The sequence below is a fragment of the Orcinus orca genome, chromosome 3 (genome assembly GCF_937001465.1).
Source record: "Orcinus orca chromosome 3, mOrcOrc1.1, whole genome shotgun sequence".
Classification (NCBI taxonomy): Eukaryota; Metazoa; Chordata; class Mammalia; order Artiodactyla; family Delphinidae; genus Orcinus; species Orcinus orca.
The window spans coordinates 29,266,741-30,328,758 of NC_064561.1; the positions used below are offsets into that span (position 1 = coordinate 29,266,741).

Sequence of the window (1,062,018 nt, forward strand, 5' to 3'; positions counted from 1 at the left end):
ATTACATGCCGTAGTTAACATATGAGTTAAACATCCACCTGGAGGGGAGGTCATTTGGAGTTTTATCCTTTTGGTGCCACGACCCATTTGAAAATCTGATAAAAGCTCAGGAAACTCTCCTCTGAAAATATACAAGCACAGAATTTATCAACAATGCCGGGAAGTCAAGGGTGCTCTAATAGCCAGCAACAGTGGACCCTGGCAAATGAGTCCTAGAGTAAAGGCTAATGGAGACATTTCTCAGAAAATGCTCTGGGAATAGACTCTATTGAGAAGCAAAAATATCTCTTTGAACCACAGTGATAAGACTGAATTAAAGTCTTCCTGAATTTTCTTTATTCATAACTCTCACAGCCCTTTTCTGATTTGCACTAGAGAGTCAATAAGATAGATTAGGCAATACCACAGCTGACAGGCAGCTATGGCAAGCTATTAATTTCACTTTATCTAAAGTTATTTCCTTTTCAGTTGTCTAGCAGCACAAATTGGGTAGTATTTTTTATAGAGAGCGGTTGAATCAGTCAGAATTCCACCAGGGAAACGGAACCAGTAGGACATATATGTGTGTTCACTGACTGACTGATTGATTGATTGCACGGAATTGGCTTATGTAAGTGGAGCTGCCTAGGTAAGTCCGAAACGCATACGACGGGCCTCTAGGGAGTGCAGGCTGGAAACTCTCAGGCAGGAGCTGAAGCTGCTGTCCCCAGGTAGAATTTCTTCTTTTTTCAAGGAAAGTACAGTCAAGGACTTCTAACTGATTGGATCCCGCCTACTCAGATTGTTGAAGATAATCTCCTTCACTTAACATCAGCTGGTTGTAGATGTTAATGACATCTACAAACTACTTCCACAACACCACCTAGATTGGTGTTTGGTTGAATAATTAGGGTCTACAGCCTCACCAAGTTGACTCATAAAACTAACCATCAGAGCAGTATTACAAACTGGACTAAACACCAGAGGTTGGCAAAATTTTCTGTAAAAGATCAGATAGTAAATATTGCAGTCTTTGCAGGCCAACAGGCAAAATCAAGGGTATTATGTAGTTACTTATATAACAGACAGAAAACAAGCTTCCACAATTTTTATTGATAAAATTCAAAATCTGACAATAATTGAGTACACTCTTTTGTGATATACAGGTCTACTAATGAGAAAAATAAATTTGTGGGTTAGGTCCCATTTCACCTCATTAGAGTTCAAAGTTAGTGTTCTCTCTGATCAAAGTTGATGGCAACTGTTCATCTGTTAATGGTGATCTGTAACGACATTTTGCATTTCATCTTTGAAAATGGCTTTCCCCACAGGTGGTGTGTAGTAAAGAATTAATCTTGCCCCCAGAATGGCCAGGTATTTGCCCTCAGCTTTGGGAAGTGATCTCTTGGAATGTCATGGTTTGCCTGGGAAACTTGGGTCACACTGGGCGATCTAAAAATACGATTTAGGGGCTTCCCAGGTGGCGCAGTGGTTGAGAGTCTGCCTGCCGATGCAGGGGACACGGGTTCGTGCCCCGGTCCGGGAAGATCCCACATGCCGCGGAGCGGCTGGGCCCGTGAGCCATGGCCGCTGAGCCTGTGCGTCCGGAGCCTGTGCTCCGCAACGGGAGAGGCCACAACAGTGAGAGGCCCGCGTACAGCAAAAAAAAAAAAAAAATACGATTTAGGGTTGGGGCTGACCATGTCAGAAAGACCAATAATGTGATGTACGTGAGGCTTTGGGCCACATGGTATCAGTTGCCCTGATGGTTGAGATCAACCATGGGGGCAATCATGGGGGGAAAGTCTTGCCTACATGATAGAGCCCCAAAAGAATCTCTGGACACCAAGGTTTGGGTGAGCTTTGCTAGTTGGCAATATTCTACACGTACGGTCACACACTGATGCAGTGAAAATAAAGCATCCTGATCCCATGTGGAGAGGACAACAAAAATGTTTGGTCCTTCCCTGGACTCTGCTCTATGTACATCTCCCCTTGGCTGAATTAAATCTTCATCCTTTACCAGTAACAGATGGTAACTGAGAGTAACAATTTCAATGAGTTCTGGAAATCCTTCTAGGGAATTACTGACACTAAAGGTAGTTTTGGGAACTCCTCCAAACTTGCAGTTAGTGTCAGAAGTGAGGATGGTCTCGTGTGAACTGCGTGCTCTTTAAATTTTATAGCTGACTAACTCTTGAAGTTGGCTGAAAATCTCAAAGTTCTGTCAAATACTGATATCAATCCATGTACATAAGCTTTTTTTTTTTTTTTTGCGGTACGCGGGCCTCTCACTGTTGTGGCCTCTCCTGTTGTGGAGCACAGGCTCCAGACGTGCAGGCTCAGCGGCCATGGCTCACGAGCCCAGCCGCTCCACGGCATGTGGCATCTTCCCGGACTGGGGAACGAACCCGTGTCCCCTGCATCGGCAGGGGGACTCTCAACCACTGTGCCACCAGGGAAGCCCCATGTACGTAAGCTTTTATTAAGCATTTTCATTGCTCAGAAGGCAGTTATAAAATTCTATTAAATATTCTCTTGATGTTTGCCTTTTAGCACACCATTTATTATATTGCTGGATGTGGAATTGCTGAATAGAAACCCTTCAATTGCACAGTTAAATGGATTTGAAATTTAAAAATTACTTTTACACTTGTATTGAGGTCTGAAAACACTGCTGGAACTATAGTTTGAGCCTGGAAAGTATGTTCATTTAAATTTTTGTAGGAATGGAGATCTCACTTTCTGTTTTAATTTTTGACAACACAGGAAGTTTCTTAGGCCGCTTGATCTTGCTTGTGATTTAAACATTAATTGTCATCCAGAAACGAAGACCCAATACAGCAAAAATAAATAAATAAATACAAAAACATTAATTGTCATCAAAATGACTTTATCGCAGGTTTCTGCAGATAACCATTGTTTTGCTTTGTCATTTTGGTTGAATCCATTAAGAAACATTACGACGTCTGCAGCAGAAGCTAATTTCCCAAGTCATCCAGTGTTCAATAATAGTGGTTGAATAATAGTGGTTGAGGGCTGTTTTTGTTAAGAAATCTCAATCCTGAGCTCAAAAAGTCACAGATGACTTATCTGTTAAGCCATCAAACTGCTGTGTAGTTGATAGGGCAAGTCAGAATATTCAGCTTCTATTTTGACAAAAGTTCACAAAACAGACAATGGTTAAGTCCAGGAGACATAATGATCACCTTTGACACAACTGGTTCAATAACACACAGTAGGTGCAAATATTTTCCACAAAGTACCTTCTGATGAATATTACAATAAATTAGTACAGGCTTTAAACACTTTACATTTTCACAACCTTTGTAAATTTGTCCAAAAAGCCTTTTCCTGCTCCACACATATTTTTATCATCAACAGTTGTAACACATCTTAGCGGATTCCACTTCAGGTTACACTGAATTAGTGTTTCCTCATTTTCTTTGAAAATAGTTTTGACCATAGTTTTTCCACATGGATTATTCATAAAAGCTGACTCTTCATTGACTTCAGACTCAGCATGAACCTGCCAAATAAACAACTGAGCTGTATCGGTAACACCAGTCAACTTGTCAAGAGCCAAGGAAAACCACTAGAAATCATCTGCCATGGTTTTAAATTGATTATTGATGTTGCTCCCCATGTTCTCAACTCTTCAAACAATGATTGTCACCAAAAGGCTAATAGCCTTAACTGTTTTATTTTCTCCAGACACATTTCATCTGCTGCTACCATCAAAAATATTTTAATCAACTCACCATCAATAAATATCTTTCCTTGCCTGGTTAATAAATGAGCCACCAGGGCACTTACATTAGGTACAGTCTCATTTTCATTTTTTATTTGTAATGGAGAAATTGTGCTATTATGAGATATTCTGTTTTAAATTTTCTAATTTTTCTGGCAGCTCCTTTCTTGCAGTTGGGAATGTTGTGATGAGGGTTTACTCTGTCAGACCATATTCTTTTAGCACAGTTGTAGTGTCACTATACAACAAAGATGATGCTTTCCTGTCTCATCCTATAACAAAATAATCCACACTCCACTGTGACTTAAAAGCATGACATTTGGATCCCACTATTCTCTTCGTTTTGTTTTGTTTTGACATGATGGCTATTGTGCTGGTTAATAAAATAAAACAAAATTTAAAAAGTATTTCTGTACAGTGATGTACATGGTACTTGAAACAGGTGGCACTATAACCACATCCCTGAGATCTACAGGTTGCTAAACAGCACTGCAAAGCAATGAGAGCACCATCCATGGCCCATCTTTGCTGCAAGTACTCAACTCTGCCACTGTAGCATGAAAGCCACTATAGATGATATGTAAATGATGAGCATGGCTGTATTCCAATAAAACTTTATTCATTAATGGACAGTAAAATTTGCATTTCATATAATTTTCACATGTCATGAAATATTTTTCTTCTTTTGAACTCTTTTCAACCTTTTAAAACTGTAAAAACTATTCTTAGTTCATCGTCCATACCAGAACAGGTGTTGAGTCAAAGTTGGCCAATGAACCATAGTGTGTCATCCCTTGCTACAGACAATTTTATTGTCTTCATAAACCCATGGGAGGGATCTAAAAGATGCTTGTTTTTTCATCTTAGATTTCTGATATACATGCAGACAAGTTCATAACAACAGTGTGATAAGGTACTTGGTGGGGGGACAAAGGTAGGTGGTATGCCAGAAGGTAAATATGGTTGAGACTTGAGGAATACTGAAGATTTTCCCCCTCAGGAAAATCTGAGGGGGGAAATACTGAATACTGAATATTTATGGTTGAGACTTGAGGAATACTGAAGATTTTCCCCCTCAGGAAAACCTCAGGAATCTGGGTTTTTAAAATAACGTTAGAGTAACAAATTATTCAACATATTAAGAGGTGAAAAACTGCTTGTAGTTGAAGGAGATGAAGTTTAGAAAGTTATTTTGAGTGAAGGTTAACTTCTTAATGGAATGGTTTATAATACAGAAATCTTTAAGCTTCATACTGACTAGGATATGGCTTTTCTATTTCTGAAATACAGGCTTTTTATTATAATGATTCTATGGCACCATGGAAAAACTGTGGCAAGAGAGATTGACAGTCAAATATAAAAATGTGACAAAAACCACTTAAAGAATTTACAATTATCGTGGTCAAACAATTTTATTAAACACCATCTGCCAGATACCTGGCAATTAGGTAGTGCACCACTTTTGACTATAAATTTGCATAGACTCTGAGAGATGATTTTGGAAACAAGGACTCCTCTGGCCAAGACCCCTCCTGAGGTCCAGACTCGTGTCCAACTGCTTCCTGGACCTCCCTTCCCCACCCCACATTAATGTCTTCAATTCTGAAACCAAGCTCATCACCACAGCCACACCACAGACCTGTCATCCCTGTGTCTATTCTACATAACAGGTGATGTGAGTTGACTCTGTGCTCCAAGTGATATGCTAGAATCCCAACTCCATCACTTACATAGCTGTGTAGCTTGGAGAAGTTACTTAACCTTGCTAAGCCTCAGTTTCCTGATGAAAAAAGGTTTCTAACATTTATTGAGCACTTAACTGCATGCCAATCCCTCATTTAACACTTTACATGCATTATCTCATTTAATCCTCAAAGTAGCCATATGAGGTAGGCACCATTATGATCCCCATTTCTGTTAATAAGTAAACAAAGCCCAGAGGGGTGAGACTCCTTATTATACCTGTCAACCATTATGACTGCCTAAGAGTGGTATCATCACCCTCCACTTCACCCTCCCTTTCACTGCAAATGCTTATCTCAAAAACAGCTCTCGGATCTGCCGTCTGCTCCAGAGCACTACCTTGCCAAGATCCACCTCATCTGAATCTCGGACTTGAGCTCTTTGCCTCCAGTTTTGCCCCCTTCCAATCTCTTCACCATGTTACTTCCAGGATGCTTTACCCAAGCAACGGTGGCTGCCTCACAGTGCCTGATTGGAGAAAATGCAGACAGGCTACTGGAAAAAGCAGCTTGGCTAACAGAAGCCAGCCAGCCTCCTCTGGCCGAACAAATTCGGAGCAGAGGACCACAGGCTCTCCCCAGCATCACCTGTTTTCTACCTTTCCTGAGCCCCTTAACAACATTGTTCTCTTGCCGATATCTGGACCACGCATCTTAAATTGTCTAGTGTCCTCTGTCTCCAAAAGGTTAGAATCTATAAAACTCCAAATGGTGGTCGCTCAGGGGTATAAACAGGGCTAAGGCCGGGTGATAATCGAACGTACCTGAAGGCTGCTGGGGAGAAGCTCTACTCCCCTTTCCGGGGTTATGACTGCACCCAAACTCAGGAAGCAGTTACATAAGATGGACCGTCGCCCCCTCCGCGCCCCCCAAGAATGGGGCGCAGGACAAAAGGCAGAGGAGGGGTTTGTCACCAGCAAAGCCCAATGGGGTCCCAGGGAAAAATAAGATGGAATCTAGGTGATAAGGTCTCCCTTCTTCTTTTGGTCTTTAGTCTACTTTCACTTGCCTGTAGGGCGCTGGGTATGGAGGCCTGGCGGCGACCACATCAGATTAAAGTTCTCAGAGTAAAACCACAGCTCCCGATGTTTGAGCTCCGCGAACCACGTGCAGAAGCGCCGCAGGAAAACGTGAAGTAAAGATGGCGGCGGCGGGCGGTGTGCAAAGACGCCGCGGCACGCACTGCGCGGGAAGCCCCGAGCAGCACAGCTGAGCCCGCCCTGCGGGAACTCCGCCCCTCCCTCCTCCGACATAACCCTGCAAAGCAGCGCCCTGTGGGCCTCTCGGCAGAGCACATTCTCCAGAGCCCAGCTCGTACCGCTCCATTCTCAGACTGAAGAGGAAAGCTGAGCCAAACTCAGTCTCCTTCTATTGGCTGGAACGACACCACGTAGGAGGACCCTTGTTGGGGACCAACTTGGGAGAGTCGGTAACTTTACTGGTGATGTTAACACTGATTGTTGATTTGGGTGATGCCTTTTAACTTTTCCATGTGAAGGTTACTAGTTCTCCTGTTGCAATTATGTATTTGTGGAGAGATACTGTAAGACTATGTAAATATTCTTTAACTCATCATACTTTTAGCTCTTTAGTTTTAGTATCATTTATTGATGGTTCTTTCCCGAATCACCTATTAGTATGATGATTACCAAATAGAGATTTTTTTTAAGTTTATCATTCTTTCTACATTTATTAAATGGAATTCTGTGAGAAAAAGCTTTTCCTTTATCATTTATTCATTCATGTATTTATTCGTTTATTTAAAACAACATGGGCTCATGGTTTCTTATTTTACTTAATAGGCTATAATCCATTGCTATTATTTATTTAGATGCTCAGATTGTCCTAGATTTGGACAGTGGGAGCCATCATGATGCCCCCATCATTTTTTGAGCACTTTCTTACTTTTTCCGACAAGATGTTTAGGGCTCATATCATTCATTCTCAACCTAACCCTGAAAGTAGCCAGTTCTGAAAGAAACGGTTCATATCAGTGGAGAATGATAGTAAGAAACCAAGATCTGGATGGTACATGTGCTACATGTGCTCATTGCTACTGAGATGTTATTGCTTCTAGAGTCCAGCAGAAGAGCTAGGAATTCTACATACACACACTTATATGTAAGTATATGTATATATATGTGTGTGTGTATGTTTGTGTGTACCTGTATATATATGTATGTGTATATGTACTTGCTTATCTTCATATCTAATTTTGAAAATCTATCTCCCCCAAACCATGAGTTTGTATCGATACCTCCAATTCCAACCCAACACCATAGGGTTCATTTTTAGCCTTCCTTTTCATTAATTTAGCCTCTCCTCTTCATTCATTTTCATTCCTTTGTCCAACAGTGAGAAATCTGGCTCTAATTATCCACAACATATTGTTATTTGTTCAGTCCTTTAGTCCTTTTGCAAAAGTTTCCCCAGTCATTTTTTTTTTAACATCTTTATTGGGGTATAATTGCTTTACAATGGTGTGTTAGTTTCTGCTTTATAGCAAAGTGAATCAGTTATACATATACATATGTTCCCATATCTCTTCCCTCTTGTATCTCCCTCCCTCCCACCCTCCCTATCCCACCCCTCCAGGCGGTCACAAAGACCCCAGTCATCTTTTGTTGGATGATTCCTCAGAGGGTTCACAGGCACAAAAAAAAAAATCACTGAATTTTAGCATGTTTAAAACTGTTTTCCAACAGTCTTGATGCCTAAAGAATAGATTTAATGAAAATACAACCTTTGGTTCACACTTTTTTTCCTTAAAGGTTTTTTGTTTTGTTTTGTTTTTTTAACTGAATCACATAAACCTTCTTCTGAATGCTGTTTTGGGGAGCTATTATCTTGCCTCTGTAAGTTATTTGATATTTTCTGCTCGAGTTCTAAAGGATTTTTCTGTAATTAAAAAACTTAACAGTTTTGAATGTTCTAGATCAATTTTCCCAGTTTGGAGTGTTCTGTTATATTTTGCTTCTCCTTCCTGTGGCTTTTGAGAGGGGAGGGCATGAGGTTCATGAAGTGGTCTTGTTTTGTTTCCTTCACGTAATAGCTTTTTACAGCTTTAATCTATTTATCAGAATTCTGGAGTATTTTTACAAGGTTCCTAGTCAAAGGGTGCCCCCTTCTGTCGGTGCAGTGAAGTCTTTAATAAATAATTTTTGTTCTCAGTGATGGGGGAGTTGGGAGAAAGTTCTGAATCCATTGATATTATACTGATTTTGTCTTTTAAGGCCCCACGTTTTCCCTTTTGCTTCTTTTCCCCTCATTTTCCAATCTACAAAGGGGGCCCATATCCTTTTTTATGAGGGAAATTACATAATGATTTCTATTTTTTTAATTGATAAACTTTTTTTTAGAGCAGTTTTAGGTTTACATAAAAATAGAGCAGAACATACAGGGTTTGGATTTACCCGTTCTCCCCCATGGCACAGTTTCCCCTGTTATTAAAACATTGCATTAGTGTGGTGCATTTGTTATGACTAGTGAATTAATATTGATACATTATTATTAAAGTCTACAGTTTACATTAGAGATTACTCTTTGTGTTATATAGTTTTATGGGTTTTGACAGATGCATAATGTCATGTATCTACCACAACAGTATCATATAGAATAGTTTCACTGTCCTAAAAATCCCATGTTCTGCTTAGTCATCCCTCCATACTCCTCCCTCAAACCCCTGGCAACCACTGATTTTTTTCCTATATCTATAGTTTTAGCATTTTGAGAATTTCATATAGATGAAATCACACAAAATGTAGCCTGTTAAGGCTGGCTTCTTTCTTCTTTGTATTTGCATACATTAAAATCTACCGCCTAGGGGCCATGCATCTAGGGGCTGGCTGTGATCCCCCCTGCAGACCAGGGAAGCCTGTGGACACCTCACCTGCCCTTTCCCTCTAGTACACTCCAAATCACTAGTATCTCCCTGGAAGGAGCTTGTACATACACCTGGTGGCCCAGCTTTGACAGCTGCCATCCAAGGGATGGGCCCCTAGAATGCCTGGCTCTGAGAGTCAAAGGGGCTTGCATTCCCGAGTACCACAGGATGGCAGCAAACAAGGAAGTAGTTACTAACAAGCGCAGGAGCACTCATCCACAGCAATGCACCCAGTCCCAGTGCAGAGGAATCAGACAAAAAAAGCCCTTTCCCAGTTTCTCCCTGGGAGGCACTAATTACATACTTTCCCAGCTGCTGCCTGAGGATCTGGCTTCGAGTCAGCATGCGTTGAGGTGCTGACCACAATCCTCCCATTTGGGAAACTGACAGGTCCTGACACACCCTCAAATACTGGGAGCCTCTAAGAATAAAGAAGGTGGCTTGGACACCACAAAGTTTTGAGAGACAACCAAGAGCTTGGGCCAGGCTGATGGATAAGGTTCATCTCCTATGTAAGACAACAGTGTCAAAACTACAAGAAGTGGCTGTTTTATCAAACGTGCAGAAACCAACAACCGAGAGTTAAAGAAAAGGAAGAAACAGAGGAATATGTTTCAAACAAAAGAAAAAGATAAAAAATAGAGAAGCAGACCTCAATGAAACAGAGATAACTGATTTACCTCATAAAGAGTACAAAATAACAGTAATCAAGTTGCTCACTGAGGTCAGGAGAACAATGCATGAACAAAATGAGAATTTCAACAAAGAGATGGAAAATATAAGAAAGTACCAAACAAATCACAGGGCTTAAAAATACTATAACTGAACTTAAAAAAAAAAATCAATAAAGGGGTTCAATAGTAAACTACACCAAGTGGAAAAAAAGGATCAGCAAACTCAGAGGAAGGACAGTAAAATTAATCCAATCTGAGGAACAAAAAGAAAAAAGAATGAAAAAGAGTGGAGATAGCTTAAGGGACTTACAAGACACCATTAAATGGACCAATATATGTATTATAAGGGGTCCTAGAAGGAGAAGAGAGAGAGAGAGAAAGAAAGCTTATTCAAAGAAAGAATGGTTGAAAACTTCCCTAACATGGGGAAAGAAACATGTCAAGATTCAGGAAGCATAGAGAGTTCCAAAAGGTGAATCCAAAGAGACCCACACCGAGACACATTATAATTAAACTGTCAAAAGCTAAAGACAAGGAGAGAATCATAAAAGAGAAAAGAGAAAAACATCTTGTCACATACAAGGGAACCCCCATAAGACTATTAGCAGATTTCTTTCAGCAGCACCTTTGCAGGCTGGAAGGGAGTGGCATGATATATTCAAAGTGTTAAAAACAAAAAAAACCCTGCCAAACAAGAATACTCTACCAGGCAAAGATGTCCTTCAGAACTGAAGGAGAGAGAAAGAGGTTTCAAGACAAGAAATGCTGAAGGAGTTCACAACTAGACTGGCCTTATAAGAAATGTTAAAAGGACTTCTTCAAGCTGAAACAAAAGAATGCTTATTAGTAACGGGAAAATACGTGAAGGTATATATCTCACTGGAAAAAAATACAAAGTTTAATTTAAAATACTCATGCTGTAATGGTGGAGGATAAATCACTTATAACTCTACTAGGAAGGTTAAAAGACAAAGTAATGAAATAAAACTACAATAATTTGTTAATGGACACACGAGGTGCAAATTGTGACTATAAAACAAAATTCGGGGGAGGGGAGTAAAAATGTAGAGCTTTAGTATGCATTCAAAGTTAAGTTGTTATCAGCTTAAAATAGACTGTTATAAATATATGTAAACTCTATGGTAACCACAAAGGAAACACCTATACTAGATACACAAGAAATAAAAAGAAAGGAATCTAAGCATACCACTACAGAAAAACCACCAAATTACAGAGAAGAAAGCAAGAGGGGAACAAAGGAATTATAAAACAGCCAGAAAACAATTAACAGAATGGCAATATTAAGTCCACACCTATAAATAATTGCTTTAAATAGAAATGGACTGAGTCTCTAAAAATAGGAGCTTGGCTAAGATGGAAGAGTAGGAAGACCCTGAGCTCACTTTCTCTCATGAGCACACGAAAATGACAACTATTTACAGAGCAACTATTGATAAGAAAGACCAGAATCTGCCAGAAAAGACCTTCTATGACTAAAGATATAAAGAAGGAACCACAACAAGACAGGTAGTAGGGGCAGAGTCCAGGTACTCTGGACCCAAGACCCATACCCTGGGAAGATGACCCACAAACGGGAGAATAATTACAATTGCAGATGTTCTCCCCAAGGAACAATGGGTCTGAGATCCACATCAGTCTCCCCAGCCTGGGGGTCCTTCACTGGGAAGATGAGACCCCAGAATGATTTGGCTTTGAAGGCCAGTGGGGCTTACTTTTGGGAGGCCCAGAGGGCTGCGGGAAATAGAGACTCCACTCTTGAAGGGCACACACAAAATCTCCCATGCTCTAGGATCCAGAGCAGAAGCAGTAATTTGAAAGGAGCCTGAATCAGACCCACCTGCTGATCCTGGAGGGCCTCCTGGACGGACAGGAGGTACCTGGAGCTCACCCTGGGGACAACAGACACTGGAGGCAGCCATATGGGGGAGCTCATTCTACCATATGGACACTGGTGCTGGCTGCCATTTTAGAGTCCTCCCTCTACCTTATTAGCACCGGGGCCCAGCCCTGCCCACCAGCTTATCTGCACCAGTACTGTGACGCCTCAAGCCAAGCAACTAGCTGGGCTGCTCCCAGCAGGTAGGCTGCCTTAAGACCCCCTGAGCTCACAGCCACACCAAGACATGACCCTGTCCACCAGAGAACCCGGAACTTGGCCCCAAACACCAGTGTGCCGGCACTAGCCCAGGACCCCAGGGCCCAGTAGTCAGAGACCCCAGGACCCAGCTCTGCCCACTAATGGACAGGCACCAGCCCCAGGACCCCCTGACCTCCAGCCCTGCCCACTAGCAGACTGACACACCAACTCTACACTACTTTGATTACAACAGTTTTATAGTAATTCTCAAAATCAGGTAGTACATGTTCTTCAACTTTATTCTTCATTTATAAAGTTTCTTTGGCAATGTCAGTTCTTTCCATTTCCATATACATTTGAGAATCACATTTTTAATTTCTACAATAAAGCCTGCTTGGATTTCCATTGAGATTGTGTGGAATCCATAGGCAAATTTCAAAATTCAGTTTTTGCTTTAGATACTTTGAGGCTCTCTTGTTAGGTGCATGTATGTTTAGAATTGTTCCATCATCTTGCTAGATTGACACCTTTACCATTATATAATGTCCTTCTTGATATGTAAATCCATGTTTATAAGGGACCTCAGGGATTTGGAGGCTAACATGGAAAAATACAAGACCATGAAATGCAGTAACACACAGTAAGCTTTATTGCATGGTACTTGGACAGGATTGCCTGAGAGATGAAGTTCCTCACAGCATAAGACTATACAGAGGCTAGAGGTCAGGGGCCACCATCCAGGAGGGAACTCCTGGGCAAGAAGGGAACTGGAGGGAGAGCTTACCTGTCTACATAATGTTGCTAAGTAACATGGCAGCCATCTGTATGTCTTCCTTAGAAAAATGTCTATTCAGATCTTCTGCCTATTTTCTTTTGGCTGTTGAACTGTATGAGTTCTTTATATATTTTGGATATTAGCCCCTGATCAGACATGATTCGCAAATATTTTCTCCCATTCGGTAGGCTGCCTTTTCATTTTGTTGATGGTTACATTTGCTGTGCAGAAGCTTTTTAGTGTGATGTAGTTCCACTTTTTATTTTTGTTTTTGCTGTCAGATGCTTTTTCAGCATCTATTGAGATGATCACATAATTTTTATCCTTCATTTCATTAATGTGCTATATCACATTGGCTGATTTGCAGATATTGAACCATCCTTGCATCCCTGGAATAAATCCCACTTAATCATTTTGTATGATCTTTATAATGTATTGCATCCGGTTTGCTAATATTTTGTTGAAGATTTTTGCATCAGTGTCCATCAAGGATATTGGACTGCAATTTTCTGGGGTTTTCTTGTCTGTTTGTTTCAAATATGCGCTTGCCCTTTTCTCTCTCCTCTTTCTGGGATTCCTATTATGTGTATGTTGCTATGTTTGATAGTGTCCAGTGAGTCCCTTAAACTCTGCTCATTTTTTTCATTCTTTTCTGTTCTTTAGCCTAAATAATCTCAATTGGCCAAATCTGATGTTGAATCTCTCTAGTTTCTCTTTTGTTATTGTACTCTTCAACTCCAGAGTTTTTATCTGGTTCCTTTTAATAATTTCTGTCTCTCTGTTGATAGTCTCTACTTGGCATTGCTTTTATGGTTTCCTTTAGGTCTTTGTCCATGCTTTCCATTAGCTCTTTGAGCATATTTTAAATTGTTGATTTAAAGTTTTTGTCTAGCAAGTCCAATGTCTGGGCTTCCTCCTGGACAGTTTATTAATTTCTTTTTTCCTATGTATGGGTCATACCTTCTTGTTTCTTTCATGTCTTGTAATTTTTGTTGAAAATTGAACACTTTGAGAATTATAATGTGACCATGCTAGAAATCAGATTCTCCTCCCTCCCTAGTTTGTTGTTGCTGCTTGTTATAGTCATTGCTCCAGTTTTTAAAATGACTTTTCTAAACTAATTTTGTAAGGTCTGGGTTCCTTGTGTTTGGCCACTGAAATCTCCATTTCATTAGCTTAGTGATCACCTAGTGATTCATCAGAGATTTCCTGAAATGCCAAGACTCAGCTGATTTTTCTTGATTCATTGTTCACCTCGTTGCTGTAAACCCCTGATTAGTTTCCAGAGTCTAAAAAATTTGGTTCTGGCTGTCCTTGCTAGTTTATTGGCTGATTTTGTGGAGGGACAGGCTTTTGCTGTTTCCTATCCACAATTCCTCTCTGATATCACCCACCATTTTACTTTTATCTAAGAAAAAGAATGGAGATTCTACCTACCTACTATCTATATCTGCTATGTAGAAAGAAAAAAAAAAAAAAAGGAAAAATAAACCATGAAATTTAAATGGTTCCTGGTGGGAGAAGGAAACCGTGATGGAAGCTGTATTTCCTTAAATATACCTTCTCTTGTAGATTTTACTTTGGATCCACATATCTTACATAATTCTAAAAAAATTAAAATATTAAAGGATTACCTAAACAAACTACTCTCAGAGTCATAAACTTGCTAAAGTCTAACATTTATATGGAGAAATGGAGATCTGAATTTAAGTAGTCTAACTACAGATGCTACAACAGTCACTATTATGCTAAACTAGGTAGTACTGAGAGACATAACATAGGTAAATCACCTAGCAAATCAATAAACATTAGCTCCCTTCCACCAATACCTTACTGGAGGAGAGAAAACATAATTACTTTGTCATCTTTGTTCTAGGCCCATACACAGGGCTCATGATGTATAATTAGTATAAACAATAAATCAAGGCTATGATTATAAACATTTGACCATAAGGCCACTTTCTGAATAATGATGAGGAAAAAAAAGTGCCTACTAGAATAGTCATGTTAGTTTTACATTTTCCTTGTAAAAATAAAGGTTTGAAAAACAGACTAATTATTTTTGATTACGTAAACATACACGAACACTTCCGTTGACTCCAACATGGACACCCCACTGGTACCTGAATAAAAGTCCTCATCAAAATCAAAATACCTCCCACTCCTATTTTTCTGTTACCACCACCACTAATGCACATGTAGCAGGTATATCCCTTTCCCACAGAGTACCACGTCCTATTTTGCCAACTCTTGACCACTTTGCTTCTTTAAACAGTATCTTAAATCCAACCACCACTCTATATTCCCACTGCCATTGCCTCAGTTCATACTTGTATTTCCTACCTGGACTACCAAATGGCCATACTAGTCTTTTCTGTTTCCCTTCTTATCTTTTTCTAAATTCATTTTCCATTATGACTCCAGAGTATTTTTACTGAAAATAAATTGAAGTTTATTCACAACCTTTTAAATTTGTTCAGTAATTGCTTTGCTTATATTGATTATTCAGTTGCTTCTCATCATTTAGTGTGGCAGTTTTTCAAAATATATTCCCAAAAGACTCGAGACTCAATAGAATTGCTTCAGTCCCCATGAGTGATAAGGCAGATGCTGGATGGATAATGTTCTCTTGTCATCCCTATTCTTTAACTCTCAATCACAGTTGCTCAATTTGTTTATAAGTCTTTGTAAATTTTCGTTTGTAAAATAGATTTCCCTAACTCACACTCTTCATGATTTTGCTCCTAGCTATCTCTTCAGATTCAGTTTACTGTTACTGCTCTTTGCAAGCCCTATACATCCAGCCATCTCAAAATCTTCAGTTTCCTGAATTAGGGATATTGTTTCATACCTTTATTGGTTGAACAGCTATTTCTTCCACCTGTAATGCTATTCTCTGTGCCTTTGGAAACCACTGAAGAAATCTCAGCTTAGAAATTATGAAAATTTAAAAAAAGCCCCCAGAGGCAGTTTCTTGTTTCCTTCTCTGTTCCTATAGAACCCTGTACACGTTATTACAACCTCTACCACTCTACTTCTTTTCATCGTTTACTGACGCTTGTGACCTTGGGCAAATAACTTAACCTTTTTGAGCCCTTGAATTCCTCATCTGTAAAATGAGGATCAGTAAGGTATAATATCTAGCTCATAGAGATGTTGGGAGGGTTAAATGTGGTAATATGTGAAAGGACTTAAGAGTGCATGGCACATTAGATTTATTCAAATGTTATATGTAACTATTATTACTACTAATAGTACCAACTACCACTACTCATCTATCTGGGTCTATTAAACTGTGAGCTCTGAAGGCTTACTTTTGCACCACTAGCACCTAACTCATGATAAAAACTCAATGTTGGAAGGAATTGATCTACATTCTATAATATGCAGGAATATGGTGGTCATTCATGTTATTATCCTCAGGTTAAAATTATTTGTTCTCTAGTGCCTTCAGCTACTTCTTTTTGTAAGAAATATTATTTAATATGAAATTTCTAACTTCCTTAGAGTACACTTTTTATAGCAAATTAAAATTAAAAGTTTATTAGTTGATTTAGAAGTGAGAGGCAATTTCCTTTCGCCTAACATATTTCAATAGACATCTAATTAACCCACTGTTAATGGTTAAGTATGTGTCAACTTGGCTGAGCCACAAAACCTAGATATGTTGTCAAACATCATTCTAGATGTTTCTGTGAGTTCTTTTGGATGAGATTAACATTTAAAGCTGTGGACTTTGAGTAAAGCAGATTTCCCTCCAGAATGTGGGTGGGCCTACGCATGCAATTAGTTGAAGCCCTGGATAAAACAAAAGGCTGACCTCCCCTGAACAAGGGAATCTTTTGCAGCAGACAGCTTTTGGACTTGAACTGTGCCGTCAGCTCTTCTTTGGGTCTACAGCCTGCCAGCCCACTCTGTAGATTCTGGACTTGTCAGCCTCCCTATTTATACAAAATGCAGTTCCTTAAAATAAACTTCCAATACACCCACTTAATGTATACATGAAATTAAGTTATAGACAAGGCTATAATCATTTACAGGAAAAAGTCTTTATTTGTAAAGTTTAGAATTGAAAATATATATTGTGTGTGTGTCTGTGTATATATATATATATAAAAATTATATGTACCAGGGAATTAAGAATCCCTGAAGTTTCTTTTTTCTTCCTTTATTCCCTTTGATAACATGCTATTATCCATACAAAGTAAAAAAACAAAAAGGGGATAAATTATAGCAGTTTTATTTTAAATTTCAAAATTATTTTTTTCATGTAATTGAGACAAAATTTAAATCATGTATATGAATACAAAGATGAACATATGTGCTTTACACGCTGACAAAATCTAGTTACAATATAATATATATTTTTAAACCAAGTTTTCTATTTTCACGACACAGTGAAAAACTACGTTCATAAAAATGTACATAGAAAAATATAATAGTTAATGTGTTCTCTTTTCAAATATATATGGCTCTGAAGGTACTTTAAAAATCTATATACAATGTAACCAATAAATTTGTAATAACACTTTCCTTCAGCTAATGGTTTCTTCACTGTGATTCATAGTTCATCACTTAGGGAACTCTCCTGGTTAGAATCACAACCACATTTTGAATGTTTGGTGAAAGGAGCATGAAAGTGCCAGTTCCTGGCACAATGAGTAGAAGGAAATAAGCTACAAGATGGTATACTTCAGATAAAGACAATCTTAACTAACCTCCAGAGCAATCTTTTGGGCAAGTGGTACCTTACTCTTATTAAGTCTTTACTGCTGAGGGCACTGGGTCTCTGGAGTTGATTTGGAGGACACGTATACAATAGGGTGTGATTTCTTACAGGTTGCCTTTTCCAATTTGCTTGCAGTTTCTTTCTCTTCTTTAACTTCTGTTTGAAGCCTTGATTCAGCAGCTAACCTACAGGCATTAAAGCATCCACTCTGAATTCAAATGTGGTTAGGAAAAATTAAAGAAGAAACAATCCACCAGTATAATGGACCTCTTAATGAGACATGGTGATTCTTTTTTTTTTTAGGTATATAAGGAGAAAAATTATAGTTGACTTCAATACCATTAAAAAAACTAAGTCACTGCTGCACTAAAAGAACCTTTTTATATCAATAGACTTAATTTTTCAGATGTCTAAAGAAATGTCTTTAAGGTTGAATAAAAAGCCATGGCAAGGCCTAAATTAAAGAATTAAAATATAATGAGGGTGCCTATCATGATAAACACAACTAACAAAAAAAATTTTAATGCTAGAGCAGTATTTTAATGTTAACATGTCTTACAAAAGGCAAACGCAAGATAAAAATTAACAAGGAATCCTGGGCTGCATGAATAGACGTCTATTTATCTCATTAAAAAAACTCAAATTGAATTTCAACTAGCAATATAATAATTTAAGAAAAAAAAGTGAAGAGATATTTTAAAGTGCCTATAAGGATATTTTATAACAAGAGCATCAATTAAATTTATAAAGCATGCAATAGTGAAGTTCCCAATAAAAGCCGTATTTATTATTACAATATTACCATAGGATTGTGTGTCTAAGTTAAGCATGCAGAGAGCAAAAGGTTGGAAACATCTAAAGTTAGCAGATGGACACACACACACACACAAAAACAAATGTTTTGTTATTTTATTTGTTTTTGTTTAGCAAGACAAAAACATTCCAACGTGCTACTTGAGTCAAACAAGTAGCTAAATACATTTGCTTAAATAATTTTTATCAAGCAAAAAAAGGCAGAAAAAGAAATGAAGACAACGTAGATAGTAAGGTTTGCACTGATCATTTCTGGAAATTCACCTCCAGGAATATACAATGGTCAAAACACACATACACAGTGAATCACATATATACAAGCATAACCTGTTGAATTCACTTCAGAACTACTCGAAACCATGTGTGTATCAGATATCATTCATTTAAAGCTGCTTCTTCCTTGAGAATATTAAGCTTTGATTTTATGTGACTTATGGGTTATAATGTGATTACATAAAATTTCAAGAAATGGAGTAATACATTACTCCTATTACTAATTCTAATAACTGCAATATTGTTGAAGTGCTTTCTTTGTTGAATACTGTTTAGTAGCACGGAAGACTTGAAGACAAATCAGATAAAACATACAAGAAAGCCCTTTTACATAAGGTGGGCTATGTCTTACCATTTCAATTCGAATGCATACTAGTAAAATGTCTTATTCTGTACCCCTCCATCAAAGACTGACCCTGGGAGTACCTTAAAGATCTCCTTTCATAGCAGACAATCCAAGCTAACTATTTTCACATCAATATGCTTAATTTTTAGAATGTCTATTTATTTTAATTACATTTTTCATTCCACTGCATAAAGACATCCTTCATCTTTTACCATCTTTTTTTACCTTCTCCATTTTCCACATTCACTTCTTTTTTGCCCATTCTTGGTCCTGCCACACACACCTGCGGTACGCGGGCCTCTCGCTGTTGTGGCCTCTCCCGTTGCGGAGCACAGGCTCTGGACGCGCAGGCTCAGCGGCCATGACTCATGGCCAATGGGCCATGAACGGGCCCAGTCGCGGCATGTGGGATCTTCCCGGACCGGGGCACGAACCCGTGTTGCCTGCATTGGCAGGCGGACTCTCAACCACTGAGCCACCAGGGAAGCCCAAGAACGTGTTTCTTATACCACCCTAACCTCAGCCACTGTACCTACCTTTTCCTTCCACTCACTTCTCTTACCTTCTGCCTTCTATTATTTTAATTTTTTTTTAAAGGATAAGGTCCTTAAAACATTAATTCCTACAGACACACGTCTGACACTTCCTCTTTCAGTCACAAACTCAATTATGCAGAAACTAGAGGCTTTGAAGTTTGGGTGTAAATTGAAAATGAATTACCTGTGATATTTTAAAATGTCAGAATAGGTATTAAAGCACATTCTTGAAGGCTTAGGATAAACAATTTCGAAAGCCATAAAACATTTCACCTAACAGTTTTTTGGAAGGCTGAAATTTCTTAGACTAATGGAAAGCCCTTTTAGGAGATAAGTTAATTTTTTTTCACGGCAACTCTTGAACCAGGAAACAAATAAAACTGTACATTTATTCAAACCAACAAAACATTCAAAGAGGTACTAGACTGGGATATTTCTGCCTCATGACATAGAAAAGTGTTACTTTTTAAAACAATTCCCTTATTCAGGAGTCCTTTTCCCCTGTAATCATTTTAGTCTTTCTTAAAGTTTTAGAAAATCGGAAGGTAGGCAGATGAAATTGGGGAATTATACTGCATGCAATACTAAGAAAATAGATAAAGAAACAGATAGTGCAGTTCATGCAGCGATAGAGAAGAGATGGAGAAGGCTGCTCGCTGCCTTGAAGGAAAGAGGACACTGACCTGGGAGAGTTAGGGGTGTTTCCACTTCTTTCACTTAAAGCTTCCGACTCAGCTGGAACTCCTATAAGTTTCACACATTTCTTTTCCTTCCTTGGCTGAGGACCCACGGACAGATTTTTGTAAGGAGACAGAATGACTCCTGATGTGCTTACAGAAACTGTCTTTTCCAATTGCAAGTTATCTTCTAAATTGTTAGGACAGGACTGTACCTCCTCTTTCTTAGGTGGTAATCTATAAACTTCCTCCTCAACAGCACTGGTGGTACATACATCGTTAGGGGTGGTTATATCCACAGGAAGTACCTCACGCCTCTTTTTGAGTACAGGCACTTCAATTTTCTCTGAGAAAAAAACCAATTAAAAATAGACCTAGTCAATAAATCAAACACACAATCAACATAAGGTAAAACTAGTTATAAATGTATTTTTTTCCTTTCCTTTTTTCCCACTTCCATTCCTTTAAAACCCATTCATCTCCTTACTGAAATACATTGTCTTTAATCCTTTCTTTTTCATGGATTCCAGTAACTATATCTTTTCGAGGTTATCTGGCTATAAATTTTTCCTTAGGATCTCAATATATTTGACTCTCTAGGAATGAACACTTAAATGTTCTCTTCTAGGGTTATGATAAAAGTTGCATGGGGCTTCATAAGATCTCACCATGGAAATCAGGAAGGATATAGTGGCGAAGAGTCAAGGAATCCAGGTACTAATCCTAGTGCTAACAACACTCTGCAGCTGGGTGACCTTGGGAAAGTCCTTAACCTCTCTGAGCTTTGTATTCTTTCTTTTTTTAAACCTTGAATAATAATAGTCATCATTTATTGAGCAACTACTAAGTGTAAAGCACCGTGTTAATGTGCTATATGCATTCACATTTAATCTAAGGCGTGAGCTTTGTTTTCTTTACCTGTAAAATGGGGATTAAAAGCACCCATTGAGTGAAGACTCAATACTGTGTCTTATAAGGATTAACATAACATCATTCCATCCCTTATGCGGGTCCATATACACAGTCACAGAATTAACTGTTCTAATACCTTTTCTGTACCCCCATACCAATGTGTCTTTCATTTTCAATATCAAAATATTGGTGAGGTTGGAGAAACCATGGTTGAATGTGGGGCTGGTGTTCCTGTTGGTATCACTATTGTTTTTAAATCAGTATTTTCCCTTTCTCTAGCACTGCTCCTTTGAAATCCACACCATCTAGATTCATTATACTTCCTCCTGCTTGCTGTATTCAGTTCACAGCAGACCTTTGAAATTTGAAATGGATAATTCTTAATCAGGACAGGCTATTAATCAGGGAAGGGAGAAAGGATAAGGGGAAAAGAAGCTTTTTTAAACTATAAAGAATCCTTATTATTGCTGACAACCTCCCCACTATTGTTGAGAATCACTTCAGTCACTGAAATAATAATGAAGAGAAAGTTGTAGGCATGTGAACAGTATAGGGGCTGAAAAATCTATAACCTAAAACATGTAACAGAACTTTTTTTTGGTCTAAGAACCATCACATTCTTAGACTCTTTTATTTTGGGCCTTTTATTTTTTAATTTACATAATGTAAAATCACTTTTTAAAATGTATCATATGCAGAGCCTACATGCTTAGGCTATTTCCTATCTCAGTGATTACACTTGATAGTTGTCCTCTAATATCCGTCCTGCTATTCCTTAATAGAATCCCAAAGATTTAGTTGGGAACACGGACCCTGAGAATCAAGGCTGAATTTCTCTGCTACTCCTATAGGCAGGTAAGGCCATGTAACTAAATTCTGCTCAAGGAGATATATGTTGATGAACAATGCAAAAGAAGCCTAGATCCTGACATTGATCAGTCTTAGAATGCCCCCTCCAGACTTTTATCAGGGAGAGGAATAAATACCTATCTTGTTTAAGTCTCCATTATTTTAAGTTTTCTATAAACATTAGTATTAACTAATATAGCTCTCAAACATCAGTTGCCTCAACAAAACTGAACTCGTTGGTATTATGTAAGATGCTGCAATCTTAAATGGAAAAGTCTCAAATGTCAAGGTTCTACTATACAGATATCCAAAAAGAATACCCATTATATTCATGCACATCTAGTACCCAGTTTCTTTGAATTTTCCTACACATTTTGTAGCAATAAATTTATTAAATACAGATACATAGCCACAAATTGGTTTGTAATATGATGTGCATAAAGCTGTAGCAAGGAAAAAAAATGCTATGATCTCTCAGAGCTTCTCGTGATAGAAAAGACAAAATATGAGACATACATACCTTCAGGTTCATACTTCAGTTTTAACTCATCTAGTTTAGCTCTCAGTTTCATATTTTCACTTTGGGAAAGCTGGAGGCACCTTTCATTCAAAAAAAGTTTTCGCTCAATATCCAGAGCCCGCTGGCTCTCAAATAATGCTTTCATTCGCTGGATGGACAATTCACCTTTAGTGCTTTCATTCTCTTTGCTATATTAATAATAAAAAAAAAGAGAACCAAGGAATATTAAAATAACACAATAAGCAAGTGTAATAGTTACTACAAATTATTTACTATATTATATATTCGAACTCTTAGTAAAATGTATTTCCCTGGGTTTTTAGTAACAAAGAAACAATAAGCAAAATAAGCTTTAACAATAGCAGTTTCAAATTAGAAAAACAATCTCATTTCAAAGGAAATGAACAAAGGGGGGCATATTTTCCACATTTACGCATGTATAAATAAATTCCTTTAAGTTTTAAGTTACATGATATTTATTCTTTAAAAAGTTAGACTATAAGAACATTTTCTACTTTAAAGTTCTTTTTTACTTACTAATCTGAAAAGCTTTATGAAAAACATAAAGAACTAAAAACATGTCATTATTCATTGCAAGTATTTTTCTTCAATAACCAGCACTAATTATATCTTGAATAAATCTCATTTGCTGCACAGAGGTATTTCTGTTGCCATTCCTTTCTGGAATTTTCTTTTGGCAATTTAAAAACGAAACTATAACCACTTATTATAAGCAAGTCAAAAAAGTCTCTGTCTTCCCAGGCCCCCAACACTTACTTTAAGTTTTCAAGCTTTATTTGAAGTAAATCTGTGTAATAGGTGTCATCTTCCAGAGCAACAGAGTTGGCTGAAGGCTTAGATTCCATACTTTCATATAAACTCTAAAGAAAACAATTCTTATTACTTAAAATAAGTAACAAATTAGGTTAGCATAGGTTTATTAATAATAGTATCAGCTACCACTTATTGAATGCTTATCATATGGCAGACACTGTGCTAAGCACTGTCCACTTAACTCATTTACCTTCTGAAGTAGGTACAAGAATGAGCATTCCTCTCCTACAGATGAGGGAACTGGCTCACAATGCTACAGGCAAGTAAACTGAGAATCTGAACGCAGATCTGTCTCCAAAGCCTATGGTTCTAAGTACACCTGTATCCTCCCTCTGGTTTCTCTATTCTGGCTTTTAAAATGGAAGAAACAAATACTCACAGGGTTTAGTTCTGGCCTTTATGACAAAGCCATAAATTACAAAAATATAAAAAAGAGTGGAGATCCTTACAGTTATTTTTGGTGCCCACTCTTCTGAGATTCTGATGGAATCTCTGTACAATTTCTCTAGGGGAAAAAAAAATGTAAATCTGCTTAAAAACGTGTAAACAATTTCAGAGATTGCAGGTAAAAGCCCCTAATTTAAAGCTGTAATTGTCAAAGTATAGTGCAGAGTCCACTAGTGAGCCACATACACCTGCCAAGAGGTGTTTTGCAAATTTAACCAAAATTGCAGTCCTTTCAACAGTTCTTACAAGAGAAAGAAAGTTATATAAACTTAAAATTTTATGATACACTAACGGCTACAATTTAGAATGCCTAAAAGGTTATTAATGTTTACAAAATTTGTCACTTGTAAACTTTAATTAATTCTTTAGTGAGAAGATATCTGTGCTCCCTAAGTTAATTTATAAATTCAATGCAATCCTAATAAAAATGCCAACAAATTTTTTTTGGAGCTAGACAAGATGTTCATAGGGAAAAGCAAACATGAAAGAATAGCCAGGAAAAATGCTGAGAAAGAAAAGCTATGGTGGGAGAATAGCCTTACCAGACAAAACATACTATAAAACCTCCAAAATTAAAAGCATGAGTCTGATGTGCAGAGAAGTAGGCCAGTGGAATAGAATGGAAAATCCAGAAATAGACTCAAGCATAAATGGAAATTTGATATATGGTATAGGTATCATATTAAATCACTGCCACAGGAACTTCCCTGGTGGCACAGTGGTTAAGAATCTGCCTGCCAATGCAGGTGACATAGGTTTGATCCCTGGTCCGGGAAGATCCCACATGCTGTGGAGCAACTAAGCCCATGTGCCACAACTACTTAGCCTGTGTTCTAGACCCCGCAAGCCACTACTGAACCTGCATGCCCTAGATCCCATGCACTGTAAATACTGAGCCCACTCGCCACAGCTACTGAAGCCTGCGAGCTCTAGGGCCCATGTACTGCAACTACTGAGTCCACGTGCTATAACTTCTGAAGCCCGCATGCCTAGAGCCCATGCTCTGCAACAAGAGAAGCCACAATGAGAAGCCTGCACACTGCAACGAAGAGTAGCCCCCGCTCGCCGCAACTAGAGAAAGCCCGCATGCAGCAACGAAGACCCAATGCAGCCAGTAAATAAATAAATAAAGTAAATAAATAAACAAATCACTGCCACCAAGATTGACTTCTTAATAAATGATGCTGGGACAACTGGCTAGTTATTTGGAAAAGATAAAACTCAACTTATATCTCACACTATACACGAGAATAAAATTCAGTAGAGATCAGATCTCTAAATGTAAAAAGTGAAACTGTACAATACTACAAGAAAACGTGTTAAATCCTCTATACACACAGGCAAATAAATACACCTATAAAACAATGATATGCACTATGATACATTATTGCCAGTGGGAATCTAAATTGGTACAAGCCATGTGGAGGAGTTTGGGAACATCTAACAAAACTATGTATTATTTTACTTTTTACCCAGCAATTGCACTGTAGGAATTATCCCTGATGATACATCTACAATAATAAGGAAATGCAAATATATGCAAAATGTACTTTGTAGCACTGTATATATAGCACTGTATATAACTGCAAAATAATGGAAATAATCTAAATACCCAGAAACAGGAGAATGTATGAGAATCGATACAATGGAATTCTTTGTTGCTGTTAATAAGAATTAGGAAGTCTCTCTAAACTGAGATGAAGTGATTTCCAGGTTAAAGTTAAATGAAAAAAAGGAAAGTATAAAAGACTATCTGTGTTATGCTACATTTTGTCCAAAAAAAAAAAGGGAGAAAATACAGCCTATATAAAGCTGCTCTTTTTGCAAAAAGAAACAGCATGAGTAAATCAAAAACAAATGAAATTGGCTACCTAAAGGGGTGGGGTGGGAACAGCATAGGAGGGATGGGGAGACAGATATGCCTCTGAGTGTATCTTCTTTATAGTTCTTTTAGAACCCTGTTTATGTTTCACATGGAAAAAAGTACATACATAAATTCAACAAGGATGGATGGAGGGCAACAAAACAAAAACAGAAACAGAAACAAACAAACCTAACTGTATTTCAGATGCATAACACACTCATACCAAAGAGGAGTAAGGGAGAAGGGGAAAAAAAAAACCCCAAGTTAACTTTTGAACACAGTATTTTGACTATATACCCTCAGGCTAAAAACAAAAAGAACTACAAACAAATCCTGAACTTCCGTGAGTAGGGTAATTCCGAAACTATCAATGTATGTATTCTAAGAATGAGTAAATAAGCAAATATATTGAGGACAATAACCGCCAGGATTTTCACTGGTGGATAAAATGGGGTAGGCAATGAAGCCTGTGGTATCAGATTCAAACTGGAGTTCTTAAGTATGAAATCAAGGTTTTTTTATGTGTATATATATATAAATACATATACTCACACAAACCTATTCACACAAAACATTCATAAATATGCATATAACACATACATAAATACACTAAATATACGCACACAGACTTCTAGTTCTGTCTGCTAAAAGAGTCTAGAAGTGATGACATTCCAGTAGCAATAAGCACATCTAGTGCCCATTTCTTGGTTTCTAAGTGCCATTGAACACTTAAAGGAACCCGTGCTCCTTGCAGAAATGCTGATTCCAAGGCTGGGGCAGGTGAGCTAGGAATATCTTGTTGTGCCAGAGTAAGGAAGTATTCCTGCTGGCCAAATCTGGGCAATCAGAGTAAATAAAGAAGTTATAGACTACAATCCATAGGATAAAATAAGAATTCATGAGGCTATATGATATCAATAAATAAGTGAGGAGGAAAGTTCTTTTCAATCCCTTTATTATTCTTCTAACTAATAAATGTAGAAGGAATGATGAAATTATCATTTGGCAATCATCACAGAACCTGTTTCAGACAAGAATCATCAATGGATGTTCAAGTATAAGGAAAAACAGATATATACTTGGTCTAAGTAACTCCCCCCAAGATATTTATTAATTACAAAGGGAAGAATCATAACCGTACACTGGAGAAACCTGCAGGCATAACCACAACCAATCAAGGTTAATATAACCAGTTATGGTACAAACAGACATTATGTGCCACCTGATGTACACATTGAGAAGGGTATAATAATACTCCTGTAGTTTTCCATCAAAAATACGTAGCCTGAATCTAATTATATCACACACCCCCTAAAATGAGAGAAAATCTACAAAGCAAACGGCTGTACTCTTAAAAAAATGTCATGGTCATAAAAGTTAAAGAAAGCCTACAGAATTGTTCCAGGTTAAGGGAGACTAAAGAGACTTGGCAATTAAAGACAACATATGGGGCTTCCCTGGTGGCGCAGTGGTTGAGAGTCGGCTTGCCAATACAGGGGACACGGGTTCGTGCCCCAGTCTGGGAAGATCCCACATGCCGTAGAGCGGCTGGGCCCGTGAGCCATGGCCACTGAGCCTGCGCTTCCAGAGCCTGCGCGTCCAGAGCCTGTGCTCCGCAACAGGAGAGGCCACGACAGTGAGAGGCCCGCATACCGCAAAAAAAAAAAAAAAAAAGACAATGATCACGGATTGGACCCTAGAAAGGAAAGCATTTGGGTATTTTTGTTTTCCAAGAAGGACATTAGTGGTAATTGGTAAAATATAAAAGGCAACTTAGCCAAAACTACGTATCAATGTTAGCTTCCTGATTTTGATCATTGTATCAATACTACGGTTATGTAAAAGGATAAGCTTCAACACTGAGGTACAACATAAGGGTTAAGGGGTATCTGGTTTGCAACTTACTCTCAAATGTTTAAGATAAAAATGTACACACATGGAGAGAGTGAAAATAAAAAAGCAGATGTGGTGAAATTGATAATTGGGGAATCTGGGTGAAGGGTGTATAGAAATAATTTCATGACTTTTCTGGGACTTTGAATTTATTTCAAAAAATTTTAAATAGCGTATTAAAGACCTCTATGAATTCCAGTTGCCACATAATATTGGACAATGTGACAAAAGTATTACTATGCATCCATTAAAAAACAGAGGTGGAGAGCACCGAAGAAGAATCAATTACTGGTAACACTCAACAGGAGGAAAAAATCTCACTGACATAATGTTGAGTGGAAGACAGAAGCAAAAGAGTATGTAATGAATGATTCCATTTATACGAAGTTCAAGAGTATCTGTACATGTAAAGCTGATACAAAGTTAGAAGGTGGGAGGACTCACTTAAATGGGACATGACAGTGCTGCTCTGGAGTGCTGGAAGTATTCTATATCGTGAGCTGGGGAGTAATTATAAGGGGGTATATGTATGTAAAACTCATTAAGTTGTACACTAAAGATATGGGCACTCTGAGTATAACTGAGTTACAATTTACAACAGCAACAGATATGAAAAGCATAAAGAAACTAGAAGAAAACATTAAATATTGGTAAATCTCAATGGAAATTATACGTTAATTACATAATAAAGAAACTCGTTCAAGTTAGAAGGATTAAGATACTCAAACCAAAATTTGGCTGTGTTTTTTAAAGGTGTTTATACATACCTTAAATTTCTCCAGATTCCTAATTTCACCTAAGAGATGTTTAATTTCCCCATTCTTCTGCTCCAGCATGGCAAGTAACCGTTCTTGCTGTTCAAATTCAGCTTGAGATCCTTTCATTTGTAGCAATGTGGCGATTTGTAACTAGAAAAAAAAAAAAATCCCTCCTCCCATAAAAATTGAGTGGGGGAGAGGAAGAGTCTGATAACCATATTTTCGATACAGTTCATATTTTGTACTATATTACTTTGACCTCATTTGGAAAGCTAAACTAATTAGCTATTTCTAGTCTAATACTAAACTAGAAAAATTTGAAAACATTTTATGCCAATAATCTAGTTAGACATAACTCTTTAGTACTTATTTAGACTACTTATGAGTGATATTTGAAGTCCATAACAATTATTTGTACTTCTGTGAAACATAATTGAGCTGCATGGGTGTGGTCTGGAAGCACATCACTTATGCAGTAAATGAGCCTGGCCAAATGCTGTGCCGTATTCATCATATGCACTCTCATTAAGGGTCTGAAGCAGTTTCTCAAAAATTTTGATTAACTTCAGTAGTATTAACGGGGGGAAATTATTAAGCTACTCACATACACAAATGTTCGATTCACAAAGAACAAGGATGGAAAGCAAAGGTAAAAGGCAATCTAACGATACTGAAGCAACCTTTAATACAAGTATAAATTTATTTTGTAAGAGCAGCAATCAACTCACCTTATTATGACTCCACCTAAACTTGGAGTTACACAGCAATCAGAAGGAAATTAACTAAAATCTAAACCTAGCAATCCTTTCTGCCTTTGGAAATTTCTGGAGTTCTTAAAAAATGTCAATTAATTTAAATACATTTTTGAGTAAAGCAAGCAATGATACGAAGTTTTAGCTATGGTTACAAGTAAGAGAGAAAGGTGAGTTTTAACATTTTTAAGGACCACTCTTTGTTCCTGCTTCAAACTGGAGGCTAGACACATTTAGCCTCAGAAGATTCAGAATGCTACCTGTGTCTAAAGACAGTCTGGGGTATCACGGGAACATTCAGAGATTAATAACAGTAGCCCAACAAATACAAAAAGAAAACAAAGAGCAAATATGAGAAAATTTACAAAGAAACAATTCCCAGATAGGGGAGAGCCTCAGTAAACCAGATGGCACAGTTAAAATCCTTAGAAATAAAAGCCACAGCTATTGTTTAAGTCAGCACTTCATTTAACTCCAGGACAACTCTAAGAGTCAAGTTGTATCATCTCTATTTTACAGATGAGGTGACTGATGCTCTGCAAAATAAAAATACTTGCTCAAGGTCACACAACTAACAAGTGACAGACTAGGATTCAATCCCAAGTTCATCTAATGCCAAAGTTTAATCATTGACCTTTCCTATTTCTTTGGTGAATTTCATCATCCTGAAAAAGAGGCGGGAAGCCTTACAGACTTCTAGTTACCACCTCAGGAGAGTTAGGCACAACAGATCAGGGATCAGGAGTCTAAGGATTGGTACAATACTGGAATCTTTCTAACTTCAGCACGTGTTTCTGTTACCAGCTGTTTGACTGAAATGACGCCCAACAAACCCTTAAAATCAGAAGGGATTATATGCTTGACTTGAGAAACTACAAGGAAAGGAAATTCAAATTTCAGTCTATAACTAAGCCTTTGTGGGAGAATTGAAGATTTGTGAGAGAGCTAGTTTTAGTTGAAGTAGGAACCTTAGGGCTATCCTCAGAAAGAAACTAGGCCAACAGTAGGAAAGAAAAACTTTTTAATACTTGTTTTTTCCCACTCTACAAAGAAAGAGCTAACGGCAAGGCTAGTGAGTAACAATTAAAAGCTCAATTTCTCTGGCAAGGCTAGTGAGTAACAATTAAAAACTCAATCAATCAATGGATGCTAAAAATACCACTACTAAATCTACACAGAATTAATTTTTTAAAATAAAATATAAAAGGGATCTGTCATTCAATTAAAAAGTTTTTTCTAAAATCATGCAGTTCTAGAAATAATTATGTAAGTATATTCCTTGAAGGAAAAGATGCCTTCTTTGATATATTTGTACATGTAATGCTGATTCAAAATAGGTTTAATAAATCTTTGATCATAATAATTCTGTACCTTCATTCTTTGCATCTGTTCTCTATTAAATGCATTTTGCTTCTTTAGTGACTGATACTTGACTTTCATGCTGATAAGCTGACGTTCCATTGCTGCCCTTCGATCTTCCACCTAGAAAATATTAACATGTTTAATTATGCTTTTATTAAGTGAAATGCCAATTTAATCAATGGGATATTTTAAGTACCTCTGAAAACAAAGAGTTGCCTTTACTGTTAGGGTCCAAGGCTTGCTGGAGTGCCTGGTCTAGCTGCACCTGAAGATCTTGATTTGCTACACGAGCTTTCTAAGTTCAAAAGAAAACAATTTAGCTAATAGCGATTAGATTAGCAAGAAAACAATTTATTATAAATTGGAAAAGATGATGTTACTGTAATCACAACACCTCTAAGGCATTATAGTAAGAAACTGCTTCTTTCTCTCGCTCTTCTTTTTCTTCTTTAAGCCGGTCTACCTGGCGCATTAAATTAGTATTAAGAAGTTCTAGTTGTTCTTGTCTGTACTGTAGTTCGTTCACTTCTTCTTTGAGGGTGGTCTATTCAACAGGAATGGAAAAAGAAGAAACTCTCTTGAATAATCCTTCATTTAGCAGCTGTTCAGTTTATCTATCAGCAGTGGTTCACACCCAAAACTAAAACTAAGACATAGTCAAAGGTTATAAGGTGCATAATAAAATATTTAAAAAATTATACTCATATACATATCAACTTCCATGCTACCAACTTTTTATATTGGGCTTTTATGACACAAACTAGGATCAGGATAAATGTCTAAATTCTTCCAGAAGTTTTATTAATCTAAAAGTAAAGTCTGCCTTACATAATCATGTAACCTAAAGCTTTACTTTATTTGAAGTAATCCATCTAAAAATCCTGTAAGGCTGCCCTGGTGGCGCAGTGGTTAAGAATCCACCTGCCAATGCAGGGGACAGGGGTTCGAGCCCTGGTCCGGGAAGATCCCACATGCCATGGAGCAACTAAACCCGTGCGCCACAGCTAGTGAGCCTGCGCTCTAGAGCCCGCGAGCCACAACTACTGAAGCCCACGCGCCTAGAGCCTGCAACAAGAGAAGCCACTGCAATGAGAAGCCTGTGCACCTCAACAAACAGTAGAGAACTAGAGAAAGCCCACACACAGCAACAAAGATCCAATGCAGCCAAAAATTAAAAATAAATAAATTTATTTTAAAAAATTAAAAAAATAAAAATTCTGTAAAACATTTTTTAATTAGTTAGATCAAAGTTAGGCCAAAAAATATTTCAGCCTTAAAACTAGCTCATAAGGATTATTATAAAAACATGAAAAATATACAAGGGAAAAAAAGAAAACTCCAGAATACACATGCCATAAAAATTACCTTCATACTTTCCATTTCAGTTAGCTCAATTTGAAGAGCCAGCATCTCTGAAGAGATGCTTTCGTGTGCACGTTCAGACATTATTCTCATTTCCTCTGATTTGCAAGAAAGGAGTTCCTTCTGATGATCCACTTTGTGCTTCAGCTGCTTTTCACTAAGCCTAGCTTCATCTAATTCGGCTTTCAGTTTTTCTAACTAAGGTAAAAAAAAAAATCACAATCTATAAATCAAAAGGTAGTGAAGGTCATCAGAACATACAATTGCAATACAAATTGTTCTGGTATCTGCAGGATAACTATTTTGGAAGGTAGTCAAGCTGAACAAGACTATTTAACTCCTTTTCCCAAAATGTCACATAGTTCCAAATCTTGGAACACTAAGAATACAGGCATACCCTGTCTTATTGCATTTTGCTTAATTGCACTTCCCAGATATTGCTTTTTTTTTTTTTTTTTTTTTAACAAATGGAAGGTTTGTGGCAACCCTGAGCCAAGCCGAGTCTACCAAGCGATTTTTCCAACAGCATTTGCTCACTTCCTGTCTTTGTGCCTTATTTTGGAAATTCTCATAATCTTTCCAACTTTTTCATTACTATTATATTTGTTATGGTGATCAGTGATCTTTGATGTTATTATTGTAATTATTTTGGGGCATCACAAACCACACTCATATAGGAGGGTGAACTTAATCGATAAATGTTGTGTGTGCTCTGACTGCTCTACCGAATGAATGGTCATTCCTATCTCTCTCCCTCTCCTAGGGCCTCCCTATTCGAGACACAACTCAAAATTAGGCCAATTACTAACCTTAACAATGGCCTCTCAGTGTTCATATCTCTCACTTTAAATCAAAAGCTAGAAATGATTATGCTTAGTGAGGAAGGCATGTCAAAAGCTGAGACAGGCTGAAAGCTAGGCCTCCTGCACCAAACAGTTAGCCAAGCTGTGAGTGCAAAGGAAAAATTCTTCAAGGAAGTTAAAAGTGCTACTCCAGTGGACACACAAATGATAAGGAAGCTAAAGAGTCTAACTGCTGATATGGAGAAAATTTCAGACGTCTAGATAGATGAAAACAGCCACAACATTCCCTTAAGCCAAAGCCTAATCCAAACTCTCCTCAATTCTATGATGGCTGAGAGAGGGGAGAAAGCTTCAGAAGAAAAATTTGAAGCCAGCAGAAGGTGGTTCATGAAACAGGCTGTCTCCATAACATAAAAAAAAAAGTGCAAGGTGAAGCAGGAAGTGCTGATTTAGAAGCTGCAGCAAGTTATCCAGAAGATCTAGCTAAGATAATCACTGAAAGTGGCTACACCAAACAATAGATTTTCAATGTACACAAAACAGCCTTCCAGTGGAAGAAGATGTCATCCAGAACTTCCATAGCTCGAGAGGAAAAGTCAGTGCCTGGCTTCAAAGGACAGGCTGACTCTCTTGCTAGGGGCTAATGCAGCTGGTGACTTTAAGTTGAAGCCAATGCTCACTGACCATTCTGAAAATCCTAGGCGCCTTAAGAATTATATTAAATCTACTCTGTCTGTGCTCTATAAATGCAACAATAAAGCCTGGCTGACAGCACATCTGTTTACAACATGGTTTACTGAATATGTTAAGTCTACTGTCGAGACTTACTGCTCAGAAAAAAGATTCCTTTCAAAATAGTACTGCTCACTGAAAATCCACCTGGTCACCCAAGCAAGATGTACAACGAGATTCATATTGTTTTCATGCCTGGTAACACACATCCATTCTGCAGCCTATGGATCAAGGAGTAATTTTGACTCTCAATTCTTATTACTTAAATACATTTTATAAGACTATAGCTATCTAAGATAGTGATTCCTCTGATGGATCTGGGCAAAGTCAATTGAAAACTTTCTGGAAAGGATTCACCATTCTAGATCCCATTAAGAACATTTGTGATTCATGGAAAGAGGTCAACATATCAAAATTAACAAGAACTTGTAAGAAGTTAAATCCAACCCTTATGGATGACTTTGAGGGGTTCGAGACTTCCGTGAAGGAGTAACTGCAGATATAGTGGAAATAACAAGAGAACTAGAATTAGAAGTGGAACCTGAAGATGTGACTGAACTGCGGCAATCTCATGATAAAATGTTAATGGATGAGGAGTTGCTTCTTATGGATGAGCAAAGAAAGTGGTTTCTTGAGATGGAATCTGCTCTTGGTGAAGATGCTGTGAAGATTGTTGATATGACAACAAATGATACAGAATATAACATAAACTTAGTTGATAAAGTAGCGGCAGGGTTTGAGACAACTGACTCCAATTTTTAAAGAAGTTCTAGTGTGGATAAAATGCTAGCAAACGGCATTGATGCTATAGAGAAATCGCTCATGAAAGGAAGAGTCAACTGATGCAGCAAACTTCATTGTTGTCTTATTTTAAGAAATTGCCTCAGTTACCACAATCTTCAGCAACCACCACCCTGATCAGTCAGCAGCCATCAACATGGAGGCAACACCCTCCACCAGAAAAAGATTATGACTCACTGAAGTCTCAGATGGTTAGCATTTTTAACCATAAAATATTTTAAAATTAAGGTATATACATTGTTGTTTTTAGACCGAATGCTATCGCACACTTCAATAGACTACTTTGGAAACTAAAAAATTCATGTGACTTACTTTACTGTGATATTCACTTTTTTGTGGTGGTCTGGAACTGACTCTGAAGTATCTCTGAGGTATGCCTGTTTAAAGGGAACAAACTTATAGCAGAAGGGTGACGCTTTAGGGTCAGGCCTAGGTTTAACCTGTCTCACTTACATTCCTCAAATGTAAAACTGTTAAGCGATCGTACCTACCATCACTGCGTTACTGTGAGGCTCTCAACTGAGATTGGGTGGGTAAAACATGTGGCACCACACTTAACACTCACTGAATGGTTTGTTATCAATAAAAAGCTTTTGCTTGATGTCCAGGGTTCTCATTATCATCTATATTGAATTCTCTTCAATAGGGTCTCAACATTCTTAGAATATATCCTGGTATTTGTTTTCTATTTAAAAAATAAGAGGCTTCTAGCATAATTTCTTTTCCCTTTTCTATTTTCATCATGTGAAATAAAAATTTCAGCTGATTGATCTATGTTGAAATGTGGACATTCTTCTGAAAAACATTACTGAATGACCCAAACTTATTGTATGGTGAGATGATTGGGGTTTCCTATTTGGCCAAGGCTAGGCATCTTTTAACAGACACTGACATGCCTTGTTTTATAAGCATATAAATAATCCATACAAGTAATCAGAGTAGGTCTGGATTCCTGGCCACTTTGGCTGCCGTGTGAAGAATAAGTGGTATGACAGCAATGATGGAAGCAGGCTGCCTGGATAGTAGGGGAGAGACGATGGTGAGCTGGACTGCAGTGTTATAGCAGAGATGGGTATTTCATAGCTCAAGTTCTGAGAACTTGTTGATGGATTAAATATGAGAAATAAGTGAAAGAAAGATAGCAAATAAAACTCCAAATTATTGGCACAAGTAATTTGAGAACATCAATAAGACTGAAAATATTTTTTTGAATTATTTAGTCTTTACTCCACCAAAAAGCCATCTCTATAACTGGCTTTACTTCAGACTCTGAATATTTCCTACATTACTCTTTTTTGTTTAGGTAATGAAAATTACTGCTAAACTGAAAATAATATCCAGGAAAAAAAAACAGCATCATTAACAGTTATTGGTGTCTTAACTCAGAGAAGCTTCAGAGAAGCTGAATTATTATTTGTCAGAGTGGTATGCAAGATGATTCTAAGTATTACATGAAAGCATATTTTGATAGTTATCTTTGACTGCATATTAGGACAAAACATAACCAGCTCAAATATATTTCATTGATACCATTACTTAAAATGAGAAAACATTTAAAAAGGGAGTCAATTTAATGAGAATTAATTAACAGTATAGGTGGTACAGGTATATATAAACATCTTAAAAGATGGTACATGAAACACAGTGAAACAGGCTTTGATATCAGACAGCCTCAGTGCAAATTTTGACTGCTAATTTCTCGCTCTATAATCTTATCCAACTTTACTCAATCTGTTTAAACATTGGTTTTCTCATCTGTTATATGGAGATAATAATGGTACCTCCCTTATGGAATTGTGTAAGAAGAGGATCATATGTATTAGTTTATCTTCAATAAACAAACTATAAAGTATCAACTCTAATGTACATTAATTTACCAAAAACTATTGGCTTCTTTTGTGGAATTATAAAGTGTGCCACTAGTTGCAGTGAAGGTTAGGGAACTAGTCTTTCTGAAAAGGGACTAGCATACTAAGCACTCTAAGCAAGGAGGTTATGCTGACCACTAAACTAAAACTCCGTAACAAATACTCAGTTGCTAAAATTAAATAATCCTATTTAATTAATAGAATGTTATTTATACAAGTCTCTTAGGTGAACTATTGTTTCTCAGTGTTCCCATTCCTAATATTAAAATGATGGAGCCCTTAATCTCAGCTGTTTTGCATAGATGTTACTAAGAAAATCTTCTATCACCTAAAGTTTACACATGGTTGCATAAGCATGAAATATTTTTGTTCTAAAACACAGAGATATCCAAACCTTATTTTTTAGTTCATTCACTTCCTGCCCATGGCTTCTGCTCAGCTGTTCTTCTAATTTCTCCAGGTGCATTTTTTGTTGTTGTTTAATAGCTTCACATTCAGAGCTCAAACTTTCTAACATTCGACTCTTGAGCTCAACTTCTCTCTGAAGTGTATATTTTTCTTGTTCATAATTCTGAGAAGAGATTCAATTATAATTCAATTACATAAAAATAACTTAAAGCCATCACACATAAGCAGTTTTCACCTTCAGCTGAATCATTCCTGTTTCACACATTTGCTGCTTTCTAAGTAACAACCACATGTTAAATCTGAAATAACTGTAGTTAGTATTAATGTTAACCCTAGAGGTATTTTGAGACTATATTAACGTTCGTGCTAGGGATATGGTAATTGCTTCTATGTCCTGCCAACGAAGTAAAAAGTGCTCTAAGGCTGTCAATGAGTCAAGTGCTCTCTGCTAGGAAAAAAAAAAAAATTAATAGCATTTAAGTTTTCCTAGTGAGAACTATTTGGTTTGATAATAATATGCTCTACTTGTAGCTCTGAGTAAAATGAAGAAATAGTGGACAAGGTATAAACAGAAATACTGAATTAGCTCTCACTTTCAGAATGTAGTCATCTGAAAAATGTTCATAAATGTTCATAACACCACTCAGATGAATACAGTGCTAAGACAAAAGTAGTATTTAAGAGGGCTTTTGCTTACTGTCAAGAAAGTTTAAAGATAAAAAGGGCATTAGTACAAACTTCTTCAACAAGCTTTAAAAAATAACATAAATAAAACTAGATTTAATACGAGAAAATTTTTAAAAAGGGTTGCCATTAGTTTTTTTTTCCTGATATATTTAAACTTTGAGATCAAAGTTTAAATACAATACTGAGCATTTATTAAATAAAACTGACTTATTCATTCTTTCAATAAATGTATGCCAAATATTAGGGATACAGCCGTGAACAAGACAGACAAAATTCCCTCTCATGTCATGTCTCTCATGACAGTGGGGGATGAACCACTCAGATGGAGGCAACAGCTCCTGTAAGGCCCATAAGGCAGGACTAGTATAGCTAAGAACAAAGGAAAGTAGTTTGAGATGAGGTCAAAGGTTGAAAGAGGTCAGATCACATGGGGATATACAAATCCAGGTAAGGAGCTCGGATTTTGTTGTAAATAAAACTGGAAGCTGCTCTTTGCTTTCAGCAGGGCTGTGACATGATCTTTTGTATATTCTTCAATGACCACTTGGCTGATGTGTGAAGAATGAATGGTGTGAATGGCAAATGCAGGAAGCAGGCAACCTAGTCAAAAGGCTACAGTAGTAATCTAAGGGAGAGATGACGGTGGTCTGAACTAGAGTGGCAGTGGTATAGATATTTTGTAGGTCAAGTTCTTAGAGCTTACTAATGGATTAAATATTAGAAATAAGGGACAGAAAGATATTGAGTAAAACTCCTAGATTTCTGGCTCAAGTAACTGGATGAACGTTATTACATTTACTAAGTAAGGTAAAGAATTTTGCAAGAGCATGTTTGGTTAGCGGGCAGGGAATTAACTATTCTGTTTATGTTAAGTCTGAGATGCCCATTAGTGGGCAATTGAATACAAAATTCTAAACTTTAGGGGAGAACTAAGGACTTGGTGTAACAATCATGGGGCATTTAGATGTTACCAAAAACTATGAAACAAGTGAGGTCACCTAGGAATAGTGCAGACAAAGCAAAGTCTAAAATTCAGTATGTAGTAAAGAGAGTGAAAATAACGTATTTTTTAAACTCAGAACACACTGAGTCAGAAAAAATATTAGAAATTCATTTAGTTCATTTCCTTTTAATGGGGATGGGTGGGAACTAGGCCTAAAATCCTCAGAAAATAAAAATAATATTAATAATTGCTGGACAACACAGATCTTCAGTAGCTAAGCACATCTTTGTAAACAGAGGAATATAGTGTCCTACCTCAGTCATGGTCATCATTTCATTACGACATTTATCCAATTGATTCTGCAACTCGTTCTGGCTCTCCACTAGTTGTAAACCATACTGTGCAGCTTTTAGTCGCTCTTCTTCAACTTCTTTGAGCTTGCATCGAAGATCTGCTATTATATCTGCCTCCATGATTTTTTCCTGTCTATTGTAAATAGAGGAAATAAAAGTACTTAAGCTTAAACAAAAAACTCCATATCAATAATAAAAGATATGTGTGTGTTTGTGTGTTGTGTGTGTATGTATATATTCAATACCACTGCTATATAAAAACACAGCATTAAAGATTTTCTTCCTGACTTTTAAATGGTCAAATTTGCATTCTTGTTCTAAGAGCCAGGTCTGACTATTTTGTTACCCGATTTTATACCAAATCAAAAAAAAGATGAATACATTTAATTTTGCTTCTAAGGAATGCAGTATCAGGAAACCATTCAGTTATTGTGTGCTAAGCTTCCTTAAATGCTAAGGTAGGATGGTCTCATAATTATATCACTATACAGGTAACCAAGTTAAGAGAACAATAAAAGAAGCCAAAAAACTTTATAGTAGCATAAATGCTACTTAAAATATAAAAAGATGGCTTTGAATAAGATTCATAAGGTAAGGACTAGCCTGTCCACAATTTTTCACAACAGTGTTAACTTCCTGAACACATTAAATGTGCTTTATTGAAAACAGACTCACTAGCATTTTCCTAGTTATTCATAAGAAAGCATGCAAAACAGGCACCATGTTCAGAGTAATTAAAGAACAATCTCATTCTAGATTTTCAAGCACAGACTTAAACATTATATATAGAAACATTCCACTTTAACTCAACCTCACTCATCATCCTTTCCAAATTGGTTCCAGGCTCTTAGGCCAGGCTTAAACTCAGCTTTGCCTTCAAAGAGCAACAAGCCATTATTAAGTTATTCTCCCATGTCTCCAGTCAATGTAGTCATTTCCTTCAACACATACTTCTTGAATGCCTATGTGCCGAGCTCCATTCTGGGCACTTCAGATACATCAAGTGGTCAAGCGGACCCCAAAAAAGGCTCTGCTTTCATAAAACTTACCCTCCAGTAGGAGAAGACAAGCAATAATAATATAATAACTAAATGCACTAGAAAGTGGAAATGGAAAAAAAAATAAAACAGGGTAAGTAAGCTTGGAAGAGGTGGGTGTATCCTAACTAGGATAAAATTTAAAATGTGTTGAATGGGGAGCCCCTCAGGTGACTTCTGAGCAAAGCCTTGCAGAGGATAAGAGAATTAGCCATGTACTATTTAGGGAAGTCATGTTCCAAGTAGAGGTGTAGCACTACAGTTGAAGGAAGTCCAAAGAATGAACAAGATAGAGTATACATAGGTCAGAGGAGATAACAGAGGAGAATATGGAGATCAGGCCATTGTAAATAAAGGCTTTAGCTTTCTACTCTGGGTGAAATGGGGCATCACTGCAAAGTCTGGAGTAGAGATATGATACATTTAGAAGGATCATTTTGGCTGATACGCTGAACAGTTTGGAGGGAAGCAAGTTGGAAGCAGAAGATCAGGTGGGATGACCGCTCACACCAGAGTGGCTGCCATAGGAGGTGACGAGAAATGGTCAGATCTAGCATATATTTTGAAGGGAAAGCCAACGTGATTTTCTGACAAATGGAAATGTGGGATGTGTGAAAGAGAATTTTTAAATGCCTCCAAAGCTTCTGGCTGAGCAACTAGTAGAATAGATTTGCCGATAGATGAGGCATCAAAAACTGTGGGTAAAGACTGTTTGGGAGAGAAAATAAGAGGTTTAAGTTTTAAAACATGAAATATGTCAAGTAAGCAATGGCTATAAAAGTAGGAGAAGGGTATGGGCTGGAGATATAAATTTGGGAGTTATTAGCATAAATACATGAGCTTTGTTATCACCAAAGTATGAGCATAATTAAAGAGAAGAGGACAAAGGTTGGAGCCCTGTTATGAGGTGGCAAAGAAGACCGTAAAGTATACTCAAGCATGACCAGTGAGGTGGGAGGAAAATGAAGAGCATGTGTTGTCCTAGAAGTCAATAAACAAAAATGTACTAAGGAGGCAGAAGGTCAACTGCACCAAACGCTAAGTTAAATAAGGTGAAAACTGAGAACTGGCCAATGGATTTGAATTAATGGAGGTCAATTAGGAGATGACCCTAAGAGTAGTTTTGATGGGGAGATGTGGGCCTGATTGGAGTGAATTGGAAAGAATGGTAGGAGAATAGTAGACAGCAAGCATAGTTTTGCTGCAAAGAAGAGCAGATAAATGGAGCAGTAGCTAGAGAGAAAGTAAGATCAAGTTTTTGGGGTTTTTTTTTAAAGACAAAAAATTTTTTAAGAAAAAATAATTTTAAAAAAAATTTTAAGGGCTTCCCTGGTGGCGCAGTGGTTGAGAATCCGCCTGCTGATGCAAGGCACACAGGTTCGTGCCCCCGTCCGGGAAGATCCCACATGCCACAGAGCGGCTGGGCCCGTGAGCCATGGCCGCTGAGCCTGCGTGTCCGGAGCCTGTGCTCCGCAACGGGAGAGGCCACAACAGTGAGAGGCCCGCGTACCACACAAAAAAAAAAAAAAAAATTAAGAAAAAAATAACAGCATGCTTGTATGACATGGGATAGATCCAGGAGAGAAGGAAAACTAACGATATAGAAACATGGAGAACTACTGGAGTGATGAATGTGCAGGGTCTGATTTTTGGACAGGAACATAAATGTTTCATCTAAAGTAAAGGAAAGCATATGGGTACACTGATAAGCAGGTAGATATAGTGTTGGGAGTCAGCCTAAGTGCCCTTCTAATGTCTTCAATTTGTCAGTAAATTAGGAAGCAAAATCTTTGAGAATGAAGATGAAGGAAGAAATACAGGATTTTAGAAGCAGGGGGAAAAAAAAGGTATCCTATGTTATCCAGGGCTGCCTGTCACTGCTCTAAAATGCAAGAACTTTCCAAAGCCTGTACATGATGGGGCCAGCCACTAATTGTTGCATTAATTGTTAATAATAATTTATATTTGCTAAGGATTTGCCATTTGCCAGGCAGAGTGCTTCAAATGCACTATCACATTTAATTCTCTTAATGGACCTGAACTAAGTACTACTGTCATCAATATTTACCAAAGAAAAAACAGAGCTAGCCTCAAGACATCCCAACCAGCAATGTCCAAGGCAGCCAAAAAATTAGCTCTCATTCATTCCAAAGATTTGCTGGAATTCCTATTTTGTGTCAGATACTGTGCTACTGCTGAGGATACAATATGATCCCCAAACTAGACAATATCCCCGCCTTCCTGAATCTTACAGTCTATTAGTGGAAAGGCATTAAATCAAATAACTGATACGTAAAGTTACAAGTGTGATAAGTGCAAGAGAGAGAGGTATATGGTGCTGAGACTATAACAAAGGGCAGCTGTCTTAATCTGGGTAGTGGGGTGAGGACAGGGTCAGGGGGAATATGGACAAGAAAGATTTCCCTGAGGAAGTGACTTTTCAACAGATGTAATGAATGTGTAAGAATTAACCTATCAATCTGCGGAGAAAGGTAGCCAGGGTTGAATAACAAGCACAGCAAAAATGTGCCAAACATTGTGCTCGGTACTTTGCAAACATTATCTTATTTAATCCTCTCAACAACTATATGAAATAAAAGGCTTTCACCCCCATTTTACATATATACAAACTGAGGCACAGAAACGTCAAGTAACTTACCCAGGGTTATCAGGTAGTAAGTGGCTAAATGAGATGGGAACAGGATCTAGTTCCATAGCCTGGTGCTCCTAACCACTTTTCTGTTCTGCCTCTCAGAAACGTAGCATATACAAAGCATTTAGGAGACAGGGAGCTCAGGGAATCAGGCTGCTTGAGTTCTTACCCCACTTTCACTACTCAATGGCTGCATCAACTTCGACAACTTACCCAATGTCTTGTTTTGTCATCCGTAAAACAAGGACAATAACATCTACCTAAAGGGTTTTTTTTTAGAAGATTAAACCAACAAATGAGTAAAAAGCAACTAGGACAAAATCCAACACGTAACTGTATGAGGCAGCGCTGTCCAGTAGAAATATAATGCGAACAAGACATGTCGATTTTTAATTTTCTAGGTGCCACATTTTAAAAAAAAGTAAATACTGGCGAAACTCACTTTAACAATACGTTATTTAACCCAATACATCCAAAAGATGATCATTTCAACATGTAGTCATTATAAAGATTATTAATGAGGTTACTTTTTGGTGTAGTCTTCGGATTGCCAAATGGGGCTATTGGCTGTCGTACTGGACAGCGCAGATCTAGTGTTTGTTATCCTCCGGAGGCCCAGGCAGCGGACCCGGCTTTCCGTATCTACGCAGAATCCTCGGGAGCGTTGAAGCGGCCCAACGGAATATTAAGACCGGCTCGGAACCTGGTTTATAAGAACTGAGTTCCGCCGAAGAAGCTGTTCCAGCTGAAAGCCTGGGCGGAGACCCAGGCCCCCAGTTTCCTTAGGCCCTGCTCTCCCCTCCCCAGTAGTCCTCTCCATGCCGCTCCCCAGCTTCCCTCTTCACACGCACTTCCATCCAGGTACCTTGCCCCTACCTCTCTCCTCACCCCTTCCCCTGCTGCTGCAGCTCGCCGCGCTCAGATTCTCGACGTTAACGCCACCGCACCGCAGACACCGGCCCATTCACTCAGCAAGCTCTCGGTTAAGCGCCAGGGCTTTTTGAATGTAGTTCCCGCGAGAACTCACATGTCTCGCGAGACTTTCCGCCCTGACGGCGCGTAAAGGCAAAAAAGGGAGGAAGGTCCGAGACTGCCACGCCCTACCTACAGCGACTGCGCAGGTGCAAGTAGAGCGCCTCGGGCTTGGCGCAGACGTGGTTCTGTGGCTCGTTAGTCTTATTCAGGGTTGGTCCTCTAGGTGTTTTTTTGTTTGTTTGTTTGTTTTCGTAACGACAGTAGCTTCTGGAGGGACTGTGTCGCTAGAAGGCGAGGCGGTGGGGGCATTCCATAGTGTGCTGGCCTAACAGCGCGTTGGCCAATGTGCGTTCTGAAAGCTCTGCCCTGTGACCTCCAGGAATTTAAATCAGTGTGACAGTGCTGAAAAATGTTATAGACAGAATCACAGTTACGCTTATAGGACAGAATGACAGTTATTATAATGGCCTTAAACACTTGAACCTTCACCACGCGCGAGTACAGTGCTAAATTTTACACGGAGTATCTCATTTAAGCCCGCCAACAGCCTTATGAGGTAGGTATTATTGTCTTTTTCTGCAAAGGAAAACAAAGCCCCTAGAAGAAGATATCTTGGCCAAGTGGTAGAACCAGAATTTGAACTAATGCAGTCTGCTGCTGAAGTCCAAGCTCTTGCGTGTGTCTTTAAATAATGATTTTATATTTTGTAAACCTGATGCCTATTCATTATTCAAAATTTTAGGCAATAGGAAATAATAATAGCCAACACTTAGTGAGCACTTCTGAGTCCTAGCAACTGTCGTATGGATCATGTTGTGCTTTTGAGGCCATCTTTTCTTGCCTACTTGGAGATTTGGCCATAGGTGCTCTGTTTTTCACATCAGTTTTTTCTTCCCTTTGAACAAATAATCATGTTATAAGGACTTCCATCTCAAAAAATAACTCTAACCTCCCTTGACCTCAAATCAGCTACCACATCATTTATTTGCTTCCCTTGATAACAAAATTCCTGAAAAACAAAAAATTAGGCTCATTATTTCATTTTCTTAGTTTTTATTCTAACTTTTTTCCCCACTTCAGGTTTTGGTCCCATCACTCCAGTGAACGGCTCTTCTCAACGTCACCAGTGAGTTCTATCTTGCAAAATCCGTTATTCAGTCCTCATTTCTCTTAACAGTTGATAGAGTTGATAGTTCTCCTTGAGTCTCCTTAGGTCTTGGTATGCCACACCCTCCCTGCTTTTCTCTTCTTAATTTCTTTTGCAGACTTCTATTTCTAACTGAGGTAGGCCATACTAAATAAAGGATTGTTCTGGGTTTGAAGACTGAAAACAATGATGTTTTCATGTTGTTCACAGTGTACCCTAGCAGGTGCATTTGGGGTCTGAATGAGTCAGATGTGCCTTCATTTGTCACCACTCCCATGTTCTTGAATAAATGAAATCTGATTTTCCCTTTCATTTGACAAAGATTCTTCAACTCAGGAGTCAGGAAGATACCCATTCTAGCTTAGGCCAATCATGACTGGCCGAAATTAGGTAATCTATAATGTGTCTGAACTTCATTTTTCTCCTTTGTTACGTGAGAATGTAAACCTACATTTCACTGATGTTTCTTTCATAGCTAATATTTTAAAAATATTTTAAACTTGTAGCTGAGTGACCACAGTGTGCCAGGCATAATGCAAAGAATTCAGAAGATGGTAATTGCCACTTGACTCTGGAAGATGCTCACAACATAGTAGGGGATTAAATAAAAGCAAATATAAATAACCACAGGGATGTGTATAAATGTCACGTGAATGGTATATACCCTACACTAAAGGAGATGTGTGATGGGAGAGGTCAGGTTTGTCATGGTGTTTCCTTAACGTTCCACAGTGCAGGAGGCACTTGAGCAGGGCCTTGAAGGTGACTGAGCTAAGCAAGGAGGAATGCATTCAAGGAGAGGAGACAGTATTAGTAAAATCATAGAAGCTACCCGTTTCAAAATTAAAGTCAGTCTTTAGGAACTGTCTGGATAGGGTGCTGCCTATACCACCACTGGACAGTAGATGTCGCAAGTGAAATGAATTCTAGAGAGTCCCTGCTTTTTTTGGATAACTTGCTTAAGATTCACAGTTACAAATGCAGTTCCACATACTGAGATGAGGTCCACATACCATGTGCTAAATGCCAAGGGTCAGGAAAATAATGCATCTGTCATTTTCAGTTTATATAATAAGAGATTTGATTTTGCCTCCTCGTACAGAGTAGTGGATTCCTCAAGCATAGCAAAGGAACTTGGATGCTGGGAATACAGTTCCTAATATTATTGCTATAATATTACTTCTAATAATAATAATATTTCTAATTGTATAATTCATAATATTATAGCTGTTCAAAACTTGGATAGACTGCTGTAGTAAACTGGCCATCATTCCTTCACTATGACTGTTCTAGTGGAAAAGAGAGGACTGGTTATCAAAAATGGTGTAGAAGGGAGTGGTTGCATTGCACTGAAAGCTGTGTGTATTTTGACATGCACTTATTGAATGATTAAGGTTTTTTTGATACCACAGGTGAATAGTCTCTGTCCTCAAGGAACTTAGAATTTAGTGGAAGGGGCATTTACCAAACAATAAACCGTTACTCAGAGTACGACTTAGACTTTCTTGTTCCTTCATAATATTAAGGAAAGCTCTAAGCTAGGGGCCAAAGAAGAACAAGCCCAGAACCCTGAGACACAGAGTTTGCAAATAAGAACTGGATTAATTTACAAAGTTCCATGATTCATAGGATGGACCAGGAGATGAAGTTTTGGAAGTTATACTCAAGGTTGTGGTAATTAAAACATGGAGATTGGCTGAGGTCAAGAAAGAGGCTTAGAGAGAGAGAAGAGAGGGCTGTGTGCAGGACTTTGGTCATTGTCCTAATCTTTGGAACAGGAGGAGAATAAGGATCCAACAAAATAAACAGAAGAGCCATTTGAGAAGAGATCAGGAAATTGAATTGTCACAGCTCCTTCTGTGATGATTTGATACCAAAATGAATAATTGTACCAGGTGGTGGGTTTGACAATTTAGTAGTAATAATGACCATGCCAGCCTAGTCTGCAGTCTCTCCTGGGTCGGCTATGTATAGCAGCAGCTTCAACTCTTCGTGAGCCCTACTGCTATATTCCTTTTCCCCCTGAATAGGTGCAGTCCTCATTCAGAGCAAAGGTGCATTATCCCAATATTGTGGACATTTATTGGTTAACTTTTCAGCATCAGTTCCCTCCTGCTTTTCCTTCCCAAGGCATTCTGATTATTCTTTGGGTAAGTCATTTTTCCCTCCATTTTCAGCCATGTGGATTGTTTAAAATTGATCCTACCCTTCAACTCTAGAGTCACTCTGATTGTAGTCATTGGTTCAGGGATGTGCATGTGACTAAATCCAAGTGGGTGAAATACAATGAGATACTCACTGGGACTGCTGGAAAAATGGATTTTGTTAACCCCTTCTGTACTTAGACTTTGCAGCCCAGAGCTGCCAGCTGCCATCTTAGGTCCATGAAGCTTAAGTCAGCTTGAAATAGAATCAAAAGCAGAGCTGATAAATAGGTAAAAAGAGTCTTGGCCATGCTATTTGGGCCCTACATCAAGCTCCTCTTGAAGCTAGAGATATCCCTGAACTGTTTAGTTTTTGCTCAAATATCAATAGCTTCAATTTGAGTTTTATGTTATTTGAAATGTAAATAATTTTAACCAATACACTCAATAATACTTATGTCTGAGCGTGAATGGACTAATTAACCTGTCAGCTTCCCATTCTGCATTTAGGAGTTTATGAGGCTAAAACTGAAAGTTGCTAACTTCCAGGGATAAAATCTAGTGATGGCTCCTCTGAGAAAAATGTCTTGGTTGAACCCAAGGGACGGTTTACCCTAAACGAAGGGGCCTAGTCTGCAGTGGAGGAAAATAAGGATCCAAACAGCTTGTATGTAATCCCTTTCTTGGCACCACTTCACATTACCATTACATCCCCGTTAAGCTTACTTCTTCAGATGATTTTAGCACCTAAGCCAGTTAGAATTAAGATGCAGTGTTTATACCAGTTATGGTTTTTACTTGCCAAGAATAGTACCCACTCTAGTTAGTTCAATATATATGTACATAAAAAATTCTAGAGTCCTGATTTTTGCAACTATTCACAAAACTGTAGTTACTACTTATGACTTCCTGTCTTCCAGTATCCACTACATATTCCTTTTATTTTATGACAGTACCTCAACTAGTTGGGGCCCTTTATCCAGTACTGTGACCCTGGTTAAATCTACACTGCTGAATAAAACATATTCACTGGTTATGATATATATATATTACTCACTGTACTGTTGGCCCATATTTATTTGGTCTGACTCGAAGTGGGATGGGATAAAATTTAGGGTCCTGTTCTTTCTCTGCGAGCTTGGAACTGTCACACTGCTTTTCTGTATGGAAAGAAGTGGTGACTGTCTCAGTGTTGTAATGCTTAGTTTAATGCATTTTATTCTTAGGAAAAACAACTTGGGAATGCACAAAAAATACATGAATACCCCAGTTCAGTAATACTCGCCTATGAGCTACCTCTTGCCTATTGCCACTAGGTGACAGTCTTTGCAAATATTTTATCTGACATGACCATCTTTCTGTTACAAACATTAAATTCTGTTGGTGGATATGGTTACCATTCTAGTTTCAGGCAGAAGATAAGCCAAATGCATGTATTTATTAGCACCTATACTCTCAGTCTTTTGAGATCATAGTTATTCCTCATCTGGATCATTCTTCTCCTCCTACTTAGTTTACTCCATGCTATAGAGTGAATTGTGTCCCCTACAAATTCATATGTTGAAGTCCTAACCCTCAGTATGACTGTATTTGGAGATAGGGTCTTTAGGAGGTAATTATGATTAAATGAGGTCATAGGAGTGGGGCCCTAATCCCATAGAATTGGTGGCCTCTTATGAGGAGAGGAAGAGAAAGAGATGTCTCTTTCACTCTCTTTGTACCACAGAAAAAGGGCCATGTGAGAGAAGCATCTACAGGCCAAGAAGAGAGCCCTCACCAGGAAATGAGTGGGCCAGCACCTTGATCTTAGACTTCCTAGCCTCCAGATCTGTGAAAAATAAATTCTCTGTTGTTTAAGTATTTCATTATTGCAACCCAAGCAGACTAATAAACACCATCTCATCCTTTTCACTAGAGAAGCCCTATGAGTAATAGTTAAGAATACAATACATGTTCTAGACTCAGCATCTGGGTTCAACTGCAGGCTCTGTTACTTCCTCTGGTTGCCTTTAACAAACTACTTAGCCTCTCTAAGCCTCAGTTTCCTGGAGTACAAAATGGGATAATCAAAGTATCTAATTCAGTAGTTTGTTGTATGGTTTAAGTGAGCTAATACTTTTTAAACCTTTAGCATAATGTCAGTAAATAGTAGCTGTTATTATTAAGAGCATTGTCTCAGCTCAAATGTGACTCCCTCTGGGACCCCTTTTCTGAATCCTTAGCCTAGGGCGTGTCCTCTGTGTACAGTCATATCAACTTGTGCTTATCCTTTGGAACAATTATAATAGTTTGTGGAAATTTGTGTAATTTATGTCTGCTTCCCTCACTAAAACTTAAGCTCTTTAGGATGGAAAAGGCCAATGTATGTTTTGCTCACTGTGGTTTCTCCCAGCAAGTGCTTGGGACATGCTAGATGCTAAAGTCAAGTTTGATGAATGAATGAAAAATGCAATTCATTGATTTAAATGGGGAATCTATAAACTCTCTTTGAAACATCAAAGTCAAGTAACTTGTAGAAAAAAATACTATTCTTAATCCTCAATGAAAAATGCTAAAAATTGATTAATCAGTTTACATGAAACAAATTACATGTCACAGAGACAGTACACTGAATAAATAGTTTAGGGTACTTGATACCCTCTGAGATTTTTATTGCTTCATTCACCTGTGATGATTTGTGTCCCTCATTTGAACCAATATTTCTTCATTCAGAATTTATGTATTGATATAATTTCTGTAATTCAAGCATTTTAAATTGTACTAGGGAACTTGGTATATAAAATAACCCTATTGGAGAGGCCTGCAAAGCAAAGACTCCTTGGCTAAAGTAAATGTTCACTTTTGTGTAAATACAGACTTCATGTAGTAAGTTCTCTTAAAGGAAGAGCCACCCTCGATGAGCTTAAAGTTTTAAAACTCATGTTTTCCTAATATTTTATTATGTCTTCGACAGGTTTATCTATTTCCTGCAAAACAAATCTGGCACATGTCATCCTATTAATTTGCCAAAAATAGAAAATATTAAAGAGTGGACATTTCCAGTAATCCTTAAAGTCCTTTGATTATGTAATAATCAGCTATGTAAGAACACTCAAAAGCACAGTAATAAGAAATGTTAGTTATGTGTATTTTAAAGATAATTTTGTGTTTTCAAAGTTCTCTCAAAATATGAGCCATGAGAAAGTGTTTTGCAGGCTTTATATACCTTATGCAGACAGTAAAAGCTCCCGTTTTTCCTATCATGGTGATAAAACTTTAGGCAGCTCTGATATTAGATGTGATTCTTTCTTTGTATTAATCATTGTTTTACCATTTACTTGCCTCTTGTTATCAGGCAGGATGCTCAGACTCTGGCTTCATCACAAGTGAACCCCATCTACTCCCCCATGATGCACTGCATGCTGGCAGTATTTGGCTACTTTTGATAAATTGGTTAGTCTTGTGAAATACTTCCTTAAGCTCGAGTTCTGGAACTCATCAGGTGTCCTCTCTGACAGTCATGTCTTCCCTTGGCTCTCAGATTACCCCACCAGCTGGGGTAAGGCCCATATCCTCCCACAAAGCATGCTTCTTTGGAATTCAGGTCTGTTGGCTTTTGGCGCTAAAAAGCAATGCTCTTGCACTTTCTGTCAGATCAGGGCTGAATAATCTCTTGGGGGTGAGTAACCTTTTAAATGTTGGAAGACTAACAGTTTCAGGGATCAGTGTGAGCTTAGCAATTTGTAAGAAAGATCAGAGGAATACATGTCCCTTTTGACCATATTTGAATATAGCAAGACCCAGATTATTTTTTTTCCTTTTTGCAAATTAGTCTGGAGGTTGGCATCACACACTTCCCTCCGTGCCAATCCATCAGTTTGTGCATAGAGCAAATCTTTATGTACAGAAGAAGTATGGCTTCTGAATCACACTGGCACTTAATCGTTATTATTATATATGACTGAAGCCAGGGAGTTACGAAAGGGTCTTGGGCGACTGTCCTCCTTCCACCTATAAAACTCCTGGCAAAGGGATTAATAGGCATCCTATAAACAGGCAGAGTTAAGCTCTTGAAAACAGCATACTCTTCGTAGGGTTTAACTCTCCCAGCCAACATGGGAAAAATAGGTCGAAAAAGTAACATCTAATTTATTCTTAAATATGGTTGGAAGGTTTGATTTCATTCCTACTCCCACAAAAGTAAGTAGTACTGCTTCCATCCTAAGATATAGAGGTATATAAGTTTCAAAGAGTGGTCTCCAAACTTTGTTGTACATTAAAACAACTGAGAAGCTTTTATAACTCCTGATGCCTAGTCTGTACCCAACACTAATGGAATTGAAATGCCTAGGAGTGGCTGTTGGGCATCAGTGGTTTTTAAAGATCCCCAGGGAGAATGCAATATGCAGTAAAGTTTGGGAACCTGGGTTAAAACAGTCACACTCCCTGCCACACTTCAGCTTTTCTCCATTGCCTCTTTAGCTCAATCGTTCTCAATCTGACTCTCATTAGAATCACGAGACATCTTAAAATATTCCACTCTGATCCATTTGGTCTAGGGCAGGGTGTAAACATGAGAAATGTTTAGCTGTTCCCCCAGTGACTAATGTACAGCCATGGTGGAGAATCACTGGGCTAGCTGATCATATAAAAAGGTAGGGTAAAGTGGGTCCTTTAGCCTTTTTCTTTCAGTTAAGAGCTTTCTACGTTTTAAAATTCCTATTCACTAGCTTTGTTGAATGAATATTCTTCTTCAATTCACCAGGCTCTAAAGTCCAACCATTTTCCTGAATCTGTTGGTAGTAGATTACCCGATAAAATACAGGATAGACAGTTAAATTTTATTTCAGCTAAACAGTGAATAATTTTTTTGTACAAGTATGTTCATATGGTATTTGGGATGTATAATAAAAGAGATTTACTGTCTTCTGAAATTCTAATTTAACTGGTATCCTGTATTTTTATTTGCTACATCTAGCAGTGTTAATTGGTGGGAGAGCATGGCTAATTCTTGGAAAAATTAGCAGCTGAATTTGGGGAGAGTTCCATCATTTTAATCTTCAAGGCTTATGGCCTTTTAGCTCTTATCCCTTCTAGTTGCAGAAGTGGTAGATACAAAGGCATGAGCAATTTGGGAATTAAAAACTATTTAAGATCCCCCACTGAGCCAGGAAGACCCACATTTCCCTTTTACTTAGAATGTCCTTGGGTGGTCAGCAGGGGAGGAGTATAGGAGAGGTGGGGTGTTATTGTGCAAGAGGATAGAATATAGAAAGGGGTGAGGCCCCGAATATTGAGTATACGCTTTGGTTGAAGGGACCTAGTTCACTCTCAAAAGCATTGCCATTTTGAGCCTTTTCTATGACTTTCAAGTACTTCAGACTTGCTTTTTTTCTTTTTCTTTTTTTTTTTTTTTTTTGCATCTTATTTCTTTTTAATCTACCTGAATATCAGATGCTTGCTGCTTTGGCTGGAGTTGAGATAGTTTCCTGGTGAAACTCTTCTCCTAGCTTACTGAGTCTAAACTGATGGAAAGTTCAGAAGTCCCTGGCAATCTTGCAAGAACCCCGTAATCTCAAGAGGCTTCCCAAGCAGTCTGGATGCCTTTCAGCGTCATCCTCTAGGACCGTTCACCACTAGCTGATTTCTGAAATTTCCTTCCTCCCCACCATCCCCAAATAGGCCTTGAACTGTAAATAAAAGTCATGGGTGTGTGTATTTCTTGGCCAATAGCAGACTTTCTACAAAGTGAGGAGTGAGATTTCATGAGAATTCCCAGAAAGCAGGTGTTATAATGACTTTACCAAATTTGAGCCTGACATTTTGATGAAAAACTCTTGAGCACCCCTCATAATTTCCTCTGTGGAGGAGATAGGCCAACAAGTAATATGTCAAATCCTCCTTTGCGGGTCCAAGTTTACTAATGGAAGGAGGTGAAACAGGTGAAACACATTAACTTTTAACCTGTTAACAATGATTTTTTTCACTAAGCATTAGATGTTTAAAAGGGAAATGCTCGCTGGCAGAAAGGAGACAAAAGACAAAGGGTGATAGGAAGGGGCTGAAAGCTGGCCTGCATCATGGAAACATATTTGCAAGCCAGCTGGGCCCACTTTGCGCAGATGTTTTATAGGAATGAGAGGGAGGAGCAAGTGTTCTAACGTTAGACACATCAGCAAAGCAGTGGAATATTTCTTTGCATAATGCCCCTTTCTTGTGGTTGGAGGTAAGGGAGGGAGTGGGGTTCGGAGGCTTTGGGATAATTTTATTGTTCAAATTGAATTCAAGTAAATTGCATACATTGATCATAAGACTTTTTCCCAAGTTCATTTAAAAGGGATTAATTTACATTTTAGGATACTAACTCTGTTAAACTAAAAAGCTGAAAACCAAAGAGCTGTATGTCCAATCATCATCAGCTATTTTATTCATACGTGAGAAAACACATAGCTGTTTGGAGGAAATACTTCCAAAATGGATCTCCTTGGCTTTAAATGTTGAGCATCTTTTAGGGCAATGCGGATGAAGCTCTCTCTTCCCCAGATGGTTGACTTGGTCTTCCACTTTTTGCCTGAATGCTTCAGTAGCATGTCTATGCAGCATGCCTTCCAGAATATGGAGGGAGTCAAGTTTTCTATACAAGCTGGAGGTTTGCAAATTGCTGGCCCACAGTTGTACTGTTTGGCCCACATAGTTCAGGGGGAAAAAACCCAAAAAACAAAAAGCAACTTTGAGCCAAAATTAGAAACTTGGAAATTTACACACACACACACACACACACACACACACACACACACACACATCTACATCTGGATTGCTAGCTTTTCTTGAAAAATCAGAAGATTTGGCTATGCTGTGCTCACATTCCTCCTGCCAACAATCTCGTGGATCTTTGTCTTTTTCTGGGCACACATTTTCCAATTCTCCACAGCCCCTGTCACTCTATCATTGGGTTTATTCATTCAGTGAAATGGGACAGATATAAGGAGACATTTATACTACCTATTTGTATGGTTCCTATATGCATTTGAGTTTGCCATCCATGATACGAGGCAAGACTAGATTATACCATTGCTCCAGTGTCCTCCAAGCTTATTCTGTGATTCTTCTCTTCTCTACAAATGGAGTTCTTAATATTGTTACAGATTAACCGATACTTTGCTTGAGGAAAGAACTGGACTGTACTGCAGTTTTTCTTTTTGTTTTTTAACATCTTTATTGGAGTATAATTGCTTTACAATGGTGTGTTAGATTCTGCTGTATAACGAAGTGATTTATCTATATGTATACATATATCCCCATATCCTGTCCTCTTAGGTCTCCCTCCCACCCTCCCTATCCCACCCCTCTAGGTGGTCACAAAGCACCGAGCTGATCTCCCTGTGCTATGCAGCTGCTTCCCACTAGCTATCTATTTTACATTTGGTAGTGTATGTATGTCAGTGACACTCACTTCTTCCCAGCTTATCCTTCCCTCTCCCTGTGTCCTCAAGTCCATTCTCTACGTCTGTGTCTTTATTCCTGTCCTGCCCCTAGGTTCTTCAGAACCATTTTTTTTTTTTAGATTCCATATATATGTGTTAGCATATGGTATTTGTTTTTCTCTTTCTGACTTACTTCACTCTGCAGGACAGACTCTAGGTCCATCCACATCACTACAAATAACTCACTTTCATTTCTTTTTATGGCTGACTAATATTCCATTGTTTATATGTGCCACATCTTCTTTACTCATTCATCTGTTGATGGACACTTAGGTTGCTTCCATGTCCTGGCTATTGTAAATAGAGCTGCAATGAACATTGTGGTACATGACTCATTTTGAATTATGGTTTTTTCAGGGTATATGCCCAGTAGTGGAATTGCTGGGTCATACAGTAGTTCTATTTTTAGTTTTTTAAGAAACCTCCATACTGTTCTCCATAGTGGCTGTATCAATTTACATTCTCACCAACAGTGCAAGAGGGTTCCCTTTTCTCCACACCTTCTCCAGCATTTACTGTTTCTAGATTTTTTGATGATGGCCATTCTGACAGGTGTGAGTTGATACCTCATTGTAGTTTTGATTTGAATTTCTCTAATGATTAGTGATGTTGAGCATCCTTTCATGTGTTTGTTGGCAGTATGTATATCTTCTCTGGAGAAAAGTCTATTTAGGTCTTCTGTCCATTTTTGGATTGGGTTGTTTGTTTTGTTGTTATTAAGCTGCGTGAACTGTTTGTATATTTTGGAGATTAATCCTTTGTCCGTTGTTTCATTTGTAAATATTTTCTCCCATTCTGAGGGTTGTCTTTTCGTCTTGTTTATGGTTTCCTTTGCTGTGCAAGAGCTTTTAAGTTTCATTAGGTCCCATTTGTTTATTTTTGTTTTTATTTCCAGTTCTCTAGGAGGTGGGTCAAAAAGGATCTTGCTGTGATTTATGTCAAAGAATATTCTTCCTATGTTTTCCTCTAAGACTTTGATACTGTCTGGCCTTACATTTAGGTCTTTAATCCATTTTGAGTTTACTTTTGTGTATGGTGTTAGAGAGTGTTCTAATTTCATTCTTTTCCATGAAGCTGTCCAGTTTTCCTAGCACCACTTATTGAACAGGCTATCTTTTCTCCATGGTATATTCTTGCCTCCTTTATCAAAGATAAGGTGACCATATGTATGTGGGTTTATCTCTGGGCTTTCTCTCCTGTTCCATTGACCTATCTTTCTGGTTTTGTGCCAGTACCATACTGCCTTGATTACTGTAGCTTTGTAGTATAGTCTGAAGTCCGGGAGCCTGATTCCTCCAGCTCTGTTTTTCTTTCTCAGGATTGCTTTGGCTATTCGGGGTCTTTTGTGTTTCCATACAAATTGTGAAATTTTTTGTTCTAGTTCTGTGAAAACTGCCATTGGTAGTTTGATAGGGGTTGCATTGAATCTGTAGATTGCTTTGGGTAGTATAGTCATTTTCACAATGTTGATTCTTCCAATCCAAGAACATGGTATATCTCTCCATCTGTTTGTATCATCTTTAATTTCTTTCATCAGTGTCTTATAGTTTTCTGAGTACAGGTCTTTTGTCTCCTTAGGTAGGTTTATTCCTAGGTATTTTATTCTTTTTGTTGCAGTGGTAAATCGGAGTGTTTCCTTAATTTCTCTTTCAAATTTTTCATCATTAGTGTATAGGAATGCAAGAGATTTCTGTGCATTAATTTTGTATCCTGCTACTTTACCAAATTCATTGATTAGCTCTAGTAGTTCTCTGGTAGCATCTTTAGGATTCTCTATGTATAGTATCATGTCATCTGCAAACAGTGACAACTTTACTTCTTCTTTTCCAATTTGGATTTCTTTTATTTCTTTTTCTTCTCTGATTGCTGTGGCTAAAACTTCCAAAACTATGTTGAATAATAGTGGTGAGAGTGGGCAGCCTTGTCTTGTTCCTGATCTTAGTGGAAACGGTTTCAGTTTTTCACCATTGAGAATGATGTTGGCTGTGGGATTGTCATATATGGCCTTTATTATGTTGAAGTAAGTTCCCTCTGTGCCTGCTTTCTGGAGGGTTTTTATCATAAATGGATGTTGAATTTTGTTGAAATCTTTTTCTGCATCTATTCAGATGATCATATGTTTTTTATCCTTCAATTTGTTAGTATGGTGTATCACATTGATTGAGTTGCGTATATTGAAGTATCCTTGCATTCCTGGGATACACCCCACTTGATCATGGCTTATGATCCCTTTAATGTGCTGCTGGATTCTGTTTGCTAGTATTTTGTTGAGGAATTTCACAACTCTGTTCATCAGTGATATTGGCCTGTAGTTTTCTTTTTTGTGACATCTTTGTCTGGCTTTGGTGTCAGGGTGATGGTGGCCTTATAGAATGAGTTTGGGAGTTTTTTGTCTTCTGCTATATTTTGGAAGAGTTTGAGAGGGATAGGTGTTAGCTCTTCTCTAAATGTTTGATAGAATTTGCCTGTGAAGCCATCTGGTTCTGAGCTCTTGTTTGTAGGAAGATTTTGAACACAGTTTCAATTTCAATGCTTGTGATAGACTGTTTATATTTTCTATTTCTTCCTGGTTTAGTCTCGAAAGGTTGTGCTTTTCTAAGAATTTGTCCATTTCTTTCAGGTTGTTCATTTTATTGGAATATATTGCTTGTAGTAGTCTCTCATAATCCTTTGTATTTCTGCAGTGTCAGTTGTTACTTCTCCTTTTTCATTTCTAATTCTGTTGATTTGAGTCTTCACCCTTTTGTTCTTGATGAGTCAGGCTAATGGTATATCAATTTTGTTTATCTTCTCAAAGAACCAGCTTTTAGTTTTATTAATCTTTGCTATCATTTCCTTCATTTCTTTTTCATTTATTTCTGATCTCATCTTTATGATTTCTTTCCTTCTGCTAACTTTGGGGTTTTTTTGTTCTTCTTTCTCTAATTGCTTTAGGTGTAAGGTTAGGTTGTTTATTTGAGATTTTTCTTGTTTGTTGAGGTAGGATTGTATTGCTATAAACTTCCCTCTTAGAACTGCTTTTGCTGCATCCCAGAGGTTTTGGGCTGTTGTGTTTTCATTGTCATTTGTTTCTAGGTATTATTTGATTTCTTCAGTTATCTCTTGGCTATTTCATAGTGTATTGTTTAGCCTTCAAGTGTTTGTATTTTTTACAGTTTTTTTCCTGTAACTGAGATCTAGTCTTATAGTGCTGTGGTCAGAAATGATACTTGACACAATTACAATTCTCTTAAATTTACCAAAGCTTGATTTGTGACCCAAGATGTGACCTATCCTGGAGAGTGTTCCATGAGCATTTGAAGAGAACGTGTATTCTGCTGTTTTGGGATGATATGTCCTATAAATATCAATTAAATTCATCTTGTTTAATGTGTCATTTAAAGCTTGTGTTGTCTTATTTATTTTCATTTTGGTTGATCTTTCCATTGGTGAAAGTGGAGTGTTAAAGTTCCCTATTATGATTGTGTTACTGTTGATTTCCTCTTTTATGGCTGTTTGCATTTGCTTTATGTATTGAGGTGCTCCTATGTTGAGTACATAAATATTTATAATTGTTATATCTTCTTCTTGGATTGACCCCTTGATCATTATGTACTGTCCTTCTTTGTCTCTTATAATAGTCTCTGTTTTAAAGTCTCTTTTGTCTGATATGAGAATTGCTACTCCAGCTTTCTTTTGACTTCCATTTGCATGGAATATCTTTCTCCATCTCCTCACTTTCAGTCTCTAGGTCTGAGACTTTCAGTGTCTGAGTGTCTGACACTTTCAGTGTCTGAGACTTTCAGTCTCTCACTTTCAGTGTCCCTAGGTCTGAAGTGGGTCTCTTGTAGACAGCATATATATGGGTCTTTTTTTTGTATCCATTCAGCCAGTGTTTGTCTTCTGGTTGGAGCATTTAATCCATTTACATTTAAGGTAATTAACGATATGTATGTTCCTATTACCGTTTTCTTAATTGTTTTGGGTTTGTTATTGTAGGTCTTTTCCTTCTCTTGTGTTTCCTGCCTAGAGAAGTTCCTTTAGCATTTGTTGTAAAGCTGGCTTGGTGGTGCTGAATTATCTTAACTTTTGCTTGTCTGTAAAGGTTTTACTTTCTCCATCAAATCTGAATGAGATCCTTGCTGGGTAGAATCTTCTTGGTTGTAGGTTTTTCCCTTTCATCACTTTAAATATGTCCTGCCACTCCCTTCTGGCTTGCAGAGTTTCTGCTGAAAGATCAGCTGCTAATCTTATGGAGATTCCCTTGTATGTTATTTGTTGCTTTTCCCTTGCTGCTTTTAATATTTTTTCTTTGTATTTAATTTTTGATAGTGTGATTAATATGTGCCTTGGCGTGATTCTCCTTGGATTTATCATGTATGAGACTCTGTGTTTCCTGGACTTGATTGATTATTTCTTTTCCCATATTAGGGAAGTTTTCAACTATAATCCCTTCAAATATTTTCTTAGTCCCTTTCTTTTTCTCTTCTTCTTCTGGGACCCCTATAATTCAAATATTGGTGTGTTTAATGTTGTTGTAGAGGTCTCTGAGGGTGTCCTCAATTCTTTTCATTCTTTTTTCTTTATTCTGCTCTGTGGTAGTTGTTTCCACTATTTTACCTTCTAGGTCACTTATCCGTTCTTCTGCCTCAGTTATTCTGGTATTGATTCCTTGTCGAGAATTTTTGATTTCGTTTATTGTGTTGTTCGTCATTGTTTGTTTGCTCTTCAGTCCTTATAGGTCCTTGTTAAACGTTTCTTGTATTTTCTCCATTCTATTTCCAAGATTCTGGATCATCTTTACTATCATTACTCTGAATTCTTTTTCAGGTAGACTGCCTGTTTCCTCTTCATTTGTTTGGTCTGCTGGGTTTTTACCTGCTCCTTCATCTGCTGCATATTGCTCTGTCTTCTCATTTTGCTTAACTTGCTGTTTTGGGGGTCTCCTTTTTGCAGGCTGCATGTTCGTAGTTCCCGTTGTTTTTGGCGTCTGCCCCCAGTGGGTAAGGGTTGTTCCATGGGTTGTGTAGGCTTCCTGGTGGAGGGGACTGGTGCCTGTGTTCTGGTGGATGAGTCTGGATCTTGTCTTTCTGGTGGGCAGGACCTCATCTAGTGGTGTGTTTTGGGGTGTCTGTGAACTTATTATGATTTTAGGCAGCCTCTGTGCCAATGGGTGGGCTTGTGTTCCTGTCTTGCTGGCTGTTTGGCATGGGGTGTCCAGCACTGGAGCTTGCTGGTCATTGAGTGGAGTTGAGTCTTAACGTTGAGATGGAGATCTCTGGGGGCGCCTTGCCGTTTGATATTACATGGGACCAGGAGGTCTCTGGTGGACTAGTGTCCTGAACGTGGCTCTCCCACCTCAGAGGCTCAGGCCTGACACCTGGCCGGAGCACTAAGACCATGTCAGCCACACAGGTCTCACCGGACAGATTCCTGGAGTCTTCCTGTCTGAAGTGTTCAGAAGGGCTACTGAAGGAGGCTGGGGTGACAGGATGCTGGGGCAGCTTCCTCTGCTCAGGTATTCCTCCAGCAAGGCTGCTGCCAGCCACCATGCCTTTCTACGCTGTGTTTCTCCAAATATGAGATCACCCAGCTGAGAGGAAAAAAGGCTGTACTATAGTTTTAAACGTCATTTCTGCCCTATTTCAATTTAGTCTTCTTAGAGCGTGAATGAATTTGTGACTAACAGAATAACTCTTAAGTTGATTTTCTTCTTTGGCTGTGTTTTCATTGATGGAGAATTAAAGTGATCATCTGGATGAACTCATCTATGAATAGAAAACAGAAATTAGTAATTTGCGTATCAGAGGTGGTTGCTTGCACAGGTCAAATCTAGCAAAGAAATGCTCAACTGTTGATTCTAATCACCTAATTCAGAAAACTTTAACACAAGAAAGGACTTTAGGGATAAAGTTCAACCCCTTTATTTTACAGGTAAAAAACTGAACTTAAGAGAGGTTAAGCAACCTATTCTTTTTTGTGGGGGAGGGTGAGCCTCTGTTTCTTCTCAAGAGTTTTGAATCACCCCTTCCCACTGCCCTCTACGCACTCCCTGGTGCATTTGAGACTAACATCTGATCCCTAGAGTGTGGGTGGTAGTGAAGAGAAGCACTCCTATCTGTCCTGTGCACCTCTTGCTTGCTTTTTCATTTAGCTAAGACCTAGCTAGAATTCTTGATGAGACAAATCTGCTGTGAGCCTTTTTCTCAAAGAGCCCCTTTTGTGCACTAGGCTCTCACTGTCTTCTATTTAGGGAAGAAGAGTAAAGTGGTCCCTTATATCAACAATACAAAATCTCAGCTGGGTAGTTACAGGAAATACTGAGAGTTTCCAAGTAGAGTTACCACAGGTTTGGCTTAAAGCAGCCTATTCTTAATCACACTACATGCTGGCAGAGCTGAGAGCCAAACCCATTTCTTTTGATTTTAATCAAGCCCAGTGTTATTTATATTATCCTTAATTGACTCTAAAATTATATAGATAGTTTCAGGTTTATTTGTCAATTTTCATTGTTGCTTACTGTTTACTGCAATAAGCATTATTTACAACAAAAATTATAAGAACATTGCCATAACTGTATATATAACGATCAGAGTCATGTATGATGCAATGATAACTCATTTCACAGGTACTTATCTTAAAAATATGAAGATAACCTTTAATAATGAAAAATTTATAATTCATATTTTAATTAAAAGGCTTCCAAACAGCAGGAAATGCTACCAGTCGTTGTCTTTGCATGACTTTAGATGGCTTCTCCCATTTCTTTTCTTCCTTATCTGTGTTCCAAATTTTCCATACTGAATCTGTATTACTTTTATAATTGTTAGAATTTTTAAACAGTTACATAAAAGTAACAAAAATAAATCCACTCTGATAAAGACATGAAGCATTTATGTGAAATTAAAATGTTCTCACACCTCATTCATTCCTATGAGTGGAATGTAAAGACCGTTTCCTGTGACTCAAATACGTACCCAAAGAGAAAGGATTTGACACTTTCCCACAGTGTAAGAAAAATGTCTGGTGGCTGTGATTGCAAGGGACATGTGCTGAGGACTGCAACCTAGGGCGCATTCCGGGCTGATTAACACTGACGTTGAAATTAAAAATCCAGCAGTTCCATCTCCTTCATTATGATCCCCTCACAGTATCTGACTAAGCGACTTAGGCCAGTCTTCTGGGATGGACTTTTATTTTCTCAGAAATTATGAAAGCTGAGAAGAATTTGAATTTTGATTTACCTTTGTCTAGTGTTAGGTAACTTAAAGGATAGCACCCGACCCCTCTCCCAAAGGCTACTGCAACAGCTGCATGGTTACCAGGGGAAGAGTTTACTTGGAAGGAGAGAGAATATACTTCTTTACAAGTAATCTGTTTTTACTACTCCTGTTTCTGGGAAACCTGATACATACAATGCACTATGAGTATTGGAGGTCAAGTTCCGACTGTGTTTTCATTAAATATTTGACTGTGTTATGTGTTACTGTAATTGACTGAGTTTGCGACCTGGGTGATTAAGGAGCCTATCTGTAAGGAGCTTACCTCTCTGTCTCTCTTCTCTGCCCTCCTCTCTATTTTGAAAATACTAAGTTTTAAAATATGGTTCACTCTACTTTCTCATCCCCTTAATCTCAGTATTTCGATTTCTTAAGAAGGTGAAGCATCAGAGAACATTGCATAGCTCAGTGTCGATGAATCAGTTAATGCCCTCAGTCCTTTAATGTCCTTTCTGCAAAGCTGGGGTGCTTGGGGGAATACTGTTGACAAGTAGATCCAATGTTTTGTGTCTGTGAGTCAAGCACTATTTTACTTACTTTCCCTTCATTTTGGAAGGGACACAAGCCCATTTACAGAAAGATATTTTAGGAACCCAGAGAAACAATTTTAATTCTGAATCTCAATAAAATATTCCATAAACTTTTTGTATCAGCAGTTCACTCTTAGAGGGACCACTGTCTTTTTTAAATTTTGGTATGTTTCTAGATAAGTCATGACCTCTTTTAACTTCTAAATCATCATGAAAACATGTACACACACACACACACACACACACACACACACACACACACACACACACACACACACACACACACACACCCTACCTCTCCTTAATCTGCATCTATATACTTTCCTGTTACAGCTGGGATGTGGCACTCCTGCTGCTGATGGAGTTGGAAGATCCCTCAGGCAAGGCCCAGTGACATTTCACATGGCATAGGTATGAAATCCCCTCCCTCCTGTTTCCCCACTAATTATTTTGGTAAATTATACTTTCTCACTTCCTCAGAGCCGGGAGTAATAAACCATGGCTTCAGGCTGAGTAGCTGAGGCTCTGACACACAGACAGGGGAGTGCTTAAAAGTGACAAAGAGCACCTCAATTTAGAAGGAAGAGTAATTCAAAAATCCCAGGCTGCTCCATGCACTTCTCAGGTCATTCCTGGAAACAAACTTTCATAGTCAAAATCCCCCTCACTCATGAGTCTTTTTGCTTCTCACCCTGCGATGGTGCAGGTGTAAACTAAAGGACATTTGCAGTTGAGGATGTTGGTGAGGAAAATTCCAAAGGGGAACTTTACCACAAGTTTTGACTTCTTTTGAAAGTCTTTAAAAATAACTTTCAAATAGTCGTTGGTTTAAAATGCCAGTTATAGTTTAAAGCACTTAAGGTACATTATATTTCTTAGTAGAAGATATAGAAAACCCAGTGGGAAATAGGCTGTGCAATTTAGTCATATCCCTGACTGAGTATGGGGTGTTAATTGTTAGTATAATGTGCAAATTTAGGAGGCAAAAACTTGGACAGGCAATGGACTGAAAGAACATGACTAGGGAAGCACCCAGCTCCAGAAGTCCCAGCCTGCCACCGTGGAATGCGTAAGTCCTGCCACTAGAGAAAGGCAAACCTTGATTCTAACCTCAGCTTTACTTCTTTGTTAGTGAGTGGTCTAAGAGTGGAGGCTTTGTGTGAAGAGGCTTTGTGTGTGTGGATGAAGGCTCCACACTTCATGGATCCATATTCTGCTTTCTCTGCTTATTCTGTGACATTGGGCAACCTCTTGGTGGTTCTCATCTCAGAATGGAGATAATAATATCACCTGGTGCATAGTGTTTGATGATTAAGGGGATATGATATGCAATGTGATTGGACAGGTGCTGCCATGTTGTATGTCTTTAATAAATATTAGCCATCATTGCTAAATGTGTCACCTTTGCAAAGGCCAGTCATGTGACTGGTCCCTATCTCAATGTCCCCGTATATGAGTGAAGAAGAGAATTATTATGAGGATTAATTGAGAGCATGTGTTTTGTTAATTTAATTTTAACCTTTTTATTTGAAAAATTTTAAACACACACAAAAATAGAGACTACTGTGACTTCAGTTTCCAGTTGCAAATGTAAGGCGCTTAGAAGTCGCACTCTATCCTAACAACAAATAAAAAGCTGAACAAACTGAAAAATTAGCAACTCTTCTTGGATCTGTAAAAGAGGGTAAGCCATAGGAAAAACTGTTGCCTTCAAGATTGGAGAGACAGACAGGTGAATACATGGAGGCACGGCGTTTTGGAGCAGCGACTCACAAGCAGGTCTGTAACTGATGAATTGCTGGAGGCTCAGTGTGGACAAGTCTGAGAGTTAAAAATTCCCAGGGGACCCAGGAACGGGGGGGCGGGGAACCAAAATATTTTGAGATTTATCACCAGGAGCTCAACCAGGTTCCCATAGTAAATATCAGCGAAAAATCCCCTCATGCTTCCAGCAGCAGGGGAGAGAGGAACCATTTTGAAATATGCCAGAGTACTGTTCTTCAACAAGGCCTGCCCTCAGGAGAAACTAGTTAACCAGAGCCTAACCAGCACCTAACCTGCTGGGATATTATCAGAGCCTAACTAACCTGGAGATGAGAAATACTCAACTCCAGCCTACTCTAGCCACTTTGTCCCACCTAAGTGGGGAGAAAAAAATGCAGAAACATTTGTCAAGTTTACAGTGCAGAGATATAGGCTCACTAAAAGACTGAAACCTGATCATAGGACTATAGTGCATTTCCCCTCCCCTCACACCTCACCACCATATTACAAAAGGCCTATTTACAGCAGTATCCTTTACCTGGTATATCATGTCTGGCTATCAGGAAAAAGTTACAAGGCATACTAAAAGTAAAAGAAACAAAAAAACACACCTAACAATTTGAAGAGACAGAGCAAGCATCAGAATCAGACATGGTAGGGATGTTGGAATTATCAGACTGGGAATTTAATACAACTATCATTAATATGCTAAGGGCTTTCATGGATAAAGTAGATGGCATGCAAGAACAGATGGCCAATGTGAGATGGAAATCCAAAGAAAGAAACAAAAAGAAATTTTAGACTAGTGTAAATACAGTGGACCGTTGAACAACATGGGTTTGAACTGTGAGGATTTACTTATACATGGAATCTTTTTAATAAATACATGCTATAGTACTACATGATCTGAGGTTGGTTGAATCCAAGGATGTGGAACTGTGGATATAGAAGGCCGACTGTAAAGTTTTACACAGATTTTCGACTGCACTAGGGGTGGGTGCCCCAAGCCCCGCATTGTTCACGCGTCAACTGTAACCCCACATGCCCATCATCAAATTAAAAAAAAAAAATTTATTTTATTTATTTATTTTTGGCTTTGTTGGGTCTTCGTTGCTGCACGTAGGCTTTCTCTAGTTGTGGCGAGCGGCGGGTACTCTTCGTTGTGGTGCGTGGGCTTCTCATTGCGGTGGCTTCTCTTGTTTCAGAGCACAGGCTCTAGGCATGCGGGCTTCAGTAGTTGTGGCTTGTGGGCTCTAGAGCGCAGGCTCAGTAGTTGTGGTACACGGGCTTAGTTGCTCCACGACATGTGGGATCTTCCTGGACCAGGGATCAAACCTGTGTCCCCTGCATTGGCAGGCAGATTCTCATCCACTGCACCACTAGGGAACCCCCATTATCAAGTTTTAACAATGATTATTTTTTGTTTCAACTATTGCCCCATCAATTTTTTCTAAGACTTTTTGACAAATTACAGACATGATATTATTTTAACCGTAAGTTCTTCAGCATGCAGGTGCAGTAGATTGTTTGAAAGATGGGTGGGTGCAATAATTGTGTGTGCAACCTCTTTGTAAGGTGACATTGTGGCTCCTCCCATTAGGAGGTGGAGCCTGTTTCTGGTTTTGTGACATGCCTTGACTAATGAATGTGGCAAAATTGATGTTTTGTGGGATTCCAAACCCACACCTTGTAATTCCTAGATAAAAGAATTGTTCAGATGAGCCCAGTCCAAGTTGCTGACCTTATAAAATTTTAAGTAAATAACACTACTAAGTTTGGGGTGGTTTATTATGCAGCTATAGATACCTAACACAATGACATGTTTTTTAAATTGCCTAACACAGGTCTTCATACATAACAAACAGATTGATTTTACCATCCTGATCAGGAGACTGAACTTACAAGGCATGAAACATTTTATAACTCTGAGGAAGAGCGTCAGTGTGTTAGGGTCAGTGTGGAAATAGTATTTCATGATATTCATTTGAACTATGAGCCTTCTGTGGCTGAATTGGATATTCCAGCTTAAGATCCAAGGAATGTTGATCCTTGATCCAAGCTTTATTGGTTCATGGTCTCTTTTGAGAGTCTGATAGAACTTTTCCATAGGAAAAAAATGTGTGGGTACACAGCCCTCCCCTCTGCTACACACACACACACACACACACACACACACACACACACACACACACACACACACACCGCCCCCCCACACACACAAGTAAAAGTTTGTTTACATCAGTCAATGTATGGATACAGTTGAGAAACTCTGACCTTGGGTGAGCAGATCCAATCCCCGGGCTGCATAGTTAACTCTAACTGCCAAAGAATCTGTGTATGACTATTTGCCAGGTATTTGTTTCCATTGCTATTGCTGTTGCAGCTACTGATGAATGAAGAGGAACTGTTGGTATGGGTTTCAGGCTAGATTTCAGGTTTAGAGTATGAAAACTTCTTGACCAGTGCTTGGTTTAAACAGATTTGTTTCAAAGCCTTTCAAAGCTTTAAGAACATTCTTCCTACTCCCAGCCCAGACCTTCCTTTAGCCTGAGCTCTGTCGGACAGAATGTTCTAGAACTTGACAGCTCCTCAGCAGCTGCCCTTTAGCATGCTGTTGGCACTGTACAATGTGCCGGATGCTTCCACATGACTTGGCTCTGTGTGTGTGTGTGTGTGTGTGTGTGTGTGTGTGTGTGTGTGTGTGTGTAAGAATCCCCTAGGGAGGGCTTTTAAAAGATTCAGCTATTCAGTCTTTATCTTTAGAGACTCTCATCATTAGTATGGAAATTGAACTCTAGAATCAAGTCTCTAAGCTCTCCAAATGATGCTGAGGCAAGTGGCCCTAGGAAAGGGTTTTGAAAAAGCTGCCCTAAGTGACTTATATTCCCTCTAAAGATGTACAACAGGAACACTTAGTAAAACACTTAGTAAAACAGTAGAGTTTCATCCTTTGTCTCTGGCAATTTGGGACAAATCAAAATATAATCAAAATTTTAAAAATAATCCAATAGAGGAACTTCTCTGGTGGTGCAGTGGATAAGACTCTGCGCTCCCGATGCAGGGGACCTGGGTTCGATCCCTGGTCAGGGAACTAGATCCCACATGTATTCTGCAACTAAGAGTTCGCATGCCGCAACTAAGAGTCTGCATGCCACAACTAAGGAGCCGGCGAGCCGCCACTAAGGAGCCCGTGAGCCACAGCTAAGGAGCCCGCCTGCTGCAACTAAGACCCAGCACAACCAAATAAGTAAATATTAAAAAAAAAAATCCAATAGATAATTTAATAACTCATTCTCATTCAAAATAATTTTCTTCCTGTTTTTGTTCCCCATCTTTTCACTATGTCCCTTTTTATAGGTTTTTCTGAGATACACATCTCACAAAGGCTGAAAATTTCTTTTGACTAGATATTGCTTTCAAACTGAGAAAATTTTGGTAGCATTCATTGAGAATGTAAAAAGAAATGTTTGGAGAATTGTCAGACTCACTTTCTCCACTGGAGTCTTTTAATTTAAAGAGCATATAGGCCAACCAACACCTGCAACAAAAAATCAGTTAAGCCTTGAAGGATACAATCAAGTAATTCATTAAACAAACAAACAAAAGGAACATGAATGGTTAAAAATATTTATCAGTTTTAAACTTCTTTACTGATCAAAGAAATACGTATTTAAAGAGTAATGAGATTTTTCCCTGACCAGTTTGGCAAAAATTAATATTCGGTGTTGGAAATGGTATGGAAAAACAGGCAGTTTTGTGCACAGAAAACAGGCACTGCTACATGGCCTGGAACAAGTTTTCAGAAGGGCAGCTTGGAAATGAGTGTCAAAATTTTAAATGTGGATACCATTTAGCCCAGCAGTTATATTTCATGGAATGTACCCTTAGAAAATTATTGGACATGTGTCCAAAGATGTATTTCAAGGATATTAATGGATGGGCCATTTATAAAATCAAATATTTTAAAACAATGTATCTACCAATTCAGGATGATGAAATTAGTTGACACATTTCCATACATTAAAAATAACTGACATTTACTGAGCACTTACTATTTGCCTAACACTGTGCTAAGTTCATTATAAGCATTAACTCATTTAATTTTCACAACAATCCTCTGTGTAGATAGTATTATTGTCTCATTTTAAAGATGAGGAAAGTGAGGCACAAAGAGGTCGAGTTACTTGCACGAGGTTATGCAGCTGGTAAATGGTAGAGTTGGGGGTGACACCCAGGCAGTCTGGCCTGAGTCTGTACTCTTAACCCCTGCATGTGGAAAGTAACACAACAAATATGTGGAAAGAAGACAAGGATATATTCAGTAGAGGAAAGTAGATTTCAGAAGAAGCTGGCATAGTAACAGAAAGAATGGAGTAAGGAAGGAAGAATATATGTAGAATGCTTAGAAAAATGTTTGAAAGGGCGTATACCAAATTTATTATATCAGGGGTCACTTTTAGGTGACTTTCACTTTCTCTTTTATAATGCCTTACAATCTGAGATTCTTGTTCAATTAGCTTGTATTTCTTTTACAGTTAGAAAAGGCAGTTTTAAAAAATTGACCAACTTTTAGCCATAATTTGTTTTGATAAATGTTGAGGCATTCCTGTTTGACTCAAATGGTATCGGTTTTCCCGGCTAATGTTTTCTACAAGCCAGTCCCTTCTAAATTTCAATTATTCAATTGTTTGATGTTCGTTCCGTACCTATATTTTAGCGGAACCCTTGTTATTACTATCCTGGGAGCTGTAATTAAGGAGATATGTAGGGAAATGAAGGTGTTATATTGAAATAATTATAATAGACATGGGCACTTGGCTGTCCCAAAAGCCATTGAAGGGGTTTCCACCCTGCAGGCTGGAGATGCTGGATACTCACTTTTGCAGACACCTTTGCACCTAGATTTGGCCGTGTGACACATGAGACCAGTGGGGCTGGCTGCTGCATGAGCTTCTGTCAAAAGCTTTGTTTTCCTGGTAGAAAGATCCAACCTAACTGGCACTGCTCCCCTCTCTCCCGAGCTGTTCAGCCAGTTGTGAGGGTCTGTTTTTTGCAGTTGTAGCAGCCATTTTGTGAACTTGAGGATACCAGTGAGGGAAAGATCAAGAGAGAGTCTTACGCTAACAGATGGTGCTGGTGAACCAAACCCAGCGGAAGCCTACCTCCAGACTTCTTGCTTTGTGGGAAAAAGAACACCTTATTTGTTTAAGCCACTGTTAACTCTTGTTTTAGTTGCACCAAGCATGTTCCCAAGGGACACAGTGCTCAGAATGCTCAGGTATTATTCTTTCTTGCATTTAAAAAATGTTTTCTATCTTACCTTGCATAAAAATATTTTTGAATCATTTTAGTGGAATCCTGAAAGATGAAAATTAGAACTAAAATTAGAACCTACTTAGAATTAGAGATCATCTGGTTAAATTTCTTCTTTTTACATAGAAAAAATTAATTTTTTAAATTGTTTTTAGAACTTTGCATGGTGACGCTTTCTGATGGCTGTTTCTGTTGACTGTTAAGTCATAAGTCATAAGGTATATGAAGTACAAGATGATAGACTATGACCATCCTACAGCATCTCAATAGATAAACTGCCTGACAAGAACTATGTCTGCTTTTTACCCTGAGCTTGGGAACTGCTGGCTGATGAATTCACAGAAGATATGAATGGAAGAATGCTTGCCTAGTGTGTTAGTAGCTGTTCTTCATCATAGGCACTTAAATAGTCATTTTGTTGGATGATTTTGGTCACTGATAGAGGCTGAGATGTGCAAGCCTATGGCAGCCAGCACAGCAATGAACTCATTATTTTTGTCAGAAAGGTCAGCACAGCCTCTGCTGGAACATCTTTTTGGGATTTCTGTATCACTCACAGCTAATGGGTCTGGACTTGCCACTTGTATTTCCAAAGTGGATTCCAGTCGTATAGTATCATTTTAGACTGAAGCTTAAAAAGGGAGAAGGTGGACACTGAGGTCATAATATAGAACCCTATCCACAAGATGTTTATTCTAATAACTGCATTTGAATGTGTACGAAGGAGATCTTTTCCTCCTGGCCAAGCCATAAAATGACCCTAAAAAATCAGAAGACCGAGCTATATCCTAAACACTTGTGACTCAGCTCTGAGCCCAAAAGTCACCTCCAGTGAAACATTCCCCGATCCCTCAATCTGAGGCAGACCCACAGCCTCTCTAAGGTATCTCACTCCATTTTAGTTTCTTCTAGGCACTTATCACCATCTGACCGTTATTTTGTTAATTTTGTTCCTTGTTCAATGTCTCTCTCCCCTTTCTATTTTTTCCACATCTTTATTGGAGTATAATTGCTTTACAATGTTGTGTTAGTTTCTGCTGTACAACAGAGTGAATCAGCTATAGGTATGCATATATCCCCATATCCCCTCCCTCTTGCATCCCCCTCCCACCCTCCCTATCCCATCCCTCTAGGTCGTCACAAAGCATCGAGTTGATCTCCTTGTGCTATGCAGCAGCTTCCACTAGCCATCCATTTTACATTTGGTAGTGTACCAAATTTGGTACACTACACTGACCACTGACTACACTCTCACTTCGTCCCAGCTTCCCCTTCCGCCCTGTGTCCTCAAATCCGTTCTCTATGTCTGTGTCTTTATTCCTGCCCTGCCACTAGGTTCATCAGTACCGCTTTTTAAATTTCCATATATATGCATTAGCATACAGTATTTGTTTTTCTTTTTCTGACTTACTTCACCTTGTATGACAGACTCTAGGTCCAACCACCTCACTGCAAATAACTCAATTTCGTTCCTTTTTATGGCTGAGTAATATTCCATTGTATATATGTGCCACATCTTCTTTATCCATTCATCTGTTGATAGACATTTAGGTTGCCCTCTCCCCTTTCTAACTAGCATGTTAGATTAGAGGCAGCAGGACCCACTGTGTCTTGTTCACCATGGCATACTCAGCAAAGATGCCAGGTTCCAGAGTAGGAGTTCGATAAATATTTGTGGAATGAATGATGCTCTCTCTAACTACTCTGGCTGCTTAGTCAAGTCAATAAATTGTATTTTAAGAGTGAGATGGAAGATGATTCTCTCTCTTCAATTTTGGTGATGGTATTGATTTATGTGTTAGCCAAGCACTTGTGCACCTCAGTCCAAAGAGTCAATGTAAATATGTGGAAAGAAATAATTGGAGCAATTAGAACTAGCGCATGCCTTAGTCACAATAAAATGCATATTTGTGTGTGTGTGCATGTGTACACATATAGGTCAGGTTTATATAACTTGGTTTTGCCTGAGTGGCCAATGCTCTGGGTTAGTGAGGAAAAGATAAAATTTTTTTAATTGTGCCAGAATTATACAGATCTTTTCATATTTCACTACCTAATATCTTATACAGATATTTTCACAACCTTCAACTGATCCTGTGCTCTAGGCATACATACACATTGTTCTGAGACCCCAATATAAAAAGCATTGAAACCAGACCAGCACTAGCCTTGCTCAGAAAACCTGCAGGGAAACCTAGGCATCTGCAAGCACTACATAACAAGAGCAAGAGCTTGACACTGTGCCTAAGAAAGAAGAGCCTGTAGAGAGCCCTGAAGCGCCCCACTCACCCTCGGGATGGAAAGTGTGTGGGATGTGGTGTAGCAAGGGTATTATTCAACTCCGAAGAGCAGCTGAGCTGCCAGCAGACTGAGTTTTCAGAGTAAGATAAACGTTAATTGCAGATGTCAAGATCAGAGTTTGCTTTTTCTGCAAATTCCATGGGGTCTCTAAGCAACTTGATCTTTGAATTCCCAAGGTACTAAAATCCGCAGAGAAGAGATTATTATCTTAATGTCGCAAGAATCCCCACCTTGAGTGCTGCCAAGTAAAAATCTAGCTTAATGACACAGACTACAAGGAATATTTCTGGGTTTTTTTTTTTAGAGGGCTGACATTTAAAACACAATTTAAGTTGATAATTGTAACTATAAACTCTTCCAGAATTCGATGAGTATACAAAGTGCCTTGCCTGAGCTTAGAGAAACAACTGTGATCACTAAAATCAGATTTTGATTTTAGAAAGCTTTTCCACATGCTACTTTTTCTAAAAATTAATTTATTTACTTTTGCTGTGTTGGGTCTTCGTTTCTGTGAGAGGGCCTTCTCCAGTTGTGGCAAGCAGGGCCTACTCTTCATCGCGGTGCGCGGGCCTCTCACTATCGCGGTCTCTCTTGTTGGGGAGCACAGGCTCCAGACGCGCAGGCTCAGTAGTTGTGGCTCACGGGCCTAGTTGCTCCGCGGCATGTGGGATCCTCCCAGACCAGGGCTCGAACCCGTGTCCCCTGCATTAGCAGGCAGATTCTCAACCACTGCACCACCAGGGAAGTCCCCACATGCTACTTTTAAAAAGTATTTGTCACTTTAAAAGTGTTTGTCATTTTAACAGAGAAGCACTTCCCCGAAGAGGAATTGGCTGCTGGAAGGCAAAAAGCCGAGTCCTCATATCTGATATTCATAAATGTGAAGTCACCTTCTGTTCTCTTCTTGCCCCAGTCCGTTAATACTGATTTCAGAGGATCCTTGGGAAGAGAAACCAGATTAAATGAGCAGTGTCCAAGGTTTGGAATAAGTCAGGAACATCCAGGCAGTATCTGTTTGTTATGCTGCTGTTGTGGGTGTATAGAATCTCAGGTCACAGAAACACAGGTGTAGAAGAAATGTAACACTGCTTTTTTTTTTTTAAGCACTGACCCTCATCTCAGTGTTAAGCCCCCATTAAACTGAGCGACGTAAAACATAAAATTAGTCATTTGTATGTAAACTCAGTCTTTCCAGGTTTAAAATCAGTAAGTTAAGAGTTTCTTTTCTCCATCCTTCTTCTTGGAGTGGCAGATAGCATTTGGCATCAGGGAGATGAGCCCACTGCTGCCGATTTACAGATCCCTCTGAAGCACTAGAAATGATGCAAAGCTTAGCTGCTCTGCTCTGCCTTAGGTAACATGGTTAGCTGTCTTAAGCCCTCTTTACCTTATTCCTCCAAGCAAGTCTACTACCTCCCAGGGATCCAGGTGGGAAGTGGGGTACAGGTTCCCTATGTTATCACATCTGAGCATTGTATCATTTTCCCTTTTGCAACAAACACCCCTTTGCTGAGAGCCCCTGATCAGCATCTCACTATTTTGCTCTGCTTTCTGATTCCATCTCTTTTCTCCCATCTCACCTCAACCTTCAGGAAAGTTGTAAGACTAATATGATGAATATCTGTGCACATTTTATCTAGACACATCAACGGTTACCTTTTTGTCTCATTTTGCTTTCTCTCTCTCTCTCTCTCTCTCTCCTCTCTCTTTCTCTCTCTCACACACACTTTTTTCCCCTGAATCAATGAAGCGTTAGTTGCCTGCATGGTGCCATTTAACCCTGAATTACCATGTATCTCCCAAGAACAGGCATTGTTCTACCTTATCACGTTTGGAAATTTGATATTGACACAATGCTTTTACTTATATTTCTAATACACATCTATATCTCAAAATTTCCAGTCATCACAGCAGTGTCTTTTATAGATGCTTTTCCCTCTCTAATTCAGGATCCAATTCAGGATCACTAACTGCATTTAGTCATCATGGATCTTTACTCTCCTTTGATTGAGAATATCAGCTCAGAGAATTGTTATCTCATTTGAGTACATGGAGAGAGAGGAGGTGAAAGTAGGGAGGGAAAATCTCACTTTGTTCTTTAGGCATAGACCTTGGTTTTGTTTTGTTTTTTAACATCTTTATTGGAGTATAATTGCTTTACAATGGTGTGTTAGTTTCTGCTTTATAACAAAGTGAATCAGCCATACATATACATATATCCCCATATCTCTTCCCTCTTGTGTCTCCCTCCCTCCCACCCTCCCTATAGACCTTGGTTTTGAAAGTTCAAAAGCCAAGAGATCATTTCTTTTGTCACTATTTGCATTTTTGCTCATGGATGCCTATCCTGTGGGCAGTGAGTGCCAGCAAAGAAGGCTGGAGGGAGGATAAACCATGCTAGTTAATATTACACTTCACATTATTATCTTGCCTCAGCGTTATGACAGAAAAATGGATTTTTGTCTCCCATTAAAGTGCATTTTTTCCTTGAGAATTTTTGATAGTCCCCCCAGTGTCATCTTGTTCTCCCATATGGAACTCAGTCTTAGAGGATGATGTTCTTCCCTCTCACCTCTCTCTCTCTCTCTCTTTCACTCTGTCTCCCCTGATTCCTTTCTACTGTTGTATTATTGCAGTTGATGCCACAGAGCAAATATTTAGGAGGGTCATTTTGGACACTGACTACATTTTGAAGGACAATCATGTGGAGCAGGTATGAAATCAGTGATGTTGCAGATGAACATTTGCAGGACCCTGTAACAAAGTGAATTGTTTTCACACAGGCTTCCTGAGTAGCTAAAAGCGTCAGTAGCAGCCTCAAGTTTAGTGTAGCAGGTTGACTGTCTTTGCATTCTGATTGTCTCTGAAACTGTCTTTTGGAGGATGAGCTCAGTTTATTCATTAGAGCTGATAACTCGTGAACTTTAAATCAGTTGCAGATTTTTAACATGACAACCTTGCTACTTCTGAGAGGCTGACATCATAAAGCCAACAACTTTATGACAGTGAACTCAGGGCCTTTTGTGCTGTTCTAGGCAGTATTTTATTTGACATCAGGGAGATGTTGTATAAATACTTCACTGATGGAAACGCAGAAGAGTAGTTATTCTTGTTCAAATAATAGCGTAAACAATTGAGCTCAGGTTCTGGGATTTACGCAACTAACCCTCAAAACATGCTTTGCTGCTGCTGGGATGTGCAGGAAAAAGAAAAAGAAAAGAACCTTTCTTTGAAAGATACGTCACAGACTGGGAAAAAAATTCACTATGCATCTAGAATATATGATAAAGGAGTTGTACCAGAATATGTAAAGAACTCTTATACTTCAATAATAAGAAGGCAAACAGTCCAATTTAAAATGGGCAAAAGATGCAGACACTTTGGCTAATAAGCAGACAAAAAAAAGGTGCTCAATAACATCAGTCATTAGTGAAATGTAAACTATAATGAGATACCACTTCACAACCACTAGAATGAATAAAGTTAAAAAGACTGCTATACCAAGTGTTAACAAACCAAATGTCTATAAACATGCCAATACATTAGTATGTCTGTATAACGGGATACTACTCATAAAAACAGTAAAAAGTAATGAATTATACTGAGTGAAAAAGACAGGCAGAGAAGAGTGTACATATTGTACGATTCCTTTCATATAACACTTTTGAAAATGCAAAGTTACCTGTAGAGACAGAAAGCATAACAGTAGATTCCTGAAGATGGGGCTGTATGTGGGGTCATGGACTACACAGGGACATGAAGGAACTTTGGGGATGAGGCATGTGTTCAGTATCTTGATTGTGGTTATGGTTTCACAGGTGTATAGATATGTCAAAACTCATCAAATTGTACACATTTAATACATGCAGTTTATTGTATGTCACTTATACCTCAATAAAACTGATTTTTAGAAAAGAAAGCACAGATTGGGAGAAAATATTTGCAATATGTAAAACTAAAAAAGGACTAATATCCAAAATATTAAAAATAAAAAAGTTTTCACCAATCAATAAGGAAAAAAAAAAGGCAACCCAATAGGAAAATGGGCAAATATCTCTAATGGGATATATATATCTGACCACAGTAGCACAAAAGTAATAAGGAAGGATGAAAGTAAATGGTTTTACAATGTTCTAACATCCTTGAGTTTCTTGGGATGTGGCAAAAGTACTCATTTATATTAGATTTAAATACAGTAAGAATGAAAATTGTAATTTTCAGGAAAACCACTGTAACATAAAAATATATGACTAACAAGATAATAGAAAAGGGAAATGTAATAAATACCTTTTTTTATGCTTCCCAGCCTAAAAGGTCTGAGTTTAAATCTTTCCTATCCCTCTATCCCTGGTTCACTGTTGAAAAAGGACCAATTTGTGGATTGTTCAGATTTCTTACTTTTTGGTTTTTCTTTTTTCTGGTTTGGGGTAAGAATTGTCTGTGTATGTGTATATAATATTTTGGTTTTTTATTTTTGCTGCTGCTGTTTACTACTATTGCTGTTTCTGTTGTTATTACTATGACCAATTATTTGCCCTATGCTAGAGGGAAAATAATGAAGAAAAATTTAATCTGCTACTTACCCAAAGCCCATGTAAAATACTTAGCTGAGGAGTTTGAAACTCATAATTTAAATGCATGATGCATGTTTCCTGTAGTTTTATCTGTGCTGTCACAGTGTCCTTTTCAAGTAGATAACTGAGAGTTGCTCTATTTTGCTTTCAAATTTGTTACAGGGACAAAGATAGATTCCCATCCCACTTAGATGCTTTAGCTACTTAATGCAGGCTCCTGCCCTTTAGCCCCATGCTCATTAGTTTACCTAGTCCTTTTCCTTCTCAGTCAGACCTGGGGAATGCCAGAGAGTCAGGTGAGAGATTTAAGTTTGTAGACGTAAATCTACAGTATTTCCACAAAGTAAATTATTACTGTTTTATCAAGTTAATATTTATATATATTTATTCACATATTTGCTTTTGCTATTTATTACTTCCTGGATCTCTGGTGCTTCAATCTGGGATCATTTTCCTTCCACTTGAATAACTTACTTTATTATTTCTTTTATGGTGAGTCTGCTGCTGACAAATTCCCTCAATATTTGTTTATATGAAAATGTCTTTACTTTGCCTTCATTTTTTTTTTTTTTTGCGGTATGTGGACCTCTCACTACTGTGGCCCCTCCCGCTGCAGAGCACAGGCTCTGGACGCACAGGCCCAGCGGCCATGGCCCAGGGGCCCAGCCGCTCTGCGGCATGTGGGATCTTCCCGGACCGGGGCACGAACCTGCGTCCCCTGCATCGGCAGGTGGACTCTCAACCACTGCGCCACCAGGGAAGCCCTGCCTTCATTTTTAAAGAATGTTTTTTGTTGGGCATTGAATTATAAATTAACAGTTATTTTCTTTCAGTGTTTTCCAGATATACTTCCATTGTCTTCTGACTTCCATCATTTCTATTGTCAGCATCATTTTTGTCTCCTTTGTTACTAATGCATCTTTTTTCTTTATCTACTTTTCTCTTCTTTTTATTTTGAAAAAATTCAAAACAATAGAAAATTTGAAAAACTAATACAGTGAAACCTATATTTTACCAATAGAGACCAATTTTCCACATTTATTTTCTCTCTCTGCCCATATATTTAGAGAGAGAAAGATAAAACACACACAACACTCATACACACACGTATGTATGTGTATGACTGTGTGTTAGATCTTTAGGAATATATTGCAGATGACTCCATTGTTGAAGTTTAGATTTGTAGGTTGGGTTTCCCGGAAAGCTGACTCTGAGGACTCTGAGACAGAATTTGTTATATGGGGTGCTTATTATAGGGTTCCCTTGTAATCAAGACCTGTGAAAGAGAGGGGAAAGAAGCAGGAGTAGGAAGAATGATGGCCTGAAACACACTATTTAGCCAATACTGGATGTGTAAATCAAAACTTTCTGAGGCTAGGGAAGGAGTCCCTAGCTTTAACTGTGGGGAAGGAGTCTTTATTTTCCAAGTGTCCCTTGCCTTACAGTTACAGAGTTGCTTAGGGAAGCAAAAATTATCATAGAATTAAAATATTCAGTGTAATGTTCAGTAATGAGCTGACCATTTATAATATTTGTCTTCACTCAAAAATCTATTCCTCTTGGGACCTAATGAAACTTGAAAGCTTTTGAACAGCAAAGGAGACCATAAACAAGACGCAAAGATAACTCTCAGAATGGGAGAAAATATTTGCAAATGAATCAACACACAAAGGATTAATCTCCAAAATATACAAACAGCTCATGCAGCTCAATATCAGAAAAACGAACAACCCAATCCAAAAGTGGGCAGAAGACCTAAACAGACATTTCTCCAGAGAAGACATACAGATGGCCAAAAGGCACATGAAAAGATGCTCAACATCACTAACCATTAGAGAAATGCAAATCAAAGCTACAATGAGGTATCACCTCACACCGGTGAGAATGGGCATCATCAGAAAATCTAGAAACAATAAATGCTGGAGAGGGTGTGGAGAAAAGGGAACCCTCTTGCACTGTTGGTGGGAATGTAGATTGATACAGCCACTATGGAGAACAGTATGTAGGCTCCTTAAAAAACTAAAAATAGAATTACCATATGACCCAGCAACCCCACTACTGGGCATATACCCAGAGAAAACCATAATTCAGAAAGACTCATGCACCCCAATGTTCATTGCAGCGCTATTTACAATAGCCAGGTCATGGAAGCAACCTAAATGTCCATCGACAGATGAATGGATAAAGATATGGTACATATATGCAATGGAATATTACTCAGCCATAAAAAGGAATGAAATTGGGTCATTTGTAGAGATGTGGATGGACCTAGAGACTGTCATACAGATTGAAGTAAGTCAGAAAGAAAAACAATATTGTATATTAACACATATTTGTGGAATCTAGAAAAATGGTATAGATGAATCGGTTTTCAAGATAGAAATAGAGACACAGATGTAGAGAACAAACATATGGACACCAAGGGAGGAAAGGGGATTGGGATGAATTGGGAGATTGGGATTAACGTATATACACTAATATGTATAAAATAGATAACTAATGAGAACCTGCTGTGTAGCACAAGGAACTCGACTTCACTTCGCTGTACAGTAGAAACTAACACAATATTGTAAAACAATTATACCCCAATAAAAAAAATTTTAAATTAAAAAAATCTATTCTTCTTAAAAGAAGAATCTGTGTACCCTAATCCATTTTACCAGCCGCTCTGTCAGTTTCTTTGGATTGAGAGATTCTAATGTTAGGCAGGAGTCCTAACATGGGTTTCCACTCAGGGTCTCATGAGTCTGAAATTACAGTGTTAGCTGAGGCCGTGATCTCATCTGAGGCTTGGAGTCTTCTTTCAAACTCACTCGCTGGCAGGATTATTTCTTGTAATTATAGGATTATAATCTGCATTTATATAATCCCTATAGGATAATTCCTACTTTCTTGCTCGTTGTCAGCAGGGACAGGTCTCAGCTCCTAGAGGGTACTCTCAGGTACTGCCCCCTCCTTAGGCAGTTCACAAGTGGCTGGTTGCTTCTTCAAGGCCAAAAGGAGAATCTCACTCCAGTCTGCTATGACAGAGTCTCATATAACATAAATACAGGAGTGACTATCCCACCATAGTTACAGTCCCAGCAGCCAGGAATCTTAGGGTCTGTCTTAGAATTCTGTCTACTGCAGCAAGGTTTAATGACATTGATGAAAATGATGTTTGGAGAATTGCTTGATTCCCACATCACTGATAAATGAGTAGACCTGTTAACAAGTGAAAACAAAACAGACAAAAATGGTAGTATTTCAAAAGGGTATGATTTGGCTATCAGGGAATTAAGAGATGTCCTTGGAAAAAGTTGTTAAATACCCTAGATATTTTTATTAAAAAAAAAAAAAAAACAGCTCAGATAATCAGCCTTGAAATAAAGGGTATTATATTAGTTTCCTAAAATTTGTTAGAGAAATTTTGTGTCTCTAAACATAATGAGAAGGTGATTCATTCTTTGTCCTAATAATTAGAAGATACTTATAACTTAAATTTTGTAAGTTATAAAAATAAAAATGAAGGCAATTTCATTTTAAAATTTTAATTTTGTAAGGTAAATCCCTAATCACATTTATTCCTCACTATTTACTATGAAATATTGTTCCCCATTTTTAGTTGATTTACTTTATGTGGCCTTTTTCTGGGCTCAACTTCCCTTGGATAATGAAGGCCTGCACTTGAAAAATACATCACGGTTGGGGAGATGATGAAGTTTGGTTTATGACCTTAAGGGTATTATGCTAAGTGAAATAAATCAGAAGGAGAAATACAAATACCATATAATTTCACTCATATGTGGAATCTAAAAAATACCATTGCCATCTAATGGTTAGGTATCACTCAAAGATGCTATGCAGGGATTCCCTGGTGGCGCAGTGGTTGAGAGTCTGCCTGCCAATGCAGGGGACATGGGTTCGTGCCCCGGTCTGGGAAGATCCCACATGCCGCGGAGCGGCTGGGCCCGTGAGCCATGGCCGCTGAGCCTGCGCGTCCAGTGCTCCGCAGCAGGAGGGGCCACAGTAGTGAGAGGCCCACATACCGCAAAAAAACAAAAAGAAGAAGAAGAAGATGCTATTCAGTTAAGAGGACTAAACTATCATTTTTAATATCTACAGATATTAGCTCAGCTAGTTAGACTGCCTGTGAAACTATTCATTGAGCCATGGTCTTAGTTTTGTCCAGGGATGATATTCAGGATTATTTACAAACAAGGAGGCATGGGTGCTGACCAGTCAGAATGAATGTCTTCCATAGATGAATGGTAGGGCCATACTGGGGCATTTCAAGCAAATAATCAAATACAACCCTGTTTTGGATATTTCATTTCACTCTGGGTCAGTTGTCATACTGCATTTCTAACCCAGCTTACTTTATAAATGATTATGCTGATATCACACTAGCCAAAGGAAGAGGATGAATTCCTGTCAAACTATTTGAGAATTTAAAGCTTAGTACTCAAGCATTTAAAAAGACTCATGAAAACAACGTCTTTCTCTCCCCTCACAAACTTCTCTCTGTCTCTCTTTTTTATTTATTTTATTTTATTTTATATTTTTTGGTCAGGACAACATTCCCGAAGGGAAGAGTGAGTAGCTAGGAAGAGGTTGGGACTTTTGTTCAGTCTGAATTCTGGGAGACTGTACTTGGGATACATTAGACTTAAACTCCAGATGTTAAAAATCAATGGTTTAAAATCAATCAAGTTATTATTATTTTTTTCTTTAAAATGGGGGTGGAGAGAGAAAGAAGTCTATACTGTGTAGTCCAAGACACTGGCTTTGTATAGTACAGGCTGCTAAGAAGCAGGCACTTTGACTTTGAGGATGTTTTCAGTGTAATGTAAGACTAAGGCCAGGCCTAAGGATTATGCAAGTAATGGCCCTAAAAGTGAATGCCTCCTTCAGTTGTTTGCACTAGCCACCTACTTGTCTTATTCTAGTCCTGTCCTTGTGCTAGAGCAGTTCCCTTTTCCTTGGAAATTCAGATTGTTAAAACACTGCAAACATTCACTTGTTCAAAATCGTTTTCACTATTCTTGTTGCTCCTTTACTTATTTGTCTACTTATTATATTTTCAAAAGTATATATATTTAGAAGTACATAAGTATTACATAAATTTGTGTTTTTAAAACAACTCCTCAAGTGCAGAATTCAGAGGAAGAAAGTGAAGATCTCCTTCCAGGTCCTTTTTTTTTTTTACGTGCTTTAGAAATTCTATTTATTATTTTTAGTGATATACAATTTCAAAATATGATTAAACATTTACATGTCAGAGAATTCAAAATGACATTTCATTGCCTAGTAATATCTCAAGCACCATATTTCTCATAAACTTTAATATATATATAAAACATTTAATATATTTATATGTATACATTTATATAGTTGCTGGGGGAATCCTTTATTTTTACTTTTTTTTTAATTTTTATTGGAGTATAGTTACTTTACAATGTTGTGATAGTTTCTGCTGTACAGCAAAGTGGATCAACTATACGTATACACGTATCCCCTCCTTTTTTGGATTTCCTTCCCATTTAGGTCACCACAGAGCATTGAGTCGAGTTCCCTGTGCTATACAGTAGGTTCTCATTAGTTATCTATTTTATTCATAGTATCAATAGTGTATATATGTCAATCCATCCAATCTGATTCCTTCTCTAGAGATAATTGTTTTTATTGTCTGGTCCTTTCATGCTTTCTTCTATGCATTTATATACACACAGATATGCATTTGCCTATATACACTAAAAAATTAATAGAATCATCCTTTACATATTGTTTTGTAACCTTTTTTTCATCTCACAGTGTACTTTGCAGAGTTTTCTATGGCAGGAGCTAAAGCTGGATTCTATTCTTTTTATTTTTTTGTCTATTATTTTTTATTATATAAATTTCAAGTGTACAATATTATAGCTCAACATACAGAGTGATCACCACACAAGTCTGGTTACCATCCATCACCATACAGTTGACCTCTTTCACCCTTTTCACCCACCCCCTATCCCTCTTCCCCTCTGGTAACCACTAATCTGTTCTCTGTATCTATGAGTTTGTTTTTATTTTATTTTGTTTGTTGCTTGGTTTTGTTGTTGTTGAGATATTTTTTAGATTCCACATATGAGTGAAATTATATGGTATTTGTATTTCTCCTTCTGACTTATTTCAGTTAGCATGATACTCTTAAGGTTTATTCATCTTGTCACAGATGGCAGGGTTTTATTCATTTTATGGCTGAGTAGTATTCCACTACGTATGTATACTACATTTTCTTTATCCATTTATCCATTGATGGATACTTAGGTTGTTTCCATATCTTGGCTATTGTAAGTAATGCTGCAATGAACATAGGAGTGCATATATCTTTTCGACTTGGCATTTTTGTGTTCTTTGGGTAAATGCCCAGAAGTGGAATAGCTAGGTCATATGGTAGCACTAGTCTTGATTTTTTGAGGAATCTCCATACTGTTTTCCATAGTGGCTGCACCAATTTACAGTCCCACTAACAGTGTTAGGAGGGTTCCCTTTTCTCCATATCCTTTGCAACATTTTTTATTCCTTATCTTTTCAATAATAGCCATTCTAACAGGTATAAGGTGATAGCACATTGAGGTTTTGATTTGCTTTTCCCTGATAGTTAGTGATGTTGGACATCTTTTCATGTGCCTGTTGGCCATCTGTATGTCTTCTTTGGAAAAATGTTTATTCAGATCCTCTGCCCATTTTTGAATTGTTGTTTTATTTTTCTGTTGCTGTTGTTGAGTTGTGTAAGTTTTTTCTATATTTGGGGTATTAACCCCTTATTGGATATGTGACATGCAAATATCTTCCTCCCATTCAATAGGTTACCTTTTCATTTTGATGATGGTTTCCTTTATTGTGCAGAAGCTTTTTAGTTTGTAGTAGTCCTGTTTGTTTATTTTTGCTTTTGTTTTCCTTGCCTATGGAGTTAGATCCACAAAAACATCACTAAGGCCAATGTCAGTGAGATTATCACTTTTTTTAAGGAATTTTATGGCTTTTGGTCTTACATTCAAGTCTTTAATCCATTTTGAGTTAATTTTTTGTATCGTGTGAAATTGTGCTCTAGTTTCATTCTTTTGTATGCGGCTGTCCAGTTTTCGTATCACCACTTATTGAAGAGGCTGTCCTTGCTCTCCATTGTATGTTTTTTGTTCCTTTGTCATAGATTAATTGTCCATATATGTGTGGGTTTATTTCTGGTCTCTCAATTTTGTTCCATTGATCTGTGTTTGTTTTTATATCAGTACCATACTTTTTTGATTACTATAGCTTTGTAATATAATTTGAAATCAGGGTATGTGATACCTCCAGCTTTGTTCTTTTCGATCCTATTATTTTTAAATGCTACATAATCACGTGTTCAAAATAAGAATCAGGCTAACATGAATTGAGTACGTGCTATGTGCCAGATAATGTTCTGGCTCTTTAAAGTGGTATCACACTTAATTCTTACAATAGCCCTACAAAGATGGAAATTTTCATCTTCTTTTTACCATTGGGGTTACTGAGTCACTGATAAGCTAAGCAATTTGGCCAACGTCACATAGCTGGTAAGCAGTGGAGCTAACCCAAGTACTCTGGTTCTGGAGACCATGTTCCAATCATTACACTTTGCTCCTAGTATAAATATATCATACTTTGATGAAAAATCAGAAAGTGAAATTAAGGAAACACTCCCATTTACCATTGCAACAAAAAGAATAAAATACCTAGGAATAAACCTACCTAAGGAGACAAAAGACTTGTATGCAGAAAACTATAAGACACTGATGAAAGAAATTAAATATGATACAAATAGATGAAGAGATATACCATGTTCTTGGATTGGAAGAATCAACATTGTGAAAACGACTGTACTACCCAAAGCAATCTACAGATTCAATGCAACCCGTATCAAACTACCAATGGCAGTTTTCACAGAACTAGAACAAAAAATTTCACAATTTGTATGGAAACACAAAAGACCCTGAATAGCCAAAGCAATCTTGAGAAAGAAAAACAGAGCTGGAGAAATCAGGCTCCCAGACTTCAGACTGTACTACAAAGCTACAGTAATCAAGACAGTATGGTACTGGCACAAAAACAGAAAGATAGATCAATGGAACAGGATAGAAAGCCCAAAGATAAACCCACATACATATGGTCACCTTATTTTTGATAAAGGAGGCAAGAATATACAATGGAGAAAAGACAGCCTCTTCAATAAGTGGTGCTGGGAAAACTGGACAGCTATATGGAAAAGAATGAAATTAGAACACTACCTAACACCATACACAAAAATAAGCTCAAAATGGATTAAAGACCTAAATGTAAGGCCAGACACTAGCAAACTCTTAGAGGAAAACATAAGCAGAACACAGTATGACATAAATCACAGCAAGATCCTTTTTGACCCACCTCCTAGAGAAATGGAAATAAAAACAAAAATAAACAAATGGGACCTAATGAAACTTAAAAGCTCTTGCACAGCAAAGGAAACCATAAACAAGACGAAAAGACAACCCTCAGAATGGGAGAAAATCTTTTCAAATGAAGCAACGGACAAAGGATTAATCTCCAAAATTTACAAGCAGGTCATGCAGCTCAGTATCAAAAAAACAAACAACCCAATCCACAAATGGGCAGAAGACCTAGATAGACATTTCTCCAAAGGAGATATACAGATTGCCAACAAACACATGAAAGAATGCTCAGCATCATTAATCATTAGAGAAATGCAAATCAAAACTACAATGAGATATCATCTCACACCAGTCAGGATGGCCATCATCAAAAAATCTACAAACAGTAAATGCTGGAGAGGGTGTGGAGAAAAGGGAACCCTCTTGCACTGTTTGTAGGAATGTAAATTGATACAGCCACTATGGATAACAGTATGCAGGGTCCTTAAAAAACTAAAAACAGAACTACCATATGACCCAGCAATCCCACTACTGGGCATATACCCTGAGAAAACCATAATTCAAAAAGAGTCATGTACCAGTGTTCATTGCAGCTCTATTTACAATAGCCAGGACACGGAAGCAACCTAAGTGTCCATCGACAGATGAATGGATAAAGAAGATGTGGCACATATATACAATGGAATATTAACAGCCATAAAAAGAAACGAAATTGAGTTATTTGTAGTGAGGTGGATGGACCTAGAGTCTGTTCTACAGAGTGAAGTAAGTCAGAAAGAGAAAAACAAATGCCGTATGCTAACACATATATATGGAATCTAAATAAATAAATAAATAAATAAAGTTATGAAGGACCTAGGGGCAGAACGGGAATAAAGACGCAGACCTACTAGAGAATGGACTTGAGACACGGGGAGGGGGAAGGGTAAGCTGGGACAAAGTGAGAGAGTGGCATGGACATATATACACTACCAAATGTAAAACCTATAGCTAGTGGGAAGCAGCCGCATAGCACAGGGAGATCAGCTAGGTGCTTTGTGACCACCTAGAGGGGTGGGAATGGAAGGGTGGGAGGGAGGGAGTTGCAAGAGGGAAGAGATGTGGGGATATATGTATATGTATAGCTGATTCACTTTGTTATACAGCAGAAACTAACACACCATTATAAAACAATTATACTCCAATAAAGATGTTTAAAAAAATTAAATAAATACATATATCATACTTTGTTATGATTAACATTGCCCTACTCATGGACATTTAGGATGGTCCAATATTAGATTATTACAAATGACATTGCATTCAAAAATCCCTGTTTAGATGTCATTGTGTGCCCGTGCAAATGTGTCTGTGGCATAGAGCTCTAAAATTATATACTCTCTGGGTCAAAAGCCATGCACATTATAAAGTATGATAGTTCAGGTAAGAGGAGACTACTGTATTTGGTTAATTATTGACCCTGATTGTGATCAAATTCAGAGTAAGTTATGACAGGTAAGTCTGCAGGATTTGAGAAATGTCTGAGCTCTCAAGCCCAGTTTATCCTTTTATACCATGATCTCATCCTTCGCTTCACAGACCCTCCAAAACTCCTCCGCTTATCTGTCTCAAGGAGAAGTTGCCTAGTCCTCATCTGCCTCAAATTCCAGTTTAGTTCATTTGCATTTGACTTGTCTCATAATGATGCAATCAGCATGCAGAGGAGGTCCAATTGCCTAGGGGACTGTAAGTGGAGATCAGAGTTCCATGTCTTTGGGATCTCCTCAGGTCTTTTTTTGTTGTTTTGGACTCTAACAGTGCTCTTGGTTATGCATATTCTTATGGTCACAAAAATATAAACATTTTCTCTGCCTTTTTAAATTTAAAGGTCTCATCAGCCTATATTCTTTTTTTTCTCTAAATTTTCTAATTCACCTTTTACTTTTCTTTACTAATCTTGTTATCTTTCTCACCTCCACTATTATAACAGATTCACTTTTTTTTTTTTTTTTTTTTTTTGCGGTACACAGGCCTCTCACTGCTGTGGCCTCTCCCGTTGCGGAGCACAGGCTCCGAATGTGCAGGCTCAGCGGCCATGGCCCATGGGCCCAGCCGCTCCGCGGCATGTGGGATCTTCCCAGACCGGGGCACGAACCCACGTCCCCTGCATCGGCAGGCGGACTCTCAACCACTGCGCCACCGGGGAAGCCCAACACATTCACTTTCTGAACAATATTGAACACTCAACACAGATGTCATTTGTTCAAGGTCACATGTTTATGTTAAGTGTCTCATTTAGACGGGTGCCTTAACTGGGTCCAGAGAGCTGGAATTTCTAAGTAGTCAGGTATCTTTGCCTTGATTTACTGGAAATGCAAGCAAGGGTTCACTTCTGAGTACCCTTGAGCATAGAGTGAGCAGAGGATATGATACAGAGAGTATAGGATCATATTTAATGTGAACGCTTCTTTCTCTTGGGAACTACATGAGAGGTCCACACGCGGATGAGCAAAGAAGGACATTTTTATAAGTGCTCTACTCTGTGATTATTTTCAGAGAAGACAGTATCTGAGATTATAGGTTGTATTTTTTGGTAGAATTGTATGCTGCTTTCCTGACAAATACTCTTTCTGCTTATACCTCAACACAATCTGTGCTCTATTAGGATTTCAATAAATAGTAGATATTGCATTTTATTCCTTGTACCTCAGGTAAACTGATGGTAGAAAGTCTAAATATTGTGTTTAAGAGAATTCAGTTATAAGCCTCCCTTTTTTTTTAATGTACACTATACAACTCCCTCAGTCAGATACACACTTCTTTAAAAATTTTATTTCTCCATTGCCTGTTTATGTAATGACCTTTCTCATTCTCTATGAAGACAGACATTAATACAAAAGTCTTATCTCTGAGTTAAAGTCAATTCCTGAAAGATAACTCTGACCTCTTTCCAGATTCTTGTGAGACTCTCCCTTGAAATTCTTCCCCATCCATGTGATCTGGGAGACCAGGAGGGCAGGTCTTCCCCCATGAAGGAGGAGTCTGCTAGTGAGCTGTTTAGTAAAGTGAGCAGCAGTCAAACGTGAGCCTCGGTGGAGATGGAGCTAATGGAATTGAGGGGTCTCCTGAAAACAGTGCCTTCTGTTATCACCAGATCTGCCAAAGCAGAATAAGCCACAAAAGCATTTTGAGTTCTGGAGCATTTCCCAGATTTACTCCATCTCACATGGTCTTTTTTTTTTGGTACGAGAATGCCCAAGGTTAAATAAACAAACACAGAGGCAGACTTGCTATGGACAATAAACTAGAGAGGGTAATTGAACATTTTTCCATTTATTGATTATTAGATTTGAGATGTGCAATCTGTTTCCTATTAAAATCTAATGTTCTAGAAAACATTTTTTGAAAAAAAACACTAGACAAAACACTAATAAATAAGTTTCTATCTTCATTGAATTATCTACCTTTTACTCTCTTGGCCAAGCAGCCACTGTTAGGCCAGATTAATTGAAAAATGTGAATTATGTACATCCCCTAGTTTCCTATGTAAGTTTCAGACTTGGTCCTTTTTCTCTGATAATTAAAACATTATCATTAAGAGGCTGGACTTGAAATTATTTCCATCTGATTGCTGAGAGCTCCCATTTTCCACAGGAATGAGAAAGTATCCTGATAAAAGGTAAAATCATGATTATCATCATCCTCTTTGTCATCATGACAGTGCATTCTCACTGAGGAAAAGACCATTTTGAGGTTGTAAGCATCTATGAATTTTCATAGCTCTGCCTTTCAGTTTCCATATATATATATTTTAAATGCATGGGAGTTTCCATAGGAGAGGTTAACTCTGCTTATCCTTTTGATGTGATAGGTAAGCTTTGTGGGAACAGATTTCTTTTATACTCCATAGTCATAAAAATATCATATCCCCATTTCTCTGTGGGGTATGATTACATAGAAGGAAGCCACAACAAATCTCTTACCATATATTGACATTGTGAGCTATACTAATCATATTCATGACTCACTATTAGTATCCTGCTGCCACGTCAAGCTGAATCAAAGAGATGTCAGAATAATTCTAACTACAGCTACCACTGAGATTTCCTTTGAACTCACTGCTGCATATTTATGAGTAAATACATTGTTTTTGTTGGGTTACCTCTGGGAAATATTATTAAATAGGGAAGGAGCTTGTGTAGGCCAAATTCCTTCAAGCAGGAGAACATATTCAATGACTGTGAATTCTGAATTGGTAGTATTTTTCAGGCAAAAATCCATCTAAACAGAGATGAAAAGATTTCTATTCCTATTTTTATGATGGAGTTATTGAAAAAGGAGAAATTAAAGCATATATGGAGTTTCTGCTTTTTTTCCCTTTTATTTTGATTGTCTATACTAGAATGAGATTGACTTCCCAAGCCACAAATAAAAGTCACCTTCAGCTTTCTGCAGCATGTCACTGAGAATGGAGCACCACTCTGATCTTGAGGCAGCTCAGTTGCTGCCCTGACATTTTGCTGATCCCAGGCTCCCTAAAGCAACTGCTGGCTGCGACTCCTCCTTGAGTAGCCTAATCCCCTGGGCCCACAACTGAAGAGCCTGCCCAGCTCTAAATATTGTCTCTGCCTGGAACCCTGTTCAGACAATCTTTACTGCCCTCCTGGATACCTGTAGATATTAATTCAACCTGGATCTAGGCTGAGTTTTCCATACCCTTTGGAGCCCCAAATATTGAACTTCTGGCCTTGGGAATCAGGTCTAGAACTGCTCAATGTTTAATACCCCCAGTCCCAGTCCTTTTTGTTCCCAGTTTCCTTCTTGGCCCATCCATCAGCTCAGGCCTTTAGCAGATAGCACCAGAATTGTGACAGACATGTGCTCAGGAAAGGAAAATTGCAAACAAACTTGAATCTGTGGTCTCGACAACTAGGTAGGCAAATCTACTTCTAAAATCTATCAAAATAAATCTAAAGGTTTTAAGTTTCATTTTCTGTTTACAGTTTTATATATTTTATATATTACGTACCTTTCTATTTACATTGATAATTGAGAACTGATTAGATTTCCAGATGCATTATAGTATGTGATTAAATTATAAGCCACTGGGTGTCACTCTTAAACTGTGCAAATGTGGCTGCAGAAGAGAGTTTTTCGATAGTGAATTGGATGTGGAGAGTTAGAGATCTCACCAGGGATAGAAACCATTTGAACTGTTTGCATAGGTACATTTACAATGTCAGTGAACTACGGCAGAGTTTGCCCTTAGGTTCCTGTATATTTTCTCTAGACTCATTTTTCAGTGGCAGTTAAACAAGACTAATTATTGGAGAAAATCCTCTCAGCACTAAAAGGACAAAAAAACGTTCATGTATCCATTCAATATGTACATTGATCACACACTAAAAGTAAGATATTGGGCTAATGAACTGTGGGATTACAAGAAAAAGTGAATTTGCATCATGCATACATTTAACTTATTGGAATGCAACTGTGATGAAAGAAAATTCTTCCTGTTACTCCACTCAATGAATTTGTGCCTCAGATTAATTTTTCCTACTGCCTATCAACCTTAAGCCCAGGCTTTTACCTTCTGCTCTAAGACACTGGGGCTGGGACTATGCAAACTGCATTCTCCAGACTTCTTTGCTGGCTGGCTTCTGGTTAGGTTCTGCTGACTGGAGGCATTGGCAGGAGATTAGAAGTTCATAAGAAAGCAGGAGGAATATTCTTGTTTTCAGTTCTATTCAGCTTCCCTTCATTGGTAGCATTCATGTAGGACTGCAGCCTCCAGCTTATCTCAGCATATCTAGCATCAGTTCTACTGCGGCCCCTTCAGAGGTGCCAGTAGCAACTGTGCCATACTTCCTCTTTGAACTCCTATCAGAGGCCAAGTAGCAATCATGTGTTGTCCCCATCAGAGGTCCCAGCACCAGCTGAGCAGTGACATGTGGGGGGTCTGAGCATCTGCTCTGTGGAGACACTCCCTGCAAGCTCCCAGGTTCCGGTAACACCATTTCTGCTCTTTTACACCTCCAGCCCTAAGAGTGGTAGGTGCTTCGCAAACTACTAATACCAGGGTAACCTTAGCAACCTTTCCCGCTCTTTCTGCCTTCTGATCCTGTGTAACTGATCCCCTGTATTAAGTCATCTCTCTCTGAAGCACCTAGCATGGCTTCTGTTTTCCTGATAGAGTCCAGACTACAGTGACCATGAGATGAGAGACATGAATGTTCTCTTTCTTCATTCAGTATCAGATTTTGTGTGCTTCTCATGGTTGAGAAATCTTGTAACACTGAATGAGAGTCTAGTGTTTATATTTCTCACATAATATGGGTCCTAATTACAAGCCAACTGGTGGTCAACCAAAAAACAGTAGAATGTAAGGCTTCATGCAAATAAAGGATGTAGTGATACACTCCAAAACCAGAGGAAACTTGGCCATGTTGTACTTAATGAAAAATGATCTCCAAGTTGCCCTTTTCTAAGAGATTTCCAAGGATGGTTTGACTATATAGTATTTTTGCCTTTCATGTTGACTTTAAAACCGGAACCTTTCATAACACGTGTCTCCATAGTTGAGTAGGACAACTGTTCTTGCCTTAAGGAGAAGGAGCTTACAAACTAGTAGAAGAAATAGGCATGTAAAAACAGAGAAAACCATAATTCAAAAAGATACATGCACCCCAATGTTCATTGCAGCACTGTTTACAATAGCCAGGACATGGAAGCATGTCCAACAACAGAGGAATGGATAAAGAAGATGTGGTACATATATACAATGGAATATTACTCAGCCATAAAAAGAACAAAATAATGCCATTTGCAGCAACATGGATGGACCTAGAGATTGTCATACTGAGTGAAGTCAGACAGAAAGACAAGTATCATATGATGTTGCTTATATGTGGAATCTAAAAAAAAGAGGGTACAAATGAACTTATCTACAAAACAGAAATAGAGTTACAGATGTAGAAAACAAACTTATGGTTACCAGGGGATAAAGCGGTGCGGGGGAAGGATAAATTGGGAGATTGGGATTGACATATACACACTACTGCATATAAAATAGATAACTAATAAGGACCTACTATATAGCACAGGGAACTCTACTTAATACTCTGTAATGGCCTATATGGCAAAAGAATCTTAAAAAGAGTGGATATATGTATATGGATAACTGAATCACTTTGCTATATACCTGAAACTAATATATTGTAAATCAACTATACTCCAATAAAAATTTTAAAAAGAGACAATACATGGCAATGTTTGATAGGAGCAACACAGAAGGACATACCCATTTGTCACCTGTTAGACTTCATGAAATAGGTTGGAAGAGTAGAGGGAGAACAGGGAACATGATGCACAGATTCTTCTAGAAATTTCATTCACTCCCTTGCTTAGAGCAAGAAATTATTATGGTTATTGTTATTACTATTTCAGTTTTAAAGACCTATTGGAAGAAGATGCTTACCCCGTCTGGGAGTTTTGCTTAGTATATTACCTTTTCTTTTCCTGATATATTTCAGTGCTATTTTATTTGATTTTTCTCAGTGACAGTGGAGAACATCTGACTCCTTATTCAAGGCCCCTCCGTTATACACTTTTTTAAGGTTTAATAGACCACTGTTAATTCTTTGTTTTATGCCATTAGAGTTTCTTTTTCAGTTTGTTTCTCTGATTTTTTTTTCCCTAGAAAACACATGATTATATTTTCTGGTTCCAATTTCTATTAGCCCCCATCGTTCATGTCTCACTTCTGGAGCTGATGAAATAATCATTGCCCTTTCAGCACAGAATACCAGGTTTAGAAAGACAAGAAAAGAAATCTTCCAGCTATAGTGCTGGGACCATCAGTCCACGGGAGCTTTTGAACCTCAATATGTTTCATCCTCTTACCAGGTCATTTATCTTTGAAAGTGGTGACATACTAGGGCGAGAGATGACCTAATGATGAGGGACATCTTCACAAGTTATCATTTGAAGAACTGGTTTTTGAAGAATAAGGAGGAGATGTGGGAGGGGGATTAGCAGTGAACTGTTTTCTTCAACTACTAAATCTTTTGGGATTCAGCACTTTTTCAAAATATATTTGCCTAAAAGTCTTTAGGGATTCATTTAAAGGAGAGGAGCAAGAGGAAAAGAGAGGGGTTTGAAGCTGAAAAGAGAATATTTGTTGCTTTTTTTCCCTCACATTATGAGCTTATTTGAACAGTTTTTGTCCTGCCAAGTGACTTAGTTTGAGGGATTTTTCCCTAGCTTTGAATAATCATGGGAGTGTAGCACAAATTTTCCCTGAAAATGCCCCTCCTGTTTCTTTGAACTATATCAAAGCACACTCCATGCATAATTCTGTGCATTTATTTCCTCTTTTTATGGCAACTCATTCCAGATGAATGTGACAACCTGAGAGGTACTAATACAATGGAAGTAATAAACTTATTTAAAACGGGTTTTACTTTACCTTAAAACAAAATATCTGTGTAACTGTAACTTCCTGAGTAGAATGTAAAGCTTTTTACAAACGAAGGCCCTAATGAGATACTGATATGTTTTGAATATTGGTCCATGAGATTGTTTGAAGAGCTTGGCAACCTTACGACATTACGTTATAGACAAACTTCTGCATGGAGTAATACAGTTCATATACACCTTAATGGGAACCTCCTGGCTCTGACTCACAGCAAGAAATGAAGCCAAACACTCCAGTCTGTAGTACTTGTTCAAGTTCCTGGATTTAAATCTGGAGTCATACTTACTTTGTATTTATTTTCTGAAGTGAACAATATCAGAGTGGCCAGGATTCCAGGTAAGAAATACTAATGGATAGTTAGGAGGCACTTACCTTTCAAAAAATTAATGTCAAATATTTTCAGAAGATTAAGCCAGAATAGACTTTATTTTCAAACAGAAAAGACATAGGCAAGAGCCCACAGAGGGAAAGCGAGTGGAGGAATTTAGCTTTATCTAGAAGTCATCCAAACAAGATATGTGAAGAGGAATAAAGCTAAGTTCCAGATAGGAAAAAATAATTAATGGAGCTAAATCTTAGCCTGTATCTAAAAGAATTTCAAACTTGCAGTCAATTAAATAAAAATGTCAAACCAACTGTTATTATCATTTGTGTTAGACAACTGGTTGATTGACTCGTCATTTTGCTATCTTATGAAATGAAATTGGGAATAAGTATAATGTTAGTCATATCTGTGTAGCATGATTAAATTGCTTCAGGACAATCAAATTAATGTGTTTTACTGTCCCCACAACTGCTTATGTTAAAAGTAATTTGATCCACAGTGATGAAGCAAAATTCTGTTTTTGAGATGGGCCTCCATGGCTGGTTCAACTAAGGTTATTTTAGTTGTGAAAACACAGTCTCAGTCTCCATGAGCTAAGCAATACAGGTGGTTGGGGCAATTCTCCAAGTACTCTAATTCAGAGAAAACATTGGCTTTTCTGGGAAATTACCTGGCTCGTTTGACATGTATTTTGCTTGAACTAGTTCAATAATTTTTCCAAACATCTACTTTGCTTTTGCCAGAGAGAGACAACCCTACAATGTCTGTAAACAAAATACAAGCTAGAGATGGAGGATTTTCTTTGCTATAGGGCTTAAATAGGGTTTTTCTGACCTGCAGTCTCATCTAAAATTAGGAAAAAGATTGTTGATCTAGGTCTATGTTGCACTGGAAGTGTGTGGAGTGAAATAACAGAGATCTGTAGATGTTCTAGGTTAGGAACCAGAATGCCACAACACGTAGCTTTACAATTAGACTTACAGATACAGGTTTCTCCACACCAATGTTTTTCAAAATATTTATTAATCATTCTTTCCAATAATCAGGATTCTGCTAACTGAGAAAAAGGTCAATATTATATAAAGAAAGAAATCTGTAAGATTATAGTAGGAAATTACAAACTTACATGCCAGGACAAGATGGCTAAGTTAAATGCCTGAGCGTGAGATGGTATGGAGTGGCAGGGACTGTGGCAAATCGGAGCATTCATGCCCCATCTAAAGGTGGCATCCATTCCTCAGCTTCAGCCAGTGCATACAATGTGCAGTATGGTCCCAGTCTTGCCAGACCTTCCATTTTTCAACAAAAGTCAGAAACCTAGATCTTTATATGAAATTTCCCCACGTTTATATGTTGGCAACCTCTTGGAGTTTGTGGGGCCCAATTAATAACACCCCCTCCTCTTGAATTCACTGCCAGTTGAGAAATGACACAGGGTTAAGACAGCCAGAGATCAAGATGTCAACATTATTACTGATAAAGTTGATGGAAGAACAAGGCTAAAATCTGTAACCTGTATTTTCTAATTACCACTCTCCTCAGAAGAAAACTTGGGTATGCAGAACTGCCTTGTCAGGGGAGAAAGGGTGAAAAAAAGAGGGATGATAGTGCTCTCAGATTGTTAATAGAGTAACTCTACCCAATTAAGAAATGAGGACCAATGACTGTCAGGCCAAACCTCCTACCCATCAGGGAGAGAGCTCAGAGACAACTAGAGTGGAAGTCCCCCCTGCTGCCACCGTCACACACACATGAAAATATAAGGTAGAAGGCCAGGGAATGGAAGTTCCACCATGGTAACAATTCGTTCATTTTCGAAAATTCTGTGCAAGGCAAACACAACTAGACAGCCCACAGATACCCAATTTGCAACCTCTGGTTTGTACTTACTCTGTTTTTAAATTTGTCAGTTAGTTGCAAGTTTTAGGACTAAAATTTTGCAGTAATATTACTGTAGGCATAAATACTAAAAATAAAATTTTCTTCACTTTTATGGAAATTCGGCATATCAGAATACTTTTTGATGGTTCTATGCAATAATTTAGTACTTGTGTCTTCTTCCATAGACCAGATTTTTCCAAAAATGTGTGTCGGGAAATAGATTTCAGTTGATGTCCAGCCCTGTACTCTTTATTTATGTAACCCCACAAAGAAAGCCAGGATTCAAGGTTCACAGCCCCAGTTCTGACTTCACGTTTCTCTCCAAATTCCGCTTTAATTTCATATCTGCTAAGACTGTTACTTACCTTCCAATTTCTGTCCTTGACTCACCCTTCTATTTTAACATCTGAAGTCATTTTCCTGGTGACTGTTTTGACTTCCCCATGATTCTGGTTCCTCCTCCCCTACCCATTTCCAGCCATGCTCCCTCGAGGTGCTTTGAGTAAACACTCCACTAGTTCCAACACCAGAGATCCCCGACACTGTGTGGTTCTCCCATTAGGCTCGCTCCAGACCCTTCAACAGGAAATAGCATTCATAGTTTTTCCATTCTTGGTGGTTCTGGAAATGTTTATTAAATACATTTTGAAAGGAGTGGACCATTGGCTTGGGCAACAATATTTGTCATAACAGGTTCGCTCTTGTTATAATGGTTTGGCATTGTAAATGGGTATCTTATTGAGCAGAGAAAGAAAACAAAGTCATCCTTGTTGGAAATATCTTAAGAAAAGATATTTCCTCATTGTGACCGAGTCTCAAGAAGTGTTTTTAAAATCTAGCCTCCATTTTCGTAAAATTCCTTTTTCTTAGAGTCATAACTGACTTTAAAAAGTCTTCAATTTCATTGCAGCGGTGGTCTGGGCATTTTGGATATGTAGACCTAACTTACTGCTTACGCTTTGGTGTGTTTTTGATTATTCAAGAGCTGCTTTTTTAGGCAAATGATACCCACATATCAAAAGATGACCCTTTCTTTGCATACTATTCCTGGAATTTCCTCATCTGGAGCTTTTTCCCACTAGTGTTCAAGGGAGGTCTAGAGGGTCAGAGTGCTTTGAAGGGGGTGCTAAACAGGATGCTGGAATCCATGCCTGGTGTTGTCCTTTTTTGTTCTAAGATGACCCTGTTGGATAGATTTACTATCTATGTGTGAGGGCATGGGGAAAAACCTTAGCTCTGGCGTCTCAGTCTGTTCAGCTATGGGCCTTGAACTTCTGCTCTGCCAGCACAACCCAGCAGGGAAGTTAATCTCCACCAAGGCAGGCAAATGGCCAGAAGACTTGGCCCTGCCAGCCATGAGCTATGCGTGAGTCAGGCTGGAAGCCATAGGTTCTAACTGGAGTGAACCCTAGGCATGCAGCATCACCAAATCGCGGTTACCAAATGACTTCCATTTATTAAGTACCTACCATGGTTTTGTAACTGCACTACATGTTTTTCATATATTCTCTCTAAATTTAATCCTTGACACATCCATGAGATAGGGACCCTCACAGATGAAGAAACTCAGGCTCAGTATGGTTAAAGACATACACAAGGTCACATAGCTCGTTAGTAGCAGAGCTAGGATTGTAATCTGGGTATCTGATCCAGTGCCCGTCAAACACGGCCCATTGGTCTGAACCTACAGGTTTGCTTTTACCTAGTCATTCTGTTCAGCATTCTAGTTCTCCATGTGGTGGGGAACCATGGCATTCACCTAGCTTTTAATAAACTCTCCCCAGGTAGATTTAGTGCTGCCATCTATGGGGTGTCCCTGAATATATCTTTACCCTGAACTCTTAGAGACTGTCTTAGTTTGCTAGGATTGTCATAACAAAATACCACAGAAGGGGTGGCTTAAACAACAGAAATTTATATTTCCCACAGTTCTGGAGGCTAGAAGGCCAAGATCAAGGTGTTGCAGGTTTGGTTTCTTCTGAGGCCTCTCTCCTTGGCTTGCAGATGGCTGTCTTCTTGCTGTGTTCTCTCACATGGTCCTTTTTCTCTGTGTGCGTGTCCTTGGTGTCTCTCTGTGTGTCCTAATCTCCTCTTCTAATTAGGACACCCATCAAATTGGATTTGAGCCCACGCTACCAGTTTCATTTTAACTTAATTACCATTTTAAAGGTCCTGTCTCCAAATGCAGGTACTTTCTGAAGTACTGGGGGTTAGGGCTTCAACACAGGAATTTGGAAGGTGATGCAATTCAGCCCATAACAAGGATTGAGAGCCTGCTGTCCATGAACTGATTACTGAGGTTCTCAGTAGTATATCTGACTTCTCTTGGTTCTCACCCCTGGCCCTGCTGGAACACACAGCCACAGGAAGGGACCCCTTAGAATGTGAAGCCGACTAGAACTTGAAACCTTAGTTTTTGTACCCCATTGCCCCATATCCTGATTTCTGCCCCTTCCCCACTGGCCATTCCACAGAGAGAGAGAGAGAGAGAGAGATACACCAAAACACCTGTTGCTGGGCCCATGACTGAAAAGACTGATGCTTAAGGCCATTCTCTTAACATGGAAATTGTTCTGTGGGCTCCAGTTACATTGCAGATTAAATATATATATATATATCTTTATTTGAGGCTCTTCGTATTTACCTTAAGGCCACTTTTTGACTTTACACCATAAAATGACCCTGATCTCTCAAGCAGATGCCTTTATAGGTGATGAGCATTGAAAGTATGTTTTGGGAGATCCTAGCTGTAGAATGTAGCAGTTATGCACACAAGCTCTGGGTTCAGATTGCCCGGGTTAGTATTTGAGCCCCATCTTACTACTAAGTGACCTTGGGCAGGTTTCTTGACCTCTTTGTGTCACATTTTCCATATGTAAAAGGGCAAAAATAATAACACCTACTTAATGGATTTGTTGTTAGAATTAAATGAGTTAAACATATAATGAAGTTGTAATAATGTCTGGCCTATAGTAGGTACTCAAACATTTTAGATCTAATTTTTATTATTAGTGTGTGGGTTTTTAGAATTATCTTTATCCTTTAGTGTTATTTTATCCTGGTTAATTTTTATGAAATGCACATATGTGTATCATTTATGGCATTTTTTAAGTCTACAAAAGATAAAAATTCAACCCAAACTGGCTTACACATGGAAAAGAATTTATTGGCTCTTGTAAATCAAGTAATTCAAAGACATACCAGCCTCAGATATGACTTGATCCAGGGCTCAAATGACGTCTCCAGAATTTACTTTTTCTCTGTACATTTCTCAGCTATGTTGCCTTAATGTTGTCTCCATTCTTGGTGGCTTCTGTCTCATGCTTGAAAAATGACTGTCATCAGCTCTTGGAACTGCATGCTTCAACACTGAAATCCAGTGAAAAAGAGTGAGCGTCTTTATCCTAGCATTTCCAAAAAACATTCTGGGGTCCACTCTGATGGGACTGTATCAGCCCATGTGCTCATCTTTTTTTTTTTTTTTTAATTTATTTATTTTTGGTTGTGTTGGGTCTTTGTTGCTGTGCGGTGTGTGGGCTTCTCACTGCGGTGGCTTCTCTTGTCGCAGAGCACAGGCTCTAGACGCTCAGCCTTAAGTAGTTGTGGCACACAGGCTTACTTGCTCCGCGGCATGTGGGATCTTCCTGGACCAGGGCTCGAACCCATGTACCCTGCATTGGCAGGCGGATTCTTAACCACTGCACCACCAGGGAAGCCCCCATATGCTCATCTTTGATTGGATTATTGGTACCATCAGGATGCAGGACTTTGGCCAGGTCTGGGTCATTCATCCCATTCTTGAGTTAAAGGTAGAGTCAAAGCCACGAGAAGCACATGGATTGAAGGTGGGGAAATTAGGATATAGCTACCAGAAGAAAGATAAAAAGATGACAGACAGCAAAATAATAGATGTTCATAGCATGAATGCTTTTAAATAAATTTGGAGGACTTTGAGTGTAACTATGGGGACTCTAGTACAAATCACAATTCAGTTCAAACTCATTACGTTGGATGACTAATTATGTCTAGCATTATATAAAAGACCACACTAATGCAATTGAGATAAAGGATCTCCTAAATGAGCCAAGTAGACATATGTTAACATACACAATGCTGGGGTATGAAAAATTTTCACATTTTGGTTTCTAAGAATGGAGAAGAGCTCTTTGACTCCTCTTTTTCATGATAGCCACTTTCCTCCACCTGCAAAAAGGGGCCACTTTGGGTGGAGTCACTACGTGATTTAAAAATTCATCTCTTCTCCTTTGGGGTGGTATATTGGCCTGGTACTGCTACACTGGATGAAAGTCCAGACATCTCTCTTTGGATGCTTCTTTACCACTAGATCCTAAGAATTCCCAGTTCAGGCTTAGGCACTGAAAACTTTGCAGAGATAAGCACTCAAATTTGTCGGGCTTTGTTGAGACAGAATAATAGCCTTTCTACTTGCTTCTAGTCCATTTAAACCTGCCTCACATGGCTACAGGAGCTCTCTATGGATTTGAGCCCAGGGTGCTTGAATTCTGCTTTGGTGTTTGGGGGTCAAAGCCCCTGTATTTTGCCTCCTTTGTTTAGTATCTCCCTTGGAAACATTATAAAAGAAGTAGTGGTGTACCTAAGGCAAGAATTCAGGTAGTGCTAGGGCCCCTGACTAAAATGCCATCATAATATCTTTACACCACCACTTAATTGCACCTAATTTTACATTGCAAACAAAACTTTTGATAACATTTAGATATAATATCATTGTCTCTAAACTCCAGAATTAAAGTTCCAAAGAATGAATAAAAGGGAAATCAAAGGCTCATTATATTGCTCACTCGCTTGAAGAATATAGATCAGTAGTCTGAGCTGGGCTGTCAAAACCCCTTGTTAAGAACAAAGGAATCTGGCTCAGAGAACCAAACTTGAGTAAAACATCTTAATCGAACCAACTGTTTACTAATATGATTTCCATGGGAGGAATCTGGCCCTAACTCAAATTTTTTTTTTTAATACAAACTAATCTACTAAGGGGATTTGTTTTCTTAACCCAAAGCCTGAAAATCATTTCTGTGAATTACACCACTGTATACAGGGTGACTGTTGTGCATTCCCCCTTGTTAGGAGAAAGAATGGAAAATATCAAATCTTGTCAAATGAAGCAAAGGAAAAAAATTAGTCTTTCATTTGTAGGAGAGAAAATAACACTCTAGAGATTCAAGTGCCTGCTTTGTATTACTACGCAGTCTCTAATTGAGCCCTCCTTCAAAAATCCAACTTCACAACTTATGTCTTAGAAGTTCCCCCTAATTTAAAGTACTCAGCAATTTAGCATCTGAGAATGTCCCCTTCTGAGCTGGAAGGACTAATGATCAAAAAGAAACATGTGAGATATAGAGATATTTAACTTCTCTCATGCGAGATCAGTGATTTAGAAGGGATTGATATGCCAGTTTTTCCTTATTTTAATGACCTTTCCCACATGTGGCCTCCCCGATTCCTGTAATAACACTTTGTTTATACAGATAATTTTCTCTCCAGCAGGAGCTCTTACATGCTTTAATAACCTTTTCTCATAAATCAACTCAGTACACTGTGAAGTTTGATGAGGTACAGGGGCTAGGAAGGGTTCTCTCAAGCCTGCCAACTGGGTCTCTGATTGCTCCACTGCCCCCTCCTGCATCTCCAAGTGGGCTGATATTGGTGTAGGGACCCGGGGGCAGGGCTTGACTGGGCTGGAAGGTCACCCCATAGTAGCCCAGGAGTGAGTGCAAACTCTGTGAGAAACAAGAGTGTTTGAGAAGGTCCCATGCGAAGAAACCAAAATCTGAATTTTTATCCAGATGGAGTAAGGCTTGAGTCAGAGATTCTTGGGTTGGGCTTTGGCTATCTCTTAGGAATCCCGTACATTTTATTGACCCAAGCCTCCATTTAGAAATGAAAAAATATCTCCACTGGATGATTCAGTTGAAGTAGATGGTATCCATTTAGTAGCATGAGACAGAAACAGCTCAAATTGGCATAGATACAAAAGAAAAAATAATGGATGATGTTATTGAGATTACCCAAAGAAGGGCTTCAGGAACAGTCTGATCCAGGTTATCAAATGATATTAAGCAGCTCTTTCTTTTTCTAATCTCTTGGCTTTGGTTCCCACTAGACATTCTCAGCCAAGGTTTTTACACATAGTGAGAAAAATGGTATTTAGTAACCTCCTAATCTTATCTTAATAACTTAGGATCCAAAGGAAGAGAGAGAACTCCTTTCTCTTGGTATGTCTGTATCAAACTTCAAGGAGTATACTGACACTGGGATTGACAATCCCAACAGAAACACATGGAATGTGTATGTGGATGGATTTTCCTAAGGTGTCAGAGAAGGGAAATGCAAAAATCTGCCGGATTGACCTATCTCTGTCAGCTCTACACTTCTCTTTCCTGTAACCTGCCCGCCCGCCCCATACATATACACACATGCATGTATGCACACACAAACACACACACAGAATGTTGTTACAGGCTTGGCTAAAATATTCTGGAAGGATACTTCATATAGTAAAAATAAAAATACATAAATATGGCATAACCAACAAATTACAGTTCGTGAAGATTTCATTGTAATACAACAAACAATTCCCAAATGCCGCCACTTACCATGTCTTTTTTATTTCACAACACTATTATTTTTTTCTAACATCTTTATTGGAGTATAATTGCTTTACATTGTTGTGTTAGTTGCTGCTGTATAACAAAGTGAATCAGCTATACGTATACATATATCCCCATATCCCCTCCCTCTTGCGTCTCCCTCCCACTCTCCCTATCCCACCCCTCTAGGTGGTCACACAGCACTGACCTGATCTCCCTGTGCTATGCAACTGCTTCCCACTAGCTATCTATTTTACATTTGGTAGTGTATGTATGTCAGTGACACTCACTTCTTCCCAGCTTATCCTTCCCTATCCCTGTGTCCTCAAGTCCATTCTCTATGTCTGTGTCTTTATTCCTGTCCTGCCCCTAGGTTCTTCAGAACCATTTTTATTTTTTAGATTCCATATATATGTGTTAGCATATGGTATTTGTTTTTCTCTTTCTGACTTACTTCACTCTGTAGGACAGACTCTGGGTCCATCCACCTCACTACAAATAAATCACTTTCGTTTCTTTTTATGGCTGAGTAATATTCCATTGTGTATATGTGCCACATCTTCTTTATCTATTCTGTCAATGAACACTTAGGTTGCTTCCATGTCCTGGCTATTGTAAATAGTGCTGGCAGGCAGATTCTGAACCACTGCACCACCAGGGAAGTCCCCAGAGATTATTTCTTAAGGGAGGCCCTCCTCAACCCCCATCAGTCTCTTCCCTGCTGACCTAGACTCCCACAGCCTTACGTAACTGCTCCTTCATAGCACCATACGTGGTTTTAATTTCACACATATTTGTAAGTTCCCTTTCTATAACCCTCTGTTCTATTGAACCTTTCCCTCCTGCCTCATCATTTTATCTCTAGTGCCTACCAGTGCTTGGCATATCTTAGGGGCTCAGTAAGTGTCTGTTGAATAAATAATTGGAGACAGAGGACAAGGCTTAGGAGGGAAGATCAAGGCTTTGTTTTCTACATGTTGATTAGAAGATGCCCTTAAGACATCCGAGTGGGGTTGTGTTTTGAGCAGTTGGTGTGAGGTTGGGATGCCTTTGGAGATGATCATGGCCAATATTTTAAACCATGGGAGTGAATAAATTTGTGAGGGAGGATGTGTTAAATTAGAAGGGAAGAGGGCCCACGACTAAGGAGCAGCCTCAACATGTGAGGGGAGGAGGTGAAACCAGCAAAAGAGACTGAAAAGCAGGGGTAGAGAGAAAAACTGGGAGAGTGTGCAGTCGACGAACCCAGGGAGGAGAGAGATCAAGGAAGAGGGGAGGCTCAACCATGCCATGTGCTGCTAGCAAAACAAGATTGAGGACAGGTCAGTGTCTCGTAGATTGAGCAACTTCGAGGTAATTGGTGACTTTAATCAGAGAGGTTTGGGGAGAGTGGCAGAGGGGGAGGCCAGGCCGGAGTAGGCTGAGAAGTAAAAAGTTAGTACCTCTGAGAAGAGCATCCTGGGCAAGCTTTGTGGTTTTTAGACAGGACCTTGTTTGCTTAGAATAAATAAATTAACAGTTATCTCTGGGACATGGGATTTTGATTTTCTTCATTTTACTCCTGTTGCTCTACCTTCAGAATATTTTTAGAATGTGACCACTTCTCACCACCTCCCCTACTATCTCTCCGTCCTGAGCCACCATCAGCTCTGACATCGGTGACTGGAGAGCCTTCTAACTGACCTGCCTGTGTCTACCGTGGCCCCCACAGTCTGTTTTTCATACAGCAGTCACCGTGATCATGGGGAATGTGATCAGTCACGCCACTCCTCTCCTTAAAACCCTTCACTGGCTCCTATCGTGAAGAGCTAACAAAGACCGCAGAGCGTCCTACAAGGCCATTCAGGGTCTGACCACTGTGTCCTGTCTGCTTACTGCTCTCCATCCACTGTGTATCTGACTTCCATTACTCTCTTCTCCGTTCTGTGCTGCAACCACAGTGGCCTCCTTCCTGTTCTTCTAACACACCAGACAAGCTCCTGCCCCAGGGTCTTTGCACTGGCCCTTTCCTCTCCTGGGCACTCTTCCACTAGATACCAACTTGGCTAACTCAAATCTCTGCTCAGATGTCATCTTCTCATTGAAGCTTATCTGGGCTTCTCTATTTAAAATTTTAACCTATGGGGATGAGGTTGGGGGGAAATGGGTGAAGGTGGTCAGAGGATACAAACTTCCAGTTACAAGACAAATACATTCTGGAATGTAACGTACAACATGGCAACTATGGTTAACAATACTGTATTGTATCTCTTTTCTTTTTAAATTTTATTTATTTATTTATTTGTTTATTTTTGGCTGTGTTGGGTCTTCGTTGCTGCACATGGGCTTTCTCTAGTTGCGGTGAGCGGGGGCTCCTCTTCGTTGCGGTGCGCAGGCTTCTCATTGTGGTGGCTTCTCCTGTTGCAGAGCACCGGCTCTAGGCACCCGGGCTTCAGTAGTTGCGGCACGTGGGCTCAGTAGTTGTGGCGTACGGGCTTAGTTGCTCCATGGCATGTTGGATCTTCCCAGACCAGGGCTCGAACCCGTGTCCCCTGCATTGGCAGGTGGATTCTTAACCACTGCGCCCCCAGGGAAGCCCTACCTCTCATGATTAACTCAATGTATTTACTCGATTTTGGATATAATTAGTGCAGTTGCTATTATCATTGATGAACTGGGGGGAGATGGGGTGGTTGTCGAAGTAGCCTGAACCGATTAGAGAGGAAGTCCCTGAGGAACAGGGAAGGAGGTGTCTAGCCATTGGAGGTCCATGGCCCATTAAGTAGCCTGAGATTCTGGGCTCTGTCCAAATAGGTGCAAAGATCATTTGTGATCTAGGCATGTTCTCTTCTTGGGCATGTGAACCAGAATTCCCTGAAAGATCCCCAGGTGGTACTCAGCGGGTCAGGATGTGGATTGAGGTGAGCTACACAGAGGGAACCGAGTAAGGTCCACCCTCCCACAGCCAGAGCCACCCACTGTCTTCTTCCAGTGCTGAGCCAAGCCACCTGGGTTTCCTCAGGCCACTGCCAACAGGTCTTCCTTGAGTATCTGGTGTCTAAACTGCAGGGTCCCCCACCAAACCCCAGTATTGGGAGCCTGCACCACAGACCCCACCACGGAGAAGGACGCTCGTGCTGATTCCATTTCTAAAACATTTATTTTCAGGAAATGTTTGTGCTCGCATGCAAGGAAACTTTGTGGGGTATCTGTGGCTGCCAAAGTGACATCTGGCAGGATTAACTGGATCACCAGAGCCAAACAATGAGGACTGGGAAGGCAGCAATAACTGTGGGGCCTGGGCCCATGTGGGGGCAAGATTTTGAGAATGACCACTTAGGTGACAAAATGGGATTCCCACAAACCACAGCTCTGGTTAGTTTCTGGTCTGGAGCCAGATCCTCTCTCTGATGCAGATGTGGGAGGACGGAGTGGCAAGAGCTGCCCAGCTGCTCATCTGGGAACTTATCCTCCAAGGGACTCTGTCCCTCATTCTCCCGTACCAGGAGGCGGCAGTCAGCGGGCAGCACCTCTCACAGCACCCCCACGTACACCTGCTCGGACCACCTGCTCAGAGCTACTCTTTTGCCCAGCCCAGCGTACCTGTTCCACCTGTCTGAAGACCCACTGCACGTTTCCTCAAAGCACACCCCAGAGCTCTTCCTCACTCCAGCCACGCCCCAACAACTCCTCTATCAGTACCGGGTATATGGACATGTCCTCCAGGCCCTGTGGGAACCTGTGTGGCCGCCAACCAGCCAGCTCTTGGGCCTCAGACCTGTCCCCTGGTCCTGAGTCAGAACCAAAGCCCTATGTGTCCAGGGTCCACTGAACCGCAGCCCTGGTCAGATATGGAAAATGGAGACTTGGAGAGAGTAGGTGATTCACTCCTGCTCTTCATCCTTCAGAGGAAGGCCCCCAAAGCGCCTCGACTATTCACCAAAAGTCATCGAATTGTACTGTTAAGATCTATGCCTTTCACTGAATGCAATTTTTGCCTCCATTTATAAAGAGAAGAAAAGCTTTTTAAGAACTGGGTTGACCCCCCTGCATGCACAGGCCCAACTGCAGGCAGAGAAGATGGTCAGCCCAGCCCAGACCTTGCTAAGAGTCTGCTCAGAGGCCATGGGTCTGCTGGCACTGGATGGGCGCAGATGCTGGGCAGATGAGCTCTGTGTGGTGTTTTAGACAAATATGATGACCTAGAGTAGGGCCAAACAGACAGGAGAGCCCAGGTAGCAGACCCTGGGAGAGGGGAGACACCAGTTGGATCAGCACACCTGAGGCTATGGTCAAGGCCATGAGGACCACAGTGTGGTGGGCACGGTGGCTGTGAAAGCCCTATTGCTGCCCAGCCAGCCCGAGACAAGCCACGGGGAAGCACTCACTGGCCAGCCCCGTCATAATCTCCACCAATCCCGATGAACTTGCATCCAACGACTGCCCTGATGTGGTCGAAGTGATCTGAAAAATGGAAAGTCAGCAGTGTGGGGCTTCCAGGGCAGGGGTGGGGGTGATGATTGGCCTCTGTTGATTCCCCTTTTTTCAGCCTGTAGGTCAAACAGGCCAGTTCCTTCATGGCCTGGCACTGAGATACCAACTAGAGGGCCCTGAGGTTTGATCTGAAGTGATCCCAGCTGGCTCTAGACTGGACTTCAGATTTGGAGTGGACCCCAGAGCACCCTGTTTGGGCCATTTCCCACCCAAGATTCACCCTGCCTCCCAGTCTCCTTGAGAACCTGTGGGGGCTCCTTTCCTTGGGTGTGGAGGATGAGAGAGGAACAAGAGTACAACTGAAGAAGACCCCAGAGACCTAAGGAGCTGTCCAGTCCCTTGGCCAGAGGTAGGGGCAGTGCGCTTTAGGAGCCCCTGCAGAGGCACAGATGGGCAGCGCCTGGGCTCTGTGTCTGACAGCCTCCCTGATACCCATCAGTATCACAGTTTTGATTCCGTGGCTCCAGTTCCACATGGCACCAAGGTGCTGTGTACCATCCATTATTGGGTTTTGGGGAGCTGTACCTATTGCCAATAGGTGGGTCAAACCCCTGGGGCTCTTCTGAAGTCCTCCCCAAATTTGGACCCAGCTTCAGCTCCAAATCAGAGTTTTCAGGGAGCCCAGGATGAGGCTCACCTGCCACAGTAGACACGTTGGCTAACGGGTTGCACTGCAGCACCCGCACGGACAAGGACACCATCACGATGCCACCGTTCTTCTGCAGGGGCAGACTGGTGGACAGTCAGCTTGGCCGCCAGCACAGCCACCTGCCTGTGCACTCTCTCGGCCCCTGTGAGGAAGGTGTTCAGCCCTGGCTTTGAGGTCAGAGTCGTCTCCTCTCTGGGTTCGTGTGAATGGAGGAGCCGCAGCCCTGGTCTGGGTGGTGTCTTGGCCCTGGGTTTCCGGGTTTGGAGGAGTGTCTTACCGCCTAGACCCCCACCTAGGGTGCAAGAGTTCAGGGGCTGTGGATCGTGGTTTTGGGGGCAGAAGATATTTAACCTGGGGTTTGAGGAAATTGAGGGAGAAGAGGCTCAGGTTCAAGGGCTCCTGGTTTGAACCTCTTGCTTTAGGTTTGAGGGCCAGGGCAGTCTCACCAGAAGCTGCAGGATATCATCAGGAGCATTCCAAGTGTTCTTGCACACACCCCGGGCAGCTGAGTGGGAGAAGATGACAGGTGCCTGTGACACTTCTAGGGCTCGCCATGCCACAGCATCCGAGACATGGGACAAGTCCACCATCATGCCCAGGCGGTTCATTTCTGCCACCACCTTCTGCAGGGACAGGATGGGGAGAGGGCATCAGGGCTGCATTCATCTTGTGTGCATTTATCTGTAGGGAACAGGCGGGGCTGTACATTCATGTGGGGCAGGGTATGGAACCCGGGTCCTTACCTCGCCAAAGCCGGTCAGCCGACTGACATTGCTGTAGAAGGGGTGGATACCCTTTGCTGAGCTCTGTGCCCTGCAGGATGGCCAGGAGGCAGTCTGACTGGTAGCCATCACTTGGCTACAAGAGCCTAGAGAGAGGTTCTGTCAAGCCATCTACACCTGCAACTGGTGCAAGAGGAGGGACCCAAACTGGGCTGTGCCTGGCAGTAGGAGGGCCCTTCTGGGGATTCAGTCTTGTTCTGCAAACCTCAATTCCCCTCCCCACCCCAGGTTCAGGGCCGGATCCCAGGGGTAAACTTGCTTTGGGCCCCAGCGTGATCTTGGGCAGATCCCTGCCTCACTGGGCCCTTACCATCTGCACTGTGCTCACCAGGGCGTGTTGCAGGTGTGGGTGAGTGTCACGTAGGGCACACCCAGCGCATGGAAGGTACGCAAGCTGGAGAGGCTACTGTCCAGTGAGTGGCCGCCCTCCACACCAATGAGGCAAGCCAACTTCCGGGTATTGTTGAGAGCTGGGGGCAGGTAGGTCAGATGACCATTTTTAGAGGCAGGCGTAGCTTACTGAAGTCCCTAACACCTACCACCACCAGTCTGTTTACCTTTTTTTTTTTTTGGCCGTGCCACACAGCTTGAGGGCTCTTAGTTCCCCCACCGGGGATCAAACCTGAGCCCCCTGTGGTGGAAGCGTGGAGTCTTAACCTCTGGACTACCAGGGAAGTGCCCCGTCTACCTTTAACTGAGGTCACAAGCTCCAGCTCAGAATAGGAGGCACACATGAGGCGGATGAGGTCAATTTGCTCCAGGGTGAGGTGCACAGCATCCCGTTCGTGGGTCTGGCATAGGGCGTAGGCTGACCAGAACTGAGGGAAGGCCAGGGCTTAGTCTGGGCTTTGGAACTCCTTGGGGCTCAGTTGGCACAGCACTCACTGTGCCCGGAAGTCACATGTAATGTGTTGCTTTCTCTGTGGTACTTGGATGCCCGTCAGGCTGGCTCACTGTGACTCCTGTAGGCCCCAGCATCCTTGGCATGGCACCTTCTAGGTCACTATGGTAACTTAGTTCCAATGTAACTAGCCTGTGGTCTCTGAGGCCCCCAAAGGGCCCCACATTCCCCAGCAGCCATGGTGGCACGTTGTGTGTCCCTTTGGTACCTGGGCACCCACGAGACCGTCTTTCAGCCTGTCCAAGCTGGTCTGGCCATGGCTGAAATTGTGCAGATTAACATCCTGTAGCCCATTGTGGTAAAACTGCCTCAGGACCAGGGGCATGTCCTTGTGGCTGGAGGGAGGTCAAGGCAAACGGGTGGGCTCCTTAGGTCTTGGGATCAGGCAGGACACATTGCCTGGCCTGGACCAGCCTGGGGGCCCCCCCCACCTCACACTGTCACACAGACTATACTAGGAGCAGCTGAGGCCTGGGCTGAGGGGTTCCCACCGGGGAGGGGATGACAGAGAAGGGGAAGGGCATCTGTAGATGATGGAGAGGACATCCAGGGGTGGTGTGAGAGAGCCTCCCCACTAGCTCTGCATGCTCCGGACCTCCTCCCCTGCCCAGGGCCAGGCTAGGCCCCCACCGGCCCCCAGTAGCCCGCACATACTGCAGCCACCCGTCCACAAGTGGGAAGTCCCGCATCAGGGCCTGTGTGCGCTCCCGCGGACTTGGGGTGCTGGAGGTGCCTGGCGTGGTCTGCACGGGTTACCGGCCGCAGCAGCAGACCCAGCAGGAGCAGCAGACACAAAAGAGGCCGCTGGCTGAGTGCATGGGGACCTTCGAGGCCCCCGGGCCGCAAGCTGCGCAGGGCCAGGCAGGCGGGCAGAGGCGGGTCTGAGAGGGACGGGCGATGGGGTTCTGCCCGTCGACACAGACCACCCAGCGACGCGGCCTCGCGAGGGGGCAGGGTGAAGGACGGGATACAGCGTCACAGGACCCTGCAACCCGTGTGCGGAGAGCCGCGATCCGCGAAGCCCGGCAGCCACAGGGCGGCACTGCCCTCCTGGCCCCTGCTCAGAGGCAGCTCCCGCGGGCTAAGCTGGCCTCTGCTGAGAGCCCACTCGCCTCCCATCGCGGGTTCCCTCCGCCCCCGCCCCTCTTCCCACTCCCACTGCTACGAGGGGGTGCCCTAGGTTGCTCTCCCCACCTCTAACCTTCCTGTCCAAGCTGGGGTGCTTCTCTCAGAGGGCCACCTTCAGCCTGAGGCCTCCCGGGAGCACACCTCGTCCCCATCTGCCTGCAGCCGGCCCCGTCCACCCCAAGGGCCGCGTGCGAGTTGTCTCTGTGGCCACAAGTACTCTGGGCTCCCGGTTTCCCGGTACTGGACCATGGGGGCTGGTGTGGGGAAAGAGATAGTTTCTGGAAATTTCGTGGGGGGGGGGTAACCTTGTGAGCTCTGGATTCAGGAAGAGGCCCTCTGCCCCCGACCTTCTCTCTCCACCTACTTGACACCCCAACCTGCATGACCATTCTCTGGGGACTTGAGCCAGCACCTGGGAACTATCAGGAACCTCCCCCACTTCTGTCAGCCAGCCTCAGGAAAGAGCACCCTCAGGAGTTGCTACACCTCCCCAGGGCCTGAATAGAGGGACTTTTGGGATGTGAACTGAACAACCTTCTGGGGAGAGTCAGCAACCCTTTTACTCAACAGAGCAGGAACCCAGTCAGTAGGCTATTTGAGTGGAAGGAAATGAAGTCGTTTCCATGGCAGCAGAGCCCCCACCGCAGCAAACTTCCTCCCAGAGCTGCTGGCTGACCTTCTGGCCAGGATCCCTCCTACCTGAGCATGGAAGGCCTGGCCTCGTGGAGAAGTATAGGTTCTGAGGAGAGACCTGGCACCTGGGTTCTGCTGCTACGCTTGCCTTATCTCGTGGCCCTTGTGGCTCTAGCTTTCCCAGAAACCTCAAGGGTTAAGTGCCTGTGCTTGCTCAGAGGCCGCACGCCATTCCCCATTTCCAGCCTCAGGCCCTCCCCCAGCTGCCTCCTCTAGGGACCCCCTCCCCCCAACACACACACACACACACACACACACACACACACACACACGCACACACACACTGGGGATGTGCCTTCTCACAGAAGATGAGAAGCAACCACTGAGATGCTTTAGGGACTGTGCCCAAACTCCTTCATCCCCAGCCTCTCAAGTTTTTGCTCTGATCCCCGCGGGTGGCAGGAGTGCCTAGCACAGGGCTAGTGACCTAAGTCTGAGCACTGGCAACCCTAGAAATATGTTACAGAAAAAACATTTTATTGAGCAGTAAGGGACCGCACTGGGGACAGAAAGGGCTGAGAATAAAGGAGCATGTGAACCTCGGGGCAGGGTGCGTGCTGCTTGACTCTCCATCCTGTTCTTGCTTCAGGGAGCGGGTCTTCCTGGGTCTCTCTATCCTGCCTCCTGAGACGCCACGCAGGAGGCTCTTTGGGAAGCCACAGATTTCTGCTTACAGTTTCAAAAAGCCCAGCTCCCCCCTGGTTTGTGGTGGTGGCCGCTGACAATGGCTCAGGGCAGGAGCCCATGTGGTAGACTGCTAAGGCTTCTCTGCACCCTGTCTCTGCTCCTGCATCCTCCTCGGCTCGCAGAGTGCAGACTCGACTTTCTTCAGCTCACAAAGGGGCCCCTGAGGATTGAGCAGAGGAACGTCAGGTTTTCTTCCAGGCCAGCTTCAGCCCTGAGATGTTCAGGGCAGACTCATTTCAAACCTCAGTTTCTGAGGCTCCTTGCTTATGGCCATTTAGTGTGGAAGGAGGCTCCTGGCTGAGGAAGGCTCAGAGAGAATGACGCAGGTTCTAATCTGTGGCAGTGGGCAGTAGTGGGGCAGGGCGGGGGGTCACTGCAGGAAGAGGCATTCGCTGCCTTAGGCAGTTAAACCATTGCCCTCTCTTCAGAATGGCTCACCTGCAAGATTCTGTGGGGTCCGCCTCCTGGCACCATGCTACAATTGCCAGATTTTGGGTCTGGAGCAACTGAGATCTTCGTCCAACTCTTCCGGAGCATGCTTTCTCTTGGGAGCACGTCTGGGGACTGGCTTCTCTGCCTCCACCTTTGCTGGCGTGGCCAAAGGAACATCCCCGTAGACCCGGTAGCCACCAACCAGGCAGGATGTCTCCCCATGCCGGCCCAACTGCGTTTCTCCACACCCTCAGTTGAGGACATGGTAGTGACCAGGTGTAGGAGGAGAAACGGGAGCCACTGCTGCTGCAAAGAAAATCAGAACTGGTCAGTCACTTCTGCTGTGCACAGTCTCCTGCCAGAATTTCCCTCTCTTATGTCTCTCCCAGTTTCTGGCTGAAGACCTTTAATCTACTTGACATCCAAAACACAGCCTTGGCCCATCACCTCTATGAGTCCCTAGAGAAGGGACACTGGCTGCAAAAGCAATCCCTAGAGCCTACGGCTGCAGCAGATGAGGAAGTCTCTTCACCGTTTCCAGGGAAAACAGTAGAACCCGAAAGTAATTGCAATCATGATCCTCTCCACCTCTCCCTTCCACAACAGAGAAAACATTTCTTGCAGTCTGTCACTTCTGAGGCTTTAATGGAAATGCCTTTCAAGGGTTGGAAAAGAATAATCTAATAGAAATTGGTTAAGAACCCCACCCACCTTGGCAACCCCTCTTGGGCCCCATTTATACTGCCTGTTTCAACCACACTGAACTCTAGCCCTCTGATACTTTTATCTAGATTAGAACAAGGCCAAGTCCTGAGGCAGAGTGATCAGGAGACTCAGAACCGGGTTCTGGGTACCAAGTCTAGGCTCACTTCCACCCAGCCTCCTGGGATACCATCTCCTCGGCCCTCCAGTCTCACTAGCACTTCATCACCCCCCTTGGTTCTTCCGGTCTTCCCATCAATATGGCAACACCCTCTCCCCTAGTACTCAGCAGCTCAGTATGGGATGTGTCTGAGGGGACCGATATAGATGTCTACATGACAGCACAGAGGTGCTGGGGCTTAAAGGTGCGGTTCAAGAGTGGCCCTTTTCCTCAAACTGCTCCATTTACCATTTGCCAGCAAAAATGCACTTGTCTTTTGCTAAGAGGCCAATCAGGAAAAGGTCTGAATGGAAGCATCCTGTAGCCCAAAGGGGAAGGCTACATTTATAAAGATCAGAACCTTCCTGCACACTTGTCCAGGGATGACCTTTCACTTGTCCTCAGCAGTGAGCACTGTGGGTCCCTGAAGGTGTCCCAGGTCACTGCTATTACTTACAGCTGGGAAAGTGCTTAAGTGTGTGTGGTGGGCAAGCCCCACAGGAACATGTGGCAGCCAGGTGAGGTTGTCAGTACAGCATGCCTCCTGTACCGATGCCTTGTCTCAGTGTACCTGCTGCACTGCCCACCCAGGGAACAGAGGACAGGTTGGAGTAAATATAGAAGATCTGGTCAGACATTCTCTCTCAGACAACCAAAGAGATTGGTGTCTGGTGGAGAACTGGTAGGGAAGTTTCTCTGAGGGCAGCACGTTTGCATGGTTACCCTGCCATGGAAACTGTGAGAAGGCCTGTGAGGTCATCACTACCCAGTGAGGTCATATAAGGAACCTGTGACTTGAGGGGCAGCCTTCAGGAGGAGGGGCAGTTTTGTGGAGGACAGCAGGGTGCAGGCAGAGGTACTCTGCCTGGCCCCTCACACCTGGGCCTCCCCACCCATGCCCTAGCCTAGTAGACACCCCATGTGGGGCGTGCCGGTGGGCTGGCACAGCCCCAGGGGCCACAGGAGGGCAAGAGAGACCCACATTCTGAGATTGGCTTGAGAGGCAAGATTAACGTAAGAGACAGCTAGGTTGTATGGCACTGACCCTAAGAGGCAGAGATTTGTGTGGACTGGGGAATCAGGGAAGGCTCCTTGGCAGTGGGCCTGAAGGACAAGTGAGATTTGGACCCATGGGGAAGAGAGGGAAGACATTCCAGTTTGGAAGAATAAAAGCAAAGAAACTCTTCTCGACCTTGTCCTGCCCCAAATATAAATTCATAGCACCCTCACATTTTTACACCTGAGGACTTAAAAAAACCAAGAGGTTAAGGGGCCTACCCAGTGTTACACAGGTAGTGGAGGGGTGTTCTGCTCAATGGTTAGGTTCAGGTTGGGGCTCTGGATTTACAACTGATAGGAATGTGAGGACAAGCTCGTGCCATTTCAAACATTTCCAAGTGATACTGAGAGAGATGTTAAAGGTGCAAAATGAGGGTGCTGAATGACCTCACAAAGTGGGAATGGTGAGCCCATTTTAACATGCAATTCAAAACAGATTCATGACAAAAGGACATAATACAAAATGACAACATAATCATTACATTCCCCTCTCCCCTAGAAGTAAAAATCAGTATACTCCTCTCTCTCTCCACCATGAAAGGATGAGATAAAGGCTCAGCAGCAGCCTCCGTGAAAAACATGGTCAACACTGAAGAGGTGTTACTAAGACGATTTGGTCCGACTCAGAGAAGGAAAGAGACAACTCTGCCCTTAGCCTGATCAGGCCCACAGGAAGGAATCGCATTTGGGGCAGCCTTTGATAGTGTGGCAATGAGAGGGAACCTTCTTTAGGAGGGGACTCCCTGTTGCTGACCTTGAAAAGCAAAGATGGGACGTTCGTTTACTGGGGCTGTTGCAGAGGCGATGTGCCCAGGAGGTAGAGACCGCTTGCACTACTATTTTAGAGTTTGAGCCACCCTGGTTGAGAGCACCTTGTATTCCTAAACTGCTTGAATCAGCGGGTGCACGTTAGGACAGACGAAGTCAGGCCCCATTGGAGCAGACTGCCTTTGGGAGTTGTAGAAGGTAAACTGTGAAGGGGAATGCTCTGGAGGAGGTTTGTCATGGCAGGTGGGGCAGCACGAGACCATTCAGATTCTCCAAGGCTCCAGAGATTACTTGGCTGGGAGAATCCCTCTGATGTGGTGCAGGGACTCCTACCTTAACAGGACCTGGCTGGGCATCTGGGGGAGGCAGAATAAATGGTTTATTAACTTAAGAGAGCGAGAGACTCACCTGGGGGGGTTCCACAAAACCACTTAAAAAGACTTGTACCTGGATTCTTGAGCCAACCCTCAGAAAACTTATCTAGATCTGGAGTAGGGCTCAGGAAGCTGCACTTTTTTTTTTTTTTTTTGCAGTACGCGGGCCTCTCACTGTTGTGGCCTCTCCCATTGCGGAGCCCAGGCTCCGGACGCGCAGGCTCAGCGGCCATGGCTCACGGGCCCAGCCGCTCCGCGGCTTGTGGGATCTTCCCGGACCGGGGCACGAACCCGTGTCCCCTGCATCGGCAGGCGGACCCTCAACCACTGCACCACCAGGGAAGCCCAGGAAGCTGCACTTTTAATAAGCTTCCTGGGCAGTCCCACCACAGTGGTCCATGGATAGAGTGACCAAATTATTGTGTGTTCTTGGTTGCTTTGGGGAGTCAAAGTGGGCAATATTAAAAACTGCAGCAGGCATACGTATAAACAGGGAATATTCAAGGCAAACAGAGGTGTATAGTTAGTCTATGCATGAATCAGATTTGAGAAAAGCTAGCCTGGTGGTTAAAGAACACAACCCTTAGGACAGACAGACCAGATTCTGTCCTACTTACTTGTGTGATTTTGACCAAGTTCTTTTATCCTTCTGACTGTTTCTTCATATGGAAAAGAGCTATGACTGTACATGTAGCACAGTATTCTCGTTTGGCAAAGGTTGCTCTGGGTCCATTTGTGTTCTCTGCAGCTTAATCCTTTCCAGTGTGCAACCATTTTTAAGTTGTTTGGTGAAGTACTATATTTGACTTTCAACTGTTCATTACTTTGGGCAAAGCTTATATAATGCTGCAGAGACTAGAACCTATGCAGAGATAGTGAGAGGATGTTATAAGCTTATTCTGCCGGTTTATAAAAAAGTTTAACCTTTTCTCCTCTTCCTTCACCTGCCACCAAGAGATGAGAAAGAAGGCAGAGCCTGGAAATGCACACCAAGCAATACTTCTGTGTCAGTTTGTCTTTTATTCCTCTGCCAGTACTTCCCAGAGAGATTTCACCAAAAGTGCCTAAGCTTGCCATGGCCATTGTTGTGAAGAAAATTTCTCTATATTGCTAGTCACATCCCCTTTTCCTTCTCCTGGGGGTTTAATGGATGTTTGGGGGCAGGAAATAAAATTTAAACTAAAACATCAATTGAAAGAGCCTTTGTCCCAAGTGTGGTAGTTTGGAGTGTGAATCTTCTCAGAATCTAGTGAATTCTGCCCCCGTGGAAACTGTATGGTGTTAGGGAGTGTTCTAATTTCATTCTTTTCCATGTAGCTGTTCAGTTTTCCCAGCATCACTTATTGAACAAGCTGTCTTTTCTCCATTATATATTCTTGCCTCCTTTATCAAAGATAAGGTGACCATCTTTTTCTTTTTTTTTAACATCTTTATTGGAGTATAGTTGCTTGACAATGGTGTGTTAGTTTCTGCTTTATAACAAGGTGAATCAGTTATACATATACATATGTCCCCATATCTCCTCCTTCTTGCATCTCCCTCCCACCCTCCCTATCCCACCTGTCTAGGTGGTCACAAAGCACCGAGCTGATCTCCCTGTGCTATGCGGCTGCTTCCCACTAGCTATTTTACATTTGGTAGTGTATATATGTCCATGCCACTGTCTCACTTTGTCCCAGCTTACCCTTCCCCCTCCCCGTATCCTCAAGTCCATTCTCTTGTAGGTCTGTGTCTTCATTCCCATCTTGCCCCTAGGTTCTTCATGACCACTTTTTTTTTTTTTTGATTCCATATATATGTGTTAGCGTACGGTATTTGTTTTTCTCTTTCTGACTTCGCTCTGTATGACAGACTCTAGGTCCATCCACCTCACTACAAATAACTCAATTTCGTTTCTTTTTATGGCTGAGTAATATTCCATTGTATATATGTGCCACATCTTCTTTATCCATTCATCTGTCGATGGACACTTAGGTTGCTTCCATGTCCTGGCTACTGTAAATAGAGCTGCAATGAACATTGTGATACATGACTCTTTTGAATGATGGTTTTCTCAGGGTATATGCCCAGTGGTGGGATTGCTGGGCCGTATGGTAGTTCTATTTTTAGTTTTTTAAGGACCCTGCATACTGTTCTCCATAGTGGCTGTTTCAATTTACATTCCCACCAAAAGTGCAACAGGGTTCCCTTTTCTCCACACCCTCTGAGCATTTATTGTTTGTGGATTTTTTTATCATGGCCATTCTAAATGGTGTGAGATATCTCATTGTAGTTTTGATTTGCATTTCTCTAATGATTAATGATGTTGAGCATTCTTTCATGTGTTTGTTGGCAATCTGTATGTCTTCTTTGGCGAAATGTCTGTTTAGGTCTTATACCCATTTTTGGATTGGGTTGTTTGTTTTTTTTTATATTGAGCTGTATGAGCTGCTTGTAAATTTTGGAGATTAATCCTTTGTCAGTTGCTTCATTTGCAAATATATTCTCCCATTCTGAGGGCTGTCTTTTTGTCTTGTTTACGGTTTCCTTTGCTGTGCAAAAGCTTTTAAGTTTCATTAAGTCCCATTTATTTATTTATTTATTTTTGCAGTACGCGGGCCTCTCACTCTTGTGGCCTCTCCCGTTGCGGAGCACAGGCTCCGGATGCGCAGGCTTAGCAGCCATGGCTCACGGGCCCAGCTGCTCCGCGGCATGTGGGATCTTCCCGGACCGGGGCACAAACCCGTGTCCCCTGCATCGGCAGGCGGACTCTCAACCACTGCGCCACCAGGGAAGCCCCCATTTATTTATTTTTGTTTTATTTCCATTTGTCTAGGAGGTGGGTCAAAAAGGATCTTGCTATGATTTATGTCATAGAGTGTTCTGCCTATGTTTTCTTCTAAGAGTTTGATAGTTTCTGGCCTTACATTTAGGTCTTTAATCCATTTTGAGTTTATTTTTGTGTATGGTGTTAGGGATTTTTCTAATTTCATTCTTTTACATGTAGATGTCCAGTTTTCCCAGCACCACTTAGAAGAGAATGTCTTTTCTCCATTGTATATCCTTGCCTCCTTCTTCATAGACTAGTTGACCTAAGGTGCATGGGTTTATCTCTGGGCTTTCTATCCTGTTCCATTGATCTATATTTCTGTTTTTGTGCCAGTATCATACTGTCTTGATTACTGTAGCTTTGTACTATAGTCTGAAGTCTGGGAGCCTGATTCCTCCAGCTCCATTTTTCTTTCTCAAGATTGCTTTGACTATTCAGGGTCTTTTGTGTTTCCATACAAATTGTGAATTTTTTTTTCTAGTTCTATGGAAAATGCCGTTGGTAGTTTGATAGGGATTGCACTGAATCTGTAGATTGCTTTGGGAAGTAGAGTCATTTTCACAATGTTGATTCTTCCAATCCAAGAACATGGTATATCTCTCCATCTGTTGGTATCATCTTTAATTTCTTTCCTCAGTGTCTTATAATTTTCTGCATACAGGTCTTTTGTCTCCTTAGGTAGGTTTATTCCTAGATATTTTATTCTTTTTGTTGAAATGGTAAATGGGAGTGTTTTCTTAATTTCACTTTCAGATTTTTCATCATTAGTGTGTAGGAATGCAAGAGATTTCTGTGTATTAATTTTGTATCCTGCTACTTTACCAAATTAATTGCTTAGCTCTAGTAGTTTTCTAGTAGCATCTTTAGGATTCTCTATGTATAGTATCATGTCATCTGCAAACAGTGACATCTTTACTTCTTCTTTTCCAATTTGGATTCCTTTTATTTCTTTTTCTTCTCTGATTGCTATGGCTAAAACTTCCAAAATTATGTTGAATAATAGTGGTGAGAGTGGGCAACCTTGTATTGTCCCTGAGCCTAGTGGAAATGGTTTCAGTTTTTCACCATTGAAGACGATGTTGGCTGTGGGTTTGCCATATATGGCCTTCATTATGTTGAGGAAATTTCCCTCTATGCCCACTTTCTGGAGAGTTTTTATCATAAATGGGTGTTGAATTTTGTCAAAAGCTTTCTCTGCATCTATTGAGATGATCATATGGTTTTTCTCTTTTAATTTGTTAATATGGTGTATCACATTGATTGATTTGCATATATTGAAGAATGCTTGCATTCCTGGGATACACCCCACTTGATCATGGTGTATGATCCTTTTAATGTGCTGTTGGATTCTGTTTGCTAGTACTTTGTTGAGGATTTTTGCATCTATGTTCATCAGTGATATTAGCCTGTAGATTTCTTTCTTTGTGACGTCTTTGTCTGGTTTTAGTATCAGGGTGATGGCGGCCTCGTAGAATGAGTTTGGGAGTGATCCTCCCTCTGCTATATTTTGGAAGAGTTTGAGAAGGATAGGTGTTAGCTCTTCTCTAAATGTTTGATAGAATTCGCCTGTGAAGCCATCTGGTCCTGGGCTTCTGTTTGTTGGAAGATTTTTAAGCACAGCTTCGATTTCAGTGCTTGTGATTGGTCTGTTCATATTTTCTATTTCTTCCTGGTTCCATCTCGGAAGGTTGTGCATTTCTAAGAATTTATCCATTTCTTCCAGCTTGTCCATTTTAGTGACATATAGTTGCTTGTAATAATCTCTCATGATCCTTTGTATTTCTGCAGTGTCTGTTGTTATGTGTCCTTTTTCATTTCTAATTCTATTGATTTGAGTCTTCTCCCTTTTTTCTTCATGAGTCTGGCTAATGGTGTATCAATTTTGTTTATCTTCTCAAAGAACCAGCTTTTAGTTTTATTGATCTTTGCTATCGTTTCCTTCATTTCTTTTTCATTTAATTCTGATCTGATCTTTATGAGTTCTTTCCTTCTGCTAACTCTGGGGTTTTTTATTTGTTTTTCTTTCTCTAATTGCTTTAGGTATAAGGTTAGGTTGCTTATTTGAGATGTTTCTTATTTCTTAAGGTAGGATTGTATTGCTATAAACTTCCCTCTTAGAACTGCTTTTGCTGTTTTGGTGTATAGTGTTTTGGGTCATAGTGTTTTCCTTGTCATTTGTTTCTAGGTATTTTTTGATTTCCTCTTTGATTTCTTCAGTGCTCTCCTGGTTATTAAATAGTGTATTGTTTAGCCTCCATGTGTTTATATTTTTTACAGATTTTTTCCTGTAATTGATATCTAGTCTCATAGCGTTGTGGTCAGAAAAGATACTTGATACAATTTCAGTTTTCTTAAATTTACCAAGGCTTGATTTGTGATGCAAGACATGATCTATCCTGGAGAATGTTCCATGAGCACTTGAGAAGAATGTGTATTCTGTTGTTTTTGGATAGAATGTCCTATAAATATCAATTAAGTTCATCTTGTTTAATGTATCATTTAAAGCTTGTGTTTCCTTATTTATTTTCATTTTGGATGATCTGTCCATTGGTGAAAGTGGGGTGTTAAAGTCCCCTACTATGATTGTGTTACTGTCGATTTCCCCTTGCCTTATGTATTGAGATTCTCCTATGTTGGGTGCATACATATTTACAATTGTTATATCTTCTTCTTGGATCGATCCCTTGATAATTATGTAGTGTCCTTCTTTGTCTCTTGCAATAGTGTTTGTTTTAAAGTCTATTTTGTCTGATATGAGAATTGCTACTCCAGCTTTCTTTTGATTTCCATTTGCATGGAATATCTTTTTCCATCCCCTCACTTTCAGTCTGTATGTGTCCCTAAGTCTGAAGTGGGTCTCTTGTAGACAGCACATATATGGGTCTTGTTTTTGTATCCATTCAGCCAGTCTATGTCTTTTGGTGGGAGCATTTAATCCATTTACATTTAAGGTCATTATCAATATGTATGTTTCTATTACCATTTTCTTAATTGTTTTGGGTTTGTTATTGTAGGTCTTTTCCTTCTCTTGTGTTTCCTGCCTAGAGAAGTTCCTTTAGCATTTGTTGTAAAGCTGGTTTGGTGGTGCTGAATTCTCTTAGCTTTTGCTTGTCTGTAAATGTTTTAATTTCTCCATCAAATTTGAATGAGATCCATGCTGCGTAGAGTAATATTGGTTGTAGGTTTTTCTCCTTCATCACTTTAAATATGTCCTGCCACTCCCTTATGGCTTGCAGAGTTTCTGCTGAACGATCAGTTGTTAACCTCACGGGGATTCCCTATGTGTTATTTGTTGTTTTTCCCTTGCTGCTTTTAATGTTTTTTCCTTCTATTTAATTTTTGATAGTTTGATTAATATGTGTCTTGGTGTGTTTCTCCTTGGATTTATGCTGTATGGGACTCTCTCTGCTTCCTGTACTTGATTAACTATTTCCTTTCCCATATTAGGGAAGTTTTCAACTATAATCTCTTCAAATATTTTCTCAGTCCCTTTCTTTTTCTCTTCTTCTTCTGGGACCCCTATTATTCGAATGTTGGTGCATGTAATGTTGTCCCAGAGGTCTCTGAGACTGTCCTCAATTCTTTTCATTCTTTTTTCTTTATTCTGCTCTGCGGTAGTTATTTCCTCTATTTTATCTTCCCGGTCGCTTATCCATTCTTCTGCCTCAGTTATTCTGCTATTGATTCCTTCTAGAGAATTTTTCATTTCATTTATTTTGTTGTTCATCATTGTTTGTTTGCTCTTTAGTTCTTCTATGTCCTTGTTAAACATTTCTTGTATTTTCTCCATTCTATTTCCAAGATTCTGGATCATCTTTACTATCATTACTCTGAATTCTTTTTCAGGTAGACTGCCTGTTTCCTCTTCATTTGTTTGGTCCGGTGGGTTTTTACCTTGCTCCTTCATCTGCTGCATGTTTCTCTGTCTTCTTAGTTTACTTAACTTACTTTGGGATCTCCTGTTCACTGGCTGCGGGTTCATAGTTCCCATTGTTTTTGGTGTCTGCCCCCAGTGGGTAAGGTTGTTTCCCTGGGTTGTGTAGGCTTCCTCATTGAGGGGACTGGTGCCTGTGTTCTGGTGGATGAGACTGGATCTTGTCTTTCTGGTGGCAGTACCACATCCAGTGGTGTGTTTTGGGGTGTCTGTGAACTTAGTATGATTTTAGGCAGCCTCTTTGCTAATGGGTCATATTGTATTCCTGTCTTGCTAGTTGTTTGGCATGGGGTGTCCAGCACTGGAACTTGCTGGTCGTTAAGTGGAGCTAGGTGTTAGCATTGAGACAGAGATCTCTGGGAGAGCTCTCGCTGATTGTTATTATGTGGGGCCAGGAGGTCTCTGGTGGAGCAATGTCCTGAACTCGGCTCTCCCACCTCAGAGGCTCATGCCTGAAACCTGGCCAGAGCACCAAGACCCTGTCAGCCGTATGGCCAAGAACACTTCATCCATATCCCAGGTCTTTCCCATGGAATCCTCTCAGAATACCGCTGGACACACAGCCTGAGGCCTCGGACATCCTTGCCAGACGGGAGCTGGGCAATATCCTCCCCACAACACTATTTTATCTGACAAAAATATGTACTAGATGCTATTCTGAGTATTTTACAAATATTAACTAACTTAATCCTTATAAGAACCCTTTGAGTTACGTACTATTGTTTGTCCAATTTTAGGGACTTCCAGATTAGTAAACTGAGGCACAGAGTGACTGAGGCATTTATACAAAGGTAGTAGGAGTCACAGGCAAGGTTTGTGTCCAGGTCAGTCTGGAAAAGGTTCCTTGGGAAAGAATCTATATATATTAAATGCACTATTGCCTGCTTATTAGCCTTTGTCCTATTGAAGCTACTCCGTTAATGTCTGCTATGTCCTTTTCTTGAACTAGAATTCAAGCAGGCACCTGTCTTATGCTTTCCATTGCTGACCCATCTCCTCACTTAGTACATATAGCAGAGTTGGCATTGCTCTTGCCCCAGACAGATCACAGATACACCATGCAAAGAATCTGACACATAGTGGACTTTCAATATGGGTTCGCTTCTTCCACCTTTTCTCTAGTTTTGTTTCAGCTAATATTTACTGGGCTATTTTCTTTCTTTTTTTTCATTTTCAGTTTTATTCTTGGAAAGTGACATCATTGTATCCCATTTGAGAGAGCTAACATCCTGAATTATGGGATGAGTCTGGAATAGTTTTGTATCCATGACCCATTGTATCGGTGACCACTTATTCAGACAGATAATCCAGCAATTGAAGTCTCATTCCAGCCCTGGAGTCCTACCAACCCCCAACCCTACCACAAAAGACTAAACCATACTGGGTTGAATATGATTCCCCCAAAATTGATATCTGCCTGGACTCTCAGAATGTGACCTTCTTTGAAAATAGGGTCTTTGCCAATGTAATTAGTTAAGATGAGTTCATACTGGATTAGAGGGGGCCCTCAATCCATGTCCTTATAAGAGAGCCTTGTGAGTATATAGACACATGGAGGAAAGACAGCCATGTGAAACCAGAGGAAGATATTGGAGCGATGCAGATATAACCAAACAAATATGCCAAGAATCACCAGCAGCTACCAGAAACTAGAAGAGACAAGGAAGGGTTCTTCTCCAGAGTGCCCACATGCTCAGCACCCCCCATTATCAACATCCCCCACCAGAGGAGTACATTTGTTATATTGATGAACCTACATTGACACATCATTATCACCCAAAGTCTGTAGTTTACATCAGGGTTCACTCTCAGTGTTGTATATTCTGTGGGTTTGGACCATTGCATAATGACATGTATCCACCTTTATAGTATCATACAGAACACTTTCACTCTCCTAAACATCCTCTATACTCCATTTATTCATCCCTCCACCCTATCTCCACCTCTTGCCACCGATATTTCACTGTCTCCATAGTTTTGCCTTTTCCAATATGTCATATAATTGGAATCATAGGGTATGCAGCCTTTTCAGATTGGCTTCTTTCACTTAGTAACATGCATTTAAGCTTCCTCCATGTCTTTTCATGGCTTGATAGCTCATTTCTTTTAGCCCTGAATAATATTACATTGTCTGAATGTACAACAGTTTATGTATCCATTCACCAACTAAGGGACATCTTGGTTGCTTCCAAGTTTGGGCAATTACGAATAAATCTGCTATAAACATCTGTGTGCAAGTTTTCATGTGGACTTAAGTTTTCAACTTCTTTGGGCAAATACCAAGGAATGCCAAAGGTATTTTTTTTTTAACATGAGGAGATATCCAGGGGCTGGCTGTTCCTGTTGGTTAATTCCATGGTTCAAGGCTACGGCATCTTAACTGGCGCACAGGCATTTTCTACCCACTTGGTGAACTGGTGATGTGAGCCATCATGGCCATGGGATGGCTGCAGCAATTCCAGAGGTCACATGAAGAGATGAGGATATGTAATGAGGAAAAGTAAGATGATTCCTCCTGCATACCTTTTATTAGGGAGTAAAACCTTCATAGAATCCCAACAGATTCCCCTTAGGTCTTACGGACCAGAATTAGGGTACACAAAAACGCTTTAGCTGGGAGAGTGGTTGAAAGTGAGCACCTAATATCCGTAGCCTCTCACAGCAAGAGTAGTCACTACCAGCTACCTTCACCTGACAAGCCTTCTCCAATCTGAGCCTCAGTTTCCTCATGTTTCCTCCCTGTTAAGTAGGGATAGTAACAAGTATTCCTGCAGGAGTTTTGCAACAACTAAATGAGGTAGGAGGTAAAAGATGCCCAGCATGATGTGAGGCACTTACTGCACATTCTGTAAAAGCAGACTTTCCCTCCTGTTACCTGGCTGCTTGTTCAAGGGGACTGCCTACTCTTGGTTGACTGAGATGTGTCTAAGTCAGAGCTCCAAACTCCTGCTCTAGCTCATGTATGATCCATTTACGTGGCCCCTTTTGGGGAGCACTGTCACTTGTGGTATATTATTTAGTCACAAAACCTCTGTGAAGAAGCCATTTTCACCTTTTTCCAAATGCGGGAATTGAAGCACTGAGAAGGAAAGATTTGGGAATCCCTGGCTCCAAAGAGTTTATCAAGATGGCTTTTAAGTCCAGAGCTGTGGGAACCATTCCTCCTTTTAGAATGAATCTACATATCCACACAGATCTTGCCAGGAATAATGTAGACACCCATTCTGTGGTAACAAGGCTTCCTGCTCAAGTCTCATCCAGTGAATTTTTCTTGAAGGTTCCTGGAAGAAATGTTTCTGCAGACAGTTGCAAATGTATTCATCTACAGCCTAAGAACATCATATTTCTATCTCTGCATTTTGATTTTGATATCTATTCCCCAGCCTTTTTCATCCACACAGAGGACCAGCTTTGAATCCCTTTTGCTTCTGCTTAATTCACTAGCACATTGGGAGCATGGAGGAGAAAATGACGCTGCTGGATCTGAGGCAATGAGTGATGCAGGATGTGTGCTGAGATACAGCCCAGGGCAGCCCCCAGGACAGGCTTCTCAGCTTGTTTCTAGGGCCATCTGGACATGTTTGTGCTATAGCCAGCCTGGTGGGGTGTTGGGAGAATTTCTCTTCTGAAGAACTAGGGATAGCAGCCTTCTCTTTTCCTTTATTTTACCCTATGTGTGATGCATATATCCCTCTTGGAATGGGCTGTTCACATACTTCTTTACCGTAGTGTATCAGAATACAAAGAAGATTCATATTGGTTAAGTGAGAGGTAAATTACCAATTTGCCTTGGCTTCAAAGCATCCCTCTGAATGTTTCAGTTCTCTAAGGCACTAGTTTCCTCTCCCTCCCTTTCCCATGATAGTGTAGCCTTGCCTTTTGGGAAATATTGTCTTTTCCTCTTAACCATAGAGACTGTTGTAATGCAGTGTTTCTCAAACCTGAGTAAAGATACTAACATCTTGAAGAACTTTTTAGGTGCAGTCTCTCTGTGTGTGTTTGTGGGTGCGTGTGTATACACACACGTGTGATGAGTTAGAAGGTAGGTAACTATCTTCTCTAGGACAATGAGAATTTCTCATTTATTTGCAAAAAGCTAAAGTCCTTAGAGTGTGAGCAGAAGCATTCTCTTGCCATTTTTTTATGGAGCCCCCCCAAGTGCCTCTCTGCAGTTAGTGCCTAAAAGACTGCTACAATCTCTGGCTATGCTTGGAAGGGGACAGAGAGGGCTAGAGGTGGAGGGGCCCAAGTTTGTGAAAAGCTTCCCATGTCTACTCTGTGGAACTTGGAGCCCAGCCAGCTGCCTATAGCATCTGCAGGAAGTGTTATCAGGAAGGTAGCTATTGACAAGTGAAGATCAAACTGGTATTAAGGGTGGTAATTGGTATTCTCCTTGTACACAGCATGGTGGGGTTATCTGGTGAGCTGTCAGGCCCACCCCTTCATTTGATGAAAATGCAAACAATGTCACACAAGAAGTCAAATCAAGAAGGGCTCTCAAAGCATTTTGAGAAACAGTGGAGACAAAACTGCAAATAAAAACAAAGCATTTCCTTTTCAGATAACTTTATATGAAAACTGCTGGAAAAGCAGGAAACATCCTGACTAGGAATAAAGATTTTCCTCAGGACTGGGTCCTGGTCCCTACCCTGATACTCACCCAAAGATCATGGGCAGGTCACTTAACCTCACTTAACAGAGTTAACTTTTTTGGTGGAATTACAGGATTGACTGCAGGGACATCTTGCTGTATGTGCTGGGGCAAGCTGGGATTGGGGAAGGGTGGGAACGAGCTTTGTAGTTTGTTTTGCAAGTTGGAAGATCTTTTCTACTCTAACACTTGATACGTTTGCACATGTATGTATCTCTGTGTTGCATTTTAACCACAGAGTAGTCACTCCAAAGAAGCAGCTGATTTTGGAATTCTGGGCTTATGTGGCTCACTTTAAAGAATCTGAAAAGAATTATTCTTCTTTACAAAATCATCATTTGTGGGGGAAGGTCAAACCTCAAATTTCTCTCAGTTCTTCTTCCAAGGAAGAGACCCTTCAAAGTTGAACATGAATTCAAATTTTCTATACTTCTAAATAGGTAATAAGTGCCAAAAATTTAATCTAATCATTTCTCAGACTCAACAAACATGGTTCTCTGCACAGGAGATAAACTTTGATGCTCAGTAGATGGAGATGGGGTGGGGTTGGGAAAGGGTGGTGATCAGGGCTCTGAAACCTATAAGCTCTGCATTTCCCCTCAATCTGCCTCTGCCATCACCTCTCCCACCCGCCCCAACCTATGACAAACGACTGCAGAGACCTTACTATGAAATTATGATGACATCAACCCCATTGACTCCTAAGAGTTAGAAATTAGCGTTTAAAAAATGTTTAACCTAAATATGTGATACAATCACAAAAGCCATACTTTAGCCTAGAACTAATCCAAATTGCTTTGCTATTAATGACACAGGTAAAACCACTTTTTCCTGTCTTTTCCGACAGCAAATAATATGTTGCCTAGTTCAGAAATAGAGTGTATGAATAATCCCCAAGATCAAAAATACTTCACCTCCAGTATTTGCTGTTATGAGCAATGCTACTGTGAACATTCTTGCATGTGTCTTCTGGTGCAAGTGTGCAAGAGAGAGGAATTGACTTAAAGAGGAATTGCTGGGAAGTAGTACATGCATTTGTTCAACCTTATAAAATAGTGTCCAATTGTTTTCCAAAGTGCTTATAATAATTTACACTACTACTAACAGTTCAGGTTGCTCCAAATCCTCACTGATATTTGATATTATCAGACCAATCAGTCTTTGTCAAACACCCATCTACCTGTTGAAGCAATAATATGGTGAAAAAAGTCACAAAAGATGACATCAGGTATACATTTATATAAAGTTCATAAAAAAGACAACATTAAACAATGTATTGTTTAGGAACACATGCAGAAAATATTTTCTTATAGAGTGAATGATCAGTCTAAAACTCATAATGGCTACTTTAGGGAGTGGAGGGAAGGTGGGGGATAGGATTGGACTGGAGTACATGGATTTTGGTAATGTTCTAGCTTTACTTTTACGGTTTGTAACTTACATATGTTTCACATATATTCTTTTGTGTATAATCACTATTTCATAATAATATAAAAATTGAAAAGACTTTCCCCCAAACTGGAGTTGGGACACCGGAAATGACTCAGAGGTTTAACAATGCAACTAAGAAAAGGTTCAGAGGCAGAAAATGAAGGAGCAGAGAAACAGCACTGAAAAGACATGTGAGACAACTCACATTGGACATAAGCACTTCTGAATTTGAGTCTTGACTCTGCCACATATTGAGAGTGTGGCTTTGGGAAAGTGATTTAACCACTCAGTATTCCTTTCTCCCTCTGTAAAATAGGGCTAATGAAGAACGTGCATTTCTTAAGTTGCTGGGAGGACCAAATAAGAGAAAGTGCAAGTGAAGCCCTTCCTCTAGAGCCGAAACCTTTTAATATTTTAGTATTTGTTTTCATAGAAACTCTTGTTGGAGCTTGGAGCTTTAGAGAAAAGGATGAGTAAATTTGCATTTGGAGCTTAAGCACATTTAGAAGGGAAGCATTTGAAATTCTTTTTCCCAGACACCCAAAAGCATTGAAATCCATCCAGATGGGTTGGAGTTGGTCTTTGCCAAGTTCCTGGGGCAGGAATGCATCATTATACCCTGAAATAAAAGCATTCTGGTGGTACATTGAGATGGCACCAATGGGCTGGTGGTCAGAAGGATCTGTGAGGTGACACACACATCTTGGTGTCAGGCCACAGTCCTAGAACACAGATGGTGGGCATGAGTGTAAATAGGCCAGAATCAGACCACCACTATTACCTTGTGTCAGTGATTTGCAACAGCTACCATTGCAGCAAAGCAACCAGGAGGCTCAGCCCCAGCCACATTTCTTCACACTGCTGGCATTCCCTTGAATGTTGACCTGGGCCCTGGGTTTGGTGTGCACAGCAGCAACAAGTAGGGCCTGGAGACATTCCCAACTCTGTGGCCCTTTTGAGGTACCTTTGTTCTAGTTGCTTAATTTTTTAAAAAGGAACAAAGTATTATAAATGAATCAACCTTAACTTCTTTTTGCTTAACCATTCCAGCCCACTTTTTTCTTGTTCTTCCTACCCCTTAGAGGCAGCTAATATCTCAGTTTTAGGGGCATCTTCCTCCTGTATGTTTTGATACCTTTACCATACTTGATATATCTATGGACAATATATAGGTTGTGTTCTTTGTTTTTTAATCAACATAAATTGCATCATCTGTACATATTTTTCTGAAATTTCCTTTCACACATTTTATTTTTGAGATCTATCTATGTGGATGCATATAGAGCTAGATAATGCAGTACCATTGTGGCATAATAGGAATTCCACAATATAAATATCCCATAATACAACTATACAATGTTTTATTTGTCTGTTCTTCTACCAGTGGATATTTAGATTTTTTAAAATATTCACAATTATAAACAAGGCTGTAATGAACATCCTCTTAAAGGATATTCTTAGCATGTTTTACCAGCTAGACCTTCCTACTTTACAGGAGTACATGGGTCATTGTAGCATTAACATTAAAATCAAGGGCAACCAGCTGCTTCTGTGATCACACTGTGATTTGTTGGGGCCAGCTTGTTTTGTTTTGCAAAGGCAATTGTTAAAATTTCATGAATTTTGTGAGGCAGTTGTTAAAAAACGGTCATTATAAAATTCTATAAATTTACAGTAAAATAAAATTATGTTTTAAGATAATAAATACTCAAAACTCATCACTTCCTAATTATTTTAATACACCTTATGATTATCAATGCTCTTGAGATTATCTATGTATATTATTTCTTTGTGGTGGAAATACTATAAGGGTACGTGACTGTACATCTCCTCTCAACTCTGCACTGTATTGTTAGCTTGAAATCAGCCACAGAAGGCGTATTTGCACTACAGAAATCAGCAATGCTACAAAATCAAAGCGTGATTTATTGTTTTGTTGACTATACAGGCCAAGAGTTGGCAAACTTTCTATACAGACCCAGATAGTAAATATTTTAGGCTTTGTTGCTTCTCTTCTTCCTCCCCCTTTTTCTCCTCCTCCTTTACTTCCTCTTTATTTTCTTCCTCTTCTTCCCCCTCCTCTCCCTCCTTCTCCTTCTTCCTTATGGCTCTTTAAAAATGGGGGGAAAAAAACAAAGAGTTAATGAGCTTTACAAAAATAGGAGCCCATGAGCTGTAGTTTGCTAATCCCTGGTCTAGTTGTAAGAAAGTGATAGGGAAAATGTTAATAATGCAGATTTAACTTAAGAGTGTATTGTGTATGTAGTTCTTTTTACATTGTGAATAGCAGAAGAAAATTGATGAAATAATCTTCCAGTGTTTGAAAACTATTATCTGAGTTAACAAAAAAGTTACTCACATCCTTTACAGACAAATGAAGTTTTGACATATTTCTCATTATTTATTTCACTTTCATCTTACTCATTAATGTAAGTGAAAATATCAACCAACATTCATCAGGGACTACACCTGGAAATCTAGTTGTTAAAGATTCATCAACACCCACCACTGGATCACACCCATTAAATTATGAAGAAAAGAAGCACTCATTCGTCTAATTCAGACAACTTATTACACTTAATTGCCTCTTCTCTCTTACACATGTACATACCCACCCTACTCATATAGTTGACACACTTCTTCTTTCTTATGTATTGCCTTCCAATTTTTCACTTAAAACTATTTAAATTACTAGTATTATTAATATTATTAATATTGTCATCACTACTTTACATTCTGACTCCCTACAAGTCTGTGAACTACTCAAGGGCAGGGACCCTGTTGCAGTTATTCTCTCTGTGCCTCAGTGTTCTCGTCTGAGAAATAAGCTTAGTAATAATAACTACCTCCTAGGGTTGCTATAAGGATTAAACAAGATAATATATGTGAAGCACTTCAAGTGGTGCTTGTCCGACCATAAACAGTTAATAACTTTTAGCTATGATAACCATTGTTCGTATTGGTGTTAGTTTTATCCTCATCATCCACAATACCATGGCAGCTTCAAATCCCAGAACAGCTCCTAGCCCATGGCAGGCACACTGCAAATGTGACATTCATGAATGTGACCTCTTTTTAGCAATAAAAAAAAATAAAATTATTTAATTTGCTTCTAATGTATCTAGGACAAGATGCTGGATGATGTGTAATATTACACATCTTAATATTAAGATGTGTAGAAGACATAAACATAATTCCCTTCTTTAAAGAGTTAACAATCTAATCGGGGAGACTGACCACCTTAAACAGTACAGGGAGGGCTTCCCTGGTGGCGCAGTGGTTGAGAGTCCACCTGCCGATGCAGGGGACACGGGTTCGTACCCCGGTTCGGGAAGATCCCATGTGCCGCGGAGCGGCTGGGCCCGTGAGCCATGGCTGCTGAGCCTGCGCGTCCGGAGCCTGTGCTCCACAACGGGAGAGGCCACAACAGTGAGAGGCCCCCGTACCACAAAAAAAACAAACAAAAACAAACAAACAAACAAAAAACAGTACAGGGAAAGTGCCAGTAGAATGGAACAGGCTCTGAGTGCCAGAGGAGTAAAAGGTCAGGGAATCCATTATTTTCTGTGATGATCAGGCAAGGCTTAGGGGTGAGGTGGGTCATGGGCTGAGCTGTTTCTGAGGGGCAGAATTCCCTTTTTATGGGCTACCTAATGCCACAAATTAATGTAGATCCTTAAAAAAGAATATCTCTGCCTCTTTTTTTTTTTTAATCATTTTCTTCTTTCTATGAAATGTCCTCAGTCTCTCTGTCTCTAAAAAAGTATTTCACATCTGGAACAATAAAAGCAAACTTCTGTAAGAACAGCTCTGTGCATCCTTGCAGACAATGGATGGTTTCCATACCCAAAAGCATTTGCAAATTCCTAACAACCAAAAACAGTATTCCCACATCCCATGAATTGCTGCAGCAAACCACTTTTGTGTTAAAATTCTCAGTATCTGACAGGGACATCTGCTGCGAGAGGGCCTGACCTCCATCTTTTTTTTTTTTTTTAACATCTTTTTTGGAATATAATTGCTTTACAATGGTGTGTTAGTTTCTGTTGTATGATAAAGTGAATCAGCTATACGTATACATATATCCCTATATCCCCTCCCTCTTGCATCTCCCTGTCACCCTCCCTATTTCACCCCTCTAGGTGCTGACCTCCATCTTGATGGGGCTCACCCATAAAGCCATCCTATGGCGAGCCAGGCTCCCTCTGAAATGACCTCACCTGGCTCCACAGGTCTTTTCTCTCCATGTCTCTTGTGATGTTTCTGATTACTAGGTGCTATAGGGCTCTTATTACAAGCTTAGAAAGAGTTTGAAGAGGAAGCATGACACCAAGAATGGTCTTGCAACATTTGTTAGCCTGCCAAAAAAGGCTACATGTTCTAACAGTTACGATTCTAGTACTGCAAAGTCGAGCTGGTCGCATGCAGTATCTTTCTTTCTCTTTTCCTATTGGGTTTTCTGAGGGGGTAATTAAATTCACTCTTCTGCCCTCTGAGTTCTAAGCCTTTAGAGAAATAGATATCCAAGTTATATAGGGTTCAAAATATCCATATCATAATTGGCAAAGTTGTAAAAGAATGTGACTTGACAGTGTCTAGTGAGTGTTCTGTTTTTTACCCCCAAATCTTTACCTTGGGATGAACTTGGAGAAAGTGGATCTGACCAGCAGACACTCCTCCAGCCAGCCATGTGGATGGATATGGCCATCCTCACATCCTGCTGAGGTCAAAGGACTGAAAGGGAGGCACGGAGAATGGACCCAGGCGAACAGAGACTTCAAATCATTACCCTGCCCAATAGCTACTGGTAGACACTCGATGCCAGAGTCTAATCACCTCATCCAGCAGATAAATCACTCCTCACAGGGGAGAACCAGAAAGAAGTAGAGAGGAGGGCAGAAGTCTCCCACTCTTCCCCACATCCAGTACTTCTGAGAAGGGAATATTCCTATTTGGGGGGCAAGATGTTGGGGAGAGGAAAAGATGGCTTTACTGTATGACACATGGAGAGGAACACCTCACTTACCAAATAAACTGCTGACCAATCACTGTGCAGCTCCATATAGTGGCAAATTGTCAGTGGCTTAGCAGAAAGCTCTCTCCTCTCCCCTCCCCTACCCTCCCCTCCTCTTCTCCCTCCCCTTTTTCTTTTCTTTTCTCTTTCCTTCCCTTGCTTTATCCATTTCCCCCTTTCATTTTTCCTTTCTATTTTTCTTTCAAGAAGTATTTATTGAGTGCTTAGTGTATGCTGGTGATAGAATGATGAACAAGACCAATATAACCCTTACTTTCAAGGAACTTACATTCCAGTGGGCAAGGCTGTTAAAAAAATAAGTACCTAAGCAAATAGTAATTATAAGTCATGGTAAATGATATGAAGGAATCAAATAAAAATCTGAGATAGAGAATAATGGGAGGCATTTAGGCATTTATTAAATTGCTTATTAGGTCTCTGTGGGAAGGTCTCCTTGGAGACATGCATTTAAACTGAGTCCTGAGGGTAAGAAGTCAGATCTGAGAAGGGAGTGGAAAGCATGGGAGAAAAGGGTGGTGAAGACCTTTTCCTAGGCTACTTATAGGTTTGGCCTTTTGTGGAGGCCAGAGAAAGCAGCCTGCACCAAAGAGCTGGTCTGTTGGTTTCCTCTCTGTGGTTGGTAGTGGCTTCCTGGAGTGTTGTGTTGGAAAGGATTTTGAGGTTCTTAAGGGCTCAGTAGTAAAGAGGACCATGGAAAATTGGTTGTATCTATCATGGGAGTAGGAGGGGGCTCCAGGGCCATATTTATTCTTCCTATTATAGAGGGTTTTTCCAGTGGTCTGATGTCTAAGAGGTGAGCTGGGAAGACTATGGGATGATGTACTTCCCCTAAAACCGACTTTTCCATTCCAAGCCTTTCGCAGCAAAAGGTTCAATAACTCATTCAGAAACCATGTATCCAATGAGCTGCAGGGTTGAAGGTATCTGACCCCACCTTAATTTATCTTTTCAAAATTATTCTGTAGCTCTCCCATATGTCACTTGCAGCAGTTGAACAAACTCCTAGAGAGAAGAAAGACGAGGAGTGGACCCCCCGCCATCCTGTTTTCCCGTTTTAGAATTTTCTTGTGACCCTCCCATACAGAAAGTTAGATGGACTGTTTCTGTGAGGCTGGAGAGATACAGAGAATTGATTTGGAATTGCAGGAACTACTATATCTTAAATGGGATTTGCCTCATTCAATAAATACCCATAAAACCTCAACTCACATGGAATACATGCAAACCCACACACTCAACAAACCATTTGGATTTGTGTTTCCCAGAGTGTGATATGCCTACCAATGGTAGGACGTGAGAAAATGTTAGGTGGTGCAAGGACTTTTTAATCTTAATAATAGTTTTAATGTGTATTAGAAAAACATTGGCTTATTATTTATATAAGAGATCAAATTACCTCTTACAATAAATCTATTTTGGTAAGCCAAGTTGATTTTTAAATATTAAGGGGGTAATTGTATAGATGGTATGTGAATATAGCAAAGGTCTTATGATGTTACATACACAAGTAGGTGAAATTTGGGAAACACCGATTTAGAGTTTGTCATAGGTTTAGTTGTGTTCCCCTCAAATTCATATGTTGAAGTCTTAACACCTCATACCTCAGAGTGTAACCCTATTTGGAGATAGGGTCTTTTACTAAGTGTGGGTCCTAATCCAGTATGACTGATGTTTTTACAAAATGGAAACATTTGGACACAGAGACAGACATGCATGGAGGGAAGACCATGTGAAGAGACATAGAAGACAGCTATCTACTAACAAGGAGAGAGGCCTAAAACAGATCCTTCCCGCACAGCCCTCAGAAAGAACCAGCCCTACCCAGATAACACCTTGATTTTGAACTTCTCTAGCCTCCAGATCTATGAGATAATAAATTTCTATTGTTTAGGGCATCCAGTTTATGGTACTTTGTTACAGTAGCCCTTGCAAAGTAATATAGAGTTTATTTTCATATGCTTGAAAGTAATTTCCTCCTGGATAATTGTTGACATCTTAGAAATATAGGCTTCTAAAGGGTGGGAGCCTTTAAGTGCCTGTAATGCCCACTGGCAGATGCAGAAGATGGATTAATAAATTCTATTTTCACAGACTTTGTTAAGTGTGAGGAAAAGGCAAGATATGTATCAATATTCAAGTCATCTAGTGGAAATAGCACTGTTCTTAGAGTCCAAAGACCTAGACTCAAGTTCTTATTCTGCCACAGACTGAGGGACTTTGAACAAGTTCCTTCACTAGTGGGATCCTATGGTCCTCATTCAGTTTTTCCATTTTCTCACTTCAAGACTACATGTTTAGAAATTATACGTCTCTAAGAGTTCCAAAATGTCAGTCATCTCCACAGCTGGAGAAAGGAAGAGTCAGGGCAGGGCTCATGGGACATGTGAAGCAGTTTGACTAGCTGTCTAGACAGACAACCTCAATGTTTAAACTTGACTGAACATCTGTTAATCATCTAAGATGCTCCTGATGCTACGCCAGGCTGCAGGTAGTCACCTGGGGCCTGACCACCAAAGACACTGTGATCGTGGCAACTGAGGGACTATAAGACTGTGAATTAGTGAATGGTAAAGAATCTATCTATAGTCTACCTAGAATCTAGATCCTAAATGATACTGGGAATTTGATTAGGGTACTAGCTCTGTTCTACCATGAATAAAACTCAATTTTCCTTCTAACTGGCAGGATTCCAGATCCAAAAACCCTCATCACCAGCTGTTTAGTCTGGCTATAAGAAAGTGGTTAGGGCTTCCCTGGTGGCGCAGTGGTTGAGAGTCCACCTGCCGATGCAGGGGACACGGGTTCGTGCCCTGGTCCGCGAAGATCCCACATGCCACGGAGTGGCTGGGCCTATGAGCCATGGCTGCTGAGCCTGCGTGTCCGGAGCCTGTGCTCTGCAACGGGAGAGGCCACAACAGTGAGAGGCCTGCGTACCAGAAAAAAAAAAAAAAAGAAAGTGGTTAAATTTTCTTCTCAAAACGTAAGTTATCTAAATTGGAAAAAGCATCTCTTCTTTTAGTCTTAACTCCCAGTAGAGGCCCCTTCTCCAGCCACTCCCAACCAAATAAGGGCACTTATTCTGACATTGAAGCTTCTCTCTTAGTATGTCATCATTCTCTCTCCCTTGAATTTTGGAGAACTTGGAGTGAAAATAAGAAGGAAATTTGAAGATCAATCCAATGAAATGAAATTAATCAATCAAATAAAGGCAGTGTGTAGCATGCTGCCTTGTTGGCCCTGTCTTGGGGAACAAGACTCAGACCAAGGCTTCAGCTGGGCTGGTTTAGGTTAGCTTCCACCTTCCTATACAGTGATGGTTCTTGAAGCAGCAGGGGAAAACTGAATCTTTAGATGGGAAATACATTGCTTATCCTCAGCAATGTTAGCTGGCTTCAAATGAGAGGGAAGGTGCTCTGGGGAGGATGAAGAGGGTACTAACGTTTCTTCCAGTCACTTCTCCAATACCACAATGTCAACAACAACAATAAATATTTTCTGAGACTGTGTTAGGCTTTGGGGATCTACCAATTAGCAGATGCAGCCATGGCCCCTGCCCTCTTGGAACCTACCATCTAGTGGGACAGGAGGGGAGCCTCATGTTTTCAGAGCACTAGATATGCTAGTACTTTACATGGATTATCTCATTAAATACTCCCCAACCCTCTTGTTCCTATTATGATATCTGTTGTGCTCGTCGGAAACCTGAGGGTGTAAACGGTTTAGCTTTGTCTACGGTCATGTTTCTTAGAGGTGGTGATGGTGGCATTTGATTTCAGGCACTCGGGTGGAAGACAGTCCACCTATCCATCCTGCTCCCTCACTTCCAAATGCAGCCCCATAAACAAAGTTATAGATCTTACCTCCAGCCTGTTTACTTGTGCATTGGCGCCCTGGGAACCAGAACACGTCCCTGGCTGGGCTTTGGCTTACTCACCCATATCTCACTTTCCCCTTAGGCCCTGGAGTTCAGTTCGGCATTCTTATTTTTAACTGAGCTCTGTTTCTCCCAAAGCTTAATTGCAGAATGTTACTTCAGTTCTGCAATCCATTTTGCTTCCATCTCTCTTCTGACCCCTTCATTCCTTCATTCTCATAGTAACAAACGTTTGATTAGGAGGTTATACCTGATCCTGGGAGCTGGTATTTCTGCCAGATTTTGGTTCTGTATTTGAGGTTTGGGGATGCCAATTATACTTTTTTTTTTTCAACCAGTGGCAAACAGATAGAAGGAACTTGAGGAAGATCAAATTCCAGGATCAGCTTATGAACCCCCAATTTGGGGCTGCTGGAACTCTGTACTGGAATATACAGGTTGATCTTGATGTTATAATGGAGCATCACACTCCTTCCTCTTCCCCATACCCCACGTTTAAACTCTAGGGTCTGCACAGCTGACGTTTAGCCAGCCAGTTACCTGGAGGGCTGTAGATGGTAACTGGCGAGATAGAGCACTGAGGAGGGAGCTGCGTCTCTAGGTTTTCCCTTGGAGGCAGAGCCACAGCCTGACCAGACATGCTTTCTGCCTGAGAGGGAGCACGAAGTGCAGCTCAGCCCACTTGCTGGCAAGTGGGCTGCAGTGAGAGTGGGTGGAGCTTGTTTTCCACCTTTGTAGCAGAGTATCTCCATGCACTAGATCCAGTACATGACCTTCCCGGGAATTCACTGGACAGAGAGGTGGTGACCACATTAGTGGGTGGAGAGAAGAGCAGAATTGTTGGTGGGAGTCCCCCCTTTTCTGAAAGAATGAAGGTAAGAGGAATAAGCACTTCTTTCAGACGTGTGATACATGATTTCTCCAGGTAGTAGACTACAGAATTCTTCTTTCTGGGTAGAAAAAAGAGCCAGAGAAACACTTAGTGCTGGAAGAGGCAAACTCTTTCATGTTGCAGATGAGAAAACTGAGAACCTTGGTGACTTGCCCAAGGGTACACATCTGCTCAGGACCTCTATTTAGGGAACCCAGAAGTCCTGACTCCCAGCCCAGTGCCCGTCTGTTCATTGTTCATTGATTCAGGCTGGAATTTCGAGGCTTCTCCCTGAGAATATCCACAAACCCGCAAACAGTTTTCAGCTCGCTCTCAATAGTGTCATATAATAGTTGAGGTCTCTTTGTTCAAGAGCTTTGATCAAGTGTCCTTAGGCAGTACATGGCTTATCCCATTCCAGATTCAATCGGCTTTATCTGTTGACTGTCACCCTCTTGCCAGCAGCGTCTGTTCTACACCAGGAACCTTGAGGGCACGCTCAGAAAATCAGTCATTCTAGTAGGTGCCCTGTCACTCTAGATCAGATGGGACCAGGGAGAGATGTTTCATAAATCATCTTCCTTATCCTCACCCCCTTTGGGAATTTTTATTTGAATTTCTACTTATTACACAAATAATAATATGGGAACTATAAGGAGAAGATGGTTCTTTCATCCAGAGAGGAACATGGACGGAGCGCAGGCTTTGGAGTGAAAGAGGCCTGTATACAAATTCTAGCTCTGCCACTCTATCGACTTGACACTAAACAACTGACTTAATAACTCTTAACCACAGTTTCCCCATCTATAAGTGGAACTAATGAAAGCTTCCCGTGTGTGTGTGTGTGTATGTGTTTGTATTAAAAGAATAATGTATATAAGGTCCCACATATGTAAGTTTAATAAGTTTTAATTCTCTCCCACTCTCCTTCCTCAGTATAACCATTTTTAATTTGTTGTGCTTCTTTCAAGTTCTTGTCCAAATGCAGGTATACGTTCACATACTGTAGATGTACTTTTGCTTTATACATTTTTTCGCTACCATTATATCATCATCTGTCTTTCTCTGTTACTCTTAGTTTGGATCACATGAAAGTGCTGATATTCAACTATTTTGAGCTAGATAGAGCAATTTCATGTATCCCATGTAATACGGAGTTTTCAGAATCATCATTGTAATAGAATGAATAATATTCTATTGAGTTGATATGCCATGATTTATATAAGGACTCCCCATTGTTGACCATTTTTGTTTTTTCTTATTTTTTCCTATTAAAAAGTTTTATAATAAAAATCTTCATGTATATAGATTATTTTCCTTTTTAGAATTATTTTCTTGGGATAAATTTACTGAGGTAGCTCCAGTTTTATTTTGAGGCCCAATGAACTGTATAAATTTTGCCCATATTTGTCACTTCTATGATCTGTTCCTTAGGTCTGGCTAGGATTGAAATGTGTTGGCAGAACCAACTCAGAAAACAATGAGAATTCTAGAAACCAGCACCTGGTATTTGTCAGGGCTGAGGAAGAGGGGCAAAGAACAATGATACAGCAGGAATTTTTCTCTGGAGGCCTGGTCAATCTCAGCAAGAAATGGAAAAAAAAAAAATTTCATTCATTTTGAGCTGTCAAGGAAGTCAGAAAAAAAAAAATGCACAAAATGGAGCACCTTGGAAGCCACTTCAATGTCCATCAATAGGACAATAGGAGGACAAATAAGTAAAATGTAACATGGTTCTTTGATGAACTATCATCAGCAGTTAAAAATGAACTAAATCTGTGTATAGCTGTATGAAAAATTCTCAAAGAGTTAATGAAGAAAAGCAAAGTATAGTACTGAATAGTATACCATTTATGTCAACTTTAAAATCATGCGTGACAGTGCTTTGCATTTTTATGGATACTAACATATGCATTTAAAATTATTAAAAACGGGTGGGGGGGCAGAGTCAGGATGGCAGTGTGGGAGGATGCGGAGTTCACGTCTCCCCACAACTAGGACGCCTGCCCAATGCTGGTGGGGGACCTCGACACCCGAGAAGGTGGGAGGAACCCCCAAGCAACCGGGTAGGACGTTGGGGGATTGAGGGGTGGGGAGAAGTGGAGGCCGGACAGGACCAGCACCACTGAGGGGAGACTGGGAGCGGGGAGGGGTTCCCATGCCTGGAGGGACCCTTGGGGGCTTGGATCAAGGGGGATCATGCCTACCGTTTCCCCTGCCCAGTCAGCCGGGGAAGCCTGCCTGGCTCTCCTGCCGGGTCCTACGCCCTCAGAGGCCCCCTCCAGCCTGCATAGGTCCTGGGGGTGTAGGAGGGAGGCCAGGGGAAAATAGGAGAGGCAGGCAGGAGGGGCTCTCCAGGACGGGAGGAGCAGGGGAGGAGCAGAGGGCATTTGCCCCGCCCACTCGGGCCCACAAAGCCTGCTGGGCTCCCAGGCCTGGTCCCCTGCCCTCTGAGACCAGAGGCATGCCTGGGCCCTTTCTGTTGAGTTGAGCCTAAGCCCCACCCCTCAACTCCCCAGGGCCTTTTCCAGCCCTGTGGGTCCTAAGCATAGGCCCTGCCCACTGCCTAACCCCCACCCCTGCTTAAGCCCCACCCCCCATAGCCAAGGCCTTTTCCACCTTTTTTTTTTTTTTTTACTATTGTGGTTCTGTTTTACCTTCCAGCTGTTGTTTCATCTATATTGTTATTTTTATATTCTTTCTAACGTACCTGTTAGTTTCCTAGTCTAATTTTATTTTTTACTCTTTGTTACTGTTCTGCTCCTTTTTTTCTTTTTTTTCTCTTTTTTTTCTTTTTTGCCACCCCATGTGGCTTGCAGGATCTTGGTTCAAGAGCCGGGGGTCAGGCCGAAGCTCCTATAGTAGGAGCTCCGAGTCCAAACCACTGTATTAATAGAGAACCTCAGACCCCAGGGAATATTCAGTGGAGTGAGGTCTCCCGGAGGCCCTCATCTCAGCACCAAGACCAAGCTCTGCCCAACAGCCTACAAAGTCCAGTGTTGGAAGCCTCTGGCCAAACAACCAGTAAGACAAAAACAATCCCACCCATCAAAAAAAAAAACAAAACAAAACAAAAAAAAAAACGCCAAAAAATATGTCACAGATGAAGAAGCAAGGTAAAAGCCTACAAGACCAAATAAATGAAGAGTAAAGAGGCAGTCTACCTGAAAAAGAATTCAGAGTAATGATAGTAAAGATGATCCAGAATCTTGGAAATAGAATGGAGGCACAGACTGAGGAAATACAAGAAATGTTTAACAAAGTTCTAGAAGAGCTAAAGAACAAACAAACAGAGATGAACAACACAATAACTGAAATGAAAAATACACTAGAAGGAATCAATAAGAGAATAACTGAGGTAGAAAAACTGATAAGTGACCTGGAAGACAGAATGGTGGAAATAACTGCCAACAAGCAGAATAAAGAAAAAAGAATGAAAAGAATTGAGGACAATCTCAGAGACCTCTGGGACAACACTAAATGCACCAACATTTGAATTATAGGGGTCCCAGAAGACAGAGAAAAAGAAAGAGTCTGAGAAAATATTTGAAGAGATTATAGTTGAGAACTTCCTTAACATGGGAAAGGAAATAGTCACCCAAGTCCAGGAAGCACAGAGAGTCCCATAGGAGATAAACCCTAGGAGAAACACACCAAGACACATATTAATCAAACTAACAGAAATTAAATTCAAAGAAAATATATTGAAAGCAGCAAGGGAAAAGCAAAAAATAACATACAAAGGAATCCCCATAAGGTTATCAGCTGAGTTTTCAGCAGAAACTCTGCAGGCCAGCAAGGATCTCATTCAGATTCGATGGAGAAATCAAAAGCTTTTCAGACAAGCAAACGCTAAGAGAATTCAGCGCCACAAAAACAGCTTTACAACAAATGCTAAAGGAACTCTAGGCGGGAAACACAAGAGAAGAGAAAGACCCACAAAAACAAACCCAAAACAATTAAGAAAATGGTAATAGGAACATACATATCGATAATAAACTTGAATGTAAATGGATTAAATGCCCCAACCAAAAGACACAGACTGGCTGAATGGATACAAAAACGAGATCCATATATATGCTGTCTAAAAGAGACCCACTTCAGACCTAGGGACACATACAGACTGAAAGTGAAGGGATGGAAAAAGATATTCCATGCAAGTGGAAATTTTAAAAAGCTGGAAATCTCTGGTATTCCTATACACTAACAATGAAAAATCAGAAAGAGAAATTAAGGAAACAATCCCATTTACCATTGCAACAAAAAGAATAAAATACCTAGGAATGAACCTACCTAAGGAGGGGAAAAACTTGTAGTCAGAAAACTGTAAAACACTGATGAAAGAAATCAAAGATGACATAAACAGATGGAGAAATAGACCATGTTCTTGGATTGGAATAATCAGTATTGTGAAAATGACTGTACTGCCCAAAGCAATCTACAGATTCAGTGCAATCCCTATCAAACTACCAATGGCATTCTTCACAGAATTAGAACAAATAATTTCACAATTTATATGGAAACACAAAAGACCCCAAATAGCCAAAGCAATCTTGAGAAAGAAAAATGGAGCTGGAGGAATCAGGCTCCCGGACTTCAAACTATACTACAGAGCTACAGTAATCAAGACAGTATGGTACTGGCACAAAAACAGAAATATAGATCAGTGGTACAGGATAGAAAGCTCAGAGATAAACCCATGCACATAGGGTCATCTAATTTATGACAAAGGAGGCAAGGATATACAGTGGAGAAAAGACAGCCTCTTCAATAAGTGGTGCTGGGAAAACTGGACAGCTACATGTAAAAGAATGAAATTAGGACACTCCCTAACACCATACACAAAAATAAACTCCACATGGATTAAAGACCTAAATGTAAGACTAGACACTATAAAACTCTTAGAGGAAAACATAGGAAAAACACTCTGTGACATAAACCACAGCAAGATCTTTTTTGACCCACCTCCTAGAGTAATGAAAATAAAAACAAAAGTAAACAAATGGGACCTAATTAAACTTAAAAGCTTTTGCAAAGCAAAGGAAACCATAAATAAGATGAAAAGACAACTCTCAGAATGGGAGAAAATATTTGCAAATGAAACAACGGACAAAGGATTAATCTCCAAAATATACAGACAGCTCATGGAGCTCAATATAAAAAAAAACAAACAACCCAATTAAAAACAGGTGGAAGACCTAAATAAACATTTCACTGAAGAGGACATACAGTTGGCCAAGAGGCACATGAAAGGATGCTCAACATCACTAATTATTAGAGAAATGCAAATCAGAACTACAATGAGGTATCACCTCACACCAGTCAGAATGGCCATCGTCAAAAAATCTATAAACAATAAATGCTGGAGAGAGTGTGGAGAAAAGGGAATCCTCTTGCATTGTTGGTGGGAATGTATATTGGTACAGCCACTATGGAGAAGACTATGGAGATTCCTTAAAAAACTAAAAAGAGAACTTCCATATGACCCAGCAATCCCACTATTGGGCATATACCCTGAGAAAACCATAATTCAAAAAGAAGCATGTACCACAATGTTCATTGCAGCCCTAGTTACAATAGCCAGAACATGGAAGCAACCTAAGTGTCCACTGACAGATGAATGGATAAAGATGTGGCAGATATATACAATGGAATGTTACTCAGCCATAAAGAGAAATGAAACTGAGTTATTTGTAGCAAGGTGGATGGACCTAGAGTCTGTCATACAGAGTGAAGTAAGTCAGAAAGAGAAAAACAAATACCGTACGCTAACACACATATATGGAATCTAAAGAAAATGGTACTGATGAACCTAGTGCCAGGGCAGGAATAAATACGAAAACATAGAGAATGGACTTGAGGACAAGGGGGTGGGGAGGGGATGCTGGAGCAAAGTGAGAGTAACATTGACATATATACACTACCGAATGTAAAATAGATAGCTAGTGGGAAGCAGCAGCATAGCACAGGGAGATCAGCTCGGTGCTTTGCGACGACCTAGAGGGGTGGGATAGGGAGGGTGGGAGGGAAGCTCAGGAGGGAGGGGATATGGGGATATATGTATGCATATGACTGATTCAGTTTGTTGCACCACAGAAACTAACACAGCATTGTGAAGCAGTTATATGCCAATAAAGATGTATAAAAAATAAAATAATTAGAAATGAACTGGAAAGATGCACATTAAAAATCATGACTTTGACTATGGAAAGTAGCAAAAGACACAATTTGAATTATACCTATAATTTTTTTTTAATTAAAAAAAAAAACAGAAGAAAATATAGGAAAAAGTTAACAATAGTGAATTCTGGGAAGGGGACACCTAAATGTTTGTTTCATTATTCTTGGTTCTTTTCTGTATTTGTTAAATTTCTCATATCATCACCATCATTATCATCAATAACAAAAGTTGTAAATATGAGAAGTGGCAGTGTCAGGGGTGATGGACTGGGGGAAGGGCCACCCAAGTGAAAACCCTCAGCTCTTCAAGGTGGTCGTGAATCAGCAGATTAGTTCAGACTGTCTCCTTGCTACCCTTTGCTAAGTCAGTTTTCCTCAGCTAGGACAAGCTCTACCTTGTTGTTGGCTTTGTGACATTTCCAAGTGTTTGGTCAGCTGGTATTTCCGGGAAAGGCTGAAACTTCAAGGCTGTCCTGTCAGTTTCGGCTAGAATGGCTCCAGTGAAAGCTGAATCTCCAGAGAGGCCCTTCACTTGAGATTCTAGAAAATGTCTTGTGGAACAGTTACTTATTTAATTCCAGAGCAAGTGCTGATGATTTGGACACTGATTAGTTCTGGTCCAGTAAATAAACAGTTTTGGATTGTTTCTTTCTGATAAGTGGAGCAAGAAACTGCAAGGAAGAGAGGACTTATAAAGGACTAGATTTTTGATCTACAAATGAACATGCTTAAAGTCAGGTCAGGCATGTAGGGCATAACAGCCAGAGAACAGAATAATCCCAGGCGGAGCTGAGTGTGAAGCACAGAGGCTGAAATGAGGTCAACAGCTCATGCTGTCCTGTTACCTAACACAGTGGTGAATACTGTGGTATACCACCAGAGTCTGCCTTTAGGACCAAGCCAAGGAGTGTTGGCTCCTGACAGCTCACAGCTGCAGCCCTCCCCAGGAATTGCCAAAAACAGTTCCCTTGCTTAAAGTTATTACCCTTCCCCAGGTCCAGTACACATTCAAACAATGGTCTAAGTGAATGTACAAAGATCTGGCCCCTTTGCTTCAACTGGGATAATTTAAGCCATCCCACTTCCAGAGCTCTCCATGAAATTGACTGAAGATTCTCTTACAGGTACAGCACAGTTCAAACTCTTACTTCTTCCTCTGTGCAATCCTCATCCTTCGCCTCTTGCTCCTCATACCCCAGAGGTGTTAATCCCAAGAGTAGTAACTTCCTGAGTACAAATCTCAGGGTCTCAAAACAAAAGCAAAACAACAACAATAAAAACCTCAGCATGGGGCTTCCCTGGTGGCTCAGTGGTTGAGAGTCCGCCTGCCGATGCAGGGGACGCGGGTTTGTGCCCCGGTCCGGGAAGATCCCACATGCCGTGGAGCGGCTGGGCCCGTGAGCCATGGCCTCTGAGCCCGCGCATCCAGAGCCTGTGCTCCGCAACGGGAGAGGCCACGACAGTGAGAGGCCCGAGTACCGCAAAAAAAAAAAAAAAAAAAAAACCTCAGCATCTCATGGTTTATTTTCCAGGGAACCTTATCTATAACTACCGACCTTGAAATCTACCTTTTTTCTTATGCTTTACTTGTCTTCATTTGGGTAGTTTAATAAATTAGTCTTGTAAATTGACCTTTCTGATTCCTGTCATCCCTAGTAGTTAATCAACTACTGTGCTTGCGAGAAGAGTCAGATATAAGTCCTGATGTGGAGGAACTTACTGTCCAGGTTGAAAACTAAGATCTCAATTAAAAAGTTAGCTAACCTCCCTCCAGTTGAAATAACAATATAAAATTCTAGCTGAAGGAATACTGCAGATTTACTTGCTTGGTGAATGGAACACATGTGTTCTGTGAGCACAAGAGAGAAAATGTGGTGGTTAAGGAAGTTAGTGAAGACACTGGAAAGTTAGCAAAAAATTTAACAGAATTAGAAAATTGACAAAGAACCAGAAAGTTCACAGGTAAATTATACACAAATACAATAATTATTAGATGGTTAAGGAGAAAATGGAGGTAAATTTATATTGGAGTTTAGATTGATAGAAGCATGAAAGAAAGGCCTAGCTGGAAGAATTATGAGAAAAAGAAGGGGAAAAGTATACAGTTGACCCTTGAACAACTCTGGGCTTAGAGGCAGTGGCCCTCTCTGTGCAGTCAGAAATCTGCATATAACTTACAGTTGGCCTTCTGTATATGCAGTTCCTCTGTACCCACAGTTCTGCATTCTTGGATTGTGTAGTACTGTTGAAAAAATCCAAATATTGAGTGGACCCACACAGTTCAGACTATACTGGGAGATGACTAGGCTGGAAGACACAACCAAACGCAATTTAGAGTCAGATTGTGAAGAGCGTTGAGTATCGGGCTAAGAAGCTTGGTTTTACCCTGAAAACAATGGGCTGGAGTTGAGGTTGAGGTGGACACTGAGGCTCAGGAAAAGGGTAGAGACAAGAAGGCGGTAGTGTTGAAAGCAAGTTGAGCTCGTGTAGATTGTGTAAGATCTGCTAGAAAGGAAAAACTCAGAGGCAGCCTGAGGCTTGTGCAGAGTTCTACCTTTAAGCTATAAGGCAGAGAATAAGGATAATGGCAATCCCACTTCCTGGACTGATCACGGAAAAATAATACAGATGTTCAGTGCAGCTTTTGTCACAGTAGTTCCCACCTCTCTGATTTTGATGCTCTTCCCTTAGTAACCTCCTTCTCCATCTGCTCGTCCACATCCTGCTGTTCAGCGTGGCCCAGGGTAAGTCATGCCTCCTCAGTGAAATCTTGTCTGGCCCCTTCAGTCCACAGTGACCTCTCATTTCTTTGAACTACTACCATCTTTCACACCAAACTATTTCATTATTTGTCCTAAGTTTAGCCTAAGTTAGCACTATCTTACAAGTTACTGTTGAAGCTTATAATAATTATATCTACACAAGTGCTAGGAACCAACTGTGTACCACTGTGTTATCTGATTTCCTGATTCTTAAGTAGTTGGTGGATTTCTCTTCTTCGCCATCATCCCTACAATGTTATTTTCATCTACCTTTTCCTCTTCTGATTAAAGACCAGTGTTTAGCACTATAATAGTGATAATTAAAATTCATTACTATATGCCAAACGCTATTCTAAGTGTTTTGCATTTATAACTCTCTAACCCTCACAGCAATCCTGAGAGGTAAGTCTTGTCAATATCCCCATTTTACAGATAGGGAAATTGAGGCACAAGAGGTTAAATAACTTGCTCAGATTTGCACAGCTACTGAGCAGGAGAGTCACAGAGTTCTAAACTAGGCAACCTGACTCTACTACCCACCCACTTAATTCGTACCATCTTCAGTAAGGAACCCAAAGAAGGGGTTGGTCAATGTATGAGTGAATGAAGAGTGGATTGGGCAAATGATATGCTCAGGTCTCGTAATACAGTCAGAGATTAGGTCCTTAGGGAAGGTATTCTCTGAATATTTCCAAGGGAAGAAACTTTGCTACTGATCTCAGGTATTCCCACAGTGAATTTAATGTGTGTATAGGATGTTACTGACCTCTGAGGTTCTGCCCAATTCTTAAACATTAAGAGACTGTAAAACCCTCTTTCATGGGCTTCCCTGGTGGCACAGTGGTTAAGAATCCGCCTGCCAATGCAGGGGACACGGGTTCGAGCCCTGGTCTGGGAAGATCCCACATGCCGCAGAGCAACTAAGCCCGTGCACCACAACTACTGAGCCTGCGCTCTAGAGCCCGCAAGCCACAACTACTGAGCCCACGTGCCACAACTACTGAAGCCCGCGTGCCTAGAGCCCATGCTCCACAATAAGAGAAGTCATCACAATGAGAAGCCCACGCACTGCAACAACCAATGCAGCCAAAAGTAAATAAATAAACTAATTAATTTAAAAACCCTCTTTCACAAAGTGTATTAAGACTTTAGGAATTTCTACAAAACATTTTCGATTTACTTAGAGGAATATTTAAAATAAAGGTGCTAAACAAGTCACAAACTCTTTTAAGTATAGTTCATCTTAATCTGTAGCTTCAAATGCTCATAAACCTCTCCAGATATCAGATAGACCTGCAGAGTTTGGGATTCCTCTGGGGTTCAGTTAACTGAAAAAGACTGAAGAAAATGCACAGCCTGGGGTGCTTATCATCAACACTCATCATTGTTTCCCACTTTCCTCTTCCTTATCAGAAGTCAAAGGCGGCAGGAAAGATATGTGGCTATCGGGGTTATCACTTGTTGCCAAGTGAAAAAGCACAGCTGAGTTAGGTTTAGCATGATGGCCCCTCTGTTGAAATTCAGGATCTCTTATCTTTGCTTCCACTTCTCCTGTCTAGACACTTGACAATGATTTGCAGGAAATTGAGGCACTTACCCTAGTGAGAAGTCAGGGCTAAAACATTTCTAAATATAATGTGTGTGTGTGTGTGTGTGTGTGTGTGTGTGTGATGAAAGTTAATGTTAATTCAAAAGGAAAACATCAGTGTTTTTTTCTGTCTCTGGGAATGGGATTAGCTGACCATTACTTAGGCAGAGCTATGTGACTTTACACATTTTAGTTTTCTGGGCTGGTAAGCTTGTCCTATTATGTAGGGCACAAAACACCAGCCTTTCTTCTCTGACACAAGGAAATTGGAGAATCTAAGATTCTTGTATTCAACATTTTCTTTTATTTGCTTTCTTTTTATTTTCTTTTTCTTATAAACATAGGATAATAATTTTATTCTCTCAACAGCTAGTATCAGAACTTTTTATAATGAAACATTGGCTGTTGTTGAGAAAATGCACTGATAAATTTACTTCAGAGTCTCAGGGCCTTGGTATTATCATCTAGCATCCAGGTTCTTCGAGGAGGAGAGAAAGGTTTTGCTGCTAAATAGGGGAGAGGGAATTTGGGATTTGGCTTTCCTGGGGGCATCCAGAGTGGGTGAACCTTTATCGTGAATGCTGTTAGGGAAGCAAAAGAGAGCTGACTTCCAAAGTTATCAATTCTAGTAAAAAATGTGAGGGAGAATAAAAAGGGCTAAAGACAAGTTTTAAGATATTCTCTACAGAATAATTAAGGTAAACTACTTCCCACCTCACCCCTCATCTCTCCCATGAAATCTTCTAATTTCTTTGGGGGAAGAGGAGGTAAGTTGTATGTCCACATTGGTGACCAAAATGTTTTCGTGGATTCAAGAGTCAGAGCTTAGGAGGAAAGACATTGTCTGGGTCACATTTTAGGGCTATTGAAATTATTAATTTTTGCACAACACTCCCAACTGGCTGAAGAGTTGATCTGATTCAGTTAAGATAGCTAACCCAGTCAAAAGGCTATTACTCAACTACATTATCTTTCATTCAGCAATATATTTAGGAGGAAAGAATTAAGGAAGAGCCAGCCATTTGTAAGAAGCCAACCACATATGGTACGTTCCTTATAAGCTTTTATCTTCTACAGATTGGTAGGTGTGTTAGTTTGCTAGGGCTGCCATGACAAATACCATAGACTGAATGGCTTAAACAATAGAAATTTCTTTTCTCACAGTTCTGTAGGCTAGTCCAATATCAAGGTGTCGGCAAGGGTGATTTCACTCTGAGGTTTCTCTCCTTGGCTTGTAGATGGATGCCTTCTCCCTCTTCTTCACAAGGTCTTTTCTCAATCAGTGCTTCTGTGTTCCAACCTCCTCTTCTCATAAGGAGACCAGCCCTGTTGGATTAGAGCCCACTCATATGGCCTCATTTTATCTTAATTACCTCTTTAAGGGCCTCTCTCTAGATACAGTCACATTCTGAGGTACTGGGGGTTAGGGCTTGAACATATGAATTTTGAGGGCATACAGTTCAGCCAACAGTAAGGCCCCTGCAGTTTGTGGAAATTTCTACACACATGTACACACATTTACCCACATACCCCCTATCTCTGAAGATGCACATGTTTTTAGCAGCTACACAAAAACACACATGCATCTTAGTGAAATTTGAGGGAGTTCTGCCATTGCTGGAAGCATGGTGGTAGGGATATGCAGTAAATTCCACCTAATACAGAATTATGTTGCCCACCAGGAATGTTTCCTGCTCTGCAACACTCTTTACAATCACACTGGGGCTTCTTTCCCCACGTCTGTAAACTCCAAATGGTTTTACTTTAAGTCATGATGTACTTGTGAAACTCAGACCTTGACTTTGTCTCCTGAAAGCCAATGCTTTTTAGTTTGTGAAAACTCAGATCCTGGCTTTCTTTAGCACTTCTACAATTGCTCAAGCAGAACACTTCTTCTAGTATTTACCAAGGAACAGGAGCTCTAAATATCTCCAGTGTGCCCACCTTTTCTGAGAAACCCATCAGCTTTGAATGTGTCTAAGGATGTTCCCTATCCAGCTGGGGATGAAGAAGTTAGCTATAGGGTCAGAGTCCAGCTTTCATTTGGGTGTCACCTCCCTTGGTGGCCATGTGCTTGAAGAAATGGGGGTGCCTCCACTCCAGAGGAGCTTTTGTGAGTCATGTTTTGTATAAGATAATTGTGATAATTTCTATTCCTCTTGCCGGTGATTAGTTTGAGCATGGAACCTTGGAGAAAGTCTGCTCAGTGGCTTCTGGGAAGAAGAGCATATGGGAGACAGCACCCTTCTTTATTACTGGTTGTCATTTTGTCCACTTTGATATTTGGCATTGTTGCAGCTATCTTATGTCCATGAAGGGTCTTTATCTATCTCAATACACTGGTATCTTATCTTATAGAAGTGTTGAGATAATCAACTGAAATGCTTGTAAAACATTTAGAACTGTCTAGAACATGATAGGCATTCAACAAGTATTATAAATGTGAGGAGCATATTATCAGCCATGCTGAAGATAGCAGAGTCCCTACTATGATGATATTGCTGAGATGCTGAACTACTCTAACCCTAACTCTGCTACCTACCACTGGGCGTCTTATTTAGTGAGATAGTCCATACGCTCCTTATTGAGGATACTTCTGGTTGGGACTTAGATTACTTGCAACAAAAATCATCCTTACTGAATACAGATCAATACACTCTTCTGAGTGAAGGCATGGCACACATCACCAGAAGCTTCTATTGTTTCCATTGCTACTAAATGTGCTTGGGAAATTAGTCATTTGTTAAAGGGTTAACTATGCTTCATAATCAAAGTCAATACTTTTCATCTTCCAAGTTATTCATGTCAGGTACTCAGGGATTTCAAAAACAATAGACCTTGTATTCCTTGGAGGCAGTAATATTGTAACAAAAAGGGCTTAGAATGTGTAGTTTCAAATACTTGAGCTTGAAAGTAACTATGTGCCACTTACTGGTTCTGTGACTCTGGGCGATTTGCTTAATATGTATGTGTTTGAGTTTTTTTTATCTGTAGGGTGGAAATAAATAATCTTCATGTCATGGTTACAGAGAGTAGTGGATAAAATTACACATGCAGTAATAATACTGAAGTTTTCCTCTGTGCCACCATGCACTGTGTTAAAACATAGACATGTTTTCTCCCATTCAGGAATCTGTGTAAAACTGTATTAAACAATTCATCAAAGCAGAGTGTCATTTTGCTCACAGATATTTAAACTACACTGAATGAAGATCTTGACACTAGGGCTCTTGAGCATTGGAGTGATACTAGTTATGGGTGAGCCTCTTCATAGTTCTTGCCATTTGTGAAACATTTGAAAATGGACATTTGATTTTCAATAATGTGCTGAGAGAAATGATGAAAATTTCCTGTGACTTGACACAAAAACCTTAAAATGTTCTCTCTCATTTCACTTTACCAGAAAAGCACTTACTTGATTTCAGTGTCCTTGAGAATATTCCCAACCCAAATGCTATGGATCAGAACAATTTGCATTGAATAGAGCCCTAAACAGGCTAACGGAATGCTTGCCAAACACAACTCATCTGGGAAAAATGTGTGTCAAGGCAGGCTCTCTGTCGGATACCCAAGTAACTGGTGTGTTCTGCATTCAGATGAAGTGAGTGAAGATGTTTTCATTATGTTGGTCATTATTCCTCAAGATACTTATAAAAAGAGTCCTGATTTCATGTTCTCTTTAGGCAGAGAACAGCATGCTTCTTTTATATGCTCATAATGATGTTTACTTTTTATGACTTAATTGCCAGAAATCCCAGAGTCAAATTTTGTGTTTAATAGCAGTAAGTAGCTTTAGGCAAGGGTTCTGGTCAAATTATATTCCCCTTCTGCACCATTATAAGGTTCTTGATCCAGTGTCTTTCTTAAAATAGTCAGCATATACTTTATAGTATGGTAGGTTCAGATCTTCTTCTGGAAGTAAATATCATCTGTTCATTGACTTAGTCACACAACAATGCAACAGATATTTATGGGTGTTCATTACATACTAGGCACTGTGCTATTTGCAGAGAAATCAGAGGCAGATAAGTCCCTTTGCCTCTGTTCCCATGATTCTCATAACCCATTGGGAATGATAGATATTAAATAATTTTACTGCTGATTTTTTTTTTTTTTTCGTACGCGGGCCTCTCACTGTTGTGGCCTCTGCCATTGCAGAGCACAGGCTCCGGACGCGCAGGCTCAGCGGCCATGGCTCACGGGCCCAGCCGCTCCGCGGCATGTGGGATCCTCCTGGACCGGGGCACGAACCCGTGTCCCCTGCATCGGCAGGCGGACTCTCAACCACTGCGCCACCAGGGAAGCCCTGTGATTTTTTTTAAATTACTAAAATGGAGAACAAATGGTCCTATGAGAACATGAAATGGAAAGTGCAGGAATACATGGTCCTCACATGCATATTCTGTGAAAAAGCTTCTTAACACTCCATGAATCTGAGTTGCAGATATCACAGGCTTTTTGGCTGATCTGTATAGATAGACTGAAGGAGATGCTTTAGACATGAAGAATTGGGTCTTTATTATTATTTGTCATTTAAAAAAATCCATCCATGTTTAGCTCATGATTATCATCAACAAATATAATCTTCAAAATCCCAAAGCCATAATATATACTCTAAAAGAATTTACTTGGCGTACATTTTCTCAGCATCTGGGTTCTGTTGTCATTATCACTTTTCCCTCTATCTCTGCTGATAACAGAGAGTGAACTGTAAGTTCCCAGAGGAGGGTTCTACGTCTTTCTGCATTGTTTTGCAACATCTAATGCACCCAGTATGCAAGCCTGTTTTAAATAGACATTTTGATTATTTTATTTTGAGATAATTTTTCTTGGCCACTACATCTTTGGAAATTTTGTGGGCAGAATTCACGGCCAAGTGTGTATATTGACAGATGCATATGGAAAGTGTCCAAGAATTTAGAACTGTAAAATATCAGAGTTGGAAGGACTGAAGACATTATCGAGGCCTACTCATTTCCCTATTTGTAGATGGGGAAACTGTGACCAGACAGCAGAAGTGATATACTTAAGTGGTATATCTCTGAAGACACTTCTTATATATCTTATTCATGGTAGGGTCATCATCACTTGTGATAATTTTTACTCTAATTGCTAAACCGACAAAGGGGCAGCTGGGAGTTGGGAAATGGAATGAGGGGCAAAGGCATTCGAATAATATTAGGCTATCTAAGAAACTTACATTTGACTGCAATATTTAACTTCTTTTCAGAGTAGTTTCTTTCTTGTATCCACATATAAGCCAGCATGCAGTAGATTGAGTACAAATGTGAAAACTGGAGGTTTGTACCAGGAAATATGTATCTAGGAAAAGCCCAAGAAATCACTTTATTCATGTTTTGGTTTCATCTGGATACACATGGTTAGAGCACAATTTATGTGGAGAAAATAAAATGTGACATTGTTCATTTTGAGGAAGGATGTGCCCTCCAAATCCAAGGCAGTGAACTGATTATTTCTTTTTCAAACAAAACCTATTTAGTCCAACTGAGGAAACCGCTATGTCTCCCTACCCTTTCTAAAATTGCTGTTTAAATGTAACCTAATGGGAAATTTTATTGTCTTGTATGAAGAACTTCTGAGGCCTTTTTGCAAACAGGAAGTCAAGGTCATGAAGCATTTGCATCTTTCAGAACCTTCTCTAAAATAACTTAAGCTTCTGAAGCACAGTGGCTCTCTAAGATGTCCTTACAGGTAGTTTTGTTATTTTTTAATTGCAAGGAAAAAAATATAGGCCACCATGATATGAAATTTGCTCCAGGCTGTTTGTTTTGATAGATGCTTTAGAGCAGTGATTCTCAGTGCTGGCTGAGTATTCGAATAATGTGGGGAGCCTTAAAAATAATAGAAGTTTACAGGCATTCTGATTTATTTAGTCATGAGTAGGGTTAGAATTACAGTGCACGTCTTGTGCCCGTCTTAGCTTCTCTTAATCTCCTCCAACTTTCTGAAGGCTCTTGCCTCTCTGACCATGTTCCACTACTTTATCTTTGCTAGACCCTTGCTGAACACCCCTCTACCCCCACCACCTCCATCTCTTCAACTCCCACCTCCCCTGCCCTGGATGGAGCTCAAGGTAAAACCCCAACGGGCAAGAATCTCATGACCCACATGCTGAGCTCCAGCTATTCCAAGTCTTCTCTCTTTTTATGTAGATGTGGTTAAAATGCCACACCTCAGGACATAGGATATGATTTCTTGAGAGTAGCCATGGGCTGGATGATGCAGGGGATGATGCAGGAGAGGCAGCTCACCATGAGGCAAATCTTGGCTAATGAGAAATCAGAAACAGGAGGGATCTGGGTCCCCCTCTTTCTCTCTTCTGTGGACTGCTCTGAGGTGTGGCTGCTCCTTACATATCTGGAGAAGTCCTGTTGAGTAATTGCTCTTTCTGGTCAGTACTTTTTGTGAAGTGTGGGCATCACAGGAATACTGCATAACATTACTTTGCATCTCTTTGCCCACTTTTCTTATCTCTTCACCTTCACTGTCCTGTGCTTGCATCACCCAAATAAAGTGTCAGCATTTTAATCCTTGCCTCAGACTCTGCTTCCTACAGAGCCTGAGTTGAGACAAATTTGTTTTTTAATTCCCCAAGTAATTCTACCACATAGCCAGAACTGAAAAACACTTCCTCTGAGAAAGACCTGAACTCTCGTCTCTTTAAGAGATTATGTACAAAGGAATATAGTTTTTCTTAATGTTCCTTTTTATTAAATTTCAAAACAAGTGTAGAATAAAATTTAAAACTCTCTCTTTGCCATCCCTTTTTCTCACTATTCCCTATCCACTCACTTTCTCAGAGTCCCAGCACTAATAATGTAAACAGTTTGATGTGCTGCCTTGTAGAAGTGTATTTCATATACAGACATAGAGTTCCAAGGTTCTTTTAGTTTTTGCATGAACATGATCATCTATCCATATTGTAATCGTTTTTGTCATTTAACAGTATCTCTCAGAGATTGTCATAATACAAAGAGATTCTTTATTCTTTTGAGTTGTGGTATAGTATTTCTTTCTTTTTAATTTTTATTTTTTTATTTTTGACTGCGTTGGGTCTTTGTTGCTGTGCATGGGCTTTCTTTAGTTGCGGTGAGCGAGAGCTACTCTTCATCATAGTGCGCAAGCTTCTCATTGCAGTGGCTTCTCTTGTTGCAGAGCACAGGCTCTAGGTACACAGGCTTCAGTAGTTGTGGCTCGTGGGCTTCAGTAGTTGTGGCTCGCGGGTTCTAGAGCACAGGCTCAGTAGTTGTGGCGCACGGGCTTAGTTGCTCCGCGGCATGTGGGATCTTCCCGGACCAGGGCTCAAACCCGTGTCCCCTGCATTGACAGGCAGATTCTTAACCACTGAGCCACCAGAGAAGCCCATGGTATAGTATTTCATGATGTGGGTATATGGAATAATTTTCCCTTACCCTTACTAATAAGGATTAAGATTATCTGTAACTTTTTGACATTAAAAAATAATGCTGAATTGAGCATCCTTGAGTGTGTATCTTTGTGCACATGTGAATGTAATTCTCAAGAACAGATAACTAGAACTGGAATTGCTGGGTTGAAAAGCATAGTTACAGTAAATTTTGATAGATACTTCCAAAATGCCCTTTAAAAATTTTTACCAAGAGTACATGAGAATTACTGTTTTTTCATACTTTTGTCAACACTGGCTATTATCGGTTTTAAAAAAATTGTTAATTTAGGCAATTAATGATATCCCATGTTTGTATTAATTTATTAAACATCATGTTTTAATCTTTATTTTAAGCCTCTTTTGGCCATCCTTCCCCAGTTTGGAGATTTTTATTAAATTTTATTAGAACAGAATGTGAGTAAAGTGTGGTTGCTGAGAAATTGGACTGTTCTTTATAACAATAGTCTTCTAAGGCAAGTCGAATTACTTCACACTGTCTGTAACGCTGGGTCTTGGAATTTGGAGGGCTGAGCCATCCCAGCTTCCTGTCTGAGAGGAACCAGACCTGGGCACCAGATAAGATGATTGAAAAACCTTTCTATTATTTGGGTTGCTGGAACAGGGCTTCACACCTGCCTGGCCTACTCTCCAAATCCCCTGTTAAGTTTAACTCCACCCAGCCAGTTTGAACAGCGGCAGAGCATGCGAGAACTTCCCCAAAGGCAGAAAAACATGCCGGGGAGTCTGCATCCAGAGAAGCTGTGCCAAGATTTCCCTGGCAAACAAGCTTTAGGCAAAGCTGAAGTTGGTTTGCCGATGTGAAATAGCTTGGCTTCTCAGTATGATTGGACCATGGCTGTAGCATGGGTAGAGAATGTGTGGTGAAAATGAGGCTATGATCAGACGTGGGCTGCAGACCCCAAACTAGTCCTGTATCTTTACTTTTTGTATAGATAACAAATATTTTTGGGGAAATTTAGGGGGAAAAAGAGTCATGGTCCCTATTACTGAGATGCACCTATTGTGATAAAGAGGCATGCTCCTTGTTCTTAAAATCTCCCAAAGCTCCTGAGAAAATAGGTGTTGTTATGTCTAGTTGAAATTTATAATATGATTGACAAGATGAAACATCTTCACATAAAGTGACTCAAGAACACTTAAAAAAGCAATGTATAATGAATTTGATATAAGTACTTTAGCACAGAAGGGAGCAATATAAGTAGTTAATTTGGACACAGTTTTAAGAGGCAATCTTTAGCATTTTGGAGCCTAGAAAGTTGGCTTCCTTCCATTCTTTCCACTTAATTTTCCATGCTTGCTTATCCCAGGTATCTACTTCACAGTGACAAGAGATGGAAAGTCAGCCAGTACCCCAGACTGGCTCTGCTTCCCAATCCGTTGTTTCAGAGAGAAGGACCAGGTCCTGTTCAGCATGATAGCTTTTAGCTTAGACTATTTATCTTCCCTGCCTCTGACAGATCCCCTTATCTGTGGGATTCAATTTAATTCAGCCTCTTTATTGAGAAGCTCTTTAGTGTCAAGGAGCTATATATGATGAATGCTACAGGGAGATTTAAATACTAGTTGATAGGAGCATGTAGGAGGGGCTATTCATTTTGTATATGTTGAGTTCATGCAACTTATGGGACATCTAGAAAAAGATAACCAGTAAGCCATTGGGTAGATAGATCTAGAAATTAAGAGAATGGACTGAGATGATGACGGTAAACTTGGGATTCAGCAACATGTGGTTTACTTGAAACTTTGGGATGAGATCCCCCAGAGAGAGAAGGATGAGGGTGAAGAACAACTGTATGGAAAATATCCAGTTTTAAAGAGAGAATAGCAGCAAAGCTAGTGAAAAACCGAGGAAGCACAACCTTATCAAAATGTTATAATCAAGGACTTCCGTGTTTACTTAATGTAGAGTAAAAGTGACCAGATTCACCCTTCCACCTGAAAAAAACCCATCACCAACAACAAAACAGAAAAATATTGTAAAACAACAGTTTTCAAGATACTGGACATAAAGCAGAAAAAAAACAGTGATGCACATGGGATAGGAATAAATGAGGTAAGCCCTAAAATTGCTCCAGCTACTGTTCTGAGAGAATTTCTAGGTTGCAGCACAGAGGCAACACTGCCAGTGCCTGGGACTCTGTGAGTTGAAGAGATGAAGTAGAGAGTCTTGGGAGACCAAGGTAGCTAGGGTTCACAGGAAAACACTGGAATGAGAGAACTGCACAGAAGGAGAACTTCAGAAATCTGCAGATGGTGCTCCTCAGGTATTCAGGTGAGTACTGATTAGTGCATGCATGTGAGAAGACTATCCAAAAACCAAGGAAAGAATCACCTGAAATTAATAAAGGAACACTCCCTAAGACATATATACGGGGCAAGGATTAATGCTTCTTCTTGCCAGCTAGAGTGGAAAAATCTTAATATCTTAATTGGATATCAGGAAGAATACTTGAAAGGGTTCTACTTTAGTAGCATGGTAAAATTAACCCTAGAGTAAATTCACCTAACAAAACTTAAAGCCAAGACCAAAAGGATCAAACTCTCTTCAAGTAACTTAACATGTCACAGAACAAAGCTCAAGAATATTTATAGGAATACAAAAATATCCAATGGCCAACAATGTAAGATACACAACATCTTATATTCAACCAAAATTACCAGCTAATCAGTTGAAACTGTTTCAGAAATAAAACAGATGATAACAATAGGAGACAAAGATATTAAAACACTGTTATAACTCTATTCCATATACTCACAAATCTAGAGGGAAGATTGAAAATATGAATTAGTCATGAAAGATGTAAAAACAGAGCCAACTCAAACTTTTAGAGATGAAAACTACAGTGTTTGAGATGAAAATACACTGAATGGGATTAATACCAGATTAGATATTGCAAAAGAAAATACTGGTGAACTTGACTACATAGAAATGATCCAAAATGAAACACAGCAAAGAATTAAATATATATATATATATATATATATATATATATCAGTGAGTTATAGGAAAAATACAAGCAGCCTAACATACATGTACTTTAAGTCCCTAAGAGAGGTGGAGAGAACATTTTATATATTTTTTTTAATTAATTTATTTTATTTATTTATTTTTTGGCTGCGTTGGGTCTTTGTTGCTGTGCGCAGGATTTCTCTAGTTGCGGTGAGTGGGGGGCTACTCTTCGTTGCAGTGAGCGGGCTTCTCATTGCGGTGGCTTCTCTTGTTGTGGAGCACAGGCTCTAGGCACACGGGCTTCAGCAGTTATGGCTTGAGGGCTCTAGAGTGCAGGCTCAGTAGTTGTGGCACACAGGCTTAGTTGCTCCGCAGCATGTGGGATCTTCCTGGACCAGGGCTTGAACCCATGTCCCCTGCATTGGCAGGCAGATTCTTAACCACTGAACCACCAGGGAAGCCCCAACATTTTTTAAAAGAATTAAAAATTTTTCCAATTTTGATAAAAATTTTCCAATTTTGATAAAAACTACAAACCCACAGATCACAAACCTTAATTAACACCAAGCACAAAAAAGATTCAGAAAACTGCATTATGGCACTTCGTAATTAAATTGCTCAAAACTAATGATAAAATACCAAAAGTAGATAGAGAAACAAAAGCACATACATACAAAGAAACAAAGATATGGATGGCAGCAGATTTCTCATTAGAAACAATTTAAAAATGAAGGCAGTGGAACAACATCTCTAAGTACTGAGAGAACAACAACAACAACAAAACTATAAAGACAGAATTGTATACCCAGTGAAAATATCTTTCAAACTAAAGATGAAATAAAGGCATTTTCATATATACAAAAACTGAGTGAACTCATCACCAGAACACTTGCACCACAAAAAAAGTTAAATTAATGTTAAAGGAAATCCTTTACACAGAATGAAAATGATTCTAGATGGAAATTTCTACACAAAGGCATGAAGAGCACCAGACATAGTAACTATATGGGTGCATGTATACGATTTTTCTTATTAAGTAAATGTTTCTAAAAGAAAGTTGATTGCTTAAACAATGATAATATTAATGTAGTCTGGGCTTTATTTCATAGGTATAGGTAAAATGTATGACAAAAATAGCAAGAAGCCTGAAAGGACAGAAATGAAGTATAGTATTATAAGGTCTTACACATAAAGTGTTATAACATCACTTGAAGCTAGAGTTTAATAAGTTACACTGTATATTATAAACCTCAAGCAACCAATAAAATAAAAAAGAGTTATAGCTAATAAGCCAATAAAGAAGATAAAATGAAATCATAAAAATAATTAATGCAAAACAACACAGAAAAAGAGGTAAAGGAGAATGATGAGAAAAGGAGACAGACATAAAACAAGTAGCAAGCTGATAGACTTAAGCCTAACCAGATCAAAAATCACATTAAATGTAAATAGTCTAAACACCCCATTTAAAAGTCAGAGATTTGCAGGTTCAATAAAAAACAACTAGATGTTGTCTACAAAAAACACAGTTTAAATATAAAGACAAAAATAGATTAAAGGTTAAAGGTTGGGAAAGATATGCTAACTCTAATCAAAAGCTACTTGAGTGAGTATATTCATCTCAGACAAAGTAGCATTCAGAGAAAACAGTTTCACCAGAGATAAAAAGGTTATTTTATGGTGATAAAGGGCCCAATTTACTGAGAGGACATAAAAATCCTAAATAAATAAAGCCCCTAATAACAGAACTTTAAAATACATGAAGAAAAACTGATAGAACTACAAAGAGAAATAGAAAAAAAAAATTATGCTGAGAGAAATAACTCCATCTCAGTGATTGGTAGAACAAGCAGAGAGAAAGCCAGAGTATGTAGTAGACTTGGACAATCCTATTAACAAACTTGTCCTGACATTTGTAAAACACTCCACCCAACAACAGTAAAATGCACATGCTTTTCAAGTGTACACAGAACATTTATCAAGATAGACCATTTTCTAAGCCATAAAACAAGTTTCAGTAAATTTAAAAGGATTAAAGTCATACAGAGTATGTTCTCTGACCACAGTGAAATTAAATTAGAAATCAATCATGGAAAGATGTATAGAAAATCCCCAAATATTTAGAAACTAAATAGTACTCTTCTAAAAAAACCTCTGAGACAAAGAAGAAATAAAAAGAGAAATTAGAAAGTATTTTGAACTGTATGAAAATGAAAACACACCATATCAGCATTTGTGGAATGTTGCTAGAGAGATACTTAGGAGAAATACTATAGCAAGAGATGACTGTTGTAGAAAAGAAAAAAGGTCTCAAATCAATGCATTCATCTTCTTCCATAAGAAACTTGAAAAAGAAGAGCAAATTAAAACCAAACTCAGTCTAGAAAGGAAATAATAAAGACTAAAGCAGAAATCAATGAGATATAAAACAAACAAACAAAGAGAAAATCAATGAAATAAAACTGGTTCTTTGAGATCATTAAAATTGATCAAGTGTATCCAGACTGCTGAGGGAAAAAGAGAGAACACACACATTACCAAAATAAGGAACCACTGGGGTAATATCACTACAGATTCTACAGATATTAAAAGAATAATAAGGGAGATGTTATGAACAACTTTATGCCTATAAAGTGAACAACTTAGATATATTGCATGAATTTTCTTGAAAGCTACAAACTACCAAAGCTCATTCAAGAAGAAATAGATAAGCTGAATACCTTAAGTCTCTTTAAGAAATTGAATCTATAATTAAAAAATCTTTCCACAAAGAAACCATCAGACCCAGATGGTTTCACTGGTGAATTCCACCTAACATTTGAGGAGGAAATAATACCAATTCTACATAAACTCTTCAAGAAAAATGAAGAGGAGGAAATACTTTCCTACTCATTCTTCGGTGCCAGCATTACCCCGATCCCAAAGTAAGACATTATAAGAAAAGAAAGCTACTACTTGATAAATTTGACTTCATCAACATTAAAAAACATCTGCTTTTTGAAAGATACTGCTAGGAGAATGAAAAAACAAGGCACAAATTAGTAGAAAATATTTTCAAAGCATATGTTTGATGAACTACATGTATTCAGAATTTATAAAGAGCTCTCATAACTCAATTATAAGAAAACAATCAACCCAATCACAAAATGGGTAAAGATTTGAAATGACGTCATCAAGGAAGGTACTCAATTTGCAAGTAAGCACATGAAAATATGCTCAATATTATTAGTAATTAAAGAAATGCAAATTAAACCCATAATTATATACCATTAAATACTTATTAGAAAGATGGAAATTAATAAGGGTGACTTTACTAAGTGCTGGTGAGGATGTGGAGGAACTGGAACTCTCATACACTCTTGTTAGTTGTGTAAAATGTTACAGTCACTTCAGAAAAATGTGGGGTATGTTGTTAAAACATTAAACATGAATGTAGCATATTATCCAGTCACTCAATTCTTAGGTTTTTACCAAAGAGAAAAGGAGGTATATGTCCATTTAAAGTTTTGTACATGAATGTTCATAGCAGATTTATTTGTAATAGCCCCAAACTGGAAATAAACCAAAAGTTCATCAACAGGTGAATGGATAAACAAATTGTGATATATACATGCAATGGAATACTACTTAGAAATAAATGGGAATAAACTGTCGATGCCAGCAACAATGTGGATATATTTCAGAATAATTATGCTGAGTAAAAGAAGCGAAACCAAATCTAAAGTAGTTTGTATGTTTCCATTTATATAATATTCCTGAAAATGCAAACTAATCTGTAATAATGGAAAGCAGATCAGTGGTTGCAGGGGGTGGGGGTGGGATCAGGAGGGCAAGAAGGCAGGATTGCAGTGGAACATGAAGAAATATTTGGGGGTGATAGATACACTTACTCTTTTGATTGAGGTGAGAGTTTCATGGGTGAAAACTTATCAAATTGTAAGTGTATACTTTATTAATTATGTTTAGTTTGTTGTACATCAATTAAACCTCAATAAAGCAGTTTTTTAAAAACCCTGTAATCATTTTCTTTATTGCCATAGATGAAATTCATGTCCCAGCTGTAATATTGAATGAAGAAACCATTAAGGGGCATTACAATTCTACGTGCTTGTTGTCTCACCACTGCCACAAACCAAAATACCCAAGTCATCTTTACTGTAATGTCTGAAATATCTTCAAGGGGTAAGAATGCCAGTACACCAACCTAGATAAGGCATACAGTATCCAGGGATAATTTGTGATTCCCCATCAGATCTGCTATGTGGGGTGTGCCTCTTCTCTGTGTGTGGTGGAAGTAGCTTGAATATAAAATAGTGAGCAAGGTGGGGCACGGATTCCCAGCCTGCCTCCAGCCAGCTGCCACAAAAACCCGGAACAGCTGCGTGTGCTCCTGGAAAGTCCTCCTAGGGCAAAGCCAGGCAGCTGGGCATGCTCAGTAGGTGGGGGAGATTTGTGTGGAGAATTGAAAGCTTTGACTTAGACTCCCACCCCCTCCCGCTGACCCCCACCCCCCTTGCCCCTACCCTGCCCATAGTAGTTGCCACGTGTGCACCCAGTGAGACGCGGAACATGACGCTCCGAACGATGTAGCAGCCAAGGAGGAGAAGGGGATGAGGCACTGCCGCTGCACTGACAGCCAGCAACCAGAGCATTACAAAGCTTCGAGCTAACTGAAAGAAAGGGTGCTTACAACCCACTGAAGCAACCTTAGCTACTGGGGGCAGACACAAAAAACAAAGAATTATAAACCTGCAGCCTGCGAAAAGGAGATCCCAAACACAGTAAATTAAGCGAAATGAGAAGACAGAGAAATATGCAGCACATGAAGGAGCAAGGTAGAAAGCCACCAGACCAAAAAAAGGAAGAGGAAACAGGCAGTCTACCTGCAAAAGAATTCAGAGTAATGATAGTAAAGATGATCCAAAATCTTGGAACTAGACTGGAGACAATACAAGAAACGTTTAACAAGGACCTAGAAAAACGAAAGAGCAAACGAACCATGTTAACACCATCTATTGTGAACACCACAATAAATGAAATGAAAAATTCTCTAGAAGGAGTCAAGAGCAGAATAACTGAGGCAGAAGAACGGATAAGTGACCTGGAAGGTAAAATAGTGGAAATAACTACTGCAGAGCAGAATAACAAAAAAAGAATTAAAAGAATTGAGGACAGTCTCAGAGACCTCTGGGACAACATTAAATGCACCAACATTCGAATAATAGGGGTCCCAGAAGAAGAAGAGAAACAGAAGGGGACTGAGAAAATATTTGAAGAGATTATAGTTGAAAACTTCCCTAATATGGGAAAGGAAATAGTCAATCAAGTCCAGGAAGTGTAGAGAGTCCCAGAAAGGATAAATCCAAGGAGACACACGCCAAGGAACATATTAATAAACTATCAAAATTTAAATACAAAGAAAAATACATTAAAAGCAGCAAGGGAAAAGCAACAAATAACATATAAGGTAATCCCCATAAGGTTAACAGCTGATCTTTCAGCAGAAACTCTGCAAGCCAGAAGGGAGTGGCAGGACATATTTAAAGTGATGAAAGGGAAAAACCTAAACCAAGATTACTCTACCCAGCAAGGACCTCATTCACATTTGACGGAGAAATCAAAACCTTTACAGACAAGCAAAAGCTAAGAGAATTCAGCACCACCAAACCAGTTTTACAACAAACACTAAAGGAACTTCTCTAGGCAGGAAACACAAGAGAAGGAGAAGAGCTACAATAACAAACCCAAAACAATTAAGAAAATAGTAATAGGAACATACATATCGATAACTATCTTAAATGTAAATGGATTAAATGCTCCCACCAAAAGACATAGACTGACTGAATGGATACAAAAACAAGACCCATATATATGCTGTCTACAAGAGACCCACTTCAGACCTAGGGACACATACAGACTGAAAGTGAGGGGATGGAAAAAGATATTCCATGAAAATGGAAATCAAAAGAAAGCTGGAGTAGAAATTCTCATATCAGACAAAATAGACTTTAAAATAAAGACTATTACAAGGGACAAAGAAGGACACTACATAATGATCAAGAGATGAATCCAAGAAGAAGATATAACAATTGTAAATATTTATGCATCCAACATAGGAGCACCTCAATACATAAGGCAAATGCTAACAGCCATAAAAGGGGAAATTGACAGTAAGACAATCATAGTAGGGGACTTTAACACCCGACTTTCACCAGTGGACAGATCATCCAAAATGAAAATAAATAAGGAAACACAAGCTTTAAATGATACATTAAACAAGATGGACTTCATTGATATTTAGAGGATATTCCATCCCAAAACAACAGAATACACTTTCTTCTCATGTGCTCATGGAACATTTTCCAGGATAGATCATATCTTGGGTCACAAATCAAGCCTTGATAAATTTAAGAAAATTGAAATCATATCAAGTATCTTTTCCAACCACAACACTCTAAGATTAGATATCAATTACAGGAAAATATCTGTAAAAAATACAAACACAAGGATGTTAAACAATACACTACTAAATAACCAAGAGATCTCTGAAGAAATCAAAAATACCTAGAAACAAATGACAATGAAAACACAACAAGCAAAAATCTATGGGATGCAGCAAAAGCAGTTCCAAGAGGGAAGTTTATAGGAATACAATCCTACCTCAACAAACAAGAAAAATCTCAAATAAACAACCTAACCTTACACTTAAAGCAATTAGGGAAAGAAGAACAAAAAACCCCCAAAGTTAACAGGTGGAAAGAAATCATAAAGATCAGATCAGAATTAAATGAAAAAGAAATGAAGGAAACAGTAGCAAACACAATAAAACTAAAAGTTGGTTTTTTGAGAAGATAAACAAAATTAATAAACCATTAGCCAGACTCATCAAGAAAAAAAGGGAGAAGATTCAAATCAGTAGAATTAGAAATGAAAAAGAAGTAACAACTGACACTGCAGAAATACAAAGGATCCTGAGAGATTACTACAAGCAACTATATGCCACTAAAATGGACAAGCTGGAAGAAATGGACAAATTCTTAGAAAAGCACAACCTTCCGAGACTGAACCAGGAAAAAATAGAAAATATAAACAGACCAATCACAAGCACTGAAATAGAGACTGATTAAAAATCTTCCAACAAACAAAAGCTCAGGACCAGATGGCTTCACATGTGACTTCTATGAAACATTTAGAGAAGAGCTAATGCCTATCCTTCTCAAACTCTTCCAAAATATAGCAGGAGGAACACTCCCAAACTCATTCTAGGAGGCCACCATCACCCTGATACCAAAACCAGACAAAGGTGTCACAAAGAAAGAAAACTACAGGCCAATATCACTGATGAACATAGATGCAAAACTCCTCAACAAAATACTAGCAAACAGAATCCAATAGCACATTAAAAGGATCATACACCATGATCAAGTGGGGTTTATGCCAGGAATGCAAGGATTCTTCAATATATGCAAATCAATCAATGTGATACACCATATTAACAAGTTGAAGGAGAAAAACCATATCATTATCTCAATAGCTGCAGAAAAAGCTTTCGACAAAATTCAACACTAATTTATGATAAAAACCCTCCAGAAAGTAGACATAGAGGGAACTTACCTCAACATAATAAAGGCCATATATGACAAACCCACAGCCAACATTGTTCTCAGTGGTGAAAAACTGAAACCGTTTCCTCTAAGATCAGGAAAAAGACAAGGTTGTCTACTCTCACCACTATTATTCAACATAATTTTGGAAGTTTAACCACAGCAATCACAGAAGAAGAAGAAATAAAAGGAATCCAAATCGGAAAAGAAGAAGTAAAGCTGTCACTGTTAGCAGATGGCACGATACTATACATAGAGAATCCTAAAGATGCTACCAGAAAACTACTAGAGCTAATCAAGGAATTTGGTAAAGTTGCAGGATACAAAATTAATGCACAGAAATCTCTTGCATTCCTATACACTAATGATGAAAACTCTGAAAGAGAAATTAAGGAAACACTTCCATTTACAACTGCAACAAAAAGAATAGAATACCTAGGAATAAACCTACCTAAGGAGACAAAAGACCTGTACTCAGAAAAGTATAAGACACTGATGAAAGAAATTAAAGATGCTACAAACAGATGGAGGAATATACCATGTTCTTGGATTGGAAGAATCAATATTGTGAAAATGACTGTACTACACAAAGCAATCTACAGATTCAGTGCAATCCCTATCAAACTACCAATGGCATTTTTTACAGAACTAGAACAAAGAATCTTAAAATTAGTATGGAGACACCAAAGACCCCAAATAGCCAAAGCAGTCTTGAGGGAAAAAAACGCAGCTGGAGAAATCAGACTCCCTGACTTCAGACTGTACTATAGAGCTACAGTAATCAAGACAGTATGGTACTGGCACAGAAACAGAAATATAGATCAATGGAACAGGATAGAAAGCCCAAAGATAAACCCATGTACATATGGTCACCTTATCTTTGATAAAGGAGACAAGAATATACAATGGAGAAAAGACAGTCTCTTCAATAAGTGGTGCTGGGAAAACTGGACAGGTACATGTAAAGGCATGAGATTAGATCACTACCTAACACCATACACAAAAATAAACTCAAAATGGATTAAAGACCTAAATGTAAGGCCAGATACTAGCAAACCCTTAGAGGAAAACATAGGCAGAACACTCTATGACATAAATCACAGCAAGATCCTTTCTGACCCAGCTCCTAGAGAAATAGAAATAAAAACAAAAATAAACAAATGGGACCTAATGAAACTTAGAAGCTCTTGCACAGCAAAGGACACCATAAACAAGACGAAAAGCCAACCCTCAGAATGGGAGAAAATATTTGCAAATGAAGCAACTGACAAAAGATTAATCTCCAAAATTTATAAGCAGCTCATGCAGCTCAATATCAAAAAAGAAGCAGCCCAATCCAAAAATGGGCAGAAGACCTAAATAGACATTTCTCCAAGGAAGATATACATGTTGCCAACAGACACATGAAAGGATGTTCACCATCACTAATCATTAGAGAAATGCAAATCAAAACTACAATGAGGTATTACCTCACACCAGTCCGAATGGCCATCATCAAAAAATCTGCCAACAATAAATGCTGGAGAGGGTGTGGAGAAAAGGGAACCCTCTTGCACTGTTGGTGGGAATGTAAATTAATACAGCCACTATGGAGAACAGTATGGAGGTTCCTTAAAACACTAAAAATAGAACTACCATATGACGCAGCAATCCCACTCCTGGGCATATATCCTGAGAAAACCATAATTCAAAAAGAGTCATGTACCACAATGTTCATTGCAGCACTATTTACAATAGCCAGGTCATGGAAGCAACCTAAGTGTCCATCGACAGATGAGTGGATAAAGAAGATGTGACACAGATATACAATGGAATATTACTCAGCCATAAAAAGAAATGAAATTGAGTTATTTGCAATGAGGTGGATGGACCTAGAGTCTGTCATACAGAGTGAAGTAAGTCAGAAAGAGAAAAACAAATACTGTCTGCTAACACATATATACAGAATCTAAGAAAAAGAAAAGGTTCTGAAGAACTTAGGGGCAGGACAGGAATAAAGATGCAGACGTAGAGAATGGACTTGAGGACATGGGGAGGGGGAAGGGTAAGCTGGGACAAAGTGAGAGAGTAGCATGGACATATATACACTACCAAATGTAAAATAGATAGCTAGTGGGAAGCAGCTGCATAGCACAGGGAGATCAGTTCGGTGCTTTGTGACCACCTAGAGGGGTGGGATGCGGGGGTGGGAGGGAGATGCAAGAGGGGGGAGATGTGGTGATACATGTATATGTATAGCTGATTCACTTTATTATAAAGCAGAAACTAACACACCATTGTAAACAATTATACTCCAGTTAAAATGTTTAAAAAAAAAAAAAGGTTCCCAGCTTTGCCATTAAGTAGCTGTGTGACTTCAGACAAATCACTTTCCCTCTCTGTTCGTTTATTCAGTTTTAAAATAAAGTTCTAGAGGGCTCTATGTAGCTCCAAGGTTAGGTTTTTAACATGCCCTACCATCATACAGAGATTTCTTGATACTGTTTCCAACATGTGGAGGACTAATTTCATCAGTTATCTTTCTATAACATGGTTCAGCATTTAGGTGGTTTAACTGCTTGCTATAGCCACCACCTGGAGCATTGCAGTGTACATTAGCAAGGGCTCTGGGGTGTCCTGCAGAGAAAAAAATGAATTTAATTTTGTTTTTGCTCTGTTTTCCTATGTTTTGACCACAGAATGATATGTTTGACTGAACACCTGATAAATAGCTCATGATTTGGGGAGTGTTGATGTCACAGATTGTCTTCTAAAGAGCAAGAATTAATGGGGAGAGGATGCTCTTAGAGAAGTGCTGTACTAACCCTCTGAGACCCGGAAATGGAGAAGTTGAAAGGGAAGTGCATGAGAGTGACCAAGGATATGGAAAGGAGCAGCTGGAGGGTGATGAAAATGAGTAGTCTAGGGTTTCCCCGGTGGCGCAGTGGTTGAGAGTCCGCCTGCCGATGCAGGGGACACGGGTTCGTGCCCCGGTCCGGGAAGATCCCACATGCCGCGGAGTGGCTGGGCCCGTGAGCCACGGCCACTGAGCCTGCGCGTCCGGAGCCTGTGCTCCACAATGGGAGAGACCACAACAGTGAGAGGCCCGCGTACCGCAAAAAAAAAAAAAATGAGTAGTCATTTTGGAGTGGGCTGAAGAGGAAGGAGGGGCAAGTGACTTCCTTTGGAATGTATATTCTAAGACCCTCAGAGTTGCCTGCATACTCTCCCTACCATCCCCAGCTCCTTGTGGAGCCACTGCCAAGTAGATTTCTGCACAGCCATCAGTCTGCATATTCTGCTTGGCTTTGGGTATCTCTAATTGGATTATTAGCAGTTGGGAGTCTTTCTATTGCCTTGGCTTAGTGTCTCCTATTGTGTACAGAAGAAGGAGGTTTGATGGGGGAGTTTCCGTAGGTACAAAGTTCCTTCGAGGCTGGACCTCCCCGTTCAGGGCCCAGTTTTATGATATTTGAGGGAGTTCAGGTCATTTCGATCATTTTCACTAGCAAAGCTAGCTTTGTTGCTTTTTTCTGTACATAAATTTACAAATACTTAAAAAGATAAGACACTACATAAAAATTTGAAGAAAAAAGTAAAGAGAACTGACTTTTACTGCCTGTGATAACCACTGTCAATTTGATAACCACCTACTGTTTGTCATTTTATATATATATATATATGTATATATATATATATACATATATATATATATACACATATGCATCCACAATTGCATAAATGGGATCATAATTTTTTGTGGGCAGTGCCCTCAAAGATATCCACATCCTAATCCCCAGAACCTGTGAAGATGTTACATTACATGGCAAATGGAAATGAAAATAGCAGATAGAACTAAGGTTGTTGATCAGCTGACCTTAAAATAGGAAGATTATCTTGGATTATTTAAGTGGGCCTAACATAGTCACAAGGGTCCTTCAACGTGGACAGTGGGGGCAGAAGAGTCAGTGTCAAAGCGATGTGATGTGAGAAAGACTCCACCAAGTCATTGCTGGCTTTGGAGATGGAGAAAGGGGCCACCAGCCAAGGAATGTGGGTGGCCCCTGAAGACTGGAAAAGCATGTGAAACTAATACATGCTGTAAATACTGTTATTATGAAAGATACTTCCCCCAAGTTTCTCAACCCTCCTTTCCTTGTCTCTACATCCCCATCACGCAAAACAGTTTTAATGACAGTATTAGGTTGGCCAAAATGTTCGTTGGTTTTCTTCTGTAAGATAGCTCTAGTAGCTCTTAGTTGTCTTTAACTTTCATTTGAAACAATTTTGTTAGATTGTATATGACAGCTGTCATGTCAGTGTGCTTTTTTAAAAAAGACATCAAAATTGGTGAATTTTTGTATAGCCATTTTAATATTGAAGATGGAAGAAAAAAAGGCAAGATTTTCAGCTTATTATGCTTTATTATTTCACGAAAAGTTAAAATGCAACTGAAATGCAAAAAAAAGATTTGTACAGTGTATGGAGAAGGTGCTGTGACTGATTGAACGTGTCAAAAGTGGTTAGCGAAGTTTCATGCTAGAGATTTCTCGCTGGACGATGCTCCATGGTTGCGTAGACCAGTTGAAGTTGATAGAGATCAAATTGAGACACTAATTGAGAATAATCAACATTATACCACGTGGGAGATAGCCGACATACTCAAAATATCCAAGTCAAGCGTTGAAAATCATTTGCACCAGCTTGGTTATGTTCATCGCTTTGATGTTTGGGTTCCACGTAAGTAAATAAAATCTTCTTGACCATATTTCCGCATGCAATTCTCTACATAAACGTAATGAAAATGTTCCGTTTTTAAAACAAATTTTGACGGGCGATGAAAAGTGGATACTGTACAATAATATGGAATGGAAGAGTTCATGGGGCAAGTGAAATGAACCACCACCAATCACACCAAATAAAGGTCTTCATCCAAAGAAGGTGATGTTGTGTATATGGTGGGATTGGAAGGGAGTCCTCTATTATGAGCTCCTCCGGAAAACCAAACGATTAATTCCAACAAATACTCCCAATTAGACCAACTGAAAGCAGCACTCGATGAAAAGTGTCCAGAATTAGTCAACAGAAAATGCATAATCTTCCATCAGGATAATGTAAGACTGTATGTTTCTTTGATGACCAGGCAAAAACTGTTACAGCTTGTTTGGGAAGTTCTGATTCATTCACCGTATTCACCAGACATTGCACCTTCAGATTTCCATTTATTTAGGTCTTTACAAAATTCTTTTAATGGAAAAAATTTCAATTCCCTGGAAGACTTTAAAAGGCACCTGGAACAGTTCTTTGCTCAAAAAGATAAAAAGTTTTGGGAAGATGGAATTATGAAGTTGCTTGAAAAAATAGCAGAAGGTAGTGGAACAAAAAGGTGAATACGTTGTTCAATAAAGTTCTTGGTGAAAATGAAAAATGCGTCTTTTATTTTTACTTAAAAACCGAAAGCACTTTTTGGCCCAGTACCTTTTCATGCACTTTCATGCTTATACAGTCACACACACACACACACACACACACACAGATGATTTTGAAATTATTTTATAAAAATGGAAGCACAATTCCTATTTGCGTCACACTTAAACTTTTCAGATTGTTTTTACAATTAAATATGGCTACAGGTGATAAAGTTGGGACCGGAGTCAGACTGCCTTACTAGGATTTTCTTGGTTGTCTGAATGGAGCCTACGGATAAAGCTGACATCGTAGAAAGTAGAAAGGAGAGATGCAGAGAGTCCAAGCTACTGGAGAGGGTGTTTGAGCTCTTGCATCAAGCATTGCTGTCTGTACTTGAGAGCCACTTCTGGACTTTTCAGCTTCATGGGTCAATACGTTCCCTTTATATTTAAGCCATTTTGAAGAGAATTTTTTTTTTTGGTAACATAGCAACACATTGTCCTAACTGAGATATAAACTCTAAAAAGTCTGTTCCTCTTTAGCTACTATTACAAGGTTTGGGAGGCTAGATGGCTTATCAGCTCCTTCCCCTACCCTACCACCTTTCAAACCTGCCTACTATTTTAGTCAAAAGACAGAAACCCAGTGAAACAGCCTGGCACATACCCAAAACAAAACAAAACAAAGCAAAACAAATAAAAAGGGTTTATAAGCTCATGAAACCAGGAGGTAGAGAACCAGGAAACACCACAGAAACTGCCCTCTCAGCTTAATTATCTTTCCATTTTCTCTGAGCAGCTCTCTTCAGTGGACTGGAACTGTGACTGCAGGCAGTGCTCAGCTCATGTCCTCAAAGTATTGCAAGCAAATAAGAAGGAGCACTTCTCAGTCGCAACTTTGGTTAGGAAAATCTAGGGCAAGAATTCTGATTGGCTGGCTTGGGTCATGTGCTCACCCCTTGGACTAATCTCTGTGCACAGGTGATGAGAAGCTACGATTGGCCCAGCCTGGTCACTGATCCACCTCCATGGCCATAGCACAGACATTTCCACAGGATTATCATGAGTCCATTATAGACAAAGTTGACAGTTGATAGAGGAGACTGAATCCAAGAAAAGTAAATCAGAGAGCTCTTGGATTTTCAGTCTTCCCCTGTTGGGTTTCTGAGGTTTCTTACTAAAATACCAGTGAAATTTAGGACAAAGTGAGGTCCTTATGATGTACCGTTAAGTGAGGAAAAACGAGATACAGACAAGTAACATGAGATGCATGATTTGTCTCAGACACTTAACTTTTAATATAGGTTGAGGCCAGAGGCTAAGACTGAAGACTCTTCTTGCCCCATGGCATACTCCCTGATAGGCTGGTAATTTTTAGAGGTTGCAGGCCCACCTCTGGGCATAAATGCCTTGCAGATGCTCATGTTCCTAGAGTTCTCCTGGGACGATGGTTCTGGCTGTTGTCTTTTCTGTCCCTTCCTGCTGGACGAGTCCTAGTCCTCCGCCTGGCATAAGGCTGGATGGCATTTTGAGTCAAGCTGTCTCTTGGAAGCTGAAGCTGTTATGAGAGGCTGGGTAGGGAGGGTGGGACAACTGGCATTCAGCTGAGTGGGAAGATGAGGAACAGCTGCTCAAGAGAGTGTTTGCAAAGTATGTGAAAGATAAAAGAAAAATCGTGAAAAGTGTGTGTGTATGTGTGTTTGTGTAACTGAGTGTGTCCATATAACATTCAGTTTATTTATTTATTTAATTAAATTAATTTATTTATTTTTGGCTGCATTGGGTCTTCGTTGCCACACGCGGGCTCTCTCTAGTTGTGGCGAGCGGGGGCTACTCTTCGTTGTGGTGCACAAGCTTCTCATTATGGTGGCTACTCTTGCTGCGGAGCACTGGCTCTAGGCACGTGGGCTTCAGTAGTTGTGGCACGTGAACTCAGTAGTTGTGGTTCGCGGGCTGTAGAGCGCAGGCTCAGTAGTTGTAACACATGGGCTTAGTTGCTCCGCGACATGTGGGATCTTCCTGGACCACGGCTTGAACGTGTGTCCCCTGCATTGGCAGGCGGATTCTTAACTACTGCGCCACCAGGGAAGCCCCAGTTTATTTATTTAAAATACTTTGTTCTTTAACAAACAGACTCTTCTGTCTTCTGAATGTTTCTAGAGCCCATGCTCTCTTCCTTGAGATCATCCTCCTATACAAGCCTAGAGAAGAGACTAAAGGCCTGGGAGCCCCAAACCTTCCACAGATGATGGGTGGCTTCTCTCTCTCTGAGGCCTCCATCATGCCATTTAAAACGTGTCAATGCTTACAGTACCTCCGTGTCCATGAAGTAGTCCTTGCCTCTTTCTCATTTATGCACCTTAGGTGGGTAATTTAAGCTGTTTTGTAGGTAGGTCCCAGTGACTTGCTCATTTCAGGTTTACTTCAGCTACCAGTCCTAGTGATGAAACAGACACTGCTTCTGAGCTCCTATTATGTGTGTAGACTGTGGAGTCAGACACCTTGACTTCAAATACTGGTCCTTCCAGCTGCTAACTTGGAGGTGTCTCTTAAATGCTTTGGGCTTCAGATTTCTCACCTGGAGAATGGAGCTAAAAAGTGGTACCCAATACCATAGAGATTTTCAGAGCAGTCGGTATAGATAATAAATGGAAAGGGTGTAAAATGGCACCTAACATGCAGCAAACACTCAACAAATGTTAGCTATTGATACTAATCCTCATAACCTTCTTGAGAAGGGTATATTATCTGCATTTTAGAAATGAGGAAACAGTTTCAGGGAACAAAATAATAACTGGCTCTGGATCACAGAGATTCTGAGAAATGGAGCCAGAACTCATACTCTTCCCTTCAAATGGCAAAGCTACATCATGTTAAAGGGACACCTCCTTACGAAGTTCATGAGTATTTGGTAAGGCAAATTCCTGCCTGTAAGACAGCAAATTATGTAATGCCTCAGAAGCTGTTTCCTCATCTGTGTGAAGTGAATAATACTATTCTTGCATAACAGCTATTATGATGGTTAAATGAGATAATGTAGTGGAAGTAGTAAATATTCATTTCTTTTTAGCCTCCTTTCTTTTAATTGGAAGCAGAACACAATAGGATGGAAAAGGTAGATTTCCTACCTAAGAACATGTTCTCAAATGATAAATTCTTTTTGGTTTATTTCATGTTGTAGATCGTCTGCATTCCCATCTCTTCATGATGTTGGAGAATCAGCAGCTGATGATTAAACTTTTTTTTTACCCAAACTGTGTCTTTCCTTGTTTGGAAGGACATGAGATGTGTGTGCAGCAGTAGATGGTATGGGTCAGTGACAAGCATTGGACAGGGATTCAGAACATTGGCACCCCAGCCCGGCTGTGCTGTCACCCACTGTATGTGACCTTGTCAATCGCTGAATGTTACTGGGATCCCATTTCCTCATTTTAAAATGTAGGCAATGATGTGTCATTTGATATCCTCACATGATTATTGTTAAGGACACATGAAAGATGAAGGAAAAAATAAAATCAAGATGAATAACATGCTTATAAAAACCCAGGGAGGGCTTCCCTGGTGGCACAGTGGTTGAGAGTCTGCCTGCCGATGCAGGGGACATGGGTTCGTGCCCCGGTCCGGGAGGATCCCACATGCCGTGGAGCGGCTGGGCCCGTGAGCCATGGCCGCTGAGCCTGCACGTCCGGAGCCTGTGCTCCGCAATGGGAGAGGCCACAACAGTGAGAGGCCCGCGTACCGCAAAAAAAAAAAAAACACCAGGGATTTTTTACTGATGTCAGACCCAACTTGGTCACTCTTCTTGGGTACTTCCCTGCTTGTTACTAGCAAGGCACAATGGAGGGCTGAACTTGGCATCTACATGCCACAGTTCAAAACTTAGCTCTAGGACCTTGGCAAGTCATATCTCTTTTCTGGACTTACATTTCCTTCTCTGTGAAACTGGAACAATTACCCCTGCCCTCCCTACCAAAAAATTTGTCATGAAAATCAGGTGAAATCATGGATGTGAAAGAGTCTTACCAACTGTGTGATGTCATGTAAACTGCCCAGTACCCAGAACAAGGAGTCATCCTATGCATTTATATGAACTAGAAAGCCTCTGGTTTTCCTTCTTACCCTGAGAACTTTACAGACCCTGCCCCATTCCCTGGTATCTTAGTTTCTCCATCACTTCCATCCCCAGCTTCGAGATAGCACACCATTCCTCTAGCTTTGTTTGTCTTGAGTGAATGGCCAAAGGCAAGTTGACTGGTGACATTCAGACTGACCTGGTGACTGGTGGTCTCAGACTATAAGATGCTCAGCCAGGGACAGTCAGAGGTGAACAAAGCAACGAAAGCTTGGGATAATGGCAGCCTGATTCCAAGACTGTGGGATAGGGATTTCTGTCCAGAAATGATAGTCAAAATATTTAACAACCTGTAGGCAGGAAAATCGAGCAATGCCACCTTGGTAACGGAGCAGGTCCCAAGAGCCCCCTGCAGTATCAGGTGATACCCTTTGGTTGCTGGGTGGTGTGGTGGTCTTGGTCACAGGAAGTGTGATGGTGGAGCACGCAGGAGACTGGGAGCAATGGATATTAACCAAGCAGTTTGCAAGTCTTTCAGTATTTTCAGTGTAATATAGCTATTTCAGTGCTGCCTTAGCTGAGACTATAAGCTTCTTCCCCAGGTATAACAAGCATGAACCTTATATTTAGAATCTCTAAAGAGTTGGGTAATGTGTCTGGAGCTGCTTCCTCCTTTTCCTCCTCCTTCACTTTTCTCCCTCTCCCCTCCCTATTCATCTCCATCTACTCCTCTACCTCTCTCCCTCCTCCCCTTCTTCATAGCTACTTTTAACACAATATGAAAGAAAAACCAAAACATATGGAAAAAAGATGAATGCATTCCTGCACATTTGGAATCCTGGTCAGATTTTGGCCCTCTCCCTTCTTAGTCATTATATTAAACCAATTTAATTCTCTCTTTAGCCTTTAAAAAAAAAAAAAAAAAAACCTGTTTATAATTCAGCCACAGGGTTAAGTAAACAATTGATTCAAACAGGAACAAGACCCCTCCTTTTCTCCCCCAGCCTTCCTCTTAGGGCAAGACTTGAAGGTTTTCTTTCTAGAAAGGGATTTGTAGCTGCCACAAAGAATAATGGGGGACCCAAAGAGATGATTAATTAGGTCTGGTGTCCAGACCAGGATGCAATAAAGAACATTCCTGGAAAAAATTCAAGCACTTTTACATGAAAAAAGTTGAATTTAAACTATTTTTGTAAAACACGCTGTTTGTTGTTGTTGTTTTTCCCAAGATGAGAGTATCTGATTTGAGATTTAAAAGGCCACCTAAAGAAATTCCAGGGAGTGTGGCACCTGGACCAGTCTGTTTGAATCCCTGCTCTACCACTTACTAGCTGTGTGAACTTGGCAAATAACTTAATCCCTGCTCCTCAGTTTTCTCATGTGAAAAATGTGAAAGAGGAAATAGTTCTTATGTCCAGGCTGGTGTGAAGGTTAAATGAGATCATTCATTAGCGTGCTTAGAGCATTGGATTAACATGTAGTAATTGCTCAATAAATATTTGTATTAGTCAAGGTTCTCCAGGGAAATAAAACAAAAAGGATGTGTGTGTGTGTGGTGAGAGAGAGAGAGATATTATGGAGGCTGAGAAGTCCCATATCTGCCATCTGCAAGCTGGAGACCCAGAAAACCAGTGGTGTAATTCCAGTCTGTGTCTGAAGCCCTAAGAACCAGGAGAGCTGATGGTGTAAATCCCAGTCCAAGGACAGGAGAAGACTACCATCCCAGCTATCGCACGGTGTCACTTCCACTGCATTGTATTCATCAAACTAGCCATAAAGTCTTGCCCAATTTCAAGGGGAGGGAAAATAGATTCCACTTCTTAATAGGGAGTGACAAAGTTCTGGAAGAGCATGTGGGACCTGAGATATTGCTGTAGCCATTTTTTTCAAGTCATGACCGTCTATGGTTTATAAGCTCTTAAGTTCCCGGGATGGGAGAGACCATCACATACTGGCAACTTCTAGATTAACTGCTAATTGAAGTGGCTCTGGGGCCTCCTGAGTTGATACTCTGAGTGTGGCCCTGTCCTTTTAAGGTTTCTCCCAATTGTTTTTCTCTGGCAAGAAAGTTAAGACCTACAGCAGAGAATCCTTTCACATGTTCCCTTGTCTTGCTTCAGGCTACAAACCTTCCACAATAAATTCTGCCCTTAAAAATTAAAAGATTCAACTAAGCACATCTTCTGCCTTTTTGATTAAAGTGTATTGATCCCCCCCACTCCCAACTTTTGGATCCCAGGGTCCTGCCAAGTTGATGACATGGAGCAACATGTTTCCTTAGGACTTCTTACAGGAAAGCAGATCAGACTGGGGACCTGAATTAATATCCCAAGTAAGAAAAGTAGTTGACCTTCGTGCAGGAGAGTCGCTTGTAAGGAACATTCATCTCTACCCATTTATGTGCTTAGGTCTCTACCCAGAGACATTCCACATAAATATTTTAACCTGGTGATGGTGATGACATGTTCTATTCTTCTCTGCCACAAGAGTAAAAGATTCTGTCATAGGGGTCAGTTGATGTATTTTACTGTCTTTGGTACTCAAACTACTAAAGATTGGGAACTAAAATTATTTTGTAGTAGATTTGAATGAGATATTTCACTCTTTCTTTCCTGTTCTTAAATCAGCTTCCTCTAGTTTCACTCCATCTGCAGAGAAGTCAGGAAATTTTAATGTAGTCATGACTGTGGTGGTGGTGGCAGGTCATGGGGGCGAGTTGGGATGAAGAGGATACTTTCCTCTTCTCAGGGTTGTACATCTTGTCTAGAGTATTGGGTTGTGGCTTCCTGTCTTCAGTCCATTGTTATTGCCATTGATATGCTCACTGTCCAGGCTGAAGGATCAACAATTACTCAAGGGAAGCTCTTCCCAAGACAAGAGCAGGAGTATAAGGTTGAGTGGAAACCCAAGAGGTCTCTTAAGGCCTTAGATCAGAGATTTGCACTCTCCCTTTCACGGAATCCTTTTATTCAAGCAATTCTCATTTCCAAGCCCAGATTCAAGGGCAGGGAGGTATACTTTTCCCACAGGGAGGCATGGCATGGGTGTGAATGTAGAAAGGGGTGAATAACAGAGGCCAACAATTCAGTCAATCACAGTTCCCCTTCCCTTTTTTTTTTTTCCTCCGTATAGTTTATTTGTTGAAGAAACCAAATAATTTGTCCTGTGGAATTTCCCACATTCTGGATTTTTCTGATTGCATACCCATAGTAGCATTTGACATATTTCTCTGTTCTTTGCATTTCCTTAAATTGGCAGTTAGACCTAGAGGCTTGATCTGATGTGACTTTTTACAAGGATCCTGTATGGGTAGTGATGTGTACTTTTATCAGGACGAACAAACATCCCTCTGTCTCTCTTTTTGTGTTGTTAGTGGCCACCATTGATCATTGCCTGGATTCATTATTTAGGTAGGGATTTGCCAAAGGATTTCTTTCTTTCTTTCTTCATTTATTACTGGGAATCCTTCTATAAAGAAAAACTTGCCTTCACCAACTGTTTGTCATCTGAGGTACAGGTCCTACAGGAAATCAGGCTAATTGCTTGATTCTTTCCTTTATTTACCAGTTTTCAGAGTATATTGTGTTTTCCCAGCAAGCTCCAAAGATGACATTGAGTATTGTCTTTAGTGTCTTACAAACTCATGGAATTTAATAAATTTGAAGCATTTAATTCCTTGGTATAGTATTATTCACCTCAAGCCTCATATTGCCCCATTTTAGCCAACAGAAGCCTCTTTGAGCTGATTCTTGACCTTCTGATTTGCTCTGACAGTGTCCTTGCTTCCAGGTGTGATAAGACTGTTGTTATTCTGTAGGTCCCCAAGTTACTCAGCTGCATTTGGGTGCTAAATTGAAGATAGGCATCAAACTGTTTGGAATAGTGCTTATGCTAATCTATTAAGAGGAGGGCAGAGGGATTGAATGAGGAAATGGGCATTTGATGGATAAGATTGTGTTTGTTGACTAGGCTCCAACAAAGAAAGTGGGAAGTCCATATTGAGAGTAGTTCTGGGATTTCAGGACTCTGACATTCCTGTTTACCCCTTTGTTGGTCTGATTCCCCACAGATCTATGACCCAGCATTCTCTAGGAGCCTTTGGCCAGGCCATTAAATTCATGTAACAGTAACTAATGAGCATAATGGATTCATCTCAGGACAAGGCTTTCTCTGGACAACAAAACATAGCCTTTGGGACCTGGGGCACAGCTTCATTTTGTAGCTGTCTGCCTGCTTGTTCAGATAACCATTTACAGATCAGCCCCTCAGTCTTAGGTTTTGAACAGCTGGTAGCAATTTTCCCGCACTAAATGACTGCTAATTATCCTATACACCACACTTAATTCATGCCTTGTTGGCTGCGTTGTGAGTTCACCTACTCGTTGTAATTACTGCTTATCCTCATCCTTTTCTACCACCCCCTTCTCTCTTATCCCACTTTGCATTTCCAACACCACAATACAGAGAGGTAGATCCAGCTGAACAGAAGTTTCATAGTACTAGCAAGTTTCAGTTGATCAGGAAATGAACTCTGGTTCTCTGCAGCAGACAGAGAAAATGCTGAGAAATGAAAGCTCCAAGGAGGAATTGTCATCCCAGCATCATATTGAGCTAGAAAGCATCACAACCGGGAGGCTGACACCCTGAGATCTACTGGTAGTACTTTCACTGTCAGGCCATGTGCCTTTGATTATATCATTTAATTTAATATCTCAGTCTCAGTTTTTTTCACCTTTAGAATGGGGATAGTAGTTCTTTCCCTGGCCACCTCACAGGCTAAAGTGGAATATATATATTAGTGGTATTGACCTATTAAGTATTAAAGCTGACAATTTAGGTTTCATGAAGTATTACTGCATCCTCACAGTAAATGGTAAGAGGAAGAAACTCTTCCAGGCATGCGAATAATAATCTGTAATTTTAGAGACTTTTCCCACACATTATCCTACTGAGTCATCATAACGAATGTTGAGATGGTTTAGACAACTGGAATTATCCCCGTTATGGGTTGAATTGTGTCCCTCCAAAAGATATGTTGAAGTCCTAGCCCACAGCACCTCAGAGTGTGAGCTTCTTTGGAAATAGGGTTGTTGCAGATGTAATTAGTTAAGGTGAACTCATACTGTAGTGGGTGGATACTTAATCCAACGTGACTGTTGTCCTTATAAGAAGAGGAAAAAGAAGCACACAGGGAGAATGCCTTGTGCCAACACAGTCAGAGACTGGAGTGATGCAGCTACAGGCCAAGGAGTACCAAGGGCTGACAGCCACCACCAGAAGCTAGGAAGAGGCAAGGAAGAATTTTCCCCTACAGACTTCAGATGGAACATGGACCTGCTATCGTCCTGATATTGGACTTCTATCCTCCAGAGTTGAGAGAGAATACATTTCTGTCGTTTTGAGCCACCTAGTTTGTGATACTTTCTTATGGAAGCCTTAGGAAACTAATACCAGCCCCATATTTCTGACCAGTATGCTGAGATTCAAAAAAAATCTAAACAGCATATATTTGCCAAGTGCCTACTAAGCACCAGGTAGTCTTTTAGATCCTGGTTGTATAGCTCTAAACAAAACAAAGTTAAAATTATGCTCTAGGGTGCATAGCTTGTTAAAGACAAATACTGTGATGAGACCCAGTTTTCCAGGTTTCCAGATCAGCATTTCTGTTTTGGTTTATTTCAATTACATCCTCCCAAGTAAAGAGTGACTCTAATACTGGCAGTGCTTGTACTGCCCGTGAATGTGCTTGGATTTTTTTCCTATTCTCTAGGGAGCACAGGAGCTTACCTCTTTACTAGCAAACTTACATTATACTTCCTAAAGACACATTACATGTACTATTGTAATCCCCTCTAGCCCTGAGGATGCATACTCTTCTTTTTTTCCTTGGCCCTGAATTTGGAATAAAATAATCTGATGCAAAAATAGCTGCTTACGATAGAGTATTTCTGAAGAGAGGAGGGAAAGGGGAATTCCAGATTGCCACAACATTTCTAGTTGAGGAATTGAGTTTTTAAAATGCTGTGAAGGGTTGAGAGTCACTGGTTAAGGGACTTGTGCAGAAAAGTTGCTCCGGAGCACCTGAACTCATTCCTCCATATATAGGGAAAAACAGAAGAGGGTAGAGTGGACCTGACTATAGCCCTGCCATGGAAAGAAAAAATTCAGCTCCTCAGCTCCCTGGTGATGGGGCTGAGGGACTTGGTGCTTTCACCACTTAAGGGAAAGAAAAGGTGAAATAAGTGTGTACAGGAACCTTACTCCATACATAAAACCAACCATGGCGATAGCCTTGAAAGACTTATTTCAAGACCTCGTTTCCCTCCCACCTTGACATTTTAATGGGGTCGGCAGCTTGAGCTTCATTGTAATGGAAACCAGAAGACAATCTCCAAAAGTGAAAGGCTACAATGGAGGCTGGGCAGACTTTGTGTCTAAATGTATCAGCTCTGTCCTCAGCAAATGGCAATGTTGCCTGACAGGCAATTAGCGCTGTTCCTAATTGCTTCCGTCAAACCTGGCTGTTTGAAATACCTAGAGCCCCATACTAAGCCACGCCACGCCTCGGCCAACACTGTTTTCTTGGCTTTGGTTAATGCTTTATTTGGCACGCTGGTTTCTGTCTGGCCATCAAGTTCATTCTGACCTGTTAAACTTTCTGAAGACCCTCTCTGATCAAAGCCAGGAGACAACTAGGTTCTGTCTTAAGTGGAAGGCTGGCAAAGCAGTGTATCTCCTGTTCAACTTGTCAGTTCAAGGGCAGAAGATGAAAGCTCTACTTAGGACGCTGCCCACAGATATACAGTCCATGGTAGACCTGCCTGACAGTGGCATTTTCTTGAACATGTAGAAATGAATATCTGTGTGGGGAGCACCCATGAGAAAGGATGAATAGCTTTACATTTTAAAGTAAGTTCTGATAGCTTGCTATATAGGAAGCATAATTTTTTTCTTACCCTAAAATGTTTCCAGTGTGATTAAGTTAGAATTCTTGATATTTCCCTCCACCAGTATCCCCAGCTCAGTAAAGGCCACAACTACACAGAGAACTAGGAGTCATTTTTTGGGTTTTCCATGTTCCTCATTCCCCTATTACTTTTCTTCATCCCCTTTTCCTTTCTTCATCACACTCCTGGACATCTAGCTGGAGAAAACTGTAATTAAAAAAAATATATATATATATATATATAAAAATATATAATATGTATATGTGTGTGTATATATATATACACATATATACATATATATATGAATCACTTTGCTGTACACCCGAAGCTAACACAACTTTGTACATCAACTATACTTCAATAAAAAATAAAGAGTAGATTTTATTGTGTGTGAATATGCCACAATAAATCTGAATTTTTAAAATATGTCCAAAAAAATGTAAAAAATGCTCCAACCTTAGTGATTGTCTGTATTTGGCTGATGCAGACCTCTGGTCTTTGTGAACAGCTGTATCGCTAGGGAATTTGTTAAAAACAGTCAATGGCAATTGTTTAACATCACAGTTGCCTGTGGTGGCGATATCAGTTGAAGCTAACAAGGGACTGACAGCCAAAAATCTTTAAAGGAAAAATTGTGGAATGAGCTGTCCATAGGGGAATTTTAAAAGCTATGACGGGGACTTCCCTCGTGGCACAGTGGTTAAGAATCCGCCTGCCAATGCAGGGGACACGGGTTCAATTTCTGGTCCAGGAAGATCCCACATGCCATGGAGCAACTAAGCCCGTGTGCCACCACAGCTACTGAGCCTGTGCTCTAGAGCCCGCGAGCCACAATACTGAGCCCGTGTGCCACACTGCTAAAGGCCGCATGCCTAGAGCCTGTGCTCCGCAACAAGAGAAGCCACCGCAATGAGAAGCCTGTGCACCATAACTAAGAGTAGCCCCTGCTCACCACAACTAGAAAAAGCCTGCGCACAGCAATGAAATCCCAATGCAGCCAATAAATAAATAATAAATTTATTTAAAAAAAAAAAAAAAAGCTATGACATATTCCTGGGAATCTAGAAGGCCATGCATATGTGAAGGGCAGTACACATGCCCAGGAAAGACATGAGAAGACCCCAGTCACACATCTGTCTGACCCTGATGATCTGCACAATCAGTAAGTGAAGGCTAAGGCAGAGTTGTCAACTGCCTGTTGGAGTGTTGACAGAATGCCCCAACAAACACACAGAACCTCTGGTGAAGGCTGAGAGACATATTATTTCAAGGCATTTAAGGAAATCTCTGTCCAGTCACTAGTTGAACACTAAGCTAACCAAATAGAGACTTCAGCGGCCCCACACAACAAAGAATACAGACTTCACAGAATTAATTCTGAAATGTCACTAAGTGAACAGCAACAATGAGAAACTCTGGGAGGAGAGTAGTATCTGATTTCCAGAGTTGTTACATATCTTATTTTAAATGTTCAGTTTTCCAGAAAATTATAATATATGCAAAGAAACAGGAAAGTACAGCTCATATACAAGAAAAAAAGAAGTTAATACAGACTGTCCCTGAGGAATCTCAGACGTTGGGCTTACTGGATAAATACCTTAAAGCAGCTACTATAAAAAGTTCAAAGAAATAAAAGAAGCTGTGTAAAAAGTAAAGTATAAAAGTGATATTTCCAAAATAAAGAATATCCATATAGAGGTAGAAATTAATTTAAAAAATAAAAATTCTGGAGTTGAAAAATAAAATAAATGAATAATTCACTAGAGGAGCTCAAGAGCATATTTCAGCCAGCAAAAGAAATAATCAGCAAACCTGAAGATACATGAATTGAGATTAACTATTTTGAGGAACAGAAAGGAAAAAGAATGAAGAAAAATGAACAGAGCCTCAGAATCTTGTAGGAAACATCAAACCTACCAAAATGGGAATCCTAGAAGGAGAGGAGAAAGAGAAAGGGGAAGGAAGAATATTTGAATAAACAATAGCCAAAATCTCAAATTTGGTGAAAACCATTAATCTACATATTCAAGATGCTCAACGAATCCAAGCAGGAAAACCTCAAAGAGATATACACCTAAATATATCGTAGTGAAACTGTTGAAAGACAAAGAGAAAATTTTGAAAGTAGCAAGAGAAAAACAACCAATCATGTTCTAGGGATCTTCAGTAATAATTAAAACTGATTTCTCTTCAGAATTTTGGAGGCCAGAAAGCAGTGAGATGACATATTCGAAGTGCCAAAACAAAGACCATCTACTAGGAATTCTATAACCAGAAAATTATCCTTCAGTAACAAAGGAGAAATTAAGTAATTCTCAGAAAAATAAAAACAGAGAATGTATTACTAGCAGACCTGCCCTACAAGAAATACTAAAAGAAGTCCTTCAGGCTGAAATAAAAGGACACTAGACAGTAAACTGAATTCACAAGATTTAGAGAGCACCAGTAATGGTAACTACATAGTTACCATTTACATAGATAAATATTATATAAAAGAAAGTATAAATGTATTTTTGTTTGTAACTCTTTTTTTCTATTATCTGATTTTAAAAACTGCATAAAGCAATAATTATAAAACTATTGATGCACTTATAATGTGTAAACATGTAACTTGTATGGCAATAATAGCATGAAGAAGGGGGAAGGAATTTCATTTATTTGAGCGTTTTTTCACATACTATTGAAAATTAGTTGGTATTAATCTGAACTAAATTGTTTTAAGTTAAGATGCCAGGGCAGGGCTTCCCTGGTGGCGCAGTGGTTGAGAATCTGCCTGCCAATGCAGGGGACACGGGTTCGTGCCCTGGTCTGGGAAGATCCCACATGCCGCGGAGCAACTAGGCCCATGAGCCACTACTGAGCCAGCACGTCTGGAGCCTGTGCTCCGCAACGGGAGAGGCCGCGACAGTGAGAGGCCCACGCACCGCAACGAAGAGTGGCCCCTGCTCGCCACAACTAGAGAAAGCCCTCGCACAGAAACGAAGACCCAACACAGCCAAAAATAAATTAATTAATCAATCAGTTAATTAATTAGTTAATTAAAAAAATAAGATGCCAGGGCAACCACTAAGACTAACTTAAAAAAAATAAGGATGAAATCGGCCGCCCGGTGAAGATGCCACTGGTCCTGTCAGAGGAGCAAAAGGAGCACCTGGCCTTCCTGCCTCAAGTGGACAGCACGGTGGTCTCTGAGTTTGGGCGAATTGTGGTGGAGTTCCCGAGGTGAGGCTCGAACCCCAAGATCTACAAAGGCGCTGCGAGAAAGCTCAGTGTGAGTAGTGACACTGTCCAACATGGTGTGGAAGTATTAATATACCTCCTCACTGAAAGTTCAAAGCTTATAATTTCTGAACTGGATTTCCAAGACTGTTTTTGTTCTGTGATTCTCTGAAGAATTGAACAAGCTGTTACTTCAGCTTTTTCTGGACAACAGAAAGGAGATCAGAACTATCCTGAGTGAATCAGCACCAGACCTCCCCAGTTACCACAGCCCTTGAATGGCGACTAGATGTACAGCTTGCAAGCAGAAGCCTCAGGCAACAGATTAAACCAACAGTGACTATAAAGCTACACCTTAATAGAATGGAGGTCATAACACCCAAGTTCTGCAGACACACCCAGCCACGCTGCTCCATTTGGTTCAGCAATTGGAGCAAGCCTTGAAGGAGATGAAAACAGACCACCGTAGGAGAGCTGTGCGCAATATCAAGGAGTCCCAGTTTTAAGGTTTTCTTCCCTTTGAATCGCTTGTGAATTGATGATATATAGCAGTTACTTTTCAAAATTCTTTTGATAGTGATAAATACATAGAGATTTCATAAAATTTCTTTTCCTATGTCAAGAAATTGAGGTCATGATCAAAGGCTAAGTAAAGTTCCTTTCCTGGTGCTAAATGTCTTCAGCTTCTTGACAATTAAGATGTATTTTGGGGATCCCCTGGTGACCCAGTGGTTGGGACTCAGCACTTTCACTGCGATGGCTGGGGTTCAGTCCCTGGTTGGGGAACCGAGATCCTGCAAGCCTCGCAGCCTGGCCAAAAAAAAAAAAAAAAAAAAAAGATGTATTTTCTATTTTAAATGTGTAAATAGGATTGAATCAACTGGAAGTGAATATGTACTGTTCAAATCCTCTGTATATATAAATGTCCTTTTTTAGATACTTCTTTTGACTACTTAACTTTATTATTTTCCTTCTTATTGACCTAAATTTGAAAATAAAATTCACAATGTAATACTATTACTATTCAGAATATGTCTAGACAGCTTATTGTTTTTGACCTTTAAAGGCACCACATGATGTTAATAGCCACAGAATAGTTGGAAGTGAATGTTAATTTTTTTAATGCTATATCGTTTAGGCAGTTCATGCATTTTTCCTTGCATGTGAATATAATAAGTACTTACTATGTTGCTTAAGTTTAAGTTGCCATGGCTAATAAACTTAAATAGTACACAAATTTGTGTGAAAATATTGCATTTTATCAAGGACTGCTTTTTTTCCTGTTAACCAAAGCATCTGAGAGATACACAGTAGAAATTCCCTGGCGGTCCAGTGGTTAGGACTTGGCACTTTCACTGCCAGGGCCCAGGTTCAATCCCTGGTTGGGGAACTATGATCCCACAAGCTGCATGACACAGCTAAAAAAAAAAAAAGTGACACACTGTTATTTACATTTATAAACAATGGATGCAGACATAATGTAATCAATTCTTAATTATCTGGTTATAAATTATTATTTTAATAATTTTGTTTGAATAAAGTACAAAGAGGGCAAAGAGAGACCATTCCAAATGAATATCCCTTCTTCCTTATAAAGTTGAAAATATATATATATACACAAATATATATTGTAGTTTCTCAAATGGCAGTTTGGGCTATTGATTTAAGATCTTTTTTAATATAAGGAGTTAACAGGTAAAATTTCTATCTGAGTACTGCTTTCACTTCATCCTGTAAATTTTGGGATGCTGTGTTTTCATTTTCATTAATCTCAAAGTCTTGTGTGTGTGTGTATGCGTGTGTGTGTGTGTGTGTGTGTGTGTGTGTGTGTGTGTGTATCTCAAGGGAATTAAAATGGTATACTAGCAAATATCTATTTTACACAAAAGAAGGAAATAACAGAGGACTAGAGGAACAAAAAAGATATAAAACATATAGAAAACAAATAGCAAAATGAACTAAACACTCTAATCAAGAGGCGGAGATTGGCAAATGGATTTTATAAAACATTGTCCAACTGTATTCTGTCTAAAAGAGACATATTTAGCTTCAAATACATAAATAGATTGAAAAAATGTTATAAAAAGAAATATCATGCAAAGAATAACCAAAGATAACTGGGGATGGGGATGGGGGGACGACTATCCTAAAATAGACTTTAAGACAAGAAGTGTCATAGAAACAGAGGAGATTTTGTAATGACAAAGGTGTCAATCCATGAGGAAAAAGACACAAAACTTACAAACATATCACCTAACAACAGAGCTGAAAATACATGAAGCAAAAACTGACAGAAGTGCAAGGAGAAATAGACAATAATAATTGGAGACTTCAATACCCTACATTCAACAATAGCTAGAACAACCATATAGAAAATCAAAGGAAATAGAAGATTTGAATAACACTATAAGCCAACTAGACACTTAACATATTTATAGAACACTCAATAGCTGTAGAACAGACATTCTTCTCAAGCACACATGAAGCATCCTCTAGGATAAACCATACTTTAAGCCACAAAACAAGCCAAAAAAAATGTTAGAAGGATTTAAAACATACAAAGTATGTTCTCAAACCATGATAGATTGAAATTAAAAATTAATAACAGAAGGAAATTTGGAGAATTCACAAATATGTGGAAATTATACAACATGCTCTTAAAATAGACAATGGGTCAGAGAAGAAATCACAAGAGAAATAAGAAAAGACTTTGAGATTAATGAAAATGAAAACAGAGCATTCTAAAACTTATGGGATAAAGCAAAAGTAGTGCTTAGATAGAAATTTTACGTGTAACTTCTTCTATTAAAAAAGATCTTAGGGCTTCCTTGGTGGCGCAGTGGTTGAGAGTCCGCCTGCCGATGCAGGGAACACGGGTACGTGCCGCGGTCCGTGAAGATCCCACATGCCGCGGAGCGGCTGGACCCGTGAGCCATGGCCGCTGAGCCTGCGCGTCCGGAGCCTGTGCTCCGCAACGGGAGAGACCACAACAGTGAGAGGCCCGCATACCGCAAAAAAAAAAAAAAAAAAAAAAAAAAAAGATCTTAAATCAATAGCCTAAACTGCCACTTTGAGAAACTACAAAAATACAACAAACTAAACCCAAAGCTAGCAGAAGGAAGAAAATAATTCAGATGAGTGTGGAAGGTAGTGAAAAAAATATTAGAAAACAATAGAAAAAAACTCCATGAAACCAAAAGTTGATTCTTTGAAAAATCAATAAAATTGACAAACTTTTAGCCAGACTGAACAAGAAAAAAAAAAGAAGAACTCAAATTACTCAACTCAGGAGAGAAAGAGAGGACATCACTACTGAACTTACAGAAATAAAAAGTATTATAAGGGAATAGTATGAACTATTGTATGCTAACAAAATAGATAACACAGAAAAAATGGACAAATTCCTAGAAAGACACAAACTACCAAAACTGACTCAAGAAGAAATAGACAATCGGAACAGACCTATAATAAGTAAATAGAATGAATTAGTAATAAAAAAAAAAAAAGCTCTCACAAAGAGAAACCCAGGCCCAGATGGCTTCACTATTGAAATCTACCAGATGTCTAAAAAAGAATACTAATCCTTTGCAAACTCTTAGAAAAAAATAGAACAAGAGGGAACACTGCCTAATATATTCTATGAAACCAGTATTACTCTGATACCAAAACCAGACAAAGGCATCACAAGAAAACCACAGACCAATATCCCTTATGAATATAAATGCAAAAATCCTTAACAAAATACTAGCAAGCTGAATCTAGCAACATATTTAAAGGATTATACAACCATGACCAAGTGAGACTTGTCCCAAGAATGCAAATACAAAATTGAATCAACACAGTAAAGTCAATGTAATGCATCATATTAAGGGGATAAATAACAAAAAACATATGGTAATACTATTGATTCCAAAAAGCCATTGACAAAATACTATATACCCTTTTATGATAAAAATACCTAACAAAGTAGCAATCAAAGGTAATTTCTTCAACTTGATAAAGGACCTCTGTAAAATACACACTTCTAAATCATACCTAATAGTGAGAGACTTAAAACTTTACCCCTAAGGTAATACACAAGAGAAATATGCCACTCTTTCCACTTCTATTCAACACTGTTATAGGAATTCTAGCCAAGGCAATTAGGCAAAAAAAACAAAACAAAACAAAAAACACACACACACTATAGAACTAGTAAATGAGTTCAGCAAGGTTGTAGGTATGAGATCAGTATATGAAAATCAATTGTATTTCTATACACAAATGAACAATCCAAAATGAAATGTTTAAAATTCCATTTCCAATAGCATCAAAAGGAGTAAAATAGTTAAGAATAATCTTAACAAAAGACGTGCAAAACATGCATACTGAAAAGCACAAAACATTGTCGAAAGAAATGGAAGAAGACATAAATAAAAGGGAAATCATCCTATTTTCTTGGTTTGAAAGACTTAACGATGGCAGTACTCCCCAAATTAATCTTCAGATTCAACACTATTTCTATCAAAATTTCGGTTGGCCTCCTTTCAGAAATTGAAAAGCTGAGCCTAAAATTCATGTGGAAGTATAAGAGAACCAGGATAACCAAAACTATCTTGAAAAGAAGAACGAAACTGGGAGACACACACTTCTCAATTTCAAAACTTACTACAAATCTATAGTAATCTAGACCATGTGGTACTGGCATAAGATTGACATATAGGTAATGGAACTGAATTGAGAATCCATAAATAAACTCTCACATTTATTGTCAACTGATTTTTGATAAGGGTGCCCAGACCATTCAGTGGGAAAAGAATAATCTTTTCAACAAATGGTGTTGGGGCAACTAGATAACTTTATGCAAAAGATGAAGTGGGACCTTTTTCTCACACAACATACAGAAATTAATTCAAGTGGATCATAGGCCTAAATGTAAGAGCTAAAACAATAAAACTCTTACAAGAAAATACAGGAGTAAATCTTTGTGACCTTAGGTTAGACAAAGCCTTACTAGATATAACACCAAAAGCACAAGGGACAAAAGAAAAAATAGGACTTCATCAAAAATAAAATCTTTTGTGCTTCAAAGGATACCATCAAGAAAGTGAAAAGACAACTTCCAGAATGAGGAGAAATATTTGTAAATTATATATCCAATAAAAGATTTGTATCTAGAAAATATAAAGAACTCTTCCAACTCAAAAATAAAAAGACAGATAACCCAATTAAAAATGGGCAAAAAGTTTGAATGGGCATTTTATTCAAAGGAGATGTAAAAATGTCCAAGAAGTACTTGGAAAGATCCTCAAATCATTAGTCATTATGAAAATGCAAATCAAAATCACGAGATACTCCTCTATTCCACTCAGATGGCTAAAAAAAGACAAACAATGACAGGTGTTGGCAAGGACGTGGAGGTGAACCATATATTGCTGGTGGGATTGTAAAATTGTTTATTCATTTTGGAAAAATGGTCCAGCAATTTCTTGAAAAGTTAAGCATAGAGTTACCACAGGACTCAATAATTCCATTCTTAGTCATATGCCCAAGAGAAATGACAATAATGTCCACACAAAAACTTTTATATGAAATGTTTATAGTAGCACTTTTCATAATAGACAAAAAGTGAAAACAACCCAAGTGTCCATCAACAGATGAATGGATAAATAAAAGTAGTATATCCATAGAATGCAGTATTATTCAGCCATAAAAAGAAACAAAGTACTGATACATGCTACAACATACATGAACACTGAAAACTTTATGCTAAGTGAAAGAAACCAGACACAAAAGGCCACATAATATGTTTTCATTTATGTGAAATATATAGAATAGGCAAATCCACAGAGAAGGTAGATCAGTAGTTGCCAGTGTCTGGGGGTAAGAGAGAATGGGGAGTGAGGTTTCTTTTTGAGGTGATGAAAATATTCTAAAATTAGATAGTGGTGATGGCTGCACAACTCTGTGAACACACTGAAAACTACTAAACAGTACACTTTAAAAAGGATGAATTTTATAGTACATGGATTATATCTCAATAAAGCTATTATTTTTTAAATGTAAATTGTGTAATTCAAATCTATTTTCTTTTTTTAAAAAAATAAATTTATTTATTAATTTTATTTTTGGCTGCATTGGGTCTTTTGCTGCTGTGCGCGGGCTTTCTCTAGTTGCAGCGAGCGGGGGCTACTCTTCGTCTCTGTACGCGGGCTTCTCATTGAGGTGGCTTCTCTTGTTGCGGAGCATGGGCTGTAGGCGTGCGGGCTTCAGTAGTTCTAGCTCGTGGGCTCTGGAGCCCAGGCTCAGTAGTTGCGGCACACGGGCTTAGTTGCTCCACGGCATGTGGGATCTTCCCGGACCAGGGCTCGAACCCTGCACTGGCAGGCAGATTCTTAACCACTGTGCTACCAGGGAAGTCCCCAAATCTATTACCTAAGCTATTCAACACCTTCTTCTCATTCTTAAAGTCCAAAACTTGCCCATGGTCTACACTGTCCTGCCCATGCTTCTGAGCTGTCTTGTTCCACATGTCCCTCTCAGTGTGCTCCAGTCACCCTGACCTGCAATCTGTTATTTGAACACATGTAGCTCTTTTCTGTTGCAGAGTCCTGGCATTTGCTCTTTCTTCTGCCTGGAATGCCCTTCCCTGTTTTGCTCATGGCTTTCTCCACCTCATTCTTTCTCTATCTAAAAGTAATTGTTTCCCATTCTCTACTCTTTATCATATAATGTTGTTTATTTTCTTTATACACTTACAATCCCAAGTTGAGATTATCTTGTTTATCTATGTATTTATTTGTGTATTTGTTTATTGACACCTCAGGCACATCCCCCTAGCATTAGGATATAGCTTTTTCAGGGAGTACCTTTTCTGGCTTGTTCTTCACACATCTCTAATTTGGAGGGAAAAAATGTCCAGTAGTTGGTGCTCAGTATGTTTCTTGAACGAATGAATAAATTCTCAACTATAATGATAGGTCTGACTCCAAACTTCTTCTCACAAACAGTCCATTCGACACAAGGGCCCTCTAATAGGCAAACTTCAGAAATGGTTCCTGAGCAATCAGATGGGCAGTCATGCTTTTCTTCTTAGTGGGATCAGGGAACTCAGAGGTTCTGGCCTCTTGCCTTGATTAGGCATTTCATCCATTGAGCCCTACATTCAGATACTCTTTCAGACAGTACGAATACAAAGGTGTGGAGGCTGCCCTTGAGGAGCTCAGGTTCTAGGGAAGGGAACAGACCCAAACAATTGTAAAATAATGCAATAAATGCTACTAGAATGTCACAGAGTACTAGGGAAATACAGAGTTGAAGGGGTTGATTTTGGGTTGTAGGAAGATGGTGTTAGGGGAAGACTTCACTGAAAAGGTTGAATTTGTGTTTGGCTCCACTGAGATAAGGGCTCTAGACTAGTGATTTTCAAATTGGGGATGGAGGTGGGATGGTAGGGAAGGTGATTTTGCCCCACAGGTCATATTTGGCAATATCTAGAGACGTTTTTATTGTCACAGCTGGAGGCAGGGAGAGGTACTATTGGCATCTAGCAGGCAGAGACTAGGGATGCTGCTATACATCCTACAGTGCACAGGGCAGCACCAACGAAGAATTATCTTGCCCAAAATGACAGTAGTGCTGAGGGCAAGAAACGCTCATCATGACGATAGTTATCAATGGCTGCTAAAACTGTTAGGTGAGAGGCTGATAGGTAATTTTAGAATGGATGGATCAGGCTGACTACACTGATCATTCTTACCACAGAAAGAGAGAGGTAACCAGTCTTTCTATGTACCCCCTTGTAGTATATGAAATATTCTCACTGAAAGATCAAGTCTGAACCTGACCAAGCCTCTAGAGCAGCACTGGCTATGTGAACTATGTAAGCGACATATGTAATTCAAATTTTTCTAGTTGCCACATTAATAAATAAAAAGGAACAGGTAGAAATTAATTTAATAATATATTTTAGGGACTTCCCTGGTGGCGCAGTGGTTGAGAGTCCGCCTGCCGATGCAGGGGACATGGGTTCGTGCCCCGGTCTGGGAGGATCCCACATGCTGCGGAGCGACTGGGCCCATGAGCCATGGCCGCTGAGCCTGCGCGTCCGGAGCCTGTGCTACGCAGCAGGAGAGGCCACACCAGTGAGAGGCCCGCGTAACGCAAAATAATAATAATAATAATATATTTTGTTCAGCCCCAATATAAACAAGGTGCTGTTATTTCAACATATAATCAATATAAAGATTATTAATGAAATATTTTACTCTTTTGTACTGTTTTTGGAATCTGGTGTGTATTTTACACTTACAGAACATCTCCATTCAGACTAACCACATTTCAGGTGCTCAACAGGCACGTGGTGAGTGGCTGCTGTTTTGGACAGAGCAGCTGTAGAGTTAAACACCAATTTGTAGGACAACTGGAGAACAGAGGACTATGTTACGCACAGTCCAAGGATGCAACCACAAAAGGTCCAGAATACGGGAAATTCTTTAGGACAATGTTCTGGTTTCTTTCACTAAAAAAAGTTGCAAGAAAAAGGCAAGGGGAAGTTGGGTGGGGGGACGTGTTATTGATTTAAAATGACTTATGAAATATACCAATCAGATGGAGTATGTGGATCTTGTTTGGATCCTGATTTGAACAAAACAACTGTAAAAAAATATGTTTTGAACACTAGCCATTTTATGATATTTAAAGAATTATTAATTTTGGTAAGTGTGATACTAGTATTGTGATTATAGTATTGTGGTTGTAGTCAAAATCAGACTATTGTGATTATGGTCGAAACCAGACTTCTTTTAAAGGCACATACTGAAATATTTACAGATAAAATAAAACAATGTCTGTGACTTGCCTTACAATAATCCACTGGGGAGGAAGCAATGGGTGTGAGCATAGAGGAAACAAGGTTGGCCGTGAGTTGATAATTCTTGAAAGTGGGTGATGGGTGCATGAGTGGTCACTATACTATTCTCTTTACTTATCTAAATATTTTTTTTAAATAAAGATTTAAGTAATGATTTTTAAGATGAGCTTGGTTTTGGCAAATATTGCCTGTGGATACGTTTTGCTCTGCTGGGTCCATGCATGTGCCTCTGCCACTTGATAGGGCTTTCCAGAAGGGATGCCTGTCTTCTCCCAGACAGACAGGATGGCTGTCTTCTTCTACAGCCACCACCTATGGGTGGCACTTTCCAAGAGAGTTGGTGGTTGTGTTACTTATTCTCATTTAGGAATCCTATGTTTTTGAGAAATAAGGCATTCTGGAGATTTTGTATATTCTATCATTGAGATAAGAGCAGCAATTGAAAGTTGGCATAAATGTTTAGGTCAGGAACAAAAATAAAAGGTAGAAACAGAGAGAGAATGCTTATATCCCTAACCTTCTGAGATACCATGCCCCTGTTGGACACAGGAGTGGTTTTTTTCCTCTAAAAATTTTACCCATAGGGTATGATTTTAGGTGGTACAAACGTCAGAACTCTTAAACTTTAAAAACATAATTATTTTATATGTAATAAAATAAAAAAATTAGCACATCAAACTGGTAATTTTATGAATGTCATCGATTGGGGCAGGAGGAAAAAGTATAAAACAGTAAGTCAGCTTAAACAAAAATATTAAGTAGAAAATAGTAAAGATGGGACACGGATATGGCATGAGCTCCAAAGATGACTCACAAATTGGTGAATTTTGGGAAATGCTGGAAATAGAGATTTTCTTCTCCTAAAAAAAAAAAAGACATATGGAGAAACAAGCACATAAAACATCTCAGGCTGAGAGATCATTTTAATCAAGTGATTTTCATTATGTGAGTGACATATTAATTAATATTACTCTCTCTGTCTTGTGCCAAGACATATTTTCCCATATCCTATGTCTCCTAGGGCACATATCTGGTGGGAAAATATAATGAGAGAAAGGATGGTGGCTTTTGTTTTAGGGACTACATGTGTTAGGTAAAAAATTCTGAGTCGGGGGGAGAGACCTGTACTATATGACAGACACTCAGTCAGTCCCTTTACTCTTTTTTTTTTTTTTTTAACATCTTTATTGGGGTATAATTGCTTTACAATGGTGTGTTAGTTTCTGCTTTATAACAAAGTGAATCAGTCATACATAAACATATGTTCCCATATGTCTTCCCTCTTGCGTCTCCCTCCCTCCCACCCTCCCTATCCCACCCCTCCAGGCTGTCACAAAGCACCGAGCCAATATCCCTGTGCCATGCGGCTGCTTCCCACTAGCTATCTACCTTACTACGTTTGTTAGTGTGTATATGTCCATGAGTCCCTTTACTCTTCTTGCCTCATCACCATTCCCAGGCCTGGCATGTGGAAGGAGCTTGGCAAATATTTGTTGAATGAATACATGAATTAGATAAGCTGGGTTTTGGACTAGATCATCTCTGAGGGTCTCCTTCCAGCTATGAAGTACTATGATTTTCAGGATCTATCACAAAAAGCATTTATCTTTCCAACGGAGAGCTTTTCTCCACAAATCGGCCAAGATAGGATTTCCCAGGGCTTAACTGAAATGGTGGGTAAGCGAGCCGAGTGAAACAGATGCCTTTCAGGTGCTGAAATATCGTCCTCTGAGTCTAACAACAAAGCAAAGAGCAATCATCATAATCAGTAAGGAGGTGGATGAGACAGTAACTAGGTCTTTTGCCAAATTGCCTTTGTGGATGTCAGAGCCAGCTTCTCTGAAAACAGCCCTTTATTTAAAACATTACTCCAAGCAGAGCTTGCCCCCCACGCCACCCCCTTTTCTCTTACTTGGGCTCTCCTATTTGTCACATATGTGTTCAGTTGCTCTCTTAACATCAGTTTGGGTAACCCTGATGCCAGGGAGACATGAGAGTCAGCCATTAGGTGTGTGAATGTCTGATGAAAGTAACATTAACACATCACCATTTGCCTTCGCAGGAGCTCGGGCCAAGAGCAAAAGTCCTCTTCATGTGTCAAATTATAGATAAACACAAGTTTGAAAAACATTTGTGATATAACTGCAAATAAACGCTGGTAACTGGCAGGGTGCTCCGTTTACAAATAGTTCCTGTCAACCAAACAGTAAGAGGATAAACTTGAATGCAACTGACTTCCCAAACATTTGAAAGCACTTTACTAGCAAGGCTCTGAGGCTGCAAGTATAAAACAGAATAATAATTAAGGCTTAAAATGCCATCCAGCCAACAGCTAAGCTGCACAGGGCTATGCCTTGGGATCTGGGGTTTATCATGATGACTCAGCATCTGATTCCTTGGGCCCCATCCATCTTTTGAAGACTCTGAGTTGTCCACACCCCTGCTTTTGGTTTGGGTTGGCTTGTCCTCTTCAGGTCCCCAGTCTGAGAAGCATGACCCTGGGAACTGACTGGAACAGTTGATACTTAAGAAGAAGGGGTGGTGCATTTCTTCCCTAGTAGGGAGCTTCAGGCCTTGATAAAGCAGCTGTGTCTTGCAGGGGCAAAGTCAACAGAGACACTTGCCTGTGTGTGAGGCTGTTTTGGTGATGGTGATAATGGTAGGAGGAGAAGTGGGGTATACCTCCTTCTGCTCATTGGCCACTATGAGCTTTCATCCATCCATCCATCCATCCACCTATCCATGAGTTAAGAAATATGCATTGAGTTCTTCTGACATGCCAAGAACTGTACCAGACACCGGAATACATAAGACAAACTTTGGTGCTGGTCTCTGATCTCTACGATACAGTAAAGCTCTGAAAAGGGAAGCCGGAGGTTTGAGTTCAGGTCTACATTGACACTCTGTTGTGTGCTGTCTCAGGAGCTTCCAATCCACCGCTTGATCAGGCAGTAAATGGTTGAATCAGGCAGAGCCAGGACCATGTCACTCTGGAAATTTCATGCCCCACGCACAATGGATGGTGAGCCCCAGCTCTGGTGAAGTGTTGTTCTGCTGGAAGACAGCACAGTTTCTCAGATTTTCAAGACAAGCAGGAAATCCTGACCTTTAAGATGCAAAATCCCCCCATTTTAAATACTAGTGACTTGGTGTTATAAAACACTGGTCAGGGCAAAATTAAACAAAATCCAGTTTGCAGCCTCTTAGGGAGTGTCCTTCTCAGTTTGTTCATCAGTAAGAGAGAAGTCCTGAATCTGTGGAATCTGATGGTCTATGTGGTGACTTACAGGCTGCTGTTGGAGCAGGAGGGAGGCTGTCCTGGCAGGGCACTGGTCCCCAACCAATTCCAGCCAGTGGAGTGCTGTTTCTACTGGCATTCCCAGATGTCATTTGAGTTTTCCTTGTCCCCTTAGATCCAGGTTAAATTGCCTAAAATCCACCAATTCCAAGGTACAAACCCTGCCCAAGCTTCGGTGAGTTCTTGGAAGCGGGGGCCTCCTCTATCTCCCAGGCTGCTGCATCACCCCCTTGAAATTGTACTGTGCCCAGTCATGGAACTTGACTCTTTCTTTGAATTCCATCAGAAGCTAACTCAATTGCCCAAAGTATTTATAGACTTTACAGAAGACATTTTTGGTTAGGGGTGTGGGTGGGGTTCAGGAAACAGAAAAAGTTTTATTTTGCAAAAAGGCAAATTAACTTCATGTGGAAGAGCAGACATTGTTATTTTTAAGATGCCATTTCACCTATTCCCTGCCTGCTCATGTTTGCTAGTTGTAGGACCTGGGTAAATTACCTAGCCTTTCTGTGTTCAGTTTCTCATATGTAAAATGAGGACTATAGTAATATCTACTCACAAGATTAGTTTGAGGATGAAATGAGTTAATATAACTACAGTGATTACAACAGGGCCAGGTACAATCGATAGATAGATAGATACGTAGATAGATACATAGATACATAGTTAGAGGGAGAGAAAAGGAAGAAAGGAAGGGAGGGAGGGAGGGAGGAAGGAAGGAGAAGGGAAGGGAAGGGAAGGAAGGAAGAAAGGGAAAGAAAATTAAGGTATTATTATTTTAATTTCTGGGTCCTCTCACTCCCTTCTCCATTCTTTTTGCTCCTCACTTACTGCTCCTCCTCCCATTCAGGAACAGAAACAAAAGCTTGCATATGACCCTCCTCTATCCTCAACCAGAATAGTTTGTCTTCTTCCTCCTCTGAGGTCCTGGCTCCTGCTGATGTTATATCCCAAGTACGTTTACCAAGGTGTTTTCCAAACAATAATAGTTTCTTCCCTAATAGAGATTAGGGTGTCAAATGTCAAGACAATATTTTTTCAACTTGTTATGTTTATATTTACACACAAAGGGTTCCATAGCTTAAAAATAAGTGTTAAAAATACTGGCCAGGTCTTCAGGGTGTTTTCAGCCTCTTAAATTCTGTGATTCTGGGGAAATAAAGTTTCTTGGCAGTGTGAGATGCCTTAGTCCATGTCTTCTAGTGATAGATCAGGGGAGAGTACATATTGGGACACCCAGCCTAGCCAGGTCTGCTCCAGGCACATTCCCAGGAGCTTGGAGATACCGTTGGCCCTTTTCTAAGGAATCAAGGGGACTGAAGTGCCAGAAGACTAGAACCTATAGCGCAATATTCAGATAACATGCTTTCCCCTCAGAGAAAATCATTTTATCCCATAGCTCTCAGAATATTTCTAGCCTCTTCACCCCACCCCATCTCAGGAAAATTCAGTCATACAGATGATATAGATGGAGGAGACCTTTCTCTCAATGAAGAGAAAGTATTATTATAGAGTTTCTCAATCTTACTTTATGTATTAGTGTTGGCTTATAGCTACACAAGAAATAAAAAATCCCCAAAGGTCATTATCTTCTCATCCTCCCATAAAGCCAGTAATCATGTGTGTGTGTGTGTGTGTGTGTGTGTGTGTGTGTGTGTGTATGCTTTATAATTTTTAAAAAATAAATTTATTTATTTATTTATTTTTGGCTGCGTTGGGTCTTTGTTGCTGCATGCGGGCTTTCTCTAGTTGCAGCGAGCGGGGGCTACTCTTTGTTACGGTCACGGGCTTCTCATTGCGGTGGCTTCTCTTATTGTGGAGCATGGGCTCTAGGCGCGCAGGCTTCAGTAGTTGTGGCACTCGGGCTCTAGAGCCCAGGCTCAGTAGTTGTGGCGCATGAGTTTAGTTGCTCCGCGGCGTGCGGGATCTTCCTGGACCAGGGCTCCAACCCGTGTCCCCTGCATTGGCAGGCGGATTCTTAACCACTGCGCCACCAGGGAAGCCTCTGTATGCTTTATGATTTTTATGAACCGTATTTATATTAGTATATTCATAGAAAATAACACTAAAAATAAAAACCTCCAAATTCTATCTTGGTTTCAAATCTGCCCTATCAGTCCTTCTCTCCTTGCCACTCTTGCCTAGATAAGAGACTGGGAATCTGATTTTTAAGCTATTGGTTGCTGTCCTTGGCATTTGTCAGAGTGAGAAGTTGATTTTGGAAGCATTATAATAGAAATGGTAGGTTCAGGAAATAGATACTGACAACATTAGAGGAACAGGAAAGGCGTGTTCTACAATCCATTTCACACAGGTGTGTCATGGAAAGAACATAGCCGACTTGGCTTTGAGTTTCAACTCTGACACTCACTGGCTTTGTGATCTTGGTCAAATAAAATTAACCTGTCTGAGCCTAGATTCTTCGTCTGTAATATGGAGTGATAGCATGGGGGCACTGAGCTACAGATGTGACTAGAAATGGCAACCTGGCCACGTTTATACCCACAACATAGCAAGAACATCTAGAATACCAGTTATGGATGTAGACTGCTTAACCTACAATAAGTTTCGAATACGTTTTAAATCCCTTCATCTCTTTCCCATTTATTTGGGTGCCAGAGCCCATATATCTTGTTTAGAACTAATCATTTTTGCTTTGATGATTTAATTTTATTGAAGAGTTCATAGAGTTTAATAGTTGAAAGAGACTTTAAATGGTCAGGTGACCCAACTCTTCCAGTGGGATTAAAGAAGCTTGCAGATTCAATCAGTATAAAATAAACCATTTGAGGAAAAAAGAAAACTAACACATGTGACTCAAAAGGAGTTGATGTCTTCAGGCACCTGATCGGGGCTAATTATAGCACTTGGGTAATACATTTTTGGCACGAGCTTCCTGGCAGTGAAGGCAAAGTGGAAACATGTTGGGTTATTTACTTTTGGTTTTGTGACAATGGAAAGCATACACATTTTTTCTGTGCAAACTTTTTCCTGGAACCAAACTTAGGCATTTATCACATGAATCATTGTATAAAGGACACTGTGGGACAGAATGGACAGTACATCCCTCCATGGGTTCTTACAGAATGTATAGTTTTTCATCTGAATGTTCTAATCTTGGACATTTATGAAGTAAACATTGCATAGTAACTAGGAACCCCCTTTCCGATACACTGAGAGAGTCTGAAATAAACCAAAAAAGGAATCACTTATGCTGCCCTCCTCACCACTAATCTCTGGAGGAAAATTTTGGAGGCAATTATATTTAGATATTATCTAAAGGCAATCATCATCATTGTCATTTAACTACATTTTGTCAAGCACAAGTACATTTCATAAGTATAAGCAAGTTAATTAAGACTTAGTAAGATTAAATAACTCTTCCAAGCTCACACATATCATCCTGGTTTCTAACTACATTTGATTGATTGTGTTTCCTCGAAGCACTGGGTTGAGGAGGATTCTGAGGCCACATTGGATAGCAGTAGGAACAAGTGCCATGACCAGTTCATGATGTTTGTGTGTGATAGGACAGTGAAACTCACCAGCCATGCATTTGCCATCATCGTGGGATTACATTTACCTGCTAGCAAAGCAAATTTCATGGCAGTAATTAGCAGATAAATGTGTTGCCTGTAATTCCTCTACACTTTTTAGTGGACACATCCCAGAATGACTATTTTTCATTACATACCACTTGGAACTTCAGGATTCCAAGCAGCTGATATATGCACGTAAGAGCAAAACCAACCAAGTGAAAATTCCAATCTCACCCACCCCGCTAAGGAAACCCAAGGCTATAATGCAAATTAGAGTTTTTAATATGAATTAAATGTCTACATAAGTCAATTTACAAATACATTAACTGTTTTAAAAATCTTACTTGTAGCTAATGACTGGGTTTTGTTGTTGTTATATTTAACTAAGTAATATAATCGATTCAGAGTTACAAATTTTGAGGCTCTCTGTGTGGCACTTTGAATGATTCAGCAATTGCAGACTGTATGTAGTGAGTCTGTATCCTGAAGGGCTGTGGTCCCTCAAGATTAAACCTTTATTCCAAGGATGTATGAGACAATGGATCGCCTCAAGGTGGGCTGCTGCTGCTTTTGCCTGCCCAGCCTCTCTACATCTGGTAATAGTCCTCCATCTCAGAGCATGAGGTTCTGGTAGAGCTGACTCCACCTCCTGGGGTAGGCATGTATCCGTGCTGGCACCACGTTCCCCCAACTAGTGATTGATGCAGATGCAGGTACATGTTACCAAGTCAGACCAAGTAAGCCCTACTTAGGACTTTGACAGGAGCAAGAAGGTAAAGACGCTCACTGTCGTTGAGTTTCTAGGCTAGTAGAATAAACACCGATAGCTGTAGGTGGACATACTCCCTGAGAATTAATCTAGCCCCCAAGAAAGTACTAGTGGTGAATGGAGAAAGAGGGATTCAGAGCTTGTTCAGAGTTTGTTCACAGAGTTGTGCATCCATCACCACAGTCAATTTTAGAACATTTTTATTACCTAAAAAAGACATCCCACTCCCCTTAGCCAGCATCCGGAACCCCTTCAGGTGCTTCCCCCACAGGCCTAGGCAACCACTAGTATACTTTTTCTCTCTGTCCATATTTGCCTATTCTGGACATTTCGTATCAATGGAATCACACAGCATGTGGTCCTTAGTTCTCCTTTAGTTAACTTTCATAACTCCCTTTACTTCTTGCAGCCCTTATTAGAATTAAAAAAATTAATGTGTGTAATCATTTGTTTAATGTCTGTCTCTCCATTAGACTGTACATTTCACCAAAGCGTGTACTTCATGTATTTTATTCACCCTTGTACCCTCCGTATCTACCTCAATGCCTGTGTGCCACAGAATAGACACAATAATATTTACTCAGTGAAAGAATGGATTGATGAGTGGATGGTTGAGTGAATAAATTAGATACCTACCCTGCTGTCATCATCAAAATTCATTCAGAAATACTAGTCTACTTAACACAGTGAAAGAAGTTGATCTGGTTAACTTCAATACCAGTTCCCCATGTTGGGAAGAAAGAGAAACAAATACCTATTTAGCAAGAGAGAGTGTGGTTACACATGCAGATGTGTAATATTTGTAAATGAGCAGTGGATTGTTTATGTATAGGAGTGGAGAAGGGAGAGACTTGGTAAGCTGGAGCTAAGTTAAAGTAAACTATTTATTGCGCTAACTAAGCCACAGCATGGCCACTGCCAACTGGTCACAACTGCTGTTCCTTTTTATTTTTTTAAAGGCCTCAGTCTCTGCAAGACACGCTCTGAGTAATAGGAATGAAAGTCCTAATGCTCAGAATTTGCTCATGGCATCCTTGACTGTTTAGGGCCTTATTCCATGAGTGTTTAGGTCTGGTTGTTTCCTGTCTGTGCCTGAACCACACAGGGAAAGAATGGGATGGGAGAGAAGTCAGACTCATGCCTTGTCACTTGGGCAAGCAGCTTGTGGAGTGGGAAACACACGTCCCCGCTTGGATGGCTTCTGTACTCTGGGACTTGGCAAAGCTGTTGCTGAAAACACTGAACAAAATAAACTACAGAAGATAGAAGGAATGCAGGAAAAGTCATGAAAAAACAAATTAGTGATTCATAGAGATTACAGTCTAATGGCTACAAGATTTTCCTGGCTTTGATTTGGACTTTTTCAAGAAACCAGTGGCAGTAGAGGCTCCCTTGGTGGTTGGACGTGAGAGGGGGTTTTCTAGAAATAATGAGTTTCTGTTTGCGGTGTTTGTTTTATTTTTAATAAAGCAAATATTGTTTTTATTCCCTTACTTCTCCACTGAAGAAATAAAATCTTTAAGTAATCCCAGCTTCTGGATTCCGACGGCATAAAGAATACACACAAACAGATTATTTCAGAGATGGGGCCTTTTTTTTTGTCATTCATGAGCATTTCAAAAATTACATAAGGGTTGGCTAATGCAAAATGTGGCATCAGCTAGTACAGAGAGATATGTGCGTGTGTGTATTTATTTGCTTCCTCTCTCATGCCTAGCAAATGCTTGATTAGAAATGCAGTGAGATTAATTTATTGAATGAATGTCTCTATCTATGATGATCCACAAGATTATAATTGATTTTTTAGAAAAGATCCAAGTTTCAAACAACGAACTAACCAGGCCTACTTTGGATAAATTCTCACCAGTAGGATATTTAATAATATATTGTTTGGAGTATGTACTCCAAGAATTACTATACAAAGGTCAATGTCCAGCCCAACTTTGCCCAGCAAAGGGACATACACACACCTATCTAGTGTGATAAATAGAGGAGCCTTGCAGTGTTTCACTTCACCTGCCTGTCCCCCAACCAAATATCTCCCACTTGTTTAACTTTTGCTGTTAAATTCACCATTCATTCCTTATTTCTCTAGATAATTCAGTACCTTCTAAATTCTTCTGATGGTAAAAATCACCTGGGATGCTTGTTAAAATCACAGATTCTAGGTCCCACCAAAGGAAACACACTCTTAAGACGAATCTCTCTTTTTAATAAATGCCCTAGGTGATTCTATTTTTTTTTTAATTTTATTTATTTTTTTATACAGCAGGATCTTATTAGTTATCCATTTTATACATATTAGTGTATATATGTCAATCCCAATCTCCCAATTCATCACACCACCACCCTCCGCCACTTTCCCCCCTTGATGTCCACACGTTTGTTCTCTATATCGGTGTCTCAATTTCTGCCCTACAAACTGGTTCATCTATACCATTTTTCTAGGTTCCACCTATATGCATTACTGTACGATATTTGTTTTTCTCTTTCAGACTTACTTCACTCTGTATGACAGTCTCTAGATCCATCCACCTCTCTACAAATGACCCAAGTTCATTCCTTTTATGGCTGAGTAATATTCCATTGTATATATGTGCCACATCTTCTTTATCCAGTCATCTGTCAATGGACATTTAGGTTGCTTCCATGACCTGGCTATTGTAAATAGGGCTGCAATGAACACTGGGGTACATGTGTCTTTTTGAATTATGGTTTTCTCAGGGTATATGCCCAGTAGTGGGATTGCTGGGTCATATGGTAATTCTATTCTTACGTTCTACGGAACCCCCATACTGTTCTCCATAGTGGCTGTATCAATTTACATTCCCACCAACACTGCAAGAGGGTTCCCTTTTCTCCACACCCTCTCCAGCATTTGTTGTTTGTAGATTTTCTAATGATGCCCATTCTAACTGGTGTGAGGTGATACCTCATTGTAGTTTTGATTTGTATTCCTCTAATAATTAGTGATGTTGAGCAGCTTTTCATGTGCTTCTTGGACATCTGTATGTCTTTTTTGGAGAAATGTCTATTTAGGTCTTCTGCCCATTTTTGGATTGGGTTGTTTGTTTTTTTAATATTGAGCTTCATGAGCTGTTTATATATTTTGGAGATTAATCATTTGTCCATTGATTTGCTTGCAAGTATTTTCTCCCATTCTGAGGGTTGTCTTTTCGTCTTGTTTGTAGTTCCCTTTGCTTTGCAAAAGCTTTTAAGTTTCATTAGGTCCCATTTGTTTATTTTTGTTTTTCTTTCCTTTACTCTAGGAGGTGGATCAAAAAAGATCTTGCTGTGATTTATATCAAAGAGTGTTCTTCCTATGTTTTCCTCTAAGAGTTTTATAGTGTCCAGTCTTACATTTAGGTCTCTAATCCATTTTGAGTTTATTTTCGTGTACGGTGTTAGGGAGTGTTCTAATTTCATTCTTTTATATGTAGCTGTCCAGTTTTCCCAGCACAATTTATTGAAGAGACTGTCTTTTCTCCATTTTATATCCTTGCCTCCTTTGTCATAGATTAGTTGACCATAGGTGCATGGGTTTGTCTTTGGGCTTTCTATCCTGTTCCATTGATCTATATTTCTGTTTTAGTGCCAGTACCATACTGTCTTGATTACTGTAGCTTTCTAGTATAGTCTGAAGTCAGGCAGTCTGATTCCTCCAGCTGCGTTTTTTTCCCTCAAGACTGCTTTGGTTATTCGAGGTCTTTGGTGTCTGCATACAAATTTTCAGATTTTTTGTTCTAGTTCTGTAAAAATTGCCATTGGTAATTTGATAGGGATTGCATTGAATCTGTAGATTGTTTTAGGTGGTATAATCATTTTCACAATATTGATTCTTCCTTTCCAAGAACATGGTATATCTCTCCATCTGTTTGTATCATCTTTAATTTCTTTCATCAGTGTCTTATAGTTTTCTGCATACAGGTCTTTTGTCTCCGTAGGTAGGTTTATTCCTAGGTATTTTATTCTTTTTGTTGCAATGATAAATGGGAGTGCTTCCTTAATTTCTCTTTCAGATTTTTTATCATTAGTGTATAGGAATGCAAGAGATTTCTGTGCCTTTATTTTGTATCCTGCTACTTTACCAAATTCATTGATTAGCTCTAGTAGTTTTCTGGTGGCATCTTTAGGATTCTCTATGTATAGTATCATGTCATCTGCAAACAGCGATAGTTTTACTTCTTTTTTTCCAATTTGTGTTCCTTTTATTTCTTTTTCTTCTCTGATTGTCATGGCTAGAACTTCCAAAACTATGTTGAATAATAGTGGCGAGAGTGGACATCCTTGTCTTGTTCCTTATCTTAGAGGAAATGCTTTCAATTTTTCACCATTGAGAATGATGTTTGCTCTGGGTTTGTCGTATATGGTCTTTATTATGTTGAGGTAGGTTCCCTCTATGCCCTCTTTCTGGAGAGTTTTTTCATAAATGGGCACTGAATTTCTCAAAATCTTTTTCTGCATCTGTTGAGATGATCATATGTTTTTTCTTTCTTCAGTTGCTAATATAATGTATCATATTGAGTAATTTGTGTATATTGAAGAATCCTTGCATCCCTGGCATAAATCTCACTTGATCATGGTGTAGTGCTCGCTTCGGCAGCACATATACTAAAATTGATCATGGTGTATGATCCTTTTAATGTGTTTTTGTATTCTGTTTGCTAGTATTTTGTTGAGGGTTTTTGCATCTATATTCATCAGTGATATAGGTCTGTAATTTTCTTTTTTTGTAGTATCTTTGTCTGGTTTTGGTATCAGGGTGATGGTGACCTCATAGAATGAGTTTGAGAGTGTTCCTTTCTCTGCAATTTATTGGAAGAGTTTGAGAAGGTTGGGTGTTAGCTCTTCTCTAAATGTTTGATAGAATGTACCTGTGAAGCCATCTGGTCCTGGGCTTTTTTTGGTGGAAGATTTTTAATCCCAGTTTCAATTTCATTACTTGCGATTTGTCTGTTAGTATTTTCTATTTCTTCCTGGTTCAGTCTTTGAAGGTTATCCCTTTCTAAGAATTTGTCCATTTCTTCCAGGTTGTCCATTTTATTGGCATAGAGTTGCTTGTAGTAGTCTCTTAGGATGCTTTGTATTTCTGTGCTGTCTGTTGTAACTTCTCCTTTTTCATTTCTAATTTTATTGGTTTGAGTCCTCTCCTTCTTTTTCTTGATGAGTCTGGCTAATGGTTTCTTGATTTTGTTTATCTTCTCAAAGAACCAGCTTTTAGTTTTACTGATCTTTGCTGTTGTTTTCTTTGTTTCTATTTCATTTATTTCTGATCTGATCTTTATGATTTCTTTCCTTCTACTAACTTTGGATTTGTTTGTTCTTCTTTCTGTAGTTCCTTTAGGTGTAAGGTTAGATTGTTTATTTGAGATTCTTCTTGTTTCTTGAGGTGGGCTTGTATAGCTATAAACTTCCCTCTTAGAACTGCCTTTGCTGCATCCCATAGGTTTTGGATCATTGTGTTTTTGTTGTCATTTGCCTCTAATTTTTTGATTTCCTCTTTGATTTCTTCAGTGATCTCTTGATTATTTAGTAACATATTTTTTAGCCTCCATGTCTTTGTGTTTTTTACATTTTTTTCCCTGTAATTGATTTCTAATCTCATGGCGTTGTGGTCAGAAAAGGTGCCTGATATGATTTCAATTTTCTTAAATTTACTGAGGCTTGATTTGTGACCCAAGATGTGATCTATCCTGGAGAATGTTCCGTGCACACTTGAGAAGAAAGTGTAATCTGCTGGTTTTGGATGGAATGTCCTATAAATGTCAATTAAATCTATCTGGTCTATTGTGTCACTTAAAGCTTGTGTTTTCTTATTAATTTTCTGTTTGGATGATCTATCCATTGGTGTAAGTGAGGTGTTACAAGTCCCCACTATTATTGTGTTGCTGTTGATTTCCTCTTTTATAGCTGCTAGCAGTTGCCTTATGTATTGAGGTGATCCTATGTTGGGTGCTTATATATTTATAACTGTTATATCTTCTTCGTGGATTGATCCCTTAATCATTATGTAGTGTCCTTCCTTGTCTCTTGTAACATTCTTTATTTTAAAGTCTATTTTATCTGATATGAGTATTGCTGCTCTAGCTTTCTTTTGATTTCCATTTGCATGGAATATCTTTTTCCATCCCCTCCCTTTCAATCTATATGTGTCCCTAGCTCTGAAGTGTTTCTCTTCTAGACATTGTATATATGCGTTTTGTTTTTGTATCCATTCAGCGAGTCTGTGTCTTTTGGTTGAAGCATTTAATCCATTCACATTTAAGGTAATTATCAATATGTATATTCCTATTACCATTTTCTTAATTGTTATGGGTTTGTTTTTGTAGGTCCTTTTCTTCTCTTGTGTCTCCCACTTAGAGAAGTTCCTTTAGCATTTGTTGTAGAGTGGTTTGGTGCTGCTGAATTCTCTTAGCTTTTGCTTGTCTGTAAAGCTTTTGATTTCTCCGTCGAATCTGAATGATATCCTTGCTGGGTAGAGTAATCTTGGTTGTAGGTTCTTCCCTTTCATCACTTTAAATATGTCATGCCATTCCCTTTTGGCTTATAGAGTTTCTGCTGAGAAATTAGCTGTTAACCTTATGGGAGTTCCCTTGTATGTTATTTGTCGTTTTTCCCTTGTTGCTTTCAATAATTTTTCTTTGTCTTTAATTTTTGCCAATTTGATTACTGTGTGTCTCGGCATGTTTCTTCTTGGGTATATCCTGCCTGGGACTCTCTGCGCTTCCTAGACTTGGGTGGCTACTTCCTTTCCCATGATAGGGAAGTTTTCAACTATAATCTCTTCAAATATTTTCTCGGGTCCTTTCTCTCTCTCGTCTTCTTCTAGGACCCCTACAATGCAAATGTTGTTGCATTTAATGTTGTCCCAGAGGTCTCTTAGGCTGTCTTCATTTCTTTTCATTCTTTTTTCTTTATTCTGTTCTGCAGCAGTGAATTCCACCATTTTGTCTTCCAGGTCACTTATCCATTCTTCTGCCTCAGTTATTCTGCTATTTATTCCTTCTAGTGTATTTTTCATTTCAGTTATTGTATTGTTCATCTCTGTTTGTTTGTTCTTTAATTCTTCTAGGTGTTTGTTCTTTAATTCTTCTAGGTCTTTGTTAAACATTTCTTGCATCTTTTCGATCTTTGCCTCCATTCTTTTTCTGAGGTCCTGGATCATCTTCACTATCATTATTCTGAATTCTTTTTCTGGAAGGTTGCCTATCTCCACTTCATTTAGTTGTTTTTGTGGGGTTTTATCTCATTCCTTCATCTAGTACATAGCCCTCTGCGTTTTCATCTTGTCTATCTTTCTGTGAATGTGGTTTTTGTTCCACAGGCTGCAAGATTGTAGTTCTTCTTGCTTCTGCTGTCTGCCCTCTCAGTATATTCTTAATATGTTATGCATGTAGGCAGTGTTGTTCCTCAGTACAAGTACTGCTGTTTGAAGTCATTGCAGGAAACTTCTTTAACCAATAAGGGTCTGCTAGTGTTTGAGGGTCTCCTGCAGAGACAGGGGGTGGTTGTGACTCACCACAGGGACAAGGACACTGACAGCAGAAGTTCTGGGAAGTACTCCTCGCCATGAGCCCTCCTGGAGTCCACCTTTAGCTCCACCAAAGAGCCAGGTAGGGTCCAGTTCTGCCCTAGGTGATTCCTGTGGTCAGAGAAATTTAGGAAAAATGGGGCTAATGATAATTTTTCAGTTTCACGTTATGATAGTAAAGCACTTTCATGAAACCCTTTCATGAGATCCTCATCATGAGTGTGTGACAAAAATATTATTATTCCCACTTTACCTAAAAGGAAACTGAGCCTCTAAAAGGTAAAGTAGACTGACTAAGGTCATTTGGGGCAAGACCTTGACTTCAGACCATGTGGCTTTTAATCCAGGTCCTCCCCACCAAGACCAACTGCCTTCTAGGAGCTGGTAATAATGATAATGGCATTGGTAGAAAGACAGTCTTGTTTGAACAAAAAAAGGACAGAAGGGAATTATGTAGGGGTTCTGAGAGCACCCAAAGGGCCTTGGAGAAAGAGAAATCCTTTAATAGTTGAGGATGAGAGAAGAGAGTAGGTGAATAAAGTCATGGAAATATGAGTATCAGTCTATTGTTGATTAATGAGAAGCTATTGAAAATACCTAGAGCCTAAGGGTTTTGTAAAGTCTCTTCCATGGGACATGGTTCTGTAAGATACTCCATGGAAAGTGAAACAGGAGGGAGGGGGGTAGGGCACAACCTTTAAAAGAATGACATAGCCATAGGACCTGACATGAACTAATTAGAACGCAATAGGTCCAAGATGGTGGACGAGTCAACTTCCACTAGACCTTGAGCCTCAGTATACGCTCATTGTAACACATCAGAAAGCTAAATGACATACCCACAGGTGCCAAGACAGTTCCAAGGCCAACCATAAAGGTCAAAAAGTGGACAGTGGCCCAATTTCTGGAAATCCCCTCCCCTTCCCCAAAATAGCTGGAATACTCCTCCCACTCAGCCTATGAAATTACCCACTCCTATAAAAACTGACAACCCTATACCCCGGTGCCACTGTTGCCTTCTGAGATGGCCCACACTCTGTCTGTGGAATGTTTCTCTCTAAATAAATCCACTTCTTACCTTTCATTTTGTCTCTCAGTGAATTCTTTCTGTGATGAGACATTAAGAACCCGAGCTTCATTAAGTCCTGAGACCAGGTGTGTGATCTCAGTTAAAAGACCATGGGTTCAAGTCCCCATCTGGGTTTTGGCTCGGTTTGAGTCCCGGTGCGTGGGTTCAAGTCCCAGTCCGAGTTACATGGTTTCAAGAGGGGGTTCTTTACTCAAATAAATTTGGAAAATGTGGTGAACTTTACTCTGGTGAATAGATTCCCAAAGCATATCTGTATATTAAAGGCTCTGAGAAGTTCTGCTGCAAAGAAATTTAATTAAAACTTTAAACATGCAATAGCCAAACTTATTTGACCATGGAATTCTCCCCCCATTTTTCTATAAACATCTGTCTGAACACACTTTGGAAAATGCTGGCCTAGGACATAGATTTAGAGTTGAGACTGTATCAATGGGGGTGTTTAATACTGCAGTTACACCCAAATAATAGATTCTGATTTTTCTTTTTATTTCCTTTCTTTGTTTTTTTTCTATTGTGTCTTTGTTTATTTGAGAGAGAGAGAGAGAGAGAGAGAGAGAAATAGACAGATACTACCCATAAAATAAGCAACTGAGTATTCCTTGCACTGAAGTTTGTTGATTCTGTCTTGTTACTAACACAAAGCGAGTGTGTGGCAAGAGAACCAAGTGGGAGCTGAGCAATCCCTGGAAGGTGGAAACCCGGTCTGCCTGGAGCCCCTGGCTCTTTCCAGGCATCTGGATTGGAGGCCCAGCTTGTCTTCTTTTCTGCCCTGACTAATCTGCCTTTCTGGGGATGAGACAGTCAAAAGATGTTGCCTCACTGACATGCTTCCTGCTCTTGTGTGTTTAACCAGGTTGATTCAGAGGGACTCTTCATTCCAGGGCCATCTTGGGCCCCACGACTGTCCAAAACAAGGTCCAGGTGGCCTCCAGTCAGAGAGAATAGCAGCAGAAGCATAACTAGGCAGGCTCACCAACCGCATCAGTCTTCCCAAGACGAACAGCACTCTGGCAAGAATGGGAGTGCTATCTGCTTATGGTTATGATTCTGTTTGTTGGGGCCTGACGGCACCCAGAGATGCCTCCTCAGCTTGAATGGGTAGTTGGGTGGAGATGGGTGTGGTATACAATAGTCCAGATGGTTGGATGAGACTCAAAAAGAGGGTGGGGTTAGGGAGGAATGATCCTCCTTCTTGGTTCTTTTTTAACTTAGTCTTTGAGCAGGGAGATAACTTATTTCAGTTGCTATGTTTAGCTGCTTCAGAGGGGATTGATTTCTCAATAGTGTGAATTTTGCTGTTATTGTTCAAATGGGCCCTGACCTTGACCAGTCCTAGGTCTGACACAGCAAAGTGGCAATTGGAGGAGGGTGGGGTGAAGAAGTTTTGTTTGGAAGGACAGTGTTTAAAAGGAATTTGTATGCATTCTCAAAGAAAGGTTTATCACCATCTCAGTGTCTCCAGTGGTTTGCTGATGAACATTTAATGACCATCTCTCCAAAAATTATTAAGGTGTGCATATGTATGTGTATATACACACAAAAATTTGTTATACGTTTTACTGATATAAAGGATGTGTAACGTAAAACTTATAAATGATAATGTTATACAATATTCTTTATTATCAACTTCATATACCAATTGATTCTCACAGGATTGTTTCATTGATTTTTATCAAACTGTCTTACCCATAGCCAACCTATGGTTACAACTGACAAACAAGTTTAGCTCCAACATGAATATTTGTTGATATTTTTGTTTATTTTAACATGTAAGATGAAAGTGAAACAATGAAGATACATGTCTAGGGTTGCCAGATTTAACAAATAAAAATATGGAAGGCTCAGTTAAATTTGAATTTTAGATAAACAAATACAATTTTAGTATAAGTATGTTCTGAATAATATTTCAGATATACTTACGCTAAAAATATTCTTGTTGATCTGAAATTCAAATTTAACTGGACATCCTGTATTTTGTCTAGCATTGAAAAACTTCACTTGTTCTTCAGTGACATGAGTGATTTCTTTGCTGAATCACATACTAGGTTTTGAATACTAGAAGACTGTTTCCTCAATTTTTTGTGCTGTTCGCTATGTAACAGTTGTGAACATATCACAATTTCGTTTTATCATCATGAATGACATTTCTGCCATCATTTTCTTCAGTCTAGAAAATCAACAAAACAATAAACCGAGCCCTGATTTGTAGCATTTGCTAATTTGTGTATTGTCTAAACTCCCACCATAGCCAATTTCAACCTGCCAACTTGACATCACTGAATGAAAAATTGGGAAGAGATATACAGGAACACACAGTGTAGCATTTCCATGATACAGAAACAATAGTCACAAACAACCTCAAAAGCATAAATAAGAGCACCATTTAGTAAAATAATTAGGAAGTGATGACTTTTGAGTGTGTATTACCTCTGTTTTTAATGTAATTTATGTAGTGGTAAGTTGATAAAAGCTTTGTTTAACCTGGCTCGTAAAAGTCCTGACAGTATAACAACTGGTTCTTGCAAGCTGGTAACACCACTTCCAGCACATTATTGAAACTGTCAGTATCATCCTACACCCAGCTTATTTTATTTATTTACAAAATCTGCTTGACTTCTAGAAGTGTTTGAGTTTGTGACCTTTGTTAAGTTTTTGGGGAGATTTGAAAGGAAAAAAATGATGCAGCCCTTCTCTAGGGAGCTGTAAGCTGCTCAAAAGGAGTATGAACATTTATTGAGCATCTTCTCTATTTGAGACACTGCTGTCTTCTACAGATTTAAAATTACAACTTTATAAGACCCTATGCTATATGAAAGCCAGAAAAGTAGAGGGGATGTGCACTCTAAACATAGAAATGTCACTAACATTGAAAGGCAGAAAATTAAGAGTTGAAATCAAAATTCCTACCATGGTTGCAATATTGTTGATGATCTATACCCATAATTAAGGATTGGAAGGGATTGTGTGTAAATAATTGCTCCTTTAGGGCAGTGGTCTTAAGGGGTGATGCATTTTCTTCTATATTGTCCTTTGATGTTTTTGTGAAGATTTTCTGGAAGATAAGCACTAAAGTCTACAATTCAGGCAACAAATGCCTTAAATTCATCAAAGGGGCTTTCCTCGGTGCTGGGACAGCTTTTATGGCACACGTGGAGCATAAGCTAGGCCTTGAAGAATGGGAGAGATTTAGATAAGTAGGGAAAGCATTCCAGGCAGGGCAAATGGCATAAGTAAAGGGTTAGAGATAGGTATTTTGAAGGAACAATAAATAAAATAGTCTGGCTGGAGAAGGTTCGTTCGGATTTAAATGTATATGTGAAAACTGTATAAAACCGGGCCGTGCAAAGTCTACTCTTGGCATGGAATCAGATTCGAAGAACTAATAGTTGGAAAAATTGAAACTAATTTAAATCTTTACTACAGCTTCTTAAGAAAACACAAAAGCTGGAGGACTTCTGCCCGTCATCACTAATTTTCCCCTCCTCTTAAGTTCTCATCTCTTCTGGTAAATTATTCTCTACCTTCTTCAGCATTTCTCTACTCCACTGATTACTTCGATCTTCCCATTGAGTCTCAGGACAGGGTTGAGTGGCAACCAAAATTTTCCTTAGCAGTGGGGGAGGGGAATAGGCTATGTACTAATGCAAAGGTATTAACAATAATATGGGTACAAACCTATACATAACAATTGCATCAGTAAGTAATTTCTCTACACTTCTTCTTTCCAACTCTGCAATATTAAATTGTGTTCATTTCTTGATTTCTGTGTGTGTTCTCTCTTATGTTAGGTCTCTATGCTTGATTGTCTATCTTCATGTAATATTTATTCCCTCTATCTTTTACCTACCCAATTTTTGTTAATCCTGAAAGATTCAGTTGAGAAGTGACTTTATCCAGAAGCCTTCCTTGAGCACACAAACTGGTTTAGTCTCATCTCCCCCCATGAACCCATAGTACTGGGTACTTCCTCCTGTTTTAGTACTTACTACACTTACCTGTCTTATCCCCACTGGACTGGGAAAAATTTGAAGACAAGCTCTAGATCTTATTTGGTGTGTGGTACATACATTTATATATGTGTATTTGTATATATATGTTTACATGTTTATATATGTATATGTTTTATATATGATTTTATATATAATATTATATTGATAAATATATTTCTTATGTGTGTATATTCATACATATTTATTTAGTTATTGTTCTTTTATTTATTTTGGATAAATTAATCCATTTACTGACAACTTCTATGTGACAGGTACTGTATTAAGCAATTTGCAAACGTATCTCGTTTCCTGCTCTGACCAACCATATAAAGTAGGAGTTACCTTTAATTCTCAAATGAGAAATCTAGGACTCAAGGAGGTGTAATGGTTGCCCAAGGACATACCACCAGGAAATGGCAGCAACAAAATTTGAACCCAAGGCTGTGTGTATGACATAGGCCCATGTGTATGCCAAGGCATAAAAAAATCCATTAGGGAGTCTGCTTTCAGTGGGGTGAATGGAGAGGACGTGTCGCCAGACAGGAAGGTGGAGACCAGTTGGGATTGTCAGCCAGGCCCTTGGTTGGCCATAGGGAGAGGAGTCTGTGCCAGCTAACTGCTGCTGATTGAAATAAATAGTGAGAAGAGGAGAGTGGAGAACGGATACAAGCACACATTCGTCACCTGTAGTTAAGGGACTCTTGTTTATAGATTCCTTTGCTTCCTTATAAGACGTTTGATTATAAACAGCATTTCTTTTCAGTAATGATCTCCTGACCTCCTTCAAAGGACCATGAATGAGCCTGTGTGGTGGTCCTCCTAGGTGACAAGCACATATTCTCTTTTGAAACTTACAACAATCATATAAAGTTGTATGAGTTTCCTATAGCTGCTGTAACAAAGTACCACAAATGTAGTGGTTTAAAAAAACACAAATTTATCTTTACGTCTGTAGGTCAGAAGTCCAACAGGGTCTCACGGGACTGAAATCAAGAGGTCGACAGGGATGCACTCCTTTCTGGAGGCTCTAGGAGAGAATCTGCTGCATTGTCTTTTCTGCTTTCTAGTGACAGCCTACATTCCTTGGTTTATAAAGACCCTACTGCACCTTCAAAGCCAGCCATAGTGGATCAAGTCCTCATGCTGCTATCTCTGGCATGCTTCCATTGCCACACTGTCTCAGACAACAGCCAAGAAAATTTCTCTGCTTTTAGGGATTCATATGATTAGATTGACCCTCCCCCTCCAACACCCCCCACCCCCACCGATAATGCAGGATAATCTCTTCCTCTCAAGGTCTTTAACTTAATCACATCTGCAAAGTCCCTTTTGTCACGTAAGGTAACATATTCACAGGTTCTGGGGACTGAAGCGTTGGACATATTTGGGGGTCATTAAAATGCTCACTACAGTATACACAAGTAACCCCATTCTACAGACGAGGAAACTAAGACTCAGAGAAGTGAAGTGACCTTCCCAAGTCCCACATCTAGTAAGTGACAGGTCTAGGATTTAGACTTGGGTCTCTTTGACTCAGAAGTGCTCATTCTTTCTGGGACAGCAAGCTGCCTTCTCAAACATTTTTGTGCGGGTCATAAAACTGGGCAGCAGCGTTGGATAGGTGGCAATTTGTAGAACGTAATGAATGGATGCCTTTCTAACTTGGAGCTGGGAAACATCCTTGAATTATGAGAAAATAGAGACCCCTTAATGATCAAAAGGGTACTGTTGCATTTTATCCCAGGTGTCTTTTTATATTTTCCCAGCACAAGTTACACTGGGTATAATCACTACCACACATTAGATGGTGGGTTAGGGCACATGTATTAGTCTACTTGGGCTGCCATAACAAGATGCCACAGACTGGGTGGCATAAACATCAGACTTACTTTCTCGTATTTCTGGAGGCTCGATGTCTAAGATCAAGGTGTTGCCAGGACTGGTTTCTGGCGAGGCCTCTCTTCATGGCTTGTAGATGGCTTCCTTCTTGCTATGTCCTCAAGTGGCCTTTCCTCTGTGTGTGGAGAGGGAGAGCATGCTCTAGCGTCTCTTCCTCTTCTTATAAGGACACCAGTCCTATCGGATTAGGGTTCCATCCTTATGACCTCATTTAACCTTATTACCTCATTAATAGCCCTATTTTCAAATACTGTCACACTGGGGTTAGGGCTTCAACATATAAATTTGGGGGGGATGACACAATTCAGTCCATAATAGCACATAAGAGGCGCTCAGTAAATATTAGCTAAATGAATGATTGAATAAATTTATGAATGAATCCCTTTTGTTGAATAAATATTATATACCAGATTTTTACTAGAACTTCAACATGTGTTGTTCTTTTTTTAAATTATTGCCCACGTTTATTATTTATTTATTTATTTATTTTTAACATCTTTATTGGAGTATAATTGCTTTACAATGGTGTGTTAGTTTCTGCTGTATAACAAAGTGAATCAGCTATACATATACATATATCCCCATATCTCCTCCCTCTTGCGTCTCCCTCCCACCCTCCCTATCCCCCCCGCCTAGATGGTCACAAAGCACTGAGCTGATCTCCCTGTGCTATGCAGCTGCTTCCCACTACCTATCTGTTTTACATTTGGTAGTGTATATATGTCCATGCCACTCTCTCACTTCGTCCCAGCTTACCCTTCCCCCTCCCCATGTCCTCAAGTACATTCTCTACATCTGCATCTTTATTCCTGTCCTGCCCCTAGTTTCTTCAGAACCTTTTTTTTTTAATTCCATATTTATGTGTTAGCAGATGGTATTTGTTTTTCTCTTTCTGACTTACTTCACTCTGTATGACAGTCTCTAAGTCCATCCACCTCACTACAAATAACTCAATTTCATTTCTTTTTATGGCTGAGAAATATTCCATTGTATATCTGTGCCACATCTTCTTTATCCATTCATCTGTCATTGGACACGTAGGTTGCTTCCATGTCCTGGCTATTGTAAATAGAGCTGCAACGAACATTGTGATACATGACTCTTTTTGAATTATAGTTTTCTCAGGGTATATGCCCAGTAGTGGGATTGCTGGGTCGTATGGTAGTTCTGTTTTTAGTTTTTTAAGGACCCTGCATACTGTTCTCCATAGTGGCTGTATCAATTTACATTCCCACCAACAGTGCAAAAGGGTTCCCTTTTCTCCACACCCTCTCTAGTATTTATTGTTTGTAGATTTTTTGTTGATGGCCATTCGGACCAGTGTGAGGCGATACCTCACTGTAGCTGTGATTTGCATTTCTCTCATGACTAGTGATCTTGAGCATCCTTTCATGTGTTTGTTGGCAATCTGTGTATCTTCTTTGTGTGTTGTTCTTTTAATCCTTAGAACAATTCTGTGGTATAAGTATTATTATCTGTACTTCTCTAGACCCTGGTATGTTGATCTGTAATCCAAGATAGTCTCTTAGTTTCCTTTCAACTTGAAGAGTCTGTGATCCTATTAATGGCCTGCTGTGGGCTGTTCAAGGCCCTTGTCTTCTGACACCTCAGACCAGAGGTCATTACTGTCAAGAGTCTTGGCTTCTATTAATCAAACTTGCAGGTTATTTCCCTTAATCCTGTGTGTAGATAAGCCTTCTGTGAGAGGTATAATAATAGTCCCTGAGTCAGCATTTTCATTGGTTTAGAGGTCAGTGGAAGGGCTGGGAATATTCCTCTGGATCACATTACCCAAAGAGCTTGTGATGGAGCAGGCCTGTGTGAGCAGAGAAGTGCACCATATGTGCCCCTACAGAGCACCAGCCCCCTCAAGTGCTTGCTCTGCATTGACTCCATCTATTATGTGCCAGATGCCAGACTATAGAGATTACCTTTAAGGTGTTTCTATTCCAGCCAGGTAGACATACATGTAAATCAGCAAGTGCATCCAGTATGCCAAATGCTATATTAAAGCGAAGGGCAAGGGCTAGAAGAGTAAAAAAAAAAGGAGACATCTAAATGGTGGGAGAGTGGGAGGCTTCCTGGGGATGAGTATGCAATGATGAGAAATATTCAGTCCAGGAAAGAAAGTAGAGGAAGGAAGAAAGGGTGCTTGAATTATAGCTGTGCCATTCCTGTGCATGTACATTCATAACAAGAAAGAGGGCAATATGTATCAAGGTTCTTCAAAATGAATATAACTCTTGATCCAATAATTCCACTTCTAAGAATTTATCCTAAGGAAGTTACCAGACATGCACATAAAGATATATGTGCACAGACGTTCATTGCTGCATGATTTATAATAATAAAAGAATTAGAAATAACCTAAATATTTATAGCGAATTGGATAAATGAATCCATATGATGATATGATGTAGCCATTAAAAGCCATATTTAATGAGGGGAACGCGCTCAAACTGTATTAAGTGGGGAAAAAGTAGTTTAAAATATGATCCCAATATTGTTAGAATTGGATATAGAATAGTACAAAATGCATATTAGGTATATAAGTTCTGCATGAAGAAAAAGATTGGAATGAAATACATCAGAATGGTCACTGGATAGTAGAAATATTGATTAAAATTTTTTTTCTTTTTGTTTGTATTCTTCCAAATTTCTATAGAAGCATTCATTATGTTTATAATTTTGGTGCCAATTTAACCCCTCAAAATGGCAAAGTGTTGTTTTTGCCACTCACACATCCTTTAGCACCCTGTCAGTGCTATATCCTCCTTGTGCTGGGGCCTGCATTTCTGTGTCTGTCTCTACCAGAGTCAGTGCACCTGTCTACAAGAGAACCAGGAGTACAAGTTACATGATGGCATTTCAGTTTCAATGCTTTAAGTTTTCTTCTTCTGTGTCCTTTCTCACCCTCTTCTCTGTCCCTTTTCTGCAGCAGGGTCCCATTCTGCCTAAGTGCCCCTCCTGATCAAAGCCTACTCCTAGGGAATAAAATACGTAGATTTATTGAGCGCTATGTGCCAGGCACTGTTTTTACAGTTTTACAGGGATTGACCTGATTAAACCCCACAACACTCTATGAGGTAGATATTACTGTAACTTCCATTTACTGATGGGAACACTGAGGCCCTTCAAGGGAGGTTCAAAAACAGGCCAAGTTCACATAATTAGTAAGTGCTGCAACCCGGATTTGAGTGCAAGCAGTCTCTGTACACACGACAGACTCCCAAAGAAAAGCTGATACAGAACCAGGAGCAGAACCTTTCCCAGAAAGATGTGCATTTTAGCAGAAGACCACATTCTCAGCTGGCTTAGGACAATGCAATGGGACTGGGGTGGAGAAGTTAATGTTTAGGGGGTGTTGGGCCTCCCATTCCAGTGAGATTCTCAGGGTCTTCTATAGACCTGTTGACATGTGGATCTTATGTTCCTGTTTCTTTGAAGTTTACTCTGGGCAAAAAGCCCTGGGAACAGTGAAGAATTAAGGGGGCTCCTGCGTGGAGAGGAGGGGGTGTGCCTGTAGAAAGGGCAAAGAGAGCTGTGTTCCATGATTCTGCAATTTCAGGAACCCCCTTTATTGTTTTAACTCATGTCAGGAGGGTAAAACAAAATCTGTAAATGGTTATATGCAGAAAAATGTTAGCCTGCAAAAGGGCTTGGCCAGAGCTTTTAGCAGGTTGAGAACCCTGGATGGACAGGTTCCTGTGTGAACAGTTCTGAAGGGGTCCCTCAGTGAGCCAAACCCTTTCAACTTGGGTCAGCGTGGGCCGCAGAGGCAGAGGCGTGGGCCTGATGGTGAAGTTAGCTGTCTGACATGCATAAGCTGAGGTTTCAGGGAGCTCCAGCTCATTGGTATTCACCAGGTTGGCCCAGTCCAAGGTGACCTTTTGCGTTTGTGCCAGTGTGTTCCATCCGGCCCGAAGTGCTTGGTGGTTTATGCAGCCTTCCAAGGGAATTCTTTGGCCTGCCTGAAAAGGAAACCAATTGTTAGAGGCCCAGGCTTCCGGCCAGGAGATTTCTTTCAAGCTTTTATATAGGTAGACTAAAGACGAGCTAATAGCTGCAGTAATATTAATAACACCCAGTTCACTTTCACATGTATTCACCCAGGGGCCAAAAGGAAGCATTTTAAAGCCTACATTGAGGTGCTTGGCCTTTTGTCTTTGTCACAGGGACACATTGCTTTATCAATCATCTTGGTTTCCTCTCCATGTTTGCTCTGCACCTTGAGTCAGTAGGACAAGATGAGTATGACCCAGAAGCCTTGTCCTGTTCCTGACAGAAGGCATGAGTCATCCACTGTAGAACCCTCCACCCTGTTCCTGACAGAAGGCATGAGTCATCCACTGTAGTACCAAAAAACAGAGGCCACAAACCCATTCTAACAATTTTCAAAAGGGGAAACAAAAGGATGATTCTAGTGAATACTTATGGATCTATCTTCCCACCTATGACTAGAAAAAAGGCAGTCAGGTTGAGGAAAAAGGAGGGAGACCCAACCATGTGAGACTGATGAATACAGCAGACTCCATTCACCAGCAGATCCAAATGACAGCTAAGAGTACCCACTTATCTTTGTCACTGACAACCAGTGGGGATGACCAACCATCAGCCAGATGGTCCCTAATAATCAAGTAATGATTGTGTGGGCTTAAGACTGTGCTCAGCCCCCAACCAACCACCCCATGCAGACAGCCCTCATTTAAGTTCTCATGCATCCTTGAGTGGCTTCTGCATTCCCAGAGGCCATGGATTGGCATGAGAGGGAAGCTCCTGCATTTCACCAAGGTGGAACTAGATATAACCAAACCTAGAATTCTTTTTTTTCCAGTTTTATTGAGAAATAATGGATATACATCACTGTATAAGTTTAAGGTATACAGCATGATGGTTTGGTTACATATATTATGAAATCATTACAACAATAGGTTTAGTTAACATCCATCATCTCATATAGATACAATAGAAAAGAAAAAATGTCTCCTTGTGATGAGAACTCTTAGGATCTACTTTCTTTCTACAGCTTTCCTATATATGTCATGTAGTAATGTTAACTATAGTCACCATGTTGTACATTACATCCCTAGTACTTATTTATCTTATAACTGGAAGTTTCTCCCTTTTGACCACCTTCCTCCTTCCCCCACCCCCCATTCCACCACTTACAAGTCTGATCTCTTTTTCTATAACTTTGGTGGGTTTTTTTATTCGACATGTAAGTGAGATCACACAGTGTTTGTCTTTCTCTGTCTGACTTATTTCACTTAGTATGATATCTTCAAGGTCCATCCATGTTGTCACAGATGGTAGGATTTCCTCACTTTTTATGGCTGAATAATATTCCATTGTATATGTATATACCACAACTTCTGTATCCATTCACCCATTGATGTATACCTAGGTTGTTTCCATGTCTTGGCTATTATAAATAATGCTGCTGTGAACATGGAGGTGCATATATCTTTCTAAGTTCGTGTTTTTGTTTCCTTTGGATATATTCCCCAAAGTAGAACTGTTGGATATTATGGTAGCTCTATTTTTAATTTTTTGTGGAACTTCCATACTGTTTTCCACAGTAGCTGCACCAATTTACAATCCCACCAACAGTGCAAAAATGTTCTCTTTTCTCCACATCCATGCCAGCATGTGTTATCTCTTATCTTTTTTATGATGGCCATTCTAACAGGCATGATATCTAATTGTAGTTTTAATTTGCATTTCCCTAATGACTAGTGATGTTGAGCATCTTTCATGTACCCATTGGCCATTTGTATATCTTCTTTGGAGAAATCTCTATTCCAAATTTGGAATTCTTATTGAATTTGGGACAGAAAAGAAACTCACAGTCAGGTGTGTGTGTGTGTGTCCCTTCTGTTATCTTTCCTGTCTCAGTTACAAGGAGTAGTTGGAAGAGTTCCAAGCAGGGTATAGAAACCACAGATTGGGTGCTGACTTACAAGCAACCTTGGGGTAAGTTTTTCCAGCGCCCTCTCTGGGTATCAGCTGCTTCAAGTAAAAATATCAGGCCAAGTGATTTCTATCAAGTCTGAAGTTAAATCACCTGCTATCCCACTTCCTAGCATATGGCCTTGGGCAGACTGACCTTTGCCTCTTTGAAACTCAGTTCCTCATCTATACATTGGGGATTGAAATACTTCAGAGAATAAAATAACACATACATAAAACAGTCATTTTCAACATTGGTTACATATTGGTATCATCTGGGGAGCTTTAAGAAACACCGAATGCCTTGGTCCCACCTCCAAAACTATAAGTTAACTGGTCTGCCATGTTGTTTCCAGGTTATTCTAATGTGCAGCCAAAACTGAGAACACCTAATATAAAAGGGATAGCACTTTTTCTGGCCCCCAAATATGCATTCGATAAGTGGAAGTTCTTAGATAATGCCTTCCCAAGAAGGTTCCTCATGGTAGAAACTTCAGGCTAGGTGAAGAGATCTTTGGTTTTTTGTAGCAACTATTTTTTTTCAGGGCAAATATAGCCAAATTTGTCCACGGTAGAGGGGCTCAGATGTAATCTTATCTTTTCAAATCCTTTAAAAAATAAGCAACACTTTTTTTCAATGTGGAAAATTTGGAAACCACAGAAAATTATCAAGAATTCCGTCATTGGGGCTTCCCTGGTGGCGCAGTGGTTGGGGGTCCGCCTGCCGATGCAGGGGACGTGGGTTCGTGCCGCGGTCCGGGAGGATCCCACGTGTCGCGGAGCGGCTGGGCCCGTGAGCCATGGCCACTGAGCCTGCGCGTCCGGAGCCTGTGCTCCGCAACGGGAGGGGCCCCAGCGGTGAGAGACCCGCGTACCAAAAAAAAAAAAAAAAAAAAAAAAAAGAATTCCATCATTGAAGGCCAACAGCCATTAATGATAATGTTCCTTCTAGCTTTTTTTTTTTCTGCATCATGCTTAAATTCAACAGTTAACTTAATCAACAGGTATTTGTTACTGTTTATTAGATATCTGTGATGTACCAAGCATTGTTTTGGGTGCTACACTAGTTTATCACAGTGAACAAGACAAACTAGAATATAATTTTGCATTCTACTTTTCCCGTTTGACGTTTTATTTTGAGTGTATTTTCCCACCATTTAAAATATTCTTCGAAATCCGTGGTTTTTAGAGACAATATCATAATCGATTTCATGTTCATACCATGATATGACTGCTGTTGGACATTTAGATTATTTCTTATAACTGTGCAGATCTTGAATATAAATTTTAAGATTTTTAAATGCAGAAATTTTAAAACATTATTCCTGCACCTCAGCTGGCTGTCTACTTCTATCTTCTGCTGAAGTAGGGGTAAAATTCAGCCACTTCTACAAAGCATGCTCTCCCCAGTATCCACATGGCTCCCTCCCTGTTGCCTTCAGATCTTCACTCAGGTTTCACCTTTGGAGTGAGGCCTCTCTCTGGCACTCCCTATCCATATCTCTGCTTTATTTAACTCCATAGCACTTGTGTCATACTGGATATCTTATTTTTTGAATTTTGATTATTACTGGTGCTTGTCTACTTGAACATCAGCTCCACACGAGCAGAGATCGTTTTTCAGTTCTGTTTTCCAGGATTGGAGATTTGTTGCATACGTAGCATTTGTCACAGACCATCCCCAGAAGAGATGGGGTGGAGGGAACATATGCTGCTGGAGGTACTGGGAGAAGAAGGCCTGTGTGGCAGAAGCCTACAGAGCCATAGTGTCCAAGCTCAGAAGAAGGTAAGAGCAAACTCTTCTACATCTCGCCACGCTTGTCCTGGGACACAGAATTAGAAGAAGCCATTCTCCAACGCCTTGCTTTGGGAAGCTGAGAGCTAAATTTTCTCTATCAGCATTGGGGCCTCTCTTCAGAATGTTTCACCCTGAGATTGTCCACAGTGATTGATCCAGCTCAATATCCATGGTTATAAGTAACTCCCAAGAATTAAATAGCCCTGGGCAGACACAAAGGCCTGGGCTCAAGATGTCAGCTCTTTGCAGGAAATGCTCACTATCGGCTAAATAAAGGCCTTTGTATTTTTAGCAGATGGGTCCCTGGGAAGGGTGCAAGATGCTTGTAGCCCAGGTGAAAGGATGACTTGTGTTTCCTGTGCCTGAGTCAAGCCTCCTCGGGGGACCCTCTGTTATTCATGCTCAGAATGGCAGACAGATCAATGAAATCCATTCTCAATCCCTAAGCCTTGTTAAGCTATAGCTATGGCTCAACCTAGGACTGAGTCACTGAGTGAAATGGTCTAAGGACAGAAAAAGGTCAGGGAAGGTAACCAGTAGTTATGATGTGTCTGCCAGAGCCAGGATCTGATTTATTTGTTTATTATTTGTTTGTAAAATATAACTCAAGGTAAATAATATACTCACATGGTTTTAAAAAATCAAATAATGTAAAGGACTTAGAGTTGAAAGTCTCCCTTCCATGGCTATAAATCAGCACTCCAGTCTCCTAGCTTCCACCACCAAAAGGTAACCACTCTTACTAGTTTTTTGTGCATTCTTTTCAGAAATGTGTATGTGTGTGTGTGCATGTTTATACAAATGGCAGTGTACTATATCTGATTTTCTGCACCTTGCTTTTTTTCTTAATTTATATTAGCAAATGTTCCATGACAGATCAAATATATCTTAATTTTTAAGTGTTTCATCATAATCTATTATTTGACTGAACTATAATTCCTTTAACCAACTCCCTATTGATGGAGTTTAGATGTTTTCAATTTCTACTATTACAGAAATTGCCATGGATTCTATATGTTAATAATCTTTTTTCCTGATTACTAAGAAATATTTGCTTATCTGTATAGAGAACTAAAGAAATAGAGAAAAACAAAGAATACAATAACATTCACCTAGAGATAGCCATCATTAATACTTCACTGTGCTTCCTCTGTCTTTCTTCTTTGTACCTTAATTTTATATTAAGTTGTACAGTACAATTTTTTATCCTTCACTTAACTTTTCCTTGATATGTGCCTGTTCCCATGTCATTAAACACTCTTCAAAAAGCAACATTTTAAAGCATTAGAGAATTAGCCATCATATGATACTTTGATTCATTTAACCATTACCCTGCTGTTGGATAATCTGGTTATTTGTTTTTTTGTTTATATATACAGTGAGTGCGTCAACATACAGTTTTGTTCATAATCTTTGTCTAAGTTTCTACTTCCTAAGAGAAGGTTACATGAAGAAGAGAATGAACTTCCTTTTAGAGCCTTAACACACATTTTCACAACTTGCTTTCTAGAGAATCTGTGCTGATTTACACTGCTACCAGGATGCCTGCAAGTGTCCATCTCACCTAACTCTTGCCAGTGTTGCGTGGTAGTTACTAGGGCTCCTAACAAATAGGTCCATTCTCCTCCTTCCAGGCATAACGTCAAATTGCACTTCCCTACTGCCTTAAAGTTAGAAGCGGCCGTGTGACTTGCTCTGGTCACTGACATGCAAATAGAATTGACATGTGTCACTTCCAGATGGATGCTTACAAGGCAGTGAGTGTGAAATCACTGGTTTTTCCCCCTGCCACTGCAACATTCTGATGGTGGAGGTACAAATATCTGTCTGGGTCTCTGAGAGACGAGATGCGGAGCAAAGCTCCCAGGCAGCCCTCACTGGATATAGCACATGAATGAGAAATAAACCTTTGTTTTTAAAGATGATTGTTTTTATAGGGTTCATCAGAAGAAATAAGCCTTAATGTCCTAAGACATCTGTTGTATGTAATGAATCATCTTGTCTCCTATACATCTAAACGGTACTAGTTAAGTACCATCCAAGAGAGAATTGAGAAAACTGTCACTCTGTCAGAGCAATCCCACCTACCCTTGTTGCTATAGAAATTGTTTCTGGCAACCTAGCTCTAAGCCAGTCATCGTGTGGTGTTATCTTGTACATAGGAATTGATTCAAGAATGGGCAAATGACTCAGTTTGGGCTCGTGAAATGTGCTAAGTTTGCTGGGTGCATCTGGAAAAGAGCATTCTTTTCTGACTGAGATACCAGAAGCTAACTCTTCTTTCTTCGAAATACTGTCATGTCTGGCTGTAAGTCCCAAGACTGCTGCAGCCTTCGCATGATAGGCCAGCATGTGGAGGAAGGCGGGCCCCAGAGCCACAGATCTGCCCAGGCCTCACTTGATCACTGCCATACCTTTGGACTTGTTTGGTTATGCTAGTGAGCTTTCAGTTACTTGCAGCTTAACATGTGCTAAGTGATATTTTTAAAAACATCGCTTCAGGTGTGGCTTCTCCCAGTCACCCCTTTTCCTACTTACCCACCCTCTTCCATCCAAGGTGGCAATAAGATCAGGGCAGCCTGCTTCCTGCCTCTCCCCTGCCTTCCTCTTCTCACTTGCTCCATCCTCTTTTGGCAAACCTCCTATTCCAGTGACCTGTATAGAAGAGGAATCTTAAGTAATAGTTTAGACTCACTGTGAATTTAGCTCTGCACACAGCCCAGCCCTTCCCTGGGGAAGCCAGTGTAGATGCCCCAGCCTGTTCCAGAAAATTGCTCTTTGGGTACTTCTTCTTGGTTTACTTGACAAGTCCAGAGTAGTGAGCATTTTCAAGTAGAATACAGAGAGCTCCACTGGAATATTTGCCACTAAAATGCAGAGATTGAGAAAGTGGGCTGATACATACTCAATGGGAAGAAGTAGAGGACAACCGTGTCTTCTTTCAGATATATTGACCCGTGCTCTGCTCTTTTCTACCCTTGCTTGGGCCTGGGAGACTGACCTCTGTGCACCGCACCACACAGGCCCTCTTGCCTTCTGGCTTCCAGATTGGTTTGGCCAATGGGAGGCAAGGAAATTGAAGAGAGGCTATGAGGTATGGGTATTCTTCTGTCCTTCCTCCCTTCCTCACTGAAGTTCTGGCAAGGCTGGTATTCCTTTAGGACCATAGCTCCTACCAAGTGTCCTCCTTCCACAGGCTTTCAGTGGGATCTGGTAACTCTTTTTATTTCTTTGCTCCTGCAGGCCAGGGGTGGTAATGGCTCCCCGATATTGATATTTCTACTCTGGGTGCTTTGTCAGACCTTATGCATTTTTCCCTAAACCATGTCTATGCCTCCATAAATAGAATAATTAAACTTCTTCAGTTAAAACATTTGAATGTGTATCTGTTTCCTGCCGTGACCCTGACAGTTATAATAATTGACATTTATTGTGCTCTTACTATGTACCAGACATGGGTGCTACACACCTTATCATTTATTGCTTAGTGTACCCTTTCCATGGTTTTATTCCTGTTCTACATATGGTGAAATTGAGACTAGAGGAGGTTAAGTAACCTGACTTTAAAAAGTAACCCTACAACACTGGCAGTAAATGGTGAAGCTGGTTTGAGACCGTGTCATTCTGACTCCAAGTTTTGTAGTTGATCTACTTCATTCCTCAATTCTCACTAATCCCATTGGATGTCAAGGGCAGGAGTCACACGTCTTTCAGACGGAACCTGACAGATGACTTTAGTTTGATTTTTCCAGGTTTGAAAAACTGGAGAATTTCACAGAAATCTAGACTCCTGGCTTCTACTGACAAACCAGATCTGGAAGCAATGAAATTGCATTGTTGTGTGGAAATAATTGTCTGAAATCAAATATCAGCTTCTTCCTTTAGATAGTGTATGAGACCTCTGGTCTCCACAGTCCCCACCCCCTAGTGTCTTGCCACTAGATCACTCTGCTCATGTCTGTTACCCATCCAGCTTCTAGAGGATTGGGTGTGTGCACCCTGATCTGTAATCTCAATGTGGTATTATGCTTTAGCCAGACAAAGAATGCCTCACTAGAATGTAAGCTCCTCAAAGGCAGGGACTGTTGTCTTTTTTCTTAAATGTTTTTCTAGGACTTAGAACAATGTCTAGAGATTTCTAGACTTGCAATAAATATTTGTGAATGAATGAATGATGTCTTTGTGTGGCTCAGGTGTGGCTTGCTGGTGGCTTGCTGAAAATGTTGGGTGGATCTGCAATCCAGTAGGGGGCTCTCAGTAGCAACAATAGCCAAGAAAATGCCTCTGATTGAGAAATATATGCAGAATCATCTCATACTGAATCTTTTTCCTTGTCTAGTTTCACACTACACAGGTTCCAGCTCTCCCCCTTGCTGAACTTGGGCTTAGGGATAGATGCCCTAAATGTTGCAGACTCCACTTCTCTTACCTTCCATTTCCTACCCACTGGAACATTCTACCCCATTACCCTGAGACACCTGTGAGTATAAATAAGCCCATAAGGTGTCTGGATCAGAGACAATTTTCGGTGTCTCTTAAGAGCTCGCTCTTCTCTCTTTCCTTAGTGATATTCTACCATCCGAGATACCTGCTTTACATTCAGCGCTCCAGATGTTTTGGGTGGGTTCTTGGCAAAGAAAGGGCATTTGGGCGTAGATGAAAGGTGTTAGGAATAACTGGGCTTGGAAATCATTGGGCTGCTGCATTAGTGGAGATAGGATTTGTTGGATCCAGAGAAAGGGACGGAGGAGATCTTGGAGACTTTCTCCTCCTCTACTTGGATCCATGTGGAGCCTAGAAGAGGTGAATGTCATCCTCCTGGCTCTGCTGTGACTCCACCATGGGGAGAGGGAGTCAGACACATTGGAGCAGTGGATCCACTGCGTGGATCCTCAGTGTGACTTGCACAAAACATTTTCCTTGAGCAGAAGTAGGGGTGCTCATTCCTCAGCAACTGCTGGTGGAAGTAAGTTTTGCTGTAATATAATGGAAACTTTCTGTCAATAATCCATAGCCTTGCTTGGGAGGAAGTGAGCCCCCAGTCACTGGAGGTTCTCAGAGCTGCATACTGATGAATGGAGTCAGAGCTTGCCAGGAGAATAACAGCTCTCCACAGGCACATGCTGCATATCTGTTTTCTCTTTTCATCCTGACCCTGTTTTATAGAGAAGCTGAGGCTCAGAGAGTTTCAATGACTTGCCTAAAGACATAGAAACTCTAAGTAGGGGAGTCAGAATTTGAACCCAGAACTCCAAAATTCCCTGCTCTTGGTGACAGTATTTGCTGTAGAGAAGGTGGAAAGGTCCTCTGGGAAGAGAAGCAGAGTGCTCAAGACAATGCTCAGGACAAAGGTGTGAAAGGATAGAACATTGAGGCAAGTGTGGAGATTCAGCTGGAGACCAGATTGCAAATGGCACCAGGGATACCTGTCATGGGGAAAGGGGCCAGCTTTTTATTTTTAGACAACTTTTATTATATTTTTAGAAATGTGAGGAACAAATATATAAGCTGTTCTTGGGTATTGCAGTAAAGAAGCAGAAAGATTTTAAGATCTAGACAATGAATAAGGAGTTTGTGTTCACTTAACATTTTCACCACTTAATCTTTCAATCTTCCCTTGCTCGCTCACACTCTGCAGCCAGGACCAAAGAGGCCTTGGCTTCTCTTACCCAGAAACTGGAGCCACTTCTGTGGTGAGCCACAGCTCCCTGGAGCCTGGCCTCTGATGAGGGTTAGTGATGTCATCTTCGGCAGGCATTTCAGATGGAGATTCCCCGAGGACCTCACCATCAATGTGTCTCTTGCCCCAGTCTCCTTCCCAGCCAGGAAATATATCCATTCCCTGAGTTTTATGTGCTGCTCTAATAGTTCAGCTTGCCACCAGGCTTGACATCCCTTCTTACTCTCATCTACCCGCTACCTCTCACCCCATTTCATCAAAGCCCAGCTCAAGTATGGTGAATTTCAGATCATTTCAGCAATAGAAATGCCCAAAGTTGGGACAGTCATTTTCCATTTGTCCTCTTTGGCTTCTTCAGTAATTGAGGAAGAGAGATGGGGGCTCCAGAGTAAACCCCCTCTACCCACCTCTTTTTAAGGATAGCAGATGCTCTTTTATATGTGTTAGAGTTTGAGCTTCTGCATGTTAAGTATTTTCAAACTGGGACTGAAAAAGTTCAAAACCGACCTCCTTACAGAACATCTCCACAGAGGTGGTAGCAGTGCTTGGGAAACTGTCTGATTGTACCACATTTCTGCATCTTCATTTCCCCCCTGTTCTTCCTCTCCTGGGCAAAGCTGTATGAGACCCATCTGGCAGGGCGAACGGGAGCCGTAATGTGAGCTCACGGAAGGAGCATGAATAATGGTCACTTCTTGGCCCCACTTTCATTCCTGAAAAGGTGGATGGAGGCGAATTGTCATGCATATCATTATATCAGCATTTTATTTCCTCCCTGCTCCCAGCTACCCTTCCAGCTTTGATCTCTCTGCCTCGGGCACAAAGCTGGACAGGTGACTTTTGCGATGCAAATCAAGACCACCTGGCTCTCTGTCCAGGCTTTGACCTCCTACCTAAGGAGGAGGCTGGTAGGGAATGCCGTCACCCTGGTCCCTGCTCACCTGCTGCTTCTCTGTAACCTTGGGCAAGGTGGAGTCTGTGGAAGGGCTTCTGTTTTCAGTGTGTAGAAAAGTAACATGACTCGTAGTGATAATCATTAAACTATCTGAATTACAATAATTTACACTATACAGAGCATTAAAGGGGCTAGGGAGGAAAGGGCACCTTGTTGAGAAGATTTTATCTATTTACTTATTTTTACTCAAATATAGGGTTAGTAGCTGAGTTAAAGCAAGACCAAGGGCATTGAGAAATAATAGATTGTCCCACCTGTCTTATATTGGTGGCTTCTTTTATTGAATCTGATAAAAGCTATGCACCCTCCCCCATTCCCTAAATGTTTTTATTTCTGATGGCCCCTCTCATACTATCTGCCGTTGATGCTTAGCCATGAGTCTGGGATAGGGAAGAAGGACATAACATAGAGGAGGTGGGAGGTCTGGAACCATCTTTCCCTAAGGGAAGGGCAGTTTGATCAAGAAGGGAAGGTAAAAGTAATTCCCAACCTTTTCAGTCCTGGGGCGTATGGGGAGAAACAGAGACTGAAGGAGGAGAGCAAAGGCAAGACATGCATGTTGCCATCTCTTGATGATCAAGAATTTGATGATTAATGTTTGGGTGGTGGGGATTCAATTCTATCCTACTTCACGTTTCAGATTCTGTGAGTAGATCTATTTGCCTTTATTAACTTGAATACATTTAGGTTAACAAAGAAAAATTGCTACATTGTCTTTATATTTCTCATTATATTGAAGAGTTGTGAAAACCTTGTTAGCACAAGTATTTATCCATGGACTAGCTTCTGGAAGTCTCTGTACTAAACTCTCACTAGGTATCTATTTTAGTCTCTTTCCAGTTGGATTGTAGTTCGTTTGTTTGATTAGATTATAAGGAAAACAGATCTCAAGCTGCTTCAGATAAAAAAAAAAAAAAAACAAATGTTATTTTGGAGGTAAATGTGGCTCTGCTGAGGACGAGAAATCTTCGACACCGAGGCAGCCCTGGGAGCCACTACCTCTGTTGGAGACTGTACTTACAGTCGTCCATCTGTCTTTTCCCTATGGACCTTCTGGTTATCTATTGCTGTACAGCAAACCACTCCAAGACGTAGTGGCTCAAAATGACAATTATCATTATATGTCATAATCAATGACATATGAGTTGACCATACTCTCAATTCTCACCTGAGATATTTCATGTAGTTTCAGTCATATGACAACTGGAGCTAGAATGACCTAAATGCTCAACTGGGCTGGACTTCCAAAATGGCTCACTCACATGGGTGGTGCTTGATGCTGGCTGCTGACACTAGCAGTTCAGCTGAGGCTGTGGACTAGAGTAACTATATGTGGCCTCCCCATGTGCCTGGCATTTCTTTTTTCATGGCATCTGGGTTTTCTAATAACATCTCAAGAGCCGGCATTCCAAGACACCCAGGTGGAAGCTTCAAGGCTTTAAATAGCCTATCCTTAGAAACCACACTCTGTCACGTCTACCATATTTGGTTGCAGGGTCAGGCTAGATTCAAGGGAAGAAGAGTACAAAAGAGCATGAATACCAAGGTGACTGGTTGCCTGAGAGGGCCATATTTGGAGACCAGGTACCATAGGATCATTCATTTGCTTACCCAGAGTTTATGCTTCCTCATAACTTTAGTTTGCTTATGATCCATCCTGACTGCTGCTTCTGGCCTCTCTAGAGTTTTTTCCAAGACAACTATTTTAGTTCCTGTCCCCACTCTTACGGGCTTAATCATCCAGTTCACAAATTTCGAATTCTTGATGGAGCACTCTGTCTGGCCTATAGTTTTACTGGACAGCCTACGGATTGCTTGTTCAGCTCCTGTACTATCAGTTAAGGCCAGATTTGGGTGGATGCCAGTGGCACTAAACATAGCAACCCAGGCTTGCCTTCTCATTAGGGTTATGTGTGTGACAGTCACTCTAGAAGACATGACTTGTACAAATTGTTTTTGCCTTGCCTTTTCCCATGGAATTTAATAATTAAGTAGTACCACTATAAAGGGACCAATAATCTGGAGAGGTCAGTTCCAGAGCCTTTGTCTTATGTCTGACATCCAGTTTGGAGCTCTTAAATTCTGCCACATAATTCTATTAGGACAGCCTATATGAATCCAAGGCATTTAACCTTGGCCTTTGTTGTCTGTGACTCAGAGAATACACCTGTGTCTTAGCACTTGAAAAGAACATGTGGCCCTCACTAATTCAATGGTTAGGTCATTAGATGAAAAAATCAATAAAGAAAGATTGGCCTTTAATGACACATTACTCCAATGGACTTAATAGATATATATAACATTCCATCCAAAAGCAGCAGAATACACATTCTTCTCAAGTGCACATAGAACGTTCTCCAGGATAGATTATATGCTAAGTCACAAAACAAGTCTCAAAAAATTAAGAAGATTGAAATCATATCAAGCAACTTTTCCAGCCACAATGATATGAAGCTAGAAAGAAAACTGGAAAAATAACAAATATGTGGAGATTAAACAACATGCTACTGGACAACCAATGGGTCAACGAAGAAATCAAGAGAAATTTTAAAATACCTTGAGACAAATGAAAATGGAAATACAACATACCAAAATTTATAAGTTGCAGCAGAAGCAGTTTTAAGAGGGAAGTTTATAGACATACCGGCCTACTTCAAGAAACCAGAAAACTCAAATAAACAATCTAACTTTACACCTAAAGGAACTAGAAAAAGGAGAACAAATGAGATCCAAAGGTAGTTGAAGGAAGGAAATTATAAAGATCACAGTGGAAATAAATGAAATAGGACTAAAAGACAATAGATCAATGAAACTAATAGCTGGTTCTTTGAAAAGAGAAACAAAATTGATAAACCTTTAGCTAGACTCACTAAAAGAAAAAGAGAGGGCTCAAATAAAAAATGAATGAGGAGAAATTACAACTGATACCAATTAATAAACAGGATAATAAGAGATTACTATGAACAATTATATACCAACAAATTGGACAGCCTAGAAGAAATGGATACATTTCTAGAAACGTACAATCTTATAAGACTAAATCAGTGAAGAAATAGAAACTGAATAAATTGATCACTAGTAAGGAGATTGAATCAGTAATTTAAAAAACTCCCAACAAAGAAAAGTCCAGGACCAGATGGCTTCACTGGTGAATTCTACTAAACATTCGAAGATTTAATACCTGTCCTTCTCAAACCCTTCCAAATAATTGAAGAGGAGAGAACATTCCCAAACTCATTTTTGTGAGCCCAGCATTACCCTCATACCAAAACCAGACAAGGACACCACACAAAAAGAAAATTATAGGTCAATATCCCTAATGAACATAGATGCAAAAATCCTCAACAAAATATTAGCAAACTGAATTCAACAATGCATTAAACGGATCATACACTATGATCAAGTGGGATTTACTCCAGTGATGGAAGGATGGTTCAATATCTGCAAATCAATCAACATGATACACCATGTTAACAAAATGAAGGCTATAAATTATATGATCATTTTAATAGATGCAGAAAAATTATTTGACAAAATTTAACACCCATTTATGATAAAAATTCTTAATAAAGTGGGAATAGATGGAATGTACCTCAACATAATAAAGGCCATTATATGACAAGCCTACAGCTAATGTCACTCTCAATGGCGAAAATCTTAAAGTATTTCCCTTAAGATCAGGAATAAAAAAAGGATGCCACTCTCACCACTTTTATTCAACATAGTACTGGAAGTCCTAGTCAGAACAATTAGGCAGGAAAAGGAAATAAAAGACATCCGAATTGGAAAAGGAGTAAAACTGTCACAATTTGCAGTTGACATGACTTTATATATAGAAAACCCTAAACACTCCACAAAAAAACTGACAGAACTGATAAAAAATAATTCAGTGAAGTTGCAGGGTAAAAATCAACATATAAAAACCTGTTGTATTTTTTAAACACTAACAATGAACTATCAGAAAGAGAAATTAAAAAGACAGTATCATTTACAATTTCATAAAAAAGAACCAAATGCCTAGGTATAAATTTAATGAAGGAGATGAAAAACCTATACACTGAAAATGAAAAGGCATTGATGAAAGAAATTGAAGACACAAATAAATGGAAAGACATGCAATGCTCATGGATTGGAAGAATTAGTATTGTAAAAGTGTCTGTACCCAAAGCAATCTACAGATTCAGTGCAATCTCTATCAGAATTCCAATGGCAATTTTCACAGAAATAGAACAAACAATTCTAAAGTTTGTATGGAACACCAAAAGATCCTGCATAACAAAGTAGTCCTGGGAAAGAAGAACAAAGCTGGAGGCATCATGTGCCCAGATTTCAAACTATGTTACAAAGCTAGAATAATCAAAACAGTATTGTATTGGCATAAAAACAGACACATAGGTCAATGGAACAGAGAGCCCAGAAATAAACCCACACATATATGGCCAACTAATTTTTAACAAAGGAGGTAAGAATATACAATGGGAAAAGGACAGTCTCTTCAATAAATGGTATTGGGAAAACTGGTCAGCTATGTGCAAAAAATGAAACTGTACCACTATGTTACACCATACACAAAAATTAACTCAGAATGAATTAAAGGCTTGAATGTAAGACCAGAAACTATAAAACTTCTAGAAGAAACCATAATCAGTAAGCTCCTTGGTGTCTCACTTGGCTGTATTTTTTGGATGTGACTCCAAAGGCAATGGCAACCAAAGATAAAGTAAACGGGACTACCTCAAACTAAAAAGTTTCAGAACAGCAAAGGAAACAATCAACAAAATTTAAAAGTATCCTACAGAATGAGAGAAGATACTTCCAAATCATATATCTGATAAGGGATTAATATACAAAAAATATAAAGAGCACACATAGCTCAATAACAAAAAACCAAATAACACATTTAAGAAACGGGCAGGGACCTGAATAAACATTTTTCCAGAGGAAACGTACAGATGGCCACCAGGCACATGAAAAGATGTTCAACTTCACTAATCATAGGGAAATGCAAATCAAAACCACAATGAGATGTCACCTCACACCTGTCAAAGTGGCTGTTATCAAAAGGACAAGAAATAACAAGTGTTGGCAAGGATGTGGAGAAAAGGGAACCCTCGTACACTGTTGGTGGGACTGTGAATTGGTGCAACCACTATGGAAAACAGTATGGAGATTCCTCAAAAAATTTTTTTTAAAAGGAACTACCGTATGATTCAGTAATTTCACTTCTGAATCTATTTGAAGAAATTCTAAGTATTTATTGGAAGAAAATGAAAACTCTAATTGGAAAAGAAATATGAACCCCTATGTTCATTGCAGCATTATTTATAACAACCAAGACATGGAAACAACCTAAGTGTCCATCAATGGATGAATGGATAAAGAAGATGTGTATGTATATACAGTGGAATACTATTACTCAGCCATAAAAAAGAAACCTTGCCATTTGTGACAACATGGATGGATTTCCAGTGTATTATGCTAAGTGAGACAAGTCAGAGAAAGATACCATATGATTTCACTTATATGTGGAATCTAAAAAACTAAAATGGATAAACAAAATAAAGCTCATAGATACAGAGAACAGATTGGTGGTTGCCAGAGGGGAGATGGTTTGGGAGGTGGGCAAAATGGGTGAAGGGAATCAAGAGGTACAAACTTATAAAATTAATAACTCATTGGGAGGTAATGTGCAACATGGTGACTACAGTCAATAAACTGTAGTACAAATTTACAAGTTGCTCTCATCACAAGAAGAAAATTCTGCAACTTTGTATGGTGACAGATGGTAACTAGACTCATTGTGATGATCATTTTGCAATGTGTACAAATGTTGAATGATTATGTTGTACACCTGAAACCAATGGAATGTCGTATGTCAATCATACTTCAATTTAAAAAAAAAGAAAAAGAGCATGTGGTCATGAATTCAGAACCCCTCATTTTAGAGATGAAGAAATGGAGACTTCAAAGTGTTTTGTTGATTAAAAACAAGTACATAAAGGCAGAGACAGACGAAACTCACTTCCCAAGACCCCAAATTCAGCACTCCCCACTGCGCCATGATGCTTCCCTGGGAGGAAAAGGCAACTCAAGAGGCCAGCAAAAGTGAACACACAGAACACAAAAGATAACAGGAGGGGCCATTTTGATACCACCAAGGTGTCAGTGCCATTCAGACAGAAAACACTGCTCACTTTCTCACACTTAGCAACTAGGTTTCTACTCCTTGGTTAGCTGCTGGCATTTTCAGGTTCAGCTGACTTTCACTCTAAACTGATATGCTGGTTCTGCTCAGCATGAATCTCTACCCATCCAAGTGACCAGCACTGGCTCAGAATCTCCCATTCCCACCCTTGCTTTTCAAAGGGAAAGGGTCAGCATCTTGGCACATCTCTTTAAAGCCATTTTCGTATGGTTCTGTGGGGTCCCTGGGGAGCTTGATAATATTCTGGGCTCAGTGACTTCAGCCCGTATAAACTCATGGAGTATTTACTTATATGGGATTTTTCAACCCCACTCTCCAATCTGGGCTGACGAATTAGGCAAAATGCCTTGAATTTATCCTGAGAAAAATGAAATGGATTCTGCAGAGTGGTATTGGTTAAAAAACAGTTCTCTATATGGAAAGTAGAAAAGTGCTGGAGAACCACCATCCTTGAAAGTTTTTAAGATAAAAACAACAGTTCTTACAGTTTAGAGACAAACTGGGTGACGGGAGGAGCAAGATTTCTCAGGGTTCTTTCCAGGTGCAGCTCTTAGGAAGTAGTATTTTTTTTAACATAGTAAAGAAAAGGAAGATACTATATTTCCTAACCTGGGATTTTTTTTTAGGTCCTTGAGGTAGAGCTATGACATTAAAGTGGGTCTGCTCCTGGGTCTACTTAGACAAAGCTGTGAATTCAACTAATCTACTCCATCGTTGCTTTAGGCACATTTTCACTCCCATTAAGGAAGCTCTTTTCTCGCCCTTCAGGTGGAATACCATCCCTTTACTCTGTTATCAAAACCTGCTAAATGTCAAGCATAACCTAATGTATGTTGAGTGATGTTCGTTGTCTAATATAGTAATTAACCTAAGAGAGGGACTTCTCTGTTATTTCCAAAATTATTATTACAGGTAGAAGGTCTTCTCTTCCACTTTATTTATACATTGACCCTGGACCTCTTTGCTTAGAATAGTATTGTGGAGATAGCACAGTCTTTGGAACCAGACAGACCCTGGGTGACCTTGACAGTTATTGCTTCTTGAGCCTCGGTTTTCTCCTTCACAAAACAATAGCTATTAGAGTGACCTCTGTGAAATTGTCATTTTAGTATCTCTACCTAATATCTCTCAGGGTTGTCATGAGTTTTAAATGAGATAATGTGTGCAAAGTGTGCAGCACATGGCTGGTCGCATGTCAGATGCTCCTCCAGTGTTAGTTCATTCCTCTTGCTTATTTTGTCTATTTCAGTGCCATGACAATGGTATTACATTTTGTTTCTAAAAATGAGGAACAGGCCCCACCCATTTTCCAGGGGAAATCCTTGTATCTTTCACTTGTTTGTGGTTCTCATGTTGAAACATCACTCATCTAAGTAACAGAGAGCTACTGAGCTGATAGGGTTTCCTTATATCTAGAACTTTCTTATGGAAACTTCTGCTACCCACCCCCTCCCACCTTTTTAAAATGTATTTTTCCTCCAGACTATGCTCTGCCCCAGAAACAGGCTATTTCCGCTACGTATGTTCCAGAAATCCCTTGTAATGAACCATACAAATCTATTTGTCCTGCTGCTACTATAATTGCCTATATCTTATTATAACTTAATATGTAACAGATTTTTTGGGTGAGGCCAGAAGCAACTGAGCATTCATGAAAATGCAGATGCTGAAGGTTGTTGAGGAGCCAGTGAACCCACTAACTGGATAAACGGAGGGTGGTGTGGGAATTTAATTAAACTGGCATTTGCTCTAGCTGCTGAAAATATTAATCAGAAAATGAATTACACACAAAAAAGTAAAAGGCTGGGGGAGGGCGACATCATGAAAAATGCCATCGGTGCCATTCTTTCTGGCACTGATGAGAAAGTGATTCTTCTTTTTCCACAAGGTGTGGGTCATCTGTCCAGTGAGCTCTGCCTACAGCTTGTTTGGGCAGAGATCACAAAGAAAGGCGCTTAGAAAGCTGTGAGTTGGGAGGAGGAGTGTGAGATTCTTGATTTGGGGACCAGATGCATCTCTTGGCAGTTCTTGATACAAACATAAAGATAAAATATGTGTCTGAAAAAAAAGAAAGAAGAAAAAAGCCAATTTTCCCCCTTCTTCTAAAGAAACACTCCCCCCAACAAGAGATGAGCTGAACATCTGTATCCATTCAAGCAATAATGCTTAAACAATTGTCAAATTTGAGAGGGGTGAATGAGGGTTTTGAACCAGGCATTTAAATACATTCCATAACCCAGGAGCCATAGGGAAGGCATTGCCCTCCCTAGGCTTGCAAACAAGAGTGGAGGAGGGCAAACACAGACGGGGGCTCTTGCGTTTGGTTTAAGAACTGCTCTCATAGGTTTGTGTAACTGCTTTGAGTGGCCTGGACAGTTGTTCCCCTAGAGACCATTGCCCCATTGACAGTGGGGACAGCTGGGTCTTGCAGGAAACTCTGGGTTAATGGACTTAACTGAAGAGCCTGGAAGGCAGAGGAATCTCATTCTTTACTCAGAAGGCGAAAGGCCTCGGAGTTTTCTCCTCAGTCTTAGCCATTTGGGTTTTGGCTTCCAGAGAGCCTTTCTGGTCAATGGGATGCTTCAGTTCAAGGGTAACCTTGCTTCAAGACAACCTATTACATGAAAATGAGAACATGCAAATGAGCAACATTCTTGCTATTTTGTCCTGGTTGCTTTTAATTTTTTTTATCAGTTGTGAAAACTCTGATGACCAGTGCTCATCTGTGACATGTGTGCTGCCCCACACAAGCCACAGCTGAATGGGGCACACTTTCCGATAGCCTGTGATGTCCAGATCTTTGGCCCCCTCCCCTGATCTTTCCTTACCCATGTAGAAAGAAAGCAGAGCCAGGACCTAGGATGAGAGGAGCCGCTTTCCTTGGCTTCTTTCAGTTCACCCAGAATAGTCTCTGTTAGTTTCCTAGGGCTGCTGTAACAAAGTACCACAGAGTGGGTGGCTTAATAGAAAATTATTGTCTCACAATTCTTGAGGCCAGAAGTCCAAAATTAAGCTGTTGACAGGACCATACTCCCTCTGAAGCCTTTGGGGAAAAACCCTTCCTTTCCTCTTCCTAGCTTCTGGTGGTTCCTGGCAATCCTTGGCATTCCTTGGCTTGCCTCCATCTTCACATGGCCATCTTCCCTCTGTGTTTTTCTCTGTGTCTCTCCTTTCTCTTATAAAGATACCAATCACTGGACTAGGGACCACCCTAATCCAGTATGACCTCATCTTAACTTGATTACATCTGCAAAACTATTTCCAGTTAAGGTTACATTCACAGGTACTGGGAGTTGAGACTTCAGCACATCTCTTTGGGGGACACAATTCAACCTACCACAGTCTTTATTGAAAGCAATGGTATTATTAGGTATATTGTTTCCATTTGCGTTCATATACTTATATCAACCTGGATTTTAGACAACATCCATGACAGAAGCAAAAATTGAATGTTTGAGCTCTAATTTGTGTCCCGCTGGTGAATGTATATTCCTAACTTGACCACACTTGTACCAAAATAAATTACATGCAGAATAACACCATAAATTAAAATGTATCATACAATTTTTCAACATTTAAAAGAGTTTAAAATGTCTATTTAAAAATCAGCACACTACTGCCAACTGTTTCTTAATTCATTGTGAGATTATAGCTTTCTTACATTTTGGTGTTCAAATGTACCTCCTATTATGAAGTAATGATGATTCTAAATTGTGTTTATTTTAAAGTTTTAAATCATATCCTAACTTGGCACACTAAAATGTTGACAATCCTGTCAATACCTAAATATTCTAGGCCATTCCAAAAGTATGGGAATCACTGTAATAGGAGATGCCTATTTTCATCCCTTGTGCCTAAAGGGTTTCCTTTATGAAAATAATCTCTTATATAGAGGCCACCACTAGTTCTATAAAATTTGGGGTTTTATTGTTATTGTTGTTGTCCATAAAATTTACTATTCATCTAGGGATGGGGTGGGAATTTGGAGATAAACCCAAGACTGACCACAGTGAATCAGAAATTGAAAATCTTTAAAATGTTGTTGACAATATATATGGAAAGTTAATTCTGGTTTACAAAAATTCTCACATTCCTGGCTTTTCAGAGGCCCATCTCCTATATCAAACACAGTGTCATTTTCAAATTGTGGTGCTGATGCCTGAAAGCATGGCAGTGATTTAGTATCTGTCTGCAAAAACCCAAATGCTACAAGGTCCAGCTAAGTGATTGGAGCATCTCTCCCTATTGGTCATGAGTTTGGAAGGCCCAGCTTTGTCATAGTCTTAAGTGGTTCAACAAATTAGCAGGTCATACGTAAGATAGCACAGTGAATCATTAGTTTAAAACATGGATTTCTAGATATTTTTATGTGAGAAACTAGTTCAGACATACACATTTCAGAAGCAGGAATAGCTTCTCATAATGTGAAGGAGGCAAGCATTAGACCTGATAATTAGGCAAGATTGACTCTGGATATCATCACTTAACCTTATCAAAGCTCTTCAGAGCTCTCAAGAGAAGTTGATTAATTATTGATAGTTATGATATGAGGAAATCCCACTGGATTATGGTTACTTAGTGACAGAAATAAAAGCTGAGGAATGACTTAATAAAGTCTGTCCTAGGATCTGTAGAGAGGAAATGGATTCCCATTGCCTTGGGGGGACAACTGGAAGAACTTCCTGTCAGGAACTTGGAGGAGGAGTTTTCAAGTGCGATTGTGATGTCATTTCCCCAGAGATCTTTTGGGTACAGATGAAGTGACACATGTCTGAGATAGGTAGACAAGTTCTCCCCTGAAGGGGCAGGGGAGTATCTCCAAGCTGTATCCTATTGTAATGGCAGGCTCAGAGTTCCTCTTTCTGTCTTCTTCCCTGGTCCCCATTATGTGTTTCTGTGAGTACAAGGAATGAGGACTTGTCTCTCTCTCCAGGATTCTCTCTCTCAAGCTGTGTTCACAGACAGAGTAGGAACACTTATGTGTAGACATATCCTTCCTCGCCTGTACACAACCCAGAGTCACTTTTGACCTTGGTGAATGATCCTTTCTAGAATAGCTTATTCTTAAACGGAGTAGGCTTGTTTGGGGCATCCAAAACTGAGGAAAGGCCCTTGAATGGAGAAGGGAATTTCACTCCTCTCCTTTCACAATTCTGCTTAAGTCCAGAGGGGAAGAAACTATCTCTCTCCCAGTCTCCACATACATACTATATCCTTCCCAAGGCAGTGCTGCTAACTCAATTGGTTGAACAAAGAACATTCACTGGGCCAGCTACTAGTGGGTGAGTTACTGTATCAGGTCCCAGGCATGGTCTTCCTTCTGTTTCTGCCTCCTTATGCTACTCTCAGAGGGTTTTGCTCTTTTTAGGCAGGCTGGTCATCCCTGGCTACACATATTGTGGGATTGATACATTCAGGGTCTGCTCTGCTGACCTAGCCATATCTGTTAAAGGATGAAGTAGACTAAGCCACATTTTCTGGCATCATTTACCAGATTTGTCCCAAATCAAAGGAGAGAAAGGGAATGGAAAATGAGAAGGAGGTGGCTTGGGAGTACTTCCCTACACTCCACCCACAGCTTTGCAGTTGGCTCCTTTGTAAATAAATCCTCCTCAGTGAGTGTGCCCCTGGGGCCCTAACTGATGGAATAACCCTTGTATAAAAGTCAGTGTTAGAAGAAGACTGATTTTTGTACATTATATTACTGATTACTTTTCAAAGGAGATTTGCCTTGAAATTTGACTTTTCTTGCATTAGAAGCTCCAGAATTCCTCACATTTCTCCCAGTCATCTCCCTTGGATTATTGAATGATGGACACATTAGTTCCTTGAGTGGGAATGTTGGTATTCTAGAAAAGCTGTTCTTCAATCTCCCCACTTAACTTTGGAAATAGATACAGCGGGCATAGAGGAATCAAGATTTCAACTGTATTGCCTATTGAGAATGGGCTTCCCCCTTTCTACCTAAAATTAGATTTATGTGTCCACTCACATGCAAGGAGGCCAAGCCCCGTTCAGGTGACTTTACCTTCCCAGGACTTCAGGAGGAGCAGTGAATGCTCATGCTCTGTGGGCAGGTCCCAGAGAGTCAACCCAGCAGAGGCCTAGCCCTACAAGTTCCGTTCTGGTTTGAACACAACAGTTCTGTTCTGTTCATCACACAAGTCAATCCATTACTTCCTCCTTGGCAACGTGTAGAGAGGGACCTAAAAGGAAGGGAAGCTGTTGTCTTTCAAATATTTTGGAAAAGGGAGAAGTTTCTATTTTATGGAAAAGGGGAAGATTTACAAAGAGGATTTCTTCTACACAGAAACAATCTTCTAGAATCAAAACCTTCATCCGGGTTGACTGTAGATTGGCAAGATTGGCAATTGTGTGACTTTTCTGGTGTTTTAAAATGAAAGCTTTCTCCCCCGTCCAGTCCCCGTATGGTGGGGGAGAGAAGGAGGACATATCCTGCCCTGGGTTGCTGTCACATTCCTATTCCTTGGACATTTCTTGAATAAATTTAGTATTATTATCTCTCACTAAGAATGAGTGAATGAATGAAGTCCTCTTTAATTCAACAAACTTTACTGAGGCACAGGGTTATTAAGCAACTTGTCCAAGGTAACACGGTAAATAGCAGAGCTGGGATTTGAACTCAAGCAGTTTGACTAATGGCCTGAGCTGCTGATTGATACAAACATACTATAATAGAGGTAAGCAAGGGTAACCCTGGTATGCAGAGGAAGCGTTCCCAACCAAGGCCATGGAGGTTCATGAGATTCTTTCAGGGGAGCTCAGGGGTCATAACCTGTTTCTACGGTCTTTGGAGTCAGCAGGAGAAGGTTGCCATGGAGAGCAGAACTTTCCATTCATCTCAGTGCAAGGTCCTGGGAAGTTGGAGTCTTCTCTGAGACCCACTTGGCCTTGTCTTCACTCCCTTTCCTTCTGGAGATGGGCCCAGGGACAGAGCCAGAGGAACCAAGCTCCTCTACCTTCAAAACGTCCCCAGAGGCTAAGTCAATGTCCCTCTGTTAGGAATCCATAAAGGGATCCTCTTTTTTTGTCAGCCTTTGTCACAAAGAATGATTTCATAAGTGATTCTAGCTGCTTCCTGCCTAATGACAAACTTGCGGCCATCTCCCTGCTGCAGTCAAGTGTGGGCTTTGTCTGATTCGGTCAGCTCATACACTTGTAAGATCTCAGGCATGCAGAGCACTCAGAAGAGCCTCCCGTTGTTCCAAGATGCTTTGGAAATGGGCTGGGAATCCTATGAGGAATTTCATTCAAATTACCCCATGGACGGCAGAGTAAATGCTCTCAGTGCTGACACCCACAAAGTGACAGATGTGGTTAGCATCTTTGTAGGATCTCTGTTGGCTCCCAGCTCAGCTTCCTGGAATCCCTGCAGGCCAAGTCTGTTGATTATCTCCAGGACACACTTCTGTTCTCACACTTTCCCTTAACACTGAGGTGAAAAGAGTAAGATTCAAAGTCTGGGAGCACAGGACTTGAGCCATCTTGTCTCTACTTATATTGACTGTGGGACCTTGTAAAACAACCCATAGGATTGGTGGCAGCGTCAGTCAATGAGCTAAGGCAGGCTTTCCTCAGTTTCCCCATATTGTTGGCTCCCATTAAGCAATAGCTACTATTATCACTCTTCTTGTTATGGTTATTAATAAGAAAGTGTGTATAAATATCCTAAATTGAAGAGACAGCTTTATTTTATGGAATTCACTGAAGTCTGCCTTCCCCACTCTCATTCCTTCGTGGCTATAAGACAAGCATGTATGTTACCAGGCTACTGGGGGCCCAGGTAGAAATGGGTGTTTGTGGTGTCAGCTCTATATCCCCCCAATATATATATATATTTTTTATTCAGGAATTTAGTAAGTCATTTTCGGGGCTATTTCTAGTTATTTTCAAAGGCTAAAGAAGATTCCTGTCTGCTTTGTAAAGCAGTTCATCTGCCACTGATCTGACCACTTGAGGTCTAGTTTTCTAGGATTGCATAATCCTATCTCTGTTCACTCTATTCACGCCCAGCGTGACTTTGCACACCTGTCTTTGGTTCATTTCTACAAGGAAGAATTGCTTCACAAGTACAGATCCCCATTTGAAGAGCCATTCGCACTTCTCTCTTCTAATATCTTTGGTGTCCTATGAGAAGCAGAAAGACTCTTCAAGTTGGGTTACCTCTATTTTCAGCTAGAATGCCGCCATCCTGAAGGACAGTGTAACCTCTTGGCCAAATGTGTGCTTCACTATCCAGGTTTTCTCAAACACCGGCAGTATGAATTCTCCAACCACAGGCCCTTATCTGTAAATGGGAATGATAATAATAATTTCTACTTTGTAAGATTTTTATAGGATTTAAATGAAGCAATTACAGTAAAGAACTTGGTGCAGCACCTAACTCACAGTAAATCTCAGTAAATGGAATATGAGTATTAGGCTTAACAGCTGGAATTGGGATTAGAACTAGGATAAATATTATTATTAGTACTCCATGTCTTTGCATATTCCATGCCTCTGTCTGATTGGCCCTTCCCCTGTCTTCTTTGTAGCTACTAAATCATTCTTCAAAATCCAGTTCAAATACCATCTCTTTTAGGATACCTCCCCTGGTCTCCCAAGTAGAATTTATCCATCCTCCTAGCATCTTTTAATCTTTCTCCATTGTAATACAGATCTCTCTAAATGGCATTCATGTATTAATGTGGCTATCTCTCCTGCTAGACTGCTTCCTGAGAGTGGGCACTGATTCTGGGTCCCATCTGCACCAACTGTCAGGTCTGCAGAACCTGACAGAGCTGGCCCTTCTTAAATAATTTGAAAAGAACTGCAGAGGCTGTTTTAAGAGACGAGCAGACCCAGACATGCCCAGGGGTCTGATGACTAAAAGTAATTCAAGATGTAACCCTCCAACCCACCTGCATTGTGCAACTTCTAGACAGTGTTTCTTTTCGCAGGAGCTAGGCCAACTGTGCTCAGTTCGGGGCACATTGAGGAAGCTTCTGAAAATTACACCATGTCTTTGTCTGCCCAGAAAGACAGGAACTAGTGAGTGATTCTGGCTTGTCGTGCTGTCAGATGCAGTGAAGACACTGCGGCACGTGACAGGCAGTGTGGAAAGGAGGCATGTCACTTTTAAGTTGTTGGCATTGCTTTATTTATTTACTTTATAGGAAGGAGAGTTGAGTGCTTCATGCCAGTCCTGCTTCTCCCCTTTTATTCATGAAGGGCTCCTTTCTTCTTGGTATTTATTGCTATGAGTCACTTCTCTGTGCACCAGATGGAAGCTGCAGAAGCTTCTGGCTCCTGTGAAGAAACGTGGTTTAGGGCGGGCGATCAGGCTGAGCGTGGGGAGGGGGAAGGAAGCTGGGCTGGGGACATGCAGATTTGTTTTCATTGCATTAAGCTCCCAGTCTCTTCCCTCTAGTCCCACAAGGTTTGATCAGTTCTCTAGAGACAGTTGCTCTCATGTGTTTTCCCTCTTGCTCTTTGAGCCCATCTGCACGTTTGTAGGAGAAACTTAATTCCTACGGGCTCATTCATTAAACTCATTAAGCTGTTTTTTAATGAGAACAATTTTATAACTGGGAATCCTTCAAAATTTACTCCTGACAGCTATGATTTCCTGTTTGTGAACTTGGGCACTCAGGTCTGAGATGGTTGTTCTTCAAGCCTCTTGTTCCAAAACTGTGACCTACCTTCGTTCCAGAGAGGGCCAGAGAGGCTGTGTCTCCCGATTACCAGAGGCAGCACTGGCACCATATCTGTCCTTCTAGGTTAGGATGACCACATCCATCTAGGCCTGGAGGCTTTCAGAATCCCCAAAGCCATGGTCTTTTGGAGTTAGTACAGGTTATGTCACTTCCATGAAGCTTGTTCCAGTAGTTGGGCTGGACATTATCTCTTCCTTGGTTTGATTCTCTTTCTACCTCCTTATGCCACTGTTTTTATTTTATTTTATTTGTATTACAGATATAACTGGTGTCCTTTACTATATGATGACTAACTTGTAGATAGTGCTTGATAGCCCAAGTTTTGGGGTCAAGGACACCAGGGATGTCTTGAGTTGATAGGCATCCCACCTTGGAAAGCTCAAAATCTCTGCACCTTGATTTCCTGTCTTCATTTAAAACCTCGTTTAAAACTGAGTATTTGTGAAGCAGCCAGAGAAAATGTATAAACCATAAATATACAGTTTAATGAATTTTTATAAAGTAGATGCCCCCAGGTCATACCAATCAGGGCACAATATAGAACTTTATCAGGACCTTAGAAGTCTTCTCTGTGCCCTTTTCTCATAACAGTTTATTCCTCTCACCTAAATATAGCTACAATTATATGGTGATGTAGCGATTAATCATATGATGAATTATATGATGATAACTTCTTTGCATTTCTTTAGATTTACCATGTAAATATCCTGGTTTGAATGTTGTTAAAATGGAAATGTGTAGTATGTATTCTTTTCTGCATGACCTCTTTTCCTCAATATTATGTTTGTGTGATTCAGTCGCCTTGTTATACTTAACTGTAATTCACTCATGTTTGTTATTGTCTAATATTCCATGGTGTGACTATACTACAGCTTATATAGCCAGTCTACTTGTGATGGACATTTGGATTATACCCAGTTTGGGGCCATGACTGCATTGCTGCTGTGAATCTTCTTATCCATGTCTTGTGGAGCATATATGCATGCATCACAGAATTGCTGGACCACAGGCATGCATTATCTTCAAATTTAGTGGATAATACAAAGTGTTTCCAAAGTGTTCCAATTTATATTTTCCATCACTTTCCATCTTCACCAACACTTGATATTGTCCATCTTTTTAGTTTTAGCCATTTGGCTAGGTGTGTGATAATATTTTATCTTGGTTTTAATTTGCCTTTTCTTGCTTATTGATAGGTTGTATACCTTTCCATATGTTTATGGACTATTTGGATTTTCTCTTTTGCAAAGGACCTGTTAGAGTCTCCTATATTTTCCTTTTCTTTTTAACTTTTCTTTCCTTGGCTGTTTTTCTGCTGAGTTGCCTGTCTTATTTTTATCCATTTATGAGAATTTTTTGTATGTCCTGGATATGAGCCCCTTGTGAGTTATAAGTTTTGCTAATATCTATTCACACTCTGTGTGGAAATACCTTTTCATTTGCTTAATGGTACATTTTGAGGAAATGAAGTTCTTAGTATTAATGTGGTCAAATTTATCAACCTAGTGCTTTTTATGTCACATTTAAGAATTTTTATCTCAAACCAGTTATAAAGATAATCTCCTCTATTATAATCTAAAATATTATTGTTTGCTTTTCATATTTAGGTCTATAATCCACATAGAATTGATTTTTTTGTTCATGGTGTTGAGTCAAATTCATTTTTCCCTGTATGCATACCTAATTATCCCAGCAATATTTATTGAACAGCCATCCTTTCCCTACTTCTCTGCAATGACATTTTTAGCATGAATCAAATGTCCATTTATTGTGTAGATCTGCTTCTGAGTCATCAGCCTATTTGTCTAACTTGGTACTATTAAACATTGCCTTAATTACTGTAACTTTATAATAAATCTTAATATCCAGTCGACTTCTTTCCACCTGACTTTCCTTCTTTAATTTGTCTTTTCTATTCTTGTACATTTGTATTTCTATTTATATTTTTAAATCATATTGAAAAATTCCACAGAAGAGATTTTGAGAATTTTTTAAGGCAAAAATCAATCTGGAGAGAATTGAACACTTTTGTGATAATGAGTGTTCTAATTCACGATCAATATATCTCCATCTATTTTGTACTTAAAATTTTTTTTAAATTATATTTTGTAGTATTCTTTGAGGAGGTTTTGCAGATTTTGTTGGATTCATTCCTAGGAATTTGATTTTTTTACCCTATTATAAAATAGATAAAATTTATTTTCCAACTGTCAGTTGAATTTAGAAATGCAGTTTATTTTTATATATCAACCTTGTTCATTTTACTTTGCTTAGTCATTTCATTTAGATTATTCCTATGTTTACCATTTTAATTGTTCCTTGTTTCTTCCTGTACCTCATTTTTTTTCTGTCTGAGGAGCATTCTTTAGTATTTTTTTTAGTGCAGATCCACTGGCAGCAAATTCTATCAGTTTTTCTTGGTCTGAAAATGACTGTATTTAATATTCATTTTTTTCCAGTTTGTTTGAATCAGGACCCTAATAAAGTCTATACATGGTAATTACTTAATAAGATTTTAAATTATTGTAACCTGTAGTTTTCTCTCCATCTCTTCTTTTTTCTTACAACTTATTTTTTGAAGCTACCATCATTTGTCCATAAACTTAGTTTTGCTGATAGCATCTCTGGAGTGTCACTTAACATGTTCCTCTCTCCCTGTATTTTCACAAATTGGTAGTTAAGGGACTTATTAGTCATTAAATTGCAGGTTCAATTATTTGGCAAGATTATTCAGACATGGTATTGAGTCCTTTCATCAGGAGACACATAATATCTGTTTGCTTCTTTTTTTCTGATGACAAAAGTTATTGATCAACTCTAATCATATTAAGTCAATAACACATATTACCTCAGATAACTTATCTCGGTTGTCTGAAGCCTCTCATCTAGTACTTTCTTTGAAAAGTACTAATGAAAATAATATTCTTACATGTTCATGGTTTGTTTGTGTTTTTATCCTTGAAAGATAGTTTGAATAAATAATCAACTCACAGTCCCCTCCATGGGAATTTTAAATATGGTACAGCATTGTCTTCTGGCATAAAGTATAGCTATTGCTAAGTCAGATGATGATGATAATTTTTTTCTTTGTAAGTAATTTGGTAATTTTGTTTGGATATCCAAAGGAATTTTTCTATTTCTATAAAGTTCTATTGTTTTTCTAGAATATATTTGGTATTGGTTGTTCTGGTTTGATTTATTAAGCTAAGCAGTATGCCCTTTCAATACGTACTTTGATGTCTTATTTTTTTCAGTTTCCACAAAGTTTTCTTGAATTATAGTTAAACATTTTCTTCCTATTGCTTTGATTTACTTTTTTTAAAGAAATTCTGACTATACATTCATGGAATTTTGTCTATTTTCTCTCAAATAATGTTAGTCTTTTCATTTCAGTTTTATTTTTATTTTTTCTCCTTTTCACCTTCTAGTTTTCTTAAGGCATTATTTGTTTTATTTACTTTTGTATTCCTTTTAGTTTAATCTTCATTTCTGAAATTCATTTGCCTTCCTTTTCTTTCTCATTCTTTCCTAAATTCCATCACTTCATTTCTGAGTTTTAAAATTTCTGTTGTATGCTGTTCTTTTATATCTTTGTTGATTTTCTTAAAATCTTCTAGCTTCATTTGATGTATTAGGTTACAATCTTTATCTGTGCACATGTCTTTCTGGTGTAATTTCAGCTCCTAGAGGGATGTTATTCTGCTCTTCATTTTCTTTTTTTCTCATCATAACTTCAAATGGGTAATGATCAAGGTTCTTTTTGGTTTCTTTTATTTACATGTGAAATTAGTGTTTTTGAACTTTTAGGAAGGAAGGTGAATAGTTTTTCTAGCTTTGCTCCTCCTTCCTTGTTTTGGTAAAGTGTTAAAAAAAAAATAGGGCCTTGTATTTTATGAGACCTCCTGACTCTTTCCCCTTCTCCACATTTATCTGGCTTTTTTTCCCCCCTACTGATTATGTCCTACTCAATTTAAATTCTGTTTCCAACCATTACACTCCATTTGTGGGTTTTCATGCAGGAAGGAAACTTGAGCTGGTTAGTTTTGAGAATTTGTAGGGTCCTGGCTGCTCTAGTCATTCAAATGTTACCACAGATCCTTTGCCCTCAATTATAAATCGTAATATGAAAAATTCCTCTCAATTTCAGCTCCCCAGTCTCACATTTTTTTAGAGAATAACCATCGAGGATTTTGTGGTTCTCATTTTAGGACAATCAAATGCCCTGTTGTTTCCCTCTGCTCTTTCTCACATACTTGCTGACGTCACACTTGCCTAGTAGCTCTTCATCTGAATCATTTATGTTTGGGTAGGTGGGGATACTTTAATCTCTATTTTTGTTGCAGATATTGTTTTTGGTCTCTTAGTTTTTCAAACTTACTCTGTGTATTTTTTATGGGGTGAGTCAAGAGACTGTAAAACAACCATTTCCACCACAACAGCTATCTTCCCAGAATTCCTGTCTCAGTTACATTCTTGAAGAATATTTTTGTTGGATATAATTTCTATGATGACAATTGCTTTCTTAAAGCAAATAAAAGGCTGCCATTCCACTCTCTGCTGGCTTCCACTGTTGCTACTGAACGTCATCTGTCACTCTTATTATTACTCCTTTGAAGGTTATTTGTGTTTTCCTTTGGCTACTTTATAGAATGCTTCCTTTTTAAAATTTTCAATATGATGTGTTTAGGTGTGGATTTATTTTTATATTATGCTTGGAATTTTTTAGGTTATCCCAAATCTGTGGATCAGTATTTTCATCAATTTTGGACCATTCTCAGCCATTATCCCTTCTTTTCTATTTTTTCTTTTCTTCTTCCAATTCCTCTGGCTCTCCAGTTACAGGTATGTTAGACTTCCTTGTTATGTCCTCTGGGATCCTACTTACTCTACTCTGTGTTGTATATATTTTTCTCCCCATGATATTTTCTGAATAGTTTCTTCTGACCTCTCTTTCAGTTTACCTATCCTCTCTTCAACTCTGTTAATAAGCTATTGAATCCAACCAGCTAGTACCTTTTTAAATTCTAGAATTTCTGCTTATTTTCTAAATCTGCAAAGTTAGCTTTAATACTTTCCAGTTCTTTGCTGAAAATATTAAGTTCAACTTTTCTATTTATGAAAATAGTAAGCTAATTGTTTTCTCAATCTATGCTTAGAATTTCCACTATTTGGAGCACTTGTAGTCTAAGTTGTTTATAATGATTTTCTTTTATGTTGTCTTGTCTTCTCTTGTCCTGGTTACTGTTGACTGTGTGCTGGCTACTGTATGTGAAAATAAATTTGCAAAAATAAATGATGACTATCATGCTATTATCTTTCTCCAGAGAAGATTCTCATTTCCTTTTTGCAGGTGTCTGGGGTTACTAGCAACATAGGATCATCTGAATCTAATTTTAGGGGTTGAAATTTTTCTGGGCCACCCAGATGAATTAAAACTATTCCATGTGAATGTGATTTCATCATTATTTCTGGGGTCTAGTCCTTCCAGGTTCCAGTCCTTAGTGTAGCATGTTTTCTTAGGACCCCTAAGTTTGGCAAGCCAAATTGAATTTCAATTTTTGTCTGCCTAAACCTGTATAATGCTGTAAAAAGTGCTGCTTAGCTTTTCATCCACTTCAGCTGCATTAGTAAATGTCCTCTGGGCTAAAGGGGAACCAAATGCAGTCTCACTTTTCTGAATATCTGTTTTCTCTCAGATTTTTGCCTAGTAATTCCACTCTAACTTGATTGTTGTGTGATGCTTTTAGGGGAAGATGCTTTACATATTTCTTCTAGAATTTTAAAATTTGTCCTCATCAGGAAGATCAGTCTGAACTACCTAATCCACCATTACCCAAGACTTTATTGTTTCACCTATAGCGTCCATAAACACTGATCATATGGTATTGTTGTGAGACCCAAATGATATATGAATAAATTATTTAGCAAAATATATAAACTCTCAATTAAAATAGCTATTATTTTTATTATGTTATTGGTAAGGACTATGTCTTACTAATTGTTACACCTGTATAGCAACTATTGAATCTCTCTGGCAGGAGGGGAAATAATCATATAATTCGCATGCCATTGAGAACTTCAAGGTATGTAAAGGAAAAGAAAATATTTTTCCAGTCAAGGCTTACCTCTGTGGCTAAGATAATCAGAAGGGGGTGGGCAGAAATCGTTAAAAGAATGATTAGAACCCATTCCTGCTTCTTAAATGGTTCAAGCAATTATCCATTGATTATGGAAAGGATATCGGTTAGTATTTTTTATCTTGTTTGCGGTTTATCTTCCGTATCTTGCTGGAAAATGAGCCCCATTGCCTTTTCTAGTCTTTATCCACTTAATACTCTTTAAGATTATGTGATCTGTAGGAGAGGCAACACAGTGCATTAATTTCTTAAAAGATGGAATGAACAAAAGTTCATGAAGTGGGCTTCCCTGGTGGCGCAGTGGTTGAGAGTCCACCTGCCGATGCAGGGGACACGGGTTCGTGCCCCGGTCCGGGAAGATCCCACATGCCGCGGAGCGGCTGGGCCTGTGAGCCATGGCCGCTGAGCCTGCACGTCTGGAGCCTGTGCTCAGCAACGGGAGAGGCCACAACAGTGAGAGGCCCGTGTACCACCAAAAAAAAAAAAAAAAAAAAAAATTCATGAAGCCTGTAGGGTAATTTAATTTCCTCCTCTGATATCTTTTTGCTGAGAGTTCACTATTGGCAGGAGTGACTGTAAAGTTTACTGACACTTGAAATGAACTGATATCAATTTGAAGATTCAGTTTCCTGTCCTCCCATATCCCATGGCTCTAATGGCTTTTGTTTTCCTGTTCAAGAGAAATAAAGGGCACCAAGCTCCCTTCACTGCTCATCTTGCCCCACTCTATGTGAGGCCAAGGCATTCTGAAAGTAGCAGACCTGTGTTCCACTTTCAGATCCACTAATGAAAGCTGTGCAATGACTGTAATAAAATTGTTATTATAACCACTGACATGAATTGCTAAGCACTTTGCACGTTTTAACTCACTGTGATCATCACAAGAACTCTAAGCATTAAATATTATTACTACACTCATGAAGAATGGATGCAAGGAGAGTTTAATGAATCATCCATAGTCATATATTGAATAAGTTCTCACTAACCTTTCTGACTTTGTATTTTTCACGTGTAATTAGCCTTGGTGGTTTGATTGGGTAAGGCAATTAATGTAACATGCCTGGCATATGGTAGGCACTCAACATTGTTAGTTGCTTATATAGACAGACACATTTCCTAGAACGGTAGAATCCACTGAATTGTTTTTTCCTTGGATGGGTTATCTTGATCATTATTGTATCTCAGTACCTAACACAGTGCCAGGTACAGTATTGGTGCCCAATAAGTCTTGTTAAAATGTAAGTATGCAAATCCTAGAGTTAAAAAAGGACTTTAGAAGTCACCTAATTCAACCTGACTCATTAAAGGAATCCTTTTTTAGGGAACCTCCAAAGAGGGAAGGCAACTAATTCACCATTTTAACCAGGCCATCCTCTCTATTGTTGAAAAAGTCTTATTCTTAGGAATCTTTTCCTTTATATTAAGGCAAATGATCTATAAATTTAGGGTATTAACTCTGATTCTGCCCTCTGGAAGTGCACGGAATACCTTTGTTTTTGTTTTTGTCTTATTTTGCTTGAGTCCTCCTTCAGATATTGCACTACAGCTCAGAGATCCACTTGGTGCCTTCCATTTCAAGCCAGATAGGCCTAGTAACTTCCATCATTCCTCATATAAACCAGATGTCAATTCAGGACAGTCTGTCCTTTGAGATTTAAATAAAATTGGCTAGAGCCTCCCATCCCACATCCTGTGGGAAATCTGAGGCCCAACCCAAGGTTTCTGTGAATTCCAGGGGATTTATGTTCTTAAGGTGACCTCTGGCTTTGAGTTCTTAATTCCACAGCACTCTGTCTCATTTATGTTTCTTTGCCTTGGATTTCCTCAATTCTGTACCCAACCATGATCTTGACATGAATTAATCCTCTTGAACCCCTAAACTACATACATGTAGCATTTGGGTGCATGACAGAGTTTATTGATGGTGATAATAGAGGCAGTTTCCCCTGCCAAACATAATCAATTTGCAAATAAATATTTGACAATATATTTCTTCAAATCTCTTATCCATTATGCCACCAGGAATTTATTATTTGCCCCCCTTTTCCTTGAACTGTGTCTTCTAGTATATTGCCGTTGCTCCCCTCTCTTCATTACTTTCCCCACGTCTGACTCTTTTTTTCTAACAATATTCAAATTCCTGCACATTACTTATACAGAGCTCTCTCCTTCCAAGTTATGCCCATAGGGTCTTATCTGCCACACCAAAAAATTTAACAAAAAATGTTTCTAAACAACAAAATTATCTTCCCAAAAGGGTCCCTGCTACATACTTATGACACAATTTCAACTCTTCTTCTGTTTCCTAGATATCCTCATTAAACGAGTTTTACTTGTTAATATCTCTCCTGGAATAGAGCTCCCCGATGGAACATGATGAGGTCTGAGAAAATAGCTTTAGTAATGTAAAAACTGTATCTGATAGAATTTCAGAATGGTGTCTAGTAGGACCTGCATGTAATATAAATGCCAGACGTGAATAACATGGTGTCTGTTATTTCTTCTCCCTCAAAGTGTTTCAACCAGTTAAAGATTTAATTTACTTATGTTTGCACCAGTAGAATCCTTAGCCGTTACTCCAGCAAATGTTCTGCACCAGGGATGGGATGCAGACACCCTGGCACATGACTCCTATTCTGAATGATGAACGTGTTTTTTTAATCTGCATGTACCTGGGGATAGTTCTATTAATGTCGCATGCGTACTTTTTAATCTACATTTGATTGCTTATGGAGGTCAGGATGTGACTTGGACTTTTTAAAGCATAAGAAAGCAATCAGAGTGATCCAGAGTGATAATAACAACTTGGGAAAGCCCCGATTTTGGTCCACCAGTCATTATTTCTGTAGACAGTTTAGGAGTTCCCTAGAATGCTAAGTTGAAGTTGCATTCATAATTGATGTCTTGAAGGGCAGAGGAACCTGGGATTCTTTCAGTTATAATAGTGTCTATTTCCTAAGTACTTACTTTGGGCCAGGTACTATGCTAAATGCATTGTATCTATTATCTCATTTCCTCCTCCCTAAAACCCTAGACTATAGGTAACTTTATTCTCCCCATTTTATTGATGAGGAAACTAAGGTATAGAGAGACAAAGCAGTGCGCTCAAGGAGGCACAGCTAAGGAGCAGGAGAGTGAGTTGCCAACTCAGTTTGGCTGGAAAGCCAGTGTCTATAACCACTACACTATCCTCCCACCTCTCCTACACAGAGAAGCTGGAGAAAAGAGACCAGCTGGAATATTCTTCTTTTTAATTTTTTTTTTTTTTTTACAGGGTGCCTCAATAGCCTCCTTTTCATTGTCTAACATACCATTATTGGCAAATCTAAACTAGGTGGATGGTCAATTTTTTAAAAAGGGATCCTAGAGAAATTGCTTCCTTTTCCTTTGTGGGAGCCAGAGCTGCACAAGAAGTAATGGGAGAGTTCACTAAATTTTAAAGAGGAGAGAGGCAATGGCTCAGATGGGGCATGAAGAGGTTACCAGGGAGATGCAGGGGGTGACAGCTATCAGAGATGAACTGGCGCAATCATGGTCTCTGTAGAAATGTCAGTCCCTTTCAGAGAGGATTATTTTGCATCTGAATTAAAGTGTCTCAGGAGATGAACCTCATTAAATAGAACCAATGGGTTGAAAGCATGTAATTAAACTAAACCATTTTTGTTCTTCTTAATGCCTTAAATACCTGTTTATGTGGAAGCCTGAACATCATATAGCTTCCTCAGGCAAAAGACAGTGGGAGCCATGGAGTTAGAGTAGTAAGAATTCTCTGGACGATTAAGAGTCTTCATATTTCCTCAAAGGCTGAGCTTGCCTTCCAGAAATTTCTACTCCTACTTCACAGAAAACAGACACACACAGAGTCTAGAATATCAGAATCAGAGACACTTCTTAGGTCACCTACTTCATTGATTCACTTGATTGATTGATGGATTCATCCAACATTTATGAAGTGCCTACTGTGTATCAGGCACTAGGAACATGGGAGTGAACAAGGCATATTCCTGGCCTCAAGGAATCTACACTCTAGTAGGAAACACGGCAAGCTTCTTTTAGTGTTCTACAGGGATCCATTCTGGGTCCCTTTTCTTTCCTTTTGTTTCCACTGTATAGTCTCACCTAGGTGAGCTTGGCCATTCTCATAAATTCACACCATTTCTATGAAGGTGATTCTCAAACATACATCACCTGACCAGTTCTCTTTTTGGAGTTTCACACCGTTATACCTAACTATCTGTGCGTTTTCTCAACTTAAATGAAACATGAGTCTCAAAATTCATATGACCATAACCTAACTTTCAACTATCCTCCAAAATCCTCCTCCAGCCTCTCCCATCTTGGTAGTAAGTAGACCCATATTCCACCCAGAAGCCCATATCAGAAACCTGGGAGTCACAGAGAGCTCCCCATTCCTCTTACCTCCCATGTCCAATGAATCCATAAGCCAGCTCCCTGCTACTTTCAAAACTCATCTCAGACGATGTCTCTACACTCTTCTTCCACTTCCTTACTCTGAACATCCATCATCTTTCACAGAAACTACTACAGTAGCCTCCTAACTAATCCCCTTGCTTCCATCCTTATCTACCCCCAACCTATTCTTCACACAGCAGCCAGAGTGGTCTTGTTAAAGTATAAACGGGACTGTCCATATTCACCATAAATTAGCATAATGGTCACAATAATTACAATGTTCTACCAAGCTTCTCAGTTGTAGTCACTGCCTTCCCCCAACCTCTTCCTAGAAATCTCATCTCCTACAGGTCTGGTTTGGCTTGATATTAGGTTGCAGTGGGGTAGAATATGCAAGCAATTCTGAACTCCTTATAATAATAGCTACCAAGTGCCCAGCCCTGTACTAAATGGTTTACTTAGAGAATTTATAATCTCAAACATACTCTCCTGCAAGAGAGACATTAATATACCCATTTTACGGATGAAGAGATCTAGATGCAACCTGGGCTCCAAGAAGTTTTAAAAGGTACCTCAAGCGATTCTAACTTGCAGTCAGGATTGAGAAACTGTCATAGTTTGGTTGGAAGGAGGCTACCTTGTTCAAGCTGAGATGATTCTCTTGGACTGTTTCTCCCTTCATAAGTCCACTGGCCAGGCCAGGTAACCTCAGCACCTGGTTGACTGGAGTCTGATGGGGAGGCCATGTTGCTCCCTGGATGGTGTTCTTGGACAAGAGAGTACTTTGAGAGGCGAACATGATAAAGAGGGTTTCTAGAGGCTGTTTGGTTACACAGGATCATGTGAATGACAGTTTCAGATCCCCTCCAAAAATTCATTTCATGCTGAGCAGCCTCTAAGGAAATGTAATCCACATCTCTCTTCCTGAAATCCTGAGGCAATTTCTTTTCGAGTAGGAGATGAATGGTTCCTGAAGGTCGAGTATCCATCCATCTCTAGGGGCTTCAGTGGCAGCAACTTTGCAAGCCTGCTTAAGTTCTTCAGGGCGTTTGGGGATAGGATGAGGTGTTAAAGATAGGGGTTGCCTGGGGGAAGGACATATTAATAAGTTCTCTGGCTTTCCTCTATGAGAAAAGGAAACCTTTCCTTTCCTCAACTGAGCTGCCCCTTGTGCAAATTTCAGATGATCCTTCAGAAGGTTAAACTGGCAGTTAAAACATACTACTTATAGTTGGGCTTCCCTGGTGGCGCAGTGGTTGAGAGTCGGCCTGCCGATGCAGGGGACACGGGTTCGTGCCTCAATCTGGGAAGATCTCACATGCCACCGAGTGGCTGGGCCCGTGAGCCATGGCCGCTGAGCCTGCGCGTCCGGAGCCTGTGCTCCGCAACGGGAGAGGCCACAACAGTGAGAGGCCCGTGTACCGCAAAAAAAAACATACTACTTTTCATTAAAAAAATAAGAATAGTAGTCATTGTTTACAGTCTGCTAGTCTTAGTCTGTAGTGTAAAGGTTACCTTGACAACGGGTACCTTCCTCCTCCTTAGCATCATCACATCATCACTGAGTACTGTTACCAGCATCAAAATAATTGTACTCCCAGTTTACTCTCTTCATAATGGTAGATTTATATGATTAGGAGCCTGAACTCTGGAGCTTGATTCTCTGGCTCCTGAGAGTCTGCCCCTTATTGATGGAATACTTCAGGCAAGTTACTTTGCCTCAATTTCTTTATTTATGAAATGGGCACTTTAATTCACCTCACTCTAATTTTTTTTAACATCTTTATTGGAGTATAATTGCTTTACAATGGTGTGTTAGTTGCTGCTGTATAACAAAGTGAGTCAGCTATACGTATACATATATCCCCATATCCCCTCCCTCTTGCATCTCCCTCCCACCCTCCCTATCCCAGCCCTCTAGGTGGACACAAAGCACCGAGCTGATCTCCCCGTGAGATGCAGCTGCTTCCCACTAGCTATCTATTTTACATTTGGTAGTGTATATATGTCCATGCCACTCTCTCACTTCATCCCAGCTTCCCCTTCCCCTTCCCCGTGTCGTCAAGTCCATTCTCTACATCTGCGTCTTTATTCCTGTCCTGCCGCTAGGTTCATAAGAACCATTTTTTTTTTTTTTAGATTCCATATATACGTGTTAGCACATGGTATTTGTTTTTCTCTTTCTGACTTACTTCACTCTGTATGACAGACTCTAGGTCCATCCACCTCACTACAAATAACTCAATTTTGCTTCTTTTAATGTCTGAGTAATATTCCATTGTATATATGTGCCACATCTTCTTTATCCATTCATCTGTCCATGGACACTTAGGTTGCTTCCAAGTCCAGGCTATTGTAAATAGAGCTGCAATGAACATTGTGGTACATGACTCTTTTTGAATTATGGTTTTCCCAGAGTATATGCACAATAGTGGGATTTCTGGGTTGTATGGTAGCTCTATATTTAGTTTTTTAAGGAACCTCCACACTGTTCCCCATAGTGGCTGTATCAATTTACATTCCCACCAACAGTGCAAAAGGTTTCCCTTTTTTCCACACCCTCTTCAGCATTTATTGTTTGTAGATTTTTTGATGATGGCCATTCTGACTGGTGTGAGGTGATCCCTCATTGTAGTTTTGATTTGCATTTCTCTAATGATTAGTGATGTTGAGCATCCTTTCATGTGTTTGTTGGCCATCTGTATATCTCCTTTGGAGAAATGTCTATTTAGGTCTTCTTCCCATTGTTGATTGGGTTGTTTGTTTGTTTTGTTTTGTTTTGATATTGCATCTCACTCTAATTTATTGGGATTTAAATAATAATATGTGTGAGGGGCTTCCCTGGTGGCGCAGTGGTTGAGAGTCCGCCTGCCGATGCAGGGGACGCGGGTTTGTGCCCTGGTCCGGGAAGATCCTACATGCCACGGAGCGGCTGGGCCCGTGAGCCACGGCCGCTGAGCCTGCACGTCCGGAGCCTGTGCTCCGCAACGGGAGAGGCCACAATAGTGAGAGGCCCGTGTATCGCAAAAAAAAAAAAAAAAAAAAAAAAAAGAATATGTGTGAATTACATTAGTTCCCAACACTTAATAAATATTGTATATCTGTTTTAAAATATAAAATACAGCCCAAAACCAAGGAGATTAACTGCCAGCTTGTCGAACTCCCATGAAGAGAACAGGAGAATGTTCAGTCTTTGAGTTTGGTGGTATTTCCCATCTTATACACATCCTATTATGAGGTAGAGAGTAGAGAAGACTTCTCTGTGGTATTCTTTCCATCTTTCAGCTCATCGAGGCCTGGGGTACTAGCTATAGGGTCATGGGGCTCTCCATGTAGCAACCCCCAGTGTCAGCAGAGACACCTCACGTCCCTTCTTGGATGCTTCATCTCTTTGCTCTCACACTTTCTTAATCCTTTCAGATCCTTTGTTTTCACCATACTCCACTCCTTACCCCCCACCAAGGCACTACCTAATCATTTGCTCAGACCAGCACAATTTATCATTTATCCACCTCTCTTCCTTCCAACACTGCTTAAAGGCAGGAGGTTAGATCTTGAGAATGGTGGTAGGATGGCAAGAAGATGCCCTCATTGTGGTTTGGCCACAGATTGAGTCTCTTAATGCTAATCAGACCTTTCGTTCTATCAATATTAAATCCTTAACTGCTGTATTTTATTATTTGGTATGGTGCTAAAAGTCCTTCTCTATCATTTATTTTCAAGACATTAAAAGGTGAGTCATTCCAAGAACCACAGGCACCAAAATGATTAAAGACTGCTTTAACCACATTTTTACCTTTATTCTTTGAAACATCACAGTGAAGCATTTATTATCTCTCCCATTTTGCAAATAGGGAAACCAAATTTCAGAGGATTTAAGGGCATGCCCTAGGTAACACAGCTACTACAAAACTAGGACCAAAAGCCAAGGTTCCGGACTTGAATCCCACATCCTGCCCACAGTACCAGTCATTGTCATTACTTGGTGGCTTTCCTTAGTACAAAATTGGAGTCTGGCCTGCAGTAGGTAACCATCATATATTTGTTGAATGGATGAATGAAAAAGTGAAGGCTGTCTTTAGTCCTTTCTGCATCTCTTTTCTGTGTACCCTCTAGATGGCTAATCTTGGTTGATACTAAGGAATTTCCTATCCTGAAGCCCCCAGGCAGTTTCCTGTTCCCCAAGTCCATAAAAACTTAGCCATCTTTTATCCCATTATTTCTAGGTTATTAAGACTTATAAAACCAGTTAACATTTATTAAGTATGTACTATGCATTAGGTACTTAATTATCATATTAAATACTTATAGCAAAATTAAGGGTTTAGGATTATTATCTCCATTTACATATGAAAAAAACAAGACCTTAAAAATGACATAATTTACAGAACTAGAAAATGTGGGATCTGGTATTCTGTCCCAGATTTATCTGACTCCTAAAGTTGAAGGTCATACTTGCTGAACTCTCCTGCCTCCATGCAGTGCTGGCAATGACTGCCAAGAGTTTGTTTTTCTACCCAACCCTCCCAAGTGACACTGCATCTTAATAAGGCCTTTCAATGCTTCAGCCCAACAGTTCTCAAAGTGAAGTCCATGGGCCTCTGGGGTCCCTAAGAGCCTTTCAGCAGGTCTGCAAAGTCAAACTATGTTCATAATAATACTAAGATGTTATCTGCCATTGTCACGGAGTTAATATTTGCATTGATGGTGCAAAAGCAACTGTGGACGTAACTGCTGGCCCTTTAGAACAAATTGAGGCAGTGATGCCCAACTGTCATTGCCTTCTTCAACACCACACACTCACAGGAAAAACAAAAAGGCAGTTTTTTTAAGAATATTTATGATGGGGACTTCCCTGGTAACATAGTGGTTAAGAATCCGCCTGACAATGAAGGGGACACAGGTTCGAGCCCTGGTCCAGGAAGATCCCACATGCCGCAGAGCAACTAAGCCCATGCACCACAACTACTGAGCCTGCACTCTAGAGCCTGCAAGCCACAACTACTGAGCCCACATGCCACAACTACTGAGCCCGTGCACCACAACTACTGAAGACTGTGCGCCTAGAGCCCATGCTCTGCAACAAGAGAAGCCACTTCAATGAGAAGCCTGCCCACCGCAATGAAGAGTAGCCCCTGCTCGCTGCAACTAGAGAAAGCCCCTGCACAGCAACGAAGACCCAATGCAGCCAAAAATAAATAAATAAATTTTATAAAAAAGAAAAAATAAAAAGAATATTTTGATGAAGCAGTATTATTACTTTTATTAAAATCTCAGCTGTTGAGTACACGTATTTTTAGTATTTTCTGTGACGAAATGGGAAGCACCCATAAAACACTTTTGCTGCGTACCAAATTCTCAAGTAAAAGCACTCCTGTGATTGTTTGAGCTGTGAACCGAACTAGCCACTTTTTCCATGGAACACCATTTTTTCTTGAAAAAATGACTTGAGAGACAAACTGGTTATTCAGACTTGAGTATTTGGCAGACATTTTCTCAAAACTGAGCAAAGTGAGTCTGTCACTTCAAGGAAGACGACTGACACTGCCCGATGTCAATGATAAAATTTGAGCTTTCATGTGAAAATTAGAATTCTGAAAAATTTTGATTTGCCACCATGGGCTTGACAGGTTCCCAATACTTCAAGATTTTTCTGATAAGATCAGTGGAGATATTAATAGATGTGGGAATTCTTTTATATTGTCTAATGAAATGTATCAACATTTGGAAGATCTGTATAACTCAGTGAATCAATGTTTTCTAAATGATTAATGTATGATATTACAAAACCATGCATGGGTAAAAGATGTAGTCAAAGTGCAGGACAGATCAGTGGATTTTAATGTAATAGAGTATGAAAGGTTCTTTGATATGGAGTCAGGTTCTACACTGCAACTAACCTGTTTTGGTGTGGTAAAAAAGGTATCACTACAGTTATCTAAAAGGGCTGTTGAAATACTCCTCTCTTTCCCAATTACATACTGTGTGAGGTGGGATTTTCTTCATAACCTTCAACCCAAACAACATATCACAACAGATTGAAAGCAGAAGCAGATCTTAGAATACAGCTGCCTTCTATTAAGCCAGACATTAAAGAGATTTTCAAAAATGTAAAGCAGTGACATTCTTCTCACAAAATATTTTTGTTTTGGAAAATATTTTTTAAAGAAAAAAATTGCGTTGACACATAAGAGTTTATTGTGTTTTTTTAAATGAATTAAGTTCATGAATTAATTAATTATTTTAAAATTTCTCAGTTAATTCCAATATGATAAATTTTGAAAGGTATAAGTCACATAAGCAAAAGTTCTTTGGGACCCTAAATTATTTTTAAGAGTGTAAATGGGACTTGAGACCAAGATGTTTGAGAACCTCTGCTTTAACCCAGGGGTGTTTCTGATAAACAAGTGGGACAGAAATTGAGGAAGAGGACTTTTTATCTTCCCTCCAAAAACCGAGTGGATAATCTATGCATGTTCTTCTGAGAACATTTCGTCCCAGGGAACCCCCAGTCAAGACTTGAGTTACATACTCTCCCTATAATACCATTTCACAGCACCAGTTAAAACTGTGCTCAGACATAAGCTCAGTGTGGCATGCATTCAATTCAGATTTTTTTGTGGATCATGACCTTTAAACTATAGGAGTTGACAAGGGAAGGGAATTTCTACAAAGTACCACTGGGAGGGTATCTTTCACCCCCAAAGTGAATCTTAGTCCGAGAACACTTCTTGGCTGGATCTGAGAGTCTGTATTCAATTAATCACCTCTTCAGACACTCGAGTGGACAGGCCTTGAGGCAGGAAGGGAGAGGCCTGGGAGGCAGAGCAGAATAAACATCATAATCCAAATCAAGACTAAGGTCAGCTGTCCAGGCTGTTCTTGTGGCCACAGCTCCCAGGGCTGCTGCCCACGGCTGCCCCTACTTTATTCAGCTGCCCCCTTGAAGGTGCCTCCTTCCCTCTCCTTCCCACGCAAGCAGCCAGTCCAGTGCATGAATTTGTGGGTTGGACTCTAATTGCTAGCTATGCTTGGAAGCCCTCCTCTCTCTAATTCAGCCTTGACACAAATAGCTAGAAAGTTCACTTGCAAAGCCACAACTCCCACAGCAATGCACTGAGGGGTCCCCTTCCTGAGAGCAGACTTCTATTCCATTCAAATCAACAGCTGCTTACCAGCACCTATTTAGTGTTTAGCACACCCCGTGAAGAATTAATCTGAAAAGCAAATTTGGTAGAATCGTAAAGGCTTGGATTATCCAGGCATCTCAGTCTACAGGTCTACCCTCACACAGGGACCACCAGCCTCTCCTTGGACCACTTCATTAATGAAGAGCTGACTGCCTCTTGAAGCATTTGTGGAGAGCTTTCATTGGTAGAAAATTCTTTGGACTTCTCTGAGAGAGGCAGCATAGCACAGTGGTTAGGGTTAGGGTTAGGGTTAGGTTCTAATCCCATCTCTGTCACTTATGATCTTGAGCAAGTTACTTTAATCTATCTATGCCTCAGTTTCCTTATCTGTAACAAGGCAGTAACAATAACCATTGCAAACCATTATTTTATGAAAATAAATTGTGCTTGTAAAATGTATTGCCCAGGTCCCAGCACAAAATAAGTGCTTATTAAGCCAGTTCCACCATGTAATCACCTTTGGTCTTTAGTAAATTCGGTATCTTCGGGTTCTCTTGTAACTGAAGTAATACCTACAACGTAGAGTTGTGAGGATGCATCCCTGCTTAAGAACTTACTAGTTTTAGGACCTTGGGCAAGTTATTTGCATTTTTCTAAACTTGAATTTTTTTAATCTGTAAAATAGAGGTAGTAGTGCTTGCTACTTAAAGGACTTTTGTGAGAAATAAAGTATATAAGATACATATTAGCTCTGTCCTAAGTAAATGGTACACTTCATTATCATTCACTTCCATTCATTTGCCTTCAGAGATGTCTGCCTTTCAAGGTCTTTGGCTCACTTTTTGGATCTACACAAAGTCAAATCTTTCTTCCATTTATATTCTTCATTATAATGTCTCCCATAGGTTTTCTTTCCGCTAGTGTAAACAGACTTTCCCAGTATCTCCAAAGCATTTCTTGAATAAGGTTTTGAACACCTTTCAACATCCTTGGAATGTTTTCCAACTTGCCTTCCATTTGTCAAGTTTTTTTTCAAAATATGATGTTCAAATTTAAAAGTGCAACTCCACGTGCAAGTTGACCATCCCAAAACACTTTGAGACCATCATCCTCATTGTGTGTGATAAGTTCCTTTGAATACAGCAAAAGATTAAGTGGTAGACTGGCCATATTGTTGATTCATACCAAGCTTGTAATCAAGTTAAATCATGAAGTTGTTTTCACATTTGCTGCTGTTAAGCCATGTTTCTCCACTTCCATACTGATGAAATTTAATTTTTTGATTATAAATATAGGATTTTTTTCTTGATCTCTGGTAAAATTTGTCTTATTATTTTGACCCATTCCTTTTATCTATTTCCTTTTATCTATTTCAATAAATTTTGATTTATATATCCAGCATATTAACTGCTTGTTACAGTAATTACAGATTTAATCAGAATGCCCTTTATTTAAGTTAATTAAATTGTTGAAGAGAATAGGTCAAACCAGAGCTCTGTGAGGTAAAAAACAGCCCACCCCCATCCAGGTAGATTTTGATCAACATTATGGAGGTCTGTCAATCAAATGGCTGTAAACTCTCCACACTAATGCCATCTAGCTCATAGTTTTTTTGCCATTTCACATAGTCTGTGCCTTAAAAATGAGGAAATTAGAAGGTTATCTCACTCCCCATGCCATATAGGAGAAAGAGTATAGCAAAGAAGAGGGATCAAACCTTTGTCTTTAACACACTTGTTGGGTGTCTCGTAGAAAATCACTTAAACCTACCTTCGATTCTCTCACATGCAAAAAAGACAACACTGTGTTCCTCAGTGTTTACTGAGAGAATTAAGAATGGTGATAATTGGAATAAATTCTCTATAAAATTCAGATATTGTTGTATTTCACTAACTGGACTGGGACACAGATTGCCTTTTATTCTTATACATATTTAAAGATACTATAGAGATGAAGAAGAAAGGCTCAGAGAAGTAGCACCAAGATTCAAACTCGTATCTGCCTTGCTAGAAAATCCATCATCTTTCCACAATGCCATGGTACTTCATCGAGATAACATGTGAAAAGTGCTTTGTATTATAAAACCCTGGGTTGATATGAATTGTTATTATGATTTAGTTTACCAGTTAGAAATTCTACTGGAAAAAAAAATAGGTTCATTTGGCATAATTTGTCCTCAGGGAACTCAAATGGCTTCTAGGTGATTATAAATTCACCTTTTTATGTATACAGTACTCACAAATCACCCTTAAACTTTTCTTTTTGCTAGTTTCTTAAATTTTAGGGACAGTAGGTTCATAAATTCTAGAATCATCCCTTCTTTCTTAAAAAACGCAAAACATTTATCCTTCTCCAGGTTTCTGGCACTTCTCCCATTGAGAAACATGTCATGTTTTTTGTGAGGCTTTTTTGCCTACAGAATGCTACATGAAACTGAAAGAAACTAGACAATAGGTAACATATTACACAAAATGTAGTCAGATATTAAAATGAATGACAGACAAAGAGAAGTGTCCTAAGTGGTCAAGAAGTGATTAGTGTGGGCTGCAGGTAATCAGCAAAAGCCCCCTGGTAAGGATGTAACCCTGAACTCCAAAAGACTGGTCCTTGACTTTGGAATTTTCCATAATCAAGCAAGGGGACATTCACTGTGCTCCTTAGAGATTCCAAGAGTCTGTTCTCACTCTCCTTTGCCTGCCTGGTCTTCTTCTGTCTGCACTGGTACCCAGCAGCAGTGTTGACTCTCAGAGCTGTCTGGTTCATGCCTGCTGGTCTTTGGTCCATGAACTGAAATGCACTGAGCTAAGAGAATCTATCCAAGGAGCCTGTGGGGACTCCTATGGCGACTGAGGTTCAGGGGCGTAGTCATTGCCCAGCATGTCTGAAGAATGGAGCTGCAACAAGCCAAGGCACTTTTGCCTAAAGACTTAATTACAGGTTTTCAATTTATTTATATTACAAATGTATACTGAACACTTCCTCTGTGCTGGAGATGAAAAGTCAAGCTAAACATGTACCCTGGGATGTTTCTCACAGAAGGTGAAAAGTCAACTTCTTAGTTGAGTCTTGAGGAGCCACTAGCTATTAGGTGGATGAAAAAGGTGAAAGGACACCAGATAGTGGAAACAGCTGAGGGAAAGCAAGCAGAGACGCATGAAATAACTTGTCAAATTTGGGAAACTGCAAATGCCGCTGGATGACTAGACAATACATTGACTGTGAGGGAATGATGGGGACAAAGCTGGAGAAGTGGCCAGGAGCCAGATGGTGACAGACTTCGTTGCTGAGATAGGGAGTTTGAACTCTTTACCCCGAAAGCTACAGTGGCCTACTGAAGGAATTTAATCAGCAAAGGGAAATGATTATAACTGTGTTTTAGAAAGATGGCTCTTATGAGAGGTGTGGAAGATAAATGGGGAAAAAACCATCTGAAACCCAGAGAGCCCAGTTAGGAGGCTAAGGCAGTAATCAAGGTGAGAAGCGATGGACAGTGACTAAAGCAGTGCCCATTAGTGGGGACAAATGCAAATCATATTAAAGGAGGCTGAATTAGAGTCCTTGGTGACTAGATGAATGAGATGGAAAGAAAGGGATTTAGTACAGGGAAGAGTCTAGGGAAATTCACACATTTTTTATATGGTTCACTGCGTTCATTATGGTTCCTTTCATGGAGGTAGGGCAAGTTTGGGGGGTAAGATGATGAATTCAGTCTTTGACATGTTAAGATTTGGGATTTCTAAGGGGATATTTTAGTTGGTAGATTTATATGAGTCTGAAGTTCATTTGATGGAAGGGAGGAGAGGGAGATTCATCAATGTATAAAAATGGTGGTTTGAGGTCATGGGTAGACATGGGAGGAGGAGATACCAATAGCCAATATTTTGGAATATACACCCATACACTTCTCTAAGAACCCTCCTTCACCTGACCCACAGGTGGGCATGTTTGTACCGTGTGAATCTGCCATACTGTCCTAATGGTCATAGCTAATTGGCCCAAACTGGACTAATCAGAAGATATCAGCCAAGAAATCTGACACTGAAACATCCTTGCACAGTAGCTCTGTAAATTGTTTGGCTGTAGAAATGTCAAGTCGAGGCCATCTGTGAAAAACCCACAGTTAATATGATACTTAGTTGTGAAAGGATCAATGCTTTCGCTATAAGACTAAGAACAAGAGCAGAATGTCTGCTTTTGTCACTTCTATTCAAATTGTACTAGAAGTTCTAGCTAGCATGATTAGGCAAGAAAATTAAATAAAAGACATTTAAACTGTAAAGGAAGAAATAAAACTATTTGCAGATGATATGATCTTCTGTATAGAATATCCTACAGGATTCCCTAAAAACCTATTAGAATAATAAACAAGTTCAGTAAGGGTGTAGGATGCATGATCAATATATAAAAATCAATTGTATTTCTACACACTAGCAATGAACAATCTGAAAATGAAATCAAGAAAACAATTCCATTTATATTAGCATCAAAAAGAATAAAATACTTAAGAATTTAACCAAAAATATAAAACTTACAGTCTGAAAACTATACAACATTGATGAAAGAAATTAAAGACTCAGATAAATGGAAAGAGATACCACGTTCGTGAATCAAAAGGTTTAGTTAATAATTGTTGATAGCAATATGCCCCAAATTGAATGACAGATTCAATGCAATCACTATTAAAATCCCAGTTTTCATCTTTTCAGAAATTGACAAGCTGATTCTAAAACTCACGTGGAAGTGCAAGAGAATAAGAATAACCAGAACAATCTTGAAAAAGAACAATGTTAGTGGACTCACACTTTCCCATTTAAAAACTTAGTACAAAGCTACGTTAATCAGGCTTCCCTGGTGGCGCAGAGGTTGAGAGTCCGCCAGCCGATGCAGGGGACACGGGTTCGTGCCCTGGTCCGGGAAGATCCCACATGCCGCGGAGCGGCTGGGCCCATGAACCATGGCCACTGAGCCTGCGTTTCCGGAGCCTGTGATCCGCAACGGGAGAGGCCACAACAGTGAGAGGCCCGCATACCGACAAAAAAAAAAAAAGGTACGTTAATCAAGATATTGAGGTACCAGAATAAGGACAGAGATATAACTCAGTGGAATAAAATTGAGAGTCACAAGATAAAGACTCACATTTATGGTCAATTGATTTTCAGCAAGGGCTTTGGAATTTAGATAAAGAAAAAATTTAGATAAAGAAAAATCTTTACCTCCTGATTCCACTACACAAAACTGACTGAAAGAATGGAGCGGCTTCTGTTTTTGTTTCTTTGGACAGGGAGGGTGGTGGGGAATGTGTGGGTAAGATGAAGCTGAAGGGGGCCAGCTGGACCCACTTAATTTTCACAGCTTTAATATAACCCATTCTAGAAAAGACTTAAAGTCTTGCCCACATGTAAAACAGTCCATGAAAATTAGAACACACAGTAATAAGAGAAAGAGGAAAGAAGACACTAATTACAACTACAATGATGATGGCAATAGCCAACATTTATATAATATTTACTAAATGCTGGGCATATTTCTAAATGTTTTTAAATTTATTAATTCATTTAGTACGCAACATACACAAAAATCATAAGTATCATTATTATTCTCATTATACAGATGAGAAAACTGAAGTACCATGAGTTTATATAAACCTAAAATCAGAGAGTTAGAAGTGTTAAGACAGAGGTTCTTAATGCTGATTGCACTTAAGAATCATCTTAAGGGCTTGTAAAAAGTTCAGTGCTCAGCCCATACCTCAGACCAATTAAATCAGACTCTACAGTGGGTTTTTAAATTTCCCCGGGTGATTCCAATGTTCAGACAAGGATAAGAACCATTGTATTAGGGTGCAGTTCTTACTCAATGACCATGGTAAGAGGCCTGCTCACCTAATCATACAGCATCTTCTGAGTTTAAAGACAGTGATTTTCAGAAGGAAGTCTCCAGAAGCATCACATGAGAACTTAAAAGTGAAAATTCTCAGGCCCGGGTCCAGACCTTGGATCAGACAGAAACTCTTGGATGGGACCCAGCCATCTGTGTTTTAACCACTCTACAAGATAATTCTGATGCCTGCATGAGTTTGAGAACACTAATACAAAGATTAGGACATGTTTCTCTTCTTCCCTTGTACCATGGCTTAGGAGTCTGGAGGTCTGGATTTAGTGCAAAGCTTTGTAAATGTTTATCCACTGGCAAGTATTTGTGCCCATGAAATCTTCAGATTCTTCATTTGTTAAGTGAGGGGAAAGACAAGAAAATCTCTAAGGGGTCTTCTAATGTTAAATCTCTGCATTTTCATAATCCTTTCCTAATTTTCAGAACTGATTCAAGTTCCGTGATGGAAGGAGATTTTCCTAAACCATAAACAAAGACATTCTAATTTCCACACATGAGAAGTCAATATAGCAAAGTGATTAAAAGCATGGACTCCTGGTTGTATCTACGTTTGATTCCCATAAATTGATAGAGCCACTCTGGAGAACAGTATGGATGATCCTTAAAAAATTAAAAACGGAACAACCATATGACCCAGCAGTCCCACTACTGGGCATATACCCTGAGAAAAGCATATTTTTTTTAAACATCTTTATTGGAGTATAATTACTTTAAAATTATGTGTTAGTTTCTGCTTTATAACAAAGTGAATCAGCTATATATATATATATATATATATATATATATATATCTCCATATCTCGTCCCTCTAGCATCTCCCTCCCACCCTCCCTATCCCACCCTTCTAGGTGGTCACAAAGCACTGAGCTGATTTCCCTGTGCTGGGCAGCTCCTTCCTACTAGCTATCTATTTTACATTTGGTAGTATATATATGTCCATGCCACTCTCTCACTTCATCCCAGCTTATGCTTCCCCCTCCCCATGTCCTCAAGTCCATTCTCTACATCTGCGTCTTTATTCCTGTCCTGCCGCTAGGTTCTTCATAACTTTTTTTTTTCTGGATTCCATATACATGTGTTAGCATACGGTATTTGTTTTTCTCTTTCTGACTTACTTCACTCTATATGACAGACTCTAGGTCCATCCACCTCACAACAAATAACTCAATTTTGTTTCTTTTAATGGCTGAGTAATATTCCATTGTATATATGTGCCACATCTTCTTTCTCCATTCATCTGTCGATGGACACTTAGGTTGCTTCCATGTCCTGGCTATTGTAAATAGTGCTGCAAAGAACATTGTGGTACATGACTCTGAATTATGGTTTCCTCAGGGTATATGACCAGTAGTGGGATTGCTGGATCATATGGTAGTTCTGTTTTTAGTGTTTTTTTATTTATGCATTTTACATCTTTATTGGAGTATAATTGCTTTACAATAGTGTGTTAGTTTCTGCTTTATAACAAAGTGAATCAGTTATACATATACATATGTTCCCATACCTCTTCCCTCTTGTGTCTCCCTCCCTCCCACCCTCCCTATCCCACCCCTCCAGGTGGTCACAAAGCACCGAGCTGATCTCCCTGTGCTATGCGGCTGCTTCCCACTAGCTATCTACCTTACGTTTGGTAGTGTATATATGTCCATGCCTCTCTCTCGCTTTGTCACATCTTACCCTTCCCCCTCCCCATATCCTCAAGTCCATTCTCTAGTAGGTCTGTGTCTTTATTCCTGTCTTACCCCTAGGTTATTCATGACATTTTTTTTTCTTAAATTCCATATATATGTGTTAGCATACGGTATTTGTCTTTCTCTTTCTGACTTACTTCACTCTGCATGACAGACTCTAAGTCTATCCACCTCATTACAAATAGCTCAATTTCGTTTCTTTTTATGGCTGAGTAATATTCCATTGTATATATGTGCCACATCTTCTTTATCCATTCATCCGATGATGGACACTTAGGTTGTTGCCATCTCCAGGCTATTGTAAATAGAGCTGCAATGAACATTTTGGTACATGACTCTTTTTGAATTATGGTTTTCTCAGGGTATATGCCCAGTAGTGGGATTGCTGAGTCATATGGTAGTCCTATTTGTAGTTTTTTAAAGAACCTACATACTGTTCTCCATAGTGTCTGTACAAATTCACATTCCCACCAGCAGTGCAAGAGTGTACCCTTTTCTCCACACCCTCTCCAGCATTTATTGTTTCTAGATTTTTTGATGATGGCCATTCTGACTGGTGTGAGATGATATCTCATTGTAGTTTTGATTTGCATTTCTCTAATGATTAATGATGTTGAGCATTCTTTCATGTGTTTGTTGGCAGTCTGTATATCTTCTTTGGAGAAATGTCTATTTAGGTCTTCTGCCCATTTTTGGATTGGGTTGTTTGTTTTTTTGTTATTGAGCCGCATGAGCTGCTTATAAATTTTGGAGATTAATCCTTTGTCAGTTGCTTCATTTGCAAATATTTTCTCCCATTCTGAGGATTATCTTTTGGTCTTGTTTATGGTTTCCTTTGCTGTGCAAAAGCTTTTAAGTTTCATTAGGTCCCTTTTGTTTTTATTTCCATTTCTCTAGGAGGTGGGTCAAAAAGGATCTTGCTGTGATTTATGTCATAGAGTGTTCTGCCTATGTTTTCCTCTAAGAGTTTGATAGTTTCTGGCCTTACATTTAGGTCTTTAATCCATTTTGAGCTTATTTTTGTGTATGGTGCTAGGGGGTGATCTAATCTCATACTTTTGAATGTACCTGTCCAGTTTTCCTAGCACCACTTATTGAAGAGGCTGTCCTTTCTCCACTGTACATTCCTGCCTCCTTTATCAAAGATAAGGTGACCATATGTGCGTGGGTTTTTCTTTGGGCTTTCTACCCTGTTTCATTGATCTATCTTTCTGTTTTTGTGCCAGTACCATACTGTCTTGATTACTGTAGCTTTGTAGTATAATCTGAAGTCAGGGAGCCTGACTCCTCCAGCTCCATTTTTGGTTCTCAAGATGGCTTTGGCTATTCAGGGTCTTTTGTGTTTCCATACAAATTGTGAAATTTTTTGTTCTACTTCTGTGAAAAATGCCAGTGGTAGTTTGATAGGGATTGCATTGAATCTGTAGATTGCTTTGGGTAGTATAGTCATTTACACAATGTTGAGTCTTCCAATCCAAGAACATGGTATATCTCTCCATCTATTTGTATCATCTTTAATTTCTTTCATCAGTATCTTATAGTTTTCTGCATACAGGTCTTCTGTCTCCTTAGGTAGGTTTATTCCTAGATATTTTATTCTTTTTGTTGCAATGGTAAATGGGAGTGTTTTCTTTATTTCACTTTCAGATTTTTCGTCATTAGTGTATAGGAATGCCAGATTTCTGTGCATTACTTTTGTATCCTGCTACTTTACCAAATTCATTGATTAGCTCTAGTAGTTTTCTGGTAGCATCTTTAGGATTCTCTATGTATACTATCATGTCATCTGCAAACAGTGACAGTTTTACTTCTTCTTTTCCGATTTGGATTCCTTTTATTTCCTTTTCTTTTCTGATTGCTGTGGCTAGAACTTCCAAAACTATGTGGAATAAGATTGGTGAGAGTGGGCAACCTTGTCTTGTTCCAGATCTTAGTGGAAATGCTTTCAGTTTTTCACCATTGAGGACGATGTTGGCTGTGGTTTGTCATATATGGCCTTTATTATGTTGAAGAAAGTTCCCTCTATGCCTACTTTCTGCAGGGTTTTTATCATAAATGGGTTTGGAATTTTGTTGAAAGCTTTCTCTGCATCTATTGAGATGATCATATGGTTTTTCTCCTTCAATTTGTTAATATGGTTTATCACATTGATAGATTTGCGTATATTGAAGAATCCTTTCATTCCTGGAATAAACCCCACTTGATCATGGTGTATGATCATTTTCATGTGCTGTTGGATTCTGTTTGCTAGTATTTTGTTGCGGATTTTTGCATCTATGTTCAACAGTGATATTGGCCTGTAGTTTTCTTTCTTTGTGACATCCTTGTCTGATTTTGGTATCAAGGTGATGGTGGCCTCGTAGAATGAGTTTGGGAGTGTTCCTCCCTCTGCTATATTTTGGAAGAGTTTGAGAAGGATAGGTGTTAGCTCTTCTCTAAATGTTTGGTAGAATTCGCCTGTGAAGCCATCTGGTCCTGGGCTTTTGTTTGTTGGAAGATTTCTAATCACAGTTTCAATTTCAGTGCTTGTGATTGGTCTGTTCATATATTCTATTTCTTCCTGATTCAGTCTCGAAAGGTTGTGCATTTCTAAGAATTTGTCCATTTCTTCCAGGTTGTCCATTTTATTGGCATAGAGTTGCTTGTAGTAATCTCTCATGATCTTTTGTATTTCTGCAGTGTCAGTTGTTACTTCTCCTTTTTCATTTCTAATTCTATTGATTTGAGTCTTCTCCCTTTTTTTCTTGATGAGTCTGGCTAATGGTTTATCAATTTTGTTTATCTTCTCAAAGAATTAGCTTTTAGTTTTATTGATCTTTGCTATCGTTTCCTTCATTACTTTTTCATTTATTTCTGATCTGATTTTTATGATTTCTTTCCTTCTGCTAACTTTGGGGGTTTTTTGTTCTTCTTTCTCTAGTTGCTTTAGGTGCAAGGTTAGGTTGTTTATTTGAGATGTTTCCTGTTTCTTAAGGTAGGATTGTATTTCTATAAACTTCCCTCTTAGAACTGCTTTTGCTGCATCCCATAGGTTTTGGGTTGTCATGTCTCCGTTGTCACTTGTTTCTAGGTATTTTTTTAATTTCCTCTTTGATTTCTTCAGTGATCACTTCGTTATTAAGTAGTGTATTGTTTAGCCTCCTTGTGTTTGTATTTTTTATAGATCTTTTCCTGTAATTGATATCTAGTCTCATAGCGTTGTGGTCGGAAAAGATACTTGATAAAATTTCAATTTTCTTAAATTTACCGAGGCTTGATTTGTGATCCAAGATATGATCTATCCTGGAGAATGTTCCATGAGCACTTGAGAAAAATGTGTATTCTGTTGTTTTTGGATGGAATGTCCTATAAATATCAATTAAGTGCATCTTGTTTAATGTATCATTTAAAGCTTGTGTTTCCTTATTTATTTTCATTTTGGATGATCTGTCCATTGGTGAAAGTGGCGTTTTAAAGTCCACTTATATGAATGTGTTACTGTCGATTTCCCCTTTTATAGCTGTTAGTATTTGCCTTATGTATTGAGGTGCTCCTATGTTGGGTGCATAAATATTTACAATTGTTATATCTTCTTCTTGGATCGATCCCTTGATCATTATGTAGTGTCCTTCTTTGTGTTTTCTAATAGTCTTTATTTTAAAGTCTATTTTGTCTGATATGAGAATTGCTAGTCCAGCTTTCTTTTGGTTTCCATTTGCATGGAATATCTTTTTCCATCCCCTTACTTTCAGTCTGTATGTGTCTCTAGGTCTGAAGTGGGTTTCTTGTAGACAGCATATGTATGGGTCTTATTTTTGTATCCAATCAGCCAATCTGTGTCTTTTTGTGGGAGCATTTAGTCCATTTACATTTAAGGTAATTATTGATATGTATGTTCCTATTCCCATTTTCTTAATTGTTTTGGATTCGTTATTGTAGGTCTTTTCCTTTTCTTGTTTTTCTTGCCTAGAGAAGTTCCTTTAGTGTTTGTTGTAAAGCTGGTTTGGTGGTGCTGAACTCTCTCAGGTTTTGCTTGTCTGTAAAGGTTTTAATTTCTCCATCAAATCTGAATGAGATCCTTGCTGGGTAGAGTAATCTTGGTTGTATGTTTTTCTCCTTCATCACTATAAATATGTCCTGCCAGTCCCTTCTGGCTTGCAGAGTTTCTGCTGAAAGATCAGCTGTTAAACATATGGGGATTCCCTTGTGTGTTATTTGTTGTTTTTCCCTTGCTGCTTTTAATAACATATTAAAAGCATATTAAAATACATATTCTTTGTATTTAAATATTGATAGTTTGATTAATATGTGTCTTGGTGTATTTCTTCTTGGATTTCTCCTGTATGGGACTGTCTGTCCTTCCTGGACTTGATTAACTATTTCCTTTCCCATATTAGGGAAGTTTTCAACTATAATCTCTTCAAATATTTTCTCAGTCCCTTTCTTTTTCTCTTCTCCTTCTGGAACCCCTATAATTCGAATGTTGGTGCGTTTAATGTTGTCCCAGAGGTCTCTGAGACTGTCCTCAGTTCTTTTAATTCTTTTTTCTTTATTTTGCTCTGCAGTAGTTATTTGCACTATTTTATCTTCCGTCTTCTGCCTCAGTTATTCTGCTATTGATCCCATCTAGAGTATTTTTAATTTCATTTATTGTGTTGTTCATTGTCATTTGTTTCATCTTTAGTTCTTCTAGGTCCTTGTTAAATGTTTCTTGCATTTTGTCTATTCTATTTCCAAGATTTTGGATCATCTTTACTATCATTATTCTGAATTCTTTTTCAGGTAGACTGCCTATTTCCGCTTCATTTGTTAGGTCTGGTGGGTTTTTATGTTTCTCCTTCATCTGCTGTGTGTTTTTCTGTCTTCTCATTTTGCTTATCTTACTGTGTTTGGGGTCTCCTTTTTGCAAGCTGCAGGTTCGTAGTTCCTGTTGTTTTTGGTGTCTGTCCCCAGTGGCTAAGGTTGGTTCAGTGGGTTGTGTAGGCTTCCTGGTGGAGGGGACTAGTGCCTGTGTTCTGGTGGATGAGGCTGGATCTTGTCTTTCTGGTGGGCAGGTCCACGTCTGGTGGTGTGTTTTGGGGTGTCTGTTGACTTATTATGATTTTAGGCAGCCTCTCTGCTAATGGGTGGGGCTGTTTTCCTGTTTTGCTAGTTGTTTGGCATAGGGTGTCCAGCACTGTAGCTTGCTGGTCATTGAGTGAAGCTGGGTGCTGGTTTTGAGATGGAGATCTCTGGGAGATTTTTGCCATTTGATATTATGGGGAGCTGGGAGGTCTCTTGTGAACCAGTGTCCTGAAGTTGGCTCTCCCACCTCAGAGGCACAGCACTGACTCCTGGCTGCAGCAGCAAGAGCCTTTCATCCACACAGCTCAGAATAAAAGGGAGAAAAAGTAGAAAGAAAGAATTAGTAGAAGAAAGAAAGAAAGAAAGAAAGAAAGAAAGAAAGAAAGAAAGAAAGAAAGAAAGAAAGAAAAGAAAGAAGGGAGGGAGGGAGGGAGGGAGGAAGGAGGGAAGGAAGGAAAAAAAGAAAGAAGACAAAATAAAATAAAGTAAGATAAAATATAATAAAGTTATTAAAATAAAAAATAATTATTAAGAAAAAAATTAAAACAAACAAACAAAACGGACAGATAGAACCCTAGGACAAATGGTGGAAGCAAAGCTATACAGACAAAATCTCACACAGAAGCATACACATACAGACTCACAAAAAGAGGAAAAGGGAAAAAAATCATAAATCTTGCTCTCAAAGTCCACCTCCTCAATTTGGGATGATTCGTTGTCTATGCATGTATTCCACAGATGCAGGGTACATCAAGTTGATTGTGGAGCTTTAATCCGCTGCTTCTGAGGCTGCTGGGAGAGATTTCCCTTTCTCTTCTTTGTTCTCACAGCTCCCAGGGGCTCAGCTTTGGATTTGGCCCCGCCTCTGCGTGTAGGTCACCGAAGGGCGTCTGTTCTTCGCTCAGACAGGACGGGGTTAAAGGAGCAGCTGCTTCGGGGACTCTGGCTCACCCAGGCCTGGGCGAGGGAGGGGCACGGAGTGCGGTGCGAGCCTGCGGCGGCAGAGGCCGGCGTGATGTTGCACCAGCCTGAGGCGCGCCGTGCGTTCTCTCAGGTAAGTTGTCCCTGGATCACGGGACCCTGGCAGTGGCGGACTGCACAGGCTCCCCGGAAGGGGGTTGTGGAGAGTGACCTGTGCTCGCACACAGGCTTCTTGGTGGCGGCAGCAGCATCATCCTTAGCGTCTCATGCCCGTCTCTGGGGTTCGTGCTTTTAGCCGCGGCTCGCGCCAGTCTCTGGAGCTCCTTTAAGCAGTGCTCTTAATCCCCTCTCCTCGCGCACCAGGAAACAAAGACGGAAGAAAAAGTCTCTTGCCTTTTCTGCAGGTCCAGACTTTTCCCCGGACTCCCTCCCGTCTAGCCGTGGTGCACTAACCCCCTGCAGGCTGTGTTCACACCGCCAACCCTAGTCCTCTCCCTGTGCTCCGACCAAAGCCCGAACCTCAGCTCCCAGCCCGCCCGCCCCGGCAGGTGAGCAGACAAGCCTCTCGGGTTGGTGAGTGCTGGTCAGCACCGATCCTCTGCGCGGGAATCTCTCCGCTTTGCCCTTCGCACCCCTGTTGCTGTGCTCTCCTCCGTGGCTCAGAAGCTTCCCCCTCCTCCACCTGCAGTCTCCGCCCGTGAAGGGGCTTCCTAGTGTGTGGAAACCTTTCCTCCTTCACAGCTCCCTCCCACTGGTGCAGGTCCCATCCCTATCCTTTTGTCTCTGTTTATTCTTTTTCTTTTGCCCTACCCAGGTACGTGGGGAGTTTCCTGCCTTTTGAGAGGTCTGAGGTCTTATGCCAGCGTTCAGTAGGTGTTCTGTAGGAGTTGTTCCACGTGTAGATGTATTTCTGGTGTATCTGTGGGGAGGAAGGTGATCTCCGCATCTTACTCTTCCGCCATCATCCCCCACCGGGAATGTTTTTAGTGTTTTAAGGAACCTCCATACTGTTCTCCATAATGACTGTATCAATCTACATTCCCATCAGCAGTGCAAGAGGGTTCCTTTTTATCCACAACCTCTCCAGCATTTATTGTTTGTAGATTTTTTGATGATGGCCATTGTGACTGGTGTGAGGTGATACCTCATTGTAGTTTTGATTTGCATTTCTCTAATGATTAGTGATGTTGAGCATCTTTTCATGTGTTTGTTGGCACTCTGTATATCTCCTTTGGAGAAATGTCTATTTAGATCTTTGGCTCATTTTTGGATTGAGGTGTGTGTTTTTTTGATTTTGAGCTGCATGAACTGCTTGTATATTTTGGAGATTAATCCTTTGTCAGTTCCTTCATTTTCAAATATTTTCTCCCAGTCTGAGGGTTGTCTTTTCATCTTGTTTATGGTTTCCTTTGCTGTGCAAAAGCTTTTAAGTTTCATTAGGTCCCTTTTGTTTATGTTTGTTTTTATTTCCATTTCTCTAGGAGGTGGATCAAAAAGGATCTTGCTGTGATTTATGTCATAGAGTGTTCTGCCTATGTTTTCCTCTAAGAGATTTATAATGTCTGGCCTTACATTTAGGTCTTTAATCCATTTTGAGTTTATTTTGCTGTATGGTGTTAGGGAGTGTTCTAAGTTCATTCTTTTCCATGTAGCTGTCCAGTTTTCCCAGCCTCTTATTGAAGAGGCTGTCTTTTCTCCATTGTATATTCTTGCCTCCTTTATCAAAAATAAGGTGACCATAGGTGTGTGGGTTTATCTCTGGGCTTTCTATCCTGTTCCATTGATCTATATTTCTGTTTTTGTGCCAATACCATACTGTCTTGATTACTGTAGCTTTGTAGTATAATCTGAAGTCAGGGAGCCTGATTCCTCCAGCTCTGTTTTTCTTTCTCAAGATTGCGTTGGCTCCTCGGCGTCTTTTGTGTTTCCATACAAATTGTGAAATTTTTTGTTCTAGTTCTGTGAAAAATGCCATTTGTAGTTTGATAGGTGTTGCATTTAATCTGTAGATTGCTTTGGGTAGTATAGTCATTTTCACAATGTTGAGTCTTCCAATCCAAGAATATGGTATGTCTCTCCATCTGTTAGTATCGTCTTTAATTTCTTTCATCAGTGTCTTGTAGTTTTCTGAGTACAGGTCTTTTGTCTCCTTAGGTAGGTTTATTCCTAGGTATTTTATTCTTTTTGTTGCTGTGGTAAATGGGAGTGTTTCCTTAATTTCTCTTTCAGAGTTTTTGTCTTCAGTGTATAGGAATGCAAGAGATTTCTGTGCATTAATTTTGTATCCTGCTACTTTACCAAATTTATTGACTAGCTCTAGTAGTTTTCTGGTAACATCTTTAGGATTCTCTATGTATAGTATCATGTCATCTGCTAAGAGTGACAGTTTTACTTCTTCTTTTCTGATTTGGATTCCTTTTATTTCTATTTCATCTCTGACTGCTGGGGCTAAAACTTCCAAAGCTATGTTGAATAATAGTGGTGAGAGTGGACAACCTTGTCTTGTTCATGATTTTAGAGGAAATAGTTTCAGTTTTTCACATTGAGAACGATGTTGGCTATGGGTTTGTCATATGTGGCCTTTATTATGTTGAGGTAAGTTCCCTCTATACCTACTTTCTGCAGGGTTTTTATCATAAATGGGTGTTGAATTTTGTTGAAAGCTTTTTCTGCATCTATTGAGATGATCATATGGATTTTCTCCTTCAATTTGTTAATATGGTGTATCACATTGATTGATTTGCATATATTGAACAATCCTTGCATTCTTAGGATGAACACCACTAGGTCATGGTGTATGATCCTTTTAATGTGCTGCTAGATTCTGTTTGCTAGTATTTTGTTGAGGATTTTTGTCTCTATTTCATCCTTGATATTGGCCTGTAGTTTTCTTTCTTTGTGATATGTTCATCTGGTTTTGGTATCAGGGTGATGGTGGCCTGGTAGAATGAGTTTGGGAGTGTTCCTCCCTCTGCTATATTTTGGAAGAGTTTGAGGAGGATAGGTGTTAGCTCTTCTCTAAATGTTTGATAGAATTCGCCTGTGAACCCATCTGGTCCTGGCCTTTTTTTTGTTGGAAGATTTTTAATCACAGTCTCAATTTCAGTGCTTGTGATCGGTCTGTTTATATTTTCTATTTCTTCCTGGTTCAGTCTTGGAAGGTTGTGCTTATCTAAGAATTTTTCCATTTCTTCCAGCTTGTGCATTTTCTTGGCATATAGTGGCTTGTAGTAATCTCTAATGATCCTTTGTATTTCTGCAGTGTCGGTTGCTACTTCTCCTTTTTCATTTCTAATTCTATTGATTTGAGTCTTCTCCCTTTTTTCCTTGATGAGTCTGGCTAATGGTTTATCAATTTTATCTTCTCAAAGAACCAGCTTTTAGTTTTATTGATCTTTGCTACTGTTTCCTTCATTTCTTTTTCATTTAATTCTGATCTGATCTTTATGATTTCTTTCCTTCTGCTAACTCTGGGTTTTTTTTTTTTTTGTTTTTCTTTCTCTAATTGCTTTAGGTGTAAGGTTAGGTTGTTTATTTGAGATGTTTCTTGTTTCTTGAGGTAGGATTGTATTGCCATAAACTTCCCTCTTAGAACTGCTTTTGCTGCATCCCATAGGTTTTGGGCTGTCGTGTTTTCATTGTCATTTGTTTCTAGGTACTTTTTGATTTCCTCTTTGATTTCTTCAGTGATCTCTTGGTTATTTAGTAGTGTATTGTTTAGCCTCCTTGTGTTTGTATTTTTTACAGATTTTTTCCTGTAATTGATATCTAGTCTTACAGCGTTGTGGTCGGAAAAGATACTTGATTTGATTTCAATTTTCTTAAACTTACCAAGGCTTGATTTGTGACCCAAGATGTGATCTATCCTGGAAAATGTTCCATGAGCACTTGAGAAGAAAGTGTGTTCTGTTGTTTTTGGATGGAATATCCTCTAAATATCAATTAAGTCCATCTTGTTTAATGTATCATTTAAAGCTTATGTTTCCTTATTTATTTTCATTTTGGATGATCTGTCCTTTGGTGAAAGTGGGGTGTTAAAGTTCCCTACTAGGATTGTGTTACTGTCAATTTCCCCTTTTATGGCTGTTAGCATTTGCCTTATGTATTGAGGTGCTCCTATGTTGGATGCATAAATATTTACAATTGTTATATCTTCTTCTGGGATTGATCCCTTGATCATTATGTAGTGGCCTTCTTTTTCTCTTGTAATAGTCTTTATTTTAAAGTCTAAGTTATCTGATATGAGAATTGCTACTCCAGCTTTTTTTGATTTCCAATTGCATGGAATATCTTTTTCCATCCCCTCACTTTCAGTCTGTACGTGTCCCTAGGTCTGAAGTAGGCCTTTGTAGACAGCATATATACAGGTCTTGTTTTTGTATCCATTCAGCCAGTCTATGTCTTTTCGTTGGAGCATATAATCCATTTACATTTAAGTTAGTTATCAATATGTATGTTCCTATTATCATTTTCTTAATTGTTTTGGGTTTGTTATTGTAGGTCTTTTCCTTCTCTCGTGTTTCCTGCCTATAGAAGTTCCCTTAGCATTTGTTGTACAGCTGGTTTGGTGATGCTGAATTCTCTTAGCTTTTGCTTGTCTGCAAAGGTTTTAATTTCTCCATCGAATCTGAATGAGATCCTTGCTGAGTAGAGGCATCTTGGTTGTATGTTTTTCCCTTTCATCACTTTAAATATGTCCTGCCACTCCCTTCTGGCTTGCAGAGTTTCCGCTGAAAAATCAGCTGTTAACCTTATGCGGATTCCCTTGTATGTTATTTGTTGTTTTTCCCTTGCTGCTTTTTTTTTTTTTTTTTTTTTTTTTTGTGGTACGTAGGCCTCTCACTGTTGTAGCCTCTCCCGTTGTGGAGCACAGGCTCCAGATGTACAGGTTCAGCGGCCATGGCTCATGGGCCTAGCTGCTCCATGGCATGTTGGATCTTCCCAGACCAGGGCACAAACCCGTGTCCCCTGCATCAGCAGGTGGACTCTCAACCACTGCCCCACCAGGGAAGCCCTCCCTTGCTGCTTTTAATATTTTTTCTTTGTGTTTAATTTTTGATAGTTTGATTAATATGTGTCTTGGCATGTTTCTCCTTGGATTTATGCTGTGTGGGACTCTCTATGTTTCCTGGACTTGATTAACTATTTCCTTTCCCATATTAGGGAAGTTTTCAACTATAATCTCTTCAAGTATTTTCTCAGTCCCTTTCTGTTTCTCTTCTTCTTCTGGGACCCCTGTAATTCGAATGTTGGTGCATTTAATGTTGTCCCAGAGGTCTCTGAGACTGTCCTCAATTCTTTTCATTCTTTTTTCTTTATTCTGCTCTGCGGTAGTTATTTCCACTATTTTATCTTCCAGGTCACTTATCTGTTCTTTTGCCTCAGTTATTCTGCTATTGATCCCTTCTAGAGAATATTTCATTTCATTTATTGTGTTCATCATTGTTGGCTTCCTCTTTAGTTCTTCTAGGTCCTTTTTAAATGTTTCTTGTATTTTCTCCATTGTATTTCTAAGATTTTGGATCATCTTTACTATCATTACTCTGAATTCTTTTTCAGGTAGACTGCCTATTTCCTCTTCATTTGTTTGGTCTGGTGGGTTTTTACCTTGCTCCTTCATCTGCTGTGTTTTTCTCTGTCTTCTCATTTTGCTTAACTTACTGTGTTTGGGGTCTCCTTTTCTCAGGCTGCAAGCTCATAGTTCCCATTGTTTTTGGTGTCTGCCCCCAGTGGCTAAGGTTGATTCAGTGGGTTGTGTAGGCTCCTGGTGGCAGGGACTGGTGCCTGTATTTTGGTGAATGAGGCTGGATTTTGTCTTTCTGGTGGGCGGGACCACGTCCGGTGGTGTGTTTTGGGGTGTCTGTGACCTTATTGTGATTTTAGGAAGCCTCACTGCTAATGTGCTAATGGGTTGGGTTGTGTTCCTGCCTTGCTAGTTGTTTGGCACAGGGTGTCCAGCACTGTAGTTTGCTGGTCGTTGAGTGGAGCTGGGTCTTAGCATTGAGATGGAGATCTCTGGGACACCTTTTGCCATTTGATATTCTATGGAGCCGGGAGGTCTCTGGTGGATCAATGTCCTGAACTCAGCTCTCCCACCTCAGAGGCACAGGCCTGACACCCAGCCAGAGCACGAAGACCCTGTCAGCCACATGGCTCAGAAGGAAAGGGAGAAAAAATGAAAGAAAGATGGAGAAAAAATGAAATAAAACAGAAAAAGAGGAAAGAAAAGAAAAGAAAGTTATTAAAATAAAAAATTTTGGGGCTTCCCTGGTGGCGCAGTGGTTGAGAGTCCGCCTGCCGATGCAGGGGACGTGGGTTCATGCCCCAGTCCGGGAGGATCCCACGTGCCGCAGAGCGGCTGGGCCCGTGAGCCATGACTGCTGAGCCTGTGTGTCTGGAGCCTGTGCTCCGCAACGGGAGAGGCCACAGCAGTGAGAGGCCCGCATACCGTAAAAAATATAAATAAATAAAAATAAAAAAATTTTAAAGTTATTAAAAATTTAAAAGTATAAAAAGAAAGAAGAGCACACCCAAACCAAAAAACCAATCCACCAATGATAACAAGCGCTAAAAACTATACTGAAAAACAAAATGAGACAAAACAAAAATGGACAGATGGAACCCTAAGACAAATGGTAAAAACAAAGCTCTACAGACAAAATCACACAAAGAAGCATACACATACACACTCAGAAAAAGCGAAAAAGGAAAAACAAAATATATATATATATATAAAACAAAAGGAGGAGAGCAACCAAATCAATAAACAAATCTACCAATGATTAAAAAAACTCTAATTACTAAACTAAGATAAACATAAAACCAGAAACAAATTAGATGCAGGAAGCAAACCCCAAGTCTCCAGTTGCTCTCAAAGTCCACCGCCTCAATTTTGGTATGATTCGTTGTCTATTCAGGTATTCCACCGATGCAGGGTACATCAGGTTGATTGTGGAGATTTAATCTGCTGCTCCTGAGGCTGCTGGGAGAGATTTCCCTTTCTCTTCTTTGTTGGCACAGCTCCTGGGGTTCAGCTTTGGATTTGGCCCTGCTTCTGCGTGTAGGTCGCCTGAGGGCATCTGTTCTTCGCTCAGACAGGACAGGATTAAAATAGCAGCTGATTAGGGGGCTCTGGCTCACTCAGGCTTGGGGGAGGGAGCGATATGGTATGTGGGGCGAGCCTGCAGTGGCAGAGGCCGACGTGAAGTTGCAACAGCTGGAGGCGCGCTGTTTGTTCTCCCAGGGAATTTGTCCCTGGATCACAGGACCCTGTCAGAGGTGGGCTGCACAGGGTCCTGGGAGGGGAGGTGTGGATAGTGGCCTGTGCTTGTACACAGGCTTCTTGGTGGCTGCAGAAGCAGCTTTAGCATTTCACGCCCGTCTCTGGTGTCCTCGCTGATAGCTGTGGCTCGCACCCATCTCGAGCTCATTTGGGCAGTGCTCTGAATCCCCTCTCCTCGCGCACCCCGAAACAATGGTCTCTTGCCTCTTAGGCAGTTCCAGACTTTCTCCCGGACTCCCTCCCAGCTAGCTGTGGCGCACTAGCCCCTTCAGGCTGTGTTCACACCGCCAACCCCAGTCCTCTCCCTGGGATCTAAGCTCTGAAGAAGCCCGAGCCTCAGCTCCCAGCCCCCACCTGCCCCAGCGGGTGAGCAGACAAGCCTCTCGGGCTGGTGATTGCCAGTCGGCACCGATCGTCTGTGCGGGAATCTCTCCGGTTTGCCCTCCGCACCCCTGTTGCTGCGCTCTCCTCCGTGGCTCTGAAGCTTCCCCCCTGCCACTCCCCGTCTCCACCAGTGAAGGGGCTTCCTAGTGTGTGGAAACTTTTCTTCCTTCACAGCTCCCTCCCACTGGTGCAGGTCCCGTCCCTATTCTTTTGTCTCTGTTTTTTTCTTTTTTCTTTTGCCCTACCCAGGTACGTGGGGAGTTTCTTGCCTTTGGGGAAGTCTGAGGTCTTCTGCCAGTGTTCAGTAGGTGTTCTGTAGGCGTTGTTCCACATGTAGATGTATTTCTGATGTATCTATGGGGAGGAAGGTGATCTCCACATCTTACTCCTCCACTATCTTGAAGGTCTCTCGAGAAAACCATAATTTAAAAAGAGACATGTACCACAATGTTCATTGCAGCACTATTTACAATAGCCAGGACATGGAAGCAACCTCAGTGTCCTTCGACAGATGAATGGATAAAAAAGATGTTGCACATATATACAATGGAATATTACTCAGCCATAAAAAGAAACGAAATTGAGTTATTTGTCGTGAGGTGGATGGACCTAGAGTCTGTCATACAGAGTGAAGTAAGGCAGAAAGAGAAAAACAGATACCATATGCTAACACATATATATGGAATCTAAAAAAAAAATGGTCTGATGAACCTAGGCACAGGACAGGAATAGAGATGCAGATGTAGAGAATGGACTTGAGGACACGGGGGAGGGGAGAAGGGTAAGCTGGGATGAAGTGAGAGAGTAGCATTGAGGTATATACACTACCAAATTTAAAATAGATAGCTAGTGGGAAGCAGCTGCATACCAAAGGGAGATCAGCTCAGTGCTTTGTGTCTACCTAGAGGGGTGAGATAGGGAGGGTGGGAGTGAGGTGCAAGAGGGAGGGTTTATGGGGATATACGTATACATATAGATGATTCACTTTTTTATACAGCAGAAACTAACACAATATTGTGAAGCAATTATATTCCAATAAAGATGTTAAAAAAATTTAAAAAATAAGTTTGATTCCCACTTCTATCTCTTCCTATCTGATCTTAGAAAAGTATTTTTAATCTATGCGGGCCTCAGTCTTCATTATAAAATTGGACTTATATTCATACCTACTTGATTGGCTTATAGGGAGGTTTTAAAAACATGCTTATAAAACAGAACATCAACTCAGGCATACAGTAAGCTCTCAAGAAATGAAAGCTCTAATAATAATTATTAGTAGTATTCTACACTGGATATTGCGTGAAATTTGAATTTCAATATTGCCCCCATTTCCAGGCACACCTCAAGGGCAGGTATGAAAAGAGAAAGCTTGGGAAAGTAGGAGAGAAAATGGCTATAGAGGACAAGGGGCTGTGAGTGAAGATCACATAACAAGAATGAAGTCCTAGCATCACTACATCTTAAAGCTGGTAGAGACAGGGACCTTGACTTCTAGGTCAACCCTCCATCCCTGTGGAGGTGGGGAAAGGGGCCAGGTTGAGGCAGAGTCTTGGCCTTGGGGCAGCAATTTATTAAACATTAATGGATGGGGTCCTGTGAATGGTTGGGACTGGGGTTGGGCCCCCCAGAGGGCTTCAACTTTCAGACAGACTGTCCCCTGTTGATTCAGAGGGGAAAGAAATGCCAGTGTAGGAGGGCAGATTTTGGATGGAGGAAGTCTGACTTCTCAGCCATCACAACCAAATGTTAGATGTTCTCTCAGCTCACCAGGATGGCTCCTGAAAGTAACGTGTCTTGCGCACTGTCAAGTGTTTCACCCACTGGAAATTTATATGTCAGGTACCAACAAAATTCTTCACCTCTGCTACAAAATTCCTCATCCCTTTCCTGTGCCAAATACTAATTTTTAAAACACACATGAGATGAAGGCAAAGTAGAGAGGAGGATGCAGAATGGAATTAAGGTTGAGAAAGTAATACTCGCAGGGCTGCAGGGAGCCTGGAGTATTCTTGGCTACGAGAAGGCAGAATGGGGTGCTGGTACCTGAGGCCAGAGGCATGAGAAGGAATTGTCAGGTGTGGAAAGCAGATGTGGGAGAGTGTTGAGAACAGATTTTACTCTCTTAATTTCATGTATTGCTACCCCCTGGTCTGTGATCATCTGCTACTCTCTCAGAAGCAGAGGAGGATGGGAAGTGAAAGACATTACATCACGGGAGTAATACAATTCTGTAGTAGTTTTCTGGGGCTGCAGAAACAAAATTTGGAAGCCAGAAATCCAAAATCAAGGTGTTAGCAGGGTTGGTACCTTCCAAGGGCTGAGGGAGAATTGGTTCCGTGTCTTTCCTAGCTTCTGGCAGCCTCACACATTCCTTGGCTTGGAGAAGACGTTCCCCCTGTGTCTTTCCATCACTTCCTTCTGCACATGTCTGTCTCCATGTCCAAATATTCTCTTTTCATAAAGACTCAGCCATATTGGATTAGGGCCCACCGTAATGACCTCATCTTAACTTGATCCTCTGAAAGAGCCTATTTCCAAATAAGGTCACATCCACAGATACTGGAGGTTAGGACTTTATCTTTGCAGGGGACCACATTCCAATCCCAAACACAGTCCATGCTTTGCTCCCATCTCTGGTTAACATGGGACCTACAGAAAGTTTCCTCGGTCACTAGGCATCTCGAGCCTTCAGTTTTCTGTCTCTAATCAGGGCTGTGTGGCTTCTAGGCACTTTCCCTGCTGCCTTTCACCTGGGGAAGTGTAGGGGGTCCTATAGCTCACTGCCAGGCCCTCTTTCCAGCAGAGGAAAGCCTCAAAGTCCCTGGCAGAAAGAAGATGTGGATCTGGGAGGAACCTCGGGGATCACATAATCATTTTACAGAGGAGCGTACTGGGACCCAAGAAGTCATGGCAGAACCAGTTGCAGACTTAGTTTCTCATTTGAAGTCTGGCACTCTCCCCACACTACTTATGACCAACTCAGTATTGTATTAGGCATTATAAGAGAGTCAAAGGAAGTATAGTATTTCATAAAGTTAAAGATGTACATTATTTCACATTTTAAATCTTCAGAATAGAGATGCTGTTTTTAATTACTGGCATGTTTTCTCTTTTTTAGTGGAATGCAGTGGTGAACATACATCTTATTTGGGTGTCTTAAATTCAATAAAATATGGTTTAAGAAATGGCCCCATCCTTCTAGGTGTCTCCGCTCTAGCTGGGGAGATGATACTTTATTACTTGATGTTACAATAAGCAGTACAAGACAGAATATAATTGAGAAGTTCACACTAACAGCCTTGGCTATAGAAAAAAAATTGAATTGACTGAAAATTCAAAACTCACCATTTCCCTACCACTCCTTTTCTAAACCCTTCCAATGGCTTTCTCTAGCTTTTAGGATAAAGGCAAAATTCCTTTCACGGGCCCCAAGGCTTAGCATGTCCTAAGTTCCCATCCTCACCTTTCACCACACTGCTTCACTCTCTCCCCAGTGGTCCTTTTATTCCATCATATTGCCAAGCCCTTTCCCAGCACTGGAATTGTCCCCATGCTGTTTCCTCTTCCTGGAGTGCCTTCCTTCCATTCTTCAACCAGGTAACTCTTACTCCCTCCTCTGATTTCCTTAAAGGGTCACTTCTTTGGAGAAACCTTCCCTAATTTCCTTATCAGGTCAAATTGGTTCCTTATATGCCCTCAAAGCAACAAGTATATTTCCCTGTAGCCCATGCCATAGACACAGAAATTTATACATTCGTTTCATCATTTGAGTAATACCAGTTTTCCCCACTAAACTTGAAGCTCCTCAAAGATGGATTCTTGTCTGTTTTTCTCATGATTGTATCCCAGGACCTAGCATAGATCCTGATACAAAGATGACGCTAATAAATATTTGTTGATGGATGAATGAATGAATGATGAATCTGTACATGTTTATAGAAGATGTATTTAATGGTGACTGTATGACTTGACCTTCATCTTGAAAGCTGGCGGGCAGTAAGCTTAGAGAATAGCACAGTCGTTGGGTCACACAAACATAAAGTAAACGCCCAGTTCTACCTTCAACGGAATTATTGAGATCATTAAATTAAATAATATATAAAGCACTTGTTCAGTGTCTGGAATTGTAGATAACAATAAATCGTAGCCATTATTGTTGGTATTTATGCTTATCTCTAGTGGGCTGTTTGGGGTAAGGGTCATGCCTGATTCAGTATTTTTGTACATTCTCAATGCCTTCTACTTGCCATGTGTCCATAAATGTCCCATAAATGTCCATTGACTGGATGCACTCATTAAAGTTAAAGAAATGTTTCTGAGGGCAAGTACAGGTATGATTGAGTTTGCTTGGTACCCAGATCCACATCTAAATGATAACTGTAAAAGTTGCCTTCACGTTTTTCAAGAAATTGTCTATGAACGGTAGGGAATTATTCAGAATGTTAGGGAACGTTCATCTTCCTCTCAGAGCAAATGCAGCATCTGTGCAGCATCCCTTCCCTCATGCAGCAAACCTTCCCTCATGCAGCATCTGTGATTCAGCAGCATTTGCAGGTTTGTCACCAGTCCATGGCTTTAAGGGGGAATGGAATCCCTAAAACAAGTCATGGAGAGAGGGGCTCATCAATGCCACTGGCTTGCGAGTTTCCTCTGTTGTCCCCAGAGCTGTTTACAAATTCTTGGTTCCTAGCTACTTCATCTGGCTTTCATTTTCGGTTACAATTATCATAATATAGAAAGTTTGACACGTGTTTAAGAATCAATCTCTTTTCTTTCATTATGTCTAGATTTTGGTGAGTCTTTTAAATCTGTGAAAATCAGTATTTTTTTCAGCATAAAACATTTTAATCTATTTTTACCTTTGATCATTGCTTCTAGTTCCCTTCTATAACACTATTTGTCTGTTTATTGGGTATCTAGTCTGTTATTTCTAATTCTCCTATTATGTGTTTATAGCTTTGATCTTTTTTTTTAATTAACTTTTTATTTTGAGCTCATCGTAGGTCCAGATACGTTGTAGCCTCCTTGTAAGAAATAATACAGAGATATCCCATGTACTTTTATTTTTTGCGGTACGCGGGCCTCTCACTGCTGTGACCTCTCCCGTTGCGGAGCACAGGCTCCGGACGCACAGGCTCAGCGGCCGTGGCTCGCGGGCCCAGCCGCTTCGCGGCATGTGGGATCTTCCCAGACCGGGGCACGAACCCGTGTCCCCTGCATCGGCAGGCGGACTCTCAACCACTGCGCCACCAGGGAAGCCCCCCATGTATTTTTTATTCAGTTTTCTCCCACGGTAATATCTTGCAAAAATATCGTATAGTGTCATAAACAGGATATTGACATTTATACATCACCAGTCTTATTCAGATTTCCCCAGATTTACTTGTACTCATTTGTGTGTGTGTGTGTGTGCACTTAATTTTATGGTGATTTATTACATGTGTTGGTTTATTTTCCACCATCACAGTCAAAACACAAAATAGGTCCATCACAACAAAGATCCCTCATGTTGCCCTTCCTGCCCCACTTCTTTCTTTGTTCTTTTTCTCTGCATTAATTTTACATTTGTCTACCACATTACTGATTTGATTTTCTGTAATATTAATCCTGTCCTGTACTGCCTCCAGTATAAATGGTAATTCAACAGTCATACTTTGTTTCCTCAAAATCCATTTTAAAAAATCTTATCAGGGCTTCCCTGGTGGCGCAGTGGTTGAGAGTCTGCCTGCCGATGCAGGGGACACGGGTTCGTGCCCCCGTCTGGGAAGATCCCACATGCCGCAAAGCGGCTGGGCCCGTGAGCCATGGCCGCTGAGCCTGCGCGTCCGGAGCCTGTGCGCCTCCTCTCACAACAGTGAGAGGCCCGCGTACCGCAAAAAAAAAAAAAAAAAAATCTTATCCATATCTCTTGCTTTGTTATTCTCTTTTCTCCGTGTAGCTGTTTTCACATGCACATAAAATTGTATAGGAGCCTAGAGAATCATCTAATCCAGGGAGGCAAATTCTTGGCCAATATGTTGACACACCTTCTCTCCAATGGCAGACAGTGCTGGTCAAATACTGCTAACGGCTTGCAGTACTCCAGGCAAAACCAATGAATCAATTGGATATGCCCTACGAAAACAAATCTGTTTGCCATTTTCCAATCCTTCATTTTACAGATAGAAAAACCAAGGACAAATAGAAGTCTGTATCAAATTGTACAGGTAGGTTAGTGGTAGAATTGGGAATAGATCCATGTCTAAGAACAATGAAAGGAAAACCAATGTCATTTGCATTCTCATAGTTCCAAGTCTTTTCTTGGTCTCAGGGGTGTTTTGCATCTATGCTGGATGTTTGGTACTTTTAGAAGGAAGAGACCTTTTGGAAGGATCTGCTGATAAGCTATTTTTCAAAAGAGTTTTCTGCCTGAAGATTCTCCTGCCTAAAGTAGAGAGGAGAAGGAAGGACAGAGGGTCCCACCTCTCAAGCATTATTTATGTTATTTGAGACTCTTCCCTCCACATTTCTCTTCAGCTAGTCAAATCATGCTTTAAAAGCAAGTAGGATTCAGTCTGGCTGTATGTGACTGAAAATACAAAATAGCACTTTTAAGAAGGGATAATGGAGGACAATTTGCCATCTCAAACACAAAGCACACTACTGTGTATTGTAGACCTCACTTCAGAAGAGAGGCGGTGTTACCTAGTAGTTAGGGCCATAGATGCTGGGTCTAGCTTCTGAAGCTTATATCCAGCACTTATTAGTTGGGTGACCTTGAGCAAGTTACTTAACCGATTTGTGCCTTAGCTTCTTCATCTGTAAAATGGGGTTTATAACATAAGTTCCTACTTTATAGCACTGTAGTAAAAATTAAATAAGTCAACATGTACAGAGTACTTGGAAGGGTTCCTGGCATATGGCAAGTGATATATAAGTGTGTGCAATGGTCATTTCCACCATGTCCAGACATAATGTACATACTGATCTACTCAGTACATACTGAGGTAGATATTATTTTTCCCATGAAGGAAACAAAAACTCAGGAAGTTACATAACAAAAACAAATAAGTACTAATTTTGAATAGAGAAGGGAAGGCTAATATTTCCAGCCTGGGGACATCACGGAATGCTTCTTGTAAGAGCAGGCAGATGAATACAGATGGAGGGAAGGAAAGCATTAAAACATAAATAGATGGAAGAAAGAGCCAAACATGCCATATCCTGGGTGTCAGATTTCCTGAAGGAAGATACCAGGTGCACAAGACCTAGACCAGCAATGCTATTCCATTCCTTACCCATTTATTGGGCATCAGTTAAATACAAACCATGATGTAATTATGATGAGAAACAATAAGACAATAAAAATATATAACCCGAGCCTCAAATGTGAATACCATGAATCTGCCAGGAGAGAAGTGGGAGGTGGAGATTGGTCATCTTTGTGCCCTTTTATTGTATTATTTTCTAAAAAATTCCTGAGCCTTGAGCAGGTGAAATTTTCCAGAGATAATATTTTCAGGTCCATTCCTCTGTTGCTGAAAATGTCATCAGAGCTTGTCCTCTCAGTGATAGCTTCAGAATAGGGGTTGCAAACTCAAATGTCCAGAGGGGCCAAAAAGGTATAGTAAACCAACGAAGCGTTCTGAGCGTGAGTGCAGAGGCACCAGAATGTAAATGTTAGGGTGAGGACCATGGAAACCTGAGGAGCACACAACCCATATAAAGGGCACCCACTCTCCACTTGTAGTGGGTTATTGCAGATCTTTCAGATCATTGAGAGAATCCAGAAATCCAGAATTTAATGTGAAATCTCCTTATTTTTTAATATTTCATCAAATATTGTAAACAAAACTAGGTATACCAAACAAAACATGTTTGAGTGTCATTTTTGGCTCTTGGCAACCAGCTGGATCTCAAGCAATGACAAACAGTGGGTGCCATTGTCTTTCCAGCTCTCTGAAAACACCCAAAGTTCCTGCTTCAAACCCCTGCCCCCCACATACCCCTGCTCTATCCCTTCACTTCCACTGGCTCCCAGACAACAAACTGGACAATTTGAACCAAGAGTCTCACTGCCAAGGTATTGCTGCTGAGGTTTTCAAGTTTCAAGTCCCTGGTTTGGAGTGAGTCATCTCAAATTCAATTAGTGGAGAGTTCCTCTGAGTTCTGCCACGATTGGCAGAGGGGGAAATGACTCAGACAGTGGAGCATGCAGTGCCTAATGGGTCCAGCATGTGAGGGCTTTTGAGATTGCTGGGTATGGCGCTCATGGTGCCCAAGGGGAGCACAGAGGAGGGCTAGAGGTTGCAACACGCGCTCAGCTAAATTCACTGCTGGCTCTTTTGGACTAAAATCAATTTGAGATGTTTGCATCTGACCTCAAACAAAGTAGGCCTGGCACTTTAAAGAGATGTGTTATTACAGGCTCCGGACTCCTTCCCCAGCCCGTTTCCTTCTGCTCCTCAAACTGTGCACTTTGCACTCTGGCATCGCCAAACTCTCTGCAGTGCCTTCAACCCCCTTTCTTGCTTCTGTGCCTTTGTTTCCCTGGAATGCCTTTTACCTTTATGTGCCTCTGGCACACTCCTAGTTGTACCTTAAAACCCAAATCAGACATCATTTATTTGGGGAAATTACCACTAATCCTCCTCCTCTGGAGTTAACCTCTTGCTTTTTCTTTGTGCGTCTATAACTTGAACTTACTGGGGCTGGGGCACTTTTCATACTGTACAAAAATTATCGGCTTATCTACCTGTCTGCCTGATTAAGGAGAGGCCCTTGACGTCAGGAATTTATAATATTCCTTGTTATATTTCACAGTGCCTTGTACATGGACAGGCAGTCAGTAAGGGTTTACAGAACTGTATTGAATTGAAATATCACGCATTTCTGAAGTGACCACAACATGGCCTACCTCAATCCTACGGACCAGACCTAAAGCATCATTAACCCAGGCTCTGCCACCTGAGCCCTTCTGAGTTATCTGTGGGCATGAGTGGAGTGGTTAGGGCAGGAAAAGCAGGAACACACAGATAATTGAAAAGTCAATGATTTCATGCTAGCACTATCATTCCCTCAAATTCAGTAAACGTTCACTGAGTAAATACTCTGCCAGGCACTGTTCTAGGCACTTGGGATATCACAATCAGTAAGAGGAACTTGTTCCCTGCTATTCTAAAGCTTATATTGTATGTGGTAGGGGAGGAGAAATAAATTAGTAAATATAAACAAGAGAATACCAGGTAATGTGAAGTACAGTGAAGAAAATCACACAGGATGATGTAATAGAGATGGATGAGGTGGGTGGGATTTCAGATAGAGTGGCAGGATTGGTCCTTCTAGGAAGAGTATTCACGCTGAGATCTAAATGATGAGGAGTCAACAACAATAAGATATGAGGAAGGAAACAGCACTCCCATGGAGGAAACAGTGACTGGAAATGCTCAGAGCCAGCAAAGAACTTGGTGTGTTCCAGAAAGAAAGAAGTCCAGAGTGGCTGGAGCAGAAAGAGCAAGAAATAAAATGTAAGATGTAGTCAGGTGCCAGACCATTAAGGGCCTTGTAAGACCACTATAAGGAATCTGATTTTTGTTTTTAATGTGATGGGAAACCAATAGAGGAACTTATCCAACTTTCATGCTGTGACTTTCCTCCAGCTGAGATGGATTGTCCCATAGAAAAGGGGGAGAAATTATAGAATGGAGTAACTGAGGCTGAGATTGAGCACTAGTTGGCCCTTCGTTTAAGGACCCAACTTCAGATGGAAAGACCTTTTATTAGTAGTATTGAGGTCAAGGCCTTGGTAGTACCATTAGGATCTCATAGACTCAATGAGGTGCAGTATTGTTGAAAATATTAAACAAACTCAATGAGAAATGTCCTTCCTGATGAATAAAGGAATTGTTGTGGGACTACATACCTCTTTTGCCTGTACAATCTAGTAGAACATTGCTTCTCAAATCTTAACATGCATGCAGAACACCTGTAGATCATGTTAAAATGCAGGTTCTGATTTGGTAGATTTGGGTTGCTGCATTTCCAATAATCTCCAAGGTGACATGGAAGCATCATGTAGTCAAGTCATGTAGCCTAAAGGCTACGTTTTGAGAAGCCAGAACTAAGGCCCCTTTGAGCAGGATGCAGCCAAGATCCCTCAGCTGCCTTCAGCTCACCTGTTCAGATTCAATCCCCTTGATTCCAGAGCTGGAGGGACCTCGTATAAAGAGAAATAGAAGATAAAAGGGGACCAGGAACAATGTGACACCCTACCGAGGCTCATGGAACCCTGAATTAAGCAGATGGACCATGTCAATCAAAGTTCTATGTATGTTAAGTGGTCACTCCAGACACCCCCCCGAGGCCACCAGAGCTGTTTGTTCCAGAATCTCTTGGAAGACAGAAGGCAATTTGATATCAAACCCGAGTCCTGAGCACCCAGGGCTGGCCAGTGGGGCAAGCTGACCCTGAGAGAATGGCAGTCCATTTCTGTCTCTTAGAAACACCAGGCTCCCCTAGCCTGCTTCTTTAAGGAAGGCTCTCTCTTTGCATTGCTTCAAAGTCTTGCACAGGATATTAGCCACTTCCTTCTCTGTAATTCATCCTTCCACTTTGCCATCTGGAATATTTCTCTTTTACAAGTGCCTAAATTGTTACAGTTTGAGGCAGTTGAATCCTAAATTTGCCATTTGGAATAATTTATTGTTTTTAATGCTTTCTTCCCAAAATTCAGATTCTGTGGTTTGAAACAGACTGCAACCAGGATTTCTGCTTCCCAGTTGGACATCTGGTGGTCTGCCCTTTCCAGGTCTTCTCTGGGTTTATTTTTCAGCCTTCTGCGAGTCACTGTCAGAGAGCTTCTTCAGATCTCTACGTGCACCGCATTCCTTAGTTTTCCCCATCACATCACTGTCCTGAATGCCTTGGTAGGACCCCTTATGGTGGGAACTAAGACATAGTTAGCGGGGACTACTAGGCTGTAATTTCATTTGCAACACAAAGGTCTTGCTGTCCCTAAAACATCTTCCTACTAATACCCCAAATTCTACCTTTAAAAATCCTTTGGATTACTGGTCACATCAACAATAGAGGTGGAAATAAGCACAGGTAAACAATGAAGTAGGGGGCAAGGGACCTCTCAATTGTTTAGCATGTACTGTGTGTCAAATCCTAAATGGAGAGAGTAGGTTATATCCTCCCTACTCTACAGATGAAGAAACCAAGACACAGAATATCTTTCTCAAGGTATCCTGAGTTATAGAGTAGTGTGGTCAAGACTTGAACAAGATCTGACTCAAAGCCCATGTGCTTGTCATTATTTGATACTATCAGGTTAGTACTGGAATGGTAGATGAGGAATAGGACACCAGATGGAGGATGAAAACCAGGTTCTGGGGGTACTCAAGGGTGGGATAATTGAGCACAATGAAGCCAGGAGGCAGAATGGGCACAGAATTTCCAGAACAGGGCACCACCTACTAGACAGAAGCTCTGTGTTAAATTCACCTTGGCATTAATGCAAGATTTTATGAGCTTATTTATGGCAAGAGCCCACTTCCCATTTGGCTACCTTGAAGCTTGCAAGTAAAAGTGAATGGCAATAAACTGCTTTATGGAAATTCTGAGTAGGAGTGAGGCAAGATTAGTTCATCCGTGGAACCTCATCCATGATTCTCTTTGAAGAGGTGCTTTTAGGTAACAATACCCTTGTGGTTCTCAACCCGTGGGAGCTGTGGAATAGTTAGTCTACTTGGGTGCTATCCAAGAGCAACTGAGTTGGGTTTCTAGCTGTGGGGCCCTGGCATCTATGCTCCCTGAAGCTATCCAGGTCTGATGAGCAGCCAGGGTTGAAACCACCACCCCAGGATATATGAGCTAAATATTTTTCCTTGCCCTGAGAAGGAGGACAGAGATATGGATAAAACCCTGCCCAATTCTAGAGGGCAGAGGAGGTGGGAAAAGATTTCTGGTGCTGAAGTTTGGAAAACTGAATTTTTCTCATTTGGAAGGAGGAAAAGACAAGTTTTAGCTACTTCACAGTTTTGCCAAAGGACCCAGAGATTCCCTTTATCCCATGTTTTGGTGAATCTAACTTCCAGTGTCTAACCTTCATGGAGTCAAGGTCAGGATTGACATTGGTAGTATCTGACACCCACTTTATTATTGTTTTTGATTTTTTTTAATTAATTTTTTAAGTTGGAGTATAGTTGATTTATAATGTTTTGTTAGTTTCTACTGTACCGCCAAGTACATCAGCCATACACATACATATACCCACTCTCTTCTAGACTCCATTCCCATATAGGTCATTACAGAGCACCAAATAGAGTTCCCTGTGCTATACAGTAGGTTCTTATTAGTTATCTTTTATATATAGTAGTGTTTGTATGTCAATCCCAATCTCTCAGTTTATCCCCCCATTCCCCTTTGTAACCGTAAGTTTGTTTTCTACATCTGTGACTCAATTTCTGTTTTGTAAATAGGTTCACTTGTACCATTTTTTTAGATTCACGTATAAGTGATACCATATGATATTTGTCTTTGTCTGACTTACTTCACCCAGTATGACAACCTCTAAGTCCATCCATGTTACTGCAAATGGAATTATTTCATTCTTTTTTATGGCTGAGTAATATTCCAGTATATATATGTACCACAACTTCTTTATCCATTCCTCCATTGATGGACATTTAGGTTGCTTCCATGTCCTGGCTATTGTAAGTAGTGCTGCAGTGAACATTGGGGTGCATGTATCCTTTCAAACATGATTTTCTCCAGATACATGCCCAGGAGTGGGATTGCTGGCTCATATGGTAGACCTATTTTTAGTTTTTTAAGGAATCTCCATACTGTTCTCCATAGTGGCTCTATTTACATTCCCACCAACAGTATAGGAGGGCTCCCTTTTCTCCACACCCTCTCCAGCATTTATTGTTTGTAGATTTTTTGATGATGGCCATTCTAACTGGTGTGAGGTGATACCTCATTGTAGTTTTGATTTACATTTATCTAATAATTAGTGATGTTGAACATGTTTTCATGTGCTTCTTGGCCATCTGTATGTCTTCTTTGAGAAATGTCTATTAAGATCTTCAGCCCATTTTTTGATTGGGTTATTTGTTTTTTTTAATATTGAGCTGCATGAGCTGTTTGTATATTTTGGAGATTAATCCGTTGTTGGTCGTTTCGTTTGCAAATATTCTCTCCCATTCTATGGGTTTTCTTTTCGTTTTGTTGATGGTTTCCTTTGCTGTGCAAAAGCTTTTAAGTTTAATTAGGTCCCATTTGTTTACTTTTGTTTTTATTTCCATTACTCTAGGAGGTTGGTCAAAAAAGATCTTGCTGCGCTTTATGTCAGAGATGTTCTGCCTATGTTTTCCTCCAAGCATTTTATAGTATCTGGTCTTACATTTAGGTCTTTCCTCCATTTTGAGTTTATTTTTGTGTATGGTGTTAGAGAATGTTCTGATTTCATTCTTTTACATGTAGCTGTCCAGTTTTCCCAGCACCAGTTATTGAAGAGACTGTCTTTTCTCCATTGTATATTCTTGTCCCCTTTGTCATAGATTAGGTGGCCATAGGTGCATGGGTTTATCTCTGGACTTTCTATCCTGTTCAATTGATTTATATTTCTGTTTTTGTGCCTGTGCCATACTGTTTTGATGACTGTAGCTTTGTAGTATAGTCTGAAGTCAGGGAGCCTGATTCCTCCAGGTCCATTTTTCTTTCTCAAGATTGCCTTGGCTATTCAGGTTCTTTTGTGTTTCTATACAAATTGTAAAAATTTGTGTTCTAATTCTGTGAAAAACGCTACTGGTAATTTGATAGGGATTGCATTGAGTCTGTAGATTACTTTGGGTAGTATAGTCATTTTCACAATATTGATTCTTCCAATCCAAGAACATGGTATATCTCTCCACCTATTTGCATCATTTATGATTTCTTTCATCAGTATCTTATAGTTTTCTGAGTACAGGTCTTTTGCCTCCTTAGGTAGGTTTATTCCTAGGTATTTTATTCTTTTTGATGTGATGGTAAATGGGGTTGTTTCCTTAATTTCTCTTCCTGATCTTTTGTTGTTAGTGTATAGGAGTGCAAGAGATTTCTGCTGACACCCACCTTAAAAGCTCAGTTTTAAAACTCACTGCACCACAGGGTCTGCTATTTGTCTGAAGTACTGGCAACCAGGGAAAATGGTGCTTTGTTGATTTTAGACCCAGGGAATCTAAAAGGTAGGGTGGTTATTTGTCCTTACCAAGGTGGCTTACTAGGTCATTGGGGAGCCAGAGCTAGGTTTCTGTCCTGCCAGAGCTGTCTTCTTTAACTGGAGCAGCATTTAAGATGCTTCTGGAATGTTATGAGAAATATAGTCATCCCTATATAAAATTAACAACAGGGGACGTTGAAGGGGGACAGTCTGTGTGCCCACCTCAATCTAGCCTCATAATGGCTGCCAGCAGATCCATAGGGCATCATGGTTACCGTTCCAACTTTTTAAGCAAGTATCTCTCATCCTGGAATTGCTGCATGACCGTAGGAAAATGAACTGTGTTCTACTGAATCAGAAATAAACTGTAAAAGATGATGGAAACTTCAGAGAAAGATGATCCCAGCTAGCATTTACCCTTTCCTGACTTGTCATGGGTCTATTTCTTGGGATTTATTACAACTCAGAAGAGAAGAAATGGACTAGACCTGCTATATCTAAATAAGCCCTTTGCCTAGGAGAAGGTATGGCCATGAGACAAAACATAAAAGCCCCACAGAGTTGAGCTAGGCTTTTAGAAAGACATTGGGCAGGAAATGAAAATATCTTTCCCATCTCACGTGAGTATATCTAATTGGTAGGATATAATCCAAAAGTAGAACCCTAGCTGCAAAGAAGTCTGAGAAGTGTAGTTTTTGTTCCCAACCTTTCTAAATAGAAGGATATTAAAAGGAGGTTTAGAGAACCAAAGTATTGACCACAACAAGAATTTCCCAATTTTTATACCATAGAATCGCAAGATGTAGCTAGATTTTGGGTTTGTTTTAAGAGATTTTGTTCTCAAATGAATTTGAATCACGTTGGCAAAACAAAGTTAAACATGATTCTTCCCTGCATTATATCTCAGAGTTGTTAATATCCAAACATGCACCCCAGTTCTTCATATTTTGAGGACCATGAATTGGGTAAACACTTATCTAAGTGCATTTTGCAGATGAAGAAACTGGGGTCCAGAGAGATTAAATAAGATGCCTAATGTTGAATAGCCAGCTATTAGCAAAGTCTGAACCCAGAATCCATGCCTCCTGAATAGTTGGGAGTGTTCTTTCTGCTAAGAGGGAATGAAAGGTGGGTAATGGAGGCAGGTAAGCAAGAAAGTAGAAAGATGAAACTGACAGGAAGGTGAGAAGGGCTAGAAATGCAGAGGAGGGCTATGCATCTATGTCTCCCCCAGTTATTGAGAGTAGAAAATAGAGAAACACTCTGCATGTGTCTTGACCCAGAGACAGAATGAATTCATTAAAGAGCTTGAAACCCTGAACCCACATCTCAGTCCCTTTCCACATGTGCCTGGAATATGTTGGCTCTTTGGCCTCGAGGAAAAACTGGTTCTGTGGGACATGTCTTCTTTATAAATAGAACCAGAGTCCAGTGGTTTCTAAACAGTCAGGAGACAGTCTGTCTTCTGGTGTCAGCTATTTATTTGTATTTCCGTTTCATAAAATGCATCTTCTCTGGTTCTAGGCTTTGCCCCATTAGACGGCTGCCCCACACATGTTGCGCAGATTCCTCGGCCTCTTGATTCAAACCCCTGGGAGTGGGGACAGTGGGCACTTTCCCCTCTGGTCCCTGCCAAGGTTGGCACTGTGGCGAGGATGTTTATGTTTGTTGAGGAGTTAGAAGGACTTTGGACTTTGATAATAATTCCTCCTTTCGATGGTGCATGTAGGGGCAAGAGGAAAAAGAAAAATACCTTTCTCAGCTGCTATGTCTCAGTGGCCACATCACTTTCTCTCAACCAACCTGCATACTTGTTCATTCTTTCTAACAAAATTTTTGATGTGTCCATTCTCTCTGGTTTAGGTCATTCTTGTCGCTCATCCAAAATGCAGAAAGAAAATAGTAATTCTGAAGTGACACCTTAGGCTACACATACCAAGCCTTTATGGAAAGCCTGCTGGGCAATCTGGTTGACATTATGGGTGTGGGTTCTCTGTGTCCACTCCTGCCTTTCTTTCTTTCACACACATTCTCTGCTTCAGGTAACAGACACAAATTGCAATCAGCAATCAGCAAGGCTGAAAAGGGCTTAAGGGTCCCCAGTAATATAGCATTTCCTTTTCTGATAGACTTATCTTGATTTTTACATGAACCATGTTGGAAATGGGGAACTCAGTACTTTTTGGAGCAACTCTTACTATAGATAGCTGTTTATCTCTATTAGTCAAGCCATGTTTGGTTGCAACTAATAGAAAAACCGACTCAAACTGGCTTAAACCCCACCTCATCACCCCCCAGAAAAGGTAATTTAATGATCACCCAAAGAACAGATAAGGAATAGACCCATTTATTATTATTGCTGGATCCAGGAGCTAAAACAATATCATCAGGACACAATTTCTCTCTCTCCACCTCTCAGTCCTTCTTCTACGCAGCTTCACCCTCTGGCAGATTTCTCTCAACCAAGATGCCCCCAGATTCCCCAGACTGACATCCTCACAGCTCCAGGTCAGCAGAGAGATTCTATCTTCCCACTGCTCAACCAAGTCCTAAGATGAGTCTCACTGGCCCAAGTTCAACCATGTCCACACTCCTGAACCATTCACTGGCCAGAACCTGTTCATTAACTAATTCCCAAAGCCTGGTTCATGGGTACGTTTCTGGAGCAAGGAATAAGATGCTATTACCAGAATGAAGGGCAATAGATGCTGATCAGGACAAAATACTCTCAGTTACGTTCTGTTTATTCATCTTCATTTATTCATTCATTCATTTTGCAGAGTCATATTGAGGACTTGTTGTGAGCTAGAAACTAGGGATAAAATCCTGGACAACTTCAAGTTGTCCTTTATGATGCAGCCCGGGAGTCATCAATCCTACGATGAATTCCTTCACTGCCACCCCCTCGGCAGAGTTAGGTATCCCTCCTGACGCTTCTGCTCTTCTCAGTAAATACCTTGACTATACCATACACAATTCAGGGCTATACTGATGTCTCCTCATCTTTCACCCTAATTTTTTTTGAGCTCCTGTGGGACAGGTATTGTGTCTTACTTATCTTGGCCTCCCCAGATACCAATAGCAGGCACAGACAAAGCACTCAAAAGCCTTTGCTGAATAAATATATGAGTGGTAGGTTATTTATTTATTTAGTGAATTAACCCACGTGTTCCTAGTCCTTGGGGATTTTGCAAACTATCAGGGGGAAATAAATCCGTAAGTAACTAATTGGAATACAATGTGATTCATGGGACAGCAGCCATATGAGCAAAGGACTGGGAAGCACAATGGAAGGTGATTTGTAACAGAATCATTGAAATTGAAATTATTGTTCCTCCTGTAGACGTTTTCCCAACAGGTCTTTTGCACGTCTAATCCCATCTTGGCGTCTGCTGCTTTCAGGACCAGGAGTAACACACTTGTGACCTTGAGACTGCACACAGGCCACATGCAGCAGGGAGTCTTCTCCAACCCCAACAATTGGTGAGCACTTTCTTGCTTCAGGTGCAGAAGAGTTGACCAGTGAATCAAAGAAATATCCATTGGAGCAGGAGGGCTTGGATCTACCTAATGGAGCTGAGAAAGATCTACACAAGGAGCACCTCGTCTTTCTCAAAACCCCAAGGTCAAATAGAAGATGACCTGCTCCTCCCCATTTCCTGACTTATATTTCAGGCAGTTTCTTGTTTCGTTTTTGCTTTATTTTTACATTAAAGTAACTTCGAGGATTTATATTGATCTGATCTTACATGGAAACAAATGGGAGTAGAAAGAAAAGTTTTCCAGAGCAATTTCTCTGAGTTTCTGCCCCTTCACCTCCCATCAACACCCTGGTCAGACTGAGACATGGACATGTCAGGTGAGTAATTTGGGGCCTTTTAACACTACTAATCTTTACATGTCTGTTCGATATTTAGTAGGAATGGAAAAATAATAAAAATTAAATGCTTTTTTAATGTTGAAAATAAAGATTTATATTCCATGTACATATTGCATGTGATTTTCTGAACTAGACAGTTTCTTGAGAGGCATATTAAACCCTTTAAATGAAGACGTTCTAATAAATCATCTCCGGGAAAGAGCACATGCAACATCGTGAATTTTTCAGTTTCAGAATTTCAACAGGCTGGGTTTTTACAGGGCACTGTCAGGGGGCCAGTCTCAAAGTTAGTGGTGAGGCCTCATATATACCATGTAAATTGCACATACTCGCCACAAAAATATCAACAGATAGGCTGGCAGCAGTACCCAGTGTTTAATTGCAACCAAACTAATTTATGTCTCACCAGCTTTGTCAGCCATTATGTGTGGAGACCTGTGTTAACTAGCTCCCTACTGTAGTTTTATTGCAGTGACATTTCAGTGTCCCCTATTGATTGGTGCTCTGGACAGCTGCCTAGTGGCTCACCCATTAATCTGGCCTGTGTCATCCTCAGCCTGGGGTATGGAATGGACTCAGCCTGCAGTACCACATTATGTCTATGAAATGCCCTCCAGAGAGCTTGAGGGCCGTGTGGCCAGGGGAAGACCAGGGAGAGGGGAGTGTTGGGGAGGAAGATGTGCGATGCTGTGCTGGTCACGCGCAAGACGGTGAAGGACAGCTGTGGCGGGAAGGCACCGTGTTTTCTCCCATCTGAGAGGAGAATCTTCAGAGCAGAGAAGGAAGGGAGGGGTAATGGTTTTCAACCAGGGGCAGCTTTGCCGTTCCCCCAGCCCCACCCCCAGAACAGCTGGCAATGTCTAGAGACATTTTCGGTTGTCACAGCCTGGGAGGGGGTGTGGGTGCATGCTACTGGCATCTGGTGGGTGGAGGCCGGAGATGCTGCTAAACATCCTATAATGCACAGAACAGACCCCACAGCGGAGAATTATCTAGTCCAAAATGTCAATAGTGCTGAAGTTGAGAAACCTCGTTAGAGCCAGACTTAAATCTAGTCTTGGGCTAGGATAACGTATGGGTTGTTTTGGTTTTTTTTTTCCTTTCTAGGATGAAGGCTTTCCGGCAAGGTCCCCATTATGTTCTCCTTCACCCTCGGTTTGCATCCTTCTCATCTGAGTCCAGCAGCTCCTGGAGTCTGTTCCACACCCTCACTCCATGTCGGTGGAGGACCTGCATGGCCATAATCTGGGAGGGAATGGAAGGCAGAGAGCTGTGATCCCAGACGCTCCCCATCTTCCCTGGCTGGGTGTCTCACTTGTATACTGAGGCATTCACAGGTAGGGAAACCCCTACAGACTAAGAGGGAGGCTGGGTTCAAGAACTGGTGGGAGCAGATTTTGGCAGAGGAGGGAAAGCATCCAGGAAAGGGGCTCCTCATTAACAGCTGCAGGGAGAGGGAATTCTTGTGGTATGCCTATGTTCCATTTGTCGAAATAGTGTTTGCATGAGGCCAGAGACCTTACCCTTTGTGCTGACTATCCATAAATGCATAACAAACCACCCCTAAATTAAGTGGCCTCAAGCAATTTATTAGTATCTCTCGTAGTTCTTCAGTGGCCTGGGCTCATCTGGGTGGTTCTCACTTGGACTTTTCACACGTGGTTATAGTCAGATGGTGGCTGGGGCTACAGTCATCTGAAGCCTTGACTGGCCTTGATGTCCAAGGCAGCTCACTCACCTGGGTTGATTTATTTCTGGCTCTCTGCTTATAGCTCACCTGTGGCTGCACCTGGAGCGTGTACGCCTGGCCTCTCCATGTGGCTTGGACTTCTTAAAGCATGGCAGTGGGCTCCTAAGAGGGAGCATCTGAAGAGAAAGCTGCAAAGCCTATTGTGACACAGCTGCAGAAACTCCAGATTTCAGTTGGTTAAAGCAAATGCACTGAGGCCAGCCCAGATTCAAGGTGAGGGACATTGCGTGACTCCTCTTGATGTGAAGAGAGGTGTGTCTCTCTCTACACACAGAGAGAACAGGACTGAAGGTTGCTGTCTTTGACTGTTTACCACTCCCTACTCTTTGATGCCTTGAACTCTATCTCCCAACCCCAATACTCCACACAAGAGAGCCTGGCAGAATTTTATGCCAAGTAAGTGAGAGGCAGTAGGGGGTAGTGGTTAAGACCCTAGATGCTTAGGAGTGGGGAGACCTGCGTTTGAGTCTGGGCTTTTCCATTTACCAGCTGTGGATCTTGGGCAAGCGGTTTAATCTGTGTGAGGCTCGGTTGGCTCATTTATAAAAAATGATTTTATATACACACACACACGCGCGCACACACACACACACACACACACACACTTCCATGTGTGGCTGTGGGACTTCAATGTTGCCCAGCATAGATTAAGAATTCAATCATTGTTCAGTCTTAGAAATAAAGGTGAAAAGAAGCCATGCTTTGCTTCTCCAGCACCCCTTGTTTATTCTGACCCAGCCATCGAAGTGGGCTGAGCTCTACAGCTCTACAGTGCCGCTGATGTTCAGGTCTCCCCAGCAAGAAGGCCATGGAGTCGAGAAACTACAGTCAGGAAGGTAAAGTCAAGGTTCTGGGAGTGGGTATTGCCACAGTGACCCTTAGGGGCCTTAGAGAAGACAGGAATTTGTCCTGGAGAATAAAAGTGAAGGGTGAGGGTCCGATCCAGGCAGAGTGTGTTGACAGAGGCAGTACGGTGGAGGGGCTGGGGGAAAACTCTGCCTCTGGCTCAGGTTCCTTCTATTTTCTGAGCCTCAGTTACCTCACAGCAATGGATGGGTGTGATCTGAAGACCGCAGAGTTCCTTCTAGTCTTGGCCAAGCCCTTCCATGTTAGGAATCTCTAAATGTGTCCACTCCTCCCCATCAACTCGGTTACCACTCTGGCTTAGGCTACTGTTATTATTTATGGATGCCTCTTTGCAGGTCCTCCCACTCTTAATTTTTGCCCACTGGTCCTCTACAGAGCAATCAGAATAATCTGTTTTGTAACACAAATATGATCATGTCACTCACAGACTAAAAGCCTGCAGGACTGGTTATTCTCCATTTTTCCCTCTCTTGCTTTTTTATACCTGGTTGTGAGGGGAGGCTGATCTCAATGGATTTCTTTGGCTTTCTGTCTTCTGTGGGCGTGCAGCCAGTGAAGGATCCAGCAGGAGACTGGAGGGCAAGAGGCAGGACCATTTGAAGTGTGTCTTCCCACTGGAGTGCTACGGTTCTCTTGTTGTCTGTGACTTTCCATGACCACAGCTCCTGCAGGGCGGCTCTCCTTCCCTGCTCCAGCTCTCACTGTTTCCTCCCCTTGCCTCTTCAGGCCTAGAAGTGATCATGGCTTCTCCATGTTGCTTTGCTTGGCTGCCTCAGCACCCTTCCATGGTTCCTTTAACTCCACCCAAACCCATTTAAATAATTCCTTCTGTAAGTTATCCCCAACATTTCACTTAAGTATGGCTCAAGAAAACCAGCAGTTTCCTCCTGAGGCCCCAATGGCTGTAGCTTCCAATGGCTTCCTATGAGTCTCAGGATAGAGCCCAAGCTCCTCTTCGCACGGTCCTCAAAGCCCTGCTAGATTTGAACCCCGTTCGCCTCTCAGCCCCACTGTGCTGTTTGTCTCCCTCTCTGCATCCAGTGCCCAGGCTTTAACTCGGTTCTTACAATGCTCATCCCACCTGTAACCTTGGAATGTGCCTTTATGTCTTCTTAGAAACCTCGTCCTCATTCCCCCTCTTCCCTTGCAGAGTTAACTCCACTTTACCTTCAGCTCAAATGCTGCTTTCTTAGGAAAATTGCCATGAATCATTAGATTAGGCATTTTGTTAGTTCTTTAAATTTCCTTCATACCTGGGATCACAATTTATGCAATAATTTGATCAGCCTGTCTCCCCTACTAGACTATAAGAGGCAGGGGATCGAACTCATAGACACAGAAAGTAGAAAAGTGGTCGCCAGGGCTTGGTGGAGGAAATAGAGTTGATAAAAGGGTACAAACTTTTAGCTATAAGATAAATAAGACCTGCAGAGCTAATGTATAATGTAACAATAGTTGATAACACCATATTGTATCATTTGAAATTTGCTAAGAGAGTAGAACTGAATGTTCTCACCCCCCCTCCAAAAAGATGGGGGATAAATATGTGAGGGGATGGATGTGTTAATTAAATTAATTAATTAAATCCCCCCCATGGCGGGAATCCTTTCTCAAGCTATATGTATATCAAATCATCACATTGTAGATTTTAAATATCTTACAATTTTATTTGTTCATTATACCTCAGTAAAGCTAGGGGAGGGGGAAAGAGGCAGGGGAGCAGGCACCATGTCAATTTTGGTTCACCTGTATATACTCAGTATCTAGCGTGGTGCCCTAGTGCAGATCCTCCATAAAGCATTTTTGAATCAATGCATATAATCCAAAATCCCAAATCTTATTGCTGGAGGTTAGGAAAAATGGGTTGGTATTTCCAAGGTCATTTTAAGAAATTAGAGGCTGTAATAAGGGTTTGAGTCACCAGATTTCATCCAACTTAAATTGCCCCTCTGCACCTTCAATTCCTTGTGGGTAGTTTTAGAAACCCTGTGCCCAAACAAGGACAATTTATACCCACCCCCAACACCACCGCATGTGTGGTGTGCCACAGAGCAGGAAAACAATCAGAAATGCACTTGATGAAGGAGAAAGCAGCTGAACGCGAGTCCCTGGGCAACGCATCTTGGAGCGGCTAGCCCAACAGCTGTTTGCATTAAAAGTGATTGCTTTATATTTATGGCAGACAGGCAACAATAAGAAGTTTATCGCGTACAATCTAACACAAATGACTCGGGAAAATATTCCTAATAGATAGTTCAGCTGAGTGTCCCATGGTGTTAGGAAAGCCAGCAGGGAACACTCAGAATTGGCCTTCGTTGATCTGACAAATCTTCGCTGGCTGCCTACACGTTGAAGCATTTCTCCACACAATGTTATATTCTTCCACTTAAGGAGATGCTGCAAAAGCCTCACCAGGCTCCGAGTACAGACCCCACCAGATACACAGCCCCCAGAGTTCCCACTGGCTTCTTAGAAACAAAGCCCTCCTCCCTGGGCTGCCAGGGAGAATGAAGCGTGACCTTGTAAAATACCAGTTTCTGGCTTTTTTTCCCTTCTAATTGTGGGATGTTATCGTGGCAGTAGAAAAATATCGTTTTCCACACTCTATTCTGGAAAACGATATCCATCTGTGGGAATGCTGAGCAGGCATGATTGCTGTGGCCAGGCATGGCATTAGACTGACAGGCTGGGCAAGAGTTTGGTTTCTGTTAGGGGTCAGCTGCAAGAAAGGAAGTAGGTTCTAGGGGAATTCGTGTTCTCCGTGCCCTTTCCTCTGGCCCTGTTTCCAATGCCTGGGGCCTTCTTGCTGCTCAGTGATGCCCACTTGAGCCTGGAACACCATTTTAGGTTCCTTTGTTGTTCACATGTATCCCTAACTAGACTGCATGCTTCTCAAGATCAAGTCTGTGCCTCAGACCTCTTTTGTCTCTCCTGGACCTCATTAGGACAATTCTTTCTAGTAGAAAGCATCTACTTCCTGCTAGAAAGTAGCAGTTTCTTCAACTAGAAAGAACACCACCGCCCACCCGACCACAGGTAATGTCATGTGTTACTACTTTCACCAGTCCCCAACCCGTGTTAAATTGTTCTGACGTTTGCCCCCATCTCTCTTTCCCCTTAATAGTTACGAACTTAAGGTCCACCATCAGGGAATTAGGGGCCAGCGTTCTGGCTCTCTCACAGTGGTGTGATCTTTGGGGAGTTATTTAACCCCTTGGAGCCTCAGTTTTCCTATCTGCAGAACATGGGTATCAATGACACCTACTTCGCAGGGATGTGGTAAAGACTGAGCATGATGTGTGTAAGTGCATTCGTGTTTGCACAGTGCCTGCATATAGTCAGCACTCAATCAATGTTAGCTTCTTGTAACATTTGAATGTTTGTGTCCCCTCAAAATTCGTATGTTGAAATCCTAATGCCCAATGTGTGGTATTAGGAGGTGGGGCCTTTATGAGGACCTTATCATGGATGGGATTAATGCTACTGTAAAAGAGGTTTCACAGAGTTCCCTTGCCCTATTCACCATGTGAGGACACAGCGAGAAAGTGACAGCTATGAACCAGGAAGAGGGCCCTGACCAGGACGTAACCATGCTGGTGCCTTGAACTTGGATGTCCAAGCCTCTAGAACTGTGAGAGAAAACTTCTGTTTATATGCTACCCAGTCTGTGGTACTTTGTTACAGCAGCAGAATGGACTTAGACCTTTTCTTCCTTCTCCCCCCTTCCTCCTTTTTCTTCTTTTTATGAGGGTGACCTCACCTTGGTTTACAAATACTCATAGAATGTAAAAAATGTAGATGCTTTCTACTAGAAAGGATAGTCCTGATGAGGTTTAAGAGAGACAGAGAGGTCTGAGACGTGGACCTAACCTTGAGGAACACGCAGTCCAGTTAATGATAAATGTGTCCAATTGAGGAACCAACAATAAAAGACAGTAAGCTCTAAGGTCAGGCTCCATGGGCTTGGGAAATCTTTTCTGAGAATCAGGGCCTTCAATCTCTCAGAAAAGTTAGCAGGAAGAGGATAAGTATGCTGACTTGGAAAATGACTTGACATCAGTAAAGATCTTCAGGTAAGAAATAGAATAGCAAGTGCAAAGGACAACAAACAGACTATATGACTGAAGCATCCTGTATGTGTTTGGAGAGTAATGGAACATATGGCTAGAAGAAACCTTTGCTCCAGGAGCCATAGCCCCATGGGTGTTTTTACACATGAACTAGGGTCTATTCAAAGTCACAGGATAAACATATCTCCTCCTAGAGCTTCAACATACTTGAAAACTAAATTTCAAATGCATCATTTGTTCATTAAAATAAATCCAGATAAAATGTGGAGTAGACTGAAAAATTCACACCAAAACTTGTGATAAGGAATGAGAATTGCGTTTTAGTAGGCTGCTTAGAGCTGTGATGCAGACATTATGGAAAACCTTCCGTTAGAGCATTTGGTGGCCAAAGTTTGAGATTCACAATTAAACTAGAGAAGTGTTCCTGGTGATAGAAATTGCATGGGACCAAGAAGGTCAGAAACAAAGAAAATGGTAAAATGTTAGATACCAAATCCCTTTTTCTAATTTTGTCTATAGAGAGAATGAGTTTTCAAGAGAAGGCAGCCCTTGCCTGGGGATGCACAGCTAAGGCTCTCCAGCGCTCTTTAAATAACAACCAAGAGACAGCTCATATGTGGGGTGGCTCTAATACAAATTGTTCCCCTGCTTGTGTGATGCTCTCTCAAAATTAAATGTTACACCTTGTGGTAGAAACCTTGTGCAACGGTTCTGATAGCTTATACGTTTTTCATGTCAGATAAAAAGCTTCCTATCCAGTGATCCTGACTCTTAGCACCATTTCTAGCCTGTGGAAGGCTTGTAGGAAGTCTTTCCCTGGCTGCTAGTGAGTTGTTGCCCAAATTATGATTTTCGTTAGGTCTCCAGCCTTTTAAGCTCTCACTCTGGTGGCATCAGGTGAAATGGCTCCAGGAGTCTAGGGTGACCAGTGTACCCTGCGTCCTACTGGCAGCCAGGAGTCCCACAGACACAGTCGGTGAGAAAAATCAATTCAGCTTCAGGAGCAGTGTCTACATGGGTCCCAGGGAACATGGAAATGTCACCTACTCATATGGTGTCCACGACACACTGCAGGAAGGCGGAAAAGTATGAACAAGACATATTAGCATACAGACTCCAGAAATCTCAACCAAGTAAGGTTTTCTTAGGACTCTAAGGAAGGTTTCCAAGCCACAGACTGGAAGAAAACACTTACAATTCACAGAGCTGACAAAGGATTATATCCAGAAAATATAAAACTTCCTCATAAATCAATAGAGGAAAGACGAAATCACAGTAGAAAAATGAGTACTCATTGAAAAATGAGTACAGTAGAAAAATGAGTACCTGAAAAGCCAATAATTGTGAAAAAAAGGTCAACCTCATGATAATCTTGTAACTGCAAATTAAAACTGCAATGAGATAACATTTTACATCTATCATATGGAAAAAAATTAAAAGATCTAGCAAAACCAAGTTTTGACTTAGATATTGAAAAGCCAACATCATGTTTTCTATCAAAATGCTTATGACTATAAATTGGTATAACCATTTAGGAGAGTAATTTATCAATACTTAATAGAGTTAAAGATATCCAAATCCTATGGCCCAATAATTCCATAACAGATATATAGCCCAAATACACTTCCATGAAAATGTACAAAGAATATTCATGCAGCAATAATTTATAAATAGGGAAGAATTGGAAACAACCTGAATTTTTTTCATAATAGAAAAATGGAAAACTGTTTGAGTTTTTGAGGTTTTGTTTAAAGTGGAATACTGCACAACAATTAAAATGAATGAACTTGACCTTTACGTTTACTGAGAAAAAACAAGTTGCAGTGAATAACCACGATATGATGCCATTACTATAAATTTTAAACCACAGGTCAATACTATAGACTATTTTTAGACACACAGTAAAAGGGAAGGATACAAGCCATCTTCAGAATACCAGTTACCTCTGGGGAAGAGAGTTGGGAAATGAGATTGGGAAGGGAACGAGAAAGGCTTTAACTGAATGTTCTGTGGCTCAGAGCAGTCAGAAATTTCCCTTGAGAGGTAAAATCCCCAAGCCTTTGCTTGGGTGAGTGTGAGTCTAAATTTACACTACTTTCATGATGTAAAAATCTCCAACTGAGAAACTGATGTTTAAAACAAGCAGTCTTGGACTGATGAATCCCCTGCAGCACTTGGCAGAAATGCTTTCATGACTTGGGGCACACATGACTGACTGCCACATTCATAAATCCCTACTGCTGATCAGCTCACAAACAACAATTACAAAATACACAAGAAAGTAGTCCATCATGAAGGAGAGTCAGCAGACACCACTAACTGGAGAATGAGGCTTCCAAAGACTGGATATTATAGAACATTCCTAAGGAAGCTAAATAATAAGAAGCTCCCATTCCCATTGAAGTGGGCCCTCACAACATCTACACAGTGCCATTTCAGACCAATGACTGACGGCCATCTCCCTTTCCCCCCCTTCTGAATGGATGTGTTCACTGAAATTATCCTGCTGGTATTCTACCACTGTGTTGGAAAAGGGGAAGATATTTATCCTTTTGGTTCACAGGCCTCAAGACAAAGAGGAACCATGTCTGGATCTGATGGGGTTTGAACTGGATGAAATGACCGAGTGGGCCTTTGAGTTGTTTCCCTTGGGGAAGGGGAGGGCTTGAATATGTTCTACAACTGGGAATAAGGGAGAAAAATAATATATGGTGATTAAAAAGCAGAGACATTAATGCTTACCAAATATTCATATGCTCCCTTACAATTTCCAGGCCACTTGCAGTTAGGCAGGACCAATGGACTATGTCTAGGCAATGGACTCTAAGTGGAAGTGACACGGGTCACACCTGGCCTGAAGCATGCAAGAAAAGGCATGAGATGTCCTGCTCTTTCTTTTCGTTCCTCGGTGACAGTGGCAGCCACATCTTGAGATAGTTTAGCCACTAGATGAAAACAGCTGGATTGCTAGATCACTGCTTGGAAGGCAGCTGCAGACTTTGCATGAGAGAAAAAAGCTTTATATGTTAAGCCAAAACTCATGTTGTGTGTGACTTTTATACACAAATAGACACACACAGCTCATTGAAAAGAAGATCTCATACAAAAATTAAAACTACACAGGGAAGCAATCCACTATGAGGGGAATGGCAGACATAACCCAGGAATTATTGGCCCAAAAGTTTGAAATAATGGAACTATATGATAGAGCCAATATTAAAAAGTACATTTTGAATATTTGAAGAGCCATTTACAGAAATATAGGGTACCATTTGGGAAACTTTTTAAAACTATTTAAAAAGAAATGAGCAGTTCTTTTAAAAATGAGAAGCATTACTTTTCAAAATGAAAAATCAATAAAAGACACACACACCTCACACATATTTACTCATTTAATGACAAAGGTGAAACTGAAATGCAGTGGGAAGTGAAGTGTTTTTTTCAACAAATTAACTTTTATCAATTGGATGTCCATATGAGAAAACTGAATTTTCATTTATACCTCACATTATAGAAGAATTCCAGATGTATTATAAATATAAATATGAAAATATAGTTTCTAAATGAAAACATTGAAAAATATTTTTAGGCAAAGATTTCTTAAATGGAATAACCATAAAATACTAGCAATAGAAGACAGTTGGACTATGTTAGAATTAAGAACTTATGTTTGTCAAAAGACACCACTATGAAAGTGAAAAAGGCAAGCCATAGAGTGGGAAAACATATTTACAGTATATATATCTGACAAAGGATTGCTATCCATAATATCTGAAGAACTCTTACAGATTAGCAATAAAGACATGAACCCAATAGAAAGATAGGCAAAAGACACAAGTAAGCACTTCAGAAAAGAAGCTATCCAAAAGCCAGTTAGAACTGGAAAACGATGCTCAACATTATTAGCCATTAGGGAAATACAAATTGAAACTTAAGTGAAATACCAACACAATACCACCAAAATGAATAAAATGAAAAAACAATGTGGTGGCAATGATATCAAGCAACTAGAACTTTCCTCCACTGCTGTGGGAGTGTAAATTAATAGCCACTTTGGAAAACTTATATAGTAAAATAAAACTGGACATATGCATACCCTAAGTGGTAGGCAAAGTATGGCTCCCCAAAGACGTCCATGTCCTAATCTCAAGAACTTGTAAATATGTTATGATACGGAGCAAAGAGGAATTAAATTTGTAGATGGAATTAAGGTTACAAATCACCTCACCTTAAAATAGGGAGATTATCTGGGTGCACCCAATGTAATCACAAGGGTCCTTAAGATTGGAAGAGGAAATCATAAGAGAGAACCAGATGAAAGAGTGAGAAGGATTTGGATCAAAGTTACTGGAGGAAGGCACTTGAGCCAAAGGAAGCAGGTGGCCTCTAGAAGCTAGAAAAGGCAAGGAAATGGATTATCTCCCAGAACCTCCAGAAAGAAAGGCAGCCCTGCCAATCTGTCAATGAGATTCATGTTGGATTTCTGATATACAGAACTGTAAGTTATTAAATTTCTATTGTCTTAAGCCACTAAGTTTGTGGCAGTTTGTCGCAACATCAAGAGAAAACTAATCTATCCTATGACTCAGCAATTCTACTCCTAGATATATACCCAACAGAAAGGCAGAGATATGCACAAGAATGTTCATACTGTCTTTTTCATATTGTCTCAAGCAGGAAACTACCCACATGTACATAAATAGATCACGTGTAATGTCTTAATAAAATGGGATACTAAACCACAGTTGTTGTGGTTTTTTTGCCACACCACACGGCATGTGGGATCTTAGTTGCCTGACCAGGGATGGAAACGATGTCCCCTGCAGTGACAGCACAGAGTCTTAACCACTGGACCACCAGGGAAGTCCTAAACCACAATGATAAATGAATGCTGCACACAACAATATGATGGGTCTCACAAACATAATGTTGAGTAAAAGAAGCCAAAAGATTTCAGATTGAAAATTCCATCTATAGTAAGTTCAAGATGAGTAAAACTAATCTACTATGGTGTTAGAATCAGAATTGTGGTTGCCTTGGCAGGGAATCTGGTGACTGAGAAGCGATGCAAAGGGGGTCTGCGGGGTGCTGGCAATACTTAATTTCTTGATCTGGGTGGTGTTTTCACAGTGTGTTTGGTTTGTGAAAATTATTTGAGTTGACATTTATGATTTATGCATATTTGTATGTGTATTGCTATATTACAATAAATCATTTAACTTTAGAAGGCAGTGGATTGGTTAAAAACCAGATCAGACACAACTGAGGTGAGAATTGAAAATTGGGAAGAAAACCTGAAGAAATTCTCCAGAATGCCACTAGAAGATAATAAGATGAAAAACATAAAAAAGAATGTGAGAATGAGAAGGGTCAAATTTATCTATAATAGATGCTACATAAAGAGAGAATATAGAGAATAGGAGATGAAACATTCAAAGAGATAATGCTGAAAAATTTCCAGACCTAATAAAAGATATGACTCCTCAGATTTAGAAAGCAGGATAAATAAAAATGAAAATAAATACATCTCTTGATATAGTGTAGTTAAGCTAAGAAATACTATTATCATAACAACAATAAAGGATAAAAGGCAGTGGAATAATAATTTCAAAGTGCTGAAGAAGAAACAGCAGTCAGCCTAGATTTTTCTTTTTTACTTAGGTGTATGAAGTATGGTTTACATCAGGCAAAATTCTCTTTTTACTCTATGGTTTTATGAGATTTGACAAATGTATACAGTCATGCAATCTCTACTATGGTCAAGATATAGAATGGTTCCATCACACAAAAAATTCCCTCATGCCCCATTGTGGTCAAGCCTGCTCCCACCCCAGTCCATGGCAACCACTGATCTGCTTTCTGTCCCTATAATTTTTATTTTCCAGAATATCATATAAATGGAATCATAGAGAATGTAGCCTTTTCAAACAGACTAACTTCGCTCAGTATAATGTATTTGAGATTCATCTAAGCTGTTGTATGTATCTATAGTTCATTTATTATTGCTAAGTAGTATTCCATTGAATAAATGCAATACAATTAATTTTCCTAACCACCAGTAGAAGGGCATTTGGGTTGTTTTCAGTGTTTGGCATTTATGAATAAAGTTGCTATAAACATCTGCATACAAAGTTTTGTGTAAACAGATCCTTTCATTTCTTTGAGGTAAATACCTAGGAATGGGACTGCTGGATCATATATGGCAAGTGTATATTTAACTGTATGAGGAAATTAATGGTTTTCTAAAGTGGCTGTACCATTTTGCATCAATACTAGCAACGTGTGAGAGTTCTAGTTGCTCCACACCCTCACCAGCACTTTGTAATATCCCTTTTTTTCCCTTCTAATCTGTGTGTAATGATATTTTGTTGCCATTTTAATTTGTATCCTTTCATGTGCTTATTTTCCATTGATATAATTCTTTGGTTAAATGTTTAAATCTTTGTCCTTTTAGTTGGGTTTTTGGTTTTCTATTTTAATTGTTTTAACTGTATTTTGAAGAACAGAAATTTTTATTTAGGTGAAACTAATTTATGATTTTCTTCTTTAATACATAATGTGCTTGGTGTCATACCTAAGAAATATTTGCCTAATCTGAGATCAAAAACTTTTTTCTTATGTTTTCTTCTAGGAGTGCATATCCTAAAGGTTTGCATTTAGGTCCATATGCATTTTGAATTCATTGTTGTCTCTGGTACAAGTTATGGGCTCAGGGTTTTGGGTTTTGATTTTTTTTATAGGTTATCCAAAATTATTCCGCTGCAGGGCGTTGAAAAGACCATCTTTCTGTATTGCATTGCCTTCACACCTTTGTTGAAACCAATTGACTAAATGTGTATGGATCTATTTCTGGACACTCTATTCTATACCATTGATCTGTGTGTCTATTTTTTCACCACATTGTCTTAAGTACTATAGCTTACTATTACTATAGTAATAATTATTATAGCTTATTACTAAGTTTTGAAATCAGGTAGTGTAAGTTCTCCAACTTTGTTGTTATTTTTTCAAAAATTTTTGACTATTTTAGTTTCTTTGCCTTTACATTTAAATTTTAGATGCAACTTGTCAATTTCTATGAGAATGTGGTTGAAATTATGTTAAGTCTATATGTCAGTTTTGGGAAGGATTGCTGTCTTTGAATATTGCGTCTATCAATGTATAACTCTAATGTATCCATTTATTTTAAGTCTTTTAAAATTTTTTTTGCAATATTTTGTTGTTTTAGCATACATATATTGCACAGATTTTGTTAGATGTATACTATTTATTTCATGCTTTTTGGTGATATTGTAAATTACACTATTGTTTAAAATTCCATTTTTTCATTGCTAGTATATAGAAAGATAATAGATTTTTAGATCCTTTATCCTGCAACATGTTACTGCTAGTAGATTTTTGGAGATTCTTTGAGATTTTGTATACAAAAATCATGTTATCTGTGAATATAGACAGTTTTATTTCTTCTTTTAATATGAAAGCTTTTTTTCTTGCTTTATTTCACTGGCTAGGACCTCTAATAGGATGTTAAATAGGAGTCATGAGAATGAATAGCCTCACTTTGTTCTTGAGAAAGTGTTCATTCTTTTAGTAATAATACATTTTAAAAACTACAACTAACATCATATTTTTTGGCAAAAGACAAATATTAGCAGTATAAACCAGCATCTCAGCATCTATTGGGTGTACTATGTAAATGGCACTGCACTAAGCCCTTTGCCTGTATCACAGAATTTAATTTTTTTACAACAGCCTTATGTAACAGATACTACCAGTATCCTTTTTTTATGGATAAGGAAAATGAAACTCCCTTTCATTAAGTAACTTTCTCTAGGTCACACAGCTAGCAAATGGAAAGGCTGGGTCTCTGATCCAAGTCTGATTGATTCTGAGGCCACGCTATGAGGGGCCACCCTGCTTGCTTCCCTGAGTTCAAGGCTCTTCTCACTAAGGTTAAGCACAGTCTCATGGGTTTAAAATGTTTTCAGTCTCTCATTCTAGTCACCATAAGATATTTTATTGCTTACACCCACTCCATGGACAACCTTGTCACATACCTATGTTCAGAGATTAATGGACAATATTGGTGGAATAAGCTCTTTCCTGTGTACATGATATAGCTTCAAGGATCTACCTTCAAGAATCACAAAGCCTAAATCCAGAGTTAAAAATGTGAAGATACTTCCCCAAGGCACATTTGGGAAGAGAACAGAGGTTTCTAAGAGTCCTTTGAAATACAACATGTCTATTATTCTTTTTATAGATTTATTTCAATAAATGGTTTCCTTCAAGCATATGAGTAACTTATGTTAGCACAGGCTTAGTGGAAAAGCTTGGGTTTTGGAATCAGACAGACCCACTTCTATAACCTACCTTGTGAACTTAGGCAATTTGCTTATCAGTTCACTCATTCAATGACACTGTTTTGAACACCTCCTACATGTCAGGCTCTGTTCTTAGCCCTGGGTTACATAACTAATCAAAATAAAGGGCCCTCTCTTCAGGAAGCTCACATTCTAGCACAGGAGATAGTCAATAAATTATAAACATGAAAAACAAATGACTTATATGGTACAAAAATACGTAAGTGCTCAGCAAAAAAGGAAAAATAGAGCAGGGTAAGGATGAGTCAGGAGAAGATGTTGGAGGCGGAGGTAGAGATTGCTGTATTAAGTAACATGGTCAGTGCAAGACTCATTGATCAGTCAGATATGAGCATCAGCGTGCGTATCTGCTTCTCTCTCAGGCCCTCAATTATCTAACAATAAGCATCATGTGGTACTTTTTTCTTTGTATGCTGCCTAGAAAAGTATGAACTCAATTTGATATCTTAATTTTTTTAATCATAAGAAATTAGAACAAAAAATTACAAATAGAGAAAGGAAATAAATCATTCATCATTCTACCAGTTCTCCTTGGTGTTTTACTTTTTCATGCTGACTTTTATTCCAATCTCAGAATTAGATATCACATATACAGCCAATATTACATATTGTTTTTTTCATTTAATATTATGTATTAAGCATTTTCCATAATGTTAATCTTCAAAGCCATCATTTCAATGGGTGCATATTTTTTCATGTGTCCATTCATGTAAATGAATGTATTATATTTTACACAATAATTTTAATTGGATGTTTAAATTGCTTTAAATATGTTACTAAAATTTACTGTTATGAATGTCTTTGGGTGTATTTGAGCATAATTGATGCATTCATAATAAAGCTATCTACCATTTAATGACTGATTACTGACTACCAGTTATGGAGCTCTGTGCTAATGATTTTTCATACATCTCATTTGATCTTAACGGCAGAAAAAGTAATTTTTATATTTATATACTTTAGCATATATAAAAGTTTTAAAATGATATAAAAACAACACTCTTGAGCTGACTCATCATCCTTGCTAGATCTTAATATATAGCCATATTTGTTTCAGAATTTTCTAAAGAAATAAAATATCACAGATGAGTTGAAGCTCCTTATCCCATTGCCTTCCCTTCTTCCCCAAAGGTGAGTAATATCCAGAAGTTAGTGTTTACATAGCTATTGATTTTCTAATTAATTTGTTCACATGAATTTGTCCATGAGGAACATATGACATTTGAATTGCAGTATTGACTTTGCTTGTTTCAAGTTTTATGTAAATGACATAATACTTCATATATTTTTGAGCTTCATTTTCCACGTGTGTTTTAAAAGTATATTTATGTTGATATGTAATGATTTCATTGATTTAAATAGCTGCATATTTTCCACTGTATATATAATCACAATTTATTATCCACTATTTTGGTAGACACTTAGGGTTTCCCAATAATTTGCACTTCCAAGCAATGCTCTAATTAGCATCTTTTCCCATGTATGCCCTTAGATTTAGAATTGCTGTGTTCTTTAGCATGTGTATCTAGATGTGAAATTAATTAGTCTAGAATGGTGTTTGGGAATCCGTATCGTTTAAAGGCTCCCCAGGGCTTTTGGTGTGTAGCTGGGGCTGAGAACTGCTGCTCTAGATTTTATCCTTTTCACGTACAGTTAAATTATCACCCGCCTCTTCACTTTATAAATGTTGAACTAGATGCGTAAAATCCTGATTACTGAGGGTGCTGCCTCGGTGTTCTAGGGCTGAGAGATCTCAAGAGCGGCTGTGGATATCTATGGATATGGTCTCTCAGAAGAGAGATCTCAAGGCAGACTGGTCACTAGATGACACCTTTGCAATTCATCTGCCACTTCTGTCTATGCTTTTACCTGTGGAAGGGAAGAATCAAAACACAAGACAAACAAGCTCAGCTAGGACTGGGAAGGCAAATGATTCTTAACTTACCTGTCAGTGGTAATCAGTTGCTGAAAGCTGCCTCAGCAGAACAATGAGAATGATTGTAAAGCCACCCAAGGCCACTGTGGTGAGACTGCTATGACTGATTAGTGATGTCTGCCATGGGTTGGCTGTAAGTAAGTGGTCAAACAGGTGAGGTGCATAATTACCAACCTGGCACCAGGATTTGCCTATCAGCAGTCATCCAGGAAAAGCAGCTGTCTGGTGAGTAACCCTGTTGTAATTAAAGAGAAGATCTAAAGGTTGTCAGTGGCTTGATTAAGAGGAAAATTTTGCCAAGTATTTCCTTTTGAGGTCTCATTTCTTTCACTCTTTTCAAAAATTTGACCTAAATTAATCCCTGTGCCAGTATGTCCTGGCTGATAGGCAAGGTGAGCTCTTGAGCCTTGTCAGCCAGGGAAAGAATGTGGGGTTTGGAGTCAGACCTGTGCTGGAGCCCAGATGTGCCATTCATAGGCTATATGGCCAGCGCAGAGCCATTGAGATGCTCTGTGCCTCAATTCCTCATTGTAAAATGGGGACGATACCTGTGTCACTGAGAGATGTGAGGATTAGTTATAAGTATTTAGCACTGACCTGGGCCCAATTGCTAATTAATGGTAATGTTGCTACATCATTAGCATTATTATTATTGTTGTTATGATTATTATTAAAAAGCAAAATAATGATAATGGTGGTGCAGTCTGCAGACAGGTCTGGTTTAGAAAATTCAGCTCTAGGTAGGTTTAGAGAATATGTCCCCAATTGAAATAAAAGACTAGAAATTGGTTTCCATAGGGTTGTCTACATCAGGACAGTGGAGGAGAAAGTTTGTGAAGGCAGTAGACACTAAGGGTGAGCAACAAGAATTACCGTTAGAGTTGTAATAGGAGGTAAACACAGGCTGAGTTCTGAGGCCAAGTGTAGGGGTTACCCCACTTCCACAAGAAACAAAGGGGAAGAAACCCAAAATGGATCCAGTTACTCTGAATGTAATCATGTCAGCTATGAAAATACATTTACAAGTCGCACTGCTTTATGTCAGAACCCTGATACCCCCTAGGCTCTGAGAAATAACTAGCACCATTTTTGAGAATTCTTCCCATTGCAAACTGAGAAAAGAGGACAGGGTGTGAATTCGAAAAGCAAATTTTTCTCATCAAGGTCTGGAGTCTGTAGTGTATGCTTGGAACCTGAAAAAATGGACTCTTTCTGCCTCTTTTATTAAATGTCATATACTTTAAGTATTGCACAAGTTATCAGTACATATGGGGCATGATAATAGATGCTCGTCATGAATGTATTTCGCCTTTGTTTACCAGTGATATAAAATGGCAAATGATAATCAAAGGAATGGCTTAGAAATCAGGGCCAGAATAATATTTCCATGGAAAAGGATCATTTTTAAGGAAAAAAAATAACAGTGGCCATAATTTTATAGATGAAGGAACTGAGGCTTAAGCGAAATTTGGGGGAGGGTGTCAGATTTATTGAGATATTTATAGATGATAAAATTTTACCTTTCTAAGAGTGTAGTATGATGAGTTTTGACAAATGTATATAGTTTTGTAACCAAAACCATAATTAAGATGTAGAACATTTCCAGCACCGCAAAAAGTTTCCTTGTGTCTTTTTGTAGTCAGTTATCTTCCCCCACAGCCAGTCCCTAGAAACCAATGATCGATCTGGTTTTGGATCCGCTCTCTGCCTTTTCATATAAAATGTCACATAAGTGTAATTATATGTAGAGTGTGCAGGTTTGGTAACTTCTTTCACTAATAGAATGCTTCTAAAATTCATCCATTTTGTTGCCTGTATCGATGCTTTATTTTATCACTAAGTTGTATTCCATTACATTAACATACCACAAATTGGTTATCCATTCAAGCAGTTGATAAACATCTGAGTTGCTTCTAATTTTTGATTGTTATAAATAAAGCTTCCATAAACATCTGTAAACAGGTTTTTGTGGACATAGGTTTTTACTTTTCTTGGTTAAAATACCAACAGTGGGGTTTATGTGTCACGTAGTAAGTGAATGTGTAGCATTACTAGAAATTGCCAAAGACCTGACCATTTAACATTCCCATCACTGATGTGTACGAGGCCTCCAGGTGCCCCACATTCTCAATGGCACTTTTTTTTTTTTTTTTGCGGTACGCGGGCCTCTCACTGTTGTGGCCTCTCCCGTTGCGGAGCACAGGCTCCGGATGCGCAGGCTCAGCGGCCATAGCTCACGGGCCCAGCCGCTCCGCGGCATGTGGGATCCCCCCAGACCGGGGCATGAACCCGTGTCCCCTGCATCGGCAGGCGGACTCTCAACCACTGCGCCACCAGGGAAGCCCTCAATGGCACTTTTTAATTTTAGTCATTCTAATGAGTGTGTAGTGGTTTCTCACTATGATTTTAATTTGCAGTTTCCCTGATGACTAATGATGTTTAGTTTCTTTTCACGTGTTTATTGCCATCTGTATGTCTTCTTTGGTAAAGTGTCTATTCAAGCTTTTACCTGTTTTTTTTTATTAGTTTCCTTGTCTTAGTGAATTTTGAGAGTTTTTTTTTTTTATTCTGGACACAAAGCCATGATCAGACATATGTCACTTGTCTTTAATTTTCTTAACAATATCTTTCAAAGAACAGATGCTTTGAATTTTGATTTAGTTCAACTTATCAATTTGTTCTCTTATGGTCTGTGCTTTCTGTGACTTATCTGAGAAATCTTTGCCTAACTCAAGATGAAAAAGATTTTCTCCTACATCTTCTAGAAGTTTTTACACATGTAACACTGACATTTAGATACAGACCATTTCAAGTTAATTTTGTATATGGTGCAGAAAAAAGGTCAAGATTATTTACTTATTTTAGCATATAAATGGCCAATTGTTCCAGCACCCATTGCTGAAAAGATTATCTTTTATCCATTGACTTACCCTGGCACTTTGGTTGAAAATCAATAACCGTATATATGTGGGTCTGTTTCTGAACTCTTGATTCTATTCCCTTGATCTATGTCTCTCTTTTAGTCAATACCACACAGTCTTGATTACTGTATCTTTATAGTAAGTCTTCAAACGGGTAATGCTAATCCTCCAACTTTGCTATTCTTATTCAAAATTACCTATTTTGGTGATTTTAGTTCCTTTGCTTTTCTATATAAATTTTAGAACTTCCCTGTCAATTTCTACCCCAAAAAATCATGCTGGGATTTTGATTGGGATTGCACTGAATGTATAAATCAATTGGAGGTGAATTGACATCTTAGTAGTTAATTTTCCAACCTATGAGCACAGTTATATCTACCCATTTATAAGGCCCTCTTGGTTTCTTTCATCAACATTTTGTCATTGTGAGCATTTACATCTTTTGCCTCTAAGCATTTCATGTTTCTAATGATATTGTAAATGGTACCGTTTTCGTTATTTCGATTTCCAGTTATTCTTTTCCAGTATCTAAGAAAACAATTGATTTTCATATATTGACCATATATCCTGCAACCATATTAAACATACTTATTGGTAGATTCTTTGGGATTGCCTATCTAGACAGTCATGTTGTCTATGAATAGAGGTTTATTTTTTCCTTTCAAGTCTCCATGCCTTTTTTACTTTTTCTCATATAATTAATTGGCTAGGACCTCCAGTGTGGTGTTGGAATGAGCAGTGAGATCAAATATCATTGCCTAGTTCATAATTTTAAGAGAAAGCGTTTATTCTTTTATCATTCTTTCTATATGTAAATATATTAGCTGTAAAGATTTTTGTAGATGTCCTTTATCAGGTTGAGGATATTTCCTTTGTCCCCTAGTTTTTTGAGAATTTTTATCATGAATAGACGTGAAATCTTGTCCAATGCTTTTTCTGCATCTGTCAGATGATCATTTGCTTTTTCTTTTTTACTGTTACTTTAGTAAATGACATCGCTTAATCTTCAAGTGTTGAACTAACTTTCCATATTTGGGGTAGACTCCTCTTGGTCATGATGTATTATCCTTTCTGTTTATTATGGAATTTCATTTTCTAATATTTTGTTAAAGCTTTTTGAGTTAATTTTTATGAGGGAAATTGGTATATAATTTTTATTTTTTTTATAATGTCTTTGGCTTTGGTACCGGGGTAATTCTGATCTCATTAATGGTTGGAAAGTGTTCTCGCCTTTTCTGTTTTCTGGAAGAGTTTGTGTAGAATTGGTCATACTTGCCAGTGAAATCATCTAAACTGGACTCTTTTTGTGGGAAAGTTTTTAAACTATGAATTTAATTTTTTAATAGATGTAGGTTTAGTTAGGTTATTTATTTCTTCTTGAGTGAGCTTTTGTAGTTTTTGTCTTCCAAGGAATTTGTCCATTCCATCTAAGTTATCAAAAGTTTGGCATAAAGTTTCCCATAATATTCTTTTATTATACTTTTCATGATAGTTGGCTTTATAGGGGTAAATTAAACAAGGTGTTCCCTATTTAATTCCGAATATTGATCATTTATGTCTTCTCTCTTTCTTTCATTATTATTCTGGCTAGAATTTTTTAAAATTTATTTATCTTTTCAAAGAAGCAATATTGATTTCATTGCTTGTCTCTATTGCATTCTTGTTTCAGTTTTAGTGATTTCTATTCTTCAGTATTTCCTTCCTTCTGTTTACTTTGGATTTGAAATGCTCTTTTTTATCTAATTTATTAAGGTGGAAGCTTAGGTTATTGTTTTCAACCCTCCTTCTCTTCTAATATGTGTGTTTAATGCCAAAATATCCCCTCTGAGCACTGCTTTAGCTTCATTTCATAAATGTTTATTTTTTTTTATTATTATTATTTTTTTTGCGGTACGCGGGCCTCTCACTGTTGTGAGAGGAGGAGCACAGGCTCCGGACGCGCAGGCTCAGCGGCCATGGCTCACAGGCCCAGCTGCTCTGCGGCATGTGGGATCTTCCCGGACCGGGGCACAAACCCGTGTCCTCTGCCTCGGCAGGCGGACTCTCAACCACTGCGCCACCAGGGAAGCCCTGTTTATATGTTTTGTTTTCATTTTCATTCAGTTAAAATATTTTCTAATTTCTCTTGTGATTTCTTCTTTGACATGATTTACTTAGAAGAGTGATGTTTAGTTCTCAAATTTTTTGATTTTTCACATATCCTTCTGTCTTTGATATTTAGTTTAATTCTATTGTGATCAAGAATATTTTTATATCATTTGAATCCTTTTAAAATTATTGAACCTTGCTTTATGGTCCAGACTGTGATTTATCTTGGTGAATGTTCCAAGTTGAAAATAATATTCTGCTATTGTTGTGTGGAGAATTCTCTAAACGTCAATTAAGCTTATTTGGTTGCTAGTGTTTTTCAAGACTCTAATACACGTATCCTTAAGTAATTTCTTAGATAGGAGTCTGCTTGTTTTAGCACAACTGTGATAGGAGTGTTAATACTTACAACTATAGTTATGGATTGGTCTATTTCTTCTTTTAGTTCAACTAGTTTCCATTTTTATGTATTTTGAAACTCTGTTGTTAGGTGCATCCACATTTAGGATTGTTATGTCCTTTGATGAATTGACCCATTTTTCAAGATAAATCTTTGCCTCTTTATCCAGGGAAATAATGATTAGATTAAAATCTACTTTATCTAATATTAATATAGTCACTCTAACTTTCTTTGACCAGTATATTCATGTTGTATTCTTTTCAATTCTTTTAATTTTAACCTCTTTGTATTTAAAGTGGATTTCCTATAGACAGCATCCAGTTGGGTCTTACATTTTTTAATCCAATCTGACAAATCTCTGGCTTTAATTGGATTGTTTAGACCATTTATATGTAATGTAATTACTGCTATATGGGATTAAATCTACCAACTTGCTATTTGTTCTCTATTTGTCCCATCTATTCTTTCTTTGCTTTTTTCCTATTTTCTTACCTTATTTTAGATGCAGTGGGAATTATTTTTTATGATTTCATTTTATTTCCCCTATTGGCTTTTAGCTCTATGTTTTTGTTTTACTTCTTGATGGTTTCCCTAGGGTTTAAAACATGTATTTTTAATTTATCTTAGTCTATCTTCAAATAATATGATACCACTCTACCTATAACCTTTGAACAGTATACTTTTATTATCTTCCTCCTGTCCTTTGTGCTATTATTTTCATATACTTTATTTCTACATATGTTATAAACCCCTTGGTACATTGTTATTATTTTACTTTAAGCAATTTTCATTTTTAGCTGCTTTATTGAGGCATAATTTACATACAATAAAAATCACCCATTTTAAATCCAGTTTGAAGAGTTTCTCAATAAATTTACAGTCGTGTACCTATTACCACAATCCAGCCTTAGAACACTTCCATCACCTCAAAAATTCCCTGTTAGCCATCAATTCCCACTGCCCATCCCACCCCACCCCCAGCCTCAGGAAACCACTGGTCTGCTTTCTGTATCTATGGTTTTTGTTTTCCTTATATTTAATGTAAATGGAATCATACAATATGTAGTCTTGTCTTTGTGTCTTGCTGCCTACACTTAACAGGTTTTTGAGTTTTGTATACATCATTGCATATATCAGGAGATTGTTTGAATTTATTTTAATTGATGAGTAGGATTCCATTGTATGGATATATTATTTTTAGTTTTTTATCCAATCATCAGTTGATAGACATATAGATGGTTTCAATTTTTGGTGGTTATGAATAATGCTGCTATACAGGTTTTTATGTAGACACATGTTTTCCTTTTTCTTTGGTAGGCATTTAGGAGTAAAATTACTCGGTCATATGATAAGTATATGTTTAATGTTTAAGAAACTGCCAAACTGTTTTCCAAAGCAGTTGTAGCATTTTTACTCCTACTATCAATGAATTGGGATCCCAGTTCCTCCATATCCTCATCAATGCTTAGTAATTTCACTCCTTTCGATATTGGCCATTCTAGTGGCTGTATAGTGGTAGCTTGTGATTTTAATTTGCATTTCTTTATGACTAATGATGTTTAGCATCTTTCGATGTGTCTACTTGTTATTTGTATCTCTTTCTACATTTTGATGAAATGTATCTTAAGGTCTTTTGCTTAGTTTTAATTTGGCTGTTTGTCTTTTAATTATAAAGTTGTAAGACTTAAAACAACCCTAGATGCAAGACCTTTTGCTGGGTCTTACCTGCTGTTAATCCCTTCCAGTGCATTTTCATTTTAGATATTGTATTTTACAGCTCTACAAGTTCTATTTGATTCTTTCTATATCTTCTATTTTTCCCTACCTCCTAAATATACCAAGTATGTTTATAAGGGCTATTTTAACATCATTGTCTGTTAATTATATCATCTCTACCATTTCCGGGTCTGTTTCTATTGATTTTATTTTTTTCTCTTTTATAAATCATATTTTCAGGCTTCTTTGTGTTCCTGGTGACTTTTTATTTGATGGCGGTCTTTATGAAATTTACATTGTTGGGTGCTCATGTTGTATATGTTTCTTTAAGAGTATGGAACTTTGTTCTATCTCACAATTAAGTTATATGGCATCAGTTGAATCCTTCTGAGATTTGTTTTTAAGCTTTTCTTAGGTACACCCACTTTGTAGTGTCTTTGGCTCTACTACAAAGGCAATACTCTTCTGAGGTTTCTTCCCAATGGCCTATGTACTATGAGGGACTTTCACTGTGGCTGGTGGAAACCCTTAATTTCCAGTCCTGTGTGAACTCTGGAAATTAGGGTCATTCTACTGCTCTCTGGTGGTTCTTTCCCCAGCCTCATGTAGTTTTCTTTCACAAACACTCAGTCAGAGACTCAGAGGAACCTCTCTGTAGGTTTTAGAATCTGGAACTCTCTTTTGTTCGGCTCCCACTTCTCAGGTATGCAGTCTCACAACTCTAGACTCATTGGCCTCTCCAATCTCTGTCTCTTCAACTTAGAATGCTGTGCTTCAGCCTGGAAATTATCTTTAGGCTGTCTGGACTTGAAGGAAAAATAAACAGGATTTGCTGATTGTTTGGATGTTGAATATAAAAGGAAGACAGAAGTGAAGGATGAATTTTGGCTTAAGTAACCAGAAGAATGGGGAGGTCAGTTTCAGTAGAACGTTGGGAAGAAATTCTGAAAGGGGTGGATTGAAGAAAGAATGGCAAAAGAGGATTCTGACACAATGAAGATAGAAAGCTCTCTCAAGGAGTTTAGACAATCACATGCCATCTCTCAAGGGACTCACAATCTAGTTGGGGAAGAATGGAGAAGTATAAAGAGATACTTACATTGGTGTAAGGTGTGCAATAATAGATTTCTACAGCCACAGGTCAAATGAAGAAATCTCTAATATAGTGAGGTGTTTAAAAAGGAAGTATGAAATGTTTCACAGAGGTGGTGATACTTGAGCTGCATGGTGAAGGACTAGGAAAATTTCCCCAGAGGGAGGAGGTGGGCAAGGGCATTGCAGAAAGAGGGAAGAGCATGGGATACTGTGACAGATGGCAAACACCTCAACACATTCAGGAAACATTAATTCTCCATGGCTCAGCCTAAGGTGGAAATGGGGATTTGTGAAGAAATGAAGCAAGAGTTTCATGAAGAAATGAAGCAAAACGTTAGCTGATAAAGACCCTTCTTTACCATGTATACATTTTAGACTTTATTCTGTAAATAAGGGAAATGCTTCTAAGCTCTGGAATGTGGCTGGAGGAGTTGAACAGGAAAGCCGATTAAAGGGCCTGGGTAAGAAGCTATCGAGGCTGAACAAAGCCAAGGAGATGGAGCATTGGTGGGTAGGATCTCACAAGGTTTTAAGTTGAGAAATCAAGAGGTCTTGGTGAGCTGATGGATGGAGTGGGTTAAGAGGTAGAAAAGGGAGGAGTTACAGATGGCATTTAGCTTTTTGGCCTGGCCATCTGAGGAGATGGTGATGCCATTAGCTAAACTTGGGAAAATAGAAATTTGTACAATAAAATATTTTACATGCCCTCCCCGGGACTGAATATTCACTCTGTGAGGTGGTGGTACCAAGGGTAGGTTAGAAGGGCTTTAATCTCCTACTCTGATGGTTCTTATCAAGTCTCCTCCCACCTACCAGCTGCATCGAAAAACTTGAAAGCTGTAGGAAAATATCATGCTGCCTATACAAGATAGCTTTAATACAATTCCCTTAACTAGTTTGCCTTTTATCAGCCCCCTATATACAAATACCTCTGGAACTGCAATAGATTCTATGTCAAGCCAAAAGTTTCGGCTTCTCTTCATATCATTTACAAATGATAGGGGTAATACCACTCATTGCTGTACTACAGACGGGGGTCAATGCAATGGTGAGGGAGAAATAATTCTGACCTTCCCAGAACAGGTCTCCCTCATGCTCTAAGATCTAGCCATAGTGCCCTTCTTTACGTTCCTTTAACTGGTCAAGCCATATTGTAGGGCCTTTACACGTGCTGTTTTGTCTCTTGGAATATGATCTACCCCACTCCATACTTTATTATATCATAGCTTGATTCTTCTTTTCTTTTGAGTCTCCTTCCCTAACCACTTTTTGGAAACTGTGTTAGCCTCAATTGGTCTTTATCATATCACCCTATTAATTCCCTTCCCAACACCTTGTAATTTGTAATTATCTATTTCCTTGTTTAATGGATTGTTTTGCATCTGTTGCCCATACAAGACTTTATGAGAGTGGCGATCATGTTTACTTTGTCTTCACTCTAACATGTATAATATTACCTGTACCTAGAAAGAACTCCGTAAAGATATGTTAAGTGAATAAGAAATAAAGAGCAGATAATGAAGGTTACTATTAAAAAGCATTTCATCAATGAACCAATAGGAGAAAGTATTATTTTAGGATGGGAGGAATTCCCTGTTGTCTCTGAAATCATAACACACAGGTAGTAGCTTTCCCTAAGATTGGTCCTGTGTGATTGCACAAACATAATTGCCAAGATTGCACTGATGTATCAGCCTGGGTAATTAATGCTAATGGATATAATAAACAACCCCAAAATCTCAGGGGGGACTTAGGTTTTTCTCATGTTACAGACTAGACTGTTTGACCACTGCCTTCTAGGTGATAATTCAGGCATTCCAGTGTCTTTTTGTGGCTCTACTACTCTCTCAATGACACTTCGGGATCCTTCACTGGATCCCCTCTATCCAGCCAACATTCAAAGAGGGAAGTCTTGCCTGGTTATGTAAGAGATTTCAAAGACCAAGTCTGGCAGTGGTATGCGTCACTTCTGCACACACTCTGTTGGTCAGAATGAGGCACATGGCCCCCATGTAACTGCAAAGGAAGCTGGGAAATGAAGTTTTCCTGTGTGCCCAGGAAAAGAAACTGGATCTGTGAGCATGGAGCCAGCCTCTACTACAACAGGGGACTTCAACTGGTTACCATGAGGATTATAGAGTTAATGTATGCAAAATACTCAGAATAGTACCCAGCACATCAGGGACACCCGTAATTCCAGGGAAATTGCGAGAGGGGTTTCTCTGAGTTTGCACTAATTACTGCTTGCTAAACGAGGCTGATATTCTAAAAGTTTCTGTCAAAACCAACAGCTGGCTGGAGAGTTTTGTGAGCCCCAGTGCCCGAGAAGGCCAGCCAAAGATGCAGATACCACCACCAAGTCTGTGTGGCACATCCTCGTGCTTTGCTTAATTTTGTTCCCTGGGTGGGAGAAGTTTTATAAGCAGGTGTTCTGGTTAATTAGGTGATTAATACTCCTCAAATTAGAGAGCCATTTCCCCAGTGACAGTTCTTGTTTTGCTCAAATATGAGACAAATCTTCATTGTGTAGTTTGGAGAGGCACGTGATTGCATTCACCTGTCTGCCAGGCTTCTCAGGTCATCACTCTGGCTGACCCCACATCTGGCTACGTCACCATCTAGATGGACCAGTTTAGGGAAACAAAAGCGCCCCAGATCATCTGGCCTCCTCTCAGACCAGGGCAAAGTTGATCTGGTGGTACATTCATGGTTCCCTTCTGGGGATTTCAAACTGTATCATCTCTCAAGGTCAGAGTCATTGTCTCTACACAGAGCCCTCCAACTTCCATGGCAAGGTGACCAAGCCACCTCCAAGGGCAAATCAGGCATCAAAGCTCTTTCTCTCAAATTCGCTCTCAGATCAGTAGAAATCTGCCCCCAAACTCTCATATACCACATTCGCAAAGCCCTCTCCCTAAACCCATACACCATTCATTCTATTCCTGCCTCCTTGCCTTTGCTTCCCTCAATGCAAAGACCCTTTTCCCTCCCATTGATTTCATCAAATCTATGCATCCTTCAAAAGCCAAGTGGTATTCCTCAGCCCTTCTAATTCAGCTTGAAGTGATTTCTTTCACTGTAGAATTTTCATAGCAATTACTATATGACCCACGTCAATTAGCATTTAATTATATGCCATGTCTTTTCTCTTCTTTCATGTATCCTAATTTTGTCTTCCTAATTGGATTGTTGGCAGCTGTGGGCTGTGTTTTCTCCTGGGCATATATGAAAGTCCCAATAAGTGGTTGTTTGATTGCTTCAGTTAAGCTAGATGCCACTCTTACACTTCGGGAAAATGGTTCAAATCTATTCCATTGTAGCGGCTGGAGCCACACAGCTGAAAATATGACCACTCACTCATGTTCCTCACATGTTCCAGCTTTATAATCACAGAGGGACTGGATCTCTTTCTCCAGTTCCAGTTAGAAAAATCCTAGGGAAGACTCTGATTTGCTCATTTAAGTCGTGTGCTGAACCCCTAAAAAAATCAGTCTTGAGGGGAATAAGATTATATGAGAACAAGAAAGTTCTGAACCACAATCACAATGGTTGGAGTAAAGAGTGACAGTTGTCCACTACAGGTGTACCTGGATTTTGGAAGATTCTGTTTCTTCATCTTCTCCAAGATAGATTTTTTTTTTTTGCGGTATGCGGGCCTCTCACTGCCGTGGCCTCTCCCGTTGCGGAGCAACGGCTCCGGACGTGCAGGCTCAGCGGCCATGGCTCACGGGCCTAGCTGCTCCGCGGCATGTGGGATCTTCCCGGACCGGGACACGAACCCGTGTCCCCTGCATCGGCAGGCGGACTCTCAACCACTGCGCCACCAGGGAAGCCCCCAAAATAGATTATTTTTAAATTAGATCTTCATTCATCAAATCTTTATCTAGTCAGAGTGGATCCTGCTCCTTGGGGAGGCTCAATAGATTAACTGTCAGTAAACCTTTATTGTTCTTTCTTTCTCAGAGGAGAGAGAAAGAAGACTTTGCATTGAAAAACATGGTCTGATTGATGGTACCTTTCCCTTAAACCTGTTCTCCAGAAAGGACCTAAAATTCACATACATGCATTGTTCTCTCTCCCAGGAGCATTTAATAGGGATCACAGCCTTAATCTCAAATTGGAGTTTTCATCGTCTCTCCCTCCCCTCCCTTTTCAACTACTCCTCAGAGATCTGCTTTACTGGCTCAGTGAGTAGTGTGTTAGTTTCAGGGTCCCTGGTTGGAAATGGATGACACAACTCGAAGGAGTAACTGCAGAAAGTTTAATAAGGGGACTATTTAGAAAGATGAGGCAAAGGTTAAGGAATCAACAAGGGATGGGGACTGCCAGGTTTACCATAACAGGAAGCTGTTCTTACTCCTACCCCCAAAGAGGCAAGGGGATGGGACTAGGAGGTCTAGAGGACATGAATTATGACCTTCAGTCAAGGAAGGCAGCCACTGCCAGACTGAAGCCCTTGTGGAGGAAGCCCTGGCCTCCCTCCTCCAGCTCTCAGATATCCTGCTAGTTCCCCACATGACCAGACCCAAGGAAGTGCAGGTGATACAGTCCATTAAGGTCAGCCTCCTTGGGAATAGAACCGGGTGACAGTGGGCAGAGAGTGATCTGGGCAATCCATTAGAGAATGACCAGCATAAATGCTAAGTTTCAGTAGGGTAGGAGAAAAGATATCATAAAGAGAGAGTGTATATAGTTAGCAAAAAACCCTCCCAGAAATTCTGAAAGAATGTAACCTCTTTCTCCCCCAAAGATCAAGCAATGTTGATCAAAGTAAGTAAAACTACAACAAAAGACTATCACATATGCTAGCTGATTGGGAAGATCATTCATTCATGGATTTGTTCATTTATTCATTCGTCAAATGTCAAAGATTTATTTGTACCTCTAGGCATCAAGCATGCAAAAATGGATTAGATGTCTCTGAATGTTTGAAAAATTTTATAATAAAATGTTGTAACAAATGGATTATATATGGTGACTGCCCTAGAGAATCTAATAGTGTGGCCCAGCAAGGTTTCCTAGAGAAATTGACAGCTAAACTGACTCTGGGGGAGCCAGATAGGAAAGAACAGGAAAGGATGTTACAGGAGGGATGTTGAGTGGGTGTGGGGAGAGTGGTGGGAGATGAGGTGGCAATGACAGAAATCTATTTCAAGGTTCAAGATTGCACTGTCAGATCTGCATTTTAGAAAGGCCCCTTGATCGTCAGAGCAAAAGATGGATTGTTAGAGCAAAACAAAGTTAGAGAATTAATGTGGGGACCAATGTGAACAACGGCCAGGTATGAAAACAGGATCTGAACAGTGGCAGGAGGACCAAAGATGAAGAGGGGACATATTCAGAAGATAATCATGGGGAAGAATTAACAGGACTCAGGAACTGAATGGCTGTGGTATGAGGCAGAGGGAAGATGCTTCGGTGCTGTTTTGCCTCCCCTTACTTTTCTTAGCTAATAGCTCCCCGATTTTCCTCTGAGAGCACCACTCCTGCCTGCCCTGCTGAGTGTAGTTTGCAAAGAACCATCACCCATGGGTTCTTGTCTTTTCTGGCCAAGAGGGTGATCACGTGATGTAAGCAGGCCAAGCAGTCTTTTCCTCCTAGGTACCTGGAAGTCTTAGGCTTGGCACCTGGTTCCTGCCTTGGTTCTTGTCTTTCTTGAAACCTCCCTCTTCATTTTTTCCCTTAAATTTTTATGCCACCCAAAAGCCTGCTTAAAAAGTCATATATATTTTTTTTACTTCAATTAGTTAGTTATTGCTGCAACCAGAAAACCTCAAGCGATTACAGCGGCCATGTGAATGGTGGTGCCTTACACCGAGAGACAAAAAACAGGTAAAGTCTGAGGTGGCTTTTCCTGGGGGAATGGGTGGGTAGTTTGCTTCTGAGACGTCTATGGAAAAGTAAAGGGAACATTTTTCTTTAATTTGGAAAAAAATCCAAAAATCCCAGGAGACTTGTGTAGAACTCTGAAACTCATACCACAGAGTATAAAAGCCATCTCTGGAACTTAGACATAAAAAGTCCTACCCAATAGCCTGACCTCATAAGGACTTAGACTTCTCTAGGGAGAGTAATTCTTCCATGGGGAGGCTGACACATTCTGCAGATTCCTTGGAATCAGTGAAGGGCGGGCAGTGGATGGAGCTCCATTCTAGGCATGGGGAGCCCTGGGTTCTGGCTCTGGCTCTCTCATTGGTCAGCTGGGTGACTTTGCACCAGTGCCCTCCCCTCTCCGAGACTTGGTTTCCATGTTATTAAATACAAGCGTTGAATTTTATTGGGGGTTCTCCAAAAATTCCAAAAGAGTATTAAGTTTACACGTAAAAGGGCCCGCGATACTGGGAAACTGAATTAAACAAACTTTAAGCCACTTTCTTTATTTTAGGACTCTTAAATACACTTATCTGTGATGCAGTCACCAGGAGAGGTGAACGCGAACAGCATTTCTGACTCTATTTTTGCACAAGGAAGCTCTTCCCCCCCATGAAGAAACATGTGGAACTAGTCATCATCAGAAGACACTTGTAGAGATGCTGGATTAGGTGATGTCTAAGGTTGTTCCAGCCCAAATACTCCATGATTCTGGGCTTCCAGTGTCCTGTGCACCTCCTGTTTCTTCCATTTGCTCCTTCCTTGGGTTAACTGACTCTGGGTTCTGTTCTAAGGTGGCTCTCCCAGGGAAAAGCAAACTTGAATGCCTGTGAAGTCACTTAAAGATCTAGTCAGGTTCATGAATCCCCCTCCCAGCAGCTTAAATGGAAAATAACCCACATCACCCCAACACACACACACATACACACACATACACTGTGCTTACAGCCCAGACCCAGGCCCAGCCTGAAGGGATTGCAAAACATGCTCTAGTGTGCATTTGGGAAAACAAAGAAAACCCTACGCTTTTCTGCCCCAGACAGTCTGAGACGCTTGTGTGCCCTTGGGCCTTTGCCCAGTTCTCTCATCTGCCTCAGTCCTGGTACTAAATTGGTTCAAGGTTTGGAGGAAAGCTTCAGAGGCAAGGATGTTTAGAGTTCTTAAATGCTGAAGTCACCCCTAGACCCTCTATGACCACCAGAGGGCGATGACAACAGCATCTGTACTGAAAGCTGCTCCCAAGAATAACAGCAGTAAATTGCACCTAATGTGTTTATGAATAATGGAGGGGCTGAAGTGTGTGCGTGTGCGTGTGTGTACGTACAGTTGGGAGCCTGCAGCTGAAACTTTGAAAATCTGCTAAGTACAATAAAATAAAATCTGCACCTCTACTATATATTCACAGAATGTGGTCCAAGCAGTTCAAAGTTCCTTTGAAGGAAAATGAAGTAGAAGGAATCAGAATAGCATTTATGTGAAAGAAAAGGGAAGAACTCTCAGGAGCGGAGTTGTTGTCAACGACACGGGGTATGTGAGTGTGTGTGTGAGCGTGCATGTGCACATGTGTTATATGTGATCGAGTGTGAATGTGTCTAAGAGTGAGTGTGTAAGCATGTTTGTGTACAAGTGGGTATATGTGATGGTGTGTGTGTGTGTGTACAGGGCTCATTCAGATTTTTCCAGTGTGAGCAGACCTCAAGGAAGTCTGGGCAATACTTCCTCCAGTTCCTGCCCTCTCCCTCCAAACAAACAAACAGAATCATTCCTACAAGTATTTATGGAGCCTCTAACACACGCCCCTCCCCACAGCATCTGGAAAAGCTCAGACCTGGCCAATTTTGAGCGGCCACTGGAAGAGGAAGGCATGGTGGTGGGGGGGGGGGGGGCAGAAGGGATGCCTTGCATGCAAATGACTCTTTTGAAAAAAACACTTTCTCTTCTTTGATGCTCTGAACAGCCCAGTGAGGTGGGCCCAGACAGGGCTGTGGCCTCCTTGTTTTGAGGAAATCAAAGCCCAGTGGTGACACGATTGACCCAGAGTCACCTGGTCAGGAGGCAGAAGCTCACGGACTAGGAACACAGCATTGTCAATCCAGGGGTCCAAGGCCCTGCCATCCCTACTTTTACAGCACAGCAGGCATTGGGGTTGGGCAAAGAAGGACAGACCTACGGGTAGGGTTTACCAGCAGCGACCTGAACCACTCAGATGACCACTTTCTGTGACATTTGTGACCGCGGAGTGCAGTAATGTCAATAGAGTAGGTCCTTCGGGAAGAAGTGGATCTTGGCCAAGATGAGGTAGGATCTTTGTAGATGAGGTAGCTTGATGGGCTTCGATGGGCTGTGAAGTGAAACATGGGTGAATGAGAGGGCCGCGGCTTGGGGTCCCTCGTGGCTGTGACCAGGCAAGTCACTTCACTTCTCCGAACTTTGAGTTTTTATCTATAAGGTCGGGGTACTCAAATGCCCCCTTGCGGGACGGTGTTGGGACAGAAGGAAAGAATATTGAGTAGCATGCGCAGCTCAGGGACACCAGACTGATCAGTCCTTGGCTCCTCAGAGTGAGTAAGCCTCAATTCTGGGGCCCTGCTGGCCGAGCTCCCTCCTCCGTTGCCTCCTCCCTTCGAGCTCTCGGTTGCTCCAGCAAAGTTCCCAACTTAGTCGACATGACGCGCGGCGCAGCCAATGGGAGGCGGAGCTGGCGTTTTTGGGGGGCGGGAGGGGTGGGCCCCACGTCTCCGGTGTCTGCCCGGCTCAGTGAATGGAGAGAGCGAGCGCCGGCCAGCTCACCCGGTCGCCCCGTGCCTCAGCCGCCGCCACCGCCGCCGCGCTCCCGAGCCCAGCCCCAAGCCGAACCTCCCGGGGCGCCCGTGCCTCACTGCGCTCGCCGCAGGTCCCCAACCCGGCCCGCGCCCCGGGCCGCGGGCCAGCGGGGCCAGGGGGCGCTCGGCACCTGGGCACTCCGAGCAATGCGCAGCGGGGCAGCGCCGGCCCCGCCGATGGAGCTGCTGCTGCCGCCGCCGCCGCCCGGCGCGCCCCGCTCCGCCCGCGCCCCGTGCGCCTGAGCGCCGAGCTCGCTCCTCCTCCGCGCCAACTCAGCCGCTCGCTCCCCAGGCCGCCCGTGCTCCCAGCGCACCTCCGTGGGCTCCACGCGTCTTGCCCCGCCGAGGCAACCTCCTCCGGGCGCGGCGGACCCCTGCACACTATGGCCCCCGGGCGGACGGAGGAAGGCGCCGCGGTGCGCGCCCGCCTGGTGCTGGCCTTCGCGCTGGCGAGTGTTCTGAGCGGCCCCCCCGCTGCCGCCTGCCCCACCAAGTGTACCTGCTCCGCCGCCAGCGTGGACTGCCACGGGCTGGGCCTCCGGGCGGTTCCCCGGGGCATCCCCCGCAACGCCGAGCGCCTGTGAGTACCCCCGCCCCGCCCTGCCTTACCCGGGCCACCCACCTGGGTCCCACAGAGGGGCCCCCAGGCGCCAGATCCTTCCTTCTCCTTGGCCGCGCTAGTTGCATTCTCTGCCTTCACCCTCTTCTGCATCGGGTCCTTCACTCTCTGAGTTGGGGGTCTGTGGCTTTGGGCAGGTCTGGGGAGAGAGGTCTCGAGGACCCCAGTGATGAGCAAAGAGCAGTGTCTCTCCAGGGGTGAGAGTGCCAGACGCAGGGCCAGCTGACAGCTTCCAAGGAGAATGCTGGCAGGAGGCGAGGAGAGATGACACTGCAGACAGGGAGGTCGTCCGGTGAGCGTAAGGGGTCCGCGCTCATTAAAGAGGGGGCGAAGGAGAAAGCTGAAGGGTGATGGGGCGTCAGGGCACGGAGACAGGAGAGAGAGCCTGAGAAACTGTGACCGGCTTGGAGATCAGAATGGGCCAGCCGCTCTCTGGCTGCCCTTGCGAGGAAAGTTGAGAGTGTGTCTGAAGGTCTAACTTCTGAGGAACCGAACCAATTCAGAGTGGGTGCTTGCAAAACCCGCCCTGCCTGGAGCGCGGCCTCGGAGATGCCAAGTTGCAGCCCCGGTGAATTTTTTATGGCTCGGTTATAAATGCCTCCCCAAACGGGCCGGAGAATGGAAATGCTGACAGCCCTTTAAATGAGACCCAGCGCTATAATCTTACAAACCGCACTCAGCCTCGGATCCTGGGCTTGGCAGCAAGAGGAGAGGCGCTTGGAGAGTGGGGTGGATTGACCCTCGTTTTAACCCCAATTGTGCAACCAAATATTTACTTTTCATATGTCAACGTTTTGGAAACGTTTATCATTTTGATCCTCGGACCAATTTCAAAACTTGGACTCTGGGGTGGGCTCTTCCTAGCCTGCAGTTGGGGAGTGGGGAAGGAGGGAGAAATGGTAGAGGGGGTTGGAACTGGACTGGGAACACAGCCCAGAAGTGGGTGAGGGTTTGCTCTAGCTGGTAGATTTCTGCATGCCTTGCTCTCCCGCTGCCCCCTTCTGCACATGTCTTAGAGTAGGTGCATGGGTTGTCAAGATTCTGCCTTCTTGACTTTCGTCTGGAGGAGAGTGGGCCAGAGACTAAGATGTATTGTCCTAGAGTGTGTTATTCCTGTTAATCACCTCCTGTCACTCCGCTTCTCTTCCGCTTACTTTTTATGTGTCCCTGAGCGGAGACTCAGTAGAACTGCCTTTTTCCTGGAGCTTTCCTTTGGCTCAAGACATTTTTTTCAAGTGCAGTGATTATTCTGTGGGGTTGAACCAAACAATCCTTGAGGGTTAGAGCTGAACCTTCATGAATATGTGTAGAAAACGAGGCTCGGAGATGTGAAATGACTTGCCTAAGGTCACACAGCAAGGGGATGGCAATAAAAGGGCAGAATCCAGGTTTCTACAGCTTCACTCAGACATTATAGTCTACCATGCCAGCAAAAATCTTGTTTTAGTGGTATTTTGGGAAACCTGTAACTTATAAGCTAAATTCCTCTCCCTCCTCAACACCAGGGCCAGCCACATGAGTTAGTGAAATAATAACTGTAGCTAATGTTTAATGAATGCTTTCTGTGCCTCAGTTTGTTTACATGTGTTATCTTACTGAATCTCTACAATGATCATTAGTTACAAAGGTAATGCTTATTATTCCACTTTACAGTTAAGCCTTTTTGTCATTTGTTCAAGGTCATGTAGTAGCTAGTTAAGTGTCTGAACTCGAGCACGTCTGGCTCCTAAGTCCATACCCCCTACCACGCTGCTGGACATCCTTGGAACAAGGTTCAGCTTGGGCCAAGATCTATAAGTAGACGGTCCTGGGAGGGTTCTCTGTGGGCTGGGGTCTTAAAATAGGCAGCAGTTGCTGCTGCTTCAGATACACCCTGCAAACATTTGACTTTCCTTGACATTAGCTCTCCTTTTGGGGTCTTGAGTCTACTTCTCTTTGATATTCAGAATCGTGTTGCATGTTTGAGACACCAAGGAGAGTGGGCCCCTCTCCTTCTAGCATGTAGGAGGTCTTCAAAAGCTGCAGGCACAGCATTGCAGCCAGCATGCCACCGTGCTACCTCTCCCAGGAGACCCAGGCAGCTGGGGGCTGCCCATCTGCTCTATAATTGAAGAGACCGGGTAGAGTCCTGGGCGTTCCCATGGGCCCCCTGCTGCCATGGCCACCCGCAGGCATTGGCGAAGTAGGAGGTGCTTTGGAATATCTGAGTCTCCTCTGCCTTTGTTCTGGTCACTGATGTCTTTTTGGTTGGGGTGCGTTGGGATGATGCGGCTGGCTTCTCATTCTAGTCTCTTCCCTCCCCAGGAGAGGGGGCAGCCTTTACAAGCAGGCTGGGTCAGAGTTACTGCAGGGATTAGGTGCGGCCTCCCAAGAGTCCCAATACTCCTTCATCACCCCACACCCTGTCTCAGTCAACTCACCTGTAACATTACAATTTTGCAAACTCTTGTGGGGCGGTGGCATTTCTGAGCTATGCTAAGGATTTTCTTTAGTGAGGAATTTTTCATTCATTCCTCCCTTCATTCATTCAACAAACATGACTTGAGCGTCCACTGCATTCCAGTAACTGTGTATAAAATCATGGCATATACAGAAGAAAACCAGCGATCCAACTTAAAGAATGTAAGCAAACGACGGAAGAAGGAACTTTCCTTCAGTGAGCCCTTAAACTTCTCAGGGCTCATTTTTTTCATGTGGCTAAGTTTTGACAGCGCTGCCGTCAGATGCTCGGGACCTTCCTAAGATCCATTTTCTGATCTCAAATGTTTATGTTGTGTTTTATAACAAAGAGGAAACATTTTCTCCCTTCTCTGTTCCTGCTGTTCTGTCTCCCGAAGAGGCTTTTATGAAGAGGTGTGTGTGTGTGGGGAGGGAGGGTTTGTTGCTCTGGTAGTGTTGACTTGTGAGGCCTTGTCCACCCATGGCACGCCATTAAAGCAAACGTCCATGAGGATAATGGGATAATGTGGTCACCATTTGGACTTTGCTTCAGGCCTGGAATGGGGCCTGTTAAATTGTTCATAATTAAGCTGGTATCAGAGCTAGGGGTCTGTGTTCTAGCATATTCTCCATAATGTCAGCACATCACACAGAGAAACTCTCTGTTGTTTATAAACTACCGACATTTTTTTTTTCCCCTCAATGGGGAGGTGACACCCACAAGAAAGCTAAATAAACGCAGAGGAGAATTCAGTGTAATTTATTATCCGTGGAGCAAAGAGAGAGGACAAGGGGAGAGGAAGTGAATGGTGGTGCCTGAAACAAAACATTTACCATGGAGCACAGAGTAAACAGATGTTGCGTTTACCCTTCTGAGTACAAAAGGAGCCCACAGATGTAATTCTTCTCCAACCACAATCTCGGCCTGGAAAAAGAGGAGACAGATGAAAATGAACTGTCACGCAGGGCCCCTTTGCCTCGTCCTGCCTAAAGACGGGCAGAGGCCTACTTCTCACCCGCAGCGAGGTGGTGGCCTGAACAGTGGAGCGGGGCAAGAGTGGACATCTTTGGTTTTTCACTTGGCTCTGGAACATGCTGGAGACTGCTGTATTTAAATAAACATTTCCTGTTTGCGAAGGAATACGGGCTAAAGGCTGAAACGTGAGAATGTGGTAACTTAATTTTCTCCATCACTCCAGATGACGGCAAGCTTCGCCGGTGGTTGGGTCCAATAAAAACCAACACCGTGTCATAGGCTTTCCCTTACTTGACCACAGAGGTCCTGAGGTCAAGTGGGAGACTTTCCAAGATGCTCAACAGCCAAGCCCTGCATCCTGGTACTGCCAGCCCTCGGGGCTAGCTCAGCGGACCGGGGGCAAGCTGGTGGATCATGGGGCCTCTCTTGACCAACCATGGGGACGTGGCCTTTCCGGGAAGCAGTGTTCTCCTGCCGAGCCTACTGGCCTGGACGTGAGCAGCTGAACATATCCGCCTCCAGTGTGCTGTGCAACACTGAACAGATTGCTTTACCTCTCTGGGCCTCATTTTCCTAAAAGTAGAATTCTAGTATAGTCTGTGGTTTTTTGGTGTTTAGTCTGTAGTTCACTGGTGAACTGTCAGGGGCCTCTTCCCCATAGCATAGAACAGCGCCTGGCACATAGTACGTTTTCAACAAGTATGTGTTGAATAAATGAATGATGAATCTCAAAAGTACGAGTCTTTAGTTCTTACAAGTGAAAGCTGGGCAGTTATAGATCTGCATTTTTTATGTATGGCTAAGGGCCACTTATTAGTAACCTATTATATGAGTTATTAAGGGTTTCTAAAATTTGTCTTTCATGAACTAAAATGACTGCCTTACTAGAGTTACCAAGGACTCATAATGAGTGATCCACTCTGGAGTCTGGTTGCCAGACGTTGCTTAGCAACCTTGCAAAACTCCTACTGTGCACATGCCCATGAAAAGAGCTGGAAATCCTGAACACCTAAACCATACGACTTTCTAATCAGGAGCTCATCAGCATTTTCCTGCACTCTCTGTGGTCTTTGATTGCTGCTCTGCTTGTATTAATGGAAGTATTTGTAGGTTCACTATTAAGTTTTGCTTTTGCCATGAGCTGAGCCATGTTTATTTTGGCATTTTTGCCACTTCGATTGTTATTTTGTTTCTCCCCAGTTCTGTTTGTTGTCATTGAGTGCTTTCTCCCCTGGAAAGTGAGAACAGTGGGTCCGAGAGCGGTGGGATCTTTTGCACTGAGTGGGACGTGCAAGAAGGTTGCAGAGCCCCATGCCTTCTGGTTCAGGCCTGGGCTCTGGAGATAAGACAGCTCTGGTTTAAATTCTGGCTCTGTTACATCTTTGCTGTTGCACCTGGGGCGGGTCACTCCGCTCCTCTGGGCTGCTGTCTGTTGAATCCCTTTGTACCATATTTCCATGCCTATAATAGGGGGATGGTAATCCCACTGGCCCTGCGGAAATGCTGTGAATGTGGCCCGAGGCAGTCCACGTGATGCACTCAGCACAAGGCCCAGTACGTTGCTTTTCCACCTACCCTTCCTTACTTGTAAAGGGTGACGAGTAAATGGTCCTCTGGGGGGCGATTGCATGAAATAATGCACAGGAAGTGCTTAACACAGTACCTGGCACATAGGCCTCCACGAACTCTTAATGATAGTGACCACAGCTGTTGCTTCCATTTCTTCACCTCGGGCCCCATCCAGCTGGAAGTTTGGAGATGGCCACTTGAAGTGTGCCTGTCGAGGCAAGTTCCTCGCCTGCACGTAGGCTCTGCCCAGTCTCCCTGTGCCTGGTTCCCTCCCTCTCCTCCCCGGCTAAGCCCAGGTTGGCCTCTGTTCCATAAAACGGGGATTACGGTTGAAGTGGTTTATATCTTTTCCATGGGCATGCTGCTTTGTGGTATATTTAAATAAGGAATGCATTTTATTTATTTATTTTGGGGGGTCAGATTTTCATGGGGAATTTTTGGCCCTGACTTTTTTTTTTTCAATGCTCATTCCTTCCGTCTTTCCCTAAATACCTCCTTTTACTGACTTCCCGTGTCTGCCTCTGTTACTGCTTTTACTTGAAACAGCTGTATTTACTAGCATGTTCCACCCTCATTATGTAAGGTGGTCTTAACCCTTTTTAGAACTGCTGGAAAAACAAAACAACAAAGACAAAAAAAGAACAAGGTATGGTTTTTCCTGAGAGGTTTTCTGAACCACCACTCATTCTGGATACAGTAGATCAGAGGGTGCCCGGCTGTGGTTTCTGGTGTTGCGTTTTCAAGGCTCTCCATTGTTCGTGATTCTCCAGCCTTAAATTTAAACCCATCTTACTCAGGTGGGAAGAGCTCATAATAAGAATCCTCTGCTTGGAGACCTAGATTGGTATCTTGCTAGTGCTGGTCTGCCAAAGGCTATGCTCTCCTTCCCACTCTCTGTGGTCTCCGTGGGTCTGTTGCTAGCACCACGTTTGATACAGCCGTTCCCTGGGAAACATTGTCACGAGTGTGTGTGATTAAAAATCCTCAATTTACCATTTAACTAGCTGGGTGACCTCAGTTTACTCATTTATAAAATGGGAATAATCATAATACCCCTTCATAGGATGCTGTGAGTATTGAATATATAGACTACCTGAATCACAGTGCATCCTCCATAAATATTCCTATCATTTTGATTACCATAATTCTTGCTGACTGTAGTCTTCCTTCCATAGCATGCTCAACATAAAACCTGATTTGGAAAAATATGGATTTTCAAGGTTGAAGGGGGTCCTCTTGTCCAAGTTGCAACCACGTACAGGTTGATCTTCCACCAGCACGACTTTGGAGAAAGTGGTCATTCTCCTTGGTTTGATTACATTTAGTGGTGAGGCACTCAGTTCTTTCTAGGGCAATTTATTCTATTTTTAAAAGCAGTTCTAAGAAGAAATTTTTCTTTGTTTGGGGGTTGAACTTATCTCCCATTACTTGTTATTACATAGAGCAAGCAGAATCCTTTTCCCAAATGATAGGATTTCCAACGTCTTATTGCTCTTGCATTTCTCACCACCTACTTACCCAAGTCTTCCCTTTTCTCCATAAACTTTTATAATCACCTCAACTATTCTGTGCGTGTTAGACTTTGAGACAGGCACTCTCCCCATTCCTAGTTATGTTCCTCTAAATAGATTCCAATTCTCTTTGCCTTTTATTAGTTGGGATGAGACCTCTCTTGTTATCTTACCTTCTATCAGTGCATGCTAAAGGGACCTCTTCGCTTTGGACAGCCACCGCCCCTGCGTTGGCTCATTTTGACCCAGCTGTTCACTGCATCCCCAGTGTCTCCCCAACCCTCCCTGCCGTTGATCCTATTTTCCCCCCATCCCAGATTTGTGCACTTGACCCTTTGGCGTCTAAGTGCAACACTTTGCATTTATCCTAATTAAATTTTGGCAAATAGTTTCATTTCATCAGCTTTTCAGGAACATTTTTATTTTGATTTTCCCTTCTAGCATAATAAGCACTCCTCTCCTCATTTCCTCTGCAGTTTTAGTGAGCTTGCCCTACAGATCTTTATCCAGGTTGTCAGTATAATCAACAAGAGTTCTCTCTGCTTTTTTCCAAGTCTTTCTGTGGTCTGGGGTGTGGATTGCAAAAATACATTGTCCTGTTCTTTCCTGCTGGGGTGGATAAAAATGTTGAGGTCTTATTAGCCTGTAGCATCTTCTTTCCCTGGGGTTCTGTTCGTATTTTCTCTGGAATGATTTCCTATTAATGTTTAATTCCCCTGTTTGTTGCATTTTCTCGAAACTCTTGGTTTCTGGTAGCCTTTTCCTTCATGACGTTTGCTTCATCCTTGTTCTGTCAGGCTGGTGCCAGAAGCCCCATCAGCATGGGATGTGGGGTGTGTGTGTGTGTGTGTGTGTGTGTGTTGATGTGTATATGTGTGTTATTCTCTCCTGTAAAATATTTGAGCCTGAGAAATTGGGCCCTTCTTTCAGCAGCATGGCTCAGCTGAGAAGCCTGAGTTTCTCAAAGTGATTTCCTTTACCATCCGGGGCGCCCACTGGCACAGGGCTCATTTGCTTGAGTAGTGCTTGGAATGAATGTGATGGAGGCTGAAGCAGAGAGGGCTGAGGCACTCCCGACATCTTTGTAAATAATAACAACAACAGTCACCACCACCATGACAGCTCCCATTTATGGAGCCCTTCTTTGCGCCTGGCGCTTTTCTCACCCTTTATATGCATGGCCTCAATCTTCGGACGATCATGTGAGACAGGAACTCATTGTGTCCCCATTTTACAGATAAGGAAACAAAGTCAGAGAGGTGAAGTAACTTCCTCAGGTGGGAGAAGTGGAGCCAGAGTTTATCCAGGCAGGCTGGTCTCTGGTCTGCGCTCCAACCACTGGTCATGTCATTCCTCCTCCAGGTTGTCAGCCGCCCTTACCTGTCTTCTAAACCCAATTCTCAAAGAACAACCAGAAGAAAAAGAAAACAACAATGATATCCGGTCGAATCAGGGAGAACCTGTTTGATGTAAGGCATCCTGAGAGGGGTGCCAAGGCTATGTTCTGGACACCTGGCAAAGGAGCCATCCTGTCCAGCTTGGGGAAGTAGGTGACATTCGAATTGGAGCTTGAGGGTGAATAACGTTCCCATGGGTAGAAGTGGGAACGTGGTTTAGATTCGCAGAAGTTCACGGTTGCATGGAACCTAAGAGGGCCTGAGCCCCATTTAAAATGACAGGAGCTGCGCTTAAGGCAGTTTTATCTAACAGGGGAGTTTAGGGCTGAATCCAGTCTTAGGAAGAATATCACCATAGTTATGTGGCTAATTATTATGAATTTTTATTTTGGATTTGAGGGGATAAACTCTCCAGGAACAGTTCTGATGAGGCTTCTTGACCGATATATTCCCCCACGAGTATCTGCCTAGCTTTTGCCAGGGATCGCCTTCCTTTTCAGTTAGTTGTACTACTTGCCTTCTTTCCGCCATGATCTCTGGACTCCTGCCACCCTGAGGTCGGGTCCTGCTGGTGCAGGATGCGTATAAGATGCATCCTGGCTGGACTAAATGTGACCTCACTTTTCACGGTCTTATCACTACTTGTGTGGGCTCATACTTCTCTTCTCTTGTCCGAAATGCCAGTCTGAGTTCCTGACCCCTGATTCACTCTGCACTTTGGCAGCAGTGTGCGTTGTCATTCCTGAAAGTCTGCCAGCACATTTAACCACCCAGCTTGACTCCCTCTTGAGTTTTTCAGCCTCCCTGGTTACTGTCTGCTACCTAGCATACCCACTCTTTGCTCCCCTGCCCTCAATTAGTGTATACCCTGGCTCGGGTCTGTCTGCATGGTGTGTCCATGGTCCTCTTCTAATCTGAGGCTTATGGGCTTGACCATGGACTTGTGCATCTTGTGTATCTCTCCTGGAGCCTGAGCGGCTCCTGGCCCCTGCCTTGACCCTTCCAGATTGGCTTCTTGCCCGATCCTGCCCTCTGTGTAGCTCTCCATTGCCTAGTACTGAATTTGGACTTTGACCATCTAAGCTTCAATTCCTGAGATTGGATTTTCGTAGGATCTTCATTGGAGACTGGAGACTCCCAATCCACGGCTGTGTCTGGAAAACAACTTCAGAGTTCATCTTCATGGCCATCTGAAGCCTTTTATGATGCCCAGGGTGGTGTGTAGAGGTCCTCTGGGGCTGGACTCTGTGAATGATGAATTACATACAACATGCTCTTAAACTCCCTGCAGCCCAAGCAGAGAATAGAGCAGATTCTTCTGTGATTGAAAAGCTCAGCAATGATGATTTCATTGGAGAGCTGTCCTGCTCAGAAATGTGTTACAAAAGTTTCTGGACCATCTAGCACTTTCCTGATATTCTTTTTCTCCTCTGCATCTCTGCCAAGCTCTAGAACATAGGTAGAAAGTGTTTTATACGTTGGGTTTCGAAGGGGTCTGAATGGGAAACCAGTGGAGAGTATGGTGTGATATAACCTTTAATGAGGAAAAAGACCTAGGTGGAATCCTGGGTTCCATCCATTTTTTTTAACTGCAGAAATTTATAGGAGTATCTTTCTGAGTCTTAATCATCTCATCTGTAACCTTTAGAATGGTGGGAATAACACTTCTCTCACAGATCTGATGCAAGGTTTAACTGAGATCAGATGTCTGCAAATGTCTCCTAAATCTAGTGCCGTGGGAATACCTTACTGATTCCACCCACAATATCTAAATCCTGCATCTGAAAGATGATCAGGGTTCATCTTAGAATCTTATATTTACAGGTGAGGAAACTCAGCAGACTCAAAGGCCTTGCTCAGGGTCACCCATGTTTTTGAACTTTCATTGAGGTTTTCCTTTTCATTTATCAAGATGCATCTTTTACAAATGCACACATAGCCTCACACTAATGTCGGCAATCCAAGTGGGTGGAGTTGAGAGGACTTTTTGCCTTAGTAATTAATAAGTGGCAGTTTCCAAGAATGTAGAACCAGGGGCTTCCCTGGTGGCGCAGTGGTTAAGAATCTGCCTGCCAGTGCAGGGGACACGGGTTCGAGCCCTGGTCCGGGAAGATCCCACGTGCCGCGGAGCAACTAAGCCCGCGAGCCACAACTACTGAGCCCGCGTGCCACACTACTGAAGCCCGCGCGCCTAGAGCCCATGCTCCGCAACAAGAGAAGCCACCGCAGTGAGAAGCCCACACACCACAACGAAGAGTAGCCCCCGCTAGCTGCAACTAGAGAAAGGCCGCACGCAGCGACGAAGACCCAACGCAGCCAAAAGTAAAATAAATTTATTAAAAAAAGAAAAAAAGAAAGTAGAACCAAATGAGGGGCTCTGTGAAGGATGCAGTCATTTAAAGGAGCTATTTGTTGAGTGCCTTCAATGATGACTAAGGCAAGTGAAATGTCCTCATCGCTGGAACAGCTCAAAATGATGTGGAAATCAATCTGGGCTATCCTTTCCCACCAAGTGACTGACAAGGCGAAGGCCACCACGCTAGGTTCAGAGAGGACATTTATGGGGTGTTGCGGGAGATGAAGGATGGGACACCAAGCCCTCAGGAACCACTGATGAAAGCAAGCCCCACTCATCCCTTTTAGTGGGTATAAATATGTAGAAAACCTCACACATCATAAAAAAAAATAGTACAAGTAGAATTAAAAAAAAACTCATGGGGAAAATATTAATCTGAGAACAATTGTATCCGAGAAAGAATTCCAGTATGCCTCCGCAGCTGGCTGGCAAACAGCACAAGTTCTGCATTTTATTAGAGTCCTAACTCTGCGTAGAACACTGACCTTATTTGAGAAGCATTTCATAAACACTGACGCACAGCGCAGCAGTATTTGAGGCCATGAAGAGATACAGGGCCTCCTTTGGGAGGCCAGCTGCCCCTCCTGGGCCAGTCCAGCTGTAACCAGACCACTGGCCATTGTTTCCCTGTGGTGCTCACTCACTCATTCTTCTCTCTTAGGTTTAACAAAGCAGGTAGGAGATTTCCCAGGGGAAAATGAGGTGGGGGGGCTTTGGACGGAAATTGGCTGTTTGGGCAGGTTTGCCTAGGCGTGGGGAAGGTGATAGGGAAGACCTATCACTTTGAGGGGAGGGGTCTGAGAACTTTCATTTGGCCCAGTTTCTTTTTGGAGATCTCGTCTTGTGCCTGGAGATGTGTGCTGTGCATGGGTGTAGGAGGGTGGCTCCTGGGTGGCCTTCACCTGATCCTCCAGAAGGGAGGACCTGGGGCTTGCGGTAGCCCTAAGAAATGCATGCACTACATCTCCTCCTGCTAGAAGTTGGCACTTTTCTTTCCATCTGCTGCCAGCTTACAAGTCCTGAATTTCTGCCATGGAACTCGGTTCTGTCCCTCCCTCTCTCATTTCCTCCCCTAGCCGAGAGGGTTTCAGGCTTTTGAAGTATCTCTGGAGATCATCTGGTCTACCCACTCCCCACTGCTCTCAACCCACCTGGACAGAGACATGTCTTAGAGCTGTGATTGGTGGGGACCTCAGCTTTGTGGCGTGAGCTGCCCTCATGAGAAGTTTGTCCTGCTTTCATTTCATCCTTGATCACAGCATTTGGGCCTCAATAACAATCACTCAGAGCTGAAGGAGGCCTCTGCCAATCAGGGAAACTAGGGAGATGGAAGAGAGACCAAATCTAGTACAAACAATGAGGAATAATGTGGAACCAGAGGAAAGGCACCAAATGGGTGACTTGGGATTTCAGAGCCTATCCTGAGGGCTCCAGGCACCAAGGTAGCTTGATTACGGTCTAGAAAGGGAAAATCCCTGATCAAAAAGACAGCTGGGAAACAGGACTAGAGCAGAAATCCAAAATGGGAAGGCCAGTCGCTTCATGAGAGTTTTTAACAACTCTAGTGCCGCCCCCCCCTTCTAATTACTTCATACCACAAGATGGTAACCAATCTGCTCTGTTTACTCTGTTTAGGCGTACCTTTTAATACTTTCTGAAACATTTCCCATAAGCTTCTTCCTGCCATGTGCCCTCTTCGTGTGTTCTAGAAATTTTGCAAAGACCTAAATCTCCTCTGGGTTCTTTCCCGACTGGAGCTGCATGCTGATTCGAGCCATATTCAGCCAGGAAGCTCTCTTTCCGTCTTTAAAACAAGAAACATCTCCTTCTGAGAAGACTGCACTACAGTTTTCTTTGTGTTGCTAACGAACAAAGAGGCCCCATTGCAAAACAGCATTTCATGAGCAGAGTGGGGCTGAGGGCACCTTTTGCCAAATGTGACTGTGTGTAGTTGTGTGGGCGTGTGGCGGGGAAAACGGCTTTGTCAAGAGGAGGGCCGAGGGAGGCAGCTCTGGGGAATTTTTAGCAACTGCAGCATGGTGTAGTAGAAAGAATGTTTGCCTGGGAATTTGGAGACCTGGCTGTACCTCTGACATACCGTGTGACCTTGGACAAGTCACTTGATCTCTCTGGGCCTCAGTTTCCTCGTCTTATAAGGGGATGAAGGGAGTAGACTGGACGATCTCCAAGGATCATGTTAGCCCTATGCATCTTTACTTCTAGGGGCTGGGATTTGGGGTTTAGACTGGAGCCAATATCCAACCAACCCAAGGGACTTTCTGGAGGCAGTAGAGAGGCCAGGACAGCTGCTTCAGGGAGTGGCTGGTCCTTGATTAAGGCTCAAATAATTAGCTCAGTTCCACAGTAAGCCTTCTGAAATTAAGAAAGAAAAAGATGTTTAGTTTCAAAAATAGCATGTTTCTTAAGACTGATTGGATTTGGGCTTTGTAGACTTTCTGCAAAGACAGAATTTCCCTTCCTCTATAGCAGAGCAGTTTACAGTATTGATGCTGGAATTAGTGTGATCTGGGCTTGAATGCCATCACTAGTTAAAGCAATCCTGGGCATGTTCTTTAACAATCACCTGCTTCCTTGGGCTGCTGGAGGATCAAATGAGGTGATACATGTCAAGCTTAGAGGACAGTGCCTGGCATTAAATATCCACTCAAAAAGCCATTATTCTGATTACCTATTACTGATTAACAAACCACCCCAGAACTTAGTGTTGTAGGGCAATGGCCATTTTATTATGCTCCATGATGCTTTGGGTCAGGGTTTAAGACACGGTTCAGTAGGGTGGCTTGTGTCTGCTCCGTGATGTATGAGGCATCATCTAGAGAATGGGAATGACTGGGGGAGACTTGAATGGGTGACTCCTAGAATCATCTGTAGGCTGTTCACTCATATGTCTGGCACCCAGGTGGTTTGACTCGAAGGCTGGGCTCCATTGGGGGTGTTGACCAGAGTGCCCACATGTGACGTCTCTATGTGGCTTGAGCTTCCTTGAAGCATGGCAGCCTTAGAGTGACCTAACATCTTACATGGAGGCTCAGAGCTCTAAGAATGGTTGTGTCAGTATACAACGCAGAAGTCGCCTGGCTTTTTATGAACTGGTCTTAGAAGGAACATAGTATTCCTTCTGCTGTATTCTATTGCTCTAAGCAACACAAGCTAGTCCAGGTTAACATGTAGGAACCACTTCTCCAAGGAAGAAGTCCTAAAGAATTTGTGGCCATGTTTAAAAAACTCTACAGCCGTGTAAATATCATCGTTATTTTCTATACTGTGTAACTAATCTCCTAACTAGATTAAAAGCTTCTTGAGGGCAGGAGCTATGTTTCTCTATGGGCTTTGTACAATGCTTGTGAAAATCAAACTAAGTCAACACATTTAAAAAAATCAAATTGAATTAGATAGGCAGGAGGTTTGCTGGGAAGTCCCTGAGCTTTAAAGCCAGAGAGATTTGGATTTAAAAAATCTGTATTCACAATGTGCCCTTTGGCAAGTTACTTGTCTTTCTAGACTCCGTTTCCTCATCTAAAAAAAAACGGAGACAGTAATACCTATTTCAAGGATTGTTGTAAGAATTAGCAAAATGCCCAACACATAGTTGATGCTCATGAACATTGTGAGGCATCCTGGAGCCGCGGCAAGCACACAGATGCTCAAGCTGACAGATCTGGTTTCAGATCCCATCGCTTACTGTCATGTGTCAACAGACCAGTCCTTTCATTGTTTGGAGTCCTAGGAGCCTCGTCTATAAAATGGGTGTAGTATAATAGTAAGTACCTTTTAGGGTTATTGTGAGGTTAGGTAATGGGTCATCTAAAGCTACTATAGCTCAGTCCCTGATTCTTAGTAGGGACTTAATACATAGTACCTGTATACTGAGTAACCACAGTTAACAATTATAGTTCTCTTGTTTGTATATTGATTCATCCATGAATTTATGCATTGAACAATTAAATATTTAATTGTAATTATATATTTAATTACACAGTAGCCTCATTTTTCAAGTCCCTGCATACTAGGGTCTGTAGATACCTAGATCTGGGAAGAAAGCCTCACAGGATAGAGAACTGGCCCTTTGTCAAGGAGCCAGCTTGGGAGAGTGCTCTGTTTGAACACATCTGCAATTGAACTGTAATGGGCCCTGTTCGCTTTTGACCCCAGAGCGCCCTCGGCTTCCTTGATTTCTTTTTTCCTTTGGGACTATCCTCTTCCTTACTGCTGTGTAACTACAGGCAAACATGCTAACTCTTACCTGTGTCTGTTTTTGTTTTTGCTTTTTTTGAAAAGTGTTGTTTTCCTGGGTCAAAGTTGGCAAAGCTCTACCAGCCTTGTCTGTGTGGTGCCAGGCCAGGACACCAGGTCTCATTTTTCCAGGTAGTTTCTGGGACCTGAGCTCTGTTAAGAGCTTCTCCTTTTCTTCCCTAAGATCTCCTAAAATCCTTTAAAAAAAAAAGTCTAGATAATCTGATAACATTAATTGACCGTGTTCTTAGAAAAATGCACAAACTCACAATATTTTGCAAATGATTTTGAGGCCATTCATGGCCACTTTTCCGATGGCAACTTTCTTCTGAATGACCCTATATGTTTCATTGATTTTGATTACAGAGGCTTCCGGGTTTTTGCTGAGTTCTACTTGAAGTTCATAGTGTACCTGTGAGACTGTCTTATGTCTTCTTGCTTACTTGCATAAGTCCTTCCATTCCCTCCATCATAGTAGACGTGTTGTGTTGTGGCTGCCCAGGATTCAGTCTTGCTTCCTAGAGGAATTTTGTCTTTTGCACTCACAGGATACAGTCTGGTGGATTTGTAATCAGGGACCTTGCCTTCTCCTAGTCAAGGGATGAGCTCATGACCCAAGTCGGGTCTGTCTGGTGCTTCCTCCCTGGAACTGGAATCTGAACCAGAGGGACAAAGAGACTGGACATGGTGGCTTGCCAGATCATCTAAGCACTTGTGCAGGGACGAGACGTGCCTGCTTTCCTTTTTCCCAGACCTGCTTTTAAGATTCCCATTGAATCCAGAAGACCCTGATCGCCTTCTAGTGAATTCCCATTTGCTCAAGTTCACAAACTTACAACCAAATAACTCTGAGAAAGCCACAGATAGCAAACTTCTGGGAGAAAGTGGCATAATGAGAAAGATTATGCCTGGCATTTGCAGAAAGGCAGACCCCGGTCTGAATCACAGTTTTACCATTCACCAGCTGGGTGCCCTTAGGCAGGTTCACTTTGCTCTTAGGATGTCAGCATCATTGTAAAATAATGATAATGAGTCCTGAAATCCTGATTCTCAAACTTGGTTGCACGTTGGAATCACCTGGGGAGATTTAAAAATTACTGATGCTTGGGTCCCATCCCCAGTGATTCTGGTTTAATGATTTTGAGGTGCTTCCCAGATGTTGTGATTTTGTAAAGCTCCCAGGTATTTCTGATGTGCAGCAGTGTGTGAGAAAACTGATCTAAGAAAAGTTCCCAATTATAGAGAATATTAAATAAGTTATATAAAACACTTAGCATTATGTAGGAATTGATAAAAGTCACTCTCCTTTCCCTTCCCCTCCTAAGGTGAACTAGAATTGCTTGCTTTTGCTTCTAGCAGTTTTCTTTGTTTGGAGCAGTCATAGCAATGCATGACAACCACGGTGTAATATAACCCAGATTATTTTTACCATTTGAGGTGAAGGCCGATGGTAAATGTAGCTGGAATTATAGAATATACAAAAATCTGATTACTTTTACATTCATAAAATAGCTAGGGCGAGTTCAACAATGCTTTGTGAGAACATTCTATGGAATAACTGCTTTAATGGGTAGACAGAATTGATTTATAATTACTATGACAACAGCAAAATGGAGTGATGTCTTCCCGAGGGACCTGGACCAGGACCCAAGAGGATTCTCTCCCAGGTCTGCCCTGCAACCTGCTGAGTGACCTTGCCTCCAGCAGCTTCTCTCTCAAGTTCTCAGTCTCCCCAGATCCTACTTTCCAATTGGTGCAGCTTCAGCAGTATCTTTTAAGGAAATATGTTGACGTGACAGTTGTTAAGACAATGATGAAAAAGTTCTATAGGAAGCAGAGTGAAAGCAGGGCTTTCGGACTCTTAGAGGAGATCATTATCTGTATATCTGCTTGTTCTCCCAACTGCCGTCCCTCTTTCCCTGTACCCTGTAGCCTTTCCTGTATCTTGCCATGTAGGAACCTGTCCACACCTCTGTCTTAATAAAGTCTTCTCTACAAAGGAGATGCAAAGGGAAACTTCCGTCTACACAGGGTTTTTCTACCTCAGTACTATTGACATTTTCAGCGGGATGTTTTATTGTCGTTGTGGGCTGTCCTACTCATTTTACAATATTTAGCAGCATCCCTGACCCCTACCCACTAGATTCCAGTAGCACCCTTCCCTAGTCTGACAACCGAAAAAACGTCTCCAGACATCGCCACATGTCCCCTGGGGGACAGAATCACCTCTGGTTGAGAACCACTGTCCTATCTAATCTCAACGAGGTGCGTTTCAATTAATAAAGCAGCATCAATATGTATGCACAATGGTTAACCTCTGTAGTACCCTCAGGGATTTTCTCAGACGTCCATGAGCCTTATGTCCGTTGTCACAGATGGGGGTTCTGAGTTACAGAGAAGTTAACTGCAATAATAATAATAATAACCACGGCTACCATTTATCGAGTGTTTATTATGTATTATGTGCATAGCTAGGTGCTTGATATATTATTACATTGTCTCAATTAATACTTACATGGAGATAATTTGCAAACCAGTGGCCAGTGGGCCAAAACTACCCTCCAAAGTGTTGTGCTTGGCTCACATGGTATTGACTCACATATTGGTGTTTTTCTGTTTTTTGCTTTTTTTAGTGTCACTTTCTTGCCAACATTTTAAGATTCGTGAATTCATATAAAAATCCGTTTCTGGCTTCTTTTTTAAAAAATTGGAAATTTTGGCAACAGGGGTTCAGCTTGGCTCTGTGGCGGTGGTTGACTAGTGTTTAGATGAGGCATGTCTCCATTTCACCGCAGTCCCCACCACTCCCTGTTGTGACTCCAACCCTGAGACTGTGTGTCAGCTGCCATTTGGCATCATGTTATTTTTCTTTGGCTCAGCCCAACTTCCCTCATTGATATCAGCTTCCAGGCTCCTCTAGGCTGTCGCATTTGTGGCTCTTCCCTTACACTACACCACACTGTGTGGCATATATTACCGTTCTCATTTCAAAGGTGGGAAAACTGAGGCTCAACCAAAGGAAAGCTCTTGTCCAAATTCATACAACAAATAAGCAGAAAAGCTGAGAGCGGAATCTAAGCCTTCCTATCTCGCCAGCATTGCCCTGCCTGGAATCACAAAGTAGCCACCGGTAGAGTCTCCCTGCATCCTGGGATGCTCCAGCCGGATCTTCTGCGTCTTGGGGTTTCCTTGGAGAACCAAATCTCAGTGTCCTTTTGATCACCAGGAAACCCACATGTCACTGGGACGGGAAGAGTGTCCTCTGAGTGTAGCTCTCAAGCTGCGTTTTTCCTGCGTCTGTGCCACTCTTTGGTCTGTGTCCAAAAGCTGCTCACACACTCCCACATAGCTGTGGGACCAGCTGGTGTGTGTGCTTCTGCCTGAGACGAGGCTGCTTGCCTGTGGGGAGGATGTGATTGCTTTAGGAAATTAAGTGGGAGTGATTAATTAGGAAATGTACTGAGGACTCTGGAAAGAAATAGCAGAAAAGGAAAAAAATTGGAACCCTAAATACAGAAAGCTTCTAGCCACGTGGCTAAGGAGACTGCATTCAGTGGAACTGAAAACATTTGATCGTGATTTGTTTGTTTGTTTGTTTGTCTTTGCTGCTGTTGCTTTGATACACAAGGATGCTGGGAAGAACCATAACATCAGCTGACCCAACCTCTCCTTTCACCAAATGGCAAATGAAGGCTCAGAGAGACTACCAGGAGAAGCCGACAGCTTAGAAAGAACAGCAGGGCTTGGGACTCAGAAAGACCTGCGTTTGAATTGCTGATGCGTTCTTGCAGGATGTGTAAACCCGCACAAGTCTCTGTGAAATCAAGGTAGCATTGACTATTGCCAAGGGCTGTAGCAAGGCACCGGTGAACAAAAGCAGGCACAGTGACTGCTAATCAGTACTGTGTGCCAGGCACCGTTCTAGCGCGTGGCCTGTGTTCTCTTACTTTTTTACAAGAGTCCTGTGGAGTTGGTACTATTATTAGCTCATGGTGTAGATGAAGAACAAAGACACTGAGAGGAGACATTATTTATTTGATGTCCCAAAGCTAGTAAGTGGCAGAGCCAAGTTTCCGGTGTAGTCCGAGTCAGGAATCCACATTCTCAACCATTAAGCACTCTGCCTCTTATGCATATGATGTGATGTATAGATACCATTCTATAACCAGTAAATAATATAGGACATTTATGTGTGATATAACTTATATAATAAATTAATTAAATTATATGCTAAAGTAATTACTGTATAAATAATTTATATATAAAATGCATTCTGTTAGGTTGAACCCTATGGAATTGTCATTTTTGTTGGTAGGAACGGTTGAAAGTAGTCGTCTCACAGAGTTCATCCTAATATGTGCCAAACCAGTCACAGAAGTTTCTCCTTCTCTCACCTTCCTCAGCAGGTTCCTGACTCTGAACCTCAGTCTCCTCCTCCACAAAATGGGGCTAACCTCCCTCACAAGTGGTGCTGCTACACCGTGTCAGTCAGACAATGTGTGTGGAAAGCATCTAGCCTAGTGCTCAATAAGTAAGATCCATGGTTATTGCCTGATTACAGCCGTGGCTCCCCGCACGCCTGTAGGGTCCTGCTCTTTAGTACTCCTCCCGCCCCCAGTGGCTTGGCTTTCAGCTTGAGGGTCTTCATATGCAATAAAACTTTCAGGTTATAGGTGAAGTATTGGGCCCAGGAGCTGTATTTTTATTCCACAGGACTTTGATATTTTCAGCATGCTTCAGTCAAATACAAAGCTTCCTGTCAGGCCAGGCCGAACGCTGTTGCCTTCCACGCACATAAGAATTAAGGGGCTGCCAGCATGAAATACCACCCTGCCCGGCCTCATAGCTCATTCCTTCCGTGTTGGCTCTCAGGTCCTCATGGGACAGCCCCCCTTGCTGTTCTTCCTGAATTTTCGGCTTGTCAGTCAACCTTCTCTTTGGAAACTCTACCCAACTCCAGTCCAATACAGTGAAAGTTCCTTCTGACCTCCTAAGGTTCTAGGTCTTTGCAGGGGAGCTGTGGTGATGGCCCTGCTCTCTCCCGAAACCCCTTGCCAAAATGAGCTTGGAGGGCTTGGTGGCCCAAGCAGAGAAGAAAAGAAACAAGGCTGAATTCCTCATCTTTAACCCTGGCAGTGCCTTTGGATGGGTATCAGCAGTCCTTCCAGTCAGTCTGGAAAATCATCAGGAGACTAAGTCTGCCCTCATCCTGGAGGGAGCCCCTTCTGTTTCCCCAGGGGTCTTGGGGATCAGAGGAAGTACCTGAGGGGGTGGGGGTGTTTGGGTCTGTGCACTGGTACTGGAGCTTCATAGTAATAATGAAAGCTGACTTTGATTGAGACCTCACGTTGCGTCAGGCACTGTGCAAAGTGTTTCTTATTGTTTCATTTAATCCTTACAAGAATAGGATTAGGTCTGAATTGAGGCACAGAGGATAGTTTGCCATGTTGACACATGTGCCAGTGGTAGAGCCATAATTCAGGCCAGTCTGACCCATAGCTTTGATTTCTTAACCACCCCGCTCTATAGCTTAGAGTCTTCTTACTTTTGAGTTTCCACCAAGTGGGCTCCCCTGATTCTAAAGCAGCAGGTTTTACTGATTCCTAGACGTGGAAAACCATTGCAGAAAGATGGTGCCGATGGTCCCTGAATTAAAGCTCTGAGATACTTGTGGTCTCAGTTGCTGCCTGGGTCTCCTTTGTGGAGCCGGACTTCCTTGTGCCAGTTCCAAATTCCATCAAAGGAAGAGTTGTACAGGTTCAAGGGAGTAACACAGTACTATTACCAGGAGAGCCCATTCATTCATTCACTCATTCATTCAACAAAGCTGTGCTGAGTGCACCCATGTGCGCCTGTGCTGTTCCGGTGAACAAACCATTTCTTATCTCGCCAGTTTTCTCTTACGAAAAACAACCTACTATGATGGTTATAATCGAAACAATAAAACAAAAACCAAGAAGTCAGAAATTAAGTATTGGCAAGGATGTGGAGAAATGAGAATGCAATGTAAAATGGTGCACCCTCTGTGTAAAGCAGTATGGCGAGTCCTCAAAAAGTTAAGCACAGAGCTGCCGTATGATCTAGCAATTCCACTTACTTTGGAGGAAGTTTATACTCAAAAAGAAGTGAAAGCAGGGACTCAAACAGGTACTTGTATGTCAGTATTGCAGCATTATTCACAATAGCCAAAAGGTGGAAATAACCCAAGTGTCCATCAACAGATGAGATATGTACGTACAATGGAATGTTATTCACCCTTAAAAAGGAATGGAGTTCTGATACATGCTATGACCAGGATGAGCCTTGAAAACATTGTGTTAAGCAAAATCAGTCAGACACGAAAGGACAAATATCATGTGATTCCACTTATGTGAAATGTCCGGAATAGGCAAATTTTTAGAGACAGAAAGTAGATTAGAGGTTAGTAGAGGCTAGTGGGAGTGGAGAATAGGGAGTTAGTGCTTAATGGGTATAGAGTGTCTGTTTGGGTGGACGAAAAAGATTGGAAATAATGGTGATGATGGTTGTGCAACATTGTAAATGTACTTAATGCCACTGAACTGTGTACTTAACAGTGGTTAAAATGGTAAATTTTATATATATTTTACTGCAATTTAATGAACATAATCTCATCACAAGAGAAAGAAAAAGTCTGCTTTGTAGAGGAGTAACATCTTGTAGAAATCCCTTTCTTATTCCCCTCAGCACCCGGGGCATTATGCCTCGCATAGGGCCTGGCATATAGTAGATGCATATTTCTTTTTTTGCTGAACCAAACTGGGAACAGACTAATTCCATTTGTAGTCGGAAATGGCAGTGAGGCTGTTGAGTGTAAATTTTACTGCCATGGCAACTGTGGAACACCAAGATGATACATATGAAAATTCAGTGGTATTTTTGGCGGGTGGGGTCAGCTGAAGGTAACATGGCCCGTTGCAGGTAACTGTAAGGTTTGAGGGAGCGTGAATTGTTAGTAATTGTTATAAAAATTCAGAATCCCAACCAGGCTGTGTCCTCTTTGTTCTGGTTGAGAGCATCCAGGCAGCTCTTTGGACCAAAGGGGATAAGAGGATGAAGTTGGTATTGGACTCCAGGAATCTTTGCTAGAAGCTCTCAAGGGACGACAGGAGGCCAACCATACTTCTCTCCATTCGTTCATGGCACAGTTTGAATCCTCAGGAAGAGCCCCTTGACCGTTAGCGGAGTCACAGCTGGTATCTGGGGGAAGAAGAAAGAAGGCCATAATTTGACATTTAAGGAAATAAACCTGGGAGGAGATAAAAGGGATTCGTCTTCCTGTGTTGTTTCATAGGCTGGAATGCTTCTTTTAGAAGGAAATGGTTTCTAAAAGCTGATGTGAATTGTGTGTTGCGGTCAGTTGTTCTCCCTCGTGTTCAGGCTTAGGTAACCATTTTTGGATTGGGAAGGAAAGTCTTTGCCTCCCCTCCCCTCTAACACCCCTCCCCCCCACCAACACACACAGATACACAGACATACAGTATACAAACAATCGTTATTAGCCAACAGGGAGCAGTCTTAGAATCCAAGAGCCTGATGTCCTGCAGGGTCCACCACATCCTGTCCTCGGCCCACCTATGACTTCCCTCTTCCAGACTCAGAGTTCTGAACCCTATCCCCTTCTGATGTGTTGTGTGACACAGTGGCACCATGAAAGAGCCTAGCCCTCTGGCACTGCCACTGGGCGAATCCCATTTGGCAAGGTCTTTAGGCAGCCTCTGGGGGAAATCTGGGGATGATTTCGTGGTAATACAAAGTCCGTGGGGTTTGGAATTAGGGCTAAATTGAATCCAGGCTTTGATACTTGATAGTCGTATAACTTTGATAAGTCACTAAACTTCAGTTTCCTCATCTGCAAAATGGGCACAGTGATACTTACGACCCAGGGCTCATGTGTACAGCACCTGTACATGAGAAGCCCCTGCACACCACCTGCAAGGAGGCAGCTGCCCACTCCGTGGCAGTTGTTGCTCTTATGAGGAAACCTACAGCCATGTTGTGTCTTTGGATCTTGCGCTAGAGCGTACAGCTGCCGCTCTGCTTGACAAATCCCAGGCAGCCATAGTGTAGCAGAGGTCACGACAGCACCCAGCTGTGTGCCATGATACAAAGAGCTAATGTTTAGAGGTCACTGGCTGTATTTAAAGCACCAAGCTGCTTTATACGCATTATCATGTTCCATTCTCACCCCAACTCTGTAATGTTGGTACTATTATTATACCCATCTTTAGAAGAGAAAACTGAGGTTTACTGAGGTTAAATGACTCACCCAAGACCACTCAACCGGTAAGTACTTGAACCCAGACATCTGACTCCAGAGCCCAAGTGCATAAGCAGCGCACAAGCTGCTGGGGCACAAAAGCCTTCCTTGGGGTCACTTTGGAGGGTGAGCCAGGGAGATGCTGGTCTCAAGGTCTGCCATGTGTTCTGACCACTCAGTCTCAGAAGCCCTTGTCCTGTCTTGAACATCTCCCCATTTGCCCATTGAACGGAGTCCCCGTTCTTTGTTGCTTTTCCAAGCTTGCCAAACTCAGTCCCCATCAATCATGCATTAATTAGTTCATTCTTTCATTTATTCCGTCAGCATTCATTTTGCTGACCAGCTCCTTTGTATCATGACTGCTAGTGCTGGAGATCCTTTACTGAGTACTTACTAGGCCGCAGGCACCGTCCTGGTGACTTTCACACATTGTCCAATGTCATCTTCATACAACTCTATATGGTAGACCTTGTTACCACTTGCTGCCTATTACTGCTTCACAGTTGATGAAACAAAGGCCCTAAGGAGGTTAAAGCGGTTGCTTAAGGTTCCCAGATTATGTCAGAGCCAGGATTCAAATCCTTCAAGGCCCTCATCAACTCTAGACCCAAAAAGATGTCTTTCCTTTTCCTACTCCTATAGCATTAATTAGTCTTCCAGTTGAACAGGCATCAGAATCACCTGGAGGGCTTGTTAAAACACAGATTGACGGGCCTCGTCCCCAGAGCTTCTGATTCAGTAGGTTGGGATGAAGCCCAAGAATGTGCCTTTCTAACAAGTCCCCAGGTAATGCCGATGCCCCTAGCTGGGGGACCCCACTTTGGGAACCACTGCTCTAGTCCAGATTCTTTCAGGACAGGGATCCTGTCTTTGTTTTTCCTCTAGCATTACACAGTGCCTGGCACAGAGTTGCTGCTTGGTATGTATTTGTTATTTTGAATTGTTCAATCGCACTTTCATTTTTCCTTTTATACCATGTTGTGTTTTTATTTCTAAATGTGCAAATTCTTAGGCTTTGCCATTTAGGATTTAAACGCCCAGGGATCAGGAATTTCACCTTATACTTTTTAGCACCTTTCGCAGAACCTTGCACACACTGGGCGTTTGGTAAATAAATGTTGGCTTGTTGGTTGGTAATTCAGAGACCAACCTCTTTAAGACCCAAATAGCAAGCCAATTGAACTCTGGGAGTATACCTCTTGAAACAATCTCTAGATCCCTAGAAGAGGGCCTAGTGTATTGTTGGTGCTTAGTAATGTTTGTTGAATGAATATCACCAGTCTCTGTGGCTTTGTGGCCAATAGCCTGAGGGTCTGCCTGCTACCTTGAGCTCAGTTCCAGCTTGGGAGCTCAGCCTCAAAGCATAGGTTGGTGGATGGAATTTTCCAGGGCTTTCAGTTCACCTACAGCAATGATTCTTAACCCTAGCTGCACACTGGAATCTGGGGTGCTTTAAAACAACATGTATGCCTGATACCTACCCCTGGAGATTCTGATTTCATTGCTCTGAAGCGTGGCCTGGGAAGCAAGACTTGTAACGCTCCCCCAGGTGATTCTAATATGCAGCCAACGTTGGGAACCCTGACCTAGAGCACTTGGCTGCATGGTTTTCTCTGGGTCATTACAGAGGGCTATGCATGTACCTGCTTGTGGGTGCACATGTAGAGAAGGGTGAGGCCGGACATTCCTTATTGAGTGGTGCACAGTGGGCATCTCTGGCTCTAGGATGAGGGTGCAGGGATTGGAAATCAAGCCTTGGGTAAAAGCTTGGCCAGGCCAGGAGGGTCCTTGAGGGCATCGAGCATGCCTGCTTCCCTTTCCTGGGGCCGCCTTTGGCTGACTGCTGGTCGCCATGTTCCTTGGCCAAGGGGGCTCTGTTTCAAGGCTGAGGGCAGGAGGTGGTGGGCTGAATGCAGGTGGTGTGGCTATTGGAAGGCCCTTTTGTTCCCTCGGTTCAGAAGGGGCCGTCCTCCCAGGGGCTGAGGTGGGGGGCTTAGCGTTTGGCACCGTGCGCTTCGGCGCTGAGTTTATTCTTGGGTTTCTTGGTGGAAATGCACACGGCTACTTGAGCCCCACGCGCTGGCTGAGAGCAATGGGAAAGGTCACGCCTGGGCCCCCACCCCAGCAGGTTGCTTGACTCAGCACAATCCTGGTGTAATTAGGCATGACAAGAAGGAAAAGGGGAAAGGGCTGGTGCTTATTGGCGTGCACTCAGCCCGGGTCCCCAGGGACCAGGGGATTCAGAAGGGCCAGCTGTTCTCAATTTTATTGGAGCCAGCGTTTGGCTCACCTACAGCCATCTCCATCAGTTTGTCCCTGAGCCGCTGGGGTACGCTTCGGTAGCCCGGCAGGATCAAGTCTCCTGGAATGATGGTTGGGTGAGTAATTCTCATTCCCTCCCCTTCCTTTCTCTCTCCTCACGTGGTCTCAGAAGCTGTGTGTAGGAGACGCCGTCACACCACTACGTTCAAATCACCCGCTGTTGTCGGAGAGGTAGTCTTGAGTAACGCAGTGTGCTGGGCGCCGGAGCTTTCACACTAGGTAGGAAAGCATTTAGTCATTGCGGAGTCTGGAAGCAAATCCAGTGACCTCCTTGGGCCAGGGAGATTGTATAAATGGGTAAGTTGGGCTGCCTGTGAAGCCACGGGGAGTGATGGGGGCCAATAGGGGCCGTAAGTGAACTGGGGAACTCATGCCCAGCCAAAAGGCATTTAAAATTTTTATTTTTATTTATTTTTTAACATCTTTATTGGAGTATAATTGCTTTACAGTGGTGTGTTAGTTTCTGCTTTATAACAAAGTGAATCAGCTATACATATATCCCCATATCTCTTCCCTCTTGTGTCTCCCTCCCTCCCACCCTCCCTATCCCACCCTTCTAGGTGGTCACAAAGCACCGAGCTGATCTCCCTGTGCTGTGCGGCTGCTTCCCACTAGCTATCTATTTTACATTTGGTAGTGTATGTATGTCAATGCCACGCTCTCACTTCATACCAGCTTACCCTTCCCCCTCCCCATGTCCTCAAGTCCATTCTCTACGTCTGCATCAAAAGGGCGTTTTGTTTTTTTTTTTGCGGTACGCGGGCCTCTTACTGTTGTGGCCTCTCCCGTTGCGGAGCACAGGCTCCGGATGCGCAGGCTCAGCGGCCACGGCTCACGGGCCCCGCCGCTCCACTCTGCGGCACGTTGGATCTTCCCAGTCCGGGGCACGAACCCGCGTCCCCTGCATCGGCAGGCGGACTCTCAACCACTGCGCCACCAGGGAAGCCCCAAAAGGGCGTTTTTAAAAAACTCTCACTGCCAAGCAAGCGGAACAGGGTCTGTACAGTGGGACTTAGTGGTGGGCAGCCAGTGTCACACCTTCTTCTAGCCACTTAAGGTGTGAGCACTCAGCTAAAGGGCCACAGGCTCCCTCATGTCTGTGTGAGGGTCTGGAAACCCAAAGCCCAGGATGGACTCAGGATTCTGGAGATGTTCTCTTCTGGAGCTGGCTTCATCTGCAGAGGCTGCTTAAGGAGCCCATGCTGACTGAGCATCTGGGGAAGCCTGCAGAATGCAACTGGCCAAGTCGGGAACTGACCTGGGCCAGTGGGTTAGTGTGGAGGCTTCTGAAGAGGCTGCAAATGGGACCAGGGAAGAAACTGCGGTGACTCTGCCCTCCAGGTATGACTGGAAGGCTCATCTGTCCCTTTAGGAACAGGAGGAGGCAGGCACAGAGTGGGGCCCTGATTGCTCTTGTCTGTGCGTCCTCCAGCTTAGACAGAGAATGTTGACTTGGGGAGCTTGGTGGGCTTCTGCCCTGCTCCCACCCAGTTTCCTTCTGGTTTCCCTCTGTGCTCACCTGCCTGCTTTCACCAGCACTGTGCTCATTTGCCCACCACCAGATTCAGACCCAGATCCCCCAGGGGGTGGCCCTGGAAGCTTTGCCTGTGGTCTCAGCTTCCCGACCTCTACCCCATGTGCCATAAAATCTATGGAAAGGTTGCTGTAGATCGAAAGGCCTGTATCAGGCTCAGAGATCTTTCTTACGAGAGACTGACGAAGAAACACAGACTTGAGCTCATGGAATTAGAGTGACAAATCCTTTTCTCTGGGGTCTGAAGCCTTCCATAGCTTCCAAGCCTTTCTTGCTTCTTATGTAGTGCTGTTTTCAGCTTCCTTATCCAGATATATGGGACTCTCCCATTGTTTTCTTCTTATTTGTCCATCCATGTGCTTGTGTTTTCCACGGAGAGTGGGTTGCAGTCAGACGGTTCCTGCAAAGTCCCTTGCCTCCTTCTTAGAATAGTTTACCCCCTTGAAGCACCTCACGTACCGACACCATGGCCCCAAGCCACGTCACAGTGAACAAACCACAGACTGAAATTGCAGCCATTCAGGAGAGAGGAGTCTTTAATTTGGGCTTAAAATAGCCCATAGCCCGAGAGTTTGAGGGATCAGAAGCAAGGTGTCATAGCAGGAATGGGTGTTGGGGACCCGCCCCAGGATGACCAAGCAGGGGCTGTGGGCTGGGAGAAAGACAGGCATAGAGGTTGAGAGTCTGGGCTGGAGGCCCCTGCAGCTCATGTGACATTGTCATCTTGGGTGTCTTTCGTAATGGAAGAGTGAATGATGTGGCAGTAAAAATACATGGGACCTGCCTCCTCCGTCTGGAATGGAGTATTTGCTCCCCCTCTTTCTCCCAACTCTGTGCAGCCGTCGTTATCATATTAGCTATAATCAGGGCAACCATGTTGCTGAACTCTTGGGTCACTGTGCACATTATATGTTCCAGGGGTGCCATTCTAACTGTATGGTCTTGAACAACTCCCCCTGGCGTTGTGTAAGACATGGAACTGGTAATAATAAGAGCAAAGAGATATTGAGCACCTCTGGGCTAGACATTGTTCTAGCCTCTTGACATGAATAAACTTGCTTAATTCTCGACCCAGCCCAAGGAGGAGGACACTGTGATTAGCTCCATTCTACAGACAAGGAAGTGGAGGCACAGACAGTTTAAGTTACTTCTCCAGAGCCGTGTTGCTAGGTCAGTGTACCAAGTGCAGAGTAAGTGTCAGTATGATCCCAGTGCCCACACTGAACGATTATGCAGCACCTTCCGTGTTAATATTTTGTGGTTTTTATTCTTGTTATTGTGATTACTGTCTGTCTGAGTTCGGGCTGCTATAACAAAATACCACAGACTGGGTGCCTTAAACAGCATTGATTTCTCGTAGTTGTGGAGGCTAGAAATCCAAGATCAAAGCCAGCGTGGTGAGGGCTCTCTTCCTGGCTTGCAGATGGACACCTTCTCTCTATGTCCTCCCATAGTGGAGAGGGTGCTCTGGTGTCTCTTCCTTTTCTTCTTCTTTTTTTTTTTGGCTGTGTAGGGTCTTCGTTGCTGTGCCCGGGCTTTCTTTAGTTGTGGCGAGGGGGGACTACTCTTCATAGCGGTGCGCGGGTTTTCATTGCAGTGGCTTCTCTTGTTGCGGAGCACAGACTCTAGGTGCACGGGCTTCAGTAGTTGTGGCTCACGGGCTTAGTTGTTCCGTGGCACGTGGGATCTTCCCAGCCAAGGGATCGAACCCACATCCCCTGCATTGGCAGGCGGTTTCTTAACCACTGTGCCACCAGGTAAGTCCCTCTTCCTCTTCTTCTAAGGGCACTAATCCCATCATGGGGCTCCACCTGTGTGACCTCATCTAAACCTATTTACCTCCCAAATGCCCCACCTGCAAATACCATCACACTGGGGGCTAGGGCTTCAATGTATGAAATTTTTTTTGAGGGGCACAAACATTCAGTCATAACACTGCCATTTCCTTGTTTTCGACCCTACTGGACTATACAAGTTCCTAGATCAGAGGTCAGCAAACATTTTCTGTAAAAGACCACATAGTAAATATTTAGGCTCTGGGGACCATACAGTCCCAGCTGCAACTATACTCAACTGTCCGTATAGTGCGAGAACAGCCATAGACCATCTATAAACAGATGAGCAGGCTGTGTTCCAGGAAAACTATATTTATGGGTTCTGAAATTTGAATTTCATATAATTTTTATGTCATGAAATATTATTCTTCTTTTGATTTTTTCCAACTATTTAAAAATATAAAAGCCATTCTTAGCTCATGGGCCATAACAAAAACAGGTTGAAGGCTCCATTTGGCCTGTGGGACATCTGTCCTAGAGGGCAGGGACGTGGAGGGTTACAGATTGATTATAGCCTGTGCCTCCCCAGGATCTCGCTCAGTCCTGACTCTGTCTCCATCTGCAAATAATGACTGAATGAATGACTCCATGGTAAGCTTTCCCAGGTACGCTCGATGACTCAGGGATACCGCTGATTTTCAGAGCATGAGTAAAAAGTTTCTGAAAGCAAGGGGTGGAAATGCAGTCATTGTCACAATGGCCAAGAAGAGGGCAGGAGCCTCCCTTCCTGGATGTTTGTAGGAGAGTGAAGAGAGAATTTTTTTTCTACATAAAGTGGAGGGATTTATTCTTCGCAAAGAGACCTAAAGAGAATGATTTGTAATAGGAAACAGATTTTCCCCGAAGATAAATGGAATGTCCCCACCTCCCAAACTGAGAAGAGGATTGTTTCCTCTTTACAAAGGAAACAAATTGGATTCTCGAAGGAATAATCAGAGAAGTTTTTTAAATTGTCATAATAATAAGCAAGATATGGTTTCACGAATGATGAAAGGGAGGTTTGCCTTCCTTGGGCCTGGATGTGCAGGACTGGTTGGAGGATCAGATCGGCCCTTCTCAATCCCTGCCTAATTCCTGCCCCTTGGCATTTTATCAGCACCAGATGGGGGTGAGTGGCTCCTGCCCGCATGGGCGTTGGTGGGCCCATCCAGGGCCCAGTGTCTCACTGTAAAGACATTCCCTTCCTTTCCAGCTCCTCTTCAACATGCTACTAAAGTAGGTCCTCTCTCCACAGTCAAGCTTCCAACGGCTGCAGTTCATTCTGGCTCATGGGAGAGGGCATGACGGATGGGAGACTTCCCCGAGCAAAGGCACGGTGCTTGGAACGAGCCTGGTGGGTGAGGGGAACCTGCCTGGATGGATTGGCTATTTGGGCTACACTTCCAGGCAGCCAGCTACAGGGCTGAGGCCTCTCATCTTGGTGGAGGTGGAGAACCTTGATGGGTTGAGGGACCATGTGCCACGTATCTGGATGAAAGTCAAATCAGCTTTGTGTTTGGCCAAATGCTGCTGGGAATGGATGCCGAGAGTTGGTATACATCTAAGATTGTCTGGGAGAGGGGGGAAACTGCATCCATTTGATCTGAAAGCCTTAACTCCTCAGTTCTTTGCTGGGTTCTGGAGTCGTGGACAGGACTCCCACCCAGCCCTTGCTCTCTAGTTGCTTGTAATAAAGTAGACAGATTCCGTTGCTTCAATTCCCTGAGAGATACAGGAACAAGGAGCACGGAGCCCCAACAATCCAGCTCTGTCCCCCAGTCTTGTTACCCTGTAGATAATACTTAGAAGACATTAACTGAGGGCAAGTTACTTAGCCTCTCAGGACCTGTTGCCTGTGAAATGGGGTTAATGATAGTATCTGCCTCATAGGATTGCTGTGAGGACTCAAAGGAGATGAGTAGTGCCTGATACATGGTAAGATCTCAGTGCATGGTAAAACTGTGTTACTGTTGTTGTTGTTATTATTTCCTAGCAAGAATAATTTCCTACATTTGTACAGCTCTTTTTTAATTTATAAAGTCCTCTCTCTTACAGTACCTCATTTAATTGTCTCAGAAGCCCTCTGAGGCTCAGCGAGTGCTATTAACCCATTTTGCAGATGAGAAGAGTGGCTTACCCAAACTACCCAATTTGGAACTACATTATGGAACCAGGTTGTGAGCCCCAGTGCTGCAGCTTCTGGTCTGGTTGTCATCAGTGACTATGTGTCATTCCGCCTTCTCGCAGGGGCCTGGGGCCGTGTCAGCCCTGTGGGTGGTGCCCAGGTGTGCAACAAGTGTTCTCTGCTCTTAAGGAGCTGAGAGTCTAGTTGAAATTTGAAGAGCCCCGTCTAGGAAGTAGAGAGTCCACATACAAGTGGAAGCCACTTTTGCTGTCTCCAGCAAGAGAGATTAGGCCAGAAATCCACTAGCCAGGAGTCTTATACAGCGCCATCAGATGACACCCAGAATTTTCTTGTGCTGAACCTGCAAAGACCTGTCTCTGATTTCCTACGTGTCACTCAGCAAATTCCCTCCATGTGTGAAATGAGCAACGGAGCCAACTCTCTGGTTTAGCACGTTAGGTCCAGGTTGCATCACAATCCCCCTCACCCCCGCCACCACTCCAGCTTCACAACAGAACTTAACATTATTCTATGATTACTTCGCGTCATCCTCCCCAAATGTGCATCAAATTAAAGAGTTATTAGGGCATGGCAGGACATGTTTATGGGGAAGAGTTTCCTTTAAAGTCACAGCTCGGCCTGAACTCACTTTATTAATGTTTATACAAAGTATGTAGTCTGTTCCAATGCAATCCGTGTTTATATTCGTGGAGCAATCATTGCATTCCTTGGGCTGCTCCTTCCTGTTTTCTTAAAGCGATTACTGAACCTATGTTAAAAGTGAATCGTGTGTGTATTCTGTAGCTGGTCAGGCTTGGAGACGTGCATCGTTCAGAGAATGACACTTAACCACGACGCGTCGTGCAAATAACATAGACTTTGGTCAGTGGCCCAAGTGGACTAGAAGGGGGGGGCTCCTTCAGAACAACAACATGGTGGGCAACCAGGCCCCCTCGTGAGCACTTCCTTTGTCTCCCGCCTCTGTCATGGGTATTTTGTGGCTCTAGCGAGTATGCACCTTATGTTGATTTGCTCAGGATAGTCCCAGCTTTTTCCTGTTTTCTTGATATTATTGTTAATGGCATCCCCTTTGATTCACAAAAGCATTCAAGTTTGTATGATAAACGATATGGTCACTCTGGCTCTAACTGGTGTCCACATTCACTGCTATACATGAAATATGGACATCCGCTTTGGATCTCAAGATGCTTTAGGGAAGGATGATGTGTCTGGGTAGACTAGGAAAATCAGGGGAAGACCAGGTGCCTCTTCTAGGTTAGTTAAGCACCAAGGTCCCACCCGCCCTTTCTACATCTTACTTGTGCTCACGTTTTGCGTGAATAATAATCATCAAATTGGTGGTAATGGCTACTTATTGAGTACTTACTGTGTCACCAGCCCTGTGGTAGAATCACTTTATCATCTCATTGAATCCCCACAACATCCTAGGAGCGGGGTACTACTGGTATTATATCCATTTTACAGATGAGGCAACAGAAGCTTAGGGGTGGGTTAAGTGGCTTGCCTGAAATCGCACTGCTCTCTGGTAAGATTTGAGCTGAGACTGTTTGATTCCAGGGCCTGCTTTCTTAAGCATTAGGCTGTGGAGTAGGGATCTCAAACTCACATGCCGGTAGGGAACAGGCAGGTGATGTAGGTGAGGGAAGCAGATGAATGGGACTGATGAATACCAGAGCAAAATGGGCTGTTGCCTCTTAGCTCCAGTTTCCAGTGGCCATGAAGGCCCAGGGTTGTCACATCACCTGATTTGGGGGAGATAAACCAGAATTGCAGATTTGTATGTGAAGTGCTCCCAAATTGGCAGTTGAGTTACAAATGTTAAAGTCATGCTGAGGACCAGACTAAACAACTCTGTGGGCCAGAATTGGCCCGTGGGCTATCCATTTGCAACTTCTACTCTACTGTCTCCAGCAAAGAGCTGGATATGCCCCAGGTGTGCCTCTTCCTGCTGGAGGATGAAGCTGAACAGAGCAAGACAGGGGTCTCCTGCTTCAAGGAGAGGAAGACTGGAGCCTCCTTCCCACAGACCCTCACTTCCACCACATCCTCCACTGCATACGAGCATCCAGGCTGCCCCTCTGTCTGGCCCGTTCTCCTCCCTGCAGGTAGCTGTCTGCACGGCGCTGGCTGCAAACTTTTGCAGGTGTAAAATTATATATGCAAGAGTGTTGCCAAGCCAGACATTTAGCCCAGGGAGGCTTAGTTCCCAAACAACTGAGGTAGTGTGAAGCTAGTTTTTTAAATCGAATTCAGTCCTTTCTCTCCCGACTGCCTGTCTGTGTTTTTAAACTTGTATGTGGTTATGATGAGAATGAAGTATAAAAGTCGCAGAATAATTGAATGATACCTCCTGTTGTGCTAGTCGGGAGAGGTAAGGCAGGAGGTAAGGGCTCTGTGATGGCTGATCCGCGGGGACACACTGCTGTCCGTGACCTGGTGGGATGGTAATTTGACAGTTCTTGAACACATGCTGTTTTCTCTCTTCCATCGGGGAAGATGCATGGATGACATTAGGTCCCTTGGGGCTGGGAGAGGGAGCAAAGAAAGACACCCATTAGGACAGGGCAGTCTGAGCAGCTCCTAAGAACTGTCCTTGGACTCATCAAGGAATGTTTTCCTTTGGCCAGATTTCCAGGGTCTTGAATGGCTTTAGTTCTGCTGGTCACTTTAGCTATGAGGAGTGTCTTATTTCAACTGGACCACTTTTTTCAGTGTTTCTTTTTTTCCAGAGGGAAAAGGGGGTGTATTAGTAATACAGATTTACTGTGGAAAACATTGACAATACTAATGAGCAAAATGTGAAAACTCTTCACCCCGGGATCCAAAGAAAACTAGTGTACATTTCTCCGAGCGTCTCCAAGGGGCCTCATTTCACTCGAGGTGTCTGGGGCGGAAGGGGGGCGGAGTAGAGTCTGTGGTCTCGGCTCCCACGGAGCTTTGTGTTCCTTTGGGAGAGGAGGCAAACACACAGGAAACAGGCAGCAACATACGAGGTGGAGGGAAATGTGACGAAAGACCAGAATGAATTGTGCAGAGGCTAAATGATGCAGAAGTTCAGGGCAGGGACAGATCAGCGTAGGATGGAGAGGCTGGGAGCCCTGCAGAGAGCAGGAGTGGCAGGCTTCACCAAGCCTGGAATGAGGGTGTATCGGTTTCCTGGAGCTGCTGTAACAAAATGCCACAGACTGGTGGCTTCAAACGACAGAAATATATTCTGTCACAGTCGTGCAGGCGAAAGTCTGAGATTGAGGAATTGGTAGGGCTGTGCTCGCTCTGAAGTCTGTAGGCAGAGTCCTTCCTTGCCTTTTCCCAGCTCTGGGTGGTGGCTGGCAATCCTTGGTGGTCCTTGGCTTGTAGCTTCATCACTCCAGTCTCTGCCTCTGTCATCACATGTCTTCTCTGTGTGTCTCTGTCTCTTCATCTTCTAAGGACTCCAGTCATATTGGACTAGGGCCCACCCTAATGGCCTCTTATAACCTGATTACGTCAACCAAGACCCTATTTCCAAATAAAATCATTCACAAGTACCGGGAGTTAGGACTTCAACGTTCTCTTTTGGGGGAACACAGTTCAACCCATAACAGAACAGTAGGATTTGGATGAGGGGAGAATGTTGAGGGCTTTCGAGGCCAGCAAATAGCAGGGACATGGGTGTTGATGGAGTGCCTAGTACCGTTCCTGATCTGATGAGTGCTCAGTAAATGTCTATGGAGTAAAAGAAGTAAGAATTAACAAACTTATGGTTGCCAGGGGTGAAAGCGGGGCGGGGCGGGGGGGTGTGGGAGGGGGAGGGATAAATTGGGAGATTGAAATTGACATATACACACCACTATATATAAGATAGATAACTAATAAGGACCTACTGTATAGCACAGGGAACTCAATACCCTGTAATGGCCTATATGGGGAAAGAGTCTAAAAAGGAGTGGATCTATGTATATGTATAACTGATTCATTTTGCCGTACAGCAGAAACTAACACAACATTGTAACTCAACTATACTCCAATAAAAGTTAAAAAACAAAAATAAAAACAAAGGAAAAGAATTAAACGAGGCAGGCTGGAAGCAATGAGACCCACCGGCTGCTGGGCTCTTGCACTGGGAGAGAAGCTGGCATTTGGGGGAGATTCATCTGGTTGTAGGGAGCAGGTTTGATGTCAGGGAAAGAGGCTGAGGGTTGTTAAGTCATTTCGCTGCTTGACGCCCCCCCCCCCCGCCCCCCGTGGTTCTGATTGCTGAAGACCTGAAGCCTGCCCCGTGACTGCTGCACAGTCTGGGTGCCACCTGCCTCTATGTCCCATTTGGGGCCATTCCAATCCAGTCACCTGGACCTCCTTTCTGTTGCTTAGGCCCTTCAAGTGCTTTCTCTATTCAGAAAGTCTTTGTGTTTCTGTTCTTCCACTTGGAAATTTCTGCCTTCAGCCCGTCCCCTCATCTGGCTCCTCCTTTTTGTTTGAGTCTTGGACCAAATCTCTCCCCCTGACAGAGGCCCCTCCTGGCCACCTTTGCTAGCGCTCCTGCTTCTTCCCACCCCCATCTTTCTTCTCGTCACCTCACCCTGGCATGATTTCCTGGTTATTTCCTTGTAGCCTGTAGTTCCGCCATCTATTTGTGGTTGCCTGTGTCCCACTGTATTAGTTTTCGCTGACTGCTCAACAGTCTTACCACAAACTTGGCAGCTTTAAACAACTCCCATTTATTACCCCACAGTTAGCTGGGGGCCTCTGCTTCAGGGTCTCCCAAAGCTGCAATTCAGCTGTTGCTTGGGGCTGTCGTCTCATCTGAAGGCTCAGCTGGGGATGGACCCACTTCCAGACTCTTGAGGTTGTTGGCAGAAGTCAGCCCCTGGCAGCCCGTTGGAACTGTGGGCTTCAGGCTCTGGCGGGTTGTCGTTAGGTTCTCCTAGGCTGTTGTGGAGGCTGCCCTCAGTTCCTTGCCTGCCTGGCCTCCCTCACATGCTGCTCACTTCATCACAGGTGTCAAGGGAAAGGGTCCCCTAGCAAGGCAGGCACTCCAGTCATATGTAATGTAACCACAGCAGTGACCTCCTGTCCCCTTTGCGGTATTACGTCGGCAGGAAGCAAGCCATCAGGCCCTGCCCACGCTCAAGGAGAGGGGATTACACAAAGGTGCTGACACCAGGGAGCAGGGATCCGGAGGCTGCCCTAGAAGTTGTCTGCCACACTCTCCAAGAGAATAAAAGTGACAGCAGGGGCCATGGCGGGAATCACAGAGTTCCTGAAAGGACTCTTTCGGGGGTTGTGCAATACCCTAGCCACGAGCACAGTGCCAGGCTCAGAGTAGGTGTTTAATAAAGGCATGCTGTAGGAAGAAAGGAAGGATGCAAGGGAAGGAGAGAGAGAGGGGGAGGAAGGAAGTAACGAAGGAAGGAGGGAAAGAAGGAATGTCCCACTTTCCCCTGCAACATGCCAAAAGTAACAGCTAAACAAATCTGCTCGTGGTTATCCTGAGGCAATGCCTCTGGGTTTTTATACATGCTGTTTCTTTTATTGAAATCCTCTTTTCTCCCTCCCACATATTCCCATGCCAACCAACCTGGCTATGGCCAAGTCATTCTTGAGGTCTCAATTAAAATGTTACTTTTTCAGGGAAGCCTCTCCTGACCCTGAAAACCGGATAACTCAGTACTCCTTCCTCTATACTCTCCCATAAGCTTTTTCTTTGTTTAATCGGAGTATAATTGCTTTACAATGTTGTGTTAGTCTCTACTGTACAACGAAGTGAATCAGCTGTACGTATACATATATCCCCTCCCTCTTGGGCCTCCTTCCCATCATCCCCCCCCATCCCACCCATCTAGGTCATCACAGAGCACCCGAGCTGAGCTCCCTGTGCTATACCACAGGTTCCCACTAGCTATCTGCTTTACACATGGGTAGTGTATTTATGCCAAACCTAATCTCCCAATGCATCCCACCCTCCCCTATCCGCCCTGTGTTTGTCTGGCACAGTCTAGAGCAGGAGTCTGCACACTGTAGCCTCCAGGCCAAATCCAACCTTCATCCTGTTTTGTAAATAAAGTTTTATTGGAGCATGGCCACACCCATTAGATTGTGTATTGTCTGTGGCCGCTTTCATGCTAGGAAGCAAAGTCAAATGTTGCAATAGAAAATATGGCCAGCAGAATCTAACTTATTTATTATCTGGCCCTTTAAAGAAAATGTTTGTGAGCCCCTAGTGTAGGATGCTTACCACAGTCTGTGGTATTTGACCCTTTGTTTATTTCTTCCCCACTAAACTCTTGAGTTCCTTAAGGACACAGACGATGCCAGTTTACCCTTGGTTCCCAGCATTTAGTCCAGGACCTGAAACTTAATGGTCAAGATATGTTTGTTGAATGAATGAATGAGTGAATGGTAAATCTGTCAGAAATAGAGAACAGGTAGAAAAACTCAAATTAGGGTTATTTGAAGAGGGTCGATTTACAAGGGGCTATTTCAGAGGTGTGGGTGTGGCTCAGGGAACCAGGGCTCAATCGCGTCAGGACTAGAGGCGATGGAGCTACCGTCGCCTAAACCAGAAGAGAGGAGAGGAGGCCAAGTGTTCTGGGGCAGGAAGCCGTCAGTCATGAGGAGGAGCTGTGACCTTGGGTGGCGACACTGGCTAACCTGGGTGACCTCTCAGGGTGGCAACCGGGAGAGTGAGTGCCTTTCCTCCCTCTTCTCCCTTCCTCCCAGCTCCTGCCCAGCTCAAAGACAACAGGGCCCAGGAGCCAGCCTTGCAATGTGGTCCATTCAGGTCAGCCTCCCAGCGTGGAGAGAGGTGAATAACTGCAACTGAGGCCACAGCCCCCTTGCCAGCTTCTTCTGGTTTGGTTGGAACCTCTTCTTTGCTGGTGATAGACAAGGGGTTAGGCTAGGCAAGAGACATCTTAATTCGGGCCCCTCCTGCCCTTTCCCGAGCGGGATTCCCCAAATCGGGCGACGCGATCTTCATGTGAGCGCTTCACACCCTCTGAAGGCTTGTTCAGGGGCTTGCCGCCCGGCCCCTCCTCAGACCCGCCACTTCTCTGTGACCCCTGCGCGGCCCCTGCTGTCACCCCTCCCCCTCACTTCCTTCCCATCCGCTCCAGGGGGTCTTCTCCCTGAGTTCCTGCTGTGACGTCTCTCTCAGATCTCTGACTGCCCACTCCCCACCGACTGTAGACCACATCTCTCAACATTTGATTTTGCATGTTCTTACATCGTTCTCTAAGTATCTCGTAAATCTTAGTCCGTCTCCTCAGCTAGACTGCAAGCTCTCTGACAGCAAGAACCAAGCCATAATTTTTCAGCCCACTTGGCCTGGGACCCCAGATATGAGAACTGGAGATCTCAAAATGGTCAGGACTTTACGGGTCGTGAATCCAGCCTCCTGCCTGTCGCAAGGGCCCCCTAGGCATCATGCTCAACATGAGTCAACGACTAATCTCCGCTTGTATACCCCTGCATTAGGGACTACTGTGTTGTAGGGCAGCCCTTACAAGTTCACCATATGTTGAGACCTTATCTTCTTTCCTGAAACCCAGAAGGCGGCGCTCTGTATACACTGGTCATACAGAGGGCAGGTGGTCTTAAAGTCTGATCTGAACTGATGGTGTATTCTCTAACTCTATGTTTCACCATCACAGATAAACATCTTTTGTGAAGCCAGTGCTAATCTATCCTCTGCATCCTCTCCCTACCAGTTGTTGGCTGTGGGTGAAAATTAACCACTCCCAGTGCTGTTTAGAAAGCACTTCCTCACATACTTTACCTCTTGAGCCTCATAGCAATCCCGTGCATCTGGTATTTTGGGTCATACTTTATAAAAGTGTCATCAACAGTACCAACAACTGGGGCTCTATAAAGTTAAGTGACTTTCTCAAAGTCCCATAGCTAAGAGTGAGAAAGTGGAGACTCAAATCCACATCTTCTGAGTTTATAGTTGAAGCCCTTTTCTCCAAGCCCATGCTGCCTCACTGCGGGTTGTTTTTTGCTCCTTGCCCTTCCTGAATGTGCCACGGCAAAAAAAATTTTTGCAAGGATGCCAGATAATGAATCAAAAGAAGGCTGAATATACACATGCCAAGATAAGGACAGTGGTCCGCCCTAGAACATTTTTGTTTCATTTTTTCCAATGTTGTTCTGAATTGCACTTCCTCCCCACCCCACCAAAGGTGTCAAACAGATGTGGAAATACCGCAGAGCTCCAAGTCACAGCACTGGTGTATGATTCGCTGATTGTGATGGGGAAAAATAATGCAGGAGTTTACCATGGTGATGCCTGTTTATGAAAGCGAGGTGGTAGATGATGAGGAACATGGTAGAAACCAGACATGGGCAAAAACAGCAAGAAAGCGCTTTCCCCTGGAGTTTGCAGAGGGGCTCAGCGCTTGTACGGGTCCAGATCTCACAGGGGAGATGGGATAAAAAATGCACCAACTTGGCTGGAGTGGGGAGCAGCAAAGCCACTAGGAGTATCCCTTCCCTTTCTTTAAGACATATCATGGTAAATTCTATTCTGTTCTGTTCTATTTATTTATTCATTCATTTTTCTGGCAGTCATTGGTTACCCTGATATAGTAGAATATGCTTAGACCCTAGCTGGAGATGGGCAGCATGATGTGATGGTTAAAAACATGGCCTCTGCATTCAAAGAGCTTGGTTTCAAATCCCAACCTTGCCACTTACTGCTTGTATGACCTCGTGGCAATTTGACTTACCGATACAATCTTCTAAGCTAGGGTGCTTCCTCATGTGAAAAATGGGATAATTAAGGTACCTACTACGTACGATTGCTGACTGGATTAGAGAGAATAAACATAAAGTTTTTGGTACAGTGCCTGGTGCATAGTTTGGGCCCAGCAAATATCTTTTTAAGGCTGATCTTCAGTATTTTTTATCTGTTGAAGGAAGGTAGTAATACTTACCTTTCAGAACTATTGCAAAGAGAAGGAAAAGAAAAAGGTTAGAAAGCTCCTGACTCAAAGACACTGCATTCATCACTGTAGAGTGCTATAACAGATAGTCCCCAAATTTCAGTGACTTAAGGGTTATTTCTGGAACATGTCTGAGTCTAATATGGGTAAATGGGGAGATAGGGGAAGAAGATCTCAGTTGCATGCAGTCATTCAACGAGTCAGGCTCTTTCTATCTGCCACGTAGGATTGGGCAGGAAGTTTTATGGAACAGGCCTGAAGGTGGCGTATATTACTTGTGCTCATGTAATAATGATGAAACTCAGTCACATGGTTGCACCTCCCTGCAAGGGAAGCTGGGAAATGTGGTCTATCTCTGTGCACTGGACAGAAGGAAAATGGTGCGGTGGACAACTTGCCAGTCTCTGCCCCAGTGTTCAATGCATGGCAACCACATTTTGTGAACACTAATATAATACCATGGTGATTCCCATGGCATCCTAAGCCCCACTTAGGGGGATGGGCAACCCTAATTATGCAGTCTCTTCTTCTCAGAGCCTGAGAGAAGGGCCGGTTCTCATCTCATCCCTACAGTGACATGTGCCCCTCTGAGCCATCCTTGGCCCCTCTGAGCCATCGTTGGCCATAATGGCAGGACTGAGGGTCTCCAGAGTGGCAGGCAAGCCTCAGAAAGGACATGCCATTGAGAGTCATATGAATGGAGTTCTACTGTTCATGGTAAATTAACTCTTCAGACATTAAATATTTCTCTTCCATTCTCTTCCATCTCTCTATTGTTGCAAAACGAATCACTCCAAAACTTAATGGCTTAAAGATATGCACTCGCTTTAGTATTGCCTCTCATGGTTTCTGTGGGCAGGAGTTCAAGAGTGGTTCAGCTGGGCAATCTGGCTCAGAATTTCTCGTAAGTCACAGTCAGATGGTAGCTGGGGCTGGAATCTCAAAGGCGTCTGCACTCATACGCCTGACCTCTAGGCTGTGAAGACTCAAACAGCCAGGGCTGGACCAGATGGGGCTCCTCAGGTGCCTCTCTCTCTCTCTCTCTCTCTCTCTCTCTCTCTCTCTCTCTCTGGTCCCCTCACATGGTCTTACCATTGGGGATTTCAGGTCTTCTGACCTCACGTGGCAGCTCAGGGCTCCAATGCAAGTGCTCTGAGAAGCAGCCAGACGGTCACTTATTGCCTCTTCTAATCTAGCCTCAGAAGTTCTGCAGCATCGCTTCTGCCAGAATCCTCTTTGTCCAAGCAGTCACAAAGGCCTGCTCAGGCTCAGCGGAAAGGGGCAGAGACTCCACCTCTTGAGGACAGGTGTGTCAAAGGAACTGTTTGTAGACATGTTTTATTGATGAAACGGCCCCACTTCCCCACCCTACCCCCATCTAGATGCTGTAATGGCTTCCCCGTCTAACATCACCCCAGATGGGATCATTCGTGCCTGCAGATGGTTCAGAGCTCATACTGAGCTAAAGTAGACTGATTTCTTCAAAGGACAGAGCTGAAGGCTGAGAAGTCTGGCTAAGGAGCCTGGCCTGGGATGACGGGGCTGGGGAAGGGACGGCACATGAGGTGGTGCAACCTCTTCTCAGTGTCAGTTTCCTTAGTTCCCATTTTCAGCCAAGCAGGTTGGCAATCCAGGCTCTGTCCTCACCAAACCAAGGTCTGCAAGCAGGAGAGGGTTATGTAAAGCATGGAAGCTCAGAGAACTTAAGTCAGTGACTCAGATTCACACAGCTAGGAGTGGGGAGCGGGACAGAGATTTGAACCCTGACCTGTGTCACCCAAAACCCACATGCTCCCTGGCCTCCCTGGCAGTGTGCGCGTTGGGCAGGGGTGGTGGTGGGGTTTGGGGCAGACAGACAACAGAGCTCTCTCCCTACCCTCTCTCTGTAGCCAGATACCAGGGAAATAGGTGTCCTAGACACACTGCACGGAGAGGCAGCAGAAGGGGACCACTCTTGGTGCTGTCACTCAACTAATTATAGTAACGGTAGCTGCCACGATTATTTAACGAGTGCCTGATAAGCACTGTGTATGCGTCGTCATCTCATTTAACCCTCGTAAAAACTCTTGAGGTCAGGATTGTCGCCGTCAGTTAGAGGGTGTTGGAGAAACTGAGCCTTGGAGATGAAGCAAACTGCCCATCAGTCACTCAGGAAGTGGCAGGGCAGGCATTCAAGCTCATGGCTGCTTCCCTCTGAAGCTCAGCCTCCCAAACACTGACTCTGTGCCTGAGACAACCCCACAGTCCCCACCCGAACCCATGCCTCCAAGTCCTCGGCATTTCAGCGGCACACTTTGTGCCCCTTCATAAATAAATATTAATTGAAAATATCAGTGCCGCAGCCGCTGACGCAAGCTGCCGAGTTACCACGCTGTGCCCTGGTGATTAAACCCTTGGTTGCATTGTCATATTCTCAGTTGTCACGGTCCCCAGACATCCATCCCAGTTGAGATGGGGGGTAAGAAGGAACTCGGGGTGATGATGAGCACACACAGATTCCTGTCTGTGTGCTGGTGTCCACTCCTTGCGTGAACAGCTTTCATTATTTCCCCGTGTGACTCTTGCTCTCCTTTACCAGCCCTCAGCTTAGTCTGAGAAGTCTAAATGCTGCCTCTCTCCAGCACAAGCCGGTTAAGAAACAACTTCGGTAAGGTAGATAGCTAGTGGGAAGCCGCCGCATAGCACAGGGAGATCAGCTTGGTGCTTTGTGACCACCTAGAGGGGTGGGATAGGGAGGGAGAGGCAGGAGGGAAGAGAAATGGGAACATATTTATATATATAACTGATTCACTTTGTTATAAAGCAGAAACTAACACACCATTGTAAAGCAATTATACCCCAATAAAGATGTTAAAAAAAAAAAGAAACAACTTTGATTGTTACTGTATTTTTTAACATTTTTTGGGAGTTTGGGATTTACATACTCACACTACTGGATTTATTTATTTATTTTTTTAACATCTTTTTTGGAGTATAATTGCTTTACAATGGTGTGTTAGTTTCTGCTTTATAACAAAGTGAATCAGCTCTACATATACATATATCCTCTACTGTATTTAAAATAGATAACCAACAGGGACCTACTGTATAGCACAAGGAACTCTGCTCAATATTCTGTAATAACCTAAATGACTGTTACTTTAGATACAGGAAAACTGGATGACGAAGGGAGGTGGTTCCCCAGGGAGGGGGCTCCAGGACTCACTTGATTTTTATTTCAGTATGACTTTTGAAATCAGGAGAGTAATCCCTCCTCCAATTTGATTTTTCTTTATACAGAGTGCTAGAATCTGAAAATTGTTTCCCTTTTCATTTTATGCAACTTGAGAACTCACAGGTCTTTCTGAGGCATAATAACAGGATGGCAACTTGAGGACCTGAGTAGGAGAACCAAAGAAGTAGTGAACGTGTGGATGGGGGTCCATCATTAGGAAAATGGCCTTTTAGTACCTAAATGTTCTGGCAGGAAGCAAAGCTAAACTCCAGCTTGGCCAAAACCTTGAAAAGTTTCTGATCGAGGAGACATGGTAAATAGGAATTAGTTGTTCAGCCTCCATTATTAAAAACTGTAACATATTATTCATGGTCCTTTTTTAAAAAGATTTTTTTTTGTATCCCGTCTTCGTAGATAGCTTTAGTGAACACAGTATTTATACGATTGTTCACAAGTTCTTTCTTGACTTTGGTTTTCTCTAATTCTGGTTTTCTACCATCCAAGGTGCCTCCTTCTCCTGGACACCAACGCCACCATAATGCTTTGAGCTCTTCCATGGCAAATTCTTCTCTTTAGGGCCATTTTCAGGAGCTTCAGCCTACAAATTGGGGCGGGATTAATCCATGAAGCTGTCTTTTACCTGTTGTATGAGATTACTCTTGTCAGGCACATGTTCTACTATGTTGGGCTATGGAGTTAAATGAGATATGGTCTTTGCCCTCAGAGAGTTTGCAGATTAGCTGGAAAATAGACAAGTACCTAGGTGGGTACCAAAGTCGGTCAAGATTCCTTTGGTTTCAGGTGATAGAAAATTCAACTCAAACTGATTTTGGACAAAATATAAGGGAGATGGGATAGACTGGCTCACATACTCTCAAAATACAGAGGTTTCTGGCATCAGGCATGGGTGGATCCAGCTACTCATAGCATAGCACCAGAACCAGTCTCTTTTCATCTCCTGACTCTGGAAATTCTCTCTTCATGGTAACTAGATAGCTTCTGGCAACTCCAGTGGAGCGAAAGCTGTTGGGAATTTGAGTCATGTATGTACTCCTGAAACAATTACTGTGGTCACAGGGAGTGAAGATGCTTATAAGCCTGGTCTAGATCAGGTGCCCATCTCCAGAGTTGGGGAGAGGAGTCAGCCCCACTTGTATGATATGATCCAAGAGCTGGGGGAGGGGGGCTTCCAAAGAAAAATTTGTTATCTGAAGAAGGGGCAAGAGAAGCCAGGCAGCTAAACATACCAGGGCTCTACTGTGTACATAATGGCTAGCTTATTCCATACAATGTCCTTGGGGTTGGTTGGACATGCTCTAGGGAATATCATTAATCATGGGAATTGCCTTGTCCTTAACAAGCAACATCCCTCCAGCTTAAGCCAGTCTGGGTTAAATAGACCATAAGTGTAACCTGCAAAAATCTGACCCACATTTGTTCTCCATTGCAGTGACCTGGACAGAAATAACATCACCAGGATCACCAAGACCGATTTCGCTGGACTCAAGAACCTCCGAGTCTTGTAAGTAACGCGTGGCTCTCCAATGCATTTTCACTCTCAGCTCTTCAGCCTTGTGAAAATGTCCCACTGCCCTGACATCACACCCCCAAGCACTGGACAACAAGAATTCGCCCTTCTGCAGCAGAAAGCCCTTCATTAGTACATCCAGGTTTCCTTCCCCAGCTGTCTCATTCTGTGTCTCCATGCTGTAGGCTGGGCTAGACCAATGGAAGAAGTCAGTTCCAGTGACAGGGAACACAGAAGGTTATACACAAATAAATCAACATGCCCAGCTTCTAGGATGACAGCAGGGTCAGGTTGGCTAACCATGCTTCCCTTCCATAGAGATGATAATTTCTCCCTCAGCCTGTGAATTAAAAGAGCAATCAAGACAAAAGTTATTTATCTTGTTGCTTAATGGAGAGGAGGGGAGGAAGGAGGGAGAGAGTCAGACAGGGTCAGAGCTCTTGCTGAACGCTTGCAGCTGTGCAGACAGGTAGCAAAATTTGAGAGGGGCATTGGTGCAGCAGGGGAGCAAGAAATATCAGGTTTCATTGCTAAATATTGAACACTTTCATCCATCCCTAAATCTGAGTGATAAGAAGCTGCCCAAATTCTTGTGCACCGACGAGTCTCAGACATTCAGAGGTACAAGAGAGGAGGAATTGGACCCTCTTTCCTTCTTTACTCAGAAGGTGATTTTGACCCATACATGTGACTCCAGACCTGGAGTGCAGCCTGGGCAATCGGGCCACTGCCTTGGTGTTTGTCGTGTCCTGGAATCTTGGCTGGCAGCTTTTTGCTAGAAGTAGCAGCTTAAGTCTTGGTATCTAAAGCCACCTCCTTCTTTTTACTCATAGCCCGTTATAATACAGTGAGTTGTATTTTGGGGACTGGAAATATTAGGTTCTGGTCCTGACTCAGAATTAACTGCCCATGTGACCTCGTACCCTATTGCACTCCTTTGGGCCTTACTCTTCTCATCTGTAAAATAGGGAATGAGTAGTATATTAGTTTTCTAGGGCTACTGTAACTTTGTACCACAGACTGGGGGGCTTATACAACAGAAATTTATCGTCTCAGTTTCCAAAGTCCAAAATCAAGGTGTTGGCAGGGTTGGTTCCTTTTGAGGACTCTGAGGGGAGGATGTGGTCCAGGCCTCTCTTCTAGCTTCTGGTGGCCTCAGGGATTTCTTGGCTTTACGACAGCTGTCTCTGGGTCTCTCTGCATTGTCTTCCTTCTACACATGTCTGTCTCTGTGTCCAAATTTTCCCTTTTTATAAGGACACCAGTCCTATTAGATTAGGATCCATCCTAATGGCCTCATTTCAACTTGATTACTTAGTAAAGACCCTGTCTCCAAATAAAGTCACTTTTTGTTATATTTGGAGTTAGGGCTTCAATATATGAATTTTGGGGGGCATGCAGTTTGACCCATAACAAGTATTTAGAAGTCCTTCTAACCCTAACAGTTACACATATAATGCTTTATGATTTTGACACTTTCACGCACAATGTGTTTATTCTCACTGAAACCTGTGGAACATTACTTGTGTCTCGTTGTTTTCCTGATTGAGAAGTAGATGGTCATGATGATGATGATAACTGATGTATATATGGTACCTTCCACAGACCAAGCTCTGTTACATAGTTATTAACCCTTATCTGCCCAGAGGAAACAGGCACAGATAGGTTAAGTGGTCCCAACTCCACATAGCAGGGAACTGAAGGAGGAGGACTCAGAAGCCAGAATGTGTGCTTTCTAACCTCCATGCGGTGCCTCTGTTCATTTGTGTTACAGGAAGTTTAGAAAACCAGGAAGGTGATAGTCTAGGAATTTGGTAAGTGCAGCGTGATGTGCAAGTGGCTGAGCGGAGTTTCCCTGAGCAACAGGGTGTGGCACTGCTAGGATCTCAGTGCTGGGCCTCCAGCTAGCAGATGCTCTCCCCTCGATGTGGTCTCTGGTCTTTGGCCAGTGCACCCCCCCTCCCCCCATCCCTGGAGGGAAGACCCTACCCTCTGCCAAGTCTTTCTTTTGCCCCAAGCAGTCATGTGTCTGTCAAATGACTGGCAGCTCCGACAAGTGTGTGGGGGTCAGATGGAGATTGGGATAAAGGCGGGGGATTTTCATGGCTCAGTTTTAGGGTGATTTTTATTAAAGAGATATAGGCAGTAAACTCCTGATTCCAGGTCACTTACCAACTTAAAGAACAAACACTTAACTTCTCTATTTTTTTTCCATTTTTTTCCCCCAGAATCTGTGAGAAATGTCCTTTCATACAAGTCAGAAATTTCACCTAATGCTTCATTTTTCTAACAAAGTCAAAAACAACCCTTTGATTTTCTTACCATTACATCAGAAAGACTAGTAAAAATTCCAATTTCCATATCTGCTGTCTGCAAATAGAAAGTTTAAAATAATCACAAAAGATCATATTAATATCCTCTGGATGGTCTACAACATTCCTTTGACTACAGTTTATCTTTTCAGTTAATTGGTACATTCTTCTTATTTTGATAAGCAGTGCTGAAACCCTCCCCCTCCCCTCACTTCATAGACTCTATTAATATACTGTGTTTCATTATCTTCCTTAGCAACTCAAAGACAATCCCATTCAAGTGGCCCTTTATTAGTGTGAAAGAACCTGCTACGTGGGGTAGCTGAAATGCTTTCTAACTGACACCAGTAAAGTATCCAGACGTTTAAACCATATTTTCCCTCAGTCTATTCTTTTTAGCTGAGTAACCTAGACAACTATCTTTTTGAAAAGCTTTCATCACACCTCGGCGTATTCCCTGTATCTGTTTCTTATTTACAATTTATAGTGAAACCAGAAAAGACTCGGTCGTCTTGAATAATTGGAGCCTGCCACCCATTTCCATGCAGAACTGTTAATACGGTGCAGGTGAATGGGCGAAAGCAAATAAAATGGAGATTGGGGAACTTTGGCTTCATCCAGAGGTTTTCCCCAAATAAAGTACATTCAGGGGGAAGATATAAGAATTGCTTATAACAATTCTTTCTTCCAAGGGGCAGGAATAGGAAAAGGTCTCTTCTGGTGGTATCAATTATATTCCCTTTCTTAGTAGTCTGTTGCGAGAACTCTTGCAAGTATGCCCACAATGTGGGAACCAGCTTTATCCCAAATGGGGTTAATTAAAGAGTTAAACTCCACCCCAGCCATCATCACATGGGGGTGATTTCCGATTCTGATCCAGTGTTAAAAGTAAAAAAATAACAATGCCGAAAGAACTGAAAATGAGCACGGTCTGTATCCCTCTAACTCAGAACAGATTCAAGCCATAGTCAGCCCTTCTGGGTGTCCAGCCCCTCCTGGATCCCCGGGTCTCCTGCATCTGCTCAGTAAAATGAGAGTGATAGCGATGGTTTTAGCACAAACTCCTGAATTGCATCGCAGCCTAGAAGTCTGGATGGGAAGTTCACAGCTCATTCATTCAGTGATCCATTTATTCATCAAGTGTTGGTTATTTCTTGAGCCTTTAAAGACCGGGTACTAGGCTGGATTCTGATCGGTCTAGGAAGTAGATCAAGAAGAGACCCTAGCTACCTTACCAGTCAGGATCCCAGCAGGACAAATGAGGAGAGCTAAATAAAGATTTATTTGCAAAGGTGTGGGTGAGATTAAGAGAAACCAGGAAGAGTGAGTTAGCGCAGTTCCCTGAGGCTAGCAACAACCATCGGTCGCTAGTCCCCTCTGAGCCTCAAGGACCAGCGGGAGGGAGTGGTTACCTGAGCCCAGCAAAGGAAGGACTGTCTGTTAGCACCTGGGGTCTTAGGTAGAGGAATGCAGTCCACCTGCAGTGACTTGGTAGGGAAGGAGGAGGGAGCTGGGAATAAATCCCCCACCTCACTCCCTCTTCTCCCACCCTCTCATCTCCTGCTGGTTGGTTGAACCCAATAGGAAACCAGAGTCAAGGAAGCTTCCTGATGAAGCCGGTAAAAGTTAGCCTCCCAGGGCTTGAGCAAAGAGGAGGAGGGGCAGGTATCAACCATCCCTTCTACTCCCCTTTCTGAAAGAAGCTGGTAGTGTTAGATTAATTAGGACAGAACTAAGAGATTCCTCATGGGAGGTTGGAGTTAGACTCCTTCAGAAACCCTGAGGGAATGTGACACTAAGCCACCCTATAGTGTTGCCCCTTGTAACAATTGGGAAGTAATGACAGCAAGCTCTATAATGGATTGATTGATAGTAAAAACCCAGCTGAACAAACCCCCAGTCACAAATACTGAACTGGTTCCCTGTTTAGCAAGATGTGCTAGTGTGAGTCTACTAGCATTCCAAGGCCCTCCTTGCCATATGGCGGGATGGAAAAGGAAGAAAAGGGAAGGAAAAGAACGTTTATTAAGCCTCTGATTGTACTCCAGATCCTGGGCTAGATAATTTATATACTTTATTCCACTTTTATTCTTACAAGGACTTATGAAATGTTTTATTTGTGCTATTTTACAGGTGAGGAAACTGAGTCTCTGAGAGGTTGGCTAGATAGTTCAAAAGCACGCCATCAGCTAGTAAGAAATCAGAAAAGGGATTCTCAACCAAATTTGATAAGCACACCAGATCGGGAGTTAGGTCCACCCTCACTAGCTGTGTGACTTCATACAAATAATTTCTCCTTGGGCAAGTCTCTTAACCTCTGTTCCTGGGAGCCCATGTATGTTAAGTGAGGAGCCTATATGAGACCAGCCTACAGGGGGCAGAAGGAACATAAATGTGTGAATCAGAGTGGATGAGGACTCTGGCCTCATCCAAAGTTGTTGATATTTGGAAATATGAGAGCTGATTTTGGAGTTTCTTCTGTGGGGTGTGTATGTGTGTGTAATATCCCGATTTTTTTTAAATGTTTGCAACAAATTCACAAAATTATAAAATATATCGTTGAGCCCATACAAAATATCCCCATCGCTCTGATAGTTGGAAACTTCATGTGTCTGGACTAGCCTTTTCCTTGATGTAAAATCAGTATGTGCTGTGGTCCAACGTCCTCTTTAGTGTTTTCTTCATTCACTAAGTCTATGAAGTGGCTGCTGTGCTGGGCACCTGTGTTAGGGCTGGGACTGTGATGATGAACAGAAGACCTTACCCTCTTGGTCCTTAGGCACAGCGAGGAAGATGGACTTGAAAATAAACACAAGGGCCTGAGTGTTAAGCCCAAGAAGTGCAGTGGGTTATGAACTATCTCAGAGGTGGAGGGCTGGCGTGCAAGGAGTTATTCTGAAGTGAAGGCCAAGCTTCCTCAAGGCTACTCTTCCTTCCTTCTGCTTTTCCGTCAGGTGCCTCAGGGCGCCCGTCCTCCTGCCTGATCCAGAGGAACCCACACAGCCCTTCTAAACTCCACCTACCAAAGAAACGTCCTTCAATCACAACTGCATCCCGGCTAAGTCCCATTCAGCCACCAGGGTCAGCCCTGGATGGAAACTATGCAGCCTCACTTCTTCTCTTTCCTACTGTTCAGCTAATCCATTTGAAGCTGCCATTTTTTTTTTTCAAACTTAGGGAAACAAATGTTTCATTGTCTGCTCAATTCTTAGGATATGCCACATGCATGAATCAAACTTTTAATCATCTGCTTGGAGGACTTTGGAGGTCAGCAGAGCCTGTGGCTGGGAGGACTTAGCTTTTGTGACCATCACCTTCATGTTGGGAGCAGCCAGGCTCTGGGCTTGTGACGTTTCCGGCACAGGCAGGCACCCAACAATAGCTTCACCTTTCTACGAGGTGACCCAGAGACAGAGTGAGCAGAGAAGGCCCTTTTCAATGAAGTATTTTTGAATCCTTGGAGGAGGGAGCTCCGAGGGAAGAGATGCTGAATATATGTGTGGTTTTTATAAGAAGCAGCTTTTACCTCTTCTTTTTCTGTGCAACATCCTGCAGTGCTTGGGAGGGTATTTGCTGAGAACATTCTTAAAATAGAGGCTTGGAAACCAATCTGTCAGGTAGAAGTATGCAGGCGGTGAAACCCTGGTTACCGTGACACCAAGCTGGGATGTGAATTATCTTGTCCCCCCAGACTGATCCTGGCTGAGGGGGCCCATCCGAGGGTCGAGGGAGGGGCTGAGTGACCATGCCTGCATGGCCTGCAGCCTAGTACGAGGATCCTTGAGGCCCGCTTGTCCTTGACCATTGCTGCCTTTGTGGTTCCAGGCATCTGGAAGACAACCAGGTCAGCGTCATCGAGAGAGGCGCCTTCCAGGATCTGAAGCAGCTGGAGCGATTGTAAGTACAGCACAACCTCCTTTCTTGAAAAGCCTTGTTTGTTTGTAAATTGGCTTCGTTGTGGCCTTGCTAAGGAAAAAAAGGGCTCCAATGTTTAATAAAATGTTTGCTATTATATTTAAAGCACATTAGATGCCCGCTAAAGAAACACTGAAACCCATTTAAACTTCTTTTCTTTAAAAGATGCTAGAATTGGCATCTGGGGCTTGTTTTTCTGCTTCCCAGCCTTGAGCTCTGTCTTGGTAGCTGTACGTGGGGCCTGTTCCTGCCCAAGCCTCAGCCTTCCCTTCTGTGGGGGAAGAAGGACCTCAGTTAGCTATCCCTGTCATGGAAACTAGCATCAGAAACTCCCTACTCCTATACATGGGTAGCAGGCTCCCTCCTCAGGCCTTCTCCTCGGGGCCCCCTCTGCCCCATTCTCGTGGGAGAGGAAGGACAGGCGGGTAGGCGAGGCCTTCGGTGTGCCTGCATCTTCTCTGAGTGAGCATCAGCCTGTGTCAGGAAGCCCACATATTTTCATGAGAGAGTGCATTGCCAGTGGTTTGAAAATAGGCCACTGTTCTGACTCTGACAGAGGGAGAGAGCAAAAGGGGTGGGGATGGGAGATGGATGGAGCCTCCATTCGTTTTGTTGATTAATGCTTTTGCAGAAAACTCTCGGGTCACTGTGATGAGGGAGGCTGCTCAGATAGTTAAGTGGGCAGCTTCCCCTTTCCTCGGTTAATCACATCTGGCAGCTCATAACATCTGGATATTTGCTTTCTGCCCTTTGAGAGGGGATTGTCCCCAAGAGCACTTAGTCATGCTGGTGGGCGGCTCTTTCCAGGCTTCTTTCTGTATCCTGGTTGACCTGATATTTCAGCCTCCTTCTCCTGCATTCGGGCGACGGGCCTGCAACAGCTCTCTGCTCCTCCAGCTTAAGGATCTTCCCATCTTTACCTGTCCTGTTTCCAAATCTCATCTACAGAGATAGGCTTGGGTAAAGTATAGGACTTTCCACCAACTTATGAGCTTTGTAATGTGCCATCTTTTCCCTTGGAGTCATTCCATCTGGGGCAACCTGAGGGAATATTACCCAGCAAAAGCCTTTACTCCCCGCTCTGTGTTGTGAACTGTCTCATTCATTGCTCTCCTTCTGGGTCAAAGGTCAGCATATGTTCTTTTGTTGGTTTGAAAATATGATTTTAGTTTCTTATAAGGGAAAATAGAGATAAAAATAATGAATGTTGCCTCTATCTATACTTTTAAGTTTCTTAAAATGTTAACTCTTCTCCTTATTTAGGCCCAGGGGAAAAAAAATAAAAGTACTTGTTGAACCTGCTTCCTTTGTATGAAATACTCAACATTTACGTGGAAGAATAAATACAAAATCCTTTGTGAGAAGGCCACTTCTTGCTTTAGTCTTCTGATTAGAAGTATAAATAAATTTCCAATTCATTAATTTCATGGTTGTTGGGAAAGAGCTAATTGAGTACCTTGGACATGCTGGGAACTATGCCAGTATATTATATGCTATCTGTTATTTTATCCCCGCAAAATTCCTGTGAGGTGTGATTACCCTCATTTTGCAGATGAAGAAACAGAGGCTGAGGGAGATGAAGCCAAAGAATTGTCAGTGGGGGGAGCCAAGATTCAAAGCCACATCTGTCTGACATCAAAGCCCACGTCCTTTCATATTTCTCTGCTGCAAGCATTCGATGAAGTGTGATCTTTAGCAAATGGCCCTGCAAATAGCCTCTCACATACCCATTGAACTCCAGGGAATATCCGTGGAATAGTCTAGCAAAAGGCGCTTTTCTTTGGCTTGGTCAACATGGCTGAAATACCTTGCACATCTGAGGGACTGAGAGGATTACAGTCGTAGGGTAAACCTGGCTGTTTCTCTGCTTTGGTGTATTAAGAGGGTAATGCTAGCTGCTGTACTAGATAAACCCTCAAATCTCATAGCTTAACAGGGTGGAAGTTTACTTCTTATTCATATAAAACCCAATAAGAGCATTCCTGGTTTCTGGGCCTCTCTGCTCCAAGGGGAGACTTCGGGACATGGGCTCCTCCCGTTCCCTGGCTCCGCCATCTTTAAATCGTGGCTTCCAAGGTACCAGTGTTTGTCGGCATCAAGCTAGTGGAAGGAAAAACAGCAGGAAGGATTGTACATGGGAGGTTTTCATGGGAAAAGACCTGGAAGGACTACATGTTACTTCTACTGTTACATACCTTGGGCTGGAACTGAGTCATGTGGCCACAGTAAACTGCAGGGGAGGCTAGGAAACTAGTCGAGCTATATGCCCTGGAAGTAGAGGAAACAGGCTTAGTGAACAGCTAGCCAGTTTCTGACTTATATTGCGAGTGAGCTGAGAAGCACTTGGTCAGGAAGAAGAATGGAAGTATAGGTAGCTGGACTAGTATGTACAGCTGGACAGGCTCTCTCATTTAAGGCCTTTCAGTGTCGGTGTGTGTGATGTGATCCTGACTAGTGTTTATCTGGTTTTGGTTATCCAGTCTGCCCGCAGACCGAGGACTATAGAGTGGGAAATTACAATGTATTTGCTATTAACAACGGAAGAGGTAGAGGGCTCATTGTGCCATCACCCCTGGCTCTCACTACTGGCTTACTTTACCTGTGTCTCTATATTTGGTAGTAAATTAATCTTTACTGATCATACTCTGAAAGAGGCTGGAAATTGTATCATTTCTGTAATGTTTATTTTCATTTGGAATGGTCATTATGGGTGTAATCTCTTGAGGCTTACAGGGAAAAGGCAGAGAATCCTGTCCTTCAGGTCTCTACTCAGGAATTCTCTATTCCTCCGTGAAAGGACCTCTGCTCCAGGCTGAGTTAGGTGCCTCTTTCCTCATGACAACACATTATGGGCCATATCATAGCACTTATACCATATTTTAATTCCCTGTTTGCCTCATTGTCTCTCCGCAGAACTATGAGTATTTGGAGATGAGGAATTATGTTCCATTTAACTGTTAATCTCTAAGCCTTGCACAAAGCGTGATAGTAAGTACTTGTAGAATATTTATCAAATACTTAGGTTTTTGTTCTATACCAGTGGTTCTGAACTGGGACCAGTTTTCCCCGCCAGAGGACCCTTGGCAATGTCTGGAGACATTTTCGGTTGTCAAAACTGTAGGATGTTAATAGCATGTATTGAGTAGAAGTCAGGAATGTGGCTAAACATCCTACAATGTACAGAATAGCTCCCACAACAAAGAATTACCCAGTCCAAAATGTCAGTAGTGCTGAGGTTGAGAAACTCTGCTCTTTCCCTGTTATGTGTCAGATGCCATCTTAGTCATGACACAGGCCATCTCATTTAATCCATATAACATTATGAGGTTAGAATTATCATGTCCCTGATGTGACAAAATATAAATTTCAAAGCATTGCCTAAATATGCCAATTTAGCTCGAGCTCGCTTCTGATTTCCAGGAAGTGAACAGGATAGAGGAACAAGATAAATAAAACCAGCAGGAAACAAGTGAATCCTGTAGCTGAGACATTCTGCAAGATAACTGCCCTGGTCTCTTTAAAAAGTCAGTGTTACGAAGGAGGTGGGACTTGACTGTTCTATATTGAAAGAAGCTTAGGATAGAAACAGTCGCACAAAACTTGGAAAGGTCAATGGAGTTTGTGTTTGAAGATCTTTGAATTATGCAGAAAGTGATAATAGTGCTAATGTTTATTGCCTTATTAAATCAAAGATTCATTTTGTAATCTGTAAGATAGCTTTTGAAAAGAATAGTTAAAAAATATATAACCTAATAGAGGGAGAAATGACATAGAATGATATCCAAAAATGTGATTAATTCAAATAAGGGAACATAGAACAAAATGAGACAAAGAAAACAAATAGTAAGATGATGTATTTAAATAAAAATATATCATAATTATTTTGTATGAAAATGATTAATACTTTAATTAAAAGACAGATTTCCAGGGTGGATTAAAAAATAAAGAATAATTATATGATTCTTTCAAAAGATGAACATTAAGCATAAGGAGAGAGAAAAGCTGAAAGTAAAAGGATAGAAAATGATACCATGAACACACTAACCAATAGAAGGTTTGGGTGGCTGTATTAACACAGATAAAAGACTTCAAAACAAGAAACATTAATGGAGATAAAGAGGGATATTTCATAATGATAAAGGAGTAAATATACCAGGAAGGTATAGCAAATCTATGTTTGTATGTACTATTATGTATAGTATGTATGTATGTATTATGTATAGTGTGCGTGTATGTGTTATGTATAGTATATATTAAAAACATATTCTGAAAATACAGAAAACAAATATTGAACAGAACTAATGGACAAGTTCATACTCGTTTAAGATATGGTTCTTGTAGTTGATGAACAAGCAGACAAAATTTTTAGTAACAATATAGAATATTTTAATGACAATGTTTGCAAACCTGACCTAAGTGAAACAAGGAGAACAATGCAACCAACAAGTGTAGAATAAACATTCTTTTCAAGTGCATACAGAACTTTTATCAAATACTGATCTAGAAATCAGGTCTCAACAAATATCAAAGGATTACAATCATAAGGAGTATTTTCTCTGACCACAGTAGAAATACAGAAATCAACAAAAAGCAGTAAGTGGAAATTTTCAAAATATTTGGAAATTGAATGATATTCTTCTAAATAACCTTTGAATCAAAGAACATTTCACTGTTGAAATTGGAAGATATATTTTTCAGAATGTTAATAAACACACAATATATCACAAAGTGTGGATTGCAGTCAAAGCCATGCCCACAGGAAAATGTATAGCCTTTAAGCATGTTATTTGATTTGTGTAGAGTATATATTTAAAATGAAGTAAGGCTAAAATCTTTATTAAAATACCCATCATAAGAAGCTAGAGAAAGAATAACAAAGTAGAAGAGAGAAAATCAATAATACCAGAAGTATGTGAAATAGAAAAACTCTAAAAAACCAAACTTTCATTCTTGAAAAAATTATAAAAGCCAGCAGGACTTATTAGTAAACAGAAAAGAAAGAAGACTAAATTACTGACATAAAGGATAAAATGGGGGACATAACTATGGATTTTACAAAGATTAAAATGATAGTAAGAGCAGATTTTGAAGAACTTTATTTTAATGATTTTAGAGATTAAGTGAAATTAAAAACTGAAACAAGAAGGAGTAGAAAGTAGTAGAGTCCTAAATCTAATTAAACCTTTAATTAAAATATTTCACTAAGAACTTTCTAAGCTCAGATGGCTTCGCCAGTAAATTGCACCGAAGTTTTAAGAAATAAATAGTATCAATTTATCATAAACTCATTCTATTAAAAATACGACTTTTGTCATTTGGATAGCATAACCTTTAAAGCAAAACCCAATAAGGCATTTCAAGAGAAAATATCAACCAACATATTTCATGAATATTTATATGAATTTCCTAATAAAATATTAGCAAAATGAATTTGGCAGTACCTGAAAAGGATATATTACAACCAAGTTTGGCTTATTCCAGGAAGGCAGGGTTGGTTAAATATTTGAAAATCCCCCCTCTCAAATAAAAACATGCTGAACAACTAGGATAGCAAAACCAAAGACACACAGCATCTACAATAAAGCTAGTTGACAGAGTATCCCAGTAAACGCCTGCCTCCCGAGTGTACGTGGATGGGGGTGAAGGGGGCACAGCTGATGGTTATAAGACTGTTGCATTGTCTCATCTATGTGGAAGAAAGCAGAGGGAAGTCCTTCAGAACAGGAGATTGATAAAATTACCAACACGTACTCACTGGAAAACACTGGTCAAACTGAGAAAAGCCGCCAAATCAGAAGGGAGTTTGATTAGATCCAGTTCATGGTGAGAACAAAGGAATCATGATGTGATAATGACTGATAGTACTTGGAGTATTCTGGGTCCTATAAATTCTTCAAACTACCACAAACAAGGCTCTTTTCCAAAGAAAGGCCTAACGTTGATAAGAAAATTTGGGGACTAGTCAATCAGAACAGGTACAGTAGTAGAAATGAAAAGAAACCTTCTCGATGAAAGTGCTAGAAATCACCAGAAGAGGCAGATCTTAGAAAATACAAGGCCATGTTTTTCATTAGTTTAACCACAACAACAAACAACCCCAAGAATGAGCTCTCTAGACTCTTAAAGCTAAAAAAGCTATCACTTCCCACCCCTACCTCATAAGACTCAAGGAAATTTCTTTCATTTAAGAAATAAACAACTGGGACTTCCCTCGTGGCGCAGTGGTTAAGAAACCGCCTGCCAATGCAGGGGACACTGGTTCGAGCCCTGGTCCAGGAAGATCCCACATGCCGCGGAGCAGCAAAGCCCCTGCGCCACAACTACTGAAGCCCGCGCACCTAGAGCCCGTGCTCCGCAACAAGAGAAGCCAACGCAATGAGAAACCCGCGCACCGCAAAGAAGAGTAGCCCCTGCTCACTGCAACTAGAGAAAGCCCACGCGCAGCCACGAGGACCCAATACAGCCAAAAATAAATACAATAAATAAATTTATAAAAATAAGAAAAGAAATAAGCAACCAAGAGGATTATGATTGAAGCTCATACAAAAAATTTTTATAAGAAAAATGAAGAATAAGAAACATAATAATCTCCATAGAAACAATGAAAACACGTAAGAAAGAGGTACCCACAAAACCGATGAAAACTATAATGACGGTTCAAAACTAGCCACACAAATTTAAGACTTTATAAACTCTAAAAGAACAACATAAATCTGAATTTTAAAAACTCAGAAATTAGATGATTAGAGAAGAGTAGGATTTGAAAGGAAGGGCAGAGAACTCAAGAAACAATTTAGAAATAAAAGAATTCATTTCAAGGTAAGTACTGCCAAGATTGAAGAAGAGCAAACTTGGAAGAATTACACTATCCAATTTCAAGACTTACTATAAAGCTACAGTAATCAAGATAGCATGGTACTTGTGAAATATTAGACATACAAACTTATGAAACAGAATACATAGCCTAGAAATAGACCCATTCGAAAATAGTCAGCTGATTTTTGACAAAGGAGCAAAGACAACTCAATGGAGAAAGAACAGTGTTTTCAACAAATGGTGCTGGGACAATTGGATGTTTATATACAGAACACTGAACCCACACAAGCCTTACATCTTATGCAACATTTAAATCAAAATGGATCATAGACCTAAATGTAAAATGTAAAACTGTGAAACGTCTAGAAGAAGACATAAGAGAAAAAATCTACATGACTTGGGTTTGAGGATGAGTTTTTTTGATACAAAAAGCATGATCCGTGTTAAAAAAAAAAGTTGATCAGTTGAACTTTTTTTTTTTTGAACTGTTTTAAAATTAAAAACTTCTGCTCTGCAAAGGGCACTGTTAGGAAAATGAAGAGACAAGTCACAGACTGGGAGAAAATTTTTGCAAAGCATATATCTGGTAAAGGACTTGTATACAGAATATACAAAGAACTTTCAAAACACAGCATTCAGAAAACAAACATTCCTACCCACAAAAAAAGAAAGAAATGAGCAAAAGATTTGAAGAGGCACAACACCAAAGACGATATACAGTTGGCAAATAAGCATATAAGGACATCCTGAACATCATTTTTCATTAGGGTAATGCAAATTAGACAACAATAAGGTACCACTGCATATCTACTAGAATGGCTACAGTACTAAAAACTGACAATACTAATTGCTGCTCAGGAGGTAGAGTAACTGGAACTCTCATTTATTACTGATGGTAATGCAAAATGGTACAGCCACTTTGGAGGACAGTTTAGCAGTTTCTTACAAAGCTAAACATAATTGTATCTTATAATCCAGATCAGTGGTTGCTAGGGGTTTAGCGAAGAGGAGGGGATGTAGGGTCAAATAGGTGAAGCATGGGAGAGGGGGTCGCTGAGAATGGTGAAACTATACTGTGTGATATTGAAATGGTGATGCACAACATATGCCTTGATCAAACCCATAAAATTTGACAGTGCAATGAGTGAACCTTAATGCATGCAAATTAAAAATATCATTTAGGAAATTGGAGGATCCCACAGTGGAATGCACACTGTGATGAATGTGTGAATCAACCTCACTGAAGGTGATGGGGAAAAAGGTGCTGACCAAAGTAGACTTGAAATGACTGGAGTCTATGAGACTAAAGTCAAAAGGAATAGCACACAAGAACTGGACTCTGGTTGACAGAGTTGTTTCCCACAGAGGTATGGGTTAACAATTCTGAAATCACTACACATGTATATTGGAATTCAACAGCGGAAAGACAAGCAATATCGTTACAGACTAGCAATGGGGAAAGCTATCATGACCCATGTGGTAATGGATTAGAGTTAGAGACACCAGTATGAACAAATGTTTAACCTGATATAGATACTTTCACTTAATACAGGTGGACATATACATAGAAATATTTATTGATATGTGAATATACATAGGTTTTTATACAAGCAAATATTTCTTTGCTCTGTTAGCGAGAGGGCCTAGAAGCAACGCAGATTTTGGCTTCTAATCAGTTCTCCAATAAAAAGTAAGGTGTCTTGGAAAAATGGGTTGATTCTAGGATGAGGGCATGAGATAAATTGTGCCAGAAAGGAAGTGCTCAAAACAACAACAACACGACAATTATGGGGAAATGTCAAAAGGACATGGGAGCCAACTGAAAGAGCTCCTAATGGCCAAAGCTGAAAGAATTTGAGCAACAAAATAAATGAGTATCATATTCCAACCAAAGTATAAAATAAATATCCATGAGTTCATACTAATATAAATAAATGATTGAATAAATAAATAAATGGGGAGAGGAGAAATCACCCATCCAGAAGAATTCTAAGGAATATATGTAGATTTTCTGCCCTCAAGAAGGTAGAGCGTAACTCTTCACTCCGTATGTGTGGGCTTTGCATAGTGACTGCCTTCAAAAGAGTATGAGAAAGGGAGGGTGGGGAATAGTAACTTTATCGTGGAGAAATATGACACACACTCCCTCAGCCAGGTGATCAAGGTCTATATCAAAAGTGGTAAGTCATGTCAAAAGTATGTATCTTGGATATGATGTAATGAACATAGCAGTTCCCATCTGTGATCTTCATCTCAAAAACCCATCACCCCAGTCTAATGGGAAAAACATCAGACAAATCTCAATCAAGGGCTGTTTCTAAAAAACATGTGACTAGTCCTCAATACTATCAAGGTCATCAAAAGCAAGACAAGTCAGAAACGGTCACGGCCAAAAAGAGCATAAGGAGACGTGACGACTGAATGTAATGAGGCATCCTGGATGGAATCCTAAAACAGAAAAAAAGTCACAGGTAAAAATTAAGGGACTCTTAATAAAGTATTAACTTTCATTAATAACAGTGTATCAATATTAGTTCATTGTGGCAAATGTACTATATTAATGTAAGATGTCAAGAATAGGGGAAATTGGGCGTGAGGTATATGAGATCACCCTGTACTATCTTCCCAACTTTTATGTAAATCTAAATAATATAAAACATTAGTTTTTAAAAAGTGGACTGTGCCAAACTCTGCTTGAATTACAGATTCATGAGCAAAATAAATGCTATTGGTTTACACCAAAAACGCATTCATGCGTACTCACCTAGATGGAACTCAAGAGCAGATAAATGTAATGGATAATGCTTTAAGAGAAATGGATTATAGAGGTGTGGATGGTCCTAGAGACTGTCATACAGCGTGAACTAAGTCAGAAAGAGAAAAACAAATATCATATATTAATGCATATTTGTGGAATCTAGAAAAATGGTACAGAGGAACTGGTTTGCAAGGCAGAAATAGAGACCCAGATGTAGAGGACAAATGTATGGACACCAAGGGGGGAAAGCGGGGGGTTGGGGGTGGGATGAACTGGGAGACTGGGATTGGCATATATACGCTAATATGTATAAGATAGATAACTAATGAGAACCGGTTGTATAGCACAGGGAACTCCACTTCGCTGTACAGTAGAAACTAACACAACGTTGTAAAACAACTGTACCCCAATTAAAGAAAAAGAGAGAAATGGAAAATGGAAAGGAGTATTTTTAGTATTTTTTAAAATCAGTAAGAAACTAATAGCGAGGTAAAAAGGATTTAAGAGAAAGTGGTAGATATGGAAGTCAGAGAAGTTCTAATACACTTATAATATGAATCTCTGAGGAAGAAAACTAAAGCAGTGGAACAAAACTAATAGTAATGAAAATCTTTTGAAATAAAAGATGATTTGAAGGTACATACTGAAAGGATAACTGAACATCTGGAAAAATAGACCAGGTTCAAAACTAAATATTCTAATAAAAGCATTTTGTATTTGAAAGAGAAAAAACATCCTTAAGCATTCAATGGATTAGACACTTACAATGGAAAAGAAAATCAGATTGCTAGCATATTTTTGACACCAAAGCTAGAATACAATTGAATAATTTTTTAAGGAAATAAACTGTGAAGCAGAGATTTTATAAAATGTGAACCAGAGCCCTACATATATTCAAAAGTAATGACTACAGAAAACCTATTATGAGCATTCAGAAACTCAGACATCATGGTTTTCATGGATCCCTTCTTAAGGAATCTCCCAGAGAACACATTTCATACAACTGGAGAGGTATTGGCATTAAGGACAGATATGATCTGCACTTCCCAAACACCTGGAAGTTAGGTGGAGTCTTGTGACTGAATCTTGGACTTCCATGGAATGAGACTGGGAGTGCTGTGTTCTCCATGGTCCTCCATCCTTGCTCTCTTCTCCTATGGTGGCTAAATGGACAGGACTCTAAGAACTTAAAGGATGTAGAGACACAAAGTGAAAGGATTCTAAGCCCCTGCTGACATGCATGTGGCTCTGACATGAACAAGAAATAAATTTCTATTATTTCAAAAATAACAATGTATTTCATCCCATTAACAGAATAGATGCGAAAAGTCATTTCATCTCCATAGATGTAGAAAAAAATATCTAATGAAATTCAACACTAATTCATGATTTTAAAGTATTTAAAATGCTAAGAATAAAATGGAACTTTTTGTTTTTTGTGGTACGCGGGCCTCTCACTGCTGTGGCCTCTCCCGTTGCGGAGCACAGGCTCCGGACGCGCAGGCTCAGCGGCCATGGCTCACGGGCCCAGCCGCTCCGTGGCATGTGGGATCTTCCCGGACTGGGGCACGAACCCGTGTCCCCTGCATCAGCAGGTGGACTCTCAACCACTGTGCCACCAGGGAAGCCCAAAATGGAACTTTTTTACAAAAAAACCTAAATCAAATAACATTGTTAATGGTGAAATATTTAAAACATTCCTCTTGAGAGACACCTGTCATCATGACTCCCATTCAACATTGTATTGGAAATCCTGGTCCTGGCCATGATTTAAAAAAAAAAAAAGAAGAAGAAGAAAGAAGGATGGAAGAAAATAGAAAGAACAGGTATAAGGATTAGAATAGAAGAAATATCAATGTCATTACTTGCAGATGACATGATTAAATACATGGAAAATGCAAAATAATCTACAGATGAACTCTTAGGATTCCTAAGTGAATTCCTCAGGTTACTGGACACAATGTACCAAAAAAATCAGTGTAACTTCTGTATACTAACAACAAATGATTAGGAAATTTTAAAAAATGATGTGTGTTAACAGCATCGAAAAACATCGACTGCCCAGGAATAAATCTAATGAAAGATGTGCGAGGCTTTAACACAGAAAACAACAAACATTACTGGAAAAATGAAAGTTGACTCAAATATATAGAGCAATACATTATGTTCATGGTTTGGAAAACTCAATATCTCAGGGATGTCAGTTCTCTCCCAATTGATATGCAGATTCAGGGCAGTCCTAATGCTACCAGGTTGTTGTGGAAATTGTGAAAATGATTCTGAAGTTTGTATGGAAATGCAGTTGGCCAAGAAGAGCCAAGACAGATTGAAGACCCAGGTAACAGAAGGACACTTCATTTGTAACAAAGATGGCACTGTAAAGCAGCTTGAAATGGGTGATCTGTCTAATAAATTGTGATAGAATAATTGGATATGGAAAATGAATTATCTTGCCCCCGGCTCATACCATTCACAAAATCAGTTACAGATGAATTGTAGATTTACACATGAAAGATGAAGTAATAACACTTCTAGAATATAACAGGATATCTTCATGGCTTTGCAGTAGTTGGTATTTCTTAATCAGGATACAGAAGGCATTAACTTTACAGGAAAAAAAATAGGTAACTTGGACTACATTAAAATAAATAACTTTTGTTCATCAAAATACATCACTGAGTGAAAAAGCATGCCAGAGTGGTCAAAGATATTGGCAGTGCATGTAACTGACAAAGAACTTATATTGAGAATATGTAAAGAACTTCTGCAAATCAATAAGAAGAAGGCACCCAGTAGAAAAATGGTTAAGAGTTTCCAACAGGTACTTCAAAAAAAAGAGGATGTCCAAATGGCCAGTGGTCGTATGAAAAGATGCTCAGTGTGTCATCAGTCTTCAGAGAAACATAAAATAAAACCACAATGACATACATCACACACTCATCTGAAAAGCATAAGAAAACTTACACGTGTTTATGATGATGTGAAACAAACTACATTCATCATATACTGCTGTGGGACTCATTGATACAGTTACTCCAGAAAACTCTTCAGCAGTGTCAACTAGAGCAGAGCATACACATACCCCATGACCCAGCAATCCCACTCCTGGATTTACATCCCACAAAAGACATAAACAACAATGTCCATAGAAGCACTATTTGTAATAGCCCCAAACTGGAAACGAACCAAATGCTCACCAACATGAGAAAAAAATCAACTGTGGTATATTCACACCATGGAGAATGGAAACAACACATAAAAACTACTGCTACGTGTGACACCGTGAGAAATCTCAGAAGCAGAATGAGCAACAAAAGCAGGACATAAAAGAGTAGAAATTACTTGATTCCATTTATATAATCTTCAAGACAGGCAAAAGCAATCTATGGTATTAAACGTCAGGATAGTATTTATCTTTGGAGGATTGTAAACGGAAGGGGACTTAGGTTTCTGAGGTGTATCATCCTCTGTTTCTAGATCTGGGTAGAGGTTTTGTGGATCTGTTCATTGGGTGAAAATGCTTCAAGCCATACAATTTTGATTTGTACATTTTTTTGTATATGCGTTACACTAAAAAAAAATATTTATTTTAAAAAGAGATTTTAGAGACAGATGTGTGAGAACCAACTTCACTACATGGCTCTTAATTGAAGCCTGGTTTGAAGAAATGAATGTATAAAATAAATTCTGGGGAGAAATGGAGAAATCTGAAAGTGGACTGGGCATCAGATGTTGTTAGGGAATTATTAATTTTGCTAAGTATGATAATGGTACTCTAGTTAAAGAAGAGAATCTCCTTAATTTTGGGGAGGGATGCATGCTGAAGTATTTAGGAATCCAGTGTCCTGATGTTGATAATTTACTTTAAAATGGTTCAGTAAAGAAAGCAAACAAACAAAACCAAATAGAGCAAAATGAAAACAATTGTTGAACTTAAATGGTGCTCATGTGAACGTTCAAAATACATTTTTCCTTTTCTGTATTTTTGAACGTTTTATTGATAAAGAAAAATTTTAATGCATTTTAAAAATGATCATAACCTTTTCACAGAGGAAAAAAAACTGAAGCTCAGAAAGTTAAAGTAACTTGCCATGCTGAGATTTGAATCCAGGACTATTCTGAATTTAGGAGTTAGGAAAAGAAACTATGACCGTCACAAACTGGAAGGAGATTGAGATATTGTATTATTCAATTTCCTCATTTTGCAGACAAGAAAACAGGCTAGAGAACAATTTGACTTCCATGAAATGTTAATGCAGCATGCAGTGTTTGAAGTGTTGAGCTGCCTTGTCATTAGCTTGGTTTTTCCAAAGAGCAGAACACAATGGTGTCCTTAGCTCTAACCTGGAGTTCACATTTACTATTTAATTAGATATGAAGTCAATAATTAGATTATATGGATATATTTAAATGCATATGTATAGCAAATATGTGTGTGTGTGTGTGTGTATTTAAATTACTGCAAGAGTTATTTTGTTCCTGGTAGATAGAGCCTTGCTTGTCCCACCATCACTAACATGTGTTATGTCCCTTAAGCTTATCATTTACAGGCCATATACCCTCCAACAGCCCATGAATGTGGCTTTTTCTTCATTTGGCCTCATTTATATCAACATCAAAGCCTGAGCATTGTTATTAACTCAGAATTATGGACAGGGTTTTCTTTGTGAGATTTATCGCCTACGGTGTCAACACTTAATTTACTCTAAGTCCTTGAAAAAAAACACCCCAGTGTCTGTAAGGGTATAAGCTGCCAACACCAGAAAGACCACTGTTGACAGATTTTTGATTGGTTTACGTTATTATTCCTTATTCAAAACAAAACAAAACAAAAAACTCTTCTGTCTTGGAATATTGTCTCCATTGGTTCCTTAAGAATTACAAGGAAGACTGAAGGGAAGCTATAAAACTAAGGAAGTTTTATAGGGGACTTCCCTGGTGGCGCAGCGGTTAAGAATCCGTCTGCCAATGCAGGGGACACGGGTTCGAGCCCTGGTCCGGGAAGATCCCACATGCCGCGGAGCAACTAAGCCGGTGCACCACAGCTACTAAGCCTGAGCTCTAGAGCCCGTGCTCTGCAACAAGAGAAGCCACTGCAATGAGAAGCCCACATAACAACGAAGAGTTGCAGCAACTAGAGAAAGCCCACACGCAGCCAAAACTAAAATTAATTAATTGATTAATTTTTTTAAATTACTTTAAAAAAACCTAAATTAAGGAAGTATTCGGGGGAAAAAAGGCTGGAGAAGATTTTCACGGCCATCAGAAGGCCCAGGCAGGACTGTCAGCCTGCAGTTGTCAGCCAGTTCTGCTTGATTCCCTCCACCAAGCTCACTTTTCTCTGGTTGCATTAAAAGGTCTAAGGCAGAAGAGGTTGTTGGAAGGCTTAGGCCTAAACACTTCAAACTGCCATATAGTGGAAGATGGGGCTAGCTCCGTGGAGAACAAAACTCAGGAATATAGGGTTGGTGGTGGCAGAAATTTAAGGAGCTACATAGGAAGAAAGTATAACAGAGCAGTAAGGAAGCTGAACTCTGGCCTGCTGGCTCACATTTATACACTGTTTGACACTGGACAAATTAATGAACCTCTTTGAGCCTCAGATGCCTCATTTATAAGACATCTGTGTATTTGCCTCATAGGGCTGTTGAAGAAAACTAAGTAGCACGCACGCAAAGAATTTAGGATAGTATCGGGTTTGTCATAGGTGCTCATAGCATTTCACTTCAGTCTCTTAAGCAGGACTGGAAAAAAACGACCGTTTATGTGGTCCTGGGGAATCTCTAAGACAGAGATTTTCGTACTTCCTTTCAGCAATTTCTTCCCCCACCCACCCCACTGCAGCCCACCCACCTCTAGAGGGGGCCTGCCCTCAAGGAGCTTACAGTCCACTAGCAAGGCAAGTGTGTAAACTTGTATCTTTTCAACATGGCGAATACTGAAGTTTCAAGAGTACAGAGGAAGTGACTGCCTCTGCTGGGGAGCTCAGGGAAAGCTTTACCAAGGAGGCATCATTTGAACCGAGTCTTGAAGATCAAATAAGAGTATAAATCATGACCACCAGTTTAGCAAAGAATGATGCATCTGGGGTCATTCAGGATGGGTTATCTGCTCTCAGCATTTTCCACAGGCCTTTTGATCTGCTAATTTAGTTAGAGTGAATCTGTGGTGGACGCTTAACCTAATGATTACAAGATGAAGAGCATGGACCCTAGAGTTAGGATAGACCTGGATTTGAATCTGTAACCATCTTCTCATTTCACTTACCAGCTATGAGTCCTTGGGAAAGTTTCTTAATAGCTCCGAGTACCATCTGTTAAATAGAGAGAATCATTGTTGAGTAGAGTTGCCTTTTAAACAAAGGCTTGTTTCTGAAGTTGGCGTGAAAGATAAAAATGGAAAATATTCAAAATTATTGACAGTTATCTCTCTCATAAACAAGACACGTAGGGACCATTTTGTACCGAGAAGTACCATTGACCTCTGGAATCCCCACCAACGAAAATGCTGGACATGAGTAGCCCATGAGGACTGAGAAGTTGTGGGGAGAGCAGGTTCACATCTCTCATCCAAGGTCATCTGGAGGCACAGGTTCATTGAGAAGAAGGGCTGGTAGGACCCTCTGCCTCGTATATTTTTCACCTTATTCTTCTTTAATTTTTGCTGAGTGCCTGCACTTTGGTTCACTCACAGGTTAAATGCATACATGGCATGACTCAACCCACTTCACCAGAGTGTCATCAGATTATCTATGTGAAGTGTTTCACACAGCGATTGGCACAGTTATCACAGTATCTTCAGCCATCTCCTGGACCGTCCTTCTCCTCCTTCTCTTTGTCATCATCATAAGCCAAGAGTGACCAATTAGGAAAGAGAGCAATTTCTTTGACCAAGTGAACGAAATGACTGCATTTTCACTCATTGGCTCTTTTCCATCCTGAGATCATACGCCCCAAGCCAAAAACACGCCAAATCTCCTTCCTGTCCTTGTTCTGTCATCAAAAGTTGTTGAAGCGTGTTTTTTCATCTGAAAAACGAGCTTAATAGTATTTTCTGTCTGATAGGAGTGAGGGCTTGTCAGAAAGTATGTATCTGCTAAAGCACTCTAAAAAGGCAAACGGTCAAAACAATGCAAATTATCATCTTTTTTTCTATAATACTGTCCTTGTGGGGGTACGGCCACATCACCAGTCTAGAATTGTGCCCAGTTCTTCCCCTGAATGCCTTGAAAATCAAAAGAACCAGTACTTTAGTTTCATTTGTTGTATTCTCTTTCTTTACATCCATATTGTTTGGCTAGAATTTTTTAAAAATCTGAAGGATCAATTTTCTCATTTTGAAATGTAACAAGGAGAATTGCTCTAAGCCTGGGAATATGTTAGCCAAGTTTTGAATCTCAAAATGCTAATGTCTCCCTCTGTCTCCCTCTCTTTGTGTGTGTGTGTGTGTGTGTGTGTGTGTGTGTGTGTGTGTGTGTGTGGCTTTTCCAAGACGTGGAGGTTTTGAATAAAAATGGTAATTGACCTTTAACGAGAGAGCTGAGAGAATGGCTTCTGTATATTATATGGCTGTGAGCTGGATTTTAAATGTTTGATTAAGTTATTAGAATGTTTTTGCTTTGGCATAGTGTACTATAAATTTACAATTGCTGGCCAAGCAGTTAGTCAGTGGAGAAGAATAAATTGTTTTGAGAGGTACTTCAAAACCTGGATTTTATTCTCTTGGAAAGACAGGGTTTTAAATAAACCATGTAACACAAGTGAGAACTTCCATAATTAAGGTTCTAACCAGGAAGATCCTAAGAGCTTTCGAGTGGTAACATGAAGAATGACATTCCAGGATGCTTTCCTTTTCTTTTCTTTTTAAATTTATGTTTTGAGTGTGCTAGTTTACTTTGAGTGGCCCAAAGACCAAACAGCACACAACAGGCACACATTAAATATAGGTTGTTAAAGAATCTATCTATGAGATGTGAGTGCTGTAGGGAGATTGATACCCTAAACAAATATATTAAAAAAAAAAAAATTGTCCCAGAACACCTTTGCTTTACAGTGTGCTTCGAATGGTTAGAGGTCCCTGTCGGCTGCACCCATGTCATTACTTAGAGAGTTTCTGTTTGGCAGTCCTTACTCCCTGTCACCCAGTAGTTTCACTCCCTGACAGCTTTTTTGTTTTCAGAGCATGTTCTCCTGGTCCTGTCATTTAGGAAAGCTCTCTTAAATGGCCACTCCCCTCTCTTGGGGGCTCTCCCTGCCTCTCGGCCTCAGACCCTCTCCCCGAGATTCTTCCAGCTGTTTCCTCAAAGCCCCACCGCCTCCTCTCAGCACGGCTAGGCTCTTCTCCCAGGAGCACCTAAATAAATAAAATGTGATTAAATGTATGGGATTGGTTCTTGTACTGCTGTATTTATTTGATCTATGTACACACCAGAGAACTTTCTACTGTACAGTGTACAAATATACCATTTATACTTGATTAAGTAGGGCAATTGTGGTCATTTCTGGGAAAGTATACCATCAGATTCGTCATTGGGAACCTGGGCATGTACTATGACATTGTTTCTATGGGATCAAATGAGACAGCTGTTGGGAATGCAGCCCTTTGTAGAAGATTGTAGAGTGCTACCCAAGTTGTGTTGCTAAAATGACAGTTTTCGATTTTTGTTGGAGATTAGTGATTAGCAGCACAGGCTGTGTCCTCAGGCTACCTCGCTGGGAATCGCGGGGTTCTCCACTGGCCAGCTGTGCAGCCTTATGCAAGTGCCTGAATCTCTCATCTGTAAAAGAGGGTAATAGAGTTACCTACCTGCGTTATTGAGAGGACTAAACGAAATAATGCATGTCTTCTGTCTAGCAAAGCATCTGACACAAAACAAAGTAAGTGCTTAATACATATGAACTGTTAATTACATCATCATCATTATGATCAGACTGAAGTGACATAATTTAGTTATAGAATCCTTTTAAGAATGGAAGCAAGTGTAAACACGAGGATGGATGGTTTCAGCTCTTCCCTCATTCGCGAGTGCTCATGTATATACATGCGTCCCATGTGTGCTGATGCCCATCCAGAGACAGCCACCCCCATCCCCTATGCCTGACACTCCAACTCCCCGGGGGTCTCCATGCCTCCCATTTACCTGTGATCTTGTAGACCTGCTATTGCCCGGGTCCCACCCTTTCCTAAGCTGGTCCTCACTTCCTACAGGGTGGAGACTGTAGTGACAGGACTAAGGATGCAGAGCCCAGGGATGTGAGGAGTTCAGATAAAGTCCCTGCCACTCCTCCAGTCTTAGTATCCAGCTCATGTTAAAATGCCCCTTCCGGCCTCCACTTTGTATGATACCAGAGAGAATTTAGGCTTGGATCTTAGCAAAACATGAAGATGAATCTTGCTCGAAGCTTTGAGTATCCCAAGACCCCCCATTACCACCTCTTCTATAGGTTGTGACAAGGTGAGAAAAGGGACTGAGGAGAATGACGGGCCTTAACCTCGCCTGCAGAATAATGAATAGTACTGATGTTTATTAAACACCTACTCAGGCAGGCACAGCGCTTGGGGCTTTACAGATACTGTCTGCATCTTCTGAGCTAGCCTGCAGGGCAGGGGTTATTATCAGCATTTTACAGATGAGGACACAGAATCTCAAAGAAGGTGAATCACTTGCCTTCCGTCCCACAGAGCAGGGACTGGTGCATATCTAGGTGGCTGATTCTACCCACCCCCCACCCCCACCCCCACCCCCCCGCACAGCCCACCATTCAGCTTCTCTCTCTAGTCCTCCCCCATCCCCCAAGAGCTCTGGGGTTTGCCTAGCTCTGTACCTCTGGAGCTCCCGTGGCCCAGCTAAAAGTGGTTAGCAGGTGCGGGTGGGGCTTCCACATGCACATCGCTGTACCGGGGGTGGCAGGGACTGGAAGGGGGGATGCGGAGCAATGAGGGACATGGGCGGGGGCTGCCTCTAACTGTGGTTTCTCTCTTCTCCCCTTGTCTCCATCCCCACTGCCACTGAACTCACCCATGCCATCAGCATCTCTTGCTCGAAGGACCACAGACCTCTGGTCTTACCTGTCTATCTCCACTCAGGCCCCAAGGAAAGTGTTCACAGTGGATCAAGCTCAAGTGAGCTTCTCAAATACAGACCGTGCTTAAAATCCTTCCTTGGCTTCCTTTGACTCTTAAAATCAACTTCGGTTCCCCATCGCGACCCTCAGGGCTGTGGGGTCTGGCCCCCCTCCCCCACTCCCCTCCTCACCTAGTAACCACCGTTCACCTTTCAGCTCCCAGCAACAAGGTCACTTACTCGGGGAAACGTTCTGTGCCCCTCCAGGTTGTTAAATTCCTCTCCTACACATTCTTACAGGGTTCTGACCCTTTGCTCATGTCTGTCCGTATTTATGATTTTGTTAGTGATGCTGGGTTGGTGTTGTCTCCCTCATTAGACTATTCATCCCCGAGATGGAAAGCGCGTGTTCGCACTCAGCTCAGCATCGCTGGCACCTGACATCGTGCCTGGGCAGAGCCTATGCTGGGTAACATTGGTCGTGTGAGTGAGCGGTGTGACTTCTGTGCTTTGGAAACCCGGGTAGGATGTTGATAGAGGTGTGGCCAGACTGAGGCTCCTGTGGTTACCCCAGCCGTTTCCCTTCCACCTCCAGCTGGAGAAGCTCTGCTGGGCTCTCCTCCAACCCCCCCCCCCCCACAATGGGAATGACAGACATCTAGAACTTGCTTTATTTACCTGTTACAGTCCTTCCCATGTGAGTCCATACACTTATCCCAGTGAGGAGCCCACTTGTGAAGCACCTCTTCTAGAGCTGCCGTCACCTCTCCCCTGGCAGTGATGGAAACCCCAGCACGTAGTAGGTATTCTGGGAACATTTGCTGAGTGCTCAGCAGCATGTTACTTTGAACATTCATTCTTCTTAGCAGCAATTTTTAAAATTGAGATTCGATTTATGTGAAATAAAATTTATGCATTCTGAGTGTGATATTACTTGTTAGAGTTAATTGTGCATTTCATTTAAAAAAATAGAGCCATGTGAAGTAATTATAGTACGTCGGTAAGCTGGACAATTTCCTATCATAGTAATTTTTTGTATACTATCTAATTTCTGTAGTGATATCCCATTATGCGTCTTGCATTCATACATTTCCTTAATTTTTTTTTTTTTTTTTTTTGGCCATGCCGTGCAGCACGCAGGATCTTAGTTCCCGGACCAGGGATTGAACCCGTGCCCCCTACAGTGGAAGCACAGAGCCCTAACCACTGGACAGCCAGGGAATCCCCGTACATTTCCCTATTTAATGTTTACTGTAACCCTACGGAGTAATTATTATTATCCTCCCATTTACCAGGGAGAAAACTGGGGTCCAGAGAGATTAAGTGATGTAACCAAAGTCTCAGTGCTATGAGAAGTAGAGGCAAGATTAGAAAGCAGCTCTCATTGGCTCCAAAGTGGATATCTTGCCACTGTCTGCTCCTGTGCATCTTCTTAAATCCTTGGTAACAGCAAGATGCCCACTTGTTCTGTGTACCTGGTAAACAGGCTCTGGGGGTAGCGCCAAAGGTGGAGGACCCATCTCTTAGCCTTCCCTGTTCTCCGCAGCCTCCCCCTTCCCTCCTAAATATCCCTGCAGATGGCCTGGGAGACACATACGCAGGCATTGCTACAGAAACGAATCTCTGAGTCAGCCCTGGAAAAAAAGAAATCTCTTTGTTGGTTTTATTTTTCTTGGTTGATTTATTTGACAAGGACCCGTTCTGTACATCATTTTGGAATTTCAGAATCTTTTTTTATCTCCAAAGGTCTCTCTCAAAAAGCTGAAGAAGAAATAAAAGAGAGGCTATGTGTGCTACTCCCTGTGCAACGCTTTCTAAACCCTGAACTCTGCCTTTTTACCTTAGTTTCTGACCCTGAGATCACACAAGTTGCAGAATAGAGGTTGAGCAGAGCTAAATCCCATCAGGTAGGAGTACGATTTGCACTAATCCCTAAAGACACGTCTTCATCAGGCTGTTTGACTTGGCAGGACACCTACGTTGCTAAACCCGGCAGAGGAAGAGCACGGGAATTATTCACTCTCCAATGGGGCTTCTCTGCTGCGATTAGGTGTCACAACCAGCCAGTGAAAGGAAATGTTCCCAGCTCTGGCTGGCTGCAGATTCAATTACTGTTGGGTTCTTTACCTGGAGGTCCAAGAGGCCCCACTCCGAGGCCTTCAGCAGAGATTCCAGGCCAGGATTCCTGGGGTCACCGTGTCGGCAGCAAGTCCATTTACCAGAAGCATCCCTCATCCTGGCACATGGCATGTTAGATGCAGTCAAAACAGGCACCAGGCTTCCCTGGGAACTTTCTCCACTTTAACATGTGTTTCAGCTATGGGAAAAGCACAGGCGGAAAAAAAAAACCTCAGGCTGAATTTACAGTTGCCTTTAATAACCCATGCAACTAAATTTATTAGGTCACCATGCCCCTTTGAACTGTGGTATGGAATTTTCCATGCGAAGTCCCGTTTCTCCGGTGAGAAGGAGACCTTCCCATGCAGGTTTGTTGGTGTCTTTGTTGAGTGAACGCCCACGCCTTGGCCGTTTTGGTTAAGAACCAGCTTTGATTAAGAGTAGGCTGGGGGATTTCACCATGGCCCTTGATGCTTATAGATGGCTGAAGCACTGACATCCACCCATGTGGATTGCCATGCATATACCAGCTCTACATGAGGGGCCTGAATCTGCAGACGTTCTTCCTCCTAAAGACACTTAAAGCAAAGCTCTGCCTCATTGTTTACAAGCTCCACTTTCCTGAGTGCTTTCTCATTTTGCTAAGAATAACTTACGGCATAACTTTGTCAGTTTCCTTAGACCCTTCTCATTGAACCAAGAAGTTCAGGGCTGAGATGTTTTCTTCAGTAGCTTCCAGGTCTCAGGGCCTAGGACTCAGGGAAATAATTTGATTCTGGAATATTTTCTTTTTCAAGACAATCCTGATAAGTTTGGTTAAATGGCACCTGAGATCAATTCAAATCAGCAAATTGATATTGAGCGCTTATTGTGTGCAGGAGTCCTTGCTAGGAATGGTGGGGAATAAGAGTTCAAGACACAGTGGAGTCTCTTGATTTCTGAGTGATTATTTTCCTTCCAAGAGTGCCAAGGTGTGACAGTCATAACATTTTAATTTTCATGGATTTTTGTGATGTATATTAGATAAATAGCTCTTCGAATGCATGGCCTTATGGGTATCTTTGCTTAGAATGAGAACGAAGCAGGCAGTTAAGTCAAATTAAAAAGGTGAGTTAACTTACAGAAATATATTAATTAAATTATGATAGAGATCATACCTAGAAATGATAACAAGGTGGTATGTGGATGATTAGAATCTCAAAAGCCAGTATCCTAGATGGACTTAAACACACATCCCTAAGGAAACAAGTCAGTTTATTATTCAGGGAGGTAAGCCAAGGGCCTTTGAGTGTTTGACAATACCTGGTCATTAGCTTGCGCGGCTCACTGCACAGCTGAGCCATGATGGACTTTTTTTTTTTTTTTTGCGGTACACAGGCCTCTCCCTGTTGTGGCCTCTCCCGCTGCAGAGCACAGGCTCCCGACATGCAGGCTCAGCGGCCATGGCTCACGGACCCAGCCGCTCCGCGGCATGTGGGATCTTCCCGGACTGGGGCACGAACCCGTGTCCCCTGCATCGGCAGGCGGACTCTCAACCGCTGTGCCACCAGGGAAGCCCCACGATGGACTTTTAATGAAACAGCTCTCACACACGTCCTTGTGCACTTCCCACTGTCCATACAACGGTAACATTGAGATGGAGACCACTCCCTGCAACCTTGACAAATCTGGATGTGGAGGAGTTTGGGTGGGAAAAAATAAGCTCCCTGTTAGACTTTGCACATCCCACTCTGCACTGGCGTTGAGACGGGGATGGATGCTGGGGGCCTGGCAAAAGGCAGACACAGCACCGAGAGCTGATGGCTAGTTGTCAGAGGAGGGAGGGACAGAGGGAAAAGGATGTCTTGAGGCATGGGGGCTGTTGTTCTGATGGGCTACTGACAGCCCATCCCCTGCCATAGAAGCAGCAAAGAAACCCAGCCCACGTGCCCTCCGAGGAGCTCTAAAAAAAACCCGTTCAGATGTGTAAGACTGTTGAATGCAGGGAATAGACTAACATCGTCTTGGCATCTCTGCAGTGACTAATGTGTGGGCTCCCTGGGTTTTTTTTTTGTTTTTTTTTTTTTGCGGTACGCGGGCCTCTCACTGCTGTGGCCTCTCCCGTTGTGGAGCACAGTCTCCGGACGCGCAGGCTCAGCGGCCACAGCTCACTGGCCCAGCCGCTCCACGGCATGTGGATCCTCCCGGACCGGGGCACGAACCCGTGTCCCCTGCATCGGCAGGCGGACTCTCAACCACTGCGCCACCAGGGAAGCCCGGCTCCCTGATTTTGTTCTGAACTAAGTGGTCTTTATGTTGCAGTTCTGGCAGCACCGAACAGTGATATCCTGTGTCCACGATTCCTCCACTTTAATGACAGCCTATTGAATGGGAAGAAGTAGTACGTAAACAGAGCAGCCGAGCCGGAGGGGAAGCACTTGTGTTCTGAGCCACGTGTGCTCAGAGTCAGTCATGCGATTTTCTTCAGTCGTTGAGAGCCGGGATCATGAACCCTGATAGTACGTAGGTTCACTTTACACTTGCAGTTCCAAAGAGCTCCCGTTTGATTTCACAAGGAAATCACAGAAGCATCTTTGCCTGATAGAGAAAGTGAGTTCTCGTGTCCTGATCCCTTGCAGTGACTGGGGTGGAGCTGCCTGGGTTTGGGATATCAGGAGTTGGCACAAGACATCACACTCTAAGGAAAAGCCTGAGGGCATTTCTTGGGTAAAGTCCTTTGTCCCAGGAAACCAGATCTGTTGATTAATAGAAAGACTGGGAGCAGAAAGTAGAGGCCTGGTGCAGGGTCAGCTGCCAGAGGGGCTGGAATAGAAGGAAGCAGTTGTGGGTGACGGGATTGAGTTGGATGTACAGGGTGAGCGCTCTTCCTCATTGTTGACCCTGCTTTGTGCTTTGGGGGAAAAGGTTGGTCTGAAGAACCAGTTTAGAGAGTGAGCATGTGCCATGACCATATTTCTCTCACCAAACCCATGTTTTATTGTTATAATTGACTATTGTTGAAATTGAAAGTGGCAGGGACTACATAGTCATGGTACAAAGTTATCAAGGATTAAAAGTCAGTAAAACGTGTGTCACTGCTTTACCTGATTCCTGGTTCCCCTTCCCAAATGTAGCCATTGTCTTGTTTCTTTTATACGCTTCCAGACATTATCCTTATACAAATTTATAAAAGTGTGTGTGTGTGTGTGTGTGTGTGAAAGAGAGAGAAAGAGAGAGATCTCATACACCAGTCAGGGCTTTATCCATAGATGGAGAAGATAATTCTTTATTTGGTATGGTTGAAGGAAGCCAAAAAATCATCCCCAAGCCTGCCATAGATCCAAGATCATTTTTTAACCATTTGAAAGTTATTCTTTAGATTAAAAAAAAATTATTAAGATTATTTTTAGCGCAGTTCTAGGTTCAAAGCAAAACTGAGGGGAAAGTATAGAGATTTTCCCATATGCCCTCTGCCCCCGTGTATGTGTAGCCTCCCCCATTATCAACATCCCTATAGAGCCGTGTGGGCTCCCAAGGACAGGGCCGGGGCTGAATGAGAAAGCCATGAGGCAACTGGAACCAAGGGCTAGAGTGATGCCAAGTCTGAGGAGGGGAGCCAGAGACTACGGGAGCCCTAGGGTCCAGGACAGGAGCCTGGGCTCATTCTGATTGGCTGCCTGGTGTGCGAGCGAGCAGACGGTGGTCCAAGAGGCAGGCACAGAGCAGAGATCACAGCCTCCGTGTTTGCCTCTGCGTCTGTCTCAGTGCTCACAGAGATGGCGGGTCTCTGCAACTAGAGACTTCTTGACAACTTGAGGTCTCCAAAGGCTAGAGAGCAACGGAGGAAGAGCCACTCAGTGAATGCTCACCTATAATTGTGTACCTTTGTGACAAATGCCTGTCTTTGTGCTGCTTCTGTGATAAGCTGCTTCTGTGATGTGGGGTCTGGAATCCATCCCTCCCAAGGTGGGGCAGCCCCCTGATGCATGCCTCAGGCAGCCTTCCTTTGCCTCCTCCGGGCAGTACAGATAGCTCCCGGCCATGCAGGATGGACAGACAGCGGGAGAGCAAAGGCTGCTCAGTTAAGGCACAGATGAGGTGAGAGGCCCATTCTGCACCCCAACTGGAGTCCTAGTTCTGCCACTTACTAATGGTGTGTTAAGTTATATAACAAGTAACTGAAGTTCTCCAAGCCTCAGTTTTTTGGTTTTGGGTTTTTAATTTTTTTTTGGAAGTATAGTTGATTTACAATGTTGTGTCAATCTCTGCTGTACAGCAAAGTGACTCATTTATACACATATATACATTTTTTTTAATATTTTATTCCATTATGGTTTATCCCAGGAGACAGGATATAGTTCCCTGTGTTATACAGAAGGACCTTGTTGTTTATCCATTCCACATGTAATAGTTTGCATCTATCAACCTGAGCCTCAGTTTTCTCACCTGTAAAATGAGATTAATAATGGTCTGTACCTTATAGGGTTATCCAGGTTTTAATTAGTGAAACCTATAAAGCTGTTAGCACACTGCTGGTAAACACTCCAGAAAGGTTAGGTAGTGTTGCTCTGTTCTTCTGGAACCTTATATTCTGTCTCTGTTGTCAGCTTGCGGTCTGGGCCGGACTGGGTCAGTCCAACCTATAAGGTCTTTCTGTTTTTTCTGGCCATAAACCCCTGTTGGGCAGGGCCTGAGGTTGACCTGATTCCTATCTGCCTGTGTCCTGGGGAGGGGGGGAGTGTGTCCTACAGTGGCCCTAGTGTGTTTGCTGATCTAATCAGGAGAGGAATTCAGGGCCCATTCCTATGTTTATGTTGGCTCTGGGCCTAGTCTTTTCTATCTTGACGTTCAAGAAGATGGGCCTGATCTGGTTCGAGTACTCTGCAGGGTGGAGCCTCCCCAGCACTTGAAGTGATAAATAAATGCATCTGGGGAGGGTGGCTGGGTTGCTGGTAGGTTCATGTTAGCTTTACCAATTCAGTCCTTGGAGAACATCTTGTTATCTAGAGAGTGGCCAACTGCACCATCATTCTGCCTTCTGTCTAGGGCACTGAGGTTTTCTTTTTCATATTTATTTATTTATGTATTTATTTGGTTGCGTCGGGTCTTAGTTGTGGCAGGCAGGCTCCTTATTTGCAGCTCTCTGACTTAATAGTTGTGGCACATGGGATCCTTGGTTGTGGCAGGTGAGCTTCTTAGTTGTGCCTTGCTGTCTTCTTAGTTGCGGCACGTGGGCTCCTTAGTTGTGGCAGGCGGGCTCCTTAGTTGTGACTCACTGGCTCCTTAGTTGCGGTATGCGAACTCTTAGTAGCGGCATGCATGTGGGATCTAGTTCCTGGATCAGGGATTGAACCCAGGCCCCCTGCATTGGGAGCGTGGAGTCTTAACCACTGCGCCACCAGGGAAATCCCTAGGGCACTGAGTTTTTAATGACTGCTGCTGTCATTAATTGGGCACTTACCAGTTATAAGCTCTGTGCTAACCCCTTCCATATGCATATTCTTGGGTCAGCCTCAGAACCACTCGATGGGTCAGCTTGATTGTTTTCCCTTTGCCTAGATGAGGACATGGAGGCTTGGGGATGTTAAATCACTTTCCTTAAGGTCACAGATCTAGTAAGTGCAGAACCAGAACTAAGGCCGTCTGCCTGCAGAGTTCTAAGTGTGCAGACATTAATGTTCTCACGAGTCACTGGAGATGTGGCTGACAGGCAGAGGCGGGTTCCACAGATCTGGGGCCTGGCCTGAGATGCTGCATTTCTCACAAGCTCCCAGGTGATGCTGATGCTGCTTTGAGTGACATGGCATCAAACCAGGAATCCACACAGCTTGATGTGTTGTCTTGTTTGTTTTGCTGGGCCTAAGGGTTGACCTCATGCACCGTTGCCTGGCAGCCGTTGGCTCACCACTCATGGCAAAGGCGGTGTCATGTGGGGCTCTCAGCCAGTGAGGGCTAAGCCCTGTGAGGCTTTGCGGGATGTACTTGATGAGGCGGTTGTCCCGCTCTTAGAAGTTAAGCAGGATAGCTCCTCTCCCTTCTGTCTTAAATCCATCCTACTTGACTGAGAGAGAGGGCCCCTCTGCACCCCTGGATGTGTCTGTTTTCCTAGTCTCTGCTGGGTTCCTGGGTCTGGGGTCCAAGGGAAGTCACCTGACCTTTATTTTGAACCCAAACCTCTTTCTCTTCCTGTGCTCCTCATCTCTGATCATGGTCTCATTTAGCCTTTCATTCTCCCCAGGATAAATCCTTTCAGGAGTCTTTGATTCCTTCCTTAGCCCCAGCTTTCCTCTGGTTGTCATGTCCCAAATTGATTCAACCTGCGTAATACTGCTGACATCTGTGCCCTCCAAAACTGAGGGAAAGGGACAAGGCCCTGGTCACCTCTTCATAACATAAGCCATTATTTATTTGATAGCTTATATGTGGAAGTAAATTATTTTTTGGACCGTGCCCTGTGGCTTGTGTGATCTTAGTTCCCTGACCAGGGATTGATCCCACGCCCTCAGCAGTGAAAGTGCAGAGTCCTAACCACTGGACCGCCAGGGAATCCCCGATAGCCGATATGTGAATTATCTACTTCATTAAGCTCTTAACACGATCCAGTGAAGGTGCTATTATTATTGCTGTTAGTGTGATGATGTGTACAAGCATTAAAAGACTCACTCCAGGTCACCCAGAAAGTAAGTTTGGCTCTAGGACTGAACTCAGAGAGTCTAACTTAACACTGTCACTCCTAACCCCTTTGCAATACTGCAGTACTGCGACGCTCTCCTTTTTCTCCATCTCCGCTACAGCAAGAGGCATCACTGTCAAACACGTTTGATCATTTATTCATTCGACAGCTACCTGTTAGGCCTCTAGTGTGTTCCAGCACTATGTGAAGTGCTGGTGATACAGTGGAGAGTGAGATAGCCATATTCCCTACTTGTATGGAGGGTCATGTCAGTAATCACACAATTGCTCCTTGTTAGCTGCGTGACTTTTATCAGGTTACTTAACCCATATGGCTCATTTGAACCTCAGTTTTCACAGCTATAAATAGGAATCATTATTGTACCTACCCCAAAGGGATGCTGCAAATATCAGATGGGGTCATGTATGCAGCACTTAGCCCTGGCAGATAGTAGATGGAAAATAATCTTACCTGAAATTGCATGTGAATTAAATCCAGGTTCCTCAGCATGCCATTCCAAGACCTTCATTCCAAACACCCATGAATCATTGCTCTTCCCCAGGCATGACACGCTTTTGCTGATTCCATGACCCTATTCGAATGCTATTTTCTTTTGATGTTTATAACACCCTACCTCTTCTCCACTGTCAAACTCCTACCCACTCTTCAAAGCCCAACACAAAAGTTGCCCCTTCCACTAAGCCTTCACCAGTCTCACCTGTAAGAACAGCTTTCTGTTCCACAGTACCCTTGTCCTCTGCACTCCCACGTAGCACTGAATCATGCTGCCTTGTGTTCTAGTTTAGAAGCCTGTCTCCTTTGCTCAGTCGTAAGGTTCCTCACTCGTTCAGCAAACACTTCATGAGTGCTCACTCTCTGATAGGCACTGTGCTCCCCATGCGATGTGCGAGGGAGGTAATAGCTGTCGTGGGGCCTGCTTTCACAGAGCATTCCGTCTAGCACAGCACTGTCCAACAGAACGTCCTGCAGTCACGGAGATGTTCCGTCTCTGCAGTGTCCAGCATGGTAGCCATTAGCCACTATTACCGTATGTTAATGCTACTGAGCCCTTAAAATGTCACTAATGTAGCTGAGCGACTGAATTTTTTTTTTAATTGAAGTATAGTTGGTTTACAGTGTTGTGTTAGTTTCAGGTGTGCAGCACAGTGATTCAGTTTTATATATATATGTGTGTGTGCATATATATATGACTATATATGTAAATATTCTTTTTCAGAATATTTGTATACTTTTTCAGGTTCTTTTCCCTTTTGGGTTATTATACAATACTGAGTATAGTCCCTATGCTGTACAGTAGGTCCTTGTTGGTCATCTATTTTATATATAGTAGTGTGTATCTGTTAATCTCAAACTCCTAAGGTAACCTAATATATCCCTCCCCTCCTTTACCCTTTGGTGACCATAAGTTTGTTTTCTGTGTCTGTGGGTCTGTTTCTGCTTTATAAATAAGTTCACTTGTATCTTTTAAAAAAATTCCTGAATTTTAAATTTTGCTTAATTTTAATTAATTCTAATGTAAATACCCACATGTGTCTAGTGGACACTGCATTAGACAGTGCAGGTGGTAGAAGAGAGCTGTTAATCAAAATCACCAAAAAATCAATGGAAAACTGCAGTTGTAATAAGTGCTGGCATGTAGGAGTACACAGTTGCATAAAGGCGTAGTGGGGAGATCTGACCTAACCTGGTGGTGCTCGTGGTCAGCGAAGGCTTTCCTGACATAGTCATGATTGAGCAAACTCTGAAGCTACTCAAAAGAGTGTAGGCAGCGTTAAGGGCACACATGCAGATGCGCAAGCTGCATGTGCAAATGGTCTGTGGTAGAAAAGAGCATGGCCTACGGGAAGATCTCTGAGAGTCCAAGAGCAAACACCATTCTTCCCTCTTCCTTGAAATCCCCAAAGCACTTAGCACTACGTTCTGCACTGAATTAAACTTCGGGTTTGGATGTGTGATGCCAAGGCCTCAGTTCCTATGCAACCTCACCCATTTCTTCCTCAGAAATGCGCCAGCTGGGACTTCCCTGGTGGCACAGTGGTTAAGAGTCCGCCTGCCAATGCAGGGGGCGCGGGTTCGATCCCTGGTCCGGGAAGACCCCATATGCCATGGAGCAGCTGGGCCCTTGTGCTATAACCACTGAGCCTGCGCTCCAGAGCCCGCATGCCACAACTACTGAAGGCCGTGTGCCTAGAACCCATGCTCCGCAACAAAGAGAAGCCACTGCAATGAGAAGCCCGTGCACCACAATGAAGAGTAGCCCCCGAGTAGCCCCCGCTCGCCACAACTAGAGAAAGCCCGTGCGCAGCAACGAAGGCCCAATGCAGCCATAAATGAATGAATGAATGAATGAATAAATAAATTTTTAAAAATGCAAATTAAAAAAAAAGAAAAGAAATGCTCCAGCTGGAGAGCCAGGAAACAGGGCTCCCATTCCATCTCTGCTCTGGAGGTTCCAGTCAGTAAGGGCCCTTGTCTTTTTGTCCCAAGGAACCTTCTTTACCATATATATGGCTGGTAACCTCCCATTTCTCAGTATTGTAGGAAATACTCGTGTTGTAATTTGGAAGAGATGTGGCTGTAGGTATAGGGACTGGAATCCCAGTAGAATCTGTGTATCATGTCATTTGTTCTTTCATTCAACAAACACTTGTGAGTACCTACTAAAAGCAGATACTCTGCTAGGTGTCGAGGATGCAGTAAAGAACAAAAGAGATAATGCCTCTGACCTCACAGAGCTTATATTGTGGTGGGGACCCCCAGGTACCCCAGGCTGTAGCAGCCAGGGCCACCAGCTCTTCATGGAACCTGCAGTGTTTGAGGCAATGTGTCATGTTCTCCTGGGTCACTGCACAACTCAAACACAATCCCCAAACCCAGTCATCCTACACTGCGGTCCCAGATGCCTCCGCCATGGGATTGAGCCCTAAGATTGCCAAGCACTTTGGCTGTGGACTACTGGGAATTTCATGTAATTTGTTATATATTGTCCCCAGGAACTCTGCCCTGCATCCAAGTGGGGAGTGTGTGAAATCCTCGGGCATCATCTTTTAAGAAGAAGAAACAAATAACTCCTTGTTTACACCCCAGCTTTCGGTCCTTATTCACGCTCTTGGCTCATGAAAGAGCTTAAACAAAGTTTAGTTCTCCAAGGCTGGGGGAAGGGTGGAAAGTCTAATTTTTTTTTAACCTACTTGAGGTCTTGTCCAAACGAGTTGTCACCAAAAAATGAAAGCCAGATGTTTTTTTAGTGAGAAATAAATATGTGGCCAAGCTGCAGATTGAACCTGAGGTCTCCCTGGATGGTTTCCACGTGTGTTGGTAGCTGGACTCCCAGGTATCAGCAGCTCACATTCTTTCTCTTGTCTCAGCCGAGGTGCAGCACGCACAGATGGCTAACGAGCAATTAACATCCGAGCTGCGCATCCCGCCACGGAGATGCCCATCGCCTCATAAGTCAGATTCAAACCAGAGCTGTGAGCTGCCGGGGGGCTACTGAGTTCAGGGTGAAAGGCAGAGAGACCCATGTCTGGAAAAGGGAAGAAAAGACAAATTCAGACTCAAAGTGCTCCTTCCTCCAGCTTCTCCACGAGGGATCTGCTTTTGTTGGGAGCCCTTAAATCCTCACGGGGAACATACTTCAGATAACCATCGAGGAATTACAGATGAAACCAGGGCCAGCCACGGAGCAAAGAGCGGCCCTTTGGGGTTTAACTTTACATCGTGTTCTTCCCCAAGTCTGATTCAATGGTGAGCTTTTCAGCCGAAGAAAGTGTTTTCGGTAATTGGCTGAATCTCCGTAGGAAGACCACCGAGCTGGCTACTGCTTCTATCAGAGCACTGCTCATCACTTGGATTTTTCTCACACTTTTCAAGTTCTAGATGCAATCAGTTGTGCATTGGCCTTTGAAACATGTCATGCTGGTATTAGAACTTCCTTGGAGGGCAGAAAAAAGGTGAGAAAGGGAAAAAGTGATAGAATGGAGCTCAAAGGGTCAGTGGGGCCCAGAGCAGAGATAAACCCTTAGGAAATAGGGAAGCAGCATCAGACTGTAGACTGTGGGCAAGGGAATTAGAGGGTCAGGCAGGCAGGTGATCAGAATTAGGGATGTCCAACCCCAGGCTGGGTGCATGGCACATGGGCAGAGCCAGCCAAAGAGATACATGGATTCAGGTGAACCACAAACACTCAGGCCAACCAAGGGGCTAGATTACAGGCACAGAGCGAGGGTCTCTAGGGAGAGAGGGTTCTGCCAAAGGCAAGACAGGGCCCCATCTTTGAGGAACCTCTCTGAGGTTTCCTCCTATGTAAATTGAAGGTAATAGTTCATAGCTTATAGGGTTATTTTGAGGATAAAATAGATTAATCATTATAAAGTGTTTAAATGACTGGCACTCAATACATTTGGTTATTATTTCCAGGCAAGGGTTTAGACATGAGGGAACCAGAAAAGACAGTCCTAAAACATGAGTATAAACATGAGTATATTGCAGGAAAGAAGTTTTTCAAACTAGGTTAGCTTGTCCTTTGAAATGTACTATTTATTCATTCACTTTCTTTTTTTTTTCTTAGTTATTTAAAAAAAAATTTTAACATCTTTATTGGAGTATAATTGCTTTACAATGGTGTGTTAGTTTCTGCTTTATAACAAAGTGAATCAGTTATACATATACATATGTTCCCATATCTCTTCCCGCTTGCGTCTCCCTCCCTCCCACGCTCCCTATCCCACCCCTCTAGGTGGTCACAAACCACCGAGCTCACTTTCATTCAATCGTTCCTTCTTCAGTCATGAAATATTTGAGCCCCTCTGATGTGTAAGGCACCGTTCTAGGCCCAGGGATACAGTGACAACGTAGAGTAGGGGTTGGCAAACTGTGGCCCCATGGGCCAAATCTGGATCAATGCCTGTCTTTGTAAATAAAGTTTTATTGGAACACAGCCATGCCCATTCATTTGTGTATTGTTTATGGCTGCTTTCATGCTATAGCGGTAGAATTGAGTAGCTGTGACAGGCAGCATAGAGTCTGCAAAGCCCAAAGTAATTATCATCTGGCTCTTTATAGAAAACATTTGCTGAGCCTGATCTAGGGAGACCTTTCAGCGGGTCCTCAACTCTCTTGAAAGAAGCAAGTCAATTTCAATATAATAAAATAATTTCAGGGGATCATGTATGTAGAAAAGAGGATCAGACAGGCTTCTTAGAAGACATGCCCTCTCAGCTGAGACCTGAAGGCTGAATAGGAGTTAATGAAGTAGAGGAGAAGGGAAAATTGTTCCAGATAGAGGGAACGACATTAGCAAAGGCTCAGAGGTAAGAGAGAGCAGGGTTATGTCCAGGAGCCGAACGAAATTCATCATGACTGGAGGGACAAAGGACAGGTGACATAGAGCTTCACAGGTAGGAGGAAGTTTTGATGATTTTCTGAGGGCAGTAGAGAGCTATTAAAGAATTTTCTTCAGGGAAAGAATATAATTAGCCTTGTATTATAGGGAGATCAGTCCACCTGGAATATGGAGGCTGGATTAAAGAGCTGAGTGGAGGGTGAGGATCAAGACTGGGGTCAAGAAAGGCCAGTGGGGGGCTTCCCTGGTGGCGCAGTGGTTGAGAGTCTGCCTGCTGATGCAGGGGACACGGGTGCGTGCCCCGGTCCGGGAAGATCCCACATGCCGCGGAGCGGCTGGGCCCGTGAGCCATGGCCACTGAGCCTGCGCGTCCGGAGCCTGTGCTCCGCAGCGGGAGAGGCCACAACAGTGAGAGGCCCGCGTACTGCAAAAAAAAGGCCAGTGGGGAGCCCATTTCAGTAATGCAGGGGTGAGCATGGTAGCCTGAACTATGGGGTAGCAGTGGAGTTAGGAGAAGAGAACAGTTTGCAGACGTATTGAGGAGGCAGTGCTAGCAGCACAATAACAATTGATTGCACATGGCGAGTGTCAAGTGAAAAGGAGGAAAGCATGGAGGAGAGTCACTCCCTGAGAAGGGGACCACATGGGCAAGAGCAAGTTTGGAGTGGAGGGAGATGACAGTGTCCATGTTGGACATGCCTGTGGGATGCCCATGGGGGGATAAGTTTCACAATTCCGTTTCTACTGTTCCCTTTTTCGGCCCAAGATTGATTTTATAGCAGACCCTATTCATCCCCATCTGTACGCACCTGATGGTCAGCGCACCCCAGGGGTGCCACACACAGCCACACCCCTGTGCCTCCCTCTCCTTCCCCAGGTGACACACTTCTACTGCCCCGGTGCCAGGAAATTAACACTCGCCAGCAGCAACCGTCAACTACTAACCGAATCGGTCTGTGAACACCCAACTCCCTCGCTTTCCTCCCGGGATGATTCTGAGGGTGTGTTTTGCACTGTCCCCCACAGCTGCCCCACAGGACTGAGCTCCAGATGCCCCCGAATGTGGCCTCCTAAATAAACCTCTCATCGTGGAACCCTTATTTCAAGGTCTGCTTCCGGGGGAAGCCAACTAAGACAACTAGGAGACGTTTATTTAACCAAACGTTATTGGACGCCTTTTGTATACCAGGCATTGAGATGAGCCAGAGGCCCTCAGGCCCTGGGTCTCGCCCTCTGTCTTCCGCCTCCTCCTCACCATGGAAACCTTCAACCCGTTTCACCTCCATTCTAGCCTACACATCAATTCCAGAGTCACCGTCAGGACACAGTTCTCATCACAGCCCTTTCCAGCTTAAAAACCCACAATGGCTTTTCTCATGACCAAAAAGCAAGCTTCAAGCTCCCTAAATGGCCCTTGCGGAGCCCTTGACCAAGCCAGAGCAGCGCTCCCAGCAGACTTGGCTGTGATTCCTCCTCTTCCCTGTGTATACTGGGACCCAGTCTTCCCAGAGCACTGGGATGGGCATACGCCGGGGTGAAGAGCATGGGCTTTGGAGCCAGAAGCCTGGCTCTGCTAGCCAGTGTCAATACCAGTGTGACCTTGGGCGGGTTATTTCACCACCCTGTGCCTTAGTTACCGCGTCTGTGAATGGCATAGCAGTGCCTACTCTGCAGAGCCACTGTGAGGATTAGATGACATAATGCATATAAAGCACATAGAACAGTGGCTGGGCACGCCGTCAGGGCTAGAATTATTGGCAGTTTGGGAGAGCACACAGCAGCTGCCTGTGTCGTGCCCTGCTTGGATGATATCCCCCGTTTGGTCCATTTAAGAAACCCCTTCCAGACCCCACTCAAGCATTAACTTCTCAGTGCAGTTTTCCCTTACCAGCAGCTCACACCCAGCCTAAGAAGTAATTGCCTTCCATTTTTCAGTTCCATGGTATTTTACATCTATTTTTTGTACTAACACTGTATTATGGTTAACTGAGCATGTATATGTGTGTGTGTGTGTGTGTGTGTGTGTGTGTGTGTGAGTCTTTTCAGAGCAGCCCATGCCATTCATTCCACTGCTTTAAGGCAACAGCCGAAGATGTTAGCCACTGGATATCTGAAGGAAGTGTTTTCTAGGAAGAGGAAAGCAAGAAAAGGCTCAAGGGAGGGTGTACCCTGACGTGGCCCAGGCGTGGCAGGGAGGCCACGTGGCTGGAGCAGCGTGAGCACGTGGGAGAGTGGAAGGAGGTCGAGACTGAGGGGTCAAGCGGGGGGAGGTGGACAGAGCATGTGTGGATGGTGGCCCATTACAAGGACATTCACTTTCGCTCTGAGTGATGTGGGAGCCATTGGAGGGTTTGAGCAAAGGAATGCCTTGATTAATGAGGGTTTTGGAAGGATCGCTCTAGCTGCTAGTGGAGAATAGCGTGTCAGGGAGCTGGGGTAGAACCAGGAGACCGGTTGGGAGACTACTGCAAATCTGAATGCACTTCCTCCTCTGTATTTGTCAGTTTTCCCTTCTGTCCTAACAACCCTAGCATCTCAGTGGCTTGCCAAAAATAAACATTTATTTTCCTCACTGATGGGTCATGGTTTGGCCGGCTTTGGCTGATTGCAGCTGAGCTGAGCTGAGCTCAGCAGGGCTTGGATTCGGGCTGGAGAGGGGGTTCAGGGTCTTTCCTGTGACTTCTCCTTCTCCTTGGCTTGGTGGCTCCCAGAGGCATATTTTTCTCATGGCAGATGGAAGAAGAGATGAGGTCCAGCCAGGTCACAGAAGCACATTTAAAGCCTCTGCTCACATCACACCCACCAACCTTCTGTTGGCCAAATCAATGTACACGGCCAAGCCCGACATCAGGGGGGCAAGGAAGTATACGCTGCCCACTTGAATGGGAGATCCTGCGAAGACACATGGCCAGAGCCTGGGATGGATGATTCTATAGTGCAGCAGGAGAGAGGAAATTAGAAACAATAAACCAATTTACCACATCCTCTCTATTGCAGTTACCCTCATCCAGTGTCGCCAAGTGTTGCCCGTCATCTTTCTATTTCTTTCATCCATTCCTAACTCTGGTCCCCTTCGACTCACATACTGCCTCACACAATGGTCTCCTTCATAGAATCTCCCCTGATCAACTCTTGTTTCTCCCCGACAACGCATCCTGCGTGCCTCCGCCTGAGTTTTCCTCCTACAGTGTTTCTTTCTTCACACTGATCCTGCTTGAGAAACTTCAGTGACCAGCCGTTTAGCAACACAGGGTTCCTCAAGTGCCAGTAATTTCTGTACCCTCTTCATGGTGTTGGTCAATCTGTAGAACACCTGTATTTTTTTTTAAGATTTTTTTTTTAATGTGGACCATTTTAAAAGTCTTTATTGAATTTGTTACAATCTTGCTTCTGTTTTATGGTTTGGTTTTTTGGCGGCAAGGCATTTGGGATGTTAGCACCCCAGCCAGGGATCAAACCTGCACCCCCTGCATTGGAAGGTGAAGTCTTAACCACCAGACCACCAGGGACGTCTCCACCTGTATTATTATTATTTAATATTTTCTTTCATTTAACTTTAAGTCAACTTACGTTTTTTTTCCTTAGCCTCGTGTTAAATCATAGTGACCACGAGAAAACTACATTTTTCTAAAAATATAAAAATACATTGTGATTAAAATAAACCTGCTTGTGCATTTACCCTCTGAAGTCACTAGAAGTATGATGATTGCTTTCAGGGACGCACTTGCCTCCTACACAACTTCATCCCACCTGTCTAACCTTCACTCTCATCTTTGCATATTTCTGTTGCTGGGGTCATCATGGTCTCTTCCTTGTCTGTGCACCTGTCACCGAAGAGTGTTAACCCTTAGCCTTGGTCAGACTGCCCTCGGAGCCTGGAAGACCCTACCTCTTTCTCTCTGCCTGTCTATCCTTCAAGATTCGTGCCTCTTCTATGAACCCCCTTCCCCCCTAGTTAGCTGGCTCTCACTTCCTGCTTTGCTTACAGTCTAGGCCCATCACCCAGAGTCCCAACTCAGGCTTTTCTCATCGTTTCACATGTACCGATCTCACCAGCTTGGCTCACAAGTGCCCCAAGCCTCGCATGGCTTGTGCTTGCCCAGTCTCTTTCCATCCAGCCCTCAGGGATTCTTCATCCTTCACTCTGCATATTGAAACAGGTGCTGTTTCCGTGGTGCCCCATCGCAGTCTTTGACTGTTTCCTCTCGGCTCTTTCTCTGTCTTTCATCCCCTGGTTCATTCCTCCTTCTCTTTTGAGATGCTAATCAAATATTGCCTCCTCTGTGAAACCACAAAGTCTCCTCCCACAACTTGCTGTATGTCCTTCTCTCTCAGCGTATGTCACATGTGCCCGTGGTCACCAGTGTACTTATCTCCCTTCCCCACTAGACTGACTGTAAGCTCCTTAAGGAGTGGATCTGTGTCCCAGAGCATGACATAGAATAGGCACTTAGTAAACGTTGAATTTCACAATCAATTTAAATTTGAATTAAAGTGACTTGAACTTTGCTGTTTCAACGGGACTAGGCATTCTTTGAAGGCAGAGATCTTGCCTTCTCTCTTTTTCCTCCCCCGTGTTTCTTGCCCCAGGTAGGCAAACAGTAGGTGCTTATTAAGTCTGCAGCAAGATGAGTTTTGTAGGAAACACAGGAGGTGGCTATGGTTGACAATGAAAATTGGTGCCAATTAAGATAGCTTAGCAAGTCTAAGCTCTTTTAGGCCTCAGCTGATTTTGAACACCAAATGCATCATGATTTTGATAACTGAAGGCAAATGGGGCCGTGTTGGAGCCCTTTGCCTTTGCTCATGATTGAAAGGAAAGATGCAATTCATGTTAGGTACCTAGTCCTGTCTATTCTATATCAGCTCTGCATCTGGAGATGGTGTTAAATTCTTCCCAGCATGGAACTGGTATTGTGTGTGTGTGTGTGTGCGCGCGTGTGCGTGTGTGTGTGTGTGTGTGTGTAAAACAGAGAAAAAGAGAGATAGCAGTCCAGATGCCAACACACCTGGAATCTATTTGTGAGGATCACTGGTTCAGTCCACAGCTTGGACCATTCATTTATTTCTCACTAAGTGAACATCTGGGATTCAGTTTGAGACACCATCAAGTTTGGATGGGATCTCAAAGCCGTGGTTGGGATGAGGGACTGCTCGCCCGAGGTGGGAGTGAAAGAGGTGAGCAGGGGCTCTTAAACTATTCTGCAGACTTCAGTTCAAATGCAATAGCCAGAGGGTTGAGAAACCCTTCCCAGGCTGGAAAAGCATTAAAAAAAAAAAAGCGGGGATGGGGTGGGGGGAGGATAACCAAAGGAGATTCAGTCAGATCAAAGCAATTATGCAATCTGAAAAGTGTCCCTTTTCTCCTTTTACCCTGTTCCCTCTCCACCCCATAGTGCTAAAAATGTCCAGGTATCTTCCTTTACTAGGAAAAAAAAAGAAGAAGAAAAAAAATTGGACCTTGACCAGAAAGGAAATGCTATGAGAAAGTAAAATTCTAATTAGTTATAGATGAGAATTGGTCACAGATAATTACTCGACATTCCTTGGCTCATGCCTGGGAGGGCTTAAAAGATCTTTTTTTTGTTGCTAGATATGTAGACATGTATCTAGATAACTAGATAAACACAGAGAGAAGCTCACCGTCATTAACAGATCTTGCAGAGCGCAAGTGTTTAGAACAGAAATGAAAGGGAAATTTGTCATTCACAAGCCAGGAATGTTTGAATCGTTCACTGTCAGGCCTCTTTTTTCTGTTTTTCTTTCCTTTTTTCTTTTTTTTTTACCTCGAACTTTCTCAAAACCAAAGTTCAGTGGGTTCAGACAGGATCATTTTAAACAGTACCCTTCCAGAAAATTTGTGCTGAGTTGCACCTGCCCTTGGTGACATCTACCGACCAGAGTATTTCTCCTTCAGTTTGCATCTGTCATTTTCCTACCAGTGGGTTGAAGAGGTTGGAGACCCAGATGAAGGGCCTAGAATAACCCAGAGAGAACACGGAGAATCTGTGGCGAGTTGTGCTCATGCCATCCTATTTAGAACCAGCTTTGCTGCATTGGTTTGAGGATTTTTAGGGGAAATCTCATAGCTACCTAAAGTATTTTTCTCTTAATTCCTAGTAGAAATGACTCAACGTTAACTCAAGGCTGCTCAAGGCATGCTTAATGTCTTGGAAGAGCATGTTTTTAGAGAACAACACTAACTTCTAAGGAATTCTCAATCCCCCTTCCCTAACACAGCTCTCCCATATTTATTCCCAGGCAGCACAGACAAGAGAGAGTTAGCCTTTGGGGGCCTTCTGCCTTTTGTTTCAGCACCTTTGTTTTACTAATATAGAAACCTCACTCTGATGCCCCACCTGGCGTAGGGCCCCTTACCCTTACTCTGGCTTCACTTGGTTCTGAAACTACCCCTGCTTGCCCCTCACCCCACTGTACAGTTCAGATGGCGTAGGCCTCCGGCTCCGTATTCTCAGGACCCTCTTTCAAGCACTGTGGCAAAAGTGTTTAATTTATGCTATTGTGATTGCAGCCCTCCTGTTACCTGGTTGCAACACTCTGGAAGGTCTCTAACAGGCTACTCAGGTTTTAATAACCAGAAGTGAAGTAGCCAGTACGGGGGTTTGCAGCAGTTGCGTAGCAACTTTATAGTCCTTTAAGTTTTCCACCAGTTTGACCATCTTCGTCTCCTTTGCTCCTCTAATTCCGTGAAGTAGGTATCACTCACTCATTCGTTCATCCATTCAACCAACCAACTAAACAACTAGCAAATATTTATTGAGCACCTCTTAGTTGCTAGAAACTATTCTAAGCTCTGAGTTGCAGTGAAAAAAAGAGACAAAGACCCTCTTCTCAGGCTACTTCATCTTAGAATGGATATTCTAATCGAGATCATTATCCCATTTTCACATGAAGAAACCAAGAAAAAGAGAGAGGTTAAACCCTAAAGGACACACAGCTTATTTAGAGCTGGATTTAGAATCTAAGTATCCTAACCAGCTTCCAGAATAAGAATAGAATAAGGATCTTAGGACTCATCTCATCCAACCAACTGATTCTGTTGATACAGAAAACCAAGCCACAGAGAGGGGCTGTGGTTCACACAGTCACACAGCTTTGGGGGGCAGAGCTAGGACCATAGCCCAGCTTCCCAAGTCCCAGCCCCGGGGCCCTGTCCATGAGTGCATGGACCCTACAGTGGCCTAAGATTCACTGGATCTGCCATCTTGTCACTGTCACTCTGTCTTAGTCCATTCAGGCTGCTATAACAAAGCACCACAGACCGGGTAGCTTATTAGCAAGAGAGATTTGTTTCTTACGGTTCTGGAGGCTGGAAGTCTGAGATCGTGGTCATGCTCTGGTTCTTCCGGGTTGCAGATGGCCAACGTCTTGCTGTGTCCTCACATGGTAGAAGGGGCAAGGGATCTCTCTGGAGCCTCTTTTATAAATGCACTAATCCCATTCATGAAGCCTCTGCCCTCATATCCTAATCAGCTCTCCAAGGCCCCACCTCCTAATGCCATCATCTTGGGGGTTAGGATCTCAGCGTATGAATTTGGGCGAGAGGAGGACACCAACATTGAGACCATAGTGACCTCCCTTACTTCCTTAACCAACAGATCTCCTGACTCATTTTCCTAAGTACTATAAGCACATTCCCTCAACTGCCTTACCCAGTCTTGCCTTCCACAGACTTTTAGTACCAGACCTGCCATACACTGTCCCCTAACCTCCACCTTCCCTGTTCTTGCCACAGATGCCCTGTCTTTGGCCCTGTCAGAGGCCACTGCCATCACTTGTGCACTGGAATCTCCTCCGTCGCCTATTCAGGAGCCTCACTCTAAAAGTTTTCCCCTCATCCCCTGCATCATTGATTTACCAGATCAGTCTCATCAGCATAGGAGCATGTTGCAATTTGCCCCATCCTAAAAAATAAAAACAAAACCTTTCTTCACCCCATTTCCCCTGCTAACTATCAACCCATTTTCTGTTCCCCTTTATAGCGAAATCCCTCCAAATTATTATTTTCCCTTGACTTTTGTCCACCCACTCTTTCTTGAACCACTCCAGTTAATAGTTGATGCCTAACTCTCTACTAAGCTGTTCTTTCTAAGTCACCACGTTGCTCAGTTCAGTGTTGTCCTCATCTTTCTCTACCTCGTGGCTGCATTTGACCAACCAGTCCCTCCCTCCCCTTCTCCCTCCTTGGAACCCCATTTTCACTTGGCTTCCACAATTCTACCTTCTCTTGCTTCTCCTCCTACCACACTCTACCATTTCCTCCTCCCTCTGGTCTCTAATGGATGGTGCAGCCCAGGACTCAGTCCTAAATCCTCTTCCCTTCTTTTCTTCGTTTCTCATGGTGGCTGTGGTTGCTGTATTTAAATACCATCTACATCTCCATTTTGGTCTTATCCCTGAAGCCCAGATTTGCATATCCAGTTGTCTATTGGGTATCTCCACATGGATATTTATGGGCATATCAAATTTAACATGACCAATCTGGCCCCTCGCCAAACGTGCTCTGCCCACAGTAGTCTTCCTCCAGCTCAGCTAACAACAGATCCACACTTTCAGATGCACACGCCAAAACCTCAGCATCATCCTTCATTCTCCTCTCTCAAGCTTTACCTCCAATCCATCAGCAAATCCTGTCTACTCCACCTTCAAAATATTTTCATCTTCACACCTCTGCAGCTACCACCTTGGTAGCAGGGTAAAGAGAGTTCCCAGAGAAGGAAGGAACATGTGCAGAAACCCTGAGGCAGGGGAAGATGCAGGACTGGAGTATCTCTGAAGGGATAAAGGCACGATTCTTGAGTCTGGGGTGTCGCCTGCCCTATTGGCCCCGTTATGAAATAGGGTTGAAGCGATCGCTATGGGGATCTGAATTTTGGCCACTGCCAAACAGTCTGGCTGTCTGGAATGGATCTGGCCAGCTCTAAGGGATATACGTGATTCTGTTAATTGCATCTGCGTTACGTCTGCAATGTATGTTGTGTGTGTGTTCATATGCGTGCGTTAAGTATGCATTTTTTCCCACTCCAGACATCTTTTCCTGGACTCTGAGCCATCAGTGTACTAATGTAGGTCCATGTGCAATCTGCTGGGGGATCCCCAGAAACCCCTGCTCATGACTTTAGGCCTAGATGAAGCAGTCTTTTTGTTCACAGACCTTTGGGGTTCTTTGCGTTGTTCTAGGCAAACATGGGCTTTATGGGTTGGTCACCATGGAACAAGATGACCCTCCGAGCCCTTGGCTCCTTCTCTGCAGAGCCAGGACTCCTGCCCTTCTTCCCCCCACCCTCTTTTCTCCTCCTGAAATCAGGGTCTTCTGGAGACAGGGGTACTTTTGGGCACATGGCAGCAGCTGGGACAGGGGTCAAAGGCAAGGCAGGCTCAGGCCACCGACGTGCTCTGCTTTATCCCTAACAACCGTGTAATTGGAGGAAAATTGGCCCAATGTGAGGTGCTGGAAAGTTCAAAAAGGGTTGTTTCAGGGTCTTTGTGCCTGTTTTCTTTTCATGCTGGAGTGTTGAGTTGGAGCCCAGCAAGATGCTGGGCAAGCCCCAGAGCTCTCTAGAACTGGACAGTTATCTCGGGACAGAGTCACCTACCGGGGCAGGCAGGGGCTGAGGATGCCCTGGGGGAACATCTGAATAAACAGACCTTTTAGGTCTGAGAGGAGAAGGATAAATGCTCTTAAGAGATGGCTCAGGATTCCTGCCCCCTGGCCTGGGGGCAGTGATTTCCTGGGACCCTCAGAGCCTTCTTCAGAAACCAGAGGGGCAGGATCATTAAACAGGCTTTGAACAGTAAGGCCAAGGAAGCACAGGGTCAGTTTCCTAGTCTGCTTTGACTCAATTTCTCCAACTATAAAATGAATAAATACTCTTATTACTGGCCTCCCTCCTAGGATTGTTGGGAGGCCTCCTGGTCAACCAAGCACCAAAGGGTTAAGGAAGCAGAATGGTGAAGCGGTTCAAAGTTCAGGTTTCAGTGTCAAAGAGACTTCTGTCCAAACCTTATTTATCAGCTGCGTGACTTTAGACAGGTTTCATAACCTCTCTGAGCCTCAGTTTCCTTGTGTAACATAATGACATTAGCAATGTTGCTTTAAGGATGAGATGAGATAATGGATATAAAGCACCTCCCACAGCAGTTAGCCCACTGTAAGTGCCTTGCTTTGATAGAAAAAAAGGAAGGAAGGAAGAACAAGATCAAAGAGATCATTATTATTGCTTTGATTCTAAAGCGAGTTGGTTATTATGATAGTTCTCGCCAAATATTCAGGTGTCCCTGTAGATTTCCCAGCTTCCTTTGCAGTTAGGTTTGGCCATGTGACTAGTTCTGGCCAGTAGACTGAGAGTAGATATGATATGAGTCATTGTGAGGTCAAGGAAATTAAGAGCCGGTGTGGCTCCTCCCTCCCTCTCATCCCCAACACACTGACCTTGGGGGCCACATGCCCTCTAGGGCAGTGCTCCCCAACCTTGTTGGCACCAGGGACCGGTTTCGTGGAAGACAGTTTTTCCACGGACGTTGGGGAGGGGGAGGATGGTTCGGGCGCTAATGCGAACGATGGGGAGCAAAAGGGAGCAGCAGATGAAGCTTCGCTGGCTCACCTGCTGCTCACCTCCTGCTCTGCAGCCCGGTTCCTAACAGGCTGTGGACCGGTACTGGTTCACGGCCCGGGGGTTGGGGACCCCTGCTCTGTGGCATCTTAGAGATAGAGCCAAGCCTTTATGTGAGTGTGGAGTCTGTGTTAACCCGGTGAGATTTCGGAGTTCCTTTGTTACTGCTAATAGCCTTGCTGACCGATACAGTCATCTATGAAGGAGAAATACATCTCCCCTGTTCCTGACCTCCTGGGGCATCTAGGGATGATGATAATGATAATAACAGTGGCTGTAACAGCTACCATTTATCAAGCCTTTGAGAAATACTGCAAAGCCCATCGCAGATGTTAAACTATTCAGGTATCTCACGAGGTTCATGTTTTGCTATTACATAATAATTGTGTTCCTAAAGTAAACTTTATTTTTTTAAAGGGTTCTCTTAAAAACTTCAGTGAGGGAAAAATACTGCTTAGGGCAAGAGTTTTAGACTATGACAACAAAGTTATTTCTCTTACAGAAATGTCAAAAGTAAAGGGTTTTAATTGCTATTAGGACATTCTGAAGTTACAAACTACAAATAACAGATTTTCAAAACTGACATAAGCCAACCTAAAGGTCATTGAGCAAATGCTGAATTCCATGGAAGACAAGATTCAGGTCAGCTTGCTTCCAGACCATCAAAATAAATTGTGGCTTTGTCCAGAAGTGCTAGTAAAAAGGAAGTCCCATTAGATCTCAGTAAAGCTGCTACCCTCCCCCACCCCTGCAAAAAAAAAAAAAAAAAAAAAAAACCCCTAAAAATACATTATAAAAAAAAAAAAAGGAAATCCCAATGGCAAAGAACAGACAGTCACCCACTAAAGTGGCCCATGGGTGTTGAAGCTGGAGGCCAATAGGCTTTCCTCTGATCCACGCAGGGATCCTTTCTGATAATGACAGTGGTGTGAACCAACAAGGAGCACGAATTGAGTTCCTTGCTGAACTGATCAGGTTACATCCAATTTGCATTACGAAAATTTGCATAGCAGGAAAAAGCCTGAATCTGATTTGTCCGGCAGATGAGGAAACCAAGAAAATATGAGGCCATCAGTGGCTACAGTGAGCAACTACGGAAACAACCCCTATTCAAGGTTCTCTGCTTTTTTGACTCTGCTCAACTCAGAGTTCCCCTGTTGTATAGTGACATCTGCACATCCTCATGAATGAGGGTGCCACCTCTGAGCTGGGATTCGAGGCCTCTGAGTTCGGTTCTGTCCTTCTCTTGGGGTCTGCCAGGACGTCTTGGGCCTGTCCATCCCTCCAGTTGGGGAAGGCCTGGAGCTTCCGCTCTGAATAGCAAAGCCGCTTTGGTCCTTGTTGGTGTTTCTGAAAATACCAGTAGACCTGGAAGGTGTCCAGGCTGCCTAGGAAAGTGCCTGGAGAAGGGGATTCACTTGATTTCATTACTAAAGCAAACAGTCCTGGTGACCTTTGGGAATTAGCATATTTTGACTTCCTCCCTCCCTCAGGCCTTCGCTGGGCAGCTGAACATTCCACACCTCCCTGAGAAAGGGGAAGCACTTTGAGTGGGTGCTGGGGCCTGTTGCTGACTAAGCATGCCTCCTTCCGGCCTGGAGGCCTCTCACCCGTCCTGCACCGACTGAGGGGACGAACTCGCCCCGTCCTTTCTTGCCTTGCTTCCCAGTAGGTCAGTAGTGAGGCAGGTGGGTCTGGAAGCCGAGTCTTCAAGAAGATTCTGGAGGATGTAGACAGATTCAAGCAACTGGGCCCTCTGGGAGTTCTGTTCATCTGCAAACAGGATGGCTCCCCTCACCCAGGGGAGGAAGGCTATTGCTTTTTCAGGCTCCCCTCATTGGCCATTCCCACTTTATGATTTACTCATGAAATTCAACAGGCCCTTACTGAAGGCCCTCTTGCATGCCTGGGGCTGTGTCAGCTCACAATGGGTCACTGAGTAGATATTAGACCTATTTCCCACTCTCAAGGACCTTCAGAACTTAACAGAAAGACGAGACCCACTTGCGAGGTAATAAATCACAACAGTCTGTAATGAGGGCTAAATTAAATACCATCATTATCCATGGTAGTTAAGAGCCCAGGTTTGGCATTAGGTGTCTGGGTTCAAATCCCACCACCATCATTTTGGTTGAGTTTGACTTTGGGCAAGTGCCTTAACCTTCTTAGGCCTCTGTTTCCTTATTATAGGTTGACCAAGGGTACTAGCCTCAAGCACTTCTGTGGGGAATTACATGAGCTGGCACATGTGAAGCACCTTGTACAGTGCCTGACTCATGGTCTTAGGGTTACTACCAGCTACTGCTACTAGTTGTCAAAATATATTTGAGGGACCCCAGTAGTTTAGAAATCCTGAATCTAAACACACCCCCTTCTGCATAATGGTCCTCTCGTCTTTATTTCTTTCAGCACTGATTGGTCATTTTGACTGATCAGTTACCCAAGCTGGAGCCCCTGGGGCCTTCATAGGCATTTAACCACAAAACCCTGTTGATTAGACCTCACATCTATGTCCTCCACTCCAGTACGACTCTTACCCTTAACTGGGTCCTCACACAGCCACACTGATTACTCAGGAGCCCTCTTAACTGCTAGCCTTGCTTTTGATTTCACCCTCTTCCGAACAAGCCTTACTACTACTCGGGAGAACTTGTTAAAATCCAAAACAGATGATCATTTCCTTCTCAGACTCTTTCTGCGGCTCCCTCTGACTCTCAATAAACAGCCAAGCCCAAACCCTTGATCATGACCCGCAAGGGCCCTCGTTGATATGACCCCTGCCTACCTCTAGAGCTTCATCGCTTGTGATTCTCAAGTCACCTCCAAGTCCCAGCAATGCAGCCCTGTACCCCCAATTCTCCTCCATCTCCTGGTCCTCCATGACCATGCACATACACCTCTCGAAGTCTAGAACCCTTTGTCCCTATCTCCCGAAGAGTCAAAATTATGCTTAAAAAAACAAAACCAAAAACCCTCCAAACCACTTTCTTTGGGAAGCCTTCCTTTCCCAGGTCTGGGTTAGCTGCCCCTCCTCTGTGCTCCCACAGTAGCTTTGCTTACAAGATCATGCTGCAGATTTTTGTTTTCGTGTCTATCTCCTTCACTAGCATCTGACCTTCTTCATCTACATCTTATTCATGCAGGTGCAGGAAGGGACTGTATCTTATTCATCTTTGGATGTTCATATTGAAAAATGACTAGGAAGATGGATGGATGGATGGATAAATGGACAGATGGGTAGATGGATGGATAGGTGAATGGTTGGATAGAATAGTGGATGGATGGATGGGTGGACGGACGGACGGATGGATGGACAGACAGATGGGTAGAGGGTGGATTTATGAATGGATAATGGATAGATAAATGAAGGAATTCAATAAAGTGGCGAAAACCTCTAATTAGGTCTCGCGGCCATCAGTGGTACTGCAGAGACAAGGCTCTCTTTCTTGTAGCTTCACAGTTCAGGCCGAAAAGCAGAATGACCTTGCAACTAGCAGCCAGTGGGTTTTTTTTTGACCTGGATTCTCCCCATTGTTCCAGCAGGAAGGCTGAGAAGGAGTGTTGATCCTAGAGGGAGAGAGGACACCCAGGTGGGCTTTATCCCATCATGGACCCAGCCTTTCTGCCGACCTCCTCAGGTCTGCCCTCATACGGGTCCCATTCAGTCCTTTTCTTCATCCAGGCATCATGGATTTATTCCCAGCTTGAACTACGGCAGATTTCCGCCTCTGATTCCAGGGTGACAGAGCAGCAGATGGCGTGAGTACGGAGGATGCCTTGACCAATAGCCGCTGTGTGCGGCCCAGCGCTTACCCGTTCCTCTCAGGAGAACAGCACGTTTCACTCTGTTCGTTTTCCTGTTCAGGAGCTGCTCTTAGAGCAGCCACGTGAAAAGTTCACCTTACGCAGCTTGGAGCCTTTCTTAGCTCTTCGAGGAAGACCTTGCAGGCCGACTTGGTTCACTAAATAAACACAAATAAATCCTGGAATGGAATGAACTAGAAATGAAATGTCGTGTCGAGCTCCTCTTGATACAGAGAACCAGCATGCGGCCCGCCCAAGCCGAAGTGGAAAGACCCTGAGGCTTTTGGGAGAAGAGCCCGGCTCAGCCACCCTGGAATCCTCATTCAGGGTTTATGAAGCAGCAGGCAGCACACAACTGACTAAATATGGTTGTGTTTTTATTTTTGTCCAGCCACAAATACCCGCAAAGAACTGAAAACGATTCCTTCCCTTCCTGGAGCCTCGGAGCCAAGCTGGTTTTATTTTTAGCTTCAACTCTGGTTTTGAGCTTTTAGGACACTCAATACCCTCCTCACTGCGGGCAGCAGTGGGCTGATTTCAGGACTTTTGCCTAAACTGGAGCGTTGGTTGTCTGAGTGTAACTCTCACCAGGGTTTGTGCAGCTGTGGCAATAGAGGGTGGTTCCAGACAGACCCACCTAGAGACCCACTTCTACTCTTGGGGACTCCAAGAGCATCCTTTTCAGGGAGGGAAATGTACTCAGGGTGGATGGTTGCCTGGGCTGGGGCAGCGGAGGTGGCAACCTTGGATGAAAGGAAGCAGAGGCAAAAAGAAGACTAGGGAGGGGAGAAAAGAAGCGGGAGGCAGCTGTCACAGACTGAAAGCCTTCGAGGAACACAGTGGTTCAGAACCAGGCTCTGGAGGCAGACCCCCTGGGTCTACATCCTGCCTCCGCCACATCCTGTCACAGTGGCATTGCAGAACGGGCTCAACCGCTCCAGGCTTCGCTGTCTTTATCTGTGAGGTGTGGGTAATTATGACACCAGCATCTGAGCTGCGCTGCCTGAGATCCTACCCCTCTAGCACGTGGCGTAGTGCCTGACACGCATTTGTGCCGCAACTCGTTTCAGTTATTATTGCCATGCTCTCATTGCAGTGCTAGACACTTATGCATACAGTGTGTCATTAAAACTTACTGTAACTCACTGAGTAGGGTTATTAGGCAGATGGAAAACGGAGGCTCAAGGAGCTGGGTAACTTCCCTGAGGTCCCATGGCGAGAGCATGATAGAGCCAGACCTGAACCCAGCGTGACCAACCCCAAAGTCATAGCACCACGCCTTCTCTGGGACGAGTGCTTCCCCGTGTTAGAAAGGGGCTTATCACTGGCTCTATGAGAACTGCTCTAGACAAGGAGCTAGACTCCCCCTCCTCTCCTCTGGGCTCCCCCCTTTCTTCCCACTTTGGTGACAGGAACACACAAAGAGCAGATACTGGGAGTGATCAAAAGAGCACTGGTCAAATCCATAGAGACAGAAAATAGGATGGTGGTTGCCAGGGACGAGGGGAGGGGCCCTGGGGTGGTGTTGTTTAATGGGTACAGCGTTTCAGATTTGCAGGATGAAAAAGCTCTGGACATCTGCACAGCAGTGAGAATATACTTAACACTACAGAACTGGACGCTTAAAAATGGTGAAGATGGTCAATTTTATGTTAGGGCTTTCGTTCTAACCACAATTAAACAAACGAAAACAAAACAAAACAAAAAAGAGCACAGGGAGTCAGGTCGCCGTTTCGGTGGGGCAGGGCATTTGAGCTTATCTTGTCCAACTTGCCAGCCTTTTCTCAGGCTTCCTTCCAGTCAGGAGTGTCACCAACAGCTCCGCTGGTCCACCCCTGCCCCGCACCACGTGGACCCCGTCAGGGCTGAGCTGCACACTTCTGACTTGAGGTGGTGAATGCTCCTCTCACATGCTCTGCCCTTTCAAACTTCCTTCTAGTCCCCTATCCCTCTGAAGTTTTTGTCCTTCAACCTGGAACGAAAAGGGGAAAATAGCAATCCCCCCGACCCCCAGCGGATCATGTCTGCATGATGTGGTGGACGAAGTGTGGGCTTTGGGGACAGAAGCTGGGAAGAAGCTCACCTTTTCTTCTCTTCAGTTCGCTTAGCTCTAAGATGGGATAATACGTTTTTTCCACGTAGCCAAATGTGCACAATTTAAGCGGAGAAGTTCAGCCGGGCTGTAAACTGCTCTTTTGCACAGGGAGATTCTGAAGAGTGAGATTCTGAGGATTCTGGGGACAGGAGATTCGGGGACACTGGTTTGGGCTTCCCTGATTAGGCTGCGTAAAGATGCTTGGACAGAGAGGCCTGGGAATGAGCACGGGGCAGGCTTTCCCTCTTGGCCTCACACTCCCGGGAGAGCAGGCTTCGTGGAGACCACAGTGACTTACGGTCCCTCGGAAACTCAGATGGCCTTCTTTTCTGTGGGCATCAGCATGGACCGTTCTCAGGAGAGAGTCTGGCTCTGCTGCCACCACCCAACGTGGGACACCCCTCCTGGGCTGAGTTTTGCCTCCGGGTCTACACACCTAGACCGTGATCCCTGACCCAGGGCCGACTTTGCCATCTAAGCACAGCGGGGACAGTACCCAGGGCTGACAGTACTTTTTAGGGACCCATGAAAATGGTTTAATTTCTTTTAAAATTAGAGGAAAGGAATGAGTGTTCAGGTCAAAGTAAATGTTATATAATATTAATATATTTGTTTTTATACCAACAGTTATAAAATACAATATTTAATTTTTTTAAATAGGGGAAGGGGCCCACAAAGGCAAAAATGCCCAGGGTCCATGGCAGTCATAACGCAGCCCAGCTCTGGTCTGAAAAGCCAGGCTGGCAGGGACTACATTTGGCCCTTTAACCCCTGCTGATCTGCCCCACCCTCTTCTCTGTTCCTATAACGACTGCTATCTGTCCCACCTGTCCTCACCACTTAGGATCTGGAATATTCTCTCTGGTATTTTGTTTATTTTTAGAGACCCATTTCACATGCCCCTTCCATCACCTGGCGATAGCTAGCTACCGCAGGCACATGTTGAGAAAAGTTCAAAAGCCTGTCTGAGGTTCGTGGGAAAGAATGTCCTGATCAGTGAGTGATGCCTCTGCGAGGCTCGTGAAGGGGGGTGTGGCAGCAAGCGTGTTGTGTTCCTACTTCCGACTGACCTTTGCCTTTTTAGTGCCAACTTGACTCCCAGCTCCGCGCGTTAAGAGCGTGCCTTACACGTGCTGAGCATCCCACGTTGAAAGATCTAGAAGCCTCTTAATACCTGTTGATCGATTGGCCGAAGGGGTGTCTGTAAATACTCTTGATCCCGTTTCCTGTCCCCTTGACATCTTTTCATTCTTTTTTCCCCCTTCAGGCGCCTGAACAAGAATAAACTCCAGGTCCTCCCGGAACTGCTTTTCCAGAGCAACCCGAAGCTCACCAGACTGTGAGTAGAATGGAGTTGTGTTCCCCACCTGGTGTCTTGCCCGGCTTTGCTGACGCCGAGGATGCGGTTGCCTTAGCGTGGGGAGCCCTGAGCCGTGTGGACCTTGGCAGTGAGTCCGCGCACGTGGGCGCTTGGAGCCAGGCTTCAGCGTGCTGGGTCCTCACACTCCCCTCCAGCCCGCCTTTCTTGCGTCCGTCCCTCCCAGATCATCCGCTTAAGTGGCCGGTGAGGGCTGTGGACCTGTGGTAGTGCACCTCTCCTTTTTGAGGAGAAACTCTTCCTTTTAACTTGGGTCTGAATTAACCTCAGGGAAATGCCCTGAGGGTAGGCTTGGAGGTGAATTGGTTCACACAAGACTGCCAGTGGTCTCGGAGGAGGGCAGTGGTTTGGGTTAAGCATTTCAACCTCACCTCCTTGCTGGCTAGAAGGATTCCTGCCCTTTGCCTGCTTCCAACCGCTGCCAGTCCGGGAACCCTGGGTCTGGAGATCTGTGATTTTGTGGGAAAAGAAAGAAACACTTTGAATTTTGCTTTGTCTTCAGAATGGTCCAGGGTATGATGAGGGGTGGGGGGAGACTTGCAGATTCTCTGTGTACTTATTCAGCGTGGGAGTTTGGATACTGAAGAGCTGGAGATGCACGTCGCGGTGGAGATTGTGATTCGTAGATTGGGGTTATTAGGCAAGTGCTAATTACTGACAGTGAACAACTCCATGACTTTGAACCTGAAAGTCCTACCGGCAGTAACTAGTGTACGTTATGGGGTGAATTGGTCGCCCAAGGCTTGACTTTCCGGCAGGAGCAACAAGTGTCCGACTGCTTAGCAGTCAGGCAGTGAGATTTACGGCCTGGCTGGGAGGACTCTAACCTTACTGGGGAGGCTGCAAAGTGGTAGCCACCCTTCTCATTTCCAACGGCCGTGTTTAATACCTCCGTATGCAGTCCGCCGATGCATGGAGATAAATTGGGAAGTACGAAACGCATGTTTGCATGTGCACTTAAGAATGAGTTCTGAATTAGGAATCTGTATCTCTCTCTGTACACACACACAGAGACTATATACATAAATGTGCTTTCAAGGACACTTGGCTGCAACAAGAACGGGCTGGGGTTGGCTGGGGCGTCAAGGGTACCGCGGCCTTGCTTGCCTTCTCTGGGGGACACCTGTACTTCGTCACGGTCTCCTCTTGCTGGCCCTCCCTTTCTCTTGCCCAGTCCACCCGCTGACTGTGCTAAATGAGGGAAAGAGCATGCCTCCCTTTCCACTCTTCGGCTCTGAATCCACCTTGATGGACGTGAGGGTGCATGAGGTGCTGTTGCTGGCCCGAATGAGCAACAGCAACTGGGCAGATGGGGAAACCACTCTGGTTTTTAACTTCCTCTTCCCTTTATAGTTCTTTCCTTAAATGCTCACCTAATAGCCATCTCTCCACCCAGCACTACCTTGTGCTTTTCAACCCGCTTTTAACTAAATAACGCAGACTGTATGCTGTTCTTCTGGAATCTCAGCGTCACTTTCGAGGCAAGTAAAAGGTGCTTATGGGACTGGGGCTGCTGGGCAGCTTTGAGCGGGTAGGTCTGAGAGTTCCAGTTGCTGCAGGAGGTCAGGGGGGCTGATTCTTGCTCCCCACAGCCATCAGGTGAGGCCCATTTCAGGCGGGGCTGGTCTTGATCCAGGCAGAGGAGGAGTTTCAGGCCGTGATAACGGAGTTTCAGGCCGTGATCAGGAGTTTCTGCCATGTTGGGGGCCAGGCCCAGGCAGGTAGCACAGGGGCATGGGAAAGTCCAGTGTCCTAAAGGCCACTTTCTAACTGAAAGAGGTCGGAAGAGCCACTTTCCCTTCTGTGCCTAAATGTCTTCATCAGTAAACGGGAAATGCCTCATCTTCCCTTCTACCCGCCTCACCAAGGAGCTGTCCGTGTATCCGATGAGATTATGGTGGGCATGCATTTTCTAGGGTTTAAAGTGCTGTGTGAGTGCAATTACCAAGATAGCTATTGTTACTCCTACAATTCCCATCTTCACAACTTGTTTCTAATCTCCTTTCACTGGGAGACATGAAGAAACCAGGAGCTGCCGTGGGCCCTGAGATCTGTTACACGGAGCTTTTGTCCTCAGGCCAGAGAGCTGCAGCTGGGAAGGCAGGGAGGACGTTTGGCTCATTTTGGTTTCTGTCCCTCTCCAGGTCCCCAGCCAGGCCCAATGTGACACATAGGCACTCGGGAATGGGTGGATGAATAAATGAATGATACAGGCCTCAGGGTATGAACCATGTTCTGAGGGAACTTTGAATCTTTCATCCACCATTCCTTCATTCACTCATTCGTTTGTTTGTTCATTCGTTCATTCAATAAACTTTTCCCAGGTGCTTGTTCCAGCCTGGCCTCTGTGCTGGGTGTTAAACTGCAGATATGAAGTTTGCCCAGTTCTCTGTGTGCCCCGTCACGACACATTCTGAACGGCCGCCAAAGAGCTGAGAGCTAAATACATATTTCTGTTCATTGAAGCAGCTCTGTTAACCCAGGTTTGGGCTATAATCAGCAATCCCTTTTTCTCCCTGGGCTTGATCTTTGGTTTTTCTTAATGACCCTATTGTGTCTTTGTCTCATTCTGTCAGCCACTCCAGGGCCTTTTTGGAAGTAAGCAGGGTGCAAATTAGAAATCAATAAATGTGCAATCATGAGTGTGTATACATATGCCACTGGCTCTGTTTTAAAAGAGCACTGCATCTCAATAGATGCAGTGAGCCGTTTTCCAGGGAATGCTAAATGGGGCTGCTGGGTGGCCGTCTCCTCCATAGTCGGCCATGTGGTTTAAACAGCAATTCTGACGCACCTTTTCTTATTAGATCTATAGACAAAGACTGCTTAATATTCAATGATTATCTGAAAAATACCTTTTGGAAAGGCTATGGTCGTATAATAAGACATGTAGTGATGGGAAAGGGAAACAATATTTATTGAGAGCCTATTATATATATATATGATTATAATATTATCACTAACTAGTAAGTGGCAGAAATGTGACAAATTAGTTTAACTCAGAGGGAAAATATGTTAGTTAATGTGCATGGGAAGGCCAGTGGTAGTTATGGTTGGCTTTAGGAACAGCTGGATCCAGGAGCATGGCGGTGTCATCGGGACTTCATCTCACTCCCCGCAGCCCTAGGAAGAGAGCACAGGATGGCAGGCAAAAGCAGAAGACTCTGAGGGCAGTAACCTAGCAACCAGGGTGGAGAGGGTGTCCTCGACAACAGTCCTGCAGGAAAGAACTGAGGGTCAGTTGCTTACCTTGGTCGCACGTCCAGCTCTGAGCAGATGCTGTTGCTGGTGAGATGGTGTCCTCTGATTGACCAAGTTTGGGCCATGCGTCCATCACAGTTGTTTGCAGATGAGGGTGTGTGGGGCCTGGGAATGGGTTTCCCAAAAGGAAGAGTAATTCTGTTATCAGAGGACAGGGGAAGACATACTAGGCTTGAACACGGCAGACATCTACAAGTTTATTGAGCATCTAGTCTGTTCAGTTCCCTGTGCTTTCATTGAGTGGTTTGGATCCTTACAATAACACTTCAAGATAATAACAATAGCAAACACGTTGAGTGTTGGGTGCTCTTCTGAGCACTTAACATAGAACTTGTTGGATACTCCTAATGATGCTATGCGGTAGGAACTATGAGTACTATTCTGTGGATGTGAAACTGAGGCTCAAAGAGGTCAAAGAACTTGCCCAGCATCATACAGTTACTCAGTGACAGAACCAGGAATCGAATGTGGGTAATCTGACTCCGAAGCCTGTGCTTTTGTTCTACTACAATTAACTCCCTGCCTCAATACTCCCATTTTACAGATGAAGAAACTAAGGCCCAGAGTTTAAATTACTTGTCCGTACCCGTATTTCTAAGCAGCAGCACGGGGCACTCTGCCTCAATACTCAGATTTAGCCTTCACACCAACCCTGCAAAGAGAATCATTATTAAATCTACTTCTACCTCCACTCGCCGCCACTAGAGAAAGCCCTTGCGCAGCAGCGAAGACCCAACGCAGCCAAAAATAAATAAATAAAATAAGTAAATTTATTTTTTTAAAAAAAATCTACTTCTAAAGCTTAGAAGTGTTATCTGACTTACCCATGGCTGTATAACCAGAATACAACGGAATGGGGAAAGAAATGCATGTGTGTTGCTGCAAAGTACCTCTGTTTTCTACCATGCCACGCTGCTGTGCTAACTATTGTGGAGAGCTGAAGTCATGCTAAAAAGGACTGGTGATGGACCTGTCATACATCCAAGTGCTCTGTCAGGCCTTGGCTGGTTACCCTGCCCCACCCCCCCTTAGACGCAGCACCATCTGATTCATTGGTGCATGTGTATAGTAGTGATGTATCTACCCTCTTACTCTGTCCTTTAGCGCACAGAGCACGAGCTGTAGAATCCTAGAGCTCAGAAGTGCCCTGAGGCTTAGGTAATACCACTGTGGTCTGTAAAACACCCAGCAAGGTCTCGATCCTGCTTTGGGCACTCAATAAATATTAGCTCACTCCTGTCCTGATGTGTATTGTAAGATTTTCAAGGATCAGGCCTGGACTTCTGCTCTTTCCAGGTTTCCTATCACTCGTGACTGAGCACAGTAGATGGCAGTAAAGTGAAAAGGGTAAGGGGCTGCCAGTTACTTGCTGTGAGACCATGGGCAAATTACTTAACCTCTCTGGGTCTCAGGTTCTTCATCAGCAAAGTAGACAATAGTAGAACCTACTTCTCCAGGTTGTTGTGAGGTAAATGGAAATAGCCCAGGGACAACCTTTAGCATTGGCTATAGCACATAGTAAAGTGCTCAGTGAAAGATGGCTATGGTTAACTTTTGCTGGCTGACTGATAGGAATGGTGCATATGCTGGGGCTCTGGCATCTCTGGTGTAAACATTTCAGCACCTCTCAAAGAGTTCAGTCTCCCAAATAAATGAGGGTTGAGGGAGGACTGCACCGGGAGTGGGAAGACCCTGATCCTCATACTGGCTCTGCCACCCACAAGCTATGTGACCTTAGGCATGTTACTTCATCTCTCTGGGCCTCATCTAGAGAGGCTGAGATGAAGCGTGGTCTGTTACGTGGTCTGTAAGTTATTAATTTCTCCTTTTTGGCCTCTCCTTCAAGCTTTCTCTTTTACGCACACGTGGGGGAAGGAGGGAAGGATTTCTGGTGATTTGGAAGTTAAGTGGTTAATGTTGCCAGAAATTCCTTAGAAGAAGCAAAAGACAAGATGAAAACAGTAATTAAAAGCTGTCTGCCTTGCACCAGATTAGGGAGCTTTGAAGGGGATGAGAGGCACACAGTGGTTCACAACTGTTGTTTTTAAAAATTTGACTTTGCCGTGTGAGGATGAGCAGACCACTGGGGTCCTTCTGCTCCACATCTCCTGGATTCATGTCCAAAGAGTCCGTTACATATTTGGTAGTGGTTTAAAGCCTGTTGCTGAAGAAGCAGTTGTGCTAGCAGCAGGACGGAGGCCCCCAATTATTCTTCACACAGTCCCTCGAGGTATTTGGCAGATTTAAAACATGCCACTGGGGTTAAACCGCTGTCGCTCACTTGGGTCAGTGGAGTTGCAAGAGACTTGGGAAGTTAATCCCCAGGCAGCTGAAAACAACATGAAATGTGACCAGCCAACTTAGCCCCAAGTCACTGGGGCTGCCGTCCTGGTGGGGCCGCTTCCCTCCCAAAGAGTTGTGAGACCTCAGTTTCCAAGGAACTTACTTGCGATGAGTGGGCCATCCCTAGAACTCTCATTTCTGCTACCTTGTACCTCTCCTTCGTATTTAGCATTTTCTGCCCTTATCACCAGCCATGTGCATCCATGCCCTGTATCCCCAAACGAGCCAGAAGCTGCATTCAGCAAGGTGATCTAATGTTCTTTGAAGTAACCCAATATTAGAGCAAAGAGCAGGGGCTTTGGAACTGTCCAGACCTGGGTTTGGATCCTACCCTCTGGTGACTGACGCTGGGCAAGTGACCTCCGCTTTCTCAGTCTCTGGTTGGTTAGCAGTGCAATAGGGATAATCATCATAGTTCCTGTCGTAGTTTGCTAGGGCTGTGATAAAGAAGTACCTCAGAGGCCACAACAGTGAGAGGCCTGCGTACCGCAAAAAAAAAAAAAGTACCTCAGACCGGATGGCTTAAACAACAGAAATTTGTTTCCTCACAGTCTGCGGCCCGGAAGTTTCAGATCAAGGTTCTGGCAGGTTTGATTTCCTGAGGGCTGTCTCCTTGTCTTGCAGATTGATGGTCTTCTTGCTGCCCCTTAACATGGTTGTCCCTCCGTTCACGCTCACCTCTGGTGTCCTGTCCTCTTCTCATAAGGACACCAGTCATGTTGGCTTAGGCCCCACCCTAATGGCCACATTTAACTTAGTCACCTCTTTAAAGACCCAATCTCCAAATACAGTTACATTCTGAAGGATGGGGGCAAGGGCTTCGTAATGTGTACGAATGAACACATTAGCATATAATAGTTCCCAAGTGTGTGCATTACATATTTACTGTGGGTCAAGTGCTCTGCGAACTGCTTTTAGATAGATTCTCTTCCTCAATCTCAGGCTTGGGAGGTTAGATACTACATTAGCCCCATTTTACAGATAAACACACCGAGTCCTAGAGATTTAGACAGCTTGCCCAAGGTCATAGAGCCAGTCACCGACAGAGCTAAACTTTAAACCCAGGCTTGCCTGACTACAGAGCCCACATCCTTACCACAATTTCCATACTTATGAGAAGTCAGTAACTAAAGGGCCAGCACCCCCTCGTAGAAGCTCTAGTTAGTGCTCTAGTTCCTTTATCTCTTTGAAGCCCTAAATGAGACCAGATCTGTTGAATGACTGGAACCCTGTACCTCTAGGTCGTACCTTCTGCTACTCGGAGTTCCTTTTGTAGCCACTTCAGTCTTCCAATTCTGCACTAACCTTTAACACACAACTACATGCAACATGTGTCTCCATAAAACTCTGTACTGATGTGAAACGATGCTCTAAAAGTGAAAAATCAGTGAAGAAAACAAAAACCATACTATTCAGTTTTCCAGCAGAGTCATCCGATGTGGTGAAATGATCATAGGACGATGGGAAAACCAATCCATCGGGACGATAGGGGCTTCAGAGACCGCCTGCCTGCTTGCCTACCTGGAGCTGGATCTCAGAGACCTGTCGCCGCCTCTGGTGTGGGCTGGCACAGCCTTCAGAGGCCAGGGGACGGATGGTGAGACCAGCCTCACTATCGCAGGCGTGGGGCCGCTTTTTCCGGGGGCATGGCTGCCTAAAGCTCATGGAAAAAGTCCCTGCAGACTGGAGCTCCATTTCCTTCTCCAACACTTCCCCAATCACCGAGCACTGTGGTTAGGCCAGCCTTCCGTTTGCCTTATGGCAGGCTTCGTCACCTGCATGCTTCGTCATGTGCTTGAAGACGGGTTTAGCTTTAATCTGTGTGTGGACAGATAATGGATTACAGTGGGTGCCCTGTCACTCGTGGGATTTCTGTTTTGTGTGAGTTGCACTCTCTGTAGTACCTGAAGCTGGAGCGAAGAAAGAAGGCAGGCAGGGAAGGTTTCTGTTCTTCTCTCCTCCACCGAGCCTTTATCCAGCTGAGCACAGAAGCCTGTTGCCTTATTCACAGAGTTGATTATAAGGCTAATACTTTGAATTGCCTGATGGACTCATACTATAGAATTTCAGAACTAGGAATAAAGGTTATCTGGGCCAGTGTTTTTCAACCTTTACTGTGCATCTGAACACCTGGGAATCTGGTTAAAATGTGGACTCTGGTTCTGCAGGTCTGGGGTGGGACCTAAGAGTCTGCATTTCTACAGGACCACGCTTTGCAGAGCGAGAGGATCCAGACTACAGTGGTTCTCAGACTTAGCATATAGAAAAACTAATCCCTTGAGGTTCTAATTAAAATGCTGATTCCCAGACTATGTCCCGAATGACTCTAGTTTCATTAGATCTGGAATGGATGTAGGGATTTGACTCTGTAAGTAGGCACCCTAGGTGACTTGGGTGTATGTCACCCATGGGGCATATTTTGGGAAACACTGATCTAGTACAACCCCTGTTATTTTATAGATTTGGGATCAGAGGAGGAACCAAACATTTCATGAGCACCTACTGTGTGCTGCACACCTTATGCATTTGCCATCTTCTTTGGTCCTCCTTCAAGGTAGGTATGTTTATGCCCACTACACAGAAGATGAAACTGAGGGTTGAGGAGTTTTAACTAACTCACCAGGAATAAACCCAGGTCTTTCTGACCCCCAATTCTGTATATTTTTCTGCTTTATAATGTGCTGCTTGTGCTGAAATACATCTTGAAAAAGAAGGTTGGGCAGACGGGAGAATAAGAGAAAAATCATGGACCTCTATAGCTTTCAAGGTTCAGTATTTGTACTTTTATGCTCATGTGAGTGTATATGAACATATGCTCATATCTGAGATCTAGGATATTAAGACTTGAAACATTAAAAGAGAAAAATTTATAGACTTAAATGCATGTTTGCAAGTAGACTTTTCTAAGTTCCCTACAATTTAGCAAAGGTAGAGTGAGGTTTTACATCTTCAAATTCTTTAGCCCTTCGGGCCAGCAGCAGAATTTTCTAAAGTGATCAGGCAATACTTGTACTTGAGAACATTCTGCCAGCTTGGAAAGTTTTTCTTTTTTATTTTTTTAAGAAAGAAAGAAAACCAAGCTGTGACTTTACAATGCTTTGGAATTACAGAATATGCTCGTAATTTTTACAATTCTGCACAGACTTCTTTGCCACATCTGGTTGATATTACTGGCAGGGATATATGGGGGAATAAACCATGGGCTGGAATGTGAAACATCCCACAAAATGAGTTTCTTATAGGTTGCTGTATAAAACATTTTGAGTCTCCCTCTCTTTGGACGGGTGGCTTAAGTGATTTCATGGGTTTAGTATTTTCTTTGGTTTGAAGGTAAGGGTTTTTGCTGGTCTACTTGGTGGGGATTCCAGGATGGTTTTCTGAGGATGTATGGAAAGGGTTAACATTTGAGAGTCAGGCCATGGATCAGGGTGGAAAAAGCCACGCTTTGCAGGAAGTCAGACCAACGTTTGGCGAAAAACACTGGACACTAGTGATGATGGTGAAGCCCGGGTGCCAACTGAATTGCTACAGAAAAAGGAAAAATGTAGGGAGAAAGGGTTATCTGTGTAAGGGCTTCAGGAGACCTCCTGAATCTGAGCTCAGCTGGTTCATGAAACAGCTGATGGCAAGAAGAACTCAAGTTCTTGCAAAGCCAAAAGCCTTGGTACATCTGTGCATTCTCTGTCCTGGATATGAAAACCGTGAGTTGGGAAAATAGAAAAAGAAAACAAACACCCAGGCTGTTACCTGGCATGTGGTCAATTCCCTACTGGGGACATTCTTGCCCAATTCCCAGGTGGAGAACCGTGTGACCAGGGGCAATTCAAGCATCCGTTGAACACCTACTGCGTGAGTGTGTCACTGCCATATGCTGGTTATTGGGATGCTGAATCCAGAACACAGACGTGTCTAATCTCAGCCCAGAGGGTGTGGGTGTGGGCTTCTCGCCACCTGGCTCCTTCTCACACTTCCTTGTCCGGGACCCACCTGCAGAGTTGGAACCTTTCTGCAGAAGAGCATGTGCTGCTCTCAGCAGCCTGTGGCATGCGGTGGAGTTGGCCAGCCTCGGCCGGGCTGTGCAGACATCACCAAGGGTGCTCGAAGAGAGACCGTGCTGTCCGTTGGCAACAAAGCCCTTTGCTGAAGATGAGAACCAGAGACCAGCCTTCACCCACACCCTGGGGATCCTCATTCTCCTTATCTGGAGTTAGAAACTGTCAGGGGAATTGAAAATGTCAGGGAAATGCCACATTGCATATAGAAAACTATCAGCCTTTTGAGGTGGGCAGACCCCAAACACACATTCTTCAATTGCCTGAATGATGCTACTGTACCCGCATCTCATAATCTTGAAATATTTGTTCTTGAATCACATTCAGCATCAACAGAAACCTTTCTAAAGGGCCTAATCATCTCTCATTTTCAGCTAACATTTGGGAATCTCTCCAGGGGACAGAGCATTTTAATTTGATGTCCTAAATTCTAGCATAATTTCAAATCACACACGTACACAAAAGTCTGTAACTTTGGCTCTCTTCTGGCTGTCCTGTGGGCTCAGTATCCTGGATTTTGAGCATTAATTTCCATTTGTAAGATTTGCAGTCCATTTACAAAGTCCTGGAGACTGAAGCTTGTAATGAACGTGTTGACACAGTATTAACAACAGCAAAACTATGATAACACAGTACTGTCCAAACCAAATAGAAATGGAGACGTTTAAGTAAATTTCACGCTCCTTGCCTGAATGTGGTGTGCTGGGCCTGAGCTTTTGATTCATGGTTTAGAAGAATATTTTAATGTTTTATTCATGATGTTCCTTTCTTCCCATCATTCCTCCTCTAATTCTCCTCACCCTGCTTATGGTGATGTAGCCTGCTTGGAAGTCTGGACTTGTCTTGATTGGTGCTGCCTGTTGTGTAGCCAAAAATCCTCCCCGTGGTTGGCTAAGTGGAGTATTCAGCTATGGAACTGATAGTTTGGCCTCTCATTGGCATGTCTAGGGCTCTGGACTCAAATTTCTCATCAGTGAGTCAGCTTTTGATTGAAATATACACAGAGTCATGCCAACTTTTCTCCCAGTGAAAAGCATCTTGACTTTGGGAGGTCAGAATGCTCTGTCTAGGGGAGAAAACTGCATTTCTAAGAGGGTGAAAGGGTAGCCGAGGACTGATCCCCTCCATGTCAATTTCATTGAATTTGGGATTTAGGAAACTCTAAGCCATAGATCAAGATGCTCAGAGAGACCTAACTTTAATGATTTTTAAAAAATGAAAATCAGCGGTAGCAATATAGAAAGAAAGCCTGAATCATCAATGTTATTAATATCACGGCCCCAATCATCTCCTTCCTGTGTCTCCACGTCTCTTCCTCTATTCCCCCTTTTATTTCAAAAGCACATGCACATACACGTAACATACCGCACACAAACACATAAAGCCTTCTCTCTATATGAGAATCCCAGACAGATAAATGAAGATCCCTTCCAGGCTGTGGAATGAAAGCACAGATATAATTTCACTTTAGTGCAAGATACTGACTTTTAAATTAGCTCAAATTATTGAGCAACACTGTGAGGAGATATCAGAGGTCAGAAAAGTGGCAGCGGTGGTGGAACAGGAGACACTTTGTCTCCTTGGCTCATATAATTGGTGTTTTTGGTGCACAGAGATGGTAGTGGCAGTTCTGTGTCAGTGACAGGAAATTATTAGTGTAAATGTTTTCTGGTCTCAAGAGAGAGCTCCTCTTTTCCCTGGAAGAGATGTGCATGGGTCAGGCTTCTACCCAAGACCTGAAGAGACTTTCATTCCATTTTACAACACAAAGCAGAGCTTGGTCGGCTACCAGCTCCCAAGGGCTCAGCCACTGAACAAAATTATCTTAGGAAATAATTGTTATGGTTTCCACTGCTAATGGCGCTCTCTGCAGATCCTCTTGCCCTGTGCAAGGCACTTCCTTTGCTTAAGTGAGAGTGAAGGATGGGAGATCATTAGGCCTAATGAGGCCGGAAAAGCAGTAGCAGGGAAAGACCAGTTGCCCAGGGAGTACCCTACTGCCAGTTTTTCCCCACGTGGAGAGTCACTGATAGGAGTGGTGAGGCGACTGCACAGAGTTTGTCACCGGGCATTATCAGTTGTCTACCACCTGCTGCCATCACCCTGGTACACGCCACCATCCTTTCTCCATGAGATGACTTCAAGGACCTCCCCACTAAATCTTCCTGCTTCTGCTCATGGTCGTTCATTATCCATCATCCATCCAGCAGCCGCCATGATTGTTTTAAGACAAATCAGATCTCCTCATTCTCCCAGTTAAACCTCCCAGTGACTTCCCACGGTCCTAAGAATAAACCCAAGCGCCCACGTTATACAGTCTGGCCCCACCATTCTTCCCAGTGCCATCCTAGGCCACGCTTCCCACATTCACCACGCCGCAGCCTCCTGGGCCTTCTTCCTGATGCTCCAACACTCCCATCCCTTTCTCGACTCATGGCTTTGGCCTTGCTGTTCCTTCTGCCCGGTACACGCTGACCCCAGATGTTGGCATGGCCAGGTCCTTCCTGAAATTCAGGTCCTGGCTCAAACATCACTCCCTTAGAGAGCCTTTCCTGATCACCCTACCTACAGTAACATCCCTTCCTTTCTCAGTCACTGTCTATAACGTGACGCAGCTTTATTTTCTTCATAGCACTTATCACTACCCGAAATTCTTTTGCTCATTTATTTGTTTACTCTCTGCTCACGCATCCCCCAGGAGATTTTAAGCTTCCTGAGAGCGGGGATTTTGTCTGTCTTGTTGACTCTATAATTGTCTACCGCTGTATCTAGCACACAGTGGGTACTTGGTAAGTATTCTATAAAAGAGTAAATGAGAGAAGGAACTTGGTCTCTCCACAGTCCGCTTTGTACTCTCAATATATGGTCAAAGGCAGCTTCTGCTTTAAACCGGCACTCTCTCCTCATTGCCCTGAAAAAGCCCCAAATGATATTTAATAGGATGTGTGCGCATATAGGCACACACAGTCATACACACGTGCACGCACACTCCACAAGCACACACACAAGAGTGAAGATAAAACTAACACATTGGACTTCTTCCCGCAGTTTCTAGCCTCTAGTTATTTCACTCTTTGCAAGACAAATTACTGGGGTTTAAAAAGTAGAAGGACCCTGCCCTGGGGTCCTGAGAGGGCCTTCATGGGATGAGCCCATCCACACACAGGTGGGCCACGCAGCATGGAGGTGAGCTGACTTCAAGGGCTACTGGGGTGGGAATTCAAACTTCCACCAAAGAGAGAGAGAAACAGCCCATGCTGGGGTCCTCCACTAGCAGATGTGAGCCAGTGTCCGAGACTGAGTTAGGGAGGGAATGTTATTTTTTGACACTTTTTTCAAAGACCCGGGAATAATATTCTGTGATACAATGAAATGAAAAGATAAACTGTGTTTGCTTTATCTCCAGGCCTCACTGATTGTTTTAATTCTAATGGGCATTGAAAGGAGTTGTCTAGCTATTGGAAGGCTCAGCTCAGTGAAGGCTTTCCAAAAAAGAGACCTGTGGGGACTCAAACAAAACCAAATCTTAGTCTGGAAAAAAAAAGAATAGATTACACTAATTTACTGGACGTTGACCTAAACCTCCAAATTATTTTTTTTTTCTTGATCTGAGATCTAAACCAGAGGTTGTTTGAAAGACATCTGGTGAATTAGTCCAAACCTGAAGTCAACCATGTCTTCTAAAATAATTGAACCAGAACCACACTGGAACATCAAAATATTAATGTTTCCAAACGGACTGTCTCTGGGTCTCTGGCTGGTGTAGCTATAGCACCAACCTACTGTTTGTTCCTCTTCTCCCCCTCCCAGCCCTCCGCCCCTACCTGTCACTTCTCCTTTCTGCAAACCTGGCATCAATCAGCAATGTGTGATCGCTGCTGCTGCCCTGGGAATGCAGACCTTCGAGACTCGCTTTACTGCTGCTGTGATCAGGAGAGATGCTACTGTTCAGAGTGACTTGATCCACTCACCACCTTTAATTCCATGTCATGAGGAAAAGAGGAGGGGTCTTTTCATTAGATGAGTGGGAGAAAGGGAAGATAGGATGGAGAGAAAGGAAGAAACCCTAGAATAAGGAAGAGAGGGAGGGAGAAAAAAGAATAACAATCACCAAAAAGTAACCATGGAACAGAGATGGTAAAGATACAGTGAAGGAGCAAGGAAAGAAAGAAAATAAGAATCTTTGGGGGAAAGTGTATCTCAGGTTTATTTTCATCTTTTCCTGGTTCCTCCTAAGGCAGCTGGAAGAATTTCTGATCACACATGTGCCTCTCCATTCTGTACCAAGCTCTGTGTCAACTCTCGTCTCTACAGCAACCCCTCAGGAGGCAAGAACATCGTCTTCATAGAATCCCAGAGCTGGACGGCACTTTCAGAATTTCTAGAACTATGCCTTTCTTTCCCAGTTGGAGAAATAGAGGCACAGAGCTGCAGGGAACTCACAAACCCCAGCCCTAGGATTCCTCGTCTGGTGCTGGGGGCCCAGCCCAAAGCTACGTTCTTACCTTTGCCATGATTTCTCAGGAAGTGGCAAAGAAGAAAAACCATGGAAGAAGGATCACTGGCTTACAAGGGATTAAGGATTGGTGTTTCCAGGGGTCAGGCTGCCTGGGGTAGCAGTTTCTCTTTTAAGAAAAAGGATGTTCTGGGCTTCCCTGGTGGCGCAGTGGTTGAGAGTCCACCTGGCGATGCAGGGGACACGGGTTCGTGCCCCGGTCCGGGAGGATCCCACATGCCACGGAGCGGCTGGGCCCGTGAGCCATGGCCGCTGAGCCTGCGCGTCCGGAGCCTGCGCTCCGCAACGGGAGAGGCCGCAACAGTGAGAGGCCCGCATACCACAAAAAAAAAAAAAAAAAAAAAAAAGGATATTCTTTTGAAAGAGGTGATATTGGTGATGGATTTGCTCATCCAAGTAAGGATGAGCAGTTCTTACCTGTGAAAGTATTGTTGCGAGTTCCATGTGGTTATTGTCACGACATACTTGAGGAAGGGGATTGAAGGGACCAACCTCACCTGAGAGCCATTCCTCGAAAAGAATCAACAAAATAGGCAACCGAAAGGAAGGCGTAGAGGCCGACCCCTAAGGTTTCCATCCTGCTGTTGGAGGAATGGCGGTACCATCAAAGGGAAGCGAAGAGGAAGTCTTCTTGGAGTGTGGTGATGGGGACTGCTTCCCAGAGCTGGCAGCCCTCCCAGGGACAGCCAGCCTGGTGCATCTGAATTTCCACCTACTAGGAATTTCAGAAGTCAAAAGGCCAGAGTCAACTTGGTATCAACTTCAGCAACATTTTTTTTTTCCCGTTCCAGGTAGTTAGTTACCTCTCTGAGGACACATCTTTATAAAGAGCCTGTTCATTTGAGAAAAAAGACCCCAGCCTGTTACTTATAACCCAGCAGCCACTGAGGAACTGACCAGGTTTTCCTAGTGGGCAGGGGCACCGCACCCTGCTTACCTGTCATATATAACCATTTACCTGCAGCTAATTAGCCAGACTTCAGCACAGAGTCCCCAGTTGCAATGCTAATGATGGCAGCCCTCCCCTCCCAAGTAGTGCTGATTTCCCAGCTCCGCATGAGGGGCTTCAATAATCTCTCTTTCCAGTGATTTAATTTGATTCCTTCGTAGGAGGCTGCTCTGGTCCTAGCTCACTTAGCACTTAATCTCTCGCTAGATACTCTCATTACTTAATCTTTTCAGGCCCCAGACCAGCCCGGGCCTCTTATTTATCTATCTGGGGTCCTGTTTACTTCCCTGTTGTAAATTACTTCTGGTTCCTGGCAGTCTGATCTCTGCAGTGATAGACTAATAGCTCGGAGCTACCGCATTTGCCTTGTGTGATGAGGCAAATAATATGCTTAACTTATGGGAGAGAAGTCCCCCCCCTGTTTATTTCAAGGGGGGAAATATCACTCAGGGGAAAGGGCCAAATCATTTACCTAATGGCTGCTGGTGTAATTACGGACAGGATTATGTGAGACAAATTGCCATGCCCATAAATCTAAACCTCCAGTGTCTCAAAGGCAGAGAGGGAATTCGGGCAGCTGGCATGGGCTCTGACTCTCTGGCAGGTGGGTTTCTGAGAGGGTGCTGGCAGAAGGAGGATGTCGGCATGCTGGTTTGCTTGGCGAGGAAGATGCTATTCTCCAGCCCCAAACTCTAAACAGCTAAGGCCAGGGTGGGCAAACCACAGCCTGCAGGCCCATCCAGCCCACTGCCACCTGCTATTGTAAATAAAGTTTTATTGGAACATAGCCACAGCCACTCATTTTCATACTGTCTGTGGCCCTATGTGTGCTACAGTGGCAGAGGGGCCTGGTTCTTGGCAGAGACTGTTTGGCCCCCCAAAGCCAAAAATATTTATAGTGTGGCCTTTACAGAAAAAGTTTGCCAATCCTTGCTTTGCCAGAAGAACCTTCAGACAAATATTTTATATGGAGATGGAGAGATTAATTTGGATCACTCCCCTTAGCTTTCTTTTTTCAGACAATTCAATCCCATTTCAAGGAAATTGGATGGCAACTAGGATAGCCATCACTCGCTCTGCAGTGCTTCTGCCTCTATTCATGTGGCTTCTCTCAACAATTGTGTGGCTTAGGTAGGGATTACGAACCCATTTGACAGAAGAGAAAACTGAGACTCTGAAAAGTGAAGTGTTTTGCCCAAGGTCATTCAGTAAGGAATTTGCAGAACTGGGATTCAGACCTTGCCTGTCTAGCTCCAAATTCTGTCTTCTTTCAGCTAAGCCTCACTGCCTCTCAACAAAAAAGAAGGATGAAGGTACTGGCAGTGGGGGAGGATTTATCTCGGCCTTGCCTCTCTCTGCGGAAGGGCTGTTGAAAGGGAACATGTGAGCAGCCAAGTCACAAGACACACCAAAGCTCAAGGAGAAGTGAGGGGGTCTTGTTTTCTTCCATCCACACTCACTGTGGGGTGGCTGGTGGAGCAGAACCAAGAGTGCTTTATCATGAAACATAACAATTGTTTGTCAGGCAGCAAGGGAAAACCAAAGAGAAGAAGACCTGGGTGAGAAAAAGCTTATTTCATGGCCTGCGTTGCCTGTGCAATGCTGACTGCCAGAGAGAGAGCACGGTCCATATGTCCTCCTCATGGGGGAGGTGGACGCCACCAGCTCTGCTGCAGCCAGGGTAGAAGGAGAGCCTTGGCTCTTGTACCCTCTGGGAGAAGTTCTTTCGGCTTTGGGGCAGCCTGGAGCCAGACCCAGATGCCCTGAGCTTCTGCAGTGGGTGTGGGAAAAGTGATTTTGTCCACAGGCCTGCAGACATTACCAGTGTGCCTGGTGCAGCTGTAGAAATCTCAGGTTGAAAACAGGAGCAAAAGTACCTCTTGCAAAATAGTGTTTGGCCTCTGAACCTAAAACGGCAAGAGGGTATAGTGGAAATAATAGTAAATAACACAGCCATGTCACAGCAGCTACCATTTATTAAGTGTTTACAAAGCATCAGGCATTGTTCTAAACCCTATCATCTTCATGATCTCATTTAATCTTCATAATCATCTGGTGAGGTGGGTCTAACTAGTCCCTTTTATTGAAGAGGAAATGGAGCTCAGCGATGATAAATAATTTGCTCAAGCTAATGTGTCAGTGGTGGAGCTGAGAACCCAATCTGCCTGACCGTGTACTAGGGGTGGGAGGTCGGGGAACCACAGGCGTGGTCAAATGATCATAGACCAGCTCTGCCAGGTGGGCACAGAATTTTTCTTTTCTGAGCCTCAGTGTCCAAAGTTTGAATGGATGTGACAGCCAGGGTTGTGAAGACAATCACGGGTGATGGTGTATTTTTAGCGTAAAGCTATCGTCTGACTCATAGTAAGAGCTCAGTGGGCCCCTCCCCATTTTCTCCTCTCTTTCCATGGCAATAAGACACAAACCCAAGCTTTTCTATCACTACCATCATTGTCTATGATGTCCTGCTGAGCTCTGCAGGGAGTGGGATACACAGACCCAACCTCTCCCTTTGAGGCATTTTCTGTCTAAGATGGGTATATATTATATTTATCCATGCATCAGTGGATGTACAGTAATGGACCATGCGGCCGGGGAGAGAGGACATCCCACCAAATGGGAATGGAGCAAAAGGCATTTGCATCACATGCATGCCAAGGGAAGTTGCATTTTAGAGGAAAACTTTTTTGCAATTCATTCATCTTTGCTGAGCTTCTACTCTGGAGGATAGAAAGCAGAGAGAGATTTGGAAATATGCAGGTGGAACAGGTGAGGGCCAGCTGTCACTTCTCTTTTGATCAAGCTGTAAAAGTTCTTGGTTCAGTCTCCTCCTCTCCTGGAGTTGGCATGGACTGTGATGTACTGATGAGTTGGCCTTCTGTAGAAGAATTTGAAACACAGAAAATTAATGTTGTTTGGTGTTGTACTATGTTCTGGGCAAGTTCTTTCTCCAGCATCTTTATTTTTTTCCTCCCAACCCTGTGAGGTGGGTATTAGTCATCTCCATTTGCATTGAGGGAAAGGGTTTAAAGAACTTATGGTCTCAGAGTTAAGAGGAGATGGAATCAAGATCAGAACCCACTTCTTTCCAATTCTGGAGCTCATTATACACTACACATCAAATGATCTGTCGTCATACTGTGAGGAGGAGATACTCTCTTCCCTTCTTCCTAATGACATCCCAACTGTCTCCAAAGACTTCTAGAAATGATTCCAGGGACTGTGTGTGGCTTCTTGGGGTCTGACCCTTCCACCCTAGAGGAACCTGGCTTTTTAGGACTCTCAAGATTACCACTGACAGAAATCTGAAGCAAAGTAGAATAAGGAAAAACAAACAAGTGTCAATGATGAGAACACAAAGCCACGATGTAGGGCTGGTGTTAAAGGTCACCAGGACCCTGACCCGAAGCCCACTTGGTGTCTGCCACTCTCCAAATGTCATCTCGCATCTCTCTGCCTGGTAGCTTCGTCCCTCATGTCCCCTTGTGATGCCCTGGCAGACTGGCACCATATCCTTACAGCTTTGTGACCAGAGAGCAAAGAGTCTTCCCTGGTGTTCATCCCAAAGATTCTCAGGGCAGGACTCCCATTAGGCCTAGCTAGAGACGTGTGCCCTTCCCTGGACCAATCATCGTGGCCAGAGGCCAGGGCCTATGATTTGCCCAGTCTGGGCCACATACTGGAAAAGAGCTGGGTGGGTTCTAGGCATCCAGAGACTAGAGCCAAGATGCCTCAGCCAGGAGGAGCTCTGATTATGAGGCAGGCCGAAGATCGCAGCCAGCCTTCTGTCCAGAATGGTAGGCTGCTTCAAGACAACAGTCATGCCTAGAATGCCTTGCAGTTTCATTCCCGGGTCCTCCCTAACATAGGGAAAACGCCTCTGCAGCTATTCCCAGAAAGATCCAAGGGAGCTAAAAAAAAAAAAAAAAAAAAAAAAGATTGAGGAGACATCAAGGCTACTGTAGGATGAGTGAGCATGTGAATTCATAGGCTGAGAAAATAATGTGGAAAAGGGATGCAAAGTCAGGACAGCCATGCCTTTGTTTCCAGATCTAAGAGGCAGCATCCTTGAAGCTTGGCAGGACTTTAGGAGAACAAAGGAGACTTTATGGAATTCTGGATTTCACCTCTGCCTCCCTCTCTGGCTCTTACTCCTGCCATGTCTTTGTTCACTCCTTTCAATCCTGCTGTAGCTAGCCTTTAGCAGTTCAGAAATTCACCATGATTTGTTTTCTCTGCATCTTTATGCCTTCTTATTCATACCTGGAAGGCATTTCTCACATCCTATTGTCTAACTAAATTTCACTTTTTAAAACTCAGCTCTCATCTCTCCTCCTCCAGGGAGCCCTCCCTGATGATGCTAGTCTTATTTATTAGAAAGACTGCCTCTGGGTCCTGCCACTTGAGCATCAACCATGCCAACTCCGAGGCTGATATTTTGTCTGCCTTTCCCACCAGACTCTGAGCTACTTGTGAGTGGGGAATTATATTTCTATTTTTTTATTAGCAGGGTTTAGTACAGTGCTAAACTATTTTGTTAATGGAAAAACTGAATAAATGGTGTCTTAACTCAGGCTGCTGTAACAAAATCCAATAGATCAGTGGCTTAAATGATAGACATTTATTCCTCACAGTTCTGGAAGCTAGGAAGCATGAGATCAAGGTGTCAGCATGGTTGGGTTCTGGTGAGAACTCTTCCTGGCTTGCAGAAGGCCATCTTCATGAGGTGTCCTTACATGGGAAGAGAGATCGAGAGAGAAATCGAGGGAGAACAGGAGAGAGGGAGAGATGGAGAGAGAGAGAGAGTGCTTTCTGTTCTCTTCTTAGGAGGGCACTAATCGCACTAATCCCAACTCGGGGACCACCCGCCATGACCTCATCTAAACCTAATTACCTCCCAAAGGCCCCACCTCCAACCAGATACCATTACATTGGAGATTAGGACTTCAACATATGAATTTTGAGGGGGACACAGACATTAACTCCATAACAAATGGGAAGTAGGGCCAGAGAGCAGCTGTTGATTTTATGGAACTCATACCTCAGAGGTATTTGAGGTAGAGGATCTGAACATCAGCTTCACATCTAGACGTACATTTCCCAAATGTGTGCCATCTTAATATATGTTCAGAAAAAAGTATCCTCATCATATATGTCTGGGAAACATTGTGCTAAAGGAAATAGGGAAAGATTTTTGATTGTAGGACCGCTCAGAACCTTTACAATGTTAATATGCATTGGAAATTTCCAAGAGGTGAAAATTAGTACACAGGTAGCTCCCAAAATGTTTTTTGACTGTGGGATCTGTGTTCATGGCACGGTTGGTGGGACTTGGGTTTTATAGGACTGGTGTTGAGAAAATGTGAGGTTAGAACTTTGTAAAAATTAGGTTAATTCATAGGTGAAAGGACCATAAAAGGACTCTGAAAGAACTATCTGAGAGTAATTCAGTGTTTCCCCTGGGAACCTTTTAATCAAAATGGATCAAAGATGGGTCAGTCCAGGTTCATGATTCTGAAGCCCCATTTGATTGTAATCTCAACTTGGCCCTCGAGAGCCTTCTTATCATTGGTCCTGATACAGTGGCAGGGTCCCTCCCTGGGCACTTCCTCCCGCTGAGGTCAAGAAGCATTTCAGAGGCTTTCCGAACATCCCACCTCTTTCTCAAAGCTTTCCCTGATCTGCTAAAGGAAAGGTGGCATTTTCCCTCCATGCCTACCCTGTCTGCACTCGCTGGTCCTCTCCCCCTCTCTCCTCACCCACCACCCTCAACGCTTCTCCTTTGACTCTATCTGGGGGTGATTCCTTTGGCCCCGAGAGCAGAGAATAGCTGTAGGCCACTTAGGCATTCTGGGTGGGTTGTTGGGATCCAGATCCCTGCCTGAACCCAACATCCCCACCCAACCCCGCCCCTTTCCCTCCAGGGGTGGGTGGATTCTTCCCAGCTGAGTCTGATGAGATGGATGCCTACAGATATTCAGCAGCTTCTCCAGAGCAATGAATATTCATGCCTTCACTTGGGCTGCATTCCAGCCTGGGGACAGGGACCTTTCTCCATTCTGCCTCTCTGTTCCTCAGGACTGTGGCCCAACCCTTGTACCTCCTGTGAGGACCCCATCACAGGAGGGGGTACAGGATCAGGACCCCATCATCACCTGAGGACCCTCTTAGAAAATCTCTTTTCTGAGGCTTCAGATCAAGGGAGTGCTACACCAGCCTCAGGGCTGCTGCCACCCCTGGCATCTTGGTGTTGGGCACACTCATGCTTTCCCCTGCCCTTACACCCACACGCTTGTCTGACCCCTTCCTACCTCCCCGCTTTTGCTCACGCCCATTTCCCCTGCCTGGGATGCCCTGCCTTCTCTTCCAAGGCTTTTCCAAATCTAGAGACAGTGGCTTAAGAGTGAGTTCTAAGTTAGAAGATGATTGCGAACGTTAAAAGAAGCAATCTTCTCTAAAGCATTTAGCACACGGCCTGATGTCCAGTAAACGTCAGTTGCTTGTATCTAGTCCTCAAGCCTCAAATCCTCCCCATTCAGTGAAGACTTTGTGGCAGCCTCACCCCACATCAGTCCCCCCAGTTCCTCAGCACGAGCATCAGAACCACATGGAGGAGACGTTTAGTGATATTTTTGGCATTGTGCTGTGGACTGCTCTGCATCTCTGGTGTTATTAAACAGGACACTTTCTCTGTTTCTGCCTCTTTCTCTCAACCGCATGGTTGGTGATCATGTCTGCTGGGGTATGTGGCACAGAGTAGCTGGTTGATTTACTCGTTTGTTTAATCGAGCCACCTGATTGGCTAAAAAGAAAAAAACTCAAGGATTTGGAAAAATCACCCTCATTCTTCCCTTGCAACCACTCTTTCATTTAAAGGGACTGCAAAATGGCGCTCCCACAGGTAGACTCCTGCCCACAGATGTATTGTGTTTGGCCTGCATAATTTGAAAAAAAAATGAGTTGCCTATATTTAAAAATTGGGAGATTTCATATTAAGTATCCAGATGACTTATTCCTGCCCCCAGAGTGGGAGCTCTGGCAGCTGCACTGGGCCCCGATTCCCATATAGTAAGTCTTCAGAGCCGAGTTTGGGTACCCTTTTCAAGGAGCACGCTTTCTCCAATGTGTGAAAATTCCCATCATTCTCACTGCCCCATGTTGGCCCTGCTCATTTATTTTCATAACCTTTGCAGTCTTATATTTGGGGACCAGACCTTCTTCATTGCCCAGCAGCAGTCACAGAAGAGGTGACTGAGGCCTACAAGGCCAGGGCCACCGATTGGTCAGTGATGGTGGAGACCATCGAGGGGGGCTGGCCATCAGGCTGCTTCTTCACGGCCCTGGATGGAGAGTGGGCCCCCAGCAGGGCTCCTTTTTCCTTTGTTGGGTTTGGAAATTGTTGAAGACTCTACTGGACCTTTCTTTGATGGTTTCCACGTCCCTTTCGCCCCTGAGAAGTGGGCAGATGATCTCCTTCCATAGAATAGGATGCCCAGCGAAGTGGAGGTCCTCAGATGCTCTTCTTGGGGGTGGGGAGACATCTTGAGCCTTTCAAACGCAGGTGTCCTTGTAGTCTGTGGACTTTCACAGCACGTCTGCCACCTCCGGTCCACAAGGCCAAATCCTGTCATGTGGGTGCAGTCAGGGAGCACAGAGAGAATTCCAGCTCGGCACCCCTCCAGGAAGCCCTTGGCCTGCGTGTATGTTCCCTCTCTGAGGAAGGGCACGCCTGAGCTGCCTGCCCCACATCACAGGCTTCCTTCCACCCAGGAGGAGGGCTGGACTCAGTCTCCATGAGGCCTCCAGCGTCACATGGTCAGGATAGGCCTTGAAGCTCCTCTGCCTGGTGGGGCTTTGCAAATAGGGGGTTTAGAGAAACGGGTAGGTCTGTTTTTAATCGAAACAGTTACTTCACTTCATCCCAGCATCCCTTGGTCAGGGCCCTGTTTTTGTGGTGACACGGCTTCTCTCTCAAGTTTTAGGCGCCTCTGTCTCCGCATCTTAGTGCTGCTGTTGCTAGCAAGTATTTGGGGAGTGCTAATGACCGCCTGAACCGGCCAGCAGTTCTCTGACAGGGAGCAATTTGTGGTATAGGGAGACTTCCATTGCCAGGGATGCCCTCTCTAATTTTCTGCATCGTGAAACCTTCTTCCATTCTCTCTCATTTGACATCTCTAGGTTCCCCGCGCTCAGGACCTTCTCATGGAAAGGTTTGGGAGAAGCCAGCTAATTTATTTTCCCGAGTTATGTCATTGAAAACTGACTCCGTTATTTCTTCCAGAAAAATGCGTGTTTTCATATGCTTCATGTGTAGACATACCATAAAATGATATATTAATCTGGAAGGGCCCTTGGAGATCTCCTAGTTTAGCCATGGCAAATTGATTACATCTTGAATGCCAACCGTGATTAGATAAATGGTGCCCAGGGTAATATGTTGAAAAGGATTCTGAGGCCCATCCAAGCCCAGGAAGGCGCCCTGGGAGATATTATGCTCCGTTGGCATGGACCCAGGACAGCGACCGGCAGGACATTTCCTAGATACAGCCACCCCCGATGAAGTTCATGCTCCCCACTTTACAGACGAGGAAACTGTGCCCAGAAACCAGAGGCAGCTAGGGTTCTGCTAGCCCTTACAACAGTCCTGAGTTGGAAAAGGAGCCCCCCTCTGAGCTGACAGTGTTCCAGAGTCACGGGATTTGGGATGAATCTTAAGCGAATGACTTGTAAGAGGGTCCCCCAATGCCATGGTGGAGCAGGGGCGGCGTAGAGCTGCACGGCCCCCTGACCCTCTGTCCCAGCAAGGTCTCTGGCCAGTGGCCGCATCCCAGGGTCCAGGGAGCTTCTATGCAATTTGCCTCCCGTTTCTATTTCCCATTATTCCTCCTGAGGATGAAGACAGGTCAGACACTGGCCATCGGCTGTTAGGAGCATCCGTATAGGTGCTTCCATCCTTATAGGCTGGAAGGGGAGTCCGTATAACTGAGTGGTTTGAGACTCAAAGCCAGACAGACCTGGGTTTGAATCCTGACTTTGCCACGTTGGGCTCCTTGCCCAAGTTCCTTTCTTTGCCAGAGATTTCACTTTTGTTTTCTTTCGTTTGGAAGTAATGATACTAACACCTACTTCGTAGAGCTGTGGTAAAAATTAAATGAGATGATGCCTGTAAAGCTTCCAGCACAGTGCACAGCATTTAATTAACACTGTCTCAGCAAATGTTTGCTATTTTTACCATCTGCCTCCGTGGAGCACATTTTCCCCTGTCAAAAGTCTCCAAGGCAGAGAATTTACCAGATTATCGAGCAGTCCCGGGGCTCTGAGACTCTGCAGTCTTAGAACAATAGAAAACAAGATGGTCGCATATTTATACTTTTCTAAAAAGTTATTTTTCACCTAATTAAAAATGATTTGGGTGAACAATTTTGGAAATAAGTACTAAGTCGCAGTTTCGTAAGACACGTAGTCTCCTCTCTGGATACTGTTTTCATTACTGTGAGGTTGTAGAAGGGGGCTGACCCGTGCTCAGAATGAGTGGCCCAGGAGGATGTGAGGGATTTGGGTTCTGTTGACCTACGGGATAGAAGTGCTTGAAAAGATGACGAGGGGCTCCCACGGGGTGTTCCCTCATTACTGCCCGTCTTCGTTGCCAGAAACCTCAACAGAACATTAAAGTTCAGATCCTCACTGTGGAGAGGTTAGGAAGTTCTCAGGTAGTGTTCCAAGAGGGCTGTGTGCTCTCCCCCCCAACCCAGGCCAGAGCACTTTCCAGAGTCCAGCCAACCTCTGCCCCTCCCCCCATCACTCATCTCTCCTTAGTGCTGCCCGAGGGTTGGTGAGGTCCCTGATGCTAGGCCGCAGGTGGGATGAGAAGGACCAGTGCCAGAAGCTGGCCTGCCTGGATTTGAATCCTCTGCTACTGACCTCAGGCAGATTATTTAACCTCTTAGGGTCTCAACTCTGTCACCTGTGAAATGGGCGTGCTGATGGTACCTAGTTCACAGGATTGCTGTGGGCATGAAATGAGTTAATGCACGTAAGTGTGTAGAACAGAACCTGGAACCAAGTAAGCATTCCCTTCGTGTTGGCCTGTATCATTGTTCTTAACACCAGGGGGTGGGGGGAGAGGGAGGTAGGAAAGTCCCTTTGGAGAATACTGCAGATTCTCTAAGTGATTTGGAGACATACACAGACTCTTCTGGATAGGAAGTGTCATTTTTCTCATTTCTACCATTCCTGAGTTTCTCTCACCTGACCTCTCAGTGCTGGTTGTGAAATAAAGCAGAAACCGGAAAAGATGAGACCTGTAGCATTAGAGAAGGCGATACTGGGCTGGGGGTCAGAGGGTGGCATGGAAATAACATTTATGGAGCACCGACCGTGTTTCCAGCCCTTGGTTAAGTGTTTCCCACCAGGAGGGGTGAACTGACTTGACCAAGATCCCACAGCTACGTTGTAATAAGGTCTCACTAGGGTTCAGACTGAGCTGCGTGTGGCTCTAGGACCCAGGCTAGTTCTGCCACCTTATATCCCTGCCCTGTTGCTCAAGAAGATCTCCACGGTCCTGCCAGCAATAATACTGCTATCGTGTACCTTGATGTGTCCACTGCTAAATGAAGCATCTGAGCATGAATACGCCGAGTGAATCATTTACCAGGCAGCAGTTTTCTCATTAAGAACATGTGTCAGCAAATGAGTCTGTATCTCAGCACGAACAAGTCTTTTGGGGGAGTCATTGGTCTCCATGGAAAAGCAAGCTAGACACAAAAGCAGTGACCCCAGAAGAGGAGGAGAAGGAGGAGGAAGAGGATAAAAAATGGTAGTGTTAGTGCAGACGCAAAGCTTAGATCAAAAGGTGAAAGAATATAGAGCGTGGTTTCTGGAGTCCAAACCTGGCTTTGATCTTTACTGTGTGACCTTGGGTAAATTACTTAACCTCCCTGTGCCTCAGTCTCTTTATCTGTGAGACAGGCATGATGATGCTAATACTATCTACCTCAAGAAAACAAACTTATGGCTACCAGAGGGGAGAGGGGAAGAGATAAATTAGGGGTACAGGATTAACAAATACATACTACTATATATAAAATAGATAAACAACAAGGTCCTACTGTATAGCACTGTATTCAATACCTTGTAATGATCTATAATAGAAAAGAATCTGAAAAAGAATATATATATATTTTTATATATTCTATATAAATATATATATATATTTCATTAGGTTGACAAATGTCCATTGAACACCCACTCTGAGCTAGACACTCAGACTCTATTCTGTTCCAGGTAGCTGGGAATGAAACAGAGCAAAATGTGAGCCCTCAGTGGGCTCGTATTCTAGTGAGGGACGCACAAGATAAACAAGTTTAACAAATAAAGCAACTGGTCCATTGGATAATGATACATGCTAAGGAGAACAATTACACAGCAAAGATGCTTGCGGGTGGCAAGGTGAATGTTAGATAAGGTGGCCAGAGGAGCCCTTGCTGGGAAGGTGACATTTGAGTAGTGACTGGAAGAAGGTGAGAGAGAGCCATGTGGATGTCTGGGGGAAGAGCACTGGTGATCGAGTGAATGAATGAGTGAATGGATGGCATTGTGTGGATGAAATGTAATCTTAACATGCGTAAAGCACTTAGAGTAGTGCCTCACGCGTAGTATGTGCTCAATAAATGTTAGCTATTTTTATATTTAGCAGATGAAGCAGTGAAGCTGCTGCCACACCCCCTATTTGTGGCTTTCAGAAACGTCGTTTTCAAGATGTGCAGAAAGGAAGGCCACAGAACTTCCTCTGATCTGTTGGCAGACCCTGTGCAATAGGACCTCTCTGGACTCAAACTAAGACTCATCACACATACGTGAATCATAATAATGTTCCCTTATACGTGTAGCCCTTTGGAGGTTTTTCATGCTTTTACATATTTTGCATTACTTATTCCTTCCAACAGCCCTGTGGGGTTGGTAAGGCAGGTGCTCCCAGCTGCCCGTCTAGCTTAGAAAGGGCAAAGGGATCTGGCGTTTCTTGAGCAGTTACTATGTGCCAGGTGTTCTGCAATTGCTTTGCATTTTCATGTCGCCTCCCTCCATCGTCCCTCAGGCCCAGGAGGACGTTAGTTGTCACTACTGTTAGAGGTGGGAAAACCACGGTGCAGCTGGGTCTGTGACTGGCCCCGAGAGGCACAACAGCGAGTGCCCTGTGGGGCTGACCCCTAGGTGTCCTGTGGTGCAACATCGTTGCGGCTTGCCTGGCCCCCACCTTGGTCCACGTGTGAGGGCTTGGGGGTGCCAGTTCTGGGTGGCCAACCGTGCATGAGAAACCAGGGGACAGGGTCTGTGGTCGGCTTGCAGTTAAGCGAAGTAGAAAGCAACCCAGTGAGACAGGCACAGATCTGCTAATCCTGATCGTAGGAATGCCAGGGATAAAAGCGGCCCTGGGCTCAGAGAACAATAGCTCCACATACCAGCAGGAAAGGGCACGGTCACTGCCCCCAACCCAAACAACTGTTCTTGATCCAGCAGAGCCAGGGCCTGGAGGGTCTGGCTGGGTACAGCCCAGGAAAAGGCTGACTCACAAGAGATGAGAGCACAGCCCAGAGAAAAAGGGAAAATGCAGAAGCCAAGTTTGCCCCCAGTGGCATATACTTTGGGGTGAGTAATGTAACAGACAATCAGTCCCTTCACCATCCCACCCAGAGTGGAAGCACACCCTGAAGCCACAGAGGTCGTTTGTACTAAAACAATCAAGCAGAAGGGAACCACAGACTCTGCTGCTCCTTCGGGAAAAGATTCTGCGGTGCTGAGCCCCCACCCCCAGCTTCTAGAGTGGGACCTTTGGAAGCAAAGCTTTCTCCAAGGGTAGTCAATGAGCAGGAAATATTTCAGATCCATTTTCCCTCCCGTTGACTTGTGTTTACTGGTCTTGGTGGGGAGTCTGAGGGTGGTACTTAGAGGGCCTTCAAGGGAAATTCTAAAACAATACACTAGACTTTCAAAAATGTGGTCATGTTGAGATGTCTTGGGTTGCCTTACCCTGGCTTTGAAAAGGAGCAGCTAAAACATCTTGATTTGCTAAAATCCTCCCGGAACATAAATCACTGGGCTGAGGGTTGGAGGGCGTTGGGTGCTGTCCGAGCTCATCCTGAGATGGGCCCAGTGCCCATCTCCCATGGTCTTCCGGTTACGCTCTGCTCTCCGCCCCCGAACTGCTCTCACTGGGCCCACAAGCCCAGGCCCCAAAGGAACTAACTGGGCACAAGTCTGAGGAGTTTGCCTCGGTGAGTTTGATAGGGAAACTAGCCTGCAAGTCACAAGATTGGGAGGGGATGGGAGTGAACGTGCCAGCCATCCTTCTGTGGTCCAGGAGATTGTTCCTGGACACCTTTAGTATTTCCACGTATGCCCCAGGCAGAGGTAAAATGAAGCTTCCAGACTTTTTGCCGTTGCTTTGAGCTAATAGCCCACGCTGCCTGTCTAATCACTTTTATGAAGGTTTAGGCCTCCAGAAGAGCGAGGAAATGGAGAAGAATCGGAATTTCAATTTTTTTCAGTGACTTTTCTCAGCATGTAAGTTATGTTTTAGATGTTCCTCTGGAGAATGTTCAGATTAAAAGGAGCAGCCATAGGGATATCCGCAGGCCTCTTCCTAAACCCCTGGTGATTAAACAAGGCCTGGCTCGGAAAGCCTGTGTCTGGGGCCGTGATACTCTGGGATCTTGAGTACAATTTGGATTTCCTGTGTTTGAGTCTGCACACTCAAGGTGAAAGTCATGCAAGTAAGAGTGATTTGACCTACGGACTCTCGGCCTGGTGTGCCTTTTAATTTCCCTTTTTAATAATCAATGACACCATTTCTTTCTTTTCCCTTGTGTTCACCTGTGAGATTTTCACCCTGCTTTGAAATCAAGCTCAACTCCGCATTCTCTGTAAGTCTTCCTCCCTCAGGGCCATCCCCCCCCCCCACCAACCTTACCTTTCTGTCGTGATTTGGCAATGGCGCCCGTATCATCTGGTGACAGATCTTGACGACTCCAGCCATGTAGTAACTGAGCCCTGTACTATGTGCCAGGCACCATACAAGACGGTTGCCTTAATTTCATTTCATCCTTAGAGCAGCCCCATGAGGAGGGGAGGGAAGCCGGACACAGCAGAGTCACGTGACTTCATCGAAGTCCCAGCTCGTGAGAATGGAGGCCAGGGTTTGCACCCAGCTCTGTCTGACTGCCCGCAACCTCTGCATGCTGATGCTTTTGACTCCTAGTGTGGTCCATGCTATTGGCTAACTTCATGCACGTGTTTATCTGAGCTTGATAATTAGGGAAGTATCTACAGGCAAGAAGCTCACATTTCGTTTTGTCCTCATGGCATCTAGCACAACACTTTGCACAGAGAAGACCTGTGTTTTCGTGTGTTGTTTAAGAGGTGTGTACAGCTTGTGTTCACTTTGTACCAATTACCAGGTGACGGAAAACAAGGGAGACCCTGCTCCTGCTGTGAGGGGAACGTGGTGATAGTGCATCTTAACCTTTTGGTATCATGCCCTCCCGGAGGACTGGTTGGAATATATTTGGACCCACCCTTAGAGATCCTGAGTCAGGAGGAGATCTGGGTGGGACCCGATAATTTGCTTTTCTACCAAACTCCTAGGTGGTCTGGGACCTTGCTTCTAAGGACCACTGTCATAACAAGAAGTACAACGCAAGTTTAAGTCTCAGCTCTGCCACTTACTGTCTGACCACAGGCAAGTTTCTACAACTCTGTGACATCCAATGGAGTTTTCTCTAAAGAGAGGATAATAACCTCATCAAGCTGTTATGAAAATGAATATCACATATACGCGTAGTATTTCTTTACTAAAAGCAGATATGACTCTTCCTATCCTTTACAAATGTGAATTCATTTGATACCCATGACAAGCCTAGGAGGTGGCCCTCATTTTCTTCATTGTCCAGAGAGGTGACTGAGGCCCAGAGACTTGCCCAAGGTCCCCTAGCTACTAAGTCTGAGGAGCTGAGCTACAACCCCGCCAGCCTGGCTGCAGAATCTATGCACTCAGTGCTATGCAGTGTACGGTACCCGCCCTGTGGTTGGCAGACATTCCTTCCCGTTCCCAGGTAGGCTAAGACCGAGCCCTCCAAAAGGGCAGAGAGACTGGTTTTCTAGTTTGTAGGCATATTAACCAGAAATGACAAAGAAAAGACAACTGTTTCATGACCACAGCTTGAAAATCACACACTTGACCTCCCTTCTTGATATCAGTTTGGTCACTCGGGAGTGGCTGTTTCTCTTTAAGCTTCGCTGGCACCGAGGTTTATCATTGCTCAAGGGCGGGGGGCAGGGGGTGCTTGAAAGAAGGCTTGTGGGCTGAAGGAGTGTAGGAGGTGGGTTTCGGGTCAGTAATAAAAGCGGAGAGAGGTTTGCAGCTCCCCCCGCTGAGGGCCTCAGGAGTCTGGCCAGTGGGTGGGTGCAGAGGCGCGGCCTAAGGAAGGGGCAGTGATGGACAGGGTGGGAGGGGAGCAAATAGTTTCAGCCTGGCTGGGTAACTGAAGCCGAGAGGGCAAGGAGTGGGAGAATTCCAGCTATGTCATGGGAAATGGCTATGGCCAGGGCTCTGATTAGCAGCCGACCACAAATCCCCTGGGACCCAGCCAGGGGTCAGGAGACTGGGGCACTGCTGGGATGCCAAATGGTTGCTGTATTTTATTGTCAAAGAAGAAGGAGGCGATTTTGACTGTTATCCCTGGATGTGAGTGCTGGCACTACCAGGAGCCGAGAGCTGGGTGGGGACGTGGGAGTGAGAGGGAAGCTAGAAAAATCCACTTTTCATTCCAGGGAACATAGAGGAAAGACCAAGCCATGCTGCTGGGGCCTGGCATGATCTCAAAGCTTTTTTGGCCACCAGCTCTGAAGCATTTCTGCCCTTTCTTCTCCTCTCTGCAAGGTGAGACATCAAAGTCTCCATTGCCATGTTAGAGACATAAAAGGGAAAAACTGAGCAGAATCCTCAAAGTGTAGATGGGATGGAACAGTGGGGCTTCTGGGAGAACTGACCACCAGTGAACCCCTGTAGTCTGCTTGTTTGACATCTCAGGCTTGGAGCTGAGCAATGAGATATGGAAAAATCAACTTTCAGAGTAAATGAACTCAGTGCCATATTGGGGACCCCTGGAGGAATAGGTTTGTGTCACTTGATTCATTCCCCTGACTTATCTCAAGGCCTGGCACCATTAAGCCCTTAAAAATGTTTGTTGAATGAATGACGGCTGATTGATTAATAGATTGATTATGTCCAAGAGGATAATGGATTCAAAAAGAATCTCAGTCAACATTTCAGAAATGCCTGATGAATACAAGCTTTCTCTGAGCTCATCATCGTTTTGTGTGATTATGGAAGGAAGCCTTTCAGCGAAGCCTCTTTTGGGGGGAGGAGGTTTCACAGTACACTCTTGAGGTTAACAGCCCAAGCCCTAGAGTTAGACTAAACAAGTTTGCACTGGGCAGATGAGATGTGTGACCTTGGGCAAGTCGCTTAACTTCTCTAAGCAGTAGTTTCCTCAGCATTATAAAATAAGGAAAAGAGTAAGTAGTACCTTCCTCCTCAGTTCATTAGAATAATCTTTGTGAAGGGCTTGGCACAGTGTTAGACCCATAGTAGCTCTCAGTAAGTATAACTCTTCGGTATTGGTGAGGATTATGTTCAACTGCAAGGAATAAAAAACCATGCAGTAACAGGGTTTAAACAGAGTAGAGATTTCTTTTTCTCTGAACTAAGAATCCATGGAGGGGAAGTCCAGAGTTGGAGCAGCAGCTCTGCTCTAACAAGTATTCAGAGAGCCAGTTGCTGTAGCTTTTTCTTCCATTATCCCTGTGTTGTGGCCTTTCCCTAATAGTCTTAAGTTGGTGTGGCAGCCATAGCATACATTTTCCAAGAAGCAGAATGGAGGAAAACCCGAGAAGGCAAAGGGACATGTGCCAGCTGCCTTTTAAGGAAAGTAGCCACATAACAATTTTTCACACATCACATTAGCATATAGTTGGATCATGCTTCTTAAAAAAAAAATCCATAAATCTCTGTCTTTTAATTGGTATATTTAGACCATTTACATTTAGTGTAATTATTGGTATGTTAAGTCTGCCATTTTATGTTCTGTTTTCTGTTTGTTCTGGGTTTTGTTTCTGTTTTCTTTTTCCCTGAGTCTTACTGTGGGTTACACAGTCATTTTAAAAGAATTCCATTTTGATTAATTTATAAGTATTTTTCAAATGTCTCTCCAATGGCATTTTTGGTAGTTACTCTAGGTATTATGTTATATGTACTTCCCACATTCTTATCACTGGTTTTGACAATTTACCAGTTCGAGTGAAGTATAGAAACCTTACCTCCATTTATGTCCCTTTACTCTCCACAATTTAAAATATAATTGTCTTAAATATTTCCTCTCTGTACATTAAGAACCACACCAGGCAGTATTATAATTTTTGCTTCAACCACAAACATAATTTAGAAAACTTAAGAGGAGAAGGAAATAAATTTACTCATATTTTTACCTTCCCCATTATTCTTTCTCTTTTCTGATGTTGATTTCTATTTAGAGAATTTCTTTTAGCTGTTTTTTAGGCTACTGGTGACAAATTCTCTTTGTTGTCTCTCATCTGAGAATGTTTTGATTTTCCCTTCATTCTGAAGGATGCTTTTGCTGTAGAGAATTTGGGGTCAAAAGTGCTTTTTCTTTCAGCCCTTGAAAAAATTTATTCCATTTCCTTTTGAACTTCATGGTTTCTCATGAGAAATCTGCTGTCATTTGAATTGTTTTTCCCTGTAGGTAAGGTGGTGTTTCTTGCTCACTGCTTTCAAGGTTTTTTTTTTGTTTGTTCATTTTGTTTTGTTTTTAGTTTTCAGAAGTTTGTGATGTGCAGGTTTCTTTGGGTTTATCCTGTTTGAGTCTGCTCACCTTCTTGAATCTGTGGGTTTATGTCTTTTTCCGAATTTGGGATGTTTTCAGCTGTTATTTCCTCAAGTACAGCCTGTTGTCTTTTCTTCTTTGGGGTCTCCCAATGACATAAATGTTAGATCTCTGAGGCACTGTCCATTTCTTTTCAGTGTATTTTCTCTCTGTTGTTCAGATTAAGTAATTTCTACTGGCTTATCCTGAAGCTTACTTAGTCTTTCCTCTATTCATTCCATTCTGCTGTGGAGCCCACCCATTGAGTTTTTAAATTTTGATTATTGTGTTTTTCAGTTCTGAAATTTCCACTAGGTTCCTCTTTCATCTTCAGTCTCTTTGCTGAGACTTTCTAGGTTTGCATTTGTACCAAGCATATTCTTTATTGCTCATGGAGGCATTTTTATGATGGCTGCTTGAAAAATCAGTGAAACATCAGTGTTGGCACCTTTTGATTGTCATTTCAAATTTAAGTTGTGGCTTTCCTTGTTCATGGTACAATGGGTAGTTTTTCTATTGAAACTGAACATTTGGGGTATTATATAATGGAACTCTGGATCTTATTTAAGTCTTCTGTTTTATCTGGCTCCTGACCCTGCTGTGACAGTGGAAGGGGGTAACATTGCCTTGTTACTGCCAGAGGGGGTGGAAGTCCTGATTCATTATTGATACCTGGGGGAGAGGGTTCCTTGTATGGCTGGGTGAAAGTGGGAATTCCACTCCCCCAGCCCTCTGTTGATACCACCTGGCTGGGAGAGCAAGAGTAATTTGTTACTGCTCCCCACATGGCTTCCCCAACACCATAGCGGGGGGGTAAAGTTGGCCTCATTATCTCTGGGCAGTGGTGAAAGTACAGACCTTCCCTAGGACTTCCCTGACACCACCCCAGTGGTTAGCATTAGGAAGAGCCATCTTGTTACCTGTCATCAGGTGAGTCTAGAAGACCAGGCCTCCCACGTGATCTCCACTGACATCGTGGGGAGGGATTTCATTACCATTCAGCAGAGATAACTTGGCCTTCTCTGATACTACCTCAGCAAGGGGTTGGGGTGCCTTGTCAGGCTGACGTGGGCAGAAGTCTAGGTTCCGCACTCAGCCAGTGCTGGTGGAGATGAAGCCACAGAAGTGGCTAGAGTAGAGCACTTATTGTCTAGAAGTTTTCTGCTTGCTAGGCTGCCTCTTTTCTACTCCTTTGACTAGGGTAGCAGGCTTTTTTGGTCTGTGCCCATTGATATCTTGGGGTTGCTGGCTTTACCAGTACCAGGTCTGGGATAGGGGAGGCAAAAAGAAAACCCAAGGAACTCACCGTCATGTCATTCCTTGGGTTCCAGATTCCTAGCCAGACTGCCTGGCTTCTGAGATTTGTTTCGTCTTATGTTGAGGGCTTTAAATTGAACTCAGTGGGAGAAATAAGGAAAACTATCTACTCCACCTTCCCAGAAGTGGAAGTCCACTAAGATGGCTTTTTAAGCGTCTCATCAGGGACCTCAATGGTTCTGACAACACAGATCTGAGCCAGTTGACCTGAGCCATGGTTTGTTCATTTATAAATCCACCCCTGAATCCCCTAGTGATCATTCTTAAAGATTTTGCCTGGTGCCCATTAGAAAAGTGATGGAAGATGCTTTCCACTGAACTCATAATGGAAAGCTGCCCTCAAGGAGAGGAAACAGCCCAGGGCAGAACAGAGAAGGGGTACGGTTGGGCCTTCCCACCTCCACAGCCTGGGGATGCCCCTCTTCCTGCTGATCCCAGGACCAGGCTGCTGGGGCAGGAAGACTGTTGACAGGCTGAGCAGGACACTTGTCAGAGAAGCCTTTGGGGGTGGGAATCAATCAGGGTGTCCTCAGTTCAGGTCTTAAGGGCCATTAAATGAGATGTCGCCTGGTCTGTGTGTGTGTGCATAACTACATGTGTGCTTTATGGCTGTCTGCAGGACAGCTGTCTTAGAGGAAACCATGTTTTCAAAGTGTTCCCTTTACCGTCATGTTGATTACTCACTCTTTGCGAGGAGAGAATGAGCTGGGATGAGAGTCATTGTTTCTCTCTTTAGCAGTCAGAAGAATGAACTGGGCAGCTTATAATAATAAGCCTGCCATTTCCCAGAGTGTTTCCTGAAGTTTCTATAGGCTAGTAAATTAAAAAGTGCTGTGGCCGAAAACATTTGAGAAATTCTAGGTTAAAATAAGTGAAATACATTTCTTTCTTGTGGGACTTCTAAGAACGTTTAATGTGCTGACGTGCATTGGAAAATCTGCAGTGTTTCCCACATTTACCCGGTCATGAATCCATTTTATGATGGAGCATTGCTGGAGACTAGTGTCCTGGAGAGACATCTTCTAGGAAGTGCTGCTTTAGACAAGGTTCAGCATTTCACAACTTTGAAGAGAAAATGGTCCTTCTGACCAAGGTGCACAAGCAAACGCTCTCCCTATCTGTGCCCACCTCTGTGCCTTCAAAAAAGGCAGCCCCAACTTGCATCTGTCACTTGGGGAATTGAGGAGTGATATCTTAGTCAGATCCATGTCCCCTGTAAAACCTTATTTAAAGGAAAGGAAAAGTCCCAAGACTCTGCCTTAGGTTTCTCCAAAGAGTCAAGTCCCCCAGGTTACACAGCCGTGCAGGCTCATACCTCTGCTGTGCAGACCAAGGTTTATATCCTCTTCTTACCTTCTCTCAGATGTAGCTTCGTATCCACATTAGAATTCAGATCTCTGCTCATTTAGGGACCATTTGCTCCTGTGATTTGATTTTACCTAGGACAAAAGGTTTATACTTTTAGCAGCTTGTGGGGAATTGGGGTTTTCAATAAATTATTTCAGATCCAAATTGTTCGTGATGTGGCATCATGTAAACGTGACTTGAGCCAGGAGTACGGCTCTGATGCTATCAGTTGCAGACGCCGAGGTGTTGACAGTGCTTGGAACAGTCTCGCTTTGTCTAAGTAGGAATGCAACCTCCGAAAGCTGACCGCGTTGATAGGGAAGACTCGAGCACATTGTCCTTTTGTCGAGGCAAATATGTGGATGTGCTTTGTAAACTGGTCCTTATCTGACTCCCAGACGCAGGGCTGATCAGCTCAAACACCAGCCGCTGACACTAGGCTACTAAAAACTGCAGCTGCTTGTTTTAGTTACTTTAACCAGGTCTTGGTGAAGCTGGTAGGTCAAATGTTTTTAGTTTCTCAACCTGTTTGATTCTTAGAGCTGATCCTCTGTTAAGGTTCCTAAGTAAAGCATTCTTTTTGCCATGAGATATGGCCCAAAGATGGCTTGGTGTGGGATTGCTTTGAAGGTTAATTTGGAAAAGCCTTGGTGAGCTTACGTTCAAAAGGAATGTTCCCACAAATCATGCTCATTTTCTCTAATCCTCATTCTCAGTTTGCTCCAGATTTCAAGATAAATTTTAGAATTCCTGAATGTCAACACCACATAATTAACACACTAGCTACCGTTTTTTTTAATAAATTTATTTATTTTATTTATTTTTGGCTCTGTTGGGTCTTCGTTGCTGCACGCGGGCTTTCTCTAGTTGCGGCGAGCAGGGGCTACTCTTCGTTGCAGTGCGCGGGCTTCTCATTTTGGTGGCTTTTCTTGTTGTGGAGCACAGGCTCTAGGCGTGCGGGCTTCAGTAGTTGTGGCACGTGGGCTCAGTAGTTGTGGCTCGCGGGCTCTAGTGCGCAGGCCTAGTAGTTGTGGCACACAGGCTTAGTTGCTCCGCAGCATGTGGGATCTTCCCAGACCAGGGCTCGAACCTGTGTCTCCTGCATTGGCAGGTGGATTCTTAACCACTGTGCCACCAGGGAAGCCTGCCACTGTTTATTTTGCACTTAAAAGTTACCAAGCACCATGCTATCCTTTATAATCACTATCAGATTTAACTCCCTCGACAACTCTATAAGGCTATCTTGACTTTACAATGAGGAAAGTAAGGCACAGGGTGACTGAGGAAAATGTTCAAGGTTGCCCAGCCAGCGATGCTCTGGGGCTGGGATCTGAAGCCAGCAGTCTAACCCTGGAGCCTGTACATTCTCTCTCACCTGGACATGACCTCATTCCCAGCAGTGAGATGAGACAGGCAGGCAGCGGCTGGACCTAGCACGCTAGGACTCTGCAGAAGGGGCAGAGTTGGGCTCAGCTGAGCTGGAGGTGATGGCAGGAGACAGACCCTAGGAAGTGGAGAGTATGGCCGTGTATGTAACGTAGGTAATGCCAAAGAGCTGTCAGCATGGGGAGGTAATTAGGAGTGATGGGAGCAGAACTCAGTGATGGAGAATCAGGAGTCAGTGTTCCCCAGAGATCTGGAAAGGCTGGCAGCATCAGGGGCCCTTGTCAAGGTTTCAGCTGGGTGGGTAGAGTTTAGAGGTAACACCCGCAAGTGAAGAGACTCTGGTACCACATAGTTCACCTTGATATGCTCAGGCCAAAGGAAAACATCTGGAACCAATGACCAGAAGCAGAGTCCAAAGGCAAAAGTTGAGCTAAAAGGCCAGGTTTAGAGCCAGAGTCAATGCTGTGTTGATGATGGGGCGTCCCAAACTGTGAGGCAGAGATCCCAAGATCCTCTCTGCCCACGTGATAATTAACTCCTAGTATTGATTCAGGACCAGCCCCCAGGCAGAGTGCAAGCAGGCTGTGCCCGACACACAGCCTGTCCTGGAGCCAAAGAGAAAACCCAGGCTTGGGCGTTTCCAAAAAAATAAAAAAACCCGCCAAGTATCTGAATGTTGTCTGACAGTCTGTTAGTGGAGATAGGAAAACAGCAGGGGTGTTGCAATACCACCTAGCCACTCACTCAAATAAAACACTGTCACTGCCACAGTTTACAGGATACAGTATCTGTTGAGAGAATGGGCCTTCTACAAAGGGACCTGTAAATTGCCCAATATAACTTCCATTGCTTTGTGAAGTCTGGAAGCTGGATGTAAGGCTTTTGGGCTTCAGGGGTGGTTCAGGGAGAGAAAAATCCTTGTTTGTCCATTTGCCAAAGACTGGAAACTTGCTGTGAGTCACAGTGGGGTCAGGGAGTCCTTCTGCTCTCTTCTGGGCCCAAGTGGAGCAAGGGGTGGGCCATGGACTTGAATTGAAGCAACTTGTCAGTCTTCAGCTGTGAGTTCAGGAACCCGGCCCACATGAGGAAAAATGATGTCTTATCCACACACACACGCCATAGGAGATGTGAACTGGATTAAAATCAGAGCAGGGAAGGCTGTGGGACCTCAGAGCCTTCTGAAGGTATTTTTAGAATGCTTTTAACCTGAAAAAGGGAAAGTGCTACCTTTATGGAGACCAAGAGCTGCGAGCGGCTCATAGCTAAAGCAGGCTAATACCTCATTGGGGGAAGCACCCTAGCTGCTCCCTGGGGTTGGAGGGAGGAGTCCCTGTTGTTAAGCTCTGGGAATATGACATGCAGGGGATGGCTCTAAACACAGCAACCCCCCCCCCCCATTTAGCCTGGGACTGGGACTGGGACACTGACAGTGTCAGGGTAGGAGATCATTATTCCCTGTGTTTGCGAATGTGGTTTACAAAACACGTGGACAGAGTTGATGTCACTGGCAGCACTGGATCCACTGGTCAAGCCTATTGCCCCCCTAGTCTTCTGATGAGGATCTCGAGGTTCACATCCTATGTCCTCACAGCTCGGCAGGAGACCCTCAGCCCCTACACTCAGCACATGAGGCCAAAAAATGATGTCTAGTCAAAATGACCCTGAAAAAGAACACAAATCACCCCCAACCCCAAGAGCTGTGTCCACCCAGTTTACCCTCCAAGGTTGGAAGAGATCAGTTTCTTGAGTGGAGTGCCAGCTGAAGTAGCTGACTTGCGTTTTGAGGACATGTTTTATGAAAAAGGAGAGTTGCTTAGTTCTCAGCCTGCTGAGATGCCCACACAGGAGCGTGGAGGAGCTGAGACACCTGAGGGAGCGGCAGGTTTGAGTCTCCCCTTCCACGCTCCCGCCTCCGGGGGCATTGCCTTCTGAGCGGTGGGACAGGCAGCTGTTTCAGCTGTTGACTTCCCCTCTCTTCTTCTTTGTAACAAATGCACGTACTTGAATTTGCCCAATTGACATGAACGTGCGCTGGAAATGTGCTATAAGTTACAGAGCAGGCATTCCAGCCAAGGCCCCCGACTTCAAACCTGGGCCTCTTTATACCTCCATCCCAGGGCCTCCCACAGTCTGATGTTACTGTTGTGTGCTGACCTTTCAGTAATGATGACAATGGCAACGACAAGTATTGAGATCTCACCTTGCGCCAAGTGTTGTATATGTTTTTATCTTCTTTGCTCTTCCAGCAACACCCTGAGAGAGGCTCTGATTATCCCCATTTTATAGAAAGCAGAACTGAGGCACAGAAAGACTGAGCAGGGTCACTAAGCTTGAAAGCACCAGGGGTGGGTTTTGAACCCAGACCTGGGCAGCTCCCGAGTCCATACCCTTAACCACCTTGCTCTGCGGCCTCTTTCTCATCTTTTCCCTGACCACAGAGCCACGTGCCCACAAGCCCTTCAGAGGTAGAAGGATCAGATGTGAGTGCCTTACCCTGGGCTCTCTGCTTTGCTCTTAATTGGGACCTGCAAGAAGTTAGTAGCAGATGACCTTGTCATCTGACTAAATAAAGTTCCCAAGAAGTATGACACCGATGCCAAGTGAAATCCTGGCCAGCCCCCCTTCTGCCCGTGCTAACAACATTCCTCAGATACAGCACGCTCTATACTCTGTAGAGGAAGCTCATTTGCGTCCTGACAGGAGGGTTGTCCCAGCATTCATTTTCCTCCCACCAAAGCTGTTATTCCAGACTGACTTTTAAAGCGAGGTAGCTCTTTGGAGTGAGTGCTGCACCTTCAGTGGAATTGGGCCGTTAGATCCGGGCCCCATAGTGCAGTGGAGGGAGCTCAGGGAAGTCTCAGAAATGAGGGCAGGAGGTTTGATCCCAATAAAGGCCGAAGCAGAGCCATGCACAGCGGAGGGAACACACTCCCAGGCAGGGAAGGCTGCAAATTGTGCATTTAATGAAATGGCCACCTACTGTGCTGAGAGAGATGGCCATGGGCAGGCCAGGAGCCTCTGGCTCAGTGGGAAGCAGCAGGGGGCGCGGATTGCTGATTCCGTTGAAAGCATTGATCCCAGTGTCTCTTACACTTAGCTTTTCTCCCTCATGCCCTGCCTTATTCCTGGCCTGCCACCTGCCTCCCGTGTCCCAAGTTCTGTTGCTGGGGTTTCTTCTACTGCTGGACCCCTCACATCCCGAAGTCCAGCTGCAAAATGCTTACGGTTCCTCTCTCTTGGGGGAAATAAAGGTTTGAGTTTTGCTTTCTCCAAACTGCTGGGGACTCAATTTCAGTAGATGTTTCCAGCATCTCTGGCATGAGTTCAAATTGCTGATTCCCAAAGCCACGTGCAAAGGGAGTTCTTCAAGAATGACATAATTTACAGAGGGATATCTGGAAGCTGCTCTACATCCCTATGTCCTTTGGAGATGGGTAGATAGGACCACTCTTATTCAGATGGGAACTCTTGTTCAAGGTCTTGTTCAGGGTCACATTTCTTTAGTAATGCCCAAGAACAGAAGCCAGGTTATCTGATACCCAGGCCAGACCTCTCACCTTCTATATCCTGGTACCTCCTTAAGACAAAGAGGTGACAGTGTACTCCACCCAAAATCCTTACATCCCTATGTGATGTGACATAGGTGTGTGTAGGTGAGAAAAAGTAAGTGTGTGTATGAGAGAGAATGAGGGTGTGTGTGTGTGTGCGTGTGTGTGTGTGTGTGTGTGTACATGTATGTGTGTTCATCGAGTGGATGGGAAATTGTTCCTTGATCCCAGCCTGGAACAGAGACCATTTTTCTTTCCTTATTTAGACCACTGTTTAGACCCAAGTGTCATCTGCTAGTCCCTGAGACCCTGCACAGCCTCACAGCTTTATCTTACTTTATATTTAACCTCATTAGCCATTTGCAGGCTTGCCTGGGCCAGATCGTAAGGGCAGGCACACAAGGCAAGGGGCCTTGATGTTTATCTCAGCTCTGGAGTGTCTGGTGTAGTGAGTAACTTCGAGAGCTTGAATATAACAGGATATGAGGGGAAAAATCAGAAGAGCCCATACTAATTTGCAGAAGACTTTAAAAAACAGAAACCAATTATTTGTTTATTTGTTGCTTGTATAAGGAATATTTGCAATACCTAATTGCAAATCAAAATGTAATGGAGAAGAGCCTGGTTTTGGTGTCTAAGTGCTAGGGTTGGAATTCCACTCACTGGCTGCGTGATTCTGGGTAAGTTTCTTTCTCTCTCAGAGCCTCAATTTTGTCATCTGTAAAACAGGAATGTAAAACAAGGATGAAATGAGATAACTCAGTGAAAGTACTTGGCACTGTCCCTGGCATACAGAGAAGTCAACTAAAGCAGGCAGTCCTGTCCAGCATGCCGTGGCCGTCCAGTGCCTGGTGGTAATCTGTGCCTACAGCTCAGATTCCTATTGAAGTGGGGTCATCTGACCTTGATCATTCCTGACTCAGGAGGAAAGAATCTGTTGGAATTTAATTGTTAAAGGAGTACCCCAAGACCTTCCTAGTTTGGTACACCATTGCATAACCAGATTTTTAAGATCATCTTACATTATTTGTGCCCCTGGTCTTTCAAGTTGTGCAATATCAGACAATTTGCCCCACTTCACTTTTATGGGCACAAACAAAAATAGTTAAATTGTAGCCCCTTTCAGGTCCCAGTTTCTTGGATTCCCTGGGCTTGTGCTGATAGCCACTAGAGGGTGCACCAGAGGTCTCTGGAGTCTGGGTCTTCTACTGATCAACTGAAAAGCCAAAAGTCAATTGTTGTAGAACCCTCATTAGGGGAAAGCCAGACTGCAGTGCAGATGACGGGAACAGAATTTTGGAGCTGGAATTAATAAAGGAGTCTTACCACATGATGAAAAAAAATCCCGTGTTGTGTTCCTTTGTGAGGTCAGGCTATCTTTTTCTAACGAGAACGTTTACAATGATTTTACCCCCAAACAATCATTGAATACAAAACGCCCTTCTCTACGCAATCAAATAAAATCTGTTAGTATCATTTCCTCTTAATTTGTCATGCAATTAGCGTGTGATTGGGATTTCCCAGGCTATGTTTCTTCTGTTTTAGGGGGCTAGGTGGCTGGTGGTTGTGAACTTCAGAGTCAGAGAGATCTGGCTTCAAATCCCAGCTTCCTCCACCTACCAGCTGTTTTAGCTTTTGGCAGATCATGTAACCTCTCTGACCCTCAGTTTTCTCCTCTGTAAAATGGGAATGCTGATATTCCTTTAAAGGACTTCTGTGAATAGCAGATATGCAGTGAGTACAGTGTCTGGGATTATAGTAGCTTTTCAATAAATGGCAGATATTATGATTATTTTGACTTTTTTCAATGCCACTGTTAGTCACAAACGTCATTGATCTGCCTTGGAGAGCAACTGAGGACTTCCAGGATGTAATGAAACGTGTCAGTTCCACTCCATCGCGATTTAAACTTGATCCATCCTGTTTCCTTGTTAAGCGTTTATTAGACTATTTAAGAAATAAGTATTTTATATAGGATGCCTGTGCCAAGTCACAATTAGTGACGATTTGTATACAGTGCATAACAGAGGTCGGGAACTGTTTATGCAAGATGACAGCAGCCACCCAACAACATGCAAGGAAAATATTATGCCTTCTCGGCCATTCCTAACAATTCAAGTCAAGGTGTTGCATTTAATTACTCTCTAGAAGGTTTAAACTCAGACTTATTAAGACCATTATTTTGTGAAGGCAAACAAACAGCTCTGCCAGCGGCAGGCAGCAAACATGTTTATTCCAAATAGTTAATTAAATTGTGTCCGTTCCTGCCCTGGAGCTTTCAAGCTATTCTCTTTTTTCTACCCATGTGGACGTTTTGTCATCGTTCATTTTTATTTCCTCTCCGGCCTTTTAAAAAGAGGAGCCGAGCAACAGCCCAAGCATGTGTGTAGTTGGAACGTTTTGCAGAGTTAAATTGGTTAAATACGGGCCCGGCGCTGGCTGCTGGGGCCGCCTCCATTTTTCAAAACCCACTGGGGTTTTCCAGCAACATCAAAACGTACCTGAGTGACCCTGACCCTGAACGTGAGCAGCAGTAGTGGACCAGAGCCTGGAAGGCTCTAGAAGTCCCTGGACCTTGGAGCTGCGTGGAAGGAGCAATGGAGACCAGACAGTGGGTGCAGGGAGATCTGATGGTTGGCTTCCAAAGCTGCGGACCCACATCTCTTCTTGTTTCACTGTGACCTGCAGAAATAGACGGGGATGTATCAGCTTAGGATCTTTCTCCAGAAGTACAGGGGCTTCCTTTTGGCTTCAGGAATGCAGGGTGCCAGCCCTGTGGGGGGCAGGGAGGACATGGAGGGAGGCAGAGGGAAAGGCGCACAGCTCTGCTTGCCCGGGCTGCAGCGGGTGGTGAATCAGTGTCAGGAAGACTTCAGTGCATAGACACCCAAGGCCCAGGGACACTACACGTGGCGCAGGCTGGACTAGACACCATCCATGAAGAAGCAGGCTCCACGTCTCTCCATACTCCCACCCTGGCACCCCCAAAGGCACCAGGCTAGAGAGTGCAAAGGTTAGAAAGAAAGTTGCAGAGGGCAGGTTCTCTCAAACTTGTCTGTCCACACATAGATACATGCTTGCAAGTCATACTTGGACACGAGCATCAGACATGGTTCCATCCCTAGGGAGCTATAATCCAGTGTGACAGATAATGCCAGTGGCCATGGACTGAGCACTGACTCTGAGCCAGGCACTAGGTTCAGTGGTTCCCCTGTGTTAACTGCAAACAACTCTCTGAGGTAGGCACAGTCATTATCCCCATTTTCCAGACAAGGAAACTAAGGCACAAAGAAGCTAAGCAGCTTGCCCAAGTTCCCACAGCTAGTAAGTGGCAGCTCAGGGGTTCTGCTGCACAAAAAGATAATGTTCTAGTATCATGCATTAAAAAAACAAGTAAATAAAATACATATATATATTTATGTGTATCAATACATATATTTATATCTCCATTCCAGCTTGGCAAATATATGTGAAATTTGAAAAAACTCAGGACTGTAGCTGTTTCGAGGAGGAAGAAGTTTCCATGAGCTGAGTCTTTAGCAAATGTGTCGTAAGACGAGGGGTGCACTACTTGGGTTTGGAAGAACTTACAAATGTGGAGACGAGCAGAAAGCGCATTCCTCTCGGAGGAAGTTGTGCAGGTGTCTGGGGAGACAGGAGGAGCTGGGGTGATCTGAGACGGGTGGCAGAGGAGGGTATGTGAAGGGCAGGAGTATGGCTGGGGCCAGCTGGCTCGTGGAGGGCCTTGAACGTCAAGCCACTGTCACCAAACCAGAACGAGGGGAAATGAAGTGATTAAAGCGCTGCGGTTGGTGGAATCCTGATGGGCGCCGGGCTCCCTCAGGGCCATAGATCCCCTTGTCCTAAAGATGGAAGCTGCCATTAGTTAGCAGGCTTATGGGCCAACCACTGTGTCGTTGTTATTTTACAGTGCCACCAGCCTGTGCTGGAGAGGGAATGCGTTTTGCGGTTGGGAGCAAACGCCTGGGTTTGTGTTCTGGTTGTGGCATTTAGCTGTGTGCCTTTGGAAGAGCGACTCGGTCTCTCTGTGCCTAAGTCTTTCCTGTGCTACAGAATGGAGGCACGGTACATTCTGGTGCAGCTGTTGTAAGAATCAAAGTGCCTGGCATGCAGGAGGTCCTCAGTTAAGTGTTAGCTGTTACTGTTTCTGTTTTTATCATTCTCACCTTCAGCTTTGAGACCCGAGCATTATTCCACAGCCCAGAGGACGCCAGGGGCAGACCATCTAAGAGTATGCAGGTTTATCCCTGTCTCTTTGCTTCTCAGCTGTCTAATCAAGGGCATTAATTCTGCTAAAGGGTGACGGGAAGCCCAACCAATGTGACCTGGCCGCTTGGCTGTGAAGCACTTTGGCTAATAAAGTGCTAATAACGCACATGTGCTTCCTTTTACGTGGAGAGACGCCCCGAGTGGCGGTCCTCAGGCTCTGCCTGCAGCTGTGGGCTTCTCCAGCAACTGCACATTCCTACCTTAGGAGCAGTATGGCAGGGGAGAGGCCGGCATGCAGTGCCGTGGCTTTCCTGGGAAGGCCACTTATCCTCAGCGGACCTTAGTGGGCATTGAGCAATGATAAAATTTATTTCCTCTCGAGCGCAGGAGACAGGAAGCTCCAAATTGGACTCTAATTAACTCTGAAGGAACAATGGGTTTCTCCAGAGCCTGGCAGTTCCAGTCGGGTCTAGGGAGGTGTCACACAGCCTTGGAAAATAATTACGACCGTAATGATGTTGCCTCCGAAGTCGGGCTCCTGACCATACACCTCGAACAAAGTGTGTGTTTCTCCTTCTTCATAAGGTTCGCTGCCCTTAATTGCTACCCTGCTTCATTGAGGGGCAATTAATTTGGTGACTGGGTTTTAAAAGGCGGTAATTATAAGTCGAGGACAAAAGCCGTGGTTAAACATAATCAGCTGGCTGTAAAAGGTGCTCCCTGGCAGATTCAGGAGGAGAGAGAGAAGGAGCTTGTGTTCCAGGCAGGCGACATTTTCTTTCTTGGTTTTCTCTTTTCCCAGTTCACAACTGCCTCTGCTCTTACAGGGTCGGGTGTGTGATGAGCCTGTCTTTTTCTGCCCAGGTTACAAGACTTGGCATCTCATGGGTCTTTGCTTTTGAGGTCTTGGCCAGTGGACCTTCTGCCATTGAAGTCAGCCAGAAGGCCCGGGCCGAGCTCAGTTGGCAGGGGCCCTTGGGTGATGGGCGTGGCTTCCCAAAGAGACCAGACCCCACCCCTTAGGATTTTACATGTTAGGACACTTTTAATTCCAGTGTCATCCTGGACACACGTTCATTCATTCACTCATCTTCCATCAAACGTTTGTGAGAGCATTCTAGACACTGTGCTAGACTCTTGGGATGCAGTGGTGAGCACAGGCACGTCCCATGCCTTTGGGAGTTTATAGTCGATGGGCCAGCTGGATGTTAGTGAAACAAAAACCCAAATACATCTTGAGAAGCACTGAAACATGCCATGCAAGAAAAGGGGGCTATGGGACCATAAACTGGGGACATGAAAGTGGTCAGGGAAGAGGACCCCAAGAAAAGGACTTTGACCTGAGATGAGAAGGAGAGGAACCCAGGTTAGCAGCCCATGTGGGAGGGAGGGAGTATCTTGGTCCCAGGAGGAGCAGGTACAAGGGCTCTGAGCCAAGGGCAAAGGAGACACCTTCAAAGAACAGAAAATAGAGAATTCCCTGGCTGTCCAGCGGTTAGGACTCTGTGCTTTCACTGCCGAGGGCCCGGGTTCAACCCCTGGTTGGGGAACTAAGATCCTAACAGCCGTGCAATGCAGCCCCCCCCCCCCAAAAAAAAAGAAAATACAGTCAGTGGACTGGAACACAGAGGTGCATGTCACACGTAACAGACAGAGGCTGCCCAGGATGGACCTCAGTTTTCCCATACAAAAAAACCCCAAAACACAACAAAAGCCCTTAGCAAGCTGTAAACTCTCAGTAAATAGTAACAATAACAACATTATTAGTACCGAATGGCTCAGTACAATGTCTGACAGCTAGTAGGTGCTCTGTAAATGATGTCGTTACTAAGAGTAGTATTGATAAGGATGCTTTAGGGTAAAGAGGCACAGACACAACTTACACAAAAATGAGGATTTACTGGCTTTTAGGACGCATCCCCTTTTCCTCTCTCTATCTTTCTGCATCTCAGCTTCATTCTCTCTGTGACAAATGGGCTTTCTTCTTAGCTTTTTCTTCTTTTCCCAAGACTTTATTATTTTAGAGCAGTTTTAGGTTTACAGCAAAATTGAAAGGAAGCTGCAAAGATTTCCCATATACCCCTTCCCATACACACGCATAGCTCCCCCCAGGATCAACATTCCCCACCGGAGTCGGGCATTTGTTAAAAGCGATGAAACTACATTGACACATCACAGTCACTCAAAGCCCCTAGTTTAGATTACACCACTCTGGGTGGTGCATATGCTATGGGTTTGGACAAACATACAATGACATGCGTCTATCATTGTAGTATCATACAGGGTATTTTCACTGTAGGTGGGCTTTCTTCATATAGCAGAAAGATGGTCTCGAGAAGCTCCAAAGACCTGGAAAGGGATGATCAACCTGGAAAGGGATGTCCTCTCCCAGCTCCAATTTGCACGGCTCCCAAAGTGGACTCTCATTGGCTCTGCTTGCACACATGCCCATCATATGGACTAACGACAGCAGCCCAGAATCTGACCTGGGGTGATTGGCAGCCCCCCACTGTATGGTCGAGGGCTGGGAGTCGGGATGTCGGAGCAGGTTCTCCCAGAGAGGGTGGGGTAGTTTAGCAGAGACACCCCCTTATTAGGGCCCATGCCCAGAGTGTAGCACAGGCTCAAGTTCGGGGTGCTCTTCATCAGCCTTACCAGTGGCTTCGAGGATTAGCGCTCTGTCATTTGACTCAGGACCTAGACATTGCACGAGTCCCGGTTTACACTCAGTCTTGGAGCTAATGAACTGCTTTGCCATTTCTCTCTGTCTCTGGGCTGAATCCAGTGGGCAGTGACCCAACGCCCAAGTGATTTGTGCGCCTGAAGGAGGAGAGGAGAGACTGATTATGGATCAGCAATTACTCTGCCCATGCCTGGCAGGGCCTCATCTTTATTTATAGCTGGCTGAGCCTCCCAGAGCCTAGTTTTTGCCCTTGAGTGACTAGTACACTGCAGTTTTAGTTCATAAAACACTGTTTGTTTATAATCCTTAACAGATTCTGTTTTATTAAAAGAGAAGTCTCCATCCAGAGTATAAATAAAGTTAACTGGTTAAGTTTTAGTTTACATTCACAGTGAATATGCAATGGATGGGCACACACCACAGAATTATGCGCACTCATGACCTGACTTTATTAAAAACATGGCTAAAGGTCTCTGTGGTCTGGACAAAACCTTTTCCAAGGGAAAGAGGGTTGGGGTGGAGGAGTTTAAGATTTTTAAATCAGCTTTGTGGTGGTGGATTGTTTTTTTTCTCTAGTTTCTTTTTGTTTTAATTTGTTTCTTTGACATTATAGCAGGCATAATGTCTTTGGGTACAGTTCTATGATTGAGGGGATGGAATTGGGGTAGACCTAAGTCTATTTCTGTTTGAGAGAATGTGTGTGTGTGTGTGAGAGAGAGAGAGAGAGAGAGAGACAGAGAGAGAGAGAGAGAGACAGAGAGACAGTGAGAGAAAGAGGGAGAGACAGAGAGAGACAGAAAGAGACAGAGACAGACAGACAATGTGCAACTCAAGGGAATAGTGAAGGCTTCTTGGAGGAGGTGGCACTGAGCTGAGTCTTTAAGGATGGGTCAGATTCTGAGCAATTCAAGAGCAAACAGGAAGGAAAAAACATGAGTCAAATTCATGGCGAAGGGGAAAAGTTGGGGTTGCAAGAGGATCAGTTTGCAGAAGGCATGAAAATGACACAAGGGAGATTAGATAGATTCAAGGACTGGATGCCTCTGGAGGATGGTGGCCTGGTGCAAAGGGTTTTATACTTGACTTAGAAGGCAGTGGGGAACCACTGAGTTTTTGACTCAGGGAGGAGCATGGTTCACTTTACCTTTTATATGATTCTTCCAGCTAGTCCCACCCCTCAGAAATGATCTCTCCTCTTTTAACCAGCATCTTCCCTGAACCCTGGAAGAACAGCCCCCATCTCTCTCCTGATTTCCCTGACCCTCACCCTTCTTCCCTTTCTTCTGGTCTTTGTGGTTGCTGCAGTTCCAGGTGGAGGTGGTCTCTGTGTGAAGGCTTGCTCTTGGAAGGAAGGAAGGGGGAACTTCAGGGCCTCTGTGGAATGAATGGGCTCTGACTTTCTTACCAAAGACCTTCTAGTGCTTCAGGCGTTTCTAAGTAAACTTTGATGCCTAGTGGATGGAACAGTTCTTCGGGGTCTTCCTATAGCAGCCTTGCGAAGGGGAAGAGAAGTCCAGGAGTGAAAGCAGAGTTTTTCAAGGCAGTAAAACTCCAGGAGATGCCAGGGATATCCTGCCTGCAGCCTTCTTCCCTGCCTCCCTCCGTCCCTCCCTCCCTCCCTCCCTCCCTCCCTCCCTTTCTTCCTTTCTTCCAATGAATGTATTTATTAAGCTCCTATTATGTACTTGGCATTTTGCATGGAGTGGCCCATTTTCTTCTTGGAGAGATCCAGAAGGGTTTCTTGGGGGAAAAAAAAAGATCACAGCCTGAAGCACCGTCACTATCCTTATACATATAGAAAGGTATGGCAATGACGGGCATGTTTGTTGAGACTCCCCCTCTGCCCATGGCCAACGACACAAACAGGTCACAAAACACTGTCTCATAGAGCCTGGAAGATGCTTCAGAATCATTCTTGACACAGTGCTCCAGGCAGCAACTTCCAGTGAGTAAGAGTGGGCTCCTAGGTCAGCTCGGTACTCTGTGACCATCTAGAGGGGTGGGATAGGGAGGGTGGGAGGGAGGCTCAAGAGGGAGGAGATATGGGGATATATGTATCCATACAGCTGATTCACTTTGTTATACAGCAGGAACTAACACACCATTGCAAAGCAATTATACTCCAATAAAGATGGTAGAGAAAAAGAGTGGGCTCCTAGGATTGTTCCTGCATGTCTGACGTCCTTAGTAAATACCAGCTGGGCATGCCCAACTTTCTTCACATGTGATTGTCTGGCATGCCCAGAGGCGCCTGCACACTCCACCCCATCTGCTTCCCCCTCCCCTCATCTCTCCACCCGCCCAGCCCCTCCTATGCTCACTCAAAGGTGAGAAGACACACTGGCCACCACTGGAAACTGGCAGTGGTGTTTGGCGGTGGTGGGGCAGCAGGGGTTACATGAGTTACATGCTGCAGGAGTTGGAAACCTAGGTCCTATTCCAGGCTTGTCATTTGCTGGCTGGGACCTCAGGCAGACCTACCTGCCTGGGTCTTGGTCTTCTCATCATTGAAACAAGAGTTTGGGTGAAGTCGTATCCCTTCTGGCTCTGGCATTTTGGGATCCAACTCGTGAAATATTTCCCTTTTAAATCTAAGAAACGAAGTTGCAGTCTGACCTTTAATGGTGGAGGAAATAACAAGGGATGGAGGTAAAGCAGGTTTCTGGATTTTGTTACTGTATGTATATCAATATAAGTAAGAGCTCTGTGATCCGTAACCAGGCAGAACTCCGTGCGGGGTCTCCACGTAGACCTTCATTGTCACATCTCTCAAGCTCCTCATTTCCTGATCCCTGCTCCTGGCCTGATCTGCACATCCCTGAAGCCTGCAGGAGGAGGTGATGGCAGTCCCCAGAGGGAGCCCTTTCTGAACAGACTGTAGCTCCGTCTCCAGCCTGCCTGTGCCACCTTCCCATCAACGGTGGGGGACTGCTCTCAGCATCTCCTGGTCTCTTACCCCCAGCCGGCCCTGGCTCAAGGGCCCTGTGGGGAGGTGGCAATGGGCCAGCTGCCTCCTCCCTGCTGAGGCATGCTCGCTGCACTCACAGTGTTTGAGCTGTGGTTAATAGATCAATATTTGCTCGGGAGGGTATTTGGCACAGAGCAGGTCCCCTGGCACAGAGCAGGACGCCGGCAGATAGACGGCCTCTCTCGCAGCATTCTTCCTTGTTTGGGCAGGGATGGTGGGCGGGCGGGCCTGGCCGCTGACAAGAGGCAGAGAGAAGGAGCCCCGCTTTTCCCATGAGCGCTTCAGTCTCACAACTTGGCCCCGTATGACGTTGTCAGTGCCTCACATTGTTCCCGTCACTCCCTGTTTCCCGACATATCTCACTCACCTCCCCCTCTGCTAGAATTCTGGTCCTTATACCCACATTTCTTTCCACCACTGGACTGGAAGCCCCTGGGGCTCAGGCTGCGCTCAGAGGAGTAGAGCTTAGAAGCTGAGAGTGTAGGCCTGGAATCAGGCCACCTGGGCTGAATCCTGCGCTTGCTGGTGAGACACACACCTGGGCGAGCTCCGCACCTCTCACGGTCTCAGATATCCCTCTGGGAAGTGAAGAGAAGGAGGATGGACGAGCTGTAAGGGTTAGCAAAGCAGTTAGCAAAACACCTCGTGCATAGTGAGTGTTCAAAAAAGTGGGACCTTGTTAATCATTGTTTTTCAGTCAATATCTGGTGATTCCTGGATCCTTCTGCCTGCCCTCAGCAGCTTGAGGACAGGGATTGAACCTTCTGTTTCTTCTGTGGTTCTTCTGTCTCTCTCCTAACAGTGCCATGCTGGGTACACAGGAAAGGTCCTACAACTTTGGGGTTGTAATGGAAGTGCTCTACGTCAAAGGCAGGGACATCCAGGGAGTAACCACAAACACCAGGCAGAAAACTTGTGCCTAGACAGGGCTATCCAGTGAAAAACGAGAGGGGAACCCTTCTGTCTGTGATCTCTCTGGGAGGCGGATTTAAAGAAGACTCGGGCCTGATGTCTGGGGTACGTATTCCCTCCAGGAAGGGCTAGGACAGTGGGGGCGAGTTGTAGGCAGCAGTTCTCAACTGTATCAATGGAACGACGAGAAGTTTGCTGCTTATCATGCGACTGACGCTTGCAAATGGTTACTTTGAAAATTAGAACAGGGACTTCCCTGGTGGCGCAGTGGTTAAGAATCCGCCTGCCAATGCAGGGGACACAGGTTTGATCCGTGGTCTGGGAAGATCCCACATGCCGCAGAGCAGCGAAGCCCGTGCTCCACAACTACGGAGCCTGCGCTCTAGAGCCCGCGAGCCACAACTACTGAGCCTGCACCCCACAGCAACTGAAGCCCACGTGCCTAGAGCCTGCACACCACAACGAAGAGTAGCCCCTGCTCACCTCAACTAGAGAAAGCCCGCACGCAGCAATGAAGACCCAACGCAACCAAAAATAAATAAATATATTTTTAAAAAAATTAGAACAATTTCCCCCGTAACTATGTTACTTTAGGTCATTTCCATTCTGAAGCACTTTAGGGACTGTGTAATAGCTGGGATACCCGGCATTTGGCATACCCCTGGGTGTGTCCGTGCGAGTGTGTCGTACACAAGGGCATTAGATAGGAAATGTGGTGCCACAGCAAGGGGAAGAGGCCAGTCCTGCAGTTCACGGGACAAGACTAAGTCACGGGGTCAGGGGTCAGGACAGCACCGCCACAATCCGGGAACTTATTACGTGCCAGGCTCTGGCCTAAGCATTTTATGTGCGTGATCTCATTTAATCTTTGCAGCAGTTTGGTAAGGCAGGTGTCTTGGGTCACGCTCCAGAGGAGCAAATCCCGAGCTAGGGATTCTTCTGCAAGTGATTTGATGAGGATGTGCTCAAAGAGAGAACTTTAAGTGAGGGAAGCAGGATGGGACGGGGAGCAAGCCAAGCAATGCTGTGGCTGCAGGAAGCATCCTGCCTCAGCCTGATCCCACGGGCAGTGCTGGCATGTGAATGGCCCCCGAGGCCTCCTCTCACTTGGGGCCAGGCGGCTTTCTTCTCACGTCAGTCATGAGCTGTAGCTCACTCCTCCCAGAGAGGGTGGGACATAACTTCCCCTGCATTTCTGGGAGAGCCACTCCCATATCCCAAGGACAGCTTTGAGCTGATAGCAGCCAAGCCTTACAGCCGCTGGGGGACAGGAAAGGGAAACTGGGTGGGGCCCCAACAGCATTTGCTACTGTAGGTATAATTAATAGGCCCATTTTCCAGATGAGGAAACTGAGGCCTAGAGTATTTATGTAATTGGCCCCCAGCTGTGTGGAGGCAGGAGTTAAACCCAGGCGTCTATCTCCAGAGTCTGTGGTCTTGCATGACTTAAACTCTCTACCCTGATAACTCATGTGTCCCAATCAGGGGCCAGGTAGGAACCAGTAAACCAGACAGAGGTGAGACACGGGCTCAGGAGGCCTGGAAAGAAGGTTAGAGGTCATGAGAGGAGCCCAAGGGGCAACACCAGACTTTAGGCCCCTGTAGTGTGACCAGCTCATCCTGCTTCGCCTAAGACTCTCCCAGTTTGGGCACTGAAAGTCCCACATCCTGGGAAGCCCCTCAGTCCCAGGCAACTCGGGACAGCTGGTCAGCGTAGCCTCCTGGATGGGAACAAGGTAAGGATGTGAGGGACTTTATTTATGGTGCCGTGGGGTGCCAGTGAGGCAGTTTAAAGTCAATCAGAGCTGTCATTCCCCAGGGCTCCTGATGTCACAGCTTCAGCTAGGGGCTGATTAGGGCAGGGGGGTGAGGGGGTGAGGGGGAGCAAGCCAGGAAAAGGAGGGTATCCCGGCCAGGAGCTGAGCAGAGAGGGTGGTCTGAGATCCAGGGTGGGCTAATGAGAGGAGAGACTTGGCTGGATCGGAGAAGGGGACGGGAGTAAGTTACCAGTCCCCTGAGGCCTCCTCGGGGAGCTTGCCAGAAATAGATACCCCTCTCCTGTCTCCTGCTTTGAAGCAGGCTGTTTTGTGATGTGTGTGTGTGTGTGTGTGTGTGTGTGTGTGTGTGTGTGTGTGTGTGAGAGTGTGTGTGTGAGAGAGAGAGAGGGCAAGCGAGTGCCAGGGAGAAAGAGGAAAGGAGGATGCACATTTGAATTAATCCAATGAGTAAGTGTCGTCCCGTTAAGTTCCTATCCATCCATAGGGCCGGGTGAGGTGAAGTAGGCTCTTGTACTTTTGAAAGGCCCAGTCATCTGAGTCTGAGTTATCTGCAGACTTGACACGAGAAGCTCTCGGGAAGCCAGGAGCCACGAAACTCATGAATAATCATGGCCTTTGATGAAGCTTTCTGGGTAGCGGACGAATGGGTGGTTGGGATCTGAGGTTCAACAGCCTAAAAGCAAAAGCGAGTCCTGGGTCCCCAGGATTGAGCGCTAGGCTGTAATGTCTCAACTCTCATATATGTGCATGCAATCCCTGTAATGTAGGTATATAAACACGTATGTAGGTACGTATATAGGCACACATATATGCATGTGTATATAAACATACGTATACACGCATGCATGGGCGTATACACATGCTCACACCCACACACCTCCTTCTAACCAGAAAAATACCCTGGCCCATTCTCCAGATGGGGAACTGCAGCCAAAGCCCAGACTCGGGGGTAAGGCTTATTTTTAGGAGTTGAAATGAGAGGCCAAGCGTCGCCAAGTTTAACCTCCAAAATGGTCAAATTAGCAATCCGCCCCCACCCACAGCATTGTTGACACGTGGTCCAGTCGCACCCATGGTTGGACTGCCGCTTTCTGCCACCTCAGGAGTAAAGGTGGTCATGTGATCGTCCAGGGCCATAGGACAGTTAGAGCAAAGTTCTAGCCACCACTCCTCCAGTCTGGCCAGAGCAGAGGAGCAGAGGGTAGACGCGGCTCGGTGGTGTGGGTTCTGGAGGGGATGCTGGGAAAAGCAGCAAGGCCCCTGCAAGAGGTGATGCCCACGGACCCCTTTTGTTTAGAAGTGTTTCAGTTCACCGCTGCTCTTTCCATCTCCTATTTCATGCCGTTTTCTCTAACGTTTCCTATCAGGGTAAACTCCTGAGCAGTCTGCCACATTGGGGAAATGCTCTGGGGAAAGGATTCCCCTCCCCAGGACTGGGTTCTGACTGTGATGTCCGGCTCAGCTCCTCCCCAAGTGGTAGGAAAATGGAGAATCAACTTTATTTCTAGTTCTCCTTGTCTGGCCTTCTGGACAATTTCCTTCTGTTCAGGAGACTTTCCTGAGAGGAGCAGGGGTGAGAAAGGAGTTTGTTTTTTCCTGCTGGGGACACGGAAGACTGCACTGGTGAGGTGGTCGAAGGCAGGACTGACCGGGCCATGCTTTCCCACGGACCAAGGCCGTTGCCTCAAGTCTCTTCACAGTCACTGGCAGCAAAGAGAGCTTCTATCCCATTTAGAAAGACCCTCCCAGCCCACCTGAGGTGGTGAAGGGGGAGTGGGAGGAAGGATCCTAGGAGGCCAAGGCTGGGAGCCAGTGTAGGGATCTCAGAGCTCCTTTAGTCCAACCCTTTCCCAGCCTGCAGTGTTTTGAAGACTCTGTTATTTCTTGTCTGTGCCCCACAGGAAGAGCTATGTACCATGACCCAGTAAACAAATGTATGTAAACACATAAATATGGAAAGAAGTGTGCCGTGAAACCAAACTTACCCTTCTGGAATCACTGGTGGTGAGGGCAAGTATTGTTTCTATGTTGCTGGTGGTTCCTACGCTATTTCTCGTTTTGAAAGTATCCGTGCTAACAGTAGTTGACAGTTGGTCTCATGCTGCCAGGAATAGATAACCACGCACGGGTTGAAAGAACACTGATGTAGCCCACACCCTCATTTTGCAGAGGAGAAGACAGGCACAGTGGAAGGGACATGACTTACCCAGGATCACACATCATCTGGATAGATTTATTTAACAGGTGCTACCTGCGATGAACTGCCCGAGGCACTCGTGGTACTGTGGAGAGCAAAACTGATGTGATCTCTGCCCTCCAGATTCTTAGAGCCTCATGGGGGAGGTAGACATGAAGCAAAAACACAGGCTAGCGTATAAAATTATAGTACAAAATGGGATCAGTGCTAGGGGGGAAGCAAGCCGAGAGCTCTAGGGGAGACCAGCTGGAGGGGCGGGGAGGGCCAGGGTCTACTTTTTACAGGGTGGACAGAAGAGGTCTCCCTGAAGATGCAAAATTTAAGAGAATTAGGCAATTCTGGAGGGATGGGAGAGGGGAAGGGCAGGAGATGGCAGAGTGGAGGAGGTGTGTTTTGAGCAAAGGGAGAGGCAAGTATGAGACCTTGGGTCAAAGAAGAATTGAGCTTGAACTGAAAGAAAGCCAGTGTAGCTGGAACACAGTGCCGGGGAGAGAGAGGCCCGAGATGTTCACAAAGAGACACAGGAGCTCACTCCTAAAGGCGGACTTTATTCTAAGTGGGAGCCATTGAAAGACCTTAAAGCAGGTATGTGACGTGATCAGATGTATGGCTTTCAAATATCCCCTGGGCTACTATGTGGAGAAGAGATTGGAGGCGGCAAGTGTGGAAGAGACAGATGAGTGGGTTTTCGTCTACAGAGTCTCCACAGGGGAGCCAAAGGCTCTGCTTTTGCAGTAGCCCAGAGCTTTGCACACTTAGAAAGACTGCATCATTAATGAAACATTTGCATCTTAGGAAATGATAAAACAGGCTGCTACATGTAAAAATTAAGTAACTCAATTTGTTTTAACAGCTTGTGCTCTAGTACAGCAATGTGTTTGGCATATACACGGGACTCCATCTGAACGGTAATTATGCCACGGTAATTATTTTACTGCATTGTGTACATCTGACATTTAATTATGGGAAAGTGTGTGAGGGTAGATTTTCTTCCTCCCTCTGCCTGCCTGACAGGTAGTTTTGTTTCCCGTACCTCTTTTCCACCTACATTGTCTTTATGCCAACTTGTCATCTGCGACGAAATCGTGTTTCCATGACAGCTTAGCTCAGCCATGTTGCCAGCAACTTGCAGACAATCACCAAAATAAACAGTTGACACAGATGTCATTCTCACACTCCCGTTCTGCCTCTCCCTCCCCCTCGATCTAGGTCCTACTATAGAGATTGTATGGGGTTTTTTTCCTCTCACTTTGAGAAAGGAAAGTGATCCCTGTCAACCTTGAGCATCCTTTGATATGTTGGCACGTCTCTTGGTAGCTTCTCTGGTGACCTCTGTCCTTCTCCTTGGAGACGGCTGGCAAGCTGACTCCCTTGGTCCCGTGTATAGATGACGCAGCTCAGCAGCTGTGGGTGGTAGACAAACAGGCTCCAACTTTACCTTCACGGGAAGGTGGAAGAAGTGGGCTCACCACTCAAGATTGCAAGGCTGTGGACCAAGGCTGCGGTGTGTTCTTTGGAGGGTGCCATTGACAAGGTCATCAGAGCCGGGTCAGGCCGAGTGTCTGGCCAAGGCTGCAGAGATGGGCCTGAGGGCCGGGGGCTGGGGAAGGGCAGAAATGCAAAATCTCTGCTGGGATAAGGGGAGGAAAAGGAAGACGAGAGGCACATGAGCACCTCCTGCTGGTCTGTCATCTTGGCTGGTGTGTCTGTAATGGCCTCTGAGGGCTGTCTGTGTCGCTCTGCTGGAGGGACGTAGTTGAAAAGAGAAAAGAAGTTGTGAGGGCAGAACAAGAAAGAAAGGAATGGCTTGAAAATGAAAGCAAGCAGAACACCAAAAGGGATTTTTAAAAAATGTGCCTTTTGACAAGACTCTGTATCTCAGCGTATAGCAAAGGCACATGGAAACACACACAACAACCCTGCTACCTGCTACGGGTATAAAGTCAATGCCCCGGGGGATAAGAGATCACGGGGGCCCTCCCAAGGCTAGAGCAGGAACCATTCCTCCCTCGGTGTGCATTATATTTCCTTGTATACCTGGGATCGGTCAAGAAATTTGGTGCACCTTAGGGAAATAAAGGTTAGACCTAAAGACCCTTGGCTTGGTACAGAATGTACTCTCTCAGGAGAACTGGTCGCTGCTCAGTGCAAGCAGTCTTTGGTTTGGATCCTTCCAGCTTACCTTTTGCTATTTCGGACCCAGAGCTGCAAACCCTCTGGCCAGGAATTTGCATAAGTCAGCGCTCCCTGGGAGTGCTAGGCGAGCTTCTGTTAGCTCACAAGATGATTATTGGTGGCACATGGACCAATATATATTTTTTTACTTTAATAGCTATGTATTCATTTTAGTGTGCATTAGAATATGTATAAGCAGCACATCAAACCAATGTTTTAATGGATATAATAAAGTTTCTTGTATACATACAGGTTTGGCATGCCTTCTCTTTTCCTCTCTCCCAGGCTTTTGTACTCACTTTACATATGTGCTTAAAACTTTCTCCTTTTAGGCACCCCATCCTCAGGAACCCCGTCCTGTCTTTAACCCTCTTTGTCCTACTTCTTTATTTCTGGTCCTCCCCTGCTTCCTCTTCCTCTTCCGTTATCTCCCACAGGCATTCCTGGGCACGTGGGGAACATCAATCAGGAACGTGTTCAGCTGTGGTGACAGAAAAGTCCTGCAGTGGCTTAAAGAAATGGGGGCTTTTGAGTTCTGAAGGAGGCAGAATAGAGCTGATGCAGCTGTTCTGGACGATGCCAAAGTCCCAGGCTCCTTCTCTCGTCCTGGGCCTCTATCCTTCCATCTACACAGAAGTGACGCCCTCCTTCCCTCTAGACTGTGTTCTGTATTTAGGAAGTGAAACCCTTTGACTCACATCACGTTGGCCAGAACTGTTTCCCGTGGGTGTACCTGGCTGTGAGGGGAGTGGAGAGACAGCATGTTTTACCTTTGTGGCCTCAACAGCAGAGGAAGGCAAGGGAGGACTGGAATATGGATGGTTCGGGGGTAGCTAAGCCAGAGCTAGCCAAGGGGGAGGACAGTAAGAAGTGTAGACAGTGATCTCTGTCATCGTGTTCTCCGAGGTGAGAAAGTAGGTATTAAAAGGGAACCGTATCATTTTATGTAAGTTGATGTATTACTAAACTGAATTGAAAAAGAATTTAGAGATCATTTGGGCCTGGTCCATATTTTAACAGATGAAGAAACTAAGTCTGAGATGAAGGGGATTCTTCAAGGCTGAGCCAGAAAAAAACCCTTCTCAGCAGACCCTACTAGTCCAGTGGTTCACCTTTGGAGTAAGCATCAGAATCACCAGCAGGGCTTGTTAGAATGCCAATTGCTGGGCCCCATCCCCAGAGGTCAGGGTTCAGTAGGTCTGAGGGAGGGTCTGAGAATTTGCATTTTTACCACGTTCCCAGGTGATGTGGACGCTGCTGGTCCAGGAACCCCACTTTGAGAAGCACTCTGCCAACCAATTGCAAGCATGCAACTTGCAACCAGTAGTCCCATGGCAGACTTTCCTAAATTATGCTATTTTAATCTGTGCTTCCTTGTGCGTTCTTTAGCAAACAAATAGCGTAGTCGCAGACAATGAATGTGACTAACGGGCCAGCTAACCTCAATCTTGGAATTGTCAGGGGTCACGTTTTTGGAGAGGCAGTCTCTTTGCTCCTATGACTTGGCCGTGCCTCAAAAAGGATGAACAGTGGCTCGAACTCAGTCATTCTGCCCTTTCCCTGAGATGACCACTGCCACACACTTAGTGAACCTTTCTGGTCTGTGTTTCTCCATTTTTTTCACCATGTAAATCACTAGTATCTATGAACTGAACGTGGCAACCTTTTGTATATTTTCAAACGTTTTACGGAAGTAGTATCGTACCATATATATTGTTCTGTAACTTACATTTTTTTGTTCAACGATATGTTGAACTCTAGTCCTGGTGATACATCTCAATCTAGTTTATTTTAACTGCTTCATGGTGTTCTGTTTTCATATAACATAATGCGTTTGTCTTTCCCCTGTGTTTCAAGTTATTTTCCATAGGATGAATAGGCTTTGATCTTGCTATGAATACCAATAGTATATTGAGGTGGGATGCCATTTTGAATTCTTTTCATACATTCACTCATGTAACACATATTTGTCAGGTAGCTACTTTGTGCTAGGCACTGTTTTAGGCACCAGGGGTTTAGCAGGGAATGAACTCGCTCCCTCCCTCATGATGCTTACTTCCAGTGACACTTGATACAAGTGTCTCAAACAGGTGCTGTTATTCACATTTTACAGATGAGGAAACTGAAATTCTCTGAATTTAAGTGACTCATCCTGGTTCCCATTGAAAAGAGCAGGGAGTTTTGAATCAAATCGTCTCATTCCAGTTCCAAAACGCTAATTTCGCTGGAATTTCTGGTGAGTCTAATATCAGTGAGACTAATAACAGTTACCATTCCTCATCTTAATCTTCTTTGGAGGCCTTGATTCTTTTAAAAATAAAGTTTTAAATTTTTGAATAATTTTAGATTTACAGAAAAGTTTCAAAGATAGTACAGAGAATATCTATACACCCCTAATCCAGTTTCCCTCATTATTAACATATTACTATGGAATGCTTGTCAAAACTAAGAAACTAACATTTGTCTGTTACCGTTAATCAAACTCCAGACTTTATTTGGACGTCACCAGTTTTCCCATTAATGTCCTGCCTGTTCCAAGATCCTATCCAGGGCACCACATTGCATTAAGTCATCATCTCAGTTTCCTCTGATACAACAGCTTCTCAGTCTTTCCTTGTTTTTCATGACCTTGACCATCAGTGTACTGAGGCCTTGATTTAGTGTAGTTTATCACAAATGTCCAAATGAGGCAGTATCGAGAATTTAGAGAGACGTAACCAACTCACCTGAGAGGGTTTGGAGCATCCTGGCTGTGGAGGAAAGTTGCCATTTCAGCACATCAGAAAGGGACATCTTTTTGACACTACTGCCTGGGTGCTGTCCCGGTGCAGGGACGCCAGGAAACAGTGGAGTGACACACCGTCTTGAGGCTGGAAGGGCCAGACGCTTGCTGAGTGTGGCAGCTGATAGATTTTGGTGACCAGGCAGCTTGCTGAGGAATTATAACCTCCTCCCCTCCAATGTCCAATTCCAATTCCAATTCCAAGTGTCTTGTGACCACAGTGTGATGCTGTTCCATTTCCCTCAGTGCTGCCTTTTCCTGTGAATATCTGTGTCTCTCAATTGTCAGTCCTTACTTCTGATGACTCCAGATGAAAGCCCTTCTTCAGTGACAAAGGGATGAGAGTGAGCTTCCTGTGCCTGGGTTCTGTGATGCAGTCACAAGAGAGAATTTAATAATTACATTTGCCACACCTACTGTCCGTGTTGGCTAGCAACATGGAGGTATCAGGGAACTCTTTGAAGCAATATCCAAATTATTGGTTTAAAGTTATTAGGCTGCAGGATGGAAGAGCCCAGACAGGGTCAATTCTTAGAGCCAGATGCTTTCTTAGAAGGTCAATGTTCGGGATACTTTGTGTTTTAAAATTAAATCTTGTTTTATATATTTATTTAAAATTTATTTTAAAATATATTTAAAGTATATATACATAAAATTATGTTTACTTTCATCCCCCATTATAAAATAAATGATAAATGTTCACTGTAAAAATTGTAGAAATTTTTCAGAAAATAGCACCTAAAAATCATTTATTCATCCTCCACTTCCCAAAGACAATTATTGTTGATATTTTAACTGTCTCCTACATATTTATGCTTTTTGCCTCAGAACATGTTATATACTTTTTAATATTTTTATACAATGCCATCATAAGCATTCCACCTGTTTCTTTTATGTAACTAGCAAATAAATACCTAATAATTTCTTATCTAAGTAATCTTTATTTCACGTAACCATTCTATGATACGTTTGGTTAATTTTCACGCTGAGAGAAGTATTTTTTAAAGTAGGGCTTTCCTCCCCTTATATATTAGATTATTTCTATAAAATAGAATCCTGAAAGTGGAGTTATTCAGTTATTATAAACATTTTTTAAGTTTTTGATACATTTTGGGGTAGGAGGGACCCCATCTTATTAGAGCTCTATAGAAACCAAGTAATAATGCTATATGTCCTAACTTTGTCCTGTGTCACTGCTTGCTCTCTGGACTTAAACTTCGACTTAGCCAGGACAACTCAAGTCCTGACGCATTCATTCATTCATTCATCATTCATTGATTCATTCGCTCACTGATAGGAGTCTAGATGTCAGGCATTCTACCAGGTGCTGAGGATAAGATGCTAAACAAAACTAGAGCTCCTGTTCTCATGTCCAGAACAGCATCTGGCTCAAGAAGACCCTGATTTGGCTGAGAAAAAAGTTAGGTAGACCCTTTTTGAAAGCATCTCTTTCAGTAGAGGCTTGATGGTTTAATGCTGATTCTTTACTTCCGGTTTTGTTTTTCTAACTAAGCTCGTCTGATTCTAGAGAAAGATGGCCTCTCCACATCCGATTTGAGAGACATTTGATTTGAGCCCAGGAGACAAAACTATAGCATTTTCTCTGTGCATGGGCAAACCATCTTGGTTAGAAGGCTGATGTTCATAGGCCTTGCTGCTACTGGCTTCTTTTTAATAACTGAAATGCACTTTTAAGACTTGTGACAACAATGGAAAGTGCATTCTGGAGGGTTTCTCCAATGATTTTAAGGGCGGTGCCTGTTTTACTGTTCTCTGCATTGGAAGGTAGAGCCCCTGATTTTATGCCTCTACCCTTCTGATCCTCTTCATTGGTCATCTTAACCTCATACACAGGGTTTTCGTTTGGCTTTTTCCGTTTTTTTTTTTTTTGATGATGACTGGGTGTAAGAGGTACCAACTTAAAATGGCCTCCCAGTAGGATTGGAGGAACAAATGTCCGTCTCTTAGCAGCCTGTGACTGAGGCCAACAGGAATAACTCACAGCTAGCTCGGATGATGAAGCCACAGTCAGTTGTCTGGGGAACGTTTTGTCTAAATCACTTGAATCATTGAAGCCAGTACAGACTTTTCATTGTAATTATGTGGATCATGAAGTCCTGTGCCTCTCAGTGGATCTCAGTAAAGTGACTGATGGATCACGGGGTCGTGTGGTTAAGTTGAGGAGAAAAATCTGGGCAAGGAAGGGCAAGGCTTGAGGCAGTCGCCATCTGTGGCCGACCTCCAGCAAATGCTGTGTCCTTCTGTCACCTGAAGACTCTGTCTCATCAGGGCCTGCCTCCCCAGCCTCGTTAGAGGAAAGCTGCAGACACACTGGCAGGTTCCTGCATCTCCAGCTTTGCCCCTTGTCCCCTGGTGCCTTGAGTGGTTGATATCGCTGTGTCAAGAGAGCAGAGCCTGTGTCTGTGAGCAGAGCTGCCGTGGAGAGCTTGTGCTCCACATAAACCATGATGTCATTTGTGAGGGTCAGCCCGGCTCAGGCTCTGTTCCTCATGATATCACCGTTCAAATCCCTTGGCTCTGAGTCTCAGTTGTTTCTCTTACGTTAACTTTTTGTTGTTGTTAATTGGTAATAAGAGAGGAAAGAGGCCCTGAAGATTATTGAATACTTTACCTTTAGCAATATCATGGTGTTCCCTGGATGAGGTCTTGCATCTCTCTCCCTCCCTCCCTCTCCACCTTCCTCTTCCTGTCTCCTTCCCCCACTCTCCTGACTCTCTCTCTTTTATCTATATACATTTGCCTTTTAATTTTTCAGAGTACCTGTCACTTCAGAACCTAAATAGGATGTCCAAGGTGAATGATTTTTAAAATAAAAATGTATCACAGGATCTTCCATGAGAAGATATTCCTATAAGGTGTTTTGAGGTCAAACGGTGTGCATTGGAGCGCTGGAATCTAGCATGGCCTCTGGTACCAGTCTCCCCCTGGTGAATGTAGTGTCTCCCGGTGTAATTTCTCTCTGTGGGTCCCCATGCAAACATGTGGTCATGAGATGAGCTCAAAGGCAAGCTCACCGAAATGAAGTCCCCGAGGAGTCTGGGGACTCTGGGCCCGCAGCTGATGTGCTCTTCCAACAGCCAGGCTAGAAGCCTATTTCATCTCTTAGCAAACTGGTTTCATCTCTACCTGAGGAAAGATAAAGAACTTTGCTCAGGAAATGTGAGCCTCTCTTCCCAGGCCTTGTTCCTCTCAAGCTGATGGACAGGTATGGAAGGAATGCATTTGTTGGCAGGAATTCGATGGTGCCCGGGGAACAAATGGAAGTCACGTTCTTACCCGTCCTCTCTCTGCTTTGGGGGAAAAAACCATGGTGGAGGGGGCCACTCTGCAGAGAGAGGGGTGCAGAACAAGCTATCTCAGTTTCTACAAGCTGCTGCTTGTCAATGGATTCCAACAATGGCATCTGACTCGGTGAGCACAGAAGCCAGGAAAATGGTGGAGGCAAAGCGACCAGTGGGAGGCAAGGGAAACCTTCACTACAAGTCAGCAGCAAGCTTGCCCTGGATATATTCTCCCAAAGAAGGGCATTTCCCAGCCCACACTGTTAGTCAGACACAGCTCCATCCTAATTGTGATGCTTGGTGTTCCCTTTGCTTCTGTTTCTAGCCAGAAGGCTTTTCAGGGCAAGCAGGTGGCTAAGACAGGAATTAAGAGAACTAGTTAATCTGAAGTTCTGACCACAGGACCGGCCAAATGCATTACAGTTCAAGAGAATGCCGCATTGCTGTTGTAAGTGATACCGGGGATATATCTTATCTCACTTGCAAAGATGGGCAGAATATAACAGGCAAAACCCAAAAGGCCATAAACAGTATGCAGAGTGCATTTCCATGTTGGTATTCTTTAGATATATGCATTTGAAAAAGGAGAGTGGAAAGGAATACACCAAAGATTTAAATAGTCGTCATTTCTCAGGGTATTGCTACTGGTAATTATTTTTCTTTTGAGGTTTTCCAAACTTTTTTCTTTCCTCTGATGATTCACAATCACTCTAGTTCTAGCAGTTTCTACCTATGTTCATATTCCATATCTACAACTATACTTTTCTCTAGGGTTGCTCTGTACAATGGGATAGATTGTGCATTGCACCAGCGCTGGTTTAGAAGGGGTGAGTGGTGTCTGAAATCCGTCTCTTGAACAACTTGCAAAACCATCCCTGGGCTGTGCTTTCCCAAAGGAAAGGGAGCCTTTTTCTATAATTTATCTGCCCGGAAGAGGTGTCCTTTTTGAGTTCGTACAGTGACGGATTTTCTTGTAGCAGCTCTGCTTCTCTCTCTTGTGTGTGTGTGTGTGTGTGTGTGTGTGTGTATGCTTGTGTGCATTGTTAATCATTTTAGCCATCTCATATAACTACCATATTGTATGATAAAAGGGAATTCTTTCCCAGTCTAATTGTAGCAGGATTCTTCATACTCAGGTTCAGATTTTAAAAATGCCTTTCTATAAGAGTAGGTGTTCAAGGGTTATTCAGAAGGACCAGTTTCTTTGGGCCTTGCTACTATCCTCCTATGTGCTTAAATTCATATTTCCTGGGATGAGAATGGGTTGGGAGAGGAGCAAGAATATTTGACTTTGAAATGTCAGTAATAGACACTGACCACTGAAAGACCCAAGTAACCCTCAGATGCCAATAGGTTGCAGGTAGCCCTCGTTGTTCTAGGAGGTGCTGATGGTGTCACCAGTGACCTAAGATAAAGGGACACCATGACCATGTGGCTATGCTCTAGGGTGGAAGATGGTCAAATTCTTTCATCCTCCTTTCAGTCTACATCTCTTTGTATGGTATGGTCTCACCTTTGTTACATACAGTAGCGTGATATATCCAATAGGCATGAAATATTGGAACCAAATAGCTCCCAGAGTTCTTTCCTCGAGTCAGAGGAAAGCTGGAATGAGCCAGGAGGACGCTGGGTACCAGAGCCCAAGGCTTTGATAATGCACATGCAAAAAGGCAGGCATGTTCCAAAAATAGCTCCCCTGGCCCCGGAGACTGGGGCAGCCTTGTTTTAATTTCAGGGTTGGAATAATGACAGTTTTATGAACCACCAAACAGTCCTTCCAAGTTCCCCTCCCGAGAGCGTGGTCTGAGACCTTGCCTTGTGTAGTCTAAGTGTGTAATGACATCTGATTGCGCTCCCACGGGTGCTCTGACCGCCTTTACTTTGGGTTCTAGTTCAGAACACCCTCCTATCTGGAAACACCTAAACATAGGCCCTAGTGAGGCGGAATTGAGAAGCAGCATTATCTGCAGGGCAGTCTGGGGCCAAGCTGGTCAGCTTCCCACTCTCAGCTCTGTGAAAAGCAGCAAGAAGTCGCCTCAGCATGTTGGGGCATGGTAAAAGGAGTTAACACTTGGAAAGCAAAGGGAGTGTCCCACGGCGGTTTATGAGCAGCCCTCGAATTCTCTGAGAAGTCAGTAGAATCGGAGTATCAGGTGGTGACTTAGGGGAGAGGGCAAAGCACTGAACTAGGAATCTGAGCAGCTCCTCGATAACCGCAGGTACATCATTGGCCTTGATATTACCAGCCCGTCACTAGGGGCCCTTCCTGCTGTAAAACCCCAGGGTTTGTGAACAGAACCACCAGCTGAGGATGCCTGAGAGAAAAATCACTCACAAGGAAAAGCCTTCCGACCAGAAAGAAGTGTTGATTGTTTTTCCCTCTCTGTCTCTCTTTGCAGAATAAATGTCTCTAATATTTACAGACAGTGGGGTTTCTCTTAAATGTTAATGATGAGGTTGTGTTCACCTCACAGAATAACCTCCAAAGGTAAATACAGAGCAGCAAGGAACATTGAGATGAGTGATCCCATGAACACTGGCGAACTATGAACGCCAAGCTCTTTCAGTTCTGAAGGTTGGACGCGGACAGGATGGGACAGCCTTAGTGTCAGTCAGCAGTTGGGGTAGCCAGGCCATCGGGGGTCGTGGGAGAGTCAGGTTCGAGGCACAGACACAACAGACACATGTCTGCAAGGGTGGGGGGTTGGGGGGGTATTTTTTTGCATTACTGCTGTCGATGAGTCTAAAGTTATATAGAGTATGCCACTCTAGAACTTGGACTTAATCTGGGTCTCTCGAACGAAATCAAGTAGAGATTAAGTCAGTTTCAGCTGTCATCAGAAAGGTGTAGGTTTTGGAGTGCCTGAAGTTAATTCTGAGCCATTGTGGTTAAGAGATGTGGCTCTGGTGAAGAGTCTTTGAGAACACGCCTTTAGAGTTTGACAGATCTGGATTACAGTCCGGGCTCTACCATTTCGTAGCTGTAAATTTGGGCAAGTTAATACCTCTCTAACTTCAGCTTCCTTATTGCAATATGGGGGGGGGGGGATAACAGTATGTTGCATATAGCGAAGAGTTATGAGAGGTAAGAGATCTCATGGTAAATTCCCAAGAAATGGAACATAGAATTATGAGAGAAGATCCTGTATCAATCCTGAGACCAAAACACTAGGATCAACCCAGCAGCACTAAAACAGGGAGAAGGGGACTGATGCTGGGTTGTGAGTGGTAGGTCAGAGGCAGGTAAACCAAGACCATGGTAGGAAAACACCAGTGGGAAGCTAAGCACAGATAGATGCAGCTATGGGGGTGGGCACAGAGCAGGTATGTGTGCAAGGTAGGAAAAGTCTTGGATCACGTGTATGAGTTTCTTACTGCTGCTGTAGCAAATTATTATAACTGTAGTGGCATAAAGCAACACAGATTTATCCTCTGACGGTTCTGGAGGACAGTAGTCTGAAATGGATTTCACTGGGTCAAAATGAAGACATTGTAGGGCCATGCTCCTTCTGGAGGCTCTAGGGGAGAACCCATTTCCTTGCCTTTTCCATGTTCTAGAGGCTGCCTGCAACCCTAGGCTCATGGCCCCTTCCTCCATCTTCAAAGCAGCAGCATAGTACTTAAATCTCACTCTCTGTTTCTATCGTCACATTGCCTTCTCTCTCCTCCAGGGTCAGGGGTGGAACCCTGGTGAGTGGCACTAGATAGAAATCACTTCCCTCCCACAGGATTTCTCCAAAGCACGTGTTCCCAGAGCAACTATATGAAGAAGATGGACAAGGCTAGAAAATTAGGTCCCTGTTGTTTCTCCATCTTATGTCTTAATGCCATTATCCCCAAGCTGAGCACTCTTGACTTTATATCTGTGATCAGTTATGTTTCTTGAAAGATCAAATTAAGTCTAATTTTAAATGGGAAGAAAGGTAAGACTCTCTTTACCTTCCTACTTAAGAAGATATCCTTCTTGGTTCTGTTCTGTTCCTGCACATAGAGTAGGGTTTTATATAGCCACATCCAAGGCTGGATTTGGAAGCTGAGAAGTGGTGCAAATATGAAGAGTTTTATGATGAAAATGGATTTTATTGGCCTCCCATCAGTTAGCTGATTTTTTTTCTTTCTTTAAATAGTATGACAAACAAATGTTCTGATAAGGTTGTCTTTGGTGTGGTTTCATGAATTTACATAATTAAGAGCCATTTTTACTTGGCAATGCTGCAAGAAAACCATCCATCAGATGAACAAGAAAATTACGTAATTAGCAACTCAGGTGAGTGCCCACTCTTGAGAAAGTGGATGTTAAGATTGGAAGGAAGACAGGAGATCCGCACAGGCAGCACACCCCGGGTGTCAGCCAAAGACAAATCCCCCCATCCCTTTCCTGCTGCCCCTGCATGAGTATTGCCGACTGTACACCTGAAGTGGGATGTGAATGGGCTCTGACTGCTGCTGCTGCCCACCTGTTGGAGGGAACATCAATGTCAAGGAAAAATGATCGTGTCTTTGGTTCCCTCCAGTTCTCATGAAATAAACATCACCTGGCAACTCCTTCGAGATTGATTAGTCACTATTTCATTCCCATGGGTCCTCCCAGACGGGTTAATAATTATTCTAAACAATGGCAGCATTAATCAGCGTGATAACAGTTTCTAGTCATTAACAACATAACCAGATTTGATGCCAACTGCAGGTCCCTTTATCAAACCATCATGAAGACTGGAAAAACATTCTATGGTGGGTGCTGTTTCCTAAGAGAGCCACATGTGCTCACAGGGAAAATGTTCCTGTGTGAGATTCAGTCTGGATAGTTTCCAAGGGTCATCTGCAAGGCAAGGCAAGGGTGAACAAGGCTGAGGTGGTGGAATTCAAGACCTTTGCTCTGAGTCCGCCAGTGTCTTTGACATCCATATATATTGGCTTTGACGCTTTTAATAACTACACAGGCATTCCAAGTACCATGGTTTTGGATCTGGACAGACTTGGGTTCATATATGAGCTTCAGTACTAACTGGTCATGGGAGCTTGGGAAATTTTAACAGAGGAGTAAATACAATAATCTATGTAGAATAGTTTAACATGGTGCCTGGTACATAGTAAACGATCATAAATGATAGTTTAAAACCTGAGACCACTGAAATTGCTTTTAAAAATTCATAAATCCCCAGTCTGTTCTCTGGGACTTTAGCACCGTGGAGTATATTCTGAGAGGCAGAAACAAACCAAAAAATGTCATAAATGCTGTCAGGTGAAAAGGTGGCTAGTGTTCCCTACTCTCAGAGTGAGTCACTATCAGAATAGCAGGTTTGCACATAAACAGGTTTCTTCAGGTGCCAAATGACACACCTACCCCTTTTAGCAACTGTTAAGTTTCATATCCTAGTGATGGCCAAGGTCCTAAGGCCCCCAGACCTATATATCATTCAGATTCCTGGGTCATCTCTTCTCTAGAGATCCAGAGCAGACCACGTGGGAGACCACATCTTATACCTTTAACTTAAAGCATAGATGGAACCCTGCTCCTTGACCCTTTTCTGCTGGGTTGACAGCCTGATTTGGCCTGGTTAGGATTTCAAGAAGTGCAGGACAAAACCGCTAATTGCAAATGTTCTTTCTGCTTCTTGATCTCATCCGGTCTCTCAAAGGCTATTTCAAAGGTTCAAGGAACCCTCAAAGACTGAAGGGGAGCATTCAAGCCAGAGGCCACTCGAGACACTGTCACAGGAGAGGCAGACTCAAAAACCCATGCATGGACTGAGTGCCATCTGTCAAACGCTCATCCCCCAGCCCACAAATGTCTTCCTTTAAGACTTTACTGAATGTATCACACAAACTAATACAAATTATTTGGGAAATGAACTCTCTGTTATACATATACATTGGAAAGGTACACATTTCAAAAATATTAAAGTGGAAAGCATACACTGTAGAATCAAAGACCTACAACATCATTCTGGGCCCATATCAGAGCATCTTTTCCTTGTTATGCCAACTCATACTGAGAAAACACGCTGGAATGTTTTCAAGGGCCAAGAAAGAGAGGCCAGAGTTTTCAAATCTGTGTTAGATCTGTTTCTGAATTCACTGGCAATATTCAGAGCTCACCTTGCATAGGAGAACGAGAGACTTCTCTTGAGAATAGAGATCTTTGGGTGCCATGGAATAGCATTCATCAGACATCTCCAGGGAATGGGAACCCTTACCTTGGCTGTGAGTTGGGTAAAAGTTTTTAAACAAACAGAATTCTGGCTCACACCGCCCATCAGTGCCTAGAAGGCCTCCGCTCCTCCTTCCCACATCAAATTCGAGGTGAGGTTCGGGTTGGCAGCAGCTTGGCTCTGCCATCATGTCTAAATTTTACTACTTCTGGCCCGAATTTGCTTTTCCTGGCAGACTTGAGCCAAGTCCCAGGGAAACATATCCATGGCTTTCAAAATGATGGGCAAAATAGGGCTGGCAAGACATGTGGGGGTAGAGGAGGGAGGGGTGTGGGGGAGAAAAGCGAGAGTAATTGCTGTGAATAGCCCAGTGATGGGGATCTATATCCAGGAAGTAATTTCACGAGATCTCTGCTCTCCCGCTTCCGGTTTGGCTCTCCCAGCACTGGGCACCGAGCCGCATTTTTATAGACTGTAAGTCCATTGTGAAGTTCTGTATCCAGGCAGTCTGTGGTGTTTATCTTTATTGGTGACCCAGGACCATGCAGGCACACACACGTTTGGCGGTGACTTCCCCCTCTGCGCTGTCCCTGCTTCATCCAGCACAAGGGTCCCTCCCAGCCTTTCACGGAAGCCACGCCCCTCCGGGACCCAGGGCAGCTTCTGATTGGCTGAGTGTCTCTGGCTGAGGGTCCCCCAACCCATCCCGGATGTTGTGGGCATGAAGGAAGCCTTGAGGGTGCATCCCTCCCTGAAGGGTTATGTACATCTAAAAGGCTGCGAGGACTTTGAGGCCAGCCCAGGGAAACCTCAACCAATCAGCGACCCCTTGCTTTTTTATTAGATTCCCTATAAACGGCTAGGCCATGATTGCCATGGGAATGGGAGAACAGGAGGCCGTTTCATGCTTGAGGACTTTTCTCCAGCGCTGGTGCCAAGCAGTTGGAGCCTCTTCTCATAATCTAGGCTTGATTAGCCTGGCTCTCCCTCCAACTTCAACCTTTTGTTGAGGGGAAGAAATATTTGTGGCCAAAAGAAATGTAATTAACACAGAGAGTACGTACATGAACTGTCCTCTCATCAGTGATGATAATAGGCCCAGTTACCTGTATTTTTCCAGTCAGCCATCATGTTCTGTCAGCGTGGCCTTTATAATTCCCCCTGAATTCCGTTATCATGTCTCAGACTTCTAGCCTTTCCCTCCTCACATCCATCCTGAACGACACAACGGCGTTGTTCATCCTGAAGCGATATCTTGGCACCTGGCCCCTACACGTTCAATCGCTCCCTATTTTCCCAGAGTAAAGTCCTAACTTTGTATCTGACATCCAGATCCCTACACAGCCTGGTCTCAAGTCTCAACCCATCTTATGGCTGCATGTTCCACGCTAATTCTGTGGAAACCAGACCGGAGAGCTCTTGGCCCCTGAGGCATCTCCCTGCTCAGAATGACATCCCTTGACTGTACTGCCCTGCAATGATGCTCCGTTCAAATCCTCATCCGTCACAGAGCATCCCTGATAGCCCCAACCCCAGGTTTGTCTGTCTGTCTGTCTGTCTCTCTACTCCTGTAGCACTTGCAGGCTGGGAGCTTATTTCTCACCACTTTATAGGACACCTGCCCTAAGTGTGGAGACTGCTCTCTGCAGAGCCCACTGTGCCTGCTGTGCCGGGTGGACCTTGTCCAAAGTGGAGGTGGGCACTGGACCGAGTCAGGAGGGTTAAGGCTTGAGTCCCACCATAGTGTGCAACCCTGGGCAAGTTCCTTTTTCTCTCTTGTCCAGTTTCCTCATTTGCAAAGTGGGAAGTGACAACTTATTTGACAGAAATAGCTGTAATGATTAACTTCGATATTCTGGGTTAGGCACTTGGCATGGTGCTGCATGCGCTATTCTTCTTCTTCTTCTCATAATCATTAAATCAGCATGTATTGATGAACAGAGTTCTGGGTGAAATCCAGGGCCTTTCTGTGGGAGTGAACATTTGGTTCAGTCTGTGTGTGGAACCCCTGGTCTGCTTCTGTAAACCTGAGTAAGTCTCAGTCTCCCCCTGTGTAAATAGGGGAGATCAGGAGTATTCACCTCCCAGGGTTGTAAGAATTAAGTATGATGGTGGGTGTAAAATGCCTGCCCTTCAGAAAGGCTCGGTAAATGAGAAACCCCTGGGATTCAGAGGATCACGGTGGGAAAAAGGTCAGGAATTCTGGCCCTTGTCATGCCTCAGGCTTGCCTTGTTGGGCCTCAGTTTCCCCGGTCCCCACCTTGAGTCTAGTTGGGGTGGGAGAGAGAAGCTTCCTTTGGGCTCGGACTTTACATAAGTCTGTTCTTCTGCCCCACCCCTACCCTTTGTCCATTCAGTCCAGACCAGAGCTGGGAAAGCTTTGGGATTTGGAGACAGTTTTGTGTTCCTAACTTAGGAAAGTGGGGCCCGTCAAGTGGCTGAGGTGGATACATCGCCTGTTTGGCCCCAGGCAGCTCCTCAGACCCAGCAAATGCCTCCCCACGAGCACCCCTAGAAATGCACACCCTGGGCTGTGCGATCCAACACACACAGATTAGCACCCCTCCTCCCCAGCCCTGCCCCCTCCATTTCATCAGCTTGATCCTAGGGTGGATAATGTTTCTCTAACTGCCTAATTGGGAGAATTTAGCTGGAAAATTCCCATCACGTTCTCTTTTAAAGGGTGCCAGCAGCTGGAGGCTGCTAGCTGTCATGTCGGTGGGTAATCCCAGCTTTGCCGCCGTGGATCCAGGGAGCACCCTTCTTTCTTCAGCCTACTTACTGGCTGGCTAGAGCAGACCACTGGCTTTCAGAGAAAAGAACATCAGAGAGCAGGACAGAGGTGGCCAAGGACACTGCTGCAAGCACTGATGTGTTTCCCTTCTTTCCCGCATGCCCCATTGGGAATGACCTGCAATGAATTAGAACATCCACCTGGGCACCTTGGCCTTGCGGCGCAGTGGTTAGCTCCATGGATTTCCACCATGACAAGCATGAGTTTAGACTGGGTCTGGGGGTTGTCTGGGAAAAGGAAAATGTAATTGCCAAGCCTTATTCCTAAGTTTGAAAGAGAGACGGTGCAGAGCAGTGTTTTGGAGTGTGGACCCTGGGGCCAGACTCCTTGCTTAGGTTCAAATCTAGGCTCTGCCACTTGCTGGGCCTGTTCCCAAATCTCCGGATTTTTCATCTGTAAAACATGGATGATAATACTAGCACCTGCCTCTGCTCCACCCACGGAGGGACCCAGGCTGGTGGTGGCTCTGCCATCTCTCACACGTGGCATCCAGGATCTTCCTGCAAGGTGGATGTCTGCCCCACAGAAAGGGAGATAGATGCGTGAAGGGTTGGGTGGGGGAGGTTTTGATGGGCCAGGCTTAGAAGGGGGATGTCACATTCCATACTCTAGAATGCAGTCCTGTGGTCCCTAAGCAGGCTGGGGTAGGTAGTTAGCTGGTGCTTAAGAGCTTAAGATGATGATGCACTGCCACCCGGCCTCTGCCACGCAGAGAAACCTTCTTAGTAACAGCAGGTATTTATTGAGTACTTGCCAGGTGTCAGGTGCTGATCTAAGTGCTTTGCATGTATTAACTTAATGACTCAAATTACATGATGATGCCAAGTGTATATTATGTATCAGTGAGAGTCTTGGGAGGAACCCAGTGGAACCCTCGAAGGGACAATTAAAGAGAGTTGAAGGCTATCTGCATATCTGCATTCATTGTAGCATTTTCCACAATAGCCAAAAGGTAGAAAGCCACCCAAATGTCTATCAACAGATGCATGGATACCAAAATGTGGTATATACGTACAATAGAGTATTACTCATCCTTTAAAAGGAAGGAAATTGTGACACGTGCTACAACATAGATTAACCTTAAGGATAAACCTTAAGGATAATTACGCTAAATAAACCAGTCACAAAAAGACAAATACTGTATGATTCCACTTACATGAGGTACCTTGAGTAGAAAATTCAGAGACAGAAGGTAGAGGGGTGGTTGCCAGGGACTGGAGGACAGGGGGAATACTTGTTTAATGGGTGTAGAGTTTCAGTTTTACAAGATGAAAGAGTTCTAGAGATGGGTGGTGGTGATAGTTGCACGACAGTGCGACCATATTTAAGGCCACTAATCTGTACACTTAAAAATGGTTAAAATGGGGGGCTTCCCTGGTGGCGCAGTGGTTGAGAGTCCGCCTGCTGATGCAGAGGACACGGGTTCGTGCCCCGGTCTGGGAAGATCCCACGTGCCACGGAGTGGCTGGGCCCGTGAGCCGTGGCCGCTGGGCCTGCGCATCCGGAGCCTGTGCTCCACAACAGGAGAGGCCGCAACAGTGAGAGGCCCACGTACTGAAAAAAAAAAAAAAAAGTTTAAAATGGTAAATTTTATGTTATGTGTATTTGACCACGATTAAAAATAATTTTAAAAGAGGGTTTAAGGAAAGGGATATTTACAAAGATTTAGATGGGTTATAAATGCCGATGAGCGATGAGGTTCAGCACAGAAGAAGTAGCAACCACAGGAAGCTAAGCCACCCACAGGCCTGAGGGGTGAGTGGAAGCAGCGGTGACCAGTACAAGGTGAGAGCAGTAGCCATGGGGAAAGGGCCGCCCAACAGGAGCTGTGGCTTTAGGTATGGGAACTCAGCACTGCCAAACCACAGCCCAGCAGATGGGAGCCAGGGGATAAGTACCCTGACCTCTGTCCTGCTGCCCATGATTCCTTCGGCCACACCAGCTGGAATCGGAGGGCAAGGGAAGCTGATGGTGTCCTCCATTGAGTTAGCCTCCCCAGGGCTCAGAGAAAGGCAGAGGGGTGGGTGGGGCGACCAGAAAAGATTCGGCACAGCTACCATTGTTCCCATTCTACAGATGAGAACACTGAGGTAAAGTAGCTCCCACGAGTAGTGAATGCAAAGCAGGCTTTGAACCCCAGAGTCTCCTGAGAGAGAGGACAGAAACTAAAATGTGATGAAGGTCAACGATGTGCCCGGCCCTGTGCTTTCTCTTCCTCAAATGAGTGAGGAAACAGAGACTCAGAGAACTTAATTCAGTAACTAGCCCAAGGTCAGGCAGCTAATAAGGAGCAAATCCAGGATTTCAGACTCCAAAGCCGAGCTCTCTCCACCAACGGCAGGGACCTTCAGCTAGGCAGTCACTCCATTATCGCCGGCATCAGGACGCGGTCACTGAGCAAGGGCTGCATTGTGCCTTGTGTCTGGACAAAGGGAGCTACTGTGCACAGACCCCGTGCCTCTCCCACCCGCACTGAGCCTTCAGGCCAAGGCACCAACTTTATAACAAACCACACTAAGCGCGGATACAAAACGCCCCCGCCCCCCGGCAGCAGAGCCCAGGGTGCTAGAGCTGAAAGGGACGTTCGGAACCAGCTGTCGACCCCCGCATTTTGCCTGGGCCAGAAGGACCCACTAGTCCAGTGTGAATTCAGCTCAACGGTTCAGCATTCGCGGAGCACCTCGCTGGTGTCCAGTCTGAACTAGACACGGGAGAGACCCAAGACGCAGACTTGGTATGTCACACGCCATCCCCTTCTTTTCGTCTGCACCACCATCACCTAGACCCAGCGTCCAAAACATGACCGGGCCTGCTGCCTGTTTTAGGAAATCAAGTGTTACACAGTCAGGCCCATTTGCTTACCTGCTGCCTGCGGGCTGCTTTCACATTATAACAGCTAGGTTGAGTAGTTTCTATAGGAACAGTCGGGCCCTAAAGACCAAAATGTTTACTACCTGGCCCTTTGCAGAAGAAGCATGCCGACTCCTGACCTAAAGCAAGGGTCTTAGTTTGCTGGGGCTGCCCTAAACAAAGTCGCACAAATTGGGTGGCTTAAAATAACAGAAATCTATTGTTTCACAGCTGGAGGCCAGAAATCCAAGATGACAGGGTCTCAGGGCTGGTTCCTTCTGAGGGTTGGGAGGGAGAGCTCTTCCTGGCCTCGCCCCTAGCTTCTGGTAGCCTCACGCATTCCTTGGCTTGTAGACGGTTTTCTCCCTGTGTCTTCACGTCGTCTTCCCTCTGCGTGTGCCTTTACGTTCACATCTTCTCTTTTGGTCAGTCATACTGGATTTGGGCCCATCCTCATACCTCATCTTAACTTGATGGTCTGCAAAGATCCCGTTTCCAAGTAAGGTCACATCTGCAGGTACTGGGTTAGCATTTGGATGGTGGGGCACACAGTTCAGCCCATAACACCAAGCAACATGATTTCTCATCTGGACTATACAATAGCTTCCTACGTGGTTTCCTCACAGCCATTTTTGCGCGGTACCCCACCCCATCCTCAAACCCCTATCCTACACCGGCTGTCCACATCTCAGATGAATCGTTTCAGTTTACATGAGATTATGTCACTGTTGTGTTTGAAACCCTCCGATGCACCCCCAGTGGGTCAAGGCTGAACTCTAACAGTGTGCAGTGTGCGGCGGGGTCTGCCCCGGGGACCTTACTGTACCCCGTGTACAGCTTCCTCGTACCCCGTGTGCCTCCGCCCTGTCTCTGCTGCAGCCTCTCTGGTCTTCCTTCAGTGGTTCAAACTTGCTGAGCATCCTTCCTCTACAGGACCTTTATCTAAACTGTCCCTCTGCCTAAGCCATTCTGCATCTCACCTCTGCCTGTGTTTGACTCTTACTTGTCCTTCATAGAGCCTCCTAAGCATGCCTTTCTCAGGAATCCTTCCCTGACCTCATTCACTAGGTCACATCACCCATTATTGGCTTTACAGCACCATCCTGGTGCTTATCCAAAACCTTACTGCTCTGGGAGAGTGTGTGATTCTGGGATTGATGTCTCTCTGTCATTAGATCAGATACTCCGTGAGATAAGAACATGATCCCTTTGCTGCTGCTGTTGTTTGCCTCTGTATCCTGGCAGCTAGCTCACTGCCTGGCCCCCTGTGAGCTCTGCCAGAGGTAAGGAGAAGCGAGGAAAGAAAATGGAACGACAGACAGGGCCTCTCCCCTTGAGGAGCTCAGTGAGTGAAATGAATGTGCAAATATAAAAAACAATATAGTGCCAAGCGTGTTATTATGGAGCAAACATCCGTGCTTTGTAGCAGCACAGATGAGAGACTCCTAAGGTGAGAGCAGGGTGAGAATCGGGAAGGCTTCCTGGAGGAAGTGGTGCAGAAACTTACTCAGATGAGAGTCCCTTAGTCCCACCTTTCCAGATAGAGAAGCAGCGTAATTAAGTCCTGGTAGCTGTATTACTTTTCTATTCTTGTGTAGCAAATTACTACACACTTACTGATTCAAAACAGCCCTTGCTGTCTCACAGTTTATGGGGTCAGCAGTCTGTGCAGAGCTCGTCTGGGGCCTCTGCTCAGCATCTCACAGGGCTGCAGTCAAGCTGTTGGTTGGACTGCATTTTCATCTGGAGGCCTGACTGGGCAAGAGTCCACTTCCAAGCTCTTGCCGATTGTTGGCAAAATTCTTTTTTTTTTGTGACTGTATGACTGAAGGTCCTGCTTTTTGCTGGCTGTTGGCTAGAGGCCACCCCCGTGTCCTAGAGGCCTCTGGCGGTTCCTCCCGAGGGGGCCTCCTCAACGTGCGTGGCTTCATCACACCAACGAGGAGAACCTCTCTCCAGTCCACTGAGATGGAGTCTTGTGTAACTGAACGCCATCCACTGAGATGGAGTCTTGTGTAACTGAACGCCTGAATGTCAGGGTGGGGTCTTGCATCCAGGTCGCCTGACCTGGAGGCCACCCTTCTCTTCCAGAGCACTTTCCTGTCCGGACGAAAAGCCCCTGTCCTTGCCTTCCATCTGGAGAACTTTTGACCTTTCACTTATTCCACAGGTGTTCATTGAGTGCCTGCTCGGTGCCGGACCCTGTACGGGGTGCCCTGGGATGAAAACACCCTTGAGCTTACAGTCTAGTGGGGGAGACAGGTGTGGCCTGAACACACATAAGCGGAGATGGCATGCGATTCCGTCTGTAATAAATGTTAAAAGTGAGCAGAATGCGGTGATGGGAGAGCCCATGGGGGCAGCATCTGAGCTGGTGGGCGAGGTCAGGGAAGGCACCCCTGCTTCGAGGTTTCTTGAGCTGAAATTAGGAGGACGAAGAAGTTAGTGAAGCCAAGGCATGAGAAGCAGCAGTTAGAACAGTAATCCAGGCAGAGGGTGTAACAGTGGGCAAAGGCCCTGAAGCGGGAGAAAGTTTGGAGGAACTCACGAGGCGAGCTGGGTTGGAGAGCAGAGAGCCAGGTGGTGGTTTGTGCTCCGTCTGAAGTCAGACAGCCGGACCCAAACAGAGAGCGTGCAAAGGCCCCGAGCCCTCGTCATTCCCAGGCTCTCTGTGATCCCCACACGCCAGGCCTCGCATTCATCATTCCGAAGAGCCCCGCCATGCCTGTTCCCTGGGGCTCTCACCCCTTGGGAGAGGTTATCTCCATGCAGAGACCCAGCCAATCCTCTTACCACATTCGAGGCACACAGCTTAGAAAAATAACATTTTTTCCAAGCCTTCAGAAGTGTCAAACCCCCATCTACTTGGAATGAGAGACCAGCGTCTCAGCTCTGAGCACCCTGGAAGTATGCAGACCACAGCTCTTAGGAAATTAAAGTCAACAAGTGTATGTGGGTTTGTAAAGGGGGAGAGGGAAGCTTGATTTTCTACCCTGTGTGCCCCCCGCTTCTGCCCCAACGTCTTTGGGTTTGGAAGTAAAATCTTGGGCTGGGGGTGGTGGGCTGTGACTGCAGGGTTGATCTCTGAAAGAAGAGAACGGGAGACAGTCTCCCTCACCTTCTCCACTAGCCGCGAGGAGCATTTGGGCCGTCGTCAGGAGGCAAGGGCTGTGTGCCCTGCTTAGCACTCCTTAAGAGCAAACTAAGGCCCGGCTGAGGTGGCTGCAGGGACGCCCAGCGGGGACTACTTCCTGCACAGGGTGGGCAGCCCTGGATGAGGAGGCCCTCAGGTGCTGCCTTCTCTGATACTCTTGGCAGCACCACACCCACTCCCACAGCTCACCTCGAGATGCCCGTGACCTTGGAAGGCCCAGAGAAGCTGGGTTTGGCTAAAGGTTCTGGAGACTGCTTTGTGCAGGGCACTACCATCTCCCCAGCTCTCTCTTTGGAGGGTTTTATCTGCAAAAGCTGAAGGACTTCTGCTTCTTTTGAAGTTCTGCACAGGGGTGGGTATAGTTTGACCTATAGGTGTTTTGACACCAGGTCATTTTGACATGACCTAGAAATCAGGCCATCAGATTGTCAGCACATGTCATGATGCCTTAGCTGCTGCAGAAAGGTAGGGAGGGGGTGACAGGACACGTGCAGGAGCATCGGGGTTGGGGGAAGCTCAGGACTGAGATGAAGAATGAGGAGGTCAGAGATAGTAAAGAATCAGGGATAAGATGCTGGTTGCACTCAATCCTGGCAATATGTAAAACAGTGTTTTGCATGTTAATACAACCATTGTGACATTGCAGTGACTGCCAAGATGGTCATGTCAGAAAGACCCACTTTGCATTGGTGATGCTGAGGAAGGGTCCATTTGACAGAAATCTTCATGGAGTTCCCCCACCCCTCCTCCCCTTTCACACCCTTGGCCTAGACCCTCAGCATCCCATCACTCGTGATATTGCAGCAGTCCCAGCACTGGTCATTCTGTGGTCTGCCCTTCATGTTGTAGCCGGAGGGATTTTTTTCTGAAACACATCTGTTTAAAAGAGGATCCTTGGGGAAGGGTAAGCTGGGACCAAGTGAGAGAGTGGCATGGACATATATACACTACCAAATGTAAAATAGATAGCTAGTGGGAAGCAGCCGCATAGCACAGGGAGATCAGCTCGGTGCTTTGTGACCACCTAGAGGGGTGGGATAGGGAGGGTGGGAGGGAGACGCAAGAGGGAGGGGATATATGTGTACGTATAGCTGATTCACTTTGTTATAAAGCAGAAACTAACACACCGTCGTGTGTGGAGCAATTATACTCCAATAAAGACGTTTAAAGTACATAAATAAATAAAAATAAACAAAAGAGGATCCTTGGCTTCTGCATCGTGTTACAAACCCAAGGCCGCTGACCCTCATTTTGGAATCCTGTCCTTTCTACTTCCCTCTGCTCTGGAGCATGCTGGGAGATCCAAGAATAGCCTTTGAGGGCATTTTCTGGTGGGTGAGTTTTATCTTCACAGCTTGAGCCCCCGGAGGCTGCCTTCTACCTCTAGGAGGTGTCCCCAAACCTCAGTAACAGCGTGCCTTTGTGGGAGGTCAGGAGAACACAGTTGAGTACGGTCCTCTTGCATTACTTTGCCTGAAAATCGCTTTTCCATGAGGACCAAGATGGGGCAAGAAGTTGTTCCTTGGGTATTTCCTTGGTTTAAAAGGAAAAAGAAAAGCCTTCTCAATCTGTGTGATCATGTACATATACGTGCATTAGAATCGTTAATGTTTCTTTGGAGAGAGGTTAAATTTATGTGCAGTTTAACCAAACGATGTGTCTCCAGAGGGGAGAAAACCACCCCCCACCCCCATTAAATAGTATTTGTAATGCATGGAAAAAGAAAAGGAAAGAAAAGAAACCTTGAACTCCACGAGCGTGAGAAAACAAAGGGGAAATCGAAATTGTGGATCTGCCAGGAACCTGCCACTCAAAGAGCCCACAGATCACAGGGAAACAAAGAGAAATGGAAAGATTCGGTATTAAAAATCCATTCTTCCCTGAAACTGTGCCAGCACCTATAAAACAATTACATGTGATCATACTTGAGGCTTTTCTGAGACACTAATTCTTCTCTTGACATTAAAGTCTTGTGCACGTTGCTTTCAAAATGTTGCACCCGGTCAAGAAGGGCACACATCGGAAGCGCAGACGCAGAGTACTGGGCTGACCTCTGTGATTTTCTTCCCTTTCTCCCCTGGGCGTTTTCCTTGGCGCTGCTGATTTTTGACCACCGCACGGAGGTGGGCTGTCCTTGTCGGGCTCTCAGATGGCTCCTGGTTGCCAGGAGACCAGGCAAAGGGGGAAGCGGATGGTTCCCTGAAGTGCCCCTGCCAAAATATGAGGAAAACTCACCGGGGCTCCTGACCAGGAGAAGGTGATACGTATCCGAGCCGTGGCCCGGGGCGGAATGAATGTGCGCATTCAGCGACTGCTGCGAAAGCGGCCCACGGGTCCATGCATCCGTGTGAAGTTGCGTTCAGCGGGCCTTCGATTTAAGGTTAAATAGGGCCCTTGTGACATTGGGTGGTTAGTTTTAAAGCCTTTTCATTTTGACAGGTGAAAACCTCATCAGAATTACCCTAGGCGAGATGTCAGGAAAAATATACAAGAGGAAATTGGACCATGTGATGGAGCCGAGCGTGTGCTGCCTCTTCCCGGGCGTTTCTGCACAGGCTTATTTACTCCTCGTGCATCTGCTCTTGGGGCATTTCCCCCTCATTGGGGCTTAACTGCAAAATGCACGAAAGGCAGGTGATTTCACGGCTCTTGGCTCCTTGCTGGTGCCGCTTCCTGGGTAGGCTTCTCGGCCAGGGGACCCGCTTTGGGATCAAATGTGGGGTTATTTCCAAAGGGAGCTTCGAGGGGTGGAGCCCAGGGAAGGAGAGGCAAGAAGAAAAATAGGTGAATTAAGTGAAAAGCATGTTGTGGGCCAATTTAATCAGGGCTAATATATCAGGCCCCGTATTGTTTTTGGAACTGGATTCGGGAGTAATAGGATCCGTGACAGGTTGTAGCCAGCCCTGCTAACAAGTGACTGTGGCAGTTCACAGACCAATCTTGAGGAAGCCCAACACAGAGCACCAAGTGGCAGGTCCACTCTGGTGGGAGGGGCGGGACGCACGGCCGGCTTACCGTGTCCTATGTCCCGCTGCCCTTCCTACCGTGAGAGACAGAGGCTGGGAGCAGAGGCTTCTGGGTGGTGTGGCCCACCCCATGCCTGTGCAGGCCTGCCCCTGCCAGGAGGGGCAGACATGGGTGGGAGTGGGCTGCCAGGTCATGCTTGCAGAAAGCTCCCGTAGTGCAGGCTGGAAGTGATTCCATCCAAGCCTAGAAAAGGGGCCGACCCTCTCATCTCCCAGTCACAGCACGGGGGCTCCGGGGAAGGGGCTTTGAGGTGTGTAATTTAATCCCTGCATTTTTTCAAATGGAAGAGGAATGGCCCAGAATGGGAAAGGGGGTCTCACTCTCCACATATGCTCCTGGCCCTGGCCCAGGGGACACCTCAGGATACTGGCAGCCACTTGCTTTCAGAACTTGCCAAGCAGAGTTGACCTTCCCTTGTGCTGGCGATCACAGGGTTGCATGTCCTCAGGTTGGTTTTCCTCATAGTCTCTGCAGATCACCTGAGTCGGGGCTACAATTCCAGGGCCCGTTGCTGGGAGGAAGGGGCCACACCTCCACCTCCAATAGAACAGGTTTAGTTTGTTTTACATAACGTGCGGGGAAAAAATTCTACTCCTTGAGTTCAAATGCAGCCTTCTCTGTTTAGGAGCTGTGTGACTTTAAATATATTATCCAACCTTCTGTTTGCCCCCCCAGTTTCCACCTCTGTGAAAGGGCAAGAAGAATAATAGTATTTATTTCTAATAAATTAGATTTACAAGATTGCTATGGACATTCAATGAGTTAATGTATACAAAAGCACTATGAATAGGACCTGGACATAATAATCACACAGAAATGTTACTGCTACTATTTATTTACCATGGTCATTATCATGTTAGAGTGGTGGAGGAGATGCAGTTTGAAGAAAAAGGGGGTTTTTCTGAGGGATAAAGTATGTTTGATAGTCACTGATTTGGAACAGAAGTGGCCTGTTATGGTTAATTTTATTTATCAACTTGACTGGGCCATGAGGTGCTCAGATGTTTGGTCAGACGTTACTCTGGGTGTTTCTGTGAGGGTGTAATTTAGGATGAGAATAACATTTAAATCAGTAGACTGAGTGACTCATGTGATGAGCCTCATCCAATCAATTGAAGGCTTGAATAGGACAAAAAGGCTGACCCTACCCCGAGTAAGAGAGAAGTTTCTTTCCTGATGCCCTTCTAACTGGGACATTGGCTCTTCCTGAGTCTGTAGTGGTCTACTGGCCTTTAAGTGGGACGTCAGCTCTGCAAATTTTAGACTTGCCAGCCTCCATATAATAAATCTCTCTTTATATATATGTATGTATGTTATATATGTTTAATTCACACACACACACACACACACACACACACACACACACACACAATTGGTTCTATTTCTCTGGAGAACCCAATGTATGACCTACGGGCCAAATTTGGCTCTCAGCAGTGTGTGTTCATCTGTGAAGGCATGTGCGTATGTATGTATGATTGTCTACGTGTTTCCATGTTAAAAATAACCCAAATATCCAGGTTCTTTGAAAAATAAGCAGTAGTTTAAAATCGGCTGGAGGTGATTTAAACTGTCCCTGTCAGACAGACAGGGCACGTGATCCCTCGTTCTCACCTCCCACCCCGATACACATAGTCCCTTTTATATCCAGCTCCACATAGTCCATGGAGAAAAATTTTGAGGGATACTGGGAGAGTTGGCTGCCCTTCAGAATACAGGATTCATGGGGAGTAGCATGTACAAAGGCCCTGAGGTAAGGGAAGCAGAATGGATTTAGAGAACACTTTGCCATAGCTGGAGCATGTGATGACACTCAGGTGGAGGCCAGAGAGGTAAGGAGAGGCAGGATCATCAGGATCAATTTTCTTGAAAATGATTCAAGACCCTCGAGGGGTTTTTTAGCAAAGAAATGACAGAAGTATTTCCATTTTAGGAGGATCACTCAGCTGTATTGTGGAGAATGAAAGGTGTAGGCAAGGTGACCAGGGAGTCTCTGTGGCAGAGGTCTGGAAGTCTAAGGTTTCCATTCTAGTAGTTAAAGCTTGGATTCCTACCATACTGTGTACGTATGGGATAAGAATTCAATCTCTTATCATACTTCAGTGTGAATGAGTTCAGGGACCTTCCCCAAGAGCAAGTTTCTGTGACACTAGGACACTGAAAACAAGGTCCACCTGCCTCACGATTTTGCCCAGGTCCTATCCTGTGAAGAGGGACCATTGAAGAGCTCAGTAACATTTACCCACCTTGGGTGGGACATTTATTGGCTCTTTTTCTGGACTAAACATTGTACAGCGAACCCAAGGTCTCATTGCCCCCTGATGCTCATGTTCGTAGCTTTCTTCTTGGAAGGTGAAAACTAGTTTTCCTTTGCTCCCTAAGACTGTTAAAATGAAAACAGTAATTTCAGACATCCATGGGACTTGGGATGAGACTGAATGCTGGATACTAACTTTTCCTTTGTCAAAACAAACAGAAATCAGAACCAGTTAGCCAGGATGAGACGCTAAGAGAAGGGCTTTCATTGTCAACTTTCACTCTGGCTCCCATGCTGGGCTATTTGTTTTGAAAACAGGAGGACATTTGGAGAGGCAGCAACTAGCATTTTCTTGCCTGCCGGCTTTGTTGATAAATGGAATTTCCTTGTATCAGCTCGTCATCTGTCAGTGACCATGGAGAACGCTGATGAGTCAGCCTAATTCTAAACCTGGAGGCATCCCTGGCCCATTGGTGAGAACGGAGGCGCCTGGAATTAGCCACAGGAGTAGTGTCCACTCCAGCCTTTCCCTCCACCACGGGCTCAGGAATGGAAGCTCTGAATCAGATGGTCACGATGCAAGTTATAGATCGCGATTTTGGTGTCTTTGTTTCCCTCTTCTCCCCACCCTCAGTGTCTGAAGGAATGACCCAGCATCTAAAGGGACCTCACACGTCATTTGTTGAGCTACCATTATTCTCCCCTGCCCACGAGAGATCATGGCCTCACCTTCCTGACTCTCTTACACTGTGGAGCACCTTACCTGCTCTCCTGTACAAAGCACTTTCTTCCCACTCTTTGTGCCCACAGCAACCCTGTGAAGTGGGATCATATCAAGCAGAGGCAGCAGATTTGTGACACCTTCACCGGGCTGTGGGGAGCAGGCCCCGAGCTTTCGTGCTGCTAGGAGGAGCAGACATCCGAGATCTGACCTCAGAGCCCTGTGCTCTGGCCTTCTCCTGCCTGCCCAGGTGTGAGACCCTCCCACCCCCTGGAATGTGGCTGTGCTGGAGATGTAATCAGCAGAATTCCTCTGACTTCTCAAGAAATGCCCCTCTGGGAGGGAGAAATACAAACAGGTTAGGAAAATGTGACTCCTGCTTCTTGGGCCTGAACAATTGCCCCACTGTAGTGACCCCGTGCAGCAAAGTAAAAGTCTAGGATTTCCAATGACATCTTTGTCAGGAGCCATCCACACGTAACTCTCATATCGTGTGGTGCATTTGTAGGTGGGTATGTCAACTTCATCCACTTTCGCTGCTGTGCTCGTTTTCTGAGCTGATCCGTGTCTACCAGGTTGTATGCCATGTCTCCCCTTCTGCAGTGATCAGAGCTGTAACTCTCTAGAACTAGAGCCATGTGATGTGTGGGAAAATAGTTGGTGAATCCACTGAGAGACGGAATCCTCCCTGCCTACCAGCATTTATTCAGATCTCGTTTACTGTCATAAAAATAGTCTCTGCTGAGTCTCTGGGTTTAGGGGAAAGAAAACTCCTGCATCTGCTACGAATGGATTCACACTCAGGCCAAAAATGTGCCAAAGATTGTGCTTGCTCATTGATTGCATTGTAGGGTGTGTGTGCGTGCCCATGGGCACATGGACATGGTTTGGGCAGGGGGTGCCCCTGTGAAAGAAGATGAAGTTCTTTTTGTAGAAGGAAAGATACTTGGTCACTTGGCTCCTTGGGAAGGGAAGTTCTTCTGGAGTAAATTGTGACTCAATAATGAACCCCAAGTCGTGAAACACCAAGGGTGAGAAGAAAACAGCTCTCCAAAAGAAATAAAACCAAGCTGGGCCCAGTGATAACCATCGCGAAGGTATGGGCAGCCGGCCCAGACTGAGTTTTCCTTTGCTCTGGGCATCCCTCTGACAGGTTTTCCCCAAACTGAGAGTAAGCATTTGTCAAGTATATTAAATTTTTTTTAAAAGGAAGAAAACATTTTGCATGGCTCCCGGTTCAGGCCCCTTGGGAGTTTCCCACTTATGTTTTTAACAGCTCAGTCCTTGGCAGGGCTGGCTTTCCAGTTGGCATGAAACAGAGTGGAAAATGCACTTGATCCTCCGAGTTGTGCCTGGGGATCTGGGTTTAGAGCTAACAAAGGGCAGATGAAATAAGGAGGAGCAGCGTTGGGGGACCTTGGGGGGCTCCAGAGCAAGCTGTAAAACCCTAGGGTCAACTGGCAGCATGCCTGTTAATGCCACCTCCCCTGACCACTTCCCCTGAGAACCCCTGATGGCCAGCCTGCCCAGGACTGCTAAGATCACATCCTCCCAAAACCAGTCTTCTTGTAGAATCAACATCTCCCTGGTCGTCTGCCCCTGATAGTCTTAATAGCTCCCCAAACTGTCCCGAAGCGATGAAAGCATATTGGGTAAATAGTGTTAAAAGGGCACATGCATTTAACAAGGCAATTCTATTTTCCCTTCTCTCACCCTTCCTTCCTTCCTTCCTTCCTTCCTTCCTTCCTTCCTTCCTTCCTTCCTTCCTCCCTCCCTCCCTCCCTCCCTCCCTCCCTCCCTCCCTCCCTCCCTCCCTTCCTTCCTTCCTCGTTTTCTGCCTCCTCCCTTCCCTCCCTTCCTTTTTCTCCCTTCTCCCCTCCCCTCGCTCCCTCCCTTCCATCCTCCTACCCACCCATCTATTTATCCAGCCATCCTCCTTTCATCTTAGTGGGTGAAGCACAAGCCAGCTTTATTGCCACTCCTCAAACTTACTGGACCAAGTAGGGAAGGTAAGTGAGGATCTCCATTCAAAGAAAAAAGTTAAAGAGTTGCAGAGTATCAGCCCTGTAGGCAGGGTGTGATGCACACTGCTGGGAAGGCATTGGATAGATGCTCAGCCACACTGGGTCCTAACATAAGGAATCTTAGCCTGAGGCTCATGGATGGGCACTCAGGAGCTCTCTGAAATGACCTGAAGTTGGAGGCCAAAAGAATGTACACATTCCTAGGAAAATGGTCTACCAAAACCATAAGATTCTTAGTTGTCAGAACCACCTGGGACTTAAATTACCAATTAGCTGTTTTGAATTGTCCTCCCTCTACATCTTCTCCCTTTAAGAGTAGGAAGATATAGTGGTTTAGTAGTAAAAACATGAGCTCTGGAGTCATGCCATTTGAATAGGAAGGCCAGCTCTAACCATTACCAGCTTTGTGACCTTAAAGAGTTAGTAGTTAATATTACTGAGCTTGGATTAAATGAGATAATCCAGGCAAAGCATGCAGCAATGGGCATAGCACATCTAAGAGGCTCAATTAATGTTAGTAACTGTTGGCGCGTTGGTGTGATAGCCTAGAAATACCCCTAAAATACCACCAATGTTATGTGCTCTAAACCAAAGGACTGTTTTTGGCTGTTTTTGTAAATAAAGTTTTATTAGGACATGGCCACAGCTATTCATTTATGTATTGTCTGTGACCTCTTTCAAACCACAAGTGCAGAGTTGAGTATTGTGACAAGGACCGTATGGCTTGCAAAGCCTAAAATATGTACTTCCTGGCCCTTTACAAAAAAGCAGTTGCCACCCACTGCTCTAAACAATTAGAAAACAATAAATAATATATAATCTACCCTGGAGAAACACACAAGTGCTCAAGGAGGCATAGACAAAGATGTTTATAACATCATCATTTCACTCTCAAATAGCTGGAAACAATCCAAATGTCAATCAGAAGAGGAATGCTGTACTCACACTATGGCAGATAAAAAGAATGCGTTCTGTCTGTATTGAGTAATGTGGAAAAATCTCCAGTAGGGATTGTTGAGTGAAAAAAAGCAAAGATGTTACCATTTGTGTAAAACATGCAAAATGTATTTGTATGTGTTCTACCAGTTCATATATAAATATACAAATGCATGGAAATGACTCTGGAAAAATATGCAACATGCAGATAATAGTACTTGCTTTTGAGGAGGAATAGAGCTTGCAGGTTTTTGTCAATAGAGACTTCAGGCCTATCTGTAATGCTTCCACATTATGGCCAGGAGAATTCATTCATGTGTTTCTTGTTTAATTAAGATTGATTGAAAGTGCATTGTATATAAACTGTAAGACACATGGGCAGAACATTGAGGGATGGGTGTGATTCCAGTAGCTGGAATGATGGGGGAAGAACATGATGCCAGGCAGAGGGACCACAAGAGCAAAACAGTGGGGGCTGGAAAGGCACCGCTGTCACTGGTCAGTGGCAACAGTGACTGATGTGGCCCCATGAAAGTCAGGAGAAGGTGAGGGTGGCGGAAGGGAAACAGACAATTAGCACAGGGTGGGGGGAATGCCATTTATCACAGTAGAGGTCATAAAGGGGAATTACAGTGTTACACCTGATGCCACAGTGGGCCCCTCCCGAGAGAGGGAGCAGGTGGGAAGGTCATGCCTACTTAAAAGGAGGCTGGACAGAGCCCTGGGATCCATCTGGCCTGTCAGACTAGGAGGTGGCATTTGCTCTTCTCAATTCCTCCTCCCCCCTTTTAATGTTTTAATTTCTTCAGACTATGTTCTAGCAGGAGGGGACCAGAGAATGTGTTCTATTTCCCAGGGCTTCATAAAACTGACTGGGCAATTGGCTCTGGTTGTTAACATTAGGATTTAAAAAAAAATGCCTGTTCTGAAACAGTTGCAAAAATGTGCACGTGCCAGTCAGATGTGGTTTGGGGCCAGATGACTGTGCATTCATAGTGTTAACATTAGGAAATCCACGCAGCTGGAGAAGAATTTAAATGAGCTTCCTAGGATGAGCAGTAGTTACACAATAGACAAGAAGAAACTGAGTAGGTGGCCAGATTTGTGGCTCTTGTTTAAGACAAGGGTGTGCCCTGGCTAGGAGTGCTGGGCGGAAACAGGAAGTAGGGCAGGGAAATAAAGTTTCAAAGCCACAGAGATGATTCTTAGACTTCATCTCTGGGTTTAGGGAAGCAGTCATTCCTTGCTGGCTGCCTCCACCCTGTGGTGGTCCCTGTGGTGGTCCCTGTGGTGTTAGATGGAACCAGTGGGTGTTCCCCAGACAAGGGTCAGTGAGCAAGCTGCTTTTGTAAAGAATCAGATAGTCAATATTTTCGGATTTTTGGATGTGTGGTCTATGTCACAGTTCTGCCGTTGTGACCACAAAGCAGTCACAGATGGTACATAGATGAATGAGGATGGTTGTATTCTAATAAAGCTTTATTTATAAAGACAGCATCAAGCTAGATTTGGCCCATGAGCCACAGTTTGCCAACCTCTGTTCTAAAGCAAAGATTCTACACCTTGGGGTGTCGACACTGTTCTTCCCCCAGATCTGCAGTATGCTGGGAGCTGGTTGTGGACAGCAGCTTTGAATTCTGGCCCAAAGCCTTTATTAGCTCTGTGACTGGAAAAATGGTGTTACCTCTTGAGGCTTAGTGTCCTCATCTGTAAAAATAGGAATAATGCCCACCTCATTGGGCTCTTTTGAATATTGTTAGATTAATGAATGGAGGAAGGTTAGCATCGTAGTTAAGAATATAGAATGCAGATTTACTGGACTCCAGTCATGGCTCCGGCATTTATTAGCTGTGTAATCTTGGGCCAGGTGCTTTATATTTATTTCTATTCTTCAGTTTCATCATCTGTAAAATGGGATTCATAAGGATACCCACTTCATAGTATGTTAGGACTGTGATGTGAGTTGACAGATAGGAGGAGCTTAGCGTAGTTCTGGGAAAATAGTACTACTGGTAGTAAGTGCTAGTTATTGCTTCTATTATAAGCACTTTGTTTTAAATAGTAATAGATTTTCACCTACCTTAAAAATTAATAAATGGGGCTTCCCTGGTGGCGCAGTGGTTGAGAGTCCACCTGCCGATGCAGGGGACACAGGTTCGTGCCCTGGTCCGGGAAGATCCCACATGCCGCGGAGCGGCTGGGCCCGTGAGCCATGGCCGCTGAGCCTGCGCGTCCGGAGCCTGTGCTCCGCAACGGGAGAGGCCACAACAGTGAGAGGCCTGCATACCGCAAAATAAATAAATAAATAAATAAAAGTAAAAAAATTAATAAATGGAAGCTAATTTAAGGCTATCCTCAGGATAAGGTCCCCCTTATTCACTTGCACTGCAGTTTTCTTTTATTATTTTTTTTGAGAGGATGAGAAACAAATGAAGCATCAGCTTTTAATCAGCTGCTTGTCTTATATCTGGCACAGCCCATGGGGAAGCAACTAAATTCTACTAATAATATGTTAATTGTAAAAGAATAAAAATTTTAAAAACATGAGTTACTCTATTGTAAGGCTTTAATTCTCATAAACTGGGGAAGTAGGGAGGGTGGGAGGCGAGTGTCTCCAGTGAAATCTGAGAATGTTTAACTGAATGAGCCACTGAACCCACACAGCACAATCTAGCCCTGGGCCAGTCAGCCTCTGCCCCTCAGCCCATCCAGCCTGAGCCATAGGTTCAAATGGACAGGTGACTCGAGTTTACCCAGGATTTTGCTGGACCTTCTGGGAAAATAAGTCTTTTTTTTTTTTTTTCTACTGGCCTTGCAAAGCTGGTAGGATACAAGCCTGGAAGAGCCAGAGACCATTACATGAGCAGAACCTGCCCAAGAATGAGGCCAGGAAAGAGGAAAGCAAGAGAGACATTCTTGACATTACTTACCTCACCAGATCCAGCTGTACCTGGGTCCTCTTCACCCCCATACTTCACAGTTATAAATAAATCCCCATTGTTCTTAAACCAGTTTCTGTTACTTGTACCTCAAAGAGGCCTGACAAATATATCTAACCTATTATGCCGTGACAGAAAAAAAAAAAATTTGAAAATCATTTTCTAGGACTCTGTTCTGGATAAAACAGGGCACACTTTTCTCACTTCCTCCAACCACTTAGAAATAAACTACTAGGACTTCCCTGGTGGCTCAATGGTTAAGGATCCGCCTGCCAATGCAGGGGACAGAGGTTTGAGCCCTGGTCCAGGAAGATCCCACATGCCGCAGAGCAACTAAACCCCGTGTGCCACAACTACTGAGCCTGCGCTCTAGAGCCCGCGAGCCACAACAACTGAGCTGTGTGCCACAACTACTGAGCCCATGTGCCACAACTACTGAACCTGTGCGCCTAGAGCCCCTGCTCCACACAAGGAGGAGCCACCACAATGAGAAGCCCACATACCACAACAAAGAGTAGCCCCCGCTCACCACAACTAGAGAAAGCCCGCACGCAGCCACAAAGACCCAACGCAGCCAAAAGTAAAATAAATTTATTTAATTAATTAATTTTTTTAAAAAAAAGAAGCCAGTAGACACTCTGAATCAGGCCAGGTTAATAGTACTAAGGAACAGAAGTCCACACTGGCTAAAGTAAACAGCAGATTGATTTAGAGAAAATAAATCAGGTGAATCTCAGCATTGCAAGAGGTCTGAAGAACTGGGGCTCAGGACGGGGCTGGGAGCAAGAGAAACTGGTACACCAGCACCACAAAGGGCCGGATGGAGGAAAAGCTACTGCCACTGCAACACTGGATGCTGTCCTGGATGCAGACAGCCTTGTCCTGGCATTGCTGCCCCAAAAATGGAGTGTGCTACCTCCCCTGCAAGAATTCTATGTGCTGACTGACACTGCTTCTTCATTAAAAGTTCAGAGTCAGGACTTCCCTGGTGGCGCAGTAGTTGAGAGTCCACCTGCCGATGCAGGGAACACGGGTTCATGCCCCGGTCTGGGAAGATCCCACATGCCGCGGAGCGGCTGGGCCCGTGAGCCGTGGCCACTGATCCTGCGCTTCCGGAGCCTGTGCTCCGCAATGGGAGAGGCCACAGCAGTGAGGGTCCCGCGTACCGCAAAAAAAAAAAAAAAGTTTGGAGTCAAAAATCCCAGGCAGGTGCATCTGATTGGCTCAGCCTACGTCACATGCCTGTATCCAGCTGCAAAGGAGGCTGGGAAAGTGATCTGGCCATTTTGACTTCTTGGGTGGAAGGCAGACTGCACCTCCCCCTGAGACTTTGGGCAGCAGAAAACAATGGAATGGAATGGAGTAGAGTGATGGAGTAGAGTAGAAGTAAATGAAACAAAATGGCACATGTCCACTACGGTCCATCTTCCCTTTCCTAGAAATGCAGCCACCCTGCATGGGCACCTGCTCATCATCCTTGGCCCTTAGCAGCTGCCACAGCTTACCTCCTGTCCTTTGTGGGTCAACCAGAACCCATGACCTAAGCAACTCTGCCTACCTCTGAGGCACTTCCCTGGCCCACTCGGTGATTTCCCTGGGACACATCACCTCCCGGGGCAGAAAGTCCTTCATCTGTCTCAGGCTACCTGTGAGCACACTCTAAAGCCACCCACAGCACTGAGTGACGACTAATTATCAGGCCAGTCCAGCCTCACCGCAAGGCTTTGCACATGTCTGCTCTGTACTGTGGGCAGAAGGCGAGTTGGGCTGGGAGCAGTGCCAATGAAGCCACAGGTCCCATCAAGCCTGCCCCCCTTGTCCTTTCCCTGTTTGTCTCCCTGGATACTAATCCCGTCCCACTTGATGACCGCACAGCGAGGCAGCTTGCTCCAGTGATTGTCAAGGTAGCTTATCCCCTCATTAATTAACTACTCAGAAAAATGCTGTACGACACTGTGCTGTTTGGCTTCCAGCTTGTCAACACAGGGGACTCTGGGGAAACTTTGCCCTGGCCCAGGGCTGTGAGCTGGATGACTCAGAGAAAAGCTGCATGGAAGAGGAACGTTCTTCCCCCATGGCTCACCCTCATGCTCAGGGACCATGGGTTGGATAGGTAGGAAGAGTGGGACCACAGCTGCCGTTGGGAGTCTGTTTCCTGCCACCTGAAGCAGAGAGTATTCCTTGCAGGGCCTTGGGAGGTGGGGGCTGGATTACAGGGTAGAGAGACCTGCAGTGCAGAGTCTGGCGAAGTTGCTAGCAATATTAGAATGAGCCAAACCTCTTGGTTTGGGCAATAGTGTCCTACATAAGAGATCAAAGATCTGATGTGGCTTAAACCTGAACTTAATTCAATAATATGTACTTGGCATCCATCATATTCCTGTCACTATGCGGAGAACTGGAGAAATAACCACTCAAGACATAGTCCTGTCCTAAAGGAGGTCAGTCTAGTAGGACAGATAAGACAGTGGAATAGGCCACTTCAGTGCAAAGGGACAGTGGGCCATGGGGGTAAGCAGGGGATGCCGTTTTGGGAACACAATCAAGGGGTACTGTGTTAGTTTCCTGTAGCTGCTATAACAAATAAAATGTAGCTTAAAACAGTAGAACTGTATTCTCTCATAGTCCTGGAGGCCTGAAGTCTGAAATCAAGGTGTTGGTAGGACTGCACTCCCTCTGGAGGCTCCAGGAGAGAATTTGTTCCATGTCTCTCCAGCTTCTCGTGGCTACCTGCATTCCTTGGCTTGCGGCTGATTCATTTCCATCTCTGCCCCCATCTTGTCTTCACATCACCTTGTCTTCTGTGTGTCTGTCTTCCTCTACCACTCTTACAAGGATACCTATGATGGCTTTTAGGGTCCGTCTAGAACATCCAGGATAAGCTCCTCCTCTTAAGATCCTTAACTTAATCACATCTTTTGAAACATAAGGTAAGGTTGTCATATAAGGTAATATTCAGAGGTTCTGGGGATTCGGAAATGAATATATTGGGGGGGCATTTTTTCAGCTGACCAAGCCCCCCTAATCCAGCCTAGGATGGGGGCAAGAAAGAGTTCCTAGAGGAATTAAGGACCACTGGTCTTAGGCCTGTTTGCTTTTGGACCCATTTCCCTCCCTGCTCTGCTCTGTGTCTCAGGGGGACCAAGCCCTGAAGGCTGTGGTTCCCATACTCCTGTGTCAACTGGCCTCCAGCTGAATCCTACCAAGGAGAGTCATTCATGGGAGATGTGCGAGGAGCAGACTGGGAGGGAGAATCAGGGTAATTTCTTCTTCTTTGCCTTCTTTTTTGTGTAACAGCCTCTCTGGTAGTGTCTGTGTATCCTTGGTGGTTGCATCTCCTACCAGTTGGGTCCATGAGCTCTGGTAACATCACCTGCTCCCTTTGTACCTCCAGCCTAGGCTTGAGAACAGCTTCCACTGTTGCTATGGGATAGCTCAGCATCCACTGTTGGGCTCTCAGCTCCTCTATCACCTGCACAACCAAGTGCCCTGCATTAAATTCCCTCTGTAGGAAGTACTTAAAGTGTTTTCAGTTTTCTTGGTAGGCCCCTGACCGATGCCAAGTCCAAGCTGAGATTTGAAGGATGACTACTCTAGGATGAGGACCTTTGTGCCAAGAGCTACAGTGGTGAGCCAGCTGGCCAGATACTGCCTCTTTGAAACCCTCAGTTGAATGGAAAAGATAGACACTAATCAACTCACCATCCAAATCATGATTACGAACAACAGTCAATGTATGAAGTGGAAGTAAGAGAGCTTTAGAAAAATACAGTGATGGGACATGCAGTCCAGGCTGGAGGGTTATGAGGGCTCCCTGCGGAGTGACGTTTGAGCTGAGATCTGGAGTTAGGAGGTGACCCAGCTGAGACATTCCAGAGAGCGGGAGAGGCGTATGCACAAGTCCTGATGCAGCAGGGAGCTCTCAGGGGTCTGAAAGAAGATCGGTGTGACTAGAGCACCAGCAGCCCAAGTAAAAGGCTTCACCAGGAGGGCAGAAAGCAAAGACAGAAGGTGGGTCGTGCAGGGCCTTGTGGGATTTGGGTTCAGGAAAAGGAGTTCATGGTCTTGTGTCCTTGGGGCAGAAGGGAATATAGTCTGGGCTGGCAGCTACCTAAGGTAGGTCTTAGCTGAGCCGGAGGTCAGGGACACATGCCACCCCACTCCCCGAATCCAGCTGTGGGGTTTGAGCAGCCATATTTCTTCCCAAGTAACGAGGTAGCACATACTGGAGACAGAGGCCATGGGAAACAACCTCAGGATTCAGATGCCGGGAAGAAGTCTTGAGAACTTTCCAGCTACAGAGGGGCCTGCCACCTCCCCAGAAGCCCTTGAACTCAGTGATGGACAGCCAGAGTGAAGGATGGAGAGGATTCTGGCTGTGCCTAGGAAGGAATCCTAAGGTTCCTTAGCACTTGCACACAGGCCAGGAGTCCGGGGCTGGCCGCCTGAGAATCCTAGGCACGTTTCCTTAAAACACAGTTTCCTTGGCCCTACCTCTGGGGATTTAGTTTCAGGATTTCTGAGGAGGGGCCTGGCATCTACAGTATTCAAAGCTCCCTGGAGATTTTTATGCACAGCCAGGTTTAGCAGCCAGTGCTCACACCCTGATCCTTACAGGGACCCCTTGTGTGTGGTGCGATTCTCTCTCCCTCCACACTCCTCACTCCTGGGCTGCTTGCAGATTCCTGCTTCAGAAATGCTGGCTTGACGCTGTGATTCTCTTGGGGTTGGCTGTTCCAGTGCCCATTGCTCTTGGTGTTGTTATTGTTGCTGTGGTGACAGCAAAGGACAGCTATTTTAAGGAAAAACATTGACAGGGAAATAGGGGGCAACGTTGATCTCAGCATTTTGCAAACTCCCTGCTGGACCCTTTGTAACACACGTTGTGTCTTTGGAAACTTCTGAAGCGCTTTGTAGCTCCTGGCTAAGATGAAAACAACTTAGGAGGAAGGACAGGCTTCTCTCACTCATCAGTACCAGAAAGCCACCCCCCCCCATACACACACACACACACACTATAGGAGATTTGGTTGCTTAGTTCCCACCTTATCTAAAGCTATTGTCCTTTGTTAGAGAATCTGGGGAGTATCTGCCTTGAGAACAGCAGTGGACACCATCTGCAGATGTAGAGAGGCATGGATGTTGGCATCTAGGGACACTCCTGCCCTCTTGCTTTTGTTGTCCCACCTTCTTGGAAGCCAGGGATGCCCCCCACCCCTCCTTGTAAGTGGCCTGGAAAGCCAGGATGGATGGTAGGAGAATAAAAAGAACGCGGGAGGAACTGGGGAGATGCAAACACACTTTTAGAACTTGAATCGTGATTCTGGATTCTTGAATTCCGATCCTAGCTCTTTGCCCTCCTGCAACATTTCTGCTTTGTTTATGTGTAAAATGGGGTAGCTGACCTGTGTAACCTCTAAGCTCTTTAAAAATAAAAAGTGTTTGTGCTCCTTGGCCTTGGTCATTCTCTCAGGAGAATAAAAATCAATTATATAGGATTCTTGTGCTTCTGAAGGACATCTCCTGGCTAAGAGTGGAAATATGGTGGGCTTTAGAGGAGGGTTGGAGTTTTTGCCGAGGTAACTGACTATACCTCAAATCAAGGCCTCTGAGAAGTGATTTCGGGGGCACCCATGGAATTCAGGTTGGCGCTGCTGAATCCCCGGGCTTCGGGCTGGTGCTCTGTGGCTGGGTCAGCTGGAGATCAAAGATGCCAACACTGGACCAGCTTTGAAAGAAGAGGGGCAAGATGGTGCTGCTTGGCAGTACCCTTGTCATTTCTGCCTGTGGCTTAAACGTGCTCTCTATCCAGCCGAGAAAATCACAGAAGAAATTTTTATGAACTCACAGACCTTTCATTATTCCAGAAACCAGGGAGAGGACGGATCATCATTAGGGCTGGGGTAAGCATTGCATCCCACTGGCTGGTCTCTTTAACACTGTGATCAGTCTTGCTGAGCTGGGCAGCCAGTGTTTGGTTTGGGTGTTGACACCAGACAGTGGTGATTCACAGCAGTAACCTCCTCCTCGTTTCCGTTTCATTAATTTTCATTAAGGCTTAAACAGCCATGCATGTGGCCTGGATTTGGGGAATTTCGATGTATCTGGAAAATTAAAAGCCCTTTAAGTTTTGCAGGTTATCTCTGAGAAAGACAGGAGAGAAAAACTCTTTCCCCCTCCGACCCCCACTCTTTTACTGCTGTGTTAGTTGAAGCGATTTCAGTGGGATTAATTGACTGTCGGAATGATTTGCATTTTATTGCCCAGATCTGCTCATTGGGTCAGAAGATGTCATAAAAGCAGAAGCCCAAGGTTGTTGACAACCTCAGAGACAGCAGGCTGCTCCACAAGGAAATTGGACCGGCCGTTCTCATTCTTTATAACTCGGTGGTGTAATAAGCCGCATATGTTTCCAGCTGACCTGCTCTGGCTCCAAGAGTAAGGTTTTGTGTTTTTCCAGGACCCAGGGAAGCAAGTAAGCCTGAGAAGAAGGAGGGGTGCTGAATTTAAGAAAGCAAGCAACCTGGGGTCTAGATAAGTTTGGACTTGGACGGCAACCCAGTAAGAATTTTCTCTGAAGCCTGGGTAGAAATCTAATCTATGTATCAGTGCTGTTGAACTTGTAAAAAGTTTATAGCTGTAAGTCCTTGTTGTCTATAGAGGGGATTAGATGCTCCTGCTGGGAAAAGCAGGTAACAGGAATGGGTGAATTTGGTCAGGTGGCCAGTGGAGGGAACTGGGCCACTCTGGCCCATAGGGAGCCTCTGTGTGAATTAGGAAAAGGGGCCCCTTCCTCCCCACGGAAGCCAACTGGGCCGGCTTTGATTCCAGACACGCAGCCCACCCATCCAAATGCAGTGACCCGCCCACCTGAAAGGGGCTCGCTCAAGGCAACGTTTGTCACGCAACAGTGTGGACCCAGCTTGCTAACACCTTCTGATTTTTGTTTTTAAAGGAAACTGGAAATCGAATTTTTGTGTGTGAAATATCCTGATTTAAAAATGTAAGCCAGGGACTTCCCTGGAGGTCTAGTGGTTGAGACTTTGCCCTCCGATGCAGGGGATGTGGGTTTGATGCAGGGGATGTGGGTTTGATCCCTGGTCGGGGAGCTAAGATCCCACATGCCTCCTGGCCAAAACACCAAAACATAAAGCAGAAGCAACACTGTAACAGATTCAATAAAGACTTTAAAAATGGTCCATATCAAGAAAAAAAATCTTAAAAAAATAAAAATGTAAGCCACATTTTTTGCTTCTCCTACATAGTGTTAGAGTGAAGCAACAAGGCATAGGTGAGGGATGGATTGGGCTCCAAGTTTGCGGACTCTGATATTATATTGTAGATGAGTTACTCATATACCACCTCTGCTCCTACACACACACACACACACACACACACACACACACACACACACACACACACACACACACACACACACACACACGAAACAAAACACTTGAGGCTCTCGAAACAAAACACTTGAGGCTCTCGAATTCTTTTCTTTTGATTCTTATACCAAAATGGGCACACCTTTGAAAAGAACAAATGCCAGGCCTGAGCACGTTGAGACTGGTAATGGAGAGACTGTTCTCCAAGAGAAGAGAGTAAAATCCCAAGGAGATGCAGGGACCGGAAGAGATGGGGTTTATTCATTGAGTCAAGCAGAGTTAACAAGAGGGACAGTTCTGCTCCAGGTGGGTATTTTCTGTAGCCTATAATGAGTTTCCCCTCTTTAATTGCCAGGCAGACTAGAAGGATTCCAGGTCTCCCCCTGGGCCCTTAAAAATTGGGAAGGGGAAGGAGGAATTCCTGGCGGGTGGCTGGCACACCAGCTCCCGGGTGGACAGAGCTCTGAGCAATACTGTGTGCTTCCCAGAGGCCTGCGAGGGCAGACTCCAGCCCTGACAGTGTTTGGTCCTCCCCGCTGAGCCCAGATTGAGTACATAGAGATGGCTAATTAAACTCTGAACTGACAAACAGGCTGGAGAGGCTCCCCTTTGAAGAGCAGATCACAGGGACAATTTCCTGTTTGCCAGTTTGCAACCCCAGATCTCATCAGTTTGGGATTGTGTTGAGTTTAACTAAGGCATGTTGATGGCATTTAACACTTTTGCTGAAAGTTCTAATCATGGATTGGTGGTGATCTCTTTTCGCCCCTGCATTTCATCTTCAGGTGTGTGTGCTTTGGAGGGGGTGGTGGTGTTAGATCTGTCAAGCTTTCAGGGCCCAGTAAACCCAGAGACTCTTTTCATATGAATCTGTTCTCTTAAAGGAACAGATATGTGTCCTTCTGCCCATAAATGGATATTCACACGTGTGTCCAGATTACCAGATGCATTTGATAGGTAAATGTAAGTACACGTAATATAAATGGAGGTACAATCTACAACGAAGTTAGTTTGGTTTGGGGCATTTGTGTGTTCCGTTCCCCCTCTGAGGTGACTAATTGGTTCCCAAATAGCATCGAAAGACAGTGCATGCAAGGGAATCAAATTCCAATTTTGGATAAGTTATGTCACATATGGTAGTCATTCAGTAAAGATCAGATTATCTGATTATGCAATCACTTCATGTTCTTTGGAGCTGTAAGAGAAATGGATGAGTTCAAACTGTGGATTTGCCCTGCATTGAACTGCTGGGAGCACATTTATCAACGAGAATGGTGTTACTGAAGCAAGGAAGGAGCAGGGATAAACGTAGCCAGAAGGAGTCGGAACCTGCATACAGTTGCTGATGAAGTTACCAGACTGAGGCAAATGAGAACCAGTGGGTCTTACAGAAAAAGAGTGTTAAGTAACATCATTTCTTCACTTTTTTCCAGGGTTCCAGGATATTCTGAATCGATGAAATGGCAAATTGTAGTGCAGACTCTTAGCCCTGGTGCAGTCATTTCTCCATTCTTCACATGATTTTGTCACACACACACTTTTCTAAAACCCTGGGCACTGGGGTCAGAAAAGCAGGATACAGACCATCAACAGACATATCCAACCTTGAGTACACAGTGTGATAGAGGAGGCTTGCATGTTGTTTTTTTTTAAATAAGTTGTCTTGTTCTCTTTTGGAAATAGGTGAGGCATACAGTATTTTTAAAATGTCATCATTATCCTAACACGATCTTTAGCCAAAAATTCAAACTACAAGTTCTGGAGCATAATATACAAGTCCTGTATCTTCAGTGTCTGTGCGCTTCCTTGAGAGGATAGGGGAAAATAGAAAAAAAGCTAGAAAAGATTGAGAGTTTTCAACTAAACCATAGAAAGCAGTGGTTGGTTTAGTGTGGATTTCAACTCACGGACCGGTTCGCTGGAAAGACCACAGGCTGTAGAGTTCCGGCAAAGGACACTTACTGTGTTACTTTGTGCAAATCCTGATGCCTCTCTGAGCGATACCTTCCTCATCTGCAAAATGTGTTAAGAATAAGGACCTTACAGAGGGTTGCTTACATTAAAAGAGAAATCGAATATACGTTACCTTGTATAATACTCACTAAATGTGTTACGGTGTGGGGAGCTCTGGAGTCAGATTGACCTGGGCTCTAATGTTGGCTCTACAACTCTCCAGCTGTGTGGCCTTGGGCAAATCACTTGGCCCCTCTGAGCTTCTGTTTTCTCAGCTGAAAATCTGTGCTGAGTACATGTGTTACTGTGAGGAGTGAGACAGTGTCCATAAAAGAGCCCAGTGCAGGGTCCGGCCTAGAATGAATTTTTGGTAAATTTGGAGTGTTCTTAGCTGCTTTGAATAGAATTCCTTCCCATGTCCACCACGGCTGCCCCTCCACTAGCTGTGTACTGAGTGGAAGAGCTTCTAGTGGTTTCTGGGACCTTCCCAGAGCAGACCTCTCAGTTCTGCATCCCCCTCTCCTCAGAGGCCCTGATAGGAGAGAGTTCTGAAGCCTCCAGTCGCTCCAAAACATGCCATAAAAGCCCCAGGAGGAAAGAGCCCATTAGCACCTGCACGTTTGGGGACCCGTGTCAGCAAAATGGCCGGGAGCTTCCTGCCGAAACCCAAGGGCATGGCAGGTTTACTGAGGCCCTTCATTAAGATGAATTATGAATCCGTGGGTCTCTCTGGCTCAATTTGGCCCAGGCTGGGAGGCGGAGGCCCAGCAGGCCCCCTACCTGCACAGCATAAAACCCTTTTCCTCTCCTCCCCTCCCAGACTCCTTCCCACCCTGCCCGTGCAGCCCCTGCCCTTGTTTAATGAAAGAGAAAGGCATCGACCCCTCCAGGGAGTCCCCAGAGCTAGAGGCAGAGTTCAACCTGAGAAAATTATTTTCTTATAAGTGGCAGGCACCTGGCTGACCAGGCCTGGCCCGGGCCCTCGGTGACTTGTGCGGACCCCTCTCCCGTCCTCCACCACTTCTCCAGGCCATTTCCAAGTCCACACAGCCAGGAGGGAGGGGAGCAGGGCGGGGCAGGGCAGCACAGCCACAGAGCTAGCTGTGCATTCGTTCCTATCCTAAGCCACAGGTCAGAGGTTATCCTGTCAGCTCCTCCAGGGTGCCTGGCTTTTTATGTTTTTGTTTTCTTTTTTTCTTTAAAGCCACGAAATATGATAAATCGTTGTTCAGAGAAGCCAAGCGCAAATGCTCTCTAGAGCAGTGGTTCTTAAACGTTCATGGGCTTGTGCATCACCCAGCAACCTGGGCGTAGCAGGGAAAGCTGAAAGCACCACGGTGACATTTGGGGACAGCCAGCTGGGGACTCTGAGGGCTCGTCTGCAGCATGATGGATGGTGGTTAGACACTACAAAGGTCTCCTTGCCTAACTGCGGAGTTGGCTGTATGGTAGAATGGTAGAGTGGCCCATGGGTTGGGGAAGGGGGAGGTTTGTGAAAAACAGCCTCCCCAGAGGTGTTTTACCAAAATAAAGAGGAAACTAACATTTACTGAGTGCCTACCATGGGCTTTAGAGCTTTCGCCGGGGAGTGATAACAGATGTGCCTGTACAGGCCCGGGAACCAGACAGCCTGGGGTCAAATCCTAGCTCCATCACCTACCGATGGGATCGTGGGCAAGTTGTGTCCTGTCTCCCAGCGCCAGGCTCCTTGCCTTTACCATGGGCATGATGATAGTACCTACCTCACAGAATTATTTCATTGTGGGTTAAATGAGATACTATATGCAGAAGCACTTAGCACAGTGTTTGGCATATAAATGCTCAACAAATATTCGGTTCTCTCATCACCCTCATCCTCAATATCATCAACATTTTCTCACGGGGCCCGGAAGCTGGGCATCCCGTCTCTGACCCTGTTGTCTCCACCCGGTCAGTGGGAGTCTTCCTTTCTGTTGAAAGAATTGAAATTCTCTCTGCCAGAGACCCGGGATGAGAAGTAAAGCTTCTTTGTTTAGCAAGAGGCTGTGAAATCTGAAAACAAAACAGCTGAAAGGAGGCAGGTGCATAATGACACGCCTCACCCTTTCATTCTCTCATTTACACAACCACCTGGGCAAACCCTGGCCTGAAAGCCTTGGGCCCCTTGAAGTATGTTCGCTCCCAGATGGAAAAAGAAGGAATTCATCAGTGAGTCATTGCCTTGGGATACAGTGGGATGAGGGCCAAGCATCTGCTTTCCTGTCTCTCTCCCCACCTCTGTCTCTCTTGCTCTCTCACTCTGTCTTTTTTTTTTTCTTTCCTATTTAAGGAGTTAAAGGTGAAGGCTGATTCTGGGAAGCTATGATTTTTCTCATATCCCCCAGAATTCTGTGCCATTAGAAAACTTGAAATCTGGGGTCAAAAAGAAGGACTCTGGGTTTGAACTGTGACACTGAGGAGGCTGATTAATTTTTTCCAATCCTCAGTTTCTTTATCTTTTGAAAGCAATGATAATGGGAGTATCTACTAGACCATAAGTGACTTGAGGTCAGGGACTGTGTCCTTTTTTAAACTTATTTCACTCTGAGTGTCTAGTGTGATATTTGCCACCCTGTTTGTGTTCAGTAAGTATTTGAATGAATGCAAGCCACTTGCCTACTGAGTTGTTGTAATTGTTTATTGAGATACGGTGTGTGAAAGCCATTAGCTCAGTTATGTCCATTGTATGTTTATTTTTTCTTTTCTCATTTTAGACATGCTCCTTAGAGAAAGAGGAAGGATAAAGAAAGGAAAGTGATGGGAAGGGGATGCTGGAGAATAACTATAGAAGGAAAGGGAGAGATGGTGGATAGGAAGAGCTCTGGATTTGCAGGAGGCCGGCCTTGTCTTACACCCTAGGTCTGAGATTTCCACTTGGCCGTATGCTCTGAGTCTAGGTTCCTTGTCTGTAAGATGGGAATGAAAACATTCACTTACTGGTGGTATGTCTCCAAGGAGACATACATTCACGAAGGCAGGCAGCTCCCAGAGTTCCTGGCGTGCCTTGGGTACAAAATGGCATGAAATCTGAAGGTGGAGAGGAAAAGAGGAGTAAAGAAACTAGAAAGAAGCAGAACATGAAGCAGGGGAAGCAAAAGGAGAGAAAAGGAGGAGTTAGGAGTTTCTGTCTCAAAATCCAGTCCTTTCCTGCTGTGTCTGGCCAGTAAGGGTTGGACTTGGGCCTGAGAAGTCATTGCACTTGGACATCACCTTAATGCTAAACCTTCTCTTTCGTAACCTGATATGACTCAAGTGAAGCAGTGCGTGGTTGGGATCCAGAGAGAGTGATGTATGCATGGGATGCATTCCCTGGGGGCGAAGCACAGTGAACGTGGGACCCCAGACCATGTCCCTAGAAAGTAAAATGATGTTTCCCAGATACTGCAGCTTACAGGCAGCTGTCTTGATCCTGTGCGGGTTGGAGGCTGCCGTTGTCAGTTGGCCTAGCCATCCAGGCAGCACGTTGGCCGTGTGTCCAGAGAGACACAGTGTGAAAAAAGCATTCCTGGGAAGTATTGCTATTTTAAAAAATAATATTTAATATTTTTAGAATGCCATTTTCATTTCTAGTAATTACAGAAGTTGTGGGCATTCATCCTGAAAATTTGGGAAAACGTAGAAGAGAATACCGTTAAGCCCAGCAGGAGATGATCCACCCTTGACTTTTTGATGTATATACCTGCACGTGCCTTTCTTTTTGGTGAGGGTGGTGTAAAATTGGAGTATTTTTTAAATTATTTTCTAAGTACTTAGATAGTTTTCCCAAGACCCATCAGTTCAATTTATTTCATTGACTGTATATCAGATCCTGTACTCAGTGAAGTGAACTAGATTCTATTTCTGATTAGCTTTTCTCAAGTCCCTGAAATTAAAAAGAATATTCTTGGGAAGTGTTAATGCTATATTCTACAATCTATTCTTGAATATCCAAAGACTGGAATTTCCAAGGGTTGAGTTCTACTATGTCCCTTCTCCTAGGCTCACAAGACAAATTTCTTCTGCCCTCTCTCCCCTCTTAGAGTAGTATGAAAGCAGGAAAAACCTGATTTTTGACTGTTTCTTTCCGGGATGTGTTCTATGAAAAGAGGTTTCAGCAAGCTGGAGAGAGAGGTGGGGAGAGAGGGTAAATGAGGAAGAAAAGGAGGTAGGAAAGAGAGAGAGATGGTAAAGACAGTGGAAGCAGGAGGGCAGAGAAATGAGGGGGGCTCATGGCAGTGCTTTTCTGCTGTGTGGGACCTGCAGTATTGTTCATTTGCTAATATTCATTGAATGCCCACCAAAGGCCAGCCCTGGGTAATAATCACAGCCCCCTGAGCAAACCCTGGCCATAATATATGGTCTCTTTGATCTCTCTTAAGTCTGAAAAGGACCCTCAATCCTCTTGGCCTTTGAATAGCACTCTTCATATACTAATGGAGAAACTCAATTTATCTTCTGTCCTGTAATCCCCTTGCAACTCCCTACAGCCAGGGTCAGACCAACCTAGCACCAAGGCCAGCACCGGGCCTGTCCTCTCCTGAATGAGACCTCCCCTGAGGGTCCTGCCTTTGTTGGTGGGCCTCTTGCAGGGAACTCTCTCCCAGGGCAAACTGGGACTCAGCTTTTTTAAGGAGCCTTCCTGGGTACCTCTTACCACACGGCAGGTGCACAAAGAGGGGGTGGAGCTATCACCCCACCCCAAGATCCTGATACCTTTCCCCTTACTCCTCTGGTGGGATTTGTTGAATTAAAGCCCCCAGAGACAGATTAGATAGATAGATCAATTGATCTATCTATAGAGAGGAAGGGAGGGAAGGATGCATCTTGTAGTAGCAGACTGATTGACTCATCCATTCATTCAAGAAATGTTTATTGAAAAGACAAGATAAATCTGTGAGTGATGGAAGCATTAATTAACTAGATGGGGGAATCTTTTTACAATGTATATGTGCATCGAATCACGACAATTACACCTTAAATATCTGACAGCTTTGTCTATACCTCAATAAAGTTGACAAAATAAAGTAATTCATTTAGAAAAAATATAGTTATGGAATACCTACTCCAGTTATGCGTGTTGGCCCTGAGAACACTCAGGTAAACCAAACAGACAATTCCTTGGTCCCACTGAGGCTTCGGAGACTACAACCATACAGACAGACTGAAAGTAAGACGGAAACGTCAAGTTCTAATAAGTAGTATGCGGAGAATAAACTTGGAGGAGGTGGTTAAGGTGAAAGGAAGGTGGTGACATTCAAACTAAGTTCTAATTTGGTGCTTCTCACATTTTCACCCGGACAGGATCCCCTGGGGAATCTTCTTAAAAATGCAGATTCCAATTCAGAAGGGCTGAGTGGGGCTGAGACTCTGCATTTCTGACAGCCTCCCAGGGGATGCTGACATCATGCTTTCATGTGAGCTGGACCACACTTTGAGTAGCCTGGTTCTACATGCCAATGAGGGAAGAACCTGCCCCACCTAGGAGGGTGCTTTAGACCTTCTTGTAGAATGAGAGCACTCCAGGCAGGGAAATAGCCAGTGGAAAAGCAGGCAAGCACCTAGCTTGGCCTGTTAGGACCATCAAAAGCAGACGGGCATGGCTGGAGAAAGTACTAGAAAGTACTAGATGAGATCCAAGAGAGAGGCAGGAAAGAGCAGATCATGTAGGGCTTTGCATGAAAGGCAGTGGGAACTGAAAAGAATACTGTCATTAATAGTTTTTCCCTTGATTGTTCTGTCTGTACACAGGAAACCAAGTCTTTCCTGTGCTTCTGTCTAGAATGTTTCTGGGCATGAACCAAGCTCAGTCAACCTATCACAAATTGTTGGGGGAGTCTGTGAAGAAAGCTTTCACAGAGCCCACCCTAGCATAGCTAGAATTTAGGCAAACACTTTCCTCACTCTGGAGTTGTAGAAGGGAGAAATTCTTAACAAAATGCCTTCAACCCCCAAAATTTGAGGACTCGGCTTTTATGATTTCCCAGGATTTAGACACACATATACCAGCAGCACCAAAAGCAGACCAACAGAGAAAGTGCCAGGCCCTCCCTCACCCCCGATGCAGAAGACTTTACTTCCCAAGTATGCACTTATTGTAGTTGGTTCAAGAAAAATAAATATAAAAGTCTGGCATCAACAGATTCCCTCCTTCCTCTGTTTCCTACCGGACTCGCAATTACTTTAGACTTTTTCTTGGGAGGAGAAAAGACGACTAAAATGTCAGACCCAACCATCATCCCAAAGCTGAATGGTCCAAAATTAGAACAGAGAGGAGACCATCCATCACTCCCAGGTGACGAATCCTGACCCGGACATAAGCGGAGCCTCTCTGTGATGTATCGTGTTTATATCTGACTCTCCGGCTCGACAGGTGGCCTTCGGCGGTGAGTTTCCTGCGTTATAAACCTACTCCACGTGTGAGAACAGCTCAATCTGCAGGGCTCACAGCCTAATTAATCCAATCACGGGATGGTGATTAAGAGGTCAACAGTGACAAGTCCAGAGAGCACCCTCTGTCCTCCAGGAACGAGCTTGTCCCAGGGCTCCAAACCCCACAGGGGGCTCTGGATTCAAGCAGCTCTGGGAGCCTGACCTACTTTGGAGCCTTGCCCCGTTGTGTATAGCAAGGCTGACCAAGGCAAACGACCACAGTTTGGTCCCTGTAGTAGAAGTTTCAGCCTCACTGCAGAGAACACTTCATGGTATAGATTCTCCCCCTTTAAGAAGGCTCACCCCAGGTCCAAACACAAAGGAGCCAGAGTTAGGAGCCCGCATGAGGACTTGAATTCTGGATTCCATACTTAAGCCTGCTCCTTGGGAGGTGGTCAAAGGAAAGGGTGATTCTCGAGACCTTTGTGACTTACCTCTCTGACCTTCTGCTTCTTCCACTGTAAAATTGGACTGCTGATCGTATACTTACTTCACAGGCTGTGTTTTAGAAGTAAATGAGCTATGATATGAAAAACTTCGGGACAGTGTCTGGAATGTGGAAATACAAATATTATGGAAATATTATGACTATTTGTATCATTCTTGGTTTCAAGCTACAAAATCAGACTTAGCTGATTTGAGCAGAAGAGGAATGCGTTAAAAATGATATTAGGGGGCTTCCCTGGTGGCACAGTGGTTGAGAGTCCGCCTGCTGATGCAGGGGACACGGGTTCGTGCCCCGGTCCGGGGAGATCCCACATGCCGCGGAGCGGCTGGGCCCGTGAGCCATGGCCGCTGAGCCTGCGCGTCCGGAGCCTGTGCTCCGCAACGGGAGAGGCCACAACAGTGAGAGGCCCGCGTACCGCAAAAAAAAAAAATAATAATAATAATAATAATATTGGGTGCTCTACAGACTTGCTCAGAGAGATGGAAAATGAGACTTGGAGACCACCTACCCAGGAATAACACCCCAAATCACCCTGGAGACTTGCCCTTGAGGGCGACACTGCTGCCCCCACCGAGCTCCGGAGATGGCATTGTGCACACCACCGCCCGCTCCAGCCACCACTGCCCCACAACCCCGTCTTGCTCAGCCTCTGCAAAGGCTTCCTCCAAATCCCCACTTCTTTGAGGAACCCACTCCTCATTCACCTGTGGATCCGCTCTGATTGGTAGAGTCCCAGTGGCCTGTCGCTGTCATTCCTGCAAGGGCATCTAGGAAGCAAGCGTCTGGCATGGTCTGGTTCTACTGTAGAAACAGGCTTGGCCTCCCACCAAGGCTCAAAATTCAGAGAATTCCCCACATATTGGAAGAAGGATGGGGTATGTGTGGGGTTGGGCTTGTGCATGGTGGTGACTGTCATGTTTACGATCCCCACCCCCCTTTTAGTGTGCTGGTGCTTCTGGAAGTACAGGAGAATCAGGGGATTGAGTTCTTCCCACCCGCAAGGAGAAACAAAGTGACGGACGGGAGGGAACAGCGCAAGGAAAGGAGTATTAAAATAAAAGCCTAACAACGGGATATGAAATGTCAAGTCTGAAGGATAACTTTCCAGTGCTTCCCATGCTCCCTACACTGCATGAGCATTTATCAGTAAATATTAAATGAATGCACTGTGACTACCAGATGAGTCCTCTGGCCACCTGAAGTCACAGGCGTGTTCGAGGTAGGCTGGGGTCTGCTGTGGAAGCTGGCAACGTTTGAGCAAGTGATGGGTGCCCTTTACTGGAACTAACGTCAAGGCTGCTGTGAGTGCAGCGAGTGCAGGGCTGCTCAGCAAGGGGAAGGGAGTTGGAGGCTGAGCATGGCCAGAGGCTGCAGAAAGAATGTCCAGATGTTTAGACCAGGGCTGGGCATAAGGTTGCCCAGGGGACTAGTCTGGCCAGTGACCCAGCTGTGTAGATGATCTGGTGTGAGTTCTCTCTTCCCTGGGTAGGCCCCCGCTGCTCTGGACTGACCTCTGCCCAGCTGGAATCTAGAAACATCCTTAACTCTCTCCGTGGGTGGCTATGTCAGGATGATAAAGCCTCTTCAGACAGGCTAGACCCAGCATAGTGGCTCCGTTTGATCCGTCTGAGACTCCTTAGCCTTGAATAATAAGTCACATCTTCATTTGTACTCACCTTTCATCACAGTCCGTTTGGAGCTGGAGAGACCTGATATGAATAATGGAAGAGATGATATTGTACAGAGACATACTTGCCTTAAGTCATTTGCTCTTCTCAAGGGCCAGCAGATATTTACCAACCTCGTTTGATAGATGAGGGAGGCATGTGAGGTTCAGGAAGCTTCTCTGACTTCTCCAAGGTCACACAGCAGCAAGAAGAGGGCTGATCTCAGGTCTCCTGTCTCCCGGTGCAGGACCAGTGCAATTGTCTCTCTCCTTGTCTGGAGACACGTCAGTGTAGGAGGAGGGAGGGTGCAGTGCTTGACAGCCCTGGGGCTGGACTTAGCCTGCCTAGGTTGCTGTAAGGGTTAAGGGGGATGATGCACGTAAAACACGTAGCACAGGGTTAGTCAAATGACAGCTCTCAGTCATATTCTTATTTTTCTTGTTTATCATTATTCTCTGGCGCATATCTGGACCCATCACCACACCTCCAGCACTGCCGAAAGTCCCCTCTGTCTTGATACAGTACTTTCATGTGGGGGCCATCTTCCTCTCCCCCTCACTGGTTTCTGGAATCTGGGGGTAGCAGTTCTCATACCTGTTAATAAAGAACTCTTTGGGGATCAAAACTGAGCTATTGTTCTAGTCCCAACTCAAGCCAACTCAGGCCCAAGAAACATCAAAGGGAGCTTCTGTTACCTTCTAGTGTTTCCCCATGACATTCCGAGAGCCTTGCACCTGTCACCCCCCCCCCTTCCGCCCCTAACCATCATGACCCCTTCCCTCTCCTCCGCCTGCCCTGTCCCACCCTCCCAACCGCTCACACAAGGAATTGAGAAGGCAAGGCTGGCTGTTTCCTGAACAAGAGGCCAAGTCAGTCATGGTGGTAACTCAAGAACACAAGGCCTTCGTGTTGGCAAGAGACAGGGTGGGCAGAGTTTCAATTCCAGTCGCAATCCTGGATCCTACCCCCAGCAATGACTCCCCATCAAAGGGCTACCACAGAAGCTCCCCCAATGTGCAGGCTTGTATTGTTGGGGGAAAGTGGAGAACACAGAATGTTCTAAAGGGATGCAGCTTCATGAGGCGGCCTTCGAGCTAGAGAAAACTTCCAGAGTGGGAAAAGCCCTCTTCAAATGCCCTTTCCTGGTATGGTCCTTGTCACTCTGTGTGTCCCCCACTGCAGCAGTCAGTGTTTTATGGACTCCCTTTCCCTTGAAGCCTCTTTCTCCTCCCTTATTTTACACAAAATAAGAGTTGAATTAAACTCTGGGTTTCTCCTGCTGCTACTTAGATTGTGCAGAAATGATTTCATCTGTTGCTTCTGCTTATAAAGAAGAAGGAAGACAAGCACATTCCCTGGTTTTGTGTCAGCTACATGGGCCCCCATCAGGGACTAAAACTAACCCAGCACCTTCTGTGTGATTCAGTGTAACAAAGACTTTTGGATCGTGGTGGCAACACATCAGGAACTCCCCATGAGCCACCACCGGTGATGAGCACACTCTCAAGGCCCTTTTTGTATTAGCCTCATAATTACCTTCCCTGTAAGGTGATTTCCCTTCCAAGTTGCATTTTACAGATGGGGAAACTGAGCCTTAAGGAGATGGAGGAGCTTGTGCAAGGAATCCTGAAGACAGGATTCAGACCCAGCAGGCTGGCTTCTGAGCCCAAGTACCCAACTGCTACACATGCTTCTTTTTACAGAAGAGAGTTGATGATGATGAAGGTGGCTCAGCAGTGTGGGATTCTAGAAGGTTTGTAAGGTCAGTGAGAAAGTTAGGGCATCAGGCTTTTTTTGGAGGAAAAGGTAGAGAGAAAGTCTGGGCACACGCTGGTAGACGTAGCACGATGGCATTCAGGTGATGGGTTTGGGAACTCAAGTGATGAATCTGGCCTTTGCATCTTTAAATACCTTAGAAGGTCAGATTAGCACAGAAACCCTGAGGCTGAACCGAACACTTGGTCCTCCCAGTTGGCAAACATTAGCTGGTTGAAATACTTCCTGATGGAAGTACTGATAACACACTGACAAAAGTTCAGGCTTGTTTCTAAAGGTCATCTCAATCGGTGGAGCAATTAGTTCAGGCTTGCCTTTTGCTTTTCCCTGGTGAGAGTTTTAGCCGAAACCTCAAATTTTCATCCTCTTTGCAACATATGGTCAGTGACAGGAGGCAACCTGAGATTAGACTCGATACAGAATGTGCGGCGATCAAAAATTTCTCTTCCTCTGGGCCAGCAGCGGGGTTAGGCATTCGTACGGGGGCTGAGGGGGCGTAGCGACAGGCAGCAGGCTCTTCAAGGGCAATCTCTTCGACCCATTACATGGATCACTCCCCTGCGATGCTCCCTGAGCCCCAGGAACATCCACTTACCTCCCAGACACACCATCTGAACATACCACAAGCCCCCAAATATTACCCTGTTGAAGCTCCCTAAAGCCCCCTCTCTCATCTGGATCACCTTCAGCCAGAGCCCTGGGAACCTGAACCAACCTTTCCTCTCACTCAGCATCTGATAGGATTGTCTGCCTCTGTAAGATCTCTCTTCTTTTCCCTTCCTTTTCCGCTCCCACTGCTGCTGCCCTCATGCACATCCCATAACCTTTGGCCTGGCCTGTCTGCATCTCACTTTCCTGTGCCTCCTCCATACCTGGGTGGAATGACCTTTCTAGAATGCCCACGTGACCTTGACTGAATCTCGCTCAAAATCTTTCAGAATTCCCATGCTCTCAGAATACAGCCCATGCTCTTCCGTGGACTGGACTGGTCCCTGCCAGTTTCTCTATCCTCATGTGTCATACATCCTCCACGTTCCTTTTTTTTTTTTTCATTTCACTCTGTCTGTATGGCTCCCCACACCTCCCCTGCCCCCTCTTTTTCCTCTGACCAAACCCCAAATGGGCCATGTTCTCGTACACATTTGCATGTTATATTGCCTCTACCTGTAATAATCTCACTACACGTAGAGTATGCTAAGCCCGCAGGGGAAGTTAGACGTCTTTCTCCCAGGCTTTCAAGCCTTCTGGGACCATTCCTACAAGTCTGCGTTCCTCAGGGACCACGAGCACGAGCCCTGTTTCTCTGGTGAATTGCAGAGGACTTGGTACGTGGTAAAAGCTGAAAGCCGTCAGTGGAACAAATGGAGACTAAATGGGCCTTTGATGCCACCGCTCAATCCTTCTGACTCTGGTCCTAAAGCGACTCATTGCAAATCTCCTGCCTGTGCCCACTGGGGCCTTCCGTGGCAGTTCCTCTTCACACCCCTCCCCTGCCAGCCACGTGTCCCTCCTCTGCCCCTCCTTACATGGGGGCATCTGGAAGATAGTCCTGGCCGTGATGGCCAGTCTCTGACTCTGAGGATTTCCATGCCTCTTTTTTTTTTAATTTTATTTTATATTGGAGTATAGTTGATTTACAGTGTTGTGTCAGTTTCAGGTGTACGGCAGAGTGATTCAGTTATACATATACATATCTCCACTCTTTTTCAGATGCTTTTCTCATAGAGATTATTACAGAGTATTGAGTAGTTCCCTGTGCTATATACAGTAGGTCCTTGTTGTCCATGCCTCTCGATATGCGCCTCTTCTGTCCATCGGGTATGGTAGTTGTGGTGAGGATTATGGAGACAATTTGCATAAAGCAGGTAGCCCATATCTCACCCGTCAGCCAAGGGTAGCTGCCACTCCTGTTATTTCCCATCGTGCCTTCTACTCCATGGCAGCAGTGTTTCTGCCTATCCACTTATTTCTCCTGCATGTCGTAGAGCCTAAAAACAAACCCAGCAAACTTATTAATCGAAATTGAACTGCCCCTGAGCTGCTGCTATTTCAGAAGGGAGTCTTTTCCTATGAGATCATACGAAAAGGATTCTGCACTCTTCTTTTGAGGCTTTTCTAATTTAGATGTTTAATAGGAGTTTCCACGTAATAATAAATAGAGTAAAAGCACTATGGCGAAGCTTCTCCAGCTGGGTGGGCCGTGTGTGCATTCTGCACACGTGCACACGCCCAGGTGTGCTCTGCCATCAAAAGTCTCCTCACTTGCCTGTCTCATCCAACATGTAAGTATTTGGACCTCGTTGCTTTAGGCCTTTGAAGAGTGGCTGCCGCTGAACAAGGGGCGTCATAAGATGCATTAGACACCCAGGAGCATCATGTGGGGAAGACCTGTGAAACTTGCCAGGATACTGCCTCTCTAAGGTTATTGTTGGGGACATTGTGTTTTGGACATTCACCGAAGAAATTCCTTTCAGCCTTTGGTTGCCAGGAAGGACTCTATTTCTGTAGAATGTTTGCTATGTCTTAAACTTTAGTATCTCTCTTTGCTTTGGCCACTAGGAAGCTCAGAGCATAACTTCCATTTAGCTCACCTTAAACAAGTCACTCTGGCGATCAGTATCATCTTCTGACTTTACCCCAGGTTTCATCTTAGTGGCCTACCTTATTTTTCTTTTACTTTAGTCTCTTTACCTCGGCACCAACTCAATGCCTGACCCATAGTAAAGAGTTTTTAACCCCAGTCTTATTCCCAAACTCTATTACCAACAGACTCTCCTTTCTCCTCCTTTATTTTCTCTCTTCTTAAAACATAGCGAGAGTTCCTTTAAAGCAGAATTTATTGTACTTTTATAGCTGGACAGGGAATAGTCCTTACCAGCTCTGCTGGTGGAAAATTTCCAAGCTGCACAGTTCACTAGTTTATATTACCTAACAGAGAGATAAATAAGCCATGATTCTTCTTAAGGACTGGCTTTTAATTAGATTTTTAATGGATCCTCTTTTACTTTCCCAGGCATAAGTACTGCTGTATTAGCTCATTATTGTGATGAAAAGCAGCTAATAATAATCATAACTAAATCATTTTCCTCAAGTGTTCCAGCCCAGTTCGATGCCCTGCGTGTTAGCGGTACTGCAGCTGGCCTCAGCCTCTCTCTTTTTCTCTGCAGTGCGCAACAGAACTGCTGTTTTGTGTTGGAGGCCGGGAAGCCTGCAGACATAGGAAAGCGCTGAGGACAGAGGGCGCTGTCTCTCAGAGCTCCTGCCTTTGGGCTGCATGGAGAGCTGCTCGCAGCGCCCTCCACAGCATTCCCCTGATGAGAGAGGCTTCTGGCAGCTAACCCAATTCACCCAATTGGAATGTTTCCCTGGGTATGTTTCAATTTCTAGCTGGGATGTAAGTTGGGAAGCCCAACTAGCTGGAGGTGTGTGAGCTTGCAGATGGCGGACTCAAAGACTCATCCATATGGGCCGCTGGGTGGAGGATTAAAATGTGCAGCATCCTCCCTCTCTGCGCCAGCTCTCTCTCCTTAGAGGTGCAGAAGAGAATGAATTGTCCCTGTGTAGGGTGTGGGGAGCCCCATTGCCTATGTGGAGTAATTAGTCTTCACTCTTCACCCTTTTAAAAAAATATGTATTTTATAAACAAAGAAGTGGTAACTGTGGAAATTTTTGAAAATGCCTCAGAGGAACAGAATAACAGCCATCATTTGTTTTACTATTAATATTGCGTGTTTGTTCTTCTTGTCTTTTTCTAGACATATATTTATCTCTACTTTCTTTTTTCAAAAATGGCATCATGTTGTTGCCTTAGCAATATATCATGAACATTTTCCCATGTCATTAAACCATCTTCTACCAAATCATTTTTTAAGGTCCGCAAAGTATGTCATTACATAGATGTGCCGTAATTTATTAATCTATGCCAATTGTTGGACGTTTGAATTATTTTCAAGGCTTATATTATTAAAAGCAACACTGCAATTAATATCCCACTTTTAGAAATATATTTGATTACTTCCTTGGGCAAAAGTTTTAGATGCTGGTCAAAGGGAGTGGAGAATTTTAATGCTTTTGTTAATGTTCTCCAACACTGGGAATTATCATTTTTAAAAAATATTTTCTAAAAATCTTTATTATTCATTAATTAATTAATTTATTTGGCTGCGTCGGGTCTTAGTTGTGGCACGTGAGCTCTTCGTTGAGGCGCGTAGGCTTCTTTCCAGTTGTGGCGTGCGGATTTTCTCTTCTCTGGTTGTGGTGTGCGGGCTCCAGAGCGTGTGAGCTCTGTAGTTTGCAGCACGAGGGCTTAGTTGCCCCGCGGCATGGGGAATCCGAGTTCCTCGACCAGGGATCTAACCCACATCCCCTGCATCGGAAGGTGGATTCTTTACCACTGGACCACCCCCTGGTGGGAATTATCAGTCCCGGGAATTATCATTTTTAGGATTAGTATTCTTTTCTAGGTTTCAAGGCACAGGGAAAGGTAGTTGATTTAATTTGAGCTTTTTTTTTCTGTACAAGTCAGGTTGAATGTTTTTTCATGCATGTGTTGGTCATTTGAGTTTATTTTGTGAATTACCTCTTCTTGTCCTTTGTGCATTTTGTGTTGTGATGTTAATATTGGTGTGATTATCTTTTGAGCGGCTCAGAGTGTCCTACATTACCAAAAAAAGTCACTGACTGGCTGTCTTGCTGCATGCTAAAGGGGAAGGTAGCATCAACTCTGGGTTTGGAATTGGGGAAAGTATAATGGTACCCCTGCATCCAAGTCTAGCAAAGTATACGTAACAAATTCCAGACTACCCAAAGATTTAAAAATGTATTGCCAGTTCTGGTGTTATCTGCGTCATTCTAGTTAGACCGTGTTTTAGTCCTGGCTCTGCCATTTACTAGCTTTGTGAACTTAGGCGAGGTTGCGTCACCTCTCTGAACCTTAGTCTCCTCGTCTGTCAAATGGGATAATGACCCCCATCTCACAGGGCTTTCTCTAGGAGAAAATGCGATAAAGGTTATAAAACACAGTGCTTGGCACAAAGATGGTGCCAATGAGAGATGCCATTATTATCACTTAAGAGACTGTGCAGTGTCCAATTTTCTGCTGCAACATGTCACTTTTGAGTAGCCCTGATGTAACCCTTGGGACCTCCCTCAACCTCTCTCCGTCACTCTTTGCTGAGGGGATGAGCGAGGAGGGGTGCATGCTATGTTAGAAAGTCTTCCAGCTCCCATGGGCTGAGCACTCTTGGGGATTTGCAGATATCCCACATCCATCCTGGCCCACAGTGCCGTGGGAATAGAAGTGCTCCCAGGACCCAGGGACACCTTGGGGAGGATGACTTGGCCTCCACGTGCCCCAGCAATGAGTGGGATGCCTGGTGTGGTCAGGTCAAAGGTCAAGACAAAGGTCAAGTCAAAAAGAGGATCGCTTTGGTGGTCAGGCTTCTCTGATTCATTCCCAAGGGACACAGGCTTAGAACTTCTGGGGACACCAGTCATCAGCTCAACTCTGCAGGCACTTCAGAGGGGCCACCCAAGTGGAGGGAAAAACCGAAGACCCCAGCATGAACCTTGGATCCCGCTCTGTTTGATGGCTTTTGCATTATCCATTTGGGACAGAGTAGGGAAAATTTCTTCTGTCATTTTTGATTCCAGTATCCTGTATGACACACCATAAAGAGTAACTGCTATAAAGGTGGGTGCTGAATGTTGTCTGGTAATCGGAGAGATGATGTGACTGCCTTTGAAGCTAGCTTGAGAGAGACATTAATCTTACTTCTTATGAACACATGAGACTCTCTTAAGGATCCTCTTGGAGCACTTTGGGTAGGATCTACAGGTCCAGCTTTGAACATTTCCATCAGTATTACGTACGACTCTCTAACCATGTGAATTTGACTCCTCTGGGCTTCCATTTCTTCAAGAACAATAGTAATAATTTTCACGCCTTCCTCAAAGGGAAACTTTCGAGGATAAAATTAAATAGTAGAGGTGAAAGCTCAAAGGTCATATGGTCAAGGTGAGCAATTTAGGCTGGGTTTTAGTTTCAAAACTACCAAAGAAAAGCCCTCTGGAGACTTTATTCTCCGTCTTTAAAATGAAGAGGTTGAACTGGGTCTCTTACAGCTGTAACATTCTGGGAGTCTATATCAAATGTCCAAAAGGATTCATCACCAGCACATCCCTAGAATATAAACAGTGTATTTAGGACTGAGTCACTGTTGAAGGAAATCCAGCTTCATAGGACGGAAGATGTGCAGAGAGGGGAGAGATTGCCCTTTCTCGTAGCTGCAGTCAGGCACAGGCAGCAGTTAACACTCAGCATACAGGCGGCGTTGCATAAAAGTACATTAAATTTGGCAGCAAAAGACCCGGGTTCAAATCTTGTTTTGTCATTTTCTAGCTCTGTAATTGAAAATGGCCTATTTCACCTCTCTAGCCTCAGGTTCCGTCTGTTTTTTGGTTTTTTTTGTTTTGTTTTTTTTTTGTGGTATGCGGCTTCTCACGGTTGTGGCCTCTCCCGTTGCGGAGCACAGGCTCCGGACGCGCAGGCTCAGCGGCCATGGCTCACGGGCCCAGCCGCTCCGCGGCATGTGGGATCTTCCCGGACCAGGGCACGAACCTGTGTCCCCTGCATCGGCAGGCGAACTCTCAACCACTGCGCCACCAGGGAAGCCCCCATCTGTTTAAAAAAAAAAGGATAATACATCCTCTGGCTCTTGTGAGTGGCAAATAAGATCATGTGCCTAAAAATAATTGCATGTTATAGGGCCTCACACACAGCAGGCATTGACTAATGTGACCACCATTGCTATTATTGGACTAAGACAGAGAAGGCAAATTCCTGTTTCAGCCACGCAAGGCATCGAGGCGCACTGAGCCAAGAAGCGTTGGAGCAAAGGCAAAGGTTGTTTGTTCTGTCCCCTGTCTCCCCTTCCCACCTCAGTTAGGGTCCTTCCAGGAAGTCACAGGTGAATCATAAGAGTTAAGTTTGCCTTTTCATAATCCAAGGTTGTGCATCTAGGTATCTGTTTAAAGAAGAACGACGGAATCCATTTTTCCGGCACCAGGCAGGATGGAAAGGTGTTCATTTGTAATGGGCTGGTTTCGTGCCTTAAACCTTTTCCCTTATGAAAATAATTTACCCTGCTAATGACACCACATTAACCAACTGCTCCCAGTACAGATTAAAGGACGATTTTTTCAAATCATTGCATAAATTAAAAGCAGTCCTCCCCGATACATGATTTCATGGATAAATACTGCATTTGTGTTGTCAGAATGTATGTTGAGAAGAAATGGAGGAAATGTATCCTTAAAGAAATATTTTGCAGCAGTTGTTAACACCTTTCTCTCCTTCTGCTTGCTGCTTCTAGTACCATAATATAAATGTGCAAGCTGTTAGCGTGAGATGAACATTCTGAGCTTCAGGGGCCACCTGCCTGCGTGGCTGACTTGTTATTTAAATTCCCTTTGCATTTCACAGATTTAAATACTGCCAGGGCCCTGATTTATGGTGTCCGCATCACACACATAAAACTTTCACTCGGATTGCCCTCTTTTTCACGCAGGGGAGGAAGTCAATTGTGGCTGCAGGTGGAGTAGATTGGGGAACTAGTCGTCACCAGCAGGGTGTAAAGACCAAGAGAGAGCATCCAGAAACCAATGGGAATGTGGCAGTGTTTGGGAGCCTCGGTTCTGACAAGTCTGTCCCTACTCCTTTCGTCAGCCACAAAAGAATTAAGAGAACGTGGGAGGATTGAAGGAGCAGAGACATTTAGGAGAAGAAAAGCTGAGGGGTATCATCTGTTCCTGGTAGAAGGGAAATCTGCAACCCCCTCTTTCCAGAGATGGAGCTAATGGGATACAGAGGAACAGTTCCCTAAGAGGAGATTGAATAAAGTGACCTTGGAGATTACAGAACTGACCGTCGAGGTCCCACATCTGGCTCCATGGCAAGTCGTGGCCCTTCGTGTACAGCTGGAGCTGGGGCTTGGCTGGCATTTAGGATTCCAAACTTCCCCCCTCCGGGTCTGTGCAGCTGCCAATGTGCTAATTTGCCCAAGTGTCATATTTAAGCTTGGCAGACAGTCCAACAGGTGCATTTTAAAACAGTTCAGACAAGTAAAGTTTCCATTTCAAAATGTAAGCAACATCTTAGCAAAGGCTTGATTTTGAAGAGGTTCTCTCCCTCTCTGTCTCTGTCTCTCTCTCTGTCTCTCTCTGTCTCTCTCTGTCTCTCTGTCTCTCTCTGTCTCTCTCTGTCTCTCTCTGTCTCTCTCTCTCTCTCTCTCATTCATAGTTAAAAATCTTTCTCCTCCATGGCTATGTTGAGAACTTCTCCACATGGGTAAGGCAGGGAGGGAACATTAATGGGTAGATGAGGATAACAAGAACCTTATTATGCTTAACCATGTGCCAGGGGATTCACAGGTGACAAAACCTCACTGACAGGGTTTCTGCTCTCATGGGATTTACTTTGTCTTGGGGAAAGACAGACCGTAAGAGCCAAACACAAGAGTAAGTGAAATAATTTCAAAACATGTAAAATAATATTTTAAAAACACAATAGGATGATACACTAGTGACTGGTAACAGGGGCAAGAGGAAGGTGCTTGGCAAGTTCAAGGGACAGAAAGGAGGCGAGTGTGGCCAGAGTACAGTGAGTGGAAGAGCGGGGTGGAAGCAGATAAAACCAGAGACAGAGGCAGAGGCCAGATAGTTTAGGGCCAAGATGGGGACTCGAAGATGGTAAATTTTGTCTGTACCGTGAAGGAAGGGAAAGGATTAAACAGATACCAAAGTCTATTCCTAGACATCTGTATAGACTCAGTGGGCAACAGGGTTCCCAAAGTATTACTGAGACTCAGGGTTCCAAAAGTATTACTGAGCACTGAGTAAATGGGTGGGTTTCTCTTTCAGCAATAAAGGTTCTACCTAGAAGGATGACTGGTGAACATCTATCAAATGAACTGTCTGGAGCTTTTCCTGGGGTGACCTAGATTCGAGCTTCCCCATAGTACAGGGATAGACTCAGTCTCTCCAGACACCTTTCTGACCCCAGAGCGTGGAGGATGTGGGTGGGGAATGATTCTGTCATCATGACACTGGTCTTCAGCTGGAGGGGTGGGGAATTGTTTCTCAGAACAGAAGTCATGACCTTAGATGAATGATGTTCCAGCATTTTCCCAGGAAGAGCTGGTAGCATCTCGTTGATGCTTGCTTTAAAGTCTTTCTAATCCAAGCGCTCATGGCTCCTTGTGCTACATCGTTAACTATGACAGAAACACAGCCAGCCTTGTCCTTCTCAGCTCGGGGCTGGGGCTCAGGTGAGCTCTGTAGTATGGTGAAACGGAAACAGGACGGGGCATCGAATGCTGTATAGGAGCATCTTGTCCATCAGACCTCACCTTGCGTGCTTAACAGGATGCTGTCTGCAGTCAGGACGACGGGTGGGCAGTAGGGAACCAAGTGGAGGGAGGTGGGCTTCTAAGAGGAATGGCATTTATAGTTTTCAGTGAGGGAGGGGAGAATTATGCAGAAGAAATATACAACTGAGGGTCAAGCAGACTCAGGTTCAGTCCAGTGCGTGTCATCCATCAACCTCCAGTCGCGTGCACAGCATATGGGAACCATCACTTCATCACTTTTCTCTCCCAACCCCCAAATTGGACCAGACTGCTAAGAGAACTCCCCCAAACGCCACCGAGGGCACACACACCTCTGCACCCTTGTAAAGGGGCATTCTCCTCCCTGGGCTGAGTTGAAGATCCCTCTGAGTCGTCCAGGAAGGAAACACGAATGGGAAAATGGCAAGAGTGGCTTCTGTTTATTGAATGTTTATCCAAAACGCCACGCCAGTGAATGACTTCACGGGATACTCACAGCGTCCCAATGAGGTGGCTTCTGTTACCATCCCCAGTTTGCAAGTGAGGAGACTGGGGTGTAGAGAGGTGGTGAGGTTGCACAGGACACAGTGGCGGAGGGGACTTGGGACCACAATCCCCAACCCCGCAGTCCTTGGGGCACCACTGCGGTTCCCGCTTAGGGCTAACGGGCGGTTCCTCATAAACAGTCAGGGGGAGGGTCTGTGATTTTCCCAGCGGCACTCGGACAGCCCTGGATTTTCTAATCCAGGCCCCAGGTTGTGGTCGGTGCCTCACAAAACCTGATGAGCACTGTCTCATCCTGTTGTCCAAGGTTCTTCTCTGCCTGCAGCTGTGCATCTGGACAACCTCAGGCTGGAATCTTGCAGGTGAGCTGGAGAGGAAGCTGCATCGTTTGGTGCAGTAGAGAGCAGGAGACCAGAGCATAGGACTGCAGAGTCCTGATCCAGACTCCTAGCTTGTGATGCTCACGCTACAGTTGCACCCAAGGTGGTGGTGACATAAGGCAACACACAGAACTAGAGAAGCCACGTCCCTGTGGGGCTGGGCACGTCCTCCGAGGGACAGAAGCCAGCCAAATGCGAGTTTGTCTTCCGTCAACGGGGCAGCTGTTCCTCAGCTTCCACTTGTTGGGCCCTGTGGTAATGTGGGGCTCAGATACTCAGGTCTTTTCATTTTTTTAAGTCAAGGCAGAAATTTAGATTTTTAAAGGTAGAATCTCCCATCTTTAAAATGTTGGCACCTAATTTTTAAGAAGTGTTTTTAATGTTGTGCTGGGCGTACTAAGTACGTCTGTGAGCTGAAGGAAGCACCGGGGGCCACTAGTTTGAGACTTCCACAGTACAGTAATGGATCAGAGCAAGGGCTTTGGGACAGCCAGCACTGGGTTCAAATCCCTGCTCTTCCGCTTCCTGACAGTGCAGTTTACTAAATGACTTGACATCCTGATAAAATGGAGATCCTAATGCCACCTTGCAGATTTGCTACAGTGGTAAATAAGTAATGGTTTTGAAATGCCTGGTAAGGGGCCTGGCAGGCAATAAATGCTTTAAAAACGTTGCGATTATTATCTCTGTAGTCTAGAGCTGAAGAAATTGCAGCTTTCTGTCTGCCAGGAGAATTCTGACAGTGACTTCCTTACCAAGAAGGTCAAAGGATGCCATGAGCTTGAGATCTATTCCTTCAGCACCCGCTCCAGGACAAAAGCAAGTGTTCTTGGAGCCCGTGCTTTAAAATAAACCCTCTTGTTTGGGTTTATCCTCAGTTCTCTTGGCAAACTCTTCAGCACCTGTGTTCCTCACTTTGCAACATCCTCACTATGTTTGGTCCTGTGCAGTGGTGGCTTTCTGGTGTGGAATGTTCTGGAAGCTCTTCTTGTCCACCCTCTGGAGCAGCAGAGAATCCTTTCCCTGGGGAGATGCACTTTCCAAACCTGAGGCCGTCTTAGCTTCGCTCTGGTGTCAGCCTACTGTCTGAATCTCAGAACAGGAGTGAGAGAGAGTGGACGGCACCCTCGTCGAGGGGAGGTATAGCCAGAGTAGGAAGCGGAACAGAATTAGAAATGAATGCAATCCAGAGAAAACCGAATTGCCCCACAGTCTATCCCAGCACAGTGAAGGGTTCAGACAGAAGCACACACCAGCACCCAAAAGGAAGGCCCCATGATCTTAAAACAATTTCTCAAAAATGACAGCACAGGATTCCACTCATAACACACAACAGAAGTTCCCTGAACTCTCTCCAAACCTCAGGTGTCAGGCAGCTGCTCCCCGCACCCCACCTTGCCCCAATTATTCTTCCAAATGTAGCTTGAGCTGCTCCTGCCTCTTTGACCTGCTCTCTTACCTCTCAGATTTAGTTTTCTTCCTAACTCTGTCTTTCCCATGCAAATCAGGCTCACCTTCCCGGCTGCCCCTGGTCTGTGCCTCTCCCCAGAACTCCAGGCAGCAAAAGCAAGCAGGCAACAAAGACTCTACGTTGGAATGCCAGTGGAGAGAAAGGCTGTGAATACATAGGCATCTGTATTTTGCTCCGTCACTTTAATCTAGAGGGTGTCACAGGCTCTGGAGCCCTTTTGACAGGCAGATTATTTGAGAAGCAGGCTGAGGAGTAGACCTGGCATGTGAGAACAGGGCAGTCACGACGACATCTGCTGTAGCGCTCATCTCATTTGACCCTGAAGGAAATTCCATTCTTTGTACCTTACGGAATAGGGCTGATCTTTTCATTCACTACACAGTAGGGCAACAACCAGGGTAACATTATTTTCTGTAGTCAATCTCGTCTTGATCTCAAGCCCCCATTCTGCTGAAAGAGGAGGGGAAAGTTCCCCAACCTTTCCAATGAAAAGGAAAACCACCTCTTTTTGCTAAAGTAGTCTCTTTTGGGCACAGAGAGAAACTTACATACCTCTCATGGCAGGGGTGGAGGGAGGATCCTTAAGTCCGTGTGCTGGCGCCATCCCTCCTGGTCATCTGACAGCCACCACTGATGTCTAGGGCTGATGAAACATGTGGTGTCTTCTGTCAGCACGGCGGGGCATCCTGATGACCACACCCCACCCTCTGAACCTGGGCTTCACCTACCTTCTGCAGTTTCTTTGTGTCTCCAACATGTTTTCCTTCCAGCCCCTGGCTTACTCCTCCCTCTGCTTCTGCTAAGGGATTCTATCACCTCCACATGATAACCTCATGATGGACCCACCAGATTCCTACTCTTCACCACCTTCCACATCCCCCACCAGGGGCTCATGGGCACTTTTCACACTCTGGTTTTCCACCCTCAGGGTTCTATTTCTCAGTTCTCTCTGCCTAAGCCCACCATACCACCGTTTTCAGGCTTCCCGAGCTGCCCCATCCTCATGCCAGAGCACTTGGCAAGGCGATCTCCTCCCAGGAAAGGGAAGAGAGAGAAAAGGGCCCCCTGTACTCACCCTCTTCACAGTCTATCTGGGGTTACACTCCTTGACCTATCCTTCCAGACCTCAGCTCAGGGTTATGGGGTAATAACATCTTTTCCCACCACATCCCCAAGTCTTATCCCCTCTGAGTTTCTCCCATATTGTCCAAGAGAGCATTCTTTTCCTTTCCTGATTGAAGGGAACTCACCACTATGCCATATCTTCCTTGTCACCTTCCCCAGGTCACAAGTGGTAGCTTCCCTTTTTATTCCTGGAATACCAAACCTCAATATGGCCTTAATGGTATATAGGATGTAGTGAGAGGATCTTACCAAAAAGAGGGAAATGTATCAGGAGATATTTTTAAATATTAACGTTATTAATAATATTAATACCATTTCACTTACAACATTCTTGCTCTTATTATGGGGACAGGTAAGGTAGATAGCATTTTTCTGTTTTACAGCTGAGAAAACTGAGGCTCAGAGAGGTGGAGAGACCCATCAAGGTCACACAGCTTGTGGGTGTTTTGACTCTGGGTTGAGCGCTCCTTCTGCGGCGGCGTCCTGCCTCACCTGCTAGGGTACCCTACCCCTCGTCGGGCCCGTGAAGTCAGCCACAGGGTACCCTCAGCTCTGCCAATCTGCTCCCCTGTCCCTTAGAGTGATTATAAAGTGGAAACCATGAAATCAACAGCTGCAAGAACGGCAGGAATTCTGCCTCAAATAGACACAAATCCTGGAAGCCGGCCGTTAATGCTGAAGTCACTGTGAGCTTCATTTAATCTTTTTTTTTTTTTTAAGATTGCCTGCTATGAATATCTGGGAGGTGGCCAACGATCCGTTGTAAGCACTAAATAATTTGTGAGTCAGACCTCTCTATTGATGGCAATGTGGTGTCGAACTCACTCAACAGCCCACATTGAAAAGACAAATCAGTCACCCCTGGGCCTCTCCAAAGGTGTTTCGGGAAGGCAGCACATGGATATGTAACTGTGTATAAACATATGTATTTAATGGAGTGCAGAAGAAACAAAAACTGGCTTAATAATCGAGGAATCTTTTGGCCTCTACCCTTCTCCTTGCTGGGAAACCTGCCCAGCCCAGAATCCACAGGCCCCTGAATCCAGGAGGCTCTCCCTCTTCAAACACCGGGCTTAGGAGAAAGCAAGGCCCCTGCTTTCATAGCAAAGGCTCCGGGACCTACTCAGGCCCCTTTCTGTGCAATACTCTTACCCTAGGAGAAAAGATGGGACACTGCCACTCCATTGCCTCCTGCAGGCCCCCTTCAGCTCCCACCTGGACTTCTGTGAAAGCTGCCTAACCAGCCTCCTGGACTCCACACTGCCCTCTACATCCATATCCAAGGAGAAGCCAAAGCGGTCTTCTGAGAACCGAGGTCAGATCATGTCCTGCCTCTGCTCAAGCCCACCTCCACTCGTGGCCCAGTAAAATCCCCATCTCATACCATTGTCCACAAAGCCCTACAGTTTTGACCACTACCTACTTCTCTGACTTTTCCTTCCCATACTTTGGCCCAGTGTTGTTTCTAAGCTGCAGCCTCTTCTGGCCCTCTTGCTCTTACTAGAACAGGTCATGCTCTCCCTGCCTCTGGGCCTTTGCTCAACCTCTGCCTGAATGTCCAGCTTTCGACTTAGCACATCATTCAAGTCTAATCTCAAATGTCACCTCGTCCGAAACAGATGGTATTACCCTGTTTTATTTCTTTTAACATATATCTCTATCTGAAGTGTACTTATTTATTCAATTATTATCCATCTCCCTACAATGAAAGGTTCCAGAAAGCAAGGACTTCATCTCTCTTGTGCATCCCTAGTACTTAGTGTTACTTGTCCTATGGCTGGTCTCCCATGAAACTTGACTGACAGGACCGATTCCTCCTCCCCCCACCAACCTGATGGTTTCCTTTACCAGTTGAGAAACGACCATATTGAAATTTACCAGAGATTCATTCATTTTTTAAAATTCATTTGTTCAACGGACATGCAGTAACTCCCAACTGTTTGCCAGCCTATATGCCAGGCATTGGGGCCACAAGGCGGGCTCTGACCTCAAAGAACTCAGGAGCTAGAAAAGCCCATGATACTTGTTCACCATGATAAGAAATATAACAAAGGTGTGTGTCACGTACTCAGAAAATGGACCCCTGGGTTAGGGGCTTCAAAGAAGGGATTTCAAAAGGAGATAAACCTTGAGCTGTAACTTGAAGGATGTATAGGAGTTAGGCAAACAAGGGGTTGCAGTATTCTAAACAGAGAAAAAACAAATATCAAGAGGCCCAGGGGAGCCTCGCAGACATCCCTCCATATGGACTAAAGGATTCCCACAAAGGAGAAGAAGGAACTAGAGTGACGATAAGGGCTAGATTACGAAGGACCTTTATAATATTAAGGAGTTCGGACTTTAAACAACTGTAAACTTTTAAGAAGATCACATTGGCCCCAGTGAAGAGGATGTGTCGGAGGAAGAAAATACTGGTCTTAAAAGACCCTATGGGCCTGGACTAGGGGAGTGTCATCGTTTCCTAAGGCTGCTGTAACAAATTACCACAGACTGGATGGCTTAAAACAGAAATTGACCCTCTTACAGGTCTGGAGGACAGAAATCCAAAATCAAGGTGTGGGAAGGTCGAGGAGCCTTCCTTGCGTCTTCCCAGTTCTGGTAGCCCCAGTGTTCCCGGCTTGTGGCAGCACCACTTCAATCTCTGCCTCTGTCTTTACATCGGCATCTTCTCCTTGTGTGTTCCTGTCCTCTTATGCTGGTTTCCTTCTCTTATGAGAACATCAGTCACGTTGGACTAAGGCCCACACTAATACTTCATCTTGATTATACCTGCAAAGACCCCACTTTGAAATATGGACACATTTACAGGCCCTGGGTTTTCTTAGTGCTTTCAGGCTGCTATAACAAAATACCGTAAACCGGGTGGCTTCTGAACAACAGAAATTTATTTCTCACAGTTCTGGAGGCTGGGAAGTCCACGATGAAAGTGCTGGCAGATTCAGTATCTGGTGAGAATCCTCTTCCAGTTTGCAGACTGCTGACTTCTCCTTGTATCCTCACATGGCAGAAAGAGGGCTGCAGAGCTCTGCGGGGTCCCTTTACGAGAGCACTAATCCATTCATGAGGGCTCTACCCTCTTGGCCTGTGTACCTCCCAAAGGCCTCAACTCCTAATACCATCACATTTGGCATTAGGTTCCAACATATGAATTTTAGGGGGACACAGATATTCAATCCATAGCACAGGGGTTTTGATTTCAATATATCTTTGGGGAGCACGTAATTCAACCCATAATAGAGAGTGAATAGAAACAAGGGGAAAAATTCCAGAGTTAAATGAAAGTGGATTCAGTAAGTCTTAGAAGTTAACCAGATGTGCAAATTGGAAGGAGAGGGGGTAATCTAGAGAGAGTCCCATGTTTTGGGTTTATGCAATCAGTGGAGGGTGGAGCCATTCATTAAAATATAGCATATATTATACACAATTCCTTTTCTTCATCTTCAAATATGTAGCCTATCATCCAAAGCCATCTCAGTAGCCTAAGGAACTCCCCTAGAGAGAAAGAAATGACCAGGAAGGCAACTGTGTGAGAAAGCAAGAGGGAATATTACCTTGCTCAAAATTCAGACCAGAAGCCAAAATGGAAATCAAGTTACTAAATTCAGTTGACTTCTTGAAAACTAGAGCCACAGACACAACCTGAGTTTTCCTTGTGGAGGAAGAGGAAGGAAACCTGTTTTCCCAGCCAAATCTGTTGACCCTTCATTCATTCGGGAGCCAGGTTGAAATCAATAGTGTCTTGTTTGGTTGGAAAAAACTTAGAAAAGGGAGGCCAACTCTAGCCACAGAGCTTATTTTAGAAGATCATTCACATGCACAGGAAACAGCAGACTCTACAGGTAGAGCACCCTCTGCGTCGGCCCCAAGAATCCAGGACCTTGTTCTGACATGGTCCATCCGGCGCCTGTGGCCAAGCGTCTTTGATGTGCAGACCAAACACGACCCACTTTCCCATGGGCATCGGTGCCTTTCACCATGTTTACCTGGAGGCCATGGCTCTCTGCAACATCCGCTTATGCTTTGAAACAGAGTGGAGCGGAGGTGGGTGGAGGATCCCCGTGAAAAGGCCGATTGAATTTGTAAGCACCAGACAGAGGTGATGATACACTATTTCAGCAGTGGTCTGGGAGGAAGCTTGGGTTATGCAGAATGAAATCTACCTTCCTTCTTCTCAGAACCCACTTCAACCTTGGAAGACCTCAACCATGTGATAGCTTATTGGGGCTGAGACATTGCCAGGTCAAGGCCAAAGAGAATGTAACCTACCACATTTTGCAGATCGTTGACAGATGGGCTTACATGGCCCTCACCCTCCGTGTTCTTTTGGATGTGTTCCCTCCCTTAGTTCTTCTGACAGTTGGGAAGTCTTGTATGGCTTTGCTGGCCTTGACAGACTTTCGCCTAAGGCTGGGAAACCACCTCTACTCCTAACCTGACCCGGCTAATTGACCCTGAGGAAGTAAATTATGTAGAGAGAAGAGCCATCTATGACTCTTGCCACATATATCTCTGAAGTATAGGAGACACAAAGAGTGACCACAGTCTTCATATAAATCCATTATGGCCTCTTGACCTCTGAGCAATAATAAATAGTATGTTCGCAGGCTGTCCTGAAGAAATGAACACGTTTTTGTGAGAACATCTGGCATTCATTGACTCAGGAAAAGGAAGAAAAAAAACTCACAAGCCCTAGGACAGAATTTCATTTTCTTTTCATGTTGCCATGTGAGTAAAGGAGCCCCTCTCTGTCAAGCAAGTGTGTGCGCGTGCGTGCGTGCGTGTGTGTGTGTGTTTAGGGGGAGCGAGCGGGTGCTAGTGGTGGTATGTGAACTCCCTTTCAAGTTTTAAAGGAGGCATAAAAATGCACATGCATTTCTGTGAAGAAGTTCTCTGGTCGGGGGGCATCTTTTTGAAGGGGGCTGGGGATGTCCGGTTACTGTAACGTGCTGTCAGTATGTCTTCTTTCCTTCTGCTTCTGTGAAGTTTTCTCTGTGCTGCCCTCTGGGAAGACCTGGCTCACAGATTATGGATTCTGTAGGTTGCTTAGGGGACACCAGGGTGTGCAAGCTTGACAAGGACAAGAGCCCAGGGGACTGCTGTGTATGCTCACTCTCTCTCTCCTTCTCTCCCCTTCTCCCTCCCCATACCTCCACCCCACTTCTCTAGAACAGCCTGGCTCATAAGCTCAAAACTAAGAGACCGCTCCTTGGAGTGCTGTGCAAGTTCACTGCCGAACGGTGGGTGGATTTTCCTCTTTCCCACAGGATGAGCCTATGCCTTTCCTCCCACTACACAAAAGTGGGCCTCTCTTTGTTCAGTGAGTTTAAATCAGAATAGGTCTTAGGTAGCCAGAGTAGGTTAAAATGTTAGCAAAAAAGTGGGATCCCTTTTCACTTTTAAGGGGGACTCCAATTCTACCCTTTATGACTTGGCTTAATTATCCTGGGCTCCTGAACAGCTGTCTCTTGATTCCAGTTAACCTGACTGACATCTCCTCTGGAAGGTAGAAGCTAATCAGCTACAGGATCCCACACTGAGAATTCATTTCCTTCTTGGAGTCACTCCTGGGCAGGAGGAAACTTAAATAGAGAACTGAGATTCAGCACCCACGGTTCTGATTTACACTTTTATATACAGCCCCACAGTGTCTTGTAGAGGGGGAGAAAGGCTAGAAAAAAAACATTTTAATGGTAATTTATTTTTAAATCAAACTAAAGGTAATTCTGTTGGCTTGCAGTTTTCTTCCTTTCTATTTTTCATGAATCTAAATTGATCCCTTGAATGTTTGATTTCCTTTTCCTTTCCTGTTCTAAAGGACCCACAAAGTCTCTTCTTGATTAGTTCTGACAAGTTCAAAAGTTGACATGAACTTTCTGGTACAGCCAACTTTGAATTTTCCATATTTTTTCCCCAATGAGTTGGATGCAGATTTTGATGGCTTTCTTGTGGTATTTTCAGATTTTTTTTAAAAAAGTCAGTAAGAGAGATGTTATGTCAGATAGAAAACCAGGCTCCATAAAGATAGCAGAGGGCTGGAATGATGCTGACCCTAAAAATGAAACATAAAAGAAATAAAACCAACAAATTCATTCAACACATATTTCTGTCTGTTATGTGTCAGATACATGGAAACTGCTAGAAGGGGTGGATGTGATCTGTCTGTGATACCTGCGGCACCCCCTTCTCTCCATGCGTATTCCTCCCGCTGAGAAAGGAAATCTAAGTATTACAGTTGACAGCAAGCTCAATATGAACACCGTTATGTAGTTGAAAAAAAAGTGCTGTTATAGGCTGCTCAGTATCCAGTTCAGAGGGGGCAGTGGTTAGGCAAATGCTAACATTAATTGGCATTTTATTTGACTATAAATTTCATTAGGGCAGAGACAGTGTTGGTCTGGCTGATCACATTCTGATAGCCTAGCACAGACCTTGGCATGTCACAGATACTGAATGGATATCTGTTGAATGAATGAACTATCTGGGCACAGACCCAATGATTTCAAAGAAACATGGGCCAGCTTTGTGCTTGGAAAGCTGGTCACTGACAGTAATTATTGGAAAGATGGGTGGATGGATGGATGGATAGATGGATGGATAGATGCACTGGATAAAGGGAGATAAGAGGAAATGAGATGAGATTTTGTTTTGGACCAACATAGAATAGCTGATAATGAGCAAATAAGGCACAGTGTTCACTTTCAGGAAAGAGCTTTGGGTATTTGTATGTAAGGAGATATAACTAAGTGTTGAAGAATTCTCCTTTAGTTAGGTTTGGACAATAAGTGAGAAGAATGGTGAAGGAGCCCTTGACATCAGGCAGTATGGTCTAGCAAATCCAGGGTCTGCTGATGTGTTTATTCCACTAAAGACAGCAAAGGGCTGCCTGGAGAAAATGCTCTTCCACTCACACACCTCTTCTTTTACCTCTTCTGGAGCCATGTCATTTACAGAAAGGAGGAATGGGGAGAAAAGGAGACAGCCAAGAAGGAATAAAGGGCTCAGCTATGCCAAGAAACCAGTGTCCACTCCTGACGTTGCAAGGCTGCCACCTCCCTGGTCAAGATCAAATGCTCATGGCAGCATTTCTTGACCAAAATGGAGCCAAAGACAACAAATAAAAACAGTACCACAAACCTACCCTGGGACCTACTGAAACACTTTTACTTTGTTTCTCTTTCACCCACTTCTGAATGTAGGTTTTCATCTAACAGATTGAAGTGTGTTGCCTATCATTTGTCAACCCCAAATGCCAGTTTCTATTTCTTAATGTCACTTCTTCTTACCACTACAATAAATCTCTGGACAATGAAGGACTTCCCAGCTTCCCTGCAGGGAGTCTGGAGCCCTAGACTGGACTTCCTGGGGGGAAATGAGTACTTCTGATACTTCCTTTCATGACCATTTGAAAGATTACAATCTCTCTACACTTCGGATTATCCTCTTTGCTTCTCCACTTCTGTTGCTAGTTGGTTTTTCTTGCTTACATAGCTTTTTTGAGGGGTAGAGGAGGCGTTAATAGCATAGGAGACCAAAAGTCGAACAAAGCAATACCTTTGTAAATACAGTAATGCAATAAATAAGTATATTGATCCCTGCTGACCTGCTCTGGTCATCTTAGGGCCTGAGAATCCCTAAGAGCTCTTATTTTTGGAGGAGTCCTACACTCCCACCATAGCAAACATAGTAAATTATACATATATCACACATTAAATAGCATAGATTTGCAGAACGATTGAAGTACTTTTTATAATTTTGCTTCTTATCATTTTGGTTTTATACTTTTTTATATATGGGGGCTGGTACATTTTCCAACTCCAAACATTTCTGTATACTCTGAGAAAGCAGGGTGTTCATATACCCTGAATATATATAGGTTTTGACTAACATAGGAAATGGCTCCTCTTGCCATAGCAATTCCAGCGGCCCCCTTGCTGTCCGTTGGCTTTCACAGGAACGTTGCCTGACTATCCTCTCTGTTCGGTCAAGCTGGATTTTCATTATCCATTCATCTGTTTATGGACACTTAGGTATATATATTCAATGGAATACTACTCAGCCATGAAAAAGAATGGAATGTTGCCATTTGCAGCAACATGGATGGACTTGGAGGGCACTATGCTAAGTGAAATAAGTCAGACAGAGGAAGACAAACGCTGTGTGACGTCACTGACATGTGGAATCTAAAAGACACAACAGACTAGTGAACACAACAAAAAGAAGCAGACTCACAGGTACAGAGAACAACTAAGTGGTTAGCAGCGGGGAGAGGGAAGGGGTGCTGGGTAGTATAGGGGTAGGGGAGTAAGAGGTATGAACTATTAGGTATAAAATAAGCTACAAGGATAACATTGTACAACGCAGGGAATAGAGCCAATATTTTATAATGATTATAAATGGAGTGTAACCTTTAAACATTTTGAATCACTGTATTGTACACCTGTAACTTAGATAATATTGTACAGCAACTGTACTTCAATTTTAAAACAGCTGGATTTCCAGTCAGCCACTAAAGGTCAGGCACTCTGCTTGTCAGGGTGTCACTCGGTTTCCAAGGGCCCCAGGCTCTGGCCTCTTCTTTGCTCAGTCGAATGTGACACTCCACATTTCAAGAACAGTATCTTAACTAAGCGGGGCATTTTTCTAAGCAGCTGAGCCACTGGGACAAGGGACCTGGGTTCCCTTTTCCAGACTGTGATTCCTTGCAGAAGAATCTCATGCCACCTGCAGAGGTGAGATAGAAGTGATAACTATAACCACTTAATTATTATTATCTGAAGCAAAAATTCTGCGGGGGGAGCTTCCCTGGTGGCACAGTGGTTAAGAATCCACCTGCCAATGCAGGGGACACGGGTTCGAGCCCCGGTCCAAGAGGATCCCACATGCTGTGGAGCAACTAAGCCGTGCGCCACAACTACTGAGCCTTCATTCTAGAGCCTGCGAGCCACAACTACTGAAGCCCACGCGCCTAGAGCCCGTGCTCCGCAGCAAGAGAAGCCACCGCAATGAGAAGCCTGCGCACCGCAACAAAGAGTGGACCCCGCTCGCTGCAACTAGAGAAAGCCCGCGCGCAGCAACGAAGACCCAACGCAGCCAAAAATAAATAAAATAAAAATAAAATTTTAAAAATATCGTGGAATTTAATGTGTATTACTATACTGGAACTCGGATCTTACCTTGCTTTTTATACTCAAAGCTGAAAAGTACAAACGATGTTGAATCCTTGGCAGCAACACTGGAAGAAGCCTGTAGGCAAACTAAATAACTCTTGCTGTGAATGACCATATCTGAGGCAATGCTTCAATTCTGATAAGTATGGTTTAAGAAAATCTGTCTCCTTTTTTAATTGTCACACCTCGTCTCTCACCCCAACCAGACCACCAGCTTCACCAGGGCAGAGATTGTCTTATAGTTTGAGGAGCTGTATTCAGTAAAAATCACTAAGGACCATAAGAAATAATCATTAAAAATCAATCATTCAATGCTTACCAAGTCCCTGGTTCTGTTATCAGAATGTTTTATACCTTATCCTACTGGTCAAACATTTAGGCAAGTCTTTGTCGAAGAGCTGATGATTCCCTGCTTAAGAAGGAGGAAACGGGGAGATTGGGATGGACATATATACACTAATATGTATAAAATAGATAACTAATGAGAACCTGCTGTATAGCACAGGGAACTTCACTGTACAGTGAACACAGCACATTGTAAAACAACTATACCCCATTAAAAAAATTTTTTTAAAAAAAAGGAGGAAACTGAGGCTTTGAGAGGTTAAGTCCGAGACCACCATGGACAGAGTGTGAATATTCACACATTTGTCTGCTGCAAAGTCTGTGTGTTGAGGGGCGTTCAAAGAAGCTGAATGAGTTTGGGGGACAGTATGTGGATCTTGAAAGAAGCGATGGAGCAGAATTTGACCTTTTCTTCCCTTTCGTTTCCTTCTTTCCTTTCTTCCTGCCTCGTCCTTTCTTCTTCCACAAACATTTACTAGACACTGTGCTAAGTTGACTGTAACCTGATCCCGCTCTCAAGTCACTCATCACCTGGAAGAGGGTATGAGAACGCAGTGCATCCTTGTGGCACAGTGGGCTGAGGACCGTTGTAGAGCTATGTCCTGGTTTGCCATAGCACAGGGACAAGAGCAGCCAGGGAAGTGAGTGCAGCAAGTATCCTAACGCAAAAAGAGACAGCCTTTTGTGTGAGGGCCCAGAAACCTGAAAGCATATGGCATATTCAGAGGGTGACAAAGTAATCAGGGGAGTTTGGTCAGACCAAATGGATTGAAGGAATCATCGTGGAAAATGGTGGTCATGAGGCTAAATGGAAAGGTGATGAGATCCATGCCCAGAAGACCTTTGGGGCTGTTGAGGGCAAAGACTCCCATAAAGATGGGCAGAAGGGCCTATGTTAGGATAGAAGTTAGCAGAGATGGGGGACGGGTAGGATTTAAAAGGCATTTCAGATGTAAGATCCACAGGGCTTGGGGACAGATTTGAAAAGGGGGAGAGTGGGAATGGGGGTGTTGCTTACCAGGATGAGGATAAAGAGGTGGCTGCAGGAGGTAGTTGGGAGTCAGTTTGGGACGTGTTGAGTTTTGAGATGCCTATAGGACACATCCAAGTGGAGAGAGAGATTTTTTTCAGCTATGCGTTGTGGTTCCCCACCCCCTGCTCCCAGTCTACAGATATAACTTGAATCCTCCTTAAAGAAGTGAAGTTGCCAGTAAAAATAATGTCGGAATTAGTGTGTCTTGACTGTGGCCGGAGTAAACCCCCTGTGGCAAAGCCCAGAATATAGAAAGCAAATGGTGTTTTTGGCAGGCTGGGACAGGCACCCAGCTGCTAAGTAGGGGGTTTAGCCTGGAGATGGGGCCGGGAGCAGAGGAGTGCTGGGGGAGGATGGAGAAAAGGGGGGCAGGAGAATTATCTCTGAGAAGCAATCACTTTTGTTTTTAATTTTACACACATGGGGCTCATAATACTTGCAAGAACAGGGCTTAGCAATGGAGAAAGATGGAGAGATAAGCATGAGCCTCCCTTCATGAGAGGCTGGGGGGCACTGTTGCTTTCTGCCGAACAGATTCCGGTGCTCAAAAGAATGTACTTTGGGTGAAGGGCAAGGAGAAAGTGATTCCCAAACCTTCCATGGCTTTCTTCATGCTTTCCTAAACGTGCTTGCAGTCACCTTTAAACTCTGATCTGCCTGAGAATACCCATGAGATTGTAGAGCTGGAGGAGTGTCAAATATGCAGAATATTGTTGCTCTCTCTTGTGCCTTATTTTTTACTTACTTACCTACTTACTTTGAAAGCAATGTCAAAGCGAACCCGTACCCTCTGCAGCATATCTGATTCTGGGAGCCTCACCTCCCTTCTTGTATTAATTTAGGAATGTTTCATTTCTGCAAAAGTGGTGCTGTGATCTTTGCTTTTCTATGCATGCCTTTCATCTGGCGCTCACAATGTGCTGTACAGATGTTCCCCTGCCAGACCCTGGTACCCCCTAATTTGCTTTGAGATCCCCGGCAAGTTACAGTCCTTCTCGGCAATACCACCCCTTTACCTGCAGCTAAGCAACGCAAACAAGATACCTTTACCTGCAGCTAAGCAACACAAGCAAGATACAAGGCAGGGTCTCCTTCCACACACTGCCTTCTACTTCTTTGCCCATCAAACCCTTCTCATACTCTGCCTTCTCTGTTCAGTCTGTATAACTCCCACTCATCAATTAATTTCCATTGGTTGATTCAGTATGTCTATATTGACTGAATACACTGAAGACTGTACTTGTATCACCAGGAATACAGCAGGGAGCAAAGTACAGTCACTAGACATACAGATGGCCAAGAGGCACATGAAAAGCTGCTCAACATTACTAATTATTAGAGAAATGCAAATCAAAACTACAGTGAGGTATCACCTCACACCAGTTAGAATGGGCATCATCAGAAAATCTACAAATAGCAAATGCTGGACAGGGTGTGGAGAAAAGGGAGCCCTCTTGCACTGTTGGTGGGAATGTAAATTGATACAGCCACTATGGAGAACAGTATGGAGGTTCCTTAAAAAACTAAAAATAGAGTTACCATGTGACCCAGCAATCCCACTACTGGGCATATACCCAGAGAAAACCGTAATTCAAAAAGACACATGCACCCCTATCCCAATGTTCATTGCAGCACTGTTTACAATAGCCAGGTCATGGAAGCAACCTAAATGACCATCAACAGACAAATGGATATAGAAGATGTGGTACATAGATACAATGGAATATTACTCAGCCATAAAAAGGAACGAAATTGGGTCATTTGTAGAGATGTGGATGGATCTAGAGACTGTCATACAGAGTGAAGTAAGTCAGAAAGAGAAAAACAAATATCATATATTAACGCGTATATGTGGAATCTAGAAAAATAGTACAGATGAACCGGTTTGCAAGGCAGAAATAGAGACACAGATGTAGAGAACAAACATATGGACAAGGGGGGAAAGTGGCGGGTGGCAGGTGGTGGCGGTGGTGTGCTGAATTGGGAGATTGGCATTGACATATACACACTAATATGTATAAAATAGATAACTAATAAGAACCTGCTGTATAAAAAATAAATAAAATTCAAAAAAAACGCAGTCAGTCCCTGCCTCTAGGACCTCACGATATAATCGGGGAGATGGCAGAAAAGTGAGCATGAACTTACAGTCTGCTATGGTAGATGCCAAGATGGGGATACGCGCTCGGTGCCATGGTAACACAGAATATGGGCCCCTAACTCACTCTGGTGAGGCAGTGTGCTTCTTATAGGAAGTAAGAGTAAGTTTGCTATGGTTTCGATCCTGAATCAACTATTTAAAAACTGTATTACTTTGGGCAAGTCACTTAACACCTCTGTGACTTTAAAACGTGATACTGAATTAAGAATCTAGTAAAGTAGCTAGCACGGAATAAATGCTCAAAGAGCACATATTCATTCATTCACTCCTTCATTCAGTAAACATCTATCAAGTACCACCGTGTGACAGGCAGTGTTCTCAGAGGTGTGTAGAGGTATGCTCGGGTCTTAGAACCTCAGTAATTCTAGGAAGTAAATGACTTCATCTCAGCCCTTTTTCTTCTGCACGGACTACATTTGGGGAGAGTCTTAGAAGTCGTATTAATCGTTCTCTTTTGCTGCCTGTTGGAACAGCAACCAAGTGGATTTCCCACTGGCGAGGGAAAGCCCGGGCAGTGAGAAAGTAGCGCTGTAGCTGCGCCCCACTTGGACTTTGCAGGTGATCATCTCACCAGCCGCTCCAGGCTGCCTCCCATTGGCCCAGCTCGACAGGAGTCACCCTCTCCCACCACCAGTTCCCTCCCCACCCCCGTCTCAAATTTAGGTCCACTCAGCACGGATGAGGCACATAGGAACTCACTGTTATCCTCTGTTGCTGTCAGAAATAGTCTAAAAACCAAATTGGGTGCCTTAAATTTTTACAGGCGTCCACTGCTGCTGAATACTTGAAATTCTTAGAAGTAAAATGCACTGCTCCCAGGAGCTTTTCCTCAGGGAGAACCTGGCCATCTCATTCACTTGTCCAGCCGCAGCTGTTTCACACGGAGTGAAGAGGATACTGTAAACCGCTGACCCAGCTAAACGTTAGCATGACCCAGCGTCTCTGGGGCCACCTTGCCTCAAAGCAACTCTGCATTGTGGTGGAGTCCTCCCCATGCTGTGATGGACAGGGGCTGCTTCTCCGGAGAAGATAAGCTTGCACTGTAGGGAGCTAAGGAAGTTATGCTTGCTGTTGTGGTTGATGCTCCCGAAATGCAGCAATAAGTAGCCTCCTTCCAGAACACAGAGCTAGACTCTTCAGCCCCACTGAAATGAAAAACTGTACAGCACCACTGTTTTGAGCCATTCTCTTTCCAACAGATGCCTTTCCCTTTCTTTCTTTCCTTCTTTCCTCCTTTCTTTCTCTCCCTCTTTCTTTCTTTCCCTTTCTTTCCTTCTTTCTTTCTTTCTTTTTGTCTTTCTTTCTTTCTTTCTTTCTTTCTCTCTCTCTCTTTCTTCCTTCCTTCCTTCCTTTATTTCTCTCTCTCTCCCTTCCTTCCTTCCTTCCTTCCTTTCTTTCTTTCTTTTCTTTCTTTCTTTCTCTTTCTTTCTTTCTCTCTCTCTCTCTTTCTTCCTTTCTTTCTCTCTCTTTCTTTCGATTCAAATAATGTAATATTCATCATCTTAAAGTATACAATTCAGTTGTAGGTATATTCACTATGTTGTCAGCCATCACAAGGATCTAATTCCAGGGCATGTCCATCATCCCCAAAAGAAGTCCACCACCCATTAGCAATCTCTTCCGCTATTCCCCTCCCCACAGCCCTGGTAACCACTGATTTATTTTTTGTCCCTATGGATTTGCCTTTTCTGGGCATTTTATATAAATGGAATCATGCAGTCGTTGACCTTTTACATCTGACTTCTGTCACCTAACATGTTTCAAGGTTCATTCATGCTGTAGCATTTAACAGTACCACATTCCTTTTCTATGGCTGAATAATACTCCACTGTATGGATCCTACCACATTTTGTTTATCCATTCATCAGTTGATGGGCGTTTGGTCGTTTCTACCTTTTGGCTACTGTGAATAAGGCTGCTGTGAACATTCGTGTATAAGATATTGTGTGGATGTGTGTTTTCAGTTGTCATGGGTATATACCTAGGAGTGGGAGTACTAGGTCATATGGTAATTCTGTGTTTAACTTTCTGAGGAACTGCCAAAGTGTTTTCCACAGTAGCCATGCCATTTATACCCATACCAATAAGGTGTGACGGTTCCAGTTTCTCCACATCCTTGCGAATGCTTGTTATGGAGATATATATTTATATGGAGATATATATACCTCCACTCCAGTGTCTACTGGGTGTGAAATGGTACCATTTCTTATGTGTATTAATTTGATCACGCTAGGCTTTTTCCACTTCTCTCTGCCCATTGCTCCTATCAGCATAGTTTCCTCCTAGGTAGGATTGAGAATTCTTCCTAAAACTCTGAAAGAAAGATGATGGGCAGTTTTTAGTATCTTGTGTGTCTCACAGTTATAGCATTCTTACTGTTAACCTGGCCTGAATCTGCCTATCCCAATCTTGAGCTCCCAATTCATGTGCCTTCCAAAGATCAAGATCCCTCTTACTCCTGTTCTTTGCTAGTTATAAGGCCTGAATTTCACTAAGCCAGAGATAGCTACTCCCTCTTAAAAACCAGCCGCCCTTCCAGCCCAGGCGGCTGGAGGGAAGAGGGAAGGAGCTCCTGGCTTTCATACGCAGTCTCTTGCTTCTCTTTATTTCTAAACCAAGGGGCTAATGAAATATACAATGAACTTTGGTTTGGAAGAAATTAAAAACAAGGCATAGTCACTTCCAGGCTTACTATTCAAGAATTTGTGGTCCCTTGAAAATAGCTGGCGTAAAGTATCTTCGAAAGAGATTCGACATGCATGTTATCAAACTATATTAAACCAACTTAAGGGAACAAAGTATTTTCATCTATTTTAGTGGTGTATTGGAATTACGACCTATAAATAGTTCTTTTTTTTTTTTTTTTTTGCGGCACGCGGGCCTCTCACTGTTGTGGCCTTTCCCGTTGTGGAGCACAGGCTCCGGACGCGCAGGCTCAGCGGCCATGGCTCACGGGCCCAGCTGCTCCGTGGCATGTGGGATCTTCCCGGACCGGGGCATGAACCCGTGTCCCCTGCATTGGCAGGCGGACTCTCTACCACTGCGCCACCAGGGAAGCCCAATAGTTCTTCTTGTTAAAGTAAGTCCTGAAGGATCTCCAGCAAAGATTGAAATTACCAACTCATGGGGTGTACTTGTGGGTCATCTGTGCATATTTTGTAGTTCAGACTTTTCCAGCAAATTTAAACTGTCACGTGTCTCAACCAGCCCAAATTAATGAGGCTTTAGGGTCTGACCATTGAGTCTGGCTCTGAAGAAGACTGGAACAGTGGAGTGCAAAGCCAAACAGACTTTGGTTTGAACTCCACCTCTGCTCTGGCTATAGGACCTCTGGCAAGTCATTTTTCTCTAGTATAAAATGAGGTTCTGATATGTAGGTTACAGGGCTGTTTTGAGAAGTAAATGAGATTACTTACGTAAAATGTCAGCACAGGGACAGTCACAGAAATAGCAGGCATTCAGTAAAGGGAAGCCATTAGTAGTAGTACAATAGACATATCTTTCTTTACATAATAAGCATGTCCAGAAATGGTGCAAGTAAACACCATTTTTTTGTTGTTTTGTGGACAATGAAAAATACTAACTAGATTAGGGAACCGATTCTTAAGGAACCCCATGGTGAGTCCTCTTTTGTAAATGGATGAATCACTTCTAGTTTTATCTGGTTTATATACATTTTATTTTTGGATAGTAGGATTTCTGCAAATGGGACACAATCCACAATCCACCTGTCCACAATCTTAAGTCCCCATCTCCTGCCTCTGCTTGAAAAATGTTACAGTTTCTCAGGTTGGCAAACGCTGGTGTGGCAAACAAACAACACCTTCCCTTGATGTGACTGGACTGTGTGTGCAAGCCTGGGGTCCCTGGACTGAAGCAGGTACTGGTTCCTGGGAGAAAAAGATTAGTGAAAAAAAGATTTCACTAATCTTGTTTTCCATCAGTGCTTTCAAGGGAAATCTCACAAAAACCTTTACTTTAAAATGAAAACAAAAGTGCTCCAACCATAACAAGGATCTCAATTATAACCCTGGGAGAGCAGATGGGCACTGGATTTGATAGAGGGAACCTTTTTAGCACATCTGTCTTTGATAACTTCTAATGCAGAGAGTGGGGCCTTTGAAATTAATCGGTCACTCCAGTGTTTTTAATAATGCAACCGAGAACTTTTTGTTATGTAGAAAAGTCCTTACTGGTGCTGACTTTGAGGACTGAATTAATTTTTCATGAGTTCATAGTGCTTCAGGCTACCATTCCAGCCTCTCCTAGTTTCTGAGGGTTTTTTAATGCGTAGGGTGATTTGTTTTAAGCGCCTCCATATGAAGGTATTTGAGGAGCTGTATTTTCTCCTTGGTCGTTGTCTGGAAGAGTGATTCCGGAGCGTTTGAAAAGTATTCAGTAGGCCCTTTGAGCTGGCCTGTCCCACTTTGCTACTGAGTATTCTTCCTTTAGCTTCCATTTTCCTTGCTATGCCCTATGTACCAACAATATACACATAGTCACTGAACCAAGAAGGCAAGTAGGAGAAGCAAGCTTCCCTCTTGGAGAGAAGTGCCTTCTTTAGCTCTGCAAGCTTTGAATGAGGAATGAGATCCATAGCTTATTTTTTTCCTCTTCATTTCGGGCAGGGGTCTTGGGGCTCTCGACTGGCCTACTTGCGTTCCTAAGGGAATCTACCTTCATAAGTCTGCTTGCTGGAAGTGAGGGTCTTGTCTGATAGAAGTAGAAAGTACTGACTTCGCTGTTAGCCTGTCTTAGAAAGCAAGCTCAGCCTCCTCGTTTTCTGAAGCATCTCCCAAATACTCTAACCCACAGATTGCCCTCATCCTCTGAACTCCTAGGGCAGCTCTACAGTCTGCGACATTGGGTATAGCGTTTAATCACCCATAGCCATTCGTCGAGTAACATATATTCACGGCAAGAAAAAAACACAAGGTACCTCTTAGCGTGCCTTTTCGTTTGTTTGTTTGTTGTTTTAGGCCGCACCAGGCGGCACGTGGGATCTTAGTTTCCTCGACCAGGGATCGAACGTGTGCCCCCTGCAGTGGAAGCACAGAGTCTTAACCACTGGACCGCCAGGGAAGGCGTAACCTGCCTTTCTTTCCCAACATTTTTTGAATATGTTATATTTCACCAGATTGTAAGTGCAAGAGTTGAAGAGTGTCTGACATTTACTCTTATAGGGAGGGAGGGAGGGAGGGAAGGAGGAAGGGCCGGTATTGTTCTGTAGTTTAGAAGACTTTGTCTAAGTGCTGAGGCCACTGCAGATGGAATGGATAAGAAGAAAAGCTCTGAAAAGTCTTCTCTACTTGTCCTCCTTAGTCTGATAGATGCCACGCCTGTGTGTTCCCACGGAATCTGGTACTCGGCTCCGTCCAGCACTGTTCACACTCAATTGTGTCCACTTGTGTGCATGTCTATCACCCCCACTCTACGGTGTTCCCTGAGAACAAGGAACTTGTTCTGTGTCTGTATCTTGTTTACAGATCTATGCCCAGTGCTTTGCACACAACCTATACACAGCTCAGCGAATGTCGAATGAATGATTGAGTGAAAGAGCTATGTAAATGAGTTGGGGCTTCTTCTCAAAAGAAATGATACTGAGAAATAATATGTGCATATCCAAGATATTCAGAATTGATTTAGAGAAGGATGCTGTACTTGTGTAATTCAATTTGGGCATAATGCAACCAGGAATCATGGGAAGAGTGACAAATATGAAATATTGGTCCAGTAAAGAAATTCTGGGCAGCTGAATGTTTTGCAACCTTCTTTGCGTTGTATCGACAGTACACCTATTAATCACCACCTCCATCGGTTTATCAGCCTCACATGAAGGCATCGATCATCTTTTGTACTTTGAGGGTAGCTAGTCAACAAGGGTCTGATGCCTGTTGGTGGGGATTCTTCAGGTCACAGTGTATGCACAAGACTTCTTTTTTCTCTTTATTAAGGGATAATTGATTGAGGTCAGAAGTTTCAAAGAGTCCTGGGAGATTTTTAACCCAGTGCCATCATGCAAAGCTTACTACATCAATAAGACAGTTCCATGGGAGATGAAGGAGTAATTGAGATGCCTCACCAGCTGGAACCCAGATGAAGATACGTTTGGAAGCTTAATCACAATCATGTTCTACACTAAATATTCATCCGTCTGTCTCCCAAAGAGGACAGGAAATTAAGTTGTCAAGGGCAGCGGGGATGAGGTTTAGCTGAAAGAAGAAACCCACACCTCAGCCTTAATCTCTAAATATGCAAGGCTGTCTCTTAGGTGGGTGAAGCAAAAGCATCTGCTTTCCAGTTTTATTTCCTGAGAAAGATCTGAGCTGTTTATACACAATTTATCAGCTCTACAGTTACCAAAGTGGACAGTTAAGATAGCTCAGTCTCCTCACTGTGGGATAAATACAGATGAGCCATGCCATCTCAATAGAAAAATGCTTTATTGAGCCAATATAGAAAAGTATGAAAGTTGTGTAAACATGCAGGAAGGAGCAGGGGAATTCCTAAACAGAGCTGATGGCCTGTGATTGTATATGCCTTGATGTGCTGTGTCCTGAAAATTGAACTGTACCCTGGATATAGTCAGTAAGCATTACATTACATATTGTGGGTTTTCTTTCTTTTTTCTTTTTAAATTTCCAGGTTAAACTTTTTATGGTGCCTTCAAGGCGTCTAAATTTCATTTCAAAGGGTGGTTTGAAAAATGTATGTTGCTGCCATAAATTAGATGATAGTTTCCTTTCAATTTCTGGCCCAACGGTGTGAATCAAACATTGGCTTTTTTAAAAAGGGACAGTGTGGGGCTTCCCTGTTGGCACAGTGGTTGAGAGTCCGCCTGCCGATGCAGGGGACACGGGTTCGTGTCCCGGTCTGGGAAGATCCCACATGCCGCGAAGCGGCTAGGCCCGTGAGCCATGGCCGCTGAGCCTGCGCGTCCGGAGCCTGTGCTCCGCAACGGGAGAGGCCACAACAGAGGCCCGTGTACCGCAAAAAAAAAAAAAAAAAAAAAAAAAGGGACAGTGTGAAGTTGTGTCTTTATCAAGTGAGGAGGCTGCATTAGACAGGGTGTCTTTGCCTGCAAGTAACAGAACAATCCCCACTGGAATTAGTTTTATAAGGGAATGTGGTGGCTCACGTGATAAGTCTTTAGGTGGGGATACCCCAGATGCAGGATGTTGGGGCTCCTACCCTGCTTCTCTGTGGTTCTCCTGGCGCTCTGCCTTCCTCAGAGGGTTGACACCACCCTCTAATTGGGTCATAGGTGGCTGTCGGATGTCTCAGCCTTCATATCTTGGTGCTTCAGTCTCCAGCAGAAGAAGGGGTCTAGGCCTTTCTCTTGGGAAGAAGTAAATTTCCTAGAAGCTCAACAGTAGACTCGCTCTCACTTGAAACCTGCCTACACCAGCCCATAGATGCTAATTTTAAAGTCCTCTTTGCTTGGAGGTGGTGGTAGGAACACATCCATCCTCTTGGTACCCTCTGTGATATGACCAAGACATAGATACCCATGACATCACTGCATTCACATGGTGCAGTAGAAAGAACACAGACTGTGGAGTCAGACAGTCCTGCCTTTGAATCCCATCTCCGTCCCAAAAGAGCTGTGTGACCTTGGATCACTTACCCTCGGTGAGCTTTACTGCCCCTTGGGTGAAATATAAGTATGCAGCATCCACAGAGAACGTAGGAGAATGAAAGCATGGAGCACAGACACAGGGTAGGCATTGCTCAGTCATAATTCTCTTTCCGTGCGTGCCTTTTCGTCCAGGGGGTCTTCCACTTACGCTTTCCTTTTCCTAGGTATAGGTCTCCATTTTGTAATTCTATCTTCTAGTACATGTATGGTGTAAAGGATAATTTAATTGAATGTATTTGCATATGGCTATATTTGGCATGATCGTACCATATATATGTATATGTATATATGTATGTAGATAATATATGTATATATGTTACATATACATATACATCTATATTTAATCAACAGTTACATATGGAGGAGATATATCCTAGGTTCCACCTTGTTCCAGGCATTCCAGTGTTCTGGTTTAGTGCTACTCAAAGTTTGGTCCACAGATGGGTACCAATTGGCAAACTGGGTTGCTGGTCTGGGACAGGATGAGGACAGAAATGAAGCATAAACATTGACACAGTTACGGTAATTTGACACTGCTGAGAACTCCATGCCCGTGCTTATTTTTCTAATACTTCGTTTTTATTGTATTCTGCAAAAGTTTTGGTGTGTGATAGATTGCAAAAACAAAAACCAGGGCTTCCCTGGTGGTGCAGTGGTTGAGAGTCCGCCTGCCGATGCAGGGGACACGGGTTCGTGCCCCGATCCGGGAAGATCCCACATGCCGCGGAGGGGCTGGGTCCGTGAGCCATGGCCGCTGGGCCTGCGCGTCCGGAGCCTGTGCTCCGCAACGGGAGAGGCCACAACAGTGAGAGGCCCGTGTACCGCAAAAAAAACAAAACGAAACAAAACAAAAACAAATAAACAAAAAACTAGCCCTTCACAGAATCATTGAAGAAACTTGCTAGAACAGACACATACTGAGCTACTTTTTGCCTTCCGGGTGCTAAGGTTTATTTGAAGTAAGAAGAGACGATTACACAAAGTTGTTAAACAAGAGGCAAACACAATAGTGAAAAATAATGTCATAAGGCAGTCATAAATGACCCAGTGCCATATTAGTGGCTGGGATAACTCGTGCCACCGAAGTCCGCAAGAGGACGAGGTCACGGTACGGCAGCGGTGGGAAAACTCTTCCCTGAGCAGGTGGATTTGTTGTGACTTCCTCTGCATCCTGGGCCTCCCGTCAGTGTCTGCTCTGTCCCTTCTCACTCGGCGGCCTGACGGGTTAACCTCCCAGTGAGCGAGGGCCTGCCAATGAAGCCGGATGGAGTTATGTGTCAGGCTGCAGCGCACACGCACTAAATATCCTGCTCCATTATCCTTGACGGGACTTTGATGTGAGCGTAAAACACGTCAGATTACACGGGACGTCATGTCACGTGTCAAATCAGTGTTAGGGCTCCGTCCTGACACTTTAATTAGTACGGGCAGAGGGAAAGGGTGTATTATTTTTCTGTTTCAAGGCAAAGACCCTAACACCCACTGAGAACTGTTTGGTTATGCCCAAGCCTGCATGCGGCCTTCTCTCCTTTCACAAACACAGCCGGTACCCCCAGGATGACAGCCATAATGTCAGCTCATGAAAAGAGCCGTAGCTGGGAGGTATAAACCTCACTAGATTCTTGTTCACCGGGAACAACGTGTGTGAGGGAGCTGCACCCCCCAGGTGGCCTCATCTTCAGCGACATAAATGCTCATCAGTTATTGACTTTGCAGTTTTCTTAGTCTTAAAACGTGACTACTGATGCTTTTATGCATCTCGTAGGAGTATTAGTTGTTGAAATGAGATCACGCCTGTGGCACTGCTTAGATGCTGCGAATGATGCTGAAAGGGTAGGCGGGCGAGAGGGGAGGGGGAGGAGATGCTATTAGAGACCTTGGCTATTAGGAACCGTTGGCCAATTAGCAGCAACTTACCGCACAGCTGGAAACACCTCAAAACGCCTTGCTTTGCTTGTGCCACCACAAGCAGGTGTAACTGTCAGGGTGCAGGGATATATTCCAACCAGAAAAGCACCTAGACGCGACCTAGCCCTTCACCATTTGTGAACATGGCCCTGACTAATGAGAAACCCGCACTTTGCTCTCTGCTCCCAGAAGAAGGTCGCCCGACTTACTACTGAGTGAAATCTCTGCACGTCAATAAGCCGCATTCATTCTGACATCTAGACTCCTGTGTAATTAAGACCTCAGGTCTGGCGCTTGGTTTATCAGTGTGTGTCAGTTCTCATTTACATAAGACTTCGGTTTTTCCCACATCTCTGCACAGACGCCGCCAAAAAAAAAAAAAATACTATTAACAATGAAAGCGCTGTGAGGATAGAGTTACACAGCCCATCGTGTCTCTAATCCCCGCTTAACATTTCCCTTAAAAAGAACATTGCCCTATTCGGGAGTTAAACGCTGTGCCTTTAGATGTTCATTATAGAGGGAAAGGGGAAGTAGCTTTTCCATTGCTTTATTTTGAGCCTGAGAAACATCCGATTTCATGCCCCTTATTCAACGGTGAAGCAGACTCTGCTACATCATGGAAGGGAGCTTTCTTCATCTTTCTTTTGGAAAACAACAGGTTCTTCTCACCTCCCTGTGGTTGTATGCTAAAAACCGAGGCTGGACTCAAAGATCCTGTGGGTGTGCTAATCTAGTCTCGTTTATTCGGACTGAAGGCTGTTGGGTGTAACCGGATCCTACAAAAGAGCAAAGTGACTTCTGGGGCTGCTGGAAGCCATCCTCCTCCCCCCCCACTCCGGAGCTTTCTCCCGGGCAAGGAGCGGTGGGGACCCAATACTTTGGATGTCTCTTTTTCTTCCAACATTAATGGCTACAAGGCAGAAGCATTTATTTTTGCAACTCTGACGAGAAAAGCCATGTCCAAGAGAAGTTAGGGGACTTTCACAAGACCACACATGTAGTTGGTTATATGACCCGAGAAATAATGCAGTCTCTACAGATCTTCATTTTCACATCGAAAAAATGTGCTCATCTGTAAAGTTAGGGTTGGGGAAAGAAGTCTAATAAAAAGGCACAGAGAAAAGAGATCCTGGAGTTTATATAAGCACTAAAGTATGTGCTTTAAGTAGGAAGCCAAGAAAGGATGGAAACTTGGGGTTGCTTTCAAGGAGCCTCCCATTCCAGCTCTACCACTTACTACGTGTGACCTTGGGCAAGTTACTACACCTCTCTGGACCTCGGATGCCTCATCTCAGAAATAGATCATTACAGTGCTCCCTTTACAGTGTTGCTATGAAGGTTAAAAGAAATAATTCTTATAAAGCACTTAGAAGAGTACCTGACATAAAGTTAGCCCTCAATTAACGTTGCCTATGTGTTATTAGTAATAACACCACTGCTATTATTATTTATCCAGATGGCTATCCCCTTCTGAATAAGACTGACTCCACTACTGCCAAGTTCTCCCCGTATGGTCTCTCCTCAATGTCTATCCAATCCTAGGAGGCCTAGGCAGTCCTGGAAAGCATCCAAGAATCTAGGTCAATGTTTCTCAACCTGGGTTCATGTAACAGTCATCCTGGGGAACTCTGAGGCTTGAATCCCATACCTGGAGATGTTGATTTAATTAATCTGTAGTCCGGCTGGGCATCAAAATTTTTTAAAGTTCTCCATGTGATTTTAATGTTAAGAACTACTAGGCTAGTGGAAGACCTCGTTAATTTTGATATTGAAAAAGCTTTCTGAAATATGAATGGTATAAACTGTTGTTTCCTAAGTATAGCATTTACTGGAGGTATTACATGAGATCCTGTTAGACAGTTTAGGTTAGTTATATGTTAACAGCCCTACAACTCTTTTAGTGCATATTAGGAAAAAGTATAACTAGCATTATCAACCCTGTGATTTCACAGGTAATATTCTTTAGGTTAAAATTTCTTTTAAACACAAAGTAGAGAGGAATGTATATCAATTCAAATTAAATATCAAGTTAATATTTACACATTGATGGTAAAAATGTGACTTTGCTATGTAAATGACTGAAGTATGGGAAATGTATGAAACAAATGTGATTATAATTCTGAGTCAATGTGATACTTTGAAAGAATAGAATTATTTTACTCAGTAATTGTACAGTTTTCAGCATTTGAAAAAATAGATTTATGACATACGGTGAAACTTTTAACTAATCTAAGAACAGAAAATCCTTAATTTCTAGTAATTTACTTTCAGGACACAGTCCAAGATAAAAATGTTATTCCGTATTTACTAAGAACTATAATTATAATGATGTCGTATATATTGACATGGTTAATGATAACGACATCCTGCGTTTTAACACTTTGCCGTTTACAAAGCACTTGCACTTACATTACTTAATTGGGTTTCTTAATAACTTGCTGAGGTTGGATTATTAGCCCCTTGTCACAGATGGGGAAAATGAGGCCCCGAGGGAGTGGTTAAATGGCCTGTCCCACGTTCCACAGCTAAGTCGTGGTGCTGCAGGATTGGAATCTCATCATCTCCACCCAGGGTAGAACTTTTACTTTTTAAAGTACTGTTACTCTTCTAAGTCTAGTCAGTCCATGCTGCCTGCTCTCTCTTCCACATTAAATGATAAAATCCCTCAAGGGTACCTCTGACTGTGTGACGGTGGATTTCCTTTCTGATAACTTGCTCTGCACTCAAGAGCATTCCGTGTTACTTCCAGGACCAGAAATCAGGCCAGTTTGGTCACATATAAAGGAAAAGCACTTTATATAATAATCTCCTCCCAGGTCTCTTCACTTCTACTCTTGACCAACCCCAGTTATTTTTCTTCTCCGGGCAGTAGCCAGAATCATCCGTGAAAACATGTTGACCCATCATGACACTCCGTACTTAAATCCCTGCAATGGCTGATACTTTGTTTTGCATCAATTCCAAACCCCACTCCCCCGGCCCCCGTCTCCCATCTCCTTCCGCTCTGGTCCTGCTCTGGGGTGCCAGCCAGCCTCGTCTCCTCGTGATTCCTCAAACAGGCCACATGCTGTCCCTTCATGTCTAGACGACCGTGTTCCACGCCACAGCAATGTCCTCCGTCTCCCTCTCTACTCTGCCGAAAACCTAGCTTCAGTGTTATCTCAAGGAGTGGAATTTCTTATCTCCTAATGGGATGAGACCCCCTGGTCCCTCTCTCCTGCAGCAGACAGATCTTTCCTTCACAGCTCTTATTATGACTTGAAATTATTTATTGGTGTGAAGCTACATGAGGGCAAAGGTGGAATCATCCCATATTCTTCTGCTATACTAGTCTCAGCATAGAAGTTATTGCATAGTAGCTGCTCGATAAATATTGTTGAATTAACAAGCAGAATATGAAAAGACACAGGGGTAGCTTACCCTCCCTGAGGACAGGGTGAGTTTTTACTGCCTACACTGAGAGCAAGACAGGAGTATGAAGTGCTTGCAAGAGCTTCAAGGCTGATCAGGACCACCTGCCACTGTATGCTCCTGAAGCTACTGTCTACACCTGACAACTACTATACTGGATACTCTAGGCAGGAAATGAGAAACTGCCAGTGGCTTCCAAGCTACTGGTTAAGGGAGCAAACACTGTAAGTTAAACTGCGAGTACAGTACCCAAAGCTCTGCTGGTCCCACCTCTCCATAGTTCCCCCAGAAGTTCCTGAGGCAGCGTATAGGAATGCTAGGGCTCTCAGGAACACAATTTTAAAACTACAAATCTAGTAGATAAATACAGCACCAGAAATTGGGAGTCAGTATTCTATTCCCAAGGATGCCACTTTCTACTTCTGAGCCAGTAAGTTGCTTTTACTGGCTGAACTTCATTTTCCTTTCCATTAAAATAGGTGTACTAGTCCTCATCCTGCTTAATTCATTGGACAGTTTTGTAGACAGAATAAGATAAAATGGCAACATTTTGAATAGGTAGAAGCACTCTATGTTATTATTTGAGCCCAAGTTACACAGATATGATATCTTCTCCTTAAGGGCTTTTCAATGAAGGAAGATGCCCTGATTTTCATAGATAGAAAGACATTCCAAAGACAAACAGAGTGAAAGAACAAATGCATTATTCATTAGCTTTATGGATTTAGGTGGGTGGTCAGAAAGAGACAGTGTTCTATAGCAGGAAGATCTTCCTCTACAGATCAGGAGACCTGCGTTTGAACCTACCTTGTCATCCAGTTACTAGCTGTGGGAGTTCGATAGGTCACGTAACCCTTGGAAACCTCAGTGCCCCCCCATCTGTAAATTGCAGGGAGTGGGCGTGGGTGGGGAAGTGGAGAATGATAGTGACATTATGGTAGTTTGGAGGATCCAATGAAACAGCCACTAAGAAAGGCCTTTGGAAACTGCCAAGTGCCTTAGCAAAGGCATTAATATTATCCAGGCACTTGCCTGATTTAGCCAAGGGGCAGTCAAGGAGTTGTCAGGGAGGGCTGCCCAAAATAGCAAGGAGCTATCAAGGCTGACTTGAGTAATGGAGGGGACAGGGCAGGTCCAGGAGAAGGCTTACTTCCAAGGGGCTGGCAGGACCCATCCACGACAGTGGGTTGTTCCCCCCTTTCCAGGAGCTGAAGTGGCTTCAAAAAGCTCTGGATTACAAGGCTTAGGACACTGTCCAGGTGGGCAGAACGTGTTAAAAGGATCCCAAGTACACTCACGGGTGTTTGTTTTTGATTAGAAGATAAGGATTAACTGGATTAATGGAGGCTCATGGCTGGAGAATGTGCAGACGCTAATTGCCCCTAAATTACAGTGGATTCCATTGGAATTGTGTATTTTCCTCCAAAAGCCTAACAACTGCTCCTCCTTCCCTGCCTCCCTCCCTCCCTCCCATACAATGTTAAATGAACGTGTCATTGTAACTGAGATGAAAGGCCTTGAAATTGATTTTCCACTCTCCTCCAAAATCTCTTGTTTGCAAAACACAAGAGAAACTAGGTTACTAAGCTAGTTCCAATTTATCTCATACCAAGAAAAAAAATAAAGTATTCCAGGGACTCAGATTTCTGGAAGGCTTTTGCAAGCCCGTTTTCCTTGCTCGGTTTGTCTATCTGACGACTGAAACTAGTGGTTCTCAAAGTTGAATGTGCTTCAGAATCGCTGGAGACCCTGTGCAAACACATCCCTGGGTCCCACCCTGCGTCTCTGATTCACTAGGTCTAAGGACAGTTCCCCAAGCTTGCATTTCTGACAAGCTTCCCAGTAACACTGATGGTGGTGGGGCTTCTGAGACACACTTTGAGAACCACAGAACTAGGGAAATATTAAAGTATTTTAAAGAATCTGGTCAAAGAAAAGAGAACAATGCAGATCTCAAAGTGCTAGGGCTGAGTCTCCTTGGAAGAGGAAGTGCAATCACTCAGAAGTGAAAAATTATTTATTTCCTACACCAAATATGCATATATTCTCTTGGATTTTATAAAGCTTATGGGTGGATGATGGATGAATGTGCTTCACACAGGAAATGACAAAGAGTTAGGCACTGGGGCAGGCTCCTTCTGGTGGCCCTGACCCACTCCTTCTTCTGTCTGCTTTGCACACCTTCGTCTTCTGGTGATAACTAGTCAAGTCGTCTTTTGGCAACTCCACAGACATCACACCACCAGACCCCTGACCGCTCCCTCTGCCTTGAGGCCACCAGTATGTATCCCAATCCTATTCCACGTTTATGTACAGATCACTCCTTTTGTGCAAGGCTGGATAAGACCTGGGCTACTTCTGCTAATGTTTCCAGAACTTTGCAAAGCACTGCACAGTGAGTCCTCAGATGTGGAATTTTAGCCCTGGCCTTGCGTCTGGATTAGCACGTGACCATGGAGAAATCACTTTAAACCCCCTCGGTAGGATTTTATTCATCAGTTAAAGGAGGGGGTTAGTCTAGTGAGATTAGTGGCTCTTCCTCTTTAGGGAAGAGCCCCTGGCATGTATGACCCCGAGTTAAGAATGGATTCTCTTCTAGGTGATATTTCAAGTTCCTTGAGCTCTGGGGTCCCAGGATTCTACAATATTTTTTTCTAAGTCCCAAGAACCAAACGTTGGGGAAAAGGCCCATGGTGTCCTCTAGGCTTTTATGCATCAGAGGTGGTCCCCAGACTTAGAATTTAAAGGAGATGTGGTGTCCAGACTCAGGAGAGCAAGCCACTTCTGTCCTTTGTGTCTGTCGGAAAAATGAAGGCTTTCTTATCGTTTCTAGCAAGAGGCGGCCTACTTTCAAGGCAAGGGGAAGTAGCCCATCTCAGCTTGGGCAGGTCAGTAATGTGACGAGATAAAGGGCAGTTTCTTAATGAAAACCACTCTGCCTCCCGCCAGCAAAGGAGTTTTCTTAGTGCATTTCAAGTCCGCTAACACCTCTTCCCAGATCAATGGCTTTTCATAAATGCACCAGGAGATCTTTGAACCGCTAATGCTTCAGGGGCTGTTTAGGTTTGGAGTCAAACTGTTTAATATAACTCTCCTCCAAGTCTGGCTCTATTGAAAGGTCTCAGGAAACAAGGCGGAGGGATGTATAAAAAGCAGAACCGACATGGCCAACTGACATCCCCCCCACCTCGGCCTCTTGTTTATACAAGCAAATTGGACCAGGCTGATTACTTTCGGAGGGGAAAGGAGGAATGAAATGACATATGGGTCACGGGGGAGAGTTGAGTGAAAAGGAATCAGATTCAAGGTACCTTTTGATTGGAGTGGCACAAATCATTTGCTTAAGAGGGGAGGACGCCATTGATTGGTTTCATCAACAGATTCAGCGCTCTAAGAAAAACTGCACCGTGCCAGGAAGCGTGGGCCAGACTTGCCACGTTCCTGGGAAAATGAGCGCCGTTTAATTGAAACACTTGTTTAAACACTAAAAGCTAAAAGAAGGATGTTTTTCAGAAGGCAGATGACTGGGCCCATCCGAAAGATGTTATAGCAAAGGGCAGTGTTTCTTCTACCCAAAGCTGCTCCCACAGTAGCTTTCCCATGGAGCTCTTGGTACAAATGATAATGAAGTCATAATGATAATCGGCCTTCCCTGAATGGCCCTCCTGCAGGTACGGTCTTATGTCTTTACTTCGTCTAAACCTCACAGCTGCCCTCTGAAGTGGAGCCTCTACTATTATTAACCCCACTTTCGGGTGGGATCATTGGACCTCAAGGCAGATCAGCAACTTGACCCATGTCACATCCACTCGGATGGGGACCTTCTAACCACCAAACTATGTCTGTCTCCCGAGTGAATGTGATCCACCGTCATCTAATGTTGAATTCACTCATCCACAGCGGATGGACTCTGGTGGCCCCTGATACTTGCTTGTCTCTACAGAGATGCAGCAAACATTCCTGCACTTACAACTTGGTGCTTCTTTCAGTCCCCTTCTTGGCCCTGCTTCTTGAAAACTTCACACTTGCTTGGATTACAGTTCTAGAAATGGCAAAGCATATAATGTTGTCTGTTTCAGGATGCCTCCGAGACTTACAGGATTCAGTTTTTAATATAAAAATTAGGCTGCACGTGGCTCTTAGAATAGAAGGAAGTCACAAGTGCCCATTCCTGGATCTGTCCATCAGGATATTCTAGACTCCTCCCCTGTGGGCACTCTCTCCCTGAAATCACCACAACATTGTTCTTGGAGCCATTTCTGTAACTGTTCCATCTATGAAATTGCTGTGGACAGCCAATAAACCTGGGGTCAAAGGTTAGTGAATGCCAACAAGAGCATGGGGAGAGGAGGCAGGCTGGGGATTTGGAAGTTGGGGGCATGAGCCACTCCCCTTTGAAGTTCATGGGCTCGAGTGTATCCTGGGGAATCACAGGTGGCTGTAGCTATGCTGGGACCAGGAGGGTGTAAAGGTGGAACTGGGGGAAAGTTAGGGGTGGTAGTGAATTAATACAAAGTGCAGGCCCCAGGAGCCCTATTTATTATTTTTCATCAGTCAAATGAAGGCAATTTTTAGATTTAGATTTTTTTTTTTGATGAGCTGTCACCATGGTGATGGAATTGGAAATTCTTTTTCTGACAACATTGCTGTTAAACCATTTGTTGAATTATTTGCGTACCATGACTCTGCGAGGCCCCGAGAGCTGTGTGCTTCCCTCTCTATGAAGAAGAGAGTTGATCTCACCGTCTCTTGGATTCTTTTACCGTAGAGAGGTAGGTCCAGGTTTCCTGTATCCCTGGTCTCTACCCAGTATGGAACTAGGCTCCTGGATTCCCCACAATCCCTCCCGCAAAAGGAACTCATAAGAAAACAAGACCAAGAAAGAAGAAAGAAGAGTGAAGAATGTACCATCTGTTTTGAGGATATGGTTTTGAGTCTATCTGCTTCCTGTCTAGACCCACCTGGTTTGGTCTCTTGCCCATCACATCTACAGAATCCACCCCAGGGCAGAGATGTTGGAGGAGACATGCAGTAAGTGTGACCTTCTGGAATGAGCCGGGGACTCAGGAGTCCAAGTTGCTGCTTCCATAACTGAGCTGGAGCCAGACCGGGGCACGAACCCGTGTCCCCTGCATTGGCAGGCGGACTCTCAACCACTGCGCCACCAGGGAAGCCCCTGGAGCCAATTCTTAATTCACCCCTTTCCTTCCTTGAGTGATCATTTAAGAGTCATTTAAGAGTCCAGATGGATTCAAGTTAATTTTTTAAGAATTCCCTCTGTTAACTCTCCACCTGATTCCAGAAGTCCCTTCTAAATCCCTTCCTCCGATTGTAGCTCAGCAGAAGAGACTGGATTGCATTCTGAAACTTCCAGCGCTTTGCCCTGACTCACACTTCCCTTCACATCTGTTCTTTAAAAGAGTACCAGCATCAGTAATGAAGAACAGAACAGTGTCCTGATGAGAAGTAATTAAATTTCACAAATTGTCTTCTGATTTGGTGAGATTTGGCAGTGTTTGGAGACGTCAGGAATCCCCGTGTGGTCCTCTAATCCTGCGGCCAGGTGAGGATGCCGTACACTTAGGTAGGAGTTGCTTGAGGCTGAAACCTGTGCTTTGGGTTTAGGTCTTTTCTTTGTCTCTGTTTTGTCTCTTTCCCCCCATTACTCTGCCACTCTTTAAAGACAAGCAGGGGGTGGTTTATTCTGGGCTGTTACCAGTTTGCTTCCGGAGGATATGGTGCATGTGACAGCTTGGGCAAGGCACGGAGCCCAGGCTGTTTGTGTCACACTCCGATCCCACCGACAGACACTGCTGCTCGCCTCCCCGTCCAAATCTGATGACACGTATGTTCGCCCAAGTGTGTGCTGTTGCTCTGGAAACTGAAGCAGCAACATGAGCTAGAGTAGGATCATGGCCTACTCAGCCTGAAAAGTCTCACAGCCGTTCTGGCAACTTCCGGCAGGAAAAGTGCATCTGCTCCCCCTGCCCAGTGAGGGGTTTTGGACTGATAGCTTTCTCTCCCCAATGGAAAAGTTTGCCTCTTGAAATTAGAGCATGCGTGTCTGTCTACATCTCACACTGGGGGCAGTGTAGTTAATTGGAAGAGCGCTCAAATTCTGGAATCTCAACCGAATCCCAGCCCTGATGCTTACTAGACAAGGCACACAGACAGCAGTCTATAAATACAGGCTGTTATCACATCCCCCTTGAATGCCCCTCCACTTCCTCGGGGTGGACTGGCCATCCCGGCGTCTCCCGGTTCTGCTTTCACACCCAGTGTCTTGCTCAGAGCTTACCAGCTGGGTGACTGTTAATGTTACCATCTTTCTGGTCCTCCTGTTGGGTATTCTTAAAAGGAGAGTTCTTATGCCTACCTCAATGCTGGGTTTTGAGGATAAATAAAATAGCATGCCTGAGGTCCACAGCTCAAGACGTACCCAACGTGACCTGCTGGCAGAGTCAAATCCCCCAACTTCAGGATATAAATGTTTCCACGGGGAGAGAAAACAGTTTTTTCCCTTTCCCTGGATTCAGTCTTTCACCCCTTTCTGAAGATGCATCTGCCCGTATGATACCTGCTCCCATCTTGTCTGAAGAGATGGGTAAAGCACAGGTAGAAAACCCAACTTCTGGCCCCGTCTATTCTCATACACACCCAGCCAAACATTATAAGCGCTGTGGGCGCCTTTCAGGCAAGGCCTTCAGTGTGATGGGGGGAGCCCAAGGGTTCAGGGTAAAGGAGGAGGGAAGGTGAGGATTACTGAAGACAGTAGTGAGAGCTGGTAGGTGGAGGTGGGGAGAACAGAGGACAGACGGTAGAAATAGGAGAGAAATGAGAAGGGTCGGAGGACGGGGCCGGGGGGAGAGAGAGATAGAGAGAGAGAGAGAGAGAGAGAGAGATCTCCCAGTGAGCTTAGACTAGGCTCTAAGTTTTGGGGGAAAGTTTATTGTAGCCTCTTCTCAATGCCAACCCCCTGGAACTCAGAGGTCTAGAGCTGTCCCTAAAGCAGATGATAAGGACCTTTGGAAATCTTTAGTCTTATAAACATTCTTCTTTAAATGAAAATTCCATGCCCCCCATTTTTAAAATAGGGTCCTAAAAGAACACAACCCATTTTTTTTTTAAACAAAGAACAAACCATCTTTCACAGTAACGGAGGAAACGGAACCCCAGGCACATCCATGGGGAGGTGCTCACTGTCTGGACACCAGCACAAGGGCCCCACAGAAGCGCTCACACCCGGTCCTGGCTCTCAGGGCCTCCTTCAGCGTGTTTGCATGATACACAGCTCTCTGCATCTGGACGTTTGTGCAAGTCCTCACCAAAAGAGGGGCATCCAGAGTGGTAAAAATGTGGCAATCAATAACTCGATTAAGCAATTATTCAGGAACATGCAGAGGGAAAGCGTGCATGGATAGCGGAAGTTAGAACTTCAATTTCCTTAGGCGCCTTCGTACATGCAGAGAACGTCATTTTAGAGTGGGTGTCACTACAAGTGCAGACAAAACAGCACTTTTACCGAGAAGATGACACGCTTTTGCTTACTACGTGTTCACCATTTGCTCATTTCCTTGCGGAACACAGCAGGGCTTTAAGCTTGGATGGGGTGTGTCCTCTCTTGGTGTGTTTCTGTGTTTAAGCTTAGAGCACACACTCTGTTGTTTACTTGGTATCGTGGCTCTCGCTTCCTTCAGGAGGGGTGTCTGGACACACGCTGGAGAATTCTGTCATCTCTACACCCAGCATTTCATCTAAAACAGTGAGGGGCCTGAAACCACTTCCTGCATCTGCCTGTTACTCCAAATCCCATTATATCCAATAGGATGCTTTCAGGTACAGGAAACAGAGATCACTGACTCACTAATTTCTCAACCTTGCATTGTTTCCCGGGGCACAAAAGGCAAATGTAAATGCATGGTAGGTATAAACTCAGTCTGCAAACATCAGTATATATACCAATTTCTCACTCATGTTCATGTCCCACTTTCCACAGAAACTAAATCTCAGGTACTCTGGGTCCCTCTGCCCCCTTGCCCAGGGCTGTGTCCAAGTTCCAGGGTGTTTAATTGGTGCCCAGCACAAGAGAGGAGGTGATGGGTGTCTAGTTCGTGGAACTGAAGTCTCTCCACCTTGCAGCCAATGAGACAACCCCTTCCCACTCCACTTCCTTCTTCCCTGTAATTCTCCAGGACACAGGGATTTATTCTACTTCCCTGCTACTCAGAGGCTCTGGGAAACTCTTGAAGGATGTCTTTCAAGCGAGGCTGCTTATGCCACCATGAAGCTATTACTCATCTAGGGCTCCTGCATAGGACAGACCCAAGGGAATTCTGAGAGGCCTTGCCACCCCCCATGGCTCCAGCTGGTAGAGGGGTGGGTGTCTGCTCAGACCTCAGCTTCTGTCATCCCCTTCAACCCACCCATTTCCAGTCCTGGTACTTGGCATAGAGAGGGCAAGAAAGGGGTCTCTCACCAGGTGCTTGTCTGTGTCTCGACTCCCTTCAGCATCCTTTTACTATTTTCCCCAGCTGGAGAAATGTTTGGAAAGTGGAGGTTACTGATTCTGAGTAACCAAGTATACCCTGAGTACACATAGGGTTTAGATCGGCACTGTCCAAAAGAACTTTCTGTGATGGTACAAACGTTCATTTTGGAAGCCACAGCTACATGTGACTGATGTGACCAGTGAAATGATATTGAATTTAATTGACTTAAATTCAAGTAGCCACCAATGACTAGTGGTCACCGTGCTGGACAGCACAGGTCTAGATTTTTCAAACTTATGAAAGAATTCATGTCTTTGTTCTCTGTGTTGTGCCGGGACCTTTCATCCCTAAGGCAAGGGTGGAATAAGTCCTGTCTACTTCTGTACAAGAAGTTATTCACGTCTTGGAGGGTGTGGCGTGGAATACATCAGTTATCACTTCAAAACACTATCCCACCGTCAACAAATAAAAAGTTGTGTTATACTAATTGAATCAGTGGGCAGTCTAGAATCTGCCCATTGCCCATCCCTTAAACATTGCAGAAGACAGTAAGGGTCCTCTGAAGGGTAACAGGGGTTCTTGCAACTTGCTTCGGAAACCACTGAGCTAGTTATATCGAAAATCCAGTCTGGTTCTGACATTCTAAGATGTAGACATATAAATGAGGGAGTCATGGCTTGGAAGGGGTGGTGACTTGCCTGAAGCTACACAGCTACACCTTTCCTGTTACAGGAAAGGTCTGAGAGCTGGGTCTGCCACACCTTATTCAAAACTCTTTTTCCTACACTTCATATCTTTCTATAGGATGCTAACCTTGAGGCCAGACTGTTCCATCTCCCCTGGAAATAACTATTTCCTGGAGAGAGGGGCATATCTCCTCTGGCACTGTCTATGGTAGGGCATCTACCAGTCATCAATGGGGAGGACCAGCTAGCTCATCATGCTGGCGTCGTAGGATGGGAGTAGACACCTTGGACAAAACTGGTTCCCATAGCCACTCCCCTCTCTGCCTCTCCTCCATCCTTCTCTTTCTCTTGTACACAAGGAGCAGTCCTACACTTCCCATCCATGCTTTTGGAGACGCTGAGGGCATTCTGAATAAGGAAAGCACCTCACTCCCTAACTCTCCCCAACTTTTAGCCTAGGAAAGGAGGCTCTGAGTTTAAGTTAGACTGGACTGCTGCCACAGATGAATTTAATATAATGCATAATGACTCAAACTGATTGAGGTTTATTTCTCTGTCCTATACAGCTCAAAATGGCTTTTTCTGTTGAGCGAGTGGCTTGCCTCCAGGTGATGACTAAGAGACCCAAACTCCCTCAAGAGGCTTTGCCACATTTAGCAGGAGGCATCCTAGGTCCAAGTCTAGGTTTGTCTGCAGCATGGAGGATCAATTTCAGGAGACATTAGAGGCCAGGCCTGGCTCAGAGTTTCCTCTCACATCTCCTTACCAGAACTCAGTCCCATGACCATGCCTAGCTGCAAGGGAGGCCGGGAAATGTAGTCAAGATATGTGTCCAGGAAGACAAGGAAATGTGTCGAACAGCTGCCACTTTTCTAAACCAGCATTTGGCAAACTTTTTCTACAAAAGTAAATATTTTAGGCTTTACAGGCCATACTGTCTCTGTTGGAAATATTCACCCCTGCCATTGCAGTATACAAGTAGCCGTAAACAATATGTAAACAAAATGGCATGACTGTGTTCCAATAAAACTTTATTATAAAAACAGGCAGTGGGCCAGCCAACCTCTGTTCTAGACCAGGGAAAACACTTGTTCCCAAGTAAAACACATAACAGGAACCTCTTAAAAACTATTTTCAAAGAACTGGAAAAAAGCATGTGTGTTTTCTCTGAGTGCTGGAGACAGCAAAAGAAAATGGATTAAGGCGATATAAAAGGAATGGGATGACTTATTTAATCTTTTTATAAAAGAGAAATGTTTTCAGCTGTGCTTTGAAGGAAAGGAGTGATAGCTATGAAGAGGAAGTTTCTTAAAAATGTAGATTTCAGGATTCCACCCTCAGTATCTTTGGGGTGGGTCCAAGGAATCTGCATTTTCAACATGCTTCCCCAGCTGGTTTTAAGCAAGTGGTTGGTGATCACAATTTGCTAAATACCACTAAGCCATTTGTTTTTCTGACTCTCATGGATATAACCAGCTATGAGCCTTCAGAGTACGTAGAAAATAAGGTGCAAGGTATACACGAATCCACTGATCTAGGTAAGCCCAAGTTTTCTTTTTCCTCCAAGGAAGTTATCAGAATGAAAGATAATGGGAGTGATCTGATAGGTCTTTCTACATTTTTTTAAGTGTGTTAACTCGGGACTCTTTTTAGTAATGAATTGTGTTGGGCACAATTGGATAAGGAGCAAGGAGCAGAGAGTCAAGCCTTCCAACCAGACCATGACTGACTGGCAGGCCATATGGCTTCCTCTGGGCATCCCATCACTTGCTTCCCTCCTCTGAAAAACAGCAGCCCAGAGTGTGCAGAGGCAAATTGGCTTGGGAGAGTCAGGCACGGCTAGGTGTCAAGGCCGGGTGCTACCGGGCACCCCAAGAGGGAGAGGTAAAGATGCACCTTGAGAGAGTCACCTTGCAAGTGCCCAGGGGAGTCCCATATGCCAGCCCGCATGTTCATGTTCCAAAGTAGAAGTAGAAGGAAAAAGAAACCTGTCTTCCAGCCCCCTGCTTTCCCCCAGAATTAGCCTATTGCCTACCGTCCGAATGGGTGAGGATGTTTCCTATTCCCTTAGTGAGAGGACTGCAAAGCATTGAAGAGTGAAGAGCAAGTCAATACATGTGTTTCTGCAGTTCACCACCCAACTCAGAGATAAGAGGGGGAAAAAGATAAATTACTCTAAGATTTCTTTCTCTAGGAGAGGATGGCAGTCCTATACTCAGATCTGCTATCTGGGCATCGGGATTTGCCCTGAAATTTCTCCTGATCTCTCCTAGATAAGGCCTGGCAGCCCCCTCTCAGCTGTCTGTCAGCAGACAAGAGTGGCCGAAGCCGAACCCTGTGCCTCAGCTCAGCAGCTTGGCAGTGCCCGGGGCTCAGGGTGGTGCTCTAGCAGAAGAGCAACTCACTTCCCTGGAGAAGGCAGCTTTGTTTTTATTTTAGTACACCCCATTTTCCTTTTCCTTTGATCCTCAATGGCTCCAGATTACTCCTCTGACTTCTCCTCACAGAAGCAAGTAAACAGAAATAAAACTTTGGAGCTGCTTAAAGGTACTAAGCCATTCCTTAGGTTCTTCTCTTCTTTTCTTTTTCTTATAGACAGAGTTCCTTTAGGACTTCCTCATAGGCTCGATTATCCATGCCAATATGCCACCCTTCCTAGAGTTCCTGCTGCAGCGCACACCTTTGAGGTCAACCACTTCTACAGGAATTTGGCCCCGTGGATGTACAGAGGCTCTTGGGAAGCACTCAGCTGACTGCAGAAGGTGTGCAATGTGGCCTGTCCTTTCCAGCCCTGCTGCAAACTCTACCATGAGTGTTATGTATATTCCCCAAGCTGCCAAGGTGGTTGCTTTCCTTTCCTTAAAAGCTTCCTTTGGTGAGAGCCTCCAGCGTTCCCAGGTCTGTGCCTTTCGAGCCTTACTCCATGCCATTGAACTTCTTGGCTTTTCCACCTTTTCTGTGTTGGGGACCCCCTGTGCCTGATGTGAGCTGAATCATTAGGAAAGAGCAGAAAGGAATGTACCAGAAGAGTTCAGAATGGGGGCTGGGCAAGGAGGAATCACAGACGATGCAGGAAGCGGCCTGATCCACCACAAAGTAAAGACCGTAGGCATCTCTAACTCTAATTAAGACCTGACTGTATACGCCACAAATATGCACAGCCTTTCCAGGGCAGATTTGAAGTGCAGATCCACGGGGATGTTTAAAGGTAGATTGCAGGACAAGCCACACAGAAGGTGCCATGTTCACTGGAACATATAACGCAGTTGCCATTGAGCAAAACTGAGTTTAGCAGTGATCGTTTACATCGCAAGGGACAGCAAGAGTATGGTGACAGACGGAGCTGGTTCGACCTCGGACAGGTCACTTATGCTGTCAAGGCGTATTTGGGAAAAGGATGCTAATATCAATAAATAACGTTTACGGAGCATTTACTAAGTTCCTAACATTGCATTAAGTGCTTTATGTAACTTTTAATGGAAAAATCACACCAATTCTGTGAGGTGTATACTGTTATTTGTACCATTTCACAGATGAAAAACTTGAGGTACAGAGAAGGATAGAATCTGAGTGACTATTAACATGCTCTTAACGCTGTGCTAACATCCATCTCCCGTTTTATGAGGACTGAATAAGATGTGTTTGAGGAGCTTATTAGCACAATTCGTAGCAGACAGTACTCAGTAAATGATAATCACATGCATTATATATGTTTCAATAAATGGATTCGTCCCAAATGAGGTAATTTCTCAATTTATAGAAATAGATGTGCTTAATGAAGAATAATATTAATTACGTTTGGCTAAACTCCCACATTACCGTGCCCACTACTAGGAAAACTTTCTGGATCCATGACATTCACTCCTCCTATAATCAGTATGACACCTTAGTTGCTGGCATTTCACCCATTAGCTCCGTCTTGATTTCTGCAGCAGACATGTTGCATCTCTGTGTGCACTTGTTTCTGTATTAGATCAAACTTCTTGGCGCAGTGACTGTATGTATTGCGCTGCACCCCCAGGACTCAATCAGGAGGCCCTTCCTTGCTGACTAGCTGGTTTTTCTTATTCATTGCTCAGTGGGAGACTTGGGGATTTGTTTTAGAGCCTCAGAACTCAATAGTTGAATCACAGTCTTGGGATATCAGCTACTCCAAACCTTGTCAATACAATTGCCGATGTGCTGGCTTCCGTGGTTGGCTGTCTGGGGGCCGCTGGCCCTTGTGAGGCAGATGAAAGGGACTCGGCCAAGACAGAAGAAAGAAGGAAAGCGGAAGATGAGATGGGAAAGGCAAAGGAAAGAGAAAGAAAAAAGTGTAGAAAGAGTAATGTGTGTCATCGAAGTGTGGAATTTTTTTTTATTTTTATTTTATATTGGAGCATAGTTGATTGACAATGTTATGTTAGTTTCAGGTGTACAACGAAGTGATTCAGTTATACATATACATGTATCTATTCTTTTTCAAGTTCTTTTCCCATTTAGGTTATTATTGAATATTGAGCGGAGTTCCCAGTGCTATACAATAGGTCCTTGTTGGTTATCTAGAAGTATAGAATTTTTATTTTTTTAATGATTTTTTTTGGCTGTGCCACACGGCATGCGGGATCTTAGTTCCCCACCCAGGGATCGAACCCACGCCTCCTGCGTTAGGGAGCACGGAGTCTTAACCACTGGACAGCCAAGGAAGTCCCTAGAAGTGTAGAATTTTTAAACTGGAAGATTCTTAGAGAGTATCTATCCAGTATCTTAATTTCATCAATAACCTTGGAAAGTTCCAGAGACGTTTTTGTAACAGAGTTACACAGCTAGGGATTATGTATCATTTTTGGACAATCACAGCAATAACTTTGCTTCTGCCTGTCTATGGGTGGGGCAGTATGCATATTACCAAACTCTGGCTTTTGGAACCCCATTGCTAACTGGCTCCTAGAACTCAGAAATCCAGAGTCCCTTCACAGAGGTCCATACACACACCTGTAGGAGCTCTCCTGCTGATTCAGGGTCACCAGAAACATGCCCTGAACCTGCCCTTGCAGGAGCATTCTGTCCTGAACATAAGCACAGCTACCTTGGAGCGGGTGGGCAGCAACAGTTACCATGACAAGGGTATGGGGCTGGGGGTGGGTAGAGCTGCTCGTGTTTTGCTCTTTCATAACATAGAGAAAATCCACGCTGGGCCAAATAAAGCAACTTGTCGAGGGTGTTGCTTTGTTTTCATTCTTACTGGCTTGCAGTTTATTTTTGGACGGATGTGTAGCCCTCATCAACGTCCAGGTTTTGCTTTTGGCCCTCCTGTAAGTTTTGTTCTGCCGTTGCAGCCTCTGGGGTTGCTTGTTAATCCTCCAGCAAACACAGCTACCCCTTCTCTGTCCAACTTATCTTCCTCCCCTGTAGCCCTGTGTATGGAGATCACTGTTTCCCAGCCCAGAGGAGCAAAGGCCAGCAGTTGTGTCCGTGGGAGGGAAGCTAGCTGGACTTAAGTCTAGGCCTGTCCTTTTTTATCCGTCTTACACTTCAGCTGGAGGACAGCCCTCACTTTTCCTTTTCTCTCTCCTCTCCCCCATCTCACCATCCTCTCTCCCCGTCTCAGGGGAGAGGTTTGTTGGTTTGCATCAGATTTATACTGACTTTCCACTCCATGTTCTTAGGTATCCGCACCACTGTCAATTTTGTTTCAGAAAATTCACTAGATATAGCGAGAGAGAGAAAATACGTATAACGTATAGTGGCGGGTGATACTTCAGATAAGATGATCTTGAATTGCTCAGTCCTTGTGTATGATGTCATAAAGAGTGTGGTCAGTCTAAGAGTGTGTCATAAAGCTTTGGGACATCAAGAGGAAAAGAACGTAACTGTCCTTCCTTCCTTCACAGAGCATTCTCTATATATACCCCAAGCCCCATTGGCAGGCAGGCGTTTTTGTGTGGCATTTGATAAATCTTTTACTCTTTTCCTTCATTTACTCAATGCAAAAACCAGCACATGCTGGGCTTATAGCATGAACGAGACAGACTGAGTTTCTCTTCTGGTGGAGCTGACAGTCTAGGGGCAGCAAGCAAAAGCAAATAAGCAAATAGAGAAATGAGATGCTTTTCTCATTTCATCAAGAGGCATGAGAAAATAGGAAAGGAAAATGTGCAGGAGAGATAAGAGGTGTGTGACTGTATTTGGAGGTTTGGAAGGCAATTCAGGCAGAGACCTGAATAAGCAGGAGCCAGCCTTCTTCAAAAAATATTTGTCCACCAAGGAGCTGCCTCTGGCCCCGGCTGCCCTGGGCTGCCTATTTAGCCCGGGCTTAATTCCAAGTGAGTCTTCACCTCAGAACGGGTGGAGGTGAGAGGTCAAGCAGCTGCTGAAAGTGGAGTAACCCAATCTTGGGGACGAGTCAGCCCTTAATAAGCGTCCAGGTAGTCCTTTGAAAGATGAAACCTGTGGCCAGGTCTCCCAGCGCCAGGAGATCAAGTTTCAGTTTTAATCACGAAACCAAAGAGATGCCCCTGCCTGTATCCCATCTTGCTAAATTTCAGCCTCTCCAGGAAGAGGGTTTCCTGTCTCAGCTCCTGGGGGCCTCGGTGTGCTTACCTCTTGCAGATCCCGGCTGCCCCTGATGATGCTGAATGAGGAAGCTGAGTTGGATGGGCTTATGAAATGGCAGGATGGAAACAGAGGCCCTAGATGTTGTGTGCGAGCGGGTGATGAAAATCGTGCGAGTGGTGAGGACCCGTTGCCGGGACTGTGAGAGTTCAGATTTGTGGGCTGCAGCTCAGATTATGACATCACAGAAGGATGAGACCACTTTAGAGTCCAGAAGCATGAATATCTTTTTCCCTCTGCTTAGTTCCCATGCACCTGGCAAAACTTCTGTTCAACACAAGTGTGAACAGCAATGTGACGGGAAGATAAGACGGTGCCCACGAAATACCCCTGTTCAGAGCTCCCACTTCTGTCACTTGCTGTGTGCTAGACACTGGGTTGTGCAGTTGACGTGCATCATTGGGTCTAACCCTCTTAACATGTTATACAGCAAGTCATAGTACTATTCCCATTTTATGGATGCAGAGAGTGAGACTCAAAGAGGTTAAGGACCATGCCCAAGGTCATCCAGAGAGTAGGCAATGGCCAGGATGTATCCCGGGTCTGACTTGAGTCCGTACTCTTCACAGTGTAGCTTCACGGCCTCTTTGTCCAGGCTCCAGACCTGCCAGAGTAGGAAAATGGGAAGAGGTGACCTGTGTTCCTAAAGGCATTTTCTGAAGTGATTTCTAAAGATGTTTGATATGGGCAACTTTCCAGAATTAGCTCGATTGCTAGCCGTTTAATGGACGAATAAGTGGGATCGGGGGTGGAGGTGGGAAGCGGGGAGAGGGAGAGACATGGGTGGAGAATGATTTCCAAGACTGAGTCTTTTCTTTATTTGACTCTAGTAAATTTTAACAAGGCCCCTAATGAAATCTCAGTGCTTAGCAGAGCCTCCACGTTTACAAGTCACTGGCCCGAAGTGGAGGAAGGGAACTTGAGACCCTGGCGCTGAGTTCAGTCCTGAGCCAGGCTGGTGAGAAGGAGCTCTGTGTGGGACACACCTGCCCAGATATAGCAACAGAGTCCTGACATGGACACATCACTGGCCCCAGCTCCTTAGACGACATAACCCCGGGTCAGGGGCTGCCAGTCAATGAGACCCTTGAAAGAAATACTCAGATGCAGTTATCACAGGTCTGCTGAGCTTTGCATCATTTTGCTTTGGAAACATTACAAAACAGACGTTTGTAAGGAGTGTTTTGGTGATCATCAAAATCCTTTTCTCATTTCCCAGTCTAGAAGATGCCCTTTCTCACACAGCAAAAATGGCTTCCATGCACAATGAAGAGTTACTGTTGTTTACATTAACTATTTAGTGGGGATGATAAATAATATTTATAACATATCAAAGTACAAAGAATAAAAAACGACAATAAAACTGGTTCCTATCTTCCAACACTTTAAAAAAATAAAAAGAAAGAAAGAAAAACTTTCCCCTGTCCTTGAAGTCCCCTCTGTAGAGTGAAAAATGAAATGTTTATCAAAGTGGGTGGTGAAGGCTTCCCCAGAATCCTATTCTTTATTTCCTAAAACATACTAACTTTAAAAAAAAGCACCAGCTTGTGAAACGGCAAAAACAGCTGCAGTCCATTTGCTGATAACAGCACCAGGTAACTTTTCAAGTCTGGTTGTATTTTTTCCCTTCCCTTTGGCCTGCTGTCCATAAGTGAAGATTTTAGGATGTGTAAAAACCTGAGCTCTGACAGAGGGGTCCCTCCCCCCGGCAGTGGCTGTCTTGAGTGTGCTAGACAGTGCATACCTCAGCCTCATCTCCTCTGGGGTCTCCAAGGCATCCCCCAAAGTCTGGTCCCGTTCTTTGCATAGCTCTCTTCTCCCCTAAATCACCATCCTCGCTGAGAGGCAGTGGAGTCAGGCTATCTCTTTGGTAGGTGGGTGTCCCCTGGTCTGGGAGATAAGAACCAAAGGGTTAACAGATGGACCTATCATGAGTCTCATCATCCTGGAACCCATAGACAGTGGAGACTTGACCGTGGTCACCTTACCTAGTAAAGTCACTTCCTAGTTCTGGTTCTTTTGCCAGCCAGAGAGGGGTCATCTGGAATCAGGCACCCCTGAAACTCCAGGCTTCACGAAAGCTTGTGAGAGGCATCTGGGAACTGAATTCAGTGGTGTCATCTCTGCAGTGCCAGAGCTGGGGCCAGGCTGGGAATCTGTGCTGGCTCTGGAGCAGAGAAGCCTGGGAGCTGGGGCAGGATTTACTTACAGCTTTAGTCCACACGGACTTAGCATCTTCAGCAGGCTTAGCTTCCCTAAACCCCGTGTCTTTTTCTGAAAATAATAAGACCCGCATTTCTCATCTCCCCAGGTTATTGGGAGAATCAAACGACACAGTAAATATGAAGGAGCTTCATAAACCGTAGAGCACTCCAAAAGTAAAAGGTATTGTGTTCAAACAGGAGTGATTCTCAGTCCGCAAACTCAGTTCTGCAAACCCTGGTACGAATTTTCATCCACATCGTTTTTGTCACCTTAATCGCAACGTCAAACCCAAGCTAGGGTTGCCAGGATTAGCAAATAAAAATATAGGACCCCCCAGTACAGGGCATCCCATACGGTGTCTGGCAAGCTTACCACTATCCCTCCAGGCCACCAGGAAACCATGGTAGGAATTGTTTGGGATCCACCCTCTCTTCTAGGGACTTGTGCAGCATCAAAGTAAGGCAGAAACCAAGCAAGTTACCTTTGGGATGCGTCTTACTCCCTCCTTAGGGCTAGCAGCTCTCTGTGGTCACATGGGCAGCCTGAGATTTTTTTTTTTTTTTTTTTTTAAACAAGATCACCTTTGGTCGTGTGTTAACCTAGACATACCACACAGCCATTGCTTGTTGGGGTCTTCCTAGGCAGGAATCCTGAGTCTAAGTCCTCTTTGCCTGGGCAACCAACAATCCTAACCTCAGTGTCAGTGTCTCTCTCCTCTTTCTCTCCTCTCTTTCACTCTCACTCTCATACTCACCCTACGTTGCCCCCAGCCTGGGGATATTTCTTTCTATTCTGGGTGAAAGCCCCTCTCGACCTTGGCTTTCTCCAGTTCGCATTGCTTCTTCCTCCCAATCCTCTTTTGCCTTCTCCTCTATAAACTCTACTGGATCAACCCTGAGCCTCAGCTTTTGGAATATCGAAGTCAGGGAGTCTTGCAGTCAACCTCTCCTTTCTCTCTGGAATGTACCGTTTCTAAGGGAATGAAGAGAAGGCTGATTGGCTACTTGCTTGAGGGGAGAAGAGAGGAAAGGAGATAACTGATGAAAAATTAAACACAAATTAATCATTCAGAATATGTTGCAGCCATAGTTAAGATGATGTGCATTTAACACGTATTTAATGACACCCTATAGCGTGGCATTTCTTTGCTGGTCTTTTCCTGCCCTCCATTTAGCGTTTGGGGAAGGGTAAGCACCGTGCTTTTTCATGTCTGCTATCTGACCTGAAGTAAGTGCTCAGTGAATGTTTGTTGAACTTGTTTTGGTGGCTTATAGCTGCTTAGTGTGATCTGGTGTGTGGCATCGGCTGCAGGGCTATCCCCATCTGGATCCTAGGCACCTTTCTGGAAAGTTGGCTGCCCTGTGGGTTACTGTTGGCTTGTTCTTCATTGGCATGGGCTGAGTGGGCTGGAGGAGCCAGGCGCAGAAAAGTGACATGGAAAGGAGCTGATGGGTACCCAGAATGCACCTCTTTGGCAAGGAGAGAGGTGTTTGCAAACAGACTCCCTGTGTGACACTTGGCATCATTTCCAACTAATGATATCTTTCCGAGAGCTTGCAGAGTTTGTCAGCTGACTTAACCAAGTTATGATCACCCAGAGACACAGCTACATGGGGTCTGGAAAGTGAATTACCAGGCTGAGGGGCTCCGGAGTTAATGGGGAAGACATGCCGTGGAATGCAAGTTTCAAGGGGAGGAAGACAGTGTTCTGTTTTGACACCTTTGGAGGATCTTTCGCACTTGCTTTGTGTTCCAAGGCAATCTCTCTCTCTCCTCATTTACCTTTCCTGGTTTCTTCGAAAAAGAGCAGTAAAGTTTGTATTGAAATGTTACCTGGGGTGCAGAAAGGTCGAGCTGCCTTTGCTCAAATCCTGGCTCAACCACTTAACCAGTACTGTGAACGCAAACAGGTTAGCTCATCTCGGAACTTCAGCTTCCTCGTTAGTGAAAAGCAAGTAATAACAGCACGTATGTAAGTTCACCGCGACGTGGTGCAAAGGTCACGGGATAAAATGCGTGGACGTGCTAGCTGCAGCACCTGGTGTATGGTAAGGGTGTGGTGAAAGTTTGCTGTTATTGTGTTTGGAGTCATCCATCTGTGAGGCAAAGGAAGGGCAGGAAGATTTCCCAATTTAAAAGGGGATGATGAGACCTAAAGAGACCAAGTGGCTGGTCCAGACTTACAAGGGAAGTCAGTAGCTGAGCTGGGAGCCCTTCCTCAGTGAAGGGGTGGACCTGGCCGGGACCACTAGCTCAGTGGATTTCTCTGGCTCCTTCCAAATGCCAGCTCTGGCTGTTATGACAGCCTCTTCCCAAGCCTCCGTGTTCCTCTGGCCAGAGAAACCAGGCCCCGTTCCCTATGTGCTCTTCCTTCTCTGGGTTCCTTCCAGTCTCACAGCGCCACAGCACAGATTATGTGCTGACCCTACGATGAGTCACCCCATTTGCCTTGTTTTATAGGAGTCTAGAGATCCCGTTCTCCACAGGACCCAGAGTTTTTTCTAACTCACATCCTGCCAGGGGTGATTTCTTTCCATCACAAGGAATTGATGTTGTTTTCGCTTTTTAATCTCTATCTTTCCTTATATCGGCTTTACCCAGGAGAAGGATAAAGTTATCATCACTTCACCAAGAGCCATCTAGAGCTGGGAGTGTACGCCCAACATCGTAGTGGGATGACTGCTCTCTACCCTCTAATCCCGAGGGAAAGTGGTCAGTTCTCCCGGAATGGGGCCCCATAAAGCCCAGCACGAGAACCTCAGGCTAGCTGTACTGCAAGGAAGTCACCCTGGTTGGGTCCCATTAAGGCAACAGGGAGAAAAGGAAGGTGAGGAGGGAAGATTAATGTCCAAACTAACACCCAAGGATGACTTCCTTGGCTCTGAGTGTTCCAGCAAGAGAATCCGTGGGGAACGCAAGAGCTCTAAAAGCAAAATGTGTGTGTGTGTGTGCGCGCACGCATGCACACATACACACACACTTGTGTACAACTTAACTGCGTTGGGAAGAGGCCATCTTCAGCTCCGATAAATCTTGGAAAGAAAAACTATTGAAAGGAGGTTTCTGCTTTGAGAAAGTCAGGATGAAATTGTAGCAGAGCAAGTCAGTACATATTCAGTGGGGCAGACAGGCTGCAGTGTATGTAGGCAGCCACACAGACTGTGTACCCCAAAATACACACTTTTAAGTGCACACACACATGCACTGGTAAAATGTAAATAAATACATTTACCCGCCTATCCAGAAACTCCGAGACCCTCTCTACCTAATCTCATTTTTAAAGTCTGTTGTTTTGGGATCAAAGAACATGTAGAATGAGGTTGGGGCCACAGGGGTAACTTAATGCCCTTCCCCTTCATCCTTATGATCGTTGGGGGGAGGTCCCCCGAAATTGCCAGTGAGTTTGCCTCCTCACGCTCTGCCAGGGAGTGGCAGCTGAGAAGGCCAAGGACGTGGGCTTTATCTTCTACTCAAAGGGCGCTTGGGTGGGAGGCACTCGGAGTCCCTGGTAGAGCAGTCTCTCATTCGGGGAAGTTTGGTCAGGAAAAATACAAGTGGAGGTGAAGAGCTAGGATTGCTCTCATTGGGTTTTCAAATCCGATTTCTAATAGTAAACGCCAAGCTATCATCAGCTCTTTGTGCTCAGAGAGGTGGAAGGGCATGCGTGCGTGTGTGTGCGTGCGTGCATGTGCGTGTGTGTGAGAAACAGGGAGGGAGAGAGAGGTTGGCGGAGGACAGGGAGTCTTTAAATTTTAACTGGTCTGCAATGAAAGATTTAACTGTTTAAAAAACAAAACCCTCTTAGTTCCAGACCACGACTTATGTGCTAGCGTGGGAGGCTGGGGGCTAGTGAAGAGAGGGTCGTGAGGCAGATTCCTAATGGATCCTGTGGTGAAGCGTGCTGTAAGGGGTAGGGGAACCAGCCCCATGGACGGTCGAATACAATGCAGATCTACTAAACTCTCTAGCTGTTGGCCCACCTCTTAGGTGGGGAAGGTAATCTTTGCTCTCCTTATTTTTTAATCAGATTTCTACAGATTGCTCATTTTTATACAACTTTTAAACGTTACTTTCCATTTACAGTTACTACAAAATATTGGCTGTGTTCCCCGTGTTGTACAGTACAACCTTGAGCCTGTCTTACACCCAGTAGTTTGTACCTCCCACTCCCCCACCCCTATGTTGCCCCCCGCCACACACACTGGTGACCACTAGTTTCTTCTCTATATCTATGAGTCTTTTGCTTTCCTTATTTTTATGATTATCCTGTAAATGAAATAGATGATTGGAGCATGCAGAGTGGACGGTTATGCTGTAAGGCCCTGACGTACAGTGACACGGCAGATGCCTGGGGAATCAGACATTGCCATTGGGAAGGACGATTGTTTTCTCGCCTGTCTTCTCCCTCCACTTAGAGGATGGCCCTAATCTCATGATCTGGGCCTGCTTTGTTCACCATGACATTCCCGGGGCCTAGCACAGTACCTGGTATTGAGTAGATGTCAGCAAATGCCTGTTGAATTTCCTATGGGCATTTTGGGGAAAGTTGCTATGGCCCTGGACGCTTCTGTGTCCTGACATTTGGTCGCAAAACTAGCCTTTAGTGATAACTCAGGCTGCCTTTGAGGCATTCTGCACTGTGTTTGCTGAGGCTGTGTTACAGCCAAGTGGATGGGGCAGGGGGGGGACTGTACTTTCCAGGACGAGGACTGTGTCTATCCTGCTATCCTGCATCTACCACGCTAGGAAAATATCTGGAACATGGTAGGTACAATATTTGTTGAATGAGTAAACGAATGAAAGAATGTTACAGCTGTGTGTTTTCCCATATCCTGAATGTCCAGCTGAAGAATGAAACTGGGAATGTACTTACCGGGACTATCACGAGTGCCATTTGCAAAGCCATTCTAAATGACGTTGGGTTGAGTTGAACTTAATGTCTTCGTTCTCTTTCAACCCTGGCCCAGGTCATCAGGGAAGATATTGGTGATGCTGGTGATGATGATGATGCTTACCATAAGTTGAGAGCTACCGTGTACCGGAAACTCTCCTATCCATTTTACATGCATCATCTCCTTGAAGCCTCATAGCCATTATATAATGAGGTTACTCGATTTCTCTGGCTTTCACAGAAACTGAAGCCCAGAAGGGTTAACCCACATATCCAAAGCCACACAGTTAGGAAGGCATGGAGTCGTATTTTAATTCAGGCCCGTTGTCAGACTCCAAAGCCCCTTCTCTTACCTTCACGTCATGCTGAGCAGTATCAGACCCAGCGTTGGAGGGAGGCCCAGAGGGGTCAGTAAAAGCAGCCAGAGAAAAACAAATTGTAGAGAGTCTATTATGGTTGATCTTAAAAGCCTTGTGTGACCTTGTATGTTCTCCAGAGGACATTCCGAAAGCCAGTGATTTACCATGGCTCCCCGGCTAGGGAAGATCTCCAGGCAGCCAGTTCCCCAGACCTGTGCCTCAGGGCTCCAAACCGAACCCAGTAGGGACCCCAAAGCCACAGCCCCATCGACTTTTCCTTCTCCTAGATGAACAGAAGATCAGCCCCTCTGATTCTGTGTTTTTGTTCCAGGCGGGTCATGGGCTTCTAGCCAAAAATCCTTTCAATTAATGGACTAGGGAGAAGCACCCATGAAGCAAATTAGAACCAGATAAGAAGAGCAGGGCCCTCGTGCTCAGAGCAGAGGAAGGGAATGATTCTTAGATTATGCTGTTGATTTACCAATGTTTTCCTAACGTGAGAATCAGTCAGCAGGGGCCTGGGTTTTTTATGAGGGAGGAACCTCTTCCAGACAGCTCTCTCCCCAGCAGTCCCGATAAATCCCGGCAGCCCCACTTCCAGGGCGAGCGTTACCCTCTCCAGAGTCACGGTGTCAAAGCCTGTTTAGCTGTTCCTTACTTATCGGCCGCAACCTCAACATTAGTTCATGCTTGGAATATGAAGCCATTTCATATTTAGTCTTGTTTTATCTGGCAAGGAGCCTTCCAGAAAAACAGGAGTCCCCTGCTGGTGCTGTTGGGCTCTCATATCTTTATAGTCTCTCGAATTGATTTGACAGAGCAGTCACAGGCCATGGGTGAGACCAAACGCTTCTCTCAGCAACAGGCTGGGGGACCCAGCGGGACTGCACATCCCACCGCCCTGGAGCTGGTCCAGCCGTGTCCGTGTTAACCCGAGGGGGTGTGTGCAGGCCCTCGCCCGCTCTGACCCATGCAGACGGGCGCCCCAGAAAGAGTTTCCTTGTGGCAGTTGTCTGCTGGGAGCCTCAGACGAGAGCAAGGGGGTCTGGCGAGCCGTTAGCAATGGCTTTCGCCACAAAACGTTCTAGAAGCTGAGGGGTCGGACACCCCCAGAAGGTGTTGCAGGCTCTTGGAAGGACTTCTCCAAAGCCGCAGTGAGCTTTGGGAAGATTTGCCAGGTAACCTGGCCTGCTGGGAAGCTAAGGTTCACATTCTACCAGCCCCAGATAAGTTGAGAGGGTTTTAACCCAAGGGGACAGTGACAACTTGAAATGATATACAGAATCATGTGTGTGCAAACGTACACTCAGTTTTCTGGGAAGCGGGTCTGTAGGTTTTCGTAGCTAAGCAGAGGGGCCTATGACCTCAGTAAGCTTAAGAACCCATGTCCCACTGGTGGTTTGAGGTGATTTTAAGTACAGCTCACACAAACTTCTTATTTTACTAACCATGTACTGGTTTTCATGTGGGTTAAAATATATATATATATATATATATATATATATATATTAACTAATATATCAAGTTTATGATTCACAGATATTACAGATCAAGGTGAGGCTAAAACAGATTATGTAAGTAAACATAAGGGTCAAGTGGATAAGGATAAAAGAAGTAAATAAATAGTAGTACAAGTTCTCTGCTTCTGTGGCAGAATTCACTGATGTGAATAGGGAACTATTTGTATCAAGGAAGAAAAACATGGGAGAATCCAGCCCTCCTTACCTCTTGTCCCAACAATTGAGCTGTTTCTAAATTAGATCCCCTGATTCTAGTCTCTTCCACCAGTCACCTGCACACCATTGTCTTTCTAATACCCACTCACATCATGAGACTCTTCTTCTCTAGAACACGTGATGGCTCCCTATGGCCACCACATTTTCTCCAAACTCCTCTAACTGGGTTTTCAAGCCCAGCCATCTAGCTGATGTTACCCTCACTATTTCCTACTTTGGAAACTCTTCTCCTGCCAGACCATGCTTTTCAGCGTGCCCCCCCAGCTCCCACATTCCATGTTCATTTCTGCCTCGTTGCTTTTGCTGGTATAATTACTTCCACATCCTGTGCTGCTTATTCCTCTCTGGAGCCCCTGGCCCTACAGATCTGTTGTTGGCAGTTCCCACCGGTGTCTCCCTTCTCTGGACTATTGCTGCCTTGCGAGTCTGCCTGTCGGAAAAAAAAGGGACTTCGGGTTAATTACCACTTCATTTGGCACCAGTAAGCCTGGACACAGAGAGGACCTGGAACTGAGGGTCTAAACCTTCCCTCTGGCTTGTTGAAGTTGACGAAAGAGGATAAGTTTGGGATTAATCATTGAAAAACAAGTGAGATAAACTCGTGGTTTCCAGAGATAGTAACTCCTTGGTCCTCCTCCCAGCTTGGGTTATCAAAACCAAGACTTGTTCATTTTTCACAGTTTATGAGGTTTATCTTTGGCCTGTCAGGAGATGCTGACAGAGAAATGAAATTGGTCTGCTTCTAGTCTATTTCACTTTCTCATTCCCACTCTCATAGCAAGTTGAAATGCTCCACTGTAAACACTTGAGGAGAAAAAAAAAAATGGAGATATAAGCAGCAAATTGCACTGCCTCTTGTAGTTATTTCGCGTTTTTATCTTAACATTTTATTGTTAAGGCCAAATTTGAAAGAGGTGGTGGGGGACACACTCCCTTTATTTCAAGCAGAAGGTGAATTTTTAATGACTTAGTAGGGGAGGGTGACTGAAAATTAATAAAGAGGGCTAGTTTGAGAGCTTCTTATTTTCTCAGGATTAGGCAGAGAAGATGCAGGGTTGAAAAATTAATGACGGAGAGGCACTAGATGTGAGGAACTGTGAAGTTTTGACTGAGATGTTTTCATTTCATTCCCATCATTCATTCATTAAAACATAGCAAAGCATTTAAAGTGAAATGAGTTGGAGAAAGACAAATACTACATGATAGCACTTATATCTAGAATCTAAAAAATTATACAAATGAATCTATATACAAACAGACTCACAGACAGAAAAGAAACTTGTGGTTACCAAGGGGAGAGGGGGCCTGCAAATTAAAAGTATGAGACTAACAGATACAAACTACTGTACATAAAATAGATAAGCAACAGGATTTACTGTGTACCATGAGGAATTATATTCAATATCTTGTAATAACCTATAATGGAATATAATCTGCAAAAAAAACACACCTGAGTCACTATGCTGTATACCTGAAAATAACACAATATTGTAAATCAACTACACTTCAATAAAAAAAAATAGCAAAGCATTTAGAAAAAGGTGAGTAGTTTGAGATGTGAAAAGTATGACGTACTTGCAGAAAAGCATTTTTTTCAGCAGAATGGGATTATTTTTATGCCTCTGACATGTCACAGCTTTGCTAATAAGTAAGATGACAAAGGAACAGATTTCTTAGAGGGACCTTGCTCAGTCAGTGCAGAATTCACTGAAAAAAGCTTCCTGAAACAAATGACAGATTAGCGGGAAAAGTTATTTAAGAAAAGCTGTAGTACTAAAACTTAAAAGTAGTTGCTCAGGATTGTTACTATTGAACAGTCAGTCAATGAATATCTATCAGAGGCGTACAGTATGCAGGAGGTTGTTATAACCGGCAGGCGTGTATCTTTCTTTCTGTGGCTCTCTTTGTATTAAGATAATTTTTGGCCATTCTTTACTGCGGTTCGACTCTATATTATATGAATCATCTCATGCTGCGACTTCTAATACCATCACATTTCTGTTATTAGTTTTTACCTAAAGGTTTTTTGTTATGGTTCTTGTTTTTAAGTTGTTGAATATTGTCTGTGATCCCTTTATTGTTTTTCTCTTGGTATAATTCTGAATTGTAGACTTAAGCATTAATGCAGTTGAAAGAACTTTCCGGCTCTGGAAAAGGTCATGTTAGTAACTTACAATTTTTTGTGTTCTTAAATGATTTTTTTAAAGCAAGTCACAAGCATGTTTCAGAATTTCCAGCCTTGACCCAGCCGGCCCATGGAGTGGTGGTGTAGCACCGTGGCAAGAGGCTGGGGCCCTGCATGCAGAGCACCTGGACTTGACTCTGGGGTCCTCCACTTACTGGCTCTGTCACCTTTGGCGTCTGCCTGAGCATCTTGTGCCTCAGTTTCCTCATACGTAGAACTGATGTGAATAATATTACATGTACACTATAGCGGTGCTGTAGGAGTTGATAGGTTAATACATTGATAATGCAGTAATTCATTGTATTAATAACAGTCAGTGGGTTAATACATGCCTGGCCCATTCTTCGCTCTCTCCCTGTATGTTGACTGTTGCTGTTCCTACCTGCTAGGAAGCATTCAGCATTACCATTATTTTCCCATGTAGCAGTCTGGAAATATCGTATCACTTCTTAATAATGATCACAGCATTTATTGAGCACCAATTTTTGCAAATGATGGGGAATGCTTTAGCCCCCCCCCCCACTCCTCCTATTTCCATAGAGGGGCGGGAGCATACAGGTCCCGAGAAGAAACATCATGAAGGGCTTCAGGCTGTCTGCACACCCCTTCACTCACTTCTCCCTACTCTGGGCCTCAGGCTACAAGGTCTCTGAGCTCAAGAGCAGCAGTGAGCCCTGCAGGTCCCCTTTTATATAAATCTCCCAGCTCACAAGTGGGCATCAGCTCCGTGCCTGCCCCTGGGGTTTGTGGGGACTGTCCCCTGTGTACCCTCTGTTCACACCCCTGGGTTTGACAGCATGAGGCAGTGATTCAGATTAAACATGCCTCCTCCATGTACCCCACCCTCCTGCCACCCCCTGCCGGAGGCATCTTCCAAAGTTCTGGGAGACGACACTTAGGAAGTCCAAGGGTTGGGGGCAGCCACACCCCTGAGTCACGTCCTTTATTAAAGGAGCTTTAGCAGCCATAAAGCCAACATTCTGATCTCCATCCGCTTGATTACATTGGTCTGGAACGTGCGAGGGATGCGGTTGTGATTAGTTTCTAGGAAGCACCCCTAAACTACCCACATCAGGCTCCGCATAGCTGTGTTGTTTCCCTTGATCTGACAACCCTATGAGATAGGGATTATTATTCCTGTATATCAGGTCAGAGAACCAGGCTAAGAGAGATGAAACCAGCAACATGAGATGAACAGCCTGCTGAACGAAGACCTGGGATTCAAACCCAGGTTTGTCGGACTCCAGAGCTTACGGTCTTGAGCCCCTCACCAGAGGTTCTCAGACTTGGAAGTTCACCCAGCACCCCCCAGGTGACTCACTGAAACACACCGCCTCCCAGAGTTTCTGATTCAGTGGATCTCAGGTGGGGTCCAAAAATTTGCATTTCTAACAAGTTCCCAGGTCCAGGGACCTCGCTGTGCTCTGTGCTCAGTCTCTTAACCATCCCTGGCATTTCTTAGTTCCAAGCTTCAGAGTTCACTAGTACGTGAAGTGGTATAAAATTTTGGTGCAAAACATTAGAACTAGGAAAGTAAGCTGATTTGAATTATTAACTAAGGTATCTGTGATCTTGCATAGAAGACAGATCATTTTGAAGGCCTTTTGGAGGTGGTTGTACTTTCTAAAGCTAAAATGAATCAAGGAAAGGATGAAGGGATGTGTCACTTTAAAGCATGACAGAGCGTTTTATTCTTAAAATACATTTTCTGGTGACATTTGATTCTAGAGACAATTTGGATGACTTTGCTTCTTGGAACTCTGTGAAACTGGAACCATCCCTTGTCCCAAGTGATTCGTAGAATTTATTACTGACAGCTTCCACCTGGTTTTGAATATGAACGAGACAGAGAGAGAGGGAGAGAGGACAGAGAATGAATGGACATGAAGAAATTGGTTCCAAATTCAGGAAAGGGTGATTAGATGAAGGATAGCGCCCCTGGTCTTTTATAGACACCAAAAATAAGGCCAAACAAGGGCTATAGGTGGGTGTGAATGCCGTGGACAAAGGCAGGTGTGCCGAAATACCATTCCCATGAACCTGATCTTGACCCTTAAGTCCCCATCTTAACATGCTGGTTGGAAACTCCACGTCACTCACTCCCTGGATCTTCTTCCTTTCCCTCAGCATCCCTCCCAGCAGAGTTAGGAGTTTGAAAGGGGCCCAAAAACACACGGTGGCAGCACTGCCCCCCCACCCCCACCCTGTTGCCCTGGCCCACTGAGGTCCCTTGGAATGCAGCAGCTCAGCTTTCCTGAGCTTTGCTGGGAAGGGGAATTTTTGGCAAGGCCTCTAGACAGGCCACACAGCTGTGACTCCTGGGGTCTTTCCCCTCCCTGAGGCACAGTAGGGAGCAAGGCCCCTCCCAAATCTTTGGGCCCCAGGCATAGCTTCCCCTCTTGAACGGTGTTCCCTTCCCCAACCCTCCGAGCCCTCCAGAGGCGCCGAGCACAGCTTTTCCCAGATCTCGATGTGAACTCTCAGGGGACCAGCTCTCAGGCCCTGTGTCCTAGAGAGTGCAGGTGTCAGTCTTAGGGAAGGGGCTGGCAGGTGTCAAATCCCTAGTGTATGGGGCAGAAAGCTGAGTTCCACTGGGATAGAAAGAGGGAATGCCAGGAGACTGAGGGATCTTCGGTCAGTGAGACAGTTAATCCCTCCCTCCCCCTGGGATTTCTTGAGGGGGCTCTAACCTTGCCCCACAGCTGTGAAGATGACCTGCTCATCCAGCAGAACTGTATGTAGCAGTCACCTGCTGGTCCTGGAATGGCTAAAAGGATCCTAACCTTGACCAGACCATGGGCCAGATCCTGCTGTACATTGGCTCATCCCCAGCTCAGCCCGCCCCCCTCATGAGGCAGGTCCAAGTCTCACTGCCTTCCGCATCCCGGTGGATGCCATAAAAACACGGGTGGCTGGGGCCCCTCTCTATCGGGAGCGCTACTTCCTGTCACCTCTGCCTGAGGATTGGATGGACTGGCTGGATGCCAAATCACTGCCCAGCCCAGAGTGACATGACCACGTAAGAAGGACCATTGAAAAATGGGCTACTCTGACCTGCGTCAGGTTAACCTCCTCCTGCAAGCCGAGAGCTGAGGGTCAAAGTGGACAGAGTTCCTCGTGAGTTTCTGCATTCACCATTTTTAAGAAGTCAAACAGTGGCACCGTGAAGGGGTTTGACCTTGTTACCGAAGCCCCCAAATACCAGTATGTCTAAGCAAGCCCAGGGCCATTGGAAGGCACTGATGATTTCTCTTGCATAAGTTTTAAGTCCCTAGGGAAGAAGATTTCCTTGGTGTTCATTAAAAATGAAAACTCCAATCCAACCTCTTCCCATCCCCCATCCACTTAAAATGGAACCATTTGATGTCACCCCGGTCTGAAATGGGAAGGGATATTTGTAGCTCAGATGACCCGTGTTGACTTCAGCCCAGGGTAAATCGTGTGTGTCTGGGGAGGAGGGGTGTGGGAGGGGCATTCTGCTTGCAGACCCGATGTCTCTGTGTTTATTTCTCCACCGGAAAAGCAAAGGCCTCCCTGGAACGGAAGAGCTGCCCCAGAACAGAAGTCTGTTCCCTCCTTCTCCTTTCCCAGCTGCCCAGCCACACTGAGCTTCTCTGCGAGCTCTGTGTGGTCCTGCTCTATGCCTGGTGCTGTACTGAGTGCCTTTATATACATTAATGATCTTGGCAGTCACCAGTCGAATGTATGGGGCAGGCAGGGTAGTGAGGGTGCTTTTGGTTGGTCAAGAGAAGCCAGAAAGGATATCCTTGCTGGAGGAATTGGATTCAATAGAATTCTTTCTCTGAGAAATGAACCGTAGTTCTCCAGCTCTGCATGAGAACAGAGGCCCAGATAGCCAATGTGTTTTGGTCTTGCCATCTGGAAGCTGGTCTGTGTGCAGAGTTGGCAGGTGCCAGCTTGATGCTGGTTTGCCAGGTAAGCAATTATGCCACAAAGAGGGACAGGAGGTGGTGAGGAACAAGAGAAGCCACCACTGAAGACCACAGGTTCCCAGTCTACTGGAACTGTTTCCATCCGACTAATGAGAATCATTTATTTTGCAAATGTGTCAAGTGTGTCCTCTTGGGGGCAGAGCCTTCTTGACACTGATAATTCTCAATTTTCTGACAGTAGATTAACCAGGGTTTTTTTTTTCCTTCCTTATCCCCTAGTACTATTCAAATCATTGCCTTTCATCACTTAATCATCGTGTACCCAGAGAAGACAGACTGAGTTTCGTGTTAGTTTGTACAAACCATGACTAAGGTATCACAATTAGGAATGGGAGATGTAATTAATTGATAGGAGAATAAGTGACTTTTGGAGTCTTTGTTCTGTTGGGTTATCCAAGTGGCTAATTTTCCCTGTCCTGTCCGCACCACCCCCCTTTTTAGCCCAGCCCTAAAGAGCTCCTTTGGGAACACTTTTCTGCTGTGTGTGCTGGAAAGCTCTGTGTGCTCTTACCATGTCAGTTTGCTTGGTTGCACTGTGAATATCCCAAGGTGTAGCGTGCCTGCTGCAGTTGAGGGGCGTGCATGAAAGATGGGGCTCTAGGGCTTCCCTGGTGGCGCAGTGGCTGAGAGTCCGCCTGCCGATGCAGCGGACGCGGGTTCGTGCCCCAGCCGGAGAGGATCCCACGTGCCGCAGAGCGGCTGGGCCCGTGAGCCATGGCCGCTGAGCCTGCGCGTCCGGAGCCTGTGCTCCGCAACAGGAGAGGCCACAACAGTGAGAGGCCCGCGTACCGCAAAAAAAAAAAAAAAAAAAAGATGGAGCTCCTAGGTAACATTCATTTGAATCGTGCCTCTCTCCCCTACCAACTATATGATCTTGGGCAGGACACCAGTTCCTCTGTGCCTCAGTTCCCTTGTGTAAAAATGGGGCGAATAATAGCTCCTAAGTTCCTAGGTTTGTTATAAGCATTAAATAAGACGTGCAAAGTAGGAAGCCTGACACATGAAGAAGCTTAATGGCATTAAATATTATTATTGTAAAAAAAAATATATTATTATTGTGTTTGTCACCATTTTGACCAGGGGATGGAGGGGCTATTAATTTTGGAGGCGAGGTGGGATTTGTACGGATGTATACATAAATAATCTGGTTGGGAATGGGAGGAGACCGAGACAGACAGATAACGGAATCCTGGGATGGTGCCTTTCCACCTTATAGGGTACGAGCAAGTTCCACATATGAAAGTGTGGAAAGTAAAGGTGGGAGACGATGTAAAAGTTAGAGCTCTTTTTCTGCAGGGATCTGGAAGATGCCTTTTGATTTGTTGTATGCCCCAGAAAGTCCTGAAGAGAGTTTTAACCAGCATCACGTCTCTCCCAGCACCCAGGGTTCCATGTGCCCCGTTTGTTCCTCAGCGTCATGAATCTTACAGGTCGTGGGGTTCTGGAGCCTTCCCACTGCAGCACCTCTGGGACAAGGGTGTCTGCAGTCAGTCTGGTAAAGTGCTTTTCTGCTCCTTCACCTCTTCCCAAAGCCACACAGCAGCCCGTGAGGGGCAGAGTCAGCAGGAGAACCCCAGCCTCTGATTTCTCCTCCACATCCCCCAGGTGCTCTTCAATCCTAGCTGATTCTAAAAACCCTCCATCAGCTGCTGCTAGAAACTTGCATTCTATAAATTTCATTTTGCTTTCGTTTTTTTTATATCTATTATAACACGACGTCAAGAGGAATCTGAGGGCTTTGCCAGAATGGGAAGAGGGAGGACAATTTGATCATGTTCTTATGTGGCTTTGGAGTTGGTGCAGCATGGAAGACAGGCACTGCCCAGGAGCGAGGTGGTGGCTTTCCGTGCCAGGCATCACTTTTTCTTGTTTTTATTTTCTGACTATCATCATTTAGTCAGGATTCTTTTCCCCCCCTGGTTACTTAGAAAGTGTGTGAGAAAACAAAAACCTTTTGTCATCAATCATAGTGAGGAGGTGGAAAAGTACGTAGTCACCAAAAATGGAAAGTACTTCTATGATGAAAAGCACATACGGAGCGGGTTATGAGGGCATCTCAAGAGGATGGAGAGGAGATCGCCCACCTGGGGGATTCTGTTCCCTGACCTTTCACCTCGTGCTGCGCCGTTCTCCGCATCTCTATGGTGGCTTCCTGTCGGCACTGCCTGCTTCAGAAGGGTTGCGGGAGGAGTCTCTGATTTTTCGGCTTTTGCAAGGGTAGGATCCTCACCTGTGGGCGCCATGCGTAAATGCAGACTACCGCATCCAGCTCTTCCCCCACCCCAGGAGCCTGGACCAGAGCACGGAGCCCCGAGTCCTGCTCGGTCCCATCTGCCTGTCGGCAGCTCCCTGAGGACCTGGCTGTTCTGCACTGGGCAGACGTCTCAGGTTTCCTCACTCCCGTAGGAGATGGAGAGGAAATGTGTATTTTCACTCAGAGAAGGAAGATGAATCTCTAAATGTCAGACCTGAAGCTTAGAGTGAGCACAGAAGGACTGTTTTCATCAGGGGCCCAACAGACCCGCGTGGGTTTCCCGGCCCCCAAACAACCATCTACTGAAGCCCCAGCGGCTGACCCTCCATGAGAGGCTCAGGGGGAGATCCTGCACCTTGTCACCCTTTCCAGTCAAGAGAACTCTTTGAAGCTCACGCCGAGCTCTGGTGGTCATTGTTCTGCCTGTCGAGAGCCTTAGCTAATACCCACTGGCATTTTCTAGTACAAGGAGGGCACTGTATCAAACCCCAAGAAATGGAAATGCTAATGACACTGGGCTCTGAAACTGCAGTTCTTCTATGTTCAGTAATCCCGGGAGGCAGGCAGCCACTAGGAAAGAGGCTCCAAGGAGTATTCAGTCATAGAGGGCAGTGTTTCTCAAACTGCAACCCTCGGAACCCTGAGGTTCCCTGGACTACGTCAGGGACTGAGGCAGGGGTCAGGGGTCCGGAGGAAAAGGGCAGGGGAACGGGAAGCCCAGTGGCCAAGGCTCCAGGCCTTCTGCCTCCATTCCGGAACTTCTGTTTTCATCTGTTCTTTATGCTGTGGTTCTGCGTACTGCTTCATTGACAGAAGGTTCCACTGCTTTTTAAAAAAGAGCTTGAAGACCACTGACGGCTTTAGAGGTTCTATCCACAGGATTCAAGCTATAATTATATCCACAGGAAAAAATAAATAAAAACCCATTTACAAATCCAGCTTAATTAGCCCTTGCAAAAAGTGAAAGCAAACCTTCAGCAGAATTCTACAGGATTCTGAGCCAGCAGAATTCTTTTTTCCCTTTTGGATGTAGTTGAGGGTCCTCGCATCTGTCGTCTAGCCCCCCGCCCCGCTCCTAACTCATAAGGTCACCTCGCACTGTGTGGGACTAACTCCCATGGAGTCTGGCTGGAAAGGGAGCAAACTCAAAAAATCTTTGCTAGACCCTCCTAAAGTGCCTGAAGAAAACGCAGGGGGTCATTCACTTTTCTGCAAGCGGCAATTTCTCAACCACTGAACGGTGGCCCAGCAGAGGGAGGCAGGAAGGGGTCAAGTCCAGAGACAAAAGCCATGGCTTTGGGCCAAAAGGTAAAATGCATGTTTCCAGGAAAATTAGAGAAATTTGCCCGAGGCAGGTCCTACTTGCACACTGAATTCTTATATGGGCCCTTTTATATTGCTGTTTGCTTTGCTTTTAAATAAAAAAGGAGTGTCTGCCAGCCGGGGGCCTCTCAGGCCCTGAAAGGGACGCACAACAGCATGGTCCCCACCCCTGCTCCCAGGCTCCTGGGTCAAAAGTAGCTGGGAATTGCAAAGGCGGAGTCAAGAGGGAAGGATAGGGGTAGAGGCAGCAGGAGTCTGGGCTGGGTTTGTACGGGGAGGGACAGGCAGGGCCGGCCTCTCTGAGAAAGGGGCTTTCTCCTCTCAGGTTTCCAGGACAGGCTCTTGTAAACATCTGCCTGCTTCAGAGACTAAGAGGATCTTCGTAGAGTCCCAGGCAAAATCAGGAGAGGAGGGCAAGCCTTTTCCTGGTTTGCTGGACAGACCACCATGGCACAGTGTATCCCGCGACCTGGCTGCAGGTTTGCTGCTGGACCAAAAAGCCAAGGTGGACAGCCATGGTTTACGGCAGCCATGACCCAGCCTCGGCGCCTGGGGCTGCCGTGTCCGTCCTGAGCCTGGGGCTGCAGGCCCTCTGTTCCCTTCACTGCCAGGCAGGTAGGGGGGGCCCGGCCATGCATGTGCTGCTGAGAGCAGGATTCCAGGATTCTTCAGGTCCCAGCCCTACCGCTTTTTCCTTTTGTACCCTCTGAGCCTCAGTTTCTTCAGCTCTAAAATGGGGATCCGAATAGCACCTGCTTTATAAGTCTTTCGGAAGGATGAGAGGAGACTCAGCTCAGTCCTTGGCACATAGTAGCCACTCACATAAATATCCACCATCATTAGTTCACTCATTTGGGAAGCGAGCACGTTAATCTAGTGTTTAGTAAAGGCACATGGTTTGCAGTAAAAAAGATACGGGTTCCAGTCTCAGCTGTGCCAGTTGCTGGCTGTGTGATTTTTGATAGATTCCTTGACCTCTCTGAGCTTCACTGTCCCCATCTGCAGATGCAGATAAAGATGATAGTGCCCATCTCACAAGGCAACGGTGGCAAATGAAAGATGATAATGCACATAAGTGCTTAGCACAGGGCTTGGCATTTATTAGCAAATAGTCAATAAATGAGACACTTATTAGTGCCAACTGTCACATCTAGCATTCTCCAAGGAGAACTTAAGGGTTTGTTTTCCTGAAGCCTCTTCAGAGTGTGTTCTCCAGACTGAACCAGTGGTCAGCTGACAGACAAAAGCAGTGATCCACCCGAGAGGGACCCTGTCCCCGGGTCCCCTAGACTCCCCTTTCGGAGCCATGCTTGTCAGGCTTTTGGCTGGGACAGGGACATCATTGTTTTCAACTTGTTGAGTCTCATCAAATGTAATAAAGATAACGTTCTTAAGGCTGCCAGGTGATGGTGGAAGGTACGGGGAGATAGAAGACTAGATAGAAAAGGGAAAGGGAAGAGACAGGATTTCACAGGATCTGTATCATTTAAGACAAAACGAAACAAAAATGTCTGACGTGAAAACAAAGGCTTTCCTTGACCGTTTTGGAGCTGGGACTGGAGTTTCTCGCCCTGTCCCACCCTCCCTGGTCCCCTCTTTCTCTCTCCTTTGTTGACTGGTGGTGGGGCGGACAAGAGAGGAGATTGTGGAAGAAGATGTGCTCATGACCGAGATGCCCACAAGGCCACAGCTGCCAGGGCAGAAGACAGACATCCTGCCGGCCCATCTCTGCTCGCTGGGACTGTGGTCAGTTCCCTGGTCCAGCCTGTCTCCTCCACATCTTCAGGGGAAGGTGCTTAGAGACCCACGGCTAGGTCTGCTTAGGGGAGCTCAGGACAGTATTCTGAAGCCGCATACAGAGGGGGAGAAGCGGCCTTGGGATTTTGAGGGAACGGGTCTGGACCTTCTTGTCTCCTCAGTTGTGTGCCAGCTACATATGTATTCACAGAACTGTCAGAGATAAAAGGGACCTCAGAGGGCCTTGACCCTGACCCCATCGCTTCCGGGAAAAGGAAATCGTATCCCATGCAGGCGAATAACTTGTTCAGAGTCCCTCTGCTGGTGTCTGGCGTCCCTGGGATGAAGCTCCGATCACCCAGCTGGTGATCTGTTCCTTCACCTGTTCTCTCCAGTCCTCCTGTTTTAGTGGAGCAGTGGAGGTAGTGAGGACCCCTTCCTTTTCCAGGTCTTTTACCCGATGGCTTTGCATTAGGTTGTATCTGTCTCTTCCATTCCTGCGGGGGTTGGTTACAGCTCAGACTTCCCTAGCTCTTTTAGGGTTCAGCTAGCTCACCGTAGAACTTTCGGAATTATATTATATTCGATGCAGAGAAGTTAGCTGTGACTTGTCCTCCCAGCCTTCCCCTGGTTGGGCTCTCCCTTTTATTGACCCTGGGGAGGGAGGCAAGTGTGGCAAATCCCACAGGAGATTTGCCGGAAGACTCTCTACTGTGTTCTTAGCAGATTCCTTTCAAGTGGCTAAATCTGAGTTTGCAGTTCATCTTCTATTTTGTAGGAGAATTGCTTGGGTTTGTTCCTTCCTCACGTAGAGGCTTTCATTTCCTGCAAACTTTGTTTTGGAAAACCAATGTCTGAAAAGTTTTGTTACTAATAAGATTTTTATTTTGTGAGAATCATTTCTTGAAGATATACGTGTACTTACCGTATTCAGTCATGAATGGCTTTGCCTGCTCTCGGCTTTGTAAAAGAGGCATTCTTTCTATCCTGTTTTGCAAAGATTTCCTGCGTTCAGCTTAGCTTTCTAATAAAAAAACTTGAGTTCGCTGGTGTGTCTCTGAGGCAAATCAATTTAGTGCTGGGGCTGAGGCGGTAGAGATGTAAACGTGTGATAACGTGGAGAGTGGGAGTTTGCCTCAGCAGGATTTGTTAATGAAAATCCAGAAAATTTGGCTTTCTGAAGTGAACAAGGAGGGCAAACGGCTGGCACGGCTGAGATGGGCCATGCCAAATAGACTCCAGGAGAAAGTTGGTGCGTTCTTTTCTCTGGAGGCGAAATCCAGAAAGGCATTCGCGATTCAATTCTTGCCCTGCTGGCCCCCGGGTGGGAATCTCCTAGTTAATCCTCCTCCAGCCTACCAAAGCGAGGTCTGTGAGGGCTGCCATCCAGGTTAAGTTTAAAACCCTCCCCTTCCCATCATATAGAACATATGTGTGTTGAGGAACACATTAATTACACCCTTAAGCATCTGGGGTGAAGTTTGCTTTGAGTTAGAGCTTCTAGTCTCCCTGGGTGCGTCCTGCCCTAGGTTACTCTTTTCCAGAAGTTATTCTGAGTGGCCAGGAAGCCAGACACCCCCTCCTTCTGTATCCTGTGGCTCCGAGTAGACGGGAAGCCCATGGAAAGAGCTGTGGATGAGACCCAAGGTTCTGGATCGATCATTCCGTGCCAGGCAAATCATGGGACCTGGGCAAGCCCATTCCATCCTCTCCATCCTCCCCCTTCCTTAGGAAACCAAATGTTGTCTGTGATCCCTTCCAAATACACAATTACAGAATTCTAGGGCTTTGGCAAATTGTATACCCATGTCATTAAGAGAAAAAGGAAAACCGGGTCGTGGAGTTAGAGGAGCTATGTGGCAGAGAGATGCCCTGGAGTGACCAACCGTCCCACTTTGCCTGGGACTGAAACACCTCCCAGGACACGGGATTTTCTGTTTTAAAACCAGGAAAGTTCTGGACAAAACAGTGACCGTAGGTGCACTTACGGTGCCCTACATCAACCTCCCTGACACCGTAAAATAGACGTGGGATAGGGGAAGCCCAGCCTAGAGGGTATTTCTAAGACCAGCGGGCTTTCTGATGGAGTCTGCGGAGGGAACGAGGGGGTAGGTGCCAACCTCGTTCCCTAAAAGGTAACACCCTCAAGTTTGGTTGATATGTTTGTTTGCTGTGCCACTTCGGACTGCTGTGCACCGATATTAAACTCACAGAAAATTTAAGCAGGAGCTTGTGAGGATTTTCAGTCCACTCTTGACCCCTCCATCACCAAAAAGGAAAAAGAAAAGTCGTCTCTATTCCGTAAGAAATCATTTCGTCCTCTCCCAGTATTCTGAGAATAGAAGCTTCCTCTATAATGGATAGGCTGCCACCTTGTGGCCAAAAGAGGGAATGTGGGAGACTGCAGGTAACCACAGAGAAGGAAATGCCTCTGGGTTCAGATCAGTTCAGCTCCTACCCGTTAAAAGGTAGCAAACTAAACGCTGTGCAGCTAAGACTATAATTAGATTAACATGGGGAGAACTTGCTGATTCCACGTGATAGACGAAGATGCTTAGCACTTTGCAGGCAGTATCTCCTAAACTGTTCCCAGCAACCCTGACAGGTTGGTACTGTTATCATTTACAGATGAGGACACTGAGACTGAGAGGTTGTCACTTTTTTAAGGTGACAAAACAGAAAGCTAGAGTTTGAAACCAGGATAGCTTGGCCCTAAAGCTCATGGCCTTGACCACTTGTCTGTACTGGAGGTAAGATGAACATAAAATGGGTCATCCTGAATATATGGGAGAAACTCACTTGATGGACATAAAGAATGAATACAAGTCACAGGATGGCTCTGATGTCAAATACAGTGGAATCCAGGGTAGAGGGGAAGACAGAACTAGAGTTTTCAGGAATAAAGATTAAGGAGAAAGACATGATATGAAGCACTCTGTGAAAAGGTAGGAATCAAGGACTTCCCTGGTGGCGCAGTGGGAAAGACTCTGCGCTCCCAATTCAGGGGGGTCCAGTTTCGATCCCTGGTCAGGGAACTAGATCCCACAAGCATGCCACAGCTAAGAGTTCACATGCCTCAACTAAGGAGCCTGCCTGCTGCAGCTAAGATCCAGCGCAATCAAATAAATAAATAAATTTTAAAAAAAGAAAGGTTTCAGATAAACAGAACAAGCTACAGCTTAGTGACCGTGAAATGATGTGCTGACAGAGTCCATGCTCAATAAACATTATTCAGTAGCTTCTATTAACAATGTTTACTATTGTTAGTTAGACCTAAGCTAAGGGTCTTATATATCTCACTAATTTGCAAAAGCCCCATGAGATCTGTATTATTATGACCCTCACTTTATAGGTGAGGAAACTGAGCCTTAGAGAGGTTGTTACTTAGCCAGAGTCGTGTGGATAATAAGTGAGAGTCAGGTTCTTCTGACTCAAAGCTTGTGCTAAATCACGACACGTTTGCTGGTGGAAGCAAACAGAACTGGCGTGGACGTGGAGGGCAATGCTCACGCATGTCTGGAAGAGTCAAGGTCACACAAGCGATAAAGGAGGGTTTGTTCAGGGGAGAGATGGGTGAGGGTGCTGGGACCTGAGACAGAGGGCTGAATGCCAAAGCTCTGGATGGTGAATATGTTGAAAGCCCTCTCCCTCCAGCTACCAATGTGGGCCGAGAGCTGCCTTTGTACTACAGGGGGAGAGGAGGACCACGTAGCTGGAGAGAAAAGGACCCCACCATCCAAGTATTGATGACCCCTTATCCACACCCCCCAGGAAATGCAGCAAGATGACTCCTTCATGGATCTATTGACCTTGGGCAAGTTCATTCACCTCTCCTGATCTCAGCCGCCTCCTCTATTGTGTGAGCATCACCACTGCTGCTGTACCTCATGGGATTTACCTAAATAGCATCTCGCACTGTAGGAGGGGAAGTGGTGAGAATAAAATGTAAGAAGAGATGTCAACGACCTGAGCTCTATGATGTATTCTGATTTCCTAAACTGAACGTAGATGCTTCATGGGGAAAACTCGGTGTCAGCATCTTGTACAAAGAGCATGAAAGGAGTGATTTCTTCCTGAGGTTGGACAGCTCATTTTTAAAAACTTTACTGAATTGGTTAGGTGTCTTTCAGTTACAAAGTTTTAGGAAAAGCCCGTCCAAGTTTATAAAAAAAAAAAAAAAAAAGATGATTGCCTCATGGATCTGAAAAGCCCAGGAGTAGGACACCCTACAAGATGGTTTGATTGGGGGTTCAGATGAGCTACCACACTGTTTCTCTCTCTCTCTCTCTTTTTCTGTCTTTCTCTCTCGGTCACTTTCCCTTTGCCCTAATTTTCTCTGCATTGCACACAGGCACTCCCATCGCTGTGGCAAGATGGCCACCACAGCTCAGGACCTCACATCCCTCAGGTTCAACTTGAGCAGAGAATAATACCTGCCTTTGCCTTTGTTCCAGCATTCCTGCCAACACACCCCCTCCCATTGGTTCCAGCTGGGTCAGGGGATGGAGAAATGAGCAGCTCTGATTGGCTCAGCCCATGGCCACGTTCTGCCCACCCAAGCACAGGAACTAAAATGTGAGGAAGACTGGCTCTGCCAACAAGAAGGAGGACCGTTGAAATGAAAACAGGAAAAGAAATGCCGGGGAGATAAACCATCCATCAACAGATACCCCGCCACCACTGTCTTGCCCTTCAGTTTGGGATACAGACTCCCCCTACAGAACCCAAACTGCTACTTTGTTCTTCTAAGGACAGCAAAGCGGAGATTGCTTAAGCCTAATCTCTTTCTACTTCCTAAGACCTTGCAGAATCCAGGGGAAAAAATGGGCAGTATAACCTTGGAGCCCAGAATGGCCTATTCCTGGCCCAGCTCAGATGGCAGCTCTCCGGAGCTGTGACTCCGGAGCTGGTTGTTGAGAGAGTGCAAGTGAATTCAGGCTGCAGTTGAGCTCCTGGCCCAGGAATTGAACTCCTCCTGCAGGGTATGGGGCCCCGGGGGCTGCAGGTGCAATACTGGAAATCCCTGGTCTTAAGGACATCTCATCTAGTAGGGAAGGCACTTGAGGGTCAAGTCACTGTCATTCTATGAAACCTAAACCTGAAAGTTTTAGATGAGTCCTTTATGGTTTCTTGCTGCTTTCGTCTTAGCATATCTCTTCTGTGTGCGATGTTTCTGGATCATTATTTCTTTTTTTTATTATTTGTTTATTTTTGGCTGCGTTGGGTCTTCGTTGCTGCACGTGGGCTTTCTTTAGTTGCGGCAAGCGGGGGCTACTCTTCGTTGCTGTGCGCTGGCTTCTCACTGCAGTGGCTTCTCTTGTTGCGGAGCACGGGCTCTAGGCACACGGGCTTCAGTAGTTGTGGCACGTGGGCTAAGTAGTTGTGGCTCGTGGGCTCTAGAGCTCAGGCTCAGGAGTTGTGGCACACGGGCTTAGTTGCTCCACGGCATGTGGGATCTTCCCAGACCAGGGCTTGAACCCTTGTCCCCTGCATTGGCAGGCGGATTCTTAACCACTGTGCCACCAGGGAAGTCCCTGGTTCATTATTTCTTAAAGTTTATTATTAAAATCATCTAGGTGCTTGAAAGTGCAGAACTGGTCCTATTGGAGACCTCGTGGTTCAGAATGGGGGTGGGGGTCAGGGGAACAGCAAACTTCCTGTTTGACAAGCCCCCTCCCTGGGTGGCTAAGTCTACAGAGGTTTGAGATGTTCTTCTGTTCCATACACATTTCCCCTGTAACTCACATCTTATCAACACTTAACTGAAAATCAGCATCATCTTCCAGTTGCTTTCCTTGGAATTCTAGAAGTGGTCCATGAAGGAATAGAAAACATTATAAATGGGGCCCCTCCTCTTGGAAAAGCAGGGCAAGCAGGAGGTTTGCAGAGTTACCCTGACATTTTCCCAGCAAGAGGTCATGTGGCCCCGTGCAGTCACACCTGGCTGTTTCCCAGGGACTGCAAAGAGTGTTCTCCCGTTGCTGGCCTTTTACAAACAGCGGGGCCGCCCTAACTTCATGATGATCAGAGGCCATCGTGGTTAAAAGAAAAAGCCAGCTGAGAGAGGGAATTGACAGGAAGCACACCAGGTGACTTGATTGAATTTGGGCAATTCAGATGGGGTAGCTGGCTCTCATTTAGGAAATTTAGATTGAATAACCAGTTCCGTTGTTAAAGACGGCGATGAAATTTGAAGAGTTCTGCATCAGACCCTGACAACCGAGCCAGTCCCGGCGCTGGGTTCTTGCCCCACTTGTGTTCACCAGCATTTTAGAGTCACTTGGTATTTGTCTGTTTCTCTCCTACCTTGGGATTGCTATTATTATTTTTAATTTTTTGGTACTCAGGTTCAAAGTCAAGTGAAATACTGATTTGTCCCAAGTGCATTTTCTAATGTTTTGCCCTCCTTTTATCCATTATTTTTCCTATCAATTTCTCTTTTTTTCTTTTCCTTTTCCTTTCTTCCTTGGTCTCCTTTTAATATGGCAGTAAGCTCCTAAAATAGTTTTGATCCAAGACTCAAATTTGGGTATTTTGGTTCTTTTGAGAAAGGAAAAATTTTCTTTCTCCGTCCATATGATGCACCTCAAAACACCTTTTGGAAATAGCTTAGACCCTCTTAAACAATTAAATGGTTATCGCAGCTAATATTTACTGTGTGCCAAGCACTGTTCTAAGTACTTTGTAATTTAATTTTACAGTAACTCTAGGAGTCATGTCCCCCATTTCACAGATGAGGAAACTGAGGCATAGAGAAGCTACGGGATTTCCCTCAGGGCCCACAGCTGAGAGGTGGTGGAGCAGGGAATAGCCTTCAGGCCTCTGCCTTTCCCCACCATCCTGTGCCACCTCCTCAAAAGAAAGTTAGCCTCAGAGAAATAAGGCAACATCAAAGCCCCGCTCAGGATCTGCAATATTTCTGATGAAGAAGATATTTGCTCCCATCCTAGGGGAAGGGATTGCAGGGCTTAGGCAGAGAAAACCTTAGCACTAGCCTACTGTTGATTTATGTGAAAAGATAAATTGGCACCAGACAGGGAAATCCCTGGCTTTAGGTAATCTTGAGGCGTTTACCGGGGGGATAAGGCTTGTAAGATCCCTACAAAGCAAGGGGCATTTTATAGCCCAGGGAGTGATGTTTTGATCGCTGAGTTTTCTGGGGCCGGTAGATATCAGGAAGTCTGACTTAGCCTTTTGACGTTGAAATCCATCTCAAATGCGGATGGAAATGTCGCGTGAGACGGGGTCATCAATTCACCCAGGTCTCCAGGACAGCAGGATGACCAGTTCTCGCCTTGCAGTTCGGATTATCCTGTGGCTTTGATAGCACGGCTAAAAATGCGTGACGATTCTTTCTCGGAGGAAGCTGAGCAAGGAAGTCAAAGCTACAGGCAATATCTTATCCTCCCCTCCCCCATGTTTATATAAATTTTCTTGTAGCAGAGGTTGTTTCAAATAAAAATTTAATATTGCTGAGCACAATTATGCAAACCAGAAAGTTTGAGTGAAATTGCAAAAAGGCAGGGTGCAGCGGGGGTAATGACTGTGTTTGAGAAAAGGATATGAGTAACCCTGAGTCCCTCAGCACAAAATAAGGAGATCACGCTCCAGAATTCTTTCAGCCCATTGACCTTCCCATCGGCTTCGTCCAAAGAGATTCTTAGAAGGCCCTGATGATCCTTCCAAGTGCCACCCAGCTGGAGTTCTACTTGAAGATGAAGCTCTACCCCAAATGCCAGCTCTATTCAACTCCTGATTATGTCTATTAATAAAAAGAGCTAAGAGGACTGAGCCCATGCCTCCCTGGTGCTTCTCAAACTATCTGTGGAGCTGGACTGTTTTCTTTTAAAAAGAAAATCTCCAATCTGTAGACTAACGTATTTGTAAAATATAATAAAAATGACTTACTAGAAAAATGAAATGAAAAAGACATAGAAAATAGAGGTCCAAACATGTAATTATGCAACAGGCATAGAATGACGTTTGAAAAGAGTATAATCAGAATACACATAATAAGAAAAAGGAAAAATAATTACAACACTGTGCACGTTGGTCATGGAAAGGGTGTGTATAGGTGATTCGCATCACGTACTAGAATGTGGCAATGCCAAATTGTTCTAAGAGTTTCTAGGTAACTGACTCTCAGCTTCTGTGTTTTTGTCTTCAGAGACCAGTAATCAAAAGTTCATGGACTGGCAGTGATCCCCTGAAAGTTTATGGGACTCCAGTCTTGGCTCCAGCCTTCAGTGCCCTTAAATATCCACGGTCCTAGAAGCTCCTTGAGAAACCAGATGCCTTTGATACAGCAATCCAGGGCTCTAGGAATAATGTGGCCGACAGTGATTCAAACCATTTATCAGAGGAAAGCGAGAGCAGATGATGATGTATCTTTAGAATTCAGGCATGGAGTTATGGATCAAAGGAGAAATTAAGACTTATGGTCATTATAGTAAAGGGCGGGAGGGGGAGGGGCAGCAGTGCCTGGGGTGCCGGGTAACCCGTTCATCTTGATCTGTAATAATTAAAGTCAGGGAGCGTTGGCTGGGAACTGGACCAGATGATTAGGGCTGCTCTCGACGGCTGGCCCTGCCACCTGAGGCTTTACTTAGTTTAGTTTCGTTTTTTGTTTTGTTTGATGGGCATGAGGGAGCGTATGGAACGGCCACTATATGCACTGGCACTGCTGTTCTTGAGGAGGGACTAATCCTCCCACCTCCTTTCCTGATGCCCCCAAGCCTCATCACAGTTCTTCGTCTTTTCCACCCTGTCTCTGTTCAGATCTGAACCCCACCTCCCTCGGATCTCCCCACTTACCAAGATCTGACCTGTTGCATAGTCAGATCTCCCACAATGTGCCCAGTACACATTGAGGAATCAACCAATGTGATTCAAACTACATACATATTGATAAACAAAAGCAACCTTGCTCATGTATAATATCATCATCACACACCGAACAAAATCGTATACTGAGACAGCTTCTAAAAATAGTGCCCTGCACACGATTGTTGAAAATGGTTTTTAATGCTTTTTTTCTTATTTAAAAAACAATATGTTTGGGAGTAAAGTGCAAATTAGCAAAAAGAAGAAATCCTTCTAAGTCAGTGCTTGTCTGGAACTCAATCGTTCTTTTCCATAGCGTCGAAGTATTGCATTGTGTGGCTATACGAAAATGGATATATCCGTTACTTTATTAATGGACGTGGGATCATACGTTCATTTTTTTCACTTGACGTTATAAACATTACCATGTCATTAAATAGTCTTCTAGCCTAGTGATTCAATGACGACATCATGTTCTCTTGTATGGATATAATACTTTATTTAATCAATACCCTGTTTTTCTCCCCAATTTCTGCTGTCATCAATAGTGTTACTGAACATCCTTGTAAATATATCTTGTCTGCCTTCATGATTATTTTCTTAGGTGAAGTCCATAGCTTGGTAAGCTCTGGATCAAGGGGCATGGAAAATTCTGGGGCCTTCCTGAAGCCTCGTCATATTGGCCAAGTCAATATGAAGAGACAAGACCTTGGACTTGTGGAGAAAGATAGGCCTTGGTCCTCACTTGCACTCTGCTGGGTGACCTTTGTTAAGGACTGACACTCTCTGAGCTTCATTCGCCTCCATATGGCAGAGGGAGGAAAGCAAAAGCGTTGAGTTCACAGGACTGTCTTGAAGCTCAGCTAAAATCATGGGTTTCAAGCCCTGAGCACAGTTCCTAGGAAGCAGCCGTCCCCGTGGACAGATGACGTCTGAGCGAGCACGTGTTTTTAACTCTGTCTGCCACCTCCATCAGCTGTCATACAGGTCGCAAACCCGGGCATGGCTCCATAGTACAATTTATGCCGTGGAGACAACGTGTCGGGGCTGGAATTTCAAAGGCACACAGCGCTGGTCTTAGCTCTTCTGCAATGCGAATAGAATCCCCTGTGAACAAAATGGTTACTAGATAGAGTTTGGGTTCTTCTGAGCGTTGCGTCCCATCCTCTAGAAGTTCGGGGACTCAAGAGTTGTGTGTTTTTGCTTCCTTGATGAACAAGATGACAATGTCAAGCTCTGACACCCAGGAGCCGAGGGAAGTTCCTTTCTGCCCAGTTCCCTCTCTTCCAGGGTTCTGTGTGAAGCATGCTCCCAGCAAAAGGACATGCGCCTCCCCAACAGGTTTCAATCTGTTCGGTTGAAACCTACAAAGGTTAAAATTGGCCAGGCTCCCCGGGGGAGGTGAGCGGTATGCGGTTGGCTTTGTTTGGGAACCTAAGTCCCCCATCTGCCCTTGCTTTGCAGCAGGCTCCTTTGTATGTTTGGATTTTCCAGAAGGGGTAAATCACACAAACAGAGCACCTCGGGAATCCTTCAGGGAGTCCAGCTCTGCCCCCGCCCCACTCGTGTGAAACACATGCCTCATTCTCCGGGCTGTGGAGGGCACTGCACACACCAGCCTTGTCTGAAGAGCTTTCTCTGGAAAACTCATTCTTGGAGAGAACTTTCTTTGTGCAGTAGTTCAGCCTTTTAGACTAAACAGACGATGAGAAAATAGGGAAGCCTAGAAAAAAAAAAAAAAGAGTTCCTTTTGGTACATAGAGGCGGGAAGACGTTGCTTTGGGTTTGAGATCCTGCACCTCTCTGATTCATCTTCTCCAGGTCCACAGTGGTTCCCAAGCCAAGAAAGATAGTGAGAAACAGACCCTCGTGTTCACTGTGTCCTGTTTTCTCTTTGTTTTCTCATCGCTTAGAGGGTGCCGTGAGCCTGTCTGGCCTCCAAGTGCACGTCTTGCGCTCTCCGGGCCCCAAAACAGGCCTGCGGTATTTGGCCTGCAAGCAGCATTCATTTAAAATCAAAGCTTTGAAGGTTGGTCTGGTTTGAGAACAATCCGGGAGCATGGGATTCCTTGGCATGTGGGCCCCTCGGGGCTGCGTGGAGAGAGGTGAGCCTGGTTTCCCCGGATGAGCCCAACGCGATGTTGAAGAATAGTCTCCTGGTTGATGGGCCTGGCTCGGAAACCAAAGCCAGGACAATTTCCCCCATCCTCCATCCCTGTCCTTCCTCCGGTTGGGCTGGTCTGTGGTGCACACATCCTGTTTTTATTAGGAGGTGCCTTTTGCTACCAGCCCCTTCCGCCCAGCACCACCCCCACCCCACCCCACCCCCTGGAGATGAGTCCCAGTTCCATTAACGTGCTGATGGAGCTCGGGGCAGATGACAGCACCCGCCCAAGGTTGAGCTTCCAACCGAGGAGGGAGGGAGTCTTGGACCAGCAATTTCGGGAGACAGTTAAAAGATTAGATAGTAAATTTACTTAACAGAGACTAATCACCTGGGACTGGGTTTCATATCCTGTTTTGAAATAATGTATTTTCTTTTGTGCTCTGGTCTGAATCTGTCATCCCTCCTCTAATAATGAGAGGCAGTGGATTTTTAATCTTTGACCCTCTTCCATATAATCTAATCATGGTGGTTTTCTGATCCTCTTCTCCTTATTTGGTGAAGTTCGGGAAAGAGAAAGAACTCATTTCTCTAGCATGGCTGGCCATGCTCTGGTTCTCGTGAGGGGCTGGGCTGACCGGCAGAATCAGACCCTGCCCGCTGCAGGTCCTGTGCTCTTCAAATGGGGGAGGGAGGGAGGAAGAAGAAAAGACAAGGGAAGGAAGGCCAAAGGCTCTCGTGTCTGAATCAGATGAATGAAGGTTGGCAATTGGGACAGTTGGGAACTACAATAAAACAGTCGTGACATCTGTTTCATACCAAGGCCACCTCGAGAGCTGTGAGCCACAAACTGGGAGCAGCCTTAGGTGCTGGGTGTAATCAAGTTAGGAAAGAGACCCAGGTAATCCTCCGATTGTCTGCCAATGGAAACTTCTCTGCATTCAGCATGCTCCCTTTCCCTTTCAAGCTGGGAGGTCTTGGGGTGTCTCTCCTTCCTCTCTGGGTTTGACTCATAGGCGGTGCTTGACCCCAGGCAACCCGCACTGAGGTCTTCCCTTCAGGTGGGGTTGCCGGGTGGGGTGGGAGTGTCTCTCCAGCCCCCCCTAACTTTGGGAGTCGCCCCAACAGGAATCCTGAAGGCTGGAAAGTTGGGTTCAGTTTGAACGAGAAAGTGAACAGAGGAATGCTTTCATCTCCCATCTGCCCATCCTTCCCCGTCTGTGAGATTGTTGCTTAATTGTGCGAGAGGCATAGACAAGATCTGCAGCGTCTTCCTGTTCCCATCTCTCAGGGCTCAGTGACCCTCCAGGTAAAGCCAAGTCCTTTGGCCGCTTAGCCAGATTTCTCTGGTTGAAAGCAACAACATATAAGCAACTCTAGTTAATTCAAAGGGGATTTTGGAAAGCACATGGGGTGGGACGTCTCGAATCAGAGAGAAGGTTGAAAAACAGGGCTTACAAAGACAGGCACTGGTCATCTTCAGAGGGTCCTGAGAGCAGCGATCGCTCAGCAGTTGTACCCAGGCACCACCGCTAATGAAAGGAGGTCAACTACATTCAGTGTTTTGGTCCCTTTGCCTACATATAATTCAAATGCCATGGAAGGAGAATCTCACTGGCTCAGCTTGGGACGTTCATTTGGCCGTGAAACAGTAGGGCGTCTCGATTAACTGTCCTACCAGATTGTATGCAGGGAAAGGCGATTCCTCCGCAGGTAATAGGTCGGTGTGCTTTTATCCAAAGAGGAAGGTGATGGTAGGCAGCCCAAAGCCAACAGATTTCAGCCTAACAGTCACAGTTCTCTGCCTCTCTAGGACCTGACCTTGCTAGGTGGGTCTTGCTATGACAGCGCACAGGCTTTTGCAACAGACTGGTGATTGCCTCCTTCCCTTCACGGTACCACCATCACCACACCCACACCCACCCACACCCACCCACACCCACCCACACCCATCCTCCTGTCAGTATCAGAACAGACAGACTCCTAAAACTCGACCTTTGGAGTCGAAGTTACTTTACTTCCTTGGCATTTCCAAGGTTCCACTCTTGTCTTCATTAACTTCCCTCCTGGGCCTCTTTGTGCCCCATTCAGATCCCTGCCACCACTCAAGATCCCTGTCCCACACCCTCCCCCAAATTCACAGCTGAGATAAATAATTCATAGGCAAAATAAACACTCAGCCCCATCCCCAGATCTGCGTAATCACCTCCCTGGTGCGCGTTGGCTTTGCCCTCCTGGGAAATGTGAGAAGGGAAACAGGTCCTTTTAGCCTGTGAATAGTGCTTTATTATTTTGATGCATGAATGCGGAAGGAATAAGAGACAAAATAAAGTGAATAATACAATGCGCTGTAGATAATTCATCACTTAAATCAATAGGAACTGCAGGTCACTGAGCTGGAACTGGTGTTAACTGTGATCCAAACATGGAATTAATAATTGAAACTACACTGATCTGTCTTCCCGGAATGGGAAGACAGACAACCCCAGGGATGATACATACAGCACAGGAGGAATGAGGCGATGGAGATAGACAGATGATTCATTTAATTCCTCCAGCTGTCACATACAGTAAATAAGAAAATCTGCTTTCTATCTGGAATCAGCCTCATTTGGGAGCGACGTTAGCTGAACTATATCCTCAGCTGTGTGTTTATTTTTTCTATTTATTGCAGGCATTTTATTTTTTCTATTTATTGCAGGAATTTCAAATGATGGGTTAGCGTGGAATGCCGCATTTTCTGAGGCTGAAAAGGCTCATGTCTAGGCAGTGATAGGCCCAGCATATGGGACCCCATTCATTACCTCCTCTGCACCCACCTGGGAATTCTGGGTCCTTAATTTCCCAGGAAGTCTGGTTCTGCAGCCACATGGGGGACAATAGAATCAGTGACCTGCAGCTACAGAAGAGTCAAGAAGTCTGAGCAAGTTACATATTCTCTCTGAGCCTCAGTTTCCCTCCCTATAAAAGGAGACAATGATAGCACCTGCCTCGTGACGCACTGAGGACCGAATGAGATGTGAATGAAGGGTGCTTAGAACCATAGCTGGCACCTGGTACCCACAATGTTTGACATTGTTCTCGGTGGTGGTCATGGGGTTACGAAGCCAGGGTAAGGCTGAAGTTGGTGGTTCACAGAGAGAGATTTATTGCTATTAAAATAAAAATCAACCCTAGATGTTTTGGCTCTTGCAGAAGTAGGATCAATTGTAGAAGTTCATCTCTGTCCTGTTGCCTTCTTCTTGTGGGAATGAGAATGAATGTGTCCACCCATAGGTCTGGACACATTGCAAAAGTAGGACCTCCCCTTGGAGGTGGGGATCCAGCTGAGTTAAATCATCCTGAATAATGAAATGGGAGCAGGCGGGGAAGAACAGGTTTCTAGAGGACTCTTTCGAGAGAGGGAAACAAAAGAGAGGATCCAGGGAAGAACGCACGAATGGAGCCTTGCAGAAAGGTGGCTGAATTTTTTAAGAACAGAAATGCTTCAAATTCAGAACACCTATTTTTAAAGAGCCGCCTCTCCTCTTCTCTCCACTTGATTCCAGAGCCCAACAGGCTCTTTAAGTGGAACTATTTTGGAGAGAAATACAATACAGTACATGGAATGCAAGCATTTGGTTCTAAAGTCAGCAGTACAATCACATGTACCCGTAAAAATCCCTTAAATCACTCATAAATCTCCAGAACGTGGTCCCTTCAAAACTCAAAAGCCAAAAAGGGAACTTACTTTTTAAAAGTCTGTTTTCTTTTGGGATCCAGCCTTCCCTGGGGTAGTTGAGGCCAAGATCTAGTCTGAACTGGAAAGACGATGGGGTCAGCAAAGGATTTTTCTCTTTTCGTCAAGCCATATAGTTCTGTTTCATAAGGCAGATGTGCTTACTGATGTGACTTTAGTAAATAATATCAAGAATGGAGAAAGCAGTGAACTAAGAAGCAAAAGACCTCAGATTGGGTCTAGCTCCACTACAAACTAGTTGTATGACCTTGAACTTGACCTCTTGACCGCTTCACCACTTGACCTCTTGACCACTTGACCTCTCTGGATAGTAATTTTCCAAACTTTAGAACAAACTCAGTGAAAATATTTAGATAGGTAAGTAGGTGAATAGATTCCAGCTTTTACAAAAATGTGTATTTCAAGTGTTCCAAACTAGAGGAGAATGAGATACTTGTATAATTACGGTTTCACCATTATCTGTACTTTTCATGAAAGCCCTGTGAACTAGAAATCTCACCTTTCCTCTTTGATATTATTGAATTGGATTACAAACAGCCAGAATTTATATACAAAGTGTTGAATATATCCCATTTTAGAATTGAAATCAGCTAATATTTGTGATGTCCTCCTTGTGAACCAAGAAAAATCCTTCTTGTTCTAGATGCCATGTATGTTGGAGATACAGAAGGTAAATCAGAGGCAAGTCTTGGTTGGCTATTTGGTACCCTAGGGAGACAACTTTGGCGGCATGGTACCATCTTACAGAACTCGGAGGCCTTACTATTTAGGACTTTTAAAATTTACACTTTTAGGGAATTTACTTCTCAGAGGCTGAATTTACTCAACTAGACCATGAGGCTGTTGCACTAAATTTGTGGTCTTCACACATGTTGATGAGGTTCTCTGCACATGCCCCAGAGGCCCTTTCGGAGTGGGGAAGGGAGAAAGGAGGTGAGGAAATTCCTAGCTGTCAAGACTCCAGGTTCCCCTGGGCCCCTGCTTGCAAGAATATAGCTCTACTTTTATCTGATTTTTATATTAAGGGTTTCATGTCAGATTTCATTTAAATAAAGGGTCCATGGTAAGAAAAAAAAGAAAGAAAAGAGACAGATGATCTTTAAAGTCTGAGGTCTGCCGTGTCTAAGGTTTTGTGATGTTTATAGAGAAACAGACAAAAATCTGAGTTTATGAGTCCTGGGCAGATGAGTCCTAAGCAGAACACCCAGCCCTCTGCTAGTTTCCAAGAAGGAGTGTAGGTTCCTTTGCATCATCCAACTCACCTAAGGGCCAAGAAACCAATATATAGTTGACTCTCATTCCTCACGATAGTTATAGACTACAAAGTCACCTTGAACACTGATTTAGTGAATACTGAATCGTTTGCCCCTAGGGGAAGTATGTACACACACACACACACACACACACACACACACACACACATATACACACACACACACACACACCCCTCACACAAATCATCATCTTAATTCCTAGAAACAATTCATCCTAGTAGATTCTATTTTCTCTATTTTATGAAAGGAAAAACAAGGTTCAGAAGTATTAAGTGGATTGCCTGAGGCCACCCCACTAAACAGATGCCAAGGTTGGGAAAAACCCCATACTAGCCTGAGAGCAGATCTTCTTGCACTGCACAGCTCTGCCCCCAGACTCTCCACCTCCGGCCACATTGTGAGACCTGAGACAAGAAGGCAGAGAATGGCCTTGTTTGACCTTACCTGGGCGTGTGTACATTGGGCAACTCAGAATTTTTGCCTGTCTGCACATGTCCATAAATGACCTTGAAAGCATGGCGAGGATTGATTTTGTGGTTACAAAGAAATTTTCGCAAGTAGGAGAATTTGCAAAGATGGAATCTGCAAATAATGAAGATCAGCTATCCATGTAATGTCAGCCATTTGCATTCTAGTCAAAACTAGGTAAATTATTCATTTTAGTATTCTGTTGTTCATGTGCACAGGACATTTTATGTATCCATTTGCCTTTCGTGGTAATCTATTAGTCATGTGATCTGGGTGGGACCCCTTTGAACAAGTTAGAATTTTCCCATTTTTACTAATGAAAAACTAAAGTGGAAAATGAATGCGTTGTAAGAAGAAAATGTAATTATACATAACAGTTCCCTCCTCCTCTGCCCGCTTACGTTTCTCTGCTCCACCATTCCCTGCCGCCTCCCCTGAATCCTACTCTCCAAAGGAAAGTCCTGTTTTTACCAACCTAGTTCCTATTTTTCTTGTGATGTGAAATCTGGAGAATGAGTAGAGAGACAGGACCTGAGAGGCAGTAACATGGCAGGATTGACTGAGGGATGGGGTGTGTTGCAAGTAAGAGTATGCAGAGCATCCCCGAGGGATGTACATAACACATGGAGATCAGGAGAAAGGGTGTATGAAAGGTCTTCCTCCAGATAAGTATAATTTTAGAGATTCAGATAAATGTTAGAATTCCCATTTAACCATGTGTGGTTGCCCAACTACTTCTTTACATATAACTCTATGTAGAAACTGGGCCACTAGGACCATAGTTTTATCAGGGTTATGGGACAAACCTAGAGTCTGTATCGATGCATACATTTATTTTTGTAGTCTTTGTAGCAATATTTTTCTATACTGGAGTCATTAGAGAGCAGGTAGGTGGCTTTGGATGCAAAGTACAAAGGCAAATATAATTTCTGGAAGAATGAACATAAAATTGTGGGCAGGGGAGTGGTGTCTTAGTGTCACAGGGCGTGTAACCCTTTGGAAGAAAAATGTTTCAGGATCCGTCTATGTCTTTCATGTTTGGTTCTCCTAAGAAGAGAAACAAACCTGGTTGATATCTAGGAGTTTCTCTTTCCTCTTATGTTATTTAGATTCTATAAGCCTCAAGTTCCTCATCTATAAAGTAGGGATAAAAACATACCTATCTCAAGCCAGTCCTATGAGGATTCAATGAGATAAACTTAGCGTAGTTCCTAACACCAACTAACAACACAATATATATGTTTGTTATGATAATGGTTATTAACATCCTAACAGTGAGAAAAGTTAATCAAAGAGAAGTTTTCAAAAGATATTTCTAAAGAGAAATGAAAACACATGTCCACACAAAGCCTTGTACACAAATATTTATAGCAGCATTATCCGTAATAGCCCAAAAGTGGAAACACTCCAAATGCTCGTAAAGGACAAATGGATAAACAAAGTATGGTATATCCATATAATGAAATATTATTCATCCATAAAATGTAATGAAGTACTGATACACGCTACCACATGGATGAATCTTGAAAACATTATGCTAAGTGAGGGAAGCCAGTCATTAAATATTATGTGTTACAAAATTCAATTCATATGAAAATCCAGAATGGGGAAATCTATAGAGAAAAAAAAAGTAGACTAGTGGCTGTTTAGGGTGGGGGGGAGGACAGAGATGGGGGCATGGGGTGATAGCTAAAGCATATGGGGTTTATTTTTGAGGTGATAAAAACTGTATAAATTGACTATACTGACGGTTGCACATATTCGTAAATATATTAAAAACTATTGTTTTAAATGGATGAATTGTAAGGTATTTGAATTATGTACCAATAATGCCATTTAACAGCATTAGAAAACTGTAGTTATATTCATGACAGGCACAGAAACAGGACAGAAGGAACCTGTCTGTGTCCCTTCATTCCTTCGGGCTCTGCAGGGACAATATCCAGAATCTATGTTCTGCTGAAGCTTAGCATCCTTAAGTTGGAAAGAATTTCAAAGGTCATCTAAGGAAAATATGCCCCAGTCACTGCCAGCATTTCGGCTCAGCCAGACGCTTCTTAATCTCTGCTTTTACCAGGAAATTACACCTAGAGAGGAGAAGAGAACTTAAAAATCCATGTGGGGAATATTTGTGGTACGGCTTGGGGGGAAGGAAGGACTTGAGAAAGAATGCATTTGACCCCGTGGATGGGAGGAGAGAGCAGAGTGACAACAGCTGCCCCGAAGTGTGGGTGAGATGTTGCATGCCGCTCACACCCAGCGCACAAGCAAAAGTAGGCAGACACAGGTATGAGTCTAGACCAGACAGCGAAGGGAAGAGAGAGAAAGGGAACCAGCAGTCAGGAAACCTTCATCGTGAGTACATACCACACTGGGTGCTTCACAAAGGTCCTCTCGCTTAGTCTCTATGACATTTCTAAAGGTAGGTGTTATTATACCACTTTTACAAATAAGGAAACTGCAGCTCAGAGAGGTGATGTTCCTTTCCAGAAGGCACTTAATTAACAAGTAGGGAAACTGAGATCCAAGAGTAAGACCTTCACCAACATTGCCCTAAAGCAGACCTGGGAAAAGGGCCCGCCATAATCCACCCAGTTGCTCCAGTCAAAAACCTAGGAGTCATTCTTCACGCTCTGATTTCTCCCCCCACTTTCCCCTCAACCGGTCCATCCAGCAAGGCAGGTTGGGTCCAGGTCCTCACCTGGTCCCTCAAGGTCATGCATGCCCTGGCTCCTCCTTCCCTGCCCAATTCATCCTAGACCATTCTCTGCCCCTTGCTCACCCTTCTCCCAATCCACTGGGAGAACAACTGCTTTCTTCTGCCAGGAATGCCCTTTTAGGTCTTCTCACCTTCTCGTACTTTGGGATCCTTCTCGTACTTCAGGTCTCAGCTCAGGAGTCACCACCTCTTCAGAGAGACTTCCTGGCAGCCCGTCTAATATGGCCTTCTCCAAATACTTTCTTCCCCATCACCATGATTATTTCCTGTGTAACACTTGTCTTAATCTGCAGTTTATTTATATGTAGTCATATTTGTTTGCTCTGTCCCTAACTATAAGTCCAGGAGGGCAGCGATTCAATTCTCTCATTCCCTGAGATAGTCCTGGAACCCAGGACAGTGTCTTGCCCTTGGAAGATGTTCAGGAGAGGGACCATGGAAGGGAAGGTGGAAGGGGGCTGTCTGGGGGTACCCCACAGGGCAAAGAAGAGCTTCAGAACAGACATTTCTAGGGAGCAGAGGGCTCTGGGATGCCCTGGTTTTCTGCTCACTTGCTGTGAGCATCTGAACACCTTTCCCATGCCTTCATTTCTACAGATATTTACTGAACACTTTTTATTAAAGATAAAATCCACTTCTCAGTGATTGCAAACAGATATCCTGGGTAGCGGGAAATGTGGATGCTGAAGTTGAAATTTGACCATGAGATGCAATTTTAAAGTCTATGGTCCTAGGTTAGGGGTGGGAAGGGGCAGGATTGTCAAGGAAAAGAAAAAACTCCAATCTATTTTAGTTTCCATTAGCTACAGCCACGTAGGCAGGGGAATGGAGGAAATGACTCTCTGATCCCTGCAGTGCAATGCAACCACCTGGCCAGCTTGTCCTCACGGGCTAGACACGCCCAATCTTACTGGCGTCTAAGGCAGACGTAGAGCGTGAGGACCCTGTGTCCAAGGCAACTGCTCTGTGATCGCAGGTGATTCACACATGGCAGTAATGGCAATGCCGATGATCAGAGCAAGGGTCACCATAGAGTGAATAGGCCAGTTCTGATTGAGCACCTTTCCTTGCTTTATCTCAGTCAGTCCCCACAGGATTTCCGTACAAACATAATCTGCACGAGAACAGGAAACTTGCCTTTCTAATCATTGACTCACTCAGCATTTAGAGTAGTGTCTGGCCTGTAGAAGATGTTTAGTAACTCTTGGGTGAATGAATAAAGGAGGTGGGTCCTGTAATGATCCATCCGCCTACAAGCCCATTTAATGTAAGGGGCTTGCTTGGCGTGATTCACCAGCACAGATGGGATGCCCAGAAAATGCCTGGCACAAAATAAGAGCTCAAGAGATATTTGCTGAATAAACGGCTCCCCATTTTGCAGATGAGGAAACTGAGACCTGGAGAGGTGATGTAACCTTCCCAGGGTCACATAGCCAGGAAGGGATGACAATCGGCTTTAATGATTATTCAAAAGAAAAAAGGGTACGGCTGGTTTAGGGGTGGGAGTAAAAAACTGCATAGAAAATAACAGGTGAGGGTGCGAGAGTTTGAGATAACCCACAAAAAATGCTTTAAGTTGCTATAACTTACTTGCTGTAAGCAGTGTAATTTGTAGATGGAAGTCAGCTTAGCACTGTACTCTGCAAAGATTCTGCTTCTGGGTTTTCTTACACAGTTCCGTTCAGAAGAGTTTGGTTTTGTTTGGGGTATTTTTTTTTTTTTTGGTCTTATTTTTCAGCGGAAGGATGGTGAGGAAGAAATAGGGTGTTAACTAATCTTCCGTCGTGGTGAGAAATGTTGTTTCGAGGACCCCAAAGAGAACCTGAGCTAAGCACTCCTTTCCTCATCCCCAGGAGCTGGGGCTGCTACGGGGAAGGAAAGCAAGCTCGTGGAAACTGCACCTGTCACAGACACATTCAGGGAGACTCCTTCCCGTTTATCAAGCTGTCAACTGCTAACGTGTCAGAAAACCTTCTAGATGTGTTTGAGTCTATCAGCCAGATGGAGCAGGGCAGCCCCATCGGCTGCTTTTCTTGAGGATAGCTGGATGGCTGTACTCGGGACGACCTGAGAGAAGGAGAGGCTTCTCTCCCGGCTGCTGTTTCCCTGAACGGGAGGAAAACAAAACAAACCGACAAAGCCCTCTGCTGGGGGTGATGGAGAAGCCAACTCACCAGCCTACGGCCGGCCATGGATTGCACGGGTTAGCTGTGTCTATTTTTGTCCAGTTAAACGCTGGCGCCTGGGCAGTCAGTGGCTCAAGGTATAACACATCAACCGAGGAGAAATTTAAAGCCAAAACCCTCTGTATAATTTATTCATCACAACCTAAAGCTGACTTCCTGCTTGTCTGTATTCAGGTTGAGCTCATTTAACTGCTTGCACTGCGTCTGTTTAAAGAGAAAACAGAAGAATCAGCTCAGGGGAGTAAGATAAACGAAAACAGAAAACTGCAACAACAGTTCTTTCACTTTATTCCGCAAATGTCTTTGTTTTCTCAACTGGTTGAGAAGAAAATGGCTCTGCATCCCAATGATTAATGATGATGGTGATGAATGTGATGATGATGATGATGATTTCAGGTTTAATGTCTCTTGAAAAGAAAATGTGCTCTGGATTTTTTTCCGAATCAAAGTTCTCTAGACCAGGAAAGCAAAACCCCAATTACAGATTCCAGCGGGGTTATCTTTGGCTTCTAAAAACATCAGAGCACAGTAGACATTGTTGTCATCATTTTATAGATGAAGATCAGAGAGGTAGAGTGACTCGTCCAAGGTCACACAGCTAGAAAGTCAGAGCTGAGACAAATCTAAGGCCAGCTGAGTCATAGCCTCTAAATTTCCTGAGTTTCATGTAGGAGATCATGGTCACTAGGGCAAAGGCCTACAGAGGTATGTAGCCAAGACACTATGAAGTAGAGATCGACGTGGTAAACACAGAAGTTACTCTAACTTCAGGAGAGTAGTTTGGGTTGACAGATGAGGTGGGAGCTGCATGGCTATAGATGTCGAGGTTTATGTCCTATGTCCCCGATGAGATTTTATGCTCCTTGAAGACAAGTTCTTCAAAAGAGTGTACAGTTAGGTCTGCAGAAGATTTTCCTTTGTAGTGCACCCAGCAGAGCCAAGCACAAAGATATCTTCCAAAGTTTCCAAGGATGCTGTTGACAATGCTGGCAGTGAAGGCTGGTGTCTGCCAGGGTGATGACAGGGATGGGAGCCTGCTGCTGTCCAAGCGTGGAGACTGGAGCTCCCAGCCCAGCCATATTTGGAAAGAGACAAGTTTGAAATTCCAGGATAACAGGGAGAGGCAAAGAAGAAGATTTACAGGTTGTGTAGGGAGACACAAGAAGAGTAACGGCGGAGCAAGGGCATAGGGGTGAAACAGAGTGGGAAAGCTTGCTGATAACGATGGTGACGAGCTCTGCTGACCTGGGCAAGCAGAGGAGGAGATAGGCTGTGAGAGAAGGAATGCCATATTTAACAGGCGGGGAGAGATAAATAATTCTTTATCTTTACGTTCAGAGAGGAGGGTGGCGAGGAATCTTCAAAACCCACTCTCTTTCCAAGGCTCAGGGAGTGCCGTGAGGAAGGAATTTGAACACCTGCCAGAGCAGGTGAGCAAGGCTTGGGAAGAGAATCCAGCGCCAGCACGGAGATGCTAGCAGGAGGTGCGAGAGTGAGAGCGCAGCCCTCATATTTTCCACCAGCTTGGCCATGGGAGGGAGCAAAGTGGGAAACCAGTGCGTTAGCCTTCCTGCCGAGGAAGACTGACCACATCAAATAGCACAGCAGTAGAGCTCTGAGAAAGACGGGTGCAAGTAAGGTCGTGAAAAACCCCTCAAAGATTTGAGATTGGGAATGCCAGAGGAATGCGAGGATTTTTTGTAGTTATTACACAAGTGTTATATATTCACCGTAGAAAAATTGCAGAGAGCCAAAAAATAAAAATTAAAAAATAAAAATAATAATTTACACATAATCACTATGAACATTTGGGTGCAATTTTCCCCCAGACCTTCTTCTCCCTCACACACACATACCACATTTATATTTATAGCATTAAATTACACTCTGCATACTCTTTGGAAACCCCCCTTCTCACTTAAAAATGTGTGCAAAGCATTTGCCTACATTTATGAATAACACCCTCCTTTTAAGTGGCCGTTGGTCTTCCATTGTAGTGATGGGCCCGGACATCCAGCTCCTACAGTTGGGAAGTTTAGGTGGTTTCCAGCTTTTTCCATCATCAAAAGTGCTCCAGTGAACAGCCCTGTACATGTAATTTTTTGTACCTTTGTCCAATGATTTCCTTACAAGCAGACTTGCTAAATAAAAGGTTATGCATACATTAAGAGCTGTGGAGATATATTGCCAAATTGCCCAAGTGAAAGGCATTACCCGTTTATATTCCTTCCAGAAGTGAATGTGAGCATCTGTCTCTCCCCATCCTCATGTTCACAGAGTATCATCATTAAGAAAAGAAGATGACGCTGTTAAAATTTGAGTCTTGAAAGAACACCATGACCTAACTCCTCCTGGAACCCCCCATGGCACTCTTCAGGCAGAACAGGTTTAGTCATGGGGGACATTTGGAGCCCCCGGAGGTGGATTTGGGGAAATCAAAGGACATGTAAACAAATGCATTGAATGTCTGGGCAGTGGCAGTGACCGGGAGGTTCTCTCCTTGTCAGTCTTAATATGTAGAATCGAGAGCTAGCTTCTGTGATCGGAACTGACACTGTAAAGAAGAGTGCACATGGGTACCAGGCTCATGGTGATACAGGCAGAGGAAGCATCATGCCGACTTCTCTCTGCCCCCTTCCTGCCTCCTACTTCCTAATGATGCCAAGCAAGGTCCCCAAGTGTTGTCTTTCTCTTCTAAAAATCACCCTGGCTTTAAAATAAAGAAATCCACCGAACACCTCAGTCTCTTCCAGGCAAAAAAATGAACTTCATCTGGGTCCCATTTGAGAAGAGCAGGCATATAAAAGTCTGACAGCAATGGTGCAGAGAAGATGGAGAGCTCACCTGGGGAGACTTACAAGTGTTTCGCATTCAAAGCACGTGTCTCTAATGCTAATCAGATAACCGTAGCGTTTAGTTCTTACATCTGGCACAAAACTCTTGCTTTTATGTTTCCTATTTGTTCCCAGAAGGTAATAAAATTCACAGTTGTATCTCATAATCAATATAACATCTCTTCAGGCATTTCTGCACATTACGAGCACCTAGGTTCAGGCCTGCTTCTGATAAGGGAACCACATGCTCTTGCTTATTTGTCCGAGTTGAGATCCTAGGTTCTGAGACCTCGCCACTGGGTGCCTTAGAAGGCAGATCTTGTTTCCCCAGCTAAACTGGGTAAGGGCAGACAGAGTGAGAGAGCCGGGGCGAGCTCACCGTTGGGAAGGTAGACACATTACAGGACCCTCCAGTTGGGATGATTTGAGCTATTTACCTAGAAATGAGAAGTGCTACCTCGGAATCAAGTGGAAGATTTGTCCTCGGAAAGACAGTGAACTGTTAGGTGGCATGGCTGATAAGTGACAGAGGAGAATCCCGTCTGTGCTCAGAGTAGCCGTGTCATATCCGTTTGCAACACTGGTGCGTCAAAGTGTTCTTGGCCTGAAGCTCATTCGGGGTCACCAACAAGGGATCCATAGGGACCACGCTTGAATAGGCAGAACGCATCCTATTTTCCTGAACTAACTTAGTATCGGTCAAAATGCAATGCAAGTCACAGTTATATATTTGGGGACTGTCTAGAATGGACAAAGTAATTTTGTGTTTTATAGCTATCTCAAGTTCCTGTGCAGGAGTCAAAAGAGAAACGCCCCATCTGTCTTTGCTTCTTAGCTATTACGGTCTCAGCCTTCATCTTCCTGCCTCAGCTTTACTTAAAGTGGTATCATATCTTCCTTGTTAAAGTGGAGCATATTTTCACACCTAATTACTGTGTTACTTATCTCCTAACTGTTAGGAGAATGAGCTTATGTCTTAATTTTGTTCTTACCGCTTTATCTCTAATAGATATCTAGCATCTTAAGATTTTTCCCTTTCACGAAACTCTAAATGAAGGAAATCACCATTTCTCTTCTTTGAGAGCGATCCATTCGGGATCAGTTGTGCTGAAAACAAAAGGTGAGGCACCTGGACTGGGGTGGGATGAGCACGATGCCCAGGGCACGCCATTTAAGGAGGCGACCATTCTGGGGGACGTGTACCTGTAGGGTCGGCCCCTGGGAGTGAGCAGTCTCATTGAATAGGGCTCTGGTCCCTTCACCAGCCTCACCCTAGTCCTGGCTGTGGGCCCAGTTACGATCTTCAGGCTTTTTTTGGACCCATCAATGATACCTAGCTTTTAGAGGCTTCTCCACTAGGAACTTATTAAGGGACGTGTACTTTGTGGTGTGTGGGTGATGAAGAGCAGACGTGTCTTACGGTACAGAGGTCCCTCTTTGCTGATCCCCAGGTGGCTCAGCTCCTAACAACACAGATTGACTGCTATTTCTTCAGTGTCCATCCTAGTTTATGTTACATCTTTGCCTCCATTATATTTGGGCCAAAAGATATGAAACGAATACTACTAGGTGACCAGAACTCTCAAAGTTTGACTGTGTTGAACTGAATGATTTTACATTTTTTCAGCTTTTGCTTTATTTATAAACAGTGGCGTTCATTCAGTTCACCTGGCTTTTTACTTTTTGCTCGGCTTGAAAAATGAAATGAGTTCATTTTGGGCACGATGCATTCAGCAGTCTCCGAACATCCCATCATAGCTACACAAAACTGTGCTCCAGGCTTTCGGGAAGTGCATGTAAACGTCTGCCTCTCTTTTGTCTTTCATGGTAGTAATTTATCAAGGAAACTTATTTCCAGCAGTCTAGGTATTAAACTCTCCCTTACATAAACCCGCATTGGATATCTCTGATCAAATTACAGTACGCAAAGTATTCCATCCCTGAGCCCAGTGAAATTGTTCCTAATATTTTCCCATGACTGGATGACTTTAAAACTCTTGGTTGTGCTTACAAAAGTGTTTTCCCAAATGCTTTATTAAGTTAAGATTTACACAAATGCTCACTTTTTATCAGCAGAAAGTCTTTGCGCACTTGGAGAAAAACCAAGCTAATGAATTTTTTTCCCTTTTCTCCAGCCCCTTGCATTTCTCTCCATTCGGGTTGCCCACCTCCAGCTTGCTACTGTAACGAGGGACAACACTCAGTGGCCTCATAAATCAGAATTGTTAATATTTATGGCTTTGTTGGTCTTTAAAAATCCAGTTTGAGGGTTTTTTTCCCCTCTCTCTCTCTTAAAACTTTACCTTTTCTTTTTTAAGGACACTATGTTATGGAATGAAAGTTATCTTCTCCTGGTTTTCAACTCCAAACTAAGTACGAGGCAAGCCTTAAACAAAGCAGAAACAAGATTCTGAGGTTTAAAGAGGCAGGTCATCTCTTGTCACTGACTCAGCAAATCTCAGCCTAACGTTTGCAAGGGTCTTTCAACAAATACTTATCCAGTGCCAAATACGGGCCAAACTCTGGGCTAGCAACAGGGGATGCACTGTTGAAAAAGACAAGGTTGTTTTAGTCTCTGCCCTCATGGAGTTTGCCGTCTAATACAGAGGTCACTGAACTTTTCCTGTAATGGGCCAGAGAGTAAACATTTTAGGCTTGGAAAGCCATATGGTCTTTTTCTTCTTTTCTTTTGGAGTCAAGTTGATTTACAATGTTGTGCTAGTTTCAGGTGTACAGCACAGTGATTCAGTTATACATATATCTATTCTTTTTCAGATTCTTTTCCCATATAGATTATTACAGATTATTGACTAGAGTTCCCTGTGCTATCAATAGGTCCTTGTTGATTATCTATTTTATATATAGCAGTGTGTATCTGTTAATCCAAGCCTCCTAATTTATCCCTCTCCCCCCCTTCCCCTTTGGTGACCATAAGTTTGTTTCCTAAGCCGGTGAGTCTGTTTCTGTTTTGTAAATAAGTCCATTTGCTGTGTCACATGGTCTTTGGCACAGCAACTCAACTCTGCCCTCTGCCATGTGTGGCAGAAGCTGCCTTGGGCAGTCTATGAAGTGAGCGTGAGTGACCGTATCCCAATATAATTTTTTTTAAATATTTATTTGTTTGTTTGTTTGTTTATTTATTTGGTTGCTCTGGGTCTAGTTGTGGCATGCGGGCTCCTTAGTTGCGGCATGCGAACTCTTAAGTTGCGGCATGTGGGATCTAGTTCCCTGACCAGGCATCAAACCCGGGCCCTGTGCATTGGGAGCACGGAATCTTATCCACTGCGCCACAAGGGAAGTCCCCCAGTATAATTTTCTTTACAAAAACAGGCAGTGGATCGGATTGGGCCCACAGGCCATAGTTTGCCTACCCCTAGCCGGATGAAAGAAAGAAGTGAAAACAAGTAAGAACTAAATATAATAATTACCCTATGTGATCATTGCCGTAGAAGAAGCAGGGTGCTGAGATAGAAGTGATGGGGACTTCCTTTGGACGGGGCAGTCTGGGGGGGAAGGTGGCTTGATAGAGGTGTCATTTAAGCTGGGTCCTGAGAGAGGTGAGAGATCAGCAATGTGAGGTAGAGGTTTTGAGGCAGTGAGAACTGCAGTTCAGAGGAGGGAAAGTGCTTGGTGGGTCTGAAGAGTGAAAGGCCATTGGGGCACCTTTCATCCCTCCCAGCTGTCTTCGTGCCTGAAGTTGGGTATCCTGTGAAACATGGGGCAGCTGTTGGTGCACCCCAGAATCTGGCCATGAAAGCAGCGGCTCAGGCTGCCCTGGGGGCCTCCCTGGGTCTCCCAGTGTGTGGATAACGGCCCCTCCTCTAGGCACCCAGGGAAGATGGGGGCAGAGGGGCTCACGTTTTCTTTTTCTTTCTTTCCCTTCTACTTCTTAAGGGAGGACCTTCCACCAGTACATGGAAAACAGAAAGCTTGCTTGGAATGTGTCAGGCTAAGCAAAAACACATGGTCTGGATATATTCTCCTAAAATAGAGCAAGAGAAAGGCGGGAAATAGAGCAGCCTCCCATAAATCATCATTTGTCCAGGGAAAAGGTTTCTGACAGATATGCAAGGGACTGGTGTGTGTGTGTGTGTGTGTGTGTGTGTGTGTTGTTTGATTTCCAAGGCAGAATTTCATCATCTGGTCCTATCCGAAGAGCAGAACGCATGTGCTTTCTACATCTGGAAGCCATGTCTCCAGCATGGCCAGCCACTAGAGAGATGCCCCTAACCCCGAAGGGTATTGAAATTCCCCACAGGTACTGAAACTGGCCAGAAATCCCTGGTCGGGGCAGAAGTTGAGCAGGTGGACAACTAGGGATTCTAGAGCATCGGAATCCATAGCTCTGCCCAGGAAGAATGCTAGTCACCGCAGTCCTGGGCACTGGAGGTTGCAGCAAAATCACAGGCTGTTGTGGCCTCATCATACCTTCCTGACCCCACCCACTCACCCCATCCCTGCTCCATGCAATACCCAGAGCCATCTTTCCTCTCCATCTCTCTCTCTCTCTCTCCATCTTTCTCTCGCTCATATGCGCACGCGCGCGCGCGCACACACACACACACACACACACACACACACACACACACACACACACACACACACACACACACACACACACACACTCATACATACATACCCACATACGTATACCTTAAATGGTACCCTATGGCTCTTAAGATAAAGGGCCAACACAGTACAAAATATCCCTATGGCTAGGCCTTTGACTTTTCTCCAAGAATCATCTTGCATTTTTCTCCAGCATCACTGAACTAGTTATCAATGCTACCATCCCATCCTGCTTCCTTCTGCTACAGAACCTTTGTCCGTGCTGTTCCCTCTGCATGGAGAGCTCTATTTCCAGATACCTCTTCACTTTGTTTTCAGCTCAAACACCCGGCTTCCTAGTTAAACCCATTTTCTCTTCTCTAAATCCCTACAACACCCTTTGTTTCTCTTTCAAAGCACTTATTACTCCTATAGTTTTATATTGCCTTGTATTATTTGATTACTGTAGATTAATCTTTGATTAATCTTGGTCCTCACTCCACCCCTGCTGCCTCATCTGTCCTGGGGCGGGAAACAGGGCCGGGTCTGTATATAGCTTTTGTACTGATTCTATTTTTGTTTTGTTCTGTTTGTTCATCTTTGTACTGAAACAGTGTCTAGTACGTGGTTGAAACTAAATACAGTACTTTTTTAAGTGAATGAGTGACTCTGGGGGCTATTTCCTCTTGCAGTGGACACCTGAGTAATCTTTCCCCTCTGCCAGGGCTTTTATGCAATCAAAGATACATTGGTCCCTGACGGGGTATTTTAACAGTGAAAGGGGAAGGGGGTGGGGTGGGGGAAGGTGATGACAATTCTTTCTGGGGTGAAAATTTTCTGAGGAAAAGGTGTAATAGATTAGCCATTGACTCCCCCTTATACAGGTGAGAAACTAAAGGTTTTCAAGGTCAAAGGCTCATTAGATTACCATCCATCTTTACAGCCCAAATTGTGAGTTCTTAGTACAGATTTTTACCATAAGCCACACTGCCTGCCCTCCGTCTCAGTCCAGCATCTTTCCTGAGTACAGTGCCCTTTTTTTTCTTAAAGCAAGGTTAACTTCCGGAAACTAATAAGGCTCCAGCACCTTTTCCCCTTCCCGCTTGGATTCCTCCTCTCCAGTGTCATTGTTCACCCCCAACCAGGTCCAGTGCCCCTTTCCACTCCAGGGGTACCCAGCATCCTCTAGAGGATTTTCCTTTGCCCACCTTTCCTAACCTAATATCATTGTAGAAACTTACCTGTCCTATATTCACGATACATTGATTGGTAATTTCTCTGACTCCACTGTCAAACCATCGAGTTGTGTTCATGCCTTTTTCTGCAGTTCAGCTCAGTAAACACCGATATTAAAACCCGGAGCTCCCGGAACTGCTCAGCGGTGGGAACCTGGGATGCTGTTACAAACCGATGTGGGAGCTTTCTACCAACTTGTGTTAGTTCAGCCCTGTCCTCAGCAGGAAAAAACCCCCACTAGATTTCACCTTTAACACAGGGATTTCTCCCAGCCGTGCATATGTGAAAGGCTGCCTCTGCTCATCAAAACTGAATTAACTTGATTTCTCCGTCACTTTCCATCTATACATGGACTGAAGGTTAACTGCTGAGCGGGGAATTGATCCTGTCCAAGTGGACAGTAAGTCATTCAGCTTCATTGCACTTCAGACTTGCCACCATGTGGACAGCGTGAAATTCCCTGGGCTCTCTCCCTGGCTCAGCCATGCCATTTGGAGCTAACTCTTCCTACCTGACCTGCGACCGTGGAATATGTCCCAGGTTCCTGGGCCTTGACTTCCCCCTTTGTAAAATGATTCTGACTCAACGCTTTTGCCTTTTGTGTGCTTCTGAGCACCTACATGTTCTTTCATTTAATTGAGGAGAGGAGGGCATTAATTCATGCCCTCTAATTCAACTCACTGTCCGGGACCTGGGAAGCACGGCTAAAATGAGCCAGGTGTCAGACAGTCAGGGGTGTTAGGGAGCACGGTGAATTGGAGAGCAGGTACCCAACAAGGGGGACAGCAGGATCTAGTGAGCAATGAGACTGTCTCTCTGACATCCATCCTGCTCTCCCCGCACTGGGTAGCAGCCATGTGCTTAGGATGGGACCCACCCCAAGACACATGCTATGCCCCTGACTGGTATAAACTAATCAGAAGGATCATGTACACCTTGCTATCATAATGTTTCAGGTCATCCAGGTTTAAGCCAACCCACGGAACGGTATTCCCAAAGCCCAGGTGGCCCAATCAGCCCAAAGCTCAGGGGTCTTTGCTGGAAAATGTGAGACACACGAAGCCTGCTTCCCTCTCTTTCTGTTCTACGGAATGCAGTTGCAAAGTCTAGAGCCGTCACTACCATTTTGCCCCCATGAGGGAAGCCAGCCTCATGAGGAAGCTAATATCTTAGAAGGAAGAAAGGAGAAGCAGAAAGAAACAGGGTCCTTGATGACCTTGTTAGGCTCTAAATTTAACCAACCTTACTCTCTAATCTCCCTCTGGCTTTTCAGGTACTTGGCTTGGGTTTTCCTTTTCTTCTATTATAACAAGATTCTTACGCAGTTCAGCTCTATCCAGTACTTACCATGTGGGAATGCAGGCCCACACTTTTCAGATTTTCCTTTTTATCCCTAATAAAATCTGGACATTTGGGGGTTTAGCTTACATTTTATTATTAAAGTACCATTTGGACCAAACAAAACATCTCTTTGAGCTCCCAGTTGCTGTCTCCCAGTGCTCTAGGGGTCTGACTTTATTAGTATTCTCTGGTTCCATGACTACAAATCCTTGCTAAACGCCCAGGTATTTTCCTTCCAGTAGTCATAACCTGGCTTTGTATTGTTGGCTCTCTCTTAAAATCTTAGCATTATCTGGGACACTGAAGAAACAGCCACCACTTCCTGACATTGAGCTAGTGAGTGTCTGAATGACTCAAGGGCTTTGAAGCCTCACAAGGTTCACGCAGGATGGGAAATTAGGAAAAAAAAAAAAAATCTAAGGGTATCATACCTACCTTCTCATTGCTGTCCTCTTTATCACCACCTCCAACGGGCCGTAGAGAGATCACCTACTCCCAGATCCCCAAGACCACTGCTGCATCTCCTGGCTCTCTTCTGGACTCTGTTTCTTCCATTGAATCATAGACCATTAAAATTGAGAGGTACTTTGCTGATCCTTTGCTCAAGCCTCCTCATTTTACGGATGGTCCAAGACAGGGGAGAAACTTACTAATTTAGTAAACGCGCCAAGCTTAAAATCCACAACTTCTGATACTCACTCAGTTTTATGTTATTTACATTGTACTGTGTGGTGATTATTTTCTCCCAAACCAAACCATCCAAGCCTAAGAAGGTATCTCTGACCAGGACTGGTTTAAGTTTGGACTCACGTGACACACAGTCACAGATTGTTCTGTAGTCAGATAGTCCTGAATTTGAATCCCAGCTCTGCCATTTAAATCTGCATGATCTGGGGCAATTTACTTAAGCTCCCTGAGCCTCAGTTTTCCCCGAGGAAGGATGACGTTGTACCTCCCTTGTTGTTATGACAATTAAAGAAACCAATCATGTAAAACATTTCGCACAATATCTGGCAAATAAGTGGGCATTTAACAAATGCATTTAACCTTTTCCTTTTCAGAATTCTAGGGAGGAGGTGTTGCTTTTTAACTCTCACCTGCTGGATTTTATTCACACATCTATTTGTGTCTGCATTATAAAGCAGAGGTTCACTGAGCATTACTACATGCCATGTACTTGCTGGGCACCCCACGTGCAGTGGTGAATAAGTAAGACACGACTCCTGCTCTCCTAGAGTTTCTAATCCAGCAGGGAAGACACTCATTTTTTTTTTTTTTTGAAGTATAGTTGATTTACAGTGCCTTGTTAGTTTCAAGTATACAGCACAGTGATTCAGTTAAACATATGTATGAAAATACATATGTATGTATTCTTTTTCAGATTCTTTTCCCTTATAGGTTATTACAAAATATTGAATAGAGTTCCCTGTGCTATACAGTAGGTCCTTGTTTACCTATTTTATATGTAGTGGTGTGTATCTGCTAATCCCAAACTCCTAATTTATCCCTCACCCCCCCCTTCCCCCTTTGATAAAGTTTGTTTTCTATGTCTGTAGGTCTATTTCTGTTTTGTAAAGAAGTTCATTTTATCTTTTTCTCAGATTCCACATATAAGCAATATCATACGATGATATTTGTCTTGCTCTAGGAAGGTACACATTTAAACAAGAGCATAGAAAATACGCAACAGAGTTCCTGACTCTGTCTAGAGCCACCGGCCATGTTAGGGGAACAGTATAATACGTGGCTAAAATGAAGAGCTTGGGAATCTGATTGCCTGGGATTGAGTCCTGGCTCTGCCTTCTACCCATGTGTCACTGTAGGCAAGTTATTTAACCTCTCTGTGGCTTATTTCCCTCATCTCTAAAATGAGGATAAGAATAGTTCCTGTCTCATAGGACTGTTGCAAGTGTTCAAGCGTATATCACAGCGCAAGGCACAGGCAGAGCGCTCAGTAAACGTTCTTTGTTGTTATCATCTGGAGTGACATGCTTCCCACTAAGGCCAGATGTCTTCATTTTGCTGGGGACCACAGCCGGGGTCCCTCATGTCTGAGCTGAACACAGGAGAAGCAGCTCCAGGCTGACTCCCAGGCACAGGGCAGACAGAGCTGAGACCTGGGAGCTGCAGAAGAACTAAGCAGCCATGTCCTCAAGGCTCTGAATCCCTCTGCCCACATCACTAGGATGGGTTCCTGGTCCCTACATCTCAGGATTCGTTCCGGGGAGATCACCTGCTCCGGACGGCCGGGACGGGGCCTCTCCCGGGGCATCGGTCATAATTGAAACAAACGTAATGGTTTGTTTTTTCTTCCACTTACAGACACTTTATCCCAGAGTCACAGATGATGTAGAATAGTGGCCTCTCCAGGGTGGTTTTCACGTGTAGGGGCACTTGCTTACATGGGTTTGGCCTGCAGTCATACTAACACAGAGCCCCTTTCCCCTGAGGAGCTCCACCTGGCTTTGAACGCCTGTCAGAAGCTGGGATGTTATTCTTAAGAGAGACTTTAGCTTCTCCAGGATGTAGGCCAATGCCTTCATTTACTGATGGTGAAACTGAGGTCCAGGGTCAGATATAACCTGCGTGAGGTCAAAAGCAAGCTAGTGCGAGAGCCAGGATTATAACTTAGGCCTCCAGATTCTCAGACATGTACTATTTCTACTTTGCCATCGGGCCAGGAAGGCTTCATGCCCGTGCACATGGTGTGGCCGCCTGCAGAGTGTGTGTTACCCCAGAGCAGCAGATCGCTGCCCCTGGTATTTTGCTGGCATGGAAATAACCCACATGTTCGTTGGCTCGTCCCTCTTGCTTCTTGAGCAACTTAAGATCAGACTCAGCAGGAGTCACATACCTAAGCCTGAAATCTTAGCCACGAACGGAGACATTCCCACAGGATTTATTGGAAGGAGTAAAGGGGCAGGAAAGAAGCTTTCATCACATGTTACAAAACAAAATTTAAACAGGCTCATCATTAGCGAGCTCTTCCTTGCTGGCGCTCTGTTTGGTCTCATCTCCCTCCCTCACCTCGACACACAGCCTCTATAATCCCCACTCTTACGCTGAATCCTTCAGCAGTGGCCCAACACAGTTTGGGAACTTGGTCCAATGGTGATGTTTCCCAAGCTTGTCCCTTGCACGCTCACCTGGCCACGTGGACGGTACTGGAGTGTGTCTGCCAGGGTACAGTCCACGGGTTTTGAGCTCATGTTCAAATGCATCTCCTATCTCTCTGGGCCTACAACAGCCTGACCCCCCAGAAGGGGCTGAATAAACTGCTTCAACCTGAACTAGTAAACAGGCTTGAGGCTGTGGGCAGGGAGGGGAGGGGAAAGGCAGGAGAGCAGGAAGCAGTTTAGTCCTAACCATTAGTATTCACGACTTAGAGAAAGCAGCCACCGGAGTCCCTCCTGCGGGAGCCTCCAGGGAGCAGTGCTGTCTAACCTGCAAAAATAGAAAAATAATTTTCTTTTCAAAAACACCACACTACCCAATTGATTTGCTAATGGGTTCTGGCAGCCTTTGTATTAGTCTGAGAAGCCATTCAGACCACCACTGACAATGTCAAACTTATAAATTGCTCTTGTTAAAACCTGCACATCAAAATTAAATAGGAAACACCTGGTGAGCTGGGCACCCCCCCCCCCCACCGTGGGGAAGGACAGGGGTGTCACTAGGTGGCCGGAGAAGCGTGGCCCGGGAACAGGCCTTCCCCCAGAACACCCAGAGATATTCTGAAGTCTTTGGAGGCAGAGAGGGAGGGTGGGAGCAGAAACCGGAAGGACTTCAGGTCAGATCTGACACATAGGTGCATGTGCTTTTTTTTTTTTTTTTTAATGTTTTAAGCATAATCTTTAATATTCATTTCTCATCTGTTTGCATGTGCTTTTTTTTTAAGTTGTTGCCATTAGAAATCCAGAGTCTTTGTTTTGCTTGAAAATCAGAAGATCTGGCCACCCTGGCCCATATTCTTTCCTGGCAACGATCAGCTAGAAGAGCTGCCCCCTGTAAGCAGGCCCTAACTCTCCATCTTACCAAACAATGGCTTTACACGTGGCCACGTCACTCTTCTTCCTGATCTGCCTGGCCCCCGCTGGTACGTGGGTTTGAACTCCCTGAGTTCTTAGGCTTTGGAGACATAGAACCTTGGCTTCAAATGACCTTGGAAAGGTCGTATCCTGCCTGCAAACCTTGCTTTTGTCATCTGTAAGTTGAAGGTGACATACCCTGATAGTAGTATGTCAATTAACTGATAGAATCGTTATCTCTGGGAACTGACTTTGCAGAGTGTTAATAACCAACTTAAACTGTGAGACAGACATCTTGAAGGCATTAGAACGGAATATCCTTCCTTTCGTCTCAAGGAGCTTCCTACCATTTTTGCTCCCCAAACCCCAAACAAAGCTAAGCCACTGTTTCTTTTTTCTTTTTTATATAAATTTATTTATTTATTTATTTTTGGCTGCGTTGGGTCTTCGTTGCTGCGCGCGGGCTTTCTCTAGTTGCAGCGAGCAAGGGCTACTCTTCGTTGCAGTGCGCGGGCTTCTCATTGCGGCGGCTTCTCTTGTTGCGGAACACGGGCTCTAGGCACACGGCGGGTGAGCAGTTAGGGCCCAGAGGGTTGAATACCCTGCCCGAGCTTAACTCCTTTGGAGAAGCAATCGGCAAAGCTTTCTACCACCCTCCTGCCTCCTTCCTTCCTTGCTATGCTCGATCATCTAGAATAAGACCATTTTCAGCAAATTGTTGGGCTCTGGAGTGACACCTGTTTCCCTGGAGCAGAAATGACACCTTTGAAGTAAAATTTTCTCAGCTCCCAGCTCCACAGGCAGAGCCTGTTTGGGGGCCCATTATGGCTGCATTTTAGAAGCCATCAACTCGGATGCTTAAATATAGCGTTTCTTTGGTTCTCAGCCGGCGGCAGCAGAGAAAACATTTTGAAGGACAAATAAATATTTATGTAGGAGGGCTCTTTGTGCACAGTGAATGTTTGATTCTGTTGCCCCAATTCCCCGGGCTGAGAGTCAATTAGGGGACCCGAAGAGAATGTGGGAGTGAGTGTGCACACAGCACCTACGTCCCTTCCGTGGGGTTATATGAAGCCTCTGCTATGTGCAGGCGCTGGGCCCTGCATCGCTGACAACAGGCTGTGCTTGCGTGTACCCGGAGACCTGCTTAGTGCTTTGCACTAATTATCTCATTTAACTACCGCAGCTCTTCACGTTGCAGATGAGATCAGGCCGAGTTTGTTTCTGACCGGGCGTGTGTAGACGTGGGCCGAGAAAACAGAGAATATTCTCACTTCGTTTTCCCCCTCTTCCCCACTAAACTGTAGGCTCCTCGAGGAGTAGCTGGGGTGATAATAATCGCTGAGATGCTGCTGGGCCCTTCCTAGGGGGCAGCCCCTCTGCTAGTTCTTTGAATCCTCACAATGACCCTCATGACCTGGGTATAAATAATTCCTCAGAAATGCAAGCTTTCTGAACAAATGAATGAAAGCTGTACGAATCTGCTCACAGCCATGGCAGTGGGAAGAGAAACATCCATTTGGGTTAGACCTAAATCTCTACGCAGAAGATGTCAGAGCAAAGAAATCCTCCAAATGGATGGGCTTCTTAGGAAGGAAATCGTGTTTTCTGTGGGATTTGCCTCCCCATTCACTTTGCTGGCTCTCACTTTTTTTCTTCTTCTTATTATCCTTTTTCTTGTCTCTTCTTCCTTCTCTGTAGTATTTCCTTCATCCCTTTGGTATCATTTTTTTTCTACCCTTTTAGCCGTGTTTTCTTCCTCCCTCTCTCCCTCCTCTTTCTCCCCTTCCTTCTCCTTCTCATCTTCCTCTTGCTGCCCACAGAGTGGGCCCTCAGGCCTTCAAGATTGTTTGCGGGAACTTCGCCTTCTCGGGGGTGACGGAGCCGGAGCTGGAGCGGGGGCCGAGGGGGTGGGGGGAGGAATGCAGCAACGCGGGGGAAGTAATACCAAATGTGACGTTGGTGCCAACAATCAGCCTGGAATGTAAACGCGTGCTGAACTCCAGTAATAAAGCTCTTACAGCTGGAGGGCTGGGAATGCCAGGAGGAGGGGGACTGAGGCCTTGCCTCTTAACCAGACTTGGGTCAGAATCTGGTCTTTGCATCTCTTTATGCCTCCAACATCCTTTCTTGCTTTTTCAAATAAAAATATTACAAAATACTTTATTTATTTATATTTTATATTCTTTTCTTGTATTTATATTTATTTTATAAATAAAATAGTACGGGAAGCCCCAGGATTCATGGCCTCATTTATAACCCACAGAACTTGGGAATTTGGGGGGAATATTTCTCATTAAACCTATTTCCCAAGTCTTTGGAGCTGCCTCCTACTTCCCCAGGAAACAACAGGAAATTCAAGATAGGTTTGAGCAGTGGGGCGAGGTGGAGCTCGCGGTGTTGAGTCTGGAAGACAGGGTCGAGGAGGGCAGTGAAGAGAGACCTTCCAGCCGGGTTTGTCGGGCTTGCCGTGTATTTCCCACGTCTGGAACAGCCTTGTGCGTCTATGAACTTAAGTCGTGGGTCTCTTTACTCTTGGCTCTGCGTCTCGCTTTGGTGGAAGTCTCACTTCATGAGATGGTTTTGTAGGGGTAGACAGAGTGACAGATCAGGCCAAACCAGGGGTCAGCCCACCGGTCAGCAGGACCCCCTTATCATAAAGAGGGCTCGCTTCTCTAAGGAGTAAGCCGAGAGCTCATTTCTTGGACTTTCCCATCGAATGGTACAGCTCCTTCCCATTGCCTGAAATGATATTTTTCTTAATAAGCATTGTTCACATCTAGGAATCACTGCTTCCTTTTTTTTTTTTTTTAAGGTTTTTTTTTTTTTTTTTTAACATCTTTATTGGAGTATAATTGCTTTACAATGGTATGTTAGTTTCAGCTTCACAACAAAATGAATCAGTTATATATATACATATATTCCCATATCTCTTCCCGCTTGCGTCTCCCTCCCTCCCACCCTCCCTATCCCACCCCTCCAGGCGGTCACAAAGCCCCGAGCTGATCTCCCTGTGCTATGCGGCTGCTTCCCACTAGCTATCTACCTTACGTTTGGTAGTGTATATATGTCCATGCCTCTTTATCGCTTTGTCACCGTTTACCCTTCCCCCTCCCCATAGCCTCTGTCATACAGAGTGAAGTAAGTCAGAAAGAGAGAGACAAATACCGTATGCTAACACATATATATGGAATTTAAAAAAAAAAATGTCATGAAGAACCTAGGAATCACTGCTTCCTTTAACCAGTGTTGACAGTAAGTCACTCTGCCTTAAATACTATGCCAAGTATGTGTAAGTCTTTCACAAGAACGTTTGCACTTTGACCATTGCAAACAGAGTGGTGCTATTCTCTCGCTGAATGTTGGCAGTAAGAAAACCCTCACTCCCCTCTCCCACACCGACAGCTGCCCTACCCTGGGGCTAATTTTTCTCCTGGTGTCTGCCATCTTCCTAGATGAAGGGATAGAACCTGACTTTTGTCATATTTCCCCTTGCTGCCACCCATAATTTAGATGTGCCCTAGTCTAAACCTCTGGGATGTGGTGTAACTAATTGAAATTAGAAAAAATAAAATAAACAGGCTTGATGTTTTTATATTTATATATTGAGTCATGAAGGGTAAGAGTCAACGTCCGAATTCAGCTCTGTGGGCTGAGCAGTGAGAGTCAAATGCATCATTTAGTATTGGGTGATTTCACCTACCATTCTGGTCAATGCATGCCCCGGTGAACCTGAGACAGAAAACACGAATCAGCTCCTCTCTCCCACTCCACATCCATATATGGTAGGTTTTTTTTGCGCGGTATGTGGGCCTCTCACTGTTGTGGCCTCTCCCACTGCAGAGCACAGGCTCCAGACGCGCAGGCCCAGCGGCCATGGCTCACAGGCCCAGCCGCTCCGCGGCATGTGGGATCTTCCCAGACCGGAGCACGAACCCGTGTCCCCTGCATCGGCAGGCGGACTCCCAACCTCTGCGCCACCAGGGAAGCCCTATACGGTAGTTTTGAGACAGATATTTTTTGTAGAATAGGTCCTTCCCTCTATTATATTGTACAATGGAGGGTGACAAACTCTGGTCTGGGGAATTGGCCCAAGGACCAAGTCTGTCCTACTGCCTGTTGTTGTTAATAAAGTTTTATTAAGACACAGCCATGCTCATTTATTTGTATGTCTGTGGCTGCTTTCTTGCTACAACAGCAGAATCAGGTAGTTGTGACAGAGTTTGTATGACCCACTAAACCTAAAATATTGACCATCTGGGCCTTTAAGAAAAAGTTTTCCTGTCCTGCTTTATATATTATATTATAATATATAGTTATATTACTATACAGGACTGTATACTCAAAGCCATCCAATGCAGTGTTTTATGGGTGATTTAAAGAATTTTCAAGGGCAATTTTAACTAGCTGTAAATTTGCCTTACACGCTGACTTCTGTACCTAAGTCTAGCAAAGATTCCCCTCCACTTTGGCCCTTTGCTTTTGCTTATTTTTTTTTTTTTACCCAGTCTGGTCAGCTGTTTTTGGCCTCATGTGTATATAGTCATAGCACATGCTTTTGGAGGATTCTCAAAGGAAGCCTTCTCCAGAGGATGTGCTGGCTATACAAGAACATCCCTGTGATGTGTTCCAGGGGCTGGAGTTTCACGGAGCCACATGTGGGTGACATACTACAGATATGAGCCTTCATCGGTGACCCCATTGCTTTATATTTCCCATGGTGTGGTTCCTCTTGGAATGTCTGTCGAGATGCTGAATGGTCCCCATGACTGCCTGGACTTTCTGCGGCCTCTGCTCTGTGGATACATTATTGGGAGGGAAGCATAGCTTACCCAAACCCAGTCAGGTTTGTTCCTGGTTAAAAGCAGAGCTGCAGAGCCTCGGAAGTCCTGCAGGTGAGGAGAATCTCACAGGTTAGCTCATCCAGGGGCTCCCAATACTGATCACTACACGCTTATGAAAAATACAGATGCTCAGGTGCTGCCCCAGGAAGTTCTGATCCTGGAGATGTGGGGTGGGGTGTAGGCGTCTGAAGAACAACCAGATGTGGGAACTGCTGATCTACTCCACACCCCTCCCTTGAGAGCTCAGGAAGTTGAATTTGAAACTGACCCAGTGGATGACCAGCTAGGAATTCTGTGGCCCTTGATGATCTGTCCTCACCAACAGTTTCCAAACCTATGTTAGCAGAGCCCTGGGATTTTCACACAATGCCTTTGAGGAGAGAACGACAACCAGGGGGTGGTCCAAATAGCTGAGCTCTGGCCTTGTCCGTGTTCAATCACACTCGTCCCTTTTGTTTGTTGTATGTGTTAGGCTCAGGCTAGATTTTGTTTCTAGATCAAGAACAGGCAAGAAAAAATACCTGCTAATGGAAAAAGGAAGCTCTTATCCCTGGACCTTGCAGCAAATCAAGCCACTGAAACTTTCCTGCCAGATTCTCCTTTTCTTAAAAATCTCCAGAGAGGGGGACTCCGCCACCTAAACCTGCGAAGTGTCACCCAGTCTTCACGATCATTTCTCTCAGGAGCTGAGAGAAAGCTGTTACCTGCAGCCGTGTGTCCTTCTGCAGCTCCCACGGGCTCTGGCTCTGAACTCTATCTGCACCTAAATCCTGCCTGCTCCAAACTGAGCTCCTTCCCTCTCTGATTCTCCCCGCTGCACCCAGAAAACGACAGCTCACCTCAGCTGCTCCAACGCCTTATGTAGTCATGACTACAAGTCAAATAGTGCTTGAGCACCTGTGCCCAGCACTGTGTAAGGCCCTAGACAAGGCAGGCATGATGCTCAGGTGGACCGTCCAGTCAGGCGAGAGGAAGCAGGCAGCTGGGCCCTTGTGCTTTCCCTCCTGCCTGTCTCCCAGGATGATACAAGCTGCCTTTCAGGCTCCTTCCCCACTGCCCAGGCCTGGGGGCTTCACCCTGCCCCTGGCCCTGGATGTGGGGCACATACTTGGAGAAGGATTTCACCAAACCCGACAAAGTATACAGAGGAACTGGCCCCAGTGGTAACACCAGTAGCCCTGAAGCTTCACTCAGCCTGGACAGGTGGTGGCAGGGATGCAGGGCACAAAGGACCAGGGCTCATCATCCCAGTCTGGGTTCCCTTTTCTGCTGCCTCTTTGGGCCTCAGTCTTGCACAGCATCTCTGCCCTGCCACCTCCTGGCCAAAGCAGGTAGCAAGCAGGTGACTGTGAGTAAAGACCCAGCACCCAGGCTGCAGGTGGCAGCTCTTCCCGCAGCTCCTGAGGGATCCAGGGTGCCTCCTGAGTGCACTCTGCAGAGACAACACCCACAGACCGTGGACCATTATGGGCAGACACCAGCCCAAACACTCCCCACGAAAGTGGCCCTGGCAGAGGCAAGGATCTGTTTTCTCTGTTGTTGCATTTCTCTTTTAACCTTTCCATTTGTATTGCCCCTGCCGTCTGTTAAGATGTGTAAATGCTTGCATATTTCTCTGTGTGTGTGTGTGTGTGTGTGTGTGTGTGTGTGTTGGGTCTCATTCTCTATGTGTAGTGACTGTTCCTTGCTTCCATAGACAACCTTTACTCTTCTTAGTGCAGATCAAGCCAAAGGGAACAGCACAATGAATATGAATGATAAAATGATAGAGGCATCATAGTAATAATAAGACATCCAGCACATTTGCCATTAGCTTGTGAAAACTTTTCTTCGACGGAAGGACTGAGCTCATTTTTAGTTCCAGACACTTCTCTGTCCTCAGGTGATGCTGATAAAAAGACTTCCTGGATGGAGATGTGTTTGAGGGGTGGGGGGAGCTGCTATGTATCCGACTAGGTCAAGTTAAAGACGCCTTCTCTAAACGCTGCAGTCATTGAGCAAAGGCTGGGGATGAGGTGGGAATGAGAGGGTGAGAACCAGGCTGAGGGGAGGGCATGTAGTCGTTGTAGAAGGACCCCGGGCAATCTGCAGGGGGGGTTGCTGACCCACAGGCCCCAAGATGCCCAGCCCCTGATGAGTCAGGGTCTGTGTGCTTGTAAGTCAGCCCAAAACCTGTGGAAGAAGCTGGGGCCAGGTAGTCCCTGCCATCACCCAGCGTCTCCCCTGGATGTCACTGTTGTGCTGTGTGAACAATGCTGGGGAGCACTTATGGGACCATGAAAAACCCTCCCTGGAAGTGGCTGCCTCTTGGGGGAGGCCTGGTAGGAAAAGGCAGGACCAGACCTATGTGCAGGTACTGGGGGGATGCTGAGTGTCCCCAAGCCAGCAGTGCTGCCCCACGATAGCGGCTGTGGTGACACCAAGGCCCTCCTGTCCCGCCAGCCCTGGGGCAGGACTGATTCTCTAGTGCAAAGAGGCTGGGCTAGCTAAGAGAACTGGGCTCAGCCGAACCCCCCCTTCCTCCTGGCTCTCAGGCCATCAGGCAGAGCTTGCAAGTCAGAAGTGGCGGGACAGGGTTCCAGGCCAGCGTGTGTGGTGGTGAAACCCAAACTCCAGCCTCCCTCTCAACAGCCGGGTGAATTTGGGGAAGTTGTCTCACATCTCAGAGCCTCTGTTTCATCACCTACCTTACATGGGACTCCTTACAGCTCTGTAATAATTAAATGAACAGAGTGTACATAAAACTTAATATATCTAGTGCAGCTCTTATTACAACAAGAAATTTAGAAAGAGTGTGCAAAGGACCTTCCAAGGCCGTAGCCTGGGAGGAAAAGCATGTCTCTAATCCAGTCATGAAAATAAATACTAGTGCAGAGATTAGAACGAATCAAGAGTGATTTGGCCCAGACCTAACAGAACCAATGCCCTCTGTTTTCTTCACTTGGTTTGAGCTTCCTAAGTCGCTGGCTGCCGCTTTACCGAGCCACATATGTATGTGTTTCGATCCCTGTGTTGAGAGGAAGCACCCGAGTTTAGCCCTAAAGCAATCAGGGGATTTTTTTTGTTGTTTCCTATCTCAGTGTTGATAGATTTGGAATAACTGAAAGCAGACCTAGAACATGTTAAAAGGAAAGCGTGTGGACTGGGCTCCAAGCAGGGAGAGGAGAGGCACAGACCCTCGGACGGAGGCCAGAATTTGTCAGCCTCTCCCTTGCCCTAATAGTGAATACCGATCAGGAAGCCTTTGATCTCCTTTTGGTCTCCCTCCCTGGAATGAGATTTCACAATTGTGGATTATTAAGACGACTCCCTGATATGAGTCAGTGTGGTGTGGCTCCTGAGCCGTGTGAGCTAGTTTCACCACAGTCTCGTTCCCTTTACGTGAGTGCCGGTTTTACCAGGTTTCCGTTCACTTTGCACGAGTTAAGCATCAGTGTTGCAGATCTGCTGAGCTGGAGAGAGGTACCACCTTGGGGGCCTCTTCTTCCCTCCTTCCTCCTCCTTTCCTCTCGCATCACAGGTCCTTCCCAGTTAGGGATATGACGCTCATCTCTGTTTCATCAGCATCCTTTAGATGATGGGAGGTACAGACCCTTCTAAGTATTGAAATAGGCTTATTGAAGTGGGACCGACACTCTCAGCTCAGGGGAACTTTGGGATACACAGGAGAGGCCCATTTGATATTAAAGAGTCATCAAGTCCCCACACTAAATAGCTTGGGGAGGCCAAGCCTAGACTTGCTAATGACTTTGACCCACAGACGTTCAAGGAAGAAACTGGAAAGGCACCCTTTTAGTGTGATTGTGCATTTGAATTTTCTGTTTTCAGGGAACACTTTGGCATCTTAATTCCATAATCGCCGACTCAACCCGCACTTCCTCTTTCAGAGCGTTTTGGGACGAGTGCCCCCAAAGAGGCTCTGTGTCTTTATGTCTAAGGGCACTGGGGAGAACAGAGGCGAGCCTGGTGTGCATCCATGGGGGGAAAGGTAAAGAGGAAAATGAGGCGGGACGCAGTGCCCGAGCAGATGCAAAATTGTTCAAAACCATTTTCTCAACTGGGTTAATTGTTCTTCCCCGTGGCGCAGAGACACCTACGCCTTTCAAAGTCTGCGTTTCTTTATTGCAAGGAGTAGCCTATTAAGAGAGACAGATTGTCTACCCAGAGCAGCTGACTCTCCACCACTCTTCCCTTTCCCTCCATCCCAGTTTCCTCCTGCGAACCCCCAGGACAGAGCTCATCTGACGCTCTCCCCCTCAGCATTAGCTTTTATCACTGGGAAAATGGTTGTCAGTGCTAGGAGGAGGGGCTGGGCACACTCAAACCAGCTCTGCTTGAAGAGTAGGAATAATTACAAAATCTCAGGCCGTTATCCAATTACGTTGACACGTGGCCATTCTAGGGAGTTCTAACTGGATTAAGTTCATTATAAAAAGATTAGTCCGAGGATGGGGACTGTGCATAACAAAGTGAACCTTCAGAATGTGCACTGCTGGGCCACCAAGGACTTTGGGGGTAAAACTGAGTGAATGGCTTTGTTTATTGAATTACTGCTTAGGGATTCGCCAAGGAGTTTTGTTCAGATAGAGTTTGTGGCTTAAAGCCACTGTCAGCGGTTTCCTGTTTGTTTTCCTTTTTTCAGCACTGTTCTTTAGTGCCATTGTAGTCATTGTCAAAACACTAATCCAAGATGTTTGTCGCTAATGTTCTGTGTGAGCATGGAGGTGAGATTATTGATCAGAGTGGAGCTGAGACTCACAGAGCTCATATATTATTCATAAACTCTGTGTATATGTACACATATAGAGAGAGTGTGTGCCCATATAATACCTTGCATTTGCATAATGTTTCATAGCTCTACAGAGCACTTCCACATTTGTCATTTGGCCCACACAGCAGCGCTTTGGGATAAATTGGCATTATTATAATGACTTTACAGATAATGAAACTGAGACTCAAAGAGGTTAATCTGTGTCACCCAGCTAGATGGTCCCAGAACTGAGGTTACCACTCACAGTTGCTATTCCTAGCCTAACATTCTACAAACACATGTGAACTCAGTTTATATATGTATTTTAAGCACAAAGTATGTGTTCAGCTCATGGCCGTTGAATATTTGGATTAACCAAGTTGGTTGAGAGCAGTTTTCTTCCTCTATTGGCCATGAGAATTAGATGTCAGTTTTGAACAACTAATTTAGTTACTGAGTACTTTCTTCTTCTTCCTGAGCTCAGGAAAATTTTGCACACAGAACACATCATGGAACTCTTCTTTGGGGGTTACCCCAAACCCTTCTTCTGGTGTATTCACTAGAGTCTCGCCTCTTTTAGGACAGACTAGAATAAGCACCCGAGTCCCTTCTGAAGTTCCTGGAATTAGAGACATGGATATTAACATCAGTGGAAATATGTAAATTACCAATCGACCTCTTATAATTGGACGTAATGACGGTTTTTTGGGCCTCAGACTCCTCTGGGTGAACTGGTAAGAATTAAAACTCTAAGTAGGTAAATCTGAGTTCCTGATGTCTGTTAGGGTCCGCAGTGCTTCCACTTTCTCCTCCTAAGCCCATTGCAGACATTGCTAATGGACCATCACACACTTCTCTACTTAGCCTGGGCTTGGACTTCCAACACATCTCAAAACTGACCTCCAAGCAGCCACCACCGAGAGTCAAGCATTGGCTAGCAAGATGGCGTCTCTTTATCCTTCTGATCCTAGACTCTGGTGACCCCGCAAAACTCCAGAGGCTTTGAGAGGCACAGCCAGACCAACCAGTCGGTCCCTTTATGTCTGATAACATCTTATGGCCTCATTTGGTGATCAGCAATTCAAGACACCCACGGAAGGTCAAGGAGAATGTGGAATGATCAAAAAAGCTTTAGATTTAGGAAGGGACTATATTCATAGCATAGTTACAGTAAAGATTAGGGAAGAATCCAACTTTCCAAAAAAGAAAGGTCTGTGCATAAGCAGAAATCTAGATTGCTGCAGACCAATGATTCTATATACCCCCACTTCCCCCAAGAAAGAAATACACACAGACACAACATGCTACACAAATGTTTATTCCCTAAAGCACATCTAGCTTACAGACCAAGGTTAAAAACAAGCAAATAAACAAAACCAATATAAACTGTTGAAGTATAGTCAGGATTCTCATTTGCAAGTAGTAGAACCCAAATTAAAAATGACATTTAAAAAAAAAAGAAAGAAAGAAAGAAAAGGAAACTTTTTGGCACAAAAAACTAAAAATTCAAGGGCTTCAGGCAAGGCTGGACCTAGCAGTTCAGTAATGTCATTGGGACTTTTTCTACATGGTGGCTCCCAGTATTTCTATACTTATCACTTCAGCATGGAGTTTGGCAGAAAAAAAAAAAAGAGCTTCTTTTTCCCCCCAATAGATCCTGTAAAAGTTCTGAAACTTACTCTGGCATGGTCATGTGCCCATCCTTGAACCAGTCACTGCTTCTGGGGGATGCATTATTCACATTGGCCACCCTGAGTCATGTGGTCTCCCTGGAGACTAGCCCTGCCCCACTCCCCCTTCCACACATCAACTACTTACATTGAAAATGATGCAGATATGGTGGCTTGGAGGGGAAGTTGATCACCTCTCAAACAACTGCTTGCTATATACCAGACTCAGTGCTAGATACTAAAAGAAGACATTACAGATAGGTTTAAAACTTAACAATTTGCAGATTCTTTCTATATAAGTAAACCTATTAGACCCTGACAAACATCACAAGGTAAATATTTTTAGTCTTACCATTGTACAGACGAGGATAGTTATGTTCAGAGGAGTTCTGTAACATACTTGGGTAGACCTGGCCCTTGACCTTCAATTTACCCAACTGCAAATTCTTTGCCCTATGATCCCTGAGTCTGGATAGGTGAAAATATTACCATGAAAAATTGGAATTCTTCACTCATTTACCTGAAAGAGGCAAGTCAGAAACTGGATTTCCATTTCTCCACTTTGGGACAAACCTTGAATCCCAAAGTTATGATAAGGAGAGCTGTATCCCCAACTGGGCATCAGTACTCAGGTACAATGTTAGAAACAATACCTGCTGTAGTTTATTGAGCACTTACTACGTGCCAGGCACCATGTAAGCACTTTACAAAGAATATCCCATTTAATACTAGAAACAGCCATGTGGAATAGCACTTCTCATTCCTGTTAGGCAGCTGAGAAAAGCAAGTCTCAGAAGGATGAAATGACCTAACATAGGTAGTACGTGGAGCCAGAGTTTGAACCCAGCTCTCATGCGACTCTGCTATTCTTCCTACCTAGAGATGAATGGGCCTGATGTCTTCAATTTCAGTCACTGACTGAAATCATTAGAAAACAGGGTAGAGATGGGAGATGAGAAAAGCATCTATCCCCAACTTTGTGAGAGGCCAGCAAAAGTGGAAGGAAATTAGATTGTAGACAAATTCCTGGTGATTCAAAAGGCTTCAAACCAAAATAATGAGAAACAAATAAGCAGGCAAACTACAGGCTAAAACAAGAATATCATCTTTCAAAGATTTGCAAAAGTTAAGATTGACTAGGTTTTAACTGTCCAAGCCCTGTGGGCTAGTTTGCTGTCATAGGAGAGTCTTGGGTTTCACTTGTTCCCGTAACTCACTCAGGAATGACAACAGTCCTTGGGGGATCCTGAGTGGTTCCATCTGGAGACGGGGCAGACCAGCCAGAGCTTCACTGAAACACAGGGCCCACGTTCCTTTTCCCAGCCCCATCTTTTGCCACGTCTGCTTGCTGCAAACCCACATTTTCACATCGTTTATACTTTTCAAGGAACACGTCTCACAGCAACACTTGGCAGCTTTCAATTTATTAGGCTTATTAGCAAATAAAACTGTCCTGAAAAGCCCAGATTTGATAGCTGGAAGATTCATTTCAGGACTGATTTAATGCAACCTGACTAGTAGTTTATTTCCCATCTCCAGGTTGGGACTAAATCACCCTCGTACTGTTGATACCCTTAGTAGGATGGTTGGTGTTTGCAAAATAGGCCAGGCTGTAAAAGAATCTGAAGACTCTAGTTGCTTCCATTTTTTTTTTTTAAACAGAGATGATAAAAAGTTACTTTATAACTTTATGTGTCTAGGAGAGTCTGGGTTCTTTTTCTTTTTTTCTCTCCTTCTTTGCTATCAGTGATGTCGTTTGAATATAAATAGCGGTAAATACATTCAAGGATGTGGTTCTTCTTAACGGTTGATTTGCAGCATTGGGAAATCACCTATGTTCTCTGAAATCACCACTCTGCACGAAGGACTGGTGACATCTGACATTCAAGATGACAAACCTATGGAAGCACCATCCAGAAGCATTCTATCATTTAAGTCTTCTTGTTCTTAAGCCCTGGGCAGCCATCATACTTTTTCAAGACAAAGACTTGAACAGAACAAGCCTGTTATTACCGAACCAGCCAGTGGCACTCACCAAGGGTTATTAGCCTCCGTTAGCGTGTATCACCCGCATCTCATTTGACAGTCGTGCTTTATTGCCTGACAGTCTAACTCAGCTTTTATCCTATCCTTCCCCCACTGCATTACCATCTGCTGAGAATGCGGCCCCAGAGTTAGTCCAATCCAGTTTAAATCCCCTCTCTGCCACCGACTCCTTGGGTAACCACGGCTATTTAACTTAACCCCAAATCTTGAGTGTGCTCATTTGCAAAACAGGGATAAACATAGGATAATACAGTTAGGTAACGCATGAAAACACCGCTAACAGAGTGCCGGGTACAAGGAAAGTGCTTAATAAATGGCAAGTGTTATTATTATGATTAATATAGGGACAGTAATAATGCTAACAGCATACAACGTGGTCTTAAATGTTACTTTTGGTTTTGTATACCAGAGTGCCTTGCATAAGTGTAGATACTGGCATATGCCATTTTATTGCACTTTGAAGATACTGCATTTTTTACAAATTGAAGATTTGTGGTAACCCTGCATTGAGCAAGTCTATGGGCGCCATTTTTCCAACAACGTTTGCTCACTCTGTGTCTCTGTGTCACGTTTTGGTAATTCTCGAGATGCGTCAAACCCTCCACCGGCAAAAAGATTATGATGCCCTGAGGGCCCAGGTGGTGGTTAGCATTTTTCAGTAATAAGGTATTTTTTTTGCGGTACGCGGGCCTCTCCCGTTGCGGAGCACAGGCTCCGGAGGCTCAGGCTCAGCGGCCATGGCTCAGGGACCCAGCCAGTCCGCGGCATGTGGGATCTTCCCGGACCGGGGCACGAACCCATGTCCCCTGCATCGGCAGGCGGACTCTCAACCACCGCGCCACCAGGGAAGCCCCCCTGTTATCTATTTTAATATAGCAATTTGGGGGACAGATGATGCTGACTTCCCATGGTGAAATGTGCCCAAGCACAGTGTGTCACCTGAAGCCTGCAGCCGGCTTGTTGCCCAGGTGCCTCTACCTGCCCTGCTGCTGATTTGTCTGCCTTGGGTTCTCCTTTATTTCCTGTCCTTTGCCTCCCTCCCCCCAGGTGCCCGATATCCCCAGGGATAAAGCAGAATAAAGAGAGGAGATTAAAAATCAAATCTTGGTGTCTAAATGCCCTGAAAAGGGGTTCTTATAAATTACAATACTCATATATCGAGGTTTATTCCAGAACACGACAATATCAGTATTAGCAGCAGTACCATCATGCCGCCATGCATTTGTCACTTACGAGGTACCAGCCGACCTGCTGAGCACTTTATATGCATCTCTCACCATTTCCTGTTAAATGCCCCTTTCTCTCATACACTAATGTATTAGAATCCAACATTCTCTCTAAAAGTTAGGTGCTAAAATGCATTCTTGCTGACAGTTAAATGCCGACAGAAAAATGTAGATGCTTTTTTGCCTAGTATTAGGCAGGATACACCTCATGTACTCTCATCATGGATAGAACCACAGCAAATTGTATGAATTCAGAAGTTCACCCTTCCTGCAAGTAGTTTGCTCCAACATGCCAGAACAAGGACTTTGTTGCCATACTCTGAGGAGGAAAATGTGGTAAATAAACAGACCTACAGTGTCTCTGACGTGGCTGGAAGCCCCTAGGATTATGTCCTTGTGGTATACTTGCGTTCTGGAAGTCAGAATGACCACCTCAGGTGTTTCTCATCAGGAAACTTAGTGTGAATCTGATGGTTCGCTTCAGGAAAAAACACTGATGATTATAACTGCTATCATTTATTAGAGTCTTATATACCTGCCACTGGGTTGGACATCAAAGTTTATTCTTTTCTTAAAATTTATTTTACTGAAGTAGAGTTGATTTACAATGTTGTGTTAATTTCTGCTGTACAGCAGTGACTCAGTTGTACGTATATATATTCTTTTTCATATTCTTTTCCATTATGGTTTATTACAGGGCACTGAATATAGTTCCCTGTGCTATACAGTAGGAACTTGTTGTATATCCATTCCATATGTAATAGTTTCCATCTGCTAATCCCAAACTCCCAGTCCTTCCCTCTCCCGCTCTCCCTCCCCCTTGGCAACCACAGGTCTGTTCTCTATGTCTGTGAGTCTGCTTTTGTTTCGTAGATAACTTCATTTCTATCATATTTTAGATTCCACATGTAAGTGATATCATATGGTATTTGTCTTTTTCTGATTGACTTATTTCACGTAGTATGGTAATCTCTAGATCCATCCATGTTGCTGCAAATGGCATTATTTCATTCTTTTTTATGGCTGAGTAATACTCCATTTTATATATATATATATATATATATATATATATATATATATGGCTATGAACATAGGGGTGCATGTATCTTTTTGAATTATAGTTTTGCCCAGAAATATTCCCAGTGGACACCAAAGTTTATTCTAATACTTTAATTTTAAAAAAAGTAGCTGTTAATATTCCTATTATTCGAAAAAGAAAACATGAGGTATCCACTCACCCACGGTCGTACAGCTAGTGAGTCATCCTAGAGCAGTAGCCTGGGATCCTCATCCGTGTCTGTATCTTCCTCCCCAATCCCAGTTGCCTCCAGTGTCCCGGGCTCAGAGAAAGCCAGGACCTCCCATCCAGCCACACAAGGTTGATGGCATCTTGGATACCACATCCCCCTTACCCCGACCCCATATCTCATCAGTCTAGTTGAGTATCTCTACAACATATGATCGATTCACTTCATCTTTTCATACTGCCACCATCCAAGGCCAGGCTGCCACCTCCTTTTGCCTGGACTGCTGCCTCCTAAATATCTCCTCCTGCACTCTTGTCCCTGTCTAACTCATCCTCCACGGAATTGGTGTCTTTATTCCGAAATGCACCTCTAATCCCCTCGCTCTCCTGCTTAAAACACTGTAATGGTTTCCCCCGTTCTCTTAGGGCAGAAGTGAAAGTCCTTCCACGTGGCCTGCTTGATTTCACCCCAGCGTCATCAACACACTCATCCCCACAGCCCCTGTGCTCCAGGCTCACTAGCCTTCTCCCTGTCCCACCAATATGTGGACTCCTTCCTACCCCATAGCCCCATGGGAGTTTCTCCCCTGACTCCACCTGGTTGAGTCCTACTCATTCTTTAGACCCCAACTCGGATGTCTCTTCCTCCAGGAAGTCTTCTCTGACTGTGCCCTTGCTCCCATATACACCTCTGTGTGCAATACGCTCACTTCCACAGCACTAAATCCAGTTATAATTACAGAGCTACTTGTGTAGTTTTTTCACCTCCAGGTACCTCCACCAAACTGGAAGCTCCAGGAGAGCAGGATTACATTGAAATCTTCACCACTGTAGCCCCAGTTCCTAGCATGTAGGTGCTCAATAAATATGTGTTGATTGACTAAATGGCAGAATGATTTCAAAGCCCACTCCCTTTACTGAACACCACGCTGCACCCATTGAGGATCCTAGCCTGGGAGCAGGGCATTATAGGTAGTCCTGGGACAAGGAAAGCTGTGTGTTTGTTATTCCAGTATGATCTAAGCTGCTCATAGGGTTAACTTCTTCCCTTCTGGTGGACATTCATTCTTCCTGGGTGGACGCTATGGCTTGGGAGTTCTTTGCAAAGACTACTTGCTTTGAGTGGGAAGGCTGTGGTCCAGGAGGGGCGTGTGAATGAGCTGGCCCCATCTTTGGTCTTGGTCTGATGGTTGTTGATTTCCCATCTACAAGTAACGGGATCCAAGTACCTTAGTGCCAGCGGGCAGCTTTCTTTAGAATCTCCTTTTTCCAGTTGACTAATTTCCCGTCCATGTAGTCCTCCCTAGGCTAAGCATGCCTAATTGTGTAGGGGAAACTAATTGTAACTATGGGATTCCAGAGCCTTTATTTGCTAGGCCAGGTTCGTTTCATTGTTTGAAATTTGCTTTCAGTCTGATGTGTTTTATTAGTTGCCAGACAAATACAAACAGATTTGCTTCTTTAATGTTTGCCATCTTGGAAAGAATATTCTTTAAACAAAAATCAGACATAAATACAAAGGATGCTTCTCAAAGAAACCACACCACAGGGTCTGTGAGCACTGTGATGGGATTTCTCTGAATCTCTCCAGGGCCCTAGGAGCTCAGAACAAAATGTCATGATTTGCGCTGAAGCTCTCTTTCCCTACTCCTCAGCATAATCCTACATCCCTGTGTGTTTATGAAAACACCATGAAAGCCGAAACACACGCAGACTTCCCTTTCAACCGGAGTTAGCTTCATGGGTGGACCCACCAGGCTTTGTCATTTAGAAAGATCATTTCATCAGTACGGCACTGGGACAAAAAGAATGGCCGATCAACAAATACTTCTTCAGCTGCTGTGGGAGAATTAAAACAAAGGAGTGAACAGGCACACCAAAACAACAGAGTAGAGGCTGCACCGCTGACTTTGAGGAAGAGGCTGTCTTGTGGTGGAGATAAGAGGGAATCCAGAGCTAACCAGGATAAGAGCAGATCACCCCTGCAGGCTTCCTGGAGCGGGGTTGGCCAGAGAGGCCCTGCAGGCACAGCGTGGTTCTTCCATTTCTGGACCCGGCAGGAGATGGCCTGCATCTGAATGCCGACTTCACCGTATTTTAACAGGTCACCTCGGACAAGTTAGCTATCCTCTCTGAGTCTCAACTTCTCATCTGCAAAATGGGGGCAAGATTGATCTTCACAAAGTCATTTTTCTCTTCTGTGGTTTGGCTTTTAAAGATATATGAGATAATGTATATAATGTATTTGGCATAGCTCATGGCCCACAATAAGGGCTTAAGGATAATTAGCCATTATTTATTGCTGTTGTTTTCGTTCCCAAAATAGGCTCTCTTGCCTCCAGATCTTTGCAGAGGCTCTCTGCCCTGCTAAACTACACTGGCCTCGTCTCAAAGGCTGACTTTGCTCTTCTCTCAGGACTGAACTTGAACGTCACTGCTAGCGGGAAGCCTCCCTCTTGTCCTGGGTGCTCCCGCAGCCTCCTGCTTCCCCATGACTGTGACGTGGGATCAGCCCGTCTCTCCCACCAGCCTGACATCTCCTGAAGGTGCACATTGTCACACTGACCTCTGTTTCCCCCCACGATAGGTTCAATAATTATTAGTTGAATGAATGAGTGCATGAATGAGCTATTTCTCCCCTGTAGTTTTACTCCGTGCAGAGAAAATGTGAATCGGGAGTATATCATTTAAAGGCGGGCTGTTTAAGCAGAATCCCAGCCAGCAGGAAGGGGAAGCAGGCTTGGGTGGCTCAGAATCGTCAGTCTGCTCTCTCTCCTGTCTCTCCCTTCAAGCAGGAGCTTCCAATAGGTTAATTATTTCTCCGGGGAGCTCTCGCAGGTGATGAGCACTGTGCCATTTGCCAGGTGGCCTTGCCCACGTTGGCAAGTGGATCTCTTTAGAGGATGACAGAGCTGAAGTCCCGGTGAGCTTCTGGGAGGCACATCGAGCCCCTCCCCACCCAGGAGTCCTGCGGTTCCCAGCTTTGTCAGAACTCTAGAGCCACTGCTGCCTGAGAGAGCAGAATGCAAACTCCCCGTCAGAAAGGGAGGGGATGAGGCAAGCCACACAGCGCAGCACTGTGCTCAATAAACATTGGTTGAATAATAAATGAAGGACGAATTCCTCCTTGCCTCTCTCCCCCCTGCACATGCCATTCAGCCCATCCTGGCCCAGTGCATCCTCTAGAAACATCTCTATCATGTCACTCTTCTGTTGACAGCTGTTGCTTCCCTCCCATTGCTTACTCAGTATAATCCCAGCTCTCCCATTGGTCCTTTTCTGACCTCCAGGGCCTGGCCGCAGATTATCCTTGTCATTTTCTCTCTGACACTTTACCCACACGAATGCTTTGGAGCCAGAGGCCCTGGACCCAAGTCCTAGCTCCAGAACTCACTAATGATGCTCTCTAGGGGCAGGGGCACAGCTCTTCAAAGCCTCAATATCCTCATCCCTAAAAAGGCAATCACGCTTCTTGCCTCCTCGGGTAATTGCAAGAATTAGCAGAGATGCTGCTCAGAAACACTTAGCCGACTGGAAAGTCCTTTGTAATGTGCTAGTGATGATCAGATACCTTCCACTTCAGCCCAGTGGCTCTATTTGACACACCTGCCCATCTTTGCCTTGAGTCTTTGCTGAAGGTGCTGTCTCTCCTATCCGTGAGGTTCTCTTTATCCACTGACAGTAAATGTTGTCACCTCTATAAGCTGGCAGTTCTCCCACTTTGCCTGGTATGCTTGGTGGCGTTATTCATGAGGAAGGCTCTGTTGTAGTGTCAGCTTCCGAAGACAAGGATAACAACTTATAATAACAGCTGCTAGTGATTGAGCTCTTGCTGTGGACCAGACTCCCACATAAGGCTATGCATGTTGCACGGTGTTCAACTCTAGGGGGCGCTACCCAGATCGTAGTCTATGCTGCTGAATGAAGTCTTTACACAGGTAGGGCTGGTGTAGCCGTGCGTGACCTCGCTGAATTCTCACAGTAGCCCTAGGAGGCAGGCTGCCCCATTTTATAGATATAGAAACAGACCCAGAGGGTACGAATTGGCCCAAGTCACACAGCTAGATATGGAGGAGCTGGGATCTGAGCGCAGTGCTCTTTCCCGCCAAGTTTGTTGGTGACTCAGCATGCTGCCTCATGGGGTGTCCCTGGGCAGGTCCTTGCCCACGTCATGCCTGTTGGTTGATTAACAGATGAGTATACACTAGGGCTTTGCTATCTGCAATGAATTTTGCCAACCAAAAAAAGAAAAAAAAAAAAGCAGCAGGAACTACTGCTGTTTCTGTCTCCTTATAGGTCGGGGCCCAGGAAGAGAGACACCTACAGAGAAGAAACTCATGCATATGTGTCTTTTTCTCCTCGTCCCCTTTCTCTCCTTATCTGGTCCAGAAGAATAACTTGCAAATTTATGATGTCTTCTACCAAAAAGAAAAGTATCAGGAATGGGGTAGGGAGTTGGGATTGGAGGTTCGATTGGGAGAAATTGTCCCAAAGGGTCCTGGCCACCTGCCGGGGAACTCCTGGCATATGGCAGCCAGGCTCCTCTGCAGCAGGCAGCCTCCCCTCTCTTCACCAGCCTGTGATCCTCAGCGATAACATGTGGTCTTGATTCCATCATATTTGAAATCACCACCATCCCACCAGGATCATTGCACTGGCTACAGGCCTGGCAGATGGGCAGGGTTCACTCCCCTGCAGGTCGGTGGCTCAGAGTAGAAGTGTCAAGGAACATTTTAAAGTCTGGCTCCAGTGCTTGGGTACATGGTGAAAACATCTCCAGGAAGCTCTTAAAGCAGGTGATGGGAGGGGAATCTTCAGGAGTCATCTCAGACCAGCGTGTCCTGGGCAGTTCTCCCTGTGCAGAAGTGTGTGCTAACAGACACCTGTGACACAAACTTGCCGACCACAAATCTTCATTCTGCTTTATTCGCCTGCACTCACTCAGCACAATGTCAGGGCAGAACTACTGAAGCCAGGAGGCTGGGCCTGTGGCTGTGAGATCCCTGACCATCCAGTGCCACCCACCATACCCAGCTTAGGACACACCCCTTACTATATGCTCTCAGACACTCCATGCCTCTCCTTCTCAGAGAGAACTTTTATCAGAACTCTGAACTTGTGACTTGACATTTCTGTGGAGGGGCAGATGGGGGAAAGGTGTCTCTTCCATTTCAATCTTAGGCTCAGGGATGCCAGGGACCATGTCTTTATTTTCCTCACCTCTGCATCCTCAGATCCTAACAGTGTCTGGCACATAATAGATGTACAATAATATTTGCAGGATGGATGGATGGATGCATGGATAAATGAGTCAGTCAGTCAATCAATTAATCATGTGTTATTTCAAATCCTCCATCTGATTTTTTTTTCTCTGAAAAGGAAAGTATCGGGTAAGAGGCAGTCTAAACTCCATACATAACATAAGAAAAGGCAAAATAAAATTAAGTGTGGTCTTTCTCTTTTGGGGGAAGCTTTTCGACTGCTGCTGTGACTTGCCCTGGGGAGTGTGATCTATGTTTGTGTTTCTTTCCTGCCAAATCATGGGCACTGCCAATGAGACAATTAGTGAGGGCCTCCCAGGCTTTCCCTGCCAGGGGCATGGAGGTCTTTGGGCCCAGGGTGGCTGTCAGCCGTCAGGGCAGGAGACGGTATTTGCAGGGGCGAGCAGCAGCATTGTTGGCCCATGAGATTCCAGGAGGCTTTGCAGGCTCCTTGTGGATTTGCAGCATTTATCCTCTGAAATAAGATGTTATATCTTCCATGGACCCAAAAGCCCACAAGTTATTGCCCAGGAGGCACATTGCTCATGGTGTGTGGCACAGTGAAACAGGACAAGGGACAGCGCTAGGCGGATCAGGCCTCCAGGGGACTCCTGGTTTGAGAGTTTCCCGAACTGGAACTCAGCTTCTCATGTGAACTGAGCTGCAGGTGTCAGCTGATGATGCTCCCCAGGGGTCTGCTTCTAGACCTGAGGGGGAAGAGGGCGGTACCTCCAAACTTCCTTGTTAATCACAGCAACAGCAGTTACAGGGCTGAGGGTTGTACCTATTGAGAAGTGACAGGACGCCTATCGGAAGCCAGCTTGCCTGGCCCCGGAGCCCCAAACAATAACGCGTTCAGCCTCCACAGGTGTCTGCCCATTTTATTGTTTGGTGAAATGTACACCTGTTTCCCTGGCAGGGCTGTGTAGGGAAAATTAAAAAGGGTTTCGTCTCTTCCACACTGATGGCCCTTCATGCAGTGGATGGCTCTCCCCACGTCTCAGCCACCTTTTCTTTAAGCAAAGATGCAGCCATGGGTTCTCAAAGCTGAGAGGGGGCTCTTAAATTCCCAGTCCCTGCCCCTGCAGGTGCTGGTTCATCTGGGGGATGCCCAGGAATCTGTACATCACTTCTCCCCAGCGATGCAGGTGGGCCACTTGCCCCACTTGTGTAACACTGACTAGGACCTCATTTCTGTCTTATGAGACTGACTGGTGCTGCAGGTCCCTGGCCTTACCATGTCTCCTCCACACCTGCCTTCCTAAGTGTAGACACTGAGCAAAGGCAGGTGTGGTCCCCAGGGAGGAATAAACCCACGGCATAAAGCCTGGCTGTGAGGAGGCAGCCTTCTCCCCTGCCATGGAGGCCAGCCTCGGCCACTTGCCAGTGGTCCACATTCTACAGCAGCTTCTTTCCATGACCGCCCAAGAGGCAGAGTGAACTACTGGACAGTCTCCGCAGCTATTTCCCCTCCCCATAGGAGCCAGGCTTTGTCTCTTCATGCACAAATGGACTTATCAGATAGACTTCAGATAAATAACTTGCCAGTCAATAGAGATAGCTATCCCTCCACGGTAACTGGGGAAAGTTTTCATCCCGGGAAGCCTCACTTCCAGTAGTACAGAATCTCCCCTCTCTCAGCTCTTCTCTGACCCTCATTCTTCCTGGTTCCAGAGCGTGCCTGGCTTTGACCCTTCTTCTGCCACTGTTCAGTTGCCAACAGAGCTTTGGATAGGTTGGTTAACCCCTCTAGGCCTCAGTTTCCTCACCTGTACAATGAAGGTCATGATAGCACCTACTCATAGGACTGTCATGGTGATTAAATGATTTCAGTCACATAACATGTTTAACACAGCATTTGGCACAAGGTAAGCCCTCCGTAAATGTTAGCTCTTCCCCTGATAACAACCACGACAATAGTAACCGTGCTTAATATTATTATTACAGGACATTGGGTGGGGTGGGGAAGCACATGCTGGTATAACCTTGAGTGAGTGACCTAATCTCTATTAGCCTTGGGTTCCACATCTATGAAATGGGCACAATAAGAGTACCTAACTCACAGGATCTTTGTTAGCTTTGAATAAGTTCTTAGAACAGTGCCTGGAAATAGTAAACACTCACCAGGTATTAGCTATTATATTATCATTATTACTATCCAGTACTTTTAATGAATAATTTATTATTATTTATTATTGGGTCCAGGCCAATGACATATAACCTACTGGAAAAAGTCTTATCCTAAGAGTCACAGATGTGTGCCATTGACCAGCCCAGAGACTTTGGGCAGAGGTACTCAGATGAACTCAGCCTGGGTTCCTCTCTCCGCCCGTAAAATATTACCCATTTCCCAGCTTCCATCGAGAGATATTATGAAGAGAAAATGGGAAAATAGGTGTGAAAGTGCTTTGGCTCTAAAAGTTCTATTTTAAGTGAAGTAGCACCTAAAATATTACTTAGATTCACTCCTGACTGTTTAAATGTTAAAAAAAAATAAAGAAGAAGAAGAAATCCTCCAAAGGAGAATGTAGAATGTCAGACAGAAGAGATCTTTAAATTATGTTTGGCATTTCCTCCTCTAGAAAGACTTGAGCATGTACAAGGGGCAATAAATGTCCCCGTGGGCCAGGTTTCTATGCAGGGGAAAGAAAGGTGGACAGAGGTGATAGACACAGCAGCCTCTGGTGCCTGCTTGCCCGGGCTGGGCCCAAATCTAGTCTTTTCCAGAGATCCTGGAGGGACAGCAGAGTGGCATGGAATCAAGGTGCTCATTCTTTAAACCAGTGTTTTCCAAAGAATGATATCAGCATTACTGAGGGGTACATGAAGAAAAAGTCTTAATTTATTATTACGCAGTTAATTTAATGTGTAATAGAGAAAATACGTAGCACAGTAAACTCTTGATTTTACTGGTATGACTGTTTTTCCTGTTTAAATAATTTTTTAAATGTGAGCCAGCTTAAAGGGAAGTGTAAGTAAATATGACAGAAATCTTCAAGGTGAAAAAATGACAAAAGTTTGGAAAATGCCACATTAAACAAACCTTTACGGAGCACCTGCTATTTGCCAAGAATTCTGCTGGGTGCTGGGAATGTCGTGATTAATAATGTATGATTCCCTGGCTTGAAGCTCTCCATCAGGTATGAGAAAGAGCCCATCCACGCTAATGGTAACACGATGTGATAGGTGATGAGTTAGCAGTTGAAGAAAGTTCAGAGCAAACCAGATAAAGGAGGGATCCATTCTGCTGGGATGACTAGGACAGGCATCGGAGAGGAATGACGCTTGACCGGGGACTGATGGTGATGCCTCCAGCACCCAGTTAGTAGTAGGCACTCAACACTCAGTGAACAATGTCCCTAATGTCACGGAGCTGACATTATTGTAGGCAAGAGAGGCAGACTCCTAATGGTCAAGGAGGTACGTGATGCCATTGCAAGTTCTGACAAGCACCCTGAAGGAAAGAAGCTACAGAATGAGGAAGGGGGGCCTTCTATGTGGAGCAATCAGAGAAGGTCTCTCTGAAGAGTGAAGCTGAAACATACTGGTAAGAAGCCACCAGCCATGAGAGTGGTGGCACAAGAGCGTTCCAAGCAGAGGGAAGGGTGTGCACTAAGGCTCTGAGGCAGGAAAGAACTGGGTGTTCTAGGAACTGAAAGAAGGCCTATGTGACTGTAGAACAGGGTGCAAGCGGGCAAGTGGTCCACGGGCAAAATAGCAAAGGGCCTTGATTCTAAACTCAGAATTAAGAGTTGACTTTGACTGTAAACTCAGGGAGAAGCCAAGAGAGTAAGTAAGGGGTTGTCTGGCAAACATTTGGACACTCCAGGTCCAGGGAACAGTTTGAGCAAAGGCCCAGAGATATGGAAGGGTGTGATGAGCTTCTGGAATGGCCAGTATAGTTCATCGCAGCAAGATGCAGGGGGTGAAGCTAGAACAGCAGGTTGGAACCCATTGGTCTGAGGCATTGAATGCCGTACCAGGTGCCTTGGACTTCGTATCTTTTTTTGTTAATTGTGGTACAAGACACATAAGATAAAATTGACCATCTTAACCATTTTTAAGTGTACAGTTAATATATCTTCAGAACTCTTCATCTTACAAACTGAAACTCTATGTCCATTAGATAATAGCTCTCCCGATGCCTCCACCACGCCCAAACCCTAGCAACCACCACTCTGCTTTCTGTCTCTGTGAGTTTGACTACCCTAATGCCTCACGTCAGTGGAATCGTACAGTGTTTGTCCTTTTGTATCTGGCTTATTTCAGTTAGTATTGGGCTGGCCAAGAAGTTCGTTCGGGCTTTTGGTAAGGTGTTATGGGAAAACCCGAACGAACTTTTTGGCCAACCCAATATAATGTCCTCAAGGTTCATCCATGTTGTAGCATGTGTCAGAACGTCCTTCCTTTTTTTTAAAAATACATTTATTTATTTTATTTATCTCATTTTGGGCTGCGTTTGGTCTTTGTTGCTGTGCGCGGGCTTTTCTCTAGCTTCGGTTCGCGGGGGCTACTTTTTTTTTTTTAAAGAAACTGCTTTTTATTTATTTACTTATTTAGTTAGTTAGTTAGTTATTTTTGGCTGTGTTGGGTCTTTGTTTCTGTGTGAGGGCTTTCCCTAGTTGCGGCAAGCGGGGGCCACTCTTCATCGCGGTGTGCGAGCCTTTCACTGTCGCAGCGTCTCTTGTTGCAGGGCACAGGCTCCAGACGCGCAGGCTCAGTAGTTGTGGCTCACGGGCCTAGTTGCTCCGTGGCATGTGAGATCTTCCCAGACCAGGGCTCGAACCCGTGTCCCCTGCATTGGCAGGCAGATTCTCAACCACTGCACCACCAGGGAAGCCCCTGGGGCTACTCTTCATTGTGGTGTGCGGGCTTCTCACCACGGTGGCTTCTCTTGTTATGGAGCAAGGGCTCCAGGTGCACAGGCTTCAGTAGTTGCAGCGTGCGGGCTCAGTAGTTGTGGCTCATGGGCTCTAGAGTGCAGGTCTGGTAGTTGTGGCACACGGGCTTAGTTGCTCCGCGGCATGTGGGATCTTCCCGGACCAGGGATCGAACCCATGTGCCCTGCATTGGCAGGCAGATTCTTAACCACTGCACCACCTGGGAAGCCCGTCCTTCCTTCTTAAAGATGAATAATAGTCCATTGTATGTGCATATCACATTTTGTTTATCCATCTATCTGCTGACAGGCTCGGGTTCCCTTTACCCCTGGGCTATCGGGAATAATACTGCTATGAACATGGGTGTACCAATACCTCTTCACGATCCTGATTTCAATTCTTTTGGGGATATACCCAATTCAATTCTTTTGGCTCTTATGGTAATTCTCCCCCCCTTTTTGCTTTGGAGTATAATTGCTTTACAATGGTGTATTAGTTTCTGCTTTATAACAAAGTGAATCAGCTATACATACACATATATCCCCATATCTCCTCCCTCTTGCGTCTCCCTCCCACCCTCCCTATCCCACCCCTCTAGGTGGTCACAGAGCACCAAGCTGATCTCCCTGTGCTATGCGGCTGCTTCCCACTAGCTATCTATTTTACATTTGGTAGTGTATATATGTCCATGCCACTCTCTCACTTCGTCCCAGCTTACCCTTCCCCCTCCCCATGTCCTCAAGTACATTCTCTACGTCTGCGTCTTTATTCCCGTTCTGCCCCTAGGTCCTGCATAACCTTATTTATTTATGTATTTATTTAGATTCCATATATATGTGTTAGCATACGGTATTTGTTTTTCTCTTTCTGACTTACTTCACTCTGTACGACAGACTCTAGGTCCATCCACCTCACTACAAATAACTCAGTTTCGTTTCTTTTTATGGCTGAGTAATATTCCATTGTATATATGTGCCACATCTTTATCCACTCATCTGTCGATGGACACTTAGGCTGCTTCCATGCCCTGGCTATTGTAAATAGAGCTGCAGTGAACGTTGTGGTCCATGACTCTTGTTGAATGAAGGTTTTCTCAGGGTCTATGCCCGGGAGTGGGATTGCTGGGTCGTATGGTAGGTAATTCCCTTTTTAACTTTTGGAGGCACCACCATCTTGTTTTCCACGGCAGTTACACCATTTTATATTCCCACCAACAGTGCACAAGGGTTTCAATTTCTCCATATCCTCACCAACACTTATTATTAGGAAATAATCAATTTTTTAGTGGTAGCCATCCTAAAGTGTATAATGGGATATCTCATTGTGGTTTTGAGTTTCATTTCCCTAAAGATTAGTGATGTTGAGCATCTTTACATGTGCCTATTAGCCATCTATATATCTTTTCTGGAGTAAAGTCTATTCATGTCCATTGCTCAGTTTTTTGTGTGTTTTTTTTGGCTGCATTTGGTCTTTGTTGCTGCACATGGGCTTTCTCTAGTTGTGGTGAGCGGGGGCTATTCTTTGTTGCGGTGCACAGACTTCTCATTGCGGTGGCTTCTTTTGTTGCAGAGCACGGGCTCTAGGTGTGCGGGCTTCAGTAGTTGCAGCACACAGGCTCAGTAGTAGCGGTGCATGGGCTCTGGGGCGCACGGGCACCAGTAGTTGTGGCGCGTGGGCTCAGTAGCTGTGGCACACAGGCTTAGTTGTTCCACAGCATGTGGGATCTTCCCGGACCAGAGATCGAACCCGTGTCCCCTACATTGGTAGGCAGATTCTTAACCACTGCGCCACCAGGGAAGTCCCCATTGCTCATTTTTTAATTGGGTTGTTTTGTTGTTGTTGCTGAATGGACTTTATCTTTTAAGCAATGACAAGCTAAAAGGTTATTCAGCAGGGTATTATATGAGTTAGATCTAGATAATAGAAATACAGGTCTGGTAGCAAGAAAGACGAATCAAAGGGTAGAAACTTGAAGCTGGGTTCCCAGGGAGCTGGCTTTGTGATGATCCAGTTGAGATATGGCACGAGCTGAAACCAAGGCAGTGGTGATGACTAACTGCATAGCTAATTACATCTACTCACTCCTAGAAAACTGCAGTCCCCCAAACCAGAGACCTATGTTCCCTCCTAGAGAAATGAGCTTCTTCTGAGGACCTCATATCCACCCTTCTCTTCCACTTGGGCAGATGGAGTTAGACTTCTGGCTCTTTGGGAACTATAGCTTGTAGTTTTATGATGATCCTGGATTCTGAGTCACTGCTCCTGGAGAAAAACACTGTTGCCATTGAGCGCATTAGGGGATGAAACATATCCTGTGCAAATCACTTTCTGAATGGTGAGTTGCTGGAAAAGCTGGTAGAGATTCCAGATTCTACCCATTCTGGTTCACGGACTAACCCTTGTCAGCTGACTTTGAATCCGTTTCCCAGCAGCTAGCTGAGCTCTAAAATGTGTCATTTTGGCAGTAAGGGGACCAAGACCTCACTTGGTTACTGCCTTTGAATATAACAAATGACATTTTCTTTCCCTCTATTAGAAAAAGTAATGGAGCTTAGAGTTGGCAGACCTGGACTTGACTTTGGGACTGAACACATCACCCTTGGACCCTTGGTTTCTGCTTCTATAGAATCAGGGAAGCAGCCCCCCCTTTTTTTCTCTGACTGTAGACAGAGACTACAGTCCGCCTTACTCAACATCCACCCCAGCACCTTCCCTGTGTACGTCCCTATCCTGCAGAGATGGGAAAGCTAAAAATGACCATTCCCAGACTCTCCCGCAGCTGGGGCTCTAGGGGTGATGTAATATCTTCCATCTGATGTGCTTGTACATGACTGGAATCCAGAATGGAGTTAGGTGGGAAGAGAGGAGGCCTGCCAGGGATCCGCCTTGCTGGTGTGGCTCTGGCAGGTAGGGCATGGCTGTGGAGCCAGCACCTCTGGATGTAGTTTCCAAATCCCCACATGGCAGCTAAGAGGGTCTGATTCTGGAAGCAGCAATAGGGGCAGTTGTGTCCTGGTTCCACAGCTTGTGCATAGAAGTAGCTCCCTTGGCTGGTCAGTTCTGCAGTATTATTGCTGCAATCGACTCCCAAGGCACACCCTGGATACGTCTCCTCCAGCACACCCAACAAGTTTGTAAGCATCTAATCCCATTTGCCACAAAATTGATAGTTGCTTACAAAAGTGTTGGTCTTCCTGCTTAAACTCTCTAGAAGTGCCTCCTATCACCTGCAGCCAGTCCCAGACTAGTTTACAGGTTTAGGAGGACAACACAAAATAACAAGCAAATGTTCCTAGCGCCATTCCTGGCTCCTAGAAGATGCTCAGTAAAAACTGGTTGACCCTGAATCTGAAATTCAGGCTGATCTTCACCTTGGTGGAGGAGGCCACTGCTTTCCTCTATGATAGAATCTCAGGGATGCAAGGAAGGGATTTTCTACCTTTTTCCCTCTACTCTGCTGAGTCCTCCCACCTGCTCATTGATCTCTGGAAGGTTTTGAAAAAGGGAAAAGACTTTCTCACTTAGAAGTTAGGCTCAAAATGAAATGTTCCTGCATTCATCATACTGGCTTGAGTTGAAATGAGGTGCAGTGGTTGATTTGGGCTCCTCTCCTAAAAGGAGGGTTTAAAGAGGAAGGATTGATAGAGGTAGAGGGTACTGGACTCCAGTCCACAGGAGGGAGAGAAGCAGGACACAGGAAAAGGAAGCCAGACGAAGACCGGAGCTGGAAGTGCCCTCAGTGTAAAAGGCCTGTCTACCAGAAACACGTGGAATCAGGATGCTCCACGGGCCATGCCAGTACGTTACCACGGAGCTCCATCTCTGTGGCCCTGTGAGCAGCTGGAAGTTGGCCAGAATGACTGAAGTACCAAGAGCAACGGGATCAGTGGTACAAAGAGAGACTGGAGAAGTAGGTGGGGGTTAGATTGTGCAGGGCCTCATGGACCATGTTAAGGACTCTAGTCTAATCCAGTGGTTGGCAGACTTTTTCTGTAAAGGGCCGGAGTGTCTCTGTTATAGCTACTCCACTCTGATACTGTGGCATAAAAGCAGCCAAGGACAATGCATAAATGAACGAGCATGGCTGTACGCCAGTAAACTTTATTTAGGCAGCAGGATGGATTCGGCCCACGGGCCATAGTTTGCTGATGCTGGGCCTAGTCTGAGTATGCTGAGAAGCCTTAAAAGATATTTAGGAAGGGGGTTACCTAATTATATTCATGTTTATAAAAGAGCCTTTTGACTTCCAGGTGGAGAGTTGATTGGAGAGAGCAGAGGGATCTGAGCAGCCCAGGAAGAGGGGATGGTGGCTTAGGCCAGTGGAGACAGAGAAGTGGATTGCGCAGATGTTGGGAAGTAAAAATAATAGAACTTGGGGCTTCCCTGGTGGTGCAGTGGTTGAGAGTCCGCCTGCCGATGCGGGGGACGCGGGTTCGTGCCCCGGTCCGGGAAGATCCCACGTGCCGCGGAGCGGCTGGGCCCGTGAGCCATGGCCGCTGAGCCTGCGCGTACAGAGCCTGTGCTCTGCAACGGGAGAGGCCACAACAGTGAGAGGCCCGCGTACCGCAAAAAAAAAAAAAAAAAAAAAATAGAACTTAGTGATTAGATGGATATACAAATGAACTTACTCACAAAACATAAACAGACGTAGAAAACAGACTTATGGTTACCAAAGGACACAGTGGGGAAGGGGAGGGATAAACTAGGAGTTTGGGACTATCAGATACACACTACTGTATATAAAATGTATAAACCACAAGGACCTACTGTACAGCACAGGGAACTATATTCAATGTCCTGTAATAACCTATAATAGGAAAGAATCTGAAAAAGAATAGATATAATATATATGTATAACTGAATCACTTTGCTGTATACCTGAAACTAACATAGCATTGTAATCAACTACACTTCAATTTAAAAAAAATAATTAAGGAGAGGGAAACATCAAGACTGAAACCCAGCTACCATATGACCCAGCAATCCCACTCCTGGGCATATACCCAAAGAAAACCATAATTCAAAGAGACACATGCACCCCAGTGTTCACTGCAGCACTATTTACAATAGCCAGGTCATGGAAGCAACCTAAATGTCCATCGATAGAAGAATGGATAAAGAAGATCTAGTACGTATATACAATGGAATATTACTCAGTCATAAAAAGAAAAAAATTGGGTCATTTGTAGAGACGTGGATGGACCTAGAGACTGTCATACAGAGTGAAGTAAGTCAGAAAGAGAAAAACAAATATCGTATATTAATGCATATATGTGGAATCTAGAAAAATGGTACAGCTGAACCAGTTTGCAAGGCAGATATAGAGACACAGATGTAGAGAACAAATGTATAGACACCCAAGGGGGAAGAGCGGGGGTTCGGGGGTGGGATGAACTGGGAGATTGGGATCGACATATATACACTAATATGTATAAAATGGATGACTAATAAGAACCTGCTATATAGCACAGGGAACTCCACTGTACAGTAGAAACTAACACAACATTGTAAAACAACTATACCCCAATTAAAAAAAAAAAGAATAATAAAAAATAAAAGAGTAAAAAAAAAAAGACTGATACCCAGGTCTCTGGCTTACAGAATGTTCTGGGGGTCATTTTGCTCACCCTTCTTTTTCTCTTCCATCTAATGATGTGTTAAAGCAAACCATTTCTTCAAAACATTCTCAGTATAGGCATCTCTCTTCCGTTCATGGATTCACTCTCACTGTCCCAGTCGTGAAGTCTCCAGGCTGGAATCATCCTTGATTTTTTTTTTTCCTATGAGTCCTGCTCTCATCTCATTAAGTACCTGATCTGTCAACTCAGCTACTCAATGCCTTTTAAATACAGATATCCTCGCTTTCCACATCTGCTTCATTCCTAGTTCAAATAGAGAGACTTTTGATACATGTTCAAGTGGTAAGGGTATCTTAAAATGTTTATCTGAATCAGTTCAGTTCCTGAGTTAGGATAGCAATAGTTCCCTTATCAAGCAGCATCCTCCGTTTCTTATTCATTCTCAGTGGCCCCTCCAGTCCAGCCCAGTCTCAGGCCCAGACTCCTTACCAGCATCCCCTGTAATCAGTTTCTGTATCACTGCCTGATCAACCTTCATGAAGCACTTCTTTAGTGAGGCTGCCTAAAAACCTCTGATGGTTTTTAGGCACTGCCTCCACACTAAAGCTCATGGCCTTAACCTGGCCTTCCAACATCTGCAGTTACAGCCCAGCCCCTCTCTGTGACCGTGGTCTCTCTGTCTTCCCCTTCAGGACCCCTTGGTCTTGGTTAATCCCTTCGTCCTCCTCAAATGCACCGTGCACACTCCCACCTCTGCACACCTTTTTTCCAGTTTTATTGATGTATGGTTGATTTACAATGTTGTTAGTTTCTGCAGTACAGCAAAGTGATTCAGTTATACGTATGTATTGTTTTTAATATTCTTTTCCATTATGGTTTATCACAGAATATTGAATATAGTTCACCATGCTATACAGTAGGACCTCGTTGTTTATCCATCCTGTATAGAATAGTTTGCATCAGCTAACCCCAAACTCCCAGTCCTTCCCTCCCTCACCCCTCCTCCCCCTTGGCGACCACAAGTCTGTTCTCTATGTCTTTGAGTCTTTTCTGTTTATGTCGTATTTTAGATTCCACATATAAGTGATTTCATGTGATATTTGTCTTCCTCTGTCTGACTTACTTCATTTCGTATGTTAATCTCTAGGCCCATTCATGTTGCTGCAAATGGCATTATTTCATTCTTTTCTATGGTTGAGTAATATTCCATTGTATATATGTACCACATCTTTATCCATTCATCTGTCGATGGACATTTAGGTTGTTTCCATGTCTTGGCCATTGTAAATAGTGCTGCTATGAACATAGAAGTGCATGTATCTTTTCAAATTGTAGTTTTGTCTGGGTATATGCCCAGGAGTGGGATCCCTGGATCAAATGGCAACTCTATTTTAAGCTTTTTGAGGAACCTCCATACTGTTCTTGATAGTGGCCACACCAGTTTACATTCCCACCAACAGTGTAGGAGGGCTCCCTTTTCTCCACCCCTCTCCAGCATTTGTTATTTGTAGACTTTTAATCATGGCCATTCTGACCGGTATGAGGTGCTACCTCATTGTAGTTTTGATTTGCATTTCTCTAATAATTAGCAATGATGAGCATCTTTTCATGTACCTATTGGCCATCTGTCTGTCTTCTTTGGAGAAATGTGTATTTAGGTCTTCTCTGCAGATTTTTATTCATGTCGGTTCCCACCCTCCTCCTACTGTGTTCTATATTGGATTGATCTTGTTTGCAAATAGGAAGACCTCAGTTTGAAACCTTGCACTTGACTTAGTAACACTGCAGAGTGGGGCCAGTTACTTAACTTCTCAAAGTCTCAGTTTGCTCATCTGTGAAATGGGGTTTATTTCATTAACCTTGCAGGGTTAGTATGAGTATTAAAAGAGAAAACTCACATCATGCATTTAGAAAGTGGCAAGTGTTCAGTTAATATTGCCTCCCATCCCCCACACTCCCCAAGAGTGGTTTAAATAATTTAGCAAGCATTTATGAATAAAGCTTCAAATAGTGTCTGGCACATAGTAGGTGCTCGGTAAAAGTTGGCTATTTTTTTCTTATTTAATTTGAGGAAGTATTAGGCAGAAATTATAAACAAACAGTTCTCCTTCTGCTTGTCATTTCATTATTAGGATAATCAGATTTGGGAACAGAAGATCAAGAAGGCCACGTGGGTGGGGCAGGTAGGCAGCTTGAAGCTGGGACAGGACTGGAGGAGATGCAGCCAGAGGCAGGAGGAAAGCACTCATATGTGCATTTCCCAAAATCAACTTCACTGGATTTTTAATTTTGCTAATGGTTAGTCTTTATGTGAGATGTCATGCTGAAATAACTCTTTTAATAAAGGGGAACTAATGCACTCATTCTCTTCCCTCCCTTCCTCTACATCAGCAAGGACTTGGCGCAGTGGTGTGTATCACCCTTTTATTTTAATTAGGCATATAGCCGTAAGAGGCTTGTAAAAATGTTGCCAACAGAGAAATGCTTTAACGGATGTGAACTTGAGGTTGGCTTGTCCCATCTGTCTTTACTACATCAAATGGCCCTCTTCGTCTTGCACGTGAGGTGAATGGATGAGCCCCAGTGTATGTGACTCTGAGTGAAGGCATTAAGGGCAGTTTGGAACATGAAGAGTTGGGATTCTGAGAGTTTTCCAGAAGATTACAGAGAAGAACAAGAAAAAGAAAAGCTGTTTTTCTGTGCAAGATCAAGTGCGGAGAAAAATACCCTCTTAGATAGAGGTTCCCTATCGTTTTTCCTTTCACAAGTCAGGTGACAGATGATGTCCAGATACACAGATTATGAGAAATAAAAATGTAGGATTTTAAATCAGAGACCTGGGTTTCAAACTCAAGCAGTCTGACTCTAGAGCTTCTGCATTCAGCCGTTATGCTAAGTAGCCCCCCCACTGAAGGAGCGTAACAATGCGTCATGATGGGGAGATTGCAGTTATTCCAAAGTCTATAAATGAATGAATGAGAGATGTGTGTGCGTATTTATGCAATGGCTTGTATCTGATGTATCAGTGAGCACAACATGAAAGACTTAGTGGGTGGTGTTGGTGATTCTTGTTTTGTTGTTGTTCTTTCAGTGATAGGGAGAGAGTCAGTTTAAATAAGCCGAAAAAGGAGAGAGATAGGGACAGAAACAGACAGAGAAACTGACTTAGACAAAAAAGGATTTAAAGAGAAGGGACTTCACCGACCCTCAGAGAAGTAAGCTTGAACTAGAAGATGGAGCGGGAAGGCAGCAGTTTTGGAATCATTGCGGAAGCTCCCTGAATGCCGATACGTTCACTCGATTCACAAGGGTTGGAAAGAGGCATGAAAACTGAATAAGGAAGTTGGTGAGATGTGGCCCCACGGTGGGCATCTGTATTCTCTCCGTGCAGCCCTGATGGTCTCACTGGTGAATAATTCATTCTGAGATTATCCTCCCTGCCTCTAGTTAAGTTGTTGCTCTTGTGCTACGAAGATTTGGCCCCGTGCATGAAGCTGTTGTGAACCTGTAAGACTGAGGCATCCTGAAGAGGGGAAGTTAGCACCCCAGTGAAGTTCATAGATTCAGGGTCTCGACAGACCCTGGGGGGAGGCGGGATGGAGGGCTGGCATGAAGGGGCCAGGGGCTCCAACTGGCTGAAATCTTTGACTTCCAAATATAAACCAAATTAATCAAATAAGTGTGCGTATTTTCTCCCGAAGGCAGGGCTGACCTCCTTATTTTGTAGGTTTTTATTGTCCTCTTCTAGAATTCTGCCCAAAAGGAACCACATCACCAAAAGTCCTTTATCGTCCAGAAGCAAGGTCAGTGTTACAGGGAGTTTGCTGTTTGGGACACTCGAGGTACTAGAGATCCCTGTTGGAAAAAAATGACAGTCACTTCCATGTAGTAGAAGCCAAAACCCCATTTGATTTTAACCCCTCAGAATTACTTACTCTGTGCTGATCTTTGACATTGACTGTCCTCAAAGCAAGGTCTTTCAATAAAAGAAAGCATATTGAATCATATCAAATTGAGTGTAAGTCACCAAAATGCGGCATGGAAGAAGGTTTTCGCTTGTATGTTCCCATTGTTTATCAGTGAGGAAGTAACCTTAAATAATAAATATGCAGAATCCAACATATAATCTATTATTATTATTACTATTATTAGGGTTGACAAATTAAAGCACCTGGTGGTATTTAATCTGGAAAAGTCTAAAGTGTGACTCAATTTATCTTTATTAGATAAGGGGCTTTTTTGTTTTTAATTATAAAAATAACAATGTTCTTTGTTTTTTTAAAAAAATCACATTTTTTTTAAAGCAGAGTGTCTTTTTTTTTTAATTGTTGTTTTATTTTATTATTATTATTATTTTTTTTTTTTTGCCACACCTCACGGCATGTGGGACGTTAGTTCCCTGACCAGGGATGGAACCCGTGCCCCGTGCAGTGGAAGTGCAGATTCCCAACCACTGGACCGCCAGGAAAGTCAAAATCACATATTACCTAATCTTACGATATAAAAGTCCCTATACTCTCCTGACTTCCTCTTTACAGAGGTAACCATTATTAAAAGCTTGGGTGTCTTTCCAGAATGTTTGTATGCATGATCAAATGGAATCAGTCTGCATATGGTTTTGAAGTTTGCTATCTCATCTAACAATATGTCATGGCTATGTTTCCATGTCAGGACATGACTCTTTTTTGACAAACTGCATGGTGTTCTATTGTCTGGATGCACTATAATTTAGTTTAACACTAGCGAGGTAAGCACTGATAGAGATTTAAATTGTTTCTGGTATTGATAAGGTAATGCTGCAGTAAACATCCTTGTGCATATATCTTTGCACATTACTCTAAGTTATCTATAGGATAAACCTCTAGGAGTAGAATGGCTGGGCAAAGGGTATAAGCATTTTCTATTTGGGTAGGTTTGGCTAAGTGGTCCTAGGGAGGGTGTTTTGATTTCTGTTTTGAGAAGGGTGTTGATATGTCTGCAGAACATTTTTAAGAAAAAGTGAATTGGCACACATTAAAGCCAGATGTCTTTGAGCTGGACAAAAAGTCGAGCTTTGTCATCCGTGTGTAACCTTGAATGCAGCACTGAGGTTGTGACGTCTCCTTTTCTAAAGAGCTTTAGGAAGAACCATCCCTGGTCCAGGCCCAGATGTGCACTCCACATTGATGCTTAGGGAGGCTGTAGCCACATGTTCATCCCCGGATCCAAACCGCTGAGAGCTGAATTCTTCCACCCGATCATAATTAATGGCAAGTGCAAGGAAGTGGTTGGAAACATAAATCGGGTTCACAGACCTTTTATAAAATATCTTCTAAAAACTCTCACCTTAGTGCAGCCGTTGACAACATGGCTGAGGCCTTCAGTGACAACTGATATACGAACTTCCTTTACCAAAGTATTACTAGCCCTAGGGAGCCTTTAAATTTCATTTTCTTTTTCTTTTGCCCAAGTCAGGACATCAGGCAGAAATGCATATATATGTAAGATGAATGTAGTGCACAGGTGAGACTTCCCCTGCTATGAGTCTTTCCACACCTTGAATTTTGGACTCTCAATCCGTTTTTAAATGCGGTTTCGTTTTTCTTCCCTGTCATTACCTGATTTCATCGAAAATCTCACCATGTGGTTCTCTTTTCCCTTAATTCATTAGATTTGGCATTGCTGTTTATTATATCAATGTGACATCTGTCTAATATAACATCTTTGAAGCACCAGGATATTTAAAAAAAGAGAGAGAGGATTTAACTCTTCAGGACTAACTGGAGACTGTTTAAAATAATAGAGGTGACTTTAGCCCTTCGTAGATCGTCCTCCAGATAGAAATATATTTGTAACCAAAATGATAGTCCATATTCCCTCATTCCTCAACACAGATGAATGGAAAGAGACTTGGGGGAAGCCTCAGCTATTTATTCACAGATTGTTTAAAGTCAGGGTTAGTCTGTCTTGGGAGAGATTGTATTAGCTTGATAAAGCTAACTCTTTCAGCCTGGGGAATAAAAGAATTACACAATAGTCCTGCAAAGGCTTCCTTGGCTTCTCCAAAGAGGAGTTAGATTTGAATACACCAAAACCTTCCATAGTGGAGGGTATGCTTCCAGAGATAAGATGGACATAAAAGCAATGCCGAACTTTTCTTTTTTGCTGGGAAACAGGAGACATTACAACAGACTTCAGGATTTACAGAGAAGGCTGGCAGGGAGCCACAAGGGCATGGTAGAAGGGCTATGGCCATCTTTCTTCAATTCAGACAGAATCTTATAAAAAATTGTCATTCCTGTCTGCAGCAAGATGTGCCTTGTTTAGAGTTCGGGCTGGGATTCTTCAGCATGAAGTATCAATACAAAACAAATATAGGGCTTTGACTGTGATTTAAGTCAGGAGACCCGTTCTTTCCTCTCCTGTAGTGCCACATGCAGATTCAGAAGTAGGCGAGGAAACAAGCTGATGTATACAGCCAAGGCACAACATCCCACAGAGCTGAGCAGGAGGGATTGGGAGCTGCTAAAACCTGGCTGTAAGCCTCGTGGTGTGATAACACTAGGACTTAGCTAGGGATTACTGTTGACTCTGGCCCTGGAACCTAAGCTCACTATACTATTGACCTGCGATAAGGTGTTGATGTCAGATTCTCCTAGAGTCTCTCAGGCCCTCTACTTAATGATTATTAGGCAGTGATGCACGTGGTTGTCTGTTCCTAGTTACTCATCATCCCACCGGAGGGATAGAAAAACTCCTGTTTAGCGATCCCTTCATTTATTTCCATCTCCTTTGTACCTCTGAAGCCGAACATATTAGTCATGTTGTATGATGAGGATTGCAAGAGTATTCCCAGCTGTTCAGAAGAAGGGGAGAAATGACAGGCAGAGAAGCCGCTATCAATAATATAAAGCACCACGGGTGAGATGGGCGGCATTTTGGTGTTGTCAGCAATCTAGCCAGACCCCAGTGAGTCTCCTGTATGAGGCTTCCCCAGTGGAGCTGAGAGAAAAGTTGCCTGGAGAAAGAGAGGGGCGGTGGGGTGGGGGGGGACGGAAAGGAAAAAAAACTCCATAAGACTGAGAAATACATTATTTCTAAAACTGGCAATCCTTTGTGATGAGTTAAGTGGAAGCGAGGTATGATCTAAATCAATAGAATTGATAATGTTTTCATCTTGAAAGGTTAACTGTATTTTTCACACTCGCCTATCTCCCAAGCAACTTGGCTTTTAAGAAAAAAGAAAAAAATCCTCTGGGCAAGGAGCCTCAGATACACTTAATTTAGGGCTGGTATTTATGACTGGTCATTGACCTTGAGATTCCATTAGCGCTAATGAAGGACGGGGGGGGGGGGGGGGGGGGGGGCTAGATGCGTCCTGCCTGGAGTCCGGTAAGTGACACGCTGGGTGCCTGGAGGGCCCCTGTCCTCTGGCTCCAGCTCCGCTGGGCCCTGACTTCCCTGGGTCCTGCTGCCTGAGCCACAGCTCTGTGGAGCAGGGCTCGGCAGACAGCCTCCCCTGGCTGTAGGTTCTCCTAGGTTTTCCCTGCAGAGGAGAGGAGAAAAGCCCTGTTCAAGTGAGAGTTCCTTGCTTGCTGTATATGCTGCTTCTTTCCCAGAACAGTGGAATTCAAAGGCAGAGATGCAACTGGCCTCCTAAAATTTCTCACCTGGAAGAGACCGTAAAGGTCACTTAAATTGAGATTCGCCTGTATACCCACCACCTAGCTTTAACAGTTATGGATATTTTGCTATCTGTGAGTGGCCATTATGGTCTTGCCCATGTATTTTAAAGTAAGTTGTAGACATCATGACACTTTACACCGAAATATTTCAGTATACCTCACTAAAAAGTAAAAATATGTTCTTATAAAATTACAGCACCGTTATCACACCTAAGAAAGTGAATAATTCCTTAATATCATTTGATATCTAGTCCAAATTACATCTCCCAATTACCCCAAAATATTTTTCAACAATTGGTTTGTTCAAACTACAGACCAAACACAGTTCATGCATCACATTTAGTTGTTGTGCCTCTTTCAGTCTAGATAGAACTGTGCTGTTCTCTGCCGTAGCCCCCGGCCACATGTGGCCAATGAGCATTTGAAACGTGGCTGGTCCGAATGCAGATGCACTGTCAGTGTGAAATACACACCGGATTTCGAAGACAGTACCAGAAAAAGAATGTGAAATATCTCATTAACAATTTTATGTTGATTATATGTGGAAATTGTCGTATTTTGGATATGATTGAGCATAATAAAATTTATAATTAAATATGTTCGATGTTTCTTTTTACTTTTTAATGCAGCTACTAGAAAATGTAAAATTACATTTGTGGCTCGCATTTGGGGCTCATATATTTCCACTGGATGGTGCTGGTCTAAAACATTACTCTCTGCTTTTAATCTGGAAGCTTCCTCTTTTTTTTTCCTTATGCCAGTGACCTGTGGAAGAAACCAGATCCTGAAGCATGCCCCACTTTCTGGATTTTTCTGATGACTCCCGCAGGCTGTAGTTTAACCTATTCCTCTATCCCCCATATTTCTAGCCCCTGGTTAATTGGGCTTGCTTAGATTCAGGTTTAAATTTTTTGACAAGAATATGAGTGACATTGTGTCTCAGGATGCACTTAACATCGTTTAACGGTTCTCAGGCTGAGACTGATCCGTGGGTTTAGATGGTTACAGTCTGATCCGTCTTTTGTAAAGTTGTTTTTCTACCCTTATCACCAGCAATCATCTGTGACTAATTGGCACCCTGAGTCTACTTATAACTTAATGATTTTAGCATTCATTGACGACTGTTGCCTGGATCAGTTACTTAATTGGAGGTTGCAAAATGACTTTTATCTACCATTCTATTTATATCTATTAGTTAGCATTCATATGTAAAGAAAAGCTCAGAAACCTGGACCATTTGGTTACCCTGAGATACAGTTCCTACCCTGAGATATCTCCTACAGAGATACGTGTACCTACAGACAAGTTCCTACAGTTCCTACAGACAACCTGGACCATTTGGTCACCCTGCGATACAGTTCCTACAGACAAGTTCCTACAGTTCCTACAGACAACCTGGACCATTTGGTCACCCTGCGATACAGTTCCTACAGACAAGTTCCCACAGTTCCTACAGACAACTTGGACCATTTGGTCACCCTGCGATACAGTTCCTACAGACAAGTTCCTACAGTTCCTACAGACAACCTGGACCATTTGGTCACCCTGCGATACAGTTCCTACAGACAAGTTCCTACAGTTCCTACAGACAACCTGGACCATTTGGTCACCCTGCGATACAGTTCCTACAGACAAGTTCCTACAGTTCCTAGAGACAACCTGGACCATTTGGTCACCCTGCAATACAGTTCCTACAGACAAGTTCCTACAGTTCCTACAGACAACCTGGACCGTTTGGTCACCCTGCGATACAGTTCCTACAGACAAGTTCCTACAGTTCCTACAGACAACCTGGACCATTTGGTCACCCTGCGATACAGTTCCTACAGACAAGTTCCTACAGTTCCTACAGACAGCCTGGACCATTTGGTCACCCTGCGATACAGTTCCTACAGACAAGTTCCTACAGTTCCTACAGACAACCTGGACCATTTGGTCACCCTGCGATACAGTTCCTGCAGACAAGTTCCTACAGTTCCTACAGACAACCTGGACCATTTGGTCACCCTGCGATACAGTTCCTACAGACAAGTTCCTACAGTTCCTACAGACAACCTGGACCATTTGGTCACCCTGCGATACAGTTCCTACAGACAAGTTCCTACAGTTCCTACAGACAACCTGGACCGTTTGGTCACCCTGAGATACAGTTCCTACCCTGAGATATCTCCTACAGAGATACAGTTCCTGCAGACAAGTTCCTACAGTTCCTACAGACAACCTGGACCATTTGGTCACCCTGCGATACAGTTCCTGCAGACAAGTTCCTACAGTTCCTGCAGACAGCCTGGACCATTTGGTCACCCTGCGATACAGTTCCTACCCTGAGGTATCTCCTACAGAGATACAGTTCCTGCAGACAAGTTCCTACAGTTCCTACAGACAACCTGGACCATTTGGTCACCCTGAGATACAGTTCCTGCAGACAAGTTCCTACAGTTCCTACAGACAGCCTGGACCATTTGGTCACCCTGAGATACAGTTCCTACCCTGAGGTATCTCCTACAGAGATACAGTTCCTGCAGACAAGTTCCTACAGTTCCTGCAGACAAATGTTAGATTCTTTCTCTTTAACTACCAGTTTTCAGAATAGAGTTGTATAGTGGTGCCAAGTGAATTTTCCTTTTTTTTTTTTAACTTTCTCTTTTTGAGTATATTTGTGAACTCATGGATTTTTAATATTAACTATCAAATATAGTTTTTAAATCAGTTTCTAGCATTAAGAAATCTAGAAAAAGAAATCTAGAAATGTTGCATAAAATCTGTTATTTTGGGATTCCCGTGGGACACTGGGGGCTATAGCGACAGTGGGTCACACGTTCATCCCCCGAGTCCTCTGGTGTGGAGTTTGGCTCAGTCTTTAGACGGGCATGTGCTCCCTGGCTGGTGACCATCTACACCAGCCACCGAGTTAAGTTCTCTGCCTCATCCCCGTTTTTTGAGGTTGTGACCCCAAGCCTACCTTATATCATAAGTAAGGACATTAAAGTACAGAGAGGAGAAGGGACCGGCTGAGGGTGAAAAAGCAAAGTGACGGGGAGAGTTGGGGCCTGAAGCCACGTTTCCTGCCTCCCAGGAGGACCGTCATGCTCATCCTCGGCTGCCAAGAGGCTCTTCCCAGAAAGACTAACAGGACAGCAGCTAGTGGAAGGTGCACATTCAGTACGTGCTCTGCATTCTCTACGTGCAGATGACAGCTTAATACTGCTGCCATTGGATCTCTGACCATGATTAAATTTTTCCCAAACCCTGGGCGGATTATGATGCTGCCCATGGCAATAGCTCTAGTTCAGGGCTCTCCTTGGGGACTATGACCTACAGAGTCAATGTGAGCTACTCAAAATAAATAGGATTAGTGCAGCCTCTTTGGAGGCCCCCTTGGGCAATATTTATCAAAATTTTAAGTGTGTCGATCCTTTTAGACCCAGCAATTGCACTGCAAGGAATTTTTCTAAGAGATATATTCACAAACTATTTCAAAATATATATGTCTTGAAGTTCACTCTCCCCACAGAACACTGGAACCAATAGTCAACAAGGGACCGGTTAATAGTTCATAGCACATCCATCTATAAAGGAATTAGTATATGGTCATTTAAAAGTTAGCTAAGGCTGCGTGTGCAAATATGGGAAAGGTACACTTAAGTTTAAAAGGTACCGTTAAGTTAAAAAAAGAAAAACGTAGAACAGTGTGTATGTTATTTTCTCAATTGTACCTGTTTTAAATAATATGGATAAATGCCAGTACGTATATAAAATTTTTCAAGAAGGATACACAAGAAAATATTTTTTAGAGGAAGAGACTAGAGGTCAGAATGAGGGGGGAAAGATACTGGTTTTACTTATTTTATCTTTATTTTTTTAAATCATGGACATGCATTAATTTGTTAAATACTAAGTTTATAAGCAAATTTGAGTGTTCAAATAAAGCAGTTGGGTTAGGGGAAAGCTAATGGTGCAGGTTTAAAAATCTGGTCTTTTGGTCACTGAACAAATGGGCAGTAGTGCTTCTCAGATCAACGGCAACCAACTGCATCCCTGTGCGTATGTCCCGAGCTCTGGAGGTGCTTGCTGGGCATTGAGCAGGGTACAGTGGGGTGGGGGCACGCAAGTGGTAAGGAGCTTGCTCCCTCTAGGGAGAAAAGGCCAATAGACCTCACATGACTCCAATAGTAGCAGCCAGTCTGGAATTAAATGCTGATCTTGGCTTCCAGGCTCTGGGTGCTTCAGAATACAGAAGAGAATCTCCTATCCGAAGACAGGCAGGGGTGCAATCTCTAAGCCAAATCAACTGTAATAGATGCATAGATGCACATTTGTGAAACATGTAAATTCTATTGTAGAGACGTCGTGAGGATTAAAGGGTATAATGTACATTCAGTGGTGAGTCTGTTCATAATACACACCCAGACTTTCCTGGCTCTGGGGTATGTATGGGAAGAGAGAGAGAAATCACAAGAGAGGAAGGGTAGAGGCAGAACATGGTAAAGAGAGCTGACTTCAAAGTCAGATGGTCTGGCTCCAATACTTCACTCTCCTGCTTCCAAGCTGTGTGACACAAGACTTCCCTGACCTCTTGGATCCTTGGTTATCTTGTCTGTTAAATAGGGAGAAGGTGAAAAAACTGGTGCATACTAAGGGCTTGATAAATGGTAATGATTGTTGTGTGAATGAAAGTCAACTCAAAGAGCTGGTCCAGCCCAGCCAGCATCGTGCAGTCTGGCAGTTTTAAAACGTTGTTATATCGAATCCTCTCAAAGACTCTCTAAGTGAGACGAGAATTAAGACACAGTAAGAAAAAGGTTTTTCTAAAAAGTGATGCATCTCAAACTTGAACCTGAATTTGCTATATACTCTAAACGGCCGACCTTCCCCACTATAATCCTGACATCAAATACACCACCTAATGTAAACCTCCTTTATTCTGAAATCAGGGGCTGGAATTAGTTAGAAAGGTAGCCTGACAATGGTTAAATGATGGCCACTTCTTATTGCTGTTGATAGAATGCATGTATATGTTTTCATTATGCTAACAAGAGTTACGTGTGGTGAGACTGTTTTACAAAACAATTCCTAAGCCATGCATTTAATGTAGATTCTGCAAAACCCCATTTTTAATCAGAGACTCTTCATTAAAAGCATACTCATTGGGAGCTAATGATAAGTGAGAGAAAATAAGTTTAAATCCACAATGCGGCTGTTCTCCCCTGTGCACTAGTTATACCAGCATTTGGAGATTGTAAAGAAAAGGGTGAAACTAATAGGATATAGCTACAGCTCAGATACTCCATAAATTATTCAAAAGTATGCACTGCAGTCTAACATACATATATCTGTTGCAGACATAATAATTATTCTTCACAAGTGTTTTTTTAATAATCATTTGGTATTTAATTAACGTGCATTATTTGTCTTGGGAAGTCAGGCTGATTTGAGAGACAGGGCCAGAGAGAAGAGGCAGGCTTTCGTCAAACCAGTGGAGAAGTTGCTTGGTTTTAAAGACAGCTTTTTCTGCCTTTGCTCTTTTACCCGGTGCAGAATATCAGGCTGCACGCTCCATTTCCCAGAGTCTAGGAGTTTCATTGGTGTTTTCTTTACAAAATAGGGGTGAGGTCTATGACTTCTCCTGGTCTCATAGGTAGGGCCCCAGGTGCCCTTCTGAAGCATACAAAGCATAAACTGTTTTGAAAGAGGTTCTATTCTCAGAGGTCATTTTGATCAAGTATAAAGACGTACTTGTTATCACCATCTAACTTTGCAAGCGTCGTGTGATGGTTTAATCCATCCATTATGCATGGCCAGACATGCATGTATGTGTGTAAATGTGTCACCGTATGAATGTGCATAGGTGATTATATAAACGTGTGTGTATGTGTATCTATGGGTAAAATATTTCTTTAAACAACTGGAGTAAGCTAATGTAATGGAACTTCTGCTCATTTCGCTCTTTTAGTCTAGAGGCTGATTTTTCTATGATGGCAGAGGGTAAGTTACAGTAAACCTTTAGTATCATTACCGTGTAAGTAAATAGACTTCCTCTGCATAAGGGGAGAAAAAATTATTTTAAGAAGCTTGTTTTCAGCCCAGATGGTTTGGTTCTGCACAAAATCATTTGATTATGTGCTTCTCTCAGCTTTGAAATCATGTACCTATCTGTCCATGTTTAGCAAGAAAGGGAACGCTGCACATTTGTGACAGATTAAGTTAATGGGTTTAAAGCAGATCGTGCAAAGGGGGAAGGCAGGGCTTCTTTGGGGAAAGGCTGGAAAGTACAACCGAGTCTAGGTGGACAGATCCAGAGTCTCGACCCAGGGGACCACGAGCATCAGTCCCTTAGAATGTGCTCAAACCCAGACCAGAAACCCGGTTTTAATGCCAGCAGGAGCTGAGTTAGGGCAATCGCCACAGTGGAGGAAAAAGCAGAAGGCATGGTTTTGTTCTTTGTGTCTCTTAACTGTTTATAGCACCTAAATAAATCTTCAGGCCATATTCTCAAAACTCTAGGCCAGGGATTACAGCACAAATGCCTTCAAGTAAAGTAATTGAGTGAAACGGGTAGGTGTAATAAAATTAGTTCTCTACGATCAGAAAAACAACAATGCAAGCCCGATGACAAATGGCAGTGGACACAGGGACCTCAAGGTTAGGAGGCAACGGGGACTTCCGTGGACGATTGCTGAACTCGAAATAAAAATTGCCTGCCCCTTCCACAGAGGACAGCTGCCGCTGGGCTTTGTGCAGTGGGAGAGAGGGCCTAAATGGGTGGCTATTCGGAGTTTTCAAGAGTAGCCCCAAATCCAGATGTTTATATAAATCTCCCAATTTTAAAATGGTGGCTGAGATTTTTTTTTTTAGAGGACATGCAAGCCAAATTATACACTAGTTTGCAACAGCTGCTGTAGGCAGAGGGAGAATCCACAAGAAGTAAAACTGTGCCCTAAACATTGGTCTTCTGTGGGAGGACAGCCTCCAGGAGTGACCCTTGCTATCTTAGGTGCTCTCTATTCACATAAGCCCACAGGCATGATGGATGTGTGACCAGAGGACAAAAGTCTGTGTGTATGACACGAGTTTGCGTAGAAAAGCCCTTGAGTGTATTGCGAGAAAAGGCAAGAAGACAGGGTGGGTACCCAGATGTGGTTTCCATGTCACCTTCGATGTGTAAGGGAGGTTGAAGTCAAGGTAGGGGTTAGGTAGGTGTTACTAGCATTGCTGGGGAGCCTCTTACACAGAAATGACGGCCATTCCTCCATAGGTCTTACATGGGAAGCCTTTTTATTTTGAAATAGAGGTTGAGAACATTTATCATTCTTAATACATGCTCTAGGGTAATCATGGTTAGAAAAACTGCAGTGAACTTTATTATCTGGTCTGCTTTTTTATACTATTTCAGGAGAAGGATCTGTAATGAGCCATGTTTGTTGGTCTTCAGAATTGCATGTTTTTAGTGCATGTCCTTGCTGCGTTTCCTTGCACAGTTTGTTACCCTGATTACAGGTGTCCTAAAATCCCTTGTCATACGAGGAAGACGTCCCTGGAGCCGCCTTAGGAACGATCCATCTACAGCGCTCTGCCCCCTCTCACTTCAGCAGTGCGGTCGTGGGAGGTCTGGGAACTGGTGGCACTGTTCATTCAGGCTCTTCGGCATCTCTTGTCCTCCTGCACCACTTATGCTTCTTGACATCAGGCTTCGTTCCCACAGAGTGACATCAGCTCTGCTGGAAACCTGCCCTCCGTCTCTGCAGACCAAGCCATGGACCGCATGTTCTTCGGGCAGATTTGAGGAGAGATCGGGCAAGGGTGTGAGAAGGTCAGGAGGACCGAGGGGACTGGTCCACCACTGATGGGATGATTGACATGGTCGCTGTCCCTTCCAGAATCTTTGCAAGGAGTATAATGTGGCCACTTAAAAAGATGAGTATACAAAAGGCAGTAGCACGGGAAAATGCTACATATCATGCGGAATTACATTTTATTCTATTTGAAGATAGGCAGTATAGTTAAATGGCTCAAAATTCAAATGATACAGATGATGACAAGTCTCCCTCTGTCTCCCACTCGGCGCGTGCATAGCCCCCCAGGTTGTGATGTGATGTTAAGTGAAAAAAGAAGAGTATAAAGCTAAGCCTCTCCTCCATCTCTCTCTCGATATGTATATTTATTTATATATTCATTTACATATATATGTATATAAACATAGACACAGACACACACACAGATGGATCCAGAGAAGACACACTGAAAGAAATAAGCAGAATGTTTACAGTGGTTATTTCAAGTACAAGGATTAGAGGTAATTGCTTCTACCTTCCTATATTTTCTAAAAAGTCTTTATTCTATGTATATTGCTCTTAGAAAATAATACATAAATTTCCTTATTTTTTTAAAGTATAATACCATCATTAAAGTCACTGGAGCAAAAGTGGCCATGACCAATCATCAAAGAGAAGAAAAGTCACTCATTTTCTCACAGCCCCCAACTCAGGGTTGATGATACTTCATCTGCTGGCATGCTACCTTCCTGGCCTTTGCATTTACATGATCATTCTTTAATACAGTTGAATAACTTGCCTTTTGATTAACAAAGTATTCAAGATGTCTTTTCTATTCCCTATGTAATAAAAAAAGGAAAGGAAAAGTTTGAAAAGTAACTTTCAAAAGAGGAATGTTGCATCTGTGTGCATACAGGTGTTGAAGAAAATAAGAAAGAAAGGTCTTCCAACTGGGAGGCTGTAGATAAATTTACCTGCTGATAAACCAGCCACACAGGTGAGGAGAAAGGACAGCAGGCAGTTATGCTCCCATGATCTGCCTTTTAGTGTGAGGTACTAGGGCCAAGGCCACCCTGCCTAGCTGACCTGCAGCTATGCTTCTGCACGGACACAGAAGCTTGGTGGAGCAAAGGGCCTGGCATCAGCCACTTGGAGGACAGAGACTAAACTACCTGGTGAGGAAGGGCAGTAAAAAGGAACTCTTGAAAGTGTAATCACTTCCTTCAATTTTAACTTTCAAGTAGACACGTATAACCTATGAATACGTTGTTATAAAAATCATTTAAAATACAGAAATATCAAGAGTTATAAAGTATATATGTTGGGCCATATATTCTTCTATTCCTCTTTTTTTTTTTTTTTTTTTGTGGTACGCGGTCCTCTCACCGTTGTGGCCTCTCCCGTTGCAGAGCACAGGCTCCGGACGCACAGGCTCAGCGGCCATGGCTCACGGGCCCAGCCGCTCCATGGCATGTGGGATCTTCCCGGACCGGGGCACGAACCTGTGTCCCCTGCATCGGCAGGCGGACTCTCAACCACTGCGCCACCAGGGAGGCCCCTCCTCTATTTTTATTGAAAAAAAGAATGTGGACAATTCCCCCTTTACCCTCTTCCCAATCCCACTCCTCACTGTAGAGATAACCCCTGTTAATGATTTGGGATCTAGACAAAACTTTCCTGATGCACTTTTATCCAGATTCATAACCACGTACAAACACATAATGAATGCGTGCTTTTTAAAATTTCAATTAAACTTAAACCATCAGGTTTTTTTATCCCCTGGGCTCTAAATCTCACTTATTCTAAGCTCTTTACCAGAGCAATAATGTTCCCCACATATGAATCACCAAATGCTAAATGTGCTCTTCTCAGCAAATGCAATTCATTTGAGAATAACTCCCAATAAATTGCCTGTGATGTTTCTTTATTGCTGGAGACAATGGGCAACACCAAGGCAACGAAGGGTTGTACCAACCGGTCATTAGTTTTAATGTGGTCTGGCCGTTTTAATCCTTTCTGTATTTTTAAGTGTAACGGAATGGTATGGTGTGTTAAGATTTTTTTCCCATTCTTTCCTTTATTGAACTTTAAAATATAGGGGTGGGGCTTCACTGGTGGCACAGTGGTTGAGAGTCCACCTGCCAATGCAGGGGACACGGGTTCGAGCCCTGGTCTGGGAAGATCCCACGTGCTGCGGAGCAGTTAAGCCCATTGTGCCACAACTACTGAGCCTGTGCTCTAGAGCCTGCGAGCCACAACTACTGAGCCTGCGCGCCTAGAGCCCGTGCTCTGCAACAAGAGAAGCCACCGCAACGTGAAACCCATACACCACAATGAAGAGTAACCCCTGCTCGCCACAACTAGAGGGAGCCTGTGTGCAGCAGCGAAGACCCAACGCAGCCAAAAATAAATAAATTTATTTTTAAAATAAATTAAATATAGGGGTAAGGTGGGGAGAGGAATGTGATCTTTTCCTTATGAGAAAACACACTATTTCTGCTTTCTGAGGGATGTGGAGCAGAAATTAGGACTTACTGATAATTTGAGTTCTGTGCTTGCTGTTTCTAGCACTCTAGCTAAGTCCTTATAGGACTCTTGTATTTCTTTTTCTTCTTCTTCTTTTTTTTTTTTTTTTTTTGGCCCAGCTGCTCGGCTTGCAGGATCTTAGTTCCCCAGCCAGGGATTGAACCTGGACCACGGCAGTGAAAGCGCTGAGTCCTAACCAATGGACCGCCAGGGAATCCCCCAGGACACTTGTATTTCTTTAGCTCTCTCCCCCTCTTAATGCTTTGCTCAGTGCCTCAACCAAGGACTTACCCAGAAACCAATCTCCATGCCCACATTTATGCTACATGACATGGGACATCAGGCAGAATGTTGTAGAAAGAGACTACCTCTTCAACTTCTTTTGTACCCCCAGCCCCTCATTAATGCCAAAGCTTTAGCGTTACCCCAATAAATGAAATATAGTGAAATAAAATACTATTTCAATAATTGACAGAATAATACAATACACAATGATTGACAATATTAAACCAGGAAGCTATATCTTCTTTCCAAGGTCAAAAAGTCTAGACATGATCTCTGTGCGCACGGGTACCTACCTGAGTGTGTCCTTCTTTCTAACTGGGTGATATCGGAGAGGGGTGGGGGGAAGATGGGCAGGATGGGTGTGACGAACCAGGCTCCTCCGAGGAAAGGTTGTGGTTTGGCAAGGGCAGGAGAAGGTTCTGGAGTCAGGACAGACACATGCAATCTCAGTTCCTCTTTGCTGTGTGCCTTTGGGCAAGTTGCCTAGTGTTTGAACTGTGATGACCTTATATGTAAAATCAGAACAACCGTACCTGCCTCATCATCGTTTTCAAAGTTGGAGTGAGCGCATAGTAGGTGTTCATCAATTGTTTATTTCTCTAAGTATGAGTGCAAACTTAAGCCCTGACTCCTAGTATTACATGGTGCCCAATAGATGCATTCCTGTCAATGAGCAGGGTCTAGAAGTCCCTATTTTTTTAAAGGAGGTTGTCAGATTATAACCCTAAGGAACCCCAGAATTATCTAGAACTTCTGTGCCTGCCCAGGGCACCCTTGTGCTGCCAAAACTATGACACAGAGGAACTGCCCTTCCCCAGGGACCAGTGGCATGGTCCCTTTTGTTATGGGTTCCTCTAATTATGCACACGTGTCTGTCAGAATGTATTATCTCCATTGTAATTCACCCTCCTGCCATTATGCCTGCCCCCAAAACTGGAATTAGCATTTTGTGCAGTGATGTCTGGGAGTTATTTTCTGTGTTCTGATAGGAAAGAGAAATTGAAACCTTTGCAAAAATGCTTAGAAGACTACTAGCACCGTGTTAAGTGCTAGTTAAGTACGTGCAAGGTAGTATTATCATTGTTATTATAATTATTATTTCTAAAGTAAAGTTTTCTGGTCCAGCCCCCGCAGAGGAGGTAGAAGTCAGAACTTAAAATTCTGTAACTTTCTCTCTGAGGGGAGCTCTGATTCACAGCTGTAAATACACAGAGACTGATGATCAGGAATGGAGAATTCAGCTCTTGGGGTTTTTTTTCTCACTGGTCACCTTCTCACTAGTCTTCCACCCCATGCAAACTGAGCAGGAAAGGCCATGAGGGAAATGAAGTGTGGTTTTTCTTCTATAGAATGTGTGGTCCCCAAGTTAGTTACTAGGAGGCACGTTCGGAAGAAGTAAAACGGAGTCTTCACTGAGGATAGTTCCCCCTGATCTGAACATTTCTAAGCTTCTGGAAATGGAGTGAGAGGCAGTAGAACATTAAAGGTAGGTGTTTCGGGGTCCTCTCTGCTGAGTGCCTCCGACAAGGCATTGACCCTTGGGACACTGTTTCCTCCTGAGTAAATTGAGGGGGTTGGTTGTATTCAAAATGTGTCAAAGTGCCCTGGGTTATTGGGGGTACAACCACACTGGGCTCCCATGTCAACCCACCACTTCAGTCAGAGAAGCTCCAGTGAGATCTATTTTGTACATCAGGGTACTGTCAACTGAAAAAAAATGCACAATGTGAGAGTTGCGAGTTAAGTTTTATTTGGGGCAAAATGAGGACTGTAGCCTGGGAGACAGCATTTCAAATAGCTCTGAGAAACTGCCCTGAAGAGGTGGGGGAGAAGGTCAGTATACATGTGATTTGGGTGAAGGGGGAGTACATGCAGTCAAGCGCATTTTTTTAAATGTTTGTTTATTTGGCTGCACCGAGTCTCCGTTGCGGCACGCGGGATCTTTAGTTGGGCCATGCAGGCTCTTAGTTGTGGCATGTGGGATCTAGTTTCCTGACCAGGGATCGAACCCGGGCCCCCTGCATTGGGAACACAGAGTCTTAACCGCTGGACCACCAGGGAAGTCCCAAGTGCATATATTTTGCAGAAGGTTTCTGCTAGTCTCGTGAAGGTTACTGCTAGTCACAAGGAGCAGACGTCACCGTGAAGGATCTTAGTGCTTTTCTAGATATGAGGAGATACAAGAATTGGGCTCATAAAGTCGGCTCCTGAAAATATCTAACTATCTGAAGACCTGTTCTGCCAGTTTTTCCCAGAGCGCCTCATCTCTGCTCTCCACCCTGAACTCCTTTCAGGGGCTGCTGAAAGTCAGCAGCTGCAGCAGCTCATGATTTAATCCTTGTAGAGATAGATGACAAGTGCCAATTTGTAGGTACTATGGAGACACCCCTTCAACAAAACAATTCTGCATTTAAATAATAATTTAAAACCCACTGAACTAGATGCTGGGAGGAAGCACCATGACTGATGTGTATGGAGAATAGGAAAGGATAGCTAGTGTAGAGTTGGGGTCAGGGGTGAGGACCTTGAGAAGGGCCAGTAGGAGGGCAGTGTGCTCCAGCCATGCATGCACAGCAGTGCGGCCAGGTCTGAATGCACTTTAACTCTCGAGTCATTCATTCCATGCCCCCCAAGTGCACTCTTTTTGCCTGGGCAGCTAGAACAAAGAGCGAGGGATTCAGGGGTTCTGCCCTGGCTTTCTGTGACATTGGGATTATGGTCCTCTGACCTGGAGAATGGGACCTAACTCCCGCTGGTAATGAAACGCTGAGGTGTGGATAGGTTTATAACTCATCCCCAAAATACCAAAACAAGTAAAGCTCTGACCGGGAAAACATACTGAAGCAAGAGCTCATGGTTTCCAGGGGTGCCCGTTTCACACCCGCAGGGAGCCCGGCTGCTTCTGAGTTCTTTGTACATTCTTCTCCTGCCCCACTTCGTGTGCATGGAGACTCAGGGCTTATTCCTCACTGTGGAGAATGGAATGGGGAAGAAGCGTATGGTGAGAGAGTGACAGCCTGTGGCTTTTCAAATGAAAATTTATCAGCATAAGGAAGGCCTGTTCCTGTTGGTCTGCTTGTTTCGTTGTGAGGTTCTCATCAACATTCAATGAACTGTCCTCTCCCCTGATTAAAAGCCTTCAGTGGTTCTCCTTGTCCTTGGATCATGTCCAAACCAGATCCCATCTGCCCTCCCCTCCTGTTTCCCAACCAGCCCCACCTCAGCCACTACCCTCTCCCTGCCCCATGGGAGGCACGCTCACCTTGGTCTGCTCCTCAAATCACGCACGCCCTGTGCTTACCATCTCAGCATCCTCCCCACACGTTCTCTTTCCCAGCATGCTCTACGCCAGTGGGTCTCAAACTCCCATGGGTATTAGCATCATCTGGAGGGCTGGGGTTTTGTTTTTCTTTTTTTTTTTTTTTTAATTTGGCTACATCAGGTCTTAGTTGTGGCACACGGGATCTTCCTTGCGGCATGCGGGATCTTTTATTAATAGTTGTGGCATGCGGGCTCTTAGTTGCAGTATGCGGGATCTAGTTCCCTGACTAGGGATTGAACCCGGACCCTCTGCATTGAGAGCATGGAGTCTTAACCACTGGACCACCGGGGAAGTCCCAGAAGGGCTTTAAAACACAGGTAGCTGAAATGCAATGCCTTGGCTTTGTTTAAATCTTTACTACAAACAATAAGGACTGTTAATTTTGTTAGGTGTAATAATTGCTAGATGGTTAAATTTAAAGTCCTTATTGGTTAGAATTGCATACTGAAATATATTTATATGTATATAAATAAAATGACATGATGTCTGAGATTTGCTTTTAAAATACTCCAGAAAAAAACAAAACAAAACAACGTGTGGGGGAAGGAGAGGGGTAGGGATAGATGAAACAAAATTAGCGAAATATTGATCATTGTTTAAGTTGATGTTTATTATACTATTCTCTCTACTTTCATGTGTGTTTTTAAATTTCCACTAAAATTAAAAAACAAAACAAAACAATTATTTCCCTGGGGAGAAAACTCCACGGGTGGCTGTTCCCCACCCACTGAGGTTCTAACTTCGAACGTCTGGGATTGCATCCAAGAATCTGCATTTCTAACAAGTTCCCAGATGATACTGGCCCAGAGACTGTACTTTGGGAACCATTACACCGAACTCCAACCACAAACACTCTTCCCCTGCATTATTCCTCCTCATCCTTCGTGTCTCCATTTGAGCTTCATTCCTCTCTGGCTGTCTCGTATGGGTTGAGCTCTCTTATTATACATGTTCCTATCATACAAGCATCTTGTATTTCTTCATAGTGTCTAAATTATAAATGCTCATCTGAACAATTATTTGCTTATATTTGTCTTCCCTATAAGTCTATAAACTGCATGAACAGAGAGCTAGTTCACCCCCCTCTTCCCCTGTGCCTAGCACCGTGTCCAGCATATAGTAAGTGCTCAATAAATGTTTATTGGATGGGTGGATGGATCCGAAAGACTACCCATTTTAAATGCAAGCAGAGCATCAGGAAAGCAGTTCACGTGTCGCAGAGAGAGCAGAGGAGGAGGGCACCTGCGCAGGTAGCTGGATCAGCCAGGGTGCTCCCTGGTAACCAGGCAAATGACAGCTACTGCACCCAGACCTCCCTCCTGTCCTGCCCTATTGATATTAAACAGAAACAACCCACAAGGAGGAACAGGGGCCTTGTCCACAGAGTCAGGGTCCTGTGTTCTTGCCCCAAACTGTGTGACTTTGGGCAAATCCTTTCTCGTTGGGGGCCCCAGTTTTGCCGTCTGTAAACCAAGAAGATTGGATCTCTGGGCTCCAAAATTTGTTAAGAATCATAGGTTCTGAGCAAAGATGCTTTATTCGGAATAGAATCCAATAATGGTCGCGGTATTCGGTTCTTTCCCCTAATCTCAGCCAGATCATGTCAGCGAAGCGAATCAGAATGGGAGGACCGACCTGGTTCTTGCTTCCCTCTGGAGCCTCTGTTTGGTGTCGTTCTTCCCCAGAAATTGGGAGGGGCTTGGCTGGGAGGCCCCAGACACAGTCCTCAAAGGCCAGAGCCTCAGGGGGATCATCGAGCACAAAGCCCAAGGGGAGCCCACCTCCTGCCTCTGGTCACCCTGCTTTAGGGCAGCGTTCAACCCATGGCCTGGCTGAGATCTCAGGACCGGAGTATTTAACCAAGACTTGAAGTGCTCTTGTGCATTTCAGACGAGTGCCCCCAAATCATGTACATTCTTTTTCTTTCATTTTCTTTTTTGCATTCGCAGTGTTAGATAATAACCTTGAACCGACATGGCAATCCTTGCAGCTTCGCTCATTCTGTCTGTTATTGGGAGGAATCCGTGACAGGAGTGCAAACTGGCCCAACCATTTCTTCTTCCTTTTTTGTGTTTGTTTGTACGTATCTAGAAGGTCTTCTCTCGGTTTTCTGTCCTTAGGGAAATAGGTCATGGTTAGAAATAAATGAAGAAATGACTTAGAAAAGCTCAGAGAGAAAAAGAGTATAAGGAGAAAGGAGGGAGAATCTTTACATTCTTTGCCACGTAAGTTAAAGAGAATAGGCTTTTACATAAGAGATTAAGAATACTTTTACCTGAGTGTTTTGATGTTATAGTAATAGCCTTCTCACGTCATAAGGCCTTTTAACCTTATTTCCTGTTTGGGGTTTTGTTCGTCAGGGCAGAGAGTGTGTTTTCTGTTCCGTGGGTGCAGCCAGGGATTATAGATTATAGATTATTAGGGTTATAGGTTATAGATTATAGGTTATAGGTTATAGATTATAGGTTATAGATTATTAAAAAGCAGGCTCCAAAGGCCCAGAAGAAAGTGAGGGGCGTTCGCAGGTTCAGTGATCTGAGGCTTAGAAAAGTTGATAAAGTGGATTAGAATTGAAGGATAAAAAAGACTTCCCAAAACCCAATCCATTCTAAGGTCCATTACTTTATATATATTCTCCAAAATTACATGAATAAAGAGGAAAGAAAGGAGGGAAGGAAAAAACTGGCTTTGGTTCAGAATGTCAATTATGTCTTTTTTAAATCCCCTTTTTACAATGTATTTGACATTTTGAACAGTAGCCAAAAAAGCTATTATAACTATAAAACATACTCACTGGTATAAATCTCGTTCAGCGATTTAATTAAGGTATTGACATGCCTAATTGATACATGTAGGCCAAGACCATTTTCATATCTCATTTCCATATGCTTTCTGCTTTAAGAGAAGTAAGGAGCTGGATCTTAAAAAAAATGAAAAGACTCCCTCCATAAAAATGCTGTAGATTCATCCGTGCCTGACATCCCAGGGGACCACTTCCTGCCACTTTCCTTGATTCAGAGCCAGCTCCTCCTCTAAGTGGCGCTGCTCGGAGGGAAGGTGATGTATACCCAGCTCGAATGCCTGTCAGGCCCTCTTATGATCAATAGGAGAATATTTATATTAATAAAGCACCAAGTTAATTAAATAAAATGGTCCTCTGGGTAAACTTAAGATACTAGAGGATGGGCAGGGATCGATATATTCTGCCATTTGAACATTAAGTATGTGCCTTGAAATTTTATGGAGCTTTTAAAAACTCGCTTTGTAATGTAAAAAGTTTGAAACCTCTACAAGTTTTCTCTGCCAAAGCCCTGTGTCTGGCTTCCAGAGCTGAGGGAGACAGGAAGCACTGGACCCGCTAGAGATAGGAGCTTAGGAGAAGCCCTGGCAGCTCCTCCCCTGGTCTGGGTAGCTCCCCTCCTTGGGGGAGGGGGGTTTGTCCCAGAGGACAAGGCTGGGATGGGAGATGGAGCCGTGAACTCAGGGAAGGGTCCAGACAGGGAGGATGACACCTCCTTGCCCTGGAGCAGCCTCCCACATTGGATGCGAGAGAGGCCTCGGACCCCCTCCCCGTCTTGGTCTCCTGGTTGTGGGAAAGCCCAAACCCTGGGGTCTTTCAGAGAGGAGGCTGTCTTCCGGCCTCACAAACCCCTGCTGGCCTCCGCCGGATCCTTTCCCTCTTGCTTTTCTCGTCTCTTGTTCTCGCAGCCCGTCTCCTTTATGTGTGTGCGAACATGCCTCCATCCTGTTTCTCTTTATCTCATACCCATGCAGCTCTCTTTCTCTGTGTGTCTCTGCCTTTCACGGTCTCTTCTGTGCAGTGACTATCTCTGTGCATGTGGGTTTCTCTCTGGCTTTCTTTTTTCTTTTGTTCTCTAGTTTTATTCTATCTCGTGGTGTCAGTCTCTTTCTCCCTGCCTCCCTCTTGGTTTTTGTCTCTCTGCCTGCCAGTCTTTCTCTCTCTCTCTCCATGTCTCTCTCTCTTCCCTGTGTCTCTCTCTCGTATCTTATCTATCTATCCATCCATCCATCCATCTATCTATCCGTCTCTATCCCTCTCTGCTTGCGTTCTCCTGCCCACCAACCATTGACTTCAAAGGAGATCTCTCATTCGTGGAGGTAGAACCCATGCTAGCCTCCACACCAGCATAACAGAGGCTGACTCTGGTTCCACCCCCTTGGTCCTTGAGCAACCGCCTTCACTCTGAGATAGGAAAACGGTCTTGCCTCGAGCAGCCGGCTCCATCTGCACAGGTGACCTTCATTTCCTAAGAGGTGACGTCATACTTGCTGTCTCAAGCCGTCCTCTCCCAGGGACTGTGTCTTCTCACTTACTTAGCTTTGACCTGCAGCACCTAACTCCCTGGGTACCTCGTGATCACCGTATTAATGGTGACCCTTCATTGAAATGTAAGCCCCAGGACAGTTTTTACAGGGTGGTGAAGAGTCTCTTCTCAGGAGACTAACCACAGCCGGGAATCTGCTTTAGTAGCAAAGTCAACTGGCCTTCCCACCTTGACTGATCTCAGCCTTTCCTCTGAAGGCTGTTTCCTGCATGGCTCTGGACCCCTTGGAAGCTCACACAAGTCCCCAGCTTCCTTTGGAAGGTTCTGAGTCTGTGCAGAGGCAGCTGGATCAACAGTCTGCTCACAGCCCAGAACTGTGTTGCGTTGAGGCCACTTCCCAGTCTGAGCCCTGCCTGGGCTGTGATCTTAGCCTCTCCTCCCTGCTGTACCACCAGATACCTTCTGGCTCTCCTTCTTCTTCCTCTTGATGGAAATCTCCTGCCCACTTCTCCTCTGCACAGCAGTGACTGCACAGCCAACCATGTCCAGCCAGCTTCCTAGGGGGGTTACAGAGAGCTGTGAGGCTTTCACCTATGTTCCTCTCTCTGCCGCCCCACCCTCTCCATCCTCGGGAGAGCCTGGGAGATTCCAAGAGATTGAGTCTCCCTGCAGGACCTTTGAAACACAGCTTTGAGTGGAACACAATTATTGCTTCCTTTGATATTAAGCTTGACCTTGAGTTGCTGTCTTACAGTTCCTGTGTAATATTTTATGGGACAAAGGAGGCAGGGATTTTCTTGTCTTCAACTCAGAGTGTTTGCAGACTCGAACAGATGCAAGCAGTACTCATAATAATTAGTATTTATTAAGTGCTTACGATGAGCCGTGGCAACCAGCAAAGAGCTCTGAACTCATTAGGCATCTTATAATAATCCCCTGACACTTCACTGTCCCCAGTTTACAGATGAGGAGACTGAGGCTCAGACAGGGTAATTGCTCATGCAGAGTCACACAGCTAGCAAGAGGCAAAGCTGGAGTTTACACCAAGGTCTTCCAGGCTCCTGAGCCATGTTTTTGATATTGATACTGTGCCTCACTGCCTCCTGGGACCTTGACCATATGCAGGACTTCTGGGCTCAGCTATGAAAGGAAAGGAGTTGAGTTGCCAGGAAGAGTGTGGCTCAGGCTGCAATCAATGCACAGTCTCAGAGAGGCCAGGGAGGTGTTTCCCCTTTTTTCCCTCTCCCTCCCCCACCTCTTACCGTGGAGGTCCTGTCCTCTTTGCCTGGGACAGGGGAGTTTATTGTATCTGGCATGAGACTAGTGGCGGCAGTCTCACGTTCGTCACTAATTAATGTCATCTTTGCGGTTTGCTGAGTTCTCCCAGCGCTCACATCCCTTGTCTGGTGCCTTTCAAGCTAAATGGCCAGAAGCAGGTCTGGGATTAAATGTTAGTGTTAACTTCAAACTTGGTGTAAATCTATTGAACTGCATCTATTTTTACATATATAAGCCAGAGAACAGCATCTATTCTCCTTTCGTCAATACCAGGACAGCCACAGGTGTGAGTTATTAGCAATAACTGTAATTGCTTTGAGTGGAATAGTAAATAGCGCAAGGGTCATGATGAGAAATGTCCTTCTATAGTATTAACACAGACTAATGCCTTAAGCTGCTATATACTTCATCCAACACTGGGATTCCAGAAGCTGGCTTTGCAACTCACAGCACTGAGCTCTTGCTGAATTGCTTTCCTGCTTTGGTAGAAGATAATCTCGAGCCTTTCTGAAACCACATTGATTTTATTGGCAGATGGCCCCTGGGATAGCATCTCACCTTCACCATAGAGATTTCACTTGTTTGATGGGGTTCTGAAAAGTTACAAGAAAGAACAGGCATATACAAGCCACATTTCCTTGAGCTGCTGCCCTGCATTCCAAATTCCAGCCTCTGGACGGCTGCAGCCCAAGGCAGAGCCTGCTCCTCTGCCCCTGCCGCCTCCCAGGTCTTCAAGAAAACAGGATGGATCGCAGAAGAGTAACCCCAGTGCTGTATCCCCTTAAGTGTGGGAGGGAGGAGTTGTTCAGTCCACAAAACATTAGTCTTAGTGTCAGGCACGCACACGGCATCCAGAGGAATGTGCAAAGAACTCTTTCCTCATCAAGTTGAACATTTAAGGTTACAAGGGGTGGACATTGGAAAGTGGCTTCGACTGCTCCCTAACTACAGTCACGGCTTGTTCTGGGCTGCTTCTCTCCTTCCCACCTCCGCTTCCTCCTCTCCCACCCCCGACTTGACTTCTGCTAATGCTCGGCAGTGAGGAGACTGATCACAGAGCAGATTATCGCAAAGATCATCAAAACTTCCTCACAGCCAGTCATCCCCCTTTTTTTACATCTTTATTGGAGTATAACTGCTTTACAATGGTGTGTTAGTTTCTGCTTTATAACAAAGTGAATCAGTTATACATATACATATGTTCCCATACCTCTTCCCTCTTGCGTCTCCCTCCCTCCCACCCTCCCTATCCCACCCCTCCAGGTGGTCACAAAGCACCGAGCTGATCTCCCTGTGCTATGCAGCTGCTTCCCACTAGCTATCTACCTTACGTTTGGTAGTGTATATATGTCCATGCCACACTCTCGCTTTGTCACAGCTTACCCTTCCCCCTCCCCACATCCTCAAGTCCATTCTCTAGTAGGTCTGTGTCTTTATTCCTGTCTTACCCCTAGGTTCTTCATGACATTTTTTTCCCTTAAATTCCATATATATGCGTTAGCATACGGTATTTGTCTTTATCTTTCTGACTTACTTCACTCTGTATGACAGACTCTAGGTCTATCCACCTCATTACAAATAGCTCAATTTCGTTTCTTTTTATGGCTGAGTAATATTCCATTGTATATATGTGCCACATCTTCTTTATCCATTTATCCGATGATGGACACTTAGGTTGTTTCCATCTCCGGACTATTGTAAATAGAACTGCAATGAACGGTACATGACTCTTTTTGAATTACGGTTTTCTCAGGGTATATGCCCAGTAGTGGGATTGCTGGGTCATATGGTAATTCTATTTGTAGTTTTTTAAGGAACCTACATACTGTTCTCCATAGTGGCTGTACCAATTCACATTCCCACCAGCAGTGCAAGAGTGTTCCCTTTTCTCCACACCCTCTCCAGCATTTATTGTTTCTAGATATTTTGATGATGGCCATTCTGACTGGTGTGAGATGATATCTCATTGTAGTTTTGATTTGCATTTCTCTAATGATTAGTGATGTTGAGCATTCTTTCATGTGTTTGTTGGCAGTCTGTATATCTTCTTTGGAGATATGTCTATTTAGGTCTTCTGCCCATTTTTGGATTGGGTTGTTTGTTTTTTTGTTATTGAGCTGCATGAGCTGCTTATAAATTTTGGAGATTAATCCTTTGTCAGTTGCTTCATTTGCAAATATTTTCTCCCATTCTGAGGGTTGTCTTTTGGTCTTGTTTATGGTTTCCTTTGCTGTGCAAAAGCTTTGAAGTTTCATTAGGTCCCATGTGTTTATTTTTCTTTTTCTTTCCATTTCTCTAGGAGGTGGGTCAAAAAGGATCTTGCTGTGATTTATGTCATAGAGTGTCCTGCCTATGTTTTCCACTAAGAGTTTGATAGTTTCTGGCCTTACATTTAGGTCTTTAATCCATTTTGAGCTTATTTTTGTGTATGGTGTTAGGGAGTGATCTAATCTCATACTTTTACATGTACCTGTCCAGTTTTCACAGCACCACTTATTGAAGAGGCTGTCCTTTCTCCACTGTACATTCCTGCCTCCTTTATCAAAGATAAGGTGACCATATGTGCATGGGTTTATCTCTGGGCTTTCTATCCTGTTCCATTGATCTATCTTTCTGTTTTTGTGCCAGTACCATGCTGTCTTGATTACTGTAGCTTTGTAGTATAGTCTGAAGTCAGGGAGCCTGATTCCCCCAGCTCCGTTTTTCGTTCTCAAGATTGCTTTGGCTATCCGGGTTCTTTGTGTTTCCATACAAATTGTGAAATTTTTTGTTCTAGTTCTGTAAAAAATGCCAGTGGTAGTTTGATAGGGATTGCATTGAATCCATAGATTACTTTGGGTAGTAGAGTCATTTTCACAATGTTGATTCTTCCAATCCAAGAACATGGTATATCTCTCCATCCCCTTTTGACATCTCCTGCAGCTTGAGGCTCAAAGTGTCTCCTTCGGCAGCCAGAGTTTCATTATCTTATATTATCCTAGTCTCCACGAGTGCCAGAAATCAGAAGCGGGGAGATGAAACATTGTCAGGCACACAGCCCCTTTCTGGGTCGAATCCACTTTCCAAATCTGTTGCAACCTCTCAGGCCAGGTTTAATCTCTCTCCCCCAAAACCTAATTATTCATCGGCTTAGCCTACCTTCCCAGTATAATTGCTCATTCCCATGCTTTAGCTCAGCTCACTAAATGCTTCTCAGTTGGAGAATTTATCTGTGGCTCCTTAGAATGCAAGCCTATTCTAGTGGTGTTACTTCACACGCATGATACTCCCATCAGGCAGGTGGAGGTGGAAAGGTACGACAAGAGGCCAGAGCCCTTTCTAATCTAAATGGACAAACTGGACTTGGAAAAAAAATCCTCATAGCTTGAGATTTATTCTCTGTCATCCTTGAACCACGCACCGGCATGAAATCATTTCAACTATTTCTTTTATCCATTCAACAAGTATTTTTTAAGCTATGCGTCAGGACTTGTGCTTAGCAAAAGTCCCTGACCACATGAAGCTGATAATTTAGTGGGGGAGGGAGGGGACAGTGGGGAAGACCATGTGACCTGACCAGCTCCACCTCTGGTCAGCGTGTAGGTCAGCAGCAACAAGCAGTCTTTCCAGATCCAAACTCACTTTACCTGTGTGCAGGCCCGTCATTTGCCTTGGTAAAGGCAAGTTAAACGGTGCCCTGGGACGGAGTTAAAAAGACCACCCTGGAGGATGATGTGCCGTCTCACTGGAGCTTTCTTTTTCTGGAAAAGTTTAGAAGACGTGGAAAGGGGATTGCGTCCATTACAGATGCACTCCCTCCTTTCTGATGCCAACAGAAATGGGCCCAAGCGGTAACTGAAAATATACATTTGGAATCCACAAGAGAAACACGTGTAGAAAGCACGCTAGCTGCCCTCTTCATTTTTGCTGATTATTGCACAAGCAGATCTTCACCTATGGGATGCTGTGCCTCAGAACTTTCGCTGTCAGGACACCGTCGGGGAGGCAAATGAGGGTACTCAGGTCAGCAATTAATCACAAAGCAGGCCAAGTGCACACGCTTCGTTTCAGAACAATTCCATAAATGCTCCCCCCACCCCCTCACTCGCAAGGTTTCATCTCCTAATTGCAAAAGGCTTTGGGGCATGGGAATGTCTTTGTGAATAAGAGCGGACTCAATTTGGGCCATCTCTCTAAAGAAGACAAGAACGCTTCTCCAATTAATCAGCAAATGCTTGGCTCCAGCGTTCGGCCAAAGGATCGATTTACATAAAGCTACTTCTCAAGATGAATTTGCCTCTCCCTCGACTCCTTCTGCATGCCCCTTGTCCAGCCAGCATTAGACATGCTACTGGATTTCAGATTGACAGTGTCAGCTACGACAATCAAATTAGGGATGAAAGCCTCAGAGGGTTGCCAAGAGAGAGGGACGGAGGGGAAGGAGGGGGTGGGAACAGTATGTCAGCCAGGGAGGAGGATGGATTGCACAGAAATGGGCTCCCTTTCCCAAACTCCATTGGCCAGACACACAGCTTCAAACAAAGGAAAATAAAACACCAATCTCCATCTTTTTGAACTGAGTGGACCACTCCTCCCACCCCAACCAATATTGACAAATCAAAACAAAACATCTCATTGTGCGGGGAGGGGGGGGAGTTGGCAGGGGTCTGTCTCAGGTACTTGATTAGATCCTTAAGATCAGATGATTTTCAGCACCAGATTTCTGCACATGACGTAAGGATACCTGAATCACAGTTTTACTCCCTGAAGGGTACGTTGGTGATGAACGCACAGACTCAAGTCAGATGCCAGTAGTTGGAATCCTGGTGATGTTTTCTGGACCATTTAGTGGCACAGGGAAGTCAGGACCAGAATAGAAGGCACAATTGGGCTGATAATTAGAACTCCCCAATCCCGTCTAATGTAACTCATTTGTCACTAAATTGTGATAATCCCAGAGATTAGTATACTGTTGAGAGGCTAAGCCTCTGTACCACTGGCTGGAGATGATCAGTCAGTTATATATAATGCTATTTCATGAACACAAAGAGCCTTAGTTGGAGCTGCATATGATAATCAAATGCAAAAAGCTTCTATTTGGACTGGAAGTATTGGTTGTATCCTGTCAGCCCTAGAAGGGTGATGGTTTGGAAAGGCTCAGATTAATTCCTATGGCTAGAAGGAGATTCTTTGCTCCCAAGAGGGATGGCTGAATGACTGGAATATTTCAATGCATGACTTGCTTCCCCGAATCCAGAAGTTTCTATCTTGACTGGATCCCTTCCACATTTCCTATTGGTAACCCAAACCCGCCCGCTGTGCCCCCACCACCAAGCAGAACTCCACTGGGCTCCTTTAGATTGGCTCCAACATCTAAAACTCTTTCTCTCTCTCGGCAATGAGTGGACACATAGCTACAGCCTCCAGCTCCTAGCCGTACCCTAGAACTGCACTGTCTAATACAATAGGCATCAGCCGCATGTGGTCATGGAGCACTTAGAGGATGGCTGGCTCGAATTGAGATGTACATAAAACACACACCAGATTCCAAAGACTTGGTATGAAAAAAGAATTGTGAAGTATCTCACTAATATATTTTCATATTGATTTCATATTGAAATGATTATATATTGGGTATGTCAGGTTAAGTTAAATACTTTATTATAATATTCATCTCAACTGTTTCTTTTTATTGTTTTTTTTGTTTTGTTTTGTTTTGTTTTGTTTTGCCGTACGCGGGGCTCTCACTGTTGTGGCCTCTCCCGTTGTGGAGCACAGGCTCCGGACGCGCAGGCTCACCGGCCATGGCTCACAGGCCCAGCCGCTCCGCGGCATGTGGGATCTTCCCGGACCGGGGCACGAACCTGTGTCCCCTACATCGGCAGGCGGACTCCCAACCACTGCGCCACCAGGGAAGCCCTTTATTGTTATTAATGCTGCTGAGAGAAACATTTTAATTGCATCGGTAGCTCATATGATACTTCCATGGGACAGCACTGTTCTAGAATTAGTGGGTCTTCCCTGGAGGGGTGCTGGCCTCCACACCCTTCAGCCCTTGAAGTGTTTTGTTGGCCAGCACAGAGGGTTATTTGGTTTTGACTTAGGGGAAATTAATTGAAATGGGCCCTGCATTCCCCTAGCTCACCCCCTCACTATTATTATTGTCCACATTCAGCCTGCTTTACTCATTTGCTTTAACCTGCGAAACCCTAATTCATTTGAGTCTGTGGTCTCTGGAACGACTGCCCAGAAAGGGTGCCCACACTAGTAACTGCTCAGAGAGTAAACCAGTAACCCTCACTCCATTTTCAGCCTTTTGGAGCAGCTCGTAGCCCTCAGCCCCTCAGAGGATCCTTAAGTTCCACTGTGCTTGAACCCCAGGTCTTCATCTGCAGTCACGGCTCTAGATCTGCCGCTCAGCCTGGCTGCATTGTTCGGCTCACTACCTGCCATCCCGTGGTTTCTCCCCTAGATCGCAGCCCTCCTAGAAAACTGTAGGAAATCACTTGTTGTGAGGCCCCACCAGGAATGTCCTCATCTCAGTCAGGCATAGTCGCACCTGCGCGTTTGGGAGGGACAGAGTGCTTGGTTTGCCTCTGCCGTATCTCTGAGATCCCAGGGAGGGGTGTAACCACCCATGAACTCTTAGCTCTTCCTAGGTCAGCCTCCAAACTGGGCCCCTGAGTGGCTTTCTAAAATATAGATTAGATGTTGTCACTCTGCCCGTCTCGGCCTCCCCCTGTAAGGAGACCCTATCCATATATCATCTACCTATCTATCTACCTATCTATCTACCTACCTACCTACCTATCCATCCATCCATCCATCCATCCATCCATCCATCCATCCATCCATCCACCCATCCACCCATCCACCTACCTATCCAACCATCTATTTATCTATCTATCTCTCTATCTATCTACCTACCTACCTACCTATGTATCCCATGGGCATTTCGCCCGACACCAGCAGGGTCACACCTGAGACACAGGAGGCCTTTGCATCTTGGATCCAAGCAGACTAGATACATAAAGAAGTAAGATGCTATGTTTGTTAACCTCATGCTAATGAAATGAAGATAGTGATGTGCATTTATATCCTGCGTTCAAATGTAGAAAGCACTTGCTTGTCCATTATCTATAATGCTTATCCTAATATCACAGAAGTACAAGTTGAGGCTTAGAGAATTGTATTAATGCTCGTAAAGACACGCGGCTAGAACATGAACTTAACACCTAATCACATACACTAATCATTCTACCCATGTTCTCACACTTGCCCAAAGTGTCCAGAACTCATTCCCAAGGTTTCTGATTCAGTAAGTCTGGGATGGGTCCTAGGAATTGGCATTAAAATTTTTTTATTATGAAATGGGCTTCCCTGGTGGCACAGTGGTTGAGAGTCCGCCTCCCAATGCAGGGGACACGGGTTCGTGCCCCGGTCTGGGAGGATCCCACATGCCGCAGAGCGGCTGGGCCCATGAGCCATGGCCGCTGAGCCTGCGCGTCCGGAGCCTGTGCTCCGCAATGGGAGAGGCCACGACAGTGAGAGGCCCGTGTACTGCAAAAAAAAAAAAACAAAAAACCAGGGATCTGTATTTTTTTCAAAGCATCATCAGTAAATTCTGATCAGGTAGATGGTGTGCCCCACTGTGAGAACAGCTGCCCCGTGCCATGCCAACTCTTAATAACATTTTCAAACTGTCCTGATTTTTATCAAACTGTCCACTTTAAAAGACAAATCCATGGACTTCCCTGGTGGCACAGTGGGTAAGAATCCGCCTGCCAATGCAGGGGACACGGGTTCGAGCCCTGGCCCAGGAAGATCCCACATGCCGCGGAGCAACTAAGCCCGTGTGCCACAACTACTGAGCCTGTGCTCTAGAGCCTGCATGCCACAACTACTGAAGCCTGTGTGCCATAACTACTGAAGGCTGCACGCCTAGAGCCCGTGCTCCGCAACAAGAGAAGCCACCGCAGTGAGGAGCCCGCGCACCGCAACAAAGAGTGAGTCCCACTCACTACAACTAGAGAAAACCCACACGCAGCAACGAAGACCCAGTGCAGCCATAGATAGATAGATAGATAGATAGATAGATAGATAGGTAGATAGATAGATAGATAGATAAAATCCAAAATACTTGATGAAACAAATCTGCATCTCTGCAAGTCCCAGTGATTCAGATTGGCATCTTTCCCTTTCCCTGCTCCTAAAAACCAAAAAAGATTTTGGACCTCGAGTAAAACAAAAGTGTGAATTATTTTCCTTGGTGGTTAGGAACAGTCTTGCAGTGTGAATTAAATACAGGCTTCCTTCTTGTTGAAAAGGAAAAAAGAGTGAAACTGCAGCTCTTATTTTTTGAGGTGTCTAGATGTTTATGTTCATATAAAGGAGTCTGTGTATTTGTATCTGGGGTCAATGAGATGCAAGTTCCAGGAGTACAGAAACTTGGTTCTGTTCATTTCTGTGTCTCAGTAGTGTAGCACGTAGTAGGTGCTCAATTCATTTTTTTGTTGAGTGAAGTAAGAATCTGAACTGGCATTTAATCCACCAATATTAAACACCTGAACGCTCTGACTAGGGCTTTTCTAATGAGCTTATCAAAGAAGGCACAGTGGAAGGAGCTCTTATTGAAATGTTTCATTCAGTAACTTTTTCACATCAAGGGAGCAGGCAGTGTCAACTCTTACTGCCGTGAAATATTAGAAACCCAGCCGGAGCAGTGGGAAATCATTGTTTTCGTCCCCCATTGATACTTTGAGTCTCTGGGTCTCTGAGATAGGTGGCATTTCTTGCAGGAAATGATTCAGGTAGTCCACTGTAACCTCCCTCAGACAGAGGATGCTATTAACTGGACACTCAGCTGGAGGTACCAGGGCTTCCTAGCTGGGACATATGTTTGGGGCTCATTTGGTTTTGACAGTGACCCAACTGCAAACATATAATCTTGCTTTCGCCTGCACAAGAGATTCACCTTTTAAGATAAATCCTCCCCGAAGCCCACATTGTAAAACCCCCAGGGAATAATTTTTCCTGCATATCTGTCCCTCCTGCTGTATCAAATAAGGTAAGCAAAACAATATCTTTCTCTTTGGATCCTAGAGCAGAGTGATGTGTCATGGTTACCATATTTGAGGAGTTGGGGGTAGGGGATCAAGGTTCAGCTTTGTATAGGATGGTAGCATTGAGAGTCCAAGAAATTTTAGATTCATAGATTATCCATCAGAAATGAAATGAGTTTGGATTGATACCTACTGCACCAATGGGTGGTTTCTTCCTCCTAGGCTTTCCATTACTAGGAAAGTAATTTTAATACATTCTCAGGCCAAAGAGAATCAGAATCGCAATTCACTGCCCTGATCCCAAATCCAATGAAGGATTCTAAATATAAATGCTTTTAGGTCATCCCCTCTTTTAGTTTGGCTAATCAAGAGTTGGTGGATTTTTTCTTTTTAATGTTACTAAAAAGGCATTTGATTGGTCTTAGTGCAAAGGGTTTGGGGAGGTAGATAAAGAAGGTACCAGATTGGGTTGCTCCAGTTTTCTTTGCTCAGTTGCTTCCCACCCCCTACCATGCATGGCCTCTTGATCCTTGATCCTGGATATGTCATCTTTCAGGGGTGATTTTTTTTAATCTTCTGAGATTAAAGATTTTTTTAAAAAAATCTTTCCTGATTTAGGAAAACTGACCTTGAAGCCTTCTTATGAAATGCTTTGGTTTGGATCCCTTGGGTTCCCTTTGCTGACATTGGCCCCCATCTCCTGATTCTTTGGACTTTGCTGCTGAAAGTCGTGGCTGGGAACTTCTTCGGCAACCTGTCCTTGAGTTGCTAGTGTCACTTCATCCAGCCTTATGGAGAACAGGCAGAGCCAGGGAATTTGCATTTCTCCTGGGTGGTCTAACCAAGGACTGTCTGATGCTGGGCTACAAAGACCCAGATCCCTTGGTTAGAGACAGGAGCTCCCAGGGTTTGGGGCTAAGACCAGCACTTTACCTCATTGTTCTTTATTTCCTTCTCCATCCTATTTCCTCCATCCCTTTCTTGCCTCTCCCAGGAGTACTTTGTGAATCCATCACTTGGCCAAGCGTCTGCATCTGAGCGAGCCCAACCTAAGACAGAACTTTACTCCTGAATCAACCTCTCTTGTTTTATCCAAAAGAATCTAGAGTCAAATATGGATACTCGTATCTAGATGATAGATGAGGGGAAGTTTAACCTCCCTCAGACTTTATGGAAAGAATATTAGCAATGTTTATGTGTTCTAGTCTTTGCAGAGTTGTAGGCATATGTCCTGAGGATAGTGAAAAGGGACATTTTCAGCGATGCAAATCCAGGGCTAAATGGAGGGAAAGTCCAAGAAATACATGCAGCCTTTCACTGAATGCCTCCAGGGTTCCAGGTTCTGTGCAAAGTATACACATACCAATTCGTTTCATCCTCAGTATTAATCTGCAAGAGATCAGTAAAATGAATAGCCTCACTGTAAAGATGGGGAACCTGAGTCATAGAGCATTTCAGTAGTTTGTGTGATCACACAGCTAATAAGTGGCTCTATCCACTTCCCACACAAGAATTCCCCAATTCTTGAGGAGCTTCCAAGTCCCATTCTGTACCTTCGGAATAATTCGACATGGACCTCTAGGAGCCATAAACTTCCATTTAACACAGACAGGACTTTCTGGTAGCATGAAAGTGACCAAGACAAACGCATTGTCCCCACCAGAGCAAAAAGGAGAGCATTTACCTGTTTCTTGCCTTGCCTGGTAAACATGGGGAGGTAGGGGTGGGGTGAAGGTGGGGACTGTCATTCACTGTTGCTCTGAGAACAAAGCATGTCTGACATTGCAGGGAGAGCCCCAGGAAGCATTTCAAAAGCTCCACTGGAACTAGACAACCTTTCAATCCATTTATCAAAGCGTCTGCAGTCCCTGTTTCAAGGTAGATGAAGCAATAATAAATTTGCGGAGAAAGTTAATCTGTGTCCAAAGCATTTTAGTAAATTAAAAAGGGGGGGGGGGATGTTGGCTGGAAGGGGGATATATTGGTTCTTGCCAACTCCTATTTGACTTACTGTCTCCTTAATAAGTCCTCTCTGGTCTGGTGTTTTTGGATGGAATGATCAGCCAGTTAATCATTTTCCAGAAGCAGGAAAATGCACTTTAGCTAATGCAGTTCGCCTTTCTTTCAGAATCCTAATTATTTAAAAAGGCATCCCAGTCGGGAACCCCACTTCCCAACCAAGAAAGCCTTTCCCACCAGCCATCTTCCTTTATTTCCCCAGAAAATCCCAGCTCACCATTCTTTCTCTCACCCTACTCCAACCTCATCCCATTCATCTAAGGTTAAAAAAAAGAAAAAGCAAGTTCCCTTTCAAACCTGGTCACTTTTGAGCCTTTTCCCGCAGGAACAGGGAGGCACTAAACCCCCAACGAGCAATTGGCCGGAACTAAGCTCGTGGGCACTATGGATAGATTTTGTTATTTTTATTTAAGTGTCAGCCGAAAATGGTGGCTCTTGTCTCTCTCAAGGATAGTACTTAACAATAGCTCCATGCTCTGGCATCACGCTGAGATAAACACACTATTAGGAACCCCCACAAAGGCCCCGAGATAATTGTGAAGGGACAGTTACCGAAAATGAAGCGCCCAGCCCTGAACCCTCCTCCACGCCCCATCAGTAACACCATTAAAGCTGTCAGTTTGTCAGCCCACTGGAGGTATTTATGAAATCAATGTATAGTCCTGCGGATGGATGGCCGCGGTATTGTTAGCCAGAGAAGAGAGGCTCAATGGAAAATAAAATTAATAAAATTTACAAGCAGATTGTCCTGGGTAGCAGATAAATTCCCTACAATCTACTGTTTCGCTCAATGGCGGCAGGAGGAAAGCCATGGCAGGGAGACGGAAAGAGCTGTACTTTCAACGAGGCTCCTGAAAGTAGGAGCAACCCTGGGTATAGTTACAGCGAGAAAATAGTGAACGGAAACCCGAGTGGCCGTCCCATCCAAGGGCTGGATTTTGTCTGTGTGACCGCTTCCATGGGAGACTGCTCGGCAACTCCATCAGATTTTTCTGCTTAAATACGGCTGTCCTTTCTTCATCCCGCTGTACTGCAAACCAGAACCCTCATACAATTGCTATTCTTTCAGTATACCGGGGTGCCTTAACCTCAAAGGGTTAGTGCATAATTGGGATAGGTACCCCTTCATCTGGCTTCGAAGCGTTTTTAGAGCTGATCGTTCTAAACGTCTCTCCTGTATCCTCCACCTGCCCCTGATTTTGATCATTAGCCGTTTGCCAGAAGTGTGGCCTGAGCTGTTTCCCAGAGCGGCCAAAACTAGCATACGAGCCTCGGAGGCTAGCGGGCAGGGGCTTTCTGTCCTGGAGACCAGCCTTCGCTTGGCAGAAAAGACTGGGCCCATTGTGGCTGCCAGAGCCGTGGGTATAGCCCAGATGCCTGGTGGAAATTGCATTAGTCAGATGACAGGACCTGGGCCCCTTTCTCTTGGAGGCTGATGGAGAGCAGAGGAGTGGCCTTGGTGACACTGCCTGACCTCTACTGTCATCGTGGGCTTTGTTCAGCGCCCCGACTCCAGGCTGGAGCCCTGCTCATTGAATCAGGCCCAGCCGGGGGAGCCTGCAGTGGGGCTCCCTGTGCATTTGAATTTACTTATATCAGTCACAGGCAGAGGAAACTGGATTTGAGATGGGGAGCACCCTGTTATTCAGCCCCAGGATTTCTCTCTGTATTTATCTCTGCGCCCTACCCCAACTCTGAGCCTTGCCTGGGTATCTAACAGCGGCCCCAGACAATCCCCACGTGTCTTGAGTTTTAGCCCGCCACTCAGAGTTGCCCGCTCAGCTCAGCCGATGAGAGCAGAAAAACGGGCTCCTCTCTTCTGCTTCCTGTGTTTCCTCCTGCTTCCCGGCAAAATGATGATTTAGAGGGCCCAGGTTTTAGTGGAGGATGGTCGTCTGACCTCTCTTTCCAAATATATTTGGAGTCATCTATAGCTTTCGATTAGGTGCCCCTGGAAAATCAGTGTGGGAGTGTCTATCCGTCTCTAGGACAACACGGCAATTTAAGACGCGTTTACCCTGTGACCCAGCACATTCTCCTTATAGGACTTTTATACCAAGGAAGTAGCTGTACAAGTGTCCTCAAAATGTGTGGGCAGGAAAATTCATCCTGGTGTTTCCTTAAATGGCAAGTAAATAAATACCTAGCGCCGTGGGATCATATAGCCATCTATAGAATTGGATGATACACAGCCATTAAAAATGTTGGCATAGGGGCTTCCCTGGTGGCGCAGTGGTTGAGAGTCCGCCTGCCGACGCAGGGGACACGGGTTCGTGCCCCGGTCCGGGAGGATCCCACGTGCCGCGGAGCGGCTGCGCCCGTGAGCCACGGCCGCCGAGCCTGCGCGTCCGGAGCCTGTGCTCCGCAACGGGAGAGGCCACAACAATGAGAGGCCCGTGTACCGCAAAAAAAAAAAAAAAAAAAATGTTGGCATACATGTACTGTTAATGACAGGAACAGATGTTCTCAATATAGTATGCGAAAAAAGAGGTTAAAACAGACTACATACTATGAGATCAGATTGGTAACATTTATATATATATTACTCCTAATTGGTAACAGTGGTTGTGTCTGGGTAGGTAATTTTTTACCTTAATATCTGAAGGTTTTTGTGTTCTTTTGAAAATAATGGAGATATATATATATATATATATATATATATATATATATATGATTGATACACATATATATGCTTGATTACTTACTAAGACCCCAAGCAAGTTTGGGGTATGAATGAAAACAAGTGCATGTGTTTGATCCAGCAAAAAATAAAACTGGAAAACAAAATTAAAAAAAAAAAATGCATGGGTTTTAGGAAAGGATATTGAGGCTTTGGGGATTCTTAAAGGGGACCCTGGTACAAGACTTGGGTTTGAGCCAGCTTCAGGACCTGACACTTTGTCCCTTCCCCTCCCTACTCAGAGCAACATGTTAGCATTGCTAAATGCTACATGAGGTGCAGTGGGACCCCCATTTTGGGTGGGTTTGTGGAAATGCAATTTGAATTCATCATGCCTGTCACTAGCACGATCCAGGTGGCCCCCAGGGGTCTCTCTGGGGCTCTCGAAAAGCAGAGAGGGTCATCCCCCATCGGAAAGTCAGGATGGCCAGGCTCCATTCCAATCTCAGATGAGAAAGGCAGAGAGAGTCCCTGAGAAGATGGGAGATTGAGTGGTGTTGACCCTGCAGTGGGGGAGGGATGCTGTGAGGAGGCGGAGGAAGGGGTCATCTCTGGGAGGTGGCAGAACAAGAGAATTGGGTGTAGTGTGTGTGCAACAAATAACCCAGCACTTGGCTCGTGGCCTGGAGGTGTGAGACCACCCACAGAGCCCGCCCTGGAGGCGAGCCGCTGGCCTGGTAACCATTTCAGCAAGGCCATCGCTAGAAGAACAATGTGAAGGCTTGTAAGCAGCCTGGGGCCTGAGACTAAACAGTCCCCCAAACACTCCTGACCGCAGAGGCAGCCTCCAGAGGGGTTTTGTTCTCATAATGAGATGCAGATAAAGCCGGGCCTGGGTCCTTCATGCCTGTGCCTCTTCTCTTCTTGTTTAGAGATCTGAGCGAAAACCAGATCCTGGGGATCCCGAGGAAGGCGTTCCGAGGCATCGCAGACGTGAAGAACCTGTAAGTGATGTTTTTGTTGCTTCGCTGCGGAAGTGGTTCTCCGGCCAGAGCAGGGGTGAGGGGCACGGGACAGGGAGGGGGTATCCCCGTGACTTGTGCCCTCAGTCCAGGCGCCTTTGAGACAGATTGAGGGGTGTGCTTAAGTGGTTTCCAGGGAACACATGTCGAACACCACGGCAGCTCCAGGGAATCTTATCCTTCTCTGGAGATTTGTCCCCAGCTATGAACACAGAGTCCCAGACCTGAGTCCCAGCCTGGCCGCACTCTGTGGGCCTGGGGCTCAACTCAGCTTCTCCCAAGGTCATCACCTTCTATAAAATCGGGATGATAGCCTGGTGGGGTATCGATGCCAACGAGAAAATGTTTTTTACGCTTAGTGCCTCGTACATAGTAAGTGTTCTGTAAATGGGAGACAAAGATGGTAAAGATCTCACTGTTAGGATCTTGTGAGGGAGAGTCAGGACTTGTGTCCCAGGATCATGGGGAGACATAGCCAGACCTACTGCACTAGGTGCTTGGGGTTTTTCTTAATTTTTATTTGGAAATAATTATTGATTCACAGGAAGTTTCAAAAATAGTAGACTAGTCTGTGTTCGCTTTTACCCAGTTTTCTCCCAGTGGTAACACCCTGTATAACTCTCATATGATATTAAGCCAGAAAATTGACATGAGTGCAATCCACAGACCTTATTCTTCAGATGTCCCAGTTTTACACACGCTCACTTGTGTCTGTGTGCACACATGTGCGCATGTGCAATTCTGTGTCATTTTATCACGTGCAGATTCCGTTGCCCATTACTGCAACTGATGCAGAACTGTTCCATCACCACGCTTTTGAACTTGCCAAATAACCTTTGTTGTTTCCTACCTGGCCCCCTGCTGTCTGCCGCTTATCAGGACTCCCGGGCCCTTCCCTTCACGAGGAGTGTGCCTCCTGAATTTTCTGTCCACACCACTGTGCCCATGTGTTTGGAGAGGGGTACAGAGAAGGCATTTCTGCCCACTGACCTCCTCCACACAGGCTTGCATCCAACTTGAGAAGTCTTGAAGGAGATTTTTTTTTAAACTGCTTTAGCTCTTAGTTCTCCCTGTAAGTACTGCAGGGATCTTGGCGTGCCGGGAAGCTGACGTTGGCTTCCTGATACAAGCTATGTGCCTCCCCTTTGCCGAGAACCGAGCAGAAAGCTTTAGGCGTTTGACATGCAAAGCACACCAGAGAGCAGAGGCATCTGGGGTGCAGGGAGCAGGGAACAGAGAGCACTTTGCAAGGGGCTCCAGACAGCAGGCTACCCATTGCTTCATCTGGAAGCATTTGCCCACAAGCAGGAGCGGGCCGGGAGGAGCAGACAAAGCTGCAGAAAGTGTGACTCGAGATGGTGCACAACTAAGCACAACTAACAACTAAAGCAAAACTAAGAGATTGTGTTGATTAGCATCACAGAAAAGCAAGACGAGAGGGGAACTTACAGATCCAATAAAACCCCACAGATCAGCAGTGAGAAAATTGAGGACCAGAGAAAGGCAGTGACTAATTTAAAGTCACCCAGCTTCTTGAGGGTTTACATACATAAAGTGGTATATCTAGCCTATCTCATGGCTCTAATTTTAAATGGGCCAGTTAATAAGAAAACATATTGTGGTGATAGATAAGCAGGGCTGTGTAATTACCAGCTACATTTTTGATTCTCAAGAAAGTGATTCAGTGTCACAGTGGTCCTCAATAGTTGCTGGGGTTTGGGGGGGGTCATTGTTGTTGTTTTCCTGTACTGTCTCTAACTTCACAAAGGCCTCAGGAGCTAAAAGTGTTAAGAGTCCGCAAACTCAAGAACTACGGACAGGCCCTCCTTCTCCACCTGGATGTGTGTCCTAAACAGCAAGGATCTAGTGGGACAGGGGAGGAGAGTAAACTCACTGCTTAAAGGATGAATTAACCAACAAAACGAAAGGGGTTGGTTACTTCATACTTCTAATCAGTTCAGTCACCATACTCTGGGGGGCCAGAACTTCTAAGACCCAGATGTGTAATTCTCAGGTGACTTACGGTATAATTGGGGACAAGAAACGTGCATACGAGAGGAAGTTTAATAATTTAACAGTCCACAGCAAAATGGTCCAATGAGTGGCCAGGCATTATGAAGGACTGTCAGAGCTCAGAGAAGAACAGTAGCTTTAGGCAGTGTCGCCCAAAGGGTGGCCATCTGATTAATCTGTGTCTGGTTCCCAGCTGTTCTGCGTACTGAGTCTGTGACCTCGGGTACAGTACTTGACACTTGTGAGCCTAGATTTCTTCCAGAGGGAGAGGAGGATAAGAATTGTACCTAACCTCTTAGCGGTGTTGTGAAGGTGAATGAAATGATGTGTATGAATAACTCAGTACTATGCTTGGCATGTGGAAGGTGCTTAGAAAGTTCTAGCTACTATTACTGCTGTCTTCCTTTGTTGTTGTTATAATTGTAAAGACTTTCACGGAGCCCGGAATGATGATTGGAATTTGCCGAACGAACAGGCAAATAGCGTGTGCAGAGTGGGGAGGCAAACCTATACGAGGTGTGTTTTAAGGGACCTACGCCGAGCCGTCTTATGGGAGTGGAGGGATTATGACGCGGAGTAATAGGTGATCAGGTCAGAAAGAGAAGTGGGGACCAGGTGGTGGCGAGCCTCGCCTGCAAGGAGTATGGACTTTAGATGTAGGTACTGAGAAGGTGGCTAGCTTCCGATCTGGAAAAGGTCATGATGAAACCATTGATTCTGGAAGAGGAACCTAGGACAGGAGAAGGTGGAAGAAGGAGGGGGCCGGTGGGAGATGAGGCTGTGGTCCAACGTGAGGGATCAGGGCTCGCAGTCAGGAATGAAAGGAGGAGCCCCCAGTAAGACGCCAGTGGAGACCGAGGCAAGGGAAGTGGCAATCCACGAGTTACTAGAGGCCAGGGAAAGGAAGGGGAAAATGATGAGCTCCATATTTGGAGGACACCGAGAATGATCGCACATTCCCATAGTCATTCATCCATGCAGACCTCAAAATGTTTTTCGAGCTCCTACTACGTGCCAGTTCTGGGGGTAAATGAGGGAAGTAAGATACGTATCTGTGAGCTCTGCCTTCTTGGAGCTCCCACTCCACAGAGGTTGAAAGATCAGGGGAAGAACCAGGCTGGAAGATGATGAGTTGAGTGTAAAGCAGTGTCCCGTCTTCCACAGGCAGTGTGGACGGAGCGTCTTCTATGTGTTGGTGAACTTGACATCCTGTCCTGTTTCTACTGGTTATGGGACTTTGGTCTGTGACCACAGCTACATCTCTGGTTTGACTAAGAGGGAGTGAAATTAAATAATCCTGTGGCCTTAAGAGAAAATGAAGTGTGGGTAATTGGACGTATAGGACCCAAGCTGAGGAGCAAGTTCGAGAAGGGAGGCATCTGGATAAAGGTTGATGACTGAAGTTGTGCATTGAAATATGCGTCAGTACCTGTAAAATACGAGATGCTTTGCGGAAATTAAATTTGTATAAAACCTGTTAAGGAAACACCCTCCTCCGACCAGACCTCAATTACCCACTTGTAGAGACTGTCTCTTTTGTGAGTGATGAGTAGTGAATTTTAAACCTCAGGAATGTACATCCCTGTCATCGATCTGTTTATAAACGAACTGCCAGCCCTCGAACCTTCTCCATCACCTTGTGTGAGCTCAGGGAATATAACACTCTTCTACTTGTTACTTAAGTAAAATAAAATAGGAGAAGATGATAAATTATTGGAATGTCAGACTTGAAATACCAACTGGGCCTATTCGTGATACCATATGCTTCACTAAGAGGAGAAAAGCAAGGATTGGCTATTTCTTGTTTATAATTTTGTAGTTTTGATATGGATTTTCTTTGCTTGTCCCGACAGTCCCCCTCAAGAAGGAAGAGACTGTGTTACCCCCATTTTCCAGATGACAAAATTGGGGTTTTTTTTGTTTGGTTGGTTTTTTACTTTTTTTTTTTTTTTTTTTTTTGCGGTACGCGGGCCTCTCACTGTTGTGGCCTCTCCCGCTGCGGAGCACAGGCTCCGGACGCGCAGGCTCAGCGGCCATGGCTCACGGGCCCAGTCACTCCACGGCATGTGGGATCTTCCCGGACCGGGGCACGAACCCGTGTCCCCTGCATCGGCAGGCGGACTCTCAACCACTGCGCCACCAGGGAAGCCCCAAAATTGAGTTTTGATCAGTGTGTATAATTTAGTAAAAGTCAGCAGACACCATTGGGCCTAGGCCTCCGCACTTAGCCTGCCCTTTGTAACCCACCCAACCGTCTTCTGGACTCAATCCATAGACATTGCTGTCTACCCAGAGCACTCCCTACTGAGCCATGCTAGCAACAGGAAAAAGGAAAGAGTAACCAAGGAGGCTGCTGGCAGTTGGAGGCTTGATTCACAGAGGCAAGTAGGCAAGCATACAGCTGTTGTCACAGGCAAGAGAAAGGACCCAGGGGGGTGTTTGAACCTTGTAATACTGGTGCTGGAGGGATTTGGCGCCCTGCCCCTACCCAGGCAGCGGAAGGAAGCCCCTAATTGCTTCCTGCTTCTCCAGAGAAAAGAGAAAGTAATTAGCTGGGGATACCACTCTCTGCAATTACTAAAAGCTGGTTTTATGGGCTGATCCCACTCTGCTGCCTGTCTAGGAGGGGGAAAGGTGCTATATTTAAAGGGAGATGAGATGGATAGATTGATCTGGAGAAAGAGGCACTCAGGTAGACTGACCAGTAGACCAACACTTGACATGCCAGTATTCCCTGCCTACCATATGCAAATGCCGTGCTAGGGATTGGGGAAGACACAGTGAGAAAAAGAAGGGGAGAGAGAGAAAAGAGAGAGAGAGAGAGAGACAATTGTAAGACATAGAGATAGGGGGGAAATGAATTGGACAAAAAGAGAGATGACAAGCCACAATCCCACAAAGCATAATAAGAAAAAGACAGAACCAGTATAGATTGTTTTTTAAAAAAATGCCCCCTTGCTCTATCTTTCTCAGCAGTTATGTTTTCCTCTGTTTTTCAGTTTCTATTTGCGAGGACTCTGTAGGACATGCATTCCAGAAGGGAAAATCAATAACCCCTGTCTCTGCCAGCTAGCAAAGTTTGGAACTGACGGTTTCAAAACAAAGCTGGGCAGGCGGCCTTTGTGTTTCCTAGTTAGTCTGAGTTGCTGCACTGCCCTCCCGCGGGCCCCCAGGAGCAGGCGGTAACCTTGTGTGTGTTTGGGCGGGGAGGGGGGAGGGACAGGAAGTGCCCACTGGTTGGTGGCATCTCTGTCTGCTAATCTCAGCAGCCGTTCACTCCATCACTACACCTGCAACAGAGTTCACGCTCCTGGTCGTGCCCTGCAAGACTCTACACGATCTGGGTCTCCTCTCACTCACCTTGTGCTTCCCATGCTCCAGTCCATCCCTGAACACCCCAAGCTCCTTCCTGCCTCCGGGCCTTTGCACTTGCTCCTCCCTTTGCGTGGGATGCTAAGCCCTCGGACCTCCACACAGTTGGCTCCTTCAAATCGTTCAGGTCTCATCTCAAACATCACCTCCTCAGAGTGGCCTTCCTTGACCCATCTAAAGCAGCTCCTCGGCCCCCACTGCCCCTCCTCTCTATCCCACTACCCAGTTATATTTATTCAGAGCACTTATCACCCTATGAAATGATCTCGTTCATCTATTTGTCACCCTGTCTCTGGATGTCACACAGAATGAACATGTGTACACAGGGACCCTGTCTTTCTCAATCACTGTGGAATCCCCAGTGCCCAAATGGCTCATGGCAGAGAATAAGGTAGACTAAGAACAAATCCAATGAATGTATTTGTTCTTTCATTCCTCAAGCATTTGTGCTTGGCCTATTACATATGAGAAAATCATGCATTATTGTTAAAATGCTTAATATGAAAATGATATTGTAAAAAGAATACGACACCGTCCTTGTACTTGGAGAACTCACAGTGTGGTGAGGGGGCAGACTAGTAAATCAGTGGTTGCAGGACAGGGGCCAGGATTCCATTGGAGGTAAGGACAAAGATGTGGGATTCAGGCCTGATTCTGGCTTCACTCAGGAAGTGACATGAGTTGGGCCTTGAAGGATGAGTAGGAGTTCACCCAGGGGAAGGGCATTCCAGGCAGAAGGAACAGCATATGAAAAATCACCACCAACCTATGCAAAGGGACAGAGGTATGTGAAAGAGTTGAGGCTTGTCAGAGATTCGTGGCTGGAGCACAGCGTGCAAGAGGAACAGTGAAGAGAGTTGAGGTTTGTGAGACAGGAGGTGGAAGATGTGGGAATGATGGTCAGGGAGGACCTTGAATACCTGATCCATATGGCAATGGCAAGGGGGATCCAACGAAAAGATTTTAGTAGGGGAGCAGTGTGATCAGATTTTCATTGCAGAAAGACAGCTCCAGCATCAGTGGGGAGGGTGAATCGCTGAGAAGCAGAGACTGGAGTCAGGGTGGCCAGCAAGGAGACTTGTGCAGTTGGTGAAAGCTTATAGCCCTGAATCAAGCAGGCAAAGCGGACCTAAAGAGGCAGCGGCAAACTACAGAAACCCACGGGAGAAAGCCAGCAGGTCCTGGCAGCAGACCGGATGGGTGAACTGAGTACTTATTCACCAGGGCTTAGCGGGGCGGAGCCAGAGGACCGGAGTTGTGCCTGCCTCTCCTGATGGAAGCGATGTTGCGTCTTGGAAGGGGGATTTGGGAAAATCTGCCCTCAGGAGGCCAGCGGATGCCGACGCGTCACCTTCCCAAGGTGCAGAAGGTTTTCTACCCTCTCCTTCTTTGCATTCCTGACTGCGTGTGTCGGGTTCAGAGGTGCTACTGGAGGCAGTTGGACGTCACCCCAGTTTGCTAAGTGCTACCCAAATAAGCTGTGTAAAGAAAGGGATCACAGCAGCCTGCCTGACTGCCTGCCCCTTCCCCCCTCCCTTCTTCCCCTCTTCCTCCCTCCTCCCTCCCTTCCCCGCCCCTCCCTTCCTCCCCTCCTTCCTTCTTTCTTTCCACTCTCCCATTTTTCCATTCTTCCTTCCACAAACCATCATTGAGCCCTTACCCTCGCCAGGCCCAGAGCAAGTCCTGCAAAAAAAAAAAGATGAATAAGCACAGTCCCTGCTTCTCGTCACAGAGGGAGGCCAACAGATACACAAAGAGTGTATATAATATGATAAATACTCCCCTAGAGCACTCTTCTCTCTCTGGCCCCCTGGCCACCAATGTAAGTGCTCGATAAATACCAGTTGATTTATTAAAGTAAATCCTCTGAAATGAGAACTAATAAAAGAAATGGGTAAATTAGACTCCATCAGTCTGGAAAAAGATATGATACAGTGTTGTCCAAAGGCAGGATGATGGTGGTGGTAATTGCCCTTTCCCAGAAGTCGCGCCTAGAATTGGAAGCTGTATAGGCAACACGTAGAATTCCTTCCAGGCCAGGATTACACTGTTTTATAGATTGTGTTAGAGGTCCTCTGTTGGGCTTTGGATATTTCTCATAACACCCCACCCTAAGTTCTAACTGCCTTCTTTCTGAGTCATCTTTCCCCTCCAACAGCCTGCGAGCTATGCAGAGGGAGAAGGTGAGTCTGTCTTCCTCACTGTTTTATTCGGAAGAGTTAGTTTTATGCCTGGTTCATAGTAGGTGCTCAATAAACAATGAGTAAGTGGGTGACTTTCAGAACAAAGAGGCTCCAGCATTTAGAGGACGGCTAAAACCCTGAGTTAAAGAGCATGATGACATCTCAGAGCAAAGAAGAATAAAAGCAGAGCTGCAAAAACCAGCCCAGAGAAGCCTTCCTGTTTTTTCAGGATAATGGAGACCATTATTCTGGCTCCAGCACTAAAATTTGTTATCTGGGACATTTTTATTTGTCGGCAAAATTCTTTTTTTAACTCATCACAGATATTTAACCCCTCTGAGCACTAAATGCACAGCAAACAAGGGGTTTACAACAAGCATGTAAACTAGAATCACATCTTTCCTGTGTCCTGGCAAGAAGGCACAGTGATTCTGGGCCCCTCTGAGTTAGGTTTAGCGGTCCTATGAGACATACACTGTTTTTGTTTTTGTTTTATAAATTTATTTATTTATTTTTGGCCGTGTTGGGTCTTCATTGCTGCACACAGGCTCTCTCTAGTTGTGGCGAGCAGGGGCTACTCTTCATTGCAGTGCACAGGCTTCTCACTGCGGTGGCTTCTCTTGTTGCGGAGCACAGGCTCTAGACGTGCAGGCTTCAGTAGTTGCAGCACGCAGCCTCAGTAGTTGTGGCTCACGGGCTCTAGAGAGCAGGCTCAGTAGTTGTGGTGCATGGGCTTAGTTGCTCCATGGCATGTGGGATCTTCCCGGACCAGGGCTCGAACCCATGTCCCCTGCATTGGCAGGCAGATTCTTAACCACTGCGCCACCAGGGAAGTCCCGAGACATACACTGTTGACCTGAGCTTTTGCCTGGAGATTTGTAGATCCAAAGAGAAATGAAAGGGTCTTAGGAAGAGGGGAGATGATTGTTACAGTAGAGATCATACTTTGAGACTCTAGTAGCTATTGCTGTTCTGATTCTCTGTGTCATCGGAGTCAATGTAATACAGTGGTTAAAAGTATGAGTTTTGGAGTCAGACTTGATACTTCCTTTTAATTCCAGATTTGCTGTTATGACTTATGTGACTTTCAGAAGTGACTTACCTGTCTGAGCCTCAGTCTCCCAATCTATATAATGGAAAAAGTACTAGTGAGAAGTAAAATAGGGAAACTGTGTGTCCTGCATATGTGCATAATACTACTTTACGGTTTGCCCAAAGCCTTCATTGGTATTATCTTGTTTAACTCATGCAACAGCCCGCCAGATCATTAGGGAAAAGTTTATTAGCCTCTAGGTATAGATGGGGAAGTTGAGGCTCAAAGAAATTCAGGACCTCTCTCAAGGCAACAGAGCTAGTCAGTGGCAAGGCTAGGACAAGTCTGGAGTCTCGGTTAGTGCTTTTCTGAGTGGTTAGCTAGGAAAAGCTCTGAGGTTTGACAAGCACAGAGTGCTGGCTTGTAGGAAACAGCAGGTACAGATCAGTGGAGAGCCCTGGAAGAGGGTTTGTGGTTTCCAGCACCAGCCAAGTTCCCAGGCAGAAGCACGCTGCGATGGGCATCATTGGGACAGTATTTCTGAGAAGACCATCGAAGTTGTCTGAAAGTGTGAGTTCTTTTTTCTTTTTTTAATTAATAGACTTTAATTTTTAAGAGCAGTTTTATTAGGTTTATGCAAGAATTGAGTGGAAAGTGCAGAGCTGCCGTGTACCTCCTGTCCACACGCCCCCACACACAGTTTCTCCTATCATTAACACCTTGCATTGGTACGGTACATTAGTTGCAATTGCTGAACCAATATTGATGCATTTTAACTAAGATCCGTAGTTTACCTGAGGGCTCACTCTGTGGGTCTGGACAAATGTATAATGACTGGTATCCTCCATGGTAGTAACATACAGAAGAGTTCACTGCCCTAAAAACTCCTGTGTTCCACCCCTTCATCCCTCCCTCTCTTCTGTTAAGCCCTGAAGTATGAGCTTTTAAATGTACAGGTAAACCGCTTCATCTTTCACAGCCCTTCACAATAGCTTACTCAACAGTGTGTCTTCCTTTTTTCTTCTTTGAGAGAGGGTAAGGGACACCCTGCAAGTTTCAGTGCTATAGAGCAAATCAGCAAGAAAGCCAGGACCAGGAAAGTCTCATAGCCTGAGGAAAAAGTATAGCAATTTCTTCTCCTTCAGAGAAGAGCTATGAGTCAAAGAACCTACCCAAGGCCTGGGGTTATGTATAAACTGAATTAACTCTGAGGATGTTTAGATGATGGTTAAGTATTCAGGTTCCTCAGTCAGGCTTCCTGGAGTCAACAAACCCTGACTTTTACCACCTATGTGATCTTAAGCAATTACATAACTCTTTCTTAGCCTCAGTTTCCCCATACGTTAAGTGGAAATAATATTACTCCCATCATGGTGTTGTTATGAAGATTACAAATAACTTATTATTGCTGCCTTTATTCCATCTCTGAGAGTTAATTTGCCTCAGATTATCGTATCTAATGGACTAAATCTTCCCTTCCTGGACAAATACATACCCCAAAACACAACTTATATTTATGATGTTCTGCTCCAAAGTAACCCCAACTCTGAACATTGTAACTTCATCACACCTTCTCTTCTTTCATCCAGTGGGGCTGCCCTGTTCTGGTTTATGGCTTGTAATAGGCCAGGGACAAAACAGTTCAGATAAAAGGAAGGTGTACCTTCCTCACCCTGTTCCCTCCCCCAGTCCGCATCGAGACTCAGAAAGTACCGAAGAGCCCAGGAATCCTGCGTTTGGTCACAGCTCTGCTATTAACTGCTGCCTATTTGAGATAGGCTGATTGACCCCCCAAAGACGTGCACATCCTATTCTCCGGAATATGTGACCATGCATACTACATGGCAAAAAGGACTTTGCAGATGTGATTAAATTAAGGATCTTGAGATGGATAGATTATCCTGGATTATTCCGGTTCACCCAGTGTAATCAGAAGGGCCTTTACAAGAAAGAAGACGTGCGCTGGCAGCAGAGGGAGAAAAGACCAGGTGATGCAGGGAATGAGGACCCACCTATCCTGGAGGATGCAAGGAAACAGATTCTCCCCCAGAGCCCCCCGGAAGCTACGCAGCCCTGCTTATGCCTCAACACTAGCCCCGTGAAACTGATCTAGAACTTCTGACCTCCAGAATGCTAAGAAAATACATTCGTGTTGTTTGTTGTAGACCACTAAATTGGGGGTAATTTGTTTTGGCAGCAATAGGAAACCCATACTAACACTGCCCTCAGGCTGTCACTTAACCTCTTGGCCTCAGTTTCCGAGTCTGTTAAAATAAGTCATTGACACATTAGGATCAGTGGGTTTCAGTGTGCATACTGAGAAACTCTAGTACTTCAAGAGCCCACAAATAAAAAGTAGGCTTTCAATAATGATAATGTTTTAAATTGTCTCTTTTAGACATTAAGGTTCAACATGAGATTTTGTGTAATAAAGAGTATTATGTTCAAAGAAAAAAAGGCTTAAAAAAATCACTGGAACTAGATAGACAATCTTTCAGGTTGATTCATATTCTTTAATGGGATGATTCTTTGAGACCCCCTTACATCAGAGAGGAGCGAAGCTTTGTCGCTGAGACAAAACTCAGCAGCAGAATCAAGAAGCCAGGGCCTGGTGAGGGACCGCAGAAAAGAGGGATCAGAATGACACCAGATCTTGGTGCCTGGAATTTGGATATCAGGTTGAGGTCTGGGCTAGGCTCACCTTCAGAGAAAGGAAAAGAGGGAGTTGGATGTTGACTGAGAGAGATTTTCTGGAATGAGGCTGAGGGCCTCTGGAATCTTTCCAACATCCTTGGGACTGGTTAGGGATCTCTGCAGCAGGCCTGAGTTCAACCAGCTTTCCTGTACCATCTTGGCTTTCTGCTTCCTGCACCAGATCTACTGCTTTGCATCTCAAGGAAATGGCTGGTTTGGGAAAGGAAGTTCTTACAGACTCAGGGGGGTGGACTTGGTAAGCCACAGTGCTCAAAAATTATTTGCTGGGCAATTAAGTGGTGCTGGGAAAACTGGACAGCTACATGTAAAAGAATGAAATTAGAACACTCCTTAACACCATACACAAAAATAAACTCAAAATGGATTAAAGACCTAAATGTAAGGCCAGACACTATAAAACTCTCAGAGGAAAACATAGGAAGAACACTCTGTGACATAAATCACAGTAAGATCCTTTTTGACCCACCTCCTAGAGAAATGGAAATAAAAACAAAAATAAAGAAATAGACCTAATGAAACTTAAAACTTTTTGCACAGCAAAGGAAACCATAAACAAGACCAAAAGACAACCCTCAGAATGGGAGGAAATATTTGCAAATGAAGCAACTGACACAGGATTAATCTCCAAAATATACAAGCAGCTCATGCAGCTCAATGTCAAAAAAACAAACAACCCAATCCAAAAATGGGCAGAAGATCTAAATAGACATTTCTCCAAAGAAGATATACAGATTGCCAACAAACACGTGAAAGGTTGCTCAACATCGCTAATCATTAGAGAAATGCAAATCAAAACTACAATGAGGTGTCACCTCACAGCGGTCAGAATGGCCATCATCAAAAAATGTACAAACAATAAATTCTGGAGAGGGTGTGGAGAAAAAGGAACCCTCCTATACTGTCGGTGGGAATGTAAACTGGTACACCACTAGGGAGAACAGTATGGAGGTTCCTTAAAAAACTAAAAATAGGGCTTCCCCGGTGGCGCAGTGGTTAAGAATCCACCTGCCAATGCAGGAGACACGGGTTCGAGCCCTGGTCTGGGAAGATCCCACATGCCACGGAGCAACTAAGCCCGTGCGCCTGCACTCTAGAGCCTGCAAGCCACAACTACTGAGCCCGTGTGCCATAACTACTGAAGCTCATGCGCCTAGAGCCCACGCTCCGCAACAAGAGATGCCACCATAATGAGAAGCCTGCGCACCTCAACGAAGAGTAGCCCCCGCTCACCGCAACTGGAGAAAGCCCATGCGCAGTAATGGTGACCCAACACAGCCAAAAAAAAAAAACTAAACTAAAAATAGAACTACCATACGACCCGGCAATCCCAGAGCATATAACCAGAGAAAACCATGATTCACAAAGAGTCATGTACCACAATGTTCATCGCAGCACTATTTACAATAGCCAGGACATGGAAGCAACCTAAGTGTCCATCGACAGATGAATGGATAACGAAGATGTGGCATATATATGCAATGGAATATTACTCAGCCATAAAAAGAAATGAAATTGAGTTATTTGTAGTGAGGTGAACGGACCTAGAGTCTGTCATACAGAGTGAAGTAAGTCATAAAGAGAAAAACAAATACCGTATGCTAACACATATATATGGAATCTAAAAAGAAAAAACCTAGGGGCAGGACAGGAATAAAGACGCAGACATGGAGAATGGACTTGAGGACACGGGAAGGGGGAAGGGTAGGCTGGGGCGGAGTGAGAAAGTAGCATTGACATACATACACTACCAAATGTAAAATAGATAGCTAGTGGGTAGCAGCTGCATCGCACGGGGAGATCAGCTCAGTGCTTTATGACCACCTAGAGGGGTGGAATAGGGAGGGTGGGAGGGAGATGCAAGAGGGAGGGGATATGGAGATATATGTATACGTATAGCTGATTCACTTTGTTATACAGCAGAAACTAACACACCATTGTAAAGCAATTATACTCCAATAAAGATGTTTAAAAAAAATTATTTGCTGGGTAAATAGAGAAGCCGTTTGTGCAGGGTGCAGGATGGGGGTGTTCAGAGCCTGAAATAGCCTGGACACTGCTGGTGGTGGGTGTGGTCCTTTGTAGGAGCTGGTGTTTCAGAGCACCCTGTTGTCCTGAAACTGACAAATCCATATGCACGGCACCTGCCATGCCTGAGTAAAGCACTTGGTTGTCTGCCACAAGCGTTCAGCTCTGTAAATGGACAGTGTGTTACAATGTGTCCATTTAAAACGACAGCTATTATTTGCCATTGTTAACACCCTCCTTTAAAGCTCTTTCTATAACCAGTCCCCAGGCACAATGTACAAACCTAAATTACTTCTAAATGCCGATGATCAGTTCTCAGGTACTGGGTCTGCCAGGAAAACTACCTAGCCAAACAAATAAGTACCCAGCGAATAAGGCTTGGTTTACACGGTGCATAGTCCAGGAGCTGTTCTGAAATTTTATAGCTAATTAGCATTTGATTATGGAAGTGTACACTTCTTTTTCTGCTCTTAGAGGCAATACCATTTCTTGGGCACAGGGATGGAGTATTTGTTCTGAGATCCCTCTAGAGCCAATATTACCCGAAACACTATCTACCCCCCAACCTCCACCCCCAGAATAAACTGAGATTCTCTAGAGAAAGGAGTAGTAGCCTCACACACTCATTCTTCTTGGCAGGTAATAAGTTCTTACAGAGCCCTGACCATGTATCCGTCACTGTCATTCATTTCTCCCTATTATGTCATTTCATCCTCCACAACCTTATGATTACTGTGACCAGTTTACAGATGATAAACCTGAGGTACAGAGACGTGCTTTACCCACAGTCACATGCTAATAATAAGTGGCCGAGCTGGGATTTGAACCCAGAGAGTTTAAATCTAGAACCTGTAACCCCTATACAATACTGCCTACGCTTAGAAAAGCATTTCATGAAAATCAAAAACCGTGAACCAAATCCCACTTCCAGATAGGTTTTATTTCCTCTTTGTACATTTTGCTTGAAAAATCTGGATTTCCAGCTTCTCTGGAAAAATCCTACAATGCTCAGTTCTGCCTGGCAACGACAGACTGGAGCTGAATTGCAGCTTCCCTCTCAGATAGGGCGTGTGCTCTCCTGTCCCCAGCAGGCCTGCTTCACTAGTCGTACAAGCTTCCAGAGGATCCCATTGCTGTGCAGAGCCATCTTAAAGAAAAAATTAGCAACCCACCACTTACCCTGGAAAGATCCCCGGTCTCCAGGACAAGAGCTGGGGTTTCTTCTCTCTGCTTTGCTGGTTGGGCACTGCTGCGGCTCCCTGGGCCCCCATCTCCTGTTCAATCAAATGAAGATGATTAACCCTTAACCAAGCCATACATTTTCATGTAAAAGTTAAATGAGCTGATAAGTGGAAGAGACCTAGAGCTCGGCACAAAGCAGATGCTCAATAAATATTAATAGTCTGTACCCTAACCCCACACATCTTTCCACCTTCACGGACGCCAAAAGAGATTATCTCACCGTTGTGCTATTGGCCTGCAGGGTTGGAAGAGAAGGGAGGGTTTGGGGGGTTGATTTGGTGGTCTTGGAGATTTTCTCTGATCCAGTATGTTGAAGATAAACCCTTCAATAAGGGATTATAAACTTGTATCCCATGAGTTGACAAATGACAGTGGGACTCAGCCTGAGTGCTGCGTAAAGGGTAGCAGGAGGTGGCGGGAACTCACTGACTGGAGACCGTGGGCTCCATCTAAGCATCGCTGCTGGTTGGCTCCAGCGGATGCATATGGGCCCAGGTTTAACAATTGTTTTTCATTTTTCTGAAAGAAGCAAGAAATTTAGATTTCTATGGGAAATCATCTGATTTTGAAATGTTGGAATCTAACTCAAAATCTTTTTACACGCTGGGCGTCCCCACTGTTCAGGGCAGATCACGCCATCTGTGGGTCAGATTCAACCACAAGCTGAAGGTCCCTCCCCCTCCCTGGGTGAGCCTGCCACAGGATAGGAAGTGAGCAAAAGGTTCCGGTAGTTTGTCCCGAAGCCCCACGTTTCAATAACCTGATCGTTGCTAATGGGTCGGCAGGTCGTAGTGCCGTAATTTCTTAAACCAGTTAAAATCCATCTGTCTCCAAGAGCCCTGAAAGAGTGACTCTAGTGGTGACAATTAAGACGGCTGGAGAGGGACAAATTGGGGGGCATAAACTCCTAAAACCGTATCATGTGGATCGTGGCTAACTGCGCTAAGCAGACTGCTGACTCTAACTTGAACTTCCCCTTCAACCACATCCCATAGTGTTTCGAGGCCAAATACTCTGCCAGGACGTGGGTTTGCTGCATCAGGGTATGGCCCTGACCCATTCCTGAAGTGGGTCTGCTTCTTTCAAAGTCACATCCCAGCGGTCATCTTCACTGAAGCATCCCATAGCCTCCACATCCCCTCGGACTGGCACATTCTTTAGCTTGAGTCGCGGTTATTTATTTAGATAGACTGTTTACTCAATTCACGCACATCTATCTCTGTGCCCCCAACGTCGCCCGCACTATCTCAACCCTGTCATTGATCGCCAGTTCTTGGAGACGTGACCAGAGCTCACAAATCCTATAGTCCCCTTCCTTCCTTTATCCCTGACCCACCCTAGAATGTCTCTCCTTTTGTTTTTTTTAAGTAATAATTGTAAAATAATAATTACACGGTTTCATTACAGCCATGTTCCATGTTTCCAGATGTGGTTTGAAAACCACCTGCTTCTAAATCTCCTGGACCTTATTAAGAATGCAGATTCCTGAGCCCTGTTAATGACTGAATGAATCATAATTTTGGGTCAAGACCCAGGAATCTAAATCTTTAATCCACTCTTCAGCTGATTCTATAATGTTTGAGAGCCACTGACATGCTGAATAAGGATTTAGCACCAAAGTGAGAGAAATCTGGGTTTGAGTCCCAGCCCTCCCTGCTGGTCTTGAGTAAGTGGCCGACTTCTCAAGCTTGTTTTTTGTTTTGTTTCGTTTTCCATGGAGACTAAAGGTAGTACCTAAATCAGACAATGTTTATAAAGCAGTTAGCACTGACACAGAGCAAGCACTTTAAATGTTGATTATTATTATTTCATTTAATTGTTATAACAACCCCATGGGGTTGGTGAGATTATCCCTCTTTTCAAGATGAAGAAATGTACACTCAGCAAGGTTAGGTAGTTTGCCGAGATCACACAGCAGAGCTGAAATCTGAACCTATGTAAATCTGACTCAAACTGTTAACTATTCTTAAAACAATAGTGGGAAATCCATCCAGAATTAAAATGAGGGTTAAAAGCCTGGAGGATTAAAGGTTGGGTGGGGGGGACCTACCCACACACGATGCTAGGCAGGTGTCTGTTGTGATGTTGGACTTTCCCTTTGTGCCTTTGGGGATGAGAGAGGCGGCGGTTGTGACTAGCATTGACTCCCTTTATGCCTAACGCCCCAGCCTTTGTCGCTCTTAATTTGTCAACCCCTTGGAAGGCTGTCAGTGGAGGAGGTCCCCTGTCCTAAGGGTGCATTGGAGGGTGAGTTGCAGAACGTGGGAGGGCCGCCTCTGGAGCAAAGCCAGAGAACAAAGCCTCCCTTTCAGTTCCTTTGAGGCTTTTGTTTCCCCAAATAGTGGAGGGTGGAGGATCTCTGGTTTTCTCTGGAGCATTTTTGGGTCTCTCCCTGTGAGCGCCCTACCAGCTGTGGGTGAGTCTGGCCCAGCTCTCCGTTTCTGCTGACTACACTGTACTGTGAAACACGACCGCGGCAGGGCAGTGAGAGGGTTGCCATCTGCCTGAGGCCAGTTTAGTCCACGCACAGTGTAGGGAGAAAGAGAAAGGCATCTAAAACAAGAGACGTCGAAATTCATAGTGCTTCCTCAAACTTGGTTACTCTACCAGGATGATTTTCTACCTAAGGCTGCGGTGGGCGGGATGGTGAAGCTGACCACTGTTTCTGTTTGAGATGAAAAATTAAAGAATCTAGCCAATATGTCATCAAGACTTTTTAAAATCAAATTACCGAGCCATATAGGTCCCCATTTAATGAAAAAAATAAAATGGGAGGTACATTTAAAAGTGTGATTATATATACGTATATTATATATATACGTATATATTATATATATGTATATTATATACGTATATATTTGCACGGGAAATAAAGTCCGAAGCACAGAAACCAAGATGCTATTTTATCAGGGTATAACCTACCTACCATAACATGCACCCATTTTAGGCTACCGTCAAAAAGAACACAAATAGCAAATGTTGGCGAGGATGTGGAGAAAAGGGAACCCTTGTACACTGGTGGTGGAAATTGTAAATTGGTGCAGCCATTGTGGAAAACAGTACGGAGGTTTCCCAAAAAGCTAAAAATAGAACTACCATATGACCCAGCAATGCCACTCCTGGGTATATATCAAAAAAAAAAAAAAAAAACCACTAATTAGAAAAGATATATGCACCCCAGTGTTCATAGCAGCATTATTTACAATTGCCAAGGTATGAACAACCTAAGTTTCCATCAACAGATGAATGGATAAAGAAGATGTGGTATATATATATAACGGAATACTACTTAGCCATGAAAAATGAAAATGTGCCGTTTGCAGCAACATGGATAGACTTGGAGGGCATTATGCTAAGTGAAATAACTCAAAGAAAGACAAATACTGTATGATATCACTTATATGTGAAATCTAAAAAATACAACAATCTAGTAAATATAACAGAAAAGAAGCAGACTCACAGATAGGGAACAAGCTAGTGGTTACCAGTGGGGAGATCAGGGGGAGGGGGCAATACAGAGGTGGAAGAGTGGAAAGTACAAACTATTGGATGTAAAATAGGCTCAAGGATGTATTATGCAACACGAGGAATAGAGCCAATCTTTTGTAATAACGGTAAATGGAAAGTAACCTTTAAAATGTGTATAAAAAATTTTAATACGTAGATCGACTATGCTTCAATTTAAAAAAGTACTAACAAAAAATGCACCCATTTTGACTCTACAATTCAGTGCCGTTTTACAAGTATATCATAATGTCATCACCACTCAGAATGTGCTTTATATCTCTGTAGAGTCAATCCCCTCTCCCCAACCTCAACCCTCCGCAACCGCCAATCAGCTTTCTGTCACTCTGTATAGTTTTCTCTCTGCAACTAGTTCATATAAATGGACTCATACAGTATGTTGTGTATCCAGCTTCTTACACTCGGCATAATATTTTGAAATTCATCTCATGTATCGTCTATCGGTTTTGATTGCTGCATAATACTCCACTGTATGGATATATGACAGTACGTTTATCCATTCTGCTGTTGATGGGCACTTGAATTGTTTCCAAGTTTTGGTTATTGTGAATAAAGCTGCATGAACCTTCATTTATGTTTTCATTTCTCTTGAGTAAATACCTGAGTGGTTTTATTTTCTTAACTTTGCCTGTTTTTTAATATTTCTACCGTGAACATACATTACTTAAAAACATCAACAACAAATACCAGAGTAGGAAAAAACCTGCTATGTCCCATTGTTTTAGAAAGCTCACGTAAGGTAGGAAAGAAAGCCTTAATATGTTTTAGCCACAGCCGTCTTGTTGCCAGGACCATGCATCCAACTTCTTCCCATGAAATTTAGGTGTGATTAGAGAGATTTCTTTTCTTGAGTGCTTGCTAGGAGTTCATAAGACACTGAATTGGCAAAGGTGTGGGGCAGTATTTTACACTAACGGTGAGGGTGTCACTTGGTATAACCCTCTTAACTAGCAGTCTGGCAGCAGCTATTAAAATAAAAAACACACATACTCCTCAATCCATCCGTTTAACTTTTTTTTTTTTTTTTTTTTTGCGGTACGCGGGCCCCTCACTGTTGTGGCCTCACTGGTTGTGGAGCACAGGCTCCGGACGCACAGGCTCAGCGGCCATGGCTCACGGGCCCAGCCGCTCCGCGGCACATGGGATCTTCCCGGACCAGGGCACGAACCCGTGTCCCCTGCATCAGCAGGCGGACTCTCAACCACTGCGCCACCAGGGAAGCCCCATCCGTTTAACTTTTATGAATTTATTTTAAAAGGTAAACTTCTACAAGTCTCCAAAAATGTATATGTCAGCATCATTTGTAGAAAAAATGTCTTGGGAGCCACCTAAAAGCCCATCAGTAGGACACTAGTTAAGTGAATCATGGTATGTCATTCACTGGACTATTACAGTTAAGAGCAATGAGACTGATTTTTTTTTTAATTTACTTAATTATTCCTTTATTAATTGGCCAAAACTTTTAGTGCTTACTGAAGGGCCAGACAAAATGATGGGAGCTGTCACATGAGAGAATCACAGTTTGTATTTGTTGCACAAAATATCTTAATTTTTAATATTTAAACAGCTTAATTGTCTAATCAGCTGGGATACTTCCAGCTGAAGGGAATTGAAAGCCGAGTTCAAACTGGCTTAAACAACAACGGCATTTATTGGTTCACACATCTGGAAGTCCAGAGGTAGGGCAAGCTTCAGGGTTGATTTAATCTAATGTTTCCAGTGCTCTTTCTTTGTGATTCTCTAGACCAACACTCTTCAGTGGGGCTTTCTGCAATAATAGAAATGTTCTGTATTAGCACAAAATAATGGGAGCCACTAGCCACATATGGCTATCGAGTACTTAAAAAGTGCTGCTGTAATTTAGGAAATGAATTTTTAATCTTTTTATCGAAGTATAGTTTATTTACAATGTTTCGGGTATACAGCAAAGTGATTCAGTTTTATGTGTGTATGTGTGTGTATATACGTGTGTGTATATACACACACACACAAAATACACACACACACACACACACATATATATTCTTTTTCAGATTCTTTTCCATTATTGGTTATTACAAGATATGGAACTGCAAAATCCTAACAGAGACTGCACACTTAGACATTAGTTCACTCTAGTTCATCTGTGTTACTAATAAAGTCCAGTATAGTAACAGAAAAAAAAAAGATATTGAATATAGTTCCCTATGCTATAAGTAGGTCCTGGTTGTTTATCTATTTCATATATAGTAGTGTGTATCTGTTAATCTCAAATTCCTAATTTATCCCTCCCCTTTGGTGACCATAGGTTTGTTTTTCTATGTCTGTGAGTCTGTTTCTGTTCTGTAAATAAGTTCATTTATGTCATTTCTTTAGATTCTACATGTAAGTGATATCATATGGTATTTGTCTTTGTCTGACTTACTTCACTTAGTATGATAATCTCTAGGTCCACCTGTGTTGCTGCAAACGGCATTCTTTCATTCTTTTTTATGGCTGAGTAATATTCCACTGTGGATAGATAGATAGATATAGCTATAGGTATATACATATACCACATCTTTATCCATTCATCTCTTAGAGACTGATCTTTATAGATGATACAGAACAGGATCTGAAGCTGATAAATGAGAACCCAAAAGGCAGGAAGGTCAGTGCAGTTTTTTACCATTTGTGCTTTTAAGACAGTATGCTTGTATTTGTTCTCATAGGCTTTTAGATATGTGAAATATCTGTGGACAAATTTATAGAAAATTCTAAAAGTAGTTGCTGCTGGAGAAGCAAAGTGCGGAACTGGAGGGACGGGGCAGGAGAGGGTGTTGTTTTTCACTTTGGACTCTGAGGCTCTCTGAACTTTCCTTTACCCTGTGCCTATATTACATATTTGAAATTTCTCCGTGAGTTAAAGAAATCCACCTGATCTCAGCCCAAAGAAGGGGAGCACTCCCGTTTCACTTGATTCTCTGGGACGAGATACCAGAGAGTGCTTTTCCAAGCAAGAACTCACAAGACTCTAGAGCCGGCCAAGCCCCGGGCTGCCTGTCTCTGTCACCCCTGACCCTCCTCAACTGGAAACTGTGATGATTACCATTTGCATAAGTGCAACCACATTGACCTGTGGTCCCGGCTGCCAGTTTTGAATAAGGGGAATTATTTGTATTCCACGGGCATCTCTGATTGTGGCCTTGACCAACTCTGAGATATCTTTCAACAACGAATCACCAGCAGCCAACCCCATGACCTTTGGAAAATGAATTTGTCTGCCGTTGGGCTGGCCTCAGTTCTCTTGCCCGAGTAAAATGTCAATTAGATCACCGGCTGAATATCGCTTTTGTCTACTTAAGCACATTAAGCTCACAAACCTGCAAATGTTTGCTTGAGTCTTTCTAAAATAAGACTCCACACCCCAATTCACAGTGTGCTCTGTGTGGTCACTGAAAGCAACCAATGCATCGATTCATTGGGAAGATACAAATATTGAGTCATTTTTCAGTTGTCAAGCAAATCAGACTTTGTGGTGCTGTGAACAGACTGCATTTAATTTGGGTTTAGGAACACTTTGGGTCTCATACCATGGGTGCTTCGTGCGTGGCATTCTTTTCCTTCATTCCCAGCGCACATTGTTACCCAAGCCAGACAATGAAGGAGATAAAACCCAGCTTTCTCTTCAATGAACTTTAGGAGTTATAGACAAGGCAGAAATGAATGCAGAGGAGGGTGTGGCTGGGTGCTGGTGATTCAGCCCAGAATAATAGAGTAAGAGGACCCCACCAGGCAGTAAAACCCCAATTAACTGTAATCAGTTTCTGGAGTTTTCTGCACTCAAAACTGAAGACATTTCACAGGGGTTCAAACAAAAGGGGTTTTCCAAAGATTCCCTTAAGCAGAATCTCCTTGCCCCCATTCCCTTTAACCTGGCTTTACTGCCCATGCCTTATTTTAAATATCCCAAGGGATTCCTTTCGTCCTGTGTCAGCCTTACTCAGCTACAGGGAAAACACGTAGACCACAAAGCCAAGATTCTAAACTTGAACTCTGCTTTAGCAATGGTCCTGTGTTGTTTTCCCTCAAAAGAGAAGGTCCATCTCTCCTAGTTACATCTCCTGTAGCCCATGAAGTGATGCTCTCTCTGCAGCTCCAGCTGCTACTGTTTAAAAAAAAAAAAAAAAGGCCCATCTTTGCCCTGTACACAAAAACCCTAAGGATCCCAAGCTACGGCTTCCTGCTTTGAATTTTGAGGGGCTTTCTTATTGTGTGTCCCAGAGGTTGAATGGTTTGAATCAAACCTTCCCGGAGGCTCTTTACATGTCTTGGGCCATTTTAAAGTGAGATCTGGCATTCAACTTTCTTTGGGGTCCATTATGAAACTGCTTCCCGGATCCGCACCTGTCTGGCAATTAAGATGGTCCTTGTGCAGTTTGGGGAACCTGCTGTCAACCAGCATAATCGAGTCGTGGATGTGCACATCTTCTCTGCTGGATTGTTCATCGCAGGAGACGAGGCATCTCGGTAGACTATCAATCCAAGACTGTTTTCTGGAATCAGCTCCTTAATGCAATTAGATTTCCTGAAATGAATTCCTTTCTTTGCCCATTTTACTACTGAGACAAGTGAGAGCTGTGCTTTTATACTAAGTGGTTTGGCCAGCATTGCCGTTCCTGTACTGCAGCCTGCCTCGCTGCCTGTTGAGCAGAGGACTTAGAATTCAGGTCACTCTACTTAGAGTCATAGACTTATCAAGCTAGAGAGGACTTGGAGAAAATACAGTCCACACTTCTCTTTTTAAAAATGTGGTGATTGAACTTGTCCAGGATCGTTCAGACAGTGGGCAGGAGTTGTGACCTAAACCTGGGTCCCTTTGTCCTACATCCAGGGCTTAATTTATAAAGGTGACTGAGTGATAACACAGGGAGGTGAATGCCATTAAAAGAAAAGTTCATCATTCCTCAGAGTTCTCCTAGAAATGTGAGGCACACCATTGCCATGCGGGGCCACCAAGGGAAGCACCAGGGTCAGGAGACAGAAGCAAGAGGGAAGGAAGGCATAGACCACAGCCTGTATTGCGGTTTCCTTGGGAAAGACAAGGCAGGGCTCGGGAAACAGCTTGGGACTGGCCGGTCTGGATAATTCCAATGGGCCTTGGGGGACAGAGGCTGTTTGTAGTGGTCTGGTACCTGGCCCTGGGGTGATGTAGGGAGGGAAAATATTTGCTCCGTGTGTGAGAGTTAGGTAAAGGAAGTGCTTGGGGGTAGGGACTCAGGATTGGTTTGTTTGTATAAGAAAGATGGGCTCACTGATAAACTGCTTACTATCTTAAGGAATTAACTAGCTCTAGGAGTGGCAGTCTCTCCCTAGTCAGCAAGATCCCCTAAGATGTCAAGCCATCAAGAAATGAGGAAAATAAAAAAACGTGAATATACCCCTAAATCGCTGGGATTCCTCAATTCCTACTTACTACCTTCCCCAACCATCTCCTCACCATACTTGAAGCCCCAAACAGATTGAAAGAATCAAGCATCTCTGAATTCTAGTGGCATTTCAGAGTTGGCAATACAATATAATCATCACTTACTGTCTTATTTTTTTCACTGGCGTGTCGTACGTCACTGTTCCTGCTGCAAATACTGTGACCTGAGGTGTTCTTGATCAAGTCCTGAGTATACTGCCAAATGCTATCTTAAGATTTTAAGTAACTCTTCCTCTCTCTAATCCTCACTTTTCTCTTCTGTTAAAAATGATGGACTTGGACCTGATGATATCTGAGATTGCTCCCAATACTGAGATTCTATGACTCTACAGTTATAATCACCCAGACGGCTGGAATCTCCTTCAGCAGCACTGAAGGCCACAATAGGGGATATTGCTCATGATCTGAAAGTAAACAGTGATGCTCTAAAGTTAGGTGGATGGATAGGTAGGTAGGTACATAATGTTTCCCAAGATACCTCAGTGTTACCGTTTACAATCAGGGCTCAGAAAGAAAGTCCAAGGATGATAGCTCATTAGGACTGGAAGACTGGACATCCCACCCCCTTTCTCCCCCACCTCATCCCGTCCCCACTCCTGAATGAAACAAAAAGGTCATCTTCACACACACACACACACACACACACACACACACACACCCCGCTAGATTCATTTCTAAAATACGTGGGATGCATAAAGCAGCAAATGCCGTCAGATCTCAAGTTGTGCAAACACAGAGACAGCATTTTCAGTCTCATTGAAGAGCAGTTGTCAGAAATATGCCATTCATTCAGAGTCTCTAAGTGCTCTGCCAAGCTTTAACTTGATTAAAATTGAAAACCACATCACTTGAACACCAAACACGAAATCAAAATCTCCTTACTCAGTGCTCTTACATTCTGAAGCCTGGGCTTACGGATTATCCTCCGTTAATTTATGCCATCTTTGTGCTATACATTAATTTTGAATATATTTGTTGAAAATGTCCTGTAGCTTGCATTTATGGTTGTCAAAGGGGCTTTTATCTTGAAAAAAATGGTACTGGTTTTAATTACGATTCTAAATAGCTTCATAACCGTCGTGAACCCTGGATTTACATCATCTTTATGACAGCCACACAATTCTCGCTTTATTGATTTTGTCATTTGCTTCATTACAGTTAATGCAAACCTTTTGTACAGACACAGTTCTAGTACTGCACTCTTCTTGGAGGGGTTCGTATAGAACATCACGACCGAAACAGACACCGTCCCTCCACCCCGTTTCCCCTGCGGTGCTGACCGAAGGAAAAATCAGGACAGGAAATAGTTCCAAAGTGGCTATCCATCACAGACAAAGGAAATGTTAGCTCTGACTATCCAACCCTTTCCTCTGATCGGATGGGTTCAACTTTTCCGTTTTCAAATCCTGAGAGATGGCTTCGCTCATTGTGGCAGGATCACTGGGTTTATCCCACCCCAAGCTTCATTTGCCGTCTGTTTACAGAAGGCTGGTTCATGGCAGCGGTCACCCCATTCCACAATTCCCACGTGAATCCTGAACCCCCTGCGTCCAGTCTGGCCGGGGGCAAAGGAACCAAAGTGTACTGGGATGCAAATGTGCTGTGTCCTCTGCTGAGGATGTGGGTGTCCAGGAAAGGATGTGAAGAACCTAGGATGGGAAATTGAAACCTTGGGTGGTGAATTCAAAAAGGAATTTCCTAAGGAAAAAAACGAATTAGAGAACTTGAGGACACAAGGACATAAGAAGACACAAGCTCATGCATTTGTACCTGTCGGGCTCAGGCCTCCGAAGACCAGCAACAGCTGAGGAGGCTAAGAGAGCTCTGGGCGCCCAATGAGTGAGGGAGGCTGCTTTGGGGACTTTGTGCACAGAGGCCAGCACACTCCATAGCTGAAGTTTGAATGGCTGAGAAAAATAGGACTTTGACGTGGAAATACGCATTTCCCGCCTCAGGTCCAACTTCCAAGGGTTGTGAGGGAACTGACATTTAGCTGGGATGTAAAAATAGGGTGAACCTGCCAGAAAAAGCAGTGCCAGTCCCAAGATCATTTCTGGGACTGAGGATTCCCATTTTTTACATACTTTAGTGGCAAATCTTGGGAAAATCCTGGAAGACTGATTCTCTGCCCCGGCACCCCCCAGCAGCTTCTTGGTAAATCACTCAACTTGAGGGTATCACCCGGGATGGCTTTCTCCCCTCTGCCTTCAGAGGCTGTGTTCCCCATTTTTTCAGACCCCCATTAGATGTGAATATCCATTTTTTACAGTGGTATTGCTTTCGGAGACCACTGTAAAAAGTATTCAGTGCTTTTCAAAAGTCATCTCTGATATGTAGAGCTGATTCACTTTGTTGTAAAGCAGAAACTAACACACCATCGTAAAGCAATTATACTCCGATAAAGATGTTAACCAAAAAAAATGTCAACTCTGTGACTAATGGGAGGAAAGACTGTTTCCGAGACATGCTGTTTCTGACCAGGAAAAGAGGACATTTCAAGGAGATGAGGTAGAAGGAGCTGCAACAGCCTAACCCCTTATTTCTAACCCCAGAAGCATCCAGGAACTTGAGAGAGCTGGACTTGTCCTATCGACCATATGCTCCATGAATCTCCACCCCGTAGGCACTGGTGAGGACACCTGAGCTTGGTGGGTTCCCATGGAGCAGTTTGGCAGAGGAGTAATGCCACATTTCATTCATACTTGTATTTTTTTCCAACCTACTGTTCAGACCTCCAGTGCATGGATGTTTCCTGTCTTAACTGTTCCAGACAAGAGGAAACTCATATTTACATTCTCAACGTACTGCACTAAAATAAAATCTCCCTCCTTGGATAGTACCTTGTAACAACAAGATGAGGAAGTCTTCATATGAGGATTCAGGGGCTGGATTAATATTTTGCAGCCCTGAATGTCTGCTCAGGAGAGATGCATAGAAATCATCTATTTCACCCCTTTGTCTGACTGATAGGGAAATTTTAGCCCATGGAAGTTAGACCATGACCCAGCAAGGTCAAAGATCCTTGTCATCTGCTTCCTGAGCAAACTGTTTTTATTTTCCCCACTAAACCACAGAATCTTAGATAAAACTCTACTACTGGCAAATGAGAAAAAGAGAATCTCTGTTTTTCTTTTTCCCCTAGTGTAGTGTTTCTTATCCTCAGTTCTTATTTCTTTTTCTGGAATCAGGAGAGAAATTAGAAACCTCCTTCAGGCTGGATATGGCCAGCTTTAATAGCAGTAGCCACAACAGAAAGCCAGAAACAATAGCTCCAGACGTGGAAGCTTATTGGTTAAACTGGCCCTCACCTGAGTACCCAGGTGGGAACCATCTCAGAGGGGCCTCTCTGGCTCCAGCCCTTTCTCTCCTTTCTTTTTCTGGCCTCTTCTTTCTGATCCAACTTTTTTGGATTTATTCAGTTCAGTGAGACCATTGTGGCTGCCCCAGAGTCCTGTGGGAATTTGGAGGCAAGTAGTCAGGGAAATGACTCACCATTTTCGCCTGGCCTCCATCCTCATCTCCTCCCCTGAAACCTTGCCTGGGGGCTCCCATAGCCCACCCATACCAGAGGCCCGGGCAGGGAAGGATTTCTGGTCAGAGATGCTTCTCTTGCTGCCATGAGGGTAAGCCAAGGCCTCCTTTCCAGCCTTCTCAGAGAGGGAAGCCAAAGAAGCAATCTGAGGACAGGCAAAAAGAAAATGAGGAACTCAGCTGCTGAAATGCAAACACAATCTACTGAGTTATCTGTGCTGGGTACCAATGAAGAGGAGAGAGCAGTGGCGTAGAAAATACAAAATAGTGGCTAATCCCCCAACGTTTTATATTTGCCTTAGGAATCGAGCAGATGATTTTGCCCCCTTCCATCAAGTTTACCATCCTCATTCTTTTGCTTCAACCAATTTTATTTTTTCCAAAGTGTAAAGTGACTGGTAGTATCCCCAAAGCCAGCTAGGAGAAAGAGTTTTAAAATTTGCTGTAAATAATTCCCCCGTCCCCCTTGTTTCTCTCCATCATTCTCATTGCTCTTCAAATACCGAGACATTTTTTCCCACACCAGACCGAACTGGGTTTATTGTCCGATTGTGCCTAGTATAAGATCTGCCCTAGGTTTCCCTGCCTTTCTCTGTGATGTTGTCACAGGAAAATTACTCTCACGATGTGATGCTCTCATAAAGCTCCTCTTTTTAAATTTTTTTAAGGTAAAATTCACATAACGTAGAACTCACCGTTTTTAAGTATGCAATTCAGCGGCATTTAGTCCATTCACAGTGTTGTTCAACCATCATTCTGATCTAAAACATTTTCATCCCCCCAAAAGGAAACCCTATACCCATTAAGCAGCCACTCCCCATTCTCCCCCTCACCCCAGTCCCCAACAACTGTTAATGTGTTTTCTGTTTCTATAGGTTACCTGTTCTGGATATGTCACATAAATGGAATCATACAATATGTGCCCTTTCTTGGCTGGCCCTTTTACTTAGCATGATGTTTTCAAGGTTCATCCATGTTGTAGCATGTATCAGGATTTTGTTCCTTTTTTGTGACTGAATAATACTCCGTTGTATGGATATACCACATTTTGTTTATCCGTTCATTCATTGGCTGACATTTGGGTTGTTTCTGCCTTTGGCTATTGTGAATAGTGCTGTGAACATGTGTGTACAAGTTTTTGTTTGAACGCCTGTTTTCAGTTCTTTTGAGTATATCCTTAGGGAGTGGAATTGCTGGGTCATCGGGTAATTCTGTGTTTAACTTTTTGAGAAACCATCAAACTGTCATTCAGAGTGGCTGCACCATTTTACATTCCCTCCAGCCATGTAGGAGGGTCCCAATTTCTCCACGTCCTTGCCAGCACTTGCTCTCCATCTTTTTGAGCATAGCCATCCTAGTGGGTGGAAAGCAGTACCTCACTGTGACCCCCTAGGGTTTTGCACCAAGCACTTCCTATGCGCCAGGTGCTGTGAGGCAGGAGCAGTCGTGAGCAAGACAGATCCTGCCCCTGCTCTCCTGTTGCCAATGAGTGCAGACATCCATTATTCATTACAAGTCACAGCAAAGGAAAAGAAGCTGGCCTTTTCCTAGAGTATTTCAGTTCTGTGCATTAGCTGAATTGAATATAGTTATCAGCACTGCCCATGTTGCTGAGTTTTGATGCCCCTTTTTTCAGCAGTTAATTACAGGAAGACCTTGATATCCCCTTACACTGAGCTTACAAGACACATTTTAATTGGCTTCTGCTGCCACAGAGATACCTTTGAGTGACACCTCGCTAATGGCCACTGACCCCGTACATCTGAGTACATGACCTGGTGAGGGCTACCCAGTTGTTCAGGACCCATGGCTTGTACACCTTTAGAAGACAAGCCTATGTGACACTAGGGAAGGCCAGGCCCAGGAAAGACTGATTAAAATCTGTGCAATTTGCCACTTGCCTGGAGCAGAGAGCCATTTCCCTGGATGTGCCTCACCCCTGCTCAAGAAGCACTAAGCTGTCCCAACCTGGTCAGGAGACAGCCCATCAGTCCCAAAAGGTGACCTGGAATTGTAGCATCTCTTTAGGGTGTAGATCCCTTCCCATTATCCCCAGAAACTGGAGCTAAAATCAGCCTGGTTTCTCCAATGATCCTAAAAGTCAAGTGGCCTAGGGCTCCCAGGGAATCTAATTCAGAGACACACAGGGGAGGTGAAGGGACCCTATTGACTGCAGTGCCCTCACCTCCCATCTTCTGGGTCAGAATGCTTGCAGGCCAATGACAGCAACTGGGTCCCCCTGACATATGCCAAGACCAAACCTTGACTTTTCTCACCAGCCTCTTTCTATCCTAATATGAATGAGTTAAGTCCACACAGTCACTTTATAGGCTCCCCATCCTTGCACTTTGAAAGTCGGGGAGAAGTGGGATAGCATGGAGGGTGAGACCTAAGTTTCCCGGATCAGGAAGACAGGTGTGAACCTGACTCTCCGATCTATTAGCTGAGTTGCCTTGAAAATGCTACATAACCTCTCTGAACCGTGGTTTCCTCCTGTGTTTACAGCTAGTCCTACTGCTGTGAAATAAGTGCTTTAATGGAAGGATGACCCAAGGGTCAGGAGGTTTTGGAGAGAGTGGTTCATTTTGCCTGAGTTTGCAGAGGAAGGTTTCATAGAGGATGTGGCCTCTGAGGAGGGCCTTGATGGAGGGGAAGGGATTCCCCAAACGGAGGAGGGGCAAAGGACCAGCAAAAGTGAGTACGTGGTACTCTCCCCTGGTGCATAGCGAGGGTGAACAGTGCCATACTAAGGAGTCTGGGCCATTTACAGAGAAACAGCATCACCTGCAGTCATTATGGGTGTAGACAGATCTGGGTCCAAAGCCGAGCTTAGAGATGAAACTCTTGATGCCTCACTTGCCTCTTCTGTAAAATAGGGGTGGTGTTATTGTGAGACCCAACTGAGAAAAGATATTGAAGATGCTCAGCTCAATACTTAATGCCTACCAAACGTGAGTAGGTACTGCGTGCGGTGATTATTGTGGTTGTGTTGTTGTAACAGTTACAGCGTAAGGCCGCAAGGTTTGTGTACGGATTAAGCCATGTTAAGATGAAGAAGTCATGCACCCTAGATGATGGTGTGGCATTTGATCAGTTTAGGTGCTCAGTACATTACTTGATTGGTTATTGACTGCAAACGGCCACGAAGAAATGGGGTTAAATTTTGTAATTACCCTTCTTAGTGGTTCACGCCTACGGGAGTTATAAATATGGGCCTGTATGGATATCATTGTCCTGGTAAGAGAAAAATTTGTATTGTCTTTCGTACAGGGTTTCGATGGCTTCTTGTCTTTCGATCTCATATCAGCTGGAGAAGTGCAAAAAGCACGTGAGTCTGAACTGCTGCCCTCAGTCCAGAAAGAATATATTGAATATCTCAATAATAGATTCTTTGGTCTGGGATGCAGGAAGAAGGGACAAAAGGATAAGCTCAAATCACAGCAGGATCTGAGTAAGATGAGCAAGAACTTTCTCTTAAAAATCTCATAAGAAATTGACCTCAGGCCCCATAACTTGAGAGCTGAAAGAGCCCTTTGAGATTAGGAAGACGAATTCTTATATTTAATATTCTTTATTTCAAAGCAAAGAAAATTAAGCAAGGCCACAAATACATTTTCAGAGTGCATACATTTCATAACTTTCATACCCAAAACTTCTTTTCAGGCTAAATGTTATTATCTCCATTTTACAGACAAAGAAACTGAGACTTGGGGGCATGGATGGTGCATAGTCTGTTCAGGCTGCAGTAGCAAAATACCATAAACTGGGTGGCTTACAAACAGCAGAAGTGTGTTTCTCACAGTTCTGGAGGCTAGGACATCCAAGATCAAGGTGCCGGCAGATTCTGTGTGTGCTGAGGGCCTGCTTCCTAAACAGCTGTCTTTTTGCTATGATGGAAGGGGCAAGGGAGCCCTTTTTTTTTTTTTTTTTGCGGTTCGCGGGCCTCTCACTGTTGTGGCCTCCTCTCCCGTTGCGGAGCACAGGCTCCAGACGCGCAGGCTCAGCGGCCATGGCTCACGGGCCCAGCCGCTCCGCGGCATGTGGGATCTTCCCGGACCGGGGCACGAACCCGCATCCCCTGCATCGGCAGGCAGACTCTCAACCACTGTACCACCAGGGAAGCCCGGGAGCCCGTTTTTTAGGGCCTCTTTTATAAGGACATTAATCCCATTCATGAGGGCTTTGCCTTCATGACCTACTCACTTTGGGGGATAGGCTTCAACATCTGAATTTGGGGAAGATACAGACATTTAGTCTATAGTATTCTGCCCCGATCCCCTCCAAATTCATGTCCTTCTCACGTGCTAAATACATTCATTACATACCAATAGACCCACACTCGGTCCAGCCTCAACTTAAAAGTCTCAAGTCCAAAGTCTCATCTAAATATCACCTAAATCAGATATGAGTGGGACTCGAGCTATGATTCATTCTGAAACAAAAGCTGTGAACCTATGAAATCAAATATATATGTGCTTCCAAAACACAATGGTGGGACAGGTATAGGCCACATAGATGGTCCCATTCCAAAAGAAAGAAATAGGACAGAAGAAAGGAGTGGCAAGTCCCAAGCAAGCCCAGAACCTTAAGACTCCAGAATAATCTTCTTGGACCCCATGTTCTGCCCTCCAGGCCCACTGGGGCAGATGTGAATCATATCAATCACATGGCCAGAAATTTACAGGAGCCCTCGTCTTCCATTTTATAAAAAATGGGTAGCAGGGCTTCCCTGGTGGCGCAGTGGTTGAGAGTCCGCCTGCCGATGCAGGGGACGCGGGTTCGTGCCCCGGTCCGGGAAGATCCCACATGCCGCGGAGCGGCTGGGCCCGTGAGCCATGGCCGCTGAGCCTGCGCGTCCGGAGCCTGTGCTCCACAACGGGAGAGGCCACGACAGTGAGAGGCCTGCGTACCGCAAAAAAAAAAAAATGGGTAGCACATGTTGAGAATTGGAAATGTGACTAAATTCAAGGAAGTCTTAAATTTCTACAGGAGAGATCCATGGGATTTTTTTTAAAGGGAAACAAAGAACTTTCAAGGTCTTAGGAGGCCGTCCCTGCCCTCCTGTGATGCAGGCTCACTGTCTGGGGGACACCCTGGACTTCAGACCAGAGTAGTACTGCTTACCATCCCATATTTGAATGAAAACCAGTGTCCCACCTGGGCTCCGACGCCTGCAGCCACTTCAGTATCGGAAGACATACTCTTCTGCTGTGCTTATGGGTCATATTCTCACAGCTGGAATAATTTACCCCTAGAGTCCAAAGGAAACATTTCCAAAATGCCCATGAGGGTGAAAAAATGTTAAAACTCACTAGAGTTTGTGCTGGTTGATTTAAAAAGAAGTAAAACACAGAGATATGGGAGATAACTTTCAGGCTTGTTAACAAAAGCACATTTCATCCTTCCAGCTTCTCACTCCCTCTCCCCTCTGCCAGGGAGGAACCCCAGATGGTTATCACTCAGGAGTGTAACTAGGGAAACCACAAACCGACCCCCCATCGCTATGGAGACAGCCTTTTATTTGTTTAGCCTCTGAGTATTCATGACATCAGCAAGGATGCCTCTTACAAAGAAATTTTAATTGCCAATGAGGAAGGTTAAGAATCACATTGGAACATTTCAGCCACTTTGAAGGCCCCCACCAGTCCAGTTGCAGGTGTGTTTGTAAAGCGACAGCCCATTTTACAGTAGCTGCGGTGAGGAGCTTTTTGGAGATGATATAACTGAAAGCCAAGTTTGTGAATCAACAGACATTTTAAGGCGCAGGGACATAGGTGAAGGGATGATGTGCCGAGAATACATGTTTCCAACAGAGTTATACACTAAGGTGCAAAACCTTCAGGTTTACCTGGGACGGAAGAGTTTCCCAGGATTGGTCTCAGAAGTTTCAGTGCTAAAATGGGGATAGTTCTGGGCCAACCTTGGCAAGTTGGCCATCCTAGCTATAAAGTCCTTTGGTCCTCATATCAGGTTGACACAAGAAAGGCTGGACCTGAGGCATGTCTCAAAACATGAGAGCACGTTTTGCGAACAATAACCAAACTTCCTCAGTCCCTCGGTCTAAAAGTTGCTGAGAAAAGAATTCTCTCCTTGTGAATATGGGATATCTTCGTTTGATTTGCTTTTTGTTTGCTTGGTTTTTGTTGTTGTTGTTTTATCTAGAAAAGCCAGAAATTTGTTTCTGAAACTTGTCCAGAATAAATGAGAGCTCAGCTTCTTCCCAGCAACTGTCCTTCCTGCTGAATTAATTTGCAGGGATTTCTAACACCCCGCCACACACACACATTTTTCTGCACAAATTCATTTGCCAAATCCCTGACAAACCGGAAACTATGTAAACACAGCAGTGGAGTTATTGATATTTCCCAGTGATGTGTAAAACACGCCTTTATTCTCCAAGGTCTGGCGTGCCGCTTTGGTGCTAATCCATCATCTGTGTTTGCATTATTGCAGAGCTGGCTTTCAGGAGCATCTACTGGAGTGGGTGCAGTTATTCTCCCGCTGAGAAGTTGCATATGTCAAACAGCAGTATGATATATACTAAATAAAAGGTATTATGCTGGCCATGTGGCGAAGTATGCATAACGATGCTTGGTGAAACAGATCCATGCTTCAATTTTTCACTAAGTTCTAGGCAGGTGTTCTGATCAGAGACCTCAGTTAACCTAGGACTCTGTCCTCTGCAAAGTAGATTTGGTTGGTTGAAGTTTGGGAATGCTAACCATCACTTAATTATCTAAATATCTCTGTAAGTATAACTGATGGAGGCATGTTAAATTTCAGAGGTCAATATCACTTTCTTTACCTATCTTGTAATACGCGTTTTCATTTACATGCATACAATAGGTAGATAGTACGTGTAATTATTATGTAGAAAAAATAGGCATAAAGTTCTCAGTTCTATAGACGAGAATCTTTGTGGATACATAAATAATTCGTGGATCAGTAAACATATCTATATGCAGTTATTCTTAGGTCTGGTGGGCAAGTGTACAAAATGGGCAAAATAATAGATTCAGCTCTTTTTGCTCATTTGAGATGTTGTTTTAATGTGGAATTACAGTAGCTCCTTAATGATGAGAGGTAGTGACAATTCATTAGCAGACTGTGGCTTGGATCAAGTGTTTGATTTGCGTACAAAGTGTGACCAGTACTCAATTATATGACGTGTATGCATTTCTTTTGAACACGATTTTTTTCCTTTTGCCAGTTAAAATAACCTTGAGCTTTATTTTGTTTCTTCTGAAGAGCCCAGCCAGCAGAAGACAACTGCTTCTATAATTTGTTCTTCAATAATGATTTTTTTAGAATGTTAAACTGTCATATAAAGCAACCTTCAGAAACACTACTGGATTTCTTGTTTTCTCCTTAAAGGACAGTTGGCTAACAGGAAGAAACGGAATAGCAGGTCAAGGCTACTTCATGTTTTGTCTTCTGGCTTGTTTTAAAAAAGCAGTTTCTTTTTTTCCCAGGTTGGTTTTGTTTTGTTTTGTTTTTTTCATAGTTGCAACATTCTATTTCTCCTCGGTGTAGAAAAAGAAATACACTTCGAATATGTTTATGTTGGAACATATCTATTTCATTAAAAACAAATTCAAATTAGTTTAGTTTTTAGAATTCTCTTAGACCTTTTAAGATAACTGAGATATAAAACCACAGGTGGTAACCTTCCAAATATTTTCAAAGGATTTCTCACACTTCATTCTATACCCCAGTACCTAATCAGTGTGAACATCTAATAATACTCAGTTGCTCTTATAGGTTCATTAATTGTTGTATTCCGAGACCATAGACTTGCTTTGAATTTCTAGTAAGGCTTCCCTTGTGAATTTCATGCAGCAGCCCTTCCACTTGTTTTGCGCATTTCATGTAGATCCTTTTGCTCGGAAATTAGCAAACTGCTTAACTCCAAAGGGTGCTGAACTTTAGCTACTTCTCCCATTTAGCATTAGGAGGACTGCAGCTAGAGTCGCTGCAGTCCTATAGCAAAACACTGCAGCTGAATTTTGGGCCCAGGGTGACAGTGCCCTGAGGCTAGGTTTACCGATTCATGGGCTGAGATTCTTGGGACCCACAGAACATCAGGATGAGAAGTGAACATCTGGGTAGGTGTACCCTGGTATGTAGACCTTGCATCTAGATAGCTAGTTGGAAATTCTTCTTTTCTTCCAGCTCTCCAAAGCCTATTTCTGGAGCTTTCTATTTTCGAGGTATTCCTCACGGAGTCTCAAATGCATCACTGAAATCATGAAATTTTCCTTCTTCTCTTGTTGTTGTGCAGTGGTGGTTGGGAGATAGATAGATGCCTCTTGATACTGTAATGAGGCTTTTTTTAAACCCCTTTTTAAGGATTTAGATGTGCTTCTTTTCATCTTTGAACTGCAGAAATATTTCTATCCTGCTTCAATGATGAAATTTGAAATTGTGATGGAAAGAGATGAATTGTGATAACATCATGCTTACAAATGGGAATTCTTACAAAAGCACTATCTCCCTGTCTGCTGTTTGTGGAGATTATTTTAAGTCCTCACTCACGCTGACTTTGCTTTCTGACTTGTTTATATTCTCAGAGTATAAAAATACAGTAGTCAGAAAGCTCCTCTCGGGGAGTCTGCATTTAGTTCTTGTTGGAGGATTCCTTTCTAAATGGACTCTGGTATCCTTTTAGCACTCGCATTGTTTGCCAAAATCTGAGCTGCCCAGGGAAATTAGAGCAGTTAATTTAATATCATGAACGTTTGGGGGCTTCTCGCCTTATTCACAGGCAGGAGAGTGTAAATCACATTGAGTATTCTGTATAAAGTAAGAGGACAATGAAAGTCGCCTCCAAAACATAAACAGCCAACCTTTCCTCCATCCACTGCCTTCCTGCTCTCCACCTTTACTCTGCGCCCATGGAAATCTCCCTTTCTTCCAAGCGACCTTCCCAAATGCTGGCTGGCAGAGATCTGTGTGGCAGAAAGGCGGCCCCCCCACGTGCTCGTGAAGGGAATGCTCCGTCATTATTGTTAGCGCTGGGGCCATAGGGCCACAGCCAGAACAGTGTTGCTCGTGGCTTAGAGCTTTCTTCCATATATTTTGAGCCCAGCCCTGTCACACTTGCACTAGAAGGACTCATTCTGCAGCCATACGTGACCAGCTGTGGCGTCCCTGGCACTAGGCAAGGCATGGGGGTAGGTTATTTCGTGTGGCAAGAAGAAAAGATTAAAGCAAAAAAAAAAAAAAAAAAAAAGAAGAAGAAGAAGAAAAGATTCAGTAGCAGTACAAAACACACTTCTTATTGCCAAGGAAAAATAGAAAGAGAGCTACCAGGCACTTTCAGATGGCTGAGTTCTTAGTGCTCCCGTTTCCGAAGTTCCTTTTGCACCTGCCTCCTGAGTAACGGTGTGTGGAGGGGGCAATGGGCTTTTCTGATTTGTTTTTAAGAGGTTCTTTGCATGAGTCTTTTCAAAGGCACCATATCGACCTTTGACTTGAGAGCTTAGAGCATAGTCGGCAGCCTCCATCCACCCCCAGAAGCAAACTGCTAAGTCAAATGCTTTGGCCTTAGCTCTGGAAGGTTCTCTATGTGCCTATTTCACTTCTCTCCCAACACCCACAAAAAGATGCTGGGTTTGCTTTTATTTCGCCTCCCCTCTCCCGTGCTTCAGGACTAACTTGTGTGTGTCTGAGATGTAATTCTGAAAGAAAACGAAAACTTGTCGGATCCAAGTGTGTATTTACTTTGTTTTAGGGACCTAGATTATTTGCAGGAAATATCAGAATTGATTGCAGACAATTAATGAGCATTTCATGAACGCTCTGATGCTCAGTGCCATGGAGATGTAATCGCTGGGAAGTGAAGTAACTCGGGTTTTCGTTTCCTGACAGGACCCTTGCAGGCCTTTACCCCATAGATTTCTGTAAGGAATGATGCATCTTGGGAAGGACTCTGACCACCAAGGCAGGGATACTGTTTATCTGTGGCTCGAATGAAAGGAGACAATCTTGGTTATAATAAATGTCTTCTAGAAAAGCACACTTCAGCATAAATATTTTAAAATTTGATACATTTCATGTGTTCCAAAATACTCTATAAAATACACCCACAGAGATGCTTTATTAAAGCTTGGTTTTCCCCATTATTCATGAAGAACTAGGTGTCGACTTGTGCCACCCCGTGAAACTATTTAAACATCACATAATTGATAACGTACTGGAGATCTCTGCTTTTAGCCTTAGAATGAGCAGCGTCCTCTCAGAGACTCTGTCTCCACTGCTCTGTATCCTGAGTGGCAGGACCCTGATGGGAGACTGACTAGCGGATTTTTTTTTTTTTTTTTTTTTTTGGCTGTACGCGGGCCTCTCACTGCTGTGGCCTCCCCCGTTGCGGAGCACAGGCTCCGGATGCGCAGGCCCAGCGGCCATGGCTCACGGGCCCAGCCGCTCCACGGCATGTGGGATCCCCCTGGACCGGGGCACGAACCCGTGTCCCCTGCATCGGCAGGCGGACTCTCAAGCACTGCGCCACCAGGGAAGCCCAGACTAGTGGATTTTTTTAAATCTTTTGCACATCTCCTTCCCCCCCACCCTTTTTAATTTCTTTCTACCACTTCATGTTTTCTCTTCTTTCTATGAGCTTCTTCTCCCCTGCAAGTTACATACTTTTCATGTCAAAGTGTACATTTAGAGTATCCTGTTTGGTTTCTGGTGCACTCATAAAGAAAAGGAATAGAAAACGCTTCACAAATCCGGCAAATAAATAATATTCTAATAGCCAGGACCTCTCTAAAATGTCTGCACGAAAGCAGGTGCACCACAAACTACCATCTCTACGCACTACCCCAGACTTCCCGATTGGATGATTTAGGTACTTTTCTACTTAGGCGGATGGTACCATTTTTGCCGAATTCAGCATGTTCAATGAACAATTTCTTGGACCCAAAAGCCAGCTCCACTGCATTTCTGCTTGGTAAGGTTTGGTGGCCTTGGCGTGGAGCAAGGGTTGTTAATTCATTGGCGCTTAAACGCTGATAAATCTAGAAGTTGGGCAGTGGTAGCAGGCTGCCTTAACAGAACCTTTGCGGGGAATCAGTGGCCCCAGCGCTTACAGGAGCTCTACAGAAAGGCCACTCAGTAAACTCTCGTTAAGGGAAGAATTCAGGGTAGCAGGAACTACTCTGAGATCCCGTGTGATTTGGCGTCAGCAAGGACTTTGAACGCTAGATGTAGAATTTGTCAACCTACGGAGTGCTTCTGCTTCTTGAGATACCCATTTCCTGCTAATTCTATTATCCTAAACACCTAGTGTGTTGTATCGAGAGCGTCTTTTGAGATGGTTCCATTCCGCATGAGACCGCGGCAGAGCCCATCTGCTGTGATGTTCTCCATCACTCTGATTCTACGTGTTTCATTCCTGCGTATTTATGCAATCCTGCATCTATATATTTTTTCAGTGATAATAGGATTTTAATTGTAATTCCACCTTCCTTTGGCAGAATATAAAATCCTCCAAGAGGGCTACCAGAGGCAGCTTTGATATATCTTCTGCAGAGAGTTGTCTTGGAATAGATTAGCACAAGTTTCAAGTGAAAATTCCAGCATCAGGAGAACCCTGCACTGGAGAGGGGCTGATTTTATCTGAGACAAAAGAAAGAAAAAGGAGCCTAGGAGGGAGTTTTTCAACACAGTCACACTTCTTTCTTTTTCGTTTTTTTTTTCTTTTTTTTAATCGGAGTATAATCGCTTTACAATATTTTTTTCCAGTCACACTTTTCTCCTGGCCCCCAGCATAAATTATATTTTGTGTGTGTTCCGCACACAAAATATAAGACAGCCTGGTGATAATAACCATTTTCTATATAACATCTTTTTTTTTAATTAAATTATATATATATATATATAATAGATGATATTTAAGTTGGGGTGTGGTCATGGTAAATCTTCTGACTTACACGTCAGGCATTTGAGATAGTGGAATCTATTTGTTATCCTTCAACTAGAATAACCTCAGTCCCCAGCTGGAATATATATGAGTCAAGGCATCTTCTTAAAAGACATGATTTCCGTGCTCAGAAGATGGAAAGGGACATAAGAAAAAAAAGTCCTGAAATAGGTGCATTTAATTCTCCCCAATTTAAATTTAAGTGGTATATCTTTAAGGCAATAATGATAGTCCTTTTTTCCCGCATCCAGAACGCTTCCATCAATGAATTTCTTTAATGTCGATGATGCTTGGTGCAGTTTGAGGGAATCTGTATTTAGTCAGAAAAGACTTCAATAGAATGACCTACCAGATGGGCCCCATAACAAAGCACAGAGACATCAAACCACCACAGACATTTGGTGCTTAGAATAATAAAAAGACTATAAAATTAGATTAGTTGAGTCTAATTTGGAATTGGTATATTCCCCATGCACCCTCGCTGCTCTTGGGCAGATAAAGCCTTGAGATTTAGCACTATGTCAGAGCAGAAGACCGCAACTTCCAGTAAAAGGGAGACAGGGAGAGGGAGAGAGGGAAAAAAAAGCATTCTGGGAGGTCACGGAGGGCAGAGCAGTGACCTCCAATGATTTACAGGCCTTTAGCTTAATGAAATTGTTTCAGTGACATGACGGTAAGAGCTCGTAATGGATTGGATGCCCTAATGTAATGAAATTACTCCCTTCTGCCTAAAAAAAAAAAATGCGCAATTAATATTTACTGAGACCTGACAGCCTTTGGTGCGCTCGTCTGTGTAGTTCCCTCAGACAGTCAGAGAGGAGAGACAGCAGCGTGGCAGACAGGCTGGCTCTGCACGAGCTCCTGGCGGGGACGAGCAGAGCCGGCGAGGGTGGAGGGACAGGCGCTCGGGGGACCAGGGACACCCGGCCCAGACTGCCCAGCTCCTCAGCACGGCCCCCACTCAGCCTTCATGCTCTTCCCTTGCTTTTCCACAGGCAACTAGACAACAACCGCATCAGCTGCATTGAAGATGGAGCCTTCCGAGCGCTGCGTGATTTAGAGATCCTGTGAGTTGATTTTGCGATCGCTGCCTTGTGTGCGTGTGCGTGCGTGTGTGTGTGTCCGAGTGAGGAGGAGAGAGGGGGAGTGTGTGTGCCTGGGGGGTCCGTGTGGATGCATTTCTGTGTCTTCTGCTGCAGTGCTATTAAAATTGCGAACCGGGAGATCCCTCCGGCTCACCTTGGCCAAAGTGTTTGCAGGCAGCAAAGTGGGATTTCTCTCCTCCCACACACTGGGGTTACTGCTAATTAAGTCTCAGTTGAGTCCTTTCTCCCCCGATGCTCCCGCGGTATTTGTTGCTGGGTGAAACAGATGGGCTGGAGTAGACCCCCAGCGCCTGCCAGAGCAATCAGGGAGCGTCTGAGTGTGGGCTTACTTATGGAGAGGCAGGTTACAGGTCTGGGAAATGAGAAAGGGGTAGCACCAGGGGGTCGGCTGGAATTACCCAGAATCAGAAAGCGACTTTAACACGGGACCAGGGGGAATGCCAAACAGCCTGGTAAAGTCCAGTCATTGCTGTTGCACTTGAGATCACATCTCAGGATTAAATCCAAACTTTAAGCAGTAACCTTAAAGTGACAAGGGCTGGGGGAGGGGGGGGAGATGAGAGGAGGTGCACCCCTCCCCAGAAGACCACCCTGCATACCTTGTCTAGGAAAAATGTGTAGCCGCCCTTCTGTGTTCTGGATTTTCAGATGGGTCCAGCTAAGGACACCTGATTTCCAAGGGGGAAAGTCGGCTAGGAGGCATCCTGGGGTCAAACTCAAATTGAATTGTGTGAGAAAACATTTTGATTATCCTCCCGCATGCCCCAACTACACTTCCAGCTGTCCCTGATTTGGGGAAACCTGGAGAGGAAGGCAATACAGCCTAGCAGAACTTGCTTCGGGAGACGTGCGGTTCGGTCCTGACTCAGCCCCTCGGTTAGCTGTGTGACCTTGGGCAAGTCCCTTCTGTGCTTGGACCCTCAGCTTCTCATTTGAAAAGTGAAGGGGACGGTTGCTTTATCTTGGGGGTGACTTCCCCTTTCCAAGTTCTGTAACTGCTTGCTTCTAAAAATAACTCTGATGCTACAGTTCTAGCCAGAATGATAAGCATAGGATGTGTTGAGCATCCCCTGAAAATTAAATAAATAAATAAATAAATAAATTACGTAGTCACCAGGTTACATATCTCTGACTTCCAGAAGAATGAATAAATGTCAAACAAATGAAAGAACAAGTACGTTAACATGTCCCTTCGTCCATAAGGGAAGGAAGGTCCTCCTTCCACCATCCTTTTCACCTGGCCCCGCAGACAGTAGCCATGGGTTGGAGACATCCTCTGCACGTTGTGTGAGGGGAAGGTAATTCCAAGAGGAATCACGGGAAATCAGAGAGGATGCTGATGCTGCAAGCTGCTGGAAATTGGATGAAAACCGAGAATTCCCGGTACAGAAAAGGCAGGACCCACAGCCAGAGAGGTCGGGTTGTCATTCCTAAGATTGATGGTCTCCCTCACCCAAACTCTGACCCCGGAACCGGCACCAAATGTGTGTCTGCTAGGGAGAGGATGCCAGCCCAAATTTAGTAACCCAGGACTCCTCTTAGCAAGAGGCTGGAGCTGAGAAGGGTAGGCTCGATTTTCCCTGCCTGCAGAAAAAGCCTCTGTAGAGAGGGCTGCTAGGAGCATATCACCTTCTTCTTGAGAAGGATGAGAAAATTCCCTGGGAAGAGACCAGGAAATGGAAGTCACCAGCTGCCACAAAACAGCTGTGACCACCTGACAGCCCACATGTTAGTTCTCTCAACTCAGAGTGGTGTCATCTTGCCTCACCAGGAAGGCTGTCTTTGGGGAGAGAGAAGGGCTGTACAGTCAGACACGCCTGGGTGAGGAATCCCGAATGTGGTGGCACTTTGGCCAAGCTACTCCACCTCTCTGTTTCTTTAACTTTAAGAGGAGATGCCCTGTATACTACATAGGAGGGGATCTCTAAATGATGTCCTCTCCACCTCCCTAACTTTCTCCCCACCATGCCCTCATCTCCATCATACTCCTGTCCAGGACAGAATTGGATTGCCCCTCTCTACTCTGATATTTGCTATCAAAATATATATTTATATTTTATGCAGATACACCAGGTCTCTCAAACTTGAAGCTTAAAAACCCAGGATGGAAAACAAAAAGTTCTCTTTCCCCATCGTTATAAAGACCCCCCAGGATCTGATTAGTTTATCTTCTCAATTCCAAACAAAGCTAGATCAATAGCTTTTTTTTTTTTTTTTTAGCGGTACACGGGCCTCTCACTGCTGTGGCCTCTCCCGTTGCGGAGCACAGGCTCCGGACGCGCAGGCTCAGCGGCCATGGCTCACGGGCCCAGCCGCTCCGCAGCACGTGGGATCTTCCCGGACCGGGGCACGAACCCGTGTCCCCTGCATTGGCAGGCGGACTCTCAACCACTGCGCCACCAGGGAAGCCCAATAGCTTTGTTTTAAAGATACTCTCATTTGGCTTCACGTGGCTAAGCACTTAAAATTAATCACAATCAAGTATTCCATGGGTTTTTAATTTCTAGCAGAGGCACACAGCTTTGGAACCATCCGTCTTCATGGTGAGCCATTCTGAAATTGGCTGGAGCTGACATCTCCATTTTAAAGAACCTCCCCGCCCTAACCCCAGACCTTCCAAATCTCATCTACGCATTGACATTGTATAATACTTCTCTGTAATCACAACTTAGACACCATAAAGAAACTTGACAATGAAATAATAAATAGAAACTAAGTGAGGGCATCATACATTAACTTAATAAATTCTTCAGAGAGAGAGAGACAGAGACAGGGGGCAGGAGGGAATTCAAAACACTCTGTCCGCACAAAGGTCATCTCTAAGTACCTCAAGCTTTTAAAGTCTGCAAGTCAAGAAGACAAAATATAGTATTTCGGGTGTGTTTTCTCTCTGACACTAGGCAGCATGAAGTGCAAAATAAGGAAAGACTCCTGATTACCTCATGGAAAGCTCTCTCACAATTAACTTAAGTTTAGGGACAAAAACTACTAGTGAAAATATTTCACATGGGATCACCCTGTTATTCCATCCTTTCTATGGATGGAAATGCTATAAAACCTCTTTCTATCCAGTCTGAGGTTGGTTGCACTGAACCTAGGGGGTGGGTCTGGGCGGGAACCCCTAGCAGTAGGAACTGTGCAACATTAGGAAAGACTGTGAAATCTGCCCACCTCAAGCTCATTTTTGACTCATTCCCAATGGCAGATGTCCAGCACAGAGTATGGTAGACAAAGGAAGAGAGCCACCACCCTCCCCTTTTCAGGTAGCCAGAAAAGGGAGTGAGAAGGAAAGCATAGTACGGGCAAAGCAAGTGATAATAGTGGCGTTTGTTGTGCAGTTACTAGTACCCAACACCAAAAGCAGTACTTTTACATCGTTATCTCTTTGCATCCTGACAATCCCTCTGTGAAACTGTTAGTGTCACCCTCCTTTTACAGAGAGATACCCATTTCAGAGAAGCCAAGTAACTGCTTAACCAGCCAGCCGCAGAACCTGTGTAATTAACCCTACTACCAAGCTGCCTTTCTGATCTGTGTTGCTAAGGCTCTCGTGGTGTTGGCTGCCCTGAAGCATGGCCAACGTGTGCCGCAGGGTGGTGTGAACTGGCCCCAAGAGCTGGTCTAGGCAAGCTATCAGTGACTCGTGGTCCTGCCGAGGAGAATGCCAGAGCCTCCCACAGCTTGTAAAATTGTCATTCCCTTTACCCAGGGATGGCTCCCCACAAAGTTGAAGGTAAATCAGACTCACAGGGGAAAGAAAATCATCCTGCTTTTTCACTGACTTACATTCTAGTCCCAACGATGACTTATTTTCACTTCTGGACGTCACCAATTGATTTTGGTACTCCACGGTGCTCCGTTCTCTAGACCTCCCTATAATACAGCTCCAACTTTCCGTGTGGAGCTTAAGGTTCTTAACTGAGGGACCTTGCTTTCTGTGAGTCAGACGCTCTTCTGTTACACAAATCATGGACCATTCATTTCTGCTTGATCTGTACACTTGGCGGTTCGCGTACTAGGTTTTCTCTGAGTAAGGCGTGTTTAAACCACGATCGAATATGCCAAGACTGCGTTTCCCTGGCTGGTCAGGAATCATTTGTGGAGGGACTCTGAGCCCTGGGCTTCTAGCCCCCGTCAGCTAGGTAGAGGACAGCCAGGCGTGTCACCAGTTTTACCAGGCTCCTCTCTCCCCGACATGCCATCTTGGGTCGGAAAAATGTTTAATGGGAAAAAAATTAAGAGTATGGACAAATGAAACAAAAATGAGACAACCTAGTTAATAAATTATTTAATCTTGTTTCAACAGTATTGCAGGAGAAGGGAAGAGATTCTCAGACATTGTCTCCTGACTACTTGTAGCAAATCAGAAGTTCAGTAGATATGCTGCCAAAAATGCCAGGCTAAAGATGTCAGGAACACATCCTGAAAGCGCTTTCCGTGAGTGGTCTGCCCTTGATAAATCACTAGTACTGGCCAAATTTCACATAGATGTGACAGGTCTGCAGATAACACACGAATGCTGTTTTGAAAGCCTCACTCCCATTTATGTCACTTACCAATTTTGGAAGTTCAGTGACATCATCATAGGCTAGTTCTGGAAGGACCTTAGCTGTCTCCAGGATGACCTCTTATTGTTGAGATAAGGCACAGAGAGGTTGAGAGCAGGGTCGGGACTAGAGTGGGGCCCACCTCCTAACATTTTGTACCCAGGGCACCCCACTTCCCTCACCCAAGTCCTAGCCCTGTCTAGGAGACAAGACAAGGGCAACAGCAAGTTAGCGGTAGCAAAGGACTAGAACCTGGGTCTCCGGACCCCTGATCCCATGTTCTTTGCCCACAGTGGGCACCTGCAGGCAGTTAGGCTGTTTAGAAGAAATCCCCTGGTAAGACTGGGGCTCCTAAGCACAGTTGTCCTTTCAAACCTCATCATTAAATGTTTTATATTATTTAGCAGGTTGGGGGAGGGCAAACTTTAGTCCATGACAGAATCAAAGAAAGATTCTGCTTTCAGCTCCCTCGAAACCAGAGGTTGCAAACTAGATCACAGACTACATTGTGGCCACAGATGAGGGATTTTTAATCCCGTGGAGTGTTTTTTACCATTATTATATTTTTTTGCAGTACGCGGGCCTCTCACTGTTGTGGCCTCTCCCGTTGCGGAGCACAGGCTCCAGACGCGCAGGCTCAGTGGCCACGGCTCACGGGCCCAGCCGCTCCGCGGCATGTGGGATCCTCCCGGACCGGGGCACGAACCCATGTCCCCTGCATCGGCAGGCGGACTGTCACCCACTGCGCCACCAGGGAAGCCCTACCATTTTAAATTAGCATTTCATATTGCAAATTGATGCTATTTTTTGTAAAAGTCCAGAATTCCAGCTTTGGATTTTGGTGAACCAGAAACACTGGCAACCCTGAGCTGCATTTCTTCATTGCAGCGGTCAGCTGTGACTGAAAAGCACATACCCTCCGTAGATGGGGTATGTAGACTCCACTTTCCCACTGACCTTCCCCCATTTCAGTTACCTGCCAACCCACGCAGCCCCTGCTTTAATCCAGCCAAGAAGCAAGGCTGCACTGTGTGCCACCATAGTGCCAGATACCAGGGACAGTAAAGCTTTAAATGAGCAGGTCCTCTGGCAGATCAAACTCTAAAGGCGAGAGCTTACCAGAATTGTTGAATAGACAACACAGACAGAGCTAAGTAATGGGGATTCGAAGACTCCCAGACTGGACAGGGGTGCCTCAGAAGCCATCAGGTGCCCATGAGACATGATGTCTCATGTCTCATCTTCTGGGAAGTTCTTCTCAGGAGTTGAGCTTGCCTCCAAATTCCCTTTGATTCTAAAACAATTATAATTGGGTTTATTCACATGATGAGAAGCAAGAGACAAATACCTCCCCCCCTGTTTCTTGCTCCCTAGACCCCAGCATCAGCCTGGGTAATGAGCTCCCTTTCAGTCCACGTTTAGAGAAAAGAGAGTTGAGTCAAAACGGTGATGTGAATTAACCAGACTTGTAGCATAGTTCTACTTGAACCACCTCTGGGCAAGTATGACATGGCCTGACCCTGAGCCCTACGTGTAGATACAGAAAGTGAATGTAAAAGAAAGTCCTTTTTTGATATAAGAAGGCAGTGAAAAGAAATTGACACCAGTCCTGATACCCAGATCAGGATGTGCTCACTCTCCTAGCACAGGGTGGTTGTCCCAGCTGCAGGGTGCTGGATACTGGGTGTTGGGACATTTATAGACATGGTTGGTCCAGTTCAGAAAACCCAGGGCTTAATGCAAGTAGTGGCGTGTCCTCCACTTCAAATGACCTTCCTCTGGGTATGGAACCAGATGCTCTGATTAACAGATAATAATAATGTGTTGATATATAATGCAATGATATCATACCAATTAGTAGTATAGTTATTATAAATATTATAATTATTGTTATAGCCTCCATGTTTTAGCATCTTCTGTCTTCCAGGCCCTGTGATAAGATATCAGAATGCAGCATTTTACATAACCCCGTTCTACACCCTTGCAAGGTAGATCCTGGTAATTTCCTCATTTTACCAGTGAGGAAACTGAAGCTTAGAGAAGTTGAATAACTTGCCCAGGGTTACACGGATAAGAACAAGAATGGGATTGCTCTTCCAGTATCAAATCCCCTGCACTTAACTGCTCTGCTACCAAAATAAATTAAAATTAAAAAGTACATCCTAGGGGCTTCCCTGGTGGCGCAGTGGTTGAGAGTCCGCCTGCTGATGCAGGGGACATGGGTTCGTGCCCCGGTCCGGGAAGATCCCACATGCCGCGGAGCGGCTGGGCCCGTGAGCCGTGGCCGCTGAGCTTGCGCGTCTGGAGCCTGTGCTCCGCAACGGGAGAGGCCACAACAGTGAGAGGCCCGCGAAACACAAGAAAAAAAAAAGTACATCCTAGAGAAACAATTATATGCATTAGTGAGATTATTCACTGTAGTAAATGCCCAGAATAATTCAGGAACCACAGACTTTCTTTTTGAAAAGTTGCCCCCTAGGGTGCTCAGATCTAAACCTATGACGTCAGCTTAATCAGCATCCCATCCCGTTCCATGAGACTGCCCCAGACATGGCAGGAGGCAAAGACTGAGCTGCTGGAGTTACAGTCCTCCCTTAGCACTGGTTGCCAAACCAGCTCCACCAAACTGAATGGTTTGGGGTTCATTTCCTTGAAAAAGAGAAACATTCTTACCAATTCTTAGGCCAGTTTTGGGGATTAAAGGAGATACCTCAGTCGTATGTCTAACAGATGCCGCATCAGGACGCTCATAAAAATCAAAGTCAGAGAATACTCCTATACTGTTCACTGCCTTGCAGAAACCTGGCACATAGTAGGTGGTCAGTTAAAGTTCATGGAACCAAATTGAGTTGAAATTACCAGTCGGCTCTCTGCATCCTCTGGTGCCGTATCCAGCGGATCCCAGATCCCCGCGGATCAGTCCGCTGTTGGTTAAATCCGGGATGCAGCACCCGTGGATGCAGAGGGTCGGTTGTAATTAACTGAATTTGAAGCTTACCCCACCCCAGTCTCTAGATTCTCTGTTTTGACGTGACCCTGAACAGAACTAAGGTTGTGGTTGTCCCAGAATTATTTTACATGTTGAACAATGTAGTATTTTACTGAAACATTTCTCACATGATCTTTGGTTTTTTATCCCTTTAGCTAAGTGGTGATTTTTTTTCTTTTTCTTTTTAATAATGAACAAAATTATAGCCACAATGAAATTTGGTGTTTTCTAACAGAGACAAGATTCATTTTCATTTATTTACAAAATGTTTCACCTGGGTTTCTCTGGGAGATGCAAACATTTTATTTGTTTCAACAGCCTTCCGAATCAGGGTGTTTAATCCTGACATAGCTTTGAATATAGAACTGTCATTGCTTAATGAAAGTCTTAAAATATCTCCAGAATATAATTTTTTGGGTACTGTGCTGCAAATTGTGATTTGTTGAGGCAATTAGGATTAAATTTGTACTTTGTGGAAAACATAGTTAACTTCCATTCAACCCTCAAAGTACTAGGAAGGGAACTGGGTTTCCCATAAATGCACACCCCTCCTTCATAGTCACCCAGACTGGGAGCTGGATCATAGTCAAGCTCTTAAAATGACAAACTTGGTTTTGAGAACATCAGCTTAAGGAAAAAGTGAACATTTCTTTGAAATGTAAAATAATCTTTTCCATTTAAATAAGCAGCCCTTGGGCTTCCCTGGGGGCGCAGTGGTTGAGAGTCCGCCTGCCGATGCAGGGGACGCGGATTCGTGCCCCGGTCCGGGAAGATCCCACGTGCCGCAGAGTGGCCATGGCCACTGAGTGTCCGGAGTGTCCGGACTGAGTGTCCGGAGCCTGTGCTCCGCAACGGGAGAGGCCACAACAGTGAGAGGCCCGCGTACCGCAGAAAAAAAAAGCAGCCCTTTAATAGTCCAAGAAACTAGAATCTGGGGGGTTCTAGTGGTTTCCATTTTATTTCATTTTCCTGTTCACTAAAGGCTAGTTTAGTTTCTGAATTGAAAATGTATTGCTCTTCATTCCTGAATTGAGAGGATGTGGTGAAGATCATTGAATCGTTCTTCACCAACAGAGGGTCTTGAATCAGTAAGACTCCCGCTGTCAGCATCTCCTATGAGCAGTACTTAGGTGGAATCGGGTAACAGTCTTGCTGTCCCCAAGGGCTGTAGACTACAGCCACTAGGTCTCCGGGCTGAAATTCTGGCCTGACAAACTAGGTTTGGGGGCAGCCTTTTGGTTTGCTTTGTCCCACCTAAAACAAAATGGAAAAATACCTTTGCATCTTTGAAAACAATATCCTAGAGGGTTTTCTCTCAGGAGCATGTGGCTGGTGAGGAAATGCCTCAGAGCTGCCAAACGCATTCAGGGGTCAGTTCACTCCCAAAACAGAGCTTCTGTGCTGATTTGAAAAGGCGCTCCTGTGCCGATGGTCAGACACTACCCTTTCTCCATGCCCCAGCTGCCAACAGTGGCTTTGGTGACCAGTGTTTGAGCACCTTTTGTATCTTGCCCCTTATCAGCTCTTGAATGCCCTTCAAACCTGCCTATGACTGACGCTGCCACTTCCACCCAGGGTGTGGAATATTGGCTGGCGTGGCTTACCTATGGCCAAGAGTCCATTACTCTACAGAACTGGGTCCTGAAAGCCAAGATCCTAGGAAATTGATCCCTCCTGTCACTTCGCTTTATGGAGGGGAGGAGAGCATGGAGAAGACCTAGAGACACAGAGCTGGGGAGAATCAGAGCATCGTTTTTACCTTTCCCTGAGCTTTCACTTCCTATCTTTGAAGGTGCACACGAGTAAGGGATGTTGAGGAGGAGGGATGAAGAGAATAATGGTTCTATTTCTCCAAGGCCATATTTGGACTCACTGTAGAAAAGCTGTAGAGAGCCCATTCTCTTTTGAGGACCCCGGCTATCAGCTCTATTTTATCCATTGATTGAATGAAACCTGCCAATGTGAGGTTTCTTTCTGTTTTTTAATGTTTTGGTCTTTCCAATGTTTAAAAAAATTAGAATTCATTCCCAACACTTAACCCCTGGGTAATTTTATAGAAAAGTATGTGATTTCAACTTCCCTTGAATATTTAGAAGCTGTGGAAACCCTGGGTTGACATGTGGCTTTGACGCTCCGGAGCAGCACTGTCCACTAAAGCAGCGCTCCCCAACCTTTTTGGCACCAGGGACCGGTTTTGTGGAAGACAATTTTTCCACGCACGGGAGTAGGGGGTGGGCAGGGGATGGTTCAGGCCGTAATGCGAGTAATGGGGAGCAATGGGGAGCAATGGGGAGCAGTAGATGAGGCTTCCCTCGCTTGTCTGTCGCCACTCACCTCCTGCTGTGCGGCCTGGTTTCTAACAGGCTGAGGCCGGGTACTGTTCCGCGGCCCGGGGGTTGGGAACCCCTGCACTAAAGGACACTCTGTGATGAAGGAAACGTTTCATATCTGAGCTGTCCAGTATGATAGCCACTAGCCACATGTGACTCTAGAGCACGTGAAAGGTGGCTAGTGCAACTAAGAAACTAAATGTTTAGCTTTGTTTAATTTTACTTGACATGAATTTAAATTGCCACACGTAGCTTGTGGCTGCCTTATCGGAGAGTGCAGGTTTAGAGCTGAGGGGCAAGGACCGCATTTGGACAGGGCATGCCCTCTGCAAATTTCCATAGCTGCCACCAGGCCAGCTCTCCTGCCTGCCCCGCTCCAAACCCCTGGAGCCATTTCACATCCATTAATAAGCACAATGTTTAAACGGTATATTTTCTGAAGCTAGGTACTTTGAAATACCTGCCACTCCCCTCACCCCCCCCCCCACTCTGCCCTTTCTCTCTCTTAATTTAAACATCTGGATCTAATACCCCCAAAAGACCTATTTTCACTGAAGCCCAGGAGCAGGCTTATTAAAACCGTCTCCCGTCAAAGCAAAACCCTCTCTGAGTGAATTAGTTTCTGGATCCCAATTATTCACTTCTCTCAGCTCTGCAGATGACTTCCACAAAGTCAACCAGGTAGGAAAATCACTCCCATTGTCTAGACCCATCGCTTCTCCATACATAAACGGAAGATGCGGCAGGCAGTTAGGGAAACAAACCCGTTAACCCCGCAGAAGCTGAGCCTGGTGTCTGCATAAGGAGAGAAAGAAAAAGCCGACCCCGTGCAACTATTTTCAGATGCTTCACAGCGGGGGCTGGTTGCAGCTTTCAGAGTTTGGTCAGATGTCCTGTCTTTATGCAGACCTGGATAGATCTGGGCATCCACAATCCCTTCCACCACCTTCTGGAAAACTATTCCCATTTCCAGAAATGCCATTTTAGAGCCAACATCAGCCCAAGTGAAATTGGAGAGTGGAACTGCAGGCTCCGGGGGAAGACCCTGGAGGTCAACTGGTCCCACCACTTCATTTGAAGAGAAAGAAACTCCCCAGAAAGGTTAAGTGACTTGCCCACAGCTATAGGAAAATTTCACGGAAGAACCAGGCCAGAAAATGGGTCTGTTGACTGTTACCTAATGCTGTATATTGCCATCTAAGCTTTCCCTATATCAGCAGGCAGGAAACAAAAATTAGTGGGGCCAGCCTTTATGTCCTATCCATCTCACCATCCCTTAATCTCCAGCGTTTTACCAGAGGGAACATTTTACCTTCAACACGGGGAACACACCCTCCCTTTCTAGAGCCTTCCAGTCCTGCAGCCACTGCTTGGGGGATACCGGTACCCCAGTCAGAGGGCAGTCTGGGAAGAGATCAAATTCTGCATCATTGATCCCAGCTAGCAGGGGTGACCCAAGGCCCTATGAGTAAGCACTAGGGACCCCATCTTTGAGCCTTAAATAGCCCGAAGTGTAAACTATACCCAGTTCCCTGAGAGAGTCCTTCCCTTACAAACATCAGCAGGTAAAAACAAGTTCCCTCTGACATCTCAGCCCAAGAGCAGAGCCTCCTTCCAGCACGCTGTACAGTTTTTTCTGCTAACAGCTCTGAAGTGGCTAAGTTCCAAACCGTCCACGAGAAACAACTTATGTGTTTAGCCACAGAGCTGATGAGTAGCAAACAGAAACCAGACAAGAGTGCACAGGCCTGGTGGAACACAGTTTTACCCTATAAACAGACACTTCTTCAGGGCTCTTTGTCCCCAAGTACTGATGGTTGGGGGGGAAGCATTGAATATCAATTTTCAACCGTTTAAAGGTAGTCGGTTTGAATAGTAGGTTCCTGGAGCGTGCCTTAGCCAGAGCCTGCCCTTCAGGAGATGCAGTATGGGAAGAAGGCTTTAACCACACAGCACCACAATGCCATTAAAATACTTTGATGATTTATTTATTTATATAGCCCATGTGTGCTATATAGATGTTAAATATCTGTATTTGATTCAGATTGTTAGAGTAATCCGTTTGGTTGAGAGACTGAAAACTGGCTTCTGCAAGCCAAATCCAGCCCCTGGGTATGTTTCCTTTGTGACTTTAGCTCCTTCAGGCGATTTAATCACCAATATGGAGGAACAAGGAGATTTCACATAAAAATTCTAGATGTCTGGCTTTCTCTTTAACAAGAGGAGAAAACTGGTGGCACTGCACCGATATTCCAGCGTAGCAGCAGACCTTTGAAATGAGAAGCGACGGTCCCGAGTAGTAGAGTTGTGTTTACACACAGTTCCGTTCCTCAGCTATCAAGCCTCGCTCCTGTAGGCAATTGACTTTGTACTCCCAGATCAGCCCAGAAGGCTGTTTAGAGTGGAAATTTATTTTTTATCGAAAGATGCCAAAAGCGTGACCCTTCGCATTTGGAAACTCACCCATTCCTTCAGTAAATATTTATTGAGTCATCCTTTGTGCCAAACACAGAGCTAGGTCCTGCCTACACAGCGGGGGATAAAACAGACGTGCTGTCTTCCGCCTCTTAGTGTACACGTTTGTGGGTATTTAAGAACTTTCCCCTTCTTCCTCTCTTCCTGGCTCAAAGGCAGCTGAGGTGGAATTGTCTGTTTCTCTCCCTCTCAATTACAAACTCACCTATCCAGTCATGTAAGTTGGAGGTCATTCTTTCACCCCCAGCAGACATCTCGCACACTGGAAAGTGCCTGGTTTCTAAATAATATAGTAGACAAGATTGATTGTCCAGGCTCCCAGTTTACAGATGATGAAATAGAATTAGAAGACTGAGGCCATCTCATTCATGTTGTCGTTTAAGGTACATTTTACAATTCAGTTGGTCATTGGGAGGCAGTTGAATCATACTGCATCACCACTAGGCAGTATCTGTGATGATCTCAGTAAACGAGTAAGGCGTTCTTCAGAATCCAGGAACCAAAAACACTGGAGCATCACGAGTACTTACACCGCAAGCATCTAACTGAGCAATGGTGGGATTTGAAGATTCATTTTTCTCTTTTGCCCTTCCACTTTTTACATTTATTTTGCAGGCATCTTTTTTCTTTTTAACACTGAGGCTCCGCTGGGTGGATGGAGACGAGTTTCTGCCTGTCATAATATGAATGTATAATGAAGGCAGAACCAAAGACAAGCCCTGTTGTTAAGGAATCCATATCATCAGAGGCCCCAACTGGCAGCTGATTGTTTTTATTTATTTCTGTAGGTTTTACATGACACCTGGAGACCATTTAAAATGTTACTTGGCGGTGAGAGCTCTGTGTTTAAAAATAACGCTCACCCAGTGCCAGATCACTTTAGAGTCGGGTACAAATATTGAGACAAAAACCCCAGCTGTTATTGCTTTGGCTGCTAATTTGAGGTGTCAAATGAGAGCCCGACTGCTATACGTCAGTGAATAAGGCCCCTTGTGAGGTCATTATGTTTTCTAACAGTTGAGAGTAATGGACTAATCAGTGCAGCATCAGTTGTTTTCATTATATGCCCACACAATGGTTATGAGCTTTAATTTAAACGGTCCTCAGGGAGGTGAGGGAAATCGGTATTAGGCAGCACCCATGATAGTCCAGGAGAGGAGGTACCGTAAGGGAGATGGCTTCCCACCCTCCTCTCTCTTCTCTCTCCCTCCATCTTTCATTCCTCCTGCCACATCTGCCCTCAGAGACTCATTGTCTGCTCCAAACAGGCAAAAGATGAGCTTTTCTCAAGGAGCAGATCTGGACTCTTGGTTCTTCATGGTGTTCTGAAAAATCCCAGTCGGCCAATCCAACAGTCAGGGCGGCTTTTGGCAACACTTAGACTCATCGGCCAAGCCTGGACCTTGGAAGGCGTTGAGCCACGATTGCCCTCTCTTCTCTGGAGCCTCTACTACCGTCCTCCTGTCCGTGCTGAGCTTTCTCTGTTCCTGGGACCAGAGGAGGGTCGGGTGATGCTGTTGCTTTGAGCAGCCTTGACAGCGAGGCAAACACCTGTGTCCCTGACACATCGAGGCCAGGCAGGTCTGAGTCTACCACTAACACGTATGATTCACCTCCACCTCTGGACGGCAGGGAAGTTGGATGGCCGATGTCTGCCGAAGGCAGTCCTGTAAGAGGCAGCTTTGTGTAATGATAAAAAGTATAGGATCTGGTGTGACACTTTCCTGGATTCGAATATTGGCTCCACAACTCTACTGTTATGTGATCGGGGCAGAGTTCATTGATCTTTCCAGGGTCCAAAGTGGAAATGACAAGAGTATCTCAGGATTGTTGGAAGAATTAAATGAGATAATGCATGCAATTAGCAAAAACATGATCAATAGCATCAGTATTGTTGTTGTTATTATCATGGGCATCTTTATTGGAAGTTCTTGGCAAGCTCACCTCAAAGCAGTATCCTTTACTAGTCCACCTCATTGGAGGAAAGCAGAGAGCTCATGGGAGAACCTATAACATCAGTTTAGGTTTCTCGAAGGACACGTTATTGTACATTATTCTTCCTGATTTCTGGAATTTCCCAGAGCTTCCAGCCAAATCAGAACAGTGCATAGCTGGGTGAGAAAGTCAAGTTCAGCTTTGATAGGAGGAAACAGTCAGGGAACTTCATCCAAAAATGACTGAGTCAGTGCAGTTGGGGAGAGACCCTGGGCTGGGAGAGAGGCTTGGGGATGCCTCTCTCGACCTCGGTAGGCCCAGTGGCATTCAGTGTGTGCTCTCCCAGGGCCAAGTCCACAGAGATGCCACCTACACACAGCCTAATGGGCCGAGCTAGCCAACAGCTTTCACATTCCCAGGATCCAGGAGCATGTGGAAGGGCCCGGTCATCAGCAGTAGATACCATGGTTGATTCCTGGTACCATGATGGCTGTCAGTCAGCACCCACCAAGCAAGACCAGGACAAGCCAGTCCTGTTTTGACACAGCAAGAGGGAGAGGCAGAAGTGAGCCCTGCCAGACCCTCCCTTTGAGGTCTACATGCTACCAGAACCCCTCTGTACTTTCATGCCCCCGTGGCAGCCATTTAGGTATTTCCCACAGGGTCCAGCCACAGTGTTTGCACTCATCTGCTCTTTAGGAAATGATTCTGCCTACTTTGGTTGTGCCTGGCCCTGTGAATTCAATGTAGGCCTTGTGGGAGGTAGTTCTATCTCCTGAGTTCAGAGTGCTGGCCACTGGGCTCCCACATTTGTGAGTACAAGTCAGGGAATCAATCTCTAGACTCACTTTAAAAAGACATCCTGTTGCCATGGCCATGGCTGCGGATGACCCACCAAGAGTCTCCTTCCTGGTGACCCTTAAAGAGGGAACCACCTTATTTATCTAGACTTAAGAAGAAGTCAGCCTGCCTTGAGATAGGAGATGAATGGGCCAAGCTACCAAGACGATCTCTCTGACCCAAGGAGTCTGGATCCCCACCTGTGCAGAGGGGAAGAAGAGGGGTTCCAAGAGCATCCCTGGGAAGCTTGGCCCTCTGGGAGACTGCAGTGGCACTCACTGTGGATGCCTGGTTTTGCAATTATGTGATGCATGCTCACAGATAATATTGCTGCATTAGAGCCAATTACATAGTGTTATGGACACACAACACGCAGATTACACCCAGAGCCAGGAAAGCACAGCTTGACAAAGCAATGGCCTAATCGGAGGAGACGGAGGGAAATGTTAGCCTTATTAAGGTTGCCAGTGTGGCGTGGCTGCGGCTGGACTTAGCTCCTCCAGATCAGAGATGGTTATCTTGAGTGATGCAAGGGAGAGCCACACTTCAGCCCTCAGCAGAGATCATCGGGGAGCCAGGGGCAGAAATCAAGTCGGACCTCTCGAAGAGTGATCACAGCCGCCTCCATTGAGGACTGCGTACTACTTACGAACTTGGGCCTCTCTCTAAACAGGAAGAGATGCAACTCCCTTCTGCTCTCCGCACAAGAGGCCTTTGGTCTCCGGGGCAGCCATATGCTGCCCTCCACATTCAGGTCAAGGCTCGGTCCTTAGCCTTTTCCCTAGTTCAGTGGTTCTCCAACTTGAGCTTGCATAAGAATCCTCTCATTCATTGAAACACACAAAGCTGGGCCTACACCAGAGTTGCTGATTCAGTAGGTTGGCCTGATGCATATACTGAAAATATGCATCTTTAACAAGTCCACAGGTGATGTTGCAGATCTAGGGACCACACCTGGAGAACCACTGTCCAAGTTCATTCCCTGCCCATCCCAAGGTGGGTTCTCCTGCCCTGTCTCTTGAACAGGGCCTTCTGCTAGGCTCTCATTCCATCACAGCATTACAGGTTCCAGGAGCAGTGGGACCCAGCTTCCCAGGTGGGAACATGGGATGGGAATAAGAAGTGTGGATTCTAGGGTGAGATTGCCTGGTTTTAAATCACAGCCCTACCACTTGCCATTGGGGCTTTCCTGCCAATGTTTTACAGTCTTTAAGTTTTGAAAGTCGTTGACTTAATCCCCTCTCCTTACCAAGCAGTTATGTGACTCGTCCAGCATATCACAGCTAATCATTGGCAAAGACAGGACCGGAACTGCCCAGTTCTAGAGCAGCCAGTGGGCAGCAAACATGGTTTATAAAAAGCCAGTTAGTAAATATTTTAGGCTTTCAGGCCATATGGTCTCTGTTGCAACTACTCAGCTGCTGTAATGTGAAAGCAGCCATAGACAGTACATAAACAAATGAGTAAAACTGTATTTACAAAAACAGGCTGCATTGGATGGGCTTTAGCCTTTAGGCAGTAGTTTGCCAACCCCTGGAACAGACGGGTATGTGTACCACTGCTTCATACATACATTGCGACTAGGAGCCCTTGTCTTGCCTGGATGCCCCAGTATTTAGCTAAGGAACACAGGGAAACACAAACTTTGTCCGGGTACCAGTGTTCAATTACGTGCACTATAGGAGCAATAGTAAGTGCACTAATCCCCTAGTGCCCTGGAAAAAAAGTTTAATGCCCCCTTTCTAGTGCTCACAAGGAAGAGAGAGTGGGATCCACTGGTAGAAGTAGCATTGTCCACACAGATGATTTTAATATGGAAAACAGTCCCTTTTCATTAGACATTAATGCTCCAATTATGACAAAACAGAAAAGAGACTAGACAGAATACAGGTTAGTCTCAATAGAAATATAGTATATATAATGGGGTAAGTAGGGGCTTTATAAGAGAGAAATGGGAGGTAGATGGACTGTCTTTTAAATGCCATGGGGTATCCTTCTCAAACTCTTGCAAAAAATTGCATAGGGGCTTCCCTGGTGGTGCAGTGGTTGAGAGTCCGCCTGCTGATGCAGGGGATACGGGTTCGTGCCCCAGTCCGGGAAGATCCCACATGCCGCGGAGTGGCTGGGCCCGTGAGCCATGGCCGCTGAGCCTGCGCGTCTGGAGCCTGTGCTCCGCAGCGGGAGAGGCCACAACAGGGAGAGGCCCGCATACCATAAAAAAAAAAAAAAAAAAATGCAGAGGAAGGAACACTCCCAAACTCATTCTACAAGGCCACCGTCACCCTGATACCAAAAGCAGATAAAGATACTACAAAAAAAGAAAATTACAGACCAGTATCACTGATGAATATGGATGCAAAAATCCTCAACAAAATACAAGTAAACAGAATCCAACAACACATTAAAAGGATCATACACCATGATCAAGTGGGATTTGTCACAGGGATGCAAGGATTCTTCAATATATGCAAATCAATCAATGTGATATAGCACATTAACAAATTGAAGAAGAAAAAAACATATGATCATCTCAATAGATGTAGAAAAAGCTTTTGAGAAAATTCAACACCCATTTATGATAAAAACTCTCCAGGAGGTGGGCATTGAGGGAACCTACCTCAACATAATAAAGGCCATATAGGAAAAACCCACAACAAACATCATTCTCAATGGTGAAAAACTGAAAGCATTTCCTCTAAGATCAGGAAGAAGACAAGGATGTCCACTCTCGCCACTATTATTCAACATAGTTTTGGAAGTCCTAGCCACATCAATCAGAGAAGAAAAAGAAATAAAAGGAATCTAAATTGGAAAAGAAGAAGTAAAACTGTCACTTTTTGCAGATGACATGATACTATACATAGAGAATCCTAAAGATGCCACCAGAAAACTACTAGAGCTAATCAATGAATTTGGTAAAGCTGCAGGATATAAAACTAATGCACAGAAATCTCTTGCATTCCTATACACTAACAACAATTAAGGAAACAATCCCATTCACTGTTACAACAAAAAGAATAAAATACCTAGGAATAAACCTACCTAAGGAGGCAAAAGACCTGTATGCAGAAAACTATAAGACACTGATGAAAGAAATCAAAGACGATACAAACAGATGGAGAGATATACCGTGTTCTTGGATTGGGATATTCAATATTGTGAAAATGACTGTACTACCCAAAGCAATCTACAGATTCAGGGCAATCACTATCAAATTACCAATGGCATTTTTTATAGAACTAGAACAAAAAATCTTAAAATTTGTATGGAGACACAAAAGACCCCAAATAGCCAAAGCAATCTTGAGAAAGAAAAAAGGAGCTGGAGAAATCATACTCCCTGACTTCAGACTACACTACAAAGCTACAGTAATCAAGACAATATGGTACTGGCACAAAAACAGGAATACAGATCAATGGAACAGGATAGAAAGCTCAGAGATAAACCCACACACCTACGGTCGACTAATCTATGACAAAGGAGGCAAGGATATACAATGGAGGAAAGACAGTCTCTTCAATAAGTGGTGCTGGGAAAACTGGACAGCTACATGTTAAAGAATGAAATTAGAACACTTCCTACCACCATACAAAAATAAACTCAAAATGGATTAAAGACCTAAATGTAAGACTGGACACTATAAAACTCTTAGAGGAAAACATAGGAAGAACACTCTTTGACATAAATCACAGCAAGATCTTTTTTGACCAACCTCCTAGAGTAGTGAAAATAAAAATAAACAGATGGGACCTAATGAAACTTAAAAGCTTTTGCACAGCAAAGGAAACTATAAACAAGGGGAAAAGACAACCCTCAGAATGGGAGAAAATATTTGCAAACGAATCAATGGACAAAGGACTAATCTCTAAAGTATATAAACAGCTCATGCAGCTCAATATTAAAAAAACAAACAACACAATCCAAAAATGGGCAGAAGACCTAAATAGACATTTCTCCAAAGAAGACATACAGATGGGCAAGACGCACATGAAAAGCTGCTCAACACCACTAATTATTAGAGAAATGCAAATCAAAACTACAATGAGGTACCACATCATACCAGTTAGAATGGCCATCATCAAAAAATCTACAAACAGTAAATGCTGGAGAGGGTGTGGAGAAAAGGGAACCCTCTTGCACTGTTGGTGGGAATGTAAGTTGATACAGCCACTATGGAGAACGGTATGGAGGTTCCTTTAAAAACTACAAATAGAACTACCATATGACCCAGCAATCCCACTGTTGGGCATATACCCAGAGAAAACCATAATTCAAGAAGAGTCATATACCACAATATTCACTGCAGCACTGTTTACAGTAGCCAGGACATGGAAGCAACCTAAGTGTCCATCGACAGACAAAGGGATAAAGAAGATGTGATACATATACACAATGGAATACTACTCAGCCATAGAAAGGAGTGAAATTGGGTCATTTGCAGAGACAGGGACGGACCTAGAGCCTGTCATACAGAGTGAAGTAAGTCAGAAAGGGAAAAACAAATATCGTATATTAACGCATATATGTGGAATCTAGAAAATGGTACAGATGAACCAGTTTGCAAGGCAGAAATAGTGACACAGATGTAGAGAACGAATATATGGACACCAAGCGGGGAAAGCAGGGGGTTGGGGGTGGGATGAGTTGGGAGATTAGGGTTGACATATATTCACTAATATGTATAAAATAGATAATTAATAAGAACCTGCTGTACAGCACAGGGAACTCCACTTCACTTTGCTGTACAGTAGAAACTAGCACAACATGGTAAAACAACTATACCCCAATTTAAAAAATAAATAAATAAATAAATAAATCCGATGGGGGGAAATTGCATTATTTCTAGTTCATACTGAAATGCCCATTCAGTAGCTTGTCATGGTACAAAAAGGGGAGGCCAGGACAGTCTTGAAGTTTCATAGAATTAATGTGACCCTGAACTTGAGCTTGAAACCTGATGGAAAATGCTGAATTAAGAGCACTTACTTGAAGAAAAGCTTCCAACTGGGGCAACTTGGGGTAAAGCATATCTTCTCGATAGGAACAGGGCAGTGAGATTAAAGCTAGATTCTAGAACTAGCAAAACTCTTCCAGGAAATGGCAGTAATAAGTAAGGTGAGGTTGGTGAGATCACCATAGGTTAGGCTTGGGCAGTCATCTAATGGGGGTGGAGGTGGGTCATTGTCAGACCAAACCATTTATTTTTTCTGTTGATTAATTTTCAAGGAAGTTTCTAGAACAAGAGGCAATGGGAGGCTTGCTCAGTTATTTCCGGCTTTGGGTCCCTGAGTGGAAATGACAGAGAATATCTTTGCTGGAGTAACAAACTTGCCCTGAAAACAGGAGGCAGTGATAAAGTTGGGAGAAACTGTGAAAAGAAAGAGTAGTGAGTCCTGAATCCTCTAGGAGCTCGTTGCTACCCTGGGTAGGTCTCTTATGTCTTATAGCCTCAAATTTCTCATCTGTAAGATGGGGATAATAATTTCAACCTCAGAGTGCTTCAAGTACCAAATAAGATGAATGTGAAAGTATACTGTAAACCATAAAAGACCAAACAAACACAAGCTAAGATAATAATAGCTAATAATTACCGATCACTGCCTATGAGCCAGGCAGTGTGCTAACAAGTGTGCTTTCCATGCGCTGTTTCAAGGGCGTGATGGTCAGCTGGATAATGTCCCCCCAAAGATGTTCATGTCCTCATCCCAGGAACTTATGAATCGTACCTTATGTGACAAAAGGAACTTGGCATATATGACTAAGAATCCTGAGATGGGGAGGTTATCCTGGATTATCCAGTCAGGCTCTAAGTGTCATCACACAGGTCCTCTTAAGAGGGAGGCAGGACATCAGAGTGAACAGTAGGAGATATGACAACAGAAGCAAGAGGTCGGAGTGATACAAGGAAGGGGCCATGAGCCAGGGAATATGGTAGCCTCTACAAGCCGCAAAAGACAAGGAAATGAATTCTCCTCTTGAGGCCTCCAGAAGAAACACAGTCCCGTGAACCCATTTTAGACTTCTGACCTCCAGACTGTATGAGAATAAGTGTACGTTGCTTTAAACCACAGAAGGTGTGGTAATCTGTTACAGCAGCCTTAGACAACTAAGGCAGGTGTCATTTCTGGAGTCAGGCTTGTGTGGATTTAAGTCCTGGGACCACCACTTGCTTCATCCATGACATGGAGGTGATAGAAAGGTGCCTGCCTCATCGGGTGGTTAGAGAAATGAGATGACAAGTAGGACCCTCAGCCCAGTGCCTGCCTGGCATAAAATAAGCTCGCGGTTAATGTTGGCAATGATTAGTACCATCTCGTTTAATCACCAGGAAAGCTCTGTGAGATCAATGCTGCTCTCTGCCCCGTGTCACAGAGGAGGAAGCTTAATAAGATTATGAAAACTTACTCATGGTTGCACGGGCCGTAAGTGGCAGAGGCAGAATCTAAACCAGGTCGTTGCCTTTGAGGCCATGCTCACCCACTCTGCTCTTCTGCATCAGGGTTATGACAGTGACATCTCCATCAGATGCCAGCTGCTTAGGCCGGGACACAAGAACCAGATAGAGCAGAGTGCTCCCTGCATGGGCAAAAGCCACCAAGACTGGAAATCGAATAAATCTGTGTCTATTAGGGAAAAAGAAACTGTAGCTGCCATGGAGATCAGCATGTAAGAGGTTAGCAACCCTCTGATGTCCCTGGGCCGGGCAGCCCCACACGGCAAATCATGAAGGTCTGAATACTGTGTTTAGTCACTTTGGTTCGGGAATAATTGCTATTATCGTAAATGTTTTATAGCCCTCATTACGGCTCACGTTTAAATATCAGTGTAGTCATACATTAATAAGTCACTGCTGCTGGACGACTGCCGGATGCAGTTAGAATCCAAGCCCGGCATATAACTGCACTGTATATTCAGCTGAATTAGGGCTGGCTGTGAACTCAGCCTGATGTTGAGTTGCTGGGTATGTTTGGAAGGAAGCCTCTTTTCTGCAGAGGCTTCTTGCTCTTTGCTTTTGAGAGATAAGGGGGACACTCAGATTTTTGTTTGGTAGTGAGTCAACGACCCTAACTAGGTATCCCCCAGGTGTGGAGCCTAGAACTCTGGGATGGATAGAAGCAGAAATGAAAGCATTGTTTCTGCCCTGGAGGCATTCCTAATCCGCTGGAGAGGGGGTGGGATGGCGAACATAGCCCTCGCTCCTCGGAAACTCCCTACCAAGGCAGGAGAGCCCGGACCGAGCCCGGACCGATGGGAAGGACAGATTCTTCCGCCCTGTCTGATGACATGCTCTGAACACTTCCCGGGTGGATGGAGATAGGATGGATTCACACGCACGCGCACGCGCACACACACACACACACATACACACTCATAGAAAAGATAAGCCACGTGAAACAAAATAGCTACGTAGGTTCAACTTCATAAAATGTCAAGTGTCTGAATTGGTGTATTAGTAAAGTTCCAGGGTGGGCAGAAGCAGGCAGTGTAAATTTGGTTCATTCCTCTTTATCATACTCTATGCCTAAAATAATGCCAGACGCAAGGTAGGTGCAGAAGAAATACGGGGGGGAGGGAGGAAAAATTATTAGGTTCTGTGCCTGTGTAAATAGATTTCTTCCTGGCCTTTTTGGCCAAAGGCCTTGAAGAATAGCATGGGGTGAGGGGTATGTGGTCCCTGGAATCCTGCTGCGACTAGCGTCCCCAGGGGAGAAAGCATCTGTGCAGGGCCCCTTGGGTGGGGTGGGGTGTGTATGGGGGCCACTGTGTGCCAGACAAACCTCTGTTTATATTCCCTTGGGGGTTGGGGTTGTGTGAGGGGAACAGGAATGACCAGGACAGGACTAGATTCTCTCCACCAACATCAGTTAAACGGTAGCCTCAATGACTGAGCACATACTGTCTGCTAAGCCTTTTACCAGCCTGGGAGGTAGGTACCATTGCCTGCCTCCTTCTGCCGATGAAGAAGCTGTGGTTAAGAGATGTTGATCATTGGCCCGAGACCACACAACTAGGGTATATAAGACTCCATCTGAACCATGTATGGACCAGGCCTTGGGACTGTAGTAATGCATAAGATAGAAAATGTTAGAGGGCGTTTTAAGAGGAAGATAACGTGTTTACCGAGAGCCAGGGGCAAAAGAAGTCTGTTTTAACCAGTGAAGGCTTCCAAAGAAAGACTCCTTCCTGGGCCAGTGGGACCCCGTGGGAGGGTAAGAGGAGGGGATGGGTGAGAAGAGGGTATCTGATGTGGCCTTGGGGGAGCACAGGAGCAAGTGGCCGTCATGAAGGAGCGTACCATGGGCTCTATCCAACTCCTGCTCTTTGGGATGCAAAGTGAGGCAGGTGTGGGTCAGAGAGCTGAGAACTAGGTCCAGTCTTGCCGCGAACGGTTGCCTCTGTCTGCATAGTCACTGAAATAACCGACCCAGACGAGCCCTTCGGCTACATAACATTTCCACCTCTGCACATGGTTTCCTTGGCTGCCATGCTTTCCCTGGGCTCCCATGATAGGTCCTTCTAGAAGGGTAAGCCCAGGGCCGTACTTACCTACAGCCTGATTTCATTCTGGTCCGTTTCTGGGGCTCACATCCGTCTCTTCCCTTTTCCCTGTACAAAGATACCAGTCAGTGTCAATGCCGCACTGGAGGAGTCCCCATCCATGGTCATCGGGAGGCACAAGCAAGCAGAGACTGAATCCCGGTGCTCACAGAGCTCACAGACTCACTTCAGACAAGATGTGCTTAAAGAGCCAGAAGATGGCTGGAAAATACTCATAAAATAACCTATCCACATAGCATCCTGCATGAGGCAGTATGTATAATGGACAGAGCAAGGAGTTTGGAGCAAGCGAGTACTGGGTTCAAATCCCATGTCCACAGCTTAATAGCTGTGAGTCCTTGGAAAAGTAGGTTCACTTCTCTGAAGCTCAGCTTCCTCATCTATAACAGAAGGATAAAGCCACCCCTGTAGGGTTGTGTGCAACTAAGCAAGATGTTTTGTGTCTGTTTCCTTCTCTCTAAAATGAGGACAAGAATATGTAACTGGCATTGTAGTTGTGGGAATCAGCGACGTTGTAACAAAGCACTCAGGACACAGTAGGATTTCAGGAGGCAAGCTTATGGCTCCAGGTAGGTAAGTGAGTACTGAGAGGGCAGCAGAGGAAAGGAGGAATCCACTCGGAAAAGGAATCAGGGATTCTCTTATCATCTGGAGACTTGTCTCCGGCTGCTGCACCAACTGACCCATGGCTGTTGATTGATGGTCCCTCTCGCAGTCACATCCATCCCTTCCCCACCTTCCATAAGCATCCTGGTACCTGCCGCACTGCTGCCCTGTTGACCTGTTTCTCCTCTCTCTCCGCAGCACTCTCAATAACAACAACATTAGCCGCATCCTGGTCACCAGCTTCAACCACATGCCGAAGATTCGAACCTTGTGAGTAAAGGTCCCCTGCTTCCTCCCCCACCTGCTCCCCACCTTATGCAGCTTCAGAGCATCACTCTCAGCTGCTTGTAAAACCTCACCCTTGGTTCCTACATCTACACACCTCCTCCCTCTGCTACTGACTAAGGTGTGTTGGTGAGCGAGGGCAGGCTTGGGGAAGGGTCACGGAGCCATCCATGGTTCTGAACCACCATCCTGCTTCAGGCCAACTCAATTCTCTTCACCCCGGGAATCTTCCTGGACTGGGGAAATCTTCTTTGTGTTTTCCACCTGGATGGAAAAGTTTATTAGTGTTACATCGTCACAGAACTTTTAGAACAGGGATGTGATGATTCATCATTTGTTTAGTTCATGTCCTGTACCACTGGCAGTTCTATCCTACTGCCAAAGGCTACAGTTGTTTCCCGCTCTGGGAACGGTAGAGGAGGGGGAGTCTTAGCTACCCCTTCACCCCAGCCTCCCACCCGCCACACACCACACTTCGCTGCTCCCTGGATGATATTCTGGTGTCAGAATGCAGTAACTCCATTCTTTATCTTTAATGTGTTGGGTGGGCTCAAGCCTTCCAGAATGTGTACTCAGAAAGCAGATCTCCCCATGGCGCCCCATACCGAGAGCAGGTCTAGTGCCTTTGTTACCTGGGAAGTTCTCCTCTCTCAGCCAGAAATCCTTTTTCAGTTCCTCTGCAAATGTACTCTGCTGGCCTTTCCAAAGAGGTTCATACTTGATGTTTTTCTTGTGTTGGTGGAGCCCCAATGGAGTTTATATCACAGCAGTAGGGGAGAGTCAGCCCCCAAGAGTAAAGTGCCTGGCACATAGTAGACAATAAATGGTATTTATAGTTATATTATTATTATCATCATCATACTATTTATCCAGAAATCTGGATTAAAAATACCAAGCAACTGAGCAACATTGCATCCAAGCAGATGTGAAAATCCTTAGAGCAGTGGTTCCCAAAGTGGGGGTCCCTAGACCAGTAGTGTCGGCATCACCTGGAACTTGTTGAAAAGCAAAATTGCAGGTCCCACCTCAGACCCATGGAATCAAAATCTCTGGGGTGGACCCAGCCATCTGTTTCTAACAAGCCCTCCAGGAGATCTCAATACTTATAAGGTTTGAGACCCCTGCATTAGTGAGACGGTGACCTTATCTCAGGTAAGAATGAAGCAAAGGTCAATGAAGCAATGGTTGAGGAGATGATACAGAGAGCCCTCAGAAGGACAGAGTTGGGAGTCGGACAGACCTGAGGTTAAATACGAGCTCCGCCACGTACTCTGGGCAAGTTGCTTCATCTCTCTGTTCTTCATAGAGAGTGAATTCATAAGTGCTTGCCTCAAAGTTATGGTGGGAATGACATGTACTAACAGGTGAAGTGCCTGGTCATGGTGTCCACACAGCAAATACTAGTTATTACATAGAAGGAGGACCCAAGCTCGGCTTCCATCATTGTGCCCATTTCTTCCTCTGATTCCTCCTGGGGCAGCAGAATTCAGCCAAGAAAATCTATCTTCTTCCTTTCCTTTTGAAAGAGGGTGGTGGGACTTCCCAGGCAGTCCAGGGGTTAAAACTCCACACTCCCAATGCAGGGGGCACGGGTTCGATCCCAGGTCGGGGAACTAAGATCCCACATCCTACATGCTGCATGGTGCGGCCTAGGTAGACAGATAGATAGATGGATTGATGAAAGGGGATGGTGCAGGAGAAATCACTGGGTCCTCAGGGTGCTGGGCCCGCATCTCCCCAGGCGAGTGGGTTGAATAGAAGAAGTACGGCTCTCACCTGAGCAACCGGCAGTCCAGCTCCTGTGGGCTGCTGCTTTGTGATTTCTACCTCCCCTCCTGTTATTTTCAGTTGAAAAGCATCAATGAGAGAGCAGGGAGGGGTCCATGGGAGGCAGGGAAGATGGTGAGGTCTGGACCTTTGTTGGGTTGTTGTAAGGGTGGGGGAAGAGGGTAGGAGAGTTTTTTGTCCTTGTTTCTGCTGTCATACTTCCCTGTGGTCCTGAACACTCATCTGATGAGTTCAGATCAATCCATCAATCTCGTCTGTTCTCTTTGCTCCCTGCCTGCTGCCGTCTTCTCTTTAGTTTAATTTCAGAGATGGCTCTGTAGAGAACTCCCCAGAGACTTGAGCTGACTAATCCCCCTTCACTGTAATTAAAGTGCGGTGGTGAGGGGGGGAGCGCTGGTGGTGGAGAAAGGGGGGAAGAGGAGAGAGGAAGGAAGTCGTAAATGGGATTTCTAAAGGAAAGCTTTTATATTGAATTCAGAAAGCCACATTTTATAGAAAATGAACGCTGACCCTCTCTAAAAGGATTTGCTGGAAATTTAATTTAGCATCTGTGGCTAAAAGGCACCTTTTACAAATTGGCATTTGTATTCATTCACCTTATCTTCTGTAAAAGTGGTTTCGCCAACATGAAATATGGTGTTTCTGTCTGCAAAAGACCACAGAACAACGGACAGGAACCACCCAGCCGCCTTGATGCTTTGGTGGCTAAGAAATGACAGCCTTGTACAGGCAGGGCCTTGGGTTGGGAAGAGCCTGAGGTCTGGAGCTAGTCTCCTCACAGTAAGAATAATAAGAGCAAACATTTCTTCGGTAGTTTACGGTGTCCTAGGCCTTGTGCTTAGCATTTTCCGTGAATCATTTCAATCCTCACAATGGCCCAAGCAAGGAGGCACCATTAATATCCCCATTTTATAGATGATAACACTGAGGCCCAGGATTAGATTGCTGCCCAAGGTCAAAGTCGAAAAGCACAGAGCCTACGTCAGATTCTGGCACTATGACATCAGAACCTGAGCTTGTTCCATTCAGTAGGAACAAAAGCAGAAGAGCATCAGGTGAGCTGAGGAAGGGGAGACCGGAGCTTCCACATGGCTGAAAGGCCACTGGAGGCCACCCTCCCTGTGTCATTGCCATCACAAAAGTTATTGAAAGTAATTAAGATAATGTCTCTTTTCACTCAAGAAAACTAGAAATACTCCTGGCAGTGTCTGGGCTCAAGTTTCAAGATCATCAAGATTCTTTTTCTTTTAACATTCGTATTTGGGATAACATTGCTCAATTTGATCTACGCAACATGATGTAAAAGGCAGCTTGAAAGACTCTGCCCAGCTCGACTCTCCAGCCCTTCTGCTGCGTAAAATTCCAAGAGGGGGAGATCTGAGCCTGTCCACTGTCCTGGGCTTTTGACAAGAGCCTTCACATGGATTCAAAAGCAGTTTGGGTCACCTCTTTTCGATGGTCGTACTTACAAGAGGAGAAATTCCTACAGAAGTGGACAAAGGGATAAGGGCCATCTGTAGCAAGGTTAAAAAAAGGAGGTAGCTTGGGCTTCCCTGGTGGCGCAGTGGTTGAGAGTCCACCTGCTGATGCAGGGGACACGGGTTCGTGCCCCGGTCCGGGAGGATCCCACATGCCGCGGAGCGGCTGGGCCCGTGAGCCGTGGCCGCTGAGCCTGCGTGTCCGGAGCCTGTGCTCCGCAAAGGAAAAAAAAAAAAAGGAGGTAGCTTGGGGCTGGCCAGTGGGGATTAAGGAACAACCAACCTAATATAAACTTCCAAAAGGGAAACTGCTGACATTTTTATTATCCCAGAAATTAATCAGCTCAGTAAGGATCTGACTTACCTAAACCTCATTTTTGTTGTTCCATTGGTCTCTTACCTCTGATTGGAACTGATGGGAATTTGTTTGCATTGATCCGCCTTGTTTCCTTAGCTTCCATGCCTCAGTGCCAGAGAGGGCAACTGCCTTTCCTAATAAAAGCCAAACTCATTAAAAGGCACACAAAAAATTCTGGCACCTCGACCTGGGCATGCCACTGCAGCCTACCTCTGCTCTGCCTTGTCACTAAGAACTGACCCACTGTCACTTTTTTCTTAGACAGCCTTAATACCTGGTGGTGTATTCCTGGCCGCGCAATCATCTCTCTCTCCCTCTCTCTCCCTCTCTCTCTCTCTCTCTCTCTCAGCAGCTCACTGATGGGTCAGGAGACAGATCATTTTCCCTCATGCTGCAATTTCCCAAAATGTCCCGATGCAGAAAAGGAATTCCCTCCTCCCCTTCGTACTCTTTGGGAAAGAGTAACCAGCTCCAAGTCCAACACCAGGCCCCCCTCCATCCTTGGCACAAAGTGGTCATCTTTGTTGAATACACAGAGGTCTTGCCTTCCTTCTTAGAAATGAGGTCCTTCCCTCCAGGTTAGGATTTCGCCTTCCCTGCCCCTCCCCACCTGTCGTACCTCTTCCTGGAGTGCCAGACTAAGAGGGAGCCAGGCTTGTTTCCACAGCATCGGGGCCTGAGCTTTGATGTTCAGAGGCGAGCATTGCTTGGGGCCCATTACAGGCGCAGTATCTTGGTCCTGGGGGTACATGTAGTTGTCTTTGACTTTTAAGTATTGGCTCTGAAATACAAAAAGAAAATTATAACATCCAAATTAATCATGTTTCAACAAAATCGTAAAAAATCTTTTCAAATATTTTTCAGTGGAAAAAAATGACATTCTAGGTGGGATATGGGTTCGTTTAGTCAGTCTGATGTTATGGGATCTGGGACCCCCACCCTGAGTCTGCCAAGGTCCCTGGTGGCCCTGGCCTGCCCGAGGTTTGCACCCGTGCAGGGCCAGGGAGACTCTGCTGGCAGGCAGCGCAGATAAGCTACACTTGGCCAATGTTTAGCAGTGTTGACCTTACGCTAAGTGGAGTGTGGTCAAGAGCCCTTCAGCTGTCTCCATGTCAGACATGGATGTAGCCTGAGCCACTGCTTCGGTCTGCCACTCAGTATTAACTGGCATGACACAGAGTACTTGAAAGTCCCAAGATATTGCTGGCTGATGAGCAGATACAGGATGGGGCAGTTGAAATTTGCATCAGAAAGCCAAGTATACGATAAGCTGTCGTGACTAAAACTCACCTACCGCCACTGCTAATGATCTAAGTTTGTAGGGACTGTGGAAGTTGGAAACCCCTGATGCAGAAACCTTGGGATCCTTTAGGATCCCCTGGGTATCCTTAGGTTGCCCTCCAGACAGTGGAAAGGAAATTCAGCTTAACCAGATGAGGCTCCCCTCAGACGTGGAACCTGAAGATCCCTCTCAGGAATCTTATCCACTCCAGGGTGAGAAGCTGAGCTGGAACCACAGCTACTAGAGGGAGAAAGCCCAGGAGTCCTGAAGATGGATCAAAAGCCTTTTCAGAGGCACCGAACCAGGCAGAATAGCAAATACACCAGGTGGACTTGAACTTGGGAAGGCTGTGAAGGGCACTCTGGAGAAAGTGCTGTGGATTACAAGAGTCTGTAAACACCTTATTTAAACAGGAGGATGAAGAGAAGGTGCATCCTTCAGAAAGTACCCTTCTCTCTGTTCCCTGCTTACCCTAGCTAGTACACACAGCGGTATTGGTTTTCGGCTCACCAGCATGACACACAGGGGGTCCATTAAAGGGACCCTTAGAGAGAAAACGAAGGAAGGAGAGAAAAGACAACAGCAGATCTCTGCCACAGTTCACCACAGACTGGAGCGTGGAGATTAAGAAGCTGTGGTAAAGCATCTGTAACCAGGGCTAGCTAAAGTACGGAAAGCTACACCTGAGTCACGCTTTTGGAAGTTTGACCTGAATCAGGATCATCGCTGTAATAATGTCACCCTCCCTCTGCTATGTGTTGAGCCTTTCCTGAGTGGGAAAGAAAAGGGTGGAATTACTATTAAAAAATGGGAATTGCTCAGAAGCCTGGAGGCCTCCATTGGATGTGGCCGGCACGAGAAGATGACTGTCATTTGTGGCTGGGCAGTAACAGGGTTGAGGCTCCTGTGGTGATTCCGTGGTGCAGAGGACAGTGCTCCCCTGGGCTCCCAAGGACTGTCACACTGGGCAAAGGGCACGGAGGTTCAGCCCACTCTGTTCAGACAATGGCACCCTCCCCACTTCCTGCTGTGACGGCATCTTCCCTCTGTCCCTCCCTCTCCCAGGCGCCTCCACTCCAACCACCTGTACTGCGACTGTCACCTGGCCTGGCTCTCGGATTGGCTGCGACAGCGGCGGACCATTGGCCAGTTCACTCTCTGCATGGCTCCTGTGCACCTGAGGGGCTTCAACGTGGCGGACGTGCAGAAGAAGGAGTACGTGTGCCCAGGTGAGGTGACCCCACCACTCCCCTCCCCTCCTGTCCTGTGACTCGCCCACCTGTGAGCTCTCCTTAACATCACCTGGGCCTTGAACACACACCCCAGAGCTCGGTGTGGAGCCTCGCAGGTTGCCCCAGCATTCGCCAGTCACTTAAAGAACTCTAAGGTGCCTCCGTGTGTTCCAGAAAAGAAGCTCTTGCCATCTGATAAAGGAAAATGCTCAAGGAGCTCATGAATCACTTCCTGTTAAGCCTCAGAGTCCATTAGGTACTTTAGCATTGGCCAAACCCGTTCCTATCGCCTATTTGCTCCTAGAAATTGAGAGTCAGGCTAATAGAGGCTGTGAGGTCAGCCTGCTTGGCTGGAAATCTTAGCTCTGTCCCTTAATGGTGTGTGACTTTGGTAAGTTACTGCATGTCTGCAAAATAGAAAAAATCGTAGTTCATAACTCCAGGGATGGGTGGGAGGATTCAATGAAATAATGCATATAAAGCACTTAGCATAATACAAAGCACTTGGTAAGAGCTAATGAGTGGAGCTTAATTATTATAGTTTAGTGGGCCCACAAAACGCTGAGCAAACACGAGAGTTTGATCTGTGGGTAATCGAACTGTAATAGAAGTACAGGTGCCCATGTAGTGCTGAAAACAGAGCTGTGCTTGCACATGACTGAAGGCAGCTCATCTCTCCAGGATGGGAGGTGGCTGAGTGACCTGAGAAAAGTTTCCCAGAGGATGTCGCCTTTGCCTTGGGTCCTAAATGTTGTTTGCTTGTTTGTTTTTACTTTTCATTGACATTGCCCAATCCCATCCATTCTTCCCTTTTCTGGTGGCAAGGAAGTAAGCTGATCTCTTGATTTCCTCAAAAAAAAAAAAACAGAAAGAGTATTCCGTTGAGGAGTTCCCCAAAGATGCATTCCTGAGATCCAGGAACTCAGTCCTGGAATTGGGAACCAGTGGCTTCTAAAGGCTGCTCTGCTGCTTTCTCCTGTCATGTTCCAACTTTATCAAGTCATTTAATACCCAAAAACATTTTAACATGTCTCAGAGCAGTACCTCAACAATTTGCTATAGACGCCCACTTAGAAATCACTTTCCATCAAACACATAATAAAACCGTTTATCACACAGACACCCAACTCAAATATAGTGACTGTAATTACAGTAATTATTAGGAAAAGGGTACAATATCGGCATAAGTGCCAGTGAAAGAAATAATTATAGAGTGCAGGAGTCATCCAAAAGCTATTGAGAAAAACTAATTAGGGAGGAGGTTAAAACACATTATTATGGGTGGGTACAAAGTTTAAAGCTGCACACCGACACGAATGCCAACACGAAGGTGCTTCGTCACGAAAGCACCTTCCCATCAAGGGAGTGCCGAGACATTGCTTACCCAGCAGCAGTCAGGACTCAAAACCCAGGGCCGGGAGGCTGATCCTCCTGGGTCCTGGAAATGTTACTGCCCCAGGTCTCCCTCCTCTGAAAAAGCTGGATCTCACAGGTGGGTTAATAGTTACACAGGTGACTATGACCTTTATCATAGCCCCTGTTTATAGCTATCAAAGCCCATTGCTAGTGATGGGCTGTAACTTCTTCATACGAGGCCAGGTGTCTTTTAAGGACACGAGAATTTAATCCACAGACTGCAGACATGAATATGCTGTTAATCTCCACCCTCTCACTAGTAGTATGAATTTAGGGGAGTGACGTATTAGGGCCCCTATGCGTGGGGGAATTTTTTAGATGCTTTTCCCAGGCTCTCAAGGCTTCAAAATAGGATGCTGTGCAGGGCAACGTTCTGAAAAGTCAGTCAGATACAACGGCAGGGAGAACTGGTGAATTGAACATCTGTAACGAATGAACAACCGCCCTCATTAGTGGGGTTCAGGAGGAGCACCCTCTCCCAAAAGTACTACGTCTTTCATGATTTGTTCAAGGTAGGTGGTGAGGCTGTGATAAAAGGATGCCAGAGGAAGCAGCGGGGAGCAAGACAGCCTGTGCACGCACAGGAGGTCAAAGAGATGGGCTATTTTCATGTACCGACCAACCCCCCTACCATGAGATGCGGCCCACTTCTGAGGGTGCAGGGCCTGCCCCACGGCAGAGCCCAGCGAGGCATCCGAATGAGGCGGTTTGGGACAGACCTGATGGCCCTTGTTTAAAGCTGCAAAACCACCAGGGTCCCTCCTCGTCCAAGCTATTCCTCCCATAACCCGCAGGAGGAGGACTTCAGTCAGGAAAGGAGGAGCATGGACATCTCTTAGAAAATAGAAGTCGTCTGCTCAGGAGAAAGAAAGGCATGGGGCAGCAATTAAACCATCCCTATGCGTATCCATCACCAGTGGCCCCTGTTGAGGCAGCCTTAGAAAAACCTCCCTGCGCCCCTACACGGTATCGAAAAATTCACCCAACGCATGACTCCAGAGACGGGAAAGAGCTTTATCTCTCTCAGCCTGTGAGGGCCCTGCCTGCCCAAGTCCCTGATATCTGCCTTTGAATCAAATCTGGCTGTCTGGAGCCCAGCCTCTTCTCCCCAGAAGTCCGGCCTACTGGTTCCTTATCACCGCAGCTAACCCAGAAGTTTGCTGGCGGCGCACTCTGGCAAAATTCATCCCCTCTGTCAACGGTCCCCTTCAATCGAGGGCATTTGTTTTCCTCTCCTGGGGAGACAGCTGGGCATTTTTCACAAGGGTGGGAGACTCTTATTTTATTTATTATTAACAGTTTTCTATGATATGCAACAGGACTGCTTGGTTTCCTTTAGCTCTTGCTGAAAGGATTTCTCTGTTCATTTTCCTTGTTTTAAGGGGAAGTTAGGGCCCTAGGACTAGAAGGGTCCCTCAGTGGACTTTATGAGTTCATACAGCAGATTGGAGAAAAGGTTCTGCTTTGGCCATGATTAGGCTCACGTGAGTTGCAAGTTGAATTTTTTTTCCATCCTTAGCTGAAGGGCTTATTTTGGAGTTTAAACTCTAGGATTTGTCTTCCATGTGTCAATTTTCTGATCCCTTAATCTGAGAAAGTTTCTACCAGTTACAATTTGTAACTCAAGGGTAGTAGCTAAATATTTGGCCTCTTGAGTCAATTATCTCTTTCCTCTGAATATCTTTGAACCCATTGGTTTGTCCACCCATTTCACATGTATCTGTCCTTTGCCTTTGAATGTGAGATATATTTTCATGAAGATTAATCTTGTCTTCTAGTAATAAGGGGCCATGTCTTACATTTTTTTCTGGTGCCCCAATACCTAGAATAGTGCTGGATCCTAAGAGCCTCTCAACAAACTCTTCCTCAGTTATTATTAAAAATGAAATAGGTGTATCTCCTTGGAAACAAGAAACTTTCCCCTTCTACTTCTTTTTTTTTTTTTTTAATTTGAGACTAGTTACTAGGTATAAAGTTAATTAAGGTGAGCCATGACTAGCCACCCATTTCCTTAGGAGGTTTTAATTAAAACACCATAATTGGACATTGAAGGAATGAGATTATTAGGTTTATTTAGGCATTCTCTAAATTATCATGCCTCTGGTATTTAAATCACGTTCATTTATATTCTCATCATAATTGCTCAAGTCCCATTGTCATTGCAGTCTGTTGTTGGCTTTTGAAAGACCAGAGGCCAACAGGGATGCTTAATTTGAATACTGGAATTAATTTATTTCCACGCGCTCACGAGGCCAGTTGATTTTCCAACTCTCCACACTCTACTGGGTGAAGTCCTCTTTAAAGACAGAAAGAAACAACGGCTCTAATGCAAGAGTGTCCAGCCATCTCCAGGGTAGCTGACACAATACGTGTCTCACCCCTGAGCCTCCTTTCCTGCTTCCTGAGATTCCAAGGCTTTGATGGTTTTCCACTTCATGGCAATAGAGAGGCATGGTGGGTGTCTTTCTGGCAGAGGAGATGGTAGGAGAGCCCTTCTATTATGGGAATAATAATAATGGATCTACGACAGGGGTTTTATGAGGATCAAGTGAGGGGATATATACAAAGCACGCAATGCAGTGCATAGGAAACATCCTGTAAACGTTAGCTACTATTATGAGAATCATGGTCATTATTAGATTGGCCACGACTGTGTCCACGGGCAGGTACACTCCTCTCTCAGGGCTTCTGTTTCCCCCACCATCTCCATGGCCCTCTCTGGGTCTGGAGCTCGGTGACCTCTGCCCCACTCATCTGGGCAGACAAGTTAGAGCCTTTGGCTTTCAGGGTGATGATCGTTCCCATTTGCCAATGAGCAGAAGAACAGAGATGGGGTCAGAGCTGGGCAGTCATCATATCCCCGGTCACCTCTCCATCTTTCTTCTTTCTCAGACCTGGAGGGAGAATTGTGCAGTCAGCAGAGGGAGGATAATTGGTACAATGTCCATGCCGGTGACCACAGGCACTTGCCCTGTGAGAGGTCTAGCTGAGAACACGTTCCTGCCCTCTTGCTCGTTGACAGCCGCCTGGGCTGGGAAGCAGCTCCCTTGATGACCAGTAAGAGCGGGAAGGGCCAGCACCTCCGTTCCCCCCAAGCTCTGCTCTGCCCTCCCTCCAGACATCAGGCCACAGTCCAGGGAATCTTAGGAGACATCTGAAGGGAGGCCGGGCATCTCAGCTACCTCCTTATTAGGCACAGAGGTGGCTTTGGCTCCAGATTGAAATTCCAGAGCTGCAGTGATTAAGGAAAGGTGAGATGGGCCCCCAGAAGAGAGACAGGTACTCGGCCCACATCCCCATCTTCCTGCTCTGATCAGGACATCCCTCCACCCCAGGGCAGTAGCATTTTAGCACTGGGAATGGAAGAGTTCTGAGAGCAGAGAACCTGGGCACTTATTTTATTTATTTATTTATTTTTTTTGTGGTACGTGGGCCTCTCACTGTTGTGGCCTCTCCCCGTTGCGGAGCACAGGCTCCGGACGCACAGGCTCAGCAGCCATGGCTCACGGGCCCAGCCGCTTCATGGCATGTGGGATCTTCCCGGACCGGGGCACGAACCCGTGTCCCCTGCATCAGCAGGCGGACTCTCAACCACTGCACCACCAGGGAAGCCCCTGGGCGCTTATTTTAAAAGGAAGAAAGGAAGAACAAGCCCACATGCACTCCTAAGTTTATAAGAGAACATCTTAGAAAGTACATGAGAGGGGGTCTGCTTGCTGGTTCATCAATGCACTCTGATTTAAGGCCCTTACTGTGCCAGGGAGAAGAGGCAGTGGTACCAGCCGGCAGGCTCCCTCGAGGACCATGAGGATTCCTAGCCCCCCTGAGAACGCATTATACAACAGGGACACACACGTGCATGCAGGTAGGCACACACCTAGAGAGACCCTTTCCATCAAGGAGACGCAGAGACTCCTTCTACCCCCATATAAAAACCTGCTCGCGTTCCTCTCTTCTTCCTAGCTCGTAGTCATAGAATTTTCTGGGTAGAAAGGTAGGTGTTTCCTCGCTTTGTCCCCCTTGGAAATCTGCTGTCTCCTGCGTCACTCTCTTTAGCCTCAATGTGTGTGGACAGGAAAGGCTGGGAGGGATGGATTTGCTGACAGAGGTCGACAGAGGACCTAGGACGCCTGACATGTGCAGGTGAGCTAGGCTCAGAGAGGGCCTCAGGGGACTGGACAGATGGCCTTTGCTGTGATAGAAAGACCTGAGCTTCAGTCACGAGAGTCCTGTCCACCCATTTCCACTCCGTTTCCCCACTCTGAGGCTGATGCTATGGACTAGTGCCCAGGGCACTCAGAACTCAGGGCGCCTCCCCTCACGGTCCTTCCAGAAGAATCGTTCACCTCCGTAGCTTGGTGGCATTCAGTCCCCATGTCTCTAAGGCTTCTGGGGCAATTTCATTCATGTATTCATCCTCTCACTCACCCAAGGTGTGTTTATTGAGTGTTTTGTGCCAGGCCCTCTTTTAGGCACTGAGGATATAATAGTGAATAAGACAGAAAAGGTCACTGACCTTGTAGAACTTATATGCTAGTCTCACTCTGTCCAGAGACAGAAAGCAAAGGGGAAGGACTCCCACCACACAGGACTCAGAGACCCAGAGGGAAATAGGCTTGGTTCCTCCAGCATTGATTAAGGGGGAATGTTGCCAGGGAAAGCAAACTCATCTTTCAACCCCGGCTTAAACCTGAAGTGTTTTGTTTCAACCAGAGAGTAGCATCCTTGCCACGTGTGAATACCTAGCTGGGGAGCTGCCAGCCCGGGATGCTGACAGAGACTATAATTACCGTTGTTTCTCTCTGCGTGATAAAAGGTGTCGTTAGTGACCTGGTTAAGGAAGCTTTTCAAATCCTATTTGGCCTTGACAACACCCTTTGCAATGTAGCACACCCTTTCTTCCAAATCAGAGCCACCCTGTGAAAGACACAGCTCGTTCCCAGAGGGACTCAAGGCTGCAGCCTGGGTCTGGTTGAAACAGAATTCATTTCAGCACAGAAGTCAGAAGGGGTACCTTTGAAGAAACTCCATTTCAGAACTTTCTGTTGCCCATGTGAGCCCTAACACATAATGCCTTTCTTCCGCTCTTTTCTGACACACCCCATTAAGTAATATTTTGACAGATCAAAAGAGGGATGGCCTTCTGATGCCCTGTGCCTCAGTGGATGGAAAGACAAGTGCTCAGGCTCAGGGCTCCATGGAGCCCCTGATGCTTCCCATCCAGGAAGGTGCGGGATGTGGCGTGTCTCCCTGGCTGGTCAGGCACCGGAGCCCCTTGATATTCAGGGCCAGGCATGGCAGTTTTCTTTGGGGAGCACCATCTACACTTCAAAAGCGCTGACGCCTGCAGTCCTGGCGCTCCCAGCCTCCTTGGGAGGATGCAGGTGAGGGGACACGAGCCCTGCCCACTGTAGATCCTCTTTGCCACCTGCAAGGAGATGCAGCAGAGGAGGGAAAGCTTTTAGGTGTTTTCTGATCCTTCTGTTTCCATTTTTCTGAAGAACAGCAGTCGATCTCTAGACCCAGAAAGGACTTCAGAAGTCACGCAGTCCAAACTTCACCAAGATGGCAGCAGTAAAACTCGGGGGCGGGGGTACTGTGACTTGCCTGAGGTCTTGTAGACAATTCGTGGCAGAGCCAGACTCGTTATTAATAATAACAACAACAGGACTTCCCTGGTGGTCCAGTGGTTAAGGCTCCACGCTTCCACCACAGGGGGCGAGGGTTCGATCCCTGGTCTTGGAAGTTCTGTGTTCCGCATGGTGCAGCCCAAAAATAATGATCATAATAATAACAACAAAAACAATAACAAATAACACGACTAAGCGCTAACTCTTTGCCAATGCCCCTTCTAAATATTGATATTTTACGTGCATTAAATTTCCTTTGCCTTAGCAATAAAGCCATGCTATGAAGTAAGTATTGTCGTTTTCCCCATTTTACAGGTAGGGAAAACTGAGGCACGGGGACATAAGGATGATAGGATAGAACCAGGGTTCAAATTGAGCCAGTGGGACTCCAGAGCCCACACTCTTGGCCACAACAGTCTCATTCCTGATCTGAGGTTCTTACAGGCTGGCTCTCTGGGGTTGTCATTTTCTCAGAAATGTAAAGACTTGCCCAGTTTGGAACAAAGCCAGCACCACCTCTCTCTCAGAGAATGTTCCACTTGGGGATTTTAATGTAAGTTGTCATCTCTCTGGCATTTTCCATATTCTCTGTTAGATCCACTAGTGTGACACTGGAGAGTTTGAAGTCCTTGTACCCTAGACAAGAATATTTGCTCGAATGTTCCACTTAAGAGGATGTTTTTAAATTGTGTGTGTGTGTGTTGTGTGTGTGTGTGTGTGTGTGTGTGTGTGTGTGTGTGTGTGAAAGTGAGGCCAAGGGAAGTAAGAATCTTTGGTCACTGGGTTGCACTTTCTGGCAAAGTAAATGTTCCAAATTAAGCCATAGGCATCGATCTGAGTCTTGCAGAAGGACCACCCCCAAGTATAGGGACTGTTGAACGTGGAGAGGGGAGCCTCTGCTTTAAGGCTCACTCACTGTCCAAACGAGGACTTGCCCCAGGCCCGGTCAGTCCTCTGATTCTACCACTGTAGCTAGACTTGCTCTGGCTTCCCAGCCTCAGCCTTTCCAGGGGCCAAACCAAAATCATCTTTGCCTACAGATATTTTCCATGCTTCACATTTAATCTCTCTCCAAGAGTCCCCAGCCAGACGGTCCATGTCTGAGCAGTGAGGATGTTTGCAGAGTTAGTCTGAGTTTGGTCTCAGCCCATGGCCCTTTGCTCAGGGAGGTGGATCTGGAAAGACATTGAAATCATCCCTGCTAGCTGGATCCCCAGGAATGGGATAAGGTCCTGAGAAGGCCATTGGGTTGAGTTTACCTTTTGGACCACAGTGTCCACAGTTGAAAGACTAACCACAGGTTTGCGATTCTTACCTTACTCTGAAGAAACAGTCATAGCTGTTAAACAGTGTCTTTAAAATGTTTGAATTTACTTCTGTTAGCAATTTGGTGTGACCACCAGAGAAAGTGATTAAGATTCTTATGACTCTTTGAATCTTGAGTTAGTTTGCTAATATGTTTATCTTCATTCGGCTTTCTAAATAAGCTCCTTCCTTGCCATTTTCTTGGGTTTTTTACCACTTTGTGATAAATTCATATGGGTTCTCACCTCAAACAAAACTAAGACTCTGGGCTTCCCTGGTGGCACGGTGGTTGAGAGTCCGCCTGCCGATGCAGGGGACACGGGTTCGTGCCCCGGTCCAGGAAGATCCCACATGCCACGGAGCGGCTGGGCTCGTGAGCCATGGCCGCTGAGCCTGTGCGTCTGGAGCCTGGGCTCCGCAACGGGAGAGGCCACAGCAGTGAGAGGCCCGCGTACCGCAAAAAAACAAAAACAAACAAACAAACAAACAAAACCTAAGATTCCAAAAGATGTAGTAACTTATTCACTTTTTTTCTAATGAGATAAGTTTTATTTGCATGTTCTTTGGACATAAAAGCTGTTTGAAAAGGCCTTGGATGTCGCTGTTGATGGCTCTGTTGACACTTGGGCAACATCAGTGCCCCAAGTGAGGAAATACTGTCACCTTTTCTCTTCCCACTTGGTTTTGATAGTGATTTCCAGCCACTTGAGAAAGAAATGAAGGTGTGTCTACATGTGGTATCCAAGCCCCAGATAAAAGCCCAAAACCCTGGAATGTCATTCAGACATTGGACTCCCTGAAAAAGTAGCCCCAGTGTATGCTCTTTGCATACCAGTGGCATATTTTCACGTGTGATTGATTCTGAGAGCAACTCTGTCTCCGAAAGACTAAGGATGAGGGGATGACAGAGCGAGTGGAACAATCTAGAAATGGTCAGGTCAAGGGTAGACTCTCTCCTCTTGGCTGAATGTTTAGCCAGCGGCAGCTGTGTCTCCCAGCTGAGGGCCGATGTTAGCTGGTGATGATTTTTCAGGTAGCTGATCAGGTAACGCTGCCTCCTTGGGAAGCTGGTTAAGAGACACAGAGCCCAGGCGGCTGCTGACACTGACATGAATTGACTGACCATTGTGTTCTGGTCCCACAGGCCCGCACTCAGAGCCTCCATCCTGCAATGCCAACTCCATCTCCTGCCCTTCAGCCTGCACTTGCAGTAATAACATCGTGGACTGTCGAGGGAAGGGCTTGATGGAGATCCCCGCCAACTTGCCAGAGGGCATCGTTGAAATGTAAGTGCCTGTCTGCCGCCCTCTGTCCCTGGCGAGTTCGCCTCTTGGTCTCAGCCAGTCCCCCACAGGCTGACAGCATGCTGGGCTGTTAGAGCTGACTGTTGAAAGCACTCAGCAATCTCTTTGCTCTCTTTCCAGGCTTTCCCAGGTATGATAGCTCAGGGGTCAAGAGCATAGATTCTAGAGCACAGTCAGCAAATGACAGCCCATGGGCCAAGTATGTCCACCACCTATTTTTGTAAATAAAGTTTTATTGGAACACAGCCACACCCATTCATTTATGTATTGCCTATGGCTGTTCTTGTAGGGCATTACTGAATAGTTGTGACAAAGGAACTTACAGCCCACCAAGCCTAATATATCTTCTGTCTGGCCCTTTGCAGTAAAGGTTGGCCAGTCCCTGCCCTAGAGTCACCCGGGGATTATATCCTGGCTCTACCATGTACTAGCTGTTTGTGATTATGGGCAAAACAATTGCTCTCCCTCGTCTCTAGTATTCTCATTTATAGTAATGTGATAATTATAGTATTACTGAACGGGTCATTGTGAAAACTAAATGAAATACCACATGTAAAGCACTTAATATAGCCCTTGACAGAAGGGCAAGCCTTCTATAAAATGGTGGTGGAGGAGGAAAGTATACAAATAATGAACTGATTTCACAGCTACTGTTACTGAGCAAGAGACTGAGCTCTTAATCATTTCAAATCAGATTATTGTCGTCTAGGTTAGACCTTTAGGTAATGAGACAAGATTGTGTGTGTCTATGTGTGTGCACAGGTATCCAAAACTCCAGTAAAATTTGTTTGTCCCCGTAGCTTAATCTTGTCCACTCTTCTCTCATATGTTAGAAAATGGCCAGTGTCTCATTCTGGATTGAGTAGAGGGTCAGTGAACATTGACCTGAAGGTCACTCTTTACATGACAATAACTGTTTTCATTTCTACCTTCATCTTTAGATGGCTTTATTAAACACATGATTAGATGGAACCCCCCCAACTAGAAACATCATTAGATAAAACCCTCCAAATAAAAGATATTGTATACATTTCCCTCACCTCTCTGCTGCATCATCTCCTCTCCCTACTCTCCCTCCCCCTCCCCCTCCTCTCCTTCCTCCTCCTCCCTTTTCCCCTCCCCCCTTCCTCTTTCTCCTCTTATGCATGCCCTTCTGTTCCCAATGCATTCCAATAGATGACCCATTGACCCTTTCATTCATTCATGCCTTCATTCAACAAACATCTATTGTGAGCCCACTGTGGTCCAATCATTGTTCTGTGCTTAGGGAGCAGCAGTGAACAAAATAGACCAAATTTCTGCCTTTATGGTGCTTGCATTCTAGTTGAGGGAACAGTGCAACAAACAATAAACAGAACAAAGTGAATTAGATATTATGTTAGAAGATGGTAGGTTCTGTGGAGAAAAATAAAGAAGTGAGAGAAAAAGCAAGTGGATATCTGGAGGAGAGTATTGCAAATAGAGGGGACAGCATGCACAAAGGCCCTGAGGTAGGACTGTGCCTGGTATACCAGAAGGCCAGTGTGGCTGGAGTGGAGGAAACACAAGGAGGAGTGTCAGGGAATGAGGTCAGAGGGGTAATGAGGGGCCAGATCATTTTAATGACTTTGGTTTCACCCTGATTGAGATGAGAAGAAACATATAACTTACAACAGGGGAGCCTTTGTTTCTTCTTTCTTCAGTTGCTTTGTCAGCTTTTCTCTGATTCCCTTTCAAACGTTCTTCCCCAGCCCCAGTGGACACAAGCCATGCCTCCACACCCTTCCCACAGGCAGCAGCTAGTCAGCCACGTGTGTTCTTTTGGCCCTGAAATCCACACCTTCTGTACCTTCCTCCACCTTCACTCAGCCGCCAGTCTTCTTTTAGCAAAAACCAACAGTGAATTCCCTTTGTGCTTTGCTGTGACTCGCCTTCACTCCTTGTGGTCCCTTGCTCTAGCCTTGGAGAGCCCTTCCTTCTGGGACTTCACTTAGACCTCACACCTGTCCCGCCCATCCCCACCCCCTGCCCTTCGTCCCCCATTTCACCCTACACCTGTCCCTCCTCTCTGCCTTTTCTGTACCGTTCCCCCATCTCTTTTTCTCCCTCCCTTGATCCACACCCCCCTTCTTTCCCTCTCTGCACCCACAGTCTTCCCACCTTCCTCCCCAGCCCAGTCTCTTTCTCTACCCATTTAACCCTGTGCTCCTCATTACAAGAGCCATCCCCTCTATCCATGCCAGGGTAGGACTCTGGGCCTCCCAACAAGGGTGTCAAGACAGAATTCCTGCCAACATTCATCTCATTTCAGATTCCCATAGCACCTTGCTTTCTTTCTCTGCCCCGCCTTGTTCCTTTCCCCTTCCATCTGCCAGTTTTTATCTTTTCTCTTTGGCAACCACAGACCTTCCCCTGACCAGGTCTCAGACCACAGCCGTCCCCACGCCTGCCCTGATTCAGGAGCTCGGGCCTGCCCACCCGCCTCTCCCACTCTACATCCCTATACCTCCAGCCTGGGCCTCGCGGGCACACAGCTCAGGTGTCTGGGGGAGAGAAATTACAGACGTCCCCACTGGAGATGCGACCCATGGAGGCCAGACCATACCTGGGCCATTGGGCTCACACCTGGACATTGAATTTTAAAAGGAACGTTGACAAGCTAGACTAGTTATTTCTGAAAGGCTTTCTGATTATTACTGAGTTTTTCCTTAAATGAGGTCAAGTAAGAATAACAAGAACAGGGCTTCCCTGGTTGCGCAGGGGTTGAGAGTCCGCCTGCCGATGCAGGGGACACGGGTTCGTGCCCCGGTCCGGGAGGATCCCACATGCCGCGGAGCGGCTGGGCCCGTGAGCCATGGCCACTGAGCCTACGCGACCGGAGCCTGTGCTCCGCAACGGGAGAGGCCACAGCAGTGAGAGGCCCGCGTACCACAAAAAAAAAAAAAAAAAAAGAATAACAAGAACAATGTGACCTTTTTGCATTGAGCAAAAATATTCCATTTCAAGAAGTGTCCTTTATTTTAAATTTCTAGACTTCCTTACTCTGTTATCATTGTTGTTAAAAATACTCTTCATTGGGCTTCCCTGGTGGCGCAGTGTTTGAGAGTCCGCCTGCCGATGCAGGGGACACGGGTTCGTGCCCCGGTCCGGGAAGATCCCACATGCCGCGGAGCGGCTGGGCCCGTGAGCCATGGCCGCTGGGCCTGCGTGTCCAGAACCTGTGCTCCGCAACGGGAGAGGCCGCAGCAGTGAGAGGCCCGTGTGGCGCAAAAAAAAAAAAAAAAAAAAAAAATACTTTTCATTTTATAAAATGATGTCCACGGAAGGATGAGTATGTAATATAAATATGTGTTTAATCATATGTGTCATTATTATTATATAATTATAAATATAAGTCTATATATAAATGTTATGTATAATAGACACACACAGATTGCCTTAATTGACAAAATAAGAGGTCTGTAACCACCTAGCCTATGAAATCTAGAAGTCTGGGAATGGCCAACCTAGCTAGAGTACCTCTAAAAATAAGCAGCCACAAACAGCAAGCACGGTCTTAAGAGTGTAGACCGTGAATCCAGGCAGACCCACATTTTAGCTCTGCCCTGCCTTTCAGCCATTGGCAAGTAATGTTTCTGAGTCTTGGTTTACTCAACTGAAAAATTCAGAGGCTAGTGGTACCGTCTTAATGGTTTGTGTGAAAGTGAAATGAATATATGCTATCAGATACTTAGTATTGGGTCTGGCACATAGGATATACTATATTAGCAGCGATTGGCATTATTTTACTACAACTGCGGCTACGACTACCACCACTTTTATATCAGGCATGGTGAGAAAGGTTGGAAACCACATCACGGGAGCTGAAGCTACCTGCGGAAGATCCCTCCATAAAGCTCCGTCAGTTCTTTGCAGACTATGGTTGAGAGAACAGGTTCAAGAATTAGGCTAGACGCTTGCATTGTGAATTGAGCTTGGCAATAGCTCATGTTCATGCAAATGTATGCAGACATGCAAATAAGGCTGCCCCTGCTGACCGGGCACACACGACCCACCAGACAGATTGCCTAGAACTTCTCTTGCTGTGTTTGCCTCATTCTCCTCTGTGATAAAATAAAGCTGAGGCATTAAAGCAGATGAGGCAAGATTCTTTGGTTAGATACTGGGAGAGGTGACATGTAAGAGAGACCTTTGCAGAGGAAACCTGTTTGTTCTCTGAGGCAACGAAGCTCGTGCCTGGGGATCTGTGTGTTGGCCTAAAAGTCTTTTTTTTTTTTTTTCGGTACGCGGACCTCTCACTGTTGTGGCCTCTCCCGTTGCGGAGCACAGGCTCCGGACGCACAGGCTCAGCGGCCATGGCTCACGGGCCCAGCCGCTCCGCGGCATGTGGGATCTTCCCGGACCGGGGCACGAACCCGTGTCCCCTGCATCGGCAGGCGAACCCTTAACCACTGTGCCACCAGGGAAGCCCCTAAAAGTCTTTTGAGCAGTTAAAATTCATCCTCTTATCAATGAGAGAAGACCAGCAGGTGGGGGAGGTTGAAAGATGAGAAAGAGGGAGCAGAGAGTAGAAACTGTAGCATGCACCCCAAGATGCACAGGAAGTGTCTGATTTATCATCCCAAAGAAATCTGAACATGACTTCTCTTTTTACCATCAAGAATTCCACCTCATGTCCATAGCTACCTATATAACCCAGATTTCTCCTTCTCTTTAGCGTCGCTTTGCACCACATCTGGTTCTCTGTTCCCTATATGTGCAATCCTTAGCTGGTAGTGATGCTCTTGAACCTTGGAGGGGTTCTGCACTCCCCAACATTCAGGGGAAGGAAGGTCTATCTCTCATGCAAAGCAATCTGGCAGACTCTTTCAGATTTTTTTCAAAGCCAAAGCAGCTCAGAGAAGTGTGCACTGGTCTCCCTGAATAGCAGAGCCAATTCCTCTAAAAACAGCTTTCTTCCAGAGAACCCACAGTGAGACGGTTCACTGCAGATTTTCCTCAAAACTGAGCTCCCACCAACAGCACTGTTCTTGCTGCTCCGTGTCGTTTCTCTGAACCCGCTCCAGCCTCCAGCAGGGATAGATTCTGGGAAGAGCCAGAGGCCCACACGTTCTTCTGTTCTGTGGTCTTCGTTCCGCCCTCCTGGCCTTGGGGCTCGAGAGGGGCCATCTGTACCTAGAACCTCATCTTCATCTCTGTCCCATCTTCTTCCATGTTTGCTCTATACCTCCACTTAGTGTCATCCCGGGTCTCGTGCCCTTCGCTATAACAGGTGAATTTAGTTGCCAGAGAAAGGTTGTGGATGGACGTAAACGTCAAATCCTAAATCAAAAGCATGTAGGGGAAAAGGTAGCCCCATCTTCCACCTAGCCTCACCTCAACCCCACTGTTTATCTGGGGTGGGGAGATAAACAATGGTTTATCTGCTAAACAAAGCAAATATGCCCCCATGATACTGGTCACCAGGGACATTTTTAAAAAGAGAGACACGTTTAAAAACAAAGCAGCCAGCAGAGCAAAAGGGCTGGAGGGCTCTGGAAATCATCAACATCCGGGATTCTTTTCCTTTTTTAAAAAAATTGAAGTATAGTTATTTACTAGGTTGTGCCAGTCTCTGCTGTACAGCAAAGTGACTCAGTTTTACACATATATACATTCTTTTTTTTTATATTCTTTTCCATTACGGTTTATCCCAGGATATTGAACATAGTTCCCTGTGCTATACAGTAGGACCTTGTTGTTTATCCATTCTAAATGTAATAGTTTGCATTTACCGACCCCAAATTCCCAGTCCATCCCTCTCCCTCCCCCACCTCTCCCTTGGCAACCACAAGTCCGTTCTGTATGTCTGTGAGTCTGTTTCTGTCCTGTAGGTAGGTTCGTTTGTGCCATAGTCTAGATTCCACATGTAAGCGAGACCATGTGGTATTTGTCTTTCTCTGTCTGACTTATTTCACTTAGTGTGATCATCTCTAGCTGCAGCCACGTTGCTGCAAATGGCATTATTTTGTTCTTTTTTATGGCTGAGTAATATTCCATTGTATATACATACCACATCTTCTTCTGAGGACACGAGGTTTCTGGAGGGCTGCCATGTGGAAGGAGGGAGGATGGGGTGGGTTGGGGGCAGGTGGGATAAAGGTGAAGCTGATCAGGCAGCAGAATAATTAAGAACAGAGCCTTGTGGTAGATAGTCCTGGGTTTGGATCCCGGTTCTGCCTCTTTGGGTACCTTTCTTAACATCTCATGTTTCACTTAGTTCCCATCTTTGCAAAATGGGGCTCATCGTCCCTACTAGAGATTCTCCATGAAGATTAAATAATATAACCTAATTGCATAGAAAGTTAGCACAACGTTTGAAAGCTCCTAAGTGGAATCTAAAAGGAAAAAGCTTGTGCACATGTCACGTATGTGACATGATAGAATGCTTTAGTCTCAAGTTCTCATTTTTTTCTAAGTTGACGACAAAGATTTGTCTGCTGGAGGCATCTGAGAATACGCATATAATAAGAGCAAATCTGGCTCTGTGTCTGCACCTCGGTTTTCTGTAGGCAATGCCAGGTGCTCTGCAAAGCTGGTTAGGAATGACTCATGTCACATATGCCCACATGCCTCATCTCTGTTGTTATTATATTAGTGATACTACTTGCTCTGTAGTATTGCTGAAGGAATAAAATGAACCAGTGTGTGAAGAGCATGGTGTCTGATATATAAAAAGCCCTCAGTCAATGGTAGATGTCCACCATTATTGCAACCAATATTCGAATCCAGCTCCAGAAACTCTTTATCAGGTGACTTGCTGCCATGGCCCTGCACCAGCTATGCCCCTGCCAGTCCCTCTGGCATCACGTTGACTTATGTATTGCTAGAAATATATTGTGTTCAGTCGCGTGTTTGCGAATGACAGATCATTAAGGAAGCACTGAGGAACTAGGGCAAATCAATACAGAACGCAAATGACTGAAGCCCCCATCAGATGTTCGCATTGCTTCTCCCAGCGCCGGAAGACGCTCAGATGTTTGGTTTGTATGTTTGTTTTTATGCTAGTTCTATTAAATCAGTTTGCAGCCGGAAGAATGTTTGCCAGAGAAAGACACATGTGCCAGTTAAGAGAGACCAAAGACAGCCGCTGGCTTCAGACACATCCCTAAATGTGACAGTTTTTGCTGACGCTAAAGCAGCTTTTTGTCCTTCACACTGAATTTTTGTCCCTGGGAGTACGGATCTTTGCATGCTTGTTCCAAGCCATGTAAACCCCACCAGAGGCTGCTGCTGCGTAGAGCCTGTGTGTGTGCCCACACACATGCGTGTGCACACACACCCCAGACTTCCTTCCTTGACCGAGGGGCAGTTTTCCTGAGGATAAGTGGGCAATGCCTAAAGGAATAGAGGTGCCTCAGCAGCGAACGGTATTCAGCAAAGCTCAGTGACTGAGAGTGCAGGCTTTCCAGTTGGATGAACTTGAGTTTGAGTCCCGGCTGTAGCTCTTCCTGGCTTTGTGAATATGGACAAGTGACTTAACGTCTCTGAGCCTCGGTGTTCTCACGTTTAAAGTGGGAGCAGTGATAACAAACAGGGTCTGCCTCAGAGAGGTGTCAGTACTAAGTTAGGTGTACGGAGCAAAGCTCTTAGTCTGATGCCTGACTTACAAGTCCAAGCTGATACACAGTAGCTCTTACTGTTATCGTCCTCACCCTTGCCTTAACTTTGCATCTGAAGTACACCGACAAGCTCTAATGCCCCCTGGGGCAAGGCTCACCCACATCATGTCCTGGCCTTGGCACCCTGTAAGGGTGTTGCATGTCCAGCGGGTACCCACAGCAGCATAAGAGGCAGAGAGACTGCAGAAATGAAGACCATCCCCAGAGTGTGCAAGGGTAGAGCGTACCGGATACACAGCAACGTCCCTGCCAGGGTTAACAGGCTGAGATGGGAATTCTTTGTTCAAAGCCACACCTTTGCACTCTATTTGCATATTTTATACATATATTGTTATATATGTGTGTGTGTGTATATATATATATACACACACATGCATCTATATTCCATCTTCCCTCAACTCCTACAGCCTTTTTACAACATACCTACTTCTGCAGAGACTGCATGATGTCTCAGAAGGAGTACTGGGGTCTTCACCCCTTAAACTTTTCTGGGACTTTGGGAAAGCTATTTTAGTATATGGACTTCACTTTCTCTGTTTTCAAAAAATAGAGAAGGCAGTGCATCCAATGGACAGAAAGAGAAAGATGCCAGTTCCGCCACCTATTAGCTCTGGCACTTCGGATAGGCTCTTTGATCCATGTAGGTTTTATTTTCCTTGTCCACAAAGTAGGGCCAACACAGCTTGCCTCAGAAGTGTAAGGATTCACAGAGATAATAGACCTAAACCAACTCGATTCCACAAAGGACAACTCTTCTTGTTAGGTTAGCAATAAAATCTGGTTCTGTGATGGACCGTCTTGGGCCGGTCTCCATCACCAGATGATTAAACTCCTTGGGGATGGGTATCACATCCTACTCACTGTTTCGTCCTTCCCTTAGCTCTTGCACCCATTGCTAAAGTGGACGTTATTCATTATGAACTGCACGGTCAGCCAGCTGACCTGACTAGCCTGGGCTCTTGGCCTGCAGCCGGGAGCAGTGCAGAAACTGAGGGGATTGCCATCGTTACAGACAGTGGCTCTCTCCAGAGGCATCCTCCAGTCGCAATCCCCCTGCCAAGATGGCAGGTGGACCCCAGGATTCCTGGAGAGCATCTGCCACCTGACTGGCAGCCCCAGAGGTTCACAGAGCTGCTGCCTTGGCTGAGAAATCCCTGAACTCTGCTCAGCTGGGAAATGAGAATGTCCTTGGAATTTCTCAGTCAAGGCAGCCTGCCCGGGTCTGCTGCCTCTGTGGGTGGCTATATCCAGGAGCCCGCAGCCTCTGCGACCTCGTGGCATGCTTTTTTGGCTCACCACAGGCCAACCAGGCCGCTGTCCAGCCAGCCTATGCCCACGTGCTCGACAGAGCACACTCCCCGGCCCCTCCGGCCCCAAAGAGGCTCTCTTAATAGACCGTGGCAGCCTCATTTGTAGACTCGATTCATCCGGCAGCCAAGAATGATCTGTCCTGATGCTCCCTCTTTCCTCGCACCCACCCTTCCTCTTTCTCCACCCCCCTCACCCCCTTCCTTCGGCCTGGAGAGTGATTTGTCTGTGTTATGGGTAGGCCTGACAAACCATTCCACGTTAGCAGCTGAGATGTTGTTTGAAATGGGAAAATTGCTGGCAGACTGCTCCATTAGTGGTTCCAGTAACAAATACTCTCTTTCCCCCAATGAAGATGAGATTGCAGAGGCACAAATTAATACAACTGTCTCCCCTCTTCTGCAGCAGGGATTACTCTTCAAGATGAATGGGTTCATCCCAGCCAGAAGTGTGCATCCTCCAAATGGAGCCTCCAAGGGAGCCAGTTCCTCCCATGTCTGCCTTGTGCTCCGCCCAGCCCTCCCCTTGCGCGCACGCGCACACACACACACACACACACACACACACACCATACACACACACTTTTTTGTGTCTTCCCAGCAGAGAGTTTGGGGATCATCCATGCCAAATGAGGAGGTGATGAAAAGATCCACACCTCGGAGAGACGGGAGATGTGGACCAGGCCACTATTCATCACCTCTAATAGAGGGCCCCGCCTTCCGCTCATGCCTGTTTCCCACCACACCTGTTCTTGGCGGCGGGAAGTCATTTGACAGATGAAAGAATGAAGAATGAAAAGGCTTGCTCACTCTCCATGCTCCTTCTCTTCCAAGGAAGCTCTGGGCCCTGGGCCTGCAGCATCTCTTGTTCTTTCCAGAGTAATAGGAGAGAGAGCAATTCAGCAAAGTCCGTAAGGCCATAAAGCTACAGATTGTAGCAGCAACCCAGGGGAGTGATCCATTCGGGGCCCCTGGGGCCCTCAGGATATCAGGGAGCCAGTGTGATGAATGTCAGGCTGGGAGCCTAGAGACTTGAAGGCTATTTCTTCATCATATTAGAACAGCCGATTGAAAAACCCAGAAACAAATACTGAATCGTTAGGTTGTACACCTGAAACTAAAGTTATATGTCAATTATACCTCCATTAAAAAAAAGAAAAGCCCAGAAGTGCAGTCTCTGCCTGTACTGCACCCCAGCAGCAGGATGGTGGAGGTTTTCACTGAATGGTGACATGCTTCCAGAACAGGTAGGCATTGCTATCTGTCCATCTGTCTTTACTCTTCCTTCTCTTTATCCCTTTGACTTTTTCAGCCTTCTGGTTACTTCCTACAGCATTTTCTGAAGATGACAGCTGCCTCCCAAAGACAACGTATCGTAAACGAGAACCAAATATGCTCAAGGAGAAGACATCTTTTCTAGCTTTCTCCCAGGGGTATCAGACCCTGAGCTGACTGCCCCACACACCAGAACCCCAGTCTCTGGCTTTCGGACGATGTTTACCAAGTCTCCCTCATCTAAGAATGTATGCCACATGATGGGAGAGACCATCCTGTCCTCAAGGCCCCCGGCAACCATTTGTTGATGGGTGGATGGTTAATCGACTCTTTTCTGCTCTGTTTCTCAGACGCCTGGAACAGAACTCCATCAAATCCATCCCTGCTGGAGCCTTCACCCAATACAAGAAACTGAAGCGAATGTAAGTCTCCCCTGGAGAGAAATGGGCCCAAATGTTTTCAGTTCGGGGGGTACTGTGTGTAGTGGGCAGGCTGCCCAGATGAGAGGCTGCATCACAACCCTCAGGAGAGTGCAGTGTCAGACCTGGAGTGGCTCCCAAGACGGGGAGGTAAGACCAGGGTGCTGCATTCAGATGGGGCGGTGTATGGGTTTAGGCACCTCAGATCTAAGGGCGACTCCAACTAGAGTGAAGTAAAATTATCTGGGTGGGAGGTGGGGCTGTGTCAGCCTAAAACAATCCCATCTCACCATTTGATTGTCCCCTGGTTTGGGGGATGCGGACCTCAAGCAGGAGCTTCAGTAGAGATGTGGCCGTTTCCCTATATCATCCTACAGCACCGTCACCAGCATCCCTACCACCGTGCACGCATTCATCTAACAAATTCTTAGCCAGTGTCCATCAGGAACAAAGAACTGTGCTGGGATCTGTGGGTAGAGGGTGAACTAAAACGAAGTCTCCTCTGGTGGAGCTTGCGTATTTGAGTGGGAGGGCACAGAAATAAAACCCAGTAAATGTCAGAAACTGACCAGTACTAGAAAGTAAAACAAAAGAAGGGAAGGGGCTAGAGATTGATGGAGGGGTGGTCTCTAGATGGGTTGACCCATGAAGGCCTCCGTGTGCAAGCGACCTGAATGAAGGAAGGGAGTGAGTCTAGAGGAGTTCTCAGGAGCATATGCATGGATGCTTTGCAGAATAGAGAGGAGGAACAGAGTGAATGAAGAGAAAGTGGTGGGGATTGTGCTCGAGACGTAGATAAGGGCCAGCTCCCGTGGGCTCTTTAGACCATGGTAAGGACTTTCTAATCTTTCTAAGTGAGATAAGAAGCCTTGGAACCTCCCTTGCCCATATGATGATCCCCAGCATGGCCGTTACCACCATATCCAATACCACGCCATCACTGCAGCTTATCAGTACCTGCTGACACCAACCCTGCAGTGTACCTTCCCTACTCCATTGACAGCATCTGAGCCTCACGGCCCTCATCCCTGCCATCGTGGTAACGTCATCAGCACCACCCCTCCCCATCACGTGACCACCCTGAGCACTGATCTGTGAGTCACTCAGAGCGGGGTGCTCTGGAGGGAGGCTAGTAGGATTCAGAAACAACCCAGCCATTGCCATCACAGATATTAAGAGCCTAGGAGGGAGGCTCCTGTCCCTTCTCCAGGCTAAGAAATCATTTATTATAGCCCAGTAATCACAATGCTGCTTTCATTGCGCCTGCCTACTCCCTCTGGCCCCCCACACAGAGAAAAGAGAGAGGGCAGGTAGAAATATGCATGGACTTGGGTTTTGTTCCCTTCCACCGCAGGCTGATTCATCGGTTTCCCTTGAGTAGGAGGGCCTGCATTAAAGAGGTTAAGTGTCTGCTTGCTCCTTTTATGTTAAAAATAAACATCCCTGCGAAACAGTGGCATTGGTACGCTGTACCCTCAGATCCTAGGAAGCCAACTTCCCATCTCCCTGGAAAGCCACACCAAACAAGATTTTTCTCCTGGTACAGTTCCAGAAGTAGAAACCAACATGATGCGCCAGCTCTAAGCACATACTCCTTCCCTCCCTTTGGCAGCCTTCCTGCTGGAGGAGCTGTATAAATATAGGCCTTAATATTTAAACCTTGGGCCATTAATCTCCTGGCCTCCCTGCTTCTCCAACCCACTCTCCATATGCACCCCCCGAATTCATTTTTAAAGCCCAGCTTGATTATGCAGCCAGATAGTAATTTCAGTGAAAAATGACAAGTTCAGTCACTGCCCCAACCTATATCTCTTACATGATTTAAGTGACTGCTCTAATTTTTTGTGAAGTCCAGGTAATTTAGAGCGTGACTATGTTTTACTGTCCTTTCTCCATCCCATTGGAGTTGCCATGATCTGTGCATTCAAAATTCATAAGATCTTCTCCGTCACGACCTGGGAAGTAAATTTCATTTTTGATCACTTCTGATGCTATTGATATTTACTATGATGCCCTTCCCCGCCCCCCCCAGCCAAGGGGATGGCGGTAGGGAAGAGAGACCACTTAAAATTTTTTCTGACTAACAGAACTTCAGAAACCCAGACTGAAGTGCAAGGGCTTTGGAGAAGTAGGGTCCCTGGTGAAAATGGAATTTAAAACCCTAAGGGTGAACTCCTCCTAGGTATACGTGACCGGTTTATCTCTAATATCTCACAGAAAAAAGTTTTCCCTCAGCTGTGAGTGAACCTCATCCTCTTCTTATCTCCAATGACAAAAAGAAAAAAAAATTTCCTTGATTGAATGTTGAATGGCTTTGTCCCCGAAGAGGATGAATTTCTAGCAGTCAGCTTAGTGTAAAAAATGTACGTCCAGGTGAAAACTAGTACCAAGATACAGGCGCCATCTGCAGGGAGAGTAGCAGACGTTACAGAGGATGCCCCAGTCTTACAGGGTTGGTTAACCGAGAGCGCTGACACTTGAAGGCCAAACCTTCAAAGGTGTTGAGTTCTTTCCCTCCCACGTTCTAAGGTAGAGCAATATTCCACAAGTTCCACCAGTTCCCAGTGTCTCACGCTTATAATCCCCGCTTGACCCTCGTCGGCACTGGAATTTACCACCTTTCTTCTGAACTGTATGCAAAGGCCACTTCTTCTCCGCCATCCGGTTTATCAAGCCCCAGGGGACTGGGATAGGCTTGAGACAGACCAGATTCTGAAATACTGTCTAAAGTATGACTCAGAAACCCCCTGCCTGGGAATCATCTGTAGACTTGTTACGTATGCAGATTTCTAACCCCAGTTCTCCAGAGGGCCGAATCAGACCCTCTGTGGGTGCATTTTAATAAACACCCTAGTGAGGTTTGAGAACCACTGGTCATCGAGGGCGACCCAAACACCAGAAGTCAGCTCTGGGACCACCTGAGCGTGGAGATGGGTGGGCACTGAAGCCTTCCCCAGTCTACCTTCCTGTCTAGGGCCACCACCTTCTGCACCCATCACGGTGAAATGGAAGGGAGACTGGAGATGCCAGCTCTGTACCCAAATCGCTGTGTCCAGTCACTTGTGGCTATAGGTCCTTTACCTGTGGCTGCTGTTCCCTTCCTGCAGAATGAAGAACTAAGATGAAGTGACCACCAGGGTCAGTTCCCAGCTAAACTATCACTTCTCCGGTCTCCATTCCCCAGCATCTCCAAATCGCGAGACATCTCACCTTGTCCTTAGAGACGGGTGCATCCAGGAGTCTAGCTCTGAACTAAAAATGAATTTGCCCCGACAAGGCTAAAGCAGAGGGCTTCCCCACTGGTCACAAAACCTCCTCTGACACGGCAGAGGGCCAAGGACCTTGAAGGGACATCACATTAAAAATGTCAGGAAAAAAAAAAAACACCAAAGAAATAAACCAATGAGGCTTTCTCACTAGTCTGATCCGAGCACCGACCCTGCACGCTTGCCTGAAATGCCTTGCTAGGCAGCCAGGCTGAGGGCTAGCAAGATTAGGATAATCCGGAGCATTTGCTTGTTAAGACCCTTATACAAAAGCAGAGCTCTGAAGAAAAGGCCAGTGTAAGCTGACTAGTTTGCGAGCACAATCTGTGGATTTGTTAGAGGCGATCTCGCCTGCTAAAGGGATAAGCTCGACAGCCGTGCCTAAGAAACCTTAACCTGTGGAGTATCTTTCAACTCGCAGGTCTTGGAAACAAGGAGGGAAGGGAGCAGAGGACTAGGCAAAGGTTGTTGGATGGCCCTTTTGAAGGATAGTAGAAGGAGGAGAGAAACAGGCAGAAGGACTGAGCTTAAGAGGCTGTGGGGCTGGGGCATCTGGCCTTGCTGGAGGCAACTGCTAAGGAATCTGCTTAGATGTTCTTGCTTCTCGATATTCCCTTCCCTCCTCCTTGTTGATCCTCCGAGACCCCAGCTCTCCCTCTTCTCCACAAAAGCAAAGACCCATTGATTTATTTTGGTAAAGAAAAGGAACCAGAGAGGTTCATTGTAGCTGGAAATTGGAGCATCTCCCCTTCCAGGGACAGGAACCCCGAGGCTGTCCCTGAGCTAATAACTCCTAAAGAGAAGTCTCCCTCTTCAGGAAAGTGTTGTTAGTGAGACAGGTGCTCAGAAACCCTGGGGTGCTGCAGAGTGAGCAGCCTCTGGGTCAGGGAGATTCTTCTGCGCCAACGAGGCCAGGTTAGCTGCCTTCTAACACACAGCATCCTTCTCGCTCACATTATCCCAAAGCCCTGATCATCATCGCCCTGGGCTTGTTCCCGTCTCACGAGGACCGCCAGCAACAAGCCCACATCTCAAAGCCATCCCATGAGAATCTCATGATGTCTTTACATCACCCGGCCTGGAAGATGCACTGAACCAGACAGAGACTTAAGTCACTGCTCAAAACCTCCATTCAGGTCAGGAAGGAAAAGTCACTGGGGAGGTGAAATGACTCAGGACTTCTGGGGACAAAAATAAGCATTTGCCAAGGCGTGAGGCAAGAAAGTGAGGCTTACGGGAACCTTGGGCTGTGTTTGGCCAAGGCCAGCTTTTGCTTTGTTTATGCTATAATTGCTCGGTTGTGAGACCTACGATGAGGCCCTAACCTAACTGGCTTCCATTTCCCACCTGCAAAGTGAAGGCTCGCGTGTGCATGGCCCTATGTCAAAGTCAAGGTGCCACGACTGAGCATTCTTTGAAAGCCAAGGAGAGTGGTACAAATACAGAGCATTTTATCATGCGGCAGTTGAACTGAATGATCCTTAAGCCCCTGCTCGCACACTCTGAATAAATAAATTGATTAAGTGATGAATTCATCCTCACCATTTTGCATACCTGAAATGCTTGGTCCACACTTTAGGGACGGCCATAGCACACCTTGAGCTATGTTCTCAGAGTCTCTGGTTAATTTTTCAGAGACATCAGCAAGAATCAGATCTCGGACATCGCTCCAGACGCCTTCCAGGGTCTGAAATCACTCACATCTCTGTAAGTGGGGAGCAAAGCGTGTAGGGTGTGGGTGGGAGCATGGGCGAGGGGGGCGGCCATATTTTTCAGGGGGTGTTTATCAAGGTTTTATGTTCCCTTACACACTTGTGTCAACCTGGTAAAAGAAACAAATATTTCTTCAGGGTAAATTGATCTTGGGGAATATTTCTACAAGCCCAAATGCATTCTTTTTATTGATTAAGTGCCCAGCAGCCTTCCTGGTTATTGGCTTCTAATTCAAACGCATCTTCTCCTCTAACCGCACTCCCATCCCACATGCCTAGGCAGTGCTGTCCGGGGAGGTGGAGGGAGAGAGTCGTAATGTATGATTATTACCATGTGCCCATTTTACCCGTGCGTGTGACCTTGTCAAGGAAGGAGCTCATTTTCTTCCTCTGATTTGAAGCCTTTTTCTCCAGACCAACCTCACGGCTATTGTCCTGAGAAAGCATTAACCCCATCCTATAAGCCTTTCTTTTCTTTGACTTTCAAACCCTAAAGCAGCCTAGTGGATGGAACCAAAGCTGTGCCCACCAGGGGCTCAGAGACCCTCAGGGGCAGCGAAGTACAGAGCTTTGTCCTGATTTCTGCCAGTGACTCGCCCTGTGGCACAGGGACTGTCACTTGAGTCTTCTGTGCACATTCCCTCACAGGCAAAATGGGGACGATGACACCTTTCCTGCCTGACACACATTCATGATTACAGTCCCAACAATCATTGGCAGTACTTACTGAGCACCTACTCTGTACCTGGTACTATTCTAGGAGGCTTGCAAGTTTCACCCTCACCATGACCTAAAATATAGGCTCTATCCTCTCCTGTCTTTAATGGTTGGAGAAATTGGGTGATCTAAGCTCCACACAGACAGAGGTTTTTATTTCTTTTGATCCTGGCTGAATCTCTGGCACCTCAAACAGTACCTGGCACGTAGTTATCGTGCCCAAAAAGATGTGTTGAATAAATAAACGTAACTTATCCAAAGTCCGCGGTAACAAGCGAGAGAGGCAGGATTTAGACCCAAGCAGTCTGACTCCAGAACCGTGCTCTTGGTCCCCATGCTATGCTGCCCTCCTGAGATAACATAAAAAGTATGAGATACAGCAAAGGTATCATCAGTTGATATTTTTTGTATTATTTGGTGACCTGCCCACCCGGGCAAGAGTGAGGATGCTCAGAGGCAAGCTGTCCATGCTTTGTCTCTCTGTGCAACCGGTTTGTTTAATGGATGAGTGGGCAGGTGACAAGACACACATTCTTCCCCCAGCTGGCCCTATCCCACTGGGAAGGGGCTGAAGACAGGGGAGTCTCTTGATTCAGTTGTCGCCTGCTGCTGGCGGAGTAAAGTAGTTTCATTTATCGGGTAGCACATCTGGCTGGGATATCACAGACAGGATTGTGTGTGAGATTAGTGTCTGCTTATTGTGCTGAAGATCACAGAGGAGAAGGGAGAGTGGCCATCTGCCACCGCGGTCCTATCCCTGGCCCCACCCTCCTGTTCCCCTTGTCTGCTGTCCCTCTGCTGGGATCTGGGAACAGTCTGAGGACAGTGAGACGCTTCCTGTCTTGCAGGAAAAGAAATTCAAAATCTGGTTGCCAAACAGGACATTGGCATGCCACTAGCCAATTCTGAAATATATCAGGGCATTGTTTAAGTGAAGCGCCTCTCACCCCCAATGCATGCGTTTAGCCATTCAGTAGATGCCTCCTGTGCACTGAGTAGCCTTATAGGCACTGAGAATGTGGCAGTGAACTGGACAGACAAGACCCTTGACATCATGGAGCTTTGAATACCAACACACCCAATCCAAAGTCAGGAATGGCCAACGGAAAGGGCAGGAAAGCCTTCACCCCAGACCTGTTCATTCTTTTTTTTTAAATTTATTTATTTTTGGCTGCACTGGGTCTTCGCTGCTGCGCGCGGGCTTTCTCTAGTTCCGGTGAACGGGGGCTACTTTTTGTTGCGGTGCGCGGGCTTCTCATTGCGGTGACTTCTCTTGTTGCGGAGCACGGGCTCCAGTAGTTGTGTCACGTAGGCTCAGTAGTTGTGACTCGCGGGCTCTAGAGCACAGGCTCAGTAGTTGTGGCTCACGGGCTTAGTTGCTCCACGGCATGTGGGATCTTCCCGGACCAGGGCTCGAACCCGTGTCCCCTGCAGTGGCAGGCGGATTCTTAACCACTGTGCTACCAGGAGAGCCCAGAGCTGTTCATTCTTTCAACAGATATTTATTGTGTTAGATCCTGTTCAGATTTCGACTCTAGGGACCCAGCCATGAGCAAGCCACATGATGTCACCACATACAGAACCTATACTCAAGGGGGCCAGTGCGGGAGGCACAGAAAATGTTTAAAATAAATAAATGTATAAGTAATATGACATGACGTAATGAAAAGGGATGAAGAAATAAAAATAGAGTGACAGGTGGTAGAAAATGTTGACTAAGATATTCAAGAGAAGCTTCCCAAGGATGAGGTGTTTGAGCCCAGATCTGAAAGGTGGGAAGGAAAGTCAAGGAGAGATCTGGGGATAAAGCCAGACAGGTCTACACCCAGGTGCCCCGAGGTGGACCCACAGCCCACGTCAGCCTGCCGGAGAGTAGTTTTGACCCGCTGAAGCTTAGAGACGCCCCATACGGACACATGATTTGAGGAACCCCTCCCCCCCCGCCAGCCCCGTTGTCCCTCCGGCTTCTGCTACGCTGCAGGTTCTAACATCAGCGAACAGACAGTGACACGACTGCATTTGGCACAGTGAGCAGTGGGACATTAATAATATGAATTACAAATGCAAGCCTGAGCCATTGTGCTGACTTTTATTTAGCCGTTAGTTTGTTGAAACATTCATGAAACACACCCGCAGGCTGAGCGGGAGGCTCACTCTTCACTCCTGGTGGCGTCTGGAAGATGGGGAGTTGGGTTTATCGCTCCCATTGACCGTTTCCTCATCCTAATATTTGGCCTCCTCGATGACACATCACAGCCTGAATTTGCAATCTGAGTGGGGATCGAATCCTGCGTTCATTCAAGGCACTCCAGAGCTCGAGAGGGAATTTTTTTTTTTAATTCTTCTTAGCTAAGTTCCCTCCATCTCGGAGGAGGCTGGACCCAAGAGACAGCAAAGTCTGTGCCATGGATGAGAGCAGAGAGAGGCCAGCAGTGTCTTCGGGGGAGGCAGACCCAGTACACTTCTTCCCCAAGCCTCACGGATCACCAGAGACCAGCCCTTGAATAGGACACCCAGTGTGAGGGACTCTGTAGGCTGGAAGAGAGAAGGGTAAAAGAATTCTGAGTTCCTTAGCTCTTGGAGCTCAGGGGATAGGGAAAAAGGCTGTAATGTAGAAGCTGCTGGTACCGCGATAACAATTCCTTGCTCCCTAGTTTTTCCTAAGAGCCAGTCCTTGACTCAGCAGTCCCTGAGCCATCTGGATAGGAGGCCAGATACCCAAAGCCCTGTCTAGATGGATGATAAAGGACTCAGCTCAGGAATTCCTAGGATGCAACAGGATATTAAAAGGAAACATTCTATATAGGCTGGGCTCAGCCTGATCAATACCCATTGAAGACCAGAAAACACAGGGCCGGCCAGCTTCCCACACATCTTATTTACTGCTGGGGTGTGAGTCATATTAGCAGCTCTGGGAGTCACCACAAAGCGATTGCGTCTTCCTATTGTGGGTGATTTATTGAGCTGGGCTGCCCAGGGGTAGAACAGGCTGGAGCCCATTTCTCCTCGCCTCCCGGACAGCCTGCCCCTGCAGCCCCCCCAGTGGCGCTAGCCCACTGTCTCACTGGGGAGGAGAAGGTGAGGCAGGCTGGGGAAGCCAGTGCTCTGAGATGCCCCCCAGAGCGGGCCAAGCTGGTGGCCTCCTCCTTGAAGGAGTTCCAGTGGCCTTTCATCCGCAGTGACCGCTGTCCTCTCTGCTCTTTTCCAGGGTGCTCTATGGGAACAAGATCACCGAGATTGCCAAGGGATTGTTTGACGGGCTGGTGTCCCTACAGCTGCTGTGAGTAGGAACTTTGTCACTAATCGTGTCTCTGGAACTATTTGCAGGCTCTTTCCTGCAAACTTTGAGCCGTGCTCCGTAGAGTTCTTCTTTTGACTTTATGCCCATTAAAAGAAAAAAAAAAACATTTTTTTTTGAGTTGTCCACCCCGTACCTCCATCACCTCTTCTTGGCGGAAGGAGAGCCAGGGAGTTGGCAGAGGAAGCCTAAGGTCCATGTAAACGAGCTATAGATGATACAGCTCGGGAGCCTGGCCCAGGTATGAATCACTAACCTCAGGCTTGAGGGGCTAGAAATTAAGCCAGAGGTGAATCCTACGAAGGGAAGCATGGGGCAGGGGTGTGCTCGGAACTTAGGGAACTAAAATATTCATACACCGTATTCCAATACGAAAGCTGAAACAGAGCTGCCGGTAGACATGAGACCTTGAAGAAGGGTAGGGGTGGGGCAGTGAAATAATTAGAGAAGGAGCATGATCGATCACTGCTGTGACTCTATCTGGGTAAGATGTGGCTGAGATGGGAAGCGTTTATTTAATTTAAAGGAAGATTTGTTGCCTCAAATTTTAAGCTCTGGGATTATTTATTTGCATTTGTTTCATTGTGGTCATTTGAGCTTAAATGTTTGAAGGAGATAAATGAACTCTGATGTGGAGAGGCCCGGAAAGGAATTCAGCTCATCCTGTATTTTAAGATTTTATGACTGGGGGAGAATTATCTCTGGTTTGTGATCAGGTAGCCATAGTTTCTACACGCATGTACTATGGGTGTGGGGAGTGTGTGTGTGTGTGTGTGTGTACGTGTGCGCGCGTGCATGTCCATGTCTGCTCAGGGACCATCACGATTCCTATTAGTATTAGGAATTGATCTTGAGTATCCTGTGAGCAATGGAAGATACCAAGTTTCAGAGAGGGAGATGACTTGTCCTCAGTCACACAGCAAAATAGGTGTGGAAGCTGGAGTAGAGCTTATGTGGTCCTGTGGCTCAGAAGCCTCCCGGACCTCTGAATAGCACAAGACGTATGTTCCCAGCGGCGTGCATCTGAGTACAGATGAACGTGTGTGCGCACGCGTGCACATTTGTATGCGTGCCATTGTAAAACCACCTCTAAGTCACAGGCAGGAAGGAAGGGGCCTGGGGCCTCCCTGCTCCCGTGGGCCGTTACGTGAAGCTCCATTATGAGCTTGCGCACCATGTAGTCAAGTTGTGGCTCCGGATGGGTGGGCGGCCAGGAGCAATGGTGAATAGAAGAAGGTTGGCAACGCATCTCACGTGGTGACATCCAAAGAAAAAGGAAGTGAGACTTTTCCTTTAGCCTTTTCTTCTCGCATTTACTCCCTACCCTTCCCATGTCCTGTTAAGACTCAGCCCTGGACAGAGTCTCCTAAGACAATATAAGAATGTGAATCATGTCCAGATGAGACGCCCAGCTGGTTTCCAGGCAGCACATCCATCACAGCGATAGTCAGGTTTGTTTCAATGAAGCCGAAAGCAAGAGAAAGAAAATTCTGTTCTTTTTCTCTGCATCCCACCCATCCAGCCCTTCACACCTCTGTCTCCGTGTCTATCTCACTCTCTGTGTCTCTATGTACCTACCTACTAGTGTTCAAAGGTTGCAGCCCTTGGTGGGCCTTTGTTAGAATAACATGCCAGGGCTCTGCAGGGAGCTGGGGGGTTCACAGATGGTATTCTTTGCTTGTAGCAAAGAAACTGTAAGTTATAACTGCCACTATAAGGCCAGTTAACTGTAGCTATTAATCCCTTCCAAGAAGAGTAACAATAGCATGGCCTAGAGTTAGATTTGGAGGTGGTGCCTTTCACTGGGCTGGAGTGAATATCCTTTTACAGTCTGTGTTTTGACCGCAGAAAGCTCTATGCCCTTGCATGCATTAAGGAGAAATGTAGCATGCGTCAAAGTGCCTAGCACAGTGCAGGGCATGTAGCAAAGATTCCATAAATGCATGTTTTGAGAGTCCGCCTGCCGATGCAGGGGGCGTGGGTTCGTGCCCCGGTCCGGGAAGATTCCCACATGCCGCGGAGCGGCTGGGTCCGTGAGCCATGGCCGCTGAGCCTGCGCGTCCGGAGCCTGTGGTCCACAACGGGAGAGGCTACAACAGTGAGAGGCCCACATACCGCAAAAAATACATAAATAAATAAAATAAAAATTAAAAAAAAGGAAATGTATCCCAGCTCCAAGCTGACAGCAGTCGTGAGATGACTGGAGTTAACAGGACTTTGCATGGACAGGGAAGGCAACTCTGGTTGAGTATCACCATTTTGAGCAGAGGGAGTTGAGTAGCTGGGAGTAAAGACAAAGCATCCCCCCTTCTCTCGAGACCGAGAGTTGACACAACTCAGGCCACCTCACTTTCCAGAAAGAACCAGCAACTGTAGCCGTCATTGGGCTTTGACCTGCTGTTGAGCAGTTAGAAAGCAGGTCCTGATTAGATCTAATTTAGCGTTCAGCCCGCGGTAGATTGGATTTCTCCTTGTTAGACTGGAGACACTCCGATAAGAAGGCTCTGATTAGAATACCCTGCTAGTCTGGGAAATTTCCTGTCCTTTGACTCGAAGACTTTTTGCAAGAGGTTTGTGTTTTTTTCTTCTCTCTCCATCTCTCAAGGTATGGGTGCATCGCAAAGCCAAGCTGTCTCTGCCACCCAAAATGATCTTGGATGTTTCCTTTCTGGCCCTTGTCATGATGCTACCAGGAGTAAAGCAGGTGCATTGCAGTTGGTTGTCCTGACTGCCCATCTCCCCTTTCCCTGTTTCTCTAAACTTTTCAGCTCTTCCACCACACTTGCCCAGCCTGTTCTGTACCCAGCCCTCCTGGGTCATTCTCTTGCCCTGTTTATTCGGGCAGATGGCCAATGCTGATAGGAGAATGTCTCAGCCTTCAGAGTTTCTCAGAGGCTGCAGCAAATGGGTCTCCATGGACAAGCTTCAGCAGTCCTGGGAAGGACCCCCAAACCCCTATCCTCTTGGTGTCAGCCTCACAAGAGTCACCTCCTTTAGTTGGACTTCCAAAATCTTCAGGGCTTCCAGGACAGCCTCTCACCCAGCTGGTATGGAAACCTGTCCCACGCACCCTGGGACAAATCCTACTGCTCTTTTGCTGATAAGTTTCTGTGATAAGTTTTCTCAGTGTAGTTAGAAGGTTAGGAAGCTCTTTCTTATACTAAACCTCAGTAATGGCTTTTGGGAAACTCAGAAAAGGCTATTCTCATATTCTTCAAGTGTTTGAAAATAGCTAGTATGTCTCCCTGTAATTAATCCTAAACAGGTTCAGTTCCTGCAGACTTTCATTGTATAAACACACATTTGTTATCAGTAACAACCCTTATGATCTTCGGGGGATGCAAGGGAGCCTGTCAGTTTCCTTCCTTAAAACAGGCTACTGGAACACGAGTCAGGTGCCCAGTAGGGCAAGAAGTGTGTTTAGAGACTCCCTCCTAAACTGCAGAGAACTGAAATTTCCCACACAGAGACATCTCAGAATCCAAGGTTAGGACCAGACATGCCACTGGGCATGCGCGCCCAAATCTGATCACCCGAGAAGTGACCTGTCCTCTTCTCCCAGGCTCCGTCCACGCCCTTCCTCACCAGAAACAGAGTGAAAGCTTAGCTGTTCGCCGTTCCCCTGCCCACCCTGGCTCCTGGGTTTCTAGGATGTGAGTGGAGATGATGATCCTGAGTGTGCAGCCAGCCAGAGTGCCCCCAGATATGTCACCTTGCAGCTCAGGGGTCAGTCCTCCCCAAGGCAAGGAAAGCAAGCAGTCAGCGTGTCTCCGGAGCCATCACTTTCCCCTCTGATGGGCAGCAGTAAGCTGCGTCGTTACAGCTCCCCCGGGGGATCGGCACATGCAGTTAGTACTCATTGATTGCACGGCATATGCACGGAAGAGGGATTCAAGTGGGGCAGGCAGTCATTTGAGGTGGAAGCTTTCGTGTAAATGCTGGCTCCGGTCGATGTTAAACCTGCTCCGGGAGGTCTTAACCAAACCAGACTGTCTTAGGGCTGGAATAAGTTAAGACAGCCTAGCACCTGTTGTTTGATTTTCTTGGAAGGCAGACAAGACCACTGGAGCATCTTGGAGTTTTCCAAGCAACATGCCAGTTACAGGGCAGTGAGCAAAACTCCGCTCCCTATAGCTCACTTTCCCTTATCGGCTGTTTTGCAAGTACAACTACTGCTGCTGATGACAACAGCTACCATTTATTGAATACTTAATATGTTCCAGAACCTGTGCTAAGCAATTTCATATACACTATCTCATCTAACCTTTACAACCATACTAAGAGAAAGGTATTGTTCAGAGGCCCATTTTATAGATGTAGAAACTGAGCAACTGACGGGTTAAGTCACTTGGCCATTGTCTCTCAGCACGTAAGTGATGGAGCGTTGGAACCCAAGCAGTCTGAATCTGGAGTCCACACCAGAGATATCTGTTTCTGACGCAGTCATGGGCCAACCTGCAGAGCTAGTTTTGTGATACACGAAACAAGAATTCCTCACTGGCTCAAGCCAAGGAGGGAGTACTGTGGAACTGCTGCTTTATCAGCTCCTCTTGTTAAGCTTCAGTCTAAATCACAGACCCCTGTCTCCCATGGAACTTCCTCTGGTTGACTGTCCTCACCCCACTAAAGTTCGAGCTGAGCCCTGTAAGAGGGCAATCAAAAAACCGCTTGTTCTTGGCTTCCCCGGTGGCGCACTGGTTGAGAGTCCGCCTGCCGATGCAGGGGACACGGGTTCGTGCCCCGGTCCGGGAAGATCCCACATGCCACGGAGCGGCTGGGCCCGTGAGCCGTGGCCGCTGAGCCTGCGCGTCCGGAGCCTGTGCTCCACAACGGGAGAGGCCACAACAGTGAGAGGCCCGTGTACCGCAAAAAAAAAAAAAAGAAGCTGCTTGTTCTTAAAGACTGGGTTGAGGTGAGATGATGAGAATTCTCCCCAGCAGTAGAAGCAGACTTCCTTTGTGATGCATTTTTGAGGGAGGAATTCTTCCCTCTCTTGTGTACCTGGAACTTCCTAAGGAAAGCTCTTGAGGGGACTTAAATTCTGGAATCATTCCATGCTTTGGTCATTGAGTGAATGGTTTATCCCTCTTAAAGGACTGATTAGTAACCAGGTAGCAGTCAGATAGGCAAGTTCTACTCTAGTAGCTGTTGGGGAGGGAAGGGGCAGGCCAGGTCACACTAGGTGAGGCCCTCGATCTCCTGAGAGCAGGTGATGGCCCCTTCATCCGGTCTCTCAGAAGTTCAGCTTCCCTCTGATTACCTTAGGAGGTCCCCGTTGCTTGCACCCTCTTCCTCGTGCCCTCCTATATCTGTGAATTCAAAGGAGGTCCTATTTTTCAGACAGGCCACCCTGTTGCTGCACTTCAGTTTGAGTCACCATGACAACCCACAGCCCATGACCAGCAGTGCAGTCATTATCAGGAGAGAAGAAGGCGTCATCATTGCCCCCAGGGACTTGGAGGGCTCCTCTTGTTTCTTTGAGTGTTTAGCATGGCGTGGCCCACAGCACCCATTCACGGGCTCAGAGAAGATTCTGGGCGGGGTCAGAAGTCCTTGACCTCGTGGCACCAGATGTCACCAGGTTCTTCCCCATGTCCAGCCTCAGGAGGTTGCCAAAGGTCAAAATAAATCCCCCGTATTTCATATGGGAAAGATAATAGCATGTTTGTTCTAAGGCAAGAGAGTGGTCCTTATTACAATTAGTAGATAAAGAATTTCAGGGTGGCAGAGGGTTAATTCTAAAGAATTTTTTTAAAAGAGAAAGACACAATAATGACAGGGGTTAACTCTAAATCCTGCAGCTTAATCAGAGGTCCAGAATGGCTCCCCTAAGTGGCATCCTCACTAATAGTTAATGCCAGTGCTTAATAGTGGGAAATACTTGCAGGGATACACAGAGGACTTTTTTTGATAACAGAGAGCCTTTGTAACCCATTCCTGAAAAATGATTCCCCTACAGGAGGAGCCAGAGAAAGGGTTATGCCATGGGGTTGTTGGTACATCTTTCCCTTCCTACGGATGCATCTGAGTGTTTACGAAACAGAAACTGACCCGCCCCACCCCACCCACCCCACCCCCCCGCCAGTGTCACTTTAAGAAAAGGAGGCTCCATGAAGTCCCCGCCTGGCGGGGAGCCTGGGCCCATCTTCCTATCCCGTGATCTTTCCCGGAAGGGCTTCAGGTATTCTGCAGGAAGGGGCTGCTGCGCTCTTTCTTGACACGTTTTCTGAGAAGACCTTGTACTCCAGGTTTGGAATATGCTTTTGGCATTTGCAGACCAACACCGTATAAGTAGGAGGAGTAGCCTTAAACCGCTGTCTTCTGCAGACACGTGGGCAGATGTGGAGAATATAAATATCACCCAAATGAGAGCTCGGGGCCACTGAATCAATATGTGAACCACTGGCGTTACCTAGGTGATTTTGATGCAATTTATCATGAAGCCTGATTCCAGATGTTTGTGTTTTCCAAACCTTGCGGCAAAGGCTGTGAGCTCAGGGGAATCTTCTTGGAGGAGGAGATGTGGGCAAGGGCAGTAGCTACAAATGGGACCTCAGTGGTCCTCTGCCTCTGTAGCCAGAGACGGGAGCCAATAAAGAGTAAGAACAGCTGCTACAAAGTGAACCCCAACCATGTGGCCTCTTTAGGGAGACTGGGTGTGGGGGTCCTTTTCACAGGTCAGGGTGGACCTCACTTCCCTCCTGTGGCCCATCTCCCCCTATTACCTGGACCCTGAGTGAATGAGGCTACAAGCTGCTACGAGCGATGAGAGCACCTGGGACTTTCCTGGCCGGGCCAGGCCCGGTCCCCCAGCAGGACTGGAATCAGAAGAGCCCTCCTTAGCCCAGCCTGAGGACTTGTGCTATTCATTCTCCCTCCCCCCTCCTCCCGCTCCAGCTCTGAGGCTCCCAATGGCTTCTGTTTCCTGCCTTGCTTTTTCTGAAGGCCACAGCTCCTGGAGAGGATTATCTCTCCGCCGCATCGTTAGGTTGGTTACTCAATGGGCTGAGTGCTAATACCTCTTGACATGGAACATATGTGGAAGCTGAAAGGGCCCGGTGAAGGGGAGGGTGGAAAGAGGGCTGCGTAGAGCTAACACTTAGACGTAAGTTTAGAAGGTGATGTATGTGTACTCGCACTCTCCGTAATTTCCTCTGGCGGGAGCGTGGCTCTTTGCTTTCGTCTTATTGTAGAATCATCACTAAGTTAATGGGAGTGGCTACAAAAACATACTTCTACCTCCTTCCACAAGCTTCAGGCGCTTCCCACAGTCCCTTCACAGGCATGGGAGTGGGAGCAAAGGCTTTTTTTTTTTTTTTTGCGGTACACGGGCCTCTCACTGTTGTGGCCTCTCCCGTTGTGGAGCACAGGCTCCGGACGCGCAGGCTCAGCGGCCATGGCTCACGGGCCCAGCCGCTCCGCGGCATGTGGGATCTTCCCGGACCGGGGCGCGAACCCATGTCCCCTGCATCGGCAGGCGGACTCTCAACCACTGCGCCACCAGGAGAGCCTGGAGGAAAGGCTTTTAAAATAAGATAGCATGGATCCAAATCTCAACCTACCACTTACTAGTTGTGCCACTTTGGTCAAAAGTACTCAAGCTTTTTGAGTCCCAGGGGTCTCATCATCTGTCAGATGGAGATTCCATAAGTTAATATTTGTAAGGAGCTGCGCGAGTGCCTGGCCACACATAGTGCTTATTACCTGTTAGGTCATGTGGTCCCAGCTGTTCAACCTGGCCTGATCATCTCAGCCCCACCCCCGCCCAACTACCATCTCTCTTTTGTTTATATGACCTCCACGTTTCCTTTGGGAGGTGGGTCTGGGAGCCGGTGGCCCCGCAAGACGGTTGGATCTGCTTCTGGGGAAATATTGATGCACACGGGACATCCCCAACCCCTCCCCCCTCGCTGGATCCAATAACGGATCAAGCCGAGATCTAGTTGGGGGCATCAAAATTCGGAGTTTGAGCACCAGGCAGCCTCCTGAATGAGGCGAGCTGGAGCAGCCCATCTTGCATAAGGGATGCTGTTGTCTCTGCTTCGTCGCTGTCCCCTGGTCTGCCTTGAGTGAGAATTCAGGGTGAGGGGAGCACAGAGCCAAACATACCAGCTCCTAAATCAGCCGTTAGTCAACGATGCGTGAAGGTTGAGAGCCTGCTTTGCACAGGTGCAGGCCACTCAGTGAGGAGCCTGCCATTGTGCCAGTGGCAGCTTAGTGAGCATTTCAAAGAGCAATCCCGTCGCAGCACCTTGGTGCCGGGTTCTCCCTAAGAGTCAGCAGGACGCCTGATGCCTCTACACAACCAAGAGGCAAACGTCCACCTGAAGTGTGCCCAGGTGCATTCCGAAGCTAGCAAAAACAGCCACTCCCCAGAAACAGGCAACACCTTCCACCAGGCACAGGAAGGAGAAGATGGATTTTCCATGGTGGATGAGAGAGGAGCTTTGGAGTCGGACAGGCTGGAAGTTCACTGGGCAGCCTTGGTTAAATCCATCACCACTCTGACCCTCAGGTTCCTCATCAGCAAAATGAGGACAATCATAGTGGTGCTGTGAGGGTGAAAGAAAACACTACATGGAAAGTGCTTTGGAAAACCTTTGGCACGGGGCTGCACACAGAGCTGTGGTCTCTGGAGATGACGCTGCATTAGTATTAATTCACACAGCAGTTACACCACTGCTTCTCAAAGGGGAATGAACTGGGACAGATCAAGCAGGCTTGATGTAGAAAGAGGCAGAATCAATCCCTCCAGTGAAAGAGGGAGAAGGCCTATGTTCAGAACTTCTCACAGAATTGCTGAACCCCATTTCAGATAGTTGTTTACTCTCTGTTTGCTCCATCATAGGGTGGTTTTTCTTTATTTTTATTTTTTAGGGTGGTTTTTTTTAATTAATTTTTATTGGACTATGGTTGCTTTACAATGTTGTGTTAGCCTCCACCGCACAACAAAATGAATCAGCCAGACACATACAGATATCCCCTCCCTTTTGGACTTCCCTCCCGTTTAGGTTACCACAGTGCATTAGGTAGAGTTCCCTGTGCTGTACAGTATGTTCCCATCGGTTGTCTATTTTATACATAGTAACAATAATGTATATGTGTCAGTCCCAGTCTCCCAATTCCTCCCACTCCACCCCTTTCCCCCTTGGTATCCATATATTTGTTCTCTACCTCTGTGTCTCTATTTCTGCTTTGCAAATAAATCGTCTATACCATTTTTCTAGATTCCACATATATGCGTTATTATACAATATTTGCTTTTCTCTTTCTGACTTACTTCACTCTGTATGACACTCTCTAGGTCCATCCACGTCTCTACAAATGATTAGGATGTTGTTTGTTTGTTTAATTCCCCTGCAACTCTTGTCCATGTACCAGAGAGCTCAGAGATCCTTTCATGGAAGCCAGACCCAGTTGAGTAGCTGCCAACCTTCCTCCCAAAGGATAGAGGACAGAAAGACAGGCTGTTAGATGTCGCCTGTGCTGGAGATCAGTGAGGCTGTCCTCGGCATCTAAATCTGGATAAGCAGCTTAATTTTATCTCTCCCTGCACCGATGCATCTTGCCTTAGGGAGCCAAGCATCCTGGGAGAGAATAAGTGATGGGGAGACTCTGCCCTTTTGTGTTTCCTTTTGCTCCTGCATATGTGCTATCTTTGCCTCAAAATTGTGCCAGCCTGGGTTGCTTTGATGCCTTACATCTTTGCGATAACATCTCATGCTGAGAGATCTAGGAGCAATAGGGAACAAGAAAGTGGGCAGAAAAAGAAGCCTCGATAGTTCTGATGGGTGAGGAGGGTTGCCAGAGTGGCCTGCAGTTTAGATACCCTTTCAAGGCAGATCAGAGTTGCACTCCTCTCTCCCCATAGCCGTCCGCCTTATCTAGTGTCTGGCATTCCCCAGAACCACGTACAGCAATTGGGCTCATGAATCTACACTAGAGTCTCAAATCTAAATGCCTCCTCAGGCAAGGTCAGTAGAATAAACTTGTGAAGGGCATCAATAGGGAATAGTGAGGACTGTGGCAAACAGAGCATATGTCTTATCTAAAGGGGGCAGCCACCCCATGGCTGCCTCCAGTGGGCCCAGTGTTACTAGAGCTTCTGATTTTTTTCAAGAGAAAATAGAAATATGATGTGTGTGAGTGAGAGAGAGAAATGTCCCAATTTTTTTTATTGAAGTATAGTTGATTTACAATGTTGTTAGCTTCTGATGTACAGCAAAGTGATTCAGTTATACACATATATGTATATATATTCTTTTTCAATTCTTTTCCATTATGTATAGTAGTTTGTATCTGCTAATCCCAAACCCCTAATTTATCTCTCCCCACCCCACTTTCCCCTTTGGTAACCATAGTTTGTTTTCTATGTCTGTGAGTCTGTTTCTGCCTTGTAAATAAGTTCATTTGTATCATATTTTAGACTCCACATGTAAGTGATACCATATAGTTATCTTTGTCTGTCTGACTTACTTCACTTAGTATGATAATCTCTAGGTCCATCCATATTGCTGCAAATGGCATTATTTCATTCTTTTTATAACTGAGTAATATTACATTTTATATATATATATTTATAGCTGAGTAATATTACATTTTATATATATACACATTTTATATATTTTTATATAAATATATATACATTTTATATATTTTTATATAAATATATATACTTTATATATATACACATTTTATAATATATTACTCAGCTTTTTATAGCTGAGTAATATTACATTTTATATATATATATGTGTATGTGTGTGTGTGTATATATATATATATATATATATATATATATGAACATACCACATCTTCTTCATCCATTCATCTGTCGATGGACACTTAGGTTGCTTCCGTGTCTTAGCTGTTGTAAATAGTGCTGCTATGAATATTGGGGTGCATGTATCTTTTCGGATTAGCGTTTTCTCCAGATATACGCCCAGGAGTGGATCATATGGTGACTCTTTTTTTAGGTTTTTAAGGAACCTCCATACTGTTCTCCATAGTGGCTGCACCAATGTTACATTCCCACCAACAGTGTAGGAGGGCTCCCTTTTCTCCACACCCTCTCCAGCATTTGTTATTTGTAGACTTTTTAATGATGGCCATTCTGACTGATGTGAGGTGATACCTCATTATAGTTTTTTCCCAGTTTTTAACACGCTGGGAGGGCTGAATGAACAGAGTTGCATGTGGGATGTTGCAAGATGCTGCAGGGAGGATTCTATCCTCAGGTCATGAGATTGGCATTTCTGACCTGGTCTCTTTACTGATAATTCGGTATTTCCTAGCAAGATGATGCCCTCAAAAGACCCTGAACATCAAGCTTTGGAACAAATCATCTACCGCATACTTTATCTTTCTTTTTAAACAAGGGAACCAAAAAATGTGTGTGTGTGAAGGGTTCATTCCTGACCTGTGGCGACTTAGCCCTGTTGGATCCTCTCGCTATTCTCCATGTTTCTCTGTTCCATAGCAACCTCCTTGAAATACCCCCCAAAGAGAGTGATTTTGACTAAAATTTAATATACAAAGCACAGTAAATTCTTGGGGGAAATTGCTACAGAGGGGATAGACAGATGGGTGGGGTAGATGAGGCATTCAAAAAGAAGCAACTAAACCCTCCAGAGACCTAGAGTACCATAACTGCATCCAGCATGCGCCTTGGAAACGTGTAACCTGGAACAAGCCCACCAATCTCTCAGCCTCAGTTTCCTCAACTGTAACGTGCAAGGCTGGCTCTGCCCATCTGCCCAGGTTACTGTGAGAATAAAAGGCTGTCAGGAAAGCACGCTGGAAAACAGGAAATGTATTCTAGCAACGTGAGTTTTTTTTGCCACTGGGAGGCAGGAGGACATCTGTGTGAACCCTTGGGACCCTGACCGTTATTAGCCAGATTAAACGTCAGTTCTTCTTCCTCTTGTCACTGCCACAGCTGCCTGCCTCACAGGACGGGCCTGCAGCAAGGGAGTGGGGGCATGGGTCATTGAGCTCCCATGGCAGCCCCTCCGTTACCAGCTCCAATCCCCTGGACCCTGGCATCAAGAGCCTCCAGAGGCAAGCCAGCCATGATGCATCCCATGGGTCCCTCCCCGTGAGGGAAACTCTGAGCCAGCGTTGAAAAGAGAAATTTTAAAAATTCCAGCTTTTTGCGGGTTAGTTTATTAACCCCCTCACTTGCTTTCAAGAGTGGGTGAGCAATGATTTTACATGAGGTTCAAGGGCACAGCTAGTCAGTCTAGGATCATAAAGGACATTTGTAGGACCCAAAGTGCTTGCCTTGCCAGCCCCATTCTGGAAAACACTTCCATCACCTAGGATGGACCAGCATTTCACCAGAAACTCAGCTTCCTTTTATGCCTTTTTTTTTCTTTTTTTGGTTTTGGTTGGCCGGGGCGGGTCTGAAGAACTAAAACCATAGCAGAACGGGGTCCCTCGTGGATAGGAAGGCTGACCCTGGGGGATAGGTGTCACCTTAGAGGAGAGTGACCCCCTGGATTTGCACATGGAGTTGAGTGTATTTCTTAATAAATGCTTGTGCTAAGCACTAGGAATAAAGGGAGGAATAAAATAATGTCATTTGTACCATAATAGAACTTACCGTCTTGGGTGGGAGGCAAATGATAAACAAGAAAACAAACAAGTATCCTCTAACCATGAATTGAGAGAAATGCTACGAAGGAAATAAATAGGGGGCTATGAGAGACAATAGTAGGGGTCGTACTGGAGATGAGGGGGTCAGGGCAGGCCTCTCTGAGGAGCTGACGTTTGGGCTCAGATACAGAGGAGGAGAAGGAATCACGTTATGAAAGGGATAAAGAGCGTGTTCAGAACATGCGTGGTGTATTTGCGGAATCACGCGGGACTCCATCCATGTGTGTGTTTGTGTTTCTGTGTGTGTGTGAGAGAGAGAAAGGATGTGTATGTGTGTGTGTGTTTATGTGTGAGAGAGAGAGAAAGGATGTGTATGTGTGTGCACACATGCCTACCCACGGCTGTATTTTTTCTGGGACGATGACCTATAACTTTCATCAGTTTTCCAACGGGATCAGTGATCCAAAAGAACTCTAAGGAATTTTCTGAATCAAAATTACCCTTAGTCAATCAGCTAAAGCATCCAAATAATTGTGCCAAATGATTTTTTTTTTTTTTGAGTCCTGGAAGCTCTGCATGCTAAAGCAGAAAGTGGAGCACACAGGGTGGCATTTCGGGTCTCCCTCCGAGAGCACGGGTGCAGGGCAAGTCTCCAAGTGATCGGTGTGCGACACAGCATCCGTGGTGACCGGGTGCAGGAGTGCCTGGACGTGTCCGGAGGTTCGGTGGCCACAGGCATGCAAGTCCCTCTCTTTCTCTGCTGAGGGCCGGAGCCCCTGCTGTAAGGAGAGCACTGCGGGTCATCACGAGGATTAGTGAGTCACCAGCCTCTCTCCTGCCCGCAGGCTCCTCAATGCCAACAAGATCAACTGCCTGCGGGTGAACACGTTTCAGGACCTGCAGAACCTCAACCTGCTCTCCCTGTACGACAACAAGCTTCAGACCATCAGCAAGGGGCTCTTTGCCCCTCTGCAGGCCATCCAGACGCTGTGAGTATGCCCCCTCGAGTGCCAGCGCGTGCCCAGGCAGCCGGCAACCCCAAACACGTAGTCGCAGAGAACACTCAAAATGAAGGCAGAGTGAGCACGTCCAGGAGGAATCCTGGAGCCCGCAGCGAGAACGGGATATTAATAATAGCACTAGCTTGGGACCTCCCTGGCGGTCCAGTGGTTAAGGATCTGCGCTTTTAATGCAGGGGGCGTGGGTTTGATCCCTGCTCAGGGAACTACCATTTCCACATGCTGCATGGCTTGCCCAAGAAAAAAACAATTTTTAAAAAAATCATAATAGGGCTAGCTCACTAATCACTCACACCGTGCTCCGCGCCCCACTGGGTGATTTCCCTGTATCCAAACAGTTACGCCTCACAACAGCCCTAGGAGGTGGGTGCTTTTGTGATCCCCCATTTCTATGTGAGGAAACCAGAGGCACGGAGAAGTTCAGTAACTTATTCAAGGTTGCACAGCTAGGAAGAAGCAGGATTTGAAGCCAGGCCGAGTGGCTGCTCACCTGCTCTTTTAACCACGGTGGCCACTGTATTCTGAGCAGGCTTCATCTCCATAACCCGTTCCTGCCCACCAACACCCACAAAACCAAGCCTCTGGTCCAGGCACACTGTACCAGAACACGGGAGTATTTCAACACCCTCGTTAGGGAACAGTTCCTCGCTCCCAAGCACTGCAGACGTTCATAAATAGTTCCGTTAGATAGATGACACCTGAGTGCAGATCTCAGCCTGTGTTTTGGATGGCTCCACCCCTCAGCTTAGACCCTAGCTCCAGCCCCGGGCCTGACCATGAGCCTGGGGGCTTCTGGAGCCCTCCTGAGTCATCTGGCACTTACTGCCCCTGTAGCCAGAGATGGGAGCCAGTAAAGGGTAAGAGCAGCTGCTACACATTGAACCCCGACCACGTGCTGAGCGCTGAGTGTGGTGCTTTGGCCAGTTTTCTCACTGAGCCGGGGGAAGCCAGGCCCATGGTGTTGTTGCCCTTGTGATGCTGAGGATGGTAAGAACAAAACCCGCTACTATAAATGGAACACCCACCCTGTGCCCGACACCATGCCAGCTGCTATATGCACCGGGTGTTCCTGAGCTTGGAGAAATAAAATTCAGTCTGCTCTCAGCATAAACCCTAAGCCTGCAACTTTCATTGCCCTTCAAAATTGGCGTGCGTGAGATTGGAGATGATCAGGGGTGGGTCCTGACCCGGGTGGGGAGAGTAAGGAAGGCTGATTCCCCAGGCGGGATGCCAGCTGCCCCTGTGACTGTCTTTTGCAGACAGCAGACCTCAGGCCCCCTCTCCAGGTCTTGTCTGAGAGCACCTCCCCGAGGCCTCCTGGGGCGATGAAGGAGGGAGCCTGGCACCGGAGCCTAGCAGCAGGCAGGGAGGTGGCGGAACGTGGCACCAGGGGTCCCATCTGATTAACTCCCGTCCCTCTCGCAGCCACTTAGCCCAAAACCCATTTGTGTGCGACTGCCACTTGAAGTGGCTGGCCGACTACCTCCAGGACAACCCCATCGAGACCAGCGGGGCCCGCTGCAGCAGCCCGCGCCGGCTGGCCAACAAGCGCATCGGCCAGATCAAGAGCAAGAAGTTCCGCTGCTCAGGTAATCAGCTTATGGGGCAGGGCCCCACCTTCCGACTCCGAGTGCAGCAGCCCCGGAGAGGCCAGTAATCCAATCTGGAGGACAGCGCGCGCTGTAACGGCTCCTGGGGATCATCTTTGCAAATTAAATTGGGGAAATTCAGTTAGCCCTGCAGAAAACCAATTAGCTTATGGATTTAAAATAAAACACGCACACACAATAAAAGCATTGTGGGGAGGAAGGCGGGTGATTTGGGGAGAGACAGAACCCAGGCAGCAGCACAGCTCCCGAGATAGGTGGAAATGAGGGGCTGAGGCAGCCTGGACACATGCGATCTTGAGAGGCCGTGATTGATTTATTTTGTATCGTTAGTTTCCAAATCACGCTCCCCAAGTGGCAGATAGAGAAATAAATATACCCCAGGCCAGGCTGCAGGAAGCATGGAGCCTTGGGGGCCTCCTCTCCCCCTCTATGGCCACCTTCGGTACAGCCCTTGGACCACAGTGTATTCTAGGTTTCACAGACGTTTTTGCTGTCTCCTCCACCCCAGATGGGTGCCTTCTGATCATGGAGAGAACAGCAAAGAGTGTTGCTCAGAAAGAAAGCAAAGCCTTGCTCTCTAGTTCCCAAGCTCTCTCCAGAAACCTTCCTCCCTACCGCACCCAGAAATGAAATGGGGAGGGGGCTTGGTGAATGGCGGGGGAATTCTCAGCTCATCTTGGAAAGAGAACTTGCTCTCCATGACGCAAGAACTGGATGAACAGGCAGTTAAAAATGACTATCGTTTGTGTTGTTTGCTACTGGAAAAAAATCACCAAGCTGCTTTGTGCTCCCAATGGTGAGACGTTGATAGTATGATGTAGTGAGATGGGGTGAAGCCAGCCCTCACAATCTGTGTGTCAGCAGGAACTGTTCTTCTCTCCCTGCCCGGAGCATCTTGTGTAGGTGGGTTTTCCTGGGGAGAAGGCTAGTGTCGGCCCTAGTCGCCGGGAGAAGACCGGCAGGCAGACCTCCACTTCTTTCACGTTGTTCTTGACCTCAAAGTCAGATTCTTCAGTCCATGCCTCCAGGATGATCAGCCTGAGCTGTTTTATTTTTTTCACCGGAAGCAAATACCTTGAGAGGGCTTGGAGGGACCCCGGGGACTTTGCGGCAGTCTGAGACATTGATCTCAATTTGCCTTCCCCAGAATAACAATGTCAGTTACGAGAGCAGCTCCTTGCCGCCGATGAGCACTGTGCTCAGGGCTTCTAGTTTGACTCGGTTTTCCCAATAGTCCTGTGAGACGAGCAGGAGAGGTCCCCTTGCTGCAGCAGAGGGAGCTGAGGGGGCACCCCGTGGTCACAGCAAGCAAACGGTAAAGGCAGGCTCGGACCCCAGGTCTGGCTCACCCCTCAACACCACGCGGCATGTAGAAGAGAAGGGCCATTGGGGAAGGAGGTCCAGCTGCTTGGATGACTTCCTTCCCCAGCCTCATGGCCCCGCCCCCAACCTCAGGCCCTGAACTCTTTCCTTAAGTTCCCTCTTGGGGCCGCAGCATCTCAGGGAGGAAAATGCTCTCCCAGCCCAGAGCTGTGCCCTGAGGCACAACCGTCTTGTCCCCGGGGCCCTTTCCTCATGACTTACACCTCTTGTTCCTTCTGCCTCCTCTCTTCCTACCCATGTCTGGCTGGGGCTGAGTTAATTACCTCTAACAGCAGTTGTGCCCAAGAAGAGGGGTGATAAGAGGCCGAGGAGGGCAGGGTGCCGTCTGCCAACCCTGATCCCTCAGTCTGGAGGCTGGTGGTGGGGTGGTCCCATCATGATCTCTAGATCCCGACTGATGCCAAGGCCCTGGGGCATAGGGTGGGGATGGAATCAGCCCAGGGATCAGCCATTGCCTCGGAATGACGGTAGGCTGGGTTTGGGGATGGGGTACCGACAGAAGTAAGTAGGAGAAAGAGGAAAACAGCCAGTAGACCTAGAAACAGTAGAGCTTAGCTCTAGCTCTAGATCTGCCACTACCTACCTATCTTTGCACTGGAGGAACCCTGGCTTCTTTTCCTATGTGGGGTAGGAATGATTTTCCTGACATTTTAAAAAGACACAAATAAGGAAAAGGGACAGGGTTTCTTGATTGACCCTGTCTAAAAAAATTTTTATACATCAATACTAAACAGAAAGATTATTCCTATAAAGGTAGGGAAAGTTAGAGCTGTGACGATCCTAACATATAACATTCTATATGCTCTTATTTTATGTAGCTACAGACAAGAGAGGTCAAGAGAGCTAGCTACTGGTGCACTCGAAAGGCCTTGGCTTTGAGAGGCACTGGGGCCCAGACCTGCTTAGCATTGAGGGATGCAGAAGCCATATCTCTAAAGCTCTGTGTTTCCAGGAAGCTCAAGAAGAAAGAAGGAGGGGCAGGTGACACGTACTGGATTTGACAGATAATAAGTCTGCTTTTTACTTTCCCCTAAAAGCACTCCCATTGCAAAGACAGCTGATGTAATTAGGAGCCAATTTGAGGGCTGCTTTTGCAACGCATAGAGCTCCTCCTTAGGCTGGGCATCTGGCTTCCCAGCTGCACTGTGTCTGCCTCTATCAGCTGTATCCGCTGCCCTGGGCAGCAAGATCGGGTTAGAGGTGAATGCTGCCGGCTGGGGTAATCTGACCATCAGATTAAAGCCTCCTCAAAAGGCACCATCTGGCTGCCTGAGACCCCAAGCCTGTCCTCGGGGGAGCCCTTGGCGGTTGCAAAATGCTGTCTGCCTTCCGTTATGCCTCCCCCACTGTTGTGTGGAGATCCAGCTGGCAAGAAGAAACGGGTGGTGAAGAGTACAGGGTGGTGTAACCCCTGTCCTCATCTGTACAAAGATGGCAAAGAGTAAGACACCTCTCAGGGAATCACAAAACTTTAGAGCCCCCAGAGATTACCCAGTCCATGCTAGAGAGGAAGAAAATGAGGTTCACGCAGCAGGAAGTCTTATCTAAGATTATAGAGTGGTATTTTCAGGACAAGATGTGTAACCCAGGACTTCTGATATACTGAGAAGTTTCTTGATAACTTTCTCCTGGCCCCCTCCATTTCTTTCTGTTGAAGGAAACCAAACAGAAGGAGGGGAATTTTAAAGCTTGGGGACAGGGGCACGAAAGGGCTGGATTTTCCCTGCACTGGTGCTGAGGACCTGATCCAACTTGAATACGAAATCCCCAAACCAGAGTGTTCGCAGAGCCCTGCCTGTCCGGAGGCGCTCAAAGCAGAGTGGAGTCTAAATTATAGTGGCCAGCTCTAGCTGGTCGGATGGGAGGGCTTAGCAAGAGGTGGAGCCAGATCCGGAGCTGTGGAGTGACTTGGACTAACCAGTCAGTCGTCACAGATAACCTATACACGTCGATATGCTATCACCACCTTGCCCCAAAAACACACTGTGGAGGAACGGTGACCCCGTCGCTCCTGTCAGAGGGCAGGGCAGTGAGGGTCCCAGTCTGGTCTCTTCAAGATGCCCTGACTCTGGTCTCTTCAAGATGCACACATCTCTTCATGGCTTGGGTGGAAATTCATAAAAACGGCCGCTGACCTTTTGCAGATAAGGGTGTAAAGGCTGGGCACCCTCCCTGGACCCATGGCATCAAGAACAACCGGTTGTTGGTCTCCCCAGCCCGCTCCATGATTTACAGTCATGGCGGAAGTCAGGAAGGACCCTAGAATCCGGTATCTTCCACTTTCTTTGCTTTTCTTAGTTTGAAAGAGCCATCTTGTCATGATCATTGTGACTGTGGGTTTCTCAGTCCCAAACCCAGGGCCCTGGGGCTTCCCCAACTTTCTCCCTGCTAGGAACATGGATTTTCTCTCAATGTCACACCCCTTCTCTACTACACCTTGATTGATCTGTGAGGAACATCTGTCAGCCAGGGGTTTCTGGGGGCCTTGAAGGATACTGAGGAGACATCAGAGGGACTTTTTCTAAAGAAGAGCATTGCAGCTTTGCTAGACCCCTAGGAACCATGACCTGTCTCTTTACTGAAGGCGCCGGGGGAACAGCCTGTCCTGGAACCACTCTGCTATGGGATGGGCCCTAGGCAGCAGAGAATGCAGAAGATGCTTCTGCTAAGTTGGACGTCTTGGCACATCTAACAGTGTGATTGAATGGGGTTCAGAGGCTCAGTTCAGGCCTGCGAAACGATCCCAGACATTTGTGGTCATAATTCCCCTTGGGAAGGATCTGTTCTACCCTGATACTCCTGAGTAGGGATGTCCAGTGGCCTCCCACCCGTTCTTCTCCCTTCCTCCTGTGTCTCCCCGGGGGCGGGGTGTGAAGGGCGGTAGGGCTCCCGTCTCCGGACGTGTTCCTGTGGAACCCCGCTCTCGGTACTAATCACGCTCAGTGGGGGCCTGCTCCGGCTTCCGCTTCTCCACGCTGCTTCCTCTGAGCGCTCCTGTCCTCTCTCTGACGCTGCTTCCTGACCTTGACTCTGACCAGTCGCCGCGGGGCTTTCCTTTGTGCTTGATCTAACCATGTGGTGGAACGATGGAAACGGAACATGGTTCTGTCAAGCACCGCGGAAAGCACCGCGCTCTCCTGCAGCATGGCCCGCCACCGCTGGACACCTCTTCTCTGCCCTGGAGCACCGCAGCCCACCACCCGCCAGGCCCGCCTCTCTCGGTCCAGCCTCACGAAGGGTGGGGGGGTGGGAGTCTCGAAGGATTCACAGAACACCTCCAACTCCAGGTAGCAGATCTGGGCTGAAATAGGGATGGGGCAGCATAAGGGGGACAAGCTGAGATCTGCGTCCACGTCTCTATCCCAGATGGAGTTGCCATCCCCCAAATCTAGTCTGGATGCCAGCCAAGTGGTAAAGTAGCTAGGTCTAGCTCAGACACCACTGTTTTTCTTCTTGAAGAGAGCACGTATGCCCAAGGCGTATGCCCTTTGTTTCATGGAAGAGTCCCAGCCCAAGGTCATTTTCCCACGTGGCAGTTAACTCAAAGCTCACACTGCTGGTACCCACCCTCCACCTACCGTCTTTATTGGAAGCATTAGGACTTAATGTGAGCATGAGAATGATGAAACTGCCATGAGTCTGAGACACTGGATGTAACCTGAGGCTCCTTCTGGAACTGACCCCCTCTCCTCACAAGTACTTTGGTCCCCGTGCAGCCTAAAGTCCAAGCTGTCTCCTTGACCTTCCAAGCACAGCTAACATGAGGCGAAAGTGCTGGGCTCCTCAGCGGTGCTAGCTCCGTGCCATGTGGGGTCTGTGCGGAAGCCCACTGCCTCTGATAATAAAGAGAGGGGCGTCTCGGCACCTCCCGTGCTGCTTATTTCTTGATAAATCCTAGACCCAGTGTCACCGGAAGATTGTGCTGTTGGTTCATGCCGTGGAATGTGTGTGCTGTCCCATGTGAGAGAGGGCCCTGGCTTGAGCCAGGAGCCGGGCTCTGGGCTTCCATGGCGATGTGTGACTCTCACTGTCTCCTCTCTCTTGGGTTACCCCTCAGAGCCAGGGCCCCAGCCATTGCTGAGGAATGGAAAGTCCTGTTTACCTCTCTGAATTCTTTTCTCACGTGCTTACTATAGACCGGGTGCTGAGCTAGTTTACATCATTACCTTGTTTAATTTTCACAACAACCCTATAAGTCCCATTCTGTAGATGAGAACATTGAGGCTCAGAGAGGCCAGCTAACTTGCCCAGGGTCACTGGACTCCAGCATGGCTGCCCTTTACGATTGTACTCCTCAGCTTTCCCAGCTGCGGACAGGCCCCTGGCCTTGAGTTATGAAATCAGAAAGACCTTGACTTGACTCGATAGGGAGTTGAAAAAAATAACACTCCCTTTCAAACTTCCTTCTGTTAATAGGAAAAGACTTGAGCAAGCATCCCTGTTTACATGGCTCCTCCCCTCCAGCATGAATATACCAAGACCCATTTGGTACAGAACAAGTCCTCGGGCCTAGAGAAATTTTCTTTCCCTCTGAACAGAGAGGGCGTTCTGAGTTCCTCGGCACTGCCGCCACCGTGCCAGGGCCAGGCCTTCGGGAGCGGGTCCACAGGGTGCCCTTCCACGGGTGCCTCCCTGGTCCTCCGGCAGCTGGCTGTGACCAGGCAGTGACCGGCTGCAGGCCATGGCCATTTCCCTCTGCTTCCAGGCAGATAGCTGCATTCATGTTAGACTCTGACAGGGAGAACTTACTAGGACAGCTGCCTGCCCAACCAGTCTCCAAACTCCTGGTAAACAATTGGTGTTTTCCAGCCAACTGGTGTCTGGTCACCTGGCCTTTGCCGACGAGTGGATAACTGTGAACCTAGCAATGTTCTCTTGATTCCATTCATGACCTATAACCTTTGCTTGTCCTTTCAAGCTGAAGAGCCCCGGCAGGCCTCCTACTCCCCCCGCAGTTCCTCTTTCTGCTCCTTTCCTCCTTCTTTCATCCCGCCCACCTTAGGGGTATTGGAGGTAGAAGAGGAGAACTCTGGACACGTGCGTTGGCAGGTCCTTGGTGCTCTGATAACCGTGCATCTGTGACTTCCATTAAACAAACTGGTTGCCCAGAGGATGATGCAAAATGCAGACTGCTAGTGACAGCAGCCATCCTGGGCCCAGCGCTGGCCTCTGCAGCCAAGTCCATCCAAAGGATGGGAGCTTTGACTCCCCACCTGCCCCAAGCCCCTGATCATCCAAACATTACATACATCCTTTCCTGGGAAGTGGCGGCAGGGCAGGGATTCATAATAAAACCGCATTGCTGTGGATTTCCACTCCCCTGGTCTATTGAAGTTTCTCTGTGCTCACGTCCCAAGTGTCGTCGTTCTGAGCTGCCCACCAAGGAGGAGGAGGGCTACGGGGGCAGGAGCAGGGGAGATGCCAGGTGACATCAGCTCTCCCAAGACCCATTTCAGCCGGCGTCTAGTTTTATGGCCCTTGTTCAAATCCTCCGAGATCTCTCCTGTCTGAACTCCCCTAAAGAGAAGAAGCAACGGCCTATTTCAGTTACTTCTCTCCTACTAAGTATTTCTGGCAGTGACAAATATGCATTGAGATTGAAATTGACTTTTAAAGCTCTGGAAAAGTTAAAAATACTTTGGGGTAGTTATGAGCATTAGGCATAACAAATGGCTCCGAGGAACCCTGAGTAGTTTGGGTAATGAAATATGAAGTGATGGAGCCTGGCATCTCAGGCTGGCTCCGACTGGGGAACGCACTCTTTCAGTGTTGTACGTACGCCGTATTAACATTTCTGGCCCCACTCATATAAAATACCAAACTCCGACCCCCTCGTTATTACAAACCAGGGCAATAACCAAAACAGCAGGGGGAAAAATGTTGGAAAGAACACATTAGTCCATCGAATCTAATTGCAAAATCATTTCATTAAAATGGGTCAGCGGCTCCATTGCACAGGTCGGCCAGTTATAATCTAAGTATACTGCAGAGAGCGATTCCTGCTAACTACAGACGCTCTCACCTTGATTGAAACGAAAACGCATTTAATCGGCGGCTGTCCCCAGCCGCAGCCCAGCCGGTGCACGTCTTCAGGCTCATCGTGTTAGCGAGCAAACTGTGCTCCCTCCTGTCTTTCTGGCTTTGATCACTCAGGGTTCCTCCGCTTTGCAAGGATCCCATCCTAGACGCCTTCTCAAAGGAAAAATACGTGCATATGTACGAAAAGCCCCTTCACACCGTCACCGTGGGGAATGAGAGAGGGTTGTTATCTAGCAGGGTTTGCGCAATGAAATTCATCCAGGACTCAGCACGCTGATGCGTCGGCGGTGGGGGGCCAGAAACAGCCCAGGTCAGAGTCATTCAGTGGGACGGATGCTGACAAGCCAAGGGCAAGGAATTTGCATAACGCACTGGACCAGGGAGCCGCCCAGAACACCTGGGATACCTGCTTGGATTTCGCTCACACAAGCCTGCGGGTGGAAAGTGAGATGGAGGAGGGGAATGGGGAAGGAGCAAAGGGGGAAAGAGACAGGTCCAGGCCTTGACCTTCTGTTTTAGGTGGATGATGTCACTTCAGAATCAGAGACCCACCGAGTCCATCCCCAATCAGGCATTACCACGGAGAGAAAACGTGAGGAGTGAGAAACCAAGAGGGCAGTGGAGACATCTGCTTCCTGTCTCCCTGCAGCCCACTGAGGGAAAATGCCATTCAGTTCACCTCCACCAACTTGACTTTATGATCATTCCTAGGTCTGGGATTAAGGTTTTGTCCAAAAGCACATCTGCAGTAAAGCAAAGTATTAGTCACATGGGCCCTGGCAGCAGCCTGCCTGGGTTCGTTTCTCTACCACGTCCTGAGTGACCTGCAGGCCTCAGTTTCCTCATCGATAACATGGAGTCATACTAGCCTCAGAGTGTTGTGAAGGTTTAATGGGCTCACCCTTTTGAAGTTCAAAGAACAGTGCCCTGCTTGTGATCCACGCTCAGTACACATCAGCTATCGTCACTCACTACGCCGATGTTTTAACGGCTTCTGACATGCCAAGTGTTCCACCAGGTGCCCCAGAAAATTGAATCACAAACATCTGTACAACTCTTGACCCTTTTCCAGAGGCTCTCCACCACCTTGATCTTCCTCAAATCTTCACAGCCCCTGTGAGATAGGGGCAATGTATGTGATTCCCGTTTTACACGTGGAGAGATTGAGGCTAGTAAGTGGCAAAGCCTGGGCAAATCCACGCCTTCTATTGCTAAAACCTCTGTACTGCAGATGCCCCGTTCTGCTCCTAATACACATAAGATGGCCAAGGTCCACCTCAACTAGCCAGGCAAACAAATGACCTTCACGTTCTCTGCAACACTGCAGAAATACGCATGTATGGAACAATTTATGTGCTAAGGACACCCCATTTATGCACTGGACAGATGTGAGCCGAGCTCTCGTGCCCGGCATTGTGCCGAGGAACCGCTGAGGGTGAAAATAAAAGAGACCCGACCCCCATCAACTAGCTCGTGTCTGATAGGAGAACCAGAGCTTCCCTTTTATTTCGGGCAAGGTTTGTGGTCTCACAGAGGTTCGCCCAGGTGCCAGGGGATCATTTCTGATCATTAAAGCAGCTCCTCGGGGCATCTCTCAGGACGGCGCATCATTGGCCCTGTTACCATCACTGTGTACGTAACCTCCAGAAAAATTCGATTTCAAACATTAATCTTAGCTCCAACTCCCTTTAGCTCATTGGAACTGGCTTTTCACTGTAGTTAAACAGAGCTTCCTCTCAAAGGCAGCAGGTACATCTAACCCTCGCAAGAGTTGTACTTGTCTTTACAGTGTTTTCCATTTGCATTCATCACCAATATTTTTTTAAAAGAATTATCAGGCAACCCTGAGCCAAAATCCCAAATGTTAAGGCAGTGGGCTTCAATTCCCCAGGACCCCAACCCTCCTGATTGCTTCCCAATCATGAAACCGGGTGTCAAGGGTATTGATTGCCACGTGCTGGGCCCCCTTTATCGTTTCATTACCTGCTTTGTCCCTGAAGACAACTCAGTGTATGACCCTCTTCCCTGACCTCATTCCCACCCCTGGCATAGCTCCCATCAAAACCCATCAAAATCTCTTCATTTGGATTTTCATGAATATGTAGAGGGCCCATGGATCATGGACATCATGGACTAAGTACCCCCCGTAAATCGTAGACCAAATTCTGTACGGGGACCTCAAAAAGGTCCATGACCCACAGAAACTTAAGAGCCCACGGAGCTTGTGACATTAGATGGAAAGTGATGAATGACAAAGACCAAAGGGAGAGCAAGCAGACTGGAGGCTAGGGTGCGGGGAAGGCAGAGCAAGGTGGCCAAGAAATGAGGGCAATGCTGCCTCTGTCACTGGGCCATCCCCCCGCCCCGTGTCTCCCCATCTCCAGTGCCCACAACCTCGCCCCATGCCGGACCGGCTGCCACTGACGCCCCCTCTTTGGCGCCCCCCAGGCTCGGAGGATTACCGCAGCAGGTTCAGCAGCGAGTGCTTCATGGACCTCGTGTGCCCGGACAGGTGCCGCTGCGAGGGCACCATCGTGGACTGCTCCAACCAGAAGCTGGCCCGTGTCCCAAGCCACCTCCCCGAATACGTCACCGACCTGTGAGTGCTGCCCAGGCGGGAGCCCCTGCACGTCCCCACGCCCAGTCTCCCTCAGCCAGCCAGGGTGGGTGTGGGCTCCTAGAGGTGGCCCCCTCCCAGCTCAGTCACCTGGGTGTTCCTTGGTGTCCCGTGCGTCCCGGGACGAGGGCAGACTCCCCCAGGCATCCGCGGGGGACAGCTTGCTCACAAATAAAGACAGCTCATTCATTCTATTGATACAAAGATTTTCCAAACACCCGCTGTGAGCCAGGCACTGTGCCAGGCCCACCCTTTTCCATGGTGAACTAAGCAGACCACCCCTCCTAGCCCCTAGGAAGCTTACAACATAACCGGAAAGATGGATAGCGCATAAATGACTGTCCTAAAGTGAAAAAACAGCTAGAACGATCAGGTATATCGGAGCCTCTGGTTATCCATGCTAATAGAGAGGCATGTTGGTTTATCCAGAAGTGGCAGAGCTCAGAGTTACAGCATGGGGTGGGGGGCGGGGTGACGGATCTGGGCCTGACTCCTGTTGTCTCCAGTTTTCCTGAGGCTGGGCAAGTTGCTTCTCAGATCTGAGCATCAGATTCTGAGCTATAGAATAGAGGTGTTAATACCTACCTCCTACGGGGGTTACAAAGATTAGGTAAGAGGATGCGAGCACAGACTTTATCTTGAATCCTGGCATGGACTAAGCCCTACATAAATGACGGTGGTCTTTATTTATTATTATTATTATTATTATTATTATTATTATCTTTGACTCTCTCCTGCTCTCCCTGAGCTTACATGAATGTTGGGCGTGGAGTCCCTGAGCTGCCCTTAGCAGAGGGATGTGGTCAGGAAAGACCTGAGTGGCTTGGAGAGTTGGAAGAACCTGGGGAAACCTCCCTGGGGGTTTAAGTGGTCATTGGTACCCCTACAAAATGAAGGCAAATCATTGGCACTTGACTGTTAAGTGCTGAGCGTTCAAAAAGTTGAATACGCCTTCGGCAGAGGGTCTTCCTCTCCTTTCTGGCCCCTTCTCACACCCCTCCTCTTGCTGCTGGGCCCCCCATGCTGATGGGGTACACGGAGGGTTTCTATGGTGCTATTGACCTGGACTGAGTGAGGTCCAGGTGGCAATTCAGCTGAAGCCACGGGGGGATGGGGGACCAATGGAGGAGGTGCCCCATCCACAGCTCACCCACCGCCTCATCTGCTTGCTTCCCATGTAGCCGACTGAACGACAATGAGATATCTGTTCTAGAGGCCACTGGTATCTTCAAGAAGTTGCCCAACCTGCGGAAAATGTAAGTCAGTCTCAGGAATTTGGCAGACCAGAGCAGAACACCAGGGCACGGGCGGCTCCCTCTCCCTCCACTGCAGCCCCTCCCAGTCTCCTCCTGACCCCGCTATGGGCACATCCTGGGAAGCAAGACACTAAGGCAGGACCATGCAGAGGCAGAGCACGCATTTTGCACCATCCCTTACCCTCACCCCATCCTTGCTCACCCCCATCCTCCACCCCACACCCAATGTCTACCCCAGTGGGTGGTCGGAGGGACTCAGGTGAGGACCAGCAATGGGACATGGGGATCTAGGGTGCACATCACTTAGTAATTTTTATGAGGTAACAGTCAGAAGGTCTGTTTTTAGATGAACCCTAAAGGCCTCCACATGGTTGAGACACACTGGAGCAGAGACACCACAGCTGCCTCACCTCCTTCATCTGTAAGCACGCTGGTGCACAGCTGGCCTTGCTTCCCCCTCCCCTTCCCTTCCCAGGGGTGCCAGCAGAGGTACCAGCATGGACAGGGGGCTCTTTGCCATCTAATTCCCTTCTCCTTGACCCTGCTCCCCACTCCCACCCCATCCTCCACATGTCCCAGCCCCAGAGTTTGAGTCTGCCTCTGGAACAAAGGAAAACGGTCAAGCCTCATTATTCATAGACCCTGTATTTGCTGATTCGCTTACTCACTAACATTTATGTGTAATCTCAGAATCAATACGCACAGTGCTTTCATGGTCATTCATATACATAGACAGGGCAGCAAAAACTTTGAGTCCTTCTACATGCATGTCCCCAGCTGAAATCAAACAAGGCCACGTTCTGATTTCTTGTTTCAGCTCCCAGACTGTAAACAAGTGTCCAATCCACAATATATTTAGTGCCACATTTCTTTTTTTGCATGTTTGTGCTTTTGTGGGTGATTTCACTGTTTAAAATGGCCCCATAGCATAGCACTGGAGGGCTGTCTAGTGATCCTAAGCACAGGAAGGCTGTGATGTGCCTTACGGAGAAAATACGTGTTACATGAGCTTTGTTCAGGCAAGAGTTACAGTGCTGTTGGCTGTGAGCGCAATGTAAATAAATCAACAATATATATTCAGTAAGATGTCTTTAAACAGAAACATGCATCAAACAAGGTTGGGTATTGATTGGTTAATGAAAATGGTGACCAGAGGCTCCCCTAGGAGCAGTGGTTCAGCATTCACTAATTCATCTTGCCCAGTGACTTTGTAGAGCTTAACCACGATGAATAATGAGAATTAATTGTAACCCTTATTTTATTTTGCTCTCCACTCTTCCACCCATCAGTCCCTTGCAGGCAAGAAGGAGAGAGACCTTCCCCTGCCCTGGGCAGCATCTGGATCGCATCAGTGCTATTCCCTCCCTGCCCACAGTTGCCACCTTGGCCACGGCCTCAGGGACAACTCTGTAACTGAGAGCAGTGGAGAGCACTGTACCTGAGGGGGCAGCAGAGGGAGGACACACGTGGGTCTGGTGAGGTTCATGGCTGTCCGAGTGGTCAAGCCCACCTCTAGCTTCAGGAACCCGGCACAGACATCACCCATCACCTGCCTTTTAAATTCAACCCCTGAAAATGCTTACTTTTTTTAACCTCAAAACAAATTTACATGCACATGGAGATAAGGCATGTATTAAACCAAGTAAAGCTGGCCAAGTGCATATTTGCACAGTAAACAGGATCATGGAAGTCTTTGCTTCCATGAAGAAATATGTGTTTTCCCATTTTAGGTGAAACTCAAGCACTCTGAGTCTTTCATCTTCCTAGTTTTGACAGGGACCTGAGTATGAAGAACTGTTTCTGTACACCAACAAAAACAACAGCACAAATGCAATGATAAGTCGCAGCCAACTCCCAGCCTCAGCATCCAAGCCACAAAAGGGAGTGGTGCGGACTGTGGCAAAATGTAGGCCGAGTCCTCACGAAAAGGGGCAGATGTCACTACGCTCCTCCCAGCATCTGCCATGCTGGAAGGAAGGTCAGAGCTGCCAAATATTCCCTTCACGGGAGCAGCTGGAAATCCAGGTATGGCGGAAGAAGGCAGGCCGGCATTTGTTCTGAGTTCAGCTCTGCCCCACGCCTGCTGTGTGACCCTAGGAATGCCCTTAGCCTTTCTGGGCCTTTCATAATAGAAACAAGTCCACCTTCCTTGTAAGGTGTGATGAGGACCAGAAGTAAGTATAAGAGATAAGGGGAAAGACATGGCCTCTGTCCATGGGACCGCAGTGAGAAGGTGCTGGAAGACAGAAAGAGGACATCTGGGTCAAGTGACCCAGAGCAGATGGCTAGACATTGAAAACAGGAGTTACAAACTCAAATGCCTTCAGGACCCCCTGTGGAAAGGGAATGGGTGCAAGGCAGCGATAATAATAATGGCGACAAACAGTTACTAAACACTTTACTCTGTGCGCCAGACTCTGCTGATATTCAGGCAACTACCCCTCACCAAGAAAAACAAAACAGCTTTGAGATTGCTTCATCTTACAAATGAGGAAGCTGAAACACAGGAAGTAACCTGCGCAAGTTTAAAAGTCAAGCCAGGAGTGGTGACAGTGCAGAGTAGCTGGGGAGTGCACGCACCACCTGAAGGCAGTAAGCGCACGTGTGTGCACGTGTGTGCGCCTAAATCCAGGTACACATGGTGCCAGCCAACCAAGCACGTGTCCCAGTAGGGCAGACTTTTTAAGTAAACAGTCCTTACTTGCCAGGACCCGTCACCACCCCTACACTCCCATGAGGTGATGGGTCAGCGGGAATTCTGCCCATCAGGGTGGTTAAGGCCGGCAGTGCCTGTGACCGAGGCTGCTCAGCTTCCTCAGGGACTGTGGAGCCAGGGCCCTAAGGTTACAGTCTGGACGGCAGCACCCCGACAGGGCACGGAGGCAGAGGGGAGTGGACACACGACCAGGAGTTTGGACTCTGCGGTGCCTTTCCAGACTGTTCTGAACCTCTGTGCCCCTTCCTGTCATGTGGGAATAATGAGATTTCATAAGTATCACTAAGGGATGCAAAAAGAGGTGTGAGCTGTTCCCCACAAAGGTTATTAGGACTGTGGTAACTCAAGGTAGCTTTTCAAGTGACCTCCCACTCAGAGTGGGGTCACGGCCTCTCTCGGGCCAGCTTTCAGATCACTTCTTACACTGAAGGAGCATCTCAAGCAGAAGCTGAAACCTAGCACCCCTCTAGCCAAAATCAAATCCCAAGGGTGGATTTGGTGGTTGTGGTTGTGTTTTTTTGTTTTTGTTTTTTACCATCTTTATTGGAGTATAATTGCTTTACAATGGTGTGTTAGTTTCTGCTGTATAACAAAGTGAATCAGCTATACCTATACATATATCCCATATCCCCTCCTTCTTGCGTCTCCCTCCCACCTTCCCTATCCCACCCCTCTAGGTGGTCACAGAGCACCGAGCTGATCTCCCTGTGCTATGCGGCTGCTTCCCACTAGCTATCTATTTTACATTTGGTAGTGTATATAAGTCCATGCCACTCTCTCACTTCGTCCCAGCTTACCCTTCCCCCTGCCCGTGTCCTCAAGTCCATTCTCTACGTCTGCGTCTTTATTCATGTTCTTCAGAACCTTTTTTTTTTTTTAGATTCCGTATATATGTGTTAGCAGATTGTATTTGTTTTTCTCTTTCTGACGTACTTCACTCTGTATGACAGATTCTAGGTCCATGATGGTTGTGTTTTTAATGAGAAGTAGTTGCCCTCTTTTAAAAATCAGGAGTTTCCACAGAAAAATAAATGTGGATTTCTAGCACCTTTGGGAAAATCAGAGGATCTGTCAAAACTGAGCCCATGTTCCCAAACGGCTCCAGTCGAGTTGAGCTGAGGAACGGCTGCCCCCTAGCTGGGCCACGTGCTCTCCTGATCACTGCCGTCCCCGCTGGGCTTGCTTCCAATTTTAGGTCACCTGCCTGGACCCTGTAGACGTTTGAGTTTGTAACCCCAGCTCGAAGTAGAATTTCCACCTCAGGGGGCCGGAGAGGTCCATAAGGGAGGTAGACAGGACCTCCCCGACCTGACAGGGTGCCAGTGTGCTGCTCAATCATGACCCAGTATCCTCGGCTTCCAGAAAACTCCGCTTAGCTCTCTCCCAACTGTATTTCCATTGAGGACTGGACTTTTAAACAGGATTGCAGATGCTCCTCTGTTACCAGAGTTTATGTATGGGCTGTCCTACAAACCTGAAGAGACAGAGACCTAGAAGTCCAGGCTCGCCTCTTCAGACTCAGGCTTTCCAGAGATGAATCCCCCAGCCTCCAGGGGCCTTGGTGTTTCTTGGAAACAATAAGAACAGTTTCTGAAAGATACACCCAGCAGTTTGCCGAGGCGGCGTGGCCGAGCACTGGGTTTGTCCTGCCGTGGACCACTCTGAGCCAGCCCTGGCCTAGGGTGGGCGTTTCTGAGGCTGGGTCCTTTCAGATGTGAGATTCCCATCCTCACTGGAGTCAAAGCCGTGATGAAGCAGTAATCCTTCAGGTGGGTCTGCAGAGACAAAAATGGAGAGAGGCTCAGTGCCCTTAGTTTTGTGTTTGGAGGTTTCCTGGGATCTGGGGGCATCTGCAGGAAGATACTGCTCTGAGAATAAGATGGAGCTCTTACAAAACCCTGAGGCACCGGTTTTGTGTCTGGAGAGCTGCTGTCTCTCTGTCCTCCGACCCAAGCTGCCTGCAGTTTTGTGTGGTGCTTTGATGGATGGAGAGAGATCAGCAGCCTGGTCTTCTGGAAAATTCTATCCCCTTTTTTCACTCTCCTTATGTTTTCCATTCTCCCAGCCCGAGGAAATCCAGTTCGCAAACCTTACTGTAATGTGATGTTAATTCTGCTCGTTTAAAGAAAAAGATGTCAGGAAATGGGAACCTCCCACTTCTTATAGCTGCTATAACTCATCTTCATTGCCCACCCCATGTACTTCAGTTCCCCAAGAAGCCTAACTCTTTTGAGCTGGAGGAGAAGCTCCAGCATTTGGATGAGTTATAGCTGCTGGGAAAGTCTTTCTCTCTCCTCCCATGTCGAACTTGGGGGTAATTTGCAGTCTCCCCTGTGTATTGCCTTCATTTCCGAGTTATCGTGGACCAGGGCTACCCAGGATTTATAAGATGACCGGCTGAGTTGCAAGAGAGTCAGGCAGGGAGCAGAAATCCAGTTTGAGAATCTCCCAGCTCTGTCAGATCTCAGGGGAGGGATTCTGTGGGGTATTTGCACCTGTTTTCTCAGCAGGATGGAGGAGGGAGGCGAGGAAGGCCGTGACCAGGAGCACAGAGGGAGCAGACAATGCGAGGCTGGGAACTGTTTCCTCCACACCTGCCCGCAGGTGTGGGCATTGCCACCCCCGCACACCCAGTCCCTATTTGGGAAGAGGGCAGGCAGGCAACCTGTATCGAGCCCTTGGGTGCCCAGCTGAACTTTACTTGCTCTGAACCATCCCTATAGGAGGCTTGCGTGAGTCAGGCCAGAGCTGCACAAGGAGGGCACTTGAGAGAAGCAGTAGTACCAGGGACTCATGGAGCACTATGTCCCTTTCAGTGCTCTGTGACCAGGAGCAGTGGCCTCCCCTCCCTGGGCCTCAGTATGTCCAGCAGTACAATGGGCCAGCTGGTCCATCTCTCCTGAGCCCTCAGTTCTAACAAGCTCAGGGTGCTCAGCCAGTTAGCAGCTGTGTCTCCACCTACGGGTCTCCAGTTCACAGAACAAGGCCCCCCAGGATGTTTGCTGGGGAAGCTAGATTCTTCCCTCAGCTTCTGTAACTCCATCACTTTCTGCTCCAGCCAGCCAGCTGGGGCTACCTTTCAGGCCTGAACATCTGGGTGGTCTGTGGAGACCCCCGGCCGCTAGCAGCACCTACAGTTCTGCAGGACGTGCTTGCTGCTCAGTTATCCCATCCAGCCTGCCGCGTGGTGGCTGGGGGTCGGAGGGAAGAGCCCGCTCTCAGAGCTCGAGGGCAGTATTGGAAATGGCAGCACCGAGACTTGAAAGGACCGAGCCCACTTAGGAAAACACAACGTTCCAAATCCTGAATTCTGCAGAGCAGTAATAGAAGGGATGGGCATCCACGTCGTCAAAGGAACATTCACTTGGGAAAAGCGGTTCACTGGAGGCTTTTCTATGTGCCCAAAAGCATGGTCTCCGATCCCAGTGCTATCAGCTGTGTGACTGTGGGTAGGTTACTGAGTCTCTCTGAACCTCAGTCATCTCATCCATAAAACGGGACAATGATAAAAATAATGCCCGTCTGATGGGCGTTGTTTGGAGGATCTGATGTGATTCTGTTGGTCAAACCCCTCACGTGGTGCCTAGTACGTAATAAGTGCACAAACTGTAGTAACTAGAAAGGGTCCATGTATATCAGGGATCTCAGATGGTGAAAGCGTCGAAGGTTCTACAAATGCCTCACCCCGTAGGGAGCAGGCATGTTTTGTATTTTCCTCCAGCTCTCCTCTTGAGAATCACTACTCAGTGAGGGTATCCGTGGAAGAGAGAAAATAAGTTTGAGAACCATTCGAAACCTGCCAGTCCCCGGGGCATTGAAAAGACAATTGTACTGAAAGACTTCAAATGCTACACAGTCTGTTTCACACAGGTAGTCCACCCATCCACACCCCATGGGGGTGCTGGGCTCCCTGCTTCCTGAGGCACAGGTGCTGAAGACCAAACATCGGGAAGCCCAAGGTGGAGCCTCCACCAGCCAGTCCTCGGGCCAGGGGGCACTTCAGAGTCCCCAGCTGGCTGCAGGGCCAGCCACTCCCTCCCTGCGTCCTGACCTGTTCTGTCCCCTCCTTCCAGAAACTTGAGTAACAATAGGATCAAGGAGGTGAGAGAGGGTGCCTTCGACGGAGCGGCCAGCCTGCAGGAGCTGATGCTGACGGGGAACCAGCTGGAAACAGTGCATGGGCGCGTGTTCCGTGGCCTCAGCGGCCTCAAGACCTTGTGAGTTCCCAGGGCCTGGGCCAAGGCCAGAGCGGGGGAGATGGGAGAGCAGGGGCATCAGAGGGGCTGTGAGGGCTGGCGGGCGGCGGACTAGGCCCGGGTGCTGTCCTGACCTGCTGAATCCTGGAGCCGGAGAGACATTAGACATTTCCAAGCCCTGGATGGGAAAGAACGTAGCATGCTAAGCTCCCCCCAACACACACACACACACACACACACACACACAGACACTAAAAGACACTAGCCCTAGTGTATACACAGGTGTAGATTCATACCAGAAACAGGCACACACTCACACATGTACACAAACATAGGCATTACACATGTACATGAAAATGGCATATAGACACACATGGAACGTGGGTATACACAGACAAGCATGTGCATATAAGCACACGCACACGCTGATGTCCACAGCCACATCTTGATTCTTCCCTCTCCTCCCCCAAATATACATACATATGCTAACCACCATATAACATACAGTGTACACGTACACATGCAGCACACCTGCTTCTACTGCAAATACAGCGTCTGCAGCCCAGAATGTGCATACACGTTTGCAGGTGGCCCCAGGGGGGACCCAGGCCCAGCTGTCACAGGACAAACCTCAGCAGTGTGACTGGTCTGAGCTTGGATTAGGCAGAAGCATCCCACCACACACGCACACGCACACACACAGTGTGGCACAGTCATAGGAGGGAAAGGATGACACCCGTGCCTGCTCACCCACCCCTCTCCCTGCAGGATGCTGAGGAGTAACCTCATCAGCTGTGTGAGCAATGACACCTTTGCTGGCCTGAGTTCAGTGAGGCTGCTGTCCCTCTACGACAATCGGATCACCACCATCACCCCCGGAGCCTTCACCACGCTCGTCTCCCTGTCCACCATGTAAGTCCCCCTGGACCGCACTCATTCAGGGCTCCTCTCCTGCAGACGTCTCCTCTCACAACACCCTACTATATTTGGCCCAAGGTCATCTATCCATCTGTCAACTTAAACACTTGGCAGCCACCCTCCATGTGCCAGGCACCATTTGCTACTGAGGATTCACAGACGTGGACCCTCCTTCCTGGAGCTCACAGCATAGCGAGTTGCCACAGAAGGGAGGTCCACAGTGATATGAGAGCCTAACATAGGCTTTGTCGAGGAACACTGGAGCTATGCTCTGGAAGGTGAGTGGGAGTTGGCTTGTTTGCGAAAGCAGGAAGTGTATTTCTTTCGGCGGGAAGAGCACGTGCAAGGGCCTGTGCCAGGTTGAAGCAGAGCAGATATGCAGGACTGAGCAAAGTCCAATGTGGTCATAGTACAGAGTGGGCAAGGCTGGAGCGGAGACCAGGGCCAGGCTACAGGACTGCCATGGGCCATTTTGGTCTTTATCCAAAACACATCAGGAAGCCACAGAAGGTTTTAAGCAGGCCAGTGACATGACGTGACGGGGGTTTTAAATTGATGTCACTGACTGCTTAAACGTGTATCAGAACCAGTTAGAATCTAGCTTTCTGGACGAATCTCTCTGCCCACAATATTCACTGTATTGGTAAGGGAGGCTGTTTAGAATAATGGTGAAAGCTTTGAGCTCTAGAGCCAGATTTTCTGGGTCCATATCCTGGTTTACCTCCTGTTAGCTGTGTGTCTTGGAAGAGTTACTTCCTCTCTCTGTGCTTTAATTGTCCCTTCTCATAATCCACCTCATAGGATTGTCATGAGGACTGAATTTGTTAATATTGGTAAAATGCACAGCAGGGGCCTGAGATATAAAAAGTACTCAGCACATGTTAGCTTTTACGGTTTCTCACAGTATTTCTATGGGGCTCTGTTACCCTTAGTTGGTGGTTCATTTTTCCTTCCCTTCCCTTCTCCAAAGACCCTTGGGAAGACAGACGAGAAAGCCCATTGCTGCATCTCCTGTTGCTGCCCGTGGTCATGCTCCCATACAGCCACCCCACTAGCGATAAAAGCCAAAGTTACAGAACGTCCTAAAGGCCCCACGTCTAGCCCCTCAGAACCTCCTTGCATTCCAGCCCCACTGACCTCACTGTTCTGCGCACGCCCCAGGCCCACTTCCACCTTAGAACTTTGCACTGGCTGTTCCCACTACCTGGAAAGCCCTCCCCCTGGCTCCCTCCCCTCCTATTATTTGCTCAAATGTCAGTTGCCTCAGCCCCATTCCACCCCTCTGCTATCACCCCCAGTTCTTCCAGCCTTACTCTTCTAATTTTTTCCATAGCACTGACCATTTCCTAACATACTATACTTTTTGTTGTTAATTACATATTGTCTGCCTCCCATCAGCTGGAGCATACGTTCCAGAAGGATGAAGTACGGGGATATATGACTGTTTTGTTCACTCCTCTATCCTCAGTGCCTACACCTGAGCCTGGCACTAAGCCCATTATATAATGGTTGAATAAGTGGATGAGTTGAATGAATGAGTGACATGAAGATAGAGGACAGTGGGTTAGAACTAGCATGGGTGGGTTGGTTGATCTCAGCCCACTTCTCACCCCTCCTGGATGCCTCTGCACTGGGAATCCAAAGACACGAAAGATGCCAAGAGGGCTAGTGTCACAAAGCATGAAGGGAACCAGCTCCGACAGGGGAAGGAACTTGCCCACCTTCTCACAGCTACTGAGTGTCAGAGCCAGAATCAACCCCAGGAAGGACTGACTCCCGAGACCTTAATTGCCATGTCAAACCGCAGCCCCTCAAGGGCTCTCCAGCCCTCTTCTGTAACCTCCCTAAGTTTTAAATTCCTCATTTGTGAGATGAGAATACTGTCCCCTCCTTCCTAGGGTTGCTGTGACAAGTCTGAATGAGAAAATGGATTTATAAAGCGCTCAGCCCAGTTCCTGTCCTCTAGAAAACCCTCAGAAAGTGATAGCTGCCCTCATCCCTCCACCTGTCCCATCACTGCATCTGACAGATTCGTATAAAGTGCCTATGCCGATGTCCTGCTAGCTCCTGGAGACACAGAGCAGGACAGACAGACCTGGTCCCTCCCCTCCGGGAATTGAGAGCCCAAGGAGGGAGGGGTTCCCAGCTCGGATGGATACTGTGGAGGAAATGAAGGGGAATGAAGGGGGAGAACGGGACAGGGCAGAACTTTTCATTTCCCTTGAGATGAGGGTCTTCTTTGAGGAGGGGTCATTTAAGCTGAGGGCTGAAGGAAGAGGAGGGGCCACCCAGGCACACCGTAGAGAAATTCATCCCCGGCGGGAGGAGCAGCACACGTGAAGGCTCTAAGTGTAAGAAAATCTCTGGGGAGGAATTGAGGCAGTTCACACAGCTGGGGCTCATCAAACAAAGGCGAGACGGATGGCGACTGTATCCATCCGCGGAGGTCTGGAATGAGACCCTTGCAAAGACTGCCTCCGCGTTTTAGAAGAGAGTCTGCCTTCCTTTTCCCAGACCTTCTACCTCCTTCGTCCTTTCTCCTTCCCCTGAACCGGAAGCAGACCTGCCTGGAGAGCCAGGCCCTAGGCTTGCAGACCTGGATCCCAGGACCGGCTCCCACGGGACAAGGGTAGAGGCTAACCATTCAGAGAGGGCCCTTCTGTCCTCCCAGAAACCTCCTGTCCAACCCCTTCAACTGCAACTGCCACCTGGCCTGGCTCGGCAAGTGGTTGAGGAAGAGGCGAATCGTAAGTGGGAACCCCCGGTGCCAGAAGCCCTTCTTCCTCAAGGAGATTCCCATCCAGGACGTGGCCATCCAGGACTTCACCTGTGAAGGTAAGAAGGCTGGGGGGGAGGGCAGGGGAGCAACTTCTGGGAAGACAAGGACGCTACAAGAGAAAAGAGGTGCAGGCAGGCGGTAACTGCAGGTCAGGACCCCCCGAGATATGATTCTCCTCTGCCCTCAGCATGCAGCCCGAGCTCTGGAGGGCTCTGCAGGCCTGCTTCTAGCCCACATGGCTCTGTCGTGCAAATTAAGAACAGGTGCCTCTTTCTACAGACATTTGACCTCCATCAGTCAGAAATCTGTCATAATATACTGCTTTTGTTAAAACGAGGTACTTTACAGCCATCTGTGAAGACACTGTTGTACCAAATATCTTAATCTGCCGTATCCACAGTGAGGTTGGCGCCCATTAGATGGTGGGGCACCCTTGTGCAGTACGCTACCTACACAACTGTACATGGGAGCCCTGGACCGAAGTTTTCCTGCCTGCATCATCATGAGGCTGAGAGTATGTGCTCATGAGAAACAGACTTCAAGATGAGCTTCTGGGAAATTCCTGTCACTGGCTAGGCAGTACGAATACCTGAAGATTCAAGGCTTTGAGTGTCAGGATTCCAGAGGGCATATTTGTTGGCATAAATTCAAGCCAGCACAATTTTTACTTGGTCAACTTTAGGTTATCTAGAGACGGATGAACTGGTTTGTAGATTAACTGAGGTTAAGGTATAATGGGGGCTTGGGGACATATTGACCACGCCAGAGGGATTGTATAGTGGGAGGTGTGGACAGAGGGAGGAGAAGGAGGGGAGTAGATAGGGCCCTGTCCCTACCCTGACCACTCCTTCAGTCAATTTGGCTTATCCAGATCTGGTTAACAGTAACCTCTTCCATATCTAACACCTGGTTAATCAAGTTTTTAGCGTCTTTGTTTTATGCTAAATGTGGTAGAAGATGGGCAGCCCTATTCCCCAACCCAGGTGCATCTTCTTTCCCTTCCAACCACGGATAAGACCAGCAAGCTCCTCATTCCCACTTCTGGCTCGAAGCGGAGAGCTTCCCTTTCCTGCAGGCAGCTGGGTCGGGGAATGGGCCTCGCAGCCCTGCGCCATGCTCACTCCCCGGCTCTCCACAGGCAATGATGAGAGCAGCTGCCAGCTGGGGCCGCGCTGCCCCGAGCAGTGCACCTGCATGGAGACGGTGGTGCGATGCAGCAACAAGGGGCTCCGCACCCTCCCCAAAGGCATCCCCAAGGACGTGACGGAGCTGTAAGTACCCCCCCACCACCACCGACACCCCGTAATCCCGCCACTACGGGCATCTGTCACACTTCACCCCTGCAAGCAAGACAGCCTGGGGATGCCCTACCTGAATGGGTCCCAGCAAGGTGGTGTCAGAGCCTCAGCAGGGGGCAGGCAGCAGCTTGCACGGGGACAGGAAGCTCCCCTCCCCAAGCCTCTGCCTGGCAGGTGACGAGTATCTAGAGTACAAGTGGGAGGGCTGTTGTCTCGTTTTCTCTATCACCCCCAGTCCCCTGCTCTGCGCCGTGCCTTCTAGATTCCCACATAGTCCCTCAGTCTGACACCAGAAACAGCACAGGATAATCGTCAAAACATGGGCCCACAGGCACTATGGCTTAGCAAGCGCTTCTACAAATAGGATCCTGTTCTACCTTAAAAACACCCATTTTACAGATGAGACCTTAGTTCTGGGTTCTGCACACTCTTCACCCAGGAGCCTTCTTATTCCATAGCCCAAGCTCCTGACACTAACTCCTCAGGGGGTCCTCCTGCCCCAGAAGCTCCCAGTTAAATGAAAGAGAGGCCCTTCTTTTCCTGAAGGGCTCTTACTATTGTGGATAAAACGTTATTTCTGCCCCCGGGGAAGCTCAGAGTCCCACAGGCAGGGCGGCCTCTCGAGAATGTCCCAGGAGCTGCGCAGCTGCGGCCGGGTAAGCGCCACGCGCTGGCACAGGCATGCGAGCCACGTTCAGTCTCCCGTTCATTCACTCAACACATATTCGTTGGGTGCCGCTTGCGTCAGGCACTCTGCTAACACTGGAGAGACAGCGGTACACAAAACAGGCATGACCCCTCCACGCGTGGGCTCACGGTTTCGTGGGGGAGGTTGACACTCACTCGATCATCTCAGAGGCACATGTGACATGACAGCCATGAAAAGCGCTACAAAGAGGAATCAAGGTTGCTATGACATCCGAAAGTAGGGAGATTTGACTTCGTTGTGAAGATTGGAGAAAGCTGTTCTGGGGAGGGCGGCGGGGGTGGAGCTGGAATCTAAAGGGCAAGGAGCGGATGATGGGAAGGGAGGGAGGCTGCCCGAGCTGAGGCCCTGTGCTGGGAGCGGGCAGAGCCAGGAGAGGGGCTGGCGGAAACCCAGAGGGCCCGGCCGGGGCACGCCACCGCCCACCTCTCACTCTGGCCCTCTCTGCCCGGACCCCAGGCACGCCCCCTCCTCTGGGCCAGCTTAGCACACGCCCTCTGGCTCTGCCAGTGCTTCATGGGGTGGAAGCTGACCACGCTCTGGTCTAGAATGGCTGAGAGGTTCCTGGGTATGTGTTACAGCTCCCGGCGTCTCCTGACACTCAGCGAGGCTGTAACAAGGGCTGCCAACCCAAGTGAAAGAAGGAAAAGTCGGGATAGTCACTAAAAAGTCTGTCAGCCCTGGGTTTGGGCTGGGGTCGTGCCCTCAGAGATGTGCACGAGCAGCAGTGTGATGAGCTCCACGCCCTTTCCCGGCTGGGCTGGGCTTGGGGTGGGGACTGCAGGAAATGACCCAGGTACATGCCTCCTTCCTGGGCTGAGTGCCAAGTGTCACGTGTCAAAGAGAAGACAATGCCATGAAAACAGGCCCTCGGACGCTTTTCCCCAAAGCTCAGGAAACACAGATTGAAATGACAAAGATAATTGGCCGTAATTATAAGGTAAACTTCAGGGCTTTGGGAGGAGACCTGATTTCCTGCTTTGGAAATGATGGTGCTTCCCTGTGCCAGACGTGGGTTCCAGAGCTCGCCAAGGAGGGCAGCCCTCACCCCTGTTCCCAAACCATCTCCTGGAGGGGAGAGGGAGTATCTGGGGAGGGCAGAGGGAGGCAAGAAAAGAGACGCCAGAGAAAGTGAAAGCTTGGCAGGCCCAGAAAACTGGGGCTTGGAGGTCGTTTGTTCAGGGACACTGGCTGAGTCCAGATTCAGTGTTTCCAACACTGGCTTTCCAGCTCCCTTGGCTTCATTAGTTATCTCGGGCAGAGCTGCCAACTTACAAAACAAAATTAAGTTTAATTCGCTGAGAAGGGGTGGGGAGATGTGTGTGTGCATGTGTGTGTATGTATGAGTGTATCTGTGCATGTAAACAGATGAAATGCAGGCTCAGAGAGGTTAAGTATATACATATGTATATATATATTCAAACTGTATTGAATAATTCAAAGGTATTAGAGCCAGGCACCACTCCAAGGCTTTCCACAGAAAGTCCCATCTAATCTTCATAATCACTTCAAGGTGGTGATTATTAGCAACCTCATTTTACAGATGAGGAAACAGAAGCTCAGAGAGGGTAATTAATTTGCCCAAGGTCACACAGCTATTAGCTAGTGGAACCTGAATATGAGGCTCAGCTGCCTGACTCCAGGGTTGCCCGTGCATCACCCCAGGCCCCCAGTTGGACTCCTGGCTTGGAGTGGGGGCTCCTGGAAGGTGGCTGCTCTCCGCCTCCTTCACCATTCAGTAGGTCGAAGAATTCTTTGTGCGGCCCTCGTCAGCACCACAAAGCTCAAAACAGAAATGGGGAACAATCCATTCAACGCTCCGTGTGGATTTGCACGTGAGGCAGCTGTGTCCTCGTGTGCTTGCGCTGGGGCTGAAACAGAGCATTTAAATGCAGATCAACACAAAGGTTGACCTGCTGGAAATGCTCTAGTAGTTCTAAGGCTGGCAGGGCAAGAGTGCAGTCTTCTGAAAGGGTCCCTCCGGGGCCTGGGCTGCAGGCTAGAGGCAACGTTGGAGTTCAGAGTGTTCATGAAGGGCTTCCTACAAAGAGCGCTTTCTCACTCAGCCGCGTCTGCATTTCTGAAGTGAAACCTTTTGATCCCGCATCTTCTGAGCCTCGATGCCAGGTCGCCAGGGACATTCTGCACTTAAAACAGCTCCCTCGCAGCTCCCACTTGGCTCCGCAGTGCCAAATGCAACAGCATCTGGAGAGTTCTGGGGTCTTCATCACACAGACGATGTTTCTTGAGCATCTACTGTTGCCCGCTAGTGTACAAGGATGCTCTAGTGAGCAAAACAGACATGGTTCTGCCCCATCATCACAAATTCACATAAAGGATGTCCCCAGTGGGTGCGGGGGATGGTATCAGGGAAGCGATGCTCAAGCAGAGGCCTGAGCATCTATGTGAGGTAACTAGACAGGGAGGGAGAAGAGGAACCAGCGGGTGCAAAGACCTGCCCCCGTACCAAGCGGAACATGGGGCGTTCGAGGAGGGGTCAGGTCACTGGAGGTGGAACCAGAGGTCAAGGCAGAGTTTGCTGTAAGGTGAACCAGAGAGGCAGGCAGGGACTGCAAGGGTTAATTTCGTGTGTCAACTCTGCCACGCTGTGGTGCCCAGTGGTTTGGGCAAACATGAGCTAGATGTTGCTGTGAAGTTACTTTGTAGATGCATCAACATCTACAGTCAGTTGGCTTTTGAAGGAAAGGAGATCACCCTTTCTAATGTGGAGGTGGGCCTCATAAAATCCGTTGAAGACCTTAAAAACAGAAAACTGAGGTTTCCTGGAAAAGAGGGAATTCTGCCTCCTGACTGTAACATAAAAGTCCTGCTTGAATTTCAAGTCTGCCTGCCTGACCTTCCTTAGAATAAATTCTCTCTCCCCCTCCCCCTCCCCTCCCCTCCCCTCCCCTCCCCTCCCCTCCCCTCCCCTCCCCTGCCCTGCCCTGCCCTCCCCCCCTCCCCCCTCCCCTCTCCTCTCCTCCCCTCCCCTCCCCCTCCCCCTGTGTATGTATTAATATATGTGTATATGTAATATATTTGTATTTCCTGTTGGTCTGTTTCTCTGGAGAATCCTGACTGGTACAGGACAGACCACAGAAGGCTTTGCAGGATTTGAGCATGAGTTGGGTAGCCCTTCTCCAACAAGCAGTGGAAGACAGGGAAGGATTTTAAGCATGGAGAGAGGCCGATATAATCAGCATAGTCCTAACCAGAGCCAGGCTAGAGCCCAGGGCGCCTGGCATGGTAGGCTCCAGAGGCTGCAGAATCATCTGTGTCATGTTGCCCATCCTCCAGGGTCCTGAACCTCCCTGTGTCAGATGAGGATGCTGTTAGCATCCCTGAATCCCAGTGGTCATTTGTGCATTTATTCAACTGTTTTGCAAATGCATGCATTTGTGGAGCACAGCCTGCCCTGCAGATGGAGCTAGGCCAGGCCAAGGGCACTCCTTGACACCACTGCAGGTTTTTGTCTTTTTAATCCAAGGTCCTGTGAACAGCCTTTCACCACATTCATTCATTCATTCAACAAATATTTGAGGCCCTACCATGAGCTGAGCATGCTATGCTCTGGGATACAGCAGGAAACAAAACTGGCAAAACACCCAGCTCCGTGCAGCTTACATTCTAGTGAGGGCTGACTTCTCAGGCTCTGGAATCCAACAGATGTGCATTTAGATCCCAACTCCTGAGCTCCCTGTTTATACCTCTCTGCGCCTCAGTGTTCTTGCCAACAAAATGGACAAATATACCCAGCAAAATACACCCCCCAACGCCAGGGGATTAAAGGAGATAACAGACCAGAGTCTTTCTCCCAAAGCACTGGCATGTACACCTCAGCTAATGCCGGTGAATTTTGTCTTGGTTTTGTTATTGTCCTTGTCATTGTGCTGTCTGTGAGGTTGAGTAACGTACAGCAAGCCACACAGCAAGCCCAAGCCATAGGCCCACCCTCCGATGTACTTGCCACAGGGTCTTCTAAAAAGACCCCAGCAAGGAGACTTGGGGTTTCGCTGTTTTCTTCTGGGTTTCAGCTTAGATGCCTCAAGTTTGCTAAGTAACTGTAGCAAACAAACGAGAGAGAGTCAGAGAATGAGAAGCGGAAGAGCGTGAGAGAGCGCTGCCAGGCTGAGGCCAGACTCCTTCAGGCTGCTCCCTCCTCTGGGGTTAATTAGTCTCCCTCTAGCAGAGATGCTCTCTGGACCAGCGCCTCCCCAGCAGCCCTGCTCATTCATCCAGCTTCCGCCTCCCAGCTTCCCTCCATGCCACTCATCCACAAAGCACTTCCTGCAGGTGACCAGGTGGCGGCCCAGCACGGCTTGTCTCCCCTCCTTCAGCTTGCATAGACCTCGGAATCCCACCATGCCTGCAGCCTCCCTGCCCAGCGGAGAGAGCTGGAAGCCTCCCCTCAGATGCCTGCCCCTCCACCCGCCATCACCTGATGAGGGGCAGGGCCAGTGTCCACACAAAATGTAAATGTCCTGCAGGTGATGCTGGGCGAGAGGCATTCAGGAAGCTCTCCACAACGCGGCCCCTGCACCTGTCTGCAGTCATGGCCTCTCCTTGCACTTTGTCTTTTAGGGAGTCTGGGGGGGTTTAAAATTGAGTTATAATTAACATATGATATTGTATTTGTTTCAGGTACATAGTGATTGAATGTTTTTATACATTATGAAATGATCACCCCAATAAGACCAGTTACTATCCATCATCATATACAGTGCTATTGACTGTATTCCTTATGCTGTACATTTCCTCCCCGTGACTTATTTATTTTATAGCTGGAAATGGGTATCTCCTAATCCCCTTCACCTGTTTCATCCGTCCCCTGGCCCCCTCCTCTCTGGCAACCACCAGTTCTCTGTATCTGGGAGTCTGTTTCTGCTTTATTTTGGTTTTTAGATTCCACATTTAAGTGAAATCGTACAGTATTTGGCTTTCTCTGTCTGACTTATTTTACTTACATAATACCTTCTAGGTCCATCCATGTTGCTGCAGATGGCAGAATTTCATTCTTTTTATGGCTGAGTAGTATTCCATGGTATATATACCACATCTTCCTACCCATTCATCTACTGATGGACACTTAGGTTGCTTCTATGGCTTGGCTGTTTTAAAGAAGACTTCTATGAACATTGGGGTACATGTATCTTTTTTTTATAAATTTATTTATTTGGGGCTGTGTTGGGTCTTCGTTGCTGTGCGCAGGCTTTCTCTAGTTGCGGCGAGCAGGGGCTACTCTTCATTGCGGTGCGTGGGCTTCTCATTGCAGTGGCTCCTCTTGTTGCGGAGCACGGGCTCTAGGCGCATGGCTTCAGTAGTTGTGGCACATGGGCTCAGTAGCTGTGGCTCGCGGGCTCTAGAGCGCAGGCTCAGTAGTTGTGGCACACGGGCTTAGTTGCTCCACGGCACATGGGATCTTCCTGGACCAGGGCTCGAACCTGTGTCCCCTGCATTAGCAGGCGGATTCTTAACCACTGCGCTACCAGGGAAGCTGGGGGTGGACATGTATCTTTTCAAATTAGTGTGTTCGTTTTCTTTAGATAAATTCCCAGAAGTGGAATTACTGGATGTATGGTAGTTCAATTTTTCGTTTTTTGAGGAAACTTCATACTGTTGTCCATAGTGACTGCACCATTTTACATTGCAGCAGTGCACGAGGGCTACCTTTTCTCCACATCCTTGCAGACACTTGTTGTTTCTTGCCTTTCTGACAATAGCCATTCTGACAGGTGAATGAACTGACCACAGTGTGATCTGCCCCACCTCCCGCTGTCCTCTCTTCACCCACCAGACTTTGGCCTCCCCAGCCTTTCCTTCAAGTTCAGGGCCCTCCCCAGGCTGCAGTCTCCTATGCTGCATCTCCTCCTTGGCTACATCTTTCTGCAGGAAGCTTTGGGCATTGTCTGTCACTACACCTTTTTCCTTTCCTTCAAAGCACACATTGCAATTTGTAAGTTATATTACTTTATGTGTGTGTCCCTTCTCTCTCCCTCTCCCTCTCTCTCTCCCTCCCTCTCCCTCTCTCTCTCTCTCTCTCTCTCTCTCTCTCTCTTTCTCTCTCTCTCTCTCTCTCTCTTTCTCTCTCTCTCTCTCTCTCTCTCCCTCCTTCCCTTCTCCCTCCTTCCTTCCCACACACACATTAGATTTTTAAATGCCAGAAAATAGGCACCACCCCTATCTTATTCACCAGTATATACGGTACCTGGCACATTGCAGTTGCCCAATAAATATTTCTGCCTGAATAAATGACTACATCAGTGAATACATTTCTCTTAGCTCCTCTGCCTGAGGGCATAATCTAAACGCGTGTGCGCGGCTGAATTTTAAGTCAGATGGTCAAGCTCCCTGAAGGTAGAAATGGGGTCTGGTTCATCTTTGTATCTCCCCCAGCATCTAGCATAGTTCTTAGAGCAATACATATACAACAAAGATTGAGGACCAAAGGGACATTAATCCAACATGCCATGGCAACCAGAGGCCGTGTGGGGTCCTGCCCAATGTTCTGTGCCACGAGGATCCCTCAGGGCCAGCCAAGGGAATAAAGTCACTTGGCCTTAATTTAAGGTAATGCCCAATGCCTTACCTTTAAGGTAAGGTAAGGACACCTTTTGTCCCTAAAGCTAACCCTGGTTTGGTCGTTGTGACACACTTACCCATATCGTATTTTAACCCATTTCATCCTATTCAGTCATTTTGTGCTGGGTCTGCTGGATGCCAGGCAGTGTGCTAGCACCTCATTACTCAAAATGTGGCCTGTAGACCATGAATGAGCTCCACCATCTCCCAAGAGCCTATCAAGGATGCAGACCCTCCAACCTGATGGCAGACCTACTGGATCAGAATCTGCTTTTTAGCAAGATCCCAGGTGATTCATATGTACATTACAGTTTAAGAAGCCCTGAGCTAGAAAAAGGTAGACCTAGGGTCTGCCTTCGTGGAGGCTGAGACAGGCACGGCACCAACGAACAGCAGTAGCTGGATGTCGACTGTTATGGGAGAGGAAGCTATGCGAGCTTTATATCAAGGGAGACTCACCCCGGAGATGAGAGCAGACCTTATAAGCCATCTTAAAGATTTTGCTATTTTGTCCTGAGAGCAACAGGAAGCCTAGGGAAAGGGGTCTACAGCAAGGGTGGGGATAAATGAATCAGCCCGTGTCCCCTCTTTAGGGTAGTCATAACGTTTGTAATTCATCATCAAAACACGACTTCCTTCTCTATCTTCAACCACGCTCGGGTGTCTGATGAGCAGGTTGGCACAGAAGCCCGCAGTCCAGGCAGGTCTAGGTCAGCCTTTGCCCATTCAGGAGGGGTCTCCTTCTGCTGGTGCGGCCTCATTCTGAACCCCGTCCCGTTCTGCATGTGGTCCTCCTGCTGGGGACTGTAGCACAGGGCTCCAGGAACATGCCCTGTCTCCTCAGTTTCCAGATGCATATCAGAGATACTCAACACGGAATGAGGGTTCTTAATGGCTCAGCTCTCCACGCACTCCGGTAGCTAAACAGAGGCCATTTGGAACTGTGATAAAACTGCAGTCAGAGAGACCTGGGTTCAAGTCCTAACTGAACCACTCGCTGTGTGACCTTGGGCAAGCGTTTTAACATCTCTGAATTTCTGTTTTCTCAACTGTGAATCCCTGCCGTGTAAGGGTATTGTGCAGGCCAGATATAAAGTGGGTGCTTTATTCAAGAAATAATTTATTGAACACCTACTGTGTGCCACTCTGTACACAGTCTTAGGGGGCTCCAACCCTGGGCAATTTTAGGCAAGAGCCCTGCCATCATGGAGCTTAGCAGCCCAGTGGGGAAAAGTGTCATTAATTGAACAATCACACAAATAAATATTAGATGACAAATGTAGTATATGCTTTGAAGTGGGGGAAAAAAGAGCCATGAGAGAGCAAAACAGGGACCCAGTCCAGCCTGGGAAGTCGGGAGAGGCATCTTGAGGTAATGGCAGTGTGCGCATTGTCTCTTTGCCCGACGTGACTCTGCACCTCTCTTTCAGGTACCTGGAAGGAAACCACTTAACAGCCGTGCCCAAGGAGCTGCCCACCCTCCGACACCTGACACTCATGTAAGGAGCCCAGCGTTGGTGGGATATTTCATTTTCTGTCGTTAGGGAGCGCAGGAAACTGATGCAGAGGGTGGGTAGGGCGGCGCTGCAGGTTTTGGGGCATTCCTGCACTTTTCCCCCTGGGTGGAGCGGCAAGAGGCAGCTGGGAAGGATGGGCTGGCTGGATGTGCCAGGTCTTACCCAGTGAGGACTTCATGCAGAAGTACCCACATCCTGGCCTCATTGGTCACCTGTGGCACCTTCCTCCTTGGCTTGGAGCCTCCGACCTTCTGGTCTCCAATTAAATTCCCGAGATCCCTCAGTTTCTTGCAAGCTGTGGCTGTACTTAGGTTTGCCAAAAGCATAAATTTGGCATTTCTTCTTCCTCCTCCTTTAGTTACTCAGAAAATGTTCTGAGCAGCTGGTTCCAATTGAGGTTCTTTCAGGTGGGAGCCGCTCCTGGCTCCAAGTCGGCCAAAACCCAGGAAAACCTCTGAATGAGGAGCAGGGCTGCTGGGCATGGGCGCGGCCCAGGAAGCTGGGGAGTCCTTGAGCTTTGTCCCTCACTGCCTTGCCAAGAGGGCACCCAGGATCCTTGGGCAAGTGCTGTTGAAAGGTGCCCCATCTGCTTAGGGGGCAGGGAGCCCCGGAGCAATGGCCCTCAACCTCAGCTGATTATATATCACAGTAGTTTGGGGTTTCTTTTAAATGCTGATGCTCAAGCCTGCCTTACACCAATTAAATCGGAATATCTGGGCATGAAACCTAGGCCTCAGAGAACTAAAGCTCCCCAGATGATGCTAATGTACAGCTGATGCTGAAAACCACTGCCCTGGATATTTATCCTCGGGGAGAAGCTGGAGCTTGCAGTTGGCAAAGGACCACACTCCCACCAACCTCATTCCCCCAAGAGAGAATCTGATAAGATGGAATAAATGAATGCTGGAAGAGAGGGACGGTGGAGGGGCTATGAGGAGAAGAATTGAGCAGGGGGGAAAAGCACTACAACAAGGAGAAATTGTTACCTTATGTGTTATGTTTTGCTGGTAGAATCAAATCGATGGATAGACACCACTGAATGTTTGAATAGCTGAATAAATAGATGAATGAATGAATGACAATTGGTGGAATGACTGATTGAATAAATCTTCAGTAAAAAAATGAACATTTGGACTAATGGGTGGATAGGTGAATAGATGGATGGGTGGATAGATGGATGGATGGACAGCTGGGCCAACAGATGGACAGATGGGTGGCAGATGGACGGATGGATGGATGGATGATAGATGGGTGGATGGACAGATAGATGGATGGGCTGATGGACATATGGGGAGGATGAGTGGATGGGTGGATGGATGGGCAGACAGATGGATGGATGGACAGATGGATGTATATATAGATGAATGGGTAGATGGGTGAATAGACAGATGGGCGGATGGGTGGATGAATGGGCAGATGGATGGATGGGAAGGTGGGTGGAGGGGGTGGATGGATGAATGGGAAGGTGGGGGGGGTGGATGAATGGATGGGAAGGTGGGGGGGGTGGATGAATGGATGGATGGGCAGATAGGCAGATAGGTGTATGGACAGACAGACCAGTGGATGGATGGATGAGTGGGTAGACGAATGGGCAGATGGGTGGATGGACAGATGCATGGATGGACAGATGGGTGGATGGATAGATGGATGGATGGATGGATGGATGGGAGGATAAGTGGATGGACAGATGGATGGGCGGATGGACAGATGGTTGGATGGATGGATGGTTGGATGGATGGATGGTTGGATGGATGGATGGGAAGATAAGTGGATGGACAAATGGATGGGTAGATGGACAGATGGGCAGATGAATGGGCAGACGGACAGATGGATAGATGAACGGGCAGATGGGTGGACGGACATATGGACAGGTGGATGGGTGGATGGATGCATGGATGGGTGGGCAGACGGACAGACGGATGGGTGGATGGATGGATAGCAGGCATGCATGCATGTGTGAAAGTTGGGAATGACCCCCTCTGGATGCAACTAACAGTACAATGTGACCCTTCTGCTTACTTTTCCTAGTGACCTGAGCAACAACAGCATTGGCATGCTGACCAACTACACCTTCAGTAACATGTCTCACCTCTCCACCCTGTGAGTACAGTGAGCTGCTGTGGTTAACATGGGCCTGATACTAAGTGCATCCTTCCTCTGGCCCCTCAGGCTTCCATGCTCCGCTCTAGCGATCCTCAGGGCTGTGGCTGACCCAGCACAGGGCAGACCTTAATCATCAGAAGGAAAACAGTAGGTCAGAACTCTACTGTCTGGGCAGTTAGAGAGGAGTTGGCACCTAATTACTTCTGAAAAAGTTCCTCTTTGGAATACCTTCTGTGATTTGTGAATTTTCTCTCCCAGTGAGGGTTTCCCTACACAATTATATTTTGCTCAGACCCCTTTATTTCCCATTAGCTCTGTATACTGTGGGCACTCACCATCTGACAATAGACGAAGGTGATGGCAAAGCTGGTTAGGGAGCCAGCCAGCTAAGGAACATATGAGGAAACTGGGAAATGAAGCCAGTGAGCTTCCTGGAGTGATGGGGAATGTTTCTCTTTCCCTTATCCCTAGGATGCTTTTTGTCAGTCTGTTAAAATTGGGAGGGTAAAGAAACCGTTTGCTTTGACTGGTCCAGTGTGGACAATGCATGTATCAGCAGCTAAGAATAGGAAGAACCAACAGAGCCTGTGTGTCCTCTTCCACAGGATCCTGAGCTACAACCGGCTGCGATGCATCCCCATCCACTCCTTCAACGGGCTGCGGTCCCTCCGAGTGCTGTGAGTACCCCAGTGCGCTGATTTCTACTTATGCTTCGCTGGGTAACAGCAGGCAGGACTGAGCACTCCTGTTGCCTGCTCTTCCTTGCTCAAAGCCCATTCTACCCGCCATGCATCCCTCCCCTAACCCAACACTCTTAATTTGCTCAATGGGGCGGAGAGAGCTCATGCTTAAGAGTCAGTCACTCCCTGCTCCAGCTCACTTCCTCTGTGGAACCTGGCACACATCACTAACTCCTCTGAGTTCCCACTTCTTTATGTGCAAAATGGGACCCATAGCACATCCCTTGCAAGGATTAGGATCTGCAATTCTATGCAGTTGTATTCTGCACCCTAGCAGAGCACACTGTGCAGCACTTGGCCGCTCTTCTGATGATCATTACATCACAAGTGGTCCCTCTGGCTTCAGAAGGGCAATGTTAACACTGTGAACCTCTGCAAGGAAACCAGGCTCATGCAACGGAGAGCCCAAGCTGGAAGCCAGCGGCCAGGGCACACACGTAACCATCCGTTCACAACCGAGTCGACTCATAAAGCATCCTTAAAGTTTTAGTAAGTTGCCAACATTTAAATATCAGGAGGTTTCTCATATAAATCCCGATTTCTACACTCTCTTGGAAAAGGGAGAGACCTGGCCTCCCAGGGCTCCCCTCTGCATTCCTGCAGGGCTGAGCCGTCCTGCCCCTTTGAACAGAGTTCTGCAGTCTGCAGCCTCCACGTCACCCACCCATCTCTTGTCACCTTATGATACCTGCCTGGCCCTGGCCTACACAAGGGGAGTGGACAGCCAACTGAGGCAGATGAGCTCTGAGCAAAGGCAAGATAGCCATGGAGTCCCCTGCTTTCCAGGCATGGCTCTGCCCCTCCCTAGCTGTGTGTCTTCTCATCATGAAATCAGATAACGATGGTAGTGGCCTCACAGGGTCTTATGAGGATTAAATGAGATACTGTACGTAAAGCACTTAGCACAGCTCTGGCCCATGGTAGACACTTTATATTCATTTGCTGTGACTGTTCTCACACGAGCACTTGCAAGAGCAGGAATGGTACCTCACTGCCACCCCAACCCCGGGCCCACTGTCACCTGATATTTCTGCCTGCCCATCTTGCACCTGTTTTGTTGGCAAGGGAGGATCCTTGGAATGATATTCCCATGAGAACAGAGATGCCAGACACTCTGCCCCCAAACCTATCAACTTCTTTCCCTTCTGGCCCATTATGACTATAATAGTGAAAACCATATTTTATGGGGCTTTTCACGGTCATTGCCTCATAATGCTGTGTGGTTGAGAGGGTTATGTCCATTTTAAAGATGGGAAAACTGAGACCCAGATTGGTGAAGTCGCTGGCCCAAGATTCAGCAGTCAGGAGCTTGCAGAATCCAGCCTCCTGACTCAGAGCCCCGGGATCCTTCCCAGGACCCAGTTACGGTCGGCAAACAGCACCCAATGAGCAGGTCCATTTCGGAGCCTCCAGGCTGATGTGATTTATTGAGGCCCACAAAACACCAGTGTCAGCGACAGCTCCCGCCACATGTCATCTGTGCTGTTATTAAAAATCAATTCTGTGGGGGGCAAAGAAGTACCCGTGCTGACAGTGTGCAATCTGTTACTGTCACTTATTTTATTATCTATCTTCTCTGGGGAGCTCGAGAATGGAAACATCAGCAGAACCCATTTCCCTGTTTCGAGTTGAACACCACGGGAGATGGGCTTATCTCATTGGCCGGGGCTGGATCTGCTGCCCCCCCCCCGCCATCCCCCCTCAATCCCAATCTATTGTCCCCCATCCCAGTCTTCCAGTTCTGGGCATAGCTTGGCTGCCAGGGGCTGTGACCTGCCATTTCAATGGGATCCGTGTGCCTATGTTCATAATTAGAGTAGTTCTGGTTGGGACAGCTCAACATGTGGAAGGGAGAAAGAGAACGTTTGCCTGTCCATCTGTCTGTCTACCAGGGTGGTGGGGTGCACATCACCCCCCTGTCCAGGATTTCCTCCTTCCTCAGCACCTCGTTGGTGTCACTCCAGAACCAGTGCTGTCATTAGTTCACCAGGAGTCCACATAAAACATCCAACACACTTGTGCTTGCTTCTTGAATTCAGAGTGAGTAGGCTTTTCGCACCATCATTTTAGAATCATGGGCTCTTGTAGATAAAAGAGGATCTTAGAGGCCCTCATTCCAACTATCTACCTCAGTGGGGAGCAACCATTTTCTGCATAAGGGCCAAGGCAGGAAAAATTAAAATGTTTATGGGCTGCGTTTCTTTTATGGTATTTGTATCCTTTCTCCCAGTAATTGCACATCTAGGAATTTTTACGAAAGGGTATCCAAAACGAGAGAAAGGTTCTCTGCATTAAGAGCTTGGTTGCACTGTTATTTTTAACCTAAATTTTAAATATTACCCAGAAGGCCACAGTGGGGAAATATATAAGTAAAGCGTGATGCAACCAGTCGATGAAGTGCAATTATTGAAAGAGGAAAACTAATAGCAGAGTGGGAACCTGTTTACCACATTGCATTATGTGGAAAAATAAACCTAATTTGTATATTGTTACAATTATAACTGTATATATGTACAATTGTAACATATATACAAATTAGGTTTATTTTTCCACATAACACTATGTGGTAAACAGGTTTCCACACTGCTATCTAGTAACTGTAACCATATCAATTATAACATTGATAACCATGAAGAAGGACTGTAAGGGAACATGGGCACATAAATGAAAAGAAACATTGGTAGCTAACGGCTAATATCAAATCATTTCTGTCATAAATGAAGACAGAGTTAAAGATGAATGAAGGCAGTAACATATTTATAATTTGGGCGGTTGGGAAGCAAAACAGGATTTTGGAAATCAGAAATGGCAGTACCTGTAACTGCATGTGGTCATTCGTATATTCTTTTCCCATTTCTAACGGGTTTCACTAATTTGATTAGAATTTCAGAAATAACCGGAGACCCAGGGATGCTGGCAGTTTGGGGTGAGGAAGGAGGATAAGAGCAAGGTTCAGCCACAGACGAAGGCCAAAAAGTGTTCTGGAAAGCAGCAAGAAAGACCTGACATTTAGGAAGGAGAAAGAGAAGGAGGGGGAGGGGGGGAGAGGGGGAGGGGGGGAGGGGGGGAGGGAGAGGGGGAGAGAGAGGGGGAGAGAGAGAGGGGGAGAGAGAGAGGGAGAGAGAGAGAGGGAGAGAGAGGGAGAGAGAGAGAGGGAGAGAGAGGGAGAGAGAGAGGGAGAGAGAGAGGGAGAGAGGGGGGGAGAGAGAGAGAGAGAGAGAGAGAGAGAGTGAGTGTGTGTGTGTGTGTGTGTGTGTGTTGGTGGGTGGATATGAATACATTTCAGAGACAGGGTATTGGTCAAGGAGCTTTGAGAACAAAATTTTGTGTGAAAATGTGCTTCTCCTACCTCACTCCTAATCTAAAAATAGCCGGAAGAGAACATCCTCCTGGACGTTCTAGTCCTTTTTCGGGGATCTGTGTGTTCCCTGATCTTTGCCCCACGCCGAGCCACACGCCTGGTGTGCGTGTGGTCCCAACTGTCACCCCCCGGCCCCAGCTGCAGGAGGGCCACCTGGAATCAGTTAGCGCCAGGACTGTGTCAGTGTGTGCTTGTGAGGAAGCGAGCGGGATTATCATTCATCATCCGTATTTTTTTAGCTCCTGTTCCCTGAAATAAGACTGTGCTTGCTGTGTATGCACATGCGGCTATTCCCCACTGCTCAGCAGGTTGCATGGACCCTCCCTACAGCATCTCTGCAAAGGGCTCCATTTGCCCTTTTGCTGGATTACCTTCAGAGACTAAGAGCTCGCTCGCTTCCCAGACAACCCCATTCCATTTTTGACCAGCTGTTGAACATCAGGAGACTCTGATGAGCCAAAACGTGACTCCTTGTGGTCCCGGTTTGGCCCTTTTGTGCCACCAAAAAAAAAAAAAAAAAGTTTAATTATGAATTTTAGAAGTGGGGAGTGAGTCTCAGAAACCCTGTCCAAACCACTCATTTATAAGACAAGGAGGCAGATTCAGAAAGGTTTACTGACTTGCTCAACATCGTTCACTTCTTCATCCTTTCCTGAATGCCCACCGTGAGCTAAATGCTATGCTAAATACCGCAGCGGCTGGGGCACAAATAGTGAATGTAGCACAGTTCCCGCTTTCAGAGAGCACACGGTCTAGAACGGGAAATAGACAGACAACTACAGTACAGGGTGATGCCTGTGAAAGGGCCATAGGAATACGAGTGAGAGGCATGGAGGCCAGTACTGGCCATCAAAAAGACTTTGAGAGAGAGTTATCACTGCTGACGTTTGTTAAACCTTGACTATGCACTGCACACTGGGCTAACTGCTTTAGTTACATTGTCATATTCACTCTTCCCATCAATTCTATGAAGAATATACCACCATTATCCCCATTTCCCAGATGAGGAAACAGAGGCTTGGCAAAATTGAGTAGCTTTCCCAAAGTGACACAACGAGGAGAGAGTAAAGTTGGGATTTGAACCCAAGACTGTTTACTCTCAGAATCACTGCACTTAACTTCTGCTCCCAAGGCTGAGTCTGGGATGCCAGAGGGAGTTACCCAAATACGGATGGGAGTGAAGAACATTCTAGGCAGGGAAAATATAAATGCACTGGACAGAAGCCTGGAAGTCAGGAAGGGCACGTGCATGGGGGTGGGGGGGTGGGATGTACAGGAAGCTCCAGGTGTGGCGGGAATGTGGCTTCTGGGTGTGAGAACAGGAGGAGATGCTGCCGACTAGTCGTAAGGTGGGAGTAGAACCAAGGCTGGAACCCACGTCTCCTGGCTTCTAGCCCAGTGTTCTACCACCTTCCATCCTGCTCCATCGTAGGTTATCATCTATTTTTATTCCTCTCATTTCAGACTTTTCTTGAAGACTGGGGGTGGGCGGGGGACACGGCCTTTTTAAAAATGGAGTGTTTTTTTCCTTGCCCAGAGAGGCCTGGGATGAGAATTAATGAGTGGGGTGGCATGAAAGACATGGGCCGAAAGGTGATGGACACAGGGCAGCTCTGGCAAAGTTCAGTGTGTCTCCTGGAATCCTCCACGGGGCTCCTTTGGGATGATAGGCTGCATACCTTCACGCTTCTACTCTAAGCGGGTAATGCCTTGAGAGGAATGGCCCCAAATATGTCCAGGAACACAGAGGGGAAGGAGTCATGATGATGCTTGCGGTAATCGTGGCTGACCCGAGTGAGGGCTTACGTGTGCTGGCCCTGCACTGCGTCCTGCACCAGCTGAACCACTTGCATTGTATCTTTAAATCCTAGCTTAGGAAGCAGTATATTAGATCCCTTCCTGACTAAAGGAAAAGAAAATCAGTTCAAACCACCTTAGGCAGAAAAAGAGAATTTATCGATGCAGGTAACTGAAAAATGCAGTAGTAGGTATCAGATTCTATGGCTGGATGCAGGTACTCCAGTGGTACTGTCAGAAATGCATCTTTCTGCCTCTCAAAATGAAACTGTCTCTGTCCTAGTAGTTCCAAGGAAAGCCCCAGAAATATCTCTCAGTGGCCTACTTAGGTCACATACTCAACCTCAAACCAATCACTGTGACTCCGATTGGGCAGACCTGGTCCATAGCTCTGCCCATGAGGCCAGACCACTTGGACTCAGAAGTGGGGAGGGGTGATTCCCTAATGGAAGAGGGAGGAACTGTTACAGAAAAGAGGAGAATGATGTTGATCAACCCATACCCCCCAACATGTATCTACTATAAGTAGATACTAAGAATTCCTCTATTTTAGAGATGAGAAAACTGAGGCACAGAAATAATGTCAGTTGTTTCAGGTCACACAGACAGTGATTATTAGAATAGGGATTCGAACCCAGGCTGTCTGACTCCAGACCTTAAACCCCAGGTCACCTGGGAGTGGCCTGTGTTGCTCAGAAGAGAATTCACCCACCCCATCCCACATTTAGGATGAGGATAGTTCCCGTCATCTATCATACAAACTGTGAGCACCTAGATATTCGGAGACCCAGATTCAGGCAACCCAGAACGGACAGGGAGTGGTTATGCCCTCCAGTTGCTCTCATGATGTCCTCATCTGCATCCTGAAATTCCCTAGTCTGCCTTAACACCTCCTAAGAGTCAGGAGGGAAAAAAGAGTCCCGGATGCTTGAAGATGAGTCATTCCCAGTTCAGAGTTGCTTGCCTGCACCAGCTCTCTGTGAGGTGTAAGGGAGAACGAGAGGGAAAGGGGGAGTGCTTAGTGCTTCCTGGGAGGGCACATTTGTGCCACTCCCCTGGCATCCTTTAGGAGGGTGGTTGGACATGCAAGAGTCCTTCTTTGGGGGCCAAACCAGGAGCCAGAACGTGCAGTGTAGGCAGATTTCTTTAGCGTTGTCCCAGTAAATTACAGCCCCCTTACTCTGCAGTTTATAGAGACCTCAGCAGATCAGCTCATAATAAATGGGAGTGCGACTTGCAGGCGTCACAGTACCAAAGCTGCCTTTGGGTCATTTGGTGTTTTTAAATTAGGGCTTTGTGCCTCTCCCGGGGCCCGAGCCGCCTTCGGAAATGCTTAACAGCGGGGCTGGGTGCGTTCGCCAAACAGCAAGCAGCCGTGAAGTCATCCAAGTTAATAGCAGACGGGAGCCGGTGTGATTCATAAATAACCACATGGATTAGAGACTAAATGGTACTGATAAAAGTGTGAGGAAGAGCTTCGAGCCCCTTCTTACTCAGGGAGGTGAGAAGCTTCCACGAACACTCTTTAGGGGACTGGGTACCCTCATCCTGCTGTCCTGGCTGTCTAAGCTTCAAGGAGAGCTTTCACACTGCCATTCAGGGAGACCAGGGATCTGGGGTGGGGGGGCGCTGGCGCGTGGGTGTTAGAAATGCAGAACCTCAGGCCCCACCCCAGACCCACTGAATCAGACTCTCTGGGAATGGGCCTCAGAAATCCGCATGTGTATTAGCCCTGATGCTCAGTCAGCTTGAGAGGCCCTGCTCATTATTAAGTGTAATTAAGCTCACATCTATATTTCAGCCGAAGACCCAGGGCAAGCTAACATCAGTTAAAAGGGAAACAGAAGAGCAGATTCATAAGTTACTATCCTGTTTACACTTTCACAGTCAACGTTAATCACCCCCTTTGTTTAACTAGGGCTCCCTTCACAGCCCAGGGGACGGTACCCAGCAGCCACTAAGGAAACCCTTGAGTTTCTACGAATGTCACTCCTTGCATCTCACGGGCCAGCCCCAAAGTGAGTCAGCAGTTTGGGGATTTTTTTGTGTGCAGTGGATGACTAATGCTTCCATGGAGGGTATAACCCACGAATTGTGGATTTGCTCATGTTGTTACTTGAGCAGCGGAGCCGTGTTCCTTCCATTTTTTTCAAAAACCTGTTCTCCAGGCACTTATTGAAAGCTCAGTGTGTGCCACCGCCCTGCAAGTGAGCATTGCTCCCAGCTATTACACCGCAGGGTGGAGAGAGGCATGATTAAAGCCAAGCAGGTTGCCTGGCCCCTCGGACACACTGTCGGAGAATGCACTCAGGTGCACACAAGAACAACACCCACATGTGTGTGTGGGTAATGCCACACCCTTTCCCATAAAGATGAGTGTCCGGCTCCGGGGAGTCTCCCCAGGAGCTGAGTGCCCCCTTCCCTTTGTCTTCTGGGATTGATAGCATTTCTCAATCTCCCTAAAATCTCTCTAGGTGAATATGAAGGGAACCAGTTTCTTGATCTGTACCAGGCATTGTTCAAGACCTTTTACAAATACTAATAAGGTTAACCATTTAGTACTTAGAAAATGCCAGGCTCTACGTGGACTAGTGCACCCACAACCGAAGGTACCTTCTGTGGCAAATCTTTTTACTTTCTTTCATTCCCATTTTGTGATAGGAAACCAAGGCACAGAGAGGGTAAGTAACTTTCCCCATAGTCACACAGCTGGTAGGTGACAGAGTCAGGGTTTGAATGCAAACAGCCCAGCTCCAGAACTTCTGGTCTCAACCATAGTTCTTCACATTATCTCTGAAACCCCAGTGCCTTCACTAGATTGCTCTCTGTCTCCATGTTTCAGGTGCAAAAATGGAGGCCAGGAAAAGGAAAGTAACTCACCCAATGTTCCGCAGCTGAAAGGGACTGATTTCTGATTCCATCCCAAGTCCGTCTGATTCATCTTTGTCTTTCCCTAACCCTCTACTCCCAACATCCCTGCTGCTGATCTGGGCACGGAAACATCAGTGCACGTGACATGAAGGAGACATCCCCTCCTGCTGCTGGCAGTGGGGCTCTGCGTGCTCAGAGGCATGGCTGGGCCAGCCTGGGACGCCAAGAGAGTGTACTGAGTTCAGAGCTGTTACTGGGGGTTAACTTTTTGACCTGTGCTTCTGCTTCAGAACCCTCCATGGCAACGACATCTCCAGCGTTCCCGAAGGCTCCTTCAATGACCTGACCTCTCTTTCCCATCTGTAAGTAGCCCTGTTTCTCCCCCACGTGCATCTCCTCAAAACAGAAAAGATTATAATGCCAGAGATAATACTATCAGTGCTACCACCTCAGTATGGTTTTTTCCATATGAATAGAGTGTGTTTTATTTACAAAAATGTACCCACATTGTGTGTTCTCTGCTTCGGATGCCTTCAAAGACATAATCAATTATGTAAACAATGTAAATATTTAATAAGAACGAACATAAAACTCTTACTGTGTGCTCAACACTTTAGATGAATTATCTCATATTTCTTACAGTAGGAAGGCATTTTTATCTCCTTATTAGACATGAAACTGAAGTTAAGAAAGGCTGAAGAACTGGTCCAAGGGTTGCACAGCTAGTAGGTGGCAGAGACCTGGTTCAAATCCAGGTTTGCCTTGATGCCAAAGCACATCTTCTTTCTACACTCGGCATCAGGTAGTCCCCTCCCATTTTACACAGGGGAGACTGAGGCCCATACATATTAGGTATTACATACCTCTGCCGGTGAAAATGCTTGAGTGTGTATACCTGCTGTCTGTATATTTAATTATTTTTGTATTGTGCACATACACAACACTGATATATTATGTATGCATATCATAAAACATTCAAAAAATAGAAATGTTAAAGGCTATGGTTAAAAGTCAGCAGAAGTTTTCGTATTTTCTTCCTCAAACAGCACTTTGGAGGTGTCTGCACTGGATGATACCATTTCCCTCCCCTGCACTTGTAAGCTGAGTGGTGCATGGGAGGAGAACCTTCCTTCTACTCTCTTAGGCTCTGTGGCCGGCCCGACATAAGCCAGATTAACAGGAGAAAAGTATACAAATGTATTTAATATTTTTATGTGTATGTGGGAGTCTTCAAAAGGAGAATGAAAACCCAAAGAAGCCATTGGGCCCCAAAGCTTATATACCATTTTTACACAAAGAATGGTGAAGCGTGGGGCTCTGACACGACAGAGGAGCTTGGACTGGGGGCGGTAAATCATGGGACCGGGACTAGGAAATCACGCAGAAACTGATGGAAGATCAGCGTTATTTTAGTTAGGTTTGTTTGTACAGATCCATTTTGGTATCGACTCCCTTCTCTTCCTGGCCCGGGGAGGGTACCTTTCTCATAGGAAATATGACCTGCTTTTAGCTAGAAACAGCATCTGCTGTTTCTCAAGTGCCTTCACCTCAAAATAGTCAATAGACAGAGCGGCATATTTGGGGGTGGCATGCTCTGAGCTCCTTCAGTGGTCTGAAGCTGCTTCCTAGGTTGCCGGGTATCAAAACCTTCTCTGCAGAGTACATCCTCCAGTGCAACCTTTAGTGGGGCAAGAGAGCCAGAAAATCAATGGCCAGAGGTCCAGGGAGCCTCCTGGAGGGGCTGAGATTGGGGGTGAGTTGAGGATGGAATCTTACCAGGGTAGGTGAGAGCAAAGCCTGAGGGATGGGAGGGGCTTGGGTGGGGTTGAAACATCTGCAGGGATTGGAGGTACAGTCTGGAGTTACTGACTTCACCCCAGTGAAGTCTCTGCTGGTCCTCCTGTCAGACACCCCCAATCTAGCCAAAGTCTGAAAATTCTGCTTTTCCAGAGGACCAAGACCACGGGGCCTATGGGCCAAGCTGGGCGGGGGAGCCTGACTTCCTGCTCTGCCTCGTAGGGCACTGGGAACCAACCCACTCCACTGCGACTGCAGCCTGCGTTGGCTGTCGGAGTGGGTGAAGGCCGGGTACAAGGAGCCTGGCATCGCCCGCTGCAGTAGCCCCGAGCCCATGGCTGACCGACTCCTACTCACCACACCCACCCACCGCTTCCAGTGCAAAGGTAGGTGCTGACTCACCCCTCCGCCCCTCCCTGCCCCCTGCAGGGTCTGCTGTGTCCCCAGCAGCCTGTCAGAGCTATAGGCATCTCAACAGGTGTGACTTCTAAAACCGTCGCCCTGTTCTTGCATTGGCCACACAAAGACTCAGATGCTGAAACTGATGGGGACCTGCATCTAAGGGTCCACTTGTCATTCGCTCCCCTAAGTCCCTCTGCTGCCATTTCTACATATTCCTCGTTGACCTCTTACTCTACATATTTTTGCATAGTTGAGAAAATCTTTAACCTGCTTTTTTTTTTTTTTTTTTTTTTGCGCCACGCGGACCTCTCCCTGTTGTGGCCTCTCCCGCTGCGGAGCACAGCCTCCGGACGCGCAGGCTCAGCGGCCATGGCTCACAGGCCCAGCCGCTCCGCGGCATGTGGGATCTTCCCGGACCGGGGCACGAACCCGTGTCCCCTGCATCGGCAGGCGGACTCTCAACCACTGCACCACCAGGGAAGCCCTAACCTGCATTTTTTACCCAGCAATCTTAGAGCATAAGCATTTTCCCGTTTTACTACAGCACATTTTGGGCACATGAGATTTTGATTTGACTGCATGGTTATTATGATAACAAACTACTACTGGGTTTTTATTATGTGGCAGGCATTATGTTAAGCACTTTTTCATGTATTATTTAGTTCTCACTTTCCGTGGAGTCGTTTATTTAATTCCCCAGGACCTCTGTGGAGTCTACTTTAGTAGTAGACTGACTTTTAAAAATGAGAAAACCGAGGCTTACTGAGGTTAGATGACTTCTCAAGATCGCACAGTTAAGAGAATTCCAGGTCTTTCTGATTCCAGAGTGCATGGTCTCAACCATCAAGCTGTAACACTCCATCATAACTTCTTTAACCAGTTCCTGGTTTTGAACTTTCAGAGTATTTCCATTTTTTTTCTGACCACGGCTGCATAAATGTCTTTCTCTGTTTAACATTATGTCCTTAAATAAGATTCAGAGAACGGAAATTACGGAGCCAAAGTATATGGTCATTACTAAGGTTTTCACACTTAACGCCAAATTGATTGCCAGAAAGGGTTGTAACCAATTTTCACTCCCAGTAGCATCGTTTGAGTGCATTTTTCATCAGACCCTTGCATTATTTTATCTCATTTTGTAATCATTGCTAATTCAATAGGTAAAATATTATATCCCCTCATGTTTTGTTTTTGATTATTGGAGGAACTATTTTTTTTCCCGAAAATTTACTTTCCGTTTGTACTACACATTGGCCTGTTAATGTCCTTTGCTCATCTCCTAAGGCCTCAGTGTTTATTCTGATTTACAGATACACTTTACCTCTAAAACTTCACTGTGTCCCTGGAACACATAGCCTCCCTGGAACAGACGATGTCTCTGTTCTTCGGTGAAGCCAGAGTTGAGCCAGCTGGCATTGGTTCTCAATCAGCCCATTCTGTTCACCCCACCCACAAATGGTCAGACTCACCCTGCGGTCAGTCTCAAGCCAATCTCCAAACTGATGACTGTTATCCTGGGATCATTTAAAGTCCTGACATGAAATAGGGCCTGATTATCCAGGGCTTTGTCAACACTGGCTGCAGCGGTAGCACAGCCCCTGTTACAAAGCTCTGTGTAGGGACGTGGCTTCCCTCCCTCCAGCCCTGATGGCCGAGGAGAGCAGGACACAGTTGAAACTGTAATCCCTCATCAGCGTCGTTGCTGTGTCTTCCGGGCCCATTTCTTACTTCTTCCTGCCGACTCAAGGGTTCTACAAGGAGAACTTCCTATGTGATGTGTGCCTTTGGCCCGGGCACTGTGCCCTCCTTAGCCCTGCACAGACTATGAGGAGGGGTGTTTGGGGAAGGAAAAATGAGAGGTCCAAATGGAGCCTGGGCCCAGAGCTCCCCGAACGTAAAGAGATACACAAGGGATTTCTAATTATGGTGCATTGTTTGCAGATTAGCACCAGAATCAGATCAGGCTAATTACCGTAATTGATTTGACTGAGAAGTGCTTCTGAATGATGTCCCGCTGTGATTTTTTTCCTCTCTGGATGATGGCTGAATTAATGGGACTCTAGCTGGACGGGATGTGCTGGCTGCGGAGGGCCAGCTGCCCTCTGGACAGAGATGGGAGGGGCCAGAGCAGAGGAGGAGGGAGGTGTGACAGTGAGCCTACCTGGGGACCTGCCACCAACACTCTGGTTTTGCTGTCCAGGGCCGGTGGACATCAACATTGTGGCCAAGTGCAATGCCTGCCTTTCCAGCCCGTGCAAGAACAACGGGACATGTACCCAGGATCCCGTGGAGCAGTACCGCTGCGCCTGCCCCTACGGCTACAAGGTATGACGGGAGGCTCCGCCCCCTACCATCCGTGGTCCAGGGAGGGGCACTGTTCACTGCTGACTCTCCCTTCCCCAAGGACAGTGGATAAGTCCACTTTACAGGTCACTCCAAAACAGCATTTGCCAGCAACTCTCCCGTTCTCCCCAGCACTGCTGGGGGCTGCCCAGTTGTATCCCATTCACACCCGTCATAGAGGACCCCATGTAGTCTCGACAGTGATGCAGTGAGATAAGGAGGAAAGGTAATGTTTGTATTTTCTTTCTTGAACATGGGGAAATTAAGTCTCCGAGAGTTCAAGTACCTCCAAGTAGAGGCATCCCTTGAACCCACCACACTGACCTCCCTCCGGGGTGATTCCCAGGTCCTCCCCCCACCTCCCTTCCCTGTCCTCAGGACAGCCAGCCCTGGAAGCACTGGTTCCAGCTTGAGGAGGATACAGGGATGGAGGATTAAAAGGCCAGCCTTCACGGTTGACAGGCTCAGATCAGCCAACAAGGGCTGGGATGGAGATCCCAGTTCTCCTGTTCTCCCCAGAAATCCAGGCTAATTCCAGAATAACCCTTCCCTCCTTTCTCCTCACCCAGCAGCATCTAGAACACATTATCCTGCCTCCATATTAACATCTATAAAGTGTGGATGATGTGCCAAGCACTCTGCTTGCATTTTAGTCATCTTTTCCCCTGTGAGGAAGGACTTATTGATTCCCATTTTACAGATATGGAAACTGAGCCTCAGACTGTTGAAAGGGCTTGACTTACTGGCCCAAGCTTGTAAGCAGTAGGGTTGGGTTAAGACCCAGGGCTACATGATTCCAAAGCCCCCCCCAGCTTTCGCCTGGAGGTTTCCTGAGTAGCTGAACCCCTCACTGCACCTCACTGGGGTCAGCAAAGCCGTGACTGGGTCCTCTTCCCCAGGACCCTCCTGGCTTCCCAGATTCCAGCCATCCCAGGGCACCCATCTGAAGGTACTAGGCACGTCGAGAATTTCAAGACAGTCCCCAGCCTGTCTGATGCACCCACCTGGTAAAGCTGAGCAGGAGGGAGCTGGCATCCCCGGGTGTCCTGTCCCCAGGGGGATTTATGTGTATAGTGACAAGCTTGAGGGGCAGACTGCCTCTGGGGAACAGGGCTCCCTGGTGGCTTTCTCAGCTGTAGCTGTGCTTCCAATAGACAGTGTCAGAGTGCCACCTATGGGCCTGAGCCTGAGACAAGAGAGCCAAAGGCTTCCTATGAGGCCAGTCGGACAGCCTCCCTGCCCCGGGCAACCAACCCCAGGCCTCACACCCACAGGAGTCCCAGACCCACGCCCCTGCACACACACGTACGTACACACACGTACACACACACACACACGTACACACACACACATACATATTGTAGGGGAAGACTAGAAATTAAGCAAACATGCTCAAACGCCTGGATCCTCAAACTCCCCTGTATTAATTCAGTGGAGAAAACTCAGGCTGTGGATTTACACAGAGCAGCATGTGTGGATCCTGGCTTTGTCATTCCCTAGCTGGGTGGTGATGGCCAGTGGCTGCACCTCAGGCCTCCCATCTGCACACTGGGACCTGCCACACAGCCTTGCTGGGAGAATCAAGTGTACAGAAACACATGCAGCGCACCTAGGACAGTACCTGACATTCAGTAAGTCCTCAGCAGCTGTCATATGATGCCTTTTAACTGTACCGTGTATGCCGGTCCCTAACACCAGGGTGTGGAGTGGGTCTTCAGGAACAGGTGTCATGTTGCTGGTTTCCTGTAAAGGAAGCTAGAAGCCCCAGCCACAACCTTTACAAACACAGTCTCACACACACACACACACACGTACACACGCACGCACGTGCACACACGTGAACTACTTAGCAACAACCAAAGACCTGAAAAAGTCTTTTAATTACCCCCATTCAGCTCTATCCCAGAGCCCCACGATCAGCATGGTCATGCTCTGAATAGCTCTTAACTGTGGAGCTACCATTACCTGCCAGGTGCCTCATATGAGTGTGATTTCTAATCATTCCTTAACTCCGTGGGGTAGACATCGTTATTCCCATTTTACAGATGATGAAAAGTCTCAGAGAGAACTAGTAATTTCCTCAAGGCACGTAGCAGTAGCCGGACTAGCATGTGCATTCAGACCAGCCTAACTGCAGAGCCCGTGTTTTGAGAGGGGCAGAATAAGTGCCCAGCATAGCATCGCGGTGCCCAGCGCTGGCTTGGGACTGGATGTCGGGTTCAGCCGTGCCTGTTCCACTTACTGCTGTGCGATCGTGGGTGCAGCGCCTCACTTTCCAAGTCTGCCTTCCCTCTCTGTAAGAATGCGGGTAATAACAACCATACCAGTCTTGCAGGGGTGTTACGCACATTATACACGATATAAAACTTAGCGTGAGGCCTGGAACAGAAAATGTGCTCCATAGATGACAGTGAGAACGAGCCTCGCAGTTTCCATCGACACATGGTCTTTCTGAAAGGGATCCCACGTTGCTCTGGTTTAGGATACAACCAGACCCCAACCCGAACTGCATTCTCCGCGTCCCCTCCGAGAAACCTCTGACGGGCCCTTTACTGGTGACGGGGCTCGAAGAGGAAGCAGACAGACGCGGGCCTGCCTTCAGATGGTTGGAGACAGGGCCTGAGGCTCGGCGTGGAGAAAGTGAGAAGGCGGCACTACTCGGCAGAGCCCGGTCCGCTCCTCACGGGCACTGGCGGCGGCGGCAGAGCGGGGAAGAGGATTTTCTCAGGCAGATGGCGAGCAGGTGGTGTGGCAGTGGAAGGACTCCCGCGATCAGCCCCGCCTGGCACGGCGCCCACGCCGAGCCCACAGCCCAGAAACAAACGCAGCAGATGCCTCCCGGCCGCCACCAGACCCCCCAGGTCCTCCCGAGGACCGCCGGCCAAGGCTTGGGCGCAGCACTGATCCACGGGTCCCAGGGGAGAAGCTGGACGCAGAGGATCAGTGCTCCCTGGGACGCTGGGTCTTGACATCCACAGTCCCTGTCTCAGCCTCCCTGCACAGTGCCTTTGCCCTCGCCATTCCTTCTGCCCGACACGCTCTTCCCCACCTACACACGCTCAGACATCCCCTTCAGGGGGGCCTGCTCCAAAGGAATCCCACTCCACCCAAAACTCTGTCTCACAGGAGATCTCAATCTGGCCTCACATCAGGATCACCTGCAGAACTTGAGAGTAAATGCCAACACCTGGGCCCACAGACCAATCAAAGATGACTCTGGGGGGCTGTCAGTTTACAGGGCCAAGGTCTGTGGGCCACACTTCAGCCGTAGTCCAGCCTACAAGTTGTGGATTACCGTTAAGCCTCAGTGAGGCTAGTAATAATATCATCTGCTGGTATTTATAGAATGCCTGCTATGTGCTAAATGTGTTATGTAATATTAAGCACTTCCTTATTGAAAGGTCTAGTTTAATTCTGGTAGGAGCTCTATGAGGTAGGCTTGTAGAAGTTAAAAGGCTTATTATACAAGATCAAGGTCAGGCAACCAGGAAGAGGTGAAGCTGGAATATGAAACCAGGTCTTCCTGGCTCCAGAGCCCCTGCTCTCGGCCTACAGGGAAGGATGGCGAAAAGCGGGTGAAGTCTGAGAAGTAGTGAAGCTGGGGCCCAGACTCCTGAGTTCAGCATTCCTCCCCTCCTCACTGTGGACTGACCAAAGGCAAGGGCTCCCTCGGGCTTTCTCTGGGTCACACAGCAGGCTTGTCCCAGGGAGGGCCTCCATCTCCCTGACCTCATCCCAAAGGACGCTGGGAACCCACAGGGGTCTCTTCGTCATGGCAGCCACAGAAAGCCTCCCTAACCACACGCTTCTCTCTCTCCTGCTCCTCAGGGAAAAGACTGCACGATGCCCATCAACACCTGCCTCCAGAACCCCTGTCTGCACGGAGGCACCTGCCACCTGAGCGAGAGCCACAGTGATGGGTTCAGGTAACAGCTCACCCTTGGGCCCTCCCTCCTCTCAGTCTTCATGGTCAGGCTCTTGGGGAAGGCTGAGGGAGCACAGCTATGCGCCTCCCGTGTGTGCCCACACTCTGCCCAGCCCTTTATGTGAATGACTCCAAGGCTCTTCACTCCCTATAAGGCAGCTACTACTATCCCTCTTGTATAGATAAGGAAGTCGAGGCATCAAAGGGATAAATCGTTTGTCCGCAGTTACACAGTAAGCGTTGGTACAGGAATCTGAATTCAGGTAGTCCGTCTCCAGAGCCAGGAGAAGGGAAGCCACAGTTGGCTTCCCTCCAAGGGAAGCCACAGTTGCTGGCTAAAGTCAGAGTAGGATGGGATAATGGCTCAAAGACCTGCCAGCCTGGTAATTCCACCACTCTTTTCTGTGTTATAAAAAGCGATAATAATAGGTGACATTGATTACATGCTCGTTATGTGCCAGGCAGTGACTCTAAGCCTCATTTAAATCCTCATGAGGACCCTATCCGGTACAAGTAGGTACTATCCCCATTTAACAGATGAGGAAACTGAGGCACAGAATTGATTGGCTCTAGGTCCCGTATCCTGACACTCATTCCTGAGTCTCCAAGCCTCACCTCTTTCCTCCCTGGCATTAAGAGCTCAGGAAGAAAAGGGGTGGAAGGCACTTAAGGTTCTTCTCACTCCTGTCCTTGGGGCGGGCCTTCTGCCGCTCTGGCAAACCTCAGGCCCCTCCCTGCTTCCCACCCTCCCAGCTGTGTGCACATGTCCAGTTTCCCGGGCCCTATCCTGGCAAAGCAGACCAGGGGCAATTGGCCCGTGTGGCACCCCCAGTGAGCCAGCGGGTCAGGCGGTAAAGGGGGGGCATCTGGTGGCAAGCTGTGTGCGGAGGTCTTAGCGCTCAGGTTGCAAACAAAAGCCCTCTGACCAGGGTTGCTGCGTGTTCTGCGAAAGACATCAGGTTCTGGGCTCTGGGTTCTCCCCAGGGAACCCAGCCGCCCACGTGTCCATCTGCCAAGCCAGCCCCATCAGAATCAACTCTTAAAATGTGAAATGCTAGGCAGAGTTGGTTTTCCTGCCTGGAGCAGGCCAAACAACACACTCTCACCCACTGAGAGCCCCGGGGGGTGGGGGGAGAAACTACCCAGAAATCTCACGGTGGTGGCCACCTGGCCTCAGCCAGGAATCACGCCTCCAGGACTGAAAGCCTGGCTCTGCCCCCGCCCCCTGTGCCCCCTCACCGCCACCCCCGAGCCCAGGGACCCGCCTCGGCAAGGGACAGGAGCGCCCCCTGCAGGCGACTGTGTTGCTCCCCTCTCTGCAGGTGAGCGGAAGGACCCGTCTCCACCCTCCGTTGTTGAGGATTTCAAAGGAACTGGAAATATTTTTAGGACTTAATTTTCAAGGAAAATGGCCCAGACCCACAGGATTACGAAAATGGGGTGGAGGGTGCAGGCAATGTGGCCCATACCCCTGGGATGGTATAGCTTGTGTGGGATCCTCAAGCAGCAGGAAAGCACTGCCCCCCAGGGCAGCACCTGGCAGGCTGGCAAAGGGAGAGCCACCTGTTCGGACGGAGGCTTTGCTCCCTTGTCCCTCCTCTGTTTCCTAGAGCTGCCATAACAAAGTACTGCAGGCTGGGGGGCTTGGAACCAAAGAATGGATTCTCTCACAGCTCTGGAAGTCAGAAGCCCAGACTGAAGGTGTCAGCAGGGCCGTGCTCCCTCTGAAACCGGCAAGGGAGGATTCTTCCTCGCCCCTTCCTGGCTTCTGATGGCTGCTGGCAGTTTCTGGCATTGCTTGGCCTGCAGCTGCACATGGCCTTCTCCCTGTGTCTGTCTCCACATGGCCGTCTTCCTATAAGGACACCAGTCATATAGGATTAGGGGCCCACCCCACTCCGGTGAATGTGGTCTTCAGTTAACTAATGACAGCTGCAGTGACTCTGTTTCCCAATTAGGTCACATTCTCAAGTACTGGGTGGCGGGGGGGGGTTAAGATTTCAACATATCTTTTCGAGGGGACACAATTCAATCCATGACACCTCTTACTGGTCAGAATTCTGGAAGCATCACCTACCTCTTCATACAGATGCTTCTCCAGTCTTGACACATTGTCCCTCTTCTCAAAAGAGAGCTGTCCCTACAGCTCACACATTGCTCTTGAGATATCCTTGATAGCTCCACCACCACCCCCTCCACCACCCCTACCTCCCGTAAGGTTTCCAGTGAGGACAGAAAAAAACTTTATCCTCTTTCCTCTGTCCAGTCCATGAGCAACCCCAGCTCTCCTGACCAGTCACTCTCACCCCACGTTTATGCAGTCCTAAAGCTCCGGGGAGAGTCAGAGTAACTCATTTGAGGAAAATAGGCAACACTGTGGTTTAAGATCTTTGGAAAACGACCCACTGTCTGGCTCTGAAGAAATGACCTTTTTCATGAATGGCCAGGGTCCCTAAGAGAAACAAAAAGGACTTAGAGTCATTTTGCTCCAGCTCCAGAGCTCAGGCCCGAGGACCCTTCCCCCAGCCTTTTGTAGAAAATGTGACCCAGTTTTCAGGTCACAGAGGGAAGGAGGTTATTTAGGACTCTAGGACCACAAAAATCCACTTCCTATTAGTTTAGTTTCGCTGTTTAGCTAAACGCCCAAGTCAGAGCAGTCTCTGAAACGGAGAGAGGCCTGGAATTCCAGGTCTGAGGCTGGAACACACGTTCGTGGATGGGGGTGTATGTCCCTGGTCCCTGACGAGGGGGGATGGGCCACAGAAAGAGTGAGATTCCCTGCAGCGCTTCTTTAATCAAACGCTCGGCTCCCACCTGCATCCTCCCAGCGCCCGCCCCCCCCCCCCCCGCCCCGCCCCGCCCCTTGTCAGCTGCCCAGAACCGACTTCATCAGTGCTGACTTACTTTGCATGTCTAATCTTGGGGAAGTGGCCAAGGTCGGGCAGAGGACGGGGGTTGAGGTTTTTATCCAAGAGGTTTAACACTCCAGAGACAGGTTAAGGAAATGCATCATACTCATCTATGGTGCTTTAAGCCAGGCTCACCAGAAAGTGTTGGCAGCAGAGGGGCCCTCCCACCCTTCCCTCAGCCCCCAGAAGCTGGAGGGGACTCAGAAGTAGCAGGAATACCTGACAGGGAGAAATGGCATCCCTGAGAATAAGGTTAAGGGGGTGGGTAGTTTTGCCTAGAACTAAATCTAGCTAACATGTCCTGAACATTTTCGCTGTGCTGTGTACCCTTCTAAGCGTTTTACTTGTATAATCTCATTTAATGCCTGCAGCCACCCTGCAGGGGGTAGATAATAGCACCAGTCAACAGATAAGGAAACTGAGACGCAGAATTTAACTTCCAAGAAACCTGGTCGCAGAGCCTGATCTGTTTCCTGCTCCAGATACAAAGGCTGCCCTTGAGTAGAAAATCACCAAAAGGGCAGGGTTCGTTTTGCTCTTTCTCTCCTTGTCTACAAAAGAGACTACCCAGAGGCTGCTTAGGAGACAGCTGGAGGAATTTAAGCTCTACCCAGGAAACTACATCCAGCTGGGGGAGCGGTGAAGGAGGCACAGCCAATGGGAATTGCCCCCTGGCGAGGTAGCCATCCAGGGCCGGGGAGATGGAATACTGCCCGGAGACAGGGGACTAGATGAAATGCCCTCTTAGGCTCCTAAGGGTCTTCCTGCTCAGGACCCCAAGACCTCCTGGGTCCACCGTGCTGTCCCGGACCTCCATCCAGAGGAGAAACCTGACTGATTCTATTTTCCACCTTCCCCTCTGCCGCTGCAACCCACCCCTCTCCCTGACCCGCGGCTCCCCTCTTCGCACCCACACATCCCCAAAGCTGCTCCTGCCCCGTGGGCTTCGAGGGGCAGCGGTGTGAGATCAACCCAGACGACTGCGAGGACAGCGACTGTGAGAACAACGCCACCTGTGTGGACGGGATCAACACCTATGTGTGTGTGTGCCCACCGGACTACACAGGTGAGCCCCGACGCCCGAGCGCGGGTTGCCGTTGCAGGCTGTGGCTTGTCGTGCGTTCGAAGAGTACCACCTTCTTAGCTTCTTCCAAAGACTCCACCTCCTGTCCCCCTCTGGACAAAGTCTTGAACCCCCACCACCTGGTACTGTGTTATGAGGGGCTTCCCAGAGGCCCTCTCTCTTCTAGCTTGTCTACCCTCTGCCACCCCCCACCCCACCCCCTGCAAATCACTAGCTCCTCCCCACTTTGAACAGTTCCCCAGGGCCCTTTCAGCTGTCTGTTCATTTGGTTCATGTTCATCCCCTCCTTCGGGAACCCTGGAGCCCTGGTGGTGTCTGAAGCCAGCACAGAGGCACTTGCATTGTGGTCATGCTCCGTTCGGGTCTGACCTGACGGTGGGCAGATGGGCACGGGTGGAGGGAGCTGAGGAAACACGCATTAAGGCGGTTTCCCGCCTGCGTCTGCCGTGGACCGGGGTGCAGTTCTGGCTTGTTGTACTTTGTTCCTGAGAATGGGACGTAGTGGTTTTGTCTGTGCCAGAAAACGTCAAAAAGTGTCCCCCACAGAGACCGCACCTCTCTGGGTGTCTCCAGCAGGTGAGGGGAGGCTTAGAAGGCACACGGTGCTCTCTGTGGTCTTGAGAGACTGGGGCAAAACGAGGACGGGGTGGGAGTCAGCTTATCCTCACCACAACAGAGAACAGACGCCGGGGCTATGCCTGTCATGCTTTTTCTCCCCGGCCGTCCTCAGGACCGTCCTCTGCCCTGTCCCCTGGGAGCCGCGGCCCAGGCTGCCTTCTCCTGCCCATGCCTGTCCTCTGAATGAACCTCCCTGGCTGGAAGTTTGTTTCTTCTAGATCCCTCTCCACCTGGCTTGCCGGGGGTGGAATGTGAGGAAGCGCAAAACTCAGAGATGCATCTGCCAGGGGCCTCTCCCCTGCTGTCCTATCTTACCTCCCACATTCCCAAAACACACTTTCAGGTGGCGTCAGTATTTCAGGGCTTACATCCTTGGGTATTTATGGCCTGTTCGGCATTTTCTGACACTGTGAATTTCAAAGGGGATGTATCCAGAGACCAGAACTTCACATTCTTTCCATATTTTCTTCTCTGAGAAAATCCAAGGGGCTTATTACTTATCTGTAACAGGTGGACTGAGCTAAGCGCTGTCCCCTCCTCCAGGAAGCCTCTGGGTTTCCACTGAGTTTTCCCGTCATCGCGCTGACAGCTCTGTGTTGTAATTAATTGCCTGCTTATTTGTAGATACACCCCCCGCACTAGCCATGGGGGGGGAGAGGGGACAGGGCCAGGTCACGGCTGTGTCCCCAGCACAGTGCTGCCACACGGGAGGTGCTCCACACATGGGTGTGGAAGGAAAAATAAATAAGCATAGCCCAAGGTCAGGGGTGATTTCAGCTGCCGCCGCCCCTATGATGGTGCAGTGACCGTGCCCGGGTGAGGTCCTGCAGTCTTCCCATGGTCACTGCCAGGGAAACCGAGGCTGAGGCACAGGAGAAAGGAGACGCCAAAAGAGCACATGCAGGGCCCCTGATACCGGTGACCTCCTGGCCAGGGGCTGGATGAACCTGACTTCTAGCCAGGGCATCCCCCCGGCACCCTCCCTGATGTCTGGGTTCTCTCTACCCGCCCCACCAGGTGAGCTGTGCGACGAGGTGATCGACCACTGCGTGCCCGGGATGAACCTCTGTCAGCACGAGGCAAAGTGCGTCTCCCTGGACAGAGGATTCAGGTGAGGCTCGTTCATGCCCAGCACCGGGTCCCAAGGACCCGGCTCCAGCGGTCTGGGTTTGAGGCAGAGACTCTGGGGCTCCCTCCACATTTTTTTTTCCTCTCTCTCTCTTTCTGCCTGTTACTTGTTTGTTACCGTGTGCTTGTCTGTATCTCTGACCAGTCATGGTCTAATCCTCTTAGTCTCTCTCTGTCTCTCTTTCTGAGCCTCTGTGTCTGTCCTCTCTGTTCCCTCTCCCTCTCCCTCAGGCCCCAGATCCTCACTGTACTGAAGGCAGTGGGTAGCGCAGGAGGTTTTCAATTCCCTCCCTCCAAGGCCCTTGCCGTGGACCTGGGGGAGGAAAAGTTGACACAAAACAAAGGTTAAGAAAAGAAGCAATTCCTAGGGTCCTAGATCCTGGCTCTAAGTGCTGCTGGGGGTCTGAGGAGGGGGCGGGGGAGAACTTTCTGGAGCAGAGAGGGAAGCCCCCCCCAACCCTAGGAGGTGGGATGTGAAGTGACCACCAAAGAATGGGTGGAATTGGGATGCACTGCAAGAAGGAGGGAGCCCCACAGGTGGGAGAAGAGTCTAGAGTAGGTGAGGGTGAGAGGGGGCCATAAGCACCTCTTCTTGTGTTTTCCTTTTCTATCTGGATATCCCAAGCCTAGAACTTACCACCAGGGAAAACGCAAGAGGCGTGTAGGGCCTCTGCCTTCAGAGGGAGCAAAGGAGGCTGCGGTCCTTTGGTGCGTGCACCCTCCTTCAAGTCTGCCTCACCTGCTCCCGTCCCCTCGGAGGTGTGCCGGGTGGGCTTTCACATAATCGAGTTCCCTGAGCTTGAGTAAGAGCGAGGGATGCCTGCCCCCCACCCTGCTTTTCCCACTCCAGGATTTGACTTCAGATCAGGGCTGCTCTTCAACTGAAGGAAGAGCAAAGGGGTAGGAAGAGATGCTTAAAACACAAACTTGAACCCGAAGCTGAGCCGGCTGGACTGACAGGAAAAGTGCTTTGCGTGTACCTAAGAAGGGGCAGTGATGGCGACTGGGCATCTGAGCCGTGAAGAGTGGGGAGAATATCTGTAGATGGAAAGGAGATCAGTGGCATTCCAGGCTGAGTGGACGGCAAGCTCAGAGGAAGCTGGCTTGGACGAGCATAGCGAGCTTGGAGACTGGTCAGAAGTGGTCCAGGGTACAGGTCTGGGAATGGGGTGCTAGAGACTTAGGACCAGAGATCACGATTCTCTACTACTTGTCCCTGGAAACTCTCTCTACTGTAACCAAGACCCCTTGAGTTCAAGGACAATATAGAATATAGAAACCAGTCTCGCTTTCAGAATCTTGAGATAATATTGATATATTTATGCACAGTGTCTCTTAGAATCTTGAAGAGGTCTACAGGCCAACTCAATAATGTTGATTTTTTTTTTTTCTTTTTGAGATGCATTTAAATGAAGTCTCTTCTCCCAGTGCAGCATTTTATAATGTTATCGCCCTCCCCTGCCATCACCATAACAACTCACATCCCAAGGCAGGGAACAGGGGCATTAACAAAAGAGATGTGCAGTCAGTGCAACCTTTGCCCAAGTTTGAAGATGTTTATCCTTGGGGATTTCCTTGTGTGCTGTTCTAATGAGGCCTCAACTCAACAGAACAGATAGTACTCTATCAGTATCTGTGACATGAACACTGAAGTAATAATATACTGAAGCCCTGAAAATAATAATGAACACTGCCCATACACACTGAAAATAATAACAGAAACAAAGATGGCAGTGGCTGGCATGCACTGAACACTCCCTCTGTGTCAGGCACTGTGCATTATTATCTCGCTTAACACTCAGCAATCTTAGGATGTAGAAACTGTTACCCACCTCCTGTGTGGGGCTGAGGCTCAGTGAGGTGGAGCCAGCAGCCGACACACGTGCACAGAAAGGGATGCGAGTCAATCCAGGCCTGACTGATTCCTCGGCTAAATCCAGAGGCTACTGAAGTCACTTGGTAACTCCTCGTCCAGAATCAGTAGGTCGAATGCATATCAAAATTGCATAACCCTTACGCTTTAGAAAAAAGGTAAAGGCAACACATTTGAGGACAACAGGGAATGCAGGTTATACCACGAGATGCTTGTCTTTGGCCGATGAAGAAGTGTTGTAGAGACCCTTGCTATTGGAGGTGAGGTCCATGAACCAGCAGTATCAGCATCCCATGGGAGCTTGTTGGGAATGCTAATCCCCAGGCCCCACCCGGACTCCCTGAATCAGAAGCTGCACTTTAACAAGACCCCTGGGTGTTTCGTTTAGGAAGCGCAGGTGTGGAGAGGGCTGTAGCACTGGGAGAAAAGAAGGATGTAAACACATCTTCCTCCAGACTTCCACTGCTTCATCTGCGAGGGAGCATGGCTTCCCTAATTCCTCATAAAGACCTGCTCAGTTGCCTCGGATTCCATGCTTATCAGGCTGGGTTTTGCCCTGTAAGTAGTGAGCAGCTATTATTGCCTTGGAGAAGCTCATACAGCTTGAGTTGCTCTGCAGGTACTTCTTAGAATTCAGGAGACACAAACACAGATGCCTGCTGGGGCCAGGTTTAACCCTAGCAGAGGCCTGGCTTGTGATATATTGAGCATGTGCCCCCAAAAGGCATCCCCGAGCTGTTCCTTTAAAAGACTAGGAAGGGGGGCTTCCCTGGTGGCGCAGTGGTTGGGGGTCCGCCTGCAGATGCGGGGGACGCGGGTTCGTGCCCCAGTCCGGGGCGATCCCACATGCCGCGGAGCAGCTGGGGCTGTGGGCCATGGCCGCTGAGCCTGTGCGCCCGGAGCCTGTGCTCCGCAGCGAGAGAGGCCATGGCGGTGAGAGGCCCGCGTACCGCAAGGAAAAAAAAAAAAAAAAGACTAGGAAGGAATGGGGGCTAAGACGTGAAAGTTTCCACTTTCTGGTGCAGCAATAGGTCACATATATCAAATTTACCCATCAAATAAGTAAAGGTAAATAGGTCAGGTCTTAGCAGATTTCACAGCTTTTGGACGCAGGTCCAGTAAATCCTCAGATTCTAGAACTCGCCCCCTCCAGGGACACCCCACCCCCTGAGTGTCTTACCTTGCCATGCTGAGTCCACGGCATGCACCATGTTCTGGCAGCCCCAGCACTGCCAGGATCTGCTTGTGATTCCAGCCCACTTCCAGCCATCCTAAAGGGGGTGGAGTGAGGAGAGGGCGGAGGGACGACTATCCCTTTGTCCTGATGCTTCCCGTCAGGCTCCCGTGTCACATAAGTATTCCGAGGTCTCACTTCCCTCCCCGCCTGGCCACCCGTACCACACCATCCCCTGCCCATACCACCTTCCTCCTCTGACTGGGATAGGCTGTGGTTATTATTTACACTCCGCCCAGCAGAATTCAGCCAGTGAGCCCAGAGAGGGGTGCAGGCTCCAGGCCCTGCCGGAGGTAGAGGAGCCAGGAAGCGTTTGTGTTCACACGTGTCTGTGTGCTGAAGCCGCTGTGAGTAAGGTGGTACCTTTGGTCTCTTCCTTGCTGGGACTTCGGCACACTGTCACCCCAGACAGAGGAGCCCAGAGATGTGTGTCTCAGGCCCATGTTTAGGGAGACCCGCCGCAGCCGTCTCTGGCCGGGCTGAAACCTGGGCTAGCAGGGACGTGATGGAGCTGCTGACACCATGCTCCTCAGGGAGGGGCGGGTCAGCCTGCAGGGCCTGGGTTGGGTCAGTAGCTCCCATCCTCTCCCCTGGAGACCAGGAGGCATTTATCAAGGGCAAAGGGATTCACCTTCTTATATCAGCCCGAATCCCTGGGAAAAAATGAACAAACAATAGAATAGAATCAAAGGGAGTGTCCTTATCAGCTCATTCTACGTATCACACTGACAGTTTACTCAGTGTGGATCTAGTGGCCTGCACAGAGTGTATCACTTAATTTTTAAAGCCACCATAAGAGGTGAAGTTATTGATCATCAGTCACATTGAAAAGTGAAGAAACTGAAACACAGAGAGGCAGTGCATGGCAGATACACCGAGAACAGGGTCTGACACACATTAACTGTAAACGAAGTATCACTGACACACGTGAGTGTTCCATGGCGGGGGGCCTCGGGGAAGTCAGGTCAGCTCTCCTGGAGCCCTGGTTTCCTCTGGTATTGGAGGGGGACCGACCCTCCTTCACAGGGTGCTGGGAGGCCTTAGCAAGGCGCTCTGTGAAAGGTGCTCAGCTCAGTGCCTGGCACAAAGGCAGGCTAAGCTGAATATTGGTTCTGTGTAGACAGTGGTAGAGCCAAGCCAAAGCCTGTGTGACCGCAGCCCTGCCCTCCTCAGCCGGCTCCTGACAAGATGCCCCACGTGAAGCAGGCAGACATCGCACTGCAGTGACCAGAGGCTGTGGACAGCCCATGAGACCCATGGCAGGCCAGGCTTTGGGGAGCCCGCAAGAGCTGCGGGGACTTGTCTACGTGGGTAGATAGAGGAGAGGCTGCCTAGACTGGCCGTAGAACAGCCTCGCTCCACTGTGTTCCAGGTGCGAATGTCTCCCTGGCTACAGCGGGAAGCTCTGCGAGGTGAACAGTGATGACTGCGCAGCCCACAGGTGCCGCCATGGGGCCCAGTGCGTGGATGCGGTCAACGGCTACACGTGCATCTGCCCCCAGGGCTTCAGGTATGGTCAAGGGGCCGGATGGCAGGGGGCAGGGGGCAGTGGGCTGGGGGCTGGTGGGCCCAGGCAGCCAGGGTGGAGACCCAGACAGCCCTAGCCCTAGGTCTCTGTGGTGCCTTTATTCCCCCAAACCTTCTTCAGCCCTTCCAAGTGCCAGAGCAGACCTTGTTCACCCCATTCTGTAGATGGAAAAAAAGAGGTACCCTAGGCAACCATGTGGAAGTTGGACTTAGGGTCCGGCTCATATTATGTCAAACTTCGGCGTGATTCCATCTAACGAAAGATGCCACCATTCTGGAGCCCAGCTTGCAGGGTGTGGGTAGCCACATGGCCACGCTGGCAGGAGTCTTCTTTCTAGGCTGGAGAACAAAAGCAGTATGGTGCCCTAATGGCAGGAAAATGGAGGTGAATGGGAGGGTGTGGGGGTCAGTCATTGGAATCAGTGAATCCAGGAGAGAAACGGGAGACTGGAGGCCCTGGCCAGGGGGTCAGATGTCTGTGGGGTACGTGGAAGGGGTATGAGGGTGCCAGCTCTCGCTCCCACACTGACTGGAAGGGAAGGGCCCAGGGGAGCCTGGAGGGGAGGCAGGGACCACGCAAGGGGGGTCAGACTGGGGGACAGTCCTGTATACATGTCAGTACTCATGGAGGTATAGATCTGACTGTGCAGCCGAGCCCTGGTCGTAGACTCTGAGAACGTGAGCCTGGAAGGAACCATGAGTTCTCAAGGCAGTTGGTTCCAAAGCCTGATTGAGACCATCTGCATGCCAGGCTTGTGAAAATATAAGTTCCAGAGCCCCACCCCAGAGTTCCGAAATTAGAATCTGGGGTGGGGAGAAGGAGTTGGAAACCCACACTTTCAAACAAAAAAAATTTTAATTGTGGTAAAATGCACATAACACAAAATTTACCGTCTTAAGCATTTTTAAATGTACAGTAAGTACATTCTTATCGCCGTGCAAACATCACCACCATCCATCTCCAGAACTCTTTTTTTTTTTGGCTGCGTTGGGTCTTTGTTGTTGCACGCGGGCTTTCTCTAGTTGCTGCGAGTGGGGGCTACTCTGTTTTTTTAACATCCTTATTGGAGTATAATTGCTTTACAGTGGTGTGCTAGTTTCTGCTGTATAACAAAGTGAATCAGCTCTACGTATACATATATCCCCATATCTCCTCCCTCTTGCATCTCCCTCCCTCCCACCCTCCCTATCCCACCCCTCTAGGTGGTCACAAAGCACCGAGCTGATCTCCCTGTGCTATGCAGCTGCTTCCCACTAGCTATCTGTTTTACATTTGGTAGTGTATATATGTCCATGCCACTCTCTCACTTTGTCCCAGCTTACCCTTCCCCACCCACGTCCTCAAGTCCATTCTCTATGTCTGCATCTTTATTCCTGTCCTGCCTCTAGGTTCATCAGTACCTTTTTTTTTTTTTAGATTCCATATATATGTGTTAGCATATGGTATTGGTTTTTCTCTTTCTGACTTTACTTCACTCTGTATGACAGACTCTAGGTCCATCCACCTCACTACAAATAACTCAATTTCATTTCTTTTTATGGCTGAGTAATATTCCATTGTATATATGTGCCACATCTTCTTCATCCATTCATCTGTCGATGGACACTTAGACTGCTTCCATATCCTGGCTATTGTAAGTAGTGCTGCAATGAACATTATGGTACATGACTTGTTTTGAACTACGGTTTTCTCAGGGTATATGCCCAGTAGTGGGATTGCTGTGTCATATGGTAGTTCTATTTTTAGTTTTTTAAGGAACCTCCTCCATACTGTTCTCCATAGTGACTGTATCAATTTACATTCTCAACAACAATGCAAGAGGGTTCCCTTTTCTCCACACCCTCTCCAGCATTTATCGTTTGTAGATTTTTTGATGATGGCCATTCTGACGGGTGTGAGGTGATACCTCACTGTAGTTTTGATTTGCATTTCTCTAATGATTAGTGATGTTGAGCATCCTTTCATGTGGTTGTTGCCAATCTGTATATCTTCTTTGGAGAAATGTCTATTTAGGTCTTTTGCCCATTTTTGGATTGGGCTGTTTGTTTTTTGATATTAAGCTGCATGAGCTGCTTGTATATTTTGCAGATTAATCCTTTGTCAGTTTCTTCATTTGCAAATATTTTCTCCCATTCTGAGGGTTGTCTTTTGGTCTTGTTTATGGTTTCCTTTGCTGTGCAAAAGCTTTTAAGTTTCATTAGGTCCCATTTGCTTATTTTTGTTTTTATTTCCATTTCTCTAGGACGTGGGTCAAAAAGGATCTTGCTATGACTCATGTCATAGAGTGTTCTGCCTATGTTTTCCCCTGAGGGTTTATATTACAGTGTCTGCCCTTACATTTAGGTCTTTAATCCATTTTGAGTTAATTTTTTATTCGGTGTTAGGGAGTGTTCTAATTTCATTCTTTTAGATGTAGCTGTCCAGTTTTCCCAGCACTACTTATTGAAGAGGCTGTCTTTTCTCCATTGTATATTCTTGCCTCCTTTATCAAAGACAGGGTGACCATATGTGCGTGGGTTTAACTCTGGGCTTTCTATCCTGTTCCATTGATCTGTATTTCTTTTTTTGTGCCAGTACAATATTATCTTGATTACCGTAGCTTTGTAGTATAGTCTGAAGTCTGGAAACCTGAGTCCTCCAGCTCCGTTTTTCTTTCTCAAGATTGCTTTGGCTATTCAGGGTCTTTTGTGTTTCCATACTAATTGTGAAATTTTTTGTTCTAGTTCTGTGAAAAATGCCAGTGGTAGTTTGATAGGGATTGCATTGAATCTGTAGATTGCTTTGGGTAGTAGAGTCATTTTCACAATGTTGATTCTTCCAATCCAAGAACATGGGATATCTCTCCATCTGTTTGTGTCATCTTTAATTTCTTTCATCAGTATCTTACAGTTTTTTGCATACAGGTCTTTTGTCTCCTTAGGTAGGTTTATTCCTAGGTATTTTATTCTTTTTGTTGCAATGGTAAATGGGAGTGTTTCCTTAATTTCAGATTTTTCATCATTAGTGTATAGAAATGCAAGAGATTTCTGTGCATTAATTTTGTATCCTGTTACTTTACCAAATTCATCAATTAGCTCTAGTAGTTTTCTGGTAGCATCTTTAGGATTCTCTATGTAGAGTATCATGTCATCTGCAAAGAGTGACAGTTTTACTTCTTTTCTGATTTGGATTCCTTTTATTTCTTTTTCTTCTCTGATTGCTGTGGCTAAAACTCCCAAAACTATGTTGACTAATAGTGGTGAGAGTGGCAACCTTGTCTTCTCCTGATCTTAGTGGAAATGGTTTCAGTTTTTCACCATTGAGGACAATGTTGGCTGTGGGTTTGTCATATATGGCCTTTATTATGTTGAGGAAAGTTCCCTCTATGCCTACTTTCTGGAGGGTTTTTATCATAAATGGGTGTTGAATTTTGTCGAAAGCTTTCTCTGCATCTATTGAGATGATCATATGGTTTTTCTCCTTCAATTTGTTAATATGATGTATCACGTTGATTGATCTGTGTATATTGAAGAATCCTTGCATTCCTGAGATAAACACCACTTGATCATAAGGTATGATCCTTTTAATGTGCTGTTGGATTCTGTTTGCTAGTATTTTGTTGAGGATTTTTGCATCTATGTTCATCAGTGATATTGGCCTATAGTTTTCTTTCTTTGTGACATCTTTTTTTGTAGTATCTTTGTCTGGTTTTGGTATCAGGGTGATGGTGGCCTTGTAGAATGAGTTTGGGAGTGTTCCTCCCTCTGCTATAGTTTGGAAGAGTTTGAGAAGGATAGGTGTTAGCTCTTCTCTAAATGTTTGATAGAATTCTCCTGTGAAGCCATCTGGTCCTGGGCTTTTGTTTGCTGGCAGATTTTTAATCACAGTTTCAATTTCAGTGCTTGTGATTGGTCTGTTTATATTTTCTATTTCTTCCTGGTTCAGTCTTGGAAGGTTATGCTTTTCTAAGAATTTGTCCATTTCTTCCAGGTTGTCCACTTTATTGGCACACAGTTGCTGGTAGTAATCTCTGTTGTATTTCTGCAGTGTCAGTTGTTATTTCTCCTTTTTCATTTCTAATTCTATTGATTTGAGTCTTCTCCCTTTTTTTCTTTATGAGTCTGGCTAATGGTTTATCAATTTTGTTTATCTTCTCAAAGAACCAGCTTTTAGTTTTATTGATCTTTGCTATCGTTTCCTTCATTTCTTTTTCATTTATTTCTTTTTTTTAATAAATTTATTTATTTTATTTATTTATTTTTGGCTGCATCGGGTCGTTGTGGTGCTCAGGCTTCTCACTGCGGTGGCTTCTCTTATTGCAGAGCACAGGCTTTAGGCATGCATACTTCAGTAGTTGTGGCACACAGGCTCAGTAGTTGTGGCTCACGGGCTCTAGAGTGCAGGCTCAGTAGCTGTGGCGCACAGGCTTAGTTGCTCTGCGGCATGTGGGATCTTCCTGGACCAGGGATCAAACCCATATCCCCTGTATTGGCAGGCGAATTTTCAACCTCTGCACCACCAGGGAAGCCCTTTTTCATTTATTTCTGATGTGATCTTTATGATTTCTTTCCTTCTGCTAACTCTGGGGCAGGGGTTGTTCTTCTTTCTCTAATTGCTTTAGGTTTAAGTTTAGGTTGTTTGAGATTTTTCTTGTTTCTTGAGGTAGGCTTGTATTGCTATAAACTTCCTTCTTAGAACTGCTTTTGCTGCATCCCATAGGTTTTGGGTCGTCGTGTTTTTGTTGTCATTTGTTTCTAGGTATTTTTTGATTTCCTCTTTGATTTCTTCAGTGATCTCTTAGTTATTTAGTAGTGTATTGTTTAGCCTCTATGTGTTTGCATTTTTTTTACAGTTTTTTCCTGTAATTGATATCTAGTCTCATAGCGTAGTGGTCAGAAAAGATACCTGATAAAATTTCAGTTTTCTTAAATTTACTAAGGCTTGATTTGTGACCCAAGATATGATCTATCCTGGAGAATGTTCCACGAGCACTTGAGAAGAAAGTGTATTCTGTTTTTTTGGATGGAATGTCCTATGAATATCAATTAAGTCCATCTTGTCTAATGTGTCATTTAAAGCTTGTGTTTCCTTATTTATTTTCATTATGGATGATCTGTTCATTGGTGAAAGTGGGGTGTTAAAGTCCCCTACTATGATTGTGTTACTCTCGATTTCCCCTTTTATGGCTGTTAGCATTTGCCTTACGTATTGAGGTGCTCCTATGTTGGGTGTGTATTTACAATTGTTATATCTTCTTCTTGGATTGATCCCTTGATCATTATGTAGTATCCTTCTTTGTCTCTTTGTCTTTGTTTTAAAGTCTCTTTTGTCTGATATGAGAATTGCTACTCCAGCATTCTTTTGATTTCCATTTGCATGGAATATCTTTTTCCATCCCCTCACTTTCAGTCTGTATGTGTTCCTAGATCTGAAGTGGGTCTCTTGTAAATAGCATATATACAGGTCTTATTCTTCTATCCATTCAGCCAGTCTATGTCTTTTGGTTGGAGCATTTAATCCATTTATATTTAAGGTAATTATCGATATGTATATTCCTATTACCATTTTCTTAATTGTCTTGTGTTTGTTTTTGTAGGTCTTTTCTTTCTCTTGTGTTTCCTGCCTAGAGAAGTTCCTTTAGCATTTGTTGTAAAGCTGGTTTTGTGGTGCTGAATTCTCTTAATGGGGGTTACTCTTCATTGCGGTGCATGGGCTTCTCATTGTGGTGGCTTCTCTTGTTGCAGAGCACGGGCTCTAGGCATGCAGACTCCAGTAGTTGCAGCACACGGGCTGAGTAGTTGCAGCATGTGGGCTCTAGGGCACATGGGCTCAGTAGTTGTGGCTTGCGGGCTCTAGAGCTCAGGCTCAGTAGTTGTGGTGCACGGGCTTAGTTGCTACGCGGCATGTGGGATCTTCCTGGACCAGGTATTGAACCCATGTCCCCTGCATTGGCAGGCAGATTATTATCCACTGCACCACAAGGGAAGTCCTCCAGAACTCTTTTTATCTAGCAAACCGAAACTCTGTATCCAATTAAACATTTTCCTGTTCCCCCTCCCCTGGCCTCAGCAGCCACCATTCTTTTTTAATTTATTGGCCGCACCACGTGGCATCTTAGTTCCCTGGCCAGGGATTGAACCCACACCCCCTGCATTGGAAGCATGGAGTCTTAACCCCTGGACCACCAGCTAAGTCCCCCGGCAGCCACTATTCTACTTTCTGTTTCCATGAGTTTAACCACTCTGGGTACTTCATATGAGTGGAGTCAGACAGCATTTGTCTTTTTCTCTCTGCTTCTTTGACTTAGTATAATCTCCTCAGGGTCCATGCATACTGTAGCATGTGTCTGAATGCCCTTTTCAAGGCTGAGTGTTATTCCCTGGTGTGTATGTACCCCGTTTTGCTTATCCACTGATCCATGGCTGGATGAGAATCTGCACTTTCAACAAATTCATCGCAGGCAATTCTGATGACGCTGATGTTGAGAACCTGTGCTCTAGTCTGACCCCATTATTTTAAAAATGGGAGGGCTTCCCTGGTGGCACAGTAGTTGGGGGTCCATCTGCCGATGCAGGGGACGCGGGTTCATGCCCCGGTCTGGGAGGATCCCACTTGCTGCGGAGCAGCTGGGCCCGTGGACCATGGCCACTGGGCCTGCACGTCCGGAGCCTATGCTCCGTGACGGGAGGGGCCGTGACGGGGAGGGGACCGTGTACCGAAAAAAAAAAAAAGAAAAAGGGAAATCTGGGGCTTAGAGAAGGATCAGGCCTTGCCCCAGTCACTAGCAGGGCTGGAACTAGTCTCAGTTCCCTTTCATGCCACGGTCTCTGCTAGCGGCTCTTTGGCCTAAATAACTTGATGTCTCCTCTCACCGTTCCCCATCTTCCCTCCCCCCATCCTCCTCTCCTCCCTCCCAGCGGGCTCTACTGCGAGCACCCCCCGCCCATGGTCCTGCTACAGACAAGCCCCTGCGACCAGTACGAGTGCCAGAACGGGGCCCAGTGCATCGTGGTGCAGCAGGAGCCCACCTGCCGCTGCCCCCCGGGCTTTGCCGGCCCAAGGTGCGAGAAGCTCATCACCGTCAACTTCGTGGGCAAGGACTCCTACGTGGAACTGGCCTCCGCCAAGGTCCGGCCCCAGGCCAACATCTCCCTGCAGGTGCGCCCCACCCACCCAGCCCTTGGAAGGACCCTAACATGCCCCCAAGCTCTGACTGTTCCGAGAACAGCTGGGATGCCCCAGATGGCAGCAGTCCTGCCCCCTTCCCTACACATCGTAAGGGACAACACTCAGCTTGGGGAGACTGGGACCAGCTCTGTCCAGAGGGTTCTACAGACAGCTCCTGACCAGCTCTCACTGCAAAGAGCAGCCCCCACTCCAGCCTCATTCATTCTTTTCTCTAGGAAATATTCATTCAGCTATTGCATGCCAGACACTGTGCACTGGGGATTCAATGGTGGACAAGACAGGCAAAGCCCCGTGCCCAGGGCAGGATGACAACCCTGGGTGTTGTGGGAGCATGTGGGCAGGGCAGTGATACCAGCCTGCTGGGAAGAATCAGGGAAGGCTCCCCAGAGGCAATGAGAACTAAGCTGACATCTGAAGGATGAGTAGGAGTTTGCCTGGAGAAGGGCGGAAGGGTGAGGGGCTGATGGTGCAGGATGAAGGGGGGTGGTGCATTCCAGCCTCAGAGATCAGCATGTGCAAAGGCCCAGAGGCACAAGGGAGCAGGGCATTTTTCAGGGAACAGGAAACCGTTCAGTATGAACCAAATTCTTTTCCAACTAACTTCTGTCAAGTTCCTTACCTATGGACCTGACTGGTTCTTCCAGGCTACATTTCTGGGTGACCTCAGTGCTGTTGGGGGGCAGAGGAAGAAGGGAAGGGGTATGATAAAGAGCAGGCCCCTGCCTGTAGGCTCGGTGGGCAGGGGGGACCCCAGAGACACAGCTAGAGGGTGCAGGCCAGTTAGTGGCTCCGCCACATAGCATTAGCTAAGGCCCTTCTTCCTTCTGGTTATGTCCACACTAGCCCAGGTATAAGCTTATGGAGAAAATATTCAACAAAGATCCACTGGGCCTCCACCCCTGCCAGGTACCATTCGAGGCACTGGGGCTGCAGAGATGTGTGAACGTTCACACGGCCTCACCTCGTGGGGCCTACAGTCCAGCGGGCAGGCCTCTGAGATGGGGGTTGACCCCAGGCGCACACAAGAAAGAAGCTCTGGTTGCCATCACTGCCCTCGCCCCTGGTCCCCTCGTCGCCGTCCTGCCTTCGTCCCTCAGTCCCAGACACCCAGGGACGCAAGTGTTACATCCCAATACCCAGTGCAGCACCCAGTGCCCCGGACAGCCCAGTGTCCTATCAGACCCCCTGCTCCCCGTCAGCTTCATGGGCAAGGGCTCCTACGGGGACCTGGGCTCCGCCAGGGTCTGGCCCCAGGCCAACATCAGCTGCTCCTGGGCTAGGCAGTGGGGGCCAAGAGGCTGGTCACAGAGCCCCACCCCTGGTGCCCTGTGCCTGGCAAACAGACGCCCTCTGGGCAGCAGCTTTGAGACCAGTGCTTCTCAGCCTGGCAACACTTTAGAACCTCCTGGGGCACTTCGTATCTTTGCCTGCGTCTGGCCTCTGGAGATCTGTATGCAAGTGGTTTGAGGTGAAGCCCAGACGCTGTGTTTTTAAAAAATTCCCTAGGTGACACTTAACACACTGCCTGGTTCATAGTAAACACAGAATTAAGTAGTAATTGGTAGTATTTTGTTTATAATTGTTATTATACTCTATACAGAGAGACCAAGGCCCCAAGAGGCTAGATCAGAGCTCAGGGCTCCAGGCATTTTTATATATGTATATATATATATACACACACACACATACACGTACATAAAAACATAGCAGCACATAAAGGGGACTCCATAAATATTTGTTGAATTGCTCAATCAGCATTTGCTGGAGCATTAAGTATAGGACTTCCTTATGGAAATGAACAGACTAGATGAAGGAGGAAGTATGGACATGAATTCAGATCCAGGGCTCATTCAGAAGAGGCCGCCTGGAAGAGGGCTCTGTGAGGCGGGGACGGGAGAGGTGGGGACTCGGGGCAGCCCTGACCCTCATGACTCCCTCCAGGTGGCCACGGACAAGGACAACGGCATCCTTCTCTACAAGGGAGACAATGACCCCCTGGCACTGGAGCTGTACCAGGGCCACGTGAGGCTCGTCTACGACAGCCTGAGCTCCCCGCCGACCACGGTGTACAGGTGAGGACCGAAGTCCCGCCCCCATTGCACAAGCCCCCCTCGCATTTCGCGCCTGCTTCCAGCACTAGGAGAAGATGCCAGGACGGCTTTGATGCCGCCTCTCCCTGCCCACCCCCCCACTTTCCGCTGGCACAGAGTGGCGGGTGGGAGCGAGAGAGGTGGTCTCGGAGGAAGAGGCAGGAGTGGAAGGGCGGAAGGCAGACCCCGTGGGGAGATGACACCTCATTACCATAAGGTAGATGGCCAGCTGGCTACTGGGCCGGAGCCTGTGCTCCAATGGGGACGAGGCTGCTTTACGAGATGCCCTTTTCAAAACGTCATCCTAATCTTGTATTAGTTTAAGAAAGAAAACGGGGAGATGAGCATGGAACTCAAGGGGAAGATATTCCAGAGCACGGAGGGAGCAGGACTCCTCAAGTGACTTTCAAACTGTTCTAAAGGACAGTTTTTCCTAAACTGCAGTCTTTCCAACCATCACCCTGATTTTTACATTATCAGTATGTCAGCTGGGCTGTTACCTAACACGCTACCTTACGTCGGCTTTAAATCTGTTCACTTTTTAAATTTAGCCTCAGCTTGAGTAATAGCATCTGTGAAATCACAGCTCTGCTAGTTCAACATGTTAGAATTTTCTCCTACTTCTCAGTAAAATGAATTCTAAACTATTAACATTTAAAAATTATTTTAGTTATAAATATTTTTATAATACTTATAAAAGCAGCTCCTCAAGTGAGAAATGTTTGTCTGTGTTACACTTAAAATCACATAGAACCTCCCGTGGAAGGAGAGCCTTTACTTGGGGAAAACTCCACATCCAGAGGCCAGCCCTTCCCCTCTGGAAGCGAGAGCACATTTGATCAGGGTGAGTGAAGGGGCAGCATTTTTTCCCAGTAACTAAATCCCTTCTTCAATCAGAACTTTACATGGAAGTCCATCATATTAAACGCACAGAAGCAAAGCTGCCCTGCTGGGCTTGGGCGGGGGGGGAGCAAAGTTTCCTCCTTCACACAAACTCTCACAAAGGCCCCCAATATACCTCCAACAAACCCAGTTGAAAACCATTGGTGCAAACCAGTGGTTCTCAAGGTGAAGCCCCAGAGCAGCAGCGGCAACAGCAGCCCGGAACTTGTTAGAAAAATGCACGTCTTCAGATGTGCTCTGAAGCTCTGGGGTCGGGCCCAGCCACCGGTTTTAAGGGGCCTCTAGGTGAGTCTGAGAAGTGCTAGCTAACCCACGAAGGCTTCCTGGAGAAGGAGCCATTTGCAAGGGGTCTTGAAGAATTTGTGTGATCAGGGAGAGCAGTGGGCCGGCAGGCTGGGAGAACAGCAGCGACAAGCCTGAGGGACGATGAAAAGGCAGCGACCAGAGAAGAAGGTTTCACGACAGAGGGTGGCTGGAGGGAAGACCAGCCAGGTTAGGACAGCAGGTACCATGGATGTCCCGGGAGCCTCAGAGTTCCCTGGAGTCAGGGCCTCCTAACATCTCTGTTCCTGGGGCTGCTGGTCATGGGTGAAGTGCAGAGGAGAGAGAGCCGGGGGCAGGGCCAGGGCAGCCCTCCATAAAGCCTGGGGCGTCAGACACATCTGGGCTTGGCCAAGTTACTCCACCTCTTGCCTCCGTGTTCTCCCCGGTGTGCTGTGCATGACAGCACCACGTCCCTCCAGGGGTGTTCCTGGGGGCTGAGGGTTGAGAAAGCACTTGGCAAGTTGAGCCTGTACGTGGGCAGGTGAAGGACAGAAGGTGACAGCCAGACTCTGGAGCAGCTGGGCTCTGTCCAGAGCTTGGGGACCTTCCCTGCCCTTCCCACACCGACGTTAGCTGTTGGTCTGGTAGAGAGGTGTGTTGTTGGTAGGAATGTTGGAACGCTCTGCTGTTGTCTTAATCAGGATGGGAAGAATGAATCAGGAACCCAGAGAATTGCCATCTCCAGCCCTTGTCAGGGAGTCAGGTGAGAGTTAGCAGGTGGCCCTGGGGAGACCCCCGGCCCCTTCTCTTACCCATGGGAGGAACCAAGTAAAGGATGTTCCTGCCAGGATCCTCATGCCAAGCCTGGGGACAGATATTTAGTGCTCTTCAGCCCCAAATCCTAAAGGGCCCAAGTCTCTAAGAGTCTCATATTAAAAATGGTTTTGCGGGAACTTCCCTGGTGGGCCAGTGGTTAAGATTCCGAACTTCTGATGCAGGGGGCGGGTTTGATCCCTGATCGGGGAACTAAGATACCACGTGCCATGCAGCGCAGCCAAAAAAAAAAAAAATGGTTTTGCATCCAAATACTTTTCTCTGGGCAGCCCTGCTTTTGCCCCAACACTGCACGCTTTCACTCACCTCAGAAACGTCTCTCAGGCATTGTTACTGGATCAGGGCCAGGTGCTTACCGCTCAAAAATCAATACTCGAGAGAGAGGCAAATGTTGGTAGAAAGGAAAGTTGCTTTTAATCAGAATGCTGGCAATCTGGGGAGATGGTGGACTCAGTGTCCCCCAAAAACCACATCTGAAGATTCACTTGGCCGTGGAAGGTTTCAAAGGGAAAGACGGAAGCAGTCTCAGTTAATCATTGAGACGGGGGGGGGGGGGGTCACAGTCATCACCATCTCCGACTATGTGCAGACTTGTCGACTTCTTTTGATTTTTCTTTAGATGCTATCTTGCTTACACAGTTTGTGAGATGACTGGAGGGGGAAGCTAGGGAAGAGATCTGGTCATCTGTTAATTACTTACTCATTTCTACTTCTGTGATCTATGGAAAGAACCAACAGATTAGGCAGAGTATTATGCGATCAAAAGATCTGAAAGGTGTGCTAGGGCTGGAGATGAGTAGAGCGTGGGGGTGCAAGTTTAAGGTTAGCGACAAGACAAAGGGGGCCTCCTGCGAGAGTTCTTTCCTGCCAGGAGCTGCTTACAGCACCTCGTGTGGGTCCTGGGCTGGGTGTAGGAGCCGCAGCATTCAGGAAAACACAAGCCAGGGAGAAAGGCAGACATGTAAATAAGCACCTGTTGCCTGAGCAGGATAAAATAGGTCTCACAGGAGACGCCAGTGCATGCTGTGGGCACAGTGAAGCAGCAGCAGATGGCTGGTTCTGCTTAGAGGACCAGGAAAGGCTCCCTGGGGGAAGAGGTGATGTTTGAGCTGAGATGTGAGCTATGGCTCATGAGCATTTCCGCAGGCTCTGGGGAAGGGGAGACTCCATCGGTATACAAGGAAGCCATGCTGGGGTTAACAGAGGGCACAGGCCCAGCTGACAAGCAGCTGATGGGACCAGGAGGCCATCCCAGCCTCAAAATGAGATCTCCTCCTCAGTCAGTAGCGAGCTCTGGCCTCCAAAGCCTCAGAGCCAGGGAGGCAAACCAAGGCTGGTCTGCGGCCTGCCCACCGCGGCCCGCAGCAGGGATGTACAGGCCTGGAGCAGCTGGGTTCCGTGCCCTCCTTCCTGGGGGTGCCCAGTGGGAGTCACAGGTGGTGAGGTTCTCTTCCAGGCCCGAGGGAAATACACAAAAACCCACCCAAGCCCTACCTGCCCCAGAATGGGGACAGACTGCACTGTTCCTAACTTCCAAGATTTGTCTGAGGAGCAAACTCCCCTGCCTTCAAGGCCCAAGGGGCTGAGTGAGCTGACAGACTTGGGGGAAATGAGGCCCAATAGAGAGTGGTGGGGACTGTGGTAGCTTGGAGGGTATGGCTCTAGCAGATGCAGCTGTGTGGGATGCAGCTTCTTCTCAAAAGAAGCTAGAAATTCAGGGTTTCTATGTAAAATGCTTCAGGGTTTAAATGTTGACCATTGTAAAACACCCCAGGAGACCTCTCTTTGGCAAGCAGTGCATGCTCCCTTTGTCTTAATTACCACAGACCCATCCATTGCCAGGTCTTTTTCTCATCCGCAAGCCCCGGACATGCGTCATCACTCCTGTTTTAGAGATGAGAAACTTGATGCTCAGATGCATCCTTGGCACAAGAGGCCAGGAAGTGGCAGAGCTGCGATTTAGATCCAGGCCAGGCTCCCAGCAGAACCCGCTCTCCCACATGCTGGGGCATGCAAGGCGGGGCCTAGAGAGGGAGTATGGCCCTGCTCCGATGGTCCAGGAGTCCGGGGTTGCTGCGGTGCGGCTGATGTCTCAGGCTGCTGCCTGACCGGAATCCCAGGAACTCTTTGTGAGGCTCTGTCGCCACCTAGTGGTCACACCTCAGCATCCAGGTGAGCACGCCTAGTGCATCGAGGAATGACCATTCGTCCCAGGGTGGTGTGGGGTCCTATGCCTTGGGAGCTTGGATTTGAGTCCTGCTTCTACCAGCCCCACTTTAAGACTTCAGACTAGACCCAGTCTCTGAGGCTTAGGTCTCATTTCTAAAATGGAGAAAAAATGGTACATCCCACCTGGGGGTTGTTAGGGTTAAATGAGAGAATGCAAGTACCCAGCCTAGTTCAGCTTTCAACACATGTCTCCTCCCCCGGCCCCCAACAACTGTCATTAAAAGCAGAAGAGAACTCTATGGGCCACCCTTGGCCAACATATGTTCTCATGCCAGTCCCAGACAGGGGCCGCCCAGCCCGGCCCTGGCACCGCCAAAGCTTCCCACCTCCCACTCGATGCTGGTTCATCGAGCTTAGAGGATAACAACAAAGACTGTCAGAGCCCCTCTCTCCCCTGAAGTCCCTGAGTATCCTTCCAGGAGACTAATTCCTGGGCCTCGGAACCACAGTAGGATCATCTCTTTTAGAGTTCAGAGCAGGTTGGTTTTGAGTTTGGTTTCCTTTTCCCAATTTTTTTCTCTTTTGTAGCAGCAAAGCCATTTTTCCCATCCGTACTTCAAAGGCCAAGATTTTAAATAAATAAATAAATAAAAGTAGAAATGGAACCATTGTGATTTGCAATGGTTCCAAACCAAACCTCCAGGGACCCCATTTGAAAACCACCAGCTGTAGGCATTATTTCCAGGAGACCCTGGTTAGGATACGCCAGGAAGAAGGTGACTTATTAACCCACAAGCACCTACTGGCACAGACAAGGTTATGGTAAGTTTCCATGTGGAATCAATCCTTAATTTTTTAAATTGAGATATAGTTGATGCGTAACATATTGGTTTCAGGTGTACAACAATTCGATATTTGTGTATATGGTGAAATGATCACCACAGTAAGTCTAGTTAACATCCATCAGCATATATAGTTATAATTTTTTTTCTTGTGATGAGAACTTATAAGATCTACCGTCTTAGCAACTTTCAAATATAGAATATTAACAACTGTAGTCACCATGCTGTATATAACACCCCCAGGACTTATTTGTCTTATAGCTGGAAGTTTGTACCTTTTGACCCACTTCACCCATTTCGCCTACCCCCACCCCTGGCAACAACCAGTCTCTCCTCTGAATCTACAAGCTCAGGTTTTTTCATTTTTTTTTTGTTTTACAATAGATTCCACATACAAGTTAGGTCATATAGTATTTGCTTTTCTCTCTCTGACTTATTTACTTAGCATAATGCCCTCAAGGTCCATTCATGTTGTCACAAATGGTAAGATTTGCTTCTTTTTTATGGCTGGGTAGTATTCCATTGTACATACATATATACCACATTTTCTTTATCCATTCTTCCACTGATGGACACATAGATTGCTTCCATGTCTTGGCTATTGTAAGTAATGTTACAATGGACGTGGAGGTGCAGATATTTAGTGAGTGTTTTTGTTTCCTTCAGATAAATACCCAGAAGTGGAACTGCTGGATCATACGGTAGTTTTAAGTTTCTGAGGAACCTTTATACTGTTTTCCATAGCGGCTGCACCAACTTACATTCCCTCTGATAGTGCACAAGAGTTCCCTTTTCTCCACATCTTCATGAACACTTGTTATCTCTTCTCCTTTTGATAGTAGCCATTCTAACAGGTGTGAGGTGACGTCTCATTGTGGTTGTGATGTACACTTCCCTGACACTTAGTGAGCACCTTTTCGTGTACCTGTTGGACATCTCTATGAATTCTTTGGGAAAATGTTTATTCAAATCTTCTGCCCATTTTTTAATCAGTTTGTTTGAGTTTTTGCTGTTGAGATGTATGAGTTCTTTATATATTTTGGATATTAATCCCTTATCAGATATATGATTTGCAGATACCTTCTCCCATTTACTAGGTTGCCTTTTCATTTTGTTGATGATTTCCTTTGCTGCCCAGAAGGTTTTCAGTGGGGTGTAGTCCCACTTATTTTGTTTCTTGTGCTTTTTGGTGTCAAATCCAAAAAATCATCACCAAGACAATGTCAAGGAGCGTACCACCTATGTTTTCTTCTAGGAGTTTTATGGTTTCAGGTCTTATGATCAAGTCCTTAATCCATCTTCAGTTAATTTTTGTAGATGGTGTAAGATAGTGGTACCGTTTCGTACTTTTGTATGTGGCTGCCCACTTTTCTCAGCACCATTTGTTGAAGAGACTGTCCTTTCTCCTTTTTATATTCTTGGGTACTTTGTTGTAAGTTAATTGACCACATATGCATAAGTTTATTTCTGGACTCTCTATTCAGTTCCATTGACCTATGTGTCGGTTTTTATGCCAGTATCACACTATTTTGATTACTATAGTTTTGTAATATATATAGTTTAAAATCAGGGAGAGTGATTCCTCCAGCTTTTTCTTTCTCAAGATTGCTTTGGCTATTCAGAGTCTTTTACGGTTTCATACAAATTTTAGGATTGTTCCATTCCTGTGAAAAATGCCACTGCACTTTTGATAGAGATTGCACTTAATTTGTAGACTGCTTTGGGTAGTATGAACATTTTAACACTACTGATTCTTCCAATCCATGAGCACTGAACATCTTTCCATTTATTTTTGTCTCCTTCACTTTCTTTCATCAATGTCCTAACAGTTTTAATTGTACAGGTTTTATACCTCCTCAGTTAATTTTTTATAGGTATTTTATTCTTTTTGATGTGATTGTAAATGGGATTGTTTTCTTAATTTCTCTTTCTGAAAGTTCACTATTAGTGTATAGAAATGCAACTGATTTTTTTTTTTTTGCTTTTTTTAATTGAAGTATTGTTGATTTACAGTGTTGTGTTAGTTTCTGGTGGACAGCAAAGTGATTCAGTTATGTGTGTGTCTGTGTGTATATATATATATATATATTCTTTTTCAGATTCTTTTCCCAGATAGGTTATTATAAAATATTAAGTATCGTTCCTTGTGCTATACAGTAGATCCTTGTTGTTTATCTATTTTATATATAGTAGTGTGTATATATTACTCCCAAATTCCTAACTTATCCCTCCCCTGCACCTTTCCCCTTTGGTAACCATAAGTTTGTTTTGTATGCCTGTGAGTCTGTTTCTGTTTTGTAAATAAGTTCATTTATGTCATTTTTCTTAGATTCCACATATAAATGATAGCATATGATATTTTTCTTTCCCTGTCTGACATACTTCACTTACAGTGATAATTTCTAGGTCCATCCATGTTGCTGCAATTGGGATTATTTCATTCTTTTTTATGGCTGAGTAGTATTCCATTGTATATATGTACCACATCTTTATCCATTCATCTACTGATGGACATTTAGCTTGCTTCCATGTCTTGGCTATTGTGAATACCACTGCAATGAACACTAGGGCTGCAGTGAACATGTATCTTTTTGAGTTATGGTTTTCTCTGGATATATACCCAGGAGTGGGATTGCAGGATCATACGGCAGTCCTATTTTTAGTTTTTGAAGGAACCTCCAAACTGTTCTCCATAGTGGCTGTACCAAGTTACATACCCGCCAACAGTATATAGAAGGGTTACCTTTTCTCCACACCCTCTCCAGCATTTATTATTTGTGAACTTTTCGATGATGGCCATTCTGACTGGTGTGAGGTGATACTTCATCATAGTTTTGATTTGCACTTCTCTAATAATTAGCAACGTTGAGAATCTTTTCATGTGCCTTTTGGCCATCTGTATGTCTTCTTTGGAGAAATGTCTATTTAGATCTTCTGCCCATTTTTTGGTTGGGTTATTTTTGATATTGAACTGTATGAGCTGTTTGTGTATTTTTGAGATTAATCCCTTGTCAGTTCCATCATATGCAAATATTTTCTCCCATTCTGTGGGTTTTCTTTTTATTTTGTTTATGGTTTCCTTTGCTGAGTAAAAGGTTTAAGTTTAATTAGGTCTCATTTGTTTATTTTTGGTTTTATTTTCATTACCCTAGGAGACTGCTCCAAAAAGATATTGCTGCTATTTATGTCTGAGTGTTCTGCCTATGTTTTCGTCTAGGAGTTTTATAGTATCCAGTCTTACACTTCAGTCTTCAATCCATTTTGAGTTTATTTTTCGGTATAGTGCTAGAGAATGTTCTAATTTCATTTTTTTACAAGTGGCTCCAGTTTTCCCAGCACCACTTACTTAAGAGACTGTCTTTTCTCTACTGTATGTTCTTGTCTCCTTTCTTGTAGATGAATTGACCATAGGTACGTGGGTTTACCTCTGAGCTTTCTATCATGTTCCACTGATCTATAAGTCTCTCTTTGTGCTGGTAGAATACTGTTTTGATGACTGTAGCTTTGTAGTATAGTCTGAAGTCAGGGAGCCTGATGGCTCCAGTTCCATTTTTCTTTCTTAAGGTTGTTTTGCTATTCAGGAGCTTTTGTGTTTCCATACAAATTTTTAAATTTTTTGTTCTACTTCTGTGAAAAATACCATTTGTAATTTGATAGGGAATGCACTGAATCTGCGGATTGCTTTTAGTATATTCATTTTCACAAACTTGATTCTTCCAATCCAAGAACATGGTATATCTCTCCATCTGTTTGTGTCATCTTTGATTTCTTCAATCAGCATCTTATAGTTTTTGGAGTACAGGTCTTCTGTCTCCTTAGGTAGGTTTATTCCTAGGTTTTCTTTTTCTTTGGATCCAGCTGGTGTAATTTATTTATTTATTTATTTACATCTTTATTGGAGTATAATTGCTTTACAATGGTGTGTTAGTTTCTGCTTTATAACAAAGTGAATCAGTTACACATATACATATGTTCCCATATCTCTTCCCTCTTGCATCTCCCTCCCTCCCTATCCCACCCCTCCAGGCGGTCACAAAGCACCGAGCTGATCTCCCTGTGCTATGCAGCTCCTTCCCACTAGCTATCTATTTTACTTTTGGTAGTGTATATATGTCCATGCCACTCTCTCACTTTGTCACAGCTTACCCTTCCCCCTCCCCATATCCTCAAGTCCATTCTCTAGTAGGTCTGTGTCTTTATTCCCGTCTTACCCCTAGGTTCTTCATGACATTTTTTTTCATAAATTCCATATATATGTCTTAGCATACGGTATTTGTCTTTCTCTTTCTGACTTACTTCACTCTGTATGACAGACTCTAGGTCTATCCACCTCATTACAAATAGCTCAATTTCGTTTCTTTTTATGGCTGAGTAATATTCCATTGTATATATGTGCCACATCTTCTTTATCCATTCATCCGATGATGGGCACTTAGGTTGTTTCCGTCTCCGGGCTATTGTAAATAGAGCTGCAGTGAACATTTTGGTACATGACTCTTTTTGAATTATGGTTTTCTCAGGGTATATGCCCAGTAGTGGGATTGCTGGGTCATATGGTAGTTCTATTTGTAGTTTTTCAAGGAACCTACATACTGTTCTTCATAATGGCTGTACCAATTCACATTCCCACCAGCAGTGCAAGAGTGTTCCCTTTTCTCCACACCCTCTCCAGCATTTATTGTTTCTAGATTTTTTGATGATGGCCATTCTGACTGGTGTGAGATGATATCTCATTGTAGTTTTGGTTTGCATTTCTCTAATGATTAATGATGTTGAGCATTCTTTCATGTGTTTGTTGGCAGTCTGTATATCTTCTTTGGAGAAATGTCTGTTTAGGTCTTCTGCCCATTTTTGGATTGGGTTGTTTGTTTTTCTGTTATTGAGCTGCTTGTAAATTTTGGAAATTAATCCTTTGTCAGTTGCTTCCTTTGCAAATATTTTCTCCCATTCTGAGGGTTGTCTTTTGGTCTTGTCTATGGTTTCCTTTGCTGTGCAAAAGCTTTGAAATTTCATTAGGTCCCATTTGTTTGTTTTTATTTCCATTTCTCTAGGAGGTGGGTCAAAAAGGATCTTGCTGTGATTTATATCATAGAGTGTTCTGCCTATGTTTTCCTCTAAGAGTTTGATAGTTTCTGGCCTTACATTTAGGTCTTTAATCCATTTTGAGCTTATTTTTGTGTATGGTGTTAGGGAGTGATCTAATCTCATACTTTTACATGTACCTGTCCAGTTTTCCCAGCACCACTTATTGAAGAGACTGTCCTTTCTCCACTGTACATTCCTGCCACCTTTATCAAAGATAAGGTGTCCATATGTGCGTGGGTTTATCTCTGGGCTTTCTATCCTGTTCCATTGATCTTTCTGTTTTTGTGCCAGTACCATACTGTCTTGATTACTGTACCTTTGTAGTATAGTCTGAAGTCAGGGAGACTGATTCCTCCAGCTCCGTTTTTCGTTCTCAAGATTGCTTTGGCTATTCAGGGTCTTTTGTGTTTCCATACAAATTGTGAAATTTTTTGTTCTAGTTCTGTGAAAAATGCCGGTGGTAGTTTGATAGGGATTGCATTGAATCTGTAGATTGCTTTGGGTAGTAGAGTCATTTTCACAATGTTGATTCTTCCAATCCAAGAACATAGTATATCTCTCCATGTATTTGTATCATCTTTAATTTCTTTCATCAGTGTCTTATAATTTTCTGCATACAGGTCTTTTGTCTCCTTAGGTAGGTTTATTCCTAGATATTTTATTCTTTTTGTTGCAATGGTAAATGGGAGTGTTTTCTTGATTTCACTTTCAGATTTTTCATCATTAGTGTATAGGAATGCCAGAGATTTCTGTGCATTAATTTTGTATACTGCTGCTTTACCAAATTCATTGATTAGCTCTAGTAGTTTTCTGGTAGCATCTTTAGGATTCTTTTTTTTTTTTTTCAGTATGCGGGCCTCTCACTGTTGTGGCCTCTCACGTTGCGCAGCACAGGCTCTGGACGCACAGGCTCAGCGGCCATGGCTCACGGGCCTAGCCGCTCCACGGCACGTGGGATCTTCCCAGACCGGGGCACGAACCTATGTCCCCTGCATCAGCAGGTGGACTCTCAACCACTGCGCCACCAGGGAAGCCCTAGGATTCTTTATGTATAGTATCATGTCATCTGCAAACAGTGACAGCTTTACTTCTTCTTTTCTGATTTGGGTTCCTTTTATTTCCTTTTCTTCTCTGATTGCTGTAGCTAAAACTTCCAAAACTATGTTGACTAATAGTGGTGAGAGTGGGCAACCTTGTCTTCTTCCTGATCTTAGTGGAAATGCTTTCAGTTTTTCACCATTGAGGACGATATTGGCTGTGGGTTTGTCATATATGGCCTTTATTACGTTGAGGAAAGTTCCCTCTATGCCTACTTTCTGCAGGGTTTTTATCATAACTGGGTGTTGAATTTTGTCAAAAGCTTTCTCTGCATCTATTGAGATGACCATATGGTTTTTCTCCTTCAATTTGTTAATATGGTTTATCACATTGATTGTTTTGCGTATATTGAAGAATCCTTGCATTCCTGGCATAAACCCCACTTGATCATGGTGTATGATCCTTTTAATGTGCTGTTGGATTTTGTTTGCTAGTATTTTGTTGAGGATTTTTGCATCTATGTTCATCAGTGATATTGGCCTGTAGTTTTCTTTCTTTGTGACATCCTTGTCTGGTTTTGGTATCAAGGTGATGGTGGCCTCGTAGAATGAGTTTGGGAGTATTCCTCCCTCTGCTATATTTTGGAAGAGTTTGAGAAGGATAGGTGTTAGCTCTTCTCTAAATGTTTGATAGAATTCACCTGTGAAGCCATCTGGTCCTGGGCTTTTGTTTGTTGGAAGATTTTTAATCACAGTTTCAATTTCAGTGCTTGTGATTGGTCTGTGCATATTTTCTATTTCTTCCTGATTCAGTCTTGGCAGGTTGTGCATTTCTAAGAATTTGTCCATTTCTTCCAGGTTGTCCATTTTATTGGCATAGAGTAGCTTGTAGTAATCTCTCATGATCTTTTGTATTTCTGCAGTGTCAGTTGTTACTTCTCCTTTTTCATTTCTAATTCTATTGATTTGAGTCTTCTCCCTTTTTTTCTTTATGAGTCTGGCTAATGGTTTATCAATTTTGTTTATCTTCTCAAAGAACCAGCTTTTAGTTTTATTGATCTTTGCTATCGTTTCCTTCATTTCTTTTTCATTTATTTCTGATGTGATCTTTATGATTTCTTTCCTTCTGCTAACTTTGGGGGGTTTTTTGTTCTTCTTTCTCTAATTGCTTTAGGTGCAAAGTTAGGTTGTTTATTCGAGATGTTTCCTGTTTCTTAAGGTAGGATTGTATTGCTATAAACTTCCCTCTTAGAACTGCTTTTACTGCATCCCATAGGTTTTGGGTCGTCATGTCTCCATTGTCATTTGTTTCTAGGTATTTTTTGATTTCCTCTTTGATTTCTTCAGTGATCACTTCGTTATTAAGTAGTGTATTGTTTAGCCTCCATGTGTTTCTATTTTTTACAGATCTTTTCCTGTAATTGATATCTAGTCTTATAGCGTTGTGGTCAGGAAAGACACTTGAAACAATTTCAATGTTTTTAAATTTACCAAGGCTTGATTTGTGACCCAAGATATGATCTATCCTGGAGAATGTTCCATGAGCACTTGAGAAAAATGTGTATTCTGTTGTTTTTGGATGAAATGTCCTATAAGTATCAATTAAGTCCATCTTGTGTAATGTATCATTTAAAGCTTGTGTTCCCTTATTTATTTTCATTTTGGATGATCTGTCCATTGGTGAAAGTGGGGTGTTAAAGTCCCCTACTATGAATGTGTTACTGTCGATTTCCCCTTTTATGGCTGTTAGTATTTGCCTTACGTATTGAGGTGCTCCTATGTTAGGTGCATAAATATTTACACTTGTTATATCTTCTTCTTGGATCGATCCCTTGATCATTATGTAGTGTCCTTCTTTGTCTCTTCTAATAGTCTTTATTTTAAAGTCTATTTTGTCTGATATGAGAATTGCTACTCCAGCTTTCTTTTGGTTTCCATTTGCATGAAATATCTTTTTCCATCCCCTTACTTTCAATATGTATGTGTCCCTAGGTCTGAAGGGGGTCTCTTGTAGACAGCAGATATATGGGTCTTCTTTTTGTATCCATTCAGCCAATCTGTGTCTTTTGGTGGGAGCATTTAGTCCATTTACATTTAAGGTAAGTATTGATATGTATGTTCCTATTCCCATTTTCTTAATTGTTTTGGGTTCGTTATTGTAGGTCTTTTCCTTCTCTTGTGTTTCTTGCCTAGAGAAGGTCCTTTAGCAGTTTTTGTAAGGCTGGTTTGGTGGTGCTGAACTCTCTCATCTTTTGCTTGTCTGTAAAGGTTTTAATTTCTCCATCAAATCTGCATGAGATCCTTGCTGGGTAGAGTAATCTTGGTTGCAGGTTTTTCTCCTTCATCACTTTAAATATGTCCTGCCAGTCCCTTCTGGCTTGCAGAGTTTCTGCTGAAAGATCAGCAGTTAACCTTATGGGGACCCTTGTGTGTTATTTGTTGTTTTTCCCTTGCTGCTTTTAATATGTTTTCTTTGTATTTAATTTTTGAGAGTTTGATTAATATGTTTCTTGGCGTATTTCTCCTTGGATTTATCCTGTATGGGACTCTCTGTGCTTCCTGGACTTGATTAACTATTTCCTTTCCCATATTGGGGAAGTTTTCAGCTATAATCTCTTCAAATATCTTCTCAGTCCCTTTCTTTTTCTCTTCTTCTTCTGGAACCCCTATAATTCGAATGTTAGTGCGTTTAATGTTGTCCCAGAGGTCTCTGAGACCGTCCTCAGTTCCTTTCATTCTTTTTTCTTTATTCTGCTCTGCAGTAGTTATTTCCCCTATTTTATCTTCCAAGTCACTTATCCGTTCTTCTGCCTGAGTTATTCTGCTATTGATCCCATCTAGAGTATTTTAATTTCATTTATTGTGTTGTTCATCGTTGTTTCATCTTTAGTTCTTCTAGGTCCTTGTTAAATGTTTCTTGCATTTTGTCCATTCTATTTCCAAGATTTTAGATCATCTTTACTATCATTATTCTGAATTCTGTTTCAGATCGACTGCCCATTTCCTCTTCATTTGTTAGGTCTGGTGGGTTTTTATCTTGCTCCTTCATCTGCTGTGTGTTTTTCTGTTTTCTCATTTTGCTTATCTTACTGTGTTTGGGGTCTCCTTTTTGCAGGCTGCAGGTTCGTAGCTCCCGTTGTTTTTGGTGTCTGTCCCCAGTGGCTAAGGTTGGTTCAGTGAGTTGTGTAGGCTTCCTGGTGGAGGGGACTAGTGCCTGTGTTCTGGTGGATGAGGCTGGATCTTGTTTTTCTGGTGGGCAGAAATTGCGGTATGCGGGCCTCTCACTGTTGTGGCCTCTCCCGTTGCGGAGCACAGGCTCCGGATGCGCAGGCTCAGCAGCCATGGCTCACGGGCCCAGCCGCTCCGCGGCATGTGGGATCTTCCCGGACCGGGGCACGAACCCGTGTCCCCTGCATCGGCAGGTGGACTCTCAATGACTGCACCACCGGGGAAGCCCTATTCCTAGGTATTTTATTCTTTTTAATGTGATGGTAAATGGGATTGTTCCCTTAATTTCTCTCTATGATCTTTTGCTGTTAGTGTATAGAAATGCCACAGACTTCTGTGTATTAATTTTGTATCCTGCAACTTTACTGAATTCACTGATGAGCTCTAGTAGATTTCTGGTAGCGTCTTTAGGGTTTTCTATGTATAGTATCATGTCATCTGCAAACAGTGACAGTTTTACTTCTTTTCCAATTTGGGTCCCTTTTCTTTTTCTTCTCTGATTGCTGTGGCTATCTATGTTGAATAAAATTGGTGAAAGGGACTTCCCTGGAGGTCCAGTGGTTAGCACGCCACACTTCCACTGCAAGGGACATGAGTTCAATCCCTGGTCAGGGAACTAAGATCCTGCATGTCATGCTATGTGGCCAAAAAAAAAGAAATAGAAGAAAAAAAGTGGTGAGAGTGGACATCCTTGTCTTGTTCCTGATCTTAGAAGAAATGCTTTCAGCCTTTCACCATGGAGTCTGATGTTAGCTGTGGGTTTGTCACGTATGGTGTTTATTATGTTGAGGCCCCTATAGGTTCCCTCTATGCCCACTTTCTAGAGAGCTTTTATCATAAATAGGTTTTAAATTTTTTCAGAAGCTTTCTCTGTATCTTCTGAGACGATCATATGGTTTTTATTCTTCAGTTTGTTAATGTGTATCACACTGATCAATTTGCAGACACTGAAAACTCCTTGCACCCCTGGGATAAATGCCACTTGATCATGGTGGGATTTATCCCACATGTATCATGGTGTATGATACTTTCAGTGTATTGTTGGATTCAGTTTGCTAGTATTTTGTTGAGGATTTTTGCATCTGTGTTCATCAGTGATATTGGTTTGTAATTTTCTTTTTTTGTGGTATATTTGTCTGGTTTTGGTATCAGGGTGATGGTGGCCTCATAGAATGAGGTTGGAAGTGTTCTTTCCTCTGCAATATTTTGGAATAGTTTCAGAAAGATAGGTGTTAACTCTTCTCTAAATGTTTTGTAGGATTTGCCTGTGAAACCGTCTCGACTTGGGCTTTTGTTTGTTGGGGGGTTTTTTAATCACTGATTCGATTTCAGTACTTGTAATTGGTCTGTTCATATTTTCTATATCTTCCAGGTTCAATCTTGGGAGATTGTACCTTTCTAAGAATTTCTACATTTGTTCCAGGTTGTCCACTTTATTGGCATATAGTTGCCTGCAGTAGCCTCTTACGGTGCTTTGTATTTTTGTCATGTCAGTTGTAACTTCTTTTTCATTTTTGATTTTTTTAAATATAAATTTATTTATTTTTGGCTGCGTTGGGTCTTCGTTGCTGCGCATGAGCTTTCTCTAGTTATGGTGAGCAGGAGCTACTCTTCGTTGCAGCACGTGGGCTTCTCACTGCAGTGTCTTCTACTGTTGCAGAGCACAAGCTCTAGGCGCACAGGCTTCAATAGTTGTGGCAGGCAGGCTCAGTAGTTGTGGTGCATGGGCTTAGTTGCTCCATGGCATGTGGGATCTTCCTGGACCAGGGCTCGAACCCATATCCCCTTCATTGGCCGGTGGATTCTTTTTTTTTTTAATTTATTTATTTTTGGCTGCATTGGGTCTTTGTTGTTGTGTATGGGCTTTCTCTAATTGTGGCAAGTGGGGGGCTACTCTTCGTTGCGGTGCACGGGCTTCTCATTGCAGTAGCTTCTCTTGTTGCGGAGCACAGGCTCTAGGTACGTGGGCTTCGGTAGTTGTGGCACATGGGCTCAGTAGTTGTGGCACGTGGGCTCAGTAGTTGTGGCTTGCGGGCTCTAGAGCTCAGGCTTAGTAGTTGTGGTGCACAGGCTTAGTTGCTCCACAGCATGTGGGATCTTCCTGGGTCAGGACTCGAACCCATGTCCCTTGTATTGGCAGGTGGATTCTTAACCACTGCGCCACCAGGGAAGCCTGGCATGCGGATTCTTAACCACTGCACCACCTGGGAAGCCCCCCTTTCTGAGTTTATTGATTTGGGCCCCTCTCCCTTTTTTACTTGATGAGTCTTGCTGAAGGTTTATCAATTTTGTTTTTCTTTTCAAAGAACCAGCTTTTAGTTTCATTGATCTTTTCTATTCTTATTGTCTGTTTCATTTATTTCTCCTCTGATCTTTATGATTTCTTTCCTTCTACTAACTTTGGTTTTGTTTGTTCTTTCTCTAGTTGCTTTAGGTGTAAGGTTAGGTTGTTTGAGATATTTCTTGTTTTCTGAGGTAAACCTGTATCGCTATAAACTTCCCTCTTAGAACTGCATTCCATAGGTTTGTTGCATTCCATAGGTTTGGGATCATAGTACTTTTCTTTTCTGTTGTCTCTAGGTATTTTTTGATTTCTTCAGTGATCCATTCTTTTTTTTTAATAGGTCTTTATTGGAGTATAATTGCTTCACAATACTGTGTTAGTTTCTGTTGTACACCAAAGTGAAACAGCCATATGCACACATATGTACCTGTAGCCCCTCCCTCTTGAGTCTCCCTCTCACCCCTCTAGGTCATCGCAAAGCACTGAGCTGATCTCCCTGTGCTATGCTGCTGCTTCCCACTAACTATTTTACATTCGGTAGTATATATATGTCAATGCTACTCTCACTTCCTCCTCCCACCCGTTTCCTCAAGTCCATTCTCTATGTCTACATCTTTATTCCTGTCCTGCAACTAGGTTCATCAGTACTTTTTTTTTTTTAGATTCCATATATATGCATTAGCATACAGTATTTTTTTTTTTTAGATTCCATATATATGCATTAGCATACAGTATTTTTCCCTTTTTGACTTACTTCACTCTGTATGACAGACTCTAGGTCCATCCACCTCACTACAAATAACTCAATTTCGTAACTTCTTAAGGCTCAGTAATATTCCATCATATATATGTGCCACATCTTCTTTATCCATTCATCTGTCAATGGACATTTAGGTTGGCTCCATGTCCTGACAATTGTAAACAGTGCTGCAATGAACATTGTGGTACATGACTTTTTGAATTATGGTTTTCTCAGGGTATATGCCCAGCAGTGGGATTACTGGGTCATTTAGTAGTTTTATTTTTTTAAGGAACCTCTGTATTGTATTCCACAGTGGTCGTATCAATTTATATTCCCACCAACAGTGCAGGACTGTGCCCTTTTCACCACACCCTTTCCAGAATTTATTTGTAGATTTTTTGAAAATGGCCATTCTGACCAGCGTGAGGTGATACTTCACTGTAGTTTTGATTTGCATTTCTCTAATAACTAGTGATGTTGAACATCTATTCATGTGCCTCTTGGCCATCTGTATGTCTTCCTTGGTGAAATGTCTCTTTAGGTCTTCTGCCCATTTTTTAACTGGATTGTTTGTTTTTTGAAATTGAGCTCCATGAGTTTTTTGTATATTTTGGAGATTAATCCTTTTTCTGTTGTTTCATTTGCAAATATTTTCTCCCATTCTGAGGGTTGTCTTTTTGTCTTGCTTATGGTTTCCTTTGCTGTGCAAAAGCTTTTAAGTTTAATTAAGTCACTTTTTTGGTTGTTGTTTTTATTTCCGTTACTCTAGGAGGTGGGTCAAAAAAATCTTGCTGTGGTTTATGTCAAAGTGTATTCTTCCTATGTTTTCCTCTAAGAGTTTTATAGTGTCTGGTCTTACATTTAGGTCTTTAATCCATTTTGAGTTTATTTTTGCATATGATGTTAGGGAGTGTTCTAGTTTCATTCTTTTACATGTAGCTGTCCAGTTTTCCCAGCACCACTTACAGAAGAGGCTGTCTTTTCTCCATTGTATGTTCTTGCCTCCTTTGTCATAAATTAGGTGACCATATGTATGTGGGTTTCTCTCTGGGCATTCTGTCCTGTACCATTGATCTATATTTCTGATTTTGTGCCAGTACCACACTGTCTTGATTACTGTAGCTTTGTGGTATAGTTTGAAGTCGGGGAGCCTGATTCCTCCAACTCTGTTTTTCTTTCTCAAGATTGCTTTGGCTATTCGGGGTCTGTTGTGTTTCCATACAAATTGTAAAATTTTTTGTTCTAATTCTGTGAAGAGTGCCATTGGTAGTTTGATAGGGATTGCATTGAATCTGTAGATTGCTTTGGGTAGTATAGTCATTTTCACAGTACTGCTTCTTCCAATCCAAGAACATGGTATATTTCTCCATCTGTTTATGTCATCTTTGATTTCTTTCATCGGTATTTTATAATTTTCTGAGTACAAGTCTTTCACCTCCTTAGGCAGGTTTATTCTTAGGTATTTTATTCTTTTTGTTGCAATGGTATATTGGAGTGTTTCCTTAATTTCTCTTTCTGATTTTTCGTTGTTGGTGTATAGGAATGCCAGAGATTTCTGTGCATTAATTTTGTATCCTGCAACCTTACCAAATTCATTGATTAGTTCTAGTAGTTTTCTGGTGGCATCTTTAGGATTCTCTATGTATTGTATCATGTCATCTGCAAACAATGAGAGTTTTACTTCTTTTCCAATTGTATTCCTTTTATTTCTTTTTCTTCTCTGATTGCCATAGCTAGGACTTCCAAAACTATGTTGAATAAGAGTGGTGAGAGTGGACATCCTTGTCTGGTTCCTGATCTTAGAGGAAAATGCTTTCAGTTTTTCACCATTGAGTATGATGCTTGCTGTGGGTTTGTCATATATGACCTTTATTATGTTGAGTAGGTTCTATGCCCACTTTCTGGAGAGTTTTTTTTTTTAATCATAAATGGGTGTTGAATCTTGTCAAAAGCTTTTTCTGCATCTATTGAGATGATCATATGGTTTTTCTTCTTCAATTTGTTAATACTGTGTATCACATTGATTGATTTGCATATATTGAAGAATCCTTGCATCCCTGGGATAAATCCCACTTGATCGTGGTGTATGATCCTTTTAATGTGTTGTTGGATTCTGTTTGCTAGTATTTTGTTGAGGATTTTTGCATCTCTGTTCATTAGTGATATTGGTCTATAATTTTCTTTTTTGGTGATATCTTTTTCTGGCTTTGGTATCACAGTGATGGTGGCTTCATAGAATGAATTTGGGAGTGTTTCACCTTCTGCAATTTTTTGGAAGAGTTTGAGAAGGATCGGTGTCAGCTCTTCTCTAAATGTTTGATAGAATTTGCCTGTGAAGCCATCTGGCCCGAGACATTTGTTTGTTGGAAGATTTTTAATTATGGTTTCAATTTCATTACTTGTGATAGGTCTGTTTATATTTTCTAATTCTTCCTGGTTCTGTCTTGGAAAATTGTACCTTTCCAAGAATTTGTCCATTTCTTTGTGGTTGTCCATTATATTGGCATATAGTTGTTTGTAGTCTCTTATAATCCTTTGTATTTCTGCAGTGTCAGTTGTGATTTCTCCTTTTTCATATCTAGTTTTATTGATTTGCATCCTCTCCCTTTTTTTCTTGATGAGTCTGGCTAAGGGTTTATCAATTTTCTTTATCTTCTCATACAACCAGCTTTTAGTTTTATTGATCTTTCCTATTGTTTTCTTTGTTTCTATTTCATTTATTTCTGCTGTGATCCTTATGATTTCTTTCCTTCTACTCACTCTGGGTTTTCTTTGTTCTTCTTTCTCTAGTTGTTTTAAGTGTAGGCTTAGATTGTTTGAGATGTTTCTTGTTTCTTGAGGTGAGATTGAATTGCTATAAACTTCCCTCTTAGAACTGCTTTTGCTAAGTGCCATAGGTTTTGGGTCGTCATGTTTTCATTGTCATTTGTTTCTATGTATTTTTTAATTCCTTCTTTGATTTCTTCAGTGATCTCTTGGTTATTTAGTAGTGCACTGTTTAGCCTCCATGTATTTGTGTTTTCCACAGTTTTTTTCTTGTAATTGATTTCCAATCTCATAGCATTGTGGTCAGAAAAGATGCTTGAAACAATTTCAATTTTCTTAAATTTTTCGAGGCTTGATTTGTGACCCAAGATGTGATCTATCCTGGAGAATGTTCTGTGTGCACTTGAGAAGAAAGTGTATTCTCCACTTTTGGGTGGAATGTTCTATAAATATCAATTAAATCTATGTGGTCTGTTGTGTCACTTAAAGCTTGTGTTTCCTTATTAATTTTCTGTCTGGATGATCTGTCCATTGGTGTGAGGTGTTAACGTCCCCCACTATAATTGTGTTTCTGTTGATTTCCCCTTTTATAGCTCTTAGCATTTGCCTTATATATTGAGGTGCTCCTATGTTGGGTGCATAAACACTTATTGTTATTTCTTCTTGGATTGATCCTTTGACCATTGTGTAGCATCCTTCATTATCTCTTATAAGAGTCTTTATTTTAAAGTCTATTTTATCTGATACAAGTATTGCTACTCCAGGTTTCTTTTGATTTCCATTTGCATGGAATATCTTTTTCCATTCCTTCACTTTCAGTCTGTATGTGTCCCTAGGTCTGAAGTGGGTCTCTTGTAGACAGCATATATATGGGTCTTGTTTTTGTATCCATTCAGCCAGTCTGTGTCTTTTGGTTGGGGCATTTAATCCATTCACATTCAAGGTTATTGATATGTATGTTGCTATTACCATTTTCTTAATTGTTTGGGGTTTGTTTTTGTGGGTCTTTTTCTTCTCTTGTGTTTCCTGCCTAGAGGAGTTTCTTTAGCATTTGTTGTAAAGCTGGTTTGGTGGTGAATTCTTTTAGCTTTTGCTTGTCTGAAAAGCTTTTGATTTTTTCATCAAATCTGAATGCGATCCTGGCTGGGTAGCGTAATCTTGGTTGTAGGATTTTCTCTTTCATCACTTTAAGTATATCCTGCCACTGCCTTCTGGCCTGCAGAGTTTCTGCTGAAAAATCAGCTGATAACCTTATGGGGATTCCTTTGTATGTTATTTCTTGTTTTTCCCTTGCTGCTTTTAATATTTTTTCTTTGAATTTAATTTTTGTTAGTTTGATTAATGTGTGTCTTGGTGTGTTTTTCCTAGGGTTTATCCTGTATGGGACTCTCTGTGCTTCTTGGACTTAGGTGACTATTTCCTTTCCCATGTTAGAGAAGTTTTCCACTATAATCTCTTCAAATATTTTCTCAGTCCCTTTCTTTTTCTCTTCTTCTTCCGGGACCCCTATAATTCAAATGTTGGTGCATTTAGTGTTGTCCCAGAGGTCTCTGAGATTGTCTTCAATTCTTTTCATTCTTTTTTCTTTATTCTGCTCCTTGGCAGTTATTTCCCCCATTCTGTCCTCCAGCTCACTTATTAATTCTTCTGCCTGTGTTTCCTTATTGATTTTCTGGCTGGATCATCTGTCCATTGGTGTGAGAGGGGTAATGCAATATTAATTTCGTGTCTAGCAACTTTACTGAATTTGTTAGTTCCAACAGTTTTTTAGTGGAAAGTTTAGGTTTTTCTATATATAACATCATGTCATCTGCAAATAGTGACAGTTCTACTTCTTACTTGCCAATGTGTATGCCTTTTTTTTTTTTCTTTCCTAATTGCTCAGGCTGGGACTTCCAATACTTTGTTGAATATAAATGGCAAGAGTGGGCATCCTTGTCTTGTTTCTGATTTTGAAAGAAAAGCTTTCAGTTTTCACCACTGAATGTAATGTTAGCTGTGGGCTTGTTATATATGGCCTTTATTTGGTTGAGTTTGTTCTACACCTATATTGTTAAGAGTTTTCATCATAAATGGATGTTGAATTTTGTCAAATGCTTTTTCTGCATTTATTGAGATGATCACATGATTTTGCTCCTTCATTTTGTTAATTTGGTGTATCACACTGATTGAATTTGTGATTTTGAGCCACTCTTGCATCCCTGGAATACACCCCACTTAATCATGGTATATAACCTTTTGAATGTATTATTGAATTAGGTTTGCTAATATTTTATTAAGAATTTTTGCATCTACGTTCATCAGAGATATTGGTCTGTAATTTTCTTGTGGCATTCTTGTCTGGTTTTAGTATCAAGATGATGCTGACCTTGTAAAATGAGTTTGGAAGTGTTCCTTCCTATTTTTTGTAAGAGTTTGAGAAGGATTGTTATTAAGCCTTCTTTAAATGTTTTGTAGAATTCACCAGTGAACCCATCCAGTCCTAGACTTGTGTTTGTTGGGAGGTTTCTGACAGCTGATTCCATACCCTTAGAGGCATATTTCGTTTTACTGCACTTTGCTATATTGTGCTTCACAGATACTGTATTATTTACAAACTGAAGGTTTGTGGCAACTCTGTGTCAAGTCTGTTGGTGCCATTTTTCCAACAGCATTTGCTCACTTCATGTCTGTGTGTCATGTTTTGATAATTCTCATAATATTTCAGCCTTTTACAGTATTTATTATGGTGATCTGTGATCAGTGATCTTTGATGTTATTATTGCAGAAAGAGTATGCCTCCCTGAAGGCTCAGGTGACAGTCAGCATTTTTTAGCAATAATGTATTTTTAATTTAAGGTATGTAAATTGTTTTTTAGACAAAATGCTATCACACCCTTAATAGCGTACACTGTAGTAGTATAAACATAACTTTTATGTGCACTGGGAAACCAGAAAATTCATGTGACTTGCTTCCTCAGGTGGTCTGGAACTGAACCCACAGTATCTTATGTTGTTTGAAATTATTTCCAAATAAAAAACAAAACAAAATGCCAGGAATACTAGTCAAGTTCACAGCCCAGTGCAGGCTGTGGAAGGCACTCAGCAAATCCTCTGTCTCTCCCATTTCTCTCCTGCCCAGCGTGGAGACCGTGAATGACGGGCAGTTTCACAGTGTGGAGCTGGTGATGCTAAACCAGACCCTGAACCTGGTGGTGGACAAAGGAGCCCCCAAAAGCCTGGGGAAGCTCCAGAAGCAGCCAACAGTGGGCATCAACAGCCCCCTCTACCTTGGAGGTAAAGCCCCACCCCCTCCCACCCCAAACACCTCCACCTCCCACCTGCCCCCTGTGCTCGGGCACCCACCCCCAGGCCAACGGCTGAGGCTCGCTGCTCTCAGCACCCACTGCCAAAGCTAATCAACGAAGGCTTCCTGGAGGAAGTGACAACCAAGCTGCTCCCTAAAATGTGAATAGTTAGCCAGATCATGGGGAGGAGAAGAGGACAGGAAAGAGAGCAGGGTTCCTTCTGAGAAACTACACGTTTTTTAGGGAGGATGGGGGAAGGTGAAGATGGAATGGGAAGGAAGGAGATGGATACAGGGGCCATCCCCTTCAGATACAGGGGCTTCCTCTGCTCTGCCACCCCCTTAGATGCTGTGAGTCTCAGCTGATGTATGTAGACGAGTATGTTTGCCATTAAGGTCATTCAAAGGCCAAAGAGAGAAGGAGCCACCAGTCTGGCAGAGCATGGGCCTGAAACCCAGCCTTGGACCAGTAGTTCTCAAAGGGTTATGTGCCAAAGAACAAAAAAGGCATCAGAGCAGCTTATTCAACATGGAGGTTCCCAAGACTTCTCCCAAGGAGTCCACCTCCGAGGGCTGGAATTCGGGCGAGCAGGGTGGGCAGGGGAGTATCTTCAGGTCGCTGTCCTGGTGTCCCTCCCGCAGGCATCCCCACCTCCACGGGCCTCTCGGCCTTGCGCCAGGGCGTGGACCGGCCGCTGGGCGGCTTCCACGGCTGCATCCACGAGGTGCGCATCAACAACGAGCTGCAGGACTTCAAGGCCCTCCCGCCGCAGGCCCTGGGCGTCTCCCCGGGCTGCAAGTCCTGCAGCGTGTGCAGGCACGGCCTGTGCCGTGCCGTGGAGAAGGACAGCGTGGTGTGCGAGTGCCACCCGGGCTGGACCGGCCTGCTGTGCGACCAGGAGACCCGCGACCCCTGCCTCGGCCACAGGTCGGTGTCCCTTCCCCTCTGCCCCGCCCGGGTAGTGGGCACTGATGGAAGCTGGAGGGACTGCAGTCAGACTGTAGACAGGGGCTGCTTAGAAGGTCAGGGGCTTAACATGTCCAAACAGCAGGTCTTGTTCAGAGGAGACATCAGTGTGCCAGAGCCTAGCTGAAAAACACTTGTCAAGTGGCCTTCAGAAGTCGAAAGGGGCACCCGTGTGCATGCACCTTGGCAAGTGGGTGCATTTCGGCCCGACTCCCCACTCAGCGGTACCCTCTGAGGGCACCAGGGGTGTATAACCACGCACAGCCGAATCATTTCATGGCTCTGGCATTCATTATGCATCAAAATATTTACTGAGGGCCTACTATGTGTCAGGCCTTGTGCTAAAAATAGGAGACCCAGCATCCTCAGTGTTCAGAAGTCTGAATCGGCCAGAGATGACACCAGAGCCATGTCTAGTAATTCACTTGGCCGAACAAGCTGGGACATGATATTGTGGATCAGGAGTGAAGGATGCTATAAAGGGGTTGAGTTTCCTGGGTAGCTCTGGAGTGTGTGTGTGACTATGAGTGTGTGTGTGTGTATGCGTTTGACTCTGTAACGAATACGTCTACGATGAACCCTGCCTCTGAATGTCATCCCAGTACAGAGAATGCTGCAGCACAATTAAGAATCCAGGCTGTGGCATCAGTTTCTCCATCTACTGCACAGGACAGCAGAGGAGAGGGGATTGTAGAAAATAAGACTGATGCTAGGTGTAAAGCACTTACCCCAGTGCCTGGCACAGAGCAAGTGGTAGCTGGTGGTAGAGACAGTAGTAATCGTGTTATCAATTAAGATGGCAGAAGACTGCATGGGTTCTGACGTCTGTGGGTACAACAGCCAGCCTCATCAGGCTCACAGCTGTCAGTGTCACTCGGCGATGCTCACGGCCTCCAGCTGACTGATGCCCAGCCACTGGGCCGGTGGAGGGTGGACCATGGGGTGGAGAAGGCCTAAGGTCCCACAGCTCCGTGTCCCTTGGTCCGGGCTGGGGTGGACAAAGGAAGCCTCCAGCTGCACTGACTGCCTGGTTCCCCTCTCCTCCTCGCCTCTGCCCCCAGCTGCAGCCAGGGGAGATGCGTGGCAACTGGGACCTCATATGTGTGCAAGTGCGCCGAGGGCTACAGAGGGGCCTTGTGTGACCACAAGAATGACTCTGCCAACGCCTGCTCAGCCTTCAAGTGTCACCACGGGCAATGCCACGTCTCAGATCAAGAGGAGCCCTACTGCCTGTGCCAGCCCGGCTTTAGTGGGGAACACTGCGAACAAGGTGGGTCCACTGTGAGCATCGGCCGGGGGGGGTGGGAAACGACGGTGCCCGGGAAGGATGTGGGGGTCAGACTTGGACTCCACATTCAGATGACCTAAGTTCCAGTTCTGTCTGAGCCACTTAGAGGCTGCATGACCTTCATTAAGTTACTTTCTGAGCCTCAAATTCCGTCATGTTGAATATGGGGGGGCAACACCATAACTTCCTGTGTCAGTTAGCCATTGCTGTATAACAAATTAGCCCCAACACATAGCAGTTCAAAACCACACTAAACATGCTCCATCCCACACGGTTCCCGTGGGAAACGGCTTATCTGGATAGTTCCAGCTGGGGTCTCTGGAGGTTGCAAACCGCCAGGACTGTGTGAGCAGTCTGGGTTGTTCTTTCTCTCCTCTCCCCTCCCCTCCTTTTCTAATTGCCGGCCCTAGAGCTGCCAGGGTGGCCCTCTGACCAGCACCACTGACTCACCTGGGAGTTTATTAGAAATATAGACGCTCAGTCCCAGCCCAGACCTTCTGAATCAGAACCTGCTTTAACAAGAGCCCTCGATGGTTCTTAGGTTCTTAATCACATTAACATTTCAGACGTTGCTCTGCAGTCTCCTCCCAAACCTCATGCCATTATTGGGTCAACAAAAGACAGTTCCTTGGTCTGATCCCATTTCAAAAACATCAAATCACTTACCTCTCTTAGTGACCCCTTTAGTGTATTAATTTGGAGGTAAGTGCAAAAAAGGAAAATTGAAATTAAATTATATTCCAGCTGAAATGGTTCTGTCTCACCTTGGAGGTTTTTCTCCTGCATGGAAACTGAGAAGTCTTCGTCTTCCTTCCTGCCACCAGAATCCTGGGCAGGCCACCTCCTGTCACTAGAGGACTCTTTCACATCTTATACCTTGTTGAAATACCATTCTTAACCAATTTGGTAAATAATGTATTCTGAAATAATTTCAGATCTAACAGAAAAATTGCCAGAATATAAACAGCGTTCCCATTCCCTTCAGCTGGACAGCCCAACTGTTAACATGCTGCCGAGTGTGCGTTCTCCCTGCCCCGCACATCACACACACCTATTATCATTAGGCTTCTTTTGATCCTGTTAACAATCACATAATTTTTAAAACCTATATCAAGCTTAACAGAATTCACATCACATCACATTAACCACCTAAAACTTTAAACTGCATAAAGCCCTTTTGCATTCACAATCCCTGTGGTGCTCATAACAGCCCCTGAAAAAGCAGGAAGAACCAGGACCTGTGTCACCATTTTCCGGACAAGGAAACTGAGGCCCAGGGATCCAAGGCTGTGTGGCCGAGGATCCTAGTCCTGAATCCATGACTCTCTCTCTCTCTCAGTGCCTTGCTCCAGATGCTTTCCCAATGTACTGAGGACAGTAGTGGGGTCAAGGTGAAGAGTTGGGTCAGGGACCAAAGGATTAAGCAGATCCAGGGGTCCCCTCCCCTCATTTCTACAACTTGTGGAAAAGCTCGCACGCGTGCGCGCGCACGCACACACCCCACCCCCAGACTCTTTGGCTCACTGACTACTGTTCCTCTTTCAGATCTCAACTCCAGCATCACTTCCCAGAGACAATCCCTGGCCCCTGGGCTAGTCAGGCTCCTTTGCCATGTATTTTGTATAAACACATCCCGTTTCTTCGTAGCATGCACCTCAGTTTATCATTACAAATGTATTTATTTAAATGACACTGTAATTAGTGTCTAGACTCTACACCAGCAGAGACAGGCTACTGAGAGTGGTGGGGACTGGGGCAAACTGGAGATCTCCTGCCCCGTCTAAAGCCCACGGCTTCAGCCCATCATTGCCACGCAGGGATGCAGACTCAGCTTTGCCAGAGCCCCTGGTTTTCAAAGAAACCAGATATCCCAATGTTCAGATGCAATCTCCTGGCATTGTGGTTTTTTCTTTTTTTTAATGTTGGCATTTAATTTGGTTTCTAAGTGTCTGTGGCACAAGCAACATAGGTCTGGGATGGGATTTAGCCCTCAGTCCCCCAATCTGCCACATCTAGTTTGATCTTTAAGTTCCTTGAAGGAAGGGACCAAGCCTGCTCTTGTCACCCTGCTATCCTCGGGGCTTAGTTTTAAACCTATTATCGAGGTTGGCACGGAAAGGCACTTAGTATTTGTGGAAGAGTGAGATGGGTTATGGGAGGGTGGGCAGGGAGACGGATGGATGAGTGAATGAGTAAGTACGCACGGGCTTCGGCCCACGAGTGTCTCAGAGCAGCCTACCCCGGACAGCCATCTCCAGCCCCAATGCCCTGCCCTTACCTCTTCCGCCCTCTGCAGAGACTCCATGCCTGGGGGGGGTAGTCCGAGAGGTGATCCGCCGCCAGAAAGGTTATGCCTCGTGTGCCACGGCCTCCAAGGTGCCCTTAATGGAATGTCATGGGGGCTGCGGTCCCCAGTGCTGCCAGCCCACCCGCAGCAAGCGGCGGAAATACGTGTTCCAGTGCACAGACGGCTCCTCGTTCGTGGAAGAGGTGGAGAGACACTTAGAGTGCGGCTGCCGCCCGTGTTCCTAAGGCCCCCCGCAGCCCTTCCGCCTCCCGGACTCCAGCCGGGTGGGTGGGGACGGCCACGTGGGACCCCCGCCACGAGATTCGCAGTGAAGCAGTAGAAGCTGGAAAGGAAGCAAAAGAAGAGAATATTAAGTATATTGTAAAATAAACAAAAAATAGAACTTATTTTTATTATGGAAAGTGACTATTTTCATCTCTTATTATATAAATATATCACACCATCTGAGTATATGTACCATATAGTGAGTTATTTTTACCGACCTTTTTGTTCTGTGTTGTGTATTTGTCGTGTTTTTATAAACAGCTGTTAAAAGTTTTAAGAAAAAAGGCTAATAAAAATGTTTTAAAACGAAAGGATGAGCATAAAGAAGTGACAGCCTGTCTGAGAAGGAAGGAGGAGGTTTATACGTCTAGGAAACACTGTCGTCATTAGGTCGGCAGAAACCAGAACCTGCTTACTGAGCTCAGGAAACAGAACGAGAAGAGGAAAAGAGCGAAGGAAAAGGTTTTTCTTTGTTTCTTCCGATTTTTAATGACTTTTCCTTCCCTACAAGCACCCAGCTTTTCAGTCCTGGTTGCCGAAGCCCAGGATGCCCAGTTCTTCCAGGAAAAGCCGCTGAGCACTGGCCTCTGACTCTCCCTGGGACCCAAAGCATCGGCCGCCGCCCATGTGCTCCAGGCCCCTGCAGGGTCTCAGCCCACTGCAGACGCCCTCCCCATCCTGGCTGCCCTTGATTCCATTACAGGACTGTCTGAACTCCGCCACAGGCTTCATCTGAGCCTGTTTTGCCAAATCTGAAAACAGCTGCCCTTCTCCTGCCCCTCCCCAGGAAGGCAGTCCCCCTGCTGCTCCTCCAGGAACGCAGGGGTCACCCATCTCCTCAAGCCCCAGCACTGGCCCTTCCACTGGAAGTGCTGAACCACTCTCCTCCCTCAGCCAACCTCGTACTGGGAGGCGACACTAGGAGAGCAGGCAGCCCGGCTCACTGGCAAGTTCTGGGAGGCTCCTGCCATGGGGTACCTAGGCCTCTGACACCTGAACCTCCAGGCCTCCGTCATGATGACGAAGACCCCTTGCCCGTCTGTACCACTTTTCCGTGCATATCCACACTGCACCTTATTCTCTCCATGCGACCCCTGCCCCCGGCAAAAGGAAGCACTATAACCCCATTTCATAGATAAGGAAACTGAGGCCTCGCTCCAGCCCTGTACCTCTCCTTACGCCACACCTCTGATAAGTGAACGAACTAAGCCTGGAGCCTAGACTCAAAACCCTAGATTCCTTCTCCAGAACAGCATAAACCCAGGAGATGCGGGCAGTCTAAGTTCATCAGAGAACCCCTACCAGAAAAGGAAATGGTTTTTTCTGCTATTTTTCCTGCTCTCATTCTGCCTTGTTCTACCTCCTTGGTATCCAGAATGATTCTAGACTGGGGGACTTACGTATCGGGGTGTGAGCCAGGGCAGCCTGTCTAGCCCAGACTCCACTCCAGGAACTGCCAGCCCTCCTGAAGGGGACTTGCCCCTGCCTCTTCCCCACCCTCGTCTGCCCCTTTCCACCCCAGTCAGGCTAGGGCAGATGGTCCAGGGGCTCAGCAGCTCACACCGACCCCCGTCTCGCACCCATTGCTCCCTCCCCCAGGAGCCTCCCCTGCAGAAGAGTCAGGGAGGAGAGTGTAGGGCCCAGTGGACCATCCAGCTCTGAGCATCCCCAGAGGAGCCCAGTGGTTCTCTGAGGACTGATGGCGAGCCAAAGGCTCAAAGAATCAAGAAGGGAGAAAGAAAAGACGGAGGAACAAAAGGCAAGTGGCAGATAGGAAGGCAAGGAGGGAGGGAGGGAAGGAAGGAAGGAGGGAGAAGAGAGAGAGAAGGGAGGGAGGGAGGAAGGAAGGAAGGAAGGAGGGGAGAGAGAGAAGGAAGGGAGGAGAGAGAGAGAAGGAAGGGAGGGAGGAAGGAAGGAAGGAGGGAGGAGAGAGAGAGAAGGAAGGGAGGAGAGAGAGAGAAGGGAGGGAGGAAGGAAGGAGGAAGGGATGGAGGGAGGAAGAGAAGGAAGGGAGGGAGGGAGGAAGGGAGGGAGGAAGGAAGGAAGAAAGGAAGGAAGGAAGGAGGGAGGGAGGGAGGGATGGAGGGAGAAGAGAGAGAAGGAAGGGAGGGAGGAAGGAAGGAAGGAGGGAGGGAGGGAGGGATGGAGGGAGAAGAGAGAGAAGGAAGGGAGGGAGGAAGGAAGGAAGGGGGAAGGAGAAAGAAACAACAAAAAGAGGGATGAAGAGAGGGAGGGATAAGATAGAGGAATTTACTGTAAAATATATATATGTACTATACATCATGTTCCAGGTACTTACTGTACCTTATGATGACTGTTTCAAATATTAATGGCTGATTGACTTAGTACTTACATTATACATTAGGTACCATTCTAATTTATATATATTAATATATAATATATATTCACTTAATTCTCAAAACAACCCTGTAGTAAAGACATTGCTAACCCATTTTACAGTTCAGTAAATTGAGGCATGGAGAAGTTAACATGCACAAGTGCAGATGCCTAATAAATTACAGAGCCGGGATCTGGGCCCACCCTGTCTAACTCCAGGACTTGCTCCTCATGGGAAGGAAAAAGGTCCCACCTCTAAGGATCCTACGGTCTGAGGCAGAAACAATCATGGAAATAGACAATTGTTTTATTATATGGAAGTAGCTGTCCAGAGTAAGGAATTTCCTATCTTGGGTCTTCAAAGATGAATAGGACTTTGCCTGGGCACAGGAAAGGGAGTTGAACTTTCCATGAATGCCCTATTAAAAAGCAAGGGAATATGAAAAGACCTGGCATGTTTGGGGAGCAGTCAGAGGTCTGGGGTGGCAGGAGTGTGGCTGCACACTGGGGAGCAGGGATAAATGGGGTAGACATGAAGCAGGGGTTCAACCACAGAGAGCCGTGTGTGGCAGGCTGGACCACAGGGCCCCAGCAGGGGTTTTTGAGCGGGGGAATAGCAGAACAAGCTCTGAAGAGAACGGGTGGCAAAGCAGAGAAAGGCCTGGAAGAACAGATAGGGCTTTGCCACCCAAAATAGCCTTGGGGCTTCCCTGGTTGCTGACTTCAGTTTGTTGCGGCTAGACAATGCTGATTTCCGGATGGGTCACAAAGTATTTGTGGTAGCTCAGAAGCTCACCCCTGGAAGGGGTGTCCTGGGATCTGCCCAATACCCCTCCCATCCCCCAGGCCCTGCCAGCCCTCCTCACATAGGCAGGTGGTCCTGAGCCTTCTTCTACCACCAGCACTCCTAGCTAGCTCTCCCCACCAGCACAAAGCCCGCTCAGCCTGCCATCTTGAGAGCCCCACGCAGGGTCCCTGACTTTCTGGGAGGACTCACCAAGCTGACAGCTTTCCCTCTGCCTCCCCAAAGAATCTGAGGCCTTTCTCTGCTAGTCACCCCTGGGCCCAACCCCGAATCCAGCCACAGTCAGCCAAGACAGCCAAAGGGCAGGGTTCTTTCTCTCAGTGTGGCTTGGGGGTGATTTTAAGCTTTCCCCTCAATTTTGGTAGCCCTGAATTTATGAAATGCCAAACTCAGAGCCATTAAGAAAATCCTCCCCAAAATGAAGTTTCTCTAACAACTGGAGATGAAAACTCTCTTGAGCAGCCAAATTCTAGAAACAAAGTCCCACGGGACAGAAAGAGTTCCGCTGGTTCACTCGCACACATGATGGTTCAACGCCTGTGCGTGAGGATGTGCACGTGTGCAGAAGAAGGGGCTCAGGCTGCGTTCCCCTCCTGAGCAGGGTTCAGGGAAAGGGGAAGGGAGTGTCCCTCTTGACTCAACCAAGGGACCCCAAAATGGTTAGTGAGATAATGTATTTAAAAGCTCTTTGTAAAGTGTAAACTAAAAACCTTCAATGTAAGATGTTATTGTTATTATTACTATTGTTGTTATTATTGACATGCCAAAAGGCCCTCTGTACAAGATGGCTTTGCCTTTTCAACTTCATAGAAAAGAACCTGAGTCTGACACTTCAGAAAGGTGACAGAGAGGAGGACAACGAGGAAGGAGGCAAGGAAAGGGAGGGAGGTCTCCTAGGGCCAGGGAAAGAGGAGAAAATCCCCCAGGATGACCCTCAGGAACCCAGGAGTGGCCAGGATGGGGAATGAGCTAACCTTGCCCTTCACCGGATACAAAGCTATCAGCAGGCTGAGCCCTCAGGCCACGCAGTGCCTTTGCTGGGAGCAGAAGCCACTAGTGTACAAGGACCTGCCCCCAAAGGCCCACAGGCTCCCAGATATCAGAGTGGGAGGAACCCAAGGGGGTCCCTGGTGGCTGGGAACACCGAGAATCAGAGCAATGGCGTGTCCAGACCAGAGACCAAGGTCATCCAGGAAATGAACACCAGGGGCAGGAAAAGACCCAGGTACCTACGCAGGCCAAAGTTCTTCCTGCGACTCCACAGGGGGCATCCAGGCAGAGTGAAGCCTGAGACAGGCCCTCCAATCCCTTCTTGGTGGCCAGGAAAGTATCCTTCACCTTCCCCCACCGCCGTCTCCCGGTGCACCCAGATGGCCGGGAAGCTGGGGCACTATCTGGTTTGGTGACACTTATCCACGTTTCCCAGTCTGGGTTAGACAGTGCCAAAGGAAACACTTGGGGAAAGTTGATGAGAGATGCCAGCTAGCAAGGCCAGCAAAGCCAGAATGCGGCATTTGGCAAAGCTGCTTTCTCTAACTCAACAAATTTCTAAGAGGGAAAATTTTAAGATGTTTTTTAAAACAATGTAATAGCGCCACTTCCCCACTATGGGATAAATAATGTGTTTCGGTTTTTTTTTTTCCCAACAGACTGTCATATGCTGATATCATTCAAATAAATGGATGAGTCACGAGGGAGCTATCAGATGCTCTTGTGAATACCATAACCTCAGCGCTGCTCTGTGGTGTGTGCTTTATTTTTACTCCTGACCTTCACACTCCCTGGAGCAAAGGTTACTGCATTCCTGGGGTTTGGGCAAGTCTGGCGTGGAGTAAGTGAAAAAAATCGGTTTCTTGCACCATGAAGTGGGAAAAATGGATCCAGAGTTCCCCAGAGACATGGGAGAGAAGCTCCAACACATGGCTTAAGGTCTGCAGGGCACGTGTTATGTATGGTCACAGACAGGGGGCCAAGGGTCACAGAGCGGGGAGCCACTCCAACACAGAGCACACTTATTAAGATGTGAAGGAAGACGCCTCCTGGGAACTCCAATGCCTAATTAAACCCCCTCCTTTTGTCACTTCTTTCACAAGCATTTACTGAAGGTCTACTACGTGCCAGGTTTTGGTCTAGGCACCGAGGGCTACGAAGATGACCCAGACAAAGTCTTTGTTCTCCTGGAGCTTAATTTTTAACTGAGTGTCAATCAGCAAACAATCAAAGAAAACATCAGATAATATAAAAAAGGAGAGATGACCTGACACATGAGCTGGTGGCTACTTTACACAGTGAAGTCGAGGAAGGCCTCTCTGAAGAATTTAGACACGGGGTGGGGTGAAGAAGAAACAGAAGAAGCAGGAAGCCTGACCCTGCGGCACTCAGTAGCTATCTGCTCTCACCCAGGTGGCATCCGAGGGAGGTGGGTAGCCCAAGCTTCTTAGGAGGCCAGAGGTGATGCCAAGAGCAAGACAGCACTACGAGAGGACTAGTGAGTGAGGGGAGGCGGGCGGAGCTCACCCCTCAGCTTCCCAGCCCTGGGGCATCCTTGGGAGCCCATGGCCATTCTGAATGAGCAATGCCAAGGGTTCAAAGGCCACTACCGGCTAGCTGAAGGTCACCTTCACTTCCCTGGCAGATGACAGTTTATCTCCCCTGTGAAGAATCCCACTGGAAGCAAGACACTGGTAGGCAGCAGATGCATTAAGTGTTGGAAAAGGACCCAGGCCTGTACTTCCTCCCCTGGTATTTCCTGAGCAAGACAGGGCCACACAGGCTGGGAGCCCTGAGCCCCCATCAAGATGCCCTTGACATTGGCTTCCTACGTTTCAGTGTAAAAAAAAAACTGAAATGGGCAGCAGGGGGCTGGGCAGTGGTTAGGTTTTGGGCAGCCCGTGCTATGTCATACAGCCTGGGTGTCCCTGGCCAGGAGCCCACAGCCTCCATCTTCCATGCTTAGACCAAGGAGCCCCTCCTCCCGCTTTTGGGACCTCTGGGTCTATGGATCTCTCTCAAGTTCCCTTTTGTGTCAGTCCACTGCAGAGCTTCTCAACTGGGAGAGACTCTGCCCCCACCCCTACCCCAGGAGACGTTTGGCGACGCCTGGAGACATTTTTGATTGTATGACCAGGGCAGAGGGTGCTACTGGCATCTAGTGGATGGAGGCCGGGGCTACTGCTCAACATCCTACAGTGCACAAAACAGCCTCCACCGCAGAGAATTATCCTGCCCAACGTACAGTCATCCTAAGACTGGGAAACCCTGGCTTGGATTAATCGGATCCTTCATTGAACAGGCGGCTGGAATCATGTTCAAAGGAAGACGGATGTAGGGGTACTAAATGGGCAGAAACAGTGGCCCGCTCAAGGGAGGATGGTCCCTTTGTGGGAACACATGGAGGACTGATGGTCTCAACCAGTATTTAGAACACCATTACTGATGGCAAACTGGGACTGAGACACTTCCAGCAATGGGGTGCCACTGTCACTGTCCTTACTATGTAGTCATTGCAAAAGGATTCAGAGCCACGCATTATGAACTTAATATGCTTAGGTGACACACACACAAACAGTGGGGCAGGGGACATTCATCTTTGGATCTCTATCAGCAGAGAAATAAAGAACAGATTAGGAAAAAGGTTATGCTTCTATCTCCTGGAACTCTCCCCTTCAGCTAGGCCCCGGCAAAAGGAGCATGGAAGGTTATCAAATCGAGACATGAGCACTGAGGATGTGTCTGTGGTCTGTCAAAGGTGAGTGAAGAAAGTATGAGTCGAAGTCACAAGCAGCCCAGCTTCACGATATGATGAGGGTGCTGGAACAACTCTCATAATGATGCCATGATAACCTGGTCGGCAGCATAACCCTGGAAAGCGCTGCAGGGACAGGAGCACTCCAGACCAGGACTCTGTAAATAGATTCTGTAAACGTCCCTGTTTGCCAGCTCCTGCAGGAGGTAGGGGGTGAGGCAAGCCTTGAGGCTTGACAGCAGGGAGGATCGAAGTGGGCAGGCCTCCCTCTCCAGCTCCACCTGCCCTGGAGATCACCACATCCTCTCCTCCAGCATGGCTGCTTGACTTTGGCAACCTCACCAGGAACTTCAATTTCCCCATCTAGAGAACAGGATGACAACACCTGACACAGTCAAGGCTCTGGAGATTACAAGTGGCAAAAAGCAATTCAACTAAAGCCACAAGTATATTGTCTCAAATCATTGGAAAAGCTGAGATAGTTCTTACTGCATGAGGCAGGGGTGTTTGTTCCCTAGAGATCATACAGTGTCAGAAGGGCTTGCGGTCTCCTGTGCACACTTGTCTTTCTTCTGCATCGGCTGCATTCTCAGGAAGAGAGAGATGAGGAGATGGCAAAGTGACTCCCAGCCACAGCAGACTGAAAGCAGTACATACTACTAATTTCAAGCCCAGGAGAAAAAAAGAGCTTCTCTTTTCCAATAATTCCAAGAGACATCCCAGAAGAGTCACTGGCTCTTACTGGCCTGACTTGAGGCAAATGCCCATCACTGAACCAAACATTATAGTCAAGAGAATAAGATGGGTTGATTGGCCAAGCCAGTACCACATGACCACCTCTGGAGCCAGAAACAGGTAGGAGAGACTGCGAACAGGAAGTTTCTCCAAGGAAAAAGGGGAATAGGTGCTGGGTGGGCAAAATGACAGATGATAAATACAACAGACAGTTATTTAGAAAAGTTGGTAAGTTCCAATTCAAGATGGCAACATACGAGGATCTTGAACTCACCCTCCTCCCATAGACACACCAAATCTACAGCTACATACAGAACGATTTCCTCTGAAAGAAACCCAAAAAGTAACTAAGAGAAAAAAACACACACAAAAACACACTGAAGGGACTTCCCTGGTGGCACAGTTGTTAAGAATCCGCCTGCCAATGCAGGACACAGGTTCGAGCCCTGGTCCTGGAAGATCGTACATGTCGCAGAGCAACTAAGCCCATGCGCCACAACTACTGAGCCTGTGCTCTAGAGCCCACAAGCCACAACTACTGAGCCTGCAAGCCACAACTACTGAGCACAGATACCACAACTACTGAAGCCCGCGTGCCTAGAGCCCGTGCTCTGCAACAAAAGAAGCCACCACAATGAGAAGCCCACACACCACAACGAAGAGTAGCCCCCACTCGCCACAACTAGAGAAAGCCCGAGTGCAGCAACGAAGAGCAAATGCAGCCAAAAATAAATAAATACATACATACATAAACAAATAATTTTTTAAAAAACACACTGAAATGAATCAGAGAGGTTAAAAGACAATCTCGCCATAAATCCCCCCCCCCATGTGGTGACCCACGATCAGGGGGGAGCTTACAACCCTGAGCGTCTCCGTGAAGAGCAAAGGGTTTGGACCCCACATCTGGCATCCCAACTTTTAAGACCTGCACCTGACATACAAGCCCCCAAAATATCTTTGTGTCCACAAGACCAACAAGGTTATGGTAAACTGAGAAAGTCCACAGTACAGAGGCAGCAGAGTGAAAAGTGCCCAGTCTTTCTGTGAAAGAGGCCTATTTGCTTATTTTAAAAAAACAGCTTCAGCCTGAGGGGCTGAATCTACATTAACATACCTCTAGGGGCCTACTGGAATACTCTCCAAGAACACAGCCATATTTGCACTCTCCCTCTGCCTCACTCGAGGTTGCTGGCATCTCCTAGAAAGGAACTTGTGCGCTCAGCTGGCACCCTGATTTTTGCCACTGCCATCCAGGGAACACCCCTTTATCACCTGGCTCTGGAGGCCAGCAGGGCTTTCGTTTGTGGGTCCCACAGGACTGAAACGAACAGAGAAAGAGTTCTTAACCAGGTATACCCTAGGCCAAAGCACAAGGCAACAGACTGAGGTACCCATGTCGTTCTGGGAAAAGTTCCTATGAGTTTCTCTTCATAGATGTAGACTGAGGGGCAGGCTTCTGATTGAACACACATTGAAGGACCAACTGTAATCCTCTCCAGAAGTCTTGGAGGACAGGTGCTATCTTTGTGCTCTCCCTCTGCTGCCCTCCCAGCAACTCCCAGAAAGGAGCTTGTACACACATCTGGTGCACCAGTTTACATCTGGTGCCCTGGTTGTGGGGGCTGCCGCCCAGGGGAAATCCCTTAATTTCTTTTTTTTTTTTTGATTTAACATCTTTATTGGAGTATAATTGCTTTACAGTGGTGTGTTAGTTTCTGCTGTATAACAAAGTGAATCAGCTATACGTATACATATATCGCCATAGCCCCTCCCTCTTGTGTCTCCCTCCCACCCTCCCTATCCCACCCCTCTAGGTGGTCGCAAAGCACAGAGCTGATCTCCCTGTGCTATGCAGCTGCTTCCCACTGGCTATCTATTTTACATTTGGAAGTGTATGTATGTCAATGCTACTCTCTCACTTCATACCAGCTTACCCTTCCCCCTCCCCATGTCCTCAAGTCTATTCTCTACATCTGCATCTTTATTCCTGTCCTGCCCCTAGGTTCATCAGAACCTTTTTTTTTTTTTTTCTAAGATTCCACATATATGTGTTAGCATACGGTATTTGTTTTTCTCTTTCTGACCTGGTTCTGGTGGCCAGCGGGGCTTACATTCATGGGTCCTATAGGAATATCACAAAAAGAGAAAGTTCTTTTCTGGTTACCCTGACCCCAGGATACAGCACAGAGATAGCAGACTGAAACACACCTCCAGCCTTTCTGAGAAAGAGGCCTATTAGCTTATCTTCATAGCCATAAACTGAGAGGCAGTCTTCTACTTCAACAGGCATCAAGGGGCTGACTACAACCCTCTCCAAAGACCCAGGAGACCTGGCAGGTACCATCTTCACACTCTCCCTATGCTCCACCTCAGATCATTGGTGTCTCCAATAAAGGAGTTAGCATACTCCTGGTACCCCAGCTTTTGTGGCTGCCACCAAGAGAAAACATCCCTTGATAGCCCAGCTCAACTGGCAAGCCGGGCTTGTGTGCATGGGTTCAACATTATGGTAGCAAACTAAGATGCAGTTCTTAACTGGCTGTCACCCCAAGGCTCAGTGCACAGGGAGCAGACAGAAATGTCAATCTTCCTGTCTTTCCCTGAAAGAGGTATATTAGCATACCTTAAAAGCTGCTGCCTGAGGGTCTGGCTTCCAATCAGCCTGAATCCAGGTGCTAACTACAATCCTCCCCTTTGTGACAATGACACTGAACAACTGGAAGCCACAAAAAAATACCTAGTTCTCTCTTGCAGGGTTGTTGTAGGGATTAGATGAGATTATGTAAGCAAAGCACCTGTCACAAACTGGGCATTAAATGATTGTAGTCTACTGTACGTTAGGTGTATAGCTAATACCACCTTTAGTTTTATTTATGCTTGAATTGATCCTCAGTGTGAAAAAGAATTGCCGTGTAGATTATCAGCAGCTCATACACCGTGAATCAACTGGGTCAACTAGATCTTCACGGCAATGAGCCTTAGAACTAGAAAATCAGGAATCCACAGACTGAGACTGGTCTATAGACATGCTTTGTTTGACTTGAGACAACATTTAAAATTTGGAGAAACCACATTTAAAAAAAAAAAAAAAGCGGTCAGAGACTGGCCAAGATGGCAGAATACAAAGACCCTGAGCTCACCTCCTCTCACAAGCACACCAAAATCACAACTATTTGCAGAACCTAACAGAAAAGAACTTCTACAACTAAAGACATAAAGGAACCACAATGAGACAGGTAGGAGGGGCAGACTCACAGTATAATCAAGTCCCACACCCACTGGTGGGTGACCCATAAACTGGAGAATAATTATACTGCACAGCCTCTCCTACAGGAGTGAGTTTTAAGACCCATGTTGGGCTCCCCAGCCCGGGGGTCCTGCGCTAGGAAGACAAACTAAGAGAGCATTTGGCTTTGAAAGACAGCAGGGCTCCGGGAGTCCCAAAAGGACTGGGGGGAACAGAGACTTCACTCTTAAAAGGCGCACACAAAATCTCACACGCATGGGACCCAGGGCAAAAGCAATAATTTGATAGGAGCCTGGACCAGACCTACCTGCCGCTCTTGGAGAATCTCCCAGAGAGGCAGGGAGTGGCTGTGGCTCAGTCTGGGGACATAGACACTGGTGGCAGCCATACTTGGGAGCTCCTTCTACCTCATGGACACTGATGTGTGGGGGCAACATTATAGAGTCCTCCCCTTAGCTCATTAACACCAAACATGGCCCCACCCAACAGTCTGTAGGTACCAGTGCTGGGACAACTCAAGCCAAACAACTAACTGTATCCCCACCCATCAGCAACAGGCTACCTAAAGGCTTCCTGAATCCATAGTCACCTCCAGACATGGCCCTACCCACTAGAGGACCAAGACCCAGCTCTACCCACCAGTGGCCAGGCCCCAGACCTGCCCTACAAGAAGTCTGCACTAGCCTCTAGACCAGCCTCACCCACCAGGGGCAGACACCAGACACAAGAAAACCACAACCCCACAGCCTGCAGATCCAGCCTGCCCATATCAGGCCAGACCCTGCCCTGGGACCAGCTGGTCCTCAGCCCTACCCACTGGCAGGTCAACACAAGGTTTGGGACACCCCAGACCCCATACCCAACTGTGTCAGGACACCCCCCACCCAACAGTGATCTGATACAAGTTCTGGGATCCCTGAGCCCTGAAGTCAGACTCCAGGACACAGCTCTGCCTGCCAATAGTTCAGCACTAACCCCAGGATGGGGCTTCACCCACCAGTGAGTGGGAAACAGCCCTGGAGTCTTCTGGACCTTGACTCCACCCACCAGGTAGCCAGCACTAGCCCCTGGGCCCCTGGGGTTCTGCAGTCAGCCACCTTGTGATCAGACACTGCTAACCAGCAGCCAGCAGCCTCTACACAAGGCAGGACCTGGCATCCAACCAGGCTGGGGCCAACCAAGCCTAAAAGACCACACACACAGTCAGCCTACCACAATAGAAGGACCCACAAAGACCTCATGGGGGAACCCTTATAGCACATAACTTTGGTGATGAGAGGGGAATGCACTGCTGGGATGCACAGGATATCTCCTACAAAAGACCACTTCTACAAGGTCAGAAAACATAACTAAGATACAAGATACATAAAAATACAGATAGCAACTTAGAAAAAATGAGGTGGCAGAGTAACATGTTCCAGATGATAGAACAGTATAAAACCCCAGAAGAAGAATAAAGTGAAATAGAGATAGGTAATCTACCCCAGAAAGAGTTCAGGGTAATGATCATAAAGATGATAAAAGAGATCAGGAGAAGAATGGATGCACATAGCAAGAAGTCAGAGGTTTTTAACAAAGATTTAGAAAATATAAAGAACAACCAAACAGAGATGAAGACTACAATAACTGAAATGAAAGATATGCTAGAAGGAAGCAACAGTAGACTAAATGATACAAAGGAACGATCAGTGAGCTCGAAGACAGAGTAGTGGAAATCATTACCAGTGAACAGAAAAAAACAAAAACAAATGAGGACAGTTTAAAAGACCTCTGGGACAACGGCAAGCAAACTAGTATGTGCATTATAGGGGTCCCAGAAGAAGAAGACAGAGAAAGGGGCAGAAAAAATATTTGAAGACATAATAGCTGAAAAATTCCCTAACCTGGGAAAGGAAAGAATCACCCAAGTCCAGGAAGCACAGAGCGTCCCATACAGGATTAACACAAAGATACATTGTAATTAGAATGACAAAAATTAAAGGTAAAGAGAAAATATTAAAAGCATCAAGGGAACGGAGAAATAACATACAAGAGAACTCCCATAAAGGTATCAGCTGATTTTTTTCCCTGCAGACCAAAAGGGAATGGTACGATATGTTTAAAGTGATGAAAGGGAAACACAACCAAGAATACTCTACCCAGCAAGGCTCTCATTCAGATTTGATGGAGAGCTCAAAAGCTTTACACACAAGCAAAAGCTAAAAGAGTTCAGCACCATCAAACCAACTTTACAACAAATGTTAAAGAAACTTCTCTACGTGAAAAATAAGAGGCCGTAACTAGAAACAAGAAAATTATGAAATAAAAAAGCTCACCAGTAAAGGTAAACATACAGTAAAGGTTGGAAAACATCCACACACAAAGCTAATAGAAAGGTTAAAAGACAAAAGTAGTAAAATCATCTATATCCACAATGAGCAGTTAAGGGATACACAAAACAATTAGATGCAAAATATAATATAAAAACAGTAATCATGAAGGGAGGAGAGTACAAATACAGAATTTTTAAAGTGCATTTGAAATTAAGAGATCAGTAACTTAAAACAATTACATATATATGTATATACATTGCTATATAAAAACCTCACGGTAACCACAAACCAAAAATCTATAACAGATAAACACACACACACACACACACACACACACAGAAATCCAAACATAACACTAAAGATAGTTATCAAACCACAAAAGAGAACAAAAAGAAAAAAGGGGAAAAAATACTACAAAAACAACCACCAAACAATTCACAAAATGGCAATAAGAACATACATATCAATAATTACCTTAAATATAAATAGACTAAATGCTCCAATCTAAAGACAGAGTGGCTGAATGGATACAAAATAAGACCCAAATATATCCTGCCTATAAGAGACTCACTTAAGATCTAAAGACACACACAGACTAAAAGTGAGGGGGACAGAAAAAGGTATTCCATGCAAATGGAAATCAAAAGAAATCCAGAGTAGCAATACTTATATCAGACAATACAATAAAGACTGTTACAAGATGGGACCTCCCTGGTGGTCCAGTGGTTAAGACTCAATGCTTCCAATGCAGTGGGCATGGGTTCGATCCCTGGTTGCAGAACTAAGATCCCACATGCCACACGGTGCAACCAAAATAAAATCAAAATCAAAAAAAAAAAAAAAGGAAGAAAGTTGGAGTAGCAATACTTATATCACACAAAATACGCTTCACAATAAAGACTGTTACAAGAGACAAAAAAGGACACTACATAATGATCAAGGGATCAATCCAAGAATATATAACAACCGTAAACATGCACCAACATAGGAGCACCTAAATACATAAGGCAAATGTTAACAGACATAAAAGGAGAAATTGACAATAACACAATAATAGTAGGGAACTTTAACACCGCATTTACCATCAATGGACACATCATCCAGACAGAAAACCAATAAGGAAACAATTAACTTGAAAGACACATTAGACTCAGATGAAATTAATTAATATATACAGAGCATTTCATCCAAAAGCAGCAGAGTACAGTCTTTTCAAGTGCACATGGAACATTCTTCAGGGTAGACAACATGCAAGGCCACAAAAGAAGCCTCAGTAAATTTAAGAAAACTGAAATCATATTAAGCATCTTTTCCAACCACAATACTATGAGACTAGAAATCAACAATAAGAAAAACAACTGCAAGAAACACCAACATGTGGAGGTTAAACACTATGCTACCAAACAACCAATAAATCACTGAAGAAATCAATGAGGAAATTTAAAAATACCTAGAAAAAATGAAAATAAAAACAGGATGATCCAAAATCATCCTGGGGGATGCAACAAAAGCAGTTCAAAGAGGGAAGTTTATAGCGATACAAGTTTACCTCAGGAAACAAGGAAAATCTCAAATAAAAAATCTAATCTTACACCTAAAGCAACTAGAAAAAGAAGAACAAACACAGCCCAAAGCTAGTAGAAAAAAAGAAATAAATATCAGACCAGAGGTAGATTAAGTAGAGGCTAAAAAACATTAGAAAATATCAATGAAGCTAAAAGCTGGTTTTTTGAAAAAATAAACAAAGTTTTTAAATCTTTAGCCAGACTCATCAAGAAAAAAAGGGAGAGGGCCCAAATCAATAAAATCAGAAATGAAAAAGGAGAAGTTACAACCAACACCACAGAAATACAAAGCATCATAAGTGACTACTACAAACAACTATATGACAATAAAATGGACAACCTAGAAGAAATACAGAAATTCTTAAAAAAGTACAATCTCCCAAGACTGAACCAGGAAGAAACAGAAGATATGAACAGACCAATTACCAATAATAAAATTGAATTAGTAATTTCAAAGTTCAAAACAAATAGAAGTCCAGGACCAGATAGCTTCACAGGAGAATTCTACCAAGCACTTAAAAAAGATTTTAACACCTAACCTTTTCAAACTATTCCAAAATATTGCAGAGGCAGGAATACTTCCAAACTCATTCTATGAGGCCAGCATCATTCTAATACCAAAAGCAGACAAAGATATCACCAAAAAAGAAAATTACAGGCCAATTTCACTGATGAACATAGATGCAAAAATCCTCAACAAAATACTAACAAACAGAATCCAACAATACATTAAAAGGATCATACAGCTTGATCAAGTGGGATTCATCTCAGGGTTGCAAGGATTTTTCAGTATCTACAAATCAATCAATGTGATATACCACATTAACAAATTGAAGAATAAAAACCATATGATCAGCCCAATAGATGCAGAAAAAGCTTTTGACAAAATTCAACATCGATTTATGATAAAAAAACTCTCCAGAAGGTGGGTATAGAGGTAACATACCTCAGCATAATAAAGGCCATATGCAAAAAACCCACAGCTAACATAATACTCTATGGTGAAAAGCTGAAAGCATTTCCTCTAAGATCAGGAACAAAGCAAGGATGTCCACTATCGCCACTTTTATTCAACATAGTATTGGAAGTCTAGCCACAGCAATCAGACAAGAAAAAGAAATAAAAGGAATCCGAATTGGAAAGGAGGAAGTAAAACTGTCACTGTTTGTAGATAATATGATGCTATACATAGAAAATCCTAAAGACACTACCAGAAAAATACTAGAGCTCATCAATGAATTTGGTAAAGTGAGAGGACACAAAATTAATATACAGAAATCACTTGCATTTCTATACACTAACAACAAACTAGCAGAAAGAGAAATTAAGGATACAATCCCATTAACTATCATGACAAAAAGAAAAAATTACCTAGGAATAAACCTACCTAAGGACGTAAAAGACCTCTACTCAGAAAACTGTAGGACAATGATGAAAGAAACTGCAAACAACACAGATAGAAAGATATACTGTGTTCTTGGATTGAAAGAATAAATATTGTTAAAATTACCATACTACCCAAGGCAATCTACAGATTCAATGCAATCCCTATCAAAATACCTGTGGCATTTTTTACAGAACTAGAACAAATAATTTTAAAATTTGTATGGAAACACAAAGGACCCCAAATAGCCAAAACAATCTTGAGAAAAAAGAACAGAGCTAGGGAAATCACACTCCCTAACTTCAGATTATACTCCAAAGCTACAGTCATCAAAACAGTATGGTACTGGCACAAAAACAGACACATAGATCAATGCAACAGAATACGGAACTCAGAAATAAACCCATGTACTTATGGTCAATTAATCTATGACAAAGGAGGCAAGAATACATAACAGAGAAAAGAAAAAATACAAAACAGAGAAAAGAAAACAGAAAACACACACACACACACACACACACACACACACACACACAAAGGAGGCAAGAATACATAACAGAGCCTCTTCAGTAAGTAGTGCTGGGAAAACTGGACAGCTACATGTAAAAGAATGAAAGTAGGGCTTCCTTGGTGGCTCAGTGGTTGAGAGTCCGCCTGCCAGTACAGGGGACGCAGGTTCGTGCCCCGGTCCGGGAAGATCCCACATGCCGCAGAGCCGCTGGCCCCGTAAGCCATGGCCGCTGAGCCTGTGCTCTGCAGTGGGAGAGGTCACAGCAGTGAGAGGCCCACGTACCCAAAAAAAAAGTAAGAATGAAAGTAGAACATACTGTAACACCATATACAAAAAAAAAAAAAAAAAACCTCAAAATGGATTAAAGACCTAAATATAAGACCTAATACTATGTAACTCCTAAAGGAAAACAAAGGCAGAACACTGCTTGACATAGATCATAGTAATATTTTTTTGGATCTGTCTCCTATAGCAAAGGAAATAAAAGCAAAAACAAACAAATGGGACCTAATTAAAACTTTAAAGCTTTTGCATAGAATAGGAGACTATCAACAAAATGAAAAAACAACTTGCTGAATGGGAGAAAATATTTGCAAATAATATGACTAATAAGGGGTTAATATACAACATGTGTAAACAGCTCATACAACTCAAAATTTAAAAAATAAACACTGAAAAAAACAACTGATTAAAAAATAGGCAGAAGAACTGAATGGACATTTTTCCAAAGAGGAAACAAAGGTGGCCAACAGGCACAAGAAAAGATGTACAACATCACTTATCATCAGGGAAATGATAATCAAAACCACAATGGGGGGCTTCCCCGGTGGTGCAGTGGTTAAGAATCCGCCTGCCAATGCAGGGGACACCGGTTCGAGTCCTGGCCTGGGAAGATACCACATGCGTGGAGCAACTAAGCCCATGCGCCACAACTACTGAGCCTGTGCTCTAGAGCCCACGAGCCACAACTACTGAAGCCTGTGCACCTAGAGCCCATGCTCCTCAAAAAGAGAAGCCACCACAATGAGAAGCCCATGCACCGCAATGAAGAGTAGCCCCCGCCCACTGCAACTAGAGAAAGCCTGTGCACAGCAACGAAGACCCAATGCAGCCAAAAATAAAATAAATTTATTTTTTAAAAAAACCACAATGGGATATCACCTCACACCTGTTAGAATGGCTATAATCAAAAAGAACACAAATAACAAATATTGGTGAGGATGTGGAGAAAAGAGAACCCTCCTACACTGTTGGTGGCAATGTAAATTGGTGCAGCCACTATGGAAAACAGTATGGAAGTTTCTCAAAAACCTAAAAATAAAACGACCATATGATCCAGCAATTCCATTCCTGGTATATATCCAAACAAAAAAATTTTTTAAAACCCACTAATTCAAAAAGATACACGTACCCCAATGTTCAGAGCAGCATTGCTTACAATTGCCAAGATATGGAAGCAACTAACTGTCCAGCAACAGATGAATGGATAAAGATGATGTGGTATACACACACACACACACACACACACACACACAAAATGGAATACTACATACTACTCAGCCACAAAAAAAGAAGGAAATGTTGCTATTTGCAATAACACAGATGGACTTGGAAGGTATTACACTAAATGAAATAAGCCAGACAGAGAAAGACAAATACTGTATGATATCACTTTGCGGAATCTAAAAATACAACAAACTATTTAATATAACAAAAAATAAGCAGACTCACAGTTATAGAGAACAAACTAGTGGTTACCAGTGGGGAGAGGAAAGGGGGGAGGGGCAACACAGGGTAGGGGATTAAGAGGTACAAACTATTATGTATAAAATATTCTGCAAGGATATACTGTACAACATGGGGAACATAGCCCATATTTATAATAGCTATAAATGGAGTATAACCTTTAAAATTGTGAATCACTATATTATATACCTGTAAATTACATAATATTGTATATCAACTATACTTCAAATTTTTTTTAAAAGTGGTAAGGCTGCTTGGACAATCACAATGGTTTGAGGGACAACCAAGAGCTAGGCCAAGATTGAACAATAAGGTTCATCTCCTAAATGAGGTCACTACTTCAAGACAGGGAGAGGTGACTTTTTTATCTAATACTAGAAACAAACGTAGAGGTCAAGGAAAATGAAGAAACAGAGGAATATGTTCCAAATGAAAGAACAAGCTAATATCTCAGAAAAGACCTTAATGAAATGTAGATAAGTGATTTACCTGATGAAAGAGTTCAAAATAATGGTTATAAAGATGTTCACTCAGGGACTTCCCCGGTGGTCCAGTGGCTAAGACTCTGCGCTTCCACTGTAGGGCCGGTGAGGGGGTGGGGGGAGGGAAGGGTTTGATCCCTGGTTGGGGAACTAATATTCGGCATGCTGTGCAGTGAAGAAGAAAAAAATAACATGTTCATTCAGCTCAAAATAAAAATGTATGAACAAAGTGATCATTTCAACAAAGATAGAAAATATAAGAAAGTACCAAAGAGAAATCAGAGTTGAAGAATACAACAACTGCACTGAAAAATACAACAGAGGGATTCAAAAGCACACTAGATGAAGTGGAAGAAAGGATCAGTGAACTCAAACATGGGGCAGTGAAACTCACACAATCAGGGTAGCAAAAAGAAACCAGAATAAAAAAAGACTGAAGACAGTAAAAGGAATTATGGGACAACATCAACTGAACCAACATTCACTTTATGGGGGTTCTAGAAAGAGAAAAGAAAGGAGCAGAAAACTTACTTGAAGAAATAATGGCTGAAAACTTCCTTAACCTGGGGATGGCAACAGAAATCCAGATCCGAGAAGCCCACAGAGTTCCAAAAAGAGGAACACAAAAACATCCACACCAAGACAATTGTAAGTAAAGCGCCAGAAGCTAAAGACAAAGAGAGGGACTGCCCTGGTAGCAGAGTGGTTAAGAATCCACCTGCCAATGCAGGGGACACAGGTTCGATCCCTGGTCCAGGAAGATCCCACAGGCCATGGAGCAACTAAGCCCCTGCACCACAACTACTGAGCCCACGCGCCGCAAGCCCACATGCTCTAGGGCCCGTGTGTCACAACTACTGAGCCCTCATGCTGCAACTACTGAAGACCACGTGCCTAGAGCCCGTGCTCCACAACAAGAGAAGCCACTGCAGTGAGAAGCCCACTCACCACAACGAAGAGTAGCCCCCACTCATCCCAACTAGAGAAAGCCCGTGCACAACAATGAAGACCCAACGCAGCCAAAAAAACAAACAACAAAAAAGAGACAAGGAGAAAATCTTAAAAGAAGAGAAAAACAACTTGTTACATACAAGGGCACACATTGTATGTAACAACTTGTTTTTACAAGTTGTTAACAGTTTTTTTGCATCAGAAATGTTGCATGCCAGAAGGGAGTGGCACAATATATTCGAAGTGCTGAAAGAAAGAAACTGCCAACAAAGAACATCCACCTAGCAAATCTGTCCTTCAGACTTGAAGAACAGATTAAGTTTTCCCGACAAGCAAAAGCTAAAGGAGTTCATCACCAGTAGACCAGCTTTACAAGAAATGTTAAATGGACTTAAGTGGAAACTTACAGGTGCTCATTAGCAACAGCGAAACATATGAAAGCATAAATCTCACTGGTAAATATATAGTAAAAGTCAGAATAACCTAATGTTGTAAAGGTGGCGAGTTAATCACTTCTAAAGCTAACATGAAGAAACCTGGGGTAGCTACACTTACATCACACAAATTAGACTTTAAGACAACGACTGTAATAAGATACAAAGAAGGTCATTATATAATGATAAAGGGGTATACGCAACAAAAAGATAACATTTGTAAATATTTCTGCACCCAACATAGGAGCAACTAAATATATAAAGTCAATATTCACAGACCTAAAGGGAGAAATAGACAGCAATACAATAATAGTAGGAGACTTTAATACCTGCCTTCTTCAATAGATAGATCATCCAAAGAGAAAATCAAAAAGAAAACACTGACCTTAAATGACATGTTAACCAGATGCACTTAACAGACATATACAGAACATTCCAACCAAAAGCAACAAAATCACATTCTACTCAAGTGTACATGAAACATTCTCCAGGATAGATCATAGATTAGGCCACAAAACAAGTTTTAATATATTTAAGAAGGCTAAAATCATATCAAGCATTTTGTCCAACCACAACGGTATGAAACTAGAAATCAATTACAAGAAGAAAACTGGAAAATTCACAAATATGTGGATATTAAACAATATGCTACTGAACAACCAAGGAGTGAAAGAAGAAATCAAAAGAGAAATCAAAAAATGCCTTGAAACAAATAAAATTGGAAATACAACATCCCGAAACTTATGGGATGCAGCAAAAGCAGTCCTAAGAGGGAAGTTCAGAGCAATAAATGCCTACATTAAGAAACAAGAAATATCTCAAATAAACAACCTAACTTAACTCAAGGAACAAGAAAAATAAGAATAAATTAAGCCCAAAGTTATTGGAAGGAAGGAAATAAAGATGAGAGTGGAAATAAATGAAATAGAGACTAAAAAGACAATATAAAGGATGAAACTAACAGCTGGTTTTTTGAAAAAAATAAACAAGATAGACAAACCTTTAGTTAGAGTCACCAAGAAAAAAAGAGGACTCAAATAAAACCAGAAATGAACAAGGATATATTACAACTGATAACAAAGAAATGCAAAGGATAATAAGAAAAGTCTATCAACAATTATATGCCAAATGGGACAACTCAGAAGAAATGAATAAATTCCTAGACATATACAACCTATCAAGACTGAATCATGAGGAAACAGAAAATCTGAACAGACCAAGTAATAGTAAGGAGATTGAATCAGTAATCAAAAACCTCCCAACAAACAAAGTCCAGGACCAGATGGTCTCACCAGTGAATTCTACCAAACAGTTAAAGAATTAATACCAATCCTTCTCTAATTCTTTCAAAAAATAGAAGAGAATGGAACACTTACAAACTCATTTTACCAGGCCAGCATTACCCTGACGCTGTAGTGTAGTCAGTGTAGTCAAGAATACTACAAGAAAATAAAAAGCCAATATCTCTGATGAACAGGGTTGCACAGATCCTCAACAAAATATTAGCAAAACAAACTCATCAGTACATTAGAAGGATCACACAGGAGAATGTCACCACCAAGATGGTGACCTAAGTTGTTCTTGACTTTGCTCCCCATCACATGAAGAACAACTAACAGCTCTTCATGGACAAGACTCCACTGCGAAAATCCTAGAACGTGGCAGGTGAGGCTGAAGCATCCCCCTGCACCACAGACACCAAGACAGACACTTTAGAAGAGTCAGAGAAGCAATTACACACTGACCACGCTTGCCCTTCCCCCAGGCCACCACTGAACCACACTGAGAGATCTCCCCTGAGCCTACAGTTCCTCCAGTGGGAAAAGGGAACTCAGGGTGGAAATCCAGCTGTCCCAGCATTGTGGGCCACTTCTTGGGAACCCCACTTTGGTCTCACACCACAGGAATTGCAGGGGAATTTGCAGGGCTTGACCACTAGGAATCTGTTTATGATGGAGAAGGGGGAGAGAGTTTCAACAACCAACATTCAGATCTTGCCAGACCCAGTTCCTGCCTACAAAGCCCCAACAGTAGTCCTAACCAGCACCTGTGCTATCTGTAGCACCAGGACCGGGGTGCAGTCTGACTGGGGAATTGATCAGGGCACACAGTTCTGCCTGACTTGGGACCTCAAACGAAGAACCTTGCCTGCACTGACACTTTGTCTGCCGACACCTCAGCCCCCATAGGCAGGGGAGCTGAGTCACAGCCCCAACCACTGCAGAGTATAGCTCCCAGCCTGCCCAACCAAAAAGCTTTGCCAGAACACCTGGAATCTGTGCAGTCCAGCAATGCTCAAGGCAGAGCTGATGGCCCTACTGGCAGAGCAAAGCCAGTAGCACTGTCAGGCTAGGGAACTTGGGGTGCGTAGCAGAATGAATCAAGAAAAAAAAGTCTTGCTGGGCTTGGAGCCAACTGCCCTGCCTGGGCCAGGTAGGAAGGTAATTCATAGCCCCACTCAGTGCTGAGTATAGCTCCCAGCCCCTCCCAACCACAAAGCCTAATCATAAGCCCGTAAGCTACATAGCCTGTAAACATGGGAGCATAGAGTACAGCCATCAGAGCTGAACTTCTGCAGAGCCAGGGCCAAGGTGGAGGGTTCCCTGCTCCACTCAGGCAGGAGAGCTAATTCATAGCCCCACCCACTGCTCAGTGTAGTTCCTGATCTCTCCTGACCACAAAGCCTGATCTGGAAATCCTGGGAGGCTACTCGGAGATGGCTCTCCAGTCCTGCCCATGAAGGGGAGCCAACTCACAGCAGTGTTCACAGCTGAGTGAAGTTTCCAGCCCCACCTGACCAGAAAGCCTGGTCAGAACACCTGGAAAGCTGTGCAGTCCTGCAACACTCAGAGAGTCCAAGAGGCAGAGCTAACAGTCTTCAAAGCAAAGGCAATGGCCCTGTTAGTCCAGAGAACTTGGGGCACTGATCAAAATGAGCCAAGACCACAAACAGCCTTTCCAGCCTTCGAGCTGATTCTCCCACAGCACCTGGGCAGGGAAACTAATTTTAGCCCCACCTCTTGCTTACTACAGGCGTCAGCCCACCCAAACAGGGAACCTAACCAGAGCAGACAGGAAGCTACATAGCCTATCCAATAGTCCTGCTTAAGTGGCTTGAACAGAGCGCCTGTGCCTTTCCCCATCTACAGAGGAAAAGTAGTAGCACTGCCTGGCCAGAGAATCCAGTACACAGTCTTGCCTGGTTCGGGTTCCCAGGTGACAAGCTACGCAGCGCCTGGGGCCCATCCTACTTCCCCGCAAAAGTGGAGAAGCTAATTCATAGCCCCACCTACTTCCGAGCATATTACCCAGTCCTGACCATCTGGTAAGCCTGACCAGAGAACCCAGGCAACCACAGAGTCCATCCTAAACCCTTGCTTAGGCAGGGGATCAAGCCAGCAGACTCATCCAACTCCTCCCAGCCAGCAGTACCCTGCACCCCAGCCTCAGAACTCGGACAGTGGCCTTGCCTCAAAACAAACACTGGTAGAAAGTCCCACCTACCCAAGGATGTTACCAGTAGACATGTCCAGAAACCCAAAGTGAGGTGACTGTCTCTGCCAAATGAACCTGTAAAGTCTGGAAGAGGAAACTGTTTACTCGAATATGCAGATACCAATGTAATCATGAAACACATGGTAAGCATGACACCACCAAAGGAAATTTAAAAAGCTCCAATAACTGACCCTAAAGAAATGGGTGATGTATGAGTTGTCAGACAAAGAATTCAGAATACTCCTCTTAAAGAAGTTTAGACATGAAGTAAACTACAAGAATAGACAACTAGGGACTTCCTGGGTGGCGCAATGGTTAAGAATCCGCCTGCCAATGCAGGGAACATGGGTTTGAGCCCTGATCTGGGAAGATCCCACATGCCGCGGAGCAGCTAAGCCTTGTGCCACAACTACTGAGCCTGCGCTCTGGAGCCCACAAGCCACAACTACTGAGCCTGTGTGCCACAACTACTGAAGCCCGTGCACCTAGAGCCTGTGCTCCTCAACAAGAGAAGCCATTCAAATGAGAAGCCTGCGCACCACAACAGAGTAGCCCCCACTCACCGCAACTAGAGAAAGCCCGAGCGCAGCACTGAAGACTCAATGCAGCCAACAATAAAGAAATATAAATTAATTAATTAATTTTAAAAAAAAGAAGAAGATTGGAATCACACCAAGTATCTTCTCTGACCACAACAGTATGAAACTAGAAATCAGTAAGAGAAAGCAAACTGGAAATTCCACAAATACATGAAAATTAAATATCTCCTGAACAACCAATGTATCAAAGAAGAAATTAAAGGGGAAACTAAAAACTTATCTTGAGATAAATAAAAATAAAAACACAATATACCCAAACTTATGACATACAGCAAAAGCAGTTCTAAAGAGAGAATTTCATAGTAGTAAATGCCTACCTTAGAAACAAGAAAGATCTCAAATAACTTAATGCTATGCACTGAGAAACTAGAAAAAGAAATGAACATGAAGTTAGCAGAAGGAAATCATAAATAATAAATAAGGAAATAATAAGATTAGAGCAGAAATAGATCAAATAGACAACAGGAAAATAATAAAAAAGATTAACAAAACTAAGAGGTGGTTCTTTGAAATGATAAAACTGAAAATCCTTTAACTAGACTAACCAAGAACAAAAAGAATCCACATCATTAAAATTTAAAATAAAAAAAGAGACATTATAACTGATAACACAGAAATACAAAGGATCATAAGAGGCTCCTCTGAACAACTAAATGCCAATAAATTGAACTACCTAGAAAAAAATAGAAAAGTTCTTAAAGCACACAATCTACCAGGACTGAATCATAAAGAAATAGAAAATCTGGGGATTCCCTGATGGTCCAGTGGTTAGGACTTCATGCTTTCACTGCCGAGAGCTCAGGTTCAAACCCTGGTTGGGGAACTAAGATCCCACAAGCCACCAAAAAAAAAAAAAAAAAAAAGCAAAACATGAAATAGAAGAATCTGAACAGACCAATTACTAGTAAGGATATTTAATTAGTAATCAAAAATTTCCAGGGCCAGGAAGAAAAATTCACTGGTGAATTTTACTAAACATTTCAAGAAGAATGAAGGCCAATTATGTTCAAAGTCTTTAAAAAATAAAATCGAAGAGGATGGCACACTCACAAACTTATTTTATGAGGCAAATATTACCCTGATACCAAGGCCAGAAAATGACACTACCAGAATAGAAAACAACAGACCAATATTCCTGATGAATATAGATATTAAACTTCTCCACAGGGAATAATAGCAATTATCTTGTAATAACTTTTAATGGAATGTAATCTATAAAAATACTGAATCACTATGCTGTACACCTGAGACTAATATTGTAATTCAACTATATGTCAATATCAATTAATTAACTAATTAATTAATTAATTATTCTCAATAAAATACTAGCAAACCAAGTTCAGCAGCACATTGAAAGAATTATTTGGGAATTCCCTGACAGTTTAGTGGTTAGGACTCCATGCTTTCACTACCAAGGGCCCAGGTTCAATCCCTGGTTGGGGAACTAAGGTCCCAAAAGCTGTGTGGCACGGCCAAAAATAAATAAATAAATAAAAGAATTATTCACAATGATCAGGTGGAATTTATCCCTCGGCAACAAAAAATGGTTTAACATATACAAAGCAATCATTGTGATACATCACAATAAAATGAAACATAAGAATCATACGATGATCTCACTAACACAGAAACAGCATTTGACAAAATTCAGTATCTGTTTATAACAAATTAGGAATTGAAGGAATGTACCGCAACATAATAAAGGCCACACAGGACAAGCCCACAGCTAATATCATGGTGGAAAATTAAAACCTTTTCCTCTAAGATCAGGAACAAAAGAAGGGGGCCCACACTGACCACTTCTTTTCAGCATAGTACAGGAAATTCTAGCCAGAGCAATTAAGTAAGAAATAAATGAAATGTAACAGAATTGGAAAGGCAGAAGTAAAATTGTCGCTATTTGCAAATAACATTATTTTATATACAGAAAACCCTAAAGACTCAAACAAAAAACTGTTGAATCTAATCGATAAATTCAAAGTTGAAAATTAACACACAAAATCAGTAGGATTTCCATAAACTAAAAAAAATTATCTGAATAAGAACTAAAAAAATGATCCCATTTACAATAGCAACAGTAAAAAATATGGTACAAACTTAACAAAGGAGGTAAAATATCTGTATTCTGAAAACTATAAGACATGATGAAAGAAACTGAAGACAACACAAGTAAGTGGAAAAGTATCCTGTGTTCAAGGACTGGAAGAATTAATTTTGTTAAAGTGTTCATACTACTAACAGCCATCCAAAGACTCAATGCAATCTCTATCAAGATTCCAACGGCAATTTTTTTTTTTTACAGAAATAGAAAAAAAAAATCCTAAAATTACAAAACACCCCAAATAGCCAAAGAAAACCTGAAAAAGAAGAACAAAGCATGAGGCATCACATTTCCCGATTTTAAACTACACTATAAAGCTATAGTAATCAAAACAGTACAGTACTGGCTTTAAAACACACACATAGACCAATGGAACACAATTGAGAGCCCAGAAATAAACCCATGCATATACAGTTAACTAATATTTGAGAAGGAAACCATAAATTCTCAATGGAGAAAAGACAGTCTCTTCAAAAAATGGTGCTAGGAAAACTGGATATTCACATATAAAAAAATGAAACTAGACACCTATCCTACAACACTTATAAAAATTACCTCTAAACGGATTAGAGACTTAAATGTAAGATCTGAAACAACAAAACTCCTAGAAGAAAACATAGGAAAAAAATTCCTTGATGTGGATCTTGGCGATAATTGTTTGGATATGACAGCTAAAGCACAAGCAACAAAAACAAACAAGTGAGATTACATCAAATTTTAAAGTCTCTGCACAGCAAAAGGAATGATTCACAAACTGAAAAACAACATATGGAATGTGAAAAAATACATGCAAACTGGATATATTGATAAGGGGTTAAAATACAAAAATATAAATAATTCACACAACTCAATAGCTCCAACTCAAATAATCCAATTTTTTTAAATAGGCAAAACTGAAAAGACATTTTTCCAAATAAGATATATGACTGGTTAACAGATATATAAGGATATGTTCAACATCACTAATCACTACGAAAATACAAATCAAAACTGGAATGAGGGTTTCCCTGGAGGCGCAGTGGTTGAGAGTCCGCCTGCCGATGCAGGGGACACGGGTTCGTGCCCCAGTCGGGGAAGATCTCACATGCCGCAGAGCAGCTGGGCCCATGAGCCATGGGCGCTGAGCCTGCGCATCCGGAGCCTGTGCTCCAGAATAGGAGAGGCCACAACAGTGAGAAGGCCATAGACCGCAAAAAAAAAAAAAAAAAAAAAAAAAAAACTGGAATGAGATATCACATCACACCTATTAGGATGGCTAATATCTATAAGACAAAAGATAGCAAATGCTCTCATGGATGTGGAGAAAAGGGATTCACTGTGCACTATTAGTACAGAGCCACTACTGAAAACACTATGGAGCTTTCTCAAAAACAAAAATAAAACAACAATATGATACAGCAATTCCACCTCTGGAAATATATCTAAAGGGAAAAAAAACACTATGTCAAAGACACATCTGCACGACCATGTTCACTGCAGCATTATTAATAATACTCAAGACAGGGAAACAACTAAAGTGTACACAGACGGAAGAATGGATGAAGACACTATGGCATACGTATATGTGTATACAATGGCATATTACTCAGCCCTAAAAAGGAGGAAATCCTGGGGCTTCACTGGTAGTGCAGTGGTTAAGAATCCGCCTGCAAATACAAGAGACACGGGTTCGAGCTCTCGTCCGGGAAGATCCCACATACCGCGAAGCAACTAACCCCGTGCACCACAACTACTGAGCCTGTGCTCTAGACTCCATGAGCCTCAACTACTGAGGCCCACACGCCTAGAGCCCGAGCTCCAAAACAAAGAGAAGCCACTGCAATGAGAAGCCTGCGCACCGCAACAAAGAGTAGCCCCCACTCGCTGCAACTAGAGGAAACCAGTGCGCAGCAACAAAGACCGAACTCAGCCAAAATTTTAATTAATTAATTAATTAATTAAAGGGGTAAATCCTGGCATTTGCAACAACATGGATGAAATGAGGGCATTATGCTAAGTGAAGTAATTCAGACAAAGACAAATACAGTATGACCTCACCATACATGGAATCTTAATACAAAAACAAACTAAAAACCCAACACAAATCTCAAAGAAAAGATATTAGATTTGTAGTTAACTAGAGGCAGGGGTTTGGAAGCAGGGAGAAATGGAGTAATGCGGTCAAAAGGTACAAGTGTCCCGTTACAGGATAAATAAGTACTGGAAATGCAATGTACAACTTGATGCCTATAGTTAACACTGTTGTATGGTACTTGTGAAAGTGTAAAGAGAGTAAATCCTAAGGGTTCTTATCACAAGGAAAAAGTTTTTTCAATTTTTGTTTTTTTGTTTCTATATGACAGGATAGATGTTAACTAAACTTACTGTAATAATCCGTACACGAGACATGTAAGTCAAATCATTATGCTATACACCTTAACTTATACAATGCAATATGTCAATTATATCTCAAAAAAAGGGATCATACATAATGATGAAGTTATAATTATTTCAGGGATGCAAGGATGGTTCAACATCCTCACATCAGTCAATGTGATACTTCACATAAACACAATGAATGATAAAAATCATATGATCGGGGGATCCCTGCTGGCGAAGTGGCTGAGAGTCTGCCTGCCAATGCAGGGGACACGGGTACGAGCCTTGGTCTGGGAAGATCCCACATGCCGCGGAGCAACTAGGCCCGTGAGCCACAATTACTGAGCCTGCGCGTCTGGAGCCTGAGCTCCACAACAAGAGCGGCCGCGATAGTGAGAGGCTCGCGCACTGCGATGAACAGTGGCCGCCCCTTGCTGCAACTAGAGAAAGCCCTCGCACAGAAACGAAGACCCAACAAGCCATAAATAAATAAACAAACAAACAAATAAATCATATGATCATCTCAATAGATGCAGAAAGGGCATGTGACAAAATTTAACTTTTTTTTTTTTTTGCCACGCCATGTGGCTTGCGGGATCTTAGTTCCCTGACCAGGGACTGAACCCCGGCCCACGGCAGTGATAGTGCCAAGTCCTAACCACTGGACTGCCAGGGAATTCCTGACAAAATTTAACTTTCATTTTTATTAAAACTCTCAATAAAGTGGGTATAGAGGGAACATAAAAACCTAATAAAGGCCATATACAACAAACCCACAGTTAACATCACACTCAATTCTGAAAAGATAAAAGCTTTTCCTCCAAGATCAGGAATAAGACAAAGATGCCCTGTCTCGGCATTTTTACCCAACACGGTATTGGAAGTCTTAGCCAGAGCAACGGACAAGAAATTGAAGTAAAAGCCATCCAAACTGGGAAGGAAAAATTAAAAACTGAACTGTCACTATTTCAGATGGCATTTTATATACAGAAAACCCTAAAGACCCTACCACACAAAAAGAGCTGTTAGAACTAATCGATGAATTAGTAAAATCACAGGATACAAAGTTAACATACAAAAATCAGAAACCCAACAGAAAGGTGTGTTTCTATACAATAATGAACTATCACCAAGAGAAACTAAGGAAATGATCTCTTTTATAATTTTATCAAAAATCAAATAAAATACCTAGGAATAAATTTAACCAAGGAAGTGAAAGACATATACACTGAAAACTATGAGACAGTGATGAAAGAAATGGAAGATATACATAAATGGAAAGATATTCAGTCCTCATGGATTGTAAGGGTTAATACTGTTAAAATATCCATAATACCCAAGGCAATGTACTGATTCAATGCAATCCCTATCACAATTCGAATGGCATTTTTCAAGGAAACAGAAGAAGAAACAATCCCAAAATCTGTAGGGAATCATAAAAGACCCCAAATAGCTAAAGCAATCCGAAGAAAGAAGAACAAAGCTGGATGTATCATATTTTATTTCAAACTGTATTACAAATCTATAGTAATCAAAACTATGGTATTGGCATAAAAACAGACACATAGATCAGTGAAACAGAATTGAGAGCCCAGAGAGAAACCCACACATACACTGTCAAGTAATTGACAACAAAGGAGTCAGGGATACACAATGGGGAAAGGACAATCTCTTCGACAAGTGAGTTGAAAAAACTAGACAAACTACATGCAAAAGAATGAAACTGGATCATTATCTTACACCATACACAAAACTTAACTCAAAGTGAATTAAAGACTTGAACATTAAGACCTGAAACCATAAAACTAGAAGAAAACATAGCGGGTAAGCTCCTTGACATCAATCTTGGTGATAATTTTTTTTGGGGGGGGGGATATGGCACGAAAAGCAAAGGCAACAAAAGCAAAAATAAACAACTGGGACTATATCAAATTACAAAGCCTCATCCCAGGAACTTCCCTGGTGGTGCAGTGGTTAAGAATTTTCCTGCCGATGCAGGGGACACGGTTTCGAGCCCTGTCCGGGAAGATCCCACATGCCACGAAGCAACTAAGCCCACGCGCCACAACTACTAGGGCCTATGCTCTAGAGCCCGTGAGCCACAACTACCGAAGCCCACGTGCCACAACTACTGAGCTCACGTGCCCTAGAGCCCATACTCTGCAACAAGAGAAGCCACCGCAATGGGAAGTCCATGCACTTCAATGAAGAGTAGCCTCCGCTCGCCGCAACTTCAGGAAGCCCACACGCAGCCACACAGACCCAACGCAGCGAAAAATAAATAAAATTTTATAAATAAATAAATAAAAAGCCTCATCACAGCAAAGGAAACCATCAACAAAATGAAAAGGCAACCTACTGAACGTGAAAAAAATATCTGCAAATCATTTATCTCGTAAGGGATTAATAACTAAAATATATAAATAACTCGTACAATTCAATGGCAAAAACACAAACACTGATTTAAAAATGGGCAGAACACTATGGAGAACGGTATAGAGATTCCTTAAAAAACTAAAAATAGAGTTACCATATGATCCAGCAATCCCAATCCTGGGCATATATCGAGAAAAGACAAAAACTCTAATTCGAAAAGATACGTGCACCCCAATGTTCATAGCAGCACTATATACAGAAGCCAAGATGTAGACGCAACCTAAATGCCCATCAACAGACAAATGAATAAAGATGTGGTATATGGGCTTCCCTGGTGGCGCAGTGGTTGGAGGTCTTCCTGCCGATGCGGGGGATGAGGGGTCGCGTCCTGCTCCGGGAGGATCCCATGAGCCGCGGAGCGGCTGGGACCGTGAGCCATGGCCGCTGAGCCTGCACGTCCCGGAGCCTGTGCTCCACGGCGGGAGAGGCCACAGCAGTGATAGGTCCACGTACCGCAAAAAAAAAAAAAAAAAAAAAAAAAGATCCGGTATATATATATACAATGGAATAATAGTCATAAAAAAGAATGAAATAATGCCATTTGCAGCAACATGGATGGACCTAGAGATTATCATATTAAGTGAAGTAAGCCAGAGAAAGACAAATACCCTATGATATCACTTATATGTGGTGATATGTATAAGTGAAAAACAAATGATACAAATGAACTTACAGGGCTTCCCTGGTGGCACAGTGGTTAAGAATCTGCCTGCCAATGCAGGGGATACGGGTTCGAGCTCTTGTCCGGGAAGATCCCACATGACGCAGAGCAACTAAGCCCATGTGCCACAACTACTACGCCTGCGCTCTAGAGCCCGCGAGCCACAACTACTTAGCCCGCGAGCCACAACTTCTGAGCCCGCATGCCACAACTACTGAAGCCCGCGCACCTAGAGCCTATGCTCCCCAATAAGAGAAGCCACCACAATGAAAAGCCCACACAACACAACAAAGAGTTGTTGCTCGCCACAACTAGAGAAAGCCCACATTAAGCAGCAAAGACCCAAAAGCCAAAAATAATATAAATTTATTAAAAAAAATGAACTTACATACAAAACAGAAATACATCCACAGACATAGAAAACAAGCTTATGGTTACCAAAGGGCAAATGGTGGGAGGGAGAAATTAGGAGTTTGGGATTAACATAAACACACCATTATATATAAACAATGAGGACCTAGTGTATACCACAGGGAACTATACTCATTAGTTTGTAATAACCTATAAGGGGAAAGAATCTGAAAAATATATATATACATATATATATAACTGAATCACTTTGTTCTATAACAGAAACTAACACATTATAAACCAACTATACTTCAAAATAAAAAAATTGAGGAAGATTTGGAGTTACATAACCAAACCTGGCTCCTTACTGCACACCGTGAAGCTTTCCTGCTTTCGTGCACTTGCCTTTCACTTGAACTGTTTCCCTTTTCCTCTTACCAAGTCTAAATTAAATCACGTCCTTATTTGAAGGCCCAATTCATAAGCCAGTTCCTCTTTGAACTCTCCCTTAGTTGCCTCAGTAAAAAGTGAGGTTTCAAAACGAAAAGACAACCTACAGACTAGGAGAAAATATTTGCAAATGATGCAATCAACAAGTGCTTAATTTCCAAAATACACAAACAGCTCATAAAAATCAATATCAAAAAAACAAACAACCCAATCAAAAAATGGATACAAGACCTAAACAGACATTGCTCCAAAGAAGATACACAGATGGCCAATAGGCACATGAAAAGATGCTCAACATTGCTAATTATTAGAGAAATGCAAATCAAAACCACAATGAGGTATCACCTCAGATGGTCAAAATGTGTGGCCATCATCAAATAGTCTACAAATAATAAATGCTGAAGAGGTGTGGAGAAAAGGGAACCCTCCTACACTGTTGGTAGGAATGTAAATTGGTGCAGCCACTATGGAGAACAGTATGGAGGTTCCTTAAAAAACTAAAAATAGAGCTACCATATGATCCAGCAATCCCACTCCTGGGCATATCTAGAAGAGACAAAGACTCTAATTCAAAAAGATACACACACTCCAATGTTCATTGCAGTACTATTTACAATAGCCAAGACATAGAAGCAACCTAAGTGTCCGTGGACAGATAAATGAATAAAGAAGATGTGGTATATAAACACAATGGAATACTCAGCCATAAAAAAGAATGGAATAATGCCATTACAGCAACATGGATGGACCTAGAGATTATCATACTAAGTGAAGTAAGTCAGACAGCGAAAGACAAATATATATCACTTACATGTGGAAACTAAAATAACTATTCGGCTTCCCTGGTGGCACAGTGGTTGAGAATCCTCCTGCCAATGCAGGGGACATGGGTTCAAGCCCTGGTCCAGGGAGATCCCACATGCCACAGAGCAACTAAGCCCGTGCACCACAGCTACTGAGCCTGCGCTCTAGAGCCCACAAGCTACAGCTACTGAGCCTGCGAGCCATAACTACTGAGTCCACATGCTGCAACTACTGAAGCCTGCACGCCTAGAGCCCGTGCTCCACAACAAGAGAAACCACTGCAATGAGAAGCCCGTGCACCACAACCAAGAGTAGCCCCTGTTTGCCACAACTAGAGAAAGCCTGTGCATAGCAATGAAGACCCAACACAGCCAAAGATAAATAAATTTAAAAATTAAAAAATTAAAAAAATAAATAACGATACAAGTGAACTTATTTAAAAAACAGAAACAGACTCACAGACATAGAAAACAATCTTACGGTCACCAAAGTGAAAAGGGGCAGAGGGATAAATTAGGAGTTTGGGATTAACATAAACACACTACTATATATAAAATAGATCAACAAGGACCTACTGCATAGCACAGGGAACTGTATTCAATATCTTATAACAACCTAGAGTTGAAAAAGAATCTGAAAAAGAATACATATATGTATAACTGAATCATTTTGCTATGCATCTGAAACATTATAAATCAACCACACTTCAATAAAGAATTTTTTTAATTAAAAATAAAACTACACAGGGATGAAACATATAGCATGGGGAATAGAGTCAATTATAATAGCTTTGTATAGTAACATATAGTAACTAGACACATCATGATGGTCATCTTGGGGGTTTTTTTGTTTTTGAATTTTTAGAGGTTTGGAGACTTTTTTAAAAAATTAATTAATTATTTTTTGGCCACGTTGGGTCTTCATTGCTATGCGTGGGCTTTCTCTAGTTGCAGCGAGTGGGGGGCCACTCTTCATTGCAGTGCACGGGCTTCTCATTGCGGTGGCTTCTCTTGTTGTGGCGCATGGGCTTCAGTAGTTGTGGCAGCTGGGCTCAGTAGTTGTGGCTCACGGGCTCGAGTGCAGGCCCAGTAGTTGTGGCACACAGGTTTAGTTGCTCTGCAATATGTGGGATCTTCCCAGACCAGGGCTCGAATCCATGTCCCCTGCATTGGCAGGCAGATTCTTAACCACCGCACCACCAGGGAAGTCCCACAACGGTCATTTTGTAATGTACAGGAATATCGAATCACTGTGTTATACACCGGGAACTAACATAGTGTCATAGGTCAGTTATACAATCAATACTTCAATTTTTTTTTTAATGGAAACACTGGGAAGAAATGCATCAAAATGCTAACGGTGGTTATCTCTGAGGGATTGTAACTGTTATTTTTCTCTTTTGCGTTTATGTATTTCTAGTTGTCTTCATTGAACATGTAGTACTTTTAAAATTAAAAAGAAAACAAACAAACAAAAAAACAACTATATGATCCAACAATTCTACTTCTGGGTACTGGAAGGAAACAGAAATACTACATCAAAAAGATATATGCACCCCCACGTTCACTGCAGCATTATGTATAATAGCCAACACATGGATGCAACCTTAAGTAGCTTTTTTTTTTTTTTTCGGCCGTTCAGCGAGGCTTGAGGGATCTTAGTTCAGGGACTCAACCAGGCCCTGGCAATGAAAGCATGGAGTCCTAACCACTGGACCACCAAGGAATTCTCCCTAAGTATCCACTGATGGAAGAAAGGATAAAGAAAATGTGGTGTATACATACAATGAAATATTACTTAGCTATAAAAAAGAAATCTTACCATTTTCAATGACAAAGATAGAACTTGAGGGCATTATGCTAAGTCAGTCAGAAAGAGAGAGACAAAAACCGTATGACCTCTTATATTGGAAACTTTAAAAAAAAAAAACACTAAATTAATAGATCCAGAGAACAAATTGGTAGTTGCCAGAGGCAGAGTGGTGTGGTCAAAATGAGTGAAGGGAGTCAAAAGGCACAAACTCCCAGTTATGAAATAATTAAGTCCCAGGGATATAATACACAGAATGGTGACTATAGGACTATATTATATACCTGAAATTGAAATTAATAATACTGTCTTCTGTATTTGAAAGCTAGTAAGAGAGTAAATCTTAAATGTAGTCCTAGGGGCTTCCCTGGTGGCCCAGTGGTTGAGAGTCCACCTGCCAATGCAGGGGACACGGGTTCGTGCCCCGGTCCGGGAAGATCCCACATGCCGCAGAGCGGCTGGGCCCGTGAGCCATGGCCGCTGAGCCTGCATGTCCGGAGCCTGTGCTCCGCAGCGGGAGAGGCCAGAGCAGTGAGAGGCCCACGAACCGCAAAAAAAAAAGGAAAAAAAAATGTGGTCCTCACAAGAAAAATGTGTAACTATGTGTGGTGACGGGCTGTTAACTTGACTTACTGTGGTGATCACTTCACAATATCTACAAATATTAAACCATAACCTTGTACGCCTGAGACTTGTTATACGTCAATTATATCTCAGTTTTAAAATATGACACAGTATGGATATGATAAGGCTAAGAATCCACTTTGTGGAGTCCAGCACACCAAGTAAATATAGGTGATAAATGCAGATGCCAATATTTGGCAGCTAAAAAAAATAACACCAAGTTTTTGTGTTTCTTTGGTTTTGTTTTTAAAGCGAATGGTGGTTTTTTTTAATTTATTTATTTTATTTATTTTATTTTTGGCTGCACTGGGTCTTCAGCCAGTGCAGCCAAATGCAAATCAAAACTACAATGAGGTCTCACCTCACACCAGTTAGAACGGGCATCATCAGAAAATGTACAAACAACAAATGCTGGAGAGGGTGTGGAGAAAAGGGAACCCTCTTGCACTGTTGATGGGAATGTAAACTGATACAGCCACTAGGGAGAACAGTATGGAGGTTCTTTGAGAAACTACAAATAGAATTACCATATGACCCAGCAATCCCACTACTGGGCAAATACCCTGAGAAAACCATCATTCAAAAAGATACATGCACCCAAGTGTTCACTGCAGCACTATTTACAATAGCCAGGTCATGGAAGCAACCTAAATGCCCATCGACAGACAAATGGATAAAGATGTGGCACATATATACAATGGAATATTACTCAGCCATAAAAAGGAACAAATTGAGTCATTTGTAGAGGCGTGGATGCATCTAGAGACTGTCATACAGAGTGAAGTAAGTCAGAAAGGGAAAAACAAATATCGTATATTAACGCATATATGTGGAACCTAGAAAATGGTACAGATGAACTGGTTTTGCAGAGCAGAAATTGAGACACAGAAGTAGAGAAAAAAACGTATGGACACCAAGGGGGGAAAGCGGTGGGGGGCAGTGATGAATTGAAAGATCGGGACTGACATGTATACACTGATGTGTATAAAATAGATGACTAATAAGAACCTGCTGTATACAAAATAAATAAAATAAAACTCAAAACTTAAAAAAAAAACAGTGTTTGGAGAAGTGGAAGATTTCCTAGTCACAGGTGAGAAGGTGAATTCACAAAACGAGGTGAAAAAACTGAACTTCATTGGGCACGTACTCTTTAACACACATCTATACACAACCAAAGCAATGCTGCCAGAAGCTTCTCTTCTCCCCATTTAACCAATGAGTGAGAAAGACTTGAATCCCACAGATAGGAAATGGCAGCGGGGTAATTTGAACCAGGTTAAACTAAGAACAACAGGCCCATGTCCTTTCCACGATCACACCATGATTTGCACAAGCCCTTGGCAAGTCTCTTGTTGGACGCCTTCCCACATACAGGGTTGTCTTGTGCAAGATACCAGGGCTCCTGGGATTAAGGAAAGCTGATGAGCAAATTCATTGGAAGACTGAAACCAGACCTTTTGTAAGCACTAGAATAAAGCTGATGCAACTATTCAGGGAAATAATGGGAACAGTTTTTTTTTTTTACAGAGTGGCTGCTGTGTGCCAGAGGTTTTGCACATTTATCCCCAACCGTCTCCAAAATTCTGCAAGTAGGGATTATTATCTCCATATTATAGATGAAGCACCTGAATCTTAGAGAAGTGATGTCATTACTCGGTGTTCCACAGCTAGTAAACTGCAGAGCTAGGATTCAAACCCAGGTCTGCTAAATCTAAAATTATACATTGTTCCACCCCACTATACTACCCTACCTGCGGCCTCAAAATCAATCTCCATTTTCCAAGGGTAGAAGGAGGGACTGCAACAGGTATTGTAAAGATAGGAGAAGGTGGTGAGTCCATGGAAGCTGACGCCTGAGTCTCATGGGCAGACCTCGGGCAGGATCACGAAGGTGTAGCTTGTAAGGCTGGTCGTTCCCCAAGGGGCCTTTAGCCCATGCCCGTGATGATCATCTTCCATCATATACATCCTCCATGGACTCAGAACTTTTCAGTTGACGGGGGCCACTGAAATATTATCACCAATATCCTCTACCTGCTCCCACGCCAGAGAGAAAAGCACATGAACTGGGGCCCTAGGGCTGTCACTGACTTGCTAGGTCAATTGGGTAAATATGTCATCTCTCTGAGCATCTGCACCAAAAAACAAAAAGGAATGGGCTGATAAAATCCACTTGCAACAGAGAAAACTTACCTTAAAAGGTTAAAAGGGGGCTTCCCTCATGGCGCAGTGGTTGGGAGTCCGCCTGCCGATGCAGGGGATATGGGTTCGTGCCTGGTCTGGGAGGATCCCACATGCCGCGGAGAGGCTGGGCCCATAAGCCATGGCTGCTGATCCTGTGCATCCGGAGGCTGTGCTCCGCAATAGGAGGGGCCGCAGTGGTGAGAGGCCTGTGTACCGCAAAAAAAAAAAAAAAAAAGTTAAAATGTCCTGCATTAACCCAATTTCCAATGGGGGCAGTGGGGGAGAGGGCAGGTACTTTCCCCACATGCCACCAAACAGTTCTCAGACACCAGTTGGGTGTCCTACAATTTCACTCAGTCCTGACACTATCTACCCAGAGATAGCATCAGATTCCACAGGATAAAGGCTCAGTCCTTCAGGACTGCTCCCCAGTCAATTCCAGAAGCCAACTGCAAGTTCAGGTTGTTACATGTACTTCTGATTTGGAGGTTATAACCCCACCTTGGGTTCAAGTAATTTGCTAGAGTGGCTCACAGAACTCAGGATACAGTTTACTTGCTAGAGTATCAGTTTATTATGAAAAGATAAAACTCAGGAACAGCCAGAAGGAACAGATGCCTAGGACAAGCTACGGGGAAAGGGGGAGGAGCTTCCATGCTCTCCGAGCTCAACAACCAGGAATCTCTCTGAACCTAGTCTTCTTGGGTTTCTTTACAGAAGTTTGACTGTTAAGTCATTGGCCATTGGCAACTGAACTCAATTTCCCGCCCATCCCGCCCATCCCTCCCCAGGTCAGGGGGTGGGACTGAAAGCTCCAACCCTCTATCACGTGTTTGGCTCCACGGGCAACCAGCTCCCATCCTTAGGTGCTTTCCAGAAGCCACGTCATTACACAACAAAATACATCGTTATGGCACTTATCACAGGAAATTCCAAGGTTTTTAGGAGCACTGTGCCAGAAAAAGGGAGGAAGACCAAATATATATATAGTTGTTTTGTTTTTTTTTTTAACAAATTTCTTTTTATTTTTGGCTGTGTTGGGTCTTCGTTGCTGCCCGCGGGCTTTCTCTAGTTTCAGGGAGCGGGGGCTACCCTTCGTTGTGGTGCACGGGCTCTAGAGCACAGGCTCAGTAGCTGTGGCGCACGGGCTTAGTTGCTCCGTGGCATGTGGGATCTTCCTGGACCAGGGATCGAACCTGTGTCCCCTGCATTGGCAGGCAGATTCTTAACCACCGCACCACCAGGGAAGTCCCCAAATATATATTTATTACAAATCACAACATCACACTTGGCAAGAACTTACCATGAAAAATACACTATATGAGTACACTTTGTTAAAACTATAAACTTCATGAAGATATGGATGAATCCCAGAGACACTATCTAATCTGTAGTAGGTTCCTGGGGTCGTTATAACAAAGTACCATAAACTGGTTTAAAACAACAGAAATCTATTCTCACACCATTCAGGAGGCCAGAAGCACAAAATCAACGTGTCAGGAAAACTGATTCCCACTGGAGGCCCGAGAAAGAAACTCCCTGCCTCTCTCCTAGCTTCTGGTGTTTGCTGGCAATCCTTGGTGCTCCGTAGCTTGTAGATGTATCACTCCAATCTCTGCCTACCTCATCTTCACATGGCCTTCTTCCCTGTGTGTCTATGTGTCCTTTTCTGTCTAAGGGCACTCTCCTTGGATTTAGGGTCCACCTTTATCCAGTAGGATTTCATCTCAATTGTAAAACAAAAAATGTCCCCCCCCCCCCATTCTAGTTCTACAAGGATTAAGTTGCAACCCACCGCAGTTGCCCACCAACAGTTGCCCACCGACAGTGAGCTGTGAGGGGAATTCAGGATGGAGGAAAACAGGAAGCATTCTGTGCTTTGGATATGCAGGCCCTAGATAGTTAAGATGCATATGTAAGGAAAATATTTCAATGACCCCAGATTCTTGCATCTTCCCAAACACAGAAGAGCACTAAAATCATTAATTTGAGACGTCTGTTCTTTGTGATGAGCATTAATCTTTTTACTACAAGTTTTTCCCAATAAATAATTCATATATATCTTGGTTCTTCCCTTATCTCTTTGGAGCAGTTCCTCAGAGCTATCTGAGAGGCTAATCTCCTGGGCTACAGTCCTCAGTAAGGTCCGAATAAAACTGAAACTCTCTTACATTGTGCATTTTTCTTGGTAATGCACAATCTTTACCTTAATTACACCTGCAAAGACCCCAATTCCAAATAAGGTCACGTTCTGAGGTTTGGGGAGGCACTGTTCACCCCACTACATAATCTAATGTCTTCAAGTACAGCTGAGGAAGCTGAGGCTTTACAAAGGGAAACGCCTTGCCCAAGGTCATACAGTTTTGCGTATAAACGATATTAGAAGGAGGACAGACGCGGGCACTGTGTGACTTTCAGAGACCATACAGTGGTGGACAGACCTTCACGGATCAAGACAAATAAGCCCATCCTGCATGAAGACAACCCAGAGAGAGTCTGCCCAAAGCATGTTCTGCAATTCCAACCCATATTTCTCCTTCCCAGGGAACATAAGAACGTGGGCATTTTGCTCCACAAAAAAATCACTGAAGCCCGAGAGAGAAACCAGAGAGCCAGCAGTGCGTCACTTGCCAGTTCTTTAACCAAACACACAGAGAGTTAGAAGCCACCACCTCTGATGTCCTCCCCCTACAATTTCCTTCACTTACAGTTTCAAAATCCTGGCGGTATTAATCAGAGAAGTACCAGACCCGGTCCACAAGTTTATGACGTACGTTTCTACTGCGTCTGCGCGGCGTCCCTGGGTCTCCTGGCCAGGTGTAGCCACTTGGAATTAAGGGGAAACTTGATCCAGGAGCTGTTTCCCCATGCTTTTCTGCTTGATTATAAATATGACTTTGTGAAAATCCAACCACACCACTGTCTCCATCGGGCTGCATTCTTTTCAAAACTCAACCCTCCTTCATGGGCACAGAGCATCTGTTTCAAATCAGAAGGCAGGGCAAGGCTGTCTCCCCACATGACACGGCTCAGAAGCCCCAGCCGTGGTACTTGAAACCTAGTGGCCTGAGATAATTGGCCTCCAAACCAAATTCAGCTGCTGAGACCTGATCAGAAACTGCTGGGTTTCTTTTTCCCTAAACTGATCTAATTCCCACCCACAAGCCCTCTGACCTTCCTTCCTTTCTTGGAAATGCCTGGAGGACTGCTTGGGTGGGCACCAAAGCCTCCGGGAGAAGAGATAGGACTGAAAGGTGCAAAGGGGATGAGGAAAAAAGCCAGACACAAAAGGTCACATATTGTATAAGTCCATTTATATAAAGTGTGCAGAACTGGTACATCCATAGAGACAGAAAACAGCTTGGTGGTTGCCAAGGTCTTGGGGGAAGAGGGTTGAGGGGCGGCTACTTAATAGCTAACGAGTTCCTTTTGAGGCTGATGATGGGTGCACAACAGTGTGAATGCACTAAAGGAAGCTGAAGTGTATACTTCAAAGTAGTTAATTTTATGTTGTGTGAATTTCACCTCCATTTCTAAAAAATTCTAAAAGGGAAGGAAAAAAGAGGGGGAAGGGGATGAGGAAGGAAGCCCTGCCGCTGAAGTGGGCTTTCACAAAAGCCAGCCTCAAGGACAGCAGGGACTCAGTCTAAGTTAACCCCTCCCTTTCCAGAGGGAAGCCTTAGGCTGCACGCCTGTGGCATTTTCCCAAGGCGCTTCAGCTGAGAAATTGCACATCTGCACCACCTGGTTGCCCCCTAAACCTAGAAAGTTCTCCTCTCTAACGGTCAGCTCAATCATGGGTTCTTTTCTCTGACAATGTTTTTAAAGAGAGAGGGCCTACCTATTTCAGGGGCTTAAAATGAAATAAAGTGGAATTAAGCGCAGTGGGGAAAAAAAAATTTTAATTTAGGATTCTCCGCTTACTTATTCAGAAGTGCTAAAAACGTGCATTGCCTTTTCTAAGTTGAACTGAATCTCTGTTTTGAGCCCCCATCCTGCTGCAAAGCAAAAACTTAATCTCATTCAGTTCAGCCTCTGCCACTTTGTCCAGGATCACACCTAAATTCTATATGAATGTGAATTCTATGCGAAGGTGTCTGCCCCTTGCTGTCCTCGTGTATTCCCGTGAGATGTCCCGATATTCATCTGGACCTCTGGACGTGTCTTGTCTACTTTTGCCTCATCTATCCAGTAGGTCTTCTCTAGGTCTGCAGGTTCTCTATGCCACCTCTCTGCTCCCCACGGATGTCTGGGAACCCTTGGTGGCCCCGATGCCATGCTGGGACCATCAGAAATGAGGGGGAGCTAAGGCTGTTCACCAACTTGCTTGCTACCCTTAGACACGTGGAAAAGTCATTCTCATGCGCTCCCACTGTTTCTACTCTACTCCTTTCATGCCATGTTACGGCACAGGCTATCTCTGGGAACGTGCCCAGGTTCTGCCGACAAAGTAGACACAGGTCTCCTCTACTCTGGGATTCGCCAAACCTATATGCAGTCTCTAAAGTGGGATTCAAATCCACACCTGATTTGAAAACACAAGTACTTCTTCCTAAACAACACTACCTCGTTGCATTTAAATGGGCACCTTAGAAAGACATCAGTGTTTTGACCACAGTTCGGGTGAGGAGACTTTCAGGTAGAAAAACTGAGATATTCCTACAGAAGAGCCTCAAGAGCATTGTTAATGGGGTGCAGAAACAGAAACCTACGAACAGAAGGGTGTCAGTGTGCCCCACGCACTCCGCACTCCCACCCCTCACTTCTCCACGGTTCCCTATAGGAAACCCCTGAGAAGAAATTAACTTGGAAAAGTCAAAAAAAACCCACAGAAGTCCATACAAAAATGAATATCTGAAAATTCCAGGCAATGGACAAACCTTGAAAACATATCCTAAGTGAAGAGAAACCAAACACAAAAAGCCACATATTGTATGATTCCATTTATACGAAATGTCCAGAACAGGCAAATCCAGAAAGTAGACTGATGGTTGGCAGGGGCTGGGAGGAAGGGGGAATGGGGAGTGACTAAATATTTAATGGGTATGGGGTTTCCTTTGGGGGTGATGAAAATGTTCTGGAATTAGACAGTGATGATGGTTGTACAACATCATGAATGTACTAGAAGTTACTGAATTATACAATTTAAAATGGGAATTTTCTATTATATGAATTTTACCTCAATATAAAAAAAAATATTCCAGGGACTTCCCAGGTGGCGCAGTGGTTAAGAATCCGCCTGCCAATGCAGGGGACACGGGTTTGAGCCCTGGTCCGGGAAGATCCCACATGCTGCGAAGCAACTAAGCCCGTGCGGCACAACTACTGAGCCTGCACTCTACAGCCCGCGAGCCACAACTACTGAGCCCGCATGCTGCAACTACTGAAGCCCACGCGCCTAGAGCCCGTGCTCCGCAACAAGAGAAGCCACCGCAATGAGAAGCCCGCGCAGTGCAACAAAGAGTAGCCCCCGCTCGCCACAACTAGAGAAAGCCCAAGCACAGCAGTGAAGACCCAATGCGGCCAAAAATGAATAAATAAATAAAATTTAAAATTACTTGAAAAAAAATTAAGCCAGGGGACTTCCCTGGTGGTCCAGTGGTTAAGACTCTGTGCTTCCACTGCAGGGGGCATGGGTTGATCCCTGGTCAGGGAACTAAGATCCCACGTGCCACACGGTGCAGCCAAAAAACAAAAAATTAAGCCAAACATAAACCCCCAAACTGAAAAATACAATATTGGAAATTAAAAGTTCACTAGATATGATAACAGCATACTGGATATTCTGAAAGTATAAGTGAAAGTGAGGGCAGGTCAACAGAAATTATCCAAACTGAACCACAGCAGAAAAAAATTTTTTTAACATGAACAGAGCATTGATGGGAAAAATTAAGTAGTCTGACATTGGTGTTATTGGAGTCTCAGAAGAAGAGGGGAGAGAAAATTGGTCAGAAAGCAAATATCTGAAGAAATAATGGCTGAAATTTTTGCAAATTCGATAGGAAAAAATTTCAATCTACAATTCAAGAAACTCAGAACACCCCAAACATGATAAATATCAATACAAAGAAAACCATGCCTGGGCACATCATAATCCTAAAGATAAGGAGAAAATCTTTAAAATATCCAGAAAATAAAAGACACAACTCATACAGAGGAACAAATATAATCACAGCTTACTACTCATTGGAAACAATGGAGGCCAGAAAACAACATCATGACATCTTTAAAATGCTTCAAGAAAAGAAAAGGGGCCACTCCTGCAACATCTGTGAAAAACCTACCCATACATGAATATTATTTTCTTCAAGCATCTGCTCTCAACAGAGGAAAAGTTCAATGTTTTACCATTGATACAAAGGTAGCCCTGAGCTTTTAGTCTAAGTCCCAGCTCTACAAATATACATTAGCTGGGTGCTATTTATCTCTTTGAACCCAAGTTCTCATCTGTAACTGGGGATGATAATAGTACCTTCACCTCGAAGGGCTGCTGGGAAAACTAAATGAGGTTGTAAATGTAAAGCACTTAGCACAGTACCTAGTAAGTAATGGGCTAGCGACCACAGGGTGAGCGCGAGATGCAGAAGACTCAGACAATGTGGTCCATGTCCCCCAAAGCTCCTTCCAACCAGCTAGGCAACCAAGGTCTATGGCAAGGATACAGGATGTGCTGAGGGATCAAAGGCGCGATTCCAAGCACATCTTTGAGACCGGGTGAATGGAACCACATCTGAGTTACCTGAACTGAGAGTGTAGGAAAGGTAGCTCCCTGGATTAAAACTAGAGGTTGTTACTAAAGAAGTGGGGGTAGTGGAGGAGGGAAGGCAAAGAACAAATGTTCACCATGCAAACTAAAGGGGGAGCACAGTTTTTTCCTCAAGGAGCTCATGTATAAGGAAATAGTTTGGTAGGAGACAGAATACAAGGCACTAAGCGTTATGATAGAGGGATGGGCAGGTTATAAAGGGGCAAAAAGTGACAGGAGAAAGGGGTGATCAGAGGAGATTTCCTAGAAAAAATAAAATTTGAAATGAATATTCAAGAACAAGTAGGAGTCCACAAACAAAAAAGAAGGAAAAGATCTTTCAGGCAAGTGAAGAGAAGAGACTGGAAGAATGGGTGGGAGAAGAGGCAGGAGAGACAGAAAGAAGCAGATCATACGCTGCTTTGTAAGTCATGCTAAGGAATATGACTTTTTCCTCTAATGAGTAGCTTTCAATGTGTTTTCCTTACTAAGAGCCACGATAATAAAATCATTTCACATGGCAACCTGGACCATACGTACATACATATAAACGTCATATGTATAGATCTATCCATATGTACATATGAATCTCAAATGTAACTACCTTGGAAAAACGTTTGGCAGTTTAAACAGGCATCATACATCCACCCTGTGACCCAGAAATTTTACTCCTGGTAGTATGGCCAAAAGGAATGAGTGGATATGCCCACAAAAAGACATACCCGGGAATATGCACAGGAGCTCTGCTCCTAATAGCCAAACACTGGAAACAGCCTAACTGTCCATCAACAGGAGAATTGTATGATTAAATTGCAGTATATTCATACAATGGAATATGATGATGAAAATGGACACACTACAGCGACATGTGACTTCATGAATGTGTCTCAGACATAATATTGAGCTAAAGAAGCCAAACCCCAAAACAGTATATATTCTTTGATGTCATTTAGTTCAAGAATAGGCAGAACTAATTGAAGCAGGGGGAGCAGAGGTGGGTGTGGGGTGTCATAACTACTCCAGTTATGACAGGGAAGGGGCAGGAAGGAGCTTTCTCAGGTGCTAGACATGTTTTATATCTAGATCTGGGTTAGTGGCTAAATGAGAATATGAATATATGAAAATTCATCAAACTGCACACTTAAGACCCTGCACTTACCTTGAATAAATGTTATACCTCAATGCAAAGTTGTTAAAAATGATGCCACACTATCCTAAATACATGTCAAACGTGGAGCTCAAATTCCCATTTAGAATATGCACTTGCGTTTATAACAATCTGAAATAAACCATACTGAAATAAACAATTGTCTCACAAAATAATCCATGTGATTGAGGCTGACATTTAGTCTATTCAATTTTTTTTTTTAAATGTTGGCTGACTATAACTCACTACACTGATTACATGGCCCACTAAAGGTCGTAATCCATTATTTGAAAATCTCAGTGCTAGACAATAGGGATCCACTGAGGGTTTTAAGAGGAGTGACCTGAACAGGCTAGGGTTTCAGAAAGCTCCCTCTGTGGCAACGTGGAAGATGGATTCAATGAAACTGGATCTGGGAGATCAGGTGAGGAGGCCATTAGGTTTGGGGAGGGTCCCTAGAAGAGGGTCTTGAGCCAGGTCTCTTTCTTTCAGATTGTGGGTTTTTATCTACGCTCTGCATTGATCTGACCCTGCATCACACCTGGCCCCTGGTGCCTGACACGGAGTCCATCGCACCCATCCTACAGGTGGATGGCATTCCCTATTGGGAGTGGCTGGCTGAGAGGAAGCATGCCCACCCTTTCCACCATCGTTGCAGTGTTACAAGGACATGGGGCTGAAGCCTTCCCTCCCTCTCTTCCCAACAAGCAGTGGTTGCTCCATAATATGATTAGAGACAGGGGTCTAGGTCAAAGCTGACAAGGAAAGAAAGCAGTTTGTATGTCCCTGTCCTTTCCCAGACATCAAACAAGCCACTTGATGTGTGTTACTTCAGTTCATTCCTACAACAGCCCTTTAGAACAGGTATGATCATCTCCAAGGATGAAGAAAAGTGAGGCTCGGAGTGGGGAAGTGACACTACACATCCACGGCCCTGAAGCTGTTATGTGATAAAGCCAGACTTAGAATCCAAATCTGCTGATAGAAGGTCCAAACTATTAGGCTAATGTGAGCGCGTCCCATCTTGATTTGAAATGCTGGCCTGATTCATGACATGTGCTAATGCCCATGGGCTCTGTGAAATCTTCCAGGGAGGGTGGAGAAACCTTGACTAAGAAGTCTGCCCTCTGGGTGCACTGGGATTTCATGCTCTTTGTTTGAACTATGGTAACTTATGACTTTTCTCACTTCTTTTTTTTTTTTTTTTTTAGTTAACTTATTAATTTATTTATTTTTGGCTGCGTTGAGTCTTCGTTGCTGGGTCTTCGTTGCTGTGTGTGGGCTTTCTCTAGTTGTGGCATCCGGGTGCTACATTTTATTGTGGTACATGGGCTTCTCATTGCAGTAGCTTCTCTTGTTTCGGAGCTCACGCTCTAGGCGCACAGGCTTCAGTTGTTGTGGCACACGGGCTCAGGAGTTGTGGCTTGCAGGCTCTAGAGCTCAGGCTCAGTAGTTGTGGTGCACGGGATTAGTTGCTCTGCGGCATGTGGGATCTTCCCGGACCAGGGATCGAACCCGTGTGCCCTGCATTGGCAGGCAGATTCTTAACCAGGGCGCCACCAGGGAAGTCCCTTTTTCTCATTTCTTTAATCTTTGTTTCAGTTCTGCCAGGGGTTCTGACTGTCGCAGACCTCACAGCTCCAGGACCCAGCACTGGGCAACTTTGGCAATTGGTCCATGACCTCATCTCTCTAGCCAGGGATAACAGGCTAGAGAACTGGTGATGGATGGCAGGTATTCTGGAGGCTCCAGGAGAGTGGAGGTCAGGAAGGGCCATGTCCCTGGATACCAGGCCCAGCCTGGCCTAACAACCATCCCTATATTTCTACACAAGTGTCACAAGAAGATGAGGAGAAGCTGCTGAAATGCCTTGTCTCTGAGGCACCATGTTTCCTTTTAGTCACCGCCAGAGACTTCTGGGGGCAGAAGAGGATTCTAGTGGGAAGTCTGGAGGCCATGCCCAGCTGGAGCTCTCAGAAGGAGAAACTGAGGCTGATGAGTACCTCCCAGCAGCTCTCATCGTGGTGCCCACTGAGGAGGAACTTCCAGATCACACACAAGCACGTGTACCCGCGTGAACACACACACTCACACGTGTCAGCCAACCCAATCCCTGCTGTCTCCGTCCTGTGCCCTGAGAGGCCTATCCTTTGGGCTTCCTTGCCAGCTGGCTTGGCGCGTGCCCATGGGGCGGGCTCTAGCCAACCCCTTGCCTCTAGTTTTAGGAAGGAAGAGGCATCTGTTCCAGATTGACCCCTGAACTCTGGGAGACACTTGTCACATTCTCAGTGGTTCTCAGGGAGCGCCCTCACTTCATTCAAGGTGTGTGTGGGCAGGGGGAGAAGATACACAGCACCTCTCAAAGAAATTCCTACTCTTGGTCACTCTCCCTCCACAATCTACCTGCCTCTTTTATATTCTTAAAGTAGCAAAGGGACCAGGTTTTTTGATCCCCATTTAGCATGTCCTGCACAGCTGGTCTATCACCTCCGTTAGATATTAAGGGCTCTGTTGGGCTGCACCACACAGGCCTGCAAGGCCTGCACTTGCCCAGCTTCAAGACTGAAGAAAGCCCTGGAGTCAGCAACAGAATCATCAATGGTTTAATGGATGCGGGAGCTTCCACGTCTGAAGCAAGGTCCTGGAGTGACACCCCACCACGTGTAGCGGACGGTGAGCAGGACATGGTGGTAATCTTCTCTGGGGGAGGTGGGGGTAGGAGAGATTACCAGATAGAGGAGGATTGACATCTGGTAGGCTCGGCAGTTACCAGGGAAACCAGCAGAGGGGCACGCCCCTCCCTGCCCCTTTGATAAGAACAATCACCAGCTGGGGTCTGGGGCAAGTACATGGGAAGGTCAGTCATGTTCGTAGGGTGTAGGTGAAGCAGGCACTGGTCAGGCACGGGATGTACAGAGAGCAAGAGAGGAGCCATCCTGAGTGGCCCGACCATACAGGCTCTTAACACATTTTGTTCTCAGCTCTTGGGGCACTTCCGAGCAAGAGAACCTGAGTGTTAGAAAATCAACGATTCCTGGGAGTGTGCGGTGCGGGGGCAAGATAGAGGCAAGAGATTAAGAGATACTAACTACTGTGTAGAAAAGAAATAAACTACAAGGATATATTGTACAACACAGGGAATACAGCCAATATTGTATAACAACTTTAAATAGAGTATAATCTATAAAAATTTTGAGTCACTACGCTGTACACCTGAAATCAATATACTATTGTAAATCAACTACACACAATGCTGAAAGCTCAGCTTCTCTGTACATGGGTACTGAAGCCGAGTGGGGCCTGGGCACAGAGGCCTCCTTTTGTCCCCCATTTCTTGTAGGCAAGACTCCAGCCTCCATGACCTTCCCTGAGTTCCAAAGGAATACAAAGAGGCTGAGCTTTCAGTAACAGTGCAGAATCAAATCTCGGAGGCAGAGTTCTGGGTGAAGTAGAAAAGGATAGCTTTATTGCTTTGCCAGGCAAAAGGGGACACAGTGGGCTCCGGCCCTCAAAAACTATGTGTCCCAACCTGGGAGGATTTGATGAGGAATTGATGGTTCAAAGGTGGGGTCTCTGACAAGATTAGGGTGTGTGCAGGGCCTGGGTGGTCACATCTCCTAATCTTGATGAGCTTCTCCGGTCCCTTTAATCTCGCCTCAGGTGCTTTCTGGCTGCTCCTCCCTTGATTAGCAACTGTTTGAATCTGCCCTTTGGAACTCAGGGAAGGTCATGGAGGCTGGAGTCTTGCCTACAAGAAATGGGAGACAAAAGGGCCTCCCTGCCCGGGAGCCCTACAGGGCCCCACTCAGTTTCATGCCTCAATAAAAAGAAAAAATACATAGAAAAACAAATTAATTTTTAAAAATGCCATAACCCTCCTCCTTCCCTCCTTCTTCCTTCCTCTCTTTTTTGTGCATCTGCATATAGTGGATAAATTCCAATCCTATATGTATAGGTGTGCGCGCGCGCGCGCGCGCGCGCACACACACACACACACACACACACACACACACACTTCCCATACACACACAAATACAACAAGTAGCTGAAAACAGAGTCTAAGAGACCTAGGTGGTGGAGGTGTTATCTCCACAAGTATCATCTGGGCCCCAAATACCACACGTCAATGACCCCTGTGCCTGGGTCTCCCCAAAGGTCATCACTAGATCTGAGCTTGTGTCATTGAGTCCTGGCATCATCTGAGCCAATAATCAGGCCAAAATAGATGTTTTTGACGAATGCCTTTCCTGTCGGCAATGCACTGCTCACAGTTCACAAAGCCCCTCTATACCCCTCACTCTATCTCACTCTTGCACAGAGCTCTGTGAGAAGAGAATATTATCTGTCTCTGGTAAAGATGAAGATGCTCATTTCAAGCCTATTGAAGTTCTGAAACAGGAGGGAAGGGGGCAGAGCACAACCTTTAAAAGAATGACATACGAGTTGAGAATACAACATAACTGGTTAGAACCAACTTGGTCCAAGATGGCGGAAGATTTGACTTCCAGTAGACCTTGAGCCTCATTATATGCTCATTGTAATACATTAGCATAAGCTAAATGACGCACCCACAGGCATCATGACAGTTCCCAGGTCAACCATATAAGGCCGAAAAGTGGGCAGTGGCTCTGTTCCTGGAAATCCCCACCCCTTCCCTAAAATAGTTGAAATAATCCTCCCACTCTTGCCTGTGAAATTACCCAGCCCATAAAAACTAACCATCATATATTTCAGGGCCTCTGGCCTTCTGAGATGACCCACACTCTGTCTGTGGAGTGTGTTTCTGGACTGCATTCTGTCTATGGAATGTGTCTCTCTCTAAATAAATCCACTCTTTACCTATCACTTTGCCTCTCACTGAATTCCTTCTACACGGAGATATAAAGAACCTGAGCTTCATTAAGTCCTGAGAGCAGGCGTGCAATTTCAATGAACAGACAGTGGGTTTGGGGGCTTCCCTGGTGGCGCAGTGGTTAAGAATCCGCCTGCCAATGCAAGGGACACAGGTTAGAGCCCTGGCCCGGGAAGATCCCACATGCATGGAGCAGCTAAGCCCGTGCGCCACAACTACTGAGCCTGAGCTCTAGAGCCTGCGCACCACAACTGCTGAAGCCCGCGTGCCTAGAGCCTGTGCTCCGCAACAAGACAAGCCACCCAATGAGAATCCCACACACCGCAACAAAGAGTAGCCCCCTCTCGCCGAAACTAGAGAAAGCCCGCGCAGAGCAACGAAGACCTAACACAGCCAAAAATAAGAAAAGTTTTAAAAAGACAGTGGGTTCAAGTGCCAATCTGGGCTTTGGCTGGGTTCGAGTCCCGGCCCATGGGTTCAAGTCCTAATCTAAGTTGTGCAGTTTCAGTTCTTTTCTTTGTTTGTTTTTTTGTATTTATTTATTTATTATTTATTTTTGGCTGCGTTGGGTCTTCATTGCTGTGCATGGGCTACCTCTAGTTGCGGTGAGCAGGGGCTACTCTTCGTTGTGGTGCACGGGCTTCTCATTGCAGTGGCTTCTCTTGTTGCAGAGCTCGGGTTCTAGGCGCGTGGGCTTCAGTAGTTGTGGCACACGGGTTTCAGTAGTTGTGCCTCGTGGGCTCTAGAGCGCAGGCTCAATAGTTGTGGCACATGGGCTTAGCTGCTCCGTGGCATGTGGGATCTTCCTGGACCAGGGCTCGAACCCGTGTCCCCTGCATTGGCAGGCGGATTCTTAACCCCTGTGCCACCAGGGAGGCCCGTAGTTTCAGTTCTTAATGAACCAAACTAAATACAGTGGAAGAAACCCTGTTTACTTTCCTTCCCCCTCCCCATTTTCCCCCACTGCAAACTTAACTACACCGATACCTCTCCCCCCCTCCTGCAACACTGGGAAAACATCTAAGGCCCGCCTGGGCTCTGGACCCCATCCTTCTGCTTCTCAGGGGAAGTCCCATTTACCATTTATTCCCTCCCTCCTCAAGTAGCTTCAATCTCTCTCTCTCTCTTTCTCTCTTCTGGACCTTCCTGGTCACCTAAGATTCATTTCTAGCATGGTAGAAAGTTAGGCTTATAGAAGAAGATTAGAAAGAGGAAATGGATGAAGGAGAAGAGAAAAGGAAGGAAGGGGAGAAGAAGATGGGAGAGACGGAACTGCCTATTTGCCCGCGAGCAACAAACGCACTTGCAAGTCTTCCGACTTGACGCTTCCACCCACTATTGCCTTATTGCTCTCCTCTTCTCCACGGCCGAACATTTTGGGGGAAAGGTCTGTGTGTGTCTCTACTCCTCCACCTCCTGCTTATTTCTCAACCAGCTGCAACGTGGCCTCTGTCCCTTCCTCTCCACTAAAACTGATTTAAATTCACCAGGGAGCATCAGGGCGCAAAATCCAGGACTGGAAAAACGGTTTCTCCCGAGCACGTGGTCTGAGGGCGACACTTCCTCCCGCGCGCCCTGAGGCTCTCCTTTCCCCTGTCCTCTGTGGCCCTACCTCTTCCTGACGTGTACCCTCCCTCTCCCTCTCCTTTGCTTTTTTTCCCCATTAACCCTTAAATGCCAGGGCTACTTCCTAAGGCTCCTGCATTCCTTGCGCTCTTCACTCCCACGGGGAGATGACATTCAAATCCACAATTCCAACCACCAGTATCAGCTCCCCACTGATGACTACCCAAACCACGTTGTAACAACAACAGTAATAAATATTTACTAACAGATAACAAGCAGCAGGTACCATCATCAGTCGTAGCTCATGGATAAGCAAACTTAAGTAACGAGGCTGAGGTCACACGGTTATTAAGAGGCAGCTTTTCAGGTCCACTCATGACCACTTCTGGTTTCCAGCAAGATGAGAAACTGACAAGGGCTGCTAGCTCCCTCTCTCCAAATCAACCCTGAAGAACACATGAAGGTGAAAGGGGGGTTGATGAATCTGACAGCAGCCTAGGGAATAAGATGACAGTCAAGTGCCAACCAGGTGACAGATTCCGAAGGGGATCCTAGAGCCACTCCTTTCATGTGTTTCCAAGGGGCTGGGGGTGGAATTGCCTGCCAGTCAGTGCTTTGGGGCAGAACAGCAGCAGTAGGGCACTGGCTCGGCTGGGGAACAGAGAACAGCAGGTGCACACAGATGGCCTGGCTCTGGGCACTCCTCCTTGCCCCACAGCCTGAGGCCCCCAGGCCTCCGGGGCCTAAGGATTGATCATTTAACCCCCGTGACACCACCCCGTTACCCCAACATCAACCAATCAGAGAATTGTGCACGAGCTGATCACATACCCCGCGACCCCCTTCCCCCACCTGGTTTTTAAAAATGCTTTGCTGAAACCCTTCGGGGAGTTCAGGGTTTTTTTGGGCGTGAGCCACCGTCTCCTCGACTGGGCCCGCAATAAAACTTTCTCTGCTCCGAACTCCAACGTTTCTGTACTGTTTGGCCTCACTGTGCGTCAGGCGCGCAAACTTGCATCTGATGACAGTTCGTTCCAGGTTGTCATTCCACAGCACTCACCCTGAAGTGGACACCTCCACACACACTCACACTCTCAGCACTTGGCAGAACACAAGCCATGGCCAGGCCTTCCAGCCCTCCCTCTGGACGAGGTGATGAGCCCCCCAGGAAGTTAGTGCATGTGAGCTCTCACGGTAAAATAACTGATGGGAAGCACCATAAAAGAAAGTCAAAAGGGCATTCAGTGAATATCAGATAAAGCACAATAAACAATATCAAATACGCACAACAAGTATCTTCAAACACATAGAAGAGGATCAGAGTTCATAAAACAATTCAAGAACAAACACGTCTATTGAAAAACCATAGGAACAATAAGCAACACTGGGTTGAAAAATAGTTTGAAAAAATATAATGGTGAAAAAAATGAACTTCGATAGATTGATTGAAGAGCGGAATGAATAAAGCTGAAGAATGAATTAGCAAGACTGGAAATTCTAGTCTAGACAATCACCCACAGGATAACTGGGAAGAGACTAAAGAAGTATAAAATGAAAAAATAATTTTTTTAATAAAAAAGAAGTAAGGGATATGCAGGAAAGAAGTAGAATTGTCAGCAAATCCCAGAAGAGGAAAAAAATAAACATGGGTAAGAAAATATCTGAAGAAACAATAACCAGTTTTTTTTTTCCTAAGATTAGAAAGAAATGAAAGACTTTAAAAGATCTTAACAGAGTAACAGATAGGTATGAATAAACCCACTTATAGTGACATTACAATGATAGTTCAGAACATCAAAAGCAAAGAGAAAATGTAAATGCTTCCAAAGAGGAAGAACAGATCACCTCTTAAAATCAGACAATGGAACTTTGAAAAACATTTATTCAAGTAATATATATATTAATAAAATGATACATAAAATTATAATTATTAAAATTATATATATGTATATAGTATAGCACACCAATTAAAACACACGGCTTGATTTTCACAGTGTGAACATATCTGTGTAACTAACCCCCGTATCAAAAAAGATAATGTTACCCACCACCCAACAAGTCTTCTTGGCCCTTACCAGTCACCATTTGCCCCCTAAAGACACCCCTATCCTTACGGCTAACTATCCTTAGTTTTTGCTTTTTTTGAATTTTATATAAATAGACACACACTGTATATACTCATTTGTAACTGGCTTCTTTTGTTCGACATTATGTTTGTAGGATTCACCATGTGGTTGTACCCATGTAGCAACTGTTCATTTATTCTCACTGATGCAAAGCAGAGTTTCTCAATCTCAGCACTATTGACCTGTGTGGGCCAGGTAATTCTTTGATATGGGGAGGCTGTCTTATGCACTGCAGGATGTTTAGCAACATCCCCGGTCTCTACCCCCTAGATACCAGTAGCAATCCTCTCTTCCTGCCCCAACAAGTTGTGATAACCAAAAAATACTTCCAGACATTGCCAAATATCTCCAGGGAGGTAACATCGTCTTCTCTTAGCACTGCTGTATAGTGCTGTATAGCACTACTCTGTATGAGCATATCAAAGTTTATTTATCTCTTCTACTGTTGAAGGACATTTAGGTTGTTTCCAATTTGGGGCCTCAAAGAATAATAATACTACGAAGGGAAACAACATTTTCAACAGTTTTAAAGGAAAAGAACATCAAACCCAGAATTTTCATCTATATAAAAAGTCTCAGTTTTATCACTCAAAGATCGCCTTTGAAAATATTTTATAGGTAATATTCCAGCAAGACGAGAAACAAATCCATAGGAAAGCTGTACACCATATGTGAAATAAAGGTGAGTAAACAGCACAGCAAAGATACCATCATCTAAAACAGGACAAACAACTTCCACTTCTGGGTAGGATGTAGGTTGAAACAGGCCAACACTGTCACTAACAGCAACTAAGACCAGACAAATTACAAAAAATCACATTCTAAAGGTGTCAAAGGCCTGTGGCACTAATGAGGAAAGGATGGGCTAAAAATCTCAGGGAGGGCAGACTAGTTTAGAAGAGACCTGTCAGATAGGCAGCTGGTATATTCCCCTGGGAGCATTTGCCAAATCTGGCCATGGGTTGAGGACTAGGGACTTGGCCCAGGCAAATAGCCACTGTGAGGGGAAAGGGCAACCATCAAAGCATTCTGCTATTGCTTAGGGCTGGAATGACAAAATCAGAACAAGGAGCCTCAGACACATCTGTTTTTCCTGAGTACGCATTTGCTGACTCCAAAGGCTAGGGGTGCAGCAGGAGGATAAATGAGCTAGGCTAAAAGCTTTTGAAAGTCAAATAAAATCTGAGGCATATGCTAGGTCATAAAACAAGTCTGAATAAAGGTAACAGGATTGAAATCATACAAAGTGTGTTTTTCAACCACAATGGAATTAAATTAGAAATCAGTAACAAAGAAATCTGAAAACTCCTCAAAAAAAAAAAGGAATTCCCTGGCAGTCCAGTGGTTAGGAATGCCGGAGACCCAGGTTCGATCCCTGGTCAGGGAACAAAAAGATCCCTCAAGCCGTGCAGTGCAGTCAAAAAAAAGAAAGAAAATTCCTCAAATATCTCGAAATTAAACAACATATCTCCAAATAACCCATGGGTCAAAGAAGAAATCACAAGAGAATTAGAAAACATCTTGAACTGACATAACAGATCAAAATTCCTGGGATGTAGCTAAAATGCTTAGTCAGAAATGCACACCTTTAAATACCTATATCAGAAAAGAAGAAAGACCTCAACTTTCTACTTAACTTTCTAGACTAACTTTCTATCTTAATATACTAGAAAGAGATGAAAAACACAATAGAAAAATGTATCAAAGATCTCTTTGCAAAAGAGGATAACCAAATGTCTGAGAAAGATATGAAAGGCCCTCAGCTGTTCTAGTCATTAGAATATGCAAATGAAATCCACCATGTGATACAAACCCATCAGAACCAGAATGGCTAAAATAAAAAGGATGGAAAAATAACATGTATGGGTGATAAAGTGGAGCAATTAGAACTCTCTTACATTGGGGATGGGGTGTAAACTAGCATGCCTACTCTGGAGATCTGTTTAGCCTTATTGACCAAAGCTGACATACTAAACAGGAATGCTTACCTATGCTCACCAAAAGCCATGCACTAGAATGGTTACGACAGCTCGCTTCAAAATCGCAAACAAAACAAGAAACCGTAAATTTACCCAAATGCTCATCAAAACTAAAATCAATAAATAAAATGCAGTATGCCATATCATACTATACATACTATACAAGTATGTATACATACTATACAAGATACTACATGACAATGACCAAAACTACAGTGACATACAACCACACAAATGAATCTACAAAAAGGCTGAGCATAAGAAGATAGATACAACAGAAACAAAAACACATACTGCATGACTCTGCATATAAAGTACAAAAACTGTCAAGATGTATATATTCTTTTTTTTTTTCTTTTTTTTGCGGTATGCAGGCCTCTCACTGTTGTGGCCTCTCCTGTTGCGGAGCACAGGCTCCGGACGCACAGGCTCAGCAGCCATGGCTCACGGACCCAGCCACTCTGCGGCATGTGGGATCTTCCCGGACCGGGGCACGAACCCGTGTCCCCTGCATTGGCAGGCGGACTCTCAACCACTGCGCCACCAGGGAAGCCCCATATACATTCTTTTAGCAGTCAGAACTGTGGTTTCCCTTAGTGAGGGTATAGGTAGTGACTGGAAATAGGAATAAGGGAAGTTTCTTGAGTGTTAGTTATGTTCTGGTTTTTATTGTGCTAGTTACACTAGTGTATGTATTTTCTGAAAATCCATTAAGCTATACCCTTATTATATGTTTGTGTTTCTATATGCATATAATACTTCAATTAAAGTTTTCAAAAAATCATGTAGCAAGTGACTGAGACAGGATTCACACACAGCTAGTCAGACTGAAGAGACTGAATCCTAAATCTTAAATTTAGAATCAGGGTTACATCATTCTCTGCAATAGTTGAGGGGGAAAAAATTAAGTATTCAGAGAAACAGAACAATAAGATGTGTATATATATATATATATATATATATAGGGGGAGAGAGAGAGAGAGAGAGAGAGTGTTTTTTGTTTTTTTAGAAATTGGCTCATGCAATTCTGGGCGCTGGCAAGTTGGAACTCTGCAGGGCAGGCCCGCAGGCTGCAGACTCAGGAAGGAGCTGAGTTGCAGCTGAAGTCTGAAGGCCTCTTGAGGCAGAATTCCCTCTTCTTCAAGGGACCACTGTCTTTTTTCTCTGAAGGCCTTCAACCGACTGGATGAGGTCCACCCACATTACGTGGTGTAATCTGCTTTACTCAAAGCCGACTGATTTAAATGTTAGTCTCATGTTTTTGAAAAAGCCTTCACAGGGGCTTCCTTGGTGGCGCAGTGGTTAAGAATCCGCCTGCCAATGCAGGGGACACAGGTTCGAACCCTGGTCTGGGAAGATCCCACATGTCGTGGAGCAGCTAAGCCCACGTGTCACAACTACTGAGCCCGCGCGCCTAGAGCCCGGGCGCCAAAAGAAGCCACCGCAATGAGAAGCCCGTGCACCACGATGAAGAGTAGCCCCTGCTCGCTGCAACTAGAGAACGCCCACAAGCAGCAATGAAGACCCAACACAGCCCAAAAAAAAAAAAATGTTAAAAAAAGAAAATACCAGTCTTCCCTGGTGGCACAGTGGTTGAGAGTCCACCTGCTGATGCAGGGGACACGGGTTCATGCCCCAGTCCAGGAAGATCCCACATGCCGTGGAGCGGCTGGGCCCGTGAGCCATGGCTGCTGAGCCTGCGCATCCGGAGCCTGTGCTCCGCAACGGGAGAGGCCACAACAGTGAGAGGCCCGCGTACCGCAAAAAAAAAAAAAAAAAAAAAAAAAAGGAAGAAAATACCAAGTGTTGACAAGGCTATGAGAAAACACCAACCAACCCTCTTGCACTGCTGATGGGAGAGAAAGCCAGCACGGCTAAACTGGAGAGCAATCTGGCAGAACTTCCATCCTTCATCAGTTCTAAGATACACATTTTGTGTGTGCCATGAACTGAGGGGTGATGTCCTGCAGATAAGCCTATGTCCATGCATCCAATTCCCACTGGAGCTTAAATTCATCACGATCTTACTGAAGTCATCGTCTTGCCCTACCCCCTACTCTGTTTCTTCTAGTGAACTCCCTACCAGGTTTACGGTATCACCATCTATTCAGTCACCTAAGAAGGTAACTTGAAAGTCAACTTGTACTCTTCCCACACTCCCTCCCTGTCACGCCTCAGTGGGTTACCAGAGACAACACTATTAACATTTTTTTCTAAGTGACTTTAACTTTTTTTTCCTCAACCTTGAGATCTTACTATTATAGATATAATTTTGTGTCTAGGTTATTAACCAGAGGAAACAAGCATTTCTCCAATCATTAAAAATAAATCTTATAAGCAATATGAAAGATTGCTTCAAAATTCCTCCCTTTAGAGGAGAATTTAATTTTAGCTGCTAGGTAAACACCTTTTTATACCAGTGTAAGGGATTCAGGGGACAAGAGAATGATATAGATGAGATGAGATTGGCCATGTGTTGATAATTCCTGAAGCTAAAGGATGGATTCATGGGAATTTATTAACACTACTCCTCCTACCTTTGTATTTGTTTGAAATTTTCCATAATAAAAAAGTTAAAGAAAAAAAGTGTAAGGGATTCAATATTTCTCAGAGAAGGCCTCTCAGGGCATTTCCTCGGAGTGCTGACCCTTGGGAAGGTCATGTGATGTAAGGGGTTCTGCTTACCATCTGGGGCCCTGTACTCAGACTTCGATACTAATACCAGTGTGCCTCTTACCAGTCACGACTTAGGAAGTTTCCTTTCTGAAATTCAACTTTCTTTCCCTCCCTCATAGGGTTATTAAGAGGGTTAAAAAGAGCCAGAGCCCTACAAAACAAGAAGCAATCCCATTTATACAAAACACTAGAAAATGCAAACTACTCTAAAGTGACAGCCATCAGTGGTTGCCTGGAGAGGGTAGAGGCAGGGAGGGGTAAGATAACGGGATTACCAAGGGGCATAAAGAAACTTTGGGGGGCTGATAGACATGCTGTCTATCTTATGGTGATGGTTTCAGGTGCAAATACTTACATTAAAATTTTTCTAATTGTACACTAAAAAAAAAGGATTAAAAGAAATATGTGTCAAGCACTTAGCACCACACCTAGGGAAGAGTAAGCACTCCATGAATACTAGCCTCCATCATCATCCTCCCTTTCATCATCAAGGTAATTAAGCATTAAGAGAAGCAGACACTCCTAAAGACTGGTTATATCTCCTGATGTTAAAATGGCATCTCAGAGCTTGTGGTCTTGGCTTATTTGATCCTGCATATTTCTGTTCCAATTAATCCTTAACTGCTTCTTGAAATGCAGGAGCATTTTGCCTTCAAAAGTGAGCATTTAATTAATGCTCTCACACATTCTGCGTCCTACCTTCTTATCCTTGAGAAACTTAAAAAATCTAGGACTTCCCTGGTGGCGCAGTGGTTAAGAATCCGCCTGCCAATGCAGGGGACACGGGTTCCATCCCAGGTCCGGGAAGATCCCACATGCCACAGAGCAACTAAGCCCGAGGGCCACAACTACTGAGCCTGCACTCTAGAGCCCGCAAGCCACAACTACTGAGCCCGCGTGCCACAACTACTGAAGCCCGCACACCTAGAGCCCGTGCTCTGCAACAAGAGAAGCCACCCAATGGGAAGCCCACGCACCGCAGCGAAGAGTAGCCCCACTCACCACAACTAGAGAGAGCCCATGCGCAGCAGCGAAGACCCAACACAGCCAAAAATAAATAAATAAATAAATAAAAATATAAATAAAAATCTAATCGCCAACTGTGGCCTCAAGTCACATGTGAGAAAATAACAGTGTGGGCTAAATACTATGTTGTAAAATGAGAAGAAGAAAGAGAACTGTATTAGCTGAGTACCAACTGTGAGCCATAATCTGGGCTACATGCTTTTTTCACTGAAATTCTGCATTGTAGGCACATTTCTCCTTCCTGGCAGATGAGGAAACCTTGGCTCAGGAAGGGGAAGTGAGTTGCCCACAGTCACACAGCCAGGAAGTGACAGAGTCAGAAATGGAAGTGAATTCTCTCAGAGTTCAAAGCCCTGGCTTCTTCTACTCTATCATGCTGCCCCCAGAACACCCACTGCCCAGAAAAATTCAGATAATGCTCCACTGTCAATAATAGTATTTACTAAGCCGTCACTAGATGCCCGGTGCTAAATCTGTTCCCTGTATTATCTCATTTAATCCTCATATCAACCCTATGATGTGGATACAGGTGCCATCCCCATTTAACAGAAGAGGAAACTGAGGCTCAGAGAAGTCAAGCCCCAAGCTCAAGGTCACGCTGCTGTGAAGTGTCATGGTTGTGAAACAGGAGGTAAGGGGGCAGGGCACAACTTTAAAAGAATGACACAGCCATAGGACATGACAAAAACTGGTGAAAACTAACTAGATCCAAGATGGAGGAAGATTTGACTTCCAGGGGACCTTGAGCCTCATTATATGCTTATTGTAACATATTAGCATAAGCTAAGTGACACAACCACCAGTGCCATGACAGTTTTGAGGCTGATCATCAGAGATCAAAAAGTGGGCGGTGGCCCAATTCCTGGAAATCTCTGTCCTTTCCCAAAAATAACTGGAATAACCTTCCCCCTCATTAGCCTAAGAAATGACCCAGCCCATAAAAACCAACCATGCCATATTTCGGTGCCTCTCGCCTTCTGAGATGGCCCACACTCCATCTGTGGAGTGTGTTTCTCTCTAAATAAATCCACTTCTTACCTATCACTTTGTCCCTCACTGAATTCTTTCTGTGATGAGACATTAAGAACCCGAGCTTCATTAAGTCCCGAGACCAGGTGTGTGATCTCAGTTAAAAGACCATGGGTTCAAGTCCCACTCTGGGTTTTGGCTCGGTTTGAGTCCCAGTGCATGGGTTCAAGTCCCGATCTGAGTTACATGGTTTCAGTTGGGATCCTAACCCAGGTCTGCCCTATTCCAAAGAGCAGGCACTCAACCTCACCCTCCTCCTTCCTGTCATCCCTGCCTCTCGCATCCACTGGAAACATCTGGTTGAAAAAAAGAAAATCTGGGGCTTCCCTGGCGGCGCAGTGGTTGAGAGTCCGCCTGCCGATGCGGGGGACACGGGTGCGTGCCCCGGTCTGGGAAGATCCCACATGCCGCGGAGCGGCTGGGCCCGTGAGCCATGGCCGCTGAGCCTGCGCGTCTGGAGCCTGTGCTCCGCAACGGGAGAGGCCGCGACAGTGAGAGGCCCGCGTACCGCAAAAAAAAAAGAGAAAAAAGAAGATCTGTTCCTATATCCCAAGTTCTTCAGGTTCCATATCGATTCTTTCACTCAGTCCATAATTAGTGAACCTGTAGTGAACATTCCAGTAATCAAGGGAGACAAAGACGAAGGCCTGTGCAACACAATCCCTGGGGTGTCCATCATTATCCAACTACAGGATCCCAGAAGGCAAACCTGGCTGCACAGCCGCATTTTCTAGGCCTCCTCATTGTCCCCATGCCAATGACACACATTACAATGAATTAAAATGTCTTCAAGCCTGAAATCATTTTCCAGAGAAACTGGGCCAAAGGCCAGACCTCTTCTTTGAGCTTCTCTCCCCTAAGCTTAGGATCTGCTTTCCCTCTGAGACACGTTTCTGAGAAGGAAGGCGGAATAACACAGTCTGTGCTCCCTGCTAGGAGAGGAGGGCTATGACTGACTGGTACGGGGATTTAACAGGCATGTTGCCTTGCCTCAAGGTGGGGAGAGCTCTGTGATCCCATGTGTGCTGCAGAGCACCCCAGGGAGATCCGGCTGAAGTAGATGCCCACTGGGACCACATTCTTGCTGGGCTTTTCACCAGCCTTGTCTGGCTTCCTCATTCCCTTTCATTTTCGCTCCCTCAAAAAACTGCTTGAATGGACTTCCCTGGTGGTGCAGTGGTTAAGAATCCGCCTGCCAATGCAGGGGACACGGGTTCCAGCCCTGGCCCGGGAAGATCCCACATGCCACAGAGCAACTAAGCCCGTGCGCCACAACTACTGAGCCTGCATGCCACAACTACTGAAGCCCGCGTGCCTAGAGCCTGTGCTCCACAACAAGGGAAGCCACTACAATGAGAAGCCCATGGACCGCAACAAACAGTAGCCCCTGCTCGCCGCAACTAGAGAAAGCCTGTGCGCGGCAACGAAGACCCAGCACAGCCAAAAACAAACAAATAAATTTACTAAAAGAAAAAAAATTGCTTGAACAATGAACATGCCATCTCAGCTTCTGCTTCTAGTGAAACCAATCCAAAACAGTTGGTACCAGAAGTGGTCCTAGGAAACAAACTGCATGCCGCTTTCATGCGATCACTGATTTTCACCTTCGGTGAACAGGATGAAGTAAAGTTGGAGGGGGTGAGATGAGACAGTGTCTCTAGCATCTGAGGTCTGGGGGACGTGGTCACCAAACAGACCTCTGAATCAGGTGGCTCTTGCTCAGCACTGTTGATTTGTTAAAGAGAGAAAATGACAGGCTCACTGATAACAATTTCAGGGGGCCTGCGTGGCAGCATTTAAAGAGACTCGCATCTCCTGCAGCTGGAAGGCACACAGAGCAGGTGCAGGAATGAATTGTAAGAGTGGCAGAACTTCAGAGAAGGCCAGTTCTCGGATAGGTGCATCCCTTTACACCAACGACAAAGCCCCAGAAGGGAGAAAGAGGATCCTGATTCTTGGGAGGGGCTATCTGAAGGGATAAACCCAGATACTCCTGAACCCTCTGGGCCTGCAGACGAGTCCTGTTCCCTTGCTGGAAGACAGAGCCCCACTGCCGCCTTACCTTGCTGGAAAATGAAGCAGGTGCTTTATAAAGCAACACGTGCCCTCCTAGGGATTTGCCCCACCTCCTTTCCTGGCCACCAGACTGATAACCAGGGAATAACCTTAGCATGGACCAACTGAGGAAAGGAGGGGAGGAAAGAAAGGGATTACATATCAGACCTGGCCAACATACACAAGCCCAAAATGGCCTGTGGAAGATTCCGAGGGTGATAGATGAAGGTGGGGGGGATGAGATATAAACTGGGGAAGTAGAGTTCGTTGATATGGAGGGATCCTCTCCAGTGATATAGGATTTAACACTCTGGCAAGGGCCCCAGAGGATGGTTCCAATATGCTGATGGGACAGTACTTGAAAGATTCGAAAAAGCAATGATCCAAACTGAACAATGTAGAGATGCCAGAACTGCCACTGCAAACTGGAGGGAAGGACAGAAAGGCTCAGAGGAGTGGGCATACTAGAACGTGCCTACTGTATATGACAGGAAAACCCACAAGCTGCCCGTGTTCCTTGGGAAGGCCTGGAGAACTCTCCATTTAGCACGGAGATAAGAAAAGTGTTGGTGGGGGAGCAATGGTATCACGAGCAGCTCAATAGTGGCTGTTACAGAACTGGGCTCCACAGAACTTGGAGAATAAAATTCCAGAGTAGCAAAGACCGATGGAAGCACTCAAGCCTAAGAAACAAGATGGTGCAATTACCATAAAGGGCAACAAGGTCAGAATAGCAGCCAGGGGACTTGACCTGCAGGGACCCAGGCAGATGGCTCATCAAACATAGAAATCATGGGGACAAATTAGGACAGCCAGCTAGGTTTTGCTTAATATACCCAATCAAAAGACATCAAAAATGGATGAGCAAAAGAATGAGGTCAGAGATATTCATGGGCATAGGACCGAGGCAGCAACACTGGGTCCAGTGCTCAGAAGAGCCCTGTGCTTGGGGTTTAATGCTCTGTGCTTGCCGTCTTGAAATTCTTTTTTTTTTCCTTTGGCCACACCGCGCAGCTTGCAGTATCTTAGTTCCCCAACAAGAGATAAAACCCACGCCCTCAGCAGTGAAAGCGCGGAGTCCTAACCACTGGACAACCAGGGAATTCCCACCAGCTTGAAATTCTTAATTGCACTTGCCAGCTTGAAATTCTTCATTTTTCTTTGAATCTGCTTTGTAAAGGAAGTCCTATGTACGTTAAGACAAGAGAGATACACAGGGACTTGGAGGCTTGGCTCAGAGGCAGTGCCATCTCCCACTGCCTCCTCACCTCCTTTACGCCCTGACACCCCACATTCTGCGCAGCCTCTCCCTCCCTGACCCCTCCAGTGACTGCTGCAGCCCTCCACTCCTGGCAGCGGCCTGAGAGCAGGCACAGGGAAAGGTAGGGACAGGCACACAGGCTTCCCGGGGCAGGGCTTGGTGGCAGCCGTCCCTGCCCTTGGCACACTCAGCTGGCACTGGGCAAGAACAAGCCTCTCACCTACTCCCGATGCAGGTACCTAGACATCCCAGCACAGAGGTTGGTGAACCCTCAGGATTTCCTTCCCCTGAGCGTTGGAGCAGGTGGCCTGTGAGAAGGGAAGATTCCCGGCACAACTTCCCCAGCCAGGACACGGCACGTCAGGTGCTCAGCGCATCCCTATGCCTCATGCACCCTTCCTCCAGCCTTCCTGAGTCTGGCTTGTGTTCGTCTCTTCTGACTAACTGGAGGCTCCTTCTGGGGATGAGCCATAAAAAAACAAATTGTGTCATTTTGGTGATTCCACATCCAAGTTAAACACTCTGATATTTGCATTTAAATTGGCATTGCACAAGATAAAGAGGAATGGTGAAATTTATTAAATTTAAACTTTACATTTTCCTTGACTTAGAACTACATTAAATACCAGATTAAAAAAAAAAACACGGCAGGTTAAGAGAGAGATTGTGGAAGAAAGGAAAAGGTTTTTGTTTGTTTGTTAAAGAACCAATTTTATTTATTATATTTAGTTTTTGGTTGCGTTGGGTCTTCGTTGCTGCACACAAGCTTTCTGTAGTTGTGGTGAGCGGGGGCTACTCTTCATCGTGGTGTGCGGGCTTCTCACTGCGGTGGCTTCTCTTGTTGCGGAGCACAGGCCCTAGGCACGTGGGCTTCAGTAGTTGTGGCACCCAGGCTCAGTAGTTGTGGCACACAGGCTTAGTTGCTCCGCGGCATGTGGGATCTTCCCGGACCAGGTATTGAACCCGTGTCCCCTGCCCTGGCAGACAGATTCTCAACCACTGTGCCACCAGGGAAGTCCCAGGAAAAGGTTTTATAAGTCAGTATCTTCAACAGCACTTTTCCCTTTTTGTTTTGAACGAAGGGCCCCCCATTTTCATTTTGCTCTGGATCCCACAAATTACATAGCTGGCCCTGCTCACTCTCCTTTTCCTGAGAGCACTGACTCCAGTATATCACTTGAACAATGCCCCTATTCCTGTCCCAGACTTGGCTTCTAGCACCCTGACATAAGACACATGCAACTTATCCAGGAAAGAAAAAACTAGAATTCTCCACCCTCCCAAAAAAAAACCACAGAAGCAGCAAGAGACAAGGCGTTCATTGTGTCCTGTGGCCAGAGCAGAATCCAGTCTCTGCAACTGTCACACCTTCTCCTCCTCGCATCTCACCCTGAGCTCCTCTCTGAAATGGCGTCAGCAGGGTGATTGCTGAGGTTCTCTGATAATAACAGCTACCGTTTACTGAGCACGATCCACGTGTCAGACAGGTGCTTCCCACGCCTTATGGTCAATCCACAGGTCAACCCCAAGCAGCAGGTAACAGGATCCCCATGTTACAGACAGGACATAGCCTCGTGCAGTGAAGCCCAAGGTCACTCATCCAGCAAGTGACAGACCCAGGGTTAGGCTCCAGGGCCTTCGCTTTTCATCACCAGGCTACCCAGCTTCTGCTGCCCCGGTGCTAGCACTGGAGCCAGAGGGGTGCAAAAGACATGGTCCTTACAAGGGCACACCTTTTTTTCTTTTTTTTCTCCTTAAAATTCTCTTTTATTGTTTTCTTCTGCTTACAAAACATAGGATTATTATTCAAATAAAGATAGAATACAAACACTGCAAGTTCCTATTTACACGTATTCCAGGCTGAATGATATTTCCAAACATTCTGCATTCAATCAGAAACTCCCAAAATAGAGATGGAACTCAAATTCAGTCCAAATCTGTTCCCCACCCCCCCAAACCCGCTTAACATTACTGGCAGGGTCAGTCCAGCCTCCTGGAATCACACAGCTCTAGTGACAAGGCTCTCACTTGTTTTTTTTTTTTTTTTTTTGCGGTACGCGGGCTCTCACTGTTGTGGCCTCTCCCGTTGCAGAGCACAGGCTCCGGACGCGCAGGCTCAGCGGCCACGGCTCATGGGCCCAGTCACTCCGCGGCATATGGGATCTTCCCGGACCGGGGCACGAACCCGTGTCCCCTGCATCGGCAGGCGGATTCTCAACCACTGCGCCACCAGGGAAGCCCCAAGGCTCTCAATTCTATACTAGGAATTTACAACTATATTTCTCCAGCAAATTGGAAATCATGTCCTCACCATCTGTTCCTCCATAACCACCTCTCTTTGGTCTAGTTCTGCCCTGAGAACACACCTAACCAGATGAGATAAGACAAGCAGCCCAGAGACAGCCCCTCCAGATGGGGACGAACACTGCTGGTCTCCCTAAGAGCTTCTGCTAGGGCATGGCTTCCAGACCCCCTCACATCCTGGGTGCCTCTTCCACTCACTCCAGCCCAACAAAGTCAGATCCATGACTCAGGACTCTCTTGATTCCAAGTGTCAAAAACCCAAGTCAACCTGATTTAAGGAAAAAAAAAAAAAAAAATGGAGACACTGGATTTATTGGCTCAAGTACCTGAAAATCCAAGCCTGACAGGGAGGAACTCAAATGACATTACGAGCATGGGGGTGTCCCGTCACATTGGCTCCACTCTGCAGTAAGCGCTCTCTAGAGGGTTGAGGCAGGAGCAGGCTTACATCCCCGGAGCTTACCATCCCTGGGGGAAAAGAAGGCTAATAAACGCATCAAAATTGAGACCTGCTGGCCCAGATTTGGATCATATTGTCATCCTTGAACCAACCATTGTGGTCAGAGGAATGAGACATGTTGATTGCCAGGCCTGCCTACACACCTACCTGGACCTGGAAGAGGGACTGAGACCAGAAGGTTAGTTTCTCAAAGGAAAAAAAGTCAAGTTATTTTTATAAGAAATGAGAATAGATGTTGGGCAGGCAAAACCCACACATGCCTTCCAAACACTCACAGCCAAAAGCATGGTACTATGCAGTCCCATGTGGTCTGACAAGCCCAATGACGGTGAGATTCTAAGTCTTTTTGTCCTATCCAAAGGAGGAAGATGGTTTCTGGGATTCCAATGAGAGATGGGTATGACTCGGGTTCAAGTTCAAACTTTTCCTTTTTATCTCTTCTTACTTCTTCCTTCCCCAACCCACTGACACTGACCGAGACTCCATCCTGTTGAAACCACAGGCAAAGAGAAAGGAGACACATGGTATGCCAAGGGACCTGATTCCGTTGACCTCCCAGAACCTTGGAGAACTGCTAGTCCCAAAGACCCTCCTTTCAGGGGAAAAGGAATTGGGGACTAATAGAATTATTTCAAGGTGCTCAGGGAAACTGATGGAGAAGGATCTGTTTCCAACCAATCAGTTTACACCACTCACTTTATATAATACAGATGCTTCTGTACAGGTTAGTAACCTTTAAAAAACATCAAGTTAGCGTTTAAATGCACTGTGAAAAAGATACTATAATAAAAACTAGCTACCATTTATTAAGTATCCTCTATTTGCAGGAATATTTTAAAACTCTAGGAAGTACATATTATCCCCATTTTACAGATAAGAAAACTGAGTCTCAGAACCTACCCAAGCTTCCAAGGGCAATAAGTGACAGAGCAAGGGTTTGAACCCAGGTCTGTCTGCCTCCAAAGTCCCCATTGTGTTTTCAATCACACACTCTAAAGGAAAGGAATCCCATGGCAATGCTTTTTATAACATTCTTGATAATGCCTCAGAATATCAATCTCATATATGCAAGTTTTTATATCCAAATTTGTTTACAGTGAAGTGCACCTGTGGGTTATTCTGATGGTTACTGGGAATAATCGGTATTGAATTCTTTCCAACACTGAGGTTACAGCCAAACACGACTTTGTTCATCCCCTTGAACATGCTCTGTGCTCCACTGAGCCTTCCACGTACAGTTTAACACGTGGTCAAGAGCATCAGCTATGGTGTCAGATTGCAAAACCCGGCTCCAACCAGCTGAATTGACCCTGAAAAAGTAGCTCATCCATTGAGGACCTCAGTTGTCCCTTCCATAAAATCAACGCAACAATAGGACCTATGTCATGGGATTTTTATGATGATCAAACAAAATCATCTAAGCAAAACTCTTAGCACCATACCTGGTACATAGTAAGTATTCCATAAATGTTCCTACCAGACTGTAAGCAACTTGAAGGCAGGAGTGTGTGTGTGCTTTTCTTGACCACTGCAACCCTAGAACCTAGTTCAAGACCTTGCACATTATAGACACTCAATAAACATTTGTTGAGTGAATACCTTATTAAAGCTAGCTCACTTAATCCTGAACAAATCTATGAAGTAGGGACAGACAAGAAACACAATTCTTTTAAATGTAAAATCATTTAGGTAGTGCTAAGTTCTAGGAAGAAAAACAAAGAGAAGGACAGAAAGTGACAGGGAAAAGGGGGGAAGATATGTCATAGAGAGCCAAGAGCTAAATCAAGGTAGGGACAAAGCCAATGGAGGAGTGTTATGGACTAAATGTTTGCATCCCCCCAAAATCCAGATTGAAGCCCTAACCCCTAGTGTGGCTGTATTTGGAAATAAGGCCACTAGGGAAGCAACGAAGGTGAAATGAGATCATAAGGATGGGGCTCTGATCCAATAGGATTAGTGTCCTTGTAAGAAGAAACACCAGAGAGCTTGCTCTCCCTGCCCCTCTGTACACACGCTTGGAGGAAAGCCCACGTGAGCACACAGTGAGATGGAGGCCACCTACAAGCCCAGAGAAGAGGCCTCAGAACGAAACCTACCTTGTCAGCAGCTTAACTTGGACTTCTCAGTCTCCAGACTTGTGAGACATAAGTTTCTGTTTAAGCTACCCAGACTGTGGTATTTTATGACGGCTCGAGCTAAAATAGAGCATGTTCTAGGAAAAGGGAACATCAAATGCAAAGGCCCTGAAGGAAAACAACAAGGTCCTACAGTATAGCACAGGGAACTATATTCAATATCCTGAGATAAACCATAATGGAAAAGAATATAAAAAAGAATATATAGGCACTTCCCTGGTGGTCCAGTGGCTAATACTCCATGCTGCCAATGTGAGCGGTGGGGGGTGGGGCTCGGGTTCAATCCCCAGTCAGGGAACTAGATCCCACATGCCTCAGTGAAGAGCCTGCATGCCACAACTAAAGATCCTGCATGCCGCAACTAAGACTGGGCGCAGCCAAATAAATAAATAAATATTTTTAAAAAGAATGTATATATGTGTATAACTGAGTTAGCCTGCTGTACAACAGAAATTAATACATTATAAATCCACTGTATTCAATAAAAAAAGAAATTTAAAAATAAACAAACAACAAAGACCTACTGTATAGCACAGAAACCTATACTCAATATTTTGTAATAACCTACATGGGAAAAGAATCATATATATATTCATATTTATTATATATATATGCTTTGCTGTATATGGCCTTTATTATGTTGAGGCAGGCTCCCTCTATGCCCACTTTCTGGAGAGTTTTTATCATAAATGGGTGGTAAATTTTGTCAAAAGCTTTTTCTGCATCTATTGAGATGATCATGTTTTTTTTTTCTTCAATTTGTTAATATGGTGTATCACATTGATTGATTTGCGTATATTGAAGAATCCTTGCATCCCTGAGATAAATCCCACTTGATCATGGTGTATGATCCTTTTAATGTATTGTTGGATTCTGTTTGCTGGTATTTGGTTGAGGATTTTTGTATCTATATTCATCAGTGATATCGGTCTGTAATTTTCTTTTTTTGTAGTATCTTTGTCTGGTTTTAGTATCAGGGTGATGGCGGCCTCATTGAATGAGTCTGGGAGTGTTCCTTCCTCTGCAGTTTTTTGGAAGAGTTTGAGAAGGATGAGTGTTAGCTCTGCTCTAAATGTTTAATAGAATTCACCTGTGGAGCCATCTGGGCCTGGACTTTTGTTTGTTGGAAGATTTTTTTTTTTTTTTTTTTTGTGGTATGCAGGCCTCTCACTGTTGTGGCCTCTTCCCGTTGCGGAGCACAGGCTCCAGACGCGCAGGCTCAGCGGCCATGGCTCACGGGCCCAGCCACTCCACAGCATGTGGGATCTTCCCAGACCAAGGCACGAACCCGTGTCCCCTGCATCGGCAGGTGGACTCTCAACCACTGCACCACCAGGGAAGCCCTGTTGGAAGATTTTTAAACACAGTTTCAATTTCATTAATTGTGATTGGTCTGTTCATATTTTCTATTTCTTCCTGGTTCAGTCTTGGAAGCTTATACCTTTCTAAGAATTTGTCCATTTCTTCCAGGTTGTCCATTTTATTGGCATAGAGTTGCTTGTAGTAGTCTCTTAGGATGCTTTGTATTTCTGCAGTGTCTGTTGTAACTTTTCCTTTTTCATTTCTAATTCTATTGATTTGAGTCCTCTCCCTCTTTTTCTTGATGAGTCTGGCTAATGGTTTATCAATTTTGTTGATCTTCTCAAAGAACCAGCTTTTAGTTTTATTGATCTTTGCTATTGTTTTCTTTGTTTCTATTTCATTTATTTCTGCTCTGATCTTTATGATTTCTTTCCTTCTACTAACTTTGGGTTTTGTTTGTTCTTCTTTCTCTAGTTCCTTTAGGTGTAAGGTTAGATTGTTTGAGATTTTTGTTTCTCGAGGTAGGCTTGTATTGCTATAAACTTCCCTCTTAGAACTCTTTTTGCTGCATCCCATAGGTTTTGGATCATCGTGTTTTCATTGTCATTTGTCTCTAGGTATTTTTTGATTTCCTCTTTGAGTTCTTCAGTGATCTCTTGGTTATTTAATAACGTATTGTTTAGCTTCCATTTGTTTGTGTTTTTTACGTTTTTTTCCCTGTAGTTGATTTCTAATCTCATAGCGTTGTGGTCAGAAAAGATGCCTAATATGAGTTAAATTTTCTTAAATTTACTGAGGCTTGATTTGTGACCCAAGATGTGATCTATCCTGGAGAATGTTCCATGTGCACTTGAGAAGAAAGTGTAATCTGCTGTTTTTGGATGGAATGTCCTATAAATATCAATTAAATCTATCTGTTCTATTCTGTCATTTAAAGCTTGTGTTTCCTTATTGATTTTTTCTTTGGATGGTCTGTCCATTGGTGTAAGTGAGGTGTTAAAGTCCCCCACTGTTATTGTGTTACTGTCAATTTCCTCTCTTATAGCTGTTAGCAGTTGCCTTATGTATTGAGGTGCTCCTATGTTGGGTGCATATATATTTATAATTGTTATATCTTCTTCTTGGATTGATCCCTTGATCATTATGTAGTGTCCTTCCTTCTCTCTTGTAACAGTCTTTATTTTAAAGTCTATTTTATCTATATGAGTATTGCTACTCCAGCTTTCTTTTGATTTCCATTTACATGGAATATCTTTTTCCATCCCCTCACTTTCAGTCTGTATGTGTCCCTAGGTCTGAAGTGGGTCTCTTGTAGACAGTATATATATGGGTCTTATTTTTGTATTCATTCAGCGAGCCTGTGTCTTTTGGTTGGAGCATTTAATCCATTCACATTTAAGGTAATTATTGATATGTATGTTTCTATTACCATTTTCTTAATTGTTATGGGTTTGTTTTTGTAGGTCCTTTTCTTCTCTTGTGTTTCCCATTTAGAGAAGTTCCTTTAGCATTTGTTGTAGAGCTGGTTTGGTGGTGCTGAATCCTCTTAGCTTTTGCTTGTCTGTAAAGCTTTTGATTTCTCCATCGAATCTGAATGAGATCCTTGCCAGGTAGAGTAATCTTGGTTGTAGGTTCTTCCCTTTCATCACTTTAAATATATCATGCCACTCCCTTCTGGCTTGTAGAGTTTCTGCTGAGAAATCAGCTGTTAACCTTATGGGAGTTCCCTTGTATGTTATTTGTCGTTTTTCCCTTGCTGCTTTCAATAATTTTTCTTTGTCTTTAATTTTTGCCAATTTGATTATTATGTGTCTAGGCATGTTTCTCCTCGGGTTTATCCTGCCTGGGACTCTCTGCGCTTCCTGGACTTGGGTGGCTCTTGCCTTTCCCATGTTAGGGAAGTTTTCGACTATAATCTCTTCAAATATTTTCTCTGGTCCTTTCTCTCTCTCTTCTCCTTTTGGGACCCCTATAATGCGAATGTTGTGGTGTTTAATATTGTCCCAGAGGTCTCTTAACCTGTCTTCATTTCTTTTCATTCTTTTTTCTTTATTCTGTTCCATGGCAGTGAATTCCACCATTCTGTCTTCCAGGTCACTTATCCGTTTCTCTGCCTCAGTTATTCTGCTATTGATTCCTTTTAGTGTATTTTTCATTTCAGTTATTGTATTGTTTATCTCTGTTTGTTCTTTAATTCTTCTAGGTCTTTGTTAAACATTTCTTGCATCTTCTTGATCTTTGCCTCCATTCTTTTTCAGAGGTCCTGGATCATCTTCACTATCATTATTCTGAATTCTTTTTCTGGAAGGCTGCCTATCTCCACTTCATTCAGTTGTTTCTCTGGGGTTTTATCTTGTTCCTTCATCTAGTACAAAGTCCTCTGCCTTTTCATTTTGTCTGTCTTTCTGTGAATGTGGTTTTCCCTCCACAGGCTGCAGAATTGTAGTTCTTCTTGCTTCTGCTGTCTGCTCTCTGGTGGATGAGGTTATCTAAAAGGCTTGTGCAAGCTTCCTGATGGGAGGGACTAGTGGTGGGTAGAGCTGGGTGTTGCTCTGGTGGGCAGAGCTCAGTAAAACTTTAATCTGCTTGTCTGCTGATGGGTGGGCTGGGTTCCCTCCCTGTTGGTTGTTTGGCCTGAGGTGACCCAGCACTGGAGCCTACCCCTCTTTGGTGGGGCTAATGGCAGACTCTGGGAGGGCTCACGCCAAGGAGTACTTCCCAGAACTTCTGCTGCCAGTGTCCTTGTCCCCACGATGAGCCACAGCCACACCCCACCTCTGCAGGAGACCCTCCAACACTAGCAGGTAGGTCTGGACAGTCTCCTACGGGGTCGCTGCTCCTTACCCAGGGTCCCTACATACACACTACTTTGTGTGTGCCCTCCAACAGTGGAGTCTCTTTTTGCTCCAGTCCTGTCGAAGTCCTGCAATCAAATCCCTCTCATCTTCAAAGTCTGATTCTCTAGGAATTCCTCCTCCCATTGCCGGACCCCCAGGTTGGGAAGCCTGACGAGTCTCAGAACCTTTACTCCAGTGGGTGGACTTCTGTGGTATAAACGTTCTCCAGTTTGTGAGTCACCCACCCAGCAGTTATGGGATTTAATTTGATTGTGACTGCACCCCTCCTACCGTCTCACTGTGGCTTCTCCTTTGTCTTTGGATGTGGGGTATCTTTTTTGGTGAGTTCCAGTGTCTTCCTGTCAATGATTGTTCAGCAGTTCGTTGTGTTTCCAGTGCTCTCGCAAGAGGGAGTGAGCACACGTCCTACTCCGCCATCTTGAACCAATCTCTCACTTTGCTGTATACCTGAAACTAATACAACGTTGTAAATCAACTATATTCTATATTTCAATTAAAAACCAAAAAAAGGCCTTGTAGGAGCTTGGTAGTCAAAGAACAGCAGAAGGCGGGTAAATGAGCAGGAGAGAAAGTAGTAAGACAGGACTTCCCTGGTAGCACAGTGGTTAAGAATCTGCCTGCCAATGCAGGGGACACAGGTTCGATCCCTGGTCTGGGAAGATCCCACATGCCGCAGGGCAACTAAGCCCACGCACCACAGCTTGTGCGCTACAGCCTGAGAGCCACAACTACTGAGCCCACGCACCGCAACTACTGAAGCTTGCGCGCTCTAGGGCCTGCATGCTGCAATTACTGAGCCCACATGCTGCAACTACTGAAGTCCGCGCACCTAGAGCCCATGCTCCGCGACAGGAGAAGCCACCGCAATGAGAATCTCACACACCGCAACGAAGAGTAGCCCCTGCTCACCACAAGTAGAGAAAGCTCGCGTGCAGCAATGAAGACCCAATGCAGCCAAAAACAAAAAAGTAGTAAGACAGAGGATCAGAGAGCCAGGCCCATCCTGCCCCACAGGCTCTGATGGCAGAGGGCCAGGAGAAAGCCACTACCCCAGATGAAATCATTATCATCATCACCATAATATTTAACAAGGACAACTCATTCTTTCTCAAACTTATATAAAGTATAAACAAAGGACTTTTTGGAAAACTAAGGTACTTTTATAGTTCTATGGATAAATCATATTCTTGCCATGCAAATTCAGTTTCTACACTAATCAGACTTCTATGCCCATGACCCACTGTGATACTGTAGAGCAACTGGTGGAAACAGAATCCCTTCCGCACCCTCAGACAATGCCAATGCCAATGCCAAATGTGTTCCAACTATGACCCACCAAAGCCATGACCCTCAACCCAAGCTGGGACCCACATGAAAGGTACTAGGGAAAGGTTCCCATTTCTCTCCACTATCAGATCTGGTCAAGACTGTTGTTCTTCACAGCAGGGTGGATCAGCAGACCTAGTTAATGCTGAAATCACTGGAGGTAATTAAACAGGCAGGACTGGGAGGAAGGGAGGAGGGGGCTATGCAGATTTTCCTTTCTTCAGTGTCAACATTACAAAATTGGCATTGGTACCTACTTCCTCCTGATGCCATTTAGTTTTGGAGGCAAAAACCCAGGGGAAAGGAGTCAGATGGATTGGGAAGTCAGATGCAGAGGTCAACGTTGGGGTCTGTAGTTTTATGCAAAAATGTCTGCTTTTTATCTAAAGTGAGGATTTGCAACTGGGATCGATTTTGCCCACCCCTTCCCGCCTGGGGCCCTTTTGGCAACATGTGGAAACATTGTCCTCGGGCTATGTCATTCTTTCAAAGGTTGTGGACTGCCTCCTTCCCTCCTGTTTCAGAATCAAGTCAAAATGGAAGTTTATGGTGAGAATGCAAAGGTATTATGGAAACAAAGCCCAGACAGAACATATGGGCTTAGAAAGCCACCAGGAATCAGAGTGCCCAGTGCTCTCTGTCATCTCTACCTCTGTTTTCTCTCCCAAAACATGACTTTCTTCTCAACCGTCTTGCATATAGTCTAGTAGTATACTACGCTCAGCCCCACTTTGACTCTAAAAGTCCCCATGTCTCTCGGCTTGGCTGCCCTTAGTTAACTGGCTTCCTCTGTCAATACCCCAGTGATAATTCCCAGAGGAGGGATTAGATGGGTGTAGCCTGGGCCATTCTTCAAGATGACTCTGGCCGCAGCCAGACGACTGCAACATCGTGAGAGACTCTGACAGAGAACTGGCTAAATGAGCCTTGTCAAGCCTGAGGACCATGAGCAAAAGGGGACCCTTGTGGGGGGGGGGGGAAATGAAACAGGAGGGAGGGAGGCAGGGCACAAGCTTTGAAAGAAAGACATAGCCCGAGGATATGATATAAACTGATTAGAACCAAATGGGTGCAAGATGGTGGACAAGTCGACTTCCACTAGACCTTGAGCTTCAGTATACGCTCACATCAGCAAGCTAAATGACACACCCACAGGCGCCATGACAGTTCCAAGATCAACCATAAGGATCAAAAAGTGGGCGGTGGCCCAATTCCTGGAAATCCCCGCCTCTTCCTGAAATAGCTGGAATGCTCCTCCCACTCATTAGCCTATGAAATTACCCACCACTATAAAAACTGACAACCCCATACCCTGCTGCCTTTCTCACCTTCTGAGGTGGCCCACACTCTGTCTGTGGCGTGTGTTTCTCCGAAGGCCGCTCTCGCCTTCTGAGATGGCCCATACTCTGTCTGTGGAGTATGTTTCTCTCTAAATAAATCCATTTCTTACCTATCACTTTGGCTCTCACTAAATTCTTTCTACAATGAGACATCAAGAACCTGAGCTTCGGGCTTCCCTGGTGGTGCAGCGGTTGAGAGCCCGCCTGCCGATGCAGGGAACACGGGTTCGTGCCCCGGTCTGGGAAGATCCCACATGCCGCGGAGCGGCTGGGCCCGTGAGCCACGGCCGCTGGGCCTGCGCGTCCGGAGCCTGTGCTCCGCAACGGGAGAGGCCACAACAGTGAGAGGCCTGCGTACCGCAAAAAGAAACAAAAACCTGAGCTTCATTAAGCCCTGAAACCAGGTGTGTGATCTCAGTTGGAAGACTATGGGTTTTGGCCAGGTTCAAGTCTCGGCTGTGTGGGTTCAGGTCCCAATCTGAGGTGCACGGTTTCAGAAAGTTTGGTGACACTGTTGTCTGCTGTAATGCCAAAAAGTAGGAAACATACCTCATAAACATGATGATCTGACCAACCTGCCTCTAGTAAAATACAAAGAAGAGAGAGAAGCTAAAAAAAGGAACTTTTTTGGTTTTCAAGCAGAACGCAGAGGTTATGTAAAAGCCAGTGTTTTCTGGGTTTGAAAATAAAACTACTTCTCACTCCCAGCTTCTCCAGAGGGCAAACTATTCTCAAATTAAAATGGCTTTCCAGCAAAGGATGAGCATTGCATCTTTTGTTAAGAGCTCAGAGAGGTTTAAGGTACCTCATCAACCATTCCAAACAGACAAAATCCTTCTAAAGAGCTTAAGGGTGTGCCTTCCTATCTCCATGAACAACAGGATTTCTGAGATTCTTAAGGGCGCTGTCCCACAGTGGTTTGAAAAGGCATCCAAGGTAGAAAAGGACTTACAGGAGCCAAAAAGATTTGTGTCATGGTTTTTTTCCCCATGCAAGGAACTCCAGTAAAAATCATAAAAATCCTCAAAGTTTTTTTAGAATCAGTTTGAACAAAAAGAGAAGGAGATACATAACACTCTGATACAGAGCTCTGAGTTCTGTAGGAACTAAGGCCCCCCACCCAGATGGAGGATGCTAACTGCATGCTAAGACCCCAGGCTGCTCAGAACCTAACGAATGATAATATTGACCTTTCCTGACCCTCACGACTTCAGTCAACTCAAGCTCTGTCAACCTTTGCCCCAATTCTAGGCTGAATTCTCTGCTCCAGCCCCTTCATGAGTATGTATATACCCTTAGCTTAAAACTTCCCCAGTTTTGTTTGGGGGAAGATCCCAGGTGTTCTCCTTGCTTACTGCAAGTAATAAATCCTTCCTTCTCCCACTCTTTGACTTGGTTATGTCATTTGGCTTCCACATCCACCAAGAGGTAAACCCAGTTTGCGGGTAACAGGCAGAGCTGCAGAGAAACATTGACTAGAACTGGACCCTAATCAAGGAACCCACAATACATTTACTGCAGCATTCAGATGCCTAGCCCACAGATGGATGTTAGGTATGGAAGACAGATAAGTTATCTTTTTACTTCACAGATACTCAGATCAAGACTCATTCTTGGGCTTCCCCCGGTCGTGGTGCAGTGGTTAAGAATACGCCTGCCAATGCAGGGGACACGGGTTTGAGCCCTGGTCTGGGAAGATCCCACATGCCACAGAGCAACAAAGCCCATGAGCCACAACTACTGAGCCTGCATGCCACAACTACTGAAGCCTGTGCACCTAGAGCCCATGCTCCGCAACAAGAGGAGCCACTGCAATGAGAAGCCCGTGCACCGCAACGAAGAGTAGCACCTGCTCGCCACAACTAGAGAAAGCCCGCGCGCAGCAGCAAAGACCCAATGCAGCCAAAAATAAATAAATAAATAAATTATTTTTTTTTAATTCATAAAAAAAAAAAGACTCATTCTTGAAGAGCTGTAACTAAGAAACCACACTCAAGGCACCTCCAGTCATACCTGGAAATGATACCAAAGACGAGATCCTGGACTTCAAGCCTGAACCTGATGGCATGAGAAGTTTGGGAGCGTCTCGCGATGGAACAAGTTCATTTTGCTGAAAGAGGAAAAGAAATAATTTGTGGTCAGAAGCAGACTGTGGCAGTTTTTAAATATGGCCTCCAAATTCTTTGACGTTCATGGAATGTCTCCTTCCCCTCAATCTTGGCTTGATCCATAGAAAATAGCAGAAGTGGCCCTTTGCCCATTTCTGGCCCAGGCCTTTAGAAATGAGCAGCTTCTACTTCCTTCCATTTCCTTTTGGATCCCACCTATCACACTTTGAGGGAGTCCAGGCCACAGCGAGAGGCCAAGTGTATGTGTTCCAGCAGACAGCCCCAGGGAGATCCCAGTCAGCCTCAGGGGCCAGACCTGAGGGTAAGAAACGCTTTAAGATGACTCCAGCCCTGGCTGATATCCGACCACAACCAGATGACAGACAGTGAGAGAGACACAACTAGGAGAGCCCAGTCAGGTCCCAGAACCATGTGAGGTAATAATTAAATGAATGTTTTGAAGCCACTAAGCTTTGGAGTGATTTGTTACACAGCAATCGATAACCAGAACAAATACTTTCAGTAGTTTATATAATCTCAAATTGTTGGAATGTGTGACAATGAGCATAAATAACTTTAAAAATTATAAGGAGTCACTAAAATAAAAAAATAAATTAAAATTTACTATTAAAATGACACAAGGCTTTGGAATCAGCAAGAACTACATTCAAATCCTGGTAGGCATCCGATGAGTTGTATGACATTAGATAAGCTACCTAGCCTCTCTGATTCCCAGTTCCTTTCTCATTAAAATAGAGTTAGTTAAGAACACCTATCATATAAGGTTGTTGTGAGGTTTAAAATCAGAGAATAAACGTAAATCCCTTAGCCCAGTGCCTGGTAGTTGCTCAATAAACAGCTCTCATCATTGTTGCCAACATGATGGCTAGCAAGGTCTCTGGTGATGAACAGCCCGCCTCTCATGTAAGAGCACTAAGAGCTCTTTTAAGCAGGCTGACCAAGTGCCAGTTTGCCTTGTGCAACACTGGCTGGATGACTGTGGAAATACGCATTCCAAATAGGGCTTAGGCATTTGTTTGGTTCCAGATGGAAATCCCTCTAGTACAGTTGCTGTTGGAAATAGGCTCACCTAGACTTGAGCATCAGTGGGTATGAAGTGAGAGGTGAGAGGAGAACAAGGTAAAGGAGATAGACTTCTATACCATGGACAAGACCAGCGCTGTACACAAGCAGTCAGTTTCTGAAGAGTGGATGGAGGATCTAGTTTGATTTCATGTTAGCTAGTCAATTCAGCTAGTTGAATGTTAATTAAAAACTGACTTTCACAAAGACCTAAAGTTCATGCCACAGAACAGCCAAAGCAAGAGGCGGTGAGGCTCATGACATAAGGAAGCTTGCGATCCAGTTAAGGATGTTAATTCGGTCATTCTTACACTTCTTCACTCATTCCACTACCAGAATGTCTTCCCCTAGCTGGTCTCTTTTTTTTTTTTTTTAACGGTATGCGGGCCTCTCACTGTTGTGGCCTCTCCCATTGCAGAGCACAGGCTCCAGACGCACAGGCTCAGCAGCCATGACTCACGGGCCCAGCCACTCCACGGCATGTGGGATCTTCCTGGCCCAGGGCACGAACCCACGTCCCCTGCATCGGCAGGCGGACTCCCAACCACTGCGCCAATGGGGAAGCCCTGGTCTCTTTGCCTCTAGTCCCACCTAACTGCTATCTTTACCACAACCCAAGTAAACTTTATAAAATGTGCTTCTAATCCTGACACTCTCAGGCTTTTAAATCTTTGGTGGGTCCCTGTTGTTCTTTGAACAAAGTCCAAACTCTTTAACATGGTTCAGAAAAAAAACTCTGTCTGGTTTAAAACCCTCCAATGGTATCACATTGCTTCTAGAATGGAATCCAAACTCTTCCCTGTGCCCTACTAAGCCTTGCATGAACTGGATCCTCTCTGACCTCACCTCTCCCCATGCTCTACCTCCCCTCCCTCATTCCACTCCAGGCACGCTGGCCATCTTCTTGTTTCCCCCAGCATGCCTCAGAGCCTTTGCACTTGCTCTCGCCTCTGCTTAGAGTACTCTTTCTTGAGTTCTTCGCACAGCTGATTCCTTCTTAAACCTCCCTAACCATCCAATCTGTTACACACACATCAAAGAGTCAGTTGACTTTCTTAACAGCACTTATCATAAGCTGTAATTATCTCACTTCTTTATCTGTAGGCCCCATGAAAGCAGGAATCCTATCAGCCAGGGTCACTGCAATATCCTCAACTCACAGAACAGTGCCTAGTATACAGTGTGTGCTCAAACTTTGTTTTGAATGAATGACTCTTCATTTTGCAGACTTGGAATCCAAAGCTCAGACAGCTCAGGAGACTCGCTTAAGCAGCAGAGCTGAGTCTGACTGATTTTGAAGTCCATGCTCTAGACCAGTGCTGCTCAAAGCAGCTGGTCAGAGAACTATCTGTTACTGGTCCAAGCCTAAGGCAGTGACGGACTGCACCAAAACAGGGAAGAATACAATGCTACTTTCATGGAGCATATCTTGCTATGAAAAAAATAGCGGCTGAACTGCAAACAGTGTGCCTAGTGATGTCGTTGATGTATTACATTCTGTGGCAAGCTCCCTATCGAATGGGTAGCTAATCACAAACAGGTGGTGCCGGCACTCACCTGTGCCCCACGCTTAGATTAGTATTAATCTGGCGACCACACCGTACTGCTTACTCTTCTTCATGCCTTAGCCAATGACTTCCTATGAAGCACCTGCTTTATTCCTGGCTCCTTCTTCCTCTCTTCTGTGGGCTGGTGCACAGGAAGTGTCTGATAATTTGTATTGCAGATGAAGAGAATATTGAGAAGGTTTTTTGCTTTTTTTTTTTTAATGTAGTTTTTCAAAGCCAGCAAACAAACCTATTTTTTTTTATTATTCCCCAGTTTTGGAATTTTCATGAGGCTCCAAGCTCCAGAAAGCTATTCTTGCTGGCTAGTTGGCTAAGCTCTCAGTCAGAGTCCTGATTTCCAAAGCAGAACTGTGCAAACTATTTTTATTATACACACTGGCCTCACAGCCTAAGGCAGTGACAGCCTGAAAAATCCTGTGATGCCGGGGCCTGTCCTTATGTGCTCTTAATCTCTAATTATACTGGTGCAGAGCTCCCTAACCAGAATCTGCCCCCATTCTCCATCACCATGGGCTTTCTATCAGTGCTTTCACTTCTAACCTCACCAAATAGCCCCCCAAACACATACACACACACGCACACACACACACACACACACACAAATACCCCATGCCAAGATAGCATGCTAGTAAGAAAGACTTGCTCAGTCATTCAAATATTCAATGAGAGCTTTCTCTGTGTCAGGAACTGTGCTAAGAGTTAAGGATTAAAAAACACAGTCCTTGTCCTCTGGGATCTTTCTGAGCTGAGTCAGGAAGTCAGACGAAATATGACGCAAACAGTGTCACGATGAATGCTATGAACAAAAGTCCTAAAGTGTTCTAAGATGTCAAACAGGCACCCTAATCTAGTCTGCTTGCATACGGTAGTGAGAGCAGAAGAGACATTTAAATGGCAGCTTGAATATCAGCGTGAATGCTTTGTCTCTGCAGGAGTCACCACCAGAGCTGTCATGGCCAGCGACTGTATCAAGCACTTTAGATGCAGGAAGTCATTTCGTCTTCACAAAGGCTGAAGGCATGGGAGCCATTTTTATCCTCATTTTACAGATGAGGAAACCAAGACACAGAGAGGAAAAAGTACCACTCCAAAGCTTCACAATCAATCAGAGATCAGGACCTAGTTCTGCTGGATTGTGATGTCTAGCTTTTAACCATTGCACTCTGCTCTAATATGGTCAAAGCCTTTATAAATAAATACACTTGCGTAGGCGTCCCAGGGCCAGGAAGAGGTCCGTCTATAATTAGAGCTGTCCCTGATTAAACATGGTGTTAGGAAATACACAATGGTTCCCGGGTGCTACGCTCTTCAGTGTTATGCCCATAAAGTACGATTCACTCCTACTAAATTGCCTTTGTTGTCAGTAATTATTGGTTCTGGAAGTTTCTAGAAGGATGAGTTTCCAGGTTGCATCTGAAGGACTTGAACCCAAACTCATCCAATTTAATCATTTGTGAGCCAACTTCCTGGATCAGACCCCATACTAGACTTGCGGATATCAAGCAGAATAAGTCACAACCCTAGCCCTCAAAGAGTTCATCTGGTATTGAAGGAGACAGGTGAGTAAATGGACCGCTATGTTATAATGCAATGAGTGGTAAACACAGAAGCATGTACAGGGACCAGAAGTAGCATAGAGGAAAGGAAGTCTTTCCAGAGGAGGGGGTTTCTGGGTTGGGTTTTAAAGTATAAATAGGCTTTCAATGGGAACTCAAGAGAGAGGTTTACACATGCATAAGAGGTAACAGCAATGGGCAGTAGCATGTACTCAGTTTACTATAAGCAGTTTTGTCTTATCAGAGCATACAATGAAGGGTGCAGAGAGGCAAGAGATACAGCTAAAGAGGTTCCCAGCATCCAATCACGATGGGTCTTATGTCCTAGGATGGGATTTTATCCTGAAGACAATACTGCGGGAGAGGCATGGTTCTAAGCCCTGGAAATGATACAGTCTGGTTTGCTTTTGAGAAAACTCACTCTGGCATCGGTAAGGAGGCCAGATGGGATAAAGTCAGCCAAGAGGCAGGAAGGACCTTTAAGAGTATAAATGTCAGATGCAGAGGCTGGTGCTCAGACGAGAGCAGTGAGGTTAGACAGGAAGGAGTAGATGCGAGGATAACAACAAGAGGACCGGGTGACTGGCTGGATGTGGACTGTGAGGGGGCGAGAGGAGGCCAGGATGACGCCCAACTTTCTGTGCTGGGCGAGTGGGTGGGTGCTGGTACCATGAGCTGAGGCAGGGCCTTTAGGAAAGTGAGTGGGCAAGAGAAGAGGGGGTGGGAGGACGACGAGCTCCTATCTGGACTAGCTGAGGTTACTGAGCCAGGGGGTGGGGATCAGCAGGCAGGGCAGAGCTCCAGAGAGAGGCTCTTCTCTGTTCCCACAGGGAAATACCTGACAGGACTCATTCCTGGGCAGGGCAGGAGTATGTGACACCCAAGCTGTGGGTGCCTCTAAGATGCAAACCGTCAACTACTGAAACCAGCTGACTGCTATAACAAAGCATGCGTTGTGTCCCACATCTGAGGAGAAGATGGCCCTAGAGCAGGGGTCCCCAACCCCTGGGCCAAGGACCAGTACAGGTCCGAGGCCTGTTAGGAACCGGAGGTGAGCGGCGGCTGAGTGAGCAAAGCTTCATCTGCTGCCTGGACCATCCCCCTCCCCACCCCAAACCGTGGAAAAACTGTCTTCCACGAAACCGGTCCCTGGTGCCAAAAAAGGTTGGGGAGCGCTGCCCTAGAGGATCAGTAAGACCAAGGCAGAACCCTTGATGTCCCGCTTATTTATTCCCCATGCTCCCCTTCTTTGTAAGTGACACTACCGTACACCCTAGAGCTCAAGCCCAAACCCTACAACTTACCCTTCAAGCCTCCCTTTCCCTCCCCTCATCCACTTCATCTAATTCATCTTCAACCACCACTCTATCTCTCAAACACCCCGTCACTCGTGATCCCTCATCCTGCGTTGTTGTCTTCATAAGCATTTATGCTATCTACATATACTATCTAGTTTATACTACTGAATATAACACTCTACGTCGGTCTACTTGCTTGCTGACTCTGTCCCCATTGGAATATAAGCTCCAAGAGGATGGGGGCTTTGTCCTGTTCTTCATCATATCCCTCATCCCTACAACAGTGCCTGGCGCACTGTAGGAGCTCCATAAGCGCTTCTTAAATGACGGTCCGCATCTGAGCACTTCTCTCTCGCTCTCTCTGCTGCCACCACACGGATTCAAACCCTCACACAGTTCCTGGAGTGCTTCCAGCACACACTTGGCAACTGACGGCCTGTGGGCCAGGACGGAGCGGGAGGAGCCCGAGGTGACGAGCCTTTACAAGTCTTGGTACCTCTCCAATCCACCCATTTTTCACGAAGCAGCCGGAGTAGCCCTCTAAGATCAGAGATCATCTCACTCCCCTGCTTAAAATCTTCCAGTGGTCCTCAAGGCCCAGCATGCCCACCTCTGCAACTCCACCTCCGATCACTTTATCCCTTGCTCTCTACTCCACGTGCTCTGCTTCTGTCCCTCCACCCAACTGACCTTCAGTACCAGCCACACCTCTGTCCTCCCCAGCAATCTGCAGGGATCTCCGCTCATACACCGCCTCCTCAGAGAAGCCTTCTCTGACCATCCAAGCTGAAGTGCAGCCCTCCTCCTCTCCTGCAATCCCAGGCACCCTCCAGCACGTCCACCTGGTTACTGCCTTCACATCACTTATCACAGCCTGTTCTCGTTTACTGAATTGTTGACTTGATTATTGTTCTCTCTTTCTTACCTCTCTCTCCCCCGGCATGTATTCCAGTGTCCAGAACAGAGTCAAGGCTCAATTATTATTTGTTGGACAGAACTGTGTTTCCACTAGCGTGATGGTGATGATGATGTTAATGATGATGTCGATGACGCTCATACTAATGACGCTCCCCACGATGAGACGCTGGTTTGATTCTGTGGATTCAAGGACTGACTGGAGCATGTTCTTGACCATCTAATTAGAGACAGAACCCATTGTTACCAGCTTGGTCTGGGCTTTGAAGCTAGAATGTGTGTGTGTTTGTGTTTGTGTGTGTGTGTTTTCTTCATACCAGGAGACCTCACAGTCATCATTAGGTACAATCTACCACCTGTCTCCAGGGAGACCCACTCAGTAAAAGCAAAATGAGCAGGTGTCAGGTCTCCTCTGTCACTCTGCAAGATGGGGCGGATTAACTGTGTTTGGTAGACAATAAATATTGAGACAGGAAGTGCTCAGATCAAGAACTTCTCTTGGACCCTTTAGATGTTCTTTGCAGCTCCTGCACTCACTCTGCCGGAAGGATTCTGAGGACATGCTAGGGAAGAGAGAAAATGCAGTTAACCAGACAGCGCTGGAGGGAGGGATTAGGGCTGATAGCCAACAGGGGCTGCAGAAGAAAGATTCTGGCCAGAAACTGAAGCATGATGACCTGTCAGTTTCAGTAACACTGGGGAAAACTTGAACTCATCTCCTACTGCTCCTAAAAAAGAGGCATATGTTAATGAACCTCAATTCAGAGATGGAAGAAATCTCAAACAATTGTTTCATTTTACAGATGTGTAACTTGAACCCAGAGTGGAGAAAGGACTTTCCCAGGGTCATACAGAAATTCCATAACTGATCTAAGGCTAGGATTCTCACTATTTGAAGGTCAGTGTTTTTCTCACACACGACAACACAGGTGCAAGCCTAACACTGAAGCTAAATTAAACTAAGTTATCCATGTATGGCCACAGAAACTAGCAAAAGCCTGTGTCCAAAACTTACCCAAGGGAATTCCCTGGTGTGGCGGTGCAGTGGTTAGGACTCCACGCTTTCACTGCTATGGGCCCAGGTTCAATCCCTGGTCAGGGAACTAAGATCCCACAAGCCTTGCCCCACGGCCAAAAAAACAAAAACAAAAAACTTACCCAAATTCCTATGGCTTGGGCTTCCCTGGTGGCGCAGTGGTTGAGAGTCTGCCTGCCGATGCAGGGGACAAGGGTTCGTGCCCCAGTCCGGGAAGATCCCACATGCCGCGAAGTGGCTGGGCCCGTGAGTCATGGCCGCTAAGCCTGCGCGTCCGGAGCCTGTGCTCTGCAACGGGAGAGGCCACAACAGTGAGAGGCCTGCGTACCGCAAAAAAAAAAAAAAAAAAAAATTTCTATGGCTCTCATTTCCAGCTCACTTTCCTCTTGGTTCATGGCCAGCCTATTACAAGGCACAGGTATCACTTCCCCTTTGACTTCCAAGCAGGTGCTACCAAATGAGGCAGGAATATCTGTTGGTAGACAACAGGGTTGCACACGAGACTTAAGCAGCAGGTGAATCATATGAGATAGTGAACACTCTTTGAAGCCATGTCAATCAGAAGTCATGGCTCTCACTCCAAAAAAATGTGGGAAAACAGGACCATTCAAGAATATCGAGTGTTCTGTGTGGGATGGAATGACTTGGGGAAAATAAGAGGAAAAGAAGGTTAACTTAGAACACACTCAGGGTTCTAAGTTATCAGGTCACATATCTGGGAGCTCAGAAGAATGTTTCTATAAAAAATATAAATAAAAATATATTTCTAAATAACAAATGTGGAAACTGAGATCAAAATAACAAAAGATAAGGAACCACAAAGCACCAATCAGACCTCAGGTCCAATCCTAAATAATACCTTGGACAAACAGTCTAGATACTTAATCTTTCTACCTTATCTTTACAGTAAGGATAACAATGGCAATAAAAACATAGTCATCATTTACTGATCGCTATCTCTACGACAGGCAACGAGGTAAGCACTTTATATGCCTTCTTTCAACTCAATCTTCATCTCAATCCCAGGAGATGTAGGCATCATCATTCCCAATGAGAATCAGAGAGATGAAGTAATTTGCCCAAATTTATAACCAAATCGCAGAACCAAGATGTGAATTCAAGTTTAAGCTCTTAATCATTATATTTCAATCATTATATTTCAAGCTAGCTCTTTGTTCATGTTCCCTAAATGATCGTTTGTGTCCCTTCCGGTTCTTATTCACAATCCTTGTCATATCCTCCACAAAGAAGGTGCAATAAGGCTCAATCCTCCATTGCCAACTCTCAAACCATCTATTGCCAAAGTCACTAAATTCCTGGTCAGCTAATTGGGGGAGGGGAGGCCAGGAGAAGAGCTCCCTGTGCTGTCCCTTCCCATTCCAGCTAGAGAACTCAGAATCTAGCAGGCACAGGGAAAGGAGGGAGAACTGTAGCACCTAATTTTCTTTTCTGGGGGTCAACTTCCCCTTTGGAAGGAGGGAGCTGGGCTACAGGGCCCCTGAGGGGACCAAGGAACTGCGGCAAAGGGCATGTGTTCCCAAGTGACTTAACTTCTCAGTTCCTGTCCCATCTTCAAAAGGAGTGATAGATAATAATTGCACGAACTTCACAAAGTTACTTAATTAAATCAAATAATTCCCCAAAAGAGCTCAGCAGAGTGCCTATTATTACCTATTACTGCTATTGCCATTACTATCATCATCATTCCAACTCCTGCATTCGCGGTGTCTCTATTAAGCAAGGGGATTCCTTCGTGAATGACTTTAATTTACAAATGCATTCACTGGTCTGTCTAAAGAGCGGCTCTAGAGCCCTGTATTTACCGCTTTCCCTGGCACACTGACCAGGTTTTCTGCCTCCAAAGGAAGTCTGCGACTTGCAGAACTGCCATGATAGTACCAGCAAAGACTTCCCTCCCCCTTCTCCCTCGGCGGCGGCGCGAGGCTTCAGCTCTAGGGTTCGGGAGCCCGCCCACATCAGCCACCATTGGTAGCCCCGTCGCTGGCGTGATTAAGGCCCCGCCCCCTTCTCTCTGGGACCACTCTGAGGCCATCTCCGAAAGCGGAGGGGCCTCGGAGGAGGGCCCGCGATGCATCCTGGGTTTTGTAGTCCATCTGTAAGGCTGCAGCCTGAGAGCTGGGCCTTGCGACCCGGAGAACTACAATCCCCAGCAGCCGGGCGGAGAGCGAAGAGAGGGGGCCCTCGCGTCACGTGGGCGCCGGGCCTGGGCGGGCTGCTTCTCAGTGCGGCGGCGGCGGCTCGGGGGACCGGGGCCTTTTGTTTGGAGCGGCGGCGGGGGGCCCCGGAGCGGCGAGGCCGGCGGCCTTCCCCTGCTCGCTCGGTCCCGGCCGCCCCTCGCGGGGGTGGGGGGGGCCGCCCCCTGGGCCGGGGCCTAATCTCAGGCGCCCCCGCCCCGCCCTTGGCCCGCCCCGCCCGGCCCGAGGGGAGGAACCGGCCGGGCCTCCCCGCGCGGCCCAGCTACCTCCGGAGTCTCCGCCGCAACCCTCTGCGCGCCGTACCCGAGGCTGCCTCTCGCCCCTCAGGCCGACGCCATGAAGATCAAGGATGCCAAGAAACCCTGTAAGATGGGGGCTTGGGCTCGTCGGGTTGGGAGAGCAAGTTGGGCCACGTCGGGAAGCCCCTTGTGGTGGCCTGCTTCGAAGCCGGTCGCTCCCAGCCGTCGCCCAGCACGGGATGGGGGCGGAGGGACCTTTGCAGCACCCAGTTCGAGGCTCCCTCCCATCCCCCTACGCTCGGTTGACGAACGCTTGCCGCCCCCTAGCCTTTCCTCCTCGAAAGCTGGGAGGTGCAAGGGGGAATTTTTGTTCTGGGGTTTGGCAGGCAAGACCAGAGTTACCAGCTTCCTCTGAAATCAAGTTGAAAATGGGTTGTCACAGATGTCAAGTTGCGCGGGGACATTTACCACTTTTTTTTTTTTAATTTTTTTAAACTGATTTCTGAGCTTTCTGCTTGTGTCCTTGAAATTCCGGTGGGTTCCTGGGATTTGTCTCTGTTGTTATAATTAGAGCTTTTAAACACGGCGTGTAACCTACCGGTGGGTAAGTGCCGTGACTTGTTTAGAATAACAACTAGTTCATGTTTGTTTTTTTAAAAACAGAGATAAAAAGATCAAAGTCATCCGTATTCCCGCCACTCAGAGCTAACCACTATTAATCTTTTGGTGACTACCCGTAGAGATTTTTCTACGACTATATATAACCTATACTTATAAAAAAAAAAAACTTTCCATACTGAAAGAGAGTAGATCAACTTTTATTTGCTTCCTTTTATTTTTAGCCTTTTTAAAACCTTTTACTCCTGTGAATAGCTTATTTAATCACTCAGCCGTTGTGATTGTCATACTTGAAGTTCATTCTTCCAGAGCGACTAGGAATGCGGGATGCATGCTTCTGTCTTAGAATTGTATTGGTGTTTTGCCATTTTGCAGTGTTGTGCGATCCTCCCAACAGTTCTAGGAAATCTCTTGCTATAGAACGGGAGCACTGATACTGTCTTTTCCCGCCCGTCCGTCCGGTCTTGAAAACCTCCACGGAGAGGCAACATACCAAAGCACTCCAGAAACGGTTAATTGTTATTTAAATGTGAGATAATTTGGTTCTCATTTTACTGCTGAGGAAAACTGAACTTACTGAGCCCCAGAGTAACTTTTACAAGGCTGCATCTTGTACAACTTGTACACCTTGTACACCTTTTACAACTCTGCTAACTGAGGTTCAGGGCCCTAAGTCACCTGACTCATAGTCCTGTGTTCTTTCTTTTGCACCTGTAGGGCGTAGTCTAAATACTTAGAGAAGCACAAACCTTTCTTATCTGGTAGTTTTATCTGCCAGTTAAAACATTTTTTTAAACAATGATTTAAAAAAAAAAACACAATAGCTAAAGAGTTCTCGTTCAGGAGTCTATGAAATACTGATGTGAAGTCTTAAAATGAGAGAGTAATATAGAAATACTACTATTTTACTGTACATTTGCTGAATTAAATGAATCTTGAACAGATGCAGTAATGTAGAACAGTTGGACATCTTCCCTCAACACATAGGTTTTCTCTGCTTGTGTTAGAATTTCCATTTAGTAAAATGAGTTTAACTATGACAAGCTCATATTCTGACCCTTATGTTATTATTTTATTTTTGCCTTGACAGCGATTTGATTACTTAGATTTGGGCAAACTTATAGTCAGGTGTGAATACCATCTCTGGCAAAGGTGTTTCATATCTAGTAAAGATGATAATTAAGAGTTTATAAAATAAACTTTAGGTTGAGAAGTAAAAGAACATCTATTTTTTAGAAGTAATTTGTTTATTAATATATTGTGGTACACTGTGAGACCATTAATGTTAAAAGAGTTATGCTGAAAAACCAGTCAGTTAATATGATTTAGAAGTCTGAAATAACATTTCCAGTTTCCTATATGTAAAAGATGACTTTACTGTCTACTCAGCTCTTTACAGTAAAAATAAAGAACATCTTGTTCTTTTGCATGTGGGAAAGAATTTCAACTATGAACTGTCATGGAAATATATATATATAACTGGAAAGTATTCTGATGTTTCAAACCACTCAGTTTAGCTAAAGACACACTTGTTTTTGAGTTCTTGCATAGGGTTTCTTTTTCTTATAATCATAAATTTAGTGAGCACTTTGTATGTAAGCACTATCTTTTACATGCATTGCGTCATTTAATCCTTAGAGCAGCACTAGTAACTAAAAACTGTATCTCATACTAGTTAAACAAGTGACTTTGGCTTCACACATTTTCTTACAGTTACTCACCCAAGTGTTAGAAAACATTGCTTTTTGATACATCACTAGTATATACCAGCCTGTAAACCAAATGCCTGTATTTAACCAGAAAATAAGAAAAGGAATTGGTTTCACCCTCTAAATTGTATAACTAAAAGATGAGCATTTGAAATTATGTGTTAATTCAACTCCAGGAGAAGAATGAAGTCAAACAATCTAATGAAAAATTTTTTTCTAGAACCCAAACAGTGGCAATGTTTGCGTTACCTTTACTTGTGTTTTTCACGCTACTTAAATAATAGTAAAAATCTAAGCAGTGGTGTTCCTCTGTACCTCAACTGACGTGATTTTTTAAGGTAAGGGTCAGCCTCTGTTTTGCTTACCTGTAGAGCATGTAACATGATTAATAGAGTGGTAATAAAAGATTTTTTTAATATACATATATATATTTATTCATTTGGTGCAGTGTAGGTTTGTGTGTCTGCTTTGCTAACCCAAGCAGTAAGGTATGTGAAGTTTTTGTCAAGACCAGAGAGAGGTATGTAGCATATGTGTGCCGTTTGCTTCTATATAACTGTTTGTAAATTGAGTCATTACTTAAGAATGATCACTTCCAGTGGATAGTAAGGTGCAGTTGGAGGTGATAGTTTCTAATATTCTCTTAGATGTAACTAATTTACCAAAGGGGGGAAAAGTCTTCTGAAGCTCTTCTGAGGAATTATAATACTGAAGGTGTGAGTATGGTTTATTTTCTTAGTCTGTTTTAAAACAACATTTTTATTCGGAATGATTATTGGGAAGAGTGAACTGTCTTTTATTCGGGAACTTGAACAGTATCTGGAATTGACCATTGCACGTGCTCATTTTAGAATTCTGTTCCTTAAAATAATCCACCAATGCTTCTGAACATTTTCAGCATTTGGTTTCTCTTTCTGCTCCAGAACAATTAAATTCTAGTTTGGCATAGGATCCCTTTGGGCTAAAATCTGCATGGGGCCAATAGCAATTAAATAGCTCCTTAAAGCTTCTCCGCTACCTCTTACCAACACTTAACAAGACACCAAACTTTTATAATGCAGTTTGTTAGAAATTAGCAGTCTGCCCTTGTGGCTAAAGAGGTGATCAGGCATGTGGGTTTCTCCTTTTGCATACCTAATCTACCTGGTAGGAAAGATAATTTCTTGGTAGCACTCTGCTTATGCTGGTTCTGGATATTTTTGTTACTTATGGGGAACTAATGGCAGTTCTCCTAGGCTCGGGTGAGAAATAGAATAGGAGCTACTATTTTTTTGGAAGGCCACGTAAACATCATGAGAGATTCTAGGAAATGCTCAAAAGTCTGTAGAAGGTAATGTTTATTTGCCATCATCAAAGTACTTATTTATATTTATGGAAGGTATGTTTTGTTCTTTAAATGTATTTTTGGTTCATTTTTTTCACCTCGACAGTGGAGAGTTTTATTCTCGAGAGAATGAGAAATGTTTAGGCTGTATGCAAGAAGTAGGATGCTTACTCACTGGTGACCTACTTTTAACCTGTCCCTTGGCCAGAAGCAGCAAAGCTATAGATTTAGATATTTGCCTGATTTCTTTGGAAAGTGGTATTTTTCTTACCTCATGGAAGTATTAGTGGGCCTCTGGTTGTCCTTAATAACTTTGTACTTTCATCACAAATCAATAAAGTTTGAGTTTTGTGCCCCCTCCCCTTCTCATTTTAGTTAGTGACAAAATAACAAGCATAAGTATTTGCTTTAATGCACTGGAAATTAGATCACTTGCTAAATCAAAGGAGTGGATCGTAATTAAGAATACGTGTCTTCTGTGTTCTTGTTGCCTCCCCCATACTTTTTGAATGGTGATTATTTCTCTGGCATAAGGAAATGAATTCCAGAACTCTGCTGAGTTGAAAGGATCTCTGTGCAAAAGAAGGGACCTATAATGTTCTAGTTTGGATATTAAGGTAACCAAGACGTTCATGGTCTGCAATATAGCATCTCCAGTTACTCTTCCTTTAAGAGCAGATACCCCTAAGAGAACAGACATAGACGTATCTAACAGGCTGGATGTGAGGTGAGTCTTGAATGGCCTCTCCTTTATTTTAAAAGTGTGTTACTGGGAATTCCCTTGCAGCCCCCGCTTTCACTCCCAGGGCGCAGGGCGCTAGTTCAGGGAACTAAGATCCCACAAGCCATGGGGCGTGGCCAAAAAATATATATATCAATAAAAGTGTTTTACTTATTTAAGATGGCCTCCATTGCTAGCTGCCCAACAAAATTGAGAAAATTTAGTTTCTTCAGCATCTTAGTTGTTTATACAAATCTATAGGTGACAAAAGCATTGTGCCTGTATAGAGAAATGTACCGAATCTTTTCTCATTGAATCGTATGTTTCCGGTTTCTAATGGTACACACATATCAAATAAGTAAAATATCAATATATAAGAAACAAAGGGAACTAAATTTCCTTGACAACTTATACATAATAAACTGTTAAATACATGTTGTTAGGCATTTTGTAATCTAGGTATCTTAAGTATTATTTTTGAGTCTCTATCATAATGATTAAGATCCCAGAGAATAGAAACAGACCTTAAGGAAACTAAGATTTGAGAGGTTAATGGCTTTTCCTATGTCATATAGCCCAGTTAGTGAGAGAGCACCAAGTCCCAAACCCAGATGATGCTACCTCCCCAAATGTGCCTGTTTCCAAGTAGATTTACTTTCAGCGTTATCAACAGCTAATTTTATTAACCAGATGCACTAAAGAAGCCTAGTAAGTTTAATGAGCAAAGAAAAAAAGTTCTTTTTAAGGAGGTACTTTTCCCTTGGGTTACTTGAAGTGATTATAGGCCAATTTTATTACATTAAAATCGTAGAAACATTTTCAAGCCGTAGGTGATGACCTATTATTAAAACCAAATTGGTCCAAATTTTTCCTAATCTCCTGGGGCACATGATAACTATGTAATAAATGAAAAGGAATGCCTACCAGACCAGGAATTAAAAGGCCCTGGTCCAGCCGCAGGCATGCTGAGTTATGGGTTTTGAGAAAATACACAGAATAACATTTTGAAGGGAAAAGGGTGAGTTTCACATAGATTTGTCTTACCTCAAAAGTATTATTGACTGAATGCATGATTCAGGGTAAATGAAGCTTGTGGCTAATTAACTAGGTCCTAATTTGCATTTCTAAAATCAGGATATATATTTTTATTTATTTTTTATCCATAGCTTTCCCATGGTTTGGCATGGACATCGGGGGAACTCTGGTAAAGCTCTCATATTTTGAACCTATCGATATCACAGCAGAGGAAGAACAAGAAGAAGTTGAGAGCTTAAAAAGTATCCGGAAATATCTGACTTCTAACGTAGCCTATGGATCCACTGGTATTCGGGATGTACACCTTGAACTGAAAGATTTAACGCTTTTTGGCCGGAGAGGGAACTTGCACTTTATCAGATTTCCAACCCAGGACCTGCCTACTTTTATCCAAATGGGAAGAGATAAAAACTTCTCAACATTACACACGGTGCTATGTGCTACAGGAGGTGGTGCTTACAAGTTTGAAAAAGATTTTCGCACAGTAGGTATTTCGCTCACAGGCAAAAATCGGTACCCATTCTCTTCAGTTTTTAAAGTATGAGGCTCGTTTTCTGTCTGATACGTTCCTTAGACTAGTTCCCCCTGCTGATACAGGGGAAGTATGTATTCATGACTTACTTTTGATTGGAGCATTTAAACACCTTTATACAATGAGTAAAAACTGGCCAGAGTTGGTCCTGTCGTACATAATATGGAGTAAAACCTGCTAAGTTTAGGAACTGCTACAAAGCTACAGTAAAAGCAGACTTCAGTGAATTTGGCAGTGTGCAAAGCCAGATATAAATGGGGCTTGAAATATTTTCACTATTATTATCCTGTGTTTGCTTGTTTTTTTGAGTATTATCCAGTCATCTCTCCTAAGGCCACCATCTTCCCAAACCCTAACTGAAACCTGTATCTTTTGCTTAATAGACACCTGAATGAAAGTCCCTATTAGCCCTTTTTTCTTGGATTTTATACCATTGACCCTACCATGTTTCTGTCTTGAAGGGGGTCATTTGGATATGGCAGGCGGATTATGTAAGCGTCGATTTCTGTGCTAGTAGGGGTTTGCCAAGTGTCCAGTCCTTCCCATTAGAATAAAGATTTAAAAGTTTAGGGCTTCCCTGGTGGCGCAGTGGTTGGGAGTCCGCCTGCTGATGCAGGGGACCCGGGTTCGTGCCCCGGTCCGGGGCGATCCCACATGCCGCAGAGCGGCTAGGCCCGTGAGCCATGGCCGCTGAGCCTGCGCGTCCGGAGCCTGTGCTCCGCAACAGGAGAGGCCACAACAGTGAGAGGCCTGCAAACCGCAAAAAAAAAAAAAAAAAAAGTTTATACTTGGATTTACTGAAATTTGTTTTTCTTGAAAATATGCATGTGGACCATTTCGTTTCTCAGATTCACATAAGAAAATCTAGAACATAAGCGATCACTTATATGGCTCACGGAAGTGAATACCTTGTAATTTGGGGTAGTTTTTATTAAAAATTTTTATGATGAGTAATACTGATTTGTATTCAGTTTATTGAGTAATCTGACCATAAATTCGAATCCAGTTTTTTTGGATGCGTGATATTTAGTGTTTGCCAAAAGCAGTGTCCTTGAAGCCAGCTCTCACCTGGCCATTGTTTGGAGACCCTGGTATTCAAATTACGGAGTTCTAAGTTTTTTTTTAAGAAGTATTGATATTTTCTAGTGACGAAGTTTTATAATATTTGTTTTTGTTGGAGCTCAATCATTTATTAAGCTAATATTTGAACACTTAGTTTGTGTTAGTTATTGTGCTAGGCACTGAGAAGTCAGCTAGGAATAAGACACAGACTTAGCTCTCAGAGAGTGCAGTATCCTAGACCACACATTTAAGTGAACTATAAGTTCAGTGCATTATAATTAAGAAGTACAATGCATTATAATTAATACTATTGCTATGAAAAGAGATGCCATGGGAACACAAGGGGGAGTGATACCTAATAAGTCCTTAGAGAATTGAAAAGCTTATCTAAGCTGAGATCTTTTATAGTAAATATTTTATAATATACTCTTTACTAACCTGAAATGAACTTAATAATTTCATATTAGTACCCAAACTATAATATAAAGACAGGAAGTTAAGGTATTTATATATCAGTAGGTAGATTCTCTGGTATGATCACACAAGAGGGCATAATGAAGTAGTCAGATTTAGATGCTTGTATGTACATAGATTGAACTTAATTTCTAAAGCCACAAATGCTAAGATTGATAAGGTATGTTTTATTGGAGAATCAAATACCATAAGTGGTATTGCTGTTGTGACATAACTTTCGAAGATGCTAAACAACACAAGGTAAAGTTCCAAACAGTAAAAAGTACACGTCCTCACTTTATGTGGTGGTTGCGTTCCTAGCAAATTTAGTATGTATTAAAACCACGTAAAGAATACCTTGTGTCGGGCTTCCCTGGTGGCGCAGTGGTTGAGAGTCCGCCTGCCGATGCAGGGGACACGGGTTCGTGCCCCGGTCCGGGAAGATCCCACATGTCACGGAGCGGCTGGGCCCGTGAGCCATGGCCACTGAGCCTGCACGTCCCAAGCCTGTGCTCTGCAATGGGAGAGGCCACAACAGTGAGAGGCCCGCATACCGCCAAAAAAAAAAAAAAAAAAAAAAAGAATACCTTGTGTCTATACACATATAGATAAAATACTTCCTGTTCACATAGGCTCAGATAATTATAAATGAATTTTCCTACTGCTGCCTACAAAAATGTCTGTTGTAATGTTCAAAGGTAATACAGGGAAGGGTTAACTCTTTTTTTTTCACAACTGCCCCACCCATTGCAGATGTCTGGCACCCCAAGTCCCTGCCCAGTAAATGTTAGTTTGATTCTCTCCTCCTCCCCATCTTTGTGAAAACTAAAAAGTCCACACAGATTTCCAAAACACCTCTAGAAGTAATACCACCACCACTGAGAACCACAGGACTAAATGAAGTCCCTAAGAGATTTTGACACAAAAGAAAACAAGTGAAAACGTGTGGGTTGTAAATGATTTTGAAGTTTTGTAAAGTACATGGAAATTATATGGTATAGTCGAGTCAAGTATTTTGAATGCGTTCCTTTGTTCACTTTATAAAACTCACTTTGGTGTTTTTTTACAGATTGGAAACCTCCACCTGCACAAACTGGATGAACTTGACTGCCTTGTAAAGGGCTTGCTGTATATAGATTCTGTCAGTTTCAATGGACAAGCAGAGTGCTATTATTTTGCTAATGCCTCAGAACCTGAGAGATGCCAAAAGATGCCTTTCAACCTGGATGATCCCTATCCACTTCTGGTAGTAAACATTGGTTCGGGAGTCAGTATTTTAGCAGTCCATTCCAAAGACAACTATAAACGAGTAACTGGGACAAGGTAGTAACCTTTTTGTTCTTAAGGCAGCATGCATATTGTTTTCTACACAGAAATTGTGAAATCTAATGTGTATTGTGCAACAGCTAAAAATGTAGATGTGTAAGTATAAGTTAAAGTGTTGCAGATAATACTTTTTTATAAGGCATGTGTGTAGACTCAAACTAAAATCATTAAATGTTTATATTTGGTTAGCATCATTTGGCATCAAAATTTCCATAATGAAAAGAGTGAATTTTTAGCTGGAATGATTCCAATAACATTTTAATTTTCCAAAGCATTTTTCTCATTTTTATATAGATATATTTAAGCCTAAAGCTTGAAACATTCTTATTTGATTCACATTTAAGTGGAGTATTTGGCAACATTGTAATTAATTCATATAGGATGAATTTAACATGAACTCTTTTCTTTAATACCTGGAATATGAATGTGAAATGAGATTTAAAATTTTTCCTTATGATTCCAATATGTCCTTTATCGCCTTTTAAGGAAGCTGGAGGCTCCTGTTTACTTAATTGAGGAAGAAAGATTTTAGGATGCTTTAAATTAGATTGATTTGTGAAAAAAACGCTGGCCATGCTCTGCAGCATATGGGATCTTAGTTCCCAAACCAGGGATCAAACCTGTGCTCCCTGTGTTGGGAGCACAGACTCTTAACCATTGGACTGCCAGGGAAGTCCTGAAAAAAACTCATTTTAATTTTAATGTAATACTCCTATTTGAATAATACTTAAATTTAATTAGTATTTTATTTCTGTGGTGGCTGAAAAGTCTACCTCCGTTGAAACTCTCTATGCCAAAGAATTACAGGGAAGTACTGCCTACTTCAATCAATTCAAAAAGACAAATTCAGTCTATTAACTAAATTCCAACAGTGATTCAGGAATATAACCTGTTAGAAATTTAGGTGAGACTAGGCAGCAAAGGTTTTGATTTTAGGGGCTAGAGTGGCATAATTTCATTTTGTGAGCATATCCAAAAGAATAATAGAACCAAGTTAACTTCTGTCTTTAACATGATGACCAGCCTAACATAAATGTCCTCACTGTATTCATATCGGAGTCATGTAAATGTTAATGTATCACGTTGGGTTGATTTCAGCCTTATCAGGCTAAGTAAATAGGCCTTTCACAAAATTATTTCCTGGAAACCATTTAGAATTACAATTTTTCTCCTTTTAATTTGTACAGTATTAACTTTTAGCACTCCTTTTTCATGCACACAAAAACATTTATTTTTAGCAATTACAAAGTGTAAGGTATCAGGTGAAGATACTAGAAGATATAAAAGGTCTTCTGTGTCTGTTGTTTACACGACGACATTTTTTTCCTTTGGTTTATTCTTTGATCTGACAAATTTGGTTTTGCTATGTGTTTTTCTTAGGTTTAGCAATATCTATCCATGTGTTCATTGAATAAATGAGTGCTCCATCCTTTTACTTTGGAGAAAGAATACAGTGTGTAAATGCAACTTACCAAGTTTCTTTATTTTCTTTAGCCTTGGAGGGGGTACCTTTCTTGGTTTATGTAGTTTATTGACTGGCTGTGAAAGTTTTGAAGAGGCTCTTGAAATGGCATCCAAAGGTGACAGCACCCAAGCTGACAAGCTGGTCCGTGATATTTACGGAGGAGATTATGAAAGATTTGGTCTGCCTGGTTGGGCTGTAGCATCTAGGTAAGTTTAACATTTACATTGTAATTAAAGTTGCTTATTTAGGTTTTTGGTTTTTTGGGTTTTTTTCCTTGCGGTACGTGGGCCTCTCACTGTTGTGGCCTCTCCTGTTGTGGAGCACAGGCTCCGGACGCGCAGGCTCAGCGGCCATGGCTCACGGGCCTAGCCGCTCTGCGGCATGTGGGATGTTCCCGGACTGGGGCACGAACCCGTGTCCCCTGCATCGGCAGGCGGACTCTCAACCACTGCGCCACCAGGGAAGCCCGCGTATTTAGTTTTTAGAAAGCAGTGTATCAGGAAGTTGTAAGGGGCTTCCTCTTACCCAGTTTAGTTCTAAGTTTTGAACATTGATGTCGTTTTAAAATTAAATATACATCAAGAAGTCTCCCCTGAATGCACTATAGGAAACTGTTTTTATTAGTTCTTGAGTATCCTTCCAGTGTTTCTCTATACAAATACAAATAAATATCCTTATCCTCCCCTTACAGAAGGTAACTTTTAGAAGGTAACATTTATATACCATTATATAGTATGCCGTATACAGTCGGGTCTCCTTATCCATGGTTCCTCATCTACAGAGTCAACCATCCTCGGATCGAAAATATTTGGAAAAATAATTCCAGAAAGTTGCAAAAAGCAAAACTTGAATTTGCTGCACACAGGCAACTATTTACATAGTATTTACATTGTATTAAGTGTTATTAAGTAATCTGGAGATGCTTTAAAGTATATACCTAGGTTATATGCAAATACTACATCATTTTATACAAGGGACCTGAGCATCTAGAGATTTTGGTGTCCAAGGAAGGTCCTGGAACCAATCCCCCATGGATAAGAGGGAGGACTGTATAGTCTACAACAGCAGTATATCCTAGTCTGTTTGCCTGCCCCCCCCTCTTTTTCCCCTCTTCCTTCCCTCATCCTTTCCCTCCCTACCCTCTGTCTTCCTCTTTTTCCTTCCTTTCCTCCCTCTCTCCCTCCTTCCTTTCTCCCCCCACCTTTTTTTTTATTAACAGCTTCATGGTATTTCATTGTATGAATGTATCATAGTTTGATAGATGTTTGGGTGTTCCCAGTATTTTCCTACGTGCAGTTCATTGGGTCAGTAAGTAACCTTGTACATGTATACCTTATTTTATACATGTGTAGATTTATCTGTAGGCTGTATTCTCAAAATGTATGAAATGTTTGTTATCAGCAGATTTGATTTTGTTTTTCATTTCTCTGCAGTTTTGGGAATATGATTTATAAGGAGAAGCGAGAATCTGTTAGTAAAGAAGATCTAGCAAGAGCTACATTAGTTACTATCACCAATAACATTGGTTCTGTGGCACGAATGTGTGCTGTTAATGAGGTAAAAAAAATTGTTTAATTATATGAAAAATGTGAGTTGGAGTTTTATGTACGTGTAGCAGGCTTCTTCGTATTCCTTAAGGAGGCCTCATAGGATCGAGATCTCTTAATCCATTAAATCCCAAGATTCATTAATATATGTTACCTATCCAATTGTGATACTACCTTTAAAGAAAGTAGCAGATAATTCAAACCGGAAATAGGACAAAGAGATAATTTACATTTCATATTTATCCAGAAACCTTTTCAGAAATATACAACCTAAATATCTTTAAGTTATGAAACAAAAATTCTATCTAAACAATAAGACGTTTTGAGGTAACTTACTATTGAAAGTGGGTGGGTACTTTTTTCCTGCTAGTGTTACCTTTGATTAGTGAAGTACTTGGAAGTTTTCTTACTGCCCTCGGCTTCTTTACAGTGCTGCCTTGTTGCATATGGATCAAGCAGCATTGTACAGGGCTATGAAGGCACTGAGACCGTTCTTCACATGAAATTTGAATGATGTATACTTACAAAAAGCATGTACTGCTAGATTTACCTCATAATTGGGTTATTTTTATTTGAAGAAGACTGTATATACAGTTTTGCCTTTGTGTAATAGAGGTATTTGCCCATTTAATTTTTATAAATATCAAATACTTTATAAATGTGTTGGGAATTTTACTTTTTAAAGGAATTCTTCATTTGTTCACTCATTCGTTTATTCATTGAGTAAATATTTAGAGTACCATGTGCCAGGTATTGTTCTGAGCACTTGAGATAAATTAGTGAAGAAAACAGAGATCCCTGACTTTGTGGAGCTTACAGCCATTCTAGTGTTGTAGTAAACAAGTAAACTATTCCGTATTAGGTGATAAATGCTATTTTTAAAAAGGAGAAAATTAAACAAGATAAAGAGAATTGAGAGTAGACCAGAGAGTGGCAGAGGACAAATTACTGAGTAACTGGGTGTAGTTAAAGGAAGGCTTTGTTGAAAATGTAACTCTTAGGCAAAGATTTGATGGAGGTGAGAGAATTATGGGTGCAGATATTTGGGGAAAGGGAGGCTCCAGAAGAGAGAACAACTGTGCAAAGACTCGAATTAATCCTCTGAATTACTCTAAATTCAAAATTAGAATACTGTCTTTTAAGTTTCTTAATAACAGTGTAGTAAGTTAGTTGAGGGAGCCACTAGCAGGCATTTTAACCTAGGTTTGGGAAATATATCACTTTGAGGGGGCAGACAGTAATCTGGGATCTTTTTTGTTACCCCTGTAGGTCCAGATTTTCACTGGCCAATTGACTTAACAGTAATTAAGGCCATAATTTACGCTATTCAAACTCAGTGTGCAAAAATGTACACTCAGAAGTACTTACATTGTTGTGAGAGTAGAAATAGGTTTTTTGGAGATTCAAAACAAATATTAGTTCCTCCATCTGGAAGCCCTAGGGGTTGGGTGGGCATGCCAGTATCCCAGTCAGTTTTGCTCTCCAGTGCTATAGATAAAGTCCACGGTTTCTGTGTCATTACTGAGCATAAACTGCAAAATGCTGACCAAGTTTACAGCTTGTTTTTAATCCTAAACACGTTTAAAATACTTTTCCTTGGTTTGTCTCCTTTTATCTCGTCAGTGACATTTCTCCAAATTACTTTCTTTGCTAAATGCATTACTTATTGGCCATTTTCAAAAATAAGTCTATCTATAATCATTAAACTAGGGTCTTTCCAGAACTTTTCTTTTTAAATTAGACGTTATTTTTTAGGGCAGTTGTAGGTTCACAGCAAAATTGAGTGGAAGGTACAGAGTTCACTGACCCCCTAGACGCACAGCCTCCCCTACTGTCAATATCCAGCACCAGTTTGGTACATTTGTTAAAATCGATGAGCCTATATTGACACATCATCACTCAGAGTCCATAGTTTACATTTGGGGTCACTCTTAGTGTACATTCTATGGGTTTTGACAAGTGTAGTGACATGTCCTAAACTAATTTTTAAATATTCAGGATTATGAAGGCATATACCAGGAATGCAGTAGGCACTAAAAAAAGGTAGTAGTTGTTTATATTTGTAAGTAGAGATCTTATAAACTGTATTGTATTGTAAAATCTACTTGATAATTCTTTTTTCAAGTAATTTTCTTTGTTCTTTTCTTTTAGAAAATAAACAGAGTTGTCTTTGTTGGAAACTTTTTACGTGTCAATACTCTCTCGATGAAACTTTTGGCATATGCACTGGATTATTGGTCAAAAGGTCAACTGAAAGCATTGTTTCTAGAGCATGAGGTATGATATGAAAATAAAGTTTTGTGAATTTTAATAGCATGCTTTTAAATGCAGTTTCATATATTGTTCCTTGCCGGGTACTTTATAAGTGAAGTATAAAACTGCGATTTACGTAAATAGTACATTGATTCCCTCACTTCAGTTTGAGTTAGGGGGTGGGCATTTTTGTAACCTGGCAGACATCCCATTAAGATGAGAATCTCACAGTTCTGAAAAAGAGAGCAGTATCAGGTCTGTGAGCTCATTAAATACTGGGGCTGCTTGTGTACTTAGTGGGTTTGTTTTGTTAAATTGTTTTCTTTTGTTTGTTTGTTTTGTTTTTTATTGTTTTTTGGCCGTGCCTCACGTGGGATATTAGTAGTAGCTCCCCAACCAGGGGTTGAACCCGGGCCCTTGTCAGTGAGAGCACAGAGTCCTAACCACTGGACCGCCAGGGAATTCCCTCTTTCTTTTTTTGTCCTCCCCTGAGAGGACAAATGTTAAATATGAACAGTAAAAATATATATGATTTAGCAATGAAAATCTCCTTAATCCTCCCACCACAGCCTCACCCCCACCTCCAGTGGTAACCACTGTTAACATTTCGGAGTTTATTCTTTGAGATTTTTTTTTCCTATTCGATCACAATATCCAGTTAAATTCTGATTGGAGCAAGTATCAGTTCACAAAATGTTTTGGATTAAGTAAACTTACCTTGAATTATTTGTGGTCAAGTGAATATTTTATTAAGCATTTTAATAATACAGATCCTGAGTATTTGTTCTGCTCTTATGAGCTTCCATGTGTCATTGTCACTGCTCTCGCTGTAGAGGTCAGAATGTGTACTCTTGTGCAGCTCCACCTGGCGTGTCCTCTGCTGTGGGAATGGCAGGCAGAGCCAAAGGAATTTTCTTCAGGAAAGGGGAGGGGAGCCAGAATTGCAACAATAGTCCTAGAAGCTTTAGAGTCTAACAGCCACTCTTTATAAAAAAATATGTATTTCAAAGGTATATATATTATAATTAACTAGAAAATGCTTAGCTTCAATTATAATACAAAAACATATACATATATATGTATTGGGTTGGCCAGAAAGTTTGTTCAGGTTTTTCTGCAACATCTTAAGGAAAAACCTAAACAAACTTATTGGTCAACCCCAAATTTGTACTGTATGAAGAATATATACTACCAGAAAACTTAGATTGTTTCAAGTAGACTGTTGATTGAAATATTGAGCAATTAAACATGGAATTCAATTACAAAAAAAAAAGTTGTATATATTGAGAATACAGTTTAAAAAAAATTTTTTTTACAATAACTGATGACACAAATTGGTAGCTTTCTGAATCAATGTTCTTAAATAGATTATACACAAGTATGTGTTCTTAATAGTGGTTAACATTACATGTTCATTTAGAAGCTGCACTACATTAATAATTGCTTTTAAATTATGCAGGGATATTTTGGAGCAGTTGGTGCACTTCTTGGGCTGCCAAATTTCAGCTAAAGCATCGGGTTTCTCTCTGTTAATGTCACTCAAGAGGAACTGAAAACTGGAGGTGTTATTACTGCATTATTTATCACTGGGAACCAAAGGATGAAAGAGTAGCACTATTCCTGTTGATTTTTAAGTATCAGAATATGGTAAGCTGCTATATGTTGCCATATTAAAAAGAGAGCTCCAGTAATGTGAAGTATTTCTAAGTGAAATGCTTTCCCTTCTGTATATAGCCAGTGTTAAATCCTTAAATGCAATACAGCCTCTGATTAATGAGCTTCCTCTGAAAAAGATTTTCTATTTATTTTATTTTATGTAGCCAACATTGCAGTACTGTATGTTCAAACATGAATCTTAAAGTCTCAGAAATGTTTATCTCATGAAAAGAATTGATTCTGAATATTTGTTACAAGTCTGTTCTATGTGTGTTTTGGTTACTAGTAAGTGGACAGTAACATATCCTGTATCGAAACTTACTGAAATGGCAATCAAAGATGATCATTTTTATATGATTTTAGAAATATTAAAGCAATATTAATTATTCATTACTGTTGTTTTCCAAACATATCGTCTCCCAAAAATCATGTTTATGTGCTCTTTCCCCAGAAGTATAACCTTTTTCAAATGCCATAATTTAATTGAAATACTGTTGTTAAACATTAGCCTGAACTTTAAAATGAATCCTAGAAAATGCACATAATTGGTGATACTGCATTTTTTGTATTTTGAGTTTATCAGATAGTACATTTTAAAATGTTGTTTAATTGGAGGCTTAATTACTTATTTGAAAGTCCGTTCAGTGAGGTCCCAGGACTATTTGAATGGAGTATGGTTTATGTGTATTGGTAGGGTTCTGTGCTCTTCTCTCTATACCACATTTATCTTAGGCCCAAAGTTAGCCATTTCTGTTTAATTAGGTCTGAACCATCAAAGCTAAAGACTGTCTTCTACTGTGAACAGCAGCAAAATCATTTGTTCTAAACAGATGTTATGGAAATTTAAAAGATGAGTTGTTTTGAAACTGGGAATCTGAGGCAGTATTGCAGAATTATAAAAGGATCAGTGTTTCGTACATTCTGGTAATAAAAGCATTATAGTTCCAAAATTTGTAAATCCTTTTGCCTTGGAATTTATTCTGTATTTTGAAGTCATTTTTTATAATGTTATAAATTTTTTCAGACTTTCATTTTGGTAGTAACATTTTGGAGGTCCAATAGTTCAGCAGAGTTTTTTGAGACTGTCACTTATGGTTTAGGAAGTTGAAAGACGGGGAAAATTGGGAAAAACTGTTCACCTCCTTAAATTACAGTAAATCTGGATGTACTTTGAAGAGCTTAAAACTTTTATATTACAGGAAGAGGTATTATGCTGTCTTTTCACACGACAGTTTTGCTCCGTAGAGAACAATTTTCAATTGAATCTCAAGAGGTGGTGCTTGATAAAGATATTTCTCCCTGTAGTTATGTTCAGAGGGAAAAGCATGTGAAGGTACTTTTTAGAATGTAGAATATTTAGAACTTTGAATTCATGTCAGTCAGTGGTCATTTTGAAAACCTACAGTGTTTAAACATTTTCTTACTAAATGTTTCCATTTTCGTGACTAGATATTTCAGCCAAAAGCTATATTTTTAATTTATTTTAGAATTGCATGATTGGGCATCTGTACAAGAAGGTTTTGCTTTTAAATGATAACTTCAAATTTTATACCTGTGGCAAACTGTACGTTAGCAGTTACAGGTTTGGGGCTGTCGTCAAGAAGGAAATGGAATGGTAAAAGTATATACAAGTTAATTTGATCAATACTTTGGTTAATTTGGGACTATGATTCATACTTTTTGTCTTTTGAAACTGAAGTTACCTGCTAAAATGCATATAAAGTGACCAACTATTTCACCACTGTGAGAAAAGCTCTTGGCTTTTCTCTTGTACAATCTAGAATTACTGGAGTAATTCTAATAAGTATTTCTGATAAGAACACAGAATTGGGATGAAGGCTGCCAAGATTCTAGTTTTTTATTATGATCCCAGGAAAATGCTTGAATAAGCATAGAGTGGTAAATAGGTTTGGTTCTAATCCCAATCAGCTTCAGAGCTCTTATGTTCTTGAACAGTGCTGTCTAATAGAAATAAACGTGAGCAACATGTAATTTTGCGTTTTCTAGCAGACATATTTAAAAAGTAAACAGGTGAAATTCATTTAAATTATATATTTCTATTTAACCCAGTGTAGCTGTGTGATCATTTCAACATGTAATCATTATAAAAAGTTATTTAGGGTTTTTTTGGGGTTGGGGGATTGTTGCTACCTAGTCTTCAAAATCAGTATGTATTTTACACTTACAGCACAACTCAATTTGGACTAATCACATTTCAGGTTCTCAGTAGCCACGTTTGGGTAGTGGTTACTGTATTAGTGTAGTTTCTAGAACTAGCTCTTAAAAATGAACACTATCATGTATTCATTAAAACTTAAATTTGAATCTGGACTTCTTAAAGAATGTTAGAGAGGGAACACGTGAGAACCTTATTTTTTAAATACGTAAAGAGGGATAAGAAATACCTCATTTGGCCTAGTTTATTTTATTCAGACAAACTGTAGTTCTGACCATTCCAAAAAACATCTTACATTGCATCCTGCCATCTCATTGTAGTAGGTATCGTTTTTCTAATGATACTAATAAAGTTGCCCAAGACACATCCTGAGCATCCTCATCAGTCTTCAGAATGTATATTTCCTTCGCTGCAGTAAATTTGATGATTCCAAAGACTTAACCCCACACACACACCTTGTCTAATTGAACTTTGAGAAGCCAATTCTAAAGGACTAAAAAGAAACCTTTTTAATTCTTCATTGAGTTCTGTACACACAAGGAGAATCTTGTTTATAACTTGGATTTAATTTTCGTTTTTAAAAATAACATTTTCAAATGCAAGGATCACTATCAGTTTGCTTGGGCGGTTGGTAAAGAACACAAGGTCTAGAACGTTCCACCACCACTACCACCATCCGTACCCCCAGAAGACTGCCTTTTAACCAGAGAGACTTTGAGAACTAATGGCCTTCAGTTCTACACCCCAACTTCTCCAAAGACAAAGTACTAGTAGACTTCCTTGCCTGTTGACAAGGGCGTTCCTTGCTCAGCTACTCTAGTTGAAATAGGTGGACTCTTAGTTTAGGTAAAGTTAGCGCTATTGCCAGTAATATATGTGGCGTCTTGACAGTCCTTCTAGAGGTTCAGATTGTTTGCCAAATATTAGACTGTGAAGATTCCTGAGTTTTTTACCTTTGCGTGCAGATGTGATTGTTGTATTCTCAGTACCAGTTCCTGAAAGTCACTTCTGTAAGAAAAATGAGGCAGCTCAAAGGGAAAAAGGTTTTCCTCTATGTCCAGCGGTACTCTTGCCTTCTAAGAGCAGTCCATCTTGCCTTGAATCAAGGCATCTTGCCTTGATTTCTAAGGTCGCATTTTTGGGTGGAAAGCTTAGCAAGGCAGTAGTTTCCAAATGTCCTTTATAACCACTCTGCTTGTTATATGCAAAATGTTTCATATTTTAATATTTTGTTTTTTCTCTATCGAGCACTTTATGCTTTTTAGTCTGTTGCATTTGAGAATGTAGTTTAGAAACTTTTTCTCTTCTAAAGCCATGTAAAAACTGGATGATCACCGGAAAAATGAGTATGTGTTATTTTGCATTTAACTTACTGTTTTGTGGTATGTATAAACAAAATATTAGAAACATACTGCATTTTTGTAACAATACTCTTTGACTTTATTTAACATGATTTGCCATGAAATATCAATGATCTATTTTCCCAATAAGCTTGTTTATTTTAGGGTGTTTTATTCTAATAGAGAAAGAATTCAGCCAACTTGGTTTCTGTCATCAGATAATCTCAGAAAGTAATGTTCTTTATCTATATTACTGCCTGTTTTCAATATTTGAGACCGTAGCTTTATATTTCTACTGAGCCTAGTAACTGATGAGCAAAGACCCCAAAAAGTGAGTAATTATTTTTCTTCCTTTGAGGTATTTTAATAGCCTGTTGAAAACAGGGGTTCCATGAAAAGCAGACTGTCCCAAAAGACAGTTAGTTGCTCCATTCATGGCATCATTTGAAGTGACAGAAACAATTTGTTCAGATACGTGGCATCATGTTTTAGAGTTCATTTTATTTGTGTTGATATATGTTGAGAGGTACTAGTTTTTGGATTCTCACCATAGAATGGTATTAGTTATTCTCTCATAATGTTTTGTTATTACCTGTGATGGCCAAGTAGTAGATATACCTTAAAGTAATATCAAGGGGGTGTGTGTGTGTGCGTGTGTGCGTGCGCGTGCTTTAATCTGTAAAGCTATCTGGAATTTTTATTGTGCTATAACTTCAAAATTATATGGGCATTATAACTTTTCCATTGTACAAAAAGAAACATACCACTAAATTTATGGATGTTTGAATGTTAGATATATTTGGGATTTTTTTAATAGCCCTTTTCTTTAAGCTGTTTCTTATTTCTGATCATTGTGAGTTGGGATAGATGTGGGATAAACCCCTCCTAGAATTATTGCCTTTGTCAAACACAATTCATAGTGGGATTTATAAAACACAATTTTAATTATCTCTAAGTGAGTTGAAATATCATGGATTGTAGTCATTTACATCAAGTATGATAAAGACCTAAAGTACCTTTATCCTTAGGATTGCCTGAGAATAATCAGATTGTACATGTGTCTGATATTTCCAGCTTAATAAATGTAGCAGTGAGTTGATGTTGGGACTTCAGGTACTACAGTTGGTACTGAATGATGTGTTTGAGAGGAAATCAGTTTTCTTTTTCCTTAAGAAAAAAACCAGAATCTTTACATTCTGGCTCTTTGTGTAGTCAAAAGACTATTTCTCTTTTTAGATTTTCAGTCTTTTTGCTGTAGCGGCCAGTAATTTTGTGTTTAAAAGAACGAATGAGGAATGTATTTTTCAAAGGAGTGAATAAAGTTAAAATCCAAGGTTTTGAATTGTATAAATGTGCAACTAAATTTCAAGTCTAAGATAGTGCTGATTTTTTTTTCTATTTCTCAACATCTTTCATACATTGCAGTACCTACAATTCCAGTAGCTTTCAAAGAAAACATTTCAGTTTTGTATAATTTGTAAAATATACATAAATAATGCAGATAGTTTGAGATTATTTTAGCTTTATGTTGTGTCTCTGAATCATACGGATCTCATACCTGGCACAGTTGATAGTTGTCACGAGTATTAAGCCATTTTGAAATCTGCCACTTTTTTTCTGAGGTGCCCTTTTTAGTTTACATTTAGAAACAAAAGATAACCTTATAGACCTAACATTAATATTCTGGTCTCCTTATCCTAAATACGGTTAATGGAACATGGATGTAAGTCAGGTTAAGGTGGTTTTATCATTTTTTTAATACATTGTGTGCTTTGACTTTTTATTTGAACTACAGTGAAGCTTTGACTTCTTAACTGAAATTGAGTGGCATTTGTCTTAATTCTGCCCAGTTACAGATCAAATCATACCTAGAAAATGTTTGTGTTAATTTTACTTATACAAGCCATTTCCGTTTAAGTTGCCTTATTCTATCTATTGCATTGTTCTTGCCAAGTCTGAGCTCTGTCATGTTGGAATTATTCTAACACTGAATCTGTGATGTAAAAATGTATGATGTGCTACAAATTTTATTCATAATAAACTAAGTTATAGCCTATTATAACCTATAAAACATTTCTTGTAAATTGTCTAATTTATTTTTCATTTATGTACAGTTTCTTATGTAAATTTTTAAAATACTTGTTGTGGTCTGTTCTATAAACATTCCTGTTCTCTTTTCCTTAAGGCTTATTTGCATGAAAGAAACTTGGGTTTTGCTTGTTTGTATTATATGGCCACTGAGCCAACTTCAGTACTCTCTACCTTTTCTGTAGTTTTAACTTTTTCTAGTTTTGTTCATATTCTAAATAAATGTTAAAATCATGATTTTTATTTCCTACTTTGCAAATAAATTCTGTTAAGTTGTTTACTGTGTTATCTTTTTATTGTTTATATATTGTATTCCCACATTTCCACTTCAAATAAATATAAGGTTTTAATGAAATCAACTATAGTAGAATGTGTAAACTGAGAGAAAGGACATCGTAAAGTCTTGCTCACCTCTGTATTCCCAGTACTTGGCACAGAGAAGGCATTCAGTAAAAAATACTTATTGAGTGAATTAACTGTAGAGGAAGTGTCTTTATCTATCTAGTCTCCCTTTATAAGATGTAATTGAAGTTTTTCCCCACTTTCCTCTCCCCAGCCTTAGAAAGCACAAATGTAAGTTTAGCAGAGGTACAGTGCAAACCTTCCTGAAATTTAAGCCTTACGTTTATTAACATGTGAAAAGCTTTGCTTTTCCTTGAACCGAGGCCATGGTGTCCTATGCCAGAAATGGATGTTGACAGCAGAGTGGCCCTTAGATGCGCTCCCAGCAGAGGTGCCAGAACGTGTGGTACTTTCTTACCACAGTTTGTTAAGGGTTATGTCACACACGCTTTTTTCTAAACCAAAACTTCATTTCTTTGCTTTTAATAGACAATGTCTGTTAGCGTTGTTCTAAAAGCTTCGATGGTGTTCCGTAATATGTGAGGAATTAAGTTGGAAAATTGACTTCTGAGTTTTCAAACTGATTGTCTAGACTCCAGGCATATAAGAATGGTTGAAAACATGAAGATGACCAGGTAACTTGTGAAGGTACATACCCTTTGTTTTAAAAAAATTTTTTCAGTAGGATGAAAAAAGTGTGAGACAGTGACTAAGGGAAAAATTACGAGTTTGGTGTGGAAATATTAGATTTGAGCTATACTTTAGCTCTCCAAGTGCATTGCAAGAGATTGGAAATAAGCTACTGAAGAGCAAAAGTACAGTTGACCCTTGAGCTACACGGGTTGAACTGTGCGGGTCCACATACATGCAGATTTTTTTCTGTAGTAAGTACTGCAGTACTACATGATCTGAGATTGGTTGAATCCGCAGGTGCAGAGGAACCGAACCGGATACAGAGGGCCAACTCTTAAGTTATATGTGGATTTTCAACTGTGCAAAGGGTCAGGCCCCCCAAACTCCCCAGGTTGTTCAAGGGTCAATTGTAATTGAAGGCTACATGCGTAGTTTAAGTGCTTCATTCAAAATAAATGTATAGTTAGCTAGTGGGAAGCAGCCGCTTAGCACAGGGAGATCAGCTCGGGGCTTTGTGACCACCTAGAGGGGTGGGAGGGAGGTGGGAGGGAGACGTAACGGGGAGGGGATATGGGGATATGTGTATACGTATGGCTGAGTCACTTTGTTGTACAACAGAAACTAACACAGTGTTGTGAAGCAATTATCCTCCAACAAATATCTATTTAAAAAAATAATAATAAAAATAAATTTATTCTAGGAGGGAAAGAAAAGGGCTTATTTGACTTCTATACACAGAGCTGGTGTATACATTTTGAAAGGAAGACGTCTCTTTTCTATTGACATGTTCCTCAGTGGAGTGTATTGTGTATTGAACAAACATTGTTAATGTTTCTGCACCTGAAGTCTTATCTCCTCCTATGCAAAAAGCTTTATAAACTATTTTAAGGTATTCCTATGCTTCTGATTTTGAGAGTTTTTAAGTTTTGTTTTTGTTTCTGTTTTCTAAAATAAACTTGGAAAACCTGACTCCTCATCTCTGGGATTGCATCTCCTTCTTTACATAAAAAATTGGTATTTAATGTTGCTTTTCCCAGAGGTGAGCAATACACCAGTACACTTGCTTACATTTAGGTAAGTAAGTGCACATCTCCAGCCAGGGCTATAAAAGTGACCTTTACAGTTTCTATAAACAGTAACAAAAATTATCAAAACCATGAAGGCATGTTCTTTTGGACTGAAGAGCCCACTTCGCTCATTTTTCTCTAGCTAGAGTTTGGAGTCTGCTACCCCCAATTTCTTTGGTGGGGGAAAATCCAACTTTTATCATATATTAAACATGCCATTCAGGAAAAAGTTAAGTGAATATGTGTTATGTGTTATGTAGGTTTTTGTTTTTGTTTTTGTTTGGTTTTAGGTGTCATATTTTAACAATTTGAATAAAGAATCCTGATACCTTGTGTTTTCAGATTTCCTAGAACACCTCTTCCGGTTTTCAGGACATATGTTTAATGCCTCAAAAAAAAGATTTCAGTGAATTTGTAACTGCCACTACTGATTTTTGTTTACTTTTGGTTTTGGACCTCTTTATTTTTTGTAATCAACTTTATTGAGGTATGATTTTAAGAACAATAATATTTAATGGTATATTTAAGTAAATATGTTTATACACCCAGGTAACCACCCTTCCAAGATATTTCCATCATTCCAAAAAGTTCCCTTGGCCTCCACCCTAGGCTGTCCCTTCCCAGCCCCATCCCGTGTCAACCAATGCTTTCTGTCACTACATTCAATTTATTTTTTCTACAGTTTTCATTGTATAAGTGGGCTCATACAGTAGATACCCTTTTTTTCACTTCCCAGTCCTCCATCCCTCCCAGCTTTAAGGCTTTCTAGAGCTACTACAGGCATACCTCAGAGATATTTCGGGCTTGTTCCAGGCCACTGCAATAAAGCGAGTTACGTGAGTTTTTTTGTTTTCCCAGTGCATGTAAGAGTTAGGTTTATACCATACTGTAGTCTATTAAGTGTGCAATATCATTATGTCAAAAAATGTACATACCTTCACTTTAAAATATTGCTGAAAAATGCTAACCATCATGATCTGAGCTTTCAGGGAGTCGTAATCTCTTGCTGGTGGAAGGTCTTGCCTCCATGTTGATGGCTGCTGACTGATCAGCGTGGTGGTTCCTGAAGGCTGGGGTGGCTGTGGAAATTTCTTAAAATGAGACGACAATGAAGTTTACTCCATTAGTTGAGTCATCCTTTCACAGTGATTTCTCTGTAGCGTCAGTGCTGTTCGGTAGCACTTTACCCACAGTGGAACTTCTTTTGAAATTGGAGTCAGTCCTCTCAAACCATGCCAGTGTTTTATCAACTAAGTTTAAGTAATATATTAAATGCTTTGTTATTTCAATAATCTTCACCAGGTGTAGATTCCATCTCAAGAAACCACTCTCTCCTCATCCATAAGAAGCAACTCCCCATCCGTTAACATTTTATCATGAGATTGCAGCAATTCAGTCACATCTTCAGGCTCCACTTCTAATTCTAGTTCTCTTGCTATTTTCCATCACATCTGCAGTTACTTCCTTCACTGGAGTCCTGAGCCCCTCAAAGTCATCCCTAAAGATGGGAATCAACTTCTTCCAAACTCCTGTTGATGTTGATATTTTGACCTCTTCCCAGGAATCACAAATGTTCCTAATGGCATCTAGAATGGTGGACACAATAGCCACTCACACTTCTGTCAACATATCCTATTCGTTCTCCTGACTCTGATTATGAAATTTATAGTTCAAGCAATTCTAGACACTTAAGAAAACTAAATTACTAACATTCTGTTTTTTCCTGGGTTCCTTTCCATAATACTGCTTTTGTCTGACATTTTCCCAGTGCTGTGAATAAAGGAAGGCTAGCTTGAATCTTAAACATATCATAATAAAGCTGGAAAAAAAAATTAATTTAAAAAAAAAAAGAAACCTCTTAGTCTAAGAGCAAGCTTCAGATGAGAGATGTCCTAGGACCTTTCACACACCAAGAGCCAAGTTTGGGCATCGAGAATCCAAGAAAGTAGACTAAGTTTGCCAATTAAAGGAGATTGTCTGGTTTAAAAGGAAAACAACACCTATAAGCTTTTTGTAATAGATGTTAAAGTAAAAGGACCTGGACAGTTTGAAATCAGAAGGATTAAAAAAGGTCAGGCAAGCACTAACCAAAAGAAAACTTATGTAGCTATATTAAGACAAGCAAAATAAACTTGAAAACAAAAGTCATCATTAGGAATGGGGTCATTATGTAATCATAAAGCGAACCAAGAAGA

General features: G+C 44.1%; 4 protein-coding genes, 1 long non-coding RNA gene and 1 pseudogene across 13 annotated transcripts; 3 read left to right on the top strand and 3 right to left on the bottom strand.

Annotated features, from left to right (window-relative positions):
* Positions 1 to 17,030: 17,030 nt before the first annotated feature.
* SPDL1 (spindle apparatus coiled-coil protein 1) lies at positions 17,031 to 43,129 on the bottom strand. 5 transcript variants are annotated; one of them, XM_004271981.3, is made up of 12 exons: positions 42,642 to 43,101; positions 38,386 to 38,557; positions 36,428 to 36,604; positions 31,833 to 32,027; positions 30,862 to 31,011; positions 30,664 to 30,762; positions 30,477 to 30,587; positions 28,363 to 28,503; positions 23,335 to 23,438; positions 22,558 to 22,745; positions 20,283 to 20,622; positions 17,031 to 17,816 (listed from the first exon to the last, which is right to left on the bottom strand). In XM_004271981.3, the coding sequence occupies exons 2-12, from the start codon at positions 38,542 to 38,544 to the stop codon at positions 17,669 to 17,671; spliced, it is 1,812 nt and encodes a 603-aa protein (XP_004272029.1). In that variant the 5' UTR covers positions 38,545 to 38,557; positions 42,642 to 43,101; the 3' UTR covers positions 17,031 to 17,668. The 5 variants fall into 5 exon arrangements, with proteins under 5 accessions (XP_004272029.1, XP_033287938.1, XP_033287940.1 ...); XM_033432047.2 differs by lacking the exon at positions 17,031 to 17,816 and having other exon boundaries at positions 17,826 to 20,622; positions 42,991 to 43,129; XM_033432049.2 differs by lacking the exon at positions 17,031 to 17,816 and having other exon boundaries at positions 17,826 to 20,622; positions 43,003 to 43,124.
* Positions 43,130 to 104,512: 61,383 nt separating this feature from the next.
* LOC101284167 (dipeptidase 2-like) lies at positions 104,513 to 109,209 on the bottom strand. The gene is given in 12 exon segments (XM_033432110.2): positions 104,513 to 104,758; positions 104,832 to 105,003; positions 105,653 to 105,728; positions 106,396 to 106,477; positions 106,854 to 107,030; positions 107,151 to 107,220; positions 107,518 to 107,659; positions 107,878 to 108,007; positions 108,299 to 108,425; positions 108,754 to 108,834; positions 108,836 to 108,971; positions 109,083 to 109,209. Coding segments are annotated over 12 exon segments (1,566 nt in total).
* A 75,171-nt stretch (positions 109,210 to 184,380) lies between these two features.
* LOC101283914 (COMM domain-containing protein 2-like) lies at positions 184,381 to 185,363 on the top strand (annotated as a pseudogene).
* A 151,587-nt stretch (positions 185,364 to 336,950) lies between these two features.
* Positions 336,951 to 948,260, top strand: SLIT3 (slit guidance ligand 3). Its single transcript, XM_004271979.2, has 36 exons — positions 336,951 to 337,583; positions 381,804 to 381,875; positions 388,019 to 388,090; positions 439,681 to 439,752; positions 733,475 to 733,546; positions 773,568 to 773,639; positions 798,158 to 798,229; positions 804,216 to 804,379; positions 813,878 to 814,019; positions 824,610 to 824,681; positions 829,580 to 829,651; positions 833,582 to 833,653; positions 847,114 to 847,257; positions 848,713 to 848,876; positions 858,768 to 858,918; positions 860,118 to 860,192; positions 866,982 to 867,125; positions 867,873 to 868,016; positions 870,694 to 870,857; positions 871,940 to 872,072; positions 880,815 to 880,883; positions 882,930 to 883,001; positions 883,610 to 883,681; positions 892,064 to 892,135; positions 893,793 to 893,956; positions 896,173 to 896,297; positions 900,144 to 900,241; positions 904,076 to 904,215; positions 905,869 to 905,962; positions 910,459 to 910,596; positions 917,511 to 917,751; positions 919,723 to 919,853; positions 943,147 to 943,301; positions 943,954 to 944,239; positions 945,340 to 945,548; positions 947,863 to 948,260. Exons 1-36 carry the CDS (start codon positions 337,387 to 337,389, stop codon positions 948,096 to 948,098), a joined length of 4,572 nt encoding a protein of 1,523 aa, XP_004272027.2. The 5' UTR covers positions 336,951 to 337,386; the 3' UTR covers positions 948,099 to 948,260.
* Positions 922,262 to 947,973, bottom strand: LOC117202212 (uncharacterized). The gene is made up of 2 exons (XR_007476210.1): positions 947,845 to 947,973; positions 922,262 to 924,224 (listed from the first exon to the last, which is right to left on the bottom strand). It is a non-coding gene; the product is annotated as an uncharacterized LOC117202212 (long non-coding RNA).
* A 51,679-nt stretch (positions 948,261 to 999,939) lies between the features above and the next one.
* On the top strand, positions 999,940 to 1,059,732 carry PANK3 (pantothenate kinase 3). 5 transcript variants are annotated; one of them, XR_007476207.1, is made up of 9 exons: positions 1,036,290 to 1,036,601; positions 1,042,015 to 1,042,367; positions 1,045,000 to 1,045,253; positions 1,046,751 to 1,046,927; positions 1,048,155 to 1,048,278; positions 1,050,420 to 1,050,545; positions 1,051,981 to 1,052,168; positions 1,058,613 to 1,058,771; positions 1,059,457 to 1,059,732. XR_007476207.1 is itself a non-coding variant. In XM_049707225.1 (7 exons), the coding sequence occupies exons 2-7, from the start codon at positions 1,042,032 to 1,042,034 to the stop codon at positions 1,052,029 to 1,052,031; spliced, it is 1,068 nt and encodes a 355-aa protein (XP_049563182.1). In that variant the 5' UTR covers positions 999,940 to 999,943; positions 1,042,015 to 1,042,031; the 3' UTR covers positions 1,052,032 to 1,058,059. The 5 variants fall into 5 exon arrangements, 3 of the variants coding, with proteins under 3 accessions (XP_049563182.1, XP_004272025.1, XP_049563181.1); XR_007476208.1 differs by having other exon boundaries at positions 1,058,613 to 1,058,758; XM_049707225.1 differs by lacking the exons at positions 1,036,290 to 1,036,601; positions 1,058,613 to 1,058,771; positions 1,059,457 to 1,059,732 and adding an exon at positions 999,940 to 999,943 and having other exon boundaries at positions 1,051,981 to 1,058,059.
* The last annotated feature ends 2,286 nt before the right edge of the window (positions 1,059,733 to 1,062,018 follow it).

Excerpts from the sequence above, each read along its gene's own strand:
- SPDL1 (XM_033432047.2), bottom strand. The coding sequence starts at position 38,544 with ATGGAGGCAGATATAATAGCAGATCTTCGATGCAAGCTCAAAGAAGTT. Across the intron at positions 36,605-38,385 it reads AAATGATGACCATGACTGAG|AATTATGAACAAGAAAAATA; the intron begins GTAGGACACTAT and ends ATCTCTTCTCAG. Across the intron at positions 31,012-31,832 it reads CTGAAATGGAAAGTATGAAG|ACCACCCTCAAAGAAGAAGT; the intron begins GTAATTTTTATG and ends CCTGTTGAATAG.
- SLIT3 (XM_004271979.2), top strand. The coding sequence starts at position 337,387 with ATGGCCCCCGGGCGGACGGAGGAAGGCGCCGCGGTGCGCGCCCGCCTG. Across the intron at positions 883,002-883,609 it reads ATGTCTCACCTCTCCACCCT|GATCCTGAGCTACAACCGGC; the intron begins GTGAGTACAGTG and ends CCTCTTCCACAG. Across the intron at positions 919,854-943,146 it reads CCGCCGACCACGGTGTACAG|CGTGGAGACCGTGAATGACG; the intron begins GTGAGGACCGAA and ends TCTCCTGCCCAG.
- PANK3 (XM_004271977.3), top strand. The coding sequence starts at position 1,036,574 with ATGAAGATCAAGGATGCCAAGAAACCCT. Across the intron at positions 1,036,602-1,042,014 it reads CAAGGATGCCAAGAAACCCT|CTTTCCCATGGTTTGGCATG; the intron begins GTAAGATGGGGG and ends TTTTATCCATAG. Across the intron at positions 1,050,546-1,051,980 it reads CATTGTTTCTAGAGCATGAG|GGATATTTTGGAGCAGTTGG; the intron begins GTATGATATGAA and ends TAAATTATGCAG.